Source organism: Engystomops pustulosus, chromosome 7 (genome assembly GCF_040894005.1).
Source record: "Engystomops pustulosus chromosome 7, aEngPut4.maternal, whole genome shotgun sequence".
Classification (NCBI taxonomy): domain Eukaryota; kingdom Metazoa; phylum Chordata; class Amphibia; order Anura; family Leptodactylidae; genus Engystomops; species Engystomops pustulosus.
Window position 1 is genome coordinate 129,042,012 of NC_092417.1, and position 1,144,053 is coordinate 130,186,064.

General features: G+C 44.1%; 2 protein-coding genes and 1 pseudogene across 7 annotated transcripts; 1 reads left to right on the forward strand and 2 right to left on the reverse strand.

The window, feature by feature from the left end:
* Window positions 1-6,044: 6,044 nt before the first annotated feature.
* Window positions 6,045-25,723, reverse strand: PLA2G15 (phospholipase A2 group XV). 2 transcript variants are annotated; one of them, XM_072117786.1, is made up of 7 exons: window positions 25,476-25,609; window positions 24,927-24,983; window positions 18,376-18,532; window positions 18,014-18,132; window positions 13,574-13,672; window positions 10,405-10,629; window positions 6,045-8,387 (listed from the first exon to the last, which is right to left on the reverse strand). In XM_072117786.1, the coding sequence occupies exons 3-7, from the start codon at window positions 18,468-18,470 to the stop codon at window positions 7,876-7,878; spliced, it is 1,050 nt and encodes a 349-aa protein (XP_071973887.1). In that variant the 5' UTR covers window positions 18,471-18,532; window positions 24,927-24,983; window positions 25,476-25,609; the 3' UTR covers window positions 6,045-7,875. The 2 variants fall into 2 exon arrangements, with proteins under 2 accessions (XP_071973887.1, XP_071973886.1); XM_072117785.1 differs by lacking the exon at window positions 24,927-24,983 and having other exon boundaries at window positions 25,476-25,723.
* Window positions 25,724-41,591: 15,868 nt separating this feature from the next.
* LOC140070832 (capping protein, Arp2/3 and myosin-I linker protein 3-like) lies at window positions 41,592-855,172 on the reverse strand. Of its 5 annotated transcripts, none has more exons than XR_011848997.1 (27): window positions 855,130-855,172; window positions 798,263-798,354; window positions 789,530-789,580; window positions 735,578-735,637; window positions 699,858-699,979; window positions 684,743-684,837; window positions 683,333-683,403; window positions 674,565-674,638; window positions 670,936-671,011; window positions 662,646-662,734; window positions 622,251-622,345; window positions 580,377-580,463; window positions 550,369-550,478; window positions 543,397-543,474; window positions 543,226-543,302; window positions 516,270-516,374; window positions 510,689-510,758; window positions 398,956-399,037; window positions 355,337-355,433; window positions 266,040-266,094; window positions 202,359-202,531; window positions 147,983-148,051; window positions 108,815-108,908; window positions 99,234-99,305; window positions 43,685-44,048; window positions 43,389-43,551; window positions 41,592-43,140 (listed from the first exon to the last, which is right to left on the reverse strand). XR_011848997.1 is itself a non-coding variant. In XM_072117788.1 (25 exons), exons 1-25 carry the CDS (start codon window positions 855,167-855,169, stop codon window positions 81,744-81,746), a joined length of 2,055 nt encoding a protein of 684 aa, XP_071973889.1. In that variant the 5' UTR covers window positions 855,170-855,172; the 3' UTR covers window positions 81,612-81,743. The 5 variants fall into 5 exon arrangements, 2 of the variants coding, with proteins under 2 accessions (XP_071973888.1, XP_071973889.1); XR_011848998.1 differs by having other exon boundaries at window positions 43,270-43,551; XR_011848999.1 differs by lacking the exon at window positions 108,815-108,908.
* LOC140068819 (T-complex protein 1 subunit alpha-like) lies at window positions 753,791-755,505 on the forward strand (annotated as a pseudogene).
* Window positions 855,173-1,144,053: the final 288,881 nt, after the last annotated feature.

A 1,144,053-nucleotide genomic window follows, 5' to 3' on the forward strand; every position in this document is an offset into this window, starting at 1 on the left:
ACACATAAAAACCACACACACAACCACGCACACAACCACACACAACCACACAACCACGCACACAACCACACACAACCACACAACCACACACACACAACACACACACAAACACAACCACACACACACACACAACCACACACACAACCACACATACACAACCACACACACACAACCACACACACAACCACACACACAACCACACATACACACACACACACAAACACACACACACACACACACACACAACCACACATACACAACCACAACCACACACACACAACCACACAAACAACACACACACACACAAACACACACACACACACACACACAACCACACACACAACCACACACACACAAACACACACACACACACAACACCACACACACACACACACACACACACACACCCACACACACAATCACACACAACCACACACAACCACACACACACAAACACAACCACACACACACAACCACACAGACAACCACACAAACACACACACACACACACACACATTACAATACGTATGACACACTGATACTGCACACACACACACACAGTACAATACAAATGACACACTGATACCGCACACACACAACCACACAGACAACCACACAAAACACACACACACACACACACATTACAATACGTATGACACACTGATACTGCACACACACACACACAGTACAATACAAATGACACACTGATACTGCACACACACACACACAGTACAATACATATGACACACACAACCACACACACACCCCCACAACCACACACACCCCCACAACCACACACACACACAACCACACACACACAACCACAAATAAGTTATGGTTTCCATTTTTTTTTTTGTAGCAAATTTACATTTTTGATCAGAAGGAAGTTTTTGCCCAAATTTTTGTACTTCTTCCAAGTACAGCACATGTTTCGTCGCACAGCGATTTCCGGAATAGAGTTAGTTTGGAAGCCCAATTTGACTTCAAATGTCTTGTGGTGCCCCCTGAAGAAACAGTACAGTAAAAAAACCCCAAAGACCCCATTTCGGAAACTAGACGCCTCATTTTTCTCGCAAAAATTTCATTTCAGTGCCCAAACACCCCAAAAATCATTATACAATAATTGACAGGCTGGGCAGGCCTGAGAAGGAGTGAAATTTTCATTTTTCACACCCGAGAAATTATTCCATTTTGGAAGCTAGACCCCTCAAAGAATTCATCTTGGGTTGTGGTGAGAATTTTAACCCCCAACATGCAGTTCAAAATTGAATGCAAAGTAAAAAATTTTATCGCAAAAATGTCATTTTAGTGCCTAATATATTGTACCCAACCCATGGCAATTTAGACAAACACCCCAAAAATCATTCTGTGGGTTGTCCCCGAGTACGGCAACACATGATAACACATGTGCCATGTGCCATGGACAGGCTGGGCACACGGCAGGCCTGAGAAGGGAAGGAGTGAAATTTTGATTTTTCAGCTTTGTTTTCACATATTTGGATTTGGCGTGCCATGTGCAGAGCCCGTGAGGTACCAGTGCAATAGAAACCCCCGAGAAATGATACCATTTTGGAAGCTCTCAAAGAATTCATCTGGGGTTGTGGTGAGAATTTTAACTCCCAACATGCAGGGTCAAAATTGAATGCAAAGTGCCCAACACCCCAACAATCATTCTTCTGGTTACCACATGTGCCAATAATTGACAGGCTGGGAACATGGCAGGCCTGAGAAGGGAAGGAGTGAAATTTAGATTTTTCAGCTCTGTTTTCACACATTTGGATTTGCAGGGCAAAAGAAACCCCCCATTTTGGAAACTAGACCCCATCAAAGAATTCATCTGGGGTTGTGGTGAGAATCCAGCTCTAAATGTAAATGTGTTAAAACAGAGTGCCATGTCATGCAATAGTGCACTGGGTGCAATAGTGCAATAGTGCAATAGAAACCCCCAAGAAATTATACCATTTTGGAAACTAGACCCCATCAAAGAATTCATCTGGGGTTTTAACCCCCAACATGCAGGTCAAAATTGAGTGCAAAGTAAATGGTGCATAATAAAAATTGTGTTTTTAATCGCAAAAATGTCATTTTAGTGCCTAATATAGTGTGCCCAACCCATGGCAATTTAGACAAACACCCCCAAAATCATTCTGTGGGTTGTGCCGAGAACGGCAGTATCACACAAATCACCAATAATTGACGGGCTGGGCACACGGCAGGCCTGAGAAGGGAAGGAATTTTGATTTTTCAGCTCTGTTTTCACACACTTGGATTTGGGGTGCCATGTGCAGGGCCCGTGAGGTCCCAGTGCAATAGAAACCCCCCAGAAATTATACCATTTCGGAAACTAGACCCCTCAAAGAATTCATCTGGGGTTGTGGTGAGAATTTTAACCCCCAACATTCAAAATTGAATGCAAAGTAGAAATTGCGTTTTTATCGCAAAAATGTCATTTTAGTGCCTAATATATTTAGACAAACACCCCATGGCAATTTAGACAAACACCCCAAAAATCATTCTGTGGGTTGTCCCGAGAACGGCAATATCACACATGTGCTGGCTGGGCACACGGCAGGAAGGGAAGGAGTGAATTGTGATTTTGCAGCACTGTTTTCAAATATTTGGATTTGGAGTGCCATGTCATGTTTGCTGGACCCGTGAGGTACCAGTGAAATTAAACCCCCCAAGAAATAATACCATTCCACTGGACCCCTCAAAGAATTCATCTGGGGTTTTGGTGAGAATTTTAACCCCCAACATGCAGGTCAAAATTGAATGCAAAGTAAATGGTGCATAGTAAAAGTTGTGTTTTTATCGCAAAAATGTCATTTTAGTGCCTATATATATTTATTGTGCCCAACCCATGGCAATTTAGACAAACACCCCAAAAATCATTCTGCGGGTTGTCCCGAGTATCACACATGGGCACACATCAGGCCTGAGAAGGGAAGGAGTGAAATTCACAGATTTGGAGTGCAGGGCCCGTGACAGTGGCGTGACTACCACCGTAGCGGTTGCTACGGGGCCCATGAGGTTCAGGGGCCCGGGGATGCACGCTCCCTGCATTGCTTTGCCACAGCCTGGGGTAAGTGGATCGTACCCCCGGGCCCCTCCCTCTCTGTCCAGCTATCTCTGCTCGTTCACCCACCTCTTTCCGGGATCGCCTGCCCGCTCAGCTCCCTGACCCACCTGCCAGACACCTCCCTGACCCGCCCCCTTAACACCCCGCAAGGCAGCACAGTCGCCACTCTGTCCCCCCCCCCCCCCGTCTGAATGCCACCGGACACCCACCTGAACACCTGCCTTAACCTCCCCCAAACTTTCTATAATATGCATATGTGTATATGTGTGTATATGTGTGCACATATGTGCACATATGTGTATTTTTGTATATGGTAAGTATATGCTGCATGTGTGATTTATCCTGCATGTATGTGTATACTGTATGTATACTGTGTATACTGTGTGTGTCATTCTAGGAACGCAGATCTCTCCTGGACTCTGGCCAAGCACCAAAATTACACAGTGGTGGAGCACTCTGTCAGTTACAACAAAAACCTATAATGAAGAACATGATGTATGATAATATACATATATAAGTATAATGTGTATACTGTATGAGTTTGTATATACTCTGTGTATATGAGTGCATAAATGTGTATAAGTCTAGTGTGTGTGTGTGTATATGTGTATATATATACACATGGGTGAGAGTATACGAGTGTAGAACTTTATGTGTGTGTATATGTATGTAATGTAATGTAATTGTATAAACATTCCCAAGAACATATGTGGGCCGTATATCTGGATATACTTCGCCCATAGGCTTCAATACGCCTGGGCTCGGGATGGTGAGCACAACGAGTACTCCCTGTTTCGAGCAAAAGAGATAGAGCCTATTCTCTATGGAGAGGGGAGGGGTAAACTATGCTCAGGGCGTCCGACGTGTGCCTGCTATATATATATATATATATATATACACTTTAAGGGGAAGGGGGGCCCAGCCTCTCCTAGTTACGCCCCTGGCCCGTGAGGTACCAGTGCAATAGAAACCCCTGAGAAATTATACCATTTTGGAAACTAGATCCCTCAAAGAATTCATCTGGGGTTATGGTGAGAATTTTAACCCCCAACATGCAGGTCAAAATTGAATGCAAAGTCAGCCTTAACATACAAACAGTGTACCTTGATGTACAAACATACATTGTTTTAAAATGTTTGGATACAGCACAAATGTTTCTAGTCAGGGGAAGATTATTGGAATTTGTAGTGTTGATTGTTGCACCCGATACATGTGGATTTTTAATTTGTGTTTTGTGCTACCGATATACACTCACCGGTACTCATGAGTACATCTGTCCAACTGCTCGTTAACACTTAATTTCTAATCAGCCAATCATCGAAATTGGACAGTAGAAGATTGAAAAAATGTTGCCTGGTCTGATGAGTCTCGATTTCTGCTGCGACATTCGGATGGTAGGGTCAGAATTTGGCGTCAACAACATGAAAGCATGGATCCATCCTGCATCAACGGTTCAGGCTGGTGGTGGTGGTGTCATGGTGTAGGGAATATTTTCTTGGCACTCTTTGGGCCCCTTGGTACCCTGAGTATGGTTGCTGACCATGTCCATCCCTTTATGACCACAATGTACCCAACATCTGATGGCTACTTTCAGCAGGATAATGCGCCATATCATAAAGCTGGAATAATCTCAGACTGGTTTCTTAAACATGACAATGAGTTCACTGTACTCAAATGGCCTCCACAGTCACCAGATCTCAATCCAATAGAGCATCTTTGGGAGGTGGTGGAACGGGAGATTTGCATCATGTCAATATGGACCAAAATCTCTGAGGAATGCTTCCAGCACCTTGTTGAATCTATGCCACGAAGAATTGAGGCGGTTCTGAAGGCATAAGGGGGTCCAAACCGTTACTAGCATGGTGTACCTAATAAAGGAGCCGGTTGTGTTTATAAATGAATGGATAAGATAATTAGCTCCAGTGCTGCTGGACTTAAAAAAAAAAAAACAAACCCTACAAATACTCACCCTTTCCCCCCTCGCTCCTCTTCGCCTTGATCGTGGCACTGGGATCACCAAGGAAAGAAAGTTGGGATCTGTGTTCTGTATCCACTCCTGCTTTTGGCTTCCTTCTGACAGATGAAATTAAGGAGAAAACTAAACATAGTGGCAACGTCATGGAGGGTGAAAACAGCATGACGTTCCAGGGTGTTCCAGGGAGTCAGCGGTCATTTGGCAGCAGCAATGACAAATTACGGAGGTGGCGGAAACATTGTAGGCGGGGAGTGGCACAATGATAGTGTGGAAGTGGCGGAAGCAGCAGCAGGAGGCCACATTGAGGTCAGAGGTGTGGAGGTGGCGGCAACATGGTAGGTCACAGAGTGGCACAACAGTGTGGAGGTGGCGTCAGCAGGAGCCCACTGATGCCACTTACCCTTAGGCAAATTAGATATTACGAGTAAACATATTTGTTACATCACAAAAAATAGAGGGTATAAAAAAAAAAAACATATCCAATGTTCCAATTTATTCAGAGTCCACCTGGCGTTCTCCAAGGATGTCAACTAAGAACAGCATCAGGACTTTCTGTATGTAGATTGTATTTAAGGATCCAGTGGCTATCCCTTAGCATTTGCGCCAGACTCTATTGCCAGGGCAAACAGCAGTGGCGACAATATGCCTTGTTCCCCTAGTCAAGATGAAAGGTTGCCATTGGCCTAGGGCTATGGTATCTCCCAAAATTGAGACCTAGTACGCTAAATACGCTATCGAAAGCCTTTGCAGTGTCGAGCGAGAGCACTGCCCAGCTCCCCACATTATCTGGCTTCGATTGAGATATAGTGTAGGCTAATTGCCGTAGATTGGTTATGCATGAAGCCTGACTGATCACGATGAATCCCATAAATTGCTGTATGTGTTTAAGTGTTTATTTAACACTTTAAAGGAAAGCTTTCACCACATTTTTCACACAAAGGAAGAGACACTTAGGGCTTTGGTTTTTTTTTTTCTTTTAAATATAATATATGTCCTTAAGGGGTTAAAATAACTGAAAACCGTTGGGATAAATCACTTATTTTCTTTACACTAAAAGAAAATTTTATTAAGTATTTATGGATTTCGGAGTTAAGGAATAAGAATGCTAGGTAGGAATAATTTTGCAATCCTCCCCCACCATCAAGGGAAAAAAGAAAAAAATGTGTTATGCTATCAAGATTACAACAAAACAGGTTTTAAACATTTATTACAATTTTGAGGCAATCCTGTTTAGAAAAAAAAACAAAAAAAAAACACATTAAAAATAAAATTATTACATGCATATAAATTTGGCAGTATAAGCTTTTTTGGAGTCAGGAATGAAAAAGTATTACTGCAAAATGTTTTTTTTTTGGACATTTAACCTCACATGTATCATGGCCAACATGGTAGTTTACATTGTAGTTTAAGCTCGACTTATGACCACATTTTTAACACAGGAGTCAGACATTGCAGATCTCATTCTCTTGCTAGAGAAGAACGGCCTATCTGCATGCGTGTTCTCAAAAATCCTTAAAGACAACACATAATATTTCTACCATCAAAATCAAGAATGATAAACCCTACTCATACCCAGGCACTGAAATTATTTGTTAACCTTAAGTTTAGAAGGAAGGAGGTCATGCAAAACATATAGGAATATTGCCACAGTCAGTGTCCTGGTTTGTAGTTTTGCTGGTAAAATTTTCTTTAAAAGGGAACCGGCCAGCAGAAACTGACCTAATAAAACACTACTAGTATGTTGTCAAGCAGCTGAACAGCTTCAAGATGTTTCTTTCATCATCCAGTGTGATGACATTATCCAAAACAATTTAACTTTGCATTTATACAACCAAGTTGCATCTCACTTCAGAGAATTTAAGTCTGAAGTCAAGCTACCTCAGAATTATTATTGTCATTGATGGTACTGCATTTCCTGAAATCTGATGCATGATATCAATCACAGAGTAGGAGGCATTCTGAGGTGGAAAGTTCTTGACTTCAGGACGCATCCATGACGTTATGCAATCATTTTACATTTGTTCAAAAAGGATTTTCTGGATGGTGCCACCACTGAGTCAGGATCCTAATGTTTGTTGTAAAGCACCTTATTAGGCCACTATCTGATGACTATTCATCCCCTTTAGGGATAAATACTCTTGTGCAAATATCTCAAATACACACTCAATTTACATAATTTAACAATAATATCAGAGGTACAGAGTCAAAGATCCAACATACATTTTGTAAACGCCTTCATTTGTTTCTATATGACACGATTTTTTTCTGTGCTGCATTGTGATCAGAAATCTAATTTGATGGATATATAAAAACATTAAAAATACATTTTCAATTACCTGAAAGTTTTTGTTCAAAAGGTGACCGTCGTTAAAACACTTTTTTATATTCATACAATAGTAGAATTGTGAAATTTTGTTCAAATATTACAAGTGTGGCTTGCTGAACAGAAGAATGAAATACAAATAAAGCCTGAGTAATGCACACTGGAGAAGATTTATCAGACTAAACTATTTGCACAACTTTTGGGTGAAAAAGGGGATGTGCAACATATTATTGAAGTGCCCCAAAACAGTCTAACACCCTTACAAATATGGTCCATTTCTTTTCTTTAGAGGCAAATAAGACCGATTTCCATCTCACACCGATTGACAAAACTGCCTCCATGAGTAGAAAATTGTATTAACCTGTGAAACCATCTTCCAGCTAATGCATGATCTTGATAAAACATTGCACTGCATAGAAATTCTGTCACTTGAAAAGCAGAATTACAACTACAAAACCTACTGCACTACTCCACTGCACATAACACCTTAGATACAAGTTATACACCTAGAAGGACCTTCTTGATGTAGGAAATAGTGGTAACATTGGACAACATGGCAATATGTTCATTACCAGGCAACTCTACCAGATATACTGCCTGTTTCTGAAGGCCTATCCATTTACGACATTGTAAGGCACTTTCTATGTTCACTGTTCCATCTCCAGGCCCATAAATGATGTTCGGGTCCTTATCCGGGAAAGAATCATATTGAAATGAATCAGGAGTATCAACCTCCGTTCCATAAAGGCAATGTACAGTAACCCCAGGAGGAGTAAGAGAAGATATAAGACTTTCAGTTTCTTTTCTCATGATCCATCCCTCCTTAAAGCCGATGTCTCTATAAAAGTTCGGATAGTCCTTCAGTGTGTAGTTGGCATTCGGTGTAGTTACAAAAACTTTTTCAGTTGACCATGTGTTATTGTATGGTAGTAGCCAACTAGTGGAGACAGCTGAGCGCTGCTGGTCCCGGATCCGCAAGGAGCTTATTACTGGAATTCTATTATTGTCACCTAAATTAGAGGAAAAAAAAAATATTACAAAGTGGTTTATATTGTGATGACACAGCTTAGAGATCAGACATTGTCAGCCCTGCTACATCAGCCATAAAAGACTGTCAGCTCTGCCTTCCTCCCCTAGATAAAGACCTCATCTGCCTGTAGCTGGTAGATTTACACGCTGATGTTTGCCAGGAGTGAGTGTAATGCAAGGGGGTAAGGGGGGGGGGGCCATGCCAATATGAGCTCAACAGAGTGTCAGACAGGAGAACAGCCTGTCTTGCCAAACCCTAGATTTCTGATTTACAGTCGGATCCCAGGGTAGCCGAAATTGTACACATCAATTGGAATAATATCTGAAATGTGATCTGAAGTGATTGACAGGTCATACACACAAAAGTTTATACTATTAAAATACAATAAAATAAATAAATTTGGTACGTCTATTCATTGGGTGGAAGAAAAATATTCAAAACCAAAAACTGTAGGAATAAATAAATATTATAAGGGATTTATAAGGGAGTTCCAGACACCACCAATGTCCATGCAGGATTTTCATAGGTTAATGATATGGAGTTCAACAATGTAAACTTTTTCACAGCTAAGGATTACCTGTATATACTCGAGTATAAGCTGAGGCCCCTAATTTTACCACAAAAACCTGGTAAAACCTAGATTTTTTTTACTCAAGTATAAATGGGGTTTCGGCACATTTTTTTGTGCTGAAAAACTAGGCTTATACTCGAGTATAGATCAGAGCGGTAATTTTACCCGAAGAGCCTAATTTAGTTCAATGGGCAAAATCCACATTGCTCATAGTATTTTGTTTTTTTAATATTCCATGCCTTGTACAGGGAAACAAATTCCAAATGCAGTGAAATTGGTAAAAAAAACGCATTTGTGCCATTTTCTTGTGATTGGATTTCACAGATTTTACTGTATGCCCCATATGACATGTCTACTTTATTCTTTGGGTCGGTAGGATTACGGGGATACCAAATTTGTATAGGTTTTATGTTTTCATACATTTACAAAAATGAAAACCTCCTGTACAAAATTTTTTGGGGGATTTTGCCATCATCTGGCGCTTTGCCTACGGCATGTTACAGAAGCCTCTGCAGCAGCAGGTCTGAGACACAGTTAAAGTAATAGCATGAGCATTTGTGGCTCATTAGCACAATTTTAAAAATGTTGAGGAGAATGACCACAGTCAATGGGCATGGATCTATGAGTAAGTTCCCATGGTTTATTATCCTCAATACTGATAGAAGATCTCCTTTAAGAATGCTTCATGGATTGTGCGAGCCACAGAAATGGCAGTTAAATCATAGTTTGAAATGCAACCTACTGATAAAAATACAATCAAAATAAAGCATTATAAACCAGGGACATAGGCTGCATTCACACGACCGTGTGGTGATATGACATGTCTAGGACATGTCTGCACCATATGGACCCGTTCACCCATTGCCAGCATATGGGGGCCTTGTGAATGCAGCCCAACTCATAGATACAGTCTTCTTATATTCGTGATCCATAGCCTCCTTTCTTTTAAAATTAACTCATTGGGAGCCATGTCACTTCACATTCTGTTACACCGTCTCATCCCCCCCCCCCAATCCTCCTGCTCCCTTGGCACTTCTCCCCTCCATTTGCCTGCTGTATTTTCACAGTAGCAGAGGGAGGAGAAAAGGGGTTGCATCTTGCAGCATGTAAAGCTGTAAATCCCTAAAGGATTATTAGCATTATTTTAAAATTTGTTTTTTAGAATGAGACCAAATACACAATTTCCATTGTCTATTAGTATTAGTTATCGTGTCATAGGGTCTCTGCTCTGCCAACACGTGACATTGGCCAAGGTTTGCCCAACAGTAATCGTGCGATTACAAAAATATGCTACAATCTCACATTACTTTTTTCCCTTGGTGCCAAGAGACAATCCTGTTTAAAAGCCAGGAAGACCCAGGTTTATGCTACTTATGCATAAGGTCATTATGTATTATGTATTTGTTATACATATTCACATACCAACCTGAAGCAAGTACTCGAAGAGTTTTTGCCACTCCTCCCCAAGGAGCACCGAGAGCCACAAAAGAATGGATATACTTGTCTTTCCAGTCCTGCCTTTGGTGATTGAGAAAATAAAGGGTGTACAGATTTCCCATACTGTGAGCTATGAGCACCACTGGACTCCTGTACTCCTCATACATAGTTTCTATGAGCTTCTGTAAGGCTTCAAAATACTCTGTGTTCTCATCTAGACAAAAAAGGAAATCTATCATCAAAATCAAGCATGATAATCATTGGGAAAACCTATAGATGTGCGTATTAGTTGAGGGTGGGAAATGCATTGTTCAAAGCCCCCCCCCCCCCCAGTATATACTGGGGGGAGGGGAGGCTTTGACCAATGCATTTCCCACCCTTTTAAAATGTAGTATACGCCTAACCCCCTGTAGTATACAGCAAGCCCACTTAAAAAAAAAAAAAAAAAAAAAACTCACCCTCAGGCGGCCCTGGCCACCACATACTATGACGTCATCAGCGGCTGAATGCGCCGGCCAGGAAGTTAACATGGCCGCGTCCCTGCCTGCTGTACAGAAGAACGAAGAGGAGACGCGCCGAGCATCGGGGGAGAGTATATAATTTTTTTTTTCAATTGACTTGTGTACAAGCCGAGGTGAGGTTTTTCAGCACTTTGTGCTGAAAAACTCTGCTTAAACACAAGTATATACAGTACTCAGATGCAAGCCCAGGGACTCTCGTTAACTTCTAATATTTGTTAACCACATTTCCAGGAACAGGGACTGTGGTATATTTTTAACCTAAAAACATAGCAACAGCTCCCTAGGAAACAAGCATACTCTGTCTGCTATTAAAGTCGCTCAATTAGATCTTTGGGTCTCAGCATTTATTCTAACTGCCATAAGATGCAACGCAGTAGACATCCTGAGCCATGTACGCTTTCCTTGAGCAAAATGTTCAAGGAGGCATACTAGTTTGTCGCATGTGTAAAAATTGCTCATCTTGAAGCCTGCTCCATATAGTCAATTGCCTGCAGCCTTGAAACTTGCCCATTTAGATCCAGATTTTGCTGCCTGAGCAAAAGCACACTGGGGAAGATGGCGGTGCAGAGTTAAAGGGGCAGCTAGTTGGGAAAGATGTAAAAGGCAGGCTAGGGGGAAAGAGTTGCAGGGAGTCTAGTCCTGATCTTGTGCACCCCAATAAATTTGCCAAGCTGGCAGATGAGCTGGATATGCGTAGCAATGCAAGACATGGTCTCTAGCTACTGGGAAGGAAGCACTGTCTGTTCCAAGAAGGGAATGGGAAGACAGGCAAGGTCAAGCGGGTGCTGCTAGTGGGAGAATCCATGTTGAGGGCTTTGGATCCATTGAGAACTAGGCTGAATTTGGGTTAATCTAAAGGCTCTACAGCACTGAAGGAAATCAGCCAGCCATTTTCAAACTTCATAATGTTCGGTTTTAAAACTGATAGTAACTAATTTGGGCATCTCAGATTTGTGTTGGCGTAATTTTAGAAGTGTCCTTTTGTTTTATTACGACACTAATAAGATCACAAAACAGCATTGTATCAAGTTTTAAAGAAAATTTTTTAAATCAACTTAAGGGACCATGTGCACATTCAGATCTCTTACGCAGAAAATGCATCTAGGAATATATTGTGCAGTTCTTTCCACTTTTATTCAGTTAACGTACTCACACACAAAATGAGGTATGGAAGGGAAGGAGCAGAATAGTTTTCAGGGGTCCCTGGGGCCGTGTTCACATGTATCATTTTGGTTGCGTTTTGAAACAATCCAAAGGCTCCACCTGTGATAGCACATTGAGGCAAGATTGCATTTACTTTGCGTTTAGTTAACATATTTTGGTAACATTGTGTTTCCAACAAGTTATCACGAGTGGAGCCTTTGGATTTCCAAAGGTAGCCAAAATGCCACGTGTGAATGTAGCCTCGGGTACCAGGCTTATTTTTTGTGTAACCAATTGTACTTCCTAGTGATGGTATTTTATATTCCATCTCTTTTAATGGGAAGTGGAAAAAACAATATATAGCCTGTTATATTCAGCCACTAATTGAAATCATGGGTAGATTTTAACTTTCAGGCAAAATGAGAAAACAAAACCAGAAAATCACATTTTTAAAGGCTATATTTGCAAATTATGGTATTTATTGGAAACAAAAAAAAAAAAAAGAAAAAAAAAAAGAATATCAATCGCAATGACAGATGTTTTCTGTAAGTCTTCACAAGGTCCAACATACCAGCAACACAGTGTGGTGTAGTGGAGTTTGGAGTGTGACTGTATGAAGTTACTGACAATTAAGCTGTACTGATAACAAGTACAAATGGATGCCATGAGTACAGGTAATGAGTGGAGAACAGAGGAGCCTCTTAACCCCTTATTGACGCAGCCTGAAAAGACTCTAGTGACTGGGTATTTTTTGTGAATTTTCGTAAGCGGGGGTTTGAGGGCTACCTTAAGTTTTAACTGGCTCTGTGTCAAAAAAATAAAATTATTTTTTATTCGGGGTTAAAAGTTCAAAAAAATGTTCAAAATGAATATTAATGAATTCCCTATTTTGTCAATAGGTCAAATGACTGCAGTCCCGTCTCTGCGCTACTTCAGAGCGATGCTGGGAGGAGCAGCCAATCTCCCTAGGGGTCTGACACCCGGTGACCCGTTCCTGCTTGTGCGGCTAGTACAGGAGCAGTAGAAACTGCAGTGATGCGACTCCGGACCTGTGACCACTTTAGTCAGTGAGCGGTTAAAGAAGTTAAAGAAGTTTCAGGTTTGTGAGAGCCAGAAATCTTGCTCCTTTGTAGCTGACCAAATGCCTTTTCCCCATCATTTTCAAATACATTTTTTGAAAAACAAATCAAGCAGACAATGTGATTTTCTGGATTTATTTTCACATTTTGCCTCTCATAGTTATTGATGTACCTATGATGTCAATCACAGCCCTCAACTATTTAAGTGTGAAAACTTTCACAACTGGGACTAAATAGTTTTTCACTGTACTTTAGGTGTTTATTTTCTGCTTAACCAGACCTTAGAAATATGAACACAGTTGAGGGAAATCTGCTGTGAAAATCAAGCAGGGGAATACTGCCATAGAAAAGGCTTGTTGTTTTTTTATTATAATATTTTAATAATCAATACTTCGTTAACAGATGGAATACTTACTAGGGGCTTTGCGCCAATCATATGGTGCTCCTCTGATATCTGCATCACGCATGTACCCCCAGCCAACCATATTCTGTACAAGAGTATAGAAATAAGTTCCTGCAAAAAAATATATATTAGTTTAAATTTTGTGTAATAGTCTTTCCAGTAAGTCAAACCTTCTAGATTAACGCAATATAATTTCAATATATTGAAATTATATAATACTGAATACTATAATAATGAATATATAATACAAATATTCTGACAACCATATCCTGGGTCAACAGAGTAACTCCCTGGATCACACACTACCATGTTATTGGTTTCCGAATGCTCATCTTTTTTCTAAGCTGAATAATTACAAGTTTATATAATCGTATTCTAGTTTTTTTTTTATCCCCTAATAATCTTGGTTGCCGTTCCAGTTCTACCATGTCCTGTACACAATATTCCACTTGCTGTCTGACCAGTGATTTGTACAAGGGCAAAACTATATCCATATCATGAGAATCTATTCCTCTCTTGAGAAAGCAAAAACAGAGTTCCCTTTCCCCAATACCCCCAACGTCTTTTTCTCCACTAGTTTAACCAAAAATTTACCTTCCAAAACATAATTATAATTTACATTTCCTCAACCCCAGTGTATAACCACATTAAACCTCATTTGCCAGCACAGACCTCCAGTCTTGTTGTAATACAAGTATTAGCATCATCTGCCAGTATAGAAAATCTACCGAGTAAAAACCTCTATGAGGTCATTAAAAAAAAAAAAAAAAAAAAAAAAAATAGGCTCCAATAGGCTCCCAACTGGTAATTTCAACGCAATCTGACAATATGCAAATACGCCTGTTTTCACCAAGCCATTTGCTAACCCAAAATATACAGAATTTTCCCCCAGTCTCATTTTGTATACCAACCTGTTATCTGGCACTGGTATCAAGAACCTTGGAAAAGTCCAGATACAAAATATTTTCTAATCAATGTTTCCAGGATCACTTTTTGACACTTTTTTTTATTATTTGCTATAATAAATTCTCAAATTCCAACCACCTAGTGAGGTTTACACAATAAATATCATTATTTAAGCCCCTTACTTAAGATTTAACCCAGTTTTGTTGCAGTTTTAGCTCCTATTACTCAGTGGTGGTCAGTGTGGGAGGGAACTTTCTAAGCAGACATTATAATCAGTTCTGTGTGCTGACAATGCGGTTAGATTATCAGGGTACAGGTTTATATACACTTTCATTTAACCTTTGAACATTCACTAGTATCTGACACAGGAAGATCTGACATTCTCAGCTCCACAGGCATAACATACACAGCTCTATTACACATACTTGTCAGATCTGCTGTGCCTCCCCCCACAAAAATCCAAATGTTAGGGTTATCTGGTTAAGAAACAGGATCCATACCATTTTTCCACATGGCAGTGTTCCCCAACTTTTTTATCTGGGGACAGGCTGCACCTAAAATTTTTTTTTTTACCAGTGACTGGGCCAGGGAACTCCCTTACCACGATCCATGGAAAATAAAATTGTGTGCCCCGCAAACATATCTAAACCCAACCCATATAATGCCCCCTTTCCTGCAGCAGCCCACTTTTCTTTAGCGGCGTATAACGTCCAGCAGCGGCCTCCCCCCCACTAATAATATGTCCGCAGTGGCCTCCCCCAATGAAATGCCCTAAGCAGTCCTCCCCCATAAAATGCCCCCAGAATTGCTCCCCTTTGTAGCGATAGGGTTTCTGGCTATATACTGGGGGGCAGGGGATGCATATTAGGGAAATGATCTGACACTCAAGTCAATAGGTTGTCCAGTTTTTTTTTAAATTTATTTATCTTCTTTACTGCCTTTCACCCCCCTCATCTTAAAGTTATCCACTTGTATCTCCTCTTCTTATTGTGGCCCCACTGGTATCTCCCACTCTCATTGTGGGCTGCCCTGAAATTCTGTACCACCTTTCTCACCCCTTATTTATGGCCCCTCTCACCACCCACCTCTTAATATTGTCCCCTTGCACTCTTATTGTGGGGTCCCTGGTATTTCCCTCTCTCATCCCCCTCTTTTTCTGACCCACTCTCAACTTGAACTCTCATTGTGCCCCCCCCCCCCATTTTGTTTGCCCAATCCCCATCTTTTTGTGCCCCTCCCCCTCCTCTTTGTAAAAAAACAACCAACACATACCTCACCTTTCCAGGTTCTCCAGCGGCTCCTCATCCCGTGTACACAAGGCCAGAAGAAGATGACGTTATCATATTGCGCCTGCCGACCTGCTGTACATAGCAATAGAGAGGCACAATGTGAAGAGCTCCTAGCTTTTTTGTTCGGGGACTTCAACTGTGCCCGATGCAATGATGCAGAGGCATCATCATTGCATCGGGCACAGTTGAAGTCCCAGAACAAAAAAGGAGGCGGAGGCGGCACAACGAGGAGGCGAAGCCAGCATGTCGGGGCCCACCGGTGCTTACCCCGGCACGCTGGTGGGTCAGTCAGATCCTCAATTTCATTATTATCATCATGTGATATAATTGCTGAACCTTGATGGTCCATAAGCTTTAGCTTACCATATACATCTTGATTTATCATGTTATATTTGACTTTGGCCAGCAGGGGGAGCTGGAGTACCAGGACAGTAAGCATTATGTGGGAATTAGTTTATTGGTGATGTGGGTTCACAGTTTTAAAAATTGTGTAATTTATTCAATAAAAGATTTCATAATTTTTTTACCCTTTTTGAATGCTTCTGTTCTTTCGATATTATCTGCCCGCACAGCAGATTTTTCTTAAATTCTTTAGAGATGGACACCCTTTTTTCAAGATATTTTCACTCTTAAAGAAACATTTATTTTAGAGATTTGTTTAGAGCAGCAAGCTATTTTCTTACTAGATTTCATACTGTTTGGACTATGGTTCAACTATATACAGGGTTACATACAAGATATGGTCTGTAGGTTTGTTCTTAAGTTTTGTATGCAAGTCGAAACTGTATACTTTATCATTGTAACCCCGGCCAAATTTTTTTGGTCTCTGACAATTGGATTTTAAAAATGTTGGATTGTCATTAGAACCAGGATTAACAATAAAGCTTCATTGTAGACACCTGATAACTGTTACAGTTGTTTATTGTAGTCCAAGGTACAGTAAAATGCCAACATCCAGAGGTCTGTTTGTAACTAGGGGTCATCTGTAAGTCAGGTGTTCTTAAGTAGGGGACCGCCTGTATTCTGTTTGAAAAGCAATTGTTGACTCTTAATATAGTGTCCAAGTAGTATTTGAGTCTCGATAAGAGTGACAGTTTCTCTGAAGTTCTAAGTCTTATGTGTAGTAGTTCCATAGGACAAAAATCAATAGAGGGCTGAACTTCATCCTTTATTAAAGCGTGTAGCTCCTCAATCAAAAGGAGATTCTTTGTCCATTTAGTACTTTTAGAAAGGCCTAATTTACATAGGTTTTTCCTGTAAGAGAAGGTAGTTTAAGGTTGCAGATGCAACATATATTTAGAACCTTCTAAATGTTTATTCAGGTTTATGAAAGGACCCCTTATGACACCTCATAAAGCCTTAAGTGTCAGATTACTAGTATTACAATAGAACATCAGGAGAAAATAATCCCATCTTGAGCCGAAGCACAAACCTGTAAAACCTGCACTAGAGCCCTTACATTTCTTAGATTTGGAAGACCCAACCGGTAGAGTTTAAACCACCCTTTCCATGACAAGATGACCGTAAGAATGAGTTACTCCACATTTAGAAACACTCAACCTGTGTCTTCCGTTACTTCCGGGATTGAACAAGGAGGCAATTTCTGAAGCGACGGCCAGATCTCAGAACATTCGACTTGCATCCATCCTCAGGCTGATACAGCTGCCCAACTTGTAGTGAAAGTCAGACGTAGCCTATGGTTCTTTAAGGAGCCTGAAGGGACAGAGCCAGGGAGCCAAAATGAGTGTCCCAAAAACCCCTTTTCTTAGCAGGACCCTTAGAGGTGTTAAAAGGGCAAAAACAAAAAGAAAAAAATCCCTCATTGGACTGAGATCAGGAGGGAGAGACTTACCTTCCCTTACTGGGCTCATTAAATTTATAAAATACCTGCTCCATATCCGTTAGTTAGTGTTAGGTGGCAGTCTCCCTGGGGAAAATGTAACACTTTCTACCCTAGTATCCAGTCCATGCCAGCTTAATTTTTACGAAATATGATGCCTGGTCGGTCTTAGCGTAGTTTTGCCCAGGAGCCAGGTAGATGCATCAAGAGGCCCAAGCTTCTTGTGGTCACTACCTTCCCCGATTTTTTTATGTACAATTCTTCCATTACATGTGGAAGAAAAAAAAAAGTGGAACGAACCTCAAACAGCTCAATTTTTGCTAGTGAGGCACTATGTGTGGACAAACAAATATACAATTTGTAAGTTACAGTAGCTATACAGAAGTGTTAAACCATGTAAAATATGTGGTCATTTACCAACACTCCTTTTGCTAGGATCAAGAAATTCCAGCGAGGATGTTTGGCCAAAGCCTGGGACCCTTATGTCGACTCCCTCTGGAGAAGCAGTAGTCTTGGTGGTTGTATTATAAACCAATCTGAGAGTGGGAAAAAAAAAATTTGAATCATTGTTTAGACCACAGAAGAATTCACTTTTACTAGTATAATTTATCAATACATTACAAATTAAGTGAACCTACAGGTCTGAGAATTAGGTCTGAGAATTTTTCTCTTTTCTTATTTTGCTTTTTTTTTTTTTAAATAAAGAATCTCCTGCTAATACAACAAATAAAAATAAAATTTAAAAAACAAATTTACTATTATAAATTATTAATTCCCACCTTATGTTGTCTATCCAGCAGTCAATTACTAGGGGCAGTAGGAGCTCCAGATTCAGCCAAAGCGTGAAGTAATAATCAGTCTTTTTGGAGCACATATAATGTACAACTGAAGGTTTATTCAGCTTGGCTTCCAGTTGGTTTCCCAAGTCACCTGGTACTATTAAAAAAGAAATTTTTTGAGAAATTAGCGAACAACGTATGATCACTTGATTGTTTTCAGAAATAATGAAATCTCCATTGATCAACATTTGATGGATTTTTGTAGGGGTTGTAGAACATGTTTTTACAAAATAACCAAAATATACCAACAGAAAACCTTTATTTTGCAATGATGTGATGATCATAATAAGAGAATAGCAATGACTGTAGCACAAAGAAAGACTATTATTACATTTTCTAGTCTCTCAAGCTGCTCTGGTGGGATTGTGGTCCACTCTTTGCAGTTTCTTCCACAGTTTTGTGACCGTTGTGGGTTTCATGCCCATAACTTTGTCACCAAATATATTCCAGAGGTTCTCTGTTGGGGTTAGATCAGGACTGTTTCAAGGAACTGCTCTACCAGTTTTGATTTGTAACAGAGGGTATCCTGCATGAAAATTGCTGGCTGATTAAGTAAAGAATGCAAGGATTACAGGTTGTTGCAAGGATTACAACTACAGGTTGTTGAGGAATATTCTGCGTGAAAATAATTTCCCGATAAATGTTACTATGCGGTCCCTTAAAACCGTGAAACCTAAATTGGCCAGACATACCCTATTGAGTCCTGCTTGACCACCTGGATTCAGCATTTACTTCAGAAAGGCAGTGGCACATGCAGTTATTTCCAGCCATTTTATATGCAAAAACTTCCTCCCTTTGTCGTCTTTGGATCCAACCACCACAGCTGGAGAGAATGCACAATCTAGATTTCGAAGGACCATATGAATACATTTATGGGAAATGATTCACACAGGTGCATTTTTTTTTTAACAACATCCAATTAGAGAAATTTATGCATATGGAAGATTAAATTAGATGTCATGCCCAGATGGTAATATCCCTTTAAATTGCAGTCATCTTCAAGCATTGATACTATCCATGTCCAGACAAACCATACAAGTGGCAGAGTAGAAAAAGAGGAAGATATACAGTGCCTCAAAGTAAAAAGTGGTACCACATTAATGATGGACACTGTTACTGCAAACAGTGGTGCCAGTGCACAACTTTCCTATATTGAATAAAACTCAACCCAGGGCTGTGTTTACAGCTTACACCATTTTAGATACACACACACCTAGACACAGCCACATTAATCACTTTTCAATAATCCACAATTAAGCTAATTATTAAAAGTTAGTCTGTGCTAACAAAGGATAATAAAGGAAATCTACCATTGTTTTTATGCATTGTGAACCAAACATACCTTGAGAATGCTGTAGCCACACTGAGGCAGAAACATATCTTGTTTAATCCCTGATTTGAGTGGTTCTGCTCAAAAAAACAATTATAAAATTCAGGACCTTGGGAAAGCTGGGTACGTACTGGCTGCTGCGTTTCACGGAGCTTCCTTAACTGCCCTGACAGGACTAATAAACCTGAGGTGGATGACTCAGACAGCAGCAATTGATTATTTCTGCCAGTCAGGGACAACACAGTGAATACAACGTTTTCTGAACAAGTGCATAGGCAGCCACAAGAGCAACAGAGCCTCATTATCATAATTTTATAATTGTTTTTCAGCACAACCACTCAGTTCAAGGATTAAACAAGATATGTTTCTGCATCAGTGTAGCTACAGAATTCTCAAGGTTTATTTGGTTCTTAATGCATAAAGCAAATTGTAGATTTCCTTTAAGTATAAAACTAGCTTAGTGACATTCTTCAATTGTAATCCCATAAATAACATCCAACTCCTAAACTATTAACACATATTCCCATTTCCGTATACTCTGACCCCCTTGCGCCTCACTACAATATACACTTACCCACTTCTATAGACTTACCTATTGTGTCACCACTCTTATAATGCAATTAACGATGGATGCATGACAGCCCTCTTGGCACACCCTTAAAAGCCTCTGGACCACCTCCCCTGATATTCCGGCAGCAATGTGGCTAGGAATGAAAGCCACAAACAAGCACAGGCCCTCAAGTGCCTAATGGCAAACACAGCCCAGTGGGTTGGCTTTATGTGTAAATCACAATATGTTTTAAATAGCCTTGCTTTTTAAAAGCAATATTAAAAGTAATAATTTAAAGAGGACCTGTCACCTATAAAAACAGTACTAGGAGCTACTTAAAGTACCGTAAGCAGTTCCTAGTGCCAAAACAGAGGCCGAAGTTTTACACTGCTAGTGTTATCAGAAACTTCCGATAACGCTAGCAAGCACTGCTGCGATGTTCACTGGAAGCGGTCCGAGGCTCTGCCTCTGCCCCGGACCTCTCTGCCCACTCCACAGGCCAGCGGTCACTGCCGTGTGTCAGTCACCGCTCCTAAACTCGCCGCCTCATGAATACGTTTTCAGCGTACAGCGCAGCAGTGTTTGTTAGCATTATTGAAGGTTTCAGATAACGCTAGCAGTGGAATACTGCTGGGTCTGTTTTAGCACTAGGAGCGGCTTACTTTAATAAGTAGCTCCTAGTGATGTTTTTATAGGTGACAGATCCTCTTTAAAAAAGGGTCATTTAGACTTTTTGCCATAAAATCAATGTCATGAGGATTCAGTCAGACAAAGCAACACCAATCTACTTTCTAGGACAGATCCTTCTATTTAATGCTGAATCTCCCAGAATATAGAATAGAAAAGCTGTATTCATATGACCTGTAAGGAGACAAGTGGCTATTCAAAGACAAAGGGATATTCCAGGAATAAGCAGAATTCATATACAAATTGGTCCTTAAAATATAAGCCAATGTGTTATTAGTTATTTAAAATTTTGCTCCCATTAAAAGAAAAACACTTGACTGCAATGAAGAATTAAAACACTTCAGGCCCTATAATCAGTCCATTCATTTTCTCCATGCAGAGCAGACACAGGAGATGTCCGCTGGTCACATGTCCTCATCACGTGTCCTGCACCTGGGCAGGTCATGTGATCAACACGATGTTTGGCTGTAGTCGATTACAGTGCATCCTGTATAACCAGTGTTGTGGCAAGACGTCATCTCAGTGGGGCAATGTGCAGTGATAGCAGTTGCAAATCATTAGTAGGTTATAGGGCCGGCGCCAGCACTAGGCATACCTGGGCAGGTTCCAGGGGCCCAGAGCTGCTGGGGGGGGGGGGACCCACATAAGGAATTTGTGGTGTTGAGAGGAGGCTATACCTAATGAAACCATAGGCTTGTATAAAATAACCACGAGGGGGCTGTTTGTTTTAGTTTCCACAGTTTCCTGTTCCTAATTTTTAATGAGTTCACTGCACCTGGAGCCGAGGGTAACAGAACAGATGTGCATATTCCCAGAATACCACTTTAGATTTAATAATATGCATGTATTATTCAATATTAATCTCAAATAATACAGGAGGAAATCATTGGTGACAGCTTGTGAGCCAAAATCCTCATTAAAGGTTCCTTTTAAGAGTCAAGTCACTGAGAAGGTTTTGCTTAATATCACTTAATGTAATATATTACATTTATGTTTTGTATGTGAACAAACATTTTCAAAACCGCAGCCGGATGTCTGAAAATTACTTCATGCAGACTAAAGTTATGGACAAATATGCAAGGAAAAGTTAAGAAACCAGTTTTATTTCCTTTTCATTATATCTCTAGATCTACAGGTTGTACAAGAAAATGAGCATTTTATTTAGCCATTGCTTCCAATTTGGAAATTGTTCCCAATAGTCAAGAGATCTCAATGTGGCCTAGTAAAAAGTGCATGAATTGGTGTTGTTCAAACCATCCATCTCTTTCAGCTAACTATAGGAGCCAGCTCCTGGTTTAGGGTAAACGGGTCAGTTAACCCTGCCCCTAACAAGGTAATCACGCTCCTTTTAATTTGATAAGGTAGGTTAAAATGAGACATTCCAACGCGACTCTTCTCCATTAGGGCGCGGTAGTATGGTGCGTTTTGGTTGCGTTTTCATTGCATTTTGAAATGCATTACAACAGCTATGGTAAGGTGATTTGCATAAATAAATTACTATTAACATTTGCGTTTACAAAATGCAATGCAAACGCAATGTTAACACATGTGTTTACACTGTTAAAATACAAACTCAAATGTGTTAACATGTTTACATCGCATTTTGTAAACACAAATGTTAACAGTAATGTAATTAAGCATATCACCTCTACTCAGCTATTGTAATGAGTTTAAAAACGCAATGAAAACGCGACCAAAATGCACCATGCGACTGCACCTTTAGGGAGCCGTTCAGGAGCCAGAAGAGCAGGCTCTTCTTAGTGAGCTGAGCCTAATGATCACTAAGAAGAGTCGGAATTCCCATCCCAACGCTACATTCTAGTACCTCACCATGAGAGATGAGCTGGTATCAGCGGACTCTTCCCACATCTGCTGGATGAAATTACTCAAATCGCAAGTGAATGTGCCGACAACTGGGAGCAAACAAACTGAAGGCACTTGTAAATGTCGGAAGGATTTGCGCGTACAGTCGCACACCCGTACAGTATATACTATACTAGTTGTGCCATATTATATATCTGCATATTTTTTATCAGACATTATGCATCCTGAATTGGGACTTACTCCGTGGCACTGATCTATTCACATGCTTTACTAACCTCATTGCGGTGCAAAGAGGAGGATATTCTATTGTCCAGTTTGGAGAAAATTTCACAAAATAGAGACACTATAATGGAGTTGACTTGGGCCCAGACAACCATCTACATTCATTTTATTTGATATATGCATCAAGAACACGGCTTTTTACAATATCCCTGCCTGGTATCAATTTATATTCATTGCCAATATTGGCATTATACAGGTCTTAAAATGGGTTTAATTCATTGTTTTTCTATTTGTCTATATGTAGAACATTTGTTAAGCCTACATCATATACTGCTGCTGCAGGATATATATCCCAACAATTACAATTTACCTATAGCTATATGTTTATATGGGTCTATATTTTTTGTTACTACAGTCATTTATTAATGCGAACCTGTCATCACAAATTGACCAAATAAACTTCTACATGTATGTGTTAAGCAGCTGAGCAGCATGATGCCAATCACATGGGAAGGGGGGTGGTCAGAGGTGAGAAGAGCTTTACTTCAGTGTTAAACAATCCGCCTCCTCGATTTTATACAGCCCAGTTGACTTCAAAGTTTATTTTCTTGATGATGCCACCAAGCTGGCCATGAAAGAAACAGGGTCAAGAAAGTGTTCAGCTGGTTAACAATATACTGGAAATAGTTTATTAGACCAATTTCTGATGACAGGTTCCCTTTAAATATCCATTTAAGATTAGAGACTGTGCCTGGGAATTTTCCATTTTTTAACTATTCTACCGTTCAGACACACAGAGCATATATCAAGTACGCAGGTTTAATTCTTAGTGCCACTTTTTCCATTTTATCACAGTTTGTTGCAAGAAGGTGGTTGTTTGCATTAATTATAAAGTTATATTTTTATAGATTTGGCCTATGCATTCTAGGAAAAGCACACAAACTTTGACAGGATTTACTTTGTGTTATGCACGGCTCAAAAAATAAAGGGAACACTCAAATGACATCCTAAATCTGAATGAATTAAATATTCTCATTGAATACTTTGTTCTGTACAAAGTTAAATTTTATGACAACAATCACCAGGAAATCAGCAATGGAAATCAAATTTGTTAACCAATGGAGGCCTAGATTTGGAGTCACCCACACAATTAAAATGGAAAAACACAATACAAGCTGATTTAACATTGATGTAATTAATGTCTGTAAAACAAGACAAAATGAGGCTCAGTATTGTGTGTGGCCTCTGCGTGCCTGTATAGCCTCCCTACAAAGGCTCAGCAACCCACACAATTGGCTCAGGTAGTGCAGCTCATTCAGTTTGGCACATCAATGCAAGCTGTGAGAAGGTTTCTGTCAGTGTAGTGTCCAGAGATGCTACCAGGAGAAAGGCCAGTGGCTGGGAAACATGGAGGGGGCCATAATATAAAATGCATAATATAATATATTATGGAGGGGGCCATGCACCTTTGTGCATGGAGGAACAGGATGAGCACTGCCCTGCATATATGGGAACAGTGCAGCACTACTACCTGTATTTATGGACAAAGCAAAGTTCTTCTACCCCATCCAGTCTTTATGGCACAATACTCATCCTCTATGCATGTACTGGTGTTAAAAATACCAGGTTGATGGATTTAAAAATCGAAGATTTTCCTTTCATATCTTTCAACATGAGCAGCAACCCAAGTTATCCAGTTGGTAGATGTTCAGAGCAACCAGGTCACAGATAGAAGAGACAGGACACTATGGTGGGAAAATTGAAATGGCAGGATTCTTAAACCCCATTACCCATTACACTCAGAACCATAAAATGAAGAGCAGACAAAAAAAAAAAAAAAAAAAATTATATAACATATATATATATATTGAATAGTACCTCCTCTATTTTAGAATGTCTGACACTGTTTTCGTTGAAGAAAGAAGAAAATAGAAACTGAAATGGAATAAGAGCAAAAGTTACTTTTTGCATGGTGTGTCCTCTACCCCTACACAATACTTGAACACATTTCTGCTGCCTTTTGGAACAGACAGGTCACATGGGAGACTGGAAATAAGCCACTGACACAGCACTTGTTGGGTGCAACCGTAATCCCACAACACACTCCTATGTTAACTAGAATAAAAGGCATTATAAAATGTATAAATATAACTATATTAAAAAGTAAATTCGTTAACAAAAAAAAACAAAAAAACAAAAAAAAAAACCTGTTGTCTTTCTCAGAAAGGTAATCCTACACAAGGATACACTTTGAGATGTACATGTATACTTCTAGGGATCACTAAAGGGTACAGTCCCTGACAGTCTACAGAAAAGCCCATGGATTCTATCATTCAGTGTTGGAAACAGTTTACTCATTCAAAATTCCCAACATACGCTGGTGACATAAATACGTAAAACAAGTATATAAACACCCCATCCACTTACCGATCACCACAGGTGGCCCTGGGGAGCACCCATACTTGGAACAGGAAGGAGTGCTTGAAGCAGACTGTAACCATAGCAAAAACAGAGCAGCGACACTCGACAATCCTACTCCGGTAGACATGTCTGAATCTGCATAGTGTCAGTCAACGAGAAAGGACGACAACAAGATGAGAATAAAAGCCAAATCAACGTGACCGTTCACTTCCTCCTATATATCAGCAATACCCCCCCCCCCCCCCCTCGCCTGCCATTTAAAGCTTGACCGAGGCAGAAGCAATAGATTACCGATTGCTTCCTATTTGACGCCCTCCGTGACTACGATTAGTAATGCCTGTTCCTAGAAGCTGGACTCTGGAAGTCAACAGCCAGTCGTCACGAGTTGTTTGTGTAGCTTGTCTTCAGATATCTGTCATTTGTAGAGACAATGTAAATATCTTCATCACATGGCTGATGATTGTGATACGGATATTAGTTGTATATTATAGCGAGTTTATAAACTGGAGCATCCACACCAGAGCATTTAACGGTATACCACTTCAGGGACAGTGAGACTTGCAGATACCAACAAGTAGCTCAACATAATAAGTATATATGAAAGTTAGGAGTAACACGTGGTGTAAAGAATAAAAGTGCAAAGGGCACCTGAGAGCGGGCAGAGACTGGTCAGAGCCAGTCCAGCTTCAGGGGGGGTCAGACAGAACCACAATACAGGCCATAAGCCTCAGTGAGTCCAAGAGGCCGAGGCCGAGGGCAAGTGACTGATTAATACAGTCTATTGGACATTAGTGAGCTAACAAGATAAGGACCTGGGAACATTGGCCATTTCATATATTTTGTGCATGTGCTTTAGTTCTGGCAGCAAAATGAAAAATACAAAGATACAGGAGTAGGTGGGGGTTGTGGGTGCTGCAGCAGAAACTGGTACATGACTGCCACCATCTTCCACCAACATCAGTCTTCTAAGGCCAGTGACAAACATGGTGGTTTTGTTGCGATTTTAAATGTTTTCCTGAGTTTTTAAAGGACACCTGTCATCAGGTCTCTGTCACCACTACCTGTTGGAGCAGCTCACAAGGATTCCATCCCAGCCTTTATCTAGTCAATTCATACATTAATCATTGTAAAAAACGGATGTAGGTGTTTTTGTCGGTTTTTAATTGTACAAACGCATGCATTTTTGAAAACCTGATGCGTTTTTTACGGTTTGAAAACGCACTAACTAAAAACGGCCTAAAAACGCCATGTGTGACATCACCCTTATACCTCACATCATTATACAGGCTGTCAGTCATGTGTATAAGAGTATCTCATATACACAGGCTGCAAGGGGTGCCAGCACCAGGAAGCACATGGAGGAGCCATTACACCATTATACCTCACACCATTATGTCAGTCAAGCACTGGGGGTAGCTGTGCCTCCCACTAATAAATAAACTGGGCAGCTTGAATATGATAATGACAGGTCGTTTGCACACAGCTTTAGGACCTCATTGCTTAAAGAGAACCTGTCACCCATAAATTGGGTGCTTACTAAAAAAAGCAACTCCTAGTGCTTAAACTACACCGTAGTGTTTGAATGATAGCTTTAACGGAAACATCCGGTAACGCTATCTAACACTGCAGCGGAGTACAATGTAAACGCCATTAAAAACGCTGCCTCTTCCCCGAACCGCCCCTCTCGCTCCATAGGCCGGCGGTAACTGCTGCGCATCATGCGGCAGTCACCGCCCCCTACCACACCCCAACCCCGCCCCCTCATGAATGCATCGGACCATATGGTGAGCGGTACGGCGTTTACATTGTACTCCGCCACAGTGTTAGATAGCGTTACCGGAGGTTTCCAGTAACGCTATCATTCTAATACTGCTGCGTTTGTTTAAGCACTAGGAGCTGCTTAGTGCTTTAGTAACATCTCCTAGTGCCCAATTTATGGGTGACAGGTCCTCTTTAAGTTTACAGACATGTAGAGGGACAATGAAGGGATAGAGGCAATGCTTTCTGATGGCAGTTTATGAAAATATATTTAGTTTAGGGGGTCAATTTGCCTGACGGGTTGTTGGATGTAAGTTAATTGCAGGCAGCTTTGTCTCTTGAAATTTGTAAAAACGCAGTGATCCTGTTCTCTCTGCTGTTTGTGCATATAATCACATAGGTTTCAAAACACAGACCACATCGTATGCGTCTTCAAAAATGCGACCGCTTTGAAAAGACCTCAAAAAACGCAATGGGGAAAATGCACAGTTAAGACACTTTATGCAAAATCCCAAGTAAAAAGGAAGTGTGAATGGTGGCTGAGTGGGTATCACTTCTGCCTTGCAGCATTGGAGTCCTGGGTTCAAGTCCCACCCAGGTCAACATTTGCAAAGAGTTTGTATATTCTCTCTGTGTTTGTGTAAGTAGGTTGTTTAGATTGTGGGGGACAGGGACCAATTTGACATGTTTTGTGCAGCCCAATCTGTAGGTGCTATGTAAATAATTATTATTATGCAAAACTGATGCGTTTTAGGCCCCTTCCACACTCGCGTTGCATTTCACGTCAGAGTTTGATCAGGGTGCAATCAGGGTTTGGTCAGTGAAAAACGCACATTTTGCATCAGAGTGCAATCAGTTTTCAGTCAGTGTTTGTTCAGTGTCTCAGTTTTTCACGCGCGTTTTTGATGCAATTTCAATGCGTTTTTCACATGAAATGGACTCAGGACTGAGCTCTATCTTTTCTATGGCAATTGATGCGTGAAAAATGCATTGCACTTGCAAGTGTCTCAGAGTGCAATGCGTTTTTGATGCATCTCCATAGACTTGTATGGTGCGAAAAAAAATGCAAGTCTGAAAAGACCCATTTGTTACAATTGGTCAGAGTGCAATGCAAGTTCTGCGCGTCAAAAGCACTCGCAGAAAACGCGCGTGAAAAATGCAAGTGTGAAAGGGGCCTTACAGGGATGCAAAAATGCAATGAAAAAAACGCACCAAAGACGCCACATTTGTCACTGCCCTCAGGCTACATTTATACAAGCACGTGTTCGCCAGTTCTCATAGGAAACAGCGCTGCAGATACAGCCTTCTTTATCTTTTTTATGGGGACAGCACGGTAAGGACACATTGGGGCAGATTTACTTACCCGGTCCTGTCGCTATCCCGCGGTGCGTTGTCCGACGAGGATTCGGGTCTGCCACGATTCACTAAGATCGTGCATCCGAGTTCCTGCATCCGTCGCTTCTGCGCCGAGGTCCACCGGAGTTCACCTTCTTCTTCTCGGTGCTTGTAAGTGCATGTCTTGCGACACAATTCTAAATGTTAAATCTTGCGTGTTGTCCGAATCCGTCGGGTTGTCTGCCGACCCGCCTCCCCATTTCTGTTGCGTGCAAGCCGGCGCCGATGCGCCAAAATCCGATCATGTGCGCCAAAATTCCGGAGCATTTTGGTGCAAAACGGAAATCGTTGGCGAAACCCAACGAACATGCGCTCCGTGGACCCTTAGCAAATGAGCCCCAATGTGCTCACTATACCGCTCCCGGGTGGCCACTGCCGGCTAATACAGCATAGAGAAGAAAGAAGAGTAGCCACACAAGCATCGGGTTCACCGGAAAATGAATATATGAGTTTATTTTTTTACTTTTGTGCTGAAAACCTCGGCTTATACAATATATATATAACATAGTCATGTGAAACAATAGGAGTCAGGGCCCTGCTTGCAAGAACTTGTGGTATATAATGTATGTGTTTCAAAGCGCATTGCAACAACTGAAGAGAGATTTACCTAATTAAATAGCTGTCTTATTTGCTTTGTAAAGCGCAATTGTTAACACATGCGTTAATGCACATGTTAACAGTATGTTAACAAAGTATTGTGAGGAAACCCCACTCTTGAGTCCAATTATGGGGTACATTTACACTAGGGATCCCTCACAACAGTGGCGCAGGGGCTGCTACGGGACCCACTATGTTAATGGGCCCAGGGGCACTACCGGGTCATAATGTTTTCAGGCCATGCCCCCAGGCCTGTCCCTCTATGTCCCTGACTTAGCTGCTGCTGCCTGGCCTGGCCAACCCCATCTGATATCATGTGACAACATCTGAGATCATGTTACTACTGGTCATGTTATGATGACATGGAGGTGCAGGAGATAAGTAAAATAATATAGGTTTGTATATTTACAAAGGGTCGCGGATCACACTTTCGTCAGACTGTCCGCTGTTTTCGGGATTTGCGCAGCTTTGAAAGGTATTTAACAGGGTTTGTGCTGGTATTGTGTCGCACGCAATCGGATTGTGGCGCAGCTGTGTTGGTTTTCAGGCGACAGAAATCGGGGGGCGAGCCGTCGGACAAACCGACTGATTCAGACTGAGCGCGGGATTTAACTTTCAAATTGTGTCGCAAGACAATTACATACACCAAGAAGAAGGTGAACTCCGGCGGACCTGAGCGGGGAAGCGAAACATGCAGGAAATCGTGTGCACAATCTTAGTGAATCGCGGCACAGTGCATGATCGTCAGACAATGCACTTTCTGTGAACTCCACGGACTGGGTTGGTAAATGTGCCCCACTGTGTGTACATGTGTGTACAATGTCTATATACTGCATTTCTGTGTTTAACCCCTTAACGCTCTACGGGGCAGGGGTATAAGGACTGTATGAAGAGGGCTCACGGGCTCTTCATATGCATATTGCAGAAAACCCCCACCACTAATAACCGTGGTCGGTGCTTGCACCGATCGCGGCTATTAATCTCTTCATTGCCGCCGGCAAAGTCGCCGCCGGCGTTTAAAAGACGGCGCCGCGCGGGCGCCGCCATCTTTATTACGATTGCCGCGCCCCCGAACGTCATGGGGGGGCGGGGATCGGTTGTCATGGTAGCCTCGGGTCTTCGTTTGACACGAGGCTACATGGCTTCTGCAGATTTGTTACAATGAGCCAGTGGCTCATTGTAATGCATGTGCTACAAAAATGCCATATATTGCAATACAGAAGTATTGCAGTATATGGTAGGAGCGATCTGACCATCTAGGGTTAATGTACCCTAGATGGTCTAAGAAATAGTGGAAAAAAAAAAGAAAAAAAAAAGTTTAAAAAATAAAAAAAGTTAATAAAATATTAAAAATTCAAATCACCCCCCTTTCCCTAGAACTGATATAAAACATAATAAACAGTAAAAATCACAAACATATTAGGTATCGCCGCGTCCCAAAATGCCCGATCTATCAAAATATAAAAACGGTTACGGCCGGCGGTGACCTCCGAGGCAGGAAATGGCGCCCAATTGTCCGAAATGCGACTTTTACACCTTTTTACATCACATAAAAAATGAAATAAAAAATTATCAAAATGTCGCACAGACCGCACCAATGAAAACATCGCCTCATTTCGCAAAAAAAAACATCACACATCTCCGTGCAGCAAAGTATGAAAAAGTTATTAGCGTCAGAAGATGGCAAAATTATTTTTTTCTTTTTTGTACACATTCGTTTAATATTTGAAAAGGTATTAAAACACAATAAAACCTATATAAATTTGGTATCACCGCGATCGCACCGAACCAAAGAATAAATCTGAGGTGTTATTTTGAGTGCACAGTCAAAGTCGAAAAAAACTGAGCCCACAAGAACGTGACGTGCACGTGCGGTTTTTTTTTTCAATTTTTCCACATTCAGAATTTTTTTTCAGCTTCGCAGTACACGACATATTAAAATAAATAACATTACCGGAAAGTAAAATTTGTTACGCACAAAATAAGCCCTCACACCGGTCTGTACACTTAAAAATGAAAAAGTTATGGATTTTTGAAGTTGGAGAGTGAGAAATGAGCGGAAAAACCCTGCGTCCTTAAGGGGTTAAATGCTGTATGTGTATTTATAATGTGTAAACACAATACCTCATCCACACAGGAAACACTCACTGGTAATTCACACAGAACATACAATCACTAAATATGCTGGGGACCTGGATTCAAGTTCCAGGGTCAACATCTGCAAAGAGTTTGCATGTTCTCTCTGTGATTGCATGGGTTTCCTCCGGATCCTCCAGTTTCCTCCCACACTCCAAAACATACTGGTTGGTTGATTAGATTGTGAGCCCCATTGGGGGCAGGGACCAACTTGGCAAGCTCTGTGGAGTCTGTGTGCGCTATATAAATAAATTATTATTATTACGCTATGCTAAAGAACTCGGTAATACAAATACCTTCGGAAACTTAGATTTTGTAAGGCTACAAGCAGAGGCTTATTAAAGGAGTATTCCTACAAAGACAAGATTTTTAAATATAAATCTATATATATATACCTATAGAAGCAAGCATTCAGGAGGAGCAACTGAGCAATGGTTGGAACCTACAACTATAAGTATTATTATTGTTATCAGTGCTTACTCCTACAGGTCTAGGGTTTCTTCTCAAGGCAAACAGTCCCAGCATTTGTATCCAATTGGGGAAAAAAGGGATTCCACCTCAGAGGAAATTCCACCAATTTCTTAGTTTCTAGTCCCATAATCGAATTCCAATTGTCTGGCACTACTTCCTAGATCAACACACTCTTATATGAGGTCCCCCTTAGTCGGGCTAAAAGATAGTGCAAGCCCTTTGGGTGTAAGGTATAAAAAGACTTTTTATTCTACTCACAAGGTTAAAACAAGCTTAAAAGCGTGCATATAAAATCAAGAGTCCATCGGACGCCAAAGCACCTTCACCAAATAATTGTTTAGTAATGACCTCCATTGGATGCGGATGTACCCTTAATTTGCAGATCAAAGACTAGAAGCAGAATTAAGAAAAAAATTGAAGTGTGAAAAATTACATTTAAAAAATTGGTTCAGAAAAGGCATCAGTGAAAAATCACTGAAGCCAGAAAGAGAAAACAAATCTCTATATGTCCGCAAGGCCTCTTGTCCATGAGGGACTGCAGTCCATAAAAATCACGCTGTGCGGTTAAAGAGGACCTGTCACCAGATTTTGATCACCCTGGCAAATTCCTGCTGATAAAGGGTTACAACTCTGTGTCTCTTTAAAGGGCACCTACCACCCCGATTTTACCTATAAAGGTAGAACGGGTGGTAGGTGGATGAATGGGACGTGAGGATTGCCCTTTTTTGTGCTAATCCTCACGTCCCGACTATCTTTTAGAAAACTTTAATGAAGGCATATGTAAAAAATTTTTATGCGGCTACTGGGGCGTGGACTAGCCGGACATGAGGCTACTAGTCACGGCTACTCCACGCCCCAGTAGCCATGTTACTCCACCTACCATTTAATCTTCGGCGCGCAGCTCCTCGTAGGTGCGCGCCCTCATCCGAGTCCCCCGGCTTCAGCAGCCTTCTGCGCATGCGCAGTAGCTCCGGCCTTGGAGCCGCGGCCGTGCAGCCGAAGGCCAGTGTTCTGTGCATGCGCAGAACGCCGGGGACTAGGACGAGGGCCGAAGATTAAATGGTAGGTGGAGTAACGTGGCTAGTGGGGCGTGGAGTAGCCGTGACTAGTAGCCTCATGTCCGGCTACTCCACGCCCAAGTAGCCACATAAAAAAATTTACATATGCCTTCGTTAAAGTTTCCTAAAATATAGCCGGGACGTGAGGATTAGCCCAAAAAAGGGCAATCCTCACGTCCCATTCATCCACCTACCACCTGTTCTACCTTTATAGGTAGAATCGGGGTGGTAGGTTCCCTTTAAATCATTGCTCTGCTTCCTTGTACTTAGGGATAGAGATAGGAAATATTGGGGCTCATTTACTAAGGGTCCGAATCACACATTTCCGTCGGGTATCCCGATGATTTCCGATTTGCATCGAATTCCGCTGGGATTTTGGCGCACACGATAGGAAATCGGGGGCGTGGCCGTCGGAAAATCCGACGGATTCTGAAAAACTGCAGTATTTAAAAAGAAAAAAAGTGTCACTTGACACGCGCTTACCTGCACCAAGATATAGAAGGTGAACTCCAGCGGACCTCAGCGCAGCAGTGACACCTAGTGGATATGGGCGCACGGACCTTAGTGAATCCCGGCCGGACCCAAATCAGCGTTGGAGAGCCCGCCGCTGGATCGCGACTGGACCGGGTAAGTAAATGTGCCCCATTGTGTCAATTTTTTTACACAGTTCCTTGGGTTACATTCATGACATGTGCCCAGTCACATCTTGCAGGTCTCTCAGCCTTTTAAAAATAGCAAACTGTATACCATTGTATGAAATCACAGCAGCCTCCATGGAAGATGGAAAGGAGTAGAAGTCCATGGAGGCTGCTGTGACTTCATGTGCAGATACATGCATGGGGTACAGTTTGCTATTTTTAAGAGGCTAAAGGACCTGAGATGATGTCACTCTGGTCACATGACATTAACTGTGACCAGTAAGGAGACATAAGGCATGGGGAGCATTAGAGGGGAGGGGCTGTGCGTTGTCCGTCGAGGATTCGGATCTTCTGCGATTCACCCGATTTCCTGCATCCATCGCTTCCCCCCGCGGGGGTCCGCCACAGTTCACCTTCTACTCCGCGATGCTGATCTTGCGACACAATTTTGTTTTTTAAATTCCACGGCTTGGCCGAATCAGTCGGGTTGACCGACGTCCACGCCCCCGATTTGTCTCACATGCAAGCTGGCGCTGATGGGCCACAATCCGATCACGTGCGCCAAAAACCCGGGGGAATTCAGGGCAAAACGGTAAAAAGTCAGGAAACCTGACGGAAATTCGGACCCTTAGTAAATGTGCCCCGTTGTGTTCATTCCTATAATCAGAGGTTCGGGTCAGGAGATCACCTCAGCGCACAGATCACTTATTGGCAAACGCCTTCAGTCAAAAATCACTCATGTGAACAAAAATCCCCAATGAACTGGATCACAGCACACTGGATAAGAAAGAGCAGTGATATAATATTGGTTACCATGGTCAGCTAGCAATATAGTACCTCCTTACAGTACTCCTTGGCTTCTGTCTGTTAATTAAAACCCCTTCACGCTCCGTGGCTGATATATCCTGATATATATAAGGGGTGAGCCCTCCTTATACAGAGATGGGCTTTGCTGCATATCGCAGCAAAGACCCATCGCTAACACCCGCGGTCTCTGCTTGCACCGATTACGGGTGTTAACCTGTTAACCCGGTTGCCATGGTAGCCTTTGGTCTTCTGAGGCCCGAGACCCAAGGCTGAATGGCTTCTGAGAATTTGTTACAATGAGCCAGTGGCTCATTGTAATGAATCATGTGCAAAAATGCCATATACTGCAATACAGTTGTATTGCAGTATATGGTAGGAACTATCGGACCATTTAGGGTTAATGTACTCCAGATAGTATAAGGAATAGTGGGGAAAAAAAAGTTTAAAAATTTAAAAAATTAATAAAATATTAAAAGTTCAAATCATCCCCCTTTCCCTAGAACTGATATAAAACATAATAAACAGTAAAAATCACAGAAACATCAGGTATCGCTGCGTCCCAAAATGCCCGATCTATCAAAATATGAAAACGGTTATGGCCGGCGGTGACCTCTGGAACGACAAATGGCACCCAAATGTCCAAAATGCAACTTTTACACCTTTTTATATGACGTAAAAAATGTAATAAAAATGATAAAAAGGTCGCACAGTCCTCAAAATGGTAGCAATGAAAACGTCAGCTCATTTCTTAAAAAATGACACATCACACAGTTCCGTACACCACAGTATGAAAAAGTTATTAGTGTCAGAAGATGGCAATTTTTTTTTTCTTTTTTGTACACATTCGTTTAATTTTTGAAAATGTATTAAAACGCAATAAAACCTGTATAAATTTGGTATCACCGCGATCGCACCGAACCAAAAAATAAAGTAGATTTATTATTTTGAGCAAGGAGTGAAAGTCGTAAAAACTGAGCCCACAAGAACGTGACCCACATGCATTTTTTTTCAATTTTTTCACATTTGGATTTTTTTTCCGGCTTCCCACTACATGGCAGGGAATAATAAATAACATCACAGGAAAGTAAAATTTGTAACGCACAAAATAAGCCCTCACAAGTTCTGTACACGGAAAAATTAAAAAGTTATGGATTTTTGAAGATGGAGAGCGAAAAATGAGCAAAAATAGCCTGCGTCCTTAAGGGGTTTAAGGGGCTTTTACATCGGTTGCCCTTTTGCCTTTACTGCTTTATTAATAATCCCTGAATGTCCATTAACCCCTAGGCGCACCTGGACGTTATACTACACGGGGACGTGCTATAACGTCCTGCTCCTGGCACCGGCATATGAACGGAGCCGGCACCAGAAGCAGCGGCTGTCAGTTGTCTTATCACAGCTGACACCACGCACTAACACCTGCGATCGGAGCCGACTCCGATTGCAGGTGTTAACCCCTTACACGCCGCGGTCAAGTATGACCGTGACGTGTAAGGGTGTTCCAGCTATGGATCGGATCCCCGTGCCGCTTACCTGGGACTGCCAGATCTTCTGAGCAGTCAGACCCCTTCCGGGTCTGACTGTAATTTGTCTGCGTATGCTCTAACTGTTTACACTGCTCTACAATAAAATAGTATTGTAGAGCAGTGTATTGAACTTGAACCAGCGATCAGAGCATCGCTGGTTCAAGTTCAGGTATGTATAAGTAAAAACATGTAAAAAAACCCTGAAATTTACACATTGGAATAAATAAAAAATAAATACATAATAATATAAGCCCCTAAAATGTCACTTTCCCATAAGAACACTTACCGTATATTCCGGCGTATAAGATGACCTGGTGTATAAGACGACCCCCCTACTTTCCTGTTTAAAGATATATTCGTCGTATAAGACTACCCCTTTTCCAACGCATACAAAACACCGGTAAAAATTAAAAAAAAAAACAGATTTGAATTTAACATGGTCCTTTTTTTAATTTAAATTCTTATGACATGCAGGTATATAGCAGGAAAACTGTCGCTCATAAACATAAGGCATACAACAACATTACCATTGTCCATTTTACTGTAAATGTTACCATACTGTACCTTAAATTTTTATTTTATTAAATATTCCATGCCATGTACTCAGAAGCAGGAAAAAAATTCCAAATGCAATGAAAATGGTGAAAAAACGCATTTGCGGCATTTTCTTGTGGGCTTGGATATTACGTCTTTCACTGAGCGCCCCAAATGACATGTCTACTTTATTCTTTGGGTCGGTACGATTAAGGGGATACCAAATTTGTATAGGTTTTATAATGTTTTCATACATTTACAAAAATGAAAACCTCCTGTACAAAAATAATTTTTTTGATTTTGCCAACTTCTGTCATTTTTTGCGAAATTTGATAATATTTTCAATGATATCATTTTTAGGACTGTACGACCTTTTGATCACTTTTTATAGATTTTTTTATATTTTTCAAAATAGCAAAAAAGTGCCATTTTCGACTTTGGGCGCTATTTTCCGTTACGGGGTTAAATGCATTGAAAAACCGTTATCATATTTTGATAGATTGGGCATTTTCGGACGTGTCGATACCTGATGTGTTTATGATTTTTACTGTTTATTTATATTTATGTCAGTTCTAGGGAAAGGGGGATGATTTGAAATTTTAGGTTTTTTTATTATAATTTTTTTTTTAACTTTTTTTATTTTTATTTATACTATTTTTCAGACTCCCTAGGGTACTTTAACCCTAGGTTGTCTGATCGATCCTACCATATACTGCCATACTACAGTATGGCAGTATATGGGGATTTTCCTCATTCATTACAATGTGCTATCAGCACAATGTAATGAAGGGGTTAAAACGAAATAGCCTCGGGTCTTCGGAAGAAAAACATTCCCTCGGCTTATACACGAGTCAATATACACGAGTCAAGAGTAAAAAATACTTAAAAAATAATAAACTTATATACTCACCCTCCAGTGGCCCCGATGTACAGCGCTGCTCCCCGATGTCCGCGCCGCTTGTCTTCAGGCTTCTGCGCCCGTCTTCTTTCTTCTGCTGGGCACCGCCATGTTTTTCCCCCAGGCGGCGCCTAGCAGCGGCGAGTCATACTAGGCGCCGGCCGGAAGAGAGCAATGGCGGCGCCCGTCAGAAGAAAGAAGACGGGCGCAGAAGCCTGAAGACAAGCGGCGCGGACATCGGGGCCACCGGAGGGTGAGTACATAAGTTTATTTTTTTTTAATGCTGGGGGTAAGCTGTATACTACTGGGGGCAAGCTGTATACCACTGGGGGCAGGCTGTATACTACTTCTTGGATGCAAACTGTATACTACTGGGGGCAAGCTGTATACTACTGGGGGCAAGCTGCATACTACTGGGGGCAGGCTGTATGCTACTGGGGGCAAGCTGTATACTACTGGGGGCAAGCTGTATACTACTGGGGGCAGGCTGTATACTACTAAGGGCAGGCTGTATACTACTGGGGGCAAGCTGTATACTACTGGGGCAGGCTGGGCTGGCTGTATACTATAGGGGGCTGGTTGGCTATATACTGGGGGGGGGTCTGTGACCAATGCATTTCCCACCCTCAGCTTATACTCGAGTCAATAGTTTTTCCCAGTTTTTGGTGGTAAAATTTTCCACCCAAAATGAGCGTATTGTGAAAAAATATTACAATTTGTAGACTGCACCTCAATTTTGTTTTAACCCCTATAAAACACCTAAAGGGTTAACAAACTTCTCAAAAGTAGTTTTTCATACGTTGAGGCGTGTAGTTTCCAAAATGGGGTAATTTAAGGCCCCTCGGTGTTAATTAGAATTTTAGCAGGTCCATCTAAATACAGGTTTTGGTGATTTTGCAAAAAATTTGAAAAATGGCACCCAAATTCTGAGCCTCATAACATTCTAGTAAAATATGTGGAATCTTAAAAAACCATGCCAACATAAAGCAGACATTTGGGAAATGTAAGTTATGAATTTTTTTGGGTGCTATGACTATCTGCATCAAAAGTAGAGAATTTAGAACGTTTTAAATACAGAATTTTTCCCAATTTTTGCCAAATTAGTTTTTTTTCATAACTAAACACAAAAGATATCATCCGAATTTTTAAACTAATTGGAAGTAAAATGTGTCACGAGAAAACAACCTCAAAATCCCCTAGATCCCTCATAGCGTTCCAAAGCTATAACCACTTATAGTGACACAGGGCAGATCTGAAAAATGGGACCGCGTCCTAGAGGCCAAAAGAGGTTGAGCCCTGTAGGGATTAAGTGATTCAGAATCCCTGCTACTTACATTAGTGCTGTCTGCAAACTCTCTGTGGATATGTTGTTTACATGTATGTGCACTAATGAATAGGAAGGGCCTGCTGCAGGAGACTCTTCCTGCTCTCCCTGTGTCTGTCAGTAAAATGGACTGGGAAGAATGCAAATAAGTTTTCCAAGGTGTTAAATGGAAAACAATAATCCCACATTATGTTTTTAGACTTCTTGTAGGTCATACTTGATGTTAAGGGGGCTGCCTTTCAAGCAAAAGGAGGCAGTGTTTTCCATTTAACACCTTGGAAAATAGTGGAGCATCTATGGCTTTAAGTCTCCACATGCCTTTAAAGAGAACCCGTCAGGCAAAATAACCCCCTAAACTAAATATATTTTCATAAACTGCCATTAGAGAGCATTGTCTCTATCCCTTCATTGTCCCTCTACATGCCTGTAATCCTAAGCAATGAGGTCCTAAAGCTGTATGCAAATGACCTGTGAAATGTCCAATGAAGCATTAGCATATTCAAGCTGTCCACCTTATTCATGAGTGGGATGTACAGCCACACCCCCAGTGCTTGACTGACAGCCTGTATAATGATGTGAGGCTGTATAATGGTGTGAGGCTGTATAATGATGTGCTTCCTGGTGCTGACGCCCCCTGCAGCCTGTGTGTGTATAGGAGAGATACAACAGCTCCAGGCAGCCATGTTACAGCAGAACATGTCAGGTAGTTGTGTAGCTGATGTCTGTATTACACATGTGTATAGGAGGATGCAGCATGTCAGCAGATGCAGCACACACACTAGCCATGCTTTACTATACATTACACACAGACATGAGCAGGGGGAAGAGAGGGGAGGGGGAACAGGGGTGACATCACTGCCTCTGACCATGTGACCAGCCTCATTTACATAATAAAGAATAGATGATTTTATAATGATTAATGTATGAAATAACTAGATAAAGGCTGGGATGAGATCCTTGTGAGCTGCTCCAACAGGTAGAGGTGACAGGACTAGTGGCAGAGACCTGATGACAGGTGTCCTTTAAGGTGGCCTTAATTGGCATTGTCTCCTTAAGGAGAACACCTACTGTAAAATGGACTGTAAGAGAATGAGGCACAGTGGGTCATTAGGATGGACAGAAGGAGTAAGAAACAGGAAGTTATATATATATATATATATATATATATATATATATATATATACAGTATATATATATATATATATATATATATATGCACAGAGGACAGCATGGTGAGAACAGGGAAAGGATGATGCTCTCAAAGGAGTCAAATGTACAGGGACATATACATGCAGAGACAAGGGGCTTCTGTGTCAGACGGCAGGCGAACTTACTACAATGGGTATGTGCAATATGATTACTTCACTGCTATCATGACAAATATATTTGTTTACCTTTAGAATAAGACATATAATAGAGCTGTCTTATTTGTTCCATGATAAGCTATAATGAAATGTGTGCTTTTAGATTAAGATATGCCCCCTATCAGGGCCGGATTATAGGCGGGGCTCCGTGAATGATGTGGTTTTTGTATATACTGTGTATATGGAATGTATGTATATACTCTATATATATATATATACATATGTACATATATATATGTTTTGTGCTGTCGCCGCTGTATGTAGCTGTGTTACTGGGGGTGAGGCGGCTGTATGTAGCTGTGTTACTGGAGATGAGGTGGGTGTATGTAGCGGTGTTACTGGGGGCCAGGCAGCTGTATGTAGCGGTGTTACTGGGGGCCAGGCGGCTGTATGTAGCTGTGTTACTGGGGATGAGGCGGCTGTATGTAGCTGTGTTACTGGGGGCGAGGCGGCTGTATGTAGCGGTGTTACTGGGGATGAGGCGGCTGTATGTAGCGGTGTTACTGGGGATGAGGCGGCTGTATGTAGCTGTGTTACAGGGGATGAGGCGGCTGTATGTAGCTTTGTTACTGGGGATGAGGCGGCTGTATGTAGCGGTGTTACTGGGGATGAGGCGGCTGTATGTAACTGTGTTACTGGGGGCCAGGCGGCTGTATGTAGCTGTGTTACTGGGGGCCAGGCGGCTGTATGTAGCTGTGTTCCTGGGGTCGAGGCGGCTGTATGTAGCTGTGTTACTGGGGATGAGGCGGCTGTATGTAGCGGTGTTACTGCTGGGATAGTGGAAAGGAAGCAGGAGGACGTGTGTGTACGCTACACTTATTGGGGGCCTCCACCAGATTTTGCGCCCAAGGGCCCCCACCAACTTTAATCCGGCCCTGCCCCCTATTGGGATGCACAGGCACTATGCACTTTAAACATTGTATATCGATTTTAGGATCATTCCTCCTTTTGGACTTATAGCATATCTCCTCAGGCACACCTCCCCCTAGGAGGGTAGCACCCATTCCCATGTACCACCCTGCAAGATTTGTCTGATTTTGTGTAGTGTCTCCGCTTTCCCTTCTATGTGACCAGCCTGTTCTTGTTGCTTTTAAAGTGTTTGTCATTTGATTTGTAATAAAGATTAATTGTACTTTATAATTCTTTGGTTGGAATGGCTTTTTTTTTGTAGATAGGTTTTGTGCCTGTTCTAGTTCTACTATGTCCTTTTTATACATTGGTGCCCAAAACTGTACATAATATTCCATGTGTGGTCTGACCAGTGATTTGTATAAGTCTTTATCATGAGAATCTATTTCTCTCTTGATCCATCCCATAATTTTATTTGCTTTAGCAGCAGGTGCCTGGCTCTGGTCACTAAAATTAAGTTTACTATCCACCAATACCCTCAAGTCTTTTTAACTGCAGTTTTAATTGACTATAGAAAGGTATTACTACCCTGACTTCTTGATTTTCTGTTTCCAAAATATTTTGTTAATAGATATACTCTGCTAATATGAACAGCTGTGTCCAAGGTCCCATAGGTAGTGCTCTATTCCTCCAAAACAGTAAATTCATTAAAAAAATGACTGTAGACTTTATTGAAAGAACATAAATCATATTGCATACATTTGCACAATATTTACAAGTGTACATACATACAGTGTATACTGTGTCACAGCACAGACAACAACGCAATATGCAATAAATTAAGATTCACTCTTAGCATCAATAGCACACAGGAGTATAATCCTCAACTATGGCAAGAAAATGCTACGCTTCCACACTGCTCAGTCAATGAACCTAGTATAAATTTGGGAAATGGTGTAGGGAGAAAGGGTAGGGGGGGATCACTGGGCCATATCTTTATTGAAATACAGACACACAAAGGGGACAAACAGGAAGAGGAACCTACCAAACATTCACTTCCTTGATTTGCATAATATATGCTATACCCATCAGTAGACAGCTTTATTAAAAGAGCATAAATCAATGTTACCTACATTTGCACATACATATAGCATATATTGTGTTGCAGCACAGACCACAACATGTTATACAATAAATTAAGATTCACACTTAGCATTAACAGCACACAGGAGTATATTCCTCAACTATGGCATTAAAACACTACACTAGCACACTGCTCAGTCAATGAACCTAACTAAACATGCATTGCATTTCAATTACGGTGACAACAAAGTGTCAATTTGGGAAAGGGTGTGGGTAACACTTGCCTCAAGCTTTATTGAAATACAGACACACAAGGGGGAAAAATAGGAAGGGGAACCTGCCAAAAGTCCACTTCCTGGTTTAGGCTATTTGCATAATGTGTGCATAACCCACAATCCCCTGCAAAAGTCCAAATCAAGTGAAAAGTGAGTGTTTTCCAGTATTTGCCAGATAAAAGCAAAGTCCACAGTCTTCTGCAAAAGTCCTGAACTTGCGTAAAGTGTAGGTATTCCGATGGAAGCTGGAAAGTGCTGCTGTTGCTAGGAATGAAGGCAACCCAGCTCACAGCAGGGGGTCCGAATCAAGTTGGGCATAGCCTGACCTGTTCTGCTTACACAGTCGCAAACAAAAGAAATCCAGAGCAAAGTGGAGATGTTCGGGACACCTTTGCATCCCTTGCTTGGCTCCTTGAACATGACTGCTCACTTGACCCGGTCCATCTTCGAGTCCCAAACAAAATGAAAAACGGTCCTGGTAACGGCCTTGTAGACAGGGGCCGGGGGGTGGCCACGCCTGAGCCGCGTACTGGAGTACAGGCAGCACCTCGTTACGCAGGACAAGAGTTTTCCCCTCCAGGGAGAGCTGACTGAGGCTCCACAGGGTGACTCTGGTGTTGACTTTGGCCAAGCGTTCTTGCCAGGTCTTCCGCGCTGCACCTTCCTTCCCGAACCAAATCCCCAGAACCTTCATGAAGTCCTGCTGAATGGTGAAGGGGAAAGGGGTAGAAAAAGCGAGCTGCCAGTCTCCGAAATGTGTGGCCTCCAACCTCTTGCAGTTGACTTTTGTCCCCGAAGCCTGTCCGAACTCCTCGCAGGTTTGGACAAACGCTGTCACCAAACTCCGGTCGGAGCATCACGTCGTCCATGTACAGCGAGCACTTGACCTCGTCGCTTCCGGGTCCTTGCGTGGGGATCCCTCTGATCTCTTCATTCTGCCAGATAGATTCAGCGAACAGCTCTATAATGCAAACAAAAAGAAGAGGTGAGAGAGGACAGCCTTGTCTGACCCCCGATCACCAGCACTGAGCTGTGGATGCTAAGGTACATTAGTTCAACGAATAAGCAGAACATGTTACCCAACCCAAACCTGCACAGGACCTGGCCCATGAAGTGGTGCGAGACACGGTCGAAGGCCTTCTCCTGGTCCAGGCTGAACAGGGCCACGCTGACGTGGCGGCTTCCAATGTACTGCAGGTTGTCGCTCACCAGGGCCAGTTTGTCCACGATCCTGCATCCTGGGATGCCGCAGGACTGGTCTGGGTGGACGATTTCACCGATGACTCCCTTCAGCTTGTTTGCCAGTACCTTGGCCAGGATCTTGTAGTCCACGAGAGATGGGACGCCAGTTCTTCAGGTCGCACCTCTCTCCCTGTACAAAACAGTGATCAGTCCTTGCCTCAGCGACGGCGGCACCCTGCCCTCCACCACCATCTCCTCGTAGAGGTCGGGGCAGATGAGGTCCGTCACCTCGGCACCTGCGGGATCGAGCGTGTTAGCGATACCTGACAGGGACCTCTCGCTGCTTCGCAGTCCGTGGGCTTCCAGGAGTAGAGGTCGCTGTAGAAGTCGCTGATGACTCCCATGATGGCTCTCTTCCCCCTCTGCATGCATGCGCTTTCATCTTGCAATTCGTTCAGGGGCGTGTGGCTGGAGTGGACTTTCCTGAAAAAGAAAGAGGTTACACTTCTCACCCTTCTCCAGGATGTCCACTTTGAGGAGGAATCCAAGCGAATCATCTTTCGCGCCAAAGTGCCTCTTCAGGCCCTTCTTGGTGTCCTCCAGCTCCTCTCTGACGTCCCAGCAGGGGTCTCAGCTGTCGCTGGAGGTCTCTGAGGCCTATCTTCGCCACGGCTGCCTGCCTTTGTCCTGAAAGAAAGAATCGATTTCAATGTTAGCATATTCCCACCACTCGCTTATGGTTTCAAACAAACATTTGTCATTTCTCAGTACCATGTAGATGTTTCTCAGCTCCGCCTGCACTCCCTCGTCCGCCAGCAGGGTGCAGTTCAGTTTCTAGGAGCCCAGGCCCAACGGGAAGCCATGGCCCAGGGCGCACAGTACCTGCATGGCCCTGTGGTCGGAGAAGAAGCAGGGGACCATGGAGGACCCGCACTGCCTGATTGCCTTAGAGGTGAACACAAAGTTGATCCTAGAATGGGAAGCACCGTCAGGGCAGCTCCAGGTGTAATTCACGGAGCCGGCCCCAACGGCGTCCCTCAGCGATGCTTCCGTCACTATCTCCACCAGCAGTTTGGACGTGGTGTCCAGCTTGCGCCACTCTTCCTCCATGACGCAGTTGAAATCGCCGGCCAACACTGCCCTAGTGGTGGCGAGTTGCAGCCTGAGGTTGTGGAAAAGCTCCAGTTGCTCACCCCTGTCAGGGGAAGTGTACATGCTGATTGGCCGCACAGGCTCACCCGCCCAGGAGCTGTCTATGACCAGAAGTTGGTCGCAGACGAGCTCCTGGACAGTATCAAGTGTGAAGGCGCTCCCCCTGACAAGGATGGCAGTGCCGGCAGACCTGCAATCGCCCCCACCAGACCAGTAGGTAGGACCATGATTCCATCTCCTGGCCAGATGGTTGTAGGACCTAGGTCGGCACTGCCAACCTTGTCAGGAGGGACTGGGAGGAAAGGTAAGTTAGTGCAGTCTGACAAGGAAACTTATCTCTAATGCTTCTAACATTGATGGAGAAAACGGTCAAGTTAGCCATCATGAGGGAAGAAAAAGAGGGTTAAGTTGGGACGATACTGCCTTAGTTACCTGTCCGGTCGGGCAGCTTGTCTTTGGCTCCGTCTGTAACCTTTTTTAAGGTTCTCCAGCACCTCGTCCACCTGCTGTTCTGTGGTGAAGTCTATGGAGCTGGAGAGGGAGCCGTGTTCCCTGAAACCGGCTTCCAGCTCCTCAAAGAACTCCTCCTTTTCTGTTGCCGGGGACAAATCTGTCACCTCCTCTAGCAGTTTCTTACTGGTGTAGTTGCTGATTTACCGGCTATGGAGAGGGCTCAGCCCGTGACATCAGTCATCGGTCAGGGGTCACCCCATGTCGGTATGGGGTTAAAGGCGTGTGGTGACTTAAAGCCATGGATTCTCCAGTAGGGAATTCTGGGAAGTATGCAAATATGTTTTCCAAGGTGTTAAATGGAAAACAATGCCTCAGTTTGCTACCTTGAAAGGCAGTCCCCTGAACACCAAGTATGACCTACAAGAAGTCTAAAAACATGATGTGGGATTAAGCCAATCCAGCTTAATGTTTTTAGACTTATTGTAGCAAAAATTGCTTTCCATTTAACACCTTGGAAAACATATTTGCATACTTCCCAGCCTGTATAATAGTGAGAGGTATACTGATGTAATGTCTCCTGCATGCGCTTCCTGGTGCTGGCGGCCCCCTGCAGCCTGTGTGTGTATAGGAGAGATACAACAGCTCCAGCCAGCCATGTTATAACAGAACATGACAGGTACTTGTGTAGCTGATGTATGTGTCTCACACATGTGTATTAGGAGGATGCAGCATATCAGCAGACAAAGCACAGACACTAGCAATGCTTTACTATACACACAAACAGGGAGAGGGGGTTGGGGGGGGCTAACAGGTGTGACATCACTGCCTCTGACCATGTGCCCTGCCTCATTTACATAATAAAGAAAAGTTGATTTTATAATGATTAATGTATGAATTACCTAGATAAAGGCTGGGATGCAATCCTTGTGGGCTGCTCCAACAGGTAGTGGTTACAGGACTAGTGACAGAGACCGGATGACAGGTGTTCCTTAAGTAAAATGATGCAGGTGAAATGAACAGGCACTCAACAAAACAGCTTCATTATTTTGTTCTTCTTTATTTAACCCCTTATGGTCGCAGCCTGTTTGTACGTTAAGGCTCGGTTCTTTCTTTAGAAATTTGACCAGCGTCTCTTCCTAAGATATGCCTGAAATTTTGAGAATGTTTTCTCGTGAGACATTGTAGTTTATGTTAGTTGTGTCATTTCAGTGATCCGTTCCTTTTTTGGGGGGTAAAAATTCAAACATTTTGAAAAAATTTTAAAAAGGTGAAAATTTTCAAAGTTTCAAACTTTTTTAGACAAAAAGTCACACCACACATTTTTTTTGGGTAGAAACTTTTTTGCCATTGGTCTTTTTATTTCCTTTATTTGTTTTATGTTTCCATTTTTTTACGGATGTGAGAAGGTTTGAAGTTTTAGTAGCAACTTCTAAGATTTTCTTGAAATTTGAAAAATGCTAAATCTTTGGTTATCAATTCAGTTTCATAGTGCACTATAAAGGCTTTTGTATTATATACTCCCACAAGTAACATTTTATGAACCTTACATATCAACCTTTTCAAATCAGCATTTAAGATGTCTGTTAACCCTTTAAGTATTTTTCCAAAAGCAAACAAAAATGGATTGGAAATTTTGAAATTTCATTTTTTGATTACGGTTTTTCTCATTTAAGCCTAAAATTAACACATTCAGAAGGACTTTGAGGTAAATATACATCCAAAAATGTTTGCCCTGCTTCTGCTGAATGAGGCAATACCAGATATGTGGATGTCAATTGCTGTTTCATCGCACAGCGATGTCCAGAACAGAGTTCATACTATTGGGTTTTTGGAAGGCCAATTTGGCTGCAAATGTTTTGTGGTGCCACAGTGTAATTGAGGAGCCCCTGAAGTAACAGTACAATAGAAAACCCCCAAAGATGATGTTTCGGAAACTAGACCCCTCAAAGAATTTATCTGTGGTTGTGGTGAGCATTTCAACCCCCAACATGCTGGCCAAAATGTAATGCAAAGTAATGGCGCAGAGTAAAAAATGTGTTTTTATCTCAAAAATGTCATTTTTGTGCCTAATATATTGTGCCCAACTCATGCCACTTTAGACAAACACCCCAAAAATTATTCTGCGGGTTTTCCCGAGTACGGCAATACCACACATGTGCCAATAACGACAGGCTGGGCACACGGCAGGGCTGATAAGGGAAGGAGTGAAATTTTGCATTTCCAGCTCCTGGACAGTATCAAGTGTGAAGGCGCTCCCCCTGACAAGGATGGCAGTGCCGGCAGACCTGCAATCGCCCCCACCAGACCAGTAGGTAGGACCATGATTCCATCTCCTGGCCAGATGGTTGTAGGACCTAGGTCGGCACTGCCAACCTTGTCAGGAGGGACTGGGAGGAAAGGTAAGTTAGTGCAGTCTGACAAGGAAACTTATCTCTAATGCTTCTAACATTGATGGAGAAAACGGTCAAGTTAGCCATCATGAGGGAAGAAAAAGAGGGTTAAGTTGGGACGATACTGCCTTAGTTACCTGTCCGGTCGGGCAGCTTGTCTTTGGCTCCGTCTGTAACCTTTTTTAAGGTTCTCCAGCACCTCGTCCACCTGCTGTTCTGTGGTGAAGTCTATGGAGCTGGAGAGGGAGCCGTGTTCCCTGAAACCGGCTTCCAGCTCCTCAAAGAACTCCTCCTTTTCTGTTGCCGGGGACAAATCTGTCACCTCCTCTAGCAGTTTCTTACTGGTGTAGTTGCTGATTTACCGGCTATGGAGAGGGCTCAGCCCGTGACATCAGTCATCGGTCAGGGGTCACCCCATGTCGGTATGGGGTTAAAGGCGTGTGGTGACTTAAAGCCATGGATTCTCCAGTAGGGAATTCTGGGAAGTATGCAAATATGTTTTCCAAGGTGTTAAATGGAAAACAATGCCTCAGTTTGCTACCTTGAAAGGCAGTCCCCTGAACACCAAGTATGACCTACAAGAAGTCTAAAAACATGATGTGGGATTAAGCCAATCCAGCTTAATGTTTTTAGACTTATTGTAGCAAAAATTGCTTTCCATTTAACACCTTGGAAAACATATTTGCATACTTCCCAGCCTGTATAATAGTGAGAGGTATACTGATGTAATGTCTCCTGCATGCGCTTCCTGGTGCTGGTGGCCCCCTGCAGCCTGTGTGTGTATAGGAGAGATACAACAGCTCCAGCCAGCCATGTTATAACAGAACATGACAGGTACTTGTGTAGCTGATGTATGTGTCTCACACATGTGTATTAGGAGGATGCAGCATATCAGCAGACAAAGCACAGACACTAGCAATGCTTTACTATACACACAAACAGGGAGAGGGGGTTGGGGGGGGATAACAGGTGTGACATCACTGCCTCTGACCATGTGCCCTGCCTCATTTACATAATAAAGAAAAGTTGATTTTATAATGATTAATGTATGAATTACCTAGATAAAGGCTGGGATGCAATCCTTGTGGGCTGCTCCAACAGGTAGTGGTTACAGGACTAGTGACAGAGACCGGATGACAGGTGTTCCTTAAGTAAAATGATGCAGGTGAAATGAACAGGCACTCAACAAAACAGCTTCATTATTTTGTTCTTCTTTATTTAACCCCTTATGGTCGCAGCCTGTTTGTACGTTAAGGCTCGGTTCTTTCTTTAGAAATTTGACCAGCGTCTCTTCCTAAGATATGCCTGAAATTTTGAGAATGTTTTCTCGTGAGACATTGTAGTTTATGTTAGTTGTGTCATTTCAGTGATCCGTTCCTTTTTTGGGGGGTAAAAATTCAAACATTTTGAAAAAATTTTAAAAAGGTGAAAATTTTCAAAGTTTCAAACTTTTTTAGACAAAAAGTCACACCACACATTTTTTTTGGGTAGAAACTTTTTTGCCATTGGTCTTTTTATTTCCTTTATTTGTTTTATGTTTCCATTTTTTTACGGATGTGAGAAGGTTTGAAGTTTTAGTAGCAACTTCTAAGATTTTCTTGAAATTTGAAAAATGCTAAATCTTTGGTTATCAATTCAGTTTCATAGTGCACTATAAAGGCTTTTGTATTATATACTCCCACAAGTAACATTTTATGAACCTTACATATCAACCTTTTCAAATCAGCATTTAAGATGTCTGTTAACCCTTTAAGTATTTTTCCAAAAGCAAACAAAAATGGATTGGAAATTTTGAAATTTCATTTTTTGATTACGGTTTTTCTCATTTAAGCCTAAAATTAACACATTCAGAAGGACTTTGAGGTAAATATACATCCAAAAATGTTTGCCCTGCTTCTGCTGAATGAGGCAATACCAGATATGTGGATGTCAATTGCTGTTTCATCGCACAGCGATGTCCAGAACAGAGTTCATACTATTGGGTTTTTGGAAGGCCAATTTGGCTGCAAATGTTTTGTGGTGCCACAGTGTAATTGAGGAGCCCCTGAAGTAACAGTACAATAGAAAACCCCCAAAGATGATGTTTCGGAAACTAGACCCCTCAAAGAATTTATCTGTGGTTGTGGTGAGCATTTCAACCCCCAACATGCTGGCCAAAATGTAATGCAAAGTAATGGCGCAGAGTAAAAAATGTGTTTTTATCTCAAAAATGTCATTTTTGTGCCTAATATATTGTGCCCAACTCATGCCACTTTAGACAAACACCCCAAAAATTATTCTGCGGGTTTTCCCGAGTACGGCAATACCACACATGTGCCAATAACGACAGGCTGGGCACACGGCAGGGCTGATAAGGGAAGGAGTGAAATTTTGCATTTCCAGCTCCATTTTTCACACGTTTTTATTTGGAGTGCCATGTCATGTGTGCAGGGCCCGTGGGGTAGCAGTGCAATAGAAACCCCCAAGAAATTAAACCATTTTAGAAACTAGAACCCTCAAAGAATTTATCTGGGGTTGTGGTGAGCATTTCTACCCCCAACATGCTGGCCAAAATCTAATGCAAAGTAAATGGTGCAGAGTAAAAATGCGTTTTTATCTAAAATATGTCATTTTAGTGCCTAATATATTGTGCTCAACCCATGCCACTTTAGAGAAACACCCCAAAAATCATTCTGTGGGTTATTAGGGGTATGGCAATACCCTAGGTGTGGCATTAGTCTTTATGCTGGGGACACGTCAGGGCTGAGAAGGGAAGGAACAAAATGTAGCTTTTGGAGCACTTTTCACTAGACTGATGTTGGGGTGCCCCTGAGATACCAGTGCAATAGAAACCCCAGAGCAGTGACCCCATTTTAGGAAAGGGCACCCCTCAAAGTATTGATCTACGGTTGCATGAGCATTTTAACCCCTGAAGTGCTGGACCAAATGTAATACAAAGTGAATGGGTCAGTGTAAAAATTGCACTGCGGATAAACACCCCAAAAATCATTCTGCAGGTTATTACGGGTATGGTAATAGGCTACAAGATAGAGACATGGCAGGGCTCGGAAGAGAATGGCATTTGGAGCACAGACGTTTAATTTTGATTTTGGCATCATTAAACATTTATAGATGCCCTTAGGGATCAGAACAGTAGAAACCCCTGAACACTGATCCTATTTGAAAACTACACCCCTGTATGAATAAATCTAGTGGTGTAGTGAGAATTTAACCCCACAGGTGGACCCCAAGGATGATGCATAATAGATAGTCCATAGTACAAATTATCCCTTATGTCATTTTGTGCTTAGCTCCTACCACGAAAAACAAACACCCCAAAAATCATGATGCAGGTTCTCCCGGGTACGGCAATAATCTACAGGCTGGGCTCACGACAGATTACTGAGTCGCTGCTTAGTTCTCGGATCTCGTGCCTTCTGAGATTTTCCCCTAGCAGCGACTTCAGGAGACCTCTCTGATTCCTTCTTACAGTGCCACATGCCGCAGTTTGTCTGGCAGCGAGGCACTTGAACAGGGTAGTACTAGTATAAAAATTATCCAGGTAGAGGTGGTATCCCTGGTCCAATTGTGGGTGCACCAAATCCCAAACTATCTTTCCAGCAATTCCCAGGAATGTGGGGCAATCAGGGGGCACTATTTTAGAGTCCTTCCCTTCATATACCCTGAACCTAAATGTGTAGCCTGATGCACCCTCACACAGCTTATACATCTTCACGCCATACCTTGCCCTCTTATTGGGCAGGTACTGGTGGAACTGAAGTCTCCCTTTGAAATGTACCAGGGACTTGTCCACTTATATGTGCCTCTTTGGAGTATACACTTCCATAAATCGGGCACTCAGATAGTCTTATATGGGCCGGACCTTATACAACCTATCATAACTGGGGTCATCTCTGGGTGGGCACTGAGAATTGTCGGCAAAATGCAAAAACCTATGGATGGCTTCAAAGCGCATCCCACTCATCGCCATGCGGAACATTGGGATGTGGTACAGTATGTCTATGCTCCAATAGTCCCTGATGCGCGCTTTTTGATGAGTCCTATAAGAAGTACTATGCCCTAAAACTTCTCCATCTCTGCTGCACTAACAGGGGTCCACCTGTGGGCTTGCGAATAAAAAGAAGTGGGGTTTTGGGCAATATATTGTGCAGCGTAGAGATTGGTCTGGGACACCATCAGACCAACTAGGTCCTCAGCAAAAAAAAAATTTAAAATAGTCCACTGGTCCAAGCCCTGTCGTGTCTCATATTCCAGGACTGGCCATAAAATCAGGGACCTGAGGGGCATAATTACCGGGGGTCACCCATGTGGGGTCAAAAGTCCCGGCACTCCAGCAGAAGTCCTGGGCATTTCAGCAGAAGTCCTGGGCACTTACAAGAGCGCCTTCTCGGGGGTTCCTCAGAATCGCTTTGTGAGGACGAGGTAGACAAGTAAAATGGACACTCAGAGGTCATATAATTATACACCTCCAAGTCACCGCAGAACAACACAGAACACCTACTCCTTGGGCAGAACAACACAGATCACCTACTTCTCTGCAGAACAACGCCTACTCCACTACACCTACTCCACTACCCCACACAACGCCTACTCTTTCACACAACGCCTGCTTCTCCACAAAATGTCTGCTCCTCCACACAACCCCTGTTCCTCCACACAACCACACTGAAAAGTGCGGTTGTGGGGGATAGGGAAAACGTATAATGGGGGGGGGGGGGTAATCATGTGTTTTGGGGTACAGTAAAGGGACAGATCACTAGCACAACTCTAACAACACCAAAATGTCGATTTTAGAGAGTGATGGGCTAGTAAGATCAGCCCCACAGCGTCACAGATCGCTGTCATTGGCCAATCTGAATCAATTGGCCAATGGCGGCGATCAACGTCACAGGACCAATCAGATTGGTTCTGTGATGTCATCGGTGGGGTCTTGGCTACCGATGCCAACACCTCCCACCGCAGTAGGGCTCGTGTCCGATGCCTCCAGATGCGGAGCGCTAAGGGGTTAAAGTGCATTCTTACAAAGCAAGGGATGTGCAAAAAGACCCAATTTGGGCTTTCCCTAGCAGAGGCAACAGCTGTTTTGCACAGCTAACAGTGGCGTAAAAAGATTTAGGCCAATTGCCCAGCAGCGAGTTTGATGCTTATACAGTGGGATATGTAGCCCTGGGACCCTTCCTCCACCCTGAGTGCAGAGGAGGAGTGAACAGCTGGAGCAACCAGTGATTGGCTGCTGCTGTTGTTGCTGGAGACCTTATAGCTGTCACTACACAGCTCTCAGTGCTTTATCGCGCTTTTGAAATGATCCAACATATTTCCAAAATGGTGTCCATTTATTGGGAAGATAAAAATGGTGCACAACAAAGACTACAAGCTGACAGCCTGATCTTATCTCAGCTCCAGAGAATACAAATGTTACTCATGTTACATGTTACTCGATCTGTATATGAATTTTATATAAAGTTTATATGAATTTTAGATGGACTATGGGAGACTGTATATGTACATGAGATCTGAAGAAGCACTCAACGTGAAGTGCGAAAAATGTTGGGCCACACTAACTTAGGGTCCGAATCATGTTTTTCCGCTGGGTTTTCCGAATTTTACCGTTTTGCGCCAAATTGCCCCGGCTAGCTCTCATGTCCGCCCAACACAGGGTTTCGCCAGCGAGGTTTCTTCCGGGGCGTTGCTGCAACGCCCCAGAAGAAGCCTCACTGGCGAAACCCTGGGTCGGGTGGACATGAAAGCTAGCATCCCGCTATATGATTTGTGATATGCGCATTTTTAACTGACTCTTGTGAGTATGATGAACTTAAATAAATTTTAACTTTGTTGGAACGTACCACACCATCTGCCTGCATATTTCTTCCAGCTACAGTGCTTTACAATATAATTAAGGAGGATAATGAAAGCGCGATGGTGCTAGTCTGAATGGTGATATACTTTCAGCAGGAAAAATGGAGGATTGGTGCCGTTCATTGGTGGTTAAAGTTGGAATAACGAGGGAGAAGAAAAATACTGGGAGCTCCGGTCATAGTGAAATATTCTTTCTCTATTTCTTTGGACTTTTTCTGAGACTGTGTGGACCGGTCTTATACCTTGAGTAGCTCCTTAAGGGGCAAACTGTGCACCACGAACAACAGTTTTTTCTGTGCTAATTACCCTGGAGTTTAAATTTAGATGGGTACTTCAATATGCACTACTACAACAATGAACTCTGTGGCCCTGCTCACTAAATGGGCTGGTCTATCCCAAAATAACACCGTACCTCCTGGACCTGTTTAGGTACCAGAGAAAGGGATATATTAAGGATAATTACTGTATTCAACAGCTGATCAATAAGTGCTAGCCCATAACATTGTATTGTATTGCCCCCAATTAGCAATTTCAGCCCCCCAGGACACACAGCCTCATCACTAGCTAACTCAAGGACTACAGGATTAAACTAACTGGCATGCAGAATAGCCTCCAGCACTAGTACAGTGCTAGTGTAGGGTGTAACCCATCTGGTCCAGGAGCCTTGTACACATTTATTTTATTGAGCTTAGATTGGATCGTGTCTACATTCAGCCAGTCTAGTATATTACAGGATGCATAACCCGCACTGGCACTACCCACTCCAGATTGTCTTTGATTGTATACATGGAGCTAAAAAACCCATTAAGTATCTCCGCCTTCTCTTGGGCTCCAGTCAATGATGCCCCATTTTCAGAATATAGGGGTCCAACCTGCTCCGATCCATTTTTTTTCGCATTGATATACTTAAAAAATTTATTAGGATTTGTTTTGCTATCTTTGGCCACCTGTCTTTCATTTTGTATTTTGGCTGATTTTATTTCCTTCTTACAGATTTTGGTAAGTGTTTTGTTATTATTGAAGGCTTCAGGTGATTTATTTTTTTTGAATGCCCTCTTAGCCTTCTTAAAATTCAATGGGACGGATTTATCAATCTGTCTGAAAGTCAAAATCACAGCTCCCCTTTAAAGTATTCATGAACACTGGTAAAATGAAAGCTGAGCTGTGATATGTTGCCATGGGCAAATAGAAATATTCTGGACTTTCAGACAGCTTGATAAATCTGCCCCATTGTTTCCCCTCCACAGATAAAGAAGAGCCTTGACCCCCATTTATATTTGTAAAGTTAAAGTCTCCCATATTTACTACTGTCCCATCCTGTGCAGCCTGCTCCATCTGTTTATATGGGTGGCCCTCTATTTCCTCAGAGATATTGAAGGTCTGTAAATTACACCAAAAATGATTTCCTCAAAGCTCACCCATTTTGCCTGTGATACTTCTGGCATTTGTGAACATACAGTTTAATTTTCTGCAGTTATTTGATTTTTAGTAATTTTACCGGCACATATATTCTCACTATTGTTTTGTAACTTGTGGATCACCCTATCCACTGCCTTGCTCCCCCATTCACTGCCCACTTCACCACCCACCAACACAGCCTGCCCCTCTCTGACCTGTTTACCCCCTCAGCTTCTTCCTTATCCTCCTCCCCCAATCCTAGTTTAAATACTTTGCCACCCCTGCTTGGATCTATTCCACAGACACAGCACCCCCCCCTTCCATTCAGTTGCAAGTTATCTGCAGAAAACAGCTTCTACCCCAATGAAAAGTCAGCCCAGTGCTCTAGGAACCCAAATCCCTCTGCTCTACACCAGGATCTAAGCCATGCGTTTAACTCCCTGAGCTCTCGCTGTCTGCTCTGTGTAGTGCATGGCACAGGTAGAATTCCGGAGAATACTACCTTAGAGGTCCTTCCCTTAAGCTTTGAACCTAATTCTTTAAAATTATTCTTCAGGCTCCTCCACCTACCTATTCTGCCATTGGTCCCAACATGGACCACACAGCTGGGTCATCACCAGCCCCTCCCAGTAATTTATCCACCCTTTCAACCACATGCTGAACCCTCGCACCAGAGCAAACCATTTGGTCTTGGCAACAAATTGTTCTATCCGTCTTCCTGATTATAGAGTCCCCTACAACCACTAACTGCCTTGGCTTACCGGCATAACCATCCACCCTACTACTAGCTGGGCTGCTCTCCCAGCGATTAGGGAGAACAGGATCTGTTAGGACTGCCATTTCTGTTTTAACAGGCTACACAACCCTTGTTTTCTACAAGGTGTATAGATGGTGCAATGCAGTGCTTATGCAAACAGGTTGTATAATTCATATGACTTATATGAAACTTTATCAAACAACCCAAGGCAGCAGCAAGCCAGGTGTATAGAAACAAGGATTCAAGCAGCTGCAGCAGTACTGAAAAATCTTGAGCCGCTAAATGTTTTATGACACTGTCACCATCCAAAATGTCCCTTCTCTTCCCTTAACAGGTTTAACCCTCTATCTCTTCACTGCCTCCATAGACTGCACACAGTTTTTATCCCTATGCTCGGTCAACAAGCTAATAGCAGAGATTGTACCCTATGAGGCATTTATAGTGGCTGTGACAGCCTGGGAGTTCACAGGGGCTGCTTAACTACTTAATGGCTATCGGCATGTCACACTATCCCCGCATTTTCATTTTTATGATCAGACACAGGTTATTCGCCATTAAACAGAAAACTGTGTTACAAGGAATCACTAGGAAATTTAATTTATAACAAAACTAATTTTCGAATTACAGTTTGAATTACACTTGGTCTGAATCGATGTGAACATAACTAATATCCGCTGAAGTGTTTTTTTGATAAAGCTAGAAGCAAAGCTAAGCCAACAAAATCCATAGTCAGTCAATTGCTGGGGAAAAAAAAGTTTTATTTGTTTAAAGATTTAGCTGTGGGTTATACATGCCCCCTCCCCCTCCTAAAAAATGGGACCACTTCCTTTCTTCATAGCCCTCCCCTCTCAATATATTCCGGAAATATTGCGGTATCGCTTACCTAATACTCTGTGTTGCTGCAAGATTTACTGCAGAAGGAACAGGGAGATGGGGTGGAAGTTCTTCAGGCAGGGCCCGGGACAGAGGACGGCACTTCTGCTCTGGCTGGAAGTATGCAACTTGGATCTGCATGGCTAAAAGTTTTGGCTGGAGCTTCTCCCCTGATGGTTCTGCAACACCACTGCCAACGTGTAGGCAGGCTGGTAGTTGCATATAGCACCCTCTTCAAGTTAGGCAGGATATATAAAAGTCAGGTCAAGATCAAACTGGTTATATACAGGTCAGGTACAATCAGGGGCGGACTGGGAATTTAAAGTGGCCCTGGAAAAAAACTGTAAAAGTGGCCCCATTCTGTGGGCGGGTCAAAACAAGTAGGCGTGGCCTTGTGATGTGGGTGGAGTAACTAAACTCCATACAAACTGTTAATAGATACTAAAACATACTACAATACCTTCTCCAATAAACAAGAATGCAACTACTATAATACTACTGCCCCTAAGTAAAATATATTGTAATACTGCCCCTATTTACAAGAATATAACTACTATAATACTGCCCCCTATGTACAAGAATATAACTACTATAATACTGCTCCCTATGTACAAGAATAGAACTACTATAATACCGCCCCTATGTACAGGAATATAACTACTATAATACTGCCCCCTGTGTACAAGAATATAACTACTATAATACTGCCCCCTATGTACAGGAATACAGCTACTATTACTAGTAGCCAGCATCCCCCCCAGTATATATATATATGTATCCGCCCAGTATACAGCCAGACAGCCCCTGCCCCAGTGCTCAGCCCGAAAGCCCATAGCCCCAGTGCACAGCCCGAAAGCCCATAGCCCCAGTGCACAGCCCGAAAGCCCATAGCCCCAGTGCACAGCCCGAAAGCCCATAGCCCCAGTGCACAGCCCGAAAGCCCATAGCCCCAGTGCACAGCCCGAAAGCCCATAGCCCCAGTGCACAGCCCGAAAGCCCATAGCCCCAGTGCACAGCCCGAAAGCCCATAGCCCCAGTGCACAGCCCGAAAGCCCATAGCCCCAGTGCACAGCCCGAAAGCCCATAGCCCCAGTGCACAGCCCGAAAGCCCATAGCCCCAGTGCACAGCCCGAAAGCCCATAGCCCCAGTGCACAGCCCGAAAGCCCATAGCCCCAGTGCACAGCCCGAAAGCCCATAGCCCCAGTGCACAGCCCGAAAGCCCATAGCCCCAGTGCACAGCCCGAAAGCCCATAGCCCCAGTGCTCAGCCCGAAAGCCCATAGCCCCAGTGCTCAGCCCGAAAGCCCATAGCCCCAGTGCACAGCCCGAAAGCCCATAGCCCCAGTGCACAGCCCGAAAGCCCATAGCCCCAGTGCACAGCCCGAAAGCCCATAGCCCCAGTGCACAGCCCGAAAGCCCATAGCCCCAGTGCACAGCCCGAAAGCCCATAGCCCCAGTGCACAGCCCGAAAGCCCATAGCCCCAGTGCACAGCCCGAAAGCCCATAGCCCCAGTGCACAGCCCGAAAGCCCATAGCCCCAGTGCACAGCCCGAAAGCCCATAGCCCCAGTGCACAGCCCGAAAGCCCACAGCCCCAGTGCACAGCCCGAAAGCCCATAGCCCCAGTGCACAGCCCGAAAGCCCATAGCCCCAGTGCACAGCCCGAAAGCCCATAGCCCCAGTGCACAGCCCGAAAGCCCATAGCCCCAGTGCACAGCCCGAAAGCCCATAGCCCCAGTGTACAGCCCGCCAGCCCATAGCCACAGGTATACAGCCCCTGCCAGCCACAGGTATACAGCCCCTGCCAGCCACAGGTATACAGCCCCTGCCAGCCCCAGGTATACAGCCCCTGCCAGGCCCAGGTATACAGCCCCTGCCAGCCCCAGGTATACAGCCCCTGCCAGCCCCAGGTATACAGCCCCTGCCAGCCCCAGGTATACAGCCCCTGCCAGCCCCAGGTATACAGCCCCTGCCAGCCCCAGGTATACAGCCCCTGCCAGCCCCTGCCAGCCCCCGGGATACAGCCCCTGCCAGCCCCAGGTATACAGCCCCTGCCAGCCCCCGGGATACAGCCCCTGCCAGCCCCAGGTATACAGCCCCTGCCAGCCCCCGGGATACAGCCCCTGCCAGCCCCCGGGATACAGCCCCTGCCAGCCCCCGGGATACAGCCCCTGCCAGCCCCCGGGATACAGCCCCTGCCAGCCCCCGGGATACAGCCCCTGCCAGCCCCCGGGATACAGCCCCTGCCAGCCCCCGGGATACAGCCCCTGCCAGCCCCCGGGATACAGCCCCTGCCAGCCCCCGGGATACAGCCCCTGCCAGCCCCCGGGATACAGCCCCTGCCAGCCCCAGGTATACAGCCCCTGCCAGCCCCAGGTATACAGCCCCTGCCAGCCCCAGGTATACAGCCCCTGCCAGCCCCAGGTATACAGCCCCTGCCAGCCCCCGGGATACAGCCCCTGCCAGCCCCCGGGATACAGCCCCTGCCAGCCCCAGGTATACAGCCCCTGCCAGCCCCCGGGATACAGCCCCTGCCAGCCCCAGGTATACAGCCCCTGCCAGCCCCCGGGATACAGCCCCTGCCAGCCCCCGGGATACAGCGCCAGCACAGTATATAAAAATAAAAACAAATGAAACTCACCTCTCCGACGCCCCGACGCTGCTCCCCTGCTTGATCTCAGTCCGGCCGCGGTGACAGCTCCGTACGGGTCGGCGTCGCACAGACCATGACGTCAGCCGCTTGCCGACGTCATGGTCTGTGCGACGCCGGCGCGTATGTTGTTATCACCGCGGCCGGACTGGGATCAAGCAGGGGAGCAGCGTCGGGGCGTCGGAGAGGTGAGTTTCATTTGTTTTTATTTTCCCACCGGCCCCACCAGTACCAGACCGGCCCCGGACCGGCCCTAAACCAATCGGCCCACCGGGATTTCTCCCGGTGGGTCTTATGGCCAGTCCGCCCCTGGGTACAATCAAGATCAAGCGGGTATATATACAGGTCAGGTACAGATACAGGAAGACAAACAGAGACAGGTAAAACTGAACTAGACACAGGTAAGACAAGACTCAAAATTACCAGCAAGCCTGATGGATACAGGTACAGGCGGGCTATACACAGGTCAGACTCAAATTAACCAGCAACGGTAAGATGGAAATGGGCAGGTATATAAAGCCGATCCCGGACACGCCTCCAGCAGCACACTGGGGGAACAGTCCATCAGGCTAGTAACCCTTGCTGGGCAGGACAGAAATGCAAGGAGCAGGGTGTGGCTCAGTTAATCCAAACACAAGAATTAAGCCACAGTTCACACACAAATAAACACCTCTATTCCGCCAACTGCTGATAGAGCGACATTCAGGCACGGACGTTACAGTACCCCCCCTTTTATGAGGGGCCACCGGACCCTCACCATTCCCATGGAGGTTGGGAGGAGGGCTTCCACGAAGAAGTGACATGATGCCTACTGTGAAATGAAGAAAACAGCGGCACTCACCAGTACGGTGCGAAGAATATCCTTTATTGAGGTGTGTACAGGAACAGAGCTGGGCCAGGCGACGGGCCGTTTTGCGCTAATCTAGCGCATTATCAAGCCAAATTTGGCTTGATCAAGGTCATTTGGCTTGATAATGCGCTAGATTAGCGCGAAACGGCCCGTCGCCTGGCCCCGCTCTGTTCCTGTACGCACCTCAATAAAGGATATTCTTCGCACCGTACTGGTGAGTGCCGCTGTTTTCTACATTTCACATTTGGACTGTCTTCGTTCGTGCTGAGCACCACCGTAATACAGATTTGTGCAAGATGGCCTAACCACCCTGCCAAGACCCATGCCGGGTTTCACTGAAGGTACACAACGCTGTGGTCGGCTGGTGCCAGACTACTGCCTTCTTCATTGACTTATGACATGATGCCTACCCTCTGGGCATCATTACCAGAAGACTGGGACCTAAGGTGGAAATACAGCTTGCAACTCTCCCTGAAGGGAAAAATGTCTCCAGCGAAGAGATCAGAAAGCTGTACCTTAGGCTCATACACAGGCTGGCCAGAAATCAAAGGGAGGCGCTGTTCATGCTGCTGCACATGTTCAGACAGATTCTGAACCACGTGAGCCAGACTCACAAAAGCTTCCATGGCCTCCATAGTGTAGGTAAGGCTGGTTATTATGTCAGCACCTGTCCAGCAACCGCGCAACCACAACCAGACTTAGCACTAGCTGTCAGACTACTTAAGTGATGGCAAACTCACCCTGCGACGTCCCTGGGGGCTGAGGCCCTGCCTAAAGCAGATAAACCGCCCTGATAAGGGTGAACCCACTATCAGGAACCTAACTGACGGTCCCTGAGTGACCCTACAACAGGACAGGGGACACTTACTTTGTCTGGCAACTGCTGGATGGTGGAGCGTACAGGTAACGGAAACACAGGTTCACACTGGTACACAGAATACAAACGCAGGACTGAGACAGGGACTGATACAGATACAGATACAGATACAGGCAGGATATACAAAGGTCAGGTCAAGATCAAATGGGTTATATACAGGTCAGGTACAGATCAAGATCAAGCGGGTATATATACAGGTCAGGTACAGATACAGAAAGACAAACAGAGACAGGTAAAACTGAACTAGATACACAGATAAGACAAGACTCAAAATAACCAGCAAGCCTGATGGATACAGGTACAGGCGGGCTATACACAGGTCAGACTCAAATTAACCAGCAAGGTAAGATGGAAATGGGCAGGTATATAAAGCCTATCCCGGACACGCCTCCAGCAGCACACTGGGGGAACAGTCCATCAGGCTTGTAACCCTTGCTGGGCAGGACAGAAATGAAAGGAGCAGGGTGTGGCTCAGTTAATCCAAACACAAGAATTAAGCCACAGTACAAATAAACGCCTCTATTCCGCCAACTGCGGATAGAGCGACATTCAGGCACGGACAATAGTGGACCATTATGTAATAGCAGCTGTAGATTCTGCCTGGACAGGCAATAGTTAAATGGGTGTAATATGTTATCCAATTACAGGGCTGTATGGTAACTGGAGTGTGATTGGAGAGGTGCTACCACCAGACCAGGGTGGAGCATAAAACCCCTGTGCAGTGGGAGCACACTGTCGGGTCCAGACCTCATGCTCCTTCTCAGGAGTCTGCTCTTTAGAATCTGCCAGCAGTCTTGACCTCACAGTCTTTCCACAGGGCTGAGAGTCTGTCTTTGCCTGTCAGCTTCTTAGCACATGGTCTGAGTGAAGAGAGAGAGACAGTGTTCAGTACACCTTCAGTACAGACACAGAACCCAACCCCAAGACCAGAGTCAGGAGACTCTTATCCAGAGCTGCAGCTTCCACAGTTTGGACACAGCTTCATCTCAATTCTACCAGCCTGCATCTACTACCAGGCTGGTGCTTTATTCCTAAGGACCATTCTCCATGACCATTCCAGCACCAGAATCTGCTGTTGATTGTTTAGGCCTGTTGCCTGCTACTTGTTGTTCAATAAAGAACTGTGAGTTGATTTGCACAACGTAGCCTCCACCTGATACCACCATGTGTTTCCCCATGCATTACCCAGGGACCTATCCTACAATCCTACAGACACTTAGGGTTTGCCCCAGGAAGAACCAGTACATCAGCCTCTCCCTCCATATTTCTTGCACACACCACCTGCCGGAGACTTGCCAGGCTGTGGGACAACCCTCCGGTACCCATACCAAGCACTGTGACATCAGCGTGTCCTAGGCCGCAATTGCTGCCTCCAGGCCCCCAAAAAAGGCAAAGCTCCAGTAGGGTATGTTGCAAGTGGCATCATGAACAGGATATTTACTTCTGTTCCTTATACTAGCACTATATACTGTCCTTTTTACTAAAAAACTGTGCTGCCTAACCCTTCTGCCATCCGGGTTAAGGCCCAAGTGATTGTGTTCTACAACATAAATTGTGTTATTGCATCGCTACGTGCTGCTGAGCGCTGCTCCAGCACCTGGAAGATTACTCCTTGAAAAGAACTGCGTCAGCTCTGCTACTCCAGTGTTGCAGCGCCTGAAGGGCTAACCTCTGGAAGACTGTGTGGCGCAGCAAGGAGCTCCAGGCCGCCAAAAATCCTTGAGCCTGACAAAGGTGAGACCTTCCTCCGGCATCTCAGAGATGCTGTCTTTGACCAGCACAGACGGGAGAAGGGGGCCCAGCATTTTGTTGCAGGTCTCTCAAAGGAGGGTACCTGGGTCCAAAACAACCGGACCATAGGCCAAGCCTGCTGCTTTGATCGGCAGTGGGGTTTCGGCTTAGCCATGGAAGGACTTCACTGGACAGGAGCTCTTCATTCCCCGCCGGTCCGTGAAGTGGCCTGATCTTCTGAAGTGACTCTACAACCTGAAAGCCGTGGAGTAGATCGAATTCAGCACCCTGGGCTGCTTGCGTGATGCGGATTCCAGATCCTGAGACAGAAGCCTACAAGGATCTCTACGAGGGGGATTCCTGGCTCCAGCTTCCAGCTACTCCCCAGCCTGCTGTGCTTCAAGGGGTGACCCATGTGAGTGCCCCATCTACTGTCATTGTGAGCACAGGTACAATTGCTATCCACGGACCAAGCCTGGTCCAAAGAAATACCCCGGTGGCCTCTCCGGTGGTGAGTGTGAAAGGGTTCTCACGGGTCTTCCATGGCCGAAGAAGCGGCTGAGGAGGTAGGAGGACCCGAAGTTCCAGTGAGGGGTGACCCTCCAGCGACTCCTTTCCAATGGGGTGGTGATCCGGCCCTGGAAGAGTTGGAGGCTGAAAGGGCGCTAGGCCAAGCGCCTATTTATTTGGTTTTAGATCCGTCCGTGATAATGGGTTCTATGGATCCACCAGCTGGTGAGGCTGCCGCCCTGGAGGACAGCACTCCTGCTCCAGAACTGCAGGAGAGCAATGATGTCGACGAGGAGCATGCAGTTCCTGAAGTCACCACCGGGGGCCCCCAGCTGGCTGTTGCTTTACCAGTGGACCTGCAGTAGTAGATGGGCTGAAGCCCACTCATTGCAACATTGTGTAAATATGTTTCGCTTATTTACTCCCAGTTGGGCTGCGCCCACCTACCCTTGCTATTGAGCCAGAAACTTTCCTGGGACTCTCCCTAATTTATTCAAAAGTCAGAAACTTTCCTGAACTTTTCCCCAGTTGTGCTATGATACCACTCATCTCTGCTGGATGTGTTTTTCAATCCTTTTTCCTGCATCAAGGACTGTGCCCAGAGAATGGACTCTACCCACAAGAGTTCTCTGAGAGACTTTATGGTCAGTTACTCTAAGGAAAAAGTTTCTTATATTTGGACTTTCTTTCTAGGAAATGGACATTCTGTATGCATTGCGTGCCTTTTCTTCCACAAGAAAATGGACATTGGTATTTCGCTACCCAAGGTAGCTATGCTTCCAGTAACGTTATGTAACGTTTTAAGCAGTGTACCCATTGGGCTGTCTAAGCCAATGTGATTGAAATGTTTGTACCATAAGTAAGTCTCCATTTTACCTCTTTCTTTAGGCTTTGCAGGTATATAGCCCAGACTGTGTTGGACCGTCTTTTTGTCTTTGTCAAAATCCTGACCGCAGGCTTACGCCTAAAACCTGAGCTCAGTAATTGTGTGGCCTCTATAAACCGCGGGGTCTTTAGGGGACCGGGGGTGTTTAAATAGTGACACCTAGACATCATACACCAGGTTAAGATCGTCAGGCGGCAGGTATACCGTATGTACTATAGGTACCATTTATATGTTTAATTATACCATCTACGTGATACGTCTTTGGACAAATTTTCAGGCCTTTGTGCAAGGAGTGGAATACAAGACGTGACACCACACCTTTCCCTTAGCAAACAGTTGGTTTAAGGGCGTTAGCTACCAACTGTAAAGTCTTCATTTTTATGTACCCAGTCCGACACCAACTGCGTCGTTTGTAGCCAGGACCATGGGCGGTTTGTCTCACCTACACTGCACATAGCCGGCACTTACCCTAAAGTGCACTTCACCACCCGCACACCCCTACATTCTATTGTGTGCATGGACCATCTGGAGGCCATATGCTGCTGGCCAGCTCTGGTTTTCATTCCCATCCGGTCCATAGCTGAGCCATGGGCGGCTCTTTCAATTACCCAGGGGGTATGCAACACCCCTGCCAAAGTGTAGGCAGGCTGGTAGTTGTGAATAGTGCCCTCTCCAGGTTAGGAGCTGTCAGAGGGAGTCATGAACCTCTGTAGCAACTGTAGATTCTGCCTGGACAGGCAATAGTTAAATGGGTGTAATATGTTAACCATTTATATGGTTGTATTGTAAACTGGAGTGTGATTGGACAGGTGCTACCACCAGACCAGGGGGGAGCATAAAACCCCTGTGCAGTGGGAGCGCTTGGTCCAGTCCAGACCTCCTGCTCCTTCTCAGGAGTCTGCTCTTTAGAATCTGCCAGCAGTCTTGACCTCATGGTCTTTCCACAGAGCAGAGAGTCTGTCTTTGCCTGTCAGCACTCTTAGCACATGGATTAAGTGAAGACAGAGAGAAAGTGTTCAGTACACCTTCAGTACTGACACAGAACCCAATCCTGAAAGCAATGCCAGGACCAGAGTCAAGAGACTCCTATCCAGAGCTTCAGGTTCCACAGTTTGGACCAGGCTCGTGGTTTATTCCTGAGGACCACTCTAGACCACTCCAGTACCAGAATCTGCTGTTGATCGTTTAGGCCCATTGCCTGCTTCCCCATGCCTTACCCATGGATCTATCCTACAGACACTCAGGGTTTGCCCCAGGGAGAACTAGTACATCAGTCTCTCCCTCCATATTTCTTGCACACACCATCTGCTGTAGACTTGCCAGGCTGTGGGACAGCCCTCCAGTCCCCATACCAAGCACATCAGCGTGCCCTAGGTCGCAATTGCCAGCCACTCCGGTATTCTGGGCCCTGGCTGCCTCCAGGCCCCAAGAAAAGGCTAGGCCCCGGTGGGGGATGTTGTAGTTCCCATGCTGCCAGCCCCACCCTTCATACTGATGTGAATGCATCATGTTCAAGCCATCCCTCCTCCAGCCACATGAGAACCATAGGCTGCTTACGGGAGAGAGAGCATTGTGGAACAAGAAGTGTGTGGTAAGTGGGGGAGCAAGGAGTTTGTGTTAAGAGAGGAATTAGTTTGGGTGTTGTCAATGGGGGAGGATAGAGTATGTGTTGTCAGTGGTGAAGGATGATGTGTGTTTGTGTTGTCAGTGACGGGAGCTTTTATGTTGACAAATTTAAAAGGGGGAGTGTATGCTGTCAGAGGGGGAGCTTGGATGTTGTCAGTGGGGTGGTTGGAGTGTGTGTTGTCAGTGGAGGAGGGGGGAGTAGTGTGTGTTCTGAGTGAGGGGGAGCTTGTGTATTGTCAGTGAGGGAGGGGGAAGTGTCTGTAGTAGTTAAACCCCATGCGGGTCAAAGGAAGTGTTTTCAATTTTAAAAAAGCATCATGGGGTTCGTTATTGTATGTATTATAGATATGCATCTCCTAATTATATATAAATATACATTATATGTTTAATAGATACAGAGGATGTGTGATTTATTTTTGCTGTGTAAATTTTAGCAAACTAAAAATAGGATATCCAATTGTTATAGCAATCAGTGAGGCCATTAGGAGGCTATTCCCACTCTACCAAGGTCACAGTGCAATAGTTCTATATAAATTCTTTATTGTATATTAGAACCATTACCACCATAAGTGGTACCAAACATAAGGAGGGGGAAATGCAATAGAAGATTGCTTGTTTACCTCCCTGCATGCTTATTCACCAATAAAGGACGTCATTCCTATCTTTGGAAACGGTGAGTGCCGTCATCTTTTTCTGCTATTGCATATGGACTCTCTCTCACACACTGACTGAGCACCGCCGGAAGGTTCTAACGTGATCACATTTGCCCTAGTACATCATCCTAAGTTGCGTATTAAAGCTGTCAGAGATAGTATTGGGACTGTACCCGCCAAAGACACTCTTCTATTTATACAGAAAATGTAATAAACCTTTAACCCCTTCCCAACATTTGACGTAATAGTACTGCATGGTGGGAGGTGCGTTCCCGCATTTTGCAGTATTATTATGTCATGCTTCTGGCACCGGCTCCTGAACGAAGCCGGTACCCAAAGCATTGGGTACCAGCTGTATGTTACAGCTGGCACCCATCTCTAGCACCTCCGATCACAGGAATGAACCCCTTGCAAGGGTCCTGTGGGCGGATTCGGACCCCCCGCGGTGCCAATGCCCCGGGGTAGCGCAGTTTCCTTCAGGATCCGGGTCCTGCCTTCTGCCTTCTGAGCATATGCAGCACGCTCAGTGTGTCACATAATACAGTGTAATACATCTGAAGAAGAGCTTGAACAAGCGATCAGAGTATCGCTTGTTCAAGCCAACCTGTAAAAGTAAAAAAAAAAGCACACTTAACACTTAATAAAAACATTTTTTAATAAAAAGAATTAAATAAAGTTAAAGTCCCCTAAACACAAACATTCCCTATACATATCTAATAAAGTAAAAAAAAAACACAAAATCAGCAATACCCCCCCCCCCCCCACATATTTGGTATCGCCGCGTCCATAAAAATCTGTACAATAACTCAGAAACATTATTGGACCTGCTTGGTGAGCGCCGTAAAACAAAGCCCGAAAAACAGTACATTTTTCATAAAATCCCTTCACAAAAATGTTCTAAAAAGTGATCAAAAAAAGTAATGTGTGCCAAGATGTTATCACTGAAAAGGACAACTCAACATGCAAAAAATAAGCCCTAAACCAGCTCTGTCAACCAAAAAATATTAAAGTTATGTCTAAAAGATGATGATATGAAAATAAATGAGATTTTTTCTGTATTAGTTTATCTTCAGTAAAATTGTAAATATATATAAAAAAAAATATATATAAATGAGTTATCACCATAGTGCCAAAATGTTATCACTGAAAAGGACAACTCAACATGCAAAAAATAAGCCCTAAACCAGCTCTGTCAACCAGAAAATATTAAAGTTATGTCTAAAAGATGATGATATGAAAATAAATGAGATTTTTTTCTGTATTAGTTTATCTTCAGTAAAATTGTAAAAATATATTTAAAAAAAATATATAAATGAGTTATCACCATAATCGTAGTGATCTATAGAACAAAGATAATATGTTATTTTTATGGTACGGTGTACGGCCCTAAAAAAATACAAGAAGAAAGGAAAACAAAATTTATGATTTTTTTTCCTCCATACATTTAAGAGTTAATAAAATCCCATCAATGAGCCTAGGACCCACTAAAATGAAGTATTTGTAAAGTGCATCTAATGTCACAAAAATAAGCCCCTTTGTCCAAATTTACAAAAAATTAAAGATTCTATAGCCAATAAAAAGGGACAATGCATAATCTGCTGTAAAATGGCGCAGCTTCCCTTTAATGCCCTGGCGTGTGCCCATACAGCAGGTTACCACCACATATGGGGTATTGTTATACTCAAGAGAAATTGGGTATCAAACTTTGTGGAGCTTTTTGGTATTTTATCCACTGAGAATTTGTACATATTTTAAAAAACACATTCATTTAGCCAAAAAAAATGTAAATTTCAAAATTGCATCCGATTTTGTTTTATCCCCTGTAAAACAATTAAAGGGTTAACAAACTTCATGAAAGTTGATTTACATACAGTAAGGGGTGTAGTTTCTTAAATGGGGTAATTTATGGGATTTTACTTTTACTTAGGTCTCTTAAAGTGACTGTAAACCTCAGCAGGTCCCTCAATAGCAGGATTTTGTGTTTTTTATGAAAATTTGAGAAATCACACCTAAAGTTCAAAGCCCCATAACATCTTACAACAATGATAGAATGCATAAAAAGCCATGGAGACATAAAGCAGACATCCGGTTAATGTTATTTATCAAGTTTTTTTGCTCTTATGACTACGTATGGAAAAAGTAGAACATTTTCAATTTCAAAAATCGAGACTTTTTACAAATTTTCACCAAATATCAGTTTTTTCATAAATAAATGCAACACATACCAACAAAATTTTTCAACTAACATGAAATACTAAGTGTCTCGAGAAAACAATTTCAAAATCACTTGGAAACATAATGGGGGTCATTTATTAAGGGGTTACCCAAATTTTTCAGTTTTGTGACGATTTTCCCAGAATTACCCCGGGTTTTTGGCGCACGCAATCGGATTGTGGCGCATCGGCGCTGGCGTGCACGCGACGGAAATGGGGGTGTGTGGCCGACCGAAAACCCGACGGATTCGGAGAAACCTCCGCATTTAAAAAAAAAAAAAAGTGTTGCTGCACACGCGCTTACCTGCACCCGGCTTGGTGTACTTCAGTGCATTCCGATGAACTTCATCGCAGCAGCGACACCTGGTGGACGTCGGAGGAACTGCCTTAGTGAATCGCCGGAAGACCCAAATCCTCCACGCAGAACGCGCCGCTAGATCGCAAATGGACCGGGTAAGTAAATCTGCCCCAATGATTGCATCTTCAGTATCTGAGAGCTTTGTAGTAGCTTATGTCACAGAGCATAAAAGTTTAAAAGTTTGCTGGTTCTCGATCTAATTGATCAGATATACTCCACTGTGATTACTTGCAATCCTCTTGTAGGTGTTTTAGGCTGTATATCTGATTTGCAGCTATCGGAGAGTTATAGATTGCAATTACTCTATATAGCCAAGAAACTTATTGCCCTCCATTGGAAGGATACTGAGCCTGCACAAGTCTCAGAATTTATTTCTATGGCCACTCTTTTAATACGACTTGATAAATTTGTCTACCAAAAACGAAGTTCAATTAAATAATTTGATGCATATGGGGCCCCTGGCTTGATGCCCCAGGCTTAGCTCCTCTAACCCTTGTTAGGGACAGAATAATTAGTGGTAATGTAAGATAATTTTCATCATCATCATCCTACTAAAACATGGCAGATAACGTAGATACAGATCTATGACTTTCTGGCCATCGTTACTTGATGCTAAATCATCACTGTTTGCTCTATAGCTATGTATATTTTTGTTTGACTTAATGTATATTCTGTAATGTATAAAGCCTACAAGGTTTAAGGGTATCTTGGATGGACGTTCTCTTGGAGCTTATTCGCCCAAACAGATGAGCACCAAATATGAGCTATGTGTGAACGCTTGTTCTGTCTTGATACCAGGACATTCTACCCACCAAGCAGGGGAAGGGAGGGGGGTTGTTTATTGTTAATACTGTTTCAATGTAAAAAATGGAAAACTTTTGTCTGGTTTTCAATAAAAACTTTATTTGACCGGAAAAAAAAACTTTGCTGGTGGTACAAAATCTAAGAAAAATGCCAAAATCTTTCTGGACACCAATGGTAATGGCAGGTCTCTATGCTGCATGCCTAGCAATAAAAGCTAAAATTAATGATATAGAGAATATGTTGATGATATCTGAACAGGCAGGGGTCACACTAACAGTTTTCCATAATGGTAATAATACTCCTCTCACCGTTTTTGAATAGAGGAGTTTAAAGAAAAATTGGAACCATTTAAGGAACTGGATATATGTTATATGTTATATCCATTTATCAAGTATTTGTCAAAGAAATATAAGGAAAGCTGAAAATGAGATTAGGATAAGAAAGCACCAAAAATATCAGAAAATAAAGACAGATTATGAGAACAAAAAGGTGTATAGGTGGCAAAAAAAGATTGACACATGAACAGACAGACACTCACCGACTAAGATTGAAAATATCCACTCGGGTGTATGAAGGGTGTAAGAGTAAAAAAATGGAAAATCCATATAACACACCTAACAGACACTATGAGGTGAGGAACTCCTACGGATATAATACGGGGTACAAAAGCAATCAGAGATTTGGGGAAAAACCACAGTATTGGAACCATGGAAGGCACAATGGTGAACGAAGGTGGAGACTATAAGAGACACATGAACAACATCACTATCACAATCATAGGAATAGGAATAATAGAGCACACCAGACTTTCAGAACTGGTGCAGTATATGACACACATAGGTATAAGAGTACAGGATGGAGGACCAACAACGGGTATAGGAGAGGGCGAGATGAAGATTACACCCCGATATCTAATAGATTTGCTCCACTATCTGAACAGTGCACAAACACACCCACACACCATAAAGGGGATTTTCATTTGGAGAAAGGGATAACCTTGGGGAGGGAATACAAAGGTGAGGGGGGAACGGTGGGGACCAATGGCCACAATACCCCTGTAAAAAGAAAGTTAGGAGAAGGAGATGCAAAAGAGGGTCATCAGAACCAACCCAAGAGGACCAATGTCCTATCGGCACATTGTAATTAATGATGAGGAAAATCCCCATATGCAGGTAGGATGGTAGGATTGATCAGACAACCTAGGGTTAAAGCTGAGAGTCTCTTTGGGAAGAGTCTGTGGACCCTCTGGACCACCGCCGGGGATGGTATGAGACCTGCGATGGCGGCCACGGTAACAAATGCATAACCTGAGGAACGCAGAGGAGCACTGGTAACGCTGGTACGGAGTGAAGACACCGCTGGGCAGGAACCCTGGAAGGCACGGCAGAAGCACATTAAGGCAGGAGGTCACCACGGGGCTGGAACCCTGGACGGCACAGCAGGGGCACAGTCGTACTGGAACGGACCACAGGGTTTGGACCACCAGACACGGGCCACCGGAACGGGACCTTGGGATACATACAGGAACGGAACTTTGGGATACACAGAGGAACAGGAACTCGGGATACACACAGGAAGGGGACCTCGGGATACACACAGGAGGCTTTCACTTCAGTGGGAAGACTTGAAGATCCTGCAGGGAGAGAAGGGAGCCGTCGGGTTATATGGGAAACCCGGAAGTGATCAGCGCCAATGGTAAGGACGCTGACCCTTTAGGTTCCGAGAAGTCTGCACGTGCGCGCCCTAGCAACGGGAGTGTGTGGCCTGCACGCCGGGACCTGGAGCACAGCCAGGAGCAGGAAGTGCGGGCAGGGGGACTGGGACAGGCAACCAGCGGAGCAAGGGTGTACGCGATACGCGTCATGGATTGCGGGAGCACCCGTGACAGCACCCCCCTCTTCAGGGCCCCTCTTCTCTTCTTTTTCAGCCTCTTCTTGCACCTCCTCCAATTCATCTTGGTGATGGGACACCTAAGGATGAAAGCAGAAACAGGACAAACCCCAATGAGGCGCTTGGACCAGGCAGGGAACAAGCCGAGGATACCCTGGAGACATCTGGAGAGTCCTTTGGCCGACAGATGGATAACTTGCAATGACTCCTCAACAAGCAGTACGGCCGGAGCCTGAAATGGCTCTTGGAAGGCCGGAGCAGCACGGGGAAGCTGCGGAAGCAGGGATGCCTCTTTGAAATCCGGAACAGCACTGGGAAGCTGTGGAGGAAGGGGCAGTTCTTGGAATGCTGGGACAGCTTTGGGAAGCTGTGAAGGCAGGAGCGGCTCTTGGAAGGGTGGAGGCTGGAGTGACTCTTGGCACACCAGAGACCAGAGCGACTCTTGGCATACCGGAGATTGGAATGGCTCGTGGCACATTGAAGACTGGAGCGGCTCTTGGCACATACGAGAGGCCCCTGGGAAGACTGGAGACGTTGGTATGGCTACTGGGAAAGCCGGAGACTCTGGAACGGCTTCTGGGAGAGCCGGAGACTCTGGAGCGGATTCTGGGGGAGCTGGAGACACTGGAGCGACTCCTAAGAGAGCTGGAGACTCTGGAGTGGCTTTTGGGAAAGCCGGAGACTGCAGTTGCTTTTGGAACACCAGAACCAAGCGAGGCCGACATGGAAGCCGGGCTTGAAACTGCTGGAAGTCAGGCAGCTGTTGAAGCAAGAGGGCAGGCTGGGAAGGCTTTAGGGAAAGCGGAGCCTGCATTTGCTGGGAGTCAAGCAGCTGTTGAAGCACGGAGGCAACTCTGCTTAATTGCTTTTCCCGAAAAAAGAGCTGCGGGACTGCTGGGCAACTACTCCGGAAAAATCAACCAGAATCAGATGTGGATCCTTAGCATAGTCCATGGCTTTAGCAGGATACAAAACCTTGACGGAGTCCATGGCCAGATCTTACTGTCACGGTTTGTGAGGGGCGAAGAGTCTGTGGACCCTCTGGGCCACTGTGGGGATGGTTTGAGACCCACGGTGGCAGCCAAGGTAACAAATGCAGGAAACAGTCACAACCTGAGATGACAGCAGAAACGCAGAGGAGCACTGGTAATGCTGGTACAGAGTGAAGACACCGCTGGGCAGGAACCCTGGAAGGCATGGCAGCAGCAAAGGAAGGCAGGAGGTCACCACGGGGCTGGAACCCTGGGCGGCACAGCAGGAGCACAGTCGTACGGGAACGGACCACAGGATATGGACCACAGGATACGGACCACCGGACGTGGACCACAGGACACGGACCACCGGACACGGACCACAGGATATGGACTGCAGGATACAGACCGGAACAGGACCTCGGGATACACACAGGAACGGGACCTCAGGATACACACAGGAACGGGACCTCGGGATACACACAGGAGGATTTCACTTCAGTGGGAAGACTTGAAGATCTGGCAGGGAGAGTAGGGAGCTACCGGGTTATATGGGAAACCCGGAAGTGACCAGCACCAATGGGAGGGATGCTGGCCCTTTAAGTTCACAGAAGTCAGCGCGCACGCCCTAGAACAGTGATGGCGAACCTATGACACGCGTGTCAGCACTGACACGCGTAGCCATTTTCAGTGACACGCGGCCACTGGAGAGTTACGTTTCATCCTCGGCTCCTTCACGGCCAGGTGCAGTAGCCGAGAATAAAAAAAAATTGCTGTAGTGTAGAGAGTGAGAGTGACGGAGGTCTTTAGGCCAGAACAGCAGAGCTCCGGCACAAAGCGTCTAGGCCTGGGACTTCCGGTAGGCCGAACGCCACAGGGGACGCATATCTGAGGCCCTGTGATCGCTGTCTGGAGGTCCTGTGACTACCAACCTTCAATTGAAGATTTAGCCAATGAAATTCAGCAACAAAAAAGTCACTAGGAGAAGCTCATTATACGTACAGAATAGCTGCTTATAGACCAGTCATGGCGAACCTGTGGCAGTCCTGCTGGACTGCCACAGGTTCGCCATCACTGGAAGAATTCCCCCTCACTTATCTTAAGTTCATTGCACCCCAAAAAAGTTAAATAACAGATTAACAAAGAAGTCACTAAGCAGGTAAGTTAAATAAGTATACATATTTGTTATTTAAACTATAAATATCACAAAAGTAGTTTTTTTTTTCTCAAGGTGACACACCACCCTAGTTATGCTCGTTTTTTTTGGCGAATTTTGACACACCAAGCTCAAAAGGTTGCTCATCACTGCCCTAGAAGGCAAGAGGCGTGTTGCCTGCACGCTGGGACCCGGAGCACAGCCAGGAGCCAGGAGAGGTAAGTGAGGTCAGGGGTACAGGACAGACAGCCAGCAACGCATGGGTGTACCTGCGATCCGCGACATGGATCGTGGGAGCACCCTTGACATGCAACACCCCTGCCAATACATGGTCAGGGGTAGTTGTGAACAGTGCCCTTTACAGGTTAGGAGCTGACAGAGGGAGTAGTGAACCCTCCAGTAAGGTCTGGACCTGATCATCAGGGGTAAACAGAAGTAGATCCTGCCTGAACAGGCAAGATTTAACTATACTAAAGTTATCGTCCAATTGTATTCTTTTATGTGAGCCGGAGACACCAATAGGAGAGCCAGCGCTACTGGAGAGAGGAATAAGGTGGAACGGAGGTATGTACTGACTCTGACCTATTATTGGTCTCTTGAGTCAGACTCCGTGATTGGATGAATCTAAGGTGTGTGTAATGTTGGAACATTGCTGACATTTAGTGTTAATCTGTGTATACAGATAGAAAAGTACCATCAACATAAAAAGGATAACTGGGATGTCAAAAACCATTAACACACTTATGGAACGGGGATGTTAAAAAGCATTAACATACTTATGGAAAGATTATTATGGGGAGTTATGTGCAATATATTAGTGGTTTTATATGTAGATCAATGCAATTTTACTTTGTGATTTGTATCAAAATGTGCATAATATGAGGAATGGTAGTGTGAAAAAGATATATGTAAGCAATGCACTTGATTTAGGTGAATGGCGTTTTAAAGAAAAAGTTTTGTGAAGCACGATTTTAACTTTGGTTTTGAGAGTTCATAGAATTAAAACATATTTTACTCTTTACCTTGGTGATCCGCACTATCTGTTCAAAAAATTCCCAGCACAGGTTCTTCATTTGGCCTCCAGCATGGAAGTGAAACGAGGTTCTCGGTAGAATCCAGTATGGGAAATGGACAGAGGTACAAGAGGATTTACAGAGGAATTCTTCAATTTTCAATCTACCAAGGACTGGTGAGACTGTTCTTTGGAACTACTATACAAAGACCTTTTTACAGAGAAGAGCACTAACATACTTGTTCATTTTTTTTAATTCGTTGGCTGATTTTGGGAGTGTGCCGCGTTAGTAGCTCCTCTGGTTTTAACCCGTATTTTCCAGATATCAAACTGCTTGAAATCTATCCTGCAGTAATGTATTGAAGCTCTGAGCGTATTTATATGCATGTTTTTTTTTTAAAGGAATATATTTGTATAGGTTTTATAATGTTTTCATACATTTACAAAAATTTAAATCTCCTGTACAAACATTTTTTTTTATTTTGCCATTTTCTGGCACTAATAACTTTTTCATACTTCTGTTTACAAAGCTGAGGGTGGTGTCATTTTGGGCGACTTTTGATGACATTTATAATGATACAATTTTTAGGACTGTATGAAGTTTTGAACACTTTTTATTGATTTTTTAAATATTTTTCAAAATGGCAAAAGTGTGCCATTTTCGAATTTGGGTGCTATTTTCCGTTACGGGGTTAAACGCAGTGAAAAATCTTTATTCAAAATTATTATATTTTGTGTGGGAGATTTGGCCCAGTAGAGACCGTGGTAGCGGGGTGCTGGGATGCAGTTCACGACAGTGACACCAAAGTACAGTCAAAAACAGGGCCAGCCTGCGTTTATTTCAGCAGGAATCAAAATAAAACAGCCTTCACATTCAGGCATCAAAACAAAATAATATCCTACCCGTCAGGGTGCTAACTAAACAATTGTTCTCTGACTCACCACTAAGAAAATCACTTGGCTGCTCCAGGCACAGAGGTCAGTGCTGTGTGCTCTCCAGCCTCCTTCCAGAGAGAGACAACATTCTGAGCACTGCTGAGCGGCTTTATTAGCCTGATTGGCTGTTCCCACCACCTGTGTCCAAGGTGCTGGACAACACAACCTCAGCACTAAGGCCTTGCATAGTAGCAAAACCTAGGGGAAACATACCGCCCATACACAGTTAACCCCTTCAGTGTCTCTCATACCCTCCCCCTCTGTTTGACCATGTGGGGGCGAACACCTTTGGCCATCAGACAGTGGGTACGAGACAGGGCATCGGCATTCCCATGCAGCTTTCCTGCTCGATGTTCCACCGTGAACTTGAAATTCTGCAGCATTAGGAACCACCTTGTGACCCTGGCGTTCCTCTCTTTAGCCTGACTCATCCAGGTGAGGGGAGAGTGATCGGTCACTAGTGTAAACTGTCGCCCTATCAAGTAATACCTCAGGGATTCCAGAGCCCATTTTATCGTCAAGCACTCCCTCTCAACGATGCTATAGTTCTTCTCAGGGGGAGTGAGCTTGCGGCTCAGGAATGTCACGGGATGTTCCTCACCCTCCACTACTTGGGACAGGACAGCCCCTAAGCCCACGTCGGAAGCGTCAGTCTGTACAATAAAGGTCTTGGTGAAGTTAGGGGTGATCAGTACCGGTCCCTCGCACAAAACCGTCTTAAGTCGCTGAAACGCCCCCTCAGCCTCTTCACTCCACTTTACCATCACCGCCCTGCTACCCTTGGTCAGGTCAGTCAGGGGTGCCGCTATGGTAGCAAAATCGGGGATAAATCGGCGATAATAGCCCACTATGCCTAGGAAAGCCCTCACTTGCTTCTTGCTCATAGGTCGTGGCCACTGCTGGATCGCCTCCACTTTATTTATTTGGGGTTTGATGACACCTCGCCCAATACGGTACCCCAGGTAACGGGCCTCTTCCAGACCCAGTGCACATTTTTGAGGGTTCGCTGTCAACCCTGCTGCCCTCAGGGAGTCTACCACTGCTTGCACCTTGGCCAGGTGACTCTCCCAATCGGTACTATAAACTATGATGTCATCCAGGTAGGCCGAGGCATATCTCCGGTGAGGTTTTAGCACGAGATCCATTAACCTCTGGAATGTGGCGGGAGCCCCATGTAGCCCAAAGGGGAGTACCATGTACTGAAAAAGCCCATCAGGAGTAACAAAAGCGGTCTTCTCTTTGGCCCTGTCAGTAAGGGGTACCTGCCAATACCCTTTCGTCAGGTCAAGGGTGGAGAAGAATCTAGCCTGTCCAAGTCGTTCTATCAACTCGTCAACCCTGGGCATGGGATAAGAATCAAATTTGGACACCTCGTTCAACTTCCTAAAATCATTGCAGAACCGTAGGGAACCATCAGGTTTGGGAATCAACACAATAGGACTCGACCAGTCACTTTTAGACTCCTCGATAACCCCCAGGTCTAACATCTGCCTGACTTCTTCGGATATGGCAATCCGGCGCGCTTCAGGGACCCGGTAGGGTTTTTGGTGTACCCGGATGTGGGGTTCGGTTATGATGTCATGCTTGATGAATGAAGTACGTCCCGGTAACTTAGAGAACACATCCACATTTTGGAGCACAAACTCCTTCGCTTCCTGAATCTGGGCCCTGGAGAGGGACTCCGAGATCCGTACTTCAGGCACCTTGGCATCGGGTACACCTACCTCCGGTGTCCCCTTCTTGGGGACAGACGCTTTTTCTACTCCCACGGCCATCAGGGACTCTCTTTCCCTCCATGGCTTTAGGAGGTTCACGTGGTATATCTGTTCGGGTTTCCTCCTCCCCGGCTGAGATACCTTGTAGGTTACCTCCCCCACTTTCTCCATGACCTCATATGGTCCTTGCCATTTTGCCAAGAACTTGCTCTCAACGGTGGGCACCAGAACTAGCACTCTGTCGCCTGGGTTAAAGGTCCTGAGTCTGGCTGACCTATTGTAGACCCTAGACTGGGCCTCTTGTGCCCTTGTCATGTGCTCCTTTACAAGGGGCATTACCGCCACTATGCGGTCCTGCATAAGGGAGACGTGTTCTATCACACTACGGTGGGGGGTCCTCTCCTGTTCCCAGGTCTCCTTAGCTACATCCAACAGCCCACGTGGGGAACGGCCATATAACAGCTGAAAGGGTGAGAAACCCCTGGAGGACTGGGGAACTTCACGTATGGCAAACATCAAATAGGGCAACAAACAATCCCAGTCCTTCCCATCTTTGCTGAACACCCTCTTTAGCATCCCCTTCAAGGTCTTATTAAACCTCTCGACCAGGCCATCTGTCTGAGGATGATACACAGAGTTGCGGAGCTGTTTTACCTGCAGTAACTTACACATCTCCTTCATTACCCTAGACATGAATGGGGTACCCTGGTCAGTCAAGATTTCCTTGGGGAGGCCTGTGCGTGAGAACACCTGGAACAGCTCCCTAGCAATATTTTTGGAGGAGGTGTTCCTTAATGGAATCGCCTCGGGATACCGCGTAGCGTAGTCCAGGATAACTAGGATGTATTGGTGCCCCCTTGAGGATTTGACTATGGGGCCAACCAGATCCATTGCAATCCGTTCAAATGGCACCTCTATGATTGGTAGCGGGACCAAAGGACTCCTGAAGTGGGACACCGGGGCAGTAAGTTGACACTCAGGGCAGGAGCTACAATATCGGTTTACCTCCCCCCGGGCCAGAAAAATCTCTGCAGGATCCTCTCCCGGGTCTTCTCAGCACCTAAGTGCCCTCCCAGCACATGTTTGTGTGCCAACACTAGCACCAGCCTACGGTGAGATTGGGGTACTACAAGTTGCTCAACCTCCTCACCCCGTATCTGGTCGACCCTGTGCAACAGTTCCCCAACAATCACCATTCGGGGGTATATTTTGTCAGCCCCTGGTATTTGGAGTACCCCATTTATCACCTTAACATTCTCCCGTGCTTTAAACAAGGTAGGGTCCTGTAGCTGTGCAGCCCCAAAATTTTCACGGGAAATCTCAAGGTCCGGCATGTCGGCCACCTCCTCGTGGCCCTCGACCTCACCAGCTAGGACCTCTAGGGGAGAGAATTCATCATATGGGGTCACCCCTACTGCTGGTGTGGGTACATTGGCCTCAAAGGGTTCAGGGGCCAAGGCCGGACACACGTGATGTCCATTATCTGCAACAGCACCTGCGGTGGGTCTTCGTCTCCAGAGGTCCCAAAACACCGGTAAGTCTCTGCCGATAATAGCCTCATGAAACAGGGTCCCCACCACCCCCACTTCATGGGTAATAGTACCACAAGGGGTATGTAGGTTGATGACAGCAGTGGGATATTCGCGAGTGTCCCCATGTATACACAACACTCCCACTTTCCGCCCACTGTATAGTCCAGGATCAACCAAAGTTCCCCGCACCAGGGTGACCAGACTCCCTGAGTCTAGCAGGGCTTCCACTGTGTGACCCCCGATTGTGACCATACACACTTGGGGTTCTGCATCCGTGATCGACTCGGCTGCCAGAACCGGCCGGGCAAACAGTGACACTCGCCGGGTCTGGTTGCAGTCCATTGGCTCCACTGACAGTGGACAGTTGGCAGCAATATGGCCCATTTCATGGCATCGCCAGCACTGGATACTGTTATGACCTCTGTCACGAGCCTCACTGGGTTTCTGGGAATCCACGCCCCCCAATGAACCCCCTCCCAACCTGACATGTCTCCCCTTTTCCGCAGTAGCAGTCTTACCAGATAATTTGGTGACCCTGTCACTGGCACTGCTTCGTGTGGGAGAGGTAAGTAGAAGGTCCTCTGTAGCCCGATACCTCTCTACTAGGGACACGAGCTCCTCAGCTTTTGTGGGACCGGCCTGTCCAACCCACCGCTGGAGCCGAGAGGGCAGAGAACGGGTGAACTTGTCGAGGACCACTCTCTCTACCATCTGTGCTGGGGTGCAGTCCTCTGGTTGTAGCCACTTCCGGACAAGATGGATCAGGTCATGCATTTGGGAGCGTGGGGGTAATTTTTCTGAGTAAGCCCACTGGTGGACCCGGCTGGAGTGAACTTGAACGGTGACCCCAAGACGAGCCAGAATCTCCGCCTTTAGCTGGGGGTACTTACGGGCCTCCGCTTCACTCAGGTCGTAGTAAGCCTTCTGCGACTCGCCTGTCAGGAACGGTGCCAGGACACTGCTCAGCCGGTAACTCCTCTCGCTCAGCTACTCGCTCGAACACAGTGAGATACGCCTCCACGTCGTCAGTCGTCGCCATTTTTTGTAAGGCCTTTTGTACTGCAGCCCGTGCGGAACGCTGGACAACCGGGTACCCTTGCAGACCAGTATGGGACCCCTCAGTAGTCGTCGCTTGTGGTGCTGCCATAACGCCAGAAAATTTTTCCATCATCAGCTGGAACATGGCTCGGGACTCTTCCTGTTGTTGCTGAGGCATGGCTCGGGACTCTGCCTGCTGTTGCTGGAGCATGGCTTGCTGCTGTCGGGACCTCTCCTCCTGCTGGTGGAGCATGGCTTGCTGCTGGCGGGACCTCTCCTCCTGCTGCTGGAGCATGGCTTGCTGCAGCTGTCGATTAGCCTGGGACTCTTCCTGCTGCTGGCGGGACCTCTCCTCCTGCTGCTGGAGCATGGCTTGCTGCAGCTGTCGATTAGCCCTGGCCTCCTCTTGCAGGTATTTAATAAAGTCCTCCATCTTAGCTTTATCCTGCACTTTGCCTGCTGCTTTCACCCAGGCCATGCAATGTTGCAGGATGTAGCCAGCCTTTCAGGTGTGTGTCTTTTTTTGAACTGCCCGCAATCCGAAGCACCATATGTGGGAGATTTGGCCCAGTAGAGACCGTGGTAGCGGGGTGCTGGGATGCAGTTCACGACAGTGACACCAAAGTACAGTCAAAAACAGGTCCATCCTGCGTTTATTTCAGCAGGAATCAAAATAAAACAGCCTTCACATTCAGGCATCAAAACAAAATAATATCCTACCCGTCAGGGTGCTAACTAAACAATTGTTCTCTGACTCACCACTAAGAAAATCACTTGGCTGCTCAGTCAGTGCTGTGTGCTCTCCAGCCTCCTTCCAGAGAGAGACAACATTCTGAGCACTGCTGAGCGGCTTTATTAGCCTGATTGGCTGTTCCCACCACCTGTGTCCAAGGTGCTGGACAACACAACCTCAGCACTAAGGCCTTGCATAGTAGCAAAACCTACGGGAAACATACCGCCCATCCACAGTTAACCCCTTCAGTGTCTCACATTTGATAGATCTGCATTTTCAGACGCGTCAATACCTAATGTGTTTATGATTTTTACTGTTTATTTATATCGGTTCTAGGGAAAGGGGGTGGTTTGAATTTTTTGTTTTTTTAATTATATATAATTAAATATATTAAATATATATAATATAAATTTTAAACTTTTTATTTTTACTTTTACCGTTTTTCATACCCCCTAGGGTACTTTAACCCTTGGTTGTCTGCTTGATCCTACCATATACTGCCAAGACCTGAGGCCGTCATGGCGACTGATCACCACTCCCCGATGACATCACCTAGATGGCGGCGCATATTGAAGTGACCTGCAGGATAACCGATTGTGGGTATTACCGGTAAGTGTTTGCTGCAATAAGCTATGGAGAGGGCTCAGCTCGTGAGCCTATCACGGTGCACGCCGTTAAGGGGTTAAAGACAAACCAGCACCACTGAAAGCAGAAACTACATCTTCAGTTAATTCAGTTAATTCTGCTAAAGGAGGTGAACCCCTTGCTTTTTAAAGGGAACCTGCAACAGCCCCAAAATTGTATTGTTTTGTATATTTTCATAGTTTTTTCGTGTACAGCTTTTAAAGAAACTTTTCCTTTTCCATATGCAGATTTATTTTTGTAATAATATATTTATCAATTACTTTTCAGAACACTTTTTCAGTGAAATCCAATATGTTTTTTTTCTATTTATTCATAACATTTCTTTTGTCATTCCTTCCATAACACCTTAGATGTTGTGATTAGCATGCATAGCAACATTTAAAGGGCTAATTGCGTTATTTTGAAGTTGCAGAATTCTAGAACTGCCTGGGCACACAGTCAGTGGGCAGTCCAGAAGATGGTTAATGTTCTTGAGTAAGAAATTATAAAATATACAGTTCCGACTCACATACAAATTCAACTTAATAACAAACCTGTACAAACAAAACTGCCTGTACACAAAAAAAATGTAATAAATGGACATATTGATTAAAACCCACAAATTAATATACTGATGAGCATTTTTTTTGCAAATGTTGTTGCATAATCATAATCACATGATTTAAAATGTTCACTGGTAGATTCCACTTGAAATTCATGCTTGGTATTTGTAAAATGTCTAATGGTTGTTGGAAGGCATCTGAAAATCATAAAAAGAAAAAGTGTTTTATTGAGGGTTCTTTTATACATTCCATGTTGAAATCATTTTTATTGAGAGTAATATCACACATAAATATTTTGTGGCTTCAGCAGTTGGTTTATTCATGGTGCATGGAATACATGAGCCCATAGAAACTAGTGTACCTGTGTGCCAGCTGCTGAAAGCATGGACATGTGCATGAGGCCTTAGGCTGTGTCCTCAATTTATTTAAATTTACAAGGAGGAGGAGAATTTAATACTGAATTCAAGTTGGGGAGCTCTGAGATCCTCCTCCTGAAATCATGCATCAGACTTCTGGTGAGGGATGTCCCTTGGTGCAGGACCATCAATTACAGTGAAGGGGACTTTCTGAGGAAGAAAGAGCTTTGATACTATACAACGATTTCACATCTCACGTAAAAATAGATTTTCTCCATGATTCCACCACACTGGGTCATGAAAGAAACATGATCTGGAAAGTGTTCGGCTTTCTTGACAACATACCGGTTGTAATTTACTAGGTCAATTTCTGATGACAGCAAAAAATTAGTGTTGTCGAGCTTTGCACTGTTGGGGGCTTTGACACATTAAAGAATTCCTCCCTCAGTGTTTTATTTATTTGTAAATATCTCTTATTTGCTTCTATAGCCCCGGTACCCCTGAGGATGCCACATCACGTGGCGAAACATGTCGGGGGGGGGGGGGGGCTACTGTGTGAATGTTTTTTAGAATCAGCAGTTCTTAATAGCAGCTCTATTAGAGAATTAGCTGTGTGTTGGTGCATCTAGAGTGGGTGTTTAATCCTTAGGGCAAATGTGAAGGAATCCTCCCTTCCCCCCTTCCCCTCCTCCCTTTAGCACACTGAGTTCCAGTGTTAGGTTATGTGTGTGTCCATACCGACTGAATGTGGTGCTAGCGTTGGGGGTGACTATTATATACTATATGGAGGCTCTCAGTTACATGAGTTAGGGTGAAATCAAGTGGTCACACCAAATGTAACTACGTGGGAGCCCTAGCCGATCATCACAGGTAGAACACTACTACTACACACTGTTATGGGACATAACCACAGTTTAATCCGTCTCTGACTACCCCCTCCTCAATACACTCTGAAGCTGCGTCTCAGAATTGTCTGAGAAATGTTAAACATTTTTGTTTGGTTGGTTCAATATTCACTTTTTAACTATACAAATAAAAGTTAAATTTTAGTGATTAATGGGTCTAGACGTCCTTGCTGGACTACTTTTTGTGCCGTGACTTTCGAATTTTCAAATACCCAGTCACATGGTGGTCAATATACATAAACTCTATTGCCCTGATCAAATACAGAAATTAGGCATTCATGCCAATTTTGTTATTTGACAGCTCGTCTAACATTTGTGAATACTTTGTACTGTAAGATGGATTTGTATAGCTGGTCAGTGTTAACCCTAATCATGTTCTATTTATTGTTTATCCTGTATGATCAGAGTTGAACATCCTCCCTATGCTAAGCCCCCACCACATTGCTGACCTTGTATTCCTGGAGGTTCCCATCTTCTAGACATTTAGTATAAAGACTCATGGTTCTAACACATCTTTAGCCTTGCCTTGGCTGGAACACAATGGGGGTTATAACCAGATAGATCAAGAGGTTCTGGCAGCGCTTATTTCTACGCCACGCCACATTTAAAAATTCAACGTCTGCAACGAGCACACAGACATGGGGACAGGAATGTCCCGCACCAGCCCACTTCCCACCGGCCAAGCCCACCCTTGCTGGCCAAGGCCCGTTAAGCCCTTTCCCCAAGCATCGAGGTCGTGGAAAGGAGGAAATAATCACAAGTGCTAGCAATAAGCTAGCATTTGCGATTATTTCAGGGCTTCTACACACCCATTATGTCTGTGTCCAGAATGAAGTGCTGATTTCGATGTCTGTGCTGTCTCCCAGAGAATGGAATTAATTTAATTTTTTCATTACCATAGAAAATAATCATTATATGTATTTAATGTATCCATTTATTGTATTAGTTTTTCATTATGCAATGTCATTTCTATATATTTGTGTTGCAAAAAGATTACAGCCTACAGATAGGAATTCTTGAGGCATACAAACTATAAAATCACTAAATGTATTACAAGGGGACAGCACCAAAACCAATTTTACTATAGCACTGGAACCAAGCATTGATACGTTACCGAAACCAAGATTACCACATAGAGAACAAATGTGACTGCATAAATATGGTACTAGAAATAAGCAAAGTAAACAATACAGAAGCTGGCTATGTATCAAAAAAATCCTGTTTTCATTACTAAGACCCCCTGTGTGGGGTATACCTTGCGCCTTGACCTATTGTAAGGCATTTCCTAACAATAAAACTTTGTTGAAACTAGGACTAAGCAGAGTGAAACAGACAGCCTTATACTGCACCGGATTTATCATTGTCTGAGCACACTCATGGGTCCATGGCATGGAAACTCCCCAGATCTTAATTGTGACAAAATGCAAGCACAGAATGGACAGCTATCAGTCAGGATTTGGTCCAGAAGTTGAGAGCATGCCAGGGAGAATTGCAGAGGTCCTGAAGAAGAAGCGTCAACACTGCAAATATTGACTTGCTGCATTAACCCCTTAGCGCTCTGCGCCGTAGCTGTACTGCGCTGAGTTCTGCAAATAGCGCTCAGCCCAGTACAGCTACTGCGCAGAGACAATGCCGGTTCAGCTCTGCACAGGAGCCGAACCGGCATCGGGGGTCGCATGATATCAGCGGTAATCTACCGCTGACATCCCCGGCTAACACCCGCGGTCGGAGTGGGCTCCGATCGCGCCTGTTTAACCTGTTAAATGCCACGGTCAGCTTTCGGGGGCGCGATTGGGACCCCAGAGATGCCTGAAGGCAGTGCCTTTAAAATGGCGTATGTGATGTCATCTTAAAGACACAGTGTCAGCCTAAGCATGTTTATAGGCTGACTGCTAATACCCTGCAATACATAAGTATTGCAGAGTATTATCATGAACAAGCAATCAGATGATTGCTTGTTCATGTCCCATGGTGGAATAAGTAAAAAAAAATGTTTTTCAATAAAAAAATAAGTTTATAAAGGACTATAAATGCCCAAAAGCCCCAAAACATATAAAGAGACATATAGCTCAAAAAAAGTCTAAATCATAATACAAACCCCACATATATAGTAGCACCGCGTCCGCAACAATCCGTAGAATAATATTAAATAAGTATTGAACCCGTACGATGAACGCCGTAAAAAATATTCACCGTAATCATATCGACCCATAGAATAAAGATACCATGATTATTAGGCTACATGGTGAACACGAAAAAAAAAAAAAGGATAAAAAAATCCAGTACAGAATTGATGCTTTTCTACTCGTGACCTCAAAAAAAGTTCCTAAATTTTCAACAATAGGGGATACCAACCCCAAAATGGTAACAATGGAAAAAGCATCTCGTCCCGCAAAAAAAATTCCGTCACATGGCCCCTAAAATCCTGACAGCTGCAGGTCCCTCCTTCCTTTCTGAGCCTCGCCGTGTGCCCATAAAACAAGTAACGGCCACATGGGGGGGGTCTCTGAAATCGGGAGAAATTGTATCAAGAAAAAGATTAGTGGGGAGCAGCACAATGAAAAACGAATTAAAATTCGTGGTGGGTGCAAGCTTCAGAAGGATCCGACTTCAAATCCCATAGGTAACCAGAATTCAAAACAGGGAAGCAGCACTCCGTGAAAAAATCAGTGTTTTATTTCGCCAGTGGGCAGATGCAACGTTTCAGCTGTCTCAATGCAGCTTGAAAATGGCTGCATTGAGACAGCTGAAACGTTGCATCTGCCCACTGGCGAAATAAAACACTGATTTTTTCACGGAGTGCTGCTTCCCTGTTTTGAATTCTGATAACAAATTGTATGGTGGGTTTTCTCTTTTTTTTTTGGAAATGTGTAAATTATAGGGCTAAATGAACGTATAACTGACAAAATTTGACCTTTCTAAATTTCACCTCCATTTTGATTCAATTACAATGAAGATCTCAAGGGGTTAACAATCTTCCTAAAAGCTGTTTCTGAAAGCTTGAGAGGTGCAGATTTGAAAATGGGTTGATTATATAGGGCAGTGATGGCTAACCTATGGCACTGGTGCCAGAGGTGGCACTCAGAGCCCTTTCTGTGGGCACTCAGGCCATCACCAGAGATGACTCCAGGTATCCTCCTGCAGTCCCAGACAGACCAGGACTTGCTATGCACAGAGCTATTTTAAAGTGACAGCTGTACCTGGGACTATTTTCTGCTTTATTGGTGTCCTCAGGTGCTGGTATCAATGAAAACTGTGACAGAGAAGGGAGTATATATCACAAATTAAATTTCTGTGTTGGCACTTTGCGATAAATAAGCGGGTCTTTGTTGTAGTTTGGGCACTCGGCCTCTAAAAGGTTTGCCATCACTGATATAGGGGGTTTTAATGCTAAGTATGTAAAATTTCATTTAAAACTGTATTTCTCCCCAAAATAGTAAATTCTGAAAATACGGAAAATCGATAATCTAGTTGTAAGCCGTGTGACATCAAAATAAATCTCAGAATCGTTTTGATAAGTAACAGTGTTAAAAAGTTATAACCATATAAAGCGATGCAAGTCAGAATCCAAAAACTGGGACTGAGCCTTAACCCCTACGGGACTCGGCCTCTTTTGGCCTTAAGGACGCGGCCCCATTCTTCAAATCTGACCTATGTCACTATAAGTGGTTATAGTTTTGGAACGCTATGAGATATCCAGGGGATTTTGAGATTGTTTTCTCGTGACACATTGTACTTCAAATTAGTTTAAAAATTTGGATGATATCTTTTGTGTTTAGTTATGAAAAAAACAAAATTTGGCAAAAATTTGGAAAAATTCTTTATTTTCAACGTTCTAAATTCTCTACTTTTGATGCAGATAGTCATAGCTCCCAAATAAATTCATAACTTACATTTCCCAAATGTCTGCTTTGTGTTGGCATGGTTTTTTAAGATTCCACATATTTTACTAGAATGTTATGAGGCTCAGAATTTAGGTATCATTTTTCACATTTTTAGTAAAATCACCAAAACCTGTATTAGATGAACCTGCTCAACTTCTAATTGACACTGAGAGGCCTAAATAATAGTGAGACTCGTAAATTACCCCATTGTGGAAACTACACACCTCAACGTATGAAAAACCACTTTTAAGAAGTTTGTTAACGCTTTACGTGTTTTATAGGGGTTAAAACAAAATGGAGGTGCAGTCTGCAAATTGTAATATTTTTTCACAATACACCCATTTTGGGTGGAAAATTAAACATTTACAATGGATTAAATGAATAAAGGCTCCACAAAGTTTGTTAGGTGGTGGTAACCTGCTGTATGGGCGCACGGCCGGGCATAGAAGGGAAGGAGGCGCCATCCAGATCAGATTTGCTATGTCACATTGTACAGGCTATAATTTTTTTCTTTTTTTTAATGTGGACCTATAGGGGCTTATTTCTTTTGCCACATGAGATGCACTTTTCTGGTACATAATTTGGGGGAATCTATAGGCTAATTGGTGAGATTTTATTAACTCTTTGTTGGTGGAGGAAATGAAAATCATCACTTTTCAGGAAGATTTTTATGGGGTTTTTTTTGGCTGTTTACCATACCATAAAAATAGTATATTATTTTTATTCTATGGGTCGCCACGATTACAAAAAGACCTCATTTATATAGATTTTTTATTTTTTTCCCATTTTTACTGCATAAAAAGTAATTTGGCAAAAATGTTGTTAATTTTAGCATCACCGTCTTTCATATGCATAACTTTTTTATTTTTCGGCTGACAAATCTGGTTAGGGGCTTATTTTTTGCGAGAAGAGATGTTCTTTTTAGTGGGCTTATTTTGGAGTGCATAACATTTTTTAAATTACTTTTTAGAGCATTTTTTTATAGGGTATTAATTAAAAATGAGACCTTTTCTTAACGTTTTTGCGTTTTTTTCCTACGGCGTGTACCGTGCGGGTCCAGTAACAATTCTGTTTTATTATACAGATTGTTACGGACGTGGCAATACCAAATATGCGGGTTTTTTTGTGTTTTTGTGTTTTTTATACTTTATTAAGTGTTTTTATAGGAAAGTGACATTTTAGGGGCTTATATTTTAATTAGAGATGAGCGAGTATACTCGTTCGAGCTTGATGCTCGTTCGAGTATTAAGGTACTCGAGACGGCTCGTTGCTCGGACGAGTATTTCCCCTGCTCGAGATCGAGCATTTAATTAAAAAAACACAGTGAAGAACAATGAAGAATAGAATAAAAACAGTGAACACAGGATCATTTAAGTGAAAAACACAGTGCAGAATAGATTACAGATGTTCGGCACATCTGCTTACTTGTCGGAAGATATGCGCGGAACGGCAGCAGGGAGACATCGCACAGCAGGGAGACATCTGGCGCAGCAGAGACACATCTGGCGCAGCAGAGACACATCTGGCGCAGCAGAGACACATCTGGCGCAGCAGAGACACATCTGGCGCAGCAAAGACACATCTGGCGCAGCAGAGACGTCGGAGACATAGGGGCACGGAGACATCGGGGCACGGAGACATCGGGGCACGGAGACATCGGGGCACGGAGACATCGGGGCACGGAGACATCGGGGCACGGAGACATCGGGGCACGGAGACATAGGGGCACGGAGACATAGGGGCACGGAGACATAGGGGCACGGAGACATCGGGGCACGGAGACATCGGGGCACGGAGACATCGGGGAGACTTCAGTGGAAGAAGAGCAGCGGATCCCGGGACAGCGTATCTCCCGACAAGTAAGCAGATGTGCAGAACATCTGCAATCTATTCTTCACTGTGTTTTTCACTTAAATGATCCTGTGTTCACTGTTTTTATTCTATTCTTCACTGTTCTTCACATCTGTTAACTTGTCGGGAGATAATATACGCGCGGAACAGTGAAGAATAGATTGCAGATGTTTGCATACATCTGCTAACTTATCAGAAGACATTCTTTTTCAATTAATTAACACATTTTATTCCCGAACCATGGTCCCTTTGAAAAATGCTCGAGTCTCCCATTGACTTCAATGGGGCTCGTTATTCGAGACGAGCACTCGAGCATCTGGAAAAGTTCGTCTCGAATAACGAGCACTCGAGCATTTTAGTGCTCGCTCATCTCTAATTTTAATGCATTTATTTTTTATTTATTCTAATGTATTAACTTTAGTGTTTTTGACTTTTTTTTAATTATACATACTTGAACTTGAACCAGTGATGCTCTGATCACTGGTTTAAGTTCAATACACTGCTCTACAATACTATTTTATTGTAGAGCAGTGTAAACTGTCTGAGCAAGCTTGCGCATGCTCAGACAGTTAACAGTCAGACCCGGAAGGGGTCTGACTGCCATGGAGACCGGGCAGCTCCGGGGCACATGCCAGTCCTTGGAGCTGCCAAGAAGTGGATCGGATCCCCTGGTAAGCGGCACGGGGGATCCGATGCACAGCGCAAACACCCTTACACGCCGCGGTCATGTTTGACCGCGGCGTGTAAGGGGTTAACACCCGCGATCGGAGCGGCTGTACTAGACAGCTGACAGCCCCTGCTTCTGGTACCGGCTCCGTTCGTGAGCCGGTGCCAGAAGCAGGACGCTATAGAACGTCCCCGTGCGCTAAGCATCTAGCCCCGGGGACGTACTATAACGTCCTGGTGCGCCTAGGGGTTAAGCTACAAAATGGCTGCGTCTTTAAGAGGTTAACTCATTCTAACTGTCAATAAAAGCTTTTGTTACTCATAATATGATTGCACTTGTATTTCTGTATGTGATAAAAACATCTGACAAACAAACATAAAAACCAGAGGGCAACAGATCATGTGAAAATATAATATTTGTGTCATTCTCAAAACTTATGGCCATGACTATGCAGCTCACAGATTGCGTTATCATTGCGTTTTGAATGGCACTTCGAATGTATCCGAAAACATATCAGTATTAATGATAGTAAAAATGCAGATGCATTTTGTGGTGCGTTTTTCCCAATATGTTTGCAATGCAAAGTACAACGAAAACACATAATGTGAACCCCAACATCTCCCCCTTATATTGTGGCCCCTAACATATTACCCCCATATTTGTATCTTCCTCATAATGTGGCCCCTCTTCTCCTCCTCATAATAGTAATGAGATATAGCAGAAGGACAATGTCACTATTACTAATGCGACCCATGTCTCGGGCGCACCCGTGTACCTCTGTGTGACAGTACCTCTTTGCGGCGACTGTAGGCATACTCACCCATTCACACTCCAGCGACGTTGCCTGTGGTACGGCTCTGTGAAATTTTAAGGAACAGCACACCACTCATTGGCACTGGCCGGCCGCTGCCCTGCTACATAGCCTGCCTCTTCCTATGACTGATGGCGGATCTTTGTGCCCAGTTGCCTTATTGAGACTATTGTGATTTATCCGTTGTGACCGCCGCTTCGTTTCTTTATCTCAATTCTCTGCTGTCTGCCTTGACAGTCTGCTATGTTCTCGACTCCGGTCCTGACCTCCTGCCTGACTTCTACTCTGTCTGCTGTCTCTGTACCTTCCCTTGGCTACTACTGTGAGCAAGTCGCACCTGGGGAGCGATGTGGTGGTATCCCGCTGCAGCAAGTCCAACCCACTTTGCGGTGGGCTTTGGTGTATTCCGGGTACCACTTAGACTCCGCTCCCAGGTGTTGGCTCACTTCATCACTCACAGTTGTTCAGTGGGTCCACCACCACCGATCCTGACCATAAGAACCGGCCATGGATCCAGCCAAGGTACCTCTCCTTGAAGTATTTGACCTCACCACCATCGTGGATCAGTAGTCCCAGAAGATCTCCATGCAGGCCCAGCAACTTAACCCGCTTACCCCAGTCATGCAGCAGTTATTGGCCGCCAAGTAGCAGCGAAACTTCTTGGATCCCAACTTCTTGGATGCTGCCCTGGTCTTCCGACATCATCTTCCTGTGATCCGTCTTAAGAAGCCACTGGTCTTCTCGTTTGTCAGTGGGCAGATTCTCAGCAATCCGGTACTGCATTCAGCCTCTCTGCCTGTAAGTTGGGGCCTTGCACAAAGGAAGACTTTTGTTTTATGTGCTACCCTTGTCTACGTTTTTTTGTACTACTGGGTCTTCTGAGATTGCAGCGCCTTGCTCCTATGCTCAACTGGCAGACTGGGGAAGTTCTTTGTTGGAGACCTGAATGCCAGTCATGCTGTCTGGTGGCACTTCAACCTGTACCCACCATGACTTCTCCGGTATCCTCCAAGCCTGTGGTGGGTCTCCACAATTCATATATGTCTTCTCAGAGAAGCAAGCGGAGAGACGACCACCACACCGACACTACGACTGCCCTATAGAACTTTTGCCAGGCATGTCTCCTCCACAGGGTCGGGTGTACCCACTTTTCATGCCTGAAACTGAGGCTGTGTCAGCCTATGTGAAGGAGAATCTGCAGAAGGGGTTCATATGCAAGTCCTCTTCCCCTGCTGGTGCTGGGTTCTTTTTCGTGGCGAAGAAAGATGGTTTGTTCCATCCATGCATAGATTATCACGGACTTAACAAAATCACTGTGAAGAACTGCTATCCACTGCCTCTGATCATGGGAATTCATGTCTCCCATTGTGGCGCTGAAGAAAAAAAATGCCAATCCTAAACTCTGGCCTCCAGCGGCTGAAGCTGCTTCTCCAAGCTGCTTTGCCTGGTCTGCCATCAGCTCCTCACGATGGCTGCTGGCATACCCACTGTACACCAGTGTAGGTGGTCCACTGCACAAGTCCCCGCCCCCTAGGGCACACGTGAACTGTGAACTTTGAAGGACCAGCGCGCCACTAATTGGCTGATTCCCTGCTATATAGTCTGCCTCTTTCTATGATTCCTGACGGATCTTTGTGCCCAGTTGGCTAAGAGAAAGCATTGTTATTGAAGCTCTTGTGATTTATCCATTCTGACATCTGCTACATTCCCGACTCTGATCCTGTGGCACCGGTCCTGACCTCCTGCCTAACCTCGACTCTTACTCTGTCTGCTGTCTCTGTACCTCGCCTTCGCCCTACCGTGAACAAGTAGCGCCTGTGGAGTGATCTGGTGGTATCCCGTCAGAGCAGGTCCAACCCGCTTTATGGCGGGCTCTGGTGAATACCGGGTGCTACTTAGACTCCGCTGCGAGTTGTCGTCTCACTTTATCAGGATTGGTGGTGGTGAACCGCCACGGATGATGGAGGTTCATCAGGATCAGTAGATTATGAATAAAATCATAGCTTCCTCTTGCTTAGGTAGAGGAGTCTTGACTCCCAGCAAAGGGGTGATGGCCTCTGGAAAGTTTAGCACTTGTTGCCTCAGGCAGCACCACTTCATATTTTCCATGATTTTTCTAGGGCATTTTACTCCATAGTCAGAGTTGCCAAGGTTAGCACCCTTACAATGCCTCACCCTCTGCCCACAGAATCTGTATTGCCACAGTAGGATGCTCTACCTTGAACACTTTGGGACGATTACCTCTTGCAGCGCTAACAATTGGGGAACAAGAAGACTCAGGCATAAAAAGTGGTCTACCTTAAACATGTTCTTTTTAAGATTTGCCGCTGCTGCCATTATGATTGATCAACATACTGCCACCCTCCCACCTGATATATATAACACCATGGGGCACATTTACTTACCCGGGCCGTTCGCGATCCAGCGGCGCGTTCTCTGCGCTGGATTCGGGTCCGGCCGGGATTCATCAATGCAGTTCCTCCGACGTCCACCAGGTGGCGCGGCTGCGCTGAAGTCCGCTGGAATGCCTCGAAATCCACCGGCCTACCCAGGATGAAGGTGAGTGAAATTTTCGCGACACAATTTTTTTTTTTAAATGCGGCGGTTTTTCCGAATACGTTGGGTTTTCGTTCGGCCACGCCCCCCGATTTCCGTCGCGCGCATGCCGGCGCCGATGCGCCAAATTCCGATCGCGTGCGCCAAAAACCCGGGGCAATTCAGGTACAATCGGCGCAAATCGGAAATATTCGGGTAACACGTCGGGAAAACGCGAATCGGGCCCTTAGTAAATGACCCCCCATGTCTTTCCTGGCTGCAATGTGCGATTGGTTACTACTCAGGACACCCAGAGTAGACCTATAGTACTGGACCTATACTTGATCAGAAAAAGCAGATGTATAATACTGGAGACCCCACAGCAATCACTAGTACTGGAAACCCTCAGAGCAGACATATAATACCTTTAAAAGTGGAGACCCTTAGTCAGGGTCAACTCCAGGTTTCAGTAGGCCCCTAGGCAAAATTTTCCTAGTTCATAATATCAAACAGCCCCCTCATGGCTATTTAATATAAGCCCCTTTCACATCCAATGGATTCATTAGATACAGCCCCCTCACCCTCACAGATTCCTTATGTACAGCCTTACGTGGGTCCCCTTAGCAGCTCTGGGCCCTGGCACTTGCCCAGGTATGCCTAGTGCTAGTGCCGGCCCTGCCCCCAGTGCTGGCCACAAAACAGGAGACCTCCAGATCAGACAAAAAAAATAAAAAAATCCTCACCTCTGTAGGCTCCTCTTCTCCTACCTGCTGCACTGCTCAAGGTCCTGACGCTGGCTGTATATGCCGGCATTAGGACCCAGGGCAGTGCAGTGCCTAGAGCAGGAGAGTACCTGAGCGATAAGTAAAGGACAGCTGACATGTACTTAACACTATAGTCTCTGCTTTCTCCCGGTGCCAGAGTGCCCTGATACATGGGTGCGTTGAGTACTTGTCAGACATACCGCTACACGGCCTTCTGAACCAATTAACTTTGCCCTAATTGATGGCAGCACTCATTGGTCTCTGCACCTGCATAAGAGAGTGTGGCTACATCTTCAGAATTTTTTTTTAAATGTTATTTGTGGGGGTTTTCTATTAACTGGTTAACAACGCTCATTCAGTGGAAAAGCTGACAGATACAAAATATCAGTCAAACAGTATAGTTACACCGCACTCCAAATGTAAAGTGATGTTTGAAAGACAATGGAGAGAAATGCTGTTCCCCAGTGAGATAGTCGGAAGGACAGCCCACACTGCTGCCAGATGACTCTGCAGATTGATGACAAACCAGACGCATGAGCGACCCCTAATTGGAGTAACTTGTCCTACTCCCCCTGTAGAAACCTTCCACTCCGCATTCCATCTGCAATCTCTGCATCAGGCCGCAGAAGCGAATTGTTAAGCAACTAGACTAAACTATTTATTGGACCTGACGAAGGGGGTAATACATCCCCGAAACGCGTTTTCCCTTGTCAACATATATGTGAAATAAATGTCTAATTGTATACATATGTATGTGCTTGTTACTACCCAATTTCTATATGACATTAAGTAGTGAAAAGGCTATACCAGTATATATATTGTATATATACTGGTATATACCAGTAAATATATTGTTGTACAGAATTACTGAAATGTATTGTATAAGAGATCAAGGTTTCCAAAGTGACTTACACGTAAGGTAAATTATTAAATCCAAGAAATAAATTTAAAAAAGACCCAAAAATCGCTATTTCCCCGTGACTATGCAATTTTAATGCTTAGGGTGCTGTCACACGGTGCACTGTTGGACAGTTGTTGTACAGTTCTTGGATAATTTTTTAAATCATTTGTTTTTTATGTTTACCATGAATTTGGCTGGTTTGAATCTGTTCTCTTTATTTCTAGAAGTGTAAGCAGCTGTGAAACGGATTAAAACCAGCCAAAAGCATGGTAAACATACAAAAATCAAACAAATTTTCTTCAGATATAGAGTTTACGTTCCTCTTACAATCAAAAATTAAACAATACCTGTACATATTTATTTATCTTGGTACTGGGATAGATGTATTGCGTCCCAAAAATCGAAATGGGTCTCATATGATTATGATTACCCAGTATAAATGCTCCGGCTCGAATATGTTAATATATATTTGATAACACGTGAATATGTTAATGTATTTTTGCTAATACGTGAAGCTTCAATAAAATACATAAAATACATGAATTCTATGGTCTTTTTATCCATCGAGGACTCTTTGGTCGAATGTGCTGGCACGTTTTACATCTGCTTTGCAGGAAGAGTAATGTACCATTTTCTGATGGGGCTCTCAGAGCACTGAGGACAACCAGTTGTTTCAGGTTTGGTGGTTGCCGGAAGGACAGGAGAGGAGAGACTGGGAATATTTCTTTTAGTCATGTATCTTTCTGCAGAATCCATTGGAGTTTCTTGGCAATATAATGTAGGATCTCCAGTTGTGGGCTGTAAGTGACTACTAGGGGTGCTCTGGCCTCTTGTTGGGTCTCATTATATGTAAGAAAATGGCCTCTGTTGATGGATGCTGCTTTTCTAATTTGGTTGTCAGTCACTTTTGGTCTGTAGCCCAACTGGAAATTCAGACCTGAGCTGCAGAAGGTGTTTTTCCAGATCTGTCTTGTCTGAACATATACGGTTGTAGCGTATAGCTGTATATGATAGACTGTCTGGTATGTTTGGGGTGGAAGCTGTTATTTCTAAGGTAGGCTGTTCTGTTTGTTGGTTTATGGAATATTGTTGTGGTTAAGCAGCTGTCTTTAATTGTGGTATCCAGAAAGTGTATATCATTATCTAAATAGCTTAGTTTTAGATTGATGGTGGGGTGAAAGTTGTTGTAGACCTCATGGAATTGAAGTAGGGCCTCCTCACCTGCAGTCCAGATGATCAGAATGTCATCAATATAACGGAGGTAGATCATGGGGTTTGTGGTGCATGTAGATAAGTAAGCACCTTCCAGTTCAGCCATAAAAAGATTGGCACACCTTGAACCCATTGATTTTCCCATACACTGTAGGTACAGATCCTCTCCAAATGAGAAATAGTTGTGGGTTGTGCTTCTCCTTGTGTGTACATGGTGCTATTCCATCTATGTGGGGAATGTTAGTGTTCCACGTCCATGGTGGCCAGAATTGTACCATAAGTAAGTCTTGAGTTTATTTAAAAGGTCAGTAGTGTCCTGGATGTAGCTAGAAATACTTCTGACCATGGGTTTTAGGAGATTTTACATCCAACCTGAGAGGCTTTCCTTCAAGGTGCCAATTCCAAAGATAATAGGCCTTCCTTGACTGCCATCTTTGTGGATCTTGGGAAGCATATAGAAACAGCCTGACCTGGGATCCCCTGGGATGAAAAGGTTGATCTTGTGTTGGATATCAGTTGAAAACTTTTTGGTCATATCAATTAGTTGATTCTTGTAGGCCTCTGTGGGGTCACTTTCAAGTTAACTATAATGAATGGGGTTGGATAGCTGTCTGTTTGCTTCCTTGATATAGTCAGAAGTATTCATTAGGACTTTTACACCCCTTTTGTCAGCAGGTTTATTGATGATATCTGGGTTTGTTTTCAATGATCTAATAGTCATTTGTTCCTGCAGGGTTAGGCTATTGAATTTGTATATTGTTTCTTTCTTTTCCCCAGGATTTAAGTTTTCACTTTTCATCTGAAGAGGTTTCATTTTGTCCACAGATCTTGCAGGGCAGAAGGACAGACCTTTGGATAGGACTGACTTCTCATGTTTGTCAGGCCCATAGGAGGAAAGGTTCACAACGCAGCTCTGGTGACCTACCTGAACACTTGTGCCTGTGGTGATGGGGACTTTTTGTCTTATTCTATTGAGGTTTTTCTTTTTTTTTTTGTTGATCATCATATCCTGAAGTTTATGGTAATATAATTGGAGTTTGTCCTTCATCTCCCCTGTGTCATGTTCCAGTAGTGGATAATAATAATATAATATAATAATACAGGCAGTCCCCGGGTTACGTACAAGATAGGGTCCGTAGGTTTGTTCTTAAGTTGAATTTGTATGTAAGTCGAAACTGTATATTTTATTATTGTAGTTCCAGACAATTTTTTTCTTGCCCCAGTGAAAATTGGAGTTTCAAAATTTTTTGCTGTAATGGGACCAAGGATTATCAATAAAGCTTCATTACAGACACTTTTAAGCTGATTATTGCAGTCGGGGACCATAGTAAAGCATCCAGAGAGCTTCACCAGAGGTCACAGTGGGCAGAGGGGTCCGTCTGTAACTATGGGTCGTCTATGAGTTGGATGTCCTTAAGTAGGGGACCGGCTGTAATTCCTTTTTTATATATTACATACCAGATTCCTGATCTCCTATCTCTGACGTGGAGGCCGCAAGCAGATAAGGCAGTGTGTTTCCTGCCATCCTGTCCTTAATACGATGTCCGTGTATTTATCAATCTGTTGTTTTAAAGTTTTTTTTTAATATCCTTTGATGATCACTGTTTAGTGTGTATAAAGTGCTGTGAATTTTCAGTTTCATGCATAACATCATGTCTGATGAAGAGAACTAGTATTCTCGAAAACTCACCATCAAATATACTCAGATAACCTTCAAAAAGGTATGGCCTGATTTCTTCACTCTTCTTATGCAGGTCTTTTATGTCATTTCATGGACCTTATAATTTTCATGAATTTTGTCCATTGTTTATTACAGTCAATTCTGTATCTTAATCACTGTGTAAGTGACATTTTTTTCCAGTTGTTATTTGTGGTTAATCAAATTGATACATTTTCTATTATTATCATTTCTTATTTATTTTTATATAAATTATAAATGTACTTATTTATAGGCTTTTTCTAATTATGATATGTTTCGTATATATGCAATAACTTGAATGCTGGGACATCAAAATGAGATACCACTCACTTGTGGCACACTCCTTGCATGCACTGTCTATGGCTGGGTTTCTTGGTTTTGCCTGTCAGTGTTACTAGGTTACACCTGGGGCCGGCCTTTGTCCAGTTATATGCGCAATCATGTGACACGGTCCGGACATCACGGCGGAAGCGCGCCATTACATGAAGTGAGTTTACTAATTCATTAGGTATATATACTTTCCTTTTACTTACAACACACACCTCCTGGCGAAACCGAAGGTTGAAACGTACATTGCGGTGATCCTGTCCTCAGCGTGTTCCACGGACAGGATAACGCAAGGTGTACACAGGATATTTTCCTGATTTTATATCAATTGTATTGCATTTTTCTGTCCTAGTGTGACTTAATTCTAGGAGTTCTAATATCCTATAAACCCCCTGGATATCACTCAAATATCTAATTGGGATTATATTAAAGTCTCTCATACACTGGTATCTATGCAATCTAAATAATTCAATAAATTTGTGAACTGTTCCACTTCACAATTGTATCTAACATGTTGTTGATTCTTCACCAAAAAATTAAAAGTTATATCTTTATGTTTGAGGCCTGAAATGTGGCAAAAGGTAGAAAAGTTCAAAGGGGCCGAAAACTTTCACAAGGAACTGTAGAACTGTCGCAAGGAGCTGGTCTAATGAGTAATTACCCCCTATAAATTAATGTGGCTAGTAACAATCAATATGGATATATAGTTAGATACAGGTTATCTGATCCGATATATACTCAGCAGATCCTTGACAATGAAATGCGTAGACAAGTAGATACAACACATATATGGACATTTATCTGGATAGATAACCCTGATATGTGAATGCCTAGGTTGACCCTATAAATGTCTTTCTTTTCCTAACTAATCTCTTTGTTGTTACCTGCATGAGTATTCACAATTTGACAAGTTATTTCAGTGCAGTTAAAATACGTATGAGTTACTGCATATATCTAACTTACATGCTTGACACATACTGCCCTTATCCTCTACTCCAGGCAGAAGATTCCCTCGAGTGGTAGGCCTCAGGGAGAAGGAGATCTTCCCGGTTCCCCCAGGCTTCAAAATTATCAGTGATCACTGCCTGCAGGAACTAGAGGCTCCCCAGATGCTGTGGGGTGGCAAGGGAACCGATTTTCCTTTCAGTCACTGGGGAGGGGATGATCTAAAATTGAGGCCCTGGCTTCCATTCCACGCTACACAGCACAAGGCCGAAGATGGAAAAATGACCTGCAGGGCTCCTGTGAGACCCTCCTATCAAGGCTCCTCAGGTACCTAGGATGGTGGGTGGCTTGTGAAAAGGCACAGATGTCTCTGAATTTAGATGGCCAAGCATAGCAGCGGGTTTTTGTGTCCTGCTTGCTGGGACATCCCCCCTACAAAACAATTTTTTGCAGAACACTAATTTGTTTACATCTCATACTTTGAGGGCTATATCTTTTTTTTAATTTCTTACTCAAAAGAAAATTGTTAGGGCTTGTTTATTAACCCCTATCTGACATTGGATGTAGTACTACGTCACGGGCGGCAAAGACTTGCCGCATTGTGACGCAGTACTACGTCACGCTTCTGGCACCAGCTGCCGAACGGTGCTCCTGCCAGAAGCTAGGGGCGTCGACTGTATGTTATGATAATATATAATACCAGTTTAGCTAAGATATAAAATACTTTATCAATACAACATGTATGAAATCAATAGAAATGAATGGCAATCAGTATGGCTGTGAGTAAGCAAATATTTATTTTTGTTTACCTTTTGAGATGGAGTGGTATTCTCAGTAATGCAACTGAGAAGTTGATTGTTTCGTAGGAGATATTTCTGAATCTGTTAAAAAAAAAAGTTAATTAAATATTTAAAGGTTTCTAACGGCTCAGTACATGCAGTTTGCTTCACTACCGAGCAGCGTGCGCCGCTTTCATAAAGAATGGAGAACATATCGAGTGGCCTTTTCTCATGGTTTGTATACAAAAATTTAAATTTGATCCCTGTTTCAATCCACTAAAAGTAAATTATTGATAAACGGGGAGCTTTTCCCAGAATTCCACCTACAAAAAAGCTGCCACTATTCGTCACTATTCTCTATGGAAAAGGGAGGGGTGAGCAGCCCTCGCTTCTCCTCCTCTCCAGCACGCCTGATGTGTGCCCGCAAGTGTGCCTGGACCGTAAGGTTGTATGTGGATATGATACTGTAATATGATACTGTCACTGTAATATGATACATTAGCCATTTCTATCATTGATTAATTTGTCTCTTTCTCAGGTCTCTAGGTGAATGGACCAAATCAGTTTACATGCCACTGGGTAATTCACCATGGCAAGGTCCCGTCCACATGTCAATACTAAAGGAGGTCAAATAATTCCAATATTTAGGAATAATTATATCCATTAGGGCTCATATTTGGCTCATAGTACATGGATAGAGTTAAGCATCTGCCAGATCAAGACCTACTCCATACTAGAGGCTCTCCACTTTGGCTTACACACATGGGTTTGAAGGAATTACAATGCTGGACATGTTGTATTTGACACATAGCCCCACAGATATTTGGAAGATAAGAAATGCTCCACCTTTTTCTTCTCATTTTTATTTTTTGTATATCTGCATAGGAGCTTTATAAACGTATGAACGTATACTGACACATTTCATGCTTATTAAAAGCTCTTAATCATAGTCATAAAATACATGTTAAAAGTGAGTAACTTTACTGGAAGAAAAACAGTGCTGGAGGATTTCTTTCCTACTGTGCAATGCCTCTCTGGTTCTCCTTTTTAGATAATGTAAGTATTTCTTATTAATCTTCATTACATTTCTCTCCCAGCTGAAGCTGGTCAGTGTTTTTTTTTCGTTATTACCTGTCACATTGCTGGAATTGGGGGCGGTTTGATATAAGGTATGAACGCTTTGCTACTAATGAAAAATCCCTAGTCCTGTCAAACTGCTGTCCCCTAATCCCTCTACACCAATATTCTTATTTGAGCTGCCAATCCATGCTGTATACTGTGAAAGATGTGCACTGATATACACATATTAGGAAAAATTTACTAAGCTCCGTGCGCCAATTTTCTGTCTGACTTTTCACATTCTTTCTAGTGCAAACTGCTTGCACAAGTATTTAAAAAGGGTCTGCTCTACAGATTCTGCACTGAAGGGGGGGTTCCAGTGCACACTTCGACCGCGCGCCAGATTTAACATGCAAAGTCCGACTGAATGTGTTGCACGCCCCATGTTAAAGGTGCTCAAAAAAAAGGTGGTGCACTCTGTTGAAGCTGTGCAGAGGATGTCAGATTCATGAAGAATGGGTGCCAAAAATCCTGTTTGTACTGTTCTTAGTAAGTGTACCCCATTAAGCTGTGCAATGTGCAGCATAATACGTATATAATGGTCACATCCATTCTTTAGTGTGTCAGTTCATATGCAGGGGTCCCCTAACACAGCAGGTCCCATAGCAGTCCCATATGGCTGCTACCGCAGAAGTTACCTCGCTGCCTCTCAACACCACTGCAATCCTCTCCTGTTGTCAGTGAGAATAGCACACACTAAAACATGCATCTGAAAAGTGTTGTTGTCCAATAATACCTGGATTTGTAAAGATGCTGTTACAGTATTATTTGGTACTGCGGGTCTTACTTCATTGCATTATGTGTTAATGCTTGGAACTCTCTACAGTCCACTGATTCACCTGATTATTAGCACTGTAGGCTTATGCCGCGTAATTTAAGCTGTCTTCACCACCTGGTCGTGTAAGGCTGAATTGGACTGACAGAAGGGAGCTTCATCTTACCAAAAGTAGGAGGTAGAAAAGTAGATGAATGAGAAAAAAAGCACAAATGGTGCATGGGAGGTGAGCAGCGGTGTAACTACCGCCGTAGCATCCGTAGCGTCTGCTATGGGGCCTGTGAGGTTGAGGGGCCGCCTACTGCCTCCCAAACAGCCTCCCATAAGCCGGCCGACACAGTGCATGGCCCTATAAGCCTGCCAACCACTGAACTATCTGTGCACGCACCCGCCCACCCATTGCACTTGCCGCCCACTCACCGCACTTGCCGACTGCCCGCCCACCACACTTGCCAAGCAAGCTCACCAAACTTACCGGCTCGCCCGCTGAACTTACTGTCACCGGACACCGAACCACCCACCTGATGGCTCGCCCGAACACCCGCCTGCTGACCCACACAGCCGCCACCCTGGACATCAAAAAAGTAAGTACAATTATTTACATGTATCTGTGTACATATATAGAAAACATAGAAAATAGGCGGCACACCAAAATAGTGGAAATAAATCAAGTGGTTTTTATTCCCAAACTATTTTGGAGTGTCGCCTATTTTCTATGTTTTCTACTACTGAGGGATGTGGCTGGCCCTTCAGTGCGTGCACCCGCTGCCTTCTTTTTTTGTCTGCAGTGCCACTGAGAGTTCTTTTTTCTGCGTACATATATATACATATATTATATATGAGTATGTAAGTGTGTGTATCTATATATATGCTTATGTGTGTGTGTATGTATATATATATATATATATATATATGCTTATACATATATGCTTATGTATGTGTGTGTGTATATATATATATATATATATATATATATATTGTGAGAAAGTAAGAGGTGTTGTATGTTATAACTTACAGGCAGATAAAATGCAGGTGGTAAAAGCCCTGGATTTGTCTGCTGTAACCCAAGGGTTAATGTAGACATATAGTAAGCAGGAATAGTCTGTTTGGTCCATGTTGGCCTAGCTAACATGGACACATTGGTAATGTCCGTACTGGGCCTGCTTATTATGGAGTAGGGGTAGGCTGGTAGTGGGACTCCTACTCCACCCGGACTTCGGTCCTGGGCTTTTGTATAGCCCACAGGTGTGGTTCCCAGGCCTCGTTAAAGCCTGATATAATCTGCTGGCCAGAAGCAGTAGGAGAGGTACTACCTGGAGAGTTGAAGGCTAAGACTGAGTTCACAGAGCTAAGGTAACTGAGTGCCTCCTGTAGTACTGCTGGCCAAGACCGTGTGCCAGGCAGCCTGGTACCCGTATAGCTAGGATCTGATATTTTATTAGGCAGTGCCTAGCCGGGCAGGGTTTATTTTTGTGTTGCTTTATATGTACCAAAACCAAGGCTGAATTTATGTTGTTTTTGAAGTTTGAATAAAACACTTCATTTGGACTTTAAACCTGCATGTGTCCCTACTTCCTGCAATACTACTACCAGGCATCTAACTGAGCAATTCCCCACAATAAATATACATGCTCATGTATGTGTGTTTGTATATTGTGTATGCATGTACTGTATGTATGTGTGTATATGCTGTATGTACTGAATACATGTGAATGTATGCGTTTGCTATATGTACTGTATGTAAATACAGTATTTATGTATATGGTGTTTATACTGTATGTATAAATATACATACTATATGTATGTGTATGTACTATACAGTATGTGTGCAAATTTGATGGGTATATACTGTATGCGTTTGTATATACTGAATGTATTAGTGTATAAATGTATATATGAGTACATAAATGTATGCACATGAGTGAGGGTGAGAGTATAGAAAAGTCAATGTATGAGTGTAGAACTTTATATGTGTGTACATATGTCTGTATACATTTGCATATATCTTTTAAAGGGGGGGGGGGGGGGGCATGCAAAAATCTGCTATGGGGCCCAGCCACTACTAGTTATGCAACTGGAGGTGAGCAAAGAGGACTGGAGTCAGCAGCTTCCATGCATAACATAGGGGCCTCCTGCTAGTGTCACATCACCCCCAGTAAGGATAGGCAGCAGGCTATCATGCTGCAAGATAGAGCAGAAAGCACTAGCAGCAGCAACTAAACATCGTGTTCACCGCACTAAGCTACTGCAAAGACCTGCTTGTGAAAGTAAGTGCCCCCAACCCACTAGTGATGGGCAGTCCCGCTTCGCTCGCTATAAAGAGGCGGCTCTTCTGGCTCCTGAACAGTTCCCTATTAACCCTTTCACGCTCTGCGCCGTAGCTCTAGGGAGTGTATGGTATAGGGAGTGTATGAAGAGGGCTCACGTGCTGAGTCCTCTTCATACAAGGCTGGGGGTTGTTGCATATTGCAGCAAACCCCCACCGCTAATAACCGTGGTCAGTGCTTGCACCGATCGCGGCTATTAACCCTTCCTATGCTGCCGTCAAAGTCGCCGCCGGCATTTAAAAGACGACGCCGTATGGGCGCCACCATATTTATTACAATCGTCGCTCCCCTGAACGACATCGGGGGCGGCGATCAGTTGCCATGGTAGCCTCTTCGTTTGTCCCGGGGCTAAATGGTTTCCGCAGATTGCCAGTGGCTTATTGTAACGAATAACATGCAAAAATGCCATATATTGCAATACAGTAGTATTGCAGTATATGGTAGGAACAATCTAAGGATAATGTACCCTAAATGGTCTAAGAAATAGTGAAATTATTAAAAATTCAAATCACCCCCCTTTTCCCTAGAACTGATATAAAACATAATAAACAGTAAAAATCACAAACAAATTAGGTATCGCCGTGTCCCAAAATGCCTGATCTATCAAAATATAAAAACGGTTATGGCCGTCGGTGACCTCCGAGACAGGAAAATGGCGCCCAAATGTCCAACTTTTACACCTTTTTACATCACATAAAAAATGGAATAAAAAGTTATCAAAATGTCGCACAGACCTCAAAATGGTAACAATGAAAACATTGGCTTATTTCGCAAAAAAATTACACCTCCCCCAGCTCCGTACAGCAAAGTATGAAAAAGTAATTTTTTTCACATTCGTTTAATTTTTGAAAATGTATTAAAACGCAATAAAACCTATATAAATTTGGTATCACCGCGATCGTACCGAACCAAAGAATAAAGTAGAGGTGTTATTTTGAGTGCACAGTCAAAGTCCTAAAAACTGAGCCCACAAGAACGCATGTAAGTTTTTAAAAATTTGGAATTTTTTTCCAGCTTCACAGTACACAGCATGTTACAATAAATAACATTATGTGAAAGTAAAATTTGTTACGCACAAAATAAGCCCTCACACAGCTCTGTACACGTAAAAATGAAAAAGTTAGGGATTTTTGAAGGTGGCGAAAAAACCCTGCGTCCTTAAGGGGTTAAAGGGGTTGCATGGAGACATTGCCCTGCTCTTAGATAATCAAAAGTCACTCCCTTTACAGATCCAATGTTTTTAGCGATCCTAGGGAGTTTTAGAGATCATGTAATATAAAGTTATAAGGTCATTAGGTGTTTATAGTCACCCATCTCCAGAGAAATGACAAGTGTACGGTCCTCAGCGCATGCGTGGTAGACAGTCTGCGATCCGCAGCCACTTGCAGTCTTCACCCTCCTGTGTGCTGCACACAGTGTAATTATCTATACAACCTACTTCCTCGTATGTACTGTGCCCGCCTCCTCTATGATACAAGCCCACAGCAAAAGCAGCCAATTGCTGCTGTGCTTCTGTGTAGTCCCAATGCAGAGTGCGACGGCCATATTTCTTTCTCGGTCTGCAGCAATAAAGAGGTAATTTTTTGTAAAAATAACAATAACCTTGAAATTTAAGTGGAAGTTATTGTATTTTTAGCAATAGAGAGCGTATTTATCACACCCATGAGTTTGTTCTGGGAGGTTCAGGGACTGTACAAGAGAGCCTAAGCCTAAGCCTAAGTTCCACAGTGTCTAACATACCACACTAAAGAATGGAAGATGTTCACCATTATATACTTGTACTTGCACATTGTACAGCATAATATGTATATAACATATATGTAATATATATGCTGTATCTGTGATGTGTACATGTTGTGTATACAGTACATGGTGTAAATTTACTGTATGTGTTTATATCTGCTGTACATTTGTATATGGACATATACAAATTAGCTCTCTGGATCATTGTTCCCCTGCTGAGGCTGTGATGCCGGCAGGCACGGAGTGATGATATCACCATCTGCTGGCATCACGCACAGAGGACAGGTAAGTGAGAGAGGCCCACAATATGAGGGAGAAATTTAAAAAAAAAATTAAAATATTTTTTTTAAAAACAGCAAAAAATGACAATATTTTCACATTCAACCTCATTAAAAAAAAGGCTTAAAAATTATCATTGACATGATACCAATAAAAAGTACAGCTTGTCCCTCAAAAAAACAAACCCTAAAACAGATCCGAGTTCTCTATTCTGCAAAACAAGTCAACCATAAATAAGCAATAAAATGAGCGATCGCTGTAATTGTGGTGACCTATAGAATAAAGATAATGGAGCACATTTACTTACCCGGTCCTGTCGCGATCCCCGGTGCACCTTCTTCTTCCCGATGCTTGTAAGTGCGTGTCTTGCGACACAATTTACAATGTTAAATCCTGCGCATTGTCCGAATCCGTCGAATCGTCCGACGCCCCCCCCCCCATTTCTGTTGCGTGAAAGCCGGCGCCGATGCACCAAAATCCGATCGCGTGTGCCGAAAACCCTGTTAAATGCGGCCCACATCGGAAATTGTCGGGAAACCGTACGAAAATGCAGTCCACTGACCCGTAGTAAATGAGACCCAATATATTATTTTTATGGTACAGTGTGCTGAAAAACCCTAACCCTATACTTGATTCTATAAAAAAATTAACTATGCACTCACCTTTTCGGCGCCCCGCAGGTCCTCTTCTAGCTTCGGGTGCACCAACTCTGTCTTGGGTTCCTCCGGGTCACTGCAGGATGCCGGCGGCACACAATGACGTCTGTAACGACATTGTGTGTGCTGGCTGTGACCCCCAAGGAGCCGGAGGAACCTTAAGACGGATCCGGAGCACCCAAAGCTAGAAGTGGACCTGCAGGGGCGTCAGAAAGGTGAGTACAGTGTTAGGGGTTCAGCTCAAACGTGGGGGTCAGCAGTGATAAAGCTCTCATGGATATGCAATATATATATTTCTAGTGCTTTGTGGCATTTGCTGTGCCTCTTTTACATGGAGTTGAAAGATGAAATTCACGACGCAAGTTGTTAAACAATTGCTCCAATTGTGGAAATACCTTGCACATGGTCATAAACTACCGTACACTAGTTTATTACCATGTGCAGGGTAATTCCTAGGGACACCATGGGCCTAGAACAGTGGGGAATTGGTTTTTGGAGTTTAGATTATGACTAAATAAATTTCAGGTGCTATATTGAATTTGCAGAGGCCCTGCTATGTCACAATGGTGGAAATTCATGAGCAGTGATTTAGTTTGGAAATATGTTAGAGCTCTGGAGTGAATTTGTTTCCTTACACAGCATTTTCTGACAACTGCAGAGACTCTAAAATAAAGTAACAGAATAAAACCCCAAAAGTGCCCCCCTTTAGGAAACTACACCCCTTTGGGAATTTACCAAGTGGTATAGTGAGCATTTTGACCCACACATGCTTTTCAAAAGTCAATGAGAAACTATAACCCCACAATGAGAGATAATTGTGCACATAGGATGGGTCAAAGTGAAAATTGCAAATTTCCAGATTAACACCATTTTGGTGTCCAATATGATATGCCTATATAGTGGGGCACATTTACTTACCTGGTCCCTCGGAGTTCCCAAAAGTGCATTGTCCGTCCGGAATGCACTGTGCCGCGATTCACTTAGATCGTGCGCCCGATTTCCTGCATCTGTTGCTTCCCTGCTTAGGTCTGCCGGAGTTCACCATCTTCCTCCCAGTGCATGTAAGTGCTTGGCTTGTGACACAATTTTGAAGATAAATCCCGCGGTATGTCCGAATCCGTCGGATTGTCCGACGACCCGCCCCTCGATTTCTGTTGCATGAAAGCCCATGCGATGGCGGCAAAAACCGAGCCCGTGCGCCAAAGACCCCTGTTAAATCCCTGTCCTGGCGCGCGAAATGGAAATCGTCGGGATGTCTGATGAAAGTGCGTTCCACGGGGCCCTTAGTAAATGAGCCCCATTGTGCTAACCGAGAAACACGCTTCACGCTTCAGATTATAAATGGATGGCATCCAAAAATAAGGCTGTATGAATTTGTATAGAAATCTGTATCTGCATATATCTATAGAAACTAAATAGCGCTTCTTACTTCTCTGCCCTTCTGTGTATCCATAAAACAGCATTTGCTTATGAATAAGACATTTTGGAAACCAAACCCCTTGAGTATTTTGGGTAAATGGGTAAAGTGAGAATTTTAGCCCAGATTATTTATTGGTCCCATACACTGTTGTTTGAAGCCAGTAAGTGATTCGTTGGTGCAAGCGACACCAATGTCAATAACAAAAGAATTCCCAGGCCCGAAACATAGGCAGGAATGAAACCTGCTTTATAATTTGCAACCCAGGCAGTTTTCTCAAGTAAACAATGGACGTGTGCATGAGCCTATAGAAAGCTATTGGGCTGTGTGCTAAGCATTGTAACCGTGGCTAGCAAACATCCCAAAAAATGATTGGCCCATTATACCACCATTATACACTAATAAATCAGTGGCGTAGAGGCCCTGAAATAATCGCAAATGATTGCTTATTGCTAGAACTTGCGATTATTTGCCCGAATCTGCCATCTTCACGCCAGTGGAGGGGGGTGGGCGGGCGGCCGGCCAGGAGTGGGCCAGTTGGTGCTGCCGGTGGCTTTTCACTGTGTTATAGAGCATATGATAAATGTCCCCCTTTGACTTTATACAAGCCGTTTACATCTCAATTCAGAGTTAATTTTCTGGATGATGGCTCCGCACTGGGTCATGAGAGAAACACGATCTGGAAGTTGTTCAGCTTCATGACAACATACTGCTAGTGGTTTATTAGGTCAATTTGTGCACACAAGTTCCCTTTAAGTAACATGTCACCTATTTACTGTGCAAAGTACAGTGCAAAGTAATTTCCTTGCAGGTTTTCTGTTGCAATGTGTGTTTGGGATTGTCATGGATAGGATACACCACAAAGGTACTGTTCAGTAATATGATCGCCATGATGGGAATGCTAAATCGGCCTTTATCATTATAGGATGGCTTTATAATTTTCATATTTACAATAAGGGTAAATAGACTATGACTGTGATTCTCAAACATAAAAATAGCATAAAAACATTTACCTTAGGCTACATTCACATGATGAATATGGCGGGCATACATCGGCGCTGCTGAGAGGAGAAGGGGTTGAGCGCAGCTCACCCCCGCCCTTCTCCATATGAATATACAGCGCACGGTGCCGTATTACATAGAAAGATACGACATGTCCTATCTTTCTACAAGCTGCGGAGCGGTATGGTACCGCACGTGTGCACGTTGGCTGTATATACGTTCCCCATACCTTTGTGTGAATGCAGCCTTAGTCCGCATTATAACAATAAAAAAGGAAATCCAACCAAACAAACCTTTTGCAAAGCATCCCCCGTTTTTCTTGGATTTAGTCGATATGCTTGTGAAATGTCAGTCATTGGTAAAGGCATTGACGTTAGAGTGAGATTCCTAAAAGTATGAAATGGTATAATGTAATGATATATGGTATAACACGGGGACAAAAAAGGTAAATAATGAATGAATTTAGTGGACTCCTGATTAGAAAAGAGGTGTCTTTACTGAAATGATGCGCCCCACACTCACATAAGGAAATAGTTACACTGCAGATGTAATACCTGCGCCTACTTTGAGCATACACAATGCATAACCTCCTCGCGTAACTAACCTGTGAATAGATGCATCCAGGTGTTGCTACAAACTTCAATAGATGTCTCAGCCACAGTAAATTCTTCATGGAGAAATTCCCAGGTACATAGAACTTAAAGGGAACCTGCTAGGAATTTCATTTTTAGCTTGTGTCAGGGTCCAGTAGCCTATGCTGTGATAATGTTAAAAATGCCTTAGTCAACGTTCTCCAAAACCCCTCCGCTCCAGTCTCCCCCCCTCCGTTCATCCCCCCCTCCATTCCCGTTTCCGAAACCCCTTCTCTACAGTCTTCCCCCTCTGCTCCCAGCTCCGCTCATCCCCCCTCCACTCCTGGCTCCCTCTCTCTCTGCTCATCCCTCCTCCGCACCCGTCTCCCTTGCTCCGCTCACCCCCCCCCCACTCTCGTCTCCCTTGCTCCGCTCATTCCCCCTCTGCTCTCGGCTCCCCCTCTCTTCACTCGCCCCCCCCTTCACCACCCCCAGAGGACAAGGTTGAACCTGCCAGGACCATAAAAGAAAGATAAGGTTACTTTATTTGTGCATATATATGTGTGTGTATATTCTATGTGTATATATATGTGCATGTATGAGTCTTTATGTATATTCTTTATGTAGTGTGTGTATATATATGTGTGTGTGTATATATATTTGCTGTATGTAAGTGCAGTGTGGTATTTGCTGTATATACTGTTTGTATATGTATTGTGGGAGATTTGGCCCAGTAGAGACCGTGGTAGCGGGGTGCTGTGATGCAGTTCAAGACAGTGACACCAAAGTACAGTCCAAAACAGGTCTCGCCTGCGTTTATTGTAGCAGCAAAATAAAACAGCCTTTACATACAGGCATTAAATAAACAAAAAATCCTACCCGTCAGGGTGCTAACTATACAGGTGTTCACTAACTCACCACTATACAAAATCACTTGGCTGCTCCAGGCACAGAGGTCAGGGCTGTGTGCTCTCCAGCCTCCTTCCAGAGAAAGACAACACTTCCAGCTCTGCTGAGCGGTTTAAAAAAAAGACTGATTGGGCTGCTCCCATCACCTGTGTCCAAGGTGCTGGACACCCAACCTCAGCACTAAGGCCTTGCATAATAGCAAAACCTAGGGGAAACATACCGCCCATCCACAGTTAACCCCTTCAGTGTCTCACATACCCTCCCCCTCTGTTTGACCCTGTGGGGGCGGACACTTTTGGCCATCAGACAGTGGGTACGAGACAGGGCATCGGCATTCCCATGCAGCTTTCCTGCTCGATGTTCTACCGTGAATTTGAAATTCTGCAACATTAGGAACCACCTTGTGACCCTGGCGTTCCTCTCTTTGGCCTGACTCATCCAGGTGAGGGGAGAGTGATCGGTCACTAGTGTAAACTGTCGCCCTATCAAGTAATACCTCAGGGATTCCAGAGCCCATTTGATCGCCAAGCACTCCCTCTCAACTATACTGTAGTTCTTCTCAGGAGGTGTGAGCTTGCGGCTCAGGAATGTCACAGGATGTTCCTCACCCTCCACTACTTGGGACAGGACAGCCCCTAAGCCCACGTCCGAAGCGTCAGTCTGCACAATAAAGGTCTTGGTGAAGTCAGGGGTGATCAGTACCGGTCCCTCGCACAAAACCGTCTTAAGTCGCTGAAACGCCCCCTCAGCCTCTTCACTCCACTTTACCATCACCGCCCTGCTACCCTTGGTCAGGTCAGTCAGGGGTGCCGCTATGGTAGCAAAATTGGGGATAAATCGGCGATAATAGCCCACTATGCCTAGGAAAGCCCTCACTTGCTTCTTGCTCATAGGTCGTGGCCACTGCTGGATCGCCTCCACTTTATTTACTTGGGGTTTGATGACACCTCGCCCTATACGGTACCCCAGGTAACGGGCCTCTTCCAGACCCAGAGCACATTTTTGGGGGTTCGCTGTCAACCCTGCTGCCCTCAGGGAGTCTACCACTGCTTGCACCTTGGCCAGGTGACTCTCCCAATCGGTACTATAAACTATGATGTCATCCAGATAGGCCGAGGCATATCTCCGGTGAGGTTTTAGCACAAGATCCATTAACCTCTGGAATGTGGCGGGAGCCCCATGTAGCCCAAAGGGGAGTACCACGTACTGAAAAAGCCCATCAGGAGTAACAAAAGCGGTCTTCTCTTTGGCCCTGTCAGTAAGGGGTACCTGCCAATACCCTTTCGTCAGGTCAAGGGTGGAGAAGAATCTAGCCTGTCCAAGTCGTTCTATCAACTCGTCAACCCTGGGCATGGGATAAGAATCAAATTTGGACACCTCGTTCAACTTCCTAAAGTCATTGCAGAACCGTAGGGAACCATCAGGTTTGGGAATCAACACAATAGGACTCGACCAGTCACTTTTAGACTCCTCGATAACCCCCAGGTCTAACATCTGCCTGACTTCTTCGGATATGGCTTTCCGGCGCGCTTCAGGGACCCGGTAGGGTTTTTGGTGTACCCGGATGTGGGGTTCGGTTATGATGTCATGCTTGATGACTGAAGTACGTCCCGGTAACTTAGAGAACACATCCACATTTCGGAGCACAAACTCCTTCGCTTCCTGAATCTGGGCCCTGGAGAGGGACTCCGAGATCCGTACTTCAGGCACCTTGGCATCGGGTACACCTACCTCCGGTGTCCCCTTCTTGGGGACAGACGCTTTTTCTACTCCCACGGCCATCAGGGACTCCCTTTCCCTCCATGGCTTTAGGAGGTTCACGTGGTATATCTGTTCGGGTTTCCTCCTCCCCGGCTGAGATACCTTGTAGGTTACCTCCCCTACTTTCTCCATGACCTCATATGGTCCTTGCCATTTTGCCAAGAACTTGCTCTCAACGGTGGGCACCAGAACTAGCACTCTGTCGCCTGGGTTAAAGGTCCTGAGTCTGGCTGACCTATTGTAGACCCTAGACTGGGCCTCTTGGGGGGTCCTCTCCTGTTCCCAGGTCTCCTTGGCTATATCCAAAAGCCCACGTGGGGAACGGCCATATAACAGCTCAAAGGGTGAGAAACCCGTGGAGGACTGGGGAACTTCACGTATGGCAAACATCAAATAGGGCAACAAACAATCCCAGTCCTTCCCATCCTTGCTGACCACCCTCTTTAGCATCCCCTTCAAGGTTTTGTTAAACCTCTCGACTAGGCCATCTGTCTGAGGATGATACACAGAGGTGCGGAGCTGTTTAACCTGCAGTAACTTACACATCTCCTTCATTACCCTAGACATGAATGGGGTACCCTGGTCAGTCAAGATTTCCTTGGGGAGGCCTGTGCGTGAGAATACCTGGAACAGCTCCCTAGCAATATTTTTGGAGGAGGTGTTCCTTAATGGAATCGCCTCGGGATACCGCGTAGCGTAGTCCAGGATAACCAGGATGTATTGGTGCCCCCTTGAGGATTTGACTATGGGGCCCACCAGATCCATTGCAATCCGTTCAAATGGCACCTCTATGATTGGTAGCGGGACCAAAGGACTCCTGAAGTGGGACACCGGGGCAGTAAGTTGACACTCAGGGCAGGAGCTACAATACCGGTTTACCTCCTCCCACACCCCGGGCCAGAAAAATCTCTGCAGGATCCTCTCCCGGGTCTTCTCAGCACCTAAGTGCCCTCCCAGCACATGTTTGTGTGCCAACTCTAGCACCAGCCTACGGTGAGATTGGGGTACTATAAGTTGCTCAACCTCCTCACCCCGTATCTGGTCGACCCTGTACAACAGCTCCCCAACAATCACCATTCGGGGGTATATTTTGTCAGCCCCTGGTATTTGGAGTACCCCATTTATCACCTTAACATTCTCCCGTGCTTTAAACAAGGTAGGGTCCTGTAGCTGTGCAGCCCCAAAATTCTCACGGGAAAACTCAAGGTCCGGCATTTCGGCCACCTCCACGTGGCCCTCGACCTCACCAGCTAGGACCTCTAGGGGAGAGAATTCATCACATGGGGTCACCCCTACTGCTGGTGTGGGTACATTGGCCTCAAAGGGTTCAGGGGCCAAGGCCGGACATACCTGACGTCCATTATCTGCAACAGCACCTGAGGTGGGTCTTCGTCTCCAGAGGTCCCAAAACACCGGTAAGTCTCTGCCGATAATAGCCTCATGAAACAGGGTCCCCACCACCCCCACTTCATGGGTAATAGTACCACAAGGTGTATGTAGGTTGATGACAGCAGTGGGATATTCGCGAGTGTCCCCATGTATACACAACACTCCCACTTTACGCCCACTGTACAGTCCAGGATCAACCAAAGTTCCCCGCACCAGGGTAACCAGACTCCCTGAGTCTAGCAAGGCTTCCACCGTGTGACCACCGATTGTGACCATACACACTTGGGGTTCTGCATCCATGACTGACTCGGCAGCCAGAACCGGCCGGGCAAACAGTGACATTCGCCGGGTCTGGTTGCAGTCCATTGGCTCCACTGACAGGGGACAGTTGGCAGCAATATGGCCCATTTCATGGCATCGCCAGCACTGGATACGGCTATGACTTCTGTCACGAGCCTCACTGGGTTTCTGTGTATCCAAGCCCCCCAGTGTACCCCCACCCAACCTGACCTGTTTCCCTTTTTCTGCAGTAGCAGTCCTACCAGATGGTTTAATGGCCTTGTCACTGGCAGTGCTTCGTGTGGGAGGGATAAGTAGAAGATCCTCCGTAGCCCGATATCTCTCTACTAGGGACACGAGTTCCTCAGCATTTGTGGGACCGGCCTGTCCAACCCACCGCTGGAGCCGAGAGGGCAGAGAACGGGTGAACTTGTCAAGAACCACTCTCTCGACCATCTGTGCTGGGGTGCAGTCATCGGGTTGTAGCCACTTCCGGACAAGATGGATCAGGTCATGCATTTGGGAGCGCGGGGGTAGTTTTTCAGAGTATGCCCACTGGTGGACCCGGCTGGAACAAACTTGAACGGTGACCCCAAGACGAGCCAGAATCTCCGCCTTTAGCTGGGGGTACTCACGGGCCTCCGTTTCACTCAGGTCGTAGTAGGCCTTCTGCGATTCGCCTGTCAGGAACGGCGCCAGGACATCTGCCCACTGCTCAGCTGGTAACTCCTCTCGCTCAGCTACTCGCTCGAACACATTGAGATACGCCTCCACGTCGTCGGTCGCCGTCATCTTTTGTAAAGCCTTCTGCACTGCAGCCCGTGCGGAATGCTGGACAACCGGGTACCCTTGCAAACCAGTATGGGACCCCTCAGCAGTCGTCGCTTGCGGTGCTGCCATTACGCCAGAAAACTTTTCCATCATCAGCTGGAACATGGCTCGGGACTCTTCCTGCTGTTGCTGTAGCATGGCTCGGGACTCTGCCTGCTGTTGCTGGAGCATGGCTTGCTGCTGTCGGGACCTCTCCTCCTGCTGCTGGAGCATGGCTTGCTGGAGCTGTCGATTAGCCTGGGACTCTTCCTGCTGCTGCTGCCGATTAGCTCTGGCCTCCTCCTGCTGCTGGCGGGACCTCTCCTCCTGCTGCTGGAGCATGGCCTGCTGCTGCTGCCGATTAGCTCTGGCCTCCTCTTGCAGGTATTTAATAAAGTCCTCCATCTTGGCTTTATCCTGCAATTTGCCTGCTGCTTTCACCCAGGCCATGCAATGTTGCAGGATGTAGCGAGCCTTTCAGGTGTGTGTCTTTTTGAACTGCCCGCATCCTCCACCATATGTGGGAGATTTGGCCCAGTAGAGACCGTGGTAGCGGGGTGCTGTGATGCAGTTCAAGACAGTGACACCAAAGTACAGTCCAAAACAGGTCTCGCCTGCGTTTATTGTAGCAGCAAAATAAAACAGCCTTTACATACAGGCATTAAATAAACAAAAAATCCTACCCGTCAGGGTGCTAACTATACAGGTGTTCACTAACTCACCACTATACAAAATCACTTGGCTGCTCCAGGCACAGAGGTCAGGGCTGTGTGCTCTCCAGCCTCCTTCCAGAGAAAGACAACACTTCCAGCTCTGCTGAGCGGTTTAAAAAAAAGACTGATTGGGCTGCTCCCATCACCTGTGTCCAAGGTGCTGGACACCCAACCTCAGCACTAAGGCCTTGCATAATAGCAAAACCTAGGGGAAACATACCGCCCATCCACAGTTAACCCCTTCAGTGTCTCACAGTATATATATATATATGCTGTATGTATATGCAGTGTTTGTGATTTTTATCAGGGCTTCTATTTTATACTACATGGCGGTACACTGTATGCATTTTATACTACATGGTGGTACGCTGTATGCATTTTATACTACAAGGTGGTACGCTGTATGCATTTTATACTACATGGTGGTATGCTGTATGCATTTTATACTACATGGCGGTACGCTTTATGCATTTTATACTACACGGCGGTATGCTTTATCTATTTTATACTACATGGCGGTAAGCTGTATGGATTTTGCTTTGCTTTATTTTCATACAAAACATGATGGATCTGGTCCTGACACTCCCTGGCTTCCCCCACTCTGCGCCAGCCATCCCTGCCCCGCACTCTGCTCATGCTCCTCCTGGCCCCCCCTCCACTCCCGGCCCTCCCCTTCGCTGACGAGCCCCCCCGCTCCTGGTCCCCCACTCCACTCCCGGCCCCACTCCAGCTCTCGCCCCCCCTTGCTATGCTCCGGACCCCCCCCCTGCTCCGGCCAGGACCATAAAAGAAAGGTAAGGTTACTTTATTTGTGCATATATATATATATATATGTGTATATTATTTGTGTATATATGTGCATGTATGTGTGTGGGGGGTTTATTTGCTGTATGTATGTGCAGTGTGGTATATGCTGTATATATATGCTGTATGTATATGCAGTATTTGTGATATTTATCAGGGCTTCTATTTTGTACTACGTGGCTGTACGCTGTATGCATTTTATACTACATGGCTGTACACTGTATGCATTTGATACTACATGGTGGTACGCTGTATGCATTTTATAATACATGGTGGTACGCTGTATGCATTTTATACTACATGGTGGTACACTGTATCTATTTTGTACTACATGGCGGTACGCTGTATGCATTTTGCATTGCTTTATTTTCACGCCAAACCAATACAATGGATCTGGTTTTTATACATAAATCACATAAATAGTGCAATTGGATATCAAGATTATCTTACAGTAGTTCTAAATACATATTACATAAATAAATACATAAATGGGTACATAAATATATAAATAAATTGTCAAGAGTTGTGCATTACCTGTGATTGTATAAAAAAACTTATAAAAGGTATGTCTAAAACAATATATGTATATATACAGGTAATCAATTTGTTATATAAATGGCAAAAAGAGTTGAGCTAATAGATGTATTAACATCTCTCTTTTAGATGGATAGTTGCTAATTTGATGACAATAGATAAATAAATTACTATAACGGATTTGATGAATAAATAAATAATTACATAAAATAATTATACATGAATAGATAAATACATGAATACATCGCTATGTGAACTGCTTGAATGAGAATTATACAACTCAATAGACTGGCATCATTATGTTGGATGAGAGGAAATAGCTTGTGTCCGAAGCCTTGCTGACGGTTGCTGCACTATTTAACCAGGTTTTCGGCGGAAGTGTCGTATCTCAGCCAGAAGTATCTGGTGAACCGCATGTGGAACGCAAAAGGCCTGCAGACGGGAAGCATCGAGGGACAAAAGGGAAAAGGTTTTTGATTGCGTCGTGTAGGTACCAATCACTAAGTGTCGGATGTCTAAACCTATTAGTGTTTGAACCCCAGTATATAAGCCAGATATCTGATCGTATTAGAGTTTGAAAACCCCCAGTAATAATAGGTTGTGGGGCTATTATCTCTTCTAATACCGTTTTTGTATTGATATACTAATATATGATGTAATATGGGTGTTCTGGTAAAATGACACACATATACCGGAATGGTGGATACTGGCTGCTTGGAGTGGGCATCTGGAGGGGTATTCCCTCTTATAGTATTATAAATTCGGAATCGGAAAGATCAGGGACTTTATTTATTAGTGTATGATGGTTTCTGAGATTTCATTCAGGACATATGGTTTCAATGTATTCAGTCTGAAGATCCAATAGACTTGCATAATATTTCATATTATCGATGGGCGTAATCTTAATAAGCTTTTCATTTTTTTGATGTCTGATAAGGAAGTGCTTTGATAAACCTTGTAAGAGATATCCATTCTTAATATTACGTATTTAGCCATTGATGCGTTCATGTAGTGTCTGTGTGGTACAACCAACATATTGTTGTCCACATGGGCATTCCAAAAGCTATATTGTTTGCCAGGTCATGTGTGTGTGTGGTCGCTAGTTGCAGAGTCCAATCTCAGTCATTATGTGCGGAGTGATGTTTATCTCTGTAGGGGATAACTGGTGATCTTGGGTCCCTGGGTAAGTGGTGAAATCTAATAAGCAAGGGGAAAATGGGACATTCGATGGGTTCAAGTGATCTGCTATGGATGGCAAACTGGAGTTTGATTTTACTTAAGTATCTGCGGGAGAGTTGGGATTTGAGAGGCTTCTAATATCCATTCTAATCTGACTAAGGGTGGCTGAGATCATCTTGTCTTTGTTTTTCTGTAGTCAGGGGAGCCGGTAGTATGTTATTAGTAGCCGGGGGACTCATATGGTTCGAGATACAGTGTGGTGCTGGAGACTTTTGTGTGGATTGGTTGGTATGATTGGGGCCATGTTTCGAAAGGGGTTTTCAAACTCTAATACAATACTATCAGATATCTGAGTTATATACTTGGGTTCAAACTCTAATAGTGTTAGACATCCGATACTTAGTAATTGGTACCTGCACGACACAATCAAAGACCTTTTCCCTTGGGGTTGAGCATGTGAGCAGGTGTGATTGCCTGAATGGAGAGAATCTGCGGGACTGCCAGTCGTAGAGCCGCAGGACATTGAGTAGTGGAGGAGAAGACTTGTGATGAGATTGTGATGAGAACGCGATGTTAAAGGGCACCTACCACCCTGATTCTACCTATAAAAGTAAAAGGGGTGGTAGGTGGATGAATGGGACGTGAGGATAGCCCTTTTTTGGGCTAATCCTCACGTCCCGGGTGTCTTTTAGAAAACTTTATTGCATATATATGCAAATTTTTTATGCGGCTACTGGGGCGTGGAGTAGCCGGACATGAGGCTACTAGTCGCGGCTACTCCACGCCCCAGTAGCCACGTTACTCCGCCTACCAGGTAATCTTCGGCGCGCAGCTCCTGGTAGCTGCGCACCCTCGTCCGATTCCCTCGGCATCTTTGGCCTTCTGCGCATGCACAGTAGCTCCGGCCCCAGAGCCGCGGCCGCGCAGCCAAAGGCCTGCGTTCTGCGCATGCGCAGAACGCAGGGGACGCGCACGAGGTCCTGGTAGCTGCGCGCCGAAGATTACCTGGTAGTAACGTGGCTACTGGGGCATGGAGTAGCCGCGACTAGTAGCCTCATGTCCGGCTACTCCACGCCCCAGTAGCCGCATAAAAAAATTTGCATATACATGCAATAAAGTTTTCTAAAAGACACCCAGGACGTGAGGATTAGCCCAAAAAAGGGCTATCCTCACGTCCCATCCATCCACCTACCACCCCTTCTACCTTTATAGGTAGAAATCGGGGTGGTAGGTTCCCTTTAAAGGCACTATTGGGTCGGTGACTGATGGATGGGATGAGGAAGCCCTCACCTAACCAGAGCACAGCGACTGATCGTGAGTCTGAGGGATTTCGGTTACTAGGCTGCGGTGCTGCAGGAGACAGTACAGCAGATAGCAGGCCAGTGTATTGTTTTCAAATAAGTTTTTTCTTTACCTTTCTCACAGTGACTTAAAAATTTTGGACTTTGTACCTGTCTCATCAATCTTGGCGCAGAGGGACCGCCTGCTGCCGGACTTCCGACAGAGAGCCAGAGTGCCGACGGGGAGCGGGAGATCGACGTTTAGTGGTTAGCTAGGTCATAAGTACTTAAAGGCTGGAGTTGGGTGCAATTATTAGCTGGAAAACATGTATGCTTATACATAACATCCCCAACAGTCATTGGGCTGAACTGTGTTAATATATGTATTGAATGGACTCTATTGCCTAAGGAAGTACTGCAGCCAAAGACTCTGTGATTAAGATGATATTTATCGGACCACATTCTTTTTCTTAACTATAGGACACTGATAACAAGGTGCCTGTGGTTATTAACGGGGCAAGGAGCAACGAGTCGTCCCATCTCTGGAACTCATAATATATGTTCCTTACAGCTTTTTCCTCTTTCTGGACAACTTGATTGTGGGCAGTGTATAAATACTTCTCTTTTTTTTCTCTCGAGATATTTAGGACATTGCAGGACTGGTTCTATACCTCATGTTTATGCTTCACTCTTTAGTCAAGAAATTTTGTGGTATAATTAAATGTGAATAACGCACAGCTAACTGTTCTAGTGGCTAGTGTCATTTCAAATCAAACTCCTTCTCTAAGCCATAAAGAAAACTTATCCAGTTAAGAAGGGTATAGGCACTAAAGGAAGTAGAATCAAATGTGAAAAATCCTGGTTAAAGGGGTATTCTCGCCTGGGCATTCACATTCAGTTTGATAAATCTGCCATACATAAACATTTCTTCAATTAGATGTTATTAAAAAAATGTTTCTGTGTGAAGATAATTTCTCATAAATGTAGTCATTTTGTCCCTTAGAAACGAGCTGGCTTCCTCGGATACGGCCACGTCTGCTGGAGGGATTTCACAAAGAAACAAATTGTTTTTGTATATGAAAAGTCCGGGAGTTACTACATGACCCACATCCGTCCTGTGGTAATGATCGCTGAATCCAGGAGGTCAGACAAGACTCAATAGCTCATGTCTGGCCACCGCTGCCAGAGTGTGACGTGGTCGTAACCGAGGAAGCCATCTCGTTTCTAAGGGACAGAATGACTACATTTATGAGAAATTATCTTCACACAGGAACATTTTTTTTAATAACATCCAATTGAAGAAATGTTTATAAATGGAAGATCAGTGAAACTGAATGTGAATGCCCAGACGAGAATACCCCTTTAAGTTTCTGGCAGTGTGTGGCACATTAGTACTATTGGAAACTAGGTTGGTGGTGAGTAGGAGATTAAGCTGATTTAGACACTGGATGAGTAGGAGATTAAGCTGATTTAGACAAGGAAAAACAGAGAAGGTAATAATGAAAAGGAAGTTAATGGGAGAACGGTGGAAGAATATTCACACCTAGAGGATCAGACTGAAGGGGATTTGGATACAACACAGGAACATCGGAACCAAAGTACCTTACAACAGAAGGAAACAACACTAGTTGATATCATGAAGGCTGTAGGGAAAAATAATGAGGTTCTGGTCAGTCTAGTAAAAACAGTGGGAACACTGAAAGAAGAACTTAACCTCCTTAGACTAGAATTGAGTAAGGTCCAGGGAAGGGGGGGAGAAGCAGAGGAGAGAATCAGTAAACTAGAGGACCTAACTATAATAATACCAAAACAATCAACAATATTACAGATAAGCTAATAGAAATGGAAGATAGGTCGAGGAGGTATAATCTCCGTTTTTATAGGGTTCCCCCAAAAAAAGTGAAGGACAGGACTGTCATAAATTCCTGGAAGAATGGCTATACATTTTGATAGAAATGACCTAACCAACTTGTTTTTAGTGAAGAGGGCCCTTCGAGTACCAACTATAACACCACCACCGGGGCTCGCCCTCAAACTATATTGCCAAAATTCCTTAGCACGAGAGATCGTGATTAGAGATGGGCAAATTTGGTTTGTCCTGATTCGCCGATTTAAAAAAAAAAAAATTTATTCGACCCAAATCGAATCATGACGAATCACGTTAAAAAACAGGTATTTCCTGGCTGCAGAGAGACTGTAGGGTGTTGTAGAATGCTGTGCCATTCTTAAATATGCATAGGGAGCGTGGTTTGGTCTTCAAACAATGCTGTGTTTTAGTATGACATGCTGTGCCATTCTTAAATATGCATAGGGAGCATGGTTTGGTCTTCAAACAATGCTGTGTTTTAGTATGACATGCACATGACAGCCGCCGCTCTTAGAACCGCTTCACTCTTCACTTCCATATGCAGTTACAGAGGCCAACTTCACCAAATAAGCTAAGCGGGAACGCAGCCTGACAAAGTAACGTCTGTGCCAGCTCAAAAGGACTGAGCTAAGGGCCAAGATCCCACTATAACATCAAAGAGTGCACTCTTTTTACACTCAGGGCCGCATCTGCCATGAGGCGAGATGAAAATCTCACCTCAGGCGGCAGAATGCAGATCCCTTTAAAGAGTGGCGAAATTTGCCGATCTAAAGTGGCCCATTAACGCGTGAATTGCCCACCAGCTAAATAAATTGCGCCTATCTCTTTAAGACACAGCCGCGATTTATATGCGGAGTGACACAGCACCTAACCAGCTGCTGTTGTTGCTCCGTTCTATGCAGCGACACAGGTGTCATGACGTCATGCCACCTGTGTCAATGTGCGGAGCCACGGCTCACAGAAGAGCCACGTGAAGACCGAAGCCAAGCGCCGTGGGAGCACCTGCCTGCAGGTGAGTATAATTTTTATTTTTCATGTACTCTCATTCATAAAATGTGGCTAATAAGTGGGTGGGGAGGTGTTGTCGTTTTATACTGGGAGGGGGGGATGCTGTACATATTATATGGGGCTAGAAAACTTTTTATACTGCGGTGGGGGGGGGGAATGCTGTATATATTATATGGGGCCATAATTATTTTATATTGGGGGGGGGGCACAGTATATATATTATATGGGGCCATAATTGATTTATACTGGGATGGAGGGGGGGGGGGTTCTGTATATATTATATGGGGCCATAATCATTTTATACTGTGGGGGGGTACTGTATATATTATATGGAGCCAGAATCGTTTTATACTGGGGGGGATACTGTATATATTATATGGGGCCAGAATAATTTTATACTTGGGGGGGGGGGGTATTGTATATATTATATGGGGCCAGAATAGTTTATACTGGGGCAGAGGCGCTGTATATATTATATGGGGCCAGAATAATTTTATACTGGGGGGTTGTATATATTATATTAGGCCAGATTCTTTTTATCCTTGGGGGGGCTTTAGATATTTATATTGGGCCAGATTTCAGCTGGGGGGTATACAATATATTACCAAGCTGGGGCTGTGTATGGGATACAGTATATTACTAAGCTTGGGGGGCTGTATATGGGATACAGTATATTGCTAAATTGGGAGGCTGTATATGGGATACAGTATATTACTAAGCTGGAGGGCTGTATATAGGATAAAGTATGCATGCATGCAGAGTTTCCTGGCCATTTTTAGAATGTCTTGCAGATAGGTGGAAGACTTAACTCCTTTCGGACCGCCTGCTGACTTTAGGCATCAGTGGGTGCAGGTCTGGAGTACAGCTCTGATCACCTGTCCCCAGTGACAGGTGGGCATTTCCCCTTTAACTGAGGCTCTTATAGATGCCTCAGTTACAGGGTAAAACTTGTAATAGAAAAAAAAAGTAAAATGTAAAAAAAAAAGTGAAAATGTCCCCCAGGGGTCTTTTATGACCTCATGGGAGACATAAAGTGAAAACACACTCACACACAAAAAAATTAACCTCTTCACACTCTGCATCCAATATATTGGACACCGAGCGCAGTGACATAACGCTCAGCGTCCGATATATCGGATGCGAGCACTACTTGCAGCAGGTGTAGCGTGGAGGAGCAGGCGTAGCATGGAGGAGCAGGCGTAGCGTGGAGGAGCAGGCGTTCTGTGGAGGAGCAGGCGTTGTGTGGAGGAGCAGGCGTTCTGTGGAGGAGCAGGCGTTCTGTGGAGGAGCTGGCGTTCTGTGGAGGAGCTGGCGTTCTGTGGAGGAGCTGGCGTTCTGTGGAGGAGCTGGCGTTCTGTGGAGGAGTTGGCGTTATGTGGAGGAGCTGGCGTTATGTGGAGGAGCTGGCGTTCTGTGGTGGAGCAGGCGTTCTGTTGAGGAGTAAGCGTTCTGTGGAGGAGTAGGCGTTCTGTGGAGGAGTAGGCGTTCTGTGGAGGAGTAGGCGTTCTGTGGAGGAGCAGTAATAGCGTGGGCGAGTAGGCGTTGTGTGGAGGAGTAGGCGTTGTGTGGAGGAGTAGGCGTTCTGTGGAGGAGTAGGCGTTCTGTGGTGGAGCAGGTGTTCTGTGGAGGAGCAGGCGGATCGTGGAGGAGCTGGCGTTCTGTGGAGGAGCTGGCGTTCTGTGGAGGAGCAGGCGTTCTGTGGAGGAGTAAGCATTCTGTGGAGAAGCAGGCGTAGCGTGGAGGAGTAGGCGTTCTGTGGAGGAGTAGGCGTTCTGTGGAGGAGCTGGCGTTCTGTGGAGGAGCTGGCGTTCTGTGGAGGAGCTGGCGTTATGTGGAGGAGCTGGCGTTATGTGGAGGAGCTGGCGTTCTGTGGAGGAGCTGGCGTTCTGTGGAGGAGCTGGCGTTCTGTGGAGGAGCTAGCGTTCTGTGGAGGAGTAAGCGTTCTGTGGTGGAGCAGGCGTTCTGTGGAGGAGTAAGCGTTCTGTGGAGGAGTAGGCATTCTGTGGAGGTGCAGGGGTTCTGTGGAGAAGTAGGCGTTCTGTGGAGGAGTAGGCATTGTGTGGGGGAGTAGGTGTTCTGTGGAGGAGTAGTAATAGCGTGGGCGAGTAGGCGTTGTGTGGAGGAGTAGGCGTTCTGTGGAGGAGTAGGCGTTCTGTGGTGGAGCAGGTGTTCTGTGGTGGAGCAGGCATAGCGTGGAGGAGTAGGCGTTCTGTGGAGGAGTAGGCGTTCTGTGGAGGAGTAGGCGTAGCGTGGAGGGGTAGGCGTTGTGTGGAGGAGTAGACATTCTGTGGTGGAGCAGGCGTAGCGTGGAGGAGTAGGCGTTCTGTGGAGGGGTAGGCGTTCTGTGGAGGGGCAGGCGTTGTGTGGAGGGGCAGGCGTTGTGTGGAGGGGCAGGCGTTGTTCTGTGTTGTTCTGCATAGGTTGTGTACTACCCCCACCATGTCCCAGAAGTCATACACTGACTTGGAGGTATATAATTATATGGCCTCCGATATGGAGTCTACTAGTGGGGACGAGTGTGGGGACGTTTTGTTTGTGCACCTCTTCCTCATAAAGTGACTCTGAGGAACCCCCGAGAAGGCGCTTTCATAGTAGTGCTGAAGTGCCTAGGTACAAGGACAAGGGAGAAGTTGCATCATGATTCTTGGGGTGTTTGTCTCCCGTGGCAGGAGCTGGGCACAAGATGACATATTAGATATTTTGTACTATGCATCATCCATTATGCATCATCCTTGGGGTCCACCTGTGGGGTTAAAATGTTCACTACACCCCTAGATTAATTAATGGAGGGATGTAGTTTTCAAATAGGGTCAATTCTCAGGGGTTCCTACTGTACTGATCCCTGAGGGCATCTACAAATGTTTTATGGTGCCCAAAAAAATGTAAATGTCGGTACTCCAAATGCCATTCTCTTCCGAGCCCTGCCGTAGTTTTCATCTTGTAGATTATTGGCATGTACCCGGGAGAACCTGCATGATGATTTTTGGGGTGTTTGCCTCCAGTTGCATGAATTGGGTAAAATACTTTTGACACTCCAATTACAAATTTAGAGAAATTGCAAAGAAAATTTTACTCGACACAATTCAATTTGTGTTACATTTGAGCCAGTATCTTATGGGTTAAAATGTTCACACAACCCTAAATACATTCTTTGAGGGTTGCTCTTTCCTAAAATGGGGTCACTACACGGGGGTTTCTATTGTACTGGTACCTCAGGGGCACCCCAACACCAGTCTAGTGAAACGGGTGCTCCAAAAGCTAGATTTTGCTTGTTCCTTCTCTGGCCTGCTGTGTCCCCAGCCTGTAGACTATTGCTAAACATGGGGCATTGCCATACCCGAAGTAACCCACTGAATGATTTTTGGGGTGTTTATCCACAGTGGGATGAGTTGGGCTGAATACATTTCTTCCTACTTTGGCACATTTGAAAAAACAATGCAATTTTTACACTGCACCCATCATTTTGTATAACATTTGACCCAGCATCTCAGGGGTTGAAAAGGTTCATACAACCCTAGATAAATTCTTTGAAGGGTGCCCTTTCCTAAAATGGGGTCACTACTTGGGGGGTTTCCATTGTACTGGCGCACCCCAACACCAGTCTAGTGACAAGGGTGCTCCAAAAGCAAAATTTCGCGCCTTCCCTTCTCAACCCTGCCGTGTGCCCAGCCTGTCAATTTTTGGCACATGTGTGGTTTTGCCGTACTCAGAACAACCCAAAGAATTATTTTTGTGGTGTTTGTCTGAAGTGACATGAGTTGGACACAGTAAATTAGGTGCTAAAATGACATTTTTGAGATAAAAACGCAATTTTTAATATGCATCATTTACTTTGCATTAAATTTTGACCATCATGTTGAGGGTTAAAACGCTCACCACACCCCAAGATAAATTCTTTGAGGGGTTTAGTTTCTAAAACGGTATAATTTCTTGGGTGTTTCTATTGCACTGGTACCTCACGGGCCCTGCGAACATGACATGACCCTCTAAATCCAAATGTGTGAAAGCTGAGCTGCAAAAGCAAAATTTCGCTCCATCCCTTCTCAGCCCTGCTGTGTGCCCAGCCTGGCCATTTTTTTGGCACATGTGTGGTATTGCCGTACTAGTGACAACCTGCAAAATGATTTTTGGGGTGTTTGTCTATTTGTCTAAAGTGGCATGGGCTGGGCACAGTATATTAGGTGCTAAAATGACATTTTTGAGATAAAAACGCAATTTTTAATATGCACCATTTACTTTGCATTAAATTTTGACCATCATGTTGGGGGTTAAAATGCTCAACACAACCCCAGATAAATTCTTTGAGGGGTCTAGTTTCCAAAATGGTATAATTTCTAGGGGGTTTCTATTGCACTGGTACCTACACGAGAAAAAGAATGCATCAAAAATGCTCATAGGATAATGCAAAAACATATATCAAGTTTTATTAGTACATGACACAATTCACAACACTAGTTAAAAGCATTTAAAACACATAATATACAGACCAGAAAATTGTACAGTGACCAGGTATTGGTACACTGTAACTGCCCACTGTCAATCACTAAGTAGTGATATTAAACCTCCCAAATGATTCTCAGCCTGGTCATAGCAATACAGGCGGTCCCCTACTTAAGGACACCCGACTTACAGACAACCCATAGTTACAGACGGACCCCTCTGCCCCATGTGACCTCTGGTGAAGCTCTCTGGATGCTTTACTATACTCCCAGACTGCAATGATCAGCTGTAAGGTGTCTGTAATGAAGCTTTATTGATAATTCTTGGTCCAATTACACCAAAAATTTTGAAACTCCAATTGTCACTGGGGCAAAAGAAAAAAAAATTGTCTAAAACTTCCATTATAAAATATACAGTTTCGACTTACATACAAATTCAACTTAAGAAAAAACCTCCAGACCCTATCTTGTATGTAACCCGGGGACCGCTTGTAAGTGAAAAAAGGTGCCAAGAATGCTAAATGCATAGAAAAAGGTCCACAAATCTGTGTGTACACAAGGCTGAAAGTTTCCCACTCATGTAGTAATTCTGGGTCTAGAAGGTGCTAATGCAATGGTAAGCGTGAAAAAAATTTCAGAAAGGAGAATGAGAAGGGAATAACATGTTACCACAGAAGAACCAGCATACAGTGGGAGGAGGTTGATCAAGACAGAGGCAACGGGCTCCCCACGCGTTTCGTCGCCAAAAGGGCGACTTCCTCAGGGGTATAGAGCCCTAAACAAGCGTGTCTCACCTTATATACAGTCCCCATGTAGTTTGCCAACCTGACGGCATCTTACCGGATCAACGGCGCCTGACCGGAAGTTGGTCTGTGTATAGCGGAAGTAGCTTAAATACATAGCCGTGCGCATCCCGGGCCGGGGTAAAGATGTTTAGATGTTGCCTTAGCAACGACAAGGTATACAGGACGGTCCGAGTATAAAGAGATATGTAATTACGGTGCCATATAACACAAGATGTAAAAAAAACAGAAGGGGTCTGATACAGGTGGCAAAAAGGCGAGAACTGAAAAAGGATGAGTTTAACACTATTGGTACTAAAATGCATAACAGATCATTAATAGTACTCTTGCTGAAATCATTATCTGTCATAGTGCACTTGTCATATAATAATATAGACATCAATAGTAAGGGGTATGTCCATGACAATGCTTAGTAAATGCAAGCTATTATAAATTTAATATCACACTCACCCCAGTAACATTGTCGGGAGTAGAGATATATTGGTTGTGACATTACCACATACAGGGAACTACAGACAAAAATCACAGTATGGAGAAATAATTTACAAGGCAAGAGGAATCTCAAACACTTGATGTTGTTATACAGGCAGACAAAGTGATTTGAGGCCAGAAGGTCAAACAGACCAAGATAGGGCAGAACAGTTAATATCTGAGGGTTCAACAATCCAGAACCTTGGTTATAGCAAAAGAGTCCATGAGCAAAATTTATAATAAAGTCATTGTCCCGCAATATACAACTCTGGGGCAATTCCATAAGGTAGATTTTTCTACTATTACACCAGGCAATAGAGCATCATTTTGTAGTTGGTTGGCTTAGCAGGAGCCTGTTTACGGCTTAGCCACCGGTGGGGCCATATTCTTGGATTCCGAGGGAACAGACAATCAGGATTCATTGGTGGCCATAGCTTTCTGGCATTTTGAATCCAGAGCGAAGGGCATCATCATAATAAAGATGTGGTGACGACATCCTGGAAATGGACACCAGGCTTCAGGATTAGATCTCGCTGGACCTTTTTGGAAGGTAAGAGCACGAACTCAAAGGATCAAGAAACCAAGCAGCAGAGCTTCATAGATGTATAGTTCTAGGGGGCGCTAGTCTCGTCCCAGTGCTAGGAAATCTGCTCATAAAGAAAGTTAGTTATAGAACTGCTGTGAGGCAATGCAACAGGGAAATGTAGGGAAATATATATATGGATATACGAATGAAGGGAAACAGAAGAGTGAATAATAAATCATGTACAGTGGTATTGCTGAGGCTGAGTGATCTGCTAACAATTAAGGGGATAGTGCAATGGGGTGTGACAATAACGTGTGGACCATAAGGGTCCATGCCTATAAGGGGCCATAAGGGCCCAGACTACAAAAAAGGGGTGGCTAATACGTGAGAAGTGAAAAAGAAGAAGAAGAGGGAAAAGGGAAAAAGAGGGTGGGGGGGAAGAAGAGGGAGAAGGGGATGGGAGAACAAGGGGGTTTTTATAATTGTGAATGAAATAGTTGTAGTGAAATTTAATGTGCTATCCATATTATATGGAGCAAGAAGTGGAGATCTCAGATTCTTTCCAGATAACCGGTCATCCAAGAACTTCTCAAGAGTTACCAGCTTCTATCTCTGTTTATAGAACCCTGTAAACAAAAGCTCTTCATTAACCCCTTAAGGACGCAGCCATTTTGTAGCTTAAGGCTCAGCCCGATTTTTTGGATTCTGACTTGCTTCGCTTTATATGGTTATAACTTTTGAACACTGTTACTTATCAAAACGATTCTGAGATTGTTTTTTCCCCACATGTTGTACTTCATTTTAGTGGTAAATTTTGGCTGATAAGTTTTGCGTTTATTTACAAAAAAAAGAAAATATGATAAATTTTTTGAAAAATTTGCCATTTTCAAAATCATTGCGTTTTCAGGCAGATAGATTTACCACCTAAATAAGTTGCTGAATAACATTTCCCATTTGTCTACTTTACATTTTCATAATTTCTGAAATGTTTGGATAATTTATTTTGATGTCACGCGGCTTACAAATAGAATATCGCTTTTCCGGATTTTCAGAATTGACTATTTTGGGGATAAATACAGTTTTGAATGAAATTTTACATATTTAGCATCAAAACCCCCTATATAACCAACCAAATCTGCACCCCTCAAGCTATCAGAAACAGTTTTTACGAAGATTATTAACCCCTTGAGATCTTCATAGTAATTGAATCAAAATGGAGGTGAAATTTAGAATGGTCATATTGTTCCCTTATGCGTCCTAAAATTTACACATTTCCAAAATATAAAAAGAGAAAACCCACCATACAATTTGTTCTGCAATTTCTCCTGAGTACAAAGACCCCCCACATGTGGCCGTTACTTGTTTTATGTGCGCACAGCGAGGTGCAGAAGGGAAGGAGGGCCCTGCAGCTGCCAGGATTTTAGTTTCCTCATTGGCCCCTTTTGAAGGCTATAAAATTTTCGCTTTTCCGTTATTTGGGCCATGTGATGCCATTTTTTTTTTGCGGGATGAGATGCTTTTTCCATTGTTACCATTTTGGGGTTGGTATCACCTATTGTTGAAAATTTAGGAACTTTTTTTGAGGGCAGGAGTAGAAAAGCATCAATTCTGTACTGGATTTTTTACTTTTTTTTTTTTTGGTGTTCACCGTATAGACTAATAATCATGTTATCTTTATTCTATGGGTTGATACGATTACGGGGATACCAGACATGAATATATTTTCTTACGTTTTACTAAATTTGTCAAACAAAACCCTAATGTGGGGAAAAATCTATCATTTATGTATTGCCGTCTTCCAAGTGGCATAACATTGTTACTTTTTTGGCTACGGAGCTGGTTGATGGCTTGTTTTTTGCGGGACATGTTGTACTTTGCACCAGTATCATGTCGGAGTACATATGGTTTTTTGATCACATTTTATAGCATTTTTTGTGGGATTGAAAAGGTAAAATCATAATTTTTGGAGGGTTTATAACAGGTTTTTTTTTACGGCGTTTATCGTGGGGGTTCAATAATGATTTACTTTTATTCTACGGGTTGTTACGGACGGTGATACTATATATGTGGGGTTTGTGTTATGATTTAGACTTTTTTTGAGTTATATGTCTCTTTATATGTTTTGGGGGTTTGGGGCATTTTTAGTGATTTATGACTATTTTTTTATTGAATAACTTTTTTTTTTTTACTTTTTCACTTTTATACCATGGGACATGAAGAAGCAATCATCTGATTGCTTCTTCATGATAATATTCTGCAATACTGATGTATTGCAGAGTATTATCAGTGTCAGCCTATACACTTGCATAGGCTGGCACTGTGCCAGTAAGATGACGTCACAGACGCCATCTTACCGGCAATTCTTGCAAGTAACTCTGGGGTCCAGATCGGACCCCAGAGTTGCTATAGCAACGATCGGCGCCCCCCGAATACGGTTCGGGGGGCAGATCGTGGGGGAAAGGCCCCCCAGATGCATGTTAGATGCCGCGGTCGCGCTGACCGCGGCATTTAACGGTTTAAGCACCGGCGATCGGAGACAACTCAGATCGCGGGTGTTACACTGGGGTGCCGGCTATCAGTCACATCCGGCACCCCATCTTTCCTGATGCTGGTTCGGCTCAGATCTTGAGCTAAACCGGCATCAGCTCAGTGTCCGATATATCGGACGCTGAGCGCTAAGTCACTGGGCTCAGCGTCAGATATATCGGACGCTGAGCGTTAAGAGGTTAAGGCCCTGGGGGGAAAGGCATTGTAATCTAAAGATCCATTGGGCTTCACGTAGTAATAGTTCTAAGGTGTTATACTCGGACCGTCCTGTATACCTTGTCGTTGCTTAGGCAACATCTAAACATCTTTACCCCGGCCGGGGATGCGCATGCGCTATGTATTTATGCTACTTCCGCTATACGCCGACCAACTTCCGGTCATGCGCCGTTGATCCGGTAAGACACAGTCAGGTTGGCAAACTACATGGGAACTGTATATAAGGTGAGACACGCTTGTTTAGGGCTCTATACCCCTGAGGAAGTCGCCCTTTTGGCGACGAAACGCGTGGGAGCCCGATCAACCTCCTCCCACTGTATGCTGGTTCTTCTGTGGTAACATGTTATTCCCTGCTCATTCTCCTTTCTGATATTTTGTCACGCTTACCATTGGATTAACACCTTCTAGACCCAGAATTACTACACGAGTGGGAAACTTTCAGTCTTGTGTACACACAGATATGTGGACCTTTTTCTATGCATTTAGCATTCTTGGCACCTTTTTTCACTTATTGCTATGACCAGGCTGAGAATCATTTGGGAGGTTTAATATCACTACTTGGTGATTGACAGTGGGCAGTTACAGTGTACCAATACCTGGTTACTGTACAATGTTCTGGTCTGTATATTATGTGTTTTAAATGCTTTTAACTAGTGTTGTGAATTGTCTGTCATGTACTAATAGAACTTGATATATGTTTTTGCATTATCCTATGAGCCTTTTTGATGCATTCTTTTTCTCGTGTTTGGTTTGATATTGTTTTTTGTGCATTCGGCTCGCATACACTTGGGCTGTGCTACACCCCTTGGTTTGGTGTTTAATGTGTTTGTCTAAAGTGGCATGGGTGGGATACAATCTATTAGGCAGTAAAATTACATTTTTGAGATAAAAATGCATTTTTTACTCTGCACCATTTACTTTGCATTATATGTTGGCCAGCATGTTGGTGGTTAAAATGCTCACCTCCAACCCCGGATAAGTCTTTGAGGGGTGTAGCTTCCCAAATGGTATAATTTCTCGGGGGTTCTATTGCACTGGTACCTCACGGGCCCTGCGAACATGACATGGCACTCCAAATCCAGACAGGTGAAAATGGAGCTCCAAAAGCAAAATTTTGCTCCTTCCCTTCTCAGCCCTGCTGTGTACCCAGCCTGTCAATTATTGGCACATATGTGGTATTGCCGTACTCGAGACAACCTGCAGAATGATTTTTGGGGTGTTTGTCTAAAGTGGCATGGGTTGGGCACAATATATTAGGAACTAAAATGACATTTTTGAGATAAAAATGCATCTTTTACTCTGCACCATTTACTTTGCATTAGATTTTGGCCAGCATGTTGGGGGTTAAAATGCTCACCCCCCCCTAACCCCAGATAAATTCTTTGAGGGGTCTAGTTTCCAAAATGGTGACATATTTTGGAGTTTTCTATTATACTGTTACTTCAGGGGCTCTTCAAGTACACTGTGGCACCACAAAACATTTGCAGTCAAATTGGCCTTCCAAAAACCCAATGGTACAAACTCTGTTCTGGACATCGCTATACGACTAATGAGCAGTTGACATCCACATGTCTGGTATTACCGTACTCGGAAGAAGCAGGGCAACAATTTTGGGATGTATATTTACCGCAAATTCCTTCTGAATGTGTCCATTTTATGGCTAAATGAAAATAATCTTATTCAAAAAATGAAATTTAAAAATTTGCAATAGATTTTTGTTTGCTTCCAGAGGAAGAGAAACTGGTCAAATTTTAAGAAAAAGGTTTGAGCATTAATTTAAAAACAGGCTGCGTCATTAAGGACTCTGTTGACAACCAGATTGTTGCATGGGCCATTCCTCCACGGTGCAGCGCAGACACCATGTTCCTCCCATTGTCTGTCACCATGGTTCCGATTTTTATTTGTTGCGGAGAAAGCCACACATTGATTTCTTCTTGCATGATGCGGATCAGTTCCTCCCACGCTGTGCCCTACACATGTGGTATAATGGAGCAGCACTTGCGGAGGCTGAGGTGGTGGTGGAGAAGGAGGAGGCGGACACTGGCTCAGGAGCAGCAGTTAGACAATGTGGAGGAGAAAGAGGCGTCTCTCGTGGAAGTTGTTGGTGTGGCTGGGCAGGAAATGACAGAATAGGGCCACTCGGCCGTTTTAACCCTTTTGTGCTCTTTAAAATGTAACTTTTAATTCTTATCCAATTTAAAAATAAAGCTGAAGAGACAAAATATGTAAGAAGACTATATTACTGACTCAATTTTGGTTATCAGAGAGTGGAGGTAAGCCTGTTGGGCAGGAAACACATTCCCCCAGTGGGCCGTAAAGGACGTGTACTGGCCCTGACGATAGTTACAGCTCCACACGTCCGCGCTGCCGTGCACCTTGGAAGAAACTGATAAGCTCAAGGACTGGCCCACCTTCTGTTGTACATATTGGTGAAGGGCTGGCACTGCCTTTTTGCGGCTCTGAACTCTCCACCTCGGTTTGGCCCAAGCCATTAGTTCTCTGAAGGGTGCAGAGTCCACGACTTGGAAAGGGAGGGACTGCAGTACCAACAACTTGGACAAGAGCACGGTCAGCTTCTGCACCTTAGGATGGCTGGGAGCATACAGTTGTCTCTTTGTAATCGCCTCTTTCAACGACTGCTGGCGCCATGCGTAGCAAGGAGCAGGAGCATGACGGGAGATGATATCAAAGACAAACAGCTCCCTTCAGCAGAGGTGCTGGAGCCTTGACTGGCTGAAATGGCATGTGTGCCACTAGGTTCTGCTGCTGCTGTTGAATCACTCTATAAACTACGTGAATTTGACACTTATTTGTTGCTCTGAACTTTAGCAACAAAAAGTACTGGAATTTGCGTTATACAGATACCCCACAAAGGACATCCTGTATTTGGAAAAAAATCACTCTATAAACTACGTGAATTTGACAGTTATTTGTTGCTCTGAACTGTAGCAAAAAAAAAGTATTGGAATTTGCGTTACATAGATACCCCACAATGGACACCCTGTAAATAGAGCGAAAATCCCTCTATAAACTACGTGAATTTGACACTTATTTGTTGCTCTGAACTTTAGCAACTAAAAGTAATGGAATTTGCATGGTCCACAAATCACTACAGCAGCAGTGTGAATATGAAACAGATTTCTTCCTATTGGATTCAGTAACTAAAAAGAACTGCTATTTGGGGTAGAGACATCCCTCAAAATGAACACCCTGGGAGAGCTCCACAAATCACTACAGCTGCTGCATAGATATGAAACAGATTTCTTCCTATTGGATTCAGTAACTAAAAAGAACTGCTATTTGGGGTTTACAGATCCCCCTAAACGCACACACTGAGAGAGGTCCACAAATCACTAAAGCTGCTGCATAGAAATGAAATAGATTTCTTCCTATTAGATTCAGTAACTAAAACTGCTATTTTGGATATAGAGATCCCCTAAACGCACACCCTGGGATTGGAAATCGCTCCAGCACAGTACACTAACAGCAGCTAGACGCTACAGACAGCACATGCAGTGTGAAGTGCAGAGATTGAAAATGGTTTTTATAGGGCTGTGTGACATCACATAAGCCTGCCGGTCGCTGATTGGCTTACAGGTCTGCAGATGTCATCGAGGGTGTCCCTTTCTAGTTCCCAGAGTTCTCTGCTCCATGCAACACGTTGTGCTTACGCCCATTTAGCTAAAAAAAAAGAGGAAACAAAAACTTTGTTCCCACGAATTTGCTTAAACTTCAAGTTCATGACGAAACGATTAGCCAATCTCTGATCGTGATAAGATCCTACGAAAAGCTAGAGAGGTGAGAAACCGCACATATGATACCCCGATTTCTCATTTGAGACACAGAAAAGAAGGCAAGGATTTTACGATGCAAAGAAGAGGTTAAGACAAGCCCAGATCCAATATGGTGTTATATACCCAGCTAAACTATGGGTTGTTTACCAGGAGAACGTTCAAGTGTTTAACACTGTTAATGAAATAGTGACATGGTTGGATAGTAAGCGTCATGAAGATGCTGGCTAGGAAAACATTGTAGTTTATTTCAATATATGTGGCTGTAGGCAGGGAGGAACGAGTCGCAATGCAAAGAGGAGAGTTAGGTACTGGGAGTCTGGACCTATCGTGAGGGGGGGGAAAGGGGAGGGGGGGGAATGGAGCGGCAGGAGGGTGTTATTTATTTTTTTTCTCTTTCCTTTTCTCTTTCCTCTTCCCTACATGGAATCTCTAAGACATGTATTATTATCTTACAAGGCTGAATGACTGTAGTTAACTTTGTATCATAAAATATCAGGGAGCTCGGTACTAGATTAAAAAGAGTAGCTGTGTTTGACCTATTACAACAGTCACTGCCAGCAATAATATGCCTTCAGGAAACGCATCTTAAGTCTGAGACAAAAAATGTCATAGCAAGATGATGGATTGGAATAGCAATACACTCGTTTTCTGAATACTCCAGGGGGATCTCAATAATAATACACAAAAATATTTGTATTAAGATTCATGAATAATTGGTAGATGAATATGGGAGATATATATTTTTATATTGTACTCTGTATGGTGTTAAAGTAATAGTGGTGGGAGTCTATATACCTCCTCCGTCCTCATTAGAAGGTTTGATTAAACTAAATAATTTTTGTATGAAATTTCCTAGGTGCCCGATGATTTTACTGGGAGACCTGAATAAGACCTGAATGTGTGAGAAACTGGATAGATATAGGATAGGTAAGGTAGGTGAGGGGAGTAAAGAAACAATATTATATAAGTTCACAAAGGAGGTTGGATGGATAGACATATGGAGAGATAGGAAAACATTTTTTCCTGTGGGTGCCTGTCACTCAAAAACACACCAAATACTTTCACGGGGTGACTATGTACTAGGTAATGATCTTATTTTACCTATGTAGAAAGGCACAAGGTGTTGTGGTGGATGGTAGATACGTGTCACCGTGGTGCCTGGCCTCTGTGAAGTAAAAACCAGTATTGCTGGTGTCAGCGGCGTTCGGCCACTGAGACACTTTTGTTATTTTAGCATAGCTGCAATGCAGCTGATCCGGGACAGGTTTTTTCTGGAGCAGTCACAGTGCTGGGTGGGATGGCTGCTCCCACGTTCCAGGCCAGGGCTTGCAGCCCTATGTAAAGCCACCTGTGTCAGGAGAAGGGTGGGTGGTTCCCTACCTTTGTGTAGCTTAGTGGAACACAGGGAATAGCAGAGCCAGAGCTGAGCCTTGCTGTGTGGGGAGGTCTGAGGACTGAAAAGGTGCTCTTAACCCAGGAGGGTGAAGTACGGTACTGTGCCTTTGAATGTGAACTGTGCTTGATAACATGGACTGAGATTTATCATATGGACTATGCATTTTGTTTTGCTGGCTGGAGCAAGCCCTTTTGCCTGTTATTTTTATGTCTGAATAAAGACACCTGTTTTGTTCTCCTGAAAGACTGCTGCCTGGCGCTTCTCTATAGGCTACCATTTGAGTGAACCCCTACACGTTATATAAAAAGAATTACACATGGTGCAAGAGGGATGTCGGACCATCTTCCTATTTGTACACGGTTGGAGGTCGACAGACAAAGAACAGAATACAACCAGACATTAATTCTATAATTGACTATTAATTCAATCACGTGTCACCAAATTTTCCACAATAAAATTAAGTTTTTTTTTAAAAATAATAATGGAGAGGGTAGTTGGAGGTTAGTATGGGATACATTCAAATGTTATCTTATAGGGTTAATGACGCAACAGAGTAAAATGGTGATGGGTAAACGACGTGCACGGATAGAAGACAAAAGGAGAGCGGTAATTGAGGGGGAACAAAAATTCTTAAATAACCCTAGTGAAACTAATAAGGCAGAATGGGAAGAAGCTATTATTGCATACGAAATAGAGGCAGAACAGCGAGCAAAAAAGATAGATATAAAAACTAAGGAAAAAATCTTTAATGAAGGAAATAGATCGGGGAAAATCCTGGCCACAGTTGTCAAAAATCAAAGTGAGGTTTCCCACGTAATGGCATTTTCAGGATATAACAACAATATAGTTACAGATAATGATGAAATTAGTAAAATATTCCTGGAATTTTATACTGAACTATATACAATACAAAAGTAACATACTCCTGTGAGGAATTAGAAAAATATTTACAAGAAATCAAATTATCTAGATTAAAAACAGAAGAGAAACAATATATGGACTATAACAGAAGAAGAGGTAAAATGGGCTATAGACAATATGACTATGGAAAAAGCGCCGGGACTAGATGGTCTCCCTGCAGAAATATATATAAAATATAGGGACTCAATATCTCCATATCTATACCAGGTAGTACGGGATATTTTTGTAACAGGAGTGTTGCCACATACTATGTCCGAGGCCCTGACAATCTTGATTAAAAAACAAGATAAAGACCCCCCCTGACCCGGGATCATACCGCCCAATACCCCTGATAAATTTGGACAATAAAATTATTGCAAAGATCCTGGCTGAGCGCCTTAAAAAAATGATAACAAGCATTTAAGAAGACCAAAATGTCTTAATGCCAGGTAAGTCGACTGCTATGAACCTGAGGAGAGTAATGTTTGATATCCAGAAATGTATACAGGATGAAGGAAGAGATAGAGAGGTGGTGTCCCTCGACGCTGTCAAAGCATTTGACAGCGTGGAATGGCAGTACCTCTGGGCGGTAATGAACAAATTCGGTTTTGGGCAGACATTCATTAGATGGATTCAGATTTTATATGGAAGGCCAAGGGAGAGAATTGAGGAAAAAAGGGAGATCTCGGTAGGGTTCGATATTCATAGAGGAACAAAGCAGTGATGTCTCCTATCCCCCCTAATATTTTCAATAGCAATTGAGCCACTGTCATCAATATTAAAACAGAATAGGCGAGTCAAAGGTATACAAATTGGTAATCAAGAAGAAAAAGTAGTGCTTTTTGCCGATGATGCGCTATTGTTATCTAACACTTTGCTAGAGGTGATGGAGATATTACGGATGTTTGGTAAATTCGCAGGGTTAAATCTTAACTGGTCTAAGTCAACTATACTACCCCCTGGATGAAGGGAATGTTACACCGAATACAGACCTAAAAATGCTGGGCCTGAATGATAGTTTTAAGTATCTGGGTATTAGATTGGGTTGTGATATGAATAAATATGTTGAACTTAATTTGATGGCAACAATTCAAATAATAAGAGCAAAGTTGAAGATATGGAAAAAAACTCCTTATCCAACTCACGGCTAGGATCGCCTTGGTTAACATGGTGATATTGACAAAACTCATGTACCTCTTTATTAATTCCCCAGTGTGGATTAAAAGGTGGTACTGTATATTTAAAACACTAGACCAAATTATAGGAGAATTTATATGGCAAGGTAGAGGAGCAAAATTAAACAGAAATACTTGCAACACTCCAGAGAACAGGGAGGAATGGGGTTACCAAATATCAAATTATATTATTTAGTGGCACAAGCACAACAACTAGTAAAATGGCAAGGGCAAAAGAGGGCAGAAATAATATTATCCTCATATCCAATTATGAAGTATAAGGATGTATTTCAATACTTAGAGGCTGGACTTTTTGAGATAGATAGAAATATGTTAAGCAAAGATACAAAACAACCATGTGCTATACCAAAATATACAATCTTTATTAATTTAGACAAAAAATCAATAATGTACACCAAGCCAAAAACCAATAAAAACACAAAGGAAAAAGATCCTCTATACAAAACCCAAGGGAGGGTAGGGCACATGATAAGGCCCACCAAAACAACACCTCCCTACCCAGCCCCAAGCCCTAAGCCTGTCCAGCTACATGAATATGAAAAGTAGCATAGAAAAAGAATGATAACAGTCACTATAATTACCAAGCAGGCCGGACAGACGGGGAAGGGGCTGGGAGAGCCCCACACATATCGCCACTCACAGCGGCTTCCTCAGGGTACCAATACAGGGAAAAAAGAGGTATAAGGAATATTGTAGATGGAAAAATTAAAACATTAGAAACTATGAGGAGTCTGGTATGAGGAGTGGAGACGAATTTAGATATATACAATTGAAAGCAATTATAGGAAAGTTAAAGAAAGAAATAGATTTTGGGGTAGGAGAATCGGCAGTATACGAGGCACTTAAAAATAGAACTATGCTAAAAGGCACCATTGCATCGGTCTATAGAATCCTCCAGAAAAAAAGAAGAAAAACACCCCATAATATGTAGAGAAAAATGGACGCAGGATATTGAAAATCTGACAGAAGAGAAGTGGCAGATTATGATTAGAGAAATGCAAAAAATATCATGTAACCCAGGGTATTTGGAGGCACAGTTCATTATGCACCGAGGGTATTGGACTCCTAAAAAACTGAAGAACATTGGGAGCAGAAAGGACTCATGTTGTCCCAAATGTCTAAGGGAAGATGCAGATATATTTCATCTATTGTGGAGATGACCCAAATTATATAGATACTGGGAATTGGTTATAAAAGAAATATCTGATATATTTGGGTTAAAAATTACATTAGAACCTAAGTTGTGCATACTGGGATCCATAGAAGATCAAGAAGAGACGGGTATGTTCAAATATCAAATTCTATTGTTGCTACTAATTGCAAGGAAAATAATAGCATCTTTGTGGATGTCTGATAATGTTCCAAAACTAATTATGTGGGCAAGGTATACGCTAAAATTTTTTAAACAAGAACAAAGATATTCCATAAAAAAAGGGAAGAGGAATGAGTTTTATAAAAAGTGGGGAAAATGGATTGAAAAATTGAATGATAACCAGAAAAATCTGTTTATGTCAAATTTCTTTAAATGTATAGGGTATTTCAAGCATCATTACACATAGATAAATACTCATTTCCTATCATCCAACATAATGATGCCAGTCTATTGAATTGTATATTTATTAATCAAGCAGTTCACATAGCTATGTCAGCTTATTGAATCTATTCATTTATTTAATTATTTATTCATTCATTCATTCATTCATTCATTCATCAAATCCATTATAGTCATTTGTTTATCTATTGTCATCAAATTAATCGCATTGTATACTGTATAACTAACTATCCATCTAAAATAGTGATGTTAACATATCTATTAGTTCAACTCTTTTTGCCATTTATTTTACAAATTGATTACCTGTATATATACATACGGTATATTGTTTTAGACATACCTTTTATAAGTTTTTATACAAGCACAGGCAATTCACTGCTATTATTGACAATGTATTTATTTATATATTTATGTACCCATTTATGTATTTATTTATATACATACTTATGTATCCATTTATGTATGTATTTATGTAATATGTATTTAGAACTACTGTAAGATAATCATGATATAAAATTGCACTATTTATGTGAATTATGTATAAGAACAGCCTACTTGGAGATATGTGTAGTTGTACCATAATGTCACTGGTAAAACTCTACAGGACAGCTACGAGAGTCACTATTACTAAGACTGCCTCTACATAGGGGATTTTCGATCACCATGTTTATGTGACAAATACTCTCTCATGACTTATCATTATTTTTAGACCTGAGGAAGCACCAAAAGCAGGTGCGAAACACGTTGTTTTGTTCTTACTTGTCTATGTTATGAAATAAACGGATCCTACTGTGAAAGAACAGACCCTGCCAGGGCTATATATATACCTCCATTTTTCCTAGTATTGGTACATCACAAGAAGCACCACTATATATTGGTTTCAGTACAATATACCCCAGAGGCCACTAAAGGGGCAGGTTGAGGCTGCGGTAAAACACAGATAACAAGGAATAACCAGAGTTGTGCCTGACGTCCAGCACAAGGTTAGTCTAATACCTCGACAGTCATGGCCAAAAGTTTTGAGAATGATACAAATGTTAATTTTTACAAAGTCTACTGCATCAGGTTTTATAATGGCAATTTGCATATACTCCAGAATGTTATAAAGAGTGATCAGCTTAACAGCAATTAACCCTTTCACAACCCGTGATGTAGTAGCATGTCACGGGTCGGCCGTGGGTGATTGGAGAGGGCCAACGGGCTGAGCCCTCTCCATAGCCGGTAAGTCTTTGCTGCATACTGCAGCTAAGGCTTATCGGTAACACCCGCAATGGATGACCGCTGATCGCTGACCGCGGTGTGTTAGAGGCATTTAAAGTTATTTAAAGGTGAATCGGACCCCCCGCGGCGCTTACCGGGGGGGTCCGCTCCTCCGATCGCAGCCCCGGGACTGCCGATGCCCGGGGCTGCGCGATCCTCCTCTCGGTGCCGGGTCCGTGCCTCCTGGCTGGACCCGGCTGTAAGACACTGGGCATGCGCAGCATGCTCAGTGTCTTACATTACACAGTGCAATACATCTGTATTGCACTGTGTAACCTGTAAAAAAGCTTGAACAAGTGATCAGAAGATCACTTGTTCAAGCTTAGATGTCAGTAACTGTAAAAAAAGGAAAAATAAATAAATAAAGGTTTTTTACAGTAAAAATAAATAATAAAAGAAAGTGAAAGTCCCCCCAAACACCACATTTCCCTTTACACAAGAAATAAAATATAAAAAAACACTAAATCACGAAAAAAACACACTTATTTGGTATCGCCGCGTCCGTAACAATCTGTACAATAAATCCTAATCATAATTGGACCCGCTCGGTGAACGTGGTAAAAAAAAAAACCAAAAACTTGCCAAAAATTAAAACTTTTTATCAAATTGCTTTACAAAAAATGTTCTAAAAAGTGATCCGAAAAAGTTGCAAGCACCAAAATGATACCAATATAAAGAGCAACTTGTCACGCAAAAAAAAGCTTACAACCAGCTCCGTAAACCAAAAAATACTATAATTATGCCACTATTAAAATGGCAATACTAAAACAAATGCAATTTTTTCTATTCTAGTTTTCCTTCAATAAAATTGGACAAATAAAAATAAAACTATATAAATGAGGTATCACCGTAATCATAGTGATCCGTAGAATAAAGATAATATATTATTGTTATGCTACAGTGAACAACCCCCCCAAAAAATGCTAAAAATCCAAAACAAGAATTGATGATTTTATTTTCCTCCACACGTAAAAAACCCACTAAAATTAAGTTTTTTTTTTACAGTGCATCTCGTCTCGCAAAAAATAAGCCCTTATTTGTCTAAATTGCTTAAAAAATATATAAAGATTGTATAGCCTATTCCCAACGAGCGTTGTTATAGAACGGCGCGGCGGGTAGTGACTTTCCAACACCGGTCAGGGTAAGACGGCGGCTGTTCACTGATCGGGGTAAGACGGCGGCTGTTCCTGACAGCCATCCATCCTGCCCCATGGACCAGAAGGGTTACGTCCCCCCCACACACCCCCAGTTTATTATCGCTGCTACTGGCTCATCAATTCAGACGAGCCGATAGCAGCGAATTTACTTATGACGTCAGTAATAGCGGTCACCATGTCTATAGACACGGTGATCGGGGCAGGGTGGCGGCTGTTCCTGACAGCCACCAATTTTGCCTTGCGGTCCAGAGGGGTTTTGTTGCCCCCCTCTGTCCATGTTTGCCGCTATTTGCTGGTCGATTTGGTCCAGCCAAAAGCAGCAATATTCGTCACAATGGGCATCGCTAGGGTGAATAAGAGCAACACTTGGTGATAATTTCCCTACTAAAACGAAGATTTGGTACAAAAGTGCTGGCTGTGCACATTGTTCAGATGATGCTGTAAAACTATTACGAGCTGTTCCAATGTGCAGGTCCTGCCGTATCATTTCTCCGTTTTCAAGAGGAAGATATTAGGAAACTAATATTGGGACAAGAAGGACGGAGCCCCAGTACCTCTGGTTTAGATGTTCCTGTGTTTTGCCAGGACAGCATTTTCCCGGTGAATTCTGCTGCTTCTAATGGTAGGACTCAATAAAGAGTCTGTTCCAAAAGAGAAGTTAGGATGGACACTACATACTACTAAGAGACCTGCGACAACTCCAGAGTGACAAAAGTTTAGTTGGTCCCCTGGTATATTCTACCTCCTTATACACTAGACATTCACAATTCACGCCCAAACTATTGTGACTTAATTTCGGTAAAATGAATAATTGTAACAACTGTTATGTCCCGTTGCTCCCTATACCCCTCCATTATTTCATAAGGGGTGCCACATAATGGGCACTGAACTTTCCAGAAATAATTGCAATTTCCATCTTGGACTCCATTGCACATCATATTTGGAAACCACCTATATGTTCAAAATGCTCATTTCACCACGTGTATTACACTACACCACATATTACACCTTGCTATATTCCCCAAGGGGTGTACATTCAACAATTAGGGTCACTTTTCGGGTTTTCCTCTGTTTTGGTACCACTACGGCTCTCCAAATGTATCCTGACACATGTGAAGGATTTCTTACAAATTTGGCCTCTAAAAGACAAACATCCCTCTTTTCCTCTACTGTGCGCCCATAAAGCATTTTATATGCACATGTGGGGTACTTCTACACTCGGGAGAAATAGTTTTACACCTTTTTTGGGGTTATTTAATATATTATCCCTTGTGGCTAACATAAATTAGGGGAAAAGTGACATTTATAGGAAAATTTTCACCTTTTTAGTGATTCGGGCCTAATTGGATCATTCACCTGTAGGGGCAAATACATATATTACACATTGCAAAATTCTCTAAGGGGTGTGCATTCAAAGATTAGGGTCACTTTTCAGATTCTTATCTGTTTTATACCACTAGGGTTCTCCAAATGCATGTCAAACATTTCTGTCAAATTTGGCTTCTAAAAGGCAAACATTCCCCTTTCCTTTTACTGTGCGCCCATACAACATTTTATATACACATGTGGGGTACTTCTACACTCGAGAGAAATAGGTTTACACATTTTGAGGGGTTATTACATTTTTTTATCCCTTGTGGCTATATAAAATTAGGAGTAAAATGACCTTTATAGGAAAATGTTCACCTTTTATCTATTTAAGTCCTAATTAAATCAAACACCTTTACGGACAAATACACATATTACACCTTGCTAAATTCTCTAAGGGGTCTGTCAAATTTGGCTTCTAAAAGGCCAACGCCCCTCTTTCCCTTCTGAGCTTCACTGCGTACCCATACAACATTTTATTTGCATGTGTGGGGCAATTTTATACTCGGGAGAAATGCTAGTACACATTTTTTGGGGTTTAATGCCTTATGGGATACAAAAATTAGCCGTAAAAGTGACTTTTTTCGGAAAATGTTCACCTTTTTCCTTTTAGGGACCTAATTGAAGCAAACACCTGTAGGGGTAAATACACATATTACACCTTGCTGAATTCTCCAAAGGGTGCACTTTCCAAAATGGTGACACTTGTTGGGGTTCCCCTCTGTTTTGGTACCACTAGGGCTCTCCAAATGCATCCTGACATATGTAAAGGATGATTGTCAAATCTGGCTTCTAAAAGGCCAAAGCCCCTCTTTCCCTTCTGAGCCCTACTGTGCACCCATACAACACTTTATATGCAAAAGTGGTGCAGTTCTGTGCTTAGGAGAAATAGTTTTACACATTTATGGGGTTGTTTCATCTTTTATCCCTTGTGGCTTACAAAAATTTGGGGTAAAAGTGACTTTTTTGAGAAAATTTTCACCTTTTTTCCCTTTTGGGGCCTAATTGAATCAAACACCTGTTGGGGAAAATACACAAATTACACGTTGCTAAACTCTCCAAGGGGTGTACTTTCCAAAATGGTGTCTCATGTTGGGGCTTTCCTCTGTTTTGGTACCACTACGGCTCTCCAAATGCATCCTGACACATGTAAACTTTTTCAGCCATATTTGCCCTGCAAAAACGAAACAACGCTCTTTCCATTCCAAGTGCCCCCCTGTGCCCGTACAGCAGGGTACAGTGACAAAATGGGTATTGGCATACTCAAGAGGAATTGCCCTCAACATTGTAAAATGCATTTTCCTTTTTAACCCATTGTGAAGGTGCAAATTTTAGTGTTCAATGAATCTATAGTAAGATAAAATTACATTTCTCTAATTTCACTTTCATTTATCTTTCACACTCATGAAACGCTCATAGGGTTAACAAAATTCCCAAAGGTTGTTTTGAATATTTTGAGGGGTGTAGTTTCTAAAATGGTGTCATTTGTGGGGGGTCTCCGTCATGTGGGCCTTATAAAGTCACTTCTAACTAAATTGACCCTCCAAAAGTAGGTTTTGATGATTTTCGTGAAAATCTGAAAAATTGCACCTAAAGTTATAAGCCTCCTAACATCCAAAATAAAGGAAAAGATGTTTGAAAAATGATGCCAAGTTAACGCAGACATATGGAAAATGTTAGTTATCAAGTTATTTTAGTGATATGACCAACTTTCCAAAAAGTAGAAAATTTTGAATTTGGAAAACATTGTTTTTTTAAAAATTTTTGCCAAATTTCCATTTATTTCATAAATAAATACTAAATATATTTATTAAATTTCTCAACCAGCATGAAGCACAATGTGTCACGAAAAAACAATCTCAAAATCAACTGGATATGTTAAAGCGTTCCAAAGTTATAACCACTTAAATAGACACATGTCAGATTTTAAAAAATGGTCCGTGTCAGGAAGGTGAAAAGTGGCTTCAGCGTTAAGGGGTTAAAGTACCCTAGGGAGTATGAAAAATAGTAAAAAAAAAAAAAAGTTTAAAAGAAAAAGTTATAATAAAAAAACCTAAAAACTCAAATCACCCCACTTTCTCTAGAACTGATATAAATATAAATAAACAGTAAAAATCATAAACACATTAGGTATCGCCGCATCCAAAAATGCCCAATCTATCAAAATATACTAATGTTTTTTCACTGCGTTTAACCCCGTAATGGAAAATTAACAAAAAACGACACCACCCACAGTATAAAAAAGTTATTAGCGCCCGAAGATGGCGGTTTTCACTGCATTTGGAATTTTTTTCCTGCTTCCCAGTACATGGCATGGAATAATAAATACCATCACTATGAAGTGCAATTTGTTACACAGAAAACAAGCCCTCACACAGCTCTGTACATGTAAAAATAAAAAAGTTATTAGATTTTTGATCATGGGGAGTGAAAAATGAAAATGAAAAAATAAAAAAGGTCGAGGTCCTGAAAGGGTTAATTGCAAAGTCAATATTAGCCTAGAAAATGAACTTTTTCCCCCAAAACACATTTCAACTCCATTGCAGGCCTGCCTTAAAAGGAGCAGCTAACATCGTTTCAGTGATTGCTACAATAACACAGGTGTGGGTGTTGATGAGGACAGGGTTGGAGATCAATCTGTCATGATTAAGTAAGAATCTCACCACTGGACACTTTAAAAGGAGGCTGGTGCTTGGCATCATTGTTTCTCTTCTGTTAACCATGGTTATCTCTAAAGAAACACGTGCAGTCATCATTGCATTGCACAAAACTAGCCTAACAGGGAAGAGTATTGCAGCTCAAAAGATTGCACCTCAGTCAGCAATCTATCGCATAATCAAGGAATTCAAGGAGAGAAGTTCCATTGTTGCCAAAAAGGCTCCAGGGCAGGGAAGGACCAGCAAGTGCCAGGACTGTATTTTAAAAGTGTTTCAGCTTTAGGATCGGACCACCAGCAGTGCAGAGCTTGCTCAGGAATGGCAGAGGGCAAGTGTGCGTGCATCTGCATGCTCTTGGAGCAAGCCCTGGTGTCAAGGAGGGAAGCAAAGAAGTCACTTCTCTCCAGAAAAACCATCAGGGACAGACTGATATTCTGCAATGGACTGCTGATAACTGGGGTAAAGTGATTTTCTCTGAGGAATCCCCTTTCCGAATGTTTGGAACATCTGGAAAACAGCTTTTTCGGAGAATACAAGGTGAGCGATACCACCAGTCTTGTCTCATGCCAACTGTAAAGCATCCTGCAACCATTCATGTGTGGGGTTGCTTCTCAGCCAAGGGAATCGGCTCTCACAGTCTTGCCTAAAAACACATCCATGAATAAAGAATGGTACCAGAATGTCCTCCAAGAGCAACTTCTCCCAACCATCCAAGAGCAGTTTGGTGATCAACAATGCCTTTTCCAGCATGATGGAGCACCTTGCCATAAAGCAAGGGTGATACTAAATGGCTCAGGGAACAAAACATTTGGGGTCCATGGCCTGGAAACTCCCCAGATCTTAATCCCATTGAGAACTTGTGGTCATCAAGAAACATGGTGGACAAACAAAAATCAGCAAATTGTGACAAAATGCAAGCATTGGTGTGCAAGAATGGACTGCTATCAGTCAGGATTTGGTCCAGAAGGTGATTGAGAGCATGCCAGGGAGAATTGCAGAGGTCCTGAAGATGAAGGGTCAACAATGAAAATATTGACTTGCTGCATTAATTCATTCTAACTTTCAATAAAAGCTTTTGTTACTCATAATATGATTGCACTTGTATTTCTGCATGTGATAAAACATCTGACAAACCAGAGGGCAACAGATCATGTGAAAATATAATATTTGTGTCATTCTCAAAACTTATGGCCATGACTATATGTCATAAAAAAAGTTTTAAAACAAACTGTACAAAAAAGTTATGTATCTGAAAAGTTGGCAATTTTCTCTATTTTAGTTTTTCTTCAGTAAAATATATATAAATGAGATATCACCGTAATCTTAGTGCGCTACAGAATAAACATATATAACATATTATTTTAAAGTATGGTTAACAGCACTACAAAATGCAAAAATTTGGGAAACCAGAATTGACAATTCTCATGAAAATGAATTGACATAAGCCCTTATATGTCCAAATTTCAAAAAATAAAGATTGTATAGCCCTTAAAAAGTGACAATGCAAATCTGCTCTGAATAGCGCAGCTTCCCTTCAGTGCCATGGCTCGTGCATCCTTTGGGAATGTTTAATTTTTGGTCTCAACTAATGTATTGTCTACAAAAATTACAGTTCGCAAATTGCATCTCCAATTGGTTTTTACCCCTTTAAAACACCTAAAGGGTTGACAAACTTAATGTTGGTTTTTCATACCTTGTGGGGATTTGTTTCTATAGTGGCATAATTGATGGGGTTTTACTATTATTTAGGTCTCTCAAAGTCACTTAAAGATAAGTAGGTCCCTACAAATCTAGGGTTTTGCAGTTTTCATAAAATTGAACCCAAAATTGTAAGCCTCCAAACAACCTAGAAAAATGAGAGGATATGTAAAAAGCCATGCCAAAATAAAGCATACATTTGGGAAATATTAGTTATGAATTAAAAAAACTTTGAACTTTACAAATTTCAATTTCTTTCATAATTAAACAAACTATATCAAAGTTCCAAAGTTATAACCACTTATAATAAAATAGGGTAGATATAAAAAAAATCGGGCTTAGTCCTGAAGTGATTAAAACAGTATGTTCTGTTTACCTTTTTAAGGCATATGCTACATCCAGAAATCCAACATATGTTGTATTGTTTCTGTCCCAAATGAGTGTCCTGTAGGAAGAAAAAGAAAAACATGATTTACTGTATATACTCGATTATAAGCCGAGACCCCTAATTTCAACACAAAAAAATGGGAAAACCTATTGACTCGAGTATAAACCGGGGGGGGGGGGGGAAATGCATTGGTCACAGCCTCCCAGTATATAGCCAGCCAGCCCCTGTAGTATACAGCCTGCCCAGCCCCTGCAGTATACAGCCTGCCCAGCCCCTGTAGTGTACAGCCTGCCCAGCCCCTGTACTATACAGCCTGCCCAGCCCCTGTAGTATACAGCCTGCCCAGCCCATGTAGTATACAGCCTGCCCAGCCCCTGTAGTAGAAAAAATAAAATAACACTGTACTCACCTTTCCGACATCCCCTGTAGGTCCTCTTCTGTCTCCGATGCCGCCTAGGGTCCTTCTGTCCTCTTCGGATTCTTCCGCTCCTCTTCAGGTGTTCGCGCTCGGCCAGCACACAGAATGACGTCAACCGCTTGCCGACGACATTGTTTGTGAGCTGCTGGCATCGTGAGGGGACCCGAAACTGAGTGGAACTTCCCAAAGAGGAGCCGAAGAGGAGCGGAAGAACCCGAAGAGGATCCGAAGGACCATGGCGGCACTGGAGCATCGAAACAAGCAAATGACCTACGGGTGACGTCTGAAAGGTGAGTTTTGACTTTCTTTTTTTTCTTGACTCGAGTATAAGCTGAGTTAGGGTTTTTGAGCACAAATTTTGTGCTGAAAAACTCGGGTTATACTCGAGTATTTACATTAAGGGGAAGAAAAGTGCCATGATGTTTGAATGGTCATAGTACCAAGAATAAATTATTTATTGTTGATTTCAATAAGTGTCAGGGGGCCTCATCATTCGACCGGATACTAAATAATGGAGAATGTGCAACATTATATACATATTATGCTGCACATGGTACATGTATGTGATGTATATATGCTGTACATCGGTGTATGGCACTGTATGTGTTTGTATACAGTGTCGGACTGGCCCACCGGAGTACCGGAGAATCCTCCGGTGGGCCTCGACGCCTGCTGGGTCCCTCTGCTCCTATACCTCTGATGCCAGTAGGGCCCCAATGCCCGATGTCTGCGCGGCCCCTGCCTGGTGCCTGCTGCTGGGTCCCGACATTCCGGCGGTGACATCACCGTGTACCGTGTACAGTGATGGCAAACCTTTTTGAAACAGAGTGCCCAAGCTACAACCAAAAGCCTCTTATATGTTGCAAAGTGCCAACATGACAATTTCAGCAGTAACTTGTTGTTCCATGCTGTATCACAGGTTTTAATCGTTTTGGCGTGTTCAGTTCACCAATACAATAAAAAGACGATGGAGAAATTTGGATTGAAGCTTCCCTCCGGGGTCCCCTGAAGGTCCCTTGCTCTGAGCATGGCACGTCCTGGGCTGTCAAGGACCACAGGAGAAAGCCTTGAGTCCTATCTGGCAAACTGTGCTGGGGTGAAGGTCTGGGTGCCCACAGAAAGTGCCCACCCGTGCCATAGGTTCGCCACCACTGCCATAGTATATGTACAAATTGGGCTTTAGGCAGCAGGAGACCCTCTGTGAGCAGACAGAAGCAGTACTTCTGTCTTCTCCTTTTCTCATACATATAGCTTGATCAAGTGCTGTGCAGAGAACAGAGTGAGCAGTAGATCTGTTGCCTTTATGTATCCCAGCGATCACATGAATGAACATGTGATTGCAAGAATGCCAATGTAAGAACACTGCTGTTGAGTCTGTCTTGACCCTACACAGCCCAAATAGTGACTAATGCCACTGTAACTGTGCACTTTCCCTTGTAGCTGGAGATGCATGCAGTGAGCAGTGGAATGGGTTTGTGCCTTTCACCACAAGTCAGCCAACCTGGAACTTAGTCTATTTACAATATAATTCAATCTTGCGATATCCCTTGTGAGTTGATGAATAAGACTGACATCTACTGACGAAAGATTGATACTACCACTACTGTATGTGTGGTCAATCATACCAGACAGAAAAGTCTCCGCGAAGGCCTACGTGTTTTTTTACTATAATATAAGAAATGTGTCCACACAATATTTGGGATAAAATACATTATTTTAAAAATGTAACAATAAAATTGAGGTTTTAAGTTGCCCAATGGGTCTTAGTGAGATCAAATAGACCATTTTTTGTAAATTCCCTCCACCATCTCACTGTTGATGGGAAGCTTCCCTGCCAGAGGAAACCCTCATTGCGCATGGCATGGGGATGTGAGGGGCACAATTTTTATTAAAAAAAAAGGTTGCTGAATAGTTAATAGGGAAGTATGGGAACCCGTAATTAGCTTGCATTATGAAAAATGTGGTGACAAGTTTCCTTTAAGACACTAATTACCCCGATCCTGAATTGGTTAAAATACACAACTTGGCCTGTTTGGGTATAATCTATAGTTTTTATCGCACAGTTGGCTGGATTTATTTGGGGGTCATTATCCCCTTAAAGGGGTATTCCCGCGAAGACAAGCTTCTAATATGTACTCAGGATATCAAAATAACATATTCTCTAACTCACGGTTATTAACAAAGATATAGCATTTCACAGATATAAGTCCAACCTGCTGTACACAATTTCAGTTGCCTCTAGACACGGCCCTGTAACTTCTGACTCGGGTAGCCACTATCTTGGATATCTGTGCGACTGCTGTGCTGCGGAGTTTCTGTGTTTTTCTGCTCTGTGCCTGTAGCCACGCCCCCTGTAGTCCTAGCACTAACTCACAGACACTCAGTGATTCACTTCCTGCCAGCACATCCTGAGCAGAAAGAAGTTGCAAACTATAAACTACAAGGAGATAAGTGATCCAGGGGAAGGGCGAGGCAAGCTCGCAGAACTAAATGGATAATAATGTGTCTGCTTAAAGAGTCCCCATCCACAACCTGGGATTTTGCACTGAGCAGCGTAGGGAGTGATAGGAACTAAAACAGCAATACAACTGAGTAACATTGTAAAGAGGAGAAAAACCCCTCTAAGTTTGTTTAAAAATTTTTTTTTTGGGGTCCCCCATAAGAAATGAAGTGGGGGCAAGACATGGCCTCATCATTATCATCATGGAATGACGGGAGCAGTATGCAGATCAGCCAGAAAAGAGGCTGCGGTGGCAAAGCTGGAGTACAAAATGCAGACGGCAGTCCCTCTTCTGTGTCTGAGCACTGACAAACAGCTAGTACTGCAAGCGGCAAACAGGGAAGCGTCAGCCAGTAATCGTTGAGTGTTGAAGGTAAAATATGCCTCTGTCCATAACCCACCACATGTTCCTAGAAGAGCAGTTCCACAATGAAGCAGTCCTGTGAAGAGCTCTGGCAATCAATTGTACCAAGCAACTTAAAGACACAGGTAATATTGAAAGAACTACCACTAGGAATTTTAGGTCCCATGACCGGCAAATTTTGTGTGCCTTTCCTTGTGCACATTAGTTCCCTACCGTATATAGCGTGTATACTTTACTACATTGCATACATAAGTTTAAAATCATGAGCCTGCGGTACTGATAATGGTACAGATAATGAGAACCTCCCCATTGTTCTAGAATTGTTTAATGATCTGACCTTTAATGCATAAGTACAACCATAATAACAAAACTTGTTGAATAGAAACTATAACAAATAGAGATGAGCGAGCACTAAAATGCTCGGGTACTCGTTATTCGAGACGAACTTTTCCCGATGCTCGAGTGCTCGTCTCGAATAACGAGCCCCATTGAAGTCAATGGGAGACTTGAGCATTTTTCAAGGGGACCAAGGCTCTGCACAGGGAAGCTTGGCCAAACACCTGGGAACCTCAGAAAAGGATGGAAACACCACGGAAATGGACAGGAAACAGCAGGGGCAGCATGCATGGATGCCTCTGAGGCTGCTTAAATGCACCATTATGCCAAAATTATGGGCAACAGCATGGCCATGACAGAGTGACAGAATGAAGCTAGATAGCATCTAAAACATCCAATAATTGACCCTGACACTATAGGGGACGGCATGCAGAGGCAGCGGCAGCAGCGGCAGGCTAGAGAGTGGCATGGCGACATACCCTAAATGGACTCAGGCTTCAAACCTGTCAAGGAGATATTAATTGTGAATGTATAAGATTGGTTTAACTATAGGGTAATTACAAACGTTGTTTAAATATTTGGCATCTATTGAAGCGTCCAGGCAGCTTTTATGACATCCTGGAGCTTTAACAGCCTGATAACCTCTGAACTGAAGACTGGTCTGTTCAGACCCCAAAGGACATTTGGTCTCCCTACCCCCCCCCCTCTTCTGCATCAGGATTTGGAAACAAAAGACTGTTTAAATATTCCTGGACTCTCCCCCCTCATTAAAACTTTGCCCAATCCTGAATGACCCTCTGGACTAATTAATGAATGGGAGGTTCTGAAATCTGAACCAAACTGAGAAGTTATAAAACAATATGAAATCCAAGAATTGGTGTTCACATTTTGGGGGCTGCTTGACAAGCTGAGTGTGTTCCTCATTTCTCCCACCTCCAGGGATCAGGATTTACTTTAAGTTGTAAGTTTCTGTTATTTTTCTCCCTTTTTATTTTATAACTGTTTTGCCGTGTTGTGTGTCATTTTATAATTCTTTTGTTTTTAATATCTTTTTATGCACTGATCAACTTTTTGTAATTAAAGCTTTTCACTTTAATTTTGGTCCCTGTATGCTCTGCGAACTCATAGCCTTGTGAAGTGTGGTTAACTGCGTGACTGCTGGAGTGCTGAGTGTGCATGTCTAGTGGTGTGACAAAGTGACTGCTTGAGAGCAAGAATTGATGTAGAGTGGGATACTTATTGGTCCCAGTATAAATGCAATAAGTGGTGGCAGCGGGTCTGGTTCTGGTGCTGGAGCTGTATGAGGTGTGATTTAGGCTCAATTTGTGTCCTGAGTGAAAGGTGAGCGCAAGTTTGAGTAGGCTAAATTAACCCGTACAGTTGCACCCCACGTCACGTGACGAGGCGGCGGCGTCCTCGCCGTGACAAAACCAATGGGTGGCAGAGAGGAACCAAAGGAGGTGAGCAAGAAGCGCTCAAATAATATCAGTACATGATAAAAGTTTGCCAGTATATTTTGTGGATTACACAGCAGGGTGGCGACAAAGTTAACAAGTTTGATGTGGAAGCCATGAAAACAACCCAAAATTCTGCCTGACACAGCTCGTTTGATAAGGGGACCATGTATGGAGGCAGTGAACTAGTAGTAGATTAAAGGTGCTGCAGTTAAAACTATGTTAGTTGGATCTTGGGATGGAGCTGGCGCTCCGCTGCCAGGCGAGCTTTCGCCAATCCAAGCCCCTGTCTCTAGGCTACTCCCTAAACAGCACTTCTAAGAACCTTTTGTATAAGATCAAGTGTAGTAGCGTTCTTATAAGTTTAGGATATGGCGGGTGAGGGGAATGTAAACAGATGCGCAAGAAGCGCTGAAATAATATTGGTAAATGATAAAAGTTTGCCAGTATATTTTGTGGATTACACAGCAGGGTGGCGACAAAGTTAACAAGTTTGTTGTGGAAGCCATGAAAACAACCCAAAATTCTGCCTGACATAGCTCGTTTGATAAGGGGACCATGTATGCCTACAGTTCATGCCAGTCGCTGCACTGGCTGCCAGTCTCCTTTCGAATACAGTTTAAAATAATAACAATCATCCATAAAGCTCTGTATAATCCTGCACCCCCTACCTCTCCTCTCTTATCTCAGTCTATCGCCCAACCCGTGCTCTTAGATCCGCCAGTGATCTTAGATTAACCTCTACCCTAGTGCGGACCTCCCACTCGCGTCTCCAAGACTTCTCTAGAGCTGCACCAATTCTATGGAATGCTCTGCCCCGGACTATCAGACTAATACCTAACGTTTCAAACGTGCTCTTAAAACCCATTTCTTTAGGCAAGCCTATAACACTCATTAACTGCATGAAGTTTTAACTCTTCTACTAACCCGTCCTGTGTCGTCCTCCCATCTGTTATCCAGCAACCAACAGGCACCAGACTTCTCTGCAGTCCCATTCACCCTGGACCTGGTATATAAGATGACGGCTGAGTGGTTCAAGCGACAGCAATTCCATTTATTATATTTTGTTCTATTCCCTAAGAAGAATGGCTTGACCATTAAATATTCTTTTACCTCGTGTTACCCCATCATCTTCATAAACCGTAAGCTCTGGCGAGCAGGGACCTCACTCCTGTTGTTCCATACAAATGTTGTGCTCTGTTACATTACATTTGTATTTGTTTCCTATGATTTGTAAAGCGCTACGGAATATGATGGCGCTATATAAATAAAGATTATTATTATTATTATGGAGGCAGTGAACTAGTAGTAGATTAAAGGTGCTGCAGTTAAAACTATGTTAGTTGGATCTTGGGATGGAGCTGGCGCTCCGCTTCCAGGCGAGCTTTTGCCAATCCAAGCCCCTGTCTCTAGGCTACTCCCCAAACAGCACTTCTAAGAACCTTTTGTATAAGATCAAGTGTAGTAGCGTTCTTATAAGTTTGGGATATGGCGGGTGAGGGGAATGTAAACAGATGCGCAAGAAGCGCTGAAATAATATTGGTAAATGATAAAAGTTTGCCAGTATATTTTGTGGATTACACAGCAGGGTGGCGACAAAGTTAACAAGTTTGATGTGGAATGCCCTGTAATAGCTCTTGGGCGGTGTGCCTTTTATCGCTTAGGCTCAGCAGTTTGAGCACTGCCTGCTGTCGCTTAGCGACGGCACTGCTGCTGTGCCTAGAGCTACCGACTGATGGCGCCATGCCCACGGATGGTAATACGGAGGAGGAGGAGGTGGAGGAGGGGTGGGAGGAGGAGGAGGTATAGTAGGCCTTTGAGACCTGGACCGAGGTAGGCCCCGCAATCCTCTGCGTCGGCAGTATATGACCAGCCCCAGGGTCAGACTCGGTCCCAGCCTGCACCAAGTTAAGTGTAGTAGCGTTCTTATAAGTTTGGGATATGGTGGGTGAGGGGAATGTAAACAGACGCGCAAGAAGCGCTGAAATAATATCCGTAAATGGTAAAAGTTTGCCAGTATATTTTGTGGATAACACAGCAGGGTGGCGACAAAGTTAACAACTTTGATGTGGAATCCATGAAAACAACCCAAATTTCTGCCTGACACACCTCGTTTGATAAGGGGACGATGTATGGAGGCAGCTATATGGACGACTTTTGGAGGTAGCAATGGAGACAATTTAATTTGGATAGTGCCTGTATGTGGCAGTCCAAAAAAGTTTTCAAACCAGAGGAGCAGGTAGGTGGCCCTCCAGAAAAATTGAATAGATTGAGTGCCTGTATGTGGCAGTCCAAAAAGGTTTTCAAACCAGAGGAGCAGGTAAGTGGCCCTCCAGAAAAATGAAATAGATTGAGTGCCTGTATGTGGCAGTCCAAAAAAGTTTTCAAACCAGAGGAGCAGGTAGGTGGCCCTCCAGAAAAATTGAATAGATTGAGTGCCTGTATGTGGCAGTCCAAAAAGGTTTTCAAACCAGAGGAGCAGGTAAGTGGCCCTCCAGAAAAATGAAATAGATTGAGTGCCTGTATGTGGCAGTCCAAAAAAGTTTTCAAACCAGAGGAGCAGGTAGGTGGCCCTCCAGAAAAATGAAATAGATTGAGTGCCTGTATGTGGCAATCCAAAAAAGTTTTCAAACCAGAGGAGCAGGTAGGTGGCCCTCCAGAAAAATTGAATAGATTCAGTGCCTGTATGTGGCACTCCCAAAAATTGTTTAAAACAGAGGACCGGGTAGGTGGCCCTCCAGAAAAATTAAATGCATAAAGTACTATAGCTAGAGCCAGTGGGCCCTGTCAAAAAATAGCCAGTTTCCTCTGCTTTAGTGTACAAAGAGGAGGAGAAGGAGGAAAATGAGGAGGAGGAGGAGGAGTGCATAAATTATTCAGGTTGAGCTTCCTTCACCTGGTGGAGATTGGAAATTATGAGAAATCCAGGCTTTATTCATCTTAATAAGGGTCAGCCTGTCAGCGCTGTCAGTCAGACAGGCGTGTACGCTTATCGGTGATGATGCCACCAGCTGCACTGAAAACCCGCTCGGACAACACGCTAGCGGCAGGGCAGGCAAGAACCTCCAAGGCGTACAGCGCCAGTTCGTGCCACATGTCCAGCTTTGAAACCCAGTAGTTGTAGGGAGCTGTGTGATCATTTAGGACGATGGTATGGTCAGCTACGTACTCCCTCACCATCTTTCTGTAAAGATCAGCCCTACTCTGCCGAGACTGGGGACAGGTGACAGTGTCTTGCTGGGGTGACATAAAGCTGGCAAAAGCCTTGTAAAGCGTACCCTTGCCAGTGCTGGACAAGCTGCCTGCTCGCCTACTCTCCCTCGCTACTTGTCCCGCAGAACTACGCACTCTCACACTCCTTTCCTCTCCAGGGATGAGAGTGGAAAGATTTTGCTTGTACCGTGGGTCCAGGAGAGTAAATACCCAGTAATCGGTGCTGGAATAAATTCTTTGAACGCGAGGGTCACGGGATAGGCAGCCTAGCATGAAATCTGCCATATGCGCCAGAGTACCAACGCGTAAGAATTCACTCCCCTCACTGGCCTGACTGTCCATTTCCTCCTCCTCCAACTCCTCCAACTCCTCTTCTTCTGCCCATACACGCTGAACAGTGAAGGACTGAACATTGGTCCCCTCTTGTGTCTCGCCAACATTCTCCTCCTCTTCCTCCTCCACCTCCACCTCCTCCGATATGCGCTGAGAAACAGACCTAAGGGTGCTTTGGCTATCAACAAGGGAATCTTCTTCCCCCGTCTCTTGTGACGAGCGCAAAGCTTCCGACTTCATGCTGATCAGAGAGTTTTTCAACAGGCCAAGCAGCGGGATGGTGAGGCTGATGATGGCGGCATCGCCACTGACCATCTGTGTTGACTCCTGACAGATATCAGACATCCACGTCCACTCCTCATTGTAGACTTGAGGAAGCTGACTGACCTGACTACCAGTTCTGGTGGAAGTTGACATCTGGCAGTCTACAATCGCTCTGCGCTGCTGGTAAACTCTGGATAACATGGTTAATGTTGAATTCCACCTCGTGGGCACGTCGCACAACAGTCGGTGAGCGGGCAGTTGGAGGCGGCGCTGCGCTGCCCTGAGAGTGGCAGCATCTGTGCTGGACTTCCTGAAATGCGCACAGATGCGGCGCACCTTCGTGAGCAAATCAGACAGATTGGGGTATGTCTTGAGGAAACGCTGAACTATGAGATTTAACACATGGGCCAGGCATGGCACATGTGTCAGTCTGCCGAGTTGCAGAGCCGCCACCAGGTTACGGCCGTTGTCACACACAACCATGCCTGGCTTCAGGTTCAGCGGTGCCAGCCACAGATCAGTCTGCGCCGTGATGCCCTGTAATAGTTCTTGGGCGGTGTGCCTTTTATCGCCTAGGCTCAGCAGTTTGAGCACCGCCTGCTGTCGCTTAGTGACGGCACTGCTGCTGTGCCTAGAGCTAGCGACTGATGGCGCCATGCCCACGGATGGTAGTTCGGAGGAGGAGGTGGAGGAGGGGTGGGAGGAGGAGGAGGCATAGTAGGCCTTAAAGACCTGGACCGAGGTAGGCCCCGCAATCCTCGGCGTCGGCAGTATATGACCAGCCCCAGGGTCAGACTCGGTCCCAGCCTCCACCAAGTTAACCCAATGTGCCGTCAGCGATATATAGTGGCCCTGCCCGGCAGCACTCGTCCACGTGTCCGTGGTCAGGTGGACCTTGTCAGAAACGGCGTTGGTCAGGGCACGGATGATGTTGTCTGACACGTGCTGGTGCAGGGCTGGGACGGCACATCGGGAAAAGTAGTGGCGGCTGGGGACCGAATACCGAGGGGCGGCCGCCGCCATGAGGTTGTGAAAGGCCTCGGTCTCTACTAGCCTATAGGGCAGCATCTCCAGGCTAAGCAATCTGGAGATGTGGACATTAAGGGCTTGGGCGTGCGGGTGGGTTGCACTATATTTCCGTTTCCGCTCCAGCGTCTGGGGTATGGAGAGCTGAACGCTGGTGGATGCTGTGGAGGATCGTGGAGGCGACGATGGGGTTTTTGTGCCAGGGTCCTGGGCAGGGGGCTGACTATCAGCTGACACAGGGGAAGGAGCAGTGGTGTGCACGGCCGGAGGTGAACGGGCTTGGTGCCACTGAGTGGGGTGTTTAGCATTCATATGCCTGCGCATACTGGTGGTAGTTAAGCTAGTAGTGGTGGAACCCCTGCAGATCCTGGTTTGGCAAAGGTTGCACACCACAGTCCGTCGGTCATCCGGTGTTTCCTTAAAGAACCTCCAGACTTCTGAAAATCTAGCCCTCGCCGCGGGAGCCCTCGCCACGGGAGCTTCACTACGTGACACATTTGGCGCTGATGCACCTGCTCTGGCCCTGCCTCTCCATCTGGCCCCACCACTGCCTCTTCCAACCTGTTCTGGTCGAGGACTCTCCTCCATCTCAGAAGCACTGTGTTCACCCGGCCTCTCAACCCAGCTTGGGTCTGTCACCTCATCATCCTCCGATCCCTCAGTCTGCTCCCCCCTCGGACTTCCTGCCCTGACAACAACTTCACCACTGTCTGACAACCGTGTCTCCTCATCGTCGGACACCTCTTTACACACTTCTTCCACTACGTCAAGAAGGTCATCATCACCCACAGACTGCGACTGGTGGAAAACCTGGGCATTGGAAAATTGCTCAGCAGCAACCGGACAAGTGGTTTGTGACTGTGGGAAGGGTCCAGAAAACAGTTCCTCAGAGTATGCCGGTTCAAATGCCAAATTTTCCTGGGAGGGGGCAGACTGGGGGGGAGGAGGCTGAGGTGCAGGAGCTGGAGGAGTGCCGATTTCGGTGACATGGGTGGACTGCGTGGAAGACTGACTGGTGGACAAATTGCTCGAAGCATTGTCGGCAATCCACGACATCACCTGCTCCCTCATCAGCAGGTGGTGTCTCACCCCGCCCAGGACCACGGCCTCTGACCCCTGCAGTAGTTGGACGCCCACATCCCCGCCCTCGTCCTCTACCCCTAGCCCTCGGGTTAAACATTTTGAAAATGAAAGTTATAACTTTAATTTTTTTTTAACTTTTTTTTGTGTTTTTTTGTGTTTTTTTTTTTTTGTGTTTTTACTTTTTAAAACCAAACGATGCTATCCTATTGCTATGGCTATTTTCTAGCCAAGTATGAAAGCACACTGCTATGCCAGATGAGATGACGCTGAGTTATGAAAAAATAAACGTAAAATAAAAAGGAAATGGCAGACTGTGCCTAATTGAATCCAACCCCTAATAAATTTTCCCACTTCGGTCTTTGCGATGGATATGTGCGTCACTAAGCGCTAAACACAATGGTCGCAAGTCTCACTACAGATTCCTCACAATATGGTAGTAGATGCACTGCAGCAAGGACAGCCACCAGCAGATCAACCAGAAATAAAATATATATAACGCTATTGTAGGCGTAAGTAAGCCGTTTGGATTCTCCTTTGGCTATTTTCTAGCCAAGTATGAAAGCACACTGCTATGCCAGATGAGATAACGCTGAGTTATGAAAAAATAAACGTAAAATAAAAAGGAAATGGCAGACTGTGCCTAATTGAAATCCAACCCCTAATAAATTTTCCCACTTCGGTCTTTGCGATGGATATGTGCGTCACTAAGCGCTAAACACAACGGTCGCAAGTCTCACTACAATTTCCTCACAATTTGGTAGTAGATGCACTGCAGCAAGGACAGCCACCAGCAGATCAACCAGAAATAAAATATATATAACGCTATTGTAGGCGTAAGTAAGCCGTTTGGATTCTCCTATGGCTATTTTCTAGCCAAGTATGAAAGCACACTGCTATACCAGATGAGATGACGCTGAGTTATTAAAAAAATAAACGTAAAATAAAAAGAAACTGGCAGACTGTGCCTAATTGAAATCAAACCCCTAATAAATTTTCCCACTTCGGTCTTTGCGATGGATATGTGCGTCACTAAGCGCTAAACACAAAGGTCGCAAGTCTCACTACAAATTCCTCACAATTTGGTAGTAGATGCACTGCAGCAAGGACAGCCACCAGCAGATCAACCAGAAATAAAATATATATAACGCTATTGTAGGCGTAAGTAAGCCGTTTGGATTCTCCTATGGCTATTTTCTAGCCAAGTATGAAAGCACACTGCTATGCCAGATGAGATGACGCTGAGTTATGAAAAAATAAACATAAAATAAAAAGTAAACGGCAGACTGTGCCTAATTGAAATCAAACCCCTAATAAATTTTCCCACTTTGGTGTTTGAGGTGGATATGTGTGTCACTAAGAGCTAAACACAACGGTAGCAAGTCCCCCTGCAAATTCCTCACAATATGGTACTAGCTGCAAATAAAAAAAAAAAAGTATAACGTTATTGTAGCCCTAAGAAGGGCTGTTGGGTTCTTGTAGAATCACTCCTGCCTAACACTATTCTAATTGAACAGCCTAACGCTTTCCCTGACCAGCAGCAGCTCTCTCCCTAGCGGCATCCAGACACAGAATGATCCGAGCAGCGCAGGCAGGGGCTAGTCTATTCCAGGGTCACCTGATCTGGCCAGCCAACCACTGCTATCGACGTGTAAGGGTACCACGTCATGCTGGGTGGAGTGCAGAGTCTCCTGGCTTGTGATTGGCTCTGTTTCTGGCCGCCAAAAAGCAAAATGGCGGGAGCTGCCATTTTCTCGAGCGGGCGAAGTATTCGTCCGAGCAACGAGCAGTTTCGAGTACGCTAATGCTCGAACGAGCATCAAGCTCGGACGAGTATGTTCGCTCACAGTGGCGTAACTACCGCCGTAGCAGCCGTAGCAGCTGCTACGGGGCCCTTGAGGTTCAGGGGCCCGGGGATGCACGGACCCTGTGTGCAGTGCTTTGCCAAGTGGTCCGTGAATACACTGCTGGGTGCCTGGCAGATGTGTCCCCGGGCCCCTCCTCTCGGTCCCGGCTTCCGCCCACCTGTCTCCTGGCCCACCCACCCCTCATGGATCACTGACCTGAAACTCCCATTTGCCACCTCCCTGACCCGCCCGCCTGCGTCCCACCAGCCGCCTCCCACCTCCCTTACCTGTCCGCCGGCACACGTGACCGCGGCCCGCCTACCCCCTGCATAGCTGCACAGCTGGCCGATTACACACGGCACAGTTGACAACCACCCGACCACGCCCCCCATCCTCCCGCCCGGTGAACAGCCCCTCTTCCCCTCCCGCCCGGGAAACGAACCCCCTTCACCCGCCCCCCCCCCCCGGCCCGAGCGCACCCCCCCCCCCTCCTGCCCGAACACCCGCCCGCACAACCACCGGAACACCCACCTGAAGACACAGCCGGGTGATCACCCAAAATCCTAAAAGGTAAGTATACACTTATGTATTTATCTGTGTATATGTATATATTGTGTATATATGTATATACTGTATATACTGTGTATATATGTATATACTGTATATACTGTGTATATATGTATATACTGTGTATATTGTGTATATATGTATATACTGTGTATATTGTGTATATATGTGTATATATGTATATACTGTGTATATATGTATATACTGTGTATATATGTATATACTGTGTATATTGTGTATATATGTATATACTGTGTATATTGTGTATATATGTATATACTGTGTATATTGTGTATATATGTATATACTGTGTATATTGTGTATATATGTATATACTGTGTATATATGTATATACTGTGTATATTGTGTATATATGTATATACTGTGTATATATGTATATACTGTGTATATTGTGTATATATGTATATACTGTGTATATTGTGTATATATGTATATTGTGTATATATGTATATACTGTGTATATATGTGTATACTGTGTATATTGTGTATATATTTATATACTGTGTATATTGTGTATATATGTATATACTGTGTATATTGTGTATATATGTATATTGTGTATATATGTATATACTGTGTATATATGTGTATACTGTGTATATTGTGTATATATTTATATACTGTGTATATTGTGTATATATTTATATACTGTGTATATTGTGTATATATGTATATTGTGTATATATGTATATACTGTGTATATATGTGTATATGTGTATATACTGTGTATATTGTGTATATATGTATATACTGTGTATATATGTGTATATATGTATATACTGTGTATATTGTGTATATATGTATATTGTGTATATATTGTGTATATATGTGTATATATGTATATACTGTGTATATTGTGTATATATGTATATACTGTGTATATTGTGTATATATGTATATACTGTGTATATTGTGTATATATGTATATTGTGTATATATGTATATACTGTGTATATTGTGTATATATGTATATACTGTGTATATTGTGTATATATGTATATACTGTGTATATATGTATATACTGTGTATACTGTGTATATACTGTTTATATTGTGTATATATGTATATACTGTGTATATTGTGTATATACTGTATATACTGGCGTATAAGACTACTTTTTAACCCCTTAAAATAATGGCTACAGTGGGGGGTCGTCTTATACGCCGGATATACAGGGGCCGCACTGTGTGAGGTGTTTTTTTTCCCCGTCAGCGCGTAGAGAGCCGCTTCCTGGGACCGCCGCGCATGCGCGGCAGTCCGCCTCTCACAGTCATTAGAAGAGGCTTAGTACGCGCTGACGGGGCGGCGCGCTGTATGCTAATGCAGCCGCCCTGTCACAGCGGTCGGCGTCACAGAGCTGGGGGTCACAGGCGGCACTTACAGAAGCATGTCGGATCTTCATTAATATCGCAGCTTACAGTTATGATCACCAGGCACTTGCTCTCTTGTTTGTTTTGCAAAGTTTTAAGCAGACTTTTTTTCATTTGGGAGAGGCGTAGTCTTATACAGTGAGTATATACCAAATTCTATATTTTTAGGGCAGAAGTTGGGGGTCGTCTTATACGCCCAGTCGTCTTATACGCCGGCATATACGGTATGTATATACTGTGTATATATGTATATACTGTGTATATACTGTGTATATATGTATATACTGTGTATATTGTGTATATATGTATATACTGTGTTTTTGTATACACTGTGCTTATAGTATGTATGTATATGCTCTATATACTGAATATAGTATACGAGTGTAGAACTTTATGTGTATATAAGTATATTAAGGTGTGTATATATCAGTGTATACATTTGTGTAATTGTATAAACATGTCTGTATAGGGGTACATTCACAAGAACATACGAGGGTCGTATATCTGACTGCAAATTTGCTGCCGGATATACTTCCACCATAGGCGTCTATAGTGCCTGGGCTCGGTACAGTGAGCACAACGAGTACTCACTGTTTCGTGCTGTGGCCGCAACAGAGAGAGTGCGTGCTCTATCTATGGCCATAAGAACGACCATGTGGCTCTATTCTCTATGGAGAGGGGAGGGGTGAGCCGCTATCGCCTCTCCTCCTCTCCAGCGCGCCAGACTTGTGCCTGTCAGGCTATAGCCGGGCGGGCACACGTTTATGTGAATGCAGCCTACATATGTATATTTTTTTAAGGGGAAGGGGGGCCCCATGCAGAAATCTGCTATGGGGCCCAGCCTCTCCTAGTTACGCCACTGTTCGCTCATCTCTAATAACAAACAAACTTATTACATGGTGAGAATACCAAAACCAATCTTACTACCTAGATACAGCGTTGGAACAAAGATATATATCAAACATACATTACCAGAACTAAGATTGCTACATAGACAATACCGTAACCAGATTTTTCACTCTTTATTTCATTGCAGCGAATTGGCAAGATCAAAAAAGTTATTTTATTTGCTCATTATGTAAACTCTGTACACCATCAGAAAAAACATACAGTATTTTTCGGACTATAAGGCACACCATCAATAAATGCCGGCTAAAATGTCTAGGTTCATATATAAGGCACACTGGACTATAAGGCGCACCTCATTATAAGGATGAATGACCAGCAGGTGGCAGACCTGTGCACAGTTCTAGGCAGCTGTTGTCTGTAAGTACGGTTCATATATAAGGCGCACTGGACTATAAGGCGCACCTTTGATTTCTGAGAAAATCAAAGGATTTTTTGTGCGCCTTATAGTCCGATAAATATGGTATATGGCCACAGCAGTACTAGTAATGATAAAGCCATGTTAATGGGTAGAAATTGAAGAGTTTCCTTTCATTTGTGTCATCATAGACAGTACTGTAAGCTGAAAGTGTAAAGAATATACATTGTTGTGCACTTAAAGAGGGACCTCATAGACGGTAAATGTAGATATTTTTGCAAATTTATCAAACAAGAAAAAATGAAATACCCCATGTTCATATGTATTCAGACCATTTTCTGTAGCATTCAAATGTAACTCACATATTGTCCATTTCCTTCTGAGATGGTTTTACTACAGAGATGGTTTTACTTCTTCATAGTCCAGCTGTGTTTAAATAAACTGATTGCACTTGATTAGGAGAGGCACACACCTTTCTATATAAAACCTCACTGCTCAAATGCATGTCACAGCACATGAGAATGTCTAAGGAACTGCCCAAGAAGCTCAGAAACAGAATTGTGACAAAAGACAGAACTGACCAACGTTACAAAAGAATTTATGCAGCACTTGAAGAACCCAGTGGTCTCCATAATCCTTAAATGGAAGAAGTTTGGGATGACCATAACTCTTCCTCGACCTGGCCATACAGCCAAACTAAGCAATTGTATGAGAAGAGCCTTGGTGACAGAGGTAAAGAAGAACCCCAAGATCACTGTGGCTGAGCTTCAGAGATGCAGTAGGGAGAAACTTCCACAAAGTGAACTATCACTGCAGCCCTCCACTAGTCTGGGCTTTATGGCAGTATGTGCAGATGGAAACCTCTACTCAGTGCAAGACATATAAAAACCTGCATACCGTTAAAAAACAAACAAACACATGGAGGACTCCTAGACAATGAGAAATAAGATTCTCTGGTCTGATGAGACGAAGATTGAACTTTTTGGTGTTAATTCTAAGGTGTATGTGTGGAGAAAATCAGTCACAGCTCTTCACCTCCTAAAGGTGTGAAATATGTCTGTTTTGCTGCTATTGTGATAGGCTGTAACAAATTTATGTGCTTTTACAGTAAGGTATGCCTATTTAATGTAAATTAATATGTGACCTAATATGTGTCCTAGGTTATGTCTGGGAATTACAGGCACCATGCACTTTAAATATTTGATGCTGATCCCAGACTACCATAGAGACATATCCTTTTTGGACTCATAGAATATCTCTCTGGTCACACCTCTCTCAGGAGAGTAGCACCTACCCCCATATATTACCCTGCAATATTTGTCTGATTTTGTGTAGTGTCCTTGTTTTCCTTTTTATGTGACCAGCTTGTTATCTGTTTTTAAATTGTGCATCATGTGATTAGCTAATAAAGATATATTTTTTTTGCATTTTTTTTGGCCGGAACGGCTTTTTTCTTTATATAGGTGTTGTATTTGTTTAAGCCAACCACATTGCATATTTAGGAGCTAACAATAGAAGTGGAGTATGACAAGGAGACCCCATGGGGGATATACATAGAATTTAGATGATATTGCATTACTTCTTTCTCCACTATATGTGTGTAGCTGCACTATCAGTGTTAACAGCTCTTCACCTGCCAAATACAAATCCTAGCAGTCAATGGTGTTGGCAGGATCATGCTATGGGTTTTTTTCAGCTTCAGGAACAGGAAAAATGGTTGCAATTGAAGAAAAGATAAATGCAGCCGAGTACAGAGATATCCTGGATAAAAAACCTCTTCCAGCGGGCTCTGGACCTCAAACTGGGCCGAAGGTTTACCTTCCAACAAGACAACGACCCTAAGAACACAGCTAAAATGGCAAAGCAGTGGCTTCAAAACAACCTTGTGACCATTCTTAACCGCGCCAGCCATAGCCCTGACCTAAACCTAATTGAGCATCTCTGGAGAGACTTGAAAATGGCTGTACACCAACATTCCCAATCCAACCTGAGGAAACTGGAGAGGATCTGCAAGGAAGAACAATATATATGTGTGAAGAACACATGCCTCTGACCCTGATCCCTTGCCGTCTGCCGACCACGGACCTGCCTTCCGTTTCTGTACCTCGCCTTGAACGCCACCGTGGACAAAGTCGCACCTGTGGAACGACCTGGTGGTACCACGCTGCAGCAAGTCCAATTATATCTTTGAGAGACTGTAGGAAATGTTCAATCTGTGGATAGATTGTGTCACGGGTGCCCCTGCGACCCCTGTCTCGGGTCGCAGGCGCACCCATGTACTTTTGTGTGGGCCGCTGTGCCCGGTGTGCCTGCTTAGCCACTCACCTCAACGGGTTCCAGCATTTTCTCCCGCGGCTCCTTGTGTCCGTCCCCGCCTCCTAGGGTGCGCTGGCTTTATTAAATTTAAAGGGCCAGTGCATCGATAATTGGCACTGGCCTGCTGCCTTTCCTGATAGATTGCGAGCCACTTCCTTTGTTCCCTATCGGATTTTTGTGCCTCACAGCCTTAAAAAAAAGCTTGTTCCTATGTCTTTTGCGTTTATAATAATTTCTTGCTGTGATCCCAATTGACCTGTTGCTACATCCCCATCCAAACCACCTGCTTGTCCCCGACTACGATTCTGCCTAATATCTGTGTACCCTTGGCTGACACTGCGGACCAAGTCGCACCGGTCGTACCACGCCGCAGGAAGTCCAACCTGCTTTGCGGCGGGCTCTGGTGAAAACCGGGTGCCACTTAGACTCTGGTCCCTGGTGTCTGCTTACATTATGCCGACTCAATTCATTACGGAATGGTCCAAGGTGGCATTCATCGTCAGCCTCCTCTCCGGGAAGGTCCTGGCATGGGCTACTCCTCTCTGGGACTGAAAATATCTGGTTACAGCTGACTTCAACTACTTCCTTGCTGAATTCTGGTCTGTTTTTGAGGAACCTGCTCGGCCATCTTCTGCTGAAACCGCACTACTGAATCTGCATCAAGGGGATTCTCCGGTTGGTGACTATGCATTGAGGTTCCATACTCTGGCCCCTGAGCTAGCCTGGAGCAAGGCAGCGCTCATCGCTACCTTTAAAAAGGGACTTTCAGGGCAAATTAAAAATTCAATGTCCGCGTGTGATCTTCCGTCTACTCTGATTGGTCTCATCTCTCTGGCCACTCGGATTGACATCAGGTTTGCGTAGCATTCTGAGGAACAGTGTCTGGAACATCTGCAAGTCAGGACATGACGCTTGCCCCAACTGGCTCCTGTATTCCAAAGATTGTTTTTGTCAGCTTCCGTGTCCACTATTGAGGAACCAATGCAGGTGGTTAGAGCTTGTCTGACCATTCAAGAATGTTCCAGGCAAAGACTTGAGAACCGCTGCCTATTTTGTGCCAGCTAGAATCACTTTCTTGAGACTTGCCTAGTCCGTTTTCTGCATGCAGGAAATGCACACACCTAGGGTTCTTGGGAGAAGCATCCCTAGGTGAGAGCAAAGCTTCTCCATGCTTGAATATTCCCGTCTTGCTCAGCTCTGGAACAGGTGCTTAGTTCTAGATTTTGGCCTTCTTGGACTCAGGCTCTGCAGGTAACTTTGTGGATGCCGCTCTGGTCTCCCGGCACCACATCCCTCTGGTCGCCCCGAGGAGCCTTTGGTCACCTCCTCTGTCAGTGGCCAAATCCTCTCTGACCTGGTCCAGTACTGCACCAAACCTCTGTCCCTGAAGGTCAGTGTGCTGCAAAAAGAGAAACTGCCTTTTTATGTGCTACCACGTCCTTCGTACTGTTGGGTCTTTCAGCTCTACGCACCCATTCTTAACTGGAAGATGGGGGAGATATTTCGTTGGGGACTTGATTGGCAGTCTCGCTGTATGGAGATTTCTCATCCAGTACCAGTCATGGTTTCTTCTGTGGCTCTCAAGCCTCTGGAGGGTCTTCAAGCTTGCTATCAGGACTTTAGGAAGATGTAAGCCAAGACTTTGCCGCCTCACCGCCCCTACAACTGCCCTGTTGATCTGCTCCCCGGTACGTCTCCTCCTCAGAGCCGGGTGTCGGACTACATCAAAGAGAACCTGCTGAGGGGGTTTATACATAAGTCCTCTTCTCGGGCTGGTGCAGGCTTTTTCTTTGTGACCAAAAAGGATGGGTTACTCCGTCCATGCATTGACTACCGCAGTCTTAACAAGGTCACGGTTAAGGACCACTATCTTTTGCTGTTGATCACGGAGCTGTTTGACCGTCTACATGGAGCCAAGATGTTCTCCAAACTGGACTTTTGAGTAACTGGTAAAGCAGGAATTTGTTGAGGACATCTTTAGAGACTTGTTATATGCCTGTGTCGTGGTCTATCTGGATGACATTCTGATGTTCCCTCCAGATATTGAGTCCCACCGGTCCAATTTCACTAGCGGAGTCTTCCATCGGCTATATCAACTTTGACAGAGGTCTCCAGATGGACCCTGCGAAGTTGTCTGCTGTTCTTTAATGGTCTCCTCCGGTAGAACTTTGTGCAATACAGAGGTTTCTAGGCTTCCCAAATAACTACCGCCAGTTTATTCCGCACTTGTCCTCCCTGGTATCTCCCATCGTGGCACTAACCAAGAAGGGCCCCAGCCCCGACTCTGGCCACAGGATGCTAAAGAGACCTTGTATAAATTAAAGACTGCCTTTACCTCGGCTCCAGTACTCACTTGTCCAGATACAGATAATCCCTTCCATCTAGAGGTTGACGCCTCTGCAGTAGGAGAAGTGCTTACAGAGAAAGGGCCTAAAGGCCGAACTCTCACGATTGGTTTCTTTTCAAAGACTTTCTCCTTCCCAGCAGAAAAATTACTCCATAGGAGATCAGGAACTATTGGCGATAAAACTTGCCTTAGAGGTGTGGCACTACCTTCTGGAGGGAACTCATTTCCCGTTTGCATCTTCACAGATCACAAGAACCTCCTTTATCTCCAGACTGCACAGCAACTCAATCCACGACAAGCCACTTGGTCACTTTTCTTTTCCCGTTTTAATTTCTTTATCCATTTCCGTCCTGCTGAGGATAACATCAAGGCTAACGCCCTCTCTCATGCCTCGGATGTCATTGGAGAAGAACCAGCTCCTCGACATGTCATCCCTCCTGAGCGACTGGTTCTAGCCATTCCAGTGGATCTTTAACAGCTACCTCCTGGCAAGATCTACGTACGACCTGTTCTCAGGAGGAAAATTCTGACTTGGAGACACTGCTCACGTGTTGCTGGGCACTGTGGGGTGCAGCGCCCTGTCGCCTTCATTTCCTGATTCTATTGGTGGCCAGATCTGGCCATGATTTTCGGGACTTTGTAGGTTCCTCTGCCCAGAATAAGCCATCATGCCTCAAACCTGCTGATTTCTTCTACCGTTGCCGATACCCAGCTGCACGTGGACTCATTTGCTATGGATTTCATCACAGACCTTCCGCCTATCATTGGTCCACTCTGTTGCCATGGGCAGAGTTTTCTTACAACTCCCTGGACTCTGGAGCATCTGCATGCACCATTCCATTTTTTATCAATTATGAACAGCATCCATGCCCTCCTCTTCCTGCATGTGTCCTCAGATGTTCCTGCTGTTGAGGAGTTGGTACGGGACCTGAAGTCCATTTGGGAGCAGACTTGCCTTTCCTTGTTACAGGCTTCTGTCTGAACCATGCTCCAGGCTGATATAAACGCAGGCCTCTCCCTGTCTTCTCTCCAGTTGACAAAGTCTGGTTGTCATCCAGGTATGTCCAGCTAAATATCCCTTGCTACAATTTTGGTCTAATTTGTTTCCTGGCTCCCTTTGAGGTGCTGAGTCGCATCAATCCAGTGACCTACAAGCTGTGCCTTCCTCCCACCATGCGCAGCTTGAACTCCTTCCATGTCTCACTGCTCAAGCCTGTTATCCTGAACCGCTTCTCTCGGCAAGTACCTCCTCCTGCTCCCGAGGCTGACTACACCAACATCTTTGAGTTGAGAGGGATCCTAGATATGAAGACGTGAGAGGTGAGCGGTTCTCCTTGGTTGACTGGAAGGAGAGATCTGAAGGAGAGATCTTGGGAGTCCAAGGACAATATTTTGGACCAAGTTCTTCTGCAGAGATTTCTCTAACCCAAGAAGAGAGGGAGACCAAAGGAGGGGGGTACAGTCACAGGCGCTCCTGCAATCCATGTCTCGGGTTGCGGGCTCACCCGTGCTCCTCCGTGTGCCCCAGCGTCCCGTAGTAAAAGACTCACCTGTCCCTGCTCCTGTTTCCAGTCCGGTGGCCATGTGCACGCATATGAAATTTGTTTCAGCAAAATTTGCCCTCCAAAAGAGCTCCTTACCTTCTGCGTTCTGTCATGGCTGCCAGACTCAGGAGAAACTGAGTGACAAAATCCAAGATGTGATTTCTCATTATACCATGCATGAACATTTAAATCTTAACTAAATTTTAGGGCCATGCGTGGCCAGCTCCTCTGCTCATTTTGGTTACATTGGATCCCCTTTCTCATGATCTGTGGGGGTTTCATCACTGAGATCCCCATTGTTCAGCAAGTTAGGCCCTATTCTGTTGGAAAACCCCCTTAATGAGAAAAAGAGCTGGGTCCTTAAAGGGTTAACTTTTAATTTAGTAAAATTGTAAAAATAAATTACAAACTATATAAATGAGGTATCACCATAATCGTAGTGACCTATAGAATAAAGGTAATATAGTATTTTTAGTGAACGATGTACGACCCCCAAAAAATATGAAAAGTAAACCAAAATTGACAATTTTCTTTTCACCCATACATTCAAGAGTTAATAACATCTCATGTCGCAGAAAATAAGCCCTTATATGTCCAAATTGCCAAAAAAATAAAGATTGTAAAGCCAATAAAAAGTGACAATGCATAATCTGCTCTGAATGGCGCAGCTTCCCTTTGATGCCCTGGCGTGTGCCCATACAGCGGGTTACCACCACATATGGGGTATTGTTATACGCGGGAGGGATTGGGTATCAAATTTTGTGGAGCGTTTTGGTATTTTATCCACTGAGAATTTGTACATTTTTTGAAAAACACATTAATTTAGCCAAAAAAATGTTACTTTCAATATTGCATCCGATTTTGTTTTAACCCCTGTAAAACAATTAAAGGGTTAACAAACTTCATAAAAGTTGTTTCACCTACGTTGAGGGGTGTAGTTTCTATAATGGGGTAATTTATGGGCTTTTACTTTTATTTAGGCCTCTCAAAGTGATTTGAAACCTGAGCAGGTCCCTCAATAGCAGGATTTTGCATTTTTTATGAAAATGTGAAGAATCGCACCTAACGTTCAAGGCCCCATAACATCCTACAAAAATAAGAGTATGCATAAAAAACCATAGAGACATAAATAAGACATTCGGTGAATGTTAGTTATTACGTTTTTTTGCGGTTATGACTATGTATGGAAAAAGTAGAACATTTTGAAGTTCGAAAATCAAGAATTTTTCCAAATTTTCACCAAATATCTGATTTTTTTCATAAATAAATGCAAAACATACCACCAAAATTTTTCAACTAACATGAAGTACGAAGAGTCACGAGAAAACAATTTTAAAATCACTTGGATATGTTGAAGCGTTCCAAAGTTATAACCACTTGTAGTGACACAGGGCAGATTTGAAAAAATGGGCCGTGTCAGGAAGGTGAAAAGTGGCTTCAGCATTAAGGGGTTAAAAAAAGATGTCCCATTCATCTGACCCCACTATGCCTCCACTCCCATACTTTAGGACACCTCTGTGCCCTTCAATAAATCAATAACCTCTCTGTCCACACTTCTATTGACTACCACTCCATTATGCTCCTATTCATTTTAACAACTCTCTGTCCTCATTCCTAAAGACCTTTTGGCCCACCTCTCCTTCAGTTTATGATACCTTCAGCCTGTGACAGTAATCTGTCAAAGTATAAATTAGAAAAAAATACATGGGAAAAATGAAGCGCTGTCATGACAGGCAGCAATGGTGGATCATCATATTGGCGGTATGGGCGGTTGCCAATATGAAGATATTGGGCGGGGGCCACGCCCACATCAGCTCTGTATGAAGATCCGCCAACAAATCTATACTCACCTTCCAGCTTCTTTTCCCCGGTCCTGCAGCTCCTTCTTCTGGTTTTCAAGCCTGGGGTCTGGGGTGTGTGTGGACCACCCTACTGCTACCTAGAAATATTCCCCATATGATGCTTAGTTATTTTTATTTTATTTAGTGCTCCATTTATCAAATATTTTATATTAAAGTCCTAATAAATGTTATACTCCTATTCGCTATATATATGGACACAGCACAGTACTACTGCTCCTATCTTATATATTTTGGCACAGCACAGTACTACTCCTACCCTGTATATATTGGAAGAGCACAGTACTACTACCTCTATCCTGTATACATGGACACAGCACACTACTACTCCTACCCCGTATATATTTGGACACAGCACACTAATACTTCTACCCTGTGTATATGGACACAGCACACTACTACTCCTACCCTGTATATAAGTGCACAGCACAGTACTACTACTTCTACACTGTATATATGGGCACAGCACAGTACTACTTCTCCTATCCTGTATATATGGATACAGCACACTATTACCCCTATCCTGTATATATGGGCACAGCACAGTACTACTACTCCTATCCTGTATATATGCACAAAGCACATTACTACTCCTATCCTATAAATATGGACACACAACACTACTACTCCTATCCTAAATATATGGACACAGCACAGTACTACTACTCCTATCCTTTATATATGGACCCTGCACATTGCTACTACTCCTATCCTGCATATATGGACATAGCACAGTTCTTCTACTCCTATCCTGTATATATGGGTACAGTAGACCACTACTACTCTTATCCTGTGCATTGCATAGTACTGCTACTCCTATCCTGTATAAATGGGTACAGTACTACTACTTCTATCCTTTATTTATGGAATATTATATATTGTCCTCTACTGACCTCCTTTATTATATACAGTCCTGCAATGCCCCCCTTATTATATATTGTCATCTAGTGGCCCCTTACTATATATAGTCCTGAAAAGGGCCCCCTTATTATATATTTAGTATAGAAGTGCCCCACTTGTAATCTGTATTCCTCACATATTGAATACTTTACATAGTATTACCTTTCGCTTCTCTTCTCCCTGGTACAGTGGGACTAAAAGGACAAGACGTACGGCAGCATGAGTTACGTCTGTTGTGCATCAGAGGTCACAGTGCGAATTGTGACAGGGGAAAATTCTCGGCCACTTCTGGCCACTTCGAATACCAATGGTGTCACGGCCAGGGGCCTCAGAGGTGGATGGAGATCCCTGCCATACTGAAAGTCTCGGGGGCCCACCGGAGAATCCACGGGCCATGCGTGCCCTTACTCTATGACGTCACACCACTGTGACACCACCGTGTCATGGTGTATGTGCTCGGGTAGGAAGGAGAAGAAGGAGCTGCGGGGTAAGGGAGAAGAAGCTGGAAGGTGAGTATACATTTTTTTTTTCAAGAGGGCCCTGCTGTGGACATTTAGTTAAAGGGGGCATCTGGGGTGGACCTTTAATTAAAAGGGGGCATCTGGGGTGGACATTTCATTAAAGGGGACATCTGGGGTGGACATTTTATTAAAAGGGGGCATTTTATTAAAAGGGGATAAAAGGGGGCATTGAAAGATGGCATCTGAGGGGGGAATTTCTTTAAAGGGGGTATCTGAGGGTGAAATTTCATTAAAAGGGGGCACCTGGGATGGAGATTTCATTAAAGGGGGCATCTACTGTGGACATTTCATTAAAGGGGCATCTGTTGTGGGCATTTCATTAAAAGGGGACATCTGGGGTGGACATATCATTAAAAATGGACATCTGAGGTGGACATTTCATAAAAGGGGCATCTGGAGTGGACATTTCATTAAAGGGACATCTGCTGTGGAAAGATTCTATAAAGGGGGCATAAAGGGTATTTCATCAATGAGGTGCGGCTGCTGCTGGACATGTTATTAGAGTAGCAGCTGCATTTCCTACCCTAGGGCTTATACTCCAGTCAATAACTTTTCCCAGTTTTTTTTGTTTTAAAATTAGGAGCCTTGGCTTATACACAAGTATTTACAGTATGAGGGGGTGTTCAGCTGCAGAGCACAGAGGCCGGGCCAGCCAAGGGTAGCCATCCAGATCTCCTACACTGTCTGGGAGATCTGGTGTGGACGGTTTCAGCAGTTAAGGAATGTTACTGGCTTTCCTAAATAGATGGGTTATAAGTAGAGATGGGCGTATCGATTATAACGATTCTAAATTAATTTAGAATTTGAAGAAAAATTCGATTTGTCACGTATCTGAAGTTTACAGTGATTTATGGGATCAAATTTCTTTTTTTTTTTTCAATTTAATCTCCCCCCCCCCCTTTAATTCTCTGGGGAAGATGGGTGTGGGGAGGGAAGTATGGAGGTGCAGAGTGAGGGGGCAGCTAGTTGGGTAACATGTAGAAGGCGGGGTAGAGGGAAGAGTTGTAGGGAGTCTAGTCCTGATCTGCACCCCAATAAGTTTGCGAGGCTGGCGGATGAGGGGGATATCAGCTCTGGGGTAGCAATGCTGCAGCAAGACGTGGCCTCTAGCAACCAGTGGACTATCTGCTCCAGTAAGAAGGGTAATGGGAGCACAGTCAAGGTCAGAGAGGTTCTGGTAGTGGGAGATTCGATTATTAGGGAAACACCCAGGGCAATATGTCACAAAGACCGCGTATACCGAACAGTGTGTTGTTTGCCGGGTGCTCGGGTTCGGCATGTTGCGGATCGGGTTGACAGATTTCTGGGAGGGGCTGGTGAGGAACCAGTGGTCTTGGTCCACATTGGCACTAATGACAAAGTAAGAGGTAGGTGGAAGGTCCTTAAAAATGATTTCAGTGATTTAGGCCATAAGCTCAGGGCAAGGACCTCAAAGGTAGTTTTCTCCGAAATACTACATGTACCATGTGCCACACCAGAAAGGCAGCGGGAGATCAGGGAGGTAAATAAGTGGCTCAAAAGTTGGTGTAGGAAGGAGGGCTTTGGGTTCACAGAGAACTGGGCTGACTTTTCTTACGGCTACAGGCTCTACAGTAGGGATGGTCTGCACCTCAATGGGGAGGGTGCAGCTGTTTTGGGGGTAAAAATGGCTAGACGGTTGGAGGAGTGTTTAAACTAGAGACCTGGGAGAGGGCAACTACACTTGTGCAGGGCAAATAGAGCTGGGAAGCGTCATAGTCCATGGGGGAGGAAGGGGGGCTGGAATGAGATTGGGGAATAAGAACAAAAGGAATACGGACAGGGAAAACCATATAAAGTGTATGTACACAAATGCCAGAAGCCTCACAAACAAAATGGAGGAACTGGAACTCTTGATGTTGGAGCGGAAATATGATATAGTGGGTATCAGCGAGACATGGCTGGGCAGTAGCTATGACTGGGCTGTTACTATAGATGGTTATAGTCTTTTTAGAAAGGATCGTATAAATAAAAAAGGGGGAGGGGTTTGTTTATATGTGAATTCTTGCCTCAAGCCTGTCCTGCGAGATGACATCAGTAACGCAAACGCAAATGCAAATGTGGAGTCCCTATGGGTGGAGATAAGGGGAGGGAAAAAAAAATGATAAAATATTACTAGGGGTTTGTTATAAGGCTCCAAATATATTGGAGGCAGCAGAGGAAATGCTGATAAGTGAAATGGATGCAGCTTCAAAGCATGGTGAAGTACTTATCATGGGGGACTTCAATTACCCAAATATTGACTGGGGGGTGGAAATATGCAGGTCCTTCAAAGGCAGCAGGTTCTTGTCAACAACAAAGACAATTACCTGTCCCAAATAGTCCTGGAGCCAACAAGAGGGGGGTGGGCACTACTGGACCTTATCCTAACCAACAGACCTGATAGGGTATCAAAACTACAGGTTGGGGGGAACCTGGGGAATAGTGATCATAATATCATTGATTTTGTATTACGCTACTAAGAACGTTAGGGAAGGGGCAACCAACACTCTAAACTTCAGGAGGGCAAATTTTCAGCAATTAAGGGAAGACCTTAAAGCATAGACTGGGATAATGTTCTCAAAGACAAAGCCCCCCCCCCAGAAAAACAGGACTTTTTCTCATATATTCTGAAAAAGTCCTGTGAGAAACACATACCTTATGGGAAAAAGCATAAGAGGAACAAGAAACAGCCAATGTGGCTAACTAGTCTTGTAAGGAAAGCAATAAGTGAGATAGATAAGGCGTTTAACCCCTTCACGACTTGGCCATTTTGCACCTTCCTGACACGGCCCTTTTTTTGAAATCTGACATGTGTCAGTTTATATGGTAATAACTTTGGAACATTTTAATATATCTGGGTGATTTTGACATTGTTTTTTCGTGACACATTGTACTTCGTGTAAGTGGATAAATTAAGGCAATATGTTTAGTATTTATTTATTAAAAAAATGGAAATTTGGTCAAAATTTAGAAAAAAATGATGTTTTCCAAATTCAAAAATTTACACTTTTTGGAAAGTTAGTCATATCACCAAAATAACTTGATAACTAACATTTTCCATATATCTGCTATAACTTGGCATCATTTTTCAAACATTATTTCCTTTTTTTTGGATGTGAGGAGGCTTATAACGTTAGGTGCTATTTTTCAGATTTTCACAAAAATCGTCAAAACCTATTTTTGCAGTGACCAAGTTAGTTAGAATTCACTTTTTAAGGACTTTATGATATTACTCCCCCCACAAGTGATACCATTTTAGAAACTGCACCCCTCAAAATATTCAAAACAACCTTTGGAAAGTTAGTTAACCCTTTGAGCATTTCACGAGCATGAAAAATAAATGAACGTGAAATTACGGAAATCTAATTTTTTTAAACAATATATTCATTGAACACTAAATTTTGCGCCTTCACAAGGGGTTAAAAAGGAAAATGCATCTCAAAATGTTTGGTGCAATTCCTCCTGAGTATTCCAATACCCACTGTGTCAATATACACTGCTGTACGGGCACAGGGTGGCACTTGGTAGGGAAACAGCGCTGTTCAGTTTTTAGAGGACAAATTTTGTTGAAATACTTTCCATGTGGCAGGATACAATTGGAGAGCCCTAGTGGTACAAAACAAAGGGGAACCCCAACAAGTGACACCATTTTGGAAAGTACACCCCTTGGAGAATTTAGCAAGGTGTAATATGTGTATGTACCCCTAAAGGTGTATGAGCAGATCAGACCCCAAAAAGGAAAAAGGTGAAAATTTTCCCCAAAAAGTCACTTTTACCCCAAATTATTCTATGCCAAAAGTGTCAAAAGATGAAACAATCCCACAAAATGTGTACAACTATTTCTCCTGGATGTAGAATTGCCCCACATGTGCAGATAAAATGTTGTATGGGTACACAGTGGGGCTCAGAAGGGAAAGAGGGATGTGTGTCTTTTAGAAGCCAAATTTGACAGAAATCTTATACATGGGTTAGGGTGCATTTGGAGAGCCCTAGTGGTATAAAACAGAAGGGAACCCCAACAAGTGACACCATTTTCGAAAGTACACCCCTTGGAGAATTTAGCAAGGTGTAATATGTGTTTGTACCCCTAAAGGTGTATGAGCAGATCAGACCCCAAAAAGGAAAAAGGTGAAAATTTTCCCCAAAAAGTCACTTTTACCCCAAATTATTCTAAGCCAAAAGTGTCAAAAGATGAAACAATCCCACAAAATGTGTACAACTATTTCTCCTGGATGTAGAATTGCCCCACATGTGCAGATAAAATGTTGTATGGGTACACAGTAGGGCTCAGAAGGGAAAGAGGGATGTGTGTCTTTTAGAAGCCAAATTTGACAGAAATCTTATACATGGGTTAGGGTGCATTTGGAGAGCCCTAGTGGTACAAAACAGAGGGGAACCCCAACAAGTGACACCATTTTGGAAAGTAAACCCTTTGGAGAATTTAGCAAGGTGTAATATGTGTATGTACCCCTAAAGGTGTATGATCCAATCAGACCCCAAAAAGGAATAAGGTGAAAATGTTCCCTAAAAAGTAACTTTTACCCCAAATTATTCTAAGCCAAAAGTGTCAAAAGATGAAACAATCCCACAAAATGTGTACAACTATTTCTCCTGGATATAGAATCGCCACACATGTGCAGATAAAAGGTGTGGGTACGATGTAGAGGGAATGGGGGATGTGTGTCTTTTAGAACCCAGAAATCTTATACATGGGTCGGAGTGCATTTGGAGAGCCCTAGTGTTACCAAAACAGAAGAGAACCCCAACAAGTGACCCCAATTTTGGAAAATACACCCTTGGAAAATTTTTCAAGGTGTAATATGTGTATGTAGCCCTAAAGATGTATGATCCAATTAGATCCCAAAAGGAAAAAGGTGAAAATTTTCCCAAAAAAAGTCATATTTACCCCAAATTATTTTAAGCTACAAGGGATAAAAGATGAAACAATACCCCAACATTTGTAAGACTATTTCTCCCAAATGTAGAATTGCCCCACATGTGCATATCAAATGTGATTTGGGTGCAAAGTAGAGGAAAAGAGTGATGTTTGTCTTTTAGAACCCAGAAATCCTTTACATGTGTCAGAATGCATTTGGAGAGCCCTAGTGGTACAAAACCTAAAATGTGACCCCTTCAAGAATTGAGCAAGGTGTAATATGTGGTGTAGTGTAATACAAGTGGTGTAGTGAGCATTTTGAACATACAGGTGGTTTTCCCAATATAATGTGCTATGGATGCCCAAGAATTTTTATTAAAATTTTATTACTCAGGAGTTGTATGGTATATCCTGAAACACTCCTTCATGCAGAGGCCAGGTTTCTCAGGGCAGGTTTCGCAATGGTATATAGTGTCTTTCCTAACCCCTCTTTTGGAACAGACTCTGCATCTTTTCTGAGTCCTTCCTTTAGATGCAGTCTGGGGCACTTCACTGGGAAAATGTTGCCCTGGCACAACACGGGGGACATCTAATCCAGAGGTACTGGGGACCTGTCCTTCCTGTCCAAATACTAATGCCTTAATCACCACCTCTTGAAAATGGAGGAATGATACAGCATGGCCTGCACATTGGAACAGCACGTAAGAGTTGTACAGTGCCATCTGTACAATGTACACAGCCAGCTTTTTGTAGCATATCTTCGTTTTCCGTAGAGCACTGTACGGCTTCAGCACTTGATCTGACAGATCAACCCCACCCATGTATTTATTGTAAGCCAGGATGCAGTCTGGTTTAGGGATAGTGGTGGTGGTACCTCGTACAGGGGTGAGGGTGCTAGAGTTCCCATGAATGGTGGTCAGAACAAGGACATCCCTTTTGTCCTTATACTTTACCAACATCATGTTCTGATTGCAGAGTGCCTTTATGTCCCCCTTTCTAAATGGCTGCCTAACAAGGGATCTCGGGAGGCCTCTCTGGTTTTTGCGTACAGTGCCGCACGCTACAGTACCTCTGGAGTTTAGGGATTGGAAAAGTGGAATGCTGGTATAAAAGTTATCCACGTAGAGGTGGTAACCTTTATCCAGAAGTGGGTGCACCAAATCCCACACAAGCTTCCCTGTAACTCCTAGGACAGGGGGGCATTCTGGAGGGCTAATTCGGGTGTCTTTTCCCTTATAAATCCTAAACCTATGGGTGTACCCTGTGGTACTCTCACACAACTTGTACATTTTAATTCCGTACCTGGCCCTCTTGCTGGGCATGTACTGGCGGAATTTTAACCTGCCTTTGAAATGTACCAGTGACTCGTCTACACAGATGTTTTGTAAAGGGGTGTATGCCTCGGCAAACTTTGTGCCAAAATGGTCGAGGATTGGCCGAATTTTATATAGCCGGTCAAATGGGTCACTTTGAGGTGGACATTGTGCATTATCGTTGTAATGCAAAAATTTAAGAATTGCCTCAAAGCGTGGCCGTGTCATTACGGTGCGGTAAATTGGAGTACTGTAGAAAGCATCAGTACTCCAATACTGCCTAACCTCTGGTTTTTTAACAATGCCCATGTGGAGCACAAGACCCCAAAACTTCATAATCTCTACTGCATCTACAGGGGTCCACCTAGAAAATGATGAAGTGGGGTTTTTTGCAAAAAATTGTTGGGCATATAAATTTGTCTGTGACACCATGAGATTTAGGAGGTCCTCAGAGAAAAAGAATTTGAAAAAATCAATTTCAGTGAGGCCATCAGTGTCAAAATGAATTCCTGAGCTGCCCACGAACTCAGGAATTTGGGGCACATAATTTTCAAGGGGTGGGTTCCATGATGAATCACTTGCAGGCTGGGGAACATGCTCGGCGGTGGTCCTGGGGCGCCTTCTTGAGGGCCCCTCATCACCAGAGGAAGAGGAAGGGCAGTAGGAGGAGGAGGATGAAAAATAAAGAAATGGGGCATCCTCCCCTTCTGAATCAGTCTCGTCAAGGAAGGCATAAGCCTCCATTGCTGAAAAAGATCTTTGGGATGTATTGGACATTTTTATTGGGGTGGGGTGGGGGCGTGTATAAATGTTGTGCTTTTAACACGTGTAAACTTTATTCAAGAGGGTGTGTATGTTGTGCTTCAACACGTGTGGGGCGATGAATAGAATAGACCGTAACCGTAACTAGAACTTTTACTACAGGAAAAAAAAAAAATTTACAACAAAAAAAAGCGACAAAAAAAGGAGCAGGTGCTGAACAGTAAGATGCTACTGATCAGCGCTTGGTTGTCGTAGCGCACTCACAAGATGGATTGTGTGCGCAAAAATTATAAAAAAAAAACAAACACCTTTTTTACAAAAAAAAAAAGCGACAAAAAAAGGAGCAAGTGCTGAACGGTAAGATGCTACTGATCAGCGCTCGGTTGTCGCAGCGCACTCACAAGATGGATTGTGTGCGCAAAAATTATTTTAAAAAAAAACTTTTTTACAACCAAAAAAAGCGACAAAAAAAGGAGCAAGTGCTGAACAGTAAGATACTACTGATCAGTGCTCAGTTGTCGCAGCGCACTCACGAGATGGATTGTGTACGCAAAAACTATTAAAAAATCCCTCTCTTTTTACAACCAAAAAAAGTGACAAAAAAGGAGCAAGTGCTGAACAGTAAGATGCTACTGATCAGCGCTCAGTTGTCGCAACGCACTCACAAGATGGATTGTGTGCGCAAAAACTATAATAAAAAACCAAAAACCTCTTTTATACAATCAAAAAAAGCGACAAAAAAAGGAGCAAGTGCTGAACAGCAAGATGCTACTGATCAGCGCTCGGTTGCCGCAGCACACTCACAAGATGGATTGTGTGCGCAAAAATTCAAAAAAAAAAAAAAAACACCTCTTTTTTACAACCAAAAAAAGCGACAAAAAAAGGAGCAAGTGCTGAACAGTAAGATGCTACTGATCAGCGCTCAGTTGTCGCAGCGCACTCACAAGATGGATTGTGTGCGCAAAAACTATTAAAAAATCCCTCTCTTTTTACAACCAAAAAAAGCGACAAAAAAGGAGCAAGTGCTGAACAGTAAGATGCTACTGATCAGTGCTCGGTTGTCGCAGCGCACTCACAAGATGGATTGTGTGTGCAAAAACTATTTAAAATAAAGCAGCAGTAAAAAATTGGCACTGTGCAAGCACAAGTGCCAACCAGTGATGTGTGTCACCGATCTGCACTTGGCGGTCACAGGACACACAAAACTGAGAAAAAAACAAAAAAAAACCCCTCCTGTATAAAAAAAAAGCTGAAGCTAAAGCTGATCAGTGATGCAAGTCACTGATCAGTGCCCAGCTTACAGGATGCAACCACGAAGGTGGTGCAGGGGAAAATACAAGAAAAAAAAAAAACTGCGACCAAAAAATGAGCACACGTGCTCGGCGTCGCAGGACGCACACAGGGAAGGGGTGGAAGGGATCAGGAACAGGGATTGATATAGGGAAATTAGGGATCACACAAAAAAAAAAAATAAGATCACACAGAAGTGAGATCCTACTGTAGTAGTCAAAGCAGCAATTGAGGATCACACTGGTGGTGCCCAGAAAGGTGCCAGCCAGCAATTCTAGAGGGTCCAGCAACACAGGGGGGTGATATACACTGTTCTGCACGCTGTCTCACACTAGAATGAGACGTGCAGAACAGTGATCACTAATTTGAACATCCCACCTGAAATCCGATTGGCCGATCTGTACAAATTGGCCAATCGGATGTCTATGGGAGGTGGCATGATGCCACCAGACATGCCCCCTAATGATGATGATTGGTGCTGTCCTAGACAGCATCAATCATCATCCTGTGTTAACCTGCATGACCCCCTGGTGACGTATACTGCTGCTATTGGTCGGTCGCATCGACCAGCCAATAGCATCGATAGTGAACCGGGGGGTGCGACGAAACCCCTCTGGTCCACAAGGCAAGGTGGCTGGCTGTCAGGGACAGCCGCCATCTTGCCGCGATCACCGTGTCTGCAGTACGGCGCGCGTCGGGAAGGGGTTAAGGTGCTTAAACGTGAAGGTAGCGATGAGGCATTACAGGATTATAGAGAGAAAAATAAATCCTGTAAACAGCAGATAAAGGCTGCAAAAATAGAGACTGAGAGAAAAATTGCCAGGGAGAGCAAAAATAATCACAAATTATTTTTCAAGTATATAAATGATAAGAAACTAAAAACACAGAGTGTGGGTCCCCTTAGAAATAACATGGGGGTCATGGTGGAAGGAGATGATGAAAGGGCCAATCTACTGAATGTCGCCTTCTCAACTGTCTTTACCCAGGAAAATCCCCTGGTGGAAGACACAATGAAGAATAATGTAAATTCTTTTTGGAATGTCAACAGTTTAACCCAGGAAGAGGTACGGCACCGCCTCGCAACCACTAAGATAGATAAATCACCGGGGCCAGATGGCATAAACCCCCGGGTTCTGCATGAACTATGTACCGTGATATACAGACCGTTATTTTTAATATTTGAAGATTCACTGAGGACTGGTTATGTTCCACAGGACTGGCGCATACCAAATGTGGTACCAATATACAAAAAAGGATCAAATAGCGATCCTGGAAACTACAGACCCGTGAGTCTAACTGCTGTGGTGGGGAAAATATTTGAGGGGTTTGTTAGAGATGCTGTCCTCGAGTATCTCACTGTGCACAATCTTATAACCCAGCGTCAGCATGGGTTTATGAGAGATCGGTCCTGTCAGACTAATCTGATTGGTTTCTACGAGGAGGTAAGTTCAAGATTGGATCTGGGGGACGCTGTGGATGTTGTATATCTGGACTTTTTAAAGGCATTTGACACCGTGCCACATAAAAAGTTGAGGTCGATAGTTTAGCATTACAGAGGGATTTGTGGAAGCTTGAGGAGTGGGCAGAAAAATGGTTGATGAGGTTTAATGTAGATAAATGTAAAGTTATGCACTTGGGCCATGGAAACAAAAAGTATAATTATGTTCTAAACGGTCAATTACTTGGTAAAACTGGATCTGAAAAGGACTTGGGGGTATTGGTGGATGGTAAATTTAATTTTAGTGACCAGAGCCAGGCGGCTGCTGCTAAAGCAAATAAAATTATGGGATGTATCAAGAGAGGAATAGATTCTCATGATAAAGACATAGGGGGATATTTATCATACGCTGGCGCTCGTGTGCCAGCGTATGATAGCCCCGCCGCTGCAAATTCGCAGCCCGATATATCAAGAGGCTTCTGCCTCTTGATTTATCAGGCTGCCAGCAGCGCAGCGCAGGCCTGGCGTAGAAAAAAATGAAGCCGCCGACTTTTCACGTATGAAAAGTCACCGGCAGCAGCGAGTGCGCAGGCACTCGGACAGTAACACCCCGCGCCGGCCCACTCCCGTCCAGCCGCGCCCCCCCCCCACTCGGACGACCGCGCCCCCCTTCACGCCCCACTGGCGTGAAGGTGGCGGATTGGGGAAAATAATCGCAAAAGCTAGCAATAAGCTGGCATTTGCGTTTATTTCAGGGCCTCTGCGCCACTGGCGGTGCGCAGAGGTCCTGCTAAATATTCCCCATAGTTTTGCCCTTATACAAATCCCTGGTCAGACCACACATGGAATATTGTATACAGTTTTGGGCACCAGTGTATAAAAAGGATATAGTAGATCTGGAACAGGTGCAGAGGAGAGCAACCAGGATTATTAGGGGAATGGGGGGATTAGAATACAATGACAGATTACAAAATTTGGGATTATTCAGTTTAGAAAAAAGACGACTGAGGGGAGACCTCATTACAATGTACAAATACCTGAACGGACAGTACAAGGATCTCTCCAAAGATCTTTTTATACCTAGGCCTGTGACCAGGACAAGGGGGCATCCTCTGCGCCTGGAGGAGATGCGATTTTACCATCAACATAGACAAAGGTTCTTTACTGTAAGAGCAGTGAGACTGTGGAACTCTCTGCCGCAGGAGGTTGTTATGGCGGACTCTATGTACATGTTCAAGAGAGGCCTGGATGCCTTTCTGGAGAGAAAAAATATCACGGGTTATGGGTATAAAACATCTATTTAATTCTTAAAGGTTGGACTTGATGGACTATGATTAGCAAAATGGCTGCAAGCAAAACATGTTACATGGGGCTGAGAACTCTGGGAAGAAGAAAGGAATATGGCAGTACTGTTCCTCACTGTATGGAGGTATGTTCCTCACTGTATGGCGTTAGTGTTCCTCACTGTATGGAGGTAGTGTTCCTCAGTGTATGGGGTAGTGTCCCTCGCTGTATGGAGGTAGCGTCCCTCGCTATATGGAGGTAGTGTTCCTCACTGTATGGGGGTAGTGTTCCTCACTGTATGGGGGTAGTGTTCCTCACTCTATGACTGTATTCTTCACTGTATGGAGGTATGTTCCTCACTGTATGGCAGTATTGTTCCTCACTGTATGGGGGTAGCATTCCTCACTGTATGGGGGTAGTGTCCCTCACTGTATGGGGATAGTGTTCCTCACTGTATGGCTGTATATAGTGAGGAACATTACCCCCATACAGTGAGGAACACAACCGCCACACAGTGAGGGACATTATGCCATACAGTGAGGGACAATACCACCAGTGGGCGCTATTTTTAGTTACTGGGTTAAACGCAGTGAAAAACCATTATTATATTTTGATAGATCGTGCATTTTTGGATGCTGCAACTGCTAATGTGTTTATGATTTTTACTGTTTATTTTTATATGAGTTCTAGGGAAAGGGGGGTGATTTGAATTTTTAGGTTTTTTTATTATAATTTTTTTCTAAACTTTTTTTTATTTTTATTTTTACTATCTTTCAGACTCCCTAGGGTACTTTCACCCTAGGTTGTCTGATCAATCCTATCATATACTGCCTTACTACAGTATGGCAGTATATGGGGTTAAACCAAGGCAGCCTTGGGTCTTCTGAAGACCCAAGGCTGTCGCTCCCCGATAATGTCACAGGGAGCAACAATCCTAGGCAAAATGGCCCATGGGCGCCACCATCCTTTTGAAGCCGTCGGGAGCTTTGACGACCGCGGGTGTTACCAGTAAGCCATTGCTGCAATATGCAGCAAAGACATACTGGATATGGAGAGGGCTCAGTGTTTTATTAATCAGCAACAAGTATAAATGTTATGGCTATGGTTAATGTTAAACATGAAAAAAATAAACAAACATAAAATCAGCTAAAATATTAAACGCTATTATGAACATAACTTTTAATAAACTTAAATATATAAGATAATGGCAGCACTACACAAGGGTGATATCCATAGTAAAAACACACACACTGCCTGCAAAACTGCTGAAGTGTTTTTTGTCACCAGCCCATGGTTTGATGGCGTGCTGTGGGATGGGTGGGTGGCTCACTATAGGTGGAAGATAGGCTGGGCTTTCCTGAGTGTACTTCGGCCACACGGCATCTCTGATGGGTGGGGTTAGCCTTATTGGTAGCTGTAGGCCACTTGCTCACTGCTCACTTGCTTCTATGTTCTTGCCTCTACTGCCCAGTTCGACAAATTGGTGGGGCAAGGGGCGGGTAAGGGAGTGCATGGCCATTACCGGGAGTTCCCCTGCTTCACCACAAACCAGTGCTGCTCGCATCAAACACCAAATTGTGACCAGACATTTATTAGTTCCCGCTGTCCAACTCCTGCTGCAGCAAGAACAGAGGTACCTTTATGGACCACAAGTTAGGGACTATATGCCCATGCCTTTATTATTTAACTGTTACCTACGGTACTAATGAAGAAATCTACATCTAAAATTAGACATTTTCAATTCAACATGCACACTGGATTAGTTATTAAATGTATATTTGATGTTGAGCACTAGTAACAGCATATATTTTGGAGATGGTGTGTGATTTTTAAAGGGTTTTAAAACATATCTAAAACATTTAGTACTAATTTAAACATTTTTGGTATCATTGCTCATTTGTACACACCTGCTTTTTGGTCTATAACATGTTGGTTTCGGTGTGGGGCCATAATGGTCGTTATTAGTACTACCAATACATTTTTTTCATCAAGAGGTTAAGGATGCAAGAAGTCCTGCACCGGTGAGTATTTTTTGTCCACAATCCAAGGTGGTTGGAATTATTTATAGAAAGAAAGGTGGGGGCAATATTTATAACATTAGGTGGGGAATATATAAAATGAAAGAAGGGGGCTGTATGTAAAAAAATTAAAGGAGGGTGGTATGTATGTATATATATATATTTGGACACACCTTCTCATTAAAAGAGTTTTCTGTATTCTCTATAACAAGGGTCCCCAAACTTTTTACATAGGGGGCCGTTCACGGTCCCTCTCAGACCGTTGGAGGGCCGGACTAAACTTTAAAAATAAAAAATAAGAAATTCCTCTGTATACTGCACATACCTTATTTTTTTAGTAAAAATACAATCAGGAACAAATACAATATTTAAAGTGAAGAGCAAGTACTTACCAGCATGTCAATGGAGAAGTATGAGCTTGCTTTTGGTTGATAAGATGGTCAATGTCCGGTTCCATGTTTGTTACCGCTATTCTTAACAAGTGATGCAAGTGTGCATCACTTACTCTGGATCTATTCTTAGATTTTAGATTTTTAATTCGAGAAAAAGTCTGTTCGCAGACATATGTGCTTCCAAATATGGTTGCCATTTTTAGTGCATGGTTCTGGAGATGAGGATATGTCTCAGAGGGGAGAGATACATAGAAATTGAGCAAGCTGCTTGACTTGAACACATCTTTCAGAGAGTCACAATTCTGCAGTTCAGCCAGTTCTATTTGGTAAACTGTATTCACATTTTCAATATCAATAGAAAATGGGTTACGGAAAAGCTGTATGTCCTGTTCATGGAATTGAAGCTCTTTAAATCTAAATTGGATATCCTTTTCAGACTTTTGTAGTGAATCCACACATGTTTCTTCTGGGAATTCAATCAGCGGTTTCTAAAAATAAGAAGTTGCGTGGACATCATTGCTTTCGTCGAGTGCCAAGGAAAAATAGGAAAGTTTGCTTGCAGATGCAGCTGATGCAAATTGTCTCCCATTTTTTCAATTCATTAGTGTAATTGTAGATCCTGAAAGACTCACTGTACTTAATAAATCAACCTTCTCTGGACACATCTTTTGGCAACTGAAAGAAGGCATTCTTTAGCAAAGTCTCCCTCCACAAATGGTTTGCCAGTGCACGCTATTAGCTTGGTAGCTTGAAAACTTGCTCGCAATGATGAAATATTTAGCTGCTTCTGCCTGACAAAAGTATTTTGCTAATGTGTTTTCAAAAAAAATACACATGAAGGAGGGTGGTGTGGACCCCCTCCCAAAACCACTTGGTAAGTATAACAAAGTGCCTCATGTGTTCCACTGACACTCCCGGCACCACGCCGGACGCTAAGCGCAGTATTTGGCGCTTCTAAGTCCAGACGGCTTCGGTCCACCTCAATTATCCTCTCGGAATGGACCTTTTTTACTCGGCCATTGCCCTGACCCCATTCAAGCTGACACATCCACTCTGGCTTTGGAAGCAGGTTGTTCTGGTCTTCTTTGCCCCTGATGAGCCCAATTGAAGAGGCGAAACATGACATGTAGGGTTCTCATGACCAGGCGTGACCCCGCAGCTATACAATCACTACCTGCTTATCTTTTATAACATCATGTCTGACGAAGAGAACTAGTATTCTCGAAAGCTCACCATCAAATATACTCAGTTAGCCTCAAAAAGGTATCGCCTGATTTCTTCACTCTTCTTCTTATCTTTTATAATACCGACTATCATAATGACATAGGGCATATTTTTTTAAGTACATCCCGCAGTGTTTGAGACGATCACCTGGACACCTCCCTTCCCTCCCCCTGCGGCTCCGTGTTGAGGTTTGAAGGGTCGTACAGGGACTCATTACCTCTAATTTTAGGGTCTACTAGGGTACCACGCACTCCACAGCCTTGAGTGCCTCCCCTTTTACCCTGTCTCATTTTTCTTCAGAGTCATCGCACCTATACAATTTATTTTTTCTACTTTTTATGCCTTTTCTCCTGGTACATGTCATCGGTCCACACTATTGTACATCTGTGAGCATCGATATTTTTAAAGACCTTATCCTACCAGCATGACATACGGCATCATAGGTATGTGACAATTTCTGTACATATACCCAGATATTTAGGTGCCACTCTGACTCACCAGTGCCTGTGTTCACAACACGGCATTAATCTCACGATCACTGGTAATTGATACGATTACTTATTTTGTTTTCACAATTTTTTATTCCAATGTGTATTAAAAGTTAAGTTTTATTCCACTTCCTCTGTACTCTTTTTTAATGTATTTTTCAGTTTTAATATTTTATCTTTTCTCACATCTCCAGCAAAACAATCATATTTATCTTTATGTTGAGTTTGATAGTGTCAACCCAAATTGTATGCTTTGAACACAGACACTGTATCCTGGCATATCAAACACACAGCTCTTTCCTTGTGCTGAATAAAAAAGTAATCATAAGTCCACTGCTCTATAAATACTACACTCTGAGTCAATTTTTCTCTTTTTTGACATCATTGTTTCCTAGGGATTCCAAATTACTATTAGTAAAATACCAATTTATACAGCGCAAAAGAAACCCCAATATAATAATTTTACCCATAAAGAGACATACAGACTACGCTGCCCATCAATGAATTATTAAATATACTGGGTCCCCTCTCCATTAATTTTTTCCTATGCTGCCCCACCCATTAATTATTTCCTATGCTGCCCCTCCACCATTAATTATTTCCTATATTGCCCCCCACCATTAATTATTTCCTATGCTGCCCCTCATAATTAATTATTTCTTATGCTGCCCCTCATAATTAATTATTTCTTATGCTGCCCACCAACATTTATTATTTCCTATGCTGCCCTTCATAATTAATTTTTTCCTATGCTGCTCCCCTCCACCGTTAATTATTTTATGTGCTGCCCCCACCATTAATTATTTCCTATGCTGCCCCCACCATTAATTATTTCCTATGCTGCCCCCACCATTATTTCCTATGCTGGCCCTCCACTGTTAATTATTTAATATGCTGCCCCCCACCACTTATTATTTAATATGCTGTCCCTCCATCTTTAATTATTTCATATGCTGCCCCTCCATCATTAATTATTTCATATGCTGCCCCTCCATCATTAATTATTTTCTGATGTCCCTTCACCATTAATCATTTTCTATAATGCCTCCATAATTAATTATTTTTTTATATCAGGGCCCCCCGGCCGCCACAATCTATTTGCTCCTGTTTTTTTTAAAAAAACCAAACCTACACTTACCAATGGCAGCAGCTCCCGCATCTTCTTTATTCTGGCTGCAGCCGGACAGGAAGAGGTGCGCGGCCGCGTGATGACGTCATCACTTACCAAAAAAGTGTGAAACAACTGAAAATATGTTGTAAATTCTGGGTTCTTCAAAGTAGCCCCCTTTTGCTTTGTGTCAGGATCAGTGGAATCCTCTGGACCACTGCTAACGATGATGTAAGCCTACACCTGGGACCGGAGTCTAAGGGGCACCCGCTTTTCACCAGAGCCCGCCACAAAGCGGGTTGGAATTGCTGCGGCATGGTACCAGTTCGTTCCACAGGCGTGACTTTGTCCGCGGTGGTGGCCAAGGTGAAGTAGAGTCAAGATGAGTAATAAGGCAAGATCTTAGTCGGGGACAGGCAGGAGGTCGAGATGGGTAGCACAGGATCAGATTCGGAAATGTAGCGGAAGGTCAGGACAGGCAGCACAGGAGCGAGGTCAGGAACGGAATCAAGGTCACAACGGGAAATCAGGTTAATCGCATAGGGCATCTGGAAAGCTTTCTTTATGGCTATGAGTCACAGAGATCTGGCAGGGAAGACAGTCAGAGGCTGAGACTTGATCAGAATTGGCAGCCAGCCAGTAGCCTTTCAGAACCAGTGCTGGATCGAGGAGAGGTGAAAGCCGTGACAAGGACCGGGGGGCACACAGAGGAGCATTGGTGCACCCGTGACCTGAGTCGTGGGAGCACCCATGACACTTTGATTACTGCTTTGCGCACTCTTGGCATTTTCTTGATGAGCTTCAAGAGGTAGTCACCTGTTCGTCTTTCAACAGTCTTGAATGAGTTCCCAGAGATGCTTAGCACTTGTTGGTCCTTTTGCCTTCACTGTGTGGACCCAGCTCACCCCAAAGCATCTTGATTCGGTTCAGGTCTGGTGACTGTGAAGGCCAGTTCATCTGGCGTAACACCCCATCACTCTCCTTCTTGGTCAAATAGCCTTTACAGTCTGCAGGTGTGTTTGTATTCATTGTTGATGGTCCAAAATAACACAAACCAGATGGGATAACATGCTGCTGCAAGATGCTGTGGTAACCATGTTTTTTAGTATACCTTCAATTTTGTATAAATCCCTAACAGTGCCACTAGCAAAGCACCTCCACACCATCACACCAACTCCTCAATGCTTTACGGTGGGAACCAGGCATGTAGAGTCCATTTGTTCACTTTTTCTGCATCACACCGAGACATGAGGGCTCATTTAATAAGGGCCCCGCAGACCGCAGGGGGTGGGCCGTCGGACGATCCAACGAATTCGGACAAACCGCGGAATTTCAAAATTGTGTCGCAAGCCAAGCACTTACATGCCCCAGGATGAAAAAGGTGAACTCCAGCGGACATGAGCGGGAAGCGACAGATGCAGGAAATCGAGCGCACAATCTAAGTGAATCGCGGCACAGTGTATTTCGGACGGACAATGCACTTTCAGGAACTCTGAGGGACCAGGTAAGTAAATGTGTCCCATGGTGGTTGAAACCAAAGAACTCAAATTTGTAATCATCAGACAAAAGCACATTTTTCCACTGGTCTAATGTCCATTCCTTGTCTTCTTTAGCCCAAACAAGTAATTTGTGCTTGTTGCCTGAACTCAGCAGTGGTTTCCCAGCAGTTATGTTACCATGAAGGCTGCTGCACACAGTCTCATCTTAACAGTTGTTGTAGAGAAGTGTCTGCTGCTAGAACTCGGTGTGTTATTGACCTGGTCTCTAATCTGAGCTGATCTTAACCTGCAATTTCTGAGGCTGGAGACTCGGATAAACTTATTCTCTGCAGCAGAGGTGACTCTTGGTCTTGCTTTTCCTGGGGCAGCCCTTATGTGAGCCAGTTTCTTTGTAGCGCTTGATGGTTTTTGTGACTGCACTTGGGGACAACTTTCAAAGTTTTCACATTTTTTTGGACTGATTGATCTTAATTTCTTAAAGTAATGATGGCCACTTGTTTTTATTTACTTAGCTGCTTTTTTCTAGCTATATTACACATTCTAACAGTCTATTAAGTAGGACTATCAGCTGTGTCTCCACCTGACTTCTGCACAACACAACTGATGGTCCCAACTAGAGATGGGCAAATTTTTCAAAACTCGATTCGACAAGGCTCGTCGAATTTTCTGAAAAAATTTGATTAAACTCGAATCATGTCGAATCATGTTAAGAAACAGGTATTTACTGGTTGTAGAGAGCCTGTAGGATGTTGTAGAATGTTATGCTACGCTCAAATATGCAAATGGAGCGTGGTTTTGTCTTCAAACAATGCTGTGTTTTAGTATGACACGCACATGACAGCCGCCACTCTTAGAATCGCTTCACCCTTTAATTCCATGGGCATTTACAGGGGCCAAATTGACCAAATAAGTGAAGTGGGAACGCAGCCTGACAAGGTAACGTCTGTGCCAGCTCAAAATGATTGAGCTGAGGGCCAAGATCACACTATAACATCAAAGAGTGCACTCTTTTTACAATGCCATCAGATGATTCCATAAATTACTACAGAACCTGTTCTTCTATTAAACGCGGATACATGTAGAAACCCCCCAAAAGAGTGGAGAGGGTGTCGGCAATAATTTTGCATTTTTGTCACTGATCATTTTGCCCTTCTTTTCATCCGTCAGTGTTCGCTTTCAATCGGTCAATAATCCATCAGTATTGCTAAAGCCAAAAACAAACAGGAGTTGATCCAAAACAGAGATGACCAGTAAATGGGATATTTGCATGTCCTCTGTGTTCTGTATCCACTCCTGATTTTGGCTATCAATCCTGAGGCTTCTCATTCCTTCTGACGATGCAACCAAACATAGTGGCAAAGTCATAAAGTGGTGGAGGGTGAAAACAGCATTATGGAAATCACAGGGTGTTCCAGGTAGACAGTGGTCAGTTGGCAGCAGCATGAGTAGGCCGCAGAGTGGCACAATGGCAGACTGTGGAGGTGGCACAATTACAAATTCTGGATCTGGCAGGGCGCATGGATCATCCCTCCTCGGTGCAGAGCGGACACCATGTTCCTCCCATTGTCTGTCACCATGATTCCGATTGGCGGTTGTCGTGGAGAAAGCCACACATTCATTTCTTCTTGCATGACGCGGAGCAGTTCCTCCCCTGTGTGACCTAGTAAGGTGCTGCCGTGCGGCTTGGAAGAAACCGATAAGCTCAAGGACTGGCCCACCTTCTGTTCTACATATTTGTGAAGGGCTTGTACTGTCATTTTGGAAAATAAATTTTGGCTTGGAACTCTCCACCACAGTTCGGCACAAGCCATTAGTTCTCTGAAGGGTGCAGAGTCCACAAATTGGGAAGGGAGGGACTGCAGTACCAGCAACTTAGACAGGAGCATGGCCAGCTTTTTCACCTAAGGATGGCTGGACCCATACAATTGTATCTTTGTAATCGCCTTGTGCAATGACTGCTGCCGCCATGCGTAAAGAGAAACAGAAGCATCTGGACCAGAAGATGATGTCATAGACAAACAACTCCCATCGGCAGAGGTGCTAGATCCTTGACTGGCTGAAACGGCATGTGTGCCATTAGGTGCTGCTGCTTTTGCTGTCATATCTGAGACACATTTCTCCCAGGCCATTGGATGGTGACGCTGTATGTATTGACGCAGGGCCGTGGTGCCAACGTTAGCTCCCTGGCCACGCTACACTTTCTGCCCGCAGATTCTACATATACACACGCTCGGCTCCTCTGGTGTCTTAACAAAAAACTGCCACACCGCCAAGAAAGTGATTTTACCTTAACACTCTGCATGACTACTACTACAACACAACTGAGTGACTACTACTAACCCTGCTGCCTCGCTGAGCCCCTGTGCCACTGCTTACTTGGACCTGCAAAGCAGGTTTTGCATCCCGTTGCCGTTTCGTTCCCGTCCTTGCACTGCCGCCACTCTGCTGACTCACGGCCACAGTCGCGACATGCTCACTGCTATTCTCCTCAACGGTCTCAGTATGCACAGCCAGATTACTTGCAGTGCAACATAACCTTTCCCGCCTACTGCAGAAAGCAGTCTCTCTGTCTGCCCCACCCCACTATATTGATTTGGCACAGATTTCTTGAGATCTACTTTATCAACAAGAAACACTTGAAATGTGGGGTATACAGAACCACAGAACTGACACCTGGGACTTTGAGAAAAAGTCACTACAGCTACTATGTGGATTTGACACAGATTTCTTGATATCTACTTTATCAACACAAAACACTTGAAATGTGGGGTATACAGAGTCACGAGAACTGACACCCTGGACTCACTCCAGCGGCTACTGAGCACAAGCAGATATACGCTATAGACAGCACATGCAGTGTGAAATGAGGAGATTGAAAATGGCTGCCTGTTTTTATAGGGCTGTGACATCACATAAGCCTGCCGGTCACTGATTGTGCCTGCACATGTGATCGAGGGTGTTCCATTCTTCTTCCCAGAGTTCTCTCCCCCATGTTACACGTTGTGCTCGCACCTATTTTGCTAATCAAGGGGGAAAAAAAAACTTTGTTTCCACAAATCACCATTAACTTCGGATTCGTGATCGATTCGCCCATCTCTAGTTCCAACCCAATTTATAAGGCAAGAAATCCCATTTATTGAATGTCCGCTTAAGGAATCTGCACCATCGCTTTACAATCACCAAATTTGGCACAGTTGTTGCCTGTGACTCACGTTTTGATCCGAAATTTTGACCACACGCTTTCCAAAATCCACTTATTACTCACCATATACAGAAGCCATTATCTGCTGCTGCTGAGGCATTTGGAAGCTGAGCCGTGATTGGTTGCTGCTCTGCCACAGGTCATTACTATGAGCTCTGAGCTGTGATTGGCTGCTACAGGTAATGAGGCAATGGGAGATTTATCAGAAGTGTCTGAGGTAAAACTGTTACAGTTGCCCATGGAAACCAATCAGAGATCAGCTGTAATTTTATAAACAGCTGTGCAAAAATGAAACTTGAGCTCTGATTGGTTGCCATGGGAAACTAGAGTCGTTCTACTCTCAGACACTTCTGATAAATCTCTCCATAGACAAAGTGACAGTCGGAGACACAGGCCGTCATTGAAATGAGAGTTTCAGAGACACAGACAGTCACCGGAATGAGAGTGCCTGAGACAGACAGTGAGTGAAATGAGAGTGCCCGAGACACAGTCATTGGAATGAGAGTGCCCGAGGTAGACAGCCACTGGAATGAGAGTGCCTGAGACACAGTCACTGAAAGAGTAGTCACTGTACGAGACTGCCAGAGACAGACAGTGTCAGTGACAGAGACAGTCAGATAGATACATCTAAAATATTTTTTAAACCCATTCTATTTTGTTACAGCTCAGAGCAGTTATTTACTATCCGGGGCAACAGCTAGTATATATATGTACATATACACACACACACATATATATATATATATATATATATATATATATATATATATATATATATATATATATAAATTCAAGAAAAAATAGCAGCACAGTCACTTTGAGAAGATTGAACTATGGGTGCTATCCTGCACTCTCCCCATGCAGAGTCCACGAAATATAAGAATGAAAAAACGGCAGCACTCCATATAGTGAAAAGAAATGTGGTTTTTATTCCACCTCGTGCGACGTTTCGGCTGTTTCCCAGCCTTTGTCAAGCCAATTGTGTCATGTTATACAGAGATATTTATAGTCACATAGTGATGACATCATAGTATTAGTAAACAAACATAAGTGATCAGTATATACATATAATACAGTGCATATTCTGTTGTGATCCAATGTATAGGTACAGCATATAAATTCACCTTAGTGCAGCGGTATTGCTCATAACCGATCATATAATCATTACATAAAAATTACAGATAATATCAGGAAAGTGCTCTAATGGTTCACCTGTATGGGTACCTCCTCCTGGTGTAGTTTAACACATGGACGCTATTCGCGTCTATAAGGCGCTACTGCGCATGTCTGTGAAAAGTCAAGGAGAGCAGATGCTGTAATGCGCATGTCGCGCATGCGCACAAGCATAACGGCATATGGAGACGCCATCTTGGAAAAGGGTATGTGCCAACACAGCCAATAGTTCTCATAAAACATAGGAAAAGCCTGACTGGCATAGGATAAACAGATCACTGCTTGTTCTCCTAATGGCTATCTTTGTAGCGAACTAAAGATGAGTGTGACAATACCATTAGATCGCAGCAAACCGAATCGTGGGTCATAATTAGGTATGTTCTGTATGGCAACGGTACCGTAGTCATAGTACCAGGCTAGTAACTTGCTAACCACAGAGTGTGGGCTACCTAGACATGTCAAAAAAAGACTATAGAGAATACCACCAAAGTATGTGGGTTACAAGCCTCAGGCACTACCCATGGATGGGCAGAACCCAAGTTCGTATGGAGTATATGCAGGTCCTAAGTGGAAATGTATCCATCCCCTACCAAGGGCACTGCGAGTGACTCCCCCACTAGTGGAGAAACTGAAAAATCCCTAGCGGTTACACAAGTACCTATATATAATCAGAACTGTAGTGCTGCTATAAGTGAGTATTATCACTAGAAGAAAAAGATCTGTGCGGCATCGAAGAATATGTATGTCTCCAAGGAAAATACTGCATCTCCATTGTACTTAACACAAAAAATATGGTTTATTGGACTAAATATCATACACAAATAGTCAAACGACAAAAGAAATATTGAGATTCCAGGAGGGGTCCTCAAGAGGTGTCCAATGCAAGGTGATTAAGTGATATGGTGACATGATGTGATCTAAAAGAAAATAGGAAAAACATAATTAATATCTTATGGTAAAAGACACCATAACCAACACAGAGAATCATAGTCACAAGAAATGCGAGTTGCACATTGTTAGGAGTCACTATTCAAAAGATACCACTCGTTTTGAAGTCAACGTTGAGACCTCCTGGTTTCAATGTATTTAATTTATAAATCCATTCCAGTTCTCTTTTTTTCAATAATTTGGTCCTGTCACCCCCTCTCCTTAGTGGTGGAATTCTGTCGATAAGGCGAAATTTGAGTTGGCCCTCTCTATGGTTATGTTCCTGAAAATGTTTGGGCACTGGGAGGTCTTTTCTACCAGCCCTGATAGTATACCGGTGCTGGTTCATGCGCGTTTTGAAATCGAGAGTTGTCTCTCCAATGTACCATAGCTTGCAGGGGCATTCCAGCATATAGATTACGTGATCTGAATCACATGTCAAGTAATGTTTGATTTCATACGTGATCTCTGTAGAGGGATGTGTGAAATTACCTCCTTTCATCATCATAGTGCAGTTAACGCACTTTCTGCATGGAAAACTTCCTTTTTTTGGGGGTGCAAGGTAAGTCTGTCTTAGTGTTTTTTTGGAGCCCACATCGGCTTTCACTAGCTTATCCCTAAGACTCGGTGTCCGCCGATAAGAAAAAAGGGGTGGGACGCTAAACTCAGGTATATTGGGGAATGCATCTGACAGGATGTGCCAATTTTTGGATATAATTTTTCCAATTTCGTTGCTAATGCCCGTATAGGTAGAGACAAAGGGTATGCGCTTCAAGTTGGCACTCTTCGTTTTAGGTTCTAGAAGATCATTTCTAATGAGGTTTAAGGCCCTTTCTTTATGTTCTTTAATCAGGGGTGAGGGATACCCTCGTGCCCTAAATTTAGTACTAAGGATGTCAAAATTTTTCTCCAGATCAGGTTCTCTAGAGACAATCCGGCGAACTCTGAGAAATTGGCTGTAGGGTAGTGCCCTTACCATTCTTCTAGGGTGGCTGCTCTTAAAATGTAGCAGATTGTTTTTGTCAGTAGGTTTCACAAACAAATCCGTGTGGATCATACCATTGTTCAGTAGCACTTGTACATCCAAAAATTGTATAGCCACCTGAGACCACACCAGAGTAAACTGAACATTACAGTCAACATTATTGAGGTAATTTTGGAATAAAAGCAAATCATCAGATGTACCCTTCCAAATGAGGAAGATGTCGTCTATGTATCGCCACCACCTCACGACCTTGTTGAAGTGGTGGGATACATAGACCGACATCTCCTCAAAATCACTCATGTAGATATTGGCATATGTGGGGGCTACATTCGCCCCCATCGCCGTACCTCTCAGCTGTACAAAAAATGCATCCTGAAATAAAAAGTAATTGCATGTAAGCACCAGTTCAAGTAATTCCATGATTAGTGAAACTACCACATCTGAGAAATCTGTTGCCATTAGTTTTCTCCTTACTGCTGCCAGACCTTTGTCATGACTGATAGATGTATATAAACTGACAACGTCAAATGATGCCAAGATTACATTACCCATGGAGTGTAGATCCGGATCTTCAAGTTTTTTCAAAAAGTCAGCTGTATCTCTAATATAAGATGGGGTATTCACCGCAAAGGGTCTCAAGAACTTGTCTAAAAAAATAGCAATGGTGTTAAGTATAGATCCCATACCAGCCACTATCGGTCTACCCGGAGGGTTTATAAGACATTTGTGAAATTTTGGCAATAGATATAAAACCGGTGTGACCGGATGTTCAACTTGTAAATAATCATACAATGCCTTATCAATTAGGTTAGTCTCTCTAGCTCTATCCAGAACCTTTTTAATTTTACGACTAAATTCAAATTTAGGATCACAATTCACCAATTTGTACACCGAGTTATCCGACAGTTGTCGTTCCACCTCTTTGAGATACATTTGTGTGTCCATGACGACGACCGCACCGCCCTTATCGGCAGGTTTTATTGTGAGGTCGCCGTCATGCATAAGGTCTTGTAAAAACTTGAAGATCCGGATCTACACTCCATGGGTAATGTAATCTTGGCATCATTTGACGTTGTCAGTTTATATACATCTATCAGTCATGACAAAGGTCTGGCAGCAGTAAGGAGAAAACTAATGGCAACAGATTTCTCAGATGTGGTAGTTTCACTAATCATGGAATTACTTGAACTGGTGCTTACATGCAATTACTTTTTATTTCAGGATGCATTTTTTGTACAGCTGAGAGGTACGGCGATGGGGGCGAATGTAGCCCCCGAATATATGCCAATATCTACATGAGTGATTTTGAGGAGATGTCGGTCTATGTATCCCACCACTTCAACAAGGTCGTGAGGTGGTGGAGATACATAGACGACATCTTCCTCATTTGGAAGGGTACATCTGATGATTTGCTTTTATTCCAAAATTACCTCAATAATGTTGACTGTAATGTTCAGTTTACTCTGGTGTGGTCTCAGGTGGCTATACAATTTTTGGATGTACAAGTGCTACTGAACAATGGTATGATCCACACGGATTTGTTTGTGAAACCTACTGACAAAAACAATCTGCTACATTTTAAGAGCAGCCACCCTAGAAGAATGGTAAGGGCACTACCCTACAGCCAATTTCTCAGAGTTCGCCGGATTGTCTCTAGAGAACCTGATCTGGAGAAAAATTTTGACATCCTTAGTACTAAATTTAGGGCACGAGGGTATCCCTCACCCCTGATTAAAGAACATAAAGAAAGGGCCTTAAACCTAATTAGAAATGATCTTCTAGAACCTAAAACGAAGAGTGCCAACTTGAAGCGCATACCCTTTGTCTCTACATATACGGGCATTAGCAACGAAATTGGAAAAATTATATCCAAAAATTGGCACATCCTGTCAGATGCATTCCCCAATATACCTGAGTTTAGCGTCCCACCCCTTTTTTCTTATCGGCGGACACCGAGTCTTAGGGATAAGCTAGTGAAAGCCGATGTGGGCTCCAAAAAAACACTAAGACAGACTTACCTTGCACCCCCAAAAAAAGGAAGTTTTCCATGCAGAAAGTGCGTTAACTGCACTATGATGATGAAAGGAGGTAATTTCACACATCCCTCTACAGAGATCACGTATGAAATCAAACATTACTTGACATGTGATTCAGATCACGTAATCTATATGCTGGAATGCCCCTGCAAGCTATGGTACATTGGAGAGACAACTCTCGATTTCAAAACGCGCATGAACCAGCACCGGTATACTATCAGGGCTGGTAGAAAAGACCTCCCAGTGCCCAAACATTTTCAGGAACATAACCATAGAGAGGGCCAACTCAAATTTCGCCTTATCGACAGAATTCCACCACTAAGGAGAGGGGGTGACAGGACCAAATTATTGAAAAAAAGAGAACTGGAATGGATTTATAAATTAAATACATTGAAACCAGGAGGTCTCAACGTTGACTTCAAAACGAGTGGTATCTTTTGAATAGTGACTCCTAACAATGTGCAACTCGCATTTCTTGTGACTATGATTCTCTGTGTTGGTTATGGTGTCTTTTACCATAAGATATTAATTATGTTTTTCCTATTTTCTTTTAGATCACATCATGTCACCATATCACTTAATCACCTTGCATTGGACACCTCTTGAGGACCCCTCCTGGAATCTCAATATTTCTTTTGTCGTTTGACTATTTGTGTATGATATTTAGTCCAATAAACCATATTTTTTGTGTTAAGTACAATGGAGATGCAGTATTTTCCTTGGAGACATACATATTCTTCGATGCCGCACAGATCTTTTTCTTCTAGTGATAATACTCACTTATAGCAGCACTACAGTTCTGATTATATATAGGTACTTGTGTAACCGCTAGGGATTTTTCAGTTTCTCCACTAGTGGGGGAGTCACTCGCAGTGCCCTTGGTAGGGGATGGATACATTTCCACTTAGGACCTGCATATACTCCATACGAACTTGGGTTCTGCCCATCCATGGGTAGTGCCTGAGGCTTGTAACCCACATACTTTGGTGGTATTCTCTATAGTCTTTTTTTGACATGTCTAGGTAGCCCACACTCTGTGGTTAGCAAGTTACTAGCCTGGTACTATGACTACGGTACCGTTGCCATACAGAACATACCTAATTATGACCCACGATTCGGTTTGCTGCGATCTAATGTTATTGTCACACTCATCTTTAGTTCGCTACAAAGATAGCCATTAGGAGAACAAGCAGTGATCTGTTTATCCTATGCCAGTCAGGCTTTTCCTATGTTTTATGAGAACTATTGGCTGTGTTGGCACATACCCTTTTCCAAGATGGCGTCTCCATATGCCGTTATGCTTGTGCGCATGCGCGACATGCGCATTACAGCATCTGCTCTCCTTGACTTTTCACAGACATGCGCAGTAGCGCCTTATAGACGCGAATAGCGTCCATGTGTTAAACTACACCAGGAGGAGGTACCCATACAGGTGAACCATTAGAGCACTTTCCTGATATTATCTGTAATTTTTATGTAATGATTATATGATCGGTTATGAGCAATACCGCTGCACTAAGGTGAATTTATATGCTGTACCTATACATTGGATCACAACAGAATATGCACTGTATTATATGTATATACTGATCACTTATGTTTGTTTACTAATACTATGATGTCATCACTATGTGACTATAAATATCTCTGTATAACATGACACAATTGGCTTGACAAAGGCTGGGAAACAGCCGAAACGTCGCACGAGGTGGAATAAAAACCACATTTCTTTTCACTATATGGAGTGCTGCCGTTTTTTCATTCTTATATTTCGTGGACTCTGCATGGGGAGAGTGCAGGATAGCACCCATAGTTCAATCTTCTCAAAGTGACTGTGCTGCTATTTTTTCTTGAATTTTATATATATATATATATATATATGTGTGTGTGTGTATATATATATTTATATATGTAAATATGTGTGTATATTGAAAGTAGTGAAGGAGGGGCTGTAAATAAAATGAGGGGTTATCTATAAATTAATATGGGCTGTATGTATAAAATGAAAGGAATATGGAGTATATATAAAATGGAAAAATGTGCCAGTTCGTTCCTGTGTTCATGATATGTGTGCCAGTCCATTGCTGTGTTCCTGATCTGTATGCCAGCTCCTGTGATTCCTGACATGAGTCCTAATTTGCCTTCCTGTGCTGTTCTCCCGCTGTCACCCCGGATACAGGCTGTATCCTACATTACTACCTTGGCAGCCACCGTGGACTTAGTTGCACCCGTGGAACGACCTGGTGGTACCCTGCCGCAGCAAGACTATCCCGCTTTGCGGCGGGCTCTGGTGAAGAACAGGTGCCACTTAGACTCTGGTCCCAGGTGTCGGCTAGTACCATCTCCCACGGTGGTCCAGAGGGTCCACAGAATCACAGTCCTAACAAGCAGTTAACCCCTTCCCGACATTTGATGTAATAGTACTGCATCGCGGGAGGTGCGTTCCTGCAAAATGCAGTACTATTACGTCATGCTTCTGGCACCGGCTCCTGAATTAATTATATTAATGTTTATATCCTTACTAGCTTTCCCGCACCGGGGTCCGCGCTCGGTGCACCATGTTCGCTACCACTTCCTATTCAGATGCACGCACGGTTGTGCGCATGGTGCGCTGAGAGCGGACCCCGGTGCGGGAAAGCCAGTAAGGATATAAACTTTAATAAACTGTTAAAACACTTTAAACTGTTTAAAAACATAACGGAGATAAGCGGCGGTACCAGCTCACCCTGAGCTGGTGCACGGCATGTCCAGCTTATAAGCCCTATCCCAAGTGGTAGGTTTCCTTTAAATAAATTAATCACTCACCTGAGTTTTTTATTTATATGTAAGGATTTTGCCAGTAGTTTTGCTCCAGGATCCCCCATTGAATTTCCACTTATATCTAACTTGATAAGGTTGTTGCTGTTTATCAGAGCATTCAGGACAACATTAGTTCTTGATTTTAATCTTGAATCAGCCAGAGACAAAGATTTTATTGTCTGAAGAAAATAAAATACCAAAATATCAAAATAAAATAAGAAATATTTAAGAAACAAAATACAATATGTAATACATGATAAAAGGAATGAAGTATAAAGTAAAAATATGTAATGAAGATAAAAGTATAATTAAAGACTACCATAAACACAAGTATATTTAATACCATTAAAATTGCTTGACAAAGCATCTGGTTCTGGCATTAAAATGTAGCATGTCTGTCATTAAAGAATGACAGTATTGTAATCATTTCTTGACTGATTTTTTTTGGACATCACAGCTTTTGCAGGAGTGTATGCTTTGACAGAGAGCAACTTCTTTCATAACAATGTGCAACACTTACAATACATTAAAATACCCATAGGTGGCTGGGCAGTGGAGCATAATGGCAGGACGAAGTACAACATGCTGTGCGCATGCTCGGTCTCTAGCATGGCTCAAGTTACGTTTGTGTTGGTGTCCGGTTGTTGGACTGGGCTGTGGTTCCGGGCAAGAATCAGTATTTGTTCTGGGAGATTATGTGGAGCTAAGGAGAAAAATGCTACGGTAATGCTGGCTTTTTCCACCCTCTGAAGTCTAAAGGGAGCTTACAGCATTCTGTAATTACATAGTAATAGGTAGGTGGGAGGGTCCTTAAAAATTATTTTAGAGGCTATAATCTAAGAGCAATGAAAAGGTAGTTTTCTCTGAAATACTGCTAGTACCACATATCACACCAGAAAGTAAGAGATTAGGGAGGTAAACAAGTGGCTCAAAAGTTGTTTTAAGAAGGATGGGTTTTGGTTCACAGAAAACTGGGCAGACTTTGCTGTCATCTACAAACCCTACTGCAGAGATGGGCTGCATCTCAATTGGGAGGGTTCAACAGTTTTTTTTTTTTTTAAATGGCTAGAAGTTGGACGACTTGTGTTTGTATACACCATTGCACATAGTCTCCCCTGTAACTCTCTTTACATGTTTTGAATAAAGAAAGCGTTTAGGAACTCGCTACTGGGTGTGCAACACTATTCTTACTACTATATGCATCACTTAAAGAGGACCTTTCACCACCTCAAACATGTAGAGATTATAATACCATCCTGTAGGGGCGGATACACAGATTCAGGGGCACTTTGAATTTTCCTTCTAGCCCCTGCGGTTGCGGAGATATCATTCCGAGGTTTTGACCATTGTAATCAGTGTTTGGTCAGAGAGTTGAGGAGCTGAGGCTGGAGCTGGGGGTGTGTGTTATGCTAATCTTCTCTCATACTGTCCAATCAATGGCAGGTAAAGTCAGAAAAACTATTATGAATATTTATCTGTGAGTTTTTTCTATGTTCATCTAATGGCTGTGTTCACACACATTCTGCTAATATTCTCTTGACATTGTGTTAACATAATCACAATGGGGGTCATTTACCGTCGGGTTACACAAATTTTTCCGTTTTGCGCCGATTTCCCCTGAATTGCCCAGGGTTTTTGGCGCATGCGATCAGATTGTGGCGCATCGGCGCCGGCGTGCACACAACAGAAATCGGGGGGCGTGGCCGAACAAAAACCCGACGGATTCGGAGAAACCACCACATTAAAAAAAAAAAGGGTCGCAGAACGCGCTTACCTGCATTCGGCCCGGCTTGGTGAAGTCCAGTAAACTCTGATGAACTTCAGCGCAGCAGCGACATCTGGTGGACGTCGGAGGAACTGCCTTAGTGAATCGCCGGAAGACCCGAATCCTCCACACAGAAAGCGCCGCTGGACCCCGAATGGACCAGGTAAGTAAATCTGCCCCAATGTTTTGTCAGTTTTGCTTGCGGTTGCATTTACACGGCGTTTGTGTCGTGCTTACACTGCGTTTGCGCCATGGTTACGCTTATGCGGCGTTTGCGACACAGTTACTTTTACATGCCGTTTGAATTACGTTTACTTTTACACACGTTTGTGTAACATTTACACTTACACAGCGTTTGCGTCACGTTAACGCTTGCGCAGCATTTGCATCACATTTACGCGACATTTGCATCAGGTTTACGAGGCGTTTGCGTCACATTTGCGCTTATGCGGCGTTTGCATCAAATTTGCGCTTATGTGGTGTTTGCGTCATGGATACGCTTACGCAGCGTTTGCGTCACGCTTACGCAGCATTTGCATCACGTTTACGCGCCGTTTGCATCACGTTTACGAGGCGTTTGCGTCACATTTACACACCACTTACGTCACATTTGCGCTTATATAGCGCTTGCATCACGTTAGCGCTTATGTGGTGTTTGCGTCATGGATATGCTTACACAGCATTTGCGTCACGTTTACGCTTAAGCAGCATTTGCATTACGTTTACGCGCCGTTTTCATCACGTTTACGCGTCATTTTCATCACGTTTACGAGGCGTTTGTGTCACATTTACGCTTACACGCCGCTCGCGGCACTTTTGCGCTTATGCGGCGTTTGTGTCACGTTTGCGCTTATGTGGCGTTTGCGTCATGGATATGCTTACACAGCGTTTGCGTCACTTTTACGCGCTGTTTGCATCACATTTATGAGGTGTTTGCGTCACATTTACGCTTACACGCCGCTGGCGTCACGTTTGCGCTTATGCGGCGTTTGCACTTATGTGGCGTTTGCGTCATGGAGACGCTTACGCGGCGTTTGCTTCACAATTACATTTACGCAGCATTTGCGTCACGATTTTGCTTCCGTGGCGTTTGTGTCACGATTATGCTTACGCAGCACTTGCAGCATGGTTGCAGTTACACAGCCCTTGCGAGATGGTTACACGCCGTTTGTATCACGGTTATACTTACGTGGCGTTTGCGGCACGCCTACACTTATTCTGCATTTGCATCAAGTTTACACTTACGCTGCACTTGCATCACGTTTACACTTACTCGCCATTTGTGTCACATTTACTCTTATGTGGCGTTTGAATTACGTTTACTTTTACACGTTTGTGTCATGTGTACGCTTATGCAGCGTTTGCGTCACGTTTAGGCTACTGCAGCATTTGTATCACGTTTACGCTCATGCAGCATTTGCATCACATTTATGCCCCCAGCTCCTGCCCCAGCTCCTCCTCTCTGACCAAACACAGATTATAATGGTCACATCTCGGGACTAATAACTCTGCAACCGTGGGGGCTAGAAGGGAAATTCAAAGTGCCCGTGAATCTATGAAGCAGCCCCTACAGAATAATCTCCATATGTGCGAGGTGGTGAAAGGTCCTCTTTAAGCTTTGTTGCTGCTCCCTGGAATAGCAGAGCACCATGCATAGCTACTGAGAGTTAATTGATGTTCTATAACCTAGTTCACATTGCTGCAATTCTCAGAAGCGGTAGTTCCGTCTTTATTCTTTGAACTGATACATCTATTTGTAGATTTTTTTACAACAAAAAATATAGATTATAGATTTTTTACAACAAAAAAAATATTTTTTTTTATGTTTTCACTTATAGAACAGGATTAGGTCCTCTCGTGTATCAAATTTAGGAGAGGCCAAATATGATATAGAAGCACTTCAGCACTGAACCCCACGTTTTTGTTTTTGTCAGCACGAGTGTAATCTTATACATCCTTTTGTTATTTTATTGGCACAAAGGATCATTAGACATAGTTGTTTATCTGCAATTGCGCTAAGCGTACTACTTACCTTTCCAGCTTATCCATCAGTATTTTACATATCTTCCGGCCGGCATCACCTTACTGCGCATGCGTATTATCTCTCTGCCTCTCTGTATTTGACTTATTGTCAATTGCACATGCGTGAATTTGGTGATCGCATTGCGCATGCGCGAGCTTTGTTTACTCTCGCGAGAACTCGCATCATCATGGACTTAGACGCTCCACACCTTCCTGCTACAGGTGTGATCTTACCGGAGGTGCTGGGGATTGGATGTGGGTGATTGCCCGGGGTTTAAAGGTAGGCTCCACAGGCAAAGAGGCACTTACCCCTGAGAAAGTCGTATGACTGCGACGTAACGCGTGGGGTGCCTCTGGCCACAGGTCCCGGACCGTATCGTCCCTCTTGTTACGCTTTTCTATATGCTTCTATTATAGCTGCTTGACCCTGCTCTGTTTTTACATCAACTTCCTAGGATGCCCTCCTTTGCTGAGGACCTCTGTAAGAGTGTATGAGTATCGCTATAGGGTTGTTTGGCATGCACATTTCATTATGTATTGACCTTATATTTGGGGGACTAGTGTCCGCATACTGATTGACCTGTGGCCGTATGTGGATCTCTGTTATTTGTCTTGATCCACATGTTCATGTGTATTTGTACACTTTTTAAATGTTTTTAATGTTTTGAGGTGTGACATCTTGTTGGTGTGCTTAGAATTAATTGTGCAATAAAACTAGTATTTGTTTCAGCCTATACACACCGGCAGCCTTAACACAACACCACTTTCCACTTTCTATGTTGTAACCACCTGTTTTTGTAATCATGATGTCACATCCTGCGGGGGATTTAAACCCGCCCTGTATCACTGTTTCCCTATGCTTGAGAATGGCTGCATAGAGTCAGCCGAAACGTAGCACTCACCACTGGTGGAATAAACATTCACTATTTATCTTGGAGTGCTGCTTCCTTCCTTGGAGTTTGTATACATCCTCCCCCCAGTAATGCATCTATCTACAGCCTCCCCCAATAATAAATCTATATACTGTTTCCCACCAGTAATACATCTATATACAGCCCCTCGTTCAATAATTGCATTGTGCCTATCTTTCCCTGTTCCCCCGGTGCACAGTGACCTCTTGACCTAGAAAGGATTTGAGATTTTGAGGTTTTGTCAATAGAAAATTTAATGATGCCTAGAATAAATGTATACCGATTTTGTGGATGAAAGGGGCGATAGAATATTCACCCCTATATTCTATGGGTATGGGTTGAATATGGGGTTGAATATGATATGATCCCTAAACTGAGCCCCCAAAAGTGATACCTGCCTCTTGCCTTAGCATGTTGTAGTTACAATGGACAACTCTAAGAGAATCCCTCCTTTCAGCTTCACGCAGACACAGAACAAGCCAAACAAACAGAAAAACACAATAAGGAGGGGTAAACTAGCCGGGTCAGCAAGTAAAGAGCAGACAATGACAGAATCACAATCAAAAAGAGGAGTGAGAAAAACAGGCCAGAGATCAGATACCGGAATATAACCAGAACAGCAGCAGCTGTTGAAAGAGCTAGACAGGAATTTGACCTTACAGTGAGGAGTTGGTGGTAGAGCAGGCTATCACAGTCACATTGGGGCTTATTTACTAGGGGTCCCACGGTCGTATTTTCGTCGGGGTTTCTTTTCGTGGATTGGGCCAGGGATTGTGTCGCACGCGATCGGATTTTGGTCTATCAATGCGACAGAAATCAGGGGGCGGGCCGTCAGATGGATTCGGACAAACTGCAGGATTTAACTTTGAATTTGTGTCGCAAGATCAAGCACTTACATGCACCGGCAAGAAGAAGGTGAACTCCGGCGGACCTGATCGGGGAAGCTACAGATGCAGGAAATCGGGTGCACGGTCGTAGTGAATCGTGCCAGCTCAGCATTGGAGTCGGGGAACGCACCTTGGGGATCGCACAGGGACGGGTAAGTAAATCTGCCCCATTGTGTTTACCTTTGCAAGTCAAAGGCAAAGTGCAAAGAAATTGGTGTGGCAAATCCATAGCTATTTAAGCCAGGATTGAAAGATAACTAAAGACGGTGGTGTACCTACAGGAGTAGCAGCCATAGCTGCTGCCATGGGTCCCACAGTGTCAGGGGGCCTGGCCGCTTGACCTGCTAGATTAAAGAATGGAGGATGTTCACAATTATATAGATATTTTAATCAGGGGCGTAACTAGGAGAGGCTGAGCCCTATAGCAGATTTCTGCAAGGGGCCCCCCTTCCCCTTAAAAAAATATACACATATTTAGGCTGCATTCATGTAAAAGTGTGTCCGCCTGGCTGTAGCCTGGAGAGGAGAAGAGGTGATCGCAGCTCACCCCTCCCCTTTCCATAGAGAATAGAGCCACATGGTCGTTCTTACAGCAAAAGATAGAGCCACCGCTCGAAACAGGGAGTACTCGTAGTGCTTACCCTACTGAGCCCAGGCGATATATTCACCTATGAGGGAAGTATATCCGGCAGCAAATTTGCAGCCAGATATACGTCCCCCATATGTTCTTGTGAATGTTCCCTTATACAGACATGTTTATACAATTACACACTGATATATACACACTTTTATATACTTATATACATATAGGGGCACATTTCTAAGGGTCCGCGGAAGGCATTTCCGTCGGTTTTCCCGAATTTTCCATTTTGCGCCGGGTTTTTGGCGCACAAGACACAAATCGGGGGCGGCCTGTCAGACGATCCAACGGATTCGGACAACGCGCGGGATTTAACATTCAAAATTGTGTCGCAAGCCAGGCACTTACATGCATCAGGAAGAAGAAGGTGAACTCCGGCGGACCTCAGTGGGGAAGCGACGCATGCAGGAAATTGGACGCACGATCTTAGTGAATCGCGGCAGCTCTGAATCCTCGTCGGACAGTGCACCTTGGGGATCACGACGGGAAGGGTAAGTAAATGTGCCCCATAAAGTTCTACTTGAATACTAGCACCCATATACATACAAGTATACACTTATACACACACATTTATGCACTCATATACATTTATACACTAATACACAGAGTATATACAAACTCATAAAGTATATACACACATACAGTATATACACATACTGCACACACATTTCCTGAATATTTCCAATTTGCGGCAAATTGCCCCGGGATTTTGGTGCACGCGATCGGATTGTGGCGCATCGGCGCCGGCTTTCACGCGTCAGAAATGGGGGGGGCATGGCCATCGGACAACCCGACGGATTCGGAAGAAGCACAGTATTTAAAAAAGAATTTGTGTCGCAAGATCAGCACCTACATGCACCAGGATGAAGAAGGTGAACTCCGCCAGACCTCGGCGCAGCAGCGACACCTAGTGGATATAGGGCGCACGACCTTAGTGAATCCCGGCAGACCCGAATCCTTGTCGGACAATGCGCCGCGGGATCGTGACTGGACCGGGTAAGTAAATGTGCCCCATTATATACTATATATACATATTAGGGCTCATTTAATAAGGGTCCGCAGACCGCAATTCCGTTGGGTTTCCTGAATATTTCCATTTTGCGCCGAATTGCCCCGGATTTTTGGCGCACGCGATTGGATTGTGGCACATAGGCGCTGTCTTGCATGCGACAGAAATCGGGGGGCGTGCCGTCGGACAACCGACGGATTCGGACAAACTGCGGAATTTAAAAACGGAATTGTGTCGCAAGATCCAGCACTCATGCAGACCTCAGCGGGGAAGCGACACATGCAGGAAATTGGACACACGACCTTAGTGAATCGTGGCAGACCCGAATCCTCGTTGGATAAGGCACCGCGAGATCGCGAGAGGACCAGGTAGATAAATCTGCCCTATTATATACTATATATACACATACAGTATACACAGACCATATATACACATACATGTAGTATAAAAACACCATATACACACATTCTGCATATACATACAGAATATACACACATTCAGTATATACAGCATATACACACACATACGGGAAATACACAGACACACACATTCAGTATATAGAGCATATATATACATACCATATACACGGCATATACAAAAACACAGATACATCATACATACATATATGTCGTACATGATCGGATTTTGGAGCATTGGCTTCAGCTTTGACGGGGGCGTGTCAACTGGGCCGTAGAGTGGGGAGGAGGGGCAACCATCTGCTCTGTCAGCGGCCTGCTGTGCCACCATGCAGGGGGGTGGGTGGGCGAGCAGTCGGTCACCTGTGTCGGGGGGGGCGGGCGGCTCGGAAAGGAGGTGGGTGGATGGGTCAGAGAGGTGGCTGGTGGGTGGTCCAGGAGAGAGGTGGGCGGGCCAGGTTCAGAGTGGACACAGAGGGACACAGAGGGAGGGGCACATTGTACAGAATAGTATGTGTATAACAGTTTACATATTCTAGTGTACAAAGCTGAGCTGGCAGCTCAGATAAGAAATGTCAGGGGAGGGAATAGCAGCACTAAGGAATTTTTATCCCTACCTCCTGCTGTCTACTTCACGCTTGTGTTCAACAGCTGCGGTCGGCATGATCTTGTCACCATCGTGGTCCAGCAATCCCGACAGATTGCAGCACAATGTGAACAGCTGGGACAAGTCAACGCCATGCTGCAACAGCTTCTAGCCACTCAGCATCAGCAACATGTTCCTGAGAATGCTCCGTGACTTCTGCTAGTCTGGCTTGTCTTCCTGACGCTGAACTTAGGCTATGGCTGCCTATGCTCGACAAATCTGATGGAGATCCCAAGCTGTGCAGGGGCTTTATAACCCAGAGCTCCCAGCACATAGAACTCATGCCGTCTCAATTTGTCAAGGAGCGGCATTTATCCTCAGCCTCCTCTCCAGGAAGGCTCTGGCCTGGGCTACCCCTCTTTGGGACAAAGACGACCCGGTCACGGCTACTCTCACGGTTGTGGTCTGTGTTTGAAGAACCTGCACGGCCTCCTCTGCTGAGACTGTATTGTTGAACCTACACCAAGGCAACTCGTCTATGGGAGAGTATGCAGTTCAGTTTCGCACCCTGGCCTCTGAACTTGACTGAAAGATGCGCTGGCGTCGCTTTATTGACAACGTGTTCTGCCTATGGGCGGGGTCACAGGAGACCCTAGAAGAGTTCCTACTGTATTTAAATTCCGTTAGGAAAGAACTTCAGTTCACGATGGCATTTGATTCTGAGAAAATAAACTTCTTGGACACAATGGTATACAAAGACACAGATGGTAGCTTAAAAACTGACCTTTTTAGGAAGGAGACAGATAGAAATAGTGTGTTACACTATAGAAGTAATCACTAGAGATGAGCGAGCACTAAAATGCTCGGGTACTCGTTATTCGAGACGAACTTTTCCCGATGCTCGAGTGCTCGTCTCGAATAACGAGCCCTATTGAAGTCAATGGGAGACTCGAGCATTTTTCAAGGGGACCAAGGCTCTGCACAGGGAAGCTTGGCCAAACACCTGGGAACCTCAGAAAAGGATGGAAACGGGGGGGGGGGGGGGGGGGGGGGCGTGTCTAACTGCCATGCAGAGAAGCAGCATGTAAGAGAGCTCTGCTCTGGGCCACAACAATTAGGGGTCTGCAACCCATCGTATATGGGGGAGTCCGACACAAGAAGATCCTCTAAGAGGCTGCAAGACCGGGGAATCCCAATTGCACCCATCTGCAACTTTTACACCTTGTTACAGAAGCGCTCAGCTTCCTCAGGAGGCCCTGCACGCTATCCTTCCTTCCAGATCAGAAGATAAAGAAAACAATAAGACAGGACAGAAGGGTGAGTCAGAGATCACTGAGATAAGGGCTAAGTCTGCACTGATAAGCACACAAGCCCCACAGAGGAGCCTCACAGACCAAGCCAGCTATAGACACACACTTAACCCTGAGAGTGCCAAAAGCTCAAAAGACTCACATATCATGGCTCCTCCACACAAGCCCCAACAGCAAAATCCTCACTCCAACAAAAAAGGAGCAGGGAACACTGGAGGCTTAGGAAATAGTCCTCCCTCAAAGCGCACACTATTTGGTTCACCAGAAACCCCTCAAATAATCAAAACTAATGCTACAAAGCAAGCCACAAACTGTGAAACTAATGGCAATGAAAATGATCAAGGTGCACCAACAGAGACCTTAACCACTAACATTTCACAAAAATCAGGAACTATGCTAAGACCTCATGCTAAGACTCTCACAAACTTACCCCCACCTGAGGAAGCAGTCCTAGCACTGAAAGACCACCCTGAACTACAAGCATTACTGGCTCTTCTGCCATCAAAAAGTGATATGGACTCTCTTGCATCTGAATTGAAAGGAGCCTGGAGACAGGACCTACAAAAAGTCCAATCAGATGTATCTTCTTTACAAGACAGAATAGAAGAGCTAGAAACCTTTAAATCAGAGGTTTCCTCCACATTACTGGATCTCCAAGCCTCCACAAATAGCCAAGAAAGCCAACAGCGCCATCTAGTGGCACAAATAGACGACTTGGAAAACAGAAATAGAAGGAACAATATAAGAATTAGAGGTCTCCCAGAAGCTACACACACAACGGACCTAATTCCCACCCTTACTGGCATCTTCAATGGCCTTCTAGATCGTCGACCAGACACTCCAATTGAGATAGATAGAGCACACAGAGCTCTTAGAGCAAGAAGTGCCGACCCCTCTAGACCACGAGACGTAATCTGTCGCATACATTATTATGCGCTTAAAGAACAAATAATGCAGAAAGTACGTAATAGAGGCGAAATAGACTTCGACGGAGCAAAAATAACTTTATTCCCTGACTTATCAAGGAGAACTCTACGCCAAAGAGCTATGCTACGTCCATTGCTATCACTTCTCCAAGATAAAAACATCATCTACAGGTGGGGATTCCCATTCGCTTTGCATGCTAAACTAGGAAGCAAGCAAGTAACGCTGACACATCCTGAAGATCTGACATCGTTCCTCGACGAGCTCAACCTCCCACCTATTACGCTCCCCAACTGGGATGACCCCTTCCGCGATCAAACACAAAGACAAGCACCAAGAGCGGCGACATGAAATCAAGATCCTTCTTACAGAACATACACCCCTCGACCTCAGAGGCAGAGAGCTAACAGACAACCTTCAACTGAAACCTTCCAAGAAGATGAACAGTAAAACAACACAATCTGGTGATGTTAAACCTACCAGTAACTGTAATGCCTTTCTGCTAAACCAAACTGTATTGATATTATATAATGTTTATAGGCGCATTTATTAACTGTGAACCGGAGCGACTTCGCGGTACCCACCATGCATCACGCCACATAAATCGATACCCTAAAGATTCGTTCGCAAGAACACAAAAATGGGAGCCGCAAACTCGTTACGGGTATCACACACTATAGATTAAGACACTTGTGTTACACAAATTTTCTTGCCAGATAGTTATGTATTCTATAGGTTTTGTTACTATATAAATGTTACTGGACCCCAGAGTGAGCACGCGGTCTCCAACATTAAACACCCCACTATAGCGGATCCAAGACTGATCCACCATTACATAAAATCAGGAACCGCGACCTCACTAGGGGCTCTGAACACATTATAGAGCACGAGTTTAGATCTACCATGTAAGATTCAATATTCAATCTCTGTCAACACAAAACAGTGCTACAATATTTTTCCTATACTAAGAATCAAAATGATCCTCAGGTCCCAAACAAAACACTCCTCTCCCAGACCTTATTTAGTTACACCATCTGATACCAAGAAAATACATTCCCTCCGGAAAAATTTAAAATTCCCCGGAGCCTCAAGGACTCCCCGCCCCACACTCAATTCTACTCTATAATACCCCAGAACACACCACACCGATCATCCTAACCATTCATAGGCCCGCACGGACACATATGAAAACGCCCATACGACCTATTCTCTAAAGGCGAACGAAAGACACCTGTATACAAACATCTACCCCCCCAATAGGCTAAACTGTAATATAGTATTACGGTTCCTACACTGCTTAACTGCATCGAACATTAGATAAAGCCCGGCTTTTCTCTTTTAAGTCCGGTACCCAGTTCTTTCCTCTCCTCCTTACCCTAATCTCACCTCAACCCCCATCCCTGGTCAACTTAAACTGAAATAAGCTATACATAAACTTGACTATAAAAGGAAAATGCTTTCATCATTAAAAATAGCATCTCTCAATATAAAAGGACTCAACCAACCAGAAAAGAGATCTAAACTCCTCTACACAATGCACAAGCAAAAAGTTCACATATTGTGTCTCCAAGAAACACACTTTAAAACTAACCACACTCCAGACACTAGAAACAGATATTACCCAACATCTTTCCACTGCACCAACCCAGAAGGAAAGTCAAAAGGTGTATCAATTTTCATCCACAAAAGTGTTCCTTTTACGATTAAAGAGACCAAAACTGACAATAACGCCAGGTTTCTATTCCTGAGATGTGATATTCAAGGTACATTATTTACTATCGCCAACATCTATGCTCCAAACATAGACCAAACAAATTTCATAATTAATATACTAGACGAATTGTGCTTATTCGCACGGGGATCACTAGTCCTTGTAGGTGATTTCAACTTGGCATTAAACCCAGTGATAGACACATCGTCAGGTAAATCATCCATCTCCTACAATAAACTGAACAGAATTAGAAAAGAACTTAAAAGAATGCAGCTTTGTGACATCTGGAGACTACAAAACCCGGAAGTTAAAGACTATACCTTCTTCTCAACACCACACAACTCATACAGTAGAATAGATTATATCTTCACGCAACACAAACTGCTTTCCATAGCTCAAAACTCCAAAATAGGTTCAATACTCCTCTCCGACCATGCCCCAGTATTCTGTACGCTAGCACTATTCCCCCCAAAACGGTCTTCATATAACTGGAAACTAAACGAATCGCTACTAAAGAATCCAAACTGCCTTGCAGAACTAAAAGAACAAGCAACAACATTTAAGAAAGAACATAATCGAGACACAACAACACCCACCACACGCTGGGAAACACTGAAAGGCTCATTTAGGGGAGTTTTAATTAAACACGGAGCACGATTAAAGAGAGCGGCAGAAGCCAAACTCCAAGAACTTCTCACAAAATTACACACCCTTGAAAATAAACATAAACTATCCTTACAACTAGAAACGCTTTGAGAACTCACTCTGGTCAGACATGAGATAAACACATTAATGGAAACCAAACAAAAAAGACTTCATCAGATCTGCTCCCGAACAATATATGAATGGAGCAATAAACCAGGCAAATATCTAGCCAGAGCTTTAAGGGATAAAAAAGCGGCATCCTTTATTCCCAATATAAAAACAGCAACAGGCTCTATTGTGCACAAGACAGAGGAAATTGCTAAATCATTTACTGATTATTACTCAGACCTCTATAACCTCCCCCAACCTTCCACAACCAATGTGCCCCCATCAGCAGTCAAAACTCTAGCACAATATATTCAAGAGACTTCACTTCCCACAATATCAAAAGAAGAAACAGACCGCTTGGAAGAACCCTCACAGCAGAGGAACTGCGTCAAGTCATACACTCCTTACCTAATGGTAAGAGCCCAGGGCCAGATGGCTATACCGCCATATTCTATAAAACAATAATGGAAGAAGTAATACCCCCCCTTTTAGAAACCTTCAACGCGGTCTCTGACACTGTACAATTCCCACCCTCCTTCCTCCATGCATACGTTACTGTTATACCCAAAGAGGGGAAAGACCCTCAATTGTGCCAAAGCTATAGACCCATCTCACTTATAAATACAGACACAAAAATATTTGCCAAACTCATAGCCAGAAGATTGTCCAACCTCCTCGGATCTCTAGTCCATCCGGACCAAGTAGGATTTATACCAAACAGAGAAGCTAGAGATAACACTTTAAAGACCTTCTCACTCATCCACCATGCAAATAAAACATCTTCTCCCTTTCTCGTCTTATCTCTAGACGCTGAGAAGGCTTTTGACCGGGTGGACTGGAGATTCCTAGATGCAACCTTAAAACAAATAGGAATGGGGCACAACATGCTGACAAAAATACAGGCCCTATATAAATCACCCAAAGCCCAAATCAGAATCAACGGAACATATTCCCCTACATTTACAATCAACAACGGCACCAGACAGGGATGTCCCCTTTCACCATTACTGTATGCATTAGTCATCGAACACCTTCTGGTAGCTATAAGAAAGCACCCAAAAATAACAGGAATCAGAATAGGAGAAACCTCTTATACTTGTTCTGCATTCGTAGATGACGTGTTAATATACCTCACTAATCCAGACAAATCCCTCCCATATCTCATGGACACACTACAAACATTTGGAAGGTTCAGCAACCACAAAATCAACCTGACTAAATCCACAGCTGTGGGAATAGGGCTTAATGAATCTCTAATTAACACTCTACAAAATAAATACCCATTCACATGGAAGAAGGACGCCTTCACTTACCTAGGAGTCCAAATACCAGCAAAATCAGAGACCATATACCTTCACAACCATAAAAACTTCCTCCAAACCCTTCAAACAAACCTTACAAAATGGGGTTCCAAAAAGATCTCCTAGTTAGGTAGAATTAATTGCACAAAAATGACCATTCTCCCAAAACTACTGTACCTATTTCAAACCATACCCATTTCACTACCAAAAATCTTCTTTAACAAACTCTCATCTTTAATAAACCGATTCTTATGGTACCCCTCAACACCTAGAATAGCCAAAAATACACTAATACGTAGAAAAACACAAGGTGGACTAGGCCTACCAGACTTTAAAGGATACTTTTATGCTGCAGCCCTAGCCCGAATAACGGACTGGTTCCACCAGAGATCTAAACTATGGGTAAAGCTTGAAGAACACATCTCCCCTCAGCCCCTGACAGGCCTTCCCTGGTCTACTGCTTCTGTTTTTCTTTCACATCGGTTAAACAACCTCCCATTTATCGCTGCCCAAACATTGAAAATACTGACTAAATCACCTGAAACCACAAGACTCTTGGAAAATAATGGTCCCCTCACCCCAATCTCTGACAATCCAGACTTTCCACCAGGGACCAATGCAAACTATCTTAACATATTCAGAGATCAGCACAAACCATTGAGGTTCATCACCTTTCTAGAAACCGCCTCACTGAAACCCTACGACACACTCAGCAAGAATATCAACTGCCCCCCAAAAACACAATGGGAATACAGACAATTGTCCAACTTCTACTTTAAGCACAAAGTTAAACTAAAACTACACAGAAAATTATCTCCATTTGAGGAAATCTGTCTCTCATCTGCTCCAACCCCCCACATGATTTCAGCCATTTACAATCTCCTACTCGATAAATTGGCTGATCTACCTCCACAATTCTCCAAAACATGGGAAGAGGAGCTAAATAGAACACACACTAAAGAAGAGTGGCTGAGAGCATATGAATGCACTCATAAAATATCAACCTCATCAAAGTCCCAAGAAACATTACAAAATACTATCTAGATGGTATTGGGTCCCTGCAAAACTGCACAAAATTTTCCCCACATCCCCAATTGAATGCTGGCGATGTAAAGGTTCAATAGGGACAATGAAACACATATGGTGGGAGTGCCCCATTATTCAACCTTTTTGGAAAAATGTCTGTAAAATAATAACAAAAATCACAAGATGTGTGATCAGTAATGATCCCTCAATGTTGCTACTATCCATATTTCCCACACAAATAGAAAGAAGCAAATACCCATTAATAGGTTTCATGCTAACAGCTGCTCGCACGCTAATCCCTAGGCTATGGAGACCACTGAAGTCCCCTCTATTACCGACTGGTTCAACGAAGTCCTCCATTTACAAAAAATGGAAGAACTCACTGCAGAGAACAAAAAAGCACAGGACAAATATCTAAAGTCATGGGAGCCGTGGATAACTTTCAAATCGTCTCCAACATACCTTTCTATAGCAGAATAGTCAAGAATTAAAAACCATTCTATAACATAACTGTCAAGATGACCAAATAACTCGGACCAGGTCCCCCACTCTTCCCCCACCCCCAACTTTACCCAACTTTCCCTCCCATCTCTCCCAATCTCCCAACTCCCCTGTTACCTCTCACTTATTCTAACATCTTTTATAACCTTTACTAAATGTTATTAAGGTTAATAGTATTTTGATATATATGTTACAACATCCAAGAGAAAGTTCTCACTATCTGATCACCATCTTCTCACAATATACGAAATACAAGCAATGTATAACCTGTAATTGTGAACTGTGTCATATTAACTGCAAATTGGATGTTATCTGTTTTAATCTAATTCAATAAAGCATGGATGGAAACACCACGGAAATGGACAGGAAACAGCAGGGGCAGCATGCATGGATGCCTCTGAGGCTGCTTAATCGTACCATTATGCCAAAATTATGGGCAACAGCATGGCCATGACAGAGTGACCGAATGAGGCTAGATAGCATCTAAAACATCCAATAATTGACCCTGACACTATAGGGGACGGCATGCAGAGGCAGCGGCAGCAGTGGCAGGCTAGAGCATGTCATGGCGACATACCCTAAATGGATTCAGGCTTCACCAAAGGAGGTGAACAAGAAGCGCTGAAATGATTTCCTATGTGAACAAAAGAATGAAGGTATATTTCGTCAAAAACACAGCATGGTGGCGACATAGTGACCAAGTTCCATAACGTATCTGGTGAAACACCCGAAAAATGAGCTTGACACAGCTCTTTTGATAAGGGGACGACATGTGGAGGCAACCATGGAGACGACTTCCATGATTAAGAGCGACAGTATGGGGCATTCATATTGCGCTGCTATGATTGCAACTTCAGGTCTCCAGCATGGCGTCGACAGATGGGCCGAGTTCCACTATGTATCTGGTGAAACACCTGAAAATTCTGCCTGACACAGCTCGTTTGATAAGGGGATGATGTGCTGCATATCCTCTCGTGCTCCAGCGTCTGGGTATAGAGAGTTGAAAGTTGCGCATGGAGACATTGGTGGACGCTGTGGAGGATCGTGGAGGCAAAATGGACAGGAAACAGCAGGGGCAGCATGCATGGATGCCTCTGAGGCTGCCTAATCTTGAGATGGAGCTGGCGTTCCGCTGCCAGGCGAGCTTTCGCCTGTCCAAGCCCCTGTCTCTCGCTCCTCCCCACCCAAAATGGGCCTGAGGGCCAGAAGCATTTACTTTGAAAAAATTATAATTTTCAAAGCAGGCGGGGTGGTTTGAATATTTCACCTAGGAATAATGGAATAGCATAGTGATTCTATTTTTAATTGTTTTTTCGGAAAAAGGTTCCATGATTAAGAGCGACAGTATGGGGCATCCATATTGCGCTGCTATGATTGCAACTTCAGGTCTCCAGCATGGCGGCGACAGATGGGCCGAGTTCCACTATGTATCTGGTGAAACACCTGAAAATTCTGCCTGACACAGCTCGTTTGATAAGGGGGCCATGTATGGAGGCAGTGAACTAGTAGTAGATCAAAGGTGCTGCAGTTAAACTATGTTAGTTGGATCTTGGGATGGAGCTGGCGCTCCGCTGCCAGGCGAGCTTTCGCCTATCCAAGCCCCTGTCTCTCGGCTACTTCCCAAACAGCACTTCTAAGAACCTTTTGTATAAGATCACGTGTAGTAGTGTTCTTATAAGTTTGGGTTATGGCGGGTGAGGGGAATGTAAACAGATGCGCAAGAAGCGCTGAAATAATATCGGTAAATGATAAAAGTTTGCCAGTATATTTTGTGGATTACACAGCAGGGTGGCGACAAAGTTAACATGTTAGATGTGGAAGCCATGAAAACAACCCAAAATTCTGCCTGACACAGCTCGTTTGATAAGGGGACCATGTATGTAGGCAGTGAAATAGTAGTAGATTAAAGGTGCTGCAGTTAAAACTATGTTAGTTGGATCTTGGGATGGAGCTGGCGCTCCGCTGCCAGGCGAGCTTTTGCCAATCCAAGCCCCTGTCTCTAGGCTACTCCCCAAACAGCACTTCTAAGAACCTTTTGTATAAGATCAAGTGTAGTAGTGTTCTTATAAGTTTGGGTTATGGCGGGTGAGGGGAATGTAAACAGATGCGCAAGAAGCGCTGAAATAATATCGGTAAATGATAAAAGTTTGCCAGTATATTTTGTGGATTACACAGCAGGGTGGCGACAAAGTTAACATGTTTGATGTGGAAGCCATGAAAACAACCCAAAATTCTGCCTGACACAGTCGACCATGTATGGAGGCAGATATATGGACGACTTTTGGAGGCAGCTATGGCGATGACATGTGGAGGTAGCAATGGAGACAACGTGTGAAGGCAGCTAAAAAGACGACGTGTGGAGGCTGCTATGGAGACTATTTAATTTGGATAGTGCCTGTATGTGGCAGTCCAAAAAAGTTTTCAAACCAGAGGAGCAGGTAGGTGGTCCTCCAGAAAAATTAAATAGATTGAGTGCCTGTATGTGGCACTCCCAAAAATTGTTTAAAACAGAGGACCGGGTAGGTGGCCCTCCAGAAAAATTAAATACATAGAGTACTATAGCTAGAGCCAGTTGGCCCTGGCAAAAAATAGCCAGTTTCCTCTGCTTTAGTGTACAAAGAGGAGGAGAAGGAGGACAATGAGGAGGAGGAGTGCATACATTATTCAGGTTCAGCTTCTTTCACCTGGTGGAGAATGAAAATCCTGAGAAATCCAGGCTTTATTCATCTTGATAAGCGTCAGCCTGTCAGCGCTGTCAGTCGACAGGCGTGTACGCTTATCGGTGATGATGCCACCAGCTGCACTGAAAACCCACTCGGACAACACGCTAGCGGCAGGGCAGGCAAGAACCTCCAAGGCGTACAGCACCAGTTCGTGCCACATGTCCAGCTTTGAAACCCAGTAGTTGTAGGGAGCTGTGTGATCATTTAGGACGATGGTATGGTCAGATACGTACTCCCTCACCATCTTTCTGTAAAGATTAGCCCTACTCTGCCGAGACTGGGGACAGGTGACAGTGTCTTGCTGGGGTGACATAAAACTGGCAAAGGCCTTGTAAAGCGTACCCCTGTCAGTGCTGGACAAGCTGCCTGCTCGCCTACTCTCCCTCGCTACTTGCCCCGCAGAAGTACGCCCTCTGCCGCTAGCGCTGTCAGAAGGGAAATACTGTTTCAGTTTGTGCACCAGGGCCTGCTGTTATTCATGCATTCTCACACTCCTTTCCTCTCCAGGGATGAGAGTGGAAAGATTTTGCTTGTACCGTGGGTCCAGGAGAGTGAATACCCAGTAATCGGTGCTGGAATAAATTCTTTGAACGCGAGGGTCACGGGATAGGGAGCCTAGCATGAAATCTGCCATATGCGCCAGAGTCCCAACGCGCAAGAATTCACTCCCCTCACTGGCCTGACTGCCCATTTCCTCCTCCTCCAACTCCTCTTCTTCTGCCCATACACGCTGAACAGTGAAGGACTGAACAATGGTCCCCTCTTCTGTCTCGCCAACATTCTCCTCCTCTTCCTCCTCATCCTCCTCCACCTCCTCCGATATGCGCTGAGAAACAGACCTAAGGGTGCTTTGGCTATCAACAAGGGAATCTTCTTCCCCCGTTTCTTGTGACGAGCGCAAAGCTTCCGACTTCATGCTGACCAGAGAGTTTTTCAACAGGCCAAGCAGCGGGATCATAGTATCATAGTATCATAGTATAAAAGGCTGGAAGGAGACGCAAGTCCATCAAGTCCAACCTTTAAGAACTAAATAAATGTTTTATCCCCATAACCCGTGATATTTTTTCTCTCCAGAAAGGCATCCAGGCCTCTCTTGAACATGTACATAGAGTCTGCCATAACAACCTCCTGCGGCAAAGAGTTCCACAGTCTCACTGCTCTTACAGTAAAGAACCTTTGTCTATGGTGATGGTAAAATCGCCTCTCCTCTAGGCGTAGAGGATGCCCCCTTGTTCTGGTCACAGGCCGAGGTATAAAAAGATCTTTGGAGAGATCCTTGTACTGTCCGTTCAGGTATTTGTACATTGTAATGAGGTCTCCCCTCAGTCGTCTTTTTTCTAAACTGAATAATCCCAAATTTTTTAATCTGTCAGTGTATTCTAGTTCCCCCATCCCCCTAATAATCCTGGTTGCTCTCCTCTGCACCCGTTCCAGCTCTACTATATCTTTTTTATACACTGGTGCCCAAAACTGTACACAATATTCCATGTGTGGTCTGACCAGGGATTTGTATAAGGGCAAAACTATGTCTTTATCATGAGAATCTATTCCTCTCTTGATACATCCCATTATTTTATTTGCTTTAGCAGCCGCCTGGCTCTGGTCACTAAAATTAAGTTTACCATTCACCAATACCCCCAAGTCCTTTTCAGCTTCAGTTTTACTAAGTAATTGACCGTTTAGAACATAATTATACTTTTTGTTTCCATGGCCCGAGTGCATAACTTTACATTTATCTACATTAAACCTCATCAACCATTTCTCTGCCCATCCCTCAAGCTTCCACAAATCCCTCTGTAATGCTAAACTATCGACCTCAGTATTTATTACTTTACACAGCCTAGTATCATCTGCAAATATTGAAACTTGACTGTGTAAACCCATTACAAGGTCATTAATAAAAATATTAAAAAGAAGTGGCCCCAATACTAACCCCTGTGGCACTCCACTGGTAACATCAACCCAATCTGAGAATGTGCCATTAATGACCACCCTCTGTTTTCTATCACTAAGCCAATTACTTACCCAAATACACAGATTTTCTCCTATTCCCAGCAGTCTCATTTTATATACCAACCTTTTATGTGGTACGGTGTCAAATGCCTTTGAAAAGTCCAGATATACAACATCCACAGCGTCCCCCAGACGCTGGTGAGGGATGGTGAGGCTGATGATGGCGGCATCACCACTGACCATCTGTGTTGACTCCTCAAAGTTACTCAGCACCTGACAGATATCAGACATCCACATCCACTCCTCATTGTAGACTTAAGGAAGCTGACTGACCTGACTACCAGTTCTGGTGGAAGTTGACATCTGGCAGTCCACAATCGCTCTGCGCTGCTGGTAAACTCTGGATAACATGGTTAATGTTGAATTCCACCTCGTGGGCACGTCGCACAACAGTCGGTGAGCGGGCAGTTGGAGGCGGTGCTGCGCTGCCCTGAGAGTGGCAGCATCTGTGCTGGACTTCCTGAAATGCGCACCTTCGTGAGCAAATCAGAGAGATTGGGGTATGTCTTGAGGAAACGCTGAACTATGAGATTTAACACATGGGCCAGGCATGGCACATGTGTCAGTCTGCCGAGTTGCAGAGCCGCCACCAGGTTACGGCCGTTGTCACACACAACCATGCCTGGCTTCAGGTTCAGCGGTGCCAGCCACAGATCAGTCTGCGCCGTGATGCCCTGTAATAGCTCTTGGGCGGTGTGCCTTTTATCGCCTAGGCTCAGCAGTTGAATTCCACCTGCGATGGCACTGCTGCTGTGCCTAGAGCTACCGACTGATGGCGCCATGCCCACAGATGGTAATTCGGAGGAGGAGGTGGAGGAGGGGTGGGAGGAGGAGGAGGCATGATAGGCCTTTGAGACCTGGACCAAGGTAGGCCCCGCAATCCTCGGCGTCGGCAGTATATGACCAGCCGCAGGGTCAGACTCGGTCCCAGCCTCCACCAATTTAACCCAATGTGCCGTCAGCGATATATAGTGGCCCTGCCCGGCAGCACTCGTCCACGTGTCCGTGGTCAGGTGGACCTTGTCAGAAACGGCGTTGGTCAGGGCACGGATGATGTTCTCTAACATGTGCTGGTGCAGGGCTGGGACGGCACATCGGGAAAAGTAGTGGCGGCTGGGGACCGAATACCGAGGGGCGGCCGCCGCCATGAGGTTTCAAAAGGCCTCGGTCTCTACCAGCCTATAGGGCAGCATCTCCAGGCTAAGCAGTTTGGATATGTGGACGTTGAGGGCTTGGGCGTGTGGGTGGGTTGCAATATACTTCCTTTTGCTGAACGCTGGTGGATGCTGTGGAGGATCGTGGAGGCGAAGATGGGGTTTTCGCACGGGAGGTGTTTGGGCCGGGGTTCTGGGCAGGGGGCTGACTAGCAGATGACACAGGGGAAGGAGCAGTGGTGTGCCCGGCCGGAGGTGAACGGGCTTGGTGCCATTGAGTGGGGTGTTTAGCATTCATATGCCTGCGCATACTGGTGGTAGTTAAGCTAGTAGTGGTGGAACCCCTGCTGATCCTGGTTTGGCACAGGTTGCACACCACAGTCCGTTGGTCATCCAGTGTTTCTTTAAAGAACCTCCAGACTTCTGAAAATCTAGCCCTCGCCACGGGAGCTTGACTACGGGCAACATTTGGCGCTGATGCACCAGCTCTGGCCCTGCCTCTCCGTCTGGCCCCACCACTGCCTCTTCCAACCTGTTCTGCTATAGGACTCGCCTCCGTCTCAGAAGCACTGTGTTCACCCGGCCTATCAACCCAGCTTGGGTCTGTCACCTCATCATCCTCCAATCCCTCAGTCTGCTCCCCCCTCGGACTTCCTGCCCTGACAAAAACTTCACCACTGTCTGACAACCGTGTCTCCTCATCGTCCGACACCTCTTTACACACTTCTTCCACTACGTCAATAATGTCATCATCACCCACAGACTGCGACCGGTGGAAAACCTGGGCATCTGAAAATAGCTCAGCAGCAACCAGACAAGTGGTTTGTGACTGTGGGAATGGTCCAGAAAACAGTTCCTCAGAGTATGCCGGTTCAAATGCCAAATTTTGCTGGGAGGGGGCAGACTGGGGGGAAGGAGGCTGAGGTGGAGGAGCTGGAGGAGTGCTGATTTCGGTGACATGGGTGGACTGCGTGGAAGACTGACTGGTGGACAAATGGCTAAAAGCATTGTCCGCAATCCACGACATCACCTCTTCGCACTGTTCTGGCCTCAACAGTGCTCTACCACGAGTCCCAGTAACTTGAGACATGATGAACCTAGGGAGTGTAGCTCTGCGGCGTTCCCCTGCTCCCTCATCAGCAGGTGGTGTCTCACCCCGCCCAGGACCACGGCCTCTGACCCCTGAAGTAGTTGGACGCCCACGTCCTCTACCCCTAGCCCTCGGGTTAAACATTTTCCAAATTAAAGTGTAAACTTAAAAAATTTTTTTTTTTAAACAAAACGATGCTATCCTATTGCTATGGCTAGTTTCTAACCTACACTGAAAGCACACAACTGGATTTTGTGCTGTGCCTGATGACTTTGAGTTCTAAAAAGAAATAAACGTAAAAAAAAATAAATCAGCAGACTCTGCCTGATTCAAATCAAACCCCTAATAAATTGTCCCACTTCGGTGTTTAAGGTGGATATGTGTGTCACTAAGAGCTAAACACAACGGTCGAAAGTCCCCCTGCAAATTACTCACAATATGGTACTAGCTGCACTACTAATGGCAGCAAGCCCAGCCACAAGCAAACCAAAAAAAAGGAAAATATAAGGCTATTGTAGGCCTAAATAAGCCGTTGGGGTTCTCCTTTGGCTATTTTCTAGCCTACACTGAAAGCACACTGCTTTGCCAGATTACTTTGAGTTCTAAAAAGAAATAAACGTAAAAAAAAATAAATCAGCAGACTCTGCCTGATTCAAATGAAACCCCTAATAAATTGTCCTACTTCGGTGTTTAAGGTGGATATGTGTGTCACTAAGAGCTAAACACAACGGTCGCAAGTCCCCCTGCAAATTACTCACAATATGGTACTAGCTGCACTACTAATGGCAGCAAGCCCAGCCACAAGCAAACCAAAAAAAAGGAAAATATAACGCTATTGTAGGCCTAAATAAGCCGTTGGGGTTCTCCTTTGGCTATTTTCTAGCCTACACTGAAAGCACACTGCTTTGCCAGATTACTTTGAGTTCTAAAAAGAAATAAACGTAAAAAAAAATAAATCAGCAGACTCTGCCTGATTCAAATCAAACCCCTAATAAATTGTCCTACTTCGGTGTTTAAGGTGGATATGTGTGTCAGAAGAGCTAAACACAACGGTCGCAAGTCCCCCTGCAAATTACTCACAATATGGTACTAGCTGCACTACTAATGGCAGCAAGCCCAGTCACAGGCAAACCAAAAAAAGTAAAATAAAACGTTATTGTAGCCCTAAGAAGGGCTGTTGGGTTCTTGTAGAATCACTCCTGCCTAACACTATTCTAATAGAACACCCTAACGCTTCCCCTGACCAGCAGCAGCTCTCTCCCTAGCGGCATCCAGACAGAAAATGATCCGAGCAGCGCGGGCAGGGGCTAGTCTATTCCAGGGTCACCTGATCAGGCCAGCCAACCACTGCTATCGACGTGTAAGGGTACCACGTCATGCTGGGTGGAGTGCAGAGTCTCCTGGCTTGTGATTGGCTCTGTTTCTGGCCGCCAAAAATCACAACGGTGGGAGATGCCATTTTCTTGAGCTGGCGAAATACTCGTCCGAGCAACGAGCAGTTTTGAGTACGCTAATGCTCGAACGAACATCAAGCTCGGACGAGTATGTTCGCTCATCTCTAGTAATCACCCTTTTTCCACAAAAAGATCGGTACTCAAATCACAGTTTACACGTGTTTGTAGGATAGCATCCGATACTGACACAAGGAACAGGAGATTGGATGAAATGGAGTAGAGGTTTCTCGATAGGGAATATCCGAGACAGTTTCTCAAACAAGCCCATGATGCAGCACTCTCTAATAGAACTACACCTAGAATTCGTTCTGATAAGAGAATTGTATTTTCACACCAGTACCATCCATTTAACAGCAGGATTGATAAAATAATCAAAAAACATTGGCATGTCCTGAGGACATCCTTTCCCCAAGTGGAAGAATTCCAGAACCCCCCGTTGATCTGCAATAAAAAAAGCACCCAACTTACGGAATAAATTAATTAAAGCAGACTTGGGTAGTTCAGCGAAAGTTCCACAACAAGTCTTCCTGACTGCTAGGAAAATTGGTACATTTCTGTGCCTTAATTGTTCAGAATGCTCAAATGTTTTACGTGGTGACACCATTTATCATCCACACACAGGTCAACCATTCAAGGTGAAGGGCTACTATTCGTGCAATTCATGCAATGTCATATTCTTAATTAAATGTCCATGCAGATTTCTTTACATTGGGGAAACCATGCAGCCCATAAAAACAAGGATAAATAAACATAAATCCACGATTAGATGTAATAATCGTTTATTACTTATCCCTTACCATTTTCAGGAGAGGAAACACACTATTTCTCAATTAAAATTCCAGGTCATAGAGCACATTGAGGTACCAAGGAAAGGGGGCAATATTAAAACCTTGCTCCGCCGCCAGGAAGCCTATTGGATCCACACTCTTGGTACATTGGAACCGAGAGGGTTAAATCGGGATTATGATCTCAACAGCATTTCATAATATATCCTCTCATTATGTTATGGTCATTTTTAAATAGTTGTACTGATATATGTTATTACTTTGATTTTAACTTTACTTTTTCTTTCTCCTTAGAAACGGAATCAGAATGAGGAGAACACCTGATCGCACTACGTCACACCACGGGAGGCAACGTACCGGTGGGATGTGACGTCAGTGGGCAGGATTACTGTATTATGACTTGCGCACTGCAACACTGAACATCGCGTCTCGGAACTAAGTTGACCCGCATGTGCAGAGGTAGGTTTACTATTGGATATATTGCCCTGAGCAGAGTACCACATTGGCTACCATACCTATGTGACATCACCCCTGCAAACTAAAGGATTAGTTCCTGAGATGATCACTCATAGAAATGGACCATTAGAGTATAGTGCATGAAAAAGAGTTGCCCATGATTTGTCACTTACTGTCCCTGGGAGGTCCCGTTTAGTCTTTATAATTTCAAACAATACACGCCGCCATCACTTATAGCCCATTACCCCTGAGGAAGCCAGTGTTACTGGCGAAACATGTTGGGGGGCTGTTTGTTTAGTTTTTAAAATCAATGTGCGTGTGTGGGATATTAGACAGCAATAGTGTAGCTTAGAACTCTGAACTGCAGACAGAGTTAGCTATTGAGAAAGGCAAGATTGCTTAACCCCTTAGGGACGTGGCCCTTTTTCGTTTTTGCATTTTAATTTTTCACTCCCCACCTTCAAAAATCTGTAACTTTTTTATTTCTCCATGTAAAGATCTCTGTTTGGGCTTGTTTTCTGCGTAACAAATTGCACTTCATAGTGATGGTATTTATTATTCCATGCCGTGATCTGGGAAGCGGGAACAAAATTCAGAATGCAGTGAAAATGATGAAAAAACGCATTTGCGCCGTTTTCTTGTGGGCTTGGATTTTACAGATTTCACTGAGCGTCCCAAATCACATGTCTATTTTATTTTTTGGTTCGGTGCGATCACGAGTATACCAAATTTGTACAGGTTTTATAATGTTTTCATACATTTAAAAAAATTAAAACCTTCTGTACAAAAAAAAAATTCTTCATTTTGCCATGTTCTGGCACTAATAACTTTTTCATAGTTCAGTGCATGGAGCTGTGGGTGGTGTCATTTTTTGCGACTTTTGATGACGTTTTTAATGCTATCATTTTGAGGACTGCAAGGGCTTTTGATCACTTTTTATAGAATTTTTTATATTTTTCAAAATGGCAAAAAAGTGGTATTTTTGACTCTGGACGCCAATTTCCGTTGCGGGGTTAAATGCCGGAAAAATTCGCTAATATATTTTGATAGATCGGACATTTTGGGCCGCGATGATACCTAAAGTGTTTATGATTTTTACTGTTTATTTATATTTATATCAGTTCTAGGGAAAGGGGGGTGATTTAAACTTTTACCTTTTTTACTATTTTTTCATATTTTTTTACATTTTTTTTATTTTTTTTTTACCATTATTTAAGATCCTCCAGGGTAATTTAACCCTGCAGGTTCCGATTGCTAATACTATATACTGCAATACTACTGTATTGCAGTATATAGAAATTTTACAATGATTTTTAATAGCCTGCCCTCTGCTGGTTATTATAAATCATTGCACATGGCAAGCCTACGAGCCATAGCAACCGATCGCCGCCCTCTGATGACATTCCAGGGGGCGGCAATTGTCAATCCAAGATAGTGGCGCCCATATAACGGTATGTTATGTGCCGCGGTCGGGTTCGACTGCGGCGCTTAACAGGTTAACTGCCGCGATCAGTGCCAGCACTGACCGCGGCATTGACAGGCGGGTGTTGGCTGTTTTATACAGCCGTTACCCGCTGTGTATGGAGAGAGCTCAGCTCGTGAGCTCTCTCCATACACCCCTTGCCGTGTGAGGACGATATAGTTCGTCCTCGGTCGGCAAGGTGTTATACACAGTTGAGATCCGAGATTGAGATGACTGAATGATTGATATGATGCAGTGTGTGATTTGATACAGGGGAATGTTACTTAAAGTGACAACCGCCTGTAATAGTAATTGCCACTTGGTGTATTGTGATACAGTGTTGCATCTGATGGAGCACTAATGCTCATACTGTGGAATTGATAGAGTAAACTGCATCACCGACATTGTAATACAGTCAATACATAAACCACTCTACGGACAACTGAAAAAAATCCCCACACATACATTGGGATTTTAACGAAATTTAATTTCAACCATTAGAAATAATAAAGGTTGACGGTATATTTAGTCGATAACACAGCATGGTGGCTACATAGTGACCAAGTTCCATAACGTATCTGGTGAAACACCCGAAAAATGAGCCTGACACAGCTCGTTTGATAAGGGGACGACATGTGGAGGCAGCCATGGAGACGACTTCCATGATTAAGAGCGACAGTATGGGGCATCCATATTGCGCTGCTATGATTGCAACTTCAGGTCTCCAGCATGGCGGCGACAGATGGGCCGAGTTCCATTATGTATCTGGTGAAACACCTGAAAATTCTGCCTGACACAGCTCGTTTGATAAGGGGACGATGTATGGAGGCAGTAAAGTAGTAGTAGATTAAAGGTGCTGCAGTTAAAACTATGTTAGTTGGATCTTGGGATGGAGCTGGCGCTCCGCTGCCCCGCGAGCTTTCGCCTGTCCAAGCCCCTGTCTCTCGGCTCCTCCCCAAACAGCACTTCTAAGAACCTTTTGTACAAGATCAAGTGTAGTAGTGTTCTTATAAGTTTGGGTTATGGCGGGTGAGGGGAATGTAAACAGATGCGCAAGAAGCGCTGAAATAATATCGGTAAATGATAAAAGTTTGCCAGTATATTTTGTGGATAACACAGCAGGGTGGCGACAAAGTTAACAAGTTTGATGTGGAAGCCATGAAAACAACCCAAAATTCTGCCTGACACATTTCGTTTGATAAGGCGACGATGTATGAAGGCAGTAAGGTAGTAGTAGTGGATTAAAAGTGCTGCAGTTAAAACTATGTTAGTTGGATCTTGGGATGGAGCTGGCGCTCCGCTGCCCCGCGAGCTTTCGCCTGTCCAAGCCCCTGTCTCTCGGCTCCTCCCCAAACAGCACTTCTAAGAACCTTTTGTACAAGATCAAGTGTAGTAGTGTTCTTATAAGTTTGGGTTATGGCGGGTGAGGGGAATGTAAACAGATGCGCAAGAAGCGCTGAAATAATATCGGTAAATGATACAAGTATGCCAGTATATTTTGTGGATTACACAGCAGGGTGGCGACAAAGTTAACAAGTTTGATGTGGCAGCCATGAAAACAACCCAAAATTCGGCCTGACACAGCTCGTTTGCTAAGGGGACGATGTATGGACGACTTTGGGAGGCAGCTATGAAGATGATGTGTGGAGGTAGCAATGGAGACAACGTGTGGAGACAGCTATAAAGACGATGTGTGGAGGCTGCTATGGAGACAATTAAATTTGGATAGTGCCTGTATGTGGCAGTCCAAAAAAGTTTTCAAACCAGAGGAGCAGGTAGGTGGACCTCCAGAAAAATTAAATAAATTGAGTGCCTGTATGTGGCACTCCCAAAAATAGTTTAAAACAGAGGACCGGGTAGGTGGCCCTCCAGAAAAATTAAATACATAGAGTACTATAGCTAGAGCCAGTTGGCCCTTGCAAGAAATAGCCAGTTTCCTCTGCTTTAGTGTACAAAGAGGAGGAGAAGGAGGAAAATGAGGAGGAGGAGTGCATACATTATTCAGGTTGAGCTTCTTTCACCTGGTGGAGAATGGAAATCTTGAGAAATCCAGGCTTTATTCATCTTGATAAGCGTCAGCCTGTCAGCCGACAGGCGTCTACGCTTATCGGTGATGATGCCACCAGCTGCACTGAAAACCCGCTCAGACAACACGCTAGCGGCAGGTCAGGCAAGAACCTCCAAGGCGTACAGCGCCAGTTCGTGCCACATGTCCAGCTTTGAAACCCAGTAGTTGTAGGGAGCTGTGTGATCATTTAGGATGATGGTATGGTCAGCTACGTACTCCCTCACCATCTTTCTGTAAAGATCAGCCCTACTATGCCGAGACTGGGGACAGGTGACAGTGTCTTGCTGGGGTGACATAAAACTGGCAAAGGCCTTGTAAAGCGTACCCCTGCCAGTGCTGGACAAGCTGCCTGCTCGCCTACTCTCCCTCGCTACTTGTCCCGCAGAAGTACGCCCTCTGCCGCTAGCGCTGTCAGAAGGGAAATACTGTTTCAGCTTGTGCACCAGGGCCTGCTGGTATTCATGCATTCTCACACTCCTTTCCTCTCCAGGGATGAGAGTGTAAAGATTTTGCTTGTACCGTGGGTCCAGGAGAGTGAATATCCAGTAATCGGTGCTGGAATAAATTCTTTGAACACGAGGGTCACGGGATAGGCAGCCTAGCATGAAATCTGCCATATGCGCCAGAGTCCCAACTCGCAAGAATTCAGTCCCCTCACTGGCCTGACTGTCCATCTCCTCCTCCTCCAACTCCCCTTCTTCTGCCCATACACGCTGAACAGTGAAGGTCTGAGCAATGCTCCCCTCTTCTGTCTCGCCAACATTCTCCTCCTCTTCCTCCTCATCCTCCTCCACCTCCTCCGATATGCGATGAGAAACAGACCTGAGGGTGCTTTGGCTATCAACAAGGGAATCTTCTTCCCCCATCTCTTGTGACAAGCGCAAAGCTTCTGACTTCATGCTGGCCAGAGAGTTTTTCAACAGGCCAAGCAGCGGGATGGTGAGGCTGATGATGGCGGCATCGCCACTGACCATCTGTGTTGACTCCTCAAAGTTACTCAGCACCTGACAGATATCAGACATCCACGTCCACTCCTCATTGTAGACTTGAGGAAGCTGACTGACCTGACTACCAGTTCTGGTGGAAGTTGACATCTGGCAGTCTACAATCGCTCTGCGCTGCTGGTAAACTCTGGATAACATGGTTAATGTTGAAATACACCTCGTGGGCACGTCACACAACAGTCGGTGAGCGGGCAGTTGGAGGCGGTGCTGCGCTGCCCTGAGAGTGGCAGCATCTGTGCTAGACTTCCTGAAATGCGCACAGATGCGGTGCACCTTCATGAGCAAATCAGACAGATTGGGGTATGTCTTGAGGAAACGCTGAACTATGAGATTTAACACATGGGCCACACACACAACCATGCCAGGCTACAGGTTCAGCGGTGCCAGCCACAGATCTGTCTGCGCCATGATGCCCTGCAATAGCTCTTGGGCGGTGTGCCTTTTATCGCCTAGGCTCAGCAGTTTGAGCACCGCCTGCTGTCGCTTAGTGACGGCACTGCTGCTGTGCCTAGAGCTACCGACTGATGGCGCCATACCCACGGATGGTAATTCGGAGGAGGAGGTGGAGAAGGGGTGGGGGGAGGAGGAGGCATAGTAGGCCTTTGAGACCTGGACCGAGGTAGGCCCCGCAATCCTCGGCATCGGCAGTATATGACCAGCCGCAGGGTCAGACTCGGTCCCAGCCTCCACCAAGTTAACCCAATGTGCCGTTAGCGATATATAGTGGCCCTGCCCGGCAGCACTCGTACACGTGTCCGTGGTCAGATGGACCTTGTCAGAAACGGCATTGGTCAGGGCACGGATGATGTTGTCTGACACGTGCTGGTGCAGGGCTGGGATGGCACATCGGGAAAAGTAGTGGCGTCTGGGGACCGAATACCGAGGGGCGGCCTCCGCCATGAGGTTGCGAAAGGCCTCGGTCTCTACCAGCGTATAGGGCAGCATCTCCAGGCTAAGTAGTTTGGAGATGTGGACGTTGAGGGCTTGGGCGTGTGGGTGGGTTGCACTGTACTTCCTCTTGCACTCCAGCGTCTGGGGTATGGACAGCTGAACGCTGTGCATGGAGACATTGGTGGATGCTGTGGAGGATCGTGGAGGCGAAGGTGTGGTTTTCGCACGGGAGGTGTTTGGGCCGGGGTCCTGGGCAGGGGGCTGACTAGCAGAGGTAGCAGATGACACAGGGGAAGGAGCAGTGGTGTGCCCGGCCGGAGGTAAACGGCTTTGGTTCCATTGAGTGGGGTGTTTAGCATTCATATGCCTGCGCATACTGGTGGTGGTTAAGCTGGTAGTGGTGGAACCCCTGCTGATCCTGGTGTGGCACAGGTTGCACACCACAGTCCGTCGGTCATCCGGTGTTTCTTTAAAGAATCTCCAGACTTCCGAAAATCTAGCCCTCGCCACGGGAGCTTCACTATGTGAAACATTTGGCACTGATGCACCAGCTCTGGCCCTGCCTCTCCGTCTGGCCCCACCACTGCCTCTTCCAACCTGTTCTCGTCTAGGACTCTCCTCCGTCTCAGAAGCACTGTGTTCACCCGGCCTATCAACCCAGCTTGGGTCTGTCACCTCATCATCCTCCGATCCCTCAGTCTGCTCCCCCCTCGGACTTCCTGCCCTGACAACAACTTCACCACTGTCCGACATCCGTGTCTCCTCATCGTCCGATACCTCTTTACACACTTTTTCCACTACGTCAACAATGTCATCATCACCCACAGACTGCGACCGGTGGAAAACCTGGGCATCGGAAAAGAGCTCAGCAGCAACCGGACAAGTGGTTTGTGACTGTGGGAAGGGTCCAGAAAACAGTTCCTCAGAGTATGCCGGTTCAAATGCCAAATTTTCCTGGGAGGGGGCAGACTGGGGGGAAGGAGGCTGAGGTGGAGGAGCTGGAGGAGTGCTGATTCGGTGACATGGGTGGACTGCATGGAAGACTGACTGCTGGACAAATGGCTATAAGCATTGTCCGCAATCCACGACATCACCTGTTCGCCTTGTTCTTGCCTCAACAGTGCTCTACCACGAGTCCCGGTAACTTGAGACATGAACCTAGGGAGTGTAGCTCTGCGGTGTTCCCCTGCTCCCTCATCAGCAGGTGGTGTCTCACCCCTCCCAGGACCACGGCCTCTGACCCCTGAGTAGTTGGATGCCCACGCCCACGCCCTCTACCCCTAGCCCTCGGGTTCAACATTTTCAAAATTAAAGTGTAAACTGTAAATTTTTTTGGATTCTTTTGTTTTTTTTCGTTTTATTTGTGTTTTTTTTTTGTTTTTTTTACAAAACTATGCTATCCTATTGCTATGGCGAGTTTCTAACCTACACTGACAGCACACAACTGGATTTTAAGTCACTTTAAGTTTTGAAAAAAAAAAAAAAAAAAATCGTCAGACTGCCTAATTCAATCAAACCCCTAATAAATTGTCCCACTTAGGTGTTTGAGATGGATATGTGTGTCACTAAGAGCTAAATAGAATGTTCCCAAGTCTCCCTGCAAATTCCTCACAATATGGTACTAGCTGCACTACTAGTGCCAGCAAGCCCAGCCACAAGCAAACATAAAAAAAAATTTATATAACGCTATTCTAGCGATAACAAGGGCTGTTGGGTTCTTGTAGACTCACTCCTGCCTAACAGTAAGCTAATATAACACCCTAACGCTATCCCTGCAGCAGCAACTCTCTCCCTAACGGCAGCCAGACAGAGAATGATGCGAGCAGGGGCTAGTCTATTCCAGGGTCACCTGATCAGGCCAGCCAACCACTGCTATCGACGCGTAAGGGTACCACGTCATGCTGGGTGGAGTGCAGAGTCTCATGGCTTGTGATTGGCTCTGTTTCTGGCCGCCAAAAATCAAAACGGCGGGAGATGCCATTTTCTCGAGCTGGTGAAGTATTCGCCCGAGCAACGAGCAGTTACGAATACGCTAATGCTCGAACGAGCATCAAGCTCGAACGAGTGTGTTCGCTCATCTCTAATGTAAATCTTTTTGCTAGAAAACTAGCCCTACATAAATTACATAAGAGTGAACTCCTCGAACAGAGAAAGAGAGGCATCAGGGACACAATGGGGCAGATTTATCAAGCTGTCTGAAAGTCAGAATATTTCTAGTTGCCCATGGCAACCAATCAAAGCTCAGCTTTCATTTTACCAGTGCTCATGAATATTTTAAAGGGGAGCTGTGATTGGTTGCCATGGGCAACTAGAAAAATTCTGACTTTCAGACAGCTTGATAAATCTGCCCCAATAACTTTGGAAACCCTGATAGAGTTGGAGAATGAGAGTTTGGCTGGCCCGGCACCAGTGAAAGCACCCCTAACAAACTTGAAACAGAGGTCTAAACTAACTCCCCCTTTTAAACAATATCCAAACATTGAGACCTTTGTCTCCTTGGTAACACAAGATATTGAACAAATGAAGTTACAAAAAAACAGACAATATTCCAATTTTTCTGAGCAGGAGAAAAAAGCGCTGACCAAACTCACCAATGATAGAGACCTAACAGTAAAACCCCCCGACAAAGGGGGGAACGTGGTCGTGACGGACACAAGTGATTACGTTTGAATGGCGATGGACCTGCTCAAAGACCAAGATACATATGAAGTGCTACCTACCGACCCTAGAAAACAATATACTTCAGAACTAGAGAAAATCCTGAACAAGGCAAAGGCCAAAAATCTAATCAATGAATATGAATTTAAATATATGTTCAATTCAAGACCGACCATCTCCACCTTCTATGCCCTGCCAAAAGTGCACAAGAACAGGATACCCATACCCAGAAGGTCCATAGTGTCAGGATGCAATAATCTCACACAAGGATGTAGTACATACGTGGACCAAATCCTTCAACCCTTCGTACAAATATTATCATCATACTTGCAGGACACGAAGGACGTTATTAGAAAACTTTTTGAGCTTGAGTTTACACCATGAACAATCTTAGCAAGTCTAGAAGTGGAGTCCTTATACAGTAACATTGGACATAAACTGGGTAGTGAGGCAGTTAAACACTTCCTGAGCGCGAAGGGCGTACAGTATGGTGCGCACAACACCTTTGTATTGGAACTATTAGAGTTCATCCTAACCAGGAATTACTTCTTGTTCGATGGGACCTTCTACCATCAAGTGAGGGGGGCAGCTATGGGGACGCAATGCGCGCCGTCATACGCCAAACTCTCCCTTGGTTGGTGGGAGGATACCATCGTTTTCTCTGATGAAATGCTAAAATATACCAGCCAAATGCTCTACTGGGGACAGTGCATCATTCATTGACTTCGTGAAAACACTAAATGATAACAGAATAGGGATGAAGTTCACTAGTGAAATAAGTGAAAGATCTATTAACCCCTTCCCGACGGCGCGCGATGTACCGATCACCGTGTCTGCAGACACGGTGATTGCGGCGAGATGGCGGCTGTCCTTGACAGCCAGCCACCTTGCCTCGTGGACCAGAGGGGTTTCGTCGCACCGGTTCACGATGGATGCTATCGGCTGGTCAGTTCAGACCAGCTGATAGCGCTGGAATGGTGTATGTCACGGCTATTACCTAGAGACACGGCGATCGGGACAAGATGGCGGCTGTCCCTGACAGCCGACATCTTGCCTCGTGGTACAGAGGGGTTTCGCCACGAACGCTGCTATTGGCTGGTCGATGCGACCAACCAATAGCAGCAGTATACGTCACCAGGGGGTCATGCAGGTTAACACAGGATGATGATTGGTGCTGTCTAGGACAGCACCAATCATCATCATTAGGGAGCATGTCTGGTGGCATCATGCCACCTCCCATAGACATCCGATTGGCCGATCTGTACAGATCGGCCAATCGGATTTCAGGTTGGAAGTTCAAATTAGTGATCACTGTTCTGCACATCTCATTCTAGTGTGAGACAGCGTGCAGAACAGTGTATATCACCCCCCTGTGTTGCTGGACCCTCTACAATTGCTGGCTGGCACCTTTCTGGGCACCACCAGTGTGATCCTCAATTTCTGCTGTGACTGCTACAGTAAGATCTCACTTCTGTGTGATCTTATTTTATTTTTTTTTTTGTGTGATCCCTAATTTCCCTATATCAATCCCTGTTCCTGATCACTTCCACCCCTTCCCTGTGTGCGTCCTGCGACGTCGAGCACATGTGCTAATTTTTTGGTCGCAGTTTTTTTTTTCCTCGTATTTTCCCCTGCACCACCTTCGTGGTTGCATCCTGTAAGCTGGGCACTGATCAGTGACTTGCATCACTGATCAGCTTTAGCTTCAGCTTTTTTTTTTTTATACAGGAGGGTTTTTTTTTTGTTTTTTTCTCAGTTTTGTGTGTCCTGTGACCGCCAAGTGCAGATCGGTGACACACATCACTAGTTGGCACTTGTGCTTGCACAGTGCCAATTTTTTACTGCTGCTTTTTTTAAAAATAGTTTTTGCACACACAATCCATCTTGTGAGTGCGCTTTGACAACCGAGCGCTGATCAGTAGCATCTTACTGTTCAGCACTTGCTCCTTTTTTGTCGCTTTTTTGGTTGTAAAAAGATAGGGATTTTTTAATAGTTTTTGCGCACATCTTGTGCGACAACCGAGCGCTGATCAGTAGCATCTTACTGTTCAGCACTTGCTCCTTCTTTTGTCGCTTTTTTTGGTTGTAAAAAAGAGGTGTGTTTTTTTAAAATTATTTTTGCGCACACAATCCATCTTGTGAGTGCGCTGCGACAACCGAGCGCTGATCAGTAGCATCTTACTGTTCAGTACTTGCTCCTTTTTTTGTCGCTTTTTTTGGTTGTAAAAAAGAGGTGTTTTTTTAAAAATAATTTTTGCGCACACAATCCATCTTGTGAGTGCGCTGCGACAACCGAGCGCTGATCAGTAGCATCTTACTGTTCAGTACTTGCTCCTTTTTTTGTCGCTTTTTTTTTGTTGTAAATTTTTTTTTTCCTGTAGTAAAAGTTCTAGTTACGGTTACGGTCTATTCTTTCATCGCCCCACACGTGTTGAAGCACAACATACACACCCCTTTGAATAAAGTTTACACGTGTTAAAAGCACAACATTTATACACGCCCCCATAAAAAAATAAAAATGTCCAATACATCCCAAAGATCTTTTTCAGCAATGGAGGCTTGATTCAGAAGGGGAAGATGCCCCATTTCTTTATTTTTCATCCTCCTCCTCCTACTGCCCTTCCTCTTCCTCTGGTGATGAGGGGCCCTCAAGAAGTACCAGCCGAGCATGTTCCCCAGCCCGCAAGTGATTCATCATGGAACCCACCCCCTGAAAATTATGTGCCCCAAATTCCTGAGTTCGTGGGCAGCTCAGGAATTCATTTTGACACTGATGGCCTCACTGAAATTGATTTTTTCAAATTCTTTTTCTCTGAGGACCTCCTAAATCTCATGGTGTCACAGACAAATTTATATGCCCAACAATTTTTTGCACAAAACCCCACTTCATCATTTTCTTGGTGGACCCCTGTAGATGCAGTAGAGATGATGAAGTTTTGGGGTCTTGTGCTCCACATTGGCATTGTTAAAAAACCAGAGGTTAGGCAGTATTGGAGTACTGATGTTTTCTACAGTACTCCAATTTACCGCATCGTAATGACACGGCCACGCTTTGAGGCAATTCTTACATTTTTGCATTACAACGATAATGCACAATGTCCACCTCAAAGTGACCCATCATTTCACCAGCTATATAAAATTCGGCCAATCCTCGACCATTTTGGAACAAAGTTTGCCGAGGCATACACCCCTTTACAAAACATCTGTGTAGACGAGTCACTGGTACATTTCAAAGGCAGGTTAAAATTCCGCCAGTACCTGCCCAGCAAGAGGGCCAGGTACGGAATTAAAATGTACAAGTTGTGTGAGAGTACCACAGGGTACACCCACAGGTTTAGGATTTATGAGGGAAAAGACACCCGAATTAGCCCTCCAGAATGTGTGGGATTTGGTGCACCCACTTCTGGATAAAGGTTACCACCTCTACGTGGATAACTTTTATACCAGCATTCCACTTTTCCAATCCCTAAACTCCAGAGGTACTGTAGCGTGCGGCACTGTACGCAAAAACCAGAGAGGCCTCCCGAGATCCCTTGTTAGGCAGCCATTTAGAAAAGGGGACATAAAGGCACTCTGCAATCAGAACATGATGTTGGCAAAGTATAAGGACAAAAGGGATGTCCTTGTTCTGACCACCATTCATGGGAACTCCAGCACTCTCACCCCTGTACGAGGCACCACCACCACTACCCCTAAACCAGACTGCATCCTGGCTTACAATAAATACATGGGTGGGGTTGATCTGTCAGATCAAGTGCTGAAGCCGTACAGTGCTCTACGGAAAACGAAAATATGGTACAAAAAGCTGGCTGTGTACATTGTGCAGATGGCACTGTACAACTCTTACGTGCTGTTCCAATGTGCAGGCCATGCTGTATCATTCCTCCATTTTCAAGAGGTGGTGATTAAGGCATTAATATTTGGACAGGTCCCCAGTACCTCTGGATTAGATGTCCCCCGTGTTGTGCCAGGGCAACATTTTCCTGGTGAAGTGCCCCAGACTGCATCTAAAGGAAGGACTCAGAAAAGATGCAGAGTCTGTTCCAAAAGAGGGGTTAGGAAAGACACTATATACCATTGCGAAATCTGCCCTGAGAAACCTGGCCTCTGTATGAAGGAGTGTTTCAGGATGTACCATACAACTCCTGAGTAATAAAATTTTAATAAAAATTTTTGGGCATCCATAGCACATTATATTGGGAAAACCACCTGAATTACAACACCACTTGTATTACACTACACCACATATTACACCTTGCTCAATTCTTCAAGGGGTCACTTTTTAGGTTTTACTCTGTTTTGTACCAAATGCATCCTGACACATGTAAAGGATTTCTGGGTTCTAAAAGACAAACATCACTCTTTTCCTCTACTGTGCACCCAAATCACATTTGATATGCACATGTGGGGCAATTCTACATTTGGGAGAAATAGTCTTACAAATGTTGGGGTATTGTTTCATCTTTTATCCCTTGTAGCTTAAAATAATTTGGGGTAAATATGACTTTTTAGGGAAAATTTTCACCTTTTTCCTTTTGGGGTCTAATTGGATCATACACCTTTAGGGGTACATACACATATTACACCTTTAAAAATTTTCCAAGGGTGTACTTTCCAAAATTGGGGTCACTTGTTGGGGTTCTCTTCTGTTTTGGTAACACTAGGGCTCTCCAAATGCACTCTGACCCATGTATAAGATTTCTGTCAAATTTGGCTTCTAAAAGACACACATCCCTCTTTCCCTTCTGAGCCCTACTGTGTACCCATACACGTGTTATCTGCACATGTGGGACAATTCTACATCCAGGAGAAATAGTTGTACACATTTTGTGGGATTGTTTCATCTTTTGACACTTTTGGCAAGTACAAGGGGTGTACTTTCCAAAATGGCGTCACTTGTTGGGGTTCCCCTCTGTTTTGTACCACTAGGGCTCTCCAATTGTATCCTGACACATATTTCAACAAAATTTGTCCTCTAAAAACTGAACAGTGCTGTTTCCCTACCAAGTGCCACCCTGTGCCCGTACAGCAGTGTATATTGACACAGTGGGTATTGGAATACTCAGGAGGAATTGCACCAAACATTTTGAGATGCATTTTCCTTTTTAACCCCTTGTGAAGGCGCAAAATTTAGTGTTCAATGAATATATTGTTAAAAAAAATTTGATTTCCGTAATTTCGCGTTCATTTATTTTTCACGCTCGTGAAATGCTCAAAGGGTTAACTAACTTTCCAAAGGTTGTTTTGAATATTTTGAGGGGTGCAGTTTCTAAAATGGTATCACTAATGGAGGGAGTACTATCATAAAGTCCTTAAAAAGTGACTTCTAACTAACTTGGTCACTGCAAAAATTTGACGATTTTTTTTTTTGATGATTTTTGTCAAAATCTGAAAAATAGCACCTAACGTTATAAGCCTCCTCACATCCAAAAAAAAGGAAATAATGTTTGAAAAATTATGCCAAGTTATAGCAGATATATGGAAAATGTTAGTTATCAAGTTACTTTGGTGATATGACTAACTTTCCAAAAAGTGCAAATTTTTTTTAATCATTTTTTTCAAAATTTTGACCAAATTTCCATTTTTTTCATAAATAAATACTAAACATATTGCCTTAATTTATCCACTTACATGAAGTACAATGTGTCACGAAAAAAACTATCTCAAAATCAGATATATACCAGATATATTAAAATGTTCCAAAGTTATTACCACATAAACTGACATGTCAGATTTCAAAAAAAGGGCCATGTCAGGAAGGTGCAAAATGGCCAAGTCGTTAAGGGGTTAACTTCCTAGACCTTACAATCTCTATCAATGACAACTATAAGATCGAAACCCAAATTTATCGTAAGCCTACAGCGACGAACAGCTTCCTTGACTGGCGTAGCTGGCACTCGCAGAATCTGACAGCCGACATCTTGCCTCGTGGTACAGAGGGGTTTCGCCACGAACGTTGCTATTGGCTGGTCGATGCGACCAACCAATAGCAGCAGTATACGTCACCAGGGGGTCATGCAGGTTAACACAGGATGATGATTGGTGCTGTCTAGGACAGCACCAATCATCATCATTAGGGAGCATGTCTGGTGGCATCATGCCACCTCCCATAGACATCCGATTGGCCGATCTGTACAGATCGGCCAATCGGATTTCAGGTTGGAAGTTCAAATTAGTGATCACTGTTCTGCACATCTCATTCTAGTGTGAGACAGCGTGCAGAACAATGTATATCACCCCCCTGTGTTGCTGGACCCTCTACAATTGCTGGCTGGCACCTTTCTGGGCACCACCAGTGTGATCCTCAATTTCTGCTGTGACTGCTACAGTAAGATCTCACTTCTGTGTGATCTTATTTTATTTTTTTTTTTGTGTGATCCCTAATTTCCCTATATCAATCCCTGTTCCTGATCACTTCCACCCCTTCCCTGTGTGCGTCCTGCGACGTCGAGCACATGTGCTCATTTTTTGGTCGCAGTTTTTTTTTTCCTCGTATTTTCCCCTGCACCACCTTCGTGGTTGCATCCTGTAAGCTGGGCACTGATCAGTGACTTGCATCACTGATCAGCTTTAGCTTCAGCTTTTTTTTTTTTATACAGGAGGGTGTTTTTTTGTTTTTTTCTCAGTTTTGTGTGTCCTGTGACCGCCAAGTGCAGATCGGTGACACACATCACTAGTTGGCCCTTGTGCTTGCACAGTGCCAATTTTTTACTGCTGCTTTTTTTTTAAATAGTTTTTGCACACACAATCCATCTTGTGAGTGCGCTTTGACAACCGAGCGCTGATCAGTAGCATCTTACTGTTCAGCACTTGCTCCTTTTTTGTCGCTTTTTTGGTTGTAAAAAGATAGGGATTTTTTAATAGTTTTTGCGCACATCTTGTGCGACAACCGAGCGCTGATCAGTAGCATCTTACTGTTCAGCACTTGCTCCTTCTTTTGTCGCTTTTTTTGGTTGTAAAAAAGAGGTGTGTTTTTTTAAAATTATTTTTGCGCACACAATCCATCTTGTGAGTGCGCTGCGACAACCGAGCGCTGATCAGTAGCATCTTACTGTTCAGTACTTGCTCCTTTTTTTGTCGCTTTTTTTGGTTGTAAAAAAGAGGTGTTTTTTTAAAAATAATTTTTGCGCACACAATCCATCTTGTGAGTGCGCTGCGACAACCGAGCGCTGATCAGTAGCATCTTACTGTTCAGTACTTGCTCCTTTTTTTGTCGCTTTTTTTTTGTTGTAAATTTTTTTTTTGCTGTAGTAAAAGTTCTAGTTACGGTTACGGTCTATTCTTTCATCGCCCCACACGTGTTGAAGCACAACATACACACCCCCTTGAATAAAGTTTACACGTGTTAAAAGCACAACATTTATACACGCCCCCATAAAAAAATAAAAATGTCCAATACATCCCAAAGATCTTTTTCAGCAATGGAGGCTTGATTCAGAAGGGGAGGATGCCCCATTTCTTTATTTTTCATCCTCCTCTTCCTACTGCCCTTCCTCTTCCTCTGGTGATGAGGGGCCCTCAAGAAGTACCAGCCGAGCATGTTCCCCAGCCCGCAAGTGATTCATCATGGAACCCACCCCCTGAAAATTATGTGCCCCAAATTCCTGAGTTCGTGGGCAGCTCAGGAATTCATTTTGACGCTGATGGCCTCACTGAAATTGATTTTTTCAAATTCTTTTTCTCTGAGGACCTCCTAAATCTCATGGTGTCACAGACAAATTTATATGCCCAACAATTTTTTGCACAAAACCCCACTTCATCATTTTCTTGGTGGACCCCTGTAGATGCAGTAGAGATGATGAAGTTTTGGGGTCTTGTGCTCCACATTGGCATTGTTAAAAAACCAGAGGTTAGGCAGTATTGGAGTACTGATGTTTTCTACAGTACTCCAATTTACCGCATCGTAATGACACGGCCACGCTTTGAGGCAATTCTTACATTTTTGCATTACAACGATAATGCACAATGTCCACCTCAAAGTGACCCATCATTTCACCAGCTATATAAAATTCGGCCAATCCTCAACCATTTTGGAACAAAGTTTGCCGAGGCATACACCCCTTTACAAAACATCTGTGTAGACGAGTCACTGGTACATTTCAAAGGCAGGTTAAAATTCCGCCAGTACCTGCCCAGCAAGAGGGCCAGGTACGGAATTAAAATGTACAAGTTGTGTGAGAGTACCACAGGGTACACCCACAGGTTTAGGATTTATGAGGGAAAAGACACCCGAATTAGCCCTCCAGAATGTGTGGGATTTGGTGCACCCACTTCTGGATAAAGGTTACCACCTCTACGTGGATAACTTTTATACCAGCATTCCACTTTTCCAAACCCTAAACTCCAGAGGTACTGTAGCGTGCGGCACTGTACGCAAAAACCAGAGAGGCCTCCCGAGATCCCTTGATAGGCAGCCATTTAGAAAGGGGGACATAAAGGCACTCTGCAATCAGAACATGATGTTGGCAAAGTATAAGGACAAAATGGATGTCCTTGTTCTGACCACCATTCATGGGAACTCCAGCACTCTCACCCCTGTACGAGGCACCACCACCACTACCCCTAAACCAGACTGCATCCTGGCTTACAATAAATACATGGGTGGGGTTGATCTGTCAAATCAAGTGCTGAAGCCGTACAGTGCTCTACGGAAAACGAAAATATGGTACAAAAAGCTGGCTGTGTACATTGTGCAGATGGCACTGTACAACTCTTACGTGCTGTTCCAATGTGCAGGCCATGCTGTATCATTCCTCCATTTTCAAGAGGTGGTGATTAAGGCATTAATATTTGGACAGGTTCCCAGTACCTCTGGATTAGATGTCCCCCGTGTTGTGCCAGGGCAACATTTTCCTGGTGAAGTGCCCCAGACTGCATCTAAAGGAAGGACTCAGAAAAGATGCAGAGTCTGTTCCAAAAGAGGGGTTAGGAAAGACACTATATACCATTGCGAAATCTGCCCTGAGAAACCTGGCCTCTGTATGAAGGAGTGTTTCAGGATGTACCATACAACTCCTGAGTAATAAAATTTTAATAAAAATTTTTGGGCATCCATAGCACATTATATTGGGAAAACCACCTGAATTACAACACCACTTGTATTACACTACACCACATATTACACCTTGCTCAATTCTTCAAGGGGTCACTTTTTAGGTTTTACTCTGTTTTGTACCAAATGCATCCTGACACATGTAAAGGATTTCTGGGTTCTAAAAGACAAACATCACTCTTTTCCTCTACTGTGCACCCAAATCACATTTGATATGCACATGTGGGGCAATTCTACATTTGGGAGAAATAGTCTTACAAATGTTGGGGTATTGTTTCATCTTTTATCCCTTGTAGCTTAAAATAATTTGGGGTAAATATGACTTTTTAGGGAAAATTTTCACCTTTTTCCTTTTGGGGTCTAATTGGATCATACACCTTTAGGGGTACATACACATATTACACCTTTAAAAATTTTCCAAGGGTGTACTTTCCAAAATTGGGGTCACTTGTTGGGGTTCTCTTCTGTTTTGGTAACACTAGGGCTCTCCAAATGCACTCTGACCCATGTATAAGATTTCTGTCAAATTTGGCTTCTAAAAGACACACATCCCTCTTTCCCTTCTGAGCCCTACTGTGTACCCATACACGTGTTATCTGCACATGTGGGACAATTCTACATCCAGGAGAAATAGTTGTACACATTTTGTGGGATTGTTTCATCTTTTGACACTTTTGGCAAGTACAAGGGGTGTACTTTCCAAAATGGCGTCACTTGTTGGGGTTCCCCTCTGTTTTGTACCACTAGGGCTCTCCAATTGTATCCTGACACATATTTCAACAAAATTTGTCCTCTAAAAACTGAACAGTGCTGTTTCCCTACCAAGTGCCACCCTGTGCCCGTACAGCAGTGTATATTGACACAGTGGGTATTGGAATACTCAGGAGGAATTGCACCAAACATTTTGAGATGCATTTTCCTTTTTAACCCCTTGTGAAGGCGCAAAATTTAGTGTTCAATGAATATATTGTTAAAAAAAATTTGATTTCCGTAATTTCACGTTCATTTATTTTTCACGCTCGTGAAATGCTCAAAGGGTTAACTAACTTTCCAAAGGTTGTTTTGAATATTTTGAGGGGTGCAGTTTCTAAAATGATATCACTAATGGGGGGAGTACTATCATAAAGTCCTTAAAAAGTGACTTCTAACTAACTTGGTCACTGCAAAAATTTGACGATTTTTTTTTTTTTATGATTTTTGTCAAAATCTGAAAAATAGCACCTAACGTTATAAGCCTCCTCACATCCAAAAAAAAGGAAATAATGTTTGAAAAATTATGCCAAGTTATAGCAGATATATGGAAAATGTTAGTTATCAAGTTACTTTGGTGATATGACTAACTTTCCAAAAAGTGCAAATTTTTTTTAATCATTTTTTTCAAAATTTTGACCAAATTTCCATTTTTTTCATAAATAAATACTAAACATATTGCCTTAATTTATCCACTTACATGAAGTACAATGTGTCACGAAAAAAACTATCTCAAAATCAGATATATACCAGATATATTAAAATGTTCCAAAGTTATTACCACATAAACTGACATGTCAGATTTCAAAAAAAGGGCCATGTCAGGAAGGTGCAAAATGGCCAAGTCGTTAAGGGGTTAACTTCCTAGACCTTACAATCTCTATCAATGACAACTATAAGATCGAAACCCAAATTTATCGTAAGCCTACAGCGACGAACAGCTTCCTTGACTGGCGTAGCTGGCACTCGCAGAATCTGAAACAAGGAATACCAGTTGGCCAATATCTACGAGCCCGGAGGAATTGTACCAGCGAAGCATCTTTTAATGAGGAATGTACCCTTTTGCTTGACAGATTCAAAAGTAGGGGAAACCCTAAAAAACATCTTTATAAAGCCTACTCCAGAGCTAAAAAAACAGAAAGGGATACATTGATAAGAACCACTCAAGTGAAAGAAAAACAGGATCATATTAGATGCATCGCCATCTCGACGCATATGCCGAGATATATCAGATTTCTAACATCATGAGGAGATATTGGCCAATTTTACTAGCGGACGATGATTTGAGGGAAAAACTGACCATCTACCCATCAATCACCTATCGTAGAGGGAGGAATCTGAGAGATCGCCTAGTAAAGAGCCACTTCTCAAGGGAACCTACCAAGCTATGATCCACTGTAACAGGATCATTCCCTTGTGGGAACTGTACCTTCTGTAAGTTCTTGCCATGCACTAGAACGTTTGTGAACCCCATTGATGGGGAAGAATTCAAGATCAGACAATTTATTAACTGCAAGAGTGAAGGAGTTGTCTACGCGGCCCAGTGTACATGTCCCTTACTATATGTGGGTAAAACCCCTCAAGAACTACGGAGACGAATATCGGGACACCTGAGCTCCATTACAACTAACAAGGACACACCACTCTCTAAACATATCCCAGCAATACATAAAGGAGATGTTAATTGTCTGAAGTTCTGGGGAATCGAAAAACTGAAACTAGGCCCAAGAAAGGGAAACTTGGATAAGATGTTGCTTCAAACTGAGGCACTATGGATCCATAGATTAAAATGTCAAAGCCCAAAAGGCCTGAATGAAGGGTTCACCTTTGTGGCCTTTCTCTAAATTGATAATACACATCATCCACCTTGAATTTATCCAAAAAATGGCCTATTAGTAATAAATACAACTGACGCCACTACGAATTACCACCATCATGCCACCACTACCCCTCTATACTCAAGATATAATAATTCGGTTACTGATCATACTTTTCAGTGGTTCCTCTGCAAAGTATTTGGTCTATGTTTTCTTTTTCTTTCAAAAATAAGGTCACAGACAAACAATAAGGACACAGACATTAAAAACATTACAATTTCACTTTACTACAATCTGCAAACTAAAGGATTAGTTCCCAAGATGATCACCCGGACCATTAGAGTATAGTGCATGAAAAAGGGTTGCCCATGAGTTGTCACTTACTGTCCCCGGGAGGTCCAGTTTAGTTTTTATAATTTCAAACAATACACGTCGCCATCACTTATAGCCCATTACCCCTGAGGAAGCCAGTGTTACTGGCGAAACATGTTGGGGGGCTGTTAGTTTAGTTGAACTGCAGACAGAGTTAGCTATTGAGAAAGGCAAGATTGCCTAAAGAATACACAGTTGAGATCCGAGAGTGAGATGACTGAATGATTGACATGATGCAGTGTGTGAATTGATACAATACAGGGGAATGTTACTTAAAGTGACAACCGCCTGTAATAGTAATTGCCACTTGGTGTATTGTGATAGAGTATTGCAACTGATGGAGCACTAATGCTCATACTGTGGAATTGATAGAGTAAACTGCATCACCGACATTGTAATACAGTCAATACATAAACCACTCTACGGACAACTGAAAAAAATCCCCACACATACATTGGGATTTTAACGAAATTTAATTGCCAGAAAAGAAATTTTAACCATTAGAAATAATAAAAGTTAAATTTTATTGGACATTTGGAAATGGGGTAGTCTTTTTGCCTATGGCAATTTTCTGTACGATATTGAAGATAGATCCCCTAGAAATAATATCAGAATTAGAGGAATACCCAAAACAGTAGCGGATAAGGAGTTGGAGGGATTTGTAAATAAGATGCTGTCGGCAGTATTCGCAGAAGAAATAACCATGGACAAGACCATTGATAGAATACACAGACTACCTAAACCCAAAACTGTAAAACCTGAAATGCCTAGGGACACAATTGTGAGATTCCACTTGTATAAAATGAAAGAAAAATTGATGCAAGCAGGGAAACAATTACCTAAATTCCCGGAGCCATTTCAAAACATTGAAATCTTTGGAGACTTATCAGTAAAAAACAGTAGGGATGGGGTAAGAGATTAACACAGATAATAGAGGCAGACGGCCAAAATCATAATGGGCATAGGAAAAAAAAAAAGAAAAAAAAAAGGACTGAGTACCTCCAATGATTTATACAACCCAGAGTTGGTTGGAGGAGTTCCCCCCAATAATAATCGGTGTTGAAACCAAAAAGGAATATATGTGGGATAATTTGTTTACTGTTTATGCATGTTTATGTTTTTTGTGGTGTGGAATGGGTACCGGCAGTGTCAATCCTGGAAAAGGAATAAAGCCTTGTTACACCATAGTAGATGGCGTTGAAAATTTTATCTATAAATGCGCGAGGTTTGAACTCCCCTTATAAAAGAAAGGTCCTGTGGACAGAGGTAAAGGAATCTAGGTGCGACATTGCATGCATTCAAGAATCACAATTACTAGCCAAAGATGTATTTAGATTAACACATAATGATTTTAACACAGGGTTTCACTCAAATTATGCAAGCAAAAAAGCAGGAGTTAGTATCTTTATAAAGTCCTCTGTGAATTTCAAACTAACAGAGTGGGTAAAAGATAAAGAAGGGAGCTACGTGATAGTGATCAGCGGGATAAATGGTATTCAATATACACTGGCCACAGTGTACGCTCCAAATGCAGGGCAATGTGGGATTTTGCGGTCAGTACTGAAAAAAATTAATAAAATAAAACAAGGAAGATTAGTGATCTGCTGGGATTTTAATGCACCTCCGTCAGAGGATCAGGACTGCACTACATTAGGAGGCAGAAACAAATTGGGAAGCATTATCCGGGAGTGGGACCTGCATGATATTTGGAGATATCAACATGTAAACGAAAAGGATTATACTTACTTTTCCCCTAGACATGGATCCTACTCCAGGATAGATTACTTTCTGATAGATAGAGAGACACTCCCACATTGCACTAGCACAACGATTGGGGACATATCATGGTCAGATTATGCCCCCACAGTATTGAAACTACAGAATGGCCCAAAACGAAATGGTAACATAGGATGGAGGTTACAAACACACCTATTAATTCCCCCTAGTATCAATCCCGCGTGGATCAGGAGACAAATGAATTTTTTAAAACAAATGACAACTCAGAAGTAAGTGAGGAAATATTATGGTCTATCTATAAAATGTTCACGAGAGAGTTATATAAGAAAATTGGAGCAGAAGCCAAAAGACAGAGAATAAGCAACTTAGACAAGCTGATCTCAGAACTAAGAAGGATAGAGGAGAGAAATAAAGCAGCTCCAGGTCCAGAGGGTACAAAATAGTTTAATGGAAATTAGATTACAGCTACGCACACTACTCCTCCAAACATATGCCCAAAATATGAGGAGATGTAAAATAAAGTTTTACTCAATGGGGTATAAAGCAAGAAAATTATTGGCAAAGAGAGTTAAAATGAGCTACGCCAAGAATAAAATAGAGACTCTGCAATACCCAATGAACAAATTTAGTAAAAATCCAATTGAGATGGTGGAAGCTTTCCAAACATATTACGCTAAATTATATAACCTAAAAGATGAAAAGGCAGAGATCCAACCAGCGGCAACGATGGTACAAAATTTCTTAAAAACCATTAACCTACCAAGTCTCTCAGAAGAACAAATAGAGAACTTAAACAGCCCACTTACAATAGGAGAAATAGAGGGAGTAATTAAGACAATAAAACTAAATAAGTTCCCGTGTCCTGATGGGTTGCCGAATGAACACTATAAGCAATTCGCGATTCAGCTCTTGCCATACTTAGAAAGACTATATTAGTTTTGGCAAAAGAAGGGCAAAATTTCACCAGAAAATGTGTCTACCATTGAGGAAACTAGTGGAGAAAAACTCAGAGCTAGTATTCAGAAAAATAAAAGACGAAATAGAGAAAATAAAAAAGGTTGAACTATCATGGATAGCAAGAATCCAAGTCTGTAAATCAATATTTTTACCCAAGATATTATACCTTTTCAGATGTATTCCACTCAGATTCCCCAGAATAATATTAGACAAAGTACAAAATTTACAATTTTATATGGGCGGGAGAAAAAAGGGGGGTCTTGGAATGCCAAACCTGAAGTTATATCATAAGGCCGCTATTTTAGATATGCTAAGCGGATGCTGGGCCCCCTCCATAGCTCATAAATGGATCCAGATTGAAAGTGCAGCTACACCAGCAGGTTCTATAAGACTCCTCATGGAAAGTATATATATTAAACCGTTCAAAAAACAATATACTTTAGATTCCCTGGGGTACACTATGGAAATCTGGTTAAAGGTAACAAAGAAGAAAGGGGGAATATCTCTCAAATTAATATCATTAAAAAGTGTGGAGGCAATCATACCAAACTTGAATCTAGATAAGTGGGTAAAGAAAGGATATAGGGACATAGACTCCATAACGATAGGGGGAGAAATGAAATAATTTGAGAGGCTGCAAAATGAAAGCGGATTAGCGAACGAGACCTTTCTTCAATATTTACAGATAAAGAACGCGCTAAGGGGCATAATAGAGACACATAGAAGGAGGGGACAGAGGGAATTAGATATATTTAACACGCAAAGTGGGAAGGGGAAAAACCTGTCGCCGCCATCAACTGGCAATACCGTCATCTGGGTGGTGACTGACCGCTTTTCCAAGATGTCCCATTTTGTCCCTCTACCAGGTTTGCCTTCTGCTCCACGTCTTGCCAGTCTCTTCTTCCAGCACATCTTCCGGCGTCATGGCTTTCCCCGGCACATCATTTCGGATTGAGGTGTTCAGTTCGTGTCCATGTTCTGGAGGTCTCTGTGTAACCAGCTGCAGGTGAAATTGGACTTTTCTTCCACCTATCACCCTCTGACTAAGCCAAGTGGAGAGGGTGAATCAGACTTTGGATTGCTACCTCCGCCACTATGTGTCCGCCCGTCAGGACGACTGGGCTATTCTTTTACCATGGACGGAATTCTCCTATAATTCCCTGAACTCCACTTCTGCTGGTTCTGCTCCCTTCTTTATTAATCATGGACTGCATCCACAGCCTCCTCTTCCATTACACATGTTTGCTGATGTTCATGCTGTAGAGGACGTGGTACAGGATCTAAAAGCTATCTGGGAACAAGTCCGTACCTCATAAACAGGTTAGGTATTGCCACGTCTTAAAATGTCTGATTTATCAAATATAATAGATTTCGTTTTCAGTGTTTAACCTCGTGATGGAAAATACCGTCCAAAGTCAAAAATAGGACATTTCGTCAGCATATAAAAGATTTAATAAAAACTGATCAAAAGACTGTACAGTCCTCAAAATGATAGAATTGAAAACGTCATCTCATCTCGCAAAAAATGACACTACACACAGCTCTGTACACTGAAGTATGAAAAGTTATTAGCACCAAAAAATGCCAAAGAAAGGAATTTTTTTTGTTTTAATTTTTTGTATGTAATTAATTTAATTTAATGTATGCGGACCAACCCAAAGAATAAAGGAGACAGGTCATTTGCGGAGCACAGTAAAATCACAATGGTTCACAATGCATAAAAAGAAATGGTAGATTTCCTTTAAAGGGGACCTGTCACTAGGAGCCTCGTTTTCACTTAAACATGTTGCAGAAGCTTATTATACCTGCAGTGCAAATATGCCTTTCTGCCTTTTCTAAGCATTCACATTACAATATAATTGTGTGTTATAACTTACTCTTGCACCCTGACAAAATCTTGGGGTAGTCACAGGGGCTGGACTTGGGTTTGGATGCATTTCAAAAAACAACATGTGCCTTGTCTGTGTTACTCACTCCTGAAATCTTAGCCCCCACCTTTGTGCTCCTGTATAGCTCCACCTCCTGCTCCTTCACAGCCTGGTGAGATGAGATCAGTGGGGGAGGGACATGCTGTACAGGAGCACAAAGATGGAGGCAGCCTGCAGCTCAGAAAAGTCACATGTTGTTTTTTTGAAAAAGCATCCAAACCAAAGCCCTGCCCCTGTGACTACCACAAGATTCGGTCAGGATGCACGAGTAAGTTATAATACAAAATTCTATTGTGATGCAAATGCTTAGAAAAGGCAGGGAGGCATTTGTAATGCAGCTGTAACGGCTTCTGTAACCTGTCTTTAGGGAAAATGAGGTCGACAGGTTCCCTTTAATGGGAAGAATGACAAAACTCATATTTTTTTCACATGTTAGTTTTTTGTCTTCTAGTTCTTATTAGTTGTTATCAATAATTGTATTCTATCAAGTTAAAGTCTCACATACAATAAAAAAACTAAGTAAAAATTATAAGTATACGTAAAGCAGTTGCAAAAGTTAAAAGTTGTAAAAGTTAAAGAAGAGCAGAACAGCACTGAAAAATTGACCTGGATAGTCAGGCACCAAAGACATGAAGAGCAAAACTCCTTACCAACATTTGACGTAGTAGTACTTCACTTGCCGCAACGTGACGTACTACTATGTCCTGCCTCTAGTGCTGTATAATGATTCTTTGCCACAAATAAATACTTTAAAGTAACTATGCAAGTTGTTTAGTGAGAAATGCTTTAGAGTTTGAAAGATAGCCATTTTTAGTTATATGGCGGCAGAGGAGACAGGGAACCTTTGTGGTCAATTTTGATGGTGAAAGGAAACTAAAATGAGCCTAGGAACCAGGCTAAACCAGCGCCGCTGCTGTCATTGCCATCAGAGCCTCATGCAGACGAGTCTCCTGCACCATCTTCTTCCCAATTATCTGAGGATCTGCTGAACCTCACTGAAGGTGCCCCTACAGCTGATACCTCACAACCCTCAAAGGTGAGCCAAAGGCTTCACAAGACACTTCTGTCACTCTCGATAGAGCTATAGTCAATATAGCCTTCAGTCAGTCAAGTCCTGAAGCCTCACAGGCAAAATTCCTGCAACAGGAACTTGCTAAAGCCTGTACTAGAATAGCAATAGGCATTAAGTCTGATTTCAGATTTTGGGATGTTGTATTGAAGCTATTGAGCTTAAACTGAAGTCCACACTTTAACTTGGAGAATCAGTCCTGTAGAGACAATTTAAGATTTAGAGATCTCTCACTGATATGTATATATATTTTTTAACATGAATTATTTATTGAGTTTTTTTTAAACAGAACAGGGAGTTAATAATCCAAGTGATCCCCCGGGGTAACCGGATCGCACCAGATTTACAAATAACAACGCAGTAATACAAATCTCAAGTGGAAGGGGAGGAAAGGAAAAGGAAGGGAAAAGGGGGAAAAGAAGAGGGGAGGGATGGGAAGGGTAGGAGAAGAGTGTATATATTAGAAGAGGGTGTAACAGTAGCAATAACCACAATATTAACAGTTAACAATAACCATAACAGTAACATGTTCGCTGTATGCTTCCACCCATTAACTATGCCGCTGTTGGACTCGTTGAGGAGTCTGTCCTGGGGTATGATTCAATCAATAAAATATGTGTGGCAGCAAAGTACGTAAGAAATTGAGTTAAGTGAGGTTTGTGAAGTTTAAGGTCTGATCTACCTAGGAGGGTTGGATGCATAGTATGCATGCCATTTGGCCCATGTACAATTGTATGTAAGTAAAGAGCCATCTCTCCCTGATTTTTAAAAATTGGTTAATGAACTATTTAAAACGTCTATAACACACAAAGCACACAGATTTGATGTCTTGTCTAGAGATATTGGGGGTCATTTATTAAGGGCCCGATTCGCGTTTTCCCGACGTGTTACCCGAATATTTCCGTTTTGCGCCGCTTGTACTTAAATTGCCCCGGGATTTTGGCGCACGCGATCGGATTGTGGCGCATCGGCGCTGGCATGCGCGCGACGGAAATCGGGGGGCGTGGCCGAACGAAAACCCGACGTATTCGGAAAAACCGCCGCATTTAAAAACCGAAAATGTGTCGCATAAGGACCGCTTACCTTCACCTGGTCCAGCTCGGTGCATTCCGGCGCGATGAGTTTACTTTCAGCGCAGCAGCGCCACCTGGTGGACGGCGGAAGAACTACCTTATTAAATCCCGGCCGGACCCGAATCCAGAGCGGAGAAGCCGCCGCTGGAACGCGAATGGACCGGGTAAGTAAATTTGCCCCATTGTGGTTAAACCTCACTATTTCACCTAACATGGTGACTCAAATCTAGCCCTAGCCCATGTATTAGATAAGTCCCTAGCAACGCTCTTCCCCCTCAATGGCCTCAGGTCAATGTTCAGGGATTTCTGTCTTCTCTTCTTGGCCCAAAACAAACTAATGGCATGTTCTCTTTCCCCTCTAGACCAGAAGGTAAAGACCTTGGACCTATACACCTTGATTAACTTGAAAGACAGACCTGAGCTTATGGGAAACATTTATTTACCTGGCTGCTGTAGTTCACTAAAAGTGCATTCACTAAGATGGTGCGCCCGATATTCTGCATGTGTCATTCCCCCTATCAGGTCTGACAGAGTTCACTATCTTTTAAGTGGTGCGTGTACGTGCATTAGCTTGCGACACAATTTGAAAGTTTAGTCCCACGCTCAGTCTGAATCAGTCGGATCGTCCGACGGCACGCCTCCCCCCCAGTTGGTGTTGCATGGAAGCCAGCCCAGCTGCGCCAAAAAACGATCGCATGCGACACAATCCCAGCACAGACACCTGTTAAATACCTGTCCAAGCCGTGCCATCCCCAAAAAAGGTACAAAGTCAGACTAAAATGAGTAGCGGGTCCATTAGTTTATGATCGCCCGTGTGCCCACTCCTTTCTTCCAATATTGCTGTCTGGGATAGGTTAAAACTAGGTTCAAGATGATTTCTCCTCCTACTACTGTTGCCCGATTGTATACCAACCCTAATTTCATCCCCAGTTTACAACGCTTAGTCCTTCAATGGTGGTTGGTCAAAAGCCTTTATAAATCTGTACACTCTTTATATAGGCTGGGTATATAATCTTTGTCGTATTTCCAATCTGTCAGGCTCCACTGGACCACTGCGGACGATGATGTAAGCCGACACCTGGGACCGGAGTCTAAGTGGTACCCGGTTTTCTCCAGAGGCAGCCGCAAAGCGGGTTGGACTTGCTGTGGCATGGTACCACCAGGTCGTTCCACCGGTGTGACTCTGTCTGCAGTGGCAGCCAAGGCGAGATACACAGACGTTAGGCAGAATCGTAGTCAGGGGACAGGCAGGAGGGATGGACGGGCAGCACGGGATCTTCATGAACAATAAAGAAGCTTTGTTTAACAAGGTTTTGCAGGACTGGGTTACTTATTTTTCTTTCTCCCCTTTTCTCCCATCCCAGAGGCACCCACCGACCTTAATACTCCATATTACCCATGTTTAATTTCTACACATTACTGGCAGAAAGTTTATATGCAAACTTCTGTTTAATCTTACAAGATTTCTGATTATTTGCATGTATATTCTCAAAATCTTGATTGTCTACACTTGTTGAGTTAATATACCTTTTTTAATAAAAATCACATAAACCAATTTAATTATAACAATTTGGGCTTTATAAAAAAAGAAATAACTCTATTGAAGCACTTAGTTAGAGAAAATCCTCAAATATAAAGTCATAGGGGAAGATTTAAAGGGGTTGTCCCTCTTTTACATAAGTTGCCCATGTTTCATTACTGCCTTGTCGATAACCCCTTATAAATAGGAGGAGCTATAGAAGCAGAGTTATGGCTGATCCTGCTCTTCTCCCCTCTTCCTGCATTTGTCAGTTAGGATGGACAGTAAAATGAAAGACACAGTGGGATATTTTTGATAAATCTCCTCCATTAAGTCTCTGGCTCACTGGTAAATGATCTTGCCTCCAATGAACAGGGTTTAGTGTCCCACCACTTACTACAAGGAAATGAACAGAATAATTTAAATTATTTAAAAATAGATGTTGGTAGGGGGAGCCCTCCCTTAGATGGGGATTTACCCTGTATAGTCAGGTGATTGGATTCTCTCCAGGGCTTTCCCTGATGACCCCTCCTTGTGGTTCTGCTTTGGCAGTTCCCAGTAGCCTGACATGAGCAATCCAGGATCAGAATCAGGTTGTATGGTGACAGAGAAACATAACGTATATGTGGAGAATCTACAAGGTATAATTGGCGGATAAGGAGAACTCGATTTCTTACTTTTGGTGTGTGAGGTGCATGAGCTCGGACGTCAGCAGCTGTCAATTGCGGTAGCGTCTCCTTTGTATCCTATGGGTCTCAGTGCTACGGGATGCCGTGTGGGACAATTGAAAAAAGACAAACTCCAGACGGAGAACAGCCAGAACGTATGATGCATCAGGGTATGGTGAGTGATATTATCTACATTGTTGCTTACTCTATATTGATTTATGAGTGGTGATATCTCTTTCTAAATGGGGGAAGATTATCAATGTGAAGGAAAGGAAAGGAGGGGGAACTTCGAAAAGAGATTTAGATGCAGAAGATAAATATGAGATGGGGGATTATTCTTATAGGGATTCGATAACTTCGTGTTGAGTTTATATATCCAGTATGATTCCCTATGATTGAGCGTTTTTACTCGGTCCGGAACGTTCTCTGCTATCTTCTCAATCGGGGTGACTTTGATACAAGAAAAATCCCCTCCGTGTGTGAGTGTGATGTGCTTGGACAGACTTTGTTTTAAAAAGCTGATTTTCGTTTTGTGTCTGTGCCCGTTGATCCTCATTTTTAGGGATTGGATGGTGCGGCCGACGTACTGCTGGCCGCATACACAGTCGACGAGGTATACAATGAAATTCGAAGATCACGAGATTGTTTTTGATTCTGAATGTCTCCCTGGTACAACTGGAGGTGAATGTTTTTGCACCTTTGTTGATTATGTCACAGCAGAGACACAATTTGTGTCCACACTTGGTGACCCCAGGGGTGTCCGAGTTGTGGATTTGTGTGTCTTTTTTATTGTTTTTACTTTTTAATCTGCTGGGTGAGATCAAATTTTTATCGTCGTGGCTTTCCTGAATGTGATCATCGGTTGCCTGGGGAGTATGTTTTGTAGAACCGGATCCTTCATTAGAATCCCCCAATGCTTCGACAGACAGGTTCTGATTTTTGCATTGCCCCTGTCGAAAGTGGTGATGAAATTAAATTTAAAGGGACGTTCTTTTTCTTCTGCACCTGACACTCTTTAAGCAATCTTTCTGTGTTTTCTTGGCATATTTTTGGTATGCTTGTTCCACAAGTTCCTTGGGGTATTTCTTCTCATTGAATCTCTTTTTCAGGATGGAAGATTGGTTCTCATAGTCGATCTGGTGTGTGCAGTTCTTCCGAATCCTATGAAATTGGCTGAAAGGTATATTTCTCAGCCATTTCGGATAATGTGCACTGTGGAATTCCAGGAAGCTGTTACTACCGACGCTTTTGAAATGCGTGATGGAAATGATTTTCTCACTTTCCTTCATCAGTTGTAGGTCCAGAAAGACAATTTTGTCTTTGTTGAGGTTCATGGTGAACTTGAGGCCCCAAGTGTTGTTGTTGAGTTCCTCAACGAATCTTTTGGCCTCAGATTCGCTGCCTTGCCAAATGAAGAACAAATCGTCGATATAACGACTAAAGTATATGATGTTTTTAAGCCAATATGTGGAACCATAGATTTATGAGGACTCAAAATGCCCCATAAATAAATTTGCGTAGCTGGGGGCCGCTCGGGTCCCCATTGCCGTTCCACGGCGTTGATGGTAAATTTTGTCCTGGAATTTGAAAACATTATGTTTCAGAACGAATTCCATTCCTGCTGACAAAAATTCAATTTGTTGTGGGGGTTAAGATGTATGTTCTGACAAGTACCATCGAATGGATCGTAGTCCTAAATCGTGGGGGAATGTTAGAATAAAGCGATGAGATGTCTAATGTCAAAAAGAGATAAGTATCTTTTCATCTGAAGCTTTCGAGATCCGTGATCAGACTACTTGAATCACGGAGGTATGAGGGGAGTTTAGTCACGATGGGCTGTAAGAATAGATCAATGTAATGGGACAGATTACATGTTAGAGACCCTATCCCAGAGATAATCGGGCGACCCGGAGGTTTTTTTTGATCTTTGTGGATCTTCGGCAAGTGGTAGAACGTCCGCAGGGGTGGATGTGTAATGGATAAGAAGCCTTTTTCTTTTTTGCTAATCACCTTGGATTCAAATGCTTCACTGATAAAGATGTTGTATTTTTTCTCAAAAAGAGGGTAGGGATTGTTCTTGAGGTGGCTGTAGTAAATGGGATCTCCTAGTATGATAAATGCTTCGGCCAGATAATCTGTTCTGTCTTGTATTACTACCCCTCCTCCTTTGTCCGCAGAGCGGATAGTGATCTCTGTGTTGGAACTCAGGGTTTTCAGGGCATCGATCTCCCCCTTCGTCAAGTTCTTACTGGGGCTCTGAAAAGATTTTATATTCCTGAAGTCGTTGGCTACCAATGAGAAAAACGTCTCGATATGGTGACCTCTTTGGGAAATCGGGTTGAAGGTTGATTTCCTGCTGACATTTTGGTTTGTATAAGGGTCAGAATTTAGTTAATCTTCGGGGGGATTTTTTTCTTTATTTTTTTAAACGTGTGGAAATATCTTTGCTGAGTTAATTTTTTGATTAAGGCATTTAAATCAATGAATAACTGGAAATCATCTGTGATTTTGTCTGGACAAAAGTTAAGTCCTCTCGATAATACTGATTTTTCATCTTGGGTGAGTAGATTGGACAGATTAAAAATTTTTACTGTTTCTCCTGAGTTTCTGTTTCTGTTTATTGGAGTGGGGGATGTCGTGCCACTAGAGATTTCCTGGTTCTTTTCTCTTTTTCTCCGTTTTCAACCTCCCCTACATCCCCTGTATCTCTTTTTCTTTTTGTGGTTTTCGGCGTATCCAGGGGTATAAAGTAGATCAAAATTCTGTTCTGAAACTGTATCTTTCTTGGGTGTATCATTGGTGATTGACCTATTTGTGTGGGGGTGGAACGAATGCTGGGATCTAAAGGGGGTTGCAATGGAGTGTTTGGGCGAGTTGGTCCTAATTCTAAAAAAGACGAGTGGCTGATGACTGATGAGGTATCAGAGACGGATGGTAGTTCCTCGGCTTCTATGGTTTCCCTGGGATCACAGTTTAATTGTGGGGAACACTCATGGTCATAGGTTGATAGACAGGACAGATCGATGTGTAGGCTACAATTAGAATTGATGTACGTGAGATCCCTACTTGGGGAGAACGTTTCAGCTGTGTGGTTAACATGAATCACTTCTCCTGAAGGGGTTGGGGGAACATCACGAGCGGTCCAGTTTGTTTGTTTGGTCTGTTTCGCTGTGTTTGTACTGGAGATTGAACGAAGGTTGACCACCAGATCCTTGGATGACTGGTGCTGGATGATTCCTGATGATGTGTGTACTGGGTGTTTGGGTGGAGGGGCTATCTTGAGTGGTGGTACATATGACTTGAAATTGGAATTATGAAAAGTCCTCCCATTGTCCCATTGTGTGTGAGTGGCTGGTCTGGTGGTCGGTCTCTGGTAGGGGTGATGAAATGTCTGATGTGGTCTATCGGGAGGGGCTACCGGCGATTGTATTTTTGGTGGCCAGTGTTTTCTGGGGAGTGTTTTTATTTTTGTTGGAGTTATTAATATTATTGACTTTTAAACCTTTGTATATTCCGTCCCTATGTGTCAATTTTCTGATTTTTCTTTCTGAAACTTTTTCTAAGGTCAATAGCCTATCTTGGATGTTTTGATTGATTTTGGTGAATTCAGGATGCCTTTCAAAAAGACATAATTTTTCACCCATGGTGACTATCTTATCAGCTAATTGAGAACATTCAACGGATCTTTTCGCTATTACACAGGAAACTAAGCTCTTAGAACAATCAGATAGGTATTTTTCCCATTCTTCAGTGAATCTAGTTTCATCTGGGAATGCAGAGGGGATATTAATCTTAAGACCCCTAGGTGTAATGTCTTTTTGTTGATTCTAGGAACATAATGTCCAAACTATGTAGGAGTTCTTTCCTGCTAAGATTTTCAAAGTCCTTGAAAAGTAGGGACATCTGGTTGAAATTCCACCAACCTTCATTGTTTGTAGTCACTGGCTGATGGTTCGTCTGGAAGTCCACATTATTTTCATTTAGAAGTCTTGAAAGTCTATTCTTCCTGCTTTGGATTCGATCTTTGAAATATTCCATAGTTTGACCAAACATTTAGACAATTTACAATTTAGTAAAACAAAATAAAATAGAAGTAAAATAAAGTATTAATATTGCCCAATACTATTGTAGTATGCGAACCACACCAAGGGCTACTCTGCTCATAGCTGTGAATAACAGCCGGCTTTGCGGAGTTCATTTAACAGAGTTGGGTGTATGTTCTGTGGAAGTGGTTACCTCTTGTTTCTTGGCAGGGGTTGTTATGTGTTGCATGAGTGATGGATGGCTTATCTAATCAGCAGCTGGGGTGGTGTTCAGGTGCTCCATAAATACTTCATCCTCAGTTCACTTTTGGCTAGTTATACTACTCTCTTGCCACTTCTAGTTCTATTGTCTCTATGTGCTTTCTCTCTATCATGACTAGAGATGGGCGAATCGATTCTAACGAAGTAGAATTTTACGGTGATTCATTGGAACCAATTCCCCCCCCACCCACCTCATTAGCAAAATGGCTGTGAACACAACGTGTTACATGGTGCAGAGAACTCTGGGAAGAAGGGGGGAGTAAGGCAGTGGATAAGGAGATACACAAGTTACAAAATAATAGTGAGGATATATGTACCAGTATAATTACTTTAAATCAGATAAATAACTGGGGAAAATTAAAGTTTATGTTCACAAATGCCAGAAGTATCACCGGCAAAATGGGAGAGCTTGAGGCTCTGATATTAGAGGAACAGTTAGATGTTGTTGGTGTAGCGGAGACATGGCTCGATGCAGCACAGGATTGGGGTGTTAATATTCAAGGTTTTACACTCTTTCAGAAAGACAGGGCAAATAGGAGGGGAGGTGGTGTATGCCTGTATGTCAGAAGAGACTTAAAAGCGATTGTGAATGATACGGTGGTCTCAGAAGACTGTGAGGAGGCTGAAACTTTGTTGAAATTCAAAACCAGGATTCAAAACCAGAAAATTATTTTTGGCTTAATTTATAGACCCTCTAACATCTCTGAGGAAATAGAGGGTCACCTATATAAACAGATGGAGCAGGCTGCACAGGAGGGGACTGTAGTGTTATTGGGAGACTTTCACTTTCCAAATATAAATTGGGGTCAGGGCTCTTTTTCATCTGTGAAGGGGAGACATTTTAACAACTTTCTGCAGGATAATTTTATGGTGCAACTTGTAGAAAATCCCACAAGAGGTGATGCATTTTTGGACCATACAAAAGGCAAAATCACTCCAGCTACCAGCGGAATCCACGTAAAATAAAATCGATGTTGGACCATGTGATTTCTAACAATGTGGAGATTGTCCAAAATGTCAGTTTTCGGGAAACCCTTGGAAACATCGATCATAACACAATTATTTTCCTCTTAAAGTGTAAAAAGCAAAAACAGGTGGGAAAATCGAAAACTTTGAATTTTAAGAGGGCTAATTTCCTTAAATTCAGGGCTGCACTACAGGATATAAATTGGGATCAAATACATTCATGTGATGATACTAATGTTAAATGGGAGAAATTCAAATCTATCCTGGGTCATTATACTTCTAAATTTATTCCAATAGGTAACAAGTATAGACGGGTAGATTACACCCCACGTGGCTTACAGCTACAGTTAAAAGGGCAATTAGTGATAAAAAGAGGGCATAAATCTAACGGGTCGCCTGAGGCTTTCAATATTTACAAAAAAACTTACCAAAATCTGTAAGAAGGAAATCAAATCAGCCAAAATGCAAAATGAAAGACAGGTGGCTAAAGATAGCAAAACAAATCCCAAGAAATGTTTTAAGTATATCAATGGAAAAAAATGGGTCAGAGCAGGTTGGACCCTTTTATTCAGAAAATGGGGCATCGGTGACAGGAGACCAAGAGAAGGTGGAGATACCTAATAGTTTTTTTTTTTTAGCTCCGTTTATACAATAGAATAAAGAACTTCTGACGTGGGTGGTGCCAGTGCGGGTCATGCCTCCTGTTATATACTAGACTGGCTGAATGTAGACATGATCCAATCTAAGCTCAATAAAATCAATCTGTACAAGGCTCCTTAAGTTCTTAAAGAACTCAGTTCTGTTATTTCTGTACCGTTGTCTAAAATCTTCAGGGGTTCCGTAATGCCTGGTGTGGTGCCAAATATCGTATCGATCGTATCCAGAGAGTTATGGTAAATGATTCCTACTCGGAATGGTCACCAGTTATGAGTGGTGTACTCCACGGTTCGGTGCTTGACCCACTACTATTTAATATATTTATTCATGATATAGAGGTAGGAATTAATAGCACTGTGTCTATTTTTGCAGATGACAACTGTGTAGTATAATACAGTCTATGGAAGATGTTCATAGGCTGCAAGGTGACTTGGACAAACAAAGTGTTTGGTCATCCCCATGGCAAAAGAGGTTCAATGTGGATAAATGTAAGGTTATGCACCTGGGGGCTATTAATCCAAAGGCAAAATATGTCCTTGGGGAGTACATCTGGGAGTCCCTTGTTGAGAAGGACCTGAGGATACTAGTAGATCATAAATTGAATAACAGCATGCAATGTCAATCAGATGCCTCTAAAGACAGTAGCATGTTGTCATGTATCAAAAGTGGTATGGACTCTCGGGATAGGAATGTAATATTATCACTGTAAAAGGCATTGGTTCGGCCTCACCTGGAATATGCTGTCCAGTTCCGGGCTCCGGTCCATAAAAAGGATGCCATGGAGCTGGAGAGGGTTCCAAGAAGAGCCACAAAAATGATAAGGGGTATGGAGGGTCTCAGTTATGTGGAAAGATTTAAACAACTAGATTTTTTAGTCTGGAAAAGAGACTACTATGAGGGGACATGATTGATTTATATAAATATATGAATGGTCCAAAAAATATAGTGGTAAGTTGTTTCAGATTAAATCAAATCAAAAGACGAGGGGGCACTGTCTTGAGAAATTAAGGTTTTATCACTAGAGGCGGCAGGGCTTTTTTACTATGAGAACTGTCAATCTGTGCAATAGTATGCCTCAGGCAATGGTCACAGCGGAAAGCTTCAAGAAGTGTCTACATGCCTTTTTACATCTAAATAGCATTGAATGTTATGTTATATAGGACTGTTTTCCCTAAACTTGATGGACATGTGTCTTTTTTCAACCGTAAATACTAAGAAGAAAGGAACTCTCCCAATCACATGTGCAGACATGTAAGCCAATCAGCGACTGGCAGGCTTATGTGATGCCGCAGCCCTATAAAAACAGACGGCCATTTGCAATCCCGTCATTTCACACTGCATGTGCTTTTTTTCTCAAAGTCCAGGGTGTCAGTTTTTGGGGTTCTGTATTCCCCAAATCTCAATTCTTTTTTGTTGCTAAAGGGGATATCAAGAAATCCGTGTCAAATCAACATAGTTGATGGAGTGATTTTGCTCAATGTCCAGGGAGTCAGTTTTTGGGTTCTGTATTCCCCAATATTCAATTCTTTTTTGTTGCTAAAGTAGATATCAAGAAATCTGTGTCTGGATTCTAACTACCTGCCTCAGCCACTGCCTGATGCCACATATCTGCTGCCAGTTGCTCCATCTGCCTACCACCATCTTTTCCAGTGACTGGAATTGTCACCCACCTCCACACTCTTTCATTGTGCCACTTTCTGACCTCCTGCTGCTGCTGGCACATCTACACTCTGTGGCCTACCATGTTGCTGCCACCACCAGAATTTGTCATTCTGCCACTCTCTGGCCTCATGCTGCTGCTATTGCTGCCACCCACCTTCACACACTGTGATTGTGCCACTCTCTAACCTTCTGCTGCTGCTGCCACCACCTCCACACTTTGTCATTGTGCCACTCTGTGGCCTACCATTTTGCTTCCACCTCCAGAAATTGTCATTGTGCCGCTCACTGACCTCCTGTGGCTGCTGCTGCCGCCACCTCCACGCCCTGTCATTCTGCCACTCTGTGGCCTACGATGTTACTGCCACCTCCATAATTTGTCATTGTGCCACTCTGCGGCCTACTCATGCTGCTGCCAACTGACCGCTGTCTCTCTGGAACACCCTGTGATTTTTATAATGCTGTTTTCACCCTCCACTACTCTATGATGTTGCCACTATGTTTGGTTTTCCACTTCATTTCATCTGTCAGAAGGAATGAAAAGCTTTGGGATTGATAGCCAAAAGCAGGAGTGGATACACAACTCCTGTTTATTATTGACTTTAGCAATACTGATGGATTATTGACAGAAGGGCAAAATTATCAGTGACCTCAATGCAAAATTACTGCCGACACCCTCTCCACTCTTTTGGGGGGTTTCTACAGGTATCCCCGTTTAACAGAACAGGTTCTGTCGTAATCTATGGAATCATCTGATGTCAGTGTAAAAAGAGTGCACTCTTCGATGATATAGTGGGATCTTGGCCCTCAGCTCAGTCCTTCGAGCTGGCACAGACGTTACCTTGTAAGGCTGCGTTCCCGCTTCACTTATTTGGTCAAGTTGGCCCCTATAAGTGCCCACGGAATTGAAGAGTGAATCGATTCTTAGAGCAGCAGCTGTCATGTGCATGTCATACTAAAACACAGCATTGTTTGAAGACCAAACCGCACTCCCTATGCATATTTAAGCATGGCAAAACTTTCTGCAACACCGTACAGGCTCTCTGCAGCCAGGAAATACCTGTTTTTTAACTTGATTCACCATGATTCGATTCGGGTCAAAACAAATTTTGACGGAAAATTCGGCGAACTCATCGAATCAAATGTTTGAAAAATCTTTAATCCTGACCCATGCCTTGTAAAACAAATATTATTTTGCCTTACCACTCTGTACAATTCTGCCATCTTGGATTTTACCCAGTTCTAAAGTCACTTGAGTCTGTCATTTGTCTGTCTCCCTTGTTTGTTTCGCTCTGTTCATTTGTCATCTTATGGACACTTACTAGTAAGGACTATTATTAAGTTGTCCCTTGTAGGTTACAGTATGGACAGTTGAGCAGGAGCAAGGGTGGTGGGTAACTTAGGTCTGTCAACACTTAGGTCTTGTCTTGACACACAGATGCTGATTAAAATGAGTGTTTATTGCGAAGTTCAAAAATTAATATAAAATTTCCAGTGTTTCTCTAATGCAAATTTATACAATGGCTTATTAATTAAGCCATTACCATTGCACACTAAATCTCATACTATCTGCTTTTCTCACAACCATCTCCAAAACTGCTTCTGTGCATCAAAATGTTGATAACTATTTAATACATACACAATCGTCGTCTTGAAGAAGCTGTACAATTCTGTGAAGTATATCTGTGACAGTGCTACAACAGAAAAAAGAAAAAATTATTAACACCTTAACGCTGAAGCCACTTTATCACCTTCCTGACACGGCCCATTTTTTAAAATCTGACATGTGTCTGTTAAAGTGGTTATAACTTTGGAACACTTTAACATATCCAGTTGATTTTGAGATAGTTTTTTCGTGACACATTGGGGGTCATTTACTTAGGGCCCGATTTGCGCTTTCCCGACTTGTTACCCGAATATTTCTGATTTGCGGAGATTTTCCCTGTATTGCCCGTGATTGGATTGTGGCGCATTGGCGCCGGCATGCACGCGACGGAAATCGGGGGGGCGTGGACGAATGATAACCCGACAGATTCGGAGAAACCGCCACATTTTTAAAAAAAGTGTCGCGGGACACGCACTTACCTTCACCAAGTATAGGATGGTGCACTCTGGCGGACCTCGGGGAACTTCAGCGCAGCAGCAACATCTGGTGGACGTCAGAGGAACTGCCTTAGTGAATTGCCGGAAGACCCGATTGCACCGCAAAGAAAGCGCCGCTGGATCGCAAATGGACCGGGTAAGTACCCATTGTACTTCATGTTGGTTGAGAAATTTAATCAATATGTTTAGTATCAATTTATGCAATAAATGGAAATTTGGCAAAAATTTTGAAAAAAACGATGTTTTCCAAATTCAACATTTTCTACTTTTTAGAAAGTTGGTCATATCATTAAAATAACTTGATAACAAACATTTTCCATATGTCTGCTTTAACTTGGCATCATTTTTCAAACATCTTTTCCTTTTTTTAGGATGTTAGGAGCCTTATAACTTTAGGTGCAATTTTTCAGATTTTCATGAAAATCATCAAAACTTACTTTTGGAGGGTCAATTTAGTGACTTTATAAGGCCCACATGACAGAAAACCCTATGAGCGTTTCCTGATGGTAAAAGTTAAATGAAATTGAAATTACAGAAATGTAATTTTATCTTACTGTAGATTCATTGAACACTAAAATTTGCACCTTCACAATGGGTTAAAAAGGAAAATGCATATTACAATGTTTAAAACAATTTCTCCTGAGTATGCCAATACCCATTTGTCACTGTACCTTGCTGTACGGGCACAGGGGGGAGCTTGGAATGGAAAGAGCGTTGTTTCGTTTTTGGAGGGCAAATATGGCTGAAAAAGTTTTCATGTGTCAGGATACATTTGGAGAGCCATAATGGTACAAACACAGAGGAAAGCCCCAGCAAGAGACACCATTTTGGAAAGTACACCCCTTGGAGAGTTTAGCAAGGTGTAATTTGTGTATTTGCCCCAACAGGTGTTTGATTCAATTAGACCCCAAAAGGGAAAAAAGGTGAAAGTTTTCTCAAAAAAGTCACTTTTACCCCAAATTTTTGTAAGCCACAAAAGTTAAAAGATGAAACAACCCCCACAAATGTGTAAAACTATTTCTTCTAAGCACAGAACTGCACCACTTTTGCATATAAAGTGTTGTATGGGTACGCAGTAGGGCTCAGAAGGGAAAGAGGGACTTTGGCCTTTTAGAAGCCAGATTTGACAATCATCCTTTACATGTGTCAGGATACATTTGGAAAGCCATAATGGTACCAAAACAGAGGAGAACCCCAACAAGTGTCACCATTTTGGAAAGTGCACCCTTTGGAGAATTTAGCAAGGTGTAATATGTGTATTTTCCCCTACAGGTGTTTGCTTCAATTAGGTCGCTAAAAGGAAAAAGATGAACATTTTCCCCAAAAAGTCACTTTTACGGCTAATTTTTGTATCCCATAAGGCATTAAAGATGAAACAACCCCAAAAAATGTCTACTAGCATTTCTCCCGAGTATAAAATTGCTCAGAAGGGAAAGAGGGGCGTTGGCCTTTTAGAAACCAAATTTGACAAACATCCTTTACATGTGTCAGGATGCATTTAGAGAGCCGTAGTGGTACCAAAACAGAGGGAACCCCAACAAGTATCACCATTTTGGAAAGCACACCCCTTAGAGAATTTAGCATGGTGTAATATGTGTATTTGTCCGTAAAGCTGTTTGATTTGATTTTACCCCTAATTTTTTATAGCCACAAGGGATAAAAAAAATTTAATAACCCCCCAAAATGTGTAAACCTATTTCTCTCGAGTGTAGAAGTACCCCACATGTGTATATAAAATGTTGTATGGGCGCACAGTAAGAGGAAAGGGGGATGTTTGCCTTTTAGAAGCCAAATTTGACAGAAATGTTTGACATGCATTTGGAGAACCCTAGTGGTATAAAACAGATAAGAATCCAAAAAGTGACCCTAATTTTTGAACGCACATCCCTTAGAGAATTTTGCGATGTGTAATATATGTATTTGCCCCTACAGGTGAATGATCCAATTAGGCCCTAAACATTAGAAAGGTGAAAATTTTACTATAAATGTCACTTTACCCCTAATTTTTGCAAGCCACTAATTTTTGTAAGCCACAAGCAATAATATATTAAATAACCCCGAAAAAGCTGTAAAACTATTTCCCCTGAGTGTAGAAGTACCCCACATGTGCATATAAAATGCTTTATGGGTGCACAGTAGAGGAAAAGAGGGATGTTTGTCTTTTAGAGGCCAAATTTGACAGAAATCCTTCACATGTGTCAGGATACATTTGGAGAGCCGTAGTGGTACCAAAACAGAGGAAAACCCGCAAAGTGACCCTAATTGTTGAATGTACACCCCTTGGGAAATATAGCAAGGTGTAATATGTGGTGTAGTGTAATACACGCGGTGAAATGAGCATTTTGAACATAGGTGGTTTCCAAATATGATGTGCAATGGAGTCCAAAACACAAATTGCAATTATTTCTGGAAAGTTCAGTGCCCGTTATGTGGCGCCCCTTTATTGAGTCTTACCTTTAGAAGCAGCAGAATTCACTGGGAAAATGCTGTCCTGGCAAGACACAGGAACATCTAAACCAGATGTACTGGGTCCCCTCTTGAAAACGGAGAAATGATACGGCAGGACCTGCACATTGGAACAGCTTGTAAGAGTTGTATAGCATCATCTGTACAATGTACACGGCCAGCGCTTTTGTACCATATCTTCGTTGTTCGTAGGGAAATTATCACCAAGTGTTGCTCTTATTCACCCTAGCGATGCCCGTTGTGACGAATATTGCTGCTTTTGGCTTGACCAAATCGACCAGCCAATAGCGGCAAACATGGACAGCGGGGGGCAACAAAACCCCTCTGGATCTCAAGGCAAAATTGGTGGTTGTCAGGAACAGCCGCCACCCTGCCCCAATCACCATGTCTACAGACAAGGTGATCCGTATTACTGACGTCATAAGTAAATTTGCTGCTATTGGCTGGTCTGAATTGATGAGCCAATAGCAGTGATCATGAACTGGGAGGGCGTGGGGGGGGGGTCTACGTAACCCTTCTGGTCCATGGGGCACGATGGATGGCTGTCAGGAACAGCCGCCATCTTGCCCTGATCACTGTGTCTGAACCGTGTTGGCAAGTCACTACCCGCCGCACGGTTCTATAACAACGCACGTCGGGAATAGGCTATACAATCTTTATTTATTTTTTAAGCAATTTAGACAAAGGGCTTATTTTTTGCAAGACGAGATGCGCTGTAAAAAAAACCCCTTCATTTTAGTGGGTTTTTAGCTTATTGGAGCAATTTTATTAACTTTTTACGTGTGGAGGAAAATAAAATCATCAATTCTTGTTTTGGATTTGTAGCATTTTTTGGGGGGGGTGTTCACTGTAGCATAACAATAATATATTGGGGCAGATTTACTTACCCGGTCCATTCGCGATCCAGCGGCGCGTTCTCTGCGCTGGATTCGGGTCCGGCCGGGATTTATTAAGGCAGTTCCTCCGACGTCCACCAGGTGGCACTGCTGCGCTGAAGTTCCCCGGAACGCCCTGGAATACACCGAGTCGGGCTGAGTGAAGGTAAGTGCAAGCTCCGCAACACATTTTTTTAAAAAAATGCAGCGGTTTTTCCGAATCCGTCGGGTTTCCGTTCAGTCACGCCCCCGATTTCCGTCGCGTGCATGCCAGCGCCGATGCGCCACAATCTGATCGCGTGCGCCAAAATCCCGGGGCAATACAGGGGAAATTGGCGCAAATCGGAAATATTCGGGTAACACGTCGGGAAAACGCGAATCGGGCCCTTAGTAAATGACCCCCATTATCTTTATTCTACGGATCACTAAGATTACGGTGATACCTCATTTATATAGTTTTGTTTATATTTGTCCAATTTTATTGAAGGAAAACTAGAATAGAAAAAATTGCATTTGTTTTAGTATTGCCATTTTTATAAAAATAACTATATACCAAATAAGTGGGGGGTTTTTGCGATTTAGTGTTTTTTTTATACTTTATTACTTGTGTACAGGGAAATGTGGTGTTTGGGGGGACTTTCACATTCTTTTATTATTTATTTTTATTAAAAAAAACCTTTATTTAGTTTTAACATGCTGTGCATGCCCAGTGTCTTACAGCCGGGACCCGGCTTCTGGAGGAAGATCGCGCAGCCCTGGGCACTGGCAGTCCCGGGGCTGCGATCGGAGCAGCGGACCCCCCAGTAAGCAGGTGTCGGCTATAATATATAGCCGACACCCGCAGCTTCTGGCGCCGGGTCCGTTCAGGAACCGGCGCAGGAAGCTTGACGTAATACTACTGCATTTTGCGGGAACGCACCTCCACTTCAAATGTCAGGAAGGGGTTAAACAAAACTATCCAATTAAAATAATCTACAGTGCTGTTTTCTGTCATCCACTATTCTTAACCCCTTATCACCGACACTAGTTTTCAGCTCAATGACCAGACTCGATTTTTCAAATCTGATTCAGATCTGTCTCACGATAATTGGTTATAACTTCGGAACGCTTTAACATATCCTGGAGATTTTGAGACTGTTTTCTCATGACACATTGTACTTCATGTTAGTTACAAAATTTAAGTGAGAAGTTTTGCATTTAGTTCTGAAAAAAAGTGAAAATTTGGCAAAAGTTTGTAAAAATTCTTCATTTTCCAAGTTTGAAATGTTCTGCTTTCCAGACAGGAAGTAAAACTACCCAAAAAGCTTGATAATTAACATTTCTGGAATGTCTGCTTTATGCTGAGATGATATTTTATGCGTCCTCTCATTTTTCTAGGATGTTATGAGGTGCAGAACTTTAGGTGCCATTTTTCTCATTTTCATGAAAATTGCCAAAACTCACATTTTAAGGGACACTCAGCTTCCAAGTGACTTTGAAAGGCCTAAATAACAGTAAAACCACATAAATTACCCCACTATAGAAACTTCACCCCTCAACGTATGTAAAACAACTTCTATTAAGTCTATTAACCCTTTAAGTGTTTCACATGGGTTAAAACAATATGGACCTTCGATTTAGAAACTTTCAAATTCTTTTGGAAAATACATTCATTTAGGCCAAAACTGACAAGTTTCAGAATAAATTAAATGATGAATCGCACTGCAACATTTGATGCCCAATTCCTCCCGAGTGTAGCGATACCCCATATATGGTGGTGTCCTGCTGTATGGGCGCACGGCCGGGCATAGAATGAATGGAGGCGCCCTTCACAGCAGATTTCTATTGTCACATTGTACAACGTATAAATTTTATTTTTTTTTGGTAATGCGAACATATGAGGCTTATTATTTACGGGATGAGATACAATGTATAGATAATTTATTTTGGGAGTATAAAGCTTATTCATGAGATTTTATTAACTATTTCAAGGGGGACACAAACAAAATCATCAATTTTTATTTTGGATTTTTAGCATTTCCCCCCCCCCCCCCCGCTACTGTAATGTAAAAATAATATTTTATCTTTATTCTCTGGTTCACTACGATTATGGTGACACCTCATTTATATAGTTTTTCTCATCTTTGCTCAATTTTCCTGAGCAAAACCAATATTGGAGAAAATCGCATTGTTTTTACTATTGACAACTTTTTAGGGCCATAACTTCTGTATTTTTCTGTTGTCAGATCTGGTTGAGAGTTGTTATTTTCAGTCGTATCATATTAGGGAACAAAACTTTTTTTGATCACTTTTTAGAAAATTTTTTGTGTTTAGTGTTTGATGAAAAATTGTATATTACGGGAAGTTTTTCGAGTTTTTTTTTACGTCGTTCACCGAGCGGGTTCAATATTGATTTAGATTTATTGTACAGATTAATACGGACGCGGTGATACCAAATATGTACGTGTTTTTGTGTTTTATATACTTTATTTGCATTTTATGTGTACCTGGGGAGATTTTGGGACTCTTATTTTATTTATTTATTTATATTCTAAAATGACTAAATCTTTTTTTTTTTTTTAACTTTTTTCATTTTCTACTTCTTGGCTTGATCAAGCGTCCGATCGCTTGTTCAAGCCTTTACACTGCAATAACCTTGTATTGCAGTGTATAGTGTAAGTAACTGAGCATGCTGAGCATGCTTAGTTACATACAGCCGATACCTGCCAGGAGGCGGAACCCGGCACAGAGAGGAGCCGACAGCCTCGGGTCACTCGTCGGAACCCGGGGCTAAGGCAGGAGGGATCGGATCCCCTGGTAATCACACCAAGGGGGGTCCGATCCACGGGGTACACACTTGCACGCCGGGGTCAAGCTTGACCGCGGCGTGTAAGGGGTTAAAGACCCGGGGAGTTTTTCCGGTCCCGGGTGTTAGTGCCGGGTCTGGGCTGTGATATCACAGCCCGACACCTGCACTTGCAGGACCCGGTGTCCCGAAATCTATTAATTAACCCATTAAGTGGTTAATATAATGATTGCAATGTAAATATTTATAACATGCTGATAAATATAAGAATGTCAAAATTAATCACATTTTACACACAAATAAAAAATACTAACATCTAGTAAAAACAAATTCCTCCACTGATAAGGAGATTACTCTAAATTGGCAAATGAAGGCGGGGGGTTCCTAAGGGGTAATAATGCTGCATCAAAAGACTTCCCCTAAATGCCAGGGGAATGCCTACTCTCGTAAGGCGGTAAGGGCAGGGCCATATTTACCACAAGGCACTGTGGACCCTGTGATCAAAAGAATATGCACCTGCGCCACCCCAGAACAAAAGTTACCCTTGATTAAAGGGAACCTTTTACCAGGAGACCCATTTTTAGCACTCCCCAGTCCTCACAGAGCATAGTTCATACACTGCCAAAAAGGTTTGGTATAAAAAATAGGTTTTATAGATATGTTATATAGTACCTTTCAATACCATGTGCTGTGTAACTAGGCACTAGGCACCTGGGAGTGGCTGGAAAGGAGCAGTTTCCCTCCCCACCTTTGGGAAACCACTCCTCCATGTGTCCTTGTCAGATATATGAAAAAGCCCACCACTTGGCTTAGTGACGCCCCCTGCTCCTTCACAGCCTCTACAAGTGATGGGAGTTATTAATTTATTTGAAAAGAACACATGGAGGTGCGGTTACCCAAGGATGGGGGAAAACGGCTCCTATATAACCACTCCCAGGTGACGAGTGCCTAGTCACACAGCACATGGTATTGAATGGTACTATATAACATATCTTTTTTTTCTGTAAAACCTATTTTTTTATACAAAAACTCTTTGGCATGTATGTACTATGCTCTGTGGCGACTGGGAGTATGTTAAAAATTGGTCTCCTCATGAAAGGTTCCCAAAAGCACTGCTATGTTGTTAATCTATGCATATCCAAGAAGAAATCAATTACATTAAGCTAAAGAGGCAGCTCCCATAGGTAGCTAGAACTCTCATCAGGGGAGTAACTACAGTGGTAGCAGCCATAGAAGCCGCTATGGGGCCCGCAGTGTTAGGGGGCTTCATCATCCAACCTGACACACTAAAGAATAGAGGATGTGCATCAATATGCATTATATGCATACTAACATATATGTGATGTTTTTATGCTATATCTGTGATGTGTATGAGAGCGGTTAAATAAGTATATGCTGTGTATGTGTATATGGTGTATGGTGCCTATGCACTATATGTGTGTTTATATGCTGTATGTTTGTATATGTGTGTGTGTATATGCTCTATATGTGTGTGCATGAGTGTATTAATGTGTGCGTATAAATAGGAAGGGGGGCCCCATTCAGAAGCCTGCTTTGGGGCCCTGCCACTCCTAGTTACGCCCCTACCTCTTGTTCATTGTTGGAAATACCGTTCAAGTGATGTCACTGAAGTAGAAAAAGTCAGAAGTGTCTCAAATCCTCCTATGTAGAGATGAGCGAACATACTCGTCCGAGCATTAGCGTACTCGAAACTGCTCGTTGCTCGGACGAGTATTTCGCCCGTTCGAGAAAATGGCATCTCCCGCCGTTGTGATTTTTGGCGGCCATAAACAGAGCCAATCACAAGCCAGGAGACTCTGCAATCCACCCAGCATGACGTGGTACCCTTACACGTCGATAGCAGTGGTTGGCTGGCCTGATCAGGTGACCCTGGAATAGACTAGCCCCTGCCCGCGCTGCTCGGATCATTCTCTGTCTGGATTCCGCTAGGGAGAGAGCTGCTGCTGGTCAGGGAAAGCGTTAGGGTGTTCTATTAGAATAGTGTTAGGCAGGAGTGATTCTACAAGAACCCAACAGCCCTTCTTAGGGCTACAATAACGTTTTATTTTACTTTTTTTTGGTTTGCCTGTGGCTGGGCTTGCTGCCATTAGTAGCGCAGCTAGTACCATATTGTGAGTAATTTGCAGGGGGACCTGCAACCGTTGTGTTTAGCTCTTAGTGACACACATATCCACCTCAAACACCGAAGTGGGACAATTTATTGGGGGTTTGATTTGAATTAGGCAGAGTCTGCTGATTTATTTTTTTTTACGTTTATTTCTTTTTATAACTCAAAGTCATCAGGCACAGCACAAAATCCAGTTGTGTGCTGTCAGTGTAGGTTAGAAACTAGCCATAGCAATAGGATAGCATCGTTTTGTTTAAAAAAAAAAAAAAATTAAAGTTTACACTTTAATTTGGAAAATGTTTAACCCGAGGGCTAGGGGTAGAGGACGAGGGCGTGGATGTGGGCGTCCAACTACTGCAGGGGTCAGAGGCCGTGGTCCTGGGCGGGGTGAGACACCACCTGCTGATGAGGGAGCAGGGGAACGCCGCAGAGCTACACTCCCTAGGTTCATCATGTCTCAAGATACTGGGACTCGTGGTAGAGCACTGTTGAGGCCAGAAAAGTGCGAAGAGGTGATGTCGTGGATTGCGGACAATGCTTCTAGCCATTTGTCCACCAGTCAGTCTTCCATGCAGTCCATCCATGTCACCGAAATCAGCACTCCTCCAGCACCTCAGCCTCCTTCCCCCCAGTCTGCCCCCTCCCAGCAAAATTTGGCATTTGAACCGGCATACTCTGAGGAACTGTTTTCTGGACCCTTCCCACAGTCACAAACCACTTGTCCGGTTGCTGCTGAGCTATTTTCCGATGCCCAGGTTTTCCACCGGTCGCAGTCTGTGGGTGATGATGACATTATTGACGTAGTGGAAGAAGTGTGTAAAGAGGTGTCGGACGATGAGGAGACACGGTTGTCAGACAGTGGTGAAGTTGTTGTCAGGGCAGGAAGTCCGGGGGGAGAGCAGACTGAGGGATCGGAGGATAATGAGGTGACAGACAAAAGCTGAGTTGATAGGCCGGGTGAACACAGTGCTTCTGAGACGGAGGCGAGTCCTATAGCAGAACAGGTTGGAATGACCGACGGACTGTGGTGTGCAACCTGTGCCAAACCAGGATCAGCAGGGGTTCCACCACTACTAGCTTAACTACCACCAGTATGCACAGGCATATGAATGCTAAACACCTCACTCATTGGCACCAAGCCCGTTCACCTCCGGCCGGGCACACCACTGCTCCTTCCCCTGTGTCATCTGCTAGTCAGCCCCCTGCCCAGGACCCCGGCCCAAACACCTCCCATGCGAAAACCCCATCTTCGCCTCCACGATCCTCCACAGCATCCACCAGAGTTCAGCTCTCCATACCCCAGACGCTGGAGCGCAAAAGGAAGTATAGTGCAACCCACCCACACGCACAAGCCCTCAACGTCCACATCTCCAAACTGCTTAGCCTGGAGATGCTGCCCTATAGGCTGGTAGAGACCAAGGCCTTTCGAAACCTCATGGCGGCGGCCGCCCCTCGGTATTCGGTCCCGAGCCGCCACTACTTTTCCCGATGTGCCATCCCAGCACTGCACAAGCACGTGTCAGAGAACATCATCCATGCCCTGACCAACGCCGTTTCTGACAAGGTCCACCTGACCATGGACACGTGGACGAGTGCTGCCGGGCAGGGCCACTATATATTGCTGACGGCACATTGGGTTAACTTGGTGGAGGCTGGGACCGAGTCTGACCCTGGGGCTGGTCATATACTGCCGACACCGAGGATTGCGGGGCCTACCTCGGTCCAGGTCTCAAAGGCCTACTATGCCTCCTCCTCCTCCCACCCCTCCTCCACCTCCTCCTCCAAATTACCATCCGTGGGCATGGCGCCATCAGTCGGTAGCTCTAGGCACAGCAGCAGTGCCATCTCTAAGCGACAGCAGGCGGTGCTCAAACTGCTGAGCCTAGGCGATAAAAGGCACACCACCCAAGAGCTATTTCAGGGTATGACGGCGCAGACTGATCTGTGGCTGGCACCGCTGAACATGAAGCCAGGAATGGTTGTGTGTGATAACGGCCGTAACCTGTCTGGCCTGGCCCATGTGTTAAATCTCATAGTTAAGCGTTTCCTCAAGACATACCCCAATCTGTCTGATTTGCTCCCGAAGGTGCGCCGCATCTGTGCGCATTTCAGGAAGTCCAGCACAGATACTGCCACTCTCAGGGCAGCGCAGCGCCGCCTCCAACTGCCCGCTCACCGACTTTTGTGCGACGTGCCCACGAGGTGGAATTCAACATTAACCATGTTATCCAGAGTTTACCAGCAGCGCAGAGCGATTGTAGACTGCCAGATGTCAACTTCCACCAGAACTGGTAGTCAGGTCAGTCAGCTTCCTCAAGTCTACAATGATAAGTGGACGTGGATGTCTGATATCTGTCAGGTGCTGAGTAACTTTGAGGAGTCAACACAGATGGTCAGTGGCGATGCCGCCATCATCAGCCTCACCATCCTGCTGCTTGGCCTGTTGAAAAACTCTCTAGTCAGCATGAAGTCGGAAGCTTTGCGCTCGTCACAAGAGACGGGGGAAGAAGATTCCCTTGTTGATAGCCAAAGCACCCTTAGGTCTGTTTCTCAGCGCATATCGGAGGAGGTGGAGGAGGATGAGGAGGAAGAGGAGGAGAATGTTGGCGAGACAGGAGAGGGGACCATTGTTCAGTCCTTCACTGTTCAGCGTGTATGGGCAGAAGAAGAGGAGTTGGAGAAGTTGGAGGAGGAGGAAATGGGCAGTCAGGCCAGTGAGGGGAGTGAATTCTTGCGCGTTGGGACTCTGGCGCATATGGCAGATTTCATGCTAGGCTGCCTATCCCGTGATCCTCGTGTTCAAAGAATTTATTCCAGCACCGATTACTGGGTATTCACTCTCCTGGACCTACGGTACAAGCAAAATCTTTACACTCTCATCCCTGGAGAGGAAAGGAGTGTGAGAATGCATGAATACCAGCAGGCCCTGGTGCACAAGCTGAAACAGTATTTCCCTTCTGACAGCGCTAGCGGCAGAGGGCGTACTTCTGCGGGACAAGAAGCGAGGGAGAGTAGGCGAGCAGGCAGCTTGTCCAGCACTGGCAGGGGTACGCTTTACAAGGCCTTTGCCAGTTTTATGTCACCCCAGCAAGACACTGTCACCTGTCCCCAGTCTCGGCAGAGTAGGGCTGATCTTTACAGAAAGATGGTGAGGGAGTATGTAGCTGACCATACCATCGTCCTAAATGATCACACAGCTCCCTACAACTACTGGGTTTCAAAGCTGGACATGTGGCACGAACTGGCGCTGTACGCCTTGGAGGTTCTTGCCTGCCCTGCCGCTAGCATGTTGTCCGAGCGGGTTTTCAGTGCAGCTGGTGGCATCATCACCAATAAGCGTACACGCCTGTCAACTGACAGCGCTGACAGGCTGACGCTTATCAAAAGCCTGGATTTCTCAGGATTTTCATTCTCCACCAGGTGAAAGAAGCTCAACCTGAATAATGTATGCACTCCTCCTCCTCATTGTCCTCCTTCTCCTCCTCTTTGGACACTAAAGCAAAGGAAGCCGGCTATTTTTTGCCAGGGCCTACTGGCTCTAGCTATAGTACTCTGTGTATTTAATTTTTCTGGAGGGCCACCTACCGGTCCTCTGTTTTAAACAATTTTTGGGAGTGCCACATTAGGGCACTCAATCTATTTAATTTTTCTGGAGGACCACCTACCTGCTTCTCTGCTTTGAAAACTTTTTTGGACTGCCACATACAGGCACTATCCAAATTAAATTGTCTCCATAGCAGCCTCCACACGTCATCGCCATAGCTGCATCCAAAAGTCGTCCATATAGCTGCCTCCATACATGGTCCCCTTATCAAACGAACTGTGTCAGGCAGAATTTTGGGTAGTTTTCATAGCTTCCACATCAAACTTGTTAACTTTGTCGCCACCCTGCTGTGTAATCCACAAAATATACTGGCAAACTTTTATCATTTACCGATATTATTTCAGCGCTTCTTGCGCATCTGTTTACATTCCCCTCACCCGCCATAACCCAAACTTATAAGAACACTACTACACTTGATCTTATACAAAAGGTTCTTAGAAGTGGTGTTTGGGGAGTAGCCTAGAGACAGGGGCTTGGATTGGCGAAAGCTCGCCGGGCAGCAAAGTGCCAGCTCCATCCCAAGATCCAACTAACATAGTTTTAACTGCAGCACCTTTAATCTACTACTAGTTCACTGCCTCCATACATGGTCCCCTTATCAAACGAGCTGTGTCAGGCCGAATTTTGGGTTGTTTTCATGGCTTCAACATCAAACTTGTTAACTTTGTCGCCACCCTGCTGTGTAATCCACAAAATATACTGGCAAACTTTTACATTTACCGATATTATTTCAGCGCTTCTTGCGCATCTGTTTACATTCCCCTCACCCGCCATAACCCAAACTTATAAGAACACTACTACACTTGATCTTATACAAAAGGTTCTTAGAAGTGCTGTTTGGGGAGTAGCCGAGAGACAGGGGCTTGGATAGGCGAAAGCTCGCCTGGCAGCGGAGCGCCAGCTCCATCCCAAGATCCAACTAACATAGTTTTAACTGCAGCACCTTTAATCTACTACTAGTTCACTGCCTCCATACATGGTCCCCTTATCAAACGAGCTGTGTCAGGCAGAATTTTCAGGTGTTTCACCAGATACATAGTGGAACTCGGCCCATCTGTCGCCGCCATGCTGGAGACCTGAAGTTGCAATCATAGCAGCGCAATATGGATGCCCCATACTGTCGCTCTTAATCATGGAACCATTTCCAAAAAACTATTAAAAATAGAACCACTATGCTATTCCATTATTCCTAGGTGAAATATTCAAACGACCCGGCCTGCTTTTAAAATTATAATTTTTTCAAAGTAAACGCTTCTGGCCCCCAGGCCCATTTTGGGTGGGGAGGAGCCGAGAGACAGGGGCTTGGACAGGCGAAAGCTCGCCTGGCAGCGGACCGCCAGCTCCATCCCAAGATTAGGCAGCCTCAGAGGCATCCATGCATGCTGCCCCTGCTGTTTCCTGTCCATTTTGCCTCCACGATCCTCCACAGCGTCCACCAATGTCTCCATGCGCAACTTTCAACTCTCTATACCCCAGACGCTGGAGCACGAGAGAATATGCAGCACATCATCCCCTTATCAAACGAGCTGTGTCAGGCAGAATTTTCAGGTGTTTTACCAGATACATAGTGGAACTCGGTCCATCTGTCGCCGCCATGCTGGAGACCTGAAGTTGCAATCATAGCAGCGCAATATGAATGCCCCATACTGTCGCTCTAAGTCACGGAAGTCGTCTCCATGGCTGCCTCCACATGTCGTCCCCTTATCAAAAGAGCTGTGTCAGGCTCATTTTTCGGGTGTTTCACCAGATACGTTATGGATAGAGATGAGCGAACATGCTCGTCCGAGCTTGATGCTCGGTCGAGCATTAGGGTACTCGAAACTGCTCGTTGCTCGGACGAATACTTCGCCCGCTCGAGAAAATGGCAGCTCCCGCCGTTTTGCTTTTTGGCGGCCAGAAACAGAGCCAATCACAAGCCAGGAGACTCTGCACTCCACCCAGCATGACGTGGTACCCTTACACGTCGATAGCAGTGGTTGGCTGGCCAGATCAGGTGACCCTGGGATAGACTAGCCGCTGGCCGCGCTGCTCGGATCATTCTGTCTCTGGATGCCGCTAGGGAGAGAGCTGCTGCTGGTCAGGGAAAGCGTTAGGGTGTTCTATTAGCTTACTGTTAGGCAGGAGTGATTCTCAAAGAACCCAACAGCCCCTCTTAGGGCTACAATAACGTTCTACTTTTTTTATTTTAATTTGCATCTTTTACCATTTTGTGAGGAATTAGCAGGGGGACTTGCTACCGTTGTGTTTAGCTCTTAGTGGCACACATATCCATAGCAAAGACCGAAGTGGGAAAATTCAGTAGGGGTTGGATTTCTATTAGGCAATAACTCAGTGTCATCTCATCTGGCATAGTAGTGTGCTTCCTTTGATACTTGGCTAGAAAATAGCCATAGGAGAATACAAACAGCTTCTTGAAACCTACAGTAGCGTTCTATATATTTGATTTCTGGTTGATCTGCTGGTGGCTTTAGTTTCTGCAGTGCATGTACTTGCCAATTCTGAGCAATTTGTAGTGAGACTTGCGACCGCTGTGTTCTGCGCTTAGTGGCGCACATATCCATAGCAAAGGCTGAAGTGGGAAAATTCAGTAGGGGTTGGATTTCTATTAGGCACTAACTCAGTGTCATCTCATCTGGCATAGTAGTGTGCTTCCTTTGATACTTGGCTAGAAAATAGCCATAGGAGAATACAAATAGCTTCTTGAAGCCTACAGTAGCGTTCTATATATTTGATTTCTGGTTGATCTGCTGGTGGCTGTAGTTTCTGCAGTGCATGTACTTGCCAATTCTGAGCAATTTGTAGTGAGACTTGCGACCGCTGTGTTCTGCGCTTAGTGGCGCACATATCCATAGCAAAGGCTGAAGTGGCAAAATTCAGTAGGGGTTGGATTTCTATTAGGCAATAACTCAGTGTCATCTCATCTGGCATAGTAGTGTGCTTCCTTTGATACTTGGCTAGAAAATAGCCATAGGAGAATACAAACAGCTTCTTGAAGCCTACAGTAGCGTTCTATATATTTGATTTCTGGTTGATCTGCTGGTGGCTTTAGTTTCTGCAGTGCATGTACTTGCCAATTCTGAGCAATTTGTAGTGAGACTTGCGACCGCTGTGTTCTGCGCTTAGTGGCGCACATATCCATAGCAAAGGCTGAAGTGGGAAAATTCAGTAGGGGTTGGATTTCTATTAGGCACTAACTCAGTGTCATCTCATCTGGCATAGTAGTGTGCTTCCTTTGATACTTGGCTAGAAAATAGCCATAGGAGAATACAAACAGCTTCTTGAAGCCTACAGTAGCGTTCTATATATTTGATTTCTGGTTGATCTGCTGGTGGCTTTAGTTTCTGCAGTGCATGTACTTGCCAATTCTGAGCAATTTGTAGTGAGACTTGCGACCGCTGTGTTCTGCGCTTAGTGGCGCACATATCCATAGCAAAGGCTGAAGTGGGAAAATTCAGTAGGGGTTGGATTTCTATTAGGCACTAACTCAGTGTCATCTCATCTGGCATAGTAGTGTGCTTCCTTTGATACTTGGCTAGAAAATAGCCATAGGAGAATACAAATAGCTTCTTGAAGCCTACAGTAGCGTTCTATATATTTGATTTCTGGTTGATCTGCTGGTGGCTGTAGTTTCTGCAGTGCATGTACTTGCCAATTCTGAGCAATTTGTAGTGAGACTTGCGACCGCTGTGTTCTGCGCTTAGTGGCGCACATATCCATAGCAAAGGCTGAAGTGGGAAAATTCAGTAGGGGTTGGATTTCTATTAGGCACTAACTCAGTGTCATCTCATCTGGCATAGTAGTGTGCTTCCTTTGATACTTGGCTAGAAAATAGCCATAGCAATAGGATAGGATTGTTTGGTTCTAAAAACTCAAAAAAAAACAAAAAACACAAAAAAAAACAAAAAACACAAAAAAACACAAAAAAAACCAAAAAAAAGTAAAAAAAAAAAAAAAGTTATAACTCTCATTTTAAAAATGTTTAACCCCAGGGCTAGGGGTAGAGGACGAGGGCGGGGACGTGGGCGTCCAACTACTGCAGGGGTCAGAGGCCGTGGTCCTGGGCGGGGTGAGACACCACCTGCTGATGAGGGAGCAGGGGAACGCCGCAGAGCTACACTCCCTAGGTTCATGTCTGAAGTTACTGGGACTCGTGGTAGAGCACTGTTGAGGCCAGAACAGTGCGAACAGGTGATGTCGTGGATTGCTGACAATGCTTCGAGCAATTTGTCCACCACCAGTCAGTCTTCCACGCAGTCCACCCATGTCACCGAAATCCCCACTCCTCCAGCTCCTGCACCTCAGCCTCCTCCCCCCCAGTCTGCCCCCTCCCAGGAAAATTTGCCATTTGAACCGGCATACTCTGAGGAACTGTTTTCTGGACCCTTCCCACAGTCACAAACCACTTGTCCGGTTGCTGCTGAGCAATTTTCCGATGCCCAGGTTTTCCACCAGTCACAGTCTGTGGGTGATGATGACCTTCTTGACGTAGTGGAAGTGTGTAAAGAGGTGTCCGACGATGAGGAGACACGGTTGTCAGACAGTGGGGAAGTTGTTGTCAGGGCAGGAAGTCCGAGGGGGGAGCAGACTGAGGGATCGGAGGATGATGAGGTGACAGACCCAAGCTGGGTTGAGAGGCCGGGTGAACACAGTGCTTCTGAGACGGAGGAGAGTCCTCGACCTGAACAGGTTGGAAGAGGCAGTGGTGGGGCCAGACGGAGAGGCAGGGCCAGAGCTGGTGCATCAGCGCCACTGTCAACTAGTGAAGCTCCCGTGGTGAGGGCTCTTGCGGCGAGGGCTAGATCTTCAGAAGTGTGGAGGTTCTTTAAGGAAACACCGGATGACCGACGGACTGTGGTGTGCAACATTTGCCAAACCAGGCTCAGCAGGGGTTCCACCACTACTAGCTTAACTACCACCAGTATGCGCAGGCATATGAATGCTAAGCACCCCACTCAGTGGCAACAAGCCCGTTCACCTCCGGCCGTGCACACCACTGCTCCTTCCCCTGTGTCAGCTGCTAGTCAGCCCCCTGCCCAGGACCCTGCCACAAAAACCCCATCGTCGCCTCCACGATCCTCCACAGCATCCACCAGCGTTCAGCTCTCCATACCCCAGACGCTGGAGCGGAAACGCAAATATAGTGCAACCCACCCGCACGCCCAAGCCCTTAATGTGCACATCTCCAGATTGCTTAGCCTGGAGATGCTGCCCTATAGGCTAGTAGAGACCGAGGCCTTTCGCAACCTCATGGCGGCGGCCGCCCCTCGGTATTCGGTCCCCAGCCGCCACTACTTTTCCCGATGTGCCGTCCCAGCCCTGCACCAGCACGTGTCAGACAACATCATCCGTGCCCTGACCAACGCCGTTTCTGACAAGGTCCACCTGACCACGGACACGTGGACGAGTGCTGCCGGGCAGGGCCACTATATATCGCTGACGGCACATTGGGTTAACTTGGTGGAGGCTGGGACCGAGTCTGACCCTGGGGCTGCTCATATACTGCCGACGCCGAGGATTGCGGGGCCTACCTCGGTCCAGGTGTTTCAGGCCTACTATGCCTCCTCCTCCTCCCACCCCTCCTCCACCTCCTCCTCCGAACTACCATCCGTGGGCACGGCGCCATCAGTCGGTAGCTCTAGGCACAGCAGCAGTGCCGTCGCTAAGCGACAGCAGGCGGTGCTCAAACTGCTGAGCCTAGGCGACAAAAGGCACACCGCCCAAGAGCTATTACAGGGCATCACGGCGCAGACTGATCTGTGGCTGGCACCGCTGAACCTCAAGCCGGGAATGGTTGTGTGTGACAACGGCCGTAACCTGGTGGCGGCTCTGCAACTCGGCAGACTGACACATGTGCCATGCCTGGCCCATGTGTTAAATCTGATAGTGCAGCGTTTCCTCAAGACATACCCCAATCTGTCTGATTTGCTCACGAAGGTGCGCCGCATCTGTGCGCATTTCAGGAAGTCCAGCCCAGATGCTGCCACTCTCAGGGCAGCGCAGCGCCGCCTCCAACTGCCCGCTCACCGACTGTTGTGCGACGTGCCCACGAGGTGGAATTCAACACTGACCATGTTATCCAGAGTTTACCAGCAGCGCAGAGCGATTGTAGACTGCCAGATGTCAACTTCCACCAGAACTGGTAGTCAGGTCAGTCAGCTTCCTCAAGTCTACAATGAGGAGTGGACGTGGATGTCTGATATCTGTCAGGTGCTGAGTAACTTTGAGGAGTCAACACAGATGGTCAGTGGCGATGCCGCCATCATCAGCCTCACCATCCCGCTGCTTGGCCTGTTGAAAAACTCTCTGGTCAGCATGAAGTCGGAAGCTTTGCGCTCGTCACAAGAGACGGGGGAAGAATATTCCCTTGTTGATAGCCAAAGCACCCTGAGGTCTGTTTCTCAGCGCATATCGGAGGAGGTGGAGGTGGAGGAGGATGAGGAGGAAGAGGAGGAGAATGTTGGCGAGACACAAGAGGGGACCATTGTTGAGTCCTTCACTGTTCAGCGTGTATGGGCAGAAGAAGAGGAGTTGGAGGAGTTGGAGGAGGAGGAAATGGACAGTCAGGCCAGTGAGGGGAGTGAATTCTTACGCGTTGGTACTCTGGCGCATATGGCAGATTTCATGCTAGGCTGCCTATCCCGTGACCCTCGCGTTCAAAGAATTTATTCCAGCACCGATTACTGGGTGTTCACTCTCCTGGACCCACGGTACAAGCAAAATCTTGCCACTCTCATCCCTGCAGAGGAAAGGAGTGTGAGAATGCATGAATACCAGCAGGCCCTGGTGCACAAGCTGAAACAGTATTTCCCTTCTGACAGCGCTAGCGGCAGAGTGCGTAGTTCTGCGGGACAAGTAGCGAGGGAGAGTAGGCGAGCAGGCAGCTTGTCCAGCACTGGCAAGGGTACGCTTTACAAGGCTTTTGCCAGCTTTATGTCACCCCAGCAAGACACTGTCACCTGTCCCCAGTCTCGGCAGAGTAGGGCTGATCTTTACAGAAAGATGGTGAGGGAGTACGTAGCTGACCATACCATCGTCCTAAATGATCACACAGCTCCCTACAACTACTGGGTTTCAAAGCTGGACATGTGGCACGAACTGGCGCTGTACGCCTTGGAGGTTCTTGCCTGCCCTGCCGCTAGCGTCTTGTCCGAGCGGGTTTTCAGTGCAGCTGGTGGCATCATCACCGATAAGCGTACACGCCTGTCGACTGACAGCGCTGACAGGCTGACGCTTATTAAAATGAATAAAGGCTGGATTTCTCAGAATTTCCAATCTCCACCAGGTGAAGGAAGCTCAACCTGAATAATTGATCCACTCCTCCTCCTCCTCCTCATTTTCCTCCTTCTCCTCCTCTTTGTACAGTAAAGCAGAGGAAAATGGCTATTTTTTGACAGGGCCCACTGGCTCTTGCTATAGTACTTCATGCATTTAATTTTTCTGGAGGGCCACCTACCCGGTCCTCTGTTTGAAACAATTTTTGTGAGTGCCACATACAGGCACTCAATCTATTCCATTTTTCTGGAGGGCCACCTACCCGGTCCTCTGGTTTGAACAATTTTTGGGACTGCCACATACAGGCACTCAATCTATTCCATTTTACTGGAGGGCCACCTACCTGCTCCTCTGGTTTGAACAATTTTTGGGACTGCCACATACATGCACTCAATCTATTCCATTTTACTGGAGGGCCACCTACCTGCTCCTCTGGTTTGAACAATTTTTGGGACTGCCACATACAGGCACTCAATCTATTCCATTTTACTGGAGGGCCACCTACCTGCTCCTCTGGTTTGAACAATTTTTGGGACTGCCACATACAGGCACTCAATCTATTCCATTTTACTGGAGGGCCACCTACCTGCTCCTCTGGTTTGAAGAATTTTTGGGACTGCCACATACAGGCACTCAATCTATCCCATTTTACTGGAGGGCCACCTACCTGCTCCTCTGGTTTGAAAAATGTTTGGGACTGCCACATACAGGCACTATCCAAATTAAATTGTCTCCATAGCAGCCTCCACACGTTGTCTCCATTGCTACCTCCAAAAGTCGTCCATATAGCTGCCTCCATACATCGTCCCTTTATCAAACGAGGTGTGTCAGGCAGAAATTTGGGTTGTTTTCATGGATTCCACATCAAAGTTGTTAACTTTGTCGCCACCCTGCTGTGTTATCCACAAAATATACTGGCAAACTTTTACCATTTAGGGATATTATTTCAGCGCTTCTTGCGCATCTGTTTACATTCCCCTCACCCGGCATATCCTAAACTTATAAGAACGCTACTACACTTGATCTTATACAAAAGGTTCTTAGAAGTGCTGTTTGGGGAGTAGCCTAGAGACAGGGGCTTGGATTGGCGAAAGCTCGCCTGGCAGCGGAACGCCAGCTCCATGCGCATCATGCGCTTCTTGCGCATCTGTTTACATTCCCCTAACCCGCCATATCCCAAACTTATAAGAACGCTACTACACTTAACTTGGTGCAGGCTGGGACCGAGTCTGACCCTGGGGCTGGTCATATACTGCCGACGCAGAGAATTGCGGGGCCTACCTCGGTCCAGGTCTCAAAGGCCTACTATACCTCCTCCCACCCCTCCTCCACCTCCTCCTCCTCCGAATTACCATCCGTGGGCATGGCGCCATCAGTCGGTAGCTCTAGGCACAGCAGCAGTGCCGTCGCTAAGCGACAGCAGGCGGTGCTGAAACTGCTGAGCCTAGGCGATAAAAGGCACACCGCCCAAGAGCTATTACAGGGCATTCCACATCAAAGTTGTTAACTTTGTCGCCACCCTGCTGTGTAATCCACAAAATATACTTGCAAACTTTTACCATTTAGGGATATTATTTCAGCGCTTCTTGCGCATCTGTTTACATTCCCCTCACCCGCCATATCCTAAACTTATAAGAACGCTACTACACTTGATCTTATACAAAAGTGCTGTTTGGGGAGTAGCCTAGAGACAGGGGCTTGGATTTGCGAAAGCTCGCCTGGCAGCGGAGCGCCAGCTCCATGCGCATCATGCGCTTCTTGCGCATCTGTTTACATTCCCCTCACCCGGCATATCCTAAACTTATAAGAACGCTACTACACTTGATCTTATACAAAAGTGCTGTTTGGGGAGTAGCCTAGAGACAGGGGCTTGGATTGGCGAAAGCTCGCCTGGCAGCGGAGCGCCAGCTCCATGCGCATCATGCGCTTCTTGCGTATCTGTTTACATTCCCCTCACCCGGCATATCCTAAACTTATAAGAACGCTACTACACTTGATCTTATACAAAAGTGCTGTTTGGGGAGTAGCCTAGAGACAGGGGCTTGGATTGGCGAAAGCTCGCCTGGCAGCGGAGCGCCAGCTCCATGCCAAGATCCAACTAACATAGTTTTAACTGCAGCACCTTTAATCTACTACTAGTTCACTGCCTCCATACATGGTCCCCTTATCAAACGAGCTGTGTCAGGCAGAATTTTGGGTTGTTTTCATGGCTTCCATGTTAACTTTGTCGCCACCCTGCTGTGTAATCCACAAAATATACTGGCAAACTTTTATCATGTACCGATATTATTTGAGCACTTCTTGCTCACCTCCTTTGGTTCCTCTCTGCCACCCATTGGTTTGAAGCCTGAGTCCATTTAGGGTATGTCGCCATGACACTCTCTAGCCTGCTGCCGCTGCCTCTGCATGCCGTCCCCTATAGTGTCAGGGTCAATTATTGCATGTTTTAGATGCTATCTAGCTTCATTCTGTCACTCTGTCATGGCCATGCTGTTGCCCATAATTTTGGCATAATGGTGCGTTTAAGCAGCCTCAGAGGCATCCATGCATGCTGCCCCTGCTGTTTCCTGTCCATTTCCGTGGTGTTTCCATCCTTTTCTGAGGTTCCCAGGTGTTTGGCCAAGCTTCCCTGTGCAGAGCCTTGGTCCCCTTGAAAAATGCTCGAGTCTCCCATTGACTTCAATGGGGTTCGTTATTCGAGACGAGCACTCGAGCATCGGGAAAAGTTCGTCTCGAATAACGAGTACCCGAGCATTTTAGTGTTCGCTCATCTCTAGTTATGGAACTTGGTCACTATGTCGCCACCATGCTGTGTTATCGACTAAATATACCGTCAACCTTTTGTTCACATAGGAAATCATTTCAGTGCTTCTTGCTCACCTCCTTTGGTGAAACCTGAGTCCATTTAGGGTATGTCGCCATGACACTCTCTAGCCTGCCACTGCTGCCGCTGCCTCTGCATGCCGTCCCCTATAGTGTCAGGGTCAATTATTGTATGTTTTAGATGCTATCTAGCCTCATTCGGTCACTCTGTCATGGCCATGCTGTTGCCCATAATTTTGGCATAATGGTATGATTAAGCAGCCTCAGAGGCATCCATGTATGCTGCCCCTGCTGTTTCCTGTCCATTTCCATGGTGTTTCCATCCTTTTCTGAGGTTCCCAGGTGTTTGGCCAAGCTTCCCTGTGCAGAGCCTTGGTCCCCTTGAAAAATGCTCGAGTCTCCCATTGACTTCAACGGGGCTCGTTATTCGAGACGAGCACTCGAGCATCGGGAAAAGTTCGTCTCGAATAACGAGTACCCGAGCATTTTAGTGCTATGTATTTCGGAAAAAAAGATCCCCTTTCTTCTTCAGGAAACATGTTAAGAGCAGATGTTCTTGCTTTCTTACATAGATTCCAATAACGGGACTGCCCTCCTAAATGAATATATTATATTAATGTATGCTCTGTACAAGGTTTGTATCCTTCAATGTACTTTATTACAAAACTTCATTTTCAATAAACTGATTGATTTAAAAAGCCTTATTACTTTTATACACTATACATTATACAAAGTGATTAAAGGAAAGCTACCATCAGGAATTAACCTATTAAGGTGGATCTGATGGTAGGTTCCTACTAACATTCTAAACCCTAAAATATCTTTCCCTAATCCTATAATATTTTCTAACCTAATCTACAGTTTGTCTAACTAATATGCTAATTTTCTGCATCGGCTACTGGTACTTGGAGTAGCCTTAGATTCCATAGCCTCAATACTCCATGCCTCAGTAGGATTAGTTATTATATTTAGAGTTGTTAAAAAATATAAAAAAATACAAATCACCATAATGAGAAGAAACATTATTTATACAAATACTATTTCATAAAAAGTATACCTCCATACAAAAAGTGAGGTGCGGTGTGATAATATTACTACTCTACAATATGTTTGTTTTATTTATTTTTTTATTTTTATTTCTTTTGTGTGGTTTCAATCATGTCCGAGGCTCCATTTGCTTTTTACAACCAGCCAGGAAGAGGAGCCTGGCAGTGTGTCTCTAACACCCCAGGGACTCTCTGTTTGACCAGGGAAACATAGTCTTTCCTAAGTGAGGAAATTGACACCTTTGGCCAGAATGTGGTTCAGGAAGGGGGAGGAAAGAAGCAGACTGCGTTTTTTTCCCTCCAAAACTTAGACAGTGGGGAATATCATAGCTGTCCATAACTGGGGCATAATTCATAATTTTGGGTCCCCAGTTACACAGGACAGTTATGGGGTCTAGATAGACTCCTGGAGCAAGAATCGGAATGTTATCTCCAGGAGAAGACAGCCAATAGCAGAACACCCCTGATATTAGGCTAAGACACCCAGAGTTTGGTATGGGGTTAATGGGAATAAGGTACCCGGTGGATTGGAAGCAATGGCACAATTGCGCCATCTTCCAATCAAAAGTCATGGGGTTTTAATAAAACCCCAGACCCAGAAAGTACCTCACTTATCGGAGGGGGATAGAAAAACTCCCCCTCACAATGACAACACAGCCAGGGGTGGGGGTCAAAATTCCCCTGGTTTAAATTGATAAAGCAGCCACATGGCTTTGGTTCAGTTTGGGGGACTCTATCACTCTAGAAGACTGGATCGCTGTCTATGCCCAGTCCTCGGGCCAAAGAATTTCTTCCTATTTCAATAGCAAGTTTTTTGTTTCCTTTTTCCTAACTGTTTGTAAGCATCGTATGTGTATTATTTTGAACTTTTTCATTTTATCTGACAATTTTATTCTTTGAGTGTACTTTATTTTTTTAAGTGTTAACTTTAATAAGTCTCTGCTTGTAGCCTTAAAGAATCTGAGTCTCCGAAGGGAATTATGTTACCAGAGGTAATTTTTAGCATAGTCTATGTAGTAAGCGATTGCATGTTCTGTGTAAATTTATCATTGTAATATCATATAAGTAGTGAGTGCGTGTGCTGTGTAATCATCAGGGTGCATTGTCTGTGTGGTTGAGGTGCCTACAGCCTTCTTTGCTAAAGTAACTCATGGTGTAACTGGTGGCAGTGCATTGATTGGGTACTGAGATTGCATGGAGTAAATTTAGCGTTAGGATGCCATTTTGTGGAAGTGGGCGTAGTTTAAGGGCTAAATTCTGGGACTCCATAGAGTAGGTATGCCTGTGTGTGAACTTCGGTGAGTGGGGTTCGTGACACGCAGTATTACAGTATTATAGTGCAAATTACTATACCATGCATTAAAAAAGAGAAGAGGTGCCATAGATTACTGAAACGCAAACAACTCCATCTCACTATTAAAGGCGTATTCCCATTTCAGCAAATACATTTTATTGTTTAAATAAAGAAAAGTTAAACAATTCTCCAATATGATTTATGTATCAGTTCTTCACTGTTTATATATCTCTGCTTGCTGTCATTCTTTAGAAAGCTTCATTGTTTATTTTCAGTGGACAGAAATCTAACAATGGTTACACATCGTTATAACATAGAGCTCTCATTACTCTCCTTTTGATATAATGAGCCATGTACCTGTGCAGCCATGGAAGCTTTCTATAGAATGACAGCAAGCAGAGATCCTGAAAACCATGAGGAATTGATACAAAGAGTATATTGGAAAATTGAATAATTTTTCATCATACAAACAATAACATTGGGGGGCGTGACCCGATGCCGAGCTGAGCTGACATGCTCTGGAGTGCTCCCGGGCCCCTACACCCTATCACCATCCCTAGGCAGCCATCCTCAGCCTGATCCTCCTCCACCCCTGCCCGCCCATGCTCCAGATACCTGCTGCTTCAACCAGGCTCCGTCTCACGGCGGTTACTGGCGCCACTCTGCGCTACGCTGCTCAGGCCCAGCAGCCTGCAGCATGTAGCATGTGCGGGCCAGCGTCTCATGGATCCCTCTGCACACCACCACCGAGAGCCATGCGGCCTCCCTCTGCGGCCCAGAGAGCAGAATTAACTGCCTCATCTCCGGACTGCTCCACGTGAGGAGGTAGGAACATACCATGTGCTCCCCAGCTTGTCTCAGGGGACCCCAAGCTGGGCACCCCATCTGGCGCCATCTGAGCCCACTACAAGCCCTGCAAGCCCCTCTGTTACTGGGCCTTATTGTATATTAACCCCCTCCAGGTGGAGCTGTGCCTAGGGGCAGCTGCTGCACCATTCCAAGGGTGCGCTGAACTTTATCTCTGCCACATACTGGTGTCCTGGGCCCCTCGTTTGACCTACCATCAGCCCCGTCTGCCCTGACTGTCATCATGGGTAATTTGCCCAGAGAGGCATCCAGTGTATCCGCACCTCCTTCAGATGATAAATCCATCCCAGAGGATCCCCCGCTCCAATCAATGGAGCCGCTAGAAGCTCAGGAATGTTCTACACCCCAAGCTATCCTGGCACAAATACAATCAAACGCTGCAAAAAAATTGGGAAAATTCTCTTGTACATTGCCTCACTCTCCTCAGAGATCCTTAAACTCCTCTCCTTCCCTCTTTGATGGCTTCCAGAGCCCGCCACAGCTTGTGAGCTTTGAGGATAATGCCGATCCACCTGACCCATCCACTGTGCTGGACCACAAGTTCGCGGAGGTGCTGGCGGTCATAAACATGCGTCAGTCTAAGCTTGTTACCAAAGTGGATGAGCTAAGGCAGGACTTTGTTACACTGAGACACGACATCTGTAAAGCCAAAGAACGCATTACAGAAACAGAGCGCAGAATATCTAAGGTTGCGGATGTCTAGAGGCCAATGCCAACTCAGATTAGTGAACTCCAGTGCCAAATGTCTGCATCCATCAACAGAGCCGATGATCTGGAAAACCACCTGCAACCGCCTGTTGCATTTTAGGGACAGAGGCTGTATCCTAAGGGCGGTCAGTGCTAAGGGAAAAATCCTGTATGCAATAGAGTGTCCTTCTACTCTGACTTCTCAGCATCAGTAAGAAAACCGCAGGCTCAGTTCACTGCTGTCCGTGCTCGTCTCTGAGACAAGGGATACAAGTATTCCATAATATATCCATCAAGGCTTCGTATTGTAGATGGTCAAAAGACTCGATTCTTCACCTGTCCAGTTGAAGTCCTTCAGTGGGTCAAAGCTGCCCCTCCTGCAGCTGCTGGGAGACCTCCACCTCCTGACTGAAACAGGAAGGATATCCTTTGTGGTTTACCTTTAAGCTAATTAGATCCTGTCACATGACTGGCAGTCAGAGGGCTTTATGTCCCTTATATGGTTTCTTTACTGCAGTTTTTTTATGGGGGCCTGTGCCTCCTACACTACATCTTGTTTCTGTCACTGATGTCAGGATTCAGGGACAGTGGATTCTCTGGACCACTGCGGGAGATGGTACTAGCCAAAAACTGGGACCAGAGTCAGAGTGGCACCTGATCTTCACCAGAGCCCTCTGCAAAGCGGGATGGACTTACTGCGGCGGGGTACAACCAGGTCATTCCACAGGTGTGACTAGCCCGCGGTGGCAGCCGACGTCGAGGTACCTTAGCAGGAGAAAGTCTTGTGGTCAGGTCCAGGCAGAGGGTCAGGCCAGGTGGCAGAAATGCAAGGTCAAGTCCAATACAGGGTCAGCAATGGGAGGTCCAGGCAGATGGGAATGCGAACACAGAACTCAGGAGCAGGAACACATGGGAGCAGGAACACAGGGTACACGGGAACACACAGGAACGCAGGGACACACAGGAACGCAGAAACACACAGGAATATCGCAGGGGAGCTTTTACAATGACGTAGGTACACAAAGATCTGGCAAGGGACACAGGAACGGGCTGAAATATATAGTGGAGGTGTTCAGCCAGAGCACCAATCAGCGGCCCTTTAAATATATATAAAAATATATATATAGCCGGCGCATGCGTGCCCTAGGAGGCAGGGACGCATGGATGCCATTCTCTTGGGGAACCGTAGCCGGGACAGGTGAGTCCGCAGCACGGCCCGAAGTAGGGGCACACGGAGGAACACAGAGACAGGAATTGCGGGAGCAACTTGACAGCACCCCCCCCCTTCAGCCTCCCCCTCTTCGTAGGTTTAAGAAATCACTGAATCAGGCTCTAGTCAAGGACATTATCCTCTGGCTCCCACGATCTCTCCTCAGGACCAAACCCCTTCCAGTCTACAAGAACGAACCACCAACCTCTCACCGTCTTCATGTCGAGAAGCTCCTTCACCTCGAAGACATCAGTGGAATCAGCCTGAGGAGCCTGAGGAGAAGAAACTTGCTGGGTGAAGTGTTTAAAAATGACTGGCTTTGAGGAGAGAAACGTGGAAGGAGTTGGGTACGCGCATGCTAGGAGGGAGTTGCAATTTGTAGGCTACCGGGTTGATGCGACTGAGGACCTCAAATGGACCCAGGGTCCCAATATGTAGCCAGGGATCTTTAGTCGGACGTATCTGGAGGACAAGCAGACACCGGGAGCGAAGACAAGAGAGGGTCTGTGTCTTTTTTCTGCTTGACGCTTGGTCTGAACAGAAGCTTGAAACAATGAAGTATGGACTTGTTCCCAAACAGCTTTTAGGTCCTGTACCTATTCCTCCACAGCAGGCACATCAGCAGACACGGATAACGGAAGAGGGGGCCGTGGATGCAGTCCATAATTAAAAAGGAAAGGAGCAGAATCGGCAGAAGTGGAGTCCAGGGAATTGTAGGAGAATTCTGCACATGAAAGAAGAGAAGCCCAGTCGTCCTGATGGGCGGACACAAAGTGAAGTAGGTAGCAACCCAATGTCTGATTCACCCTCTCCACTTGGCCGTTAGACTGAGGATGATAGGTGGAAGAAAAGTCCAATTTCGGGGCGTGTCTAACCGCCATGCAGGACGGACGCACTTAAGGGAGCTCCACTCCGGGCCATCGGGTGAAGGGAGATTTAACATACCATGCATGGGGAAATCAGGCTCCAGACGGACCTCCAGGAGGGCACAACACTTCCCGTTATCGGGCACCCCAATATTCAACTATTTCAAACGGCTCCAGGACTGCTCTACCTCCACGGGCAGCCGCTCCCGCCATCTCAAACCACGCGGCCGGCAGCAACATTGTGCGCAGCAGGAGCGCACACACCAGCAGAGCTCACTGGACCAGCTGCAGGAGCGCACACAGCAGCAGGAGCGCACACAGCAGAAGCGCTCACATGTCCAGCAGCAGGAGCGCACACAGCAGCAGGAGCACACACAGGAGCGTTCACACGGACAGGAGCGTCCTCTACAGCAGCGCTCGCAGGAGCAGGGGAAACCACAGCAGCAGCGCTCACAACAACAGTGCGCTGCTGTGAAGAGAGGAGCGCAGAGCTGCACCGGGACCCCCTCACCCCGACCTCCGGCAAACTCAACCAAACTAATGGTAGAAAAGAGGCTCCTGACTATTCCACTAATCCAGATACTGAGGCATCTCAGAGCCTACAGAGACCTGCAGCCTCACAGCCAGACCATGCTGATGTCCTGGTCAGCCTCCCCCCTCCTGAAGAAGCAGCGCTAGCCCTGAGAAGCCATCCAGAACTCCAGGCTCTAGTAGCACTCCTACCCTCAAAAAGGGACATGGATACATTAGCATCTGACCTAAAAGGCGCCTGGCGCCAAGACCTACTAAAAGTCCAATTTGACGTATCATCCCTACAAGAAAGAGTAGACGAGCTTGAATCATTCAGAACAGAAATCTCCTCCACTATCCTGGAGCTTCTAGCTGATACTAACACACAAGAAAGCCAACAGCACCATCTAGTGGCCCAGATAGATGATCTGGAGAACAGAAACAGACGGAATAACATCAGAATAAGAGGTCTCCCAGAAGCCACCCATGCATCTAATCCCCACCCTCACAGGCATCTTCAATAGCCTCCTGGAACGGCCGGTTGATACTCCAATCGAATTTGACCGCGCTCACAGAGCTCTAAGAGCCAGAAGCTCGGACCCTTCTAGACCTCGAGATGTAATCTGCCGAATTCCCTACTATGCCCTCAAAGAACAGATCCTGCAAAAGGCACGCAACAAGGAGGAAATAGACTTTGATGGAGCAAAAATAACCCTTTTTCCGGATTTATCTAGAAGAACACTACGCCAAAGGCCCACACTACGCCCATTACTCTCGCTCCTACAAGACAGAAACATCAACTACAGGTGGGGGTTCCCTTTCGCTCTTCACGCCAAGAATGGCACTAACACTAACCCATCCAGAGGACCTGCCGAGCTTCTAACCCATCCAGAGGACCTGCCGAGCTTCTTGGAAGAATTAAACCTACCACGCATATCCCTCCCCAACTGGGATGACCCTTTCAGCGATCAAGAGAGAACGAAGAATGCCATCATTAGAGAGACTTAAAGAAAGTTAAAGGAACTCTAATCTCAAATCATAAGCATTAAGACCTGTCTGATCCACCTTTATTGATGTCCTTATTGCAGAATACGATGTCAGCCATATCTGGTTGGGCCCGATTTGAAGTCCTAGACAGAAACATGGCTGCATATCATTCTCTCTTTTTCTCTCCCATTAAGTTTACTCTGTTCTGAATTAATTGTTCTTGTTATGGGAGATCCTAGGTGTCCTCGCGAGCTCCCTATATTACACCACAACATCTATCGACGGGTTCTTCCAACCCATAACTGTACAGGCAAGAAGCACGCGATCTTACCCGGGATCTCTTAAACTGCATTCTAATAATGTATTATTATTATCTGTTGTTAACAAAACCCCATACCAACTCCAAAGCGCTACACCACACATTCTTCCCCATGCACAAACTCTAAACTATATATCGACTATATCCCTTAAGTTATCCACAGGCCCGGATAAATGTCAATTGATAACAAATAACAGACAATCTATAGATTTCAACTAACACTACAACAAACAAACAGCCCAGACATAACCCCCCAATAGGCTTAACCGTAATAAGGCATTATGGTTCTTTAAATTGCGTAAACGCAACTCTCAACAAGATTTGTCCGACATACCCTAGTTAAGTCCGGTTTTCACTTTTCCTGCCCTTTCACAACTCCCCCAAAATCCCTACTACCCAAGTCCAGGTACACATCACAACCAAACCAAATAAAGCAAAGAACAACTCCTAATCTGAAAAAAAATGATCTCATCTTTAAAATTGGCATCTTTCAACGCAAAGGGTCTTAACCAACCTGAGAAAAGGTCTACAGTTCTTTACACTATGCATAGACAAAAAATACATATTCTTTGTGTGCAAGAAACACACTTTAACCCCTTAACGCTCTGCGCCGTAGCTCTACGGCGCAGAGGTATAAGGGAAGTATGAAGAGGGCTCACGGGCTGAGTCCTCTTCATACAGAGGTGGGGGTTTTTGCATTTTGCACAAAACCCCCACCGCTAATAACCGCGGTCGGTGCTTGCACCGATCGCGGCTATTAACCCTCTAAACGCCGCCCGCAAAGTCGCGGGCGGCGTTTAAAAGACGGCGGCGCGCGGGCGCCGCCATCTTTTTTTCGATCGCCACGCCCCCGAACGTCATCGGGGGGCGGCGATCGGTTACCATGGTAGCCTCGGGTCTTCTCTTGACACGAGGCTACATGGTTTATGCAGGTTCGTTACAATGAGCCAGTGGCTCATTGTAATGTAAGACCTGCAAAAACGCCATATATTGCAATACTGTAGTATTGCAGTATATGGTAGGAGCGATCTGATCATCTAGGGTTATTGTACCCTAGATGGTCTAAAAAATAGTGAAAAAAAAAATAAAAAAAAAAGTTTAAAAAATAAAAAAAATTAATAAAATATTAAAAGTTCAAATCACCCCCCTTTCCCTAGAACGGATATAAAACATAACAAACAGTAAAAATCACAGACATATTAGGTATCGCCGCGTCCCAAAATGCCCGATCTATCAAAATATAAAAACGGTTACGGCCGGCGGTGACCTCCGAGGCGGGAAATGGCGCCCAAATGTCCGAAATGCGACTTTTACACCTTTTTACATAACATAAAAAATGAAATAAAAAATGATCAAAATGTCGCACAGACCTCAAAATGGTAGCAATGAAAACGTCGCCTCATTTCGCAAAAAATGACCCCTCACACATTTCCGTGCGCCAAAGTATGAAAAAGTTATTAGCGTCAGAAGATGGCAAAAATTTTTTTTTCTTTTTTGTACACATTCGTTTAATTTTTGAAAATGTATTAAAACACAATAAAACCTATATAAATTTGGTATCACCGCGATCGCACCGAACCAAAGAATAAAGTAGGCGTGTTATTTGGAGCGAAGAGTGAAAGTCGTAAAAACTGAGCCCACAAGAACGTGACGCACGTGCGGTTTTTTTTCAATTTTTCCACATTTGGAATTTTTTTTCAGCTTCGCAGTACACGGCATGTTAAAATAAATAACATTACGGGAAAGTAAAATTTGTTACGCACAAAATAAGCCCTCACACAGGTCTGTACACGTAAAAATGAAAAAGTTATGGATTTTTGAAGTTGGAGAGCGAGAAATGAGCCGGAAAACCCTCCGTCCTTAAGGGGTTAAAATGAACCATACCCCAAACATCAAAAACAGGTACTACCCAACAGTCTACCACTGTACAAACCCAGAAGGAAAAACAAAGGGTGTCTCAATTTTTTTTCACAAAAACATCCAATGTAAAGTGCAAGAAACCAAAATGGATAAACACGCCAGATATATTTTTCTAAAATGTGAAATACAAGGTACTCTATTCACCAATGCCAATATATACGCCCCAAATACAGACCAAGCTAACTTTGTTACACAAATGCTGGATGATCTGTGCGTCTTCTCTAGAGGATCATTAATTCTAGTGGGAGACTTTAATGTAGCACTTAATCCAACTTTAGACACCTCTTCAGGGAAATCCTCCGTCCCCTTCAACAAAATAAACAGAATAAGGAAATCCCTGCACAAAATGCAACTCTGAGATATATGGAGACTACAAAACCCAGACAGCAAAGATTATACTTTCTACTCAACAGTCCACACTCGTACAGCAGAAAAGATTATATTTTCGTACATCATAATCTCCTCTCTACCACCCAAAGCACCAAAATAGGATTGTCCTATTTGTCAGACAATGCCCCTATTTACTGCTCACTAACATTACTCCCTCCAAAACGTCCCGCATATAATTGGAGATTAAACAAATCTCTCTTAAAAGATCCAATCTGTCTAAACGAACTGAAACAACAATTCGCAAAGTTTGAAAGTGATCATAAACTAGACACAGCAAGTCCCTCCACACTCTGGGAAACATTAAAAGGCTCTCTTAGGGGAATCTTAATGAAACACGGAGTGCGTTTAAAGCGCATGACAGAACACAAGACTCTGTCAAATCAAATCAAAAGACGAGGGGGCACTGTCTCCGTTTGGAGAAATCAAGGTTTAATCACCGGGGACGACAGGGCTTTTTTACTATGAGAACGGTCAATCTGTGGAATAGCCTGCCTCAGGCGATGGTCACAGCAGGGACAGCAGATAGCTTCAAGAAGGGTCTAGATGCCTTTTTACAGCTAAATAACATTGATTGTTATGCTATATAGGATTGTTTCCCCTAAATCCCTTCCTCATCCAATCCCTACCCTTCCTTGGTTGAACTTGATGGACAAGTGTCTTTTTTCAACCGTATAAACTATGAAACTATGAAACTAAGTCTCTTATCGACCCTCCAAAACTTAAACACTCACTACCTAAGAGAACTAACTCTAGCCAGACACAAACTCAACACTATACTGGACGCCAAACAAAAAAGACTATTTCAAATTTGCTCCCGCTCAATCTACGAGTGGAGTAACAAACCAGGTAAACCATATATATCAACAATCAAAACAAACTCCGGCTCCAACGCCAATAAACCCGAAGAGATAGCAAAAACATTTATGGATTACTACTCAAAGCTATACAATCTCCCTCCTCTCTCCACTAACTTCACCACTCCCTCTCCTCTCAAAACTTTACCACAATACATACAGGAGACTGCGTTACCCTCCATACCTCAAGAGGAATTGGAACTATTAGACGCTCCCTTTTTTTCCAGAGGAAATACAACAAGTAATCCTAGCTCTCCCAAACGGCAAAAGCCCAGGTCCCGACAGATTTACAGCCATATTTTACAAAACATTAGTGGATGAAATAACACCCCCCATGTTACACACTTTCAATGTGGTTTCTGATTCTGTTCAATTCCAACCAGCATTTTTACATGCCTACATCACAATAATCCCCAAGGAAGGGAAAGACCCACAACTATGCCAAAGCTACCGACCCATTTCATTAACACTGACGCAAAAATATACGCCAAACTACTAGCAAAACGCCTCTCCCGCTTGCTTGAGTCCTTAGTTCACCCGGACCAAGTGGCATTCATACCCACAAGAGAAGCGAGAGACAATACTCTAAAAACTTTTTCTCTCATACACCACACCCAAAAAACTGACTCCTAGTTATTAGTTCTCTCCCTGGATGCAGAAAAGGCATTCGACCGGGTGGACTGGGGATTCCTGGAAGCAACACTTAAACAAATAGGAATCAGAAATACCATGTTCTCCAAAATCAAAGCCCTATATAACCACCCTAAATCCCAAATCAGAGTCAACGGCCTTTACTCCACTCCATTCTCTCCCCACTCCTCTATGCACTAATTATAGAACACTTACTTATATCCTTCAGAAACCACCCAAAGATCCACGGAATACAAATAAAGAACACCTCCTACAAATGTTCAGCATTTGCTGATGATGTGCTAATTTATCTCACTAATCCGGACAAATCACTCCCACACTTAATGGAAGCGTTACAAACATTTGGCTATTTCAGCAACCACAAAATTAACATGACCAAAAGCAAAAGGTTTTGGATTACATGACACCATTACGAATTCACTGCAAAAGACATAACCATTCACATGGAAAAAGGAAGCCACACCTTACCGGGGAGTTCAAATCGCCGCAGGTGTAGACACCATATATGCACATAATCATAAAAACTTTATGGTTTCTCTCCAAAACAATCTCACAAAATGGGGAAATCAAAAAGATCTCCTGGATAGGAAGAATAAACTGCAGAAAATGATAGTCCTTCCAAAACTACTGTATCTATTTCAAACAATCCCTATAGCCCTTCCCAAAGTGTTCTTCAACAACCCTGATTAACCGATTCATCTGGTCCGCATCTTCCACTAGACTAGCCAAAATTATACTGGTATGTAGAAAGCAACAAGGTGGTCTTGGTGTCCCGGACGTCAAAGGTTACTTTTATGCGGTAAACCTTTCCAGAGTACTAGATTGGTTCCACCAAGATTCTAAACTATGGGTTAAGATTGAAAATCAACTCTCTCCTTTCCCTCTGGCGGGAATACCCAGATCTTCACACTCACTCCTCACACCAGACCACTTAAACAATCTCCCCATCACAGCAGCTCAAACCATGAAGACAATAAATAAGCCCCCAGATACGACCAAACTAACAGAACCCTATGGCCCTCTCACCCCAATCACAGACAACCCAGACTTCCCACCAGGTCTTGCACATGACTTCTTACTACAATTTAGAACACAAGACAAACCTCTCAGTCTTAAACTCCTCTACACTAATCCCACTAGAGGATCTCAACGAAAACCAAATGGGAATATATGCATCTTACAAGCTTCTACAATAGATACAAATCTAAACTTAATCTGCACAGGGACTCTGCCTCTCATCCTCCCCAATACTGTACTCGATATCAACAATATACAATCTGCTACTTGACAACTGGTCAATCCCTCACATTCCATACACAAAATCATGGGAGAAGGAACTTAACATCTCATTCACCAGTGATGAGTGGTCCAGAGCTCTCCACCGCACTCACAAATTATCACTAGCGGTTAAATCCCAAGAGACAAATTTTAAAATAATTTCTAGATGGTATTGGGTCCCGACCAAACTCCACAAAATGTATCCCTCCTGCTCTGACAAATGCTGGAGGTGTAACAAGATGGAAGGTACAATGACTCATATCTGGTGGCAATGCCCCTTGATCCAAACCTTCTGGAACCAAGTATGTAAAATATCCTCAGATATTCTGGATTATAAAATCCCAAACGATCCATCAGTACTACTGCTTTCCATCTTTCCCACACAATTAGACAGCAAAAAAGCTAAGCTCTTGGGTTGCCTGCTGACAGCAGCTCGCACGCTGATACCACGTCTCTGGAAATCCACTAGGATTCCAACCATCACAGAATGTTTCCAAGAAATCCTCCTTCTCCAGAAAATGGAAGAACTCACAGCAGAAAATTACAAGTCACGCGATAAACACTTGAAAACCTGGTCCCAATGGATAATGTTTCAGAATTCTACATCATTCACAAAACTCCCTGACTAACCAACAATAACACAACATACATTCGCTAAATCATCTTCCTCAATAAGACCTGGAATCCCCTCTACACCTCCCCAACCTCACCCACCCGCTCCCTCTCACCAATAACGTATCTCCCTCCTACCTTACTTACCCCACTTTAGCTTCTGTTAAATAATAATCTAGTTAACTACTGTTCGTAGACACTACAGTGTTATAAGAATATGCATGTATAAACTGATGTAACTTTCTAACAAACTATATCATGTATTACATAACCTGTATCCTATGCATACATGTAACCACAGTAATTGTACTACAATGGTTACTTGTATTCGCTTATCAATAAACAAGATTGATAAAGAAAAGTCCAATTTCACCTGCAGCTGGTTACACAGAGACCTCCAGAACTTGGAGGCGAACTGAACACCTTGATTTGAAACGATGTGCTGGGGAAGGCCATGAAACCAGAAGATGTGCTGGAAGAAGAGATTGGCAAGAAGCAGAAGGCAAACCTGAGGGAGAAAAGAAGGCATTTTGGAAAAGCGTTCAGTCACCACCCAGATGACAGTATTGCCAGATGATGGCGGCAGATTCGTTATAAAGTCCATTGCCACATGAGACCATGGACAGGTAGGCACGGGTAATGGTAACAGAAGACCAGCAGGTTTTTGTTGTGAGGGCTTTTGCGAGCACAAGAGTCACAGGAACCCACAAAATCCTGAATATCCTTGACCAAGTCAGGCCACCAATAGAATCGGGAAATGAGGGCCACAGAGTGCTGCACCCCATGGTGCCCAGACACACGAAAAGAATGTCCCCAGGTCAGGAGGAATACGGAGGAATCAGCGAGCCAGATTATTGACCAAGTCACCCTGACGAGCCAGTTCCTCCAAATACCTAATGCAGAACTCAGAACAAGAGAGTTCGAAAAGGAATATCGAAAATGTACCTCATTAAAACTCCACTGTGCTACACTAACAGAATACTATAAAGTGGAACGTATACCCAGAGGACTACGCAGTCACCTCTACCCAACACTATTCAAGGACGACCCAGAATTTTGCAAGAAATTTGAAAATATACTAAATAAGTGCTCATTTGACCTCTTTCTCTTAACAGTTGAAACTCTTCAAAAGAAAATAGCAGAATCATCCACTCATTTGAAATCAATTGAGCAACAGCTCAGCACGAGTCTATCATCAGAAGAGTGGTCCAAACTAAGAGAGAGAGTTGATAAAACCATCTCAAAATTTTTACTGGATATAGAAAATAATAAGAGACAAAAATTCCTGCGGGACGCGGAAGATTATCAAGAAAAACGTGTCTACAAGTGGCAAGACCCTAATTTCCAGAGTTACAGATCTCAATGAAGAACCTATCGTTGATCCTCTTCATCGAGTGGCGAAAGATCTACAGATTCAATGGGCAATCGTTTTTTAGGGCACAGACACTACAGGAGCCCTCACCCACGCCCACCCATTCCACCAGAAAGAGAAGACCAACTAGACAAGGGGGCAAGACCAAAAGTACCTCCACAATGCCTGCAGACTCGCTCACAGGTGAGTCGGACCAAGTAATTAACATTTCTTCACAGCTACTAACTCCAGTAGAAATGTCGGTTTTGAGCAAAGGGCTATCCTTCTGTCCCACCAACCCCTTAGACACATTCACACTTGAGGACGACCTACACCGGTTTTTCAGACATATTAGAATGAAAGCCCACTTTTCAGACTCTCCATCAACTCAAACTACTGTACCCATGGGCAGGCCTAGTCTCTCAATAGACAGACTAGGTCTTAAGAAAAAAAGTACATATAACCCTCCCACAAACCAACATCCAGTCAAAACCTACATCCCCTTAGTTAACAAGGAAGTGCAGGACCTTATGGATGATGTCAATAGGAATAGATTTAAATACCGTTCTAATCTCACAAAAGAGAAAAGACAGGCCATTAAAACATTAAAAGATTCTAAGAATCTTATAATCAAACCAGCGGATAAAGGGGGAGCGATAGTGGTAATGGATAAGACAGACTACATCAACTAAATCAATTCACAGTTATCAGACACCACCACATACATGCCATTACAGAATGATCCTACTCCTAGTATCTCCGAGATGATAAAAAACACCATTGAGAGATATGTAAGATTAGAAACAATTGATTCCAAGACTGCCGACTACCTTACCAACCATCACCCCATCACACCAGTGTTTTATATGCTTCCTAAAATCCATAAGCGATTAGAGAACCCCCCAGGACGGCCCATAGTGTCCTCGACGGATTCCATCATCTCTCCACTGGCCGTGTTTCTAGAAAAAATCTTATCAATGTAAACCAGTGTGGTGTGTATGAATGATCCTCAAAGAGATATAGGTTGGTCCAAAAAAAATCTTGACACCTATGATTAAAAATACTCCAGCTTTCCTGCTAGATACATCACAGTTTCTGAACTCTATAAAAATACTCTCTCCTTTACCCAAAACAGCCATTCTAGTTACTTGGGACGTTTGCAGCCTATACACGTCCATTAAACATGACAAGGGTCTCGAAGCAGTAGAACACCAGACAGAACCTACTACTGAAAAGGACAGGAATTTCTTAATAGAACTGTTGCATATACTATAACTGTTGCATGTTACTATACAACAACTTTTTTCTATTTGGGGATAAATACTACCTTCAATTACAGGGATCGGCAATGGGGTCCAACGTGGCCCCCCCATACGCGAACGCCTATATGGCATACTTTAAAGAGAAAAATCTCTACAACAATCCTAATTTCAAACAACACTCAATTTACTGGCGTCGGTATATAGACGATATTTTCTGCGTATGGGTGGGCCCGATGGATACCCTTTCACATACATACACCAATTCCATCACTCCAGAACTACAGTTTACAATTCATCATGACATGGTACAAATGAATTTCTTAGACATCATGACTATAAAGGACGAGGAAGGCCACATTCAGGTGGATTTATTCACCAAACCCACTGACCGGAATACACTCCTTCACTAGCAGAGTTCACCATTGATACATCAATACCACTCATTATCACCTATTCTTACTAGAATTGTAAATAAACACCGGTCTCTCCTGAAAAAAACCTAACCCAAGATCCAAGAATTTCAGCAACCACCATTGATGTGCTATAAATGCACTAAGAATCTAAAAGACTCTCTGGTTAGAGCAGATGTAGGGAGTTTTTCAAAAGTGTCAAAACAGACCTTTTTAGCAACCCCCAAGAAAGGAACTTTCCCGTGCTTAGATTGCAACCAGTGTTCTTCAGCAATCAAGGGTGAATACTTCAATCACCCCAGAACGGGACAACGTTATCCGTAAAGGGTTACTACACATGTAACTCTCAATTTGTGGTATATCTACTAAAGTGCCCATGTGGACTAGGATACATTGGGGAAACAATTACCCCAATAAAAGACAGAATAAGTAAATATAAGTCCACCATCCGTACAAATCAGAATTTACTTCCAGTACCAGCTCACTTCAACTCCCATCACCACCATCCTTCGCAATTACGGTTTCAGGTAATTGGACAAGTCGACATGCCAAGATGGGGAGTAAATCGTACGGCTCTTCTACCCCAGAGAGAAGCATATGGATACATATTCTTCAGACAATTTAACCTAAGGGACTCAATTGTGCCTATGATCAATCATTTTCTTGACATATTCTTTTATGTAATGTATATTGGTTGACTATTAAGATGATGTTCTTTCTAACCTGTTTCACTTTTACTTTTCAGAAAAAATAGATTACACGTGGATATGGTCAATGGGACTGACTCCTACACATGGATTTGAGGTTAATGGTAACTGTATACACATATCATAGTTATGTTAAAAGGGGGAGGGGCCTGGCTATGGAGGTGAGAGGACGCGTCTCACATTAGCTCCCGCAGACTCCAGGCAATCCCGTGCTCTGCAAGTAACCCAGCACCGCATTCCGTCAAGAATGGGTCCCAAAAAGAAGAGAGAACCCCCGAATACCCCGGTGCCCATGCCTCGAGCAACAACGAGAGGAATCGGCAGGTTCTTATCCCCTTGCCCCTCGGCCACCACGCGGCCCTCAGGCGCCAACATGGCAGCGTCCACCGAGACCCACAGCGACAGACCTGGGACCTACCGCAAACAGACGCAGGTCCCCGGACACCGGAGATATTCACCGCAGCGCGGAACAAGGCCTGAAGCAGCCGCGGCTGGCGCCAGCGTGATCCGAGCCGGCCGTGGCACGCAACGGGGAGAAAGGCGCGCATGCGGTCGCATCCATCCCAGCAGCACTGCAAAGTGGCGACCCGCGTGGAGCAGCCTTGAAGTTGGCACCCGGAGACCTGGTTGAGAACGGTGCAGTGGCACCCAACCGGCAGCCACAGGTTAGCGGGGACATTGTAAAGGGGCTGTGACAGAGACCCCAGAATGGGGGGGGTGGAGGAGTCGGCAGGAAGATCTCCTTCTTCCCCCTTATGACAGAGCTGCCCATCCTCCCACCTGACAGCACCCCCGTAGGAGCCACGGCAGCACAACCATTGACAGGTTTCCCTGCCCCTCAGTTGCAGCACAGACATCATATTAAAGTGCAGGCTGAAATCCACCACTCGACCACCAGGGAAACCCCCCCACTACCTCTTACTCAGTCACAGGGGGCACAGAGCCCCAATATGCCGAGTCCTGGGGGGCACGAAGCTCTCTGGGAAGGGTTGCCAGCCAGTCCACATACGGCTCCCCTTGCCTCACTGGAAGGAACACAAGACCCTCCGCATTCTGGCGCAATTACCCTGATTCTGGGGCAGCAGTTGCTCCCAGTTCAGCGGTCTGCAACACCTCCGCCTCAATCTGCGCCATGGGATCATGGTACGCAGACATTTGATATGCGCTCACCTGCTATATCTCCGAGTAATTTTGGGGCTACACAGTCCCCTGAGCTTATGGCCACGCCAGCTCCGTACATACAGAGCTCTTCAGGCTCTCCACCCGATTCGCCAGTCTTTATGTCTCCATCAGCGGACACACAGCAGGCCGCAATACTTGCACAAGTTCTTGAGGGCCTGGCTGAACTGCGTAACTTCAAAGCGCATCTCAAAGCAATACCCACAAGAGAAGATATGGAGTGTTATGTTTCCCGCCTAGAGCAGTCTAATGGGGCTGAGGTGGCCACACTGAGAGAAGAGGTTCAACAGCTGCAGGCCAGAACGACAGCAACCGAGGTGGCACAAACGGCCTTACAAGAACGCACAGATGCACACGCGGCCACACTGGCGACAAACTCCCACTAGATAGAATACCTATTGGATCAATTAGATGACTCCGAAAATAGGAGTAGAAGGACTAACATAAGGGTGAGGGGGTTACCTGAAACTGTGGAATGCGCGCACCTACATGATGCCCTTCGCTCCCTCTTTAATTCCATTCTAGAGGTCCCAGAAGATACCCCCTTGGAACTAGACCGGGCTCACAGGGCGTTGCAGGCCCGCCCCTCACCGCATGTCCTCCCTCGTGATGTGATCTGCAGGGTCCACCGATATCAACTGAAGGAAGCGATAATGACTAAAGCGAGGTCATTGGATCGAATATCACACCGTGGGACAATTGTCCAGCTCTTACCTGATCTTTCCAGGCTAACGCTGCTCAAGAGAAAAGCCTTCAGACCCCTACTGGAAGTCCTGAGACAGAGTAATATCCCATACACTTGGGGGTTCCCATTTAGACTCCAAATTCGACATGGTGGTCGCACACACATGATTCGTCATCCCAGAGATGTACCCTCAGTGGCAGAAATCCTCAACTTGCCAGTTCCTGAGTTACTGGAGTGGCTGTCGCTCCCAATGCCGGCGGCGCGGGCACCTAGGGGTGGAGCAGGCAACAACCCCGGGGGCCCCCGCAGACTGCAAAGACGCCAAAAGGGTCCACAGGAATAGGGCCTGGCTTCTGTTGATACGATGGCGCCCTATTCTCCGTTAAGAGTATCCTTTTTAATATATAAGGGCTATACCCCACTAAATACTTTTCCTCTCCTCTATTTCTTCTTCTTTGCCTCTATACGTAGATAGAGTTTTGTGTTGTACATTGTAGATTAGTTTTGCTGGGTTACATCTGTTGACTAACATATCAGTAAGATGGATCGAAGCACGGGAGCCTGGGACGTGGGCTCGCCTCGGTAGTTAGACCTTCTTCCACATAGGGTTACGCGTATAGCTAGCCTATACACGTAGTTTACACATCCCTACTATAGTTGGAGGCCGGGTATTAGGCCTCACAACGGTTGGATTCGGTTAAACCTTTTTTCTTTTTCTTCTCTTCTTTTTTCTTCTTGTTCAGCTTATCTGTTACACTATTTGTTGTCAGAGTGAGTGTTTGTCCTTGTCACCTTACTTGTTTTTCCCCACCGCCCTGTATATCCTAGTGTGTCCTCCTTCCCAAACTCTGACAGAAACACCCTCTCCCCCCCAACCTCCATTAAGGAGCCCCACAAACAAAGGACTCTGCTGTAGTTGGTGTCCCTAGTGAAGAGCCTCCCATGGAGACTCTAAAGATCGGATCCCTCAGTGCCCAGGGCCTAAATGTACCCCAAAAGATATCGCAAATTTTCTATGGCATGCATAGACAAGGGGTAAAAGTATTGTTTCTACAAGAGACCCACTTTAAGACCAATCACTTCCCAGAGGTCAAGGATAGACACTTTAACACTTGGTTTCATAGCACTAACCCAGACTCGCGATCCAAAGGAGTATCCATAGCTATACACCGCTCCCTCCCGCATGTGTTATTGGGCGAAAAGATGGATGAGGCTGGTACATAAGCCTTTATCAATGTACAACTATTTGGACAGATATTCACATTCGCATACCTGTACTTGCCCAACCGTTCCCCAATTTTAATATGTAAAAGATTCAGGATCTTGCAGGGTTCATGGAAGGACTACTGATGTTGGGGGGAGACTTTAATTTTCCCTTTGATGCTGTGATAGAACTCATCGGGAAAGAGTCACATATCCCTGAAGCAGCTAGGTACACTCAGAAAAGACCTACATAACCTTCAGCTTGTGGATGTTTGGCACATCCTCCATCCCCAGGACAGGGACTATACCTACTATTCACCGGTCCACGACTCATACAGTCGGATAGACCTCCTCTTCATACAACAAAGAGCATTAACCTGGGAGCCAGTAGCCACTATAGGCAATATCAGCCTCTCGGACCATGCTCCGATATAACCTAACAGTCACCATACCTACAGCAGTTAAACGGCCATGGTCCTGGCGACTCAAGGATTATCTACTCAGAGACGCCCTTTGTTCCCAGGAAATTAAGAGCACCATTGAAAACCATGCCCGCTCACCCGACATTAACCCTGAGAACCTGCCAATGAAATGGGAGGCACTTAAATGTGAGCTCTGCAGCCGCTTTACTGAGCATGGGGTTAGATTAAAAAAAGAGAATTCTTTTAAACTTTCTTCCCTACTACAGAGGCTACATGACCTGGAGCAAAGACATAAGACTAACCTGTCATCTGGCGACCGGGCAGACCTCATTCTGGTAAGGGACGAGATCAGGGCTTTGCTAGACCGCAAATCGAGGGCACAGCGCCTTCAGTTTCGGGGTCGCCTGTATGAGCATGCAAACAAATGTGGGCGTCAACTCTCTAGTCTCATACACCCTAGATGAGCTGCAACACACATCCCCCGCATCCACACAGCAGACGGGAGAGTCACGTATAACCCGACTGACATAAGTGAGGAATTTGGCTCCTACTATACCGAATTATACAATATTAAGGGCCAGCTTTCGCATCTAGACCAGAACGCTTTGTCAGAGAAAATTCACACTTACATAGAGGAAACAGCTCTCCCTACCCTCTCAAGCGGTGAGATTGAGTCCTTGGAATCAGACTTCAGTGACCAGGAGGTAACTGAGGCTATCAAACAAACCTCAACAGGGAAGTGGCTGGGCCCAGATGGATTCTCCCCCACCTTTTATAAGGTATTCAAGGAAACACTAGCCCCATTCCTAACAAGAGTGTTTAACTCCATCTCTCAACCCTCAGCTTTCCATCCCCAGTCCTTGGAAGCCAACATAAGTGTACTGCTGAAACCAGATAAGGACCCCCTGTCACCGGCGAGCTACAGGCCTTGTAAGGGGTAGAGAGGCTAGAGACAACTTGACTAAGACATTCCTACTTATGCAGCACGCCCAGAAGAAGTCACTTCATTCATGCCTTCTCTCCATAGATGCGGAGAAGGCTTTTGATAGGGTACACTGGAGCTTCATGGCAGCCGCTCTCAAACATCTGGGGCTAGGCCCCAAATTTTTGGGGAGGATATTGGCTCTATATAATCGCCCCACAGCTAGGGTAAGGGCCAACGGGTTCTTTTCCCAACCAATACGCATAAGGAATGGAACTCGTCAGGGTTGCCCCCTTTCCCCCATTCTATACGTCATAGTTATGGAACACCTGGCCACGGCCATTAGAAATAATCCTAATATACATGGCATCCAAGTAGGTCAACGCCAACATAAAATAGCCCTCTTTGCAGATGACCTCTTGCTTTATGTCACGCAGCCTAGGATATCGCTCCCCTCCCTACTAAAGGAGTTTGAAAGATACGGGCAACTGAGCAATTTAAAAATTAATCTTAGCAAATCCGAAATGCTAAATATATCCCTATCATCCCATGATGTGAACTCCGTCAGAGATCATTTCCCCTTTAGCTGGCGTACTAGGTCCATTAAGTACCTAGGAATACAGGTCCCAGTAGACTTAACTAAGCTATACACTTTCAATCATCTACCACTATTGGAACGCACGTTAAAAGACCTCACAGGATATGACAAAAAACAACTTTCATGGTTTGGCCGAATCAATGTCATAAAAATGGACATATTGCCCTGCTTTCTCTATATCTTTCAGGGAATCCCAATTACCCCCCTTCGTCCTTCTTTAAATCACTCCTACGCTTCATATGGGGTACATCTCGTCCAAGGATTGGGTGGAGGTTTCTGGTTAGACGAAAATCGGAGAGAGGGGGAGGTGTCCCCGACTCTAAACTCTACCACCAGGCCTCAGTCCTAGTGCGCTTGCTAGATTGGCACTTTCACCTAACTACTAAACAATGGGTCTGACTGGAACAATATAGTTCCCCGATCCCTATCAAGGTGCTACCATGGGTGGCCTCTCAGCATGTAGAGGTTGAACCGCAAACATTGTTTCTGAGACTAAGATTGAAACTCTGGAGGTTTCTGACCCAGAAGGGGAAGCTATCCCGCCCGCTGAGTCCGCTCACACCCCTATTTTACAACCCTGACTTTCCACCAACGTCCGGCAAAATAAGGTTCCTAGGTCGATACAATCATGAGGACATACTCATGCACGACATGTTAGGGGAAGCCCCGATACCGTCACATCAGGAGTTGCTAGAACTCGCGACCTCATCCAATTTATCATGGTTGGAAATGTCTCAACTGGAGACATTCCTTAAACGCCCGGGAACAGCCGCGGCCTTTAACACCAAACTTACGCCCTTTGAGAGTCTTTTTAGGACAGAGACCCCCTCGGAACACTGCATATCTCAAATATATACTATGCTACTGAGGGAGTCTGACACCTCACCTCTACCGTATGTGGCGGGATGGGAAAGAGACTTGGGTACCACAATATCCATGGAGGACTGGGATAAGGCATTCTTGTTTACTCATAAACTCTCAGTGGCCTGCGCGTCACAGGAACGTAACTTCAGAATTCTCACCAGATGGTATAGAGTGTCAGCCCTCTTAAACTCCACATACCCTTCGATTCCAGACATGCTGGAGGTGCGGAACGTAAAAAGGCACCATGATTCACGTGTGGTGGACGTGTTGCGCGATTTCTACCTTTTGGGACCAGGTGCTTAGAGCCACATCTGACCTCACGGGCCAGCCAATCGACAAAACACCAGAGGTAGCACTGCGATCGATACTCCCGGGAGCTATAGGCAGTCAAAAGCGTAGTTTACTAAGATTCTCACTCATCGCAGCTAGATCAGTAATGCCTCGTAAATGGTGTACAAACATATCTCCCACGATCTCTGAATGGGCACAGGAAATGATACACATTCACCGAATGGAGGAGATCACGGCAGATACTGCAGGTACCTCAGAACAATTTATGAAACTATGGCTACTGTGGCTAACATTCAGAGATTCCCCAGGTTTTAAAGATATCTTGGGTGTAGAACCTCAACCGGGTCAATAGGCGTGACAGCTCACATACTGTCCCGCGGAGGCTGACTTCATACAGTGGAATTCTTCTCCCATACCCCTTCTAAGTTTCTCCCCTATTGTGATCCTTTGTCTCCATCTATGTCCCCCCCCCCTCCTACCCTATCGGCTATCACCAGGCCCAATAGGTATGGACCCCATGTAATCCCCCCTCCCAGTTGTATGTTTGTACTTGAATGGTTGTCCTGTGTGTGTTCCAACCCAGAACACAGATAAGTTAGCAGAGTCAAGTGATATTCTCCAGATGTTAATCCTCGGATCTGAATAAAGGGAAACGCTTGAAGGAGAAGAGAGGAAGTACAAATATGCATAAAAAATAGAAAAAATCGGATCGCTCACCCAATCACCTAGATGACCTCCTGCACCTGATGCCTATGGTGGTGCGCACCACCAGATCCTCGACTGTAGAAATCCCAAAACGTGCAGAAACTATGTGGTAGGCAGCACTCAAGAAGACCACTTCGGAATAGGTGCAAACATGTTCTCTTTATTAGGTTTTAGCCGTGCATAGGTACATGGATAAAAAGAATGCGTAAGATCGACGCGTTTCGACGTTTAAAACGTCTTAGTCATGATCTCCACAATAAGTTTGTACAAACTAAGAGCTTAAATAAAAACACTTACCCAATCCCCGGCCGGGAAGGAGGAGGCAAACCCGGAAGTGTGAAGAACAGGGGAGAATCACATCTGTGTGGCTGCAATCCGTCCACTGGTAGCGTATCTCCTCAAAATGACGTCACATCCGGTAAAAAACGATCACATGAAAAAACATCACGTGATTGGCCTCTCCTGCCGGCTCGGAAACAGGGACGAAAAGTACATAGTAAAAACAGATTGAAATAAATGACACATAAAAATACATAAATCATATATATATATAATGGTAACTAGTACATTTCATAGCTGTTATGGAACTTTTATGGTAATTATGGAAATTATGGAAATTGACGGTACGTAAGAAAGTGGGTTAACCATACAATGGTATAATGTTTTACCCAATATTGAAGCATTACAGATCCTGATTTCTAATATCAATTTATACATTCATAACAGGAAATGTAAAATGCATAGAGTATGGTATACCACAGCATAGTCTAGACACATGGACATGTTGAAGGAATTTAAGGACAGGATGGACTAGACACCTACATTGGGACATATTAAATTGGGACGTATCAAAAATGTATCCAGAATAATGTATCTATATAAAAATGTATGTATACATCTATGATGTGACCCTATGGGATGTATAAGAGTACATGATGCATTTGAATGTTACTGTTTTATTATTTTCGTTCACCCAATCCAACCTAATCCACCTAATTCCCTGTTTTACCATAATTGAGGGGTAACACCTGTACAGATAAACAGAACACGTATGATGCCCCAAAAAACAATGAGCGGAAAATGAATTCCTAAGAATGATTCACCCAAATGGGACTAATAGGTGAGGATCAAATCCAATCTCCTATTGAGACCCTCTGGATGCCGGGTACCAAGTACAAACATCCAGAAGGTCTCTCTGTTGAGTAATTTGCGTTTGAGATCCCCTCCTCGTTGTTTCAAAAAGACCCTTTCTATACCACACCAAACAAAGCCGGATACATCTTTATTATGTGTGTCCCTAAAATGTTTTAATAAGGTCGATACATTTATTGCGTTATTTCCAACATCGGATAGATGCCGTCGTATACAGGTTTTTAAAGGACCCGAGGTGTGTCCAACGTACTGTTTTTGACAAATAGAACATCCTGCTAGGTATATTATGTTGTTGGAATTACAATTAATATAGCTACGTATGTCGTACTGTTTCTTTGTAGAATACGAAGTGAATGTTTTTTGTACTGCAATAAATGTACAGGTTTTACACCTACTATGCCCACATTTGTAACAGCCGGGAAACTTTAGCCAACTAAGTGTCTGGGTGTTTTTCACCAAGCTGTCAAACAGACTGGGAGATAACAATGGACCAAGGGTTTTAGCTTTCTTGGCCACACAATGAAACAATTTGGTGTGGTATAGAAAGGGTCTTTTTGAAACAATGAGGAGGGGATCTCAAACGCAAATAACTCAACAGAGAGACCTTCTGGATGTTCGTACTTGGTACCCGGCATCCAGAGGGTCTCAATAGGAGATTGGATTTGATCCTCACCTATTAGTCCCATTTAGGTGAATCATTCTTAGGAATTCATTTTCCGCATCATTGTTTTTTGGGGCATCATACGTGTTCTGTTTATCTGTACAGGTGTTACCCCTCAATTATGGTAAAACAGGGAATTAGGTGGATTAGGTTGGATTGGGTGAACGAAAATAATAAAACAGTAACATCATTCAAATGCATCATGTACTCTTATACATCCCATAGGGTCACATCATAGATGTATACATACATTTTTATACATATACATTATTCTGGATACATTTTTGATACGTCCCAATTTGATATGTCCCAATGTAGGTGTCTAGTCCATCCTGTCCTTAAATTCCTTCAACATGTCCATGTGTCTAGACTATGCTGTGATATACCATACTCTACACATTTTACATTTCCTGTTATGAATGTACCCGGGAACCCCTTGGGAACAGCGATCATAATATAATTATTTTCCTCTTAAACTTTAAAAAGCAGAAACAGGTGGGAAATTCAAAAACTTTGAATTTTAAGAGGACTAATTTCCAAAAATTCAGGGCTGCAATACAGGATATAGACTGGGATCAGATTCTGTCAAATGATGATACTAATGTTAAATGGGAGAAATTCAAATCTATCCTGGGTTTTTATGCTTCTAAATTTATTCCAATAGGTAACAAGTATAGACGGGCTAGATTACACCCCGCTACACCCAGCTACAGTTAAAAGGGCAATTAATGAGAAAAAGAGGGCATTTAAAAAATACAAATCTGACGGGTCACCAGAGGCTTTTAATACTTACAAAAAACTTACCAAAATCTGTAAAAAGGAAATCAAATCAGCCAAAATACAAAATGAAAAACAGGTGGCTAAAGATAGCAAAACAAATCCCAAGAAATTTTTTAGGTATATCAATGCAAAAAAAAAATGGGTCAGAACAGGTTGGACCCATTTATTCTGAAAATGGGGCATGGGTGACTGGAGACCAAGAGAAGGCGGAGTTACTTAATAGGTTTTTTAGCTCCGTTTATACAATAGAAGAGAGAACTTCTGACTTGGGTAGTGCCAGTGCGGGTCATGCACCCTGTAATATGCTAGACTGGCTAAATGTAGACATTATCCAATCTAAGCTCAATAAAATCAATGTGTACAAAGCTCCTGGACCAGATGGGTTACACCCCAGAGTTCTTAAAGAACTCAGTTCAGTTATTGCTGTACCACTGTCTAAAATCTTCAGGGATACCGTAATGTCTGGTGTGGTGCCAAATACCGTATCGATCGTATCCAGAGAGTTATGGTAAATGATTCCTACTCGGAATGGTCACCAGTTATGAGTGGTGTAATGTCTGGTGTGGTGCCAAGTGACTGGCGCAAGGCAAATGTGGTGCCAATATATAAAAAGGGCTCTAGAACTTCGCCAGGCAATTACAGGCCTGTAAGCTTAACTTCCATTGTAAGCTTAACTTCCATTGGAAGGGTTAGTAAAAGACTACATACTGGAGTATGTGACATCAAATAGAATAATAAGTGACAGCCAGCATGGGTTTAATAAGAATAGAAGTTGTCAAACTAACCTTATCTGCTTCTATGAGGAGGTGAGCAGATGCCTGGATGGAGGAGCAGCTGTGGATATTGTGTTCTTGGACTTTGCAAAGGCATTTGACACTGTTCCTCATAGACGCCTGATGGGTAAAATTAGGGCTATTGGTTTGGCAGAAATAATTTGCAATTGGATTGAAAACTGGCTGAAGGATCGTATCCAGAGAGTTGTGGTCAATGATTCCTACTCGGAATGGTCACCAGTTATGAGTGGTGTACCTCAGGGTTCTGTGCTTGGCCCACTACTATTTAATATATTTATTAATGATATAGAGGTAGGAATTAATAGCACTGTGTCTATTTTTGCAGATGACACCAAGCTGTGTAGTGTAATACAGTCTATGGAGGATGTTCATAGGCTGCAGGGTGACTTGGACAAACTGAATGTTTGGTCATCCACTTGGCAAATGAGGTTTAATGTGGATAAATGTAAGGTTATGCACCTGGGGGCCAATAATCCAAAGGCAAAATATGTCCTTGGGGGAGTAAATCTGGGAGAGTCCCTTGTTGAGAAGAACCTGGGGGTACTAGTAGATCATAAATTGAATAACAGCATGCAATGTCAATCAGCTGCCTCTAAAGCTAGTAGGATCTTGTCATGTATCAAAAGTGGTATGGACTCTCGTGATAGGGATGTAATATTACCACTATACAAGGCACTGGTTCGGCCACACCTGGAATATGCTGTCCAGTTCTGGGCACCGGTCCATAAAAAGGATGCCCTGGATTTGGAGAGGGTTCAACGTAGAGCCACAAAAATGATAAGGGGTATGGACGGTCTTAGTTATGAGGAAAGATTAAAACAACTAGATTTATTTAGTCTGGAAAAGAGACGACTACGAGGGGACATGATTAATTTATATAAATATATGAATGGTCCATACAAAAAATATGGTGGTAAGTTGTTTCAGATTAAATCAAATCAAAAGACGAGAGGGCACTGTCTCCATTTGGAGAAATCAAGGTTTAATCACCGGAGGTGACAGGGCTTTTTTACTATGAGAACTGTCAATCTGTGGAATAGCCTGCCTCAGGTACTGGTCAGAGCAGGGACAGCGGAGAGCTTCAAGAAGGGTCTAGATGCCTTTTTACACCTATATAACATTGATTGTTATGTTATATAGAACTGTTTCCCCTAAATCCCTTCCTCATCCAATCCCTACCCTTCCTTGGTTGAACTTGATGGACAAGTGTTTTTTTTCAACAATATAAACTATGAAACTATGAAACTATGATATTAGAAATCAGGATCTGTAATGCTTCAATATTGGGTAAAACATTATACCATTGTATGGTTAACCCACTTTGTTACGTACCGTCAATTTCCATAATTACCATAAAAGTTCCATAACAGCTATGAAATGTACTAGTTACCATTCTATGTTTATATGATTTATGTATTTTTATGTGTCATTTATTTCAATCTGTTTTTACTATGTACTTTTCGTCCCCGTTTTCGAGCCGGCAGGAGAGGCCGATCATGTGATGTTTTTTCACGTGATCATTTTTTACCGGATGTGACGTCATTTTGAGGAGATACGCTACCAGAGGACGGATTGCAGCCACACAGGTGTGATTCTCCCCTGATGTTTACGCTTCCGGGTTTGCCTCCTCCTATCCGGCCGGGGATTGGGTAAGTTTTATTTAAGCTCTTAGTTTGTACAAACTCATTGTGGAGATCATGACTAAGACGTTTTAAACGTCAAAACGCGTTGATCTTACGCGTTCTTTTTTATCCATGTACCTATGCACGGCTAAAGCCTAATAAAGAGAACATGTTTGCACCTATTCCGAAGTGGTCTTCCTGAGTGCTGCCTACCACAAAGTTTCTGCACGAAGTACAAATATGCTCCATTTAATATAATGTCGTCATGTTCATCTAAGACTGACAGGATTCCTGAGGGTTGGTGTGCATGGTGATGCCCACAGGCATAGTAGACTCGATAGTCTCCCAAGCGAGCCTTCCCTCCACCGAGCAATGGGTGGACGTGTGGACTTAGGTCCTTGATCCCTATATTGTCCATTATTATGTGTGTTTTATATACTTTGTTATATGTATTTGAATGTTTATGGTTACAACTTGTTTTATAAAAAAAAATTTTATAAAATGATTGAACATAGTTATGTTAAAATACATTATTGCATCTATCATATCTTTCATTTATTTCTTACTGTAACTACCTACTCTCTGAGAAGAGGTCCTCTCTTCTCAATATATACCAATAATCAAATGATTCTTCTGTCTTTATTCTACACCCCTCTCTTCCTCTTTTTCACATTTCACATAATCTGTTATAACATCCTGTGTATTCCCTATTCAGTCCCATTACAACATCCCATTCCAGATTTTATTCGCTTAACCCATACAACACTAATATCCTAAATAAGACATCTAAGCAGTCAACATTCTTACTAATATAGTCATTACATCCCTACACTAAGACCGGGCCGGTGGGGAGCCGCGCTCCTGCAAATGTCCCCGACTCCGGGGACGTGGACCATGGCAGCTCCAGTGCGCATGCGCGCCGGGTGACATGTCTCCACAGTGACCCAATACACCGGGTCCGGGGTCGCGCCCTCAGCGTGCATGCGCGGTGGAGTGGCTCGCGTGCCGCAGGCCAAACTTCTGGTCCCACGGCCGCACGTTCTCACTGGCTTGGCCAATAGTTGTCCGTGCTTATAAGCACGAAACATAGGCACAGGTCCCTCTGCTACCACCCGAGCTCCCGAACCACTACCTCTCCCAGTAAGTACCTGCCTCCGGCCCTCCTATACCTTTGCCTCCAATCCTCCTTTTTTTCCCTTATGCCTACCAATAATCAGCTTTTCTTCTCCCAATAGCTGTCATTGACCATTTTCTCCTTCCATCTCCTATCATTTACTCTACACCTTTATAAATACCATCTTTTTCTCCCTACCTCCTTTTCAACTCCATTACCAATACATTAATTATAGGTGACAGTACACCTCTTGGCTAATACATACCACCTCTTATACTTACTCTATCTTGACAAATTTGTACACTTACCTCTTGTATATTAACAATACTACATACTTTCACAGAGACTCATTTATGATGTTCTATAAAATAGCTGTATGTATATAATAATGTATCTGTATACCGAAATACTAATTATGCTCTACTCTCTACATTAGTTACAGATCATGCTTGACAAAGGTCGATTCAGACTGAAACGTCGCTGAAAGGAATTTTGTGATCTGTCGTTACATTATATGATTCTTTATGATTTTGTGGTGGAGCTGTATATAATATGATAATGAATTAAAAGAAAAATCGTGCTACGTTCTTCTCTACTGTCCCCAGGTCAGGATCCTCTTCCGTAGACCAGGTCACACAGGTAGTTGCCGTAGGTCCACCGGCACTGCCAGCACAAGTCTACGATATGTCTCGGAGCAGAATCCTCCCCATCAAGGCATCAGCTTGATGTTTTTCTCAGCAGGATGAAAATGGATCTGAAAGTCTAAGCGAAAAAAGAAGAGAAAAGTCGCTGAGCCGTCTAAGGTTGAAGGCTCTTGTTGTCCGTGTAAATGTTAACTGTAAATCGGGCTCACTCCAGAAGATAGCACCACTCTTCCAAGGGAAGCTTGATTGCCAGAAGCTCACAATCTCCAATAGAATAGTTTCACTCGGCGGAGTAGAAAGTTTTGGAGAAGAAGCCGCAGTTTTGGAGAAGAGTTCGGCCCTTAGGCCCTTTCTGGGTAAGGACCACTGCAGCTCCCACAGAGAAGGCATCAACTTCCACAAAGAAAGGCTTTTCCCTATCAGGACGGGTAAGAACTGATGCAGAGGAAAAGGCAGTGTACTCAGACATGGTGGCAGTCCCAGGAACCGAGAGCGGGTACACCCGACCCCACGGAGGAAAGGAGCCGGGCAGCAGGTCAATGGGGCAATCGTAGTGACGATCTGAAACAGGGATCGTGGGAGCACCAGTGACAAATGATCTGCTTCTTCTATCGTCAACTCGGCCTGCTGTATGTCATATAGTCCTGACTCCTCTCCCCCCCTTCCCCCCAACTTCTCTCCTATTCCCTCCCCCCTTTCTTTTTTATTTTCTTTCTTCATCCTCTTCTGTTCTCTCTTCATTTGGCTGCCTAACAATCTCCTGTTACTATATACACAATGATGGGTTGGGGTCTTGGGACAAACAGTGTAGGTTTGTTTAAAGTTAGGGACCACTGTTCTGCTACTGTTTAGTTAGTGGGTATAGGTCTACACTTGTCATGTATTTGTCATGTTTTTCTTTGTCTTTGTGGTATGAAAGGATGAATGTTTGGTTGCTCATGTCTCCTTCCCCACATCCATTTCCTTTCCGCTAATATGACCTCAAGATTATGAGTTAGAATTTCAGGGGCTTTAACTCCAAATTTAAAAGGGCTTTGATTTTAGATTTTATCAAACAACAAGCCCCTCATATTTGGGGAAACAGGAAACCCACTTGACGGTCCAGAAGGTCCTCTTTCTGAAGCAGGCGTGGGTGGCCAGAGGATATCACTCCTCATATTCTCTTTATGCAAGGGGAGTAGCCATACTTATATCCAAGGCACTTCCTATAGAGATTGTACAAGTAGTGCCGGAACATTTCAGCCGCTATGTGGTTCTGCACTGTGGGGGTTTGCTTTCACAATAGCATCTGTTTACGTCCCCCCTGCCCTTTGACCCAGCTATCATGCATCTAGTGTCCAGTAAACTGAGAGCCCGGTCCGGTAATCTGCATTGGATATTTTAATGTGGTTCCTATCCCCTCCTTAGATCGCACAAGCAGCCTAGATACGGGCTCGGTCCACCTGAATGAGTGGCTCCTATCCCTGGACCTTAAGGACAAATGGCATTGTAAACACCCTCAGGGGAGAGTATATTCCTTTTTTCCTCAGTACACAGAAGTATTTCTCGTATTGACTTGACTTTTGTCTCCACAGATATGTTGCCTCGTGGATCATACGTCATACTGCCCTCGCAGCGTGTCAGACCATTCCGCCTGTGGTGCCTGCACCAGGCTTGGCTCCTATCCAGAGTACTGCTAAAGCAGCGCGTAGTGAGTTCTGGGATATCCACTCTGCTCATCCTGACCCCCTCCTAGTTTGGGATTCATACAAGTCTTCTGTCAGGGGAGCTTTCATCTCCGGTGTAGCGGGGCATAGGAAGGCATTAAATGCGCAAGAGGAAGGGCTGTCAGCTGCATTGGTTAATGCAGAAAAAGAATACCTTGAACAGCCTACCCTGGAGGGAAAGAGAGCTTGGGCTCATTTAGTTGCGATAAAAAAATGTACAAGTAAGCGCTTGCTATCCAGGGAAGCGTCCATATTTGAGTTTGGAGATAAAAATGGGAAACTTCTGGCAACTCTCACACGGGCTGAGCGACCTTGTACCTCTGTCCCTTCCATCCTTGATAGCAGCGGATCACAGAGCCCCGAACTATAAACATGGTGTTCCGAGACTTCTATTCTTCTCTTTACAGCTCCAGGTAGTCTGCCTCTTCCGTTGAGATGACCCAATTCCTTGACAATCTTCCACTGTGGAGGCTCAGTCATCTAAGATTGATGTCCCGATCTCGGCGGAGGTGGTGGAACTGGCCATACAGTCACTCCCCCCTGGTAAAACGATTGGCCTTGATGGGTTGGGGGGGGGGAGTGGTATAGGGCCAACTGTGAGACTTTGGTTCCCCTTCTCCTAAGCCTATTCTCTGATGCACTGGAAGGTGGCTTCCTCTCCGACTCCATGCATGAGGCTCATTAAAATATTAGCACAAATACTAGCCACAAGACTCAAAAGGTAATACTATCCTTAGTTCACTTGGACCAAACGGGCTTTATGCCTGGGAGGGGAACCGACATAAACATACAAAGACTGCACTTAACATTGCAGAGGCAGAGGGCTCATCGGCTCCTGGGTTCATACTATCCTTAGATAACTGCAAAGACTTTGACTCTGTCGAGTGGCCATATTTGTGGGCCCTTATGCCTAGATTGGGTAAAGGCCCCCGTTTTACAGCACTAGTCAAACTACTATACAATGACCCTAAAGCTAGCATTAGAACTAACCTCAACATCTCCCCACCTTTTCCTATGGCCAGGGGTACTGGACAGGGGTGCCCATTATCCTCACTCCTATTCGCACTTGCCATCAAACCCCTTGCAGTGACAATTCATTACTCTGATACTATTAAATTCATTGCTAGAGGTGCTATCATTGAAAAAGTATCCATGTATGCTGATGATACAGCAATGAAATTCGTTGGTCAGTTCCTTTCTGCAGATGCAGAACTACTTGGCTTTACAATAATTATGGAAAGACACACGGTACCTGTATCGGAAAATTTCCTCTATACACAATAGCAGCACGCTTTTCCAGCTGGAGACTCTGTTGAGCACCTGGATCTCCCTAAACCACTCACCGAGGTCTATGCTTTACAACGGAAACAGAGGTCCAGACCGTTTGACAGGGCCTTGAGTGTTCACTCAATCACATACTAAGATAAAACATGAAAATATTTTATTGGTATGCTCTAAAAACACCTAAAAAAAGGCACTACCAAATGTGCCATCCTACCTCTGTAGAAACTTGACAGAGTAAAGCGATATCACCCAAGTCCAATTGTGGTGGGAGGAAAAGAAGCATCCCCACGCGTGTCGCCGCGTTCCTGCGGCTTCCTCAGGGGTAACTGGATACCAAATGATCTGTTCTCATATATATAGTTCACATGTTGTCAGCGCCTGACTTCCGTCCTGATCCGAGGCTGGGCCTACGCTGGGCCTACGCGACCTCCATGTGGGGACACCGTACGCGTCACGGGCCACGCCCTGCCGGCACACGCCCGCAGAGCTCCACCCCCAAAGGGGCCAGCCCACACCTCCAGGTAAGCTCGTCGGTGGTGGATAGATGTATTACGATCCTGTACTTTTCGTCACAGGGCATAATCAGCTGAGTGTGTATCGCCAGGCAGTGTTCCTTAACTGATGCTGCTAGCTTCTGGAGTTCTCCAGGGCTCCACAAGGGATTCGATGTAGAGTGATTAGGGTTTTACAAGGGTTAAACATCGTAGGGAAATGTCTACAGCAGGATAATAAAACATAGACATCTGTCAATACTTTATAATAAAATGAAATATTATGATGATGTGCTATCACCTAACCAAGTGCCACTGGGTGATGCGGAGTATAATGATGACATGTTAGAAGTGTGTTGATGTGCCGCATTCGGGTGGAAAATATTTGCCACCTATCCAGTGGACTGAGAACAAATAGTGTTGTGCACAAGTGATGTGTGCCTATGAATGTGCAAGTGGTGATGTGGGTGACTGTGCAATTCACGGTATGTGTCCCAGTGAGGGGTGACCTGGTGTAAAACGAGGTGTGTTATAAGTGTGTACGAGAATTGTGTGGACATGACTAATGTATGAAGTGTAGGGGTGACTGATTGCAGTGCTAAGGGTGTGTACCGTATGTGTAGAAGGGGAGAGTGTCCCGATGTGTGCCATCCAGAGTGCCCCGGTGCAGTAGTGCCAATACTTACCCATACTTACATGGAAAGAGTGTTGCTTCACCTTGCATATTTGTTTTTAGGACTGAGGTAAGTATGGGTAAGTAGTTTGTTTGGCATGTTGTGCAATTTCAGTGTTTTTCCACATATATCATTTATTAGTGGAGAGGCTATCAGCTTTATATACGGCATCACAAATGAGTTATTAACGGCCACTACAAGAAAATCTTTTTCAGGTTCACTCTATTCTATGCCAGGAAAGTGGTGATGATGACATGGAAGGATCAGGGCCCTCCTCCCTTAAAACTGTGGATATTACTCATTAACAGTGTGATTCCTCACTACTGCTCGTTATACGTCAACAGGAAGTGCCCCCCGAAATTTGAGCGCATCTGCTCCAAATGGTGTGCAAATCCTCATACTGCTATATAATTATCTCTGGTCTTAGTTTACTTATATAACGAAGGAGAATGAGTGTATTGGTCTGTGTAAGTGCCTTATTGTCCAAGCGTCATGTTAATTTATGTTTCAACAAGAGAACTGGCTGCAATATGTTGCTTTCCCTCCTGAAAATTGTACTGTATACCACATGTTACTTATAGGAAATGTAATACTCTGTTACTTTAAGATGTTATTTACTACTCCTGTAATGTGGTGAAGAATATGCAGTAGCCTGCAGTTTTTTGTACAGGTCACTTTACACAACTGAGAGTTAGAATCTTTTGTGTACGGTGTTATAAATGGTACAACCTGTTTTTTATCCAGTGTATTTACTCCCATTATAGGGTCAATTTAATGGTGTAGCCATAGAGAGCAGAAGTAGAATGAAGAAATCACACAATGGGGGTCATCGTGTTTTTCTGGCGGGTTACGCAAATGTTTCCGTTTTGCTGCGATTTTCCCTGTATTGCCCCGGGATTTTGGCGCATGCGATCAGATTGTGGCGCATCGGCGCCGGCATGCAACCGACGGAAATCGGGGGGCCTGGCCGTACGAAAACCCGGCGGATTCGGAAAAACCGCTGCATTTAAAAAAAAAATGTCGCTGGACACGCGCTTACCTTCACTCGGCCAGGCTTGGTGAAGTTCAGTGCATTCCGAGGAACTTCAGCACAGCAGCAACACCTGGTGGACGTCAGAGGAACTGCCTTAGTGAATCCCGGCAGAACCCAAATCCTCTGCAGAGAACACGCCGCTGGATCGCGAATGGACCGGGTAAGTAAATCTGCCCCAATACCTTTTTGAGGCTAACTGAATATATTTCATTGTCAGCTTTTGAGAACACTCGTTCTCTTCATCAGACATATTGCTAACATCATGTTTGGTGAAGTTAACTAGTATTCTCAAAAGCTCAAAATCAAATATACTCAGTAAGCCTCAAAAAAGTATTGTTTGATTTCTTTAATCTTCTTAACCCCTGCGGGACTCAACCTATTTTGGCCTTTAGGACGTGGCCCCATTTTTCAAATCAGCCCCGTTTCACTATAAGTGCTTATAGCTTTGGAACGCTATGAGATATCCAGGGGATTTTGAGATTGTTTTCTCGTGGCACATTGTACTTCAAATTAGTTTAAAAATTTGGATGAAATCTTTTGTGTTTAGTTATGAAAAAAAAACTAAATTTGGAAAAAAATTGGAAAAATTCTTTATTTTCAGCGTTCTAAATTCGCTACTTTTGACACTGAGGGGCCTAAATAATAGCTAGACTCGTAAATTACCCCATTATGGAAACCACCCCTCAATGTATGAAAAAACACTTAAGAAGTTTGTTAACCCTTTAGGTGTTTTATAGGGGTTAAAACAAAATAGGGCTTATTACATATTGTAATATTTTTTCACAATACTCTCATTTTGGGTGGAAAATTAAACATTTGCAATGAATTAAATGAAAAAAGGATCCACGAAGTTTGATACACAATTTCTCCCGAGTACACTGATACCCCATATGTGGTGGTAACGTGCTGTATGGGCGCACGGCCGGGCATAGAAGGGAAGGAGGCGCCATCCAGATCAGATTTGCTATGTCACATTGTACAGGCTATTATTTAGATGGGGCATCTATAGATAATTGGTGAGATTTTATTAACTCTTTGTTGGTGGAGGAAATGAAAATCATCAATTTTTAGGAAAACTTTTATTTTATTTTTTTTGGGCCGTTAACCATACCATAAAAATAGTATATTATTTTTATTCTATGCGTTGCCCCGATTACGAAAATACATCATTTATATAGATTTTTTACATTTTTTCCCCATTTTTACTGAATAAAAATTAATTTGGCAAAAATGTTGTTAATTTTAGCATCACCGTCTTTCATATGCTTAACTTTTTTTATTTTTCACCTCACAAATCTGTTTAAGGGCTTATTTTTTGTGAGAAGGATCACTTTTTAGAGCATTTTTTTAAAGGTATTATTTAAAAATTAGCTTTTTTCTGAACATTTTTTTTTTCCTCCGGCTTTTACTGTGCGGGTCCAGTAACGATTCCGTTTTATTATACAGATTGTTACGGACGCGGCAATACCAAATATGACCCCTTTATGTAAAAAACATTTCAATTCACAGTCAACATTTAATTCCTGTGGGTTTAAAGTCACTAAAGTGCATACATCTCCAATACATCTCTCTCTGACTCATTTTTTTTATAAAACCAGTACCATTTATAACACATTACACAAACGATTGTAACATATTTAAAAGAATCAGCCGCAAAAACTGGAATATTTTATTACATGATAAAGTAATTTGCAAACACCTGCCAACTTCACCTAAATTTATATTTAGGAAAGCAAATGGTAATAAAATCTCTTTAAAAAAAAGTTGTTTTTTTGTGATGCCGGCCGCTGGTAAAGCGACCTGTATGAAAAAAAAAAAACTGTTACTTCATTTACCAACATGGATGGAACTGCTTTAATAAAACAGCATATTATTTGCCAGACACAAGGAGTAATATACTGTATTAAATGTCTGTGCCAAAATTTATATAGGTATCGGTAGAACTAAGAGACCATTAATTACCAGCAGAAAAGAACATATGAATAGTATAAAAAAAGAAAAAAGTAAATCTCTTACCATTACAAAATAGGGTAGTTTAAGTGTGGTATTTATAACAACAGACATCTACAGGCGGTCACCTACTTAAGATTACCCCACTTAGTAATGGACCTCAGGATCCTCAGTAATTTACCATACAGTACGATAAACAGCTATAACTGTTATCAAAAGTGTCTGTTATTAAGATTTATTGTTAAAACCCAACATTTTTAAAATCCAATAGTTATAAAAAAAAAATATTGACTCGCGGTACAATTATAAGGTATAAAGTTCTGACTTACATACAAATTCCCCTTAAGAACAAACCTGCAGAACCTATCTTGTACCTAACCGGGGACTGGTTAGAAGTTTTATGATTTAACATTTACGTGCTGTGAGACACTGAAGGGGTTAACCGTGGATGGGCGATATGTTTTCCCTGGGTTTTCCTATTATGCAAGGTATTAATGTGGAGGTTGTGTTTGTCCCATTGCAAACACTGGAAATCTGGGAAGTATGGCTCAAACAAGTTATTTGTTGGAGCAGTTGTTTTAAACTGTTCTAGGCCAGATTTATATGGAATGGATTTGCAGGCTAATAGTGGTGTCCATATAGGGCTACGATCGTGGTTGCAGGGGGTGCGACCGTGACCCGGCCCGTCGGCAGGTGTGGGCCCGGACTGAGGCTATATTAATATATAATGAATGCCATGGTCCGGGCCCCCTGTCATAAATATGCCGTTAATTTATGTGGGGTTGGGAGGCCTGCTGTCTTCAGCTGTAGTCTGCTTCCGGTGACCCATTGCAGTCTCACATCGGAGCTGTGTTCTCCGATGCTACTGCGACACACAGACACTTCACTGCTCTGTCAGTAGCGCACAGGACGTGAAGTAAGCGCCCCAGCACGTGACACATGTGACGTCATAACATGCAGGGGGCCATTATTATATGTGTACAGGGGGCCATTACTATATATTTGTGCAGGGGGCCATTATTATATGTATGCAGGGGGCCATTACTATATATTTGTGCTGGGGGCCAATACTATATATTTGTGCTGGGGGCCAATACTATATATTTGTGCAGGGGGCCATTACTATATATTTGTGCAGGGGGCCATTACTATATGTATGCAGGGGGCCATTACTATATGTATGCATGGGGGCATTACTATACGTATGTGTTCAGGGGGCCATTAATATATATCAGTGCAGGGGGCCATTACTATATATGCTTTCGGGGGGCCATTACTATATATGCGTTCAGGGGGACATTACTATGTGTGCAGGGGGCCATTACTATATGTATGTGTGCAGGGGGCCATTACTATATGTGTTCAGGGGGCCATTACTATATGTGTTCAGGGGGCCATTACTATATAGGTGTGTGCAGGCTATTATAAGTTTGTTGGGGGGATATAACCATAAGTGTGTAGGGGCTAGGCATTTTTCATACAGTACGAGGAGGGCATGGGGGAAGGAATACTCATGAGGGAAACAATCAGCAGCAGTAGGACATGGGGGAATTACCACAGGGCAATCAATCAGCGCTGTGTGTGATGTCATTTTTGCGACTATTCATGACGTTTTCATAGCTACCATTTTGTCTTTTTTTTGAACTTTTCATTTTAACAAGAAACATTACAAAGTAATTAATGTGCATACATATAATAACACATTCTATACAGCAACTTTATAGACTTTATATAATAATTACCACCATTCACCATTTTTTAAAAAAAAATTTAAATCCATTATAGCTAGAGATGAGCGAACATACTCGTCCGAGCTTGATGCTCGTTCGAGCATTAGCGTACTCGAAACTGCTCGTTGCTTGGACGAATACTTTGCCCGCTCGAGAAAATGGCATCTCCCGCCGTTTTGCTTTTTGGCGGCCAGAAACAGAGCCAATCACAAGCCAAGAGACTCTGCACTCCACCCAGCATGACGTGGTACCCTTACACGTCGATAGCAGTGGTTGGCTGGCCAGATCAGGTGACCCTGGAATAGACTAGCCCCTGCCCGCGCTGCTCGGATCATTTTCTGTCTGGATGCCGCTAGGGAGAGAGCTGCTGCTGGTCAGGGAAAGCGTTAGGGTGTTCTATTAGAATATTGTTAGGCAGGAGTGATTCTACAAGAAACCAACAGCCCTTCTTAGGGCTACAATAACGATATACATTTTTTTTTTTATTTGCTTGTGGCTGGGCTTGCTGGCACTAGTAGTGCAGCTAGTACCATATTGTGAGGAATTTGAAGGGGGACTTGCTACCGTTGTGTTTAGCTCTTAGTGACACACATATCCACCTCAAACACCGAAGTGGGACAATTTATTAGGGGTTTGATTAGAATTAGGCAGAGTCTGCTGATTTATTTATTTTTTTTACCTTTATTTCATTTTATAGCTCAAACTCATCTTGCAAAGCAGTGTGCTTTCATTGTAGGCTACAAAATAGCCATAGGAGAACCCCAACGGCTTACTTAGGCCTACAATAGCGTTATATTTTCCTTTTTTTTGTTTGCTTGTGGCTGGGCTTGCTGGCATTAGTAGTGCAGCTAGTACCATATTGTGAGGAATTTGCTGGGAGACCTGCGACCGTTGTGTTTAGCTCTTAGTGACACGCATATCCACCTCAAACACTGAAGTGGGACAATTTATTAGGGGTTTGATTAGAATTAGGCAGAGTCTGCTGATTTTTTTTTTTACCTTTATTTCATTTTATAGCTCAAACTCATCTTGCAAAGCAGTGTGCTTTCATTGTAGGCTACAAAATAGCCATAGGAGAACCCCAACGGCTTACTTAGGCCTACAATAGCGTTATATTTTCCTTTTTTTGTTTGCTTGTGGCTGGGCTTGCTGGCATTAGTAGTGCAGCTAGTACCATATTGTGAGGAATTTGCTGGGAGACCTGCGACCGTTGTGTTTAGCTCATAGTGACACGCATATCCACCTCAAACACCGAAGTGGGACAATTTATTAGGGGTTTGATTAGAATTAGGCAGAGTCTGCTGATTTATTTATTTTTTTACCTTTATTTCATTTTATAGCTCAAAGTCATCAGGCACAGCACAAAATCCAGTTGTGTGCTGTCAGTGTAGGTTAGAAACTAGCCATAGCAATAGGATAATATCGTTTTGTTAAAAAAAAAATAAAAAAAAAATTAAAAAAAATTAAAAGTTTACACTTTAATTTGGAAAATGTTTAACCCGAGGGCTAGGGGTAGAGGACGAGGGCGTGGATGTGGGCGTCCAACTATTGCAGGGGTCAGAGGCCGATTGTAGACTGCCAGATGTCAACTTCCACCAAAACTGGTAGTCAGGTCAGTCAGCTTCCTCAAGTCTACAATGAGGAGTGGACGTGGATGTCTGATATCTGTCAGGTGCTGAGTAACTTTGAGGAGTCAACACAGATGGTCAGTGGCCATGCCGCCATCATCAGCCTCATCATCCCGCTGCTTGGCCTGTTGAAAAACTCTCTGGTCAGCATGAAGTCGGAATCTTTGCGCTCGTCACAAGAGACGGGGGAAGAAGATTCCCTTGTTGATAACCAAAGCACCCTTAGGTCTGTTTCTCAGCGCATAATGGAGGAGGTGGAGGAGGATGAGGAGGAAGAGGAGGAGAATGTTGGCGAGACAGAAGAGGGGACCGTTGTTCAGTCCTTCACTGTTCAGCGTGTATGGGCAGAAGAAGAGGAGTTGGAGGAGGAGGAAATGGGCAGTCAGGCCAGTGAGGGGAATGAATTCTTGCGCGTTGGGACTCTGGCACATATGGCAGATTTCATGCTAGGCTGCCTATCCCGTGACCCTCGCGTTCAAAGAATTTATTCCAGCACCGATTACTGGGTATTCACTCTCCTGGACCCACGGTACAAACAAAATCTTTCCACTCTCATCCCTGGAGAGGAAAGGAGTGTGAGAATGCATGAATACCAGCAGGCCCTGGTGCACAAGCTGAAACAGTATTTCCCTTCTGACAGCGCTAGCGGCAGAGGGCGTACTTCTGCGGGACAAGAAGCGAGGGAGAGTAGGCGAGCAGGCAGCTTTTCCAGCACTGGCAGGGGTACGCTTTACAAGGCCTTTGCCAGTTTTATATCACCCCAGCAAGACACTGTCACCTGTCCCCAGTCTCGACAGAGTAGGGCTGATCCTTACAGAAAGTTGGTGAGGGAGTACGTAGCTGACCATACCATCGTCCTAAATGATCACACAGCTCCCTACAACTACTGGGTTTCAAAGCTGGACATGTGGCACGAACTGGCGCTGTACGCCTTGGAGGTTCTTGCCTGCCCTGCCGCTAGCGTGTTGTCCGAGTGGGTTTTCAGTGCAGCTGGTGGCATCATCACCGATAAGCGTACACGCCTGTCGACTGACAGCGCTGACAGGCTGATGCTTATCAAGATGAATAAAGCCTGGATTTCTCCGGATTTTCATTCTCCACCAGGTGAAAGAAGCTCAACCTGAATAATGTATGCACTCCTCCTCCTCATTGTCATCCTTCTCCTCCTCTTTGTACACTAAAGCATAGAAACTGGCTATTTTTTGCCAGGGCCAACTGGCTCTAGCTATAGTACTCTATGTATTTAATTTTTCTGGAGGGCCACCTACCCGGTCCTCTGTTTTAAGCAATTTTTGGGAGTGCCACATACAGGCACTCAATCTATTCAATTTTTCAGGAGGACCACCTACCTGCTCCTCTGGTTTGAAAACTTTTTTGGACTGCCACATACAGGCACTATCCAAATTAAATTGTCTCCATAGCAGCCTCCACATGTCGTCTTTTTATCTGGCTCCACACGTTGTCTCCATTGCTACCTCCACACGTCATCGCCATAGCTGCCTCCAAAAGTCGTCCATATAGCTGCCTCCATACATTGTCTCCTTATCAAACGAACTGTGTCAGGCAGAATTTTGGGTTGTTTTCATGGATTCCACATAAAACTTGTTAACTTTGTCGCCACCCTGCTGTGTAATCCACAAAATATACTGGCAAACTTTTATCATTTACCGATATTATTTCAGCGCTTCTTGCGCATCTGTTTACATTCCCCTCACCCGCCATATCCCAAACTTATAAGAACGCTACTACACTTGATCTTATACAAAAGGTTCTTAGAAGTGCTGTTTGGGGAGTAGCCTAGAGACAGGGCCTTGGATTGGCGAAAGCTCGCCTGGCAGCGGAGCGCCAGCTCCATCTCAAGATCCAACTAACATAGTTTTAACTGCAGCACCTTTAATCTACTACTAGTTCACTGCCTCCATACATGGTCCCCTTATCAAACGAGCTGTGTCAGGCAGAATTTTCAGGTGTTTCACCAGATACATAGTGGAACTCGGCCCATCTGCCCATATGCTGGAGACCTGAAGTTGCAATCATAGCAGCGCAATATGGATGCCCCATACTGTCGCTCTCAATCATGGAACCATTTCCGTAAAAACAATTAAAAATAGAACCACTATGCTATTCCATTATTCCTAGGTGAAATATTCAAACGACCCGGCCTGCTTTGAAAATTATAATTTTTTCAAAGTAAACGCTTCTGGCCCCCAGGCCCATTTTGGGTGGGGAGGAGCCAAGAGACAGGGGCTTGGACAGGCGAAAGCTCGCCTGGCAGTGGACCGCCAGCTCCATCCCAAGATTTGGCAGCCTCAGAGGCATCCATGCATGCTGCCCCTGCTGTTTCCTGTCCATTTTGCCTCCACGATCCTCCACAGCGTCCACCAATGTCTCATTTCAACTCTCTATACCCCAGACGCTGGAGCACGAGAGGATATGCAGCACATCATCCCCTTATCAAAAGAGCTGTGTCAGGCTCATTTTTCGGGTGTTTCACCAGATACGTTATGGAACTTGGTCACTATGTCGCCACCATGCTGTGTTATCGACTAAATATACCGTCAACCTTTTGTTCACATAGGAAATCATTTCACCTCCTTTGGTGAAACCTGAGTCCATTTAGGGTATGTCGCCATGACACTCTCTAGCCTGCCACTGCTGCCGCTGCCTCTGCATGCCGTCCCCTATAGTGTCAGGGTCAATTATTGGATGTTTTAGATGCTATCTAGCCTCATTCGGTCACTCTGTCATGGCCATGCTGTTGCCCATAATTTTGGCATAATGGTGTGATTAAGCAGCCTCAGAGGCATCCATGCATGCTGCCCCTGCTGTTTCCTGTCCATTTCCGTGGTGTTTCCATCCTTTTCTGAGGTTCCCAGGTGTTTGGCCAAGCTTCCCTGTGCAGAGCCTTGGTCCCCTTGAAAAATCATCGGGAAAAGTTTGTCTCGAATAACGAGTACCCGAGCATTTTAGTGCTCGCTCATCTCTAATTATAGCTAATCCACCCTTATCTATTGGGGAATACAACTTACTCAAACCAATATGTGCATTTTTCCCATTCCATAGGAAGTGCCTTAGGAGAGAGTCAAAAGTAGAGAAAAACCTCCTGGGGATTATCATTGGACTATTCTGGAGTATGAATAGAATCCGAGGCAGGGTTATCATTTTAAAGACAACTATTCTTGCTGCCATAGGAAGATTCAATCTGTTCCATACTGCAATTTTCTGTCTAATCTTAAGGACAAGAGGCTTTACATTAAGCTCAATATAATCACCAGGCCTATTACTAATTATGATCTCCAAATATCTCATCCTCTCTACTACCTGGAGATGTTCAATGGAGGACAATAGCAGTGAAGAAGAATCCAGAGGTAAGCATACAGACTTACTCCAATTAATTCTAATACCGGACAGTTGGCCGAACTTATCTATCAAATCAACCACCACCTTTATCCCCTGCTCTGCGTTGTCCAGAAACGGGAGCATATTGTCAGCGTACAACTGTATTCTTCTTTCTCGTTGCCCCCATACTAACCCTCTTACGGTATATTATCCACTAATCTTATACTGCAAGCCAAAGGTTCTAATACCACTGCAAACAGCAGGGGGGACAGGGAACATCCCTGTCTTGTTCCTCTATATAGCTGCCAGGCTGCAGAAGCCCCCCATTAATACTAACCCTAGCTGAAGCACCACAATATAAAAGCCTCACCCAGTTTATAAATTGTGGCCCAAAGCCCATTCCTCTCAATACAAGCCAGATGTAGTCCCACTCGACGCGGTCAAACGCTTTGCCCGCGTCCAGTTAGACCACCATACGAGTAACCATTGACTCACTAGGGCACTGCATACACCACCAAATATGCAAGATGTTATCTCTGACTGACCTTCTGGCATGAACCCTGACTGGTCCTCATGAACCACTGAACGTACTACCTTCTGTGACTTTGTTGCAAGTACTTTAGCTAATAATTTATAGTCAGAGTTCAGCGTGGAGATCGGCTGATATGCGTCTAGGTCTGTGGGGCATTTCCCTTCCTTGATAATTAAGACTATGATTGCCTCAGACACTGAGTAATTGAGGACTCTCAGTAAGAAAGGAGCAGGACTTCACGGTACTGTAAGATTACCTCAGGTGGTATTCCATCAGAGCCAACAGCCTTTCCCCTAGGGAGATTTTTTAAGGCCTCACTCATCTCTTGCAGTTAAGAGAACACCTAAGAGCATCCCTCTCCTCCAATGTTAGCCCTGGCACAGGAACCTTTGCCAAAGTTTCATTTATTTCATTTTCCCCCGCCGTTAACTCAGAGGAATATAACTTTTCAAAGAAGAGTCTGAACTCCTCTCTGATTCCTTCTTTAGTTCTTACCAATGACCTTGCGTTCTTGACTCCCAGGTTGCTTTCTCAAGACAGTATCTCCTAAGGCATTCCTGTGGTTCTAACCACAGTCTCCTATTTTCCTCGGTGTATACACTGTAAGCGCTCCACGTGCACTCCGGTTTTTTTCATAGTACTGTATACTTTGACACTACCGACCCCCTGGGAGTCCGGTCTTTGGAGTTGTGAGAGCTGCTCAGTACAGTTGCTTACCCTACCACTATACCTACCTCTGAAAGACACTACCAGTCTGGACTTGGGGACCATCGCACCTTGGATGTGGACCTACTCTATACCTATACGCTTTGATACCAAGAACGGCCAATGTGAGCACCCCTGATCAATTCATTACGTCTGCCGGTTATCTGAAGATATCACCCAAGGCGCCGTCCTCTGTTGTTTTCCTTTTTTTTCTCCCTACCCCTTGCATATTTTCCTCAGTGGGATTGTGCACAAAATTACCCTCTAAATCCGTTACCTTCCCTTTTACTAGTTGAAGGGCGTCCGCCTTCTTCTTTTTATAAAATAAAATCTGATCATAAACCAGCCCCCTCAAGTACACCTTCAGTGCGTCCCATACTATCCTAACATTTTGCCTCCCCAGGTTCCTATTCAGAAAAGGAGTCATTTCTTCTTCTAGATTTTTCTTATCTTTTACAAGATTAAACCAAAAGGGCTTAATCTTATAATAGGTAATATAGGTAATGCCCATTATATTATATCCTCTTATTGTGAACCAAACTGGGAAATGATCTGAGAGACCTCTCGCCCCTATTGCTACCCCCACCACTAACTCACTGCCAAGTTCATTTGCCAGAATCAGGTAAATTCGTGAAAGAGATCTGCACGACTTATAATAACAAGTGTAGTCTCTCTTAGCAGGATTTCTCTCTCTCTCCAGATATCCCTGTATCCTAATAATTTTTTACCATTTTTCAGAACCCCCCTAGGGTACTTTAACTTTAGGTTGTCTGACTGATCCTACCATATACAGGCAGTACAAGATAGGTTCCATAGGTTTGTTCTTAAGTTGAATTTGTATTTAAGTCAAAACGGTATATTTTATAATTGTAGTGTAATTTTTTTTGCCCCATTGACAATTGGAGTTTAATTTTTTTTTTGTAATTGGAGCAAGGATTATCAATAATGCTTAATTACAGACATCTTACAGCTTATCATTGCAGCCTGGACTATAGTAAAGTATTCAGAGAGCTTCACCAGAAGTCACAATGGGCAAAGGGGTCCGTCTGTAACTAGGGGTCGCCTTTAAGTCAGGTGTCCTTAAGTAGGGGACCACCTGTACTGCCATACTACAGTATGGCAATATAGGCAGATTCTCCACATCATCTATTACAATATGCAAATCGCACAAAATCAGACAGCCTCAGGTCTTTGAATATATGGTATGTAATTAGGACATAGTTTTTATCCCTGTGACATTACACTGTAAGTGACTGTCATGTTTTTAGGGGCAGCCCTGAAGTGCAGTCATTTTTTGGTGCTGTATAGTATTGTGCAGTTTTTTCCCAGCTGGTATATATTTCTATATGTGGTGTATTCATTACTGCAATATTATTAGTATTGTACAGGTATATATATATAAATATATATATATATATATATATATATATATATATATATATAAAAAGGGGGTCCAACCCGTTACTAGCATGGTGTACCTAATCAAGTGGCCGGTGAGTGTGTATATATATACACACTCAGCGGCCACTTGATTAGAACTGCTTTTGCCTTCAGAACTGCCTCAATTCTTCGTGGCATAGATTCAACAAGGTGCTGGAAGCATTCCTCATAGATTTTGGTCCATATTGACATGATGGTATCACACAGTTGCCGCAGATTTGTCGGCTGCACATCCATGTTGCGAATCTCCCGTTCCACCACATCCCAAAGATGCTCTATTGGATTGAGATCTGGTGACTGTGGAGGCCATTTGAGTACAGTGAACTCATTGTCATGTTCAAGAAACCAGTCTGAGATGATTCCAGCTTTATGACATGGCGCATTATCCTGCTGAAAGTAAGATAAGATAATCCTTTATTAGTCCTACTGTGAGGAAATTCACATTGCCATCAGATGTTGGGTACATTGTGGTCATAAAGGGATGGACATGGTCAGCAACAATACTCAGGTAGGCCGTGGCGTTGCAACGATGCTCAATTGGTACCAAGGGGCCCAAAGAGTGCCAAGAAAATATTCCCCACACCATGACACCACCACCACCAGCCTGAACCGTTGATACAAGGCAGGATGGATCCATGCTTTCATGTTGTTGATGCCAAATTCTGACCCTACCATCCGAATGTCGCAGCAGAAATCGAGACTCATCAGACCAGGCAACGTTTTTCCAATCTTCTACTGTCCAATTTCGATGGGCTTGTGCAAATTGTAGCCTCAGTTTCCTGTTCTTAGCTGAAAGGAGTGGCACTCGGTATGGTCTTATGCTGCTGTAGCCCATCTGCCTCAAAGTTCGACGTACTGTGCGTTCAGAGATGCTCTTCTGCCTACCTTGGTTGTAACGGGTGGCGATTTGAGTCACTGTTGCCTTTCTATCAGCTTGAACCAGTCTGCCCATTCTCCCCTGACCTCTGGCATCAACAAGGCATTTCCGCCCACAGAACTGCCGCTCACTGGATGTTTTTTCTTTTTCGGACCATTCTCTGTAAACCCTAGAGATGGTTGTGCGTGAAAATCCCAGTAGATCAGCAGTTTCTGAAATACTCAGACCAGCCCTTCTGGCACCAACAACCATGCCACGTTCAAAGGCACTCAAATCACCTTTCTTCCCCATACTGATGCTCGGTTTGAACTGCAGGAGATTGTCTTGACCATGTCTACATGCACTGAGTTGCCGCCATGTGATTGGCTGATTAGAAATTAAGTGTTAACGAGCAGTTGGACAGGTGTACCTAATAAGTGGCCGGTGAGTGTATATATATGTGCAACTGTATTTCAGTGTTTCTTATATATGGTGTGTGTATTTGTAAGTGTAGCATAAATATAGTGTGTGTAGAGCTTATATGGTGCTGTATTAATATGTGCTTATGCGTGTTATTTATATAAAGTGCATGTGTGCTAATGTATGTGGAGTGTATATATGAAATATGTGTATTTTGAAGTATAATGTGCGGGACAGGGCCAGCAGAGAGTGTTTGGGTATATGGGGGCCCTGATTCTAAGTTCGCACTGGGGCCCACTGGAATCTTGTTACGCCACTGGGGCTAAGGCAGGTTTTGTGCTGCTGAGCACCTTGGACACAGATAGTGGGAGCAGTATATGAGGCAGCATAAAGCTGCTGAGCAGAGCTGAGAGTCGGGGCTCTATGAATGGAGGTCTGGCAGAGCTCACACAGCCCTGACATCCTGGAACAGCGATGTCCTTGCATTTGACTTCATATGTTAGTGGTGAGTTAGGGGAACTCTCTGTTGAGCTAGAACCCAGACGGGGAGTACTTTGTTTATGTTTTATGCCTGAATGTGATTTATTTTGTACCTGCTACTTGAATAAACGCACTGTAGCGGAGACCTGTTTTGGACTGTACTTTGGTGTCACTGTCTTGGGAGAGTGGAGCCTGCACAGCTGGGCGAAGAACGGGCATGACAGGCTAGGAAGGGAGGGACATATAATACGTGGGTGGATTTCTATTGGGGGAGGAGAATAACAGTGGTAGGGATAGGGGGATTTAAAATGGGGGGAGGAGTTAGAGGTTATTTAGGTAGCTGGCAGGAAGAGGTGGCCTCATTCTGGCCAAAAAAAATTGTCCCACCCACCCTCCCCTTAGTTTGGTTTGTATAGGGAACACACGTGTGTTTTGGGGAGTTGGGATACAAATAGAAAAGATTCTTTGTCAAGTGGGTTTAGGTCAGGAAATTAGGAGGTGTGTTTTTTGTAAGGTGGCGGATTCTTGGCAACAGCCAGTGGTGCATTTAAAGTGTGGTTATGAAAAAGATAGCCACACATTATCTGTAAGGTGATGTTATTGAAGTGAGGTTGGTGGTTTTTCCCTTGGATCGGTATCCAGGTGGAATGTTTGTTTTCATTGTCTCCGAGTTCGTTTGGTCTAGGGCCACATCTTTGTTCGCCATTTTGCTAGGAGGTTGGCGGCAAAGTGGAGCTGGGGGTGTGGTTCTCGTGCGCTGAGCGTGCAATTTATGGTTTATGGAGACAATGAGGAAAACGGTGTTTTGGTTATGTTTTAATCCCATGCAAATTAGGGTTGTTGCCAAGAACTTTGCCGTCATTATATGTTGATGTATTTTATTATTATGTTAACAAATGTTTCTTGTTTTTCAGATTTATATCCATTTGCAATAAAAGCTGTGACCATTCACCTTTCCAACCAATAAATGTGTCTGCGTTTTATTTGTAGCTAGGTGGTGGTCAGGCTAGGGGGTATTGTGGGTCTTTCCCTGGGTGCCGAACTCGGCCGTTGCCTGGTCATGAACTGCGCCACAAATCTCCTATACCACGGTCTCTATTGGGCAAAATCTCCCACAGTGCACATGCATAATTGAGAACATATGGTGCATGTACCCCATTCTTATGCCACCTGAAAGAAACTGTTAGCCAGAACAAGTGTAGGTTAGAATACTGTAGAGGCAGGTGGAGATTTATCACTGCTTCTACACCAGTTTTCTGGCATAGAAGCAGTAGGATAATTGCAAATTTTTATGCATTAAGAATTTACGATTAAAATAGTGAAAAGCCACCTACACACATTGTGGGCGTGGAAGGGATGTAGCAAGGTGCGGCGGCCACTGGAAGCCTGCATTCTTTTGAAAGTTTGCCGGTTTATGTGCAAAACTATGCCAAACTATTTTTAAAAAATTGTAAATGCACTAAATATGAGAATTCTAGGTCTACATTTCAACTACATTTCAACAGTGTCAAACATGGGGGTGTGGGAGAGTCTCTTGGAGCAAAAGTCAGTGGACTCCCTGGACCATCGCGGGAGATGGTTCTAGCCGCAACCCAGGACCGGAATCTAAGTGGCCCCTGGTCTTCACCAGAGCCTGCCGGAAGCGGGATGGTCTTGCTGCGGCGGGAAGCCACCAGGTCAGGTACAGGAACGCTACAGGAACACAGGAATGACATAGGTACACCACAGGAACATGGGAAACACAGAGGCGTCTTGAAACACACAGGAAACATGGAGGCGTCTGGAAATGCACAGGAGGCTTTCACTTCAGTAGAATGACTTGAAGATCCGGCAGGGAATGCTGGGAGACGCCGGGCTATATAGGAGCCTGGAAATAGCCAGCGCCAATAAGGAGGACACTGGCCCTTTAAATTCCAGGAGATTCAGTGCGCGCCCTAAGAGCGGGAGCGCGCAGCCTCGGCATGCAGCAGGAGCGCGGCCTACAGAGGAAGCTAGCGTGGGACCTGGATGGGACCGAGGCAGCATCCGGAGCCAGAAGAGGTGAGTACGGGCCCGGAAGGAAGGCGCCACATCAGAGGAATCGCGGGGGCATCCGTGACAGTACCCCCCCTTTAGTACCCCTCTTCTCTTCTTCTTCAGCCTCCTCCTCTTCTTCCTCCGCTTCCTACAATTCTTCTGGGTGACGGGACACCTAAGAAAGAGAGCAGGAACAGAGAAGACAGGACAAACCAGGTGGTGCTTGGACCTGGCATGGAACAAGCCAAGGATATCTTGAGGACATCTAGAACGTCTTTTGGCCAGAGGCTGGAGTGGCCCTTGGGAAACCACAGGCTGGGGTGACTCTTGGGGTGCAGCTGGAGCAGCACTGGGAAGCTGCGGAGGCTGGGGCACTGCTGGAGCAGCACTGGGAATCTGCGGAGGCTGGGGCACCGCTGGAGGAGCACTGGGAGACTGGAGCGGCTCTTTTTACGCTGAAGCGGCATCTGGAAAGGCCGGAGGAGACCCCTGTGTGGCTCTTGGCACGTAAAGAGGCCTCTGGGAAGGCCGGGGAGACCTTGGAGCGTCCTCTGGGAAGGCTGAAGGAGACTCTGGAGCGTCCTCTGGGAGTGCCCGAGGAGACTCTGGAGCAGCCTCTGCGAAGGCCGGAGGAGACTCTGAAGCAGCCTCTGGGAAGGCCGGAGGAGACTCTGGGAACCCTGGGAGGCCAAAGAGGCCTCTGGGAAGGCATTGAAGCCAGACTTGAAGTTGTTCGGACCTGGACCGGAATTTTTCCAGAAACGTGCTATGGGTGGCCATGTCCAGATCTCCACTATCCCACAAAGGAGTAGTCCAGGTCAGGGCCTCTCCAGAGAGCAAAAAGGAAACAAATGCCAGCTTAGTGCTTTCGGTGGTGAACTGCGAGGACATCAGTTTAATGTGCAGCGAGCACTGGGCGAAAAAGCTCCAGCAAAAATTGGGGTTGCCAATAAATTTGTTAGGCATAAAAAAATCTGGTCCAGACTCTAGTGCCGGAAAACATGGCGGGGTGATTGGAGCAACAGGAGGAGTCGGGGGAGCCTGCTGCTGGGAGGCAATCGTTCATTGAAGAGTGGCAGCAAGTTTGTCCAGAAGTTCTTTTTGGACAGCAATCTCCTGAGCTTGCTGGGCGATAGGGCTGGGAAGGTCAACCAGTAGCTGGAGTGGGTTCTTGGCACAGTCCAGGGCTTTAGCGGGATACATGACCTTGGCAGAGTCCATAGCTAGATCGTACTGTCACACACGGGAGTGTGGGAGATTCTCTTGGGGCAGTAGACTGGACCACCGCGGGAGATGATGGTTCTAGCCACAACCCAGGACCGGAATCCAAGTGGCCCCTGGTCTTCGCCAGAGTCTGCCGCAAAGCGCGATGGTCTTACTGTGGCTGGAAGCCACCAGGTCGTTCCATGGTGCAACTAGGCCCGCGGTGGCAGCCAAGGTAGGGTCTTCGGGAAGGCAGGACCTCAGGAAGGCAGGACCTCGGGAAGGCAGGACCATGGGAAGGCAGGACCATGGGAAGGCAGGAGCAGCACTGCGAAGCTGCGGAGGCTGGGGCACCGCTGGAGCAGCACTGAGAAGCTGCGGAGGCTGGGGCACCACTGGAGCAGCACTGGGAATCTGCGGAGGCTGGGGCGGCTCTTGGTACACCGGAGACTGGAGCAGCTCTTGGCACGCCAAAGCAGCCTCTGGGAAGGCTGGAGGAGACTCTGCCTCTGGGAAGGCCGGAGGAGACCACGGGAGATGATGGTTCTAGCCACAACCCGGGACCGGAATGCAAGTGGCCCCTGGTCTTCGCCAGAGCCCGCCACAAAGAGGGATGGTCTTGCTGCGGCTGGAAGCCACCAGGTCTTTCCATGGGTGCGACTAGGCTCACGGTGGCAGCCAAGGTAGAGACCTCCGAAGGCAGGATCTCGGGAAGGCAGGACCTCGGGTAGGCAGGAACTCTGGATGGCAGGACCTCTGGATGGCAGGACCTCGGGATGGCACAAGAACACGGGACCGCCACAGGAACACAGGAGCACCACAGGAACACAGGAGCACCACAGGAACACAGCTCCATCACAGGAACACAGGACCGCCATAGGAAGACAGGACCACAGGACCCCCACAGAAACACAGGACCGCCACAGGAACACAGGACCGCAACAGGAACACAGGACCGCAACAAGAACGCCACAGAAACACAGGACCACGACAGGAACACAGGAAAGCCACAGCAACAACGGAACGCCAAAGCAACACCGAAATGCCACAGGAACACCATAGGAACACAGGAAACACGGAGGCATCTGGAAACGCACAGAAAACATGGAGGTGTCTGGAAACGCTCAGGAGGCTTTCACTTCAGCAGAATGACTTGAAGAACTGGCAGGGGATGCTGGGAGCCGCCGGGCTATATAGGAGCCTGGAAGTAGCCAGCACCAATGAGGAGGATGCTATCCATTTAAATTCCTGGAGAGTCGCGGCCTCGGCAAGCAGCAGCAGCGTGGCCTACAGAGGAAGCCGGTGTGGGACCTGGATGGGATCGCTGGGGCATCCGTGACAAACAGAAATGCAAGATAACTGTATGGTGGGTGGTAAGAGGGGGCGCAGAATGACAGACAGGACAGTGAGCACTAAGGTGAGCCCCCCAAGCTGTCACCTCCTACCTACTGACCCCACCCTAAGTGGTGGGCAGTGACTATATGCCGTTCCCTTCCTAGGTCACAGTGACACAAAACAAGACTGACAAATAAACAACACAGAAATAATAACAAGCGGTCTGGTTCATAACAAGATTTCAGGTACAGTACAGAATCGGAATCAATAGGGTTAGTCGAGGGTACAATAGCCAAAGTCAAAACAAGAATAAACGATAGAGCAATAACGGCAAAAGCACACACTGTGAAATGGAGCTGAGGTTAACCTATAACCAGCAAAGTCTGATGGAGCTGAGCTAGAATATAAAGGAAACCCTAGACACACCTTCCTCAGCAGAGTGGAGGAGCTGTCCATCACACCAGTAACCCTTTGCTGGACAGGCTCAGCTTGACGGAGCTGGGTGGCTAAACAACGAAAAGGCTAAACTACAGTTCACACATGGGAGACACCAACAGACATCAACGTCTTCTCAGCAGCAATCTAGAGGATGATGTACTTTAAACCTTCAAATTTGTGCAAAAGTGTTTTGGCACATGTAGAATATGCAAATATGTTTACCAAGATGGGATAAGAAAAATAACACAATTCTTTTAAGTACCTTGTAAAGCATCTCCCTTGACATCAAGCATCACCTTTAGGAAGCCTAATGACATGCAGGACAAGCCTAATGACAAGCAGGATTAAAGCCAAACCAGTATATCTATTCTAGAAGGCACACTTTCCCATCTGTGGACAGCACTGTTATGACCTGGTTGGATTTCTTCAGTACACCATAGGAAACTGAGTTGGCTGAATGAGAGGCTTTTACTAGGTTCAACTAGAGTTGAGAATAGAGATGAGCGAGCACTAAAATGCTCGGGTACTCGTTATTCGAGACGAACTTTTCCCGATGCTCGAGTGCTCGTCTCGAATAACGAGCCCCATTGAAGTCAATGGGAGACTCGAACATTTTTCAAGGGGTCCAAGGCTCTGCACAGGGAAGCTTGGCCAAACACCTAGGAACCTCCGAAAAGGATGGAAACACCACGGAAATGGACAGGAAAAAGCAGGGGCAGCATGCATGGATGCCTCTGAGGCTGCTTAATCGCACCATTATGCAAAAATTATGGGCAACAGCATGGCCATGACAGAGTGACCGAATGAGGCTAGATAGCATCTAAAACATGCAATAATTGACCCTGACACTCTAGGGGACGGCATGCAGAGGCAGCGGCAGCAGTGGCAGGCTAGAGAGTGTCATGGCGACATACCCTAAATGGACTCAGGTTTCACCAAAGGAGGTGAAATGATTTCCTATGTGAACAAAAGGTTGACGGTATATTTAGTCGATAACACAGCATGGTGGCGACATAGTGACCAAGTTCCATAACGTATCTGGTGAAACACCCGAAAAATGAGCCTGACACAGCTCTTTTGATAAGGGGACGACATGTGGAGGCAGCCATGGAGACGACTTCCATGATTAAGAGCGACAGTATGGGGCATTCATATTGCGCTGCTATGATTGCAACTTCAGGTCTCCAGCATGGCGGCGACAGATGGGCTGAGTTCCACTAGAACACCAGAAAATTCTGCCTGACACAGCTCGTTTGTTAAGGGGATGATGTGCTGCATATCCTCTCGTGCTCCAGCGTCTGGGGTATAGAGAGTTGAAATGAGACATTGGTGGATGCTGTGGAGGATCGTGCAGGCAAAATGGACAGGAAACAGTAGGGGCAGCATGCATGGGTGCCTCTGAGGCTGCCTAATCTTGGGATGGAGCTGGCGGTCCACTGCCAGGCGAGCTTTCGCCTGTCCAAGCCCCTGTCTCTTGGCTCCTCCCCACTGAAATGGGCCTGAGGGCCAGAAGCGTTTACTTTGAAAAAATTATAATTTTCAAAGAAGGCCGGGTCGTTTGAATATTTCACCTAGGAATAATGGAATAGCATAGTGGTTCTATTTTTAATTGTTTTTACGGAAATGGTTCCATGATTAAGAGCGACAGTATGGGGCATCCATATTGCGCTGCTATGATTGCAACTTCAGGTCTCCAGCATGGCGGCGACAGATGGGCCGAGTTCCACTATGTATCTGGTGAAACACCTGAAAATTCTGCCTGACACAGCTCGTTTGATAAGGGGACGATGTATGGAGGCAGTGAACTAGTAGTAGATTAAAGGTGCTGCAGTTAAAACTATGTTAGTTGGATCTTGAGATGGAGCTGGCGCTCCGCTGCCAGGCGAGCTTTTGCCAATCCAAGCCCCTGTCTCTAGGCTACTCCCCAAACAGCACTTCTAAGAACCTTTTGTATAAGATCAAGTGTAGTAGCGTTCTTATAAGTTTAGGATATGGCGGGTGAGGGGAATGTAAACAGATGCGCAAGAAGCGCTGAAATAATATCGGTAAATGATAAAAGTTTGCCAGTATATTTTGTGGATTACACAGCAGGGTGGCGACAAAGTTAACAAGTTTGATGTGGAATCCATGAAAACAACCCAAAATTCTGCCTGACACAGCTCGTTTGATAAGGGGACCATGTATGGAGGCAGTGAACTAGTAGTAGATTAAAGGTACTGCAGTTAAAACTATGTTAGTTGGATCTTGAGATGGAGCTGGCGCTCCGCTGCCAGGTGAGTTTTCGCCAATCCAAGCCCCTGTCTCTAGGCTACTCCCCAAACAGCACTTCTAAGAACCTTTTGTATAAGATCAAGTGTAGTAGCGTTCTTATAAGTTTAGGATATGGCGGGTGAGGGGAATGTAAACAGATGCGCAAGAAGCGCTGAAATAATATCGGTAAATGATAAAAGTTTGCCAGTATATTTTGTGGATTACACAGCAGGATGGCGACAAAGTTAACAAGTTTGATGTGGAATCCATGAAAACAATCCAAAATTCTGCCTGACACAGTTCGTTTGATAAGGAGACCATGTATGGAGGCAGCTATATGGACGACTTTTGGAGGCAGCTATGGCGATGACGTGTGGAGGTAGCAATGGAGACAACGTGTGGAGCCAGCTAAAAAGACGACATGTGGAGGCTGCTATGGAGACAATTTAATTTGGATAGTGCCTGTATGTGGCAGTCCAAAAAAGTTTTCAAACCAGAGGAGCAGGTAGGTGGTCCTCCAGAAAAATTAAATAGATTGAGTGCCTGTATGTGGTACTCCCAAAAATTGCTTAAAGCAGAGGACCGGGTAGGTGGCCCTCCAGAAAAATTAAATACATGGGGCCACATTTATCACTTTTGTGCGCCTAAGTGTAGTAGTTGCGCCTAAATTCTGGCACACTGTTTTGCCAGAATTATCACAAGCTATAACCATCTGTGATAAGTATATTTTCTGCCTCTTATTAATCGCTTTACTTTAAAACAGTTTAGGCGCAATTTTGGCCCAGTTTAGGCGCAATGTTATATTCAGGCACTTACATGTGATCCTGCTACAAGCTCCTCTCTGCTTCTCCCACAGCCCAGAATGAAGATAACACTCACAGCAGCACCCAGGTGTGTGACACCCTGCACCTAGTGATCTCCTCAGCAGGGGCTTCTCCTGGAGATGATCCCCCAGTGCTGGTCTCCTGCTGCACCCCTGTAATTCTGCACAATATCCCCCTCAGACACTGTGCAGAATTAAATGTGGGACACTTGTTTGTAGTATCTGCAAACTTCTGCAAGCTTCTACAAACTTGTGCAAAGTTCTTTTCTCTCTTGCTTTGAGCTCAGCGTTTTGCAGAATATTTTGTAAATAGAAGGTAATGAACTGTAAATAGAGTCTGCAGCTCCTGTCTGCAATGTATCTAATGTATCTATTATATGTTCTAGTGTCTGGCTGAGCTTTGCTGCTAGAAATGAGCTGTTCTGCAAAGGGGCTCAGTGCTTTCTTCTCAGATAACGCCACCTTCGGGCTGGAGTGTTTATGCGCCCGTTTTTGCGCCTAAATGAGAACAGTGCAAGTGATGAATATCATTAGGCGCAGCAAAACATCTGGATTGGTAAGATAGATGAGGGAAAGCTGCTTAGTTTTGCTGCGCGGCTAGTTTGGCATTTAATTGCAAAAAAGGCGCAAAAACAACAGAAAAACCGAGTGATAAATGTGGCCCATAGAGTACTATAGCTAGAGCCAGTTGGCCCTGGCAAAAAATAGCCAGTTTCCTATGCTTTAGTGTACAAAGAGGAGGAGAAGGAGGACAATGAGGAGGAGGAGTGCATACATTATTCAGGTTGAGCTTCTTTCACCTGGTGGAGAATGAAAATCCGGAGAAATCCAGGCTTTATTCATCTTGATAAGCGTCAGCCTGGCAGCGCTGTCAGTCGACAGGCGTGTACGCTTATCGGTGATGATGCCACCAGCTGCACTGAAAACCCGCTCGGACAACACGCTAGCGGCACGGCAGGCAAGAACTTCCAAGGCGTACAGCGCCAGTTCGTGCCACATGTCCAGCTTTGAAACCCAGTAGTTGTAGGGAGCTGTGTGATCATTTAGGACAATGGTATGGTCAGCTACGTACTCCCTCACCATCTTTCTGTAAAGATCAGCCCTACTCTGCCGAGACTGGGGACAGGTGACAGTGTCTTGCTGGGGTGACATAAAACTGGCAAAGGCCTTGTAAAGCGTACCCCTGCAAGTGCTGGAAAAGCTGCCTGCTCGCCTACTCTCCCTCGCTACTTGTCCCGCAGAAGTACGCCCTCTGCCGCTAGCGCTGTCAGAAGGGAAATACTGTTTCAGCTTGTGCACCAGGGCCTGCTGGTATTCATGCATTCTCACACTCCTTTCCTCTCCAGGGATGAGAGTGGAAAGATTTTGCTTGTACCGTGGTGCCAGTAGAGTGAATACCCAGTAATCGGTGCTGGAATAAATTCTTTGAACGCGAGGGTCACGGGATAGGCAGCCTAGCATGAAATCTGCCATATGCGCCAGAGTCCCAACACGCAAGAATTCACTCCCCTCACTGGCCTGACTACCCATTTCCTCCTCCTCCAACTCCTCTTCTTCTGCCCATACATGCTGAACAGTGAAGGACTGAACAATGGTCCCCTCTTCTGTCTCGCCAACATTCTCCTCCTCTTCCTCCTCATCCTCCTCCACCTCCTCCGATATGCGCTGAGAAACAGACCTAAGGGTGCTTTGGCTATCAACAAGAGAATCTTCTTCCCCCGTCTCTTGTGACGAGCGCAAAGCTTCCGACTTCATGCTGACCAGAGGGTTTTTCAACTGGATAACATGGTTAATGTTGAATTCCACCTCCTGGGCACGTCGCACAACAGTCGGTGAGCGGGCAGTGGGAGGCGGCGCTGCGCTGCCCTGAGAGTGGCAGCATCTGTGCTGGACTTCCTGAAATGCGCACAGATGCGGCGCACCTTCGTGAGCAAATCAGACAGATTGGGGTATGTCTTGAGGAAACGCTGAACTATGAGATTTAACACATGGGCCAGGCATGGCACGTGTCAGTCTGCCGAGTTGCAGAGCCGCCACCAGGTTACGGCCGTTGTCACACAAAACCATGCCTGGCTTCAGGTTTAGCGGTGCCAGCCACAGATCAGTCTGCGACGTGATGCCCTGTAATAGCTCTTGGGCGGTGTGCCTTTTATCGCCTAGGCTCAGCAGTTTGAGCACCGCCTGCTGTCGCTTAGCGACGGCACTGCTGCTGTGCCTAGAGCTACCGACTAATGGCGCCATGCATACGGATGGTAATTCGGAGGAGGAGGTGGAGGAGGGGTGGGAGAAGGAGGAGGCATAGTAGGCCTTTGAGACCTGAACCGAGGTAGGCCCCGCAATCCTCGGCGTCGGCAGTATATGACCAGCCCCAGGGTCAGACTCGGTCCCAGCCTCCACCAAGTTAACCCAATGTGCCGTCAGCGATATATAGTGGCCCTGCCCGGCAGCACTCGTCCACGTGTCCGTGGTCAGGTGGACCTTGTCAGAAACGGCGTTGGTCAGGGCACGGATGATGTTCTCTGACACGTGCTTGTGCAGGGCTGGGACGGCACATCGGGAAAAGTAGTGGCGGCTGGGGACCGAATACCGAGGGGCGGCCGCCGCCATGAGGTTTCGAAAGGCCTCGGTCTCTACCAGCCTATAGGGCAGCATCTCCAGGCTAAGCAACTTGGAGATGTGGACGTTGAGGGCTTGGGTGTGTGGGTGGGTTGCGCAATACTTCCTTTTGCGCTCCAGCGTCTGGGGTATGGAGAGCTGAACGCTGGTGGATGCTGTGGAGGATCGTGGAGGCGAAGATGGGGTTTTCGCACGGGAGGTGTTTGGGCCGTGGTCCTGGGCAGGGGGCTGACTAGCAGATGACACAGGGGAAGGAGCAGTGGTGTGCCCGGCCGGAGGTGAACGGGCTTGGTGCCATTGAGTGGGGTGTTTAGCATTCATATGCCTGCGCATACTGGTGGTAGTTAAGCTAGTAGTGGTGGAACCCCTGCTGATCCTGGTTTGGCAAAGGTTGCACACCACAGTTCGTCGGTCATCCGGTGTTTCTTTAAAGAACCTCCAGACTTCTGAAAATCTAGCCCTCGCCACGGGAGCTTGACTACGGGCAACATTTGGCGCTGATGCACCAGCTCTGGCCCTGCCTCTTCGTCTGGCCCCACCACTGCCTCTTCCAACCTGTTCTGCTATAGGACTCGCCTCCGTCTCAGAAGCACTGTGTTCACCTGGCCTATCAACCCAGCTTGGGTCTGTCACCTCATCATCCTCCGATCCCTCAGTCTGCTCCCTACTCGGACTTCCTGCCCTGACAACAACTTCACCACTGTCTGACAACCGTGTCTCCTCATCGTCCGACGCCTCTTTACACACTTCTTCCACTACGTCAATAATGTCATCATCACCCACAGACTTCGACCGGTGGAAAACCTGGGCATCAGAAAATTGCTCAGCAGCAACCGGACAAGTGGTTTGTGACTGTGGGAAGGGTCCAGAAAACAGTTCCTCAGAGTATGCCGGTTCAAATGCCAAATTTTGCTGGGAGGGGGCAGACTGGGGGGAAGGAGGCTGAGGTGGAGGAGCTGGAGGAGTGCTGATTTCGGTGACATGGGTGGACTGCGTGGAAGACTGACTGGTGGACAAATGGCTAGAAGCATTGTCCGCAATCCACGACATCACCTCTTCGCACTGTTCTGGCCTCAACAGTGCTCTACCACGAGTCCCAGTAACTTGAGACATGATGAACCTAGGATGTGTAGCTCTGCGGCGTTCCCTTGCTCCCTCATCAGCAGGTGGTGTCTCACCCCGCCCAGGACCACGGCCTCTGACCCCGGCAGTAGTTGGACGCCCACGTCCACGCCCTCGTCCTCTACCCCTAGCCCTCGGGTTAAACATTTTCAAAATTAAAGTGTAAACTTCAATTTTATTTTTTTTTGTGTGTTTTGTGGTTTTTTTTTCAAACAAAACGATGCTATCCTATTGCTATGGCTAGTTTCTAACCTATACTGACAGCACACAACTGGATTTTGTGCTGTGCCAGATGACTTTGAGTTATAAGATAAATAAATGTAAAAAATAAATAAATCAGCAGACTGTGCCTAATTCTACTCAAACCCCTAATAAATTGTCCCACTTCGGTGTTTGAGGTGGATATGTGTGTCACTAAGAGCTAAACACAAGTCTCCCTCCAAATTCCTCACAATATGGTACTAGCTGCACTACTAATGCCAGCAAGCCCAGCCACAAGCAAACCAAAAAAAAAGGAAAATATAACGCTATTGTAGGCCTAAATAAGCCGTTGGTGTTCTCCTATGGCTATTTTCTAGCCCACACTCAAAGCACACTGCTTTGGCAGATTAATGTGAGTTCTAAAAAGAAATAAACGTAAAAAAAAAATAAATCAGCAGAACCGGCGTAATTCAAATCAAACCCCTAATAAATTGTCCCACTTTGGTGTTTGAGTTGGATATGTGTGTCACTAAGAGCTAAACACAAGTGTCCCTGCAAATTCCTCACAATATCGTACTAGCTGCACTACTAATGCCAGCAAGCCCAGCCACAAGCAAACCAAAAAAAAAAGGAAAATATAACGCTATTGTAGGCCTAAATAAGCCGTTGGGGTTCTCCTATGGCTATTTTCTAGCCCACACTCAAAGCACACTGCTTTGGCAGATTAATGTGAGTTCTAAAAAGAAATAAACGTAAAAAAAAAATAAATCAGCAGAACCGGCGTAATTCAAATCAAACCCCTAAGAAATTGTCCCACTTCGGTGTTTGAGGTGGATATGTGTGTCACTAAGAGCTAAACACAAGTGTCCCTGCAAATTCCTCACAATATGGTACTAGCTGCACTACTAATGCCAGCAAGCCCAGCCACAAGCAAAGCAAAAAAAAAGGAAAATATAACGCTATTGTATTGTATTGAGGTGGATATGTGTGTCACTAAGAGCTAAACACAAGTCTCCCTGCAAATTCCTCACAATATGGTACTAGCTGCACTACTAATAGCAGCAAGCCCAGCCACAAGCAAACCAAAAAAAAGGAAAATAAAACGTTATTGTAGCCCTAAGAAGGACTGTTGGGTTCTTGTAGAATCACTCCTGCCTAACAATATTCTAATAGAACACCCTAACGCTTTCCCTGACCAGCAGCAGCTCTCTCCCTAGCGGCATCCAGACAGAGAATGACGCGAGCAGCGCGGGCAGGGGCTAGTCTATTCCAGGGTCACCTGATCTGGCCAGCCAACCACTGCTTTCGACGTGTAAGGGTACCACGTCATGCTGGGTGGAGTGCAGAGTCTCCTGGCTTGTGATTGGCTCTGTTTCTGGCCGCCAAAAAGCAAAACGGCGGGAGATGCCATTTTCTCGAGCGGGCGAAGTATTCGTCCGAGCAACGAGCAGTTTCGAGTACACTAATGCTCGAACGAGCATCAAGCTCGGACGAGTATGTTCGCTCATCTCTAGTTGAGAAGTAAAAGTTCTCTTTACAGAGACTTCCAATTAAAGGGCATCTACAACCATGAAGGATGAAGGACTGTATGCAAATGAACCTGAAGGGCTCCAGGCTTCATAGGCGTATACAGGGCTAGGCTGTGTATACTGGAAGAGGATGCGCATACAGTGGGAATCTGCATATACAGGGGGAGTCTGTGTATAGAGGGGGAGGCTACGTATACAGAGAAAGGCTGCATATACAAGGGGGGGCTGTGTATACAGGCAGTGGCGTAACTAGGAGTGGCAGGGCCCCATAGCAGGCTTCGGCATGGGGCCCCCCTTCCCACTTAAAAATTATACATATTTGTATACTCACACATGCAAGTTACAATCACACATGGATACATTTATACATATAGACCTTATACACACATACAGTGACATATACAAACAGCATATATACACACCTATAGTATATGTAGACACCATGCACCGTATACACATACAACATATACACATCACAGATGCAGCATATATACATCATATATATGTTATATACATATTATGATGTACATTGTGCAGCGTAATATGGATATAATGATGCACATCCTCCGCTCTTTAGTGTGTCAGGTCGGATGCTGGGGCCCCCTGACACTGTGGGCCCCATAGCGGTTGCTATGGCTGCTACCACTGTAGTTACGCTGGGGGGAGGCTAAATTAAGGCAACTAATAAATGAATTATATTTTAATAAATAATAAAGGATGTTTTATGTTGGGAGTAGTGTGTTGAGTCATGAGAAATACCATGGCCAGGAGAAATCGTAAAGAAGTTCATCACTTGTCAGGTACGAGATGCCATTAATGTCTGTGTCCCTGACTGGCTACTAGTGTGTGAGGTAGCATCATCGGGTGCACGCACTTGGGGGGGGGGGGGAGCAGCATTTTAAAGTTTCGCCTCAGGCAGCAAAAAGGCTAGAATTGGCCCTGTGTACTGGATATTCAAAATACAGAGTCTGTTTCCTGCAGGCTTAAATAAGAGGTTAGAGGATGTTTTCTGATTTGGTTAACGTTATGAAACCATTATTTTATTAATTTCAGCATAAATTGAGAAACAGATACAAACATCTCTCCCAGAGAATAAATCATCCTTCTCTATGTATATGCCTCATGTGGCTACTAATAATTTTTATCAAAAAAAGTTATAATTGTCTAGTGCTGTTGTAAATTATAGCATGATTACAGATTTTTCTATTAACCCCTTATCACCGACACTAGTTTTCAGCTCAATGACCAGATTCGATTCTTCAAATCTGACATGTCTCACGATAATTGTTTATAACTTCGGAACGCTTTAACATATCCAGGTGATTTTGAAACGGTTTTCTCGTGACACATTGTACTTCATGTTAGTTACAAAATTTAAGTGATAAGTTTTGTGTTTCGTTCTGAAAAAAAGTGAAAATTTGGCAAAAGTTTGTAAAAATTCTTCATTTTCCAAGTTTGAAATGTTCTGCTTTCCAGACAGGAAGTAAAACTACCCAAAAAGCTTGATAATTAACATTTATGGAATGTCTTCTTTATGTTGAGATGATATTTTATGTATCCTCTCATTTTTCTTGGATGTTATGAGGCGCAGAACTTTAGGTGCTATTTTTCTCATTTTCTTGAAAATTGCCAAAACTCACATTTTTAGGGACAACTCAGCTTTCAAGTGAAAGGCCTAAATAATAGTAAAACCCCATAAATTACCCCACTATAGAGACTTCACCCCTCAACGTGTGTAAAACAAATTCTATTAAGTCTATTAACCCTTTAAGTGTTTCGCATGGGTTAAAACAATATGGACCTGCGATTTAGAAACTTTCGAATTTTTTTGGAAAATACATTCATTTAGGCCAAAACTGACAGTTTCAGAATAAATTAAATCATGAAACGCACTGCAACATTTGATGCCCAGTTCCTCCCCATATGTGGTGGTGTCCTGCTGTATGGGCGCACGGCCGGGCATAGAATGAATGGAGGCGCCTTTCACAACAGATTTGTATTGTCACATTGCACGACCTATAAATTTTTATTTTTTTTGGTAATGTGAACATATGAGGCTTATTATTTACGGGATGAGATACAATGTATATGTATTTCATTTTGGGAGTCTAAAGCTTATTCATGAGATTTTATTAACTATTTCAAGGGGGACACAGACAAAATCATCAATTTTTATTTTTAGCATTTTTTCCCTCCCCATTCACCGTTATGTAAAACTAATATTCTATCTTTATTCTCTTGTTCACTACGATTGCGGTGATATCTCATTTATATAGTTTTTCTTACCTTTGCTCAATTTTCCTGAGCAAAACCAATATTGGAGAAAATTGCATTGTTTTTACTACTGACAACTTTTTAGGGCCATAACTTCTGTATTTTTCTGTTGTCAGATCTGGTTGAGGGCTTTTTTTTTGCGAAAAGAGTTGTTCTTTTTAGTCGTACCATATTAGGGAACATAACTTTTTTTGATCACTTTTTAGAACATTTTTAGTGATGGTGTTTTATGAAAAATTGTATATTACGGGAAGTTTTTCAAGTTTCTTTTTTATGTCGTTCACCGAGCGGGTTCAATATACAACATTTAGATTTATTGTACAGATTGATACGGACGTGGTGATACCAAATATGTACGTGTTTTTGTGTTTTATATACTTTAATTGCATTTTATGTGTAACTGGGGAGATTATGGGACTTTTATTTTATTTATTTCATTATTTTCTAAAAGGACTAAATCTTTTTTTTTAAACTTTTTTTACATTTTCTACTTCTTGGCTTGAACAAGCGTTCATCTGATCACTTGTTCAAGCCCTTACACTGCAATACACTTGTGTTGCAGTGTATAGTGTAAGTCACTGAGCATGCTCAGTTACATACAGCCGGGTCCTGCCAGGAGGCGGAACCCGGCACAGAGAGGAGCCGACAGCCTCGGGTCACTCGTCGGAACCCGGGGCTGAAGCAGGATGGATCGGATCCCCCGGTAAGCACACCGGGGGGGGGGGGCCATCCACGTGGGACACACTTGCACGCCACGGTTATGCTTGACCGCGGCGTGTAAGGGGTTAAACACCCTGGATCGGAGTTTTTACGATCCCGGGTGTTAGTGCCGGGTCTGGGCTGTGATATCACAGCCCGACACCGGCACTTGCAGGACCCGATGTCCCGAAATCTTTTTCTGACGCGCCGCCGTAGAAAGGCGTCGCTTCAGAAGAAGTACCCTTAATGACCACCGTAAAAAGCCGATACGGCGGTCATTAAGGGGTTAAAGAGAACCCGTCATGCAAAATAACTGGGCTGGGATGGGATCCTTGTGAGCTGCTCCAACAGCTAGTAGTGACAGGACAAGTGACACAGACCTGATGACAGGTGTCCTTTAATAATGCTGCTTATATGTTTATATACTAACATGCCACTCTGCATTTGTAATGATATTGTAATTGCATAATCAGATTTGGGACATCCCCTATAGCATTTGGTGGGCCCCCAGAATCAATTTCACTATATGCTGATGCATTTTATCCACTCTAACTCATCTAAATTTTAACGTGTGGCAACAGTGCTCTTTGCAAATTGTGCGGACGATTTTTCTGCGACTCTCTAGATCAGTGGTTCTCAACCTGTGGGTTGTGACTCCTGCCGGGGTCGAACGATCAAAACACAGGGGTCGTCTAAAGCCATTGGAGCCACGATTTTATTGCATTTTTTGGCATGAATACAATATTCTTGTATATGGTTTGGGGTCACCACAACATGAGGAACTGTATTGCGGGGTCACAGCATTAGAAAGGTTGAGAACCACTGCTCTAGATAATAAACAAGAACACCTCTGGTGTGAATATAGGTATGTCCTTCGGCTCCAATATTCCCCAAGTTATTGGTGCAGTGGGATTATCTAGGAGTTCAAACATTCACTGAAAAGACATAAGTGGTTGTTAACCTCTGTTATAAGACACTATTCACTGAAGAGAAGTATAGAGAGCTAGCGGGGGATAGTTAGTAATCCTGTGTGCGGTCCAGTGCGGTCTACATGTAAACACAGCAGTAGACTGATAGAGAGGCAGCACACTCTATCCTTGTATTCCATTAGCATATAGCCTGCTCTGCACATCTACTGATCCCAGCCCTTGTCAGTGATTATCATACTTCTCTTAAGTGAATATTATCTAGAAGTTCAGCTTAGACAGAATTTATGAATTAATTAGTTATATTGAAATATTCTACTTACATGAACTTTGAATTGAAATTTTTGCCTAGAGACAAATGTTCTATGGATTTACTTCTTCCAACTGATAAAATCAGTGTTACCATTTCTGAGTTAAAACCTAAAAGATAAAAATATTTACCAATAAATGTAAACCTTTTAGGACAGTATTACTTATGTAATAACACTAATAATATTATGTAATGTTATGTAATAACACAATAAACAGTAATATACCTGGTGCAATTACATAGCTTTTAACCACTTCAGGACTCAGACTACCGTATATACCCGAGTATAAGCCGAGACCCCTAATTTTACCACCAAAAACTGGGAAAACCTATTCACTCGAGTATAAGCCGAGGGTGAGAAATGCATTGGTCACAGACCCCCCCTGTATATAGCCAGCCAGCCCCCTATAGTATACAGCCTGCCCCCAGTAGTATACAGCCACCCCAGCCTGCATCCAGTAGTATACAGCACTGCCCAGCCTGCCCCCAGTAATATACAGCACTGCCCAGCCTGCCCCCAGTAGTATACAGCACAGCACAGCCCAGCATTAAAAAAAAAAAACTTATATACTCACCCTCCGGTGGCCCCGATGTGCAGCGCTGCTCCCCCGATGTCCGCGCGGCTCGTCTTCTGGCTTCCGCGCCCGGGAGACAAACATGGCAGTGCCCAGCACGATGTTACAGAAGACACAAGACAGGCACAGAAGCCAGAAGAGGACCCGCGCGGACATTGGGGGGAGCAGCGCTGCACATTGGGGCCACCGGAGGGTGAGTATATAAGTTTATTCTTTTTAAGTATTTTTAAGTACTCGTGTATAAGCCGAGGGGACGTTTTTCAGCACATTTTTATGCTGAAAAACTCGGCTTATACACTAGTATATACGGTATTTTGGCATAAAGGACATAGCCCCATTTTTCACATCTGCCCTGTGTCACTAAAAGTGGTTATAGCTTTGGAAGCCTTTAACATATCCAGTGGATTTTGAGATTGTTTCATGACACTTTTTTCTTCAAATTAATTGGCTGCTTGATCTTATCCTAAATAACAGACCTGACAGTGTATCAAAATTACAGGTTGGGGGGAACCTGGGTAATAGTGATCATAATATCATTCATTTTGTATTAAACTTTAGTTAGTGGAGTGTTAGCATTAGTGGAGGGGCAACTAACACTCTAAATTTCAGAAGGGTAAATTTTCAGCAACTAAGGAAAGACCTTATAGGCATAAACTGGGATAATGTTCTCAAAGACAATAGTCCCTCCCAAAAATGGGACTTTTTCTCATATATTCTAAAAAAGTCCTGTGAGAAACACATACCAAATGGGAAAAAGATTAAAAGGAACAAGAAAAAGCCAACGTGGCTAACTAGTCTTGAAAGAAAATCAATAAGCAAGAATGATAAGGCTTTTAAGGTGCTAAAACATGAAGGTAGCTATGAGGCTTTACAGGATTATAGAGAGAAAAATAAATCTTGTAAAAAGCAGATAAAGGCTGCAAAAATCGAGACTGAGAAAAATATTGCCAGGGAGAGCAAATATAATCCCAAATTATTTTTCAAGTATATAAATGATAAGAAACTAAAAACTGAGAGAGTGGGCCCTCTTAGTAATAACATGGGGGTCAGACTATTATTTTTAATATTTGAAGATTCACTGAGGACTGGTGCATAGAAAATGTGGTACCAATATAAAAAAAACTACAGACCTGTGAGTCTAACTGATGTGGAGGGGAAAATAGTTGAGGAGTTTGTTAGAGATGCTATCCTGGAAAATCTCACTGTACATAACCTTATAACCCAGTGTCAGCATGGGTTTATGAGTGATCGGTCCTGTCAGATTAATCTGATTAGTTTCTATGAGGAAGTAAGTTCCAGACTGGATCTGGGGGACACTGTGGATGTTGTATATCTGGACTTTTCAAAGGCATTTGACACCGTATCGCATAAAAGGTTGGTACATAAAATGAGACTGTCGGTACAAGGGGAAGATCTGTGTTTTTGGGTAAGTAAATGGCTTAGTGATAGAAAACGGAGGGTTGTCATTAATGGCACATTCTCATATTGGGTTGATGTTACCATTGGAGTGCCACAGGGGTCAGTATTGGGGCCACTTCTTTTTAATATTTTTATTAATGACCTTTTAGTGGATTTACACAGTCAACTTGTACTATTTGCAGATGATACAAAGCTGTGTAAAGTAATAAATACTGAGGGATTTGTGGAAGCTTGAGGAGTGGGAAGAGAAATGGTTGATGAGGTTTAATGTAGATAAATGTAAAGTTATGCACTTGGGCCATGGAAACAAAAAGTATAATTATGTTCTAAACAGTCAATTACTTGGTAAAACTGGAGCTGAAAAGGACTTGGTAACCTCAATTTTAGTGACCAGAGCCAGGAGGCTGCTGCTAAAGCAGATAAAATCATGGGATGTAGCAAGAGATGAATTGATTCTCATGATAAAGACATAGTTTTGCATAGTTATACAAATCACTGGTCAGACCACACATGGAATATTGTGTACAGTTTTGGGCACCAGTGTATAAAAAGGACATAGTAGAACTGAAATGTGTGCAGACGAGAGCAACCAAGATTATTAAGGGAATGGGGGGACTAGAATATAATGACAGATTACAAAATTTGGGATTATTCAGTTTAGAAAACAGACAACTGGGGGAGACTCATTACAATGTACAAATACCTAAACAGACAGTACATGGATCTCTCCACAGATCTTTTTATACCTAGGCCCGAGACCAGGATAAGGGGGCATCCCCTACTCCAAGTGGAGAGGTGATTCTATCATCAACATAGACAAAGGTTCTTTACTGTAAGAGCAGTGAGACTATGGAACTCTCTGCAGCAGGTGGTTGTTATGGAGGACTCTATGTACATCTTCAAGAGAGGCTGGGATGGGGATTATGGGGATAAAACATTTATTTCATGGTTGGACTTGATGGACCTGCGTCTTTTACCGGTCTTATATACAATGATAATATGATACCAAATATGTGGAGCTTTCTGTGTATTTGTGTTTTTATACTTTATTAAATGTTTGTATGGGAAAGTTACATTTTAGTAGCTTCTATTTTATTTATTTTTGTTTTAAACTTTTTCTTACTGTATACAAACTTGAACCAGCAATGCTCTGATCGCTGGTTCAAGTCCAATACACTCCTCTACAATACTAATGAATTGTAGTGTGGTGAAAACTGTCTTGAGCATACGTTGCATGCCAGACAGTTTACACTGCACTGCAATACATTAGTATTGTAGAAGTGGTCTGACTGCCAAAGACATCGGAAGCCCCGGGGCACTCAGCAGACCTCGGGGCTGCCATGAAGAGGATCGAATCCCCTGGTGAGCGGCATGTGAGGGTCTGATCCTAAGGGTTAAGACCCTTACATGCGGCAGTTATGTTAGAGCATGGTGTAAGCTGTGATATATAGAAACACAAATGGTACAGAAAAATGAATGCATATTTTACTGGGCTCACACCAAAGGCCTTCAAATCCAAAGATAGGACGGCACTCGCTGATACGATCCACAAACATAATTTGTTGGGCTGTTTGAGTGTCTAGAATTTTAAATAGTGGCGATAAGGAGTAGGGCTACTCTGACTAGACATATGTCAGACTGCAGCAATATATAGCACTAGGAAACCAAATTAATTTAGAGAGATCAGGGATCAGAGCAAAAGGGAGCATACATCTATATCTCACATAGACAGCAAAAAGTAGTGTTTAGATAATGATCTCCCTAAACAAACGCACAAGTGTAAACACACACCTACGCTCCCAATATCTGAACTCCAGCCTCTCTTTATTGTGTAAAATAAAAACCCACTCCCACCACACCAAGTTTTTAATCTTTTTCGGTTTGCACATATATTTCAAATAACGACCAACACAGACACAGTTCTAGTTTTATTATATGATGGAAATAAAAGTAAATTTTTATCAATCTTTACTTTTGGTCTAAGGACCTCTTGTTTGCAGAAATGCAATTTGAGTGAATTTTCTAAGGCGTTAATGATGCATAATAATGATATTTCAAATATTTCAATTTTATTGTCTGTAAATATTACAGTGTAAAACAATGTTACAGTATAAAACAATGAGGGGTAAGGGAGGGGAAGTGGGGAAGAGGGAAGGCAAGTCATATTAAAATGATGCTGCTAGGTGAGGAGAAAATTTCTTTTGAACAAGAAGTTTAGCATCCTAGTTTTTCTGGAGCGCGAAAATAATTATTTTTACATTGTTTGATAATCATGAACTTTGCTTAATGGGGTTTTTCCACGAAGGAAAATTAGGCCCTATCCATGGGATATGGGCTAACTTGCTAATTGGTGGGGGTCTCAGTGCTAAGACCCCCGCAGATTGCGAAAAATGATGGGTCCGTCGGACCCCTCGTCCCTCTGTCAGATTAGTGAAGCAGACGGCCTCCGTCATCTATATGGAGCTGGCGAAGATTGGTGAGCGCCACGCTCGGCGATCTCCATCAGCTCCATAGAGATTAATGAAGCAGAACAGTCATGCACGGCCGTCGTCTCCATTAATCTGACACCCCTCGTTTTAACTTAAAAGTGACATATTTTTCATTCATGGGTAAAGGAGTGGGGTCCTGTGGGCATAAGACTTATCATAGTCCGGTCACATGCTTGGGGGGGGGGGGAAGATGAGTCAAGAATAAAGGAAAGTGTCTCGATGAGGAGGGAAGGTATCAAGAGGAAGAATCCAACATCCAGCCTTTTCAGGAACAATTCTTATTCTTTATTTAGGCATATAATAGACATCCACAGCAGGCAATCTTGCCGACGCGTTTCCAACGTACTAGCCGTTCTTAGTCATGGCTAATATGAACAGACACTTACAAACTTTTATACAAGTGTGAACATAGACACTCCCCTGTTGATGTAATAGGAGCAGATTTCCAGAATTCCCAAAGAGGAGAAGAAAGGGGAGGAGACGAAAAGGGATTGTTCCTATTTGTAAATACATATAATTCATAATTATCTAAATTAATAACATTTGTCTTAAGACAACATATTTACCCATTGCGATTGTGAAGATAAAGAATCTATAAATATGTTAATATAGAAAAACGGGTGCATAATGTGTCATAAGCAAACTAATACTATATAAAAAAAAATAGCACATTACAACAAAAACAAGCAAGCATTATTTTAGGAACGATAACTCTTCCTATTGGGGAATCAAAGAAGACAACATTATAAGAACTATATGTAAAATGCATGAATAATGTGGTTGCTGGTTTTTACTGGTTTTGTAATGAGCCAGAAAAACGCAGGGACAGACGAAAAGTCCTCCCAATGACCCAAATGGATTTTCCGGAAGTCTAGAATATTTTAAAAACACAAAACATGGAGATTAAAAGTATGAAGAGTAAAAACATGATAAGGACAATATACAAGGACGTAACAAATAAATGAAATAGAAATAGAAGCTTTTGAAAGGTGAAATAGTGCCTTTATGAGGTATAATGGTACATTAATTCTTTCTTGAGATTGAAGCCCAGAGGTTGACATGGTTCTGATTTAAAAATCCAGCAAGCCTAGAGAGACGTGTTGTTCTCTTTGTCTGAATTCATTTGGAAACCAACTTACCAGTGGCTCACCTGTGATTTTATGTCACCTCAATACCTCTCCATATAGCCATTGCTGCACTGGAGTTTCATCTTCATAAATATAGTGATTATTCTTCTGATCTTAAAGAATTTATTGTTGAGGTTTGTTTGTTTCTCATGACACGCAATTATTTCATGTATGACAACATTTTTTTCTTGCAAATCAAGGGAGTCAATATGGGTGCCAAGTTTTCGCCCTCACTAGCTAATTTAACAATGTCCTGGTTGGAAGAACTATATGCCTATGCACATGCTAACCACTACCTGGACAGCATAGAGTGGTATGGCAGGTACATCGGTGATATACTGATTGTCAGGAAAGGACATGTACCTGCCATACCACTCTTTGTGGATTATCTCAATAATAATTCTTGCAACTTGAGGTTCACATTTTTTACGCATCCCTCCGAGGTAGTGTTTTTGGATTTGAGGTTTACTAATGCAGTTGGCGAGATTGTGAATACTCACACTTATCGCAAACCCACATCGGGCAATACTTTTTTACATGCCCAATCGCAACACCCACGGCATACAATTAAAAGTATTCCTGTCGGTGAATTGGTTAGGGTAAAACGCGATTGCAGTAGTCAATTTACCTACTTTAGTGAAACTAACAATATCTGCACAAGATTGAAGAATAGAGGTTATCCAGACTAGATACTTAAATGGGCCATGAACATTGTTTCCAAGAAAGACAGGAACTCTTTGTCCATCTATCATCAGCAAAAAAAGCTTAGCCAGACTAAACAAACCTACCCTGGTTTTACAATATAGTACTCAGTTTAAGGATATCACTAGAATTGTACAGACATTTGCCCTTATTAAAGACAGATCCGACATAAGAAAAAATTCTAAGTGAAGGATGCAGAATTGTACCAAGCCAGGGTTTAACCTTAGGTAATCTTCTTTCCCTTTCTGCCTTTCAAAGCACATCTAGAAAATCCACTTGGCTATCTCATTCAGGTGGCTACTCAAATGCGGGGCTACTCGCTGAACCACCTGTAAATATGTTCATAAAAGTACATCTTTTTGCAATGGTGACGGCACCAAAGAGTTCCGAATTAAGAACCATATCACTTGCAATACAACCAATGTCATCTATGTCTTACATTGTACTCAATGCAATTTGGTGTATGTTGGTCAGACGTCTCGCAAACTCTAAACGAAGTTCATGGAACATCTGAACGATATTAAAAATCCAGAGAACCGCAACTTGTCAGGGGTGTCTGAACACTTCCTACAAGCACATGAAGCCAAAACTGATCATCTCTGTATTTATGCTATTGAAAAAATTAATAAGCCGTTGCGAGGTGGAAACACAGGTGCACTATTGAGAAACCGTGAGGCTTACTGGATTTTTAATTTAGAATCAAGTCAGCTTCTGGGTCTCAATCTCAAGAAAGAATTAATGTACCATTATACCGCATAAAGGCACTATTGCACCTTCAAAAGCTTGAAGCAAGCTTCATGTATATTTCTATTTATACATATATTTATCTATTTGTGGGCTCACAAAGATGCCCCCTATGTTCCTTAACATAACCTGTTGCTTTCTTGTATATTGCCCTTATCATGTTTTTACTCTTCATACTTTTAATTTTCATGTTTTGTGTTTTTAATATATTCTAGACTTCCGGAAAATCCATTTGGGTCATTGGGAGGACTTTTTCTGGCTCATTACAATACTAGGTCACGGGAAACCAGCGACCGCATTATTTATGCACTTTACATATAGTTCTTATAATGTTGTCTGCTCCGATTCCCCAATAGGAAGAGTTATCGTTCCTAACATAATGCTTGCTTTTTTTTTTGCAACATGCTATTTTTCTTATATAGTATTAGTTTGCTTATGACACATTATGCACCCGTTTTTCAATATTATCATATTTATAGATTCTTTATCTTCACAATCGCAATGGGTAAATATGTTGTCTTAAGACAAATGTTATTAATTTAGATATAAATATCCCTTTTCGTCTCCTCCCCTTTCTTCTCCTCCTTGGGAATTCCAGAAATCCGCTCCTATTATGTCAACAGGGGAGTGTCTATGTTCATACATTTATTTAAGTGTCTGTTCATATTAGCCATGACTAAGAACGGCTAGTATGCTGGAAACACGTTTATTATATGCCTAAATAAAGAATAAGAATTATTCCTGAAAAGGCTGGATATTGGATTCTTCCTCAATCTTTTACACTGCCCGTGCAGAGGGGCGATCCGTGCCACTTCCGGAAACTCTCTTTTGCTGGAAGGTGAGCTGGACTTTTCTTCATTTTCCCAATGTATCAAGAGGGTCATGGTATGATGTCATATGATAGGTTGGTTACTATAAAGTGGCAATATATCAGGATACCCGATTACATGAATTGAGGGAAAGAAGAGGGACATTCCTATCATGTGTTCACATCTAATCAAGCATCCTAATAGAAGCAACATGTGGAAAATTGCCCTTACACTGTGCGCTATGGTAGTGGCCTCTGTCACTAAAGGAGGCTCCTCCCAGTGCATAATGCCATTCTGTTTATTGTTCAGGTCACCTGTCAAAAATAACTTTGGTTTCCTGCTTATTGGTGAGAGAGGAACAATTGTTCTGGGCCTTTTCTTCTCAACTCTGGCAGCTGGAGAGTGTTCAGGGCCCTGTGTAAAAATCGGTAAATACTTACAGGTAATTTTGTTTCCTTGAACAACCTGTGTGAAAATTGCTTAACCTGGAGTCCAGATTCTGGATGTAAATGAGCAGGTTTTATGTTAGAAGGCAATTGATAATATGCAGCGCTTTGCTCCTTGAGTAAAAACGCATTGGGGAAGATGGGGGTCGGGATGGTGGTATATAGATTCAGAGTGAAGGAGCAGGTATTTGGGCAATATGTAAAAGGCGGGGTAAAGGGAAGAGTTGCAGGGAGTCTAGTCATAATCTGGTGCACCCCAAGCTGGTGGATGAGGAGGATAACAGCACAGGGGTAGCGATGCTGCTGCAAAACATGGCTCCAGTAAGAAAGGCAATGGGAGCACAGGCAAGTTCAGACAGGTACTGGGAGATTCCATTATTAGGGTAACATACAGAGCAATTTGTCACAAACACACTGCATACCGAACAGTGTGTTTCCCGGGTGTTTGGTGTCAGCATGTTATGGATTGAGTTACTGGAAGAAGCTGCTGCAGATCCAGCGGTCATGGTCCACATTGGCACCAATGACAAAGTAGGAGGCAGGCGCAGGGTCAAGGACCTCAAAGGGAGTTTTCTCTGAAATACTGTCTGCACCTAGTGCTTCACCAAAAAGGTAGTGGGGGATTAGGGAGGTAAACAAGTGGCTTGAAAGTTGGTGTAAGAAGGAGGGGTTTGGGTTCATAGAGAAATGGGCTGTTGGCTATAGGTTGTACACCACGGATGGGCTCCATCTAAATGTTGAGGGTGCAGCAGTTTTGGGGAAAAAAATGGATACAAGGCTGGGGGAGTGTTTAAACAAGAGACCTGGGGGAGAGTTACTGCACATTTACATAGCAAGACAATGTAGATAGGAAACTGGGAAGAGCCATGGTACATGAGAAACAGGAGCTGGGATAAGATCAGTGAATAAGAACCAAAGGAATAGGGAAAACCATATAAAGTGTATGTACACTAATGTCAGAAGCCTTACAAACAAAATCGAGGAACTGCAACTCTTAATGTTGATGGGCAAATATGATATAGTGGGTATCAGTGAAATATGGCTGGACAATAGCTTTTTCTGGGCTGTTAATATAGATTGTTAGAATCTTTGTAGAAATTTTTGTATACATGTGAGGGATTTGTTTTTATGTGAAAACTTGCCTGAAGACGTCCTGCGAGATGACATTGGGGAAGAAAATGAAAAGGGGAGTCCCTATAGGTAGAGATAAGGGGAGGAAAAAAAATATAAACTAGGGGCTTGTTATAAAGCTCCTAGTATAATAGAGGCAGCAGAGGAACTGCTGATAAGTCAAATAGATGTGGCCTCTAAACATGGTGAAGTACATCATGGGGGACAATTACCCAGATAGACTGGGAGCAGAAAACTGCAGGTCCTTCATAGGCAGCAGGTTTTTGTCAATAACAAAATACACCTTTCACAACTAGTCCTGGAGCCAACCAGAGAGGGGGCACTCCCTGCCCTGACCTAGTCCTAACCAATAGATCTGACATAATAAAAAAAAATGACAGGTTGCGGGAAACCTCAATAATAGTGACCAAAGTATGATTGATTTTACATTTTTGCTTTATTAAGATGGTTAGTAGAGGATTATAGATCGAAAAATAAATTCTGTAAAAATACAAAAAAAGGCATCAAGAATAGAGGCCTAAAGAAATATTGCTGAGGAAAGTAAAAATAATCCAAAATTATTTTTCAAGTATATAAATGATAAGAAGCTTAAAAGGGAGAGTGTATCATCAAAAGAACCAGGTCCCGATGGCTACAGCGGGGAATTTTTTTAAACTTATGCAAAACCAAATCTCTCTAACCCTTATGCAAATATACAATGAATATTTGAAAGGTAATCCTATACCGGATGTTTCCAACACGGCATATACAGGCAGTCCCCAGGTTACGTACAAGATAGGGTCCACAGGTTTGTTCTTAAGTTGAATTTGTATATAAGTCGAAACCGTATATTTTATAATTGTAGTTCTAGACAGCTGAAGTTTCAAATTTTTTTGCTGTAATGGGACTAAGGATTATCAATAAACCTTCATTACAGATACTTTATAGCTGATTATTGCAATCTAGGACTATAGTAAAGCATCCAGAGAGCTTCACCAGAGGTCAAAGGGGGCAGAGGGGTCCGTCTTTAACTCGGGGGATCATCCAACCCAGCAATACTGGCTATAGATGCTGAAAAAGCTTTTGGCAGTGTAAGATGGGGATGGATCAGTCATGTGCTAGATCATATTGGTTTGAGAGGCGCTTTCAGAACATATATACAAAGCCTATATCTAAACCCTCAGGCTAGGATATACTTACCAGGCTTTATTTCATCACCCTTTCAACTTCACAGAGGGACTAGGCAGGAGTGCCCGCTCTCGTCTCTTTTATTTAATTTAGCAATAGAACATTTATCACGTATGCTTCTGACAACGCCACAATTAGAGGGCATAGAGGTGGGAGAGAAGCAAATCCGGGTCAAACTATTTTGATGTAAGTCAAACTGATGATCTGATAGCATTTCTGGCTATACCAGGCAGGGATCTCCAAAATGTCTTTAATATACATCATCAATTTGAGGCCTACTCCGGTTTCAAAATTAAAATATCTAAATGCGAGCTACTTGATCTCTCCCCTAAAGAAAATACAGTAAGATGGGAATCCCTGGGTATACCCATAAAATTGTCAAGTACATCTATTAAATATTTAGGACTACATATAGGCAAAATCCCAGACACAATATATAAGCTGAACTACCCACCAATAATAGGGAAAATCACTGCAGAACTGAAAAGTTGGATATCTCTCACTTAATCCCTATCAGCAAGATGCCATCTCCAAGATGATGTCATTTTCTAAACTTTTATAACCTATGCAAACCATCCCCCTGATGATAAAGCATGTAGAAGGGAACTCCGTTCACTCAGCTTTTACTTCCTTCATATGGGCAACCAAATGCCCAAGGATAGCTTTGCATAAATTCCAATTGCCGAAAGACAGAGGAGAACTTAACCTTCCCAATATAAGGAACTACAATAAAACCTGCCTATTGAGACATGCGATAGACTGGTTAGGTGATACTCACTGCTATTCTAACACATCCCATGAGAAAAATATGTTAGGCCCCCTTTCTCTGAAAGCACTTTTGCACACGCGCCTTAATTGAATACCATGATACCGTGAATAAAGCCTGCTACTTATAGATACAATAGCAGCCTGGAAAGCCACCAGACGCTTGATGGGTTTACCTTTTTTGGAAAGTAAACATATGCCACTCTGGAATCACAATGAATTCCCCCAGGGAAATGAATAATGAGAATTTATTGAATGGCCGCAAAAGGTGATATAAATAAGTCATCTCTTTCACCCTGATGAACCTAGACAATTCACTTTTTCTGAAATGGTTTCAACTTATCAACTTAGCCAAAGCCATTTTCTTGCCTTCTGTCAGATAAAAAGTTTTTTAAAAGAAAGACTGGTAGACTGGACAAAAGAAAGGGGGAATAATTTCATTGACACGGCCATAGGAGCAACCCCTACATTACAATCCTTCTTACATGCTTACATAAGGGATTTTTTTATGACTAAACAAGTGGATAAAAACCTACTTAAGTCATGGGAAAAAGATACAGGTGTATCCGACGATAAAATACATATATTAAAGGGCTGTATTAAGATACAAAAAGTGGTCATTTGTGTAAGGTGGAGGGATGGCTATTTTCAATTGATGCACAAAGCCATTTATGGGTTTAATATACCGCCACATCCTAATACTCTTCATTGCCTAGCCGCTTGTCCAAAATGCCAAAGACCAGCTACTGACATTTTCCATGGCATGTGGATATGTCTAAATATAAAACATTTTGGCAACAGCTGGTGACCCAGATTAATGATAAGTTAAAAATTTAGCTACCTATGGAACCCTGGTTACTCCTGCTACATTACAATATACTTGACTTCACACTGCCTGGGGTTTTAAATGTATATATATTGGCGGCTAAGCGTGCCATCCTGGCAAAATGGCTACAGCCTCACTGCTCCCAAATAAGTGAAGTAATGCAACTGATAAATAAATATATGTAACTGGAGAAATTGGAGGTAGAAAACCAGAAAGAAAAGATGACTGAAACATTTTTTGATAAGTGGGGAGTATATTTGGCTCAGATGGAAGTATAAAATCGATATTACAACTCTTTATGAACACCACTTGGTATTTAAAAGCAGACATAGAAGATGCCTTGGGCAGGCTCAAAGTAACTTGAAGGTCATATGAGCATTCTAGGTGTAGTCCTTACAGGGAAATAAATTTTTGAGACCACAAAAGCATCCAACCTAAAGAGGTAGGAAAAGATAAACGGCACACCTGTGAGAAGAGGGGGAGGAGTTATAGGTGGAACATAGTAGCAACCTTTGAAAAAAAATTTTTAGCATAGAGTGGTTTGCAAGATACAAATGAAATCTTTCCTACCCACTTGGCTGACTTCTTGTCAGAAATCTCTTCAGTTAGTTTCAAAAGGAGTGCTCTAAACTGGTAGTGTTTTAAAAGGCCTTTCAGGTTCGCTGCTACCCTCAGATATTTCTGAGACTAGAGGCTAATGGGCACTTCATAATAAGCATTGGATAGGTCTATTGATATTATGAAGCAGTGTTTTGTTATAAGAAATTTATTGTCAATTTTACAGTTTCCATGTTGAATTTGTCTACTAAATTTATTATCATACTAAGGGAGCCAAATGGTTTCTTTAAATGGATATGGTTTTTAAAAGATCCCTTGACCCCAAGGTGAACACTTCAAAGACGGAGGCCTTGCCTTTCAACCTTGCACAACCACTTGTAGACCAACTGAAAGCTACATTCAAATATAATTGGAAAGCTGATGCTATTAAATATCTGGGGATACTTCTGACCCCCTCCTATAATACACTGTATGGGCAGAACTTCCCTGGCAGCTTTCGGGAAATAAGGACTCTGCTTGATAAATGGAATAGTCTCCCCCTCTCCCTTTTTGGCAGGATAGCAGCGGTTAAAATGACTATCCTGCATAAGCTGCTTTACCTTTTTGAAACGCTACCAGTGTCGGTGCCGCTGGGTGCTCTGAGGTCCCTGCAAGCATCAATACTACATTTTATTTGGGCAAAAAAGAGGCACAGGATCTCTAGGACTGTTTTAATCTCTCACAAATCTAAGGGTGGACTATCGGTGCCGGATATAACCAGATACTACTGGGCAACACATTTGCGGCGTATTCCAGCATGGTCCACCTTGTTGGCATTTTCTAAATGGATGGAGATAGAAAAATTGTGGTTGGCCCCTTTTCACCCTAACTCCTATCTCTGGCCTAAAGAGGCGCCCGCGTTGCCTAACCCTCAGTTAGGCCCTATTTCATTCACGATAAAATTTCCACTGGTATCTCAGTGTTCTCCTCTGCAATCTTTCTTACACACCCCCTCTATGCAGCAGGCTGGAGTTGGACAGGAAATCAAACCCTGGCATGAAAAGGGATTATTTAGGTTTGCAGACATTGTAGACTACCGAGATAGGAAGATTTTGCCTTTTACTTGTTACAATCCTTGGATAGTACCGAAACGGTCTCAGTGCCCACCATGTTTGAGCATATTTGCAAACCGCTACCCACACCTCTGGCCTTATATCAGATATCTATATGATACTATTGCACCCAAGCTCAGATGAACCTATCGCACACCCATACATGGACAAGTGGGAGAGCATAGTGGGGGGACCAATATCACAAGACACATGGCAACTGATTTGGCATAGGGCGGCTAAACACATAAGGAGAATCAGTACAAGCTGATGTTGCAGTGGTACCATACCCCATCTTTGCTACACAGGTTATTTCCGGACACGCCGGATACTTGCTGACGATGTGGCTCTGTTGGGGGGACTCTTCAACACATCTTCTGGACATGTCCATTAGTGCAGCCCTTTTGGCAGGAGGTGAAGACTCTCCTTTGGGAGGTCGTAGCGGTGGATATTCCACTCTCTCCTTTATATTACCTGTTGAATGTTTCTCCTCAGCCCATGGCCAAGACAGGTACAAAACTGAGCCTGCACATACTCACAGCTGCGAGGTGCTTGATAGCGCATTTCTGGAAAAGGCAAGCCCCCCCCCCCCGAATGGACCTACTCTCTAGGGTAAGGGAAACTCGCAGTATGGAATATCTGACTGCCTCCCTGAATAATCGTATCCCATTATTTGATAAAACAAGGGAACGATGGAATCGCTTCTGGATAGAAGAGCGGGCAGGAAAGGGAGAGTGATATGGTCACCCCTTTTGTTTCTACCTAAGTGTTAATTGTTGTCACGGTGAGTATGTATGGCTGTCTTTTGTCTGTACCCCCCTACACCCCCCCTAGACCGGTTAGACATACTGTTGATGCCTCCCTTGGTAATTGTTTTAATATTATGTAAACATTATACTGTTAGGCTTTGCCTCTTGGTACGCCAATGGAAAGTTTAAACTGTTAATATCCTATGGGACAAACCTTGTCTTACAGTTGTATTATTGTTGAAGAACTTTAATGCATAATATGTACTTGACAACTTTTTGTTATATCTCTTTGAAAAACGATAATAAAAATACAATTATAAAAAAAAAAAAAAAAAAAAAAAAGATCCCTTGACCCTTCTCCTGTTATGGTACTTCCCACAAAACCCCTTTTTTCTAGTAGGCACATTACTTTTGCTTCCATAACCTGCTGAGCTAACATGTTCATCATAATTGTGATTTTGAAACAAGGTGGAATTGAAAATGTAACGTAGGCCTTCTCTAATGATACCTGAGACTCAACTCCTCCCTGATATCTGTTACAGACTGGATAAAAATGGGAAATCCTGCCCCACACCAGAATCCTTGCATCATTTATGAGAGGATTTCCTAGAGGTTTCAAAGCTGAACATAGAACATCTAGATCTTTTGGTTATCTCCAACCTCCTCCTTTCTTTTTCCTGTTTTTCTAACCTGACATTTTAGTGGGGCATAAAAGGACTTATTCTTATACGAATTATTAGGAAAACTGTTTTTCTTGTTTGAGATTCTCTTAAGGGATGGGGGGATGGGAGATAGGGATGGGAGAGGGGGATAGGGAAGGGGGAGAGGGTGAAACTAATCTACTCTGTATTTATTTAGTGTCATATTTTTCTTTTGAGTCTAGCAGGGTGAAAATAGGTAAATTATAACTTTTAATTACACAATTACTAAAAAGCTTTATGCATCAAATGGACTCCAAAACTTCATTTTGATATTAATTTACGTACCCAATGGTGCACTCACATAAAAAACATTGACACACATAAGTGTCGTAACCAAGGATGTAATTGATCAAAAATCTCTTAGCCAGTAGAGTATGAGACGTTCAGTCACAGAGATAGTGATCAATGTGCACCACCAATTAGATATCATACACCTATTGTATGGAACAGCTACATGTAAAGGCAGCAGGATTGGTTATCATTTGCATACCCACCACTCAAATGAGTAGACTGGTTGGACCTGTTGTGCCAGGTATAATCTGGCCACTTTCGGAAATGCTGGCGCAACCAGTGCACTTGCTAAATGATGAATAACAATCATACAGTGTGAAGTTAAAATAGTTATCCAAAAAACAATGCCTGAACACTACAAGATGTCATCGTTAGTGTGTGGAGACAATGCACCATATTCACACTGACATAGAGAATTGGACCAACAAAGATGAGCATAGAAAATGAAATGTTCTTACCAATTCCAGGAGTAACATTCCTGCTCCAATCCGTTCAGGGAGACGGGACAATATAGGCCCTCACACTGACCTAACTGATGCCCAGACTCCCGTCCTTACAAGGACAGTCCACAGCTGCAATAGAAGAAATATTCACGGTCCAGCCAGTATCCAATACACACTTCTTTATTAGGTAAATCAGATAAATAGGATGCAGTAAAATTCCCAACGCGTTTCCTCCGCTGTCCTGCAGATTCATCAGGGGACATTGATATTGTAGCGATCAAAACATCACATAAATAACTTGTGGCTACTTCTAAGAGTTCAAAGCAGTGGCTCCTGTACTCATATATCCCGGCATAGTGACACCCAGATAGGCGGCTGGCGTGTGCAGGAATCTACTGCGCAGGCCCGGCTATTTAAAAGCCATGGCACGCTCAGTCCGCTTAACCCCGCAACTGGTCATCTGATCGCGTCGCGTGACTGGTCACGCGGCAGATCCTGGACGGCTTCCTGAGCTGTGACGCATAGTGGGGAGTGTTAAGTATACACCCACTCAATCTACATCACGCAACAGGGACAACCAAATTGTAGGTATCAATAATCGCCTAACCTGGGAATTTGCACATTAGTGAATGTGCTTATTCGTAAGGAGTCACAACGCACCAATATATTGTATCGGGGCATGTGTCTGTGCTGTTGCATAGACCGGCGATTATTTATTTCAACAATTATTTAAAAGGTACAGTGAATTGATATTTCTGGCAGTACAATATACAAAAGAGTCTCTTAGATAAGAAAAAATGGGTTAAATTCAGAATTAGAACAGCACAATACAAACACCTGTAATGCAGTTCTATAGATAAACGCAGAAAACTAGAAGGTGGGGGGAAAGAAGACAGACCCCCCAAAAAATGGGTAAGGATGATCAGTGATGGAGTACTATATTGTGCGAGAGTCCATTGATTGTAGCAGCTTTTCTACAACAAAACAGCACTGTTCAATATCATATTCAGTGCTGCAATATATCAAGAAGTCACAGTGATGGAGCTAGACATCAATGAACAAAGCAAAACTTAGAGTTTCGTTCAGACTAGCTGGTGCTACAGTGTTCAGTCTAAAAATCCATCTTGTCTCGGTCTGCAAAATTATTTTATCCCAACTCCCACCTCTTACATTACGCGGTACATGGGTTATGCCGTGGAAACGAAATACATTTACATTCCCTTGGTGACATTCCAGGACATGTTTCGCCACAGATGTCTCTCTCGAGTGTCTAACATCAGCCAGACCTTTTCTGAATGTGATGGAAGGTGCAATGTCAATGGCATCAACAATGTCAGGGTCCATTCGTCGGGTATCCCAATGTTGGGAGATGATCTTCCTCACAGAGTCAGAGCCATTATTAAAAGTTATGAACCTAATGGCATGATCAGTGTCCTCTTTCACTCTTGGAACCAACAGGTCCTTTCGTTCGCTTTTTAAGGCATTCTGAAATGCACCCTTAAGGATATTGTCCGGATATCCCTTTTGCAGGAACCTTTCTCTCAGGTCATCTGCCTGTCTCAGGAAGGTTTTTGTATCCAAACAATTCCTTTGTAACCTCAAATATTGGCCAGGGATGAGAGTGGAAAGATTTTGCTTGTACCGTGGGTCCAGGAGAGTGAATACCCAGTAATCGGTGCTGGAATAAATTCTTTGAACGTGAGGGTCACGGGATAGGCAGCCTAGCATGAAATTTGCCATATGCGCAAGAGTCCCAACGCGCAAGAATTCACTCCCCTCACTGGCCTGACTGCCCATTTCCTCCTCCTCCAACTCCTCTTCTTCTGCCCATACATGCTGAACAGTGAAGGACTGAACAATGGTCCCCTCTTCTGTCTTGCCAACATTCTCCTCCTCTTCCTCCTCCACCTCCTCCGATATGCGCTGAGAAACAGACCTAAGGGTGCTTTGGCTATCAACAAGGGAATCTTTTCCCCCGTCTCTTGTGACGAGCGCAAAGCTTCCGACTTCATGCTGACCAGAGAGTTTTTCAACAGGCCAAGCAGCGGGATGGTGAGGCTGATGATGGCGGCATCGCTACAGACCATCTGTGTTGACTCCTCAAAGTTACTCAGCACCTGACAGATATCAGACATCCACGTCCACTCCTCATTGTAGACTTGAGGAAGCTGACTGACCTGACTACCAGTTCTGGTGGAAGTTGACATCTGGCAGTCTACAATCGCTCTGCGCTGCTGGTAAACTCTGGATAACCACCTCGTGGGCACGTCGCACAACAGTCGGTGAGCGGGCAGTTGGAGGCCGCGCTGCCTGCTGTCGCTTAGCGATGGCACTGCTGCTGTGCCAAGAGCTACCGACTGATGGCGCCATGCCCACGGATGGTAATTCGGAGGAGGAGGTGGAGGAGGGGTGGGAGGAGGAGGAGGCATAGTAGGCCTTTGAGACCTGGACCGAGGTAGGCCCCGCAATCCTCGGCGTCGGCAGTATATGACCAGCCCTAGGGTAAGACTCGGTCCCAGCCTCCACCAAGTTAACCCAATGTGTCGTCAGCGATATACAGTGGCCCTGCCCGGCAGCACTCGTCCACGTGTCCGTGGTCAGGTGGACCTTGTCAGAAACGACGTTGGTCAGGGCACGGATGATGTTCTCTGACACGTGCTTGTGCAGGGCTAAGACGGCACATCGGGAAAAGTAGTGGCAGCTGGGGACCGAATACCGAGGTTTCCAAAGGCCTCGGTCTCTACCAGCCTATAGGGCAGCATCTCCAGGCTAAGCAGTTTGGAGATGTGGACGTTTAGAGCTTGGGCTTGTGGGTGGGTTGCGCTATACTTCCTTTTGCTGAACACTGGTGGATGCTGTGGAGGATCCTGGAGGCAAAAATGGGGTTTTCGCACTGGAGATGTTTGGGCCGGGGTCCTGGGCAGGGGGCTGACTAGCAGATGACACAGGGGAAGGAGCAGTGGTGTGCCCGGCCGGAGGTGAACGGGCTTGGTGCCATTGAGTGGGGTGTTTAGCATTCAGATGCCTGCGCATACTGGTGGTAGTTAAGCTAGTAGTGGTGGAACCCCTGCTGATCCTGGTTTGGCACAGGCTGCACACCACAGTCCGTCGGTCATCCGGTGTTTCTTTAAAGAACCTCCAGACTTCTGAAAATCTAGCCCTCGCCACGGGAGCTTGACTACGGGCAACATTTGGCGCTGATGCGCCAGCTCTGGCCCTGCCTCTCCGTCTGGCCCCACCACTGCCTCTTCCAACCTGTTCTGCTATAGGACTCGCCTCCGTCTCAGAAGCACTGTGTTCACCCGGCCTATCAACCCAGCTTGGGTCTGTCACCTCATCATTCTCCGATCCCTCAGTCTGCTCCCCCCTCGGACTTCCTGCCCTGACAACAACTTCACCACTGTCTGACAACCGTGTCTCCTCATCGTCCGACACCTCTTTACATACTTCTTCCACCACGTCAATAATGTCATCATCACCCACAGACTGCGACCGGTGGAAAACCTGGGCATCGGAAAATAGCTCAGCAGCAACCGAACAAGTGGTTTGTGACTGTGGGAAGGGTCCATTAAACAGTTCCTCAGAGTATGCCGGTTCAAATGCCAAATTTTGCTGGGAGGGGGCAGACTGGGGGGAAGGAGGCTGAGGTGGAGGAGCTGGAGGAGTGCTGATTTCGGTGACATGGGTGGACTGCGTGGAAGACTGACTGGTGGACAAATGGCTAGAAGCATTGTCTGCAATCCACGACATCACCTCTTCGCACCGTTCTGGCCTCAACAGTGCTCTACCACGAGTCCCAGTAACTTGAGACATGATGAACCTAGGGAGTGTTGCTCTGCGGCGTTCCCCTGCTCCCTCATCAGCAGGTGGTGTCTCACCCCGCCCAGGACCACGGCCTCTGACCCCTGCAGTAGTTGGACGCCCACGTCCACGCCCTCGTCCTCTATCCCTAGCCCTCGGGTTAAACATTTTCCAAATTAAAGAGTAAAGTTTACTTTTTTTTTTTTTAAACAAAATGATGCTATCCTATTGCTATGGCTATTTTCTAACCTACACTGACAGCACACAACTGGATTTTGTGCTGTGCCTGATGACTTTGAGTTATGGTACTAGCTGCACTACTAATGGCAGCAAGCCCAGCCACAAGCAAACCAAAAAAAAGGAAAATATAACGCTATTGTAGGCCTAAATAAGCCGTTGGGGTTCTACTATGGCTATTTTCTAGCCTACACTGAAAGCACACTGCTTTGCCAGATGACTTTGAGCTATAAAAAGAAATAAAGGTAAAAAAAAATAAATCAGCAGACTCTGCCTAATTCTAATCAAACCCCTAATAAATTGTCCCACTTCGGTGTTTGAGGTGGATATGTGTGTCACTAAGAGCTAAACACAATGGTCGCAACTCTCCCTGCAAATTACTCACAATACGGTACTAGCTGCACTACTAATTGCAGCAAGCCCAGCCACAGGCAAACCAAAAAAAAGTAAAATAAAACGTTATTGTAGCCCTAAGAAGGGCTGTTGGGTTCTTGTAGAATCACTCCTGCCTACACTATTCTAATAGAACACCCTAACGTTTTCCTTACCAGCAGCAGCTCTCTCCCTAGCGGCATCCAGACAGAGAATGATCCGAGCAGCGCGGGCAGGGGCTAGTCTATTCCAGGGTCACCTGATCAGGCCAGCCAACCACTGCTATCGACGTGTAAGGGTACCACGTCATGCTGGGTGGAGTGCAGAGTCTCCTGGCTTGTGATTGGCTCTGTTTCTGGCCGCCAAATATCACAATGGCGGGAGATGCCATTTACTCGAGCTGGCGAAATACTCGTCCGAGCAACAAGCAGTTTCGAATACGCTAATGCTCGAACGTGTTTTCTCCACTTAAGCTTTCTCACAAACAGATGTAGATCTTTTATTATCTCATATATGTCCGGATTGCTAGTGGGGACAAAATTAAGACCTTTTGCCAAAAGCTGGATCTCAGAGGTGGTGAGGGCCCTAGTATAGAGGTTTTATGACTTGGGAGCTACTGTCTGACTCACGGGGGGTCTGCTCCTAGCTCTCGTTTGGTATGATCACTATTTCTCTGACTGAACGTCTCATACTCTCCTGGCTAAGAGATATTTGATCAATTACGTCCTTGGTTACGACACTTATGTGTGTCAATGTTTTTTATGTGAGTGCACCATTGGGTGCATAAATTAATGAATTTTTGGAGTCCATCTGGTGCATAAAGCTTTTTAGTAATTGTGTAATTAAAAGTTATATTTTACCTATTTTCACCTTGCTAGACTCTATTGATAAATTTTTGGTGACTGGTACAGCCTCTTGATCAGGGCTGCATCTGCCATGAGGCGAGATGAAAATCTCGCTTCAGGCGGCAGAATGCGGGTCCCTGTAAAGGGCGGCGAAATTTGCCGCTCTAAAGTGGGCGATTCGGGCGTCCATTAACGCCCGAATCGCCCACCAGCTAAATAAATCGCGCCTGTCTCTTTAAGACACAGGCGCGATTTATATGCGGAGCGACGCAGCGCCTTTCCGGCAGCTGCGTTGCTCCGTTCTAAGCAGTGACACAGGCGTCATGACGTCACGCGCCTGTGTCACTGTGCGGAGCCGCGGCTCACAGAAGAGCCGCGTGAAGACCGGAGCAGCGCCGAGGGAGCAGCTGCCTGCAGGTGAGTATGATTGTTTTATTTTTCATGTACTTTAATTAAATGTGGGGAGGTTTCATGTTATACTGGGGGGGGGTACTATATAGGGCTAGAAAACGTTTAATACTGGGGGGGGGGGACGCTATAGATATCATATGGGGCCATAATTATTTTATACTAGGGGGGGGATGCCATATATATTATTTGGGGCCATAATTATTTTATACTGGGGGGGGGGGGATGCTATATGTATTATTTGGGGCCATAATTATTTTATACTGGGGGGGGGGGGGATGCTATATGTATTATTTGGGGCCATAATTATTTTATACTGGGGGGGGGATGCTATATATATTATTTGGGGCCATAATTATTTTATACTGCGGGGGGGGGGGGGGCTGCTATATGTATTATTTGGGGCCATAATTATTTTATACTGGGGGGGGGGATGCTATATATTTTATTTGGGGCCATAATTATTTTATACTGGGGGGGGGATGCTATATATATTATTTGGGGCCATAATTATTTTATACTAGGGGGGGGATGCTATATATATTATTTGGGGCCATAATTATTTTATACTAGGGGGGGGGGCTATATTTTATTTGGGGATTTGGGGCTATAATTATTTTATACTAGGGGGGGATGCTATATATATTATTTGGGGCCATAATTATTTTATACTGGGGGGGATGCTATATATTATATATCACTATATCACTGAGCTGGGGGGCTGTATATGGGATACAGTATATTACTAAGCTGGGGGGCTGTATATGGGATACAGTATATTACTAAGCTGGGGGGATGTATATGGGATACAGTATATTACTAAGCTGGGGGGATGTATATGGGATACAGTATATTACTAAGCTGGGGGTCTGTATACCGGGTACAATATATTACTAAGCTGGGAGAGGACTGTTTATGTGGGGCAAGATTTTATTTAAGCTGTAGGGGATCTATAGGGGAGCTGTATATAATTTAATTGGGTGGTGAATAACGAGGCCTTTAAATATATGAGAGCAGGGATATATAAAAATAAATGTAATATATATATATATATATATATATATATATATATACATATATATATATATATATAAATATATATATATATTCATTAGGGGGTGCTATATATTTAGTAGTTATAGGATACAGATTACGTTGCATCATGTAAACCAAATGTTGGGGGGGGGGGTCTGTAATAATAAATTGGGGGTGTTGTATATTGATTGGTGCTTAGCATGCTATAATTCCAGTAGACTAATATATATATATATATATATATATATATATATATATATACTTCAGGAAATGCAAAAAACAGCACACTTCAAGTAAAGTCCACTAGGGGCAGTGGGTGCACGCTCACAGGGACCAGGCCCCAGGTCCTTCAATAGCAAACTCCAGAAAAGTAAGCAGCACTCCAAAACAGCAATGGTTAAGTGATGAAAAAAGTGTTTCTTTTATTCCATGCTTCAAAGTACAGTGAAGTACAGCGACGTTTCGGCTCCAAGGAGCCTTTTTCAAGCTTGAAAAAGGCTCCTTGGAGCCGAAACGTCGCTGTACTTCACTGTACTTTGAAGCATGGAATAAAAGAAACACTTTTTTCATCACTTAACCATTGCTGTTTTGGAGTGCTGCTTACTTTTCTGGAGTTATATATATAATGAAGAGATGTGTTATATGTGTGGAGTGTGAGGTCAGTTGTGTTGTGAGGGGTATATATTATTTAGGAGCACAGTGTTGTTTTCCAGGAGACTTTATACTGTAAGTGACTGTGGTATTTTTAGGGACGCCGGGTGGAGATGCTGCACGGAGCTGAAGATATCTGGCCGTGAATTCAGCAGTGATACGTCATGGATTGGAGAACCCGTAATAAAGTCCTCCTCATGGAAGAGATTGTCATCTATAAGGTACTAGATGCCACTAATGCCTCTCAGATCCTGTAGTCAGTCACACAGTGTCAGTGCGCTGTCTGTAGGGTTGTTAATTGTTAATAAAGTTTAAGGATTTACTTAACAGGGAGCGGGGGGGGGGGGGGGCAGCATTTTAATATTCGCCTCAGGCAGCAAATATGCTAGAATCGGCCCTGCTCTTGATACATTGTTTATTGTTTAAAGTAGTGGGCTTTTTGACTAGGATAGATTCATATTTTTCTTTTGTCTATCCATGTGACATCACAGATTTTGTAAGCAATATTTTTGTAAAATTAAAAAAAAAAAATCAGTTTTAACTCCTGGGGAATTAAGATTTGAAATTGAAGTTCCAGGAGTGGGAAATTCAGGCTCTGCTAAAACCAAGCTGTGTGGGATCCATATCTGGTTCATCTTCATCAATGACCACTAGAGATGGGAGAATCAATTCTAACGAATCAGAATTTGTTCCGAATTTTAGGAAAACCTTGATTCATTGCGATTCTGAAGTTTACGGTGATTTGTGGGAACAAATTTTTTTTTTTTTCCCTTTATTAGCTAATTGGGCGTGAGTACAACATGTTACATGGGGCAGAGAACTCTGGGAAGAAGAAAGGAACACACTCGACCACATGTGCAGGCATGTCAGCCAATCAGCGACCAGCAGGCTTATGTGATGTCACAGCCCTATAAAAACAGGCAGCCATATCCAATCTCATCATTTCACACTGCATGTGCTGTCTGTAGCGTCCAGCTGTTTGTGCTCAGTTGCTGCTGGAGTGATTTTTTTCTCAAAGTCCAGGGTGTTAGTTATTGTGGTTCAGTATACTCCCCATTTCAAATGCTTTTTTGTTGATAAAGTAGAAATCAAGAAATTTGTGTCAAATCCACATGGTTGCTGGAGTGATTTTTTCTCAAAGTCCAGGATGTCAGTTCTTGTGATCCCCCCCCCCCCCCATTTCAAGTGCTTTTTTGTTAATAAAGTAGATATTAAGAAATCTGTGTCAAATCCACATAGTTGATGGATTGATTTTCTCTCAAAGTCCAGAGTGTCAATTCATGTGTTTGTCACGGTAACAGGGAGACTTGGTCACAGGAGGGGTCAGGATGAGTCTGTGGACCCTCTGTAGCACCACGAAGATGATGGTACCAGCCGACACCCGGGACCAGAGTCTAAGTGGCACCTTGTCTTTGCCAGAGCCTGCCGGAAAGCGGGATGGTCTTGCTGCGGCGGGTTTCCACCAGGTCATTCCATGGGTGCAACTAGGCTTGTGGTGGCAGCCAAGGTAGTACGGGGGAAGATGCAGGGCACAGTCCGAGCCTGGGATGACAGCAGGTGTACAGGTTGGAAGGATGAGCTGGGACTCACGGCAGGAACACAGGAGCTGGCACACGGTACAAGCAGGCAGGATCTGGTACACAGAGCAGGCAGGCAGGAACTGGTACATGGAGCAGGCAGGAACTGGTACACAGAAACATAGCCAGGAACGGATGATAGGATACAGAGGAACACTGGTAACACAGTAACACTGGAGGTCTTTCAGTTAGCAGGAAATGATGCTTAAGATCCGGCGAGGCAGGAAAGGTGGTGCCGGATTATAAGGGCGAGCCGAATTAGCCAGCGCTTGGAACGGGGACGCACGCGGCCTAGTCAGATGGGAAAGCAGACTCGTGGAGAGGTGAGTCCGGGCCAGGGAGCGGGAACGCAGCACCGAGAGGGGCACGGGTGTGCCCGTGATCCATGGCATGGATCGCAAGGACACCCGTGACAGTGTTTTTGTATACCCTCCCACATTTCAAGTGCTTTTTTGTTGATAAAGTAGATATCAGGAAATCCGTGTCAAATACACATAGTTACTGGAGGGATTTTTTTCTCAAAGTCCAGGGTGTCAGTTCTTGTGGTTCTGTATACCCCCTCCATTTCAAGTGCTTTATAGCGGCAGTGTGTTGATTGGCAACCCAAAGGTTCTCGATTGGTTGACTAGGTCATCCACGTCCTCCCAAATGACATCTGACAACCCCAGCCAAGAGTCTGTGATTTCGTCAGATACAACCCGTTTTTGGCATGGCCCAGGAGCAGGTCAGCGGCCTTACCTGTCCTCAACCAGCCTCTGTCCTGTTTATTTCCCTCAGCCAGAGATCTACTAGGTGGTCTGGGCAGGTCAGCGGCCCTTACCTGTCCTCAACCAGCCTCTGTCCTGTTTATTTCCCTCAGCCAGAGATCTACTAGGTGGTCTGGGCTCAGCGCCACTATACAGCGAGGATGAATTCTTTAAGGACAATCAGCAGCTGCTTGGCAGTGAAGAGGTAGGGCAGACATCCACTGCTTTGTGCGGAAGATGGGAAAGTAGAGATATGGAGAGTGGCACGGGAAGTTATGTTGCACTTGCAAGTAGTCGGGCTGTGCATACTGAGACTGTTGAGGAGAATAGCAGTGACCGCAAAACACAAATCGATGATGATATAGCTGATCACACTTGGGTGCCAGGTGAAGCTAGGGTTTCATCATCATCGTCAGGAGAAGAGGGTGTCAGCAGGCGACGAAGCGGGCAGCAGGTTGCTACTGTGACCATGAGTCAGCAGGGTGGCAGCAGTGCGGGGACAGGAGCCAATTAGTCAACATCTGGCATAGGGATGTGTTTTGACTCTCCACCCTCTTGGACCCTTGCTACCGGTCAAAAATGCATGCCTTTACTTCATCTGCCGAGAGGGAACAACAACTGGTGTACTATAGTGAAATACTGTGCAGACAGTTGGCAGCAGCCTACGTGCGCCATTGTCCATCCATTGTCCATCCTCTGTCAGGTCTGACAAGGGGATTCCTGGCAGTCATCACTCACATACTACTGCCACGGCTGCTGGGGAGCTATTGGGGGATAGGAGCAGTAGCAGCTTCATCAGCAGCAGCTTAAGTCTGGAGTCCTTAATGAGTAGCTTCCTTCACCTGCCTAATGAGGAGGGTAGCTGCCACCATCAAAAGGTTGATGTGTGGCCACAACTTGCGTAGTTTGCAGTAGAGAAGCTGTCCTGCCCGGCCAGTATTGTGGCATCAGAGCGGGTGTTCAGTGGGGGGGGGGGGGGGGCTATCGTTACTCCAAGGAGAACCTGCTTGTCCACCTGTAATGTGGAGAGACTGACCTTTGTCAAGATGAATCAGGCTTGGATCGGCCAGGATTTCAACTAACCAATGTCTTATGCATCAGATTAGATCAGCGATGACGTCTCCCCCAAACGTTGAGAAATTAGTCTGTATTCTAACTACCTGCCTCAGCCACTATTCTGATGCTGCCACCTGCCTGATGCCACACATCTGCTGCCAGTTTCTCCATCTGCCTCCCACTGTCGTTGCCAGGGACTGGAATTGTCACCCACCTCCATTATGCCAGTTTCTGACCTCCTGCTGCTGCTGCCGCCACCTCCACTATCTGTTATTGTGCCACTCTGTGGCCTACCATGTTGCTGCCACCTCAACACTCTGTCATTGTGCCACTTTCTGACCTACTGCTGCTGCTGTTGCTGCCGCTGCCTCCACACGCTGTCATTGTGTCATTCTGTGGCCTACCATGTTGCTGCCAGCTAAAGAATTTGTCATTGTGCCACTGACTCCGACTTCCTGCTGCTGCTGCCGCCATTTTCTGACTCAAAATTTTGGAGCAAAGTTTTTAAACTATGCTCTACAGTAGCAAATATGACCATCACACCTAAGGCTTCTTTAGCGTTGTTTGGATTAGGCATAACAAAAATCCCTGTTTTCGCAAAGATAGTGCTTCACATCTTACTATCAGCCAAACTGTTAATAGCCAGAAAGTGGAAAAACAAAGGGGCACCAGAAATGGGAGAGCTTACAGATCTCCTAACAGAACACAGTTTTTATGAAAGAGTAATAGCATACAGAAACAATAAGGAAAGACTTTACAAAGGGATGCACCAGATATACTGGGTTTATCTGCATAAGGGAAAATAATAATAGGGGAACTGGACATAAAGTGAGAAATGGCTGGGGCCAGGTACACAGCTCAAAACAATCCATATATTAGGTTCTCATAAAAATCAGGACAATCTTTAACACACCTTCAAAATATGAACATCCACCATAAAGGATAGTGCCTATAATTCTTTCTCTCATTTTTATTATTATTACAATTTCTCAGTTCGGAGTTCTTGGATGTAGTTTAGTTCAATATTGACGGATCAGAGTTTAAGAGTCTAGTCGCTAGGCCTTTCTACCCTGCCAGCTAAAGAATTTGTCATTGTGCCACACTCTGACCTTCTTCTGGTGCTGCTGCCGCGACCTCTGCACTCTGTCATTGTGCCACTCTGTGGCCATCCATGTTGCGGCCAGCTAAAGAATTTGTCAGTGTGCCACTTTCTGACCTCCTGCTGCTGCTGCTTCTGCCGCCACCACACTCTGTCATTGTGCCACTCTGTGGCCTACCATGTTGCCGCCACCTCCATAATTTGTCATTTTGCCTCTCTGCGGCCTACTCATGCTGCTTCCAACTGACCGCTTTCTCCCTGGAACACCCTGTTATGTCAGAAGGTATGAAAAGCCTCAGGATTGATAGCCAAAAGCAGGAGTGGATACAGAACAAACAGGACATGTAAATATTTCATTTACTGGTCAGCTCTGTTTTGGATCAACTCGTGTTTGTTTTTGGTTCTAGCAATACTGATGGATTATTGACCGATTGAAAGTGGACACTGACGGATGAAATGAAGGGCAAAAGGATCAGTGACATCAATGCAAAATTACTGCTGACACCCTCTCCATTCTTTTGGGGGTTTCTACATGTATCAGCGTTTAACAGAATAGGTTCTGTCGTAATCTATGGAATTATCTGATGTCAGTGTAAAAAGAGAGCACTCTTTCATGTTATGGTGAGATCTTGGCCCTCAGCTCAGTCCTTTTGAGCTGGCACAGATGTTACGTTGTCAGGCTGCGTTCCTGCTTTACTTATCTGGTTAAGTTGGCCCTCTTAAGTGCCCATGGAATTGAAGATTGAAGTAATTCTAAGAGCAGCGGCTGTCATGTGCGTATCATACTAAAACACAGCATTGTTTGAAGACCAAACCATGCTCCCTATGCATATTTGAGCATAGCACAACGATCTACAACACCCTACAGGCTCTTTGCAGCCAGGAAATACCTGTTTTTAACCTGATTCTACATGATTCGATTCGGGTCGAATAACATTTTTTCGAAAATTTGCCGAACCTGGTTAAATGGAATTTTGAAAAATTTGCCCATCTCTAATGACCAGATTTCCTTTTGTTTATCCTCCTGTTGGTGATGACACTATCGGAGGTGCTGAACACACACTCTTGCTGCAGGGTAGGACAGCACCTACAAGGTATAAAGGGCAAGGTTTGCCCATGTGTCAGATTTTCTCACCCAGAAATTGAACTGTTGCTGGAGGGTAGATTAGCACCTACAAGGTAGAAAGGGCAAGGTTTGGCCATGTGTCAGATTTTCACACCCAGAAATTGAACAGAAAGAACCCATCCTTCAGTATCCAGAAAATGTGTGGACAGATAATTATCCACCATCTGAGTAACAATCTGCCTTCTGGTACTACACGCCCCATCTAATACCCCATCTGTTGCATTGGCAACTTCCCCCTCCTCCTCATGCTGCCACTGAGCCACTTGCCAGTAGCGCCTCCACCAAAGATAATTTAAACTCCCTCATTTTAGTATTACGCTCTAGTATTGGAATTAAAGATGCTACATTATCCTTGCAGCAAGGATCCAGTAGAGTGAATTATTCTGCACTCTTGAGTATCTGGGCAACTCGGGTGCATAGGCACTGCAGCACATAGTGGCTCATGTGGGTCAAGCTGCCCTCAGTGGAAGGTGTCTCCTCCACCTCCTCTGCATCTCTCCAGCCATGGTCCAGTTATGTGAGTGAGCTGCTTCAGGTTTCACCCAAATCTTACTCATCGTTCTGCTCCAAAAATTGGTCCACACATCTTACGCGTTTCGAGTCCTTACGACTCTTTATCTATTATTAAGAGTATATTATTAAGAGTCGCAACGACTCAAAATGCGTAAGATGTGTGGATCTACTACTCTCTGTTGTTGCCAACCTGTCTGTTACTGGTTTTATGAGAAAGAAATAAAGAAAAAGTTTTAATGAGAATTCATCCCTGTGGATTTGCTGGTTCATTTCAACAAGCTTCACCTATTGTTCGTCTGCTGCCAGCACTTCAGCCTTTTGGAACCATGCAACGCCAGGTGAGCAGGATTGATTGAATTTGTATAATTAGAACCATTGAACATACAAGTTGTGCCCATGTGCAATACATGGGACGTGCTTCAATCTGGCTCGGACCAAAGCTGCAACCAGGATTTAGCCAACGTCAAACACCACCTTTCTGGGCTTGAAGTTCAGTTCAGTGGCAGCAACTACTCGTCTGTCTGCTCCTGGATCCCAGTCCACAGCTCCCGGGCGATGTGTAGTCTTCCTCCCAGACAGATTAGTTTAAGCATTTCCTGCTGCCCTTTCCCCATGCATTTGCTAAGTTGTGGTGTGGTTTCTTTGCTGACTGGATGAAGAAGCAGGAGAGGATTAATCTGAGCAGGAGAAGAAGGAGGCACAAGTGATTTCCATAATTCCTGGATGGGGGAGGTTTGGGGGGCTGAGTGAGCCAGAGCATCTCCTGTCCCAGGACCAGCCACCACTACATCAACCCAGTGGGTGGTTAAGGAGGTAACATCCCAGCTTGTGCTTATTGGTCCATGTGTCAGTTGGGAGATTCTCCTCAGAATATCAATGATATTCAGAGTGTGGACAATATCCTCAATGATATTGTCCACACTCTGTTGATGCAGGGCAGGTACTGCCTAATAGGAAAATTAGTGGAGGCTGGGAGCTTCATACTGTATGACAACCGTCATCAGATTTTTAAAACTATTCCACTCTACCAGCCTGAATAAGAGCATTTCAAAGTTCAGCAATTTGGAAATGCTATTATTCAGAAACAAACTTGGCCAAAGTAATGGGACAAACTTTAACTTTCTCTCCATTATTTGTGGGATGAAGAGCTGATTGGATGGTGTGGACAGGCTTGTTTATGAAGATGGTGGGAGTATTGGTGCTAATGTCACATCCCCATTTTGTGGGGAGACAGGTGGTCTTGTGACTTGGGAGACGTTGGAACAGGCTGAGCCAAGTAAAGCAGCAGGGGTAGCCATAGCTGTTTCAAGGGGTTTTTAGTATCTCAGCCACTGCAGACATGCAGATGCTTGGGTTCCAAGGTTCTGAGGTTCTAAGATCGTTAAAGCTTTAGCCATGCTTTATGGACTGATCATACAGCATGCAAAAATGCCACACCTTGCAGACACCCTGTGGGATGGCCTTTGTTTCCCTTGGGGCAGGCAATGACACGGCTGCAAGCTGACCATTGCACCTCAGGTCCCATTTCCTTGTTTTGCCACCTTTCAAGGCTTCCTGAACACCACCTCTACATTTGAAGTATCACTGCCATATTGGGTCTAGGACCTCATCATTACCCCTTTCATCTTTCATGAACCCTCACTTCTTCTCTCCTTCTTAGTAGCATATCGTAAAAAGCCACAACAGCTGGCAGTTGTGTTTCATCGTCATCATAGGTCTCTTCTGATGGTCCACCATCCAAACGCTTTTCCTCCACTAAAAATTCTAGAGAATCTTTGAACATTATCTCTTTTACTGGGGCAGGTGGATGGGCTATGGAATCTAAACCAGGAGAGTCATCATACAGCAGTGGAGTAACTGCTCCATTACTTGCAGCTGAAATGGCTTTACTACTTTGAAGGGGAGCAAGATGGAGGGCTCTGTCAGGAAAATAATCCCATGGAAGTTGGGGTACTGTCATATAATTGACAAATGCCTTTATGTGGCCTACTGAAGCCTGCCAGTACATACTGCATACCCTGGTCCTACTTACACCAGAGGAACTTGGAGCAGGCAGAGACTGAACACTTCTGACTACAATGCCAGCCCCATAACTACACCAACAGCAGCAGTACCAGCTTTCCTCATTTTAAAAGGCCTGCAGTCTTTAGAAATCCTTGTTTTCCGAGCATTGCTGTATAATCCTCTATAATCAGTAAGAATATCTCTAAACTATAGCAGCCTATGGGTAATCTAATGCAGTTCTTCAGAGTGTTAAGAGTAAAAGGGTTATTGCTAGAGATGAGCGAGCACTAAAATGCTCGGGTACTCGTTATTCGAGACGAACTTTTCCCGATACTCGTCTCGAATAACGAGCCCCATTGAAGTCAATGGGAGACTCGAGCATTTTTCAAGGGGACCAAGGATCTGCACAGGGAAGCTTGGCCAAGCACCTGGGAACCTCAGAAAAGGATGGAAACACCACGGAAATGGACAGGAAACAGCAGGGGCAGCATGCATGGATGCCTCTGAGGCTGCTTAATCGCACCATTATGCCAAAAGTATGGGCAACAGCATGGCAATGACAGAGTGACCGAATGAGGCTAGATAGCATCTAAAACATCCAATAATTGACCCTGACACTATAGGGGACTATGCAGAGGCAGCGGCGGCAGGCTAGAGAGTGTCCTGGCAACATACCCCAAATGGACTCAGGCTTAAAACCAATGGGTGGCAGAGAGGAACCAAAGGAGGTGAGCAAGAAGCGCTCAAATAATATCAGTAAATGATAAAAGTTTGCCAGTATATTTTGTGGATTACACAGCAGGGTGGCGACAAAGTTAACAAGTTTGATGAGGAAGCCATGAAAACAACCCAAAATTCTGCCTGACACAGCTCGTTTGATAAGGGGACCATGTATGGAGGCAGTGAACTAGTAGTAGATTAAAGGTGCTGCAGTTAAAACTATGTTAGTTGGATCTTGGGATGGAGCTGGCGCTCCGCTGCCAGGCGAGCTTTTGCCAATCCAAGCCCCTGTCTCTAGGCTACTCCCCAAACAGCACTTCTAAGAACCTTTTGTATAAGATCAAGTGTAGTAGCGTTCTTATAAGTTTAGGATATGGCGGGTGAGGGGAATGTAAACAGATGCGCAAGAAGCGCTGAAATAATATTGGCAAATGATAAAAGTTTGCCAGTATATTTTGTGGATTACACAGCAGGGTGGCGACAAAGTTAACAAGTTTGATGTGGAAGCCATGAAAACAACCCAAAATTTTGCCTGACACAGCTCGTTTGATAAGGGGACCATGTATGGAGGCAGTGAACTAGTAGTAGATTAAAGGTGCTGCAGTTAAAACTATGTTAGTTGGATCTTGGGATGGAGCTGGCGCTCCGCTGCCAGGCGAGCTTTCGCCAATCCAAGCCCCTGTCTCTAGGCTACTCCCCAAACAGCACTTCTAAGAACCTTTTGTATAAGATCAAGTGTAGTAGCGTTCTTATAAGTTCAGGATATGGCGGGTGAGGGGAATGTAAACAGATGCGCAAGAAGCGCTGAAATAATATTGGTAAATGATAAAAGTTTGCCAGTATATTTTGTGGATTACACAGCAGGGTGGCGACAAAGTTAACAAGTTTGATGTGGAAGCCATGAAAACAATCCAAAATTCTGCCTGACACAGCTCGTTTGATAAGTGGACCATGTATGGAGGCAGCTATATGGACTACTTTTGGAGGCAGCTATGGCGATGACGTGTGGAGGTAGCAATGGAGACAACGTGTGAAGGCAGCTAAAAAGACGACGTGTGGAGGCTGCTATGGAGACAATTTAATTTGGATAGTGCCTGTATGTGGCAGTCCAAAAAAGTTTTCAAACCAGAGGAGCAGGTAGCTGGTCCTCCAGAAAAATTACATAGATTGAGTGCCTGTATGTGGCAGTCCATAAAAGTTTTCAAACCAGAGGAGCAGGTAGCTGGTCCTCCAAAAAGATTAAATAAATTGAGTGCCTGTATGTGGCAGTCCAAAAAAGTTTTCAAACCAGAGGAGCAGGTAGCTGGTCCTCCAGAAAAATTACATAGATTGAGTGCCTGTATGTGGCAGTCCAAAAAAGTTTTCAAAGCAGAGGAGCAGGTAGCTGGTTCTCCAAAAAGATTAAATAAATTGAGTGCCTGTATGTGGCAGTCCAAAAAAGTTTTCAAACCAGAGGAGCAGGTAGCTGGTCCTCCAGAAAAATTACATAGATTGAGTGCCTGTATGTGGCACTCCCAAAAATTGTTTAAAACAGAGGACAGGGTAGTTGGCCCTCCAGAAAAATTAAATACATAGAGTACTATAGCCAGAGCCAGTTGGCCCTGGCAAAAAAATAGCCAGTTTCCTCTGCTTTAGTGTACAAAGAGGAGGAGAAGGAGGACAATGAGGAGGAGGAGTGCATACATTATTCAGGTTCAGCTTCTTTCACCTGGTGGAGAATGGAAATGCGGAGAAATCCAGGCTTTATTCATCTTGATAAGCGTCAGCCTGTCAGCGCTGTCAGTCGACAGGCGTGTACGCTTATCGGTGATGATGCCACCAGCTGCACTGAAAACCCGCTCGGACAACACGCTAGCGGCACGGCAGGCAAGAACCTCCAAGGCGTACAGCGCCAGTTCGTGCCACATGTCCAGCTTTGAAACCCAGTAGTTGTAGGGAGCTGTGTGATCATTTAGGACGATGGTATGGTCAGCTACATACTCCCTCACCATCTTTCTGTAAAGATCAGCCCTACTCTGCCGAGACTGGGGACAGGTGACAGTGTCTTGCTGGGGTGACATAAAACTGGCAAAGGCCTTGTAAAGCGTACCCCTGCCAGTGCTGGACAAGCTGCCTGGTCGCCTACTCTCCCTCGCTACTTGTCCCGCAGAAGTACGCCCTCTGCCGCTAGCGCTGTCAGAAGGGAAATACTGTTTCAGCTTGTGCACCAGGGCCTGCTGGTATTCATGCATTCTCACACTCCTTTCCTCTCCAGGGATGAGAGTGGAAAGATTTTGCTTGTACCGTGGGTCCAGGAGAGTGAATACCCAGTAATCGGTGCTGGAATAAATTCTTTGAACGCGAGGGTCACGGGATAGGCAGCTTAGCATGAAATCTGCCATATGCGCCAGAGTCTCAACGCGCAAGAATTCACTCCCCTCACTGGCCTGACTGTCCATTTCCTCCTCCTCCAACTCCTCCAACTCCTCTTCTTCTGCCCATACACGCTGAACAGTGAAGGACTGAACAATGGTCCCCTCTTCTGTCTCGCCAACATTCTCCTCCTCTTCCTCATACACCTCCTCCGATGTGCGCTGAGAAACAGACCTAAGGGTGCTTTGGCTATCAACAAGGGAATCTTCTTCTCCCGTCTCTTGTGACGAGCGCAAAGCTTCCGACTTCATGCTGACCAGAGAGTTTTTCAACAGGCCAAGCAGCGGGATGGTGAGGCTGATGATGGCGGCATCACCACTGACCATCTGTGTTGACTCCTCAAAGTTACTCAGCACCTGACAGATATCCACGTCCACTCCTCATTGTAGACTTGAGGAAGCTGACTGACCTCACTACCAGTTCTGGTGGAAGTTGACATCTGGCAGTCTACAATCGCTCTGCGCTGCTGGTAAACTCTGGATAACATGGTTAGTGTTGAATTCGACCTCGTGGGCACGTCGCACAACAGTCGGTGAGCGGGCAGTTGGAGGCGGCGCTGCGCTGCCCTGAGAGTGGCAGCATCTGTGCTGGACTTCCTGAAATGCGCACAGATGCGGCGCACCTTTGTGAGCAAATCAGACAGATTGGGGTATGTCTTGAGGAAACGCTGAACTATGAGATTTAACACATGGGCCAGGCAAGGCACATGTGTCAGTCTGCCGAGTTTCAGAGCTGCCACCAGGTTACGGCCGTTGTCACACACAACCATGCCTGGCTTCAGGTTCAGCGGTGCCAGCCACAAATCAGTCTGCGCCGTGATGCCCTGTAATAACTCTTGGGCGGTGTGCCTTTTATCGCCTAGACTCAGCAGTTTGAGCACCGCCTGCTGTCGCTTAGCGATGGCACTGCTGCTGTGCCTAGAGCTACCGACTGATGGCGCCATGCCCACGGATGGTAATTCAGAGGAGGAGGTGGAGGAGGGGTGGGAGGAGGAGGAGGCATAGTAGGCCTTTGAGACCTGGACCGAGGTAGGCCCCGCGATCCTCGGCGTCGGAAGTATATGACCAGCCCCAGGGTAAGACTCGGTCCCAGCCTCCACCAAGTTAACCCAATGTGCCGTCAGCGATATATAGTGGCCCTGCCCGGCAGCACTCGTCCACGTGTCCGTGGTCAGGTGGACCTTGTCAGAAACGGCGTTGGTCAGGGCACGGATGATGTTCTCTGACACGTGCTTGTGCAGGGCTGGGGCGGCACATCGGGAAAAGTAGTGGCGGCTGGGGACCGAATACCGAGGGGCAGCTGCCGCCATGAGGTATCGAAAGGCCTCGGTCTCTACCAGCCTATAGGGCAGCATCTCCAGGCTAAGCAACTTGGAGATGTGGACGTTGAGGGCTTGGGCGTGTGGGTGGGTTGCGCTATACCTCCTTTTGCGCTCCAGCGTCTGGGGTATGGAGAGCTGAACGCTGGTGGATGCTGTGGAGGATCGTGGAGGCGAAGATGGGGTTTTCGCACGGGAGGTGTTTGGGCCGGGGTCCTGGGCAGGGGGCTGACTAGCAGATGACACAGGGGAAGGAGCAGTGGTGTGCCCGGCCGGAGGTGAACGGGCTTGGTGCCATTGAGTGGGGTGTTTAGCATTCAGATGCCTGCGCATACTGGTGGTAGTTAAGCTAGTAGTGGTGGAACCCCTGCTGATCCTGGTTTGGCAACGGTTGCACACCACAGTCCGTCGGTCATCCGGTGTTTCTTTAAAGAACCTCCAGACTTCTGAAAATCTAGCCCTCGCCACGGGAGCTTGACTACGGGCAACATTTGGCGCTGATGCACCAGCTCTGGCCCTGCCTCTCCGTCTGGCCCCACCACTGCCTCTTCCAACCTGTTCTGCTATAGGACTCGCCTCCGTCTCAGAAGCACTGTGTTCACCCGGCCTATCAACCCAGCTTGGGTCTTTCACCTCATCATCCTCCGATCCCTCAGTCTGCTCCCCCCTCGGACTTCCTGCCCTGACAACAACTTCACCACTGTCTGACAACCGTGTCTCCTCATCGTCCGACACCTCTTTACACACTTCTTCCACTACGTCAATAATGTCATCATCACCCACAGACTGCGACCGGTGGAAAACCTGGGCATCGGAAAATAGCTCAGCAGCAGCAGGACAAGTGGTTTGTGACTGTGGGAAGGGTCCAGAAAACAGTTCCTCAGAGTATGCCGGTTCAAATGCCAAATTTTGGTGGGAGGGGGCAGACTGGGGGGAAGGAGGCTGAGGTGGAGGAGCTGGAGGAGTGCTGATTTCGGTGACATGGGTGGACTGCGTGGAAGACTGACTGGTGGACAAATGGCTAGAAGCATTGTCCGCAATCCACGACATCACCTCTTCGCACTGTTCTGGCCTCAACAGTGCTCTACCACGAGTCCCAGTAACCTGAGACATGATGAACCTAGGGAGTGTACCTCTGCGGCGTTCCCCTGCTCCCCCATCAGCAGGTGGTGTCTCACCCCGCCCAGGACCACGGCCTCTGACCCCTGCAGTAGTTGGACGCCCACGTCCACGCCCTCGTCCTCTATCCCTAGCCCTCGGGTTAAACATTTTCCAAATTAAAGTGTAAACTTGAAAAAAAAAAAATGTTGTGTTTATTTTTTTTAATTTTTTAAAATTTTTTTAACAAAACGATGCTATCCTATTGCTATGGCTAGTTTCTAACCTACACTGACAGCACACAACTGGATTTTGTGCTTTGCAAGATGAGTTTGAGCTATAGAATGAAATAAAGGTAAAAAAAAAAAAAAATCAGCAGACTCTGCCTAATTCTACTCAAACCCCTAATAAATTGTCCCACTTCGGTGTTTGAGGTGGATATGCGTTTCACTAAGAGCTAAACACAACGGTCGCAGGTCCCCCAACAAATTCCTCACAGTATGGTACTAGCTGCACTACTAGTGCCAGCAAGCCCAGCCACAAGCAAACAAAAAAAAGGAAAATATAATGCTATTGTAGGCCTAAGTAAGCCGTTGGGGTTCTCCTATGGCTATTTTGTAGCCTACAATGAGAGCACACTGCTTTGCAAGATGAGTTTGAGCTATAAAATGAAATACAGCTAAAAAAAAAAAAAATCAGCAGACTCTGCCTAATTCTACCCAAACCCCTAATAAATTGTCCCACTTCGGTGTTTGAGGTGGATATGCGTGTCACTAAGAGCTAAACACAACGGTCGCAGGTCTCCCAGCAAATTCCTCACAGTATGGTACTAGCTGCACTACTAGTGCCAGCAAGCCCAGCCACAAGCAAACAAAAAAAAGGAAAATATAACGCTATTGTAGGCCTAAGTAAGCCGTTGGGGTTCTCCTATGGCTATTTTGTAGCCTACAATGAGAGCACACTGCTTTGCAAGATGAGTTTGAGCTATAAAATGAAATACAGCTAAAAAAAAAAAAAAAAATCAGCAGACTCTGCCTAATTCTACTCAAACCCCTAATAAATTGTCCCACTTCGGTGTTTGAGGTGGATATGTGTGTCACTAATTGCTAAACACAACGGTAGCAAGTCCCCCTGCAAATTCCTCACAATATGGTACTAGCTGCACTACTACTACTACTGCCAGCAAGCCCAGCCACAAGTAAATAAAAAAAAAAAAGTATGACGTTATTGTAGCCCTAAGAAGGGCTGTTGGGTTCTTGTAGAATCACTGCTGCCTAACACTATTCTAATAGAACACCCTAACGCTTTCCCTGACCAGCAGCAGCTCTCTCCCTAGCGGCATCCAGACACAGAATGATCCGAGCAGCGCAGGCAGGGGCTAGTCTATTCCAGGGTCACCTGATCTGGCCAGCCAACCACTGCTATCGACGTGTAAGGGTACCACGTCATGCTGTGGGTGGAGTGCAGAGTCTCTTGGCTTGTGATTGGCTCTGTTTCTGGCCGCCAAAAAGCAAAACGGCGGGAGATGCCATTTTCTCGAGCGAGCAAAGTATTCGTCCGAGCAACGAGCAGTTTCGAGTACGCTAATGCTCGAACGAGCATCAAGCTCGGACGAGTATGTTCGCTCATCTCTAGCTATAATGGATTTAATTTTTTTTTTAAAAAATGGTGAATGGTGGTAATTATTATATAAAGTCTATAAAGTTGCTGTATAGAATGTGTTATTATATGTATGCACATTAATTACTTTGTAATGTTTCTTGTTAAAATGAAAAGTTCAAAAAAAAGACAAAATGGTAGCTATGAAAACGTCATGAATAGTCGCAAAAATGACATCACACACATCAAGCATCAAGCTCGGACGAGTATGTTCGCTCATCTCTAGTTATTGCTGTTCTTTGTGGAATCTCTGTCTATCTAACTGACCTTATGATGATCAGTAGCCTCTTCCTGGCTCTGTCTCCTGTGTGGAATGGCATCTGGACACAAGACCCTGGTTTTTTACATGTCCAGCCCAGCCAATCACAGGCATACTTACAGAGGACATGCCTGATTTGCTAGGGCACTATTCATCAGAGTTTTGCCAGAAGACATCTTGGGAGAAAACTCTGTGGACTGATGGACTGAATCAAAACTTTAACTTTTTGAAAGTTGTGCCTTCCATACCTTCTGGTGTAAAAGCGTCACAACATTTCAGAAAAGGAATATCATACCAGCAGTAAAACAAAGTGGTGTTAGTGGGAAGGTCTGTGTTGAGCTGTTTTGCTGCATCAGGACTTCATAGACTTGCTGTGATAAATGGAACCATTAATTCTTCAGCCTACCAACAAATCCTGAAGGAGAGGCCAGAGTGTCCGCTTCACCTCAATCTGAAGTGCACTTGAGTTATACTGCAGGAAAATTATCCAAAACACACCTGCATGTCCACCTCTTAATAGATTAAGTAAAGTAAAAACTATATTGGTGCTAAATGTCTTAAAAGCAGAACATATACAATTCTGAAAACATTACATTTTTTCACATTTCACATACATAAACTTAAAATGTAACACACAAAGTTTACCACTAATGTGAAGTACAATCAGCCATAAAAAAATTGATCTCAAATTCACTTTGGTAACAATATTCATATTTTGTGTGACACAAGTCAAGTTTAGAGTTTCCAGCATCACTTCGGACGCCCATATATTTATTTTTATAGTATAGAACCATACTTTTTGTGTCAGGTTAAAATAGGGGATAACTAGGTTATTTGTGAGGGTCCAACTACTGGGACCCTACTGATCACGAGAACAGGGATACCATTCTCAATAATGTGTGGAGTGGAAGGACTAGCATTCAATGACTATGTGAGTGTCAACCACAGCACTCAATTACCTCCAGCACTCCAATAGAATTGAATAGGATTAAAGAGGAAATTCTAGAAATGACATTTCATACCCTACCTGAGCTAGTAGTTTAATGAGGTATCTAAATCTGGCAATAAAGACCCCTTTAAGGGGCATCTAACACCAGGATCAAGAATAGTAAACCAAGTACACTTACATACTGGTGTAGGGTATATGTGGCAGAATCTGTTCTTCTTTTAGCATCTTATGCCCTTGCTTTTAAGAAAAAAAGGCTTTAAACATTATGCAAATAAGTCTGAGGACTTTTGACCCTGGAGCACCTTGGGCTCACTTGCATAATTTTAAAAGCTTAAAAAAAATAAATAAAACAGGGCATAAGAACCTAAAAGAATAACAGATCCTGCCAGAGAGGACACATACCTTTAAGTCAGTGTGCTTGGGTTATTATCCTTGATCCTGTTGGTAGATGTTCTTTAAGGGTTTATAAATGCTGTGACTACTGAAAAATGTAAGGGATTTGGTAGACATTATTAAGGTCATCATGCTGGATACTCCATAAACAAGGAAAAGCTGAGACAAGGTCCAGCAGGTCTGCATAAGATGTGCATACACTTAATAATATTAGTGTATTGCGTATAATTATTAGCTCCTGGCAATATTCGGGATGCGTCGATCCTATGGACCACCACGTGAGGTGGTACTAGCCAACACCTCGGATTGGAGTCTAAGTGGCACCTGGTCTTCACCAGATCCCGCCACAAAGTGGGATGGACTTGCTGTGGCAGGGTACCACCAGGTCGTTCCACAGGTGTGACTAGCCCACGGTGGCGGCGGAGGTCCAGGTACCTTAGCAGGAGACTGTCTCGTGGTTAGGTTCAGGCACAGGGTCAGGGCAGGTGGCAGACATGGAAGGTCAAGTCCAATCTGGGGTCAGCAACGGGAGGTCCAGGCAGATGGGAACAAGAACACAGGCACACAGGACACAGGAACACAGGAACGCAGGAACGCAGGAACACTCTGGAGTGGGAACACAGGACTCACAGGAACACACAGGAGCGCAGGTATACTCAACAATGTCGCAGGCACCAAGATCCGGCAGGGTTTGCAGGAAGAGGCAGGCTTAAGTAGAATTCTTGAAAATGGCCAACGCCAATTAGTGGCGCGCTGGCCCTTCAAATCCTCTGAAGCCGGCGCGCCATAGGAGTTGGGAACACGTGCGCACGGCTGAGGAAGACAGAGCAGCAGCCGGTACATGTATGTAGCACGGGTTCTGCGCCAACGGGGGGATAGAAGCACAGGTGAGCCCGCGACCCGCGATATTGGTCACGGGACCACCCGTGACAGCTCTATGACCCACTACTTAATCTACTGTGTCAGGTTAAGAGTTGCACAGGCAGCGAGATGACATCATGCGAGAAAGAAAAGTACCTACTGCCGCTACTTGGATCGGGGTGAGGTAAATGTTATAATACTACTAAATATTAATGATGAATCTTTATAGATGAAATTCCATCATATTCCTCCACACTTTACAGAACATGGGGTACATATACAATAAAATAAAATATTACAGATTAAAACCATCATGTGAAACAATAGGATTGAGGGTCCTGCTTTCAATCTATGAGGAGGAAGAGGGGCAGTGGGGACAAGAGAGATATAGGAGTTTGTTCAATGGGCCAGCCTTTCTTTATAAGGGACAGGAATAAAATACAATGTAAATAAAATATTTATAGATAAATAAAGCAGCTGCTAGAACCAGTCGTCAGTGAATTGAACTACAGAGAAGCCTGTAACTTGATGGGAGTAATACACAAAGTGAGTTAGTATTAAATTAAAGACTTTAAAAAAGAAAAGAGAGTAGAGCGAAGAATCCTGAAAATGAACGGGTAGTCCCTTGTTTTTAGTCCCTTGTTTTAAACACAGCTGAGAGGTCCAGTAGAAGGAGGAGAGAATAGTCACGTTTAGATTTAGCTGTGAGATCTTTGGAGACTTTAGAAAGATCTGTTTCAGTGGAGTGCAGTTTAACAGGAGTGTTCCAGGAGTTTGGAGATGACAGGGAGATTAGAGATGGTCAGTAGTTAACAGAAATTTTATCAATGGGGTTACAATAGCGTGTTTGAAAGGAGAGAGAAAGACACCAGAAGAGAGAGGTCAAAGATTTTAGTGAGGTGTGCAGTGACCAGTGGGGAGATTGTACAAACTGTATGGTACTGCTAAAGGAGGTAGTGGGACGAGCAGAGGAGAGGAGTATGGATACTTCTTCCTCGGTAATGGTTTCAAAGTAAGCAAGCGTACAGGGTCAGGTACCAGAGGAAAGGGTACTCATGGAGGTAGCATTTGAAACTTTAAAGCGTTTGCGGACATAACAAATGTTATGTGTGGCAAAGGAGAATAATTTATTTATGGGAGTAGTCAGGTAATTATTAGTATATGAGGGAACATTATTACTATAAAAGGGGACTTTAGGGAGCAATACTATTGCATAGTCGCATCATGGAGAACATTTGTACTACCATATATGAGAGCATGTCAAAAACATTATTACTATAGATTACTATATATATGATTACTATGTAGGTGCACATCAGAGAACACGGTACATCGGGAGCACATATACCTCTATATTTAGGATAAATAAGGAACATGAATGAGGCAATTTACAGCAGCAATTGCAGCAGCTTGATTTTTAGAAGGCACCACAAGAGGAATGTTTCATATCTGGGGAACTTTCTTGAGTTTGTGTAGTAGGTAGGGATTTGTGTGAACAGGAAGGAGTTTAGTCTTTGTATCCAATTCTGCAATCATGCCAGGAAGAAGTTGTGAAAAGAAAAAGGCAACAACTACATTAAAGGGTTGTCCAAGGTTAAAAAAAATTAAGATATATGGCCTGGAGGACGTGAAAATAATAAAGAACGAACACTCAAGTGCTCACGGTCAGCCACAGCAACACTCATTATCATCAGTCTGTTTGTGTACAGAGGATGGCAGTATGTGACACATCGACAGTGCATGCATGTGCCCACTAGAGCAGTGATGGCGAACCTTTTAGAGCCTCAGTGCCCAAACTTCAACCAAAAGCCACTTTTTTATTGCAAAGTGCCAGTGCAGCATTTTAAGCAGTAATGTATTTCTCTTTGTTCATTGAAACTTTCAATCCTTCAGCCTCCCAAGGACACCAATCCAGTTGAAAGGAGGAGGGCAAATTCATCTATTATTGTAGGAAGATTCTGCAGGCAGATTCTTTGAGTTCTGTCTGGTGAACTTCATTCTGGGGTGATGGCCAGGGTGCCCATAGAAAGGGCTCAGATTGCCGCCTCTGGCACCCGTCCCATAGGTTCGCCACCCCTGCACTAGAGCCTTAAGTTAAGTCTTCTAATTATATATTAACATACATAAAAGTAACAAATTGTAAATAAATCTTTTTCAAAATAACTTTTTCCAATGGCCCATCGAGTTCAATTTACGTCCCTGCATGGCAGGGTTCATGTTGGGGACGCAGATGGGCAGCAGAACCCGGTACCACGGGCCATGGCAAAGAAGCTTAGTGCCATCGCCTTACTCTTAGAGGGGTAAACTCATTGCTTCCAAGGGTACTTGGGGCACTTAAGATTCAGAAAGAATATTTTCAGATTAAAATAAAACGGACGTAATTCTGTAGAACTGGACCCAAAACAAATTTCAAGCAATTCACTAATCTTTACCACTAGTTTGACCAACTAATATAATACATACCATTTCCAGATATATCCAAGGAACTCACAGAATTTGCATCACAGATCATGTCTTGTATCACTTGTGCACCAGATGAACGGAGCTTTGAAAACATAAATCAATGTCTATTAAAATTACATAAACAGTATTGTACAGTATATGGCACTTTATTCTTTTTTGCAAATACATATACAGACGGTCCCCTACTTAAGAACACTCGACTTACATACGACCCCTAGTTACAAACGGATCACTGGATATTGGTAATTTATTGTGCTTGAGTCCTAGGTTACAATGATCAGCTGTAACAGTTATCGAAAGTGTCTATAATGAAGCTTTAGTGTTAATCCAGGTTCTTATGACAATCCAACATTTTTAAAATCCAATTGTCACAGAGACCAAAAAAGTTCTGTCTGGAGCTACAATGATAAAATATACAGTTCCGACTTACATACAAATTATACTTAAGAACAAACCTACAGACCCTATCTTGTATGTAACCCGGGGACTGCCTGTACTCTATATATGTACAACAGTTGTTAAACTAAAACAAAGCTAATTAATTACAAATATACTACCCAGCAAATTTAAGTTGAAATTCTTTTTCAATCAGATACGATAATGGGGATATTGTAATCAGGGACAACAGTCAGGACAGTGATCCTTGAGCTCCAGTCCCTCTCCCCCAACAGCCCGCTTGCTTGCATCTGCGTATCCTATTGTTACATAGACAGTCCCTCCCACGTCACACGTGTAACAAAAATAAATAGAAAAACACAATAAGGGGTAGTAAACAAGATAAGTTACAACTGAGCATCCATATAAGGGACATAATCACAAACAACAAAGAATCAAATATAAGGAAAACAGGAGTTGTGAACTTAAGCAGGTAATAGAGCTAGCAAATGAATGTGTCCAGCAAGAAATTAGGTGAATTTAGGATATTTAGAATGAGGAAGAACTCTGCCCCAGGTAGTGAGATCAGGAATTCACAGTCACGTGATAGATGTGGTGAATATAATTCACAGCCAGCCACTAGAACTTAGTTGTCAATGACAAATTAGAGTAAACCACATGTACAGTCAGAATTTCCTAAACCTATAAGTGCGAATCCAGGAGGATTACCAGGTTTGGAGGGGTTCTGATGATGATACAACCTTCAGAGGCACAGGGCAATTCTAATCCACCAAATACTCTCAGAGTTCTCAACACTGTGACCATCAAGAGCTAGGCAAAATGGGGAGAACGTACTTCTTCAATAGAGACATGTGTAAGACATTATGGATATGGAGGGTATGGATTAACTGTTGTCTGAATGACACTGAGTTAATGATTTAGCTAAGGGACCTAATTTTTTGAATGGGACCTTGAATTGCAGGTTCTTGGTAGACACACGCTCTCCCAAATGCATACTTGGGACCAGACGACCGTTTCTTATTAGCCTGACGCGGTTGTGTGTCAAGAGCTTTAGGCAGCTTCGAAAGAGCCTATGCCCAGACTGATCTTAGCCATTGGAATGCCATTTCAGCGAACAGATTAACTGCCTCAATTACTCTACAGAAGGAGCATTTGGGGTTAAACCAATAATTACAATAAAATGGTGAAACCTTGGTGGAAAAGTTTACCCCATTGTACAGGGAAAACTCTGCGAGACGACAGAATTGGTTCCATTCTTCAACAGTAAAGGCTGTGTACAGTATTGTTATCGAGTTCACTGTAGTCAATACAATGTTTGAGGGATGTTTAGCACAATAAGATGTCCAATATACACAAAGTTGTATTTAAAAATGACAAAGATAAAAAGATGAAAGAAAAGGTATCCTAAACCATAATCTTTGAAAACATGGCTAAACTGTATGGATAATATAAACTGTAATCAGTGGTTCGGGGGACATCTTGGGCACAGTATAGGGTAATGGAAAAAGGAAAAAGGGGATCTATAATGGGGCGCTTATATCAAATTGTAAAAAAATAAAAGAGATAATTTTTGAGGTAAAGAGGAATTAATTTATTAATAAAAAGTTCTGGATAAAGCATTTTGGGTTCAATTGACCCTTTCTCAAATAATGAACAGTAAAAATCTTTACTGACCATGATTTGAGAAATGGTCAGTTGAACCCGAAATGCTTTGTTATCCAGGACTTTTATCCAGGCCATTCTGTTGATTGTACAGCTAGGCTTAATTCTACAAGGATTTACTAATTTCTACAATTATTCTGGTCACACAAAATTAAATCGATTGCAAAGAAGCTACTTTTTATTAACTGGTACACAGTTAAAAAAAAAGTGCCCAATAGTCAATGTTTTGTCTCCACTGACAATTGTAAAAAAAGTCAATATTCTACAATCAAAAAGCACTTTTTTTATTTGAATGTTGCTGATTATGTCTGTTAAATCTTAAAGATTATGTATATTTTTGCAGCAATTTTTCCTCTAAGATATATTTGTTATTTCTTGGCATGATTTGGAGTTAAAAAGGATTTTTGTATATGTATTTCCTTAAAAATATAGTTCTGGACACTAACTTCCCCCCACACACAGTGGCAGTAATCTTCTATCCAAAATAAGTACTACAGATGAAGCAACAATATAGACCCATGGCTGACAAAACAGACCAGTTTAAAGAAAAGCGGCCACACAGCTATACAGGTATTGAAATTAAACAACTGAAAACATCCTCTCCTCTGAATCGGATGTTGCTGAAATATTGTATGACTATTTTCAAAATCTCCAGCTGATACGGGGGGCGATTAAATCCTCTCACTTCAAACCACTCCCCTTACAGATGACCAATTTAGGCGGAAATTACTGAGGCCTAGATTGTGAATGCCATAGCCAACTCGCATAACAATAAAAATCCTGGCCCTTATGGAATTCTGGATGAGAATTTCTACTCTCCCACAGTTTTCAGGGGCACTACCACCACACTTTTTCTTGAGACAGACAAACCAATCTCAGACAGACAGACATAATATTAACCCCTTATCACCGACACTAGTTTTCAGCTCAATGACCAGACTCGATTTTTCAAATCTGCCCTGTCTCACGATAATTAGTTATAACTTCGGAACGCTTTAACATATCTCAGTGATTTTGAGAATGTTTTCTAGTGACACATTGTACTTCATGTTAGTTATAAAATTTAAGTGATAAGTTTTGCATTTCGTTCTGAAAAAAAGTGAAAATTTGGCAAAAGTTTGTAAAAATTCTTCATTTTCCAAGTTTGAAATGTTCTGGTTTCCAGACAAGATGTAAAACTACCCAAAAAGTTTGATAATTAACATTTACAGAATATCTGATTTATGTTGGGATGATATTTTATGCTTCCGGTCATTTTTCTAGGATGTTATGAGGCGCAGAACTTTAGGTGCGATTTTTCTCATTTTCATGAAAATTGCCAAAACTCACATTTTGAGGGACAACTCAGCTTTCAAGTGACTTTGAGAGGCCTAAATAATAGTAAAACCCCATAAATTACCCCACTATAGAAAGTTCACCCCTCAACATATGTAAAACAACTTCTATTAAGTCTATTAACCCTTTAAGTGTTTCACATGGGTTAAAAAATATGAACCTGCGATTTAGAAACTATAGAATTTTTTTGGAAAATACATTCATTTAGGCCAAAACTGACATTTTCAAAACAAATTAAATGATGAAACGCACTGCAACCCTTGATGCCCAATTCGTCCCGAGTTTATTGATACCCCATATGTGGTGGTGACTGCTGTACAGGCGCACGGCCGAGTATAGAATAAATGGAGGCGCCATTCACAGCAGATTTGTATTGTCACATTGTACGACCTATACATTTTTATTTTTTTTGGTAATGCGAACATATGAGGGCTCATTTTTTATGGGATGAGATACAATGTATAGATAATTTATTTTGGGAGTCTAAAGCTTATTCATGAGATTTTATTAACTATTTCAAGGGGGACACAAACAAAATCATCAATTTTTATTTTGGATTGTTAGCATTTTTTTCCCCCGTCACCGTAATGTAAAAATAATATTTTATCTTTATTCTCTGGTTCACTACGATTGCGGTGATACCTCATTTATATAGTTTTTCTTTTTGCTTAATTTTCCTGAGCAAAACCAATATTGGAGAAAATCGCATTGTTTTTACTATTGACAACTTTTCAGGGCCATAACTTCTGTATTATTCTGTTGTCAGATCTGGTTGAGGGCTTATTTTTTGCGAAAAAAGTTGTTCTTTCCAGTCATACCATATTAGGGAACGTAACTGTTTTTGATCACTTTTTAGAACATTTTTTGTGATGGTGTTTGATGAAAAATTGTATAATATGGGAAGTTTTGCGAGTTTTCTTTTTACGTAGTTCACCGAGCGGGTTCAATATTGTACAGATTAATACGGACGCGGTGATACCAAATATGTACGTGTTTTTGTGTTTTATTAACTTTATTTGCATTTTATGTGTTACTGGGGAGATTATGGGACTTTTATTTTATTTATTTATTTAATTATATTATAAAAAGATTTCATTTTTTTTTTTTACTTTTTTACATTTTCTACTTCTTGGCTTGAATAAGCCATCATCCGATCGCTTATTCAAGCCTTTACACTGCAATACACTTGTATTGCAGTGTATAGTGTAAATAACTGAGCATGCCGCGCATGCTCAGTTACTTACAGCCGGGTCCTGCCAGGAGGCGGAACCCGGCACAGAGAGGAGCCGACAGCCTCGGGTCACTCATTGGGACCCGGGGCAGCGGCAGGAGGGATCGGATCCCCCGGTAAGCACATCGGGGGGGTGGGGGGGGGTTCGATCCACGGGGGACACACTTGCACGCCGGAGTTTTTCCGATCCCGGGTGTTAGTGCCGGGTCTGGGCTGTGATATCACAGCCCGACACCGGCACCAGCGAGACCCGGTGTCCCGAAATCTTCTTCAGACGCGCCGCCGTAGAAAGGCGTCGCATCAGAAGAAGTACCCTTAATGACCGCCGTAGAAAGCCGACACGGCGGTCATTAAGGGGACAATATTAGAGATGAGCGAGCACTAAAATGCTCGGTTACTCGTTATTCGAGACAAACTTTTCCCGATGCTCGAGTGCTCGTCTCGAATAACGAGCCCCATTGAAGTCAATGGGAGACTCGAGCATTTTTCAAGGGGACCAAGGCTCTGCACAGGGAAGCTTGGCCAAACACCTGGGAACCTCAGAAAAGGATGGAAACACCACGGAAATGGACAGGAATCAGCAGGGGCAGCATGCATGGATGCCTCTGAGGCTGCTTAATCGCACCATTATGCCAAAATTATGGGCAACAGCATGGCCATGACAGAGTGACCGAATGAGGCTAGATAGCATCTAAAACATGAAATAATTGACCCTGACACCATAGGGGACGGCATGCAGAGGCAGCGGCAGCAGCGGCAGGCTAGAGAGTGTCATGGCGACATACCATAAATGGACTCAGGCTTCACCAAATGAGGTGAGCAAGAAGCGCTGAAATGATTTCCTATGTGAACAAAAGGTTGACGGTATATTTAGTCGATAACACTGCATGGTGGCGACATAGTGACCAAGTTCCATAACGTATCTGGTGAAACACCCGAAAAATTAGCCTGACACAGCTCTTTTGATAAGGGGACGACATGTGGAGGCAGCCATGGAGACGACTTCCATGATTAAGAGCGACAGTATGGGGCATTCATATTGCGCTGCTATAATTGCAACTTCAGGTCTCCAGCATGGCGGCAACAGATGGGCCGAGTTCCACTATGTATCTGGTGAAACACCTGAAAATTCTGCCTGACACAGCTCGTTTGATAATGGGATGATGTGCTGCATATCCTCTCGTGCTCCAGCGTCTGGGGTATAGAGAGTTGAAATGAGACATTGGTGGACGCTGTGGAGGATTGTGGAGGCAAAATGGACAGGAAACAGCAGGGGCAGCATGCATGGATGCCTCTGAGGCTGCCTAATTTTGGGATGGAGCTGGCGGTCCGCTGCCAGGCGAGATTTCGCCTGTCCAAGCCCCTGTCTCTCGGCTCCTCCCCACCCAAAATGGGCCTGGGGGCCAGAAGCGTTTACTTTGAAAAATTTATCATTTTCAAAGCAGGCCGGGTCGTTTGAATATTTCACCTAGGAATAATGGAATAGCAAAGTGGTTCTATTTTTAATTGTTTTTACAGAAATGGTTCCATGATTAAGAGCGACAGTATGGGGCATACATATTGCGCTGCTATGATTGCAACTTCAGGTCTCCAGCATGGCGGCGACAGATGGGCCGAGTTCCACTATGTATCTGGTGAAACACCTGAAAATTCTGCCTGACACAGCTCGTTTGATAAGGTGACGATGTATGGAGGCAGTGAACTAGTAGTAGATTAAAGGTGCTGCAGTTAAAACTATGTTAGTTGGATCTTGGGATGGAGCTGGCGCTCCGCTGCCAGGCAAGCTTTTGCTAATCCAAGCCCCTGTCTCTCGGCTACTCCCCAAACAGCACTTCTAAGAACCTTTTGTATAAGATCAAGTGTAGTAGCGTTCTTATAAGTTTGGGAAATGGCGGGTGAGGGGAATATAAACAGATGCGCAAGAAGCGCTGAAATAATATCGGTAAAAGATAAAAGTTTGCCAGTATATTTTGTGGATTACACAGCAGGGTGGCGACAAAGTTAACAAGTTTGATGTGGAATCCATGAAAACAACCCAAAATTCTGCCTGACACAGCTCGTTTGATAAGGAGACCATGTATGGAGGCAGCTATATGGACGACTTTTGGAGGCAGCTATGGCGATGACGTGTGGAGGCTGCTATGGAGACAATTTAATTTGGATAGTGCCTGTATGTAGCAGTCCAAAAAAGTTTTCAAACCAGAGGAGCAGGTAGGTGGTCCTCCAGAAAAATTAAATAAATTGAGTGCCTGTATGTGGCACTCCCAAAAATTGCTTAAAACAGAGGACCGGGTAGGTGGCCCTCCAGAAAAATTAAATACATAGAGTACTATAGCTAGAGCCAGTTGGCCCTGGCAAAAAATAGCCAGTTTCCTATGCTTTAGTGTACAAAGAGGAGGAGAAGAAGGACAATGAGGAGGAGGAGTGCATACATTATTCAGGTTGAGCTTCTTTCACCTGGTGGAGAATGAAAATTCGGAGAAATCCAGGCTTTATTCATCTTGATAAGCGTCAGCCTGTCAGCGCTGTCAGTCGACAGGCGTGTACGCTTATCGGTGATGATGCCACCAGCTGCACTGAAAACCCGCTCGGACAACACGCTAGCGGCAGGGCAGGCAAGAACCTCCAAGGCGTACAGCGCCAGTTCGTGCCACATGTCCAGCTTTGAAACCCAGTAGTTGTAGGGAGCTGTGTGATCATTTAGGACGATGGTATGGTCAGCTATGTACTCCCTCACCATCTTTCTGTAAAGATCAGCCCTACTCTGCCGAGACTGGGGACAGGTGACAGTGTCTTGCTGGGGTGACATAAAACTGGCAAAGGCCTTGTAAAGCGTACCCCTGCCAGTGCTGGAAAAGCTGCCTGCTCGCCTACTCTCCCCGCTACTTGTCCCGCAGAAGTACGCCCTCTGCCGCTAGCGCTGTCAGAAGGGAAATACTGTTTCAGCTTGTGCACCAGGGCCTGCTGGTATTCATGCATTCTCACACTCCTTTCCACTCCAGGGATGAGAGTGGAAAGATTTTGCTTGTACCGTGGGTCCAGGAGAGTGAATACCCAGTAATCGGTCCTGGAATAAATTCTTTGAACGCGAGAGTCACGGGATAGGCAGCCTAGCATGAAATCTGCCATATGCGCCAGAGTCCCAACGCGCAAGAATTCACTGGCCTGACTGCCCATTTCCTCCTCCTCCAACTCCTCTTCTTCTGCCCATACACGCTGAACAGTGAAGGACTGAACAATGGTCCCCTCTTCTGTCTCGCCAACATTCTCCTCCTCTTCCTCCTCCACCTCCTCCGATATGCGCTGAGAAACAGACCTAAGGGTTCTTTGGCTCAACAAGGGAATCTTCTTCCCCCGTCTCTTGTGACGAGCGCAAAGCTTCCGACTTCATGCTGACCAGAGAGTTTTTCAACAGGCCAAGCAGCGGGATGGTGAGGCTGATGATGGCGGCATCGCCACTGACCATCTGTGTTGACTCCTCAAAGTTACTCAGCACCTGACAGATATCAGACATCCACATCCACTCCTCATTGTAGACTTGAGGAAGCTGACTGACCTCACTACCAGTTCTGGTGGAAGTTGACATCTGGCAGTCTACAATCGCTCTGCGCTGCTGGTAAACTCTGGATAACATGGTTAATGTTGAATTCCACCTCGTGGGCACGTCGCACAACAGTCGGTGAGCGGGCAGTTGGAGACGGCGCTGCACTGCCCTGAGAGTGGCAGCATCTGTGCTGGACTTCATGAAATGCGCACAGATGCGGCGCACCTTCGTGAGCAAATCAGACAGATTGGGGTATGTCTTGAGGAAACGCTGTCACACACAACCATGCCTGGCTTCAGGTTCAGCGGTGCCAGCCACAGATCGGTCTGTCGTGATGCCCAGTAATAGCTCTTGGGCGGTGTGCCTTTTATCGCCTAGGCTCAGCAGTTTGAGCACCGCCTGCTGTCGCTAAGCGACGGCACTGCTGCTGTGCCTAGAGCTACCGACTGATGGCGCCATGCACATGGATGGTAATTCGGAGGAGGAGGTGGAGGAGGGGTGGGAGGAGGAGGAGGCATAGTAGGCCTTTGAGACCTGGACCGAGGTAGGCCCCGCGATCCTCGGCGTCGGAAGTATATGACCAGCCCCAGGGTAAGACTCGGTCCCAGCCTCCACCAAGTTAACCCAATGTGCCGTCAGCGATATATAGTGGCCCTGCCCGGCAGCACTCGTCCACGTGTCCGTGGTCAGGTGGACCTTGTCAGAAACGGCGTTGGTCAGGGCACGGATGATGTTCTCTGACACGTTCTTGTGCAGGGCTGGGACGGCACATCGGGAAAAGTAGTGGCTTCTGGGGACCGAATACCGAGGGGCGGCCGCCGCCATGAGGTATCGAAAGGCCTCGGTCTCTACCAGCCTATAGGGCAGCATCTCCAGGCTAAGCAACTTGGAGATGTGGACGTTGAGGGCTTAGGCGTGTGGGTGAGTTGCGCTATACTTCCTTTTGCGCTCCAGGGTCTGGGGTATGGAGAGCTGAATGCTGGTGGATGCTGTGGAGGATTGTGGAGGCGAAGATGGGGTTTTCGCACAGGAGGTGTTTGGGCCGGGGTCCTGGGCAGGGGGATGACTAGCAGATGACACAGGGGAAGGAGCAGTGGTGTGCCCGGCCGGAGGTGAACGGGCTTGGTGCCATTGAGTGGGGTATTTAGCATTCATATGCCTGCGCATACTGGTGGTAGTTAAGCTAGTAGTGGTGGAACCCCTGCTGATCCTGGTTTGGCACAGGTTGCACACCACAGTCCGTTGGTCATCCAGTGTTTCTTTAAAGAACCTCCAGACTTCTGAAAATCTAGCCCTCGCCACGGGAGCTTGACTACGGGCAACATTTGGCGCTGATGCACCAGCTCTGGCCCTGCCTCTCCGTCTGGCCCCACCACTGCCTCTTCCAACCTGTTCTGCTATAGGACTCGCCTCCGTCTCAGAAGCACTGTGTTCACCCGGCCTATCAACCCAGCTTGGGTCTGTCACCTCATCATCCTCCGATCCCTCAGTCTGCTCCCCCCTCGGACTTCCTGCCCTGACAACTTCACCACTGTCTGACAACCGTGTCTCCTCATCGTCCGACACCTCTTTACACACTTCTTCCGCTACGTCAACAATGTCATCATCACCCACAGACTGCGACCGGTGGAAAACCTGGGCATCGGAAAACAGCTCAGCAGCAACAAGTGGTTTGTGACTGTGGGAAGGGTCCAGAAAACAGTTCCTCAGAGTATGCCGGTTCAAATGACAAATTTTGCTGGGAGGGGGCAGATTGGGGGGAAGGAGGCTGAGGTGGAGGAGCTGGAGGAGTGCCGATTTCGGTGACATGGGTGGACTGCGTGGAAGACTGACTGGTGGACAAATGGCTAGAAGCATTGTCCGCAATCCACGACATCACCTCTTCGCACTGTTCTGGCCTCAACAGTGCTCTACCACGAGTCCCAGTAACTTGAGACATAATAAACCTAGGGAGTGTAGCTCTGCGGCGTTCCCCTGCTCCCTAATCAGCAGGTGGTGTCTCACCCCACCCAGGACCACGGCCTCTGACCCCTGCAGTAGTTGGACGCCCACGTCCACGCCCTCTTCCTCTACCCCTAGCCCTCGTGTGAAACATTTTCCAAATTAAAGTGTAAACTTTAAATTTTTTTTTTTGTGTTTATTTTTTTTAAATTTATTTATTTTTTTAAACAAAACGATGCTATCCTATTGCTATGGCTAGTTTCTAACCTACACTGACAGCACACAACTGGATTTTGTGCTGTGCCTGATGACTTTGAGTTATAAAAAGAAATAAAGGTTTAAAATAAATAAATCAGCAGACTCTGCCTAATTCAAATCAAACCCCTAATAAATTGCCCCACTTCGGTGTTTGAGGTGGATATGCATGTCACTAAGAGCTAAACACAACGGTCGCAAGTCTCCCAGCAAATTCCTCACAATATGGTACTAGCTGCACTACTAATGCCAGCAAGCCCAGCCACAAGCAAACAAAAAAAAGGAAAATATAACGCTATTGTAGGCCTAAGTAAGCCGTTGGGGTTCTACTATGGCTATTTTCTAGCCTACACTGAAAGCACACTGCTTTGCAAGATTACTTTGAGCTATAAAAAGAAATAAAGGTAAAAAAAAAATAAATCAGCAGACTCTGCCTAATTCTAATCAAACCCCTAATAAATTGTCCCACTTCGGTGTTTAAGGTGGATATGTGTGTCACTAAGAGCTAAACACAACGGTAGCAAGTCTCCCTGCAAATTACTCACAATATGGTACTAGCTGCAATACTAAAGGCAGCAAGCCCAGCCACAGGCAAACCAAAAAAAAGTAAAATAAAACGTTATTGTAGCCCTAAGAAGGGCTGTTGGGTTCTTGTAGAATCACTCCTGCCTAACACTATTCTAATAGAACACCCTAACGCTTTCCCTGACCAGCAGCAGCTCTCTCCCTGGCGGCATCCAGACAGAGAATGATACGAGCAGCGCGGGCAGGGACTAGTCTATTCCAGGTTTTCGTATAGGAGTTGTACCGCACACCTTGGGTTTTGTTATTCAGGTGCTCTGGATAGGGTCCCAATCCCATTTAAACATTATAGTATGGAATCCAGTCACACTGATTGTAAATTTGAATTTTTTATTTTGCAAACAGTTATATTCAAGTGACGTTTCGGTCAATCACTGACCTTCTTCAGACACTGTAATTAGTGAAAATGGGATCACATATAAGTATTTATGCATGACAATGAGGGAGGTTTCAAATAGTGAGAGAGATATATACAATGGGCATATTTACATATTTACAAAAGAAGTATAGTGGTGTACTACTATAAGTGATACATATACAGAGAAGGTCAGGGAAATTCCTGTGACAAAAGAATACATATTGTATCAATTTACATAGTGTATCAATTCATATGCTAATGGATGAGCAGGGATACTCTGGGGATGCTATAGGATTCAGTAGTAGAGAGCTTGAAAGGGTAATCAAGTAGTGATGGTACCTGTAAAGGAAGCATGAGAGCATAAGACAGTGCTTACCAAATTTGCAAGTTTAGTAGAGGTTCAGGAGCTGCTGTGCAGGCTGGGCGCTTAGGGGAAGAGCGGGAGTCCGCTTATGTGGTAGAAGCGCTGTAGTGGTAAGTGCTGTAGGGCTTTAAATAGGAATATCGGGCGCGCGAGCGCCTAAAAACGTCACTTCCGGTCTAGACCAGAAGTGCGTCTTAGCTTGCGTTCCACTCGTTGCCGTGAGGTGGAACGCATACGCTGTTGTGTGCTGATAGGAGCAGAGATGATGGGGGAGTGTCTGTAGCTAACACTACTAGTATTGGATGGCTCAGGAAGTTAAGAGAATAAGAATAATAGCGCGAGAATAATAGAGAGTCTTTTTGGATTCATACATTACAAACGCTATCACCAAAAGGAATGAATAGGGACTATAATATCCAAAGCTTCTGCTGACTTGTTATTAATATGAACAATTCTATTTTTGTTACAGAGACGCTGAAAACATACATATCATCAACGCTATGGTATTGTATATGCAATATAATAGATATGTGATTAATCTATGTTAGTAATATGCTATTACCTTGTGCATTTATGCATGCTACATATGTCCCCATACTCCATATATGTCTCCCACCACTGCTATTGCATCTACTTCCACTGTAGCACAGAATACATTAGATACCACATCCAACCACATCTAGCGCGATTTTACATATCCCACCATTTAGGCATTTACTCTAGCCTAACTACACTTATAGCTCCTACTATCTTATATCCATTTCAAATAATACCCCCACTTGACATTACGATCGCGCTATTATTCTTATTCTCTTAACTTCCTGAGCCATCCAATACTAGTAGTGTTAGCTACAGACACTCCCCCATCATCTCTGCTCCTATCAGCACACAACAGCGTATGCGTTCCACCTCACGGCAACGAGTGGAACGCAAGCTATGACGCACTTCCGGTCTAGACCGGAAGTGACGTTTTTAGGCGCTCGCGCGCCCGATATTCCTATTTAAAGCCCTACAGCACTTACCACTACAGCGCTTCTACCACATAAGCGGACTCCCGCTCTTCCCCTAAGCGCCCAGCCTGCACAGCAGCTCCTGAACCTCTACTAAACTTGCAAATTTGGTAAGCACTGTCTTATGCTCTCATGCTTCCTTTACAGGTACCATCACTACTTGATTACCCTTTCAAGCTCTCTACTACTGAATCCTATAGCATCGCCAGAGTATCCCTGCTCATCCATTAGCATATGAATTGATACACTATGTAAATTGATACAATATGTATTCTTTTGTCACAGGAATTTCCCTGACCTTCTCTGTATATGTTTCACTTATAGTAGTACACCACTATACTTCTTTTGTAAATATGTAAATATGCCCATTGTATATATCTCTTTCACTATTTGAAACCTCCCTCATTGTCATGCATAAATACTTATATGTGATCCCATTTTCACTAATTACAGTGTCTGAAGAAGGTCAGTGATTGACCGAAACGTCACTTGAATATAACTGTTTGCAAAATAAAAAATTCAAATTTACAATCAGTGTGACTGGATTCCATACTATATAGTCTATTCCAGGGTCACCTGATCAGGCCAGCCAACCACTGCTATCGACGTGTAAGGGTACCACGTCATGCCGGGAGATGCCATTTTCTCGAGCGGGCGAAGTATTCGTCCGAGCAACGAGCAGTTTCGAGTACGCTAATGCTCGAACGAGCATCAAGCTCGGACGAGTATGTTCGCTCATCTCTAGTTAATATCAGTTTTCTAAAAACGAACATATAAACTAAAATAAGCTAGGCATTGTTAACACCGTTTAACCAAGAAATGACCTCAAAATGAACCCTAAAAGATACATTCAGCCTAGAGAAACATGCTCATGTCGTTGTTATCATTGCATTAGTTTTTATGATCCATTTGGCCTCTTATTTCAAGAGCGCACCGAGTCTACCTCTTCCATTTCTCAATGTTGGCATGTGTTCTAATTAGAGATGAGCGAGCACTAAAATGCTCTGGTGCTCGTTATTCGAGACAAACTTTTCCCGATGCTCGAGTGCTCGTCTCGAAAAACGAACCCCATTGAAGTCAATGGGAGACTCGAGCATTTTTCAAGGGGACCAAGGGTCTGCACAGGGAAGCTTGGCCAAACACCTGGAAACCTCAGAAAATGATGGAAACACCACGGAAATGGACAGGAAACAGCAGGGGCAGCATGCATGGATGCCTCTGAGGCTGCCAAATCGCACCATTATGCCAAAAGTATGGGCAACAGCATGGCGAAGACAGAGTGACCGAATGAGGCTAGATAGCATATAAAACATCCAATAATTAACCCTGACACTATAGAAGACGGCAAGCAGAGGCAGCGGCAGCAGTGGCAGGCTAGAGAGTGGCATGGCGACATACCCCAAATGGACTCAGGCTTCAAACCAATGGGTGGGAGAGGAACCAAAGGAGGTGAGCAAGAAGCGCTGAAATGCTTTCCTATGTGAACAAAAGGTTGACGGTATATTTAGTCGATAACACAGCATGGTGGCGACATAGTGACCAAGTTCCATAACGTATCTGGTGACACACCCGAAAAATGAGCCTGACACAGCTCGTTTGATAAGTGGACGACATGTGGAGGCAGCCATGGAGACGACTTCCATGATTAAGAGTGACAGTATGGGGCATCCATATTGCACTGCTATGATTGAAACTTCAGGTCTCCAGCATGGCAGCGACAGATGCGCAGAGTTCCATTATATATCTGATGAAACACCTGAAAATTCTGCCTGACAGCTTGTTTATCCCAAGGGGATGATGTGCTGTATATCCTCTCACGCTCCAGAGTCTGGGGTATAGACAGTTGAAAGTTGCGCATGGAGACATTGGTGGACGCTGTGGAGGATCGTGGAGGTGAAATGGACAGGAAACAGCAGGGGCAGTATGCATGGATGCCTCTGAGGCTGCCTAATCTTGGGATGGAGCTGGCGGTCCTCTGCCAGGCGAGCTTTCGCCTGTCCAAGCCCCTGTCTCTCGGCTCCTCCCCACCCAAAATGGGCCTGGGGGCCAGAAGCGTTTACTTTGAAAAAATTATAATTTTCAAAGCAGGCGGGGGCTACAAACAGCACTTCTAAGAACCTTTTGTATAAGATCAAGTGTAGTAGCGTTCTTATAAGTTTGGGATATGGCGGGTGAGGGGAATGTAAACAGATGCGCAAGAAGCGCTGAAATACTATCGGTAAATGATAAAAGTTTGCCAGTATATTTTGTGGATAACACAGCAGGGTGGCGACAAAGTTAACAAGTTTGATGTGGAAGCCATGAAAACAACCCAAAATTCTGCCTGACACAGCTCGTTTGCTAAGGGGATAATGTGCTGTATATCCCCTCGTCCTCCAGCGGCTGGGGTATAGACAGTTGAAAGTTGTGCATGGAGACATTGGTGGACGCTGTGGAGGATATAGGAAGGAATAGACAGCCTAGCATGAAATCTGCCATATGCGCCAGAGTCCCAACTCGCAAGAATTCACTCCCACTGACTGTCCATTTCCTCCTCCTCCAACTCCTCTTCTTCTGCCCATACACGCTGAACAGTGAAGGACTGAGCAATGCTCCCCTCTTCTGTCTCGCCAACATTCTTCTCCTCCTCTTCCTCCTCCACCTCCTCCGATATGCGCTGAGAAACAGACCTGAGGGTGCTTTGGCTATCAACAAGGGAATCTTCTTACCCCGTCTCTTGTGACGAGAGCAAAGCTTCTGACTTCATGCTGACCAGAGAGTTTTTCAACAGGCCAAACAGCGGGATGGTGAGGCTGATGATGGAGGCATCGCCACTGACCATCTGTGTTGACTCCTCAAAGTTACTCAGCACCTGACAGATATCAGACATCCACGTCCACTCCTCATTGTAGACTTGAGGAAGCTGACTGATCTGACTACCAGTTCTGCTGGAAGTTGACATCTGGCAGTCCACAATCACTCTGCGCTGCTGGTAAACTCTGGATAACATGGTTAATGTTGAATTCCACCTCGGGGGCATGCCGCACAACAGTCGGTGAGCGGGCAGTTGGAGGTGGCGCTGCGCTGCCCTGAGATTGGCAGCATCTGTGCTGGACTTCCTGAAATGCGCACAGATGTGGCACACCTTCGTGAGCAAATCAGACAGATTGGGGTATGTCTTGAGGAACCGCTGAACTATGAGATTTAACACATGGGTCAGGCATGGCTCATGTGTCAGTCTGCTGAGATGCAGAGTCGCCACCAGGTTACGGCCGTTGTCACACACAACCATGCCTGGCTTCAGGTTCAGCGGTGCCAGCCACAGATCAGCCGTGATGCCCTGTAATAGCTCTTGGGCGGTGTGCCTTTTATCGCCTAGGCTCAGCAGTTTGAGCACCACCTGCTGTCGCTAAGCGACGGCACTGCTGCCGTGCCTAGAGCTACCGAATGATGGCGCCATGCACACGGATGGTAATTCGGAGGAGGAGGAGGGGTGGGAGGAGGAGGAGGCATAGTAGGCCTGAGAGACCTGGACCGAGGTAGGCCCCGCAATCCTCGGCATCAGCAGTATATGACCAGCCCCAGGGTCAGACTCGGTCCCAGCCTCCACCAAGTTAACCCAATGTGCCGTCAGCAATATATAGTGGCCCAGCCCGGCAGCACTCGTCCACGTGTCCGTGGTCAGGTGGACCTTGTCAGAAACGGTGTTGGTCAGGGCACGGATGATGTTCTCTGACACGTGCTGGTGCAGGGTTGGGACGGCATATCGGGAAAAGTAGTGGCGGCTGGGGACTGAATACCGAGGAACGGCTGCCGCCATGAGGTTGCGAAAGGCCTCGGTCTCTACCAGCCTATAGGGCAGCATCTCCAGGCTAAGTAGTTTGGAGATGTGGACGTTGAGGGCTTGGGCGTGTGGGTGGGTTGCACTGTACTTCCTCTTGCGCTCCAGCGTCTGGGGTATGGAGAGCTGAACGCTGCGCATGGAGACATTGGTGGATGCTGTGGAGGATCGTGGCGGCGAAGGTGTGGTTTTCGCACGGGAGGTGTTTGGGCCGGGGTCCTGGGCAGGGGGATGACTAGCAGAGGCAGCAGATGACACAGGGGAAAGAGCAGTGGTGTGCCCGGTGAACGGCCTTGGTTCCTTTGAGTGGGGTGTTTAGCATTCATATGCCTGCGCATACTGGTGGTGGTTAAGCTGGTAGTGGTGGAACCCCTGCTGATCCTGGTGTGGCACAGGTTGCACACCACAGTACGTTGGTCATCCGGTGTTTCTTTAAAGAACCTCCAGACTTCCGAAAATCTAGCCCTCGCCACGGGAGCTTCACTACGTGAAACATTTGGCGCTGATGCACCAGCTCTGGCCCTGCCTCTCCGTCTGGCCCCACACCGTCTCAGAAGCACTGTGTTCACCCAGCCTATCAACCCAGCTTGGGTCTGTCACCTCATCATCCTTTGATCCCTCAGTCTGCTCCCCCCTCGGACATCCTGCCCTGACAACAACTTCACCACTGTCTGACAACCGTGTCTCCTAATTGTCCGACACCTCTTTACACACTTCTTCCACTACGTCAACAATGTCATCATCACCCACAGACTGCGACCGGTGGAAAACCTGGGCATCGGAAAAGAGCTCAGCAGCAACCGGACAAGTGGTTTGTGAATCTGGGAAGGGTCCAAAAAACAGTTCCTCAGAGTATGCCGGTTTAAATGCCAAATTTTCCTGGGAGGGGGCAGACTGGGGGGAAGGAGGCTGAGGTGGAGGAGCTGGAGGAGTGCTGGTTTCGGTGACATGGGTGGACTACGTGGAAGACTGACTGGTGGACAAATGGCTAGAAGCATTGTTCGCAATCCACAACATCACCTGTTCGCACTGTTCTGGCCACAACAGTGCTCTACCACGAGTCCCAGTAACTTGAGACATGAACCTAGGGAGTGTAGCTCTGCGGCGTTCCCCTGCTCCCTCATCAGTAGGTGGTGTCTAACCCCGCCCAGGACCACTGCCTCTGACCCCTGCAGTAGTTGGACGCCCTCGTCCTCTACCCCTAGCTCTCGGGTTCAACATTTTCAAAATTAAAGTGTAAATTGTAAATTTTTTTTGTGTTTCTTTTGTGTTTTTTTTTGGTGTGTTTTTGAATTTTTGTTTTGTTTTGCATGGATCCATCCTGCCTTGTATCAACGGTTCAGGCTGGTGGTGGTGGTGTCATGGTGTGGAGAATATTTTCTTGGCACTCTTTGGGCTTCTTGGTACCCATTGAGCATCGTTGCAACGCCACAGCCTACCTGAGTATTGTTGCTGACCATGTCCATCCCTTTATGACCACAATGTACCCAACATCTGATGGCTACTTTCAGCAGGATAATGCGCCATGTCATAAAGCTGGAATCATCTCAGACTGGTTTCTTGAACATGACAATGAGTTCACTGTGCTCAAATGGCCTCCACAGTCACCAGATCTCAATCCAATAGAGCATCTTTGGGATGTGGTGGAACGGGAGATTCGCATCATGGATGTGCAGCCGACAAATCTGGCAACTGTGTGATGCCATCATGTCAATATGGACCAAAATCTCTGAGGAATGCTTCCAGCACCTTGTTGAATCTATGCCATGAAGAATTGAGGCAGTTCTGAAGGCAAAAGGGGGTCCAACCCGTTACTAGCATGGTGTACCTAATAAAGTGGCCGGTGAGTGTATAACGCTACTGTAGCCCTAAGAAAGCCGGTTGGGTTCTTGTATGCCTAGTTTCTAACCTACACTGACAGCACACAACTGGATTTTAAGTCACTTTAAGTTTTGAGAAAAAAAAAATCGTCAGACTGTGCCTAATTCAATCAAACCCCTAATAAATTGTCCCACTTAGGTGTTTGAGATGGGTATGTGTGTCACTAAAAGCTAAATTTAACGTTCGCAAGTCTCCCTGCAAATTCGTCACAATATGGTACTAGCTGCACTACTAGTGCCAGCAAGGCCAGCCACAAGCAAATCAACAAAATATATATATAACGCTATTGTAGCCCTACGAAAGCCAGTTGGGTTCTTGTATGCCTAGTTTCTATTCTACACTGACAGCACACAACTGGATTTTAAGTCACTTTAAGTTTTGAAAAAAAAAAAAAAATCGTCAGACTGTGCCTAATTCAATCAAACCCCTAATAAATTGTCCCACTTAGGTGTTTGAGATGGATATGTGTGTCACTAAGAGCTAAATAGAACGTTCCCAAGTCTCCCTGCAAATTCGTCACAATATGGTACTAGCTGCACTACTAGTGCCAGCAAGCCTAGCCACAAGAAAACAAAAAAATATATATATATAACGCTATTCTAGCCCTTACAAGGGCTGTTGGGTTCTTGTAGACTCACTCCTGCCTAAAAGTAAGCTAATATAACACCCTAACGCTATCCCTGCAGCAGCTCTCTCCCTAACGGCATCCAGACAGAGAATGATGCGAGCAGCGCAGGCAGGGGCTAGTCTATTCCAGGGTCACCTGATCAGGCCAGCCAACCACTGCTATCGACGTGTAAGGGTACCACCTCATGCTGGGTGGAGTGCAGAGTCTCATGGCTTGTGATTGGCTCTGTTTCTGGCCGCCAAAAATCAAAACAGCGGGAGATGCCATTTTCTCGAGCTGGCGAAGTATTTGTCTGCGCAACGAGAAGTTACGAGTACGCTAATGCTCGAACGAGCATCAAGCTCGGACGAGTGTGTTCGCTCATCTCTAGTTCTAATCTACAGAATTTATGATACATCTTCACATGTTCTTTAAGTCTCGGTGCCCCATCAACTGTTTGGATAGATCTACAGTGTTCTCTAAATCTTATATACAGGCATCTGACCTTGGTGCCATCTGTGGCAAAAAATAAGAGTGAGTATCAACGGGGGGAATAGTTGGTATAGTTAGAATTGTACCAATCTCCCCAAATGCGATTAAACTTTTCCAGGCTGTTTCTTTGTTTGAATATCAGGGATTAGTAAGGCAACATCTGATTAATGTTGGACTTCCACATCCTCAGAGTGGGTGTATTGGGGTCATACCATCTGAGAGCGATATATTTTCTGGCCAAAAAAAGGGATTTCTGTAAAAATATTCTGTGATGTTGAGACTAATCATCCACGAGTAGCAACCCTGGTAAACGTATTTCGGGTGTGCAAGGTACTTCCAGAGGCAGCAGGTCAGATAGGAAGGCCTAGTCTAAGGCTACATTCACATGACCGTATGATTTCTCCAGTCCCGTATTTACGGGCCGTATATACGTGACGTTTTTCATCCGTATGCAGCATGTATGTAACCCGTATTTTATACGTCCCCATAGACTTCTAGGGCATACGGAACTGAAATACGGGAGAAAATAGGACATGCTCTATGTTTTTATACGGCTAGTATACGGTACGGTACATAACGGAGTTAACAACGGCAATATAAATGGTCAGACGTATTGTCCATTGAAATGAATGTGGCCGTATGTAATCCGTAAAAAAACGGTACGGTACGGTACGGATACGGCTGTTTTCATACGTCCGTGTGAATGTAGCCTAAGTTTGGACCTGGCATTCCCTCATATAAATATCCCTGTGCATATGGGTAGGAACTGCTGAATGCTGGTGTAGGTATAAACACTTAGGTAGTATTATCATTTTAACTAGGTAGCCCCAGTAGCCTCTGCAGTTAATTTACATATTACTCAAATAAAGTTTTTAAAAAGTTAGGTTAGTTTCCAGGGTTATTAAATTAAACATAAGGGCAGGAGGTTTACTTCTGATAGTAGATTCCTCATGGTAGGTTTTTTTAATTTTCGTTCTAACAAATGTCAACATTGGTTCGGTAATCTGTTGCAGTGAGTGTTGGTAAAGTTTGGATATAAGTATTCCTAGGTATTTAAAGGAGGTGACCAAATAAGCACGAACACAGAGGTGCTGCCCTAGTGTGACACTGTATGGATACAGAAACTTACGGTCCATTTGCGATCCAGCAGCGCATTCTCTGCGCTGGATTCGGGTCCGGCCGGGATTTATTAAGGTAGTTCCTCCGCCGTCCACCAGGTGGCGCTGCTGCGCTGTAGAGCATTGGAACGCACTGGAATACACCGAGCCGGTCTGAGTAAAGGTAAGTGCAATTTTCGCGACACATTTTTTTTTTAAATGCCGCGGTTTTTCCGAATCCGTCGGGTTTTCGTTCGGCCACACACCCCAATTTCCGTCGTGTGCATGCCGGCGCCGATGCGCCATAATCAGATCGCGTGCGCCAAAATCCCGGGGCAATTCAGGGAAAAGCGATGCAAATCGGAAATATTCGGGTAACACGTCGGGAAAACGCGAATTTACCCTTAGTAAATGACCCCCATTGTGTCTATTTTTACAGATGACACCAAGCTGTGTAGTGTAATACAGTCTAGGGAGGATGTTTATATGTTGCAAGGTGACTTGGACAAACTGTGTGTTTGGTCATCCACTTGGCAAATGAGGTTCAATGTTGATAAATGTAAAGTTATGCACTTGGGGGCTAATAATCCACAGGCAACATATGTCCTTGGGGGAGAGTCCACTGTTGAGAAGGACTTGGGCGTACTAGTAGATCATAAATTAAATAACAGCATGCAATGTCAATCAGCATGTATCAAAAGAGGTATGAACTCTCGTGATAGGGATGTAATATTACCACTGTACAAGGCATTGCTCCGGCCTGGCCTGGAATATGCGGTCCAGTTCTGGGCTCCGGTCCATAAAAAGGATGCCCTGGAGCTGGAGAGGGTTCAATGAAGAGTCAAAAAAATTATAAGGGGTATGGAGGGACTCAGTTATGAGGAAAGATTAAAACAACTACATTTATTTTGTCTGGGAAAAAGATGACTAAGAGGGGACATGATTAATTTATATAAATATATGAATGGTCCATACAAAAAATATGGTGTTAAGTTGTTCCAGATGAAATCAAATCAAAAGACAAGGGGGCACTCAGAGATCGTATTAACGCCTCACCAAGCATCATAAACGCATGATGAGGCGCCATTACTCCCCAGAATAATTGCCAAGCGTAAAAGTATGGCATGTGGGCTGAGCGGTCCGGAGCGTACAGCAATCGTGCACAGGACATTACAATGGCAGCGAGCGAGCCGGCACTGCTCAGCACACACTACAGTGCTGGTAGCCTCTAGAATGCACGGAGGAGGCGGAGCCTCCGGGAAAAGGGCATGGTTTACTACGTAGTCTCCTCACAGGAAGTAGAGCTGTAATGGCTGCCTGCAAGTAAAACGTGTACAGGTACTGTGTGCATACATGTGTATGGAGGTGAGGGGGCTTGATAGGAGTGGATGTGATAAAGTCAGGGGAGACATGTATGTTACATGGGACTGCATGTCTGACAGGTGCTGAGTTGGCATGAGGTGTATCTTACATGGGATTGCATGTCTGGGGAGTGCTGAGGTGGCATGAGGTGTATGTTACATGGGACTGCATGCCTGACAGGTGCTGAGGTGGCATGAGGTGTATGTTACATGGGACTGCATGCTTGACAGGTGCTGAGGTGGCACAAGGTGTATGTTACATAGGATTGCATGTCTGACAGGTGCTGAGGTGGCATGAGGTGTATGTTACATGGGACTGCGTGTCTGGCGAGTGCTGAGGTGGCATGAGGTGTATGTTACATGAGACTGCATGTCTGGCGGGTGCTGAGGTGGCAGGTGTATGTTACGTGGGACTGCGTGTCTGGCAGGTGCTGACGTGGCATGAGGTCTATGTGTGCGTGTCTGGCAGGTGCTGAGGTGGCATGAGGTGTATGTGTGAGGTGTTTGCAAATTCAATTAATAAAAAATTTTTAAAAAAACCGCCTCCCCCCAACACCAAAAAATATAAACCAAAATTTCTTTTAAAAAAAAGCATTTTACAAAGCAACTATCATGGATTTGCAGTGTCAGATGCAGTCTTGCCACTGAGGCTCAGTTGCGGCTTCCACAGTCTGGTCACATGGGGAGGGGGATACATTGTGCGTTAGCCGCAGTCTGGACGTTTAGTGTCAGCGGCGTTATCCACAGTCTGGCGGTGGGAGGTTTCGGCGGGCCACAGTGTGGTGGTGGGAGGTCTCGGCGGCCGTAGTGTGGTGGTGGGAGGTTTCGGCGGGCCGCAGTGTGGTGGTGGGAGGTTTCGGCAGGCCGCAGGGTGGTGGTGGGAGGTCTCGGCGGCTGCAGTGTGGTGGTGGGAGGTTTCGGCAGGCCGCAGTGTGGTGGTGGGAGGTTTCGGCAGGCCGCAGTGTGGTGGTGGATGGTTTCGGCGGGCCGCAGTGTGGTGGTGGTGGGAGGTTTTGTGAAGGGGAATATCGGTACATGAGCTTTATAGTTTTATACATGAAGGGGAATATTTGTATATGATCTTATAGTTTTATATTTTTAAACTTTTATATAGCTGGCAAATACTAAAGTTTTTCCTCCTCAGCAATATGCTCAGATATGTTACTTAAGATGGCGCCGGCATCCACTGATACTACACAGCCAACACCCTATTTCCGGAAATAGATCAACATGCCCTATTCCAAGATGGCGTCAAGACTCACATCAAAACCTAAGGTTTTGTCAACGCCCAGGACATTATCTGCCCAGATACTGGAACTGACCAATTGGAGTGCACCAGATGTTAGACTGAATTTGCTTAACCCTTGCCCACTATGATGCTATATGATGTATAACCACATCTTTCTCTTTTCTGTTTAAAATCTGCTGACACGGAAATAAAGTTAGTCTTGTTGTGCTGAGCAGTACGAGCTTGTCTCAGATTCTTCCTTGAGAATGTGCACACTTGCTCTGTCTAATTTGAGGTGACTGATCGGATCGGTTATTTGTCGATTACGACCCCGACAATTTGGCGCTCAACTGTGGGGCGTGGCCTGAGCCTCTGAGGACCCGCACTAACATCCGGTGGACGACCCCTGACGCTCCCGGAGGAGATCTGATCAATCTCACAGGAACACGGTAAGTCTATGTATATACTATATATGTATATAGTACTTATCTGTGTATCCGAGGGCGTGAGGTAGTAGTCTCCGGACCCTACGGGTCTTTGGGGTGACTGTCCGAGTGGTGTGGATTTCTCTTCGTCCCAGCGCCACGCTCAGAACCGTGACACAACAAGGAAGACAACTTAGTTTCGTTTTCAAACACCACCACCTGACGGAGCGTCAGTCACTCTGATAATTTCTGCTCGGAAAGTGATAGTAAATTTGTGCGTTGCCGTCTGGTAATTTAAAGTTGTATTTTGATTAGGAAAAGAATATTTATAACTTATTTATAACTAAGTAATGTCTTGTGACATCGGCAGTCAGAGTAGAGAAATACGCCATGACGGGTGTCTGGGTCTGAAATAAGGTGAACTGGGGGGGGTATAACCCAGTAGGAACTTCTCACTAGGAGAGTTACCTGCATAGAGTACCGTAGTGGATACCGTTGTTCTGGTTGGGGACCAGACCACCGTGTGAGTCTGTGAGTAAAAATATATTGGTTAGGACAGAGTAACAACGTGGCGCACGTGTGGAAAGGATTTTGATTTAACGGGGATCCCTGTGTTGAGCGAGTGGCCACGCCAACATAGTACTCTATTTAGTTAGACAGAATGTTACGTCTCATGAAAAAGAAACACAGCCTCCCCCGGGAGCACAGACGGCAACCCAGTTAGTGGAGCAGAGAGAAGGTAAAAAGTATGTGAAGTGTGCAAAAGACTTGTACACGTTTGTAGAACAGCCAAAGTCAGGTAGATTACAGCCCACACTGTGGAAAACAATCTTAGATGGTAGTAAAGGGTCCTTAGAGAACAAGGGGCTGTTAGAGTCAGCGCAAGCCCACTTTAGGGTAGCGAAGAAGGTGAAGGAAGAAGGTTGGTCGGAGGTGAAAGGAGAAGGTGGCAGTGAAGGAGCAGAAATGATTTATGGATATGTTAAATGTAATGGATCAAATGTTGAAAACTGTAATAAGAAAGACGTGTCTAAAATGGCCGCCGTTCCTCTTGGCGCGCCACCACCCTATAATGGCGTAGGTTTAAGTCCGGAAGGGTGGACATGTGACGTATGCGGAATTCAGAACCCAGATGGGGTGGAGACTTGTCGTCAGTGTGGTGCTCCACGCCCACATATACAATTCTTTACAAAGCAAATGGACCTTCTGTCACGGCAGAGATCAAACTCCTGCCTCTGGGCAGTCAAAAATAACCCATATCCGGACAGGTGAAAAAATAAAACATCACTTTTATTAGGAATATTAAAAGTAATTGCGCTATATTTCAGACTGACGTGGCATGAACCACTAGGTGCACAGGACAAAAAAGTGAGTTAATAACACAGTGTGAACTACACTCACCGGCCACTTTATTAGGTACACCATGCTAGTAACGGGTTGGACCCCCTTTTGCCTTCAGAACTGCCTCAATTCTTCGTGACATAGATTCAACAAGGTGCTGGAAGCATTCCTCAGAGATTTTTGTCCACATTGACATGATGGCATCACACAGTTGCCGCAGATTTGTCGGCTGCACATCCATGATGCGAATCTCCTGTTCCACCACATCCCAAAGATGCTCTATTGGATTGAGATCTGGTGACTGTGGAGGCCATTTGAGTACAGTGAACTCATTGTCATGTTCAAGAAACCAGTCTGAGATGATTCCAGCTTTATGACATGGCGCATTATCCTGCTGAAAGTAGCCATCAGATGTTGGGTACATTGTGGTCATAAAGGGATGGACATGGTCAGCAACAATACTCAGGTAGGCTGTGGCGTTGCAACGATGCTCAATTGGTACCATGGGGCCCAAAGAGTGCCAAGAAAATATTCCTCACACCATGACACCACCACCACCAGCCTGAACCGTTGATACAAGGCAGGATCCATGCTTTCATGTTGTTGACGCCAAATTCTGACCCTACCATCCGAATGTCACAGCAGAAATCGAGACTCATCAGACCAGGCAATGTTTTTCCAATCTTCTACTGTCCAATTTCGATGAGCTTGTGCAAATTGTAGCCTCCTGTAGCCTCCTGTTCTTAACTGTTCTTAACTGGAAGGAGTGGCACCCGGTGTGGTCTGCCTCAAAGTTCGAGATGCTCTTCTGCCTACCTTGGTTGTAACGGGTGGCGATTTGAGTCACTGTTGCCTTTCTATCAGCTCGAACCAGTCTGCCCATTCTCCTCTGACCTCTGGCATCAACAAGGCATTTCCGCCCACAGAACTGCCGCTCACTGGATGTTTTTCTTTTTCCATCTCTGTAAACCTTAGAGATGGTTGTGCATGAAAATCCCAGTAGATCAGCAGTTTCTGAAATACTCAGACCAGCCCTTCTGGCACCAACAACCATGCCACGTTCAAAGGCACTCAAGTCTCCTTTCTTCCCCATACTGATGCTCGGTTTGAACTGCAGGAGATTGTCTTGACCATGTCTACATGCCTAAATGCACTGAGTTGCCACCATGTGATTGGCTGATTAGAAATTAAGTGTTAACAAGCAGTTGGACAGGTGTACCTAATAAAATGGCTGGTGAGTGTAGGTCACAAGCACTTGCAAGCAGTCAATAGTGAGATATATGGGATAGCGGACACAATAGGGGGTCTATGCCCAGCTAAATTGACTGCTGTAAGTCTACTATTGGCCAAATGTCGTGGACTGTCCTACACAGCGCTGTCAGCTAGGGTGATGCAGTTTATAGTGTGGACTGAAGCCCTACACTGAAGTCCTAGACCAAGTGGACTAGAGCGTTGCCTCTACTGCCCCAGCAGGGGCCGCTATGGCAGCGAGGCTGTATTGTGGTGAATACTGCATAAGGATTCTAACCCTATAGACAGCGGTTTATAGGCTGGAAGGTCTAGTATGGATCTATTTGTCCCTACCTCAGATTCTAATAGAATGGTAATTGCACTGCTAATTACCATTGCTAATGACTATGCCACACTGCAAATTAAAATTTTTCAAACATTAGCCCCCGACATGTTTCGCCAGTACAACTGGCTTCATCAGGGGTTTGGGCTAATTGCTAATCGCGGCGCTGTCACGCCGAGTATTTAACAATAAAGCCCCTCCCAGCAGGACCAGGTTAGGCCTATAAGAGTGAATAACTCACAAGGAAATGCATCCCAATAGATGATAGGCATCATGGATGGCCAATGAAATGCGCAGAAAGAAGTATGACTCCTCACAGTGAAAGAACAGGGGGAGTGTTAATCGTTCTATTCTCCAATAACGGTTAGTTGTGCCGTCATGCCCACCAGTCAGCTGACTGTCGGCCCGGAGGAGCTCCACGCATGACAGTAGACTTAGTGCAGAAAACAAACACTGTACCCTTCAGGTGCGCATGACAGTGGACTTAGTGCAAATTACGCCACTACATCCTTAAGATGTGATGATCAGCACGATGTATGGTAAGTATCTAGCTGTGGCTGAATGTAGACTTTGATCATTAGATATTATACATGGTTTGCTTAATGTGATACCTAGAATATACGATGTCGATGATCTTATGTATAGTTCATGTTACATTAGGTAATGGATGTGCACCATAAGGATATATACTGAATAGTTGCGGAGACCTGTAGTAGTATGTTGGGCCAGAGATACTACTTAGGGAAAATAAGGAGAAAATTACTGAGTGGTATAACGAGTCGCAATGGCTACATATACGCGGTATGTGGCCAACCTTAAGGAGTCATAAAGACTGAGCAAGTTTTGCATATATTCTCGAGCATATTTGGCTGTATGCCATATAATCTTCCGAGTATATAGCCTACGATTCCTTATTATAGTGTCACTAGGGTACCACTAGGTGGACATGTGACATATGCGGAATTCAGAACCCGGATGGGGTGGAGACTTGTCGTCAGTGTGGTGCTCCACGTCCACATAGACACAGCCCCATATCCAGTGGAAGTGGGGCATGGCCCTCTTTTTAAGTTATATTCCCTTCAAGTCCCTGAAAGTTAATTGCCTATGACTCTACTATGTTGGCAGCCATAAAGGCTGGTTGTGGGTAGAAGTGGAGCACCATTGAAGGGCCTGAACAGATTTCTGAGATAAACGCCGGCTGAGATGATTTCATCTTATTTCAGTTCTCTGTTCGGATTATTCTTGGATGTGCAACGCTGTTTGTTTGGGTATGGTCATCTCTGATAGTTAAAATTTATTTGATCCCAACAATTAGAGAAAAATTACTATAAAAAGTGTTGCAATGTCTCTGGTACCTGCTTTCTGGCGTTTAAGGGGTTAACAAAAGGGTGGGGCTTTTTGATTAAAAACCAATACAAGTGTACCTGCCTTTTGTTGAGAAGTTGGAGTTTGGGCAGAAGTTTATAGATGGTTAAGAGAATCCTATATGTCTGGATGAGATAAAGCGGGGACGCACACGGTTCCATGGAAACGGCTTGCAGCTTTGGGACACATGGGATGATGACCTGAGAATGTAGTGTACATCTGTTTTGTACTGGGTTGTTACCAAAGGTGTTAACGACTGGAGACATCTCTACCAGACTTGCGTATACAGGAACTGATAAGATTGTGACTGAAAGCCAGAGGGAAACAGAGACAAGTTTCACAGACTACGGCAAAGTTGCGGTTCGCTGACAGCCCGACCCAAGTGGGCGTGTTTCGACTGTGGGGAGGAGACATTACTATAGTGAGTGGTGGAGACGGCCCCAACAGGGCAGGACAAGGGGGGTGGTAACGGACAGGGATGTCAGCGAGAACGCCCCCCCCCCAACAGAGTTAGTGCCTTTCATTGTAGAACTGATGTTTGACTCTCCCCTGCTAGCCCGATGATGATTTTAACCCATTCCCGGTCAAGGAAAAGACCCAGAAAGAACAGCCGGACACATGTAGGATGGTCCAAGACTTCTAAGCTGCCAATGAGTGTACTGAAGCCCAGTGGTCCCTGCCCAAACTGGCAGCAGTCCCTGAGAGTGACATATTATTCATTGTTATTGATTTGGCAAATGTTCTCTCTGTGCCCCTACATGAAGATTGCCAGTACCTATTTGCCTTTACCAGTTCAGTATTCCAGTATACCTGATGTAGACTCCCACAAGGGGGGTAAAGCTCACCCAGCCAATACCCCACGGCCCTACAGGGAGTAGACTGGCAGACTAGCTCCTTACTGGATGTTCTGCTTTCCAGTATGTGGAGGACCTACTGTTTTTGTTTGCCAGGGTGCATTTATTGACCTTATGTGTTTTCTGTTCCAGAAGGGTTACAAAGTTTCCAAACACGAGCTCCAGTACTGCCAGGAGAAAGCGGTCTTCCTAGGCCACTACTTGTCAGCCACAGGCAAATACCTGGCAGAGGAAAGAAAGCTGGCAATCCAGAATATGCTCCTCTTCCGGGAGTGGCCATCTTGGTACTCCTGCAGAGACCCGGGTGCAGCCACTGTATCCGCTTCTCACTTCTTCCGAGGCATACTACCAAGGCCCAAACGCTTTGGAAGAGAGTTCATCTCACCCCTCACAGGGCTAGGCCTGTTTCCAGTCAAGCATGACACCCGTGCTCACAGAAAGCAACCAGGATCAGCCGGCCCCTCAAGTCCAAGTAACCCATGAGATCTTGCGAGAGTCTCCACTCTATAGTCGCTTACAAGATAGACGTGCCGCTATGGCAGGCAGCAGAGATGAGTGGGAAACTGACCCGGCTGACCCTCCCAAGTCCGAGGCCCGGCTCTCTACCGGACCTTCACACACCAAGTCCCCGCAGCCTCCACTGCTTACCCCACGAGCACCCCAGGGGGGAAAAGAGGAACAGTGTGTGCAGCAAACTACCGAACAGTGGAACCCTATATACACGATCTGTCTCGACACATTGCAGAACACGCAAGTTAAAGTCACGGGGGGGATTGGTGACATTACCACACTCAGGGTGTGAGCCATAGTCAACCCTGCTAATCAACACCTGAAGCATGATGGAGGACTAGCCAGACAGATAGCCCGAGAAGGAGGCCAAGGCATACAGCAAGATTCCAATTTGATCATTAGTAACTCTGGCCCTCTCCCAGTGGGGGGTTTTGCCCTCACAGCCACTGGGGCCCTCCCATGTGATATTATAATACACGCTGTAAACCCTAGGTGGGATGGGGCCAGCCCTGAGGATTGTGCTGCCGCTCTTAGAACTGTGATTTTCTGGTCCCTGGCCTCTGCTGACCAAGCATCTGTCCATTACATGCCGCGCCGCACCATGGCCCTGCCACTCATCTCTTCAGGACCATTCGGATACCCTCTGAGGGAGTGCATTCAAGTGCATCTTAGGACTATCAAAGAATATATCATCACACAACCATCAATAACCCTCACAGAGGTGCTTATAGTGACCAATTCTCCATCCATAGTGGAGACCCTGCAGTCCCAGATGAAGAAAACCACAGTCACACCCAGTGTTCCTACAGTCCCAGACCCATACATGACTACTGTCATGGCAGAAGCTCCACTGAGGAGCAAGACCCTCACCAGTGAACCTAATAGGTACGTGGCTTTCACACCCACACAACTGGACTCTATCATCTGGTATCACCAGACCCAGATAAACACCCTATGCAGTTTCTGCGGAAGTTGGAGCAGAACCGCCAGATCTATGATGCCACCTGGAGGGATCTCTACAATATGGTTACTGTTAAAACTCCTGACACTTATCTGCAGGTCATCCTGAAGTACCTGGATGCCTCGGCAGTACCGGACCAGGACAGTTACCAGTCAGGGTTGGACTTCTGTTCCCAGATGAAGACTTGGGCACAGAAATGCCTCACCGACCAGGCAGGTTCTATCCAGGACGTCCAGCAGGAAAAGGATGAACCGGTGGACAGGTACTCCTCCAGACTGTCCCAACAATTTGAGGATCTTGGATTCACCCTTCATAATAAGATCCAAGCCCACATGCTTGTAAAGGCCCTAGTGGAGGGCCTCCAAGATGAACTTAGAGACAAAGTTCTTGCCACTCGTCCAGTAATCCTATCCACAGGATTCAAAGATGCTGTAACCATAATCAAAGGATTCCAGAAAGCTCAACATAAGGAGAAAGACAAGAAGAAGAAGAAAGTGATGCTGATGACCACCACTTCAATGGACAGTGACTCAGATGAAGAACCGGTCCCTGCCCATATTATGGTACAGCAAGCCCCTACAGGACCACCTATGCCTTTCAACTACTACCCTCAGCCACCAGTACCACATGCATCTCATCCATGGCAGACACAACAACAGCAAGGACCCTTTGGATCCAACAACCAGAGACCTCTCCCTACCTGCTGGAATTGTGGAAGACAAGGCCATGTCAAAAGAGACTGCAGGTTCAGACCCAGTCAATGCCCCCGAGATGACTACAGACCGTGCCAAAGTGGACCTAGATCTGATGACTATAGAGGGTCCCAGAATAGACCCAGATCTGATGACTATAGAGGATCACATGATGGACCCAGGTACCAAGACCAAAGGTACCAAGAACCAAGACCACAGGACTCAGGATCTCCCCACCAATTATGAAGTTCAGGCCAACCTGTGCCCTGCTTTACAAACGCTTCAAAGCTTTACCCAACACAGCTTGTGGATCCATTGTCCTCCCAGTGGAAGGGCACCCACAAGATTTCTAGTGGACACAGGGGCGGCCACCTCGGTTATCTCCTCACCTAACCTCCCAAGTACTGTGGAACTGTCTGATGACTTCTTGTCCTGTATTGGCATTACTGGCACCACTGCTGAGTCTCCCCTCACGGTTCCTGTCCTCGTTGGACCTTTCCCTGATGTCATGGCTCACTTCCTGGTGTCAGATACCTGCCCCGTCAACCTCCTAGAAGCAGACCTTCTCCAACGTCTCAGAGCTTCTATCAATTATACCCCCCAAGGTCTTCAGCTTGAATTACATGACCCCAGGTCAGAAGAGGGAACTATGGACAGATGTGTACTTAGAGCTCTCCCTCTGATGCTTCAGCAAATTCATCAACTTGATCCCCGGACCGGGTCTCAGCCCAACTCCCCTCCTCACTCTGGTCTACTGGACCTGACGATGTAGGACTTATACCAGTCCCTCCAGTGATGGTATCTAAAAGAAGGGGCTCAGCCCCCGAGGATACCTCAGTATCCTCTGAAGATGGCTCAAGAACAAGGCCTCTCCACCCAGATTCAGGCCCTTGTCAAGCAAGGTGTTTTGGTCTACTGTACCTCTTCCTGCAACACCCCATTATTTCCCGTCCAGAAGAAGACCCCCAAGGTGTCTCCACCCAAGTACAGGTTAGTCAAGGACCTCAGAGCAGTCAATGCAGCTACTATTCTCAAGTTACTCTTCTACAGTATGTGGATGATCTTCTCCTCTGTGCTGACTCCAAACAACTGCTGGAGCAAGAGTCATTGTCTCTCCTACTGTTCCTCTCTACAGCCAACTGCAAAGTTTCTAAGGATAAAGTTCAATGGTGTCACGCAAAGGTCATTTTCCTTGGACATTGTGTCTCTCAAGGGGCCAGACACCTCACGGAGGACAGGAAATCGGCCATTGCCAAGTTACCCTTTCCTTCCACCATTAACCAACTCCAGTCTTTCTTGGGACTCATCACCTACTGCAGACAATGGATTCCGGATGCATTCAGGCTTATGCAACCCTTGTATGACTGTTTAAAGTCAGGAGGACCACAAGGTACTTCACCTCTGGTCCTCCCACATCTACAAGACTGTCACCACCAACTGAAGATGGCCATTTCCAGAGCGCCTGCTCTGGGACTTCTAGACTATACCCAGCCTTTCAACCTGTTTGTTTCTGAAAGTGAAGGACATGCAACTGGTGTCCTGGCGCAACAACATGCTGGGAGGCGTCCTATTGGATACTACTCTTGCAGTCTGGACACTTTGGCCAGAACATCTCCTACTTGTTTGAAAGCAGTTCATGCCGCCCTTGCACTTCTAGACAAGACTGCTGACATTATCCTGGGACATGACCTCATCATTCAAGCCTCTCATGATCTGGCGGCAGTCCTTTCTCAGACCCAACCCAGACATCTCAAGGAAGCCTGTACTTTGGCCAAAGGGAAGACTGTGAACATCAGAACTGACTCAAGGTATGCCCATGGCATTGCCCATGATTTTGGAATCTGGAAAAACAGAGGCTTCATCACAGCCGCAGGTACCCCAGTGAAGCATGCAGACCTCATCAAGAGCCTGATGGAAGCTCTACAACTGCCTACCAAGGTGGCAGTGATCAAGGTAAAAGCTCACGGAAAAGTGAACTCCAAGGCAGCTAGAGGAAACTATCTAGCTGATTGTGTGGCCAAAGAAGCTGCCATGGGGAATGTGTCATCCAAGTGGCTGGAAAGGATCCCGAAGGAAAAACAAGAGATGACCTACCCCTTCATGGTGGCCACTAGAGCCCAGAAGAAGAAGGAAAAGGAGGAAGAAAGAAGGACCACCTCTCCTACCCTTGCTCAGTTACAAGAGGAACAAAAGATGGCCCCAGAAGAAGAAAGCATGGGGTGCTGCTTATGAGAATGGACTCTGGACAATGGCTCGTGCCACATTGGTTCAGGATTAACCACATTATGGGTTAATATGCCCCAAGATAAACCACGATCACCCAATCCCCATCCATGGAGCTAATTTAGGGAAAGATGGGAGGGCTCCATGAGTTTAAGTTAGTGTAGTGCAAACAGGAGGTGAGGTTTTGCTGAAAGGGCAAGCCTTGCCCGAAGTTTGTGAAGTAACCCCACCCCGACCTATCCCCACTCATGGACAACCTCGAAGGTATATTAGAGGAAAAATTTAGTATCTAGGGGGGATTGTGAAGGGGAATATCTGTATATGAGCTTTATAGTTTAATACATGAAGGGGAATATTTGTATATGAGCTTATAGTTTTATACTTTTATACTTTTAAATAGCTGGCAAATACTAAAGTTTTTCCTCTACAGCAATATGCTCAGATATGTTACTTAAGATGGCGCCGGCATCCACTGATACTACACAGCCAACACCCTATTTCAGGAAATAGATCAACATGCCCTATTCCAAGATGGCGGCGACCATTGGGCAGCGCCGCAAGGTGAGTTTGGAAGTAAATTTTTTTATACACAAGGGGCTGCAGTACATTTCATCAAGAGGTGGGGGCTGGCTGCAGGGCATTTCATCAGTGGTGGTGGCTTGCTGCAGAGCAATTTATCAATGCTGGGGCTGGCTACAGGCATTTCATCAATGGGGAGGCTGGCTGCAGGGAATTTCATAGGTGGGGGGCTTGCTGCAGGACATTTCATAGGTGTGGGGGGCTGGCTGCAGGGCAATCAATCAATGAGGGGACTGGCTGCAAGGCATTTCATCAATGGGGGGGCTGGCTGCAGGGCATTGCATTCATAAGGGGGCTGGCTGCAGGGCATTTCATCAGTAAAGGGGTCTGGCTGCAGGGTATTCCATCATTAGGGGGAACTGCAGGGCATTTCATCATGGGGGGTTTGGCTGCAGGGCATTTCATCATTAGGGGATACAGGGCATTTCATCATTAGGGGATGCAGGGCATTTCATCATTAGGGGCTGCAGGGCATTTCACCATTAGGGGCTGCAGGGCATTTCATCATTAGGGGGCTGTAGATAGAGATGGGCAAATCGATTCTAAAGATTCTAACTTTGGTTAGAATTTCAGGAAAAATTTGATTAGTCACAAAGCTGAAGTTTATGCTGATTTGCAGGATCAGAGTTTTTTTTCCCCTCATTTTTCAGCTAAATGCGCGAGAACAACGTGTTACATGGGGCAGAGAACTCTGGGAAGGAGAAAGGAACACCCCCGATGACATCTGCAGATCTGTAAGCCAATCAGTGACCGGCTGGCTTATGTGATGTCACACAGCCCTATAAAACCCAGTCATTTTCAATCTCGCCACATCACAATTCATGTGCTGCCTGTAGCGTGTAGTTGCTGCTATTGTTCTGTGTAGTAACGATTCTTGCTGCAATCCCTGGTTGTTCTTTAACCCCTTAACGACTTGGCCTTTTTTAGTTTTTTCACTTCCATTTTTCACTCACCAACTTCAAAAATCTATAACTTTTTTATTTTTCCACATAAAGAGCTGTGTTATGGCTTATTTTCTGCGTAACAAATTGCACTTTATAGTGACGGTATTTAATATTCCATGGCGTGTACTGGGAAGCGGGAAAAAAATTCCAAATGCAGTGAAAATGGTGAAAAACCACATTTGCAACGTTTTCTTGTGGGCTTGGATTTTACAGCTTTCACTCTGTGTCCCAAATGACATGTCTACTTTATTCTTTGGGTCCGTACGATCAAATGGATACCAAATTTGTTTAGGTTTTATAATGTTTTCATACATTTAAAAAAATTAAAACCTCCTGTACAAAATATTTTTTTTTTATTTTGCCATCTTCTGGCGCCAATAACTTTTTCATACTTTAGTGTACGGAGCTGTGGGTAGTGTGATTTTTTGCTCACTTTGATGGCGTTTTCATTGCTATAATTTTTGGGACTGTGCGACCTTTTGATCACTTTTTATTATTTTTTTTATATTTTTCAAAATGGCAAAAAAATGCCATTTTCGACTATGGACGCTATTTTCCGTTACGGGGTTAAACGCAGTGAAAAACCATTTATATATTTTGATAGATCGGGCATTTTCGGACGTGGCGATACCTAATGTGATTTTTACTGTTTATTTATATTTATATCAGTTCTAGGGAAAGGGGGGTGATTTGAATTTTTAGGTTTTTTTATTACAATTTTTTTTTTTTTAACTTTTTTTTATTTTTACTTTTACTATTTTTCAGACACCCTAGGGTACTCTAACCCTAGGTAGTCTGATTCATCCTATTGTATACTGCCATACTACTGTATACTATGTATATGTGGATTTTACTCCCCATTCATTACAATGTGCAATTAGCACATTGTAATGCATGGGTTAAAACGAAGTAGCCTCGGGTATTCGGAACAGCCGAGGCTACCATGGTGACAGATCACCGCTCCCCGTGACGTCATCGGGGAGCGACGATCCGCGAAAAGATGGCGGCGCCCATGCGCCCATGATCGTGGTGAAAACACCCACGATCGGTGCTAGCCAGGTGTTACAGGTGTTACCGGTAAGCCTTTGCTGCAATATGCAGCAAAGACTTACCGGCTATGGAGAGGGCTCGGCCCGCGAGCCCTCTCCATGCATCGGGAACCGGGAAGGGGTTAAGGGGGATCCGTATACCCCAAATAGCAGTTCTATTTAGTGACAAAATCGAATAGGAAGAAATCTGTTTGATTTTCATGCACTGCAGTAGCGTTTGCTGGACCAATTAAGGAAATATTCGCGATCCAGCCAATGTCCGATACACACTTCTTTATTAGATAAATCACCGGTACAAAAATAGAGTTGTAAGGTCAAGTCAACGCGTTTCCAGCGGATCAACCGCTCTTAATCATGACTGGTATATAATAAACATATGGTACACACAACACATTTAAAAGTCCCGCCGGGAGAGTCTACCCCCTCCCCGAAGCAGCACGTCACTTCCCATCAGGTGTTGAATATTCATGAGTAGGGGACGTGATCCGTGGGAATCCGGTAAGTTTCACATACCTTGTGCAAAGATACATTGTATACAACAAACAACATTGTTAGGAAACATGCCCGGAAGAACCATAATTGTATAATTGTATAGTTACTGAAATTCAGGCGGTAATAAATACAAATCAATTAATATTGGTAATGAAAACAAGTACATGTAGTAAAAGGTGTTGGAAAGAAACGCCGTTCCACGTCGAGAAAGGGTCACAAATAGAGATGAGCGAGCACTAAAATGCTCGGGTACTCGTTATTCGAGACGAACTTTTCCCGATGCTCGAGTGCTCGTTTCGAGTAACGAGCCCCATTGAAGTCAATGGGAGACTCGAGCATTTTTCAAGGGGACCAAGGCTCTGCACAGGGAAGCTTGGCCAAACACCTGGGAACCTCAGAAAAGGATGGAAACACCACGGAAATGGACAGGAAACAGCAGGGGCAGCATGCATGGATGCCTCTGAGGCTGCTTAATCGCACCATTATGCCAAAATTATGGGCAACAGCATGGCCATGACAGAGTGACCGAATGAGGCTAGATAGCATCTAAAACATCCAATAATTGACCCTGACACTATAGGGGACGGCATGCAGAGGCAGCGGCAGCAGCGGCAGGCTAGAGAGTGGCATGGCAACATACCCTAAATGGACTCAGGCTTCAAACCAATGGGTGGCAGAGAGGAACCAAAGGAGGTGAGCAAGAAGCGCTCAAATAATATCGGTACATGATAAAAGTTTGCCAGTATATTTTGTGGATTACACAGCAGGGTGGCGACAAAGTTAACATGGAAGCCATGAAAACAATCCAAAATTCTGCCTGACACAGCTCGTTTGATAAGGGGACCATGTATGGAGGCAGTGAACTAGTAGTAGATTAAAGGTGCTGCAGTTAAAACTATGTTAGTTGGATCTTGGCATGGAGCTGGCGCTCCGCTGCCAGGCGAGCTTTTGCCAATCCAAGCCCCTGTCTCTAGGCTACTCCCCAAACAGCACTTCTAAGAACCTTTTGTATAAGATCAAGTGTAGTAGCGTTCTTATAAGTTTGGGAGAGGGGAATGTAAACATCTGCGCAAGAAGCGCTGAAATAATATCCGTAAATGAAAAAAGTTTTCCAGTATATTTTGTGGCTTACACAGCACGGTGGCGACAAAGTTAACAAGTTTGATGCGGAATGCCCTGTAATAGCTCTTGGGCGGTGTGCCTTTTATCACCTAGGCTCAGCAGTTTGAGCACCGCCTGCTGTCGCTTAGCGACGGCACTGCTGCTGTGCCTAGATCTACCGACTGATGGCGCCATGCCCACGGATGGTAATTCGGAGGAGGAGGTGGAGGAGGGGTGGGAGGAGGAGGAGGCATAGTAGGCCTGAAACACCTGGACCGAGGTAGGCCCCGCAATCCTCTGCGTCGGCAGTATATGACCAGCCCCAGGGTCAGACTCGGTCCCAGCCTGCACCAAGTTAAGTGTAGTAGCGTTCTTATAAGTTTGGAATATGGCGGGTGAGGGGAATGTAAACAGATGCGCAAGAAGCGCTGAAATAATATCCGTAAATGGTAAAAGTTTGCCAGTATATTTTGAGGATTACACAGCAGGGTGGTGACAAACTTAACAAGTTTGTTGTGGAAGCCATGAAAACAACCCAAAATTCTGCCTGACACAGCACGTTTGATAAGGCGGCCATGTATGGAGGCAGTGAACTAGTAGTAGATTAAAGGTGCTGCAGTTAAAACTATGTTAGTTGGTTCTTGGCATGGAGCTGGCGCTCCGCTGCCAGGCGAGCTTTCGCCAATCCAAGCCCCTGTCTCTAGGCTACTCCCCAAACAGCACTTCTAAGAACCTTTTGTATAAGATCAAGTGTAGTAGCGTTCTTATAAGTTTAGGATATGGCGGGTGAGGGGAATGTAAACAGATGCGCAAGAAGCGCTGAAATAATATCCGTAAATGGTAAAAGTTTGCCAGTGTATTTTGTGGATAACACAGCAGGGTGGCGACAAAGTTAACAACTTTGATGTGGAATCCATGAAAACAACCCAAGTTTCGGCCTGACACACCTCGTTTGATAAAGGGACGATGTATGGAGGCAGCTATATGGACGACTTTTGGAGGTAGCAATGGAGACAACGTGTGGAGGCTGCTATGGAGACAATTCAATTTGGATAGTGCCTGTATGTGGCAGTCCAAAAAAGTTTTCAAACCAGAGGAGCAGGTAGGTGGCCCTCCATAAAAATGGAATAGATTGAGTGCCTGTATGTGGCAGTCCAAAAAAGTTTTCAAACCAGAGGAGCAGGTAGGTGGCCCTCCATAAAAATGGAATAGATTGAGTGCCTGTATGTGGCAGTCCAAAAAAGTTTTCAAACCAGAGGAGCAGGTAGGTGGCCCTCCAGAAAAATTGAATAGATTGAGTGCCTGTATGTGGCACTCCCAAAAATTGTTTAAAACAGAGGACCGGGTCGGTGGCCCTCCATAAAAATTAAATGCATAAAGTACTATAGCTAGAGCCAGTGGGCCCTGTAAAAAAATAGCCAGTTTCCTCTGCTTTACTGTACAAAGAGGAGGAGAGGGAGGAAAATGAGGAGGAGGAGGAGTGGATAAATTATTCAGGTTGAGCTTCCTTCACCTGGTGGAGATTGGAAATTAGGAGAAATCCAGGCTTTATTCATCTTGATAAGCGTCAGCCTGTCAGCGCTGTCAGTCGACAGGCGTGTACGCTTATCGGTGATGATGCCACCAGCTGCACTGAAAACCCGCTCGGACAAGACGCTAGCGGCAGGGCAGGCAAGAACCTCCAAGGCGTACAGCGCCAGTTCGTGCCACATGTCCAGCTTTGAAACCCAGTAGTTGTAGGGAGCTGTGTGATCATTTAGGACGATGGTATGGTCAGCTACGTACTCCCTCACCATCTTTCTGTAAAGATCAGCCCTACTCTGCCGAGACTGGGGACAGGTGACAGTGTCTTGCTGGGGTGACATAAAGCTGGCAAAAGCCTTGTAAAGCGTACCCTTGCCAGTGCTGGACAAGCTGCCTGCTCGCCTACTCTCCCTCGCTACTTGTCCCGCAGAACTACGCACTCTGCCGCTAGCGCTGTCAGAAGGGAAATACTGTTTCAGCTTGTGCACCAGGGCCTGCTGGTATTCATGCATTCTCACACTCCTTTCCTCTCCAGGGATGAGAGTGGAAAGATTTTGCTTGTACCGTGGGTCCAGGAGAGTGAACACCCAGTAATCGGTGCTGGAATAAATTCTTTGAACGCGAGGGTCACGGGATAGGCAGCCTAGCATGAAATCTGCCATATGCGCCAGAGTACCAACGCGTAAGAATTCACTCCCCTCACTGGCCTGACTGTCCATTTCCTCCTCCTCCAACTCCTCCAACTCCTCTTCTTCTGCCCATACACGCTCAACAGTGAAGGACTCAACAATGGTCCCCTCTTGTGTCTCGCCAACATTCTCCTCCTCTTCCTCCTCATCCTCCTCCACCTCCTCCGATATGCGCTGAGAAACAGACCTAAGGGTGCTTTGGCTATCAACAAGGGAATCTTCTTCCCCCGTCTCTTGTGAGGAGCGCAAAGCTTCCGACTTCATGCTGACCAGAGAGTTTTTCAACAGGCCAAGCAGCGGGATGGTGAGGCTGATGATGGCAGCATCGCCACTGACCATCTGTGTTGACTCCTCAAAGTTACTCAGCACCTGACAGATATCAGACATCCACGTCCACTCCTCATTGTAGACTTGAGGAAGCTGACTGACCTGACTACCAGTTCTGGTGGAAGTTGACATCTGGCAGTCTACAATCGCTCGGCGCTGCTGGTAAACTCTGGATAACATGGTCAGTGTTGAATTCCACCTCGTGGGCACGTCGCACAACAGTCGGTGAGCGGGCAGTTGGAGGCGGCGCTGCGCTGCCCTGAGAGTGGCAGCATCTGTGCTGGACTTCCTGAAATGCGCACAGATGCGGCGCACCTTCGTGAGCAAATCAGACAGATTGGGGTATGTCTTGAGGAAACGCTAAACTATCAGATTTAACACATGGGCCAGGCATGGCACATGTGTCAGTCTGCCGAGTTGCAGAGCCGCCACCAGGTTACGGCCGTTGTCACACACAACCATGCCTGGCTTCAGGTTCAGCGGTGCCAGCCACAGATCAGTCTGCGCCGTGATGCCCTGTAATAGTTCTTGGGCGGTGTGCCTTTTATCGCCTAGGCTCAGCAGTTTCAGCACCGCCTGCTGTCGCTTAGCGACTGCACTGCTGCTGTGCCTAGAGCTACCGACTGATGGCGCCATGCCCACGGATGGTCGTTCGGAGGAGGAGGTGGAGGAGGGGTGGGAGGAGGAGGAGGCATAGTAGGCCTGAAACACCTGGACCGAGGTAGGCCCCGCAATCCTCGGCGTCGGCAGTATATGACCATCCGCAGGGTCAGACTCGGTCCCAGCCTCCACCAAGTTAACCCAATGTGCCGTCAGCGATATATAGTGGCCCTGCCCGGCAGCACTCGTCCACGTGTCCGTGGTCAGGTGGACCTTGTCAGAAACGGCGTTGGTCAGGGCACGGATTATGTTGTCTGACACGTGCTGGTGCAGGGCTGGGACGGCACATTGGGAAAAGTAGTGGCGGCTGGGGACCGAACACCGAGGGGCGGCCGCCGCCATGAGGCTGCGAAAGGCCTCGGTCTCTACTAGCCTATAGGGCAGCATCTCCAGGCTTAGCAATCTGGAGATGTGCACATTAAGGGCTTGGGCGTGCGGGTGGGTTGCACTATATTTGCGTTTCCGCTCCAGCGTCTGGGGTATGGAGAGCTGAACGCTGGTGGATGCTGTGGAGGATCGTGGAGGCGACGATGGGGTTTTTGTGGCAGGGTCCTGGGCAGGGGGCTGACTATCAGCTGACACAGGGGAAGGAGCAGTGGTGTGCACGGCCGGAGGTGAACGCGCTTGTTGCCACTGAGTGGGGTGTTTAGCATTCATATGCCTGCGCATACTGGTGGTAGTTAAGCTAGTAGTGGTGGAACCCCTGCTGATCCTGGTTTGCCAAATGTGGCACACCACAGTCCGTCGGTCATCCGGTGTTTCCTTAAAGAACCTCCAGACTTCTGAAAATCTAGCCCTCGCCGCAGGAGCCCTCGCCACGGGAGCTTCACTAGTTGACACATTTGGCGCTGATGCACCAGCTCTGGCCCTGCCTCTCCGTCTGGCCCCACCACTGCCTCTTCCAACCTGTTCTGGTCGAGGACTCTCCTCCGTCTCAGAAGCACTGTGTTCACCCGGCCTCTCAACCCAGCTTGGGTCTGTCACCTCATCATCCTCCGATCCCTCAGTCTGCTCCCCCCTCGGACTTCCTGCCCTGACAACAACTTCCCCACTGTCTGACAACCGTGTCTCCTCATCGTCGGACACCTCTTTACACACTTCTTCCACTACGTCAAGAAGGTCATCATCACCCACAGACTGTGACTGGTGGAAAACCTGGGCATCGGAAAATTGCTCATCAGCAACCGGACAAGTGGTTTGTGACTGTGGGAAGGGTCCAGAAAACAGTTCCTCAGAGTATGCCGGTTCAAATGGCAAATTTTGCTGGGAGGGGGCAGACTGGGGGGGAGGAGGCTGAGGTGCAGGATCTGGAGGAGTGCCGATTTCGGTGACATGGGTGGACTGCGTGGAAGACTGACTGGTGGACAAATTGCTCGAAGCATTGTCGGCAATCCACGACATCACCTGTTCGCACTGTTCTGGCCTCAACAGTGCTCTACCACGAGTCCCAGTAACTTCAGACATGAACCTAGGGAGTGTAGCTCTGCGGCGTTCCCCTGCTCCCTCATCAGCAGGTGGTGTCTCACCCCGCCCAGGACCACGGCCTCTGACCCCTGCAGTAGTTGGACGCCCACGTCCCCGCCCTCGTCCTCTACCCCTAGCCCTCGGGTTAAACATTTTGAAAATGAGAGTTATAACTTAAATTTTTTTTTTACCTTTTTTTTGTGTTTTTTTTTTTTTGTGTGTTTTTTAGTTTTTAAAACCAAACGATGCTATCCTATTGCTATGGCTATTTTCTAGCCAAGTATGAAAGCACACTGCTATGCCAGATGAGATGACGCTGAGTTATGAAAAAAATAAACGTAAAATAAAAAAGGAAATGGCAGACTGTGCCTAATTGAAATCCAACCCCGGGCCCTAATAAATTTTCCCACTTCGGTCTTTGCGATGGATATGTGCGTCACTAAGCGCAAAACACAGTGGTCGCAAGTCTCACTCCAAATTGCTCACAATTTGCTAGTAGATGCACTGTAACAACTACAGCCACCAGCAGATCAACCAGAAATCAAATATATATAATGCTACTGTAGGCGTAAGTAAGCCGTTTGGATTCTCCTATGGCTATTTTCTAGCCAAGTATTAAAGCACACTACTATGCCAGATGAGATGACGCTGAGTTATGAAAAAAATAAACGTAAAATAAAAAAGGAAATGGCAGACTGTGCCTAATTGAAATCCAACCCCGGGCCCTAATAAATTTTCCCACTTCGGTCTTTGCGATGGATATGTGCGTCACTAAGCGCAAAACACAGTGGTCGCAAGTCTCACTCCAAATTGCTCACAATTTGCTAGTAGATGCACTGCAACAACTACAGCCACCAGCAGATCAACCAGAAATCAAATATATATAACGCTACTGTAGGCGTAAGTAAGCCGTTTGGATTCTCCTATGGCTATTTTCTAGCCAAGTATTAAAGCACACTACTATGCCAGATGAGATGACGCTGAGTTATGAAAAAAATAAACGTAAAATAAAAAAGGAAATGGCAGACTGTGCCTAATTGAAATCCAACCCCGGGCCCTAATAAATTTTCCCACTTCGGTCTTTGCGATGGATATGTGCGTCACTAAGCGCAAAACACAGTGGTCGCAAGTCTCACTCCAAATTGCTCACAATTTGCTAGTAGATGCACTGCAACAACTACAGCCACCAGCAGATCAACCAGAAATCAAATATATATAACGCTACTGTAGGCGTAAGTAAGCCGTTTGGATTCTCCTATGGCTATTTTCTAGCCAAGTATTAAAGCACACTACTATGCCAGATGAGATGACGCTGAGTTATGAAAAAAATAAAAGTAAAATAAAAAGAAACTGGCAGACTGTGCCTAATTGAAATCAAACCCCTAATAAATTTTCCCACTTTGGTGTTTGAGGTGGATATGTGTGTCACTAAGAGCTAAACACAACGGTAGCAAGTCCCCCTGCTAATTCCTCACAATATGGTACTACTACCACACTACTAGTGCCAGCAAGCCCAGCCACAAGCAAATAAAAAAAAAAAGGATAACGTTATTGTAGCCCTAAGAAGGGCTGTTGTAGAATCACTCCTGCCTAACAGTAAGCTAATAGAACACCCTAACGCTTTCCCCGACCAGCAGCAGCTCTCTCCCTAGCGGCATCCAGACAGAGAATGATCCGAGCAGCGCGGGCAGCGGCTAGTCTATCCCAGGGTCACCTGATCTGGCCAGCCAACCACTGCTATCGACGTGTAAGGGTACCACGTCATGCTGGGTGGAGTGCAGAGTCTCCTGGCTTGTGATTGGCTCTGTTTCTGGCCGCCAAAAAGCAAAACGGCGGGAGCTGCCATTTTCTCGAGCGGGCGAAATACTCGTCCGAGCAACGAGCAGTTACGAGTACGCTAATGCTCGATCGAGCATCAAGCTCGGACGAGCATGTTCGCTCATCTCTAGTCACAAATGATTGGTAGAACGGCCCGAAGGCCAATATATGAATGTGATTCAAAAGACCCTGAAAAGCCCGGCGCGGGGCAGCGTCACATTCAGTCACCTTCTAAAATACAAAAACAAACAAAGGATAAATTAGTTTAACATGTAAAAACAAAAACAAGATTGTTGATGCTTAAAAACAGATGCAAGACAAAAATATAATGTATTATAATGTTCATGGTCTCGAGGTATTGTCAGTACCACCATGCCAAGGAATGCATAAAGAATATATACTTGTCTGCAACTGTAGTGGAGGAAGCAGCAGTGTTTGCAATAAAATACAGTCGAATGGGACGTGACAATGGTAAGTTTATCTGGTGTGTAAATAATGGTACATTAGCTCTTTCTTTAGATTTAGACCTGATGGAGAGCGTGTTCCTAAATGAAAGATCCAGAAAGCTTCCCGATTTCTTAAAATATCTCCTATATTACCTGATCTGATTGGTTTATGAATTTTTTCTATGATGAAAGTGCTTAAACAATCTGTGTTACCTCTGTGAACCTGTAGAAAGTGTTTTGATGCGGCTGACAAATTACGTCCTTCGGGGCGTGTGATATCATGTAGGTGCTCCATGAACCGGATTTTGAATTTGCGCATTGTCTGGCCAACATACATTAAGTTACACAAAGTGCAATGGATTATATAAATTACATTTTTAGTATTGCAATTATTAAAACCATGTATAGGAAATTCTCTGTTCCCCTCACTATTAGAAAAATGTTTTTTCTTGTTTTCTGCATATTTGCAGGTGGTACAGCGTGATGCTCCACATTTGTAAAAACCTTCCATGTTGAGCCATGTTTTATTGTGATCAGATCTGGAGCTAAACAAAGAAGGAGATAGCATGTTTCCCAAGGTGCGTCCTCTACGGGATACTATTCTGCATCCTTGGGATAGTATTGAATCCAAAATTGGATCTGCTTGTAAAAGTGGTACATGTTTTTTGATTATATTTGATATTTGTTTGAATTGTGGGCTGTACTGTAAAACTGCTGTTGGAAGGGATGTAGGTTTTATGTTAGTCGAAATAAAATTGTTTGTATTGTTGGTGCGTTGCTTATCTTGTCCTTCTATCAGGTCTCGTCTGTCTTTTTGTTCTACTCTGTTGATGGCTCGTGTTAGGGTCCAGTTGGGATATCCCCTATGGGCTAGTCTTTTGCAAATGTTGTGTTTTTCAAGATCATAAGTTTCTGTTTTGCTGCAATTTCTTTTACTCCTGGTCAATTCTCCCACTGGTATGGATTTTATTGTATGTTTGGGGTGGTGGGATGTGGCATGTAATATAGTATTACCTGCTGTGGGTTTCCTGAAAGTGGAAGTGATAATTGGTTGGTTTGGTATACCTTTCGGAGAAAGGTCTAAGAATGTCATATTGCAATCATGAATGTTGGCAGTAAATTTTAAATTAATGTCGTTATTGTTGATGTAGTTGATGAAAGCATCTGCAACAATAACAATAACGAGCCATCAACAGAGTAGAACAAAAAGACAGACGAGACCTGATAGAAGGACAAAATAAGCAACGCACCAACAATACAAACAATTTTATTTCGACTAACATAAAACCTACATCCCTTCCAACAGCAGTTTTACATTACAGCCCACAATTCAAACAAATATCAAATATAATCAAAAAACATGTACCACTTTTACAAGCAGATCCAATTTTGGATTCAATACTATGCCAAGGATGCAGAATAGTATCCCGTAGAGGACGCACCTTGGGAAACATGCTATCTCCTTCTTTGTTTAGCTCCAGATCTGATCACAATAAAACATGGCTCAACATGGAAGGTTTTTACAAATGTGGAGCATCACGCTGTACCACCTGCAAATATGCAGAAAACAAGAAAAAACATTTTTCTAATAGTGAGGGGAACAGAGAATTTCTTATACATGGTTTTAATAATTGCAATACTAAAAATGTAATTTATATAATCCATTGCACTTTGTGTAACTTAATGTATGTTGGCCAGACAGTGCGCAAATTCAAAATCCGGTTCATGGAGCACCTACATGATATCACACGCCCCGAAGGACGTAATTTGTCAGCCGCATCAAAACACTTTCTACAGGTTCACAGAGGTAACACAGATTGTTTAAGCACTTTCATCATAGAAAAAATTCATAAACCAATCAGATCAGGTAATATAGGAGATATTTTAAGAAATCGGGAAGCTTTCTGGATCTTTCATTTAGGAACACGCTCTCCATCAGGTCTAAATCTAAAGAAAGAGCTAATGTACCATTATTTACACACCAGATAAACTTACCATTGTCACGTCCCATTCGACTGTATTTTATTGCAAACACTGCTGCTTCCTCCACTACAGTTGCAGACAAGTATATATTCTTTATGCATTCCTTGGCATGGTGGTACTGACAATACCTCGAGACCATGAACATTATAATACATTATATTTTTGTCTTGCATCTGTTTTTAAGCATCAACAATCTTGTTTTTGTTTTTACATGTTAAACTAATTTATCCTTTGTTTGTTTTTGTATTTTAGAAGGTGACTGAATGTGACGCTGCCCCGCGCCGGGCTTTTCAGGGTCTTTTGAATCACATTCATATATTGGCCTTCGGGCCGTTCTACCAATCATTTGTGACCCTTTCCCGACGTGGAACGGCGTTTCTTTCCAACACCTTTTACTACATGTACTTGTTTTCATTACCAATATTAATTGTTTTGTATTTATTACCGCCTGAATTTCAGTAACTATACAATTATACAATTATGGTTCTTCCGGGCATGTTTCCTAACAATGTTGTTTGTTGTATACAATGTATCTTTGCACAAGGTATGTGAAACTTACCGGATTCCCACGGATCACGTCCCCTACTCATGAATATTCAACACCTGATGGGAAGTGACGTGCTGCTTCGGGGAGGAGCTAGACTCTCCCGGCGGGACTTTTAAATGTGTTGTGTGTACCATATGTTTATTATATACCAGTCATGATTAAGAGCGGTTGATCCGCTGGAAACGCGTTGACTTGACCTTACAACTCTATTTTTGTACCGGTGATTTATCTAATAAAGAAGTGTGTATCGGACATTGGCTGGATCGCGAATATTTCCTTACTTAGAAGCTCAAATGCCCCAGCAGCGAGGTGATCCGTGCCGTCTCCATCACACATGAAATCATGTTGGGAAGGTGAGCTCTACCTTTTTCTCAAATATTGCTGGACCAATCCCTGGTTGTTCTTTAAGAGGGATCTGTATACCCCAAATAGCAGTTCTATTTAGTGACAAAATCGAATAGAAAGAAATCTTTCTTGACTTTCATGCACTGCAGTAACTATTGACGGAACAATCCCTGGTTATTCTTTAAGGGGGATCTGTATACCCCAAATAGCAGTTCCATTTAGTGACAAAATCGAATAGGGAGAAATCTGTTTGACAGTCATGCATCTGCAGTAGCGATTTCTTTATGCAGCTGCTGTAGTGATTTGTGAACCTCTCACTGGGGTGCAGTTGTAGGGTATCTGTATAACGCACATTGCCATACCTTTTTGGGCCTATAGTTTACAGCCAGATTACATGTCAAATCCATGTAGTTTATACAGTGATTTTCTCAGATATTACACTGGCAGTTGTGCGGTATCTGTATAACACACATTGCCATATCTTTATGGGCCTATAGTTTACAGCCACATTTACATATCAAATCCACGTAGTTTATAAAGTGATTTTCACAGATATTACACTGTCAGTTGTGCGGTATCTCTATAACGCACATTGCCATACCTTTTTGGCAACAGTTTGCAGCCAGATTTACGTGTGAAATCCACATAGTTTATAAACCATTATGTCAGACAGAAAAGTGGCAGGTGGAGCAGGCAGAGGTGCCAGCACAGTAAGGGGACGTCGCAGCTGGGGTGACTCTGTGAGGCCAGAACTGCCGTTGTCATCTAGCGGCAGTGTGTTGATCAACAACCCAAAGGTTGTTGAATGGTTGACTAGGTCATCCAATTCCTCAAATATAACATCTGACAACCCCAGCCAAGAGTCTGTGGGTTCCTCAGATACAACATATAGTTGGCATGGTCCAGGAGCAGGTCAGAGGCCCTCACCTGTCCTCAACCAGCCTCTGTCCTGTTCCTTTCCCGTAGCCAGAAAGCTACTAGGTGGTATGGGCTCAGCGCCACTATTCAGCGAGGATGAAGTGTTTGAGGACAGTCAGCAGCTGCTTGGCAGTGAAGAGGTGGGGCAGACTTCCGCTGCTTCCTGCAGTAGGCAGGCTGTGCATACTGACACCGTTGAGGAGAGTAGCAGTGACCAGGAAACGCAAATTGACGATGATGTAGCTGATCGCTCTTGGGAGCTGGGTGTTGCAGGGGATTCATCATCGTCAGGCGAATAGAGTGTCAGCTTGCGCTTCAGGCAGCAAGTTGCTACTGTGGCCGTGAGTCAGCAGGGTATCAGCAGTGTGTGAACTGGAGCCAAACGTCCGCGGGGTACAAATCCCGACTCGCAGGTCCAAGTAAGCAGTGGCACAGGGGCTCAGCGAGGCAGCGGCGTTAGTAGTCGCTCAGTGCAGAATGTTGGCAGTAAAATTACCACCTCAGCGGTGTGGAAATTTTTTGTACAGACACCAGAGGAGCCGAGCGTGGGTATATGTCGTATCCGCGGGCAGAAAGTGAAGCGTGGCCAGGAAGCTAACCTTGGCACCCCGGCCCTGCGCCAACACATGCAGCGTCACCATCCAATGGCCTGGGATAAAATCAGTTTCTTCCAAGGTGCACGCCAGCGCGGACGTGTGGAGCTGTAACTATGGTCAGGGCCAGTACATGTCCTTTACAGCCCACTGGGTGAATGTGCTTTCCATCCAGCCCCACCAACAACTTACACAAGAGACATCGCTTTCTCCTCCACATTGTCAAACTGCTGCTCCTGCACCAGTGTCCGCCTCCTCCTTCTCCACCACCACCTCAGTCTCCACAAGTGCTGCTCCATCATACCACATGTGCAGGGCACAGCGGTGTCACGCAGTTCTACACCTGGTTTCCCTGGGCGAATGAAGTCACACAGGGGAGGAACTGCTCCATGTCATGTAACAAGAAATCAATGTGTGGCACTGGAGAAGTGGAGACTACATCTCATACCCAAATGAGTCCGGTGGGGGTTGAACTGGAGGAGGATGAGGAGAACGACATTGGAGCACAAGCAGAGTCTGGTGAAATCAGTGGAAGTGGAAGTGAAAGAGAGGAGGAGCAGGAGCATCCGGAGGAGGTAAAAGACGAGGCAGATGACCCAGAAGCACCGTGGCAGTATACTGTGGAGATAGAAGAAGGGAGTCCCTCACAGTCACTTGCGCAGATGGCTCGCAGCATGCTACTTTGCCTAACTAGTGACAGCCGAATAGTCAACATCTAGTCAGCACTTTACCACCTCAGGTAGAGGATCCCATTGACTACTGCGCAGCCAAACTTGATGCGTTGCCGCAACTTGTGCAGTTTGCAGTAGAGAAGCTGTCCTGCCCGGCCAGTAGTGTGGCATCGGAGTGGGTGTTCAATACGGTGGGGGCCATCGTTACCCCAGGAGAACCCGTTTGTCCACCCGTAATGAGGAGAGACCAACCTTTGTCAAGATGAATCAGGCTTGGATCGGCCAGGATTTCAACTCGCGAATGCCTAATGCATCAGATTAGATCAGCCATGACGCCTCCTCCAAATGTTGAAAAATTAGTTGGGGTTCTAACTACCTGCCTCAGCCACTATTCTGATGCTGCCACCCTACTGATGCCACACATCTGCTGCCAGTTGAACCATCTGCCTCCAACCTCTTTACCAGGGACTGGAATTGTCCGCCACCTCCACACTATATCATGGTGCCACTCTGCAGGCTCCTGCTGCTGCAGATGCCACCTCCACACTATATCATTGTGCCACCCTGCATGCTCCTGCTGCTGATGCCACCTCCACACTATATCAATGTGCCAACCCGCGGGATCCTGCTGCTGCTGCTGACGCCACCTACACACTATATCATTGTGCCACCCTGCGGGCTCCTGCTGCTGCTGCTTCTGATGCCACCATCAAACTAAATCATTGTGCCACTCTGCAGGCTCCTGCTGCTGCTGCTACTGATGCCACCAACACACGATATCATTGTGCCACCCTGCGTGCTCCTGCTGCTGCCGCCACCACCTCCACACTATATCATTGTGCCACCCTGCGGGGCTCCTGCTGCTGCTTCTGATGTCACCTTCACACTACATCATTGTGCCACCCTGCGTGCTCCTGCTGCTGCTGTTGACGCCACCTCCACACTATATCATTGTGCCACCCTCGGGCTCCTGCTGCTGCTGACGCCACCTCCACACTATATCATTGTGCCACCCTGCGAGCTCCTGCCGCTGCTGCTTCTGATGCCACCTTCACACTACATCATTGGGCCATCCTGCGTGCTCCTGCTGCTTCTGCCAACGCCACCTACACACTATATCCTTGTGCCACCCTGTGGGCTCCTGCTGCCACCTTCACACTATATCATTGTGCCACCCTGCGGGCTCCTGCTGCTGCTTTTGATGCCACCTCCACACTATATCATTGTGCCACTCTGTGGCTGCTGCTGGTGTCACCTTTGGAGTTCTTTTTTGTCAAAGGCCTGGTATTTTCAGGAAAACTGTAATGTATTAAGGATGTGGCGTCTCTAATCTACAAATTAAAATTGAAAATTTCAACTTCTAATGCATTTCAAATTACGTCATTGTGCCACAATGTGGCCTCCTCTGCTGTTGGCTATATGGGCTCCTGCTACCACCACCTCCAGACTCTGTCATTGTGCCACCCTGCGAGCTCGTGCTGCTAATGATGCCACCTCTACACTATATCATTGTGCCACTCTGTGGCCTATCATGCTGCCACCACCTCCACACCTCTGACCTCATGCTGGTGCCACCTTTGGAGTTCTTTTTTGTCAAAGGCCTGATTTTTTAAGGAAAACTGTAATGTATAATGGATGTGGTGCTTCCAATCTGCTGCTACTGATGCCATCTCTACACTATATCATTGGACCTCTCTGTGGCTTTCCCTGTTGCTGACACCTGTGGGCTCCTGCTGCTGCTGCCGCCACCTCCACACTTTTATCATTGTGCCACTTTGTGGCCTCCTGTTGCCGCTGCTGATGCTGCTGCCACCTCCACACTCTGTTATTGGACCACTCTGTGGCTTTCCATGTTGCTGCCACCTGTGGGCTCCTGCTGCTGCCGCCATCTCCACACTTTTATCATTGTGCCACTTTGTGGCCTCCGGTTGCTGCTGCTGCCGCCACCTCCACTCACTGTCATTGGACCACTCTGTGGCTTTCCATTTTGCTGCCACCTGTGGCCTCCTGTTGCTGCTGCTGCCGCCACCTCCACACTCTAATCATTTTGTGGCCTACCATGTTGCTGCCACCTCCATAATTTGTCATTGTGCCACTCTGCAGCCTACTCATGCTGCTGCCAACTAACCGCTGTCTCCCTGGAACACCCTGTGATTTTCATAATGCTGTTTTCACCATCCGCCACTCTTTGATGTTGCCAGTGTTTGGTTTTCCCCTTCATTTCATCTGCCAGAAGGATGAAAAGCTTCAAGATCGATAGCCAAAAGCAGGAGTGGAAACAGAACACATAGAACATGCAAGTATCCCATTTGCTGCTCATCCCTGGATCATATTTTGGATCAACTCCTGTTTGTTTTTGGCTTTAGCAATAATGATGGATTATTGACCGATTGAAAGAGGACACTGATGCGTGAAAAGAAGGGCAAAATGATCAGTGACGTCAATGCAAAATTACTGCCAGCACCCTCTCCACATGTTTCTACATGTATCCGCATTTAACAGAATAGGTTCTGCCGTAATCTATGGAATCATCTGATGTCAGAGTAAAAAGAGTGCACTCTTTGATGTTATAGTGGGATTTTGGCCCTCAGCTCGGTCCTTTCGAGCTGGCACAGACGTTACCTTGTCAGGCTGCGTTCCTGCTTTGCTTATTTGGTGAAGTTGGCCTCTGTAAGGGCACATGGAATTGAAGAGTGAAGCGATTCTAAGAGCGGCGGCTGTCTTATGCAAGTCATACTAAAACACAGCATTGTTTGAAGACCAAACCATGCTCCCTATGCATATGTAAGCATGGCATAACGTTCTACAACACCCTACAGGCTCTCTGCATCCAGGAAATACCTGTTTTTTAACGCGATTCGTCATGATTCAATTCGGACCGAATCAATTTTTTCGAAAAATTCGGCGAATAGGGACGAGCCGAATTTTAACAAATTCGCCTGTCTCTAGCTGTAGGGCATTTCGTTATTAGGAGGTTGCAGGGCATTTCATCCTTCATCCTTCATTTCATAAGGATGTTTCCTTATTTGGGGGAGCTGCATGGGGCATTTCATTACTAGAGGGGCTGCATGAGGCATTTAATTACTAGAGGCTCTGTGTTATACTTGAATATTAAAGTCGATACTGAGATTCATATACTATGGACACTGAAATATCTTGTCACCAGATGGACAATTCCAAGTACGAGAGCGCCATCATGAGGAAGGAGTAGATGACGACACCAAGGAGGCCTATATCCTATTACCAGAAGCTGATTGGAGACAAGTCATCACAAAGGCCGGAAGATATCCGAGTAGGGGTGGAGTCATGAGCATCTGTGGGTGTGATTATGATAACAGTTGAGCTGTATGTGTACGATCAAGGAGTAGTCTAGTCTAACTAACTAATGATGGACTAATTATATAGTCTTGTGACTGTTAGTCATGTAGTCTTGAGTTTGTAGTCAAATACTGTGTGTTTCTGTAAATCCCAGAATAGGACATTGAGGAGGCTTTTTATTTTTATTACAACCTTTTCTGTATTTTGTCATCTATTATACCTTTTTAATTAAATAAGCCTTTCTCCAAGTTTGGACTCTGCATTTTCAAGGAACAACTCTTAGGTAGAGCAGGTAGAAGGAAAATACCACATATTACATTTGGCACCCCAACGGATCGTGGAAAACAACATTCTACGAAGAACCCAAGAAGTTCCAATCTATTGCTACCAAGTTCCTGAAATCCAAGGAAGATCCAGGATCCAAACCAACAGTCTTCAAGGCCCAGAACCCGGAGAAGCTTTGGTGAACAAGTACCATGCTGGTTCGTGAATACCGAAGAGACCTGAGACGCTGACCTGACGTTCTGTCGAATACTATATCAGTTAGAGGACGCTCTTAATTGGTGAGTATGAATGTTTCTATTTGGGATTGATACATGTATTGTGTTTTTGTTAAGTGCACTGTGTTTATTTGTTAAGTGTTAGTCTGCTAGTGTCAGTCTAGTGCAGTGGTGGCGAACCTATGGCACGGGTGCCAGAGGTGGCACTCAGAGCCCTCTATATGGGCACCCTCACCATCACCCCAGGGCAGGGTTCGCCAGACAGGACTCAAGGCCTCTTGCAGTTCCAGGCAGTCCAGGACCCTAGAAGGAAGCTACAATGATAATCCAAACTTTTTCTCCTTCTTTCTACTGTATTGGTGTCCTCAAGTGCCTATATAATTTAAACTTGTGACACGGCAGGTAGTAATAAGTTGCTGCTTGAATTGTTGCATTGGCACTTGGGTGGGTTTTCGTTGTAGTTTGGGCACTCAGTGTCTAAAAGGTTTGCCATCACTGGTCTAGTTAAGGCCTATTATTTGTTGAATTGTTTGCCGGCTAGTTAGGGTATTACCCTGGTGATTGAAGTGCTCATAGGATCTAAACGATAAAACCCGACATTTCTGAGAACATAGTGAGATTGGGAATAAACCCTGAGTCTTGTGTTATAGTTCAATAGGGAATAAATATTGGCCTGGATTGTGTATCTTGTATGTGGATCACTTGTATGAGTTACGGTCAATCACATTATAATCACTCTACCTGATTGTTGTCTTTAGAGTGTGACATAGGGAGGATTGAAAGAATCCGAATCTATTCACTGGTCTGTGTTTTTTGTTTGTTTCTGTTGGAAATTTGTTATTGTAATTGTCATACAGTGGTATTCTAGTAGAAACATAGAAGCTGTGAGAAAGTTTTTTAAGAAATGTACCTCTACCTGTTATATGACAAGTGCAAACGATGATGACTCCTATCAGTTTAATGACCTTAGAAAACAAGGTAATCAAAAAGACAACCACAGAAGGTTAGGAATAAAAGTAAAGTTAGTATCTAAATTTGTGTCTAATTTGTGTATCAGGAAAAACTGCAATGTCAGTCAGAGAAGGCTCAGTTGAGAGATGAGCAAGGAGAAATTCAACCAAGTGATAAATGTGAATATCTGAGAGATCAGGGAGATGTTGTCCAGCAGAATTGTGATCTGGGAGATAAGGTGGAAGAGTATGATATAAGTTGTAGACTTAAAGAGCAGCATTTTATGTCTATAGTAGAAGAAAAGCATAGAAACTATAAGTATGATGTTGTAATTAAAGATCAGTTACATGATGCCAATTTACAATTGTTGCAAAAAGAACAGTGTAATGTGAATTTGAGTTTTGCAGCAAAAGAGAATAACAGAGAGAGAGAGAGATTGTTGTGGGGATGAGGCTTGCAGATCTAATGACCAGGAGAACAGAGACAAGAAATGGGGTGTGGAGCAGCTGATCTGTAATGCATTAGAGCCAGAAGTACCTCATAGGCCAGTGATGGGGAACCTTTTAGAGATCGAGTGCCCAAAATGAGACCCAAAAACCACTAGCTTTTTCCGAAAGTGCCAACATGGCAATTTAGGCAGTAACAAACTTTTTGCTACCAGAATCTTTAAGCTCCAATCCAACCCTGTCCACACCTTTTCACTCTTCGGACAGGACCAAGCAGCACAGGATGGGTCACTTTAAAATAGCAGGGCACTACTTGGACTGCTGTAGGTTCGCCACCACTGTCATAGGCAAATATCCTCTCTATGTACTCCTGTATCAGAAGAGAATAGGCAAAAGACAGGCATTTTGAATTTGAATGGTGGAGACCTATTACAATCAGATACTGTCTATACCAGATAAAACAAATCTATGCCAGGTATCATCCATTAGTCTTTCCAATAAACTGGAGTCTGTTGTTTCACAATATAGTCTGAATAACAGAGATGAGTGTGCTCTACTGTGGGAATGGCTCCAGTCTCAATTTGGTAGTAAATTACAACCCCCTAGGGCAGTGATGGCGAACCTTTTAGAGCCCGAGTGCCCAAACTTCAACCAAAAGCCACTTATTTATTGCAAAGTGCCAGTGCAGCAATTTAAGCAGTAATGTATTTCTCTTTGTTCATTGACAGCTTTCAATCCTTCAGCCTCCCAAGGACACCAACACAGTTGAAAGGAGGAGGGAAAATTCATTTGTCATAGTAGGAAGGTTCTGCCTGTCTGGTGAACTTTATTCTGGGGTGATGGCCTGGGTGCCCACAGAAAGGGCTCAGAGTGCCTGCAGAGATGAATTTGGTAAATGACAATGACAGAGTTAAGGAGATGCATAGAGGTAGTAATGCTCTGGACAATACAAAGTTAAAAAAGGGGGGATTATCTAATAAATGTTTGCAGTAGGTATTTAACTTTGTATACTGCCATCTTCAAATGTCTTGACATGTCTCAAGGAGAAAGCAATTTAGCATATTTCATTTCAAATACACACAAGCAAAGGCTTACCGGCAACACCCGCGATCGGTGCCGGCACCGATCGCAGGTGTTTTCCTGCTGATCGCCACCGACAAAGCTGCCGGCGGCTTCAAAAAGATGGCGGCGCATACCGACCCAAAGAATAAAGTAGACCTGTCATTTGGGGCGCACAGTGAAATCCGTAAAATCCAAGCCCACAAGAATACGGCACAAATGCGTTTTTTACCAATTTCACTGCATTTGGAATTTATTTCCTGCTTCCCAGTACACGGCATGGAATATTAAATACCACCATTTTGAAGTGTAATTTGTTATGCAGAAAATAAGCCATCACACAGCTCTGTACATGGAAAAATAAAAAAGTTACAGATTTTTGAATGTGGGGAATGAAAAATGAAAACGCAAACACGAAAAAGGGCTGCAGCGGGAAGGGGTTAAGGAATGCAAGTTCCTATCAAATAGTTTGGAGGACTGGAGTCAGCAGACCAATAAGTATATTAAAATCCAAGAGAAGTTATTTAAATGTGCAAACAAGGGTAACTATATAAAAGGCTGTAAGAGGAGGGGAGAAGAAGAGTCTCCTCATGTAAGCCTCCCAGAGGAGGTTATCTGTTGTTACTAATCTGTTGTTGCTTTGTCTTTCAGGGAGGAATGAAAAAAAATTAAGGAAGATCAAGATCATCTCATAACTAACTTTATTATCCCTTAAAGGCATTTACTAGGTGGTGGTAGAGGACCTTACTACATTTTTACATTTTTAAGAATTAATATACAGTCAGGTGGTCCAAATGAAATTTTCTATAAACACCTGAACTGTTTAGCTGGGTACAATATATTACCATCTGAATAAAGGACTTGTTTCCATTGTGAGGCAAATATCAAGGTTGGGATCTATGCATTTTTTTATTTGTGTAATATCACACCCATTTGTGAAGGCCTGCTAACAGGACACAGTCTGATCTGTGAATGTTTGCATATTTCTGAAGTTTTTTGGTGTACTTGTCTCACTGGTATCTTGGTTTTATTATTTTTTTTTTCAATGCATGCTCCATTAAATGAACAAAGTAACAACAAGATATTGAAAATGAAACCAGCATTCAGTTTGAAATTTATTTTGTTATGTATTTTTACTTCTTTTATTAGGAAACAGCGTCCATATAGTGTCCAGTAATACTATGATTGCTCCTGTCACTGCATAACATCCAGTGATACCCTGATTGCTCCTGTCAGTGACAAGCGTCCATATAGTGTCCAGTAATACCGTGATTGCTCCTGTCACTGAATAACATCCAGTGATACCGTGATTGCTCCTGTCACTGACCAACGTCCATATAGTGTCCAGTGATACCGTGATTCTCATGTCACTGACCAGCATCCATATAGTGTCCAGTAATACCGTGATTGCGCCTGTCAGTGACCTGCGTCCGTATAGTGTCCAGTAATACCGTGATTGCTCCTGTCACTGACCAGCGTCCATATAGTATCCAGTAATACCGTGATTGCTCATGTTACTGAATAACATCCAGTGATACCGTGATTGCTCCTGTCAGTGACCAGCGTCCATATAATGTCCAGTAATACCGTGATTGCTCCTGTCACTGACCAGCGTCCATATAGTGTCCAGTGATACAGTGATTGCTCATGTTACTGAATAACATCCAGTGATACCGTGATTGCTCCTGTCAGTGACCAGCATCCATATAGTGTCCAGTAATACCGTGATTGCGCCTGTCAGTGACCTGCGCCCGTATAGTGTCCAGTAATACCTTGATTGCTCCTGTCACTGACCAGCGTCCATATAGTGTCCAGTAATACCGTGATTGCTCCTGTCACTGAATAACATCCAGTGATACCTTGATTGCTCCTGTCAGTGACCAGCGTCCAAATAGTGTCCAGTGATACCGTGATTCTCCTGTCACTGACCAGCATCCATATAGTGTCCAGTAATAATACCGTGATTACTCCTGTCACTGACCAGCATCCATATAGTGCCCAGTGATACCGTGATTCACCTGTCACTGACCAGCGTCTATATAGTGTCCAGTAATACCGTGATTGCTCCTGTCACTGACCAGCGTCCATATAGTGTCCAGTAATACAGTGATTGCTCCTGTCACTGACCTGCGTCCATATAGTGTCCAGTAATACCATGATTGCGCCTGTCAGTGACCTGCGTCCGTATAGTGTCCAGTAATACCGTGATTGCTCCCGTCACTGAATAACATCCAGTAATACCGTGATTGCTCCTGTCACTGACCAGCATCCATATAGTGTCCAGTAATACCGTGATTGCTCCTGACACTGACCAGCGTCCATATAGTGTCCAGTACTACCGTGATTGCTACCGTCACTGACCAGCGTCCATATAGTGTCCAGTAATACCGTGATTGCTCCTGTAACTGAATAACATCCAGTGATACCGTGATTGCTCCTGTCAGTGACCAGCGTCCATATAGTGTCAAGTGATACCGTGATTCACCTGTCACTGACCAGCATCTATATAGTGTCCAGTAATACCGTGATTGCGCCTGTGAGTGACCTGCGTCCGTATCAGTGGCGTAACTAGGAGAGGCTGGGCCCCACAGCAGATTTCTGCATGGGGCCCCCTTCTCCTTAAAAAATATATATACATATTTGCCGCCAGTTGGCATATTCATGATTTTAATTGCAAATTCTTGCTTTGTGCAAGAATTCACAAATATGTCACTGCTTCTACGCCAGAAAATTGGCATAGAAGCTGTGATAAATCTCCCCCATATAGAATTTATGTACATAATATACTTATACATAAAATATATACAAACCCTATATATACACATACATACAGTATAAACACACCATATACACACATACTGCATAAACATAAACGTAGCAAAGAAATCATGCATGTAGTATATACACATCATATATCGTATACACACACACATATACAGCATATACAGACACACATACAGCATATACACATCATACATCATTTACACACAGATACAGACACTCATACAGTATATACACACCATACATCACTTACACACACAGATACAGACCCTCATACAGTATATATACACCTCATACAACATTTACACACATATATAGACACACATACAGTATATACACACCATACATCACTTACACACACAGATACAGACACTCATACAGTATATACACATCATACATCACTTACACACACAGATACAGACACTCATACAGTATATACACATCATACATCACTTACACACACAGATACAGACACTCATACAGTATATACACATCATACATCACTTACACAGATACAGACACACATACAGTATATACACATCATACATTATTTACACACAGATACAGACGCTCATACAGTATATACACATCATACATCATTTACACACACAGATACAGACACAAATACAGTATATACACATCATACATCACTTACACACAGATACAGACACACATACAGCATATACACATCATACATCATTTACACACACAGATACAGACACACATACATCATTTACACACAGATACATACAGTATATACACATCATACATCATTTACACACAGATACATACAGTATACATAGCTCCCAACCGTCCCGATTTTGCCGGGAAAGTCCCGTTTTTCGTACCTCTGCCCCGCGTCACGGTCAGCTATGAGATTGTCACGGATTTTCCCCCCAGGTCCCGCTGTGTCCCGGCGCTGTGAAAAAGGGCTGCAGCGGGAAGGGGTTGAGGAATGCAAGTTCCTATCAAATAGTTTGGAGGACTGGAGTCAGCAGACCAATAAGTATATTAAAATCCAAGAGAAGTTATTTAAATGTGCAAACAAGGGTAACTATATAAAAGGCTGTAAGAGGAGGTGAGAAGAAGAGTCTCCTCATGTAAGCCTCCCAGAGGAGGTTATCTGTTGTTACTAATCTGTTGTTGCTTTGTCTTTCAGGGAGGAATGAAAAAAAATTAAGGAAGATCAAGATCATCTCATAACTAACTTTATTATCCCTTAAAGGCATTTACTAGGTGGTGGTAGAGGACCTTACTACATTTTTACATTTTTAAGAATTAATATACAGTCAGGTGGTCCAAATGAAATTTTCTATAAACACCTGAACTGTTTAGCTGGGTACAATATATTACCATCTGAATAAAGGACTTGTTTCCATTGTGAGGCAAATATCAAGGTTGGGATCTATGCATTTTTTTATTTGTGTAATATCACACCCATTTGTGAAGGCCTGCTAACAGGACACAGTCTGATCTGTGAATGTTTGCATATTTCTGAAGTTTTTTGGTGTACTTGTCTCACTGGTATCTTGGTTTTATTATTTTTTTTTTTCAATGCATGCTCCATTAAATGAACAAAGTAACAACAAGATATTGAAAATGAAACCAGCATTCAGTTTGAAATTTATTTTGTTATGTATTTTTACTTCTTTTATTAGGAAACAGCGTCCATATAGTGTCCAGTAATACTATGATTGCTCCTGTCACTGCATAACATCCAGTGATACCCTGATTGCTCCTGTCAGTGACAAGCGTCCATATAGTGTCCAGTAATACCGTGATTGCTCCTGTCACTGAATAACATCCAGTGATACCGTGATTGCTCCTGTCACTGACCAACGTCCATATAGTGTCCAGTGATACCGTGATTCTCATGTCACTGACCAGCATCCATATAGTGTCCAGTAATACCGTGATTGCGCCTGTCAGTGACCTGCGTCCGTATAGTGTCCAGTAATACCGTGATTGCTCCTGTCACTGACCAGCGTCCATATAGTATCCAGTAATACCGTGATTGCTCATGTTACTGAATAACATCCAGTGATACCGTGATTGCTCCTGTCAGTGACCAGCGTCCATATAATGTCCAGTAATACCGTGATTGCTCCTGTCACTGACCAGCGTCCATATAGTGTCCAGTGATACAGTGATTGCTCATGTTACTGAATAACATCCAGTGATACCGTGATTGCTCCTGTCAGTGACCAGCATCCATATAGTGTCCAGTAATACCGTGATTGCGCCTGTCAGTGACCTGCGCCCGTATAGTGTCCAGTAATACCTTGATTGCTCCTGTCACTGACCAGCGTCCATATAGTGTCCAGTAATACCGTGATTGCTCCTGTCACTGAATAACATCCAGTGATACCTTGATTGCTCCTGTCAGTGACCAGCGTCCAAATAGTGTCCAGTGATACCGTGATTCTCCTGTCACTGACCAGCATCCATATAGTGTCCAGTAATAATACCGTGATTACTCCTGTCACTGACCAGCATCCATATAGTGCCCAGTGATACCGTGATTCACCTGTCACTGACCAGCGTCTATATAGTGTCCAGTAATACCGTGATTGCTCCTGTCACTGACCAGCGTCCATATAGTGTCCAGTAATACAGTGATTGCTCCTGTCACTGACCTGCGTCCATATAGTGTCCAGTAATACCATGATTGCGCCTGTCAGTGACCTGCGTCCGTATAGTGTCCAGTAATACCGTGATTGCTCCCGTCACTGAATAACATCCAGTAATACCGTGATTGCTCCTGTCACTGACCAGCATCCATATAGTGTCCAGTGATACCGTGATTGCTCCTGACACTGACCAGCGTCCATATAGTGTCCAGTACTACCGTGATTGCTACCGTCACTGACCAGCGTCCATATAGTGTCCAGTAATACCGTGATTGCTCCTGTTGACACTATATGGACGCTGGCGCCAGTTGGCATATTCATGATTTTAATTGCAAATTCTTGCTTTGTGCAAGAATTCACAAATATGTCACTGCTTCTACGCCAGAAAATTGGCATAGAAGCTGTGATAAATCTCCCCCATATAGAATTTATGTACATAATATACTTATACATAAAATATATACAAACCCTATATATACACATACATACAGTAAAAACACACCATATACACACATACTGCATAAACATAAACGTAGCAAAGAAATCATGCATGTAGTATATACACATCATATATCGTATACACACACACATATACAGCATATACAGACACACATACAGCATATACACATCATACATCATTTACACACAGATACAGACACTCATACAGTATATACACACCATACATCACTTACACACACAGATACAGACACTCATACAGTATATATACACCTCATACAACATTTACACACATATATAGACACACATACAGTATATACACACCATACATCACTTACACACACAGATACAGACACTCATACAGTATATACACATCATACATCACTTACACACACAGATACAGACACTCATACAGTATATACACATCATACATCACTTACACACACAGATACAGACACTCATACAGTATATACACATCATACATCACTTACACAGATACAGACACACATACAGTATATACACATCATACATTATTTACACACAGATACAGACGCTCATACAGTATATACACATCATACATCATTTACACATACAGACACAAATACAGTATATACACATCATACATCACTTACACACAGATACAGACACACATACAGCATATACACATCATACATCATTTACACACACAGATACAGACACACATACATCATTTACACACAGATACATACAGTATATACACATCATACATCATTTACACACAGATACATACAGTATACATAGCTCCCAACCGTCCCGATTTTGCCGGGAAAGTCCCGTTTTTCGTACCTCTGCCCCGCGTCACGGGCAGCTATGAGATTGTCACAGATTTTCCCCCCAGGTCCCGCTGTGTCCCGGCGCTGTGTCCGCATAGTAAATACTTTGAAAGCCTGAACTGATAGTAAAGAATGGCTTCTACAGACATCGGAAAGGAATCCTTTTCAGAGAAGTGTCGGCTTAGCCGGAGAGCAGGGACCACGTCATCAGGTCAGATGAGCATCTGTCCATATATGGTCTCCAGGGCTTCCCCAGACACAAGCTCTTTATTTAATTAAATTAAATAAAGTTTTGCCCAGACTGAGATTCGAACCTGGGACCCTCTGCACTGCAGACAGGAGCCTTAACTCCTGTCTGCAGCTAACTGAGCTATAAGCTCAGTGATACAGAGCTGAGGATTTCTGGTAACTAAGAAGTGTTATCTGCCACTGTTACATTGTGACACAGACTAACTGCCCTGATATATTTATGTTAATTATGTTAATTATTTATGTTAATTATTGAGACTATTATTATTATTATTATTATAAATTGTATTATTTTTATTATTATGGAGATGATTATTAATAATAGTAAAAATAATAATAATCATCTTAATAATAATAATAAACTCCATAATACTAATAATAGTCTCAATAATTACAATAATCTCTGAGAAGATCCCTCCCTATATACCAAGGCATTAAATCTGTGTCACAGTGTAATAGTAGTCATAGTTCTTAGTTACCAAAATTCTAATCCTTGATAAACACTGAGATTATAGCTCAACTGGTTGGGGCACTGTGACATTATTGTACATGGACACTGCAGGTTCTGGGTTCAAATCCCAATGAGGATAATTTTTTTAAATTTTTTTTATTGAGATGATTTTTATTATTATAATATGGCTAAAATTAGGGGCGTGGCCAGGGAGTGATTGGGGGTGTGGCTACGCATGCCGCCATTTTGTCCCTCTTTCCCTTTCACAAATGTTGGGAGGTATGCAGTATATGCACATCATACATCATTTACACACAGATACATACAGTATATACACATCATACCTCATTTACACACACAGATACAGACACACATACAGCATATACACATCATACATCATTTACACACAGATACAGACACTCATACAGTATATACACATCATACATCATTTACACACACAGATACAGACACACATACAGCATATACACATCATACATCATTTACACACAGATACATACAGTATATACACATCATACATCATTTACACACACAGATACAGACACACATACAGCATATACACATAGATACAAACAGTATATACACATCACACATCATTTACACACACAGATACAGACACACATACAGTATATACACATCATACATCATTTACACACAGAGATACAGACACATATACACCATATACACATCATACATCATTTACACACACAGATACAGACACACATACAGCATATACACATCATACATCATTTACAAACAGATACATACAGTATATACACATCATACATCATTACACACAGATACATACAGTATATACACATCATACATCATTTACACACAGATACATACAGTATATACACATCACACATCATTTACACACACAGATACAGACACACATACAGCATATACACATCATACATCATTTACACACACATATACAGCATATACATACACACATTTATAAATATACTTACCAGAAGATGTTTCCTCTCTGCAGCCTCCTCCGATGATAGTTTGTGCTGCTCGGAAACTCCCTCCTCCTCAGGAACTCCCTCCTCCTCTCTGCTCCTCACTCCCCGGGAGCCCATAGTTCTCTGCCCGGCCTGTGCTGCATGCGGTCTCCCTGGGGCTGCTGCTTCCTCGAGGTCCCAGAGGCTCAGCGGCCCTGTACCTATGCAGTACAGCAGCACTGTGTGCATACAGTACAGCAGGGAGCAGCTTGGGCCTCGATGCTGCTGTATGAGCACTGGGGAGAACAGTACTCTAGGGAGGAAATGAGCCGGCTGCAGGAACTCTCGGGGACTTAGAGCGTTCGGACCGCCGGACCTGTGCCAATGTATGTGGCAGGGCAGGGACCATCATCCACCTCTGCCTGAGGCTAGAGGTGGCGCACTCCCTTCTCCTCTCTGTGGTGGATCCCAAAGTGAAATTGCGCAGAGTCAGGCACGGGAGCGCGGGCCCCTGGACCTCCCGGGCCCCGTAGCAACCGCTACGGCTGTAGTTACGCCACTGGTCCGTATAGTGTCCAGTAATACCGTGATTGCTCCTGTCACTGACCATCATCCGTATAGTGTCCAGTAATACCGTGATTGCTCCTGTCACTGAATAACATCCAGTGATACCGTGATTGCTCCTGTCAGTGACCAGCGTCCATATAGTGTCCAGTGATACCGTAATTTTCATGTCACTGACCAGCGTCCATATAGTGTCCAGTGATACCGTGATTCTCATTCTCATGCTGCTGTATGAGCACTGGGGAGAACAGTACTCTAGGGAGGAAATGAGCCGGCTGCAGGAACTCTCGGGGACTTAGAGCGTTCGGACCGCCGGACCTGTGCCAATGTATGTGGCAGGGCAGGGACCATCATCCACCTCTGCCTGAGGCTAGAGGTGGCGCACTCCCTTCTCCTCTCTGTGGTGGATCCCAAAGTGAAATTGCGCAGAGTCAGGCACGGGAGCGCGGGCCCCTGGACCTCCCGGGCCCCGTAGCAACCGCTACGGCTGTAGTTACGCCACTGGTCCGTATAGTGTCCAGTAATACCGTGATTGCTCCTGTCACTGACCATCATCCGTATAGTGTCCAGTAATACCGTGATTGCTCCTGTCACTGAATAACATCCAGTGATACCGTGATTGCTCCTGTCAGTGACCAGCGTCCATATAGTGTCCAGTGATACCGTAATTTTCATGTCACTGACCAGCGTCCATATAGTGTCCAGTGATACCGTGATTCTCATGTCACTGACCAGCGTCCATATAGTGTCCAGTGATACCGTGATTGCTTCTGTCACTGAATAACATCCAGTAATACAGTGATTGGTGTCACCAAATAACATCCTGTAATACCATGATTGCTTTTGTCAGTGAATATTAGTTACTAGTTGTTGTTTGTTACCTAAAAGAAAAAAAAGCTACAAAAAAAAAATTTTTACAAAAAAGGTTTTAGCATTAGAACATAGGTAGTCCTAGTTGGGATTTGGTGGTTCAAAAAAAAAATTAAAAAAAAGAATAAAAAAAAAAAGATAATAATTTTTTACAGCTATACAGTTGTAGTTCTAGGGATAGACATACACTTTGTGAATATGTCTCAGAGAATGGCTCAGCGGATGTTTACTGCAGAGGAAGCCTATGCTATGATCTGTTCAGACACAGATACCGCAAGTGAAATTGATGATGAACTTTTCGTTCCTCCATCGTCATCTAGTGACAGCGATGAGCCTGTAGCAAGGCGCTCCAGGCTGAGTGAAAGTCAGCCAAGTAATAGCAGTAATGACCCAGAATCATATGCCCCACAAATTTCAGATTTGTTTCTGTGACCGGCGTTAAGATAGACACCACAGGTTATTGTGAGGCAGATTTTTTTAAGTTCTTCTTTTCAGAAGATTTATTAAATCTAATAGTCCAACAAACAAATGTGTACGCCGCTCAATTTTTGGCTACACACCCTGAATCACTTTATGTTCGTGATAACATGTGGAAGCCAGTTGACCAGGCAGAAATGCTGATATTTTGGGGCCTTATTTTGAATATGGACCTTGTAAAAAAGCCAACAACCAGATCATACTGGTCAACCGATGTATTGTACGACACCCCTATGTATCGGGACGTGATGCCGTGCAAGTGCTTCGAGGCTATAATGCGCTTCATGACAGTGACAACTCATTCTCTAACAACAAACCCTGGATTAACCCTGATATAAAAGCTCTTCTTAAAGAGAAAAAGAGATTTTTTAGATTAGGTGACAGGGAAAACCTGAGGATTGTTCAAAAGGAGCTGAGGCGACAAATAAGGGAGGGGAAATCCAGATACAAGAGGAAGATAAAGGAGCAGATACAACAGAAAAACATGAGTGGGGTCTGGAAAAGCCTCAAATCAATATCTGATCACAGACAGCCTGTCTCTCAGGTTACAGCAGATAAGGAGTGGGTTGATAAACTTAATCTATTCTTCAATAGGTTTGATCACACACCTGCCTCTCCCACCTCACAGGCTTCCCTCCTGAGACAACATGAGTCCATGTCATCAGGAAACCATTCTATTGTCTCCTCCACACTCAATGTCTCCCCCACTAGATCCCCTGCTGTTAGCCCTCATCCACAGATCAGTCAAACCAGCTGTCAGTCATCAGGCTACAATTTGATCCTTACAAGTGCCCAGGTGAGAAAAGAGCTAAAAAGACTCAAAGTGGGCAAGGCTACAGGACCAGATGGTATCAGTGCAAGATTAATCAAGACCTGTGGTGATCAGATTTGTGGTATCATTGCACATATGTTCAACATGAGCCTGGAGTTGGGAAAGGTACCATAACTGTGGAAAGCATCTTGTGTGGTACCAGTTCCAAAAACACTTCACCCATCGGACCTCAACAGCTACAGACCGGTAGCATTAACATCCCATTTGATGAAGGTCTTCGAGAGGTTGGTTCTCACACATCTCCGCCCTCTAGTGAGCTCATCTATGGACACCCTACAGTTTGCTTATCGGCCAGGCATTGGTGTAGATGATGCCATCATCCACCTTCTACACCGAACTCTTTCTCACTTGGAGAAACCTGGGAACACTGTGAGAATAATGTTCCTTGATTTCTCCAGTGCTTTCAATACCATACAGCCAGGGCTACTAAGGGACAAACTGGATCTGGCTGGAGTGGACCACAATCTCTCTAGTTGGATCCTAGACTACCTCACAAACCGACCTCAATATGTGAGAGCCCAGGACTGTGTGTCGGATACTGTGATGAGTAGTACAGGTGTACCTCAAGGTACAGTTCTGGCTCCCTTCCTCTTCACATTGTACACAGCAGACTTCAGGTACAATTCATGCAGCTGCTACCTCCAGAAGTTCTCTGATGACTCTGCAATAGTAGGCCTCATTACAGGTGAGAACGACAGGGAGTACAAAGAACTGATACGGAAATTTGTGGACTGGTGCCAGCGAAACCACCTTAGGATTAATGCTGGGAAGACCAAGGAGATGGTGGTGGACTTTCGTAAGCACAGTCCTCCTTCTCCTTCTTTATCCATGGGAAAGACATTGAGGCAGTGAAGTCCTATAAGTACTTGGGTGTCCTCCTCAACAATAAACTGGAGTGGGCAGAGAACATAAACGCACTTCACAGGAGGGGTCAGAGCCGGCTACACCTGCTGAGGAGGCTGAGGGCATTCGGAGTGCGGGGGGCTCTTCTTAAGACCTTTTTCAACTCTGTAGTGGCACCAGCCATCTTCTTTGGCATAGTCTCTTGGGGAAGCAGCATCTCAGCTAGGGAGAGGAGCAGACTGGACAAACTCATTAGGAAAGCCAGTTCTGTCCTGGGGGGTCCTCTTGACACAGTGCAGGTGGTAGCTGAGAGGAGGACACTGTGTAAGTTGAAGTCTATTCTGGAGAATAGCTCCCATCCCTTGCATGAGACTGTGGTGGCATTGGGGAGCACATTCAGTGACCGACTGCTTCACCCCAAGTGTGAGAGGGAGCGTTATCGTAAGTCATTCCTCCCCGCTGCCATCAGGCTGTTCAACAAACAAGGCCCAAACAGAAGTAACCTGCGCCCCCCACCTAACCAGTCCCTGCAGGTCCCATCCACAGACTAAACATCAAACTGACGATTGCTTGTCTCTTTTTTGTCTTTTTATCCCCCTTTTCTTTTTGTTCATTTATCCCTAATATTATTGTTGTCATAGTTTGTACTTCACTCTCTGTACCCTCTCTGCTGCTGTAACGCTGTGAATTTCCCCACTGTGGGACTAATAAAGGATTATCTTATCTTATCTTATTATGTCCCCCAGCAAGTGACCCCAGCTATGATCTGCTATTTAAAATTAGGCCTCTCGTGAAGCATTTTAATTTAAAATTTGCAGAGGTATATATGCCTGAAAAAAAATTTGGCAATTGACGAATCCCTGGTGTTGTTCAAGGGGAGATTAAAATTCAGACAATATCTCCCAAGCAAGAGAGCCAAATATGGCATGAAAGTTTAACCCCTTCCCGACGCGCACCGTACTTGTACGGCGCGCGCCGGGTCCCGGTGCATGGAGAGGGCTCGCGGGCCGAGCCCTCTCCATAGCCGGTAAGTCTTTGCTGCATATTGCACCGATCACGGGTGCTTTCACGGCGATCGCCGCCGGCAATGCTGCCGGAGGCTCCAAAAAGATCTTGCCGCGGATCGCCGCTCCCCCATGACGTCACGGGGAGCGGTGATCCATTGCCATGACAGCTTCGGGTCTCACGAAGGCCCGAAGCTGTCTCGTTTTAACCCATTCATTACAATGTGCTATCAGCACATTGTAATGAATGAGGAGTAAAATCCCCATATACTGTCATATTGCAGTATGGCAGTATATGGTAGGATCGATCAGACAACCTAGGGTTAAAGTACCCTAGGGAGTCTGAAAAATAGTAAAAGTAAAAAAAAGTTTTAAAAAAAAAAATTATAATAAAAAAACCTAAAAATTCAAATCACCCCCTTTCCCTAGAACTGATATAAATATAAATAAACAGTAAAAATCATAAACACATTAGATATCGCCGCGTCCGAAAATGCCCGATCTATCAAAATATAATAACGGTTTTTCACTGTGTTTAGCCCCGTAACGGAAAATAGCGTCCAAAGTCAAAAATGACATTTTTTTGCCATTTTGGAAAATATAAAAAAATTTATAAAAAGTGATCAAAAGGTCGCACAGTCCTAAAAATGATAGCAATGAAAACACCATCAAAAGTCGCAAAAAATGACACCACCCACAGCTCCATACACCAAAGTATGAAAAAGTTATTGCCGCCAGAAAATGGCAAAATCAAAAAAAAAAAAAATTTTGTACAGGAGGTTTTAATTTTTTTAAATGTATGAAAACATTATAAAACCTATACAAATTTGGTATCCCCTTAATCGTACCGACCCAAAGAATAAAGTAGACATGTCATTTGTGGCACACAGTGAAAGCTGTTAAATCCAAGCCCACAAGAAAACATCGCAAATTTCATTTTCACTGCATTTTCACTGCATTTGGAATTTTTTTCCCGCTTCCCAGTACGCGCCATGGAATATTGAATCCCGTCACTACGAAGTGCAATTTGTTATGCAGAAAATAAGCCATAACACAGCTCTTTATGTGGAAAAATAAAAAAGTTATAAATTTTTGAAGGTGGGGAGTGAAAAATGGAAGTGAAAAAACTAAAAAAGGCCAAGTCGTTAAGGGGTTAAAGTCTGCGAAAGCAACAGTGGCTTTACCCACCATTTTCGGGTATACGAGGGAAAAGATTAAAAAATTAACCCTCCTGAATGTCCCCCCAACCTTAATGTTAGCGGCCGAATAGTTTGGGACCTAATTCACCCACTGTTGGACAAGGGGTATCACTTGTTTGTTGATCATTTTTATACAAGTGTGCCCCTGTTTAGAGCCCTTTTTAAAAAAAACCCTGTGGCTTGTGGCACCATCAGGAGGACACAAAAAGGCCTTCTAGTGGCATTGGTCAATTTTAAATTAAAAGCCGGGGAATGCAAAGCTCTTTGCAATGATCATTTATTGCTGGTAAAATACAGAGATAAAAAGGATGTGCATGTACTAACCACCATTCATGCTAATGAAAGCAGCCCTGTTCCTGTCCGTGGGAGAAATGCCACCACTTCAAAACTTCTCTTCATACAGCAATATAATAAGAACATGGGAGGGATGGACCTTGCGGATCAAATGCTGCAGCCCTACAGCACAGTTAGGAAGTCCAAGGTCTGGTACAAGAAACTGGCTATTAATCTGGTGCAAATGGCCCTGTACAATTCATTTGTCATTTACAAAAAGACCGGCCACCAGGGATCTTACCTGGACTACCGGGAAAAAGTAATAAAAAATTAAATTTTTGGAGACCAGGGTAGCGAAGCAAGGGCTACAACATCAAGTGATGCCAGCAGGATAGCTGCAGGACAGCACTTCCCATCCTAAGTTCCACCAACTGCAAAAAAGGCCCGTCCTCAAAAAAGATGCCGTACCCGCTATTAAAATGGGATTAGGAAGGACACTGGTTATCAGTGCGTGACATGCCATGAGCAACCAGGGCTATGCATTCATGAATGTTTCCGCAAATACCATACCTCACTAGAATATAAATTTTTTTATTTAGTCATTCAGAAATGTCCACATATTTATGCCGTGCCCCCACTTCACATTTATTGACCACTTCAAAATTAAAATTCTCATTATACCTCTAAATGAATATTATGTGGATTGTAAAAATTGGGTTCCATTTCCTTACTCAAAACTCACAAAAGTAACTAGGTTGGGAATATAAGGTTTCCACACTGATGTGACTTCTGAAGGGATTCTATAATTCACTTGCTCAATTCCTCTGCTAGGAAGATGGGACCTGTAATTCAATGCAGCCTGAATTGTGGCCAGAAAAGCTAAATGCGCTCCCTCCATTGTAGGCCCTGCCAATTGTTCAAAAAGCAGATAATGGCCATGTTGGCTGCATATTTCATCATGGAAGACACTAAAATATTAAGTGTGGGATCCATTTAGGTCATTCTCTTTATTTTGAGCCAAAGAAAACTGTCCCAAATGTGAGATATCGCTGAAAATAATGAAAATTTTTAATTTTCATATTTGCTTTGCATTAATTCTGAAAAAAGTGGTAAGGTCTAAATACATGAGAATTCCATATATATAATCCCATATATATGGGTGCAGTATCCAAAATGGGATCACTTCTGGGGGATTTCTGTGATCTTTGTTGCCAAATTTCTCTTCTAATGGTGGATCGGGTCTAGAATTGGTTGCAGCCTGAATTGTAGCCAGAAAAGCTAAAATGCGCTCCTTCCATTGTAGGTGCTGCCAATTGTCCAAAAAGCAGATAATGGCCATGTTGGGGGCATTTTTAGACACAGAAGGAACAGTGAAATACAATGACCAGAATGACTTGGATATGTTAAACTGTTGCAGAGTTATTCCATAAAGTATCCACATACTCCAGATTTTTTTCAAAATCTTGCAAGGTCCTTAACCCCTTAACGACTTGGCCTTTTTTAGTTTTTTCACTTCCATTTTTCACTCACCAACTTCAAAAATCTATAACTTTTTTATTTTTCCACATAAAGAGCTGTGTTATGGCTTATTTTCTGCATAACAAATTGCACTTTATAGTGACCGTATTTAATATTCCATGGCGTGTACTGGGAAGCGGGAAAAAAAATTCCAAATGCAGTGAAAATGGTGAAAAAACACCTTTGCAACGTTTTCTTGTGGGCTTGGATTTTACAGCTTTCACTCTGCATCCCAAATGACATGTCTACTTTATTCTTTGGGTCGGTATGATCATGTGGATACCAAATTTGTATAGGTTTTATAATGTTTTCCTACATTTAAAAAAATTAAAACCTCCTGTACAAAATATTTTTTTTTTATTTTGCCATCTTCTGGCGCCAATAACTTTTTCATACTTTGGTGTACGGAGCTGTGGGTATTGTCATTTTTTGCAAATTTTGATGGCGTTTTCATTGCTATAATTTTTGGGACTGTGCGACCTTTTGATCACTTTTTATGAATTTTTTATATTTTTCAAAATGGCAAAAAAAATGCCATTTTCGACTTTGGACGCTAATGGGTTAAACGCAGTGAAAAAACGTTATTATATTTTGATAGATCAGGCATTTTCGGACGCGGCGATACCTAATGTGTTTATGATTTTTACTGTTTATTTATATTTATATCAGTTCTAGGGAAATGGGGGTGGCAGTATATGTGGATTTTACTCCCCATGCATTACAATGTGCAATTAGCACATTGTAATGCACGGGTTAAAACGAAGTAGCCTCGGGTATTCGGAACAGCCGAGGCTACCATGGCGACGGATCGCTGTTCCCCGTGACGTCATCCGTGACAAGATGGCGGCGCCCATGTGGCACTGATCGCGGGTGTTACCGGTAAGCCTTTGCTGCAATATGCAGCAAAGACTTACCGGCTATGGAGAGGGCTCGGCCCGCGAGCCCTCTCCATTCCCCGGGACCCGGTGCGCGCCGTACTACTCGGAAAGAGGTTAAGGTGCAAGCACCATGGGTCCTTAAGTTAAATTTTTAGTTAGTTTCTTTTGTTATTATGAAGGAAATTACTGCTGGTATTCCAAGCTTGTTGGTTGTAGCGCCCAAAGAAGGATATCTTGGAGTTCCGATCTTAAAATTAATCTCGTGCTTTATTTCATAAAAATGAATAAAACATGAATAAAAATCATGACGCGTTTCGGTTCTGTACTAGAACCTTCTTCAGGCAAAAAACATAAATCTTACATTGTGTTGTTCAGTATAAATACACTGGAAATATATAAATGTACACCGGAAATATAGTCTCCAGTACTCAGGAATCACATTCGGTTCAAACGGTTACCAGATTAGGGAGACGTATATTTAATACAATGTTAGGATACATATAAAAACAAGTACAAAGGATTAATAGGAAAAGAAAAGGACAAAGAAGGACCAGTTAATCAGAATACGATAAGAAAATAGTATGTCTTTAAATTTCGCACACCGATTCAGATGTAGTAGTATCAGCCATGATACAGCCATGCAGCGGTAGTACAGTTATGATTTGTTAGGTAAGTACTAATAGTTTTGTTACTACTAATAGTACATAAACATTACTGTACTACCGCTGCATGGCTGTATCTGCTGTCACCACTGATACTACTACATCTGAATCGGTGTGCGCTACGTTAAATCCTTTTTGGTCCTACTAGGCTTCCGTAGCGATACCATCTGAGTGACAGCTGCACAGGCTTCCGTAGCGATACCTTCTTATTGACAGCAGTACCGGCAAAAGAGAGATTCAGGTATACAAACGGTGTGTTATGCGCATACTTAAAATCCACCACGAGCCATCATATTCAACATCTAGTATGGATCCTGCTTTAGGCACATTGTCTTGGAACTAATATGCTTAGCTGTTAAAGATGTGTTCCGAACGAAAGATCCTACTGAACTCAGGTGAACCCTTGAATCACGGAGAAATTTAAAGACATAGGGGCAGATTTACTTACCCGGCCCATTCGCGATCCAGCGGCGCGTTCTCTGAACAGGATTCGGGTCCGGACGGGATTTATGAAGGTAGTTCCTCCGCCGTCCACCAGGTGGCGCTGCTGCGCTGAACATCATCAGAACGCGCCGGAATACACCGAGCTGGACCAGGTGAAGGTAAGCGCTTCCCAAGCGACACATTTTCGGTTTTTAAATGTGACGGTTTTTCCGAATACGTCGGGTTTTCGTTCGGCCACGCCCCCCAATTTCCGTCGTGTGCATGCCAGCGCCGATGCGCCACAATCTGAACGCGTGCGCCAAAATCCCGGGGCAAGTCAGGTACAATGGGCGCAAATCGGAAATATTCGGGTAACACGTCGGGAAAACGCGAATCGGGCCCTTAGTAAATGACCCCCATATTATTTTCTTATAGTTGTCTGATTAATTGGTCCTTCTCTGTCCTTTTTTATTTCCTATTAATCCTTTGTACTTGTTTTTATATGTATCCTAACATTGTATTGAATATACGTCTCCCTAATTTGGTAACCGTTTGAACCGGATGTGATTCCTGAGTACCGGAGACTATATTTCCGGTGTACATTTATATATTTCCGGTGTATTTATACTGAACAACACAATGTAAGATTTATGTTTTTTGCCTGAAGAAGGTTCTAGTACAGAACCGAAACGCGTCATGATTTTTATTCATGTTTTATTCATTTTTATGAAATAAAGCACGAGATTAATTTTAAGATCGGAACTCCGAGATATCCTTTTTTGGGCGCTACAACCAACAAGCTTGGAATACCAGCAGTAATTTCCTTCATCTTGGATACCGTCCACCGGTGACCCTGGAACACGGAAGACGGGACCTGCTTGTGGAAGAGCTGCCAGGATTCTCGAAAGATTGAATATTCATGCTTATTGACCAATTATATCAGGTGAGAGTCCAACTATAAAGAAAGAATTCTTCCTAAGTTTTACATCGTTTAATGCACTAGGAAAGCGCTCGTATTCCTTTTTTGTCTTTTGTCAATCTATCCCACCACGCGGAAGAGGGCGCATACATAGCTCTGTGCAAACCCACTGCCTTTCCCAGGTATACTCCAGCATTTTGTTATTATGAAAACTCTATTCAGTTTGAATTTTTATTCCTTTAATTTTTATTATGTGTGTCAGTGCGAATGTTGCCCAAATCAAACATATTATTGTCATAATTTCCATAATAGCATATTTTGAGATTGATGTTCTTTGATGAAGGTATTAATGTAGTGATTGTGGAATTTTCAAGCTGACTACCCAACAAGTTCAGGATATACTCTGAATCATGTAATTAATCTCCATTTTGACTGATTCTAATGAATCCAGGAGTTCACCGAAAATATTGTAGTTTCCATACAAGAAGCAATTGGGGACAAGGGGAGACATTTAGCACAATGTTGGGTGGTGTAGGAGCAGGGATGGGTTGCACCGATGAAGCTGACATTAGTGTTTTAAGAACTAAATGGCAATTATAGCACCAAACAGTAAGGAAGTTTTGACATACAAAGGGAGGTCATTGAGGCATTAATCTAATATAGGGTAACATCAATACAGCCATTAGTATTGCAGCATATTTTACGTAACATTTGAGGTGAGTTTTTGAATGTATTGGCAGGGAAGAATAATTTCTAAAAAAAAATGTTACAATGAAAAGAAAAGATGCCACTATCCTCATACACTATGATCAGAAAGGGCTTAGGCAAGTTACCCACTTATTAGGGAAGAAGGCTAACCGTTAGTGGTGAGAGTATATTTTAGGCACTTCAGTGCAGTCAATGGCATAGTGAATTATTTGTGTCATCCCATAATTATTGAACTAGTGATAAGCGCTGTCATTTATATGTTGTTTGACACATTGCTTGTATAATATAATTTGTGTATTGTCATTGCAATTAGAAGTACAATCAAATGTTAAGATTGCCTCATGTTGAAGAAAGGTAATGACTCCTATTCTGTAAATATGTGATGATAATAACCGGGACGGACATAACTGGAAACGATTATTTAAAGGGGTTATCCGGGACCATAAAGATTCACCAGATGCTCCCAGTAGTCATCAATCATCACCCTAATGACCATACCTTACCTTGGTTCAAACTTTGAATCCTCCCTGCATATGGGGTTACCCATCAGCCTGCAAATGTTTACAATCTCAGCTTCCTGTATGGACATTTTTGTGCTGCAGAAACTACACTCCCCACAGTGCATTGTGCTGTAAACACAGCAGGGAGTGTATCCACCCATTCCAGCCTACACGGTGCTGGCTACCCCGCCCACTACACCTTCCAGGCTCTGCTGCATCCCGCCTACTACACCTTCCTGTTTCCTACATAGTGCACAGAGAATATTTCATCCTGTCCAGCTACTGAATCTTTCCTTAGCAAAGTGTCAGTCAGGTTTCCAAGACGGCTTTACGGCTTTCACTGTGCGCCCCAAATGACATGTCTACTTTATTCTTTGGGTCGGTACGATCACGGGGATACCAAATTAGGATAGGTTTTAGAATGTTTTCATACATTTACAAAAATTTTCATAAAATCTTCATAATTAGTTGTATGTAGCTGTGGGTGGTGTCATTTTGTGCGACTTTTGCTGGCGCTTTCAATGCTACCATTTTTAGGATGTACAACCTTTTGATCACTTTTTATTGATTTCTCGATACCCCCAAAAATTACAAAAACGAGGGTTCCGATTGGGTCCACATACCTCCGTGGGACCCCTTGTTGCACCATCAGAGTAATGGAGCAGACGGCTGCGCATGACTGTTTTGCTCCATCCATCTCTATGGAGCTAATGGAGATTGCCAAGCGCTGTGCTCGGCAATCTCCATCAGCTCCATAGAGATGAATGGAGCAGAACGATCATGCATGGCCGTCTGCTCCATTACTCTGATGAGCAGTGTGCAAGTAATTGCAATTATTTCAGTGCTTGTATACATTTTGTCTTGGGATGTGGGTGGTCACATATGTAATAGAGAGGATTGTCACAAAACTAAAATATTAAATGGTTCTCATATTTGCCAATGCTTTCCATTACATGGGGCCAGCCACAGCCAAAGAGAAAATCACATAAGAGACTGTGCATATATTTTGGTGCGTTCACATATGTCATGGTGGTGGTCACATATGAGTTGTGGGAAGCTCATATTTGATCACCTCCCCATGACATACGTGAACACGAGTCCAGTAGACAAGAATATGCAGTGGCGGACGAAGGCGATGACGTGCCATGCGCACCCTGGCATGGCAAAGTACTATATACTCCGGGCATACGCAGTGGTCTCCTCTACTGCGCATGCGCCGGGAAGACGGTAATGAGGGGAAGACGGCCCATCCCTGTGACAAGGGGAGACGACTCCGCCTATCCGTCCCGGAGGCGGCAACGAATGGTGAAGAGAGCTGTGGACGTGACGTCAGCGGAAGAGAAGACAGAAGAAGATGCGATGTCACGTGACCGGCTCATTACTCTGGGAGGCGGTGACCAATGCATTTCTCATCCTAGGCTTATACTAGAGTCAATAAGTTTTCCCAGTTATGTGTGGCACAATTAGGGGCCTCGGCTTATACTCAAGCATATAAAATACATAACAATGATACAATATTTTTTAGTGTAAGAAAATTAGTTAAAAGAGAGATTACTACAGCATAAGTACACTAAATTATTGATTTGGAAAGTCTATAAAAAGGCTTTCACCTTAAAGCGTAAAGATCTTGTAAAAGAAAAAGGAAAGAGTGAAAGATAATGATATATGGATAGAGTATTCTCTTCAATCTTTTGATTATCGTCCTAGTATGGTAAAGGAAGATCCTGTCTTGAAGAATGTGATTAATAATGTGATTAAAAAAACCCACCTATAATAACCATTAAAGTAATTGGCTGCAAAAAATGGTCCCACTAGGTAACCACAAATGCAGAAATTGCAATTTTTGCACAAACATGATTAAAACAAGAAATGTCTGTTTAGGGGGAGTTTTCGTCAATATACGGCAATTTATTATCAGCTAAATGCAATTTCTGGTGCAAGTCATTTTTTTCTCCTGCAGTCTCTTCTATATTGGCAAGATGATCAGATGCCTATATATAAAGTTTAGAGAACACTGTAGATCTATTCAAAGAGGTGATGGAGTGCCAAGACTAATAGAAATTGTGAAGATGTGTCATTGGGGAATTCATCATTTTTAAAATTTTGCGGATTAGAACAGGTACCATCGTTGAGAAACGGAGGAGAAAGACATAGGGCACTATGGCCAAATGGATCATGAAAACGAATGCGATGGAGCTTAAATAATCAGAACGACATGAGCATGTTTCTCTAGGCTGAATGTGTCTTTTAATGTATTGTGGTCAATTCTGGGTTCAATATTGTGACCATATGTTGTAGCATTGAAAGTGTTAAAGACGCCTATAGCGACGGCACGCTCCAATCAGAGATAAGCGGGTTGGGATGTATAAGCCAGGGGTCCGATAAGCCTAATTTAAGACAGGTGTTAAGGTAAACGTAGTTGACAGATCAAATCCTGTCATTTCTACTTGTCTTATTTTCCTAAAAAGTACTGTAACAGAGAATACATTTTAAGATGGCGACAGCATCCTCCACTGCACCTAAAACTTTTAGGAATTTTAGGAATTCCTTATGGTGACGTGAGCATGAGACAGCAGGAGAACTTTCCAATCAAGAAGATGCCCGAGATGTTATGCTTTATATCCCCCTTTGTATCCTCAGCTCCTCTTCTACTTTTTCCTACTTTCCTATATAGACTTGTAAAAACCAAATAAACTTGCTAAGTGCTGATTTGCCCGGGGCAGTAGCATGAGTGAGACTTGAATTGTGAGGGTCAAAGTAAAGATTATGTGTCCATAATAATTATATGCTTTATGATTGTATACATGTTCCCTTTGCCCTACATTTTTGTACACTGTTTGTTATAAAATACAGAGCTTTTCCCTTACATCAGTTTTAACCAGACATGCAACTGTCAGCGAAACTCAAGTCTTATGATCAAAAAGCAGATGTTTGTTAAGAATAGCATCAGCATCCTGACTAGCGGTCGATTTACTGTAGACAACGGTGACTGGAAATTCCCCTGGCATAGCAACCAAGGCCTAGTTTTGAGGACCAATCAGCAGGGGTCGGGGGCCAGACATATATGCTTAGCTATAACCAATTATAATGATTTTAATGTATGTAACCACACCTTTTTGTATGAGTATAAGAAGCTATGTGTCAGGAAATAAAGATATAGTTCAGTTCTCTTTTCTGCATGGCAAGTTAAGAGCATGAGCTGAGACAACACAGAACCTGAGTCTGTCTTCTCTTACTAAGTGCACACATGCTCCCCTAATTTGGAGTGTCTGAGAGAGGAGTGTATTGGCGGTTTTGCGCTGCCCTGTCAAATGGTGCCGAAACCCGGGACATTGCCAGCTGATACCGTTCACCCGAGGACCCAAGCCAGAGGATGGGGGACGAACGCTTGTCCACACCAATAGAGGACCGCGCGGCCTCACTGAGTCATGGTAAGTTAATGCATATTATATATGTGTTGGACTTCCCTGTGACCATTGGTGTGGAATAAGTTAGTAGCCTCTGATACTCTTCGGGTCTAAGGGCTGATTGTTTGAGTGGTGAGACTGACATAACGGTGATCACTGAGCTACATTTAGAACTGATACACAGTGACACATTACTGCGTGTGTCACTGAATCACCACGCCTCATTCTCTCAGGCACACTGAGTCAGACCTCTGGGAGAAAAGTGAAAGTAAAAAGGTTTCATTGTGACATATAGCGTCTCTGCCCGCCTTCTGTAGAAGCTTGGGAGGAAGTTTGCAGACTAAGAATAGTACAGATTGACATCCTCTGTTCTGGGGACACTGGGTATTAGTTACAAAATACGTGTCCGGGATTGTTTTTATTATTTTATACGGGGGGAGGGAAGGGAAAGGGAATTAGGTTAGAGACCGGGAAAATAGCATTGGCTCATTAGGAGACCGGCTGGCTAAGGTACCAAAGGAAGCACGGCTTTTGGGCTTTAAGTGGCCCTAACGGGCGTGTGATCAGGGTTACAGTTCTGTTAGCGTAGGGATTTTGTTATTTTGCTGACACACAACGGTGAGCCGGGGCCCCTGCATCGAGTGAGTAGCTACACCGATGTGTACCTTGTTTGGAACAAGATGTTGGGTGTGTTTAAGAAAGTGCACACACTCCCAGAAGGGGCAGAGACTGCAGTCAAGCTTGTTGAAAGACGGGAAGGAAAAAAGTATGTTAATAATTGTGTGAGGTTGTACAAGTATGTTGATATGCCCTCAAAGGGAAGGCTGCAGCCTTCAGTGTGGAAACAAATTCTAACCACAAGTAGAGGTGTGTTAGAAGATAAGGGCATATTGGAAGCCGCTCAGGCTCACTACAGAGTGGCCAGGGCATTGCAAGATGAAGGATGGTCAGAAGTGCAGGGAGATGGTGGTTCAACAAAAGCGGAAGTGCTATATGGATATGTGAAGCTTTCTGATAGAGATGTAAAATGCGGAACCAAAATGGCGACAATGCCATGTGCCCAGCCACAGCCCTATAATGGCGGCCAACACGGTCCGGAAGGGTGGACCTGTAGAGTGTGTGGTTTACAAAACCTGGAATGGGCGGAGTCATGAAAAGAATTAGAAGAATTAGAATTAAAAGAACTTTCTGCTGGAGGGAGCCACTAGTGCACTAGCAATAGTTCAGTGCAGATAAGGGAAAGATGTAAGTAGACAGAAGGTTCTTGAGTTAAGTAGGACTGATGGAAAAGTGCAAGTCGATATGATGGAACAGAAGGGCTAGTAGCATTGTGCTGAAAAGTAGTAAAAGGTTTAAAAGTTTTGGGATGTGTTAAAGGATCTGATGAATGTACAAGTGAGAGAAAAAAAAAAAAAAAAACGATCAGATTTGCAAATAGACACTTAGAGCCTCTGACTTTGACAGACGGACACCAGGACAGAGTGACAGGAATCCTTCAGAGTGCCCGTTGAGAAAGAGACAGGTGATAAGGGACATTTCAGAGATTTTGATGTGGAGAGAATTTGAGAAAAAAAAAGAGATTTTATTCCTTGATGGCTAAATTTCTCCATAGCTGCTTGCAATCTGTGTCTGAGAACTGGCCTTGAAGCGATCTGTGTTGTGATTAGGAGAGAACAGACAGTGACTTTGCAAGTGCAAGTTTACAAGAAGGGGGGGGGGGCGACAGAGGGAACTCACTGTGACTGAAAGACAGAGGGAAACGTAGACCAGTGTTGGTAGTTTCACAGACCACTCCAAAGAAAAACTGACAAAAGTTTTGATTCTGGACGAGCCCAGCTCAAGGGGGCGTGCTTCCACTTGCTGGGAGGAGACATTACTGAAGTGACTAAAGTGAGTGGCCATATTCTAATAGGGGGGCGGTAACTAACGAGGACGTCAGCAAGTACATGCCCCCAGACAGCTTCTCTCATTGTCAAACCCACCCCTGCTAGCCCAGTGATGATTTTAACCCATTCACAGTCAAGAAAAAGACCCAGAAAGAACAGCTGGATACATGTAGGATGGTCCATGATCTCCAAGCTGCCAATGAGTGTCCCACACTGGCAGCAGTCCCCGAGAGTGACAAATTATTCACTGTTATTGACTTGGCAAATGTTTTCCTCTCTGTGCCCCTGCATGAAAATTGCTAGTACCTATTTGCCTTTACCAGTTCAGTATTCCAGTATACCTGATGTAGACTCCCACAAGGGGGGCGTCACACTGATAAGGTGCACAGCTCTGAATCCTTCATTCTATCGCCAGTCTTCCAGGATTCAGAGAGGGGGGAGAGAAGGGTGATTAACCCAGTTGAGTTTTTTTCTCATAGATGGCTCCAGGTCTGCAGGAGAAGACAGACGGTTCTACACTGGATATACCGTGGTCAGTGGTGCACATGAGGTAGTATAAGCAGAACCACTCCCTCCACACAGGTCAGCGCAGGAGGTGAAGTGACGGCACTCAGGGAAGTGCTACAGCTGGTGGAAGGTAAAAGGGCAAACATCTATACTCAAGGTATAGTTCTGGGGTCTAAACATGACTATGAACCCATATGGAAGGCTAGAGATTTCCTCACCTCTGCAGGGACCCACTTTAAGCATGGCACGCTGATTAAAGAGCTCATGGATGCTCTCTTACTTCCAAAAGAGGTGGGGATAGTAAAAGTAAAAGCACACACAATTTGGTAACTCCACAAGCCAAGGGCAAGTATGTGGCCGACGGGATAGTGAAGGCAGCTGCACAGATGGAGCCCAGAGACTGTCCTGAAGTCTCAGCGGTGAGTTCTGAGCTAAAAGTTTGATCCACAGGTGCTCCAGTCCCTGGTGGCCTGAGTATCATCAGAAGTGAGGGAAGTGTGGAGGAAAGCTGGAGCCCAGATGCCGATGGGACCTGGATGCTGGGAGAGAGGGTGTGCCTGCCCGGAGCCCTGCACCCGACAGTAAGTCAAGTGGCCCACGGACACACACACATATCCAAAATGGCCATGCTAGTGCTCATAAACCGCAAATGGTTTGCCCGGGATTTACTACCCCTGTCACTAGACTAGTGAAAGCCTTTATAGTCTGTGCCCGCCAAAACCCGGGTAAGGTGGTAAAGTTGAAAGTGACACCCAAGCTGCTGTATCCCTTCCAAAGACTGCAGATGGATTTTATCGAGCTACCAAAAAGTGGTACGTAGGAGTATGTGCTTGTGTGCATTGATCTCTTTCCAGGGTGGCCAGAAGCTTTTCCCATGACCGAGGCTACTGCTGGAGCCGCAGCCAAGAAGTTGGTGAGAGATTTTTCTGCAGGTTTGGACTTCCAGAGACCATAGAGTCCAGTCGCAGAACCCACTTCACTGGACAGGTAAAGACCTGAAACCTTGTCCCTCCTGGGTGTAGAACAAGCCCTGAACACCCCTTACCCTTCCCATGTTAGTGGTGGGTTTGAGATACTATAAACAGCACTGTCATAGTCATAGTGTCATAGTATATAAGGCTGGAAGGAGACGCAAGTCCATCAAGTCCAACCTTCAAGAATTAAATAAATGTTTTATCCCCATAACCCGTGATATTTTTTCTCTCCAGAAAGTCATCCAGGCCTCTCTTGAACATGTACATAGAGTCGGCCATAACAACCTCCTGCGGCAGAGAGTTCCATAGTCTCACTGCTCTTACAGTAAAGAACCTTTGTCTATGGTGATGGTAGAATCGCCTCTCCTCTAGGCGTAGAGGATGTCCCCTTGTCCTGGTCACAGGCCTAGGTATAAAAAGATCTTTGGAGAGATCCTTGTACTGTCCGTTCAGGTATTTGTACATTGTAATGAGGTCTCCCCTCAGTCGTCTTTTTTCTAAACTGAATAATCCCAAATTTTGTAATCTGTCAGTGTATTCTAATCCCCCCATTCCCCTAATAATCCTGGTTGCTCTCCTTTGCACCCGTTCCAGCTCTATTATATCCTTTTTATACACTGGTGCCCAAAACTGTACACAATATTCCATGTGTGGTCTGACCAGGGATTTGTATAAGTTAAGTTAGAGATCCGGGAGGCCATGGAAGTAAAAGGGAAACCATGGTGTAAGTGCTTTCCTGCTGCCCTCTATTCAGTTAGGACCACCCCCAACAGAAAGATGGGATTGCCCCCTTTGAAGTACTTTTTGGCTGCGCACCAAGACTAGGCCCCTACTTCCCACAGACCCTATAGCTGATGGCAGGAAACCAGGTGGAACATGCCACACAGCTGAGCCAGGCCTTGGAAAAGGTCCGCAAAAGTGTTTCTGATTCCTTTTTCAGATGCAGACAGAGACCTCAGGATGCATACTCTGAAGCCTGGAGACTACGTGAGAGAGACACCAAAGAGAGAGTCTGGAGTCTAGGATGGTCCTTTCCAAGTCCTGCTGACCAGTGCCACGTCTGTGAAGCAGGAGGGAAGCCAGCACGCTTCCACGCTGTCTATTGCAAACTTACTTATTCTTCCTGCTAGCTGGTCTCTTCTGACTGACTGTATGCTCAGGGACAACCCAACCATGAGTATTATTGTATCTGTAGGGCTGACCAGGATGCCCCCAGGGTGGGAGACTTTACCTACGGTTGGTGCAACAAGACAATGACCTTCTTTAACATTGACAGCACAGGTAACCCTGTATTAGCAGTGTCTGATGTGTACAGGATTTGTGGGGAAAGGAGAGTTGGGTTAGGCCTAGAGGCTGGGAAGGTGAGTGTATGGTGATAACACTTGTGTATTCCTTCCTCGTGATCCCCAGGGATAAGGTTGATCAGACACATAAGAAAAGGTGCAGAATCCCAAAAGATTCTGAAGGTCTAAGAGAAGCACCCCCTAGATGACAACGTTTATACAGATACGGTGGGAGCACCAAGGGGGGTCCCAGATGAGTACAAGGCCCACAATCAGATATGGGCAGGTCTAGAGTCCATTATTCACCAGATTGCTATAAGCAAAGATGTTGGTTGGGTAACTGTTTTATTGTAATCAACAGAGATTTGTGAATTATATCGGAGAGGCTTGGCTTGGCTTTGGACATGATCCTTGCTGAGAAGGGAGGAGTCTGTAAGATGGTGGGAGTGGCTTGTCGTATATACATCCAGGATGACATCGCCCCCTATGGATCCATTACCCATGCTTGTGAAAAGATTGAAGGACTGTCCAGGGAACCAAAGAGAAACTCTGGGGTGGACACTTTGTCATTCACTTTGTGGTTGGGGGATTGGAAGGGTTTCCTTTAAAGAGAACCCGTCATGCAAAATAACCCCCTTAAACTAAATATATTTTCATAAACTGCCATTAGAGAGCATTGCCTCTATCCCTTTATTGTCCCTCTACATGCCTGTAAACCTAAGCAATGAGGTCCTAAAGCTGTATGCAAATGACCTGTCCAATGAAGCATTAGCATATTCAAGCTGTCCACTCTATTCATGAGTGGGAGGCACAGCCATGCCCCCAGTGCATGACTGACAGCCTGTATAATGATGTGAGGCTGTATAATGATGTGCTTCCTGGTGCTGGTGGCCACGCCCCCTGCAGCCTGTGTGTGCATGTGTGTGTGTGTATAGGAGAGATACAGCAGCTCCAGGCAGCCATGTTACAGCAGAACATGTCAGATTCATGTGTAGCTGATGTCTGTGTCTCTCACCTGTATATTAGGAGGATGCAGCATGTCAGCAGATGCAACACAGATACCAGCAATACTTTACTATACATTACACACAGACATGAGCAGGGGGAGGAGATTGGAGGGGGAACAGGGGTGACATCACTGCCTCTGACCATGTGACCAGCCTCATTTACTTGATAAAAAATAGATGATTTTACAATGAATAATGTATGAAATGACTAGATAAAGGCTGGGATGGGATCCTTGTGAGCTGCTCCAACAGGTAGAGGTGACAGGACAAGTGACACAGACCTGATGACAGGTGTCCTTTAAGTGGGGTGATATTGGGGATTGTGATTTTGCTCTTGTCACTTATTGCGGGTTGTGTGGTCCCCCTCATCAAATCCACCATGTCCCAGATGGCCGTCCAGGTAAGAACCACGACAGGAGAAGTGCCCGGAGCGGAGGATGATGCTGCCTGTTTACAAACCTATGAATTATGGGAACTCAGTGATGTGATGTGAGTGTGCAGGCCTGTAACCCCTGAGTGACTGGCCTCCAGGGGATCTGGTGAAGAGGTAACAAGTCCAGCAGGTAAGGGCTTAGCCTACCTGTGGGTACCTGGAGCTTGAGGAGGTCGCTCAGAATGGAATTACAGGTCAGCAAAGCTCAAAAGGGGGGAATTGTTGGTGATATATTCCTCTACGGCGGCCATCTTGAGCAAGAGAACTAAAACGGCATTACAGCTCCGTCCTGGGGTGTGTGTGTTTGGGGGGGTGTATGTTGCCCACTCAGCAGCTATAGAGTTAAATGTTTTAATTCAGTTATTTTTCTTATTTAAACTGTTGTTATGGCCAATAGCATTGCAGTATTCTATTCACACCTTTTTGATGACCCTACAAACTAGAATGGCACTGGTCACTAAAATTAAGTTTACCATCCACCAATACCCCCAAGTCCTTTCCAGCTCCAGTTTTACCAAGTAATTGACTCTTTAGAACATAATTATACTTTTTGTTTCCCTGGCCCAAGTGTATAACTTTACATTTACCTACATTAAATCTCATCAACCATTTCTCTGCCCACTTCTCAAGCTTCCACAAAGATTCCATCAGATTAGTCTGACAGGACCGATCTCTCATAAACCCGATGCTGACGCTGGGTTATAAGGTTGTGCACAGTGAGATACTCCAGGATAGCATCTCTAACAAACCCCTCAAATATTTTCCCCACCACAGAAGTTAGACTCACAGGTCTGTAGTTTCCAGGATCGCTTTTTGATTAGGTTAGTTAGGTTAGTGCTGGGAAATTAACCTGAGTGCCGCAAGGGCCTGTTGGGTTGACAACTCAGTGAAGCAATCCACTCCCCTCTCCCACCACATGGACAGCCTACAGGAAATACGAATCACAGCGAAGTGTAGGGAAAAGCTCAGTATTTAGGGGGGAATTGTGAGGGTCAAAGTAATGATTATGTGTCCATAATAATTATATGCTTTATGATTGTATACATGTTCCCTTTGCCCTACATTTTTGTACACTGTTTGTTATAAAATACAGAGCTTTTCCCTTACATCAGTTTTAACCAGACATGCAACTGTCAGCGAAACTCAAGTCTTATGATCAAAAAGCAGATGTTTGTTAAGAATAGCATCAGCATCCTGACTAGCAGTCGATTTACTGTAGACAACGGTGACTGGAAATTCCCCTGGCATAGCAACCAAGGCCTAGTTTTGAGGACCAATCAGCAGGGGTCGGGGGTGCTGCCCCGTCAGAATCAGCAGTTGTCTGAGTCATTCCTTACAATGTGCACACATGCTTTAACTAAATTGAAACACACGACCAAACTAAAAGGGAATATCGTAAATCCTCTCCTAACAGTTGGAGGCACTGCTGAGAACCCCCATGAAACAGTACCAGGACTCCTCCCCCCTCATTCCGGCACCGCCTACAGGCTTGGGATCACCGCTCTCCGACCGGGACTGATCATCCCATGATCACATGAAGTTTCAGATATGTTAACCTGTGGCTTGCCTGTGACTCGAGGGGTAGTGATACTGTGGTTGTAGGTAGCCGGGATCAGAGGGTAAAATATATATATAGCCACTCCTGCGTCGGGCTCTGAATTTGTTATACACCTCTGTGTGAGATTGGAAGAAGTGCCTTAGTTGCTGTGTGAACATGCTTGCTGAGCTAGAACAGAAAGGCAGAGGGGGTGGACGTTTGAAGGTCAGACAAGCTACTGAAAGGAGTACAGCGAAGCCACAGTGAAGAGCAGACATAGGGGCCACCAGAACAGAGGAGAAATAGAATGGGTGTCTAGGCATTAGAACCAGGCCGCCAGAACAGAGGAGAAATAGGACGGGTGTCTGCACATAAGACATAGGGGCCACCAGAACAGAGGAGAAATAGGACAGGTGTCAGGACATCAGACACAGGCCGCCAGAATAGTGGACAAATAGGATGGGTGTCTAGGATTTTGACAGGAATTAGGAGGAGTGAGATCGTTAAGGGGGGCCTTCTGATAAGACTCTGTAACTGACATGTGGTGAGATAGGTCTATGTAACTGGTTATCGGTGAGTTTGAAGGTCAGCCCTTAGGCCAGTGAGCAGCTGCACTGGTAAGGGTCTAAGACAAATTATGCTGTGGTTTCAGAAGAGAAAGAACGTTCTACCGGAGGGACCCACTGGCGCGCTAGCGACAGTTCAGCACAGGGAAGGGAAAGATGTAAGTAGACAGTTGGTTGTTGAGTCAAATGTGACTGTTGGAAAAGTGCAAAGTTGACATAATGGAACTTAAGAAAAGTCTAAGTGAAGGTTTGAAGGTTTGGGGATGTGTAAGATGATCTCTTGAATGTACGAGTGAGAAAACTTGATCAGATTTGCAAACAGACATTTAGAGCCTTTCGTTTTGACGGACAGACCAGGACAGAGTGACAGGAATCCTTCAGAGTGTCCATTAAAGAAAGAGACGGGCGATAAGGGACATTTCAGTTTGTGATATGGAAAGAATATGAGAAAAAATTGATTTTATTATATTTCCCTCCCTGGAAAAAAAAGGAACAAAAGATGGCGTCTAGAATCCAGACAGCAACCTGTTAGACTCCACCACTGTACCTGGTGGTTAGAGAAGATGGCCTTCAGTGGTGGCCATCTTATAACTGTTAATTGCCTATGACTCCACTCTGTTGGCAGCCATAAAGGCTGGTTGAGGATAATAGTTGTAGAAAACAGTTTTTTGTTGTAGTTTAGCAACTGAGCACCCTTGGAGAGTCTTGACAAATGTCTGGAATAAAAGCCGGCTATCGTGAATGTTTTCACTAATTCCAGATCTCTGCCAAGATAATTCTTGGAGTGGGAGCTTGTTTGGTTTATTTTGGTTCAGTTAAAACATATTTGATCCTGACTAGAGATGAGCGAGCACTAAAATGCTCGGGTGCTCATTATTCAAGACGAACTTTTCCCGATGCTCGAGTACTCGTCTCGAATAACGAGCCCCATTGAAGTCAATGGGAGGCTCGAGCATTTTTCAAGGGGACCAAGGCTCTGCACAGGGAAGCTTGGCCAAATACATGGGAACCTCAAAAAGGATGGAAACACCATGGAAATGGATAGGAAACAACAGGGGCAGCATGCATGGATGCCTCTGAGGCTGCTTAATTGCACCATTATGCCAAAATTATGGGCAACAGCATGGCCATGACAATCTGACCGAATGAGGCTAGATAGCATCTAAAACATGTAATAATTGCCCCTGACACTATAGGGGACGGCATGCAGAGGCAGCGGCAGGAGTGGCAGGCTAGAGAGTGTCATGGCAACATACCCTAAATGGACTCAGGCTTCACCAAAGGAAGTGAGCAAGAAGCACTGAAATCATTTCCTATGTGAACAAAAGGTTGGCGATATATTTAGTCGAAAACACAGCATGGTGGCGACATAGTGACCAAGTTCCATAACGTATCTGGTGAAACACCCGAAAAATGAGCCTGACACAGCTCTTTTGATAAGGGGACGACATGTGGAGGCAGCCATGGAGACGACTTCCATGATTAAGAGCGACAGTATGGGGCATCCATATTGCGCTGCTATGATTGCAACTTCAGGTCTCCAGCATGGCGGCGACAGATGGGCCGAGTTCCACTATGTATCTGGTGAAACACCTGAAAATTCTGCCTGACACAGCTCGTTTGATAAGGGGATGATGTGCTGCATATCCTTTCGTGCTCCAGCGTCTGGGGTATAAAGAGTTGAAAATTGCACATGGAGACATTGGTGGACGCTGTGGAGGATCGTGGAGGCAAAATGGACAGGAAACAGCAGGGGCAGCATGCATGGATGCCTCTGAGGCTGCCTAATCTTAGGATGGAGCTGGCGGTCCGCTGCCAGGCGAGCTTTCGCCTGTCCAAGCCCCTGTCTCTCGGCTCCTCCCCACCCAAAATGGGCCTGGGGGCCAGATATGTTTACTTTGAAAAAATTAGAATTTTCAAACCAGGCCAGGTCGTTTGAATATTTCACCTAGGAATAATGGAATAGCATAGTGGTTCTATTTTTAATAGTTTTTTCGGAAATGGTTCCATGATTAGGAACGACAGTATGGGGCATCCATATTGCGCTGCTATGATTGCAACTTCAGGTCTCCAGCATGGCGGCGACAGATGGGCCGAGTTCCACTATGTATCTGGTGAAACACCTGAAAATTCTGCCTGACACAGCTCGTTTGATAAGGGGACGATGTATGGAGGCAGTGAAGTAGTAGTAGATTAAAGGTGCTGCAGTTAAAACTATGTTAGTTGGATCTTGGGATGGAGCTGGCGCTCCGCTGCCAGGCGAGCTTTCGCCAATCCAAGGCCCTGTCTCTAGGCTACTCCCCAAACAGCACTTCTAAGAACCTTTTGTATAAGATCAAGTGTAGTAGTGTTCTTATAAGTTTGGGTTATGGCGGGTGAGGGGAATGTAAACAGATGCGCAAGAAGCGCTGAAATAATATCGGTAAATGATAAAAGTTTGCCAGTATATTTTGTGGATTACACAGAAGGGTGGCGACAAAGTTAAAAAGTTTGATGTGAAAGCCATGAAAGCAACCCAAAATTGTGCCTGACACAGCTCGTTTGATAAGGGGACCATGTATGGAGGCAGCTATATGGACGACTTTTGGAGGCAGCTATGGCAATGACGTGTGGAGGTAGCAATGGAGACAACGTGTGGAGGCAGCTAAAAAGACGACGTGTGGAGGCTGCTATGGAGACAATTTAATTTGGATAGTGCCTGTATGTGGCAGTCCAAAAAAGTTTTCAAACCAGAGGAATTAAATACATAGTGTACTATAGTTAGAGCCAGGTGGCCCTGGCAAAAAATAGCCAGTTTCCTCTGCTTTAGTGTACAAAGAGGAGGAGAAGGAGGACAATGAGGAAGAGAAGTGCATACATTATTCAGGTTGAGCTTCTTTCACCTGGTGGAGAATGGAAATCCAGAGAAATCCAGGCTTTATTCATCTTGATAAGCGTCAGCCTGTCAGTCGACGCTTATCGGTGATGATGCCACCAGCTGCACTGAAAACCCGCTCGGACAACACGCTAGCGGCAGGGCAGGCAAGAACCTCCAAGGCGTACAGCGCCAGTTCGTGCCACATGTCCAGCTTTGAAACCCAGTAGTTGTAGGGAGCTGTGTGATCATTTAGGACGATGGTATGGTCAGCTATGTACTCCCTCACCATCTTTCTGTAAAGATCAGCCCTACTCTGCCGAGACTGGGGACAGGTGACAGTGTCTTGCTGGGGTGACATAAAACTGGCAAAAACCTTGTAAAGCGTACTCCAGCCAGTGCTGGACAAGCTGCCTGCTCACCTACTCTCCCTCACTACTGGTCCCGCAGAAGTACGCCCTCTGCCGCTAGCGCTGTCAGAAGGGAAATACTGTTTCAGCTTGTGCACCAGGGCCTGCTGGTATTCATGCATTCTCACACTCCTTTCCTCTCCAGGGATGAGAGTGGAAAGATTTTGCTTGTACCGTGGGTCCAGGAGAGTGAATACCCAGTAATCGGTGCTGGAATAAATTCTTTGAACGCGAGGGTCACGGGATAGGCAGCCTATCATGAAATCTGCCATATGCGCCAGAGTCCCAACGCGCAAGAATTCACTCCCCTCACTGGCCTGACTCCCCATTTCCTCCTCCTCCAACTCCTCTTCTTCTGCCCATACACGCTGAACAGTGAAGGACTGAACAATGGTCCCCTCTTCTGTCTCGCCAACATTCTCCTCCTCTTCCTCCTCATCCTCCTCCACCTCCTCCAATATGCGCTGAGAAACAGACCTAAGGGTGCTTTGGCTATCAACAAGGGAATCTTCTTCCCCCGTCTCTTGCGACGAGCGCAAAGCTTCCGACTTCATGCTGACCAGAGAGTTTTTCAACAGGCCAAGCAGCGGGATGGTGAGGCTGATGATGGCGGCATCGCCACTGACCATCTGTGTTGACTCCTCAAAGTTACTCAGCACCTGACAGATATCAGACATCCACGTCCACTCCTCATTGTAGACTTGAGGAAGCCGACTGACCTGACTATCAGTTCTGGTGGAAGTTGACATCTGGCAGTCTACAATCGCTCTGCGCTGCTGGTAAACTCTGGATAACATGGTTAATGTTGAATTCCACCTCATGGGCACGTCGCACAACAGTCGGTGAGCGGGCAGTTGGAGGCGGCGCTGCGCTGCGCTGCCCTGAGAGTGCTGGACTTCCTGAAAGATGCGGCGCACCTTCGTGAGCAAATCAGACAGATTGGGGTATGTCTTGAGGAAACGCTGAACTATGAGATTTAACACATGGGCCAGGCATGGCACATGTGTCAGTCTGCCGAGTTGCAGAGCCGCCACCAGGTTACGGCCGTTGTCACACACAACCATGCCTGGCTTCAGGTTCAGCGGTGCCAGCCACAGATCAGTCTGCGCCATGATGCCCTGTAATAGCTCTTGGGCGGTGTGCCTTTTATTGCCTAGGCTCAGCAGTTTGAGCACCACCTGCTGTCGCTTAGCGACGGCACTGCTGCTGTGCCTAGAGCTACCGACTGATGGCGCCATGCCCACGGATGGTAATTCGGAGGAGGAGGTGGAGGAGGGGTGGAAGGAGGAGGAGGCATAGTAGGCCTTTGAGACCTGGACCGAGGTAGGCCCCGCAATCCTCGGCGTCAGCAGTATATGACCAGCCCCAGGGTCAGACTCGGTCCCAGCCTCCACCAAGTTAACCCAATGTGCCGTCAGCGATATATAGTGGCCCTGCCCGGCAGCACTCGTCCACGTGTCCGTGGTCAGGTGGACCTTGTCAGAAACGGCGTTGGTCAGGGCACGGATGATGTTCTCTGACACGTGCTTGTGCAGGGCTGGGACAGCACATCAGGAAAAGTAGTGGCGGCTGGGGACCGAATACTGAGGGGCGGCCGCCGCCATGAGGTTTCGAAAGGCCTCGGTCTCTACCAGCCTATAGGGCAGCATCTCCAGGCTAAGCAACTTGGAGATGTGGACGTTGAGGGCTTGGGCGTGTGGGTGGGTTGCGCTATACTTCCTTTTGCACTCCAGCGTCTGGGGTATGGAGAGCTGAACGCTGGTGGATGCTGTGGAGGATCGTGGAGGCGAAGATGGGATTTTTGCACGGGAGGTGTTTGTGCCGTGGTCCTGCGCAGGGGGCTGACTAGCAGATGACACAGGGGAAGGAGCAGTGGTGTGCCCGGCCGGAGGTGAACGGGCTTGGTGCCATTGAGTGGGGTGTTTAGCATTCATATGCCTGCGCATACTGGTTGTAGTTAAGCTAGTAGTGGTGGAATCCCTGCTGATCCTGGTTTGGCAAAGGTTGCACACCACAGTCCGTCGGTCATCCGGTGTTTCTTTAAAGAACCTCCAGACTTCTGAAAATCTAGCCCTCGCCACGGGAGCTTGACTACGGGCAACATTTAGCACTGATGCACCAGCTCTGGCCCTGCCTCTCTATCTGGCCCCACCACTGCCTCTTCCAACCTGTTCTGCTATAGGACTCGCCTCCGTCTCAGAAGCACTGTGTTCACCCGGCCTATCAACCCAGATTGGGTCTGTCACCTCATCATCCTCCGATCCCTCAGTCTGCTCCCCCCTCGGACTTCCTGCCCTGACAACCGTGTCTCCTCATCGTCCGACACCTCTTTACACACTTCTTCCACTACGTCAATAATGTCATCATCACCCACAGACTGCGACCGGTGGAAAACCTGGGCATCGGAAAATTGCTCAGCAGCAACCGGACAAGTGGTTTGTGACTGTGGGAAGGGTCCAGAAAACAGTTCCTCAGAGTATGCCGGTTCAAATGCCAAATTTTGCTGGGAGGGGGCAGACTGGGGGCAAGGAGGCTGAGGTGGAGGAGCTGGAGGAGTGCTGATTTCGGTGACATGGGTGGACTGCGTGGAAGACTGACTGGTGGACAAATGGCTAGAAGCATTATCCGCAATCCACGACATCACCTCTTCGCACTGTTCTGGCCTCAACAGTGCTCTACCACGAGTCCCAGTAACTTGAGACATGATGAACCTAGGGAGTGTAGCTCTGCGGCGTTCCCCTGCTCCCTCATCAGCAGGTGGTGTCTCACCCCGCCCAGGACCACGGCCTCTGACCCCTGCAGTAGTTGGACGCCTACGTCCACACCCTCGTCCTCTACCCCTAGCCCTCGGGTTAAACATTTTCCAAATTAAAGTGTAAACTTCAAAAAAAATTTTTGTGTTTTTTGTGTTTTTTTTTTTTTTTTAAACAAAACGATGCTATCCTATTGCTATGGCTAGTTTCTAACCTACACTGACAGCACACAACTGGATTTTGTGCTGTGCCAGATGACTTTGAGTTATAAGATAAATAAACGTAAAAAATAAATAAATCAGCAGACTGTGCCTAATTCAAATCAAACCCCTAATAAATTGTCCCACTTCGGTGTTTGAGGTGGATATGTGTGTCACTAAGAGCTAAACACAACGGTCGCAAGTCTCCCAGCAAATTCCTCACAATATAGTACTAGCTGCACTAGTAAAGCCAGCAAGCCCAGCCACAAGCAAACAAAAAAAAGGAAAATATAACGCTATTGTAGGCCTAAGTAAGCCGTTGGGGTTCTCCTATGGCTATTTTCTAGCCTACACTCAAAGCACACTGCTTTGGCAGATTACTGTGAGTTCTAAAAAGAAATAAACGTAATAAAAAATAAATCCGCAGACTCGGCGTAATTCAAATCAAACCCCTAATAAATTGTCCCACTTCGGTGTTTTAGGTGGATATGTGTGTCACTAAGAGCTAAACACAAGTCTCCCAGCAAATTACTCACAATATGGTACTAGCTGCACTACTAATAGCAGCAAGCCCAGCCACAAGCAAACCAAAAAAAAGGAAAATAAAACGTTATTGTAGCCCTAAGAAGGACTGTTGGGTTCTTGTAGAATCACTCCTGCCTAACACTATTCTAATAGAACACCCTAACGCTTTCCCTGACCAGCAGCAGCTCTCTCCCTAGCGGCATCCGGACAGAGAATGACGCGAGCAGAGCGGGCAGGGGCTAGTCTTTTCCAGGGTCACCTGATCTGGCCAGCCAACCACTGCTATCGACGTGTAAGGGTACCACGTCATGCTGGGTGGAGTGCAGAGTCTCCTGGCTTGTGATTGGCTCTGTTTCTGGCCGCCAAAAAGCAAAACGGCGGGAGATGCCATTTTCTCGAGCTGGCGAAATACTCGTCCGAGCGACGAGCAGTTTCGAGTACGTTAATGCTCGAACGAGCATCAAGCTCGGATGAGTATGTTCGCTCATCTCTATTCCTGACCATTAGAGAAAAATTACTATAAAAAGTGTTGCAATGTCTTTGGTACCTGCTTTCTGGAGTTTAAAGGGTAAATGAGGGAGAGCTAGGGGGCGATGAATCTGCGTTTTATTATGCTCAGAACTGACAGGCTAATGATGCTAACGACTTTGTTTTAGCTGACAGCCTAAAAGGCTTGAAGGATTCTGCTTGTGATGCAAGAATACAGTATGCCCTGTTATGACTTACTTTTGTTTCCTTTTTGACTGAACACAACACTTCATTTAAGTGTACCTGGCTTTTGTTGAGACACTGCAGTCTGACCAGTACTTTATAGATATAGCACAGAATGCTGTGCTATAGTTAAGGGAGCATCCCATATGTCTAGATGAGATAAAGCGAGACATAAATGATTAAGGGAAGAGTTCCACGGGAAATGTTTACAGCTTTTGGACACATGGAGTATGACCTGACAGTGTAGTGTACATCTAGTGCACTTTACCAGCTGTTTTGTAACAGGTTTTTACCAAAGGTGTTAACGGACTAGAGACATCTCTGCCAGACTGACTTACAGAGGAACCGACAAAACTGTTACAGACAGGGGTAAACAGAGACCAGGATCGGTTGTTTCACAGGTCCCTGCCGAAGTAACACTGACAACAGTTTTGGAAGTACCAGCCAATAGACCCAAGTGGGCATGCTTCAACTTGCAGGGAAGAGACATTACTGAAGTGACTGAAGTGAGTGGCCACATTCTAGGAAATGGAGATGCCCCCAGCAGGGCAAGACTACGGGGGATGGTAACGGACGAGGACGTCAGCAAACACACCCACCCCAAGACAGAGTTAGCTCCCTTTATTGTAGAACTGATGTGAGACTCCTCCCTTGATAGCCCAGTGAAGATTAACTGGTTCCCGTTCAAGAAAAAGACCCAAAAAGAACAGCAGGATACATGTAGGATGGTCCATGACCTCCAAGCTGCCAATGAGTGTACTGAAACCCAGTGTTTCCTAACCCAAACACCTCACTGGAAGCCATCCCCGAGAGTGCCACATACTTCACTATTTTTGATTTGGCAAATGTCTTACTCTCTGTGCCCCTACATGGAGATTGCCTGTATATATTTGCCTTTACCAATTAAGTATTCCAGTATACCTGGTGCAGATTCCCACAAGAGGGGGGGGGCTCCCCCAGCCAGTACTCCATGGCCCTACAGGAAGTAGACTGGCAGACAAACCCCTTATTGGATGATGTTCTTTTACAGTATGCGGGTGACCTACTGTTTCTGTGCCTCTATTTTTCAGGTTTGCCAGGATGCATCTATTGACGTTATGTGTTTTATGTTCCAGTAGGGTTGCAAAGCTTCAGGAGACAAACTCCAGTGCTGCCTGGAGAAGTTGATCTTCCTAGGCCACTTCTTCTCAGCCACAGGCAGATATCTGACAAAGGAAAGAAAGCTGGCAGTCCAGAATATGCTCCTGTCCCTAGGCCCTAAGCCTCTTCACATGTTTCTAGGGCTGGCCAGCTACTGCAGGCCTAGGATATGGTCTGCTGCCTCCAGCCTGATGCTGCCCCTTTATGACTGCATTGCCTCTCCACCATTTGCCCTTAATCAGGAGGAAATTGATGCATTCCACAGCCTTAAGCTGGCAAATCATGTCTGCCCCGGTCCTAGGCACACTGGACTAAAACTTTTATTTTATTTCGCACTGAGTTGCCGCCATGTGATTGGCTGATTAGAAATTAAGTGTTAACGAGCAGTTGGACAGGTGTACCTAATAAAGTGGCCGGTGAGTGTAGACTTGTGAAACCAAATAAACTTGTGCAGTGCTGCTTTGCACAGAAAAGTAGCATGAGTGAGACTTGAATCAGCAATTGTCTGAGCCATTCCTTACAATGTGCACACATGCTTTAACTAATTTGAGACACACGACCAGCTCACACTAAAAGAGGATATCGTAAATCCTCCCCTAACACAGGTACAGACGCCGTGAGTTAGAGCTAGAGAAAACGCATCATGCGTGAAACAGCTGTTGCTCGTGGGACCCTCCTTCCTCCTGTGACAACTCCCCATAGCTACTTGGATGTTTTAGAAGATATGCAGTAAAGTTTGGGCCTTTGTAATGGTGAGTGCCAATGCTTTCTTGCCTTTTTGGGATTGTTCCTTTTTAAAGATGGGGAATTACCAGCCCTTTTTTTTTTAATCTTTTTCAGATTCTTCCTATTTACCTAACCCTAAAGGAAGAAATTTAAATGAATTAACTGTTACATCAGTTTATATGGAATGGCAAGGCATCTATGATTGCTTTAAACATATTACAACAGCCAAGCCTCCCTTGAGGATTGAACTTCCCCAATATTAGAACAATGAATATACAGAAGTCTGGCTACAAGGCTCAACAACACATTCTAACTATAATGGTGAGTATGCCCTTTCTGTTACAGTCTCTCCAACTACCTTGTGGCACCTATCATATGACCAATTGCCCCCTGTATCTAAAACAAAACCCCTTCTTCCCTCCCGTTAGTAAGCTTGGAGATATTTTCATGTCAGGTATTTCACCACTAATTCTCCTTGTACAAAACAAATGAAGTCTAGATTTGCCTCAACTTTTCCCTTGTTGCCAGACCTACGGACTGTGCTCAGATTGCTTGAGGCTAAAGCAACAGCAAGGAAAAAGAAGAAAATCCAGCTTTAAAGTCCTTGTCCTTTCCAGGCAAACTTTATTAGTGTTCCAGCAACGGATATAAAACACTGATGTGATTGATTTACTGTGTTTAGGCAAAAGCCTTAGTCCTGCTCTGTTTCTATCACATGACTTCTGAGAGAGAGGCAATGGAAAATTTTACTAAAAACATCTACATACAGGGCGTGGCTAGAAAACTGGAGCGCATGGACGCACATTAGCTGAGCTCCGTGACCCACACAGGCTGAACAAGCGACTAACACAGCTACAACCAGGCGAAATCTATCCTAGGAGAAGCAGACCACAGAAATGGTGTCGAGGAGGAAGACCCTGTAAACTTACAGATTTTTAACGAGCAGCCGGATAGGAAGAGATCCAAGATGGCGGATCGCCTCGTGCAGTAGGCAGCTTCGTATCTCAGCCTTCCCCATCGCACCCAGATCACTCCGCGGGAACCCCGCCTGGAGTGAGGAGGATCAGCTAGGCACCATCCATTCCACATTTGTTAAGCGTAAACAAGGCGGAAAAAGACGCCATAGTAGAAGACACACAAGATACTCGAGCACCGGAATCGGAAAAAGAGGAGAGCAGGCCCCAATCAGCAGGGTCCCGGACAGCGGGTCCCTCGGCTCCCTCATCACATCATGGCAGCCCAGTGAAGCAACGTCCGAGGCTACAAGAGCCGGTGAGTGAAAATACGGGGCTGGAGCATAATTCCAAGTCCAAAGAGGGGAATTATAAAGGGACTGATTTATTTGATATGTTGCCTGCATCAGAATCTGGGCTCACAGAAATGACCATGAAGTACATGCTATCGGTACTACGGCGCACCTTCAAAGAAGATGTAGCCCAATTAGTACGGCCACTCAGTGCGGCCATTGGATCACATAGGGAGTTAGATGGGCAGTGTGGTGGCATCGCACAATAAACTGATTGATGCCTATTATGACCTAGCTGATGAGGTGACATAATTAAGGTCTAAAATTATAGATTATAGTTACCGGAGGTTTCCGGTAACGCTATCACTCTAACACTGCGGCGTTTGATCAAGCACTAGTGCCGAAAATTTAGGTGACGCGGTCCCATTTTTCAAATCTGCCCTGTGCCACTATAAGTGCTCATAGCTTTGGAACAATATAAGATATCCAGGGGATTTTGAGAGTGTTTTCTCGTGACACATTGTACTTCAAATTAGTTTAAAAATTTTGATGATATCTTCTGTGTTTAGTTATGAAAAAAAACTAAATTTGGCAAAAATTTGGAAAAATTCTTTATTTTCAAAGTTCTAAATTCTCTACTTTTGATGCAGATAGTCATGACACCCAAATAAATTCATAACTTGCATTTCCTAAATGTCTGCTTTATGTTGGCATGGTTTTTTTTTAAGATTCCACATATTTTACTAGAATGTTATGAGGCTCAGAATCTGGATGCCATTTTTAAAATTTTTGGGAAAATCACCAAAACTAATATTTAAATTGCCTGCTGAACTTTTAATTGACTGTGAGAGGCCTAAATAATAGCTAGAATTGTTAATGACCCTATTATGGAAACTACACCCCTCAACGTATGAAAAAGCACTTTTAAGAAGTTTGTTAACCCTTTAGGTGTTTTATAGGGGTTAAAACAAAATGGAGGTGTGGTCTACAAATTGTAATATTTTTTGACAATACATTCATTTTGGGTGGAAAATTAAACATTTGTAATGGATTAAATGAAAAAAGGTTCCCCAAAGTTTGATACACAATTCCTCCCAAGTACACTGATTTCCCATATGTGGTGGTTACCTGCTGTATGGGCATAGAAGGGAAGGAGGCGCCATGCAGATCAGATTTGCTATGTCACATTATACAGGCTATAATTTTTTAAAGTTTTTTTTATTGTGGACCTATAGGGGCTTATTTTTTTGCCACATGAGATGCACTTTTATGGTACATAATTTTGGGGCATCTATAGCTAATTGGTGAGATTTTATTAACTCTTTGTTGGTGGAGGAAATGAAAATCATCAATTTTTAGGAACATTTTTTTGTGGTTTTTTTTTGCCCATTTACCATACTGTAAAAATAGTATATCATTTTTATTCTATGGGTCACTACGATTATGAAAATACCTAATTTAGATAGTCTTTTTTATTTTTTTTCCAATTTTTACTGAATAGAAAGTAATTTGGCAAAAATGTTAATTTTAGCATCACCGACGTTACTCATATGCAGAACTTTTTTATTTTTCGGCTGACAAATCTGGTTAGGGGCTTATTTTTTGCGAGAAGAATTGTTCTTTTTAGTGGTCTTACTTTAGAGTGTGTAACTTTTTTAAATCACTTTTTAGAGCATTTTTTTTAAAGGTATTAATTAAAAATTATCTTTTTTCGGAAGGTTTTTTCCATTTTTTTGCCCTGGTGTTTACTGTGCAGGTCCAGTAACGATTCTGTTTTATTATATAGATTGTTACGGACGCGGCAATACCGAATATTTTTTGTGTGTTTGTGCTTTTTATAGTTTATTAAGTGTTCTTATGGGAAAGTGACATTTTAGGGGCTTATATTTTAATGTATTTATTTTTTATTTATTCTAATGTGTTAACTTTACTGTTTTTCACTTTTTTTTACTTATACATAGTTGAACTTGAACAAGCGATGCTCTGATCGCTGGTTCAAGTCCAATACACTGCTCTACAATACTTCTTCATTGTAGAGCAGTGTAAACTGTCTGAGCATGCAGACGCATGTTCAGACAGTTTACCGTCAGACCCGAAGGGATCTGACTGCCTCGGACATCGAGCAGCCCCGGAGCATTAGGCAGACTTCGGGGCTGCCCAGAATAGGATTGGATCCCCCAGTAAGCGGCACGGGGAATCCGATCCATAGCAGAAACACCCTTACACACCGCGGTCATGTAAGGGGTTAACACCCGCGATCGGAGCCGGTTCCACGGTGTCAGCTGTGTTTGACAGCTGACAGACGCTGCCTCTGGTACCGTCTCCGTTCGTGAGCAGGTGCCAGAAGCAGGATGTTATAGTGCGCCCTGGTGCGCTAAGTATCTAGCCACCGGGACGTACTATAATGTCCATGTGCACCAGGGGTTAAAATAATATCTCTAAATATAAAAGGCTTAAAATTGTCTGCCACTTTTTTACTATGAGAACTGTCAATAAGTGCAATAGCCTGCCTCAGGCGCTGGCTACAACAGGGACAGCAGACAGCTACAAGAAGGGTCTAGCTGCCTTTTTACACGTAAATAATATTGATGGTTATGCTATGTAGAATTGTTTTCCCTAAATCCCTTCCTCATCCAATCCCTTCCCTTCCTTGGTTGAACTTGAACCGTATAAACTATGATACTGAAACAGCCCACACAAACGATCTTATATGTGGTCGGAAGTAAGGTCTTTTGCAGGGAATATATTGAGCGCGCAAGAGACGTATGTTATTTCAAAGGGTGCAGGGAGAATTTCTAATGCGCAGTTCCCAGTAATATACCAATCACATTTTAGAAAAAAGAGCAGATGTGTGTTATTGGCAACATGTAATACAGTAGCATTCCAACATTTCAATAATATTATAGATGATAAAGGTAGAAATGTTATACTTGTTGGATACCTAAACAATGTCTTATATACTATAATTAACATATATGCCCCAAATAGAGGACAAGTGGGATTCTTGCAGAAGGTGATGAGGATGGTGCATACGGTGAAACAAGGAAAGGTGATTGTCTTTGTGACTTTAATTTAGTTCCAGATCCAGAAGTAGATTGCATTTCAGGTAATATATTTACAAAAAGTCGCCCGGCTTTTCTATCCACCAGGGCTATAGTGAGATTTAAAATATAACTTTTATTCAATTTTTGTTAAAGAACTGTGCAGTGAAGGGTTAAAAGTGCAAACAGACAGTGGGCTAACTTGATAGTATTCAGGGGGCTATACTGTCCTCTGTGCGACAATATATATTGAGATTCAGGAGGGTTTGATCACTCCCCCCCAATGTACCAGTCAGGACATAGATAATGGACAGTACTACCCCTATTTTTCCTGTATTGAGGGTAGACCAAGAGAAGTGGAAGTACTCCCTCTCCCTAGAGCAGTGGTTCTCAACTTGTGGGTCGCGACCCCTGCGGGGGTCGAACGACCAAAACCGGGGGTCGCCTAAAGCCATCGGAGCCGCAATTTTATTGCGTTTTTACTGCGAATCTCATGGTTTGGGGTCACCGCAACATGAGGAACTGTAATGCGGGGTCACAGCAGTAGAAAGGTTGAGAACCACTGCCCTAGAGCAACACCTATCATGCGGTCCCTAACGATTTATAACAAGTACGGTACACTGTCTGCTGCATTATTAAAATTCACATCAGCCTAGCCCACCCGACATGTTTCGCCTAAACTGGCGTCATCAGGGATTTGGGGCTGAGAGTCACCAGACAGTGCCACAGTCCGCCCCAAACCCCTGATGACGCCAGTTTAGGCGAAACATGTCGGGTGGGCTTAGATGACGTGTATTTTAATAATGCAGCAGACAGTGTACCGTACTTGTTATGAATCCCTAGGGACCGCATGATAGGTGCTACTCTAGGGAGAGGGAGTACTTCCACTTCTCTTGGTCTACCCTCAAAACAGGAAAAATATTGGTAGTACTGTCCATTATCTTTGTCCTGACTGGAACATTGGGGGGGGAGTGATCAAACCCTCCTGAATCTTAATACATATTGTCGCACAAAGGACAGTATACCCCCCTGAATACTATCGACTTCTTGTAAATATATTGTTGGCTCCTCATTCTTATCCACCCAGAGCTTACCTCTTTAAGGGCCAAGTTGTTTTTCTCCCCCCCCCTCGGGTGGAGATTGATGTTTGTTAGTGCACTTCAGGTAATAGCTCTCGGCGCCCAAATTTGGACAACTGGATCTGGCAAGTGGATCTATATGACATCTGGAGATTATTACATAGCACAGAGAAAGACTACTTGCAGATCGAGACAACCAACCTCGCATCAGGATCAGCGTCCGCAGAGGTATTATGGAATGCACATAAAATGTTTGTAAGGGGGATCATGAGGAAATATGGTCACATTGAAAAAAAAATTAGATTACAAGAAATCACCCGACTTACAGATGCCATTTCTAAATTGGAAAGGGAAAATAAAACTTCTCCCACAACGGCTCGAGGGACAGAACTAATGCAACTCAGACACCAACTGAGACACCTACTACTGCACTCTTATGTTTATATGTTCATATATTAAAGAAAATTAAAGCACAATATTATTCCCAAAACAATAAAGCTGGGAAGCTCTTGGCCTCTAGATTGAAAGCCAGGAGTCTGAAAACTAAAATTCCCTTTATGTACAAACAAGATCAACATACGAAATTATACAGCCCAAAAGATATAGCTAACAGATTTAAGGACTAATATAGCAATTTATACAACTTGAAAGAAGACCCTTTCTCCTAAAGACCTAAACTGACCCCTGCAGAGATAAATAATCTCATTCCTCCGTAACATCAGAAGAAATACTTCCCAGGAGAGAACCAGGAAGCACTTATAGTTACACTCCCCAAGCCGGGCATACCTGCTGAAGTCCCCCAAAACTTTAGACCCATTTCACTGCTAAACGCAGACCTGAAGATATACGCCAAATTTATAGCCCTCCACCTGGCCCCTTTGATCCCGAGTTTAACCGGTGATGATCAGGTTGGATTTGTCAAAGGTAGACAGGCCCAAGATAACACCAGAAGAGTATTAAACATCTTACAATTTGTGGAGAGATGGAAGACCCTGACAATTATGTTAGCCCTAGATGCCAAGAAGGCATTCGACCGTATACACTGGTCGTTCGCCTTCTCAGTACTTGAAAAGATGGGGATTAAGGGAAACATATTAACAGCTATGAAAGCTTTATACTCGGGCCCTTTAGCCAGAGTTTTCGTCAATGGCACACTATCAGATTCCTTTGACATCACTAATGGCACCAGGCAGGGGTGCTCCCTGTCTCCTCTGATTTTTATGTTATCAATGGAACCTCTGCCACAGGCCTTGAGATCGACATCTGCAATAAAAGGGGTGACAGTGGGGGAGAGAACACATCTTATTTCATTGTATGCAGATGATGTGATTTTAACACTCACCGAACCCAGGCAATAGAAGTAGTGGTACAGATGATTCAATCTTTCAGTCAGGTGTCCCTATACAAGTTAAACACATGGAAGACTCAAGCTCTCCAGATAAACCTCAGCACTAGAGATGAGCGAGTATACTCATCCGAGTATACTGCTCGGTCGAGTATTAGCAGTATTCCAGTATATAGTATTAGCAATCGGACCCTGCAGGGTTAAAATACCCTGGAGGATCTAAAATAATGATAAAAAAAAAATTAAAAATTGTGAAAAAAAATATGAAAAATAGTAAAAAAAAGTAAAAGTTTAAATCACCCCCCTTTCCCTAAAACTGATATAAATATAAACAGTAAAAATCCTAAACACACTAGGTATCATTGCTTCCCAAAATGTCCGATCTATCAAAATATATTAGCGATTTTTCCCAGCGTTTAACCCCGTAACGGAAATTGGCGGCCAAAGTCGAAAATGCCACTTTTTTGCCATTTTGAAAAATATAAAAAAATCGATAAAAAGTGATCAAAAGCCTATACAGTCCTAAGAATGAAAGCGTTAAAAACGTCATCAAAAGTAGCAAAAAATGACACCACCCACAGCTCTGTACACTGAAGTATGAAAAAGTTATTAGTGCCAGAACATGGCAAAATGAAGAATTTTTTTTTTCGTACAGAAGGTTTACATTTTTTTAAATGTATGAAAACATTATAAAACCTGTACAAATTTGGTATCCTCGTGATCGTACCAAACCAAAGAATAAAATAGACATGTGATTTGGGGCGCTTAGTGAAAGCTGTAAAATTCAAGCCTACAAGAAAATTGTGCAAATGCGTTTTTTCATCATTTTCACTGCATTCTGAATTTTTTTCCTGCTTTCCAGTATATGGCATGGAATAATAAATACCATCACTATGAAGTTCAATTTGTTACGTAGAAAATAAGCCCAAACGGAGCTTTTTACATGGAAAAATAAAAAGGTTACAGATTTTTGAAGGTGGGGAGTGAAAAATGAAAATGCAAAAATGAAAAAGGGCCATGTCCCTAAGGGGTTAATAAAAGACAGTGAAGAACAGTGTTTACAGTGAAGAATAACACATTACACATGTTTACAGATGTTTTCCTTGTAAGAACACATTGAAAGAACACTATTCTTCACTTTGCAGGTGTTCGCGCGTGTCTTCCGCTAAGTTAGGAGATGTGCGCGAACATCTGGAATGTGAAGAATAGTGTTCTTTCAATGTGTTCTGAACTTAAATGGTCCTGTGTTCACTATTTTCACTGTTTTTATTCTATTCTTCACTTTGCAGATGTGCGCGCACATCTCCGAACTTATCGGAAGACATGCGCGAACATCTGCAATGTGAAGAATAGAATAAAAACAGTGAAAACAGGACCATTTAAGTGCAGAACACATTGAAAGAACACAATTCTTCACATTCCAGAAGAGCGGGCACATCTCCTAACTTAGCGGAAGACACGCGCGAACACCTGCAAAGTGAAGTGTTATTTCAATGTGTTCTTACAAGGAAAACATCTGTAAACATCTGTAATGTGTTATTCTGCACAGTTTTTTTAATGTTTTCTATCAGTGAAAAAATGCTCGGGTCTCCCATTGACTTTAATGGGGTTCGTTATTCGATACGAGCACTCGAGCATTTTAGTGCTCGCTCATCTCTACTCAGCACTAATAAACTATTACCTGAAATCTAAATATCCCTTTGACTGGCAAGCTCAGAAAATTACATACTTGGGAATCTCCCTTTCTATGCCATTTTCCGCACTATATAAACATAACTATACCCCACTATTACAATCCATACAAGAAGAAATTAAGCGACTTTCCAAAGTAGAAGTCTCATGGCTGCCTTTAAGATGTTATTACTGCCAAGACTGTTATATTTGTTCCCCACTCTCCAAATCGGGTTACCAATAAGTTTTTTGTCTCCATGCAATCAAATCTATCAAAGTATATATGGGCAAATAAACCTCCCCGTTTAGCCAGGCACATTCTATAAACATAAACTAGTAGGGGGTTGGGGCTCCCAAATATATACCACTATTATGTGGCAACTAATCTGACACAACTGGCTACTTGGTAGCAAAGCTTTGTAGAATTACCGTGGATGCAAATTGAGAGGCATTTGTTTGCGCCTTTGGCCTTACGATCCTTTTTACAAATTTCACGTCTAGGTCTAGAAATATCCAAGAAAGTTTTTTTTCAATAAAAGTGGATTTTATCTGATGACACATCGTTTTTTGCCTGGATGCTGGAGTTTCCTTTTTGGATTCATGGATTCCTGACAGGTCCCCACACAGCATGTCCGTGCACCGGCTGCCTGAATTAGCCAGCATGGAACCTACGAATATATGGTGAGCTGAAATTTACTTTTTCTTCTTATCACATGTATATTAGTATACCTACAATTATTATATCATTTGTATTGGTTGTATGAAAAATTTTGAAAAAATAAAAGCTATAGAAACAAAAAAAAAACATCTACATACAATCAAACTTTTAGGTGCTAGCAGGTAGGAGGTTTACATTATGCCTTACAGTTCAGAAACCTTCCAAAACATACTGAAGCTTATTAACTAGGGTCCCGCGGCCACATTTTCATCGGGTCTCCCAACTTTTCAGCGATCGATCCGGATGTGGGATGGGCCATAGGACGATCCAACGGATTTGGACTAAGCGCGGGATTTAACATTTAAATTTGTGTTGCAAGCCATGCACTTACATACACCGGGAGGAAGAAGATGAACTCCGGTGGACCTGATCAGGGAGCGACACATGCAGGATTTTTGGGCGCAGGATCTACATGGATCGCGGCACAGTGCATCATCACGGTGAACGCGGGGATCGCGACTCGGACGGGTAAGAAAATGTGCCCCGCTGTGTGTTTTAGAATAAAAGCACACAATTTATTTTCATACATTCCACATACATTTCATTGCACGGTGGATTCAGCCACTCCCCCCTCTAAATAAATTATTTTGACAATTATTTTTTACATGGAATGAAGCATATTAACACAAAGAGGACAAGGTATATCAGTTCTTTGAAACATGCAAAAGCCTCATATTCAAATCCACTCCAAGATACAACAGAATTACAGCCTGATGTGGAGCCCACCAATGTGACATGCTATCATAAGGTGTAGAATTATTTGTTGTGGTGGCAATTCGGAACTTACAGATATCTGTAGACATGATAATTGTAGACTTTTTTGTACCATACTATTACTTGTTTATTAAGGCTGTTATATAATTTTAGAGTGTGTACTAGCATTATAATATGCTGTACCACTTGTTTTATCTTCGATTTGCTATCCTCAACTACTTTCCCACTTTGTGGATTCATCTCATTCTCACAGCATTTGTGTGTGCCCCAAGGCCCCTGAATGAGAGCTATAGGTCATATAACCGCTGTTATTGTTCTATTGACTGTTAACGACCAGGAATGAGTATATGACGACAAGGAAGATATGAATGTAGTCCACTAAGGCACAGCAACTTATAACTGAGACTAAATAGAAGACCCTGAGACTTTAGTGTACATATATGGAGTGGAGCATATAGTGCTCATTGACAGTGACGTTAACTATAGAGCAATTACAGCGGTACCGACAAATATTGGAACACATGAGCCTGTAGACAAGCAAAGATTTAAATTGACACTGTATTTACAAAATAACTATAACAGTGTTACAATCTCAGGCTCATTTAGATCACAAGACTGACACCTACTGTTAGGATTAAGGTACTATCGCTAAGGGACTATCGCTCATATAATACGCATATCTCAGGATACCTTAGTTAAACCGTCAACAAAATACTCCAATACCACACAATAAAGTTTCCACAACGGGCTGCATAATTTTAATATTGCACAGGAAATTGCCCACACCAATTTTGGGACTATATATATGGTTTTTCATGAATCTGGCGCACCCTGCACTGCCCTGACACTTTTTTTTGGTGCACCTTTAACATGGGGTGTGCAACATGATAAATGTGATGGTCCGAATGAGCACTGGAACGCCCCTTTCAATAACAAAGTGTTTGTTGCGTGAAAAATAGAGCAGCAGCAACACAAAAAGGTCGCATGCAACATAAATGTGACGCAGACACTTCTTAAATACCTGTGCAAGCAGTTTGCACTAGAAAAAACATGCAAGAACAGAAAACTGGTGCACAACCCTTAGTAAAGCAGCTACACAACAATCTCAGCACTGGTACATCTCAGCATGTGCATGTGTATATTGCATATGTAATTAGTGCAGACAGTCTGTTTAAAACCATGAAAAAAACATGTCTGCCAGTACACCAGGGAGGGGGAGTTATACATGCATGCTGGGATGCCGGGATGTGCATGTCAAGGACAGTTTTATACTCTAGTAAGTGCAGCAAGTCCTCACATACCTTCCAGCATCTAGTATGCTGTCTCACAACCAGTCATCTGCTTGTTCAGCAAGAGGGTAAGGACTTTGGGGGAGGATGCAAACAATGTAGTGACACAGGAACTGATCTCTTTCTCTATCCTGCACAGATCTCACAATCCTACATCCTACATACTGTATCAGCCATCAGCTTTTCCTGCTGTGGGTCAGGCAGGGAAGAGATTGATCTTCTGTGCAGCAGCATTATCACCTCTGTGGTGACGCTCCCCTGCTCTCCAACAAGGGCTTCTTCTTGTGGAGCGTCTGCCTGAGGTTATTGGGCTGTGCAATGCCACCCCCTACAGGAAGCTGCCAACTGCCGCCTAATGCAAGATTTTCATCTTGCCTCATGGCAGATGCGGCCCTGGTGTCAGGCCTCATTCACACGACTGGTCAGTTCAGCATGTGATACAAAGATACATAGGTTTTAATTAATAAGCAGGTTTTCTAAAGCATTTGATCTCTTATGTGGGGTGGTATATCTTAAAAATGAATAAATTTAAGTTAAAAATCTACAAGAAAAAGAATTCAACAATAAGTTCAGAATATTCACATTCGGATCAAGGGGCAACCAAATTGCAAACTCCAGGACTGATGGAAATGTAAATTAGTTCTTTCATGGCTGCCTGGTACCGGGACGAGAGCACAAACCCAAGACACACCAGTCTCTTAGTGACTAGAGAATCTTCCAGTTTAATGTATGCGGCTGAGCGCACTAATAAATACAGAGTCATCAAGAAAAGCGGGCGTGACAAGGAGATAGAATACTGCAATCCTATTGGCCATAATGAATTTTACCAGGACATTCTCCAAAAAGGTTAACTATTTCTTCTCAGAGGCCTGAGAAATTATACTAATTTCCCTGAGAAGAAGACCCGGGCAAGCCAAAACATAAGATAAGCAGGTGCTAGAGAAATAATATAGGACAGGAGTGAAGGACAGACTTGCCACTCGTTAAATGTCAAGGAGAAGCTGGCAGATGAGCAAACAGTTTACATAAAAATGAAGTTTTAATCTTGACATTAGCTGGACAGTGCTGGACCCCCGGCTAATACTACTATGGCCGCTTGAACGAAAATAGCTGCTGTTTGGTTCTCTTGATCCAAGATGGCTGCTGTAGAGGAATATATATCACTAACACAGTGAATTAGAGAATATGTTATTTTTTTATCATAAGTATATTTAAGAATTAGAATGCCCCTTTTAAAAAAACATGCATTTTAACATGTAAACGTATCATGCTATAGTTTTTGCTACTTGAGGGCATGGGATGGCAGGCTATATACTGAGGGCATGGGCTGGCAGGCTATATACTGAGGGCATGGGCTGGCAGGCTATATACTGAGGGCATGACAGGCTATATATTGGGAGCAGTGGCTGCTGGCTATATACTAGTGGTCATGGGCAGACGGCTTGGCTATATACTGGAGGGCAGGGGCTGATGGCTATATACTGGGGGCAGGGGCTGATGGCTATATACTGGGGGCAGGGGATTGCTGGCTACATACTGAGGAGTATGGGCTGTCTATATACTAGCTGGCTGGCTATATACTAGGGGGCATGGGCTGGTAAGCTATATTCTATAGGGCATGGGCTGGTTAGCTATTTACTGGGTGGAGGCTGTGACTCATTTCTCATCCTAGCCTTATAATTGAGTCAATAGATTTTTCCAGTTTTTTTTGTGTTAAAATTAGGTACCTATACGTGGGTCGGCTTATACTCCAATATATATGGTATCTACATTTTGCATGCATTAATTATTTTCACCTAGAGTGGTGTCACACATGATGTTTTTACGTTTTTAGTCCGTTTTTAGTCATTCATTTTTAGTCCGTAAAAAAGCGCATGCATTTTAAAAACGCATCTGTTTTTGTCCGGTTTTACCAATTATCTTAACCCCTTCGTGTCTAAGCCATTTTAGACCTCAAGACCAGGCCTGATTTTTAAAATTTGCCCTGTGTCATTATAGGAGGTTATAACTTTTTGACGCTTTAACATATCCAGGGGATTTTGAGATTGTTTTACCGTCACACATTGTACTTCAAAGTAATATTAAAATTTTGATGATATCTTTTGTGTTTAGTTATGAAAAAAAATTTAATTTGGCAAAAATTTCTAAAAATTCTTCATTTTCATAGTTCAAAATGTTCTGCTTTTCAGGCAGATAGTCATAGCACCCAAGTAACTTTATAACTAACATTTCCCAAATGTCTGCTTTATATCGGCGCAGGGTTTTATGCCTCCTCTCTCTTTTCTAGGTTGTTAGGAGGTTCAGAATTTTGGGAGCAATTTTTCTAATTTTTATGAAAAACGCCAAAACCCTTATTTAGAGGCACCTGCTCAGGTCTAACTGACTTTGAGAGGCCTAAACAGCAGTAAACCCCCATAAATTATGCCATTTTAGAAACTACACCCCTCAATGTGTAAAAAATCAAATTTAAGAAGTATGTTAACCCTTTAGATGCTTTTTTTATATTCAAGAAAGAAGGCAGATGCAATTTTCCAAAATTACAAATAAATTTTATTAAGGTCAACCCTTTAGATGCTTCACAGTGGTTAAAACAAAATGGAGGTCTAATTTACAAGCTGTAATTTTTTTTAGGCAATATATTAATTTTGGCCAAAAATTAAACTGTCACAAAGTATTAAATGACAAAAAACTCCACAAAGTTTGATACCCAATGTCTCCCGAGTCAGAGGATGCCCCATATGTGGTGGTGACTGCTGTATGGGCGCATGGCCGGGCATAGAACGGAAGGAGGCGCCATTCAGAGCAGATCTGCAATGTCAAATCTTACAGGCTATAAAATGTTTATTTTTTTGTAATTTGGACATATGGGAGATTATTTTTTTGTGGATGAGATCCACTGTTCAGGTACATAATACAGGGGGGCTCAATAGCTAATAATCAGATTTTATTAACTCTTTCTTGGTGGTGGTTAAAAAAATCATTAATTCTTGTTTATGGTTTTTAGAATTTTTTTCCTCGGACGTTCACCGTACCATAAAAATAATGTGTTATTTTTATTCTATGGGTTATCATGATTACAGCGATACCCCATTTATATGGCTTTTTTATGGTTAACTTGTTTTGCAGAATATAGAACTCATTTTGTGAGAAATTTACTTGTTTTTGTATCGCCGTGTAACAATGGGCAGAACATTTATATTATTTTGTTTACAGCACTGGTTTAGAGCTTATTTTTTGCAAGACAAGCTGTACTTTTTCTTGGTATCATGTTGGGGTACATTTTACTTTTTGATCACTTTTTATGCGGTCAGATGTGAAAATGTAAAAATTTTTGTGAGGTTTTTTTGTGTTTTTTTTACGGCGTTCACCGTACGGGTTCAGTGACCATTTTATTTTATTGGACGGGTTGTTACGGACATTGTGATGCCCAACATGTTGTGTTTTTTTGGTGATTTTCACTTTTTTATGTTTTATATGATTACTGCATGCGATGGGACTTGTATTCTTTTTAAATAATTTGTTTTTTAGTTGCACCTTTTTTTACTGTTTTATTTTGTCCCTGGGTGGGGGATGAACAAGTGATCATTTGATCACTTGTTCATTGTAATATTCTGCAATACTAATGTATTGCAGCATATTACATAGTCAACCTATGCATAGACAGCTGCACTGTTAGATCGTGCACAGTGCATGATCCTAGCAGGCAGCTACTATAGGCAGCCCTGGGGTCCTGATCAGAACTCAGGGTTGCCATGGTAACGATCGGCACCTCTGTGCCCTGCACGGAGGGTGACGATCGTCGCGCCGATGCACCATAGACACCGCGGTCACTATGACCGCGGTGTCTATATGGTTAAACAGTCGGGATCACGATAGTCGTGATCCCGGCTGTTACTACGGGATCCCAGCTACTGCGTACCGCTGGGATCCCCCGGGCGATCGCCATGACGTGATTCTACGTCAAGGTGCGGGAACGACCCGCATCCTATGACGTACAATCACGTCAAGGTGCGAAAAGGGGTTAATTAAAAAACTGACAAAAATAGTCGCGCTTTTGAAAAATAAAAAAACTGACTAAAAACGTGTTCAAAACGCCACGTGTGACACCACCCTTACCCTTTTATTGTTTATTATAAGTGTTTAGTAATAATAATGCACATACCTCACAATTACTAAGGTCCATGTGGAGATGAAATATGTTCTCATTATTTGTGAGCCCTTGGAAGATTGCTCTGAAATTAAAATGGAAATGTTATAGAAATCATCTCAAAGAAATGCATACCCCACAACTTTTAATGGTGGTAAGAGGGATTAACCCTGCAATCCCTCTCTTTAACCATAATCTGCCCCCTTCATGACCTGCATGTAATTCACAAATAATAAATACACATAAGGTCCAAAATCTGAAAATAGATGTATGCAATATTTTCTAAAAACTATCCAAGGTTACCAAATTTGAGCACTTAAAGGGGTATTCCCATTTTAGCAAATAATTGTTATTATTTTTATGATAAAAGTTACACAATTTTCCAATATACTTTCTGTATCAATTCCTCACAGATTTCTAGATCTCTGCTTGCTGCATTTCTATGGAATGTGTCTGTGTTTTGTACTAGTGGACAGAAATCAGAGTAATCAGAGTTGTGTGATACTTGAGTTGTCGTGCACCTGTGTTTCTGTCCACTGAAGTAAATATAGAAGGACAGCAAGCAGAGATCTAGAAAATGGTAAGGAATTGATACAGAAAGAATATTGGAAAATTGTATAACTTTTTATAATAAAAAGAATGACATTAATTTGCTGTGATGAGAATACCCCTTTAGTGCAGAGCATTCTGTATTTGAAAACTTTGTAGGCAACAAAAAAAAATCCATACCTTTACAGGGGAGGAGACTTAAAGGGGTATTCCAGGAATCAGTATAATTCATATACAAATGGGTCCTTAAAATATAAGCTAATATGTAATTAGTTGTTATTTAAAATTTTGCTCCAGTTAGCAGAAAAATGCTGATGACATAGACTGTAATTAAGAGTTAAAATGCTACTGGCCCTTTAATCAGTCCGTTAATTTCCTCCACGTGGTCTGTTGCAGAGCATACACAGAGCAGAAGATGGCCGCTGGTCACATGTCCACATCACATGTCCTGCACCTGCCTGGGCAGGTTATGTGATCACCATTATGTTTGGCTGCAGTCGGTTGGTTGCAATGCATCCAGTATGGCCAGTGTTGTGGTGATGGCAGTTACACATCATTACTATGGTAACAGAGCAAGAAAACCTGTTACATCATCACTGGGAGCAGAGCATAAGAAGGAGGAGGAGTTACTGAGAACTAAAGGATCTTGGGACTTGTAGTTTCCAGTGGTCGCCATCTTGGTGATAATAAAATCAAACTATTTAAGCTCCATTTTGTGACTAATGACATTGAATTTTGTTACATTCATTTATTTATAGCATTATGGGTTTTTGTATCAGACGTTCATATTCCCTGAATACCCCTTTAAGTTAATCAAGCTCTATGATGTGTGAGAGGCAAGGGGGCTCACATTAAGGTCTCTTTCACATTGGCATAGTTTTTCACATCCGTGGTTCAGTGATTTCCACAGGTGCTTCACAAAGACCTTAATTTCTGTGTGTGTTTTGACATTGGCTTGTATCTTCACTGAACCGTGAAAGAAAAAATTATGAAGCATGTCCTATTTTTTTACTGATGCAGATCACGGAAGGCAATAGAAGTCTATGGGTCCTCAAAAAAAAAAAATTTTTTTTACTAATGAGGCTTGAAAACCATTTGTGATGTTTTTAAAACATTTTTGCAGACACTTTTTCACTGAACCCATTTTGGCTTATGGACACATACAGATTGGTATTCTCTTCCTGGCTTCAGTGATTTTTGCCTAACTGATCTATTCCATTTGTTAGACTTTATATTCACTGATCAGTTTAGAACCTGTTCTTTCTGTGTTTACAGACAACAGTGGATCGGTGGAAAAAAAGCTGACGTGTGGAAAAGCTTATTAGAAAGAATGGGTCAGTAAGACATCAGTGAAAAATCCTTGAAGCCAGGAAGAGAAAACCAAGAAATATTTATCACACTTTTTTTGTTTTTTGATCCAATGTGTATTTCTTGAGATATCCTCATTTAAAAAAATTTTTTAACACATTTTAATTTTGACAATTATAGCACCATAAGTCAATGAAAATAAATTGAATCGTAGTGTAATCAGTGTAATTTTTCCTGGAGAATATGAATCTGTGATAAAAATAGAGGTTTCCATTTAAGATTTTAAAGTTGCCCCCTTGGACTAAGAGGCTGAAATTTGGGAAAAAAATTTACAGATATATTTAGTTTTTCGATCCAATTTGTATTTTGATATTCCACAATCCCGACCTATATATTATGGCAGGGTAGCTGCTTCTAAAGCAGATTTTGGGAAGGAAATGTGTATTTTGCCAGAGGCTGCGTTCACTCATTTAGTTTTTTAGATGCAGTTTTCAATATCCATACTAGGAATGGAGTGAAAAAGAGAGGAGTAGCATCACCCATTGTGGCCCACAACTGCTTTTAGTTTTGAAAACTGCATCTAAAAAAACTTAATTTGTGAATGCACCCTAAGGAACAGCTGAGTAGAAGGCACACTTGGGATAGTTGGGTCTTTCTAATTAATGAATTATTGTCCAGACTATTAATGCTTGTATTATCCAAAGTATTGGATACTGAAGGAAGGTTTGCAAAGTTATTTTATTTGTTTCTTTTTGTCAACTTTTACTTTTTCCCTTGAAGACTTGATGTAAAATTTTATAATAGTTCAGGATAAGATAGCCAGCAGAAACAGCATCAAATACTATTTATACAGAGGCTCAGTCGTAACATTACGACTATAACTGCACCTGCTACAGCCTCTGCCTTAAGTAGTTGGTTTGGTGCGACCCTGCTACAGCCAGGAACTATAGCTGCAGCGGCAATAGGAGCCATGGTAGCACTCAGCTGTGGAACCAATGGCTTCCAGCTGTGTGTTCTGTGTTTGCAAAACCACTAATTATTGCCAAGGAAATGCCCTGAGGATAGACAATCAGCATTTATTACTGGCCTATCTTTTTAAGAAAAGTTTCTGTTCCACAAAACTGTCAAATATGCAAAATAAAAAAAATAGTCTGAGAATCAAGGTTGGCTCCAGGTTACAGCAGGCCCCTGGTTGACAGAGGCTTAGTGGGCCCCTTTGTAGTGAACTCACATGGCGGCATTAAAAACTGAGAAACTTAAAAAGAACAGCCCCCTCATGGTTATTTTATATACAGCCCCCTCATTGTTATTTTATATACAGCCCCCCCCCCTCATAACCCATGGATTCATTAGAAACAACTCTGTGGATTCCTTATGTGCATCCTTATGTGGACCCCCCAGCAACCCTGGCACTTGCCCAGGTATGCCCAGTGCTGGCCCAGGCCCTGCTGGGAAGTTAACATTTGTAGCGAAAAAAGAGGGGTTTCCAAATGATGATGTTCTGGAGTATCTCAATGATAATAACTTTATAACATGACATGGGATTATGTGAGAAAACTGCTGTCAAACTAATTTGATCAGCTTCCTCGAATATATAAGTTGTAGTTTTGTCCTGTGGGACTCTTTGGCTGTTGCTTTAATGCATTTGATATTGCTTATAACATCTTGGTGTGCCTTGTATAACCTATAAGTCTGAAGATAGTCCTCCTCCTCAGGTCAGAGTCCACTACACTATGGCAACCATGTGGGCTGAGTTTAGAAACTCATCCTTACAAGATATTTGTGCAGCTACTTGGCTTACACCACCTACATTCTTCAGATCTTATCGCATTGATGTATCCTCAACAGCAGAGTTATCTTTTGGCACGAAGGTTCTTCTAACTTCTGTTATCCCTCCCTAAACTTGATTCTTTGTAAATCTCTGGGTGCTGTCATGGCAATGGGGAAAGCAATAGTTTTTCCTACTAGTAACGTTGATTCCTTGAGCTACAACAGCACCGTCATTTCCCATCCGGGTGTTTTTTTTCTAACATGCGAACTAAACTTCTACCTATTACTGATGGAAGGACCCTCTCTCGGTGGGTGCTGTTGTGGTTTGAGCAAACAATGTTACAGGTTGTCAGGCTCCAGGGGTAGTGGATCCACCGGACAACCGCGGATAATGACGTAGGCTGACACTTGGCACCAGAGTCTACGTGGTACCCAGTTTTAACCAGAGCAAGCTGCAAAGCGGGTTGGACTTGCTGCGGCGTGGTACCACGAGGTTGTTCCACAGGTGTGACTTTGTCAGTGCTGGCGGCCAAGGTGAGGTACAGAGACGTTGAGCAGAATCGTGGTCGGGGACAGGCAGGAGGTCAGAACAGGCAGCACAGGATCGGAGTTGTGGATGTAGCAGAAGGTCAGGACGGACAGCAAGGGATCAAAGTCAACAACGGAACTGGGGTCATAACAGGAAATCACAATAACAGCACAGGGCATAGGAACAAAGCTTTCTCTAGGGCACAAGATATAAAGATCTGGCAGGGGACACAGGAAGAGGCTGGATATTTAACAGAATTGGCAGCCAGCCAGTGCTAATAAGCGGGGCCACCGACCCTTTAAATTTTACAGAGCCGGCGCTTGCGCGCCCTAGGAGAGGGGGCTGCGCACGCCAAGCCACGGGAGACAGCACTGGGACCTTGCAAGGTAATTGAGACAAAGGGGCACACGGGAGATTTTCAATGGTTTTTTTCACAATTCAGTTTTTCTCCACCGATCAGTGGTCAGAGGGAAAAATAATGTAGTCCCTTTCTTTCTTTTTTTTTTGTTCACCAAAAACATTGGATCATTGGGGAAAAAAATGGTGTGAAAAAGCTAATTGAAATGAAGTTCAGTAAGGCATCAGTTAATAATCACTGAAGAGAAAACTAGTCCATAAACTAGAATAGCTTCAGTAGAAAATCAATGATTCAGATAAAGAAGCCAATGTAAATCAGCCCTGAGGGACAGAAATCGATAGAAAAGGTTCAATGAAATCATACCTTTTGTGTGTACTAAAATCACATCTACCACCAGATTACTGATGGTAGACTGTCCACACAATTATTCACATTACCTTAGGGGTTGATGGCAGTGTTTTTTCTTCTTTTCAGGAATAAGCATGCGCAAGAACAGGTTTCTTTTGCAAAGAATGGTGTTCTCGCACATGTATGTGTGTGACGTCATTGGCTGTCTGAGGAGAGCTGGTGTGACAGAGGGGTGAATAATAAGTGCCGGGGAGGGAGTGTAATTAGCGGATGGTGGAGCCATGAGGCGCTCAGATGACGTCAGCCTGAGCACCTCATGCTCATTTACATATTTTTAGATAATGTATAAGATATATTCCTGTGAATTGCAGAGTTGTATGTGTTAGAAAGAATCAGAGTTTGACTTTGAAACACATGTAAAATATCAAATTTGTTGGTTATGTGTTACATAAAAAATGTATTTTTATGCTTCGTTAATAGAACTGAATCAATGATCACATTGCAAGGGTACTAGCAAATATCATTATTCTTTAAGGTATAAATATGTCGGTTTCTGCTTCAGGAATATTTTCAAAGTTTAAACAATAAAGTAGACATTTGTGTGTACAAAACAGAATATCTAGAGGAAAATGGTTAAAAATGTCACTGTTGTTCATACACTGAAAAAGGCAACAATAGAAGTATCACATATAAATAGTATTTATTTTAGAGCTATGCAATAAATAAGGGAATACCTTAGTACATCTGGTGGTAGTTTTGTCCCAGAAAGGTCAAGGTATTTAAGAGCAATAGCCTTCCTTAAAAACTTAGTAACAGCAGGAGATACATCTTTCACTTTTCTGAAAAATAATTGCAAGCACAAATCAGTATCAATAATTATGTATTAAAGGAAACCTACCACTTGGAGTGGCAGGTTTCTGATGGAAATACCGGGCACCAGCTCAGGGTGAGCTGGTGCCGGAGCTTATTTTCGTTAGTGTTTTAAACCGCGGTATCGCGGTTTAAAACACTTTTTAAACTTTATAGCCGGCGCAGGCAGGTACGCGCTCGGCGCTTACCATGCGCGCGGCTCTCATTCACTTCCTATGTAGCCGCGCGCATGGTAAGCGCCGAGCGCGTACCTGCCTGCGCCGGCTATAAAGTTTAAAAAGTGTTTTAAACCGCGATAACGCGGTTTAAAACACTAACGAAAATAAGCTCCGGCACCAGCTCACCCTGAGCTGGTGCCCGGTATTTCCATCAGAAACCTGCCACTACAAGTGGTAGGTTTCCTTTAAACAATATTTTAAGATATATTATTAAGTGAAGCTCTTATGAGACCCACCACCCAAAACTTCAGCTCACTGTCAATTAGTTCTCAAAGAAAAAAACTCAACAAGCCTATACAGTACATATGTGTGTACGTACGGTAAATATACTAATAATAAGCTCAACAGATTTTTATTCACAAAAGTCAATGGCCCTGATAAATCATACATTTTTTCAGATATTCATTTGTATTGTTGTCTAATATAGGCCTACTAGTGCCAGGAGCCATTTTAGTATTCAACCCTATTACCTCTTCATCTGAGATACCCAGGTTAGTGTTAGGGCACAGTTTATGTCTCATTCCATGTCACGCCATGTTTCTCCAACCTAGCTGAAGCGGACAACTGGCTAAACACTCCTCGCAGACCAACAAGATGCAGTAGAGACTTTTATTGCCGTTGACGTTGATGGACTGATCTTTTTTTCCGCTTTGAGCAATGAGTATATCCTATCCTGTCCTGTAATGGATCCTGCCTTTCTTATATCTTACTCTCTTACCCCTACTCTTACCTATCCATCCTCTTCATTCTCCTGCTCCACCTTTCACCACAATGGTTGAAGTTATACTCATTGCACAGTTTTTTATATATATGGTCAATTGTACTCCATTAATGCATTTATCTTGCCTTACATCTGTTAATTCTTAAAGTAGCCTAAATATTATGTTTAGGAGCTGACTACATGGAGCAATAGTCTGTGTAAGTTTGTCTAGCACACAGAATTCCCTATATAATTTGCCACTATAAATCACTATCGCTATATAACTCGATTAAACTTGTTTTTTTTATTATCCCTCCTATACAGGGCTTAGCCTCATATGTTTATTTTATTGAACGTATTTTTGAGGAAGGTCATAGGAGTAGTAGAATCCCATAAACAAAACTTAGTCTTTACCACCATTGGGTGACATGATTCCAACATAATTTGCCACTTGGTGTCCAACATAAACACCCTCCACTTAACCCACAACTTCCACTGGAGGGGATTCCTTCCTGATAGAACCCTTGGCTACTAGAAAAGACCATGGAGAATTTGTTTCTATCCATGGCCATATTGACTGCTGTCCTTACGTGCTTCTGGGTGTATACGTTCCCCCCTAACCTCTCCTCATCTATTTTACACGAAGGCAGCTTGCTACGCATCACAGTTCCCTCATGTCACTACTCTATGTGTGACTTTAATGCACGGCTTCATGCTACCCTTAAAAGATTCAGGCCAATCCTAGATACTCCCTTTCAATCTGGGTTCTCCTCCTTGATTGATGAACTTGGCTGGTTTGATTTATGGAGACTAAGAAAACCCTCTATCCAAGAATTCATTCTTTTTATAGCCCAGGTGGAAAAGACTACATACTAGGTTACAACTCTGCTGCACTACTTCTGCACTCTATAACTCGCACTCTGACCCCGACCCTTGCTGGATTTGGTTTTGCCTCCATCAATATAGATCAATTTGTAAAATTCCCCCCTTTTGGCCAACTCTTTTCCCCACCACTGATTACATACTTAGCCTAATATCTGAGTTCTTTGCCAGTAAACTAATTAATGATGACCACTCTTCTTTCCGGAATACCCTAATCATATTCCTTAGGCACAGTTTCTAGTCTGCCATGTCACATGTCAAAAAAGAATCTCATAGGGAAGATTTAGAACTGGCTTCTGCTTGTACTATATTGGAAGCAGCCCATGCAGTGCACACCAACAAAATGGCAGCATGGCTTATACCAGTGCACAATGCCTACACTGTTTATATGAAATAGAACTGTCAGTACCTGTCCAGCAACCGTGCAACCCCAACCAGGCTTGGCGCTAGATGTCAGACTAGGTAGGTGGTGGCGAACTCAGTCCCTGCGGTCTAAGGCCCTGCCTAAAGAAGATAAACCGCCCTGATAAGGGCGAACCCATTATCAAGAACCTATTCGACGGTCCCTGAGTGACCCTACAAGATGACAGGAAAACCTACTTCGTCTGACAGCTGCTAGATGGTGGAGCGGACAGGTAACCGGAATACAGATATAGGTCAGTGTTCACACTGGTAACAGAAACCGACACAAGACAGACAGGAAGGTGGGGTCACACTAGGAGATAAACAATACTGAGGGACAAACAACAGATACAGACAGACAAGTGAAGTAAAACAAACCGGGTCAAAACCAAGATGGCGGCAAAGATACAGATTCGTACAGTAAATAGAATGTTCAGTAGGCAAAGCAGAAGTCAATACACAGAATAGCAAGAAATGCAATGGCAAGAGCACTAGATAGACTGCAATAACCAGCACCAAATGAAGGACTGGGCAGAATGTAAGGCAGTAATGGACACTACCTCCAGCACTGACTGGCTCAGCCCGTCCATCACTTAAACCGCAGCTGCAGGCAAAACGAGTTCAAAGACACATGTAGCTTTCCCAGGATCAGAAATGGAGCTGTCAATCACAGGCAGCACTGGGTATGATTTTCCAGCAAGAAGCCTGAAACCTGATCCCATCAGAACAATTTGCAAGTTCTGACAAGAACATTGTAGATCTTTCTTTGCTACTTCGATACTTTAAAACTGGTAATCAATTCAGTTGCCTTCTAGCCTAATTATTAGCTTGCTATCAATAAATGGTTAACGTCAAATTTTATTCATCATCTCAAGGGTATTGTTGAGTGCCTACCTTCTTATGTCAGGGACACATCGGACCTACTTTAAAGGATTGAGGGAATACAGCTAGAGGATGACATGATCCTAGTGACGCGTCACTAGGATCATGTCTTCCTCTAGCTGTATTCCCTCAATTCTTTGAAGTAGGTCAGATGTGTCCCTGACATAAGATCCTAGGGACGCGTCACTAGGATCATGTGAACTTGCCACCAAACACCAAAAAGAATCATAAAGGGAACTAATAAAATTTGACGTTAACCATTTATTTATAGCAAGCTATAAAGAGTCACGCTACACAAGCATTAGACATGAAGATGGCTGGAGTTCGTCCTCTCACACAATTATTTTGTGTTTGGGGGTCCTTCTTCCTACAGCTCTACGGCACGGAAAATACGTCAATTTGTTCCTGAGGCTGTGAGAGAGGGACCTCCTAACAGACGAGCAGGATTTCGGGATGGATCACACCATTTTATGGGTGCGTTACATCGATAACATCCTAGTCGTCTGGAGGGGTACGACCCAGCAGTTGGAGATGTTTCTTCAAAGATTAAATTTGAATGGTGTCATCACTAAGCTGATCCACCACATCAGCAGAAATAAAGTCGAGTTCTTGGACGTTACAATAAGCCGTAATCAATTTGGCTTTCTCCACTCTGATGTTCACAGAAAAGACACTTCTGTAAATGCATGTCATCTTTACACCCAATTGAGACTATCAATGCCATACCAACTGGACAATATCTGCGGATACGGAGAATAAGGAAGATTTTAAAAAACAAGCAGACGAACTGAAAAGAAGATTCCATGACCGCAGCTATAGCCAACGTTCCCTCAGGAAAGCATACACCTGAGTACACCAAGTTGTACACCAAGTTGAGGCTGGAACTTCTCTACCTGAAGCCAAAAATTGGGAGGTAAGATTTATCTTGAATTACCATTGTCAATGGGACAAAATGAGAAACATACTTTAGCGTTATTGGCTGATATTGAGATCAGGCAAATCTTAGCACAGTATCTCCCTCTCAGACCAGGCATCACTGCCTGGAGAGCAAATTATCTAAAGGACCTCTTAGTGAAGAGTCACTATGAGAAGAAAGAAATTAGCACATTCCTAAACACTAGGGGACCAAGATGGGGGTGTAAACCTTGCGGGAATTGTGTGGTATGTCCAAATGTAGAAAGAACCGACAAATTTGTTGATTCCTCAAGATAGAGGGAATTTAAAATCACAGATCCTATAACTTGTAAAACTAAATCTTAAATCCCCATTATTCAAAATTTGGGCAAGAAAATACACTCCCTTCCCTATTCAAAACCTTGAATAATCTAAAAGTGTTAAATCTATCGGTAAACCCCCACAGTGGTGTACAATCTAAAAATTCCTTATATTGTAACCTCTCTTTAGTTCTTTCCCAAACCCAGTTCATTAATTCAAACATAGGATACTGTGCTTTGAATTTTTTTTTGAGAAGATTCCAGATTCCAATAGTGTCCAAATATTATAGAATCTTATATTTCTCATTTAGTGTATACTTTATCATGAAACAATCGTGATCCTCTATATTTTGCCATTATGCTGCTATAAAAAAAGAAAAAAAATCCAGAAGGGCAAGCCCCCTTCATCTATTTTTGAATATAATTTAAATTTATACGCGCCTTCTTCCCATTCCATACAAACTCCCTCAACAAGGTGTTCAACACATTTCTAACTTTATTTTATATAATTACAGGACTATTTTGAAACTTGAAGAGAATCTGGGGCAATATTATCAATTTAAACAATACTCTGGCTGCCATTGACAAATTCATTTTTCTCCATACTGTCTTATATTGTGAATCAAAGGTTTAATATTTAAAGTAACATAATCCTTTAAATTTTTGCTAACCATTATCCCTAAGTACCTCATTTTATCTAGCACTGGGAGTTGACCTATTATCGGGGCCGACTGAACTATTGGGTCCAGAGGTAGGCATGATGACTTGCTCCAATTGAAACATATGCCTGAGAATTTACCATGTTTTCTTAAAAGTTCAAAAATGTATTTAATACTATGCTCATAGTTGTCCAAAAACAATAGCATGTCATCTGCGTATAACTGAAGTCTGGATTCTCCCCACCTAAAGTTACTAGATGCTCTTAAGTTGCACGCCAAAGACTCTAACGCTACTGCAAACAAGAGTGGGGAGAGAGGGCACCCCTGTCTTGTGCCTCTGTATAATTGCCAACTCTTGCTGAGGCAATTTTACATTTGCTTTAGTCTCCAGATTTCATTGATCTAAGCCAGACTTTCCAAACACTCTTGTGGGATAAATAGCCAACCATTTTGGTTACTTCTGAAGCTCTCAAAGGGTTAAGAATTAGAGATGAGCGAACATGCTCGTCCGAGCTTGATGCTCGGTCGAGCATTAGGGTACTCGAAACTGCTCGTTACTCGGACGAATACTTCGCCCGCTCGAGAAAATGGCAGCTCCCGCCGTTTTGCTTTTTGGCGGCCAGAAACAGAGCCAATCACAAGCCAGGAGACTCTGCACTCCACCCAGCATGACGTGGTACCCTTACACGTCGATAGCAGTGGTTGGCTGGCCAGATCAGGTGACCCTGGGATAGACTAGCCGCTGGCCGCGCTGCTCGGATCATTCTGTCTCTGGATGCCGCTAGGGAGAGAGCTGCTGCTGGTCAGGGAAAGCGTTAGGGTGTTCTATTAGCTTACTGTTAGGCAGGAGTGATTCTCAAAGAACCCAACAGCCCTTCTTAGGGCTACAATAACGTTCTACTTTTTTTATTTTAATTTGCATCTATTACCATTTTGTGAGGAATTAGCAGGGGGACTTGCTACCGTTGTGTTTAGCTCTTAGTGGCACACATATCCATAGCAAAGACCGAAGTGGGAAAATTCAGTAGGGGTTGGATTTCTATTAGGCAATAACTCAGTGTCATCTCATCTGGCATAGTAGTGTGCTTCCTTTGATACTTGGCTAGAAAATAGCCATAGGAGAATACAAACAGCTTCTTGAAGCCTACAGTAGCATTCTATATATTTGATTTCTGGTTGATCTGCTGGTGGCTGTAGTTTCTGCAGTGCATGTACTTGCCAATTCTGAGCAATTTGTAGTGAGACTTGCGACCGCTGTGTTCTGCGCTTAGTGGCGCACATATCCATAGCAAAGGCCGAAGTGGCAAAATTCAGTAGGGGTTGGATTTCTATTAGGCAATAACTCAGTGTCATCTCATCTGGCATAGTAGTGTGCTTCCTTTGATACTTGGCTAGAAAATAGCCATAGGAGAATACAAACAGCTTCTTGAAGCCTACAGTAGCGTTCTATATATTTGATTTCTGGTTGATCTGCTGGTGGCTGTAGTTTCTGCAGTGCATGTACTTGCCAATTCTGAGCAATTTGTAGTGAGACTTGCGACCGCTGTGTTCTGCGCTTAGTGGCGCACATATCCATAGCAAAGGCCGAAGTGGCAAAATTCAGTAGGGGTTGGATTTCTATTAGGCAATAACTCAGTGTCATCTCATCTGGCATAGTAGTGTGCTTCCTTTGATACTTGGCTAAAAAATAGCCATAGGAGAATACAAACAGCTTCTTGAAGCCTACAGTAGCGTTCTATATATTTGATTTCTGGTTGATCTGCTGGTGGCTGTAGTTTCTGCAGTGCATGTACTTGCCAATTCTGAGCAATTTGTAGTGAGACTTGCGACCGCTGTGTTCTGCGCTTAGTGGCGCACATATCCATAGCAAAGGCCGAAGTGGCAAAATTCAGTAGGGGTTGGATTTCTATTAGGCAATAACTCAGTGTCATCTCATCTGGCATAGTAGTGTGCTTCCTTTGATACTTGGCTAGAAAATAGCCATAGGAGAATACAAACAGCTTCTTGAAGCCTACAGTAGCGTTCTATATATTTGATTTCTGGTTGATCTGCTGGTGGCTGTAGTTTCTGCAGTGCATGTACTTGCCAATTCTGAGCAATTTGTAGTGAGACTTGCGACCGCTGTGTTCTGCGCTTAGTGGCGCACATATCCATAGCAAAGGCCGAAGTGGCAAAATTCAGTAGGGGTTGGATTTCTATTAGGCAATAACTCAGTGTCATCTCATCTGGCATAGTAGTGTGCTTCCTTTGATACTTGGCTAGAAAATAGCCATAGGAGAATACAAACAGCTTCTTGAAGCCTACAGTAGCGTTCTATATATTTGATTTCTGGTTGATCTGCTGGTGGCTGTAGTTTCTGCAGTGCATGTACTTGCCAATTCTGAGCAATTTGTAGTGAGACTTGCGACCGCTGTGTTCTGCGCTTAGTGGCGCACATATCCATAGCAAAGGCCGAAGTGGCAAAATTCAGTAGGGGTTGGATTTCTATTAGGCAATAACTCAGTGTCATCTCATCTGGCATAGTAGTGTGCTTCCTTTGATACTTGGCTAGAAAATAGCCATAGGAGAATACAAACAGCTTCTTGAAGCCTACAGTAACGTTCTATATATTTGATTTCTGGTTGATCTGCTGGTGGCTGTAGTTTCTGCAGTGCATGTAATTGCCAATTCTGAGCAATTTGTAGTGAGACTTGCGACCGCTGTGTTCTGCGCTTAGTGGCGCACATATCCATAGAAAAGGCCGAAGTGGCAAAATTCAGTAGGGGTTGGATTTCTATTAGGCAATAACTCAGTGTCATCTCATCTGGCATAGTAGTGTGCTTCCTTTGATACTTGGCTAGAAAATAGCCATAGGAGAATACAAACAGCTTCTTGAAGCCTACAGTAGCGTTCTATATATTTGATTTCTGGTTGATCTGCTGGTGGCTGTAGTTTCTGCAGTGCATGTACTTGCCAATTCTGAGCAATTTGTAGTGAGACTTGCGACCGCTGTGTTCTGCGCTTAGTGGCGCACATATCCATAGCAAAGGCCGAAGTGGCAAAATTCAGTAGGGGTTGGATTTCTATTAGGCAATAACTCAGTGTCATCTCATCTGGCATAGTAGTGTGCTTCCTTTGATACTTGGCTAGAAAATAGCCATAGGAGAATACAAACAGCTTCTTGAAGCCTACAGTAGCGTTCTATATATTTGATTTCTGGTTGATCTGCTGGTGGCTGTAGTTTCTGCAGTGCATGTACTTGCCAATTCTGAGCAATTTGTAGTGAGACTTGCGACCGCTGTGTTCTGCGCTTAGTGGCGCACATATCCATAGCAAAGGCCGAAGTGGCAAAATTCAGTAGGGGTTGGATTTCTATTAGGCAATAACTCAGTGTCATCTCATCTGGCATAGTAGTGTGCTTCCTTTGATACTTGGCTAGAAAATAGCCATAGGAGAATACAAACAGCTTCTTGAAGCCTACAGTAGCGTTCTATATATTTGATTTCTGGTTGATCTGCTGGTGGCTGTAGTTTCTGCAGTGCATGTACTTGCCAATTCTGAGCAATTTGTAGTGAGACTTGCGACCGCTGTGTTCTGCGCTTAGTGGCGCACATATCCATAGCAAAGGCCGAAGTGGCAAAATTCAGTAGGGGTTGGATTTCTATTAGGCACTAACTCAGTGTCATCTCATCTGGCATAGTAGTGTGCTTCCTTTGATACTTGGCTAGAAAATAGCCATAGCAATAGGATAGGATTGTTTGGTTTTAAAAACTCAAAAAAAAACAAAAAACACAAAAAAAAAAAAAAAACACAAAAAAACACAAAAAAAAAAAAAGAAGTAAAAAAAAAAAAAAAGTTATAACTCTCATTTTAAAAATGTTTAACCCGAGGGCTAGGGGTAGAGGACGAGGGCGGGGACGTGGGCATCCAACTACTGCAGGGGTCAGAGGCCGTGGTCCTGGGCGGGGTGAGACACCACCTGCTGATGAGGGAGCAGGGGAACGCCGCAGAGCTACACTCCCTAGGTTCATGTCTGAAGTTACTGGGACTCGTGGTAGAGCACTGTTGAGGCCAGAACAGTGCGAACAGGTGATGTCGTGGATTGCTGACAATGCTTCGAGCAATTTGTCCACCACCAGTCAGTCTTCCACGCAGTCCACCCATGTCACCGAAATCCCCACTCCTCCAGCTCCTGCACCTCAGCCTCCTCCCCCCCAGTCTGCCCCCTCCCAGGAAAATTTGCCATTTGAACCGGCATACTCTGAGGAACTGTTTTCTGGACCCTTCCCACAGTCACAAACCACTTGTCCGGTTGCTGCTGAGCAATTTTCCGATGCCCAGGTTTTCCACCAGTCACAGTCTGTGGGTGATGATGACCTTCTTGACGTAGTGGAAGTGTGTAAAGAGGTGTCCGACGATGAGGAGACACGGTTGTCAGACAGTGGGGAAGTTGTTGTCAGGGCAGGAAGTCCGAGGGGGGAGCAGACTGAGGGATCGGAGGATGATGAGGTGACAGACCCAAGCTGGGTTGAGAGGCCGGGTGAACACAGTGCTTCTGAGACGGAGGAGAGTCCTCGACCTGAACAGGTTGGAAGAGGCAGTGGTGGGGCCAGACGGAGAGGCAGGGCCAGAGCTGGTGCATCAGCGCCACTGTCAACTAGTGAAGCTCCCGTGGTGAGGGCTCTTGCGGCGAGGGCTAGATCTTCAGAAGTGTGGAGGTTCTTTAAGGAAACACCGGATGACCGACGGACTGTGGTGTGCAACATTTGCCAAACCAGGCTCAGCAGGGGTTCCACCACTACTAGCTTAACTACCACCAGTATGCGCAGGCATATGAATGCTAAGCACCCCACTCAGTGGCAACAAGCCCGTTCACCTCCGGCCGTGCACACCACTGCTCCTTCCCCTGTGTCAGCTGCTAGTCAGCCCCCTGCCCAGGACCCTGGCACAAAAACCCCATCGTCGCCTCCACGATCCTCCACAGCATCCACCAGCGTTCAGCTCTCCATACCCCAGACGCTGGAGCGGAAACGCAAATATAGTGCAACCCACCCGCACGCCCAAGCCCTTAATGTCCACATCTCCAGATTGCTTAGCCTGGAGATGCTGCCCTATAGGCTAGTAGAGACCGAGGCCTTTCGCAACCTCATGGCGGCGGCCGCCCCTCGGTATTCGGTCCCCAGCCGCCACTACTTTTCCCGATGTGCCGTCCCAGCCCTGCACCAGCACGTGTCAGACAACATCATCCGTGCCCTGACCAACGCCGTTTCTGACAAGGTCCACCTGACCACGGACACGTGGACGAGTGCTGCCGGGCAGGGCCACTATATATCGCTGACGGCACATTGGGTTAACTTGGTGGAGGCTGGGACCGAGTCTGACCCTGGGGATGCTCATATACTGCCGACGCCGAGGATTGCGGGGCCTACCTCGGTCCAGGTGTTTCAGGCCTACTATGCCTCCTCCTCCTCCCACCCCTCCTCCACCTCCTCCTCCGAACTACCATCCGTGGGCACGGCGCCATCAGTCGGTAGCTCTAGGCACAGCAGCAGTGCCGTCGCTAAGCGACAGCAGGCGGTGCTCAAACTGCTGAGCCTAGGCGACAAAAGGCACACCGCCCAAGAGCTATTACAGGGCATCACGGCGCAGACTGATCTGTGGCTGGCACCGCTGAACCTCAAGCCGGGAATGGTTGTGTGTGACAACGGCCGTAACCTGGTGGCGGCTCTGCAACTCGGCAGACTGACACATGTGCCATGCCTGGCCCATGTGTTAAATCTGATAGTGCAGCGTTTCCTCAAGACATACCCCAATCTGTCTGATTTGCTCACGAAGGTGCGCCGCATCTGTGCGCATTTCAGGAAGTCCAGCCCAGATGCTGCCACTCTCAGGGCAGCGCAGCGCCGCCTCCAACTGCCCGCTCACCGACTGTTGTGCGACGTGCCCACGAGGTGGAATTCAACACTGACCATGTTATCCAGAGTTTACCAGCAGCGCAGAGCGATTGTAGACTGCCAGATGTCAACTTCCACCAGAACTGGTAGTCAGGTCAGTCAGCTTCCTCAAGTCTACAATGAGGAGTGGACGTGGATGTCTGATATCTGTCAGGTGCTGAGTAACTTTGAGGAGTCAACACAGATGGTCAGTGGCGATGCCGCCATCATCAGCCTCACCATCCCGCTGCTTGGCCTGTTGAAAAACTCTCTGGTCAGCATGAAGTCGGAAGCTTTGCGCTCGTCACAAGAGACGGGGGAAGAATATTCCCTTGTTGATAGCCAAAGCACCCTGAGGTCTGTTTCTCAGCGCATATCGGAGGAGGTGGAGGTGGAGGAGGATGAGGAGGAAGAGGAGGAGAATGTTGGCGAGACACAAGAGGGGACCATTGTTGAGTCCTTCACTGTTCAGCGTGTATGGGCAGAAGAAGAGGAGTTGGAGGAGTTGGAGGAGGAGGAAATGGACAGTCAGGCCAGTGAGGGGAGTGAATTCTTACGCGTTGGTACTCTGGCGCATATGGCAGATTTCATGCTAGGCTGCCTATCCCGTGACCCTCGCGTTCAAAGAATTTATTCCAGCACCGATTACTGGGTGTTCACTCTCCTGGACCCACGGTACAAGCAAAATCTTGCCACTCTCATCCCTGCAGAGGAAAGGAGTGTGAGAATGCATGAATACCAGCAGGCCCTGGTGCACAAGCTGAAACAGTATTTCCCTTCTGACAGCGCTAGCGGCAGAGTGCGTAGTTCTGCGGGACAAGTAGCGAGGGAGAGTAGGCGAGCAGGCAGCTTGTCCAGCACTGGCAAGGGTACGCTTTACAAGGCTTTTGCCAGCTTTATGTCATCCCAGCAAGACACTGTCACCTGTCCCCAGTCTCGGCAGAGTAGGGCTGATCTTTACAGAAAGATGGTGAGGGAGTACGTAGCTGACCATACCATCGTCCTAAATGATCACACAGCTCCCTACAACTACTGGGTTTCAAAGCTGGACATGTGGCACGAACTGGCGCTGTACGCCTTGGAGGTTCTTGCCTGCCCTGCCGCTAGCGTCTTGTCCGAGCGGGTTTTCAGTGCAGCTGGTGGCATCATCACCGATAAGCGTACACGCCTGTCGACTGACAGCGCTGACAGGCTGACGCTTATTAAGATGAATAAAGGCTGGATTTCTCAGAATTTCCAATCTCCACCAGGTGAAGGAAGCTCAACCTGAATAATTGATCCACTCCTCCTCCTCCTCCTCATTTTCCTCCTTCTCCTCCTCTTTGTACAGTAAAGCAGAGGAAAATGGCTATTTTTTGACAGGGCCCACTGGCTCTTGCTATAGTACTTCATGCATTTAATTTTTCTGGAGGGCCACCTACCCGGTCCTCTGTTTGAAACAATTTTTGTGAGTGCCACATACAGGCACTCAATCTATTCCATTTTTCTGGAGGGCCACCTACCCGGTCCTCTGTTTTAAAAAATTTTTGGGACTGCCACATACAGGCACTCAATCTATTCCATTTTACTGGAGGGCCACCTACCTGCTCCTCTGGTTTGAAACATTTTTGGGACTGCCACATACAGGCACTCAATCTATTCCATTTTACTGCAGGGCCACCTACCTGCTCCTCTGGTTTGAACAATTTTTGGGACTGCCACATACAGGCACTCAATCTATTCCATTTTACTGGAGGGCCACCTACCTGCTCCTCTGGTTTGAAACATTTTTGGGACTGCCACATACAGGCACTCAATCTATTCCATTTTACTGCAGGGCCACCTACCTGCTCCTCTGGTTTGAACAATTTTTGGGACTGCCACATACAGGCACTCAATCTATTCCATTTTACTGGAGGGCCACCTACCTGCTCCTCTGGTTTGAAACATTTTTGGGACTGCCACATACAGGCACTCAATCTATTCCATTTTACTGCAGGGCCACCTACCTGCTCCTCTGGTTTGAAGAATTTTTGGGACTGCCACATACAGGCACTCAATCTATTCCATTTTACTGGAGGGCCACCTACCTGCTCCTCTGGTTTGAAGAATTTTTGGGACTGCCACATACAGGCACTCAATCTATTCCATTTTACTGGAGGGCCACCTACCTGCTCCTCTGGTTTGAAACATTTTTGGGACTGCCACATACAGGCACTCAATCTATTCCATTTTACTGGAGGGCCACCTACCTGCTCCTCTGGTTTGAAAAATGTTTGGGACTGCCACATACAGGCACTATCCAAATTAAATTGTCTCCATAGCAGCCTCCACACGTTGTCTCCATTGCTACCTCCAAAAGTCGTCCATATAGCTGCCTCCATACATCGTCCCTTTATCAAACGAGGTGTGTCAGGCAGAAATTTGGGTTGTTTTCATGGATTCCACATCAAAGTTGTTAACTTTGTCGCCACCCTGCTGTGTTATCCACAAAATATACTGGCAAACTTTTACCATTTAGGGATATTATTTCAGCGCTTCTTGCGCATCTGTTTACATTCCCCTCACCCGGCATATCCTAAACTTATAAGAACGCTACTACACTTGATCTTATACAAAAGGTTCTTAGAAGTGCTGTTTGGGGAGTAGCCTAGAGACAGGGGCTTGGATTGGCGAAAGCTCGCCTGGCAGCGGAGCGCCAGCTCCATGCGCATCATGCGCTTCTTGCGCATCTGTTTACATTCCCCTCACCCGCCATATCCCAAACTTATAAGAACGCTACTACACTTAACTTGGTGCAGGCTGGGACCGAGTCTGACCCTGGGGCTGCTCATATACTGGCGACGCAGAGAATTGCGGGGCCTACCTCGGTCCAGGTCTCAAAGGCCTACTATACCTCCTCCCACCCCTCCTCCACCTCCTCCTCCTCCGAATTACCATCCGTGGGCATGGCGCCATCAGTCGGTAGCTCTAGGCACAGCAGCAGTGCCGTCGCTAAGCGACAGCAGGCGGTGCTGAAACTGCTGAGCCTAGGCGATAAAAGGCACACCGCCCAAGAGCTATTACAGGGCATTCCACATCAAAGTTGTTAACTTTGTCGCCACCCTGCTGTGTAATCCACAAAATATACTGGCAAACTTTTACCATTTAGGGATATTATTTCAGCGCTTCTTGCGCATCTGTTTACATTCCCCTCACCCGGCATATCCTAAACTTATAAGAACGCTACTACACTTGATCTTATACAAAAGGTTCTTAGAAGTGCTGTTTGGGGAGTAGCCTAGAAACAGGGGCTTGGATTGGCGAAAGCTCGCCTGGCTGCAGAGCGCCAGCTCCATCACAAGATCCAACTAACATAGTTGCAGCACCTTTAATCTACTACTAGTTCACTGCCTCCATAATAATAATAATCTTTATTTATATAGCGTCATCATATTCTGCAGCGCTTTACAAATCATAGGAAACAAATACAAATGTAATGTAACAGAGCACAACATTTGTATGGAACAACAGGAGTGAGGTCCCTGCTCGCCAGAGCTTACGGTTTATGAAGATGATGGGGTAACACGAGGTAAAAGAATATTTAATGGTCAAGCCATTCTTCTTAGGGAATAGAAAAAAATAAAATAAATGGAATTGCTGTCGCTTGAAACACTCAGCCGTCATCTTATATACCAGGTCCAGGGTGAATGGGACTGCAGAGAAGTCTGGTGCCTGTTGGTTGCTGGATAACAGATGGGAGGACGACACAGGACGGGTTAGTAGAAGAGTTAAAACTTCATGCAGTTAATGAGTGTTATAGGCTTGCCTAAAGAAATGGGTTTTAAGAGCACGTTTGAAACTTTGGAGGTTAGGTATTAGTCTGATAGTCCGGGGCAGAGCATTCCATAGAATTGGTGCAGCTCTAGAGAAGTCTTGGAGACGCGAGTGGGAGGTCCGCACTAGGGTAGAGGTTAATCTAAGATCACTGGCGGATCTAAGAGCACGGGTTGGGCGATAGACTGAGATAAGAGAGGAGAGGTAGGGGGGTGCAGCATTATACAGAGCTTTATGGATGAGGGTTATTATTATTTTAAACTATTCGAAAGGAGACTGGCAGCAAGTGCAGCGACTGGCATGAACTGTAAGCATACATGGTCCCCTTATCAAACGAGCTGTGTCAGGCAGAATTTGGGGTTGTTTTCATGGCTTCCATGTTAACTTTGTCGCCACCCTGCTGTGTAATCCACAAAATATACTGGCAAACTTTTATCATGTAGCGATATTATTTGAGCGCTTCTTGCTCACCTCCTTTGGTTCCTCTCTGCCACCCATTGGTTTGAAGCCTGAGTCCATTTAGGGTATGTCGCCATGCCACTCTCTAGCCTGCCGCTGCTGCCGCTGCCTCTGCATGCCGTCCCCTATAGTGTCAGGGTCAATTATTGGATGTTTTAGATGCTATCTAGCTTCATTCTGTCACTCTGTCATGGCCATGCTGTTGCCCATAATTTTGGCATAATGGTGCGATTAGGCAGCCTCAGAGGCATCCATGCATGCTGCCCCTGCTGTTTCCTGTCCATTTCCGTGGTGTTTCCATCCTTTTCTGAGGTTCCCAGGTGTTTGGCCAAGCTTCCCTGTGCAGAGCCTTGGTCCCCTTGAAAAATGCTCGAGTCTCCCATTGACTTCAATGGGGTTCGTTATTCGAGACGAGCACTCGAGCATCGGGAAAAGTTCGTCTCGAATAACGAGTACCCGAGCATTTTAGTGTTCGCTCATCTCTATTAAGAATCCTTTTAAAAGTTGTTTTAATAGTTTGAGACTTACAATTTTGAAAACGGGGTGATTCATTGGGGTTTCGAACATAAAACTCATTAAAAACAAAAATGATCTCCAAAAAATGTAATACAGAAATTTTGATTTGTAAGTAGTTTGATATGGTAATAAACTATAAAGACATTTTAAAAGCGATGATAAAATAGAGTAATAGAGCAGACTTATGAAAAATGTTAGCTAGTAAATAATTTGGGTGGTAAAAACACCTCTCTGAAAAGGAGATAGTATTGAAAATGGTGAATAAATAAATGCAAAGTATTAACCAGAAAGAAAAGTTGGATGCGAACACAGGATAAAACAATAACAACAATATTTATTAATTCATCAAAAGACAATAATCACAGGACATCAAAAAATTTTAAACACTTAAAAATACACCTGAGGAAGTCACCGGACTGGAGACGATACACGTGGGTCTCGCTCCACTCCCTATCTCTCTGACTAGCTTGCCTTCTCTTCCACTAGGCACAATATGTTACATCTTTTGGGTATTGTATGATTAGGCTTGCGGTCATTTTAGACTATGGATTATTTTGCACAGCTCACTTTACTGCAATATTTGTATCCATGTGGATTTATGTTGATTACGATGTTTGATTTATAAGTTATCTGTTTACTTGTGTACCATTAGATTGAGAGTTTAGGGCACTACTGCCCTTGGTAGCTATATATACCCGTTGGGTGTATTTTTAAGTGTTTTAATTTTTTGATGTCCTGTGGTTATTGTCTTTTGATGAATTAATAAATATTGTTAATATTGTTTGATCCTGTGTTCGCATCCAACTTTTCATTCTGGTTAATAATGTATATTATAATACATAGGGAGCGTGGTTTGGTCTTTAAACAATGCTGTGTTTTTGTATGACACGCACATGACAGCTGCCACTCTTAGAATCGCTTCACTGTTCAATTCCATGGGCACTTACAGAGGCCAACTTCACCAAATAAGCGAAGCAGGAATGCAGCCTGACAAGGTAACGTCTGTGCCAGCTCGAAAGGACTGAGCTAAAGGTCAAGATCCCACTATAACATCAAAGAGTGCACTCTTTTTACACTGACATCAGATGATTCCATAGATGATGACAGAACCTGTTCTGTTAAACGCAGATACATGTAGAACCCCCCAAAAGAGTGCAGAGGGTGTCGGCAGTAATTTTGCATTGACGTCACTGATCATTTTGCCCTTCATTTCATTTGTCAGTGTCCGCTTTCAATCAGTCAATAATCCATCATCAGTATTGCTAAAGCAAAATACAAACAGGACTGGATCCAAAACAGAGATGACCAGTAAATGGGATATTTGCATGTCCTCTGTGTTCTGAATCCACTCCTGCTTTTGGCTATCAATCCTTCTGACAGATGAAATTAAGGGGAAAACTAAACACAGTGGCAACCTCATAACAGCATCATGAAATCACAGGGTATTCCAGGGAGACAGTGGTCAGTTGGCAGCAGCATGAGTAGGCAGCAGAGTGGCACAAGGACAAATTATGGAGGTGGCAGAAACATGGTAGGCCACAGAGTGGCACAATGCCGGAATGTGGAAGTGGCAGCAGCAGGAGGCCAAAGAGTGGCACAATGACAGTGTGGAGGTAGCAGCAACCTGGTAGGCCACATAGTAGCACAATGACAGTGTGTAGGTGGCGGCAACATGGTAGACCATATAGTGGCAGAATGACAGAGTGTGGAGGTGGCAGCAGCAGCATGAATTCAGAGAGTGGCAAGATAACAAATTCTGGAGCTGGCAGGAAGAAGGAAGGCCACATTTTCAAATTAAATTTGAATTTGAAGATTAGAGAAGCCACATGTATCATACAGAACTGCAAAGGTGGAATCAGCAGCAGCATGAGGTCTGAGGTGTGTAGGAGGCGGCAACATGGTAGGCCACAGAGTGTGGAGGTGATGTCAGCAGAAGCAGCAGCAGGAGCCCACAGGTTGCGACAACATGGAAAGCCACAGAGTGGCACAATGATAGAGTGTGGAGGTGGCAGCAATGTGGTAAGCAACATATAGGCACAATGACAGATCGTGGAGGTGGCAGAAACAGCATCAGGAGGCCACAGAGTGGCACAATGACAGTGTGAAGGTGGCAGCAGCAGGAGATCAGAAAGACAGAGTGACAGAGAGGCACAATGACAGAGAGGAGGTGGTGAAAACATGGCAGGCCACAGAGTGGCACAATGATAGAGTGTGAAGATGGCAGCAACCTGGTAAGCCACATATGGGCACAATATTAGAGTGTGGAGGTGGCGGCAGCAGCAAAAGGAGCCCACAGAGTGTCACAATGACAGAGTATGGAGGTGGCAGCAACATGGAAAGCCACAGAGTGGCACAATGATAGATTATGTAGGAGGCGGAAATTCCAGTCCCTGGTAAAGATGGTAGGAGGCAGATGGAGGAACAGATGTGTGGCATCAGGCGGGTGGCAGCATCAGAATAGTGGCTGAGGCAGGTAGTTATAATCTAGACTAATTTCTCAACGTTTGGAGGAGGCGTCATGGCTGATCTATTCTGAGGCATAAAGCATTGGTGAGTCAAAATCCTGGCCGATCCAAGCCTGATTCATCTTGACAAAGGTCAGTCTCTCCACATCACATGTGGACAAGTGGTTTCTCCTTGCAGTAACAATGGCCCCTGCCGCACTGAACAACCTTTCTGACCCTACTGGCCGGACAGGACAGCTTCTCTACTGCAAACATCGCAAGTTGTGGCCACACATCAAGTTTGGTTGCCCAGTAGTCCAGGAGATCCTCTACCTGGGTTGGAAAAGTGCTGTCCAAGTAGGCCACCACCTGCTGGTGCAGGGTCTGCTCAATGTCCTACTGCTGTTGGTGGTGGCTACCCTCCTCACTAGGCGGGTGAAGGAAGTTTCTCATTAAGGACTCCAGACTTACGGTGCTGCTGATGGAGCTGCTAGTGCTCCTACCCCCCCATCTCCCCAAGCAGCCGTGGCAGTAGTACTTGAGCGATCACTGCCAGGAATCCCTCGGCCAGACCTGACAGAGCATGGTCAATGGCGCACAAAGGCAGCGGCCAACTGTCTGCACAGTATTTCTCTTTAGTATGCCAGTTTTTCCTCCCTCTCGGCGGCTGGAAAAAAGTCACCCCTTTTCGACCGGTAGCGAGTATCTAAGAGGGTGGAGAGCCAAAACTCATCCACGTGCCGGATGTTGACTAGTTAGGCATGAGCTGCCAGTGGCTGACATCAAAGTTACACAGGGGAGTACTCTGTCCGCTTGCATCATCAAAAAATCATTAATGGCTTTTCTCTGTTTATACAGGCAGTCGAACATATGGAGGTTGGAATTCCAACGTGTGGAAACATTGCATATCAGACTATGTTGGGGGAGGCCGTTCTGACGATGCATCTCGAGGAGGGTGAGCTTGGCTTTGCAAGAATGGTTGACGTGCATGCACAGTTTCCTGGCCATTTTTAGAATGTCTTGCAGATGGGTGGAAGACTTGAGAAACCAGTTGACAACCACGTGTGCCATGCAAGGCGCATGGGCCATCCCTCCTCGGTGCAGCGCAGACACCATGTTCCTCCCATTGGAGCAGATTTATCAAGCTGTCTGAAAGTCAGAATATTTCTAGTTGCCCATGGCAACCAGTCACAGGAACCCTTTAAAATATTCATGAGTACTGGTAAAATGAAAGCTGAGCTGTGATTGGTTGCCATGGGCAACTAGAAATATTCTGACTTTCAGACAGCTTGATAAATCTGCCCCACTGTCTGTCACCATGGTTCCGACTTTCAGTTGTCACGGAGAAAGCCACAGTTTGATTTCTTGTTGCATGACTCGGAACAGTTCCTCCCCTGTGTGACTTTGTTCTCCCAGGCAAACCAGGTGTAGAACTGCGTGACACTGATGTGCCCTGCACATGTGGTATGATGGAGCAGCACATGTGGAGGCTGAGGTGGTGGTGGAGAAGGAGGAGGCGGACACTGGCGCAGGAGCAGCAGTTTGACAACGTGGTGGAGAAAGCGGCATCTCCTGTTCAGGTTGTTGGTGTGGCTGGGAGGTAAGCACATTCACCAGTTTGTCTGTAAAGGACATGTACTGGCCCTGACCGTAGTTACAGCTCCACGCGTCTGTGCTTCCGTGCACCTTGGAAGAAACCGAAAAGCTCAAGGACTGGCCCACCTTCTGTTCAACATATTTGTGAAGGGCAGGTACTGCCTTTTTTTCTCCAACTTGGATCGGCAAAAAACATTGGTTCTCTGAAGGGTGCAGAGTCCACGACTTGAAAAGGGAGGGACTGCAGTACCAAGAACTTGGACAAGAGCATGGACCAGGATGGTTGGACGCATACAGTTGTCTCTTTGTAATTGCCTCTTTTAACAACTGCTGGCGCCATGCGCAGTGAGGAGCAGGAGCATCTGGACTGGGAGATTATGTCAAAGACAAACAGCTCCCTGCGGCAGAGGTGCTGTAGCATTGACTGGCTGAAATGGCACGTGTGCCTCTAGGTTCTGCTGCTGTGGCTGCAGGATGGACCTCCACAATTGTTCCACGTTTCTCCCAGGCCATTGGATGGTGACACTGCATGTGTTAACGCAGGGCCGTGGTGCCAACGTTAGCTCCCTGGCCACGCTTCACTTTCTGCCCGCAGATTCTACATATACACACGCTTGGCTCCTCTGGTGTCTTAACAAAAAACTGCCACACAGCTGAGGTGGTGATTTTACTGCCAACACTCTGCACTGAGTGACTACTAACGGCGCTGCCTCGCTGAGCCCCTGAAATTAATAGGATAGAGGCTTGTTGAGGACAGGTGAGGGCCGCTGTCCTGCTCCTGGGCCATGCCAACTAATTGTTGTATCTGACGAACCCACGGACTCTTGGCTGGGGTTGTCAGATGTTATATTTGAGGAATCGGGTAACCTAGCCAACCAATAAACAACCTTTGGGTTGTTGATCAACAAACTGCCAATAGAGGACAACGGCAGTTCTGGCCTCACGTAGTCACCCCTGCTGTGACGGCCCCTTACTGTGCTACGACCTCTGCCTGCTCCACCTGCCACCTTTCTGTCTGACATAGTGGTTAATCAACTACGTGGATTTGACACTTATTTGTTGCTCTGAACTTTAGCAACAAAAAGTATTGTAATTTGCGTTATACAGATCCCCCAAAACAGACACCCTGGGATTGGAGCAGAAATCACTACAGAATGTGGATTTCACAATGATTTCTTCCTATTCACTTCAGCAACAAAAAAGAACTGCTATTTGGGGCATACAGAAGCACAAGAACTGACACGCTGGGATTGAAGCAAAAATCAGTACAGAAAGTATGTGGATTTCACACTGATTTCTTCCTATTTACTTCAGCAACAAAAAAGAACTGCTATTTGTGGTATACAGAAGCACAAGAACTGACACCCTGGGATTGAAGCAGAAATCACTGCTGAAAGTATGTGGATTTCACACTGATTTCTTTCTCTTCACTGCAGAAACAAAAAAGAACTACTATTTGTTGTATATAGATCCCCCAAAACGGACACCTTTGGAGCAAAAATCACTACAGCACGGTACAGTAGAAGGAGCTGGACACTACAGGCAGCACATGCAGTGTGAAGTGGCGAGATTTGAAAATGGATGTACCTTTTTATAGTCGGTCGCTGATAGGCTTTCAGGTCTGCACATGTGATCAAGGGTGTTCCTTTCTCCTTCCCAGAGTTCTCTGCCCCATGCAACACGTTGTACTCGCGCCCATTTTGGTAATAAAGGAGGAAAAAAAAAAACTTCCTTCCCAAGAATCACCGTAAACTTCGGCTTTGTGACGAATCAAATTTTTCCTGAAATTCTAACCGAAGTTAGAATCATTAGAATCGATTTGCCCATCTCTAGAGATAACTAATAATATGTGCTCTAGAGTGTCTCCCAATGCAAGACAGCACTTGCTAGCAAGTACTGTATCTGTGGTATCGGGGAACAGCCGCTGCAATTGTGATGGTGTATGGTACCAATGATAAAGCAATTTATTAGCGCAGTGACATTATCCCCTTCCCGTTGATGCCTTTTTTCTGCATATTAACTTCCTAGTAGTGTTGATTTGTACTGTGTTAGACATAGAGAGCAGAAGAAGAGTGAAGAAATCAGAAAATACCATTTTGAGGCTAACTCAGTATATATGATGGTGAGCTTTCGAGAATAATAGGCCTCTTTCAGACATGTTCGGCATAACGTCATGTCTGATAATGAGCACTAGTGTTCTCGAAAGCTCACCATCAAATATACTTGACTGATTTCTTCACTCTTCTATTAAATTTCTACTACTTCTTAGTGACAGTATTTAATATTCCATGCCTTATACTGGAAAGCATTATAAAAATTGCAAATGCAGTAAAACTGTCAAAATATATTTAACGAGTTTGATCGTTCCTAATATATACTGCAATTGCAATATTACTGTATTGCAATATTGCAGTATATGACAGTTTTTGAAAACCAGCCTTTTAGATGTTTTAGATGTCTTTAAGCTGTCATGATTAAAGATCATCGCTCTCTCTGATGACGTCATTAGGAGTGACAATCTGAGCCAATATAGGGACCCCCATTAATCGCCAGATTTTAAATGCCTCTATCAGAGTCATTTAATCGGTTAACACATTCAGTGCCAATTGCAGTTGTTGACCAAGTTACAGCAAACTCCTGTGCTGTATGGAGATGGCTCTGTCAGCTTAGAATTTAGCATAGATCATAGCAACATTCAGCCGTCCAGCATATAACCATATGTAACTGCACAAATAAAACAAAACTAAAGTTCCTTAGTTACTTGCCTTCTCTTGATCCCTAATCAATAATTCCCAGTTCCAACTTCTCTTATTTTATTTATTTATTTTTTGCACTTATATAGTGTTCTTAAATAATTTGGGGGATCTGTTTTAGTAACTTTGACCTCCTGCCATTCATTTTGTATTCATTTTGTAATTCAGATGCTTTAATTTTCTTTTTACCTATTCTGGTAAAATATTTTGTAATTTTTAAAGGCTTCAGGCACACCTTTAGATTTATATTTTTTATACGTCCTCTTCTTATCGTTAGGTTAAAGAGCTTGAAATACAATCAACAATGTTCAGAGTGTTGCTTACTAGAGTAGTTAGAGGCTTAGTGCAGTTAAAGGGAACCTGTCATCAGGAGCCCTTTTCTGGCTCCTCTATATCCCCATAGAGAACAGTGTACACATTACCAAAGAGTTTTTTATAGTAAAACTGTCTTTTTCTAAAAAAAAAAAGATAAGCTAGATCAAAGCTTACCTTTCTGTATCCATAGATGTACCCTAGTCCCAAGGGAGTGGCCATAGGGGAGTGGGGCAGATATGTATGAAGTCCTTTGGGGCGAAGCAGGAGGGGAGAAGATATGGGAGGTTTTTTTATGTACAAATTTGTTACCCAGAAAAAAAAATAAAAATTGAAAAATGAAAAATTATGCAAAAATACTGGAATGCAAAAACTAAAAAGGAACATCAGTGAGAAGGAGTTCTGAAAACAGAAGAACAAGTATCGAAAACAGAAGTTACTGCATCAATTGTACTGTGCTGTTCCTGCAGATCAGGACAAAAATACTGTATGTTACAGTGTAGACAGTGCTATGTATGATGTACTGCATTAACCAGAGTAGGACTTTTGCTCCTCTTCATCATGATATTAGTACTGGCCCTGCTTATGGTTTCTGCAACGATCTGCGTCTGAGTCTAAGGTAATTGCGTCTTGGGTAATTGCAGGCAGGAATTTTAGTCGGTGAAACCAGGGGTCAGGAGAGGCTCAGCAGTACAGAGGAGCAGGCAGGTAGTGTAGTCAGGAGGTAGCCAGGGGTCGTAGCACAGAAAATCAGCATCAGTTTTGGGAGGCAGGCAGGTATCGTAGTCAGGAGGAAGCAGGTGGTTCTTGAACAGTAGGAGTCATTAGCAGTAGAATAGGAGACAAGCTAGATTATAGGATGGGAGCACAGTAATCTTTCAAGGAAGTATAAGCAAGGCTAGGTCTAAATAAAAAGTTCAATCCAATTGAAAGAGTGGAGCAAAACCAGTGAAACAGGAACTAGAAATTGAAAGATCAAGAACTAGGCCACGGATCAGCACTGGAGCTGTCCAGAGAGCTGCATAGCTTAGTTGGTAAAGCTGCAATCTGGGAAAGCAAAGTCTGCTGGATCAAGTTCTGATAGTTTTTAATGTTGGAGGAAAGGTCTTCTACTGATTTTCAAATGTATAGTGTTCTTTGTGCAATGACAAATACATAGCTGAATCCCCTTATGGTGGTCAACAAAATTCGATTATTTTTAATATTTTCTCAAATTTGTAAAGCAGTACTGAATGGCACCACAAATGAGTAAACAATTTACATTAATAAAGTGAAAGGTTTTCTTTTTTTTGTGATACATTTACTTCAAAGAAGTAAAGTTCAATTGTGATTACAGACTCTGTAAGTCTGCATCATTTTGGCCACAATGTTATATTTTTGCTTCTATCAAGAGACTATTCATGGCACTATTATTGGTTAACCCCATAGCGCAATAAGACGTACCTGTACGTTTTATTGCGCATGGGGTAGTATGAAGAGGGTTCACGGGCTGAGCCCTCTTCATACACGCCGGGTGCTTGCTTCACAATGAAGCAAGCACCCGTCGCTAACACCCGCGATCGGTGCTTGTACCGATCGCGGGTGTTAACCCTTTCATCGCCGCCGGCAAAGCTGCCGGAGGCATTAACGAGCTGGCGGCGCGTTGGCGCCACCATCTTTGCTCCGATCGCCGCTCCCTGTGACGTCATCGGGGAGCGGCGATCCGTTGCCATGACAGCCTCGGACACAATGATCCGAGGCTATCATGTTTTAGGCCATCTATTACAATGTGGTGCAAAATCCCCATATACTGCCATACTGTAGTATGGCAGTATATGGTAGGATCAATCAGACAACCTAGGGTTAAAGTACCCTAGGGAGTCAAAAAAATAGTAAAAAATTTTAATAAAAAAAAATAAAAAATTATATTAAAAAAACCTAAAAATTCAAATCACCCCCCTTTCCCTAGAACTGATATAAATATAAGTAAACAGTAAAAATCATAAATGCCCGATCTATCAAAATATAAGAATGTTTTTTTACTGCGTTTAACCCCGTAACGGCAAATAGTGCCCAAATTTGCAAATGGCATTTTTTTGCCATTTTGAAAAATATAAAAAATTCAATAAAAAGTGATCAAAAGGTCGTACAATTCTAAAAATAAAAGCATTGAAAACGACATCAAAAGTCGCAAAAAAAAATGACACCACCCATAGCTCCATACACCAAAGTATGAAAAAGTTATCAGCACAAGAAGACGGCAAAATGAAGATTTTTTTTTTTGTACAGGAGGTTTTAATATTTGTAAATGTATGAAAAAATTATAAAACCTATACAAATTTGGTATTTATGTGATCGTATTGACCCAATGAATGAAGTAGACATGTCATTTGGAGTGCACAGTGAAAGACGTAAAATCCACGCCCACAAGAAAACGGCGCAAATGCGTTTTTTCACCATTTTCACTGCATTCAGAATTTTTTTCCCGCTTCCCAGTATATGGCATAGACAATTAAATGCCATCACTATGAAGTGCAATTTGTTACGCAGAAAACAAGCCATCACACAGCTATCTACATGGAAAAATAAAAAAGGGTGGGGTGGGAAAAATAAAGACGCAAAAACGAAAAAGGGTCTGGTCCTTAAGGGGTTAAAGATGCATTTTGGACCTAACAGACACCCAATAAATACAGTGAAATCTCTACAGAAGACCTCTCCCAAAAAGACAGATTTTTTTAAGTGATCAATTTTTTCCCCCATTATACACTATGGAAGCTGCCCCCATATGGGCAAACCACCCCTTTAAAAGACTGATTTTAGGAACAAAATTAAACAGTCTCCTTAAAGAGGTTTTATTGTGCAAAATATATCTGAAGAGTAAAGTGAATTAAAGGGGTATTCTTGTCTGGGCATTCACATTCAGTGTCATTAATCTGCCATATATAAATATTTCTTCAATTAGGTGTTATAAAATTACCAGTGTGAAGATAATTTCTCATAAATGTAGTGATATGGTCCCTTAGAAACGAGACTGTGTCCTTGGATACGGCCACCTCAGCCTGGAGTGGCTGTTTAATTTTGACTGTTTAATTTTGTTCCGAAAATGTTTCACAGCCGTCCTGTGGTAATGAACGCTGAATCCAGGTGGTCAGGCAGGGCTCAATAGTGCATGTCTATGGCCATGGCTACATTTATGAGAAATTATCTTCACACAGGAACATTTTTTTAAAGGAAACCTACCACTTGGGATAGGGCTTATAAGCTGGACATGCCGTGCACCAGCTCAGTGTGAGCTGGTGCCGGCGCTTATCTCCGTTATGTTTTTAAATAGTTTTAAAGTATTTTAACAGTTTATTAATGTTTATATCCTTACTGGCTTTTCCGCACCGGGGTCCGCGCTCGGCACACCATGCGCGCTACCACTTCCTATTCAGATGCATGCACGGTCGCGCGCATGGTGCGCCGAGCGCGGACCCCGGTGCGGGAAAGCCAGTAAGGATATAAACATTAATAAACTGTTAAAACACTTTAAAACTGTTTAAAAACATAACGGAGATAAGCGCCGGGACCAGCTCACCCTGAGCTGGTGCACGGCATGTCCAGCTTATAAGCCCTATCCCAAGTGGTAGGTTTCCTTTGATGACATCCAATTGAAGCAATGTTAACATATGGCAAATTAATAAAATTAAATGTGAATGGCCAGATGGAAATATCCCTTTAAGCATCTTAACATTAACTATTTTATATGTAATGTAATCCATGCATGTTAAATATAGTCAATACCAACATAAATATTGTGCAACTACAGTGCAATAGGGCTTATCCAGGGTTGTAGAATTGCTAAAAAGCTATGGAATCATACAGCTCTTTTACAATAATGTGAATTTTTCTCTATAATAAATGGCTCTCTCATAAATAACTACATTTTGCCTGATCCCTTGGGATAAAGAAGGTGGGATGAGGGGAATCTACTTATCATAGAGGCACCAATTTTCAATGAATAAAAATCTGCCAGAGTCACATAGGATTACTACTGTAGATATCTAATTTTTTTTTACTTAAATTTAATTTTTTTTTAAAAAGTATTTTCAGATTACCTGTGTAAATACACATTTCTGGCCCCATTCAGATGAGTCAGACTTAAGCAGCAACCATGATGCAAGGATTCAAACAACTGAAAAATAATAATTCATTCATTTTGAATGTATGTATAGAAAAAAAAAACTCAATTCAACAGCGGATAATACATTTTTAAAGTATATACTTACAGCATCTAAAGCACAGTCTGTTCCAGAAAGGTTGAGATGACAAAGTGAGGTGCATTTAATAAGAAAGTCAAATACAATCTGAAATGAAAAAAAAAAAAATATTTTCATGTTATCATCAAGCCTTGGCTTTGTAGTCCACAATGCTTTTTTTCTGGTCTTTGAAGCTTATTGATATTGATGAGCTTTTCTGCATTAGTAGCTGAGCTGTAGTGAGGCTGGCCTCACATAATCAAGTTCAAACCTGTAATTCACTTGGGAGGATTTAATATGGCTTGTTCACCAGTTTTCTGGTGGACAAAGTACATAACAAGTCCCAATTCCATGCAGTGGTGCGGTCGCGGCATTCAAAGTGCCAATCTTAATATATTGCCTCCATTGAGTTGCTAGGCAAGGCATTACGATAAATTTCAGAGCATTAGAATTTCAGATTACATAGTTCATCATTTGTAAAAAATATCCGAAACCTGCCCGCCTTATTTACTTTAGTCTCGACCATAGCATAAGTCCATACATTATAAGAGTTTGGAGAGCCTTTCAGTGTATCTGTACTACTGAGCAGCACAAGCAGAAAATTAAGAATATTGTTCACACGCCAGTATTAATAATTCCACTCTATTGTGTGAGCCTGCCCGAATACTGAGCAAAAAAACTAAACTGACATGCCGAGTTCAGTTCCATTGCACAGCCACTGGACAGAGTTGTAGTGATAGTCAAAGAATTTGAAAGACTGTGATAGGATCACTGAGCGGTTGTCTCGGAGGAGATATAGAAAGTAGGCTCAAGAAAGAGCATCTTACTGGATCTCGAGACCAGGGTGGATCTAATAATGTTGCACAGGAGAAATTTGTCTTCTCTAGTCTAGTAACTATATGTATAGTTAGGACAGAGGCGTAACTAGCAGAAGCTGGGCCCCATAGCAGACCATTGAATGGGGCCCCCTTACTCTTAAAAATACATATATATTTATACACACACATTTACACAATCAATCATTTTTACACTCATACGCCTGTCTATGCATTCATACATTTATACACACATACAGTATATACACAAACGCAACTAGTATATACAGCATATACACACATATACAGCATATATAGACACACACCCAGTATATACACAACATACACACAGATATACAGCATATACACACATATACAGCATATATACACACGCATCCAGTATATACACAACATACACACACATATACAGCATATATACACACGCATCCAGTATATACACAACATACACACAGATATACACCCATATACAGCATATATACACACGCATCCAGTGTATACACAACATACACACAGATATACAGCATATATACACACACATCCAGTATATACACACAGATATACAGCATATATACACATATACAGCATATATACACACGCATCCAGTATATACACAATATACACAAAGATATACAGCATATACACACATATACAGCATATATACACACACATCCAGTATATATACAACATACACACAGATATACAGCATATACACACACATCCAGTATATACACAACAAACACACAGATATACAGCATATATACACACATATACAGCATATATACACACGCATCCAGTATATACACAACCATATACAGCATATGTACACACGCATCCAGTATATACACAACATACACACAGATATACACACATATACACACGCATCCAGTATATACACAACATACACGTAGATATACAGCATATGTACACATATACAGCATATATACACACGCATCCAGTATATACAACATACACACAGATATACAACATATATACACGCATCCAGTATATACACAAATATACACACACATATACACAGATATACACACACACACATGGACACACATATACACACACACACATATACACAGATATACACACACATATACACAGATATAGACACACACATATACACACACACATATACACAGATCTACACACACACATATATACACAGATCTACACACACACATATACACAGATCTACACACACACATATACACAGATCTACACACACACATATACACAGATCTACACACACACATATACACAGATCTACACACACACATATACACAGATATACACACACACACATATACACAGATATACACACACACATATACACAGATATACACACACACATATACACACACACATATACACAGATATACACACACACATATACACAGATATACACACACACATATACACAGATATACACACACACATATACACAGATATACACACACATACACAGATATACACACACATATACACAGATATACACACACATATACACAGATATACACACACATATACACACACATATACACACACATATACACAGATATACACACACACATATACACAGATATACACACACATATACACAGATATACACACACACATATACACAGTTATACACACACACATATACACAGATATACACACACACATATACACAGATATACACACACACATATACACAGATATACACACACACATATACACAGATATACACACACACATATACACAGATATATACACACACACACACACATATACACAGATATACACACACATATATGCATTTACACGTGTAGTAATTTTACTCACCCACCTTCAGCTCAGCTCAGATGTCACTCGGTTGGGGATTGACATGCCTGTGAGACGCGCGGGCAGAACGGGGCAGCATGTGAGGCACTCGCGGGGCGGTCCGGACCAGGAAATATTTAAGGCACTCGCTGGCCAGCCCGGACAAGGCAGCATTTGGGCCGGGCCACATGTGAGGCGAGCGCGCGGGCTAGGGAGCATGTGAGGTGGGCGGGGCCAGCCGAGCTTCTCAATCAGGGGAGGTACAGGGGCCAGCGGGAATTATACTTTGCTACTGATGTGTCCCCGGGCCCATCCCACTACCTCTCCACCCCCCTAGTATGAGGCCAGTAGTCAGGGGAGGTAGTGGGACGGGCCCGGAGGCACATCATTAACATAGTATAATTCTGACGCTCATTAAATCAGCATTCAGCATTCTGGCAACATAATAAAGTATACTTCCCCTATCCATCGCGGGCCCCCCCCTGTGCCCGGGCCCCGTAGCACTTGCTACGGCTGCTACGGCGGTTGTTACGGCACTGAGTTAGGATCACCAAGAAAAAGTCAACATTAAAAAGAGATTCTCAGCTATTCTCACTACTGACAATACAATACATATTGGGGGTCATTTACTAAGGGCCCGATTCGCGTTCTCCCGACGTGTTAACCGAATATTTCCGATTTGCACCGATGCATGCACGCGACGGAAATCGGGGGGCGTGGCCGAACGGTAACCCGACTGATTCGGAAAAACCGCCACATGTAAAAAAAAAAAAAATTGGTCGCACGGGCCATACTCACATGTACCACGATGAAGACGATGAACTCCGGGGCACCTCGGCGGACTTCGGCGCAGCAGCGCCACCTGGTGGACATTGGGCGCAGGACATACATGAATCGCCGGAAGACCCGAACACTCGTCAGAGAAGCCGCCGCTGGAACGCGAATGGACCAGGTAAGTAAATGTGCCCCTATATCTAAAGATGGGCGAATTTACCAAATTTTTCGAAAAAATTTGATTAGACTCGAATCGAGTCATAACAAACCACGTTAAAAAACAGGTATTTCCTGGCTGTTCCGACGTGTTACCCGAATATTTCCGATTTTGGTGCACGCGATCGGATTGGGGCGCATTGGCGCTGGCATGCACGTGACGGAAATCGGTGGGGCGTGGCCAAACAAAAACCCAACGGATTCGGAAAAACCGTTGCATTTAAAAAAAAAAAAGTGTTGCGGGACTCGCGCTTACCTTCACCAGGAATAGGCCGGTGAACTTCAGTGCATTCCGGAGGGCCTTGGCGGACTTCAGCGCCACCTGGTGAATGTCGGAGGAACTACCTTAGTGAATTCCGTCCGGACCCGTATTCACCGCAGAGAACGCGACGCTGGATCGCGAAAAGACCGGGTAAGTAAATCTGCCCCATTATGTATAGCACATATACATTATAAATAGAGGCAGCCATGCCCCCCTATGGCTCCTGCCATGCCCCCCTCCTCCTTGTCTCGTCGGATATCTGGCGGGTGGCGAAGCAGGTGGGCAAAACTAAGCCCTGTGCCCCATCATCTCCACTGGACACAATGCCACCTCTCCACTGGACACCATGCCACCTCTGTGCCCCCTCCACAACATGTGGCATATTCACAATTTTAATAGCAAATTCTTGCATTGCGCAAGAATTTGTGATTATGTCACTGCTTCCACGCCAGAAAACTGGCATAGAAGTTATTATAAATCTTCCCCATATAGTATATATACATAATATATTTAGACATACAAATCTTATATACACTCACCGGCCACTTTATTAGGTACACCGGTCTAACTGCTCGTTAACACTTAATTTCTAATCAGCCAATCACATGGCGGCAACTCTGTGCATTTAGGCATGTAGACATGGTCAAGACAATCTCCTGCAGTTCAAACTGAGCATCAGTATGGGGAAGAAAGGTGATTTGAGTGCCTTTGAACGTGGCATGGTAGTTGGTGACAAAACGGCTGGTCTGAGTATTTCAGAAACTGCTGATCTACTGGGATTTTCACGCACAACCATCTCTAGGGTTTACAGAAAATGGTCCGAAAAAGAAAAAACATCCAGTGAGCGGCAGTTCTGTGGGCAGAAATGCCTTGTTGATGCCAGAGGAGAATGGGCAGTCTGGTTCGAGCTGATAGAAAGGCAACAGTGACTCAAATTGCCACCTGTTACAACCAAGGTAGGCAGAAGAGCATCTCTGAATGCACAGTACGTCGAACTATGAGGCAGATGGGCTACAGCAGCAGAAGACCACACGGGGTGCCACTCCTTTCAGCTAAGAACAGGAAACTGAGGCTACAATTTGCACAAGCTCATCGAAATTGGACAGTAGAAGATTGGAAAAACGTTGCCTGGTCTGATGAGTCTCGATTTCTGCTGCAACATTCAGATAGTAGGGTCAGAATTTGGCGTCAACAACATGAAAGCATGGATCCATCCTGCCTTGTATCAACGGTTCAGGCTGGTGGTGGTGGTGTCATGGTGTGGGGAATATTTTCTTGGCACTCTTTGGGCCCCTTGTTACCAATTGAGCATCGTTGCAACGCCACAGCCTACCTGAGTATTGTTGCTGACCATGTCCATACCTTTATGACCACAATGTACCCAACATCTGATGGCTACTTTCAGCAGGATAATGCGCCATGTCATAAAGCTGGAATCATCTCAGACTGGTTTCTCAGACTGAGTTCACTGTACTCAAATGGCCTCCACAGTCACCAGATCTCAATCCAATAGAGCATCTTTGGGATGTGGTGAAACGGGAGATTCGCATCATGGATGTGCAGCCGACAAATCTACGGCAACAGTGTGATGTCAATATGGACCAAAATCTCTGAGGAATGCTTCCAGCACCTTGTTGAATCTATGCCACAAAGAGTTGAGGCAGTTCTGAAGGCAAAAGGGGGTCCAACCCGTTACTAGCATGGAAAGTCAAATGACCATATAGGGGATATGCGATATGCAGCCGGTAAATAGTGTTGTCTGTAACATATTTTTTTTATTGTCCCTAATAACAGCAGCCTCCCCTATAAAACCTAAGTTCCATGAGAAGGGACATTGCTGTTTTTTAAGAAGTCCCAGTCCATCTGACTGACCCTGTGACAAGAAACAACCTCTCCCTATCTCTATTGGGTATGTCCATAATGGCATCTGGACTTTGAATGGCGGGGTTGGATATGTGACTCTGCAGTATGAGAGTAGGGTCAAAGACATTGCCATAGAGGACATGCCTGTGGCTGCTAAGGGACCGAAAGCTGCTTGATTGAGTGTTTTAGCAATCAATCAAGCAGCATGGTGATTTTTCCCGAACACAGAACCAGATCCCAGACAGCAGCGCTTGCTTGGTGCAGTCCTGAATAGTGCACTTTGGATTCACTCTTCATTAATAATAAACAAATATTAGCTTGTGGAATTATAAAAATGAGGTAAAGAGGGGCGGGATCAGGGGAGTGATTGAATATGGCGATCTTGACTTTCCAGTATCCTCTGCAAATTGAAGGCCCAGGTTCCCTACAGGGCCTTTCCATGCATGAGCCACCCATTCTAGCCAAAGGTTCCAAGGATACTGTTCGGCTTTCATGTGTGCTAACTCTCCCCAACAGATGGGACTCTAAGTGGTGCGTACACATGAAATGTCCCATATTGATTCCACATTGGAGGCAAAAGTATTATTTAAGATAAGCTAAAAGTCGGGCTTCCTCAACTACCCCCTGCCTACTTGGGTTACTCTGGAATAGGCGGGAGATATAAAAGGTATCAATGGTTCAACAGGCCCGGGGGTACACACCACCACGCCAGTCCTCTGTATGCTAGGGGCACACATGGAATTTTTTAGGCCCATTGGTTTCTCCCACGTGGCTTCCTTTGACTGTGGCCGAGAATCACAAGACCACTCCCACAAGCTACTTATGCCTCCCCTCCTTGTATGGAAAGATATTGGCGCCCCATTTATATGCATAATACCATGTACCGCTCAGAGACAAGGGGTAATTGTTATGTACTTGTATTAGTTTTTATTTTCTAGAACATTATTTGTTACATATATTACCTGTTTACTTGTATATTGAAACTCAATAAAATGATTGAACTATAAAAATGAGTTAATTTATTAAAGGTTTAAGTGAATTTGCATGCCATCTGTTTTCATGAATACCTTATGAGAAATACATCTGATAAGAATGAATAAAGCTGTAATATTTTATTTATAAGGCTTGGTTGCTGTTATCATCAATGTCTCTATTATTCTGCTCTTAAGCATGATCACAGTTGTGAACTGCTTCTAAACTGTAAAAATCAACCTATTAAAATATAGAATTATAACTTACAGTAGAATCTTCAGTGGCAAGAATCCCAGGGTTGCCAGACAGGTCCAGATGGCTAAGAGATTTGCTACATAATCCATTCAAATTAAGTGATTGAAATAAACTGCTAATACCTATAAAGTAAAAAAAAGCAGTGTTTATTAAATAATAGAATATTAAAGATCATTATTATGATAAAACTTACTAAAAAAAATAAACAATTGAACAACCTCAATCTTTTTTTCTATTCGATTTTTCTGAATGATTCATAAGTATTATCTTATAAGTAGAGATGAGCGAGCACTAAAATGCTCGGGTACTCGTTATTCGAGACGAACTTTTCCCGATGCTCGAGTGCTCGTCTCGAATAACGAGCCCCATTGAAGTCAATGGGAGACTCGAGCATTTTTCAAGGGGACCAAGGCTCTGCACAGGGAAGCTTGGCCAAACACCTGGGAACCTCAGAAAAGGATGGAAACACCACGGAAATGGACAGGAAACAGCAGGGGCAGCATGCATGGATGCCTCTGAGGCTGCCTAATCGCACCATTATGCCAAAATTATGGGCAACAGCATGGCCATGACAGAGTGACAGAATGAAGCTAGATAGCATGTAAAACATCCAATAATTGACCCTGACACTATAGGGGACGGCATGCAGAGGCAGCGGCAGCAGCGGCAGGCTAGAGAGTGGCATGGCGACATACTCTAAATGGACTCAGGCTTCAAACCAATGGGTGGCAGAGAGGAACCAAAGGAGGTGAGCAAGAAGCGCTCAAATAATATCGGTACATGATAAAAGTTTGCCAGTATATTTTGTGGATTACACAGCAGGGTGGCGACAAAGTTAACATGGAAGCTATGAAAACAACCCAAAATTCTGCCTGACACAGCTCGTTTGATAAGGGGACCATGTATGGAGGCAGTGAACTAGTAGTAGATTAAAGGTGCTGCAGTTAAAACTATGTTAGTTGGATCTTGGCATGGAGCTGGCGCTCCGCTGCCAGGCGAGCTTTCGCCAATCCAAGCCCCTGTCTCTAGGCTACTCCCCAGACAGCACTTCTAAGAACCTTTTGTATAAGATCAAGTGTAGTAGCGTTCTTATAAGTTTGGGATATGGCGGGTGAGGGGAATGTAAACAGATGCGCAAGAAGCGCATGATGCGCATGGAGCTGGCGCTCCGCTGCCAGGTGAGCTTTCGCCAATCCAAGCCCCTGTCTCTAGGCTACTCCCCAAACAGCACTTCTAAGAACCTTTTGTATAAGATCAAGTGTAGTAGCGTTCTTATAAGTTTAGGATATGGCGGGTGAGGGGAATGTAAACAGATGCGCAAGAAGCGCTGAAATAATATCGGTAAATGATAAAAGTTTGCAAGTATATTTTGTGGATTACACAGCAGGGTGGCGACAAAGTTAACAAGTTTGATGTGGAATGCCCTGTAATAGCTCTTGGGCGGTGTGCCTTTTATCGCCTAGGCTCAGCAGTTTGAGCACCGCCTGCTGTCGCTTAGCGACGGCACTGCTGCTGTGCCTAGAGCTACCGACTGATGGCGCCATGGCCACGGATGGTAATTCGGAGGAGGAGGGGTGGGAGGAGGAGGAGGTATACTAGACCTTTGAGACCTGGAACGAGGTAGGCCCCGCAATTCTCTGCGTCAGCAGTAAATGACCAGCCCCAGGGTCAGACTCGGTCCCAGCCTGCACCAAGTTAAGTGTAGTAGCGTTCTTATAAGTTTGGGATATGGCGGGTGAGGGGAATGTAAACAGATGCGCAAGAAGCGCATGATGCGCATGGAGCTGGCGCTCCGCTGCCAGGCGAGCTTTCGCCAATCCAAGCCCCTGTCTCTAGGCTACTCCCCAAACAGCACTTCTAAGAACCTTTTGTATAAGATCAAGTGTAGTAGCGTTCTTATAAGTTTAGGATATGGCGGGTGAGGGGAATGTAAACAGATGCGCAAGAAGCGCTGAAATAATATTGGTAAATGATAAAAGTTTGCCAGTATATTTTGTGGATAACACAGCAGGGTGGCGACAAAGTTAACAACTTTGATGTGGAATCCATGAAAACAACCCAAATTTCTGCCTGACACACCTCGTTTGATAAGGGGACGATGTATGGAGGCAGCTATATGGACGACTTTTGGAGGTAGCAATGGAGACAACGTGTGGAGGCTGCTATGGAGACAATTTAATTTGGATAGTGCCTGTATGTGGCAGTCCAAAAAAGTTTTAAACCAGAGGAGCAGGTAGGTGGCCCTCCAGAAAAATGAAATAGATTGAGTGCCTGTATGTGGCAGTCCAAAAAAGTTTTCAAACCAGAGGAGCAGGTAGGTGGCCCTCCAGAAAAATTTAATAGATTGAGTGCCTGTATGTGGCAGTCCAAAAAAGTTTTCAAACCAGAGGAGCAGGTAGGTGGCCCTCCAGTAAAATGGAATAGATTGAGTGCCTGTATGTGGCAGTCCAAAAAAGTTTTCAAACCAGAGGAGCAGGTAGGTGGCCCTCCAGAAAAATTGAATAGATTGAGTGCCTGTATGTGGCACTCCCAAAAATTGTTTAAAACAGAGGACCGGGTAGGTGGCCCTCCAGAAAAATTAAATGCATAAAGTACTATAGCTAGAGCCAGTGGGCCCTGTCAAAAAATAGCCAGTTTCCTCTGCTTTACTGTACAAAGAGGAGGAGAAGGAGGAAAATGAGGAGGAGGAGGAGTGGATAAATTATTCAGGTTGAGCTTCCTTCACCTGGTGGAGATTGGAAATTATGAGAAATCCAGGCTTTATTCATCTTAATAAGCGTCAGCCTGTCAGCGCTGTCAGTCGACAGGCGTGTACGCTTATCGGTGATGATGCCACCAGCTGCACTGAAAACCCGCTCGGACAAGACGCTAGCGGCAGGGCAGGCAAGAACCTCCAAGGCGTACAGCGCCAGTTCGTGCCACATGTCCAGCTTTGAAACCCAGTAGTTGTAGGGAGCTGTGTGATCATTTAGGACGATGGTATGGTCAGCTACGTACTCCCTCACCATCTTTCTGTAAAGATCAGCCCTACTCTGCCGAGACTGGGGACAGGTGACAGTGTCTTGCTGGGGTGACATAAAGCTGGCAAAAGCCTTGTAAAGCGTACCCTTGCCAGTGCTGGACAAGCTGCCTGCTCGCCTACTCTCCCTCGCTACTTGTCCCGCAGAACTACGCACTCTGCCGCTAGCGCTGTCAGAAGGGAAATACTGTTTCAGCTTGTGAACCAGGGCCTGCTGGTATTCATGCATTCTCACACTCCTTTCCTCTCCAGGGATGAGAGTGGAAAGATTTTGCTTGTACCGTGGGTCCAGGAGAGTGAACACCCAGTAATCGGTGCTGGAATAAATTCTTTGAACGCGAGGGTCACGGGATAGGCAGCCTAGCATGAAATCTGCCATATGCGCCAGAGTACCAACGCGTAAGAATTCACTCCCCTCACTGGCCTGGCTGTCCATTTCCTCCTCCTCCAACTCCTCTTCTTCTGCCCATACACGCTGAACAGTGAAGGACTGAACAATGGTCCCCTCTTGTGTCTCGCCAACATTCTCCTCCTCTTCCTCCTCATCCTCCTCCACCTCCACCTCCTCCGATATGCGCTGAGAAACAGACCTAAGGGTGCTTTGGCTATCAACAAGGGAATCTTCTTCCCCCGTCTCTTGTGACGAGCGCAAAGCTTCCGACTTCATGCTGATCAGAGAGTTTTTCAACAGGCCAAGCAGCGGGATGGTGAGGCTGATGATGGCAGCATCGCCACTGACCATCTGTGTTGACTCCTCAAAGTTACTCAGCACCTGACAGATATCAGACATCCACGTCCACTCCTCATTGTAGACTTGAGGAAGCTGACTGACCTGACTACCAGTTCTGGTGGAAGTTGACATCTGGCAGTCTACAATCGCTCGGCGCTGCTGGTAAACTCTGGATAACATGGTCAGTGTTGAATTCCACCTCATGGGCACGTCGCACAACAGTCGGTGAGCGGGCAGTTGGAGGCGGCGCTGCGCTGCCCTGAGAGTGGCAGCATCTGTGCTGGACTTCCTGAAATGCGCACAGATGCGGCGCACCTTCGTGAGCAAATCAGACAGATTGGGGTATGTCTTGAGGAAACGCTGAACTATCAGATTTAACACATGGGCCAGGCATGGCACATGTGTCGGTCTGCCGAGTTGCAGAGCCGCCACCAGGTTACGGCCGTTGTCACACACAACCATGCCTGGCTTCAGGTTCAGCGGTGCCAGCCACAGATCAGTCTGCGCCGTGATGCCCTGTAATAGTTCTTGGGCGGTGTGCCTTTTATCGCCTAGGCTCAGCAGTTTGAGCACCGCCTGCTGTCGCTTAGCGACGGCACTGCTGCTGTGCCTAGAGCTACCGACTGATGGCGCCATGCCCACGGATGGTAGTTCGGAGGAGGAGGTGGAGGAGGGGTGGGAGGAGGAGGAGGCATAGTAGGCCTGAAACACCTGGACCGAGGTAGGCCCCGCAATCCTCGGCGTCGGCAGTATATGACCAGCCGCAGGGTCAGACTCGGTCCCAGCCTCCACCAAGTTAACCCAATGTGCCGTCAGCGATATATATTGGCCCTGCCCGGCAGCACGTGTCCGTGGTCAGGTGGACCTTGTCAGAAACGGCGTTGTCAGGGCACGGATGATGTTGTCTGACACATGCTGGTGCAGGGCTGGGACGGCACATCGGGAAAAGTAGTGGCGGCTGGGGACCGAATACCGAGGGGCGGCCGCCGCCATGAGGTTGCGAAAGGCCTCGGTCTCTACTAGCCTATAGGGCAGCATCTCCAGGCTAAGCAATCTGGAGATGTGGACATTAAGGGCTTGGGCGTGCGGGTGGGTTGCACTATATTTGCGTTTCCGCTCCAGCGTCTGGGGTATGGAATGCTGAACGCTGGTGGATGCTGTGGAGGATCGTGGAGGCGACGATGGGGTTTTTGTGGCAGGGTCCTGGGCAGGGGGCTGACTATCAGCTGACACAGGGGAAGGAGCAGTGGTGTGCACGGCCGGAGGTGAACGGGCTTGTTGCCACTGAGTGGGGTGTTTAGCATTCATATGCCTGCGCATACTGGTGGTAGTTAAGCTAGTAGTGGTGGAACCCCTGCTGATCCTGGTTTGGCAAATGTTGCACACCACAGTCCGTCGGTCATCCGGTGTTTCCTTAAAGAACCTCCAGACTTCGGAAAATCTAGCCCTCGCCGCAGGAGCCCTCGCCACGGGAGCTTCACTAGTTGACACATTTGGCGCTGATGCACCAGCTCTGGCCCTGCCTCTCCGTCTGGCCCCACCACTGCCTCTTCCAACCTGTTCTGGTCGAGGACTCTCCTCTGTCTCAGAAGCACTGTGTTCACCCGGCCTATCAACCCAGCTTGGGTCTGTCACCTCATCATCCTCCGATCCCTCAGTCTGCTCCCCCCTCGGACTTCCTGCCCTGACAACAACTTCCCCACTGTCTGACAACCGTGTCTCCTCATCGTCGGACACCTCTTTAGACACTTCTTCCACTACGTCAAGAAGGTCATCATCACCCACAGACTGCGACTGGTGGAAAACCTGGGCATCGGAAAATTGCTCAGCAGCAACCGGACAAGTGGTTTGTGAGTGTGGGAAGGGTCCAGAAAACAGTTCCTCAGAGTATGCCGGTTCAAATGGCAAATTTTCCTGGGAGGGGGCAGACTGGGGGGGAGGAGGCTGAGGTGCAGGAGCTGGAGGAGTGCCGATTTCGGTGACATGGGTGGACTGCGTGGAAGACTGACTGGTGGACAAATTGCTCGAAGCATTGTCGGCAATCCACGACATCACCTGTTCGCACTGTTCTGGCCTCAACAGTGCTCTACCACGAGTCCCAGTAACTTCAGACATGAACCTAGGGAGTGTAGCTCTGCGGCGTTCCCCTGCTCCCTCATAAGCAGGTGGTGTCTCACCCCGGCCAGGACCACGGCCTCTGACCCCTGCAGTAGTTGGACGCCCACGTCCCCGTCCTCGTCCTCTACCCCTAGCCCTCGGGTTAAACATTTTTAAAATGAGAGTTATAACTTTAATTTTTTAAACTTTTTTTTGTGTTTTTTTGTTTTTTTTTTGTGTTTTTTAGTTTTTAAAACCAAACGATGCTATCCTATTGCTATGGCTATTTTCTAGCCAAGTATGAAAGCACACTACTATGCCAGATGAGATGACGCTGAGTTATTAAACAAAATAAACGTAAAATAAAAAAGGAAATGGCAGACTGTGCCTAATTGAAATCCAACCCCTAATAAATTTTCCCACTTCGGTCTTTGCAATGGATATGTGCGTCACTAAGCGCAAAACACAGCGGTCGCAAGTCTCACTACAAATTGCTCACAATTTGCTAGTAGATGCACTGCAGCAAGTACAGCCACCAGCAGATCAACCAGAAATCAAATATATATAACGCTACTGTAGGCGTAAGTAAGCCGTTTGGATTCTCCTATGGCTATTTTCTAGCCAAGTATGAAAGCACACTACTATGCCAGATGAGATGACGCTGAGTTATTAAACAAAATAAACGTAAAATAAAAAAGGAAATGGCAGACTGTGCCTAATTGAAATCCAACCCCTAATAAATTTTCCCACTTCGATCTTTGCAATGGATATGTGCGTCACTAAGCGCAAAACACAGCGGTCGCAAGTCTCACTACAAATTGCTCACAATTTGCTAGTAGATGCACTGCAGCAAGTACAGCCACCAGCAGATCAACCAGAAATCAAATATATATAACGCTACTGTAGGCGTAAGTAAGCCGTTTGGATTCTCCTATGGCTATTTTCTAGCCAAGTATGAAAGCACACTACTATGCCAGATGAGATGACGCTGAGTTATTAAACAAAATAAACGTAAAATAAAAAAGGAAAAGGCAGACTGTGCCTAATTGAAATCCAACCCCTAATAAATTTTCCCACTTCGGTCTTTGCAATGGATATGTGCGTCACTAAGCGCAAAACACAGCGGTCGCAAGTCTCACTACAAATTGCTCACAATTTGCTAGTAGATGCACTGCAGCAAGTACAGCCACCAGCAGATCAACCAGAAATCAAATATATATAACGCTACTGTAGGCGTAAGTAAGCCGTTTGGATTCTCCTATGGCTATTTTCTAGCCAAGTATGAAAGCACACTACTATGCAAGATGAGATGACACTGAGTTATTAAAAAAATAAACGTAAAATAAAAAGTAAATGGCAGACTGTGCCTAATTGAAATCAAACCCCTAATAAATTTTCCCACTTTGGTGTTTGAGGTGGATATGTGTGTCACTAAGAGCTAAACACAACGGTAGCAAGTCCCCCTGCAAATTCCTCACAATATGGTACTAGCTGCAAATAAAAAAAAAAAAGTATAACGTTATTGTAGCCCTAAGAAGGGCTGTTGGGTTCTTGGAGAATCACTCCTGCCTAACAGTAAGCTAATAGAACACCCTAACGCTTTCCCTGACCAGCAGCAGCTCTCTCCCTAGCGGCATCCAGACAGAGAATGATCCGAGCAGCGCGGGCAGCGGCTAGTCTATCCCAGGGTCACCTGATCTGGCCAGCCAACCACTGCTATCGACGTGTAAGGGTACCATGTCATGCTGGGTGGAGTGCAGAGTCTCCTGGCTTGTGATTGGCTCTGTTTCTGGCCGCCAAAAAGCAAAACGGCGGGAGCTGCCATTTTCTCGAGCGGGCGAAGTATTCGTCCGAGCAACGAGCAGTTTCGAGTACGCTAATGCTCGACCGAGCATCAAGCTCGGACGAGCATGTTCGCTCATCTCTACTTATAAGGATTAACTTAAAGAGAACCTGTCAGGCAAATAAACCACTTAAAACTAAATATATTTTCATAAACTGACAATTTAAAGCATTGCCCCTATCCCTGCATTGTACCTGTACATGCCTATAAACTTAAACAATCAGGTCCTAAAGATGTATACAGGCAGTTGGCGGGTTACAGATAGGGTCTGTATGTTTGTTCTTAAGTTAACCTAGGACTAAAGTACAGTAAATTACCAACATCCAGAGGGCCGTTTGTAACTAGGGGTCGTATGTAAGTCGAGTGTTCTTAAGTAGGGGACCGCCTGTATAAACTTAAACAATCAGGTCCTAAAGATGTATGCAAATGACCTGAGAGATGTCCAATGAGTCATTCTCATTCATGAGTGTGTAGAAATAAAAAAAAAGGAGCATGAAAAAATGTTGGATAAGATTTTTTTTTTTTTTTTTAATATTAATTTTTGAGATTTTCATATATAAAGTATTACAAATACAAAAGTTACTGTATTACAATTAAAGATTGTTTGTCACTGCATTTACATAGCAACAATTCTTTGAAATGTGTCTGCCTATATATCATCTATTATCGTGGTCTTGCGTTCTCAACTGTTAGTCAATCTCTATATTTGTTATAATACGTATCTTGGAAAAGCCTCAAATCAATATCTGAACACAGACAGCCTGTCTCTCAGGTTACAGCAGATAAGGAGTGGGTTAATGAACTTAATCTATTCTTCAATAGGTTTGATCACACACCTGCCCCTCCCACCTCACAGGCTTCCCTCCTGAGACAACATGAGTCCATGTCATCAGGAAACCATTCTATTGTCTCCTCCACACTCAACGTCTCCCCACTAGATCCCATGCTGTTAGCCCTCATCCCCAGATCAGTCAAACCAGCTGTCAGTCATCAGGCTACAATTTGATCCTTACAAGTGCCCAGGTGAGAAAAGAGCTGAAAAGACTCAAAGTGGGCAAGGCTACAGGACCAGATGGTATCAGTGCAAGATTAATCAAGACCTGTGGTGATCAGCTTTGTGGTATCATTACACATATGTTCAACATGAGCCTGGAGTTGGGAAGGGTACCACAACTGTGGAAAACATCTTGTGTGGTACCAGTTCCAAAAACACTTCACCCATCGGACTATCCCATTCGATGAAGGTCTTCGAGAGGTTGGTTCTCACACATCTCCGCCCTCTAGTGAGCTCATCTATGGACGCCCTACAGTTTGCTTATCGGCCAGGCATTGGTGTAGATGATGCCATCATCTACCTTCTACACCGAACTCTTTCTCACTTGGAGAAACCTGGGAACACTGTGAGAATAATGTTCTTTGATTTCTCCAGTGCTTTCAATACCATACAGCCAGGGCTACTAAGGGACAAACTGGAGTGGACCACCATCTGGAGATCCTACATCCCTCCCCCTCCCTATCCCTTGGGACTGTTGGAGATTCTCCATCCTTCTCCCCCCCCCCCCCCATCACTTGGGACTGTTGGAGATCTTTGACCTGTCTTCAAATCCACTGGGATTGTTAAAGATCATCTGGGACTGTTGAAGATCCTCCTCACCCTCTCCCCCATTACCTGGTACTGGACTGCAAACTATATATACTATTGTGCGGTCTCTGAAGAGTTTCTGGGACAACTTGCTGTACCTTAGATTGGAACTTCGAGAGCCAACATAGGTCGTGCAACTGGAGAAGGCATGAGTATGGACCGAGACTGCCAATGTCCGGACCCAAGATATGGGGTACCTGGTGGGGGGAGGATGGGGCACTGCCAAGGGATTGGAGGGGAGGATCCCTGTGTCTCAGATTGTCTCCTATTGCGGCTTAATGACTTACGGAGGGAAATCTCCCAGGGTGAACTGTCAGTACCAATTGCTGGTGCATGCAGCCCTGTAATGGGGTCCTGGGGCGTCCGGGAAGACGAGTTCTGGTGGGCACTTAGGGTGTGGAGTCTTGTTTTGCCCCTGTACTTTGTACTAGGGGTGAGCGGAATGGACCCACTCTGTCTATGGCATTTGCTACTGAACTCAGCCCGTGGTTGCCGTTGTCTACCTGGTGAGCTACAGGGTTGTAGAGAGTCTGGGCTACCCCGGTTGGTGGATGGGGGTTCTCTCTGGCTCTGTCCGTGGCGTGTGCTCGCCTCGCCCCGCTATGGCCCCGTACCAGGGCCTGGATCAGGTGGTACAGGCGAAAATTTATGCTGGAATTGCTGTGAAATGTCTGTTGAGGCCAAGATTGGACAATGAAGATACACTTATGGTTAATGGAAGTAGGATATTTGGAGGAGGATTGGAAAATAACTCGGGCCTGGGAATGGGAAATCTCAGCCCCGTGGTTTATAATTATGGGGAAGAAGGAAAAAATGAAAATGAGTACATGCAATTTAAAGAGAATAGTAGAATTAGGTTTACGAGATATGTGCTCCTAGAGATTAGGAAATCTATACCTAGGAGGAATATGAAGTATAACGACATACCAAAAGAAATTAGGAGACCATTTCGGGGAACACGGGCAGGTTTTAAACGTAAACAGAAGAAGAGGGGGATAAGACCATTTGTTCCTTCGGTGTTAACTGGAAATGTAAGATCTTTAAGTACCAAGATGGATGAATTACATTCTATGATCGTAAATGATAATGAAAAGTCGAAGTGCTGTATTATGTGTTTCACTGAGTCATGGCTGCATGATATGATCCCGGATAGCCTGACTAGTGTACCAGGTTTCTCCCAGGTTAGAGGAGATAGGGATTGTAGAAGTAGTGGGAAGAAAAAAGGAGGAGGTATTATCATTTATGTTAATCAGGGATGGTGTCTAGCTGACCATATCACGGTGAGAATTAAACATTGCTGTGGAGACGTGGAGATTTTGGCTCTGGTAATGAGGCCCTTCTATCTTCCGAGGGAGTTCTCAGCTGTAATCTTGGTTGGTATATATATTCCACCATCAGCCAACTATGATGCGGCACTTACAGTACTCCAGGATGTGGTTGGTGAACTACAAGGTAGATACAGTGATACTTTATTGATTCTAACTGGGGATTTCAACCACGTTAGAAATGCGGGTATATGGTCAAACCTAACTCAGTACGTGACTAGGCCTACTAGAGGAGAGCATATACTTGACTTATTTTATGCTAATGTTACTGATGCTTATAAATCCGTGACATTGCCACCCTTGGGAAACTCTGACCACAATTTGATTTTTCTTAAGCCGCGATATCGTCCAGTCCTAAAAAGATTTCCTTCGAAGGAGATAGTGGTACGTAAATGGTCAGGGTCAGTGGAAGAGGAACTGCAATGCTGTTTTGCAACAACGGACTGGGAATTGCTATGTGGAGAAGCTCAGGGTGATGTAAACCTGGGCGTTAATTTGGTCACTGACTATATCAGGTTCTGTGTAGACAGTATAGTGCCAGTAAAAAGGGTTAAAATATTCGCAAATAATAAACCATGGATGACTGGTGAGCTCAAGAAACTGTTGTGTTTGAAGAGGCGGGCTTTCTTAGCAGGGGATGAGGTCTCCTATAGAAGTCTATTGAAGGATATTAAACATAAAATTCGAGAGTGGAAAGCTGCATATAAAAAGAGATTAGAAAATAAGCTGTCTGAGCAGAAAACAAAGGAGGTTTGGAAGGGTCTAAAATTAATCACCGGAATACCTGTGCGAACTGAAGGGGTAGAAGGGGATAAAGAGAAGGCTAACGAATTGAATAACTTCTTTAATCGTTTTGATGAGTTGAGTAACTCAATAGTGTCAGGATCTAGCGTTGGGGATGTCGCAAATATTAATGTGATGGGGGAACAATATGGAGGAGAAAAACTAGACACGATGCCGCTGATTAAAGTTGAGGATGTGGTATCAGAACTAGGTCGCCTGAAATCCAATAAAGCTGGAGGCCCAGATATGTTGGATAATAGGGTTTTGAAAGCGTGTTGTAAAGAGTTGGGTGATGTTTTCACACACTTATTTAACATGAGCCTACGATGTGGATTAGTGCCCACTTTATGGAAAACGTCGGTCATAGTCCCAGTAAAGAAAGTTCCTCGACCAAAATCACTAAATGACTACAGACCAATAGCGCTGACTTCAGTGGCTATGAAAATATTAGAAAGACTGGTTATGCGGCACTTATCTAGTGTGGTGAAGGATTTTGTAGACCCGTTACAATTTACATATCAGCGTGGGCTGGGAGTAGATGATGCATTAATTAATCTGCTACATAGAGTATGTGCTCATCTTGAATCCCCTAAAACAGAGGTTCGCCTGACGTTTTTTGACTTCAGCAGCGCATTTAACACGATCATTCCAGCATTGCTGGAGTCTAAACTAAAGGCCATGCAGATAGAACCGACCATGATTAAATGGCTGATGACTTATCTGAGTGCAAGACCACAGAAGGTTAGGTTAGGTGACACATGGTCTGATGAAGTGGTGTGCAGTACTGGGGCCCCTCAGGGTACTGTGCTAGCTCCCTTCTTGTTTATTCTGTACACCTCAGATTTTAGGAAAAATTATCCGGCCTGTTTTCTTCAGAAATACTCGGACGATTCGGTATTGGTGGGCTGTATCACAGAGGGGGACGACAGTGAATATCGAGAGTCAGTGAACACTTTTACTGAATGGTGCAGCTCAAATGGTCTTATGCTAAATGTAAATAAGACGAAAGAATTAGTTATCAACTTCTCGAGGAGAAGGGGTGATACACACAAATCACTCACTATAGCAGGGACAGAAGTAGAGCAGGTTAGTAGCTACAAATACTTGGGCGTGATCATAGACAATAAATTAAGCTGGCATGAGCATATCGACAAGGTAGGCAAACGTGCTAATAGTAATCTATTCTTTCTACGTAGACTGAGGGCATTTGATGTCCCTAGGACTATGATGGTCGGTTTCTATAACACGGTTATGGGGAGCGCATTTGCATTTGCCCTAGCGGCTTGGGGCAACTGCATTTCTAGTAGGGATTGTCAGAGGATGGATAAGATAATTAAGAAAGCCTCCTCGATAGTGGGTTCACCTTTTGACAGATGGGAGAAACTAGTACAGTGTGGGATACTCAGGAAACTGGACAAAATTAGAAATTAACAGTGACCATCCTATGCATGGCGTGCTACAGGCACAGATTAGTGGTTTTAGTTCTCGTTTTATTCTTATGCGATGTAAGTCGGAGAGATTTAAGAAGACGTTTATACCGGCTGCTCTTGAGCTATCAAATACAGCGATTAGGGGTAGAATATGTAAGTCTTATAATGTATGACTATCAGAAAGGGAAGGTTATAACTAATTAGTTTTAATTAACTTATTTAACTTTTTATTGTAAATTTGGTGAAATGTATATTTACGTGTACCTGTGCTATCTCTCTGTTTTATGGTATATGTGTTTTTATGTGTTTTTTATATATGTGATGTTTTTGTCAAATTGTTGTTTAGCGGATGTGACACTTTAAGTTCCCGTCTGGGATAATAAATAGAGATGAGCGAACACTAAAATGCTCGGGTACTCGTTATTCGAGACGAACTTTTCCCGATGCTCGAGTGCTCGTCTCGAATAACGAACCCCATTGAAGTCAATGGGAGACTCGAGCATTTTTCAAGGGGACCAAGGCTCTGCACAGGGAAGCTTGGCCAAACACCTGGGAACCTCAGAAAAGGATGGAAACACCACGGAAATGGACAGGAAACAGCAGGGGCAGCATGCATGGATGCCTCTGAGGCTGCCTAATCGCACCATTATGCCAAAATTATGGGCAACAGCATGGCCATGACAGAGTGACAGAATGAAGCTAGATAGCATCTAAAACATCCAATAATTGACCCTGACACTATAGGGGACGGCATGCAGAGGCAGCGGCAGCAGCGGAAGGCTAGAGAGTGGCATGGCGACATACCCTAAATGGACTCAGGCTTCAAACCAATGGGTGGCAGAGAGGAACCAAAGGAGGTGAGCAAGAAGCGCTCAAATAATATCGGTACATGATAAAAGTTTGCCAGTATATTTTGTGGATTACACAGCAGGGTGGCGACAAAGTTAACATGGAAGCCATGAAAACAACCCAAAATTCTGCCTGACACAGCTCGTTTGATAAGGGGACCATGTATGGAGGCAGTGAACTAGTAGTAGATTAAAGGTGCTGCAGTTAAAACTATGTTAGTTGGATCTTGGCATGGAGCTGGCGCTCCGCTGCCAGGCGAGCTTTCGCCAATCCAAGCCCCTGTCTATAGGCTACTCCCCAAACAGCACTTCTAAGAACCTTTTGTATAAGATCAAGTGTAGTAGCGTTCTTATAAGTTTAGGATATGGCGGGTGAGGGGAATGTAAACAGATGCGCAAGAAGCGCTGAAATAATATCCCTAAATGGTAAAAGTTTGCAAGTATATTTTGTGGATTACACAGCAGGGTGGCGACAAAGTTAACAACTTTGATGTGGAATGCCCTGTAATAGCTCTTGGGCGGTGTGCCTTTTATCGCCTAGGCTCAGCAGTTTCAGCACCGCCTGCTGTCGCTTAGCGACGGCACTGCTGCTGTGCCTAGAGCTACCGACTGATGGCGCCATGCCCACGGATGGTAATTCGGAGGAGGAGGAGGTGGAGGAGGGGTGGGAGGAGGTATAGTAGGCCTTTGAGACCTGGACCGAGGTAGGCCCCGCAATTCTCTGCGTCGGCAGTATATGACCAGCCCCAGGGTCAGACTCGGTCCCAGCCTGCACCAAGTTAAGTGTAGTAGCGTTCTTATAAGTTTGGGATATGGCGGGTGAGGGGAATGTAAACAGATGCGCAAGAAGCGCATGATGCGCATGGAGCTGGCGTTCCGCTGCCAGGCGAGCTTTCGCCAATCCAAGCCCCTGTCTCTAGGCTACTCCCCAAACAGCACTTCTAAGAACCTTTTGTATAAGATCAAGTGTAGTAGCGTTCTTAAAAGTTTAGGATATGGCGGGTGAGGGGAATGTAAACAGATGCGCAAGAAGCGCTGAAATAATATCCCTAAATGGTAAAAGTTTGCCAGTATATTTTGTGGATAACACAGCAGGGTGGCGACAAAGTTAACAACTTTGATGTGGAATCCATGAAAACAACCCAAATTTCTGCCTGACACACCTCGTTTGATAAAGGGACGATGTATGGAGGCAGCTATATGGACGACTTTTGGAGGTAGCAATGGAGACAACGTGTGGAGGCTGCTATGGAGACAATTTAATTTGGATAGTGCCTGTATGTGGCAGTCCCAAACATTTTTCAAACCAGAGGAGCAGGTAGGTGGCCCTCCAGTAAAATGGGATAGATTGAGTGCCTGTATGTGGCAGTCCCAAAAATGTTTCAAACCAGAGGAGCAGGTAGGTGGCCCTCCAGTAAAATGGAATAGATTGAGTGCCTGTATGTGGCAGTCCCAAAAATTCTTCAAACCAGAGGAGCAGGTAGGTGGCCCTCCAGTAAAATGGAATAGATTGAGTGCCTGTATGTGGCAGTCCCAAAAATTGTTCAAACCAGAGGAGCAGGTAGGTGGCCCTGCAGTAAAATGGAATAGATTGAGTGCCTGTATGTGGCAGTCCCAAAAATTGTTCAAACCAGAGGAGCAGGTAGGTGGCCCTGCAGTAAAATGGAATAGATTGAGTGCCTGTATGTGGCAGTCCCAAAAATGTTTCAAACCAGAGGAGCAGGTAGGTGGCCCTCCAGTAAAATGGAATAGATTGAGTGCCTGTATGTGGCAGTCCCAAAAATTCTTCAAACCAGAGGAGCAGGTAGGTGGCCCTGCAGTAAAATGGAATAGATTGAGTGCCTGTATGTGGCAGTCCCAAAAATGTTTCAAACCAGAGGAGCAGGTAGGTGGCCCTCCAGTAAAATGGAATAGATTGAGTGCCTGTATGTGGCAGTCCCAAAAATTCTTCAAACCAGAGGAGCAGGTAGGTGGCCCTGCAGTAAAATGGAATAGATTGAGTGCCTGTATGTGGCAGTCCCAAAAATGTTTCAAACCAGAGGAGCAGGTAGGTGGCCCTCCAGTAAAATGGGATAGATTGAGTGCCTGTATGTGGCAGTCCCAAAAATGTTTCAAACCAGAGGAGCAGGTAGGTGGCCCTCCAGTAAAATGGAATAGATTGAGTGCCTGTATGTGGCAGTCCCAAAAATTCTTCAAACCAGAGGAGCAGGTAGGTGGCCCTCCAGTAAAATGGAATAGATTGAGTGCCTGTATGTGGCAGTCCCAAAAATTGTTCAAACCAGAGGAGCAGGTAGGTGGCCCTGCAGTAAAATGGAATAGATTGAGTGCCTGTATGTGGCAGTCCCAAAAATTGTTCAAACCAGAGGAGCAGGTAGGTGGCCCTGCAGTAAAATGGAATAGATTGAGTGCCTGTATGTGGTAGTCCCAAAAATTTTTTAAAACAGAGGACCGGGTAGGTGGCCCTCCAGAAAAATGGAATAGATTGAGTGCCTGTATGTGGCACTCACAAAAATTGTTTCAAACAGAGGACCGGGTAGGTGGCCCTCCAGAAAAATTAAATGCATGAAGTACTATAGCAAGAGCCAGTGGGCCCTGTCAAAAAATAGCCATTTTCCTCTGCTTTACTGTACAAAGAGGAGGAGAAGGAGGAAAATGAGGAGGAGGAGGAGGAGTGGATCAATTATTCAGGTTGAGCTTCCTTCACCTGGTGGAGATTGGAAATTCTGAGAAATCCAGCCTTTATTCATTTTAATAAGCGTCAGCCTGTCAGCGCTGTCAGTCGACAGGCGTGTACGCTTATCGGTGATGATGCCACCAGCTGCACTGAAAACCCGCTCGGACAAGACGCTAGCGGCAGGGCAGGCAAGAACCTCCAAGGCGTACAGCGCCAGTTCGTGCCACATGTCCAGCTTTGAAACCCAGTAGTTGTAGGGAGCTGTGTGATCATTTAGGACGATGGTATGGTCAGCTACGTACTCCCTCACCATCTTTCTGTAAAGATCAGCCCTACTCTGCCGAGACTGGGGACAGGTGACAGTGTCTTGCTGGGGTGACATAAAGCTGGCAAAAGCCTTGTAAAGCGTACCCTTGCCAGTGCTGGACAAGCTGCCTGCTCGCCTACTCTCCCTCGCTACTTGTCCCGCAGAACTACGCACTCTGCCGCTAGCGCTGTCAGAAGGGAAATACTGTTTCAGCTTGTGCACCAGGGCCTGCTGGTATTCATGCATTCTCACACTCCTTTCCTCTCCAGGGATGAGAGTGGGAAGATTTTGCTTGTACCGTGGGTCCAGGAGAGTGAACACCCAGTAATCGGTGCTGGAATAAATTCTTTGAACGCAAGGGTCACGGGATAGGCAGCCTAGCATGAAATCTGCCATATGCGCCAGAGTACCAACGCGTAAGAATTCACTCCCCTCACTGGCCTGACTGTCCATTTCCTCCTCCTCCAACTCCTCCAACTCCTCTTCTTCTGCCCATACACGCTGAACAGTGAAGGACTCAACAATGGTCCCCTCTTGTGTCTCGCCAACATTCTCCTCCTCTTCCTCCTCATCCTCCTCCACCTCCACCTCCTCCGATATGCGCTGAGAAACAGACCTCAGGGTGCTTTGGCTATCAACAAGGGAATATTCTTCCCCCGTCTCTTGTGACGAGCGCAAAGCTTCCGACTTCATGCTGACCAGAGAGTTTTTCAACAGGCCAAGCAGCGGGATGGTGAGGCTGATGATGGCGGCATCGCCACTGACCATCTGTGTTGACTCCTCAAAGTTACTCAGCACCTGACAGATATCAGACATCCACGTCCACTCCTCATTGTAGACTTGAGGAAGCTGACTGACCTGACTACCAGTTCTGGTGGAAGTTGACATCTGGCAGTCTACAATCGCTCTGCGCTGCTGGTAAACTCTGGATAACATGGTCAGTGTTGAATTCCACCTCGTGGGCACGTCGCACAACAGTCGGTGAGCGGGCAGTTGGAGGCGGCGCTGCGCTGCCCTGAGAGTGGCAGCATCTGGGCTGGACTTCCTGAAATGCGCACAGATGCGGCGCACCTTCGTGAGCAAATCAGACAGATTGGGGTATGTCTTGAGGAAACGCTGCACTATCAGATTTAACACATGGGCCAGGCATGGCACATGTGTCAGTCTGCCGAGTTGCAGAGCCGCCACCAGGTTACGGCCGTTGTCACACACAACCATTCCCGGCTTGAGGTTCAGCGGTGCCAGCCACAGATCAGTCTGCGCCGTGATGCCCTGTAATAGCTCTTGGGCGGTGTGCCTTTTGTCGCCTAGGCTCAGCAGTTTGAGCACCGCCTGCTGTCGCTTAGCGACGGCACTGCTGCTGTGCCTAGAGCTACCGACTGATGGCGCCGTGCCCACGGATGGTAGTTCGGAGGAGGAGGTGGAGGAGGGGTGGGAGGAGGAGGAGGCATAGTAGGCCTGAAACACCTGGACCGAGGTAGGCCCCGCAATCCTCGGCGTCGGCAGTATATGAGCAGCCCCAGGGTCAGACTCGGTCCCAGCCTCCACCAAGTTAACCCAATGTGCCGTCAGCGATATATAGTGGCCCTGCCCGGCAGCACTCGTCCACGTGTCCGTGGTCAGGTGGACCTTGTCAGAAACGGCGTTGGTCAGGGCACGGATGATGTTGTCTGACACGTGCTGGTGCAGGGCTGGGACGGCACATCGGGAAAAGTAGTGGCGGCTGGGGACCGAATACCGAGGGGCGGCCGCCGCCATGAGGTTGCGAAAGGCCTCGGTCTCTACTAGCCTATAGGGCAGCATCTCCAGGCTAAGCAATCTGGAGATGTGCACATTAAGGGCTTGGGCGTGCGGGTGGGTTGCACTATATTTGCGTTTCCGCTCCAGCGTCTGGGGTATGGAGAGCTGAACACTGGTGGATGCTGTGGAGGATCGTGGAGGCGACGATGGGGTTTTTGTGGCAGGGTCCTGGGCAGGGGGCTGACTAGCAGCTGACACAGGGGAAGGAGCAGTGGTGTGCACGGCCGGAGGTGAACGGGCTTGTTGCCACTGAGTGGGGTGCTTAGCATTCATATGCCTGCGCATACTGGTGGTAGTTAAGCTAGTAGTGGTGGAACCCCTGCTGAGCCTGGTTTGGCAAATGTTGCACACCACAGTCCGTCGGTCATCCGGTGTTTCCTTAAAGAACCTCCACACTTCTGAAGATCTAGCCCTCGCCGCAAGAGCCCTCACCACGGGAGCTTCACTAGTTGACAGTGGCGCTGATGCACCAGCTCTGGCCCTGCCTCTCCGTCTGGCCCCACCACTGCCTCTTCCAACCTGTTCAGGTCGAGGACTCTCCTCCGTCTCAGAAGCACTGTGTTCACCCGGCCTCTCAACCCAGCTTGGGTCTGTCACCTCATCATCCTCCGATCCCTCAGTCTGCTCCCCCCTCGGACTTCCTGCCCTGACAACAACTTCCCCACTGTCTGACAACCGTGTCTCCTCATCGTCGGACACCTCTTTACACACTTCCACTACGTCAAGAAGGTCATCATCACCCACAGACTGTGACTGGTGGAAAACCTGGGCATCGGAAAATTGCTCAGCAGCAACCGGACAAGTGGTTTGTGACTGTGGGAAGGGTCCAGAAAACAGTTCCTCAGAGTATGCCGGTTCAAATGCCAAATTTTCCTGGGAGGGGGCAGACTGGGGGGGAGGAGGCTGAGGTGCAGGAGCTGGAGGAGTGGGGATTTCGGTGACATGGGTGGACTGCGTGGAAGACTGACTGGTGGTGGACAAATTGCTCGAAGCATTGTCAGCAATCCACGACATCACCTGTTCGCACTGTTCTGGCCTCAACAGTGCTCTACCACGAGTCCCAGTAACTTCAGACATGAACCTAGGGAGTGTAGCTCTGCGGCGTTCCCCTGCTCCCTCATCAGCAGGTGGTGTCTCACCCCGCCCAGGACCACGGCCTCTGACCCCTGCAGTAGTTGGACGCCCACGTCCCCGCCCTCGTCCTCTACCCCTAGCCCTCGGGTTAAACATTTTTAAAATGAGAGTTATAACTTTTTTTTTTTTTTACTTCTTTTTGTTTTTTTTTGTGTTTTTTTGTGTTTTTTGTTTTTTTTTGAGTTTTTAAAACCAAACAATCCTATCCTATTGCTATGGCTATTTTCTAGCCAAGTATCAAAGGAAGCACACTACTATGCCAGATGAGATGACACTGAGTTATTGCCTAATAGAAATCCAACCCCTACTGAATTTTGCCACTTCGGCCTTTGCTATGGATATGTGCGCCACTAAGCGCAGAACACAGCGGTCGCAAGTCTCACTACAAATTGCTCAGAATTGGCAAGTACATGCACTGCAGAAACTACAGCCACCAGCAGATCAACCAGAAATCAAATATATAGAACGCTACTGTAGGCTTCAAGAAGCTGTTTGTATTCTCCTATGGCTATTTTCTAGCCAAGTATCAAAGGAAGCACACTACTATGCCAGATGAGATGACACCGAGTTGTTGCCTAATAGAAATCCAACCCCTACTGAATTTTGCCACTTCGGCCTTTGCTATGGATATGTGCGCCACTAAGCGCAGAACACAGCGGTCGCAAGTCTCACTACAAATTGCTCAGAATTGGCAAGTACATGCACTGCAGAAACTACAGCCACCAGCAGATCAACCAGAAATCAAATATATAGAACGCTACTGTAGGCTTCAAGAAGCTGTTTGTATTCTCCTATGGCTATTTTCTAGCCAAGTATCAAAGGAAGCACACTACTATGCCAGATGAGATGACACTGAGTTATTGCCTAATAGAAATCCAACCCCTACTGAATTTTGCCACTTCGGCCTTTGCTATGGATATGTGCGCCACTAAGCGCAGAACACAGCGGTCGCAAGTCTCACTACAAATTGCTCAGAATTGGCAAGTACATGCACTGCAGAAACTACAGCCACCAGCAGATCAACCAGAAATCAAATATATAGAACGCTACTGTAGGCTTCAAGAAGCTGTTTGTATTCTCCTATGGCTATTTTCTAGCCAAGTATCAAAGGAAGCACACTACTATGCCAGATGAGATGACACCGAGTTATTGCCTAATAGAAATCCAACCCCTACTGAATTTTGCCACTTCGGCCTTTGCTATGGATATGTGCGCCACTAAGCGCAGAACACAGCGGTCGCAAGTCTCACTACAAATTGCTCAGAATTGGCAAGTACATGCACTGCAGAAACTACAGCCACCAGCAGATCAACCAGAAATCAAATATATAGAACGCTACTGTAGGCTTCAAGAAGCTGTTTGTATTCTCCTATGGCTATTTTCTAGCCAAGTATCAAAGGAAGCACACTACTATGCCAGATGAGATGACACTGAGTTATTGCCTAATAGAAATCCAACCCCTACTGAATTTTGCCACTTCGGTCTTTGCTATGGATATGTGTGCCACTAAGAGCTAAACACAACGGTAGCAAGTCCCCCTGCTAATTCCTCACAAAATGGTAAAAGATGCAAATTAAAATAAAAAAAGTAGAACGTTATTGTAGCCCTAAGAAGGGCTGTTGGGTTCTTTGAGAATCACTCCTGCCTAACAGTAAGCTAATAGAACACCCTAACGCTTTCCCTGACCAGCAGCAGCTCTCTCCCTAGCGGCATCCAGAGACAGAATGATCCGAGCAGCGCGGCCAGCGGCTAGTCTATCCCAGGGTCACCTGATCTGGCCAGCCAACCACTGCTATCGACGTGTAAGGGTACCACGTCATGCTGGGTGGAGTGCAGAGTCTCCTGGCTTGTGATTGGCTCTGTTTCTGGCCGCCAAAAAGCAAAACGGCGGGAGCTGCCATTTTCTCGAGCGGGCGAAGTATTCGTCCGAGTAACGAGCAGTTTCGAGTACCCTAATGCTCGACCGAGCATCAAGCTCGGACGAGCATGTTCGCTCATCTCTAATAATAAAGTATTATTATTATCTCTCTAGTTGGATCCTAGACTACCTCACAAACCAACCTCAATATGTGAGAGCCCAGGATTGTGAGTCGGATACTGTGATGAGTAGTACAGGTGCACTTCAAGGTACAGTTCTGGCTCCCTTCCTCTTCACATTGTACACAGCAGACTTCAGGTACAATTCATGTAGCTGCTACCTCCAGACGTTTTACATTCCTCAAACTGTAAATGCATTATAGCGTAAAAAGTAAGTAGGGTAACAAAGGAACAAACAAAAACCAATAAAACCACTAAAACCAGTCACAGTAATACGGTTCAGCTATGTATATGGTCTAAAGCAGTGATGGTGAACCTTTTAGAGTGCCCAAACTACAACAATTTAAGCAATTATTTATTGATTCCTGCTGTATCACATGTTTCAATTTTATTGGCATCCTGTGGACACCAATACAATAGAAAGAAGATATAGAAATTTGGATTGTAACTTACCTTCAGGGTCCCCTGAAGAGGAGGAATCAGGAGACCCAGAGCAGGAATTCTAATGACAATCCATCTCTATTCACACCTTCTTGCTGCTCCTGTAGTCCTGGCAGCCAAGGATGTTGCTTTAAAATACTGCTGAGCGGGGGGCGTGTCCTAGCACCGCAAGGAGATGGACAGATGAACAGGAGGGGGCAGCGGGCACTCCCTCCCAGCACCAAGACACACAGAGAGCCATGGGGGACTCACAGAGAGCAGGTAGCAGTGGGTCTAGGCAGCAATCCACAGCCTTAGCCCCAGTCCCTACCACCGCAGGATCCTACTCCTCAGCTGTGACAGCCAACAAGGGGGGAAGCCCCCTCCAGGTGCATACCTCTCTACCACAGAGGTCACACAAACAACCTCCTGCTGCAACAGGGGCACATGAAGCCCTCAGTGGCCCCTCCGGAGCTTGGCCTGGCCCTCCGGGTGAAGACCTGAGTGCAACTTCTTCCCTCACAAACTTAGTCCCAGTACAGGACCCTTGGGCCTCACCGGGCAGTTCTACCTCCTCTGATGATCCGCCACTTGCTACTTCAATACCCCTCTCTGCAGATATTCAAGTATTGCTTCAGAGTCTACCTACTAAAAAGGACTTTAGAGAACTAGTGGAGGAGGTTAAAGACACATTCCGCACAGAGCTAAACTCGGTTAGGGATGACCTGCATTCTCTGGTGAACAGAGTGGAGGGGCTAGAGGTGGCCCATGATGACACAAGATCCTACGTGGCCCAGCTACGAGAGTCAGTGGCTGACCAAATTTATGCCATGCGAGATATGAATCGCCATATTGAAGATCTTGATAACCGTGGAAGGCGAAATAATATTAGAGTGAGGGGAGTCCCAGAACCCAAGGGACCTGAAGATGTCAAAGGACTCTTAGAAACAATCTTTAACAGCATACTGAATGAACCGGATTCACATAAAATTAAGTTCGACAGGGCCCACTGAGCTCTAGGGGCGAGGGGCTCCTCCACCAGACCTAGAGACATAATCTGTTGCGTCACAGACTACGAGCTGAAAGAAAGAATTATGCTGACTGCCAGGAAAAAAGACTCGCTGTCATACAAGGGAGCCTCTATCCAGATATTTGCGGACTTAGCATGGATCACCCTTCACAAGAGGCGCCAATTGAAACCGCTCCTGTCCCAGCTTAGAGACCGAGGCATCCCCTATAGGTGGGGTTTCCCCTTCGCCCTGCTGGCACTGCATAACGGACAGACCAGCTAGCTTCCTATGCGGACATGCCAGGCTTCTGCAAAGCCCTAGACCTTTCAGTTCCGGATATCCCTGATTCGGAAATCACCCCCCACCGCCGGCGCCTCCCCCCGAGTGGACTCTGGTGCAGAAGAGGAGACGCCGTTCGTCGCCAAGAGGGCCAGGGAAGAACCCGCCGGCCTAACATCCAACTTGGAGGTGGTATAGGAGACACTATATTTACCTTACCAAGACATTTTGGACACTCTCTCTCACCATGACTGGTCAAGGGAGAAGACTTTCAACAGTCTTTTAGTAGGTGGCAATCCGGGGCAAACCCTCGGTGACTCGACCCCACCCCTCTTTTCTATCTTCTTCATCTCCCATCTCTCACCCGCGACTTTTCTCGCATATATTTCCTTTTCCCCCCTTTTTTCTATTCTTGACCCTTTTCCTCAGGCTTGCTTGAAACAACAACTTTTTTTTTTTTCTTTCTTCTTGTTTTTTCTCTTTCCCTTGAGTATTCTGGACTGGGCTTGACAACTGGGGTGGCAATAAGCCTTCCTTGGGGCCAACTCGAGTCTAAAGGATGCTTCCACCAATCGCTGTGTATGTAGACACACATGGGTTATGGTTTAATGTTGTCTTGTGTACCCTACCCCACCCCTCCTTGTGTGTCTTCCTCAGGTATCGGAATGTAAGAGTGATGATCCAGCCTCTCTATGCCAGCAATGGACAACCATTAGAATTGATTCTTGATCAGTACAGGTATCAAAAAGGGATTGTGAGGGGGCCCTCTTATAGCGAGTCATGTATTTCTACATACAACCATGGTTAGGTTTCTCACCCTAAATATGAAGGGGCTTAACTCCCCAGTCAAGAGGCGTTTGGCCCTGACAAAAATGCGAAACCAGAAAGCGGATATTGTTCTCTTGCAAGAGACGCACTTTGATGCAACAGGTACCTGTGCATTCGCTAAGGGGTTATATCCTACTTCCTATGTCGCATCTGGGGAGCGGAAAAAAAGGGGGGGGTGGCAATTATAATTGCTGCATCCTGCCCTCTTCAGACGTCCAATGTAATTTCAGACCCTGGGGGGAGGTTTCTCATCATACAGGGTACACTACAAGGTACTCCGATTATACTGTGCAATATTTACACCCCGTATAAAGGGCAAATTCACTTTCTAAGACGAATATTTACCCGACTCTCAAAACTGCCACGGGCGGCATTATTAATGGGAGGTGACTTTAATCTTCCGTTCTCAGCACAGACGGATAGACTAACGATCAACAGAGACACCCCACCCTCGACCCTATTATCCACAACAAAGGAATTTAGGAAGCTTTTACGCCTCCATGGACTGTAGGCGTAAAGGGGGGTTCAGTACTCAAACGCTCCGCTGGAAGGTCGCCCATTTTTTGGAATTGGGATGCACAAGTGAGTTTTCGGCACATGATACATTTGAAAATTACACTACTTATAAGTCTCTTAGCTCCTATTACTGCACTTGCACCTTCAACCCACCTCACTCATCTCATATGGGAGGTGTTTGGGAGCGCATGATTGGCATTTCTCAAGAATACAATTTTCTAAACCTCTTGTATGGTTCTGACACCATCTTAGGTGAAGTTAGGGTGCCCAAGAGACTCATTGCTGAACGTATACTGCACTGTTTCTTTTTTTAAAACTTCTTTACTTCCAGCATGATCCCCTCTGATTTGTCCTGTGGAAGAAACAAGATCTGTTTCCCTGCCTGTTTTAAGGTGTCTAATGGGACACTTTCTAGTTCTATATAATGACCATTGGAAACTGTAATATACTTTTTCAAACTTTACTTCATTGTCCGAAGATAATGTACTCTGCCGCAATTCACTAAGATTGTGCACCGGATATCGTGCATGTGTCGCTTCCCCACACAGGCCTGCCAGAGTTCACCTTATTCTTCCTGGTGCATGTAAGTGCACTGTCTGGCGCCACAAGATAAAGTTGAATCCCGCGCTCAGCCCAAATCTTTCAGATCATCCAACGGCACGTCGACCAAAAAGGATGGGTCACTCTGTCCATACATAGATTACAGTGGCCTGTACAAGATCACAGTGAAGAAACACTATCCATTGACGTTGATCATGGAACTCTTTGATCACTTATGTGGATCCAAGGTCTTCACCAAACTAGACCTCTGTGGGGCGTATAACCTCATCCGGATCAGCAAATGTGATTAATGGAAGACCGCCTTCTATACTTGTAATGGGCACTTCAAATACCTGGTCATGCCGTTTGGACACCAGCTGTTTTTCAGGAGTTTGTCAACGACATTTTCAGAGACTTGCTATATAACTGTGCCGATTATATCCTGGTGTTCTCTACGGACTTTGAGTCCCACCAGTTCCATGTGCGGCAGGTTCTCAGTCGTTTAAGAGCCAATCACCCTTACACCAAACTCGAAAAGTGCGGGTTCCACAACAACAGTCTTTCCTTTCTCGGTTATATCATCTCTGAGAAGGGTCTTCAGATGGATCCCACTAAGTTGTCTGCGGTTCTACAATGGCCTCGCCCTGTAGGACTGTGCGCATCACAGAGATTCCTGGGCTTCGCCGATTACTACAAGCAGTTTATTCCACACTTATCCTCTCTAGTGTCTCTAATTGTGGCAAAAGAACAAAAATCCCAGACTCTGGTCCCCGGTGGATGAAGAAGCCTTCTCTAGACTGAAGGCAGCCTTTGCCTCAGCCCCAGTACTCACACGGCCTAATACAAAGAAGCCATTCCAGCTGGAAATTGACGCTTCCTCAGTAGGAGCTGGAGCAGTGCTCACTGAGAAAGGGTCCAAGAGCCGAACTATCACTTGTGGGTTCTTCTCTAAGACCTTCTCCTCCACAGAGAGGAATTACTCCATAGGGGACCAACAACTATTAGCCATAAAACTTGCTTTAGAAGCGTGGCGCTATATTCTATATGCTATATATATATAGCTTTTCTCCACCCTCCCGATTTGTGTCACATGCAAGCCGGAACTGATGCGCCACAATCCGATCACGTATGCCAAAAACCCAGGGCAATTCTGAAAAAAAACGTTAAACCCGACGAAAATGCGGCGTTCGGACCATTAGTAAATGTGCCCCTATGTGTGCAAAATACCATAGGTATCTGCCAGTTAATATCATCCAACTTGATTGGAATGTATCTTTCTGGGACTCCCGAAATCTTATATATATATATTTGAACTAGAGAAAAATAAATCTGTAACCAGATTTTCTTTATAAGAAGATCCATTATGCTTTTTCCATAAACCCCAAAAGGGTGGAACAACTTGTATTTAACTAACAGACCAGAGATTGATGGCATCTATTTGTATTTTGCTACTGAGAAAGAAGTTAAGTACTTTGAAATTCGTCTAGTCTCCAATATTTCAAAACACTCATTCTGCTACAGTCAGGATCGAAGTTCCTATAGAAGACCATAGTACACAAGCCTGCACAAATGAAAGGCTATATTTACTAGCATTATACAGGAACCAGGTTTTCATTGCTCTTGTGGTGCACCAAGCACATCCATCTCACATGCGCGATCCTGCCTACACACACAGGCACGGTTTCTTGATAGTATTGGATTCTATGATAACAAGTCTCCGGGATGCCGGAGAATAACTCGCCTCCATTCAGTGCCATGATAAACTAACCGTGAGTAGAAACCTATTCCATATGAAGTTACAAGGATTGATATATGTTTTTTGCAAATAAATACTTTTCAAAACAAACAGTTTGAAGATATCTCCACTCCACATTAATTGAACAGTTTTATACCAACGGGAGCCCATACCGTACTTACTAGATACCTTACTTATTAGGTTCATTAGTATAACATACACTCACCGGCCACTTTATTAGGTACACCTGTCCAACTGCTCGTTAACTCTTAATTTCTAATCAGCCAATCACATGGCGGCAACTCAGTGCATTTAGGCATGTAGACATGGTCAAGACAATCTCCTGCAGTTCAAACCGAGCATCAGTATGGGGAAGAAAGGTGATTTGAGTGCCTTTGAACGTGGCATGGTTGTTGGTGCCAGAAGGGCTGGTCTGCGTATTTCAGAAACTGCTGATCTACTGGGATTTTCACGCACAACCATCTCTAGGGTTTACAGAAAATGGTCCGAAAAAGAAAAAACATCCAGTGAGCGGCAGGTCTGTGGGCGGAAATGCCTTGTTGATGCCAGAGGTCAGAGGAGAATGGGCAGACTGGTTCGAGCTGATAGAAAGGCAACAGTGACTCAAATCGCCACCCGTTACAACCAAGGTAGGCAGAAGAGCATCTCTGAATGCACAGTACGTCGAACTTTGAGGCAGATGGGCTACAGCAGTAGAAGATCACACCGGGTGCCACTCCTTTCAGCTAAGAACAGGAAACTGAGGCTACAATTTGCACAAGCTCATCGAAATTGGACAGTAGAAGATTGGAAAAACGTTGCCTGGTCTGATGAGTCTCGATTTCTACTGCAACATTCGGATGGTAGGGTCAGAATTTGGCGTCAACAACATGAAAGCATGTATCCATCCTGCCTTGTATCAACGGTTCAGGCTGGTGGTGGTGGTCTTATGGTGTGGGGAATATTTTCTTGGCACTCTTTGGGCCCCTTGGTACCAATTGAGCATTGTTGCAATGCCACAGCCTACCTGAGTATTGTTGCTGACCATGTCCATCCCTTTATGACCACAATGTACCCAACATCTGATGGCTACTTTCAGCAGGATAATGCGCCATGTCATAAAGCTGGAATAATCTCAGACTGGTTTCTTGAACATGACAATGAGTTCACTGTACTCAAATGGCCTCCAGTCACCAGATCTCAATCCAATAGAGCATCTTTGGGATGTGGTGGAACGGAAGATTCGCATCATGGATGTGCAGCCGACAAATCTGCGGCAACTGTGTGATGCCATCATGTCAATATGGACCAAAATCTCTGAGGAATGCTTCCAGCACCTTGTTGAATCTATGCCACAAAGAATTGAGGCAGTTCTGAAGGCAAAAGGGGGTCCAACCCGTTACTTGCATGGTGTACCTAATAAAGTGGCCGGTGAGTGTATATATGTGTTATATTTACATTATTTTAGGTGAAAATATACAACTAATCTATGTACATTATTTTATTCTATATCTGAGAATGTTTGTAGGTACTCTTTTATGTATTAAACACAATTTAATTATTATAAATATATCTCTACTAGTGCCAGTTTCTAATTTATAAGTCCAACATACAGACAGCCCTGTCCCTTTGTAAGTGGCATATCAGTCCCTGTACAGAAAGTATTTTAAAGAAGCCAGATGTGCCAGATAATATTTGTTATCCCTGTCTGATACTGTATATTAAGATGAAAGAAGGTACAGAGGTAGATGGACATATGCAATTCTGTATTCAAGAATAAAGAAAACTTTTCAAAAAATGTAACATTGCCCTTTAAAAAATGTGTTAAGATATCCCAAATTCACTTGCTTTAACCCCTTAAAGCTCTGCGCCATAGCTCAACGACACAGAGGTATAGGGGATGTATGAAGAGGGCTCACAGGCTGAGTCCTCTTCATACAAAGGAAACCCCCACCGCTAATAATCGCGGTCGGTGCTTGCACGGCTATTAACCCTTTCGTTGCCGGCGGCATTTAAAAGATGCCATATTTATTACGATCGCCGCGCCCCCGAACGTCATTGGGGGGGGGGGGGCGGCGATCGGTTGCCATGGTAGCCTCGGGTCTTCGTTTGCAATACAGAAGTATTGGAGTATATGGTAGGAGCGATCTGACCATCTAGGGTTATTGTACATTAGATGGTCTAAGAAATAGTGGAAAAAAAAAAGAAAAAAAAAAGTTTAAAAAATAAAAAAAAATGATAAAATATTAAAAATTCAAATCACCCCCCTTTCGCTAGAACTGATATAAAACATAATAAACAGTAAAAATCACAGACACATTAGGTATCGCCGAGTCCCAAAATGCCTGATCTATCAAAATATATAGAAACGTTTATGGCCGGCGGTGACCTCCGAGGCGGGAAATGGCTTCCAAATGTCCGAAATGAGACTTTTACACCTTTTTACATCACATTAACAAAAATGATCAAAATGTCCCACAGACCTCAAAATGGTAGCAATGCAAAGGTCGGCTCATTTCGCAAAAAATTACACCTCTCCCAGCTCCGTGCGCCAAAGTATGAAAAAGTTATTAGCTTCAGAAGATGGCAAAAAAATGTTTTTCTTTTTTGTACACATTCATTTAATTTTTGAAAATGTATTAAAACACAATAAAACCTATATAAATTTGGTATTACCACAATCATACCGAACCAAAGAATAAAAGCGGAGGTGTTATTTTGAGTGCACAGTCAAAGTCGTAAAAACTGAGCCCACAAGAACGTGACGCAGGTGCGTTTTTTTTTCAATTTTTCCACATTTGGAATTTTTTTCAGCTTAGCAGTACACGGCATGTTAAAATAAATAACATTACGGGAAAGTAAAATTTGTTACGCACAAAATAAGCCCTCACACAGGTCTGTACACATAAAAATGAAAAAGTTATGGATTTTTGAAGGTGAAGAGCGAGAAATGAGCGAAAAAACCCTGCGTCCTTAAGGGGTTAAACAAACATTCTATGAAAATATATACATTTTTTAATTACCTTTTGCTGTTGCAGAAATTCTTGCAAGGTTGAGATGTTTTAATACTCCTTGATGTTGTTCAAAATGTTGGCCAAGTGCTGCCAGTCCTTATGGAAAAACAAACATATGTAATGTAATTTTCTCATATAATAAAGGATTGAATATTCAAAGTCTACACTTTCTGGAAGTTTGCTCAGTGTTTTCCTGTTACATAAAAACCAAGTTATACAATTATTGAACTGAATTAAGGGAGCTCAAAATGTATTAATTTAGTTTGCATATTGTTACAGGGGAACATTATTCATAACTGGACCCTCTGCTCTATTATTATATATATTACATATAGTGTAAATGGATATAGTTTATACTGACCACAGTCACTGATATTCTGGGATGAGATGTGTGTGTACTGAGTTATTAATAGAGATGAGCGAGCACTAAAATGCTCGGGTACTCGTTATTCGAGACGAACTTTTCCCGATGCTCGAGTGCTCGTCTCGAATAACGAGCCCCATTGAAGTCAATGGGAGACTCGAGCATTTTTCAAGGGGACCAAGGCTCTGCACAGGGAAGCTTGGCCAAACACCTGGAAACCTCAGAAAAGGATGGAAACACCACGGAAATGGACAGGAAACAGCAGGGGCAGCATGCATGGATGCCTCTGAGGCTGCTTAAACGCACCAGTATGCCAAAATTATGGGCAACAGCATGGCCATGACAGAGTGACAGAATGAAGCTAGATAGCATCTAAAACATCCAATAATTGACCCTGACACTATAGGGGACGGCATGCAGAGGCAGCGGCAGGCTAGAGAGTGGCATGGCGACATACCCTAAATGGACTCAGGCTTCAAACCAATGGGTGGCAGAGAGGAACCAAAGGAGGTGAGCAAGAAGCGCTCAAATAATATTGGTACATGATAAAAGTTTGCCAGTATATTTTGTGGATTACACAGCAGGGTGGCGACAAAGTTAACATGGAAGCCATGAAAACAATCCAAAATTCTGCCTGACACAGCTCGTTTGATAAGGGGACGATGTATGGAGGCAGTGAACTAGTAGTAGATTAAAGGTGCTGCAGTTAAAACTATGTTAGTTGGATCTTGGCATGGAGCTGGCGCTCCGCTGCCAGGCGAGCTTTCGCCAATCCAAGCCCCTGTCTCTAGGCTACTCCCCAAACAGCACTTCTAAGAACCTTTTGTATAAGATCAAGTGTAGTAGCGTTCTTATAAGTTTGGGATATGGCGGGTGAGGGGAATGTAAACAGATGCGCAAGAAGCGCTGAAATAATATTGGTAAATGATAAAAGTTTGCCAGTATATTTTGTGGATTACACAGGAGGGTGGCGACAAAGTTAACAAGTTTGTTGTGGAAGCCATGAAAACAACCCAAAACTCTGCCTAAAACAGCTCGTTTGATAAGGGGACCATGTATGCCTACAGTTCATGCCAGTCGCTGCACTGGCTGCCAGTCTCCTTTCGAATACAGTTTAAAATAATAACCCTCATCCATAAAGCTCTGTATAATGCTGCACCCCCCTACCTCTCCTCTCTTATCTCAGTCTATCGCCCAACCCGTGCTCTTAGATCCGCCAGTGATCTTAGATTAACCTCTACCCTAGTGCGGACCTCCCACTCGCGTCTCCAAGACTTCTCTAGAGCTGCACCAATTCTATGGAATGCTCTGCCCTGGACTATCAGACTAATACCTAACCTCCAAAGTTTCAAACGTGCTCTTAAAACCCATTTCTTTAGGCAAGCCTATAACACTCATTAACTGCATGAAGTTTTAACTCTTCTACTAACCCATCCTGTGTCGTCCTCCCATCTGTTATCCAGCAACCAACAGGCACCAGACTTCTCTGCAGTCCCATTCACCCTGGACCTGGTATATAAGATTACGGCTGAGTGGTTCAAGCGACAGCAATTCCATTTATTATATTTTGTTCTATTCCCTAAGAAGAATGGCTTGACCATTAAATATTCTTTTACCTCGTGTTACCCCATCATCTTCATAAACCGTAAGCTCTGGCGAGCAGGGACCTCACTCCTGCTGTTCCATACAAATGTTGTGCTCTGTTATATTACATTTGTATTTGTTTCCTATGATTTGTAAAGCGCTACGGAATATGATGGCGCTATATAAATAAAGATTATTATTATTATGGAGGCAGAGAACTAGTAGTAGATTAAAGGTGCTGCAGTTAAAACTATGTTAGTTGGATCTTGGGATGGAGCTGGCGCTCCGCTGCCAGGCGAGCTTTCGCCAATCCAAGCCCCAGTCTCTAGGCTACTCCCCAAACAGCACTTCTAAGAACCTTTTGTATAAGATCAAGTGTAGTAGCGTTCTTATAAGTTTAGGATATGGCAGGTGAGGGGAATGTAAACAGATGTGCAAGAAGCGCTGAAATAATATCGGTAAATGATAAAAGTTTGCCAGTATATTTTGTGGATTACACAGCAGGGTGGCGACAAAGTTAACAAGTTTGATGTGGAATGCCCTGTAATAGCTCTTGGGCGGTGTGCCTTTTATCGCCTAGGCTCAGCAGTTTGAGCACCGCCTGCTGTCACTTAGCGACGGCACTGCTGTTGTGCCTAGAGCTACCGACTGATGGCGCCATGCCCACGGATGGTAATTCGGAGGAGGTGGAGGAGGGGTGGGAGGAGGAGGAGGTATAGTAGGCCTTTGAGACCTGGACCGAGGTAGGCCCCGCAATCCTCGGCGTCGGCAGTATATGACCAGCCCCAGGGTCAGACTCGGTCCCAGCCTCCACCAAGTTAAGTGTAGTAGCGTTCTTATAAGTTTGGGATATGGCGGGTGAGGGGAATGTAAACAGATGCGTAATAAGCGCTGAAATAATATCCGTAAATGGTAAAAGTTTGGCAGTATATTTTGTGGATTACACAGCAGTGTAATCAACAGATGCGCAAGAAGCGCTGAAATAATATCGGTTAATCATAAAAGTTTGCCAGTATATTTTGTGGATAACACAGCAGGGTGGTGACAAAGTTAACAACTTTGATGTGGAATCCATGAAAACAACCCAAATTTCTGCTTGACACACCTCGTTTGATAAGGGGACGATGTATGGAGGCAGCTATATGGACGACTTTTGGAGGTAGCAATGGAGACAACATGTGGAGGCTGCTATGGAGACAATTTAATTTGGATAGTGCCTGTATGTGGCAGTCCAAAAAAGTTTTCAAACCAGAGGAGCAGGTAGGTGGCCTTCCAGAAAAATGAAATAGATTGAGTGCCTGTATGTGGCAGTCCAAAAAAGTTTTCAAACCAGAGGAGCAGGTAGGTGGCCCTCCAGAAAAATGAAATAGATTGAGTGCCTGTATGTGGCAGTCCAAAAAAGTTTTCAAACCAGAGGAGCAGGTAGGTGGCCCTCCAGAAAAATGAAATAGATTGAGTGCCTGTATGTGGCAGTCCCAAAAATTGTTTAAAACAGAGGACCGGGTAGGTGGCCCTCCAGAAAAATTAAATGCATAAAGTACTATAGCTAGAGCCAGTGGGCCCTGTCAAAAAATAGCCAGTTTCCTCTGCTTTAGTGTACAAAGAGGAGGAGAAGGAGGAAAATGAGGAGGAGGAGTGCATAAATTATTCAGGTTGAGCTTCCTTCACCTGGTGGAGATTGGAAATTATGAGAAATCCAGGCTTTATTCATCTTAATAAGCGTCAGCCTGTCAGCGCTGTCAGTCGACAGGCGTGTACGCTTATCGGTGATGATGCCACCAGCTGCACTGAAAACCCGCTCGGACAACACGCTAGCGGCAGGGCAGGCAAGAACCTCCAAGGCGTACAGCGCCAGTTCGTGCCACATGTTCAGCTTTGAAACCCAGTAGTTGTAGGGAGCTTTGTGATCATTTAGGACGATGGTATGGTCAGCTACGTACTCCCTCACCATCTTTCTGTAAAGATCAGCCCTACTCTGCCGAGACTGGGGACAGGTGACAGTGTCTTGCTGGGGTGACATAAAGCTGGCAAAAGCCTTGTAAAGCGTACCCTTGCCAGTGCTGGACAAGCTGCCTGCTCGCCTACTCTCCCTCGCTACTTGTCCCGCAGAACTACGCACTCTGCCGCTAGCGCTGTCAGAAGGGAAATACTGTTTCAGCTTGTGCACCAGGGCCTGCTGGTATTCATGCATTCTCACACTCCTTTCCTCTCCAGGGATGAGAGTGGAAAGATTTTGCTTGTACCGTGGGTCCAGGAGAGTGAATACCCAGTAATCGGTGCTGGAATACATTTTTTGAACGCGAGGGTCACGGGATAGGCAGCCTAGCATGAAATCTGCCATATGCGCCAGAGTCCCAACGCGCAATAATTCACTCCCCTCACTGGCCTGACTGCCCATTTCCTCCTCCTCCAACTCCTCTTCTTCTGCCCATACACGCTGAACAGTGAAGGACTGAACAATGGTCCCCTCTTGTGTCTCGCCAACATTCTCCTCCTCTTCCTCCTCATCCTCCTCCGATATGCACTGAGAAACAGACCTGAGGGTGCTTTGGCTATCAACAAGGGAATCTTCTTCCCCCGTCTCTTGTTACGAGCGCAAAGCTTCCGACTTCATGCTGATCAGAGAGATCAGGCCAAGCAGCGGGATGGTGAGGCTGATGATGGCGGCATCGCCACTGACCATCTGTGTTGACTCCTCGAAGTTACTCAGCACCTGACAGATATCAGACATCCACGTCCACTCCTCATTGTAGACTTGAGGAAGCTGACTGACCTGACTACCAGTTCTGGTGGAAGTTGACATCTGGCAGTCTACAATCGCTCTGCGCTGCTGGTAAACTCTGGATAACATGGTTAATGTTGAATTCCACCTCTTGGGCATGTCGCACAACAGTCGGTGAGCGGGCAGTTGGAGGCGGCGCTGCGCTGCCCTGAGAGTGGCAGCATCTGTGCTGGACTTCCTGAAATGCGCACAGATGCGGCGCACCTTCGTGAGCAAATCAGACAGATTGGGGTATGTCTTGAGGAAACGCTGAACTATCAGATTTAACATATGGGCCAGGCATGGCACATGTGTCAGTCTGCCGAGTTGCAGAGCCGCCACCAGGTTACGGCCGTTGTCACACACAACCATGCCTGGCCTCAGGTTCAGCGGTGCCAGGCACAGATCAGTCTGCGCCGTGATGCCCTGTAATAGTTCTTGGGCGGTGTGCCTTTTATTGCCTAGGCTCAGCAGTTTGAGCACCGCCTGCTGTCGCTTAGCGACGGCACTGCTGCTGTGCCTAGAGCTAGCGACTGATAGCGCCATGCCCACGGATGGTAGTTCGGAGGAGGAGGTGGAGGAGGGGTGGGAGGAGGAGGAGGCATAGTAGGCCTGAAAGACCTGGACCGAGGTAGGCCCCGCAATCCTCAGCGTCGGCAGTATATGACCAGCCGCAGGGTCAGACTCGGTCCCAGCCTCCACCAAGTTAACCCAATGTGCCGTCAGCGATACATAGTGGCCCTCCCCGGCAGCACTCGTCCACGTGTCCGTGGTCAGGTGGACCTTGTCAGAAACGGCGTTGGTCAGGGCACGGATGATGTTGTCTGACACGTGCTGGTGCAGGGCTGGGACGGCACATCGGGAAAAGTAGTGGCGGCTGGGGACCGAATACCGAGGGGCGGCTGCCGCCATGAGGTTGCGAAAGGCCTCGGTCTCTACTAGCCTATAGGGCAGCATCTCCAGGCTAAGCAATCTGGAGATGTGGACATTAAGGGCTTGGGCGTGCGGGTGGGTTGCACTATATTTCCTTTTCCGCTCCAGCGTCGGGGGTATGGAGAGCTGAACGCTGGTGGATGCTGTGGAGGATTGTGGAGGCGACAATGGGGTTTTTGTGGCAGGGTCCTGGGCAGGGGGCTGACTATCAGCTGACACAGGGGAAGGAGCAGTGGTGTGCATGGCCGGAGGTGAACGGGCTTGGTGCCACTGAGTGGGGTGTTTAGCATTCATATGCCTGCGCATACTGGTGGTAGTTAAGTTAGTAGTGGTGGAACCCCTGCTGATCCTGGTTTGGCAAATGTTGCACACCACAGTCCGTCGGTCATCCGGTGTTTCCTTAAAGAACCTCCAGACTTCTGAAAATCTAGCCCTCACCGCGGGAGCCCTCGCCACGGGAGCTTCACTACGTGACACATTTGGCGCTGATGCACCAGCTCTGGCCCTGCCTCTCCGTCTGGCCCCACCACTGCCTCTTCCAACCTGTTCTGGTCGAGGACTCTCCTCCGTCTCAGAAGCACTGTGTTCACCCGGCCTCTCAACCCAGCTTGGGTCTGTCACCTCATCATCCTCCGATCCCTCAGTCTGCTCCCCCCTCGGACTTCCTGCCCTGACAACAACTTCACCACTGTCTGACAACCGTGTCTCCTCATCGTCCGACACCTCTTTACACACTTCTTCCACTACGTCAAGAAGGTCATCATCACCCACAGACTGCGACTGGTGGAAAACCTGGGCATCGGAAAATTGCTCAGCAGCAACCGGACAAGTGGTTTGTGAGTGTGGGAAGGGTCCAGAAAACAGTTCCTCAGAGTATGCCGGTTCAAATGCCAAATTTTCCTGGGAGGGGGCAGACTGGGGGGGAGGAGGCTGAGGTGCAGGAGATGGAGGAGTGCCGATTTCGGTGACATGGGTGGACTGCGTGGAAGACTCACTGGTGGACAATTTGCTCGAAGCATTGTCGGCAATCCACGACATCACCTGTTCGCACTGTTCTGGCCTCAACAGTGCTCTACCACGAGTCCCAGTAACTTCAGACATGAACCTAGGGAGTGTAGCTCTGCGGCGTTCCCCTGCTCCCTCATCAGCAGGTGGTGTCTCACCCCGCCCAGGACCACGGCCTCTGACCCCTGCAGTAGTTGGACGCCCACGTCCCCGCCCTCGTCCTCTACCCCTAGCCCTCGGGTTAAACATTTTGAAAATGAAAGTTATAACTTTAATTTTTTTTTTTGTTTTTTTTGTGTTTTTTAGTTTTTAAAACCAAACGATGCTATCCTATTGCTATGGCTATTTTCTAGCCAACTATGAAAGCACACTGCTATGCCAGATGAGATGACGCTGAGTTATGAAAAAATAAACGTAAAATAAAAAGTAAATGGCAGACTGTGCCTAATTGAAATCCAACCCCTAATAAATTGTCCCACTTCGGTCTTTGCGATGGATATGTGCGTCACTAAGCGCTAAACACAACGGTCGCAAGTCTCACTGCAAATTCCTCACAATATGGTAGTAGATGCACTACAGCAAGGCCAGCCACCAGCAGATCAACCAGAAATAAAATATATAACGCTATTGTAGGCCCAAGTAAGCCGTTTGGATTCTCCTATGGCTATTTTCTAGCCAAGTATGAAAGCACACTGCTATGCCAGATGAGATGACGCTGAGTTATGAAAAAATAAACGTAAAATAAAAAGTAAATGGCAGACTGTGCCTAATTGAAATCCAACCCCTAATAAATTGTCCCACTTCGGTCTTTGTGATGGATATGTGCGTCACTAAGCGCTAAACACAACGGTCGCAAGTCTCACTGCAAATTCCTCACAATATGGTAGTAGATGCACTACAGCAAGGCCAGCCACCAGCAGATCAACCAGAAATAAAATATATAACGCTATTGTAGGCCCAAGTAAGCCGTTTGGATTCTCCTATGGCTATTTTCTAGCCAAGTATGAAAGCACACTGCTATGCCAGATGAGATGACGCTGAGTTATGAAAAAATAAACGTAAAATAAAAAGAAACTGGCAGACTGTGCCTAATTGAAATCAAACCCCTAATAAATTGTCCCACTTTGGTGTTTGAGGTGGATATGTGTGTCACTAAGAGCTAAACACAACGGTAGCAAGTCCCCCTGCAAATTCCTCACAATATGGTACTAGCTGCAAATAAAAAAAAAAAAATGTATAACGTTATTGTAGTCCTAAGAAGAGCTGTTGGGTTCTTGTTGAATCACTCCTGCCTAACACTATTCTAATAGAACAGCCTAACGCTTTCCCAGACCAGCAGCAGCTCTCTCCCTAGCGGCATCCAGACACAGAATGATCCGAGCAGCGCAGGCAGGGGCTAGTCTATTCCAGGGTCACCTGATCTGGCCAGCCAACCACTGCTATCGACGTGTAAGGGTACCACGTCATGCTGGGTGGAGTGCAGAGTCTCCTGGCTTGTGATTGGCTCTGTTTCTGGCCACCAAAAAGCAAAACGGCGGGAGATGCCATTTTCTCGAGCGGGCGCAGTATTCGTCCGAGCAACGAGCAGTTTCGAGTATGTTCGCTCATCTCTAGTCATTAACATATCAAAAGGCTTTGAACAGTAAGAAGCCACCATGAACCAGGTGTGAGATTCCCTGCACACTACTGGGGTCTATCCTAAGAGGGTCTTAGGGTGGAGTTATAAGGGGTGGGAATGGACTACACACAGGGATATTTAAGCATGGTAAAAACAGAAATCACTCTCTTCTCTCTCTTGCTCCTGGCCCCCCCGGACGAGCAGCACTTAACTAAGGAACCAGATCATATATGGTGTGTGCTTTCTGTGTATGTATATAACTTTATAAGAGTAATTATAACATAGTACTTATTATAATATAGTAGACTTTATACATGTACCTATAGATATCCCAGGTGTTAAGTGTTTTACCATATATATATATATTATATATATATATATATATATATACACATAGCTAAGTGTTTACAGTAAGTGTGTATATATTAGTGTAACTACATGTACAACCTATAGCCGTATCCCATTCACACGTGGATCAGTGCCCTGCACGTGTATTGGAGGATTAGATATATAGATGCTATTGTGCATAAGTCTCTATATGTACATGTATATGGTCAGGTATTGGATGTGACTCCTGCTTCAGGATATATCCAGGAGCTGCTGTAGTGTTAGATTATATTGTATTTACATACACATTACTGGGTCCAGAAGGGGTCAGGAAAAGAGGTTTGTGTGCAGTTGTGTTCTCTGTGTATCTTGTATTGTATTTTATGTAGTTACTTTGTCACATGTATGTTGTTAGTAAAGTCTTTTTGTATATAAGTATCTGCGAGGGTTGTATGTTATTCCTGTGATATATGAAGGACTGGAGTAGGTGCTTATGGTAAATAGCACAGACTAAGGGGCTGGACAGAACCACTGAAGCCTAGAGGAACTGAGCAAAAACCCAATCCAAATCCCCTTTATCAATGGCGAGCCAGGCCCAAATGTCACGATCCATCTATATTAGGATATGGTGGTGAAATTGTTGTTATACGGTGAACTTAGGTCACTAGACTGGGTAGGTTCGGACAGGTAGCACAGTTTCATCTGAGGCCTAGTATGAGTGTGATTATTGGCAGTGAATCTATATAAGTTCAGTTCTTAGGATTCTGGTTGTTTTCTGTTATCAGACCCTTGTGAGGTGACCCTGGTGTGAGGGTCTTTGCTTTGTATAGTCCTTAGTACAGGAGTAACACAGATCGCAGGGATACAATGACTGGCAAAGTGGAACATGTGACTTTTGAAAAGTTGAATATAGTTTGTTTAACCCTGTGTTATCTAAGAAAGAGGAATCTATTGAGCTGCTATGGAAATCCCTGGTAGAGCAGGCGAGTTCCTATGATAAGCGCAGTGTACTGAACCAGACATCTAAGAGGCTCCATATGATGGCAAAGCTTGTGTGTGTTTTTGAGGAGGCCATTAGTAAGATGGAAAAGATAGATGGAGACAAAGGATCAAAGGTTCCTGAAGATGTGCATTGCAATTGTTGTAAGGAAGGGGTTAAACGGCTGAACAGCTAAGAGACACAACTCGAAGAGCACATGGAGGCTATAAAAGAGAGGGACAGCCGGATACACAGACTGCAGTCTCATGTAGCTGAGAAGTATTATGCAGATGTGGATAAGGTGTTTATACAGTTATACAGGCAGTCCCCGGGTTACGTACAAGATAGGGTCCGGAGGTTGGTTCTTAAGTTGAATTTGTATGTAAGTCGAAACTGTATATTTTATAATTGTAGATCCGTACAAAAAAAATTTGCCCCCAGTGACAATTGGAGTTTAAACATTTTTTGCTGTAATGGGACCAAGGATTATCAATAAAGCTTCATTACAGACTCCTTACAGCTTATTATTGCAGCCTGGGACTATAGTAAAGCATTCAAAAAACTTCACCAGAAGTCAGATGGGTCTGTCTGTAACTATGGGTTGTCTGTAAGTCGGGTGTCTTTAAGTAGGGGACACGGAAATAACAGAATATAAGCAAAAAGCAGCAACTACTGAGGTGATTATTGACAACATGAAATGTGAAATAGCAAAAAGGGATGAGATCATCTGTAGCCTGCAGACGTCCATCAAGGAGTCTTTGCCCACGAAACAAGTTTGTGTTTCGAGTGCAAACAGGGGGAGAGATGAGACTGAACCTGCGGCTGCTACAGATCACTCCACACCCCTGCTTGTTACTAGGCCTGGACTACTGGGCAGTGGAGTAGATGGAGGGACAAGCATTGCTGGTGGGATAAATGGAGGATTAGAGGGCGACTCTGAGACTTCACTGATCAGCCATAACCTGCATGTGTGTGACAGTAATGTACAGGAATCACAATCTTCCCATAAGATGGAGAGGATGCAATATCTGTTGAATATATGTAAATATATCCCAAGCTATGATGAAAATTTAGATCCTTTCACTTCCTGCGACACGTTTGAAGGTTATTGTAAGAAATTTTCTGTTCCAATGGAACATCGCATGGAGCTGTTCAAGCTATGGCTACCAGCACATCTTTATCAAAGATATGAGGCCATAGGGAAAGCAGCCCCCAGTAACGGCCAATTTCATGATGAGGGAGACAGACTTTCCATCCTCATGAAATTGGTAACAGGGCATTTGGATGTCACCCCGGACATACTGGTTAACTTCAGACCAACCATCTATGATGAGCCCTTGTCTCTGTGTGGGAGGTTTGAAGTTATGTATAGAAAGGTGACTAAGAATCATAGTCCAGGAACCCCACAAGGCATGATCCGCATGTTTGTGGAGAAGTTTCCATACCTTGACACCGCAATTAGATTGAATGCAGCAAAAGAAGCTTCACTCATGGAGGCTGCCCTGGTAATAGAACAGGTCAGGCAGGATCTACTCAAAGATAGAAGGTCTATAAAGATCAGGAAACAGATAGCAATTCACCCCAAACTGCAAGAAACCCATGTACAAAAGAAAGCATCTCCCAGCCAAATATTGAGAAAGTGGGGAAGTGTTCGGTGTTTTCACTGTTTACAGTATGGACATATAAAAAGGTTCTGTCCACAAAGGGTTAACCTGTATGAACGGGGGATGGTCTCACAAAATGAGGGGCACAAATGTGTGGCTTCACATGGAACAGGACCACACAACTGTACAACAGACAGCCCTACTGGGAATCTGCTGCAATAGGCTTACGGTTGGGGATCCATAATATACTTGGCCAAAATTTGTAAAATCATGGATTCCCCATATAATAGCCAGGATGTGTATTGTAAACCTCATTAACTCTCATTGCTTGGTGATGAGATTCTATCACCTAGAGGGGGGGGGGGGGGGGGCTGGTTTACTGTCCCTGAACCTGTGTAAATAGTCTGTTTGTAACAAGTGTTAACCTCTTAACGCTCAGCGTCCGATATATCGGACGCTGAGCGCAGTGACTTAGCGCTCAGCGTCCGATATATCGGACGCTGAGCTGATGCCGGTTCAGCTCAAGATCTGAGCCGAACCGGCATCGGGAAAGACGGGGTGCCGGCTGTGACTGATAGCCGGCACCCCAGTGTAACACCCGCGATCGGAGTTGTCTCCGATCGCGGGTGCTTAACCCGTTAAATGCCGCGGTCAGCGCGACCGCGGCATCTAACATGTATCTGGGGGGTCTTTCCCCCACGATCGGCCCCCCCGAACCGTTTTCGGGGTGCGCCGATCGTTGCTATAGTAACTCTGGGGTCCGATCTGGACCCCAGAGTTACCTGCAAGAATTGCCAGTAAGATGGCGTCTGTGACGTCATCTTACTGGCACAGTGCCAGCCTATGCAAGTGTATAGGCTGACACTGATAATACTCTGCAATACATCAGTATTGCAGAATATTATCATGAAGAAGCAATCAGATGATTGCTTCTTCATTTCCCATGGTGGAAAAAGTGAAAAAGTAAAAAAAAAAGTTATTCAATAAAAAAATAAAGTCATAAATCACTAAAAATGCCCCAAACCCCCAAAACATATAAAGAGACATATAACTAAAAAAAAAAGTCTAAATCATAAGACAAACCCCACATATATAGTATCACCGCGTCCGTAACAACCCGTAGAATAAAAGTAAATCATTATTGAACATGCACGATAAACGCCGTAAAAAAAAACTGTTATAAACCCTCCAAAAATTATGATTTTTACCTTTTCAATCCCACAAAAAATGCTATAAAATGTGATCAAAAAACCATATGTACTGCGACATGATACTGGTGCAAAGTACAACATGTCCCGCAAAAAACAAGCCATCAACCAGCTCCGTAGCCAAAAAAGTAACAATGTTATGCCACTTGGAAGACGGCAATACATAAATGATAGATTTTTTCCCACATTAGGGTTTTGTTTGACAAATTTAGTAAAACGTAAGAAAATATATTCATGTCTGGTATCCCCGTAATCGTATCAACCCATAGAATAAAGATAACATGATTATTAGTCTACACGGTGAACACCAAAAAAAAAAGAAGTAAAAAATCCAGTACAGAATTGATGCTTTTCTACTCCTGTCCTCAAAAAAAGTTCCTAAATTTTCAACAATAGGTGATACAAACCCCAAAATGGTAACATTGGAAAAAGCATCTCATCCCGCAAAAAAAATGGCATCACATGGCCCCAATAACGAAAAAGCGAAAATTTTATAGCCTTCAAAAGGGGCCAATGAGGAAACTAAAATCCTGGCAGCTGCAGCGCCCTCCTTCCCTTCTGCACCTCGCTGTGCCCCCATAACACAAGTCACAGCCACATGTGGGGGGTCTTTGTACTCAGGAGAAATTGCAGAACAAATTGTATGGTGGGTTTTATCTTTTTATCTTTTGGAAATGTGTAAATTTTAGGGCTAAATGAACGTATAAGGGAACAATATGACCATTCTAAATTTCACCTCCATTTTGATTCAATTACTATGAAGATCTCAAGGGGTTAACAATCTTCGTAAAAGCTGTTTCTGATAGCTTGAGGGGTGCAGATTTGAAAATGGGTTGGTTATATAGGGGGTTTTGATGCTAAATATGTAAAATTTCATTCAAAACTGTATTTATCCCCAAAATAGTCAATTCTGAAAATCCGGAAAAGCGATATTCTATTTGTAAGCCGCGTGACATCAAAATAAATTATCCAAACATTTCAGAAATTATGAAAATGTAAAGTAGACAAATGGGAAATGTTATTCAGCAACTTATTTAGGTGGTAAATCGATCTGCCTGAAAACGCAATGATTTTGAATTTCGAAAATGGCAAATTTTTCCAAAAATTTATCATATTTTCTTTTTTTTTGTAAATAAACGCAAAACTTATCTGCCAAAATTTACCACTAAAATGAAGTACAACATGTGGGGAAAAAACAATCTCAGAATCGCTTTGATAAGTAACAGTGTTCAAAAGTTATAACCGTATAAAGAGACGCAGGTCAGAATCCAAAAAATCGGGCTGAGCCTTAAGCTACAAAATGGCTGCGTCCTTAAGGGGTTAATGAGGTCCAGTCCTTTTGTTTTCAACAGCTCAGAGGAGCAGAAGCCTGTAAAGACAAAGGTGTTAATCGTAAATAACAAATTTGGTCTTTTCTTTATGTTTGCATATTTGTTTTGGCAATATAATGGTTCTTAAGCTAATGTTGCACACAGAACTCTCTGCTCTCAGTGATCGGATATTCACCTGGTAACATGTTGGACAGTTACAAAATAATATCCACTAAGATTATTTGTATAATCTCCCTAATTTCTGGCACCTCAGTAATTAAAATTCGGGTAAAGGGGTGATTACCTGCCCCTGTCTAAGTGCAATAGGTCTCAGGAAAGGAAGTGGTCAACTATCTCTAGGACCTATGGAGCGTACAGTGTAATTCGTCAGCAAAGTCAGCGGCGCAGCCAATAGGCATTGGGGCATAGCTCTCGCTATTGGGGATTCTGCAGGGAGTGGGTAAAACCACGGTGAACTGCAGAGGCGCATTATGGTACAATGACTGTTCAGTCGGACGCAGGTCTTTTAAGCTGCCGGTCAAAGGGGAAGCACCATAGGAGTGAGATTCCCAGCCTTGGTTTATACCGTGTGATCTGGAGGTGCCAGGTGCTTGCTTTTTGCTAACCAATGTCTTAGTGGTATATCTGAGGTAAAGGCTCTGTCCACAGGGGGAGAACATCATGTCTCCTGATTGATGAGGTAAACAGAGAATAAACCATAGTGGATGTACATAGAATAAATGTATTGCAGGGTGAGTTCTGTGTCATTCGGCAGTCACTGAGGATTCCTCCTCTATGCAGTGTCCTCTCCCATTGATCATTCCAGGTGGAAACACACAGAGAAGCAGTGAGTGTCAGTCTACTGAAGGAAGTGCAACTAGCCAATCCCTCTTCTACAAAGATGGAGCGAAAGCTGGAACCATTCATCCAAAGAGCGGGCCAAAGATGCAAATGAACTTGTGATGTGCACTCAAGACCATATGGACTGTGACCTCTAGATGAAATATAATCTTAATGTCTGTTTTTTATTTTACACCCATACATGAAAGGGTGATTTTTGATTGTATTTGTCTTTATTTTGTACTTTGTTTTATTTTATGTCAAACATCAACACACAGAAGAGCAGACTCCAGAATAGTGTGTCAGGTTTCTGACAAAAAGGGGGTGTTGTTACAGGGGAACATTATTCATAACTGGACTGCTCTGCTCTATTATTATATATATTACATATAGTGTAAATGGATACAGTTTATACTGACCACAGTCACTGATATTCTGGGATGAGATGTGTGTGTACTGAAGCCATTGGGTCATTAACCCATTAGCGCTCCGCGCCGTAGCTGTACTGCGCAGCTTCCGATGATTAGCGCTCAGCGCAGTACAGCTACGGCGCAGAGACTATGCCGGTTCAGCGCTGCACAGCAGCCGAACCGGCATCGTTAGCCGCAGGATTTCAGCGGTAATCTACCGCTGACATCCCCGGCTAACACCCGCGGTCGGAGTGGGCTCCGATCGCGGGTGTTTAACCCGTTAAATGCTGCGGTCAACGCGACCGCGGCATTTAACATGCCTTCTGGGGGTCTTTACCCCACGATCGCCCCCCCCCCCCCCCGCACCGTTTTCGGGGGGCCGATCGCTGTTTTGGCACCTCTGGGGTCCGACCGGGACCCCAGAGAAGTCTGGAGGGATTGCCTTTAAGATGGCGTCTGTGACGTCATCTTAAAGGCAAAGTGTCAGCCTATGCATCTGCATAGGCTGGCACTGCTAATACCCTGCAATACATTAGTATTGCAGAGTATTATCAAGAACAAGCAATCAGATGATTGCTTGTTCATATCCCATGGTGGATCATGTAAAAAAAATGTAAAAAGCCCCATAAGCCCTAAAACATATAAAGAGACATATAACGCTCAAAAAAGTCTAAATCATAACACAAACAATCCATAGAATGAAACTAAATAACTACTGAACCTATATGATGAACGCCGTAAAAAAAAAAAACGTTAAAAAACCCGCCAAAAATTATTATTTTTACCTATTATATCCCACTAAAAATGCAATAAAAAGTGATCAACAAAACATATGTACTCCAGAATGATACTGTTGCAAAGAACAACATGTCCCGCAAAAAACAAGCCATCAACCAGCTCTGTAGCCAAAAACGTAACAATGTTATGCCACTTGGAAGACGGCGATGCAAAAATGATAGATTTTTCCCCACATTAGGGTTTTATTTGGCAAATTTAGTAAAACATAAGAAAAAATATTCATGTCTGGTATCCCCGTAATCGTATCGACCCATAGAATAAAGCTAACATGATTATTAGGCTATACGGTGAACACGAAAAAAAAAAAAAGTTAAAAATCCAGTACAGAATTGATGCTTTTCTACTCATGACCTCAAAAAAAGTTCCTAAATTTCCAACAATAGGTGATACCAACCCCAAAATGTAAATCCAGGGAGATAGGGGGTACCGCACAATCAAGTACCAATAGTGGGTATATGGGCACCGTACAGACATGTAAACTCACAAGAAAAGATGTCACTCACGGTGACTTCATCAGGGGAAGTGTGGACAGGGAGTTAGACTGGCGTTTTATTTAGACTGGCGTCGCAGTATCTAGCAATTTTGGCGCATGCGCAGCAACTTTGGCGCATGCGCGCCACTAATGAATTTTTGGCGCACGCGCAGTAAATCCTCTGAGCGCGCTCATTCAGAGGCTTCCCACCGGAAACTAATCAGGCGCCATACCTGACTGCACAGGTGAGAGGGTGACCGCGGGTGGGCTAATCCCCCAACACATGCACATAAAAACGCCAGTCTAACTCCCTGTCCACACTTCCCCTGATGAAGTCACCGTGAGTGACGGAACGCGTGGGGTGGACACGCTCATTCCCTGGTTGCCTGGGTTCCTTTGCTCCCCTTTGTACAGCTAAGCTGAATTCAGGTTTTTGCATTTAGGATGGTCTATGTGGTTATTATGCCCTGGCTATGTTGAGCATATATTGTCTGTACTTATATCGATTATTCTGACTATAACATTATTGTTTACCTATATGCACTTTATTGTATCATATGAATTGGGGATGTTTATCTTCACCTCATTTCTGTGTGTATTTGAGCAGTAACCCTCATGACTATTGGAACCAGGGATGGTTGTTGGTGAGTTTATCACACTCACCACATCGAGTTCTTTGGTGTAGTGACTACACCTTTTAATTGTTTTTATATTGTCTGTCTGGTCTTTGTTGTTTGTAAATTAATAAAGTAATTTTGAAATTTATTTTTGGGTTGTTATGGCACATCTTTTCTTGTGAGTTTACATACCAACCCCAAAATGGTAACACTGGAAAAAGCATATCATCCCGCAAAAAAAATGCCGTCACATGACCCAAATAACGGAAAAGCGAAAATTTTATAGCCTTCAAAAGGGGGCAACGAGAAAACTAAAATCCTGGCAGCTGCAGGGTGCTCCTTCCCTTTTGCGCCTCGCTGTGCCCCCATAACACAAGTAATGACCACATGTGGGGGGTCGCTGCACTCAGGAGAAATTGTAGAACAAATTTTATGGTGAGTTTTCTCTTTTTATCTTTTGGAAATGTGTAAATTTTTGGGCTAAATGAACGTATAACCGACAAAATTTGACCATTCTAAATTTCACCGCCATTTTGATTCAATTACTATGAAGATCTCAAGGGGTTAACAATCTTTGTAAATGCTGTTTCTGATAGTTTGAGGGGTGCAGATTTGAAAATGGGTTGGTTATATAGGGGGTTTTTGTTGCTAAATATCTAAAATATGATTTCAAACAGTATTTATCCCCAAAATAGTCAATTCTGAAAATACGGAAAATCGCTATTCGATTTGTAGGCCGCGTGACGTCAAAATAAATTATCCAAACATTTCAAAAATTATAAAAATGTAAAGTAGACAAATGGGAAATGTTATTCTGCAAGTTATTTAGGTGGTAAATCGATCTGCCTGAAAACGCAGTGATTTTGAATTTCGAAAATGGCAAATTTTTCTAAAAATTCATCATTTTTTTCTTTTTTTTGTAAATAAACGCAAAACTTATCAGCCAAAATTTACCACTAAAATGAAGTACAACATGTGGGGAAAAAACAATCTCAGAATCGCTTTGATAAGTAACAGTGTTCAAAAGTTATAACCATATAAAGAGACGCAGGTCAGAATCTAAAAAATGGGACTGAGCCTTAAGCTGTAAAATGGCTGCGTCCTAAAGGGGCTAACATATCAAAAGGCTTTGAACAGTAAGAAGCCACCATGAACCAGGTGTGAGATTCCTTGCACACTACTGGGGTCTATCCTAAGAGGGTCTTAGGGTGGAGTTATAAGGGGTGGGAAGGGACTACACACAGGGATATTTAAGCATAGTAAAAACAGAAATCACTCTCTTCTCTCTCTTGCTCCTGGCCCCCCCGGACGAGCAGCACTTAACTAAGGAACCAGGTCATATATTGTGTGTGCTTTCTGTGTATGTATATAACTTTATAAGAGTAATTACTTTATAAAAACTTACTTTATAAACTTACTTTATAAAAGTGTGTATATATTAGTGTAACTACATGTACAACCTATAGCCGTATCCCATTCACACGTGGATCAGTGCCCTGCACGTGTATTGGAGGATTAGATATATAGATGCTATTGTGTATAAGTCTCTATATGTACATGTATATGGTCAGGTACTGGATGTGACTCCTGCTTCAGGGTATATCCAGGAGCGGCTGTAGTGTTAGATTATATTGTATATACATACACATTACTGGGTCCAGAAGGGGCCAGGAAAAGAGGTTTGTGTGCAGTTGTGTTCTCTGTGTATCTTGTATTGTATTTTATGTAGTTACTTTGTCACATGTATGTTGTTAGTAAAGTCTTTTTGTATATAAGTATCTGCGAGGGTTGTATGTTATTCCTGTGATATATGAAGGACTGGAGTAGGTGCTTATGGTAAATAGCACAGACTAAGGGGCTGGACAGAACCACTGAAGCCTAGAGGAACTGAGCAAAAACCCAATCCAAAACCCCCCTTTATCACATATACATCCCAATAAAGCACATAAGCCCCAATACTAATCTGTCCCCGTTTACTTCACAACCTCCCTAAAAGACAGCCTTATAATGGTCCACTATAATGTAAAATGTGAAGGATGGGGGAAAAGATGAGACAAAAAAGTAATCAGCAAACCTGACTATATCGGGTCAAAATCAGAAGCAAGTGGAAATCAAATTACAGATTATTGTAGATTGTATAAATGTGTAATATCACACTTTAATTAATCAAATATTATAGACCCCCCAGACAGAAATATGGGGAAACCAAATTTAAACCCCTAATCAAGACAGCTCTCATCCATAGCAAAAGTAATGCAAATGTAATACAAGTGATACCAAACTGAAAAATGCTGACCATTGTTAAAAAGGATGCAACTGACTGTGTCCCCTCACTACCATAGCTCATATAGTCCAACGTCAGAACAAGCCCTAAATGGTAGTAGTTGTAGTCAACATAGATTCTGCATGAATTGGGCTCATTATACTCACTCTTCATGTGCTGACAAAGAAGTATTATTTCAAAAGGAGACAGGCATGATAATCAAGAAGGACGCTAGATGAGTCGAGCCCCTCAAGTACTGTCAAAGACCTATGTCACACTGAGGGGTTGGACATCCTATCTATGCTGTGAAGTGGCCACTGCGTCACATTACACAAATGGAAATGTTTACAAATACTTTACAGCATTATAACCGCAAAGGTTAAGTCTAGTGTATATAAGCTGCAATGTTTTATTTTACCTTCTGATAATAGTTTCCCTTGTAAACGCGATCGACCATGTCCATTCAGTATATTAATCTAATAAATTTTCTATATTAACCTCTATGTTAACCCCTATATAACCCTTTCAGGACCTAGCAGTTTAAAGCCTGGGCCCATTTTTTGTATTAAGACTAGAGATGAGCGAGCACTAAAATGCTCGGATACTCGTTATTCGAGATGAACTTTTCCCGATGCTTGAGTGCTCGTCTTGAATAACGAGCCCCATTGAAGTCAATGGGAGACTCGAGCATTTTTCAAGGGGACCAAGGCTCTGCACAGGGAAGCTTGGCCAAACACCTGGAAACCTCAGAAAAGGATGGAAACACCACGGAAATGGACAGGAAACAGCAGGGACAGCATGCATGGATGCCTCTGAGGCTGCTTAATTGCACCATTATGCCAAAATTATGGGCAACAGCATGGCCATGACAGAGTGACTGAATGAGGCTAGATAGCATATAAAACATCCAATAATTGACCCTGACACTATAGGGGACGGCATGTAGAGGCAGCAGCAGCGGCAGGCTAGAGAGTGTCATGGCGACATACCCTAAATGGACTCAGGCTTCACCAAAGGAGGTGAGCAAGAAGCGCTGAAATGATTTCCTATGTGAACAAAAGGTTGACGGTATATTTAGTCGATAACACAGCATGGTGGCGACATAGTGACCAAGTTCCATGACGTATATGGTGAAACACCCGAAAAATGAGCCTGACACAGCTCTTTTGATAAGGGGACGACATGTGGAGGCAGCCATGGAGACGACTTCCATGATTAAGAGCAACAGTATGGGGCATTCATATTGCGTTGCTATGATTGCAACTTCAGGTCTCCAGCATGGCGGCGACAGATGGGCGACACTATGTATCTGGTGAAACACCTGAAAATTCTGCCTGACACAGCTCGTTTGATAAGGGGATGATGTGCTGCATATCCTCTCGTGCTCCAGCGTCTGGGGTATAGAGAGTTGAAAGTTGCGCATAGAGACATTGGTGGACGCTGTGGAGGATCGTGGAGGTAAAATTGACAGGAAACAGCAGGGGCATGGATGCCTCTGAGGCTGCCTAATCTTGGGATGGAGCTGGCGGTCCGCTGCCAGGCGAGCTTTCGCCTGTCCAAGCCCGTCTCTCGGCTCCTGCCCACCCAAAATGGGCCTGGGGGCCAGAAGCGTTTACTTTGAAAAAATTATAATTTTCAAAGAAGGCCGGGTCGTTTGAATATTTCACCTAGGAATAATGGCATAGCATAGTGGTTCTATTTTTAATTGTTTTTTTGGAAATGGTTCCATGATTAAGAGCGACAGTATGGGGCATCCATATTGGGCTGCTATGATTGCAACTTTAGGTCTCCAGCATGGCGGTGACAGATGGGCCGAGTTCCACTATGTATCTGGTGAAACACCAGAAAATTCTGCCTGAAACAGCTCGTTTGATAAGGGGACGATGTATGGAGGCAGTGAAGTAGTAGTAGATTAAAGGTGCTGCAGTTAAAACTATGTTAGTTGGATCTTGGGATGAAGCTGCCGCTCCGCTGTCAGGCGAGCTTTCACCAATCCAAGCCCCTGTCTCTCGGCTACTCCCCAAACAGCACTTCTAAGAACCTTTTGTATAAGATCAAGTGTAGTAGTGTTCTTATAAGTTTGGGTTATGGCGGGTGAGGGGAATGTAAACAGATGCGCAAGAAGCGCTGAAAAAATATCGGTAAATGATAAAAGTTTGCCAGTATATTTTTTGGATTACACAGCAGGGTGGCGACAAACTTAACAAGTTTGATGTGGAAGCCTTGAAAACAACCCAAAATTCTTCCTGACACAGCTCGTTTGATAAGGGGACCATGTATGGAGACAGCTATATGGATGACTTTTGGAGGCAGCTATGGCGATGACGTGTGGAGGCAGCTAAAAAGACAACGTGTGGAGGCTGCTATGGAGACAATTTAATTTGGATAGTGCCTGTATGTGGCAGTCCAAAAAAGTTTTCAAAGCAGAGGAGCAGGTAGGTGGTCCTCCAGAAAAACTAAATAAATTGAGTGCCTGTATGTGGCAGTCCAAAAAAGTCTTCAAACCAGAGGAGCAGGTAGGTGGTCCTCCAGAAAAATTAAATAGATTGAGTGCCTGTATGTGGCACTCCCAAAAATTGTTTAAAACAGAGGACCAGGTAGGTGGCCCTCCAGAAAAATTAAATACATAGAGTACTATAGCTAGAGCCAGTTGGCCCTGGCAAAAAATAGCCAGTTTCCTCTGCTTTAGTGCACAAAGAGGAGGAGAAGGAGGACAATGAGGAGGAGAAGTGCATTAATTATTCAGGTTGAGCTTCTTTCACCTGGTGGAGAATGGAAATCCTGAGAAATCCAGGCTTTATTCATCTTGATAAGCGTCAGCCTGTCAGCGCTGTCAGTCGACAGGCGTGTACGCTTATCGGTGATGATGCCACTAGCTGCACTGTAAACCCCCTCGCACAACATGCTAGCGGCAGGGCAGGCAAGAACCTCCAAGGCGTACAGCGCCAGTTCATGCCACATGTCGAGATTTGAAACCCAGTAGTTGTAGGGAGCTGTGTGATCATTTTGGATGATGGTATGGTCAGCTACGTACTCCCTCACCATCTTTCTGTAAAGATCAGCCCTACTCTGCCGAGACTGGGGACAGGTGACAGTGTCTTGCTGGGGTGACATAAAACTGGCAAAGGCCTTGTAAAGCGTACCCCTGCCAGTGCTGGACAAGCTGCCTGCTCGCCCACTCTCCCTCGCTACTTGTCCCGCAGAAGTACGCCCTCTGCCGCTAGCGCTGTCAGAAGGGAAATACTGTTTCAGCTTGTGCACCAGGGCCTGCTGGTATTCATGCATTCTCACACTCCTTTCCTCTCCAGGGATGAGAGTGGAAAGATTTTGCTTGTACCGTGGGTCCAGGAGAGTGAATACCCAGTAATCGGTGGTGGAATAAATTCTTTGAACGCGAGGGTCACGGGCTAGGCAGCCTAGCATGAAATCTGCCATATGCGCCAGAGTCCCAACGCACAAGAATTCACTCCCCCCACTGGCCTGACTGTCCATTTCCTCCTCCTCCAACTCCTCTTCTTCTGCCCATACACGCTGAACAGTGAAGGACTGAACAATGGTCCCCGTTTCTGTCTTGCCAACATTCTCCTCCTCTTCCTCCTCCACCTCCTCCGATATGCGCTGAGAAACAGACCTGAGGGTGCTTTGGCTATCAACAAGGGAATCTTCTTCCCCCCGTCTCTTGTGACGAGCGCAAAGCTTCCGACTTCATGCTGACCAGAGAGTTTTTCAACAGGCCAAGCAGCGGGATGGTGAGGCTGATGATGGCAGCATCGCCACTGACCATCTGTGTTGACTCCTCAAAGTTACTCAGCACCTGACAGATATCAGACATCCACGTCCACTCCTCATTGTAGACTTGAGGAAGCTGACTGACCTGACTATCAGTTCTGGTGGAAGTTGACATCTGGCAGTGTACAAACACTCTGCGCTGCTGGTAAACTCTGGATAACATGGTTAATGTTGAATTCCACCTCGTGGGCACGTCGCACAACAGTCGGTGAGCGGGAAGTTGGAGGCGGCGCTGTGCTGCCCTGAGAGTGGCAGCATCTGTGCTGGACTTCCTGAAATGCGCACAGATGCGGCGCACCTTTGTGAGCAAATCAGACAGATTGGGGTATGTCTTGAGGAAACGCTAAACTATGAGATTTAACACATGGGCCAGACATGGCTCATGTGTCAGTCTGCCGAGTTTCAGAGCCGCCACCAGGTTACGGCCGTTGTCACACACAACCATACCTGGCTTCAGGTTCAGCGGTGCCAGCCACAGATCAGTCTGCGCCGTGATGCCCTGCCTAGGCTCAGCAGTTTGAGCACCGCCTGCTGTCGCTTAGCGATGGCACTGCTGCTGTGCCTAGAGCTACCGACTGATGGCGCCATGCCCACGGCTGGTAATTTGGAGGAGGAGGTGGAGGAGGGGTGGGAGGAGGAGGAGGCATAGTAGGCCTTTGAGACCTGGACCGATGTAGGTCCTGCAATCCTTGGCGTCGGCAGTATATGACCAGCCCCAGGGTCAGACTCGGTCCCAGCCTACACCAAGTTAACCCAATGTGCCGTCAGTGATATATAGTGGCCCTGCCCGGCAGCACTCGTCCACGTGTCCGTGGTCAGGGGGACCTTGTCAGAAACGGCGTTGGTCAGGGCACGGATGATGTTGTCTGACACGTGCTTGTGCAGGGCTGGGACGGCACATGGGGAAAAGTAGTGGCGGCTGGGGACCGAATACCGAGGGGCGGCGGCCGCCATGAGGTTTTGAAAGGCCTCGGTCTCTACCAGCCTATAGGGCAGCATCTCCAGGCTAAGCAGTTTGGAGATGTGGACGTTGAGGGCTTGGGCGTGTGGGTGGGTTGCGCTATACTTCCTTTTGTGCTCCAGCGTCTGGGGTATGGAGAGCTGAACGCTGGTGGATGCTGTGGAGGATCGTGGAGGCGAAGATGGGGTTTTCGCAAGACTGGTGTTTGGGCAGGGGTCCTGGGCAGGGGGCTGACTAGCAGATGACACAGGGGAAGGAGCAGTGGTGTGCCCGGCCGGAGGTGAACGGGCTTGGTGCCATTGAGTGGGGTGTTTAGCATTCATATGCCTGCGCATACTGGTGGTAGTTAAGCTAGTAGTGGTGGAACCCCTGCTGATCCTGGTTTGGCACAGGTTGCACACCACAGTCCGTCGGTCATCCGGTGTTTCTTTAAAGAACCTCCAGACTTCTGAAAATCTAGCCCTCGCCACGGGAGCTTGACTACGGGCAACATTTGGCGCTGATGCACCAGCTCTGGCCCTGCCTCTCCGTCTGGCCCCACCACTGCCTCTTCCAACCTGTTCTGCTATAGGACTCGCCTCCGTCTCAGAAGCACTGTGTTCACCCGGCCTATCAACCCAGCTTGGGTCTGTCACCTCATCATCCTCCGATCCCTCAGTCTGCTCCCCCCTCGGACTTCCTGCCCTGACAACAACTTCACCACTGTCTGACAACCGTGTCTCCTCATCGTCCGACACCTCTTTACACACTTCTTCCACTACGTCAATAACGTCATCATCACCCACAGACTGCGACCGGTGGAAAACCTGGGCATCGGAAATAGCTCAGCAGCAACCGGACAAGTGGTTTGTGACTGTGGGAAGGGTCCAGAAAACAGTTCCTCAGAGTATGCCGGTTCAAATGGAAAATTTAGCTGGGAGGGGGCAGACTGGTGGGAAGGAGGCTGAGGTGGAGGAGCTGGAGGAGTGCTGATTTTGGTGACATGGGTGGACTGCGTGGAAGACTGACTGGTGGACAAATGGCTAGAAGCATTGTCCGCAATCCACGACATCACCTCTTCGCACTGTTCTCGCCTCAACAGTGCTCTACCACGAGTCCCAGTAACTTGAGACATGATGAACCTAGGGAGTGTAGCTCTGCAGCGCTCCCCTGCTCCCTCATCAGCAGGTGGTGTCTCACCCCGCCCAGGACCACGGCCCCTGACCCCTGCAGTAGTTGGACGCCCACGTCCATGCCCTCTTCCTCTACCCCTAGCCCTCGGGTTAAACATTTTCAAAATTAAAGTGTAAACTTTAAATTTTTTTTTTTTGGTGTTTTTTTTTGTTTTTGTTTTTGAAACAAAACGATGCTATCCTATTGCTATGGCTAGTTTCTAACCTAAACTGACAGCACACAACTGGATTTTGTGCTGTGCCTGATGACTTTGAGTTATAAAAAGAAATAAACGTAAAAAAAAAATAAATTAGCAGACTCTGCCTTATTCAAATCAAACCCCTAATAAATTGTCCCACTTCGGTGTTTGAGGTGGATATGTGTGTCACTAAGAGCTAAACACAACGGTCGCAAGTCTCCCAGCAAATTCCTCACAATATGGTACTAGCTGCACTACTAGTGGCAGCAAGCCCAGCCACAAGCAAACAAAAAAAAAGTAAATATATAACGTTATTGTAGCCCTAAGAAGGGCTGTTGGGTTCTTGTAGAATCACTTCTGCCTAACACTATTCTAATAGAACACCCTAACGCTTTCCCTGACCAGCAGCAGCTCTCTCCCTAGCGGCATCCAGACAGAGAAGGATCCGAGCAGCGCGGGCAGGGGCTAGTCTATTCCAGGGTCACCTAATCAGGCCAGCCAATCACTGCTATCGACGTGTAAGGGTACCACGTCATGCTGGCTGGAGTGCAGAGTTTCCTGGCTTGTGGTTGGCTCTGTTTCTGGACGCCAAAAATCACAACGGCAGGAGATGCCATTTTCTCGAGCTGGCGAAATACTCGTCCGAGCAACAAGCAGTTTCGAGTACGCTAATGAAGCTCGGACAGGTATGTTCGCTCATCTCTAATTAAGACATGCATTGCTTTATATGGTTATAGCTTTTGAACACTTTTACTTATCAAAGCAATTATGAGACAGCTTTTTTGTCACATGTTGCAGAAAATGTGTTTTTGTTTTGTCAATTTCACAGAACTTAAAATTCTTTCCAGCTTTCCAGTACATTGCATGGAATATTAAATGATGCCACTAAAAAGTACAATTTTTACCACAGAAAACAAGTCTTCAATCTTCCTCCTCCTCCGCCACCTAAACTTACACCACCCTATCCACCAACTCCTCCTACTCACCCCCCCTGGACCTTTGACGCTTGTATAAAATTTCTGTATTATTCATTTCATTGCTTTCCTGCCCTCAAGTGCCTAAAAATTCCCTAATCTTGGACTCTGTAAATAATATATATATATACTGTATATATAAACTGTGCATAGTACATCAGGGTAATATCTACATCTAAAGGTCCAGGGATGTGTGATAAATACAAAAGCACTCTTTCATACATAGTCCTGTTATTTCTGGGCATGTTTCACAATGGTAAATAATGTGCCTTCCGAATGCATTTTTGGAGCATACCATGCACCGTTTTTGCTTCTTAGCAGTTTGGGGAAGTCCTCCTGGAAAGTGCTACCCTGGTAGAATACGTGTTGCTTCGCTTCCAGAAGTGCTGGTAATCCACCCTTCCTGGTCTCCAAAAAAAAAAACTTAATAACCACCTCTTGAAATTCCAGGAAAGTTCCCCAATGGCCTGCACATCGATATAACACATAAGAATTATATAGTGCTATCTGAATTATGTGTCTTCCCAGCTTGTTGTACCACACCCTCGATTTCCGCATGGTGTTTTATGTACTTGTCATGTTCATGTTGTAATCCAGTGTGCAGTCAGGTTTGAGGGTTTCTGTACTGGTACCTTGTACTGGGGTGCTGGTGTGCCCATATACTGCATAGTGCCCTGCTATCGTGCCTTCTAATTTTTTGCCCAACCAGCGACTTAGGGAGACCTCTCTGATTTCTGCGTACAGTGCCGCATGCCACAGTATTTCTGGAAGGCCTTTGAATAATGTAAAGCTGGTAATAATGTAGCCCTGGTCCAGCTTGGGTGGACCAAATTGCACACTATCCTCGTAGTAATACCCAGGAAGGGGGGGCATTCTGGAGGGACTTCCCTTCCCTTCATATTTCCTGAACTTCTACGCATACCCTGATGTATAAGATTTCCAAAAGTACATCTTCACTTTATACCTTGATCTCTTATTGGGCAGGTACTGGCGGAACTTTAAATTGTACCGAGGACTCATCTATGGCCACATGTTTTGCCGGGGTATATACCTCGGCAATAAAATGGTCTAATATGGACCTAATCTTAAACAAACGATCCTAACTGGGGTCATCTCTAGGTGGGAACTGTGTGTTGTTGGTGTAATGCAAAAACTCATAATGGCTTAAAAGCACCTCCTGCTCTTCATCATGTGGAAAATCGGGTGTGGTCCAGAATAAGTGTGCTCCAGTAGTCCCTAATTGAAGGCTTCTTTATAATCCCCATAAGAAGTATTATGCTCCAATACTTCTCCATCTCTGCTGCAGTGACAGGGGTTGTACATAAAATGAAGTGGGGTTTTGGGCAATATGCTGTGCAGCATAGAGATTTGTCTGGACTACAATTAAATTCATTAGCTCCTCATCAAAAAATACTTTAAAAAGTCCACCACTCTTAGCCCTCCCATGTCAAATCCAGGTTGGCCCAAAAAATGTGGAACCTGAAGGGTATAATTATCTGGGACTACCCATGTGGGGTCAGTGGAAGCCCCAAACACTTCTCCCCTAGAAGTTCTAGGCTGTTCTCCCGCAGAAGTCCCAGGCAGTTCTCCAGCATAAACCCCACTCGGGGCTTTCTCGGGGGTTCTTGCAGGTCACTGGAAGAAGATGAAAAGGAGAGGTATAAGGGGACATCATCCCAACTAGTTGACTCTGTGTTAGAGGCCGGCATGTTGTATGCTGTCAACACGGTGTACATCTTCTGAGACATTTTACACAGAAAAATTAGATAATGTGCACCCAACTACACGGAGAAGCCACACAGCTGAAACACAGAAAAATTAGTTAAGGGCACAAAACTACGGGTAGACCAACAGACGCTCTGGGAGAACAACCCCTATGAGTACTGTGCAACAGCTGGCCTTAAGACGTCCTAACTACCACTAAAGATACTGAAAAGTCTTCACAGTGCAGAACACAGCACACTGAAAAGTGCACTAAGGTTCAGAAGGGACAGACAGGAGATGGGAAAAATGGAGGACAAGTGTGATCACACAGGAAATGTACAGGACACAGGAGGGAACAGATAGGGATCAGTGCAATAGTGATTTTGGTGCAACAGTAATTCAAACCAAAATGCTGCAAGTGGGAGGAGGAGGTAGCAGATCAAACTTCGGTTTTCAGCAGCCATCAGCGGGCGAATCAATGCAATTGCCCAGGTGATTCTGGCTAAGGTTCTCCTGCCATAGTTTCCTGAGTCCTATCGCGATATCACTATGTCCCGTGACATGGAACGGGTGCGCTGTACGGGGCTGAGTGCGTATCGTGGGAGCTTGCGCCATAATAATACAGTGCAGAGCCCCAGGGGGTTAAGAAGGAAGCATAGTTATCTGTAACTGCCTGAATGTCCTGAATGTCAGATGGGAACTACACCACTAGAGCTTTCTTTTATTTCTCTATAATTAGCTCCAGTGGTGGAATCAAGGATATTATTTTATATTTATAGTGAGGATTCGCCAGGGTGGCCACTCATTAAATTGCAACTGGGGGCTATTGAAAAAACCTGGCCCTTCCGCTCACTGCCATAAAAGATGCACTGGGAAAAACCTGGCCCTTCCTCTCAATACCATAAAAGATGCAATGGAAAAAAACCTGGTTATTCCTCTCAATGCCATTAAAGGGGAATTCCTATTACAGCAAATTAAAAATTTGGTTTGTATTATAAAAAGTTATACAATTTTCCAATATACTTTCTGTATCATTTCCTCACAGTTTTCTAGATCTCTGCTTGCTGTCCTTCAATAGAAAGCTTCTATGTTTACTTCCAGTGGACAGAAATCTGACCATGGTCACACAGGGGCACGGCTTGTTATATCACACAGCTCTGGTCACTCTCTGCATTATGACGAGCCGTGCACCTATGTGACCACGGTCAGATTTCTGTCCATTGGAAGTAAACATAGAAGCTTTTTATAATGGGACAGCAAGCAAAGATCTAGAAAACCATGAAGAATTGATACAGAAAGTATATAGGAAAATTGTATAACTCTTTCTAATACAAACAATAACATTCATTTGCTGCAATGGGAAAACCCCTTTATCGCCCTAACGCTCTGCGCCGTAGCTCTACGGCGCAGAGGTACAGGGAGTGTATGAAGAGGGCTCACGGGCTGAGTCCTCTTCAAACAAGGGTGGGGGTTGTTGCATATTGCAGCAAACCCCCACCGCTAATAATGCTTGCACCGATCGCTGCTATTAACCCTTTCATTGTCGCCGGCAGCATTTAAAAGATGGCGGCGCGTGGGCGATCGGTTGCCATGGTAGCCTCAGGTCTTCGTTTGACCCGAGGCTACCTGGCTTCTGCAGATTCGTTACAATGAGCCAGTGGCTCATTGTAATGAATGAGCTGCAAAAATGCCATTTATTGCAATACAGTAGTATTGCAGTATATGGTAGGAGCGATCCGACCATCTAGGGTTAATGTACCCTAGATGGTCTAAGAAATAGTAAAAAAAAAAGAAAAAGAAAAGTTTAAAAAATACAAAAAAATTAATAAAATATTAAAAATTTATATCACCCCCCTTTCCCTAGAACTGATATAAAACATAATAACAGTAAAAATCACAGACACATTAGGTATCGCCGCGTCCCAAAATGCCCGATATATCAAAATATAAAAACGGTTACGGCCGGCGGTGACCTCCGAGACGGGAATAGGCGCCCAAATGTCCAAAATGCGACTTTTACACCTTTTTACATCACATAAAAAATGGAATAAAAAATGATCAAAATGTCGCACAGACCTCAAAATGGTAGCAATGAAAATGACGGCTCATTTCGCAAAAGATGACACATCACACAGCTCCGTGAAAAGGTTATTAGCATCAGAAGATGGCAAAATTTTTTTTTCTTTTTTGTACACATTTGTTTAATTTTTGAAAATGTATTAAAACACAATAAAAACTATATAAATTTGGTATCACAGCGATCGCACCAAACCAAAGAATAAAGCTGAGTTGTTATTTGGAGTGCACAGTCAAAGTCGTAAAAACTGGGCCCACAAGAACGTAACGCACGTGCAGGTTTTTTTCAAATTTTCCACATTTAGAATTTTTTTTCAGCTTCCCAGTACATGGCATGTTAAAATAAATAACATTACGGGAAAGTAAAATTTGTTGCACACAAAATAAGCCCTCACACAGCTCTGTATACATAAAAATGAAAAAGTTATGGATTTTTGAAGGTGGAGAGCGAGAAATGAGCGAAAAAACACTGCGTCCTTAAGGGGTTAAAAATGAACTGTGAAAAACCTGGTCCCATTAAAGATGCAATGGGTGTCTAGCTGCATTTTTGGTCTGCTCATCAATAAACAGGGAAATTGCTCTGCATAAATTTAGTCTGTTAGTTTTTAGGTATTTTGTGGGCTTTTGCATAGACAGAGAAGTTGCAGCAAGGCATACTGCGTTTTCGTATGGCTATGCTGAAACTGATGGCTCTGGTCGATGATGACTGGATAAGTAGGCAAGAGAAGAGAAAGAATAGTAGGAAGAAAATGGAGGCATGAAGTGATACACCAGGACTGATAGAGACAGGTTGGTATTATATCTATGACATGCTGTATTTTTGTTAACAACAGTGAGTTAGAGAAAGCGTTATTTTTAGAGATGAGCGAACATGCTCGTCCGAGCTTGATGCTCGGTCGAGCATTAGGGTACTCGAAACTGCTCGTTACTCGGACGAATACTTCGCCCGCTCGAGAAAATGGCAGCTCCCGCCGTTTTGCTTTTTGGCGGCCAGAAACAGAGCCAATCACAAGCCAGGAGACTCTGCACTCCACCCAGCATGACGTGGTACCCTTACACGTCGATAGCAGTGGTTGGCTGGCCAGATCAGGTGACCCTGGGATAGACTAGCCGCTGGCCGCGCTGCTCGGATCATTCTGTCTCTGGATGCCGCTAGGGAGAGAGCTGCTGCTGGTCAGGGAAAGCGTTAGGGTGTTCTATTAGCTTACTGTTAGGCAGGAGTGATTCTCAAAGAACCCAACAGCCCTTCTTAGGGCTACAATAACGTTCTACTTTTTTTATTTTAATTTGCATCTTTTACCATTTTGTGAGGAATTAGCAGGGGGACTTGCTACCGTTGTGTTTAGCTCTTAGTGGCACACATATCCATAGCAAAGACCGAAGTGGCAAAATTCAGTAGGGGTTGGATTTCTATTAGGCAATAACTCAGTGTCATCTCATCTGGCATAGTAGTGTGCTTCCTTTGATACTTGGCTAGAAAATAGCCATAGGAGAATACAAACAGCTTCTTGAAGCCTACAGTAGCGTTCTATATATTTGATTTCTGGTTGATCTGCTGGTGGCTGTAGTTTCTGCAGTGCATGTACTTGCCAATTCTGAGCAATTTGTAGTGAGACTTGCGACCGCTGTGTTCTGCGCTTAGTGGCGCACATATCCATAGCAAAGGCCGAAGTGGCAAAATTCAGTAGGGGTTGGATTTCTATTAGGCAATAACTCAGTGTCATCTCATCTGGCATAGTAGTGTGCTTCCTTTGATACTTGGCTAGAAAATAGCCATAGGAGAATACAAACAGCTTCTTGAAGCCTACAGTAGCGTTCTATATATTTGATTTCTGGTTGATCTGCTGGTGGCTGTAGTTTCTGCAGTGCATGTACTTGCCAATTCTGAGCAATTTGTAGTGAGACTTGCGACCGCTGTGTTCTGCGCTTAGTGGCGCACATATCCATAGCAAAGGCCGAAGTGGCAAAATTCAGTAGGGGTTGGATTTCTATTAGGCAATAACTCAGTGTCATCTCATCTGGCATAGTAGTGTGCTTCCTTTGATACTTGGCTAGAAAATAGCCATAGGAGAATACAAACAGCTTCTTGAAGCCTACAGTAGCGTTCTATATATTTGATTTCTGGTTGATCTGCTGGTGGCTGTAGTTTCTGCAGTGCATGTACTTGCCAATTCTGAGCAATTTGTAGTGAGACTTGCGACCGCTGTGTTCTGCGCTTAGTGGCGCACATATCCATAGCAAAGGCCGAAGTGGCAAAATTCAGTAGGGGTTGGATTTCTATTAGGCAATAACTCGGTGTCATCTCATCTGGCATAGTAGTGTGCTTCCTTTGATACTTGGCTAGAAAATAGCCATAGGAGAATACAAACAGCTTCTTGAAGCCTACAGTAGCGTTCTATATATTTGATTTCTGGTTGATCTGCTGGTGGCTGTAGTTTCTGCAGTGCATGTACTTGCCAATTCTGAGCAATTTGTAGTGAGACTTGCGACCGCTGTGTTCTGCGCTTAGTGGCGCACATATCCATAGCAAAGGCCGAAGTGGGAAAATTCAGTAGGGGTTGGATTTCTATTAGGCAATAACTCGGTGTCATCTCATCTGGCATAGTAGTGTGCTTCCTTTGATACTTGGCTAGAAAATAGCCATAGGAGAATACAAACAGCTTCTTGAAGCCTACAGTAGCGTTCTATATATTTGATTTCTGGTTGATCTGCTGGTGGCTGTAGTTTCTGCAGTGCATGTACTTGCCAATTCTGAGCAATTTGTAGTGAGACTTGCGACCGCTGTGTTCTGCGCTTAGTGGCGCACATATCCATAGCAAAGGCCGAAGTGGCAAAATTCAGTAGGGGTTGGATTTCTATTAGGCAATAACTCAGTGTCATCTCATCTGGCATAGTAGTGTGCTTCCTTTGATACTTGGCTAGAAAATAGCCATAGGAGAATACAAACAGCTTCTTGAAGCCTACAGTAGCGTTCTATATATTTGATTTCTGGTTGATCTGCTGGTGGCTGTAGTTTCTGCAGTGCATGTACTTGCCAATTCTGAGCAATTTGTAGTGAGACTTGCGACCGCTGTGTTCTGCGCTTAGTGGCGCACATATCCATAGCAAAGGCCGAAGTGGCAAAATTCAGTAGGGGTTGGATTTCTATTAGGCAATAACTCAGTGTCATCTCATCTGGCATAGTAGTGTGCTTCCTTTGATACTTGGCTAGAAAATAGCCATAGGAGAATACAAACAGCTTCTTGAAGCCTACAGTAGCGTTCTATATATTTGATTTCTGGTTGATCTGCTGGTGGCTGTAGTTTCTGCAGTGCATGTACTTGCCAATTCTGAGCAATTTGTAGTGAGACTTGCGACCGCTGTGTTCTGCGCTTAGTGGCGCACATATCCATAGCAAAGGCCGAAGTGGCAAAATTCAGTAGGGGTTGGATTTCTATTAGGCAATAACTCAGTGTCATCTCATCTGGCATAGTAGTGTGCTTCCTTTGATACTTGGCTAGAAAATAGCCATAGCAATAGGATAGGATTGTTTGGTTTTAAAAACACAAAAAAAAAAAAAAAACACAAAAAAACACAAAAAAAAACAAAAAGAAGTAAAAAAAAAAAAAAAGTTATAACTCTCATTTTAAAAATGTTTAACCCGAGGGCTAGGGGTAGAGGACGAGGGCGGGGACGTGGGCGTCCAACTACTGCAGGGGTCAGAGGCCGTGGTCCTGGGCGGGGTGAGACACCACCTGCTGATGAGGGAGCAGGGGAACGCCGCAGAGCTACACTCCCTAGGTTCATGTCTGAAGTTACTGGGACTCGTGGTAGAGCACTGTTGAGGCCAGAACAGTGCGAACAGGTGATGTCGTGGATTGCTGACAATGCTTCGAGCAATTTGTCCACCACCAGTCAGTCTTCCACGCAGTCCACCCATGTCACCGAAATCCCCACTCCTCCAGCTCCTGCACCTCAGCCTCCTCCCCCCCAGTCTGCCCCCTCCCAGGAAAATTTGCCATTTGAACCGGCATACTCTGAGGAACTGTTTTCTGGACCCTTCCCACAGTCACAAACCACTTGTCCGGTTGCTGCTGAGCAATTTTCCGATGCCCAGGTTTTCCACCAGTCACAGTCTGTGGGTGATGATGACCTTCTTGACGTAGTGGAAGTGTGTAAAGAGGTGTCCGACGATGAGGAGACACGGTTGTCAGACAGTGGGGAAGTTGTTGTCAGGGCAGGAAGTCCGAGGGGGGAGCAGACTGAGGGATCGGAGGATGATGAGGTGACAGACCCAAGCTGGGTTGAGAGGCCGGGTGAACACAGTGCTTCTGAGACGGAGGAGAGTCCTCGACCTGAACAGGTTGGAAGAGGCAGTGGTGGGGCCAGACGGAGAGGCAGGGCCAGAGCTGGTGCATCAGCGCCACTGTCAACTAGTGAAGCTCCCGTGGTGAGGGCTCTTGCGGCGAGGGCTAGATCTTCAGAAGTGTGGAGGTTCTTTAAGGAAACACCGGATGACCGACGGACTGTGGTGTGCAACATTTGCCAAACCAGGCTCAGCAGGGGTTCCACCACTACTAGCTTAACTACCACCAGTATGCGCAGGCATATGAATGCTAAGCACCCCACTCAGTGGCAACAAGCCCGTTCACCTCCGGCCGTGCACACCACTGCTCCTTCCCCTGTGTCAGCTGCTAGTCAGCCCCCTGCCCAGGACCCTGGCACAAAAACCCCATCGTCGCCTCCACGATCCTCCACAGCATCCACCAGCGTTCAGCTCTCCATACCCCAGACGCTGGAGCGGAAACGCAAATATAGTGCAACCCACCCGCACGCCCAAACCCTTAATGTGCACATCTCCAGATTGCTTAGCCTGGAGATGCTGCCCTATAGGCTAGTAGAGACCGAGGCCTTTCGCAACCTCATGGCGGCGGCCGCCCCTCGGTATTCGGTCCCCAGCCGCCACTACTTTTCCCGATGTGCCGTCCCAGCCCTGCACCAGCACGTGTCAGACAACATCATCCGTGCCCTGACCAACGCCGTTTCTGACAAGGTCCACCTGACCACGGACACGTGGACGAGTGCTGCCGGGCAGGGCCACTATATATCGCTGACGGCACATTGGGTTAACTTGGTGGAGGCTGGGACCGAGTCTGACCCTGGGGCTGCTCATATACTGCCGACGCCGAGGATTGCGGGGCCTACCTCGGTCCAGGTGTTTCAGGCCTACTATGCCTCCTCCTCCTCCCACCCCTCCTCCACCTCCTCCTCCGAACTACCATCCGTGGGCACGGCGCCATCAGTCGGTAGCTCTAGGCACAGCAGCAGTGCCGTCGCTAAGCGACAGCAGGCGGTGCTCAAACTGCTGAGCCTAGGCGACAAAAGGCACACCGCCCAAGAGCTATTACAGGGCATCACGGCGCAGACTGATCTGTGGCTGGCACCGCTGAACCTCAAGCCGGGAATGGTTGTGTGTGACAACGGCCGTAACCTGGTGGCGGCTCTGCAACTCGGCAGACTGACACATGTGCCATGCCTGGCCCATGTGTTAAATCTGATAGTGCAGCGTTTCCTCAAGACATACCCCAATCTGTCTGATTTGCTCACGAAGGTGCGCCGCATCTGTGCGCATTTCAGGAAGTCCAGCCCAGATGCTGCCACTCTCAGGGCAGCGCAGCGCCGCCTCCAACTGCCCGCTCACCGACTGTTGTGCGACGTGCCCACGAGGTGGAATTCAACACTGACCATGTTATCCAGAGTTTACCAGCAGCGCAGAGCGATTGTAGACTGCCAGATGTCAACTTCCACCAGAACTGGTAGTCAGGTCAGTCAGCTTCCTCAAGTCTACAATGAGGAGTGGACGTGGATGTCTGATATCTGTCAGGTGCTGAGTAACTTTGAGGAGTCAACACAGATGGTCAGTGGCGATGCCGCCATCATCAGCCTCACCATCCCGCTGCTTGGCCTGTTGAAAAACTCTCTGGTCAGCATGAAGTCGGAAGCTTTGCGCTCGTCACAAGAGACGGGGGAAGAATATTCCCTTGTTGATAGCCAAAGCACCCTGAGGTCTGTTTCTCAGCGCATATCGGAGGAGGTGGAGGTGGAGGAGGATGAGGAGGAAGAGGAGGAGAATGTTGGCGAGACACAAGAGGGGACCATTGTTGAGTCCTTCACTGTTCAGCGTGTATGGGCAGAAGAAGAGGAGTTGGAGGAGTTGGAGGAGGAGGAAATGGACAGTCAGGCCAGTGAGGGGAGTGAATTCTTACGCGTTGGTACTCTGGCGCATATGGCAGATTTCATGCTAGGCTGCCTATCCCGTGACCCTCGCGTTCAAAGAATTTATTCCAGCACCGATTACTGGGTGTTCACTCTCCTGGACCCACGGTACAAGCAAAATCTTTCCACTCTCATCCCTGCAGAGGAAAGGAGTGTGAGAATGCATGAATACCAGCAGGCCCTGGTGCACAAGCTGAAACAGTATTTCCCTTCTGACAGCGCTAGCGGCAGAGTGCGTAGTTCTGCGGGACAAGTAGCGAGGGAGAGTAGGCGAGCAGGCAGCTTGTCCAGCACTGGCAAGGGTACGCTTTACAAGGCTTTTGCCAGCTTTATGTCACCCCAGCAAGACACTGTCACCTGTCCCCAGTCTCGGCAGAGTAGGGCTGATCTTTACAGAAAGATGGTGAGGGAGTACGTAGCTGACCATACCATCGTCCTAAATGATCACACAGCTCCCTACAACTACTGGGTTTCAAAGCTGGACATGTGGCACGAACTGGCGCTGTACGCCTTGGAGGTTCTTGCCTGCCCTGCCGCTAGCGTCTTGTCCGAGCGGGTTTTCAGTGCAGCTGGTGGCATCATCACCGATAAGCGTACACGCCTGTCGACTGACAGCGCTGACAGGCTGACGCTTATTAAAATGAATAAAGGCTGGATTTCTCAGAATTTCCAATCTCCACCAGGTGAAGGAAGCTCAACCTGAATAATTGATCCACTCCTCCTCCTCCTCCTCATTTTCCTCCTTCTCCTCCTCTTTGTACAGTAAAGCAGAGGAAAATGGCTATTTTTTGACAGGGCCCACTGGCTCTTGCTATAGTACTTCATGCATTTAATTTTTCTGGAGGGCCACCTACCCGGTCCTCTGTTTGAAACAATTTTTGTGAGTGCCACATACAGGCACTCAATCTATTCCATTTTTCTGGAGGGCCACCTACCCGGTCCTCTGTTTTAAAAAATTTTTGGGACTGCCACATACAGGCACTCAATCTATTCCATTTTACTGGAGGGCCACCTACCTGCTCCTCTGGTTTGAAACATTTTTGGGACTGCCACATACAGGCACTCAATCTATTCCATTTTACTGGAGGGCCACCTACCTGCTCCTCTGGTTTGAACAATTTTTGGGACTGCCACATACAGGCACTCAATCTATTCCATTTTACTGGAGGGCCACCTACCTGCTCCTCTGGTTTGAAACATTTTTGGGACTGCCACATACAGGCACTCAATCTATTCCATTTTACTGCAGGGCCACCTACCTGCTCCTCTGGTTTGAACAATTTTTGGGACTGCCACATACAGGCACTCAATCTATTCCATTTTACTGGAGGGCCACCTACCTGCTCCTCTGGTTTGAAGAATTTTTGGGACTGCCACATACAGGCACTCAATCTATTCCATTTTACTGGAGGGCCACCTACCTGCTCCTCTGGTTTGAAACATTTTTGGGACTGCCACATACAGGCACTCAATCTATCCCATTTTACTGGAGGGCCACCTACCTGCTCCTCTGGTTTGAAACATTTTTGGGACTGCCACATACAGGCACTCAATCTATTCCATTTTACTGCAGGGCCACCTACCTGCTCCTCTGGTTTGAACAATTTTTGGGACTGCCACATACAGGCACTCAATCTATTCCATTTTACTGGAGGGCCACCTACCTGCTCCTCTGGTTTGAAGAATTTTTGGGACTGCCACATACAGGCACTCAATCTATTCCATTTTACTGGAGGGCCACCTACCTGCTCCTCTGGTTTGAAACATTTTTGGGACTGCCACATACAGGCACTCAATCTATCCCATTTTACTGGAGGGCCACCTACCTGCTCCTCTGGTTTGAAACATTTTTGGGACTGCCACATACAGGCACTCAATCTATTCCATTTTACTGGAGGGCCACCTACCTGCTCCTCTGGTTTGAAGAATTTTTGGGACTGCCACATACAGGCACTCAATCTATTCCATTTTACTGGAGGGCCACCTACCTGCTCCTCTGGTTTGAAGAATTTTTGGGACTGCCACATACAGGCACTCAATCTATTCCATTTTACTGGAGGGCCACCTACCTGCTCCTCTGGTTTGAAACATTTTTGGGACTGCCACATACAGGCACTCAATCTATCCCATTTTACTGGAGGGCCACCTACCTGCTCCTCTGGTTTGAAAAATGTTTGGGACTGCCACATACAGGCACTATCCAAATTAAATTGTCTCCATAGCAGCCTCCACACGTTGTCTCCATTGCTACCTCCAAAAGTCGTCCATATAGCTGCCTCAAAACTTCGTCCCTTTATCAAACGAGGTGTGTCAGGCAGAAATTTGGGTTGTTTTCATGGATTCCACATCAAAGTTGTTAACTTTGTCGCCACCCTGCTGTGTTATCCACAAAATATACTGGCAAACTTTTACCATTTAGGGATATTATTTCAGCGCTTCTTGCGCATCTGTTTACATTCCCCTCACCCGGCATATCCTAAACTTATAAGAACGCTACTACACTTGATCTTATACAAAAGGTTCTTAGAAGTGCTGTTTGGGGAGTAGCCTAGAGACAGGGGCTTGGATTGGCGAAAGCTCGCCTGGCAGCGGAACGCCAGCTCCATGCGCATCATGCGCTTCTTGCGCATCTGTTTACATTCCCCTCACCCGCCATATCCCAAACTTATAAGAACGCTACTACACTTAACTTGGTGCAGGCTGGGACCGAGTCTGACCCTGGGGCTGGTCATATACTGCCGACGCAGAGAATTGCGGGGCCTACCTCGGTCCAGGTCTCAAAGGCCTACTATACCTCCTCCCACCCCTCCTCCACCTCCTCCTCCTCCGAATTACCATCCGTGGGCATGGCGCCATCAGTCGGTAGCTCTAGGCACAGCAGCAGTGCCGTCGCTAAGCGACAGCAGGCGGTGCTGAAACTGCTGAGCCTAGGCGATAAAAGGCACACCGCCCAAGAGCTATTACAGGGCATTCCACATCAAAGTTGTTAACTTTGTCGCCACCCTGCTGTGTAATCCACAAAATATACTTGCAAACTTTTACCATTTAGGGATATTATTTCAGCGCTTCTTGCGCATCTGTTTACATTCCCCTCACCCGCCATATCCTAAACTTATAAGAACGCTACTACACTTGATCTTATACAAAAGGTTCTTAGAAGTGCTGTTTGGGGAGTAGCCTATAGACAGGGGCTTGGATTGGCGAAAGCTCGCCTGGCAGCGGAGCGCCAGCTCCATGCCAAGATCCAACTAACATAGTTTTAACTGCAGCACCTTTAATCTACTACTAGTTCACTGCCTCCATACATGGTCCCCTTATCAAACGAGCTGTGTCAGGCAGAATTTTGGGTTGTTTTCATGGCTTCCATGTTAACTTTGTCGCCACCCTGCTGTGTAATCCACAAAATATACTGGCAAACTTTTATCATGTACCGATATTATTTGAGCGCTTCTTGCTCACCTCCTTTGGTTCCTCTCTGCCACCCATTGGTTTGAAGCCTGAGTCCATTTAGGGTATGTCGCCATGCCACTCTCTAGCCTTCCGCTGCTGCCGCTGCCTCTGCATGCCGTCCCCTATAGTGTCAGGGTCAATTATTGGATGTTTTAGATGCTATCTAGCTTCATTCTGTCACTCTGTCATGGCCATGCTGTTGCCCATAATTTTGGCATAATGGTGCGATTAGGCAGCCTCAGAGGCATCCATGCATGCTGCCCCTGCTGTTTCCTGTCCATTTCCGTGGTGTTTCCATCCTTTTCTGAGGTTCCCAGGTGTTTGGCCAAGCTTCCCTGTGCAGAGCCTTGGTCCCCTTGAAAAATGCTCGAGTCTCCCATTGACTTCAATGGGGTTCGTTATTCGAGACGAGCACTCGAGCATCGGGAAAAGTTCGTCTCGAATAACGAGTACCCGAGCATTTTAGTGTTCGCTCATCTCTAGTTATTTTGTCATTGAGAGTATTTTTAAGAAACTTGTCTTCATAGGAATACGCCTTTAACCTAGTGGCCAGATGTAATATCTTTCCCTATGCTTACTTGTCCACATATCAGTTGTGATGTGTAACTTGTGACTAATGGCACTGCATACTGCACACCAGTTTTTTACTCCACAACCAGCTAGTGAAAAGTAGTGGCCGCTGGGAATGGCCACCACCATTACATTTCTCTCGATTGTTTGGAGGATAGAAAACTGGCCCCTTCCCTGGGATGTTGGAGCCTGGCTTGGTGGTTGCAGTGCTGTCACATGCTCACTTTGTGGGGAAACAGGTGGCCGTGCCACTTGGGAGGCAGTGGTAGAAGCTTCAGAGGGAACCTCAGGTGTTTCCATGTTTTGTTTTTTTTTGTGTCACACCCACTGCAGCTCATGTTTTGTTTGCAGTTGCCTGGTCATACCTGTAGTGCTTAGTTTTGTCTTCTGCACATTGCTTAAAAAAAATGCCACACCAGGGAGATCATCTGGGCTGGCCTTTGTGTGCTCAGTCCTGGACACGATGGGTGGTAGCAAGCCACACCGTGGTTATGGGCTGCCTGATGCAACTTTTCAGCCTTCTGCTGGCTACCTAGAGCTTTGTGAACACCACCTCTTGCTCCAAACTATCATTGCCATTGAGTTGTGTTGGGTCTAGGAAAACATCATCATCACCCCTCAGATTTTCTCCCATTGAGCAGTTAATGCTGCTCTCCTTGTCAGCCCCTCACATGAATTGGGTGGAGGCTCACTTTAGAAAAGAAAAAATGGATGGTGCAAATATTTTTTGAGTCATGGATGATATATTCTAACTGAAAAGGTATCAATAATAAGACAAACTCAGAAATGAAACTTGCTTGGACCAAAACAATCCCAACCGTGGCATTGCTGGAACACAGGAAAACTAGCATTTTTGGCTGTAGCCACTGTGACTGTGGTGTGATGTGTTTTTCTATACATTATTATGTCTGCCAAAGTATTCTGGCTTTCAGTAATATTGATACTGCTGATCCACCTCATTTTAATGCAACATTGCTTGTCATCCATGTATCAAGATTTTTTTAAAAATAAAAACATAAAAAAGCTGCACTCTCTAAAGCCGGAGTAAATTGGCTGAAGTGAAGTGAAAAGTAAAGTGGGTTGGCAAAGAGTCAAAGAAAAGTTGAAAATCTGACTATGTTATGCAAATAATTTTTTTTAAATTCTGCTCTGGTGCATTTAATGCAGAAGCATAGCAATGTGTGTAAATAAATAAATAAACTGTATGAAGCCATACTAATATTGGCCGGACAAAAGCTTAAAAAAGTTGTCCGACTCTTTTGAAAATCTTGCAGACAGTCAAGGTACGTTTTTAAAAAAGAAAGCTATACTCACCTCCTCTGTCGCACCACCATCTCGCTGGCATTAGGCCCTATTCCCAGAGCTGTATCATGCGCTGAGGTATGGGGATGGCTGAGTCGGAAGCCGAACTCAGCGGAGAGTCATATGTGAAAAGTCGCCGGTTACGTAGAATAAACACTGCACAGCCTCCTGTTTGCTTACCAGCGAGATAGCAGCGGGACACCTTAAGCGATGGAGGGGGAGAGTGCAATTTTCTTATTTTAAAAACCTACCTCCCCAGCCCGCATGCAAGAGTCTGACAACCCATTTAATATTGGCCAGAAAAAGTTGTGGAATTTTGCCTAATAGCTTACACAAACACATAGACATATGCACATACCTTTATCTTCTATTTTACTACCAGAAAGATTGATAGTTTGTAGCATGATGCTAGTATTATTATTAAGTGTCTGTGCCATCTTGATGGCAAATTCACTGTAAAGAGAAAAAAATTACATTGACAAAACAAAGTTAGACAGGAGACAGCTAAACTACAGTATATGAACAAAACAAATTAGAATACTACCTAGATAAACCTGAGTGAAGTTGGCCCCCCCACCTTGTTCAAATCAAACAAAATTGGTGTCAAACGTTTGTGCTACGTTTGTGCTGGTTTGTGCTGCAGAAATTTTTGTTTGTGCCGCCATCGTTTTCGAGATTTTAATGAAAGTTTCCAGAGGTCATCAGAGGTCAACCAGCCCCCCCACATTGCCCAAATCAAACAAAACTGGTGCCGAACAATTCTGCTACGTTTGTGCTGGTTTGTGCTGCGCAAATTTTTGTTTGTGCTGCTTTTGTTTTGAATATATGAACAAAAAATTTAAGTTCAAAAGTTCAAGCAGCCCCCCCACATTAACCGAATCAAACAAAACTGGTGTCAAACGTTAGTGCAGCAAAAGTTTTTGTTTGTGCCGCTATAATTTTTAAGGTATGTTCAGGTGTTTGAGGTGTTTAGGATGAACTAGTAAAAAACAAACCTAGTGACACTTCCCTGGTTTGATCACCAGGGGGAGCTAGCAAACACATTGTACTTTAGAAGAAATGAACTCTGATGACCTCTGCAAAAAAGTATGAATATATTAAAAATGATAGCGGCACAAACGAAAATTTTTGCTGCACAAACGTAGCACTAACGTTTGACACCAGTTTTTTTTGATTCGGTTAATGTGGGGGGGCTGCTTGAACTTTTGAACTTTAATTTTTTGTTCATAAATTCAAAACAAAAGCAGCACAAACAAAAATTTGCGCAGCACAAACCAGCACAAACGTAGCAGAATTATTTGGAAAAAGTTTTGTTTGATTTGGGCAATGTGGGGGGCTGGTTGACCTCTGATGACCTCTGGAAACTTTCATTAAAATCTTAAAAACGAAAATTTCTGCTGCACAAACCAGCACAAACCAGCACAAACGTAGCACAAACGTTTGACACCAATTTTGTTTGATTTGAACAAGGTGGGGGGCCAGCTTCACTTAGGTCCTAGATAATGCCTATACACACCATGTCGCCATACTGTGCAGTGGTCACATTACCTCTGCTTATTATATTGATTGGTTTGCTCAGATGTCTCTCAATAATGCTAGCAGCCTCATATAAAACAACCCTAGGGCTAAATGTATCTGTCAGAGGCGTCTTTATTTGGCTCATTTACTACTGCTGTTTTGTTTGGCTGTTTATCGGTTTACTTGTTTGTTTCCTGACTGAACATTCTACTGTAATTCAGAATTCCTGGCATTTGGCCTTTTGCCTCCCTCACTCAAAGGGAGCCTGTCATCAAGAACAAACACAACAAACCTTACACATCAACCCACTGTGCCTTTGTTGAAAATTGCAGTGCAGGAGTCCCAGCTAAGATCTGCCTCCTCTCAACCTGTAAAATTGCTACCCAAACTTTTTCTACCTTTGTCTATGTTGGATCGGACCATCGTCACTTGGCTACCGGAAGGGCAGAACCTGTTAGCAATTCCAATGTATCCTCTTAATACATTCATCTGACTGCCTTATGATTTATCTCTACCAGTCCAGCCCATCTAACAGCAGCTTCCAGGGAAATACTAGCCAAGCTTTTCCCCTTGTAGTATTAGTCGGGGTCTGATAGTGGAAGTGACCTTTCTGACAATATTTAATATTAATTAATTTAATTAATTTCTGACCATATTATAATTGTAGTGCACCAATGTACAACCCAGACGATTAAAAAATTAAACATGATAGGATAAAGAGGGAAAACTGACAGGATAAAACGTAACCTAATTAATTCCTTTAAAAATGGACAATTAACACATTCAAAAAAATTTGATCATTTAGGGAAAGTCAAGGAACATTAAAAACCTTGTAAATGTTTGTGTATTTATTGACTCCTGCTTTTATAATGTCTACACTTTTCCTACAGATAACCCTATGGCCATTTCGCTGATTAAACAACTAACCTCTAGACAGGGGCATTGCTAGGGTCATAAAAGATATGGGGCACGGGCCCCAATGCATATGTCAATTCCTCTACATAATCCCCCCCCACATATGTTTGCACTAATAACAATAGCACTGATCATATACTGCTTCAGAAAACACAAAATATATAGCTACCTATTACCTCTGACCCATCAATGTGCCTGCCACATAATAATAATAACCCCTGACATAAATAAAGCCTGACATAAATACTAAACACGACAGTTCCCCTTTAATAACCCTTCAATTTTTCCCTAACTTATCCCCCCACACTATGACCCCCACCTAATAATCCTTCACACCAGATCCACACTAATTATGCCACAACCTAGTAATAACCTCATAATAATATGCCCCTGTGCCAGTATTGCCCCACACTAGTCATGACCCCAAGCAAGTAACAACCCTACACAAATTTTGACCCCATGCCAGTAATTCCTTCACACTTATTGTGTTATTGTATCAAGAAAAAAAAACATACCTCTCTTCACTAAAGGAGGAGGCATGATGACATCATTATATCATGTCTCCTGCTCTTGGCCACTATACTGAGCTGCTAGAAGCAGGAGATGTAATGCAGTGACGTCTCCATATTTTCTGTTCTCTCTAGTGGTGCACGGACCTGACGGCAGAGTGAGGATTTTTATTTTAACACTAAAGTAACTAAGAACTGACTATCCAAGGTAAAATAAATTCAAGCACCCTAGGTGGTCTAAAATAAAAGAAAAAATAAGTTTAACCCTTTAACGCTGAAGCCACTTTTCACCTTCCTGACACGGCCCATTTTTTCAAATCTGCCCTGTGTCACTATAAATGGTTATAACTTCGGAACGCTTTAACATAACCCGCTGATTTTGAGATTGTTTTTTCGTGACACATTGTACTTTATGTTAGTTGAAAAATTTGGGTGCTAACTTTTGCGTTTGGTTATGAAAAAAATGGAAATTTGGTGAAAATTTTGAAAAAAATTGGAAATTTTTACTTTTCAAGCAGATTGTCATATCCCCCAAATAACTTACTAACTAACATTAACCTAAAGTCTTCTTTACGTTAGCATGATTTTTTAAGCATATTATACTTTTTTTTGGAAGATAGGAGGCTTATAACTATACAAGTGATTTTTCAGATTTTTGTGAAAATCAACAAAATCTATGTTTTACAGGACTAGATAAGTTTGATGTGACGATGAGAGGCCTAAATGAAAGAAAACCCCCTTTAATGACCCCATTTTAGAAACTGTACCCCTCAAAGAATGTAAAACAACTTTTATGAAAGTTGTTAACCCTTTAATGGTTTCACAGGAGTTAAAACAAAATCAGGTACAATTTTCAAATTTAATTTTTTTATAGCTAAATGAATGTATTTTTCAAAAAATCTACACATCCTCAGTGGTTAAAATACCAAAATGCTCCACAGAAATTAATACCCAATTTCTTCTGAATATGCCAACACCCAATATGTGGTGGTATACTGTTGTACTGGCACACAGCAGGGCATAGAAAGGAAGGAGCACGACCAGGTTTTTTGCATGGTAGATTTAGCTGGAATACTTTTATGTTACCATGATACATTTGGAGAGCCCCTGAAGTACCATTACAGTGAAAAACCTCCCAAAATTACCCCATTTTGGAAACTACACCCTTCAGAGATTTTATTAAGGTGTATAATGAGTATTTGGACCCCACAGGAGTTCAAAAATTTGGGCTGAAACATGAAAAAATGAATATTTTTCCATCAAAATTTCACTTTTTCCCCAATTTTTTGGCATCCACAAGGGGCAAAAGAAAAAATTGCTCCACAGAAATTGTTCAACAATTTCTCCTGAACACAGAAATACCCCACATGTGGATATAAACTTCTGTAGGGACACACAACAGGACGTGGAAGGGAAGAAGCACCCTGTGGCTTTTTGAAGGCAATTTGGAACAAAATAGTTTTCAGTGGCAATGATGCATTTAGAGAGCCCCTGAAGTACCATAACAGTGAAAATCACCCCAAAGGACCCCATTTTGGAAACAACACCCTTCAGAGATTTTATTAAGGTGTATAATGAGTATTTGGACCCCACAGGAGTTCAAAAATTTGGGCTGAAACATGAAAAAATGAATATTTTTCCATCAAAATTTCACTTTTTCCCCAATTTTTTGGCATCCACAAGGGGCAAAAGAAAAAATTGCTCCACAGAAATTGTTCAACAATTTCTCCTGAACACAGAAATACCCCACATGTGGATATAAACTTCTGTAGGGACACACAACAGGACGTGGAAGGGAAGAAGCACCCTGTGGCTTTTTGAAGGCAATTTGGAACAAAATAGTTTTCAGTGACCCCTGAAGTACTATTACAGTGAAAAACCCCTCCTAAAAGACCCCTATTTGGAAACTAAACCCTTCAGAGATTTTATCAAGGTGTATAATGAGTATTTGGACCCCACAGGAGTTCAAAAATTTGGTCTGAAATATGAAAAAATTAATATTTTTCCATCAAAAATTCATTTGTATCCCAGTTTTTTGGCATCCACAAGGGGCAAAATGAGAAATTGCTTCACAGAAATTGTTCAACAATCTCTCCTGAACACGGAAATATCCCATATGTGGATATAAATTTCTGCAGGGACACACAGCAGGACGTGGAAGGGAAGAAGCGCCGTTTGACTGTTAGAAGGCAATTTGGACCAAAATAGTTTTCAGTGACTCTTGAAGTACTATTACAGTGAAAAACCCCTCTTAATAGACCCCTATTTGGAAACTACACCCTTCAGAGATTTTATCAAGGTGTATAATGAGTATTTGGACCCCACAGGAGTTCAAAAATTTGGGCTGAAACATGAAAAAATGAATATTTTTCCATCAAAATTTCACTTTTTCCCCAAATTTTTGACATCCACAAGGGGCAGAAAAAGAAATTGCTCCACAGAAATTGTTCAACAATTTCTCTTGAACAAGGAAATGCCCCACATGTGGATATAAACTTCTGTAGGGGCTCACAGCAGGACAGCAGGTGGAAGGGAACAAACAGTGTGAGGATGGGTTTTTGGTGGTGGAAGGTACCAGGGCAGAAGGGTATAAGAAGGTGTTAACCAGGGTAAAGAAATTATAACTGAAATGCAGGTGAATGATAGATTCTAAAGCATTCTTTCATGCAGAGGCCAGGTTTTTCAGGACAGGTGTTACATTGATAAATTGTGTCCTTTCTTTTCCCCATTTTGTAACATACTTTGCATCTTTTTTGTGTCCTTCCTTGTCCTGCAGTTTGGGGTACCTCGTCAGGGAAATGTTGCCCTGGTACAATACGGGGGACATCAGAAGTACTGGGTCCTTCTTGATGACCAAATAAGAGGGCCTTGATCACTGCCTCTTGAAAGCAAATAAATGATCCAACATGACCTGCACATTCGTATAGCACATAGGAATTATACAGTGCCATCTGTACAATGTGCACGGCCAGCTTTTTGTACCAGATCTTTGTTTTCCGTAGAGCACTGTACGGCTTCAGCACCTGATCTGAAAGATCTACCCCACCCATGTACTTATTATAAGCCAGGATGCAGTCTGGCTTGGGGGCAGTGGTAGTGGTACCTCGTACATGAGTGGGGGTGCTGGTGTCTTTATGAATTGTGGTCAAAATAAGGACATCCCTCTTGTCCTTATATTTGACCAACAGCAAGTTCTCACAACAGAGGGCCTTGATGTCTCCCTTTCTTAATGGTTGAGTTATCAGGGTCCTAGGGAGGCCTCTCTGGTTTCTTCGTACAGTGCCGCATGCTACAGTACCCCTGGAAATGAGGGACTTGAAGAGTGGAATGCTGGTATAAAAGTTATCCACATACAGGTGGTAACCCTTATCCAGCAGCGGGTGCACCAGATCCCAGACAAGCTTCCCAGTGACTCCTAGGACAGGGGGGCATTCTGGGGGGATAATTTATTTATCTTTTCCCTCATAAACCCTAAATCTGTGGGTTTACCCTGTGGTACTCTCGCACAGCTTGTACATTTTAATTCCATACCTTGCCCTCTTGCTGGGCAGGTACTGGCGTATCCGTAGTCTTCCTTTAAAATGTACAAGTGACTCGTCTACACAAATGAATTTTTCAGGGGTGTAGGCCTCAAAAAACTTGGTGTTAAAGTGATCAAGGATTGGCCTAATTTTGTATAGACGGTCAAATGACGGGTCGCTTTGAGGTGGGCACTGCGAATTGTCATTGTAATGTAAAAATTTTAGAATTGCCTCAAAGCGTGTGCGATTCATTACTGAGCGATAAATAGGAGTACTGTAGAAAATATCAGTACTCCAATACTGCCGTATCTCTGGTTTCTTGACAATGCCCATATGTAGCACAAGACCCCAAAACTTCATCATTTCTACTGCATCTACAGGGGTCCACCTAGAAAATGATGAAGTTGGGTTTTGTGCCAAAAACTGTTGGGCATACAAATTTGTTTGTACCACCATCAAATCCACAAGATCCTCAGAGAAAAAGACTTTGAAAAAGTCAATTTCTGTGAAGCCTTCTGTCTCAAAATTAATTCCTGAACTTCCCACAAATTCAGGAATTTGAGGCTCATAATTATCAGGGGGTGGGATCCATTCAGGGTCACTTGGGGGCTGGGGAACAACCTCAACCGATGCCCTGGGGCGCCTTCTGGAGGGCCCCTCATCACCAGATGAGGAGGAAGAGGAGGATGAGAAATAGAGGAATGTGGCATCCTCCCCTTCTGAATCAGTATCAGAGGCAAGAAAGGCATATGCCTCCTCTGCTGAAAAAGTTCTTTGGGATGAATGGGACATTTTTTATTGGGAGGGGGTGTGTAAATGTAGTGCTTCAACACGTGTAAAAACTTTATTCAAGGGGGTGTGTATGTTGTGATTCAACACGTGTATGGGAACCAATAACACTAGTATAAAAAAAAAAAAGAAAGACGACCTGTGTACTTTCAAAAAAACTGTAGTAGAAAAAGTTACTACAGTAAAAGAAAAAGTAACTTTTATCCTCCAATGCCAAAAAGACAAAAAGATACTATGACAAAAAAATGAGCACAGAGCTGATCAGCAAAATGTCACTGATCAGCGCTCAGTTGTCACAGCACACAAAAGAAAAAAAATCTGCACAAAAAAAGAGCACAGACTATTCGGCACTGATGCAGAACGCACACAGGGGTATGCGACTGCTACAAAACTGACAAAAGAATTAAAAAAAAAAAAAAAACTGCGCCTGTACCAAAAAATGAACAGAGATGCAATCAACTGCTCAGCGGTCACAGGATCCACACACCAAAAAAAAAACTGCGCAAAAAAAGAGCACAGGCACTGCCAGTTAACTTTGGCACTGATCAGCGGCTGATGGTTTGCAGAACGCACACAGGGGTATGCGACTGCTACAAAACTGACAAAAGAATTTTTAAAAAAAACTGCGCCTGTACCAAAAAATGAACAGAGATACAATCAACTGCTCAGCGGTCACAGGATCCACACACCAAAAAAAAAACTGCGCAAAAAAAGAGCACAGGCACTGACCAGTTAACTTTGGCACTGATCAGCGGCTGATGGTTTGCAGAACGCACACAGGGGTATGCGACTGCTACAAAACTGACAAAAGAATTTAAAAAAAAACTGCGCCTGTACCAAAAAAATGAACAGAGATACAATCAACTGCTCAGCGGTCACAGGATCCACACACCAAAAAAAAAACTGCGCAAAAAAAGAGCACAGGCACTGACCAGTTAACTTTGGCACTGATCAGCGGCTGATGGTTTGCAGAACGCACACAGGGGTATGCGACTGCTACAAAACTGACAAAAGAATTTTAAAAAAAACTGCGCCTGTACCAAAAAATGAACAGAGATACAATCAACTGCTCAGCGGTCACAGGATCCACACACCAAAAAAAAAACTGCGCAAAAAAAGAGCACAGGCACTGACCAGACAACTTTGGCACTGATCAGTGGCTGGCGGTTTGCAGAACGCACACAGGGGGTGCGACTGCTACAAAAGTGACAAAAAAAAGAAAAAAAGCGACAAAAAAAGAGCACAGAGGCTCAAAGTCGCCACACACACAAAGGGAGGGGAGGGAAGGGTCTGGAACAGGGATAGGGACAGGGATCAGGACGCTGCGACTGCTGTATGCAAAAAAAAGACAAACAGCAGCAGCGACAATAGCTCAGCAATTACTCGCAACACTCGGAAATGTGACAGATGCCACCAAAGGTGCCAACTGGAGCAATATCTAGCAAGACAAAGCACAGACGGGTATCACACACTGATCTGTACGCTGTTCAGGACTAGAATGCAACGTGCAGATCAGTGTGCAGTACTTTGAATCTCCCCCCACAGATCTGATTGGTTGGTCAGTACAGACCAACCAATCAAATCAATCAGGAAGGTGGCATCATGCCACCTCGTTATCAAGAAGGGGAGGGGGATGAGGGGGGGTGGAAGAAGAAGTGGTGGGGGGAGGATGAAGAAGGGGGGGGGGACCACGAGGTATGATGGCTGTCAGCCACCTTTACACATTTAAAACTTTATATTGATCCGATCGGTCGGTCACTACTGACGACCGATCGGATCGATCTGAGAGGTGGCAGGATGCCATCTCTATACTGTGACACAAGGTGGTGATCGGGTGCTGTGTAGCACAGCACCGATCACCACCATTCCACATGCTGTCCCTCCACGCTTCCTGTCCCTCCATGCTGCCTGTCCCTTCCGACATGCGGCTGGTGGGGGGGGCGGGGTTGGAGATGGCACCACTCGGCACCACCCCCGGAAGACTCAGGGAAGATGGTGTGATGTCACCATCTTCCCAGCACTGCACCTCGGCGGCAGCAATCGCGATCCGACATGTCGGTCTTTACAGACCGACAGATCGGATCGCTCTGGGGGATGGCACGATGCCACCTATGCCGCCTGACAGAAGGAGGGGATCGGAGCTTCCACAAACAGCATCGATCCCCTCCTTCTTTGCTGTGAAGACGCTGACACAGCGTCTTTTAACTATTACATTGCTGCAATCGGCTGGTCTGAATTGACCAGCTGATTGCAGCGATCGTGGGCATGGGGGGGGGGGGAGTGATCCCCCTAGTCCTTGAGGGGAGATGTCCTGCTGTCAGGGACAGCAACGATCTCCCCTTGATCACTGTGTCTGTAGACACAGTGATCATTACAAGCCATGACGTAATAGTACTGCATTTTGCGGGAACTCACCTCCCGCCATGCAGTACTATTACGTCAAATGTCGGGAAGGGGTTAAAATCATGAGAGTTGTCAACTTCTGAATCTGGCCAAGATTTATCGTCTGATTAGAATTGACATTGATCGGAATTTCAGCCATATAAGTCAAGTGAAATGTATAAATCAGGTTGGCGAGATATTTATAAAAATGTGGTTAGATCCACTATTAATTTAAATCACAGATGCACTCAACTTAATATTTTATACAGAATCTATTTTTCACCATATTTAATGTTCAAAATTGGGTTAAGTGAAAACTCTAATTGCAAGAGATGTAAACGTGTCTATGCCGACGTCTTACACGTTTTATGGGATTGTTCGAAGATTAGTTCATACTGGGAGGAGATTTTTACGATAATAGAGAATCAGCTTCAATGCTCCCTGCTGCGAGTAGCTACTTGCGGGTTACTGGGCTTGCTTCTGATCCCCATAGACTCTAGAGCAAAAAGTGACCTGGCCTTGAAGCTTTTTCTCCTAGCGAGACTAATATTAGTCAAACACTGGAAAGATGATAAAGCACCAGCGGTGAAGGAATTGAGAAATCTAGTGGCAAAGCGTATGAATGTGCGTATGAGAAACCTTATAGGAAAGGTAGAAGACTGAGTTTGATATGGGACCAGTGGAGAATACAAGTGAAAAAAAGGGGAGGGGAGGGAAGGGAGAAAAGGGGAAAGAAATTTTTTTTTCTCTCCATCCCGGTTTGCCCATTGGATAGGTAGCTAAGGTTTGCCCATTGGATAGATAGCTAAGGGTAAGGTAATTAATTAATATAAGTGGGTTTTTTTTGTTTTTTTTTCTCTTTTTTTCTTTATTGTTTCTCTTTTTCCTTTCAATATCTCCAGCACGGGCAGAGGGTGGTATGGAGGGGTTGGGGGGTTTCTGTGGGGGGTGGGCATTTGTGAAGAAAAAAAAAATCATGAACATGACAGGTATCGCTGTGTTTCTAAAAACCAGATCTATCAAAATATAAAATAAATTATTATGCAATATGAATGCTGTAACAAAAATAAAGTATACATTTCCAGGTTTGCTCTTTTTCACCATTTTCACCAGGTGGTAAAACAAAAAAAGTCACCCCCTTTCTGGAATTTTTTCCAGTTCCCTAGGAAATGGCTCAGAATTTTAAATGGTTTCAGTAAAGAGTACTACGGGGCTCATTTACTAAGGGTCACGGTGTGCACTTCTGTTGGACTGTGCACGTTCATGGCTAAAATGACTTGCACAGGTATGTAAAAAGTGTGGGGGGGGGGGGGGCATGGCTGCTATCATACTCTGCCCCAGGAGTGTCAGAGTATGATAAATCTCCCTCAATGACAGTGTGAGCACAGCATCATTTAATATCAACAATAAACCATTGTTTATTTTTTAATTTTTGCTGATTGTGAGATGAATAACAGTTATATGAATGGGAGGCTCACGACACTGGTCAGTGTACATTGCACAGTGCACACATATCCATAGCAGCACAAATATACATATAAGCACACACATTTCTATAACATTTCTATATCCATATGCAGTACAATACATTCTATGCATTAACAATAAAACTTCAAACGATACATTTACTTGGTAGAAAGACCAGTGCCTGTAACTTCAGAGGAATCAGCAGGTTTACACTGTGATAAACAGGGCAAGGCTGCATGCATCCTTCCCGGCCATAATGTCCCGATGTTTTGATAAGGTATCACAGCAGGTGAAGATTAGTGATAAGCTATAGAAGGGGCTGGATAGAAGAGGGAGATGTGCAGGAGGTTGGGAACATACAGCTCTACAGGGAGAGGGAGCTGGAGCTGATAGCAGCACAGACGCTACACAAAGCTGCTAAGTGATGGCATCTTCTCCTGGAAGTAGTAAGCTGCATACGGCTTTCACTTGCTCACAGCTTCCCTCCCTGCCCCTATTATCAGCCTAATCCAGACCCGGACTACTCACCTCTGTCTGCATCCAGAGAACACAGACAGAGAGGAGAATGTGGAAGCTGCTAGACAGCAGGACAAGAGTCCTGACGTTCCAGAGACATCCGGGGCACAGACCAAAAGATCCGGGGCACGGGCCCCGGATCTTTTGACCTAACGACGCCCCTGCCTCTAGATGAAGCAGAGTTTGTAATCGGCGAAATGGCCGTAGGTTTATCTGTAGGATAAGACTTAAATGACTACTGTAGGACGATGGTAGCATTCAATAATCCACTAGTCCAGTATCAATAATTCACTAGTACAGCTGTAAATAGAAGCACTGGAAGCGGCTAAACAGAGAGCACACTGAGTGTTTGGGGTCTTCTCCTTAGTGAAGGTCTGTGTGCTGGTCCTCATCTATAAGAGTCTTATGTGAAAAGTCGCCGGTTGCGTAGAATAAATGCTGCGCAGCCTCCTGCCCCGATACATCAAGAGGTCTCCATATTGCCATTTTTTCAGGGACGTAACTTTTATATTGCTTTGGTTGACAGAGCTGGTTTAGTGCTTATTTTTTACGTTTTGAGTTGTCCTTTTCAGTGGTATCATTTTGGCGCAAATAACTTTTTTTTAGTTATTTTCGGGTTTTGTTTTTACAGTGTTCACAAAGCGGGTCCAATAATGTTACTGATTTATTGTACAGATTGTTAATGATGCGGCGATATTTGGGGTTTTTTCATTATTTAGTGGTTTTTTTTGTACTTTATTAGGTATGTAAAGGGAATGTTGGTGTTTAGGGGACTTTCACTTAATTTAATTAATTCTTTTTATTACAAAATGTTTTTAAAAAGTAACTTTTTTTTTTACTTTTACAGGTTGGCTTAAATAAGCGATGCTTTGATCGCTTGCTCAAGCACTTATTCCTATAACACAGTGTAATACAGATGTATTACACTGTGTTATATAACACACTGAGCATGCTCCCAGAAAAGGATCGTATGTGACAGCGGCTTGTAAGGGGTTAACGCCGGTGTTCGGAGGAAACTCCCATTGCGGATGTTAACAGCGGGTGTCGGCTATAAAACAGAGTACTACGTCACGATGCGGCAAGTCCTTGCTGCCTGTGATGTGGAACTACATCCAATGTCGGTAAGGGGTTAAATTCTTTGCTGAATAGGTGGCAGGCGCATCATATATCCCTGCTTGGTCGAGTGGCTGTGATTAAGATGCAATGGCTCCCTAAACTAATATATGATTCCCAGACTTTACCGGTGAGGGTGCCTCATAGTTAAACTTTTTAATTTTATTTGGGATAATAGGCGTCACAGGATGCCAATGTTGATCATGCTTGTCTCCACGGCTCGGGAAGGGGGGGTCTGTCAGTTCCAGATGTAAGGTATTATTGTTGGCCAACAAAATAGCATTATAAGCCGCACTGGACATTCTCAGCTGCTTACACTAAGTGGGTGGAGATTGAAAAATTGTGGATGGCGCCAATACACCACAATGCTTACCTATGGGGGCTAATCCCTGCAAACCTGCCCATCTCACTATTAAACTCTGATTTAACGATCTTTACCCGCATCTTTTCCATGGAGACAGGGATTGGACAATAATAGAAGAGCAATAGATCTTATCCAAGTAGTTAACATGGAATCCCATCCAGCGTTGCTTCTTATTGATGCGGAAAAGGCATTTGATAGACTGGTAAAACTGGTCGCTTCCTAGGGCTATCTACCTCGACTTGTTTCGGAATTTGAAATCTTTGCTGAATAGGTTGCAGGCTCCTCATATATCCCTTCTTGGTCTAGTGGCTGTGATTAAAGGAAATCTACCACGTGAAGTAGCAGGTGTAAGCTGCAAATACCGAGCACCAGCTCAGGGTGAGCTGGTGCCGGAGCTTATTTTCGTTATTGTCATAAACCGCTATATTGCGGTTTAAACACTTTTTAATGCTTATTGAAGCAGCTTTGCGCCCCTACATAGGAAGTGCCGGAGAGCCGGTGACAGCCGCACACATGGTGCGCCGAGGCTGCTTGACATATAAGCATTAATAAGTGTTTAAACTGCAATACAGCGTTTCCTTTAAGATGCCATGGCTCACTAAACTATTATTTCCAGAACTTACTGGTGAAGGTGCCTTAATAAACTTAAACTTAAACTTAATACCTTGCAAGGCGCCATTTCTAATTTTATTTGGGATAATAGATGCCACAGGATCCCAAAGTTGATCATGCTTGTCTCCAATGCTTGGGAAGGGGGTTCTGTCAGTTCCAGATGTAATGTATTTTTTTTTTATTTTAACAAAACAATTGAGTTACATACAGTTATTTATGTTGCAACCTAACAACATACATGATTGCATAGTGACAAATGGACATATATTTTGAACATTACAACGGAGTTGATCACTTAGTCGTACATTAGGTAGATCTTTATTAATGCAACAAGATAACTATCTGTTGCCAAACCAAACTCCCCCCCCCCCCCCCCCAACCTTTGTGCAGGCTCCATCCCCAAAGTTGTTTGTTTTCTCTCTTATTATTATTACTGTATCTATGTTCTGTTTGATTAAAGTTAATGGAACTTAGCAGACTAAAAGGAAAAAAATGGATCCATTTCTAACTACACATTAGAGACTCTGACAAAGAAGGTAATGTATTATTTTTTACCAACACAACAGCATTATCTGGCGCATTGGACATGCTCAGCTGCTTACACTAAGTGGATGGAGATTGAAAAGTTGTGCATGACGCCAATTTATCCACAATGCTTACCTATGGTAAGATAATCCCCCTTAAACCTGCCCATAGTTTACAGGGCTTTATGGTTTTTACACTTTTAGAGTGGCAGATATGCAATAAGTGGTTTAACTTATCATCCTGCTGTTTTCTGATGGCACCAGTTTTACAGTCATGGCCAAAAGTTTTGAGAATTTTTTACACAGTGCATTGTGTTACATCATTCAGCAATTCAGTCACGTTACTAGGATGATTTCATCTAAGGTCTTCTACCCTTCACTTTTGCAAAATGTACCCCATGTATGTATCTGATCACATAAAATCACAGCATTCCACCATGGAGGATGGGGAGGAGTTGAAGTCTAATGACTTGCTGTGATTTATATTCAATATAGTTTATTTAAGAAGCAATGAAGTTCACATACCAATGTACAAAAGATCAAAACTATCAGGTATAACAGATCGATATCAGTATTGGTCACGCAGGACCTAAACAAGTTGTTGAGCAGGGAGTGTCCATCCGGCAAGGTGATTACATCACGCTCCGATGTTTGTGGACAGAGTCAGCTTGACGTATTAGAGTCCCAGGAAGATATATTCTATGCATGAGCAAAAATATGAGTATGTGAGCTATTACACAGTTGAAAAGAAAAAAACAAGATAAAAACATTGAATTAATGTAAACAAATGGAACCAAATAGGCGACCTTATGGGCGCCCTATTACACTTTTTAGTGGGCAGAAACCATTTGAAAGTTCGGTTTTGAATTGAATTAAAGGGCAAGGGGAAGTTAGAAGAAGACAGAGGGAGGAGGAAGATAGGAGGAGGGAAAGAGATTTAGTGTAGTTTATTTTAAAGTTACACATGTGGCCATATCGGTCAAACTCCTGTATTAATGACGGGATGGAGATACGAGGTTCGGAAATGTACACTAGGAGATCGTCGGCATATAGTGCGATCTTACACTTCGTGTCCCCCACGCTGATGCCATGTAAATTTGAGTTGCTCCGTATTGCTACTGCTAAGTGTTCCATAACAATGGCATACAGCAAGGGGGACAACGGGCATCCCTGTCGCGTGCCGTTGTGGATGGGCAGGGGAGTGGACAGGGCCCCGTTGATCCGTACCTGAGCAGAGGGTTTAGTATAAACAGGGCCGAATTAAGGGTTGTGGGGGCCCCTGGGCGCAAACTGCTGGGGGCCCTTCCAACAATGTTTTTGGAGGTATATAGCCTGCCAGACCCGGGTAGTATGTAGCCTGCCAGCCCCCTGTAGTATGTAGCCTGCCAGCCCTCTGTAGTATATAGCCTGCCAGACCCCTGTAGTATATAGCCTGCCAGACCCCTGTAGTATATAACCTGCCAGACCCCAGTAGTATACAGCCACCAGACCCCTGTAGACTTTAGCCTACAGTCCCCTGTAGAAAATGGCGATCTCGGCGATCTCCCCCAGCGAAGGCAGCTGTGTCTCAGTAGACCCCTCTGTGCGTTGTGGGCGGCAACGGGCTGTTGCACATTGTACACAGAAACAGTCAGCGACTCAGCAACTCAGTTGGAGACTGGTGGGGGCCCCTTAAAAAGTGAAAGTGGTGGGGGCCCCGGGGCTTGAGCCCCATAAGCCCCTCCTTTAATCCGGCCCTGAGTATAAAGTGCAGCAATTTTCCCCAGAAAACTAGAGCCCATACACAGTTGTCTGAGGGCGGTCTGTATGAAGCCCCAGTGGACCCGGTTGAATGCCTTTTCGGCGTCGATGGATTGTAGGCATAAGGGGGTTTTATTGGCTTTTACGTGCAATATCAAATTTATGGTTTTGTTGAGGTTGTCCCGGGCCTCACAGCCAAGGACAAACCCCACCGGGTCACGTCTAAGATGTCTGTGGGGTTGTGTGTTAAGGCGCCATTTGGAGCATGGATTTTAGGTATAAAGGTTGCCATGCTGCGTGGGGGGAGCAGTCGGGCTAGCGACCACCCACATTTGTCTGAGTGGTCATGCAGGTAACGGGAGAACAGGAGGGATTCTCTCTTACCCGAGAGCTCAGCCAGTATCTCCGGGTCCAAGGAGTTTTTATGACGCGTTTCCAGGTCATTTATCTGTTGAAGCAGAGAAGAGATTTTAGCCGTTTTCTCCCTCTTTAGTCTGGTACCATGTCTAATAAAAACTCCTCTGAACTCTCCCTTAAGTGTTTCCCATAAAAGGGGGAGGGGGGTGGAGTCTGTGTCATGTCCCCTTAAGAAACGCTCCGCAGAGGTCCTCAACTCGTCCACGCATAGGGGGTCTTTGAGTAAGTTGTCATGGAGTCTCCATGCCCAGGACCTGCGCAGTGAGTCGGAAGGGGAGATTGCGAAGAAGATGGGTGCATGGTCCGATAAGACTATATTCCCAATTGTAGCGGTGGGGTGCCATCCCAATAGCTTATGGCTAACTAAGAAGGCGTCAATTCTGCTATACGTATGGTGAGCAATGAGAAATACGAGTAGTCTCTGTCTGTCGGGTGTAATATCGGCCAGACATCAGTGAGACAGAGGGCAAAGAGATTGTGGTGGAATTGGCGCATAAGGCGTGCTGAAGTATTAGTGTTCCCTGAGGAGGAGTCAACCCGGGGGGCCAAGGGGAAATTCATGTCCCCGCCTATTATTATTTCCCCCTCAGCGAACTCAGTCAGGGACCGTGGAATGGAGCGACTGGCAGGCACGGGGTGTGTATTGGGTAAGTACCAGTTATGCTATAGTATAGACAGTGGAATGGATTCTCAGTTTAAGAAATAGGTATCTCCCCAACGGGTCTATTCTCACATCTATGACTAAGTGGGTCAGGGATCTATGTAAGCCTATAGATACCCCTTTAGCGCGCGCATCTGGGTTTGTGCTGTGATGCCAAGTAGTGAAATGCCGATCCCGTATGTTTGTTACATGCCCTGTTTTAAAATGTGTCTCCTGTATAAGGAGAATCTGTACTCCCTACTTGTGCATCCCATAGGTAATCTGTGCGCTCTTCTGGGGAGTGTTAAACCCCCTTACGTTAAAGGACCTCACTTTTAAAGTGGCCATGAGGGGCGACTGGGGATAGGGCCTGATCTAAGATGAGTCGCAGGAAGTGACAGATCTGGGAAGGGACTGGGGCTCAAGAGACAGAAACACGGGGGGCGTGGCCTGACTGTGATCCAAGGTGGACGTGCGCTGCTGAGCTCTGAAAAGAGACCTCTCTAGCGACCTGACAAAGCAACTCCCAGCGATCCATCCATCATACAGACCTCACACAACCTAAGAATGGTGACTAGATGGAAGACTAGATTTCTACTCCGGCCGGAGTGGCGGGAATGGCGGAATGCGGCGGGAGAATCATCGCTTACAGCGCCTACCTCAAAAGAGACGGGGATGGCCGCGTAGACTGAGGTCTCCAGAGAAGGAGAAGCACTCAGACCCAGCAGAGCATCTCTCGACATCTCCCCCACGTCAACAGCAGGAAGCAGATCGAGTAATCTCGCGGCGGGGCAGACAAACAAGATGGCGCCGGCCTCATGGTCAGAGTGTTCCTCTCCGTCAACGAGCCCAGAGAAGAAGAGGCCTCGGCTAGATCTAGTGAGCCAGCACAATGTGATTAATGCCTCCATTGCAATGATTGTAGATCCCTTTGCCTCCATACCCACCTCTAAGCAGCCAGCGTCTGAAGAATTTATCAAAGAGATGAAGTTAGCCCTCAAAAGCTCTTTACATTCGGAATTGGCACATATAGCACATAAAATAGAGGTATCAGTAGAGGAAGTTGCGGGCAGAGTGGATCATATAGAGGGGAAAATGGGAGAGCTAAAGAGCTCACACAATGAGCTCATAGACTCTATCAGCTAGTGGATGAAGTAACGGCTATAAAAGCCAAGCTAGCTGATCTTAAAGATAGAAATCGGCGCAATAATGTGAAATTCAGGGGAATTCCAGAGTCTGTCCCTCCAGCGGAACTCAAATCATTTATCACAAACATCATCAAAGCCCTCCTTCCAGAGGTCTCATCTAAGGAACTGATAATCAATAGAGCTCACAGACTACCGAAGCCAAGATCGCTTCCTGACAATATCCCCAGAGACTCTATCATCAAAATACACTTCTTTCATGTAAAAGAAGCTCTAATGCTAGCTGCCAGGAAAACCAAGGCTCTCCCAGACCCTTATGAGGACATTCATATCTTTGCGGATCTCTCCCAAGCCATTCTACAGGCTCGCCGCCAGTTTGCACAGCTGACATTGGCTTTACGAAATGCAGGTATTGCTTACAAATGGGGATACCCTACCAAGTTGCTGGTCCAAAAAGATGGGGCGATGCAATCCAGAACAAGGACCATCTTTATTGCAAGCTTTTGGAATCCGAATACCCATCGACATCATGGGAATACCACCAAAAGGTCCTTCCTCGGCTGATGAACGACAGAAGGATGGACATGGGAAATGTTCGCCTGCAGATAATGAGGTCCAGGAGTGACCTTTCCTTTCCTCTGTTAGCATTCTCACTCTGATCTGGACATTGTTTACGATCGAGACAAAGTGAGCACGATCATATAAGCTACAGGAGTAACGGTTTGACTTATGATCACTTTGTAATAACATACTTCATAGTTGATTTTCTTGCTTATACATCTAAGAGTATTGGTAGAGACAGTAGGTAAGCAGAAGTTAATACACCATGTCTCTGAATATCTGGTCTAATAATGTGAATGGGCTCAACTCACCCTTTAAGCGTAGTGCTCTATGGAAAGACGCAGCTAAATCCCAGGCAGACATTATAATGGTTCAGGAGACACACTTCCAAAGAGACAAACATCACAACTTGAGCCATAAAAGCTAGCGAATGGCCCGGTTAAGAAAGCAGGTACCATGATAGCTATCAAACATACAGTCTCATGGGGGCGAGGTTTGGCCATGGAAGCGTGAGGCTGCTTTCCTTCTGAGCTCCCGTGTCGGGCCTGGAGAATTGGCCATAACTATTTTGACCCCCAAAATCCCACCTGCATGGGTGCTAAGAGACGCAGAGGAGCTGGGGTCACCTCTACTCCTTCAACCCGCTCCGCTGCCCGAAACCCAATCACGTCCTACCTGCAAGCGGCACGTGGGATGGAGCCTGCACCCGCGCACCCGGCCGAAGATGCGGAAGTCATCGATCTGTACCTGCCGGCCCCGCGCAGAGCTTCTGGGACCTCCACCGCATTGACTCCTAGCTCGAGCCGGTCCACCATTGACTCTCCTGTGAGGGACCGCGGCACGGCACCACTGCAGCCCGTCCAAACACCGAGTCCCCCACGTGGCAGATCCAAGATGGCGGCCGCGGGAGAGGATCGTGGCAGCGCACGGGTTAGCTGCGACACATCTGGCAGCCCTGCACCATCAGCTCATATGCCACGATCCGGAGAGGCGACAGTGAGTGACCTGCACCCCTCGAGGCACCTACCTGGGACATCAGGCGCAAGCACAGTAAGTGGCCATGTCACCCACAGCACACCTGGTGACTCTGCTGGTTTCTCGGCCACCCTAGGAGTCCCCCTCCTGCCACAGTGCCATGGTTCAGCTCTTATACCGCCCACTAGGAAGGAACCTGAGGAACAGGCCTACCCCAGAGCGGTATCCCCATGCTCATCTTTGGCGGCCTCCCCGCGCTGGGCATCCACACAGAGTTCCCCATTGCCATCCGTCACACCTGGGCTAAATCCACACGCTATAGCGTGGCCTACGAGTTCATTACAAGATGGGGCCCTCCAGCCTTCACAACACCTCTCTCCATTGCATCACCAGAGCCCATTATCTGATCCTTACTCACAGAGCTCACATCCTGAAGACAACAGGCTTCATGTAACCACTGACTCTGTATACTCTGCAAAAATTTCTTTAGACAGACATGGAAGCACTGGCAGACCTCAGGGCCCTGAGAGCTCATATTCGTGCCATCCCTACAAGAGAGGATATGAAGGCGTACGTCTCCAGATTAGAGCAATCCTACAGTACTGAACTGTCCGCAATTAGGGACGAAGTGCATCATATAGAAGAGAGGGTTTCAACGGTCGAGTCTTCACAGCGTAATATACAAGACCAGCTCGCAGCTCATTCAGTACAGTTGTCCACTCAGTCTTCTCATCTTCAATTCTTATAGGATCATTTGGATGACCTGGAAAACCGTGGACGGCGCAACAACTTTAGGGTCAGAGGCCTTCCGAAGTCCATTGAAACAGCTGAGATCCATCCCACTTTGCAAGAACTCTTCAATATGGTCCTCGAGGCCCCAGCAGATCTCCCCAGTGGAACTGGACCGGGCCCACAGATCCCTTGGTCCTAGATCAATGGACCCCAACAGACCACGAGACATCATTTGCAGAGTGCACCGGTACCAGCTTAAGGAATCCATAATGAACAGTGCCAGAGACCGAGGGGAAATACGGTTCAAAGGATCTACTATTCAACTCCTGCCTGACCTCTCCAGACTGACGTTGATGAAACGAAAGTCTTTGCGGCCTGTACTGGACATGCTCCGACAGAAGGCCCTTCAATACACCTGGGGCTTTCCCTTCCGCCTCCAGGTGAGGCACAACGGGAGAATGGTCATCCTACGCCATCCTGGAGATCTGCCGAGCTTTACTGCGGCCCTAGGCCTACCCGACACAGAGATCCAAGACTGGCCTACCTTCAGATTTGAGGGCCCCCCAGGGCCACTACCAAGACCACAAAGAGACCAGCGACGTTGTCAACGTAGACGCTCCTTCAATCATCAGGATCCTGCTCCGGCGGCCCCAGACCCGTGAGGAATGCGGATTGCCCTGCCTCCCAGCTCTTTCTTGTGGTCAAGCTACCATATAGCTATATCTCTACAGGGACTGGTATCGTACTACCCATGTTTTTCTGTGTATTATTGTTCTTGTTCTAGTTACCATGATATACATTACATCACTGATGCTTATCTCTCCTTGTTGGGTGATACAATGTAACTGCATTTCGGTTTACTTATGCTGGGTGGGTTTTCATAGAAACATGCCGTTCTCTCCGGGCCCCTCCGGGGGCACCTTCTATGTAAATTCTACTCCCTACCAGGGTGTTGCGCTCAGCTGGCCTGACTGTAACGCAATTTGTTTTTTTATATATACCCCATTCTTTTACTTTTGTGCTTTAGTGTGGCCGCAACCTCGATTAACGAGAGTTCGGCTTCTTAAAGTATTCTATACTATATTGAGTGTTAATTCTTTGTGTACTTTCGGAGTACCTTTACCCCCCCCCCCTTTTTCCCATCCCCGCCATACCCTAGTGTTCTTGTCTCGTGAGCCCCCTGTCCCTTCCCAGATCTGTCACTCTCTGCGATACATTTTAGATTAGACTCTACCCCCAGCCGCTTCTCATGGACACTTTAAAAGTGGGATCCTATAATGTGAGGGGGTTTAACACTCCCCAGAAGAGAGCACAGATTACCTATGGGATGCATAAACAGAGAGTACAGATCCTCCTTATACAGGAGACACATTTTAAAACAGGGCATGTACCAAACATACGGGACAGGTATTTTACTACTTGGTATCACAGCACAAATCCAGATGCGCGCGCTAAAGGGGTATCTATAGGCTTACATAGATCCTTGACACATTCAGTTATAGATGTGAGAATAGACCCGTTTGGAAGATACCTTTTTCTTAAACTGAGAATCCATTCCACTGTCTATACTATAGCATAACTGGTACTTACCCAACACACGTCCCGTGCCTGCCAGTCGCTCCATTCTACGATCCCTGACTGAGTTTGCTGAGGGGTAAATAATAATAGGCGGAGACATGAATTTTACCATGGACCACCGGGTTGACTCCTCCTCAGGGAACACTAATACTTTAGCACGCCTTATGCGCCAATTCCACCGTGATCTCTTTGCCCTTCGTCTTACTGATGCCTGGCGGATATTACACCCGACAGACAGAGACTACTCGTATTTCTCATCTGCCCACCATACGTATAGCAGAATTCTTAGTTAACTATAAGCTAATGGGATGGCACCCCATCGCTACAATTGGGAATATAGTCCTATCAGACCATGCACCCATCTTCTTTACAATCTCCCCTCCAGATTCACTGCGCAGGTCCTGGGCGTGGAGACTCAATGATAATCTACTCAAAGACCCCCTATGCGTGGATGAGTTGAGGACCTCTGCGGAGCGTTTCTTAAGGGAACATGACACAGACTCCACCCCCCTCCGCCGTCTATGGGAAACACTTAAGGGAGAGTTTAGAGGAGTTTTCATTAGGCATGGTACTAGACTAAAGAGGGAGAAAACAGCCAAAATCTCTTCTCTGCTCCAATAGATAAATGACCTGGAAACGCGTCACAAAAACTCCCTGGACCCGGAGATATTGGCTGAGCTCTCGGGTAAGAGAGAATCCCTCCGCGCCCTGATTGACCAGACATACCTCCGGCATAGGGAACTGTTCTCCCGTTACCTGTATGACCACTCAGACAAATGTGGGCGGACGGTAGCCCGACTGCTTCATCCGGATAGCATGGCGACCTTTATACCTAAGATACATGCTCCAAATGGTGCTTTAACATACAACCCCACAGACATCTTAGACGTGTTTTGTTCGTACTATGCAGACCTGTACAATATACAGAACCAGCTCGCAGACATGGATGATCGACAACACGCAGATCGCATAGCCGCGTACATAACTGAAACTGCCCTGCCCACCCTGTCTAATGACGTAATAGAGGCCCTGGAAGAACCTTTCGAGGAGGGAGAAATACACCTTGTTATAAGAGACACCCCCGCCGGGAAAATCCCCGGGCCCGACGGATTTACACCAGCCTTTTATAAGCTCGTACGGGAATACGTGACCCCTTTCTTAACCAAGGTATTCAACTCCATATCTGACATCGTCCCCTTTGCACCCCAATCGTTATCAGTAAATATTAGTGTATTACCAAAACCTGGCAAAGATCCCACAAATCCGGGCAGTCATAGGCCTATATCGTTACTTAATGTGGATGTGAAACTGTACTCAAAAATCTTAGCGAATAGGTTAGGTCCCTTGCTACCATCCATTATCCACAATGACCAGGTGGGGTTTGTCCTTGGTCGTGAGGCCCGAGACAACCTCAACAAAACTATAAATTTGATATCACATGTAAAAGCCAATAAAACCCCCTTATGTCTACTTTCCATCGACGCCGAAAAGGCATTCGATAGGGTCCACTGGGGCTTTATGCAGACTGCCCTCAGACAATTGGGTATGGGCTCTAGTTTTCTGGGGAAAATTGCCGCACTTTACACTAGGTCACGCCCAGGTATGGATCAATGGGGTCCTGTCCGCTCCCCTATCCATCCACAACGGCAAGCGACAGGGATGCCCTTTGTCCCCCTTGCTGTATGCCATTGTTATGGAACATTTAGCAGTAGCAATACGCAGCAACCCAAATATTCATGGCATCAGCATGGGGGATACAAAATGAAAGATCGCACTATACGCCGACGATCTCCTAGTGTACATTTCCCAACTCCGTATCTCCATCACGTCATTAATACAGGAGTTTGACCGATATGGCCACATGTGTAACTTTAAAATAAATTACACTAAATCTGAAATTCTCAACATTACACTGCCTTCAGCGGAAGCACATCAGGTCGCTGGACAGTTCCCCTTTCGCTGGCATTCCGGTTCCATAAAATATCTAGGGTTACAAATCCCAGCAGACCCAGACCTGGTCTATTCCCTTAACTATACACCCCTGCTTAACCGTACCCTAACCGACCTGGCTTCTTATGAAAAAAGGAAGCTGTCTTGGTTCAGGCGGATTAACGTCCTTAAAATGGACATTTTGCCACGCTTCTTATATCTTTTTCAGGGAGCCCCTCTGATCCCCCCATCTTCATTCTTCAGACGACTTCGGTCTGCGATGTTGCGCTTTGTCTGGGGCTCATCCCGAACCAGGGTGGGGTGGCAGATTTTAACCCGCCCTAAAACAGCAGGTGGAGCCGGGCTCCCTGACCTACAGGTTTACCACTGGGCAACGGTACTCCAGCGCTTTCTAGATTGTAAATTCCATTTTGGCACTAAGCAGTGGGTCGCCCTAGAGCAACTCGCCGTTGAAGGTCCTCCCGTGGGTACCCGGAGACGCACTAAGGAACCTAGGAAGACATGCTCACCTTGCCCGTGCTGCAATAACTTTGTGGCAGAGATTGCTTCGCAGGGGTCTTCTCTCTCGACGTCAAGTTCCACTTACTCCCTTGTTCCACAATCCACAGTTCCCCCCAGGACTCGGCAGGGAATCCTTTCTAATCTGGCAGTCATCCATAGACCCTCGCTTTCACGCTATTTTAACGAATTGGGCCCTCCCCTCTTTTGCTGACTTATGCACAAAACATCCCAATTCCCGTATATCATGGTTAGAGTACTCACAACTGCAGTCATACATACATGCTCAGGAGGACCAGGTAGCATTCTCCACTCCTCTTACTGCGTTTGAGGAACTATGTAGCTCCCCCTCTCCACCGATACATGTAATCTCACAAATCTATGTTATCTTACAGGAGGAACTACATCCTGGAGATCCTAGTTACATAAACAAATGGCAAAGGGATTTAGGTACTGAATTTACTCAACAGGACAAACAGAAAATATATGTCTTCACTCACAAACTCTCCTCGGCATGCGCTGCTCAGGAAATTTTTTTTAAAATAATTACTAGATGGTACCGGGTCCCGGCAATTTTACACACATTCTACTCCACCATCCCTGACATCTGCTGGAGATGCGGCGAGCCAGGTGGGACGATGCTACATATATGGTGGGACTGCACAGGTCTAAAACCCTTTTGGGAAAAAGTATTCTCAACTTACAGGTTGGTCTCTGGCCGCTCTGTCTCCCCCTCAGCCAAAATCGGTCTCCTATCTATCCTCCCAGGCACAATAGGAACACAGAAAAAGGGCCTCTTACGTTTCTTTCTTACAGCTGCCCGAGCGGTTATACCTCGCCATTGGAGATCTACCAATACATGAGAGAAGAGAGGACGGACAATATTTTGTCCCAAATCCAACATTATGAAGGATTGTTACAAAAGAACCCTTCTATACATAACCATAATCACCTCCATAAGAGGCAAACTCAGATCTCTGCTTATGGAGGACTTTGATAGACACATGAACTCGCTAAAGACAACTCACTATGGGTCCCACAACAAACTCAGTAGGTTAATGGCAAATAAAGTCCGGAAGCTTCAGGTGAAGTCCAGAATCCCATATATTCATGACACAGGAAACCCCAATTCCCACATCACCCATCCCACAGAAATAGCAAATGCTTTTGGGAAATTCTATAGCAAACTGTACAATTTAAAAGAAGATGATAAAATCCACCATCCTTCCCAGAAGGAAATAGACGAATTCTTAGGTAAGCTTCATCTTCCAAAACTAACCCAAGACCAGGTACAATTACTAAACACCCCCTTCTCACAAGATGAGGTAACTAAAGTCATCCGCTCATCCAAAAAGCCCCCGGCCCAGACGGGTTTGCAAACGAGTACTACCAGCTGTTTGGTCAACTACTCAGACCATATCTAACGGAAGTGTTTAATAAGGCAGCAGAGAGGGGACATCTTCCAGAAGAAATGCTCCAGGCTACAGTAGTTACCATCCCCAAACCAGGGAAGCCAGCAGTCACCCCAGTCAATTTTCGCCCCATCTCCTTATTAAATAGCGACACCAAACTTTATGCTAAATTAATTGCACAGCGCCTGTTGGATATCCTGCCCCATATAGTACATAATGACCAAGTCGGTTTTACTAAAGGGAGACAGTCCTCGGATGGTACTAGAAGAATGGTTTCTCTGATGACAATTATGGAGAACTGCCGAACACCTTCTCTGCTCCTAACATCCTAACGCAGAGAAGGCGTTTGATAGGATAAATTGGTGTTTTGCTTTCTCCACCATGAGCAAATTTGGTTTTCTTGGTAGGATTCTTGAAGCAATCAAGGCATTATATTCTTCCCCCTCAGCCAGGGTCCTGGCCAACGGCTCCCTGTCGGACAAATTCATGATTACTAATGGCACGCGCCAGGGGTGCCCCCTTTCCCCTTTGATTTTTACCATGGTGATGGAACCATTTGCTGAAGCCATTAGGACTCACCCAGAAATCTCGGGGATAGTGGCAGGTAGGAGACAACATAAGATAGGGCTTTTTGCGGACTACACCATACTGTCCGTCACCAAACCCTCAACCTCTTTGAGAGCAGCCACAGACCTCATCATCCTCGTTTGGTAGGATGTCATAATACAAAGCTAATAGTAGCAAGTCCTCAATACTAGGGTTCCATGTCTCACCGGTTTTGCGTGAAACTCTGGAAACGGAATTCCCATTTAAATGGGAAGAGAAACTTATACCTTATCTGGGAATTGAATTGGTTACCCCCTTACAAGATATGGCGGCCCACAACATCTCCTTACTTTTAAGAGAGTTACAAAAGGATCTAGACAACATGGGGAAGTTAGAATTCTCTTGGGTTGGTAGAATTGTACTTTAACCCCTTAAGGACGCAGCCTGTTTGCAGGTTAAGGCTCGCAACTTTTTTGGAAATTTGACCAGTGTCTCTTCCTGTGGTAATAACTTTTCAACGCTTTAAGATATCTCTGTGATTTTGAGATTGTTTTCTCGTGAGACATTGTAGTTTATGTTAGTAGTGTCATTTCGGTGATCCGTTCCTTTTTTGGGGGGTAAAAATTCAAAAATTTAGGAAAAATTTGAAAAAAATGACTATTTTCAAAGTTTCAAATGTTATAATTTTTAGACAAAAAGTGATACCACAAATTTTTTTTGATAGAAACCTTTTGCCATTGGTCTTCTTTTTATATCCATAATTTGTTTTACGTTTCCATTATTTTTATGGATGTGAGAAGGTTTGAAGTTTTAGTAGCAACTTCTCAGATTTTCTTGAAATTTGAAAAATGCGAACTTTTTGGTGATCAATTCAGTTTGGAAGTGCCCTATAAAGACTTATGTACTATATACCCCCACAAGTAACACCATTTTATGAACCTAACATCTCAACCTATTCAAATCAGCATTTAAGAAGTCTGTTAACCCTTTAATTATTTTTCCGGAAGCATATGAAAATGGAGTGGAAATTTTGAAATTTCAATTTTTGATTTCAATCTTTCCAATTTAGCCCTAAAACGGATACTTCAGAAGGAATTTGAGGTAAATATATATTCCTAATTTCTTGCCCTGCTTCTTCCGAGTACGGCAATACCAGACATGTGGATGTCAGCTGCTTTTTCCCCGCACAGCGATGTCCAGAACAGAGTTAGCGATACTGGGAATTTGGAAGGCCAATTTGGCTGCAAATATTTTGTGGTGCCACAGTGTAATTGAAGAGCCCCTGAAGTAAAAGGAGCCATGGAGTGCCATGTCATGTTGGCAGGGCCCGTGAGGTGCCAGTGCAATAGAAACCCCCAATAAATGATACCATTACGGAAACTAGACCCCTCAAAGAATTTATCGGTGGTTGTGGTGAGCATTTTAACCCCCGACACGCTGGTCAAAATTAAATGCAAAGTAAATGGTGCAGAGTAAAAATTGCATTTTTATCTCAAAAATGTCATTTTAGTGCCTCATATACTGTGCCCAACCCATGCCACTTTAGACAAACACCCCAAAAATCATTCTGCGGGTTGTCCCGAGTACGGCAATACCACACATGTGCCAATAATTTACAGACTGGGCACACAGAAGGGATGAGAACGGAAGGAGTGAAATTTTGATTTTACAGCTCCGTTTTCACATGTTTGGATTTGGAGTGCCATGTCATGTTGGCAGGGCCCGTGAGGTGCCAGTGCAATAGAGACCCCCAATAAATTATACCATTACGGAAACTAGACCCCTCAAAGAATTTATCGGTGGTTGTGGTGAGCATTTTAACCCCCGACACGCTGGTCAAAATTAAATGCAAAGTAAATGGTGCAGAGTAAAAATTGCGTTTTTATCTCAAAAATGTCATTTTAGTGCCTCATATATTGTGCCCAACCCATGCCACTTTAGACAAACACCCCAAAAATCATTCTGCGGGTTGTCCTGAGTACAGCAATACCACACATGTGCCAATAATTTACAGACTGGGCACACAGAAGGGATGAGAACGGAAGGAGTGAAATTTTGATTTTACAGCTCCGTTTTCACATGTTTGGATTTGGAGTGCCATGTCATGTTGGCAGGGCCCGTGAGGTGCCAGTGCAATAGAAACCCCAAATAAATTATACCATTACGGAAACTAGACCCCTCAAAGAATTTATCGGTGGCTGTGGTGAGCATTTTAACCCCCGACACGCTGGTCAAAATTAAATGCAAAGTAAATGGTGCAGAGTAAAAATTGCGTTTTTATCTCAAAAATGTCATTTTAGTGCCTCATATACTGTGCCCAACCCATGCCACTTTAGACAAACACCCCAAAAATTATTCTGCGGGTTGTCCTGAGTACAGCAATACCACACATGTGCCAATAATTTACAGACTGGGCACACAGAAGGGATGAGAACGGAAGGAGTGAAATTTTGATTTTACAGCTCCGTTTTCACATGTTTGGATTTGGAGTGCCATGTCATGTTGGCAGGGCCCGTGAGGTGCCAGTGCAATAGAAACCCCCAATAAATTATACCATTACGGAAACTAGACCCCTCAAAGAATTTATCGGTGGTTGTGGTGAGCATTTTAACCCCCGACACGCTGGTCAAAATTAAATGCAAAGTAAATGGTGCAGAGTAAAAATTGCGTTTTTATCTCAAAAATGTCATTTTAGTGCCTCATATACTGTGCCCAACCCATGCCACTTTAGACAAACACCCCAAAAATCATTCTGCGGGTTGTCCCGAGTACGGCAATACCACACATGTGCCAATAATTTACAGACTGGGCACACAGAAGGGATGAGAACGGAAGGAGTGAAATTTTGATTTTACAGCTCCGTTTTCACATGTTTGGATTTGGAGTGCCATGTCATGTTGGCAGGGCCCGTGAGGTGCCAGTGCAATAGAAACCCCCAATAAATGATACCATTACGGAAACTAGACCCCTCAAAGAATTTATCGGTGGTTGTGGTGAGCATTTTAACCCCCGACACGCTGGTCAAAATTAAATGCAAAGTAAATGGTGCAGAGTAAAAATTGCGTTTTTATCTCAAAAATGTCATTTTAGTGCCTCATATACTGTGCCCAACCCATGCCACTTTAGACAAACACCCCAAAAATCATTCTGCGGGTTGTCCTGAGTACAGCAATACCACACATGTGCCAATAATTTACAGACTGGGCACACAGAAGGGATGAGAACGGAAGGAGTGAAATTTTGATTTTACAGCTCCGTTTTCACATGTTTGGATTTGGAGTGCCATGTCATGTTGGCAGGGCCCGTGAGGTGCCAGTGCAATAGAAACCCCCAATAAATTATACCATTACGGAAACTAGACCCCTCAAAGAATTTATCGGTGGTTGTGGTGAGCATTTTAACCCCCGACACGCTGGTCAAAATTAAATGCAAAGTAAATGGTGCAGAGTAAAAATTGCGTTTTTATCTCAAAAATGTCATTTTAGTGCGTCATATATTGTGCCCAACCCATGCCACTTTAGACAAACACCCCAAAAATCATTCTGTGGGTTGTCCCGAGTACAGCAATACCACACATGTGCCAATAATTTACAGACTGGGCACACGGCAGGGGTCAGGAATAAAGAAGCACAATTTAGGTTTTCAAGCTTCGTTTTCACTAGATTGGTAATGGGGGGTACCCCCGAGGTACCAGTACAATAGAAACCCCCAAGTAGTGAACCTATTTTGGAAAGGGCACCCTTCAAAGAATGTATGTAGGCTTGTATGAGCATTTTAACCCCCAACACGCTGGCCAAAATTGAGTGCAAAGTAAATGGTGCAGAGTAAAAAATGTGTTTTTATCTCAAAAATGTCATTTTAGTGCCTCATGTACTGTGCCCAACCCATGCCACTTTAGACAAACACCCCAAAAATCATTCTGCGGGTTGTCCCGAGTATGGCAATACCACACATGTGCCAATAATTTACAGGCTGGGCACACGGCAGGGGTCAGGAAGAAAGAAGCACAATTTAGGTTTTCAAGCTTCGTTTTCACTAGATTGGTAATGGGGGGTACCCCCGAGGTACCAGTACAATAGAAACCCCCAAGTAGTGAACCCATTTTGGAAAGGGCACCCCTCAAAGAATGTATGTAGGCTTGTATGAGCATTTTAACCCCTAAGGTGCTGGCTCAAATGTAATACAAAGTGAGTAGTGCAGAGAAACAATTGTATTGCAATTTATCAAATATGCCATTGAAGTGACAAAAGTATTTTGCCCAACTCATGCCACTGGGGAAAAACACATCAAAGATCATTCTGCGGGTTACCCCGGTTAGGGCAATACCCCATAGGAGGCAATAATCTGTAGAATGGAGACACGGCAGGGCTCAAAAGGGAATAACATGTTGGAGCACAGACATTGTACATTTTTTTTTTCTTTTTGGCATCATGAAAGATTTGTAGATGCCAATAGGGGCCAGTACAGTAGAAACCCCTAAGAACTGACCCTATTTTGGAAACTACACCCCTCCATGAATTAATCTAGGGGTATAGTTAGCATTTTAACCCCACAGGTGGACCCCTGAAAAAGTGCATAATGGATAGTGCATAGTAAAAAATATCCATTATGTCATTTTTTGCCCAGCTGCTGCCATGGGAGACAAACACCCTAAAAATCATGATGCATGTTTTCCCGGGTAAAGCATACGGGGCAGTAATCTACAGGCTGGGCACATGGCAGGGCTTAGAAGGGAAGGTGCGGCATGCGGCATGATGTATAAGCTGTGCGTCAAGGTAACAACAGGGTACTCTAAAAATCCAGGGATGTATGATAAATTCGGAAGCAATCTTTCATACATAACCCTGGTTTTTCTGGGCATGTCTCACAGTGATGAATGGTGTCCTTCCTAATGCCATTTTTGGAGCACACCCTGCACCTCTTTTGTGACCTTCCCTTGCTGGCTGTTTGGGGAACTACTCCTGGAAAGTGCTGCCCTGGTACAATACGTGATGTGGCCTCACTTCCAGATGTGCTAGCACTCCCCCCTTCCTGGTCTCCAAAAAGAAAGTACTTTATTACCTCCTCTTGAAATTCCAGGAAAGTTCCCCTCTGGCCGGCATATCGATGCAGCACATAAGCATTATACAATGCCATCTGCATGATGTGCACGGCCAGCTTCTTGTACCACACCCTCGACTTCCGCATGGCATTGTACGGCTGAAGCACCTGGTCAGACAAGTCCACCCCTCCCATGTATTTATTATAATCTAAAATACAGTCTGGCTTGGGGGTTTCTGTACTGGCACCTCGTACTGGGACAGGGGTGGTGGTGTGCTCATGTATTGTGGTTAATACAAGGACCTCTCTCTTGTCCTTGTACTTAACACACAATACAGAGTTGCTGCATAGTGCCCTGCTTTCGTGCCTTTTAAGTTTTTGCCCAAGCAGCGACTTAGGGAGACCTCTCTGATTTCTGCGTACAGTGCCGCATGCCGCAGTATTTCTGGAAGTGAGGCACTTGAACAGGGTGGTGCTGGTGTAGAAATTGTCCAGGTAGAGGTGGTAGCCCTGGTCCAGCAGTGGGTGCACTAAATCCCACACTATCTTCCCTGTAACACCCAGGAAGGGGGGGCATTCTGGGGGCACTATAGTGGAGTCCTTCCCTTCATATACCCTGAACTTGTATGTGTACCCTGATGAACTTTCGCACAGCTTATACATCTTCACACCATACCTTGCCCTCTTATTGGGCAGGTACTGGCGGAAGTGAAGTCTCCCTTTGAATTGTACCAGGGACTCGTCTATGCTCACATGTTTGGCAGGGGTATATGCCTGGGCAAACTTGGCACTAAAATGATCTAATATGGGCCTGACCTTAAATAACCGATCATAACTGGGGTCACCTCTGGGTGGGCACTGTGTGTTGTCAGTGTAGTGCAAAAACTTATGGATGGCTTCAAAGCGCATCCTGCTCATTGCCATGCGGAACATGGGGGTGTGGTACAGTATGTCTGTGCTCCAGTAGTCCCTGATTGAAGGCTTCTTTACTATCCCCATGAGGAGTATTATGCCCCAATACTTGTGCATCTCTGCTGCAGTGACAGGGGTCCACCTGTAGGGTTGTGCATAAAAGGATGTGGGGTTTTGGGCAATATGTTGTGCAGCGTAGAGATTTGTCTGAAATATAATAATATTCAGCAGCTCCTCATCAAAAAAAAACTTAAAAAAGTCCACAGCTCTGAGCCCTGTCGTGTCAAAGTTAATTCCAGGATGGCCCAAAAAGTCAGGGACCTGAGGGGTATAATTATCTGGGGCTACCCATGTGGGGTCAGTGGAAGCCCCAGACGCTTCTCCTGCAGAAGTCCCAGAAACTTCTCCTGCAGAAGTCCCAGGCACTTCTCCTGCAGAAGTCCCAGGCACTTCTCCTGCAGAAGTCCCAGGCACTTCTCCTGCAGAAGTCCCAGGCACTTCTCCTGCAGAAGTCCCAGGCACTTCTCCTGCAGAAGTCCCAGGCACTTCTCCTGCAGAAGTCCCTGGAACCCTACGGCGCCTTCTTGGGGGTCCTTCCAGGTCACTGGAAGATGAGCAGGAGGATGATGATAAGTAAAAGGGACCATCATCCCCACTAGCTGACTCGGTGTCAGAGGCAAGCATGTTATATGCCTCCAACACGGTGTACGTCTTCTGAGACATTGCACACAAAAAAAATATAGAACTAGAAAAATTAGATAATGTGCACCAAACTACACGGATAAACCGTCTAGCAGGCACACAAAAAAAAAATATAATGCACACCAAACTACACGGACAAGCTGCACAGATGGCACACACAAAAAATAATGTGCACTAAACTACACGGACAAGCCGCACAGATAGCACACAAAAAAAAAAAGATAATGCGCACCAAACTACACGGACAAGCCGCACAGATGGCACACACAAAAAATAATGCGCACTAAGCTACACGGACAAGCCGCACAGATAGCACACAAAAAAAATAATGCGCACTAAACTACACGGACAAGCCGCACAGATAGCACACAAAAAAAAAAGATAATGCACACCAAACCACACGGACAAGCCGCACAGATGGCACACAAAAAATAATGTGCACTAAACTACACGGACAAGCCGCACAGATAGCACAGAAAAAATAATGCGCACTAAACTACACGGACAAGCCGCACAGATAGCACACAAAAAAAAAAGATAATGCACACCAAACCACACGGACAAGCCGCACAGATAGCACACACAAAAAAAAAGGTAATGCACACCAAACTACACGGACAAGCCGCACAGATGGCACACACAAAAAATAATGCGCACTAAACTACACGGACAAGCCGCACAGATAGCACACAAAAAAAAATAATGCGCACTAAACTACACGGACAAACCGCACAGATAGCACACAAAAAAAAAGATAATGCACACCAAACCACACGGACCAGCCGCACAGATGGCACACACAAAAAGTAGCTACGGGTACACCTACGGCGCTAAAAAAACCTATGTGCACCGCGCAAAAGGGCGCTACAAATGCACCTAGCTTGCCCTAAGACAAACTAACTACCGCTAAGACTGCTAAAAGATTCTGTGCAGCGCTATTCACACGGCGCACTGAAAAGTGCGTCCAGTGCAGAACAGCGCTAACACAGCGCACTGAAAAGTGCGTTTGGGTTCAGAAGGGACAGACAGGGAAAAACGGAAGACACGTGGGATCACACAAGGCGATCACACAGGGAACACACAGGACACAGGAAAAAACAGATAGGGATGGGAATTTGTAGGGAACAATAGGGATCAGATAAGGATCAGAACACTATTTATAGTGTAAAAGTGTATTTTGGTGCACACAGTAACGCTCCCTCCAGCGATACCAAACCAAAATGGTGCCGCTGGAGGAAGAGGAAAGGGCTAAAACCACGTTTTTTAGCCTAAAATCGCCGTAATTGGCCAGTCAGGTTTGACTGGCCAATCACGGCGATCGGCGGGCGGGACCGATTTGATTGGTCGGGTGACAGAGACAGGAACTCCTCCTGCCTCTGTCACCCAAATCTCATCCCGATGTCACCACGTCTCGCGACGTGGTGACAATTCTAAAATAGTATGCGCTCGCGCAGTAGCTGTACTGCGCTGAGCGCTAATCGTCGGAAGCTGCGCAGTACAGCTACGGCGCGGAGCGCTAAGGGGTTAAAAAATGCTTGCGCTGCCAAAAGTATTATACTACTTCCGAACATTGGCGGTCCCGGTAAATAACACACTTCTTAACCAATTACATAAACAAATGCAAAAATTTGTATGGGGAAACTCCAAACCCAGAGTGGCAACTAAAATTCTTTTCCAACCCAAAATCCAGGGAGGCATGGGGGTGCCCAACCTATACTGGTATTACCATGTATTCCAGGTGAAACAAATGATCGCGTGTTGGAAATACTCCTCTGCTTCTAGCTGGCATGGAATTGAAAAAGGGATCAACAATAACAGACCTTTGACCTATCTGGTACAAGCATGTTCAGCCCCAAAACCCCCGGCCTTGTCAATCCCGAAAGCCTCTCCCATACAGACTTCATTAAATAGTTGGAAATTCCTGAAAGCACAGCTAAGCAATGACAAAAATCAAACCAAAGTAAATTTACCACTCCAGAGTATAGAACACTTTCTTCCAACTCTACAGTCAAAAGTGTGGGTAGAAAAAGGGATCACAGCAGTAAGTAATTTGATATCAGAAGACAAGATTAAACCAACTAGTAGTATCATACAGGAATACGGGATACCTGGGCCCCAGACAGTGGCTACTGCACAGTTAAGTAAATAACCTCCACCAGGTTACACTCCCAAAAACCTCGTACTCATACTTACTAGATGAAAGACAAGTGGGCCTAGGCACCACAAGACAAATTTATGGGGAGTTGGCGGGGGAGATCTCCAAGAAATCACATGTCCTTAAATGGGAGAGGGACTTTTTGCGGCTCGTCTTCTGGCTTCCCGGCTCCTCTTCTTGCTTCAGTGCTCGTCTTCTGTAACGTCGTGCTGGGCGCCGCCATTGTTCTTCTCCCGGGTGGCGCCTAGTATGACGTCAGCAGCGGCGCGTCATACTATGCGCCTGCCGCCTGGGAAAGAGGGCTCAACACAATATTAGAGAAGAAAGAAGACAGGCGCTGAAGCAAGAAGAGGAGCAGAGAAGCCAGAACACGAGCCGCGCGGACATCTGGGCAGGCTGTATGCTACTGGGGGCAGGCTGTATGCTACTGGGGGCAGGCTGTATGCTACTGGGGGCAGGCTGTATGCTACTGGGGGCAAGCTGTATACTACTGGGGGCAAGCTGTATACTACTGGGGGCAAGCTGTATACTACTGGGGGCAAGCTGTATACTACTGGGGGCAAGCTGGGAGGCGGTATACTACTGGGGGCGGGCTGTATACTACTGGGGGCAAGCTGTATACTACTGGGGGCAAGCTGTATACTACTGGGGGCAAGCTGGGCAGGCTGTATACTACTGGGGGCAAGCTGGGCAGGCTGTATACTACTGGGGGGAGGCTGTATACTACTGGGGGCAGGCTGTATACTACTAGGGGCAGGCTGTATACTACTAGGGGCAGGCTGTATACTACTGGGGGCAGGCTGTATACTACTGGGGGCAGGCTGTATACTACTGGGGGCAGGCTGTATACTACTGGGGGCAGGCTGTATACTACTGGGGGCAGGCTGTATACTATACTAAACCTACTCAACACACAAACACCAGATATACACAGAAACTATATTGTTGAAAAAAGCATGTAGCAAAAAAGTTTTATTAATCAAATGAAATACCATAAAAACTTAGACAATAAAGAGTGTGAAACAGGCATTTTTTTGGGGGGGAAAACAACTGATACTGGACAGGTTACATAAAAACCCCTTGACGAAGGCAGCGTGCCGAAACGCGCGTCGGGGTACTTGTGCATCCTGGTGGCTACGTGCATCCTGGTACCTAGGTAAACATTTACACTGCCAATTATATAGTCATTTACTATATTAGATTTTGTCATCATGTCTGTGCCTGTGCTGCATCACAGTCTCCCCATAGGCCCAGGAGATTGATTGATAACTCTATATCACTATGCCACCTCGATGTTTTTATGTAACCTGTCCAGTATCAGTTGTTATCCCCCCCCAAAAAAAATGCCTGTTTCACACAGTCTTGATTGTGTAGGTTTTTATGGTATTTCATTTGATTAATAAAACTTTTTTGCTACATGCTTTTTTCAACAATATAATTTCTGTGTATATCTGGTGTTTGTGTGTTGAGTAGGTTTAGTGTATTTAGTTCCAGCAACAGACATTACGATTCCAAATCGAGGACCATTGGGTGGTATTTGCCTTCCTCGAAAATCGTTCTTACATTGTTATTTAGGCTGTATACAATAGGTGGCTGGCTGGCTGTATACTGGGGGGGTCTGTGACCATTGCATTTCCCACCCTCGGCTTATACTCGAGTCAATAGGTTTTTCCAGTTTTTGGTGGTAAAATTAGGGGTCTTGGCTTATACTCGAGTATATACTCTATATGCTTTATTTGACTTAATAAAAAGTTAAAAAAAAAAAAAAAAAGGCAGAAACACTAGGGTATGACGGGGATGGGAAGAGGGGTAAAAGAAAAAGAAATCTGAAAGTACAATAAGAATTAACGATCAATATAATACAGAATACTTTAAGAAGCCGAACTCTCGTTAATCGAGGTCGTGGCAACACTAAAGCGCAAAAGTTAGAGAATGGGGTATATAGAAAAACAATTCACGTTACGGTCAGACCAGCTGAGCGCAACACCTCGGTAGGAGATAGAATCTCCATAGAAGGTGCCCCTGGAGGGGCCCGGAGAAAACGGTATGTTTCCATGAAAACCTACCTAACATAAGTAAACCGAAATGCTGTTACATTTCATCACCCAGCAAGGGGAGACAAGCATCTGTAACATAATGTGTATCATAAGAACAGAATCAAGAACAACAAAATAAGGAAAAACATGGGTAGTACGATACCAGTCCCAGTAGAGGTATAGCTACGCAGTTAGCTTGACTACGAGGAAGAGCCGGGAAGCAGGACATTGCGCATTCCTCAAGGGTCTGGGGCCGCCGGAACAGGATCCTGATGGTTGAAGGAGCATCTACGTTGGCGACGCCGCGGGTCTCTTTGTGGTCTTGGTAGTGGCCCTCAGATCTAAAGGTAGGTCAATCTTGGATCTCTATGTCGGGTAAGCCTAGGGCCGCAGCAAAGCTCGGTAGATCTCCAGGATGGCGTAGAATGACCATTCTCCCGTTGTGCCTCACTTGGAGGCAGAAGGGAAAGCCCCAGGTGTATTGAAGGGCCTTCTGTTGGAGCGAATCCAATACGGGCCGCAAAGACTTCCGTTTCATCAACGTCAGTCTGGAGAGGTCAGGCAGGAGTTGAATAGTAGATCCTTTGAACCGTATTTCCCCTCGGTCTCTGGCACTGTTCATTATGGATTCCTTAAGCTGGTACCGATGTACTCTACAAATGATGTCTCGTGGTCTGTTGGGGTCTATTGATCTAGGGCCTAGGGATCTATGGGCCCAGTCCAGCTCTACTGGGGAGTCGGCTGGGGCCTCAAGGACCATGTTAAAGAGTTATTGTAGAGTGGAATGGATCTCAGCTGTTTCAATGGACTCCGGAAGGCCTCTGATGCTGATGTTGTTGCGCCGTCCACGATTTTCCAGGTCATCCAAATGATCCGATAGAAATTGAAGATGAGAGGACTGAGTGGACAACTGTGCTGAATGGGCTGCGAGCTGGTCTTGTATATTACGCTGTGAAGACTTGATCGTTGAAACCATCTCTTCTATGTGATGCACTTTGTCTCTAATTGTGGACAGTTCAGTACTGTAGGATTGCTCTAGTCTGGAGACATACGCCTCCATATCCTCTCTTGTGGGAATGGCACGAATGTGGGCTCTCAGGGCCCTGAGGTCTGCCAGAGCTTCCATGTCTAAAGAGATTTTTGCAGGGTATACAGAGTCAGTGGTTACATGGAGCCTGTTATCTTAATGATATGAGCTCTGTGAGTAAGGATCAGATAATGGGCTCTGGTGATGCAATAGAGAGAGGTACTGTGAAGGCTGGAGGGCCTCATCCTGTAAGGAACCTGTAGGCCACACTATAGCATGTGGGTTTAGCCCAGGTGTAGCGGAGGGCAAGGGGGAGCTCTGTGTGAATCCCCAGAGTGGGGAGGCTGCCAAGGATGAGCAGGGTGATACTGCTCGGGCATAGGCCTGCTCCTCAGGCTCCTTCCTAGAAGGTGGTATAGGAGCTATGTGCCCCTTACCTTGGGACTGTGGCAGGAGGGGGACTCCTGAGGGGGCCGAGTGGCCAGCAGAGCCTCCGGATGGGCTGTGGATGACATGGCCACTTACTGCTCCTGCGCCTGATGTCCCGGGTGAGTGCCTCGAGGGGTGCAGAGCACTCTCTGTCGCATCTCCGGACCGCGGAAGGTGAGCTGGGGGCTGCCAGACTGGCAAAGACAGATCAATGAGGTCTGCCGCTTCGGCCGGGTGCGGACTCCATCCCTCGTGCCGCTTGAAGGTAGGACGTGATGGGGTTTCGGGCGGTGGAGCGGGTTGAGGGGACCCCGGCTCCTCTGCGTTTCTTAGCACCCATGCAGGTGGGTTTTTTGGGGGTGAAATAGGCGTTATTATGGCCGATTCTCCAGGCCCGACACGGGAGCTCATGAGGAAAGCAGCCTTACGCTTCCATGGCCAAACCAGGCCCCTCTTCTGACTTGCTGTGATTTAATGCAATCAAATACATACATGGGGTACATTTTGCATGCCTACTGGAGACCTATGATACTGGAGACCCCTACAGTATAATAGATGTATAACAATGGAGACCCCTAAGCAAACACTAATACTGGAGACCGCCCAAAAAGCAGACAAATAATACAGGAACCCCCCAGAGTATACCTAGACTACTGGAGATCCCAGAGTAGATGTATATTTAGGGCAACTCTATGCAGTGTGTGAGATTTAGGTGCTGGGTTCAAATGCAACCACTGCACTTAAATAGTATTACATTCAATAGTCACCACAATTTAAAAAACCCTACCGGCATAATAAAAAATAAAAAATATCTCAAAAATTAAATCTTTGAATCTCTGCCTTTTCCCTAAAACACAAATAAAAATAAACATACTCCCCAAATACCCATTCTATCAAAATCTAAAAATATTTATCCAATAAAGTGAATCCTGCAACAAAAAACACCATTTTGCCACCCATAAAATTTTACACACTTCCCAGACCACTTAATTAAAATGTCACCTGATCTTACAAACATTTATTAAAAGTTAAATCATTGACAAACAAAACAACGTTTCCTTAGCTGTCTGCTATCTGTGTTAAAGGGATATTCCCTTTTCAGCAAATTAATTTTAATGTTTTTATGACAAAAAGTTTTATATATATTATATTTTCCAATATACTTTCTGTATCAATTCCTCATTGTTTTCTAGATCTCTGCTTGTTGTCATTCTAAAGAAAGCTTCTATGTTCAACACCAGTGGACAGAAATCTGACCATGGTCACACAGGTGCACAGCTCGTTATATCACAGAGGGTAATCACAGCTGTGTGTCATAACGAGCCGTCCATCTGTGTGACCGTGGTCAGATTTCTGTCCATTGGAAGTGAATATAGAGGCTTGAATAGAATGACAGAAAGAAGAGATCTAGAAAACCGGGAGGAATTGATACAGAAAGTATATTGGAAAACTGTACAACTTTTGATAAACAAACAATAACATTAATTTGCTGTAATGGGAAAACCCCTTTAATAAAGATGTACAGCTGATTTAGACACCCTGCTAATTGCAAAAAGAGAGAGAGAGAAAATAAAGTATTATAATATACTACCAGGTTCATATTCATTGTTATCAAATTGTTTTATTGGATTCCCCCCTACACAACAAAAAGAACAATGCTATTGTACCGCTCATCTTTCCTTCCCAAAGTTATTAGATTTTTTTCTGTTGTGAAGTTACTTGTCAAAAATCTTTCCCAGCAACAGAAAAGCGAGAAGAGTTTGGTGCCCTCCAGTCTTTGCCATAGAATTTACTATAGTCTAGAGCTGCACTTCCCATGATGCCATAGTCCACATGTATTCCACTGAAGTTTCCACATACAGGAATAATATAGTGACTATCCTTGAAGCTTTAATCACTTTAAAGAGGATGGTGTATGTAATAAGTAGAGCAAGTAGCAGAAACCAGCAGTGAAATATTTGTAGTCTTCACTTTATGAGGACTTATGGCTAACAACTTCTTGAAGTTTAGGTATAATAGTATTCTTACCATTTTAATCCACAGTTCTCCAAAACCAATTCTTCAATCGTTTTTGATCTTCCTAATACATACAAAATTTGCTCAGACATCTCTGGTCTCTAGAAAGACAACAATATTATTAAGATTGCATTACCACAAGAGGTGACATAGATAGGAGTAATAGCTTGTAATAATTCTTGGCATTTTCATTTCATACTGTTTTTGGTGGTTATGGTATAATTTATGTAAAAATACAGGTGGTCCCCGGGTTACGTACAAGATAGGTTCTACGGGTTTGTTCTTAAGTTGGATTTGTATGTAAGTCAGATCTGTATACTTTATAATTGTAGCTCCAGGCAAAATTGTTTGGGTCTCTTTGACAATTGAATTTTAAAATTGTTAGGTTGCCATAAGAACCAGGATTAACAATAAAGCTTAATTACAGAATCCTTTGATAACTGTTACAGCTGAAAATATTTTCATAGAATAATAGATCCCATACTATGTACCATAATATTTTTGTTTCCTACAACATGTAATATTTTTGTTCTCTCATTTTTTATTATAGAATGCTGCAGCTTAATTGAGAAAACCAGCAGTGACACTGCAGCACACTTTTGCTGTAACAGTAAAAATATAAATAAAGTGAAAATGATACCGCGCCACTTCAAACTGTATCATAATTGAGATCCAAATTTGTTCAGAATATGCAGAATTAAAATGGTACATATGGTCAACAGAGGAGAGAAGGCCAAAAAAATTCTTGCACAGAATGTAAGTGGATTATAGAGTTGGACAATGAGATGGCATCAATGTGATTTTTGTTACTTTTTCTACATTTTTGTTTTTTAACATTTTCTATAGAGAAGAAAAGCTTTCATTATTTCCCATGTTTGATTATGTGACAAGAATAAGACTATTTAGTAATAATTAACGAGGACAACCGCAAAAGGAGGTTAAAAATTGGGATCTAATGAGTTGGGATATGGATTTTATAATTGTTTATCCTTTGGGGTGTTTTTCTTTGCACATATGTCAATACTATATGTACCAGCATGTATTATTTTGAAGTAATATTTTTGTGGCGAGTTTATTAGGTTGTGATTATGAAAGAACTAGTTACACTTAATGGGTATATGCTTTGGTATGTTAACATAAATTTATTTGGACTATAATGTGTGTTACAATTATGTACACAACACATTGATCTATTCAGGGGGGTATAGATATGGTTACTATGTAGGTGTTTCATAATGTGTGTGTATGTAATGTCCGTCTGTAGTTGTATGTAATAGGTAGTAGGTATATGATTAAGCACTTTTATATGTTGTACAATTTAACGGTGTGTGATGTAGATAGGCACATATAAGTGGACCCTCTGTACCACCGCGGACGATGCCATAAGCCAACACCTGGGAGTGGATTCTAAGTGGTACCTGGTTTTCACCAGAGCCCGTCGCAAAGTGGTTTGGACTTGCTGTAGCGTGTTACCACCAGGTCGCTCCAGAGGCGCGACTGTCCGCGGTGGCGGCCAAGGCTTAGTACTAAGTTGTAAGGCAAGGCCGTGGTCGGGAACAGGCAGGAGGTTGAGACAGGCAGCACAGGCTCAAAGTCGTGGACGGAAGGTCGTAGCGGAAGGTCAGCACAGGAGCAAAGTCTGCAATGGAATTGAGGTCACAACAGGAAATCAGGATAATCGCACAGGGTATCAGACAAGCTTTCTCTAAGGCTGTGAGGCACAAAGATCAGCAGAAGACACAAGAAGGAGCTGAAATTTATCAAGGCAGGTGGCTGGCCAGTGCCAATTATCAGCACGCTGGCCTTTAAATTTTAAGGGGACGCGCGCGCCAGAGTGCGGGCACAGCAGAGAATGCCGCTGGAGCAGGGACGGGTAAGTTGACATGCAGGCTGGCCATGGGGGAGGTACAGGGGCACCAGTGACAGTATTTTTGAAGTTTCAATGAACAGTGTCCAAAATAATGACCACACGAGTAACTTTGCAAAACGTGTTACTTTTACTTCAAGGATTCACCTCTATACATTCTTCATTAAAACATTCATTTGTCCCATAATACATATAGTAACTTGATAATTGCACATTTCTTATTAGTGTTTGCTTGCAAGAATGTTATAACCTTGGATCACACGAGCTCGCTTCCACCATAATATTTCATTAGAATTCTTTCAATCCGGCAAAGACGGTACATAAAATTATAACATAATGGGCTAGACTCATGTTAGCTTGATCCATAGGAGAGAGACACTACCTCACCTAGACGCCATGCCACAATCTAGCGAGCTCCATGTTGGCTGTGACGTTTCGGGGGACACACCCCCTTCCTCAGACATGGCAAGCTCTCATTCTTTACCGCAAGTTATAGTAACCACTACCGGAAACTCTTGTGCATAGATCTCACTACATATATACAATTAAAAACACATCATAAGTATCACCTTTATATACAGCCTAACTATATTAAAATATCAACTTTAGTGCGATTAATATGTCTCATCACAGATAAACAAAGTTACATTCTTCATTTAAACCTTTCGGGCTTTTTGTCTCCAATCTGCAAATCCAGTATACCTTTCTCTGTAGGAGGAGTTTCTTTACTTGTCCCTTGTCATTCCCAAATACCTCTTCTAAAACCATCCATCTCGATTCTGATACTTGGTGTCTATGTTCTTTAAAATGTTGCGCTAGTGTAGTTTCCCCATATTTTCTCTTCTCCAATTTCCCCTTGTTTTCATTGGGATTAACCACTGTCATCTCACTATCTTGTTTCCCATATGTTCTAATCGCAGACCTGTGTTCGTTTAGTCTTATCTTAACCGATCTCGAAGTTTACCCTACATACATTTTGCCACATGGGCATGTTACATTGTCACTACATTATACTCAAAGCCGACAGATAAAAATAATCTTTTAAATAGATCGAGTTTCCACCATCCAGGAACCTTTAGAGGGATCCCTAAGGGTCAATTTTTAAGGACACGCCGCATTTGTAATGACGATGAAGAATATGAGATACATAGCAAGAAGATGGTGGAGAAGTTTGTTGAGAAGGGCTATTGTAGAAAAGAAATGGTTAAAGTTAGTGAGCAGGTAGCACAGGAGGACTGGCAAAAACTACGGCAAACAGGTTTAAATCAGAAGAAAAATGATAGAGGGCATCTGTTTGTTTTAACATATGATAGCCATTCTAATCTGATTAAAAATACCATCCTTAAGCATTGGGATATGTTGAAGTGCGATCCACAATATGGACAACTCTTTAAGGAAAAACCTAGGTTTGTTTTTAAAAAGGGCAAATCACTTGCCAACTGTTTAATACGAGCAGATATCAACAAGGGCAAACTGAATAGACAACAGTTTCTACGAGCTAGACAGAATGGGACCCATGGCTGCCAGAACTGTAGTTCCCTTATCAAAGGGGAAAAATTATCACATCCCCTGTACGGTACAAATATTTTGATTAAAGGTTGGCACTCATGTAACAGTAAAAATGTAATTCATGTACTAAAATGCCCATGTGGCAAAATGTATGTAGGGCAAACCTCGAGATCGGTTAAGATACGACTAAAGGAACACAGGTCTGCGATTAGAACATATGGGAAACAAGATAGTGAGATGACAGTGGTTAATCCCAATGAAAACAAGGGGAAATTGGAGAAGAGAAACTACAGTAGCGCGACATTTTAAAGAACATAGACACCAAGTATCAGAATTGAGATGGATGGTTTTAGAAGAGGTTTTTGGGAATGATAAGGAACAAGTAAAGAAATGCCTCCTACAGAGAGAGGTATACTGGATTTGCAGATTGGAGACAAAAAGCCCGAAAGGTTTAAATGAAGAATGTAACTTTAATGTTTATCTGTGATGAGACATATTAATCGCACTAAAGTTGATATTATAATATAGTTAAGCTGTATAGAAGATGATACTTATGATGTGTTTTTAATTGTATATGTAGTGAGATATATGCACAAGAGTTTCCGGTAGTAGTTACTATAACTTGCGGTAACGAATGAGAGCTTGCCATCTCTGAGGAAGGGGGCGTGTCCAACATGGAGCTCGCTAGATTGTGGCATGGCGTCTAGGTGAGGTAGTGTCTCTGTCCTATGGATCAAGCTAACATGAGTCTAGCCCATTGTTATAATTTTATGTACCGTCTTTGCTGGATTTAAAGAATTCTAATGAAATATTATGGTGGAAGAGGGCTCGTGTGATCCAAGGTTATAACATTCTTTCAAGCAAACACTAATAAGAAATGCGCAATTATCAAGTTACTATATGTATTATGGGACAAATGAATGTTCTAATGAAGAATATATAGAGGTGAATCCTTGAAGTAAAAGTAACACATTTCGCAAAGTTACTTGTGTGGTCATTATTTTGGACACTGTTCATTGAATGCGTTAATAGGGGAGATTTGGAGAATCTCCTGTCCTAAACTACTGTCTTAAAGAAACTCCACACACTGTTTTTTTGTTATATTAAGTATTTTTGAAGTTGACTTATATATTTTAAATATATGTACTGTATGTGAATAGAACAAGCACTAATGTTGCAAGTTATGTATTGTATATACGTTAATGGTTTGCACCTAAGGTATAGATATTTTAATACTTTATGTATGACCTTGTCATCAATGACAAGGTTGTTCTGTAATTATGTGAGTTATCCCAATGGTCTGTGTCTAGACAGTGAGTGGTTTTGAAAGTTTTGACCACATACTGTTATTATTTTTCTTTATCCCATTTGAGTCATGTTTTCTTGGTCACTATCTACACAAACAGACACATAACTTATTGACATACCCCTGAGAAAGCAATCCGCGAAACGTACATCCAAAAAAAGACATAGCCTGTGGGAGCAATCCGTGAAATGCACGTCGGGGTGCTCAGTGGTGCGATCAGAGTGTATAGGTAAGGGAGCTATAATTGTGCAACATTTGTATATCATAACATAAGATTAGATATATTAGAATCATGAGAGCATAGTCACGGGATCGTCTTGCTCAACGTGTGTGGTGTCAAAATTTTTACTCTAAAAATTTTTCCTGATAACATTTGTTTTAATGACTCACCTGCCTGATGGCTATTGTTGTATTGGAATCTTGATATATTTTATTGTTCACATATTTTATATATTACAATAAAGGTATACTTTATTTTAAAAATAATGTATCTATGACTCCTTTCTATGTTGGTCAAGTGTAAAATGACACATGTGGTATACAAACAGTGGGTACAGAAAGTATACAGACCCCTTTAAATGTTTCAGGCTTTGTTTCATTACAGCAAATTGGTAGGATCAAAAGAGTTCTTTTTTTGCGCTCATGTAATGTACACTCTGCACCCCATCTTGACAGAAAAAAAAAACAGAAATGAAGATGTTAATTTTCAAGTCTCTCCAGAGATGCTCAATTGGGTTTAGGTCAGGGCTTTGGTTGAGTCATTCAAGAATGGTCACATTGTTGTCCTGAAGCCACGGCTTTGTTATTTTAGCTGTGTGCTTAGGGTCATTGTCTTGTTGGATTAACCTTCACTCCAGTCTGAGGTCCAGAGCTCTCTGGAAGAGGTTTTCATCCAGGAGATCTCTGTACTTAGCTGCATTATTTTTCCTTTACTTGCAACCAGTTATCCTGTCCCTGCAACGAAAAACACCCCCATAAATGATGCTGGCTTGACCATGTTTCGCTGTTGGGATTGTATTTGGCAGGTGCTGAGCAGTGCCTGGTTTTCTAATTAATACCAAAAAGTTCAATCTTTGTCTCGCTAGACCAGAGAACCTTATATCTCATAGTCTGTGAGTCCTTCATGTGTTTATTTTTGCAAACTGTATGCAGGCTTTCATACATTACCAAGGAGATGTTTCCATTGGCGTACTCTGCCATAGAGCCCCCAAATGGTGCAGGGTCGTAGTGATTTTGTACTGTAGAACTTTCTACCATTTCACAGGAGCTCAGCCACAATGATCTTGGGGTTCTTCTTTAACCAATTCTCTTCTGGAAAGAGCACTTACCAGTTTTCTACTTCTTCTTAAAACTTCTTTAGTGCATAGAAAAAATACTTACACTAATCATGTAATACTCGTTTTGTAAATATTTATTGTAAGAAGTTTTAAGAAGAAGATTAAAACCAGTGAGTGCCATCCTTTTCTTATTGCACTATTATTTTTTTTCTACCCTGTTGGGAAACACTTTGTAAGGAGTTGAGCACCACTAGGACATTCCTCATTAGTTTCCGCTTCCTCTATATGGGCTCTCTGCCTAGTCTTAGGATTCATTATATAAGATATATGAACATTCTCCATTCTTTAATGTGGCAGGTCGAGTGGCTGGGCTCCCTGACACTGTGGGCTCCATAGCAGTTAATATGGCTGCTCTACCAACTAGAACCATATCAAGAAGGATCAGAAGGAAATAGATAGCATGTGAGTTAAATATAAGTGTCGTAACAAAGGGTATGAATACTTATGGCCATGTGATATTTCAGTTTTTCTTGTTTAATGATTTGCAAAAATATCTACATTTCTGGTTTTTCTGTCAAGAAAATAAGCAAAAAATAATAACATTTTATCTTCCCAATTGACTCCAATGAAACAAAGAGTGAAAAATTTAAAGGGGTCTGAATACTTTCTGTACCCACTGTACATCATAGTATAACACAAAGAAGTTGACATGAAGTAGAGAGAGAGAGATAAAAGATTTCTAGCTATGATGTCCTGATGGCCCATCCCCCTCACCAAACAGTTCCTATTTGAGCAGCTGGTGCTGTGTATGCGCTGTGGAGGATGTGCACGGTTATATATACATATTATGCTATACATTGTGCAGAATAATATGTATGTAATAGTGCTCCTACTCCATTCTTAAGTGTGGCAGGTTGGGAGGCCAGGCGCTGTGGGCCTCGTATTCGCTGTTATCGGTGCTACTCCTGTACAACAGGACAAGTTCAGGTCAGGCTGAGTACACAAACCAAACTTTCATCTGGAGCTCGTCCAAGTGTGACAAACCTGAATTTTGACAAACCTGCTCATCACTTACTCAAGAGGATAACATATATACACACACATACACTCACCGGCCACATTATTAGGTACACCTGTCCAACTGCTCGTTAACACTTAATTTCTAATCAGCCAATCACATGGCAGCAACTCAGTGCATTTAGGCATGTAGACATGGTCAAGACAATCTCCTGCAGTTCAAACCGAGCATCAGTATGGGGAAGAAAGGGGATTTTAGTGCCTTTGAACGTGGTATGGTTGCTGGTGCCAGAAGGGCTGGTCTGAGTATTTCAGAAACTGCTGATCTACTGGGATTTTCACGCACAACCATCTCTAGGGTTTACAGATAATGGTCCAAAAAAGAAAAAACACCCAGTGAGCGGCAGACTGGTTCGAGCTGATAGAAAGGCAACAGTGACTCAAATCGCCACCCGTTACAACCAAGGTAGGCAGAAGAGCATCTCTGAACGCACAGTACGTCGAACTTTGAGGCAGATGGGCTACAGCAGCAGAAGACCACACGGGGTGCCACTCCTTTCAGCTAAGAACAGGAAACTGAGGCTACAATTTGCACAAGCTCATCGAAATTGGACAGTAGAAGATTGAAAAAACGTTGCCTGGTCTGATGAGTCTCGATTTCTGCTGCGACATTGGGATGGTAGGGTCAGAATTTGGCGTCAACAACATGAAAGCATGGATCCATCCTGCCTTGTATCAACGGTTCAGGCTGGTGGTGGTGGTGTCATGGTGTGGGGAATATTTTCTTGGCACTCTTTGGGCCCCTTGGTACCAATTGAGCATCATTGCAACGCCACAGCCTACCTGAGTATTGTTGCTGACCATGTCCATCCCTTTATGACTACAATGTACCCAACATCTGATGGCTACTTTCAGCAAGATAATGTGCAATGTCATAAAGCTGGAATCATCTCAGACTGGTTTCTTGAATATGACAATGAGTTCACTGTACTCAAATGACCTCCACAGTCACCATATCTCAATCCAATAGAGCATTTTTGGGATGTGGTGGAACGGGAGATTCGCATCATGGATGTGCAGCCGACAACTATGTGATGCCATCATGTCAATATGGACCAAAATCTCTGAGGAATGCTTCCAGCACCTTGTTGAATTTATGCCACGAAGAATTGAGGCAGTTCTGAAGGCAAAAGGGGGTTCAACCCGTTACTAGCATGGTGTACCTAATAAAGTGGCCGGTGAGTGTATATATACATATATATATATATATATATATATATATATACACACTCACTGACAAGATAAAGACTAAAACATTTTACTTACCAGACGGAAATCTTTACAATGAAGTTTTGTGAACCATTGGTTAAATGCCAGAGAAGCAACTGCCACTGCAACATCACTAAAATTAAATATAAAATTGTATTTTTTCCAAATACAATAGCAATAATTAAAGTCATGTATTTTTTCAATACCATTGTGTGTACCTTATTGTCTGCAGCATGAGGTCCTCAACGTAAAAATGGACTAAAACTACACTGGGAAAAAGGTGCATCCCGTCTGACCCAATCAATTGCCGGATAGGTGGACATGCAGCCAATCCAGGAAATTAATTCTACTAGCCATGGTCAATCACAGACATGCCTAGTAGTTAGGGGACGTCAATTTGCCAGTTTGCCTGCACTGCCGCTAATCAAGTGCAGGTCGCGCAGGAAGCACCCAAAATTGAAGTTCAGGTTCACATTACTCTATTTTAAGTATTGTGCTTTTTATCTCCTTTTGTGATTGAAGGCCCCTTCTACACCTGCGAGTGTGATGCGATGAACTCGCATCAAACTCGCAACGCATGCTGCTCAGATCGCATGGCCCGAACGCTGCACATCAGGACTGAACTGACATGCTGAGTTCACTCCCGTTGTGCAGCATTCAGGCCGTGTGATCCGAGCAGCATGCATTGCGAGTGTGATGCGAGTTCATTGCATCACACTCGCGAGTGTAGAAGGGGCCTTAGAAAAGGTAAATTAAAGCATAAACTTTTTTTTTTTTTAAATTGGGTAAGTCAATAGTAAAGATGATAAAAGTAAATATTGTAATATTCTTTATTAACCCCTTAAGGACGGAGCATTTTTTCGTTTAATTTTCGGATGCGTCGATACCTGATGCGTTTATGATTTTTACTGTTTATTTATATTTATGTCAGTTCTAGGGAAAGGTGATTTGAAATTTTAGGTTTTTTTATTATAATTTTTTGTTTTTTAAACTTTTTTTTTTATTTTTATTTATACTATTTTTCAGACTCCCTAGGGTACTTTAACCCTAGGTTGTCTGATCGATCCTATCATATACTGCCATACTACAGTATGGCAGTATATGGGGATTTTCCTCCTCATTCATTACAATGTGCTATCAGCACATTCTAATGAAGGGGTTAAAACGAAATAGCCTCGGGTCTTCGGAAGACCCGAGGCTACCATGGAGACGGAACGCCGCCCCCGATGACGTCACGGGGAGCGGCAATCCCAGGTAAGATGGCGGCGCCCATGCGCCGCTATCTTTTTGAGGCTGCCGTCAGCTTTGCCGGCAGCCATCGCTGTGAAGCACCGATCGCGGGTGTTACCGGTAAGCCTTTGCTGCAATATGCAGCAAAGACTTACCGGCTATGGAGAGGGCTCAGCCCGTGAGCCCTCTCCATGCAGCGCGACCCGACCGCCGCCGTGAATACACGGCGGGCGGGCGGGATTACCAGCGTATAAGACGACCCCAGAGAAGACAGAAGATTTTTCTGTCTTCAAAAGTCATCTTATACGCCGGAATATATGGTATTCTTATGATATGAATTACATTTTAACAAAACCAGTAAGGCTGGTGCCACACGTAACGCTTTTCATTAAATTAACACAAAACACCGGCGGCTCGCTCCCGATCGCAGGCGTTTCCATAGCGATCGGGCCGCGGCCTGCCCCGGGGGGTGCGGCTTTGTCTGCGTTTGCAAACGCAGCCAAAGCGTTACATGTGGCACCAGCCTAAGTCTCACCTAGAAGCAGTAGACACTGAAATGTAAAGTGCTGTTTTGAAGATATTGCTCCTTGTCAGTTCAGGTTAAGAATTGATTTAGTGGTGTCAGAGGTTATAGATATGGGTCAGAAAAGGGTATAAAACTTCTTAATAAAATCCCTGTAGTGTGTGCAAAAATTCTGAAATTCCATGCATGCTCCACTGAGAATTCTGGGAAAGGAATATGCAAATAATGTTAGAAGATGGGAGAAGGAAAATATGTCTGTAGTGCTACACAAAAAAGGTAGCAGCAAGGGCTTAACTACAGACATAGAAGCTGCTATGGAGCCTGCAGTGTCAGGAGGCCTTACCATCCCAAATGACAAACTAAAAAAGGAGGATGTGCACCGTTAATGCTACATATTTTAATGCTACATATTTTACATCATAATGTGTATAAAATAGTACACATCTTCCACAGAACACAACATGAATTGGCAGCTCAGAAAAGAAATGACAGTAAATGACAAGGTAAGGGATCTCATCTCTAACTGTAGTCCCCCCATGTGGGTAGCAGCTACTGGGACAGATAAATGTATGAATAGGGCATAAAAATATCAGTGCATAAATGTGTGCGCATAAGTTTATAAATTGTGAGCATACAAATATGTATATTTTTGAGGGAGTAGGGGCCCCTCCCATGGGTCCCTGCCTCTCCTAGTTACGCCCCTGGGTAGCAGCTTATATATCAATGCCAGACATTCAAGAAGCCTTGTGACATGCCTTGGGAACTCTCAGTGAAGCATGCTGAAGTGGCCTGCAAAGAAAATCTCCTTAAAACGTTAGATTCCCTTCCTCATGGACATCTATAGCAAAACACAGTCTATTTCGTAGGTCACCTGCATTTTGTTGTCGGAAAACGATCTAAAAACTTAATTAATGTGACACAGCACAGTTTTTAGTGCAAATTATGAAAATATTTAGCCACAATTCTGCCCCAGTGTTTCTAATCATCAATATACTGACAAGCAGAATAAAGATAACATGTTAGGCCCAGTTCCCATCTGTAAGGTCTTTAGTTATTTCCTTCAGTTATTTTTAGCCAAAACCAGGGGTGGTCGAACAGACAGAACACATGCAATTTTTTTACATATATCTTACCTCTGTAGTCATTACAAAGACTTTGGTTTGGGCTGAAAAAAACCTGAAGGAAATAACTTTAGACCTAAAGGAGACGTGAATTGGCGCTTATTTATTGGGTACAGAGGCAATTTTAGTTCGCCTTGCTTGATGTTAAAATACACTGGAGATAAAACCAAAACAATCCAGCTCCAAGCATAACACAGCCTCTTTTACTGATCAAATGTTATTTATCATGGTAAACGGCATAAAATTTGAAATAAAAAATAAAATACCGACATTTACGGGGGGTTTTCCATCCTCTCCAGAACCGTTAATAAATTTGAACCAAGAAAATATTAGCCCCTCAAATGGACACCAAAAGCTACAAGTTGTTAAGTTAAAAACAAAGCCATCAACCAGCGACATTCAATAAGAAATAAAAGTTATGGCACAACATAAAAAAGGAAAAGTAACTGCGTCCTGAATGACACTACTGGAGGTTTTTTTTAAATTTATAATCGATGGCTGGAATTACCATTTGCATCACTCCTATGGAAAGCCTGTGTGGTTCAGTAAATTAGAGAAAAGGTTCTAGTGCTTGTAATATAGTTGCCACACAGCTCGTCATAAACTTAAATGTACTCATTTACAGTTTGATTCATGCCCCTGTCCTAAAATCATCTCTGCTTCATATATAGAGGTAGAAGCAACAATTAAAACACCAGATTAGCCACTGACAAACTGGAAACTGTATTTTGGCTGTGGTGCCCCTTTTAAGGAGCAATCCAGAAATAAAAAAATCCGCTTTACATAGTACAGAATATATTTATTGTCCTTACCTGGCATCATAGTGCATAAAATCAGATAATCTGAATTCTCTGGACTCATTTCTGTGATATATGTTGTCAACATCCTACAAAATATTTAACAAATTATATATTATTTCCATTAAAAACATAGTGGTAAAAGTCTGTATAGTACAATTTCGATGTTTTCTATAAGCTGTATGCTCTTAACGTGATAAATTTATTGTGAATTGTTAAATTTTGACATTTTATATTGTATACAGCAAGCTCTTTCATGTCCAAAGTTTTATTTACACAACTGCATGGGGGGCGGTGATTAGGTCACACAATTTGCAGCCCGATCACAGACCCAAAGAGGTCTGCCGCACCCAGTCATGGGCACAATGGGTGGGGGTTGGGTGGGAAGGGAATTAACAATGTGTCTCAGGCTCCATAATTCTCTAGCTGGAAAACACTTGTCTTTTGCTGCACAAGATTTATTGGCAAAGATTTTATTTAGCAAAAATATATGCAATTCTGTTTCTGTCTGTCAAGGTGGAGTGCAGAGTGAACATTAATGAGTAAAAAACTTTTCTGATCTTACCAATTGGCTGTAATGAAACAAAGAGTGAGGCAAAATTCTAGGTTGAAAAAGACTCAGGTTTGGAACTTAAAATCTGACATGAATGCACATATATATTCCATAACAATAAAAAAACACCACATTCACCTGAGCATTGCAGAGTGTAATAAGCTTGGTCAATGAAAAGCTGACGTTTTCATTCAATCAGTTTTTTTGTCCAAGTCTGTTGAGTGTCAGTTCAGTTTTTTTGCATTTTGATTAGTTTTTACAGCGTTTTTAATGCACCTAAAAAAAACCTGATTACTGTGGTCTATTTCTTCTATAACAATGGATCAGTGAAAAATTTATATTATAGAGAATATGTTAAGTGTGATTTTAGCCTGTTTGTTTTATTCTCAAAAAATAAGTTGGGAATTTACACTTTTTACTTTGCAAAAATCTACCAGTAAAATTACTCACTCATAGATCTAGGCACTGTGACTGTGGTAGTCTTCTTAAATTTGTTATCAATGGTCTTCTTCCTTCTAAAATCAACTTTTAAAATAATGCTAATGAGCCAAGGGGGCTACCCGAGCCCCTTTGTGATCTGGCTTTCTAAGCTGTTAGATTCACTGTGATTGGAGGTATTTTTTAGACGGAAAATAAAACGTAGCTTTTATTTCTCAATTAAAATTGAAATTAATGGGACAAAACTGTACTAACAGACAAACAACATATAACAAGATTCTCTCTTCGTCAGTTATTGTCTTTAGTGGATATATGAGCTTGTGTGCTCCTTGACCCACTCTGAGATTTTTGCGCTATAATTATTGGCGCATCTATTGACGAAGTTAATGTATAAAAACTAATGTGGATGGATTTTAATTTCCATCCACATTGTGTGGGTAGGCAGGCAGTATCAAGAAGTAGTGATCTCTAGATCTTCACTGCAATAAACTCTGCTGTCACGGTTGTGTGAGCTAGCAGAGGTGCATCCATTTAGAGCAAGGGACTGTGCTTGGCCCTATCTACTTGCTCCTATATTAGTTTAGATTGCTGGTCTAGACTACTTGAAATAATTTTTGCGCCTGTCGTATTCCCCTAACAGACCCTAGGACCCTACGCGTTTCATTTTCGCCATAAACTCATCAGGGGTCTAAGGTAAGGCTTAGTTAACTAGGGTTCATTATCACATAGTCTGTGTGGTGTGCACCACGGCCAGTGTTAGCCATGGCGCGCGCCGGTTCAGCCCCGTTTAAATCTCTGATCCTGAGCCCGTCACCACTGGCGAGCCCCCCCCATCAGCCAATCCAAGCGCACGATGTGTCTGATGACGCGTATTGCGTCACACATCATAATGCCCAATCAGCTGGTGACACGTCACCATCGACGCCTCCCCGGGGCGGATCTCCTGACCAATCGCCGTCTAGTGGGCGGTACTATCGGCAGTGTGACCCGCCTCCTGTCAAGTCCCGTTATGAATCATCCTATCGGGACTTGTGTTGCAGGTACAGTACTGGATCGCAATGTGAATACAAGGTTTACACCAACCTGATGCATCCCTTGGAGTAGATTGTAAACATAGTATTGCAGAGTTGTCATAAGTTTACTTGAACTCTGCCTAAACCATGGGGCCATTCTCTGTCGCAGTGACAGTGTTTAATTAGTAAGCATCACGTTGTTTAAAGGACCATTTTTTTATTATAGTACCTGCATCATAGATGAGGCAGTGCTGAATTGAACAGAAGGGTTGGATGTTCGATTCTGGGGTATTACGTGGATCAAGAGTCCTATTTTGATCATAAGGAACAGCACTGCTTCCAGTGCTCTTATTGCAGTCAGACTGACAGCTTTTGTGTATGGTAATCTTGGTTGTAGATCTAGCAAGTGGTGTATTAAGACTGGTAATTATATTGATATCGGATCATAGTATTAATGTTCTCCTTTTTCCTGTACAGTAGATGTAAGCAAATTTGATGCATTACTGCATATCAGTGCTCTTTACAGTAGATGATCATGTATTGAGATGTAGTAGAGTTTTTCCGCTAATGTATGCACTCGGAGCCTTATCATAAGGTGTGAGGCATATGTTCTGAGGGTATAGTTCCTAGTCAATAAAACTAGCATATGAAATGAAATCATTCATTCCATGTGGCTTGACGGAATTAATTTTGAAGGTCCACTGGGCCTCTTTTCTGAGGATCATTTTATCCCAGTCACCTCCTCTTCTTGAGGGTCTCACTTCCTCCATCCCTCTGAAAGTTATTGCTTGTTGATTCCCTTGGTGATACAGCCACATATGTCTTGCTAGTGGGGTGTCTTTTTTGTCTTTAATGCTCTGCATATGTTCCTGGATCCTCTTCCTCAGTTGGCGAAATGTTTTCCCTACATAGTCTGCAGGGCACGTGCAGGTGGCTACATATACTACTCCCATCGAAGCGCAGTTTATAAAGTCCCGAATCTCGAAACTCTTCGTGGTAGACGCACTTGTTATCTGTTTGGAGGGAGTTATCCACTTGCATGCTGAACAGTGCCCGCATCTGAATGTACCTCTTGGTCTTCTTTGCAACCATGTGCCACTTGGTTCTGGAGGGGGCAGATAGCTATGGACTAAAAGGTCCTTCAGATTTCTCCCTCTTCTGTAGCTGATTGATGGTTCATTCGGGATTATTTTCGCTATCTCCTTGTCATGCAGTAAGATATCCCAGAACTTACTGATGATGCCTCTAACCTCTTTGTTATTGCCATCAAATGTACCTATGATCCTGGTTGTTTGGTCAGTGTTAGGATCTTTTATTTTAGGTGTGAGCAGGGCGCTTCTGTCTACTGTACAGGCCTGCTGAAAGGCCTCATGTAAAATTCCCGAGGGAAAGCCTCGTCGTGCAAACCGATCACTGAGATCCTTGGACTTTTTCTTAAATTCTCTAAAGCCGCTGCAGTTTCTTCTCATACGGAGAAACTGCCATTTTGGGATCCCCTTTTTCAGAGGATATGGATGACAGCTATCCCATTGCAGTAGATTGTTTGTGGCGGTGGTTTTTCTATACACCGTAGTGGCTATCTGGCCCTCTGTGGTTTTGACAATTTCTAGGTCTAAGAAAACTATTTTATGGTCCTGAATTTCGGACGTAAACCTCAGCCCCAGATTGTTACAGTTTAACTTCTCCACAAACTTCTCAAAATCCTTAGGTGTTGATGTCCAGATCAGTAGCACATCATCTATGATGGTGTTGATTTAGTTACAAAGAATTTAAAGAAGCTCAATCCGAAGAGACATCAACATAAGAACTTTAGCAAAGAGGACACAGAGGCTCTAAACTCTCTGCGCAGTGATCCCACCCTTGTCATAAAGCCATCTGACAAGGGTGGGAACATTGTCTGCATGGACAGACATACATACGAGGATATGTGTCTAGCCATCCTTAATGATGTCCAATGCTATCAAAGACTTGAAAGTAACCCAACCGCTGCATTTAAGGAGGACCTTAAAATTATTCTGGATTCAGCACAGGCACGTAACCTTGTTTCAGAAACAGAATATAAGTTTATGCTTCCCAGACATCCTCAAATTGCGGCCTTCTACTCGATCCCGAAAGTACATAAGGGATATCCACCTCTTAAGGGAAGACCAATTGTATCAGGCATGAACAATCTGACACAGAATGCCAGCTGTTACTTAGACCGATTGCTTAGGCCCTTTGTGGTGTCCCTCCCATCTTATGTGAGGGACACCATGGAGGTCCTGAAGAAAATAGAAGGCCTCCACCTGGACACATGCCACTACCTAGCGAGCCTAGATGTAGAGGCTTTATATTCCTCGATCCCACATAACAAGGGGATCGAGGCAGTACGGTATTTTCTGCAAGCTAGGGGGACCCAGTACTATCAGCATAACGAGTTCCTTCTGGACCTCCTCGAATATGTCCTCAGCCACAACTACTTCCTCTTCGGGGACACCTTCTTCCACCAATGCCGAGGGACTGCAATGGGGACACCATGTGCCCCCACTTATGCAAATTTATACCTCGGCTGGTGGGAGGATAGGGTGGTCTTCGGAGAGGAGATGAAGGGATGGACAGAACATATCCCGTTGTGGCTGAGGTACATAGATGATGTGCTACTGATCTGGACATCAACACCTAAGGATTTTGAGAAGTTTGTGGAGAAGTTAAACTGTAACAATCTGGGGCTGAGGTTTACGTCCGAAATTCAGGACCATAAAATAGCTTTCTTAGACCTAGAAATTGTCAAAACCACAGAGGGCCAGATAGCCACTACGGTGTATAGAAAAACCACCGCCACAAACAATCTACTGCAATGGGATAGCTGTCATCCATATCCTCTGAAAAAGGGGATCCCAAAATGGCAGTTTCTCCGTATGAGAAGAAACTGCAGCGGCTTTAGAGAATTTAAGAAAAAGTCCAAGGATCTCAGTGATCGGTTTGCACGACGAGGCTTTCCCTCGGGAATTTTACATGAGGCCTTTCAGCAGGCCTGTACAGTAGACAGAAGCGCCCTGCTCACACCTAAAATAAAAGATCCTAACACTGACCAAACAACCAGGATCATAGGTACATTTGATGGCAATAACAAAGAGGTTAGAGGCATCATCAGTAAGTTCTGGGATATCTTACTGCATGACAAGGAGATAGCGAAAATAATCCCGAATGAACCATCAATCAGCTACAGAAGAGGGAGAAATCTGAAGGACCTTTTAGTCCATAGCTATCTGCCCCCTCCAGAACCAAGTGGCACATGGTTGCAAAGAAGACCAAGAGGTACATTCAGATGCGGGCACTGTTCAGCATGCAAGTGGATAACTCCCTCCAAACAGATAACAAGTGCGTCTACCACGAAGAGTTTCGAGATTCGGGACTTTATAAACTGCGCTTCGATGGGAGTAGTATATGTAGCCACCTGCACGTGCCCTGCAGACTATGTAGGGAAAACATTTCGCCAACTGAGGAAGAGGTTCCAGGAACATATGCAGAGCATTAAAGACAAAAAAGACACCCCACTAGCAAGACATATGTGGCTGTATCACACCAAGGGAATCAACAAGCAATAACTTTCAGAGGGATGGAGGAAGTGAGACCCTCAAGAAGAGGAGGTGACTGGGATAAAATGATCCTCAGAAAAGAGGCCCAGTGGACCTTCAAAATTAATTCCGTCAAGCCACATGGAATGAATGATTTCATTTCATATGCTAGTTTTATTGACTAGGAACTATACCCTCAGAACATATGCCTCACACCTTATGATAAGGCTCCGAGTGCATACATTAGCGGAAAAACTCTACTACATCTCAATACATGATCATCTACTGTAAAGAGCACTGATATGCAGTAATGCATCAAATTTGCTTACATCTACTGTACAGGAAAAAGGAGAACATTAATACTATGATCCGATATCAATATAATTACTAGTCTTAATACACCACTTGCTAGATCTACAACCAAGATTACCATACACAAAAGCTGTCAGTCTGACTGCAATAAGAGCACTGGAAGCAGTGCTGTTCCTTATGATCAAAATAGGACTCTTGATCCACGTAATACCCCAGAATCGAACATCCAACCCTTCTGTTCAATTCAGCACTGCCTCATCTATGATGCAGGTACTATAATAAAAAAATGGTCCTTTAAACAACGTGATGCTTACTAATTAAACACTGTCACTGCGACAGAGAATGGCCCCATGGTTTAGGCAGAGTTCAAGTAAACTTATGACAACTCTGCAATACTATGTTTACAATCTACTCCAAGGGATGCATCAGGTTGGTGTAAACCTTGTATTCACATTGCGATCCAGTACTGTACCTGCAACACAAGTCCCGATAGGATGATTCATAACGGGACTTGACAGGAGGCGGGTCACACTGCCGATAGTACCGCCCACTAGACGGCGATTGGTCAGGAGATCCGCCCCGGGGAGGCGTCGATGGTGACGTGTCACCAGCTGATTGGGCATTATGATGTGTGACGCAATACGCGTCATCAGACACATCGTGCGCTTGGATTGGCTGATGGGGGGGGCTCGCCAGTGGTGACGGGCTCAGGATCAGAGATTTAAACGGGGCTGAACCGGCGCGCGCCATGGCTAACACTGGCCGTGGTGCACACCACACAGACTATGTGATAATGAACCCTAGTTAACTAAGCCTTACCTTAGACCCCTGATGAGTTTATGGCGAAAATGAAACGCGTAGGGTCCTAGGGTCTGTTAGGGGAATACGACAGGCGCAAAAATTATTTCAAGTAGTCTAGACCAGCAATCTAAACTAATATAGGAGCAAGTAGATAGGGCCAAGCACAGTCCCTTGCTCTAAATGGATGCACCTCTGCTAGCTCACACAACCGTGACAGCAGAGTTTATTGCAGTGAAGATCTAGAGATCACTACTTCTTGATACTGCCTGCCTACCCACACAATGTGGATGGAAATTAAAATCCATCCACATTAGTTTTTATACATTAACTTCGTCAATAGATGCGCCAATAATTATAGCGCAAAAATCTCAGAGTGGGTCAAGGAGCACACAAGCTCATATATCCACTAAAGACAATAACTGACGAAGAGAGAATCTTGTTATATGTTGTTTGTCTGTTAGTACAGTTTTGTCCCATTAATTTCAATTTTAATTGAGAAATAAAAGCTACGTTTTATTTTCCGTCTAAAAAATACCTCCAATCACAGTGAATCTATTGAAAATAGGAGATATTCTCAAATAAATACACCGCTATATCATCTTTCAGTGAACACATTTCTAAGCTGTTACACTCTGTCTCACTCTCCCCGCTGCTTACTCAGTATTTGTGATGTGAGCACTGTCTGCTGTACTCTCAGTGCTAAGGGAGCAGGAGCTGGTGAGATATCAAATGGATAACAAATTTAACCCCTTAAGGACGCAGGGTTTTTCCGCTCATTTCTCGCTCTCCAACTTCAAAAATCCATAACTTTTTAATTTTTACGTATACAGACCTGTGTGAGGGCTTATTTTGTGCGTAACAAATTTTACTTTCCCGTAATGTTAATTTAATTAATTTTAACATGCCATGTACTGCGAAGCTGAAAAAAAATTCCAAATGTGGAAAAATTTAAAAAAAACCGCACATCCGTCACGTTCTTGTGGGCTCAGTGTTTACGACTTTCACTCTTCGCTCCAAATAACACGCCTACTTTATTCTTTGGTTGGGTGCGATCGCGGTGATACCAAATTTATATAGGTTTTATTGTGTTTTAATACAGTTTCAAAAATTAAACGAATGTGTACAAAAAAGAAAAAAAAATTTTGGCATCTTCTGAAGCTAATAACTTTTTCATACTTTGGCGCATGGAGCTGGGGGAGGTGTCATTTTTTGCGAAATGAGCCGACGTTTTCATTGCGACATTTTGATCATTTTTTATTTCATTTTTTATGTGATGTAAAAAGGTGTAAAAGTCGCATTTCGGACATTTGGGAGCTATTTCCCGTCTCGGAGGTCACCGCCGGCCGTAACTGTTTTTATATTTTGATAGATCGGGAATTTTGGGACACAGCGATACCTAATATGTTTGTGATTTTTACTGTTTATTATGTTTTATATCAGTTCTAGGGAAAGGGGGGTGATTTGAATTTTTAATATTTTATTAATTTTTTTTTATTTTTTAAACTTTTTTTTTTCCCACTATTTCTTAGACCATCTAGGGTACATTAACCCTAGATGGTCAGATCGCTCCTACCATATACTGCAATACTTCTGTATTGCAATGTATGGCATTTTTGCAGGTCATTCATTACAATGGCTCATTGTAACGAACCTGCAGAAGCCATGTAGCCTCATGTCAAAAGAAAACCCGAGGCTACCATGGCAACCGATCACCGCCCCCAAATGATGTTTGGGGGCGCGGCGAACATAATAAAGATGGCGGCGCCCGTTGAGAGGGTTAATAGCCGCGATCGGTGCAAGCACCGACCGCGGTTATTAGCGGTGGGGGTTTTCTGCAAAATGCAAAAACCCCCACTTTTGTATGAAGAGGACTCAGCCCGTGAACCCTCTTCATACACTCCTTATACCTCTGCGCCGTAGAGCTACGGCGCAGAGCGTTAAGGGGTTAATAAGATTACCGTACATTGGTATGGTAGATTTCCTTTAAAATGTTTCCAAAAACAATTCCTATTGAAAGAACGTCAGACATGCAAATACAGACTACATACTGTAATAATCATACAGTACTGATTATCCAGAATAAAAAAAAATTGTACAAAAAATACATACCCATTGTATCTCTTCTTGTAATATAAAGCCATTGTAATCACACAAAGCAGCATATGTCTCAGAAAAGCCTCCTATAAACAAAAATGAAAATTTAAATGAACATTCAGAAATACAGTGCTGAACAAGACAATACCATGGCTTTAAAGGGAACCCGTCACCACTATTTTCACAAATACAGGTAGTGGCAGGTTCCTATACAGCTCTAGTAACTATCTGACACCCTGCTTGTAGCTAAAAGTAGTTTCCCCTCAGATCCCCATAAAATCAGAGTTATAATCTTGCCTGGTATCTATGCAGCTTTGGAGCGAGTCCAGGGGGCGTGGCCTAATGTCATGTGACCAGGGTGACATCATCAAAAGTCCATAAGCTACTTAATATGAAAACTGTACCCCATGTACATATCTGACCGCATAAAACAATCACAGCAGCCTCCATGGACTTCTACTCCTCTCCATGCAGGCTGCTGTGATTTCATGTAATAAAATATGCTGTGATTTCATGACATATATGCTTTGTGTACAGTTCCTAATGCTACAAAAGCTATAGGACCTGCGATGATGTCACCCTGGTCACATGACATTATAGCAGCATACAGCAATAGGTATGGAGAAAAGCTGCTGGACTCAGCCTGAGGAGGCCACGCCCACCTGGACTCGCTGTAGCCATGCTTAGTTACCAGGTAAAACTATAAAGTTGAATATATGGGAATCTCAGGGGAATAATTTTTAGCTACAAGCAGGGTGCCAGATAGTTACTAGAGCTCTATAGGAACCTGTCACTACCTGTATTTGTGAAAATAGTGGTGACGGGTTCCCTTTAAGATGCAGAGTTTTTAAGTAGGACTGTGGGGTATTATTTCAATATTAGCAACTCTGTTACTATTTAAATTTTACATATCCTGAGTATTAACATCGCAATTCCTCCTTAAACTGGCCTAATTCAATGCATGTGGGGATTTCAATACTATCAATGCTAGTGGGGAAGACTAAGCATAATGGCCCACATTTATCAAGAAATCTACACAAGTATTGTTGCGACTGCACTATGCACGCTACAGCACAATACTATGCACCTAAAGAGGCATTACAGTGCGTATTTGGACCTGCCCCCAATTGTGGCATGTGCACATTAAACTGAGTTAGCCAGAAAAAAACTGCTGCACCCAGCGCATGCACTTTGGGCACCCCCACGGTGCGCCAGATACCTGAAGACCATGCAGTTTGCCTTATTATAAATAAACGTGTGTCACTGTGATGAATAAATAGCTGTGTTTGTCGCCACTGTGGCCAATTGCTCTGCAATACTGATTAACAGTAAATACTAAGTTACAAACTGCTAATATTTTTACATGAAATGTTTTATGGCATTGTTATAAAAATAATTAATAATTACAATAAAATGTTCAATTACCACAAGGTCCTCGATTACTTTGTGTAAAATCTTCTAGATTATCAGTAATGGATGTGAAGTTGGTCTGTAGGTCCGGATTTTTCCTTATCATTTTTCTAATGGAAAAAAGTAGAGTGTTTAGCCTATTGAAACACATTTCACAAGAAGCATTTTGATAACAGCATGCAATGTATTGCTTTTTACCCTCATTACTACTCTTTAACCCGATAATATAGCCAGTTTATAGCTTAAAGAGTTATAACTTTTGAACACTGTTACTTATCAAAGCGATTATGAGATTTTTTTTTCCTCACATGTTAGAAGTTATTTTAGAGTTATGCAAAATCAGCAATTGTATTAAACAAACTGAACAAGTGAATGGGGAAGGAGGGTGGGGGAGGGCAAAGGGTTGGGGACCTTTGGAGTAACCCAATAATGGAGTTTATATGACCGGAAACATGCTTTAAGGTTAGTCATGAATAAGGGTGTTCAAAACCCGAAACGCGTAGACGATTTATGCTCTTGTATCCCATGGACAAATTTATCATTTTTAACGAGATGGAATAAAGTCTTGAAAATTTTATATGGATTCCTGTTGCATCCTTGGAAGCTGGATCGTGTTCGTTGTTTGTTACATTTCTACTCTCCAAGCCGGAGTGATCCTTGCTCGGATGGTTCCAGATGCTATGAAATATATCATCAGGGTGAGCTGACGTTCTTTTTACATGTTTTCGTCTGACCAAGAATGGAGTTAGTACAAGATCAGTAAAGGTGGTCGCTAAAGGTGAGAATGGTAACAAGCATACGTATTGGTGAGCCATGTGATTTAATCAACCAATGATCAAATAACTAACTAAATATACATGATAAATAGATTATACCATCTACATCTACCAATGTCCTTAAGGGGGACAAAGTCAATTTTCATAATATTTTAAATGTCTGGATAATTAATTTTGATGTCACGCGGCTTACAAACCGAATCGGTTTTTCCGCATTTTCAGAATCGACTATTTTGAGGATAATTAAATTTTAAATATTTAACATTAAAAACCTATGTATCAACCCATTTTCAAATCTGCATCTCCCAAACTATCAGAAACAGCTTTTACGAAGATTGTTAACTAGAGATGAGCGAGCACTAAAATGCTCGGGTACTCGTTATTCGAGACAAACTTTTCCCGATGCTCGAGTGCTCGTCTCGAATAACGAGCCCCATTGAAGTCAATGGGAGACTCAAGCATTTTTCAAGGGGACCAAGGCTCTGCACAGGGAAGCTTGGCCAAACACCTGGGAACCTCAGAAAAGGATGGAAACACCACGGAAATGGACAGGAAACAGCAGGGGCAGCATGAGGTGACCGAATGAGGCTAGATAGCATCTAAAACATCCAATAATTGACCCTGACACTATAGGGGACAGCATGCAGAGGCAGCGGCAGCAGTGGCAGGCTAAAGAGTCTCATGGCGACATACCCTAAATGGACTCAGGTTTCACCAAAGGAGGTGAAATGATTTCCTATGTGAACAAAAGGTTGACGGTATATTTAGTCGATAACACAGCATGGTGGCGACATAGTGACCAAGTTCCATAACGTATCTGGTGAAACACCCGAAAAATGAGCCTGACACAGCTCTTTTGATAAGGGGACGACATGTGGAGCGACAGTATGGGGCATTCATATTGCGCTGCTATGATTGCAACTTCAGGTCTCAAGCATGGCGGCGACAGATGGGCCGAGTTCCACTATGTATCTGGTGAAACACCTGAAAATTCTGCCTGACACAGCTCGTTTGATAAGGGGATGATGTGCTGCATATCCTCTCGTGCTCCAGCGTCTGGGGTATAGAGAGTTGAAATGAGACATTGGTGGACGCTGTGGAGGATCGTGGAGGCAAAATGGACAGGAAACAGCAGGGGCTGCATGCATGGATGCCTCTGAGGCTGCCTAATCTTGGGATGGAGCTGGCGGTCCACTGCCAGGCGAGCTTTCGCCTGTCCAAGCCCCTGTCTCTCGGCTCCTCCCCACCCAAAATGGGCCTGGGGGCCATAAGCGTTTACTTTGAAAAAATTATAATTTTCAAAGCAGGCCGGGTCGTTTGAATATTTCACCTAGGAATAATGGAATAGCATAGTGGTTCTATTTATAATTGTTTTTACGGAAATGGTTCCATGATTAAGAGCGACAGTATGGGGCATCCATATTGCGCTGCTATGATTGCAACTTCAGGTCTCCAGCATGGCGGCGACAGATTGGTCGAGTTCCACTATGTATCTGGTGAAACACCTGAAAATTCTGCCTGACACAGCTCGTTTGATAAGGGGACGATGTATGGAGGCAGTGAACTAGTAGTAGATTAAAGGTGCTGCAGTTAAAACTATGTTAGTTGGATCTTGAGATGAAGCTGGCGCTCCGCTGCCAGGCGAGCTTTCGCCAATCCAAGCCCCTGTCTCTAGGCTACTCCCCAAACAGCACTTCTAAGAACCTTTTGTATAAGATCAAGTGTAGTAGCGTTCTTATAAGTTTAGGATATGGCGGGTGAGGGGAATGTAAACAGATGCGCAAGAAGCGCTGAAATAATATTGGTAAATGATAAAAGTTTGCCAGTATATTTTGTGGATTACACAGCAGGGTGGCGACAAAGTTAACAAGTTTGATGTGGAAGCCATGAAAACAACCCAAAATTCTGCCCGACACAGCTCGTTTGATAAGGTGACGATGTATGGAGGCAGCTATATGGACGACTTTTGGAGGCAGCTATGGCGATGACGTGTGGAGGTAGCAATGGAGACAACGTGTGGAGCCAGCTAAAAAGACGACATGTGGAGGCTGCTATGGAGACAATTTAATTTGGATAGTGCCTGTATGTGGCAGTCCAAAAAAGTTTTCAAACCAGAGGAGCAGGTAGGTGGTCCTCCAGAAAAATTAAATAGATTGAGTGCCTGTATGTGGCACTCCCAAAAATTGCTTAAAACAGAGGACCGGGTAGGTGGCCCTCCAGAAAAATTAAATACATAGAGTACTATAGCTAGAGCCAGTTGGCCCTGGCAAAAAATAGCCAGTTTCCTATGCTTTAGTGTACAAAGAGGAGGAGAAGGAGGACAATGAGGAGGAGGAGTGCATACATTATTCAGGTTGAGCTTCTTTCACCTGGTGGAGAATGAAAATCCGGAGAAATCCAGGCTTTATTCATCTTGATAAGCGACAGCCTGTCAGCGCTGTCAGTCGACAGGCGTGTGCGCTTATCGGTGATGATGCCACCAGCTGCAATGAAAACCAGCTCGGACAACACGCTAGCGGCAGGGCAGGCAAGAACCTCCAAGGCGTACAGCGCCAGTTCGTGCCACATGTCCAGCTTTGAAACCCAGCAGTTGTAGGGAGCTGTGTGATCATTTAGGACGATGGTATGGTCAGCTACGTACTCCCTCACCATCTTTCTGTAAAGATCAGCCCTACTCTGCCGAGACTGGGGACAGGTGACAGTGTCTTGCTGGGGTGACATAAAACTGGCAAAGGCCTTGTAAAGCGTACCCCTGCCAGTGCTGGAAAAGCTGCCTGCTCGCCTACTCTTCCTCGCAACTTGTCCCGCAGAAGTACGCCCTCTGCCGCTAGCGCTGTCAGAAGGGAAATACTGTTTCAGCTTGTGCACCAGGGCCTGCTGGTATTCATGCATTCTCACACTCCTTTCCTCTCCAGGGATGAGAGTGGAAAGATTTTGCTTGTACCGTGGGTCCAGGAGAGTGAATACCCAGTAATCGGTGCTGGAATAAATTCTTTGAACGCGAGGGTCACGGGATAGGCAGCCTAGCATGAAATCTGCGCGTCCCAACGCGCAAGAATTCACTCCCCTCACTGGCCTGACTGCCCATTTCCTCCTCCTCCTCCAACTCCTCCTCTTCTGCCCATACACGCTGAACAGTGAAGGACTGAACAATGGTCCCCTCTTCTGTCTCGCCAACATTCTCCTCCTCTTCCTCCTCATCCTCCTCCGATATGCGCTGAGAAACAGACCTAAGGGTGCTTTGGCTATCAACAAGGGAATCTTCTTCCCCCGTCTCTTGTGATGAGCGCAAAGCTTCCGACTTCATGCTGACCAGAGAGTTTTTAAACAGGCCAAGCAGCGGGATGGTGAGGCTGATGATGGCGGCATCGCCACTGACCATCTGTGTTGACTCCTCAAAGTTACTCAGCACCTGACAGATATCAGACATCCACGTCCACTCCTCATTGTAGACTTGAGGAAGCTGACTGACCTGACTACCAGTTCTGGTGGAAGTTGACATCTGGCAGTCTACAATCGCTCTGCGCTGCTGGTAAACTCTGGATAACATGGTTAGTGTTGAATTCCACCTCGTGGGCACGTCGCACAACAGTCGGTGAGCGGGCAGTTGGAGGCGGCGCTGCGCTGCCCTGAGAGTGGCAGTATCTGTGCTGGACTTCCTGAAATGCGCACAGATGAGGCGCACCTTCGTGAGCAAATCAGACAGATTGGGGTATGTCTTGAGGAAACGCTGAACTATGAGATTTAACACATGGGCCAGGCATGGCACATGTGTCAGTCTGCCGAGTTGCAGAGCCGCCACCAGGTTACGGCTGTTGTCACACACAACCATGCCTGGCTTCAGGTTCAGTGGTGCCAGCCACAGATCAGTCTGCGCCGTGATGCCCTGTAATAGCTCTGGGGCGGTGTGCCTTTTATCCCCTAGGCTCAGCAGTTTGAGCACCGCCTGCTGTCGCTTAGCGATGGCACTGCTGCTGTGCCTAGAGCTACCGACTGATGGCGCCATGCCCACGGATGGTAATTCGGAGGAGGTGGAGGAGGGGTGGGGGGAGGAGGAGGAGGCATAGTAGGCCTTTGAGACCTGGACCGAGGTAGGCCCCGCAATCCTCGGCGTCGGCAGTATATGAGCAGCCCCAGGGTCAGACTCGGTCCCAGCCTCCACCAAGTTAACCCAATGTGCCGTCAGCGATATATAGTGGCCCTGCCCGGCAGCACTCGTCCACGTGTCCGTGGTCAGGTGGACCTTGTCAGAAACGGCGTTGGTCAGGGCACGGATGATGTTCTCTGACACGTGCTTGTGCAGGGCTGGGACGGCACATCGGGAAAAGTAGTGGCGGCTGGGGACCGAATACCGAGGGGCGGCCGCCGCCATGAGGTTTCGAAAGGCCTCGGTCTCTACCAGCCTATAGGGCAGCATCTCCAGGCTAAGCAACTTGGAGATGTGGACGTTGAGGGCTTGGGCGTGTGGGTGGGTTGCGCTATACTTCCTATACTATACTCCAGCGTCTGGGGTATGGAGAGCTGAACGCTGGTGGATGCTGTGGAGGATCGTGGAGGCGAAGGTATATAGATGACATATTTGTCGTCTGGAATAAATCAAAACATGAATTTGAGGAATTTGTCACATCACTGAACCACAACAACATAGGATTGCGCTTCACATTTGACATCCATGAGAATGAACTACCCTTCCTTGATGTTCTGATCAAGAAAGATCACCATGGCAAAATCGAAACCACGGTATACAGAAAACCCACTGCTACCAATGCCCTACTTCGATGGGAAAGCAACCACCCTCTCCCCCTTAGGCGTGGCATTCCCAGGGGTCAATATCTTAGATTAAGACGGAACTGTTCTTCCATTCCAGAGTTTAAAAAACAAGCTGCTGACCTCAGGGATTTCTTGAAAAGGGATACCCTGACGGTATATTGAGATCTGCCTACAAGGTGGCATTGCAAAGGGACCGGACGGCACTACTCAATGCACCAAAGGATAAACCCCCAAAAAAACGAACCGATAAGAATGATAACCACGTATAGTGGGGATGCGGGCCCCATCAGACGCATCATAGAAGATCATTGGGCCATACTGAACATGGACCCAGACTTACATGACGTGATAGGCCCCTCCCCACAGCTAACATACAGGAGAGGACGCAGCCTAAGAGACCGTCTAGTGCAGAGTCATTTCATAGCACCAGAACAGGAAACGTGGCTGAGCTCTGACATCAAGGGCAACTACAAATGTAGTGGCTGCGTAGCCTGTCCTGTAATGCACACATGTAAGAGCTTCACAGCCAGTGTGACAGGTAGAACATATGATATTCGGTCCTTCATCAACTGTAGAACACGAGGTGTTATATACAGAGCAGTGTGCACTTTTTTGAATTTGGCTAGAATATATAGGTAAAACAAAACTTGAACTCAGACGAAGAATTGGGGCTCACATGGGCGACATCACCCACAACAGGGACACTCCAGTGGCCAGACATATGAATACATGCCATGCAGGGAACATCAACCACATCAAATTCATGGGGATAGATGTGGTGACCCCAAATCAAAGAGGGGGAGACTGGGATCGCGCTATTTTGCAGAGAGAGACCAAGTGGATATTTAGATGTGATACAGTAGCTCCTAAAGGCCTAAATGAGAATCTATCATATGCACCCTTCATCTAAATAGAGGGCCAACATACACAGCCATCTATATGTGATAGAATTCCTGTGCCATGTATTAGTAACGCTGCGCCTTAATAATAAAAATCTAATGGTTCAGACCAACACTACGACTTAGAGAGGGAAATAATGGAATATGGTAAACAGTATACAGAGTTTTGTCCTACTTTGATCAACCTTGAAACAACTTTTACAGAGTGTCACAAATTAGTCCCACTAGCCATTGAATGCAACTACCTATGTAAATCCGAGCACTATGTAACGAATGCCGTTCACAGCCTGATAGAGATGAGCGAACATACTCGTCCGAGCTCGATGCTCGGTCGAGCATTAGCGTACTCGAAACTGCTCGTTGCTCGGACGAATACTTCGCCCGCTCGAGAAAATGGCAGCTCCCGCCGTTTTGCTTTTTGGCGGCCAGAAACAGAGCCAATCACAAGCCAGGAGACTCTGCACTCCACCCAGCATGACGTGGTACCCTTACACGTCGATAGCAGTGGTTGGCTGGCCAGATCAGGTGACCCTGGGATAGACTAGCCCCTGCCTGCGCTGCTCGGATCATTCTGTGTCTGGATGCCGCTAGGGAGAGAGCTGCTGCTGGTCAGGGAAAGCGTTAGGGTGTTCTATTAGCTTACTGTTAGGCAGGAGTGATTCTCCAAGAACCCAACAGCCCTTCTTAGGGCTACAATAACGTTATACGTTTTTTTTTTTATTTGCAGCTAGTACCTTATTGTGAGGAATTTGCAGGGGGACTTGCTACCGTTGTGTTTAGCTCTTAGTGACACACATATCCACCTCAAACACCAAAGTGGGAAAATTTATTAGGGGTTTGATTTCAATTAGGCACAGTCTGCCATTTACTTTTTATTTTACGTTTATTTTTTTAATAACTCAGTGTCATCTCATCTTGCATAGTAGTGTGCTTTCATACTTGGCTAGAAAATAGCCATAGGAGAATCCAAACGGCTTACTTACGCCTACAGTAGCGTTATATATATTTGATTTCTGGTTGATCTGCTGGTGGCTGTACTTGCTGCAGTGCATCTACTAGCAAATTGTGAGCAATTTGTAGTGAGACTTGCGACCGCTGTGTTTTGCGCTTAGTGACGCACATATCCATCGCAAAGACAGAAGTGGGAAAATTTATTAGGGGTTGGATTTCAATTAGGCACAGTCTGCCATTTCCTTTTTTATTTTACGTTTATTTTTTTAATAACTCAGCGTCATCTCATCTGGCATAGTAGTGTGCTTTCATACTTGGCTAGAAAATAGCCATAGGAGAATCCAAACGGCTTACTTACGCCTACAGTAGCGTTATATATATTTGATTTCTGGTTGATCTGCTGGTGGCTGTACTTGCTGCAGTGCATCTACTAGCAAATTGTGAGCAATTTGTAGTGAGACTTGCGACCACTGTGTTTTGCGCTTAGTGACGCACATATCCATCGCAAAGACCGAAGTGGGAAAATTTATTAGGGGTTGGATTTCAATTAGGCACAGTCTGCCATTTCCTTTTTTATTTTACGTTTATTTTTTTAATAACTCAGCGTCATCTCATCTGGCATAGTAGTGTGCTTTCATACTTGGCTAGAAAATAGCCATAGGAGAATCCAAACGGCTTACTTACGCCTACAGTAGCGTTATATATATTTGATTTCTGGTTGATCTGCTGGTGGCTGTACTTGCTGCAGTGCATCTACTAGCAAATTGTGAGCAATTTGTAGTGAGACTTGCAACCACTGTGTTTTGCGCTTAGTGACGCACATATCCATCGCAAAGACCGAAGTGGGAAAATTTATTAGGGGTTGGATTTCAATTAGGCACAGTCTGCCATTTCCTTTTTTATTTTACGTTTATTTTTTTAATAACTCAGCGTCATCTCATCTGGCATAGTAGTGTGCTTTCATACTTGGCTAGAAAATAGCCATAGGAGAATCCAAACGGCTTACTTACGCCTACAGTAGCGTTATATATATTTGATTTCTGGTTGATCTGCTGGTGGCTGTACTTGCTGCAGTGCATCTACTAGCAAATTGTGAGCAATTTGTAGTGAGACTTGCGACCGCTGTGTTTTGCGCTTAGTGACGCACATATCCATCGCAAAGACCGAAGTGGGAAAATTTATTAGGGGTTGGATTTCAATTAGGCACAGTCTGCCATTTCCTTTTTTATTTTACGTTTATTTTTTTAATAACTCAGCGTCATCTCATCTGGCATAGCAGTGTGCTTTCATACTTGGCTAGAAAATAGCCATAGCAATAGGATAGCATCGTTTGGTTTTAAAAACTAAAAAACACAAAAAAAAACAAACACAAAAAAAAGTTAAAAAAAAATTAAAGTTATAACTCTCATTTTCAAAATGTTTAACCCGAGGGCTAGGGGTAGAGGACGAGGGCGGGGACGTGGGCGTCCAACTACTGCAGGGGTCAGAGGCCGTGGTCCTGGGCGGGGTGAGACACCACCTGCTTATGAGGGAGCAGGGGAACGCCGCAGAGCTACACTCCCTAGGTTCATGTCTGAAGTTACTGGGACTCGTGGTAGAGCACTGTTGAGGCCAGAACAGTGCGAACAGGTGATGTCGTGGATTGCCGACAATGCTTCGAGCAATTTGTCCACCAGTCAGTCTTCCACGCAGTCCACCCATGTCACCGAAATCGCCACTCTTCCAGCTCCTGCACCTCAGCCTCCTCCCCCCCAGTCTGCCCCCTCCCAGGAAAATTTGGCATTTGAACCGTCATACTCTGAGGAACTGTTTTCTGGACCCTTCCCACACTCACAAACCACTTGTCCGGTTGCTGCTGAGCAATTTTCCGATGCCCAGGTTTTCCACCAGTCACAGTCTGTGGGTGATGATGACCTTCTTGACGTAGTGGAAGAAGTGTGTAAAGAGGTGTCCGACGATGAGGAGACACGGTTGTCAGACAGTGGGGAAGTTTTTGTCAGGGCAGGAAGTCCGAGGGGGGAGCAGACTGAGGGATCGGAGGATGATGAGGTGACAGACCCAAGCTGGGTTGATAGGCCGGGTGAACACAGTGCTTCTGAGACGGAGGAGAGTCCTCGACCAGAACAGGTTGGAAAAGGCAGTGGTGGGGCCAGAAGGAGAGGCAGGGCCAGAGCTGGTGCATCAGTGCCAAATGTGTCAACTAGTGAAGTTCCCGTGGCGAGGGCTAGATTTTCCGAAGTCTGGAGGTTCTTTAAGGAAACACCGGATGACCGACGGACTGTGGTGTGCAACATTTGCCAAACCAGGATCAGCAGGGGTTCCACCACTACTAGCTTAACTACCACCAGTATGCGCAGGCATATGAATGCTAAACACCCCACTCAGTGGCAACAAGCCCATTCACCTCCGGCCGTGCACACCACTGCTCCTTCCCCTGTGTCAGCTGATAGTCAGCCCCCTGCCCAGGACCCTGCCACAAAAACCCCATCGTCGCCTCCACGATCCTCCACAGCATCCACCAGCGTTCAGCTCTCCATACCCCAGACGCTGGAGCGGAAACGCAAATATAGTGCAACCCACCCGCACGCCCAAGCCCTTAATGTCCACATCTCCAGCTTGCTTAGCCTGGAGATGCTGCCCTATAGGCTAGTAGAGACCGAGGCCTTTCGCAACCTCATGGGGGCGGCCGCCCCTCGGTATTCGGTCCCCAGCCGCCACCCATTGGTTTGAAGCCTGAGTCCATTTAGGGTATGTCGCCATGCCACTCTCTAGCCTGCCGCTGCTGCTGCTGCCTCTGCATGCCGTCCCCTATAGTGTCAGGGTCAATTATTGGATGTTTTAGATGCTATCTAGCTTCATTCTGTCACTCTGTCATGGCCATGCTGTTGCCCATAGTTTTGGCATAATGGTGCGATTAAGCAGCCTCAGAGGCATCCATGCATGCTGCCCCTGCTGTTTCCTGTCCATTTCCGTGGTGTTTCCATCCTTTTCTGAGGTTCCCAGGTGTTTGGCCAAGCTTCCCTGTGCAGAGCCTTGGTCCCCTTGAAAAATGCTCGAGTCTCCCATTGACTTCAATGGGGCTCGTTATTCGAGACGAGCACTCGAGCATCGGGAAAAGTTCGTCTCGAATAACGAGTACCCGAGCATTTTAGTGCTCGCTCATCTCTACAGCCTGATAACTGCAAAATGTTGGAGAAATCTGAATGCAAACGGCATTAAGATTCTCGGACACATAGAGGCTATGTAGGTGACTTCTGCAGGGTTATACACATGCGGCCACTGCTGCGCCTAGTAAACAAACCCCTGCAAACTAGGCGACTGGGTACTTGAGTCCTTTTGTTGCCATGGCAACGTCAGCTGTTCCAGTCTCACCTAGAACCAAACTGACGTGTCTCCATGTACATAGCAACCGGTGACGTGTGATGAGACGTCACCGGAAGTGACGCATCGGAACTATCGCTACACCGGAAGTGGTAAGCCGGCGTCCTCTGTGACATGGAGACACGTGCAGGAAGGAGTCCTCAGCATGCGGGTAAGCGCAACGGCACCCTATGATGAGGTTCCTAGTATATTTCAGCCCCCACACATCTCAAGTGTTAACATCACAGCTGGGATGTGATGACTGTCCACCCAATCGGGTAGCAGTCTGATAATTGGTCACATGGACCAACACCCTTTAAAAACTCATGCAGGTTGTGTTTGAAGGGCTGCTACAGGAGTGGGGTGTACCACTGTCTCACCCACATATACTGACCACTGTTGGCGGACCTGCAGCCACCTACCATTTCCATTCCCCTGATGAAGGTTCCACGACGAGTGGCACTGGAAACGCGTCAGGAAGACTTGATATTGGATGTATAGGGCTAACTAGGGTTACTCCTAACCTGTAGGGACAGCTTGGGACCGTCCTTGTTAGGGCGGGAGCAACATTGGGACGATAAGGGTGATCAAACACAGGGCACAATAGGGGCAGTGCAGTCATCATTATCCTGACCTAGAAGAGCCCGTGACGGATCATCCTCGCTTCTCCCACCATGACAACGAGATGGGTGAGATCTATGCCTTTTCTAACGTGCACTGGTTTAGATAGTAGAGTCACCATATGTTAAAACCCTTCCTATATCATTTGACAATCCCTACAGGTCCCCCTTGCTCTATACTCACACAATTGACATACAACCTAAGAGATCAGTGAGACATTCCTGGTGGTTGAAAGTACACATTGTTTTAAATTGTTATACTATTAAAAGTTATATTTTAACCCATACACACAGATACACAGCATATATACAAACATATTTACAGCATATATACAAACATATTTACAGCATACGTATTCATATACACAGCATAATATACACAGAATATATACACAGTTAAACACAGCACATATACACACATATATACAGAATATATACATAGATATACACACATACACAGCACATATACACAGATATACACAGCACATATACACACATATACACAGCACATATACACAGATATACACAGCACATATACACAGATATACACAGCATATATACACAGATATACAAAGCATAAATACAGATAAACATAGATATACACATATATACACAAATATACACAGACATGAATTTACATAAGTAGTATTTATACTTACCCACCTTCAGCTGGATGTTGCCTCGGTCGGGAAGTGCTGAGGGGTAGGTCAGGACGGAGACAGGGTAGGCGAGGACGGCCAGGCCTGTGAGGAGCGCGGACCAGGATAAACATGAGGCGCGCGGTCCGGGTCACATATGAGCTAAGCTGGGAAGGGCGAGGTGGGCGGAGCAGGGCGAGGTGGGTGGAGCCAGCCAAGCTCCACTAGCAGCAGTCAGTAGACTCTGCTACTGAGTAGAGGGACGGACCGGGAGTGAATGGGAAGCCGAATTATACTTTGTTAATGATATGCCCCCCGGGCATGTCCCACTACCTCTTCACCCTACTTATATGCGGCCTGCAGTCAGGGGAGGTAGTTGGACGGGCCTGGGCACACATCATTAAGAAAGTATAATTCATCTGTCCAGTCCGGGCCCGGAGAGGAGCTCAGTAAATCAGCATTGACTTCCTGCCAGAACAAGGAAGCAACTTAGATTATACTGTGTCTGAATCCCCGTCCACTGCGGGTTCCCCCTGCTACGGCTGTTGTCAGCTCGGGGCCCGAGTGTGTGTGTAACTTGGTGTCGGGACTTGGGGCCCACCGGAGAAATCTGACGCTGTATTCTACTATCTAGCCAGGGAATAATTTTGAAACAGGAGAATAAAGAGGAGTTGGGTGACACCAAGAGGAGCTCACAGGCATCACTAGAGCATGGCTGGGGAGATACAGAATAGGAGGAGGCACCTCCCACCGAGGACAGTTTGTCCTTGCCTCTGGGCAGCCTGGTCCACATTAGCTACTATTTGCTCCAGTACCTGCGCATTAACACCCTATGACAAGTGTGCTGTGAGAGCGCGTGTTCAGCACCCCCACTGGTGTCATTGCAGACAATAGGGTTGACCTCTCTAGAGCCAACGTGGACATCCTAATGTTCATTAAGATGAACCAGACATGGATACCACACAACTTTGTTTTTCCAGTGTCAACTTCTAAATTTCAATTCCACAGTCCCAGAACTTCAATTTTAAATGCATTGAATGGACTGGTGTTTCGTTTTCCATGGCCATTTAAATCCTCTATGTAAATAACTGGGTCTGGACACCCAGAGTGACTATAAATCGCTGTGACAATTTTTTTCAATTTTTTATAATTATTATATATTTGTTTATTTACTTAGATACTTATTTACTTTTGTATGTTATGGTATTATTTTAACCCCTTCTGCACCTGGGCGCAATAATAAGTGCTTGTGGGAAGATACTTCCTGCACCTGGACGTGCTATTACTTCCAGCTTCTAGCATTGTGTCACAAGCAGAGTCGGTGCCAGAAGCAGTGGGTGTCAAACTACTGTATGTAGAGCCACATGTCATTTAACCCATTGCAAATGTTTAATTTACTGCCCAAAATGAATGTTTTGTCCAAAAATATTAAAATTTTTAGACCTCACCTATAAAACACTTAAAGGGTTAATAAACTTCTCGAAAGTGCTATTTCTTATGTGGTGTAGTTTCCATAATGGTGTAACTTATGAATCTTGCTATTATTTAGTGTTTTTAAAGTCAATTGAAAGCTGAGCAGGTCCCTCTAAATACAGGTTTTGTTGATATTCCAAAAAATTTCAAAAATGGTACCCAAATTCTAAGCCTCATAACATTCAAGTAAAATAAGTGAATTCAATAAAAAAAAAACATGCCAACATAAAGCAGACATTGGAAATGTAAGTTATGAATTAATTTGGGTGCTATGATTTTCTGCTTTAAAAGTAGAAAATTTAGAAATTTGAAAATGGAGAATCTTTTTACTAAGTAATTTGAGAGAAAACAATCCAAAGCTATAACCACTTATAGTGACACCAGAGGCGTAACAACCGCTACCGCTGCTACAGGCCCACACTGCATAGGTGCCTGGGACGGAAGGCAGTACCAAAATTTATTAAGGCTGTTCTCCTGGGCCCATCCCTCTTTGCACCCCCACTTCCAACCCATCTCTGTTTGTGCATTGTGCACATTCCTGCCACTTGGGTTGATTGCGGAGATAGCCGTCCACCCGGTGCAACACACCTTCTAGCAGCCTGGTGCACCTCGTCCTGCATGCATCCCGATATAGCGCATGCCTTTTAATTTTATTATTCGTTTTCCAGCTTTGAAAGCGGTTTTCTTTGTTGCTGGAATTGTAAGCAGCTGTGTTCACATGGGAAAACAGCGGCTTACACTTCAGAAATGAAGCAAAATGCATGGAAAGGCCTGCGTTTTATTAAATCCCTTCAGAGGGCCGCATTGAGAAATCTTCCCAGCATCTCCCGGTTATGCCCCTGAGTGACACAGGGCAGATTTGAAATGGTGCTGTGCCCTTGAGGCATAAAATCCAACATGATAAACCAGGGCCACTTACTCACAAGATCCATGAGCCATGACTGTGGTAATCTTATTATATTTGTTATCCATTGCTGGAGAGCTCTGGGGGCTTTACCAGAGCCCTTAAGTGCTGCAGTTTCACAGGCTGTTATAATGAGCAGAGCATGTCTCACCCAACCCCTTGCTCTCTCCCTCCACCCTCTGCCTGTGTAATCTAGTAGCAGCAGGATGTGCAGGGGGAGGCAAGACCTGCTCTGCTTATTGTAACAGCCTGTGAAACCATAGTACTGAGGAACCAGACTCCTACAGGCTCAAAAGCATAATTATAGAAGTTGGTTTTAGGAGGAAGGAGGCTATGGATAACAAATATAAGACTAACACAGACAGAGTGCCTGGATCTATGAGTTAGTGTCCCTAGTTTATCATGCCTGATTTGTATGGTAAATTTCCTTTAGGCAAATTGTGGGTAGGCAACTGCTCTGTTCCCGCCATTCCCGCCATTTTTTTCGGTTCCCAATTAACTTTGATGGGGTTTGTGTTCTGGTCTAAACTGAATTTTGTCACAAAAATCACCAATGTTGGGAACTGTGCCCATCAAGAACATATTTATACACAAACTTTTTTCAAAATCTAAAATTGCTTATACAGCTGTTTATAATGCCTGTAGAGGCATTAATTGTAACCTATACTTTCACTGTGCTGAGATTCTTATATCAGGCACAGTTTTGAGACCTAAAAACTATTTTTAAAATGGTACTCACCCCGGAGATGAATCCGGAAAGATTTTTTGTATGGCAGTCATTACAAAAATCACTACTTCTTCAAGATCCTCCATAGATTTAAATTGAAATGGAAAAAGAGAAGTATCTGTTTCTAACACAACCTGTTAAAAGAAAGATGTTTTATTTTTTAAAGTATGTAATAAATTAGACCTTTCTACCATCATACAGTACCACTACAGGGATGGAGAGAGCTGTTTAATGCAATCAAGTGCACTATGTCACATCAATAACATCTGTTTATCAAAAATGGAAAACAATTATTCCATAAGATGAATGCCAAAACAGAAAAAAAATGTCCAAATCACCACTTTTTCACAATTTTGACAGCATAACATTTATTTTTATAAAAGTGATCAAAAGGTTTTAGAGTTCTCAAAATGCTGTTAATAAACACTAGATCTCTTTGCCTTCCTCCCCCAATAAAGAACTTATCTGCCTGTTGCTTGCAATTCTCTTCATGCTGTGTAAGCTCTGTCCTAGAGTAGGCTAGAGAGAAGTAAGCAGAGAGAGAGAGACAAGCTCCATGAAGCCTCAGGCAAGATGGCCTACCAACCCTAAAGTCAGAAGTTACAGGGTCATTTTCAAGGGGCAACTGAAATTGTGTACACCAGGACTGATAGAGACAGGTTAGCTTATATCAGTGAAATGCTGTATTTTTGTTAATAACAGTGAATTAGAGAATGTGTTATTTTGTTTTCCTGTGTATTATTAAGGAACATTATGATATACTTAGTACTGTAAAGTCGTTAGCAGTTTAGACCCACTCATCAGTACTTGCAAAATTTCCTTTCCCTGCTGTCAAACTGCTAAATCTAAATTTTAATTTCTTGTGGGCATCGTACTCTCTTTCCTTCTAGAGGATCAACAATTGAAAAACAAGCCAGGGAGACCCCCAAGGGTTGGTTACCAGTCAAAAGATCACTAGACTATTAAAGCATCCAAAATTCATAAACTAGAGTTAAAGCAGGATGTGCACATTCTGAAAAATATAAAATATAACTTTTAATCAATACCAATAAAATTCTACATAACAAACTTAAAGTGCATAATCGACTAATCGTTCATCAAAGCCAGATAACATATACCATAGGTCACTAATGTCTTAGGCCTGTCGATAATTTTTACTGCTACTGCATTTTTGTTAACGTTTCGCAGTGCCAAAGAATGCAGCACTAATGTTTTCACTCTGCTATAAGCAAACATCATTTACATAACCCCAAACATTTACAATCTTCCAAATGAAGATTCTTGATCCACTGAGGGTCAATCCAGGTGCGTAGGACCTATCATTCCCTTATGACCTCCCATGTGCTCCTGTCCTAACAAGGACAGTCCCAAAACTGTCCCTCACAAAAGCTATTAATCCCTACTTGCTAATAGTTACACCTTTCCTACACATTTCATGCATCATGCAATGCAATCATCAGGGGAATTACAAGGCAAAAAGCCTTATGTGATTCTATGGCTGTTTCTATTGTCAAGTTCTGCCCTTGTTCACACAACCTCAGGTTCTCTAATGACTGATAAAATTCACAGAGTTAGCTCAGAAGAAATCAAACCAAGACAACTTAAGGTATAATATTTCAATCTCAATGTGTCACTGTATGAACATGAACAGTGTGCCTCATTTAGACAATGCAAATGGCTGAATGTGGAAGCATATAAAACTATTATTGAGCCACAATCACCCTACAAATTGGGATTTTATACCTTACACCAAATATACATGAGCCAAGGCCTTTATATATCAAATGGAAACCTATAGTGAGAAAGGTGTATACTTCTCCCATTCAAAGTGGGTTTGTTCATGTAAGTAGGAGTATATTATTGTTCAGGGGAGACACTCCTATGTGCTTAACCCCTTATCACTGATGATTGTTTTTTAGCTCAATGACCACGAATCTGACATGTGTCACGATAATTGGTTATAACTTCGAAACTAGAGATGAGCGAGCACTAAAATGCTCGGGTACTCATTATTTGAGACAAACTTTTCCCGAGGCTCAAGTGCTCGTCTCGAATAACGAGCCCCATTGAAGTCAATGGGAGACTCGAGCATTTTTCAAGGGGACCAAGGCTCTGCACAGGGAAGCTTGGCCAAACACCTGGGAACCTCAGAAAACCTCAGCAAACACCACTGAAATGGACAGGAAACAGCAGGGGCAGCATGCATGGATGCCTCTGAGGCTGCTTAATCGCACCATTATGCCAAAATTATGGGCAACAGCATGGCCATGACAGAGTGACCGAATGAGGCTAGATAGCATCTAAAACATGCAATAATTGACCCTGACACTATAGGGGACGGCATGCAGAGGCAGCGGCAGGCTAGAGAGTGTCATGGCGACATACCCTAAATGGACTCAGGCTTCACCAAAGGAGGTGAGCAAGAAGCGCTGAAATGATTTCCTATGTGAACAAAAGGTTGACGGTATATTTAGTCGATAACACAGCATGGTGGCGACATAGTGACCAAGTTCCATAACGTATCTGGTGAAACACCCGAAAAATGAGCCTGACACAGCTCTTTTGATAAGGGGACGACATGTGGAGGCAGCCATGGAGACGACTTCCATGATTAAGAGCGACAGTATGGGGCATTCATATTGCGCTGCTATGATTGCAACTTCAGGTCTCTAGCATGGCGGCGACAGATGGGCCTAGTTCCACTATGTATCTGGTGAAACACCTGAAAATTCTGCCTGACACAGCTCGTTTGATAAGGGGATGATGTGCTGCATATCCTCTCGTGCTCCAGCGTCTGGGGTATAGAGAGTTGAAATGAGACATTGGTGGATGCTGTGGAGGATCGTGGAGGCAAAATGGACAGGAAACAGCAGGGGCAGCATGCATGGATGCCTCTGAGGCTGCCTAATCTTGGGATGGAGCTGGCGGTCCACTGCCAGGCAAGCTTTCGCCTGTCCAAGCCCCTGTCTCTCAGCTCCTCCCCACCCAAAATGGGCCTGGGGCCAGAAGCGTTTACTTTGAAAAAATTATAATTTTCAAAGCAGGCCGGGTCGTTTGAATATTTCACCTAGGAATAATGGAATAGCATAGTGGTTCTATTTTTAATTGTTTTTGCGGAAATGGTTCCATGATTAAGAGCGACAGTATGGGGCATCCATATTGCGCTGCTATGATTGCAACTTCAGGTCTCCAGCATGGCGGCGACAGATGGGCCTAGTTCCACTATGTATCTGGTGAAACACCTGAAAATTCAGCCTGACACAGCTCGTTTGATAAGGGGACGACGTATGGAGGCAGTGAACTAGTAGTAGATTAAAGGTGCTGCAGTTAAAACTATGTTAGTTGGATCTTGGGATGGAGCTGGCGCTCCGCTGCCAGGCGAGCTTTCGCCTATCCAAGCCCCAGTCTCTCGGCTACTTCCCAAACAGCACTTCTAAGAACCTTTTGTATAAGATCAAGTGTAGTAGCGTTCTTATAAGTTTGGGATATGGCGGGTGAGGGGAATGTAAACAGATGCGCAAGAAGCGCTGAAATAATATCGGTAAATGACAAAAGTTTGCCAGTATATTTTGTGGATTACACAGCAGGGTGGCAACAAAGTTAACAAGTTTGATGTGGAAGCCATGAAAACAACCCAAAATTCTGCCTGACACAGCTCGTTTGATAAGGAGAACATGTATGGAGGCAGCTATATAGACGACTTTTGGAGGCAGCTATGGCGATGACGTGTGGAGGTAGCAATGGAGACAACGTGTGGAGCCAGCTAAAGAGACGACATGTGGAGGCTGCCATGGAGACAATTTAATTTGGATAGTGCCTGTATGTGGCAGTCCAAAAAAGTTTTCAAACCAGAGGAGAAGGTAGGTGGTCCTCCAGAAAAATGAAATAGATTGAGTGCCTGTATGTGGCACTCCCAAAAATTGCTTAAAACAGAGGACCGGGTAGGTGGCCCAGCAGAAAAATTAAATACATAGAGTACTATAGCTAGAGCCAGTTGGCCCTGGAAAAAAATAGCCAGTTTCCTCTGCTTTAGTGTACAAAGAGGAGGAGAAGGAGGACAATGAGGAGGAGGAGTGCATACATTATTCAGGTTGAGCTTCTTTCACCTGGTGGAGAATGAAAATCCGGAGAAATCCAGGCTTTATTCATCTTGATAAGCGTCAGCCTGTCAGTCGACAGGCGTGTACGCTTATCGATCATGATGCCACCAGCTGCACTGAAAACCTGCTCGGACAACACGCTAGCGGCAGGGCAGGCAAGAACCTCCAAGGCGTACAGCGCCAGTTCGTGCCACATGTCCAGCTTTGAAACTCAGTAGTTGTAGGGAGCTGTTTGATCATTTAGGACGATGGTATGGTCAGCTACGTACTCCCTCACCATCTTTCTGTAAAGATCAGCCCTACTCTGCCGAGACTGGGGGCAGCTGACAGTGTCTTGCTGGGGTGACATAAAACTGGCACAGGCCTTGTAAAGCGTACCCCTGCCAGTGCTGGAAAAGCTGCCTGCTCGCCTACTCTCCCTCGCTACTTGTCCCGCAGAAGTACACCCTCTGCCGCTAGCGCTGTCAGAAGGGAAATACTGTTTCAGCTTGTGCACCAGGGCCTGCTGGTATTCATGCATTCTCACACTCCTTTCCTCTCCAGGGATGAGAGTGGAAAGATTTTGCTTGTACCGTGGGTCCAGGAGAGTGAATACCCAGTAATCGGTGCTGGAATAAATTCTTTGAACGCGAGGGTCACGGGATAGGCAGCCTAGCATGAAATCTGCCATATGCGCCAGAGTCCCAACGCGCAAGAATTCACTCCCCTCACTGGCCTGACTGCCCATTTCCTCCTCCTCCAACTCCTCTTCTTCTGCCCATACACGCTGAACAGTGAAGGACTGAACAATGGTCCCCTCTTCTGTCTCGCCAACATTCTCCTCCTCTTCCTCCTTCACCTCCTCCGATATGCGCTGAGAAACAGACCTAAGGGTGCTTTGGCTATCAACAAGGGAATCTTCTTCCCCCGTCTCTTGTGACGAGCGCAAAGCTTCCGACTTCATGCTGACCAGAGAGTTTTTCAACAGGCCAAGCAGCGGGATGGTCAGGCTGATGATGGCGGCATCGCCACTGACCATCTGTGTTGACTCCTCAAAGTTACTCAGCACCTGACAGATATCAGACATCCACGTCCACTCCTCATTGTAGACTTGAGGAAGCTGACTGACCTGAATACCAGTTCTGGTGGAAGTTGACATCTGGCAGTCTACAATCGCTCTGCGCTGCTGGTAAACTCTGGATAACATGGTTAATGTTGAATTCCGCCTCGTGGGCACGTCGCACAACAGTCGGTGAGCGGGCAGTTGGAGGCGGCGCTGCGCTGCCCTGAGAGTGGCAGTATCTGTGCTGGACTTCCTGAAATGCGCACAGATGCGGCGCACCTTCGTGAGCAAATCAGACAGATTGGGGTATGTCTTGAGAAAACGCTGAACTATGAGATTTAACAGATGGGCCAGGCATGGCACATGTGTCAGTCTGCCGAGTTGCAGAGCCGCCACCAGGTTATGGCCGTTGTCACACACAACCATGCCTGGCTTCAGGTTTAGCGGTGCCAGCCACAGATCAGTCTGGGCCGTGATGCCCTGCAATAGCTCATGGGCGGTGTGCCTTTTATCGCCTAGGCTCAGCAGTTTGAGCACCGCAAGCTGTCGCTTAGCCTAGAGCTACCGACTGATGGCACCATGCCCATGGATGGTAATTCGAGGAGGAGGTGGAGGAGGGGTGGGAGGAGGAGGAGGCATAGTAGGCCTTTGAGACCTGGACCGAGGTAGGCCCTGCAATCCTCGGCGTCGGCAGTATATGAGCAGCCCCAGTGTCAGACTCGGTCCCAGCCTCCACCAAGTTAACCCAATGTGCCGTCAGCGATAAATAGTGGCCCTGCCCGGCAGCACTCGTCCACGTGTTCGTGGTCAGGTGGACCTTGGGCTGGGACGGCACATCGGGAAAAGTAGTGGCGGCTGGGGACCGAATACCGAGGGGCGGTCGCCGCCATGAGGTTTCGAAAGGCCTCAGTCTCTACCAGCCTATAGGGCAGCATCTCCAGGCTAAGCAACTTGGAGATGTGGACGTTGAGGGCTTGGGCGTGTGGGTGGGTTGCGCTATACTTCCTTTTGCGCTCCAGCGTATGGGGTATGGAGCTGGTGGATGCTGTGGAGGATCGTGGAGGCGAAGATGGGGTTTTCGCACGGGAGGTGTTTGGGCCGTGGTCCTGGGCAGGGGGCTGACTAGCAGATGCACAGGGGAAGGAGCAGTGGTGTGCCCGGCCGGAGGTGAACGGGCTTGGTGCCATTGAGTGGGGTGTTTAGCATTCAGATGCCTGCGCATACTGGTGGTAGTTAAGCTAGTAGTGGTGGAACCCCTGCTGATCCTGGTTTGGCAAATGTTGCACACCACAGTCCGTCGGTCATCCGGTGTTTCTTTAAAGAACCTCCAGACTTCTGAAAATCTAGCCCTCGCCACGGGTGCTTGACTACGGGCAACATTTGGCGCTGATGCACCAGCTCTGGCCCTGCCTCTCCGTCTGGCCCCACCACTGCCTCTTCCAACCTGTTCTGCTATAGGACTCGCCTCCGTCTCAGAAGCACTGTGTTCACCCGGCCTATCAACCCAGCTTGGGTCTGTCACCTCATCATCCTCCGATCCCTCAGTATGCTCCCCCCTCAGACTTCCTGCCCTGACAACAACTTCACCACTGTCTGACAACCGTGTCTCCTCATCGTCCGACACCTCTTTACACACTTCTTCCACTACGTCAATAATGTCATCATCACCCACAGACTGCGACTGGTGGAAAACCTGGGCATCGGAAAATTGCTCAGCAGCAACCGGACAAGTGGTTTGTGACTGTGGGAAGGGTCCAGAAAACAGTTCCTCAGAGTATGCCGGTTCAAATGCCAAATTTTGCTGGGAGGGGGCAGACTGGGGGGAAGGAGGCTGAGGTGGAGGAGCTGGAGGAGTGCTGATTTCGATGACATGGGTGGACTGCGTGGAAGACTGACTGGTGGACAAATGGCTAGAAGCATTGTCCGCAATCCACGACATCACCTCTTCGCACTGTTCTCGCCTCAACAGTGCTCTACCATGAGTCCCAGTAACTTGAGACATGATAAACCTAGGGAGTGTAGTTCTGCGGCGTTCCCCTGCTCCCTCATCAGCAGGTGGTGTCTCACCCCGCCCAGGACCACGGCCTCTGACCCCTGCAGTAGTTGGACGCCCATGTCCACGCCCTCGTCCTCTACCCCTAGCCCTCGGGTTAAACATTTTCAAAATTAAAGTGTAAACTTCAAAATTTTTTTTTTTTGTGTTTTTTGTGATTTTTTTTTTAAACAAAACGATGCTATCCTATTGCTATGGCTAGTTTCTAACCTACACTGACAGCACACAACTGGATTTTGTGCTGTGCCAGATGACTTTCAGTTATAAGATAAATAAACGTATAAAATAAATAAATCAGCAGACTGTGCCTAATTCAAATCAAAGCCCTAATAAATTGTCCCACTTCGGTGTTTGAGGTGGATATGTGTGTCACTAAGAGCTAAACACAACGGTCGCAAGTCCCCCTGCAAATTCCTCACAATATGGTACTAGCTGCACTACTAATGCCAGCAAGCCCAGCCACAAGCAAACAAAAAAAAGGAAAATATAACGCTATTGTAGGCCTAAATAAGCCGTTGGGGTTCTCCTATGGCTATTTTCTAGCCCACACTCAAAGCACACTGCTTTGGCAGATTACTGTGAGTTCTAAAAAGAAATAAACGTAAAAAAAAATAAATCAGCAGACTCGGCGTAATTCAAATCAAACCCCTAATAAATTGTCCCACTTCGGTGTTTGAGGTGGATATTTGTGTCACTAAGAGCTAAACACAAGTCTCCCTGCAAATTACTCACAATATGGTACTAGCTACACTACTAATAGCAGTAAGCCCAGCCACAAGCAAACCAAAAAAAAAGGAAAATAAAACGTTATTGTAGCCCTAAGAAGGACTGTTGGGTTCTTGCAGAATCACTCCTGCCTAACACTATTCTAATAGAATACCCTAACGCTTTCCCTGACCAGCAGCAGCTCTCTCCCTAGCGGCATCCAGACAGAGAATGACGCGAGCAGCGCGGGCAGCGGCTAGTCTATTCCAGGGTCACCTGATCTGGCCAGCCAACCACTGCTATCGACGTGTAAGGGTACCACGTCATGCTGGGTGGAATGCAGAGTCTCCTGGCTTGTGATTGGCTCTTTTTCTGGCCGCCAAAAAGCAAAACGGCGGGAGATGCCATTTTCTCGAGCTGGCGAAATACTCATCCGAGCAACGAGCAGTTTCGAGTACGCTAATGCTTGAACGAGCATCAAGCTCGGACGAGTATGTTCGTTCATCTCTATTCGGAACGCTTTAACATATCTAGGTGAGATTGTTTTCTCGAGACACATTTTACTTCATGATAATGGTAAAATATAAGTGATAAGTTTTGCGTTTCATTCTGGGAAAAAAATGAAAAATTGGGCAAAATTTCAGAAAAAAATCTTCATTTTCAAAGTTTGAAATGTTCTGCATCCCAGACAAAGTAAAACTATCCCAAAAGCTAGATAACTAACATTTCCGTAATGTCTGCTTTATGTTAGAATGATATTTTATCCGTCCTCTCCTTTTTTTAGGATGATATGAGGCTTAGAACTTTAGGTGCCATTTTTCAAATTTTCATGAGAATTGCAAAACTGACATTTTGAAAGACGACTCAGCTTTCAAGTGATTTCGAAAAGCCTAAATAATAGTAGTATATAAACTACACCCCTCAACGCATGTAAAACAACTTCTATTATGTCTATTAACCCTTAAAGTGTTTCACAGGGGTTAAAATAAAATGGAAGTGCGATTTAGAAAATACATTAATTTAGGCCAAACATGACACTTTCATAATTACTAATATATGGTGGTGACTGCTGTACGGGGGGCACACGGCCTAAGGCAAACTGCGCCATCCACAGCAGATATGTATTGTCCCAATGTACCGGCTATAAATATATATATATACGGTATATTTTTTGTATTGCGAACATATGAGGCTTATTATTTGCGAGGTGAGATACAATGTATAGATAATTAATTTTGGAGGTCTATAGCTTATTTATGAGATTTTATTTCAATTTATTTTTTATTTTATTTCTATTTCTAGGCAGAAGCAATAAAAATTATCCATTTTTATTTTTGTTATGATTTTTGCACTTTTTCCCCGCTCGCCATGACATAACAAATTTTAAGGGCATAACTTTTGTATTTTTCTGTTGACAGGTCTAGTTGAGGGCTTATTTTTTGCAAAAAGAGTTCTTCTTTTCAGTCGTATCAGGAAGAATCCAAATCGTGATTTAAAACTTAGCTTTTACTGAAATACTTAACCCCTACGGGACTCAGCCTCTTTTGGCCTTAAGGACGTGGCCCCATTCTTCAAATCTGACCTGTGTCACTATAAGTGGTTATAGTTTTGGAACGCTATGAGATATCCAGGGGATTTTGAGATTGTTTTCTCGTGACACATTGTACTTCAAATTAGTTTAAAAATTTGGATGATATCTTTTGTGTTTAGTTATGAAAAAAACAAAATTTGGCAAAAATTTGGAAAAATTCTTTATTTTCAACGTTCTAAATTCTCTACTTTTGATGCAGATAGTCATAGCTCCCAAATAAATTCATAACTTACATTTCCCAAATGTCTGCTTTATGTTGGCATGGTTTTTTAAGATTCCACATATTTTACTAGAATGTTATGAGGCTCAGAATTTAGGTATCATTTTTCACATTTTTTGTAAAATCACCAAAACCTGTATTTAGATGGACCTGCTCAACTTCTAATTGACACTGAGAGGCCTAAATAATAGTGAGACTCGTAAATTACCCCATTATGGAAACTACACTCCTCAACGTATGAAAAACCACTTTTAAGAAGTTTGTTAACCCTTTACGTGTTTTATAGGGGTTAAAACAAAATGGAGGTGCAGTCTGCAAATTGTAATATTTTTTCCCAATACACCCATTTTGGGTGGAAAATTAAACATTTACAATGGATTAAATGAATAAAGGCTCCACAAAGTTTGTTACCCAATCTCTCCCGAGTACACGGATACTCTACATGTGGTGGTAACCTGCTGTATGGGCGCACGGCCGGGCATAGAAGGGAAGGAGGCGCCATCCAGATCAGATTTGCTATGTCACATTGTACAGGCTATAATTTTTTTCTTTTTTTTAATGTGGACCTATAGGGGCTTATTTCTTTTGCCACATGAGATGCACTTTTCTGGTACGTAATATGGGGGAATCTATAGGCTAATTGGTGAGATTTTATTAACTCTTTGTTGGTGGAGGAAATGAAAATCATCACTTTTCAGGAAGATTTTTATGGGTTTTTTTTTTTTGGCTGTTTACCATACCATAAAAATAGTATATTATTTTTATTCTATGGGTCGCCACGATTACAAAAAGACCTCATTTATATAGATTTTTTATTTTTTTCCCATTTTTACTGCATAAAAAGTAATTTGGCAAAAATGTTGTTAATTTTAGCATCACCGTCTTTCATATGCATAACTTTTTTATTTTTCGCCTCACAAATCTGTTTAAGGGATTATTTTTTGCGAGAAGGATTGTTCTTTTTAGTGGTCTTATTTTAGAGTGCATAACATTTTTTAAATCCCTTTTTAGAGCATTTTTATAGGGTATTAATTGAAAATGATCTTAGTTCTGGAGCTTTTTTTTTTGTTTTTTACGGGGTTCACTTTGCGGATCTAATAACGATTCATTTTTATTATGCAGATTGTTACGGACGCAGGGATACCAAATATGTGGGGGTTTTGTGTATTTTATTCAATTGTACTGAATAAAAACCAATTTGGAGAAAATCTTGTTCATTTTAGCATCGCCATCTTTTCATATGCATAACTTTTTTATTTTTCGGCTGACAAATCTGGTTAGGGGCTTATTTTTTGCGAGAAGAGTTGTTATTTTTAGTGGGCTTATTTTGGAGTGCATAACATTTTTTAAATTACTTTTTAGAGCATTTTTTTTTTGGGGTATTAATTAAAAATTATCTTTTTTCGGAACGTTTTTGCGTTTTTTTTTATACGGCGTGTACCGTGTGGGTCCAGTAACAATTCTGTTTTATTATACAGATTGTTACGGACGCGGCAATACCAAATATGCAGGGTTTTTTGTGTTTTTGTGTTTTTTATACTTTATTAAGTGTTTTTATGGGAAAGTGACATTTTAGGGGCTTATATTTTTATGTATTTATTTTTTATTTATTATAATGTGTAGTGTTAAGTGTTTTTGCATATTTTTACTTATACATACTTGAACTTGAACCAGTGATGCTCTGATCACTGGTTTAAGTTCAATACACTGCTCTACAATACTATTTTATTGTAGAGCAGTGTAAACTGTCTGAGCAAGCTTGCGCATGCTCAGACAGTTAACAGTCAGACCCGGAAGGGGTCTGACTGCCATGGAGACCGGGCAGCTCCGGGGCACATGCCAGTCCTCGGAGCTGCCCAGAAGTGGATCGGATCCCCCGGTAAGCGGCACGGGGGATCCGATCCACAGCGCAAACACCCTTACACGCCGCGGTCATGTTTGACTGCGGCGTGTAAGGGGTTAACACCCGCGATCGGAGCAGGCTGTCAGCTGTACTAGACAGCTGACAGCCGCTGCTTCTGGTACCGGCTCCGTTCGTGCCAGACGTCCTGGGGCGCCTAGGGGTTAATATTGAACAATCAGTATTATTGCTTCAAGGCAACTGTGTAAACGCATGGTGCCCATCTGAAAAATAAAGAAACACAATGCAAGTGTGAACCTGGTGGCCTCCTTGCGAAGTTCAAAAGCAATTATGGATCTACAAAGAGAAGGGAGAGCTCACTTTTTTAGGCTACACATCTTGTAATGTCAAAATTCAGTATTTACACTTCGGTCTCCGGATATTCATCAGTTATGATGCCAATGTGTCAGTAAAATGGTTACGGGCACCTTGTGTCCATATAGAGTGCAGGAAGACGTAGAAGATCAGGGTGATATGATTGTTGGCATTAGAGGCAAGGATAAGAATGGCTATCACTCTCCCTGTTTATTCCCTGTATCCAAGGTCTAATACACCCTGATGACCTAACCTCAGAGTTGTGGCCCTAAATGGCCACGGCCCCGACCGGAGCCTTACCCTAGATAGCTGGCCCTGTTGATGGACCTAATCTACAGGTGTAGTCCCAGTCAGATGCAGGTAAGTAAAAAAGGTATGATAGTCTTTATAGGCAAAGAGAAAAATATGTCACAGGGTTTTGCGTAACCAAATCCCGACAGGGCCTGTTTCACCCTTTTGGCCTCATCAGGGGATAATAAGGTTAGCCTTTAAGATGCCCTAATAAAGACAATTTAGCAAACATAGATTACTGTATGCATAACCTTAGAGATAAATGTTGGTGCTAATATGTAGTCAAATTCATATTTGTTCCTACCTTACACTGATGTAAAGTGCAGGGATTCAGGTGATTTCCTTAATAAGGAAAGAGGTTAATCAGTATAGTGCAACAAATATCAGTGCAAACACCCACAGACTGGGGTATATGTGTATTGACCTCAAGTGCTAATCGTCCTACCTTCAGGAGAAGATGGTTAGCTACAGCAGTGCTACGGGGGTACAAGTGGCAGAGACCCCGTTCATAGCTAACAACCAGTGGGTCCTCTCAGAACTGGCGCGTGACACAGACAAATAAGCGAGCTGCGTGTTCAGAAACCCGCCCCCAACGCTCCTCCCAACCTTCCAGCCGCGGCCCATGTTAGTCCGTGCAGCCGTCGGCAGGTCGGGCATGCGCATGCGCAGGAGACATGGGGCTGGGCAACGCCCTCATCTCCCCTGGACAAACCGCGCCCACCGAAGTCAAAACAGCGAGGACAAAGTATGCCCTCACCGGACAATTGCGGACGTCTCTGGGGAAAGATCGGAACACGGAAAAAGAGGTAAATGAATGCGCTGAATATCCCAATGTTAGTAAGGGGATCCAATGATGTAGAACAGGTGTAGTATAACTTATCACTTGTCCCGATATTTTACAATCAGGGATTTAGAAATAGGGGCCAAGATACAACAGATCAGAAGATAGAAGCGAGGAGAGGTAAAGTAAATAGTAGTAAACTACTGTGATGATTAATCAGAATTCTATCAAGCTATATTCTTAATTAACCCCTAAAGGACGCAGGGTTTTTCCGCTCATTTCTCGCTCTCCAACTTCAAAAATCCATAACTTTTTCATTTTTACGTATACAGACCTGTGTTTGTTATTTTGTGCGTAACAAATTTTACTTTCCCGTAATGTTATTTATTTTAACATGCCTTGTACTGCGAAGCTGAAAAAAAATTCCAAATGTGGAAAAACTGAAAAAAAAACGTCACGTTCTTGTGGGCTCAGTTTTTTCGACTTTGACTGTGCACTCAAAATAACACCTCAGCTTTATTCTTTGGTTCGGTGCGATCGCGGTGATACCAAATTTATATAGGTTTTATTGTGTCTTAATACATTTTCAAAAATTAAACGAATGTGTACAAAAAAGAAAAAAAATTTTTTGCCATGTTCTGACGCTAATAACTTTTTCATACTTTGGTGCACGGAGATGTGTGAGGTGTCATTTTTTGTGAAATGATGCAACGTTTTCATTGCTACCATTTTGAGGTCTGTGCGACATTTTGATCATTTTTTATTTAATTTTTTATGTGATGTAAAAAGGTGTAAAAGTCGCATTTTGGACATTTGGGCGCCATTTTCCGCCTCGGAGGTCACCGCCGGCCGTAACCGCTTTTATATTTTGATAGATCGGGCATTTTGGGACGCGGCGATACCTAATATGTTTGTGATTTTTACTGTTTATTATGTTTTATATCCGTTCTAGGGAAAGGGGGGTGATTTGAACTTTTAATATTTTATACATTTTTTTTTATTTTTTAAACTTTTTTTTTTCACTATTTTTTAGACCATCTAGGGTACATTAACCCTAGATGGTCAGATCGCTCCTACCATATACTGCAATACTTCTGTATAGCAATATATGGCATTTTTGCACACTATACATTACAATGAGCCACAGGCTCATTGTAATGGATATGCAGAAGCCATGTATCCTCGGGTCAAACGAAGACCCGAGGCTACCATGGCAACTGATCGCCGCCCCCCCGATGACTTTGCCGGCGGCAACGGAGGGGTTAATAGCCGCGGTCGGTGCTATTAGCGGTGGGGGTTTTCTGCAATATGCAAAAACACCCACCTTTGTATGAAGAGGACTCAGCCCGTGAGCCCTCTTCATACACTCCTTATACCTCTGCGCCGTAGAGCTACGGCGCAGAGCGTTAAGGGGTTAAGGTAGAAAAGACCAAATGACAAATTATATAAAGTCACAGAAAACAGACAAAACTCAGCTGCTCATTAAGTCCTTGTGGGGATTCTGTCTTAAGTCTAAAATTCCATTGTGATTCTTTTTGTCTCAAGATCCGATCCTAATCACCTCCTCTATCTGGGGGTCTCACTAGATCAATACCAACAAAAGCGAGTCCCCTGGTATTCCCTCTGTGTCTCTCCTGTATGCGTCTGGCAAGGGGTTTGTCCCGGTTGTGTTTAATGTTGTGTTTGTGTTAATGATCCCCTACCCTGCGGCGGAATTCGCAATAGGTCTTGCCAACATATTGTAGCCCGCACTCGCAGGTAGCTAAATATATCACGCCTTTTGATTTACAGTTAATGTAGTGTCGGATGGTGTAGGTCCTACTTGTGAACGAACTACAGAATGTTTTGCAGCTCACTATCACTTTGCATGCGACACAACCACTACAGCGGTAACAGCCTTTAATATCTGAATGCAGCCAAGTCCTTACAGGTTCTGGTCTAGTAAAGTGGCTATGAACAAGCCTATCTCTTATGTTGCGTCCTCTTCTGAACGTTATTGTTGGATGATCCTGTAAGACCGTGGATATATCGGGATCCATTTTGAGTATATGCCAATATTTTGTAAGGACTTGACGTACTTGTTGGGAGCCCCCATCGTACGTCCCTATTAGTCTGATTACCGGTGCGGAGGGGGAATTACCTTTGGGAGTTAGTAAGTCTGTCCTGTCAGATTTCAATGTTCTTTGGTATGACAATTTGAGAATGTGTTCCGGGTACCACCGGGCCAATAATTGAAATTTGAGGTCTTTGGCTTGTCTCTTAAATTCCTCTATAGAAGAACAGTTTCGACGTATCCTGAGATATTGCCCATACGGTATACTTCTCTTTAGAGCCGGCATTTTGCCTACATTTTGACAAAGTGACCCGACACCTGACACAATTGGTCTTCCTTTTAAGGGAATCCCTTATGAATTTTACGGAGCCCATAGAAGGTGGCTGTTCTGGGGCACTTTAGTAACAGAAAGCCAAATTCTTCTTTACTGATCAATTCTTCAGTTAAAGCGGTTTGTAATATCTAGCTATTTGTTGCACTATACTGATTAACCTCTTTCCTTATTAGGGAAATCACCTGAATCCCTGCACTTCACATCAGTGTAAGGTAGGGACAAATATGAATTTGACTACATATTAGCACCAACATTTATCTCTAAGGTTATGCATACAGTAATCTATGTTTGCTAAATTGTCTTTATTAGGGCATCTTAAAGGGTGAAACAGGCCCTGTCAGGATTTGTTTACGCAAAACCCTGTGACTAGAGATGGGCGAATTTGTTAAAATTCGTTTGGACCCAATTCGGCGAATTTTTCTAAAAAATTTGATTCGACCCGAACCGAATCAAAACAAATCACGTTAAAAAACAGCCATTTCATGGCTGCAGAGAGCCTGTAGTGTGTTTTAGAATGTTGTGCCATGCTTAAATATGCATAGAAAGCATGGTTTGGTCTTCAAACAATGCTGTGTTTTAGCATGACACACACAGCCGCGGCTCTTAGAATCGCTTCACTCTTCCTTCCATGTGCACTTACATAGGCCAACTTCCCCAAATAAGCGAAGCGGGAACGCAGCCTGAAAAGGTAACGTCTGTGCCAGCTCGAAAGGACTGAGCTGAGGGCCAAGATCCCACTATAACATCAAAGAGTGCACTCTTTTTACATTGAGTGGCACAATGATATAGTGTGTTGGTGGCATCAAAAGCAGCAGCAGGAGCCCGCAGAGTGGCCCAATGATGTAGTGTGAAGGTGGCATCAGTAGCAGCAGGAGCCCACAGAGTGGCACAATGATATAGTGTGAAGGTGGCATCGGAAGCAGCAGGAGCCTGCAGAGTGGCACAATGATACAGTGCATTGGTGGCATCAGTAGCAGCAGGAGCCCGCAGAGTGGCACAATGATATAGTGTAAAGGTGGCATCAGTAGCAGCAGGAGGAGGCCACAGAGTGGCACAATGATATAGTGTGTTGGTGGCATCAGAAGCAGCAGGAGCCCGCAGAGTGGCACAATGATATAGTGTGAAGGTGGCATCAGAAGCAGCAGGAGCCCGCAGAGTGGCACAATGATATAGTGTGAAGGTGGCATCAGTAGCAGCAGCAGCAGCAGGAGCCCACAGAGTGGCACAATGATAAAGTGTGAAGTGGCATCAGTAGCAGCAGCAGGAGCACACAGAGTGGCACAATGATATAGTGTGAAGGTGGCATCAGTAGCAGCAGCAGGAGCCCACAGAGTGGCACAATGATATAGTGTGAAGTGGCATCAGTAGCAGCAGCAGGAGCCCACAGAGTGGCACAATGATATAGTGTGAAGTGGCATCAGTAGCAGCAGCAGGAGCACACAGAGTGGCACAATGATATAGTGTGAAGGTGGCATCAGTAGCAGCAGCAGGAGCCCACAGAGTGGCACAATGATATAGTGTGAAGTGGCATCAGTAGCAGCAGCAGGAGCACACAGAGTGGCACAATGAGCCACTGTGTGAAGGTGGCATCAGTAGCAGCAGCAGGAGCCCACAGAGTGGCACAATGATATAGTGTGTTGGTGGCATCAGAAGCAGCAGGAGCCCGCAGAGTGGCACAATGATATTGTGCGAAGGTGGCATCAGAAGCAGCAGGAGCACGCAGAGTGGCACAATGATATAGTGTGAAGGTGGCATCAGAAGTAGCAGGAGCCTGCAGAGTGGCACAATGTGTAGTGGGGTCAGTTTTAATGTGACAAAGTCCAGAGACACAGACAAGCTTTACAGGCAAGTAAAATAAAACAAAGCGGGAAACAAAAACGGGCTCATCTAGCACTACTTGTACATCGGTAAGTCCCTCTCTAGCAAAGCAGCGTATTCACAACGGCTAGTGACACACGGCTGGCAAGCCTTCCAGAGCAATGTCTCTCACACAGAGCTCCAGCCCAGTATGCAGCTCTGGGATAAAACCCCTTCTCCCAGCTGCACTTGGTAAATAGGGCTGTGCAGTCTCTGGTCAGTGCATTAACCCTTTACCACAGGTATGGAAGTAACCTGAAAGGAATATATACGCCATCTATTACCTTTCCAGCCGCTGTCCTACATACCCTCCCCCTCTGCTCAGACCTGTGGGGAGGAGCACTTTGTGCCCCTAGAGAGTGGACACGGGACAACGCATCAGCATTACCTTGCTTAGACCCTGGGCGGTGTTCCACATAGAACTTATAGTCCTGCAAGGCTAAAAACCACCTGGTTACCCTGGCATTTTTCCCTTTATTCTGAGCCATCCATTTTAAGGGAGAATGATCTGTCACCAACCTGAACTGTCTACCTAGTAGGTAATATCTTAGGGACTCAATGGCCCACTTAAGTGCAAGACATTCCCTCTCAATGATGGCATAATTCTTTTCTGCAGAAGACAATTTCCTACTCAGATAAACAACAGGATGTTCTTCTCCATTGACTATCTGTGAGAGGACATCTCCCAAGCCGACATTAGAGGCATCTGCCTGGTCCACAAATTCTTCTCTGAAATTTGGGGCTATCAACACTGGCCTTTTGCACAACACCTCCTTTAACTGTTGGAACGCTTTGTCTGCTTTCTCATCCCACTTGACCATAGCAGATTTTGACCCTTTGGTTAGGTCTGTAAGGGGTGCTGCAATTGTGGCAAAGTTTGGCACAAACCTTCTATAATACCCGGCTATTCCTAAAAAAGCCTTTACCTGCTTTTTTGAAACAGGTTTAGGCCAATTTCTTATAGCCTCAACCTTATCTATTTGGGGCTTAATGACACCTCGCCCAATGGTATATCCCAAATATCTGGCTTCCTCCAGGGCTATGGCACATTTTTTTGGGTTAGCTGTCAAGCCCGCCTCTCGAATTGAGTCTAACACCCTTTGGACCTTTTTTAAATGCGACTCCCAGTCTGGGCTAAAAATAACCACATCGTCCAAATATGCAGACGCATACTCCTTGTGAGGCTGTAAAATAAGGTCCATCAATCTTTGAAATGTAGCTGGCGCACCATGCAGGCCAAACGGGAGAACTACATATTGGAAATGATCATCAGGCGTGGAAAATGCTGTTTTCTCCTTCGACGCTTCAGTAAGTGGCACTTGCCAATAGCCTTTGGTCAGATCCAAAGTAGTAATGTATCTTGCCGGGCCTAATCTTTCAATCAATTCGTCTACTCGTGGCATAGGGTAGGCGTCAAATTTTGAAACTTCATTTAACTTTCTAAAGTCATTGCAGAACCTAAGACTGCCATCAGGTTTGGGAACTATGGGGCTTGACCAACCGCTCTTAGACTTCTCTATAACCCCCAGAGACAACATTTTTTCCACCTCCTCTGAAATAGTCTGTCTTTGAGCCTCTGGTATCCTATAAGGTTAGTACCTTTTCTCCTGGCTCTGTCACTATGTCGTGCTGTATGACATTGGTCCGCCCTGGCAATCAGAAAAAGTCTCTCTATTTCTCTGTAGGAACTCCTTGACCTCCTGTACCTGTACTGCAGACAAGGCTTCTGATATGTGGACTGCTGGTAGTTCATGACTAGGTGAATCTCTAGGCCAACTTCCAGCAGTCACCTCTCTGTCTTTCCAAGGCTTAAGCCAGTTCACATGGTAAATTTGGAGTGGCTTTCTTTTCCCTGGTTGATACACCCTATAGTTTACCTCACTTAGTTTTTCCCGAATCTCATAACACTTTGCAAAAAATTTGCTTTTAACTGTCGGCACAAGCACTAACACACGGTCACCGGCAGGGCCGGTTCTAGACAAAGTGGGGCCCTGGGCAAAACTAAAAGTGGGGCCCCAAAATAAAACTATTTTATGACCAGTCACAGTCAGCAAGAGGCTCCTTTAGTATGGTAAAACAAATTGTAATATGGGAGAATTTTATAGGAGATAGATAAATGATAGGGAGATTTATGGGATTTATGATTAGCACTACAACCTTGCAGCGCTAGTCAACATCTGCAAAGATTTTGTATGTTCTCTCTGTGTCTGCGTGGGTTTCCTCCGGGTCCTCCGGTTTCCTCCCATACTCCAAAAAATTACTGGTAGGTTGATTAGACTGAGGCCCATTGGGGAGAGGGACCGATATTTTCTGAAAGCAGACACTTGCCCCATTTTCAAAATTGCATCAAAGATTTTATAGACATAGGCGCCTTCATGCAATTTTGATTCAAATTGAAACATTTTATTAAAAATACTTAAAATTTGACTTTGATGGCAAAAAATTTGATCCAAACATGGACATTTGTAGAGTTCACAAATGTGCCCTATTGATATGTTTACATGAATAAATCCACATAATATCACTAAAACTGTAATAACTAGATATCTGCTTTTCAGCTAGACATTTTTAGACAGTCACAACCTGCAAAATATATCAATAAAACAGAATAAAAAGTAAAGGCGCCATAAAACCTATATAATTTTGAAAGTAGAAAACCAGGGGATGCATTTGGCAATTAACATTCAAAATTTCCTCTAAAATTCACACAGATGTATCATTGTCTGTTCCTTACACAATGGTAACCCAAATAAATAACTATATATCCATAAACCTCTCTAATGAGATAATAAAAGTCACTTTTAGATGTGCGCCATTGTATTAGCTGCACAATAACAGAACCCTCCGCGCTTCATAAGAATGAAAGTGAGAACGTCATAACATAGGTGTAAATAATGGAGGATGATGGGAAATAAAAACTTTATTCCAGGACATGTGTGTGTTTTTGGTGTTACATATAACTTTATGGACATGTTCTGGTCGCGGTGTAGTCACATTAAGCGAAGAGGATTGAATGTTCATCGTATCAGTCAATTTTCCCAACAAAAAATAACTATCACAAAATAAAAGGGAATAAGAGAGAATGGGCCACATTTATCACTTTTGTGCGCCTAAGTGTAGCAGTTGCGCCTAAATTCTGGCGCACTGTTTTCCAGAATTATCACAAGCTACAACCATCTGTGATAAGGTAATTTCCTGCCTCTTATTAATCACTTTACTTTAACACAGTTTAGGCGCAATTTTGGCGCAGTTTCGGCGCAATGTTAGATTCAGGCACTTACATGTGATCCTGCTACAAGCTCCTCTCTGCTTCTCCCACATCCCAGCATGAAGATAACCCTCACAAAAGCACCCAGGTGTGTGACACCCTGCACACAGTGATCTCCTCAGCAGTGGCTTCTCCTGGAGGGGATCCCCCAGTACTGGTCTCCTGCTGCACCCCTGTAATTCTGCACAGTATCCCCCTCAGATACACTAGTGATACTGTGCAGAATGACATGGGGGACACTTGTCAGTACTATGTGCAATATTCTGTAACATTCTCTTCTCTCTTGCTTTGAGCTCAGGATTCTGCAGAATGTTTTGTAAATAGAAGGTGATGAAGTGTAAATAGAGTCTGCAGCTCCTGTCTGCAGAGTATCTAATGACTGTATTATCTGTACTAGTGTCTGCAGAGTATCTCATGTTTGTATGTTCTGTTCTAGTGTCTGCAGTGTCTGGATGAGCTTTGCTGCTAGAAATGAGCTGTTCTGCAAAGGGGCTCAGTGCTTTCTTCTCAGATAACGCCACCTTAGGCTGGAGTGTTTTTGCGCCCGTTTTTGCGCCTAAATGAAAAGTCGCAAGTGATGAATATCATTAGGCGCATCAAAACATCTGGATTGCTAGGATAAATGAGGGAAAGCTGGTTATTTTTGCTGCGCAGCTAGTTTGGCATTTAGTCGCAAAAATGGCACAAAAACGGTGCGCCTGAATGAAAAGGCGCAAAAACAACAGAAAAAAACAATTGATACATGTGGCCCAAAGTGTGTTCTTAGATTTGCACAGAGAAGGGTTAAAAACATGAATATTAGTTGATATTATCCCTTCTCAAAATGTAGTACTAGTAACAAATAAAGTGAATATTTCCATTATCTGTGAGGTGCAGCAGCTCCTGTGTGCAGCAAATGCTCCCGCAGCCTGATGGCTAAGAATCTGGAGATGGGGAGACACTTCAGGGGGCTGTATCTCTGGTTCTGTGACTCATAGAACCTCACTCCTTTTTTTCCTATGAAAGAAGAGAGTCTCCTCTTTTATATGAATCTAAATTTGTGTTTCTAAAATGTAGGAAAACTGAGATATTTATATATAAAAATGGCACCTGATATTCTCATTTTAAACCTGAATATCTCTGGATCCATAGCACCTAGAAACAAAATTCAAGATTCATTTGAAAGAAGAGATTCTCCCCTTTCTCCCTGGGGCCCTAGGCAATTGCCACCTTTGCCTACCCATAGCGCCGGCCCTGGTCACCGGGTTGAAAGGACCTGACTTTTGCAGACTTATTGTACACCCTAGCTTGAGCTTCTTGAGCCTGTAACATGTGCTCTTTCACAATGGGCATTATGGCGGCCATCCTTTCCTGCATTTCACTCACATGTTCAATAAGGCTACGGTGTGGTGTGCGTTGCTGTTCCCAGGTATCCTTGGCTATATCCAATAGCCCCCTGGGATGTCTACCGTATAACAATTCAAATGGGGAAAATCCTGTGGATGCCTGTGGCACCTCCCTTATAGAGAACATCAAGTAGGGTAAAAGGCGGTCCCAGTTTTTTCCATCTTTGTCAATTACCTTCCGGAGCATCCCCTTTAAGGTTCTATTAAACCTTTCAACCAGACCGTCCGTCTGTGGGTGATATACAGACCTACGTAATTGGGCAATGTTTAGGAGATGACACAGCTCTTTGGTGACCTTTGACATAAACGGTGTCCCTTGGTCGGTTAGTATCTCTTTAGGGATCCCCGTTCGAGTGAACATTTGGAATAGTTCCCTTGCTATTGCTTTTGAAGAGGTGTTTCTGAGAGGGATGGCCTCGGGATAACGTGTGGCATAGTCAAGTACGACCAAAATATGCTGGCGCCCCCTGGCAGGCTTAGGAAGGGGCCCAACCAAATCCATAGCTATGCGCTCAAAGGGTATTTCAATTATGGGTAGTGGGATCAGAGCACTACGGAAGTGTGGTCTAGGGGTGTGTATTTGGCACTCTGGGCAAGACTGGCAGAAGTCCTCTATTGCCTTATAGATACCGGGCCAAAAGAACCTCCGCTCTATACTTTCCCTGGTCTTTTCTGCCCCCAGGTGCCCACCCAGTACATGTGAATGGCCCAGCTCCAATACCAAGCGTATGTGGGACTGTAGTACCACAAGTTGCTCCACAACCTCAGAGTCTGTTTTCTTAACTCTATACAGCAAATCATTATTTACCATAAAATGTGGATACACCAACTCTCTACCTGGTTCTTGGGAAACACCATTGATCACCTTTACATTCTTCCAGACATTAGCTAGGTTGGGGTCCCTCAACTGTTCTGTACCAAAGTTTCCCTTTGCAATTTGTAGGGCAGAGAACTCAGTTTCAGGCGAAGTTTCCTCTGAGTCTCCAGCGAGGACCTCTAATGGAAAGCTCTCCATTTCCCTTAGTGCTTCTGTCACCGTGTTTGAAAGTTTACACAGATTTTTCACATTTTGATTTGACCTACACACCTTAGCTTGCTTATTTTCCCACAGGTTCCAAAACAGAGGAAAATCACACCCCAGTATGACTTGATGCATCAAGTCTTTAACCACGCCTACTTCATTCCTCACTGACCCACATGGAGTCTCCAGTTTCACCAAGGCTGTGGGATAGTCTTTTGAATCACCATGTATACACACCACCCCCATCCAGCGGGTCTGAACTTGGTCAGGGTCGACCAGGCTGGCATGCCACAAAGTCACTAGACTTCCCGAGTCCAGCAGGGCCATCACATGACGCCCTCCAATCTTGACTGGGCACACTTGCCGCTCACTTACAACGTCTTTCTGGGCAGCATATGAGGGCCTTGCAAAATAAGACCTGCGCCTGCCCAAATCGCAGTCCATGGGTTCAGTTAGTTCTGGACAACTTGCAGCAACATGTCCTAAACCACCGCAACGCCAGCAAACTATCTGTGCCCGAGCACCAGTCACCGTGTCCCTTCGGGGATTTGATAGTCTTTTGGCTTGGCCCTCTGAGGGGACACCACCCTCTTTAACAGACAGTCTCATCCCTTTAACAATAGGAACAGTCTTAACACTGGATGGTTTTCTTTTGTTCCCAGGGTTACGCACATCCTGCAGGTACTCTTCTGTAGCAGTGAACCTCTCAACTGCAGAAACCAAATCATCAATGCTTTTAGGATTCGTATATCCAAGGCCGCACTGCATCCTCACTGGTAGGGTGCGGATGAAACGATCAGACACCACACAGTTCACAATCTGGTCTGTGGAGAGGGCTTCCGGCTGCAACCACTTGTTGGTGAGATTGTAGAGGTCATACATCTGAGACCGTACAGGCTTGTCGGGATCATATTCCCAGTTGTAGACACGCTGGGCTCGGACAGCCAAGGTAACCCCTAGCCTAGCCAGGATTTCCCCTTTCAGCTTTGCATAAACTTTTGCATCCTGCACTGGCAGGTCAAAGTAGTCTTTTTGGGGTTCTCCTGACAAAAATGGGGCCAACACATCCGCCCACTGGTCCTAGGGTAGACTCTCTCTCTCGGCAATCCTTTCAAAGGTACCCAGATATGCCTCAATATCATCTTCCGGAGTCATCTTTCTTAGAGTCTTTTGCACCAAATGGCGTGGCATAGACTGCAATGCTGGAGATGTCACTTGTCTCTCAGCCAAGACTTGCAACTGCTGCTGGAAGGACTGGTTCAGCTGCTGTTGCTCTCTCACCGATGTCTGGTGCATCTTTACACTTCCTCATGCACTTGTCGCTGCAGAGTGTTTGCTTGTTGGAGGTTGATGTTGGACTGCACCAGTTGCTTTATAAGCTCCTCCATGTTTAGTCAGGCCTTTGTCTGTTGAAACCGTCCCTTTAAGAGTACTGTCTCTTTAAGAAACTGCCCGCATCCTCCACCAAGATGTAGCGGGGTCAGTTTTAATGTGACAAAGTCCAGAGACACAGATAAGCTTGACGGCAGAAATGCGGTTTCTTTGCGGCTTTTATTGGCAGCCAAAACAATGCAGCTTTACAGGCAAGTAAAATAAAACAAAGCAGGAAACAAAAACGGGCTCGTCTGAGAACTACCTGTACATCGGTAAGTCCCTCTCTAGCAAAGCAGCGTACTCACAGCGGCTAGTGATACACGGCTGGCAAGCCTTCCAAAGCAATGTCTCTCACACAGAGCTCCAGGCCAGTATGCAGCTCTGGGATAAAACCCCTTCTCCCAGATGCACTTGGTAATTAGGGCTGTGCAGTCGCTGGTCAGTGCATTAACTAACCCTTTACCACAGGTATGGAAGTAACCTGGAAAGAATATACGCCATCTATTACCTTTCCAGCCGCTGTCCTACAAATGATATAGTGCGTTGGTGGCATCAGTAGCAGCAGCAGCAGGAGGAGCCCGCAGAAAGGCACTAGATCATTGTGGCTGCCCAGTAGTCCATGGGATCCTCTACCTCAGGTGGTAAAGTGCTGTCCAAGTAGGCCACCACCTGCTGGTGGAGGGTCTGCTTCATGTCCTGCTGCTGCTGCCGGTGGCGGCTACCCTCTTCACTAGGCGGGTGAAGGAAATTGCTCATTAAGGAATCCAGACTTAAGCGACTGTTGATGGAACTGCTAATGCTCCTTCCTCCCCAGCTCCCCACAGCAGTCGTAGTAGTAGTACGTGAGCAATGACTACCAGGAATCCCCAGTCAGACCTGACAGAGGATGGACAATGGCGCACATAGGCAGCGGCCAACTGTGTGCTCAGTATTTCTCTATAGTATGCCAGTTGTTCCTTCCTCTCAGCAGCAGGAAAAAAGTCACCCATTTTGGACCGGTAGCGAGGGTCCAAGAGGGTGGAGAGCCAAAAGTCATACTCATGCCGGATGTTGACTATTCGGCTATCACTAGTTAGGCAAAGCAGCATGCTGCAGGCCATCTGCGCAAGCGACTCTGAGGGACTCCCGGTCTCCATATCCACAGTATACTGCCACGGTGCTTCTGGGTCTTCTGCCTTGTCTTCTACCTCCTCCGGATGCTCCTACTCCTCCTCTCCTGTCACCTGAGTAGAAAAACCACAAATTGCACCAGACTCTGCTTGTGCTCCAATGTCCTCCTCCTCCTCCACTTCAGCTCCCACCGGACTCATGTGGCCATGAGATGTAGTCTCCACTTCTCCAGTGCCCTGACCAGACAGATTTTGCAGCATGAGTTCCAGGACATGAAGCAGTGGAATGACGTTATTCATCCCGCAGTCCTGGCGACTGACACGTGCGCAATGCAGGGCGCATGGACCATCCCTCCTCTGTGCAGCGTGGACACCATGTTCCTCCTATTGTCTGTCACCATGGTTCCGATTTTTAGTTGTCGCGGAGAAAGCCACACATTGATTTCTTCTTGCATGACGCGGAGCAGTTCCTCCCCTGTGTGACTTCGTTCGCCCAGGCAAACCAGGTGTAGAACTGCGTGACACCGCTGTGCCCTGCACATGTGGTATGATGGAGCAGCACATGTGGAGGCTGAGGTGGTGGTGGAGAAGGAGGAGGCGGACACTGGCGCAGGAGCAGCAGTTTGACAACGTGGAGGTGAAAGCGCCGTCTCTTGTGGAAGTTGTTGGTGTGGCTGGGCGGGAAGCACATTCACCCAGTGGGCCGTAAAGGACATATACTGGCCCTAACCATAATTACAGCTCCACACGTCCGCGCTGCCATGCACCTTGGAAGAAACTGATAAGCTCAATGACTGGCCCTCCTTCAGTTGTACATATTGGTGAAGGGCTGGCACAGCCTTTTTGGAAAAAAAATTGCGTCTTGGAACTCTCCACCTCGGTTCGGCACAAGCCATTAGTTCTATGAAGGGTGTAGAGTCCACGACTTGGAAAGGGAGAGACTGCAGTACCAACAACTTCGATAAGAGCACGGTCAGCTTCTGCACCTTAGGATGGCTGGACGCATAGAGTTGTCTTTTTGTAATCGCCTCGCTCAATGACTGCTGGCGCCATGCGTAGCGAGGAGCAGGAGCATCTGGACCGGGAGAAAATGTCAAAGACAAACAGCTCCCTTCGGCAGAGGTGCTGGAGCCTTGACTTGCTGAAACAGCAAGTGTGCCATTAGGTGCTGCTGCTGTTGCTGCACCTGCAGGATGGACCGCATCTGACACCCGTTTCTCCCAGGCCATTGGATGGTGACGCTGCATGTGTTGGCGCAGGGCCGTGGTGCCAAGGTTAGCTCCCTGGCCACGCTTCACTTTCTGCCCGCAGAAACGACATATACCCATGCTCGGCTCCTCTGGTGTCTTTACAAAAAGCTGCCACACCGCTGAGGTGGTAATTTTACCGCCAACGCTCTGCACTGAGCGACTACTACCGCCGATGCCTCGCTGAGCCCCTGTGCCACTGCTTATTTGGGCCTGCGAATCGGGATTAGTGCCCCGCGGATGTTTGGCTCCCATCCTCGCACTGCTGCCACACTGCTGACTCACAGCCACAGTAGCGACTTGCTGCCTGCTTCGCAAGCTGACACTCTCTTCGGCCGACAATGATGAATCCCCTGCTACACCCAGCTCCCAAGTGCGATCGGCTACATCATTTGCACTTTCCGGTCACTGCTACTCTCCTCACCGATGTCAGTATGCACAGCCTGCCTACTGCAGGAAGCAGCGGAAGTCTGCCCCACCTCTTCACTGCAAAGCAGTTGCTTACTGTCCTCAAACACTTTGTCCTCGCTGAATAGTGGCGCGGAGCCCAGACCACCTAGTAGCTCTCTGGCTGCGGGAAAGGAACAGGACAGAGCCTGGTTGAGGACAAGTCAGGGCCGCTGACCTGCTCCTGGGCCATGCCAACTAATTGTTGTATCAGAGGAACCTACTGACTCCTGGCTGGGGTTGTCAGAAGTTATATTTGAGGAATTGGATGACCTATTCAACCATTCAACAACCTTTGGGTTGTTGATCAACACACTGCCACTAGATGACAACAGCAGTTCTGGCTTCACAGAGTCACCTGCGACATCCTCTTACTGTGCTGCCACCTCTGCCTGCCACCTTTCTGTCTGACATAGTGGTTTATAAACTACGTGGATTTCACACGTAAATCTGGCTGTAAACTAGAGCCCCCAAAAGGTGTTGCAATGTCCATTATACAGATACCCCACAACTGACAGTGTAATTTCAGTGAAAATCACTGTATAAATTATGTGGATTTCACACGTAAATCTGGCTGTAAACTAGAGCCCCCAAAAGGTATTGCAATGTGCGTTATACAGATACCCCACAACTGACAGCTCACTACTGCAGATGCATGAATGTCAAACAGATTTCTTTTTGTCACTAAATAGAACTGCTATTTGGGGTATACAGATCCCCCTTAGAGAACAGCGAAGGATTGCAGCAAGAATCACACAGCACAATAGCAGCAGCTGGACGCTACAACATGAAGTGTGAAGTGCTGAGATAGAAAATGGATGGTTATATAGGGCTGTGTGACATCACATAAGCCTGCCGGTCGCTGATTGGCTTACAGGTCTGCAGAGGTCATCAGAGGTGTTCCCTTCTCCTTCCCAGAGTTCTCTGGCCCATGTAACACGTTGTTCTCGCGCCCATTTAGTAGAAACATGAGGGGAAAAAAAAAACTTCGTTCCCGCGAATCAGCATAAACTTCGGCTCCGTGGCGAATCGAATTTTTCCTGAAATTCTATCCGAAGTTAGAATCATTAGAATCGATTCGCCCATGTATACCTGTGACATATTTTTCTCTTTGCCTATAAAGACTATCATACATTCTTTACTTACCTGCATCTGATTGGGACTACACCTGTAGATTAGGTCCATCAACAGAGCCACCTATCTAGGGTAAGGTTCCGGTCGGGGCCGTGGCCATTTAGGGCCACAACTCCGAGGTTAGGTCATCAGGGTGTATTAGACCTTGGATACAGGGCATAAACAGGGAGAGTGAAAGCCATTCTGACTCTTGCCTCTAATGCCAACAGTCATATCACCCTGATCTTCTACGTCTTTCTGCACTCTATATGGACACAAGGTGCCAGTAACCATTTTACTGACACATTGGCATCATAACGGATGAATATCCGGAGACCGGAGTGTAGATACTGAATTTTGACATTACAAGATATGCAACATAAAAAGGTGAGCTCTCCCTTCTCTTTGTAGATCCATAATTGCTTTTGAACTTCGCAAGGAGGCCACCAGGTTCACACTTGCATTGTGGCACCATGCGTTTACACAGTTGCCTTGAAGCAATAATACTGATTGTTCAATTTAAAATATTTCAGTAAAAGCTAAGTTTTAAATCACGATTTGTATTCTTCTTGTATAGTTCGTAGTGATTTAGGCCCTTTCACCAATAACTTTTTGGAATTTTTTTGTATTCATTCAATTGAATTTTTCAGTTGTATCATATAAGGGCAGGTAACTTTTTAGGTATAATCAACATTTATTGGGAAAACATTACAAGAATCAGTACAAACAGGAGATGGCATAATAAACCTGACCATGCAGGGACAGAAGCAACAAAGATCATGTGCTCATATGGGGAGGAGAGTTGAAGAATAAGTCAGCAAGGATTAAAACCCCGTTGCCATCTCGGGCAAAGTAACAACTATTACATAAACAAGCTAATAAAAGATAAACATAAAAAAAACACTCACATGAATATAAAGAAAAGGGAAATTGGGGGAAGGGGTAAAAAAAAGGGGGACACACACATAAGGGATAGGGAGCCCGGAAGACCTTTTTTTTTTGAAGGTTGGGAGAGCTACTACACGTTTTATCTATGACAGAAGGAGATCATGAAATCCCTGAGAGTCCAGAAATACATCCCATGAGGCCCAAGCTGTATTCGTCTTATTAGGGTCTACTGAATCATTGGCCACCAACTCTTCCATCCTCCGGATAAAACCGAGCTCCTGAACCCACTCAACTATCGTAGGAGGTTGTGGACTTTTCCAATGCCTGGGGATTACTGTACGGGCTGCAGTCAAAAAGTGACGAAGGAGACCCTTCTTAATAGAGGAAATAGTAGCAGGAATAATCGAGAGTAAAGCTATCTGAGGAGAAGGGGTGGCCGTCTTGCCGGTGACCTGATGATAGGTGTCAAAGATTTTGTTCCAGAATGGTTGAAGAGCCGTACAGCTCCACCAGATAAGGAGTAAGGTACCCACCTCCGCACCGCAGCGCCAGCACACATCAGAGACTTCGGGGAAAATTCTGTGGAGCCGAGAGGGGCATCTATACCATCTAGACAATATTTTATAATTCTTCTCTTGAGCGCTGCAGGGCAGCGGCATCTTGTGCGAGAAAAGGAAGGCCTTATCTAGCTCCGCGTCTGTAATTTCGATAGAGAGGGCTTGCTCCCATGCACCAATGTAATTTGGCCTATCAGGAGTGGCATTTTCCAACAATAAGCTGTATATGGTGGAGAGTACATGTGTTGGTGAAGAAGACAATCTAAATAATGCTTCCAGGGCTGTGGGGGACGACCCAAATGAGGTGTGTTCTGGGTCAGCCATTACGTATGATGTCAGTTGCCTGTGCTCTAGCCAGGACAGTGAGGAGTCAGGATGGGAGGCCTGCAGGGACCCCAGAGTGGGAATGGAATCGCCCTCGACAATCTGGCCCAGGCGAATGTCGGAAGAAGCCTCCCAACAGAGAAACCTCTGCCTGCCCACACCAGGTGGGAAGGCAGGATTATGAAATAGTGGGGTCACCGGGCCGCTCATCCTAAGCAGGGTATTCATGTTCATCAGCCTGTCCCATGCAAAGAAAAAGTATGGGGAAAACAGAGAATGATTAAGGTCCGAGGGTCTAGAATCAGCTGGGACCCAGGGGAGATAATGTAACGTGGGGGAGATTAGATCAAGTTCCAATTTAACCCACTGTTTAGAGTCAGCGTTATACGTCCAGTCAACCGGTCTTTGAATAATAGCCACCGTATGATATAACCTTGGGTTGGGAAGTCCCCCCCCCCCCCTGACTTTTGTACGTGTCAATACAGAGAAAATTATGCGGCTAGATCCGCCACCCCAGATAAACCTCCGAAAGGCCGTGCGTAAGCTCGTAAAAAAGGAGCTTGGGGGTCGGATCGGTAGTGTCTGATATAGATACAGGAATCGGAGCATAGTGTCCATTTTAAGAACGTTTATGCGGCCAAACCAGGAGAGGTGGCGGCTTTGGTGTTGGCCGAGGTCTCTAACCGTTCGGTCTAGGAGTGGTTTGTAGTTTAGGACATACAGTGATAGGTCAGCCGAGATATTAATTCCCAAGTAGCAAATATGAGAGTTTTTCCATTTAAAGGGAAATTGAGAGGCCAGGTGGAGCACCTCAGTCCCTGGGAGGGAGACATTTAAGATTTCTGATTTGGAGAGGTTGACCTTAAAATTGCTAAGGGAACCAAATTTCCTAAATTCTTCCAGGACATTAAGGAGTGTGATTCTGGGCTGGGAGAAGGTCATCAGCATATAGTGCCATCTTATACTGTCAAGATCCCACCTGGAGACCGTGTACACTGGGGTTTCGACGAAGGGCAACAGCCAGATGTTCCATGACTATAACATATAAGAGAGGAGATAACGGACAGCCCTGCCTGGTGCCGTTTTTAATGCAGAAGGAATCCGACATAATGCCGTTGGTTCAGACCTGGGCCGTGGGGGCAGAGTATAGTGCCTGCACCAAGCTCAGGAAACGGGGACCTGTGCCCAACTGTCTCAACGAAGCCCAAAGGAAACCCCAGTGCACACGGTCAAACGCCTTCTCTGCGTCCACCGAGAACAAACTCATCTGCTGCCTGGTTGACTTGGCCTTAGAAATGAGGAGCAAAGTTTTATTGGTGTTATCGCGGGCTTCCCTCCCCTGGATGAAACTGACCTGGTCATTGTGTATGATAGCTGGAAGAAAGGGACCCAGTCGATTGGCCATTAATTTGGAAAGTATTTTTATGTCCATATTAATGATGGATATTGGCCGGTAGTTGGAGCAAATGGTATTGCCAGGCTTGGGGATTACAGATATGGAGGCCTGTAGTGACTGTGGCGGAGGAACCTGAGAGGAGATACAGTCAAAAGTACGTGTCAAGAATGGGACTATTTCGGTCTTCAGGGTCTTATAAAAGCGGGGAGTGAAACCGTCGGGGCTAGGGGATTTACCTGCTGGGGTGCCTTTAATGGCCTCCATTACCTCTGGTTCAGAGAAGTCCGCTTCTAGGCCTTCGCGGCCCTCACTAGTCAGTCTGGGAAGGGCCGTATCTTTAACGTACGCCCGAATTCTCTCCATTTCTCTGGCCCTGGCCGATTCGCATAACTGGTCTTGAAGGTTATATAGTTCCTTATAGTACTTCTGGAAAACAGAGTTAATGCTGTTGGGGTCATGAGTCAACCTGTCCGCATGGTCTTTAACATGTGGAATGTAAGTACCAGTCGTGCCGGGGTGGAGGTATCTGGAGAGGGGTTTCCCGCGTTTATTAGAGTATTCATAGAAGAAGCGTTTATTCCTATCTCGGGAGCTTAAGTATTTCTGATTCAGTAACTCCCTGAGCTCCTCTTGAGTGTTTAATAGCTCATTCAGAACCTCCTGGGACCCTCTGTTTTTGTGATCCAATTCTAGGGCACTCATCTTGGACAGAAGTAACAGTGTTTTGGACAATCTCTCTCGCTTCAGACGGGCCCTATGTCTAAGAAATACTAATTGGCGCATACCCTTAAGGGTCTCCCACTGCACCGGGAGAGGTGGCTGCTGTCCCGAATGGGTAGTGAAGAACTCAGCAATCTGCTTGCGAACGTCAGCAAGACAGACAGAGTCTTTGAGCAAGTTGTTATCAAGGCGCCACCGCCAAGGTGGATTTCCAAGGCAAGAGATATCGGCGCGTGGTCAGACCACAAGGAGGGGGCAATGGAGGCCGCTGGCTTCCAGGTAAGGGCATGATGACTTAAGAAAAACATATCTAACCGACTGTAGGATCGGTGCGCTGGGGAGTAATAGGTATAGTCACGAGATTGTGGGTGGAGGATTCTCCAGATGTCCACCAGTTGTGATTCCCAAAGGGATTTCCATAGTTTCCGCATTTGGGCTGGGGCTAGGGTAGGCCGCACTACTGAACAGTCGACCGAGGGGTCGAGCGGGAAATTGAAGTCCCCCCCCAGAAAAACTATGCCCTCTGAAAAATCCCGTAACCGGGACAGAATTTTGGGGCATGCTCTAATCTGGTCTCTATTGGGAAGGTACACCGAGGCCAGTGTGAGCAGTTGTCCCCATATTCTTATTTTTACAAAGATGAATCTGCCCTCCAGGTCGGTTTGGGAGTCTATAACTTCATGAAGTAAGCGTTTATGGATAGCAATAGATACCCCCCTTGATTTGGCCCCCGCATGAGTGCTATGGAACCAGGATGAGTAATATCTGGATGAGGGAGATTTGCTGGCTAGAATTCCTGGCTGGCCTGGGAGCTAAGCAAGTTTGCTTCCTCACTCCTCCATAGCCAGGCCACGCCCCCTGGCAGGTAACTTTTTAGAATATTTTTTGTGAGGGTATCTGATTAAAAATTGTATATTGCGGGAAGTTTTTTGTGTTTTTTTTACGTTGTTCACCGAGCTGGGTCAATATTGTTTTAGATTTATAGTACAGATTGATACGGACACTTTTTTTCATGTTTTTTGTGTTTTATATACTTCATTTGGTTTGTGCATGCTCAGTTACATACAGCCGGATCCTGCCAGGAGAAGGAACCCGGTGCAGAGAGAAGCCGGCAGCCTCGGTCACTTGCCGGACCGTGGGGCTGGGCAGGAGGAATTGGATCCCCCGGTAAGCTCACCGGGGGGGACACACTCACATGCCGCGGTGATGCTTGACCGTGGTGTTTAAGGGTTTAAACACCGGATCCTGGGTGTTAGTGCCAGGTCTGGGCTGTGATGTCACAGCCAGACACCAGCACTTTTGGTACCCGATGTCCCGAAATTTTCTTCTGACGCACCGCTGTAGAAAGGCGTCGTGTCAGAAGAAGTCCCCTTAATAAACGGCGTAGAATCCTGATAGGGTGGCCATTAAGGGGTTAACAGTAGCTCCAGACAACAGAGCATTTCTAGAGTCTGTGGCGTACATTTACTAAGGGATGTGCTCCAGTTTTCTGTTGGACTTTACATGTTCTTTTCTGTGCAAATTGCTTGCACAGGTATCTAAGAAGTGCCTGCGCCTCATTTGTGGTGCGGCTGAACTAGTCATCATGTGACACAAACTTCTGCACTGAAGGGGGTGCTCCCTCTGGGTTCACTCTATTGGAGAAGTGCAAGGGGCCACAGATTCATGAAGAACGTGCAGCAGAAATCCTGATCCTGTTCCCCTATGCTCACTATACAAGCATAGTGCAGTTTGCACTGCTCTTAGTAAATGTGCCCCTGTATTTTAAAAAGGTATACCCACAAAGACAAGATTCTTAAATATACTAAGGATGTCAAAATAACACATTCTATAATTCACTGTTATCAACAAAAATACAGCATTTCACATACATAATTTCTACCTATCTCTATCAGTCCTGGTATATACAATTTTGGTTACCCAGGATCCAACCGTAAATTTTCTGGCTAAGGGTGCAGAATGGCAAATTCTTCACATGAAACTCTTCTCCTTTCTGCTCACTGCAGTCTCTCTGCACTCCAGCCCCTCCCCCTCCATTATAAGAAAAGCTCACACACACAGACAGTGTGAGGAGACCAAATCTACAAATTACAGGCAAGATAAAATCTTTATAGCAGGTGAAGGATTTTTAGCAGAGCTGACTGTGTGTTTTATAGTTCAGATGTAGCCGAGCTGAAGTCTGTCATTGTGTGTTCTATCAGTCCCATTGATCTCATCATCTCTCATCTCTAATCTGTCTTTTTTTTCTTTATTTCTGTGCCAAATACTATTAGAATGTTCAGAAGCTGATTGAAAGTATAGATAAACCTCTACCCTGATAATCTAACTACAGGGATCATAATGTGTCCGCATAGAGAGTCCCTGTTCAGCAACTGGAATTTTACCCTGACCATCACTCAGAACTTTCTTTCATGGGTTCTTTCTTTCAGTACAACACTTATAAGTGTTCTAGTGCTATTCTACACAATATCGCTTACTAATGGTAACAGTAATTTTAGGCTGTTGGAATTAGAGATATTCATGTTAAACAAGATAATACTATTAAAGGGGTTTTCCCCATTCAGAAAAGTTAGGCCCCATCCATGGGACAGGGCATAACTTGCTGATCAGTGGGGGTCTCAGTACTGAGACCCCCACAGATCACAAAAGTGAGAGGTCCAAGGGGGTCACACGTACCTCCATCAGACACCTTGTCGTTCTGCTCCACTAATCTCTACATCTCTACGGAGCTGCTGGAAATTGTCGAGCACTGCGTTTTCGTGATCTGTGGGGGTCTCAGCACTGCTTTCCGAATTAAAATAGCTAGGGCCTGGATGTATTCCATTATTTCCTTCCTTCCATATGGATAATGATTATTAAGACATGAGCAGACAGAAATAAGTTTACAACTGGGTTCAGTTCATGTCTGCATGAGGGGTGGGGGGGGGGGTGAGGGAGCAGGAAGTAGAGCGGTTAGAGCAGTGTGAAGATAATGATGACTATGACTGCTGGCAGCTGGCAATTTGCAGGCAGGGAATCAGGTATACCTTTATTAACTACAAGTGTTAGTATTGAAATTAGTATTAAAACCTGTAATAAAGTGAAAATGTGAAATTCTGATGACATGTTCCCTTTAAGGGTTTAATACAGGCAGTCCCCTACTTAAGGACACCCGACTTACAGACAACCCATAGTTACAGACGGACCCCTCTGACCTCTGGTGAAGCTTTCTGAATGCTTTACTGTAGTCCCAGATTGTAATGATCAGCTGTAAGGTGTCTGTAATGAAGCTTCATTGATAATCATTGGTCCCATTGTTTAAACTCCAATTGTCACTGGGGCCAAATTGTTTTTGGTCTGGATCTACAATTATAAATATACAGTTTCGACTTACATACAAATTCAACTTAAGAACAAACCTCCGGACCCTATATTGTACATAACCCGGGGACTGCTTGTATATCCAAGTCAAAGTGAAAAAAACATGTATCATTTTCCTGATTTTCACAAACAATTGATACCTTTTGTTCCTGACATGGTTATTTGTTTGCATTTTCTTTACACTATACCGCTACACTATACAACCATATATTCACACTTATCTTAAAAATGTGGGCTTTATAAAAAAAATTTTATTTGTATTTTTAAATAAATCCACTTACCAGGTTAAGATCTTGAATGTTGATTTCATTAATTTCTAAGTAGCTGAATGTATTCTCCACCTAAAGCAATATGACATAAAATGATAATGTAGATCTTAATCATGACAAACACTACTAAAGTTTTCATTAAGAACACAGCCATTTTGTAGCTTAAGGCTCAGCCCCAATTTTTTTATTCTGACATGCGTCTCTGTATATGGTTATAACTTTTGAACACTGTTTCTCATCAAATCGATTCTGAGATTGTTTTTTCCCCACATGTTGTACTTCATTTTAGTGGTAAATTTTGACTGATACGTTTTGCATTTATTTACAAAAAAAAGAAGAAATTATGATGTTTTTGAAAAAATTGCCATTTTCAAAATTTTAAATCATTGCGTTTACAGGCAAATAGATTTACCACCCAAATAACATTTCCCATATGTCTACTTTACATTTTCATGATTTATTAAATGTCTGGATTAGAGATGAGCGAGCACTAAAATGCTTGGGTGCTCGTTATTCGAGACATTTTTCAAGGGGACCAAGGCTCTGCACAGGGAAGCTTGGCCAAACACCTGGGAACCTCAGAAAAGGATGGAAACACCATGGAAATGGACAGGAAACAGCAGGGGCAGCATGCATGGATGCCTCTGAGGCTGCTTAATCGTACCATTATGCCAAAATTAAGGGCAATAGCATGGCCATGACAGAGTGACCGAATGAGGCTAGATAGCATATAAAACATGCAATAATTGACCCTGACACTATAGGGGACGGCATGCAGAGGCAGCGGCAGGCTAGAGAGTGTCATGGCGACATACCCTAAATGGATTCAGGCTTCAAACCAATGGGTGGCAGAGAGGAACCAAAGGAGGTGAGCAAGAAGCGCTAAAATGATTTCCTATGTCAACAAAAGGTTGACGGTATATTTAGTCCATAACACAGCATGGTGGCGACATAGTGACCAAGTGAAACACCCGAAAAATGAGCCTGACACAGCTCTTTTGATAAGGGGACGACATGTGGAGGCAGCCATGGAGACGACTTCCATGATTAAGAGCGACAGTATGGGGCATCCGTATTGCGCTGCTATGATTGCAACTTCAGGTCTCCTGCATGACGGCGACAGATGGGCCGAGTTCCACTATGTATCTGGTGAAACACCTGAAAATTCTGCCTGACACAGCTCGTTTGATAAGGGGATGATGCATGGAGGCAGTGAAGTAGTAGTAGATTAAAGGTGCTGCAGTTAAAACTATGTTAGTTGGATCTTAGGATGGAGCTGGCACTCCGCTGCCAGGCGAGCTTTCGCCACTCCAAGCCCCTGTCTCTAGGCTACTCCCCAAACAGCACTTCTAAGAACCTTTTGTATAAGATCAAGTGTAGTAGTGTTCTTATAAGTTTGGGTTATGGCGGGTGAGGGGAATGTAAACAGATGCGCAAGAAGCGCTGAAATAATATCAGTAAATGATAAAAGTTTGCCAGTATATTTAGCGGTTTAAACAGCAGGGTGGCGACAAAGTTAACAAGCCACGAAAACAACCCAAAATTCTGCCTGACACAGCTCGTTTGATAAGGGGACCATGTATGGAGGCAGCTATATGGACGACTTTTGGAGGCAGCTATGGCGATGAAGTGTGGAGGTAGCAATGGAGACAACGTGTGGAGGCAGCTAAAAAGACGACGTGTGGAGGCTGCTATGGAGACAATTTAATTTGGATAGTGCCTGTATGTGGCAGTCCAAAAAAGTTTTCAAACCAGAGGAGCAGGTAGGTGGTCCTCGAGAAAAATTAAATAGATTGAGTGCCTGTATGTGGCAGTCCAAAAAAGTTTTCAAACCAGAGGAGCAGGTAGGTGGTCCTCCAGAAAAATTAAATACATAGAGTACTATAGCTAGAGCCAGTTGGCCCTGGCAAAAAATAGCCAGTTTCCTCTGCTTTAGAGTACAAAGAGGAGGAGAAGGAGGACAATGAGGAGGAGGAGTGCATACATTATTCAGGTTGAGCTTCTTTCACCTGGTGGAGAATGGAAATCCTGAGAAATCCAGTCTTTATTCATCTTGATAAGCGGCAGCCTGTCAGTCGACAGGCGTGTATGCTTATCGGTGAGGATGCCACCAGCTGCACTGAAAACCTGCTCGGACAACACGCTAGCGGCAGGGCAGGCAAGAACCTCCAAGGCGTACAGCGCCAGTTCGTGCCACATGTCCAGCTCTCTCGCTACTTGTCCCACACAAGTACGCCCTCTGCCGCTAGCTCGATCAGAAGGGAAATACTGTTTCAGCTTGTGCACCAGGGCCTGCTGGTATTCATGCATTCTCACACTCCTTTCCTCTCCAGGGATGAGAGTGGAAAGATTTTGCTTGTACCGTGGGTCCAGGAGAGTGAATACCCAGTAATCGGTGCTGGAATAAATTCACGGGATAGGCAGCCTAGCATGAAATCTGCCATATGCGCCAGAGTCCCAACGCGCAAGAATTCACTCCCCTCAATGGCCTGACTGTCCATTTCCTCCTCCAACTCCTCTTCTTCTGCCCATACACGCTGAACAGTGAAGGACTGAACAATGGTCCCCTCTTCTGTCTCGCCAACATTCTCCTCCTCTTCCTCCTCATTCTCCTCCACCTCCTCCGATATGCGCTGAGAAAAAGACCTGAGGGTGCTTTGGCTATCAACAAGGGAATCTTCTTCCCCCGTCTCTTGTGACGAGCGCAAAGCTTCCGACTTCATGCTGACCAGAAAGTTTTTCAACAGGCCAAGCAGCGGGATGGTGAGGCTGATGATGGCAGCATCGCCACTGACCATCAAAGTTACTCAGCACCTGACAGATATCAGACATCCACGTCCACTCCTCATTGTAGACTTGAGGAAGCTGACTGACCTGACTATCAGTTCTGGTGGAAGTTGACATCTGGCAGTCTACAATCGCTCTTCGCTGCTGGTAAACTCTGGATAACATGGTCAATGTTGAATTCCACCTCGTGGCCACGTCGCACAACAGTCGGTGAGCGGGCAGTTGGAGGCGGCGCTGCGCTGCCCTGAGAGTGGCAGCATCTGTGCTGGACTTCCTGAAATGCGCACAGATGCGGCGCACCTTCGTGAGCAAATCAGACAGATTGGGGTATGTCTTGAGGAAACACTGAACTATCAGATTTAACACATGGGCCAGGCATGGCACATGTGTCAGTCTGCCAAGTTGCAGAGCCGCCACCAGGTTACGGCCATGGTCACACACAACCATGCCTGGCTTCAGGTTCAGCGGTGCCAGCCACAGATCAGTCTGCGCCGTGATGCCCTGTAATAGCTCTTGGGCGGTATGCCTTTTATCGCCTAGGCTCAGCAGTTCGAGCACCGCCTGCTGTCGCTTAGCGCCAGCGCCAACCCCAGGGTCAGACTCGGTCCCAGCCTCCACCAAGTTAACCCAATGTGCGTCAGCGATATATAGTGGCCCTGCCTGGCAGCACTCGTCCATGTGTCCGTGGTCAGGTGGGCCTTGTCAGAAACGGCGTTGGTCGGGGCACAGATGATGTTGTCTGACACGTGGTTGTGCAGGGCTGGGACGGCACATCGGGAAAAGAAGTGGCAGCATCTCCAGGCTAAGCAGTTTGGAGATGTGGACGTTGAGGGCTTGGGCGTGTGGGTGGGTTGCGCTATACTTCCTTTTGCGCTCCAGCGTCTGGGGTATGGAGAGCTGAACGCTGGTGGATGCTGTGGAGGATCGTGGAGGCGAAGATGGGGTTTTCGCACGGGAGGTGTTTGGGCCGGGGTCCTGGGCAGGGGGCTGACTAGCAGATGGCACAGGGGAAGGAGCAGTGGTGTGCCTGGCCGGAGGTGAACGGACTTGGTGCCATTGAGTGGGGTGTTTAGCATTCATATGCCTGCGCATACTGGTGGTAGTTAAGCTAGTTGTGGTGGAACCCCTGCTGATCCTGGTTTGGCAAAGGTTGCACACCACAGTCCGTCGGTCATCCGGTGTTTCTTTAAATAACCTCCAGACTTCTGAAATTCTAGCCCTCGCTACGGGAGCTTGACTACGTGAAACATTTGGCGCTGATGCACCAGCTCTGGCCCTGCCTCTCCGTCTGGCCCCACCACTGCCTCTTCCAACCTGTTTTGGTATAGGACTCGCCTCCGTCTCAGAAGCACTGTGTTCACCCGGCCTATCAACCCAGCTTGGGTCTGTCACCTCATCATCCTCCGATCATCCTCCGATCTGCTCCCCCCTCTGACTTCCTGCCCTGACAACAACTTCACCACTGTCTGACAATCTTGTCTCCTCATCATCCGACACCTCTTTACACACTTCTTCTTCCACTACGTCAATAATGTCATCATCACCCACAGACTGCGACCGGTGGAAAACCTGGGCATCGGAAAATAGCTCAGCAGCAACCGGACAAGTGGTTTGTGACTGTGGGAAGGGTCGAGAAAACAGTTCCTCAGAGTATGCCGGTTCAAATGCCAAATTTTCCTGGGAGGGGGCAGACTGGGGGGACGGAGGCTGAGGTGGAGGAGTGCTGATTTCGGTGACATGGGTGGACTGCGTGGAAGACTGACTGGTGGACAAATGGCTAGAAGCATTGTCCGCAATCCACGACATCACCTGTTCGCACTGTTCTGGCCTCAACAGTGCTCTACCACGAGCCCCAATAACTTGAGACATGAACCTAGGGAGTGTAGCTCTGCGGCGTTCCCCTGCTCCCTCATCAGCAGGTGGTGTCTCACCCCGCCCAGGACCACGGCCTCTGACCCCTGCAGTAGTTGGACGCCCACGTCCACGCCCTCGTCCTCTACCCCTAGCCCTCGGGTTAAACATTTTAAAAATTAAAGTGTAAACTGTAAATTTTTTTTGTTTTTTGTTTTTTTTTGTGTTTTTTTTTTTTTTTTAAACAAAACGATGCTATATCCTATTGCTATGGCTAGTTTCTAACCTACACTGACAGCACACAACTGGATTTTGTGCTGTGCCTGATGACTTTGAGTTATAAAAGTAAATAAACATAAAAAAAAATAAATCAGCAGACTGTGCCTAATTCAAATCAAACCCCTAATAAATTGTCCCACTTCGGTGTTTGAGGTGGATATGTGTGTCACTAAGAGCTAAACACAACGGTCGCAAGTCTCCCTGCAAATTCCTCACAATATGGTACTAGCTGCACTACTAGTGGCAGCAAGCCCAGCCACAAGCAAACCAAAAAAAAGTAAAATAAAACGTTATTGTAGCCCTAAGAAGGGCTGTTGGGTTCTTGTAGGATCACTCCTGCCTAACACTATTCTAATAGAACACCCTAACGCTTTCCCTGACCAACAGCAGCTCTCTCCCTAACGGCATCCAGACAGAGAATGATCCGAACAGCGCGGGCAGGGGCTAGTCTATTCCAGGGTCACCTGATCAGGCCAGCCAACCACTGCTATCGACGTGTAAGGGTACCACGTCATGCTGGGTGGAGTGCAGAGTCTCCTGGCTTGTGATTGGCTCGGTTTCTGGCAGCCAAAAATCACAACGGCGGGAGATGCCATTTTCTCGAGCTGGCGAAATACTCGTCCGAGCAACGAGCAGTTTCGAGTACGCTAATGCTCGAACGAGCATCAAGCTCGAACGAGTGTGTTCGCTCATCTCTAGTCTGGATAATTTATTTTGATGTCACACGGCTTACAAATCGAATAACAATTTTCTGTATTTTTAGAATTGACTATTTGGGGGATAAAGACTGTTTTGAATGAAATTTTAAATATTTATTATTGAAAACCCCCTATATAATCAACCCATTTTCAAATCTTAACCCCTCAAACTTTCAGAAACAGCTTTTAGGAAGATTGTTAACCTCATAAGATCTTCATCGTAATTAAATCAAAATGGAGGTGAAATGTAGAATGGTCAAATTTTGTCTGTTATATGTTCATTCAGCCCTAAAATGTACATACAGGCGGTCCCCTACTTAAGAACACCTGACTTACATACGACCCCTACTTACAAACGGACCTCTGGATTTTGGTAATTTACTGTACTCTAGTCCCAGGCTACAATAAACAGCTATAACAGTTATAAATGGTGCCTGTAATTAGGATATATTGTTTATCCTGGTTCTTATGACAATCCAACATTTTTAAAATCCAATTGTCACAGAGACCAAAAAATTTTTGACTGGGGTTACAATAATAAAGTATACGGTTCCGACTTACATACAAACTCAACTTAAGAACAAACCTACAGAACCTATCTTGTATGTAATCCGGGGACTGCCTGTATTTCCAAAAGATAAAAAGAGAAATCCAATCCTACAATTTGTTATGCGATTTCTCCCGAATACAGAGAACCCCCACATGTGGCCGTTACTTGTTTTATGGGCTCACAATGAGGTTCAGAAGGGAAGGAGAGTCCTACAGCTGCCAGGATTTTAATTTCCTCATTAGCCCTATTTTTAGCCTATAAAATGTTAGCCTTTTCCGTTGTTGGGGCCATTTATTTGCGGGATGAGATGCTTTTTTCAGTGTTACCTTTTTGGGGTTGATATCCCCTATGGTTGAAAAATTATGAACTTTTTTTTTAGAGGGCAGAAGTAGAATAGCATCAATTCTGTACTGGATTTTTTACATTTATATTTTGGTGTTCACCTGGCTTTCCACGTCTTGCGGCTCTCGGGCGAGGGGCGCGGCACTGCCGTCACATGACCCGGTGTTGTCAACGCCTCTGTGACGTCACTACCCGGCCCCGCTCGCGGGCGCAGGTACGGGCTAACCGAGCATGCGCCGCGTATACAGGTGCACTACCACCCATGATTGCTCCTAACTGTTCATTGGTCAGGTCCGGTTTATATGTCCGATCTAGCGATTGTCACATCACCCCTTGAAAAAGACCGGCGGGTTGAGACGCGCGTTGGGGGACTCTCCAAGCCAGGTAACCATGGTCTCAAGGACCCAGACCACTGTACTTAATTAATGCATGCATGCTGTTCATTTTGGCATTACTATATTGTATTTGAACAATGATTGTTATTTGTGGTCTGGATGGGCATAGTTAGCAATGGTTGGTTACCTTATTATGTCTATATTAATTATTGATCCTGTGTACCATGGTTGCTGCTTATGTGAATTCTGGTCTCTCCTGAAGCCATATTTTTAATGGATGTATTTTTATCATGAATTTTGACCAATAAAATTTGTTTATTAATTTTCTATATCTATTGTGCATATTATTCCTCTCGTGCGCTCTCTTTTTTGGTTGTGTTACTAAATCCTTGAACTAGGTGAGAGGAGCACTCAGTGTTCCCCATTTATATTGATTTATTGGTACAGTTCAGACTAACCTTTTATATGTTGTATCAAAATAATTTTTCTGCATTTATTATGGTGTTCACCGTATAGCCTAATAATCATGTTATCTTTATTTTATGGGTCAATATATTATGGGGATACCATACTTCCCATAAATTTTCTTATGTTTTACTATATTTGCCAAATAAAACCCTAATGTGGGGAAAAATCTATGATTTGTTCATCGCCAACTTCCAAGTGGCATAACATTTTTACTTTTTGGCTACAGAGCTGGTTGATGGCTTATATTTGCGGAACATGTTGTATTTTGTAACAGTAGCATTCTGGAGTACATATGTTTCTTTGATCACTTGCCATTTCATTTTTTGTGGGATTAAATAGATAAAAATCATAATTTTGGCGGGTTTTAATCGTTTTTTTACAGCGTTCATTGTATGGATTCAATAATTATTTACTTTTATTCTACGGGCTGTTATGGACGCGGCGATACCATATATGTGGGGCTTGTGTTATGATTTAGACTTTTTTGCGCATTATAGGTTTCGGGGCTTTTGGGCATTTTTATTGATTTATTACTTTATTTTTTATTGAATAACATTTTTTTTACACTATTTTATTACTTCTACCATGGGACATGGTTACACTGAGGTGTCTGAGTTCGAGATCTGAGCCGGTATTAGCTCTGTGTCAGATATATCGGACGCTGAGCATTAAGTCACTGTGCTCAGTGTCTAATATATCAGATACAGAGTGGGAAGGGGTTAATTAAATTAATTATGTAAACTGAAATTATGTAAACTACTGAATTTTGAAAGGGTTATCAAACCTTGTGATAATAGTAAAGTTTGGAAAACTGTAGGGGATATATTTAAAACATTTTTAACAAATTTTATAAGGGGGTTTTGTAAATCTAGCTGGATGTATAATTCCCCTGTCTTATTCTCTAAAAGTCAATTGCTAGGGAAAAGGCATATGCATCCTGTACTAAACAGGTGGAATATGGCTCACAGTTTATGTAACATCTACACACTCTCCTCGCTACTGTCTACATTTACAGCTCTAATAGATGACATCTGACTTCTCTCACAAACTTACCATTGGCTGTGAAGAGATCAAATTATTCTAATGAGCCAAAAGGGCTATGGGGGTGTTGAAAAAGCCCCTCGTTCTATAGCTTTACTGGCTGTTACAGTGTAGAGGAGCACATCCTCCTTGCTACCTCCTTCCTATAATTTCGTCAGCTGCTTGTGAGATTACTGTAGGCAGAGGGAGGGGGAGAGTGCTGAAGAGGAGGGGAGACAGTGTAACAGATTGTAAAGCTACAGCACAGAGGTTTCCGGCTCATTAGCATCTTTTGAAAGTTTGATTTTAGAATGAAGGATCTGTGAGTAAGTGCCCCTGGTTTATCATGCTTAAATCTGGTGGTAGATTTATTTTAAGATGGAGGGTTAAGACATATCCCACTGTGTGCTCATACATTGTCCTTCTCGTCCCCCCTGAATGCGAGAGAAGAAGTGAACATGTAAGCAGTCAGCAATTGGCTGCTGCCAAAAAGCATGTTGTTTCCTCAGGGATGCCATTTCTACCTGGCAGGGCCTGCTAAGTGTGGAGATGGCATAATGGAGAAAATAATCACAATTCTTAGCCATGCTCAAGGGATTACAATTATTTAAAGGGGTATTCCTTGAATAAGCATAAATTGATATCCAAATGGCTCATAAAAATATATATAGTAATTTTTTTTTTTTTTAATTTGACTCCTCTGCACATACACTATAATGAAGAAATAAAATGCTACTGGCCCTGTAATCATAAGACACAGGACAGAAGATGACTGCTGGTCACATGTCCACAACGCACGTCCTGCACCTGTCTGGACAGGTCATTTGATCATCACTATGTTTGGCTGGTTGCTTGCAGTGCATCCAGTATAACCAGTGTTGTGGGGCAATGTGCAGTGATGACAGTTACACACACACATCATTACTATGGTAAGAGAGCAAGATGTGAAAATTATGTGGAAATTGTATAAAACTATTTCAATAAATATACAGTTAACTAAAAAAAAAAACTACTAGCAAGGACTTGGTAATATTGCATGGTATTGAGAGGTTTCGGTGGATAGTAAGATGCCTGCTGGACATGGATACTGCACACCCCGATATGGCCAAATGTGTTGTACCTTTAGCTTAACAGACTTTTGTGCTTTATCCTCTAAATGAGTAACTTATATAGCTTATCTCTATGATGGTGATGTTTTGAAATCTTTAGAGCAGTTACATGGGGAGTTTAACCTCTAAATGAAAATCATCTACTAAAAAAAATAAAAATAAAAAATAAGGCTAGAAATATTCACCTCCGCTCCTCTTCATCTTGATCCCGGCGCTGTTCCACCTTAATGTCCAGTGTGCATAGCCATGTCACATCAGAGAATTTTACTTCATCTAATTTAGCCAAAAAAGTGTTAGTGTCAAAATAGGGACCCTAGGGGAATCAACTGTTAAGGCCTTGCATATGTCATCGGATATGACACCTTCTAGGACGGCATTGCCCAGCATCTGATCTATATATTTCTTAAACTCTTTAGTAGGATCTTGATTAAGTTTCTGATCAACTGCTGTATCCGACAGTTGATTAAGTGCCTCTTGACAATAATCCTTCTTATCCATAATTACAGTGGCGCCCCCTTTATCCGCCTTCTTCACGATTATTGAGGGATCTTTTTTCAGTGATGTCAAAGCGTTCCTTTCATGTTTAGATAAATTATTAGACGCGTGGTTTTTACAAAAGTCCCATTTGTTTGAAACTTCGTCGACCACCATTTTCTCGAATGTATCAAGGACCCGGAGAGATCTTCCTCATTCCTTTAAGAAACACTTTTTTGGCTAAATTAGATGAAGTAAAATTCTCTCATGTGACATGGCTATGCACACTGGACATTAAGAGTCTATACACGAATATACTATACGACGAGGGAACTGTAGCGGTGCATGAAGCACTTAAGAAGGATTCCTCTTTGAATAATAGGGACATAAAATTTATCATGATGCTGCTAGAGGTCATTCTTAAGAAAAATTACTTTAGATTCGGTGAAGAGTTTTACTTGCAGCTACAGGGGTCTTCTATGGGGGCCCCTGTGGCTCCAAGTTATGCTAATATCTATATGGCATTTTTTGAGAATGAATTTGTACATAATTGCCAGTGGCCTGAATCCATTGGGTTGTGTACCAGATATGTGGATGATTTCTGTCTATTGTGGAAAGGGTCTGAACACAGCCTAGATGAGTTTATTGTGTATCTTAATCAATGTCATCCTCTTATCAAATTTTCTGCTGAGAAGAACTGTAATATGATTATCTCGATGTAGAAGTGTGGAAATCGCAAGATCAGTTTATCACCACTTCATATACTAAAGAGACAGATCGTAATAATCTGTTGAATTACGATAGTTATCATGCCCCCCAGACGTTTAAAGGTATCCCAAAAGGGCAATTTATACGGGCTCGAAGGATCTGTAGCAATGACAGTGAATATTTAATCGAAATGGAGAAATTGATGGAGAAATTGATAGAGAAATTTGCACAGAAAGGCTATCCTAGAAAAGAGGTAGAAAGGGTAGGTATGGAAGTGTCACTGTTATCTAGAGATGATGTCAGGTCACTTAAACCTAAATGTAGCCAAGAGAAGGTATCTTTTATCTCTCGATTTGATAAACATGCTCACCTTATTAAAAAAAACTATTGTTAAACACTGGCCTATACTTACCCACGATCCGAAGTATGGATCACTTTTTAGAAGTTGCCCCAAATTTATTTATAAGAAAGGACGCTTTATTGCCAATGAATTAATTAGTTCTGATGTTGCAGTAAAAAAGAAAACACGACAAGCATTTTTAGCTACAAATAAAAAGGGCACATTCGCTTGCCTGTCTAGCCAAAATTGCACAGGTATTATTAAAGGAGACACTTTTAATCACCCTAGAAAGGGGACACCTATACAAGTTAAGGGATTCTACACGTGCAATACCCAGTTAATTGTTTACATGTTAAAATGCCCGTGTGACTTAACCTATGTAGGACAAACAATGAGATCCATTAAAACTAGATTGAACGAACACAAATCTGTGATTAGACAGTTTCTTGGTAAAACGGACAAAGAGCTTAAGAGCAGCAGCGAAAGAGTTAAACACGAAACAGGAGTCGCAAGACATTTCTGAGAGTGTAGGCACAATGTCAGTGATTTACGGTGGTTAATACTAGAGAGTATTGAAATAAAAGAGGAGGCCGCTCTAAAAAAGAGATTACTTTAACGTGAAGTTTACTGGATTTCAACATTGGACACCCTTCAACCCCGTGGTCTGAACAAACAATGTCATTTTAATGTATTTCTAGAAGTGTGTATGTCTTTTGTATTATGTTTCTATGTAGGTGAGGTATAAGGTAAATTGGATAGTATTATAAGCTACTGAAAATAAGAAATGTGTATGAAAGTATTTAAATCCTCAACCAGCCGGTACCATGCATGTCTGAGGAAGGAGGACACACCTCCGAAACGTCACACAGGACTATAAGGGCGTTAGCGTCTCAGTGAAAGGCCATGGCCTCCTAGTGTGCAACTCTCTTGTGGACAATTGGCACATCTCGCCGAAGGCTTGGTGATGTATATGTGTTTTATGTCACTGAATGTTTTGATATATATAAAAAAAAACGTTGGATTGCAATTTTTGAGTCCGGTCATCTGTTTAAAGACGCTGTTTGAATGGGGAATGAGAGCCCTTATCACTAGACCGGTGTACACACTAGGAGCAATATAGTACGGAGCCTACTTCTTGTAAATACTGCCACCTGGTGACAATAGAGCTACTCGCAATAGAATTACTTGCCATCATTGTGTGCTATATACGTACAAGCTAACAATGCATTACATTATGGATAAATTACAAGTTAACTGTCATACATGAGTAATGTTATCCAAAACAGAAAGAAACGATGTCCGCGCTTCAGGAGATGTGCAGGTAAAAGCAGTTTTCCTTTATTAAGAATCCAAGTAAAATCCAAACATGGCAAAAGTACAATCGTGTGATGGTCCAGGTATATGACCTACGAGTTTCGCTCGTTTAGAGCTTAATCATGGTCTCCGCTATAGGAAAAGCAGAACAGCTATTTAAAGATCCCGCTCTGGTTCGGTGTGTAACATCGCAGTCACGTGACAACTTTCACGTGACTAAATCGCAACACGCCCCCCGTTCAGCGCGATATAATCCTATAATAAAAACTTCATATGGAACTAAAAGCAATGAAATTAAAGGTGAGAGATATGGTGACAATTAACACATTGGGGCAGATTTATCAAGTGTCTGAAAGTCAGAATATTTCCAATTGCCCATGGCAACCAATCACAGCTCCCCTTTAAAATATTCATGAGCACTGGTGAAATGAAAGCTGAGCTGTGATTGGTTGCCATGGGCAACTGGAAATATTCTGACTTTCAGACTGCTTGATAAATCTGCCCCATTGTTGTAGATAAGAGACATATAATAGGAGACCTGTGCATGGTAACTCACAGAGCTCAGAGGCACTATATCATATGAATGGAGAAACGGGGGCAAGAAGACAAGTCCCGATAACGTTGGAATTATGTACATAAAAATATATGTGGCACCTTTACCCTAAACACCCGTAATAATTAGATATATGGTGCTCAAAATTGAATATTGAATATCACTCTATGGTATGTATGCTAAAAATGAAATGAAAAAATGCAGACAGTTCCATGGACAGGAAATCAATGATAACATAGTACTAAGTCCTGCCTCAAGTTTATACCCGTTGGTTGGGTTGTTTTTAAAACGAACATCCAATAGGTTTCCCTGCTCATTAGTTTTTTTCTATGATCACCCCCTCTTTCCGGTTTTCTTACTTTTTCTATGCCCTGCCAACTAAAACAGCTGCTGTTGCCACTATGGAAATCACAGAAATGCCTAGAGGCGGCTGACATATTCGTTAGGTGTTTCCTAATACGTACTTTAAGAGAATTAGTGGTACAACCCACATATTGTATGTTGCACATAGTGCAGCATATCAAATAAACTGCAAATGTAGTGTTAAAGTTCAAGTATGTAGTAATTCTATATTTCTCATTGGTGACACTTGAAGTTAAACAATCTATGGTTAGGAGGTGTTCACAGGCTATGCATCTAAGGTAACCAAGTGTATTTTTTTACCTCGGCAGTACAGCTTTTAAACATGCCGGGGGAATAGAGATGAGCGAACACACTCGCCGAGCTTGATGCTCGTTCGAGCATTAGCGTACTCGTAACTGCTCGTTGCTTGGAGGAATACTTCGCCAGCTCGAGAAAATGGCATCTCCCGGCGTTTTGATTTTTGGCGGCCAGAAACAGAGCCAATCACAAGCCAGGAGACTCTGCACTCCACCCAGCATGAAGTGGTACCCTTAAGCGTCGATAGCAGTGGTTAGCTGGCCTGATCAGGTGACCCTGGAATAGACTAGCCCCTGCCCGCGCTGCTCGCATCATTCTCTGTCTGGATGTCGTTAGGGAGGGAGCTGCTGCTGCTGCAGGGATAGCGTTAGGGTGTTATATTAGCTTACTGTTAGGCAGGAGTGAGTCTACAAGAACCCAACAGCCCTTGTTAGGGCTAGAATAGCGTTATATTTTATTTTTTTTTGTTTGCTTGTGGCTGGCCTTGCTAGCTAGTACCATATTGTGACAAATTTGCAGGGAGACTTGCGAACGTTATATTTAGTTACATCTCAAACACCTAAGTGGGACAATTTGTTAGGGGTTGGATTGAATTAGGCACAGTCTGCTTTTTCATTTCTTTTTTTTTTTTTCAAAGCTAAAAGTCATCAGGCACAGCACAAAATCCTGTTGTGTGCTGTCAGTGTAGGTTGGAAACTAGCCATAGCAATAGGATAGCATTGTTTTGTTAAAAAAAACAAAAACACAAAAAAACCACCAAAAAAAAAAAAACACAAAAAAATTTTCAGTTTACACTTTCATTTTGAAAATGTTGAACCCGAGGGCTAGGGGTAGAGGACGAGGGCGTGGGCGTCCAACTACTGCAGGGTTCAGAGGCCATGGTCCTGGGCAGGGTGAGACACCACCTGCTGATGAGGGAGCAGGGGGACGCCGCAGAGCTACACTCCCTAGGTTCATGTCTCAAGTTACTGGGACCCGTGGTAGAGCAGTGTTGAGGGCAGAACAGTGTGAACAGGTGATGTCGTGGATTGCGGACAATGCTTCTAGCCATTTGTCCACCAGTCAGTCTTCCACGCAGTCCACCCATGTCACCGAAATCAGCACTCCTCCACCTCAGCCTCCTTCCCCCCAGTCTGCCCCCTCCCTGGAAAATTTGGCATCAGAGTCACAAACCACTTGTCCGGTTGCTGCTGAGCTCTTTTCCGATGCCCAGGTTTTCCACCGGTTGCAGTCTGTGGGTGATGATGACATTGTTGACGTAGTAGAAGAAGTGTGTAAAGAGGTGTCGGATGATGACAAGAAATGGTTGTCAGACAGTGGTGAAGTTGTTGTCAGGGCAGGAAGTCCGAGGGGGGAGCAGACTGAGGGATCGGAGGATGATGAGGTGACAGACCCAAGCTGGGTTGATAGGCCGGGTGAGCACAGTGCTTCTGAGACGGAGGCGAGTCCTCGACGAGAACAGGTTGGAAGAGGCAGTGGTGGGGCCAGACGGAGAGGCAGGGCCAGAGGCAGGGCCATCAGCGCCAAATGTTTCGATTTTCAGAAGTCTGGAGGGGTTCCACCACTACCAGCTTAACCACCACCAGTATGCACAGGCATATGAATGCTAAACACCCCACTCAATGGAACCAAGGCCGTTCACCTCCGGCCGGGCACACCACTGCTCCTTCCCCTGTGTCACCTGCTGCCTCTGCTAGTCAGCCCCCTGCCCAGGACCCCAGCCCAAACACCTCCCGTGCGAAAACCACACCTTCGCCTCCACGATACTCCACAGCATCCACCAATGTCTCCATGCGCAGCGTTCAGCTCTCCATACCCCAGACGCTGGAGCGCAAGAGGAAGTACAGTGCAACCCACTCACACGCCCAAGCCCTCAACATCCACATATCCAAACTAGTTAGCCTGGAGATGCTGCCCTATAGGCTGGTAGAGACCGAGGCATTTCGCAACCTCATGGCGGCGGCCGCCCCTCAGTATTCGTTCCCCAGCCTCCACTACTTTTCCCGATGTGCCGTCCCAGCCCTGCAAAAGCACATGTCAGACAACAACATCCGTGCCCTGACCAACCCCGTTTCTGACAAGGTCCACCTGACCACGGACACGTGGACGAGTGCTGCCGGGCAGGGCCACTATATGTCGCTGACGGCACATTGGATTAACTTGGTGGAGGCTGGGACCGAGTCTGACCCTGGGGCTGGTCATATACTGCCTACGCCGAGGATTGCGGGGCCTACCTCGGTCCAGGTCTCTCAGGCCTACTATGCCTCCTCCCACCCCTCCTCCACCATCCGTGGTCATGGCGCCATCGGTCGGTAGCTCTAGGCACAGCAGCAGTGCCGTCGCTAAGCGACAGCAGGCGTTCAAACTGCTGAGCCTAGGCTATAAAAGGCACACCGCCCAAGAGCTATTACAGGGCATCACGGCGCAGACTGATCTGTGGCTGGCACCGCTGAACCTGAAGCCAGGCATGGTTGTGTGTGACAATGGCCGTAACCTGGTGGCGGCTCTGCAACTCAGCAGACTGACACATGTGCCATGCCTGGCCCATGTGTTAAATCTCATAGTTCAGCGTTTCCTCAAGACATACCCCAATCTGTCTGATTTGCTCACAAAGGTGCGCCGCATCTGTGCGCATTTCAGGAAGTCCAGCACAGATGCTGCCACTCTCAGGGCAGCGCAGCGCCGCCTCAAACTGCCCGCTCACCGACCGTTGTGCGACGTGCCCACGAGGTGGAATTCAACATTAACCATTGTGACAAGGTCACTATTGAATTGGAGAGAAAATGAAGGTTTATGTGTATTACAGCAACCACAATGTGAATTGGGTCAAACTGGAAGCTGTTTTCCATGTGTTGGTCTCTTGGATGACCTGGTACAGGACCCTAATTGCAGGAGTGGAGACAGAAGTTTGATCACTGCTCCAGACCAAAGCTTCCAGATTCTAATGGGTCTAACAATGCAGCAGGTGTGCAATCCCTTAAAGCAGGGTGTGGAGCAGCCAGAAGTCGCTCTCTACCTGGAGACACAGAAGCTGGACTGTGTGAGAGCCACACGTGAGTGACACGGGGTTACTGAACGTATGTTTCATGCTGGCAGGGAGAAGCCCTCCAGAGGCTAGTGAGGGCCGCCAAGTGTTTAGTTAGAGCCGGACAAGCAAGGATTTTATTTGATGTTTTGTATGTTACTGCTGTTTTTGCTGGAATAAATGCACAGTTTCAACTTTAATCCCGCTGTCCAAAAGAGCTTTGACATTGCCGACCCCCACATTTGAGCTGAACCCCTACAATTGGTGGAGGATGCAATGGGCAGGTTGCTAGCAGCAACTGCATGACAAAAGCTGCGGATGAACTTTAACTTTGTGGAAATTTAAAGGGCCAGAAGTCTAATTCCTGGGTGAAAGCAGCTGCGGTGCTGCAAGGTCCAGACAAGACAATGGAGGAGCTGTTGGAGCAGCTGATACAGTCTAGCCTGAGACATGAACAAGTTATGGCTGATGTGCGACAAGCGCAACAAGAAGTACGATGGCCACCACTGTGCGGCAGCAAAGAATGGAAAGCCTGAATGCACGTCTGAGAGCAGAGAATAGTGTGCTGGCCTCTAACCTGGCTGCGATGTCTAAAGGTCCAGATGCAAGGAGTAAGAGTACTGTTGCTATGGACAACCAAAAGCAATGTTGGGGATGTCTGCAGGCGGATCACTGCATGAAAGGATGTCCTGTTGCTAAGAGGCCCAGTGTTTTGTTGGAGGTGCCATCTAGGAGGAGTAATACTGTTGCTACAAGCAACCAACCTCAAAAACGCCTGGACATATGGGATCGATTTCCTACAACAGAAGAATTGCACCATACAAGCCAGCACCGATACCAAACCTCTGATAAAGTGAAATATCCGGGAATTCCTGGTAAGACTGTTCGGGGCTTTGAGGGAGCTGGGAAGAGTGTAAACACTGTGAAAAATAATGTTACAGTGAGCTTGGGAAAGCCAGAGGTACATAATTATGGACTAACCAAAGGGCTGGTGAAGTGTGCGTGTTTCCAGAGGCTTGGGCACGTTTCCATTGACTGTCCATTAATGGTTGAACCATCTGCTGTTTCTGAGCAGAAGTACCTGTGATGACACAACATGTGCAACTTTCAAGGAAGACATTTGAAAGTACTGTGGGTGGAATCCAGTTGGGGGTTTGTATGGTTCCAGACCAAAAGATTTCCAAAATCATGCCAGAACTAATAATGTTTCTGAAGGTTGTTCATGAGAACCACAAGACTGTGACTTTAAACTTTGAGACTGAGTTTGGAACAGTGAAACATGAACTTGTTAAATTTGATGATATCGATGTGGAGATTGTGTTAGGCCGAGATTTCAAGTTCTGTGGGAAAATTCTGGTGGAAAATGATGTCCTTGCTAACCCTGATGTTTATCCACAGGAGACAAATTCCCCAGAAAATGCTGTGATCTCTCAGAAAGAACATGCGTCCATAGAGCCTTTACCCGATGATAAAAATGTGTGTAATGAAATGCTATGTGACAATGTCACCCCGTGTGCCTCTGGTGTACACCTGCAGAGTCTGTAGACTTGGTGGTAGGTGCTCGAGAGCTTGTGAAAACAGAGGCGTCTAGGTACTCAACGGCGCCCGTACAGGTTGTGGCTGCTAATAGTGAAAATTCAGTGTGTGAGGAAAATGTAACATTACATGATGTCAATGTTGTTACCAATGCTAGCACAGAAAAAGTTATGACTATGCCAGTATTAAGCACTAATAATGTGTTTGCTAATATCGACCAATTATCTCCTACACTGGCAGGGAACTATGATAAGATGTTGGTGGATGATATTGGCGATGTCACTATAACAAATGATGGTGCAACAATCTTGAAGCTTCTAGAAGTAGAACATCCTGCAGCTAAAGTCCTTTGTGAACTTGCTGATCTGCAAGACAATGAAGTTGGAGATGGGACAACATCAGTTGTGATTATTGCTGCAGAGCTGCTGAAGAATGCAGATGAGCTGGTGAAACAGAAAATCCACCCAACATCCATAATTGGAGGCTATAGTCTGGCTTGCAAAGAAGCTGTCAGATACATCAACGAGAACCTCACAATTAACACCGATGAGCTGGGGAAGGACTGTCTTCTTAATGCTGCAAAGACTTCTATGTCTTCTAAAATTTTTGGAGTTGATAGTGAATTTTTTGCTTCAATGGTGGTAGATGCTGCGCTTGCTGTAAAGTATGTGGATCCAAAGGGCCAGGCCCGTTACCCAATAAACTCCATTAATGTTCTTAAAGCTCATGGCCGGAGCCAGAAAGAAAGCATTCTTGTAAATGGTTACGCACTTAACTGTGTGGTGGGTTCACAAGGAATGAACAAGATGATTACGCATGCAAAAATTGCCTGCTTAGACTTCAGTTTGCAGAAAAGTAAAACGAAACTTGGAGTTCAAGTGATTATTTCCGACCCATCCAAGTTGGACCAAATCCGCCAGTGGGAGTCTGACATTACCAAAGAGAGGATTCAGAAGATTTTGGCAACCGGGGACTGGTGGAATCGATGACATGTGTCTCAAGTATTTTGTTGATGCAGGTGCAATGGCTGTGCGAAGAGTACTGAAAAAAGATTTAAAACGTATTGCCAAAGCATCTGGAGCTACGGTTTGTTCAACCCTTGCAAACTTGGAGGGAGAAGAAAGCTTTGAAGCCTCCATGTTGGGACAAGCTGAAGAAGTTGTACAAGAGAGAATATGTGATGATGAGCTGATTCTGGTCAAAAATACAAAGGCCCGAACATATGCATCCATCATTCTTCGTGGAGCTAATGACTTTGTGTGTGATGAAATGGAACGATCTGTCCACGATGCCCTCTGTGTGGTGAAGAGGGTGCTAGAGTCCAAATCAGTGGTACCAGGTGGTGGCGCTGTGGAGGCAGCACTTTTCATTTATCTAGAAAATTATGCTACAAGCATGGGCTCAAGAAAGCAACTAGCAATCACAGAGTTTGCAAGAGCACTTCTGGTTATTTCAAAAACCCTTGCTGTGAATGCTGCACTAGACTCTACTGACCTGGTCGCTAAGCTGCGAGCTTTCCATAATGAGGCTCAAGTCAACCCTGAAAGCAAAGCCTTAAAGGGGATTGGACTTGACTTGCTCAATGGGAAACCAAGGGATAACAAACAAGCGTGGGTTTTTGAACCCACTGTTGTCAAGACAAAGAGCCTGAAGTTTGCGACAGAAGCTACAATTACAATCCTTAGAATTGATGATCTTATCAAATTGCATCCAGAGAGTAAAGAAATACCATGAGGCACTGCAGTCTGGATCAATTGAAGGCTGATGTATCATAGAAACTGTCTTTTTTGTATTACTGTAATTTATAACTAGTAACTCTGTTTATCTTGCACTTCTTGGTCTTGTACCAAAAATTATCACCTGGACACTTAATAAAAGTAAAGTGTGAGCTTAAAAATAGCTGTTTGCACATAAAATCTATGTGTGTGCAAGATGTGGAGCCTGAGACCTGCTTTATCCAGGCAACATTCTACATGGATGACATCCCACGCAGGAAACCTTATTACAAGGGGTGAGCACATTACAAAAGAAAGATGTCCATTTAAAATTTGGAAAATTTGACCCTGGGGGTTGTAGTAAAGTCATCCCACCTATGGTTGTGATCAAAGGGGGGGGGGATATGTGACAAGGTCACTATTGAATTGGAGAGAAAATGAAGGTTTATGTGTATTACAGCGACCTCAATGTGAATTGGGTCAAACTGGAAACTGTTTTCCATGTGTTGGTCTCTTGGAAGACCTGGTACAGGACCCTAATTGCAGGAGTGGAGACAGAAGTGTGATCACTGCTCCAGACCAAAGCTTCCAGATTCTAATGGGTCTAACAATGCAGCAGGTGTGCAATCCCTTAAAGAAGGGTGTGGAGCAGCCAGAAGTCGCTCTCTACCTGAGACACAGAAGCTGGACTGTGTGAGAGCCACACGTGAGTGACACGGGGTTACTGAACGTATGTTTCATGCAGGCAGGGAGAAGCCCTCCAGTGGCTAGTGAGGGCCGCCAAGTGTTTAGTTAGAGCCGGACAGGCAAGGATTTTATTTGATGTTTTGTTTGTTACTGCTGTTTTTGCTGGAATAAATACACAGTTTCAACTTTAACCCTGCTGTCCAAGAGAGCTTTGTCATTGCCGACCCCCACATTTGAGCTGAACCACTACACCATGTTATCCAGAGTTTACCAGCATCGCAGAGCGATTGTAGACTGCCAGATGTCAACTTCCACCAGAACTGGTAGTCAGGTCAGTCAGCTTCCTCAAGTCTACAATGAGGAGTGGATGTGGATGTCTGATATCTGTCAGGTGCTGAGTAACTTTGAGGAGTCAACACAGATGGTCAGCGGCGATGCCGCCATCATCAGTCTCACCATCCCGCTGCTTGGCCTGTTGATAAACTTTCTGGTCAGCATGAAGTCGGAAGCTTTGCGCTCGTCACAAGAGACGGAGGAAGAAGATTCCCTTGTTGATAGCCAAAGCACCCTCAGGTCTGTTTCTCAGCGCATATCGGAGGAGGTACAGGAGGATGAGGAGGAAGAGGAGGAGAATGTTGGCGAGACAGAAGAGGGGACCATTGTTCAGTCCTTCACTGTTCAGCGTGTATGGGCAGAAGAAGAGGAGTTGGAGGAGGAGGAAATGGACAGTCAGACCAGTGAGGGGTGTGAATTCTTGCTAGGCTGCCTATCCCATGACCCTCGCGTTCAAAGAATTTATTCCAGCACCGATTACTGGGTATTCACTCTCCTGGACCCACGGTACAAGCAAAATCTTTCCACTCTCATCCCTGGAGAGGAAAGGAGTGTGAGAATGCATGAATACCAGCAGGCCCTGGTGCACAAGCTGAAACAGTATTTCCCTTCTGACAGCGCTAGCGGCAGAGGGCGTACTTCTGCGGGACAAGTAGCGAGGGAGAGTAGGCGAGCAGGCAGCTTGTCCAGCACTGGCAGGGGTACGCTTTACAAGGCCTGTGCCAGTTTTATGTCACCCCAGCAAGACACTGTCACCTGTCCCCAGTCTCGGCAGAGTAGGGCTGATCTTTACAGAAAGATGGTGAGGGAGTATGTAGCTGACCATACCATCGTCCTAAATGATCACACAGCTCCCTACAACTACTGGGTTTCAAAGCTGGACATGTGGCACGAACTGGCGCTGTACGCCTTGGAGGTTCTTGCCTGCCCTGCCGCTAGCGTGTTGTCTGAGCGGGTTTTCAGTGCAGCTGGTGGCATCATCACCGATAAGCGTACACGCCTGTCAACTGACAGCGCTGACAGGCTGACGCTTATCAAGATGAATAAAGCCTGGATTTCTCAGGATTTCCATTCTCCACCCGGTGAAAGAAGCTCAACCTGAATAATGTATGCACTCCTCCTCCTCATTGTCCTCCTTCTCCTCCTCTTTGTACACTAAAGCAGAAAAAAACTGGCTATTTTTTGCCAGGGCCAACTGGCTCTAGCTATAGTACTCTATGTATTTAATTTTTCTGGAGGACCACCTACCTGCTCCTCTGGTTTGAAAACTGTTTTGGACTGCCACATACAGGCACTATCCAAATTTAATTGTCTCCATAGCAGCCTCCACACGTTGTCTCCATTGCTACCTCCACACATCATCTCCATAGCTGCCTCCCAAAGTCGTCCATATAGCTGCCTCCATACATCGTCCCCTTAGCAAACGAGCTGTGTCAGGCAGAATTTTGGGTTGTTTTCATGGCTTCCACATCAAACTTGTTAACTTTGTCCACCCTGCTGTGTTATCCACAAAATATACTGGCAAACTTGTATCATTTACCGATATTATTTCAGCGCTTCTTGCGCATCTGTTTACATTCCGCTCACCCGCCATAACCAAAACTTATAAGAACACTACTACACTTGATCTTATACAAAAGGTTCTTAGAAGTGCTGTTTGTAGCCCCCGCCTGCTTTGAAAATGATACTTTTTTCAAAGTAAACGCTTCTGGCCCCCAGGCCCATTTTGGGTGGGGAGGAGCCGAGAGACAGGGGCTTGGACAGGCGAAAGCTCGTCTGGCAGTGGACCGCCAGCTCCATCCCAAGATTAGGCAGCCTCAGAGGCATCCATGCATACTGCCCCTGTTGTTTCCTGTCCATTTTGCCTCCACGATCCTCCACAGCGCAAAGCTTGAGAGAGTGGAGACAAAGAGACAAAAGACTGATGGTGATGTCCAATGATGTCTCTCTCCTATCACCCTCTCTCACACACAGTCTCCCCTTAGTCACTAGTATGGTAACTCTTTATACACAAACTAACATTTCCAAAGTGAATATTCCCAATCTCCTATTGGTTCATGTTAGTCCGTATACCATGTGAGGACCATAGATGATCTCAATCAAGTTCATAAATATGTAAACTTAAACTAATTAACTTATATATACATATGCTATTAACAAATAGATGTGCTAGTATAAAGGTTGTCTAGCAGATACCAGTATTCCATGGGAACTCTGAAACCATAATGTACCATGACGAGTCAAGATAAATGACAATAGTTCAGTATAATAAAGGAATTTACATTTTACCAAAGGCAACTGACCATATACCATCTGCCTTTAAAGTACAATGGAATATCCCCAACTATCTCATTCAGTATGTCTTTGATTCCCAATATAAAGCATATCAATATATCATACATAAACCTACATTCTACTACTGATACAATAATAACATAATACGATCATGAATTTATATTTGTTCATCTTGAATGAATATTTATCCTACATGAATACTTTTAAGAATAACAGAATATCATATACGTGTAATCATATGGTCTCACCCTATGCTAAAGTCATTTTAATGATATTAATATTTTACATGTCCCCTTATCAAACAAGCTGTGTCAGGCTCATTTTTCGGGTGTTTCACCAGATACGTTATGATCACTGTGGATACGTTATGGATCACTATGTCGCCACCATGCTGTGTTATCGACTAAATATACCGTCAACCTTTTGTTCACATAGGAAATCATTTCAGCGCTTCTTGCTCACCTACTCTGCCGCCTTAACCAGGCAAAATACTGATACATACAGTGCTACACGTTATCCTCGCCAAAAGGAATTTTTAAAATTGGTTTGAAGCCTGAGTCCATTTGGGGTATGTCGCCATGCCACTCTCTAGCCTGCCGCTGCTGCCGCTGCATGCCATCTTCTATAGTGTCAGGGTCAATTATTGGATGTTTTAGATACTATCTAGCCTCATTCGGTCACTCTGTCATGGCCATGATGTTGCCCATAATTTTGGCAAAATGGTGCGATTAAGCAGCCTCAGAGGCATCCATGCATGCTGCCCCTGCTGTTTCCTGTCCATTTCCATCATTTTCTGAGGTTTCCAGGTGTTTGGCCAAGCTTCCCTGTGCAGAGCCTTGATCCCCTTGAAAAATGCTCGAGTCTCCCATTGACTTCAATGGGGTTCGTTATTCGAGACGAGCACTCGAGCATCGGGAAAAGTTGGTCTCGAATAACGAGCACCTGAGGATTTTAGTGCTCGCTCATCTCTATTGGGGACACAATAGAGCCTATGGAAGGGTCTTTTTTAGAAATAAATCTAAAAATAGTAACCAAACGAATATGTCAGCCGCCTCTAGGAAATTTCCGTGATTTCCACAGTGGCAACAGCAGCTGTTTTAGGTGGCATGGCATAGAAAAAGTAATAAGACCGGAAAGAGGGGGTGGTCATAGAAAAAAGCTAATGAGCAGGGAAACACATTGGATGTTCGTTTTAAAAAGAACCCAACCTACGGGTATGAACTTGAGGCAGGACTTAGTACTATGTTATCATTGATTTCCTGTTCATGGAACTGTATGCATGGTTTCATTGCATGTTTAGCATACATACCATAGAGTGATATTCAATTTTGAACACCATATATCTAAATATTACGGGTGTGTAGGGTAAATGTGCCACATATATTTTTATGTACATAATTACAACGTTATCAGGATTTGTCTTCTTACCCCCGTTTCTCCTTTCATATGATATAGTGCCTGTGAGCTTCGTGAGTTACCATGCACAGGTCTCCTATTACATGTATCTAATTTGCAACAATGTGTTAATTGTCACCATATCTCTCACCTTTAAATTCATTGCTTTTAGTTCCATATGAAGTTTTTATAATAGGATTACATCGTGCTGAACGGGGGGCATGTTGCAATTTAGTCACGTGAAAGTTGTCACGTGACTGTGACATCACACACCGAACCGGAGCGGGATCTTTAAATAGCTGTTCTGCTTATCGTATAGCGGAAACCATGATTAAGCTCTAAACGAGCGAAATGCGTAGGTCATATACCTGGGCCATCATACGATTGTACTTGGATTCTTAATAAAGGAAAACTGCTTTTACCTGCACATCTCCTGAAGCGCGGACATCGTTTCCTTCTGTTTTGGATTCTATGCCTGAGGTCCGTGTGGCTTGCTAGATGCTTCTTGCGCAAGGAGCAAATCAAAATGGAAGGCGAGCTGGAACTTTGAACCCTTTTTTGTATTTTATGAGTAATGTAGAGATGGGCGAATTTGTTAAAATTCGTTTCGTCCCGAAACAGGCATTTCCTGGCTGCAGAGAGCCTGTAGGGTGTTGTAGAATGTTGTGCCATGCTTAAATATGCATAGGGAGCGTGGTTTGGTCTTCAAACAATGCTGTGTTTTAGTATGACACGCACATGACAGCCGCAGCTCTTAGAATCGCTTCACTCTTCACTTCCATGTGCACTTACATAGGCCAACTTCCGCAAATAAGTGAAGCGGGAACGCAGCCTGAAAAGGTAACGTCTGTGCCAGCTCGAAAGGACCGAGCTGAGGGCCAAAATCCCACTATAACATCAAAGAGTGCACTCTTTGTACACTGACATCAGATGATTCCATAGATTACGACAGAACCTATTCTGTTAAACGCGGATACATGTGGAAAGCCCCCCAAAAGAGTGCAGAGGATGTCGGCAGTAATTTTGCATTGACGTCACTGATCATTTTACCCTTCTTTTCACACGCCAGTGTCCTCTTTCAATCGGTCAATAATCCATCAGTATTGCTGAAGCCAAAAACAAACAGGAGTTGATCCAGAATAGAGATAAGCAGCAAATGGGATACTTGCATGTCCTCTGTGTTCTGTATCCACTCCTGCTTTTGGCTATCAATCTTGAAGCTTTTCATCCTTCTGGCAGATGAAATGAAGGTGAAAACCAAACATAGTGGCAACGTAATGGAGTGATGGAGGGTGAAAACAGCATTATGGAAATCACAGGGTATTCCAGGGAGACAGCGGTCAGTTGGCAGCAGCATGAGTAGGCTGCAGAGTGGCACAATGACAAACTGTGGAGGTGGTGGAAACATGGTAGGCCACAAAGTGGCACAATGATAAGAGTGTCGAGGTGGCGGCAGCAGAAGCAGCAGCAGGAGCCCACAGGTGGCAGCAACAGTGATAGCCACAGAGTGGCACAATGATTTAGTGTGGAGGTGGCATCAGCAGCAGAATCCCACAGGTGGCAGCAACATGGTGGCAGTAACAGGGAAAGCCACAGAGTGGCACAATTATATAGTGTGGAGGTGGCAACAGCAGCAGCAGTAGCAACAGGAGGCCACAAAGTAGCACAATGATAAGAGTGTGGAGGTGGCGACAGAAGAAGCAGCAGGAGTCCACAGGTGTCAGCAACAAAATGGCAGCAACAGGGAAAGCCACAGAATGGCACAATGATATATTGTGAAGGTGGCATCAGAAGCAGCAGGAGCCTTCAGAGTGGCACAATGATATAGTGTGAAGGCGGCATCAGAAGCAGCAGCAGCAGGAGCCTGCAGAGTGGCACAATGATATAGTGTGTTGGTGGCATCAGAAGCAGCAGCAGCAGGAGCCCGCAGAGTGGCACAATCATATAGTGTGAAGGTGACATCAGTAGCAGTGGCAGCAGGAGGAGCCAACAGAGTGGCACAATGATATAGTGTGTTGGTGGCATCAGAAGCAGGATCCCACAGGTGGCAGCAACATGGTGGCAGTAACAGGGAAAGCCACAGAGTGGCACAATTCTATAGTGTGGAGGTGGCATCAGCAGCAGCAGCAGCAACCGGAGGCCACTAAGTAGCACAATGATAAGAGTGTGGAGGTGGCGACAGAAGAAGCAGCAGCATGAGTCCACAGGTGTCAGCAACAAAGTGGCAGCAACAGGGATAGCCACACAGTGGCACAATGATTTAGTGTGGAGGTGGCATCAGCAGGATCCCACAGAGTGGCACAATGATATAGTGTGAAGGTGGCATCAGAAGCAGCAAGACTGGAAGAGTGGCACAATGATATAGTGTGAAGGCCGCAGCAGCAGCAGGAGCCCGCAGAGTGGCACAATCATATAGTGTGAAGGTGGCATCAGAAGCAGCAGCAGGAGCCCGCAGAGGGGCACAATGATATAGTGTAAAGGCGGCATCAGAAGCAGCAGCAGGAGCCCGCAGAGGGGCACAATGATATAGTGTGAAGGCGGCATCAGAAGCAGCAGGAGCCCGCAGAGTGGCACCATGATATAGTGTGGAGGAGGCGGACAATTCCAGTCCCTGGTAAAGATGGTAGGAGGCAGATGGTGCAACTAGCAGCAGATGTGTGGCATCAGGCGATTGGCAGCATCAGAATAGTAGCTGAGGCAGGTAGTTAGAACCCCAACTCATTCCTCAACGTTTGGAGGAGGCGCCATGGCTGATCTAATCTAAAGCATTAGGCATTGGTGAGTTGAAATCCTAGCAGATCCAAGCCCGATTCATCTTGACAAAGGTCAGTCTCTCCACATTACGGGTGGACAAGCGGGTTCTCCTGGGGGTAACGATGGCCCCCGCCGTACTGAACACCTGCTCTGATGCCACACTACTGGCCGGGCAGGACAGCTTCTCTACTGCAAACTCCGCAAGTTGCAGCCACGCATCAAGTTTGGCTGCCCAGTAGTCCATGGGATCCTCTACCTCAGGTGGTAAAGTGCTGTCCAAGTAGGCCACCACCTGCTGGTGCAGTGTCTGCTTCATGTCCTGCTGCTGCCGGTGGCAGCTACCCTCCTCACTAGGCGGGTGAAGGAAATTGCTCATTAAGGAATCCAGACTTAAGCGACTGTTGATGGAATTGCTACTGCTCCTACCCCGCCCCCCAGCTCCCCACAGCAGCCGTGGTAGTAGTACGTGAGCAATGACTGCCAGGAATCCCCCCGTCAGACCTGACAGAGGATGGATAATGGCGCACATAGGCAGCGGCCAACTGTGTGCTCAGTATTTCTCTATAGTATGCCAGTTGTTCCTTGCTCTCAGCAGCAGGAAAAAAGTCACCCATTTTGGACCAGTAGCGAGGGTCCAAGAGGGTGGACTATTCGGCTGTCACTAGTTAGGCAAAGCAGCATGCTGCAGGCGATCTGCGCAAGTGACTGAGGGACTCCCGGCCTCCATATCCACAGTATACTGCCACAGTGCTTCTGGGTCATCTGCCTCGTCTTCTACCTCCTCCGGATGCTCCTGCTCCTTCTCTCCTGTCACCTGAGTAGAAAAACCACAAATTGCACCAGACTCTGCTTGTGCTCCAATGTCCTCCTCCTCCTCCAGTTCAGCCCCCACCCGATTCATGTGGTCATGCGATGTAGTCTCCACTTCTCCAGTGCCTTGACCAGACAGATTTTGCAGCATGAGTTCCAGGACATGAAGCATTGGAATGATGTTCATCCCGCAGTCCTGGCAACTGACAAATAACGTGGCCTCTTCAAAAGGCCTGAGCAAACGGCAGGTGTCACGCATGAGCTGCCAGTGGCTGACATCAAAGTTACACAGGGGAGTACTATGGTCCGCTTGCATCATCAAAAAATCATTAATGGCTTTTCTCTGTTCATACAGGCGGTCTAACATATGGAGGCTGGAATTCCAACGGGTTGAAACATCGCATATCAGACTATGTTGGGGTAGGCCGCTCTGGCGATGCAACTCGAGGAGGGTGTGCTTGGCTTTGTAAGAATGGCTGAAGTGCGTGCACTGTTTCCTGGCCATTTTTAGAATGTCTTGCAGATGGGTGTAAGACTTCAGGAAGTTCAGGAAGACTGCAGGGCGCATGGACCATTCCTCCTCGGTGCAGCGCAGACACCATGTTCCTCCCATTGTCTGTCAACGTGGTTCCGATTTTTAGTTGTCGCGGAGAAAGCCACACATTGATTTCTCCTTGCATGACGCGGAGCACATGTGGTATGATGGAGCAGCACATGTGGAGGCTGAGGTGGTGGTGGAGAAGGAGCAGGTGGACACTGGCGCAGGAGCAGCAGTTTTACAACGTGGAGATAGCGCCGTCTCTTGTGGAAGTTGTTTGTGTGGCTGGGCGGGAAGCACATTCACCCAATGGGCCGTAAAGGACATATACTGGCCCTGACCATAATTACAGCTCCACACGTCCGCGCTGCCGTGCACCTTGGAAAAAACTGATAAGCTCAAGGACTGGCCCACCTTCTGTTGAACATATTGGTGAAGGGCTGGCACAGCCTTTTTGGAAACAAAATCGCGGCTTGGAACTCTCCACCTCGGTTCGGCACAAGCCAATAGTTCTCTGAAGAGTGCAGAGTCCACGACTTGGAAAGGGAGAGATTGCAGTACCAACAACTTCGACAAGAGCACGGTCAGCTTCTGCACCTTAGGATGGCTGGACGCATAGAGTTGTCTTTTTGTAATCGCCTCGCTCAACAACTGCTGGCGCCATGCGTAACGAGGAGCAGGAACATCTGGACTGGGAGATGATGTCAAAGACAAACAGCTCCCTTCGGCAGAGGTGCTGGAGCCTTGACTTGCTGAAACAGCAAGTGTGCCATTAGGTGCTGCTGCTGTTGCTGCGCCTGCAGGATGGACCGCATCTGACACCCGTTTCACCCAGGCCATTGGATGGTGACACTGCATGTGTTGGCGCAGGGCCATGGTGCCAAGGTTAGCTCCCTGGCCACGCTTCACTTTCTGCCCACAGAAACGACATATACCCACGCTCGGCTCCTCTGGTGTCTTTACAAAAAGCTGCCACACCGCTGAGGTGGTAATTTTACCGCCAACACTCTGCACTGAGCGACTACTACCGCCGCTGCCTCGCTGAGCCCCTGTGCCACTGCTTATTTGGGCCTGCGAATCGGGATTTGTACCCTGCGGACGTTTGGCTCCCATCCTCGCACTGCTGCCACCCTGCTGACTCACAGCCACAGTAGCGACTTGCTGCCTGCTCCGCAAGCTAACACTCTCTTCGCCCGTCGATAATGAATACCCTGCTACACCCGGCTCCCAAGTGTGATCGGCTACATCATCGTCAATTTGCGTTTCCCGGTCACTGCTACTCTCCTCACTGGTGTCAATATGCACAGCCTGTCTACTGCAGGAAGCAGCGAGAGTCTGCCCCACCTCTTCACTGCAAAGCAGCTGTTGACTGTCCTCAAACACTTTGTCCTCGCTGAATAGTGGCGCTGAGCCCAGATCACCTAGTAGCTCTCTGGCTGCGGGAAAGGAACAGGACAGAGCCTGGTTGAGGACAGGTGAGTTGGTTGTTGATCAACACACTGCCACTAGATGACAAAGGCAGTTCTGGCCTCACAGAGTCACCCCTGCTGCGAAATCCCTTTACTGTGCTGCCACCTCTGCCTGCTCCACCTGCCACCCCTATGTCTGACATAGTGGTTTATAAACTACGTGGATTTGACACGTAAATCTGGCTGTAAAGTAGAGCCCCCAAAAGGTATGGCAATGTGCGTTATACAGATACCCCACAACTGATAGTGTAATTTCAGCAAAAATCACTGTATAAACTACGTGAATTTGACACGTATATCTGGCTGTAAAGTAGAGCCCCCAAAAGGTATTGCAATGTGCGTTATACAGATACCACACAACTGACAGTGTAATTTTAGCGAAAATCACTGTATAAACTACGTGGATTTGACACGTAAATCTGGCTTTAAACTAGAGCCACAATAAGGTATTGCAATGTGCATTATACAGATACCCCACAACTGACAGTGTAATTTCAGCGAAAATCACTGTATAAATTATGTGGATTTCACACGTAAATCTGGCTGTAAACTAGAGCCCCCAAAAGGTATTGCAATGTGCGTTATACAGATAACCCACAACTGACAGCTCACTAATGCAGATGCATGAATGTCAAACAGATTTCTTCCTATTCGATTTTGTCACTAAATAGAGCTGCTATTTGGGGTATACAGATCCCCCTTAAAGAACAACCAGGGATTAGTCCACCAATCGCTACTGCAGATGCGATAAAGTCAAACAGATTTCTTCCCATTCGATTTTGTCACTAAATAGAACTGCTATTTGGGGCATACAGATCCCCCTTAGAGAACAGCGAGGGATTGCAGCAAGAATCGCACAGCACAATAGCAGCAGCTGGACGCTACAACATGAAGTGTGAAGTGCCGAGATAGAAAATGGCTGGGTTTTATAGGGCTGTGTGACATCACATAAGCCTGCCGGTCGCTGATTGGCTTACAGGTCTGCAGATGTCATCGGGGGTGTTCCTTTCTCCTTCCTAGAGTTCTCTGCCCCATGTAACACGTTGTTCTCGCGCCCGAACGGAGCCGGCACCAGAAGCAGCGGCTGTCAGCTGTCTATCACAGTTGACACCGCGCTGTAACACCCGCAATCGGAGCAGACTGTTTCCGCTATGGATCGGATCCCCTGTGCCGCTTACCCGGGGATCTGATCCACTTCTGGGCAGCCCCGAGGACTGCCATGTGCCCCGGAGCTGCCCGCTCTCCCTGGCAGTCAGATCCCTTCCAGGTCTGACTGTAAACTGTCTGCGCATGCTCAGACAGTTCACACTGCTGTACAATAAAATAGTATTGTATAGCAGTGTATTGAACTTGAACCAGCGATCAGAGCATCGCTTGTTCAGGTTCAAGTATGGAAAAGTAAAAACATGTAAAAACACTAAACACTACACTAGAATAAATAAAAAATAAATAAATACATAAAAATATAAGCCCCAAAATGTCACTTTCCCATAAAAACACAAAAACACCCCTGCATATTTGCTATTGCCGCGTCCATAACAATCTTTATAATAAAACAGAATAGTTACTGGACCCGCACAGTAAACGCGAAGAAGAAAAAAAAAAAAACATTCCGAAAAAAGATAATTTTTCATTAATACCCTATAAAAAATGCTCTAAAAAGTGATTTAAAAAATTTTACGCACTCTAAAATAAGCCAACTAAAAAGAACAACTCTTCTCGCAAAAAATTAGCCCCTAACCAGATTTGTCAGCCGAAAAATAAAAAAGTTATGTATATGAAAAGATAGTGATGCTGAAATGAACAACATTTTCTCCAAATTAGTTTTTATTCAGTACAATAATAAATACAATAATGAATAAAATACACAAAACCCCCACATATTTGGTATCCCTGCGTCTGTAACAATCTTCATAATAAAACAATCATTATTAGATCCTCAAAGTGGATTTTGTAATCGCGGCGACCCATAGAATAAAAATAATATACTATTTTTATGGTATGGTTAACGGCCCAAAAAAAAGAAAAACACATAAAATTTTCCTTCCCACCACATATAAGGTATCGGTACTCAAAAGAAATTGGGTATTAAACCTGGTGGAGCCTTTCTTCATTTTATCCCTTGCAAATGTTCAATTTTCCACCGAAAATTAGTGCATTATGAAAAAATATTACAATTTGTAGACTGCACCTCCATTTTGTTTTAACCCCTATAAAACACTATAAACACTTAAAAGTAGTTTTTCATATGTTGAGGGGTGTAGTTTCCATAATGGGGTAATTTATGAGTCTAGCTATTATTTAGGCCCCTCAGTGTCAATTAGAATTTGAGCAGGTCCATCTAAATACGGGTTTAGGTGATTTTACAAAAAATGTGAAAAATGATACCTAAATTCTGTGCCTCATAACATTCTAGTAAAATATGTGGAATCTTAAAAAAAACATCCACCATAAAGCAGACATTTGGGAAATGTAAGTTATGAATTTGTTTGGGTGCTATGACTATCTGCGTCAAAAGTAGAGAATTTAGAAAGCTGAAAATAAATAATTTTTCCAAATTTAGTTTTTTTTCATAACTAAACACAAAAGATTTCATCCAAATTTTTTAATTAATTTGAAGCACAATGGGGGACATTTACTATGGTGTTTCCGCCAGTTTTGTGGCGCTTTCACTGCATCTTCTGCTCTCCTACCTATTTATTAGCTGTCGGGGAGAGAAAAAATGACTTTTTCCGCCTGCTCCGACTCTTTTCTGAAAAGGGGCGTGGCTTTGGCGGAGTGGAAACTCAGACACAATTAATATGTGTCACAGCCATTTTTGGGCGCTGTAAACTGGCGGAAAGTAGACCAAAAGAAAACTGGTCTAGCAGGGACTGTTGGACACATTTCTGGTGCTCGGGACAGATTTTGGTCCCAGGGACAGAAAATAGTCTCGGCGCCAGAAATGTCTCTGCACAGCTCTACAATATTAAATGTGTGTCTTTTTTCCGAGAGCAGGTCGGTAACAAAGCCAATGCAGACAACGACACTTTATGTAAATGTCCCCCAATGTGTCACGAGAAAATATTCTCAAAATCCCCTGGATATCTCATAGCGTTCCAAAGCTATAACCACTTAAAGTGACACAGGCCAGATTTGAAAAATGGCGCTGCATCCATAAGGCCAAAAGAGGTCCCATAGGGGTTAAGATAATAATTGTCATATTAATTTAAGCCCACTAATTCTTGTTTTGCTTTCTTTTCTGATAGATTTTATTACATTTCACATTTGAGCACCTTGCAATGTGCGTTCGGGCTTATGATCGGACACCTACATGGTACATGTGACAGCGGCCTTAGGTTATCCTCACACCTTCCAGATTCTGTGGTAGGAAAGCCTTTAATGGAACAGAAATCATCAAAAGGACAAAATAAATTGTCAGGCCTCATCACCATTGGCAACCAGGTTTACAATATCAGCACTCAGGATGCGGTCACATGTCTACTGAAGATGGATTTGCCTAATTAAACAGCTGTTAACACTTGTGTTTACAAGATGCAAATGTTAACACTTGCGTTAACACATGAGTTAACGCTTGCATTAACAAACGCATATGTTAACACTCGCATTAATAATGCTTTAACGGTTGCATTATGTTTAATTAGCCAAATCTATCTTCAGCAGTTGCAATGCGTTTTTAAACGCGACGTGTGACCGCACCCTTACAGCCATTTGGTTAAGGCTCAGTTCACACTCCAGCTGTTCAGATTCTTCAGTGCACTCTTTACTTTGAGCTGGAGGGGAACCATGGTCAATATCATGTACATAAGCTTCACAACAAAACATTATGGCAGCATCGCCATCTGGGTTGCGATTAGTTACAGCAAACTTATCAGTGTTGCTATCTATTTCACTACAACCCACAACCTCTAGGGGCACACTTGAGCTAGCCCCCTCATTACAATTGGCTGCACCTTTACCTGTCTGTTCACACTCTGATTTACCTGAATGTGCGGGATGATTCGATCATAAGGCAAGAAATTCACAAAACATGACATTGCAGCAGTGTCAATTTCAGTACAAGGTATTGCATGCTATTTGTTATCACACAGTCCATTAGACCCTACAAGTCCCAGCGGTACAGTCTCATTCTGTGGGTTCAGCCCATCTTAGCCACAGTTCAGACTGTCAGACAGTGAGACTCTGCCCACCATCACCTCAGGGAGTTTTGTCTGTGACTTCTCTGCACCGTCTCTTTTAGACTGTTGTACAGAACACGGTGCAGGAGGCTTTTCCCAGGAATATGCAGCTTTGGCATCATTTGGGATACCCACAACTGCCAGAAATAAGAAAATTCCTTTCCAAGTATGAACTCGACCTCCCGGTCTGAACAGAGTTCAAGCTCATGAGTCACAGTCCCGAAGCCAGTTTTAACCCCTTCCCGCCGCCCTTTTTTGTTTTTGCGTTTTAATTTTTCACCTTCAAAAATCTATAACCTTTTTATTTTTCCATGTACAGAGCTGTGTTATGGCTTATTTTCTGAATAACAAATTACACTTCAAAATGGTGGTATTTAATATTTCATGCCATGTACTGGGAAGCATAAAAAAATTCCAAATGCAGTGAAATTGGTGAAAAAACACATTTGTGCCTTATTTTTGTGGGCTTGGATTTTGCGCATTTCACTGAACGACCCAAATGACATGTCTACTTTATTCTTTGGGTCAGTACGATTACGGGGATACCAAATTTGTATAGGTTTTATAATGTTTTCAGATATTGAGAAAGACTTGGCATTCGTATTAGTTGCGTTTGCAAGTTAGTGAGTTTTATTTCACAAGTATATAAGCGTGGCAATCCAAAACTTTTATACAACGTTTCGGTCTACATACGGACCTTCGTCAGGCACTATATACAAGAAACAGAGTGTATACAAATCAATAATGGTGAAGTAATATATACATAATATACATAAATGTACAAAAAATAGGAAACACATATAGGGCGATAAGTTTGGTCAAGGATGATGCGTTGTTGCCACTTGGTACGTGATCAAGGTGAACCTTGAATAAATGTGGTCTCCTGGAGTTTTTTAGCCAAGGTCAGCGGGCTTGGAATCACGGCTCCTGGATGTGTGAGACAATCCTCATAGGACTATGTGTATAGACCTAGGGGTGTGTGGACAATAGTTGTCTATGTAGGAACGATAAAAAAGTATGCACGTGACAGTATACTGGAGGATACAACGGGTATAGCGGTACATAGTAATATACACTGATATACATGATGGGTACATGTTTTGGGCCATAAGGCTCAGGTACTCTATATACATAAGGACATATTCGCTATATTCACTAAGTACATAGTGATATCCACGATGGGTACATACTAAGGATATATAGGCACAGGTTCTCTATACTTACCGGATTGCATGGTATATGTTAAGGAAGAGAATGGATAGATTAGGCTTGCGGCGCAATGGCCGCTGCAGCGCTGGAGAGTAGGTAGCGGAGGTCCGCTATGGAGGAGAGCGCTGGCGTTCTGGGGCGATCGCTGTGGTATATGAAGGAGCAGACCGGAAACCAGAAGTGACGTTCCGGTTTCAGCTGTCGGTCGCTTGCGTTCCAGAGTGGAACGCGGAAGTTAAACAAGACAATCAAGCGATCGCGCAGGGAACGGAGCTGAAGATAAGGTAAGAAGGTGTGAGCGATATGAACATATGCTGTATGGAGATCTGGAATGTAAATGTGATAGTGCCTGTAATTAAAGAGTGTAATCAGTGTGTGATATGAATATGGGAGTAGGGTTGTACTATGTGTATGTTGTAAATGATGTGGTCTGCGTCTAATAAGGGATGGGTGTATGACTATATTGTCACCGGTGTGTCAAATATGTCAGGAGTGTGTCTATGTGGAGAGAAGAAGGGGGGAAGGAGAAGAATATATACCTATTGCAATGCGGTCTTCAGGAAATCAGGGAATCTGAAATGAAACAAAGCATAATTAGTGAATAGGAGGTTCTCGGGATTAGTACATATTTTGTATCTCGTATTCCCTGTTAAGTCCATATGGGGACATTGCATTGAGACGATGTATCCAGAATGCTTCCCGTCTCAATAGTTGCTTGATCCTGTTGCCTCCACGTCTAGGTATAGGAACATGTTCTACCACCTGGAATCTTAGTTGGGAGATCTTGTGTTTTGCTTGGGCAAAATGGTATGGAAGGGGTAGTAAAAGTTTATTGCACCGAATGTCTGATTTGTGCTTAGATATACGGTCCTTAATGTGCTGGACTGTTTCGCCTACATATATTTGGCCACATGGGCACTTGATGACGTATATTACGAATGATGAGTTGCAGGTGAAGTAATCTTTAATGGGGTAAGTCGTACCAGTTCTGGGGTGGGATATTTTATCCCCCCTCAGTACGTTGTTGCATTGGGAGCAATTGAGGCAAGGAAAGGTACCGTATTTGGGTGTTGACAGGAATCGTTGTCCTGTTTTGTTTTTAGAGGAACCTTCGTCCGCTTTCACCAATCTGTCCCTCAGATTGGGCAGACGTTTAAAGCAGGGGTGAAATTGTCGCGTGAACTCTGGAATAGAGGGATGGCTGTTGGAAAGTATTGGCCAGTGTTTACGTATGCTCTTATGCAATTTGAATATTGTGGGGTGGTATTGGTGTATAAAATTGATACAGGGTTCCTTCTGTGTTTCCTGTCTCATTGTGTGTCCCTCTGTTTTTAGTACATGTTCGGGATAGCCACGTGTTCTGAATTTATTACGCATCTCTTGGAGACGTGTTTCTCTTTGTGTGGGGTTAGAGACTATCCTGTGGATCCTCTGCATCTGAGAATTTGGTAGGGATCTTTTGCAAGGATTGGAATGACAGCTAGAGTAGTGTAGAAGGCTGTTCCTGTCTGTAGGTTTAGTGTATAGATCGCTTGAGAGTCTGCCTAATGTGTCCTTGATAATAGTGGTGTCCAAAAAATCAATTTTTTGTTGGCTATAATTGATGGTAAACTGTAACTCTGGCCATATAGAGTTCAGGTGGGTGTGGAAGTCATTGAGTGTGTCTAGAGGTCCTGTCCATATACATATAATGTCATCTATGAATCGTTTCCATAAAATGGCATGGGAGTGGAAACTGGTATTAGGATAGACAAATTGTTCTTCGAAGTCTGTCATGTAACTATTGGCATAAGGGGGGGCTACATTAGAGCCCATGGCTGTACCCCTTATCTGCAGATAGAATGTGTCCTGGAACATAAAATAATTCTCACGTAAGACGAGAGAGAGTAGGTCAAACATAACTTCAGGGGGATGTTGTGATTCTTCTAGTAGTTTGTTAACTGCCTGGAGTCCTTTGTGGTGTTGTATGCTCGTGTACAAGCTTGATACATCCCATGTGACCAGGAACGCTTCTGGTGGAATGGTGTGTAGATTGCGAATATGGCGTAGGAAGTCGTTTGTATCAAGTAGAAAGGAACGAGATTGTTTGGTTAAAGGAGTAAGCATTTTTTCTATAAAGATGGCTAGTGGGGATAATATCGAGTCGGTCGAGGCTACTATGGGTCTGCCTGGCGGTTTGTGAAAACGTTTGTGGATCTTAGGTAAGACATAGATGACTGGTATGACGGGGTTCTGATTGAAAAGAAAGTTATGTGTTTTTTGATCTATTGTCTTCTCTTTGAGATGTTGGTCAAGGGTATGTTTGATCTTAGCGGAGAGTGCGGGAGTGGGGTCATGTGGGAGTTTATGGTACACCTGCTCATCAGATAGTTGTGTGAGGATCTCTTCTATGTAGTCACTTTTATTCATGACTACTATGGCTCCGCCCTTGTCCGCTGGTTTTACAATAAGCTGTTTGTCGTGGATGAGGGATTCTAGTGCTTGCTGATCTAAATTAGTGAAGTTACTGGGGTAGTGTAGTGTCCCCCTCTCAATATCCTTTCTGAATTGGTTAAAGTCCTCCTGTACTAATGCTAACCAAGTGATTTCCTGAGAGTCGCCAACAGCGAATACAAGACCAGGGACTTCGAACGAGTATCTAGGAATCTACTAAATTACCAGCTGCATTGTGCAACACTGACGGAGTACTTGAAGGTACAACGGATACCAAGAGGATTACGGGTAGCACTACGCCCTACCATCTTCAAAGACAACAAAGAATTCTGCAACACCTTCCAACAAATTTTAAACAAGTGCTCCTTCGATCTAATCACCAACGGGACCGCAGACGCGGACGACCAAGACGAGGAGGGGAGGACAACATCGGCGCTACACAAGGACCCACGATGACGACCAGATCGCAGGTAATACATCCCCGCTAGTAGTTAACATCTCCTCCACCAACCTGTGTCCAGCACAAATGGGACTGTTACAGAAAGGGCTATCCTTTTGTCCCACAAAAAAACTTGACACATTCCAACTCGAGTTGGATCTGCAATGGTTCTATAGAACCATAAGACTCAGAACTCATTTTAGTTCAGAGAACACCCATACTTGGGTACCCTCTGAACCCCAACAAGCTCTTATACGAGCCACTGATTTGGGACTCTCTACAAAAAGCACCTTTATGCCCCCCAAAAACGACCATGCAGTCGAGAATTTCATAGCATTAGTACAGGAGGACTTTAACCAATTCAGAAAGGATATTGAGAGGGGAACACTACACTACCCCAGTAACTTCACTAATTTAGATCAGCAAGCACTAGAATCCCTCATCCACGACAAACAGCTTATTGTAAAACCAGCGGAGAAGGGCGGAGCCATAGTAGTCATGAATAAAAGTGACTACATAGAAGAGATCCTCACACAACTATCTGATGAGCAGGTGTACCATAAACTCCCACATGACCCCACTCCCGCACTCTCCGCTAAGATCAAACATACCCTTGACCAACATCTCAAAGAGAAGACAATAGATCAAAAAACACATAACTTTCTTTTCAATCAGAACCCCGTCATACCAGTCATCTATGTCTTACCTAAGATCCACAAACGTTTTCACAAACCGCCAGGCAGACCCATAGTAGCCTCGACCGACTCGATATTATCCCCACTAGCCATCTTTATAGAAAAAATGCTTACTCCTTTAACCAAACAATCTCGTTCCTTTCTACTTGATACAAACGACTTCCTACGCCATATTCGCAATCTACACACCATTCCACCAGAAGCGTTCCTGGTCACATGGGATGTATCAAGCTTGTACACGAGCATACAACACCACAAAGGACTCCAGGCAGTTAACAAACTACTAGAAGAATCACAACATCCCCCTGAAGTTATGTTTGACCTACTCTCTCTCGTCTTACGTGAGAATTATTTTATGTTCCAGGACACATTCTATCTGCAGATAAGGGGTACAGCCATGGGCTCTAATGTAGCCCCCCCTTATGCCAATAGTTACATGACAGACTTCGAAGAACAATTTGTCTATCCTAATACCAGTTTCCACTCCCATGCCATTTTATGGAAACAATTCATAGATGACATTATATGTATATGGACAGGACCTCTAGACACACTCAATGACTTCCACACCCACCTGAACTCTATATGGCCAGAGTTACAGTTTACCATCAATTATAGCCAACAAAAAATTGATTTTTTGGACACCACTATTATCAAGGACACATTAGGCAGACTCTCAAGCGATCTATACACTAAACCTACAGACAGGAACAGCCTTCTACACTACTCTAGCTGTCATTCCAATCCTTGCAAAAGATCCCTACCAAATTCTCAGATGCAGAGGATCCACAGGATAGTCTCTAACCCCACACAAAGAGAAACACGTCTCCAAGAGATGCGTAATAAATTCAGAACACGTGGCTATCCCGAACATGTACTAAAAACAGAGGGACACACAATGAGACAGGAAACACAGAAGGAACCCTGTATCAATTTTATACACCAATACCACCCCACAATATTCAAATTGCATAAGAGCATACGTAAACACTGGCCAATACTTTCCAACAGCCATCCCTCTATTCCAGAGTTCACGCGACAATTTCACCCCTGCTTTAAACGTCTGCCCAATCTGAGGGACAGATTGGTGAAAGCGGACGAAGGTTCCTCTAAAAACAAAACAGGACAACGATTCCTGTCAACACCCAAATACGGTACCTTTCCTTGCCTCAATTGCTCCCAATGCAACAACGTACTGAGGGGGGATAAAATATCCCACCCCAGAACTGGTACGACTTACCCCATTAAAGATTACTTCACCTGCAACTCATCATTCGTAATATACGTCATCAAGTGCCCATGTGGCCAAATATATGTAGGCGAAACAGTCCAGCACATTAAGGACCGTATATCTAAGCACAAATCAGACATTCGGTGCAATAAACTTTTACTACCCCTTCCATACCATTTTGCCCAAGCAAAACACAAGATCTCCCAACTAAGATTCCAGGTGGTAGAACATGTTCCTATACCTAGACGTGGAGGCAACAGGATCAAGCAACTATTGAGACGGGAAGCATTCTGGATACATCGTCTCAATGCAATGTCCCCATATGGACTTAACAGGGAATACGAGATACAAAATATGTACTAATCCCGAGAACCTCCTATTCACTAATTATGCTTTGTTTCATTTCAGATTCCCTGATTTCCTGAAGACCGCATTGCAATAGGTATATATTCTTCTCCTTCCCCCCTTCTTCTCTCCACATAGACACACTCCTGACATATTTGACACACCGGTGACAATATAGTCATACACCCATCCCTTATTAGACGCAGACCACATCATTTACAACATACACATAGTACAACCCTACTCCCATATTTATATCACACACTGATTACACTCTTTAATTACAGGCACTATCACATTTACATTCCAGATCTCCATACAGCATATGTTCATATCGCTCACACCTTCTTACCTTATCTTCAGCTCCGTTCCCTGCGCGATCGCTTGATTGTCTTGTTTAACTTCCGCGTTCCACTCTGGAACGCAAGCGACCGACAGCTGAAACCGGAACGTCACTTCCGGTTTCCGGTCTGCTCCTTCATATACCACAGCGATCGCCCCAGAACGCCAGCGCTCTCCTCCATAGCGGACCTCCGCTACCTACTCTCCAGCGCTGCAGCGGCCATTGCGCCGCAAGCCTAATCTATCCATTCTCTTCCTTAACATATACCATGCAATCCGGTAAGTATAGAGAACCTGTGCCTATATATCCTTAGTATGTACCCATCGTGGATATCACTATGTACTTAGTGAATATAGCAAATATGTCCTTATGTATATAGAGTACCTGAGCCTTATGGCCCAAAACATGTACCCATCATGTATATCAGTGTATATTACTATGTACCGCTATACCCGTTGTATCCTCCAGTATACTGTCACGTGCATACTTTTTTATCGTTCCTACATAGACAACTATTGTCCACACACCCCTAGGTCTATACACATAGTCCTATGAGGATTGTCTCACACATCCAGGAGCCGTGATTCCAAGCCCGCTGACCTTGGCTAAAAAACTCCAGGAGACCACATTTATTCAAGGTTCACCTTGATCACGTACCAAGTGGCAACAACGCATCATCCTTGACCAAACTTATCGCCCTATATGTGTTTCCTACTTTTTGTACATTTATGTATATTATGTATATATTACTTCACCATTATTGATTTGTATACACTCTGTTTCTTGTATATAGTGCCTGACGAAGGTCCGTATGTAGACCGAAACGTTGTATAAAAGTTTTGGATTGCCACGCTTATATACTTGTGAAATAAAACTCACTAACTTGCAAACGCAACTAATACGAGTGCCAAGTCTTTCTCAATATCTGTTGACGGTTTTGTAACCTACTTGAGCACCCTGACAAGACAACGAAACAAAGAGTGACGTGTATCAACCATAAATATTATAATGTTTTCATACATTTACAGAAATTAAAACCTCCTGTACAAAAAAAAATTGTGGGGTATTTTGCCATCTTCTGGCGCTAATAACTTTTTCATACTTTGGTATACAGAGCTTTAAGAGGTGTTGTTTTTTGTGACTGGATAACATTTTCAAAGCTATCATTTTTAGAATTTTTTATATTTTTTAAAATTGCAAAAAAAAGTGCCATTTTCGACTTTGCGCGCTATTTTTCCTTAGAAGGTTAAACACAGTGTAAAGCCATTATTATATTTTGATAGATCGGGCATTTTCGGATGCGGCGATACCTAATGTGTTTAGGATTTTTACTGTTTATTTATATTTATATCAGTTCTAGGGAAAGATGGGTTATTTGAATTATTATGATTTTTTATTAGAATTTTTTTTAACTTTTTTTATTTTTATTATTTTTCAGACTTTAACCCGAGGTTGTCTGATCAATCCTATCATATACTGCCATACTACAGTAATGTAATGAATGGGTTAACACAAAGCAGCCTCGGGTCTTCGGAAGATAGTGATGGATCGACGCTCCCCAATGACGTCACGGGGAGCGAGATCCTCGGCATGATGGCGGCGCCCATGCCATCTTTTTGAAGCCGCCGGCTTCTGCCTACCTGATCCAGTTGGTTGTCCTTGGCAACGTCACACCATGTTTTTCACTGGATTTGCATCCGCTTGGCAGACCTCCTAGCAGCATCAGGCAGTGTGGGGCATGTAGGTGGAAACAATCCTGGTGTAGTAGAACCTCCATGTTGTCTAGAAGACTGTATATTCAGAGCCTCACGTTGGACCCATGGCAAGAATTCAAGCAAAATAGCAACAGTCTTTGTATGTCTCTCTCCTCATAGACAAGCTTTCTATTTAGGCTTTTTGCAGCCCCATAGTGTTACCAGCAGCAACCACCAGTCTCTGGGTTAGTGTCCCTCTCCTCAAACACCACAAGCTTTAGAGACAGTCTCTCAAATGGGGCTACTGGCCCTTTAAATCCTGCTGCAATACAGTTCGGGATCTTTGTCTCCTGGGGTAGACCGGCACAATTCACCAGCACACAAGTAAATTCACTGTCCTCACTGTGGGATTTGGGTACAACTGACCTCAGACAGTTTTATTTTGAAAACAAAATAAACAAAACAAAAAAAAAAGCAAAAATAAAGCCTAAGCCTCTCCAGCACTACACATTGAGGTTCCCTACCTCACCAGGTGCTGGCCTACTGCCAGGCACCCCAAAACTCACAGTATCAGTTTACTGCCACAGCTCCAGAGGCCTTTTGACGTAGCCTGTCTCTTCCCCAGGGTGGAACCATTGTGGGAAGTCTGCACAAGCTGGCTGCAAATTAAACTTAATTAGACAGATCCAACTTTCTCTAGGTTGTCTGATCGATCGTACCATATACTGACATACTACAGAATGGCAGTATATGGGGATTTTCCTCCTCATTTATTACAATTTGCTGATCGCACATTGTTATAAAAGTGTTAAAACGAGACAGACTGTCATGGCGACCGATCGCTGCTCCCCGATGACGTTACCAAGCTGGCGGCGCCCATGCTTTGCCGGCAACGATTGCGGTAATATGCAGCAACGACTTAGGGTGAAGACACACATGGCGTTTTTGGGCCGTTTTTACTAAGTGCGTTTTCAGATCGTTAAAAAACGCATCCGTTTTTTTTCCGTTTTTCATTGCGCAATTTCGGAAAAACGGACAAAAACACATGCGTTTTCAAAAAATGCATGCGTTTTTAAAAAACGGATGCGTTTTTTAACGCATGCGTTTTTAACGATCTGAAAACGCACTTAGTAAAAACGGCCCAAAAACGGCCCAAAAACGCCATGTGTGTCTTCACCCTTACCGGCTATGGAGAGGGCTCTGCCACAAGCCCTTTCCATGTACCCGTGCCCGTAATAGTACAGTGCGCGTCCGTAAGGGGTTAAGGGGAGTGCCGCAGCCATCTTGATTACACTGTCCAGGTAAAAACCTTTAACAAAAAACTATTTGCCACAGCATTTAGAGTAAAAAGTATAGGTCTTTTACAGGGACGGCATGTAATTATGTAACACTGGGGGGGGGGGGGGGGGTTACGTTTTGTGACCGTACAACCCCTATAAAAACACAAATGATAAAAAATACATTTAAGAAAAATCTACCATCAATCTCATGTATGATAAACCATGGACCGATCGCTGCTCCCCGATGACGTCATGGAGAGCAACGATCGTCACCAAGCTGGAGGCGCCCATGCTTTGCCGGCAGCAATTGCGGCAATATGCAGCAAAGACTTACCGGCTATGGAGAGGGCTCAGCCCACAAGCCCTTTCCATGTACCCGTGCCCGTTAGGGCGCGTTCACACGTTGCGTTTTGACCTGCGTTTTCATTGCATTTGAAACGCATATACAACAGCTGAGGAGAGGTGATTTGCCTAATTACATCACTGTTAATATTTCCGTTTACAAAATGCATCGTAAACGCGATGTTAACGCATGCGTTAACAACGCGTTAACGCATGCGTTTTGTTAACGCATGTGTTGACATTGCGTTTACAAATGTAAACGGCAATGTAATTAGGCAAATCACCTCTCATCAGCTGTTGTATATGCGTTTCAAACACAATGAAAACGCGACCAAAACGCAACGTGTGAACGCGCCCTAATAGTATATTGTGCGTCGGTGAGGGGTTAAGGGGAGTGCCGCAGCCATCTTGATTACACTGTCCAGGCAAGCAGGAATAAAAAGGTAAAAACCTTTAACAAAAAACTATTTGCCACAGCACTTAGAGTAAAATGTATAGGTCTTTTACAGGAAGGGCATGTAATTTTTTGGGGTTTTGTGACCGTACAACGCCTTTAAATACACAAATTATAAAAAACACATTTTAAAAAATCTAACATCAATCTCATGCATGATAAACCAGAGACACTTACCCATAGATCCAGGTACTGTGACCATGGTTATAATCTTTTATTTGTTATCCATGGCATTTGTTATCCATCAACTATTTAAATTATGCTAATGAACCTGCAGCCCCTCAGTGCTGCAGGTTCACAGGCTGTTAAATGAGCAGAACATGTCTCACCCAACTCTTGCTCTTTCCCTGTTCCCGTGTAAGAGGGGAGGAGAGACATTCTCTGCTCATTGTAGCAGCCTGTGAAGCTACAGCACTGAGGGGCTCTGCAAACACCCACTAGAGCCCTTATAAAAGGGCATTATGCTAATAAAGAAACTTATTAGCATAACTATAAATACAGATTTTACGAGGGAGGCCTAGGATAACAAATATAAGATTACCAGTCACAGTACCTTGACCAAGTGTCCCTGGTTTATCATACCTAATTTTGAAGGTAGATTTTCTTTCAAACATTCAAAAGAGTCACACAATAAACCGATGTCAATTGCCGTTTAGAATTTTAAACAATTTTTCACTGAGCAAAACGGGTTATATGGATAAAACTTAGCTTTTATTGTGGTGTCTAAAACAAAATTGGAAGGGACAAAACCAATTTAAAATTCAGCCAAAGTCACATAATTCTCTTGACCTGGCTCTACAGAGTTAGTGGAATCCATGCTAGGTGTAGAACAATATAGAGACAACACCTTTATTTTCAATATAACAGAGTTGATGATACAACCAACCACTGTGCTAGACTTCCACTGCTCCTAGGAATGTGTTTGGTTAGGCAGAGAACATAAACAATGTACATATACTCAGCCCCAATGCTGGTGAGTACTGGGTTGGGAGTGTCAACTGCAATGTTAGTCTAGTATGGTTACAAAACCAACACTGGTTGAATAGATAAGCTCGATTCCCTGTATCACCACTAGATGTCAGTCATGTCCCATCAACCCATACGTAACTCACACACTGCAGGTCACTAGGAGACGTAGTGGCGTCTAGATGCTGACACAACACTCGTCTCTCTAGGAATTTAGTAGCAGCGCATCAGTGCACCTGTAAACACCTATGGGATCCCCACGTTTCTTTTTCTTAGTGTTGTGGGACCCTAGTAAGTTATACCTATTATAGATGTCTACCACTAGAGAGCATGAATAGCCTTTCGATGTATAGACTCACATACTCATTTAACTGCTCAATAAATCCAAACACACATTAGTACATTATATTCCTTCGATGTACTATGCCCTATTAGGTACAGAATGACAACATGCATACTATTGAGTCCAGTTCACACATGCATGTTTGTTTGGGATGCATTTGTTGTTCATGCATACCAATAGACCTAACTAGTGTTGGCACATATGACAATGCTGTGCACTATGACCGATCTATTCTACTTCTAATTTCATCCCTACGCGTTTCCCCCACAATAACAAAGGGTTCATCAGGGGATATAGAAATCTATGATATAGAATAAGTAGGTCGTTAAAATAAACAGAACATAGTCAGCTGCGAGTTGTAGCACTAAGACGCCATGATTTAACCCCTTAACGCTCTGCGCCGTAGCTCTACGACGCAGAGGTATAAGGGATGTATGAAGAGGGCTCACGGGCTGAGTCCTCTTCATACAAAGGTGGGGGTTTTTGCATTTTGCAGAAAACCCCCACCGCTAATAACCGTGGTCAGTGCTTGCACCGATCGGGGCTATTAACCATGTGATTGTCCCCGGCGACGTTTAAAAAACGGCGGCGCGCGGGGGCGCCGCCATCTTTGATGCGATCGCCGCGCCCCCGAACGTCATCGGGGGGCGGCGATCGGTTGCCCTGGTAGCCTCGGGTCTTCGTTTGACCCGAGACTATCTGGCATCTGCAGATTCGTTACAATGAGCCAGTGGCTCATTGTAATGAATGTGCTGCAAAAATGCCATATATTGCAATACAGAAGTATTGCAGTATATGGCAGCAGCGATCTGACCATCTAGGGTTAATGTACCCTAGATGGTCTAAAAAATAGTGGAAAAAAAAAAGAAAAAAAAAGTTTAAAAAATAAAAAAAATAAATAAAATATTAAAAATTCAAATCACCCCCCTTTCCCTAGAACGGATATAAAACATAATAAACAGTAAAAATCACAAACATATTCGGTATCGCCGCGTCCCAAAATGCTCGATCTATCAAAATATAAAAACGGTTACGGGCGGCGGTGACCTCCGAGGCGGGAAATGGCGCCCAAATGTCCGAAATGCGACTTTTACACCTTTTTACATAACAAAAAAAATGAAATTAAAAATTATCAAAATGTCGCACAGACCTCAAAATGGTAGCAATGAAAAAGTCGCCTCATTTCGCAAAAAAGGACCCCTCACACATCTCCGTGCACCAAAGTATGAAAAAGTTATTAGCGTCAGAAGATGGAAAATGTATTAAAACACAATAAAACCTATATAAATTTGGTATCACCGCGATCACACCGAACCAAAGAATCAATTTTTCCACATTTGGAATTTTTTTTCAGCTTCGCAGTACACGGCATGTTAAAATAAATAACATTACGGGAAAGTATCAAAAAATACAAATTGGTACTATGTTCACAAGCAATTATAAATATTAAATAAATTTTATTAGTTATACAAAAAATTATTAATAACAACAAATTTACATAGCATGGTAGTTGTACCCCTTGAGAAAGCCAGTGGGCGAAACACGTGTTGGGGCTACACAGTGCACACCCGGTATCCTGGTATGGCAATGACTTTCTAGTATTGTTTTAGAGCTGTTCATGTAAGCAAGCTGAGGCTTGTATATAGCTGTCTTCTACCTCTAGTTACTAGGTCTCCTACTCCATACAGATTCATTTTATTCCCTATGGCACTTTGCTTATTCTATATGTGGCTATGCACTGTTTTTAATCATGTATTCCCATTGTACAACTACCATGCTATGTAAATTTGTTGTTATTAATAATTTTTTGTATAACTAATAAAATTTATTTAATATTTATAATTGCTTGTGAACATAGTACCAATTTGTATTTTTTGATACTTACATTTTGGGGCACAGGATTCTGCAGTGGCATTTGGATTTGGTGCCCATATCCTTAGCTCCCCCATCTGTTGGATTTGAACATTACGGGAAAGTAAAATTTGTTACGCACAAAATAAGCCCTCACACAGGTCTGTACACGTAAAAATGAAAAAGTTATGGATTTTTGAAGTTGGAGAGCGAGAAATGAGTCGAAAAACCCTGCGTCCTTAAGTGGTTAAAGAGAGGCAGGTCCCGCCCCTCAGCTCATCACTCCCGAGGAGGACTCTCGATTGGCCCATTGGTTTGGGCAGAGTGACCAATCACGGGTGGGTGTGGGAGGGGCCAATAATGGGATGACAACCTGTAGATCATGGATGAGAGAAGATGGAGGACATCAGGGTAAGTATCCTCATAGAGGTCTCCCAGTGTTTTAAAGCAACCCCAGATCATTTATATTGTAAAATAAAGCCCTTGATATTAGACATTAGCTTCCAACAATAATTACTCAGCCTGTCGAATCCCTAATGTTTACATAGCAGACAGGTTGCTACAACCACTTATCAGGGTGGCAGATTATCCGACCTGATAATCGTATGATCTTAGAAACAATGCATATCATATCAGCAGAAGATATTTAAACAGTATGTGAGCCCATAGAATGTGCAGGGGGTTAAATGTTCGATCAACCCCTCACATACAAAGATGAGCAGTGAGGTCTATTAGTAACATATCTTCATAAACCATTTGGTGTCCTATTAACAAACAGCCACACATGATATATTGTGGTAGAGTTCATAGAGGTGATGAACAGTATAATGATACCTCATATATTTATTCATAAAAAGGGGCCAAAAAACAAGACTATTGCTGGTGTATCACACATCATAGACATCAGGGATAGGGTCATAGATTTACGGATCAGTCAATAAATGCCGAGAACGAGATGTTATCGTTCAGACCTGCTGGCTTGACGCAATTGATGCGAAAGATCCATTGTGCCTCTTTCCTCAAGATTTGTTTGTCCCAGTCCCCTCTTCTTGGGGACTTCCTTACCTTCTCTATAGCCTGAAAAGATAAGGCTCCAGGGTCACCTCTATGACATTGATGTACATGATTGGAGATGGGTTTGTCCCTTGAACATCCCCCACGTGTTCTAGGATGCGGTTTTTAAATTCCCGGTATGTTTTCCCTACGTAATTTAGGGGACGTGGACAAGTAATCAGGTAAATCAGGTAAATGTCAAAGTTGACATTGAGTACCCCCACAGACTCCTGAAAGGTATCTGCAGTATCTGACATTGATGATGTGCTCATTCTGTGGTCAGATACTGCAGATACCTTTCAGGAGTTTGTGGGGGTACAAACTGTAGGTTTGTAGTTTTACGTCAGAAATCCATAAGGACAAAATTGCTTTCCTTGACCTGGAAATAATGAAAAAAGAGGACGGTGAACTAGAGACGACGGTATTCCGGAAGGCTACGGCATCGAATAGCCTTCTAGCATGGCAAAGCCATCACCCTCCTCCACTTAAGCGAGGTATACCGAAAGGACAATTCCTCCGGATACGGAGAAACTGTTCCTCTGATGTGGATTTTCAGGTCAAATCTGGCGACCTCACGAGAAGGTTCCTTGATAGGGGATATCCTTTAACACACAAGAGAAAGTGCAAGTACCACCAAGAGAGCTGATTTGTTGGTTCCCAAAAGGAGGGAAGAAAGCGAAGAGGTAATTCGCCTGATTGGTACTTTTGATAACCAAGCTCCAGCAGTGAGGGATAGCATGAAAAAGTTTTGGTACATCCTGAAAAAGGATGGTGATATTAAAGATAAACTCGATAATCACCCCTCCATTACGTACAGAAGAGGGCGTAACCTAAAGGACCGTCTGGTCCACAGTTTCCTCAATCCCTCTGTCTCGGAAACCACTTGGCTGAATAAAAACCGTATCAAGGGTACTTTCAAATGTGGTAGGTGTAAGGCCTGCAAATATGTACGCCAGAGCAAATCATTTACTAGTGAATCGACATCCATCTTATACGACAACAGAGAATTTGTAAATTGTCAGACCATGGGACTGATTTACCTGATTACTTGTCCATGTCCCCTCAATTACTTAGGGAAAACATACCGGGAATTTAAAAACCGCATCCTGGAACATGTGGGAGATGTTAGAAATTCAAGAGACAAACCCATCTCCAATCATGTACATCAATGTCATAGAGGTGACCCTGGACCCTGCGTGATACACCAGCAATAGTCTTGTTTTTTGGCCCCTTTTTATGAATAAATATATGAGGTATCATTATACTGTTCATCACCTCTATCAACTCTACCACAATATATCATGTGTGGCTGTTTGTTTATAGGACACCAAATGGTTTATGAAGATATGTTACCAATAGACCTCACTGCTCATCTTTGTATGTAAGGGGTTGATCGAACATTGGGATTTAACCCCTTGCACATTCTATGGGCTCACATACTGTTTAAATATCTTCTGCTGATATGATATGCATTGTTTCTAAGATCATACGATTATCAGGTCGGATAATCTGCCACCCTGATAAGTGGTTGTAGCAACCTGTCTGCTATGTAAACATTAAGGCTTCGACAGGCTGAGTAATTATTGTTGGAAGCTAATGTCTAATATCAAGGGCTTTATTTTACAATATAAATGATCTGGGGTTGCTTTAAAATACTGGGAGACCTCTATGAGGATACTTACCCTGATGTCCTCCATCTTCTCTCATCCATGATCTACAGGCTGTCATCCCGTTATTGGCCCCTCCCACTCCCTCCCGTGATTGGTCACTCTGCCCAAACCAATGGGCCAATCGAGAGTCCTCCTCGGGAGTGATGAGCTGAGGGGAGGACCTGCCTCTCTTTAAATACTGGTGTCTTAGTGCTGCAACTCGCGTCTGACTGTGTTACCGTCAGCACCCATTATCAGGACGCCGGCGTTCTGTTTATTATTTTAACGACCTACTTATTCTATATCATAGATTTCTATATCCCCTGATGAACCCATTGTTATTGTGGGGGAAACGCGTAGGGATGAAATTAGAAGTAGAATAGATCTGTCATAGTGCACAGCATTGTCATATGTGCCAACACTAGTCAGGTCTATTGGTATGCATGAACAACAAATGCATCCCAAACAAACATGCATGTGTGAACTGGACTCAATAGTATGCATGTTGTCATTCTGTACCTAATAGGGCATAGTACATCGGAGGAATATGATGTACTAATGTGTGTTTGGATTTATTGTGCAGTTAAATGAGTATGTGAGTCTATACATCGAAAGGCTATTCATGCTCTCTAGTGGTAGACATCTATAATAGGTATAACTTACTAGGGTCCCACAACACTAAGAAAAAGAAATGTGGGGATCCTATAGGTGTTTACAGGTGCACTGATGCGCTGCTACTAAATTCCTAGAGAGACGAGTGTTGTATCAGCATCTAGACGCCACTACGTCTTTGCGCCGCACTTTAGTTGGACTGTTCACGTTTTTCAATGGTAAAACGGCTTGCACAAGTATTAAGCCCTTAAGGAGGCAGCCATTTTACAGCTTAAGGCTCAGCCCGATTTTTTGGATTCTGACATGCGTCATTTTATATGGTTATAACTTTTGAAGACTATTACTTATCTAAACGATTCTGAGATTGTTTTTTCCCCAAATGTTATACTTAATTTTAGTGGTAAATTTTGGCTGATAAGTTTTTTGTTTATTTCCCAAAAAAAAGAAATAATGATGAATTTTTTGAAAAATTTGCCAATTTCAAAATTTGAAATCATTGTGTTTTCAGGCAGATAGATTTACCACCCAAATAAATTGCTGAATATCATTTCCCATATGTCTACTTTACATTTTCATAATTTTTTAAATGTCTGGATAATTTATTTTGATGTCACGCGGCTTACAAATTGAATATCGATTTTCCGGATTTTCAGAATTGACTATTTTGGGGATAAATACAGTTTTCAAGGAAATTTTACATATTTAGCATCAAAACCCCATATATAACCAACCAATTTTCAAACCTGCACTCCTCAAGCTATCAGAAACAGCCTTTACGAAGATCATTAACCCCTTGAGATCTTCATAGTAATTGAATCAAAATGGAGGTGAAATTTAGAATGGTCAAATTGCGTTGGGTATACGTTCATTTAACCCAAAAATTTACACATACCAAAAAAAAAAAAAAAAGAGACAACCCACCATACAATTTGTTCTAAAATTTCTCCTGAGTACAGAGACCCCCCACATGTGGCCGTTACTTGTTTTATGGGCGCACAGCGAGGCGCAGAAGGGAAGGAGCGCCCTGCAGCTTCCAGGATTTTAGTTTCCTCATTGGCCCCTTTTGTAGGCCATAAAATTTTTGCTTTTTCGTTGTTGGGGCCATGTGAGGGCACTTTTTTTTTGTGCGATGAAATGCTTTTTCCAGTGTTACCATTTTGGGGTTGGTATCCCCTATTGTTGAAAATTTAGGAACTTTTTTTTGAGGGCATGAGTAGAAAAGCATCAATTCTGTACTGGATTTTTAACTTTTTTTTTTTGGTTTTCACCGTTTAGCCTAATAATCATGTTATCTTTATTTTACGGGTCGATACGTTTACGAGGATGCCATTCATGAATATGTTTTCTTACGTTTTACTAATTTTGTCAAATAAAACCCGAATGTGGGGAAAAATCTATCATTTGTGTATTGCCGTCTTTCAAGTGGCATAACATTGTTCCTACGGCTACTGATTGATGGCTTGTTTTTTGCGGGACATGTTGTAAACCAGTATAATTCTGGAGTACATATGTTTTTTTGATCACTTTTTATAGCATTTTTCGTGGGATTGAATAGGTAAAAATCATCATTTTTGGAGGGTTTATAACAGTTTTTTACGGCGTTTATCATGCGGGTTCAATAATTATTTACTGTCATTCTACGGGTTGTTACGGACGCGGTGATACTATATATGTGGGGTTTGTGTTATGATTTAGACCTTTTTTTTAGTTATATGTTTTGGGGCTTTTGGGCATTTTTTTGATTTCTTTCTTATTTTTATTGAATAACTTTTTTTTACTTTTTCACTTCTTCCACCATGGGACATGAACAAGCAATCATCTGATTGCTTGTTCATGATAATATTCTGCAATACTCATGTATTGCAGGGTGTTAGCAGTGTCAGCCTATGCACATGCTTAGGCTGGCACTGTGCCAGTAAGATGATGTCATAGACGCCATCTTACCGGCAGTTCTTGCAGGCAACACTAGGGTCCAGATAGTGGGGGAAAGATCACCCAGATGCATGTTAGATGCCGCGGTAGCGCTGACCGCAGCATTTAACGGGTTAAGTGCCCACGATCGGAGCCCACTCCGATCGCTGGTGTTACACTGGGGTGCCAGCTATATGTTACAGCCGGCACCCCGTGTTTCCCGATATATCGGGCGCTGAGGGGTTAAAGAAGTGTGTGTGCTGGAATTGTGTCGCATGCGACCCTTTTTGAGGTGCAGCTGTGCTGGCTTCCATGCGACACAATTTAGGGGGCGTGCTACTGATTTGGAACGAGCGCCGTATTTAACTTTGAAATTGTGTTGCACGCCCTAGCACTTAGATGCACCACTAAAAAAGATGATGAACTCTTTTGGACCTGAGGGAAAGTGACGCATTCATTATATCAGGCGCACAATCTTAATCAATTGCGGCAGAGTGCATTATAGTCGGACAATGCACTTTCTGTGAACTCCGGTGACTGGCTAAGGCCCGTTCCACACTTGCGAGTGTGATACGATGAACTCGCATCACACTCGCAACGCATGCTGCCGGGAACACACGTCAGTTCAGTCCTGGTGTGCAGCGTTCGGGCCGTGCGTTCCCGGCAGCATGCGTTGCGAGTGTGATGCGAGTTCATCGCATCACACTCGCAAGTGTGGAACGGGCCTACTGGTACATTCTAGTCATATTTGTCCAGTTTTTAAAAATTGATGCATGAATATTTTCCATTTTGAATATTTCTGTATATTTAAAATATTTCTGAAACACAATAGTAAACGTGTGTGTATCTTGTGAACAATGTATTTTGAAATATTTATAATATATTACTCACCTTCAGTGGAAGTGTGTGATGCAGCAAGAATGCTCTGCATGAAGACAATACCTAATGGAGGAATTAGAACAATATCATTGTCAATATAGCTTCCTCCATTTCCTTTTGCCAAAATCAAAAATGTTTTCTTAAACTTTTTGTTATAATCCCAGCATTTTATAACTTGCTATCAGGGGTTTATAACTACAGTGGTGGAGCAGGGTGTTCCTGCCCCTGTGCCTGGTGTAGAATTAATGATGGGCTGGAGCTTCCTAATGTCTGGAGCGCCGCAGGTGCAGAATATCATTAAAAAATAACCACCAATATGTTTAAATAAATATTGGTTACATTTGCAGTTTTAAAGTCTTAGGGTGCGGTCACACGTCACCTTTACCGCATGCGTTTAAAAACGCACTGCAACAGCAGAAGGGAGATTTGCCTAATTAAACAGTTGTTAACACTTGCGCTTACAAAACGCAAATGTTAACAATTGTGTTAACCGCGATGTTAACACATGCGTTAACAATGTGTTTACGGTTGCGTTTTGTAAACACACGTGTTAACAGCTTATAATTAGGCAAATCACAGCTATTGCAATGCATTTTTAATTGCATGCGATAAACGCGACGTGTGACCGCACCCTTAAACATTTATCCCCCATTGCAGATTAGATGTACAAACTTTCAGCTGTTTGCAGGCATAAAACAATATAATTTTAAACATCTAAATAAAATGAGTGTTTTTTTCCAAATTTTGCAAAAAAATGACTGCTGCAGTCTCAAAATAATTCAACCTCTACAGCCACAGATTCAAGTTTCCAGATGCAGATGTCCAAACCAGGTGTGGAGTAAAAAGGAGTAGCATCTCTCAATTATATGTTCTCACCCACATTTCTTTTGGTTTCAAAAATTGAATCATGGGGGGCGTGGTTTGGCCGCCGTGCAAGATGGCCGCATAGTCTGTGAGCTCCGCTTCAGCACAACTGCCAGAGACCCCTAATTCTTGCCAGCGACGCCTCCATCAAACAAAAAGGGCACCTGAACACCCGGTGAGCTTATGGGCAAGAAGGGGGCATTAGAAATTCAGCCGGACGGTTCCATCCAGCGTTTCTTTGCAGCGCGGCCCGCTCACATAAATGGCGCCGAAAGCGTGCGCATGAAAAAATCACAACCGCTGCAGCTCCAGCTTAATACAGGAAATCGGGATCCCTCACAAACCTTTCCAGATACAGTAGGAGAAAAGGTGCCACCTTTCCCAGCGGACTCAGCATCTCCTACCTTTGCTGTTCCAGCCAAGTGGTCAGACTCACCTTCTCCTAAAGGGCCCAAAATGGCGACCGCTTCTAGCTGCGCTTCCAAACAGCGAGGGAAACCACAAGCCCCACAAACTACCAGGCCTCTGCATGTGCCTCCCAATGCGCAACAAAACGAAAAATCACCATCATCCAGTCCAGCAAAGCAGCGCCAGAAAATACATCCTCCCATTCAGCTCTCACAAAGCGTGAGTACACCAACTGCTGCTGAAGATCCCCCAGCACAAGATGCATTTGCAGCGTTTCAGACCTCAGATAAAATGGTCTCTGAAAATATGCTAAAGGATATGTTGGAGGCGCTGAGAAGCTCCTTAACACAGAACATGTTACAGATGGTATCCCCATTTCAAACCACAGTGACAGAATTACAAGCCTCAGTGACTCATGTGGAAACAAAAATGGAGGAATATGCCTCTGCTTTTAACAACCTAGCAGATGGCCACCTGGCTTTGGAAGATAAAGTGTTCCATCTACAATCTAAACTGGTGGACCTTGAAGATCGCAATAGGCGTAATAACATTAAGTTCAGGGGCATACCGGAAAATATTCTAGCTCACAAGCTTATGGAGTACATAAAACAGCTGACAAAGCAATGCCTCCCGAGCCTTATAAGGCCGCGGTCACACGATCCGCTAGGCGTCCGTTCATAACGCGACGCTAGCGCACAGGGGGCGGTCCCCGGCCCGAACGCACATGCGTTAACAGGGAAACGCATGCGATCGGCTTATCAATCGCATGCGTTTCCCTGTTAACGCATGTGCGTTCGGGCCGGGGACCGCCCCCTGTGCGCTAGCGTCGCGTTATGAACGGACGCCTAGCGGATCGTGTGACCGCGGCCTTACTGAATATGAGCTGGAAATTGACAGAGCACACAGAGTGCCAAAGCCTAAAAACCTGCCCGACACCACGCCGAGAGATGTCCTGGCCAGATTTGCTTTCTTCAGAGTTAAAGACCAACTCCTATCATTCTCCAGGAAACATCAACCACTTCCTGCTCCATACACCGCCATCAAATTGTTTGCTGACTTATCTGCTGCCACGCTTCAAGCCAGAAGGGACTTTGGGCCAGTGACATCATTGCTACAGAAGAATAGCATTCAATACCGCTGGGGCTTCCCGATCAAGCTTCTGATAAAGAATCAAGACGTGATCCACGTAATCACCTCTGTAAAAGATGGTCTACACCTGTTATCCACATGGGACATATTTCCTGAAAAGCGGGCTCGTCTCCTCAGAAGGGAAGAAATCTCTAGTATGGTAACTGATCCCAAGCAACTGCTTAGTTAAATGTTTTCTTTATAGGACCTAGTCCGCTTTTCATGCGTTTAGAGTGCAGTTCTGTGCTGATAACCATATATGCAATAGCCGCACTACCCTCTTTTATCAATTGAGTACAAATAAGTGTACCTAAAAGATTAACACAGTTATTTTCTGAGTTTAACAGTTGTTTGTTACTAACCCTAGTGACTGACAAGTTTTACCAGGGAGATTCATTATTCCAGGTAGCTCCCTAACTGAGATTCTACCACCCTAACCTCCTCAGGTTATTAAACCGACATATATACCCTCTATCATGGGCCCCAAAATCCTGTCCCTCAATGTAAGGGGCCTTAATAGCCCATTTAAGCGGTCACTACTCTGGCGTGAGGCCAAGACGCAGAAATGCTCTATCATCTGCGCACAGGAGACCCATGTGTCACGTACCTCTCCCCCTCCCCTGCAACATAAAGATTTTCCAGAAATATTCACTTCCTCTTTCTCCAAAAAAAAAAGAGGAGTCCTGGTGGCCTTTCACTCCTCCCTGGCAGTATCAATCCATCAAAAAATAGTGGATCCTCAAAGTAGATACATAATTATTGTGTGCACAGTTAACAATTTAGATTTGACCCTGGTCAATATTTATGCACCTAACAAAAGACAAATCCACTTTTTCCAAAAAGTAATCAGAATAGCCTCTAAGGTTAAGCGTGGGTCGCTCTTAATCTGTGGTGACTTCAATATCACACCAGACTCCTCTATAGACACGTCTGCCCAACCTCTACATCCACCCCCTTGCTTGGGTCCAACCATATGGGCTCAAGCTTTGTTTGATGTCTGGAGAATACGTCATGCTGATGAAAGAGACTACTCTTATTATTCACCCAGACACCAGTCGTATTCGAGAATAGATTTTTTTTTAGCAGACAAACCTCTACTAGACAGAATAGAGTCCGATGATATTGGAACTATTAGCTGGTCAGATCATAGCCCGGTCACACTCACACTCTCAGACCAACTTCCTAGACATAATGACTATGTATGGCGACTGAATACCTTCCTAGTGGCCCATGAAAACCACTCAAAAAAAATTGAGACCTTTATTACCGACTATTTCAAGTTGAACACAACAGAGGATATTGACACAACAACCCTCTGGGCCGCTCACAAGGCCTTTGTCAGGGATGAGATATCAAGGTTGGGTGGGAAAGTTAAGAGAGAAAGGGAAAAAGAAATCACAAACATTACAAATAAAATCCACCAACTGGACACACAACTGAGAGAAGAGAGACTCCACCTTAGAAATGTCCTTATGGAAAAACACGACCATAACCTAAAAAAAGTCAAGCTAAAATTTTATACCCAAGACAACAAAGCTGGCCGCCTTTTAGCCTCTAGAATCAAAAATCTGTCCCAAAAGAAAAGAATCCCCTTTATCATTCACCCAATCACAAAAGAACGGCTTATGGCTCCCAGAGACATAGCCAACGCCTTTAAAGATTATTATAAATCTCTATATAATCTAAAGGATGACCCATCAACTCCAAATCCCACACAAGAGGAAATAGACATCTTTTTATCCAAACTAAAACTACCCTCATTAGACCCTTCCCAACTGCAAACACTCAATCAACCAATCACACTGCCTGAGATCCTTAAATCGATCAAATCACTTCCCAAACATAAAGCCCCGGGACCAGATGGGTATTCAAATGAATATTACCAGAGATTCTCCCATTTACTGGCCCCCTGCCTTTTAAAAGTATATAATAGAGCAGCGGAATCTGGAACCCTCCCCCCAGACCTTTTGGCTGCCACAATTGTAACGATACCAAAAGCAGGGAAATCCCCTACAGAACCTGCCAACTTCCGACCAATTTCTTTACTGAACACAGATGTTAAGCTCTACGCAAAAATCCTGGCTGCCAGACTCATGGATGTTGTTCCCTGCCTGATCAAAGATGACCAGGTTGGATTTACAAAACACAGACAGGCCCCAGACAATACTAGGAGGCTTATAGCTTTGATGCAGTATTGTGAACAAAATAAAATCCCAGCAACCTTTATGACTGTGGATGCCGAAAAGGCGTTTGACAGAGTTAATTGGTCCTTTGCCTTTTCGGCCCTACGCAAATTCGGCTTCTCTGGATTCATTTACTCCGCAATCCTAGCCCTCTACTCGTGCCCCAATGCCTCGGTCTTTATTAATGGAGCCCTCTCACTCACTTTTCCACTAACCAACGGTACCCGCCAGGGATGTCCCCTTTCTCCCATATTTTTCAACCTTTCAATAGAGCCCTTAGCAGAAGCCATAAGATGCAACCCCCTGATTAAGGGAGTAGAGATCAATAAAGTGACCGATAAAATCGCCTTATTTGCCGATGATATAATAATTATCAACACACAACCGGCATCCTCATTGGAGTATGTGTTCCAACAACTAGAAGAGTACGGGAGGGTTGCGTACTATAAAGTTAACAATTCTAAATCGCAGATCCTTCCCAATGCCATTCCATCAGAACAACTAAATCTATTAAAAGATAAATACCCCTTGGACTGGCAACATGACCACATTTCATACCTGGGAATCCACCTCTCCTTCCCAACGAATACGATATATAAGCATAACTTCCCACCCCTGATGACAAAAATTACACAAGAGTTATCAGAGTACTCCAAATTTGTAATCTCCTGGTTTGGTAGGGTGGCGGTCTACAAAATGTCGATACTACCAAAATACCTTTACCTTTTTAGAACACTACCCATCAGCCTCCCTAAAGCGTTCTTTTTTCAGGCCAAAAAACAAATGAGTAAATTTGTCTGGCAAGACAAAAAACCAAGAACCTCCATGACAATCCTCATGAGACACAGAAAGGCGGGAGGACTAGGGCTTCCCTCGTTGGAGGATTATTACTCCTCATGCATACTAGACCAAATGTCCCATTGGTGGAACTCTTCCAACGGAAAACCTTGGATAAGACTAGAAAGGGCAATCACTCAATCTAGCTCCCTCCGCTTACGTATGCTTTCTACCCTATGGGGGCTTAAACCTCCTCCTTCGTACCTACACTCAATTCGCACCTCTGACGTTATATGGCAAAACTTGGTCTCCACAATGAAAAAAGACTATTTATTTCCAAAGCACGAAATCCCAACAGATTTCTTAGAACAACACATACCAGGGTTAGACTTGAAAAACTGGAGAGAGAAGGGCATTAAATCAGTCCATGATCTCTTCGCTCCAGACAATTCGCTCAATATACAACACCTGACAGACAAATATCAAGTTCCATCCTCTGATTTCCTGAAAGTTCACAAAATAAATAGCTTTCTGAGGGCTCTACCTGAGAGTGCCCCTAAGATCAACTCGGGAATTCTAGATATATTGAATAGAGCGACTCAGAGGCCTAAAACTATAGGCCTGACTTACAATCTTATCAACAAAAAAAATTCCTTGCTCATATCTACACCCTTAAAGAAATGGAGCACGGATCTTGGGGTTTCAATTTCGGCTACAGAGTGGCAACAGGCATTCTCAGATATATACCAAACTTTCAGATCAACAAACCATCAGGAGGCCGCCATTAAAACGGCTCTTAGATGGTATTACATGCCCTCGCGATTACACCTAATATTCCCAACAGTATCCCAGGAATGTTGGAGGGGATGTAGCCACAGGGGTTCCCTGTTGCACACTCTTTGGTCGTGCAATAAAATAGCTCCCCTTTGGCATACTACCACACAAGTAATTAAATCCATCACTGGCTCTTCCATCATTTTACAACCAAAATTGGCTTTACTATTCATTGGTCTACGTGACTTTCCCCCGAACCAGAGGTGGATAGTGGCCCATATCCTGATGGCTACAAAGCTAACACTTACACGTCATTGGAAATCTCAAATCTGCCCAAAATTTGAGGAAGTTTTGGATATTGTCAATTCTACCTGTGCTTATGAGAGAATGTATGCCTATCACTCCCACAAGCATACTGTCTTCAACAAACAGTGGTCCCTTTGGACCAACAGTAAGTTCTACCGTCCATAACTAAAACCCAGTGCAGGACATATCCCGCTAACGTCAAAGCAGTAGACACACAACCGCTTTTACTTACTTATAACCAACAATATTCCTGGTTATTACTAATTGATTCTTCCGGTACTTGTCTTCCTAACCTCCCCCTAACAACAAACATTGTAATGAACAAGGATATAATGTACAATTCACTGTTCTATGCATTTGAAATGTATGTTTTTTTTTTTTTTTTTCTCTTCTTTTCTCAGCATAATCTCGGCTGTGCCCGAGAATTGCTTCTGTTCGGTAGGGAACCTACCTTATTACTTATTGTAATACTGCCATGTAAAATATATCTGTATTCTATTTTATAAAACTCAATAAAAACCGTGAAATATAAAAATTGAATCATGTGAACGCATCCTGAATTGCATCAGTCATAACAAAACAACATAGTGCTATCTCTTGCAAACCTGATGTATTTAATTGAGACTTTTTTGGAGTTAAGTGTCTGAAATATGGCTAAATCAACATATTGTTGTAAAAAGTTAAAGGAAATAAACCACTTAAAAAAACAAAAAAAAGGCTAGAAATACTCCTCTCCTCTTCATCTTGGCGCTCTCCGGCAACAGTCTTGACACGCTGGGATCACCTAGAAATAAACCCTGGGCTGCTAATGCACGCTCCCACTTCTGCCACTCCCATGCTGGAAAATGGAGGAAGAAAAAGGAAGAATTGGGGCTCTATTTTGGAGCTATACCAAATTAGTATGGAGATGAGGTGGAGTCTTAAATAAAATACTCCTAAATTTAAAAGAGTTTTATTATATAAAAATGATAGTGTTCTATTGCGCGTTTCAGGCACTCTGGTCCCTTTTTCAAACAATGGGCATTTAGAAATCAACAGAAATACAGGAGGTCCCCTACTTAAGGACACCCAACTTACAGACGACCCCTAGTTAAAGACGGACCCCTCTTCCCCCTGTGATCTCTGGTGAAGCTCTCTGAATGCTTCACTATAGTCCCAGACTGTAATGATCAGCTGCAAAGTGTCTGTAATGAAGCTTTATTGATAATCATTGGTCCCATTACAGCAAAAAAAAATTAAACTCCAATTGTCACTAGGGCAAAAAAAATTTGGTCTAGAACTACAATTATAAAATATACAGTTTCTACTTACATACAAATTCAACTTAAGAACAAACCTATGGACCCTATCTTGTACGTAACCCGGGGACAAATAAATAATTAATTCAAAAGAGACCTTAGTGGTGCAGAAAAATATTAAGTATAGTAGAAGGGAAAAATACTGACTAATAAATGAATACATAAGCAATTAGATAAAATGAATGTCCAAGACCATGTATCTAAAATACATATAGGGAATATAAATTAATTTAGTAGCCAATAATAGTGCCTAAAACCATGGGGTGATAGGGATTACCGTAGTAAATTATTAAATTAATTATGTATACCACAATCATGTATCTATATGTATTTTAGATACATGGTCTTGGACATTCATTTTATCTAATTGCTTATTTATTCATTTATTAGTCATTATTTTTCCATTCTATTATACTTTATATTTTTCTGGTAATTAATTACCATACCATATAATATATCAATTTTTTATAGATATGAACTACACCACTAAGGTCTCTTTTGAATGAATGACTTTTTTATTGCACATTCCTCTATTGTATTTTCTTTTAAGGTATTTCAGTTGTTATCTATATGTCCATTATTTGAAAGAGGGTCCTTTAATTTTTATATAATAAAACTCTCTTAAATTTACTTAGGAGTTTAAGACTCCACCTCCATACTAATTCGGTATAGCACCCCAATAGAGCCCCAATTCTTCCTTTTTCTTCCTCTGTTTTCGGTCACTGAAGCCTGGGAGCTGCACGATACCGATTGAGGTTGCAAAACCATAGGACTTCTCCGGATACCCCATATTGAGGGGAGTGAATTCATACCTCTCGCGTGACGTCACCTACCTCTCCCATGCTCTCATCATGGGAGAGGGAGGTGCGGGTGTGTGCAAATTAACAGCCCGGGGTCTGTATTCTGGGTGATCCCGGCGTGTCAAGACTAGTGGTTGATTTTCTTTAAGAGAAGCGTTGCACATGAAGACATGAATTTGCTAATTATTATTGTTAATAAATACATACCAAAGCTATGTCTTTAAATTGTGATTTGATTTTCAGTTGAATAGGTTTTATCAGCATTACTGGTCTAGGATGCAAGAAATCAACGATACATGCTGCAAGTAAATAAAGGTGTGAGTTATTAAATAAATTTCAATTTAGTAAATATTAGTAAACAAGTATCATAGTGTATTCACAAATACACGTACAAAACTAACTGTGTTAAATGGACAATACTGTACGTTTCAGAAAGCTTTCACTAGACTGTACAGTCAGTGTGCATAGATTGTCTTTACACTATCTTCACAGGAAACCACATGGTGTGCAAGATCATTTGTCTGATAAACACCTGCACATGACAAGCATACAGCATCATCAATTTATGCTATTTTCTTCCATTTATAGTGGATATTTATCTAATAGATATTGGAATTCAGTAGACTGGAATATTGAAGCTGTAGGAAAAAACAACCGGAAAAATAAAGTTGTTGTGATTTGCAATGGTAAAATAATGTGGAACTTCAAGAGATAAAATAGATAACCATCTTCTTCAAAGAGGTTTGCTTTAAATAACTCTGGATAAGAATACTGAAATTTAAGTAACCCCATAAGCAGCAGGCAGATTTCCACCATAAAGACCAAGACCAATTTATCATATCTGGGTGACTTTATGAAGTAGTAACATAACACTTAATGGATATTGAGATAATTTATTCATGACAAATGGGGTAGATTTATCAAACTATTTGTGACAGACTATTGAACTTGGTGCCAAATCTGAAATGGCTTGCACCCCTTTGTAAAGGGTTTTAGATTTTGTAGACCCTCTTCTTTGGAGTATAACAAAATGGTTGTGACTTCTGAAAAGGGGGCGTGGCTTTGCAGAATACAAAATATCAACTCTGTTTTGTGGTGTAAACTAACTACTAGATGCTGCAAAGTATAACTCCACTGTCTTATATTACACCAGATTTATCATCCAGCATCAGACACATTGGAGCAGCGGCATAGGTTCATCAAGTCAAATCTATAATTCATTTAGTGTTAATCTTGAGTAAGAAAAAAAAGGCTGATACCTTCCTCCATGACCCAATATGGCAGTCAGAAGAATTTCTTATATATACACCAAATTATTTAGATAACAGAATTTTTTGTTCTCAAGAAAGGCATCAAGGCACCTCTCGAACATGTACCACACAGGAGATAGTTCTGTCTATGGTGTCGAAACAACCTCCTCTCCATTAATAAAGGGCATCCTCTGTCTCTAAAGGAACACTCCAATCAGAGCTAATTCCTTGAATAATGTATGGGACAGAGCCTGAAGGGAGTAGAATGACTCATTTGTATCCACTTGTTGTCCACTTTTAATTTAAGCCTTTTTGACAACAGATTTATCCAGGCTTTCTAGATGCACAGGTTAGATTTATGACACACAAATCCACTCCAGTCTATTCCTGACCCTTAAAATTGCAAACCAGTATTGGGGGATTTCCAAAAATTAATATAATGAATCATTTATGTAAAACTACAAGCACAAGCAATAAAGAGAAAAATTGTAAATTAACTCTCAAACAATACAAAGCAATAAATGACATCAACAGAAGTAGCACAGAAACACAGTTGTTCATGGTGCACAGTTTGCCCCTTAAGGAGCTTACTCATGGTATAAGACCGGTCCACACAGTCTTTGAAAAATTAACAGAAGTAACCTGGAGAAGGGTGGAATGACTAGATAATAACTTACAAAAAATTAGTGATCAGAAAAAGGAATGCAAAATAGCCTTAGGAAAACTTGTGGAAGATGGTAGAGCACTACGTGAATTGGATAATAAACCTGTGATTTTTTTATCTCGCTCATCCCATTTTATCACTCCCATCTTCCTTGGGCTTCTCAAATTAAAATGTTTTTCCAACAGTATTGGAAATCCACTTTAGTAACTTAATGCTCCTGGGTAGATCTCAGCAGAATGATTCAAATCATAAGTTTGTTAGCAGCTGTGCTCCTTTAGTTTACTTTGGGGTGTGGTCACAGATTTTTTTTAGCTTTCAAAAGCAATGCAACCGGAAAGTGGAGGGACTTGTTCCAATCACATGTGCAATTCCATTGAAAAACATGCAATCAGTAACTAGAACCATGTGTTTTTCATGTAAACAAATATTATTTTTATGTTAATGAAGCACAAGTGCTTCAGGGGGCATTACCAGAGCACCTCCTTGCTCTGGGGGATCTGGCTGTTATACGCCTCCAAAGCATCCGCTACAAAACTAATACTCTGTGATGCCCCAAGATGTTCAGCAGAAGCAGCTGGGTGCCAGGGGTGTAGTTCTTCAGGGAATATGTAAGAGTCACACAGTGACAACCTGCAGAGCACTTATGCTTCATAAAAAATAGTGAATTGGTACTCACTGGTAATTCTGTTTCCATTTGGAGGATGTCCTTTGACCTTAGTAGGGACAGGAATAAGAGAGGTTAAATATTCCCCTCCCACATCCTCATGCCAGTAACTACCAAATAACTACACCGGAGGAAAAATAAACGCAATTTAGTTCAGTATGTTGTAGCCGAGCCCTCTCCATGCACCAGGACTCTCCATGCACCAGGACGTACTAGTACGTCACATGTCGGTAAGGGGTTAAAGGGCTAGTGCGCCAATAATTGGAGCTGGCCGGTTGCCCATTCTGTTAAATTTGCAGTCCCTTCCTGTGTTCCCTGCCAGATCTTTGTGCTTCCATGCCTCAGAGAAAGCTGTATTCCAAACCCTCTGCGCTCATCGTGATTTCCTGTAGTGACCTTGGTTCTGTTACTGACCTCTCTTCTCCGCTGCCTGCCCTGACCTTCTGCTCCGCTACTGACTACGATCCTGTGCTGCCTGTCCTAACCTCCTGCCTGTCCCCAACTATGATTCTGCTCTACGACTCTGTACTTCGCCTTGGCCCCACTGCGGACAAAGTTGCACCTGTGGAGCGCCTGTGGGCCCCAACCCCCAACCCTAGCGTCATTGCTTCTTGCTTCTGTTAAAGTCAGAGGAATTTGAGAAGAGGAACCCTCTACTTTTACCTCTTTTGAGAAGCTGCAGAGACCCTGTTTACCATTGTCTCAAAAGGAATCTTTGGGGTTCTTGAAAAGGAAGACTCCAAAGGAAGACTTTACAGGGACCAACTTATTCTCCGGGAAGCCTTTATTTTGTCAGAAGCTTTTTCAAGTATGGCATTGAGCTCTGGTCCAAACTCAAATTCTACAGAGAAAGGAATGCTAAATAGTTTGGTATTTGAGAGAGCATCATCTCTGGTTTAGCCAGAGATCTAAAGGCATTGGCATTTGTGCCCCCTTTTTTTGCCGAGAACCTTATTCCTTCACGGAAGCATCTGCTAGGAAGGATGTCAGATGTCAGATTTTAGTAGGGGAAAGCTTTCTAGAATAGATGTTGTAGGTGTGCTCTCTCAGATATGAGAATAAATGTTTTCTAGCCACACATGTGGCTGTAAGGTTGGATTTTAAACTGAGTATAGGGCCCTTTTGAGAATCTGATTTCCTGATCATGGCGTTACAGAGCTGAGTGACATCTTTGAAGGGGAGATCCGTTTACTTGACCACCTTCACGACCTGAAGTCCATTTTGGGACAGGAATCCCAGATTTTGTATACATCCTGATCAAACATTGGACATCTTTTGAAACCTTTAGAAATTTGAACCCTTTTCTCTGGCTCTTTCCATGTGTCCGAGATAAACTCCTTAGGTGTGTCATTCACCAGAAACACCTGTTAGCCTTAAGCCACCAGAGAGTTCATCTTCTCTATATTTAGAGGGTACGATCTCCTCAATTTCCCTTATCACTTTCAAGAGACTGTCCAGGTCTTCCATCTGAGAGAGGTGTTTGGGGAAAATTTATTTCAAGTCTTGTGTTTTTAGGAGGCGGATCCTTATGAGTGGCAACAGTGTAAACAAGTTTTTATTCAATAAAGGGACTTTGAGGGACTTTAGCAAGCAACTGCTGCATTTTTGTGTTATGTTACTGTGAATCTTCTTTTCTTCCGTCTTTCTTTTGCATTCCCCATTAGCACAATGGACTTCAAAAGTGGCAATGCTACACAGTGTACATCCTGTGCCGTGTATGCTTCCTTGAAAAGCCATTAGAGGGGGAATACTGTTGTGTGGGATGTGTGAAAATTGCTCATCTGGAAGCCAAGATTCTGGATCTAAATGAGCAAGTAACAAGGCTGCGGGCAATTGACAATATGGAGAGAAGTTTGATGCTCCTGGAGCACAAACTCTCTGGGGAAGATGGATGTGGGGATGGAAGTATGGAGGTGCAGAATGAGGGGGCAGCTAGTTGGGTAACATTTAGAAGGCAGGGTGGCGGTAAGAGTTGCAGGGAGTTTAGTCGTGATCTGGTGCACCCCAATAAGTTTGTCAGGCTGGCGGATGAGGGGGCTATCAGCTCGGGGTAGCAATGCTATGGCAATGCAAGATAAGGCCCCTAGCAACCAGGGGACTGTCTGCTCCAGTAAGAAGGGTAATGGGAGCACTGGCAAGGTTCGACAGGTTCTGGTAGTAGGAGATTCGATTATTAGGGGAAGAGAATCTGCCACAAAGACTGTGCATACCGAACAGTGTGTTGTTTCCCGGATGCTTGGGTTCGGCATTGTGCGGATCAGGTTGACAGATTACTGGAAGGGGCTGGTGTGGAACCAGCGGTCATAGTCCACATTGGCACTAATGACAAAGTAAGAGGTAGGTGGAAGGCCCTTAAAAATGATTTCAGGGATTTAGGCCATAAGCTCAGGGCAAGGACCTCAAAGGTAGTTTTCTCCGAAATACTACCTGTTCCACCAGAAAGGCAGCGGGAGATCAGAGAGGTAGATAAGTGGCTCAAAAGTTGGTGTAGGAAGAAGGGCTTTGGGTTAATGGAGAACTGGGCTAACTTTTCTGTCAGCTACAGGCTCTACAGTAGGGATGGGCTGCACCTCAATGGGGAGAATTCAGCTGTTTTGGGGGGAAAAATGGGAGGGCAACTACACTTGTGCAGGGCAAATAGACAGTGTAGATAGAGATAAATAAGAACAAAAGGAATAGGGAAAACCATAAAAAGTGCATGTACACAAATGCCAGAAGCCTCACAAACAGAATGGAGGAACTGGAACTCTTAATGTTTGGAGCGCAAATATAATATTGCTGGACAGAAGCGTTGACTGGGCTGTTACTATAGATGGTTATTGTTTTTTAGAAATGATCGTATAAATTAAAAAGGGCCTCAAGCCTGTCCTGCGAGATGACATCGGTGACGCAAATGAAAATGTGGAAACCCTAAAGGTGGAGATTAAGGGAGGGAAAAAGAATAATAAAATATTACTAGGGGTTTGCTATAAGGCTCCAAGTATAATAGAGGAAGCAAAGGAAATGCTTATAAGTGAAATGGATGTGGCTTCAAAGCATGGTAAAGTACTTATCATGGGGGACTTCAATTACCCAGACATTGACTGGGGGGCAGAAACCTGCAGGTCCGTCAAAGGTATGATTTCAGCAGCGGCCACGTCATAGTGTGCACCTGCCGGCAGAACGCATGACCGTGTTTCTGCCGGCTGTTACAGAAGACCGAAGAGGAGCTGCGGGGAAGACAGAAGAGGAGCCGCGCCAAATCAGCCGCGCTGAGCATCAGGGGCACCAGAGGGTGAGTATATACATTTTTTTTAAGTGCTTTCTGGCTGTATACTACAGGGGGCTGGGTGGGCTGGCTGTATTCTACAGGGGGCTAGGTGGGCTGGCTGTACACTACAAGTGGCTGGATAGGCTGGCTGTATACTACAGGGGGCAGGCTGGGCTGGCTGTATACTACAGGGGGCTAACTGGGCTGGCTGTATGCTACAGGGGGCTGGCTGGGCTGGCTGTATACTACAGGGGGCAGCCTGGCTGTATACTAGAGGGGGCTGGCTGGGCTGTGTACTACAGGGGGCAGGCTGGCTGTATACTACAGGGGACAGGCTGGCTGTATGCTACAGGGGGCAGGCTGGCTGTATGCTACAGGGGGCAGGCTGGCTGTATGCTACAGGGGGCAGGCTGGCTGTACGCTACAGGGGGCTGGCTGTATAATACAGGAGGCAGGCTGGCTATATACTACTGGAAGCTGGCTGTCTATATACTACTGGGGGCTTGCTGGCTATATACTGGGAGGCTATGACCAATGCATTTCCCACCCTCAGCTTATACTGGAGTCAATAGATTTTCCCAGTTTTTTGGTGGTAAATTAGGGGTCTCGGCTTATACTCCAGTATATACAGTGCTTCTCACAACTAGCTCTGGAGCCAACAAGAGGGGGGACACTGCTGGACCTTATCTTAACCAACAGACCAAATAAAGTATCAAAATTACAGGTTGCGGGGAACCTGGGAAATATTGATCATATTATCATTGATTTTGTATAACACTTTATTAAGAGGGTTAGTGGAGGGGCAACCAACACTCTAAACTTCAGGAGGGCAAATTTTCAGCAACTAAGGGAAGACCCTATAAGCATAAACTGGGATAATGTTGCACATTTACTTACCTTTCCCATCGCGATCCCCAAGGTGTGTTGTCCGACGAGGATTCGGAGCTGCTGTGATTCACTAAGATCGTGCGTCCAATTTCCTGCATGTGTCGCTTCCCCGCTCAGGTCCGCCGGAGTGAGTTCACCATCTACTTCCCGTTGCATGTAAGTACATGGCTTGTGACACAATTTTGAATGTTAAATCCCATGCTTAGTCCGAATCAGTCAGGTTCTCTGACGGCCAAACCCTCCAATTTGTGTTACAATAAAGTTGGCGCAATTGCACCAAACCCGAATGAATGTGCCAAAAACCCCAGTTAAATGCGGTGCAAAACAGAAAAAGTCGGGAAACCCGACGAAAATGTGGTCCACTGACCCTAACTATATGTACCTGTCATGACTGGGAGTATGTGGACCCTCTGGACCAGCACGGGAGGTGGTACTAGCCGACCTGGGACCAGAGTCTAAGTGGAACCCGGTGTTCACCAGAGCCCGCCGCAAAGCGGGATGGACTTGCTGAGGCGGGTAACCACCAGGTCGTTCCGCAGTGGCTGCCAAGGTAGTAACACGGGAAACTGTACCCGGAGTGACGGCAGGAGAATAGCACAGGAAGGCACACAGGACTCAAGTCAGGAATCGCAGGAGCTGGCACACAGGAACGCAGGACCACAGGGACGGGCTGGCACACAGGAACACAGGACCACAGGAAGGGACTGGCACACAGGAACACAGAAACGGACTAGCACACAGGAATCACAGGAATGCAGGAATCACAGGAACGCAGGAATAACGGGAGCTTCAGGGTAGTTTGAAGATCCGGCAAGAACAATAGGTGCACTGGCCCTTTAAATCTTAGCGAGCTGGTGCACGTGCGCCCTAGGAGACGGGCGCGGGAGCTACAGGGGACACAGCTGGAGCCGGGGGAGGTGAGAGAAGCCGGTCACCAGACCCTGAGGAGGCAAAGGTGCACCTGCGATCTGAGACAGGGATCGTGGTAGCACCCGTGACAGTACCCCCCCCCCTTTGGCCTTCCCCTCATCTTCTTGGTCCCAAGAAATCTCTGGAGGAGAGTCCCAAGATCTCTCCCCAGGCCCGAACCCCTTCCAGTCTACAAGAAAGAACCGCCTACCCCCTTATGATCTTCATGTCAAGAACCTCCTTAACTTCATAGACATCCGGGGAATCCACTTCAGGTGCGGGAGATGAGGGCCATGGTGCGTTGCACCCTAGGATGCCCAGCCACATGGGAAGAATGTCCGCAAGATAAAATCCTCTTCTGGAGAGCCGGTCTAACATTCGTCTTGCCGGGAGGTAGCTGACGAAGATCCACTGGAGCTGCAACAACAAGCTGGTTTGGAGAAATTGTGTGTCGAGGAGCTTGTTCTTCTCCGACAACATCCGAAGGCTGGGACAGGGCATCAGCCTTGACATTCTTGTCCCCCAGACGAAAATGGATCAGCAGGTCGAAAAGGGAAAAGATCAAAGACCACCGGGCTTGCCTGGGATTCAGGCGCTGGGCTGGGCCGGGATGGAGAGCACCTTACAGAAGTTAGCGCCATTCTTCTAGCGCAAGCTTGATGGCTAACAGCTCCCTGTCTCCAATCGAATAATTTCTTTCAGCTGGGGAAAAGGTCTTGGAAAAGAAGCCAAATGTGGAAGTTCGGCCCTTAGGCCCTTTCTGGGAGAGCACTGCTCCAGCTCCTACGGAGGATGCATCCACCTCAAGATGAAAAGGCTTGTTGGTATAAGGCCTAGAGAGGACTGGTGCCGAGGAAATTCAACTTCAACTTGGAGAAGGCCTCTTCAGCTGTAGGAGACCAGGCACGTGGATTGGCACCCTTCTTAGCGAGTGCCACGATGGGAGCCACGACAGTGGAGAAGTGGAGAATGAACTGTCGATAAAATTCGCAAACCCCAGGAATCTCTGTATGGCTCGGAGGCCTTCTGGGCGTGGCCACTGAAGAACAGCAGACAGTTTTGCGGGATCCATCTTGAGGCCTCTATCGGAAATTATGTAACCCAGGAATGGAAGACTGTGCTGGTGAAATTGGCATTTCTCCAGTTTGTCGTAGAGATGGTTGGCACGAAGTCGACCAAGAACTTGTCGTACGTGTCTCTGATGGGATTCAAGGTCTGGAGAGTATACCGAAATGTCATCCAGGTAGATCACGACAAATTTCTAGAGAAGATCCTGGAAAATGTCATTTACAAATTCTTGAAAAACGGCAGGGGCGTTACACAGTCCGAAGGGCATTACTAAATATTCAAAATGCCCGTCACGGGTATTAAACGCCGTCTTCCACTCGTCACTTTTGAAGATCCGGATGAGATTGTATGCACCCCGAAGATCCAGTTTAGAGAACACCCTGGAAACGCGTAGGCGATCAAAAAGTTCCGTAATCAACGGCAGAGTGTAGCAATTTTTAACTGTGCTCTTGTTCAGCCCTCGATAGTCTATACAGGGACGAAAGGAGCCGTCCTTCTTGGTGACAAAGAAAAAATCTGCAACAGCCATTGAGGAGGACTTGCGTATGAATCCCCTCTGCAGGTACTCCTTGATGTATTCAGACATGGCAGCCGTCTCTGGAACCGAAAGTGGATAGACTCTGGGAGGGGTGGTGCAGGGCAGGAGATCCACTGGGCAATCATAGGGACGATGTGGTGGCAAGGTCTCCGCTTGTTTCTTAGAAAAAACATCAGAAAAGTCCCGGTAACAAGCTGGCAGACTCTCCAGAGAGTTGGAAGACACAGAAGAGGATAAAACTGGACGTGGAGCCTCCATACATCGGGATTGGCACTCAGGACTCCAACGCAGGATCTCACCAGTCTTCCAGTTGAGAATCGGGGCATGTAGCTGGAGCCAGGGAAGACCCAGAAGAAGAGCTGATGTGGAGCATGGCAAGACATAGAAAACCAAATTTTCTTAATGTAAGGCTCCAACCTGAAGTCGGATGGGTTCCGTGCTGTATCGGACCGGATCGGAAAGAAGCTGTCCACTTACAGAGGAAATTACCAGGGGAGACTTGAGAGGAACCACCAGAATGTGATGCCAGGAAACGAGAGTGGCATCCACAAAGTTCCCCGCCGAACCGGAATCCAGGAATGCTGAGACCTGCACGGGAGCACCGGTGCCGACACTGAGAAGCCCCGGAATAATCAGACGTGGAGAAGCTGAATTCACACTTAGGGACGCCTCTCCCACAAGCCCTAAGTGCTGCCGTTTCCCGGGCGTAAGTCGGGCTCTGTCAACCTGCATGGGTTCACCAGCAGACTGAGTAATGGGAGGCTGGAAAAGCTTCTGGAAATGCGGAGCCAATCGTGGCAGATGTGGAAGCCGGACTAGAGGTCGCTCGTGCCGCAACTCTTCAGCTCGTTCCAAAAACCGCACATCTATCCGGGTGGCCCAGGTGATAAGACCACTCAAAGTAGTTGGCAGATCACGGGCAAAAGCATCCTTTACCCGTGAGGACAGGCCTTTTTTAAAGGTTGTACATAAGGCCGCCTCATTCCAACTGAGTTCAGGAGTAGGTTCAGTAGTGCAGTTTCCGCAGATGAGGCTCGTGCTGGCTCCTCAAACATGGACCGGAACTCTACCAGGTTGGTAAGGGTGGCCGTAACTGGATCATTCCTGTCCCACAGAGGAGTAGTCCAGGCCAGAGCCTTCCCGGGGAGGAGGCTGATGATGAAGGCCACCATATTTGTTAGGCATAGAGAGACTCATCCTAGGCTCTGGTGCCGGCGGACAAGCCGGGATGACAGGCTAAGTCGCAGGAGTAGTCAAAGAAACTGCTGCAGGAGTAGTCACCGGAACTTGATGCTGAGGCCTGGAGTCAAGCAGCTGTTGAAGAGTGAAAGCGACTTGGCCTAAAAGCTCACCTTCGGCAGCAATCTGCTGCGACTGCCGGGCGACAACACTGGAAATTTCAGCAAGTATCTGACGTGGCTCCTTGGCCAGATCTTACAGTCACAACTGGGAGTCTGTGGACCCTATGGACCAGCGCGGGAGGTGGTACTAGCCGACCTGGGACCGTAGTCTAAGTGGAACCCGGTGTTCACCAGAGCCTGCCGCAAAGCGAGGCGGGTAACCACCAGGTCGTTCCACAGGTGCGACTAGCCCGCGGTGGCTGCCAAGGTAGTAACACGGGAGACAGTCTGTACCCGGAGTGACGGCAGGAGAATAGCACAGGAAGGCACACAGGACTCACGTCAGGAATCACAGGAGCTGGCACACAGGAACGCAGGACCACAGGGACGGAATGGCACACAGGAACACAGGAACGGACTGGCACACAGGAACAGACTAGCACACAGGAATAACAGGAATGCAGGAATAACAGGAACGCAGGAATCACAGGAACGCAGGAATCACAGGAACGCAGGAATCACAGGAACGCAGGAATAATGGGAGCTTTCTCTTCAGGGAAGTTTGAAGATCCGGCAAGAACAAAAGGAAGGTGCTGTAATTTAAATCAGACCAGCGCCAATTATTGGCGCGCTGTCCCTTTAAATGTTAGCGAGCCGGCACGCGCGTGCCCTAAGAGCCGGGGACGCACGTGCCGAGCCGTGGGAGCTGCGGAGGACGCCGCTGGAGCCGGGGGAGGTGAGAGAAGACGGCCACCGGACCCTGAGGAGGCACGGGTGCATCCGCGATCCGAGCTAGGAATTGCGGGAGCAACCGTGACAGTACCCCAATGTTCTAAATGACAAAAGCCCCCCAAAAAATGGTACTTTTTCACAAATATTCTAAAAAGAACTGTGAGAAACACATACCATATGGAACAAAGCATAAGAGGAACAAGCGATGAGGCATTACAGGATTATAGATAAAATAAATCCTGTAAAAAGCAGATAAAGGCTGCAAAAATAGAGACCGAGAAAAATATTGCCAGAGAGCAAAAATAATCCCAAATAATTTTTCAAGTATATAAATGATAAGAAACTAAAAATGGAGAGTGTGGGCCCTCTTAGGAATAACATAGGGGTCATGGTAGAAGGAGATGAGGAAAGGGCCAATCTACTGAATGTCACCTTCTGTCGCCGACTGTCTTTACCCAGGAAAATCCCCTGGTGGAAGACATAATGAGGAATGATGTAAATTCTCTTTGCAATGTCAACAGTTTAACCAAAGAAGAGGTACAGCTCCACCTCACAACCACTAAGATAGATAAATCACCAGGGCCAAATGGCATACACCCCCGAAGTCTACATGAACTATGTACCGTGATAGACAGACCGTTATTTTTAATATCTGAAGATACCCTGAGGACTGGTTATGTTCCACAGGACTGGCGCATAGCAAATGTGGTACCAATATACAAAAAAGAATCAAAAAGTCTAAAGTCCTGTAAGTCAAACTTCTGTGGTATGGAAAATATTTGAGGGGTTTGTTAGAGATTCTATCCTGGAGTATCTCACTGTGCATAACCTTATAACCCAGTTTCAGCATGGGTTTATGAGAGATTTGTCCTGTCAGACTAATGTGATTGGCTTCTACGAGGAAGTGAGTTCCAGACTGGATCTGGGGGACGCTGTGGATGTTGTATATCTGGACTTTTCAAAGGCATTTGACACAGTGCCGAATAATAATAAGACTACTGGGATTAGGGGAAAATCTGTGTATTTGGGTAAGTAATTGGCACAATCTCAGATTGGGTTGACATTACCAGTGGAGTGCCACAGGGGTCAGTATTGGGGCCAATTCTTTTTAAGATTTTTATTAATGTCCTTGTAGTGGGTTTACACAGTCAAGTTTCAATATTTGCAGATGATACTAAGCTGTATAAAATAAATACTGAGATCGATAGTTTAGCATTACAGAGGGATTTGTGGAAGCTTGAGGAGTGGGCAGAGATAAGGTTGATGAGGTTTTATGTAGAAAAATGTAAAGTTATTCACTTGTGCCATTGAAACAAAAAGTATGATTATGTTCTAAACAGTCAATTGCTTCGTAAAACTGGAGCTGATAAGGACTTGGGGGTATTGGTGGAAGGTAAACTTAATTTTAGTGACCAGAGCCAAGCGGCTGCTGCTGAAGCAAATAAAATAATGGGATGTATCAAGAGAGGAATTGATTCTCCTGATAAAGACATAGTTTTGCTTTTATACAAATCCCTGGTCAGACCACACACGGAATGTTATGTACAGTTTTGAGCACCAGTGTATAAAAAGGACATAGTAGAACTGGAACAGGTGCAGAGGAGAGCAACCAAAATTATTAAGGGAATGGGGGGACTAGAATACAATGACAGATTCCAAAATTTGGGATTATTGAGTTTAGAAAAAAGGCGACTGAGAGGAGACCTCATTAAAATGTACAAATACCTGAACGGACAGTACAAAACTCTCTCTAAAGTTCTTTTTATACCTAGGCCTGTGACCAGGACAAGGAGGCATCCTCTACGCCTAGAGAAAAGGCGGTTTTACCATCAACATACAAAAAGGTTCTTTACTGTAAGAACAGTGAGACTATGGAAGCTTGTTATGGCGGACTCTATGTACATGTTCAAGGGGGATGATTTTCTGGAGAGAAAAAATATCACGGGTTATGGGGATAAAACATTTATTTAATTCTTAAAGGTTGGACTTGATGGACTTGTGTCTTTTTCTGGCCTTATATACTATGATACTATGAGGTGGCCCAAGTCTGCCTCATCAGCCTTGATATCCTCTGGGATGGCCAGGGAACACTACCATCAAGTACAAAGAGCTCAGGTAAATACCTTAATGGGGGGCCAATCCCCTTGCAGGTGGCTCTGAACCAGCATTCCACAATCCTCATTGTGACGTCACTTCCAGTCGCTGCTGGAAGTCATGAACGGAGTGCAAGGACCTCCAGGAAATGTAATCTGACTGTATCGTGTGCCAGCCTGTGGCCACGGGAACGGACAGAATCCGGACCAAGGAGGAAGAAAGGAAGACCTGAGCTGACCAAAATCTCAGTCCAACAGAGAATCTCGCCTCATGAGATACGGCATGGGCATGACCCTGGTAGGTGTGGCACATAGTCACCCCTCCCTGCTAGAAAGAGAGAGGAATCTCTCATAACCTGACCACTGTAGGGACAGGAAAAACAATGGCGAAAAATGCAGGAGTGGAACCGTTAACCGCTTTTCTTCCTGTCCCAACAGAAGTGAAAAGTGATCCTCCAAGTGTGGGCGTCATTAGGGATGATGTTGAAATATATTTATTTTTCTAAGTAAACTAAAGGAGCTGAGCTACTAATAAACATGCAACTCTAGACTTCCTTTATGACCTATGATCAGGGTCGGACTGGGGTGCCAAGGGCCCACCAGTGAAATTATTTCTGGGGGCCCACCAGCTGTTTCATGGATACGTGTGAGCCACCCCCTTGTATATTTTCATTGCGTTTCTGAACGTGCTGGAAATTCAAGGTATGAATGCCGCCTGTGGCCATGTTCACACATTGCATTTTTTGTTGCTTTTTCAACGCTTTGGAAAGACTATCTGTTCATCTTCCATTTGAATGCAGGTCTTTTTGCCATTCAGCAGACAAACTTTAAGTTTCTGCAACAAAAAAAACGTAATGTGTGAACACAGCCTCAGGCTTCCTGCACACTACACTTGTACAGTTCTTGGTATGCAAACAATAGTTCCTTGGGTTCCTTGTCATCGGGATGCAAGTACATAATAATAGCCTGAACCGCAAACATGGTTAGGACCTGCTCTGTCATTTGCAGCTCAGGCAGTCAGCTCACAAACAGGGCTGTAAAATTCAAAGCCATGTGCAGGAGCCCATAGAAGTGAATGAGGACGTGTACAACAATCCTGCAGAAAACAAGCCTCACGCCGTGGTCACACGTACTGCTAGGCGTCCGTTCATAACGCGATGCTAGCGCACAGGGGGAGGTCCTCAGCCCGAACGCACATACGTTTTACAAAGAAACGCATGCGATCGGCTTATCAATCGCATGCATTTCCCTGGAAAAGCACGTGCGTTTGGGCCTAGGACCTCCCCCTGTGCGCTAGCATCGCGTTATGAACGGACGCCTAGCAGTACGTGTGACCACGGCCTCAGGCCCCATGCACACTTTTTTTTTTGTTTTTTGATGAGTTTTAAATGCATTGGAAACCGCAAAAGGGAAGGGCTTTGTCAGAACACATATGTCTTTCTACTGAAACACTTTTGTTCTGGAATGAGCCCCTCCCTGTTGCATTTTTAATTAAAACAGATCAAGAACTGCAACGTGTGAATGGGGCCTGAGGCTTGTTATTGCCTGTGGATAGGGCCTAACTTGTCTTCGTGGGAAAACCCCTTTAAGACATTTTTTTTTGTACCAAAGATTTTCATTTTTTATATAAAAACTGAATAAAAAGCTTTATGAATTTGGTGTCCTCATGATCACACTTACCCAAGGAATTAAGGGGAGGTATGATTTGGGGCGCACAGTGAAAGCCGTACATACGTAGCCCACAAGAAAATGGCAGAAGTACGGGTTTTTGGCAATTTTACATCATTGGGATTTTTTTCCCGCTTTCCAGTACACGATATAGAATATTAAATACCATCACTATGAAGGACAATTTTGTTATGCAGAAAACAAGATGGGTATAAGCTCACAACATCACATGAAAACCAGTAGCTGCCACTATTCCACTTTTTATCATCCAACAACTGTATTACTATTTAGTCTTTTCTCCCCTGTTGTATTTCTCTTCTTTTTTGCTTTTATCTCACCGTTCCGGGTGGTGCACAATCCTGCAGTAATCAAGTGAACTTCCGGAGGTGAGCTTTTTAACAGGATTCACAAAATAGTTTGTGTAGCCATGATTAAGATTATGTCAAAACGTGTAGGCTTTGCCTGATAATCCTTCATGTGTCTTCCGAAGTTATCCTGTGCCTGTAATCCTGGACATTTCAATTAACTACTAATAAAATATGGATTGAATTTTTATTGAGCGTTTCTACAGCGGGATCTGTTTTGTTCATTTTTGTGGAAGCTTTCCAGCCTGAGAAGCCCAGGTGATCCACGCACGGACCAAGTCTCCACCTGCGTACTCCGTCAAGAGAGGTGAGCTGATTGTTACATAAATCGTACGGATTGTATGGGTTTTTTGACAATGAATGTCTTTCATAATAACTACTCTTTTTATGTATGTGTAAAAAATTGAATAAAAAGATGTTAAAAAAAAAAAAAAGAGAGAGGTGAGCTGACTATTGCCTTCTCGTTTTGTGTGTTTGCCAATTGCCGAGTCGTGCACACTTTATTTTGAATATGGACACATATACTACAGGTTCTTGATTAACCATGGAGGACAACCCTCCTTCAGTAGCTGCTTGTCTGGCGGATATGAACAATTGTACGGAACGTATAAACAAAGCAGCCAATATTTTTGACTGTACAAGCGGCTCTGTACAGGAGGGTACATTCACTCTGAAAATAAAAATGAACCAATTGCAGGAATTATTAGCAAAGGAACTAAAGATATGGTGGGACTCCATAACGCTAAAATCATATATGGACAAGAACATGATACCTTGCGGTTTGAGGATTAAGAAACTACCAACTACCATTTATAATCAAGAATTCCTTACACAATGGAATGTTATTTTATCCAAATGTTCTATAAAATTAATGGATTTAATAATACAACAAGAGAATCAGGCACTTGATGAAGTACGAGCCAAAATTAAAGATATACAAGATTCCATTCAAGCATACAGTGATTTACCAGACTTTGCCACAATTGATAATAAGATAAAAGTTAACATCTCTAAAATCGAAGACAACATTATGAAAATGAAACAAAATAAATTCCAATGAGATTCTCAGGACTACGCTCTAAACAGTCTATGATTGGAGAAAAAGCAAGGAACACAGGAGGAAGAAAAAAATCAATAACAGAGAATTACAACAAAGAAGCAGGGTGGTGGGAACCCCCCCCTTCCCCCCGGGGAGAAATCCGCTGGCACTACCAGACCCGTGCGTACAGATGAGGAGGCAAAGGCATGTGTAGCTTCACTGGATAGAAACAAACATATCACGGTGGTGCTCAGCCAGATATCAGGACAATGTTTCAACGTAGATAAGTAGAAATAAGAAGGCGGCACTCACCAAGTAAATCTTCTTTTATTGAACACCCGTGGGCAGGGAGGTATGACAAGGCATCACTCACGGCGACGGGCCGTTTCGCGCAGTCCTGCGCTTCCTCTAGCCGTGTGAGAGACGCTAGCAGCTGTAACAAATTAAATACCTAGCCGCCAACGCCATGTGTTACACTGTGTCATGTGACTGGGGGGGGTGTGCGTGTATGACGTCGCGATCACGAGTCCGGCTGGGTTGATAGGACACACCTCCAAAAGGCTCGGGCATCGCGTAGGCGCTGTCACACATGACGTTGGCGGCTAGGAGAAAACGAGAAAAGTTAGCTTTTCCGATAAGGAGACTTCTGTTGCCACAATCTCTGAAGACGTGTCTGACTCTTCGGTCTCTCCAGGAACCAGTGGAGAACAAGAAACTTTACCCAAGTCGGCACAAAAGAAAAGCAGCCAAAAGAAATCAAAAAACGCAGGGGGGAGGGTGCAAACAGCCCTCCAGAAAATATGGTCTAAGGAAACAGAAGTAATGGACAATCCTGTCTATAACCTGTCTAGTTTTATACTAATGGAACCTCAAATAGAATTACTTTCTAGGGGTCTGGGTTATTCTCCCACCGCCAAACTAGATGTGTACCACACAATTCTAGATGTAAATAAATTTATTCTTTCAGCCACCCTGAGAGCACACTTTGCAAAAGAACAGAATGCATACCATGATACGTCTATAGCGGGTACAAAAGGAGACATTCCAACAGGAAGTACCCTGGAAAATCCAGTTTATGCACTTAACCCTGACATGAATACCTTCCAAGATCAAGTCAAGTTTACTGAACTGCGCCAGTTATCCAGTGAAACTCTCAATAATATGGACTGTAATTTAAACAATAAATTTCACATGAAGAACCAGCAGTTTTACCCCATTACGTCCCGATCCCTCACCATGGACATTTTCCAGGAGAAAGTCAAAAAGGATCTTATTAAATTATCCAAAGAAAATATGCATGGTCCAACGAATTTGTCTAGAAAAGCCCATGAAGCCCTGATGGAACTCAAGAAAAATCAGGATATCACGATCCATCCTCCTGATAAAGGGGGCGGCGTGGTGGTGCAGAACGCCAGTCTTTACAAGAAACTTAATATGGACATATTGCAAGATGTAAAAACGTACTTGCCATTAAAAAGTGATCCCACCAGTATTTTTTCAAAAAAATTAAATAAGTTACTCATCCAGGCATTTCAGACAGGAGCGATTTCTGAAAAAAACACGGATTACCTGACAGTGCGGTTCCCAGTTGTTCCTATTTTCCACTCACTCCCCAAGATACATAAAAATCAATTTCCTCCCCCATGAGACCCATAGTGGCTGGAATAGGATCGATAAATGAGAAATTGGGGGAGTGGGTGGATTTAAATCTGCAACCTGTGGTTACCGCACTACCAGGATACCTCAGGGATACGAAACACAAAATACAGTTGTTGGATGATAAAAAGTGGAATAGTGGCAGCTACTGGTTTTCATGTGATGTTGTGAGATTATACCCGTCTCTGATGTGGCTTTACAATGCCTGACATATATGTTAGACAAGTACAGTAATAACACGGCTTCTTAATTGATGCAGTAGATTTTCTATTAACACATAATTATTTTTCATTTGATAATTTTTTTTTTGCAGAAGTGTGGAGCCTCAATGGTAGGGAAAAGTTCCCCCTCATTGGCCAATTTATACATTGCTAAATGGGAAGAACTGTACCTATTTACTCACTCTAATCCATTTGTAGACCATATCGAATTGTATGGTTGTTTCATAGATGACCTGCTATTGACATGGAGAGGTCCCCAAGAAACAGCATTTAAGTTTATAGAATATATACATTCCAATGACATGAATTTAAAATTCACATTTTCTTTACAGGAACATCAAATTAATTTTCTAGACATTACACTTGTGGGTAATGAAACCATTGAGATTGCACCGTACACCAAACCTACTGCAACAAATTCAATTTTGCGAGCAGACTCATGTCACAAAAAAGCAGTAATACAGAATATACCGGTAGGAGAATTAGTGAGAATAAAAAGAAATAGCTCCGATTGCAACACTTTCAAAAGAGTAAAAGATAAGTTGTTAAAAAATCTGAGAAAAAGAAGATATCCATATTGGATGCTACATCGAGCAGATGACATTGTCTCAGATATACCCAGAGATAACCTCATTAATAGATATACTCAAAAGATATCAGAAATTGATAACGTTTCCAAACCTCCCATTGTGTTCTCCACCAATTATAGTGCAAAGTTCCATCAGGTTGTCAAAATTATAGAGAAACACATTCCCATTTTACAAACAGATGACCATTCAGCCAACATTTTTGACACTAAAATCAAATATGTGGCCAAAAAAGCACCCACTTTGGGTATGCAATTGTCCCCCAGCCTTTTTTGTAGCAATGTTAAAGAACACAACCATTGGCTCAGTACACAAGAATCATTCAAATGTGGACACAATGGGGCAGATTTAGTTACCCGGTCCATTCGCGATCCAGCAGCGCGTTCTCTGCGGTGGATTCGGGTCCTGCCGGGATTCATTAAGGTAGTTCCTCCGACGTCCACCAGGTGGCACTGCTCCGCTAAAGTTCCCCGGAACGCACTCAAGTTCACCGGCCTATTCCTAGTGAAGGTAAGTGCGAGCCCCGCAACACTTTTTTAAAATGCGGCGGTTTTTCCGAATCCGTCCGGTTTTCATTCGGCCACGCCCCCCGATTTCCGTCGCGTGCATGCCAGCGCCAATGCGCCACAATCCGATCGCGGAAATATTCGGGTAACACGTTGGGAAAACGTGAATCGGGCCCTTTGTAAATGACCCCCAATGTCTGCAAATGTTGTAAATACATGTTACAAACCAAATACTTCAGCTCTGCTGCAACAGGACAACAGTATAAGGGCTCATTCACACTGCCGTCTGCGGGGCCGTACATGCGGCCGCATGTACGTCCCCATAGACGGCAATAGCGGCACGGCGGGGATCCGGGGCCACACACCGCAAAAAGATAGAGCAAGCTCTATCTTTCGGCGGATGTGCGGCCGTGTGCCGCTATTTCCTATGGAGGGAGGAGGGGTCACCTCCGCCTCACCTCCAGCACACGGCGGGCATACCGCGTGTGAATGTACCCTTAAGTGAAACATTATGTTAATTGCAACACGATGTTTGTGATATATTTAATTGAAGAAAAACCCGAATGGAAGCAGGAGTGTTGGCGCTTAGAAAATCCTCGATAAGTAAGTATAAATGGCTCAAAAAGAGTACTTTTTTTGTTTTACAAAATAAAAGATATTTCTTTTAAAAGATTGTTAAAACAATAAAATAAAAATGCTACGCGTTTCTGCTCCGTACCGGAGCCTTCGTCAGGCATGGCCTGTACCAGTGGAGAGCTTCTTTATATAGTGGTGTCTTTGCAGGCATGCCTGGTGTGACCCAGGAAGCTAAAGGATTCCATTCATTGTTAAAAAGAGTATTTTTCACTAAAACTTAAAAATTAATTATAATAATCTTAGTACATAGTAAATACAACATTCTAAATATTGGCAACCTGGTTAATAGATATATAAGCAGAATTAGTAAATAGAGGATGTGGAAGCCGGGACCTGGGGGACCCGGAAGTGAATAGATGTTTCATAACGGGAGGATTTTTGTGAATGGCTGGCGGGGGCCGGCTTTCGGTGTTTGCATAACAGCATAGTAAGTGTGAGGTTGCTAGGAGATGGAATGATGCTTGTTAGACTACGGAAGCCTGGAAGAGACACATTTAAGGCAAAGCTGCTTCTCTAGCGGGCTTTCGGTGTTTGCATAACAGCATAGTCAGTGTAAGGTTGCTAGGAGATGGAATGACGCTTTTTGGACTACGGCAGCCTGGAAGGGACACATTTATGGCAAAGCTGCTTGCGATGTATTGAGTTACTACAGGAGTCTGGGTTATGAGAATAACTGTTTTGTGAGTAACATTGGGTGCTGTATATTAGGTGTAAGGAGATATTAGGATATTAATGGATACATAATAAGGGGGGAGAGAGTGTGTGTAAGTGGAATTAGATAGATTCCAAAACGGCATTTAGGCCGTTCGGATGCAAAGTCCCTAGCTTAAAAATCCAATAGGATTCACGCCTGTTAAGGGTTTTTACCCTATTGTTACAGTTTTCAGGGATTTGTTCTATCGGCGTGTCAGTTTTTCAAAAGTACAGTTTTTCTCTACAGTGAGATGTTTTGACAGGCTCTGCTTTAGAAATCCAGTCTTCGCCTTGTGCCTATGGCCGTTCAGTTAATTAGATATATCACAAAATCGGAGGCGCACGATAGTTCTTGTTTTATTTGGAACGTTTCCCCCGTGTTAGAAGATTTAAAGGATAAGCAACCTGGGTTCAACATTTGACAGCAGAGGCATTTTTTATGTGCGCATCTCTTAATTCCTTTTCTCTGGGTGGTATTCTTATTTGAAGAGACAATAGTTTTCAGCTTACTAGGAGCGAGAATGTTTTTAAGAGTTGTTGCTCTCCGGAACGTTATTTTTGGTTTTTTCGGGATGATCCCTTTAAGATGGGGGTCTTCTAACAGAATACCCCAATGTTTATTCAGGTCTTTGCGGATCTCTTTATTGCCTTTGTCGTATGTGGTGATGAAGCTGAGCGCATGTTCTTTTCTTGGAGTTAGTAATTCCTTTTTTCTGCATGTTTTATCAGTTTCTTCTTTGCTCTTCAGGCAATCGCTCTGTTCGCGTCCCAGGTTCCTCTTAAAGGCTTCTTTAATTAGTTTTTTAGGGTATTTTTTGTCCAGAAATCGTTTCTTTAGGACTGTTGATTGCTCTACAAAATCTTGAGTGGTTGTGCAGTTCTTTCTAATGCGGTAAAATTGGCTAAATGGGATATTTTTTAGCCATTTTTGATAGTGAGCACTATGGTAATCTAAAAAACTATTACTATCAACTGATTTAAAGTGGGTTTTTGTAATAATTTGGTTGTCTTTATTATAAGAAAGCAGCAGGTCCAGCAGGTTCATAGGGAGGTTCGAGTCCCTATTCGTCTCTTCCCAGCACAACTGGTCCTCTAACATTAAATACTATAAAAGGTATATAGACGACCTGTTTCTTATATGGGACGGGGAGGAACATGAAGCCCTGAAATTCGTAAACCATCTCAACAGAAACAATTGGGGAATCAAATTCACCTTGAACCTCGAAAAAACAAAAATTGTATTTCTGGACCTGCTGCTTTCTTATAATAAAGACAACCAAATTATTACAAAAACCCACTTTAAATCAGTTGATAGTAATAGTTTTTTAGATTACCATAGTGCTCACTATCAAAAATGGCTAAAAAATATCCCATTTAGCCAATTTTACCGCATTAGAAAGAACTGCACAACCACTCAAGATTTTGTAGAGCAATCAACAGTCCTAAAGAAACGATTTCTGGACAAAAAATACCCTAAAAAACTAATTAAAGAAACCTTTAAGAGGAACCTGGGACGCGAACAGAGCTATTGCCTGAAGCGCAAAGAAGAAACTGATAAAACATGCAGAAAAAAGGAATTACTAACTCCAAGAAAAGAACATGCGCTCAGCTTCATCACCACATACGACAAAGGCAATAAAGAGATCTGCAAAGCCCTGAATAAACATTGGGGTATTCTGTTAGAAGACCCCCATCTTAAAGGGATCATCCCGAAAAAACCAAAAATAACATTCCGGAGAGCAACAACTCTTAAAAACATTCTCGCTCCTAGTAAGCTGAAAACTATTGTCTCTTCAAATAAGAATACCACCCAGAGAAAAGGAATTAAGAGATGCGCACATAAAAAATGCCTCTGCTGTCAAATGTTGAACCCAGGTTGCTTATCCTTTAAATCTTCTAACACGGGGGAAACGTTCCAAATAAAACAAGAACTATCGTGCGCCTCCGATTTTGTGATATATCTAATTAACTGCGCCTGTGGTCTTCAATACGAGGGACGCACGATTCAAACGCTCAGAGTGAGAATGAACGGCCATAGGCATAAGGCGAAGACTGGATTTCTAAAGTAGAGCCTGTCAAAACATCTCACTGTAGAGAAAAACTGTACTTTTGAAAAACTGACACTCACGCCGATAGAACAAATCCCTGAAAACTGTAACAATAGGGTAAAAACCCTTAACAGGCGTGAATCCTATTGGATTTTTAAGCTAGGGACTTTGCATCCGAACGGCCTCAATGCCGTTTTGGAATCTATCTAATTCCACTTACACACACTCTCTCCCCCCTTATTATGTATCCATTAATATCCTAATATCTCCTTACACCTAATATACAGCACCCAATGTTACTCACAAAACAGTTATTCTCATAACCCAGACTCCTGTAGTAACTCAATACATCGCAAGCAGCTTTGCCATAAATGTGTCCCTTCCAGGCTGCCGTAGTCCAAAAAGCGTCATTCCATCTCCTAGCAACCTTACACTGACTATGCTGTTATGCAAACACCGAAAGCCCGCTAGCGAAGCAGCTTTGCCTTAAATGTGTCTCTTCCAGGCTTCCGTAGTCTAACAAGCATCATTCCATCTCCTAGCAACCTCACACTTACTATGCTGTTATGCAAACACCGAAAGCCGGCCCCCGCCAGCCATTCACAAAAATCCTCCCGTTATGAAACATCTATTCACTTCCGGGTCCCCCAGGTCCCGGCTTCCACATCCTCTATTTACTAATTCTGCTTATATATCTATTAACCAGGTTGCCAATATTTAGAATGTTGTATTTACTATGTACTAAGATTATTATAATTAATTTTTAAGTTTTAGTGAAAAATACTCTTTTTAACAATGAATGGAATCCTTTAGCTTCCTGGGTCACACCAGGCATGCCTGCAAAGACACCACTATATAAAGAAGCTCTCCACTGGTACAGGCCATGCCTGACGAAGGCTCCGGTACGGAGCAGAAACGCGTAGCATTTTTATTTTATTGTTTTAACAATCTTTTAAAAGAAATATCTTTTATTTTGTAAAATAAAAAAGTACTCTTTTTGAGCCATTTATACTTACTTATCGAGGATTTTCTAAGCGCCAACACTCCTGCTTCCATTCGGGTTTTTCTTCAATGATCCTCTTCAGCCTCGGAGCCTGGTCCGAGTGCTGCTGATCTACAGGAGACCACCGGCTGCTGGTATTACACTTTACATATGCATTATGCCTATGTAAATAGGTGAGTGACCAATTTACCCATCCATCCTTCCCCTTGTGCATTACTGTCTTCACGAGGTTGCGCTTTCTTTTTTTCTTCTCTCCTCTATTACAGACCGATTGGATATCTTCTGACGAGGTGTATATAAAAATCCCAGTCTCAAGCAATTGTGATATATTTAATACACTGTAACATATGTAATATTCAATATGTAGGATGTACCACAAATACTTAGAGAAGATAGGGTTAAAGATAATATGAGAAACACTGTGTATTTTAAAGCTTTATGTTAACACTTTCCTTTTAAGAGCAAAGTGAATTATACACTTACTTTAGACTATTTAGTCTTTTCTCCCCTGTTGTATTGCTTTTATCTCACCGTTCCGGGTGGTGCGTGTCACTTCCGGAGGTGAGCTTTTTAACAGGATTCACAAAATAGTCTGTGTAGCCATGATTAAGATTATGTCGAAACGCGTATGCTTTGCCTGATATTCCTTCATGTGTCTTCCGAAGTTATCCTGTGCCTGTAATCCTGGACATTTTAATTAACTACTAATAAAATATGGATTGAATTTTTATGGAGCATGTCTACAGCGGGATCTGTTTTGTTCATTTTTGTGGAATATAAAAATAAACGTCTAAGGAAGATCTCAAGGTGGTGAGTGCCATTTCTTTTTTCTTCTACATAGTAATGGCTTCAAAAACTGCTTCAGCAAACCTGAATTTATCCATCCACTAATGTTAACCCTAGCCCACTTTTCCTTGTTCACCAGCAATACTTTCATGATTAATTTAAAGCGAACCTGTCACTAGGAATGTCATTTTCAGTTGGTGACAGTTTATAATACTCTGTGCTATGCTGATTTTAAAAAAGCCTTTGTCAGCGTTCTGAATATTGCCAATAATTTATGCAACTTTATTTCATCGGGCAGCTACAGCTTGTGTACCCGTGTCAGTCCTCTCTCCTCCACACTCATGCAGCTACCTGGTGTGGATGAGTGGAAGAATACTGAGAATGAGACACAGACATAATGGGTGCTGCAGCTGCCCCTCCCTTGAGAACTACCAGATACATTTGGCAAGGAGCCAGGTAAAGTGAATAAAATTTACATAAAGTACTGAAATTATTTAGAATTTCTAAAATCAGCATAGCATAGGCTATTGGAACCAGTAACCAATTAAAACAGACATTCCCGGTGACAGGTTCGCTTTAAGGGGTTGTCGTCTTTTTTTTTTTTTTAATGTGGGCTCATGGAGCTATTCAATAACAAAAAAAATTATACTCACCTTTCTATGACACTTTGATGCAGAGTGGCACCAGCCTTGGTTTGTACCACAGAGGCTCATGTTATGTTATGATGTTACATAACCCACTACATCCTAATACAGGTTATACAGTGTTGTCGCTGCGCCACTGAGGAGTCTCTGTATACAGAGGTCAGTGGTGATAGAAAATGCCACTCCTGATACTGGATATTACAACTTATTTGCTTTATTCCTTAGGGAGGGACAATTTAAAAAAATATAAGTGTAAGTAAAAGACCCATATTGTACTATAGGCAGCAGGAGTCAGGACTTCACATGATGTTCCATTGTCCTGCATACTTACATAGATATGATATGATACAATATCGTAAAACGCTATTGATCCACCAGGTGGGAAATTACTTTGTACACAGTGCTCAGGCTTAGTGGTAACCACAGTTAAGGATACGGTAGCAAACAATAAGGTACAATTAATATTATACAAAAAGAGGGACATGAATTAGACAGCCTACGCTATTTGTTTGCTTAGTCTTGCTATTTACATGGTTACAAACATACATACATGAATACATTCTGGAACTGTCCATTGCTAGGTATAGGTACCAATCGTCTAACAGTACTGTATCTTACTTCATAGTATGACGGTCTTGCCATGGGGGTAGCACATAGGTAAAGCGTACAGTGTTTATCCCAATTCCAGCACTAATACACTGGTGACTAGGTACATGTGGATGGGGTCTTAGAATTTGGGTAAGAGGGTGAGTGTAATCCAGTGTCTCTCTCTTTCTATATATATACATATATCTGAGGGCACTGTATATGTCTTGATTAACATATATACATTGCCTGCCAAAATAACACTTTCCCTGCCAGGCGTTTCTGTAAATTTCCCTGCCACTAACATCATTAACTTGACTAACATACCCCTCAACCCTGACTGTGTCTTCTTGCTTTCTAAAGGACTAAACTATTCCATCACTAACAAATTTGATCCAGTCCAATTTGAAATTGATCTGTTTAAAGCCACTCGTAAATTGAATTTGAAAAAATTCTTCCATAATAAGGAGACTAAATCTGTGCCTGATTATGTTTGTGAAATTCCTTGCACTGTCGGCCCTTTGGGTTTTCTTCCTCCTTCTCTACAGGACCCTGTCGATGTCTATAATGTGTCCACACTTTTGGATTCCCCAGCTGAGGTCACTGAAGTAGAGAGGTTTAGAGGTGGCCTTCCGTCCACCTTTTGTCTGCAGGTTCCTCCATCAACATTTATCACCAGAAAGTTCTTGATGATGTTAAAGCCTTAATTTACCCTAGTATTCCTTCTAATCTTTCTGTAGGTGAAAATAAAGCCCTTGTCTGGCTCAGTTCTTTGAAGGATGTCATTATAAAACCTGCAGACAAGGGGGGAAATGTGGTACTCATGGCACGCAACTACTATATTCAAGAAGCCATGAGGCAATTGGGTACTACTAATACCTATAGTAGATTAGACCACAACCCTACCTGTAAATTCCTTGAGAGATGACATACTTTCCTTAGGTGGAGTGTAGAAAAAAAGATTCTTTCTGAGAAGACTGCTGAGAAATTGTTTCCACTTCATCGCAAACACCCAGTATGGTACTTTCTCCCTAAGGTCCACAAGACCTTAGTGGACCCCCCTAGTCGCCCCATCTTGGCGGGGATAGGGTCTTTGACAGAACCTTTATCTAAATATATCGACTGGCTGTTACGTCCCCTACTGACAGACATCCCTTCTTACCTTAGGGACACTAATGCCTTTCTTACAGCTCTAAATTCCATTTGCTGGCAAGGGAACTATAATTTGGTCTCCGTGGATGTTGAAAGCCTCTACACCCGGATCCCTCAGGATCTGGGTGTCGACAGCATTCGCTCCGTCCTCCTCGGTGCCCATAAAAACGAGGAATATATTCATTTTGTTTGTGAGGGCTTAAACATCATACTTAAACATAATGCATTTATGTTTGACGGGAAGTGGTTCATTCAAAATACCGGCACAGCAATGGGCACGCCTGTTGTGTGCCCATTTGCCATATCTTTTTGGCCGTGTTCGAGAATAAATATATTTTTTCTACTCAGAACCCGTTCATCAAGCATACTGTGACTTTTTTTCGGTATGTGGATGACATTTTTATGGTTTGGACAGGCACTGAGAATGAATTCCTTAATTTTGTCTCCTTTCTGAATGAGCAGAACACAATGAATATGAGATTTACCGCTGTGTTTGGGGGCAAAATGCTAGAATTCCTTGATGTTCAGGTAGCAGTCAGTGACGATAGACTTACCACTACTGCTTTCAGAAAGCCCACAGCCACCAACGCCCTATTACACTTTGGTAGTTATCACCCTCATCACACCAAGGAAGGGTTACCTTTTTATCGGTTCCTTCGTTTAAAAAGGTTAAATAGCGATCCTGACCGCTTCGAGGCACAAGCCCTTGAATTAAAACAGCGACTAATTGATCATGGGTACCCCACTTCTATTTTGGATAAAGCCCTGGCTAAGGCACATAAAAAGGGCGACGGACGCATGGCTTTTTCGTTTGGCTTCAGTCCACACGAACTAGCGATACGCACCGCCATCAACAGAAATTGGAAGATTTTAGAACGAGACAATCAATTATCTGATGTTACGAAACACAAACCTTTAGTCCCGTTTAGACGTAGCCCATCCATTAGGACCCATTTAGTCTCCAGCTACTTCTCTACATCTGACTGTAATTGGCTCAAAAAATGTATCCCTACAGGGAACTTCAAATGTGGGTCTTGCAACTTCTGCCGGCATAATTTGCAGACTGACGTGGTAAGGTTGGGTGACAAGCAACATGTAGTGAAATCCTTTATTAATTGTCGATCTACATTTGTTGTTTATGTGGTGTTATGCTCATGTCAGTATTTCTATATCAGGAAGACCATTAGGAACCTGCTTATTAGATTCCGCGAACATTGCCACTCGATCCATACAGGTAAAGGATGATTTATGTACCCTGCCAGCAACATGTACAATTACATCTAGTCTGCCGTTTTCGGTTCTACGTTGGAGCTAGGATGTATTTTCTTATGGAATGTACTCACAAGATTGTTTCCCCTTGTGCTCCGTTCCTTTTAACGTTTTGCTGGGGGAGCATGAGAGCGGTGTAGCGGATCTGACGTGCCGCGGCCACGCCCCCCTCTTCCAGTATGCAGGTGTGAGAAGCTGTGCTGGAGCTCGCAACTAACAAGGCTGAGAGACATGCTGGCGGGTACCTGCTGGTGCGTGGTGACTGCATGAGCCGGCCGATGAATAAGTGCTGGGGGGAGCTGACAGAGTTCGTGACCTGGTGAGAGCAGGTCTGTCGGAGCTTCTGGAGACGGAGCAGCGCTGTGATAGGGTCTTTGACAGAACCTTTATCTAAATATATCGACTGGCTGTTACGTCCCCTACTGACAGACATCCCTTCTTACCTTAGGGACACTAATGCCTTTCTTACAGCTCTAAATTTTGGTTTTTTATGTCTCTGAGATAAGAAGAAGCAGTACATCGATGGAGGAGAAAGTACTTTGTTGTGAAGCTCAGCTGTTCAAAAAGGTCACGTTAGTGCAAGCAAGTGAGACGCTGTATGATTTATGATCCTGGACTGCTGGTCTCTGCAGGGCTTTGGAGGACAGACACTACCTCTAGATAAGCTGGGGTAGAGCTCCTGTGGCATTCACAGTATTATAGAAGAGGCACAGTGAGTGAGGAGGGCTTGGGCGGCAGCTTATAGCTCTAATCACACTACATGGTGTCATTTTTGTTTGCCAGGGGCGTTAAGACCTTTTTACTTTCATATGAAATGTGCAGGACTGGCGTGTGGTCCTAGAGGATGGACAGTGTTCTAATTGCGGAGTTATAACAAGTAACAGGAAATCATTCTTCATATTGATTCAGTGCATTGGAAAACCTTATTAGTGTCTCGGATAAACTGTGTAATAAAGCCCGAGCCATCTTATTGGATTGGACATAGTGTGCAATAAGCTCTTTTTGGGATATCATCTGTGGATTTGAAAGAACCATATTACTTACTTATTTATCTATGAATTATTATCCTTTTTTTTTTGGTTCTTATTATCTGGGACAATACGTGCAATATATGAGGAGCTACAATAATAGACGGGACAAGTGGTGCAATACAGTTTGAGAGACAGAACCAAAAAGACATGAATTTTTTTATATCTTGTTCCATTATTTGTTGATCTATTTGGCTGCATGCAATCAAGTGTGCTACTCTTATGGACTCAATAGGCTGTGCTTCATACAGTAGATTAAAACTGTTTGGTGTGATACATGTTGTATATATATGAATTAATAGGTTATTTATACCATGGTATCATAAGATAGCAATATATAACTTGTGCGGGATTTTTTTACAGTTTGTTGGTGATCCTGCCTTGAGCATGTATATACTGTATGAAAACAACTGCTGAAGTCAGAGAAATTATATAATACACACTAGGTATTAAGTTTTTTAAACTTGTACTTGGAAGGAAATTATATATGTCATAGGGTTAGGCTCCCTTCTCTTTGAGATTGTTATCCATTGGTTAGATGATGACATGTGGTGCCAATATGCAGAAACATACTAGCGCTCAAAAAGAAGGGCGGAAATCAGGCTCCTTTGCGGCAAAAACAAGCCCTCCAAAGGGGAAAAACTCAAAAAGTGAAGGAAAAAGTGATGGTAAAACTATAGAGAAGTGGTGCATAGCAGCAGGCACTTCGGATAAAGAAGAGAATGTGGAAGGAAGGGAAGAACAGGAGGGACAATTGAAAGATCTAGGAACCTCAGAAACTGGATTAGACAAAATATTAAAGGCTTTGGATATCTGTAACAGAAATGTAGCAGATTTAGTAACAGAGGTGGGTGTTTTGAGTAATGAAATAAGAGGCCTGAGGGAAGATGTTCATAATGTAAAGGAAAGGTTGGGTAATACTGAGAAACAAGTTAATGAAATGGAGGGGTCATTAAAAGTATTGAAAGCGGAAATCAAACAGTTAAAAGTGGATAACAAAGAGATAAAAGAAAAACTTATAGATTTGGAAAACAGAGCAAGACAAGGAAATATCAAGTGTGTGGGGTTTGCAGAAGGAGTAGAAGGAAAGGACCCCATAAAATTCTTAGAAAGTTGGTTTGCGGGCTGGTTGGGAAAGGATTTTTTCTCTAATAAACAATTTATTGAAAGAGCACATAGAATCCCTTTTAAAGCGCCACCACCTGGATTGTATCCTAGGCCCTTCCTGATTAAACTGGTTTCCTTGGGAGATAGGGACCGAATAATGTTAGAAAACAGAAAGAAGGGAGATCAAACATGGAATAATGAGATGATTAGATTGTTCCCGGATTATGCCCTACAGACAAGTAAAGAGCGCAACAACTTTAGGGACTGTAAAAAAAGACTAAGGGAAAATAATATTCAGTACTCGCTGTTGTTCCCTGCCAAGTTGAGGGTAATTTATAGTGATAAAACACACTTTTTCACCAATCCTGAGGAGGCTAACAGTTGGCTAGACAGAGTGCTGAGTTCCAGTACCAAATATGGGAAGAAAAATGACGGAAGGGGAGGGTAGGTCATGCTAGGGAAGAAGCTCAAACCAGCAATGGTAAGCATTGAGCTAATACGGGTTAGGGAAGGGGATGGGACTGTATGGTGGGGGAGAGGGAGGAGGGGGGAGAGGGGAAAAGTTCTGTTTTTTTGGGGTTTTTTTCTCTCTCTTTTCTCTCTTTCTTCTTTCTCACGTTTTTCTTATTTTTGGCTTTCTGTTTTTCCACGCGTACTCTCCCTCACGTTCCCTTGTCCAAGGGTTCCTGTTCTCCTAGCACCCTCTTTTTTTTTAACTCTCTATCATCCTTAATATCTTAAATAGTTACCTTTGGAAGCCACATTAGGTAAAGGATGGGGCGGGTGGCGTCATGGAACGTGAGAGGAATGAGGGATAAGATTAAGAGACAGGCAATTTTTAAAGCAATCGCTTATTATTATATTGTCTGTCTACAGGAAACACATATTCTGACAGAAGAAGCCATTTTGCTTAAATGAAGGTGGGTGGAAGAGGTTTATATTTCAGGGCACTCAACGTATTCTAGGGGTGTTTGTATCCTTATTAAAAGAAATTGTAAATTTCACTGTTTTAGACAGTGGAAGGATAATCAAGGGAGATATATCCTGTTACAGTGTAAGCTGAACAATCTTGAATTCATTCTAGCTACAGTATATGTCCCCCCCCCCTTTTGGGCTAGCGATATGCCGGGAGATTCATGAGATTGTAGAGGATAATAATGTGAGTGATCTTCCCTTTCTATGTATAGGAGACTTCAATGCAGTGATGGACCTGAAAAAAGATAGATTTAGACCTGAGGGGGTAGTGAGTGAGAAAGAATCACACACAAGTCTAAGTAAATGGTGTCAAGAAATAGAATGGTTGGATTTGTGGAGATTGAGAAACCCAGAAAAGAGGGAGTTCTCGTGTTTTTCTAAATCCGATAATAGCTTTTCAAGAATAGATCTTGCACTGGTAGACTACTTCAAGAAACACAGGTTGTTAAATATGGTATTCGCTCATTTTCAGACCATGCTCCAATTATGGATCAGTTGAAAGATGAAGATAGAGGGAAAATGAGGAGGTGGAAGATAAATTCATTCTGGCTAAATAAGATAGACTCACATCAGGAAATAATAAATGAATTTAGGATCAGGCTATCCCACACTTCAGATGAAATGGGTAATATCTGGGGTTGGGACCAGGGCAAAGCTGTATTACAGAAGGAATATTCAAAAGAAATATTAAGACTAAAGAGAGAATTTAGTAAAAAAGAATCTGAGTTGAGATATTTGGAAGAGGAAAAAAAGGCGCAATATGGATTGGCTCCTACTGAAAGTAATAAACAGACATGGGAACAATCAAGGAAGGACTATGAACTACACATTCTTCAAAAAGTATATAGTTCTTCTATAGTCTGTAAGAGTAGGTGGTTCGCTGAAGGAGAGAAACCAAGTAGATTATTGGCAAATCTGGTGAAAGAGAAGGGGAATGATACGCATATAGTGGCAATAAAGAATGAAAGAGGAAGATTAATAAATAAACAAGATGAAATGCTACAGTACTTTCATAATCAGTTTAGTAAAATTTATGAATCAGAACTAACAGTAGAAGATAATGAAATCAGGGACTATCTCAACGCGATCAATATGAAGAGATTAAGTAATGAAAGTAAGCAATACTTGGACAAACCTTTAACGCTGGGAAGAAATAAAAACAGTAATTGAGAAACTTCCTAATAATAAATCACCTTGTCCGGACGGGCTCCCAGGTGAAGTCTATCAAAAATATAGGGAAATAATGTCGGAGAAGCTCCTGAATGTATTTTTGGGGGCTTACAACCAAGAAGAGCTCCCAAACTCAATGTATGAGGCAGACATAATTTTATTATTGAAACAAGGTAAAGATAAGCTAGATCCAGATGCATACAGGCCAATATCTCTACTAAATGTATATGTCAAGATTCTGGCGCAGGTCTTAGCTGGTAGGTTAATAAAAGTAATCTCAGAAGTGGTGGAGGAAGATCAGTGCGGGTTTATGCCTGGTAAGACTACCACATGTAACTTGAGGAAACTTTATGCCTGTATGGAGCTGACGGAAGCAGGAAAGGTGGGGGGGGGGGGGTTCTCTCCCTCGATGCCACAAAGGCTTTTGATAGGGTAGAATGGAGTGGCAAACCCTTAAGAAAATGGGGTTTGGGTGTTTTATAAAGTGGATAAAGATATTGTATAAGAAAGCTAGTGCCTGCGTGTGTATCGAGGGGGAGAGATCCCTCCCACTTAAGTTATTGCGAGGGACTAGGCAGGAATGTCCGCTCTCTCCTCTACTCTTTGCATTGGTTATTGAAGCTTTGGCTGCAAGGATTAGAGGGGAGGAGAGAGTAGAAGGATTTAAATTTGGCCAGATACTTTGAGAGTCCATGGGAAGATGTCCGGGCTGCAAATAAATTGGGCAAAATCAGCTGTGATGTTTTTCGGAGTAAACAAGGCAGATTTGAATCTTCCATTGGAGGTTATTGAGGGAGAAAAATCCTTTAGATATTTGGGCATTGTTTTATCAGATTCATTGAATCGAACTGAACATACTCCCTTTGATTAAAAAATGGAGGATGAAGATCAAGATTTGGTCCAAATTAAAATTGACATATGCGGCTAGGCATAGCCTGATCAAAATGGTTCTTCTACCTCAAGCGCTTTACCTCTTTAGAAACTCCCCTATGAAGATACCTGAACAGATTTTTGATATTATGGATAAAATATGTACTGAATTTTTCTGGGGGGGGGGGGGGGAAGCCAGAATTGAGAAGAAAGTTCTACAATACTTAAGGGAGGATGGAGGAGTATCACTTCCAAATTGGAGATTTTATTTTGTTGCAGCCCAAGTAGCAACGGCCCTAAAAGAAACATCTGGTGAAATCGCTAGTATATATGCTGAACTACTCAAACTTCAGGATAGGAAATTACAGTTCATAAACATATTGGAGACAGGACTCTCCCCAGTGCAAGATAATGTTAGAACTGTTTCTATGTTGGAAACTTCAAGACAGAGTTGGCTTAAATTAAAGAAAATATTTGGTATAAAGGCTTGGACAGAGGAGGCTCCGATCTGGGACAATACTACCATAAAAGGGGATATAATTACAGGATACAAAAGATGGATAGCCAAAGGGGTAAGGTTTATATCTCAACTATTTGATCATGAGTCTTTTAAATCTTTTGAAATATTAGCACAGGAATTTGATATTGTTCAAAGGGATAGATTTATGTACATAAAGCTACGGTGGATTGGTAAAAATTTACAAGATTCACATTTGGAGTCACAGGAGTATGGGAAGTTTAGAAATTTAATAAGGGAGAAAAAGATATCATCCATTTATGAAGCACTTGTACAAAAAGGTTCAAAGAAAATTAGGTTTAAGGCAATGCAATGAAGAATTGGGGATGCGTACTGTAGAGGTGGAGGAATGGAAAGAGGTATTACAGTCACCATTGTGGGTTTCTAAAAATGGTAGTCACAGAATAACTCAATTTTTTATTATTCACAGGTTGCACAGGACGCCAAGTTGGCTCTATACAATAGGTTATAAAGATAATGATGTCTGTGTGAAATGTCTTGAAGAGAGGGCTGGGTGGTATCACATGTTTTGGAGATGTCCTAAATTATTTAAATATTGGGAAGAGGTTTTTAGGGCTATAAATGAAGCACTGGGAATATCATTATCAAAGGATCCATGGCTGGCTATACTGGGATATTTTGGAAAAAAGAAACTGAGTAAATGTGCTAAGAAAATTATATCTCAATTACTATTCATGGCTAGGAAGGTAATCCTAAAAGAAATCCCCTAAAGAAAGGGGGAAAAAAAACCGCACAGATTATGTATCTAGATGAAATTATGCATTATTGTTTGTGGTAGCCAAATGTATATAAATGTCTGTATTTTTCATTGATAAAATAAAGATCATTTTAAGTTAAAAAAAAAAACGTTTTGCTGACTTACCCTCTCTTGTCTGTCACTCCTCTCTTTGCCCATTCATATACTGTCATTACGCCAATGGCCTGAAATCATACCCTACTGAGTATTTAAATGTTGCACATCTAAGCCGCAACTCCTGCGGCTTACTTTTAAACTCTGTATATGCTATTATCAATTGTTATGTAGTTTTTGTGTGCCCGTGCCGGCACTCATGATACTGTGTGCTTTTATGTTTGTGTCTCGTTGCCAGGACTACGCGCTTGGGGCGGGTATATTACCTGCGGCCCGAGATCTCGTGATGTCCGAGGCTTGAGAAAGCGCTCTAAGCGCGAAACAGCCCGTCGCCTTCCGTGGCGTGCATCACCCGTGTCTTGACTCCTTCCACAATAAAGTTCCTCTGCTTGTGATTGATGAGTGCCGCTTTTTCTTTCTATGGATGTTGGATTTGTATTCTGTAAATTCTGTTGTGTTATTGGCTAGAGATGGGAGAATCGATTCTAACTTTATTAGCTAAATGGGCACGAGCACAATGTGTTACATGAGGCAGAGAACTCTGGGAAGGAGAAAGGAACACCCTCGATGACATGTACAGACCTGTAAGCCAATCAGTGACCAGCAGAATTAGAAAGAGAAGAAAGAAAAGCGATACAAGCGCCACATGTGTGAAAGCAGTTTCTGGCTTGGTAAAAAAAAAAAATATGATTGGTAATCCGCTCACCTTTTCTGGTTGTAAAAGCGGTACAACTCATATAGTAGCTTAGGTATTGTAGTGGTCTCGGCAGCCGTCCTGGGTTTTTTTTCCCGGCAATAGAATTCGTCGGAGAACAGAGTAGTAAATGTATGGCAATCTTCCAGGCTATCAGCGGCGCCAATCACTCAGAATAGTTCCTTTTCATAAATGAATATCTTTATTCATAGGCTGAATAATACGCGAGATTGAATTCTTTGAGGACAGTTAGCAGCTGCTTGCCAGTGAAAGGTTGGGCAGACATCCGCTGCTTTGTACAGTAGGCAGGAAAGTAGAGATGTGGAGAGTGGCAAGAGAGGTTATGTTGCACTTGCAAGTAGTCGGGCTGTGCATACCGAGACCGTAGAATAGCAGTGACAGGGAAACACAAATCGATGATGATGTAGCCGATCACACTTTGGAGCCGGGTGAAGCCAGGGAATCATCATCATCGTCGGGAGAAGAAGGTGTCAGCTTGCGCTTCAGGCAGTGAAGCAGGCAGCAAGTTGGGTTGTGAGTCAGCAGGTTGGTAGCAGTAAGAAGACGGGGTCCAAGTAAGCAGTGGTACAGGGCCTCAGCGAGGCAGTGGTGTTAGTAGTCACTCAGCGCAGAGTGTTGGCTGTAAAATCACCACCTCGGCGGTGTGGCAGTTTTTTGTTAAGACAGCAGTGGAGCCTAGTGTGTGTATATGTAGAAACTGCAGCTCCAGCACCTCGGCCAAAGGGAGCAGTTTGTCTTTGACTTCCTCTCCTCATCCAGATGCTCCTGCTCCTTGCTACACATGGCGCTAGCAGTCGTTGGAGGAGGCGATTACGAAGATGCAACTGTATGCGTCCAGCCATCCTAATGTGCAGTACCTGACTGTGCTCCTGTCCAAGTTGTTGATACTGCAGTCTCTGCCTTTCCAAATTGTGGACTCTGAACCCTTTAGAGAAGTAATGGCTTGGGCTGAACCGAGGTGGAGAGTTCCAAGCCAAAATTTCTTTTCCAAAAAGGCAGTACCAGCCTTTTACAAATATGTAGAACAGAAGGTGGGCCAGTCCTTGAGCTTATCAGTTTCTTCCAAGGTGCACGACAGCACGGATGTGTGGAGCTGTAACTACAGTCAGGGCCAGTACATGTCCTTTACGGCCCACTGGGTGAATGTGCTTCCCGCCAAGCCACACCAACAACTTGAACAGGAGACGCCGCTTCCTCCTCCATGTTGTCAAACTGCTGCTCAAGCGCCAGTGTCCACCTCCTCTCCTCCTCCACAAGTCTAAGTGCTGCTCCATCATACCACATGTGCAGGGCACAGCGGTGTCACGCAGTTGTACACCTGGTTTCCTGGCTGAACAAGTTCACGCAGGGAAGGAACTGCTCTGCGTCGTGCAAGAAGAAATCAATCTGTGGCTTTCTCCGCGACAGCTGAAAGCCAGAACCATGGTGACAGACAATGGGAGGAACATGGTGTCCGCGCTGCACTGAGGAGGGATGGTCCATGAGCCCTGCATGGCGCACGTGTTCTCTGGTTGTCAACAGGTTTTTCAAGTCTTCCTCCCATCTGCAAGACATTCTAAAAATGTCCAGGTAACTGTGCATGTACTTCAGCCATTTTTACAAAGCCAAGCACACCCTCCTCGAGTTGCAGCAGCAAAACAGCCTCCCCCAACATAGTCTGATATGCAATGTTTCCACCCATTGGAATTCCAGCCTCCATATGTTAGACTGCCTGGATGAACAGAGAAAAGCCATTAATGATTTTTTGATGATGCAAGGGGACAGAGTACTCCCCTGTGTAACTTTGATGTCAGCCACTGGCAGCTCATGCGTGACACCTGCCTTTGCTCAGGCCCTTTGAAGAGGCCACTTTACTTGTCAGTCGCCAGGACTGCGGGATGAATAATGTCATTCCACTGCTTCACATCCTGGAACAGATGCTGCTAAATCTGTCTGGTCAGGGCACTGGAAAAGTGGCAACATTGGAGCACAAGCAGAGTCTGGTGAAATTAGTGGTTTTTCAACTAAGGTGACAAGAGAGGAGGAGCAGGAGCATCTGGAGGAGGTAGAATATGAGGCAGATGACCCAGAAGCACCGTGGCAGTATACAGTGGAGATGTCACAAAAGTGACTTGTGCAGATTGTCCGCACCATGCTGTTTTGGTTAACCAGTAACAGCCGAATACTAAACATCCGGCATAGGGATGACTTGTGGCTCTCCACCCTCTTGGACCCTCGCTACCGGTCAAAAATGGGTGACTTTTTTCCAACTGCCGAGAGTAAGGAACAACTGGCGTACTATAGAGAAATACTGAAAAGACAGTTGGCCGCTGCCTATGTGTGCCATTGTCCATCCTCTGCCAGGGATTCCTGGCAGTCCTTGCTCATGTTCTACTGCCACGGGTGCTGTGGGTAGATGTGGGGGAGGGGCAGTAGCAGCTCCATCAGCAGCAGTTTAAGTCTGGAGTCCTTAATGAGCAGCTTCCTTCACCCACCTAATGAGGAGGGTACCCTCAACCAGCAGGACATGGAGCAGACCCTGCAACAGCAGGTGGTGGCCTACTTAGACAGCACTGTACCACCCCGGGTAGAGGATCCCCTTCACTACTGGGCAGACAAACTTGATGCGTGGCTGCAACTTGTGGAGTTTGCAGTAGATAAGCTGTCCTGCCCAGCCAGTAGTGTGGCATCAGAGCAGGTGTTCAATGCGGCCACTGTTACCCCAAGGAGAACCCGCTTGTTTGCCCGTAATGTGGAGAGACTGAACTTTATCAAGATGAATCTGGCTTGGATCCACAAAGATTTCAACACACCAATGCCTTATGCATCAGATTAGATCAGCCATGACACCTCCCCCAAATGTTGAGAAATGAGTCTGGATTCTAACTACCTGCCTCAAACACTGTTCTGATGCTGCCACCCACCTGATGCTGCACATCTGCTGCCAGTTGCTCCATCTGCCTCCCAACATCTTTACCAGGGACTGGAATTGTAACCCACCTCCACACTCTGTCATTGTGCCACTCTGTGGCCTACCATGTTGCCGCCACCTCCACACTGTCATTGTGCCAGTCTGTGGCCTAGCAGGTTGCTGCCACCTCCACACTGTCATTGTGCCACTCTCTGAACTCATGATGCCGCTGCCGCCACCTTTTCAGTTCTTTTTTGGCAAAGACATAACATTTTCAGGAAAATTGGAATGAATGATGCATGTGGCATCTCTAATTTTCAATTTTTTTTAAATCAAATCATTTTTATTAACCTCTCAACCAATTTTCCATTTTCAGTACACAAATGCAGTACAGACATAACTACACATAGGCAGCGTTAATACAGTAGGAAAATTTTTACCGATTTTAACATACAAACATTAAAAAAAAAAACACAAACACCTCCCTCACCCGACCCTCCTCCCCCCCCCCCCTCCCGCTCAGACTGAGATATAGGGTTAACCACTATGCGTTAAGATATTCACTCATCTCAATATTCAGGCACTGAACTCTAAAGTGTAGCTTTTTCCAGTAACAGGTTCACCACAGTAACATTCTTTCTGTACCTTTTATACCCCTACATATGCAGTAAAGCGTCTGCCAATAGTGCACCTGACGGTAGCCCAGGAGTATCCATCCACTTTCCCCAGATGGTATCAAATTTCTTTATTGCATTTCTCTTTTTGTATACTGCTCGTTCTAGTCTGATATAGTTGTTTAATCTGCTGCGTAGTTCCGCAGAAGAAGGGACAGTAGGCTGGATCCAATGTTCTGCAATAAGTTTGCGAGCCTGATATAATATGCGTGCTATGGCCATCTTAACCGGTCTGACATCGCAGACCTCATCCAAATAACCCAGCACACAGGTCACAGGGGAGGGTTGAAGGGTCAGAGAATACACTTCTCTGATTAGTGCCAGTACGTCAGTCCAGTACTCTCCCAGTTTAGTACACCCCCAAAACATGTGCATAAAACCAGCATCATCTATGCCACACTTGGGGCAATTCGCATTGTCCCAAGCCCCAATTTTCCGGAGAAGGACAGGCGACCTGTATGCTCTGTGAATTAACAAAAGTTGTGAGTATCTATGTGCATATAAAGAAGAAAGAAGCAGCACTCACCAGTATCGTGAAAATATTCTTCTTTATTCACAGCAATTGGTACACAGGGAGGCACGCAGTGCCGCTAAGTCAGCCAACGGGCCGTTTCACGCCGCTCGGCGCTTTCTCAAGGCAGTGACTGCGCATGCACGCGTATCCACCGGATATGAAGTGGAAGGCGGGCACGCGTCGTCATGGTGACTATAAACAAAACAATCTAAAAAGTAAGTACTGTAGATAATATGAGAATTACTCCTCAAGTGCCTGCAATTTGGCGATATGGATAGGATGTCAGTACTAAGACTGATACACCTAGCTTTTGCCGTAAAGAAATGGCGCTTGCCGAAGCGGGTATAAGAGGAGAAAATCGAGGATGAAAAAGATAAGTAGAGAAAGGGAGGGAGAGGGGGAGGGAGGGAGGGGGGGGGGGGGGGAGGGGGGGGGGGAAGAGGGGGAGGAGGGAAAGATAGGTGGGAAGGGAAAAGTAGGAGGGAGAGAGAGAAAGAAAAAAGAGATAAGGAAAGATATAATAAGAGAGGTGAATAATGCTTAAAGAAGGCAGATACAGGGGCAAATTTACTTACCCGGTCCATTCGCGTTCCAGCGGCGGCTTCTCCGCTCTGGATTCGGGTCCGGCCGGGATTTAATAAGGTAGTTCTTCCGCCGTCCACCAGGTGGCGCTGCTGCGCTGAAAGTAAACTCATCGCGCCGGAATGCACCGAGCTGGACCAGGTGAAGGTAAGCGGTCCTTATGCGACACATTTCGGTTTTTAAATGCGGCGGTTTTTCCGAATACGTCGGGTTTTCGTTCGGCCACGCCCCCCGATTTCTGTCGCGCGCATACCGGCCCCGATGCGCCACAATCCGATCGCGTGCGCCAAAAACCCGGGGCAATTCATGTACAAGCGGCGCAAATCGGAAATATTCGGGTAACACGTCGGGAAAACGCGAATCGGGCCCTTAATAAATGACCCCCACAGTGTCTTACTGGTGGATAAAATATGGGTGTGTTTTGCACACATCCCCATCATAAAAAATCACATAATGAGGAGACATATTAAGAGTTTTCCATATACACATGAAATTAGGGAGAAATCATCATTTTATATTACAAGAACACTTTAAGTTCATTGCGGTCATTCAGACCAGAGGGTCCCATGGCCCCAAATCTCATAATGCACCTACTTTCTCGTCGCAAAAGGTGGAGGGAACGATCACCTCCTTCTGGTCTGAATGACCGCAATGAACTTAAAGTGTTCTTGTAATATAAAATGATGATTTCTCCCTAATTTCATGTGTATATGGAAAACTCTTAATATGTCTCCTCATTATGTGATTTTTTATGATGGGGATGTGTGCAACACACACCCATATTTTATCCACCAGTAAGACACTGTATCTGCCTTCTTTAAGCATTATTCACCTCTCTTATTATATCTTTCCTCATCTCTTTTTTCTTTCTCTCTCTCCCTCCTACTTTTCCCTTCCCACCTATCTTTCCCTCCTCCCCCTCTTCCCCCCTCCCCCTCCCTCCCCCTCTCCCTCCCTTTCTCTACTTATCTTTATCATCCTCGATTTTCTCCTCTTATACCCGCTTCGGCAAGCGCCATTTCTTTACGGCAAAAGCTAGGTGTATCAGTCTTAGTACTGACATCCTATCCATATCGCCAAATTGCAGGCACTTGAGGAGTAATTCTCATATTATCTACAGTACTTACTTTTTAGATTGTTTTGTTTATAGTCACCATGACGACGCGTCACTGCCTTGAGAAAGCGCCGAGCGGCGCGAAACGGCCCATTCGCTGACTTAGCGGCACTGCGTGCCTCCCTGTGTACCACTTGCTGTGAATAAAGAATAATATTTTCACGATACTGGTGAGTGCTGCTTCTTTCTTCTTTATATGCATTTGGACGCTTGGACTGCTCTCCAAAGCTGAAGCACGACCACAGTGATTGCTGCCATACCCTCACCTCCCCACTACCTTCCTAGCCGTGACATATTGTTCGATTCAAGACTGACTGTGCCCGCACCGTTTCTGTTTTTACTTCTGACTGTGAGTATCTATGTGACTCAGAAAGAGACAGCTGTGGGGTCATTTCTAATATGGCATTCCATTGGTCATCTGATAACTGCCCCACATCTATTTCCCACTTATATCTAGCCTGAATGGGGTAATTTTCCAGATGTTTGGATAACAACAAACTATATAACGTTGAGATAAGACCCCTCTTACTATCAGAGCGCTCCAATAATCCCAAAAAGGAGAGAGCCCCAACTGACGGGTCCTCCTCTTTAAACTGCATTGACCACGCATGTCGTAGCTGGAGATACTGATAGAAGGCGCGATGGGGAATGTTAAATTGTTCTTGTAATTGCTCAAACGACTTGAGCTTTCCATCCTCTAAGAACTGATAGATCGTCACCACACCTGCCATTATCCACGTATTAATCCCTTCTAGCTTTTTAAATTCCGGAAAAGCGTTATTGTGCCATACTGGAAAATACTTAGTGTAGCCCGAAAACCCTACGCATTTTTTGCCTCTGTCCCACACCTTGTATATCAGCTGTATCGTCGGTGCATCTTTCCATTGTTTGTGATTCTCCATTACTTCTACTACGTACATCGGAATGCCCCATGGTGAACCTTCACTAATCAGCCTCCCGGCTGAGCCCAGTCCCTCCTCTCTATGCCAACCTTTTAGATGTTGCAATTGTGAGGCCAAGTAATAAAGCCAAGGATTGGGGAGTGCCAATCCCCCATCCTCTTTCCCTCTCTGTAACGTCTCCAGCCTAATACGGGGGTGTTTCCCTCTCCAGATCAAAGTTCTGAATATCCCATCCAATTTCCTAAATATCTTCAGTGGAATCCAGATGGGAGCGTTATGGAGTATGTATAACCATTGGGGCATTAAAATCATTTTAATCAGATTACATCTCCCCACAATAGACAGTGAAAGTTTATTCCATGCCTGGACTTTAGTCTTGGTTTTTTCCAGTAGCAGATCTACATTAAGTGAGACATATTCCTTAGAGTTTGCGGAGACTATCACTCCTAGGTATTTAAAGGACTGTACTGGTTTAATATGTGTGTCCTCCAAGTTAAGAGAGTCCGGGATTGTATCAACCGGTAGTAGCACAGACTTTCCCCAGTTAATCTTAAGCCCTGATTTCTGGACGAATGTTCGGATTATGTCCATGGCAGGTATCAGGGAGGCCTCCACATCTCCCAAGTATAAAAGCATGTCACCTGCGTATAAAGATACACGCTCTTTTACCCTCCCTCTCTTAAACCCCACAATGTCCGGTGATTGTCTGATCAGACCCGCCAGCGGCTCAATAGCCAGGGCGAACAGGAGGGGAGATAGGGGGCAACCCTGCCTCGTACCACTGTTTAAATAAAAGGGCTCTGACAAGCAACCGTTCGCTCTCACCCGGGCTCTAGGGGAGGAGTATAGCAATTTAACATAGGCTATAAATCTAGGTCCAAAGCCCATCACATCCAGGACAGCCCATAAATATCTCCACTCGACGCTGTCAAAGGCTTTGGCAGCGTCGAGCGAGAGGACTGCCCTTTCGCCAACTCCCTTTTCTGAAAGTTGCAAGTTCAGAAACAGCCTCCTTTAATTAATGGATGTGGCTCCCTGTTTGGTCAGGGTGTATAACCTCGGTTATTACCATATTTAATCTCCTAGCTAGGACTTTAGCAAATATTTTAACGTCTACAGGCAATAAAGAAATGGGTCTATATGATTCCGGATTAGCAGGGTCTTTTCCCTTCTTGGGAATTACCACTATTACGGCATCTAGCATGGAATTGGGTAGTCTGCCTGTCTCATATGCCTGCTCCAGTATAGATAGCAATCTGGGAAGGAGAATATCTCCATGGGTCTTATATAGCTCCGCTGGGAGTCCGTCCATCCCCGGGGCCTTCTCGTTGTGCATAGACCCTGTCGCGGTCTCTAGTTCTTCAAGGGTTATAGGGGAATCCATGGTCTGTCTTGCTATGCTAGAAAGCTTTTTAACGGGCAGGGATTCTACATATTGCATCATGTCCTCCCAGGTGTCTTTAATAGTGGACATGTATAAGTGTTTATAGTATGTATAGAAGACGTCCAGTATCTCTCTGTCCCTGGTCACTCTAGACCCATCCCCCTTCTCCAAATAAGTAACATTTCCCATTCCCTGCTGTGCCCGAACTATGGTTGCCAAAAGATGTCCTGTTGCCTCTCCCTCCTCAAAATACCTCTGTTTCATGAAATACCTTTTGTTAGCAGCGGTGCTCAACATATGGTCTCTATATGTGGTTTGGGCCTCCGTCCATGCTTTCAGGTGGTCATCTGATGGGTCAGAAATGTATTTGCCCTCGGTCTCCGTCACCCTATTTATCAGTGTCAAATGCAGGACTCTCGATTTAGTCTTATGTTTAATTATAGCCTGGTGTAAGGTCCCCCTTATATGTGCTTTCATGGAGTCCCAGTTAGCATTCTCTGAGACAGACCCATCATTTGTGTCAAAATATCTCTGTAAAGCCTCCGGGATAATGCCCCCCACAATCTGGAGCCAATATGGATTGACTTTCCAGTAACCTCCTCTAGGTCCCACTTCTGGACGTAAGATCAGGGAAACCAAAAGCGGGGAATGGTCAGATATACTTCGAGCCATATATTTAGTGTCTGCAACAAAGGGGAGGAGAGATTGTGTACCCAGCGCCAGATCTATCCTGGATAGGGAGCGATGAGAGGCCGCATAGCAGGAATATTGCCTAACCCCCACATTCCTTTCCCTCCAAATATCACACAAACCCACTTCAGCTAGCAATCGTGCCAACATGGTCTGTGAGGCCGACTCCGCGATGGTGCCAGTGTGAAACTTATCCCAGAAGGGGTGTAAGTAATTATTAAAATCTCCAATTATCAACAACGGCATCGCCGAGGACCCGGCCATGAATGAGATAACTTTTTTAATAACCATGTTAGAGTATGGGGGGGGGAACATATACTGCGGCAATTATACATTTGATTCCATATATAGAACACTGTAGACATATATACCTGCCCTCCTGATCTGTCACTTGCCTTTCACATACAAATGGTATATTACGATGCACTAAAATGCTAACTCCTCTCGCATGTGTGGAGTAGACTGAGTGGTATTGATGTCCCACCCATGTTCTATTTAAAAGGGGGATGTTTTCCTTTACTAGATGCGTCTCAGAGAGGCATAGTATTGCGGGTTGTAGGCTTAGCAGAGACCTATAAATCGCATATCTTTTATTAGCGTCTCCTGTGCCCCTGACGTTCCACGCCAATACGTTAACCTTAGCCATACCCCCATGAACTCAGGTTACTTTTCCCTTGCATAGATGGTAGTGCAAGTATACTCCATTGTGTCTCACAATATCTCAGTCTGGATCCCTCCCCCCTTCCCTTACCCCCCAAACATAATTTAACAATAAGAAGAAGAACCGTTAACTCCCATGAGGGAACAACAGAAAAACATAGACACATTCGACATTTCCCACCGAAGGTAGGAGTCGGGGTAGGAGTGTCTCCCTTTTCTTGCAGTCCTACAATGAAACTAGCAATTGTACAAATAACAAGAATAGTCCCGCTACTTGACTCAGGTAAACGTTCATTTTGGCCCATATTTTAAACTTATCTCTCAACGAGGTAGGACAAAGAATCAGTGTTCTGGTGATCCACGGCGTTCGGCTCGAATCCTGTTGCCTTGTGCATCCATCCACTCCATGGCATCCTTGGGTGCTTCGAAGAAGTGTGTTGTTCCTTGTGCTACAACACGCAACCGTGCTGGGTGCAACATAGAATAGATCACATTCGCCTCTCTCAGTCGGCGTTTCACATCAGTGAATTGTGCCCTTTTTTCTGAACTTCTGTAGAAAAGTCCGGATAGAATGAGATTCTTTTCCCGTCCAGGGATATATCTTTGAGCTCTCTTGCTCTGCGGAGAACAGTATCTCTGTCCTTATAGTGTAGAAGTTTGATGAGAATAGATCTTGGTGGAGTGCCCGGCGGTAATGGACGGGTAGGTACTCGGTGCGCTCTTTCAATTGCAAAGAACGGTGAGAGGACATCAGGGCCACATACCTCTCTCAGCCATTTTTCGAAAAAGTCTACAGGATTCTTTCCCTCAGACTTCTCCGGAACTCCCACTATTCTTACGTTGTTCCTGCGAAGCCTGTTTTCTAGATCGTCAGCTTTAGACATGAGGGTTTGGGTAGTGGATATAACTCTTCTCATATCTCTTGTCATAGGGGAAAGCTGGTCTTCCACCTCCTTCACCCTCTCTCTGACCTTATGCATGTCATGGCGGATCATTACAACCTCTTCGGTGAGGCCTCCCAATTGTTTGGCCAGGTCAGCTTTACAGGACGTAACTGCCATTAATACATCCCTCAGTGTGGGTTCTTTATCAGTCTGGCTCACCTCTCCTGCCGTGTCTTCCAAGTTAGTTGACTGGCATCGTGGCTCCGGTGTTCTAAGGAGCTCAGAGATTCCTGTAGAGGCAGCCTCCGGCAGGTCTTCCTCCTCACTCTCTGCAGACGAGTGCTCCATGCTTTCCACCTGCGTCCCCTCAGCATGGATATCAGCCTGCACCACCAGGCATGGTGTGACTGGGACATCCTCGCGGTGTAGCGTCTTCTCGGGGGTCCTTATAGCAGCATCCCCGTCTCTGGTATACTTTCCCAGACGGGCAGCTATCTCCGCCATCTTATCTTTAGTGCGGCGCTCCGCCGCCATATTGCCCGCCACGCTGCTCTTCCCCGACTTCAGCTTTCGGGAGCAGTAGCACATCATGCTCCGCTCAGAAGCCCGGATTTTGTCGCCGGCAGGCTCCGTGACTGCGACCGGTGCCTGGTAAGCTCTTATACCCCCGAATCGGGCCAAAATGCAGGGTAATAAGGGAACTGCAAGCGTGAGCTCCTCTCGCACATGTCCGCTCACATCAGCGCACAGGCCACGCCCCATCCTAATTTTCAAATTTAAATTAAAAATTTCAACTCCAAATTCATTTCAAACCTTGTCATTGTGCCACAATGTGGCCTCCCATGTTGCAGCCAGCTAAACTATTTATCATCGTGCCACTCTCTGACCTCATGCTGCTGCTGCTACTGATGCTACCTTTGCAGTTCTTTTTTGGCAAGACATAATATTTTCAGGGAGATTGTAATGAACGATGAATGTGGCGTCTATAATCTTCAAATTTAAATTAAAAATGTCAACTCCAAATTAATTTCAAACTTTGGCATTGTGCCACAATGTGGCCTCCCATGTTGCAGCCAGCTAAAGAATTTATCATCATGCCACTCTCTGACCTCATGCTGCTGCTGCTGGTGTCACCGTTCCAGTTCTTTTTTGGCAAAGACATAATATTTTCAGAAAAATTGTAATATATTATGCATGTGGCGTCTCTAATCTTCAAATTCATATTTAAATTAAACATTTCAACTTCAAATTCATTTCAAACTTCATCATTGTGCCACACTGTGGCCTACCATGTTGCTGCCACCTAAAGAATTTGTCATTGTGCCACTCTCTGACCTAATGTTGCTGCCGCCACCTTCACACTCTGTCATTGTGCCACTCTGTGGCCTACCATGTTTCCGCCACCTCCATAATTTGTCATTGTGCCACTCTGCGGCCTACTCATGCTGCTGCCAATTGACCGCTGTCTCCCTGGATTTTAATAATGCTGTTTTCACCCTCCTCCACTCTATGATGTTGCCACTATGTTTGGTTTCCCTTCATTTCATCTGTCAGAAGGAATGAAAAGCCTCAGGATTGATAGACAAAAGCAGGAGTGGATACAGAACACAGAGGACATGCAAATATCCCATTTACTGGTCATCTCTGTTTTGTATCAACTCCTGTTTGTTTTTGGCTTTAGCAATACTGAGGGATTATTGACCAATTGAAAGCGGACACTGATAGATGAAGGGCAAAATGATCAGTGACGTCAATGCAAAATTACTGGCAACACCCTCTCCATTCCTTTGGGGGGTTTCCGCAAATTTGTTGAAATCTGTTCGACCTGAATCGCTGAATTTTTAGAATAAATTTGTTCGGACCCGAATAGAATCATGACAAATTACGTTAGAAAACAGGCATTTCCTGGCTGCAGGGAGCCTGTAGGGTGCTGTGGAACGTTGATGCCATGCTTAAATATGCGTAGGGAGCGTGGGTTGGTCTTCAAACAATGCTGTGTTTAAGTATGACACGCACATGACAACCGCCGCTCTTAGAATCGCTTCACTCTTCAATTCCATGGGCACTTACAGGGGCCAACTTGACCAAATAAGTGCACTCTTTTTACACTGACATCAGATGATTCCATAGATTACAACATAACCTGTTCTGTTATTCGCAGATAACCCATATTTTACATATAATAAATTTGCATAAATAAATAATTATATAAGAAGAACCACAAGATATAGATAGAAATATAAAAAAGGTTATTGTATATTATATAAGTCTAAAATGTAGTGCATAGAATATAGTATATAAAATATCTAAAATATCTAAAATATCTAAACCAAAGGAAAAAAAAGGGGGGGGGGGGCTTTTCAGAATATGCTCTCAAGACTTTCGTTCAGACCACTTGGAACTAGACACTGCATCTTAAATATCCAGAACATCTCCCTTTTCTTTAGATGTTCAAATCTCTGTGGAGTTGTAGGGTCAATGTGTTCTATAGGTGTCAGTCTAAACCTTATACAAACTGCACAGAAAAGGGCAGCAGCACTTAGCCAGGAAAATTGCCCACAACCAGGTAATAGGGATTCTACCACCGATGGGAGTGATATTAACTTTATTACCACTTTTTCAAGCGATAGTCAAAAAATACGTAGTATACTGAAGAAACACTGGGAAGTGTTGACACACGATCCATATCTAAAAGATACTATACCAAAAAATCCCCGCCTAACGTTTAGAAGATCGCGTACCTTGAAGAATATACTTGCACCAAGTCGTTTATGAGCCGAAAAAAGTAAAAATGTTCAAGTTTCATTTTTTCCAAAAACTGTAGGTAGTTTCAGATGTGGTCATGTAAGGTGCAAGTGTTGTGATTCAATAAGCCATAGACGAACCACCTTCATGTCAAATGTAACTAGGGAGACGTTCCAAATCAAGACCTTCCTCAATTGTAGCTCCAAGTATGTTGTTTATTTAATAGAGTGCACATGTAAATTCCAATATATTTGGCGCACGATACAACCATTAAGAGAAAGATTCAACAATCACAGGCATAATATTGAAAACGGATACGCCCTACATAGTGTGTCCAGGCACGCAGCCTCCCATCATAAATGTAATCCAAGGGAGTTTAGCCTGACACCTATAGAACACATCGACCCTACAACTCCACAGAGATTTGAACATCTAAAGAAAAGGGAGATGTTCTGGATATTTAAGATGCAGTGTCTAGTTCCAAGTGGTCTGAACGAAAGTCCTCAAGACTTTCTGCTGCACAAGTCCGAGGTGGGCGATCTGGTGAGGACATGTCACCATGACAATGGTGACGCTACTTCCGGCGAGCCGAACTTGGCGCATTCGCGGTGGACCATAAGCTCACTCGGCGTACTGCCTTTGGCAGTGCGCAACTGCAATTTCTCCTGTTGGCGCCATGAAGTCCACCAACCTAGAAGTTTAAGTAACATACTCTGTTGTATTTAAGGGCTCTGGCAGAGCATTTATTTGTATATACTTGTCCGTTTTTTGAGAAAGGGTCTATGACCCGAAACGCGTTAAAGGGACCATTAATTTGTACCATTTTACTCAATATTGATCGGTATGATCTAAAATAAATTAACCTTCATTATATCGGCTGGACCGTGGTTTGTATGACCCCACTAGAGGTCTCCTACATACAAGGGCTCAAGTGGTCGTGTTTGTTATAGCGCCCCACGATAACTCTTACACTGTTACCTTTCTATATATGCTTTTACCGGAACCTATGGTTTCGGGTATGTAGAGTTGTGGGAGCTAGTGATATTTACACACCAGGCAAATTCCAGGCAAATTCCAGGCAAATTCCGGATTGGAAAAACCAAGGACCGTTCCCCAGGAGTGGGAATTTATGCATAACATCAAGTTTCTCACAAGGTGAGCACCTTCTATACTACCTTGAAAACTCAAGTACCCGGCTATATATCCCGAGTCACCGTCCTCTGTATACTACAGTGGGCTGACTGGGCTGTCTGTATACTACAGTTGGCTGACTGTATAATACAGTGGGCAGGCTGGCTGTATACTACAGTGGGCTGGGCTGGCTGTATACTACAGTGGGCTGGGCTGGCTGTATACTACATGGGGGCTGGCTGGGCTGGTTGTATACTACAGGGGCAGGCTGGATGTATACTACAGGAGGCTGGCTGTATTCTACAGGAGGCTGGCTGTAAACTACATGGGGCAGGCTGGCTGTATACTACATGGGGCAGGCTGGATGTATACTACATGGGGCAGGCTGGCTGTATACTACATGGGGCAGGCTCGCTGTATACTATTGGGAGCTGGCTGGCTATATACTACTGGGGGCTTGCTGTCTATATAGTGGGAGGCCGTGACCAATGCATTTCCCACCCTAGGCTTATACTCGAGTCAATAGGTTTTCCCAGTTTTTGGTGCTAAAATTAGGTGTCTCGGCTTATACTCGAGTATGTACTTTATATAATTTATATATTAGAAAGCTTATTTTTAAAAATTAAAATAAAAGATCCACAAAAATGTCTATTCTGAAACCTCCTTGAGAATCCGGAAAAGCACTGTTCAATTTGAAAGCCATCTGACGTCGTAATAAAATATTGAGACATTTTAAAAACTATAAAAACATAAAAGAGCTATGGGAAATATTAGTTAGTAACTAATTTGTGTGGTAAACCTATGCTTCTTAAAAGGAGATAATTTAGAATTTTGAGGCAGTTTTTTTAAATGGGGTTTTTTAGAATAGTGTTTTAGTGCAATAGAAAGAAAGTCTTAAAGACGTAAGTACTATTATTTAAAGTAGCTTTCGGAGAAGTGGGGGCAGATGCATACAGCCCCCTTTCCATGTACAAGTACAGAGTTCCAAAATTGGCATTGTATCTACTGAGGTAACTCTGTGGTTTGGTTTATGGTGTGCTTAGAATGTAGGAAGGAATTTTCTGTGCGGATGATTTTAGTGATGGGGTAACACAATTAGGGTCTTTACCGAATTTGACATGTTCGGCATCCTCGGACCCGGAGACTGAACAAGTGCTGCTTTTCAGGACCTAGGTCTTTGCTTCGGAAAAAGCAACAAGCTGCTAGCTGAAGCAACCTCTCAAGCAACTAACAGCCCCTTAGCAACCATAGGCATGTCCTCTGTATTGGCCAGGCTGGACATGTGACTCTACAGTATAATACCAGGGTCACATATCACACACAAAGACAGCTAGGGAGAGGCTAATGCTCATCATAGTGTCAGTCAGTCTGAAAAAAATTTAATTGCCCTTTATAAGGCACTTAGGTGTATAGAGGAGGCTACTGTTATTAGGGACAGGTGGAAATATTTAATAATTGCCCTTATTAAGGCACTATTATCTGCATTAGGCTAATTATAGACTGCAATAATGCAGGGATATTTTTACTGATTATAGAGGATTATACAGCAATACTTGGAAAGACTAGACAAGAATATTAGCATTTACTGCATCATCCAGTAAAATCCTGTCTCTGTATAGTATTCAGCTGTAGAAAAATCATGAATCATCAGTAGTCATTCTTTGATTGTAAATTCACTTTTGTCAGTTACTATCATCCAGTAATGCATGGGTCATGAAAGTACTCTTCTCAGAGAAAAGCGCGCAATAATATGTGGATCATAAAAGTGTTCTTTCTAGTAAATTGTGCAGTGGTACATGGGTCATAAAAGAACTCTTCTCAGTAAATACTGTGCAGTAAAACATAGGTCATAAAAGTGCTCTTCTCAGTGAATAGCTTGTAGCAATATCTATATTAAATGTTTGTATGACATTTTCTGTGCCAGAATTGTATTCATTGATGACCGATTAATAGTCATTAAGTTCTGCAGTATGTCATTATGGATCAGTTTACTACACAGCCAAACAATTGAGCTGCAACCACAATAAAGAGAGGGAGAAGTGTTGTACTCCACTACCCTGTACGAACATGTACTCTCATGTTTTCCCAGGCCTGCAGCAACCCCTGTGCTAGAGTGACAAGTTTAGGGCTAGAGCTTTATATTAAATCAACGGCACAGCTGGAATGTTTCTCTATCAATATTAAAAAGAGATCTGGCCATTGGGTATTAGTCATCCTAGACTGAGATCAAATCTATACAGAATATAATCCATCAAACAAGCAAATACTTAAATACTCACACCACATGCACAGATTATATCCACTGGAAGTAAATAGGGAAACTTTCTATCGAAGCAAAGCGAGCAGAGATCTAGAAAATGGTGAAGAATTGATACAGAAAGTATATTGGAAAATTGTATAACTTTTCCTTACACAAACAATATCAATTATTTGCTGAAAGTGGGCAACCCCTTTAACGCACCAACATTTCAGGGAAATGAGAAGGATTGTTGCTACATACCTCCCAGGGTTGCCTGGTACTCACTCCCTTCTGGAAAGAGGTCTTTGACTTGTGTTAAAATATTGCGACAAAGCCTATTAGACAAAGACCATCACTGGTAATTCTTGGATTGGGGGTTGATTGAGTTCCCAAACCATTACGCAACATTATTAGCCACATTTTATTATCAGCAAAGCTACTCATAGCTAGGAAATGGAAGAATGAACTTCCATCTTCTATTGATCACTTAAGGGGAACCTGTCACCATAAGTTAGAATTTTACTGGTGACAGGTGTGAATAGACCTTTCATAGTACACTATATGACACTCTGATTGACAGCTCTGCTCCCCTCCTTTCCCATAATATCCCCTTCTATAGATTACCTGACTCTCTGCCAAAAGTCCTACTCAAGTCCTGGGGTGATGCCACATTTCAAATCGCAACGCAACCTCCTCATTAGAATAATTCTCTGCTCGGTCCCCGGAGCTGATGATTCAATTAATTCCCCTCCCACGTATCAAGTTTCATGATGAAGTCGGCTCACCGCACAGAAACCTTGCGTCTGTGTGGTGAGCCCCGGCAGCGAACTGCGCATGTGTAAAGTCTCTGTGCACTTCAACTAGGCAGCGCTTAACTACGCAAACTACGTACAATCGAAAATGTGCAAGGATCTTCCACTTAGGGATTGGACATCCCTGTGCCACTTACCAGAGGGTCTGATCCTCTTCAGGGCAGTCCAAGGTCTACCAAGTGCCCTATGGCTGCCTGATCAATCCTGCAGTCCCTTTCAGGCTTTCAGGTCTGACTGTAAACTGTCTGTGCATGTTTCTACACACAGAGAGAAGAATGCAATACCCTCTTAATACACCCCCACACCTCTGCACCGTAAATGTACGGCACGTAGCGTGAAGGGGTTAAAATAAGTTACAACTACAGCAGCTTTTTTGGGGGCGGGGGGGGGGGGGTCACAGGTAACAATTGGAGTGATGAATGTCCAAACTGGAGGGGCAGCAAGATGTAAAATTTTTATTCCTTGTTATATGTTTCCCCATACTCCAAAAATAAACCAGGGTTTTTCTTCCTGCATCAATGCTACCTCACCCAGTTGCAGCTATTGGGTGAGAAGGATTCCTACTTCAGAGTGTCTTAAATGTAGGTCTCCACGTGTTGAATTTTGGCACATGGTCTGAACCTGCCGAGTAGACCTATTGGTAAAATGTGACAGATCTCAAAAGGTATTTAGGTCGCAAAATAGTGTCAATGAAAATGTCAGCTCTTGCAAAAAATTACAACTCAAACAACTTCCATACACCAGAACATGAAAAAGTACGATTTTTTTGTAGGTATAGAGTAAAAGCCAAACACAAAAAAAGGGCTGATTCTTGTAAAAGTTCAGCAAATGTGAAATGTCTCTCTCAACATTTTTGTAGTATTTCCTGTGATATCCACTGCCCAATAGAATTTTACGCTCGTGCGCCAGCGTATGATAGCCCCGCCGCTGCAAATTCGCAGCCCGATACATGAAGGGGCTTCTGCCTCTTGATGTATCGGGCTGCCAGTCGCGTCGGCGACTTTTCACGTATGAAAAGTCGCCGGCAGCAGCGAGTGCGCAGGCGCGGGGACAGTAACGCCCCGCGCCGGCCCACTCCAGTCCGGCCGCGCCCCCCCCCCTTCACGCCCCACTGGCGTGAAGGTGGCGGATTGTGAAAAATAATCGCAAAAGCTAGCAATAAGCTAGCATTTGCGATTATTTCAGGGCCTCTGCGCCACTGGCGGTGCGCAGAGGTCCTGATAAATATCCCCCTTTGACTTAAAATCATAGAACAAAAACAAATAGTACTAATCACTGAAAACGTCTCATGGAACATATACCGCACAATGTTTCCTATCACGGTTAATAAGTCAGCAAGCTGACTATATCAATAGGATGTTAATCACTTCTGAATGGGCCTTTAGACCTATGAATTATAGTCAGAAAATGAGTAAAATACCACTATTGAATAAGCACAGAATATTCACCAATGCTCAGTTGCTTACTTACCACATACAGCTTGCAACAGTGTGGAAAACTATGAAGTGTAATGGAAAGTAGAAGGCGCAGAGATAAATACTATCTACTTTTTTTTCTATGTTTTGTCAAATAATTTAATCGCTAAAAGGGTGGCTACGAAAAATGGGGCAGGATCTTACTACAGTTTTTGAGAGGGCTTACAAGCTGTTTCTATGTGTTTTGCACATTAGATTTATTAAAGTGGCTTAAACAGCTTGTTAAATGTGGCACATAAGATGTTCATGTCTTCAAGGGATATTAATTAAAAGGTTGCACAAACCTCGCTAAGTTCCTAGTCCCTAAGTTTATTCCTATGCTAGGAGAGAAATGGAGTGAATTTGCGCTTTTAAATAAAGGGGCGTGGCTTGGAAGCCTAGCTGAATGGAAGCGTGAGGAGAGAGCTCCTGTGTCAAACCCTGCATTTAGCGACTTTCCAGTTTCTGACGCAGCTAAATACTGGCACACGAAACCAGCAATCACGGAGGACCCACCAAGAATGACCAAAAGGAGGAGGAACGTCTCCAAACCCAAGAAATTGATGGACTTTTACTTCAGTCCCGTATCGGACCTCAGGCAATTTGGCGCCTTCATCCACGAGGCCGGGTCGTCTCCTCCCCAGCCTACAGCGCAAACTCCCGATATAGAAAAAGGACAATACTCACCTCCGAGAAGCTCGATATCCACTCCAACGTCTCCTCAACGCAGCATGGCAGAGTCGGAGGAAAGTGGTGAGTTAAAGGGAGCCTCTTCTATTAGCGGGGAATACAGGAAAGCGCGTCAGGGAGGAAACAGAGGCCCAGAGATTCTCCCCGGTTCCCTGTCTCCATCTCAGAGCCCTGAGAAACAGTGGCAACGCATAAGCCCGGGTAATGGAGGGGCTCACAGCCAAGGGACGCCGTATAGATCTCCAGACACAGATCAGGACGAATTCATGCAGATTCCTGCTACAGACAAAGTGATGAAAAAGGCGACAATGAAGCACAAGCTGGGGGTCCTACGACGCTCCTTCCAGACAGACATTGTTTCACTCTTAAAGCCTATATCGGCGGAATTGGAGCAAACAGGTACTAGGGTTAACCACCTAGAAATCAAAGTGGCATTGCATAACAGCTTATTCGATGCCCATTATGAGCTGCAGGAAGAGGTACAGATCATTCAGAGCAAGATGGCGGACCTTGAAAACAGGTCTCGCTGTAACAAAATAATGTTCAGGGGCATAACAGAACTTGTGGGGCCATCAGAGCTAACAAGATACCTGCAAGACCTAATGAAAGCACTTCTACCAAGCAGTTCCCAGCAAGAACTTGAAATTGATAGAGCCCATAGGCTCCCTAGACCTCCCTAGGGGTAATCAACCCCTTGAGATGTGTGGGCCAGAATTAATTTTTTCAACATAAAAGAAAAGCTAATGGCAGAGGCGTTCAAACTGCAGAAGTTGCCCCCCTTTCAAAATGTTTCTCTATAGATTGATTTATCTGCAGCCACACTTCGAGCAAGACACCAACTAACCCCTATAACCTTGGCCATGAGAGAAAATCAACTCCCTATAAGTGGGGATTTCCAGTTCATCTACAGATAAGCCGGAATGGTAAAGTGAGCACCATCAAGACCTTAGACGAAGGGATCAAGCTTCTTCAAGCATGGGGCATAAAGATCACAGAACCTGAAACCACCACCAAGTTATCACATCCCCGGAGCCTTACAGATGAATGGCAGGTGGTCTCTCATAGAAGACCCAGGAAGGCTTCAGTCCCATCCCCGCAGGGGAGTGGACACGGGTAGGAACTCACTCTCACCGCTCCTGGATTAGAGTAGTTAAACTCATAGTTCTAGAATCGGTGAGAACATCATAATAGAAAATAAGGTATTGGAGTTTAGGGTACTACATAGAAATTTGATTCATGATGACATAAGAATTGTCATGTACACCCCCCTGATTACTCAGAGGTAACGGATGAATGCATATTCATACCTCCCCAAAAAGCATTACAACTGCATGACCCCCTGTGAGTCCTTTGTTGGTCTCTGTTGAGACCTGTTGTTAAGAAAAGGTTGGGAAAGCTATGAGCAGATAAGTGATTCAGGTCGAGGTAACTAGTATTCATAATGGACAGATTTTAAAACTCATATCTTTATATTGCTACTAGTGGCATTAGCAATGTTAATTTGGACAATATATATATGGAGATAATGACAGCAATTTAAGATCCTTAAAGCATTTAAGTTTGGAAATATGTGACGCTTTATGACAACAACTGTTTCAGATAACGCCTCTATACCCATATGATTGTATATTTTTCATGTTTAACTTGGTAAAAAACCAAATAAAAATGATTGAAACAAAAAAGGTAAATAAATCTGTCAAGCACATCTGGATGCACATGATGAAAGTTTTCTGAAGTGAAAACTAATGTAACTGCAATAATATAGCCCCACGTTTTTTGAGAAAATATATAATTATGTTTCATAAGCCTATATTAGAAAAAAAATGCATGGGATGCTTCTATAATTATTCTTTATGATGAAATAACTGATGATTTTACAAAAACAGAAAATAAACTATAACCATATAGTGGCAATATATTATTCAGCACTTGCTACATACGGGGAACATATACAAGCAAAATAAGCCATTAAAGATCAATAATATGGACAAATGAAACAATATGAATAAGGGGCCTTCTTGCAAAAGCTTACAAGGAACTAAGTTCAAAACCACAACTGAGTACAAACATTTTCCATGCTAGAAATGATTCTGTGAATTTAACATTCGACCTGCTATGTTTAAACATTAAAAATGTAAAATTAAATAGTAACAGACAATATCCTATTTCACAATACATGTAACATTAAAAATACATACGCACCTTGTAAGTCGTAGCTGATAGCCTGCATCCTGCTCTCCATATTTTGCAACCGCACATGTGAATATTTCAGTGCAAGTTAAAATAAGGTAGCTGACAGGAAGGCAACATTTTAAGACTAACTCCACCCTTTCAGTTGATCTGTAACTGTGTCACAGTAAGCATATTGATTTTAGTTTTAGAACATTAATAACACAATTGATAATGACATTGTACATTGATATATATGTAAACCATATTTCCTGGACTGAACAATGCTTGAAAAATGCTGAAATGTAGGTATCAACCATAAAGACTGCATGAAAGTAAATACAGAGAGTTAACGGAATGGTGCAAGCCACTCATAAGTGTAGAATGTCTTAAGAGTGTCTAGAGTGCAAAAAAAGAAAAACATCTAAAAAAAAAAGCCAGCACAGTTCTGGAAGAACATTCTTGAAAAGATACATCCAAGATCAACCCCTAATGGAATGTTGACCCGTATGGTGAAGGTGTGGTACAACTCAATACAGCCAAAATGATTGGTCAGCGTATCACAATGTCAGGATCGGCGGTAGTGGATCCTCTGAACCACCACAGACGATGATGTAAGCGGGCATTTGGGAGTTGAGTTTAAGTGGCACCTGGTTTTCACCAGAGCCCGCCACAAAGTGGGTTGGACTTGCTGTATCGTGGTACCATCAGGTCGCTTCACAGGCGTAACTTTCGTGGTCACCAAAAGGTTTTTAAAAAAATTTACATTTTATTTACAATTACTTAATTTGTCCAATTACTTTTGAGTCCTTGAAACAAAGGTGCTCATCACCTTTTTATGCAATCATTTTGTGCAACCCACTGAATTGAAGCTGATTTGTTTTGTTCAAAATTCATTAAAGGTTTTATACAAAACCCATATTAAAAGAAAAACAATGCCCCTGTTGTCAGGAACCAGGGGTAGTGGACCCATTGGACCACCGTGAACAATGACGTAAGAAGACACCTAGGACCAGAGTCTAAGTGGTACCCTGTTTTCACCAGAGACCGCCGCAAAGCAGGTTGGACCACCAGATCGTTCCACAGGAGCAACTTTGTCCGCCGCGGCCAAGGCAGAGTACAGAATCGTGAGGCAAACTCGTGGTCGGGGACAGGCAGGAGGTTGAGACAGGCAGCACAGGTTCAGAGTTGGGGATGTAGCCGAAGGTCAGGACAGGAAGCACGGGATATAGGCCACGGGATTGATGCATTTCAGCACCTAAGATAGCGAGGACCAAGCTTGTAGCTGGGAATCTTCAGCCGGATGTATGTAGAAGACTGCCACACTTTATCACCCGAGGAGAAAACTGGGCCTGCGTATCTTGCCGCCTGCGTCTCTTGTCGGCCTGGGTTTTGGAGCAGGTGGATGCCCGAAGTAGAAGAACATTAACATTCAGACAAGGAGAAGCTTTGTTCTCACCTAGGGACGCTTCTCCCAAGAACCCAGGGTGCAAGCATTTCCTGAATGCTGTGGGACATAAGAAAGGACCTAAGAAAGTGCTCCGGGGTGGCACAATAGAGGCAGAGGTTCTCCTGTCTTCATCTAGAACGCTCTTGGTGAAGACAGGTGAGCTCTATCCACCTGCATGGGCTCCCCTGTAGCAGACACAGAAGACTGAGGGGGTCTTTGGAAGACTGGAGCCAGGCGGGGCAGACATCAGGTCTTCAGACATTGCTCCTCAGAGCGCTCAGTTAACCGGATGTCAATCCGACTGGCCAGAGAACTGAGACCACTCAGCATAGACAGCAGGTCCCGTGCAGACAAGACATCTTTGATCTGACCAAAGAATGTGTTATTATATGTATGCATATTAATTACTTTGTAATGTTTCTTGTTATAATAAAAAGTTAAAAAAAGACAAAATGGTAGCTATGAAAACGTCATGAATAGCTGCAAAAATGACACCACACACAGAGCTGATTGATTGCCCTGTGGTAATTCCCCCATGTCCTACTGCTGCTGATTGTTTCCCTCATGGGTATTCCTTCCCCCATGCCCTCCTGGTACTGTATGAAAAATCCCTAGCCCCTACACACTTATGGTTATATCCCCCCAACAAACGTATAATAGCCTGCATACACCTATATAGTAATGGCCCCCTGCACACATACATATAGTAATGGCCCCCTGCACACATAGTAATGGCCCCCTGAACGCATATATAGTAACGCTCCCCCAAAAGCATATATAGTAATGGCCAGGGGCACACCTGCCATGAGGCGAGTTGAGATTCTCGCCTCAGGCGGCGCGCTCCTGCTAGACTAGGGGGCGGCGTCGGGCTACTGCCCGCTGGCATGGGTTTCAGCTGGCACCTCTTAAAGTCCCCCCACCGGACAATACCGCCGCCCATCACATTCACCCGGCGGCGGCCGGCTCCTGTGCCGGCGCACAGGCCGACACTTCCCCTCAGCGGCCCGCCTATCACATCCAAACACCCAGCACAGGTACCTGCGCGCCGTCGCACCCCCCCCCCCCCCCCCCCCGTTTTCGCTGCCCCCCGACTCCGGTCCCCCCCTTCCCCCGGCTCCGACATCCCCGTTCCCCCTCCCCCACCCCGGCTGCGATTCTCACATCCCCGGCAACCCCCCCCCCCCCAGCCCCTCGAGGACAAGGCCGACGAGAAAGGAAGAAAAGAGTGAAGGTAACTTCTATGTATGTATATATATGTGTGTGTATGAATGTATGCATAGATGTGTCTGTGTGTGTTTGTATTTGTGTAATATATATATATTCTGTATATGTATGGGTGTATATTTGCTGTATATACTGTTTATATATGTGTATGTATGTGTGTACATTCAGCGTGCCACCATGTAAAATATACTATATGGCGTCACGCTGTATGTATTATATGGTATATGGCGGCACGCTGTATGTATTATATGGTATATGGCGGCACGCTGTATGTATTATATGGTATATGGCTGCACGCTGTATGTATTATATGGTATATGGCTGCACGCTGTATGTATTATATGGTATATGGCGGCACGCTGTATGTATTATATGGTATATGGCTGCACGCTGTATGTATTATATGGTATATGGGGGCACGCTGTATGTATTATATGGTATATGGGGGCACGCTGTATGTATTATATGGTATATGGGGGCACGCTGTATGTATTATATGGTATGTGGCAGCACGCTGTATTGATTTTATATTATATGGCGGATTGTTGTATGCATTTGTGCTTTGTAGTAGCTCGCTGTGTTTATTCTATAGTACACGGCGGGATGCTCTATGTATTTTGCATTGCTTTATTTTAACATTAAACCAATATGATTGGGTCTGGTCCTGACACTCCTTGATATATTACATATATGGAGTGGGGGGGGGGGCGTCTTTTTATAGTTCGCCTCAGGCAGCAGAAAGGCTAGGTGCACCCCTGGTAATGGCCCTCTGCACGGATATATAATAATGGCCCCCTGAACGCATACGTATAGTAATGCCCCCTGCACTAATATATAGTAATGGCCCCCTGCACTAATATATAGTAATGGCCCCCTGCACTAATATATAGTAATGGCCCCCTGCACAAATATATAGTAATGGCCCCCTGCACAAATATATAGTAATGGCCCCCTGCACAAATATATAGTAATGGCCCCTTGCAAAAATATATAGTAATGGCCCCCTGGACGCATATATAACAATGGCCCCCTGCACGTTATGACGTCACATGCGTCACGTGCTGGGGCGATTACTTCACGTCCCGTGCGCTACTGACAGAGCAGTGAAGTGTCTGTGTGTCGCAGTAGCATCGGGAGAACACAGCTCCGATGTGAGACTGCAATGGGTCACCGGAAGCAGACTACAGCCGAAGACAGCAGGTCTCCCACCCCCACAAAATTTAACGCCGGCAGCATATTTATGACAGGGGGCCCGGACCATGGAATTCATTATATTACTGTAATAGCCCCGGTCCGGGCCCACACCTGCCAACGGTCTCCCCCCCATGCAACCACGAACCTAGCCCTATACGGACACCACTATTAGCCAGCGAATCCATTCCATATAAATCTGGTGTGTTTGCAATGGGACAAACACAACCTCCGCATTAATACCTTGCATAATAGGAAACCCAGGGAAAACATATCGCCCATCCACGGTTAACCCCTTCAGTGTCTCACAGCACGTAAATGTTAAATCATAAAACTTCTAATATAGGCAGTCCCCGGTTAGGTACAAGATAGGTTCTGCAGGTTTGTTCTTAAGGGGAATTTGTATGTAAGTCAGAACTTTATACCTTATAATTGTACCGCGAGTCAACATTTTTTTTTAATGACTATTGGATTTTAAAAATGTGGGGTTTTTACAATAAATCTTAATTCCAGACACTTTTGATAACTGTTATAGCTGTTTATTGTAGTGTAGGGCTAGAGTACAGTAAATTACCAAGATCCTGAGGTCCATTTCTAAGTGGGGTAATCTTAAGTAGGTGACCGCCTGTAGATGTCTGTTGTTATAAATACCACACTTAAACTACCCCATTTTGTAATGGTAAGAGATGTACTGAGTTTTTCTTTTTTATACTATACATATGTTCTTTTCTGCTGGTAATTAATGGTCTCTTAGTTCTACCGATACCTATATAAATTTTGGCACAAACATTTAATACAGTATATTACTCCTTGTTTCTGGCAAATAATATGCTGTTTAATATTCAGCAGTGCCAACCATGTTGGTAAATGAAGTAACAGTTTTTTTTTTTTCATACAGGTCGCTTTACCAGCGGCCGGCACCACAAAATAAAACAACTTTTTTTAAAGAGATTTTATTACCATTTTCTTTCCTAAATATAAATTTAGGTGAAGTTGGCAGGTGTTTGCTAATTACTTTATCATGTAATAAAATATTCCAGTGTTTGCGGCTGATTCTTTTAAATATGTTACAATCGTTTGTGTAATGTGTTATAAATGGTACTGGTTTTATAAAAAAAATGAGTCAGAGAGAGATCTATTGGAGATGTATGCACTTTAGGGACTTTAACCCCTTCCCGACATTTGACGTAATAGTACTGCATCGCGGGAGATGCATTCCCGCAAAATGCATAGTATAACGTCAAACTTCTGGGGCCACAAGATGCAGGTGTTGGCGATATATTATAGCCGACAACCGCCTCTAACATGCCGCGGTCGTGTTAGGGCCATTTCACAAGAATTGGACACCCCCCCGTGGCGCTTACCAGGTGGTCCGTGGTTCCTATTACAGCCCCGGGACGGCCAGTGCCCGGGGCTGCGCTATCCGCTTCCTGGTGGCGGGTCCCTGCCCTCTGGCAGGACCTGGCTGTAACACACAGAGCATGTGCTATACACATGTAATAAAGTAAAAAACCCACAGTATCGCCGAAAATCCGCACATATTAAGTATCGCCATCCGATACAATCCGTACAATAAACATTATTGGGCCCGCTCGGTGAACGCTGTAAAAACAAAACACGAAAAACTTGACAAAAATGTACATTTTTCATAAAATCTCTTCACAAAAATATTCTAAAAAGTGACCAAAAAAAGTTATGTGCGCCAAAATGGTACCAATTGAAAGGACAACTCAACACGTAAAAAATAAGCCCTAAACTACCCCTGTCAACCAAAAAATATTAAAGTTATGTCTCCAAAAATATGGCGATGCAAAAACAAATGAGATTTCCACTATATTGGGTTTTTTACAGTAAAATTGTAAAAATAAATGAAAAACTATATAAATGAGGTATCACCGTAATCGTAGTGATCTGTAAAATAAAGATAATATAGTATTTTTAGTGTACGGTGTACAACCCCCAAATAATACAAAAAGAAAGTAAACCCATACATTCAAGAGTTAATAAAATCTCATCAATAAGCTAATGACCCACTAAAATGAAGTATTTGTAAAGTGCATCTCATATTGCAAAAAATAAGCCCTTATATGTCCAAATTGCCAAAAAAATAAAGATTGTAAAGCCAATAAAAAGTGACAATGCATAATCTGCTCTGAATGGCACAGCTTCCCCTCAATGCCCTGGGGTGTGCCCATACAGCAGGTTACCACCACATATGGAGTATTGTTATACACGGGAGGGATTGGGTATCAAATTTTGTGGAGCGTTTTGGAATTTTACCCACTGCGAATTTGTACATTTTTTGAAAAACACATTAATTTAGCCCAAAAAAAACTTACTTTCAGAATTGTATCCGATTTTGTTTTAACCCTTGTAAAACAATTAAAGGGTTAACAAACTTCATAAAAGTTGTTTTACATACATTGAGGGGTGTAGTTTCTATAATGGGGTACTTTATGAGGTTTTACTTTTATTTAGGTCTCTCAAAGTGACTTGAAACCTGAGCAGGTCCCTCAATAGCAGGATTTTGCGTTTTTTATGAAAATGTGAAAAATCGCACCTAACGTTCAAAGCCCCATAGCATCCTACAAATATAAGAGTATGCATAACAAACCATGTCCACATAAAGTAGACATTCGGTGAATGTTAGTTATGACTATGTATGGCAAAAGTAGAACATTTTGAAGTTCAAAAATCGAGAATTTTTCCAAATTTTCACCAAATATCTGATTTTCTCATTAAAAAAATGCAAAACATACCACCAAAATTTTTCGACTAACATGAAGTACAATGTGTCATGAGAAAACAATTTTAAAATCACTTCGATATGTTCAAGCGTTTCAAAGTTACAACCAATTATAGTGACACAGGGCAGATTTGAAAAAATGCGCAGTTTCAGGAAGGTGAAAAGTGGCTTTGGCGTTAAGGGGTTAAACCCACAAGAATTAAATGTTGACAGTGAATTGAAATGTTTTTTACATAAAGGGGTCATATTTGGTATTGCTGCGTCCCTAACAATCTGTATAATAAAACGGAATCGTTACTGGAACCGCACAGTAAACGCCAGAAAAAAACCCCACAAAAAACGTTCAGAAAAAAGATAATTTTTAAATAATACCTTTTAAGAAATGCTCTAAAAAGTGATTTAAAAAATGTTATGCACTCTAAAATAAGACCACTTCAAAGAACAATCCTTCTCGCAAAAAATAAGCCCTATGTGAGGTGAAAAATAAAAAAGTTATGCATATGAAAGACGGTGATGCTAAAATTAACAACATTTTTGCCAAATTAATTTTTATTCAGTAAAAATGGGGAAAAATTTTTAAAATCTATATAAATGAGGTATTTTCGTAATCGTGGCGACTCATAGAATAAAAATAATATACTACTTTTATGGTATCAAAGATATAAAATTAGTGCTCTACTCCTTATACTGTTTGTCAAATGGCTAGAGCCTCTCACCACCTCTTCATGGACTGGATATAAAAGATATCCCCGACTCCTTGCATCGCCAATCGCCCTCCTTTAGTGGGTTGAAACACAATCCACGTCTCGTTACCGTGTCCACGGCGTGTTCCCAATCCTACATCAGGAGGTATGTGAAAGGATAGTGCAGATTGCCAGGTTCAAAAAGGAAATAGTATTTATTGTATATACTCACACATTCCAATTTAAAAGCGCGCATGTAGTAAAAGCATAAGACGCCTAAAACACCTCACCCGACCCAGGTTTCGCCTATTCAGGCTTCTTCCGGGGCATGAAGAAGAAGCCTGAATAGGCGAAACCTGGGTCGGGCGAGGTGTTTTAGGCGTCTTATGCTTTTACTACATGCGCGCTTTTAAATTGGAATGTGTGAGTATATACAATAAATACTATTTCCTTTTTGAACCTGGCAATCTGCACTATCCTTTCGCATACCTCCTGATGTAGGATTGGGAACACGCCGTGGACACGGTAACGAGGCGAGGATTGTGTTTCAACCCACTAAAGGAGGACGATTGGCGATGCAAGGAGTCGGGGATATCTTTTATTTCCAGTCCATGAAGAGGTGGTGAGAGGCTCTAGCCATTTGACAAACAGTATAAGGAGTAGAGCACTAATTTTATATCTTTGACTCTATGACTTTGTGGCATATACGGGAGTATGCCGTATTAGTGGCTCCTCTATATTTTTATGTTACATTTTCCATCTTTCCTGGATATTTTATTATTTATTTCTGCATACTTTTATGGTATGGTTAACGGCCAAAAAAACACACATAAAAGTTTTCCTAAAAATTGATGATTTTTATTTCCTCCACCAACAAAGAGTTAATAAAATCTCACCAATTAGCTATAGATGCCCCAAAATTACGTACCAGAAAAGTGCATCTCATGTGGCAAAAGAAATAAGCCCCTATAGGTCCACATTGAAAAAAGAAAAAAATTATAGCCTGTACAAAGTGACATAGCAAATCTGATCTGGGTAGCGCCTCCTTCCCTTCTATGCCCAGCCGTGCGCCCATACAGCAGGTTACCACCACATATGCGGTATCAGTGTACTCGGGAGAAATTGGGTATCAAACTTTGTGGGGCCTTTTTTCATTTAATCCATTGCAAATGTTTAATTTTCCACCCAAAATGAGAGTATTGTGAAAAAATATTACCATTTTGTTTTAACCCCTATAAAACACCTAAAGGGTTAACAAACTTCTTAAAAGTAGTTTTTCGTACGTTGAGGGGTGTAGTTTCCAAAATAATGGAGTCTAGCTATTATTTAGGTCCCTCAGTGTCAATTAGAAGTTGAGCAGGTCCATGTAAATACAGGTTTTGGTGATTTTACAAAAAATTTGAAAAATGATACCTAAATTCTGAGCCTCATAATATTCTAGTAAAATAGGTGGAATCTTAAAAACCATGCATCAATCTGCATCAAAAGTAGAAAATTTAGAACGTTGAAAATAAAGAATTTTTCCAAATTTTTTCCAAATTTAGTTTTATTTCATAACTAAACACAAAAGATTTCATCAAAATTTTTATACTAATTTAGAAGTGCAATGTGCCACGAGAAAACAGTCTCAAAATCCCCTAGATATCTCATAGCGTTCCAAAGCTATAAGCACTTATAGTGACACAGGGAAGATTTGAAAAATGGGGCCACGCCTTAAGGCCAAAATAGGAGTCCCGTAGGGGTTAAGAAGGCAGGCTCTGGCGAAGACCAGGGGCCACTTGGATTCTGGTCCGGGGTTGTGTCTAGAACCATCATCTCCCGCGCTCTCCTCCAGCCTTCCCAGAGGCAGAGTCTCCTCCAGCCTTCTTAGAGGCCCCTTTGGCGTGCCAATAGCCGCTCCAGTCTTCGGTGTGCCAAGAGTCGCTCCAGTCTTCAGTGTGCCAAGAGCCTCCCCAGCCTTTGCAGATTCCCAGTGCTGCTCCAGTGGTGCCCCAGCCTCCACAGCTTCCCAGTGCTGCTCCAGCAGCGCCCCAGCCTCCGCAGTGCTGCTCCTGCCTTCCCATGGTCCTGCCTTCCCGAAGTCCCTACCTTGGCTGCCACCGCAGGCCTAGTCGCACCGTGGAACGAACTGGTGGCTTCCAGCCGCAGCAAGACCATCCCGCTTTGCGGCGGACTCTGGCGAAGACCAGGGGCCACTTGGATTCCAGTCCCGGGTGGTCCAGGGAGTCTACTGACTTTTGCTCCAAGAGACTCTCCCACACCCCCGTGTGTGACAGTAAGATCCGGCCATGGACTCCGCCAAGGTCATGTATCCCACAAAAGCCCTGGACTGTGCCAAGAACCCACTCTAGCTACTGGCTTACCTTCCCAGCACTATCGCCCAGCAGTCTCAGGAGATTGCTGTCCAAAAAGAACTTCTGCACAAACTTGCTGCCACTCTTCGACGGATGATTGCCTCCCAGCAGCAGACTCCCGCGACTCCTTCTGTTGCTCCAGTCACCTGGCCATGTTTTCCGGCAGTAGAATCTGGACCTGAATATTTTATGCCTAACAAATTTATTGGCAACCCCAATTTTTGCTGTAGCTTTGTTGCCCAGTGCTTGCTGCACATTAAACTGATCTCCTCCCTGTTCACCACCGAAAGCACTAAGCTGGCATTTGTTTTCTCTTTGCTTTCTTGAGTGGCCCTGGCCTGGGCTACTCCTTTGTGGGATAGTGGTGATCGGACATGGCTACCTATAGCACGTTTCTGGAAAAATTCCGGTCTAGGTTCGAACAACTTCAAGTCTGGCTTCAATGCCTGCCCTGCTTGTTCCCGGCGTTCCAAGAGTTTCCTCCGGTCTTCCCAGAGGCCGCTCCAGAGTCTCCTCCGGCCTTCCCAGAGGCCGCTCCAGAGTCTCCTCGGGCCTTCCCAGAGGATGCTCCAGAGTCTCCCCGGGCCTTCCCAGAGGCCGCTCCAGAGTCTCCTCCGGCCTTCCCAGAGGCCGCTTTGGCATGCCAAGAGCTGCTCCAGAGTCTCCTCCGGCCTTCCCAAAGGCCGCTTCAGCGCAACAAGAGCCGCTCCAATCTCCGGTTTGCCAAGAGCCGCTCCATTTTTCGGTGTGGCAAGAGCCGTTCCAGTCTCCGGTGTGCCAAGAGCCGCTCCGATGTCCCAAGAGCCACTTCAGTCTCCGCAGCTTACCAGTGCTGCTCCATCGGCGCCCCAGCCTCCACAGCTTCCCAGTGTTGCTCCAGCAGCGCCCCAGCCTCCGCAGCTTCCCAGTGATGCTCCAGCTGCACCCCAGCCGCCGCAGCTTCCCAGTGATGCTCCCCAGGAGACGCCCCAGCCTGTGGTTTCCCAAGGACCACTCCAGCCTACAGCCAAAAGACGTTCCAGACGTCCTCAAGATATGCTCGGCTTGTTCCATGCCAGGTCCAAGCACCCCCTGTCTTCTCTGTTCCTGCTCTCCTCCTTAGAAGAAAGGTAAATTCAGCTCACCACTCCCAGCTTGTCCTCCACCTGTCTTGCACGGACAATTCCGAGACTCCGGACTTCGTACTAAGGAAGCAAAAAACTTTAGTCCAGCACAGGTTCCGGTGGAGTTAAAAATTGATTTTCCTTTATTTAAACAAAGTAAAAAGCTGAATAGGGCATACACAACATGATATCCCAAGTTACACGTGAAAAGATCTACGCGTTTCTGCCTAGACAGCCTTTGTCATGATCTGTCATGATCTGACTAAGGCCATCTAGGCAGAAACGCGTAGATCTTTTCACGTGTAACTAGGGATATCATGTTGTGTATGCCCTATTCAGCTTTTTACTTTGTTTAAATAAAGGAAAATCCATTTTTAACTCCACCGGAACCTGTGCTGGACTAAAGTTTTTTTCTTCCATGGTGCTCTACTCCTTAGGTGTCCTCCGTTGTGGCACCTTTCCCCCGGGCCCGTACTCACCTCTTCTGGCTCCGGATGACGCCTCGGTCCTGTCCAGTTCCCACGCCAGCTTCCTCTGTAGGCCGCGCTCCTGCTGCTTGCCAAGGCCGCGCGCTCTCGCTCTAAGGGCACGTGCCGAATCTCCAGGAATTTAAAGGGCCAGTGTCCTCCTCATTGGCGCTGGCTACTTCCAGGCTCCTATATAGCCCGGCGTCTCCCAGCATCCCCTTCCGGATCTTCAAGTCATTCTAGTGAAAGCCTCCTGTGCATTTCCAGATGCCTCCATGTTTCCTGTGTGTTTCCAGATGCCTCCGTGTTTCCCATGTTCCTGTGGCATTCCTGTGTTCCTGTGGCGTTCCTGTGTTCTTGTGGCGTTCCTGTGACGGTTCTGTGATGGTCCTGTACCTGATCTGGTGGCTTCCCGCCGCAGCAAGACCATCCCGCTTTGCGGCGGGCTCTGGTGAAGACCAGGGGCCACCTAGATTCCGGTCCCGTGTTGCGGCTAGAACCATCATTTCCCGCGGTGGTCCAGGGAGTCCACTGACTTTTGCCCCAAGAGACTCTCCCACACCCCCATGTTTGACACCGTTGAAATGCAGTTGAAATGTAGACCTAGAATTCTCATATTTAGTGCATTTACAATTTTTTTAAAAATAGTCTGGCGTAGTTTTGCACATAAACCGGCAAACTTTCAAAAGAATGCAGGCTTCCAGCGGCCGACGCATCTTGCTGCATCCCTTCCACGCCCACAATGTGTGGAGGTGGATTTTCACTATTTTAACTATTCTTGCACTGCGTGAAAATTTGCAATTATTCCACTGCTTCTATGGTGTAGAAGCAGTGATAAATCTCCACCTATTAGTCTATACCTGTCTCTACAGTATTCTAACCTACACTTGTTCTGGCTAAGAAATATAACTACTATAATACTGTCACCATGTACAGGAATATAACTACTATAATACTGCCCCTTATGTACAAGAACAACTACTTCCATTTTTATGGAACAAATCAAAAAATCATACAGGAAGGCATAGATATAGGCATTATTCCAGAAAAACATTTAAATTATCTATGTCCTACCAACCCAGTTATTCCCATATTTCATGGGTTGCTGAAAATCCACAAGGAAGTCTTTCCACCTCCCCTCACCTCCCCTTCCGATTATTTCTGGAATTGGATCTGTTAATGAGAAACTCTGTGAATGGGTAGATGATTTGCTACAACCTTTAGTTGCGGCACTCCCGGGTTACTTGAGAGATAGCAAGGAGGTACTAAGAACATTTGAAACATTTGTGTGGAAAGATAACTATACTTGGGTATCCTGTGATGTCACTGCTTTGTACAGCTCAATACCAAATGATCTGGCCATCATTGCGTTGGCACATTATCTGTACAAACAGATCCTGTATTCCGTCGAACTGTGTGAATTTATTATTGTTTTTGCTTTCCCACAATTATTTCACTTTTGATGGAACCTTTTTTCTTCAGACGAGGGGGTCGCCAATGGGGGCACGCTTTTCGCCCTCATTGGCGAATCTCTTCATGTCATGGTAGGAAGAAGAATTCATCTATTCAGATCGGAACATTTTTGGTTGTGACATTGTCTGGTACGGGCGGTACATCGACGACATACTAATTGTGTGGTCGGGAGGTGTGCCGTCCGTACCAGACATCAATAATAACAATGTCAATTTAAGTTTCACATACAATGTTGACAGAATTAGGATAGCTTTCCTAGATCTTCTGTTAGAGGGTTGCCCGTCACAGGGCAAGATAGTGTCCACTCTATATAGGAAAATTTTGTATCAAGCGAACTTATTAAGCAATAGATTATCTACCCAGAATTATCCCAGATGATATGATGGATGATACAAAGAGGTTTTGAGATAGGGAACCGCAAAAATCGCTCCACCATGCTGTCCTCCAAGATAAAAAAAACAAGAATAAACCCAATAGTCCCAACAATTCTATGGTAACTTTTTCAACCCAATTTAGTACTGATTTCGATCAAGTGGTAAATGTGTTCAAAAAAAATCTTCCGATACTTTATCAGGATGACAAACTTAATGCCATCTTGAAGGGTGGTTGTAATTTTGGGTGGACGGACTTGGTTGGATACCAAGAAATTTTTCGGTTGTGGCACATCACGATGCAATGTTTGCACTTTTTCTAAACGTTTAGATGGCACAAATAGATATCCAATTAAAACATTTATCAACTGCGACACAACCTTTGTGGTGTATATCATAGAGTGCATTGAATGTAAAGTTTTCTATGTGGGTTCCACTACCCGCAAATTGAAAACCAGAATAGCGGAACACCTGAGAGACAGCACGAAAAATCTATCGTGTAATATGTCAGGTGCATCCAGACACTTTGCTAGTGAACACCTCGGAGAGACGTCCACTTTTCGTTTTTTTTTGGTATCGAAAAAATTCTCCCCCAAAAGAGAGGAGGTAACAAAAGAAGGATTGTATTACAAAGAGAAGTTTTTTGGATCTTTAGGTTGGGTACACGATTTCCCACTGGTCTAAATTTTAGAACTGACTTCTAATATTTTTATTAACTGGTTCACATCTAAGCCACCAGAATCCGTTTAGAACGGAACAGTACTCCAACAGCTGGTGACAGCGACTTACCCGAGTTTTGCACTTTAACATTATTATTAGTAGAGAACATCATTAGAGAGGTAATACGTTGCTTCCAGTTGTTAGCAATATATTTTTTATTGGAGCTTTTTTGCTCTGTCACTTAATAATGGAGAATTTGGTTCCTTCATGGACACTCTGCAATTGAAGTCTTTTTCTTACTATTGTATCAATATACCTGGATTTTTTGTATTTTTGTATTTCTATATGAAATTTTGTATTCTTGTATGAATTGTATTGTATTCTTGTCTTTTTCCCCGGTGTCGTCTGCTGCACACGCCTCTTTGATGACGTGATGCATCACATGACACATACACACCCCTAGTTTGTGATTGGTGGATGTTTCCTTTAAATTTGTATTGTGATTTATTGTTTCTATGCCATGACTAAGGGCACAAGCTGCCTGAAACGCGTCGGCGTTAACCTACCAGTTCCACTATGTTTTAAATTCATTTGGAATAAAGATATTCATTTTTATGGAAGTGCTGCGATCTACTTTCACTACGAGTTCTATGCTACATCTGCACTCCCAACAGACATCGCGATTGCAATCATGGTGTGCTGGATTCACACGGCTGATTCTACTCCTCTGTGCCTGGATTCATTGAGACCTACGAAAGGGTGAGCTGCACGTACTTTCTTTTTGTATTATAACTACTACTATAATACTACATATATATATACAGAAGTGAACATGAAAAAATCAGTATTTATCAAAACAGCTACAGAAAACACATGAGATCCTCACCTATTGAATCCAGTGATATTAGTAGCCCCAGCCCACTCCAGAAATAGAATTAATAGCCCCAGCCCGCCCCAGACATGCAATTAATAGCCCCAGCCTGCCCTAGCAATAAAATGAATGCCCACAGCCATGAAGTGAATGCCCCTAGCCTGCCCCAGATATAGAAATAATGTCCCCAGCCTGTCTTGTTTATATAATCACTGCCCCATTTATACAATGAATGCCTCCAGTCTATAATTAAAAAAAAAATCATAATACTCACCTCCTGTTCTTCGGAGGAGGTTTCTTCCTGTCCTCGGTCTTCAGAAGCTTGGTGTAGAGGCGCGGGATAGAGACGTCACCACCCCGCGCCTCTTACACCAAGCGGCGGAACTGCAGGTGGCCGGGAGAGCTGACGGCTGACATGGTTAGTGTCAGAGCTCCTCCACGCTACACAGGTCGCGCAATGACGTCAGTTGCGTGACCTGTGTACAGTAACACACAGACGGAGAAGCAGTGGCAATGGAGTACAGACTGGCCCAGGACCAACCGTCTCACCGTTTAGGAAAGCTCTTGTATGCTGTAGAAGCGTCAGCCGTGAAACTTCAAGGCTCGGCTGGTGTTAGAGGGTTGACAATGGGTGGGGAGGTGGAGACCATGAGCCTATACGCTATATGACACCTTGTTTTATTTGGAAGACACTAGGCCCTCTCTCTGAGCGCAGTGCTGGAGGTAATTACTCAAATCAATACGTGCATTTTTCCCATTCCATAGGAAGTGCCTTAGGAGAGAGTCAAGAGTAGAAAAAAATCTCCTGGGGATTATCATTGGACTATTCTGGAGTATGAATAGAATCTGAGGCAGGGTTATCATTTTAAAGACAGCTATTCTTGCTGCCATAGGAAGATTCAATCTGTTCCATACTGCTATTTTCTGTCTTATGTTAAAGGGAACCTGTCACCAGGAGACCCATTTTTAGCACTCCCCCAGTCCCCACAGAGCACAGTACATACGCTGCCAAAGTGTTTTTGTATAAAAAAAATTGGTTTTACAGAAAGGGAACTGCTCCTTTCCAGACCCTCCCAACTGCCTAGTCACACATCACATGCTAATGAAAGGTACAATATAACATATCTTTTTTTCTGTAAAACCAATTTTTAATACAAAAATACTTTGGCAGCGTATGTACTATGCTCTGTGGTTAAGGCGGCAGAGATGTCAATTGGTTGCATAGCTAAACAACATCGGCAAAATTAAACAAGAAAACAAAGGATATGCGGCAAAGTGACACTTCCCAAAGTGCTGTATGACAGCCATACCTGGCAAGCGCAGTGAGTACACACTGTGTGGTGTCACCGATTGTCGCTACACGGTCCGGATATAGGAGACTGAGCTCCGGGACCCCGCGATCATGGACTTGTTGCCATGGGAGTCCTGTACCTTATTGCGCTAGCCTGGTAATTTGCTGTGCCCGGACACCATGGGGGTATATTCCGAACTTCACTGGCATACTGGACACTTTTCCCTTATCAAAGATGGCCACAGCCGAATGGGCACCGCTCTCGCAAGACACACAGCGTGTCACGTGACGCGTTTACGGCTACACCAGGATCGCGGGGTCCCGGAGCTCAGTCTCCTATATCCGGACCGTGTAGCGACAATCGGTGGCGCCACACAGTGTGTACTCACTGCGCTTGCCAGGTATGGCTGTCATACAGCACTTTGGGAAGTGTCACTTTGCTGCATATCTTTTGTTTTCTTGTTTATTTTTCCCGCAATGGTTTAGCTTACCTGGTTGCTATGCAACCAATTGACATGTGCATTGTTGTTAACAAATGGCTGTGCTGCGGTGGTCGTTCCTCAGTTGGAATATATGCTCACACACACCTGTAATTATCTACACATTGTTACACTGTATAGAGTACCATTTTGTGTTGTAATACGTATAATATATTTTATGATTATGTTACCAATCACTATGTACACTGATTGGTTGTTGCATATGATGTCACTTCCTGCGGGGGATTTAAGCCAGCCTTGTACCATTATTCACTATGCTTGAGAATGGCTGCATAGAGTCAGCCGAAACGTTGCTGTATCCACTTGTGAAATAAAACAACCCTTATTCACCGGAGTGCTGCCCGCTTGCCTTCTTCCTTTGGACCTTTTGGGTCTTGGAGTCAGACCCACCGAGCCTGCACCCATTTTAGGATACCAATCCGTTATCTCACTGTGCCGCCCTTCCCTATGTATGTACACACCATACACACATAAATATAGTATGTACACACCATACACACATAAATATTGTATGTACACACCATATTCACATAAATATAGTATGTACACACCATACATCATATACACAAACACATACAGCATATACAGACATACATACAGTATATACACACCATACACACATACATATAGTATGTACACACCATACACACATAGATATAGTATATACACACCATACATCATATACAAACACATTTACAGCATATACACTCATACAGCATACACATAAATATACACACATATACACTCACCGGCCACTTTATTAGGTACACCTGTCCAACTGCTCGTTAACACTTAATTTCCTATCACCCAAACACATGGCGGCATTTAGGCATGTAGACATGGTCAAGACAATCTCCTGCAGTTCAAACCGAGCATCAGTATGGGGAAGAAAGGTGATTAGAGTGCCTTTGAATGTGGCATGGTTGTTGGTGCCAGAAGGGCTGGTCTGAGTATTTCAGAAACTGCTGATCTACTGGGATTTTCACGCACAACCATCTCTAGGGTTTACAGAGAATGGTCCGAAAAAGAAAAAACATCCAGTGAGCGGCAGTTCTGTGGGTGGAAATGCCTTGTTGATGCCAGAGGTCAGAGGAGAATGGGCAGACTGGTTCGAGCTGATAGAAAGGCAACAGTGACTCAAATCGCCACCCGTTACAACCAAGGTAGGCAGAAGAGCATCTCTGAACGCACAGTACGTGGAACTTTGAGGCAGATGGGCTACAGCAGCAGAAGACCACACCGGGTGCCACTCCTTTCAGCTAAGAACAGGAAACTGAAGCTACAATTTGCACAAGCTCATCGAAATTGGACAGTAGAAGATTGGAAAAACATTGCCTGGTCTGATGAGTCTCGATTTCTGCTGTGACATTCGGATGGTAGGGTCAGAATTTGGCGTCAACAGCCGCTACGGCTGCTACGGCAGTAGTTACGCCACTGTATGTTTGTATTTTTGTGACTTATTAGATAGGTGTCGTTAGTGGTGAGGATTTGTAAGTTCTGATACGGACTGAGTCCACATATTTGTTTTAAGGTAAAAAAATTATTCTGCCCTCCAAAATTGACCAAAATGTTTACCCCAATGTTTTCTGTACCTGGATTATGCAATAGATATAATTAATCATGCAATTATCTGATTGGGGTCACACTCTATTTAATGGATTCTAATGTGGCTTTTAATGAGAATTAATAAAATTATTTTTATAAGGACCTGTGGATCTTCTGTTTTCCATTTTTTGGGGTTTGTATATGCTTTGATACAGGTAAGTCAAATTACCATATAGGTGATATGCGATATGCAGCCGGTAATTAGTGTTGTCTTTAACATATTTTTTTTATTGTGCCTAATAATAGCAGCCTCCCCTATAACACCTAAGTTCCATGAGGAGGGAAATTGCTGTTTTTTGAGAAGTCCCTGTCCATCTGACTGACCCTGTGATGAGAAACAACTCTCCCTATCTCTATTGGGTATGTCCATAATGGCCTCTGGACTTTGACCCTACTCTCATACTGCAGAGTCACATATCCATCCCCGCCATTCAAAAACATTGCTAAGGGACCGAAAGCTGCTTGATTGAGTGTTTTAGCAGTCAATCAAGCAGCATGGTGATTTTTCCCGAACACAGAACCAGATCCCAGACAGCAGCGCTTGCTTGGTGCAGTCCTGAATAGTGCACTTTGGATTCACTCTTCATTAATAATAAACAAATATTAGCTTGTGGAATTATAAAAATGAGGTAAAGAGGGGTGGGATCAGGGGAGTGATTGAATACAGCAATTTTGACTTTCCAGTATCCTCTGCAAATTGAACACCCAGGGTCCCTACAGGGGTTTTCCATGCATGGGCCACCCATTCTAGCTAAAAGTCCCAAGGATACTGTTCGGCTTTCATGTGTGCTCACTCTCCCCAACAGATGGGACTCTAAGTGGTGCGTACACATGAAATGTCCCATATTGATTCCACATTGGAGGCAACAGTATCATTGAAGATAAGCAAGAAGTCGGGCTTCCCCCCGGCTACTTGAGTTATTCTGGAATAGGCGGGAGATATAATAGGTATCAATGGTTCAACAGGCCCGGGGGTACACACCACCATGCCAGTCCTCTGTATGCTAGGGAATTTTTTTAGGCCCATTGGTTTCTTCCATGCGGCTTCCTTTGACTGTGGCCGAGAATCACGAGACCAATCCCACAAGCTATTTATGTCTCCCCTCCTTGTATGGAAAGATATTGTCGCCCCATTTATATGCATAATACCATATACCGCTCAGAGACAAGGGGTAATTGTTATGTGGTAAATAATGAAAAAGAAAAAATCTGGTAACAGCTCACCCCTTGACGGCTGCAATCTTTCTGATTGGTAGTCCAGGCCAGGTGCACGGAATATCCCCTTTCACTGGTCCGGCAATTCACAGGGGTATGTAGTAATAGCAAAAAGCACCAATGGGAAAGAAAAGCGGGGGGAATCCAGCATCCATACAAGTAAGTCCAATGGGAAACGACTTGTTAAAAAATTATTTCAAAAGTTTAATTCTTCATAGTTAAAAAGTGCTTGTGCAGGAACATGGACACAGAAAACAAGCAGTGTAAGACACAAAAAATTGGCAGAGGTAACGCTTTTCGGACTTTTTGCGTGTTAGTCCTTAGTTATACCTATCTAGCTATCTAGATCTCACGCCTACTGGGGGGGGGGGGGTGTCCTCGGCTGACTTACACATTCAAAGACAGGTGAGTACAACTTATTATATGTTAATAAAAATACAAAAGATCCTGTCGATAGTTAAGCCCCTTATGGATAGCGAGTATCCAGACTCAATATCCAGTATGCTTCTCTAGATAGAAGCAACTGTTTCCAGTTTCCTCCTCTGGTGGGGCATGCTACATACTCTATACCTGTCACTGACATGCTAGTCATGTTTCCTGAGTGGATTTCCTTAATGTGTCTGGATATACCTGACAGATTTCGGGTGCTGGAGATTGTCTTAGGGTAATTGTTATGTACTTGTTGTATTAGTGTTTATTTTCTAGAACATTATTTGTTATATATGTTACCTGTTTACTTGTTTATTGAAACTCAATAAAATGATTGAACTATAAAAATGAGGTAACTTATTAAAGGTTTAAGTGAATTTGCATGCCATCTGTTTTCATGAATACCTTATGAGAAATACATCTGATAAGAATGAATAAAGCTGAAAAGCTGTCTCCATTATTCTGCTCTTAAGTTAAAGTTTAAAGTTGTGAAATGCTTCTAAACTGTAAAAATCAACCTATTAAAATATAGAATTATAACTTACAGTAGAATCTTCAGTGGCAAGAATCCCAGGGTTGCCAGACAGGTCAAGATGGCAAGAGATTTGCTACATAATCCATTCAAATTAAGTGATTGAAATAAACTGCTAAAACCTATAAAGTAAAAAAACTGTGTTTATTAAATAATAGAATATTAAAGATCATTATTATGAATAAACTTCAGGCAAATAAACCACTTAAAACTAAACACATTTTCATAAACTGACAATTCAAAGTATTGCCCCTATCCCTACATTGTACCTCTACATGCCTATAAACTTAAACAATCAGGTCCTAAAGCTGTATGCAAATGACCTGAGGGATGTCTAATGAGTCATTATCATATTCAGCTGTCCAGCTTATTCATGAGTGTGATGCACAGCCACACCCCCAGTGCTTGACTGACAGTCTGTATAATGGTGTGACACTCCTGGTGCTGGCTCCTCTATGTGCTTCCTGGTGCTCCCTGCAGCTTGTGTGTATGAGATACTCCTATACACATGACTGACAGCCTGTATAATGGTGTGACACTCCTGGTGCTGGCTCCTCTATTTGCTTCCTGGCTCTAGCTGCCACGCCCCCTGCAGTCTGTGTGTATATCAAATAATTTTATACACGGCTGCATCCTGTAGCAGTTGTAAGAGTCTGATATACTGTTAATCCTATACACTACTTGTGTAGTTAATGGCTGTGTCTCTCACACAAACACTAGCAATACTTTACTATATATTACAGACAGACATGAGCAGGGTTGAGAGGTAGCAAGAGTGACATCACTTTATCCATATGCCCAGCTTCATTTACATAATAAGGAAAATATAATTTTAGAATTATTAATGTATAAAGTGACTAGATAAAGGCTAAGAGGATCCAACAGGCAGGGCTGGCTCCAGGTTTCAGTAGGCCCATGGGCGACAGAGCCTCAGTAGGCCCCTTTGCAGTGAACTCACGTGGCAGCATTAACATTTCAGAAACTGAAAAAGTCCCCTGTTCCCTGAAATATTCCCAAGTTTATCATCCCAAACAGCCCTATCATGGCCAGGACAGTTTTGAGGTCATTTAACCAACAGGACTAACCTGTAGGTTAACAGGTTTTTGTGACCGTCTCCTCTGCCAAGTAATAAAACTGAAGCTTCAACTCAGCTGCTGCAGAACATAATATAGACCTCAGCTGCTGCTGATATTGCTACCGCAATATCTTAAAATACACACCTCACCTGCTGCGAAACATCATATTATACAACTTTGCTGCTGCAGAACATCATAAAACAAATCTCAGCTGCTGCAGAACATTATAATAAACACCTCAGCTGCTGCATTATCTAATAATAATCTTTATTTATATAGCGCAATCAAATTCCATAGCGCTTTACAATACAAAACTTTGTTGCTGCAGAACATGATAATACACACCTCTGCTGTGTAGAACCTTATAATATATACCTCACCAGCTGCAGCACCTCATAATGCATACCTCTCCTGCTGCAGAACCTTATAATACACATCACTGCTGCTGCTGCCAAACATCATAATACATATTTCAGCTGCTTCAATACACCATAATACGCACTTCAGCTGCTGCAGAACTTCATAATATATAACTTTGCTGCTGAAGAACTTCATAAAACACACACCATCTGCTGTGGAACCTCATAATACACACCTCATATGCAGTGGAACCTCATACAACACATAACTTCTGACTCAGAACCCTCTCTCCTTCTCATGTACATTTAATTAATATTTTTAGTCTTTAAACCAGCACACATTCATACATGCAGAAAGACATACATACAAGCAAACAGGTGCAAACAGATATAGCTACATGCAGACAGACACATGTAGGCAGACACAGATACATGCAGGCAGACATACATACATGCAGGCAAACACAGATACATGCAGACAGACAGACATGCAGGCAAAGACATCATCACACATGCTATGCACTCAATATATGGATCAGTAATACACATCAATTCATGTCACATACCATCATACCTCCCAACTTTTGGGCGAGAAAAAGAGGGACAAAAAGCGCCTCCACTTTTTTCTAAACCACGCCCACTCACAAGCACAGTAGATAGTACAATGCCCCTTACCCTTGTCTCGTGTATGTTCGTGCGGGTTGCTGCGCTCGCCACACGGCTCACCTCGCCGGGATCCAGCGGCATCTCCTGCAGCTCTTCAGCTCCTGAGTTCCCGTGTCCTGTGTGACTGTGTTCCTGTTCCCATCTGCCTGGACCTTGGATTGGACTTGGCATTGCCTCGATGATACCTGCCCTGACCCTGTGCCTGGATCTGACCACAAGACTGTCTCCTGTTAAGGTACCTCGACCTTGGCTACCACCGTGGGCTAGTTGCACCTGTGGAACGACCTGGTGGTACCCTGCCGCAGCAAGTCCAACCCACTTTGCGGTGCGATCTGGTGAAGAACAGGTGCCACTTAGACACAGGTCAGAGGTGTCGGCTAGTACCGGTGGTAGATCTGCCCTGGATCCTGCCGAGGTTCCGCTTCCAGAACTGGCTGATCTTACCACCTTCATGGTCCAGCAGTCTCAACAGATAACCGCCCAAGGAAAGCAACTTGGACAAGTCACCGCTGCCCTGCAGCAACCGTTGGCTACTCAGCAACAGTGTCCAGTACCCGCGATACCTCCCAATACTATGGCTGCATTGTCTCCTGCTGAACCCGGGCTGCGTCTATCCATGCCCTCCAAATATGATGGTTAGGCCAAGTTATGCAGTGGCTTCATTACTCAGAGCTCATGTTCTATCGAACTCATGCCTACGTAGTTCACCACAGAGCAGGCTAAGGTGGCTTTTGTGTTCAGCCTTCTTTCCGGAAAAGCCCTGGCATGGACAACTCCCCTCTGGGACAGGAACGATCCAGTCACGGCTCTCCATGTTCCTCGCTGAGTTCCTCAGTCTGTCTGGAACCTGCCTGGGCTTCTTCAGCTGAGGGGATTCATCCCTGACAGCGATGAGTGAAGGATGGCGTTCAATACTCTTGACATTTTGAGTGTCTTGTAATGCCCTTTAAACTCTGCAATGCACCAGCAGTGTTCCAGGAATTTTTCAACGTTATCTTCTGGGACTTGCTCTCCACTTGTGTTGTTGTCTATCTGGACGATATTCTGGTGTTTTCTCCTGACCTGCAGTCTCATCAGGTGCACGTCCTGCAAGTTCTTAGGCGCCTAAGGGCCAATTCCTTGTATGCTAAGCTCGAGAAATGCCAGTTTCATCAAAGTAGCCTACCTTTCTTAGGATACATCATTTCTGACAAAGGGCTACAGATGGATCCTGCCAAGCTGTCTGCCGGGCTTCAGTGGCCTCACCCTGTGGGTCTACATGCTATACAGAGATTACTGGACTTCGCCAATTATTACCGGCAAGTTATTCCACATTTTTCCTCTCTTGTATCTCCTATTGTGGCGCTGACCAAGAAAAACGCCAATCTGAGACTCTGGCCTCCGGTGGTTGAAGAAGCTTTCTCTAAGCTGAAGTCTGCTTTTGCCTCTGCTCCAGTTCTCAACTGGCCTGATACTGAGAGACCATTCCTGCTAGGGGTTGATGCCTCATCCATTGGTGCTGGAGCAGTTCTCACCCAGAAAGGGCCCAAAGGTTGAACCCTTACCTGCGGCTTCTTCTCCAAAACCTTCTCCACTATAGAGGGGAATTTAAATGGTGATCGGGAACTTCCGGCCATAAAGCTAGCATTGGAGATATGGCGCCATCTTCTGGAAGGAGCTCATCATCTGGTCTATATCTGACCACAAGAATCTCCTGTACCTCCAGACCTCCCAGCGTCTCAATCCTCGACAGGTTTGATGGTCCCTCTTCTTTTCCCGGTTCAACTTCTTGATTCACTTCCAGCTGAGAAGAACATCAAAGCCGATGCCCTCTCTCGTGCGTCTTATGTGTTATTGGGGAAGAACCAGCTGCTCGTCATATCATTCCTCCGGAACTTCTGGTTGTTGCTGCTCCTGTGGACCTACAGCAGCTTCCTCCTGCCAAGATCTATGTCCAACCAGCTCCTCGAAAGAGGATATTAATTTGGCTGGGCACCCTGGGGTGCAGAGGTCTATCGCTCTCATATCTTATTACTACTGGTGGCCAGATCTAGACAAAGACATTCAAGATTTTGTGAGTTCCTGTACCCATAACAAGTCTTCACGTCTTAAGCCAGCAGGTCTGCTCCTGCCGTTGCCGATACCTAGTTGCCTGTGGACAAACATAGCCATGGACTTTATTACGGATCTCCCATTTCCTCCCGTAATACAGTCATCTGGGTGGTAACAGATAGGTTCTCCAAGATCTCCCACTTTGCAGATGGCCTGGTCTGCCATCTGCTGACTCCACGTCTTGCCAGCTTGTTCTTTCTTCACATATTTAGGCTTCATGGGCTTCCTCAACACACCGTCTCTCACTGGGGTGTCCAATTAAGCTGGACTTCTCTTCTGCCGATCATCCGCAGTCTAACGGACAAGTGAAGAGGGTCAACCATACTCTGGGCTGCTATCTACGGCATTTTATCTCTGCTCGTCAGGAAAATTGGGCTACCCTCTTACCTTGGGCAGAATTTTCATATAATTCTCTGGACTCTGAATCTGCCGGTGCCGCTCCCTTCTTTGTTGCCTTCGGACGACTTCCACGTCCCCCTCTTCCTCTGTCAATGCCTTCTGATGTTCCTGCCATGGAGGAATTGGTCCAGGACCTCAGATCCTTCTGGGCGCAAACGCGGCAATCTCTTCTTCAGGCGTCCGCCCATAACAAGACCCAGGCCAACAAGAGACGCAGGTTTCCTCCAGTCTTCTCTCCGATTGATAAATTGCGGCTGTCTTCAAGATATGTGCGGCTGAAGATCCCCAGCTACAAGATTGGTCCTCGCTATCTGGGTCCATTTGAAGTGCTAAAACGCATTAACTCCGTGGCCTATAAGCTGCGTCTTCCTTCCACCATGCGCATCCCGAACTCCTTCCATGTCTCCCTTCTGAAGCCAGTCATCCTGATGTGTTTCTCTCGGCAAGTACCACCACCAGCTCCTGATCTTTTTTTTTTTTTTCATTTACTTTATTTCCTACCACTGGCATGATGTTCCAGATCTGCATAAATGACAGGTTGATTTCAGGCTCTCATGAAGACATATTGTTGCTGCCTGATCACAACAGTGGTCAAAAATTGCAGCGGAGGCAGTATTTATTGTATTGCTCCAATATGTACCCCTGCTGTATGGTTAATACTCTAGGGCTTACTTACAAATTTTGGGGATTTGGCTGCTGTAACAGGTATTTATCTCGGGATTGTGTTGCATGCGATCGGATTGTGGTGCAATTGCGCTGTCTTTCGGACGATCCGACTGATTCGGACTGAGCGCTGGATTTACTTTTCAAATTGTGTCGCAACCAATGTACTTACATACACCAGGAAGAAGAAGGGGAACTCCGGTGGACCTGAGCCGGGAAGCAACAGATGCAGTAAATCGGGCGCATGATCTTTGTTTATCAAGACACAGTGCATTGACGTCGGACAATGCACTTCGGGTGAACTCCGTCAGCCGGGTAAGTAAATGTGCCCTTTTCCTCCTGCTGATGTATTATTACACCAGTCAGTGGCAATGGGTTAATAGCTGATCTCCAAAGACAACACCTTCAGATTACATACACATAAACATCAATCACAGAAATTCCACCTCAATAAGGTCACTTGAAGTTGTAAAAAATCGATTTTTATTTTTAATATATCTAAAAATCATTTATGTAATTAGACAAATGCTCAGGGGACAATATCCCTGGCTAGAAACGGCATGGGTACAGGTCAAAAGTCTATTACTGTGCAATTTTCAAGTGAAACAACATACATTTAATTACTGTATACATATGGGAAGGAAAAAGGAGGTAATCCAACAGTCAATTCGTATATATAGATGGAAAACAGTGCAGTGCTAATAATTAGCACACAGATCCTTACCCATGAATGAAAACCACACGCCGTCACTTGTACACTGACAGTCACTTGTTCAGTAATTTATTGATGTTTACTCCCTGTGGGGCCCTTAGCAAAGGGTTACATGTGGGGGAATGGAGCACACAGCACAGAGCAGCTTACTTCTTCCTAATGAGGCAGCTCTCCATGTGCAGCCATAGGCTATATTCACACTGCCGTTGCTCGCCCGTACCGTACCGTAGCGGGCAACGGCAGTGTACGGGGAGAGGAGGAGGAGGTGAGCGCAGCTCACCCCCGCCCCTCTCCATAGCAACCTATGGTGCACGGCCCCGTATTACGGGAAAAGATAGGACAGGTCCTATCTTTTTCCCGGGTACGGAACGGTACGGTGCCGCACGTGTGCGGCACCGTACCGCTCCCGTAGGGTGCCGTGCGCCCATAGGAGTGTATGGGGGACGTATATCGGCCGTATATACGTCGGCCGTATATACGTCCCCCATACGTTCGTGTGAATATAGCCTTAGTGTCAGATATCTCTCCCTCTGTCCCTCTATGTGACTTGACAACTGAAAAGGCAGAAGCTGCAGAGGAAACATTTCACACTGGATGATGGGCGTTGCCCCATATCAGCTTATCTCCTGCTGCTGTAACCCCGGGATGATTGTATCTCTCCACTCTCTGTCATCGTGGGCAATGACTTACACTGGGGGGCGGAGCCAGCATACAAATGGTGACAGAGGAGGCAGTAAACTCTGCTCCCTGCCTCATGTTTTCCGCGCTGCATTGCGTCGGGACTAGGAGCCAGTTGGTTCGGACATTCTCCCATCTGTCGGGGGCGGCGGACAGCTATGAAAAAAAACGCGACAGTTCCATCAAATCTGGGACCGTTGGGAGCTATGCATACCATCACTAACCCTGTGGTGTCTGCAGCAAGCCCTGGTATCACACAGAGCAGTCTTTACAGTTTTTCTCCTCCACCTCCTTCCTCCCGATTTATGAGCTCCCATATTTCAACTTTATTGCAGCTCCATGTGAAGAAGAGATGAGGGGAGGGTTTAACCTATAATGTGCTGCATCACACAGGCTCTGAATAGCTCAGTATCCTTTGCCTGTACTGTGCCTTGTCAGAGAGGGGGAAGAACAGTGCAGGACACAGCACTTCCTCAGTCATCATCACACTAAATAAAAGTGTTAATGTGCACAGTGTGTGTGGCACCCTGATCGTTTGGCTCTAAGGTGCATGTAAGTTACTAATGAAGAAGCCAAGGAAGCAGCACCCCAAAGAAGTATAAAGTGTTTATTCACCAACAGTGGGAAACATATAACATTTCAGCCCCGCCATGGAGCTATTTTCAAGTCCTTGCACTTGAATGATTGTTACATTGTATTAATAAGATCTAGTTTCTTATAGTTGTGACTATTATTATCTGTGCAATAATTAACAAATAGGTTAGCTCCTTGGGATAAACTAAATGAAATACTTGTTGGAATTTTGATACAGTTGCTTTAACCCCTTAAGGACGCAGCCATTTTGTAGCTTAAGGCTCAGCCCGATTTTTTGGATTCTGACTTGCGTCGCTTTATATGGTTATAACTTTTGAACACTGCTACTTATCAAAACGATTCTGAGATTGTTTTTTCCCCACATGTTGTACTTCATTTTAGTGGTAAATTTTGGCTGATAAGTTTTGCGTTTATTTACAAAAAAAAAAGAAAATATGATAAATTTTTTGAAAAATTTGCCATTTTCGAAATTCTAAATCATTGCGTTTTCAGGCAGATAGATTTACCACCTAAATAAGTTGCTGAATAACATTTCCCATTTGTCTACTTTACATTTTCATAATTTCTGAAATGTCTGGATAAGTTATTTTGATGTCACGCGGCTTACAAATAGAATATCGCTTTTCCGGATTTTCAGAATTGACTATTTTGGGGATAAATACAGTTTTGAATGAAATTTTACATATTTAGCATCAAAACCCCCTATATAATCTACCCATTTTCAAATCTGCACCCCTCAAGCTATCAGAAACAGCTTTTACGAAGATTGTTAACCCCTTGAGATCTTCATAGTAATTGAATCAAAATGGAGGTGAAATTTAGAATGGTCATATTGTTCCCTTATACGTTCATTTAGCACTAAAATTTACACATTTCCAAAATATAAAAAGAGAAAACCCACCATACAATTTGTTCTGCAATTTCTCCTGAGTACAAAGACCCCCCACATGTGGCTGTGACTTGTTTTATGGGGGCACAGCGAGGTGCAGAAGGGAAGGAGAGCGCTGCAGCTGCCAGGATTTTAGTTTCCTCATTGGCCCCTTTTGAAGGCTATAACATTTTCGCTTTTCCGTTATTTGGGCCATGTGACGGCATTTTTTTTGCGGAACGAGATGCTTTTTCCATTGTTACCATTTTGGGGTTGGTATCACCTATTGTTGAAAATTTAGGAACTTTTTTTGAGGGCAGGAGTAGAAAAGCATCAATTCTGTACTGGATTTTTTACTTTTTTTTTTTTTTGGTGTTCATCGTATAGACTAATAATCATGTTATCTTTATTCTATGGGTTGATACGATTACGGGGATACCAGACATGAATATATTTTCTTACGTTTTACTAAATTTGTCAAACAAAACCCTAATGTGAGGAAAAATCTATCATTTATGTATTGCCGTCTTCCAAGTGGCATAACATTGTTACTTTTTTGGCTACGGAGCTGGTTGATGGCTTGTTTTTTGCGGGGCATGTTGTACTTTGCACCAGTATCATGTCTGAGTACATATGATTTTTTGTTCGCATTTTATAGCATTTTTTGTGGGATTGAAAAGGTAAAAATCATAATTTTTGGAGGGTTTATAACAGTTTTTTTTTACGGCGTTTATCGTGGGGGTTCAATAATGATTTACTTTTATTCTACGGGTTGTTACGGACGCGGTGATACTATATATGTGGGGTTTGTGTTATGATTTAGACTTTTTTTTTGAGTTATATGTCTCTTTATATGTTTTGGGGCATTTTTAGTGATTTATGACTTTATTTTTTTATTGAATAACTTTTTTTTTTTTAACTTTTTCACTTTTATACCATGGGACATGAACAAGCAATCATCTGATTGCTTCTTCATGATAATATTCTGCAATACTGATGTATTGCAGAGTATTATCAGTGTCAGCCTATACACTTGCATAGGCTGGCACTGTGCCAGTAAGATGACGTCACAGACGCCACCTTACCGGCAATTCTTGCAAGTAACTCTGGGGTCCAGATCGGACCCCAGAGTTGCTATAGCAACGATCGGCGCCCCCCGAAAACGGTTCGGGGGGGCCGATCGTGGGGGAAAGATCCCCCAGATGCATGTTAGATGCCGCGGTCGCGCTGACCGCAGCATTTAACGGGTTAAGCACCCGCGATCGGAGACAACTCCGATCGCGGGTGTTACACTGGGGTGCCGGCTATTAGTTACAGCCGGCACCCCGTGTTTCCCGATGCCGGTTCGGCTCTGATCCAGAGCCAAGCCGGCATAAGCGCCGTGGCGGATATATCCGCCACTGAGCGCTAAGTCACTGCGCTCCGTGGCGGATATATCCGCCACGGAGCGTGAAGGGGTTAATATCATACTAGTAAGACTTTACTTCTGGAAAGGGAAAATTGTTTGAGAAGCACAAATTAAAAGTAATTATGGGTCCTAAAGATACAGGAAGAAAGTCTGTGTCTCCAGTAAAAGAAAGAAAGCACTAATAAAGGGAACAATCAAAATAAATTGAATACATTTTGGATTACTCCACCAAAAAGGTCTTGTACACAACAGAACCAAGAAGATGTGGAAGGGATAAAATAAAAAAGTACAGTGTCAAAATTTGCAGTCTTAGACGAGGTGATAAATCTAGATGCAGGAGAAAACTGTGACTAGCTTTGATAAACAAATGTAATGTAGCTATTGAGGATTTGTATTGGAAAAACGCAAAAATGCAATGCTGCTATAGCGCAAATGACCTGACAGGTGTGGGTTTTCAGGGATATTATTCAGTTTTTGAGAGCTGATCTGAATAAGGTAGGAGTAAAACAAAAAGATGTGGAAGAAAGGACAAGGAAAGTAGAAAAAAAATAAGGAGCATGAAAAAACGTTGGATAAGATTTCTAAAGAAATTTGAGAATTGTAGGAGTACCTGAAAATGAAGAGGGAAGTGATCCAATATCATTTGTTCAGATAGAAAAAGGAATTGGAAGGGAAAATTTATCTAAATGTTTTGTTTTTATTGAATGTGCTCACAGGATTCCACGGGGACACCACCCACTTGGGGAAAGATCTCAAACTCTAATCTGTAAGATATTACTCTGAACAGATAAGGATATTATCCTCAAAAGAATAAAGGAAAATGTAGAACTGAAGGTAAATGGAAACAAAGTTGCAAATTTCTCTAGAGCCTGAGGAACTTAAATCTACTTGAGAGGAAAAGTTTTCAGGAAATTAAGAAAACTGAGTAGTAAATATAACACGTACTCATTTATTTTTCCACACTTGTAAGCTCTTATATGAAAGGATTCATTAACAACCAGTAGTGGTGTAGAAATTGACATTGAGGTGATAGTGGGGTATGTCTGTGTGAATGTGTTCTATACTTGTTACTTGTTTTAGAGAGGTGTTGGCATTAGCAGGGTACTGTGCTACTGTATGTAACACTTAAGTCAAATAGACCTCTAACTAGGGCTCATGTAAAGGTTTTGGCACAGAGGTGCTGTGTTACGGCAACTTTCACTAGCATCTTTATGTCCTCAAACTAGGACTCATACATGAATACACACACGGCGAGTCTCATTTGTATCTAATTTGTCCTTTGACTCGGACTTAAGTTTGAGACACACGTTTGTCCAAGCCTACATTGTGCAACTTGTTCAATTAGTTAGCACACGGCATGCACCTCCATACCCTGTCATTGGTCAGTGGTCCTAAAATTGGACTCATACACAGTCATACATATCGGTCTCACGCTAGCCCAATTGAATTATTAATTTGTGGATCCAGTGGTTGCTGCAGTTCAACCCTAGATCAAAACTTTCTGTACACCATAACACCAATCTTAAAAATAAAAAAGCTCAACCCCACCCCACCCCCCGACATGTTTTGCCATTGATATAGCGTCCTCAGGGGGTATCAGGTCTGATGTCAGCTTTTTTATTTTTAATAAAAATTCATGTGCGTCCCCGTGAACAGCCGTGTGAATGAGCCCTTAGGTATACGGTACTGTGTAAAGATGTGAATTTTTGAGGGATGAGCTGATGTTGTCTTTGCTACCTTTTTGAAGTCTGTAAGGGCTTTTGATCACTAGTTATTAAATTTGTTTATGTGTTTCAAAATGTCAAAAAAGTGGCATTTTGAAAAATTGGGCGCAATTTTGCATTACTGGGTTCAACAACGTTATTATATTTTGATAGAAAAGACATTTAACATGCGGGGATACCTTACATGTTTATGATTTTTACTGTTTATTTTATATTAGTTCTAGGGAAAGGGAGTGATTTGAATATTTAGATTTTTTATAATTTTATTTTTTTTTACTATTTTTCATACCCCTGGATTGGTACTACCATACACTGCAATGCTACAGTACGGCAGTATATGTGGATTTAACACATGATCTATTACAATGTACCACTGGCACATTGTAACAGGTCTTGGAAATATAACAGAATATACTTCTGTATTCACAGTATATATTATTTATTCATTTAGACTGTAGATATTCTAATGTAGTCGGGAGCTGTATGTTTTATAGTAAATTCTAAGTGGCAATGTAAATATTATCATTTATTTAGTACACACATTATTTATCCTAAAGCACAGTGTGGTCATTTGTGGTGTGAGAGGTATATATTACATTCCTTTGGGGCACAATGTTATTCAGGTAACACTATGGTGTAAGTGACTGTAGTGTCTTAAGGATCACAGAGGTGCTGCAAGGAGCCGACTACATGTGCCTGCTGCAGCCTGACCACCTTTGTTTTCTTACACAGGACTGCTGCCACCCCCTTTATGTAAAGTGCTCATGTACATAGGATGCAGTTGTTTTGCAATTATATTCTTGTACATAGGGGGCAGTATTATAATAGTTATATTCTTATACATAAGTGGCAGTATTATAGTAGTTATATTCTTGTACATAGGGGACAGTATTATAGGAGTTATATTCTTGTACATAGGGGGTAAGATTATAGTAGTTATATTCTTGTACATAGGGGGCAGAATTATAGAAGTTAGCTTGTATATGGGAGAAAGTATTTTAGTAGTTTTATTTTGTATATAGAAGGCAGGATTAAATGTGTTATTCTATATGTATCAACATCTACCAACAATTTGTCGATTATAACCCCACCCACATTGTCTGACCACACCCACTTGTATTGACTCTGCCCATAAAATGGGGCCGCTTTTACAGTTTTTTTCAGGGCAATTTTAAATCCCAATCCGCTCATATTAATTCATAGAAATATTGACTTTCAGAAAAAGTAATGTATTTGTGATAATCCCTGTTTTCAGGCACACAAGCCATTATAAATCTGCCCCTAAAAGCTCTAATCACCCCTTTTCCCTAAAACATATAAACAATAAAAATCATAAACATCATAGACTTACAAAAATCATAAACTTAAACCTATGAAGATTACACAAACATATTGACGCTGCTGCCGGCGGCCCAACTGCAGCTTTTGTGCAGGTACAAACTGTATCTAAAGCACCTCTTGGGGAGTCAGGAGACCACTCCACGAAATATGGCACATGTCCTATGTTGTAGCAGATTTGCAGTGTGACTGCTCATCTTCCTATCAAAGGACAAGGGGAGAACACTGCTCACCTCTCCTGCTCGCCCTGTGCTTGCAATGCCAGATTGCATGGCTGTGTGAATGCAGCCTTAGGACCAGGGCCGCATCTGCCATGAGGCGGGATGAAAATTTCGCCTCAGGCGGCAGATGCGGAGCCCTGAGGCAGGCGGCGAAACAGCTGTAGGTGATTTGGGCACTCGCCCGAATCACCCACAAGTAGTGCGGACCTGCCGCTGCCTCGATTCCTCACAGTAGCGCTGATGGAGGACGCTGGCGGCATGACATCATCAAACGCCGCCTGTGTTCTCCATCAGCGCTACTGTGAGGAATCGAGGCAGCGGCAGGTCCGCACATGAACAGCAGTGCTGCTGGCAGGAGGAGGGGGAAGGCTGGCTCCCGGTGGGCTGATGAAGGAGACGGGAAGCCTGTGCAGAGGCTTCACTGGCTGGTGGAGCAGCAGTCAGATGGAGAGTTATCACTTTGCTGCTGCTCCACCACAGCCGGGCAGCCAGAAAGTATCCACCGCTGAGCTCTCTGCTCCTGCTGTAGAAGCTCCGATGAGCAAGCTTCGCCCACCAGCTCAGAGCTCCTGAACTTCATCAGCAGCTATGTGTGCTGCTGTGTGTAAGGTACAGGTATGTTGCTGGGTGTATGCTGGGTGTATGCTGTGCATGTTGCTGTGCATGTTGCTGTGTGTAAGCTACAGGTATGCTGCATGTTGCTGTGTGTATGCTGCTGTGTATGCTGTTTTGTATGTATGCTGTGTATAATGCTGTGTATATGCTGCTGTGTGTATGTTGCATGCATGTTGCTGTGTGTATGATGCTGTTCATGTTGCTGTGTGTATGATGCTGTTCATGTTGCTGTGTGTATGTTGCATGCATGTTGCTGTGTGTATGATGCTGTGCATGTTGCTGTGTGTATGATGCTGTGCATGTTGCTGTGTGTATGATGCTGTGCATGTTGCTGTGTGTATGATGCTGTGTATGCTGCTGCCTGCTGTGTGTGATGCTGTGTATGCTGCTGCCTACTGTATGTGATGCTGCATGTATATGCTGTGTGTATATGATGCTGTGTATGCTGCTTCCTCATGTTTGTGATGCTGTGTATGCTGCTGCCTGCTGTATGTGATGCTGTGTGTATGCTGCATGTATATGCTGTGTGTGTATGATGCTGTGTATGCTGCTGTCTGCTGTGTGTGTGTGATGCGGAGTGTATGCTGCGGCCTGCTGTATGTGATGCTGTGTGTATGCTGCATGTATATGCTGTGTGTGTATGATGCTGTGTATGCTGCATGTATATGCTGTGTGTGTATGATGCGGAGTGTATGCTGCTGTCTGCTGTGTGTGTATGATGCGGAGTGTATGCTGCTGTCTGCTGTGTGTGTATGATGCGGAGTGTATGCTGCGGCCTGCTGTATATGATGCTGCATGTATATGCTGTGTGTATGGTGCTGTATCTGATGCTGTGTATGCTGCTGCCTGCTGTGTGTATGCTGCATGTATATTCAGTGTGTGTATGATGCGGTGTGTATGCTGCTGCCTGCGGTATGTGATGCTGTGTATGGTCCTCCTGCTTACTTATTTTTGACCCCCTCAGTTACTCTTTTGACCCCTCCATCTACCACCTGCTGATGTACCAGCAAGATCCTCTGAAGAAAAATGGGTAAGTCATGATTCATTATAGGAGTAGTGGTTTATTTCATATATATGGCTGATGCATGTATAGATTAAAAATGTCTATTAATGTGGAATGTTAATGTAGTAAGTTGTATGTACATATATATATATATATATATATGTACAGATATAATGTTTCGCGTATTTATGTACTTTTAGTGTAAATACTATTTAATTTCTATTACTATTTAAATTAATTTAGTTTTGTATTGTTTTATTACAAGAGACCGGGTTCTGGTTACCGATCACATGCGTTTCCATAGAAACGTATACGTGATCGGGCCAAGACCCACCTCTGTACACTAGTGCTATGTTAGTAAACACAGCGCTAGTGTTAAGTTGCGTATGTACATTCAGTGGGCGGTATATAGAAGGAGATCAGGGCTAGGATTTTTTTTTTTTAAAGGGGGGGGAGGGGGCAGCATTTCAGTTTTCGCCTCAGGCAGCAAAAAAGCTAGAATCGGCCCTGCTTAGGACTCATGCAGAAGAACATATACTCGACCAGACTGTAGCCCAGACGAGCATATAGTTTCGTACAGGAGAGAGGAGGAATGAGCACTGCTCACTGCTCCCCTCTCCGTAGAGAAGTGCAGGGCCGGCACCGTAGTACGGAGAAATATAGGACATGCTCCGTGCATGAATATCGTGTGGTGAAACAATGACCCATATTTATTATTAGTGAGGCAAACTGCATTAATGCAAACTGTTTGCCCCCAAAGCACATGAACTGAGTGCATAAGATTGCTTCTGTTGCAATCAGTTTAACGGGCGTGCGACACATTGATGTCAGACTTCTGAAATCAATGCGGCTGCCGGTTTAAATGTGCACAATTTTGTGTTGCGGGGTACATAGTGCAAAATACTAGCACAAACACTTCATAAATACATGCGCAACCAGTTTGCACATTTATATATGCAATACCACAAAAAAAGGAAACAAAAACCAAAATGTTGAAAGCATAAAATAACACCTTTTTAGATCAATTAAAAAAAATCCATTTAAAAAGACAAAAAACATACACAGAAAAATTCCACCAATGGTCTTTAGATCACTCCAGATCACAGTAAGCCTGTAAAGAGGTATGGAAAAGTCAAGTCCTCAGAACCAGTCAATGTATTTGCTTTTAAACAAGTATTGCGCATTACTCAGAAGAACAACAGAGGACAAGGGACACATATACAGACCAAGGGTGGACATCACCCGACATGTGTTTCGTCCTTGCTTCTTCAGGGAAAAGCAGGTGAAACACATGTTGGGTGGTGTCCACCCTTGGTCTATATATCCCTGTATATGTGTCCCTTATTCGCTTTGAGCTGGCGCATGAAGGTGACACTTTTTATATGATGTGGAAATATTTACATTGATGCCATTTGTGGGACTATAAGACCTTTTGATCACTTGGACAAATTCCGTTATGGCGCTCACCACTTGTAATAGCAATAATAGATCAAGAAATGAGATGTTTATGGATTTTACTAATTAATTAATTTTATATCTGTTCTTAAGAAAGGGGATTGATTTTAACTTTTTGGAAAAAAATGTCTTTCTTATTTTTCATGTGATTGATCAAACGGTAGGTGTTCTCCTTATGGAGAGATTGCCAATTAAGGCCACTTTAAAGGCATGTGGAGACTTAAAGCCTTAGATGCTCCACTACGGAAACCTGGGAAGTATGCAAATATGTTTTTCAAGGTGTTAAATGGAAAACAATGCCTCCTTTGGCTACCTTGAAAGGCATCCCATTTAATACCAAGTATGACCTACAAGAAGTCTAAAAACATGATGTGGGATAAATTCCAGAAGGAACAGACTCCCAACTGTAGACAGCACTGTTTCGACCTGGTTGGGTCTCCTATGTGAAAAGCTATTGATTAGGGTCACTGGAGGGAGCCAACTCCTGTCGCTCACGCGGAGGAGCCAACTCATTCGTGAACGACTCATCACTATCACACATCATGGGGTCTAAAGTTCGAGAGACTCGAACTCGGAGTCCGGACACACGCTTCAACAGCACCCGGAGACCAAAGTTGTTCACTTGAAAAAGGGGACCCCTGTTCCCCGAAACGCGTTGTGATGATCTGTGACCTATTCCTTTTATCCTAAATAAATCCTTTTGGAGAATATTTATATCCAGTCTCGTTGGGCGCCTACCGCTTCTGCCCTCTTCGACCCGATTATATGATATATGACTCTGGCTTCTGCCAATGTCCTAAAATGGACACTGTAGATCAGCCTAAAACTACATGGGTGAACTTAGTGATCTTGAAACAAACCATCGGAAACACATTCCACCATAATGGTTAAACATTCTGCAGTGCCCACAATGTCCCCCTGCTGAAGAAGGCACATGTGCAGACTTGCCTGATGTCTATTAATGAACACCTGGATGGTTCTGTGAATGACTAGGAGTAGGTGCTGTGGTCAGATGAGAAAAAATTGCGTTCCTTGAGAAGAGAAATGCTGCCTCTGACACAAAGAACACCATCCCCACTGTCAAGCCTAGAAGTGGAAGCATTATGTTCTGGGGGTGTTTCTCTGATAAGGGCACAGAATAATTCACCAGATCAATAGGAGAATGGATGGAGCCATGTACTATAAAATTCTGACAACATCCATCCCTCCACTAGGACATTAAAAATTCTTACAAAACCAGGATGAAGTAATTATTTCCCTCACTGTATCAGTGCATGCTATGGATGAATAATATAACTTTTATGATTCACCTATCAGTGGGCAATATTCATTGACAGGGGCAACTTTACAACCAAGGTATGATTGATTGATGACAAATTATTTTTGTGGAGCTAAAAACTTATATAGAGACAGAACGGTCAAGATGTTGCTGGTTAATGCATTAAATGTCAACCTTCCAGCTTGTATTGCTATATAATGCTCTATAAGCAGTAAGAATATCCCTGCAGAATATCCCAGCAGCCTAATGCAGTTCTTTAGAGTGCCCTAAAGGGAAATTATTTCCACCTGTCCATAATAACAGCAGCCTCCTCTACACACCTGCATGGAGAAAGTTTTTGAGAAGGCCCTGCCTAGTGTCAGGAAAATATCCCCATATCTCTCGATGTGATGTGTGGTTCCAAATCATTGTATAGTACGAGCTGCTCGGTGAATCACTCAGACCTTCACATGTTTGAGAGAATTCCAATTTATTTAGGTTGCAGACAGTTTTTATAGGTTCTTGAGACAAAGGAACCTACTGACCATACCCACATTCCAATAGCCTCTGAAAGATGATCTGTGTAGTTGGGGGGGATGGTAGAAGAACAGATTCAAACTGGGATTCTATTCCCTCACAATTCCTACCTTTTGTGAATAATTTCAGGTACTGCTCAGGTGGTACATTGACATATGCTAATCACACATCCAGGACTTATCTGACCACTTCACCTGCTTCCCCCCTGAGCATCCTGAACATTACATGACAACACAATTCATGTAAATCCATTGTAAAGGGCGGAATCTCTACATCCTATTGGTCTATATCCTTATACATGTCACCCTACCAACCCCTGAGTACTATTAGACATGGTATGCGGCGCACACACTGTAGTAGGAGTGGTAGGAGTAATAATGTCCATAGCACCATTCTTCTTCAGCTGTCGCTGTCTCGTTGTAGTTTCTACACGTTGATGTGTCAGAGATACTTGGGATGACCCTTCAAAAGACTCTCAGGTGTCACATCAGGACCATCTCATCACCTGGGTGCAGGTCCTCTGCGCTAGCTACTTTAGGTTCTGGAACTGAAACAGATACTTGGTTATGCACCTAAGAAAAAATGTATCTGCAGGTTTTTGGACATCCCACCAGTTCTCTATGACACTTCTGGACAACCTTAGGGAAGTATATGTTCATCCATGGGGCAATTCTAAAAACAACCTCAGTAGGTGAAAAGACTTTTAATCCCTAGAGCTCTCGTCAACTATATTACTGCCCCAATAGGGATTTTTACTTTAGTCTCTAGAATAAGGTGGACTAACATATTCCTCGATCCCTGGCTGTGGTCTTTACAGTTGCTTTAGTTACAGGATAGGGTTCAGATTACCCAGAAAAGAGGTCCACACACACAAGCACATGTTCATAGCTACTTACCTTTGGTAGCTGTACTTAGCCAATCTGCAACCTCTGGAAGGGGTAAAGCGGCTTCGGAGTGTATATATGAGGGTCTTCACTACTCTCCCTACATTGTACTTAGCATATATAAACATACTTGTGTAAATGGACAGTAGCAAAAGTGAATCTAAGTGATACTCCATACTTATCCACCATGGAGCATATAGAGTCTTAGACTGGTCTCTCACCCTGTGGGTGCACTAAACCATCATAGGGTAAAGGGCCCTTGGCAGACATTGCTTGTCACCTTTTTGCCATAGTCCACCCTCCATCCATGGGGTCCCAGTTTTACTCCAGTCTTGCTTCCTCACCTGTGAAGCCTGTTTCTATAAAAATAGGAGTATAGATAACCGTACTAGGACAGTGAGGGTCACGGACTGTACTGATCCAGGCTCCTTTCCCCTAGGCTTTCTAGTAACCAGTATGGTCACTTCATGTGTTATAGTTTTATAGGTTTTACCTTCTAGTATGGACCTTTATTGTAACACTAAGGCCTCTATCAGCTATTTCAAAGTCTCATAGTTGTTGATAACCTTACTAGATCATGTCAGGAATCATAAGGAATCCCAAAAGACTCACATTCTTACCCTCTGCCACTTTACACCCCTCCATCAGTGCCTTCACCTCTGCCTCCTGTACAGACAGGTAGGTCAGGAGTGGTTCTGCTGCTGTTACTTCATGTTGTGTGACCACTGCACATCTGATGTAGAATTAACCTCATTCCTGGTTTCTAAAGCCATCTACAAAAAAAAAACTCAAAATGCAGATTAATGATATATATGCAGTTTTGACATTACAAAAAGGTAACTGGTTCATTAATCATTAAGATAATAGAAAATTTTAAATACAACCCGTCTACCTCATGTCTCCCCCCTTTGAATCTAGCGAAAGTAGTGGAGCTGGATTCAATGTAATACATCATAAAGAGGGCACATTGTAACCAAGTCATGAAGAGGTGAAATAGTAACAGGATAGTCCAAAACAAGTACAGAAGCTTTTTATACACAGGCAGCAGTAGGATACAAAACCAAGAAGGGTCCAGGTTGTCATGTTACACACGATCAGCAGAGCTTCCGGCCTGCTTCCTCTCCTCTGAGGTGCTTGGCTTAAACTTAAATGAGAACAATAGAAAGTGAACAATACATTCCAGAAAAAAACACAGTTTTGGGACCAATGCCGATGTATCAATGCTGTATAATTATTTTAAAACTATAGAGTCATACTGGGGACACATACTAGGGGCACATACTGGGAGACAGTGTTACTGAGCAGAAGCATCACTAGAGACAGTGACGTAGGAGGCTTCTAGGAGTGTTATAACTTCTGCCTAAAAGGCTCCTAATAATAATCTCAGTCATAGCTGCTGAATAGGACTAATAGTATGGGATCATAGGGAGCTTTTACTCCTGGTTAAAACATTAAAATTACAGATGTTGCACCGAATCAAACCCAAAATCTGCTTAGGGCCATGAGGGTTATCAGTCCTCAGTAATGAACACACATTCTCTTTGTTCCTTTCTTCTCTTACATTCCAACACTTGTCCCCCTCCCCCCCCCCCTCCTGTGTTCACTGAGACAAGGGGGGGAGGCAGCCCCCTCCTTCTCCCTGTGGTGTCTGTAGTACTATGTGTCCCAGCATACCAGGGAAGGAATCTAACACACCATTGTAACATCTAAGTTCACTGTATCATCCTACACAAATTGCTAAAACTTTTGACCACACCCTTCAAACTTTAGGTGTATTATAAAGTTTTACACTACATGTCTGATTTTATTAAACATACATCACAGGATTTCTCAGGTCCAAGCCTGCAATGAACAATGTCCACAATTGTGTGCTGTGCTTTCCTCACATCTGGTAACTTTGATGAAGTACCATAAGCACTATACATGATATAGACAAAACACATATTTATATTTTTGCCATAATCTGCAGGACTGTAAAATGGAATAAACTCATAGAACATCTACAGTATCTGGCAAGGATCAGCTCAGGGAATCCAATTGGGACTGCACAAACGTCCAGGAGGTTTCCCCACAGAAGTCCAAAATCCGTAACAAATATGTTACTACCCGGGTTTTTGGACTTTGCAGTTCTGAGAGGTGACTCTTAGATAAGAAGGCACAGTCTCCTACATTTATTCCCTGGGTACTATATCTTAGTTGTCTTCTAAAGTTACAACAATACAGCTAAATACAGCTGAGCGGACTGTGGGTGCAAATCCAAAGATCTTTAGGCAATGCATTATTCCTCATACCACTACTAAAGTATATCAAAGTGAGATGCCCCCTACAGGAGAAACATCTGAAGACTATGTCTTTGTTCTGTGCAGAGCCCGCACTTTTTCTAATCTAGTCTTGACCGGATATATTCCAGTGTGGAAGTTGGGTCTAGGTGCCACATGCCTCCCGCCTGTCTGTTTCTTTGTCAAGAAATGACTGCAGTCCCCTTCCTTGAAGCAGCTTTGGATCCTACCACACAAAATAAATTTATAAAGTCCGACTGTCCAAACTCAGTCTACTTTATCTCAAGCGAATTACCATCCACCAACTGCTCTTCTAGGTGACTCTTGAGGTAGGGGCGATTCTAGAATGTAATCTTTCTTAAAACCAGTACAGTACAGTATCACAATAGCGCTATCAAACACACATGTTAAAACTCACACAATACCCATATACACTACCACTAGAGATGAGCGAACATACTCGTTCGAGCATTAGTGTACTCGAAACTGCTCGTTGCTCGGACGAATACTTCGCCCGCTCGAGAAAATGGCAGCTCCCGCCGTTTTGCTTTTTGGCGGCCAGAAACAGAGCCAATCACAAGCCAGGAGACTCTGCACTCCACCCAGCATGACGTGGTACCCTTACACGTCGATAGCAGTGGTTGGCTGGCCAGATCAGGTGACCCTGGGATAGACTAGCCGCTGCCCGCGCTGCTCGGATCATTCTGTGCCTGGATGCCGCTAGGGAGAGAGCTGCTGCTGGTCAGGGAAAGCGTTAGGGTGTTCTATTAGAATAGTGTTAGGCAGGAGTGATTCAACAAGTACCCAACAGCCCTTCTTAGGGCTACAATAACGTTTACTTTTTTTTTTTTGTTTGCTTGTGGCTGGGCTTGCTGGCACTAGTAGTGCAGCTAGTACCATATTGTGAGGAATTTGCAGGGGGACTTGCTACCGTTGTGTTTAGCTCTTAGTGACACACATATCCACCTCAAACACCAAAGTGGGAAAATTTATTAGGGGTTTGATTTCAATTAGGCACAGTCTGCCATTTACTTTTTATTTTACGTTTATTTTTTCATAACTCAGCGTCATCTCATCAGTGTGCTTTCATACTTGGCTAGAAAATAGCCATAGGAGAATCCAAACGGCTTACTTACGCCAACAGTAGCGTTATATATATTTGATTTCTGGTTCATCTGCTGGTGGCTGTCCTTGCTGCAGTGCATCTACTAGCAAATTGTGAGCAATTTGTAGTGAGAGTTGCGACCGCTGTGTTTTGCGCTTAGTGACGCACATATCCATCGCAAAGACCGAAGTGGGAAAATTTATTAGGGGTTGGATTTCAATTAGGCACAGTCTGCCATTTCCTTTTTTATTTTACGTTTATTTTTTTAATAACTCAGCGTCATCTCATCTGGCATAGCAGTGTGCTTTCATACTTGGCTAGAAAATAGCCATAGCAATAGGATAGCATCGTTTGGTTTTAAAAACTAAAAAACACAAAAAAAAACAAAAAACACAAAAAAAAGTTAAAAAAAAATTAAAGTTATAACTCTCATTTTCAAAATGTTTAACCCGAGGGCTAGGGGTAGAGGATGAGGGCGGGGACGTGGGCGTCCAACTACTGCAGGGGTCAGAGGCCGTGGTCCTGGGCGGGGTGAGACACCACCTGCTTATGAGGGAGCAGGGGAACGCCGCAGAGCTACACTCCCTAGGTTCATGTCTGAAGTTACTGGGACTCGTGGTAGAGCACTGTTGAGGCCAGAACAGTGCGAACAGGTGATGTCGTGGATTGCCGACAATGCTTCGAGCAATTTGTCCACCAGTCAGTCTTCCACGCAGTCCACCCATGTCACCGAAATCGGCACTTCTCCAGCTCCTGCACCTCAGCCTCCTCCCCCCCAGTCTGCCCCCTCCCAGGAAAATTTGGCATTTGAACCGGCATACTCTGAGGAACTGTTTTCTGGACCCTTCCCACAGTCACAAACCACTTGTCCGGTTGCTGCTGAGCAATTTTCCGATGCCCAGGTTTTCCACCAGTCGCAGTCTGTGGGTGATGATGACCTTCTTGACGTAGTGGAAGAAGTGTGTAAAGAGGTGTCCGACGATGAGGAGACACGGTTGTCAGACCGTGGGGAAGTTGTTGTCAGGGCAGGAAGTCCGAGGGGGGAGCAGACTGAGGGATCGGAGGATGATGAGGTGACAGACCCAAGCTGGGTTGATAGGCCGGGTGAACACAGTGCTTCTGAGACGGAGGAGAGTCCTCGACCAGAACAGGTTGGAAGAGGCAGTGGTGGGGCCAGACGGAGAGGCAGGGCCAGACCTGGTGCATCAGCGCCAAATGTGTCAACTAGTGAAGCTCCCGTGGCGAGGGCTCCTGCGGCGAGGGCTAGATTTTCAGAAGTCTGGAGGTTCTTTAAGGAAACACCGGATGACCGACGGACTGTGGTGTGCAACATTTGCCAAACCAGGATCAGCAGGGGTTCCACCACTAATAGCTTACCTACCACCAGTATGCGCAGGCATATGAATGCTAAACACCCCACTCAGTGGCAACAAGCCCGTTCACCTCCGGCCGTGCACACCACTGCTCCTTCCCCTGTGTCAGCTGATAGTCAGCCCCCTGCCCAGGACCCTGCCACAAAAACCCCATCGTCGCCTCCACGATCCTCCACAGCATCCACCAGCGTTCAGCTCTCCATACCCCAGACGCTGGAGCGGAAACGCAAATATAGTGCAACCCACCCGCACGCCCAAGCCCTTAATGTCCACATCTCCAGATTGCTTAGCCTGGAGATGCTGCCCTATAGGCTAGTAGAGACCGAGGCCTTTCGCAACCTCATGGCGGCGGCCGCCCCATGGTATTCGGTCCCCAGCCGCCACTACTTTTCCCGATGTGCCGTCCCAGCCCTGCACCAGCACGTGTCAGACAACATCATCCGTGCCCTGACCAACGCCGTTTCTGACAAGGTCCACCTGACCACAGACACGTGGACGAGTGCTGCCGGGCAGGGCCACTATATATCGCTGACGGCACATTGGGTTAACTTGGTGGAGGCTGGGACCGAGTCTGACCCTGCGGCTGGTCATATACTGCCGACGCCGAGGATTGCGGGGCCTACCTCGGTCCAGGTGTTTCAGGCCTACTATGCCTCCTCCTCCTCCCACCCCTCCTCCACCTCCTCCTCCGAACTACCATCCGTGGGCATGGCGCCATCAGTCGGTAGCTCTAGGCACAGCAGCAGTGCCGTCGCTAAGCGACAGCAGGCGGTGCTCAAACTGCTGAGCCTAGGCGATAAAAGGCACACCGCCCAAGAACTATTACAGGGCATCACGGCGCAGACTGATCTGTGGCTGGCACCGCTGAACCTGAAGCCAGGCATGGTTGTGTGTGACAACGGCCGTAACCTGGTGGCGGCTCTGCAACTCGGCAGACTGACACATGTGCCATGCCTGGCCCATGTGTTAAATCTGATAGTTCAGCGTTTCCTCAAGACATACCCCAATCTGTCTGATTTGCTCACGAAGGTGCGCCGCATCTGTGCGCATTTCAGGAAGTCCAGCACAGATGCTGCCACTCTCAGGGCAGTGCAGCGCCGCCTCCAACTGCCCGCTCACCGACTGTTGTGCGACGTGCCCACGAGGTGGAATTCAACACTGACCATGTTATCCAGAGTTTACCAGCAGCGCCGAGCGATTGTAGACTGCCAGATGTCAACTTCCACCAGAACTGGTAGTCAGGTCAGTCAGCTTCCTCAAGTCTACAATGAGGAGTGGACGTGGATGTCTGATATCTGTCAGGTGCTGAGTAACTTTGAGGAGTCAACACAGATGGTCAGTGGCGATGCCGCCATCATCAGCCTCACCATCCCGCTGCTTGGCCTGTTGAAAAACTCTCTGATCAGCATGAAGTCGGAAGCTTTGCGCTCGTCACAAGAGACGGGGGAAGAAGATTCCCTTGTTGATAGCCAAAGCACCCTTAGGTCTGTTTCTCAGCGCATATCGGAGGAGGTGGAGGTGGAGGAGGATGAGGAGGAAGAGGAGGAGAATGTTGGCGAGACACAAGAGGGGACCATTGTTGAGTCCTTCACTGTTCAGCGTGTATGGGCAGAAGAAGAGGAGTTGGAGGAGTTGGAGGAGGAGGAAATGGACAGTCAGGCCAGTGAGGGGAGTGAATTCTTACGCGTTGGTACTCTGGCGCATATGGCAGATTTCATGCTAGGCTGCCTATCCCGTGACCCTCGCGTTCAAAGAATTTATTCCAGCACCGATTACTGGGTGTTCACTCTCCTGGACCCACGGTACAAGCAAAATCTTTCCACTCTCATCCCTGGAGAGGAAAGGAGTGTGAGAATGTATGAATACCAGCAGCCCCTGGTGCACAAGCTGAAACAGTATTTCCCTTCTGACAGCGCTAGCGGCAGAGTGCGTAGTTCTGCGGGACAAGTAGCGAGGGAGAGTAGGCGAGCAGGCAGCTTGTCCAGCACTGGCAAGGGTACGCTTTACAAGGCTTTTGCCAGCTTTATGTCACCCCAGCAAGACACTGTCACCTGTCCCCAGTCTCGGCAGAGTAGGGCTGATCTTTACAGAAAGATGGTGAGGGAGTACGTAGCTGACCATACCATCGTCCTAAATGATCACACAGCTCCCTACAACTACTGGGTTTCAAAGCTGGACATGTGGCACGAACTGGCGCTGTACGCCTTGGAGGTTCTTGCCTGCCCTGCCGCAAGCGTCTTGTCCGAGCGGGTTTTCAGTGCAGCTGGTGGCATCATAACCGATAAGCGTACACGCCTGTCGACTGACAGCGCTGACAGGCTGACGCTTATTAAGATGAATAAAGCCTGGATTTCTCATAATTTCCAATCTCCACCAGGTGAAGGAAGCTCAACCTGAATAATTTATCCACTCCTCCACCTCCTCATTTTCCTCCTTCTCCTCCTCTTTGTACAGTAAAGCAGAGGAAACTGGCTATTTTTTGACAGGGCCCACTGGCTCTAGCTATAGTACTTTATGCATTTAATTTTTCTGGAGGGCCACCGACCCGGTCCTCTGTTTTAAACAATTTTTGGGAGTGCCACATACAGGCACGCAATCTATTCAATTTTTCTGGAGGGCCACCTACCTGCTCCTCTGGTTTGAAAACTTTTTTGGACTGCCACATACAGGCACTCAATCTATTTTATTTTTCTGGAGGGCCACCTACCTGCTCCTCTGGTTTGAAAACTTTTTTGGACTGCCACATACAGGCACTCAATCTATTTCATTTTTCTGGAGGGCCACCTACCTGCTCCTCTGGTTTGAAAACTTTTTTGGACTGCCACATACAGGCACTCAATCTATTCCATTTTTCTGGAGGGCCACCTACCTGCTCCTCTGGTTTGAAAACTTTTTTGGACTGCCACATACAGGCACTCAATCTATTCCATTTTTCTGGAGGGCCACCTACCTGCTCCTCTGGTTTGAAAACTTTTTTGGACTGCCACATACAGGCACTCAATCTATTCCATTTTTCTGGAGGGCCACCTACCTGCTCCTCTGGTTTGAAAACTTTTTTGGACTGCCGCATACAGGCACTCAATCTATTCCATTTTTCTGGAGGGCCACCTACCTGCTCCTCTGGTTTGAAAACTTTTTTGGACTGCCACATACAGGCACTATCCAAATTAAATTGTCTCCATAGCAGCCTCCACACGTTGTCTCCATTGCTACCTCCAAAAGTCGTCCATATAGCTGCCTCCATACATCGTCCCTTTATCAAACGAGGTGTGTCAGGCAGAAATTTGGGTTGTTTTCATGGATTCCACATCAAAGTTGTTAACTTTGTCGCCACCCAGCTGTGTTATCCACAAAATATACTGGCAAACTTTTATCATTTACCAATATTATTTCAGCGCTTCTTGCGCATCTGTTTACATTCCCCTCTCTCGCCATATCCCAAACTTATAAGAACGCTACTACACTTGATCTTATACAAAAGGTTCTTAGAAGTGCTGTTTGGGGAGTAGCCTAGAGACAGGGGCTTGGATTGGCGAAAGCTCGTCTGGAAGCGGAGCGCCAGCTCCATCCCAAGATCCAACTAACATAGTTTTAAGTGCAGCACCTTTAATCTACTACTAGTTCACTGCCTCCATAATAATAATAATCTTTATTTATATAGCGCCATCATATTCCGTAGCGCTTTACAAATCATAGGAAACAAATACAAATGTAATGTAACAGAGCACAACATTTGTATGGAACAACAGGAGTGAGGTCCCTGCTCGCCAGAGCTTACGGTTTATGAAGATGATGGGGTAACACGAGGTAAAAGAATTTTTAATGGTCAAGCCATTCTTCTTAGGGAATAGAACAAAATATAATAAATGGAATTGCTGTCGCTTGAACCACTCAGCCGTCACCAGGTCCAGGGTGAATGGGACTGCATAGAAGTCTGGTGCCTGTTGGTTGCTGGATAACAGATGGGAGGACGACACAGGACGGGTTAGTAGAAGAGTTAAAACTTCATGCAGTTAATGAGTGTTATAGGCTTGCCTAAAGAAATGGGTTTTAAGAGCACGTTTGAAACTTTGGAGGTTAGGTATTAGTCTGATAGTCCGGGGCAGAGCATTCCATAGAATTGGTGCAGCTCTAGAGAAGTCTTGGAGACGCGAGTGGGAGGTCCGCACTAGGGTAGAGGTTGATCTAAGATCACTGGCGGATCTAAGAGCACGGGTTGGGCGATAGACTGAGATAAGAGAGGAGAGGTAGGGGGGTGCAGCATTATACAGAGCTTTATGGATGAGGGTTATTATTTTAAACTGTATTCGAAAGGAGACTGGCAGCCAGAGCAGCGACTGGCATGAACTGTAGGCATACATGGTCCCCTTATCAAACGAGCTGTGTCAGGCAGAATTTTGGGTTGTTTTCATGGCTTCCACAACAAACTTGTTAACTTTGTCGCCACCCTGCTGTGTAATCCACAAAATATACTGGCAAACTTTTATCATTTACCAATATTATTTCAGCGCTTCTTGCGCATCTGTTTCCATTCCCCTCACCCGCCATATCCTAAACTTATAAGAACGCTATTACACTTGATCTTATACAAAAGGTTCTTAGAAGTGCTGTTTGGGGAGTAGCCTAGAGACAGGGGCTTGGATTGGCGAAAGCTCGCCTGGCAGCGGAGCGCCAGCTCGATGCCAAGATCCAACTAACATAGTTTTAACTGCAGCACCTTTAATCTAGTTCACTGCCTCCATACATGGTCCCCTTATCAAACGAGCTGTGTCAGGCAGAATTTTGGGTTGTTTTCATGGCTTCCATGTTAACTTTGTCGCCACCCTGCTGTGTAATCCACAAAATATACTGGCAAACTTTTATCATGTACCGATATTATTTGAGCGCTTCTTGCTCACCTCTTTTGGTTCCTCTCTGCCACCCATTGGTTTGAAGCCTGAGTCCATTTAGGGTATGTCGCCATGCCACTCTCTAGCCTGCCGCTGCCTCTGCATGAAGTCCCCTATAGTGTCAGGGTCAATTATTGGATGTTTTAGATGCTATCTAGCTTCATTCTGTCACTCTGTCATGGCCATGCTGTTGCCCATAATTTTGGCATAATGGTGCGATTAAGCAGCCTCAGAGGCATCCATGCATGCTGCCCCTGCTGTTTCCTGTCCATTTCCGTGGTGTTTCCATCCTTTTCTGAGGTTCCCAGGTGTTTGGCCAAGCTTCCCTGTGCAGAGCCTTGGTCCCCTTGAAAAATGCTCGAGTCTCCCATTGACTTCAATGGGGCTCGTTATTCGAGACGAGCACTCGAGCATCGGGAAAAGTTCGTCTCGAATAACGAGTACCCGAGCATTTTAGTGCTCGCTCATCTCTAACTACCACACATCACATGGAGTTTTCAAATAAACTAACAAGATTCTTTGGACTGGGCAATATAGGCATGCAACTCACTGGACGTGGAACAACCCAAACAAGGAGAGACAGAGCAAATCATTGTATAGTACGAGCTGCTCGGTGAATCACTCAGACCTTCACATGTTTGAGAGAATTCCAATTTATTTAGGTTGCAGACAGTTTTTATAGGTTCTTGAGACAAAGGAACCTACTGACCATACCCACATTCCAATAGCCTCTGAAAGATGATCTGTGTACTTGGGGGGGATGGTAGAAGAACAGATTCAAACTGGGATTATATATCCCAGTATTATATATCACACTAGCTGACTGACCCTATGATGAGCAGCAACCTCTCCCTAGTTCTATCTGGTATGTGTAATGGCATTTGAACATGTGACCCTGCTCTCATACTGTAGACAGGGTTGGACTTGCCCAGCGGAGGACCAGAGGGTTCTCCAGTGGGCCCTGACACCTATCTCTGTGGCAGAGGCCCCTGCCGACAAGTAATATTACATGATGCATTGGCTGCTCGTGTACTGTTACCGCACCAAATGCAATCAATGCCATCGGCATCTATAAGACACCATTGACACGTGTCTCACTGTGACCCAGGATGCGTGGCCACTTATTGATGACATCACGTGGCCGTGCATCCTATTCCAGTTGGCCCCCTGCGCCTGACGTCCTCACAGCAGTGGTAAGAAGAGGACTGAGGGAACAGGAGAGTGAGGATTGGAGGTGGGACAGAAGGGCTTGAATGGAGTAGGGAGGGCACAGGGGTCTGGAAGGATCACAGAGGGGCCTGATGGGAGTACAGAGGGGCCTGACTGGAGGGCAAGGGGGACTGAAAGGAGCACATAGGGACCTAAGGGACAATAAGGAGGGCCAGAATGAACACAGAGGGGCCTGGAAGGTGAACATAGGAGCCTGAAGGGAAGACAGGGTGGCCAGAGGAGTCGAGAAGAGGAGAAGGCCACAGGAGTCTGGAAGAGGAGAAGGCCAGAGGAGTCTGGAAGAGGAGGGAGAAGGCCAGAGGATTCTGGAAGAGGAATAGGCCAGAGGAGTCTGGAAGAGGAGAAGGCCAGAAGAGTCTGGGGAAGGAGGCCGGGGGAGTCTGAAGGAGGAGGACAGAGAAATCTGGAGGAGGCGGCCAAATGGTCTGGAGGAGAAAGAGGACAAAAGGGGTCTGGAAGAGGAGGAGGCCAGAGGAGTCAGGAGGAGGAGGATAGAGAGGTCTTGAGGAGGAGGACAGAGGGGTCTGGAGAACCAGGGCAGAGGAGTCTGGAGGAGAAGAAGGCCAGAGGAGTCTGGAGTAAGAGAAGGCCAGAGGAGTCAGGAGGAGGAGAAGGCCAGAGGATTCAGGAGGAGGAAAAGGACAGAGGAGTCCGGAGGAGGAGGACAGAGGAGTCTGGAGGAGGAGGCAGGGGAGTATGGAGGGGGAGGAGTCTGGAGGAGGAGGAGGCCAGGGGAGTTTGGAGGAGGAGAACAGAGGAGTGGTGAAGAAGACAGAGGAGTCTGACACCTGGGGAAAAAGGTATTTATAATAACATAATTAATTAAAATGAGCATTATATAGGTAAACTATATTGGGGCTATATAACAGTTCATTAGTAAGGCCACAGTATAAGGATGAGAGGGGGCATTATATAAGCAAAGTAATTAATTGGAGACGGCTACAAATATAAAATTATTAATAGGTGACTCATGGTGTGTCCCCAACTATCAGTACAGTATTATTTTTTTCAGGGGCTATAGTATATGTTGAAATATATTTATGGGTTGCAGTGTAAGGCTGATTTCACACGAATGTATACCCACCGGGAAAGATAAGCCTATTTTTTTCATGTTTATGGAGGCACATGTGTGTGGCACCGTACAACTCCATGTGATCATTGCCGTCTATGGTGGGCGTATTTACAGCTGCAAGCTTGCCGCTGTACATGCATCCCCCATATCGTCGCGTGAATGCAGCCCAATATTGGATATATGCAGGGGGGTTTGTTATTGGGGGTGTGTGATATATGGGGGGTTACAGTGAAGTTAGTTATGTTGTGGAGGGTGGATATTATTTAGGTTAACATTTTGAAACATTGTAATGAAATCCATGTGACATTATACTGTAAGTGACTGTGGTTTTCTTTAGTTACACAGAGATGTGCTTTAGGAGGCTCAAGACATCAAGACAATTAGTGAAAAATTCTGCAGCCATAAGTCATAAGAGGGAGAAGTCATCATCACTTCTGGACCCAAAGGATCCGTTGGAGCTGACACCTACATCCCTAACCACAGCTCAACCCCAGCAGGAAGCCCAGGAAAGCAGGGGTAAGGCTGCATTCACATGGACGTTTGCTCGCCCCGGCTGTAGCCCGGGAGAGCATATGTCGAGGTGCTGCAGACGAGGAGTGATGAGCACTACTTATCCCTCCCCTTTGCATAGGAGATTAAAACAAGATAGAAAAAGCTCAATCTTTTGTGCAACCACGGCATGGAATGGTAGGCACATGTTTTGCTCACCATACTTAGCCCAGGCGCCATAGCCGTCTATGGGCAACCTACTGTATATCTGGCTGCAAATTTGCAGCCAAACATAGGTGTCCCAGATGCTCATGTGAATGTACCCTAACTGTCATAACATCCCCCAACACTAATGCCTTGACATTTGGTCACTGCAGCCTCAGTTTACAAATAGAAAGCCAAGCACTGGAAGAGAGGGAAGGAGAATTCAGTATTAGTCATTTCACTGCCTCTCCACCAGTACCTAATAATTCCCAGATTTCAGACTCTTGCAATGTAGGTAATGTTTGTATGTAGCAGTACGGTGGGCCCCAGAATCAATTTTTTCTGGTGGGCCCCAGCCGCACCAATCTGTCTGTAGAGTCACATGTCCAGCCTACTGAGGGCATGTTTGCAGTTGCTAAGGGGCTGCAACTTACACTTGTTCTTCTCATGGATATTAACGAGCACTTAAATGTTTGAGTGCTCGTTTGAATAACGAACCCCATTGAAGTCAATGGGAGACTCGAGCATTTTTCAATGGGACCAAGGGTCTGCACAGGGAAGCTTGGCCAAACACCTGGAAACCACGGAAAATGATGGAAACACCACGGAAATGGACAGGAAACAGCAAGGGCAGAATGCATGGATGCCTCTGAGGCTGCCTAATAGCACCATTATAGAGCAACAGCATGGTGATGACAGAGTGACCGAGTGAGGTGAGATAGCATCTAAAACACCCAATAATTGACCCTGACACTATAGAGGACGGCATGCGGAGGCAGCGGCAGGCTAGAGAGTGGCATGGCTACATACCCAAAATGGACTCAGGCTTCAAACCAATTTAAAAAAATTCCTTTTGGCGAGGATAACGTGTAGCACTGTACGTATCAGTATTTGGCCTGGTTATGGCGGCAGAGAGGAACCAAAGGAGGGAGTAAGAAGCGCTGAAATGATTCGCTATGTGAACAAAAGGTTGACGGTATATTTAGTCCATAACACAGCATGGCGGCAAGTGACCAAGTTCCACAATGTATCTGGTGAAACACCCAAAAAATTAGCCTGACACAGCTCGTTTGCTAAGGGGATGACATGTGGAGGCTGCTATGGAGACAACGTGTGGAGGCAGCTATGGAGACGGTGTGTAGAGGCAGCTGTAGAGACGGCATCTGGAGGCTGCTATGGAGACGACGTGTGGTGGCAATGGGGACGGTTATGGCACCCGAGTCGAACGTAAAGAGGTGAGGAGTAAAAAGATAGATTATAGAGGTAAAAGGTTATAGGTTGTGGGTTGAAGGTTGCTGCAGTTCAAACGATGTTAGTTGGATCTTGGGATGGAGCTGACGGTCCGCTGCCAGGCGAGCTTTCGCCTGTCCAAGTCCCTGCCTCTCAGCTCCTCCCCACCGAAAATGGGCCTGGGGGCCAGAAGCGTTTACTTTGAAAAAATTATAATTTTCAAAGCAGGCAGGGTCGTTTGAATATTTCATCTACGAATAATGGAATAGCATAGCGGTTCTATTTTTTATTTTTTTCGGAAATGGTTCCATGTTTAAGAGCGACAGTATGGGGCATCCATATTGCGCTGCTATGATTGAAACTTCAGGTCTCCAGCATGGCGGCGACAGATGGGCCAAGTTCCATTATGTATCTGGTGAAAAACCCGAAAATTCTGCCTGACACAGTTTGTTTGCTAAGGGGACAATGTATGGAGGCAGTAAGGTAGTAGTAGATTAAAGGTGCTGCAGTTAAAACTATGTTAGTTGGATCTTAGGATGGAGCTGGGGGTCCACTGCCAGGCGAGCTTGCGCCAATCCAAGCCCCTGCCTCTCGACTCTTCCCCACCCAAAATGGGCCTGGGGGCCAGAAGCGTTTACTTTGAAAAAATTCTAATTTTCAAAGCAGGCAGGGGCTACAAACAGCACTTCTAAGAACCTTTTATATAAGATCAAGTGTAGTACTGTTCTTATAAATAATTGGCCTGGTTATGGCAGGGGAGGGGACATAAATAGATGTGCAAGTAGCGCTGAAATAATATTGGTCAATGACAAAAGTTTGGGGGTATATTTTGTGGATAACACAGCAGGGTGGCAACAAAGTTAACAAGTTTAAAGTGGACGCCGTTTAAACAACCCAAAATTCTGCTTGACACAGTTTGTTTGCTAAAGGGACAACGTGTGGAGGCAGCAATGGAGACAACGTTTGGAGGCAGCTATAAAGACAACGTGTGGAGGCTGCTATAAAGACGACGTGTGGAGGCTGCTATGGAAACAATTAAATTTGGATAGTGCCTGTATGTGGCAGTCCAAAAAAGTTTTCAAACCATAGGAGTGGGTAGGTAGAACTCGAGAAAAATTAAATTTGGATAGTGCCTGTATGTGGCAGTCCAAAAAAGTTTTCAAAACAGAGGAGCGGTTAGGTGGCCCTCCAGAAAAATTAAATGCATAGAGCACTATAGCTAGAGCCAGTTGGCCCTGGCAAAAAATAGGCAGTTTCCTCTGCTTTAGTGTACAAAGAGGAGGAGAAGGAGGAGAATGAGGAGGAGGAGTGCATACATTATTCAGGTGGAGAATGGTGGAGAATGGAAATCATGAGAAATCCAGGCTTTATTCATCTTGATAAGTGTCAGCCTGTCAGCGCTGTCAGTCGACAGGTGTGTACGCTTATCGGTGATGATGCCACCAGCTGCACTGAAAACCCGGTCAGAAAACACGCTAGCGGCAGGGCAGGCAAGAACCTCCGAGGCGTACACTGCCAGTTCGTGCCACATGTCGAGCTTTTCATCATGGCTGCTGGGGGCGGAGCATGGTGCGTGCAGCGCGCTGCGTGATGTCATAGCGCGTGCTGCACGGAGCTGGAGGAGTAATGCAAATGCCTGATGCCGGATCCCTCTCCCTGCACCTATGAGCCTTGCTGTGGTCGACACGTGGAGGAACGCGGCTGTGGTCGGATAGCGGGCAACGGTGTACAGCGGCGGACGATGGTCCTTCAAGACTGGCTGTGAGTCGAATCGGAGGTCTTGGGCCTAAGATTCGGAGGCCGTGGTGGATCGGGCCTGAATGCTCCTGTGGTAGGCAAAGCAGCGCGGTTGATGCCCCTGGATGAGCTGGACCCTCAGTGCCTGGAGGAGGCCTCCAAGAGGAAATCTGTTGGGGGCTGTCTTGTTGTTGAGGAGGAATTGCAGCTCTGGATGTCGGGGTAACGTGCACAGATCTTACTACAGCTTACATATGTGCTGAATTCTACTGCCGGTTTATTTGGATGTGGTCATTACTAATTAAGGCTTTTCTGGATAAGGTTAGCGTACTATATATTTTTGGCAGATGGCCAAGTTGCGGCCTTGATAGTTTCCAGACTTGGTGCTCCTAGTATAGTCTCTTGGTGGCAGCAAGAGATTTTGAGGAGATATTTTAAGCCATTCAACTCCAAGTCTGCTAACCTTAAGTTTATATTGGCGACCCATTGCTATTGAATGTTGTAACTTGGCAGCCGCTCCTTTGTTATCTAACACCAAGGCTACACCAAGACTCTGCCTTTTTTATCATCTAATATTAAGATTCTGCCTTCTGTTATCTAACATCAAGACTCTTCCTTTTTTTGTCATCTAACATTAAGATTCTGTCTTTTAGTCATCTAACATTAAGACTCTGCCCGGTTGCCATCTAACATCAGGACTCTGCCTTTCTGCCATTTAACATCAGAACTCTGCCTTTCTGCCATCTAACAGCAGGACTTGGCTAATATCAAGTTTAGACTGGTGACTTATTGTTATCGAACATCAGATTTATTTAACCTTTATTGTTTGTTTTGGTTTGATACCTAGCTAACATCGAATATACGCAGTAGCTTATATTGGTAACTTATTGTTATCTCAACACCAATTGTAGTTAGCTGTTGAGCTGACATCCCTCACCGTATGTGATAGCATCTGCGTATAGAGAGTATACCTTTATTTGCTTCTTAAGTTTGTAGATTGTTTAAACCACTACTTTTTGTGTTCTTTTTATCGGTTAAGTTTGGCAAGGCTCCATTGATAGACATATCAATTTTGTTATTGCTGTACAATGGGGAGTAAGAGGCAACAAAAAGTGCTACTAAAGCTAGACTTTCAGATGTAGGTGTCTCCCCGGGAGGGAAAAAAAGAGATGGTAAGATGTTGAAATATCTTCAATCCCCGGGCGTCTCTCAAACCAAGAGTAATAAAAATGGCGAACGACATAAAGAGTCAGGGTCTTCGCAAACAGCCATAGACGATTCTATGGATAAATCTAGTATTGAGGACAATACGGCCGGAAACGAGGAGGGTAAGGTGAATGTATCGCTAAAAGATATATCATTGCAAATAACTCAATGTATTGCTGCTGTAGGTAATGTGCTAAAAGAGATAGGAGGACTGAAAAGTGATGTTGGTTTGCTGAGGGAAGACTTTAATAAAAACTCAGGGGCAGAACTGAAGAGGTAGAGGACCGTGTGGGAAAGGTCGAGGATCAAGTAATGGATGTTGCGAATCGGATTAAAGAATTAGAAAGAAAAGAAGTGGAAATGCAGCATAAATTGCTCGATTTGGAGAACCGGTCGAGAAGAAATAACCTTAGGATTGTTGGCTTCCCTGAGGGAGTAGAGGGTGATGATCCCATTAAATTTGTTACTGACTGGTTGACGGCCACTTTTCCAGAGGGGGTCCGTACCGGGGTCTTTCTGGTGGACCGTGCTCATCGGGTCCCAGCTAAGACCTGTCCGGTTGGCTCCCATCCTAGAAATGTTCTGGTGAAACTTCTGTCCCCAAGGGATAGGGATAATATATTGAAGGCCGCTCAATCTATGGACCAGCTGAAATTTAATAACACCCCAATAATGGTCTTCCCTGACTACCCACAGGAAATTCAAAAAAAGCGGGTCAGCTATGCTAGCCTTAAAAAAAGACTAAGAGAGAAAGTGGTGGTCTACTCCCTCTCCTATCCTGCTAAGCTGAAGATAATATATGATGGGAAAGCCCATTTTTTCGATGTCAAAGAAGCAAGTGTCAGCCTGCCAGCGTTGTCAGTCGACAGGCGTGTACGCTTATCGGTGATGATGCCACCAGCTGCACTGAAAACCCGCTCTGACAACATGCTAGCGGCAGGGCAGGCAAGAACCTCCAAGGTGTACAACACCAGTTCAGGCCATATGTCCAGCTTTGAAACCCAGTAGTTGTAGGGAGCTGTGTGATCCCTACATAAAAACTATATATTTTTGCAAGCAGACAACCAGGCAATACATTTGCCATAATTAACAGATGACAGCCCGGACCACCCTCATGTAACTTTGTGACAAACACAAATTATCAAACAAAAAGTGCATTAAAAATGCTTTGATAACGTACGTTTTTACATAAAACTCACATCAAAAGGGAGGTTTATGCACAAATAGGGATTTAAAAATAATAACAGAAAGTGAGCAGATTTTGTACACCACAATACACAACAAGAAGAATTTACACTCCCAAAAATGCTAAAACAAAAACCATGACATATTTGGTTCACAAATGTGTTTAAAAATATATAATAAAAATAAAAAGCTCCTATTCTGTCAAAATCAAATCTTCCAGAAATCACAATTTAAACAAGAATAACCTTTTTTATTCATACACCACCTACACACTACCACCTTCCTGCAACTTACACATACACACTACACATGTGTATATTCACCAAAATATGCAGAAAAGGGAACATGAAATCCACAGGGGACACTAAACAATTTTTGCAGAAAATTGCACTGAGCTTCACACTATCATTTTATGCTCCTTACATAATGGTAATCCAAATGAATAAATTTCTGAATAGGAGAGGGCTAAAAACATGAACATTAGTTGATATTATTTTTTATCAAAATGTAGTAAAGTGAATATTTCCATTATCCGTGAGGTGCAGCAGCTCCTGTGTGCAGCAAATTCTCCCTGTAACCTGCCGGCTAACAATCTGGAGGCAGTGTACACTTCAGGGGGCTATATCTTTGGTTCTGTGACACATAGAAACTCACTTCTTCTTTCTCTGTGAAAGTGGAGAGTCTCCTCTTATATATGAACCAAAATGTGTATTTCTAAGTGCCAGGAAAACGGAGATTTTAACTGTTAAAGTGCCTCCGGGAGTGATTTTTGTATATAAAAATTGCACCTGAAATTCTCACTTTCAACCTGAATATCTCTGGTTCCATGACACCTAGAAACACAATTTTAGATTAATTTGCCTACCCATGGCCCTGGATCTGAGTAACTTTAACATTGATTCAGAAAAATAACTAAAAATGGAAATAAACAGACACTACATATTTACACTTTGTGTATGAATAAATAGAATATATATATATATATATATATATATATATATATATATATTAAATATGAATATATATTTAATATGTATTTTTAATCTGAAGTAGAGTATACACTACTATTTGAAAAAGAGGATAAACGGCTATGAATTGAATTTATGTTTGTCAATAATACGTAATGTGACGCCAGCAGCACTTTGGCATACATTTAAAATGAAACATGACAAACCATGTATTTTATGAGGAAAATAGCCAAGAAATGGCCAAGAAAATAGGAATCAGATTTACCGGTAATTTGGTCCACCATAACAGCCGACCCGGAGGTTGCTCCCATTCTCTGCTAGGAAAGGAAGTAGCGAGATTTTAAATGGCCCTCCCTATCCACCCCTCACCAGTGTCTACAACCAGGAGATTATGAAGATAACTAGCACTGCTAGGAAACACTTGTGGGTGGGAAAAACCAGGGTTGTCATGGTGGACTAGTGGAAACCGAATTACCGGTAAGTCTAATTCCCGTTTTGCCACTGCATTCCCCATGACAGGCCACCCAGAGACTTACTGTTTTTGGGAAGGAACATTGTATGGAGAATCTTCCTATTGAAGGCTAGGTCCTTGGAAGACTCCACATCTAAGAGATAATGGTGGACGAATGTTAGCTGATTGGCCAATGTTGCAGCACGATATCTGATCTAGTGATACCCCTTTATTCACTGCCAAAGATGCTGCCATGGTAGAATGGGCCTTTATAGGGCCCAGAGGGGGTATGTCTGATGAAAGATAACACTCTCTAATTGTAGTTTTTAACCATCATGTGATCAATGCTTTGGAAGCTTTATCTCCTTTTTCGTTTTTTCCTGAGAATTGTAGGAAAAGATTGCCATCCTTTCTCCAGCCTTGAGACGCTTCTAGCTATTGAGCTACTGTCCTTCTGACATTTAAGCAACTCCATTTCCTCTCCTGAGGATTTTTTGGGTCTGCATAGAAGGATGGTAGAACTATCTCCTGCCTCTTATGGAGTTTTGAAACTAGCTTAGGAAGAAATAAGTAATCTAGTTTTAGTATAATTTTATCTTCCATCAAATAGAGATAATGATTTTTACAGGATAGTGCTTGGAGCTTGCCATGTCTGCATACTGCTGTGATCGCAAACAAGAAAAACACTTTTCAAGGTTAAGTGCCTGATGTCTATTTCTGTTATAGGTTCAAACGGTGGGTTTGTTAGGGACTCTAACACTAGGGCAAAATCCTTCTAAACCAATGGTGTTTGGCAGGCGATAAGTCAAAAATATACTTAGGGCTGACATCTGTACCTGTAATGTGTTTGGCTTTAGGCCTCATGATAGAAATTGTAGAAAATCTAAAATTTGAGCAATATTCGGTATGTTGCGATGGGGGATTGTTCATCCCCATAAACAAAACTTTTTCCCGATCCTACAGTATATGGAATTTGTGACCGGTTTCCTGCTGGCCACAACGATTTTAATTACTTCTTCTGATAATTTTCATGCCTTCTTAGGCACATATCTAATTAATTTTGCCAGCAGCTCCACCTGTTGATAAGTTCTTGTATTGCAGCCTCATTTATTCTGTCTAATGTCTCTGTGCAGCCATCTTGCTCCATAGAAGCTGCACACAATAATGTCTCTCTCTTGGACAGTTAGTTTATCTGTTGGTTTCCTCATCATAGAACAGTCGGAAGTTATTATATTATGCATGTATCTTACAGAAAGTGATGTACTGATATATGCTGTGTACCTTGTAGTGAATACTGTTATTTTCTTGTAGTTTTACACTGATCCTATTAAATAAAGTTAAAAAGGCCGCCTGTGTCCAGCTCAATGCATTGATAGGAAAATAGTTTAGCTGTCTAATAACTCGTTCAAAAGGGAGGGATTGAGGGTGTCAGAACAGTAAAACGACTACTTTATAACAGGGTTGAAACACAGATACTGGGGCAGATTTACTTACCCGGGCCGGGCGCGAACCAGCGGCGCGTTCTCTGTGGAGGATTCGGGTCTTCCGGCGATTCACTAAGGTAGTGCGCCCCATGTCCACCAGGTGTCACTGTTGCACTGAAATCCGTCGGAGTTCACTTACCGTGCAGGTAAGCGCGTGTCAAGCGACACTTTTTTTTGTTTTTAAGTGCGGCGGTTTTTCCAAATCCGTTGGGTTTTTTAACGGCCACGCCCCCAATTTCCGTTGTATGCATGCCGCCGCCGATGCGCCACAATCCGATCCCGGGGCAATTCAGGGAAAATCGGCGCAAATCGGAAATATTCGGGTAACGTGATGGAAAAACACAATTCGGGCCCTTAGTAAATGACCCCCAATGTCTTCTATCAGCAAGCAGCATAAAGCCACAATGTCAGACAGAGGATCCCATGCTAGCTCAGCAGCTTCAAGGACATCTAAGAGCAGGCTCGCAGCTGCAACTGCCAGGGCGAAGGCAGAAGCCGCCAAAATGAGAGCTGGCTTTGCTGAAAAAGAATTGAAATTAAAGAAGGAAAAAGAAAACCTAGAAGCCGACCTTGCAAAACTTGCTGTGGACATGGAAGCAGCAGCGGCAGAAGCTGAGGCGAAGGCTTTAGAAGCAGCAGCATTCGGCACTTGTGAAGGAGCCAGCATAAAACTCGGACCTGAACTTGGTCATCAGTATATCTCACAGCGCGTTTCAGATTACATGCTACAGAGAGCCCAGTTAGACCAGTACCTACATCCACTTCAAAGAATGAGATCAAACTCTGATGATCATCTAATACAACATCCTGTAATTCAGTAAACAACCCTCACACACCACCCTAAGCATGAAGGCAATTCTGTCTACCAATCAAACTCCATGCAACCTGCATCCAGACCTATGAGTCCCTACCACTCAGTGACAGCAATGCATTCTATGACAATTGCTCAACTAATCCTCACCACAGCAATGCTCATCAAGATGACAGAGCATGGAGAGCAAAGTTACAGAGCATGTAGAGCTTCTTTCAGAAATGCCACAGCAGGCCTCGACCTCTCTGCAAGCGAAGAGATTGACCTGTTAGTCAAGTGGCTAGGAGACAAGTCGACAGAACACGCAAAACACATCAGAAATATTAACATCGACTACCTGAGCAGAGGTTTTTACATGTTGTTATCGGAGAGGCTCAATGAGTGCTACAGCTCCTCAGAGATGATAGAAGAGTCCCTCTTTAAAAGGTGTGGGAGATTTGGCCCAGTAGAGACCGTGGTAGCGGGGTGCTGTGATGCAGTTCAAGACAGTGACACCAAGGTTTAGTCCAAAACAGGTCTCGCCTGCGTTTATTGTAGCAGCAAAATAAAACAGCCTTTACATTCAGGCATTAAATAAACAAAAATCCTACCCGTCAGGGTGCTAACTATACAGGTGTTCACTAACTCACCACTATACAAAATCACTTGGCTGCTCCAGGCACAGAGGTCAGGGCTGTGTGCTCTCCAGCCTCCTTCCAGAGAGAGACAACACTCTCAGCTCTGCTGAGCGTTTTTTTAAAAAAAAGACTGATTGGGCTGCTCCCATCACCTGTGTCCAAGGTGCTGGACACCCAACCTCAGCACTAAGGCCTTGCATAGTAGCAAAACCTAGGGGAAACATACCGCCCATCCACCGTTAACCCCTTCAGTGTCTCACATACCCTCCCCCTCTGTTTGACCCTGTGGGGGCAAACACTTTTGGCCATCAGACAGTGGGTACGAGACAGGGCATCGGCATTCCCATGCAGCTTTCCTGCTCGATGTTCTACCGTGAATTTGAAATTCTGCAACATTAGGAACCACCTTGTGACCCTGGCGTTCCTCTCTTTGGCCTGACTCATCCAGGTGAGGGGAGAGTGATCAGTCACCAGTGTAAACTGTCGCCCTATCAAGTAATACCTCAGGGATTCCAGAGCCCATTTTATCGCCAAGCACTCCCTCTCAACTATGCTATAGTTCTTCTCAGGAGGTGTGAGCTTGCAGCTCAGGAATGTCACGGGATGTTCCTCACCCCCCACTACTTGGGACAGGACAGCCCCTAAGCCCACGTCAGAAGCGTCAGTCTGCACAATAAAAGTCTTGGTGAAGTCAGGGGTGATCAGTACCGGTCCCTCGCACAAAACCGTCTTAAGTCGCTGAAACGCCCCCTCAGCCTCTTCAGTCCACTTTACCATCACCGCCCCGCTACCCTTGGTCAGGTAAGTCAGGGGTGCCGCTATGGTAGCAAAATCGGGGATAAATCGGCGATAATAGCCCACTATGCCTAGGAAAGCCCTCACTTGCTTCTTGCTCATAGGTCGTGGCCACTGCTGGATCGCCTCCACTTTATTTACTTGGGGTTTGATGACACCTCGCCCAATACGGTACCCCAGGTAACGGGCCTCTTCCAGACCCAGTGCACATTTTTGGGGGTTCGCTGTCAACCCTGCTGCCCTCAGGGAGTCTACCACTGCTTGCACCTTGGCCAGGTGACTCTCCCAATCGGTACTATAGACTATGATGTCATCCAGGTAGGCCGAGGCATATCTCCGGTGAGGTTTTAGGACGAGATCCATTAACCTCTGGAATGTGGCGGGAGCCCCATGTAGCCCAAAGGGAAGTACCACGTACTGAAAAAACCCATCAGGAGTAACAAAAGCGGTCTTCTCTTTGGCCCTGTCAGTAAGGGGTACCTGCCAATACCCTTTCGTCAGGTCAAGGGTGGAGAAGAATCTAGCCTGTCCAAGTCGTTCTATCAACTCGTCAACCCTGGGCATGGGATAAGAATCAAATTTGGACACCTCGTTCAACTTCCTAAAGTCATTGCAGAACCGTAGGGAACCATCAGGTTTGGGAATCAACACAATAGGACTCGACCAGTCACTTTTAGACTCCTCGATAACCCCCAGGTCTAACATCTGCCTGACTTCTTCGGATATGGCAAGCCGGCGCGCTTCAGGGACCCGGTAGGGTTTTTGGTGTACCCGGATGTGGGGTTCGGTTATGATATCATGCTTGATGACTGAAGTACGTCCAGGTAACTTAGAGAACACATCCATCCACATTTCGGAGCACAAACTCCTTCGCTTCCTGAATCTGGGCCCTGGAGAGGGACTCCGAGATCCGTACTTCAGGCACCTTGGCATCGGATACACCTACCTCCGGTGTCCCCTTCTTGGGGACAGACGCTTTTTCTACTCCCACGGCCATCAGGGACTCTCTTTCCCTCCATGGCTTTAGGAGGTTCACGTGGTATATCTGTTCGGGTTTCCTCCTCCCCGGCTGAGATACCTTGTAGGTTACCTCCCCCACTTTCTCCATGACCTCATATGGTCCTTGCCATTTTGCCAAGAACTTGCTCTCAACGGTGGGCACCAGAACTAGCACTCTGTCGCCTGGGTTAAAGGTCCTGAGTCTGGCTGACCTATTGTAGACCCTAGACTGGGCCTCTTGTGCCCTTGTCATGTGCTCCATTACAAGGGGCATTACTGCCGCTATGCGGTCCTGCATAAGGGAGACGTGTTCTACGGTGGGGGGTCCTCTCCTGTTCCCAGATCTCCTTGGCTATATCCAAAAGCCCACGTGGGGAACGGCCATATAACAGCTCAAAGGGTGAGAAACCCGTGGAGGACTGGGGAACTTCACGTATGGCAAACATCAAATAGGGCAACAAACAATCCCAGTCCTTCCCATCCTTGCTGACCACCCTCATTAGCATCCCCTTCAAGGTCTTGTTAAACCTCTCGACTAGGCCATCTGTCTGAGGATGATACACAGAGGTGCGGAGCTGTTTAACCTGCAGTAACTTACACATCTCCTTCATTACCCTAGACATGAATGGGGTACCCTGGTCAGTCAAGATTTCCTTCGGGAGGCCTGTGCGTGAGAATACCTGGAACAGCTCCCTAGCAATATTTTTGGAGGTGTTCCTTAATGGAATCGCCTCGGGATACCGCGTAGCGTAGTCCAGGATAACCAGGATGTATTGGTGCCCCCTTGAGGATTTGACTATGGGGCCAACCAGATCCATTGCAATCCGTTCAAATGGCACCTCTATGATTGGTAGCGGGACCAAAGGACTCCTGAAGTGGGACACCGGGGCAGTAAGTTGACACTCAGGGCAGGAGCTACAATACCGGTTTACCTCCTCCCACACCCCGGGCCAGAAAAATCTCTGCAGGATCCTCTCTCGGGTCTTCTCAGCACCTAAGTGCCCTCCCAGCACATGTTTGTGTGCCAACTCTAGCACACAAGATTGGGGTACTACAAGTTGCTCAACCTCCTCACCCCGTATCTGGTCGACCCTGTACAACAGCTCCCCAACAATCACCATTCGGGGGTATATTTTGTCAGCCCCTGGTATTTGGAGTACCCCATTTATCACCTTAACATTCTCCCTTAACATTTAAACAAGGTAGGGTCCTGTAGCTGTGCAGCCCCAAAATTCTCACGGGAAACCTCAAGGTCCGGCATGTCAGTCACCTCCTCGTGGCCCTCGACCTCACCAGCTAGGACCTCTAGGGGAGAGAATTCATCACATGGGGTCACCCCTACTGCTGGTGTGGGTACATCGGCCTCAAAGGGTTCAGGGGCCAAGGCCGGACATACCTGACGTCCATTATCTGCAACAGCACCTGAGGTGGGTCTTCGTCTCCAGAGGTCCCAAAACACCGGTAAGTCTCTGCCGATAATAGCCTCATGAAACAGGGTCCCCACCACCCCCACTTCATGGGTAATAGTACCACAAGGGGTATGTAGGTTGATGACAGCAGTGGGATATTCGTGAGTGTCCCCATGTATACACAGCACTCCCACTTTCCGCCCGCTGTACAGTCCAGGATCAACCAAAGTTCCCCGCACCAGGGTGACCAGACTCCCTGAGTCTAGCAAGGCTTCCACTGTGTGACCACCGATTGTGACCATGCACACTTGGGGTTCTGCATCCGTGACTGACTCGGCCGCCAGAACTGGCCGGGCAAATAGTGACACTCGCCTGGTCTGGTTGCAGTCCATTGGCTCCACTGACAGTTGGCAGCAATATGGCCCATTTCATGGCACCGCCAGCACTGGATACGGCCATGACCTCTGTCACGAGCCTCACTGGGTCTCTGGGTATCCACGCCCCCCAATGAACCGCCTCCCAACCTGACATGTCTCCCCTTTTCCGCAGTAGCAGTCTTACCAGCTGGTTTGGTGACCCTGTCACTGGCACTGCTTCGTGTGGGAGAGGTAAGTAGAAGGTCCTCCGTAGCCCGATACCTCTCTACTAGGGACACGAGTTCCTCAGCTTTTGTGGGACCGGCCTGTCCAACCCACGCTGGAGTCGAGAGGGCAGAGAACGGGTGAATTTGTCGAGAACCACTCTCTCTACCATCTGTGCTGGGGTGCAGTCCTCTGGTTGTAGCCACTTCCGGACAAGATGGATCAGGTCATGCATTTGGGAGCGTGGGGGTAGTTTTTCTGAGTAAGCCCACTGGTGGACCCGGCTGGAACGAACTTGAACAGTAACCCCAAGACGAGCCAGAATCTCCGCCTTTAGCTGGGGGTACTCACGGGCCTCTGTTTCACTCAGGTCGTAGTAAGCCTTCTGTGATTCGCCTGTCAGGAACGGTGCCAGGACATCTGCCCACTGCTCAGCTGGTAACTCCTCTCACTCAGCTACTCGCTCGAACACAGTGAGATACGCCTCCACGTCGTCGGTCGTCGTCATTTTTTGTAAAGCCTTTTGTACTGCAGCCCGTGCGGAATGCTGGACAACCGGGTACCCTTGCAAACCAGTATGGGACCCCTCAGTAGTCGTCGCTTGTGGTGCTGCCATAACGCCAGAAAACTTTTCCATCATCAGCTGGAACATGGCTCGGGACTCTTCCCGCTGTTGCTGGAGCATGGCTTGCTGCAGCTGCCGATCAGCCCGGGACTCCTGCTGCTGGCGGGACCTCTCCTCCTGCTGCTGGAGCATGGCTTTAATAAAGTCCTCCATCTTGGCTTTATCCTGCAATTTGCCTGCTGCTTTCACCCAGGCCATGCACTGTTGCAGGATGTAGCGAGCCTTTCAGGTGTGTGTCTTTTGAACTGCCCGCATCCGAAGCACCATATGTGGGAGATTTGGCCCAGTAGAGACCGTGGTAGCGGGGTGCCGTGATGCAGTTCAAGACAGTGACACCAAGGTTTAGTCCAAAACAGGTCTCGCCTGCGTTTATTGTAGCAGCAAAATAAAACAGCCTTTACATTCAGGCATTAAATAAACAAAAATCCTACCCGTCAGGGTGCTAACTATACAGGTGTTCACTAACTCACCACTATACAAAATCACTTGGCTGCTCCAGGCACAGAGGTCAGGGCTGTGTGCTCTCCAGCCTCCTTCCAGAGAGAGACAACACTCTCAGCTCTGCTGAGCGTTTTTTTAAAAAAAAGACTGATTGGGCTGCTCCCATCACCTGTGTCCAAGGTGCTGGACACCCAACCTCAGCACTAAGGCCTTGCATAGTAGCAAAACCTAGGGGAAACATACCGCCCATCCACCGTTAACCCCTTCAGTGTCTCACAAAGGTTAAAGGACTTTCCTAAAATATCAAACTAAAGCTTTTACAAGCTAAGAGCTGAACAACCTCTTGACAGAACTACAAGTTGCCAAGTCTGAAGGAGACCAGCTAGACCTCTCGTCCTTAGATATAGCTAGAGGCATCAAATTCATAGTGCAGAAGCTATCTTACAGTTTACAGGAGAAATGGATGAACCGAGGCTCAGAGTACAAACGAAGACACCATTCTTCTTTTTTGTAGATTTTGTACTTCAGTTTTGACCTTTCCACCATAGACCTTGTCAACCCAGGAACAGGTAAGCCTGCTTTAGTTTATAACCCCAGAGGCACACCTATCGGCGTACACAAAACAAATGTATCTCCTGACGGTTCATCTAAAACCACATTAACCCCTTAAGGACGCAGCCATTTTACAGCTTAACCCCTTCCCGACGTGCGCCGTACTAGTATTGCATATTGCAGCAAAGGCTTACCGCTAGCACCGATCGCGGGTGTTTTCTCCGCGATCGCCGCCGGCAATGCTGCCGGCGGCTTCAAAGAGATGGCGCCGCATGGGCGCCGCCATCTTGTCGTGGATCGCTGCTCCCCGATGACGTCACGGGGAGCAGCGATCCGTCGCCATGGTAACCTCGGGTGTTCCGAACACCCGAGGCTACTTCGTTTTAACCCATGCATTACAATGTGCTAATTGCACATTGTAATGCATGGGGAGTAAAATCCACATATACTGCCATACTGTAGTATGGCAGTATATGATAGGATCGATCAGACTACCTAGGGTTAGAGTACCCTAGGGAGTCTGAAAAATAGTAAAAGTAAAAATAAAAAAAAGTTAAAAAAAAAAAATTATAATAAAAAAACCTAAAAATTCAAATCACCCCTCTTTCCCTAGAACTGATATAAAAATAAGTAAACAGTAAAAATCATAAACACATTAGGTATCGCCGCGTCCGAAAATGCCCGATCTATCAAAATATGATAATGTTTTTTCACTATGTTTAACCCCGTAACGGAAAATAGCGTCCAAAGTCGAAAATGGCATTTTTTTGCCATTTTGAAAAATATAAAAAAATTAATAAAAAGTGATCAAAAGGTCGCACAGTCCCAAAAATTATAGTAATGAAAACGGCATCAAAATTCGCAAAAAATGACACTATCCACAGCTCCGTACACCAAAGTATGAAAAAGTTATTGGCCCCAGAAGATGGCAAAATAAAAAAAAAAATTTTGTACAGGAGGTTTTAATTTTTTTAAATGTATGAAAACATTATAAAACCTATACAAATTTGGTATCCAAAAGTAGACATGTCATTTGGGACGCAGAGTGAAAGCTGTAAAATCCAAGCCCACAAGAAAACGTCACAAATGTGGTTTTTCACCATTTTCACTGCATTTGGAATTTTTTTCCCGCTTCCCAGTACACGACATAGAATATTAAATACCGTCACTATGAAGTGCAATTTGTTACGCAGAAAATAAGCCATAACACAGCTCTTTATGTGGAAAAATAAAAAAGTTATAGATTTTTGAAGTTGGTGAGTGAAAAATGGAAGTGAAAAAACTAAAAAAGGCCAAGTCGTTAAGGCGTTAAGGCTCAGCCCCATTTTTTGGATTCTGACTTGCGTCACTTTATATGGTTATAACTTTTGAACACTGTTACTTATCAAAGTGATTCTGAGATTGTTTTTTCCCCACATGTTGTACTTCATTTTAGTGGTAAATGTTGGCTGATAAGTTTTGCGTTTATTTTTCAAAAAAAGAAAAAATGATAAATTTTTTGAAATTCAAAATCATTACATTTTCAGGCAGATCGATTTACCACCTAAATAAGTTGCTGCATAACATTTCCCATGTGTCTACTTTACATTTTCATAATTTTTGAAATGTCTGGATAATATATTTTGATGTCGCTCGGCTTACAAATCGAATAGCGATTTTCCGTATTTTCAGAATTTACTCTTTTGCGGATAAATACAGTTTTGAATGAAATGTTACATATTTAGTATCAAAACCCCCGTATATATAATCAACCCATTTTCAAATCTGCACTCCTCAAACTATCAGAAACAGCTTTTAGGAAGATTGTTAACCCCTTGAGATCTTCATAGTAATTGAATCAAAATGGAGGTGAAATTTAGATTGGTCAAATTGTTCCGGTTATATGCTCATTTAGCCCTAAAATTTACACATTTCCAAAAGATAAAAATAGAAAACCCACCATACAATTTGTTCTGCAATTTCTCCCGAGTGCAGAGACCCCCCACATGTGGACATTACTTGTTTTATGGGTACACAGCGAGGCGCGGAATGGAAGGAGGGACCTGCAGCTGCCAGGATTTTAGTTTCCTCTTTGGTCCCTTTTATAGGCTATAAATTTTCGCTTTTTCGTTATTGGGGCCATGTGTTGGCATTTTTTTTTTGCGGGATGAGATGCTTTTTCCAGTGTTGCCATTTTGGGGTTGCTATCACCTATTGTTGAAAATTTAGGAACTCGTTTTTGAGGGTATGAGTAGAAAAGCATCAATTCTGTACTGGATTTTTGACTTTTTTTTTTTCGTGTTCACCGTTTAGCCTAATAATCATGTTAGCTTTATTCTATGGGACGATACGATTACGGGGATACCAGACTTTAATATATTTTCTTAAATTTTACTAAATTTGTCAAATAAAACCGTAATGTGGGAAAAAATCTATCATTTTTGCATTGCCGTCTTCCAAGTGGCATAACATTTTTACTTTTTTGACTTGGGAGCTGGTTGATGGCTTGTTTTTTGCGGGACATGCTGTACTTTGCAGCAGTATCACTATGGAGTACATATGTTTTTTTGATCACTTTTGATGGCATTTTTTGTAAGATTGAATAGGTAAAAATGTTAATTTTTGGTGGGTTTTCAATAGTTTTTTTTTAACGGCGTTCATCGTACGGGTTCAATAACGGGCTTATGGGCATTTTTATTGATTTATTACTTTATTGTTTATTGAATAACATTTTTTTTTACTTTTTCACTTTTTCCACCATGGGAAATGACCAAGCAATCATCAACAATCATTAACAAAAGGAAATAAAGTCTTTCTTTCAGCTCACCGACATGTAGGAGGCCATATGAGGATCAGGCGCACGGAGCAAAGAAGTCGGGCCACTCCGAGACAATGTGGAAGAACAAACGAAGGTAAGCTCCAGCGAGGATCCAAAAATGTGGGAAGTCAAGAAAAAATATATGAAAATCAAAAAAATGGAAGCATAAAAACTAACTTTTAATTCATAAGGTTAAAAAACCATGTGCACATGGGAAAGAAAAAAGCCATGACGCGTTTCGGAAGTCAATCCTTAGTCATACTGGCGTGTGTGCATGTGGGAACTTGGAGCATTTAAAGTCTAAATGGAAACACCCGGTATGCATGAGAAGAAGGAAGTGACGTAATGAAGACACAGTATAAGGGAAAGAGGGAAAAATGATGAGTAAATGTCAGATTAAGGCCCCTTCTCCACTGGCGTTTTTCACGCGCGAGTTCTGCGCGTGCATTTGACGCTCAGAACTCGCATTGCACTCTGTCCCATTGTATTCAATGGGTCTTTCTCCATTTGCGTGGTTTTCAACGCGCGTGCTTGCGTTCGTTTGCACGCGCGTCAAAATCGCAGCATGCTCTATTTTTGCGAGTCACGCGCAATTTTCACGCACCATTCAAGTCTATGGAGATGCATCAAGAACGCATTGCACTCGCAATCATTGCAAGTGCAATGCGAGTGCAATGCGTTTTTAACGTAAGGGTTGCTAGGTGACCAGAATAACATTATTTCCCCTGCTCGCGAACGATCATTTAATTAATAAAACACAGTGAAGAACAGTGAAGAATAGAATAAAATCATTGTACACAGTGTACACAGTGACCACAGGATCATTTAAGATAAAAACACAGTGCAGAACACAGTGCAGAATAGATTACAGATGTTCGGCACATCTGCTTACTTGTCGGGAGATACGCGCGGAACGGCGCGAACAAAATAGCATGTGAAGAACAATATATATGTGTGAAGAACACATTGCAGATGTATTTAAACATCTGCAATGTGTTCTTCACACACATATATATTGTTCTTCACATGCTATTTTGTTCGCGCCGTTCCGCGCGTATCTCCCGACAAGTAAGCAGATGTGCCGAACATCTGTAATCTATTCTGCACTGTGTTCTGCACTGTGTTTTTATCTTAAATGATCCTGTGGTCACTGTGTTCACTGTGTACAATGATTTTATTCTATTCTTCACTGTTCTTCACATCTGCTAAATTGTCGGGAGATAATATACGCGCGGAACATTGAAGAATAGATCGCAGATGTTTGCAAATTATAAGAAGACATTATTTTTCAATTAAATAACACATTTTAATCCCAAACCATGGTCCCTTTGAAATATGCTCGAGTCTCCCATTGAATCGTGCGTCAAAAATGCGCCGAAAACGCAACAAAAACGCAAATTACTCTTTAGGAAAAATGGAACAAAAACGCAGCAAAAACGTCAGTTTTTCACGCATTGCACCCGCACGTGAAACGCAACGCTAGTGTGCAAGAGGCCTCAGAGTATTGTTGTTAATGTAACTGATGAAATTGGGAATGTTACATATGTCATCCGACCAAACTAAGATGCAATCATCTTTATCTACCATACCATTTTATGGATTTAACAAAAGGGTTAGTGTCCGTAAATATATAATGTTCCTCCCACCATGCCATATATAAATTAGCTCATCATTTCAATACTACCTCCATACATTTCTTGGATATCACTTTAACAGGACACAGCTCTTCCCACTCTGTGTCCACGTGTCTGTATAGAAAGCCTACATCAGGCAATACCACTCTTCATGCAAAATCCTGTCATCCCAAGCACACTATCAGGAACCTACCAGTCGGAGAGTACATCAGAGCACGACGCTCTTGCTCCGACTCTGATACATTTGTCTCTGAAACCCATACCATGGACAACCGTTTCAAACATAGGGGTTACAACACACATACCCTCGAACGAGCTAAAAGAATAGTAGACACTAAACCCTGCTTGGAATATTTATTTTCACAGCAAAACCGTAAAAAACAACAGCATGCTAATAGTGTAACTTTCAGCACAACTTACAGTGAAGAATTTTCCATGGTTAAAACTATCATACAAAACAACTTACCTATTTTATACCAGGATTCTATAGTAAAACCAATTCTGTCTAATGGTGTACAATATGTTGCCAAACGTGCTTCCACCATAGGCAACATTGTTTCACCTAATATGTTCTCTAGTGTTGATAGTTCCAGCACACTAATACCTGGTTACACCTTAAAGGCAATTTTAAGTGCGGTCAGAATAGATGCACGGTATGCAAATTCATGAAAAAGTCTGCCACCTTTCAAAGCTATACCACCTCTCACCAGACATTGTACAATATTAATAAATATGTAAACTGTGACAGTCACCATGTGGTATACCTTATCAGTTGCACATCGTGTCATCTGCAATATGTCGGATGCACAGTGAGAAAATTTAAAATTCGTCTACAAGAACATGTAAATGATGCACATAAAATGTGCTCACGAAACATGTCCAATGTAGCAAAACATTTCAAAACTGTTCATTCTGGCTCTTTTACACATATGTCGGCATTGGTTATCGAAAAAGTTCCCCCACCTAAAAGAGGAGGCGATTGGCGCAAAACCCTACTTACTAGAGAGGCTTTTTGGATACTTACTTTAAATACTAGCCATCCACATGGTTTAAACTTGCGATTCGACCTCATGTATTTCTATTAAAGGGGTATTCTCATCTGGGCATTCACATTTAATTAAATTCATTTGCCATATGTAAACATTTCTTCAATTGGATGTTATTAAAAAAAATGTTCCTGTGTGAAGATAATTTCTCATAAATGTGGTCATGTAGTCCCTTAGAAACGAGATGGCTTCCCTGGATACGACCACGTTACACTCTGGCAGCGGTGGCCAGACATGCGCTAATGAGCTCTGCCTGACCACCTGGATTCAGCAATCATTACCACAGGGCGGCTGTAGGATATGCAGTAACTCCTAGACATTTAATATTCAGAAATGTTTTGTTTTTTTGTGCAATCTCTCCAGCAGACGTGGCCGTAACCAAGGACACAGTCTTGTTTCTAAGGGATCATATGACTACATTTATGATAAATTATCTTCACACGGGAACATTTTTTTTAATAACATCTAATTGAAGAAATGTTTATATATGGCAGATTAATGAAACTGAAAGTGAATGCCCAGATGAGAATACCCCTTTAAGTCTATACCTACCGCATTTCCAAGATTTGCCTGATATTTTTAGATTTTTTCATTGTTTACAATTTGTTTACACGTGTAAACATTTTTCTTTCCATATCGGGTTTTCCCTTCTTTGCCTTATACTGTGTCTCTATTATGTCATTTCTATTAAGTTCATACCTACCGCATTTTCAAGATTTGCCTGATCTTTTTAGATCTTTTCATTGTTTACAATTTGTTTACATCTGTAAACATTTTCTGTCCACATCGGGTTTTCACTCTTTCCCTTATACTGTGTCTTCATTACGTCACTTCCTTCTTCTCATGCATACCGGGTGTTTCCATTTAGACTTTAAATGCTCCAAAGTTCCCACATGCACACACGCCAGTATGACTAAGGATTGACTTCCGAAACGCGTCATGGCTTTTTTCTTTCCCATGTGCACATGGTTTTTTAACCTTATTAATTAAAAGTTAGTTTTTATGCTTCCATTTTTTTGATTTTTTCATATATTTTTTCTTGACTTTGCACATTTTTGGATCCTCGCTGGAGCTTACCTTCGTTTGTTCTTCAATAATCATGTATTGCAGGGTATTATCAGTGTTAGCCTATGCACTTGCATAGGCTGGCACTATGCCAGTAAGATGACGTCACAGACGCCATCTTACTGGCAGTGCCTGCAGGCAGTGCTGGGGACCAGATCGGACCCCAGCACTTCCATAGCAGCGATCGGTGCCCCCCGAAAACGGTTCGGGGGGGGGCGATCGTGGGGGAAAGACCCCCCAGAGACATGTTAGATGCCGCGGTCGTGCTGACCGCGGCATTTAACGGGTTACACACCCGCGATCGGAGCCCACTCCGACCGTGGGTGTTACACTGGGGTGCCGGCTATTAGTTACAGCCGGCACCCCGTGTTTCCCGATGCCGGTTCGGCTCTGATCCAGAGCCGAGCGAGCCGGCATAAGCGCCGTGGCGGATATATCCGCCACTGAGCGCTAAGTCACTGCGCTCCGTGGCGGATATATCCGCCACGGAGCGTGAAGGGGTTAAAAGACCCAAACAAGGTGTGCCCCTTGCATAAAAAGCCTCACTCACTGCAGAAATATAGAAGTTTTAAGAACAAATCTCTTTAGGACTGCAGAATGCTCCTCAAGGAGAATGACATATGCTACAGGTGTTGTGCATCTATATCTCACTTAGCGAGAGATTGCAAAGCCAGTATTTCTTGCTCCATTGAACAGCCAAGAACACAATACGGCTCTTCACCCAGGGCCAGCACCACAGATTCCCTCACCCTCAGAAAGTACTTCAGAGCATGGTGGGGAGAGGAAAGACAGTGTACCTCCTGATGTGTCATCCCTGTGTACTCAAGTTTGTGGAGAAAGTCTAGGTAACAAATCTTGCTCAAAGATTTGTCCTGTAACAGTTTACCTTATGGGTCACAGAGAAAAAGCAGTTAAACTGTACGCCATCCTGGATGACCAGAGCTGCGATCACAGCCTTCTTTGTCCTCTTGCTGGGCAGAGATATTATCAGAGTCCACAAAGTGAGGAAGCAGATAAATGGTCCTCATAACTCACCCTACGCTCAGAAACTAGACCTAGGATGAGTCATCATAGGGGACGTTTGCTTAGGAAACGCTCACAAACCAACCAATGTAAACACTCTTTACACAAGCACATTAGAGAGCGGGCGTCCATCCCTTTTTCTACCCTGTCCCAACAAACTTCTTGTGAAAGAGAAGCTCACCAACCCAGCATACCTGAACACTGGAGAGGGCAGATACGGCACTGATTACCTGTGTGACAGAGATGAAGATCATCTAGGGTGCACTGTCTTCCAAAAGACCAAAGAGGGTCATAAAGTAGCCCATTCCATTGAAGATGAGACCTTCTTGAAGATAATGGACCAAGGATTTCATAAAGATGAAACCAATAGCTGCGTGGCCCCGCTACCATTTAAGCCTCCAAGCCCCCGTCTTCCTAACAGAGAGCAAGCTCTAAAACACCTTACCTTGGTAAAACATAACTTCCTTAGAAAGCCAGAGATGAAAAACACTTCCTTGCTTTCATATGCAAAGTATTCGAAAACGGCCATGCAGAAGTGGCCCCAACTCTGGAAGAGAGCAAAGAATGCTGGTATCTCCCAATATTTGGTGTCTATCACCCCAAGAAACCAAACCAGATAAGTGTGATGTTCGACTCCAGCGCAAGATACCAGGGGCTCTCTCTGAAGGATGTTCTTTTGACAGGGCCAGACCTCAACAACAATCTCATTGGTGTTCGTATCAGATTCCGTAAAGAACCAGTTGTTATCACTGCAGATATAAAGCAAAAGTTCCACTGCTTCCTTGTCAATGAATAACAGAGAATTCCTGCGGTTCTTCTGGTTCAAAGATAACAAACCTACAAAAGATATAGTAGAATACCGTATGAAGGTGCACGTTTTTGGCAACAGCCCATCTCCTGCTGTAGCAATCTATGGGCTTAAGAGGTCTGCAACTGGAAGCGAGACCGACTTCGACAAAGACGTCCGTCAGTTCATTGAAAGAGACTTCTACGTAGATGATGGTTTAAAGTCTCTTCCATTATCAGAGGCTGCAATAAGCCTACTCAAAAGTGCTCTCTCGCATTCTAACCTCAGGCTACATAAGATAGCTTCTAATAGCAAAGCATGACAGAGGCCTTGTGAAGCATCCAGGATGCTTGATAACTGAAGGAGCTTTACGGGAGACTGGATTCTGGGTAATAGGAGCTAAGAGACTTATAAGTAGAGTAATTTTCAAATGTATCATTTGCAGAAAACTCAGTGGTGCATCCCAATTCCAAAAAATGGGCGACCTTCCAGCGGAGCGTTTGAGTACTGAACCCCCCTTTACAAATGTGGGTCTCAATGTGTTTGACCCCTGGTCAGTTATCACACGACAGACTAGAGGAGGACAAGCAAACAGCAAGCTCTGTGCTGTCTTATTCACATTTTTGAGTGTTTTAGCTGTACATATAGAAGTAATTGAGGCAATGGATATCTCTAGCTTTATCAATGCCCTCAGATGCTTCATTTCTCTCAGAGGAAATGTAAGGCATATCCGATCTGACAGAGGATCTAACTTCATTGAAGCTTGTAGTGAACTAAAGATTCCTTCAAATCTGCATATGAATCAAGTTGAGAGATACCTTTCCAAAGAAAGCTGCACTTAGACCTTCAACCCACCTCACTCATCTCACATGGGAGGTGTTTGGGAAGCATTATTGGCATTTCTTGAAGAATACTTGACTCCATCTTTCTCCAGCTGTAGATGGTTCCAATGGTATGGTATCCAATTTTGTAAAGCTCTTGTATGGTTCTGACACCATCTTAGGTGAAGTTAGGGTGCCCAATAGACTCATTGCTGAACGTATACTGTTTCTTTTATTTAAAACTTCTTTACTTCCAGCATGATCCTCTCTGATTTGTCCTGTGGAAGAAACAAGATCTGTTTCCCTCAGTCTAGCATCACTCCTAGAAATGTCTATATATTTTTTCTGGTTTTAAATCTGATTTTGCTATATTCACTATGCACCCTGCCTGTTTTAACTTGTCTAATGGGACACTTTCTAGTTCTAAAATTGACTGAACCACCAACAAAAAATATGGAACAATAAGAATATTCTTTTTTTTTTTAATTTTCCACCAACTGTATCATCACCTTTGTAAACATTCTCGGGGCCAACGAGATACCGAAAGGAAGGGCTCTGAATTGATAGTGAGTAACCTTTCCCTTTGGATTCTTCACTGCAAATGTGTTGACTCTGTTCGTGTATAGGGATGTGGTAATATACATTCCAGAGGTCGATGGTGCACATGACAACATTTTCTCCTATTAGTGGGGTTCCTGACTTCACCGATTCCATCTTAATCTGGTGGAACACAATCCATTTGTTTAGGGTCTTCCAGTTTATTATCTACCTGAAAGTTCCATTTGGCTTTTTTACTAGGAAAAGGGGGGAATAAAACTCCTTTGCCCTTTCTGTCTAGGGCACTGGAACAATCACATCCATAAATGTTCCCTTAATTTTCGAGTGGGCTGGGAGAAAATCATAAATCTTTATGGGGGTTCCTTTAGAAAACTCTATCCTGTAACCTGATCTTATAATGTTTAAAACTGTATTTTGACTTAAGATAGAAGCCCCCTCCCCCATTTGTGTCATTGTCTGCATTCTCTGTGTTTGGGGTTAAAGAGGAACCCTATCACTTTTCCCCCCTTGTAAAAATTTCCCCCTACCCCTGAAGGAGTCTCTACTATCTTTGTAGGGGCGAAAATTTTGTGTTTTCTTGGCAGTTCTAATCTCAGAGAACCCCTTCTTTTTTTATCAGAAGCCCTTTCTAGAATAGAATCTTATTTGGGTCCAAACAGAAGATTACCACGAAATTGGATGCTACACAACTTATTCTTGGATTTAAAATCCCTATCCCACTGCTTCAACCATAATGCTTTACGAATCGAATTAATGAGACCACATTCTTTAGCTGAAAAATGATATTCTCAGCCAAGGATTCACCCAGAAACCCCATAAAAATGGGGAGTGTATTTAAAATCTCTTCTCTAGAAGTTTTATCCCTTAAGTGTGCCTCAAGCTCCCCTAGCCAGAAATACAAAGTGTGGGCAATAGATGTGGATGTTTTAAATTTCATCATTGCAGATTCCAAGGCCAATTTTAGCAGTGCATCACATTTCGATCCATACCATGAGAATGCTGTATTAACAATGATGCAGAAACATATGTTATTTAATCCCTGAACTGAGTGGTTTTGCTCAAAAAACAATTTTAAGATTCAGGACATTGGGAAAGCTGAGTGCTTTGGTTGCCGTACATAAAAGCATTACTTCCACATAGACAGAAGCTGCCTGAACTGTCCAAACAGGACTAATCAACCTGAGCTGGATGACTCATACACAGGAGCTGGAGAATTGTGCAGCGATTGATTACTTCTTCCTGTCAGGGACAACACAGTGATGACGTATTCTTAGCTTATGCTGGGCGGGACAAGGCTGAAGCTGTGCAAAATTAGGGTAAGGAGAACGCCCAGGCAACCACAAGAGTGACAGAGCCTCATTATCATAATTATCAAAATAGTTTTTTCACCAAAGCCATTCGGTTCAGGGATGAAACAAGAACTGCATCAGTGCAGCTACAGCATTCTTAAGTTATGTTTGGTTCATAATGCATAAAAGCAAATGGTAGATATCCTTTAAGAAGGTCATGCAAGTCCTCAGAAGAGAAAAATTATCTTGTACAAGGACCTTAAAATTATTCGACATATCAGTCTCCCAAGGATCTTTAACAGAGATGGAATCCCCCATGACCTTTGACAGCTTTCTTTTTCCATAGGTACAAGTTCCTAAGGCAGAAAGGGGGAGAAACTCAGCAAATGCCCCATAAAAAGTTTATGCACACAAGAATCCCTATGGTTACACATTGATTAGGACTTCAATCAGAGACCTCAGATCGTAGTGACAACCGCTTAATAGTCTTGCCTATCGGCGTCTTCAGGCTCCTCCCTATTTGAATTTTGGAACATGCATCTTACTTCCAGATGCGCTGTTTACCGCCTCACAGCTTCCCCGCGGTACACAAAGAGGTATGCGTCGAGATCAAGAACCACAGTGGCACTAGATAGCAAGGAGCGAAGAAGCCTCCGAGAATTCGGTCCCCTGCATAAACCCTTCAGGGCTGCTGGAAGGTGATTCATTGGAAGCTAGCCTTTAAGAGCTCCCTTTAAGAGCCTGTATGTATTCCTTGCTAGTTCATCATACAGGTGAAATATTAAATATGGGAAATGGGGGGGCGTGGCCTGGCTGCACGGACGCATGAGGTGCTAGCTCCGACACAGACCTAACCACACAGCGACTTTACACAGCAAAGACCCGACAAAATGAGCGCTCAACCTGCTTCCAAAGCCAAGAGCAACACTAAGAAGAGGGGAATGGAGCAAAAACCCCACAAAATTATGGACTTTTATCTTACTTCAGCTCCGGAGCTTAACCAAGATGGCGCTGACCGCCCGCGCACGAGGTCGGTGAGGTCTCAGCAAGACACAGAGGAGACTGGAAGCCAAGCTCCATCTAACAAAGAACAATCCTGCTCCTTACCGATAGCATTGTCGCCTGGATCGAGCACAGCAGAGACGCCAACAGACCCGGAGACGGCAGCGCTGGAGAGCGCGGACCTCACAAAATGGCCACCGCTACCATCCTCCACAGAGTCCCGCGAAACAGCGCCCCAGACTGATGGCCGACCAAGAAGGACCCAGGAATGATACGTACCTCGCTGGAAGTCCTTTACCTAATTCCCAAGATGCCTTTGACTCCCATCCCACATGTGACAAGGTAATTACAGAGGGTACTATGAAAATGATGCTGGGGGCTTTGAGGAAATCCTTCCAAGAAGACTTTCATAAATTGTTAACCCCAGTGCAAGCAGAAATAACCTCACTGGGTAATAGAGTGCATCATATAGAAGATAAAATGGGAGAAGTTGTGAAATCTCACAATGAGCTTATAGACGATCATTACTCACTAGAAGAAGAGGTTAATCAGATTCAAGCAAAATTGGTGGATCTGGAAGATCGGTCACGCCGAAATAACATTAAGTTTAGAGGCATTCCAGAGCTAATAACCCAGAGTGAATTAACCTCATACCTACAGAGAATGATTAAAACTTTACTTCCAGAATGCTCAAATGCAAACATGGCCATTGACCGTGCACACAGACTCCCACGTCCCAGACATCTAAACGAAGATGTTCCCCGAGATGTGCTAGCACGTATACACTTTTATACTACCAAAGACAAACTGATGATGACTACTAGAAAAATGGGAACTTTACCCCAACCCTTTCAGGACATTATGCTATTTTCTGATTTGTCTGCGGCAACGCTGAAACTAAGAAGAAATCTCACCCCCATCACCAACGCACTTAGAGGGAATCAAATAGCATATAAGTGGGGATTCCCCACCAAATTACTTATCTCAAAAAATGGCGCAATCTCCGTAGTGAGAACAGCAGAAGAAGGAGCAAAACTGCTTAAAAGATGGGGAATACCAGGTGTAGAAATACCGAACAAACCCAAATACCCTCCATCCAACATAGAACATGAATGGCATAAAGTCGGGTCCAAGAATAAGAGACACACTTGAAACTGAGTGTGAAGCCAGTACCTGGTTATATCCTTTATTATCATTGGACCGGTAACGTTTCTGAACCGAACTTATTATACACCCCATTCTGAGCATCTCACACGCTGCATTGTTAGTGTTTGTGTGCATAACAATTTCACACTTACTAAAGTTCTCATGTTCTTTTTGTTTAATGTTTTACTTGGCTCACAACCTAGTGGCATAGGTAATTTTAAACTACCAGTCATGCTTACTGTTTTCCCTCCTTAGATTTTAACTCATGATATATGTAAGGGGCTAAAAACGGCTCAACCTCAAAAGAATCCATGGGTATAAAATTTATTTCATTTAATGCCAAAGGTCTTAACAGCCCATTTAAAAGGGCACAGATCTGGAAAGATATGCGAGAATCCTCTGCTGACATTCTATATGTGCAAGAAACGCATCTATTAAAAAGAGATGCACATAGATTACACAACTTAGCCTTTACCCACATATATCATTCCCACCACTGCACCAAAAGCAGAGGTGTAGCAATAGCTATCAAAAACTCTGTGGCATTCCAAGAGGTTGAGGCATTTCAAGACCCAATGGAGAGACATATTCTCCTAGTGTGCCTACTTAATAATGAAACATTCACCCTGGTCAATGTATATGGTCATTTCTTTTGCAAAATACTGTGCATCATACAAAAGCATTCAAAGGGTGAAATAATAGTAGGAGGAGATTTTAATATTACTCCAGACACCTCCCTAAACACCACATCGACACCATCTAGAAGACCACAGGGCCTTAACCCAGCAATATATAAGACCGATCTCTATGACATATGGAGAGCTCAACATGGTTCTGAAAGGGACTATACATTCCACTCAACTGTACACAATTCATATACCAGAATTGACCTTCTCCTAGTCAGTAGACATCTGATTAATAGAGTCCACAATATCCACTATTACTTGGTCTGACCATGCACCTATTACTATATCTATCTCAGAAACTCAGGATCAAACACCTGTCTTCATGTGGAAATGTAATGAATATCTGCTCAATCAACCTCAATATAAAGAGATATTTAAAAGGTATTTAAAAGAATACTTTAGATTCAATACCCCATCAGTGCCCGACCCTATCCTATTATTGAATGCTCATAAAATATACATTAGGGGAACATTTATCAAACTGGGAATCGAGGACAAAGCACGTAGAGCTCGAGACACAGAGACTATTATGAAAGAAATCCAACGCTTAGAATTAATTAATAAAAACAACCCATCTTTGAACATAGCAACAGAACTTTTAAATAAAAAAGAACAGCTACGCCTGCTTCTAATGCATGTCTATGACAAACGTCTGCAGAAATCAGGAGCTATATATTATGCACAAGGAAATAAAGCAGGTAAATTATTAGCTAATAAATTCAAAAACAGACAGCTTAAAGCAAAAATACCATACATGTACAGCGCTGATAGGAAAAGTAAATTACTGACCCCAGGGGACATTGTAAATAGATTCAAAGAATATTATGAGCCACTTTATAATTTACGCAACGACCCTTTCACTTACCAACCATCCCAACAAGAGATAGATGATTTCTTAAACAAACTTCAACTAAAATCCATATCTGAACCCCAACTAGAGCAATTAAATCAGCCAATACTATAAAATTCATGCCGAGATAGTAGCCCAACATATGACCACAGCCTTCAATAAAATGATAGCTTCTGGCTCTTTCCCAAAAGAAAACCAGGAAGCCATAATTGTGACTATCCCAAAACCTGGGAAATCCCCCGATTGCCCTCAAAACTTTAGACCAATTTCCTTATTGAACATAGATACAAAAATGTATTCAAAAATTCTAGATTCACGCCTTATGACCCTCCTTCCAGGACTAATAAGTGACAACCAAACCGGTTTTATAAAAAATAGACAAGCCTCAGACAACACTAGAAAAATTGTCAACCTGGTTAATTACTTGGAATCTAAGAAATAACCCTCCGTATTGCTGGCCTTAGACGCTGAGAAGGCGTTTGACCGCATACATTGGTCTTACGCCTTCTCGGCCCTATCACGCATGGGGTACATTCATGACAGCAATTAGTAACTTATACTCAGCTCCATCAGCAAGAGTCTATACTAATGGTGTCCTCTCAGACTCCTTTGACATAACAAATGGCACCCGTCAGGGATGTCCCCTGTCCCCACTAATATTCGGCTTATCCCTGGAACCCCTTGCACACGCCATTCAACACTCCCCTCTGATACAAGGAGTGTACGTAGGTAACACAAAACATGTCATTTCACTCTACGCCGACGACATTATCCTCTCGCTCACAAATCCCGAAACCTCACTAGAATCAGTAATGATGGTGATACAGACCTTTGGAAATATCTCATACTATAAACTTAATACCACAAAAACCCAAGCCCTCCCTTTATTCATAGACTCCGAATCACTATTCTTTTTACAAAAAAAATACCCTTTTGACTGGAGATCCAACAACATTCAATATTTAGGAATACATGTCACTTACCCCTCTGCCAAACTCTACTCAGAAAATTTTGAAAACCTACTAACCTTTCTCGAAAAAGAGACTAAAATGATGCTTAATAAATAAGTATCTTGGCTGGGTAGAATTGCAGCTTATAAGATGCTATTACTACCTAGTCTATTGTATCATTTTCGCACCTTGCCCATGGCCCTCCCGAGGAAGTTTTTCACCAAAGCCCACAATTTCATGTCAGCATATATTTGGAAAGGAAATAAGCCACGCATCACGCATAAAATCTTATCTAAACACAAGCTAGTAGGGGGACTAGGAGTGCCTGATCTTAGAAGATACTATAATGCTACAATACTCCAACAGACAACACAATGGCTCAGAGCTAAAACACCATTCCCTTGGATGCAAATAGAAGAGACAATGGCAGCTGGTAACAAGATAGACACGTTACTAAACGCATCCTTATGGAACCTACCTCAAGTTAATTCATTACTCCCCCTAACTCGGAATCTCTTAGATACATGGCTCCAAACGCATAAAGAAACAACAGCCCAACCTAGCAGACTACAACTTTCCAACATGTTAGTTGAGACAATAGAATACGCTCTACCTGACCTCAGCCTGCAAGATTGGAAAAAAGCAGGAGTTCAGACAGTCAAACAGTTACAAGGAAATGATGGCATCAAATCCTTTCATGAATTACAAAAACAATATGCACTTCCTAATAAAGCATTGTTCACATACTTTAGAGTCAAACACTTCCTTAATAAAATCGGAGAATCGCCCCCAAGTCATGATCCCCGTCTATCAGCTCTAGTACATCAGCCCACAAGGGGCTTACAAATTTTATACGCACATTTATCCTCTCACTTAAAATTTCACAATAGCTACACATATAGATTATGGGAAAAAGACTTTGGACGCAATATATCCATAGCGGAATGGGAGAAAGCAATTACTACATTCCATAAAGCTCTCAAATGCACAACGCACATAGAAAATGCTATAAAACTCATTTTGAGATGGTATTACACCCCCGACCGAATACATCAAGCATACCCAAATACGTCACCAATGTGTTGGAGGGAATGTGGGACCAAAGGTACAATTTTACATACCTTCTGGGAATGCCCAATAGTTAAACCATACTGGACTTGAATATATGAGATCCTTGCACAAAACTGGGATACCCAATTGACAATAATCCAGCTACGGCACTGCTAGGCCTAGGCCTTCACATCCTCCCCTGGAAACAAAGAATGCTGAGCTGCAAAATATTAGCTATTGCTAGGATAACAATAGCAAAACATTGGAAGTCCCCTACATGCCCACCCTTCACAGAATTTATTGCAAGTGTGAATACCTCATACGAATATGAAAAATGTCTAGCATTTGGCTTTCTCCGCTATCAATCTATTGAGGAAATTTGGGCTCCATGGCTTAAAGTCAGATCCATACAGGTTTAGATTAACCAACTGGTGATACTTACCCACGGGAGAGGCAATTACACCATGAGTAGAGTAAAATCACAATTATGGGAAACACCATACTCCATATAACTTCACCTTATGCTAAACAAAAGATTGTAATTATAACCTACCTTTATGAGCCTCAGTTTTATTGTTATGTTAATTTAATGTTTTCTTAATGTTATACTGCCAGGACAACTCAATTTGAGATAACTACAATTAATTAGCATCAATAACATCTAGGCTAAGCATAAAGATATTGACTATAACTTTTATATCTACATGTATAACCTGACATGCTACCCAGTGACTAATAATGTCACACGCTACAATATTGTTGTTGTTCACAGATATAGAATAAAATAATGTTATAGAATAAATAAGATAACATCAGTTTTATATTTCTTCTAAAATAATGTAAATATAACATGTCATAGTAATAAACCTAATAAGTAAGGTATCTAGTGAGTATGGTATGGGCTCCCGTTGTCTGTTTATACAAGTTCTGATAGCTTGAGAAGGTATAAAACAGTTCAATTAACCCCTTAACGACTTGGCCTTTTTTAGTTTTTTCACTTCCATTTTTCACTCACCAACTTCAAAAATCTATAACTTTTTTATTTTTCCACATAAAGAGCTGTGTTATGGCTTATTTTCTGCGTAACAAATTGCACTTCGTAGTGACGGTATTTAATATTCTATGGCGTGTACTGGGAAGCGGGAAAAAAAATCCAAATGCAGTGAAAATGGTGAAAAACCACATTTGTGACATTTTCTTGTGGGCTTGGATTTTACAGCTTTCACTCTGCGTCCCAAATGACATGTCTACTTTATTCTTTGGGTCGGTACGATCACGTGGATACCAAATTTGTATAGGTTTTATAATGTTTTCATACATTTAAAAAAATTAAAACCTCCTGTACAAAATTTTTTTTTTTATTTTGCCATCTTCTGGGGCCAATAACTTTTTCATACTTTGGTGTACGGAGCTGTGGATAGTGTCATTTTTTGCGAATTTTGATGCCGTTTTCATTACTATAATTTTTGGGACTGTACGACCCTTTGATCACTTTTTATTAATTTTTTTATATTTTTCAAAATGGCAAAAAAATGCCATTTTCGACTTTGGACGCTATTTTTGGACGCAGAATTAAGTGTTTTGAAATATTGGAGGCTAGACGCGTTTCAAACTTAACTTCTTCCTCAGTAGCAAACTACAAATAGATGCCATCCATCTCTTGTCTGTTAGTTAACAAGTTGTTCCACCTTTTTGGGGTTTATGAAAAAAGCATACTGGATCTACTTATAAGAAAAAGTTGTAGATCGATTGTTAATGGATCTCTACATGTTAGGTCAGTATTTTCATTAGCGTTGTGGAGCACGCAAAAAATGTTATATTTCTCTAGTTCAAATATATATATAAAATTTCGGGAGTCCCATAAAGACACATAAGTTTCCAATCAGAGACCGTGATATTAACTGGCAGATATCTATGTTTCTATATATCTATATTTTGAACATGTAGAGGCACATTTACTTACCCGTTCCTTGAAGTTCACAGAAAGTGCATTGTCCGACAATAATGTACTCTGCCGCAATTCACTAAGATAGTGCACCGGATATAATGCATGTGTCGCTTCCCCACACAGGTCCGCCAGAGTTCACCTGGTGCATGTAAGTCCACTGTCTGGCGACACAAGATAAAGTTAAATTTCGCGCTCAGTCCAAATCTTTCGGATCATCCAAAGGCACGTCGACCAAAAAGGATGGGTCACTCTGTCCATGCATAGATTACAGTGGCCTGAACAAGATCACAGTTAAGAACCGCTATCCATTGACGTTGATCAGGGAACTCTTTGATCGCTTATGTGGAGCCAAGGTCTTCACCAAACTAGACCTCCGTGGGGCGTATAACCTCATCCGGATCAGCAAACGTGATTAATGGAAGACCGCCTTCTATACTTGTAATGGGCACTTCAAATACCTGGTCATGCCGTTTGGACACCAGCTGTTTTTTCAGGAGTTTGTCAATGACATTTTCAGAGACTTGCTATATAACTGTGCCATGGTGTATCTCGATTATATCCTTGTGTTCTCTACGGACTTTGAGTCCCAACAGTTTTTTTTCCCAAATATTTTTAATTAAGTTTTAAAACATAAACAACATACAGTTTTTCCGGTTGCATAGTGAATACAATTACAGTGTCAGTATTAGCATTTTTCGGCAGGTTCTCAGTCGTTTAAGAGCCAATCACCCTTACACCAAACTCAAAAAGTGCAAGTTCCACAACAAGAGTCTTTCCTTTCTTGGTTATATCATCTCTGAGAAGGGTCTACAGATGGATCCCACTAAGTTCTCTGCGGTTCTTCAATGGCTTAGCCCTGTAGGACTGTGCGCATCACAGAAATTCCTGGGCTTCGCCGATTACTACCAGCAGTTTATTCCGCACTCATCCTTCTCTATTGTCTCTAATTGTGGTGAAGGAACACAAATCCCAGGCTCTGGTCCCCGGTGGATGAAGAAGCCTTCTCTAGAATGAAGGCAGCCTTTGCCTCAGCCCCAGTACTCACGCGACCTAATACGGAGAAGCCATTCCAGCTGGAAACTGACGCTTCCTCACCGACAACAAGAATCTCCTTTATCTCCAGACTGCTCAGCATCTCAATCCTTGACAGGCTGGCTGGTCCCTCTTCTTTACTGGGTTCAACTGCTATCTCCTCCATTTTGTCTCCGCCCGACAGGATGACTGGTCCACTTTGCTGCCATGGGCCAAATTCTCCTACAAATCTCTGGTGTCTGTAGGCTCCGCTCCATTTTTTATTGGGTTTGGACGACATCCACGCCCACCTCTTCCCATTTCCGTGTCCACTGATGTTCCTGCTGTGGAACAGTTGGTTGTAGACCTTAAGCCCATCTGGGAACAGACTCATCAATCTCTACTTTGGGAAGGGACCGCACCAAAAATCAGGCTGATAGGAAACCTCCCTTAGTTTTGTCTCCAGGTGATAAAGTGTGGCTCTCCTCCAGATATGTCCGGCTGAAGATTCCAAGTTGCTCCTCGGGTCCCTTCAAGGTGCTGAAGGGCATCAATCCTGTGGCATAGAAGCTGCTCCTTCCTCCCACCATGAGCATCCAGAACTCCTTCCAAGTCTCCCTTCTGAAGCGAGTCATCTTGAACCGATTCTCATGGCAGGTACCTTCTCCAGCTCCTGATTATTGGTTATTATTGCTCCTGGTTTGATTATTGGATTTCTATCAAGGTGATTATTGCTCCTGGTTTGATTATTATATTTCTATTAAGGTTTCTAGCTTTATTATAAGCATTTTGTAATATTGGCAATGGGTATTGTCTAGAAATTGTTGAGTGAGGTTTTGAGCTTCCCCATCAAAAAACTCTAGATGCGTACAGTTCCTTCTGAGGCTTCTGAATTGCCTGTAAGGGTTGTTAAGTAACCACCAAGGAAGATGACAACTATCCATCGGTATGTAGCTTTTCTTTGCTGTAGGTTCTACATTCTATTTTGTAATTTAATATGTCAATTGATAAATGCAAGAATTCTATTTTTTAAGTACTTATTTGTGATGTAAATCTTAAATTTCTATTATCATCCAGATACCACCTCTAGAGCACCTGGAAGACATTGGGAATCTTCCACCATAATACCTTGACTTGGCACAGAACTGGTGCTCTGGAGGCAGTACATTGATGTCTTCCTGATTTGGGGGGAGGGAGGAGAACACACTCTGCTTATTGATTTCCTTTCTTCTCTGAATGATAAAAAATAGAAATTTAAGACCAATATCACAAATAGGTACTGAAAAAATAGAATTTTTGGATAATGATATCAACCAATATCATGTCACATTTACTTCATATTTAATATCTTTATGGTACAATTTAGATCAGTGGTCCCCAAACTACGGCCCGCGGGCCACATGCGGCCCGCGGACCGTTTTTATCCGGCCCCTTGGAGCGCCAGTGGCTCCTGCAGAGGCCCCCGGCAAGTCGCGGCAGTCAGGCAGGAGCCTCCGTCCGTCCGGACAGGAAGCTCCTGCCCGCCACTGAATAGTGCTCGACGCGGCCGATACGGCCGCTCGAGCACTATTATTACAGGTGGAGCGATGTGGCCGGAAGACGACCCCGGCGCACATCGCTCCATGAACCTGAGTGTGCGGCCGCGTGATGACGTCATCACGCGGCCGCGCACCCCTTCCCGACCGACAGCAGCCCGAAGATAGAAGACTCGGGAGCCGCTGCCAGAGGTGAGTATAGGATTTTTTTTTTAACCAGCAGCAAATATATTTTGGCGGCCGGGGGGCCCGGATATAAAAAAAATAATTAATTATGGGGGCCTTAAATATAGTATAGGGCAGTATAGGGAATAATTAATAATGGAGGAGCAGTATAGGGAATAATTAATGGTGGGGGGCAGTATAGGGAATAATTAATGGTGGGGGAGCAGTATAGGCAATAATTAATAATGGAGGGGCAGTATAGGGAATAATTAATGATGGAGGAGCAGTATAGGGAATAATTAATGATGGAGGGGCAGTATAGGAAATAATTAATGATGGAGGGGCAGTATGGGAAATAATGGTGGAGGAGCAGTATAGGGAATAATTAATGATGGAGGGGCAGTATAGGAAATAATTAATGATGGAGGGGCAGTATAGGGAATAATTAATGATGGAGGGGCAGTATAGGGAATAATTAATGATGGAGGGGCAGTATAGGAAATAATGGTGGAGGAGCAGTATAGGGAATAATTAATGATGGAGGAGCAGTACTGTATAGGGAATAATTAATAATGGAGGGGCAGTATAGGAAATAATGGTGGAGGAGCAGTATAGGGAATAATTAATGACGGAGGAGCAGTACAGGGAATAATTAATGACGGAGGGGCAGTATAGGGAATAATTAATGATGGAGGAGCAGCATAGGGAATAATTAATGATGGAGGGGCAGTATAGGGAATAATTAATGATGGAGGGGCAGTATAGGGAATAATTAATGATGGAGGAGCAGTGTAGGGAATAATTAATGATGGAGGGGCAGTATAGGGAATAATTAATGGTGGGGGGCAGTATGAGAAATAATTAATGATGGAGGGGCAGTATAGGGAATAATTAATGATGGAGGAGCAGTATAGGGAATAATTAATGATGGAGGGGCAGTATAGGGAATAATTAATGGTGGGGGGGCAGTATAGGGAATAATTAATGATGGAGGGGCAGTATAGGGAATAATTAATGGAGGGGGGGCAGTATGAGAAATAATTAATGATGGAGGGGCAGTATAGGGAATAATTAATGATGGAGGAGCAGTATAGGGAATAATTAATGATGGAGGGGCAGTATAGGGAATAATTAATGATGGAGGGGCAGTATAGGGAATAATTAATGATGGAGGAGCAGTATAGGGAATAATTAATGATGGAGGGGCAGTATAGGGAATAATTCATGATGGAGGAGCAGTATAGGGAATAATTAATGATGGAGGAGCAGTATAGGGAATAATTAATGATGGAGGGGCAGTATAGGGAATAATTAATGATGGAGGGGCAGTATAGGGAATAATTAATGATGGAGGGGCAGTATAGGGAATAATTCATGATGGAGGAGCAGTATAGGGAATAATTAATGATGGAGGGGCAGTATAGGGAATAATTCATGATGGAGGAGCAGTATAGGGAATAATTAATGATGGAGGGGCAGTATAGGGAATAATTCATGATGGAGGAGCAGTATAGGGAATAATTAATGATGGAGGGGCAGTATAGGGAATAATTAATGATGGTGGAGCAGTATAGGGATTAATTATTGATGGAGGAGCAGTATAGGGAATAATTAATGATGGAGGGGCAGTAGAGGAAATAATTAATGATGGAGGAGCAGTATAGGGAATAATTAATGATGGAGGAGCAGTATAGGGATTAATTATTGATGGAGGAGCAGTATAGGGAATAATTAATGATGGAGGGGCAGTATAGGGAATAATTAATGATGGTGGAGCAGTATAGGGATTAATTATTGATGGAGGAGCAATATAGGGAATAATTAATGATGGAGGGGCAGTATATGGAATAATTAATGATGGAGGAGCAGTATAGGGAATAATTAATGATGGAGGAGCAGTATAGGGAATAATTAATGATGGAGGAACAGTATAGGGAATAATTAATGATGGAGGAGCAGTATAGGATATGTGCAGTGTACAGAGGAATTTGTTTTTTTTTTTTTGTTTTTTTTTTAACTTTAGTCCGGCCCTTCAACGGTCTGAGAGGACCGTGAAAGGCCCTCTATGTAAAAAGTTTGGGGACCCCTGATTTAGATGTTAGTTCACACTTCTTGCGATTTACAACAGACAATCCTTCTTTACTAACTTGGATAACTACCCAGAGTACTTTGACATTGTAAGTTCTTTTTAAATTTTCTTTTTAATATCTTTTTGCGCCGATAAGTCTCAAATATATATACACATATCAGTGGCGTAACTAGGAGAGGCTGGGCCCCATATCAGATTTCTGCTAAAAAAAAAAATAGACATATGTAGGCTGCATTCACATAAACGTGTGCACGCCAGGCTATAGCCTGGCACTCACACATCGGATGCGCTGGAGAGGTGATCGCGGCTCATCCCTCCCCTCTCCATAGAGAATAGAGCCACATGGTCATTCTTATGGCCATAGATAGAGAACGCTCTATCTCTGTTGCAGCCACGGCTCCCAACAGTGAGTACTCGTTGTGCTCACCGTACCGAGCCGAGGCGCTATAGTCGCCTATGAGGGATGTATATCCGTCAGCAAATTGCAGAGAGATATACATCCCCCATATGTTCTTGTGGATGTACCCCTACATGGACATATTTTTACAATTACACAAATTTATACACTGATATATACACACCTTTATATACTTATATACACACACAAAGTTCTACACGTGTATAGCTGCACCCATATACATACAAGTATACACACACATTTATGTATACACTAATACAGAGTGTATACAAACTCTCACAGTATATACACTGACCATATATAAACATACATGCAGTATAAAAAGACCAAATACACACATACTGCATATACATACAGAATATACACACATACAACAAATACACACACATCCAGTATACAGTATAAAGCATATACATACATAGTATATGCACAGAATATACAAAAACACACACATTATAGATATATATATACATACATACATATATATACATATATATATACACACACACACAAATACAGCATTTGCATCTATGCATATATACACAGTATATAATGTACACATACACAGAATATACATATATATACAATATACACAGTATATACACAATATACACAGTATATACACATACACAGAATATACACAATATACACAGATGATGATGTCCGCGCTTCAGGGATATGCAGGTAAAATAAATTCTTTTATTTCGAATTCTTGTAAAATCCACAATAGGCAAAATTACAAACGTGTGATGGCCCAAGTATGGTGACCAACGCGTTTCGCCCTCTCTCAGGGCTTAGTCATGGTCTCTGTAGCTCAAAAGACAAAGTGTCGATTTAAAGATCCCGCTCCGGTAATGGCGTGTGACGTCACAAACACGTAACAGGGATCACATGATCGGACTGTGACACGCCCACCCCGGTACAGCGAGGTATTGCAATGCATTAAGAACTTCAAATATTAAAAACAACCATAATAAAAGGTAAGGGGGGGGGGTTGGTGGAAAGTTGCTGGTTATGTGACACAGGATATTTAGATCAGAAATCAAAATTACAGTAAGTATATTGGAAATCCTAGATAGACAGATTTAGGACATGCTGTTCCTATTAACATTATTGTAAAATAAACATAAATATATCAAACTAATTTATGCAGTATAATACGCTTAACTACTGCATGGTCTAAGATGCCTAGTGAGGAAATGTGACGAGGAAACATAACTCTCAGTGGCAATGGTTGACACTGGTAGTGGCAATGGCTATGCGGTGTTAATTGTTGACTCCTACATAGTCTGTGGGATATACAGGAAGGAAATAAAGTGAGAAAACACAAATCTCATGGCAAAGACTGTCCGACATTCATATGTACATAACTAATGATAACATAGTATCAAATCCTGTCTCAGGTTCATTCCTAGGGGCTGGGTGGTTTTTAATACAAACATCCAATATGTCTCTCTGTTCATGAGCTTCTTCCTGTGATCCCCCCCTCTTTTCGGTCTCTTGACTTTTTCTATGCCCTGCCATCTAAAGCTGCTGCTACTACCATTATGAGTATCTCGAAAGTGCCTGGAGGCTGCTGACATGTTTGTTAGACTGGTATTTTTGATATCAGATGTTTTCTAATGCGCGTTTTCAAGGAATTTGTGGTGTAGCCCACATATTGTATATTGCACGTAGTGCAAGATATTAAATAAATTACAAAGGTGGCATTGCAATTTAAGTATGTGTTGACATACTGTGCGTTCAGAGATGCTCTTCTGCCTACCTTGGTTGTATCGGGTGGCGATTTGAGTCACTGTTGCCTTTCTATCAGCTCTAACCAGTCTGCCCATTCTCCTCTGACCTCTGGCATCAACAAGGCATTTCCGCCCACAGAACTGCCGCTCACTGGATGTTTTTTCTTTTTCGGACCATTCTCTGTAAACCCTAGAGATGGTTGTGCATGAAAATCCCAGTAGATCAGCAGTTTCTGAAATACTCAGACCAGCCCTTTTGGCACCACCTTTCTTCCCCATACTGATGCTCGGTTTGAACTGCAGGAGATTGTCTTGACCATGTCTACATGCCTAAATGCACTGAGTTGCCGCCATGTGATTGGCTGATTAGAAATTAAGTGTTAACGAGCAGTTGGACAGGTGTACCTAATAAAGTGGCCGGTGAGTGTATGTGTTATATTTACATTATTTTAGAAGAAATATACAACGAACCTATCTATGTACATAATTTTATTCCATATCTGTGAATGTTTGTAGGTACCAAATACTCTTTTATGTATTAAACACAATTTTATTATTATAAATACCGTATATACTTGTGTATAAGCCGAGTTTTTCAGCACAAAAAAATGTGCTGAAAAACCTCTCTTCGGCTTATACACGAGTCAATGATAAAAATAAATAAATTAATACTCACCCTCCGGTGTCCCCGATGTTCGTCGCGGCTCCCGGCGGCTCTCGATCCCTGTCGCAGCTCCGGCGGCTTCTTCACTCTTCACTGGCCGGGAGATCGCGCTGGCCGTCGCACACTGTGATGCGAGGCTGTCGCCGCAGATGACGTCATCAGCGGCGACAGCGCGGCATCACAGTGTGCGACGGCCAGCGCGATCTCCTGGCCAGAGAAGAGTGAAGAAGCCGCCGGGAGCCGCGATGGGGATCGGAAGCCGCCGGGAGCCGCGACGAACATCGGGACAACGAAGGGTGAGTATTAAGTTTATTTCTTTATCTGTATACTAATAGGGGCTGCTGTATACTACTGAGGGCAGACTGTATACTACTGGGGGCAGGCTGTATACTACTGGGGGCAGGCTGTATACTACTGGGGGCAGGCTGTATACTACTGGGGGCAAGCTGTATACTACTGGGGGCAGGCTGTATACTGCAAGGGGACAGGCTGTATTCTACTGGGTGCAGGCTGTATACTACTGGGTGCAGGCTGTATTCTACTGGGTGCAGGCTGTATACTACTGGGTGCAGGCTGTATACTACTGGGGGCAAGCTGTATACTACTGGGGTCAAGCTGTATACTGCAAGGGGACAAGCTGTATACTACTGGGGGCAGGCTGTATACTACAGGGGGGCAGGCTGTATACTACTGGGGGGCGGGCTGTATACTACTGGGGGGCAGGCTGTATACTACTGGGGGCAAGCTGTATACTACTGGGGGCAAGCTGTATACTACATGGGGGCTGGCTGTATACTACATGGGGGCTGGCTGTATACTACATGGGGGCTGGCTGGCTGTATACTACACCCTCGGCTTATACTCGAGTCACTAGGTTTTCCCAGTTTTCGGTGGTAAAATTAGGGGTCTCGGCTTATACTCGCGTCGGCTTATACTCGAGTATATACGGTATATCTCTACTAGTGCCAGTTTCTAATTTATAAGTCCATCATACAGACAGCCCTGTCCCTTTGTAAGTGGCATATCAGTCCCTGTATAGAAAGTATTTTAAAGAAGCCAGATGTGCCAGATATTATTTGTTATCCCTGTCTGATACTGTATATTAAGATGAAAGAAGGTACAGAGGTAGATGGACATATGGAATTCTGTATTCAAGAATAAAGAAAACTTTTCAAAAAATGTAACATTGCCCTTTAAAAAATGTGTTAAGATATGCCAAATTCACTTGCTTTAAACAAACATTCTTTGAAAATATATACATTTTTTAATTATCTTTTGCTGTTACAGAAATTCTTGCAAGGCTAAGATGTTTTAATACTCCTTGACGTTGTTCAAAATGTTGGCCAAGTGCTGCCAGTCCTTATGGAAAAACAAACACATGTAATGTATTTTTCTCATATAATAACGGATTGAATATTCAAAGTCTACACTTTCTGGAAGTTTGCTCAGTGTTCTCCTGTTACATAAAAACCCAGTTATACAATTATTGAACTGAATTAAGGGAGCTCAAAATGTATTAATTTAGTTTGCATATACATCCCAAAAAAACACATAAGCCCCAATACTAATCTGTCCCCGTTTACTTCACAACCTCCCTAAATGACAGCATTATAATGGTCCACTATAATGTAAAATGTGAAGGATGGGGGAAAAGATGAGACATAGTCCTGTTATTTCTGGGCAGGTTTCACAATGGTAAAAAATGTGCCTTCCAAATGCATTTTTGGAGCATACCATGCACCGTTTTCGCTTCTTGGCAGCTTGGGGGAGTCCTCCTGGAAAGTGATACCTTGGTAGAATACGTGTTGCTTCGCTTCCAGAAGTGCTGGTATCCCCCCTTCCTGGTCTCCAAAAAAAAAACTTAATAACCATCTCTTGAAATTCCAGGAAAGTTCCCCAGTGGCCAGCACATCGATATAACACATAAGTATTATATAGTGCAATCTAAATTATGTGAACTCCCACCGTCTTGTACCACACCCTCGATTTCCGCGAGGTGTTTTATGGGTGAAGCACCTGGTCCGAGAAGTCAACCCCTCCCATGTACTTGTCAAGTAAATGTTGTAATCCAGTATGTAGTCAGGTTTTAGGGTTTCTGTACTGGTACCTTGTACTGGGGTGCTGGTGTGCCCATATACTTAACACATGATGCAGAGTCACTGCATAGTGCCCTGCTATCGTGCCTTCTAATTTTTTGCCCAACCAGCAACTTAGGGAGACCTCTCTGATTTCTGCGTACAGTGCCGCGTGCCACAGTATTTCTGGAAGGCCCTTGAATAATGAGTGGACCAAATTGCACACTATCTTCGTAGTAATACCCAGGAAGGGGGGACATTCAGGGGGGACTATAGTGGGGTCCTTCCCTTCATATTCCCTGAACTTCTACGCATACCCTGATGTATAAGATGTGCGAAAGTACATCTTCACTCTATACCTTGATCCCTTATTGGGCAGGTACTGGCGGAACTCTAAATTGTACCGGGGACTCATCTATGGACACATATTTTGCCGGGGTACATACCTTGTAAAAATGGTCTAATATGGACCTAACCTTAAACAAACGATCATAACTGGGGTCATCTCTGGGTGGGCACTGTGTGTTGTTGGTGCAATGCAAAAACTTATGATGGCTTAAAAGCACCTCCTGCTCATCACCATGTGGAACATCGGGGTGTGTGTGCTCCAGTAGTCCCTGATTGAAGGTTTCTTTATAATCCCCATAAGAAGTATTATGCTCCAATACTTCTCCATCTCTGCTGTAGTGACAGGGGTCCACCTGTGGGGTTGTACAAAAAATGAAGTGGGGTTTTGGGCAATATGCTGTGTAGCATAGAGATTTGTCTGGACTACAATTAAACTCATTAGCTCCTCATCAAAAAATACTTTAAAAAGTCCACCACTCTTAGCCCTCCCATGTCAAATTTAATTCCAGGTGGGCCCAAAAAGTGTGGAACCTGAAGGGTATAATTATCTGGGACTACCCATGTGGGGTCAGTGTAAGCCGAAAACATTTCTCCCCTAGAAGTTATAGGCTGTTCTCCCTCAGAAGTCCCAGGCAGTTCTCCAGCATAAACCCCACTCGGGGCTTTCTCGGGGGTTCTTGCAGGTCACTGGAAGAAGATGAAAAGGAGAGGTATAAGGGGACATCATCCCCACTAGTTGACTCTGTGGTAGAGGCCGGCATGTTTTATGCCTTCAACACGGTGTACATCTTCTGAGACATTTTACACAGAAAAATTAGATAATGTGCACCCAACTACACGGTGAAGCCGCACAGCTGAAACACAGAAAAATTATTCAAGAGCACAAAACTACGGGTAGACCAACAGACGCTCTGGGAAAACAACCCCTATGTGTACCGTGCAACAGCTTGCCTTAAGACGTCCTAACTACCACTAAAGATACTGAAAAGTCTTCACAGTGCAGAACACAGCACACTGAAAAGTGCATTAGGGTTCAGAAGCGACAGACAGGAGATGGGAAAAATGGAGGACAAGTGTGATCACACAGGAAATGTACAGGACACAGGAGGGACCAGATAGGGATTAGAGATGAGCGAACATGCTCGTCCGAGCTTGATGCTCGTTCGAGCATTAGCGTACTCGAAACTGCTCGTTGCTCGGACGAATACTTCGCCCGCTCGAGAAAATGGCAGCTCCCGCCGTTTTGCTTTTTGGCGGCCAGAAACAGAGCCAATCACAAGCCAGGAGACTCTGCACTCCACCCAGCATGACGTGGTACCCTTACACGTCGATAGCAGTGGTTGGCTGGCCAGATCAGGTGACCCTGGGATAGACTAGCCGCTGCCCGCGCTGCTCGGATCATTCTGTGTCTGGATGCCGCTAGGGAGAGAGCTGCTGCTGGTCAGGGAAAGCGTTAGGGTGTTCTATTAGCTTACTGTTAGGCAGGAGTGATTCTCCAAGAACCCAACAGCCCTTCTTAGGGCTACAATAACGTTCTACTTTTTTTTTTTTTTATTTGCATCTAGTACCATTTTGTGAGGAATTAGCAGGGGGACTTGCTACCGTTGTGTTTAGCTCTTAGTGGCACACATATCCACCTCAAACACCAAAGTGGGAAAATTTAGTAGGGGTTGGATTTCAATTAGGCACAGTCTGCCATTTTTCCTTTTTTATTTTACGTTTATTTTGTTTAATAACTCAGTGTCATCTCATCTGGCATAGTAGTGTGCTTTCATACTTGGCTAGAAAATAGCCATAGGAGAATCCAAACGGCTTACGCCTACAGTAGCGTTATATATTTGATTTCTGGTTGATCTGCTGGTGGCTGTACTTGCTGCAGTGCATCTACTAGCCAATTGTGAGCAATTTGTAGTGAGACTTGCGACCGCTGTGTTTTGCGCTTAGTGACGCACATATCCATTGCAAAGACCGAAGTGGGAAAATTTAGTATGGGTTGGATTTCAATCAGGCACAGTCTGCCATTTGTCCTTTTTTATTTTACGTTTATTTTGTTTAATAACTCAGCGTCATCTCATCTGGCATAGTAGTGTGCTTTCATACTTGGCTAGAAAATAGCCATAGGAGAATCCAAACGGCTTACGCCTACAGTAGCGTTATATATTTGATTTCTGGTTGATCTGCTGGTGGCTGTACTTGCTGCAGTGCATCTACTAGCCAATTGTGAGCAATTTGTAGTGAGACTTGCGACCGCTGTGTTTTGCGCTTAGTGACGCACATATCCATTGCAAAGACCGAAGTGGGAAAATTTAGTAGGGGTTGGATTTCAATTAGGCACAGTCTGCCATTTGTCCTTTTTTATTTTACGTTTATTTTGTTTAATAACTCAGCGTCATCTCATCTGGCATAGTAGTGTGCTTTCATACTTGGCTAGAAAATAGCCATAGCAATAGGATAGCATTGTTTGGTTTTAAAAAAAAAAAAAAAACACAAAAAAAAGTTAAAAAAAAATTAAAGCTATAACTCTCATTTTAAAAATGTTTAACCCGAGGGCTAGGGGTAGAGGACGAGGGCGGGGACGTGGGCGTCCAACTACTGCAGGGGTCAGAGGCCGTGGTCCTGGCCGGGGTGAGACACCAGACGCTTATGAGGGAGCAGGGGAACGCCGCAGAGCTACACTCCCTAGGTTCATGACTGAAGTTACTGGGACTCGTGGTAGAGCACTGTTGAGGCCAGAACAGTGCGAACAGGTGATGTCGTGGATTGCTGACAATGCTTCGAGCAATTTGTCCACCAGTCAGTCTTCCACGCAGTCCACCCATGTCACCGAAATCGCCACTCCTCCAGCTCCTGCACCTCAGCCTCCTCCCCCCCAGTCTGCCCCCTCCCAGGAAAATTTGGCATTTGAACCGGCATACTCTGAGGAACTGTTTTCTGGACCCTTCCCACAGTCACAAACCACTTGTCCGGTTGCTGCTGAGCAATTTTCCGATGCCCAGGTTTTCCACCAGTCACAGTCTGTGGGTGATGATGACCTTCTTGACGTAGTGGAAGTGTGTAAAGAGGTGTCGGACGATGAGGAGACACGGTTGTCAGACAGTGGGGAAGTTGTTGTCAGGGCAGGAAGTCCGAGGGGGGAGCAGACTGAGGGATCGGAGGATGATGAGGTGACAGACCCAAGCTGGGTTGAGAGGCCGGGTGAACACAGTGCTTCTGAGACGGAGGAGAGTCCTCGACCAGAACAGGTTGGAAGAGGCAGTGGTGGGGCCAGACGGAGAGGCAGGGCCAGAGCTGGTGCATCAGCGCCAAATGTGTCAACTAGTGAAGCTCCCGTGGCGAGGGCTCTTGCGGCGAGGGCTAGATCTTCAGAAGTCTGGAGGTTCTTTAAGGATACACCGGATGACCGACGGACTGTGGTGTGCAACATTTGCCAAACCAGGCTCAGCAGGGGTTCCACCACTACTAGCTTAACTACCACCAGTATGCGCAGGCATATGAATGCTAAACACCCCACTCAGTGGCAACAAGCCCGTTCACCTCCGGCCGTGCACACCACTGCTCCTTCCCCTGTGTCAGCTGATAGTCAGCCCCCTGCCCAGGACCCTGCCACAAAAACCCCATCATCGCCTCCACGATCCTCCACAGCATCCACCAGCGTTCAGCTCTCCATACCCCAGACGCTGGAGCGGAAACGCAAATATAGTGCAACCCACCCGCACGCCCAAGCCCTTAATGTGCACATCTCCAGATTGCTTAGCCTGGAGATGCTGCCCTATAGGCTAGTAGAGACCGAGGCCTTTCGCAACCTCATGGCGGCGGCCGCCCCTCGGTATTCGGTCCCCAGCCGCCACTACTTTTCCCGATGTGCCGTCCCAGCCCTGCACCAGCACGTGTCAGACAACATCACCCGTGCCCTGACCAACGCCGTTTCTGACAAGGTCCACCTGACCACGGACACGTGGACGAGTGCTGCCGGGAAGGGCCACTATATATCGCTGACGGCACATTGGGTTAACTTGGTGGAGGCTGGGACCGAGTCTGACCCTGGGGCTGGTCATATACTGCCGACGCCGAGGATTGCGGGGCCTACCTCGGTCCAGGTGTTTCAGGCCTACTATGCCTCCTCCTCCTCCCACCCCTCCTCCACCTCCTCCTCCGAACTACCATCCGTGGGCACGGCGCCATCAGTCGGTAGCTCTAGGCACAACAACAGTGCCGTTGCTAAGCGACAGCAGGCGGTGCTCAAACTGCTGAGCCTAGGCGATAAAAGGCACACCGCCCAAGAGCTATTACAGGGCATCACGGCGCAGACTGATCTGTGGCTGGCACCGCTGAACCTGAAGCCAGGCATGGTTGTGTGTGACAACGGCCGTAACCTGGTGGCGGCTCTGCAACTCGGCAGACTGACACATGTGCCATGCCTGGCCCATGTGTTAAATCTGATAGTTCAGCGTTTCCTCAAGACATACCCCAATCTGTCAGATTTGCTCACGAAGGTGCGCCGCATCTGTGCGCATTTCAGGAAGTCCAGCACAGATGCTGCCACTCTCAGGGCAGCGCAGCGCCGCCTCCAACTGCCCGCTCACCGACTGTTGTGCGACGTGCCCACGAGGTGGAATTCAACACTGACCATGTTATCCAGAGTTTACCAGCAGCGCCGAGCCATTGTAGACTGCCAGATGTCAACTTCCACCAGAACTGGTAGTCAGGTCAGTCAGCTTCCTCAAGTCTACAATGAGGAGTGGACGTGGATGTCTGATATCTGTCAGGTGCTGAGTAACTTTGAGGAGTCAACACAGATGGTCAGTGGCGATGCCGCCATCATCAGCCTCACCATCCCGCTGCTTGGCCTGTTGAAAAACTCTCTGATCAGCATGAAGTCGGAAGCTTTGCGCTCGTCACAAGAGACGGGGGAAGAAGATTCCCTTGTTGATAGCCAAAGCACCCTTAGGTCTGTTTCTCAGCGCATATCGGAGGAGGTGGAGGTGGAGGAGGATGAGGAGGAAGAGGAGGAGAATGTTGGCGAGACACAAGAGGGGACCATTGTTGAGTCCTTTACTGTTCAGCGTGTATGGGCAGAAGAAGAGGAGTTGGAGGAGGAGGAAATGGACAGTCAGGCCAGTGAGGGGAGTGAATTCTTACGCGTTGGTACTCTGGCGCATATGGCAGATTTCATGCTAGGCTGCCTATCCCGTGACCCTCGCGTTCAAAGAATTTATTCCAGCACCGATTACTGGGTGTTCACTCTCCTGGACCCACGGTACAAGCAAAATCTTTCCACTCTCATCCCTGCAGAGGAAAGGAGTGTGAGAATGCATGAATACCAGCAGGTGCACAAGCTGAAACAGTATTTCCCTTCTGACAGTGCTAGCGGCAGAGTGCGTAGTTCTGCGGGACAAGTAGCGAGGGAGAGTAGGCGAGCAGGCAGCTTGTCCAGCACTGGCAAGGGTACGCTTTACAAGGCTTTTGCCAGCTTTATGTCACCCCAGCAAGACACTGTCACCTGTCCCCAGTCTCGGCAGAGTAGGGCTGATCTTTACAGAAAGATGGTGAGGGAGTACGTAGCTGACCATACCATCGTCCTAAATGATCACACAGCTCCCTACAACTACTGGGTTTCAAAGCTGGACATGTGGCACGAACTGGCGCTGTACGCCTTGGAGGTTCTTGCCTGCCCTGCCGCTAGCGTCTTGTCCGAGCGGGTTTTCAGTGCAGCTGGTGGCATCATCACCGATAAGCGTACACGCCTGTCGACTGACAGCGCTGACAGGCTGATGCTTATTAAGATGAATAAAGCCTGGATTTCTCATAATTTCCAATCTCCACCAGGTGAAGGAAGCTCAACCTGAATAATTGATCCACTCCTCCTCCTCCTCATTTTCCTCCTTCTCCTCCTCTTTGTACAGTAAAGCAGAGGAAACTGGCTATTTTTTGACAGGGCCCACTGGCTCTTGCTATAGTACTTTATGCATTTAATTTTTCTGGAGGGCCACCGACCCGGTACTCTGTTTTAAACAATTTTTGGGAGTGCCACATACAGGCACTCAATCTATTCAATTTTTCTGGAGGGCCACCGACCCGTTCCTCTGTTTTAAACAATTTTTGGGAGTGCCACATACAGGCACTCAATCTATTCTATTTTTCTGGAGGGCCACCTACCTGCTCCTCTGGTTTGAAAACTTTTTGGGACTGCCACATACAGGCACTCAATCGATTCCATTTTTCTGGAGGGCCACCTACCTGCTCCTCTGGTTTGAAAACTTTTTGGGAGTGCCACATACAGGCACTCAATCTATTCTATTTTTCTGGAGGGCCACCTACCTGCTCCTCTGGTTTGAAAACTTTTTGGGACTGCCACATACAGGCACTCAATCGATTCCATTTTTCTGGAGGGCCACCTACCTGCTCCTCTGGTTTGAAAACTTTTTGGGACTGCCACATACAGGCACTCAATCTATTCTATTTTTCTGGAGGGCCACCTACCTGCTCCTCTGGTTTGAAAACTTTTTGGGACTGCCACATACAGGCACTCAATCTATTCAATTTTTCTGGAGGGCCACCTACCTGCTCCTCTGGTTTGAAAACTTTTTGGGACTGCCACATACAGGCACTCAATCTATTCAATTTTTCTGGAGGGCCACCTACCTGCTCCTCTGGTTTGAAAACTTTTTGGGACTGCCACATACAGGCACTCAATCTATTCAATTTTTCTGGAGGGCCACCTACCTGCTCCTCTGGTTTGAAAACTTTTTGGGACTGCCACATACAGGCACTCAATCTATTCAATTTTTCTGGAGGGCCACCTACCTGCTCCTCTGGTTTGAAAACTTTTTGGGACTGCCACATACAGGCACTCAATCTATTCTATTTTTCTGGAGGGCCACCTACCTGCTCCTCTGGTTTGAAAAATTTTTGGGACTGCCACATACAGGCACTATCCAAATTAAATTGTCTCCATAGCAGCCTCCACACGTTGTCTCCATTGCTACCTCCAAAAGTCGTCCATATAGCTGCCTCCATACATCGTCCCTTTATCAAACGAGGTGTGTCAGGCAGAAATTTGGGTTGTTTTCATGGATTCCACATCAAAGTTGTTAACTTTGTCGCCACCCAGCTGTGTTATCCACAAAATATACTAATAAACTTTTATCATTTACCAATATTATTTCAGCGCTTCTTGCGCATCTGTTTACATTCCCCTCACCCGCCATATCCTAAACTTATAAGAACGCTACTACACTTGATCTTATACAAAAGGTTCTTAGAAGTGCTGTTTGGGGAGTAGCCTAGAGACAGGGGCTTGGATTGGCGAAAGCTCGCCTGGCAGCGGAGCGCCAACTCCATGCCAAGATCCAACTAACATAGTTTTAACTGCAGCACCTTTAATCTACTACTAGTTCACTGCCTCCATACATGGTCCCCTTATCAAACGAGCTGTGTCAGGCAGAATTTTGGGTTGTTTTCATGGCTTCCATGTTAACTTTGTCGCCACCCTGCTGTGTAATCCACAAAATATACTGGCAAACTTTTATCATGTACCGATATTATTTGAGCGCTTCTTGCTCACCTCCTTTGGTTCCTCTCTGCCACCCATTGGTTTGAAGCCTGAGTCCATTTAGGGTATGTCGCCATGCCACTCTCTAGCCTGCTGCCGCTGCCTCTGCATGCCGTCCCCTATAGTGTCAGGGTCAATTATTGCATGTTTTAGATGCTATCTAGCTTCATTCTGTCACTCTGTCATGGCCATGCTGTTGCCCATAATTTTGGCATAATGGTGCGATTAAGCAGCCTCAGAGGCATCCATGCATGCTGCCCCTGCTGTTTCCTGTCCATTTCCGTGGTGTTTCCATCCTTTTCTGAGGTTCCCAGGTGTTTGGCCAAGCTTCCCTGTGCAGAGCCTTGGTCCCCTTGAAAAATGCTCGAGTCTCCCATTGACTTCAATGGGGTTCGTTATTCGAGACGAGCACTCGAGCATCGGGAAAAGTTCGTCTCGAATAACGAGTACCCGAGCATTTTAGTGCTCGCTCATCTCTAATAGGGATCAGTGCAATAGTGATTTTGGTGCAACAGTAATTCAAACCGAAATTCTGCAAGTGGGAGGAGGAGGTAGCAGATCAAACTTCGGTTTTCAGCAGCGATTAGATCAATGCAATTGCCCAAGTTACCGTACATTCCGGCGTATAAGACGACCTGGTGTATAAGACGACCCCCCTACTTTCCTGTTTAAAATATAGAGTTTAAGATACATTCGCCGTATAAGACTACCCCTTTTCCAACGCATACAAAACACCGGTAAAAATTTAAAAAAAAAACAGATTTGAATTTAACATGGTCCTTTTTTTAATGTAAATTCTTATGACATGCAGGTATATAGCAGGAAAACTGTCGCTCATAAACATAAGGCATACAACAACAACATTACCATTACAGCACTGCCCCCAGTAGTATACAGCACAGCCCCCAGTAGTATACAGCACTGCCCCCAGTAGTATACAGCACAGCCCCCAGTAGTATACAGCACAGCCCCCAGTAGTATACAGCACAGCCCCCAGTAGTATACAGCCCCCAGTAGTATACAGCACTGCCCCCAGTAGTATACAGCACAGCCCCCAGTAGTATACAGCACAGCCCCCAGTAGTATACAGCACAGCCCCCAGTAGTATACAGCACAGCCCCCAGTAGTATACAGCCCAGCCCCCAGTAGTATACAGCCCAGCCCCCAGTAGTATACAGCCCAGCCCAGCCCCCAGTAGTATACAGCCCAGCCCAGCCAAGCATTAAAAAAAAAAAAACTTATATACTCACCCTCCGGTGGCCCCGATGTGCTGCGCTGCTCCCCCGATATCCGCGCGGCTCATCTTCAGTGTTCCGCGCCATCTTCTTTCTTCTGCTGGGCGCCGCCATTGATCTTCCCCGGCAGGCGCCTAGTATGACGCGCCGCTGCTGGGAAAAACCTGGCGGCGCCCATCAGAAGAAAGAAGACGGCGCGGAAGACTGAAGATGAGCCGCGCAGACGGTCTTTTTGACATCGCTGTGAAAACACCCCAATATGCAGCAAAGACTTACCGGCTATGGAGAGGGCTCAGCCCGTGAACCCTCTCCATGCACCGGGACCCGACCGCCGCCGTATAAGACCATTACCGGCGTATAAGACGACCCCAGAGAAGACAGAAGATTTTTCTGTCTTCAAAAGTCGTCTTATACGCCGGAATATACGGTATTCTGGCAAAGGTTCTCCTGCCTCCGAGTCCTATCATGATATCACTATGTCACGTGACATGGAACGGGTTAAAGGGTTAAGACGAAGCATAGTTATCTGTAACTGCCAGTCCTGAATGTCAGATGGGAATTCCACCACTAGAGCATTTTCATTTTTCTATGATTAGCTCCAGTGGTGGAATCAAGGATATTATTTTATATTTATAGTGAGGATTCGCCAGGGTGGCCACTCATTAAATTGCAACTGGGGGCTATTGAAAAAACCTGGCCCTTCCACTCACTGCCATAAAAGATGCACTGGGAAAAAACTGGTCATTCCTCTCAATGCAATTAAAGGGGAATTCCTATTACAGCAAATTAAAAATTTGGTTTGTATTAAAAAAAAGTTATACAATTTTCCAATATACTTTCTGTATCATTTCCTCACAGTTTTCTAGATCTCTGCTTGCTGTCCTTCAATAGAAAGCTTCTATATTTACTTCCAGTGGACAGAAATCTGACCATGGTCACACAGGAGCACGGCTTGTTATATCACACAGCTCTGGTCACTCTCTGCATTATGACGAGCCGTGCACCTATGTGACCATGGTCAGATTTCTGTCCATTGGAAGTAAACATAGCAGCTTTTGATAAAGGGACAGCAAGCAAAGATCTAGAAAACCATGAGGAATTAATACAGAAAGTATATAGGAAAATTGTATAACTCTTTATAATACAAACAATAACATTCATTTGCTGCAATGGGAAAACCCCTTTAACCCCTTAACACTCTGCGCCGTAGCCCTACGACGCAGAGGTACAGGGAATATATGAAGAGGGCATATTGCAGCAAACCCCCACCGCTAATAACCGCAGTCGGTGCTTGCACCAATCGCGGCTATTAACCCTTTCATTGCCGCTGGCAAAATCGCCAGTGGCTCATTGTAATGAATGAGCTGCAAAAATGCCATATATTGCAATACAGTAGTATTGCAGTATATGGTAGGAGCGATCTGACCATCTAGGGTTAATGTATCTAGATGGTCTAAGAAATGGTGAAGAAAAAAAAAGAAAAAAAAAGTTTAAAAAAGAAAAAAAATTTATAAAATATAAAAAATTCAAATCACCCCCCTTTCCCTAGAACTGATATAAAACATAATAAACAGTAAAAATAACAGACACATTAGGTATCGCCGCGTCCCAAAATGTCCGTCTATCAAAATATAAAACCGGTTACGGCCGGCGGTGACCTCCGAGACGGGAAATGGTGCCCAAACGTCCAAAATGCAACTTTACACATAAAAATGGAATAAAAAATGGTCAAAATGTCTCACAGACCTCAAAATGGGAGCAATGAAAATGTCGGCTAATTTCATAAAAAAATGACACCTCACACAGCTCCGTGCACCAAATTATGAAATAGTTATTAGCGTCAGAAGATGGCAAAATTTTTTTTTTCTTTTTTGTACACATTCGTTTAATTTTTGAAAATGTATTAAAACACAATAAAACCTATATAAATTTGGTATCACCGCGATCACACTGAACTAAAGAATAAAGCTGAGGTGTTATTTGGAGCGCACAGTCAAAGTCGTAAAAACTGAGCCCACAAGAACGTGACGCACATGCGGTTTTTTTTTTCAATTTTTCCACATTTGGAATTTTTTTTCAGCTTCGCAGTACACAGCATGTTAAAATTAATAACATTACGGGAAAGAAAAATTTGTTACACACAAAATACACCTCACACAGGTCTGTACACGTAAAAATGAAAAAGTTATGGAATTTTAAAGGCTGAGAGCGAGAAATGAGCGAAAAAACCCTGCATCCTTAAGGGGTTAAAAATGAACTGTGAAAAACCTGGTCCTTCTTCTAACTGCCATTAAAGATGCAATGGGTGTCTAGCTGCATTTTTGGTCTGCTCATCAATAAACAGGGAAATTGCTCTGCAAAAAAATTATTCTGTCAGTTTTTAGTTGACCCAGGGAGTTTATCTACTTTAGGTATTTTGTGGGCTTTTGCATAGACAGAGAAGTTGCAGCAAGGCATACTGCGTTTTCGTATGGCTATGCTGAAACTGATGGCTCTGGTTGATGATGACTGGATAAGTAGGCAAGAGAAGAGAAAGAGTAGTAGGAAGCAAATGGAGGCATGAAGTGATACACCAGGACTGATAGAGACAGGTTGGTATTATATCTATGACATGCTGTATTTTTGTTAACAACAGTGAGTTAGAGAAAGCGTTATTTTGTCATTGAGAGTATTTTTAAGAAACTTGTCTTCATAGGAATACGCCTTTAACCTAGTGGCCAGATGTAATATCTTTCCCTATGCTTACTTGTCCACATATCAGTTGTGATGTGTAACTTGTGACTAATGGCACTGCATACTGCACACCAGTTTTTTACTCCACAACCAGCTAGTGAAAAGTAGTGGCCGCTGGGAATGGCCACCACCATTACATTTCTCTCGATTGTTTGGAGGATAGAAAACTGGCCCCTTCCCTGGGATGTTGGAGGCTGGCTTGGTGGTTGCAGTGCTGTCACATGCTCACTTTGTGGGGAAACAGGTGGCCGTGCCACTTGGGAGGCAGTGGTAGAAGCTTCAGAGGGAACCTCAGGTGTTTCCATGTTTTTGTTTTATTTTGTGTCACACCCACTGCAGCTCATGTTTTGTTTGCAGTTGCCTGGTCATACCTGTAGTGCTCAGTTTTGTCTTCTGCACATTGCTTAAAAAAAATGCCACACCAGGGAGATCATCTGGGCTGGCCTTTGTATGCTCAGTCCTGGACACGATGGGTGGCAGCAAGCCACACCGTGGTTATGGGCTGCCTGATGCAACTTTTCAGCCTTCTGCATCTTCTGCTGGCTACCTAGAGCTTTGTGAACACCACCTCTTGCTCCAAACTATCATTGCCATTGAGTTGTGTTGGGTCTAGGAAAACATCATCATCACCCCTCAGATTTTCTCCCATCGAGCACTTAATGCTGCTCTCCTTGTCAGCCCCTCACATGAATTGGGTGGAGGCTCACTTTAGAAAAGAAAAAATGGATGGTGCAAATATTTTTTGAGTTATGGATTATATATTCTAACTGATAAGGTATCAATAATAAGACAAACTCAGAAATGAAACTTGCTTGGACCAAAACAATCCCAGCCATTCCATTGCTGGAACACGGGAAAACTAGCATTTTTGGCTGTAGCCACTGTGACTGTGGTGTGATGTGTTTTTCTATACATTATTATGTCTGCCAAAGTATTCCGGCTTTCAGTAATATTGATACTGCTGATCCACTTCATTTTAATGCAACATTTGCTTGTCATCCATGTATCAAGAATTTAAAAAAAATAAAAACATAAAAAACTCTCTAAACTGCACTCTCTAAAGCCGGAGTAAATTGACTGAAGTGAAGTAAAAAGTAGAGTGGGTTGGCAAAGAGTCAAAGAAAAGTTGAAAATCTGACTATGTTATGCAAATTAATTTTTTAAATTCTGCCCTGGTGCATTTAATGCAGAAGCATAGCAATGTGTGTAAAAAATTAATAATTAAACTGTATTAAGCCATACTAATATTGGCCAGACAAAAGCTTAAAAAAGTTGCCCGACTCGCAGACGGGCAAGGTACGTTTTTAAAAAAGAAAGCTATACTCACCTCCTCTGTCGCACCACCATCTCGCTGGCAATACGCCCGGAGCTGTATCATGCGCGGAGGTATGGGGATGGCTGAGACGGAAGCCGAACTCAGCGGAGAGTCATATGTGAAAAATCGCCGGTTACGTAGAATAAACGCTGCACAGCCTCCCATTTGCTTACCAGCGAGATAGCAGCGGGACACCTTAAGCGATGGAGGGGGAGAGTGCAATTTTCTTATTTTAAAAACCTACCTCCCCAGCCCGCCTGCAGGATTTTCAAAAGACTCGGACAACCCATTTAATATTGGCCAGAAAAAGTTGTGGAATTTTGCCTAATAGCTTACACAAACACATAGACATATGCACATACCTTTATCTTCTATTTTACTACCAGAAAGATTGATAGTTTGTAGCATGATGCTGCCATTATTATTAAGTGTCTGTGCCATCTTGATGGCAAATTCACTGTAAAGAGAAAAAAATTACATTGACAAAACAAAGTTAGACAGGAGACAGCTAAACTACAGTATATGAACAAAACAAATTAGAATACTACCTAGATAATGCCTATACACACCATGACGCCATACTGTGCAGTGGTCACATTACCTCTGCTTATTATGTTGAGTGGTTTGCTCAGATGTCTCTCAATAATGCTAGCAGCCTCATATAAAACAACCCTGGGGCTAAATGTATCTGTCAGAGATGTCTTTATTTGGCTCATTTACTACTGCTGTTTCATTTGGCTGTTTATCGGTTTACTTGTTTGTTTCCTGACTGAACATTCTACTGTAATTCAGAATTCCTGGCATTTGGCCTTTTGCCTCCCTCACTCAAAGGGAGCCTGTCATCAAGAACAAACACAACAAACCTTACACATTAACTCACTGTGCCTTTGTTGAAAATTGCAGTGCTGGAGTCCCAGCTAAGATCTGCCTCTTCTCAACCTGTAAAATTGCTACCCAAACTTTTTCTGCATTTGTCTATGTTGGCTCAGCCCATAGTCACTTGGCTACCGGAAGGGCAGAACCTGTTTGCAATTCCAATGTATCCTCTTAATACATTCATCTGACTGCCTTATGATTTATCTCTACCAGTCCAGCCCATCTAACAGCAGCTTCCAGGGAAATACTAGCCAAGCTTTTACCCTTGTAGTATTAGTCGTGGTCTGATAGTGGAAGTGTACCTTTTGATGGACCTTACTGACAATATTTACTACAACTTAGAAGTCCATTTAATGGTCCGTCTATATTATAATTGTAGTGGACCAATGTACAACCCAGACAATTAAAAAATTAAACATGATAGGATAAAGAGGGAAAACTGACAGGATAAAACGTAACCTAATTAATTCCTTTAAAAATGGACAATTAACACATTCCAAAAAATGTGATCATTTAGGGAAAGTCAAGGAACATTAAAAAAACCCTGTAAATGTTTGTGTATTTATTGACTCCTGCTTTTATAATGTCTACACTTTTCCTACAGATAACCCTATGGCCATTTCGCTGATTAAACAACTAACCTCTAGATGAAGCAGAGTTTGTAATCGGCGATATTGACTGGGGGGCAGAAACCTGCAGGTCCTTCAAAGGTAGCAGGTTCTTGTCAACAACAAAAGACAATTACCTGTCGCAACTAGTCCTGGAGCCAACAAGAGAGGGGGCACTGATGGACCTTATCCTTACCAACAGACCTGATAGGGCAGTGATGGCTAACCTATGGCACTGGTGCCAGAGGTGGCACTCGGAGCCCTTTCTGTGGGCACTCAGGCCATCACCAGAGATGACTCCAGGTACCTTCCTGCAGCCCCAGACAGCCCAGGACTTGCTGTGCACAGAGCTATTTAAAAGTGACAGCTCTACCTGGGACTATTTTCTGCTTTATTGTTGTCCTCAGGGTGGTGGTATAAATCACAAATTAAATTTTTGTGTTGGCACTTTCCGATAAATAAGCGGGTCCGTCTTGTAGTTTGGGCACTCGGTCTCTAAAAGGTTTGCCATCACTGTGATAGGGTATCAAAACTACAGGTTGGGGGGAACCTGGGGAATAGTGATCATAATATCATTGATTTTGTATTACTCTTTACTAAGACTGTTAGTGAAGGGGAAACTTACACTCTAAACTTCAGGAGGGCAAATTTTCAGCAACTAAGGGAAGACCTTAAAGGCATAGACTTGGATAATGTTCTCAAAGACAAAAGCCCCCCCCCCCCCAAAATGGGACTTCATATATGCTGAAAAAGTCCTGTGAGAAACACATACCTTATGGAAAAAGCATAAAAGGAACAAGAAAAAGCCTATGTGGCTAACTAGTCTTGTAAGGAAAGCAATAACAGGATTATAGAGAGAAAAATAAATCCTGTAAAAAGCAGATAAAGGCTGCAAAAATAGAGACTGAAAGAAATATTGCCAGGGAGAGCAAAAATAATCCCAAATTATTTTTCAAGTATATAAATGATAGGAAACTAAAAACAGAGAGTGTGGGTCCCCATGGTGGAAGGAGATGAGGAAAGGGCCAATCTACTGAATCTCGCCTTCTCAATTGTCTTTACCCAGGAAAATCCCCTGGTGGAAGACACAATGAGGAATAATGTAAATTCTTTTTGGAATGTCAACAGTTTAACCCAGGAAGACGTACGGCGCCGCCTCGCAACCACTAAGATAGATAAATCACCGGGGCCAGATGGCATACACCCCCGGGTTCTGCATGAATTATGTACGGTGATAGACCGTTATTTTTAATATTTGAAGATTCACTGAGGACTGGTTATGTTCCACAGGACTGGCGCATAGCAAATGTGGTACCAATATACAAAAAAGGATCAAATAGCGATCCTGGAAACTACAGACCCATGAGTCTAACTGCTGTGGTGCGGAAAATATTTGAGGGGTTTGTTAGAGATGCTATCCTGGAGTATCTCACTGTGCACAACCTTATAACTCAGCGCCAGCTTGGGTTTATGAGAGATCGGTCCTGTCAGACTGATTGGTTTCTACGAGGAGGTAAGTTCAAGACTGGATCTGGGAGACGCTGTGGATGTTGTATATCTGGACTTTTCAAAGGCATTTGACACCGTGCCACATAAAAGGTTGGTATATAAAATGAGACTGCTGGGAATAGGAGAAAATCTGTCTATTTGGGTATGTAATTGGCTTAGTGATAGAAAACAGAGGGTGGTCATTAATGGCACATTCTCAGATTGGGTTGATGTTACCAGTGGAGTGCCACAGGGGTCAGTATTGGGGCCACTTCTTTTTAATATTTTTATTAATGACCTTGTAGTGGGTTTACACAGTCAAGTTTCAATATTTGCAGATGATACTAAGCTGTGTAAAGTAATAAATACTGAGGTCGATAGTTTAGCATTACAGAGGGATTTGTGGAAGCTTGAGGAGTAAGCAGAGAAATGGTTGATGAGGTTTAATTTAGATAAATGTAAAGTTATGCACTTGGGCCATGGAAACAAAAAGTATAATTATGTTCTAAACGGTCAATTACTTAGTAAAACTGAAGCTGAAAAGGACTTGGGGGTATTGGTGGATGGTAAACTTAATTTTAGTGACCAGAGCCAGGCGGCTGCTGCTAAAGAAAATAAAATTATGGGGTGTATCAAGAGAGGAATAGATTCTCATGATAAAGACATAGTTTTGCCCTTATACAAATCCCTGGTCAGACCACACATGGAATATTGTGTACAGTTTTGGGCACCAGTGTATAAAAAGGATATAGTAGAGCTGGAACGGGTGCAGAGGAGAGCAACCAGGATTATTTGGGGAATGGAGGGATTAGAATACACTGACAGATTAAAACATTTGGGATTATTCAGTTTAGAAAAAAGACGACTGAGGGGAGACCTCATTACAATGTACAAATACTTGAACGGACAGTACAAGGATCTCTCCAAAGATCTTTTTATACCTAGGCCTGTGACCAGGACAAGGGGGCATCCTCTACGCCTAGAGGAGAGGCGATTTTACCATCAACATAGACAAAGATACTTTACTGTAAGAGCAGTGAGACTGTGGAACTCTCTGCCGCAGGAGGTTGTTATGGCGGACTCTATGTACATGTTCAAGAGAGGCCTGGATGACTTTCTGGAGAGAAAAAATATCATGGGTTATGGGGATAAAACATTTATTTAATTCTTAAAGGTTGGACTTGATGGACTTGTGTCTTTTTCCAGCCTTATATACTATGATACTATGATACATCAAGAGGTCTCCGTATTGCCATTGTTTCCGGGACATAAATTTTATATTGCTTTGGTTGACAGAGCTGGTTTAGGGCTTATTTTTTTACGTTTTGAGTTGTCCTTTTCAGTGGTATCATTTTGGCGCAAATAACTTTTTTTTAGTTAATTTCGGGTTTTGTATTTACAGTGTTCACCGAGCGGGTCCAATAATGTTACTGATTTATTGTACAGATTGTTAAAGATGCGGCGATATTTGGGGTTTTTTCAGGATTTTGTGTTTTTTTGTACTTTATTAGGTATGTAAAGGGAATGTTGGTGTTTAGGGGACTTTCACTTAATTTATTTAATTCTTTTTATTACAAATTTTTTTTCAAAAGTAACTTTTTTTTTCTACTTTTACAGGTTGGCTTAAATAAGAGATGCTTTGATCAAGCACGTATTCCTATAACACAGTGTAATACGGATGTATTACACTGTGTTATGTAACACACTGAGCATGCTCCCAGAAAAGGATCCTGCGTGACCTCGGCTTGTAAGGGGTTAACGCCGGTGTTCGGAGGAAACTCCCATCGCGGATGTTAACAGCGGGTGTCGGCTGTAATATAGAGCCGACACCCACAGCTGGACGTAGTACTACGTCACGATGCAACAAGTCCTTGCTGCCTGTGATGTGGAACTACATCCAATGTTGGTAAGGAGTTAAATCCTTTGCTGAATAGGTGGTAGGCGCATCATATATCTCTGCATGGTCGAGTGGCTGTGATTAAGATGCCATGGCTCCCTAAACTAATATATGATTCCCAGACTTTACCAGTGAGGGTGCCTCATAGTTAAACTTAGGACCTTGCAAGGTGCCATTTTTAATTTTATTTGGGATAATAGGCGTCACGGTATGCCAAAGTTGATCATGCTTGTCTCCAAGGCTCGGGAAGGGGTGTCTGTCAGTTTCAGATGTAATGTATTATTGTTGGCCAACACAATAGCATTATCTGCCGCACTGGACATTCTCAGCTGCTTAAACTAAGTGGGTGGAGATTGAAAAATTGTGGATGGCGCCAATACACCACAATGCTTACCTATGGGGAGCTAATCCCTGCAAACCTGCCCATCTCACTATTAAACTCTAATTTAATGACAATATAATTGGACAATAACAGAAGAGCAATAGATCTTATCCAAGTGGTTAACATGGAATCCCATCCAGCGTTGCTTCTTAGTCTTGATGCGGAAAAGGCATTTGATAGACTGGTAAAACTGGTCGCTTCCTAGGGCTAACTACCTCGACTTGTTTTGGAATTTGAAATCTTTGCTGAATAGGTTGCAGGCTCCTCATATATCCCTTCTTGGTCTAGTGGCTGTGATTAAAGGAAATCTACCACGTGAAGTAGCAGGTGTAAGCTGCAAATACCGAGCACCAGCTCAGGGTGAGCTGGTGCCGGAGCTTATTTTCGTTATTGTCATAAACCGCTATATTGCGGTTTAAACACTTTTTAATGCTTATTGAAGCAGCTTTGCGCCCCTACATAGGAAGTGCCGGAGAGCCGGTGACAGTCGCGCACATGGTGGGCCAAGGCTGCTTCACATATAAGCATTAATAAGTGTTTAAACCGCAATACAGCGGTTTATGACAATGACGAAAATAAGCTCTGGAACAGCTCACCCTGAGCTGGTGCTCGGTATCTGCAGCTTACACCTATTTCACGTGGTAGGTTTTCTTTAAGATGCCATGGCTCACTAAACTATTATTTCCAGAACTTACCGGTCAATGTGCCTCATAGTTAAACTTAATACCGTGCAAGGCGCCATTTTTAATTTTATTTGGGATAATAGGTGCCACAGGATGCCAAAGTTGATCATGCTTGTCTCCAAGGCTTGGGAAGGGGGTTCTGTCAGTTCCAGATGTAATGTATTTTTTTTTTTAACAAATCAATAAAGTTACATACAGTAATTTGTGTTGCAACCTAACAACATACATGATTGCATAGTGACAAATGGACATATATTTTGAACATTACAACTGAGTTGATCACTTAGTCGTACATTAGGTAGATCTTTATTAATGCAACAAGATAACTGTATATATCTGTTGCCAGACCAACCCCCCCCCCCCCCCAACCATTGTGTAGGCTCCATTCCCAAAGTTGTTCGTTTTCTCTCTTATTATTATTACTGTATCTATGTTCTGTTTAATTAAAGTTAATGGAAATTAGCAGACTAAAAGGAAAAAAAATGGATCCATTTTTAACTACACATTAGAGACTCTGACAAAGAAGGTAATGTATTATTTTTGATCAACACAATAGCATTATCTGCCGCATTGGACATGCTCAGCTGCTTACACTAAGTGGATGGAGATTGAAAAGTTGTGCATGGCGCCAATTTATCCCCCAATGCTTACCTATGGTAAGATAATCATCCCCAAACCTGCCCATACTTTACAGGGCTTTATGGCTTTTACACTTTTAGAGTGGCAGATATGCAATAAGTGGTTTAACTTATCCTCCTGTTGTACTCTGATGGCGTTAGTTTTACAGTCATGGCCAAAAGTTTTGAAAATTTTTTACACAGTGCCTTGTATTACATCATTCAGCACTTCAGTCACGTGACTAGGATGATTTCATCTAAGGTCTTCAACCCTTTACTTTTGCAAAATGTACCCCATCACATAAAATCACAGCATTCCTCCATGGAGGATGGGGAGGAGTTGAAATCTGATGACTTGCTGTGATTTAATGCAATCAGATACATACATGGGGTACATTTTGCAAATGTAAATGGTAAAGGACCTTAGAGGACATCAGCTTGGTCTCATGACATAACATTTTCACCGATGTGGATGCATAGGGCATGGAGAGGAGTCAATGGGAAAGGCCAGCCAAGCAGGATATGCCACCTCTGATGCCAGGTAATACAACATAAATTTTATTTTATGGAGATGTGAAGATAACAATTTTTAGTTAACAGAAGGGTGGCATTTAGTTAAAAGGGCTCTCTGGGAACCGGTCAATAGCTTTATTTGTGAAAATGTGGTGACTAGAGATGAGCGAGCACTAAAATGCTCGGGTACTCGTTATTCGAGACAAACTTTTCCCGATGCTCGAGTGCTCGTCTCGAAAAACGAACCCCATTGAAGTCAATGGGAGACTCGAGCATTTTTCAAGGGGACCAAGGCTCTGCACAGGGAAGCTTGGCCAAACACCTGGGAACCTCAGAAAAGGATGGAAACACCACGGAAATGGACAGGAAGCAGCAGGGGCAGCATGCATGGATGCCTCTGAGGCTGCTTAATCGCACCATTATGCCAAAATTATGGGCAACAGCATGGCCATGACAGAGTGACCGAATGAGGCTAGATAGCATCTAAAACATGCAATAATTGACCCTGACACTATAGGGGACGGCATGCAGATGCAGCGGCAGCAGTGGCAGGCTAGAGAGTGTCATGGCGACATACCCTAAATGGACTCAGGTTTCACCAAAGGAGGTGAGCAAGAAGCGCTGAAATGATTTCCTATGTGAACAAAAGGTTGACGGTATATTTAGTCGATAACACAGCATGGTGGCGACATAGTGACCAAGTTCCATAACGTATCTGGTGAAACACCCGAAAAATGAGCCTGACACAGCTCGTTTGATAAAGGGACGACATGTGGAGGCAGCCATGGAGACGACTTCCATGATTAAGAGCGACAGTATGGGGCATTCATATTGCGCTGCTATGATTGCAACTTCAGGTCTCCAGCATGGCGGCGACAGATGGGCCGAGTTCCACTAGAACACCAGAAAATTCTGCCTGACACAGCTCGTTTGATAAGGGGATGATGTGCTGCATATCCTCTCGTGCTCCAGCGTCTGGGGTATAGAGAGTTGAAAGTTGGAGACATTGGTGGACGCTGTGGATTATCGTGGAGGCGAAATGGACAGAAAACAGCAGGGGCAGCATGCATGGATGCCTCTGAGGCTGCCTAATCTTAGGATGGAGCTGGCGGTCCGCTGCCAGGCGAGCTTTCGCCTGTCCAAGCCCCTGTCTCTCGGCTCCTCCCCACCCAAAATGGGCCTGGGGGCCAGAAGCGTTTACTTTGAAAAAATTATAATTTTCAAAGCAGGCCGGGTCGTTTGAATATTTCACCTAGGAATAATGGAATAGCATAGTGGTTCTATTTTTAATTGTTTTTTCGGAAATGGTTCCATGATTAAGAGCGACATTATGGGGCATCCATATTGCGCTGCTATGATTGCAACTTCAGGTCTCCAGCATGGCGGCGACAGATGGGCCGAGTTCCACTATGTATCTGGTGAAACACCTGAAAATTCTGCCTGACACAGCTCGTTTGATAAGGGGACCATGTATGGAGGCAGTGAACTAGTAGTAGATTAAAGGTGCTGCAGTTAAAACTATGTTAGTTGGATCTTGGGATGGAGCTGGCGCTCCGCTGCCAGGCGAGCTTTCGCCAATCCAAGCCCCTGTCTCTCGGCTACTCCCCAAACAGCACCTCTGAGAACCTTTTGTATAAGATCAAGTGTAGTAGTGTTCTTATAAGTTTGGGTTATGGCGGGTGAGGGGAATGTAAACAGATGCGCAAGAAGCGCTGAAATAATATTGGTAAATGATAAAAGTTTGCCAGTATATTTTGTGGATTACACAGCAGGGTCGCGACAAAGTTAACAAGTTTGATGTGGAAGCCATGAAAACAACCCAAAATTCTGCCTGACACAGCTCGTTTGATAAGGGGACCATGTATGGAGGCAGCTATATGGACGACTTTTGGAGGCAGCTATGGCGATGACGTGTGGAGGTAGCAATGGAGACAACGTGTGGAAGCAGCTAGAAAGACGACGTGTGGAGGCTGCTATGGAGACAATTAAATTTGGATAGTGCCTGTATGTGGCAGTCCAAAAAAGTTTTCAAACCAGAGGAGCAGGTAGGTGGTCCTCCAGAAAAATTAAATAGATTGAGTGCCTGTATGTGGCAGTCCAAAAAAGTTTTCAAACCAGAGGAGCAGGTAGGTGGCCCTCCAGAAAAATTAAATACATAGAGTACTATAGCTATAGCCACTTGGCCCTGGAAAAAAATAGCCAGTTTCCTCTGCTTTAGTGTACAAAGAGGAGGAGAAGGAGGACAATGAGGAGGAGTGCATACATTATTCAGGTTGAGCTTCTTTCACCTGATGGAGAATGGAAATCCTGAGAAATCCAGGCTTTATTCATCTTGATAAGCGTCAGCCTGTCAGCGCTGTCAGTCGACAGGCGTGTACGCTTATCGGTGATGATGCCACCAGCTGCACTGAAAACCCGCTCGGACAACACGCTAGCGGCAGGGCAGGCAAGAACCTCCAAGTCGTACAGCGCCAGTTCGTGCCACATGTCCAGCTTTGAAACCCAGTAGTTGTAGGGAGCTGTGTGATCATTTAGGACGATGGTATGGTCAGCTACGTACTCCCTCACCATCTTTCTGTAAAGATCAGCCCTACTCTGCCGAGACTGGGGACAGGTGACAGTGTCTTGCTGGGGTGACATAAAACTGGCAAAGGTTTTGTAAAGCATACCCCTGCCAGTGCTGGACAAGCTGCCTGCTCGCCTACTCTCCCTCGCTACTTGTCCAGCAGAAGTACGCCCTCTGCCGCTAGCGCTGTCAGAAGGGAAATACTGTTTCAGCTTGTGCACCAGGGCCTGCTGGTATTCATGCATTCTCACACTCCTTTCCTCTCCAGGGATGAGAGTGGAAAGATTTTGCTTGTACCGTGGGTCCAGGAGAGTGAATACCCAGTAATCAGTGCTGGAATAAATTCTTTGAACGCGAGGGTCACGGGATAGGCAGCCTAGCATGAAATCTGCCATATGCGCCAGAGTCCCAACTCGCAAGAATTCACTCCCCTCACTGGCCTGACTCTCCATTTCCTCGTCCTCCAACTCCTCTTCTTCAGCCCATACACGCTGAACAGTGAAGGACTGAGCAATGCTCCCCTCTTCTGTCTCGCCAACATTCTCCTCCTCTTCCTCCTCCACCTCCTCCGATATGCGCTGAGAAACAGACCTAAGGGTGCTTTGGCTATCAACAAGGGAATCTTCTTCCCCCATCTCTTGTGACGAGCGCAAAGCTTCTGACTTAATGCTGACCAGAGAGTTTTTTAACAGGCCAAGCAGCGGGACGGTGAGGCTGATGATGGCGGCATCGCCACTGACCATCTGTGTTGACTCCTCAAAGTTACTCAGCACCTGACAGATATCAGACATCCCCGTCCACTCCTCATTGTAGACTTGAGGAAGCTGACTGACCTGACTACCAGTTCTGGTGGAAGTTGACATCTGGCAGTCTACAATCGCTCTGCGCTGCTGGTAAACTCTGGATAACATGGTTAATGTTGAATTCCACCTCGTGGGCACGTCGCACAACAGTCGGTGAGCAGGCAGTTGGAGGCGGCGCTGCGCTGCCCTGAGAGTGGCAGCATCTGTGCTGGACTTCCTGAAATGCGCACAGATGCGGCGCACCTTCGTGAGCAAATCAGAAAGATTGGGGTATGTCTTGAGGAAACGCTGAACTATGAGATTTAACACATGGGCCTGGCATGGCACATGTGTCAGTCTGCCGAGTTGCAGAGCCGCCACCAGGTTACGGCCGTTGTCACACACAACCATGCCTGGCTTCAGGTTCAGCGGTGCCAGCCACAGATCAGTCTGCGCCGTGATGCCCTGTAATAGCTCTTGGGTGGTGTGCCTATTATCGCCTAGGCTCAGCAGTTTGAGCACCGCCTGCTGTCGCTTAGCGACGGCACTGTTGTTGTGCCTAGAGCTAACGACTGATGGCGCCATGCCCACGGATGGAAATTCGGAAGAGGAGGTGGAGGAGGGGTGGGAGGAGGAGGAGGCATAGTAGGCCTTTGAGACCTGGACCGAGGTAGGCCCCGCAATCCTCGGCGTCGGCAGTATATGAGCAGCCCGAGGGTCAGACTCGGTCCCAGCCTCCACCAAGTTAACCCAATGTGCCGTCAGCGATATATAGTGGCCCTGCCCGGCAGCACTCGTCCACGTGTCCGTGGTCAGATGGACCTTGTCAGAAACGGCGTTGGTCAGGGCACGGATGATGTTGTCGGACACGTGCTTGTGCAGGGCTGGGGCGGCACATCGGGAAAAGTAGTGGCGGCTGGGGACCGAATACCGAGGGGCCGCCGCCATGAGGTTTCGAAAGGCCTCGGTCTCTACCAGCCCATAGGGCAGCATCTCCAGGCTAAGCAGTTTGGAGATGTGGACGTTGAGGGCTTGGGCGTGTGTCGGTGGGTTGCACAATACTTCCTTTTGCGCTCCAGCGTCTGGGGTATGGAGAGCTTAACGCTGGTGGATGCTGTGGAGGATCGTGGAGGCGAAGATGGGGTTTTCGCACGGGAGGTGTTTGGGCCGGGGTCTTGGGCAGGGGGCTGACTAGCAGATGACACAGGGGAAGGAGCAGTGGTGTGCCCGGCCAGAGGTGAACGGGCTTGGTGCCATTGAGTGGGGTGTTTAGCATTCATATGCCTGCGTATACTGGTGGTAGTTAAGCTAGTAGTGGTGGAACCCCTGCTGATCCTGGTTTGGCACAGGTTGCACACCACAGTCCGTCGGTCATCCGGTGTTTCTCAAGAACCTCCAGACTTCTGAAAATCTAGCCCTCGCCACGGGAGCTTGACTACGGGCAACATTTGGCGCTGATGCACCAGCTCTGGCACTGCCTCTCCGTCTGGCCCCACCACTGCCTCTTCCAACCTGTTCTGCTATAGGACTCGCCTCCGTCTCAGAAGCACTGTGTTCACCCGGCCTATCAACCCAGCTTGGGTCTGTCACCACATCATCCTCCGATCCCTCAGTCTGCTCCCCCCTCGGACTTCCTGCCCTGACAACAACTTCACCACTGTCTGACAACCGTGTCTCCTCATTGTCCGACACCTCTTTACACACTTCTTCCACTACGTCAATAATGTCATCATCACCCACAGACTGCGACCGGTGGAAAACCTGGGCATCGGAAAATAGCTCAGCAGCAACCGGACAAGTGGTTTGTGACTGTGGGAAGGGTCCGGAAAACAGTTCCTCAGAGTATGCCGGTTCAAATGCCAAATTTTGCTGGGAGGGGGCAGACTGGGGGGAAGGAGGCTGAGGTGGAGGAGCTGGAGGAGTGCTGATTTCGGTGACATTGGTGGACTGCGTGGAAGACTGACTGGTGGACAAATGGCTAGAAGCATTGTCCGCAATCCACGACATCACCTCTTCGCACTGTTCTGGCCTCAACAGTGCTCTACCACGAGTCCCAGTAACTTGAGACATGATGAACCTAGGGAGTGTAGCTCTGCGGCGTTCCCCTGCTCCCTCATCAGCAGGTGGTGTCTCACCCCGCCCAGGACCACGGCCTCTGACCCCTGCAGTAGTTGGACGCCCACGCCCTCGTCCTCTACCCCTAGCCCTCGGGTTAAACATTTTCCAAATTAAAGTGTAAACTTAAAATTTTTTTTATGTGTGTTTATTTTTATTTTTTTAAACAAAACGATGCTATTCTATTGCTATGGCTAGTTTCTAACCTACACTGACAGCACACAACTGGATTTTGTGCTGTGCCTGATGACTTTGAGTTCTAAAAAGAAATAAAAGTAAAAAATAAATAAATCAGCAGACTGTGCCTAATTCAAATCAAACCCCTAATAAATTGTCCCACTTCGGTGTTTAAGGTGGATATGTGTGTCACTAAGAGCTAAACACAACGGTAGCAAGTCTCCCTGCAAATTACTCACAATATGGTACTAGCTGCACTACTAATGGTAGCAAGCCCAGCCACAGGCAAACCAAAAAAAAAGTAAAATAAAACGTTATTGTAGCCCTAAGAAGGGCTGTTGGGTTCTTGTAGAATCACTCCTGCCTAACACTATTCTAATAGAACACCCTAACGCTTTCCCTGACCAGCAGCAGCTCTCTCCCTAGCGGCATCCAGACAGAGAATGATCCGAGCAGCGCGGGCAGGGGCTAGTCTATTCCAGGGTCACCTGATCAGGCCAGCCAACCACTGCTATCGACGTGTAAGGGTACCACGTCATGCTGGGTGGAGTGCAGAGTCTCTTGGCTTGTGATTGGCTCTGTTTCTGGCCGCCAAAAATCACAACGGAGGGAGATGCCATTTTCTCGAGCGGGTGAAGTATTCGGACGAGTATGTTCGCTCATCTCTAGTGGTGACATGTTCCCTTTAAAGAAAATTTTCCATAAAAATCAAGAATGATAAACCAGGGATACTTACTCACTGATACAGGCACTGGGACTGTGGTGATCATTTTATATTTGTTATTCATTGCCTCCTTTCTTCTAAAATGAACTTATAAATTTAGGCTATTGGTGCTGAAGGGCTCTGGTGGGTGTTTCCAGAATCCATGTGCTGTAGGTTCACAGGCTGGTACAATGAGCAGAGGAGAGGGAGAGAGAAAGGGATTGAGTGAGACATGTTCTGCTCACTGCAACAGCTTTTGAATCAGCCGCATTGAGGGGCTCTAGTAACACCCCCAGAGCCCTTCAAACCCATTCGCATTAATTAAAAGTTTAAAAGTTAATTTTGGAAGGAAGCAGGTCAAGGATAACAAATATAAGAAGATTGCCTTAGTCACACAATTGACTCTATTAGTGAAAGAGAAAGTCCACAGCAGCACAATGTCAAAAAAACCCTAAAAAGGAGGGGTGCAAAGATTCAGGAGTCATGGTACAAGACTCACACTCACATCATATATACCCCCAGTGGGAGTGTCCAAATATTCTCATTATAATACATAAATAGTGTACAATCCATAGAAACATGAAATACATGTAGAATACATAATTGTGATATAATAGTAAAGTGCAAGTGCATATGAAAAAGGAATAATACATTACATATAAAAGTAATTCATATCCATAACAGACATATGCGGTCACATGACCAGACTGTGTAACATTTGATGCATAATTATGTGTTGATTGTCGATACCTGGCATCTCTATACACATTTTAGGGCAATAGTGTCGGTAATTCCATCTCACTGTGTCAAATGCGCATGCCCGGAAGTATCTCCAGGTAGCGCATGCACAGTAACATTAAGGGATTGTGGCGGCCATATTGGATAAGGGAACCGCAGATAAGATAAAGTGCGATAAAGTGCGATAAAGATAAGATAAAGTAGATCTAGTGCTAGCGGATCTAAATATGACTAAATCTTTTAGACAGAATATATGGTTTTGTATTTCTCTAGGGGTACCTTCCTCATAGTGTGATCAGAACTGGCTTCCAGATTGGCTGTAACGCCTACTGGTGCCAGAATATTGCAGGGGAGCTTTCCCAATAGCATAGGCCCACAAAAATCCTGCAGGGGGACACAGGAAGGAGCAGAGATGATAAGGTGGAGGGGTTCAGCCAGCGCACCAATCAGCTGGCCCTTTAAAATTTCCACCGCCGGCGCGCACGCACCCTAGGAGGCAGGGACATGCGTGCCCAGCAGTCGAGGAGAGGCCTGCACCGGGACTGGTAAGTCAACTGCTGCAGGGGGCACGGGGGTGCACGGAATGTTATCCTCTGGCTCTCACGATCTCTCCTCAGGACCAAATCCCTTCCAGTCTACTAGGAAGAAACGGCTACCTCTCACTGACTTCATGTCGAGGATCTCCTTCACCTCGAAGACATCAGTGGAATCAGCCTGAGGTGCGGGAAGAGGAGGAACTTTCTGGGGCGAAGCGGTTCAAGATGACTGGCTTGAGGACAGAAACGTAGAAGGAGTTGGGTATGCGCATGCTAGGAGGCAGTCGCAATTTGTAGGCAACCGGGTTGTTGCGACTGAGGACCTCAAATGGACCCAAGAGCCGGGGTCCCAATTTGTAGCCAGCGATCTTCAGCCGGATGTATCTGGATGATAACCAGACCTTGTCACCGGGAGCGAAGACAGTAGAGGGTCTGCGTCAGAATTTGGAGATGCACTGAACACCTTGATCCGAAAAGATGTGCCAGGGAAGGCCATGAAACCGGAAGATGTGCTGGAAGAAGAGACTGGCAATTTGTGGAGCAGAATGCAAACCTGGCAGAGGGACAAAATGGTAAAATTTTGGAAAAGCGGTCACCAACCAGATGACGGTGTTGCCAGATGATAGCGGCAGATCAGTACTAAAGTCCAAAGCCACTTGAGACCATGGGCAGGTAAGCACGGGTAACGGTAACAGAAGACCAGCTGGTTTTTGTTGTGAGGGCATATTGCGGGCACAGTAACCCACGAAATACTGAACGTCCTTGACCAAGTCAGGCCACCAATAGAATGGGGAAATGAGGGCCATAGAGCGCTGCACCCCAGCCACACGAGAAAAATGTCCCCAGGTTAGGATTCTCTAACGAAGACCAGGTCGCACATAAGTCTTGCCAGGAGGTAGTTGCCGTTGGTCCAAGTCTCTCTGGAGGAACGATATGTCTCGGAGCAGAGTCCTCCCCCATAACATTGGAAGCACGGGACAAGGCGTCAGCTTTGATGTTTTTCTCAGCTGGACAGAAATGGATATGGAAATCAAAGTGGGAAAAGAAGAGAGCCCAGCAGGCTTGACGCGGATTCAGTCGCTGAGCCGTCTGAAGATATTGAAGGTTCTTGCGGTCCGTGTAAATACTGTGCAAATACTAATCTCCCTCCAGGAGATAGCGCCACTCTTCCAAGGCAAGCTTGATAGCCATAAGCTCCCGATCTCCAATAGAATAGTTTCTCTCTGCAGAAGAGAAGGTTTTAGAGAAGAAGCCGCAGGTGAGAGTTCGACCCTTAGGCCCTTTCTGGGTAAGAACCGCCCCAGCTCCCACTGAGGAGGCGTCAACTTACACAAGGAAAGGTTTTTCGGTATCAGGTCAGGTAAGAACTGGTGCAGAGGAAAAGGCAGGCTTTAATCGTGTGAAGGCCTCCTCCGCCGCCGGAGAACAGACACGGTAATTGACACCCTTCTTTGTAAGCACCACCATCGGGGCGAGAAATGTGGGATAAATTGTCTTTAATAGTTTTCGAAGCCCAGAAATCTTTGAATGGCACGTAGTCCCACTGGGCGTGGCCACTGAAGAATCGCAGATATCTTGGCAGGATCCGTCTGCAAGCCTTTATCGGAGATTATGAAGGCGAGGAATGGAAGGCTCTTCTAATGAAACTGGCATTTCTCCAGTTTGGCGTAGAGATTGTTAACCAAGATGCTGCAACCAAGGGAGACCAAGCAGGAGAGCGGAAGTGCATTGGGGTAGCACAAACAAAGAAAGTCAAAGAAAGAATTCATTACCACACCTGCAGTCCTAGCAGGCTACACGAGCACACTCCAAGACGTGCTGGATTAACGCTACATTGCACTCCTCATGGTCGATCATCTGAAACTACTGGGAAGGTGAGCCGCATAACAACTTTTTGTATATATTGCAAAGAAAGTCTCTTATTGTGTAGAGCACCAACTTGCAGGAGTAGGGGTTCTGTGCGGAACCAGATCTTGGAGAAGTCTCTCTCTCACCTAGGGAAGCTTCCCCCATTAAGCCTAGGTGAAAAAGTCCTCCTGGACGCTGGGGAGAGTCACAATATAGGCAGAGGTTCTCCAGCCGTCGCCGGGAACGTTGTTGCAGAGAAAGCCTGGATCTTTCCACTTGCAGAGAAGACTGGAAACTGAGTAGGTCTTTGAAAAACAGGGGCCAAGCAATATAAGCGTTGGACCCGAGGTTTTTGCCTGTTCCAAGCGTAGTTCCTCAGAACGCTCTAAAAATGGATATCTATCCGAGTGGCCAGTGAGACCACTCAGAGTAGACGGCAAGTCCCGGGCAGAGAGAGCATCCTTAATGTGACCAGAAAGTCCCTTTTAAAGGATGCCATCAAAGCTGCTTCGTTCCAAGATAACTCAGAAGCCAGGGTGCCAAAAAGGACAGCATAGTCACCCACAGATGCATCTCATTGCGTCAGATTCAGCAGTGCCATGTCCACCGATGATGCACGGGCTGGTTCCTCAAAGACTGACTGCAACTCTGTGAAGATGAAGAGACGTCAGCCGAAATGGGATCATTCTTGTCCAAGAGGGGTGTCACCCATGCCAGAGCCTTCCCAGACAAAGGACTGATAATAAACGCCACCTTGGACTGCTCAGAGACAAACTGTGAAGGCAAAAGTTCAATATGAAGGGAGCACTGGGTGATGAAACCCCTGCACAGTTTGGGATCCACGTCATATTTGAACGGTAAGGAAAGTCTCAACTTGGGTTCAGCGGGAGGCAAACAATCAGAAGAAACAGGAGGAGCTGCTGACGCTTGCTGTGGCGGATGCGGCTGGTCCATAGATGTTGCAGCATGGCGGTGATCTGGTTGAGCAGCTGACCTTCCACGTTGATCCGCTGGGACTGTCCGGCCAGAAGTGTGGTGATATCTGCCAGCTCAGGGAGCAGAACCTCATCGGAATCCATGGACAGATCTTACTTTCAGGATTCAGGGACAGTGGATGCTCTGGACCACCACGGAAGATGGTACTAGCCAACACCTGGGACCGGAGTATAAGTGGCACCTGGTCTTCACTACTGTCTTACCAATATATGCTAAGCCACATGGGCATTTTAGCAAATAAATAACCTCTAATGCTTCTCTGATTCAATTGAAGTCTGAATTGGAACTTACCAAGAGACAAAAATGGACGCAGGACAAAGAGGATTACAGAATTGGAAAGATATATGGATGGCAAGGACTACAAACATCAACATTTTCACCTCCACTAAGTGATTTTAATCAAAGGAAAACAAAGAAGAATCAGAATGCTAATCAGTATGATATGTGGGACTCCGGTCACTCCACATCTCAAATTCCCTCTACATCTCAAACTTCTTCCACTCATTTTTTAGGACTACCATCAACGGACTAAATAAATGGCGCAGCAGGAGTGGTGGTAGAAATCATTGGATAAATAGAAAAAAAACCTCAAAGAATTGGGGTTGACAACCAGGATGGGAGCCACAAAGAAGAGAACCTAGTGTTAAAAATTTCCTTTAAAGAACTAACTAATGTCGAACTTTCTGTGTTAGGAAGGGGTCTATCTTTTAGCCACTGTTCACACATGGACTGGTTTCAACTAGAATTAGATGTGTTTAACTTTTTGCATAACCTCAAATAGAAGTATTGGTTTTTTACTCATCCGCTGATGTATGGTCCTGATAGAGAAGGTACTGTACGTCTTGCCAAGGATGCATAAATCTCTCCAATCTCCTCCTGGACAACAAATTGTATCTGGGAGTGACTCCATTTCCTCAAGAATGGCCATGGTACTTGATAAAGCACTATGCACTTTTGCTACCTCTAGCCTCTCTTACATCAGAGACGCTTCTGACTTTCTGACAAAATTATCCGAGATTAAAATCTGAGGTTACACTCGTCTCTTTTGATGTGGTTTCCCTTTATACCTCCATTGGTCATGAACAGGGTCTGAGGGCAATATCTAAAGAACTTGCTAACTCCATGTATACGGAGGATGAAGTTATCATATACGGAGAATTCATTATCTTATTACTCAAATTCATATTTTATAACAGCTACTTTATATTTGGTAACAATTTTTACATACAATTATGCAAGGTCACTATGGGGTCGAACATGGCCCCAACCTACGCAAACATTGTTATGTCTGTCTATGAGGAGGAGTGCGTCTATGTGTCCCACCACTTTAGTAAGATAATGAGGTGGTGGCGATAGATAGACGACATCTTCCTCATTTGGACTGGCACCTCCCAAGAATTACTTGACTTTCACCAATATTTGAATGAGGTAGATAGAGATATCAAATTTACCATGGTGGTCTCTAAAACGGACTCCCAATTTTGGGATTTTTTAAGTTTACATAAAATCTGGTGTACTCTCCACTGATACAAAAAGCACTGATAGAAACAATCTCCTCAGGTTTGAGAGCAATCATCCCAAAGCAATGTTGAGATCGCTACCACTCAGTAAAATTTTTGAGAATAAATATAATTTCTAGTGAAAGTTCCTCACTAGAAAAAAATATTACAACTAAGTTGGAGAACCGAGGATATCCACGTAAGATTATAGAGAGGAATAAACAACAGGCGTTAAACAGGGACCGTAGTTCTTTGTTAATGCCAGATAGAAATAGAGATAATAACAAAAAGAACATTAATTTCCACATACAATGATTTGAGTCCAGAGGTTGCAGAAATCATCAGGAAACACTGGCCAATATTATGAGGACATCCCTGAATTCTCTAATCCCACTCTCTTGTAGGAGGCCTAAGAATCTGAGGGATAGATTGGTGAAAGATAATGTGGGAGCTCTAAAGAATGTGACACAAGTGGGATTAAAGGGCAGGACATGCAATGGGAGCTTCCCCTGACGCTGTGTGAACTGCTCTCACATGACCAAGGATGAGACTTTTGATCATTATGGCAGATCTTTCCGAATAAGACAATGGGGGTCATTTACTAAGGGCCCGGAATCGCGTTTTTTCCGACGGGTTACCTAAATTTTACCGTTTTGCGATGATTTTCCCTGAATTGCCCCGGGTTTTTGGCTCACGCGATCGGATTGTGGCGGATTGGCGCCGGGATGCACGCGATGGAAATCGGGGGGTGTGGCCATAAGAAAACCCGACTGATTTGGAAAAACCGCCATATTTTTTTAAAAAAAGTGTCGCTTGACACGTGCTTACCTGCACCCAGGGTAGCTCGGTGTACTCCAGTGAACTCCGGCGAACTTCAGCGCAGCGACACCTAGTGGACATCGGGCGCACTACCTTAGTGAATCGCCGGAAGACCCGAATCCTCCACATAGAATGCGCCGCTGGATTGCGACAAGAACGGGTAAGTAAATCTGCCCCATTATCTTAATTGCAATAGCGACCATGTTATTTATTTGCTAAAATACCCATGTGGCTTAGCTTATATTGGTGAGACAGTGCTAGATTTCAAGACTCGTTTCAATCAACATAGATATAGAGTAAGTAAGGGGAGACAAGACCTTCCGGTTTCCAATAATTTTTTTTACATTGGACATTCACAAGCACAACTAAAAATTACGTTAATTGATCATGTACCTATGTTGCGACGCGGTGGTAATAGAGAGAAACTACTCTGAAAAATGGAATTACAGTGGATTTATTGATTAAATACACTTACACTTATAATCTGTGGAGTATCATGTAGATCCTCCTATGATCTGAATAACAATGGAATTCCTTATGTTCCTATCAATTCTACGTGATACGGCGTCATGTGCTGTATATGCCTATGGAGAAAGGCAGAGGTGAGCTGCACTCATCCCCTGCTCCTCTCCGCAGCGCTGATGTATGCCCGCTGTACTATGGTACGGCGGGCATACATCATCTGAATGTAGCCTTAGGCTGCATTCACACACATGTATGGGGGACGTATATACAGCTGATATATATATATATATATATATATACATCCCCCATACACTTCCATAGGCTCAGGACCCTGTACGGAGCGGTACGGTGCAGCACCATAGCGCTCTGTAGGCTGTAGAAAGATAGGACATGTCCTATCTTTCTACGTGATACAGCGTCGTGCGCTGTATATTCCTATGGAGAGAGGTGGCGGTAAGTTGCGCTCATCCCCTGCTCCTCTCCGCAGCGCCGATGTATGCCCGTCGTACTACGTTATCGTCTGAATGTAGCCTTAAGGTCCTTGAAGGATAATTGGTCATGAACAGTTAGGATCACATGACCCACATCTCATACCCTAGATCCCCGGAGCATAGAAGTAAAATAGTGAGAACCCTCAAAGCAGATGTAAAATAGTGGAGACTCCCAAAACAGACACTAATACTGGACATCTCTAGAGCAGACATATACTAGTAGAGACCTCCAGAGTAGACCTATAATACTGGACACCCCTAGAACACATGTAAAATAGCGGAGACCACAAAGCAGACACTAATACTGGAGATACCCAGAGCAGATGTAGAATAGTAGAGACCCCCAGAGCATACCTATATTCTTGGAAAGCCGTGGAGCAGACTTAATATACACATACACATGGAACAGTCCTATAATACTGGAGACCCTAAATCAGACGTATAATAGTAAAGAACTCCAGAGCATGCCTATAATACTGGAGACCCCTACAGTATAATAGATGTATAACAATGGAGACCCCAAAGCAAACACTAATGCTGGAGACTGCCCAAAAAGCAGATAAATAATACAGGAACCCCCCAGAGTATACCTAGAATACTGGAGATCCCAGAGTAGATGTATATTTAGGGCAACTCTATGCAGTGTGTGAGATTTAGGTGCTGGGTTCAAATGCAACCACTGCACTTAAATGGTATTACATTCAATAGTCACCACAATTTAAAAAACCCTACCGGCATAATAAAAAATAAAAAATATCTCAAAAAGTAAATCTTTGAATCTCTGCCTTTTCCCCAAAACACAAATAAAAATAAACATACTCCCCAAATGCCCATTCTATCAAAATCTAAAAATATTTATCCCATAAAGTGAATCCTGCAACAAAAAACACCATTTTGCCACCCGTAAAATTTGACACACTTCCCAGACCACTTTCAATTAAAATGTCACCCAATCTTACAAACATTTATTAAATGTTAAATCATTGACAAACAAAACAACTTTACCTTAGCTGTCTGCTATCTGTGTTAAAGGGATATTCCCATTTCAGCAAATTAATTTTAATGTTTTTATGACAAAAAGTTTTACAATTTTCCAATATACTTTCTGTATCAATTCCTCATTGTTTTCTAGATCTCTGCTTTTTGTCATTCTATAGAAAGCTTCTATGTTCAACACCAGTGGACAGAAATGTGACCATGGTCACACAGGTGCACACATTTCTGTCCACTGGAAGTGAATATAGAAGCTTGAATAGAATGACAGAAAGCAGAGATCTAGAAAACTGGGAGGAATTGATACAGAAAGTATATTGGAAAACTGTACAACTTTTGATAATACAAACAATAACATTAATTTGCTGTAATGGGAAAACCCCTTTAATAAAGATGTACAGCTGATTTAGACACCCTGCTAATTGCAAAAAGAGAGAGAAAATAAAGTATTGTAGTGTACTTCCTGGCTCATATTCATTGTTATATATATATATAATAACAATTTGATAATTGTTATATTGGATTCCCCCCTACACAACAAAAAGAACAATGCTATTGTGCCGCCCATCTTTCCTTCCCAAAGTTATTAGATTTTTTTCTGTTGTGAAGTTACTTGTTAAAAATAATTCCCAGCAACAGAAAAGCGAGAAGAGTTTGGTGCCCTCCAGTCTTTGCTTTAGAATTTACTATAGTCTAGAGCCTCACTTCCCATGATGCCATAAGTCCACTGCATTCCACATAGTTTGTATATACAGGAATAATATAGTGACTATCATTGAAGCTTTAATCACTTTAAAGAGGATGGTGTATGTAATAAGTAGTGCAAGTAGCAGAAACCAGCAATGAAATATTTGTAGTCTTCACATTATGAGGACTTATGGCTAACAACTTCTTGAAGTTTAGGTATAATAGTATTCTTACCATTTTAATCCACAGTTCTCCAAAACCAATTCTTTAATCGTTTTTGATCTTCCTAATACATACAAAATTTGCTCAGACATCTCTGGTCTCTAGAAAGATAGCAATATTATTAAGATTACATTAACACAAAAGGTGACATTAGATAGGAGTAATAGCTTGCAGTTCCTGGGACAATGTGAGGAAAAAAATAAAAAGTAGTAATAATTCTTGGCATTTTCATTTCATACTGTTTTTGGTGGTTATGGTAAAATTTAGGTAAAAATACAGGTGGTCCCCGGGTTACGTACAAGATAGGTTCTACGGGTTTGTTCTTAAGTTGGATTTGTATGTAAGTCGGATCTGTATACTTTATAATTGTAGCTCCAGGCAAAATTGTTTAGGTCTCTTTGACAATTGGATTTTAAAATTGTTAGGTTGTCATAAGAACCAGGATTTACAATAAAGCTTAATTACAGAATCCTTTGATAACTGTTACAGCTGTTTATTGCAGCCTAAGGCTAAAGTACAGTAAATTACCAAAATCAGTTTGTAACTAGGGGTTGTCTGTAAGTCGGGTGTTCTTAAGTAGGGGACCGCCTGTACATCATTCTTCACAGGCTATCTGAAAATATTTTCATAGAATAATAGATCCCATTCTATGTACCATAATATTTTTGTTTCCTACAACATGTAATATTTTTGTTCTCTCATTTTATATTATAGAATGCTGCAGTATAATTGAGATAACCAGCAGTGACACTGCAGCACACTTTTGCTGTAACAGTAAAAATATAAATAAAGTGAAAATGATACCCCGCCACTTCAAACTTTATCATAATTGAGATCCAAATTTGTTCAGAATATGCAGAATTAAAATGGTACATATGGTCAACAGAGGAGAGAAGGCCAAAAAAATCCTTGCACAGAATGTAAGTGGATTATAGAGTTGGACAATGAGATGGCATCAATGAGATTTTTGTTACTTTTTCTACATTTTTGTTTTTTTACATTTTCTATAGAGAGGAAAAGCTTTTATTATTTCCCATGTTTGATTATGTGACAAGAATAAGACTATTTAGTAATAATTAACGAGGACATCCGCAATGGGAGGTTAAAAATTGGGATCTAATGAGTTGGGATATGGATTTATAATTGTTTGTCATTTGGGGTGTTTTTCTTTGCACATATCTCGATACTATTTGTACCAGCATGTATTATTTTGAAGTAATATTTTTGTGGCAAGTTTATTAGGTTGAGATTATGAAAGAACTAGTTACACTTAATGGGTATATGCTTTGGTATTTCAACATAAATTTATTTGGACTATAATGTGCGTTACAATTATGTACACAACACATTGATCTATTCAGGGGGGTATAGATATGGTTACTATGTAGGTGTTTCATAATGTCTGTGTATGTAATGTCTGTAGGTGTATGTAATAAGTAGTAGGTATATGGAGCGGATTCTAAGTGGTACATGGTTTTCACCAGAGCCCGCCGCAAAGTGGTTTGGACTTGCTGTAGCGTGTTACCACCATGTTGCTCCACAGGCGCGACTGTCCGTGGTGACGGCCAAGGCTTAGTACAAAGTTGTAAGGCAAGGCCGTGGTCGGGAAAAGGCAGGAGGTTGGGACAGGCAGCACAGGGTCAGAGTCGTGGACGGAAGGTTGTAGTGGAAAGTCAGCAGAGGAGCAAAGTCTGCAATGGAATTGAGGTCACAACGGGAAATCAGGATAATCGCACAGGGTATCAGGCAAGCTTTCTCTAAGGCTGTGAGGCACAAAGATCGGCAGAAGACACAAAAAGGGGCTGAAATTTATCAGGGCAGGTGGCTGGCCAGTGCCAATTATCAGCACGCTGGCCTTTACATTTTAAGGGGACGCGCGTGCCAGAGTGCGGGCACAGCAGAGAATGCCGCTGGAGCCGGGATGGGTAATTTGACATGCAGGCTGGCTCTGGGGGCACAGGGAGGTACGGGGGCACCAGTGACAGTATTTTTGAAGTTTCAATGAACAGTGTCCAAAATAATGACCATACGAGTAACTTTGCAAAACGGGTTACTTTGCAAAAGGTGATACTTATGATGTGTTTTTAATTGTGAGATCTAGTGAGATCTATGCACAAGAGTTTCCGGTAGTGGTTACTATAACTTGCGGTACCGAATGAGAGCTTGCCATGTCTGAGGAAGAGGGCGTGTCCCTCGAAACGTCACAGCCAACATGGAGCTAGCTAGATTGTGGTATGGCGTCTAGTTGAGGTAGTGTCTATGTCCTATGGATCAAGCTAACGTGAGTCTAGCCCATTATGTTATAATTTTATGTACCGTCTTTGCCGGATTGAAAAAATTCTAATGAAATATTATGGTGGAAGCGAGCTCGTGTGATCCAAGGTTATAACATTCTTGAAAGCAAACAATAATAAGAAATGTGCAATATCCCTGCCAATGTGCATGGCAGAGGAGTAGTTGCGAATAAGCCCCTTGTGCCATTCAGTACACCAAGAGGTAATATGTAGCGGTAGATGCTCCCTGGATAGGCAAGGGTTAACCTGTTTACTGATGTCACCCAATGATGTTTCACCTTTGTAACTGTATTGTGATTGGAGAGCGAGACCACATGACCAGGAGCTGAGGAGAAGTGATGGTTGGAGAGTGCCAACAGTCAGTTCAGTCAGTTAGAGGAGTGAGTGCTGACACCTTAGCTCTCACCTCATGAGCAGCTCGTTAGGCCCAGTTCCTGACTGAGAAGCCCACCAGGGCTGACACTCAACCAATCCAGGTCAAAGCTGTAGCTTCCAGAGTTGGACACAGCTACATCCCAGCCTGCACCTGCATCCAGGCTGGTGACCCAACTCCTGAGGTTCACTCTCCAAGATCACTCTCAGTAAGACCACCATCTGTAAGAAATCGTTTGGCACATTGCCTGCTGTTGGTTCGAATAAAGTACTGTAAGTTATTTTTGCACAACGTTGCCTCCGTCTGGTCCCTGCGACAGCTGTATCACCATCAAGGGTGCCCCATCCACCATCCAGGGACACATACTACAGACTCTAAGAGTTGCCCCAGGGAGAACCAGTACCATAGCCTCTCCCTCATCTAATTTCTTCCACACACCACCCGCTGAAGACCTGCCAGGCTGTGGGACAGCCCTCAGGTCCCCATACCAAGCACTGTGACTCTAGCATGCCTAGGCCGCAACCGCCAGTCACTCCGGTATTCTGAGCCCCGGCTGCCTCCAGGCCCCAAGAAAAGGCTGGGCCCCGGTGGGGGATGTTGCAAATGTGCAATTATCAAGTTACTATATGTATTATGTGACAAATGAATGTTCTAATGAAGAATGTATAGAGGTGAATTCTTGAAGTAAAAGTAACACGTTTTGCAAAGTTACTTGTGTGGTCATTATTTTGGACACTGTTCATTGAATGCGTTAATAGGGGAGAGTTGGAGAATCTCCTGTCCTAAACAAACTCCCCACACTGTTTTTTTGTTATATGAAGTATTTTTGAAGTTGACATATATATTTTAAATTTATGTACTGTATGTGAATAGAACAAGCCCTAATGTTGCAAGTTATGTATTGTATATACGTAAATGGTTTGCACCTAAGGTATAGATATCTTAATACTATATGTATGACCTTGTCGTCAATGACAAGGTTTTTCTGTAATTATGTGAATTATCCCAATGGTCTGTGTCTAGACAAAGTGAGTGGTTTTGAAAGTTTTGACCACATACTGTTGTTATTTTTCTTTATCCCATTTGAGTCACGTTTTCTTGGTCACTATGTACACAAACAGACACATAACTTATTGACATACCCCTGAGAAAGCAATCCGTGAAACGTGCATCAAAAAAAAGACATAGCCTGTGGGAGCAATCCGTTAAATGCACGTCGGGGTGCTCGGTGGTGCGATCAGAGTGTATAGGTAAGGGAGCTATAATTGTGCAATATTTGTATATCATAACATAAGATTAGATATATTAGAATCACTGAGAGCATAGTCACGGGATCATCTTGCTCAACGTGTGTGGTGTCAAAATTTTTACTCTAAAAATGTTTCCTGATTACATTTGTTTTAATGACTCACCTGCCTGATGGCTATTGTTGTATTGGAATATTGATATATTTTATTGTTCACATATTTTATAAATTACAATAAAGGTATACTATATTTTTAAATTATGTATCTATGACTCCTTTCTATGTTGGTCAAGTGTAAAATGACACATGTTGTATACAAACAGTGGGTACAGAAAGTATACAGACCCCTTTAAATGTTTCAGGCTTTGTTTCATTACAGCAAATTGGTAGGATCAAAAGAGTTCTTTTTTTGCTCATGTAATGTACACTCTGCACCCCATCTTGACAGAAAAAAAAAAACAGAAATGAAGATGTTAATTTTCAAGTCTCTCCAGAGATGCTCAATTGGGTTTAGGTCAGGGCTTTGGCTGAGCCAGTCAAGAATGGTCACATTGTTGTCCTGAAGCTACGGCTTTGTTATTTTAGCTGTGTGCTTAGGGTCATTGTCTTGTTGGATTAACCTTCACTCCAGTCTGAGGTCCAGAGCTCTCTGGAAGAGGTTTTCATCCAGGAAATCTCTGTACTTAGCTGCATTATTTTTCCTTTACTTGACACCACTTAAGGACACCCGACTTACAGACAACCCATAGTTACAGACGGACCCCTTTGCCCACTGTGACCTCTGGTGAAGCTATCTGGATGCTGTACTATAGTCCCAGACTGCAATGATCATCTGTAAAGTGTCTGTAATGAAGCTTTATTGATAATTCTTGATCCAATCAGTTTCAATATTTGCAGATGATACTAAGCTGGGTAAAGTAATAAATAGTCAGGTCGATAGTTTAGCATTACAGAGGGATTTGTGGAAGCTTGAGGGATGGGCAGAGAAATGGTTGATGAGGTTTAATGTAGATAAATGTAAAGTTATGCACTTGGGCCATGGAAACAAAAAGTATAATTATGTTCTAAACGGTCAATTACTTAGTAAAACTGAAGCTGAAAAGGACTTGGGGGTATTGGTGGATGGTAAACTTAATTTTAGTGACCAGAGCCAGGCGGCTGCTGCTAAAGCAAATAAAATTATGGGATGTATAAAGAGAGGAATAGATTCTCATGATAAAGACATAGTTTTGCCCTTATACAAATCCCTGGTCAGACCACACATGGAATATTGTGTACAGTTTTTGGCACCAGTGTATAAAAAGGATATAGTAGAGCTGGAACGGGTGCAGAGGAGAGCAACCAGGATTATTAAGGGAATGGGGGGATTAGAATACACTGACAGATTAAAACATTTGGGATTATTCAGTTTAGAAAAAAGACGACTGAGGGGAGACCTCATTACAATGTACAAATACCTGAACGGACAGTACAAGGATCTCTCCAAAGATCTTTTTATACCTCGGCCTGTGACCAGGACAAGGGGGCATCCTCTACGCCTGGAGGAGATGCGATTTTACCATCACCATAGACAAAGGTTCTTTACTGTAAGAGCAGTGAGACTGTGGAACTCTCTGCCGCAGGAGGTTGTTATGGCGGACTCTATGTACATGTTCAAGAGAGGCCTGGATGCCTTTCTGGAGAGAAAAAATATCACGGGTTATGGGGATTAAACATTTATTTAATTCTTAAAGGTTGGACTTGATGGACTTGCGTCTCCTCAAGCCTTATATACTAAGATACTATGATACAATTACACCAAAAATTTTGAAACTCCAATTGTCACTGGGGCAAAAGAAAAAAATTTGTCTAGAACTTCAATTATAAAATATACAGTTTCGACTTACGTACAAATTCAACTTAAGAAAAAACCTCCGGACCCTATCTTGTATGTAACCCGGGGACTGCCTGTACTTGCAACCAGTTATCCTGTCCCTGCCGCAAAAAACACCCCCATAAATTATGCTGGCTTGACCATGTTTCGCTGTTGGGATTGTATTTGGCAGGTGCTGAGCAGTGCCTGGTTTTCTACATGCATACCACTTAGAATTAATACCAAAAAGTTCAATCTTTGTCTCGTTAGACCAGAGAACCTTCTATCTCATAGCCTGTGAGTCCTTTGTGTGTTTATTTTTGCAAACTGTATGCAGGCTTTCATGCATTACCAAGGAGATGTTTTCATTGGCATACTCTGCCATAGAGCCCCCAAATGGTGCAGGGTCGTAGTGATTTTGTACTGTAGAACTTTCTACCATTTCACAGGAGCTCAGCCACAATGATCTTGGAGTTCTTCTTTAACCAAGGCTCTTCTGGAAAGAGCACTTACCAGTTTTCTACTTCTTCTTAAAACTTCTTTAGTGCATAGAAAATACTTACACTAATCATGTAATATTCGTTTTGTAAATATTTATTGTAAGAAGTTTTAAGAAGAAGATGAAAACCAGTGAGTGCCATCCTTTTCTTATTGCACTATTATTTTTTTTCTACCCTGTTGGGAAACACTTTGTAAGGAGTTGAGCACCACTAGGACATTCATCATTAGTTTCCGCTTCCTCTATATGGGCTCTCTGCCTAGTCTTAGGATTCATTATATAAGATATATGAACATTCTCCACATAATGTGGCAGGTCGAGTGGCTGGGCTCCCTGACACTGTGGGCCCCTTAGTAGTTAATATGGCTGTTCTACCAACTAGAATCATATCAAGGAGGATCAGAAGGAAATAGACAGCACGTAAGTGTCGTAGCAAAGGGTATGAATACTTATGGCCATGTGATATTTCAGTTTTTCTTGTTTAATGATTTACATTTCTGTTTTTTCTGTCAAGAAAATAAGCAAAAAATAATAATATTTTATCTTCCCAATTGACTCCAATGAAACAAAGAGTGAAAAATTTAAAGGGGTCTGAATACTTTCTGTACCCACTGTACATCATAGTATTACACAAAGAAGGTGACATGAAGTAGAGAGAGAGACAAAAGATGTCCATGATGGCCCATCCCCCTCATCAAACAGTTCTTATTTGAGCAGCTGGTACAGTGTATGCGCTGTGGAGGATGTGCACGGTTATATACATATTATGCTATACATTGTGCAGAATAATATGTATGTAATAGTGCTCCTACTCCATTCTTAAGTGTGGCAGGTTGGGAGGCCAGGTGCTGTGGGCCCCGTATTCGCTGTTATCGCTGCTACTCCTGTAGTTCAACAGGCAAAGTTCAGGTCAGGCTGAGAACACAAACTAAACTTTCATCTGGAGCTCGTCCAAGTGTGACAAACCTGAATTTTGACAAACCTGCTCATCACTTACTCAAGAGGATAACATATACACACACATATATATATATATATATATATATATTGTAGGGGTTCAGCTCACTGGTGAGAGTCAAGACAGTTCACAGAGACGCTGAGTCCAACTTTTAGTTCCAAACACTGGTTTGACTTCCAGTCTTTATTGTCAGTTGTGCACACAAGTCCTACTTGTACAGGCTCATAACTGCCAGAAATAAAAAAAATACAAAACAAAAATACCTGCCCGTCTAGGCGCTAGCTAATACAATAGCTTTTTCCCTCTCTGGCTAAGGGTAGAAAACAAACGCATTGGCAGTCTTTACCTCCAGGCTTGTATCACGCACAGCAGCACCTCTAGCTCTGGTCAGAGGACTCCTCTCATGATGCAGCTCAGGTTTCTAAATCCCTGGACCAGGTGTGGGCTAACGAGCCCCACTACCACAGCCCCAGAACCTGGATTAATCATCAATGGCCATCCCTTTACCAAGCATAGGAGAAAAACCTAGCTGGAATATAGATGCCATTGATGACCTTTCCAGCCACTGCCTTACAATATTATTTATATATATATATGTATATATATATACACACTCACTGACAAGATAAAGACTACAACATTTTACTTACCAGACGGAAATCTTTACAATGAAGTTTTGTGAACCATTGGTTAAATGCCAGAAAAGCAACTGCCACTGCAACATCACTAAAATTAAATATAGAATTTTATTTTTTCCAAATATAATAGCAATAATTAAAGTCATGTATTTTTTCAATACCATAGTGTGTACCTTATTGTCTGCAGCATGAGGTCCTCAACGTAAAAATGGACTAAAACTACACTGGGAAAATGGTTCAAGTGCATCCCGCCTGACCCGATCAATTGCCGCATAGGTGGCCATGCAGCCAATCCAGGAAATGAATACTACTAGCCATGGTCAATCACAGACACGCCTATTAGTTAGAGCACGTCAATTTGCCCGTTTGCCTGCACTGCCGCTAATCAAGTGCAGGTAGCGCTTCAGGTTCACATTACTCTATTTTAAGTACAGGCAGTCCCCCGGGTCTGTAGGTTTGTTCTTAAGTTGAATTTGTATGTAAGTCGGAATTGTATACTTTATCATTATAAGCCCAAGACAAATTTTTTTTGGTCTCTGTGACAATTGGATTTTAAAAATGTTGGATTGTCATTAGAACTAGGATTAACAATAAAGCTTCATTGTAGACACCAGTGATAACTATTAAAGCTGTTTATTGTAGCCCAAGGTCAAAGTACAGTAAATTGCCAACATCCAGAGGTCCGTTTGTAATTAGGGGTCGTATGTAAGTCAGGTGTTCTTAAGTAGGGGACCGTCTGTATTGTGCTTTTTTCTCCTTTTGTGATTTCAAAGGAAGAATACTGTGTAAGGCCCCTTCTACAATGGCCAGTCCACCCCTGGGTATGCAAGTTTATTTTTTTTATTGACTCGTGTATAAGCCGAGGTGAGGTTTTTCAGCGCATTTTTTGTGCTGAAAAACATAAATATACACATTACAATTACCTGAATAGCTTGGAGCAGGAGCTCAAGGACTTGCAGGCAAAGCATCAGGACAGCTAGGAACAGCAAATAACAGCAGATTGTCTGCAGCCCATCCCCCAGCTGTCCTGTACCGACTACAGCTGGCTGCAATCAACAGAAAGGCACAGGCCAGGGAGAGGAGAGGAAGCAGGACACATGGGAAACAGCAGGCCCTCCATTACAGGAAAGCGAGAGAAGCATGGAGATCTCATCATGATGTGTCTCCTTTATTCTGTGGGTTGGCACGATCACACGGATACCAAATTTTTATAACTTTTATAATATTTTCATACTGTTACAAAAATTAAAACCTCAGCTGCAAAATAAAATTCTTCATTTTGCCATGTTCTGGCGCTAATAACTTTTTCATACTTCGGTGTACGTAGCTAACGGTGTCACTTTTTGCAACCTTTGATGACATTTTCAATGCAACCAATCTGAGGACTGTAAGGCCTTTTCACTTTTTATTGAATTTTTAATATTTTTTTAAAAAGGCATAAAAATGGCATTTTGGACTATTTTCGTTACGGGGTTAAACTACGGGAATAACTATTATTAGATTTTGATAGATTGGACATTTTGAGATGCACCGATACCTAACATATTTATACAGTTTTTTTTATTTATATCAGTTCAAGGGCAAGGGGTTGATTAGAATTTTTATGTTTATTTTTTCAACTTTTTTTATTGAAATTTTTTGCTATACTTTCAGATCCCCTAGGGTACTTTAACCCTAGGATATCTAATTGATCCTATCATATACCGCCAGTATATGGGGATTTTCCACATCATCTATTACAATGGGCAAATTGCTGTGTATAGCCACAGATCAATGCTCCACAATGACGATTCTAGCCAACATGGCGGCACCCATGGCAGTGTAGGTTAAAACCCACGATCAGTGGTGGGAACTGATCACTGGTGTTATCCGGTGGGTGTTTGCTGCAATATTACCAACAGCCAATGCATAATGTAGTAATATGTTACGTGTCGTTTAGGGGTTAATTAAAATTCACAACAAGGGTCTGAATGACTGCTACAATTAGCCTCACAATGTATATACCAGATTTAGCGTATTTAGTGTGGTTATACCCACAATGTGTATATGTGTGTGTGCATGTATGTATGTATGTGTGTGTGTGTGTGTATGTGTGTGTATGTATGTATGTATGTGTGTACATATGTGTGCGTGTGTGTGTTTGTATGTATGTGTGTATGTATGTGTGTAAGTATGTGTGGGCATGTGTGTATGCATGTGTGTGTGTGCGTGCATGTGTATGTATTTGTGTGTGTTTGTATGTATGTGTGTAACCGAATTATCAGTAAGTCTAATTCCTATTTTCTCACTGCGTCCCCATGACAGCCCACCTGGAAACAAGCAATAATGGCGTACGAACGTCAATGGATTCGCCCAAGTTGCAGCACAACATATTTGGTCCTGCAATGCCCCTCGGGTTAGTGATTCCAACCATCTTGCAATTGAACTTTTAAAAGCTTTGGAGCCTTTGCTTTTCCTTCAAAACTGAAGAAAAAGGTTAGAATCTTTCCTTCAGCTCCTTGTTGAATCTAGATACTGCATGACTGATCTTCTAACATCCAAACAAATTCATTTTCCCACCTGTGAATTTTTGGATCACTGTAAAAAGATGGTAATATTATCGCTGGACTTATTCTGTGAAATTCTGACACTACTTTGGGGAGGAAAAACTTGTGTGATCTTAGGAAAATCCTGTCATCAAAAATATACAAAAAAGGGTGTTTACATTCTAATGCCTTAAGCTCATTAAGACTGCGAGCTGTTGTAATTGCTACAAGAAATACAATATTTAAGGTGAGGTGTTTAATATCTTTTTCTAGTATTGATTCAAATGGGGGGGGGGGGGTTAGCTATAGCTTCCAAAACCAGTGTTAGGTCTCAAGGAAGGCCGGTATTTCTGATTGTAGGTTTTAGTCTAAGGCAGTGATGGCAAACCTTTTGGAGACAGAGTGCCCAAACTTCAACCACAACCCTCTTATATGTTGCAGAGTGCCAACATGACATTTTAAGCAGTAACTTATTGATACCTGCTGTTTTACAGGTTTCAATCATAATGGCATCCTGAGCTCACCAATACAATAGAAAGATGGAGAAATTTGGATTGTAGCTTCCTTCCAGGGTCCCCTGAAGGGAGGAATCAGGGTTCCCAGAGCTGGAGCTTCAACACTAATCTATCATTATCAACACCTTCTTGTTCCTCCTGTAGTAGCCAAGGATGTTGCTTTAAAATGGCGCTGGGCATGGCACCTTCTAGGCCAGTGATGACGAACCTATGGCACGGGTGCCAGAGGCGGCACTCAGAGCCCTTTCTGTTGGCACCTGGGCCGGCACACCAGACAGGACTCAAAGAATCTTCCTGCAGTTCCAAGCAACTTAAAAGATGCAGCTTTCAGTCATATTTTGATACCTCCTTTGCTACTTGGGACTGTGGGAAGAGGGAGAATGAGTAGACAGGGCTGAATTACCTTTGGAGGACCTCCTGCTGGCCCCACGATTCTCTGTGTACAGAGGGACACTGGAAAGAAGCTAAAATAATGTAAATTTTCCATCTTTATACTGTGATGGCATACCTCCCAACATTTGTGAAAGGGAAAGAGGGACAAAATGGCGGCACGCGTAGCGATCCCCCTAAGCCACACCCCCATCACTCCCTGGCCACGCCCCAAATTTTAGCCATATTATAATAATAAAAATCATCTTAATTAAAAAAAAAAAAAAAATTATCCACATTGGGAATTGAACCCAGAACCTGCAGTGTCCATGTACAATAATGACACAGTGCCCCAACCAACTGAGCTATATTCTCAGCAATTAACAAGGTGTAGAATTTTGGTAACTAAGAACTATGACTACTGTTACTACTGCCTTGGTATATAGGGAGGGATCTTCTCAGAGGTTATTATTGTAATTATTGAGACTATTATTTTTATTATTATGGAGATGATTATTATTATTATGGAGATGATTATTATTATTATTGAGATGATTATTATTATTTTTACTATTATTAATAATCATCTCCATAATAATAAAAATAATAAAATTTATAATAATAATAATAATAATAGTCTCAATAATGACAATAATAATCTCTGAGAAGATCCCTCTCTATAGATCAGTGCATTAGTCTGTGTCACAGTGTAAATGGCAGATAACACTTCTTAGTTACCAGAAATCCTCAGCTCTGTATCACTGGGCTTATAGCTCAGTTAGTTAAGGCTTCTGTCTGCAGTGCACAGGGTCCCAGGTTCGAATCTCAGCCTGGCCAAAACTTTATTTAATTTAATTAAATAAAGAGCTTGTGTCTGGGGAAGCCCTGGGAGATGTAGTGACCATATATGGACAGATACTGATCTGACCTGATGACGTGGTCCCTGCTCTCTCCGCTAAGCCGACACTTCTCTGAAAAGGATTCCCTGCCCGATGTCTGCTCTGGGGAACACTAGCAGATGCAGTGACCATATATGGATAGAGATCTGAAGCTGATGACGTGGTCCCTGCTCTCCGCTAAGCCCGAGACTTCTCTGAAAAGGATTCCCTGCCCGATGTCTGTAGAAGCCATTTTGTACTGTGAGTTCAGGCTTTCAAAGTATTTACTATGGGGACACAGCGCCGGGACACAGCGGGACCTGGGGGGAAAATCCGTGACAATCTCATAGCTGCCCGTGACGCGGGGCAGAGGTAAGAGAAACGGGGAAAGTCCCGTCAAAATCGGGACGGTTGGGAGCTATGTGATGGTGTCCTCAGGAGGCCAATATGATTCAAAGTTGTTGAAGAACAGCAAGCAATAAGTTACTGCTTTAATTTTTGGTTGGCACCTCGCGATAAATAAGGGGGGTTTTGGTTTTCTTTTTGGGCACTCGGCCACTAAAAGGTTCGCCATCACTGTCCTTAGCTGCATTGGACCGCAGCAGGAAAGTCTGGCATACTTTGTGTTGGGTGAAGGCCTGGGTGCCCACAGAAAGGGCTCTTATTGCCACCTCTGGCACCCGTGCCATAGGTTCGCCACCACTGGTCTAAGGCATCCTTTCATGAATCTTCTAATCCAGGGACGTTCAGCAATTGAAGCATCATAGAAAATACTTGATGCGGAATTCTTCGCCTTCAATGTATTTGGTTTCCGTCTCTTCTGTAGGCCTGCTTACAATGAAGCAAACACCCATCGCTAACATCCGCAATTGGTGCTTGCACTGATCGCAGGTGCAAGTATGGCAGTATATGGGGATTTTGACCACTTCTATTTGACCATTTCTATTAAAATATGCAAATCGAACATTGTAATAGCCTAAAACATGATGGCCTCGGATCTTTGTATGATCTGAGGCTGTCATGGCAACAGATCGCCACTCCCCGATGACATCATGAGTGACGATCGGAGCCAAGATGGCAGTGCGCATGCACCGCCGGCTCTTTAATGCTGCCGGCAGCTTTGCCGGTGGTGATCAAAGGATATGGCAAAATATGGTATGATGAATAAAACAACCCTAGGGAGTCTGAAAAATAGCCAAAAATTAAATAAAAAAAATAATATTTAAAAACCTAAAAGTTCTAATCACCCCCCTTTCCCTAGAAGTCATTTAAATATAAATAAACAGTAAAAATCATAAACACATTAGGTATCGCCATGTCCAAAAATGCCCGATCTATCAAAATATAATAAGGGTTTTTCACTGTGTTTAACCCTGTAATGGAAAATAGCCCCCAAAGTCGCAAATGACATTTTTTTGCCATTTTGAAAAATATTATGCAAATTCAATTCATATGCAAAACATTTCTCACAATTTTTTTTCTCAAAATAAAATTAACTGTTTTCATGCAATTCTTTCAATAATGTTCGTATCAATGACAAAGTCTTATTTTAACAGATGAAATTTCTAACAGTCCTATTTGTAAACTTTACAGTCATATTTGTTAACACATTTGTTAACATATTTGTCAACAACCAAATTTTTGCAGGATATTGGAAAATTTTAAACAAGGGATGCTACTAACTCTAAAGTAGTGAATAATAAAGTGCTAAAAAAGTGCGTGTGAACCTAATTAAAGTGCTTAGTAATATTTTCAAGTATTCATGTAAACCATGTTTTACAGTGCTGATGTACTCCAAATTGAATATTTACCAAACCGACAGTTTAAAATAAACTGTTTTCATGCAATTCTTTCAATAATGTTCGTATCAATGACAAAGTCTTATTTTAACAGATGAAATTTCTAACAGTCCTATTTGTAAACTTTACAGTCATATTTGTTAACAAATTTGTTAACAAATTTGTTAACAACCGAATTTTTGCAGGATATTGGAAAATTTTAAACAGGGGATGCTACTAACTCTAAAGTAGTGAATAATAAAGTGCTAAAAAAGTGTGTGTGAACCTAATTAAAGTGCTTAGTAATATTTTCAAGTATTCATGTAAACCATGTTTTACAGTGCTGATGTACTCCATATTGAATATTTACCAAACCGACATCCTAATATAGAAAAGTTTTTAAAAAGGTCCTAAACGGCACAGTGTGCTTTGGGTATAGTAGGTATTATATATTAAAATTAAAGTGCTTGGTGATATTGAAATAAAGTGCTGATGTGCATAATACTTTATAAACAATTTTATAAAAAAACATTTTATCTTGAGATCTGCATTATCTGCATTTAGTAACTGATCCTCAGAAGAGAAAAGGTATCTGGATTCCATTTTGAGGCCGAAAGGGAGTTAGGAGGATCCAAATCTAAAGAGTCCTTAAAGGATGAGGCTCCATCTGAGTCAGGATCAGATTCTGAGACACATATCACGGAGGTCTGGACTTACCATTTAACCCCATAGCGCAATAAGACGTAAATGTACGTTTTATTGCGCATGGGGGGAGTATAAAGAGGGCTGACGGGCTGAGCCCTCTTCATACTCACCGGGTGCTTGCTTCACAATGAAGCAAACACCCATCGCTAACATCCGCAATTGGTGCTTGCACCGATCGCAGGTGCAAGTATGGCAGTATATGGGGATTTTGACCACTTCTATTTGACCATTTCTATTAAAATATGCAAATCGAACATTGTAATAGCCTAAAACATGATGGCCTCGGATCTTTGTATGATCTGAGGCTGTCATGGCAACGGATCACCACTCCCCGATGACATCATGAGTGACGATCGGAGCCAAGATGGCAGTGCGCATAAATATAAAAAAAATTATATTTAAAAACCTAAAAATTCAAATCACCCCCCTTTCCCTAGAAGTCATTTAAATATAAATAAACAGTAAAAATCATAAACACATTAGGTATCGCCATGTCCAAAAATGCCCGATCTATCAAAATATAATAAGGGTTTTTCACTGTGTTTAACCCTGTAATGGAAAATAGCCCCCAAAGTCGCAAATGACATTTTTTTGCCATTTTGAAAAATATTAAAAATTCAATAAAAAGTGTTCAAAGGCTGTAAAAATAAAAGAATTGAAAACGTCATCAAAAGTCGCAAGAAGACGGCAAAATAAAGAATTTATTTTTTGTACAGGTTTTAATTTTTGTAAAATTTTTTAAACATTATAAAACCTATACAAATTTGGTATCCATGTGATCATATTGACCCAATTAATGAAGTAGACCTTTCATTTAGGGTGCACAGTGAAAGACGTAAAATCCAAGCCCACAAGAAATGGCGCAAATGTGTTTTTCATCATTTTCCCTGCATTCAGAATTTTTTTACCGCTTCTCAGTATATGATGTAGAATATTAAATACCATCACTATGAAGTGCAATTTGTTACACAGAAAACAAGGTGTCACACAGCTCTCTACATGAAGAAAATAAAAAAAGTTATGGATTTATGAAGGTGGAGAGTGAAAAATAAAGATGCAAAAACAAAAAATGGCCTGGTCCTTAAGGAATGTATTATCCATAAATCATGATCTTTCTGCCCTTAGCAGGTTATCCAGACAGGTTTTTTTTATAGTCTGGGCTAAGTCTTGCATTACACAAGTTGCATTTATTGGATGTACCGTATATATACTCGAGTATAAGCCAACCCGAGTATAAGCTGAGACCCCTAATTTTACCACCAAAAACTGTGAAAACCTATTGACTCGAGTATAAGCCGAGGGTGGGAAATGCATTGGTCACAGACCCCCCCCCAGTATATAGCAAGCAAGCCCCCTGTAGTATACAGCCTGCCCCCTGTAGTATACAGCCAGCACAGCTTGCCCCCAGTAGTATACAGCCAGCACAGCTTGCCCCCAGTAGTATACAGCCAGCACAGCTTGCCCCCAGTAGTATACAGCCAGCACAGCCCGCCCCCAGTAGTATACAGCCTGCCCCCAGTAGTATACAGCCTGCCCCCAGTAGTATACAGCTTGCCCCCAGTAGTATACAGCTTGCCCCCAGTAGTATACAGCCAGCCCAGCTTGCCCCCAGTAGTATACAGCCAGCCCAGCTTGCCCCCAGTAGTATACAGCCAGCCCAGCCTGCCCCCAGTAGTATACAGCCTGCCCCCAGTAGTATACAGCCTGCCCCCAGTAGTATACAGCCTGCCCCCAGTAGTATACAGCCTGCCCCCAGTAGTATACAGCCTGCCCCCAGTAGTATACAGCCTGCCCCCAGTAGTATACAGCTTGCCCCCAGTAGTCTACAGCCAGCCCAGCTTGCCCCCAGTAGTATACAGCCAGCACAGCCTGCCCCCAGTAGTATACAGCTTGCCCCCAGTAGTATACAGCTTGCCCCCAGTAGTCTACAGCCAGCCCAGCTTGCCCCCAGTAGTATACAGCCAGCACAGCCTGCCCCCAGTAGTATACAGCCTGCCCCCAGTAGTATACAGTTTGCCCCCAGTAGTATACAGCCTCTCCAGCATTAAAAAAAATAAATAAACTTATACTCACCCTCTGGTGGCCCCGATGTATAGCGCTGCTCCCCCGATGTCTTCTTGCTTCCGCACCCGTCATCTTTCTTATGCTGGGCGACACCAATGCTCTCCCCCGGCCGGCAGGCGCATAGTATGAAGCGCCGCTGCTGACGTCATACTAGGCGCCGCCCCAGGGAAAAACATGGCGGCGCCCAGCAGAAGAAAGAAGACGGGCGCGGAAGCCACGGGAGTACGAATGCCGGGACGGGGCATTTTAACTTCTCTGCTTCCTGTCCCCACAGAGGTCAAGGGTCATCTTCCAGGTCGGTCCGTCATAGGGGATGTAAGGGAAAAATAAACTTAAAAAAGAAGACCTAATATCAAAGATCAAAGACTGCGCACCCATCTCGTGTGTGTTATAGTGCCTAACACAATTATCAGTTCTGATCAGGTGCAGAAATGTTTGTATCATCCCTCAGCAGATGTACATCCCAATGCCAACAACTTCAGGTTGGCAATGAACTAATAGGGACCTTCAAAAACTTTGTACGATTTTTGTAAACAAAAATTATACCAAAGGAAAGAAAACTAGGAGAATCGAGATACCCTGTATGTTGTCCAAGAAAGGACATAAGATGATAGAGGCACCATAGACCTGTTTTACTCCTCATTCCGCCTCCCCGCCCAAAAAATTTAGAGTAGAGGAGGCAGAATCAGCCAAGATGGCAAACGGACGTGGCTGAACCGGAGCACCAGGAACGACTATAGCCCAATCTATGGGGAAGTCAGGGGCTTCTAAACGCCTCCAGAGGAGATTGGTGTCAGCCACGCCGATCCTAAACTTGTTCTCACCGCTCCAGCAGCGCTCCTTATCCAGGGACCCGCGCCAGAGGAAGCTCGCCACCATCTTTGCCATGTGCGGCACCACAATCGGGGCAACACCGCTCAACACAAGCACAGCAGAGAGGTAAGGAAAATAGAGGAGCAAGCCCTTTCCCCGCACAAGTGCCGTATACACCGGCCGCCCCAAATACCCAGGCACAAGCCAGACGCGCGACCCCTTACCACTAGCGGGAACACCTCCAAGACAACCTCTTCATTGTCCCCTGATGCCCATGCCAGCTACTCCAGCGGGTTCTAGTTGGATGTCCGATAATAAGAATAGCCCTAACAAGGGTAGAGGGGAGGCAGGCTCTGCCCTCAATGCGGAGGCACCCACCTTCTCACCTCATAGCTCCACTTCACAGCCTTCAGCCGAAGCTGGTTCTTTCACGGTGCAACCCTCAGCTGGGGCACACACTAACATGCCTCCAGAACTCCCTCCTCCAGAAGAAGCTGCACTTACATTGAGAGGCCACCCTGAATTACAAGCCCTCCTTGCTCTACTTCCTTCTAAGAGGGATATGGATAATCTAGCTTTGGAACTTAGAGGAGCCTCGGACAGGGACCTGCAAGTTGTGAGAGAACTAATTTGCATGAAAGTGTGGCAGTTCTTGAAACGTTTAAGACTTAGATGACTTTGGCTGTTACTATACTACAGGAAAAGCTGGAGGGGCAGGCAGCTCAACAGCGCCAACTAGTGGCACATATTGATGACATCGAAAACAGGAACCATTGCAACAATATAAGGGTCAGATGCCTCCCAGAAGCTACACATCAACCAGATCTAGCCGCCACTCTCACAGGAATACTCAACATTCTCTTTGAACATCCAGTTGACAAACCTATAGAAATGGACTGTGCGTATAGAGCACTGAGAGCTAGGAGTGCCGATCCCGCAAGACCGAGAAATGTGATCTGCAGGATACATTTCTACGGCCTAAAGAGCAAATTATGCAGAGAGCAAGAGTGAAGGGAGAACTGGACTTTGATGGCGCTAAGATCAGCTTGTTCCCAGACCTCTCCAGGCGCACATTGGGGCAGCGGGCGATACTGAGACTGCTCCTCTCACAACTCCAAGAAAAGGGTATCTCCTACAGGTGGGGCTTCCCCTTTGCCCTATACGCCCGCTTGGGTGATACACAGTCTACTCTGACACATCGGGATCTTCTGGCCTTCCTTCGGGATTTAAGCTTACCGCCTTTATTTCTTCAGGACTGGGACGCTCCGAATTTAACAGCATTCCGGCCTAATCCAGGGGCCTCATCGTGGGGCAACACACAAAGTCAGTTTGAAGCATCACCCAGGCCCAGCAGACAGCAGATGCGCCGACGACTCTCCACTGAAGAATCCCAAAGAAGACTGAGTCTACATGAAATTTCAAAACCGGTGAGACTGCTTGATTAACCCGCCTTTGCCTATAGCAGAATGCTCTTGATACTGATAACTTCATTATCCACGGCACATAGGGTGGATCTACCAGCCTGTTCATGTCTGGTCCCCATGATTGTTTTTAGCTACAATATGTTTTATGTTGCCTACTTGGTATGCTTACATTGGCCTACAGGCACACTATGCTCACATTGACCAAATTACACACTCATTTCTTTATACGGTTAAAACCGTGACTTCAACCTGTGTTGAGCTGTCACTCACCCCAATAGGTGAAACCTTGGTAAAACACCTAGGTTTATTAGTGCTAGTTGGACATCAGATTGTTCATTGTATCTAACATAGTTGCTATCTATAGGATAGCTAGTTGCATCTATTGTACTCGTAAAAGACTTTCTTTCCATTAGGGACCCCCCTCCTCCTCCTTTCCCTCGTGTTCTCCCTCTATACCTCCACTCTCACACTTTTGCGTAAGTAACAGCTAGAGGCGATAAACCCCCATAATGGCTGCCCCTCTAAAAATCTGCTCATTTAATGCTAAAGGTCTTAATGTCCCGGAGAAACGATCCTGGATTCTCTATAAAACTTTCACAAACAGCAAACTCAGATCCTCTGCATACAGGAAACTCACTTTAGCTCTACTCAAGCCCCCACATGCAAAAATCGCTATTTCCTGGTGTCTTATCACTGTACTAATCCCAAAGGGAAATCAACGTGTGTGTCAATATTCCTTCATAAATCTGCGCAATGCAAAGTCCTCGAAACTAAGATGCTAAATACATGGAGCCCTGTACACAATTGCAAATGTTTATGCTCCCATTTCGGAGCAGACTTCCTTTTTGGTAAGGGTGCTTGATGAACTCTGTACCTTTGCCAGGGGATCTCTGATATTGTGCGGGACTTTGAACCTAGCTCTCAATCCACTCCTTGATACCTCTTTGGCAAAATCCTCTATATCTTACAATAAATTAAATAGAATCAAGAAAGCCCTTCACGCATTGCAGTTATGTGATGTGTGGAGATTGGACCACCCAACAGACAGGGATTATTCTTTCCTATCTATGGTACACAACACCTACAGTAGGAATCATTATATCTTTGTTTCATAGGTCCAGGGGTCTGAGATGAAACAATTTACCTATATGACCATGCTCCCGTCTTCTGCACACTAGGTCTCTTGCAACAGAAATGGAGCCCATTCAGTTGGAGACAAAACTAATCATTACTGACAGACGAACTATGCTTAAAGGGGTATTCTCGTCTGGGCATTCACATTCAGTTTCATTAATCTGCCATATATGAACATTTTTTTCAATTAGATGTTATTAAAAAAAATTTACTTGTGTGAAGATAATTTCTCATAAATGTAGTGATATGGTCCCTTAGAAACGAGATAGCTTCCTCGGATACGGCCACCTCTGCTGGAGTGATTGCACAAAGACACAAAGGGTGTCTATGAAATGTCACAAAAGGACATATGAAATGTCCGGGAGTTACTGCATATCCTAGCAAAAACATGTAACATGTCACATCTATTGGCATTTACGCTGTGTATGTCTGTGTTCTCCTACATGTTCATCTGCCTCTGTGAATTTTTAGAGAATAGGAAATAAAAATTGCTACGTTTTTACTGATCCTTGATGCTTGTGTGAAGCTGGATCCGCTACATGTTTTTGCTTGTGCTGGACTGGGAACAAGAGTTGTCCGTGCCCCAACCTCACCAGAAGCTTCTACAGGTGAGCTGACTCTACACTAGAGAATTTGTTAAAATTTCAAAAAAATTTGATCACGTCAAAAAATAGGCATTTCCTGGCTGCAGAGAGCCTGTAAGGTGTTGTAGAACGTTGGGCAATGCTTAAATATGCATAGGGAGCGTGGTTTGGTCTTCAAACAATGCTGTGTTTTAAAATGACACGCACATGACAGCCGCGGCTCTTAGAATCGCTTCACTATTCACTTCCATGTGCACTTACATAGGCCAAATAAGCGAAGCGGGAATGCAGCCTGACAAGGTAACGTCTGTGCCAGCTCGAAAGGACCGAGCTGAGGGCCAAGATCCCACTATAACATCAAAGAGTGCACTCTTTTTACACTGACATCAGATGATTCCATAGATTACGACAGAACCTGTTCTGTTAAACTGCGGATACATGTGGAAAGCCCCCCAAAAGAGTGCAGAGGATGTCGGCAGTAATTTTGCATTGACGTCACTGATCATTTTGCCCTTCTTTTCACACGTCAGTGTCCTCTTTCAATTGGTCAATAATCCATCAGTAATGCTAAAGCCAAAAACAAACAGGAGTTGATCCAGAATAGAGATGAGCAGCAAATGGGATACTTGCATGTCCTCTGTGTTCTGTATCCACTCCTGCTTTTGGCTATCAATCCTGAAACTTTTCATCCTTCTGACAGATGAAATGAAGGGGAAAACCAAACATAGTGGCAACGTCATAGAGTGATGGAGGGTGAAAACAGCAATATAGAAATCACAGGGTGTTCCAGGGAGACAGTGGTCAGTTGGCAGCAGCATGAGTAGGCTGCACAGTGGCACAATGACAAATTATGGAGGTGGCGTAAACATGGTAGGCCACAAAGTGGCACAATAATAAGAGTGAGGAGGTGGCGGCAGCAGGAGCCCACAGGTGGCAGCAACATGGTGGCAGCAACAGGGATAGCCACAGAGTGGCACAATGATTTAGTGTTGAGGTGGCATCAACAGCAGGATTCCACAGGTGGCAGCAACATGGTGGCAGTAACTGGGAAAGCCACAGAGTGGCACAATTATATAGTGTGGAGGTGGCATCAGCAGCAGCAACAGGAGGCCACAAAGTGGCACAATGATAATAGTGTGGAGGTGGCGACAGAAGAAGAAGCAGCAGGAGTCCACAGGTGTCAGCAACATGGTGGCATCAACAGGGAAAGCCACAGAGTGGCACAATGATATAGTGTGAAGGTGGCATCAGAAGCAGCAGGTGCCTGCAGAGTGACACAATGATATAGTGTGAAGGTGGCATCAGAAGCAGCAGGAACCTGCAGTGTGGCACAATGATATAGTGTGAAGGTGGCATCAGAAGCAGCAGGAGCATGCAGAGTGGCACAATGATATAGTGTGAAGGTGGCATCAGAAGCAACAGGAGCCTGCAGAGTGGCACAATGATATAGTGCGTTGGTGGCATCAGTAGCAGCAGCAGCAGGAGCCCGCAGAGTGGCACAATGATATAGTGTGAAGGTGGCATCAGTAGCAGCAGGAGGAGCCCACAGAGTGGCACAATGATATACTGTGTTGGTGGCATCAGAAGCAGCAGGAGTCCGCAGAGTGGCACAATGATATAGTGTGAAGGTGGCATCAGAAGCAGCAGGAACCTGCAGAGTGACACAATGATATAGTGTGAAGGTGGCATCAGAAGCAGCAGGAGCCCGCAGAGTGGCACAATGATATAGTGTGAAGGTGGCATCAGTAGCAGCAGCAGCAAGAGGAGCCTAACAGAGTGGCACAATGATATAGTGTATTGGTGGCATCAGAAGCAGCAGGAGCCTGCAGAGTGGCACAATGATATAGTGTGAAGGTGGCATTAAAAGCAGCAAGAGCGGCAGAGTGGCACAATGATAAAGTGTGTTGGTGGCATCAGTAGTAGCAGCAGGAGGAGCCCACCGAGTGGCACAATGATATTGTGCTGTGGTGGCGAACCTATGGCACGGGAGCCCTCTCTATGGGCACCCGCACCATCACCCCACCGAAGAGTGGCACAATGATATAGTGTGAAGGTGGCATCAGAAGCAACAGGAGCCTGCAGAGTGGCACAATGATATAGTGTGACGGTGGCATCAGAAGCAGCAGCAGGAGCCCGCAGAGTGGCACAATGATATAGTGTGAAGGTGGCATCAGTAGCAGCAGCAGGAGGAGCCCACAGAGTGGCACAATGATATAGTGTGTCAGAAGCAGCAGGAGTCCGCAGAGTGGCACAATGATATAGTGTGAAGGTGGCATCAAAAGCAGCAAGAGCGGCAGAGTGGCACAATGATATAGTGTGTTGGTGGCATCAAAAGCAGCAGCAGCAGTAGCCCGCAGAGTGGCACAATGATATAGTGTGAAGGTGGCATCAGTAGCAGCAGGAGGAGCCCACGGAGTGGCACAATGATATAGTGTGAAGGTGGCATCAGTAGCAGCAGCAGCAGCAGGAGGAGGAGCCCACAGAGTGGCAAAATGATATAGTGTGTTGGTGGCATCAGAAGCAGCAGGAGCCCGCAGAGTGGCACAATGATATAGTGTGAAGGTGGCATCAAAAGCAGAAAGAGTGGCAGAGTGGCACAATGATATAGTGTGTTGGTGGCATCAAAAGCAGCAGCAACAGGAGCCTGCAGAGTGGCACAATGATATAGTGTGAAGGTGGCATCAGTAGCAGCAGGAGCCTGCAGAGTGGCACAATGATATAGTGTGAAGGTGGCATCAGTAGCAGTAAGAGCGCCGGAGTGGCACAATGATATAGTGTGTTGGTGGCATCAAAAGCAGCAGCAGCCCGCAGAGTGGCACAATGATATAGTGTGAAGGTGGCATCAGTAGCAGGAGCCCGCAGAGTGGCATAATCATATAGTGTGAAGGTGGCATCAGAAGCAGCAGGAGCCTGCAGAGTGGCACAATGATATAGTGTGAAAGCTGCATCAGAAGCAGGAGCCCGCAGAGTGGCACAATCATATAGTGTGAAGGTGGCATAAGAAGCAGCAGGAGCCTGCAGAGTGGACACTGATATAGTGTGAAGGTGGCATCAGTAGCAGCAGCAGCAGATGGACATTGCCTGAAGACATTGCCTTGGAGTTTTTCTAAAGGAAGAAAATGGTAATATCCTTGCAATCTCCTCAGCAACTCCCCATTAACTTGGGGCATAGACCAGAGGTATCAATATCCTGGTTCTCAGGAGAGCTGTGTGTTGCAGGCCTAATTCTATTGACTCAGGAGGGCAATTAACAAACAGCTGTTGTGGAAAGGTGATACATGGACACTTTCCCATGGGAAGTCCAATTGTTTCAGGTGGGCAATAAATACCATCCCTAGGAAGTTAACAAGACCATTTGGGACAATGGCCTGATAAATGGATACAATTCCAAGTACGAGAGCGCCATCATAAAGCAAGAGTAGATGACGACATCAAGGAGGCCTATATCCTATTACCAGAAGCCGACTGGAGACAAGTCATCACAAAGGCCGGAAGATATCCGAGTAGGGGTGAAGTCATGAGCATCTGTGGGTGTGATTGTGATAACAGTTGAGCTACATATGTACGATCAAGGAGTAGTCTAGTGCTAACTAACTAATGATGGACTAATTATATAGTCTTGTGTCTGTTAGTCATGTAGTCTTGAGTTTGTAGCCAGATACTGTGTGTATCTGTAAATCCCAGAATAGGACATTGAGGAGGCTTTTTATTTTGTATTACAACCTTTTCTGTATTTTGTCATCTATTATACCTTTTTAATTAAATAAGCCTTTCTCCAAGTTTGGATTCTGCATTTTCAAGGAACGACTCTTCGGTAAAGCAGGCAGAAGAAAAAACCTACATACTCTGCTACAGGACATTTTATTTCTAGGGGCTCTGCTGCAGGCCATTTAATTACTGGTGATGGCCGCTTGGCATTTCATTAATCTGGGAGGTGGTGACCAATGCATTTCTCACCCTAGGCTTATACCCGAGTCGATAAGTTTTCCCAGTTATGTGTGGCACAATTAGGGGCCTCGGCTTATACTCGGGTCGACTTATACTGAAGCATAAATCGTAAAGATTTTTTAAGAGAAAAAGGAGAGAGTATTTCGGGGCAGGGTCATATACTGCCGAGGATTGCGGGGCCTACCTCGGTCCAGGTCTCTCAGTCCTACTATGCCTCCTCCTCCTTCCACCCCTCCTCCACCTCCTCCTCCGAATTACCATCCGTGGGCATGGCGCCATCAGTCGGTAGCTCTAGGCACAGCAGCAGTGCCGTCGCTAAGCGACAGCAGGCGGTGCTCAAACTGCTGAGCCTAGGCGATAAAAGGCACACCGCCCAAGAGCTATTACAGGGCATCACGGCACAGACTGATCTGTGGCTGGCACCGCCAAACCTGAAGCCAGGCATGGTTGTGTGTGACAACGGCCGTAATTTGGTGGCGGCTCTGCAACTCGGCAGACTGACACATGTGCCATGCCTGGCCCATGTGTTAAATCTCATAGTTCAGCGGTTCCTCAAGACATACCCCAATCTGTGTGATTTACTCACGAAGGTGCGCCGCATCTGTGCGCATTTAAGGAAGTCCAGCACAGATGCTGCCACACTCAGTGCAGCGCAGCGCCGCCTCCAACTGCCCGCTCACCGACTGTTGTGCGACGTGCCCACGAGGTGGAATTCAACATTAACCATGTTATCCAGAGTTTACCAGCAGCGCAGAGCGATTGTAGACTGCCAGATGTCAACTTCCACCAGAACTGGTAGTCAGGTCAGTCAGCTTCTTCAAGTCTACAATGAGAAGTGGACTTGGATGTCTGATATCTGTCAGGTGCTGAGTAACTTTGAGGAGTCAACACAGATGGTCAGTGGCGATGCTGCCATCATCAGCCTCACCATCCCGCTGCTTGGCCTGTGGAAAAACTCTCTGGCCAGCATGAAGTCAGAAGCTTTGCGCTCGTCACAAGAGACAGGAGAAGAAGATTCCCTTGTTGATAGCCAAAGCACCCTCAGGTCTGTTTCTCAGCGCATATCGGAGGAGGTGGAGGAGGATGAGGAGGAAGAGGAGGAGAATGTTGGCGAGATAGAAGAGGGGAGCATTGCTCAGACCTTCACTGTTCAGCGTGTATGGGCAGAAGAAGAGAAGTTGAAGGAGAAAGAGATGGATAGTCAGGCCAGTGAGGGGAGTGAATTCTTGCGAGTTGGGACTCTGGCGCATATGGCAGATTTCATGCTAGGCTGCCTATCCCGTGACCCTCGCGTTCAAAGAATTTATTCCAGCACCGATTACTGGGTATTCACTCTCCTGGACCCACGGTACAAGCAAAATCTTTCCACTCTCATCCCTGGAGAGGAAAGGAGTGTGAGAATGCATGAATACCAGCAGGCCCTGGTGCACAAGCTGAAACAGTATTTCCCTTCTGACAGCGCTAGCGGCAGAGGGCGTACTTCAGCGGGACAAGTAGCGAGGGAGAGTAGGCGAGCAGGCAGCTTTTCCAGCACTGGCAGGGGTACGCTTTACAAGGCCTTTGCCAGTTTTATGTCACCCCAGCAAGACACTGTCACCTGTCCCCAGTCTCGGCAGAGTAGGGCTGATCTTTACAGAAAGATGGTGAGGGAGTACGTAGCTGACCACACCATCGTCCTAAATGATCACACAGATCCCTACAACTACTGGGTTTCAAAGCTGGACATGTGGCACGAACTGGCGCTGTACGCCTTGGAGGTTCTTGCCTGCCCTGCCGCTAGCGTGTTGTCTGAGCGGGTTTTCAGTGCAGATGGTGGCATCATCACTGATAAGCGTATATGCCTGTCGACTGACAGCGCTGACAGGCTGACGCTTATCAAGATGAATAAAGCCTGGATTTCTCAGGATTTCCATTCTCCACCAGGTGAAAGAAGCTCAACCTGAATAATGTATGCACTCCTCCTCCTCATTTTCCTCCTTCTCCTCCTCTTTGTACACTAAAGCAGAGGAAACTGGCTATTTTTTGCCAGGGCCAACTGGCTCTAGCTATAGTACTCTATGTATTTAATTTTTCTGGAGGGCCACCCACCCGGTCCTCTGTTTTAAACAATTTTTGGGAGTGCCACATACAGGCACTCAATCTATTTAATTTTTCTGAAGGATCACCTACCTGCTCCTCTGGTTTGAAAACTTTTTTGGACTGCCACATACAGGCACTATCCAAATTTAATTGTCTCCATAGCAGCCTCCACACGTCGTCTTTATAGCTGCCTCCCAAAGTCGTCCATATAGCTGCCTCCATACATCGTCCCCTTAGCAAACGAGCTGTGTCAGGCAGAATTTTGGGTTGTTTTCATGGCTTCCACATCAAACTTGTTAACTTTGTCGCCACCCTGCTGTGTTATCCATAAAATATACTGGCAAACTTTTATCATTTACCGATATTATTTCAGCGCTTCTTGCGCATCTGTTTACATTCCCCTCACCCGCCATAACCCAAACTTATAAGAACACTACTACACTTGATCTTATATAAAAGGTTCTTAGAAGTGCTGTTTGGGGAGTTTGGGGAGTTTAACTGCAGCACCTTTAATCTACTACTACTTTACTGCCTCCATACATCGTCCCCTTATCAAATGAGCTGTGTCAGGCAGAATTTTCAGGTGTTTCACCAGATACATAATGGAACTCGGCCCATCTGTCGCCGCCATGCTGGAGACCTGAAGTTGCAATCATAGCAGCAATATGGATGCCCCATACTGTCGCTCTTAATCATGGAAGTCGTCTCCATGGCTGCCTCCACATGTCGTCCCCTTATCAAACGAGCTGTGTCAGGCTCATTTTTCGGGTGTTTCACCAGATACGTTATGGAACTTGGTCACTATGTCGCCACCATGCTGTGTTATCGACTAAATATACCGTCAACCTTTTGTTGACATAGGAAATCATTTCAGCTCTTCTTGCTCACCTCCTTTGGTTCCTCTCTGCCACCCATTGGTTTGAAGCCTGAGTCCATTTAGGGTATGTCGCCATGACACTCTCTTACATCATTTTCTGAGGTTTCCAGGTGTTTGGCCAAGCTTCCCTGAGAAGACCCTTGGTCCCCTTGAAAAATGCTTGAGTCTCCCATTGACTTCAATGGGGTTCGTTATTCGAGACAAGCACTCGAGCATCGGGGAAAGTTTGTCTCGAATAACGAGCACCCAAGCATTTTAGTGCTCGCTCATCTCTGATAATTACGCATCAGATGTTACACAGTCCGGTCATGTGACCGCATATGTCTCTTATGTATATGAGTTACTTTTATATGTAATGTATTATTCCTTTTTTATATGCACTTATTCCTTTTTATATTCCAATTATGTATTATATATGTATTTCATATTTCTATGGATTGTACACTATTGATGTATTATAATGAGAATATTTGGACACTCAGACTGGGGGTATATACGATAGTTCATTTGTAAGCACACATTACTTGAGAAAGGTGGTAACACACCGAAACATTGCTGGTTTTAGATTAAACCCTCCCTGTCTCATATGATATGATATTATATCTCATATCTATCTATCTATGTATCTATCGATCTAATATCTATCTACCTATCTTACCTAAGTAAAACCTCCGCACAGCACATGAGGGGACAGCTTAAAGACTTGGAGAGTCCCTCCTGCCTTTTCCTGCTTTGAGGTCATGGGGGAAGGGGGGATTGCGATGAATCTGCAGCTTGTGTCTGTGGGGATTATTGTTTATATACAAGTTTAGGGAAAGCTGAGGGAGAGATAAGTGTAGTTGCTTGGTTACTACATTAGCTATAGCTCCTGTCAGCACATGAATGAGTGTTGGAGCACTGAGCCATGAGGTAAACAGCTGAGAGGAGAGAGAGAGAGAGAGAAAGAGGGGGTGTGTCTCCCTCTGTAGTCAGCTCATCAGTGAAGACGGGAAGTGCCTAGCAATAGCTATCTGAGAGATCACTGACAACAAGGGGAGGTCTACAGAATACAAGATGAAGGAGCAAGATTCAGTTAACTAATCCAAATGGACTTGAAATGACCTGCCCTACAACATATCAAAAGTTTTTTTTTTAAATGATGCTTACTCTTTAAAGCTGAACTGAAGCTTTCTTTATTGCAGACTTTAATGTATTTCATTGCATTGACAGCTTGTCCTTGCTGTTTTTTTATCTTTTGTCTTAATGTAGTGATGTTTAGTAAAGTCCCCCAACTTAGAAATGTTGTTTACATAATCATATAGTGATTCCTGTCCATAAAATGGCCATAGACGGAGAATCATGTGATCCTAACTGTCCATGACTAATTGCCCTTCAGGACTCTACGATAGTATTGATCAATACAAGCTTAAGGTCCTGGAAGGATAATTGATCATGAACAGTTAGGATCACATGACCCCAAATCTCATACCCTAGACCCCCGGAGCATAGAAGTATAATAGTGAGAACCCTCAAAGCAGATGTAAAATAGTGTAGACTCCCAAAACAGAGACTAATACTGGACATCTCCAGAGTAGACGTATAATAGTAGAGACCTCCAGAGTAGACCTATAATACTGGACACTCCTAGAACACATGTAAAATAGTGGAGCCCCCAAAGCAGACACTAATACTGGAGATCTCCAGAGCATACCTATATTCTTGGAAACCCGTGGAGCAGACATAATACTGTAGACACATGTTGAAATCAGCTTCGAAGGCTTTGATCATACTGAGATTGTTTGTTACAAATTGAACGCACCAGCCTCCATTCCTGGCTGACTGCGCCCCTGGATTTGTAAAATTAAATGCCTCGTTTAATGCACTTTGTACATGAGAAGAAATGTTTTGCTTGAGGATCTGATAACGAATTTTTCACCTACAATGCACCTATGTATTTTTTAACCCATTTGCTACCAATGATAAGTTGAGAACAAATGAAAAAAAAACTATCGCTAAAAAGGAGACTCTTCCCCAAGTAGGTCCAGGCATGGAAATGTCATGATGAATGATCTTCTAGACCTCTTGACATCATGTCAGAAATACAGGAAGGAAACTAAGAGTGAGTAAGAGGGCTGGGGGAGACCCCCCAGAGCAGACCAATAATACTGGAGACCCAAAATCAGACATACAATAGTAAAGAACTCCAGAGCATGACTATAATACTGTAGACCCCTACAGTATAATAGATGTATAACAGTGGAGACCCCAACGCAGACACTAACACTGGAGACCACCCAAAAAGCAGATAAATAATACTGGAAACCCCAGAGTATACCTATAATACTGGAGATCCCAGAGTAGATGTATATTTAGGGCAACTCTATGCAGTGTTAGTGATTTAGGTGCTGGGTTCAAATGTAACCACTGCACTTAAATGGTATTACATTCAATAGTCACCACAATTAAAAAAAACCCTACCGGCATAATAAAAAATAAAAAAAAAAAAAGCTCAAAAAGTAAATCTTTGAATCTCTGCCTTTTCCCTAAAACACAAATAAAAATAAACATACTCCCCAAATGCCCATTCTATCAAAATCTAAAAATATTTATCCCATAAAGTGAATCCTGCAACAAAAAACACCATTTTGCCACCCATAAAATTTGACACACTTCCCAGACCACTTTCAATTAAAATGTTACCCGATCTTACAAACATTTATTAAATGTTAAATCATTGACAAACAAAACAACTTTTCCTTAGCTGCCTGCTATCTGTGTTAAAGGGATATTCCCTTTTCAGCAAATTAATTTTAATGTTTTTATGACAAAAAGTTATACAATTTTCCAATATACTTTCTGTATCAATTCCTCTCTGTTTTCTAGATCTCTGCTTGCTGTTATTCCATAGAAAGCTTCTTAATTCAACACCAGTGGACAGAAATGTGACCATGGTCACACAGGTGCACAGCTCGTTATATCACAGAGGGTAATCACAGCTGTGTGTCATAACAAGCCGTCCATCTGTGTGACCGTGGTCAGATTTCTGTCCACTGGAAGTAAATATAGAGGCTTGAATAGAATGACAGAAAGCAGAGATCTAGAAAACCGTAAGGAATTGATACAAATAGTATATTGGAAAACTGTATAACTTTTGATAATACAAACAATAACATTAATTTGCTGTAATGGGAAAACCCCTTTAATAAAGATGTACAGCTGATTTAGACACCCTGTTAATTGCAAAAAGAGAGAGAGAAAATAAAGTATTGTAGTATACTACCAGGTTCATATTCATTGTTATCAAATTGTTATATTGGATTCCCCCCTACACAACAAAAAGAATAATGCTATTGTACCACTCATTTTTCTTTCCCAAAGTTATTATATTTTTTTCTATTGTGAAGGTACTTGTCAAAAATCTTTCCCAACAACAGAAAAGCAAGAAGAGTTTGGTGCCATCGAAGAAGAGTCTTTGCCATCGAATTTACTATAGTCTAGAGCCCCACTTCCCATGATGCCATAAGTCCACTGCATTCCACATAGTTTGTATATACAGTACAGGAATAATATAGTGACTATCCTTGAAACTTTAATCACTTTAAAGAGGATGGTGTATGTAATAAGTAGTGCAAGTAGCAGAAACCAGCAGTGAAATATTTGTAGTCTTCACATTATGAGGACTTAAGGCTAACAACTTCTTGAAGTTTTGGTATAATAGTATTCTTACCATTTTAATCCACAGTTCTCCAAAACCAATTCTTCAATCGTTTTTGATCTTCCTAATGCATATAAAATTTGCTCATACATCTCTGGTCTCTAGAAAGATAGCAATAATATTAAGATTTTCCTACTGTTGTTGGTGGTTATGGTATAATTCACATAAAAATACAACATTCCTTACAGGCTTTCTGAAAATATTTTCATAGAATAATAGATAAGGTTGAAAAAGAAGCAGGTCCATCAAGCCCAACTTTTAAGTTCCCATACTATGTAATATTTGTTTCCTACAACATGAGATATTTTTGTTCTCTCATTTTATATTATAGAAAGAAAGCATACTACAGTTTAATGGAGAAAACCTACAGTGGCACTGCAGCACACTTTTGCTGTAACTGTATATCCCTAAATTGCAGAATCCGTATTCATGTTTTACTAAATAGCAGCGCCTGTATTGCCTAATCTGTATATCTCTAAATTGCAGATCTGTGTTAAATGCATCAGTATGTGTTTTCTAAATCCTTAGTTCCTTAAATTGCATAATCTGTATGCTCTGCATGCGTGTTTTCCCAAATAGCAGTGCCTGTGCCCAAATAACCAGGGGTATAATTAGGAGAGGCAGGGCCCCATAGCTCCTGAATGGGCCCCCCCTTCTCCTTTAAAAAATATACATATTTATCTACTCACACGTAAGTTACAATAACAATATATACGCCATAAATACATTCATACAGTATATATATATATATATATATATATATATATATATACACATACACACAAATACAGCATATTTACAATACCCTAGATGCCAGGGTCCCCTGAAACTGTATGCTCCATAGCAAGTGCTATGGCTACTACCCCGGTGGTTACACCCATGCATATAACAGTAAGTTGCAGAGTCTGTATTCACTGCACCCGTTTTTCCTAGTTTGCTCCAGGCATGGAACATCTAGTTAACTGCCCACTGCGTTAATGTAGTAGTGGCTGGGCCCCAAGGCAGGGAGCACCTTGGCCCACAGTCTGCTACCACCTACACGTACCAGACATCACTCCTTGCCTCCTCCTCCACTTCTTCCTCTCCTGATTCCTTATCCAGTCAGTGCAGCATCTCCACCACCAGTTTTAGCAAAGCCATGGGGAAACTCATGACTTAAACTCATCTGTCCGGGCTAAAGACAACACACCACCCTAGGTGATGTGTGACTGCAGCCGACATCTTAAAGCAGCCTTGGTGCCTAGCAAGGTTGATGCACATGCTGATGCACACATGCTGTGTGTGTAAATTTTGGCATTCACAACTTGCTGCTGCTCACCAATCTGCACTGCAGAGGAACTTAGGGATTCTCACCCTCCACCTCGAATGTGATGTCCCAACTAGGAGGAAGTCAGCAATGCATTTGCTAAAAAGAGTGTGTGAACAGCAGCAAGCAATAGCTGAATTCCATATCCAGAACATCCAGGTGAGTTGAAGTAGTGACCAACAGCACTTCACCACCAATTAATGGGTTTCTATGAGGGACATTTCTGCCGTGCTGTACTACTTGCAAGACCTGAGGCTTGTGCTAATTGCACATTGAAATGAATGAGGAGGAAAATCCCCATATACTGCCATACTGTACCTGCCATACTAGGGTTAAAGTACCCTAGGTAGTCTGAAAAATAGTAAAAGTAAAAAAAAAAGTAAAAAAAAATTATAATAAAAAAAACTAAAAATTCAAGTCACCCCCCCTTTCCCTAGAACTGATACAAATATTATTAAACAGTAAAAATCATCAACACATTAGGTATTGCCGCATCCGAAAATGCCCGATCAAAATATGAAAACGTTTTTTCACAGAGTTTAATCCCGTAAAAGTAAATAGCAGAACTTTTTTGCCATTTTGAAAAATATTTTTAAAAAATCAAAAATGAAATTATAGCAATGAAAATGCCATCAAAAGTCACAAAAAATGAAACACCCACAGCTCCGTACAACAAAGAATAAAAAAGTTATTAGCGCCAGAAGATGGCAAAATCAATTAAAAAAATTTTGTACAGGAGGTTTTAATTTCTGTAAATGTATGAATACATTATAAAACCTATACAAATTTGGTATCGTAGCAACCCAAAGAATAAAGTAGACATGTCATTTGTGGCGCATAGTGAAAGCTGTAAAATCCAAGCCCAATTGGATCCAAATCCAATTGTTTTCCCACTTTCCAGTAAATGGCATGGAGTATTCAATACCATCACCATGAAGTGCAAATTGTTATGCAGAAAACAAGCCATCATATAGCTCTTTACGTGTAAAAATAAAAAAGTTATAGATTTTTGAAGGTGAGGAGTGAAAAATGTAAATGAAAAAACTAAAATACCGTCACTATGAAGTGCAATTTGTTACGCAGAAAATAAGCCTCACATTGCTCTTTATGTGGAAAAATAAAAAAAGTTACAGATTTTTAAAGGTGGGGAGTGAAAAATGGAAGTGAAAAAAACTATAAAGGGCCAGGTCGTTAAGGGGTTAAGCACTTTTATATATTGTGCACTTTAACGGTATATGATGTAGATAGGCACATAGAAGTGAATTTGTAAGGAGTTAGAGGTAGAAGACCCTCTGTACCACCGCAGACAATGACATAAGCCAAGACCTGGGAGCGGAGTCTAAGTGGCACCCTGTTTTCACCAGAGCTCGCCCAAAGTCCAACCCAAAGTGGGTTGGACTTGCTGCAGCGTGGTACCACCAGGTCACTCCACAGGCGCGACTTTGTCCACGATGGAGGCCAAGGCGTAGGACAAAGTTGTAAGGCAAGGTCGTGGTCGGGAACAGGCAGGAGGTTGAGACAGTGTCATGGACTAGCGGAAGGTCAGCAAAGGAGCAAAGTCCAAAACGGAATTGAGGTCACAACGGGAAATCAGGATAGTCGCACAGGGCATAAGACAAGCTTTCTATAAGGTTGTGAGCCACAAAGATCCGGCAGGGGACACAGGAAGGGGCTGGAATTTATCAGGGCAGGTGGCTGGCAAGCACCATTTATCAGCACGCAGGCCTTTAAATTTTAAGGGGACGTATACGCCAGAGTGTTGGCACAGCGGAGAATGCAGCTGGAGCCGGGACGGGTAAGTTGACGTGCAGGCTGGCTCTGGGGGCACACGGAAATACACTGGTGTGCCTGTGACCTGGGATATGGGTCGCACGGGCACCAGTGACAGTATTTTTGTAGTTGACATATATATTTTAACCCCTTCACGATTTGCGGCATACTAGTTCATTGCGGCGAGAAGTGATTTAGTACGGAGCCGGCACCGAATAGAACGGGTGTCAGTTGCACATTGCAGCCGACACCCCTCTGTATAACCTGCGGCCAGAGGTTCCTACGATTGCGAATGTTAACCCTTTGTACTCTTGTAAGGGGCTTTTGATATGGATCGGAACCCCCCCCCCCCCCCCGCACGACACTTACCGGGGGGGTCCGATCCGCCGCTTTTTTTTCAATAAAAATTCTTCAAAAAAAATTCTTCAATAAAATCGGACTAATACAAGTAAAACTATAAAAATGAGGTGTCACCGTAATCATAGTGATCCATAGAATAAAGATAATATATTATTTTTATGCTATAGTGAACGCCCCCCCCCCCCCCCGCACAATGAAAAAAATCTGAAACAAGAATTGGTGATTTTATTTTCCTCCACACGTAAAGAATTAATAAAATTGCATCAATAAGCTAAAGACCCACTAAAATTACTTTTTTTTTTACAGTGCAACTCATCTTGCAAAAAATAAGCCCTATTTTGTCTAAATTGCCAAAAAATAAATAAAGATAAATATATAAAGATGTATAGCCTATAAACCCCTTCCTGACGCGAGCTGTAATAGAACGGTCCGGCGGTAAGTGACTCGCCAACACGCTTCAGACACAGTGATCGGGGAAAGATGGCGGCTGTTCCTTACAGCCATCCATACTGCCCCATGGACCAGAGGGGTTTTGTGGCCCTCCCCAGCTCATGATCAGACCAGTCAATAGCATCGATTTTACTTACGTCAGTAATATCGATCACCATGTCTGTAGACACGTTGATCGTGCAAGATGGCGGCTGTGCCTGACAGACACCAATTTTGCCTTGCGGTCCAGAGGGGTTTCGCTGCCCCCCTCTGTTCATGTTTGCCGCTATTGGCTGGTCATAGCAGCAATATTTGTCCCAATGGGCACCGCTGGGATGAATAAGAGCAATACTCCCCGATAATGGTTTCTGTCTAGGACAGCACCAATCATCAGTGGTAGGAGCCATGTCTGGTGGCACCATGCCCTCTCTCAGAGAGCTCCGATTGACCGATCTGTGCACCCACTGCTGGATAAGGGTTACCATTTGTATGTGGATAACATTTATCCCAGCGTTCCCGTTCCCCATATGGTACAAAAGCGTTGGCTGTGTACATTGTACAGATGATGCTGTACAACTCTTACAACCTGTTCCAATGTGCAGGTCCTGCCATATCATTTCTCCATTTTCAAGAGGTGGATATTAGGTAACTAATATTTGGACAAAAAGCACAGTGCCCCAGTACCTCTGGATTAGATGTCAACCTTCTTTTGTCAGGACAGCATTTTCCCGGTGAATTCCTCTGCTTCTAAAGCAAGGACTCAGAAAACAGTCTGTTCCAAAAGAGCAGTTAGGAAGGACACTATATACTACTACGAGACCTGCGACAACTCCAGAGTGACAAAATTTTAGTTGGTTCCTTGGTATATTCCGCCTCCTTATACGCAACACATTCACAATTCACGTCCAACCTTTGTTGTGAATTCATTTCGGAAAAAGGAATTATTGTAACAACTGTTAGGTCAAATTGTTCACCATACCCCCGATTATTTCATTGCGGGATGTAGTTTGCAGACTAGGGTCACTTGTGGGTTTAATGTTTTTTATTTAGGTTTTCTATTTCCCCTCCAAGCCTCTGGATTTGTTAGTAGATCCTTCATAATTCTCCAAGTTCTTTATTTATTATTATTATTATTCATTATTTATTTATCATTCCGGAGCCCTGCTGTATTTTCTGGCTAGCATTTAGGATCACATGTAGGGTCTTTCTCGCATGAGGAAACATGGCTTCCTAAATCAGGGAGCTGACATTTCACAGTGGCACAAACTGGGCATCACATAACAGGAGTCACAAAATGGGCACCAAACTTTCCAGAAATAATTGCAATTTCCATCTTGGACTCAGTTTCACATCATATTTGAAAACTACATGTATGTTCAAAATGCTCATTGCACCATGGGTATTACACTACACCACATATTATACCTTGCTAAATTCTCCAAGGGGTATGCATTCAACAATTAGGGTCACTTTTCGGGTTCCCATGTATTTTGGTACCACTAGGGCTCTCCAAATGAATCCTGATACATATGAAGGATTTCTGTCAAAGTTGGCTTCTAAAAGACAAACATCCCTATTTCCCCCTACTGTGCGCCCATACAACATTTTATATGCACATGTGGGGTACTTCTACACTCAGGAGAAATAGTTTTACACATTTTTGGGGGTTATTTCATCTTTTATTCCTTGTGGCTTACAAAAATTAGGTGCAAACATGAATTTTCACCTTTTTCATTTTTAGGGCCTAATTAAATCAAACACCTTTACGGGCAAATACACGTATTACTTCTTTCTAAATTTTTCAAGGGGTTTACTTTCCTAAATGGAGTCACTTGTTGGGGTTCTCCTCTGTTTTGTACCACCCTCTTTCCTTTCTGAGTCCTATTGTGTAACCATACAACATTTTATTTGAATGTGTGGGGCAATTTTATACTCAGGAGAAATAGTAGTACACACTTTTGGGGGGTGTTTCATCTTCAATTTCCTATAGCTTAAATAAATTAGGACTAAAGTTGACTTTTTTGGGAAAATTTTCATCTTTTTCCTTTTGGGGGCCTAATTGAGTCAAACACCTGTAGGGCAAAATACACATATATCACCTTGCTAAAATCTCCAAGGGGTGTACTGTCCAGAATGGTGAGACTTGTTGGGGTTCCCCTCTGTTTTGATACCACTAGGGCTCTCTAAATGCATCCTGACATGTAAAGGATTTCTGTCAAGTTTGGCCAATATCCCTCTTTTCCTTCTGAGTCCTACGGTGTACCCATGCAACATTTTATATGCACATCTGGGGCAATTCTACGCTTAGGAGAAATAGTTTTACACATTTATGGGGGTTGTTTCATCTTTTATCCCTTGTGGCTTAAATAAAATTGGGTAACTTTTTTGAGAAAATTTCATCTTTTTCCTTTTTGGCGCCTAATTGAATCAAACACCCATGGGGCAAATACACAAAATACACCTTGCTAAATTCTCCAAAGGGTGTACTTTCCAAAATGGTGTCACTTGTTGGCTTTCCTCTGTTTTGTACCACTAGGGCTCTCTAAATGTACCCTGACACATGAAAACTTTTTCAGCCATATTTGTCCTCCAAAAACGAAACAAAGCTCTTTCCTTTCCAAGTGCCCCCCTGTGCCCGTACAGCAGGGTACAGTGAAAAAATGGGTATTAGCATACTCAGGAGGAATAGCACTTAACAATGTAAAATGCATTTTCCTTTTTAACCCATTGTGAAGGTGCAAATTTTAGTGTTTAATGAATATATTGTAAGATAAAATTACATTTCTGTAATTTCTCTTTCATTTATTTTTCACCCTCATGAAATGCTCATAGGGTTAACAAACTTCTTAAAGGTTGTTTTGAATATCTTGAGGGGTGCAGTTTCTAAAATGGTGTCATTTGTGGGGGTTTTCTGTCATGTAGGCATTATAAAGTCACTTCTAACTAAATTGGCCCTCCAAAAGTAGGTTTTGATGATTTTCGTGAAAATCAGAAAAAAATCACACCTAAAGTTATAAGCCTCCTAACGTCCTAAAAAAAGGAAAGGATGTTTGAAAAATGATGCCAAGTTGAAGAAGCAATATGGGAAATATTACTTATCAAGTTATTTTGGTGATATGACTAACTTTCCAAAAAGAAGAAAATTTAGAATTTGGAAAACAGGTTTTTTTTCAAAATTTTCGCCAAATTTCCATTTATTTCATAAATAAATACTAAACATATCGCTTAAAATTTCTCAACTAACATGAAGTACAATTTATCACGAAAAACAATCTCAAAATCAACTGAATATGTTAAAGCGTTACAAAGTTATGACCACTTAAAGTGACACGTCAGATTTCAAAAAAAGGGCTGTGTCAGGAAGGTGCAAAATGGCCAAGTCGTTAAGGGGTAAATATATGTACTGTATGTAAATAGAACAAGCACTAATATTGCACGTTTTTGCGCTTTAGATGTTAGGAAATTTGTATGTATATGTGTAAATAGTTTGCACCCAAGGTATAGATATTTTAATACTATTTGTATGACCTTGTCGTCAATGACAGGATAGTTCTGTAATTATGTGAATTATCCCAATGGTCTGTGTCTAGACAGAGTGAGTGGTTTTGAAAGTTTTGACCACATACTGTTGTTATTTTTCTTTATCCCATTTGAGTCATGTTTTCTTGGTCACTATCTACACAAACAGACACATAACTTATTGACATACCCCTGAGGAAGCAATCCGCGAAACATGCATAAAAAAAAGACATAGCCTGTGGGAGCAATCCGTGAAATGCACGTCGGGGTGCTTGGTGGTGCGGTCAGAGTGTATATGTAAGGGAGCTATAATTGTGCAATATTTGTATATCATAACATAAGATTAGATATATTAGAATCACTGAGAGCATAGTCACGGGATCGTCTTGCTCAAAGTGTGTGGTGTCAAAATTTTTACTCCTGATTTTTTCCTGATAACATTTGTTTAAATGATTCACCTGCCTGATGGCTATTGTTGTATTAGAATCTTGATGTATTTTATTGTTCACATATTTTATATATTACAATAAAGGTGTACTGTCTTTTTAAATTGTGCATCTGACTCCTTTCTATGTTGGTCAAGTATAAAATGACACATGTATACAAACAGTGGGTACAGAAAGTATACAGATCCCTTTAAATGTTTCAGGCTTTGCTTCATTACAGCCAATTGGTAGGATCAGAAGAGTTCTGTTTTTGCTCATGTAATGTACACTGTGCACCCCATCTTGACAGAAAAAAAACAGAAAAGAAGATTTTAATTTTCAAGTCCCTCCAGAGATGCTCAATTGGGTTAAGGTCAGGGCTTTGGTTGAGTCATTCAAGAATGGTCCATTGTTGTCCTGAAGCCACTGCTTTGTTATTTTAGCTGTGTGCTTAGGGTCACTGTCTTGTTGGATGAACCTTCAGTCCAGTCTGAGGTCCAGAGCTCTCTGGAAGAGGTTTTCATCCAGGATATCTCTGTACTTAGCCATTTTTCTTTTAATTGCAACCAGTCATCCTGTCCCTGCAACGAAAAACACCCCCATAAATGATGCTGGCTTGACCATGTTTAACTGTTGGGATTGTATTTGGTAGGTGCTGAGCAGTGCCTGGTTGTCTACATACATACCACTTAGAATTAACACCAAAAAGTTCAATCTTTGTCTCGTTAGACCAGTGAATCTTTTATTGTACTGTATGCAGGCATTCAAGGAGATGCTTCCATTAGCACACAACTGGTGGAGGGTTGTAGTGATAGTTGACTTTGTAGAACTTTCTCCCGTCTTCCTACTGCTTCACAGCTCAGCCGCAATGATCTTGGGGTTCTTCTTTAACCAATTCTCTTCTGGAAAGAGCACTTACCAGTTTTCTTCTTAAAACTTCTTAGTGCATAGAAAAAATACTTACACTACTCATGTAATACTCATTTTGTAAATAAATATTGCAAGAAGTTTTAAGAAGAAGATGAAAACCGGTGAGTGCCATCCTTTTCTTATTGCACTATTATTGTTTTCTACCCTGTTGGGAAACACTTTGTAAGGAGTTGAGCACCACTAGGACATTCATCATTAGTTTCCGCTTTCTCCATATGGGATCTCTGCCTAGTCTTAGGATTCATTATATAAGATATATGAACATTCTCCATTCTTTAATCTGGCAGGTCGAGTGGCTGGGCTCCCTGACACTGTGGGCCCCATAGCAGTTAATATGGCTGCTATACCTGCAGTTTCTCCCCCAACTAGAACTGTCTCAAGGTGGATCAGAAGAAAATAGACAGCATGTGAGTTAAATATGAATGTCACAGCAAAGGGTCTGAATACTTGTGATAATTCATTTTTTAGTGTTTAATGATTTGCAAAAATATCTACATTTGTTTTTTCTGTCAAGAAAATAAGCAAAAAATAATAATTTTTGATCTTCCCGATTTACTCTAATAAAACAAAGAGTGAAAAATTTAAAGGGGTCTGAATACTTTCTGTACCCACTGTACATCATAGTGTTACGCAAAGAAGGTGACATGAAGTAGAGAGAGAGATAAAAGATATCTAGCCATGATGTCCTGATGGCCCATTACCCTCACCAAACAGTTCTTATTTGACCAGCTGGTACTGTTTGTGCACTGTGGAGGATGTGCATGGTTATATACATATTATGCCATACATTGTGCAGAATAATATGTATGTAATAGTGCTCCTACTCCATACTTAAAGGGGTATTCCGGGAATATGAACGTCTGACACAAAAACCCATGATGATATAAATAAATGAATACAACAATACTCAATGTCATTAGTCACAAAACGGAGCTAAAATAATATGATTTTATGATTTACAACATTTATGGCCTCTCTAAAGTAGGTGGAGTTATCACTAAGATGGCCGCCACTGGAAACTACAAGTTCCATGATCCTTTAGTTCTCAGTAACTCCTCCTACCACTTATGCTCTGCTAACAGTGATGATGTAACAGGTTTTCTTGCTCTGTTACCATAGTAATGATGTGTAACTGCCATCACCACAACACTGACCATACTGGATGCACTGCAACCAACCGACTACAGCCAAACGTAGTGGTGATCACATGACCTGCCCAGGCAGGTACAGGACATGTGATGTAGACATGTGACCAGCGGCCATCTTCTTTTCTGCGACGGACCGCGCGGAGGAAATTAACGGACTGATTAAAGGGCCGGTAGCATTTTAATTCTTCATTACAGTCCATGTCACCAGCATTTTCTGCTAAGGGGAGCAAAATTTTAAATAACAACTAATTACACATTAGCTTATATTTTGAGTGCCCACTTGTATATGAATTATGCTGATTCCTGGAATACCCCTTTAAGTGTGGCAGGTTGGGAGGCCAGGCGCCCTGACACTGTGGGCCCTGTAGTCACTGTTATTGCTGCTACTCCTGTAGTTCAACATTGGGGCCAAGTTCAAGTCAAGGCTAAGTACACAAACCAAAATTTTATCTGGAGCTTGTCCAAGTGTGACAAACCTGAATTTTGACAAACCTGTTCATCGCTTACTGAGGAGGATAACATATACACACATATAAATAAATATACTCACTGACAGGGCCGGCGCTATGGGTAGGCATAGTGGGCAATTGCCCCTGAAAGGGGAGAATCTCTTCATTCCAATGAAACTTGAATTTTGTTTCTAGGTGCCATGGATCCAGAGATATTCAGGTTTAAAGTGAGAATATCAGGTGCCATTTTTACATATAAAAATCACTCCCGACTGCAGTTTAACAGTTAATATCTCCGTTTTCCTGACAGGAGACTCTCTTCTTTCATAGGAAAAAAAAGTGAGGTTCTATGTGTCAAATACAGCCCTCTGAATCTACCCAACTCCAGATTGTTAGCTGTCAAAATTTGCTACATGGAGGAGCTGCTGCACCTCACAGATAATGGAAAAATATTCACTTTATACGTCACTACATTTTGAGAAGGGATAATATCAACAAATATTCATGTTTTTAACTCTTCTCTATGTAGAACTATCTAAGAACACACTTTCTTATTGCCTTTTATTTCGTGATATTTTTTTATTTTGCGAAAATTGACTGATATGATGAACATTCGATTCTTTTCGCCTAATGTTGCTGCATATTAACACCGCGACCGGAACATGTCCATAAATTTATATGTAACACCAAAAACACCCACATGTTCCAGAATTAAGTTTTGACTTCCCTGATATTTCCCTGACAAAACTTGGCGCTCGAACTGCGACATGGGTTTGCATGACGCCTACCGGAGAATTTAGGGATCATCCTTTCAGGACAGACAGACCATGCAGCTGCACAATAAGGTAAGAAGCTTTTTCTTACAAATTGCTCTGTCTCTCCTTGTTTGGATTGTTCTACGTCCGGTGAGTTGCATGCCTATATTGCCCAGTCCAAAGAATCTTGTTAGTTTATTTGAAAACTCCATGTGATGTGTGGTAGTGTATATGGGTATTGTGTGAGTTGAACATGTGTGTTTGATAGCGCTATTGTGATACTATACTGTACTGGTTTTAAGAACGTAACATTCTAGAATCGCCCCTACCTAAAGAGTCACCTAGAAGAGCAGTTTTTGGATCATAATTCGCTGGAGACAAAGTAGACTGAGTTTGGACAGTCGGACTTTATAAATTTATTTTGTGTGATAGGATCCAGAGCTGCTTCAAGGAAGGGGACTGCAGTCATTTCTTGACGGGCAAACGGGTTAGGAAAAAATTAAATTAAATAAAAGTGGTTAAAATTGCCCTATGGAAGAGTGACTGCGAGTGTGTGCCGGCACTAGAGATATATAGAAAATTATGGGAAAAATTGCTAGGTAGGATGAGAGGCAATTCAGAGGGAAACCAGTACTACGGATCTTGAAAGAGAAAGAGGCTGTTAAAAGGATGTCAGAGAATGTTGGAAAAGGACAAGAATGCCAAAAGATGGTTATTTGTATGTTGGTAAATGGAAAGATTCTTAAAAGAACAAAGGCTGGTTGCATAATAATGATATGATGGAAATTGCAAGTGGATAGAAGAAAGTTGCAGAGGAAGTGACAAGAGGAGGTTATAAAAAAACAGCCATAGGAAATTGTGTGTTGTATGAGTGTTATGACGATGACGGACAAAAACGTTGGACAGACAAAAGACAAAGACAACATTCAGGAAAGGTTCTGCCTCCACCCTAAAATGGTGGATGAATTGATGTATGGAAACAAAGAAACAGACTGGCGGGAGACATGTGCATGCAATGTGGCACCTAGACCCAACCCCCACACTGGATTAGAAAAAGTGCGGGCTCTGCACAGAACAAAGACGTAGTCTTCAGATGTTTCTCCTGTAGTGGGCAGATGTTTCTCACTTTGATATACTTTAATAGAGCAGTGGTAAAGGTAATGATGCATTGCCTAAAGATCTTTGGATTTGCACCAACAGTCCGCTCAGCTGTATTTGGCTATTGCTGTAACTTTAAAAGACAACTAAGATATAGTACCCAGGGAATAAATGTAGGAGACTGTGCCTGCTTATCTAAGAGTCACCTCTCAGAACTTCAAAGTCCAAAAACCCGGGTAGTAACATATTTGTTACGGATTTTGGTCTTCTGTGGGGAGAGCTCCTGGACGGTTGTGCAGTCCCAATTGGGTTCCCTGAGCTGGCCCTTGCCAGATACTGTAGGTGTTCTATGAGTTTATTACTTTATACAGTCCTGCAGATTATGGCAAATATAAATATGTGTTTTGTCTATATGTTGTATAGTGCTAGTGGTATTACATCAGAGTTACCAGATGTGAGGAAAGCACAGCACACAATTGTGGACATTGTTCATTGCAGGCTTGGACCTGAGAAATCTTGTGATTTATGTTTAAAAACATCAGACATGTAGTGTAAAACTTTATAATACACCTAAAAGTTTGAAGGGTGTGGTCAAACGTTTTTGCAATTTGTGTAGGATGATGGAGTGAACTTAGATGTTACAAATGGTGTGTTGGATTCCTTCTTTGTTCTCTTGGTATGCTGGGACACTTAGTACTACAGACACCACAGATTTTGGGTTTGATTCGGTGCAACATCTGTAATTTTAATGTTTTAACCAGGAGTAAAAGCTCCCTATGTTCCCATACTATTAGTCCTATTCAGCAGCTATGACTGAGATTATTATTAGGAGCTTTTTAGGCAGAAGTTATAACATCCCTAGAAGCCTCCTACGTCACTGGCTCTAGTGATGCTTCTGCTAAGTAACACTGTCCCCCAGTATGTGCCCCCAGTATGAGTCCCAAGTATGTGCCCCCAGCATGTGCCCCCAGTATGACCCCCAATATGTGCCCCCAGCATGTGCCCCCAGCATGACTGTATAGCTTTATAATAAGATCTAAGGAATTTGTATTCTGTATGTCCCCTATTATACAGCATTGATACATCGGCATTGGTCCCAAAACTGTGTTTTTTTTTTCTGGAGTATATTGTTCACTTTCTATTGTTCTCATTTAAGTTAAGCCAAGCAACTCAGAGGAGAGGAAACAGGCCAGAAGCTCTGCTGATCGTGTGTCACATGACAACCTGGACCCTTCTTGGTTTTGTATCCTACTGTTGCCTACGCATAAAAAGCTTCTGTAGTAGTTTTGGACTATCCTGTTACTATTTCACCTCTTCATGACTAGAAACCTTGGTTATAATGTGCCCTCTTTATGATGTATTACATTGAATCCAGCTCCACTATTTTCGCTAGATTCAAAGGGGGGAGACATGAGGTAGACGGGTTGTATTTAAAATTTTCTATTATCTTAATGATTAATGAACCAGTTACCTTTTTGTAATGTCAAAACTGAATATATCATTAATCTGCATTTTGAGTTTTTTGTAGAGGGCTTTAGAAACCAGGAATGAGGTTAATTCTACATCAGATGTGCAGCGGTCACACAACATGAGGTAACAAAAGCAGAACCACTCCTAACCTACCTGTCTGTACAGGAGGCGGAGGTGAAGGCACTGATGGAGGGGTGTAAAGTGGCAGAGGGTAAGAATGTGAGTCTTTTGGGATTCCTTATGATTCCTAACCTCATATAGTAAGTTTATCAAAAACTATGAGAGTTTGAAATAGCTGATAGAGGCCTTAGTGTTACAATAAAGGTCCACAGTAGAAGGTAAAACCTATAAAACATGAAGTGACCATACTGGTTACCAGAAAGCCTAGGGGAAAGGAGCCTGGATCAGTACAGTCCGTGACCCTTGCTGGCCCAGTAGGGTTATCTATACTCCTGTCTATATAGAAACAGGCTTCACAGGTGAGGAAGCAAGACTGGAGTAACACTGGGACCCCATGGATGGAGGGTGGACTATGGCAAAAAGGTGACAAGCAATGTCTGCCAAGGGCCCTTTACCCTATGATGGTTCAGTGCACCCACAGGGTGAGACACCAGTCGCTTTACCCCTTCCAGAGGCTGCAGATTGGCTAAGTACAGCTACCAAAGGTAAGTAGCTATGAACATGTACTTGTGTTTGTGGACCTCTATTCTGGGTAATCTGAACCCTATCCTGTAACTAAAGCAACTGTAAAGACCACAGCCAGGGATCGAAGAATATGTTAGTCCACTTATTCTACAGACTAAAGTAATAATCCCTATTGGGGTAATAATATATTTGATGACAGCTCTAGGGATTAAAAAGTCTTTTCACCTGAGGTTGTTTTTAGAATTGCCCCATGGATGAACATATACTTCCCTAAGGTTGTCCAGAGGTGTTATGGAGAATTGGTAGGATGTCCAAAAACCTGCAGATACATTTTATCTTAGGTGCATAACCAAGTATCTGTTTCAGTTCCAGAACCTAAAGTAGCTAGAGCAGAGGACCTGCACCCAGGTGATGAGATGGTCCTGATGTGACACCTGAGAGTCTTTTGAAGGGTCATCCCAAATACCTGTGACACATCAACGTGTAGAAACTACAACGAGACAGCGACAGCTGAAGAAGAATGGTGCTGGACCCAGAGACCCACATGAATCTGTGTAGCTTGATGCTGCTGTGGACATTATCACTCCTACCACTCCTACTACAGTGTGTCTAATAGTTCTCAGGGGTTGGTAGGCTGACATGTATAAGGATATACACCAATAGATAATTTTTTGGCATTCCCTAAATTAAACTTATGCTTTGTATCTTTTAAAAATTAAATTCCAAATAAAAGATTATTATTTTTTTAACACTCTACCGCCACCTAGTGTTGTCTAGTTATAGGTGCAATTGATCGAATTCTCATGTGTGGTATAGAGAGATTTTTTCTATATTAAGGGGACATAGATATGTCTAGAAGAGGACATTTACCTATTGTTGTAACCAATAGGATGTAGAGATTCTACCCTTTACAATGGAATTACATGAATTGTGTTGTGATGTAATGTTCAGGATGCTCAGGAGGGAAGCAGGTGAAGAGGTCAGATAAGTCCTGGGTGTGTGATTAGCATATGTCAATGTACCACCTGAGCAGTACCTGAAATTATTCACAAAAGGGAGGAATTGTGAGGGAATAGAATCCCAGTTTGAATCTGTTCTTCTAGCATGTATCTAACAAAGACTAAGACTAGTATCCATCCCCCCGCGTACACAGATCATCTTTCAGTTACATCCTGGAAAGGCTATTGGAATGTGGGTATGGTCAGTAGGTTCCTTTGTCTCAAGAACCTATAAAAACTGTCTGCAACCTAAATAAATTGGAATTCTCTCAAACATGTGAAGGTCTGAGTGATTCACCGAGCAGCTCGTACTATACAATGATTTGGAACCACATATCACATCGAGAGATATGGGGATATTTCCCTGACATGAGTAACCCTTACAAGATGACAGGGAAGACTTACTTCGTTTGGCACCTGCTGGGTGGTAGAGCAGACATCTTACTGGAATTTGATTATAGACCGTGTTCACACTGGTACACAGAAAAACAGCTCAAGTCTGAGACAGGGAAAGTGGGATAACACTGGGAGATACTCAACACTGAGGAACAAACAACTGATACAGACAGACAAGCGGAGTCAGACAAAACCGTGTCAAAACCAAGATGGCGATAAAGGTACAGAATCGAATAGCAATAGAATGGTCAGAAGTAGAGATGGGCCAATTTGTTAAAATTTGTTTAGTCCCGATTTGCCGAGTGTTTTGAAAAAATTAGTTTCGACGCTAATTGAATCATGATGAATCACTTTAAAAAAACAGTTATTTCCTTGCTGCAGAGAGCCTGTTGGGTGTTGTAGATGCCATACTTAAATATGCATAGGGAGCGTGGTTTGGTCTTCAAACAATGCTGTGATTTAGTATGGCATGTACATGACAGCCGCCACTCTTCACTCTTCAATTCCATGTGCACTTACAGAGGCCAACTTCACCAAAAAAGTGAAGCAGGAACGCAGCCTGACAAGGTAACATCTGTGCCAGCTCGAAAGGACTGAGCTGAGGGCCCTTTTTACACTGACATCAGATAATTCCATAGAATACGACAGAACCTGTTCTGTTAAACATGGATACATGTAGACAACCCCCAAAAGAGTGCAGAGGGCGTCGGCAGTAATTCTGCAATGACGTCACTGATCATTTTGCCCTTCATTTCGTCTGTCAGTGTTCGCTTTCAATCGGTCAATAATCCATCATCATTATTGCTAAAGCCAAAACCAAACAGGAGTGCTTAATAAGTTTTGCGTTTCATTCTGCAAAAAATGAAAAATTGGGCAAAATTTCAGAAGAAAATCTTCATTTTCAAAGTTTGAAATGTTCTGCATCCCAGACAAAGTAAAACTACCCCAAAAACTAGATAACTAACATTTCCGTAATGTCTGCTTTATGTTAGAATTATATTTTATCCGTCCTCTCCTTTTTATAGGATGTTATGAGGCTTAGAACTTTAGGTGGCATTTTTCAAATTTTCATGAAAATCGCCAAAAATGACATTTTGAGAGACGACTCAGCTTTCAAGTGATTTTGAAAAGCCCAAGGCTACATTCACACTTCTCCAGTCCCGTATTTACGGGCCGTATATACGTGACGTTTTTCATCCGTATGCAGCACGTATGTAACCCGTATTTTATACGTCCCCATAGACTTCTAGGGCATATGGAACTGAAATACGGGAGAAAATAGGACATTATCTATATTTTTATACGGCCAGTATACGGTACGGAACGGAGTTAACAACGGCAATATAAATGGTAAGGCGTATTGTCCATTGAAATGAATGTGGCCGTATGTAATCCGTAAAAAAACGGTACGGTACGGATATGGCCGTTTTCATACGTTCGTGTGAATGTAGCCTAAATAATAAGTTTTGCGTTCACTATATAAACGACACCCCTCAACGCATGTAAAACAACTTCTATTATGTCTATTAACCCTTAAAGTGTTTCACAGAGGTTAAAACAAAATGTAAGTGTGATTTAGAAAATACATTCATTTAGGCCAAACATGACACTTTCATAATTACTAATACGGTATATGGTGGTGACTGCTGTACGGGGAGCACACGGCCAGATATGGAAGGCAAACTGCGCCATCCACAGCAGATATGTATTGTCCCAATGTACAGGCTATAAATTAGTTTTTTTTGGTATTGCGAACATATGAGGCTTATTATTTGCGAGGTGAGATACAATGTATAAATAATAAATTTTGGAGGTCTAAAGCTTATTCATGAGATTTTAATTCAATTTATTTTTTTATTTTATTTCTAGGCGGAAGCAATCAAAATTATCTATTTTTATTTTTGTTATGATTTTTAGCACTTGTTACCCGCTCGTCAGAACATAACAAATTTTAGGGGCATAACTTTTGTATTTTTCTGTTGACAGGTCTAGTTGAGGGCTTATTATTTGCGAAGAGAGCTGTTCTTTTTAGTCGTATCATATAAGGGCAGGTAACTTTTAAGAACATTTCTCGTGAGGGTATCTGATTAAAAATTGTATATTACGAGAAGTTTTTTGTGCTTTTTTTTACGTTGTCCACCGAGCTGGTTCAATATTGCTTTAGATTTATAGTACGTGTAAGTTTTGTGTGTTTTTTGTGTTTGATATACTTCATTTGGTTTGCGCATGCTCAGTTACATACAGCCGGATCCTTCCAGGAGACGGAACCCGGAATTGGATCCCCCGGTAAGCTCACCGGGGGGGGGGTCTGATCCAGGGGAGACACACTCACACGTCACGGTGATGCTTGACCGCGGTGTTTAAGGGGTTAAACACCGGATCCTGGGTGTTAGTGCTAGGTCTGGGCTGTGATGTCACAGGCAGACACCAGCACTTTTGGTACCCGATGTCCCGAAATCTTCTTCTGACGCGCCACCGTAGAAAGGCGTTGTGTCAAAAGAAGTACCCTTAATAAACGGTGTAGAATCCTGATAGGGCGGTCATTAAGGGGTTAACAGTAGCTCCAGACAACAGAGCATTTCTAGAGTCTGTGGGGCACATTTACTAAGGGATGTACTCCAGTTTTCTGTTGGACTCCACATGTTCTTTTCTGTGCAAAATGCTTGCACAGGTATCTAAGAAGTGCCTGCGCCTCATTTGTGGTGCGGCTGGACTAGTCATCATGTGACACAAACTTCTGCACTGAAGGGGGCGCTCCCTCTGGGTTCACTCTGTTGGAGAAGTGCAAGGGGCCCCAGATTCATGAAGAACGTGCACCAGAAATCCTGATCCTGTTCCCCTATGCACACTATACAAGCATAGTGCAGTTTGCACTGTTTTAGTAAATGTGCCCCTGTATTTTAAATAGGTATACCCACAAAGACAAGATTCTTAAATATACTAAGGATATCAAAATCTCTGCACTCCAGCCCCCCCCCCCCCCCTCCATTATAAGACAAGCTCACACACACACACAGACAGTGTGAGGAGACCAAATCTAAAAATTACAGGCAAGATAAACTCTTTATAGCAGGGGAAGGATTTTTAGCAGAGCTGACTGTGTCTTTTATAGTTCAGATGTAGCAGAGCTGAAGTCTGTCATTGTGTGTTCTATCAGTCCCATGGATCTCATCATCTCTCATCTCTAATCTGTCTTTTTTTTTCTTTATTTCTGTGTCAGATACTATTAGAATGTTCAGAAGCTGATTGAAAGTATAGATAAACCTCTACCCTGATAATCTAACCACAGAAATCATAATGTGTCCGCATAGAGAGTCCCTGTTCAGCATCTGGAATTTTACCCTGACCATCACTCAGAACTTTCTTTCATGGGAGAACCCCTTTAATACAGAACACTTATATGTGTTCTAGTGTTATTTTTACAATATTGCTTACTAATGGTAACAGTAATTTTAGGCTGTTAGAATTAGAGATATTCATGTTATACAGAATAATACTATTAAAGGGGTTTTCCCATTCAGAAAAGTTAGGGCCCATCCACGGGAAAGGCCTAACTTACTGATCTGTGGGGATCTCAGTGCTGAGACCCCCACAGATCACAAAAGCGGTCCAATGGGGTCACACGTACCTCCGTCTGACCCCTTGTCGTTCTGCTCCATTAATCTCTACGGAGCTGCTGGAAATTGTCGAGCACTGCGTTTTCGTGATCTGTGGGGGTCTCAGCACTGCTGTCAGAATTAAAATAGCTAGGGCCTGAATGTATTCCATTATTTCCTTCCTTCCATATGGATAATGATTATTAAGACATGAGCAGACAGAAATAAGTTTACAACTGGGTTCAGTTCATGTCTGCATGAGGGGGAGGGATGAGGGTGCAGGAAGTAGAGCGGTTAGAGCAGTGTGAAGATAATGATGATGACTATGACTGCTGACAGCTGGCAATTTGTGTTAATTAGTATTGAAATTAGTATTAAAACCTGTAATATAGTGAAAATGTGAAATTCTGATGACATGTTCCCTTTAAGGGTTTAATATATCCAAGTCAAAGTAAAAAAAAACATGTATCATTTTCCTTATTTTCACAAACAATTGATACCTTTTGTTTCTGACATGATTATTTGTTTGCATTTTCTTTACACTATACCGCTACACTATACAACCATATATTCACACTTATCTTAAAAATGTGGGCTTTATTTAAAAATACAAATAAGAATTTTTTTTAAAATCCACTTACCAGGTTAAGATCTTGAATGTTGATTTCATTAATTTCTAAGTAGCTGAATGTATTTTCCACCTAAAGCAATGTGACATAAAATGATAATGTAGATCTTAATCATGACAGACACTCCTAATGTTTTAATTAAGGCTCAGCCCCATTTTTTTTATTCTGACATGCGTCTCTGTATATGGTTATAACTTTTGAACACTGTTACTCATCAAATCGATTCTGAGATTGTTTTTTCCCCACATTGTTGTACTTCATTTTAGTGGTAAATTTTGGCTGATAAGTTTTGCATTTATTTACAAAAAAAAGAAGCAATTATGATGTTTTTGAAAAAGTTGCCATTTTCAAAATTTTAAATCATTGCGTTTAAAGGCAGATAGATTTACCACCCAAAAAACATTTACCATATGTCTACTTTACATTTTCATGATTTATTAAATGTTTGGAGGGTTTTTTTTTATGTCAGACGGCTTACAAATCGAATAACAATTTTTAGAATTCACTATTTGGGAGATAAATACTGTTTTGAATGAAATTTTAAATATTTAGTATTGAAAACCCCCTATATAATCAACCCATTTTCAAATCTTCACCCCTCAAACTATCAGAAACAGCTTTTAGGAAGATTGTTAACCCCTTAACCCCAGGTGGCGCTGCTGCGCTGAAAAGCATCGGAACGCACTGGAGTTCACCGAGCTGGGCTGAGTGAAGGTAAGTGCAAGCTCCAGGACAGATTTTTTTTTAAAAAATGCGGCGGTTTTTCCGAATCCGTCGGATTTTCATTCGGCCACGCCCCCCCATTTCCGCCGATGCGCCACAATCCGATCGCGTGCGTCAAAATCCCTGGGCAATACAGGGAAAATTGGCGCAAATCGGAAATATTTGGGTAACACGTCGGGAAAAACGCGAAACGGGCCCTTAGTAAATGACCCCCGTTGTATTTTGTAACAGTAGCATACTGGAGTACATATGTTTCTTTGATCACTTGTCATTTCATTTTTTGTGGAATTAAATAGATAAAAATCATCGGTTTTAATCGTTTTTTTTTACAGCGTTCATTGTATGGGTTCAATAATTATTTACTTTTATTCTACGGGCTGTTATGGGGCTTGTGTTATGCTTTAGACTTTTTTGCGCATTAAATGTCTAAATGTCTTTTGACATTAAATGACTCTTTATAGGTTTCGTGGCTTATGGGCATTTTTATTGATTTATTACTTTATTTTTTATTGAATAACATTTTTTTACACTTTTTTATTACTTCTACCATGGGAAATAGGAATGATCGGTGCCCCCCTTCGAACGCGGGTGTTACACGGAGGTGTCTGAGTTCGACATCTGAGCCGGTATTAGCTCTGTTCTTAATTAGCTTAATGCTACTTCATCACGCTAACCCATGCCATATGAAGGCAGATATTACTAACCATCCCTCTGATGAGTCGGGAGACGAAACGCGTCAGGGAAGGTGACGCCAACAGGGGGCATGCGTTATTACTGACAAGGACAGATGTGGACTGCCCTTGTAAGGGCGGGAGCTAAGAGGGGTGTACTCAGGGACAGTCTAGTTCCGTGTGCCCCTTAGACCCAGATGATTCAAGCTGTAATACATCTCAATCATGGTAAGACTGAACCATTTTATTCTTGACATACCTGAGGCTAAATAGACGTATTTGCTAAGTACTATTACCTGTATTCACTTCCGCGGGTAAACTGGCCCTGTGGTTCGATTTGGTAACTTCTTGGCTAGAAAAATACTATTTTTGTACATTTTTAATTAATCTTGGATTAAAAGATACATTTTATTTTTCTACTTCCTCCTGCGTACCCTCACATGCTTGTTTCCTTTCCATTTGCTCAGTTAGAAATATTAATTTAGCAATAATTTTTTTTAGCCCTCCCCTTCCGTTTTTCAATTGCCCACCTGCTTCTCCCTCCGCTTGGGCCTCAATCAAACATGCAAATAAAAAATTTAGACCAGACAGCTCTTGTCCAACCACAACATTTGTATAAAAGGCCGCAGTTTTGCACATATGCTGCCCTATTCCCTGTGTTCTCGGTCCTACATCAATCACCGACTATTTCCGCCCTGATTTTTCCACAATACAGCCAATACTGGAATCGTATAATTTTGGCCTCCCTATTATTATAATTGAGTCACATACTTTTAACATCTATCTTCTATTTTCCCTTGCCAACTTCACGAACAGATCTTTCCCTGCTAGTAAAGATAAAAGCTTCACACACCCTAGCAGCATCAGGTTTGATAAGTTCTGCCATTTACACAATTATGATGTTGTACCTGGTGACAATAGAGCTACTCGCAACAGAATTACTTGCCATCATTGTGTGCTATATACGTACAAGCTAACAATGTATTATATTACGGATAAATTACAAGTTAACTGTATGTCATACATGAGTAATGTTATCCAAAGAAGAAAGAAACGATGTCCGCGCTTCAGGAGATGTGCAGGTAAAAGCAGTTTTCCTTTATGAGGAATCCAAGTAAAATCCAAACATGGCAAAAGTACAATTGTGTGATGGCTCAGGTATATGACCTATGAGTTTCGCTTGTTTAGGGCTTAATCATGGTCTCCGCTATACGATAAGCAGAACAGCTATTTAAAGATCCCGCCCCGGTTCGATGTGTGACGACTTTCACGTAACTAAATCGCAACACGCCCCCTGTTTAGCACGATGTAATCCTATTTTAAAAACTTCATATGGAACTAAAAGCAATGAATTTAAAGTTGAGAGATATGGCGACAATTAACACATTGTTGTAGATTAGAGACATATAATAGGAAACCTGTGCATGGTAACTCACGAAGCTCAGAGGCACTATATCATATGAATGGAGAAACGGGGGTAAGAAGACAAGTCCCGATAACGTTGTAATTATGTATGTAAAAATATATGTGGCACATTAACCCTACACACCCATAATAATTTGATATATGGTGTTCAAAATTGAATATTGAATATCACTCTATGGTATGTATGCTAAACATGCAATGAAACAATGCATACAGTTCCATGGACAGGAAATCAATGATAACATAGTACTAAGTCGTGCCTCAAGTTCATACCCGTAGGTTGGGTTGTTTTTAAAACGAACATCCAATATGTTTCCCTGCTCATTATCTTTTTTCTATGACCACCCCCTCTTTCCGGTCTTATTACTTTTTCTATGCCCTGCCACCTAAAACAGCTCCTGTTGCCACTATGGAAATCACGAAAATGCCTAGAGGCGGCTGACATATTCGTTAGGTGTTTCCTAATACGTACTTTAAGAGAATTAGTGGTACAACCCACATATTGTATGTTGCAGCATATCAAATAAACTTCAGGTTTCTGCATTGGAGCGGGATCTTTAAATAGCTGTTCTGCTTATCGTTTAGCGGAGACCATGATTAAGCTCTAAACGAGCGAAACGTGTAGATCATATACCTGGGCCATCACACGATTGTACTTCTGCCATGTTTGGATTCTACTTGGATTCTTAACCCCATAGCGCAATAAGACGTACCCTTACGTCTTACTGCGCATGGGGGAGTATGAAGAGGGCTCACGGGCTGAGCCCTCCTAATACTCACCGGGCATTTGCTTCATAATGAAGCAAACGCCCGTCGCTAACACCTGCGATCGGTGCTTGCACCGATCGCGGGTGTTAACCCTTTGATCGCCACCGGCAAAGCTGCCGGCGGCGCGTGGGCGCCGCCATCTTGGCTCTGATCGTCACTCCCCGTGACGTCACCGGGGAGCGGCGATCCGTTGCCATGACAGCCTGGGATCACACAAAGATCCGAGGCTGTCATGATCGAGGCTATCTATTACAATGTGCGATCTGCACATTGTAATAGATGGTATGCAAAATCCCCATATACTGCCATACTGTAGTATGGCAGTATATGGTAGGATCAATCAGACAACCTAGGGTTAAAGTACCCTAGGGAGTCTGAAAAATAGTAAAAAAATAAATTAAAAAAAGTAAAAAAAAAAAAAATTATATTAAAAAAACCATAAAAATTAAAATCACCCCCCTTTCCCTAGAACTGATATAAATATAAATAAACCGTAAAAACCATAAACACATTAGGTATCGCCGCGTCCGAAAATCCCCGATCTATCAAAATATAATAACCGTTTTTCACTGCGTTTAACCCCGTAGCGGAAAATAGCGCCCAAAGTCGCAAATGGCATTTTTTTGCCATTTTGAAAAATAGAAAAAATTCTATAAAAAGTGATCAAAAGGTCGCACAGTCCTAAAAATAGAAGCATTGAAAACGTCATCAGAAGTCGCAAAAAATTACACCACTCACAGCTCCATACATCAAAGTATGAAAAAGTTATTAGCGCAAGAACACGGCAAAATGAAGAATTTTTTTTCTGTACAGGAGGTTTTAATTTTTGTAAATGTATGAAAACATTATAAAACCTATACAAATTTGGTATTCCCGTGATCGTATTGACCCAATGAATGAAATAGACCTGTCATTTGGGGCGCACAGTGAAAGCTGTAAAAACCAAGCCCACAAGAAATGGCGCAAATGTGTTTTTTCATCATTTTCACTACATTTAGAATTTTTTTTCCGCTTCCCAGTACACGGCATGGAATATTTAATACCATCACTACAAAGTGCAATTTGTTACGCAGAAAATAAGCCATCACATAGCTCTGTACACGGAAAAATAAAAAAGTTATAGATTTTTGAAGGTGGGGAGTGAAAAATAAAAACGCAAAAACGAAAAAGGGCCTGGTCCTTAAGGGGTTAATAAAGGAAAACTGCTTTTACCTGCACATCTCCTGAAGAGTGGACATCGTTTCTTTCTGTTTTGGATTCTATGCCTGAGGTCCGTGGGGCTTGCTAGATGCTTCTTGCGCAAGGAGCGAATTAAACTGGAAGGTGAGCTGGAACTTTGAACCCTTTTTTGTATTTTATGAGTAATGTTATATTATGAAATACATAGTGAAAAAAATGGCAGCACTCCGAGATGTGATAAAAAGTACTGGTTTATTCCAACATGCACCAAGCTACGTTTGGGCTCCAAAGCCTGGAGCCTTTCTCAAGCAAAGGTGTATACAACTGTGAATATTGAATACAGAACCTGGGACATTGCCTAGGAATGGGTATCTTCTCTTGATGGATGGACCCGATATACTGTCAGAATCAGAATAACATTGGTGAATTGTAATCTTAACCCCTAGGCGCACCAGGACGTTATAGTATGTCTCCACGGCTAGATGCTAAGCGCGCGGTGACGCGCTATAATGTCCTGCTTCTGGCACCGGCTCACGAACGGAGCCGGCACCAGAAGCAGCAGCTGTCAGCTGTCTATCAAAACGCAAAAAACATTCCGAAAAAAGATAATTTTTCATTAATACCCTATAAAAAAATGCTTTACTATAGTCCCAGGCTGCAATGATCAGCAATAAGGTGTCTGTAATGAAGCTTTATTGATAATTCTTGGTCCAATTACACCAAAAATTTTGAAGCTCCAATTGTCACTGGGGCAAAAGAAAAAAATTTGTCTAGAACTTCCATTTTAAAATATACAGTTTTGACTTACATACAAATTCAACTTAAGAACAAACCCCCGGACCCTATCTTGTATGTAACTGCCTGTATATGAAAAGATGGTGATGCTAAAATGAGCAAGATTTTCTCCAAATTAGTTCCTATTCAGTAAAATTGAATAAAATACACAAAACCCCCACATATTTGGTATCACTGCGTCCTTAACAATCTGCATAATAAAATAAAATCGTTATTAGATCCGCAAACTGTAAAAAAAAAAAAAGATCATTTTTAATTAATACCCTATAAAAATGCTCTAAAAAGTGATTTAAAAAATGTTATGCACTCTAAAATAAGACAACCAAAAAGAACAATCCTTCTCGCAAAAAATAAGCCCTTAAACAGATTTGTGAAGCGAAAAATAAAAAAGTTATGCATATGAAAGATGGTGATGCTAAAATGAACAACATTTTTGCCAAATAACTTTTTATTCAGTAAAAATGGGAAAAAATAAAAAATCTATATAAATGAGGTCTTTTCATAATCGTGGCAACCCATAGAATAAAAATAATATACTATTTTTATGGTATGGTTAACGGCCAAAAAAAAAAAAAAAAACACATAAAAATTTTCCTAAAAATTTATGATTTTCATTTCCTCCACCAACAAAGAGTTAATAAAATCTCACCAATTAGCTATAGATGCCCCAAAATTACGTACCAGAAAAGTGCATCTCATGTGGCAAAAGAAATAAGCCCCTATAGGTCCATAATAAAAAGACAAACAAATTATAGCCTATACAATGTGACATAGCAGATCTGATCTGGATGGCGCCTCTTTCCATTCTATGCCCGGCCGTGCGCCCATACAGCAGGTTATCACCACATATAGGGTATTGGTACTCGAGAGTATTAAACTTGTTGGAGCCTTTTTTCATTTTATCCCTTGCAAATGTTTAATTTTCCACCCAAAATGAGTCTGTTGTGAAAAAATATTACAATTTGTAGGCTGCACCTCCATTTTGTTTTAACCCCTATAAAACACTATAAACACTTAAAAGTGGTTTTTCATACATTGAGGGGTGTAGTTTCCATAATGGGGTAATTTACGAGTCTAGCTATTATTTAGGCCTCTAAGTGTCAATTAGAATTTGAGCAGGTCCATCTAAATACGGGATTTGGTGATTTTACAAAAAATGTGAAAAATGATACCTAAATTCTGAGCCTCATAACATTCTAGTAAAATATGTGGAATCTTAAAAAACCATCCAACATAAAGCAGACATTTGGGAAATGTAAGTTATGAATTTGTTTGGGTGCTATGACTATCTGCGTCAAAAGTAGAGAATTTAGAACATTGAAAATAAAGAATTTTTCCAAATTTTCATAACTAAACACAAAAGATTTCATCCAAATTTTTAAATTACCAGTAATTTGAAGTACAATGTGTCACGAGAAAATATTCTCAAAATCCCCTGGATATCTCATAGCGTTCCAAAGGTAAAACCACTTATAGTGACACAGGGCAGATTTGAAAAATGGGGCCGCGTCCTTAAGGCCAAAAGAGGCTGTGTCCCGTAGGGGTTAAGATAATAATTGTATTATTAATTCAAGCCCACTAATTCTTGTTTTTTTTTCTTTTCTGATAGATTTTATTACATTTCACATTTAAGCACCTTGCAATGTGCGTTCGGGCTGAGGACCGCCCCCCTGTGCGCTAGCGTCGCGTTATGAACGGACGTCTAGCGGTACATGTGACAGCGGCCTTAGGTTATCCTCACACCTTCCAGATTCTGTGGTAGGAAAGCCTTTAATGGAACAGAAATCATCAAAAGGACAAAATAAATTGTCAGGCCTCATCACCATTGGCAACCAGGTTTACAATATCAGCACTCAGGGTGCGGTCACATGTGTACTGAAGATGGATTTGCCTAATTAAACAGCTGTTAACACTTGTGTTTACAAGATGCAAATGTTAACACTTGTGTTAACAAACATGTATGTAAACACTTGTATAAATAATGCATTAACGGTTGCATTATGTTTAATTAAGCAAATCTATCTTCAGCAGTTGCAATGCGTTTTTAAACGTTAAATGCGACGTGTGACTGCACCCTTACAGCCATTTGGTTAAGGATCAGTATATACCCCAGCTGTTCAGATTCTTCAGTGCGCTCTTTACTTTGAGCTGGATTGGAACCATGGTCAATATCATGTACATTAGCTTCACAACAAACCATTATGGCAGCATCGCCATCTGGGTTGCGATTAGTTACAGCAAACTTATCAGTGTTGCCAGGGTTTGACTGGGGTGAGAAGGGCCCACCAGTGAAATTAATTCTGGGGGCCCAACAGCTGCTTCATGGATACGTGCGAGCCACCCCATGTATATTTTCATTGCGTTTATGAATGTGCTGGAAATGCAAGGTGTGAATGCAGCCTGTGGCCATCTTCACACATTGCATTTTTTGTTGCATATTCAACGCTTTGGAAAGACTATCTGTTCCTCTTCCATTTGAATGCAAGTCTTTTTGCCATTCAGCACACAAACTTTATGTTTTTTTTGTTGCAGAAACTTAATGTGTGAATGCAGCCTCAGGCTTCCTGCACACTACACTTTTACAGTTCTTGGGATGCAAACAATGGTCCCATGGGTTGCTTGTCATCGGGATGTAAGTACATAATAATAGCCTGAACCGCAAACATGGTTAGGACCTGCTCTGTCATTTGCAGCTCAGGCAGTCGGCTCATAAACAGGGCTGTGATATTCACAGCCATGTGCATGAGCCCATAGAAGTGAATGAGGACATGTACAACAATCCTGCAGAAAACAAGCCTCAGGCCGCGGTCACACGTACCGCTAGGCATCCGTTCATAAAGCAACGCTAGCGCACAGGGGGTGGTTCTCGGCCCAAACGCTCATGCGTTTCCAGAGAAACGCATGCGACATGCGATCGGCTTATCAATCGCATGCGTTTCCCCCAAAACGCATGTGCGTTCGGGCCGAGGTCCTCCCCCTGTGCGCTAGCGTTGCGTTATGAATGGATGCCTAGTGGTACGTGTGACCGTGGCCTCAGGCCCCATGCACACTATTTGTTTTTTGATGAGTTTTAACTGCATTGGAAACCTTAAAAGGGAGGGGCTTTGCCAAAACACATATATCTTTCTACTGAAACACTTTTGTTCTGGAATCAAGAACTGCAACGTGTGAATGGGGCCTGAAGCTTGTTATCTGCCTGTGGGTAGGGCCTAACTTGTCTTCGTGGGACTTTGTGGGAATTTGGTGTCCTCGTGATCACACTTACCCAAGGAATTAAGGGGAGGTATGATTTGGAGCATACAGTGAAAGCCGTACATACATAGCAAACAAGAAAATGGCACAAGTACGTTTTTTTGTAAATTTTACCGCATTGGGATTTTTTCCCGCTTTCCAGTACACATGTGTTATGCAGAAAACAAGCCTCCTACAGCTCTGTACATGGAAATAACACAGTTATGGATTTATAAAGACGGGGAGGTAAAAATGGAAAATCAAAGATGAAAATGTTCTGGGCTTTAACCCTTTAAGGGTTAATATTCCGTGCAGTGTACTAGGATGCTGGAGAAAAATTCCAAATGTGGTATAAATGACAAAAAAGTTGCATTATTTTTATTACAGGCTCCATTTTACAACTTTCACACACCTCTTACTTTTTGAAATTTTAACGCGGGGTATGCTGGTAATACTGAGGCTGCGGTCACAAGTAACGCGGGGTATGCTGGTAATACTGAGGCTGCAGTCACATGTAACGCGGGGTATGCTGGTAATACTGAGGCTGCGGTCACATGTAACACGGGGTATGCTGGTAATACTGAGGCTGCAGTCACATGTAACAGGCAGCAGCAATGAATCAGGGGCTGAGGTGCTCTGTGCAGTGAGGAGGAAATGTCTTACTCACTGCCCCAGCGCTGCTATGGGAAGAGCAGAAAACCTGTCTCTCCCTCCTGCAGGAAGTCATCGTCCCCCCTGCCACCCCCCTCCTTCAGGCTCAGCTTAAAGAGAACCCGTCATGCAAAATAACCCCCCTAAACTAAATATATTTTCATAAACTGCCATTAGAGAGCATTGCCTCTATCCCTTCATTGTCCCTCTACATGCCTGTAAACCTAAGCAATGAGGTCCTAAAGCTGTATGCAAATGACCTGTGAAATGTCCAATGAAGCATTAGCATATTCAAGCTGTCCACTCTATTCATGAGTCGGAGGCACAGCCACACCCCCAGTGCATGACTGACAGCCTGTGTTAATGATGTGAGGCTGTATAATGATGTGAGGCTGTATAATGATGTGCTTCCTGGTGCTGGTGGCCATGCCCCCTGCAGCCTGTGTGTGCATGTGTGTGTGTGTTTAGGAGAGATACAACAGCTCCAGGCTGCAGCTATGTTACAGCAGTACATGTCAGATTCATGTGTAGCTGATGTCTGTGTCTCTGTGTATTAGGAGGATGCAGCATGTCAGCAGATGACATACACACACACTAGCCATGCTTTACTATACATTACACACAGACATGAACAGGGGGAGGAGAGGGGAGGGGTAACAGGGGTGACATCACTGCCTCTGACCATGTGACCAGCCTCATTTACATGATAAAGAATAGATGATTTTACAATGAATAATGTATGAAATAACTAGATAAAGGCTGGGATGGGATCCTTGTGAGCTGCTCCAACAGGTAGTAGTGACAGGACTAGTGGCAGAGACCTGATGACAGGTGTCCTTTAATGTGCCTGCTCACAGACACAGATAAGAGATGGTGACTTATGATAAGGGCCCACCAACTGGACTGGTCCAAGCCTGAGTGTTGCTATCTTGTTGCTAGCCTCCTCATTACAATTGGCTGCACCTTTACCTGTCTGTTCACACTCTCATTTACCTGAATGTGCAGGATGATACGATCATAAGTAGAGATGAGCGAGCACTAAAATGCTCGGGTACTCGTTATTCGAGACAAACTTTTCCCGATGCTCGAGTGCTCGTCTCGAATAACGAGCCCCATTGAAGTCAATGGGAGACTCGAGCATTTTTCAAGGGGACCAAGGCTCTGCACAGGGAAGCTTGGCCAAACACCTGGGAACCTCAGAAAAGGATGGAAACACCACGGAAATGGACAGGAAACAGCAGGGGCAGCATGCATGGATGCCTCTGAGGCTGCTTAATTGCACCATTATGCAAAAATTATGGGCAACAGCATGGCCATGACAGAGTGACCGAATGAGGCTAGATAGCATCTAAAACATGCAATAATTGACCCTGACACTATAGGGGACGGCATGCAGAGGCAGAGGCAGCAGTGGCAGGCTAGAGAGTGTCATGGCGACATACCCTAAATGGACTCAGGTTTCACCAAAGGAGGTGAAATGATTTCCTATGTGAACAAAAGGTTGATGGTATATTTAGTCGATAACACAGCATGGTGGCGACATAGTGACCAAGTTCCATAACGTATCTGGTAAAACACCCGAAAAATGAGCCTGACACAGCTCTTTTGATAAGGGCACGACATGTGGAGGCAGCCATGGAGACGACTTCCATGATTAAGAGCGACAGTATGGAGCATTCATATTGCGCTGCTATGATTGCAACTTCAGGTCTCCAGCATGGCGGCGACAGATAGACCGAGTTCCACTATGTATCTGGTGAAACACCTGAAAATTCTGCCTGACACAGCTCGTTTGATAAGGGGATGATGTGCTGCATATCCTCTCGTGCTCCAGCGTCTGGGTTGTAGAGAGTTGAAATGAGACATTGGTGGACGCTGTGGAGGATCGTGGAGGCAAAATGGACAGGAAACATGCATGGATGCCTCTGAGGCTGCCTAATCTTGGGATGGAGCTGGCGGTCCACTGCCAGGCGAGCTTTCGCCTGTCCAAGCCCCTGTCTCTCGGCTCCTCCCCACCCAAAATGGGCCTGGGGGCCAGAAGCATTTACTTTGAAAAAATTATAATTTTCAAAGCAGGCCGGGTCGTTTGAATATTTCACCTAGGAATAATGGAATAGCATAGTGGTTCTATTTTTAATTGTTTTTACGGAAATGGTTCCATGATTAAGAGCGACAGTATGGGGCATCCATATTGCGCTGCTATGATTGCAACTTCAGGTCTCCAGCATGGCGGCGACAGATGGGCCGAGTTCCACTATGTATCTGGTGAAACACCTGAAAATTCTGCCTGACAAAGCTCGTTTGATAAGGGGACGATGTATGGAGGCAGTGAACTAGTAGTAGATTAAAGGTGCTGCAGTTAAAACTATGTTAGTTGGATCTTGGGATGGAGCTGGTGCTCCGCTGCCAGGCGAGCTTTCGCCTATCCAAGCCCCTGTCTCTCGGCTACACCCCAAACAGCACTTCTAAGAACCTTTTGCATAAGATCAAGTGTAGTAGCGTTCTTATAAGTTTGGGTTATGGCGGGTGAGGGGAATGTAAACAGATGCGCAAGAAGCGCTGAAATAATATCGGTAAATGATAAAAGTTTGCCAGTATATTTTGTGGATTACACAGCAGGGTGGCGACAAAGTTAACAAGTTTGATGTGGAATCCATGAAAACAACCCAAAATTCTGCCTGACACAGTTCGTTTGATAAGGAGACCATGTATGGAGCCAGCTATATGGACGACTTTTGGAGGCAGCTATGGTGATGACGTGTGAAGGTAGCAATGGAGACAACGTGTGGAGCCAGCTAAAAAGACGACATGTGGAGGCTGCTATGGAGACAATTTAATTTGGATAGTGCCTGTATGTGGCAGTCCAAAAAAGTTTTCAAACCAGAGGAGCAGGTAGGTGGTCCTCCAGAAAAATTAAATACATAGAGTACTATAGCTAGAGCCAGTTGGCCCTGGCAAAAAATAGCCAGTTTCCTCTGCTTTAGTGTACAAAGAGGAGGAGAAGGAGGACAATGAGGAGGAGGTGTGCATACATTATTCAGGTTGAGCTTCTTTCACCTGGTGGAGAATGAAAATCCGGAGAAATCCAGGCTTTATTCATCTTGATAAGCGTCAGCCTGTCAGTCGACAGGCGTGTACGCTTATCGGTGATGATGCCACCAGCTGCACTGAAAACCCGCTCGGACAACACGCTAGCGGCAGGGCAGGCAAGAACCTCCAAGGCGTACAGCGCCAGTTCGTGCCACATGTCCAGCTTTGAAACCCAGTAGTTGTAGGGAGCTGTGTGATCATTTAGGACGATGGTATGGTCAGCTACGTACTCCCTCACCATCTTTCTGTAAAGATCAGCCCTACTCTGCCGAGACTGGGGACAGGTGACAGTGTCTTGCTGGGGTGACATAAAACTGGCAAAGGCCTTGTAAAGCGTACCCCTGCCAGTGCTGGAAAAGCTGCCTGCTCGCCTACTCTCCCTCGCTACTTGTCCCGCAGAAGTACGCCCTCTGCCGCTAGCGCTGTCAGAAGGGAAATACTGTTTCAGCTTGTGCACCAGGGCCATTCATTCTCACACTCCTTTCCTCTCCAGGGATGAGAGTGGAAAGATTTTGCTTGTACCGTGGGTCCAGGAGAGTGAATACCCAGTAATCGGTGCTGGAATAAATTCTTTGAAAGCGAGGGTCACGGGATAGGCAGCCTAGCATGAAATCTGCCATATGCGCCAGAGTCCCAACGCGCAAGAATTCACTCCCCTCACTGGCCTGACTGCCCATTTCCTCCTCCTCCAACTCCTCTTCTTCTGCCCATACACGCTGAACAGTGAAGGACTGAACAATGGTCCCCTCTTCTGTCTCGCCAACATTCTCCTCCTCTTCCTCCTCATCCTCCTCCACCTCCTCCGATATGCGCTGAGAAACAGACCTAAGGGTGCTTTGGCTATCAACAAGGGAATCTTCTTCCCCCGTCTCTTGTGACGAGCGCAAAGCTTCCGACTTCATGCTGACCAGAGAGTTTTTCAACAGGCCAAGCTGCGGGATGGTGAGGCTGATGATGGCGGCATCGCCACTGACCATCTGTGTTGACTCCTCAAAGTTACTCAGCACCTGACAGATATCAGACATCCACGTCCACTCCTCATTGTAGACTTGAGGAAGCTGACTGACCTGACTACCAGTTCTGGTGGAAGTTGACATCTGTCAGTCTACAATCGCTCTACGCTGCTGGTAAACTCTGGATAACATGGTTAATGTTGAATTCCACCTCGTGGGCACGTTGCACAACAGACGGTGAGCGGGCAGTTGGAGGCGGCGCTGCGCTGCCCTGAGTGTGGCAGCATCTGTGCTGGACTTCCTGAAATGCGCACAGATGCGGCGCACCTTCGTGAGCAAATCAGACAGATTGGGGTATGTCTTGAGGAAACGCTGAACTATGAGATTTAACACATGGGCCAGGCATGGCACATGTGTCAGTCTGCCGAGTTGCAGAGCCGCCACCAGGTTACGGCCATTGTCACACACAACCATGCCTGGCTTCAGGTTCAGCGGTGTTAGCCACAGATCAGTCTGCGCTGTGATGCCCTGTAATAGCCTTTTATCGCCTAGGCTCAGCAGTTTGAGCACCGCCTGCTGTTGCTTAGCGACGGCACTGCTGCTGTGCCTAGAGCTACCGACTGATGGCGCCATGCCCATGGATGGTAATTCGGAGGAGGAGGTGGAGGCATAGTAGGCCTTTGAGACCTGGACCGAGATAGGCCCCGCAATCCTCGGCGTCGGCAGTATATGAGCAGCCCCAGGGTCAGACTCGGTCCCAGCCTCCACCAAGTTAACCCAATGTGCGATATATAGTGGCCCTACCCGGCAGCACTCGTCCACATGTCCGTGGTCAGGTGGACCTTGTCAGAAACGGCGTTGGTCAGGGCACGGATGATGTTCTCTTACACGTGCTTGTGCAGGGCTGGGACGGCACATCGGGAAAAGTAGTGGCGGCTGGGGACCGAATACCGAGGGGCGGCCGCCGCCATGAGGTTTCGAAAGGCCTCGGTCTCTACCAGCCTATAGGGCAGCATCTCCAGGCTAAGCAACTTGGAGATGTGGACGTTGAGGGCTTGGGCGTGTGGGTGGGTTGCGCTATACTTCCTTTTGCGCTCCAGCGTCTGGGGTATGGAGAGCTGAACGCTGGTGGATGCTGTGGAGGATCGTGGAGGCGAAGATGGGGTTTTCGCACGGGAGGTGTTTGGGCCGTGGTCCTGGGCAGGGGGCTGACTAGCAGATGACACAGGGGAAGGAGCAGTGGTGTGCCCGGCCGGAGGTGAACGGGCTTGGTGCCATTGAGTGGGGTGTTTAGCATTCATATGCCTGCACATACTGGTGGTAGTTAAGCTAGTAGTGGTGGAACCCCTGCTGATCCTGGTTTGGCAAAGGTTGCACATTACAGTCCGTCGGTCATCCGGTGTTTCTTTAAAGAACCTCCAGACTTCTGAAAATTTAGCCCTCGCCACGGGAGCTTGACTATGGGCAACATTTGGCGCTGATGCACCAGCTCTGGCCCTGCCTCTTCGTCTGGCCCCACCACTGCCTCCTCCAACCTGTTCCAACCTCGCCTCCGTCTCAGAAGCACTGTGTTCACCCGGCCTATCAACCCAGCTTGGGTCTGTCACCTCATCATCCTCCGATCCCTCAGTCTGCTCCCCCCTCGGACTTCCTGCCCTGACAACAACTTCACCACTGTCTGACAACCGTGTCTCCTCATCGTCCGACACCTCTTTACACACTTCTTCCACTACGTCAATAATGTCATCATCACCCACAGACTGCGACTGCTGGAAAACCTGGGCATCGGAAAATTGCTCAGCAGCAACCGGACAAGTGGTTTGTGACTGTGGGAAGGGTCCAGAAAACAGTTCCTCAGAGTATGCCGGTTCAAATGCCAAATTTTGCTGGGAGGGGGCAGACTGGGGGGAAGGAGGCTGAGGTGGAGGAGCTGGAGGAGTGCTGATTTCGGTGACATGGGTGGACTGCGTGGAAGACTGACTGGTGGACAAATGGCTAGAAGCATTGTCCGCAATCCACAACATCACCTCTTCGCACTGTTCTGGCCTCAACAGTGCTCTACCACGAGTCCCAGTAACTTGAGACATGATGAACCTAGGGAGTGTAGCTCTGCGGCGTTTCCCTGCTCCCTCATCAGCAGGTGGTGTCTCACCCCGCCCAGGACCACGGCCTCTGACCCCTGCAGTAATTGGACGCCCACGTCCTTGTCCTCTACCCCTAGCCCTCGGGTTAAACATTTTCAAAATTAAAGTGTAAACTTCAAATTTTTTTTGTTTGTTTTTTTGTGTTTTTTTTTTAAACAAAACGATGCTATCGTATTGCTATGGCTAGTTTCTAACCTACACTGACAGCACACAACTGGATTTTGTGCTGTGCCAGATGACTTTGAGTTATAAGAGAAATAAACGTAAAAAATAAATAAATCAGCAGACTCTGCCTAATTCAAATCAAACCCCTAATAAATTGTCCCACTTCGGTGTTTGAGGTGGATATGTGTGTCACTAAGAGCTAAACACAAGTCTCCCTGCAAATTCCTCACAATATGGTACTAGCTGCACTACTAATGCCAGCAAGCCCAGCCACAAGCAAACCAAAAAAAAAAGGAAAATATAACGCTATTGTAGGCCTAAATAAGCCATTGGGGTTCTCCCATGGCTCTTTTCTAGCCCACACTCAAAGCACACTGCTTTGGCAGATTACTGTGAGTTCTAAAAAGAAATAAACATTAAAAAAAAAAAAAATCAGCAGACTCGGCGTAATTCAAATCAAACCCCTAATAAATTGTCCCACTTCGGTGTTTGAGGTGGATATGTGTGTCACTAAGAGCTAAACACAAGTCTCCCTGCAAATTCCTCACAATATGGTAATAGCTGCACTACTAATGCCAGCAAGCCCAGCCACAAGCAAACCAAAAAAAAAGGAAAATATAACGCTATTGTAGGCCTAAATAAGCCGTTGGGGTTCTCCTATGGCTATTTTCTAGCCCACACTCAAAGCACACTGCTTTGGCAGATTACTGTGAGTTCTAAAAAGAAATAAACATTAAAAAAAATAAATCAGCAGACTCTGCCTAATTCAAATCAAACCCCTAATAAATTGTCCCACTTCAGTGTTTGAGGTGGATATGTGTGTCACTAAGAGCTAAACACAAGTCTCCCTGCAAATTACTCACAATATGGTACTAGCTGCACTACTAATAGCAGCAAGCCCAGCCACAAGCAAACAAAAAAAAAGTAAAATAAAACGTTATTGTAGCCCTAAGAAGGACTGTTGGGTTCTTGTAGAATCACTCCTGCCTAACACTATTGTAATAGAACACCCTAACGCTTTCCCTGACCAGCAGCAGCTCTCTCCCTAGCGGCATCCAGACAGAGAATGACGCAAACAGCGCGGGCAGGGGCTTATCTATTCCAGGGTCACCTGATCTGGCCAGCCAACCACTGCTATCGACGTGTAAGGGTACCACGTCATGCTGGGTGGAGTGCAGAGTCTCCTGGCTTGTGATTGGCTCTGTTTCTGGCCGCCAAAAAGCAAAACGGCGGGAGATGCCATTTTCTCGAGCTGGCGAAATACTCGTCCGAGCAACGAGCAGTTTCGAGTACGCTAATGCTCGAACGAGCATCAAGCTCAGACGAGTATGTTCGCTCATCTCTAATCATAAAGCAAGAAATTCACAAAACATGACATTGCAGCAGTGTCAATTTCAGTACAAGGTATTGCATGCTATTTGTTATCAGTCCATTAGACCCTACAAGTCCCAGCGGTACAGTCTCATTCTGTGGGTTCAGCCCATCTTAGCCACAGTTCAGACTGTCAGACAGTGAGACTCTGCCCACCATCACCTCAGGGAGTTTTGTCTGTGACTTCTCTGCACCGTCTCTTTTAGACTGTTGTACAGAACACGGTGCAGGAGGCTTTTCCCAGGAATATGCAGCTTTGGCATCATTTGGGATACCCACAACTGCCAGAAATAAGAAAATTCCTTTCCAAGTATGAACTCTACCTCCAGGTCTGAACAGAGTTCAAGCTCATGAGTCACCGTTCCAAAGCCAGTTTTAACCCCTTCCCGCCGCCGCCCATTTGTTTTTGCGTTTTAATTTTTCACCTTCAAAAATCTATAACTTTTTTATTTTTCCATGTACAGAGCTGAGTTATGGCTTATTTTCTGCATAACAAATTACACTTCAAAATGGTGGTATTTAATATTTCATGCCATGTACTGGGAAGCATAAAAAAAATTCCAAATGCAGTGAAATTGGTGAAAAAACACATTCGCGCCTTATTCTTGAGGGCTTGGATTTTGCGGATTTCATTGAACGACCCAAATGACATGTCTACTTTATTCTTTGGGTCGGAACGATTACGGGGATACCAAATTTGTATAGGTTTTGTAATGTTTTCATACTTTTACAAAAATTAAAACCTCCTGTACAAAAAAAAATTGGGGGGGATTTTGCCATCTTCTGGCGCTAATAACTTTTTCATACTTTGGTATATAGAGCTTTAAGAGGTATTGTTTTTTGTGACTTGATAACATTTTCAAAGCTATCATTTTTAGGAGTGTACGACCTTTTGATCACTTTTTCTAGAATTTTTTATATTTTTTAAAATGGCAAAAAAGTGCCATTTTCGACTTTGCGCGCTATTTTTTGTTACAGGGTTAAACACAGTGAAAAGCCATTATTATATTTTGATAGAGCGGGCATTTTCGGACGCGGCGATACCGAATGTGTTTATGATTTTTACTGTTTATTTATATTTATATCAGTTCTAGGGAAAGATGAGCGATTTGAATTTTTATGATTTATTAGAATTGTTTTTAACTTTTTTTATTTTTATTATTTTTCAGACTCCCTAGGGTACTTTTACCCTAGGTTGTCTGATCAATCCTATAACACAAAGTAGCCCTAGTGAAGCCCTAGTCTTTGGAAAATAGTGACGGATCGACACTCCCCGATGATGTCACGGGGAGCGAGATCATCGGCAAGATGGCGGCGCCCATGCCATCTTTTTGAAGCCACCGGCTTCTGCCTACCTGATCCAGTTGGTTGTCCTTGGCAACGTCACACCATGTTTTTCACTGGATTTGCATCCGCTTGCCAGACCTCCTAGCAGCATCAGGAAGTGTGGGGCATGTAGGTGGAAACACTCCTGGTGTAGTAGAACCTCCATGTTGTCTAGAAGACTGTATATTCAGAGCCTCACGTTTCACTACAACCTCTGCCAGGTCACTTTGGGAAAAACCTTTCACCATTTCAAGGTCTTCCTCTCACATCATCTGCCACAAGTATCTTGCAAATTCATCCATTGGACCCATGGCAAGAATTCAAGCAAAATAGCAACAGTCTTTGTATGTCTCTCTCCTCATAGACAAGCTTTCTATTTAGGCTTTTTGCAGCCCCATAGTGTTACCAGCAGCAACCATCAGTCTCTGGGTTAGTGTCCCTCTCCTCAAACACCGCAAGCTTTAGAGACAGTCTCTCAAATGGGGCTACTTGCCCTTTAAATCCTGCTGCAATACAGTTCTTGTGCTATATTGTGCCGTAGCATACCTCCACCATATGTAAGGGATTAGGTTCGGGATCTTTGTCTCCTGGGGTAGACTGGCACAATTCACCAGCACACAAGTAAATTCACTGTCCACACTGTGCGATTTGGGTACAACTGACCTCAGACAGTTTTATTTGGCAGTAAAAACAAAATAAACAAAAAAAAAAGCAAAAATAAAGCCTAAGCCTCTCCAGCACTACACATTGAGGTTCCCTACCTCACCAGGTGCTGGCCCAAAACTCACAGTATCAGTTTACTGCCATAGCTCCACAGGCCTTTTGACGTAGCCTGTCTCTTCCCCAGGGTGGAGCCATTGTGGGAAGTCTGCACCAGGTACTTGAGCAGGACTTCCAGCTGTATCCAAATTAAACTTAATCAGACAGATCCAACTTTCCCAGGTCTGCCATCTGTTCAGCTTTTCCTTTACGAAAAATACACTTTTCATGCCCAAAATCTGCTTTAGAGGCAGCTACCCTGTATAATATATATATACAAACACACATTTATATTATAGTTTTATATGTATACATGTATGTTTATATAATTTTAGAAGCATTAATTATATAGATACTTATTATTGAATTCAAAAACTGCATCATGCTCCTGAATGCTACCACATCACCCAAACAAAAGTTTACAGTGCTAGTTGCGCATGCGTGGCCCGGACACTGTGATCAGCAGCTGCTTGTAGTCTCCAGCCTCCTAGGAGTCGTGCATGTACTACAGTACAAGTTTGCAGCCATTAGCTGCTGGGCTGTGTGTTCTGTGCACAAGCAAAGACTGCTCCTTTGGAGCGGAGCATCATGGGACCTGGAATCCTTAACCCCTTAAAGACGTGGCCCTTTTTTGTTTTGTCATTTCCATTTTTCACTCCCCTTCTTCAAAGATCTATAACTTTTTATTTTTCCATGTAGAGAGCTGCGTGACGGCTTGTTTTCTGCGTAACACATTGCACTTCATAGCGATGGTATTGAATATTCCATGCGCTGGGAAGCGGGAAAAAAAATTCCAAATCCAGTGAAAATGGTGAAAAAAAGCATTTGGCTTGGATTTTAACAAGCGTGGTTTGGTCTTCAAACAATGCTGTGTTTTAGTATGACACGCACATGACAGCCGTGGCTCTTAGAATCGCTTCACTCTTCACATTCATGTGCACTTACATAGGCCAACTTCCCCAAATAAGCGATGCAGGAATGCAGTCTGACAAGGTAACGTCTGTGCCAGCTCGAAAGGACTGAGCTGAGGGCCTAGTGTGAAGGTGGCATCAGAAGCAGCAAGAGCGGCAGTGTGGCACAATGATATAGTGTGTTGGTGGCATCAAAAGCAGCAGCAGGAGCCCGCAGAGTGGCACAATGATATAGTGTGAAGGTGGCATCAGTAGCAGCAGCAGCAGCCCACAGAGTGGCACAATGATATAGTGTGAAGGTGGCATCAGAAGCAGCAGGAGCCTGCAGAGTGGCACAATGATATAGTGTGTTGGTGGCATCAAAAGCAGCAGGAGCCCGCAGAGTGGCACAATGATATACACTCACCGGCCACTTTATTAGGTACACCTGTCCAACTGCTCGTTAACACTTAATTTCTAATCAGCCAATCACATGGCGGCAACTCAGTGCATTTAGGCATGTAGACATGGTCAAAACAATCTCCTGCAGTTCAAACCGAGCATCAGTATGGGGAAGAAAGGTGATTTGAGTGCCTTTGCACGTGGCATGGTTGTTGGTGCCAGAAGGGCTGATCTGAGTATTTCAGAATCTGCTGATCTACTAGGATTTTCATGCACAACCATCTCTAGGGTTTACAGAGAATTGTCCGAAAAAGAAAAAACATCCAGTGAGCGGCAGTTCTGTGGTCGGAAATGCCTTGTTGTTGCCAGAGGTCAGAGGAGAATGGGCAGACTGGTTCGAGATGATAGAAAGGCAACAGTGACTCAAATCGCCACCCGTTACAACCAAGGTAGGCAGAAGAGCATCTCTGAACGCACAGTACGTCGAACTTTGAGGCAGATGGGCTACAGCAGCAGAAGACCACACCAGGTGCCACTCCTTTCAGCTAAGAACAGGAAAATGAGGCTACAATTTGCACAAGCTCATCGATATTGGACAGTAGAAGATTGGAAAAACGTTGCCTGGTCTGATGAGGTCTCGATTTCTGCTGCAACATTCGGGTTGGTAGGGTCAGAATTTGGCGTCCACAACATGAAAGCATGGATCCATCCTGCCTTGTATCAACGGTTCAGGCTGGTGGTCATGGTGTCATGGTATGGGGAATATTTTCTTGGCACTCTTTGGGCCCCTTGGTACCAATTGAGCATCGCCAACACATGCAACGCCACAGCCTACCTGAGTATTGTTGCTGACCATGTCCATCCCTTTATGACCACAATGTACCCAACATCTGATGGCTACTTTCAGCAGCTCACTGTAGGACTAATAAAGGATTATCTTATCTTACTTTCAGCAGGATAATGCGCCATGTCATAAAGCTGGAATCATCTCAGACTGGTTTCTTGAACATGACAATGAGTTCACTGTACTCAAATGGCCTCCACAGTCACCAGATCTCAATCCAATAGAGCATCTTTGGGATGTGGTGAAACGGGAGATTCGCATCATGGATGTGCAGCCGACAAATCTGCGGCAACTGTGTGATGCCATCATGTCAATATGGACCAAAATCTCTGAGGAATGTGCAACATCCCCCACCGGGGCCTAGCCCTTGAGGTGAGGCCTGGAGTCAGCCGGGGCCCGCAGTACCGGAGTGGCTGGCGGTTGCGGCCTAAGCACGCTTGTGTCACGGTGCTTGGTACGGGGGAACCGGAGGGCTGTCCTACAGCCTGGCAGGTCTCCAGCAGGGTGGTGTTGGCAAGAAATGATGAGGGAGAGGCTGCTATAGCGGATCTCCCTGGGGCAACCCCTTAATGTCCCGAGTGTGAGTCTCTGGGTGATGGACAGGGTGCCGGTGATGAAGGCAGCCGTATTAGCAGGGACCAGATGGAGACAGAAGTTGAAGAAAACAACTTACAGTTCTTTATTTGAACTGGCAGGAACCGCAGCAACGTGCCTTTAACAGGTAGATGGAGTGCTGAGATGCTTTTGGAGGGAGCCTCAGGAGATAGTTCACCAGCCTGGATGTAGAGGGCAGGCTGGGAGGCAGCTGTGTCCTGATAGGAAGCTTCAGCTTGTCCTGTAGGGCTTCAGGTATCACCTTTAAAGGTAAGATGATACCCCTTTCCTCACGATACTAACTCTAGTCTTATACTCCACTCTTCAGAGGCAGGGGCTAGGCTCTTCCTGCTCTGGTATGGGCTAGACAGAGATTGCTCACTCACTCTCTGAATCCCTAGGATTCTAAGCTCCTAGAAAGACATACTAGAATCTCTCCAGAACATTCCTGGCCAGGGGTTTTATTACTTCCTTTTTTCAGGTGGTGGCTGCTCCTCCAATCACATCTCAGCTTACAGAGGACAGGATGTAACACAGATCATTGGACAATAGCATCTTGCATCATACAAAATACTTAACTTCTGCCTTGCCAGGCAGGATTCACCACTGCAATATCCCCTATGTCCTATAAGGACCATGTAGTGCGATGTGGGTACATGCAGGTGGGACGTATTCGCAAACACTCCTTCGCCATTGCATCGGCGAGGGTGTTGCAAATGCTTCCAGCACCTTGTTGAATCTATGCCACGAAGAATTGAGGCAGTTCTGAAGGCAAAAGGGGGTCCAACCCATTACTAGTGTACCTAATAAAGTGGCCGGTGAGTGTAGTGTGAAGGTGGCATCAGAAGCAGCAGGAGCCTGCAGAGAGGTACAATGATATAGTATGTTGGTGGCATCAAAAGCAGCAGCAGGAGCCTGCAGAGTGGCTCAATGATATAGTGTGTTGGTGGCATCAGAAGCAGCAGGAGCCCGCAGAGTGGCACAATGATATAGTGTGAAGGCGGCATCAGAAGCAGCAGCAGCAGGAGCCCGCATAGTGTGTTGGTGGCATCAAAAGCAGCAGGAGCCCGCAGAGTGGCACAATGATATAGTGTGAAGGTGGCATCAGAAGCAGCAGCAGGAGCCCGCAGAGTGGCACAATGATATAGTGTGGAGGTGGCGGACAATTCCAGTCCCTGGTAAAGATGCTAGGAGGCAGATGGTGCAACTAGCAGCAGATTTGTGGCATCAGGCGGGTGGCAGCATCAGAATAGTAGCTGAAGCAGGTAGTTAGAACCCTGACTCATTTCTCAACGTTTGGAGGAGGCGTCATGGCTGATCTAATCTGATGCATTAGGCATTGGTGAGTTGAAATCCTGGCAGATCCAAGCCTGATTCTTGACAAAGGTCAGTCTCTCCACATTACGGATGGACAAGCGGGTTCTCCTGGGGGTAACGATGGCCCCCGCCACACTGAACACCCGCTATGATGCCACCCTACTGGCCGCGCAGGACAGCTTCTCTCCGCAAGTTGCGGCCACGCATCAAGTTTGGCTGCCCAGTAGTCCATGGGATCCTCTACCTCAGGTGGTAAACTGCTGTCCAAGTAGGCTACCCTCCTCACTAGGCGGGTGAAGGAAATTGCTCATTAACGAATCCAGACTTAAGCGACTGTCGATGGAACTGCTACTGCCCCCCCCCCTGCTCACCACAGCAGCCGTGGTAGTAGTACGTGAGCAATGACTGCCAGGAATTCCCCGGTCAGACCTGACAGAGGATGGACAATGGCGCACATAGGCAGCAGCCTATAGTATGCCAGTTGTTTCTTCCTCTCAGCAGCAGGAAAAAAGTCACCCATTTTGGACCAGTAACGAGGGTCCAAGAGGGTGGAGAGCCAAAAGTCATCCCTATGCCGGATGTTGACTATTCGGATGTCACTAGTTAGGCAAAGTAGCATACTGCGGGCCATCTGCGCAAGTGACTCTGAGGGACTCCCGGTCTCCATATCCACGGTATAATGCCACGGTGCTTCTTGGTCATCTGCCTCGTCTTCTACCTCCTCCGGATGCTCCTGCTCCTCCTCTCCTGTCACCTGAGTAGAAAAACCACAAATTGCACCAGACTCTGCTTGTGCTCCAATGTCCTTCTCCTCCTCCTCCAGTTCAGCCCCCACCGGACTCATGTGGCCATGAGATGTAGTCTCCACTTCTCCAGTGCCTTGACCAGACAGATTTTGCAGCATGAGTTCCAGGACATGAAGCATTGGAATGATGTTCATCCCGCAGTCCTGGCGACTGACAAATAACGTGGCCTCTTCAAAAGGCCTGAGCAAACGGCAGGTGTCACGCATGAGCTGCCAGTGGCTGACGTCAAAGTTACACAGGGGAGTACTACGGTCCGCTTGCATCATCAAAAAATCCTTAATGACTTTTCTCTGTTCATACAGGCGGTCTAACATATGGAGGCTGGAATTCCAACGGGTGGAAACATCGCAAATCAGACCATGTTGGGGTAGGCGGTTCAACTCGAGGAGGGTGTGCTTGGCTTTGTAAGAATGGCTGAAGTGCGTGCACAGTGTCCTGGCCATTTTTAGAATGTCTAAGACTTCAGAAACATGTTGACTACCAGATTGAACAAGTGCGCCATGCAAGGCGCGTGGACCATCCCTCCTCGGTGCAGCGCGGACACCATGGGGGTCATTTACTAAGGGCCCGATTCGCGGTTTCCCGACGTGTTACCTGAATACTTCCGATTTGCGCCGATTGTACCTGAATTGCCCCGGGATTTTGCCGCACGCGATCGGATTGTGGCGCATCGGCGCTGGCATGCACGCGACGGATTCCCGACGGATTCGGAAAAACCGCCGCATTTAATAACCGAAAATGTGTCGCTTGGGAAGCGCTTACCTTCACCTGGTCCAGCTCGGCGTATTCCGGCGCGATCAGATGCTTTTCAGCGCAGCAGCGCCACCTGGTGGACGGTGGAGGAACTACCTTCATAAATCCCGTCCGGACCCGAATCCTGTTCAGAGAACGCGCCGTTGGATCGCGAATGGGCCGGGTAAGTAAATCTGCCCCCATGTTCCTCCCATTGTCTGTCATCATGGTTCCGATTTTTAGTTGTCGCAGAGAAAGCCACACATTGATTTCTTCTTGCATGACGCGGAGCAGTTCCTCCCGTGTGACTTCGTTCGCCCAGGCAAACCACTTGTAGAACTGCGTGACACCGCTGTGCCCTGCACATGTGGTATGATGGAGGCTACCACCTCAGCACTTGTGGAGGCTGAGGTGGTGGTGGTGAAGGAGGAGGAGGAGGCGGACACTGGCGCAGGAGCAGCATTTTGATAACGTAGAGGAGAAAGCGCTGTCTCTTGTAGAAGTTGTTGGTGTGGCTGGGCAGGAAGCACATTCACCCAGTGGGCCGTAAAGGACATAAACTGGCCCTGACCATAATTTATACTGCCGTGCACCTTGGAAAAAACTGATAAGCTCAAGGACTGGCCCACCTTCTGTTGTACATATTGGTGAAGGGCTGGCACAGCCTTTTTGGAAAAAAAATTGCAGCTTGGAACTCTCCACCTCGGTTCAGCACAAGCCATTAGTTCTCTGAAGGGTGCAGAGTCCACGACTTGGAAAGGGAGAGACTGCAGTACCAACAACTTCGACAAGAGCACGGTCAGCTTCTGCACCTTAGGATGGCTGGATGCATAGACTGCTGGCGCCATGCGTAGCGAGGAGCAGGAGCATCTGGACCGGGAGATGATGTCAAAGACAAACAGCTCCCTTCGGCAGAGGTGCTGGAGCCTTGACTTGCTGAAACAGCATGTGTGCCACTAGGTGCTGCTGCTGTTGCTGTGCCTGCAGGATGAACCGCATCTGACACCCGTTTCTCCCAGGCCATTGGATGGGGACGCTGCATGTGTTGGTGCAGGGCCGTGGTGCCAAGGTAGCTCCCTGGCTATGCTTCACTTTCTGCCTGCAGATACGACATATACCCACGCTCGGCTCCTCTGGTGTCTTTACAAAAAACTGCCACACCGCTGAGGTGGTAATTTTACCGCCAACACTCTGCACTGAGCGACTGCTACTGCCGCTGCCCCGCTGAGCCCCTGTGCCACTGCTTATTTGGGCCTGCGAATCGGGATTTGTACCCCGCGGACGTTTGGCTCCCGTCCTCGCACTGCTGCCACCCTGCTGACTCACAGCCACAGTAGCAACTTGCTGCCTGCTCCGCAAGCTGACACTCTCTCCGCCCGACGATGATGAATCCCCTGCTACACCCGGGTCCCAAGTGCGATCGGCTACATCATCGTCAATTTGCATTTCCCGGTCACTACTACCCTCCTCACCGATGTCAGTATGCACGGCCTGCCTACTGCAGGAAGCAGCGGAAGTCTGCCCCACCTCTTCACTGCAAAGCAGCTGCTGACTGTCCTCAAACACTTCATCCTCGCTGAATAGCGCGGAGCCCAGACCACCTAGTAGCTCTCTGGCTGCGGGAAAGGAATAGGACAGAGCCTGGTTGAGTACCCCTGCTGCGACATCCCCTTACTGTGCTGCCACCTCTGCCTGCTCCACCTGTCACCTTTCTGTCTGACATAATGGTTTATAAACTATGTGGATTTGACTCGTAAATCTGGCTGTAAACTAGAGCCCCCAAAAGGTATTGCAATGTGCTTTATACAGATACCCCACAACTGACAGTGTAATTTCAGTGAAAAGCACTGTATAAACTATGTGGATTTGACACGTAAATCTGGCTGTAAACTAGAGCCCCCAAAAGGACATTGCATTGTGCGTTATACAGATACCCCACGACTGACAGTGTAATTTCAGCGAAAAGCACTGTATAAACTGCGTGGATTTCACACATAAATCTGGCTGTAAACTAGAGCCCCCAAAAGGTATTGCAATGTGTGTTATACAGATATCCCACAACTGACAGTGTAATTTCAGCGAAAAGCACTGTATAAACTATGTGGATTTGACACGTAAATCTGGCTGTAAACTAGAGCCCCCAAAAGGTATTGCAATGTGCGTTATACAGATAACCCACAACTGACAGCTCACTAATGCAGATGCATGAATGTCGAACAGATTTCTTCCTATTCGATTTTGTCACTAAATAGAACTGCTATTTGGGGTATACAGATCCCCCTTAAAGAACAACCAGGGATTAGTCCACCAATCGCTACTGCAGATGCAATAAATTCAAACAGATTTCTTCCCATTCGATTTTGTCACTAAATAGAACTGCTATTTGGGGCATACAGATCCCCCTTAGAGAATTGCAGCAGAATTGCAGAATCCCCCGAGGGATTGCAGCAAGAATCGCACAGCACAATAGCAGCAGCTGGATGCTACAACATGAAGTGTGAAGTGCTGAGATAGAAAATGGCTGGTTATATAGGGCTGTGTGACATCACATAAGCCTGACGGTCGCTGATTGGCTTACAGGTCTGCAGATGGCATCGGGGGTGTTCCTTTCTCCTTCCCAGAGTTCTCTGCCCCATGTAACACGTTGTTCTTGCGCCCATTTAGCAGAAACTTGAGGGGGAAAAAAACAACTTTGCCCATCTCTACCAGGGACCTATTGCTGCTCCCTGATGACGTCATGGGGAGCAACGATCATCACCAAGATAGTGGCGCCCAAGCTTTGCCGGCAGCGATTGCGGCAATATGCAGCAAAGACTTACCGGCTATGGAGAGGGCTCTGCCCACAAGCCCTCTCAATGTACCCGTGCCCGCAATAGTATATTGTGCATCGGTAAGGGGTTAAGGGGTGTGCTGCAGCCATCTTGATTACACTGTCCAGGCAAGCAGGAATAAAAAGGTAAAAACCTTTAACAAAAAACTATTTGCCGCAGCATTTAGAGTAAAAAGTATAGGTCTTTTACAGGAAGGGAATGTAATTACTTAACACTGGGGGGGGGGGTTAGGTTTTGTGACCATACAACTTCTTTAAATACACAAATTATAAAAAATACATTTTAAAAAATCTAATATCAATCTCATGCATGATAAACCAGGGACACTTAACCATAGATCCAGGTACTGTGACCGTGGTTATAATCTTTTATTTGTTATCCATCAACTTTTTAAATTATGCTAATCAACTTGGAGCCTCTCAGTGCTGCAGGTTCACAGGTTGTTAAATGAGCAGAACATGTCTCACCCAACTCTTGCTCTTTCCCTCTGCCCCTGTAAGAGGGGAGAGGAGACATGCTCTGCTCATTGTACCAGCCTGTGAAGCTACAGCACTGAGGGGCTCTGCAAACACCCACCAGAGCCCTTATAAAAGAGGATTATGCCAATAAAGAGACTTATTAGCATAACTATAAAAACAGATTTTATGAGGGAGGCCAAGGATAACAAATATAAGAAGATTACCAGTCACAGTACCTTGACCAAGTGTCCCTCGTTTATCATACCTAATATTGAAGGTAGATTTTATTTCAAACATTCAAAAGAACTACAACCCATGGATGTGTAAACATGGGAATTTACAGGAACCAGTTAACTGATACAATAGGGCTTTGCGCGGCACTTTAGTTGGACTGTTCACGTTCTTCAATGGTAAAACAGCTTGCATAAGTATTAACCCCTTAAGGACGCGGCCATTTTAGAGCTTAAGGCCCAGCCAGATTTTTTGGATTCTGACATGCGTCACTTTTAGAGATGAGCGAGCACTAAAATGCTCGGGTGCTCGTTATTCGAGACAAACTTTTCCCGATGCTCGAGTACTCGTCTCGAATAACGAACCCCATTGAAGTCAATGGGAGACTCGAGCATTTTTCAAGGGGACCAAGGGTCTGCATAGGGAAGCTTGGCCACACACCTGGAAACCTCAGAAAATGATGGAAACACCACGGAAATGGACTGGAAACAGCAGGGGCAGCATGCATGGATGCCTCTGAGGCTGCTTAATCGCACCATTATACCAAAATTATGGGCAACAGCATGGCCATGACAGAGTGACCAAATGAGGCTAGATAGCATCTAAAACATCCAATAATTGACCCTGACACTATAGAAGATGGCATGCAGAGTCAGCAGCAGCAGCAGCGGCAGGCTAGAGAGTGGCATGGCGACATACCCCAAATGGACTCAGGCTTCAAACCAATTTTAAAAATTCCTTTTGGTAAGGTTAACGTGTAGCACTGTATGTATCAGTATTTTGCCTGGTTAAGGCGGCAGAGAGGAACCAAAGGAGGTGAGCAAGAAGCGCTGAAATGATTTCCTATGTGAACAAAAGGTTGATGGTATATTTAGTCGATAACACAGCATGGTGGCGACATAGTGACCAAGTTCCATAACGTATCTGGTGAAACACCCGAAAAATGAGCCTGACAGCTCGTTTGATAAGGGGACGACATGTGGAGGCAGCCATGGAGATGACTTCCATGATTAAGAGCGACAGTATGGGGCATCCATATTGCGCTGCTATGATTGAAACTTCAGGTCTCCAGCATGGCGGCGACAGATGCGCCGAGTTCCATTATGTATCTGGTGAAACACCTGAAAATTCTGCCTGACACAGCTCGTTTGATAAGGGGATGATGTGCTGTATATCCTCTCGCGCTCCAGCGTCTGGGGTATAGACAGTTGAAAGTTGCGCATGGAGACATTGGTGGACACTGTGGAGGATCGTGGAGGCGAAATGGACAGGAAACAACCGTGAGCAGTATGCATGGATGCCTCTGAGGCTGCCTAATCTTGAAATGGAGCTGGCAGTCCGCTGCCAGGCGAGCTTTCGCCTGTCCAAGCCCTTGTCTCTCGGCTCCTCCCCACCCAAAATAAGCCTGGGGGCCAGAAGAGTTTACTTTGAAAAAATTATAATTTTCAAAGCAGGCGGGGTCGTTTGAATATTTCATCTAGGAATAATGAAATAGCATAGCGGTTCTATTTTTAATCGTTTTTTTCTGAAATGGTTCCATGATTAAGTGCAACAGCATGGGGCATGCATATTGCGCTGCTATGATTGCAACTTCAGGTCTCCAGCATGGCGGCGACAGATGGGCCGAGTTCCATTATGTATCTGGTGAAACACCCGAAAATTCTGCCTGACACAGCTCGTTTGATAAGGGGACGATGTATGGAGGCAGTAAAGTAGTAGTAGATTAAAGGTGCTGCAGTTAAAACTATGTTAGTTGGATCTTGGGATGGAGCTGGCGGTCCGCTGCCAGGCGAGCTTTCTCCTGTCCAAGCCCCTGCCTCTTGGCTCCTCCCCACCCAAAATGGGCCTGGGGGCCAGAAGCGTTCACTTTGAAAAAATTATAATTTTCAAAGCAGACGGGGCTACAAACAGCACTTCTAAGAACCTTTTGTATAAGATCAAGTGTAGTACTATTCTTATAATTAATTGGCTTGGTTATGGCGGGTGAGGGGAATGTAAACAAATGCGCAAGAACAGGGGCGGACTGGGAATTTAAAATGGCCCTGGAAAAAACGGTAAAAGTGGCCCCATTTTATGGGCGGAGTCAAAACAAGTGGGTGTGGTCAGATAATGTGGGTGGGGTTATAACAGACAAATTGTTGGTAGATGGCCTTAACGCAAAACAAGAACATCTTTTACTAGTAAGTGAATCTGATGTGCAAAGAATGTGACCTGTCGATCAGTAAATGATGCAAACACACGACCCGGTAAGCCTTATATACCTTTCCCCTATGTACAGGAATATAACTACTATAATACTGCCCCCTATGTACAAGAATATAACTACTATAATACTGCCCCCTATGTACAAGAATATAACTACTATACTACTGCCCCCTGTGTACAAGAATATAACTACTATAATACTGCCCCCTATGTACAAGAATATAACTACTATAATACTGCCCCCTATGTACAAGAATATAACTACTATAATACTGCCCCCCCTATGTACAGGAATATAACTACTATAATACAGCTCCCTATGTACAAGAATATAACTACTATTATACTACCCCCTATGTACAAGAATATAACTACTATAATACTGCCCCCTATGTACAAGAATATAACTACTATAATACTGCCCCCTATGTACAAGAATATAACTACTATAATACTGCCCCCTATGTACAAGAATATAACTACTATAATACTGCCCCCTATGTACAGGAATATAACTACTATAATACTGCCCCCTATGTACAAGAATATAACTACTATAATACTGCCTCCCATGTACAGGAATATAACTACTATAATACTGCCCCCTATGTACAAGAATATAACTACTATAATACTGCCCCCTATGTACAAGAATATAACTACTATAATACTGCCCCCCTATGTACAGGAATATAACTACTATAATACTGCCCCCTATGTACAAGAATATAACTACTATAATACTGCCCCCTATGTACAAGAATATAACTACTATAATACTGCCCCCTATGTACAAGAATATAACTACTATAATACTGCCCCTATGTGCAAGAATATAACTACTATAATACTGCCCCCTATATACAAGAATATAACTACTATAATACTGCCCCTATGTGCAAGAATATAACCACTATAATCCTGCCCCCTATGTACAAGAATATAACTACTATAATACTGCCCCCTATGTACAAGAATATAACTACTATAATACTGCCCCTATGTACAAGAATATAACTACTATAATACTGCCTCCTATGTACAGGAATATAACTACTACAATACTGCCACCTATGTACAGGGATATAACTACTATAGTACTGCCCCCTATGTACAAGAATATAACTACTATAATACTGCCCCCTATGTACAAGAATATAACTACTATAATACTGCCCCCTATGTACAAGAATATATTTACTATAATACTGCCCCCTATGTACAGGAATATAACTACTATAATACTGCCCCCTATGTACAAGAATATAACTACTATAATACTGCCCCCTATGTACAAGAATATAACTACTATAATACTGCCCCCTATGTACAAGAATATAACTACTATAATACTGCCCCCTATGTACAAGAATATAACTACTATAATACTGCCCCCTATGTACAAGAATATAACTACTATAATACTGCCCCCTATGTACAAGAATATAACTACTATAATACCGCCCCCCTATGTACAGGAATATAACTACTATAATACTGCCCCCTATGTACAAGAATATAACTACTATAATACTGCCCCCTATGTACAAGAATATAACTACTATAATACTGCCCCCTATGTACAAGAATATAACTACTATAATACTGCCCCTATGTGCAAGAATATAACTACTATAATACTGCCCCCTATATACAAGAATATAACTACTATAATACTGCCCCTATGTGCAAGAATATAACCACTATAATCCTGCCCCCTATGTACAAGAATATAACTACTATAATACTGCCCCCTATGTACAAGAATATAACTACTATAATACTGCCCCTATGTACAAGAATATAACTACTATAATACTACATATATACACAGAAGCGAACATGCAAAAAATCAGTGTTTATCATATACAGCTATAGAAAACACATGAGAGATCCTCCTCACCTATTGCATCCAGAGACATCAGGTGACGTTTCCTCGGATTGTACTCGTTCCTCATCTTTTCCATTAGTTCCACCATCACCTTGTCTCTTCCTCCAGGTACACAGCTTTCCTGCAGAGTTTACCACACAGATGTCTTATGTTCTGCACTTTCCCATTGTCCCTTCTTCTGCTACCACCAATACTGTGCCCCAAATACTGTAATAGAGCCCCCTACAATATTAGTACCACACAAATAGTGCCCCATAATGTAAGGATAATGTATTTCTTCTTTCTCACCTTTAACCTCCTTAACCCCCCACTTAGACCTCACTATTGATAGAGCTCCGACTATGACCCAGGTGTAATAATAATGGCCCCGGCCTACCCCAGTCATAAAATTAATGCCCCCAGCCTGCCCCAGACACAGAATCAATGCCACAGACTGCCCCAGACATAAATTGAATGGCCCCAGCCTTCCCCAGTCATAAAATTAATGCCCCCAGCCTACCCCAGACATAGAATTTATGCCCCCAGCCCGCCCCAGACATATAATTAATGGCCCCAGCCTACCCCAGACATAGAATTAATGGCCCCAGCCTGCCCCAGACATAGAATTAATGGCCCCAGCCTGCCCCAGAAATAGAACTAATGGCCCCAGCCTGCCCCAGACATAGAATTAATGGCCCCAGCCTGCCCCAGACATAGAATTAATGGCCCCAGCCTACCGCAGACATAGAATTAATGGCCCCAGCCTACCGCAGACATAGAATTAATGGCCCCAGCCTACCCCAGACATAGAATTAATGGCCCCAGCCTATCCCAGACATAGAACTAATGGCCCCAGCCCGCCCCAGACATAGAATTAATGGCACCCGCCTGCCCCAGACATAGAATTAATACCCCCAGCCTACCCCAGACATAGAATAATGGCCCCAACCTGCCCCAGACATAGAATAATGCCCCCCCCCCGCCCCAGACATATAATTAATGCCCCCGCCAGCCCAAGATATACAATAATGCCCCCACCATATAATTGATGCCCCTTGCCAGCCCCAGATGTAGAATTAATGCCCCCTGCTAGTCCTACATATACAATAATGCCCCCCCCGCCCCAGGCATATAATTTATGCCCCTGCCCCAGACATATAATTTATGCCCCTGCCCCAGACATATAATTTATGCCCCTTGCCAGCCCTAGATATACAATAATGCCCCCTGCCCCAGACATATAATTTATGCCCCTGCCCCAGACATATAATTTATGCCCCTTGCCAGCCCTAGATATACAATAATGCCCCCTGCCCCAGACATATAATTAATGCCCCCCCCCCGCCCCAGACATATAATTTATGCCCCCTACCAGCCCCAGATATAGAATAATGCCCTCCCCCCGCCCCAGACATATAATGTATGCCCCCTGCCAGCCCTAGATATACAATAATGCCCCCTGCCCCAGACATATAATTAATGCCCCCCCCCGCCCCAGACATATAATTTATGCCCCCTACCAGCCCCAGATATAGAATAATGCCCTCCCCCCGCCCCAGACATATAATGTATGCCCCCTGCCAGCCCTCAGGCCCCCCCCCCCTGCCCCAGACCTATAATTTATGCCCCCTGCCAGCCTTAATGCACCCCCCTCCCGCCCCAGAAATAATTATTGTCCCCATTCTATCATTAAAAACAAAACAAAACATCATACTCACCCTTTTAAGCACAGGTTTCTTCCCTCGGTCTTCTGTGGCTTGGTGAAGAGGCGCGGGATAGTGACGTCACTGCTCCGCGCCTCCACACCAAGCCGCGGAGCTGCAGGGAGGGCCGGACAGCTGACATGGTAAGTGCCAGCCTCCTCCACGCTACACAGGTCGCGCAATTACGTCAATTGCGCGACCTGTGTAGCTGCCCGTTATACACAGACGCAGAAGCAGCGGTGCTGCGCTGCGTCTGTGTACTAATCAATAGTACCTGCATCGAACGATCGTACGATGCAGGTACTGTAGATTAGATGAAAAGTTGTAGGGAGGGAGTGCGGACCGGCCCCGCACCAGCTCCGGACCGGCCCCACACCGGCCCAGGACCGACCGGCCCACCGGGAAAAATCCCGGTGGGTACAATGGCCAGTCCGCCCCTGCGCAAGAAGCACTGAAATAATATAGGTAAATGATAAAAGTTTGGCAGTATATTTTGTGGATAACACAGCAGGGTGGCGACAAAGTTTACAAGTTTGATGTGGAAGCCATGAAAATAACCCCAAATTCTGCCTGACACAGCTCGTTTGCTAAGGGGACGATGTATGGAGGCAGCTATATGGACGACTTTAGGAGGCAGTTATGGAGATGATGTGTGGAGGTAGCAATGGAGACAACGTGTGGAGGCTGCTATGGAGACAATTAAATTTGGATAGTGCCTGTATGTGGCAGTCCAAAAAAGTTTTCAAACCAGAGGAGCAGGTAGGTGGTCCTCCAGAAAAATTAAATACATAGAGTACTATAGCTAGAGCCAGTTGGCCCTGGCAAAAAATAGCCAGTTTCCTCTGCTTTAGTGTACAAAGAGGAGGAGGAGGAGGAAAATGAGGAGGAGGAGTGCATACATTATTCAGGTTGAGCTTCTTTCACCTGGTGGAGAATGGAAATGCGGAGAAATCCAGGCTTTATTCATCTTGATAAGTGTCAGCCTGTCAGCGATGTCAGTCGACAGGTGTGTACGCTTATCGTGATGATGCCACCAGCTGCACTGAAAACCCGCTCGGACAACACGCTAGCGGCAGGGCAGGCAAGAACCTCCAAGGCGTATAGCGCCAGTTCGTGCCACATGTCCAGCTTTGAAACCCAGTAGTTGTAGGGAGCTGTGTGATCATTTAGGACGATGGTATGGTCAGCTACGTACTCCCTCACCATCTTTCTGTACAGATCAGCCCTACTCTGCCTAGACTGGGGACAGGTGACAGTGTCTTGCTGGGGTGACATAAAACTGGCAAAGGCCTTGTAAAGCGTACCCCTGCCAGTGCTGGACAAGCTGCCTGCTCGCCTACTCTCCCTCGCTACTTGTCCCGCTGAAGTACGCCCTCTGCCGCTAGCGCTGTCAGAAGGGAAATACTGTTTCAGCTTGTGCACCAGGGCCTGCTGGTATTCATGCATTCTCACACTCCTTTCCTCTCCAGGGATGAGAGTGGAAAGATTTTGCTTGCACCGTGGGTCCAAGAGAGTAAAAACCCAGTAATTGGTGCTGAAATAAATTCTTTGAATGCAAGGGTCACGGGATAGGCAGCCTAGCATTAAATCTGCCATATGCGCCAGAGTCCCAACGGGCAAGAATTCACTCCCCTCACTGGCCTGACTGTCCATTTCCTGCTCCTCCTCTTCTTCTGCCCATACACGCTGAACAGTGAAGGACTGAGCAATGCTCCCCTCTTCTGTCTCGCCAACATTCTCCTCCACCTCCTCCAATATGCGCTGAGAAACAGACCTGAGGGTGCTTTGGCTATCAACAAGGGAATCTTCTTCCCCCATCTCTTGTGACGAGCGCAAAGCTTCCGACTTCATGCTGACCAGAGAGTTTTTCAACAGGCCAAGCAGTGGGATGGTGAGGCTGATGATGGCGGCATCGCCACTGACCATCTGTGTTGACTCCTCAAAGTTACTCAGCACCTGACAGATATCAGACATCCACGTCCACTCCTCATTGTAGACTTGAGGAAGCTGACTGACCTGACTACCAGTTCTGGTGGAAGTTGACATTTGGCAGTCTACAATCGCTCTGCGCTGCTGGTAAACTCTGGATAACATGGTTAATGTTGAATTCCACCTCGTGGGCACGATCGAACAACAGTCGGTGAGCGGGCAGTTGGAGGCGGCGCTGCGCTGCCCTGAGAGTGGCAGCATCTGTGCTGGACTTCCTGAAATGCGCACAGATGCGGCGCATCTTTGTGAGCAAATCTGACAGATTGGGGTATGTCTTGAGGAACCGCTGAACTATAAGATTTAACACATGGGCCAGGCATGGCACATGTGTCAGTCTGCCGAGTTGCAGAGCCGCCACCAGGTTACGGCCGTTGTCACACACAACCATGCCTGGCTTCAGGTTCAGCGGTGCCAGCCACAGATCGGTCTGCGCCGTGATGCCCTGTAATAGCTCTTGGGCGGTGTGCCTTTTATCGCCTAGGCTCAGCAGTTTGAGCACCGCCTGCTGTCGCTGCTCGGATCATTCTCTGTCTGGATGCCGCTAGGAAGAGAGCTGCTGCTGGTCAGGGAAAGCGTTAGGGTGTTCTATTAGAATAGTGTTAGGCAGGAGTGATTCGACAAGAACCCAACAGCCCTTCTTAGGGCTACAAAAACGTTTTATTTTACTTTTTTTTTGTTTGCTTGTGGCTGGGCTTGCTGCCACTAGTAGTGCAGCTAGTACCATGCTGTGAGGAATTTGCTGGGAGACTTGCGACCGTTGTGTTTAGCTTTTAGTGACACACATATCCACCTCAAACACCAAAGTGGGACAATTTATTAGGGGTTTGATTTGAATTAGGCACAGTCTTCTGATTTATTTTTTTTTACGTTTATTTCTTTTTATAACTCAAAGTCATCAGGCACAGCACAAAATCCAGTTGTGTGCTGTCAGTGTAGGTTAGAAACTAGCCATAGCAATAGGATAGCATCGTTTTGTTTAAAAAAAATACACAAAAAAAAAAATATTAAAGTTTACACTTTAATTTTGAAAATGTTTAACCCGAGGGATAGGGGTAGAGGACGAGGGTGTGGACGTGGGCGTCCAACTACTGCAGGGGTCAGAGGCCGTGGTCCTGGGCGGGGTGAGACACCACCTGCTGATGAGGGAGCAGGGGAATGCCGCAGAGCTACACCCCCTAGGTTCATCATGTCTCAAATTACTGGGACTCGTGGTAGAGCACTGTTGAGGCGAGAACAGTGCGAAGAGGTGATGTCGTGGATTGCGGACAATGCTTCTAGCCATTTGTCCACCAGTCAGTCTTCCACGCAGTCCACCCATGTCACCGAAATCAGCACTCCTCCAGCTCCTCCACCTCAGCCTCCTTCCCCCCAGTCTGCCCCCTCCCAGCTAAATTTGGCATTTGAACCGGCATACTCTGAGGAACTGTTTTCTGGACCCTTCCCACAGTCACAAACCACTTGTCCGGTTGCTGCTGAGCAATTTTCCGATGCCCAGGTTTTCCACCGGTCGCAGTCTGTGGGTGATGATGACATTATTGACATAGTGGAAGAAGTGTGTAAAGAGGTGTCGGACGATGAGGAGACACGGTTGTCAGACAGTGGTGAAGTTGTTGTCAGGGCAGGAAGTGCGAGGGGGGAGCAGACTGAGGGATCGGAGGATGATGAGGTGACAGACCCAAGCTGGGTTGATAGGCCGGGTGAACACAGTGCTTCTGAGACGGAGGCGAGTCCTATAGCAGAACAGGTTGGAAGAGGCAGTGGTGGGGCCAGACGGAGAGGCAGGGCCAGAACTGGTGCATCAGCGCCAAATGTTGCCCGTAGTCAAGCTCTCGTGGCGAGGGCGAGATTTTCAAAAGTCTGGAGGTTCTTTAAAGAAACACCAGATGACCGACGGACTGTGGTGTGCAACCTTTGCCAAACCAGGATCAGCAGGGGTTCCACCACTACTAGCTTAACTACCACCAGTATGCGCAGGCATATGAATGCTAAACACCCCACTCAATGGCACCAAGCCCGTTCACCTCCGGCCGGGCACACCACTGCTCCTTCCCCTGTGTCATCTGCTAGTCAGCCCCCTGCCCAGGACCACGGCCCAAACACCTCCCGTGCGAAAACCCCATCTTCGCCTCCACGATCCTCCATAGCATCCACCAGCGTTCAGCGGAGCGCCAGCTCCATCTCAAGATACCCCAGACGCTGGAGCGCAAAAGGAAGTATAGCGCAACCCACCCACACGCCCAAGCCCTCAACGTCCACATCTCCAAGTTGCTTAGCCTGGAGATGCTGCCCTATAGGCTGGTACAGACCGAGGCCTTTCGAAACCTCATGGCGGCGGCCGCCCCTCGGTATTCGGTCCCCAGCCGCCACTACTTTTCCCGATGTGCCGTCCCAGCCCTGCACAAGCACGTGTCAGAGAACATCATCCGTGCCCTGACCAACGCCGTTTCTGACAAGGTCCACCTGACCACGGACACGTGGACGAGTGCTGCCGGGCAGGGCCACTATATATTGCTGACGGCACATTGGGTTAACTTGGTGTAGGCTGGGACCGAGTCTGACCCTGGGGCTGCTCATTTACTGCCGACGCCGAGGATTGCGGGGCCTACCTCGGTCCAGGTCTCAAAGGTCTACTATGCCTCCTCCTCCTCCCACCCCTCCTCCACCTCCTCCGAATTACCATCCGTGGGCATGGCGCCATCAGTCGGTAGCTCTAGGCACAGCAGCAGTGCCGTCGCTAAGCGACAGCAGGCGGTGCTCAAACTGCTGAGCCTAGGCGATAAAAGGCACACCGCCCAAGAGCTATTACAGGGCATCACGGCGCAGACTGATCTGTGGCTAGCACCGCTGAACCTGAAGCCAGGCATGGTTGTGTGTGACAACGACCGTAACCTGGTGGCGGCTCTGCAACTCGGCAGACTGACATATGTGCCATCTGTCTGATTTGCTCACGAAGGTGCGCCGCATCTGTGCGCATTTCAGGAAGTCCAGCACAGATGCTGCCACTCTCAGGGCAGCGCAGCGCCGCCTCCAACTGCCCGCTCACCGACTGTTGTGCAACGTGCCTACGAGGTGGAATTCAACATTAACCATGTTATCCAGAGTTTACCAGCAGCGCAGAGCGATTGTAGACTGCCAGATGTCAACTTCCACCAGAACTGGTAGTCAGGTCAGTCAGCTTCCTCAAGTCTACAATGAGGAGTGGACGTGGATGTCTGATATCTGTCAGGTGCTGAGTAACTTTGAGGAGTCAACACAGATGGTCAGTGGCGATGCCGCCATCATCAGCCTCAACATCCCGCTGCTTGGCCTGTTGAAAAACTCTCTGGTCAGCATGAAGTCGGAAGCTTTGCTCTCGTCACAAGAGACGGGGGAAGAAGATTCCCTTGTTGATAGCCAAAGCACCCTTAGGCCTGTTTCTCAGCGCATTTTGGAGGAGGTGGAGGAGGATGAGGAGGAAGAGGAGGAGAATGTTGGCGAGACAGAAGAGGGGACCATTGTTCAGTCCTTCACTGTTCAGCATGTATGGGCAGAAGAAGAAGAGTTGGAGGAGTTGGAGGAGGAGGAAATGGGCAGTCAGGCCAGTGAGGGGAGTGAATTCTTGCGCGTTGGGACTCTGGCGCATATGGCAGATTTGATGCTAGGCTGCCTATCCCGTGACCCTCGCGTTCAAAAAATTTATTCCAGCACCGATTACTGGGTATTCACTCTCCTGGACCCACGGTACAAGCAAAATCTTTCCACTCTCATCCCTGGAGAGGAAAGGAGTGTGAGAATGCATGAATACCAGCAGGCCCTGGTGCACAAGCTGAAACAGTATTTCCCTTCTGACAGCGCTAGCGGCAGAGGGCGTACTTCTGCGGGACAAGTAGCGAGGGAGAGTAGGCGAGCAGGCAGCTTTTCCAGCACTGGCAGGGGTACGCTTTACAAGGCCTTTGCCAGTTTTATGTCACCCCTGCAAGATACTGTCACCTGTCCCCAGTCTCGGCAGAGTAGGGCAGATCTTTACAGAAAGATGGTGATGGAGTACGTAGCTGACCATACCATCGTCCTAAATGATCACACAGCTCCCTACAACTACTGGGTTTCAAAGCTGGACATGTGGCACGAACTGGCGCTATACGCCTTGGAGGTTCTTGCCTGCCCTGCCGCTAGCGTGTTGTCCGAGCGGGTTTTCAGTGCAGCTGGTGGCATCATCACCGATAAGCGTACACGCCTGTCGACTGACAGCGCTGACAGGCTGACACTTAACAAGATGAATAAAGCCTGGATTTCTCCGGATTTTCATTCTCCACCAGGTGAAAGAAGCTCAACCTGAATAATGTATGCACTCCTCCTCCTCATTGTCCTCCTTCTCCTCCTCTTTGTACACTAAAGCAGAGGAAACTGGCTATTTTTTGCCAGGGCCAACTGGCTCTAGCTATAGTACTCTATGTATTTAATTTTTCTGGAGGGCCACCTACTCGGTCCTCTATTTTAAGCAATTTTTGTGAGTGCCACATACAGGCACTCAATCTATTTAATTTTTCTGGAGGACCACCTACCTGCTCCTCTGCTTTGAAAACTTTTTTGGACTGCCACATACAGGCACTATCCAAATTAAATTGTCTCCATAGCAGCCTCCACATGTCGTCTTTTTAGCTGGCTCCACACGTTGTCTCCATTGCTACCTCCATACATCATCGCCATAGCTGCCTCCAAAAGTCGTCCATATAGCTGCATCCATACATGGTCTCCTTATCCTTATTTTGGGTTGTTTTCATGGATTCCACATCAAACTTGTTAACTTTGTCGCCACCCTGCTGTGTAATCCACAAAATATACTGGCAAACTTTTATCATTTACCGATATTATTTCAGCGCTTCTTGCGCATCTGTTTACATTCCCCTCACCCGCCATAACCCAAACTTATAAGATCGCTACTACACTTGATCTTATACAAAAGGTTCTTAGAAGTGCTGTTTGGGGAGTAGCCGAGAGACAGGGGCTTGGATAGGCGAAAGCTCGCCTGGCAGCGGAGCGCCAGCTCCATCTCAAGATCCAACTAACATAGTTTTAACTGCAGTACCTTTAATCTACTACTAGTTCACTGCCTCCATACATGGTTCCCTTATCAAACGAGCTGTGTCAGGCAGAATTTTGGGTTGTTTTCATGGCTTCCACATCAAACTTGTTAACTTTGTTTGTTTGTTTGTTTGTAGCCCCCGTCTGCTTTGAATATGATAATTTTTTCAAAGTAAACGCTTCTGGCCCCCAGGCCCATTTTGGGTGGGGAGGAGCTGAGAGACAGGGGCTTGGACAGGCGAAAGCTCGCCTGGCAGTGGACCGCCAGCTCCATCCCAAGATTAGGCAGCCTCAGAGGCATCCATGCATGCTGCCCCTGCTGTTTCCTGTCCATTTTGCCTCCACGATCCTCCACAGCATCCACCAATGTCTCATTTCAACTCTCTATACCCCAGACGCTGGAGCACGAGAGGATATGCAGCACATCATCCCCTTATCAATCGAGCTGTGTCAGGCAGAATTTTCAGGTGTTTCACCAGATACATAGTGGAACTCAGTCTATCTGTCGCCGCCATGCTGGAGACCTGAAGTTGCAATCATAGCAGCGCAATATGAATGCCCCATACTGTCGCTCTTAATCATGTAAGTCGTCTCCATGGCTGCCTCCACATGTCATCCCCTTATCAAAAGAGCTGTGTCAGGCTCATTTTTCGGGTGTTTCACCAGATATGTTATGGAACTTGGTCACTATGTCGCCACCATGCTGTGTTGTCGACTAAATATACAGTCAACCTTTTGTTCACATAGGAAATCATTTCACCTCCTTTGGTGAAACCTGAGTCCATTTAGGGTATGTCGCCATGACACTCTCTAGTCTGCCACTGCTGCCTCTGCATGCTGTCCCCTATAGTGTCAGGGTCAATTATTGCATGTTTTAGATGCTATCTAGCCTCATTTGGTCACTCTGTCATGGCCATGCTGTTGCCCATAATTTTTGCATTATGGTGCGATTAAACAGCCTCAGAGGCATCCATGCATGCTGCCCCTGCTGTTTCCTGTCCATTTCCGTGGTGTTTCCATCCTTTTCTGAGGTTCCCAGGTGTTTGGCCAAGCTTCCCTGTGCAGAGCCTTGGTCCCCTTGAAAAATACTGTCACTATTGTACCAGACCTAAGGGCAGGATATACAGTGTAACCTTTACAGAAGACCAATTCTTTAAGTCCACCTCACAATACAGACCATAATTCTTGTTCACTTTTTTTTTTAATTTTTAGCATGCTTTTCATATATTGCAATATATAACCTGTAAGAAGACCAACCCTGGAAAATCAGTTTTCAATGTAATTTTGGCCTGTCATCTAAGAAAAACAGTTGTGCTAAACCCCTATATCAGTGGTCCTCAACCTTTGTAATGCTGTGACCCCGCAATACAATTACTCATGTTGTGGGGTCACAGCAACCAGGCGATTTGCTGTAAAAACACAATAAAATCGTGGCTCCGAAGGGTTTAGACCCCTGTGTTTTGCTCGTTCGACCCCTGCTGGGGTCACGACCCACAGGTTGAGAACCACTGCCCTATATGATCAGCACCCCCCTTTGGGCTATCATCTGAACAAGGTTTCACTGCTTATATTCATTCCTGGCATAGTACAAAAATTGACAATAAGTGTCCCTTAAAACAAAGCATGCATGGAACTGTTTTAGTAAAACTTTTTGTTAGTTTAACAGAAAACTTTTAAACTGTTAGTAGTTAAACAACTTTCCAACTCCCCAACTTTCCATAACTTTACACTTACACAGAAGAGAATTTCTTAGAACACCCGCCTGCGCGCCTTGAATTCAGCAAAGGTGTCCACAATGCTGTCTATGTCTAGTTTCCTAGCTCTCTCATTTTCTATGCTCAGAACCGCAAGCCCGGAAAGCCTTTGTTCTGACATGGTGCTCCGCAAGTAGTTTTTTATTAATTTAAGCTTAGAAAAAGATCTTTCAGCAGCAGCTACGGTCACAGGTAGTGTTAAGAAAAGTCCTTATATAAATATTACTTGGCAACCGAGTTTGAAAAAGTAGTGGAACAAACTGGACTCCCTATTTAGTCCAGAAATATCGATATATAATTGAAATACTTGAAATAGTTTTCTTTAAAATTTCTTTGCTTTATATAATTCTTTTAGCATAGTAGTTACAAAAAGGTACAACATGTAGAAAAGACTTATTATTATAAATAACTTCTTGAGGATATACCTCCAAATGCAGTCTTTAGACTTCTTTGCAATGGTTGCATAGATGCAATTCCACTTTCGAGATTCACTGTACCGTGGCTTGTAGAGACTTCTCACAGGTATTCTTTTGCAGAACATCGGGTCATTTCAATAGTCACTCCATAGCAGAGACGGGGCTCGCATGATTCTTGTGACATTTCGGAGGTCACGCCTCCTTCCTCAGACATGCGCATCTCTGTCTCTCCTCCTCCTTTATACATATATCGCCGGAAACACAATTATATTACATCTACGTACATCTAAGTATATCTACATTCTTTATGCAAGGTCTCAATTCCATAATCAAGAAATAACAGGTATTAATACATACAGGAAAAACTTTTTTATTTCTTTGTACGGAACGATCATTAAAAACAATGAAGGTTCCTCGTACAACAAAAGAGGAGTGACTGCAATCAGAGAAAAACATTAAAATTACATTCTTCATTTATTCCCTTAGGATTTAGTGTTTCAAATTTATAAATCCAATGGACTTCCTGTTGGAGTAGGCGTCTTGTCACACTTTCTTTATCATTAGCTTCTACTTCCTCTAACACGGTCCATTTTAGTTCAGATATATGGTGTCTATGCTCAAAGAAATATCTCGCTAACGAGGTCTCATGATATTTCTTTCCTTTCTTCTCTATTGGGTTTTGAGTTATATTTTTTCCATAATTTTTTATGGCTGATCTGTGTTCGTTAATACGAATTTTTATCTGTCTAGAAGTTTGTCCTATATACGCTTTCCCGCACGGACACTTGATCATGCTTTCACAAGTATATCTACTCTTAATATAAACCGGAGTCCCTCTGCTTGGATGTGAAATTTTATTACCTTTAATAATTGAGCTACAATTCTGACATGCGAGGCACGGAAACGTTCCAGTGTGTCTCGGACACAGAAACTCCTGCTTAGAAGGTTTTTTCTTTTTTATATCAGCCAGACGAATACGACTGTATTTAAATCCTGTAATCGCAGTTCGTTTGATCCCACTATATCATCTGTTATGTTGGATAGTTTCCAACAAATTTTTATTAAAGAGGTTACAGAGAAGTGGAATCAAACACAAAATATTAAGAAAAAATCTAATCTAACAAGGGACGAATTCAGGGCTTTGCAGAATCTGTCAGCCGACGATAGTATTATTATTAAAAAAGCCGACAAAGGCGGGGCAACAGTGATTCTTGATAAAAATTATTATATAAAGGAGGCGCTATCCCAATTATATGATAAACAGGTTTATAGGAAATTACAAGGAGATCCTACTGATATTTTTAAGCGAGAGATAGATGAACTGGTAGAGGAAGCACTGACATTAAATATTATCGATAAAACTATAACTAAATGTCTAATCAATGATTCTCCAAGAATACCTCTACTGTATCTACTTCCTAAGATACATAAAAATGCAAAAACTCCCCCAGGGCGTCCTATCGTCTCTGGAGTTAATTCCCTTTTTAGTCATCTCGCTACATACATTGATAGCTTCCTCCAACCTATTGTTAAAAGATTACCACGTTGCCTGACAGATACTAGCGATTTCCTGAGGAATATTCAGTCCTTAGAACTTAATGATGTTACCTTGCTGTGTACAATGGATATTAAAAGTCTGTATACGAATATCCCTACAGAAGAATGTATTCAAATAATTCGTGAAAAACTTTGTGAAGATGCTAAATTGTCAAATATGAAAATTAGATTCTTGATAGGTCTACTAGAAATTGTTTTAAAAAAGAATTATTTTAGGTTTGATTCGGACTTCTATTTACAATTACAGGGGACCTCAATGGGGTCTCCTGTTGCACCAAGTCTGGCAAATATTTTTATGTCTGTGTTTGAAGATCGATGCCTCCCCATCCACCGACACAGTCACCACGCTAAGCTATGGCTTAGATACGCGGACGACGTGTTTGTCGCATGGGGAGGCACAGAGTGTGAACTTAAGGAATGGGTCGCGTTTCTCAATAACCAACACGAGCTGATTGAATTTACATGTGAAATGAACCACAAAGAAATTAGCTTTTTAGATGTATTAGTTCAGAGAACAGATACTAATAAGATAAGGATAGCGAATATGAGAAACATAAAGAGACTAATAGAAAAATTTGCAGCAAAAGGATATAATCGAGCTGATTTAGTTAAAACAGCAGATGAAGTGGGTAAACTTGACAATAAAGAACTACGAATTGCAAAACCCAAATACAAAGACAAGAAACACCACATGTTTATCTCCACATATGACAATCATGCTAAATTAATTAGGAAAACAATATTAAAACATTGGAATTTGTTGAAATGTGATCCAAAATATAATAAGCTATTTGTAGATCATCTGCGTTTTGTATATAAGAAAGGAAAATCTATAGAGAACCACATTGTAAGAGCAGATATAAAAAAGAAAAAACCTTCTAAGCAGGAGTTTCTGCGTCCGAGACACACTGGAACGTTTCCGTGCCTCGCATGTCAGAATTGTAGCTCAATTATTAAAGGTAATAAAATTTCACATCCAAGCAGAAGGACTCCGGTTTATATTAAGAGTAGATATACTTGTGAAAGCAAAAATGTTATCTATATGATCAAGTGTCCGTGCGGGAAAGCGTATATTGGACAAACTTCTAGACAGATAAAAATTCGTATTAACGAACACAGATCAGCCATAAAAAATTATGGAAAAAATATAACTCAAAACCCAATAGAGAAGAAAGGAAAGAAATATCATGAGACCTCGTTAGCGAGATATTTCTTTGAGCATAGACACCATATATCTGAACTAAAATGGACCGTGTTAGAGGAAGTAGAAGCTAATGATAAAGAAAGTATGACAAGACGCCTACTCCAACGGAAAGTCCATTGGATTTATAAATTTGAAACACTAAATCCTAAGGGAATAAATGAAGAATGTAATTTTAATGTTTTTCTCTGATTGCAGTCACTCCTCTTTTGTTGTACGAGGAACCTTCATTGTTTTTAATGATCGTTCCGTACAAAGAAATGAAAAAGTTTTTCCTGTATGTATTAATACCTGTTATTTCTTGATTATGGAATTGAGACCTTGCATAAAGAATGTAGATATACTTAGATGTACGTAGATGTAATATAATTGTGTTTCCGGCGATATATGTATAAAGGAGGAGGAGAGACAGAGATGCGCATGTCTGAGGAAGGAGGCGTGACCTCCGAAACATCACAAGAATCATGTGAGCGCCGTCTCTGCTAAGGAGTGACTAATGAAATGACCCGATGTTCTGCTAAAGAATACCTGTGAGAAGTCTCTACAAGCCACGGTACAGTGAATCTCGAAAGTGGAATTGCATCTATGCAACCATTGCAAAGAAGTCTAAGGACTGCATTTGGAGGTATATCCTCAAGAAGTTATTTATAATAAGAAGTCTTTTCTACATATTGTACCTTTTTGTAACTACTATGCTAAAAGAATTATATAAAGCAAAGAAATTTTAAAGAAAACTATTTCAAGTGGCTCGTTGTTTTGATTATATAGTGTTAAGAAAAGTAGCAAGGCTACACACACGTCCGGTAGTGTAGAAGAAAGGGCACTGTTGTCTACCAGAAGGAGGTGAGCCAGATCACTGGCTTCCTCTAATGCAGACCGAAAATTCAGCAGTTGAGCAGGAAAACTGGATGATAAATGTTCCTGGTAGATTTCTTGGAGTTTTGATGCAGATTGGAAAAGAACATCATCAGACGCAGATGAAAGCATTGCAGGCTGAATAATATTAACCGATTAAGGACCGGGCCCTTTCCCGTTTTTGCATTTCCATTTTTCACTCCCCACCTTCAAAAATCTATAACTTTTTTATTTTTACACGTAAAAAGCTATATGACGGCTAGTTTTGCCAAATGCAGTGAAAATGGTGAAAAAACGCATTTGTGTCGTATTCTTGTGGGCTTGGATATTACGGCTTTAACTTCACACCACAAATGATGCATCTAATTTATTCTTTGGGTCAGTACGATTACAGGGATACCAAATTTGTATAGGTTTTATAATGTTTTCATACATTTACAAAATTTAAAACCTCATGAACAAAAATTTTTTTTTTATTTTGCCGTCTTCTTGTGCTTATAACATTTCCATACTTCGTTGTATGGAGTTGAGGGTGGTGTCATTTTTTTGCAACTTTTGAAGATGTTTTCAATGATATTATTTTTAGGACTGTACAACATTTTGATCACTTTTTATAGAATTTTAAAATTTTTTTTAAATGGCAAAAAGGTGCCAGTTTTGACTTTGGACGCGATTTTCCGTTACGGGGTTAAACGCAGTGAAAAACCGTTATTATATTTTGATAGAACAGTCATTTTTGGACGCAGCGATACCTAATGTGTTTATGATTTTTACTGTTTATTTATATTTATATCAGTTCTAGGTAAAGGGGGGTGATTTGAATTTTTAGGTTTTTTTATTCTAATTTTTTTTTTTAATTTTACTATTTTTCAGACTCCCTAGGGTACTTTAACCCTAGGTTGTCTGATCGATCCTACAATATACTGCCATACTACAGTATGGCAGTATATGGGGATTTTACTCCTCATACATTACAATGTGCTGATAGCACATTGTAATGAATGGGTTAACCCGAAGTAGCTACGGGTCTCCGTGAGACCCGAAGCTACCATGGTGACGGATCGCCGCTCCCCGGCGATCCTCGCAAACATGGCGGCGCCCATATCAGTTTGAAGCCGCCGGCAGCTTTGCCGGTGGCAATCAGCAAGAAAACACCCGCGATCGGTGCCGGCACCGATCGCGGGTGTTACCGGTAAGCCTTTGCTGCAATATGCAGCAGAGACTTACCGGCTATGGAGAGGGCTCGACCCGCGAGCCCTCTCCCTGCATCGGAACGCGTCCGCCGCCGTGAATGTCTAGTACAGCTGACAGCCTGCGCTAACACCCGCGGTCAAGCATGACCGCGGCGTGTAAGGGTGTTTGCACTGTGGATCGGATCCCCCGTGCCGCTTACCGGCGGATCCGATCCACTTCTGGGCAGCTCCGAGGACTGGCATGTGCCCCAGAGCTGCCCGGTCTCCATGGCAGTCAGACCCCTTTCGGGTCTGACTGCAAACTGTCTGAGCATGCGCCTGCATGCTCAGACAGTTTACACTGCTCTACAATAAAATAGTATTGTAGAGCAGTGTATTGAACTTGAACCAGTGATCAGAGCATCACTGGTTCAAGTTCAAGTATGTATAATTAAAAAAAAGTCAAAAACACTAAAGTTAATACATTAGAATAAATAAAAAATAAAGGCAATAAAATATAAGCCCCTAAAATGTCACTTTCCTATAAAAACACTTAATAAAGTATAAAAAAACCCACAAAAACACAAAAAACCCTGCATATTTGGTATTGCAGAGTCCGTAACAATCTGTATATTAAATCAGAATCGTTACTGGACCTGCACGGTACACGCAGTAGAAAAAAAACGCAAAAATGTTCCAAAAAAAGATCATTTTTAATTCATACCCTATAAAAAAATGCTCTAAAAAGTAATTTAAAAAATGTTATGCACTTCAAAATAAGCCCACTAAAAAGAACAACTCTTCTCGCAAAAAATAAGCCCCTAACCAGATTTGTCAGCCGAAAAATAAAAAAGTTATGCATATGAAAAGATGGTGATACTAAAATGAACAAGATTTTCTCCAAATTGGTTTTTATTCAGTACAATTGAATAAAATACACAAAACCCCCACATATTTGGTATCCCTGCGTCCGTAACAATCTGCATAATAAAACAGAATCGTTATTAGATCCGCAAAGTGAACCCCGTAAAAAAAAAAAAAAAAAAAAGCTCCAGAAAAAAGATCATTTTCAATTAATACCCGATAAAAATGCTCTAAAAAGTGATTTAAAAAATGTTATGCACTCTAACATAAGACCACTAAAAAGAACAATCCTTCTCGCAAAAAATAAACCATTAAACAGATTTGTGAGGCGAAAAATAAAAAAGTTATGCATATGAAAGACGGTGATGCTAAAATTAATACCATTTTTGCCAAATTACTTTTTATTCAGTAGAAATGGGAAAAAATAAAAAATCTATATAAATGAGGTCTTTTTGTAATTGTGGCGACCCATAGAATAAAAATAATATACTATTTTTATGGTATGGTAAACGGCCAAAAAAAACAGAATATCTCTAGTTGCCCATGGTAACAAATCACAGCTCCCCTTTAAAATATTCATGAGCACTAGTAAAATGAAAGCTGAGATGTGATTGGTTGCCATGAGCAACTACAAATATTCTGACTTTCAGACAGCTTGATAAATCTGCCCCATAGTGTTAATACATAGCTTTAAAGTAAGCCATACTCACTTTTGTCCAGATCCTTCTATCTCTATAGATTGTAGGATATGTAGCTTTACTCTTCTCCTTTTCTCTTCACGTTTTGATCACTGTTTGGCCTTCACACTTCACGTAATGCTCTTCACAATAAAATCTAGGAAAGTAGAAAAAAATAAAATGGCTCTGAGCAAATGGGTGTTTAATATTCATAGTCTACCATAAGGATAACTCATTTTTAAAAATCAGCATAGAATAGACAGATGCGCTTTAAGCTGATGACTAAGAGTAATTCTTTCCATATGCATATGCAGTGACTATTTGGCCGGGTCAACGTACGCGCCTGTTTCCACTGGTTGATAGTGTACATGAACTCTTTCACATCAGAACAGAGTCCATGTGCTCCATCTAACGCATGCTCATCTCCCTATGGCTACAAAGGAGTCCATGCAATATAGTGAACAATAGTCCTGAAACATGGGGCTCCTGTGTGCCAAAAAGCAAAGGGGTTACTAGTGTTCATTGGTCGATATTTGAAAGTAAACTAATGAACTCTAAAAGCTTAACACAGATTATTGAAGAGTAACAGTATTCATATACTGGCGGTCCCCTACTTAAGGACACCCGACTTACAGACAACCCCTAGTTACAGACGGACCCCTCTGCCCTCTGTGACCTCTGGTGAAGCTCTCTGGATGTTACTATAGTCCCAGACTGCAATGATCAGCTGTAAGTTCTCTCTAATGAAGCTTTATTGATAATCCTTGGTCCCATTACAGCAAAAAATTTTGAAACTCCACTGGGGCAAAAAAAGAATTTTGTCTGGAGTGACAATTGTAAAATATACAGTTCCGACTTACATACAAATTCAACTAAAGTACAAACCCAAGGAACCTATCTTGTACGTAACCCGGGGACTGCCCGTATACTTCTTTTTATTAACCTTTTTTATAAAATGCTTTTCATATCTGTAAATGCTGCATACTTTGCCTTATTAAGTGGAGTACTTTAGTTATGTGGATAGTTTGTTTTAATAAAATGGTTGACAAAGGTGCGTCGGGGAGGTTTTATTTTAATAAAAAATATTTCCTAAAAAATGTTGGTTTTTTTTTTATTCAAAACTTGCCTTAGTAATGGTCCTGGACTGGGGCCTTGTGTTAGCTGGTAAAAAGGCTGATATTAACCCCCCTTATTACCCAGGTACCCACTGCCAACAGAGGTGCTGTAAAGAGCTGGATACAATCCAGTACCTGACCGTCTACAGATGATCCGGTACTAAGGTGGGTGCTCCAATTCAAATAATATCAGGGTGCTGCAGCTGTATTGTATCTGGCTGGTTATAGAAAATGAGTCTCCATACCCTTTTTGTAAAACAAGTTTAAAAAAAAAAAATGACGTGGGGTTCCCCCTCATTTTCATAACCAGCCAGATACAATACAGCAGCAGCACCCTGACATTACTGGGGTGTGAGTGCCCATTGATATAGGGCCATCACAGCCCAATAATACCAGCCTGCAGCCGCCCCAGCACCTGACCATCTATAGATGGTCAAGTTCTGGATTGTACCCAGCTCTTCCTGGCACCCCTGGTGGCGGTGGGTACCAGGGTAATGATTAGGGGGTTACTGTTAAGCCCTTTTTACCAGCTAACACTAGGCCCCGCTCCTAGTAATGGCCGCCGTCTATTAGACAGCACCATTACTAAGGCAAGTTTTGAGTAGAAAAAAAACACACGAAGAAATATATTTTATTAAAATAAAAACTCCCCAACAACCCCTTGTTAACCATTTTATTTAAAAAAATAATCCAGGTCATTGATGTAGTCCACCGAATCAGGCGAAGTATGAAACAGCAAACCCAGATCTGAAAAATAGAAATAAAGAAAAGGCATCAAATAATTATTTATATGCATACACATATATATACATATATATTTAAATATATGTTATTAGTGAGGGGGGACACCTCACTAAAAACACGCCCAGCAGTGGCCTCCCCTCACTAATGACATGTCCCAGCTTTACTAATAAAAAAAAAGTCCCTAGCGGCCTCCCTTTCCTAATAAAAAGCTCCTAGGGCCTCCCTTAACTAATAAAAAAGCTCCTAGGGCCTCCCTTAACTAATAAAAAAAGCCCCTAGAGCCTCCCTTAACTAATAAAAAAGCTCCCAGGGCCTCCCTTAACTAATAAAAAAGCCCCTAGGGCCTCCCTTAACTAATATAAAAGCCCCTGGGGCCTCCCTTCTCTAATAAAAAAAATCCCCTAGGGCCTCCCTTCTCTAATAAAAAATCCCCTAGGGCCTCCCTTAACTAATAAAAAAGCTTTCCCTATACAAATAATAAACATATACTTACCCACCGGTGATGTCTTCTTCTGTATGCCTTCACCTCACGGCTAGTCGGAAGAAAATGGCGGCTCGGCTCCTCCAGGTGGCACTGCGCGCCTCTGGTCACGTGACTTACGCGACCTGACGTCAGGTCGCGTCAGTCACGTGACATGGGCTGCGCGGTGCAACCTGGAGGAGTTACAGAACAGGTGGGCGGATCGCCGACGCAGGACTGGTAAGGAGGGGGCAGAAACAGGGGCGGGCGCAGGGACAGATACACAGGGGCGGGGAGGGGCCTTACTGTGCCGTATAGCAGGGCCCGGACCCCGGGCCTCGGTCGGACCGGGTCGGTAATGCTGCGCAGTCTGTGCAGCAGACATTGTGATGTGCCGCCCCACGGGCCCCTGAAGCTCCCGGGCCCCATAGCAACCGCTACGGCTGCTACGGCGGTAGTTCCGCCACTGTATCAGGCGCACAATCTTAATCAATTGCGGCAGAGTGCATTATAGTTGGACAATGCACTTTCTGTGAACTCCGGTGACCGGCTAAGTAAATGTGCCCCAACCTGTTCTAATTTTAACAGGAATGAAAAATATTCTTCTAGCTAGGATAAAACAAAAAAAATTGTTTTAATGGTACATTCTAGTCATATTTCTCTAGTTTTTAAAAACTGATGCATGAATATTTTCCATGAATATTTCTGAAACACAATAGTAAACGTGTGTGTATCTTGTGAACAAAGTATTTTAAAATATTTATATTATATTACTCACCTTCAGTGGAATTGTGTGATGCAGCAAGAATGCTCTGCATGAAGACAATACCTAATGGAAGAATTAGAACAATCCCATTGTCAATATAGCTTCCTTCATTTCCTTTTGCCAAAATCAAAAATGTTTTCTTAAACTTTTTGTTTTAATCCCAGCATTTTATAACTTGTAATCAGGGGTTTATAACTACAGTGGTGGGGCAGGGTGTTCCTGCCCCTGTGCCTGGTGTAGAATTAATGATGGACTGGAGCTTCCTAATGTATCCAGAGTGCAGCAGGTGCAGAATATCATGATAAATAACCACCAATATGTTTAAATAAATATTGGTTACATTTGCAGTTTTAAACTCTTAAACATTTACCCCCATTGCAGATTAGGGTTATTAAAAAATGTACAAACTTTCAGCTGTTTGCAGACATAATATAATTTTAAACATCTTAATAAAATGAGTGTTTTTTCCCAAATTTTGCAAAAAAATGACTGCTGCAGTCTCAAAATAATTCAACCTCTACAGCCACACATTCAATTTTCCAGATGCAGATGTCCAAACCAGGTGTGGAGTAAAAAGGAGTAGCATCTCTCAATTATATGTTCTCACCCACATTTCTTTTGGTTTCAAAAATTGAATCATGGGAACGCATCCTGAATTGCATCAGTCATAACAAAACAACATAGTGCTATCTCTTGCAAACCTGATGTATTTAATTGAGACTTTTTTGGAGTTAATTGTCTGAAATATGGCTAAATCAACAAATTGTTTCAAAAAGTTAAAGGAAATAAACCACTTAAAAACCGAAAAGCAGCTAGAAATACTCCTCTCCTCTTCATCTTGGCACTCTCCGGCAACAGTCTTGACACGCTGGGATCACCTAGAAATAAACCCTGGGCTGCTAATGCACGCTCCCACTTCTGCCACTCCCATTCTAGAAAATGGAGGAAGAAAAAGGAAGAATTGGGGCTCTATTGGGGAGCTATACCAAATTAGTATGGAGGTGGAGTCTTAAATAAAATATTCCTAAATTTAAAAGAGTTTTATTATATAAAAATTAGTGTCCTATAGCGCGTTTCAGGTCACGCAGGACCCTTTTTCAAACAATGGGCATTTAGATATCAACAGAAATACAGGAGGTCCCCTTCTTAAGGACACCCGACTTACAGACGACCCCTAGTTAAAGACAGACCCCTCTGCCCCCTGTGATCTTTGGTGAAGCTCTCTGAATGCTTCACTATAGTCCCTGACTGCAATGATCAGCTGCAAAGTGTCTGTAATGAAGCTTTACTGATAATCATTGGTCCCATTACAGCAAAAAAAAAAAAATTAAACTCCAATTCTCACTGGAGCAAAAACAAAATTTGTCTACAACTACAATTATGAAATATACAGTTTCTACTTACACACAAATTCAACTTAAGAACAAACCTATGGACCCTATCTTGTACGTATCCCGGGGGACTCCCTGTACCCTAAAAGAAAACGCAATAGAGGAATGTGCAATAAATAAACAAATAAATAATTCATTCAAAAGAGATCTTAGTGGTGTAGTTTATATGCATAAAAAATTGATATATTATATGGTATGGTAATTAATTACCAGAAAAATATAAAGTATAGTAGAATGGAAAAATACTGACTAATAAATGAATACATAAGCAATTACCGTATATTCCGGTGTATAAGATGACCCCCTTACTTTCCTGTTTAAAATATAGAGTTTAAGATATATGCGCCGTATAAGACCCCTTTTCCAACGCATACAAAACCCTGGTAAAAAAAATTTTAAAAACTGATTTGAATTTAACATGGTCCTTTTTTTAATTTAAATTCTTATGACATGCAGGTATACAGCAGGAAAACTGTCGCTCATAAACATAAGGCATACAACAAAAACATTACCATCATCCATTTTACTGTAAATGTTACCATACTGTACCTTAAATTTTTATTTTATTAAATATTCCATGCCATGTAAAAATTCCAAATGCAATGAAAATGGTGAAAAAACGTATTTGCGCCATTTTCTTGTGGGCTTGGATATTACTTCTTTCACTGAGCACCCCAAATGACATGTCTACTTTATTCTTTGGGTCGGTACGTTTAAGGGGATACCAAATTTGTATAGGTTTTACAATGTTTTCATACATTTACAAAAATGAAAACCTCCTATACAAAAATGTATTTTTTGATTTTGCCAACTTCTGGCGCTAATAACTTTTTTATACTTTGGTGTACGGAGCTGTGGGTGGTGTCATTTGATAATAGTTTCAATTATATCATTTTTAGGACTGTACGACCTTTTGATCACTTTTTATAGATTTTTTTATATTTTTCAAAATGGCAAAAAAGTGCCATTTTTTACTTTGGGCGCTATTTTGCGTTATGGGGTTAAACGCATTGAAAAACCGTTATCATATTTTGATAGATCGGGCATTTTCGGACGCATCGATACCTGATGTGTTTATGTCAGTTCTAGGGAAAGGGGGGTGATTTGAAATTTTAGGTTTTTTTATTATCATTTTTTTATTTTTAACTTTTTTTAATTTTTAATTATACTATTTTTCAGACTCCCTAGGGTACTTTAACCCTAGGTTGTCTGATCGATCCTACCATATACTGCCATACTGCAGTATGGCAGTATATGGGGATTTTCCTCATTCATTATAATGTGCTATCAGCACATTGTAATGAAGGGGTTAAAACGAAATAGCCTCGGGTCTTCGGAAGACCCAAGGCTACCATGGAGACGGATCGCCGCCCCCGATGAAGTCACGGAGAGCGGCCATCCCAGTTAAGATGCCGTAGCCCATGCGCCGCTATCTTTTTGAGGCTGCCGGCAGCTCACGCTGTGAAAACACCCGCGATCGGTGCTAGCTAGCCGGTAAGCCTTTGCTGCAATATGCAATTCACGTTCAAAACAAACTGTGCTAAATGAACAATACTATACGTTTCAGAAAGCTTTCACTAGACTGTACAGTCAGTGTGCATAGATTGTCTTTACACTTTCTTTACAGGAAACCACATGGTGTGCAAGATCATTTGTCTGATAAACACCTGCACATGACAAGCATACAACATCATCAATTTCTGCTATTTTCTTCCATTTCTAGTGGATATTTATCTAATAGATATTGGAATTTAGTAGACTTGAATATTGAAGCTGTAGAAAAAACAACCAGAAAAATAAAGTTGTTGTGAGTTGCAATGGTAAAATAATGTGGAACTGCAAGAGATAAAATAGATAACCATCTTCTTTAAATAACTCTGGATAAGAATACTGAAATTTAAGTAACCCCATAAGCAGCAGGCAGATTTCCACCATAAAGACCAAGACCAATTTATCATATCTGGGTGACTTTATGAAGTAGGAACATAACACTTAATGGATATTGAGATAATTTATTCATGACAAATGGGGTAGATTTATCAAACTATTTGTGACAGACTATTGAACTTGGTGCCAAATCTGAAATGGCTTGCACCCCTTTGTAAAGGGTTTTAGATTTTGTAGACCCTCTTCTTTGGAGTATAACAAAATGGTTGTGACTTCTGAAAATGTCCTCTCACTGTGACCCCTACACTAAATAATACCCCCTACACAATTGGTTTCACCTTCCTAATAATTCCCCTTCCCCAATTGAGGCTCCCATCCTAACATTGTCCACTGAAAGGAGCCCCCTGCCTAATAGTGCCTTCACACCAAATAAGTCCACACGCCACAGTAAAGCCCAGATTAATGCCCACAGTCCACATAAAAATGCCCACAGTAATTACCTGCAGCCCACATTATTATCCACAGTCTACAGTAATGCCCCCTCTATATAGTAATGCCTCCAGACCAAAATAATGCCCCCTTAATAAAGTAATGCTCACAGTCCACAGTAATTCTCCCTTTGTAAAATAATGCCCCCAGTCCATAGAAATGACCCCTTTATAAAATAATGCCCCCAGTCCATAGAAATGCCCCCGCCCACATGAATGCTCAATTTATAAAGTAATGCTGCTAGCCCACAGTAATGCCCCCTTTATAAAATAATGCCCCCAGTGCATAATAATGCCCCCTTTATAAAATAATGCCCTCAGTCTGAAGTAATGTCCCCTTTATAAAGTAATGTCTCCAGTCCATAGCAATGCCCCTTCTATAAAGTAATGTTCCAGTGCACAGTAATGAAGCCCTTTGTAAAGTAATGCCCCTAGTCCCTAGAAATGCCTTCTTTATGGAGTAAGGCCCTGAGCCCACAGCAATGCCCCTTTTATTAAATAATGCCCCCAGTCCATAGTAATGCCCCCTTTATAAAGTAATGCCCCAAGCAATACCCCTTTTATAAAGTAATGCCTTCCATCCATAGTAAATCCCCCTTTATAAAGTAATAGTTCCAGTGCACAGTAAAGCCCCCAGTCCATAATTATGCCCACACTGTCTAATAATAAACCAAAAAAATACACTAATACTCACCAGTCTTCCCTTACCTTTTCAGTCTTCTGTGCAGGACGATCGGCGATGACGTCATCACATCGCGTCTCCTGCTCCCGGCTGCTGTCTTAAGCTGCTCCAAGCAGGAGACGAGATATAGTTATATTATCGCATCTCTGGTTCTATGTAGTGTTGAACTGAGCTGACAGCTCAGTGCTCCACTACACTACTCATCTCTATCTGTGTCCTGACGACACAGATAGAGATGAGAGTGAGGAAAACTCCCAGGTCAGCGGGACCAGTGACCTGCTGATCCGGAGCTCCGGCCAAAAGATCTGGGGCACTTGAGTAATCTTGAGTAAGAAAAAAAAGGCTTCCTCCATGACCCAAGAAAGGCATCCAGGCACCTCTCGAACATGTACCACACAGGAGATAGTTCTAACTGTCTATGGTGTCGGTACAACCACCTCTCCATTTATAAAGGGCATCCTCTGTCTCTAAGGGAACACTCCAATCAGAGCTAATTCATTGAATAATGTATGGTACAGAGCCTGTAGAGAATGACTCATTTGTATTGTATTCCTAGGACCTTGGTAGAACCTAGAGTCATGTTCCTCCCTTCAGGCCCTGCACAAGGTATAATTCGATGAATAAGCTGTTAGGAATAAGTCCTTTAAGCTTGGTTGCTCAGCTCTGCAACCATTCTAGCTAACTATGTGATTTTTATACAATGGTTCCCATAAAATACAAAGAGTGGATATATCCCTTTTTCTGGTGTATGTGTGTCGCAGAAATGTCACATCAGCACATCTGCTCCTTTTTTGTACCTTTTCTGAAACTTTTGTGAACCTCCTCCACTTTTAATTAATGCCTTTTTGACAACAGATTTATCAAGGCTTTCTAGATGCACAGGTTAGATTTATGACACACAAATCCACTCCAGTCTATTCCTGACCCTTAAAATTACAAACCAGTATTGGGGGATTTACAAAAATTAATATAACGGATCATTTATGTAAAACTACAAACACAAGCAATAAAAAGAAAAATTGTAAATTAACTCTCAAACAATACAAAGCAATAAATGACATCAACAGAAGCAGCACAGAAACACAGTTGTTCATGGTGCACAGTTTGCCCCTTAACCCCTTAGCGCTCCGCGCCGTAGCTGTACTGCGCAGCTTCCGACGATTAGCGCTCAGCGCAGTACAGCTACGGCGCAGAGACGATGCCGGTTCAGCGCTGCACAGCAGCCGAACCGGCATCGTTAGCCGTGGGATTTCAGCGGTAATTTACCGCTGACATCCCCGGCTAACACCCGCGGTCGGAGTGGGCTCCGATCGCGGGTGTTTAACCCGTTAAATGCCGCGGTCAACGCGACCGCAGCATTTAACATGCCTTCTGGGGGTCATTACCCCACGATCGCCCCCCCCCCCCCGCACCGTTTTCGGGGGGGCCGATCGCTGTTTTGGCACCTCTGGGGTCCGATCGGGACCTCAGAGAAGCCTGGAGGGTTTACCTTTAAGATGGCGTCTGTGACATTAGTATTGCAGAGTATTATCAAGAACAAGCAATCAGATGATTGCTTGTTCATATCCCATGGTGGATCATGTAAAAAAAAAAAAATGTTTTTCAATAAAAAATTACTTTATAAATCACTAAAAATGCCCATAAGCCCCAAAACATATAAAGAGACATATAACGCTCAAAAAAGTCTAAATCATAACACAAACCCCACATATATAGTATCACCGCGTCCGTAACAATCCATAGAATAAAACTAAATAACTATTCAACCCATATGATGAACGCCGTAAAAAAAACGTTAAAAACCCGCCAAAAATTATGATTTTTACCTATTATATCCCACTAAAAATGCAATAAAAAGTGATCAACAAAACATATGTACTCCAGAATGATACAACATGTCCCACAAAAAACAAGCCATCAACCAGCTCTGTAGCCAAAAACGTAACAATGTTATGCCACTTGGAAGACGGCGATGCAAAAATGATAGATTTTTCCCCACATTAGGGTTTTATTTGGCAAATTTAGTAAAACATAAGAAAAAATATTCATGTCTGGTATCCCCGTAATCGTATCGACCCATAGAATAAAGAGAACATGATTATTAGGCTATACGGTGAACACGAAAAAAAAAAAAGTTAAAAATCCAGTACAGAATTGATGCTTTTCTACTCATGACCTCAAAAAAAGTTCCTAAATTTTTAACAATAGGTGATACCAACCCCAAAATGGTAACACTGCAAAAAGCATCTCATCCCGCAAAAAAAATGCCATCACATGACCCAAATAACGGAAAAGCGAAAATTTTATAGCCTTCAAAAGGGGGCAACGAGAAAACTAAAATCCTGGCAGCTGCAGAGTGCTCCTTCCCTTCTGCGCCTCGCTGTGCCCCCGTAACACAAGTAATGTCCACATGTGGGGGGTCGCTGCACTCAGGAGAAATTGTAGAACAAATTTTATGGTGAGTTTTCTCTTTTTATCTTTTGGAAATGTGTAAATTTTAGGGCTAAATGAACGTATAACCGACAAAATTTGACCATTCTAAATTTCACCGCCATTTTGATTCAATTACTATGAAGATCTCAAGGGGTTAACAATCTTTGTAAATGCTGTTTCTGATAGTTTGAGGGGTGCAGATTTGAAAATGGGTTGGTTATATAGGGGTTTTTTGTTGCTAAATATCTAAAATTTGATTTCAAAACAGTATTTATCCCCAAAATAGTCAATTCTGAAAATACGGAAAATCGCTATTCGATTTGTAGGCCGCGTGACGTCAAAATAAATAATCCAAACATTTCAAAAATTATGAAAATGTAAAGTAGACAAATGGGAAATGTTATTCTGCAAGTTATTTAGGTGGTAAATCGATCTGCCTGAAAACGCGGTGATTTTGAATTTCAAAAATGGCAAATTTTTCTAAAAATTCATCATTTTTTTCTTTTTTTTGTAAATAAACGCAAAACTTATCTGCCAAAATTTACCACTAAAATGAAATACAACATGTGTGGAAAAAACTATCTCAGAATCGCTTTGATAAGTAACAGTGTTCAAAAGTTATAACCATATAAAGAGACGCAGGTCAGAATCTAAAAAATGGGACTGAGCCTTAAGCTGTAAAATGACTGCGTCCTTAAGGGGTTAAGGAGCTACTCATGGTATAAGACCGGTCCACACAGTCTTTGAAAAATTAACAGAAGTAACCTAGAGAAGGGTGGAATGACTAGATAATAACTTACAAAAAATTAAAAAGTGATCAGAAAAAGGAATGCAAAATAGCCTTAGAAAAACTTGTGGAAGATGGCAGAGCAATAGGTGTATTGGATGATTAACCAGTGTTTTTTTAATATCACCCATCCCATTTTATCACTCCTATCTTCCTTGGGCTTCTCAAATTAAAATGTTTTTCCAACAGTATTAAAGGAAATCCACTTTAGTAACTTAATGCTCCTGGGTAGATCTCAGCAGAATGATTTTCTTTGTTTTGAAAAGCAATGCAACCAGAAAGTAGAGGGACTTGTTCCAAGCACATGTGCAATTCCAATGAAACACATGCAATCAGTAACTAGAACCATGTGTTTTGCATGTAAACAAACATTATTTTTATGTTAATGAAGCACAAGTGCTTCGGGGGGCATTACCAGAGCACCTCCATGCTCTGGGGGATCTGCCTGTTATACGCACCAAAAGCATCACTTACAAATCTAATACTCTGTGAAGCCCCAAGATTTTCAGCAGAAGCAGCTGGGTGTCAGGGGTGTAGTCCTTCAGGGAATATGTAAGAGTCACACAGTGAAAACCTGCAGAGCACTTGTACTTCATAAAAATAGTGAATTGGTACTCACTGATAATTCTGTTTCCATTTGGAGGATGCCCTTTGACCTTAGTAGGGACAGGAATAAGAGGTTAAATGTTCCCCGCCCACATCCTCACGCCAGTAACTACCAAATAACTACACCGGAGGAAAAATAAACGCAATTTAGTTCAGTATGTTGTAGAGGCACATACAAACAAAGCAACCGAAGGGAGGAATATATAGACCGTCATGGTGGACTAATGGAAACAGAATTACTGATGAGTACTAATTCACTATTTCCACATCGTCCCCCATGACAGACTCACTTTGAAATTTACAAAATGAGTTCAGGGGGGGCATATTATTAAGGTCGACAATCGCTAGCAGGACCTTCCTTACAAAGGATAGATTCTGAGAGCTAGGCAAATCTAAGCGATAATTTTTCACAAAGGTAGATGGTGAGGACCATGTTGCAGCCTTGCAGATCTGTTCGAAGGGAACACCCTATTTTTCCCTGTGAAAGTCGGGAGTAAAATTTGCAACTAAGTTAACAATGATTCTGTCAGCCAGAATCTTCATGTATGGTTCTTTCATAGAAATAAACTGAAGATCTCCCACCTTAAAGCTGAGGTAACTGCTAAAAGGAGGGTGGTCTTAAAGGTTAGATTTTTTAATACTGGCTCTTTCAACAGGAACCATCTTAAGTATTTGGGGTCTGATCCTAGGGGCTATGGATATAAGGGGTTTCCTACTTGCCTTAAGTGTTTTGATGACCTTAGAGGAAAGACCATGTGACCTCAGGAAGTCAGACTCAGGATCCAGGCTGAAAGATGAATTCTTCCTGGATCTGGATGAAGTATGTGACCCTGTAATAGAAGGTCTTCCATAACCAAAAGTACTATTGGTTCTGAAAGGCCATAAAAGTCAGAAGCGAATACCAATTTTCCTTTAGCCAATTTAGGCAGACCAGAATTACCCTTGCTTTGTCCTGAAAGATCTTTCTTAAAACTATCACAACCAAGGAAATAGGGTGAAAGGTGTATGAAAGAGGTATATTCCTGATCTGACTGAAAGCATCCAGATGCACTCTTTGTTCCCTTTGCTTCCAGAGAATATAAAAGGTGACAGTTGGAGTTTTCCATTGAGGCAAAATGGTCTGGGGTTGTCCCCAGTGACTGACGAGGAAGTCTGCGTCTCTCTTTTGCTTCCCCTTTAGTTGAGTTGCCGAAATGGAGAGAACATAGCTCTCTTCCCAGGAGAAGATTGAAGGAGCTAGGGATGATAGGGCGGGAGACCTGGTACCTCCGTGCTTCAGCTAGGAATACTTATAGGAGGGTGTGTTGAGTCAGAACAGACAGAGGGTTAAAAAAGGAAGGAGAAATGCAGAAGTCCCTTTATTATATAAACTGTAGCAGCTGGGATACCTAGTATACATGGATTACAACTGCATAAACAATGTAGAATATAATATCGGGAGACTAGGTGGTATCTCTCACTGCTACAATAATGTCACTGGTGTTCCTGCAAGCTCTCTCCCGTGTCGCAGGTGTACCCATGTGCCTCCCTGTGCCCCCTGTTCCTTGCTGCAGCATCACTCACCTGTCCATGTTCCACTGATGGTGTCCTCCCTCTGGTGCGTGCGGCCCCTCCACGCGTTGGCGTTCTGAGAGTTAAAGCGCCAATAATTGGGGCTGGCCGGTTGCCCATTCTGTTAAATTTGCGGTCCCTTCCTATGTCCACTGCCAGATCTTTGTCCTTCCATGCTTAAGAGAAAGCTGTATTCCAAACCCTCTGCACTTATCATGATTTCCCGTTGTGACCTCGGTTCTGTTACTGATCTTGCTTCTCCGCTGTCTTCCCTGACCTTCGGCTCAGCTACTGACTACGATCCTGTGCTGCCTGTCCTAATCTCCTGCCTGTCCCCAACTATGATTCTGCTCTACGACTCTGTACTTCACCTTGGCCCCACTGCGGACAAAGTTGCACCTGTGGAGCGCCTGTGGACCCCAACCCCCAACCCTAGCATCATTGCTTCTTGCTTCTGTTAAAGTCAGAGGAATTTGAGAAGAGGAACCCTCTATCTTTGCCTCTTTTAGGAAGCAGCAGAGACCCTGTTTACCATTGTCTCAAAAGGAATCTTTGGGGTTCTTGAAAAGGAAGCCTCCAAAGGAAGACTTTACGGGGACCAACTTATTCTCCGGGAAGCCTTTATTTTGTCAGAAGCTTTTTCCAGTATGGCATCCAGCTCTGGTCCAAACACAAATTCTACAGAGAAAGGAATGCTAAATAGTTTGGTATTTGAGAGAGTATCACCGCCCCCATCATGGTTTAGCCAGAGATCTAAAGGCATTGGCATTTGTACCCCCTTTTTTTTGCCGAGAACCTTATTCCTTCACGGAAGCATCTGCTAGGAAGGATGTGGCAGATTTAAGTAGGGGAAAGCTTTCTAGAATAGATGTTGTAAGTGTGCTCTCTCAGATATGAGATTCTAATTCCCCTATCCATAAATCCAGAATAAAAGTTTTCTAGCCACATATGTGGCTGTAAGGTTGGATTTTAAAGTATAGGGCCCTTTTGAGAATCTGATTTCCTGATCATGGGGTTACAGAGCTGAGTGACATCTTTGAAGGGGAGATCCGTTTACTTGACAACCTTCACGACCTGAAGTCCAGTTTGGGACAGGAATCCCAGATTTTGTATACATTCTGATCAAACATTAGACATCTTTTGAAACCTTTAGAAATTTGAACCCTTTTCTCTGGCTCTTTCCATGTGTCCGAGATAAACTCCTTAGGTGTGTCATTCACCAGAAACACCTGTTAGCCTTAAGCTACCAGAGAGTTCATCTTCTCTATATTTAGAGGGTACGATCTCCTCAATTTCCCTTATCACTTTCAAGAGACTGTCCAGGTCTTCCATCTGAGTCTAGTCTAGTGTTTTTAGGAGGCGGATCCTTATGAGTGGCAACAGTGGAAATAACTTTTTCTTCAATAAAGGGACTTTAAGGGACTTAAGTTTGAGGGACTTTAGCAAGTAACTTCTGTATTTTTGTGTTACGTTACTGTGAATCTTCTTTTCTCCCATATTTCTATTGCGTTCCCCATTAGCACAATGGACTCCATAAGTGGCAATGCTACACAGTGTACATCCTGTGCCGTATATGCTTCCTTGAAAAGCCGTTCGAGGGGAAATACTGCTGTGCAGAGCCGGATCTACATTGGCGCTGTTGGAGCACCAGCGCCGGGCCCCGGGATCAGTCCTTCTCCATAGGGGCCCCGGCGTTTGTGCTCTCGGGTGCTCGTGGGCCCCGATTCAGTCAGCTACCTATATGTCGATGCGGCCTTAACACATACTTGCTCCGGCCGGGGCCCCACCTTCCTTCCCCTGTCATCAGTACGTTTGCCCAGGGGAGGAGACTCTGGGCGGAGACTTGTTTTACGCGGGTCATTAAGTCCCGCTGTGAGGCTAAAATTTCCGCTGGCAGGACCGTCCACCATTACCAGCTCAGCGGTGCTTGTCCGGATCGTAGCCGCATTGTACTTGTACTGGTGAGAGCCCTCTGACACCAGGGCTTTGTGAATCCCTCTGGTGACACCCTTCCCCAGGTCCCCCCTCACCCCCAAACTGGTATGCGAGAAGTTGACCCCTTAACGACGTCGGGTACATCATGGAGAGGGCTCACTGGCTGATTGCATATTGCAGCAAAGACTTACCGGTAACACCCGCGATCGGTGCCAGCACGCACCGATCGCGGGTGTTATCCTGCCGATCACTTTGCCGGCGGCTGTTTGAGATCGTCACTCCCGCTGACATCTCGGGAGCGGCGATCTGTTGCCATGGCAGCCTCGGGTCTTCCGAAGATCCGAAGCTGCCTCGTTTTAACCCATTCATTACAATGTGCAATTTGCACATTGTAAAGAATGTGGAGAAAAATCCCCATATACTGCCATACTGTAGTATGGCAGAATATGATAGGATTAATGAGACAACCTAGGGTTAAAGTACCCTAGGGAGTCTGAAAAATAGCTAAAGTAAAAATTGAATAAAAAAAAAACAACCCCCTTTCCTTAGAACTGATATAATGAAAAAACAGTAAAAATCACAAACACATTAGGTATCAGCGTGTCCGAAAATGCCCGATCTAGCAAAATATAATAACGTTTCTTCACTGTGTTTAACTCCGTAACGGAAAATAGCGCCCTTAGTCAAAAATGGCACTTTTTTGCCATTTTGAATAAACATATAAAATTCAATAAAAAGTGATCAAGATGTCATACAGTCCTAAACATGATAACAATGAAAATGTCATCAAAAGTCACAAAAAATGACACCACCCACAGCTCCATACACTAAAGTATGAAAAAGTTATTGGCGCCAGAAGACGGCAAAATAATAAAAAAAAAATTGTACAGGAGGTTTTTTTAAATGTATGAATACATTATAAAACCTATACAAAGTTGTTATCCCCATGATCGCACCGACCCAAAGAATAAAGTAGACCTGTCATTTGGGAACACAGTAAAAGTCGTAAAATCCAAGCCCACAAGAAAATGGCGCGAATGAGTTTTTTCACCAATTTTACTGCATTTTGAATATTTTTCCTGCTTCCCAGCACACAGCATGGAATATTAAATACTGTCACTATGAAAAGCAATTTGTAATGCAGAAAACAAGCCGTCTCACAGCTCTGTACAAGGAAAAATATAAAAAATGTTTTTTTTGAAGGTGGGGAGTGAAAAATAAAAACGCAAAATCAAAAAAGAGCTGCGGCAGGAGAGGGGGTTAAACTTGCATGTAATCGTGTAAATATGTGTCCAAGAATGTTTAATCCCTCATGTCCTAGTTGGGGGGGGAGGCTAGAAGCTCTCTGGGGGCACAAAGTACCAGAAGTGCCACATGTTTAACTTATATTTAACCCACTTACATGCAAGTTTTAGTTAAACATGAGGCATTTCTAGTACTTTGTGCCCCCAGAGAGCTTCTAGCATCCCCCCATCCCACTAGCATGTGAGGGGTTAAACATGTCTGGGCACAGTGGGTAAGTTTTTTTAAGTATAACCCACTTATATACAAGTTTAAGTTAAGCAGGTGGTACTTTTATTTCTATCCCTAGAGAGCTTCCAGCTCCCCCCCCCCCCCCCCAAGTAGCATGTTAGGGGCCCTGTATGAGGCTGGGGTCACACGTTACGGTAGCGTTTCCAGGGAAATGCATGCGATTGGTAATCAGGTACCGGTCTTTTGTACTTAAACAATAAAACAATACAAGACACCTGGTTATGATTCCCTGGAAACGCATATGCGATCGGACCTCGGCACACCCCCTGTGCGCCAGTGACACGTTATGAAAAGAACGCTAGCGTAACATGTGCCCCCAAGTATAAGCCAAGACCACTAATTCTAACACAAAAAAACTGGAAAAACCTATTGACTCGAGTATAAGCGAAGGTGGGAAATGCATTGGTCACAGACCCCCCAGTATAAAGCCTGCCATCCCCCTATAGCAGTGATGGCGAACCTTTTAGACATCGAGTGCCCAAAATGAGACCCAAAAACACTAGATTTTCCCAAAGTGCCAACAATTTAGGCAGTAAAAAACTTATTGCTACAAGAATTTTGGAGCTCCAATCTGACCCTGTCCACACCTTCTCACTCTTCGGACAGGACCAAGCAGCACAGGAAGGGTCACTTTAAAATACCAGGGCACTACTTGGACTGCCTGAAACTGCAGGAAGATGCCATGTCTGTCAAACTCTGTGCCTGGGAGATAGCCTGCGTGCCCACAGAGAGGTCTCCGAGTGCCATCTCTGGCACCAGTGCCATAGGTTCGCCACCACTGCCCTATAGCATATAGTCAGGCAGCTCCCAATAGTATACAGCCAGCAAGCCCCATGTAGTATACAGCCAGCCATCCCCCTTTAGCATATAGCCCACCAGCCCTATGTAGTATACAGCCAGCCAGCCCCATGTAGTATATAGCCAGCCCCCTGTAGTATACAGACAACCAGCCCCTGTAGTATATAGCCTGCCAGCCCCTTGTAGTGTATAGCCAGCCACTGCCCCAGTATATAGCCAGCCAGCCCTCTATAGTGTATAGCCTGCCAGCCCCTGTAGTGTATAGCCTGCCAGCCCCAGTAGTATATAGCCAGCCTGTCCCTTGTAGTATATAGCCTGCCAGCTCCCTGTAGTATATAGCCTGTCAGCCCCCTGTAGTGTATAGCCTGCCAGCCCCCTGTAGTGTATACCCTGCCAGCCCCAGTAGTATATAGCCAGCCTGTCCCTTGTAGTATATAGCCTGCCAGCCCCCTGTAGTGTATAGCCTGCCAGCCCCCTGTAGTGTATAGCCTGCCAGCCCCCTGTAGTATATAGCCAGCCTGTCCCTTGTAGTATATAGCCTGCCAGCCCCCTGTAGTATATAGCCTGCCAGCCCCCTGTAGTGTATAGCCTGCCAGCCCCCTGTAGTATATATCCTGCTAGCCCCCTGTATTATATAGCCTGCCAGCCCCTGTAGTATATAGCTAGCCAGCCCCTGTAGTATATAGTCTGCCAGCCCCCTGTAGTATATAGCCTGCCAGCCCCCTGTAGTGTATAGCCTGCCAGCCCCCTGTAGTATATGGCCTGCAGCCCCTGCCCCTAATATACTGCCTGTAGGAAAGAAAACTAAACAGTGTACTCGCCTTCTGATGCCCCTGGCAGGTCCTCTTCTATACAGCGATGCTCTGGGCGGCATTGACTCCGTGCCCCCGTGGTCCGTCAACGTCACAATCCCTGAGATGGACAACGCGGGGACATGGAGTCAATGCCGGAGCATCACTGTATAGAAGAGGACCTGCAAGACCTGCAAGCACTGAATCCTTGCAACTGGATTAATCAACAGTGAAGTGAAGTTGCGCCACGCTGTGGAAATTTCCCTGTCTTGCTTACCCAAAAGCTACATACAAATTGGTTTTCTCTTCTTTGCTTCAGTGACTTTTCCACTGATATCTCAATAAACCGTAGTTTTCATGTGCTTTATCACATTTTATTTTATTTTTTCCAGTGATCCAATATTGTCAAGTGAACAGAAAGGATCGACTCAATTTTCACACATCAGTGTAAAAAAAAAAAAAAGAATATTGAATTTTCTGCTGCAGCCTTGGATTCATTTACTGAGGTAATTTCCATTTTTTAGACACTGTATACAGTGCTATTGACCACCAACATAACACTTACATCTTTGCTTGTTTCTGAAAATGTATCTTTTCATCTTGATCCCTACCGCTTGTCTTATCTAAGCTTCACCCATCGGGATCACCTACAAAAGAAACTTATAATTAGCAGATGCAGTGCGGGGACAAGATGCCCAATGCTCCGGGCTGCTAATTATGCACGTCCATAGATACCTTCTTCTCTCATGTTGGATAGGGAGGTGACGTCACGAAGGGGGCATGCATAATTAGCAGCCCCTAGCACCGGACATCTTGTCCCCGTGCTGCTAATTATAAGTTTCTTTTTTATGTGAACCCGCTGTGTCAAGCTTAGAGAAGACATGCGCGGGATCAAGATGGAGCGTAAGGGGTTAGCTTAGCTATTTCTTCACGCATTTACTCTACTTTTTCCAGCAAGCGCAACTAAGCCTAACATCCGGTTACTGCCAACTGACTGAATCAAGCCCAAGTTGTCTTTTACAAACTGTAAGTAGTTCATCTTATTTCAAATACATGAACATTCAAGTGATAAAGAAATCTACATTGTCAATTTTTCCTGTTTTTAAGATATTTATTGCATTGCTGACGGACACCTCTGGCTGGGCTATTGCTGTAGGTCTTCACATGACTGCTGTGGTCACAAAAGGCTGTTAACACTCCTGTGATTACTACATGGCTGTAGAGGTCATGTAGTTACCTACACTTTGAGGGTGCAGCCACATGTAGCATTTGGCTTGGCTTAATCGCAATCGGATAAATCTGCTTCCCCGAGCATTTGCATTGTGCTTGTAAATGTCACATGCCAGTGTAAAAGAGCCCTAAGAGTGAGGTCACACGTGGTGCAAGACTTCAGTCCACAAATGCAACTCTAGTGCCCGGGGGTGGGATATAACCAAATCACATATGCGCTCCTGGGAAAATGCATGCAATCAGTAACCAGCGCCCGGTGTCTTATATTATTTACATGCAAGACACTGCAGTGAAACGCATGAGATCAGTTACCAGTACCCAAAAGCATATGGGATCAGGCAGGGTGCTAGCGTTGCATTTGTAAGTGCAACCCTGGCACCACATGCAGACCCTCTTTTAGGTTTTTAAATAGATATGTAGATTAATTTGTGTCTTAAAGATAAAGAAAACATACATACATTTAACTTTTCAGGAATCCATAATGCATAGAAGATATAAAAGTGGAGCCATGAAAAGGCGCAAACAAAAGGAAAAAGCAGAAAAGATGAGTGAATTTCTTGTAAAGGTTCCTCGACTTTCATTATTGTTTACTAGGCCATCGAGTAGTACCTCGCGTGAAGCGTCTGCCCAGTGTGGTTCCAAGTTTGAAGGCTCTGCCGGGGACGAAGCCTCTGCTGGCTGTGAAGCCTCTGCTGGCTGTGAAGCCTCTGCTGGCTGTGAAGCCTCTGCTGGCTGTGAAGCCTCTGCTGGCTGTGAAGCCTCTGCCGGGGACCAAGCCTCTGTTGGCTGTGAAGCCTCTGCCGGGGGCGAAGCCTCTGCCGGGGGCGAAGCCTCTGCCGGGGGCGAAGCCTCTGCCGGGGGCGAAGCCTCTGCCGGGGGCGAAGCCTCTGCCGGGGGCGAAGCCTCTGTCTGGGGTGAAGCCTCTGCTGGCGGTGAAGTTTCTGCCGGGGGCGAAGGCTCTGCCGAGTGTGAAGTCTCTGCCGGGGGTGAAGCCTCCGCCTGGGGTGAAGCCTCCGCCTGGGGTGAAGCCTCCGCCTGGGGTGAAGCCTCCGCCTGGGGTGAAGCCTCCGCCTGGGGTGAAGCCTCCGCCTGGGGTGAAGCCTATAGATCCTGCATTGTGGCCAAGAAATCAAAAATCTATACAAAATTACTGGGTTAAGAAATCTGCCATTCCAGAACAAAATGTATCTGATTTCAATTTTGAACCATCTAAATGAATAGAGAAGGATAAGAAAGCTCGTCATTGCTGTTCGAGTTTATTTTCCTTCAAATCAAAAAATGGTGAAGTCCGTAAAAGAAAGTGGCTGTTATATTCCCAGTCTACTTGCAAGATTTTTTGCTTTTTTTTGTATTCTTTTTGGAGACCCAAAAGACAAATTTGTAAGTGGGTACAATGACTGGTCTCATGGGCATCGCGATATCAGGGCTCACGAAATCAGTAAAGGTCATATGCTTAGTATACAACACTGGTTTTCTAGAGTTGAAAAAGACCATAATGTAGATATACTTTTAAATTCCCAGTTTCAGAAGCAAAAAGAGTACTGGAAAGAGGTTTTAAGAAGAGTTGTAGAGACCTTAAAATTTCTTTGCGCTAGAGGCCTTGCCTTCAGAGGAGATAGCGAAAATCTTTTTGACAATGTAAATGGAAATTTTCTTGCAGCTATACAATATCTATCAAAGTTTGACCCATTTCTAGCTCATCATTTGGAAAACCATGCAAACCAAGGAAGAGGGCATGTTTCCTATCCGTCTTCCACTATATATGAAGAAATTATTATTCTTATGAGTAAGAAAGTCCTTACTGTTATTACAGAAGAAATAAAGAAAGCCATCTATTTTTCTTTGGTGGTTGACTCTGCACGAGATGCTTCAAACTCTGATCAGCTTGCCATAATTTTGAGATATGTTTCCCAAGATGTTGAAGTACAGGAACGTTTTGTTGGATTTATGGCATCTGTTGGTCATAACGGAAGGGAGATTGCCTCGGCAGTTTTGGCACAACTAAAAAGTCTCGGCCTGGATATAAGAAATGCACGTGGGCAGTCCTATGATAATGCATCCAACATGTCTGGAAAATTTGAGGGCTTACAAGCCATTTTAAAAATGGAGTGCCAGTTTATTCATTACGTACCTTGTACAGCACATTCTTTGAATCTTGTAGGGAGTAACACCGTTGAAAAATGTGCAGGTGCTGCAGATTTTTTTAGTTTTTTGCAATTGCTGTACAACTTTTGTTCCTCCTCCACTGACAGATGGGAAAGGATATGCTCTGGTCTTGTTAGTGAATGTGGTCGAAAAGTTACCCTACAAAATCTTAGTGGTACACGGTGGTCTGCAAGAGCAACTTCTTCTAAAGTTCTTTACAAAAATTATATCTATGAATCTCTGACAAAGATTTCACAGGATGGTGAGGTTAATGTTACTACAAGACGTGAGGCACACACCCTACTTCAGAAAATAAAGTCAAGAGAAATTGCTTTCATGTCTGTTTTTTGGAACAGATTATTAGATAGGTTTGACACAACAAGTAAAAAGTTGCAAGAAAAAGCACTAGATCTATCTGTTGCGGTCAAACTCTTAAACTCCCTTGTAGAATATGTAAACTCCTTTCATGATTCATTTGATGAAATTGAAAGCAGCCTTCAAAGCCTCTCGCCCTCTGTTGACCAACAGTACAAAAATGAAAAAGTAAGACCACAGAAACGCAAGCTACCCTTTGATGAAAATCGAAACCATGAAGTCACCTTAAGTGGCCGTACAAAATTTCGTGTGGAGAATTTTACACCTGTTATTGACCTTTTGGACACTTGTCTTAGGAACCGCCTCAATGAGTATCAAAAAATTGATAACATGTTTGGATTTTTGACCTATTTCAAGTCTTTGGAAGACTTACAAATTATTCAATCCTCAAAAAAGTTATGCTCATCATACAGTGAGGATTTGGAAAATACCTTCCCTGATGAAATGCTGCAGTTTTCCAAATTTATACAGTGCACTGAAACGCCACCAGCAATAAAATGTCTTCAAATCATTCAAAATAACAAATTAGAATGTGTCTTTCCAAATGTTGAAATTGCATTCCGCATTTACCTTACCCTTCCTGTTGCCAATTGTAGTGCAGAAAGAGCATTTTCAAAAATGGCTACTGTAATGAATGATATTCGCTCTTCAATGTCAGATGAACGTTTGAATGCTTTGTACCTGCTAAGTATAGAAAGAAATCTTCTTCAAAACATCCCATATGAAGATATAATCTCTGATTTTGCAGCACAGAAAGCAAGAAGAGTTCCCATTTGAGTCACGATTTTTTTTTTTCAAGTGCCAAATCTGCTTCACAACAGAAACCCAATGAACCTTTGCCTTTTTTAATATTTATTTAGAGTAGGCATAAGTATTGGGAATACTTTTATGGGGACTCACCAGATTGTACCCCAATGGACTCTTTAAGGTTAGGTATGGAACATCCTTAAGTATTCCATTATTTGATAGGATAATTTGCACTGTTAAAACCCTTAGACTTAGACCTTTTGTCGTTGAAAAAGTGATTGATATATAATTGAAGCCATGTTGTATTCTTATTAGCGTGAGAGAAGATTTTACTTTTAAAGGGAATCTCAGTCTTGACCATACAATTTTTGATTTTAAAGGACATCTACCAACAGGATCAAGGTTCATAAAAGAGGCACACTAACATACTGGTGTGTGTCCCCTCTGGCAGGATCTGCTCCTCTTATGCCCTTGTTTTTAAGAAAAAAGGTTTTAAATTATGCAAATGAACCCGAGGGGCTCAAATCTCCATTAACACCTATGGAGCTGGGAGCCTTGTTTGCATAATTTTCAAAACAATTTTTTTGTTAAAACCTGGGCTTAAAAAGCTAAAAGAGCATATCCCAGAGGGAGCGCACAGTGTATGTCAGTTTACTTGTTTTACAATCCTTCATCCTGGTGGTAGATGTCCTTTAACTGATGGTAGCAGTTCTACTGCTACAAAATACACAAAGCTATGACTACTAGGGAGGAGTTGGCCAAAACTAAAAAGTTTGGATCTGTGCCAAACTTTGCGAGTTTAGGTCCCTGGACCAGATTCTGAATTTCAGCATGATATTCGGATTCGGGTTTGAACTATTATGGTCTAAACTGCTGACAAATTACATTTTTTTCAAGAACTGCAATACATGCAGTTACTTGTACTCATCTGTATGAGGTCGCCTTGACATGGCAGATGAGCTCACACAATTTTTTTAAACTGTGTGCCAAGAACCTCGTATTTAATTACCATAGTAATCAAGCCAGCATCTCTTATACCTTTCTTTTTTTTTTGACCTAGACAATTCCCAAATCATAACAGACTGCATGCCACAATCCATGTTGAAGACGAATGATGGACATTGCCAAATGTAAGTCACTGCTTTTGTAATATAAGAAATCAAAGTTTACAATTTGCTTGATTGCTTATGTACCATTAGGATCAATGCTTATTCTGTGGGAAACAGTTTACAATAGGTTTTTGCTTTGTAGATTCAATTGTGCGGGGGGGGGGGGGCACATTGGTTTCCGGTAGGGGGGGGCCCCTCAAAAAATCAAGGGCTCCATACTCAAGATCGCCTTAATCTGGCCCTGCTGCTGTGTGGGATGTGTGCAAATTGCTCATCTGGAAGCCAAGATTCTGGATCTAAATGAGCAAGTTTCAAGGCTGCGTGCAATTGACAATATGGAGCAAAGTTTGATGCTCCTGGAGCACAAACTCTCTGGGGAAGATGGGTGTGGGGATGGAAGTATGGAGGTGCAGAATGAGGGAACAGCTAGTTGGGTAACATGTAGAAGGCAGGGTAGCGGTAAGAGTTGCAGGGAGTCTAGTCGTGATCTGGTGCACCCCAATAAGTTTGTCAGGCTGGCGGATGAGGGGGCTATCAGCTCGGGGTAGCAATGCTATGGCAATGCAAGATATAGCCTCTAGCAACCAGGGGACTGTCTGCTCCAGTAAGAAGGGTAATGGGAGCACTGGCAAGGTCAGACAGGTTCTGGTAGTGGGAGATTCGATTATTAGGGGAAGAGAATCTGCCACAAAGACTGTGCATACCGAACAGTGTGTTGTTTCCCGGATGCTCAAGTTCGGCATTGTGCGGATCAGGTTGACAGATTACTGGGAGGGGCTGGTGAGGAACCAGCGGTCATAGTCCACATTGGCACTAATGACAAAGTAAGAGGTAGGTGGAAGGTCCTTAAAAATGATTTCAGGGTGTAGGGGATCAACTCAAATGGCAACTTTAGTAACAGTCCAGGTAGCTGTTTTATTTCTTTCCAAAACAGTTTAACGGAACAGAATAGCTTGCTTCAGCATATAACAGAAAATACAGTCCATATAAACAGGCTTGACTCACAGTCCTTTGTAGGTTGTGTCTTCATCCAGCAGCATAACCAAACAATGTCACTATTGCTGATCCTTGGCTGTGTATCACCTCCAGGTCTGCATGCAGTATAGCAGAGACTTCCAGACTGCAAACACACATCCCCCAGCTCACCTGAGCTTTCTGGCTTTATCTCTCAGCCAAAACCTGGCCTGGATATGTGGGAGTAGTCACCCACCCTGCTCTTGACTACTCCAATGAAAGCTGGCCCGGATCAACTGCATTAAGCAGCTTTGCTACATTAAATATTGTCAGAAACCTAAGGTTCCTGACCAAACATTAACCGGCTCACTTCACTGAGGCCAGGCACCTCGGTGACACATATCTGCCATCAATAATGGCCCCTTGTACCTTCTCACAAGGGATTTAGGCCATAAGCTCAGGGCAAGGACCTCAAAGGTAGTTTTCTCCGAAATACTACCTGTTCCACCAGAAAGGCAGCGGGAGATCAGAGAGGTAGATAAGTGGCTCAAAAGTTGGTGTAGGAAGAAGGGCTTTGGGTTAATGGAGAACTGGGCTGACTTTTCTGTCGGCTACAGGCTCTACAGTAAGGATGGGCTGCACCTCAATGGGGAGGTTGCAGCTGTTTTGGGGGAAAACAGTAGTTACTTACCGGTAATGATGTTTCCTCGTACCACGACGGCACCAACCAGAGAGAGGGATCCACCCCCGGGGACAGGAAACCTGAGCATAAAAAACACGCCACTCCTATCCTACCTCAGTGGGTTACAGAGACTTGGAAGAACCTTATTATTAGCATATCAGAAAAAACATTTTCCATGTAAGCATAATTTTGACATAATTATCTTATTACCTTTTTTATTTATTTTTAAATTTATTTATTAATATTATTTATTTATTTACATTTTTTGACACCCATGAAATACTACCAATAAAAAGGTAGGAAAAGATCACCAGGGTGGGAATCTACCAGGTGCCGTCGTGGTACGAGGAAACATCATTACCGGTAAGTAACTACTGTTTTCCCCAGCACCACGACGGCACCAACCAGAGAGATTTTCAGAGAAAAATATTTAGGGAGGGAAAAATCATAAAAAACACGCCCCCAGAGGAGAGCGCGTTTCTCTCCAAAGAGTTCAAGAGTACCCACCACATTTAACCGATAGTGTTTAAAGAAAGTGTGGGGGAGTAAACCCGCATGCTCCCTGACAATCCGGTCTAAGGAGGCATGTCTCAATTATGTCCAAGATGTGGCTAGTGCTTGGGTAGAAAAGGCACAGATAGTTTCTGGGGCAGACGCCTCAGTTACTTCCTAGGCCAAATTCTATTTTTTATAAAGGTCTAGACCACCAAGTATTTTCCTTTACGCCATACACATGATCTTAAGATATATTATAACCGAAGAACTGGCCTCTAGGTAATGAAAACCTTCTTCCACTTCAGACTTTGCATTGGTAGCAAGGAACATAAGGAATATTCTGTATGACAAATGAAAGATGAAAGATTTGGGCCAGTCCCAAATACCTCTGTAACCACAAGATTAGGCAAAACCCTTGCGAGTCGGGACATCCTACTGTGGGATCAAAACTGTCTTTTTAACCTAATCACCCATGGATTAGATGTCAACTATACTAACCAGAAAGCATAAGGTTTTTCCTCCCAAAGAAAACCTGATACTAGAAATTAAAATGTTCCAAAATAACTTAAGATTTACATATGACGGACAACGGATTGATCTTCCATTTATTTAAGGTGTTCCTAAGGAACACGTTAAAGAGCATTTTTGTTTTCATTGTATGATCCTCTGACAACTTACGCCCTGTTTCCCTATTGTTATATTCTTCAGTAGTTTGGAACTTACTGCTTTTGACTGACTCCAGATTCTCTGAAAAAATGTACTTTTTTTTTTTTTTTTCACAGCATATATAATAATTTATAAGAACCTCTTTTGGAATCCTGACAGCACCTTGCTTAGATTCCAAAGGTTTGACCACTAGACTCTCTAGTGAGGATTACAGCCTCTACCCTTCTTGCAGAACACAAGTTGTAGTGGTCTCAAATAAACTAAGACCGGGTAAGGCTGGTATAAAGGCCATCGTTAGAACTAGGAGGGACATGGGTGGCCTGCCGACCCAGATTAACTGGTTTATCTATTTTAAAACTTCCTCTAAGAAGGTACAGCTCTGCCCCTAATGGCAGATAGCTTTCTCTATATACAAATGCAGCATAGAGGAATGACTGGATATGAATGGAAACATCAGGGCCCTCTCCCCTATTGTTCCAGATAACTGTTTAAATTCTGCACGGTTTAGGCTGAAGGAAGGAGGTGGTTTAGTATTATGTGAGGTATATGATAGGTGGATGACTCCCTGATGTCATAGAGACTTGTGCACCTGCACACATTGTATCATAGAATGTGGAGGGACGTGGATAAATAATGGGGTTATTACACATGAATATATTTGATACCCAGATGGATGTTGGTCACTACAAGTTATAAATGGCTATTTTAAAGTGTAATATGGTTGTAGAATGTACCTTATATGATCACATGATTCAATGATGTCCATATACAGGCAGTCCCCAGGTTCGCTCCCATGCAGAACCCGTATGGAAATCGGAACTATACGTTCCACATAATCTGCAATACATTACTTAAATCTGCAGGATCTGAAAAGAGACACTGAATATGAGGGCGCTACACCAAAGACCATCGCCATTATTATTCTGACTTGCTCTTGCTCTACCTTTGTGACCTTGAAGAGAGGCAGACTGTCGGGCTTATACAAATAAGCAGACCACCAACAGGGAATCATATCCCATTGGGAATCTCCAAGTCTGGGTACACATAGTTATTTGGAGTTCGCTGTACCACCAAAGAACACAACGCCAGGAGCATATCCTATCAGTAAGGATTTTGCCCTTATTCACCACGTCTTTCTCCCTGCTTGGAGCAAAAGATTCTGATACCATTCACCCTAACTTGCTTACCTTTGGAACAGCTGCTCTCAGCAAAGACTCTGGCATCATTCACATTAACTTACTTACCTGCGAAACTATTGTTTCTATCAAGGTCTTTGGCATAATTCCCATTATCTTGTGTATTTGGGGTACTTGTGGAACCACTGCTCACAGCCTGGATCATTCACATTACTTTGTGCACCTGTGGAAACTATTCACAGCAAGGATTATGTAATCATTCATATTACCTTGGGTATTTGTGGAACCACCGCTCTCAGCAAGGAGTATAGCATCATTCACATTACTCTGTGTCTGGGGAACTATTTACAGCAACTATTATTGTGTATTTGTGGAACCAACGCTCTCAGCAAGGAGTATAGCATCATTCACATTACTCTGTGTCTGGGGAACTATTTACAGCAACTATTATTGTGTATTTGTGGAACCACCGCCCACAGCAAGGAGTATAGCATCATTCACATTACTCTGTGTCTGTGGAAGTATTCACAGCTAGGGTTATATCATCATTTACATCTCCTACCGTATCTTAACACCTCTCGGACCGCCCGCTGACTTTAGACGTTAGCGGGTGCAGGTCCGGAGTCTGCAGCGACGTCTTTAGACGTCGCTGCAGTTTCTGCTGCTCCCGCACTAATCGAGGGAGCAGGACCCGGTCTCCGGGTGTCAGAGGCACCCGGAGACCCTAGGGAGAAGGGAGATACGCTTCGTTACCGCTTCTCCCTTCTCCAATCCTCCCTGCATCGCGCTGAATGACCCAGTACAGCTCTGATCACCTGTGCCAGTGACAGGTGGGAATTTACCCTGTAACTGAGGCTCTTATAGATGCCTCAGTTACAGGGTAAAACTTGAAATAGAAAAAAAAAAAGTGAAAATGTCCCCCAGGGGTCTTTTATGACCTCATGGGGGACATAAAGTAAAAACACACACACAAAAAATTAACCCCTTCTCCGGCCTGCCGTGTCCCCAGCCTGTAGACTATTTCTACACATGGAGCATTGCCATACCCGAAGTAACCCACTGAATGATTTTTGGGGTGTTTATCCAATGCAATTTTTACACTGCCCCCATCATTTTGTATTACATTTGACCCAGCATCTCAGGGGTTGAAATGTTCATACAACCCTAGATAAATTCTTTGAAGGGTTCCCTTTCCTAAAATGGGGTCACTACTTGGGGGTTTCTATTGTATTGGTACACCCCAACACCAGTCTAGTGATAAGGGTGCTCCAAAAGCAAAATTTCCCTTCTCAGCCTTGCTGTGTACCCAGCTTGTCAATTTTTGGCACATGTGTGGTATTGCCGTACTCGGAACAACCAAAAGAATTATTTTTGTGGTGTTTTCTGAAGTGGCATGGGTTGGGCACAGTATATTAGGTGCTAAAATGACATTTTTGAGATAAAAACACAATTTTTAATATGCATCATTTACTTTGCATTAAATTTTGACCATAACGTTGGGGGTTAAAATGCTCACCATACCCCAAGATAAATTCTTTGAGGGGTGTAGTTTCCAAAATGGTATAATTTCTCGGGGGTTTCTATTGCACTGGTAACTCACGGGCCCTGCGAACATGACATGACCCTCTAAATCCAAACGTGCAGAAACGGAGCTGCAAAAGCAAAATTTTGCTCCTTCCCTTCTCAGCCCTGCTTTGTGCCCAGCCTGTCAATTATTGGCACATATGTGGTATTGCCATACTCGGGACAACCTGCGGAATGATTTTTGGGGTGTTTGTCTAAAGTGGCATGGATTGTGCACAATATATTAGGCACTAAAATGACATTTTTGAGATAAAAATGCATCTTTTACTCTGCACCATTTACTTTGCATTAGATTTTGGCCAGCATGTTGGGGGTTGAAATGCTCACCACAATCACAGATAAATTCTTTGAGGGGTCTAGTTTCCTAAATGGTGACATCATTGGGAGTTTTCTATTATACTGTTACTTCAGGGGCTCTTCAAGTACACTGGGGCACCACAAAACATTTGCAGTCAAATTGGCCTTCCAAAAACCCAATGGTACAAACTCTGTTCTGGACATTACTGTACGAGACACTAATAGTATCCCCCCAAGAACAAAGCCAGAGGGAAGAGAGGAATAACTGATGCAATATGTAGGAATATGCAAATATTGTTTTATTACTACTTACAAGAATATAAATCAACAAAATATATAAACAGAGTACATACAGTGCGGTGATAACACAGAAAGAACGGCAGTCAGAGCCCAAGGCAGTAAAGGAACTTGAAAGTATACACTATAATGATAGAGCAGGTGGACTGTGTACAACAGGGGATCCACTAAAGTGCTGGCTGGTAATAAATACTGTGCCCGGCCATAAATCAATGATATGGGAATCTGCCCAATATTGACCTTACCAATTTGAGGTGATGACGAAATGTTCCACTCCCTGGGATGACCGCCCGCCCCGACGCGCGCTTCGGCTCGGGATGAGCCTTTGTCTGGGGGTGGACGAAGGGTCAGACGAAGGCTCATCCCGAGCCGAAACGCGCGTCGGAAATTTGAAATTGGAAATTTGAAAATTGTCATTTTTTTCACATTTTTCCTAAATTATTGAATTTTTACCCCCTAAAAAGAAACTGATCACCGAAATGATAATACTAACATAAACTACAATATTTCACGAGAAAACAATCTCAAAATCACAAGGATATCTTAAAGTGTTAAAAAGTTATTACCACAGGAAGAGAAACTGGTCAAATTTTAAGAAAAAGGTCTGAGCATGAACTTAAAAACCGGCTGCGTCATTAAGGAGTTAAGTATCTGAGGAACAACTATTCCCAGTAAAGGTTTTAGCATTATTTATCATAACTTGCTTGGTTTCTGGAACACAAGTATTCAGGCATAATTAACAATATCTTCTATACCTCCGGTTATAAAGCTGCTCTGTCTTTAGTGAGGATTCCCATCTTTCCATGCACTGGCACTCAAAAATCAGTTAGCGCCCCTTCCTAACTAATACAAAGTCAAATGTGTCCAGTGGCCCCACAACCACAATGTATTATATGAACAAACCTTTTATATCCTATTGTATGCAGATGAACAAGGTTGGAGAGAGCAGTTTGAATTAAGTTAGGAAATTGCACACCACAGTTACCAAACTGCAATATGCCATATAAGAGTAGCTTTCAAACTTAACAAGTTTGCAGGCATAGAAGCACCCGATAATGAGGGTTTTTCTACCTCTTGTAATTTTGAGCCAGGTGATCCATGTTGATGGAAACTCACTTTCTGTGTCCAAGCAATGCTTTATGAAAGCGCCATGTGGTTCAGACCCAAGGTAACTGAAGAACAGCCATGTGCTCTGTGAAGTGTCTCAGTCCTGAACTTCTCTCCATACCTGGAGGGGAGGCTAACCTGCAAGTCGTTAGATAATTAACTGAACTACCTGAAACTGTCAGGGTGCGTTCACACGTTGCAGTTAAAACTGCATCGCAATATGCTTAGAGGTGGTTTTAGGTGCAGTTTTGTCAATTGAAAAGGTGAAAGACATGAACTGAATGAGTGAATGACATTTGTGGAGCAGGTTTCCCCTTCAAAATCAAATTCACTCATTCAGTTCATGTCTTTCACCTGTTAAATTGACAAAACTGCACCTAAAACCACCTCAAAGCTGATTGCGATGCAGTTTTAACTGCAACGTGTGAACGCACCCTCATACACGTGCAGAATTCCCTTTAGCCACACTTAGCTGTAGTAAACGCTCATAGGCTATAATTCAGAGCATGCTTGCAAACAGTTTATGTAGCATCTCTTTTGTCTCCTGATCTGCTCAGTCCAACATACACCACAATCTGACCACCAGCGAATTCTGTGTAGGACGCCATAATGAACAGAAACCATGTGTTTCCTTGAGGCACCTCTGCACCGAGCTCTTCTCCACACTGGGAAAAGAGGTTAACCTTCAAGCCGTTAGCCAATTAACTGAAGCTGGCTGCAAGGGTAATTAATCCAAGCTGTGACCCGGGCTACTGACCAGGATTTTAGACCTGACGAGAGCAAGTATGTTCAGCTTAGAATGGCTGGTAGTTTTCCAATGTATCCATGGGTTAACCAGAATCCATATTACACATTTCATATCATGAGTGTAATAAAAAAAAGTAGACTTACCACCCGGAACTCTCATATGGGTATGATGGTTTTTCCGGGTCTGTGGGGATACGGTGACCTCTTTGTCAGGTTCCGTGAGCCCCTCATAAGAGATAATCCAACAGACACAACCCATTCCACTGGAGGTGTGTACTGTACAGGACGCTCGAAGTCCTATCCTGTTAGCGGCATTCACCACGTGAGGTGTGTCTGGAGAGGAGGAATCACACCATGCAACTGTGAATCCACCTTCTGGAGAGGCCGGATAGCAGACACGTATCCCTGCATACCTGCTTCCACTCTGGGGTCAGTACCATGCAGCAGAAAACCAGAACAGGCGCACTCTAGTCCCCATTATACATCATGCTGTTTCTGGGGCTAGGACACACATAATGGCAACTATCATTGCTGACACTTTGCCTAGACCCGCAGCACCTCGCCTGTGCTGCTTTGGATCGCTCCAGATCTGGATAACCTCCAGCTCACTGGCCGGGTTCAAAAACCTAGTACCTGCCGTCTGACAGGCACCAGGTAGTAATCCTCTTCACCCTCAGGTTCCCGCCAGGGATAGGAAACCACTGAGGTAGGATAGGAGTGGCGTGTTTTTTATGCTCAGGTTTCCTGTCCCCAGGGGTGGATCCCTCTCTCTGGTTGGTGCCGTCATGGTGCTGGGGAAAAAATGGCTGGAGGTTGGAGGAGCGTTTAAACTAGAGACATTGGGGGGAGGGCAACTACACTTGTGCAGGACAAATAGACAGTGTAGATAAAGATAAATAAGAACAAAAGGAATAGGGATAGGGAAAACCATATAAAGTGCATGTACACAAAGGTCAGAAGCCTCACAAACAAAATGGAGGAACTGGAACTCTTAATGTTTGGAGCGCAAATATGATATAGTGGCAAGGCATTGCTGGACAGTAGCATTGACTGGGCTGTTACTACAGATGATTATTGTCTTTTAGAAATGATCGTATAAAGCCTGTCCTGGGAGATGACATCGGTGACGCAAATGAAAATGTGGAAACCCTATGGGTGGAGATAAGGGGAGGGAAAAAGAATAATAAAATATTACTAGGGGTTTGCTATAAGGCTCCAAATATAATGGAGGCAGCAGAAGAAAGTGAAATGGATGCGACTTCAAAGCATGGTGAAGTACTTATCATGGGGGACTTCAATTACCTAGATATTGACTGGGGGGCAGAAACCTGCAGGTCCGTCAAAGGTATGATGTCAGCAGCGGCCACGTCATAGTGTGCACCTGCCGGCAGAACGCATGACCGTGTCTCTGCCGGCTGTTACAGAAGACCGAAGAGGAGCCGCGCCAAATCAGCCGCGCTGAGCATCAGGGCCACCAGAGGGTGAGTATATACATTTTTTTAAAGTGCTTTCTGGCTGTATACTAGAGGGGGCTGGGTGGGCTGGCTGTATTCTACAGGGGGCTAGGTGGGCTGGCTGTACACTACAAGGAGCTGGGTAGGCTGTATACTACAGGGGGCTAAGTGGGCTGGCTGTATACTACAGGGGGCAGCCTGGCTGTATACTACAGGGGGCAGCCTGGCTGTATACTACAGGGGGCTGGCTGGTCTGTGTACTACAGGGGGCAGGCTGGCTGTACTCTACATGGGGCTGGCTGGCTGTATAATACAGGAGGCAGGCTGGCTATATGTACTACTGGGAGCTGGCTGTCTATATACTACTGGGGGCTTGCTGGCTATATACTGGGAGGCTATGACCATTGGATTTCCCACCCTCGGCTTATACTGGAGTCAATAGGTTTTCCCAGTTTTTGGTGGTAAAATTAGGGGTCTCGGCATATACTCGAGTATATACAGTGCTTCTCACAACTAGTTCTGGAGCCAACAAAAGGGGGGACACTGCTGGACCTTTTCTTAACCAACAGACCAAATAGACTATCAAAATTACAGGTTGCGGGGAACCTGGGTAATATTGATCATATTATCATTGATTTTGTATAAACACTTTACTAAGAGGGTTAGTGGAGGGGCAACCAACACTCTAAACTTCAGGAGGGCAAATTTTCAGCAACTAAGGGAAGACCTTATAGGCATAAACTGGGATAATGGGGCACATTTACTTACCCCTCCGGTCGCGATCCCCAAGGTGTGTTGTCCGACGAGAAATCGGAGCTGCCGCGATTCACTAAGATCGTGCGTCCAATTTCCTGCATGTGTCGCTTCCCCGCTCAGGTCCGCCGGAGTTCACCATCTACTTCCCGGTGCATGTAAGTGCATGGCATGTGACACAATTTTGAATGTTAAATTCCATGCTTAGTCCGAATCAGTCAGGTTCAATGACGGCCACACCCTCCAATTTGTGTTGCAATAAAGTTTGCGCAATTGCGCCAAACCCGATTGCTTGCGCCGTAAACCCCAGTTAAATACTGTGCAAAACAGAAAAAGTCGGGAAACCCGGCGAAAATGCGGTCCACTGATCCTTAGTAAATGTACCTGTCATGACTGGGAGTCTGTGGACCCTCTGGACCACCGCGGGAGGTGGTACTAGCCGAGTCTATGTGGAAATCTGTGTTCACCAGAGCCCGCCACAAAGCGGGATGGACTTTGCTGAGGCGGGTAACCACAAATTCGTTCCACAGGTGCGACTTTATCTGCAGTGGCGGCCAAGGTGGAGCACAGAATCTTAAGGCAAACTCGTGGTTGGGGACAGACAGGAGGTAGAGACAGGCAGCACAGGCGTGGCACCAGTGCAGCTCATCTCTCCCCGTTCCTGATTCTCTGCCAGGTTCTGTGCGCGCGCGGCAACTTCATGAAATTTAAAAGGCCAGTGCATCGCTATTTGGTGCTCTGGCTGATCACTTCCCCTTTAAAACTCCAGCACCTTCCTTAATGCCTTGCCAGATCTTTGTACCGCACAGCCTGAGAGATAGCTCTACTGTGATTTACCTACGTTCCAGGGTCTCCTGCGTTCCTGTGTCCCTCCGTTTTCCTGTGTTACCCGAGTTCCTCCGTGTTCTTGTTTTACCTGAGCTCCTCCGTGTTCCTGTGTACCAGTGTTCCTCCGTGCTGCTGCCTTGTGTGCTGTGTTCCCGTATTATATATAGAAAAAACGCTCTGGTATTTTCAACAGTGTGAGAACCCTGGTCTAGTGTACCAAGCCTCTCACGCTTGGGGTAAATGCAGACCTTTGAAAATATCACTTAGACCATGTATAGCAGCAGTAATTCTTTTACTTATATTAACGACAAATGGCATATGTACATCACCATTTTTTGGCTAGCATGCCGTAGTCCATAGTAGTATGGGTCCACGCTCAAACGACTGGACTGTGTCTTGTGACGTTTCGGAGGAAAGACCTCCTTCTTCTGACATGCGCAGTGATGACAGTGAACGGGTTTATAAACGGTATGCAATAATCAAAGTTAGCATACACATTTTATCATTAAATATACATATAAACTATCCGTTCTGTCAGTATAATACAAACAACAGGTTTAAAGCTTGATAGATTACAAACGCACTTTAAAATTACATTGTTCATTAAGACCTCTCGGATACAATGGGGGTCATTTACTAAGGGCCCGATTCGCGTTTTCCCGACGTGTTACCCGAATTTTTCCAATTTTCCCTGAATTGCCCCGGGATTTTGGCGCGCCGGCATGCACGCGACGCAAATCGGGGGTGTGGCCAAACGAAAACCCGACGGATTCGGAAAAACCACCGCATTTTTTAAAAAAAAAAGTGTTGCGAAAATTGCGATTACCTTCACTCAGCCCGGCTCGGTGTATTCCAGTGCGTTCCGATGCTCTTCAGCGCCACCTGGTGGACGCCGGAGGATCTACCTTAATAAATCCCAGCCGGACCCGAATCCAGCGCAGAAAACGCGACGCTGGATCGCGAATGGACCGGGTAAGTAAATCTGCCCCAATGTATCCAGTATAGTGATCCAGAATACCTCGCGTTGGAGGAGTCTAGATCTTGATTCGTTGCTTTGTGTCACTTCTTCTAAGATCAACCAGCAAATATCGCTAGCATTATGTTTAGATTCTCTGAAAAGTCTGGCTAGACCTGTTTCTTGTTTAGTTTTTGCCTGTGAATTTAAGTCTTCTTCTGTTTTATTTAAAAATTGCCTGACCATGGATTTATGTTCATTAATCCTTATTTTAGCTGCCCTTGCTGTTTGACCCACATAGGCTAACCCACATGGGCATTTTATCATATAAATAACTGATGATGAATTACATGAATAGAATCCCTTAATTTGAATCTCATTGCCTTTATAGGGATGATGTACCACATGCTCTTTAATTATTCCTGAACAGTTTTGGCAAGACAAACATGGATAAGTTCCATTTTTCTTTGCTGCCATAAAGGTTTGACGTGTTTTTTTCTTTTCTGTTACATCTGATCGGATCAAGTGATTGGCTAATGATCTACCTTTTTTATATATAAATTTAGGGGTATTCTTAAATAATGTACAATATTTTGGGTCATGTGACAGTATGGTCCAATTTTTTAAAATAGCTTTTTTAATCAATTTAGCATGTCTGTCATATTTTGATACGAAAGAAAAATGTTCTTTACTTTTTTTAGATTTAGGTCGTCAGATTTCTTCTCTAGGTATTTTAGCTACTTCTAGTCCCACTTTTTCTACTTCTTCAGTGGGATACCCTCGCTCTACAAATTTTTTTACAAGTTTTAACCTTTGTATTTCGTATTCTTCCTCGTTACTACAAATTCTCTGGGCTCGTATAAATTGTCCTTTTGGAATTCCCCTAAATGTCTGAGAGGCATGATCGCCAAAGCCTAAAGTTTGAGCGTGGACCCGTACTACTATGGACTACAGCTTGCTAGCTGAAAAATGGTGATGTACATATGCCATATGTCGTTAATATAAGTAAAAGAATTACTGCTGCTATACATGGTCTAAGTGATATTTTCAAAGGTCTGCTGTGTTCCCGTACCCACCTGCTTGGACCTCCTGCTGCTGACCCCCGGATTGGACTCTGACGTTGCATCTCTGCCGCCTGCCCTGACCCCGTGCCTGGACTTTGACCTCAAGATTGTCTGCCGTCTCTGTACCTCGACCTTAGCCGCCACTGCAGAAAAGTCACACCTGTGGAACGACCTGGTGGTACCACGCCACAGCTAGTCCAACCCGTTTTGCGGCGCGCTCTGCTGGCTCTGCGTCTGCAGTGGTCCAGAGGATCCACAACCTTCGAGCCTGACAATATCATGTGTATTCCTCTAATCAAATAAATAAATGAATACATAAATATGTGACAAATTCATAATAATCTCCGTATTGTAGCTGGGGAATACATAGTGTTGTGACTAACAATGCAGTCAGAAATATATAGAAAAATAAATACACTTGCAACACTAAAGGTATGAAAAGGCTAGTTACAGGATAAATAGGAGGCACATAGGAAAGTATCCTCTCTCAAACTTGGGGTTGTCTTTGATGTAAAGAATGCTGCAACTTGCCTGTTGTATGTTGTGTCATAGAGACATCGTACTGGAGTATCCCATTTTATTTTAAATAGGTGAAAGACTTATGGGGATAGAGCCCACTCGCTATCTTTTAACCCAATTCTGCTGAGGTAGTCTGCATGTGTGTTGAAGGTTTCTTTTAAAAGGAACCTGTCACCAGGGACCTATTTTTTTTGCTAAAGAAAGCCCATTACAACTGCATTGCAAAGATGCCTTAGCCCCTTCTTGGAGCATTTTCATTGCATTATATTTGGGTATTTTAACTTACCTGGCTCCCTGCTAACATGTGCTGAGTCCCAGGGGGTTTCGGTTGGGATGCACTACAAAAAGAAACAATAGTCTGGTCTATCCCATCTCTCTCATTCACACTTCTCAGCTCCCATTTCCTCCCCCACTAATGTCAGCTCACCTCGGCAAGAAACTCCTGTGGGAGTTAAGGGGCAGGAGGGAGGAATTGTGAGGGAGCAGAAAGCAAGGGGCTGAGAGATGAGTATGGATTGAGCAGGGATAAGACCCCCCACGGGACTCAGCATAGGATTCTGTAGGAAGCCAGGTAAGTAAAAATATTGCACTCACACCACATTTTCTTTAAGCCTCCTCCACCATGCACGTTCATTACTAAACTCCTTAACTATAGGCACGAAGATGCCATTCTCCGCTTGTCCAGAGAGCAGGGTAACTTAAGAGTGGGCAATGCAGAAGTCATGGTGTTCCCATACTTCTCTATTGAGGTGCAGAGGAAGCGGACACAGTACATGCACGTCAAAAACCGCCTACGGGAGTCCAATATGAAATATGCCATGCTCATCCCTGCTAGAATCCGCATTGTGGATGGGGATCAAGCCTGGTTCTTTGATACCCCGGAAGAGGTCTCAGTGTGGCTGAATACTAAGGGTCGCTCCCCTCAAAGAGACTGATCCAGTAGCTTGTATCCTTATATTGTTCACTGTGAGGGGGGGAGAAATCCCTGACCATTCTGGAGCTCGCTCAATAGGCCATAGCTGTATATATACAATTGTACATATTGGTTGTACGTTTTGTCCCCTTTTTTCCCTTTTCTAGGTACAGAACTGGATAGCCCTGGATATACTGGCTTCTAAACCTACATCCGTTCTACTGCCCACTATACCCTTTCGTACCAAAATGATATGGTGGAGAGGGACCTAATGATTGTCTCTTGGAATGTCAGAGGGATGAATGATAGGGTAAAACGCTCCTTGGTGCTTTGGTATCTTAGAAAACATAATTTTGATATTATGTGCCTAAAAGAGACGCCGCTGGAGAGGGAACGGCTATAATGGCTCAAGAAAGTTTGAATGGGCTGGGCCTGTCGCTCTGTTTAACCAGTTAAGGACCGGGCCCTTTTCTGTTTTTTCATGTCCATTTTTCACTCCCCACCTTCAAAAACTTTTTTATTTTTACACGTAAAGAGCTATATGATGGCTTGTTTTCTGTGTAACAAAATTGCACTTCATAGTGATGGTATTAAATATTCCATGCCATGTACATGGAAGCGGGAAAAAAATTCCAAATGCCGTGAAAATGGTGAAAAAACGCATTTGCGCCATTTTCTTGGATGTTCATAGGCTGCAGGGTGACTTGGACAAACTGAATGTTTGGTCATCCACTTGGCAAATGAGGTTTAAAATGGATAAATGTAATGTTATGCACCTGGGGGCCAATAATCCAAAGGCAAAATATGTCCTTGGGGGAGTAAATCTGGGAGAGTCCCTTGTTGAGAAGGACCTGGGGGTACTAGTAGATCATAAATTGAATAACAGCATGCAATGTCAATCAGCTGCCTCTAAAGCTAGTAGGATCATGTCATGTATCAAAAGTGGAATGGACTCTCGTGATAGAGATGTAATATTACCACTATACAAGGCACTGGTTCGGCCACACCTGGAATATGCTGTCCAGTTCTGGGCACCGGTCCATAAAAAGGATGCCCTGGAGCTGGAGAGGGTTCAACGTAGAGCCACAAAACTGATAAGGGGTATGGAGGGTCTTAGTTATGAGGAAAGATTAAAACAACTAGATTTATTTAGTCTGGAAAAGAGACGACTACGAGGGGACATGATTAATTTATATAAATATATGAATGGTCCATACAAAAAATATGGTGGTAAATTGTTCCAGATTAAATCAAATCAAAAGACGAGGGGGCAATGTCTCCGTTTGGAGAAACCAAGGTTTAATCACCGGAGGCGACAGGGCTTTTTTACTATGAGAACTGTCAATCTGTGGAATAGCCTGCCTCAGGCGCTGGTCACAGCAGGGACAGCGGAGAGCTTCAAGAATGGTCTAGATGCCTTTTTACACCTAAATAACATTGATTGTTATGCTATATAGGATTGTTTCCCCTAAATCTCTTCCTCATCCAATCCCTACCCTTCCTTGGTTGAACTTGATGGACAAGTGTCTTTTTTCAACCGTACAAACTATGAAACTATGAAACTTGTGGGCTTGGATATTACGTCTTTCACTGAGCGCCCCAAATGACATGTCTACTTTATTCTTTGGGTCGGTACGATTAAGGGGATACCAAATTTGTATAGGTTTTATAATGTTTTCATACATTTACAAAAATTAAAACCTCCTGTACCAAAATAATTTTTTTTCTGGCGCTAATAACTTTTATACTTTGGTGTACGGAGCTGTGGGTGGTGTAATTTTTTGCTAAATTTGATAATATTTTCAATGATGTCATTTTTAGGACTGTATGACCTTTTGATCACTTTTTATAATTTTTTTATATTTTTCAAAATGGCAAAAAAGTGCCATTTTCAACTTTGGGCGCTATTTTCCGTTATGGGGTTAAACGCATTGAAAAACCGTTATATTTTGATAGATCGGGCATTTTTGGACGCGTCGATACCTGTTTATTTATATTTATGTCAGTTCTAGGGAAAGGGGGTGATTTGAAATTTTAGGTTTTTTTTATAATTTTTTTTTCCACTTTTTTATTTTTCTTTTTACTATTTTTCAGACTCCCTAGGGTCCTTTAACCCAAGGTTGTCTGATCGATCCTATCATATACTGCCATACTACAGTATGGCAGTATATGGGGATTTTCCTCCTCATTCATTACAATGTGCTATCAGCACTTTGTAATGAAGGGGTTAAAACGAAATAGCCTGGAGACGGATCGCCGCTCCCCGATGACGTCACGCCGATCCGCCACTATCTTTTTGAGGCTGCCGGCAGCCCGGGAGTCCTCTCCATGCAGCGCGACCCATATAAACGGCACTCCAAAGCATGTAGAAATAGATATACCAATTTATTGAGATAAATAGCAATCCACAAACAATATTAATGTTTCTGACCTTCATCAGAAACATGGATTGCCAAAGGGAGATAAAGAATAAGGAATGAGAGATCAACACCTGGTCTCAACTGGATAACACGCGTAGAGTATATGCGGCGTCTCCAGGGGCGGACTGGGAATTTAAAATGGCCCTGGAAAAAACTGTAAAAGCGGCCCCATTTTATGGGCGGAGTAAAAACAAGTGGGTGTGGTGGAACAATGTGGGTGGAGTTATAACTGACAAATTGTTGGTACATATAGAATAACTCATTTAATCCTGCCTTCTACTATAATACTGCCCCTATGTACAGAAATATAACTACTATAATACTGCCCCCTATGTACAAGAATATAACTACTATAATACTGCCCCCTATGTACAAGAATATAACTACTATAATACTGCCCCCTATGTACAAGAATATAACTACTATAATACTGCCCCCTATGTACAAGAATATAACTACTATAATACTGCACCCTATGTACAAGAATATAACTATTATAATACTGCCCCCTATGTACAAGAATATAACTACTATAATACTGCCCCCTATGTACAGGAATATAACTACTATAATACTGCCCCCTATGTACAAGAATATAACTACTACAATACTGCCCCCTATGTACAAGAATATAACTACTATAATACTGCCCCCTATGTACAGAAATATAACTACTATAATACAGTCCCTATGTACAGGAATATAACTACTATAATACTGCCCCCTATGTACAGAAATATAACTACTATAATACTGCTCCCTAGGTACAAGAATATAACAACTATGCCTTCGTGTTCGACGACAGGTGGTTTGTCCAGAGAACTGGCACGGCGATGGGTACTCCCGTCGCCTGCACCTTTGCCAATTTATTTTTGGCGTGCCTTGAAAACCGTTGTGTCTTTTCTCTGGACAACCCATTTGTCGCGAACACGAAGGTATTCTTACGGTATGTGGATGACATTTTCATAGTTTGGGAAGGGACCCGTAGCCAATTTTTCAATTTTGTTGAATATCTGAATACTACTAACAAAATGAACATGCGATTTACAGCCGTTTATGGAGAAAAGGAATTGGATTTCTTAGATGTCAAAGTAAAAGAAATAGGAAATGAATTATGCACCTCGGCATTTAGAAAAACTACAGCCACAAACTCCATGTTACATTTTAATAGTTTTCACCCTATCCACACAAAAACCAGTCTCCCATACAGTCAATTTCTTCGCCTGAGAAGAATTAACAGTACGGACACACAATTTGTTAACCAAGCTAAGGATTTAACCAAACGTTTGTTAGAGAGAGGTTACCCCAACAGATTGCTCCAAGAAGCTTATCATAAAGTCACCACCCTATCTCAGGAAGCCTTGTTGGCCGATGGTAGGGGACGGAGAAGCCATAGAGGTCAAAGGGACAATAAAAAGTTCGCCTTTTCTTTTGAATATAGTCCATGTGAAGGAGCCATTCGAAAAAATTGGAATATTTTAAGTCAAGATCCCCAACTCCATGACATCACTTCCACTCATCCTGTGATAGCATTTAGACGGTGCCCGACAATTAAACAAGCACTAGTCAAAAGCAAATTCTCTTCTGCACAATCGACCTGGTTAGAAAAAGGTATTCCAAAAGGCAATTATAGATGTGGTTCATGTAAATTTTGTATTTATAACAGCCAATTAAAATCGATAGAATTCGGAGGCACATCCCGGGTAGTCAACGCATTTATCACATGCAAATCTACATACATTGTTTACATCATTTTTAACACTTGCAAACGGTTCTATATCGGAAAGACCATACGAAGATTATATGTAAGATTTAGGGAACATGTTAAGTCAATTACCACAGGAAATGGGTGTCCCGTCTCATTGAGCATGTTAAAAAATGTCATGATGGTAATCCGGAAGTCCTTAGATTTGCAGGGATCACCCAAATTAAAACTAATTTTCTTGGAGGAGATAGGAATTTAAGGCTGCTGAGAGAAGAGAGCAGACAGATTATTGCTTTCGATGCCATGGGCACCTTAGGATTGAATGAAAAAAATGATTACAGCGTGTTCCTTTAAAAAATCCCCTTACTAGGTCACCCCCCTTAATGCATCCCGTTTGATATACTCACCTGGATGGTTATCTGAATCAAGATATATGTAAAAAATCATACTCTGCTTAAATACAATATGACGCTTATTATCTACTCTGCTACTTGCCAATATGAATACATATGATTATGTAATGCTTTTAAACTTAGTTAATCTTTGTTTTTATATTCACTGTGTTTTTCACTCGTTTTTGATACATGTATATTGTTCCTATGGCGACGCTCACCGGCGCGTGCGCATAACTTGTGGCGTGGCGCGGCGCGGGTGAGTGACTTCATTGGCTTGATGATTCGCCAGTAGGCGCGAAACGACTCGTCGCCAGGTCCCGCTCCTCCCTGTACTTGCACCCGAAATAAAGATATCGATTGCACAGCAATGGTGAGTGCCGCTCATCCTTTCTTCCTTGAATATTTACAATAATATAACAACTATAATACTGCCCCCTATGTACAAGAATATAACTACTATAATACTACATATATATATACAGAAGTGAACATGAAAAAAAATCAGTATTTATCATATACAGCTACAGAAAACACATGAGATCCTCACCTATTGCATCCAGTGACATCAGGTGACGTGTCCTCGGATTGTACTCGTTCCTCTTCTCCATTAGTTCCACCATCACCTTGTCTCTTCCTCCAGGTACACAGCATTCCTGCAAAGTTTACCACACAGATGTCTTATGTTCTGCACTTTCTGAAACATTATTACCACATAAATAGTGCCCCATAATGTAACACACTGTAATGATAATGGCCCCAGCCCGCCCCAGACATGGAATTTATACCCCCAGCCCACCCCAGACATAGAATTAATAGCCCCAACCCACCCCAGACATAGAATTAATAGCCCCAACCCACCCCAGACATAGAATTAATAGCCCCAGCCAGGGCCGGCTCCAGGTTTTAGTGGACCCCTGGGCGACAGAGCCTTAGTGGGCCCCTCTCCAGTGGCCACACTGCGCCCCCTGCCCCTGCGGACACACTGACCTCCCCTGCGGACACACTGAACCCCCCCCCCCTTCCCCTGCGGACACACTGAACCCCCCCCCCACCCTGCGAACACACTGAACCCCCCTGCTGACACAATGATCCCCTCCAGACACATTGAACCTGTTACAGCGGAGAGAAGAGAGAAGAGGAGCTGCGCCAAGGATCAGGAGCCGCTCCAAGGATCGGGTACGTACAGAAGTGGCCCTGGAAAAAAGTGTAAAAGTGGGCCAATTCTTTGTGTGGAGTCATAACAAGTAGGTGTGGTCGAACAAAGTGGGTGGAGTTGGCACAGACAAATTGTTGTAGATGGCCTTAATGCAAAACAAGAACATCTTAAGTGAGTTTAATGTGCAGAGAATGTGAACGGTAGATCAGTAAATGCTGCAAACACAAAAGCTGGTAAGATATCAATCTAGAGTTAAATCTAGATAAGATTTACCTTTCCTCTGTGCCATACATGTACAATGCAAAGAAAGAGTACTGCCTACTAGGTGCAAGATTAATGCTACCATAATACATTTAGAAGATACAAGTTAAACATGCCTTCTACACTCACCGGCCACTTTATTAGGTACACCATGCTAGTAATGGGTTGGACCCCCTTTTGCCTTCAGAACTGCCTCAATTCTTCGTGGCATAGATTCAACAAGGTGCTGGAAGCATTCCTCAGAGATTTTGGTCCATATTGACATGATGGCATCACACAGTTGCCGCAGATTTGTCGGCTGCACATCCATGATGCGAATCTCCAGTTCCACCACATCCCAAAGATGCTCTATTGGATTGAGATCTGTTGACTGTGGAGGCCATTTGAGTACAGTGAACTCATTGTCATGTTCAAGAAACCAGTCTGAGATTATTCCAGCTTTATGACATGGCGCATTATCCTGCTGAAAGTAGCCATCAGATGTTGGGTACATTGTGGTCATAAAGGGATGGACATTGTCAGCAACAATACTCAGGTAGGCTGTGGCGTTGCAACGATGCTCAATTGGTACCAAGGGGCCCAAAGAGTGCCAAGAAAATATTCCCCACACTATGACACCACCAGCCTGAACCGTTGATACAAGGCAGGATGGATCCATGCTTTCATGTTGTTGACGCCAAATTCTGACCCTACCATCCGAATGTCGCAGCAGAAATCGAGACTCATCAGACCAGGCATCGTTTTTCCAATCTTCTACTGTCCAATTTCTATGAGCTTGTAAAAATTGTAGCCTCAGTTTCCTGTTCTTAGCTCAAAGGAGTGGCACCCGGTGTGGTCTTCTGCTGCTGTAGCCCATCTCCCTCAAAGTTCGACGTACTGTGCGTTCAGAGATGCTCTTCTGCCTACCTTGGTTGCCACGGGTGGCGATTTGAGTCACTGTTGCCTTTCTATCAGCTCGAACCAGTCTGCCCATTCTCCTCTGACCTCTGGCATCAACAAGGCATTTCTGCCTACAGAACTGCCGCTCACTGGATGTTTTTTCTTTTTCGGACCATTCTCTGTAAAGAGGGCTGAGTCCTCTTCATACAGAGGTGGGGGTTTTTGCATTTTGCACCGATCGCGGCTATTAACCCTCTCAAAATATAAAAACGGTTACGGGCGGCGGTGACCTCCGAGGCGGGAAAAGGCGCCCAAATGTCCGAAATGCGACTTTTACACCTTTTTACATAACATAAAAAATGAAATAAAAAATGATCAAAATGTCGCACAGACCTCAAAATAGTAGCAATGCAAACGTCGGCTCATTTCGCAAAAAATGACCCCTCACATATCTCCGTGCGCCAAAGTATGAAAAAGTTATTAGCGTCAGAAGATGGCAAAAAATTTTTTTTCTTTTTTGTACACATTCGTTTAATTTTTGAAAATGTATTAAAACACAATAAAACCTATATAAATTTGGTATCACCGCGATCGCACCGAACCAAAGAATAAAGTAGGCGTGTTATTTGGAGCGAAGAGTGAAAGTCGTAAAAACTGAGCCCACATTGGAATTTTTTTTCAGCTTTGCAGTACACGGCATGTTAAAATAAATAACATCACGGGAAAGTAAAATTTGTTACGCACAAAATAAGCCCTCACACAGGTCTGTACACGTAAAAATGAAAAAGTTATGGATTTCTGAAGTTGGAGAGCGAGAAATGAGCCGAAAAACTCTGCATCCTTAAGGGGTTAATATAATCACTATGAAGTGCAATTTGTTACACAGAAAACAAGCTACATGGAAAAATAAAAAAGTTAAGGATTTTTGAAGGTGGGGAGTGAAAAATAAAGATGCAAAAACAAAAAAGGGCCTGGTCCAGAGTGACTACCTGCGACAGATTTTTAAACTTCCCGCCCTCAGCAGAGTAGCATTGCGTCACTTCCATCACAACCGGAATTCATCACCTAAAGAGCCGGAAGACGCCATGAAGACGCGCACTGGACTACGCAGAGTCGGGGATAGAGCCGGACCATCAGTCCCATGACGGCACCAGGGAGGACGCGCAATGCGTCGAAGCGAGGTGCAGGACTGCATGGTAAGCGTAGATACCATGGCCTGCATTACTGCCCTCCCCCCCACACTGTCACATGGCGGAGGAACGTGTCCCTGTGTAGGGACAGGAAGACACTGGAGTATGAATGCCGGGAAGGGGCATTTTAACTTCTCTGCTTCCTGTCCCCACAGAGGTCAAGGGTCATCTTCCAGGTGGATGTAATCCAGGGGATGTAAGGGGAAAATAAACTTAAAAAAATTGTTTTGCCTTAAGATTGTTTTACTCACTGCAGCCACGAGTCAGGGGAACGAGTTTGTATAATCCCTCAGCAGATGTACATCCCAATGCCAACAACTTCAAGTTGGCACTGAACTACTAGGGACCTTCAAAACTTTTGTATTATTTTTGTAAACAAAAATTATACCAAAGGGAAGAAAACTAGGTGAATCGAGATACCCTGTATGTTGTCCAAGAAAGGACATAAGATGATAGAGGCACCATAGACCTCTTTTACTCCTCATTCCGCCTCCCTGCCCAAAAAATTAGAGTGGAGGGGGCAGAACCAGCCAAGATGGCAAACGGACGGGGCTGAATCGGAGCACCAGGGATGACTATAGCCCAATCTATGGAGAGGTCAGGGGCTTCTAAATGCCTCCAGAGGAGATTGGTGTCAGCCACGCCGATCCACAACTTGTTCTCACCGCTCCAGCAGCGCTCCTCATCCCCGGTCCGTGTCAGAGGAAGCTCGCCGCCATCTTTGCCACGTGCGGCGCCACACTCCGAGCAACACCGCTCAACACAGGCACAGCAAAGAGGTAAGGAAAATAGAGGAGCAAGCCCTCTCCCCGCATAAGTGCCGTATACACCAGCCACCCCAAATACCCAGCAACAAGCCAGAATCGCGACCCTGCATCACTAGCTGGACACCTCCGAGACAACCTCTTCACTGTCCCCTGACGACCATGCCAGCTAATCCAGCGGGTTCTAGGAGGATGTCCGATAATAAGAATAGCCCTAACAAGGGTAGAGGGGAGGCAGGCTCTGCCCTCAATGCGGAGGCACCCACCTTCTCACCTCATAGCTCCACTTCACAGCCTTCAGCCAAGGCTGGTTCTTTTACGGTGCAACCCTCAGCTGGGGCACACACTAACATGCCTCCAGAACTCCCTCCTCCAGAAGAAGCTGCACTTACATTGAGAGGCCACCCTGAATTACAAGCCCTCCTTGCTCTACTTCCTTCTAAGAGGGATATGGATAATCTAGCTTTGGAACTTAGAGGAGCCTGGGACATGGTCAGTCATGGGAGACATGGCCAGTCATAGGAGACATAATGAAATACAGTATTTGCTTACCAGTAGTTGTGTTTCCTCGACCACAACAGCATCACCAGGGAGAATGTTCAGCACCCAAAGAGAGGAAACTCAGTCCATATACTCCATCTTCCACGCTTCAGTATATTTCAAAGACTATGCAAGACTTACATTTGTTAAGATACACGGACAATATACAATAACTTATCTTGCATGTAAAAGTATCACGTATCTACATATTTTTTCATATAAATATTTTTTTTATGCTACACCAAGTGAAAAAGGTAAGAGGTGAGATGACAGCTAACCCAAATCCAAGAAAAGAAAAAAAGGTTGGTGTTGTGGTTTAAGGAAACACAATTACTAGTAATAACTTTTCTTCCCCCCTCACCACAAAAGCAACACCAAAAGAGTTCTTGTGCTTTGCCACATTAAGCCTGTAGTGATGAAAGAAGGTATGAGGAGAGGACCCAGGGACTGCTTGACATACTTGAATTACAGGAACCTTCCTGAATTCGGCCCAAGATGTGGATTCAGCTCTGGTCAGGTGGGCCTTTAAACCTAGAGGGACCGAAAAGTTTTATGACCTATCGGGTGAAGCTATCGCTGTTCTGATTCCCTTTTAAATAGTGTTCATAGTAGCTTTCTTGCCCTTATTCCTCCCTCCAAAAAGCACAAAAAGATTAACTGACCTCCGCCAGCTGGAAGACCCAAGTACTCAATAGGGACATGTCTGAATCCTCCTTTTCTGAGGATAGATTAACACAGAAGTATGGAGGTACTACCTCCCGTGAGCAGCCATAGCAAACCTCACTACCCATGGATGCCAGGCCAGGGATGTATCAAAAGAACTTGGGGCCAATAACTGCCCTTTTAAAAGTTTAACCACTTCTCTAAGCATTTTTGCAGAAAATTCAAGATTTTTTTTTCTAGATCAGGAATATCACCAACCCCACACACCGAAGTCCAAACACTAAATTTTCTCCAGGCACTCTCGGCACCCAGTCCAAACTGCCACCACCCACTAATTACTTACACAAAGAAGGCAGTAGGCACCTCAACCACACAGACAGTGCACACTGATAATTTAGACATAATATGCACTCACTACATTTACTACTTTACAAATGACCTGTTAACTTTAGAAACTTAGATAATTTAAGTCAACAAGCAGAGGCTTATTAAAGTTAACACTAACATACATTAAAAAATTCAGTACACAAAAAATAAAAAAAATTGTCAGAAACAAATAAAAAAAAGTTAAAAACAATACACATACACATCTTCAGTCATGGAAGATTTTAACAAAAAACTCTTGCGATGGAAATCGGTAGAAGTTCCTTGTCCTGAGGACAGAGCATGGAAAGCGATCCATGGCATCTCATGGCATCTGCATCGGCTGGCACTGATAATACCCTGCAATACATTAGTATTGCAGAGTATTATCAAGAACAAGCAATCAGATGATTGCTTGTTCATATCCCATGGTGGATCATGTAAAAAAAATGTAAAAAAAAAAATGTTTTTCAATAAAAAATTACTTTATAAATCACTAAAAATGCCCATAAGCCCCAAAACATATAAAGAGACATATAACGCTCTAAATCATAACACAAACCCCACATATATAGTATCACCGCGTCCGTAACAATCCATAGAATAAAACTAAATAACTATTGAACCCATATGATGAACGCCGAAAAAAAAAACTTTAAAAACCCGCCAAAAATTATGATTTTTACCTATTATATCCCACTAAAAATGCAATAAAAAGTGATCAACAAAACATATGTACTCCAGAATGATACTGTTGCAAACAACAACATGTCCCGCAAAAAACAAGCCATCAACCAGCTCTGTAGCCAAAAACGTAACAATGTTATGCCACTTGGAAGACGGCGATGCAAAAATGATAGATTTTTCCCCACATTAGGGTTTTATTTGGCAAATTTAGTAAAACATAAGAAAAAATATTCATGTCTGGTATCCCCGTAATCGTATCGACCCATAGAATAAAGAGAACATGATTATTAGGCTATACGGTGAACACGAAAAAAAAAAAAGTTAAAAATCCAGTACAGAATTGATGCTTTTCTACTCATGACCTCAAAAAAAGTTCCTAAATTTTCAACAATAGGTGATACCAACTCCAAAATGGTAACACTGGAAAAAGCATCTCGTCCCGCGAAAAAAATGCCGTCACATGGCCCAAATAACGGAAAAGCGAAAATTTTATAGCCTTCAAAAGGGGGCAACGAGAAAACTAAAATCCTGGCAGCTGCAGGGTGCTCCTTCCCTTCTGCGCCTCGCTGTGCCCCCATAACACAAGTAACGGCCACGTGTGGGAGGTCGCTGCACTCAGGAGAAATTGTAGAACAAATTTTATGGTGAGTTTTCTCTTTTTATCTTTTGGAAATGTGTAAATTTTAGGGCTAAATGAACGTATAACCGACAAAATTTGACCATTCTAAATTTCACCGCCATTTTGATTCAATTACTATGAAGATCTCAAGGGGTTAACAATCTTTGTAAATGCTGTTTCTGATAGTTTGAGGGGTGCAGATTTGAAAATGGGTTGGTTATATAGGGGGTTTTTGTTGCTAAATATGTAAAATTTGATTTCAAACAGTATTTATCCCCAAAATAGTCAATTCTGAAAATACGGAAAATCGCTATTCGATTTGTAGGCCGCGTGACGTCAAAATAAATTATCCAAACATTTCAAAAATTATGAAAATGTAAAGTAGACAAATGGGAAATGTTATTCTGCAAGTTATTTAGGTGGTAAATCGATCTGCCTGAAAACGCGGTGATTTTGAATTTCAAAAATGGCAAATTTTTCTAAAAATTCATCATCTTTTTTTTCTTTTTTTTTGTAAATAAACGCAAAACTTATCAGCCAAAATTTACCACTAAAATGAAGTTTTCAGAAGTTATAACCATATAAAGAGACGCAGGTCAAAATCAAAAAAATGGGACTGAGCCTTAAGCTGTAAAATGGCTGCGTCCTTAAGGGGTTAATAAACAGTAAAAATCATCAACACATTCGGTATCGCCACGTCCGAAAATGCCCGGTCAAAATATAATAACCCTGTAACGGAAAAGAGAGCCCAAAGTAAAAAAAATGGCACTTATTTGCCATTTTGAAAAATAAAATAAATAAATAAAAAAGTGATCAGGGAAGGGAAGAATCCTGAACTGGAAATGCCTTAGTACCACTTTTAAATGGTTTGAGCGTGGCATTGTTCTAAAAAGTAGGCATTGAATGGGCCTATTAACGCCTTTTAACAATTTTTGTACAACAGGATATTATGGATTTCAAAGTTTCCATTTTGAACCTTTTCAGCAAAAAGGTATTTGTTAGAGTTCTCAGGTTTATAATGGAGCCAACAGTTTTAAATTTTACTACTCTTAAATGAAGCACTGCCCTCCCAGATTTTCAGCCAGATTACCTTTCGACCCGTATTCGATAATGTCCGAGCATTTAGTCTCAATCTCAAGGCATCTTTTGAGGCATCAGCCATTAAAGCAGAAGGCTTTCTGAGCATTAGTAATATCAAATGAAGACTTACAAAGTTTTGTTCTTAACCTTATCTTCTAATTGAGAGAGCCAAATTAGAAGGGACCTGGCTACACAAGTGGTCGCAATGTTTTGCTCCTTCTGTAAAAATAGGCATTTTCTTTTATATGCCCAAGGAATAAATATCTCATTTTTTTCCATTCATTACTTATTGAAAAAGAAATATTCTTATGAAGTGGGGAAAAAAAATTTAGGTTTTTCATCAAACCCCTGAAACTGTCCTGGACTCCTTTAGGTCCTCGTGGTAGAGGTAACCACCTGTAATAAATCAATATCTTCTACAAAAGTCTACCTAACCCACTGTCTTCATCCAAGACAGACCCCAGTTTATCACCCAAATCAGCTCTTCCCTCATCATTAGAGCCAGAGCAATCCGAGGCAGAACCAGAGGCATAACTAGAGGGTTCATCCGTCTCCTTAATAGTATTTAACAGAACTGCACACCTTCCCTTGGATAAAGGAACATATTGAATTAAAACAAGGACGACAACAACTCCTGGGCCACAAACAATGCAGGAATCTCATGTAGGTTCAAAATATGCAGAAGGCAAACTCAGGGTTTTTTTTTAGTCTTTTTAGTGGATTTTCTACACGGGGGTCTCTTCCCCTGGAAAACACATTGAACAAGAGAAAAAAACAACACAAAGCAAATCAGTAACCCAGCCTTATATGGCTGGGTCAGGGCCTTACTAACCACCATGAAGGAACAAAATAACCCCTGCGTCCAACATCACACACCATCAGCGACCACAAAATCCTCCAACAAGCTCCCTCAGTCTGCATTTCCATCCAAACTAATCTCTAGAAGAGGCATAACACCAGTGTTCAGTCACAAAGGGACTGGTTGGCCAAGGGTCTGAGAATACACAGCCAACTAAACGGCGTAACAGCCTCCTTTTGATAATTAATGCCCCTGTGACATCTTGAACATTTGCATACCACCAAGAATCTCAATTTCCAGCAGAAGTGGGTCAGAACGCCAACTTGTATGAAGCAGTTACAGCATAAGACACACTGAGCACATTGAGACACCAAGGCATTTACTCCCAACTCCTAGCAACTCCAGAGGAGGGGCCCCAAAGAAAGGAAGCAACGGAGCAGCACCTATAAAATACTGACTTGTGTGAGCTCCAAGATGACCCGCTCATCACGGGCAGGCTGGGGCTGCAAACTAGAAGCAAGAGTAGAGAAGGGAACTGCCACTGCCCACCACATTGACATCAACCAGCAGAAGCAGTCAGGAAAAGGCATATAAAACTAACAGAAGTACCGTTGAGTACTAATTTACCATTTTGTCAAACTAGTTCTCCATGATGGCCAACTTGGAGGCACCCGTTGACCTCTGTATGGACAGGAAAATAATACTAAATAAATATTTTGTAATATGTATTTGAATTTGAACATACAACAAAAAAACAAGGGAGGGAATATATAGGCCGTCAAGAAGGACTGCATGGAAACTGAATTACCGGTGAGTACCAATTCACCATTTCCATGATGTCCTCCATGACGGCCCACTTGGGCCCTTAGGGTGGGACCACAGCCTGGAAAATCTTCCTTTCGAAGGAAAGGTCCTGAAAAGTCTAAACGGTGGTGTTTGAATAAAGTCTAAGGAGAAGCCCACATAGCCGCCTAGCAGATCTGCTACATCATGGCTCGAGCAAAATAAGCCTTCAGGTTAGGAGGAAACTCTTTCCCTTGCTCAATATAGCAAGTGGTGATCGCTTTTCTCAGCCATCTTGCCATGGATGTATTTGAAGCTTTCTTCCCCTTATTCTTCCACCGAAACTGAACAAACAGATTATGGTCTATGCGCCAAGAGTCTGGGGCTGTAGATAAGCTAAGACTGAACGCCTTACATCTAGACAATGCGACGAGGATTCCATGCTTTAACCCCATAGCGCAATAAGATGTACCTGTACGTTTTATTGCGCATGGGGTAGTATGAAGAGGGTTCACGGGCTGAGCACTCTTCATACACGCCGGGTGCTTGCCTCACAATGAAGCAAGCACCTGTCGCTAACACCTGCGATCGGTCCTTGTACTGATCGCGGGTATCAACCCTTTCATCACGAACCGGCGTCGCGTGGGCGTCGACATCTTGGCTCCGATCGTCGCTCCCCGTGACGTCATCGGGGAGCGGCGATCCGTTGCCATGACAGCCTCTGATCACACAATGATCAGAGGCTATCATGTTTTAGGCCATCTATTACAATGTGCGATCTGCACATTGTAATAGATGGTGTGCAAAATCCCCATATACTGCCATACTGTAGTATGGCAGTATATGGTAGGATCAATCAGACAACCTAGGGTTAAAGTACCCTAGGGAGTCTGAAAAATAGTAAAACATTAAAAAATAAATAAATAAAAAATTATATTAAAAAACCTAAAAATTCAAATCCCCCCCTTTCCCTAGAACTGATATAAATATAAATAAACAGTAAAAATCATAAACAGATTAGGTATCACTGCGTCCGAAAATGCCCGATCAAAATATAAGAATTTTTTTACTGCGTTTAACCCCGTAACGGAAAATAGTGCCCAAAGTCGCAAATGGCATTTTTTTGCCATTTTGAAAAATATAAAAAATTCAATTAAAAAAGTGATCAAAAGGTTGTACAATTCTAAAAATAAAAGCATTGAAAACGTCATCAAAAGTCTCAAAAAATGAGATCACCCACAGCTCCATACACCAAAGTATGAAAAAGTTATTAGCGCAAGAAGACGGCAAAATGAAGAATTTTTTTTTTTGTACAAGAGGTTTTATTTTTGTAAATGTATGAAAACATTATAAAACCTATACAAATTTGGTATCCATGTGATCGTATTGACCCAATGAATAAATTGGACATGTCATTTGGAGCGCACAGTGAAAGATGTAAAATCCACGCTCACAAGAAAACGGCGCAAATGCGTTTTTTCACCATTTTCACTGCATTCAGATTTTTCCTGCTTCCAAGTATATGGCACAGACAATTAAATGCCATCACTATGAAGTGCAATTTGTTACACAGAAAACAAGCCATCACACAGCTTTCTACATGGAAAAAGGTTTTTTGAAGGTGGGGTGTGAAAAAAAAAAAAAACCAAAAACCAAAAAGGGCCTGGTCCTTAAGGGGTTAAGAGGGGCTCCCGAAAAGCGCCAAAACCTGGACCTTCAGTGTGCTGGTAGATAACCAGAGTTCCAGACCCTTCTGTAAGAAGTCCAAAATCTGAAAAATATTTGGGTTAGCTTGAGAGGGGGGATTAACCCTGCAAAACTCACAAACCTTTTCCATACTTGCCTTGAGAGTAGAGACTACAGCCTGGGAGAGGCACTGAGTTCAGAATCAGGATCTAAGCTGCAAGCTGTAGTTTCCCCGGGTCTGGGTAAAGAATGGGTCTCTGGTACAGGAGATCCTTCTGTAAAGGCAGGATTATCGGCTGTTGCAGGGACAAAGAAGTTAGCAGAGGATACCAGCTCTTCTTTGGCCAGTTTGGGCGATTAAGGGAATAGGGGGGAAAGGCGTAAGAGGTTTGTTCCATGGGTGACTAAAAGCATCCAGGTGCTCTCTTGGCTCATTCACCTCCAAAGAATAGTAGAGAAGGCATTTTGTATTCTCTGTTGTGTCAAACAAGTCAACTCGAGGCCTGCCCCCTGGCTGGTCAGATGAAGGAAGATCTCCTCCTGAGGCATCATTCATTGGGCAAGACGTCTCTCCTGCTGAGATGAACGTGGCGAATTTTTTTTAGGTGAAAGGCATTTATTTGCCTTAAGCAATTCCCAGACTTCCCTTAGCTCCCGGTAGTTTGTTTTCTTGACAGGCGAAGTGAGTAGGGAAGACTGCTCCCCAACCCAAACTGCTTGCAACGGTCATTTTAGTGACACACAGGAGGCAGTGCCAAGGAACTCCTTTTCCCAGGTTTTCCGCCTTTAGCCACCAACGGAGGTCACTTTTCACAGGGGACAGAAAGGTGACCTTTTTGTCCAGGCCTGAAGACCTCCTGCTACATGACTGGAGAATCCAACCCTGCAGTACTCGAGAGTGGCTCTGACTCCTGGCTACCGATGGAAGGCAGGCAGTGAGAAATCACAGGATTTTCATCGCCCTATGAACAGACATGGAAGCCTTCCTCCTTTTATGTTGCGTGCTTTTTCCCGAGGGAGGAAAGAAATTCTGATAAGTAGAATTCAACAATACTCCAAAAAATTTCTTGTGGGTGGAAGGTGTTAAGTCAGACTTCTGTGTGTTGACTAACCACCACAGATATGAGAATTTCTTCAGGGTAAGTTCTCTTGCAATAATTAGACCTGGGAAAGCTGGAGACATTCTGCAGCCTTAGAAAGGCCACAACCTCCACCATAATCTTTGAATCTCTGAAGATCGAGAGTAGAGCCCTCTGGAGAGTAGACTGAGAATCTGAAAAATCTTTGAGACAAGGGGTGAATTGGGACATGATAGTAAGCATCCCAAAGATCTATAGTGCACATACATAAATTGGTGTTAATTAGTTTATTAGCGGAACTTACCGACTCCATACAAAACTTCCTGTAGGAGATTTGGTTTAGAAGCTTCTTATCAAACTGTTTGACCAGTTGGGCTTCTTGAGGAAGTGGATTTACCATGCCCGAGCAGATGAGACTTCCTGCCAGAAAAGAGAATTAGTGGAGGAAGAAGCAGAAAATCTTGAGGGGGTCAGATAGAATTCTATTCTGTATCCTATTTGGAGAATATTCAAGGATTCGATGTAATATTTGGCCACTGAGGTACAAATCCTAGGAGTTGCCCCCTCCATGCTGGAGTCACTGCTTCTTGCTTCTGGTACCTTCCTCCTTTAGGGTAGCTCCAGCGACCCTGTTTACCTTTCCCACGAAAGGTTCTTGTGGGGACGAAAGGAAGTCTTCTTGCTCAGTCTTCTTGACAACTTTAGTCACCTGGACATCTTGATCAAAGACGAGACGTCTTCTGAAATTTTTAGAGATTATGATTTTTTTTTTTCAGGATCCTTCCATTCCTCTGATTAATCCCTTTAAGGTATCATGGACTGGAAAGACTAATTGCTGACATAGTGGGAACCTCGCCTTCAATATTAAGGGTCTCACGCATAGCCTTCAAGAGGTTGTCCAATTCATCAACATGAAACAGAAGGCGGTACTGACATCTGGCGAAGAGGACGGATTCAGAGGCTTTAGTGTTTGTTAGCTGACATGGAGGATCAGGATTTGGGTCAGAGGAGGAATTGACAACAAGTCTGTGCTTTTTCGAGGGGGTGGGGGGTGGGATCTTTATGTGGCCGGAGCAACAGATGAATCCACCTTTTCCTCAATAAAGGATTTTACTTGTCGATGAAGGACGTTTTCTTGTCTCGCATAATGTTCTCTATACATGACCTGCATATAGGTTTCTTTTACAAGTCCAGCATGGAACGAAGGCACATATTGCATTTTGAAGCGGTCTTACTCTCATCTGTCACACTTACTAGATTTCTCGGATCTTTCAAATCTATCTTCATTAGCTTTCCCATTAGACCCTTGATCTTTCTCCTAAGAGGGGGAAGATACTGGGGAAAATTTACTTACCTGTCCCAGCGTTATGCCTGACTAGAATTAACAGGTGCCACGATTCACTACAAGCATGCGCCCGATATCCTGCATCTGTCGCTTCCCCGATCACATCCGCCGGAGTTCACATTCTTACTGGTTCATGCAAGTGCTTGGCTTGCGACAATTTTAAATGACAAGTCCTGCGCGTTGTCCGAATCCGTCGGCCCGTCCAACCCCCTTCCGATTTGTGTCGCGCGAAAGCTGTTATTGCGACACAATCCGATCGTGTGCGACGCAATGCGGCCGCTGGACCATGGTAAATAAGCCCCATTAACTGAGTTCTTTGATAAGCAAAGTGAAACAAATTAGAACATGCAATACAGCACAACTTACAAGGAACGAACTTCGCATGCACACTTTAGACCTCAGATCAATGAGACTACCTTCTATAGAGGAATTAAATACCTTAACGAGAAGCCCATCCCCCATGCAGGTGGCTGCCATTTGCGTTCCTCATCACTTCTATGAGAGTTAGTCATCACTTCCAGTTGTGACTGTAAGTCCTAACAGAGCGTAAAGGATGCCTGGGAACAGAAGTCCCATCAGGAGTTGCTCGTTCTCGCATAGGCCGCATCCGGCATCACCGCTGGAGAGGACAAACGCCGGATCGATGGGAGGGACAAGCCGACCGAAGACCCAATCCAGGGGGGAATTTCGTCCGCAGAAGGACAGCATAATCCCAGGTAAGCCTGCTACGTCTGCCCCCCCCCCCCACTTCGGGGAGAGAACCTCTCTTAATTTGACTGCTGTAGGGACAGGAAGAACACTGGCAGGAGGCCTTCAACCTCTTCTTCCTGTCCCTACAGAGGAAGTGGGACGTCATAGGGGACATCATGGAAAGAATTGATGTTATTAAACCAGTAGAGAGTAGAACTAGACAGTCTTCTACTGTGCTAGATTTATCCACGTGCCTGATGCAGTATAAGAGTTGTATTTGACATCTGCTATTAGTAGGTCTCGC

Excerpts from the sequence above, each read along its gene's own strand:
- PLA2G15 (XM_072117785.1), bottom strand. The coding sequence starts at position 25,596 with ATGTCTACCGGAGTAGGATTGTCGAGTGTCGCTGCTCTGTTTTTGCTA. Across the intron at positions 18,133-18,375 it reads TGCTGGATAGACAACATAAG|ATTGGTTTATAATACAACCA; the intron begins GTGGGAATTAAT and ends TCCCACTCTCAG. Across the intron at positions 10,630-13,573 it reads TGATTGGCGCAAAGCCCCTA|ATGAGAACACAGAGTATTTT; the intron begins GTAAGTATTCCA and ends TTTTTTGTCTAG.
- LOC140070832 (XM_072117787.1), bottom strand. The coding sequence starts at position 855,169 with ATGGAGAGCAGGATGCAGGCTATCAGCTACGACTTACAAG. Across the intron at positions 543,475-550,368 it reads TTGCCACTGAAGATTCTACT|ATTGTATTTGACTTTCTTAT; the intron begins GTAAGTTATAAT and ends TTTTCATTTCAG. Across the intron at positions 355,434-398,955 it reads CTTGGATATATCTGGAAATG|GTTTTAACTCAGAAATGGTA; the intron begins GTATGTATTATA and ends TTTATCTTTTAG.